We start from the raw sequence: 1153433 nt of genomic DNA on the forward strand, positions 1-1153433 counted from the left end.
TTTGCCTTATTTCCAAGGACGCTTATTCCTGCCACATAAGGAGTTACACGAACTGGTTATTTCCGGTTATCATGATACATTAATAGAGGGACACCCCGGTAATGCCAAGACAGAGGAAAAGGTGAAACAACAATTCTGGTGGCCCTCTTGGCGAAAAGATGTTAAATCTTTTGTGATGTCCTGTGGTGTTTGCGCCCAAAATAAAGGTCAAAAGAAAAAAGCAGCCGGTCTCCTTCAACTCCCAACATACCGCCAGCACCCTGGGACACCCTATCAATGGATTTTATTACGGACCTGCCTCCTTGTTCGGGGTACAATACTATTCTGGTAATTGTGGATTTGTTTTCCAAAATGGCCCACTTTATTCCTTTGAAAGGTTTACCTTCAGCTTCTGTCCTATCCAAAGAATTCCTTGGAAATATTGTTCGGCTACATGGATTCCCATCTATACTAATCTCTGACCGGAGAAGCCAATTCATTTCCCACTTCTGGTGCAAATGTTGTCAAATGGTGCAGATTGACGTAAGATTATCGACCAGTCACCACCCTCAGACCGATGGTCAGACCGAGAGGACAAATCAGACCCTTGAGCAGTACTTACGGTGTATGTTACAGCAATCTGAAAGCAACTGGAAAGACATTCTTTGGATAATCGAATATGCATATAATAATTCGGTACACTCCGGAACTGGCCATAGTCCTTTTTATACTTTGTTTGGGCATCACCATCGAACCTCAAACCTCGACTCACCTCAGAACCTCGGAATGCCTGCAGTAGAACATCTGCATTCTACAATTACCCAAGCCTTCAAAGAGGCAACTACGCATTTACAACAAGACAAGAGAAAATACAAGGAGAATGCTGACCTACATCGGAGTGAAGCACCTCTGTATCAAATTGGAGATCAAGTGTGGTTAGCTACCAGATATTTACCGCTCAAAGGGCCTCAAACTTTTAACCCAAAATATCTGGGACCTTATTCTATTACGGCAATAATTAACCCAGTGGCTGTTAAACTTGATTTACCAGCTAATATGCAAATTCACCCTGTTTTTCATGTGTCACTTCTGAAACCAGTGGTACCCGGAACCCGACTACTCAAACCTCCAGAACCTATTCTAATAGATGGGGAGCCCGAATTCGAAGTGAAGAACATTTTAGACTCAAAAATGTTTAGGTCAAAACGTTTCTACCTAATTGATTGGAAGGGGTACGGACCTCAGGAGAGGTCGTGGGAACCCAGTGACCATGTGCATGCACCTCGATTAATCAGGAAATTCCACCGACTCTTCCCAGACAAACCAAAACCCCCAGAGGGAACAACCTTGGGAGGGGCCTTGGGGGGGAGTGCTGTCATGATGCCCGCTCCCAGGCCCTGCGTCCCCGAAAGTGGACATCCAGTCCCCAGAGAAGGACCCAGCAACCCCATATAGGGGCCCTTTGGACATTGCCTATGGCGCCAGGCTCATAAAAGACATCAGTCCAGGCGCCATAGGCGCCAGGCTCATTATGGGAGTGCTTGGGTGCACTTACCTGATGCAGACCATGCTGCAGGATCCCGGCCTCCTTGAGGCCTGAAAGGAACTACTTTACCTGTGGGACTAATTTACCACCCGGGCGTGGTCGGGGAAGGATACATACCTGATTGGAGGAAGGATACATACCTGGAACTTCTTCCAAGGCTATTTAAACCCCACCCGAACAGCCACACGTGCTTCGCGTTGTTCTGCATCTAGCAGCTAGACGCTCACCGTGTCTGCTCCTGCATCCTGACTTCTGCCACGCCTGCCAGCATCCTGGATCACCTGCAAAGGAAGAGAAGAAGAGAACAGAAGAAGGAAAAGTCCTTACCTGCTAAATCCGCATTCCGGAGACATCTCGCCGACAATCCTGAAAAGGAAGACTTTTATTTAAAAGCACATCGCGTCGATCGCTGCAGCGCCGCATTCCACTCACCTTTACAGGGCGCCTCCATGTTCAGCAGCTATCATTCGGATTCGCAGTCACGCCCCAGCACCTAGGGAGAAAAAGACAAGAACAAAAGGTGAGAGAGAGAAGGGAATAGGAAAGCTAAATCTCCATGTTAAGACTTACCAGTTGGTTTATTCCCTCTTCATTTCGGGTCCGCGCCGCATCCTGGCATTTCCGGACCCCGGCCCCTAAGGGGAAAAAAGAGACATCAGCGTTAATGAGCGAATGAATGACATTACCAAAACGCTCATTAAAGACTTACCTGATTTCTACAAGGATTTCAACTCTCATCTCGGGTTGGTGCCTTTTCCCCGGCATTCCGTACCCCGGCCCCTATGGGGAAAAAGACACTAGCATTAGCGCATTAATGCATTGACACAAGGGGAATCTCTCATCAAAAAACTTACCTGGAAGCCAAGCAAGTTTGGTTCTCACCAATCCGAAAATCCAGTGAAGTAACTGGATACCAACGCGCCCCTGCATCAGAAGCAGGATGGAGAGCTCGTCCTTCCAGACCCTAAGGTGAGACGCTACGGGGAATCACAGAAGGGTTTCGAGGAGGGTGAGAGGGGAAAGCGGGAGGCCGATTGCATTACCCCGCAGACAGTTAATCCCCTATTTTCGCCTACAGAAGAGTACCTCTGCGAGCCAGACAGTCAAGATTTGGGGGCCCGGTCCAGTCCGTCTTCCGAACCCTGCGCATCACCTTAGAAGAGGTCACAGCAGCGCAAACCAGGCCAGCGCCTCCGTGGGAGTCAGGTGAGCGTTACAGAACAAACACCTGTCAGTAACTGTTTGTTTCACGTGTGTCGCACTTTAAATTAGTTTCATGACCCAAACACTGTCCATAGAACACCAACGCGCATGTGCAAAACAGTTTCAGTGCATTTGGTGTCCTGCGGACACCCGTTCCCTTCGCGGACATGTTCGCAATGCCATCATGTGACCGTGCCCAGGCTGAGCGTGTGTTCTGACAACGGACACTGTTCTAGTCTGTGTACAATTTAAAACTACTTTTTCAGGCAATCCACAATATTTTATAATAATAAATCCCATAGCACAAGTCCCAGACAATAATCCTGACTTTCTACACACTTTTTGGGACTTTTTTAGCCTTTTTCTGGTGTTTGATCTGTTCGCGTACAGCGGGGGTGTCCACGGACCGCCACCAGCACCCCTATAAAGGGCCAAACCCCAGAACCCATCCTCATTGTGTTTCTGGCTACCTTACAGAACACAGTGCATTTTGCTGCCAACTTTCCAGATTTTCATCTGAAACCTAATGGCATCCATGGCTCCTCTACTGCCACCTGGTGCTACATCTGCTTCAGCACCACCCTCCCCCCCTCAACCACCACCACCTCCCCAAGGGCCTGAACAGGGGAACAGGAGTGAGGATGTAGAGGAGGATGAAGAGGATGAAGAGGATGAGGTAGTGGAAGTCCCTACTACTAGCACTCGCTGTGACTCTTGGGTGTGGCGGTTATTTACCATTCATGGTAATGTACCCAAGGGGCGTGCAAACAAAGTCACCTGCAATGAGTGCAAAATGGTGCTCAGTCATGGGAGACCTAGTTCGTACAGCTTTGGTATGACAACTATGAAGCAACACCTAAAGTCTTTCCACGTTGGGGCCATTCGCAAGGTTGTACCTTGCAAAGTGCGTAGTAGGTTGAGTTCCTCTACTAAATCCTCCATTTCCACTCCTCTCACCAAAAGGGACACTCCTGTGGGAGAGCGCATGCCTCCAGCTGCCTCACAGTCCATTCATAATGCTGATGACCCATTACCTTTCGAGGGTCACAGTTTTGTGTATGTACTGCAACGAAGTACTCTGCAGGGGGAGAGACTTTGTGGTGCTTTCGAGACTGTGGTAAAGGAGCACAAGAAGACCTTCTACCTACCTAAGTAAGGCCCACCCTACATCTTCCTCCCTCCACCTGCCTTTTCTTATCCCTGTGGTTGGTATCCCCTCTTACCCTCCTTTCCCCTCCTCTCTTAGTGTGCCATGTGTAAAAAGCCAAAAAATATAAAACAACAAACATTTTTAAAAAAGGCTCTTTTCAGAGCCACCTTTCACAGTTTAAAAATAGAAGTGGCAAAAAAATGGAGCAGGGCCCTGTGTATTTTTAGAAGTCCATAGACAGTTTGCGGACATCTAAAAAAAATGTGGGGGTGCTTCCCTATCATAACCATTGCACTTTTCTCTGGGAGGAAGTGGTGGCTCTGAAAAGAGCCTTTTGGTGGTGTTTGTTTGTGTTTGAAAAACTAGAAATGGTCAACACCTACTTCAAAATGGATGGCTGTAATTCCAAAAAAGGTTGCAATGCATTTGTACATTTCTCAGAACAATCTGATTGCCAGCATAAGTAAGATGGACTCCATCTCTGCGAAAAATGTATGCGCTACCAAACATAATATTTTCATTGTGAAAAGAGGACATGCCAACATCTCTTAGAAAGGCACAAACAGCCTTATTGATATTGCGCCTCGCTTTCTCCATTTGTGGACCAAATGAAGAAGAACGCAGCCACATTTGTCTCTGCGCAATCCGAGAAAAAATTACTTGAGAATTTGGAAACATGTCCATGACCTTCCCAAGTCCTTCTTTCATTCCGAATTGCAAAGAAATTCCAGACACATGTCCTAAACTATTCCCTCCACAATGAATTATCATTATGTCTGGATGAAGCTCTGTCTCCAAAGTAGCACAGACAGGTAGCAAGTCCAATAACTTCATTCCACGTACTCCATGCCAGTGCACTTCCACATGTGGGAATTCAAGATCAACAGCTACTCCACAGCTTTCTGCATGCACCTTCAACCAATGTATCCACGAGTCTCCCAAAATCCAAACAATCTGTTTTCTGAAACACACAGCCATAGCTATCTGTTCTTCTCTCAGGAAAAAGACTATCTGACAAACTCTTTCCTGGCACAACACATCCACTAAATTTTACTGACCAATCCCTTTCTCTGCTCATTCTCATTTGCATGCCTCTCCACCCCAGAATCCCTGTATGTAACACGTGATGTTCACGGACTACCGCCATGTCCGCGGACATATCGTAACATGGACAGCCCTTCTACCATTTCCACTTCACTATCTGTGCCATTCCCTCATTGGATATAGCTAAGCAGTCACACGACCATCCACCAATCACATCCAAGATCTCTACATCTAACTCCATCATCATAGATCAGCACTTCAAATGTACTGTTAATCACTCTGAGTACAATTGTCATATCATTGGAAAATGCCTACTACAATAAATACTATACAAGTCTCCAAGATTTCTACTTGCAGCTGCATGCCTATCGATATGCATGAACACAAACTACGGGTATGCATATTTTCTATACAGTACATCTACAATTCTTATAAATTCATATAAACAGATTAACTGACTTTTAACTTGTATAACCTATAAAATGAACTTACTGTCATTTTTCCCATCTGCTATAATCAACTGTCACTTCCAAACCTACCTATTTAATTTCTTTTTACACACACATTTGCAAAGCATGTTGAACTAACATATTTAAAGTAAAATATAAAGACTGCACATAGTCAAACAAAATGACATGCACACACTATGTTCAGATATCAAACAAGAATACTTGTACAAAAACAGAAAAATCAATGGGCCTCATTACACGGAAGGCGGTAAGCCATGGCGCTATTAGCACCATGGCTGCCGCCGGTACCTTACCGGGTCTGCCTTGGTGGATGGCGGAATTAGCGCCATATTCCAAGGTGTGTGGGGGGGCGCTAATTCCGCCATCCACCATTGCCCCTTCCCCATTGCCAGTCAGCCCCATAGGGTTCCATGTTAATGGTGAAGGTGCTAATTACGGTACCGCAAATTGCGGTACCGTAATTAGCACCAAGGTCCCTTTGCGGGTCCCGTACTTAACACCTGTAAAAACCAGGCGTTAAGGGAGGACCCGCAAAAGGACCTCGTAATAAGGCGGTAAGGGTTTACCGGTACTGGTGCCCTTACCGGTACCGGTAAACCCTTACCGCCTTCCTTGTAATGAGGCCCAATGTATAAATTAACATCAGTGCTATAAACACACAAAATTACTAATTTGTTTCCTTTACAATTGCAGTGAAGACCACTCTCCTGAAAAGCAGCAGCAGAATTTGAAGTACAAACAACAACTCAGAAGAAACCTGCTCATTCCACAAAAAAAAGTAAGTTATATACCACCATAATATTTTTACTATTACTCAAACACACTGTGGGGTTCATTCATGCTATTTCTGTGCCTAAAAACAGAGATTGTGCACCATTCTGTCCAGAAATCCCCATTTGTTAAACAGGGATTTACAGGCAGAATGGCACACAAATCCACATTTGTTGGCACACAAATGACATAACACCGCCCCTAGAATTTTAATATTATAGAACAAACAACTGTTTTAATTCTATACCATTACATTTACTATCAGTGCTTCTCCGCACCACTAGCTTACTTTTACTGTCATCTGAACCCAAGTTTAGTAGCACATAAATTCAAGAATACCCATCCCAACTAGTTGTAGTTGCCCAATGCACAATCACACACCATCACATACAACTTTATCATCATACTCAGACACTCATGCACACAGCACACATACATTGCAGAACACCCCAACCCACACCTTCTTTATTTTTTAAAACAGACCCTAAAGAATGCCTACCAAAAATCAAGTCCGTAGAAAGCAACGCAGAAAAAGAGCACATGGAAATAGAAGTGTCCAAAATCCATCCATCTCTAGCAGAATTTGTACAAACAGTTCAAACAAAACAGGTAATACAGTCATTAGCGAAACAAAACAAGCTTCAAGTACAGAAACTTCGCCTCCTCTATCAAAATGTAAAACGAAACAGAAAACGATTAACAAGAATTCAGCTAACACTACTTTTAAAACTGTTCCTATAAATCTTGATATAGTGCCAAGTAAGCATACCAGTAAGCATACTAAAAAAAGTATTTTAGCAAAAATGTTCCGCCACAGAGTCCTTCAAAATCTTATAAAAACAGGAGAGAAATCATGTACAACCCTTAAAACCTACTGTAGGAAATTAATCTTAGAGGCATTGATAGACAGTGCAATCCTTCTCAAAAGAAAGTTATTTATTTTAGTGTTAAACAAAATAAAACCACTAACAAAACTAATGACTGAATTACAAAAAAGACTTCTCAATAAATGAAATGTCAAAACAAATAACTTCTTAAATATCTCTGGAGGTGAGTGGAGTCACACCACAAGCACAGAACCATATTTTAATGAAGAAGCATACAAACAAAAGCAAACAAATACAATTGCCATACATAGCAGTGGACGAGGTTATGAAAAAGGTAATAATATCATAATGGAACAAGAAATACTGCTTACAAAAATGTCCCCTGAAAACTTAGAATTACCTCTCAATTCAACTGAACCAGAACGTCTAGTATACAAACGGCCATGCACATTAATGTGTAACATTCCCAAAAAATATTTCAAGTCTTTATGCCAATTCCTCAATCAGTATGTGAAAGGCAAAGACAAAATCAAAATGAAACTACTGCAAAATATGGATACCTGTCCAGTGCGCAAGTACACTGGACTACAAGGATATTAATTGGCCTGCATTTCAGGACCTATTTGCAAAACCACCTTCCATCATATCAAAATGATATCAACACATCATTCAACTATAAGGACTCTAATCTATAAACTGTACCATGCTAAAAGTCCTGCTTTAGCACTAGCCAATTTAAATAACATACTTCTACATGGTACAGCAAAAGACCTACTTGAAGAAATCGACTATATCCAGAAGAAATATTTTGGAAGTGAAAGCCACTTACAAAATGCAATAGCTTTAAAACAAATGTGCAACAGTTCTACAAATGGCAACCTTCTACTACACACCTACAAAAAAGAAATACTGAAATTTAAAAGTACATCTGCAAGTACCAAACCATGTGTGTGTATGTTTCCGCAGAACTTTTTATAAAAGTAACACAAAAACTGTAGACCTAACATACAAAATAGAAGACAATGAAGACTCTAAATGGTTTGAATTAGCTCTCTATCTTATAGCAGAAAACAAATACAAAATAACTGACCCCTTAATACTTTGCAGTTACTGCACTATAAAACTTGACAACAACCAAACTCCTTCACGTGCTATCACAAATCATTTGAAATTATTCCCACTACCAGTACCCCTACAACTCAATTTATATGAGAGCATCATAATTCAAACAGTGTCCCCTTTCAAGCAATAATACGACTTCAACCAAAAACAGCAAAATTACCTCACTCTGAATTGGTGAAAGGCATTCATGGTAAAGCAGTGTATTCAGTGGATTGGCCGTGTGCGAGCATGGTACGTGTATTACTGGGGTGCGCGGGGAGTTCCACACGCGATTGTCCCTGTGCGAGCGGGGTACGTGTATTACTGGGGTGTGCGGGAAGTTTCACACTCGATTGGCCCTGTGCGAGCGTGGTACGTGTATTACTGGGGTGTGCGGGGAGTTCAACATGCGGTTGTCCCTGTGCAAGTGGGGTACGTGTATTACTGGGGTGTGCGGGTAGTTCCACATGCGATTGGCCCTGTACGAGTGGGGTATGTGTATTTCAGGGGTACGCAGGAAGTTTCACACGCAATTGGCCCTGTGCGAGCGGGGTACATGTATTTCGGGGTGCGCAGGAAGTTTCACACGCGATTGGCCCTGTGCAAGCAGGGTTTGTGTATTTTGGGTGTGCGTAGGAAGTTTCACACGCGATTGGCCCTTTGCGAGAAGGGTACGTGTATTTTGAGGGTACGCGGGAAGTTGAACACGTGATTGGCCATGTGCGAGTGGGGTATGTGTATTTCGGGGGTACGTGGGAAGTTTCACATGCAATTGGCCCTGTGCGAGCAGGGTACGTGTATTTCGGGGGTACACGGGAAGTTTCACACGCGATTGTCCCATTGCGAGCAGGGTACGTGTATTACTGGGGTGCGTGGGGAGTTCCACACGCAATTGTCCCTATGCGAGCGGGGTACGTGTATTACTGCGGTGTGCGGGAAGTTTACATGTGATTGTCCCTGTGCGAGCGGGGTACTTGTATTACTGGGGTACACGGGGAGTTCCACATGCGATTGGCCCTGTGCGAGTGGGGTACGTGTATTACTGGGGTGTGCGGGTAGTTCCACATGCGATTGGCCCTGTATGAGTGGGGTATGTGTATTACTGGGGTGCGCGGGAAGTTTCACACGCGATTGGCCCTTTGCAAGTGGGGTACGTGTATGACTGGGGTGTGCAGGAAGATTCACACGTGATTGGGCCTGTGCGAGCGGGGTACGTGTTTTACTGGGGTGCGCGGGAAGTTTCACACGCTATTGGCCCTGTGCGTGCAGGGTTTGTGTGTTTTGGGGGTGCACGCAAAGTTTCACATGTGATTGGCCCTGTGCGAGCAGGGTACGTGTATTTTTGGGGTACGCGGGAAGTTTCACACGTGATTGGCCATGTGCGAGCGGGGTACGTGTATTTCGGGGGTACGCGGGAAGTTTCACACGTGATTGGCCCTGTGTGAGCGGGGTACGTGTATTTCGGGGGTGCGCGGGAAGTTTCACATGCGATTGGCCCTGTGCGAGCAGGGTACGTGTATTTCGGGGGTACTCAGGAAGTTTCACATGCGGTTGGGCCTGTGCAAGCGGGGAACGTGTATTTCGGGGGTACACGGGAAGTTTCACACGCGATTGTCCCTGTGCGAGCGGGGTACGTGTATTACTAGGGTGCTCGAGGAGTTCCACACGCGATTGTCCCTGTGAGAGCGGGGTACGTGTATTACTGGGGTGTGCGGGAAGTTTCATACGCGATTGGCCCTGTGCGAGCGTGGTACGTGTATTACTGGGGTGCGTGGGGAGTTCCACACGCGATTGTCCCTGTGCAAGTGGGGTTTGTGTATTTCGGGGGTGCGCGGGAAGTTTCACACACGATTGGCCCTGTGCGAGCAGGGTACCTGTATTTCGAGGGTACGTAGGAAGTTGCACATGTGATTGGCCATGTGCGAGTGGGGCACATGTATTTCGGGGGTACGCAGGAAGTTTCACATGCAATTGGCCCTGTGTGAGCGGGGTACATGTATTTCGGGGTGCGCGGGAAGTTTCACACGTGATTGGCCCTGTGCGAGCAGGGTTTGTGTATTTCGGGTGTGCGTAGGAAGTTTCACACACGATTGGCCCTTTGCGAGCAGGGTATGTGTATTTTGAGGGTACGCAGGAAGTTGCACACGTGATTGGCCATGTGCGAGTGGGGTATGTGTATTTCGGGGGTATGTGGGAAGTTTCACACGTGATTGGCCCTGTGCGAGCAGGGTACATGTATTTTGGGGGTACACGGGAAGTTTCACATTCGATTGTCCCTGTGTGAGCGGGGTACGTGTATTACTGGGGTGTGCGGGAAGTTTCACACGTGATTGGACCTGTGTGAGCGGGGTACGTGTATTACTGGGGTGCGTGGGTAGTTCCACATACGATTGGCCATGTACGAGTGGGGTACGTGTATTACTGGGGTGCGCGGGAAGTTTCACACACGATTGGCCCTGTGCGAGCGGGGTACGTGTATTACTGGGGTGCGTGGGAAGATTCACACGCGATTGGTCCTGTGCGAGAGGGGTACGTGAATTACTGAGGTGTGCGGGAAGTTTCACATGCAATTTCGCTGTCAGAGCAGGGTACGTGTATCCAGTGGGGTGCGTGGGGAGTCCCACACATGAATTGGTAGTGTGGGTCCTCCCAGATGTGCCCTCTCCCCCCTCCATGGCCCCTGCAGGCAACCCACACCACAGGGGACTACCCTGCACCCCTGGTCATGTCCCGCAGGCAGCCCATCCACCATAGGCATGCCCCCCAGCCAGCCCACATGTCACCTTCTACTAGTGATCAGCAACTCATGTCCCCCAGCACCCCCACCCCCCAGCATTGACGGGCACATGCAAGCAGGCCATGACTCATGTCTCCCAGCACCCCCACCACCCAGCAGTGAGGGCACCTGCCAGCAGGCCCTGACTCATGTCCTCCAGCACCTCCACCCCCTAACAGTGAGGGGCACCTGCCAGCAGGCCCCGACTCATGTCCCCCTGCACCCCCACCCACCCAGCATTGACGGGCACCTGTCAGCAGGCCCCGACTCATGCTCCCCAGCACCCCTACCCCCCAGCAGTGAGGAGCACCTGCCAGCAGGCCCCGACTCATGTCCTCCAGCACCCCCACCCACCCAGCATTGACAGGAACCTGCCAGCAGGCCCCTACTCATGTCCCCCAGCACCCCTACCCCCCCAGCAGTGAGGGGAACCTGCCAGCAGACCCCAACTCATATCCCCCAGCACCCCCACCCCGGCGGTGATGGGCACCTGCCAGCAGGCCCCGACTCATGTCCCAACAAACAACATGTCCTAACAAAACAGACCCATGTCCCTAAAGGCAACCCTATTCCCCTTTGACCCCCAATCCAAGCATGCAACCATCCACAGAACCCACTCCAAAATTACCCATGCCATGATAGTCTAAATGAACCACCATGCCTATGCAGGAGTGCACAACGTAGCCACACAGTGGCAACACGTGACTGAGGAAATGTTCAATGAGACATGCACAAAACCAATGACAGAACACAACACCAATTCAGAAGTTATAAAAATTGAATTAAAAACATAATGAACTGACTTGGAGGAATAGTAAAATGAAAATCAATGTACAATGACCGATTTAGAAAAAAAAATATTGTAAAAATTGAAGTAAAAAAAAAAGAAAAATCACGTACAATAAAAAAGTGGTCCATTGCCAATGTCCATAATAAAAACACAATCCAAATAAAAAATAACCATTGATCCATGGGAATATAGAAAAAGAAAGTATGTACAAGTCTGCAGCTGTACACAATGTAAGTCCAAATGGTCCATGATCCACAAACAAAAGGAAACCTACACAAAAGTCATATGAAGAAAAATCTATATACACACGAAGTGGAGCAATGTCCATTAACTCCAAATTAAAAGAAAAACAAAGGAAACCTAACACTATCTAACTATATACAATGGCGGAGGGCAAGTTCTGCTGCTCACTGTGATGTCCCGGGCCAGGACATCATCGAACTCCATGTCGATGTCCCGGAGGCGGGACTCTGCCCTGTCCCTGAGGTCTCGCAGGGATGCACTCATGGCCTGTTCCAACTCCCTGCGAGTTGCCTCGAGGCACTCTGCCTGCCTCAATGCCCGACGCATGGAGATCTCCGCCCTGACCATGGTGAGCCGCTCCACATCTACACGCTGGCCCAACCACAGCCACACAGAAGACACACCCATTCCAGGGTCCTGCTACCCTCTGGGTGATGCCTGCCACTCTGATGTCAATGGCCCGAGCCATCATTGCTCCCACCTAGAGCCTGCTGCTGTTGCTGCTGTCCATGTGCCCTGTCCAATGCCTGCACATCCTCCATCTGCTGGTCTCCAGTTGTTGGGGTGTCCACCTCTGCTGGACCGCCGACTCCTGACTGTAGGAGGGATGGAATCTCCACCAAGCTGGCTGTGTTGGTCAGGCCAGGTCCACAGGGGGCCCTGGTGGAATCTGGGCCGGAAGACAGCAGGGAGAACAACTGGCGCTTAGTCTCCACAGAGGTGGAGAGGTCCGCCAGAGTGCGTGACACATGTGGGAACCCACTGACCAGGGCTCCTCCCAACAGTGCCACGTCATGACGATGCTGTTTGTGATGGCGTGTGTGCTCCGCCCAGGTAGCACGCACGTCATCACAAATGTCACATGTGCGCAACGCGACACCAACCAGGACGGAGCCCATACGGTCATGGGACCCCTCGTCCGTAGGTAGTGGAGAGGCAGATGACGTGGCACTCCCCCCTACCTGCAGAGGGGCCTGGGACTGGCATCCCTGCTGGTGCATGGTGGTGCAGTCACAGGGTCAAGGACAGTGACATGCACAGGCCCCTCCGCGGTGACCGTGCTGCCTCCTGACCCTGGACTGCACCACTTGCACCAGTGGTACTACACCCACCAGGCCCCATGTGTGGCTCAGTAGCGGGCTCCTCCTCCTCTGTGGAGACCACCAACCTGGATGTCTCCGCACCATCTTCCACCATTGGAAGCCCCTGTGGGGGCTCATCCGGCCCTTCAGCTACAGCCGTAGTGGCAGATGCGGCACCAGCCCCCTCGCTCCCGGATGATGACAATTCCTGGGAGGGTGGCTGGGCCTTGCGTCGCAGCCCGGTGGAGGCATCCCCACTGCTTGGCTCCACAGCGCCGTCTCTGCCCTCTTCTTCACTTGACGCTGCGTAGAGGGAGACATAGAACACAAGCATCAGGGTACAGTGCAATATTCCCCTAGACAGGAAGCAATAACACATGAGCGGCACTGTCAAATGTCACTTCCATCCTGTCCCTCCACAACACACGGGTGAATGCATGCAACACACAAGCGGAAACAGTTCCCGTGCCTGCAATCAACCTCAGCATCCATATACAAGGGCCTCTGTTAACCAAAATGTTGCCTTCAAACTCACATGCATCATGGCTCACACTGATCCCATGCACACACATCACCGGAGGGTCATGCATCATGGCTTGTACACCACAGACACAGTGGATAGACACAGTGGATACAACGGCACTGCATGAGTGAATCTACACATCATCACGTACATGTGTCATGCATCCATGGTGTTTCAAAGTCACACACACACTTCTCAGACACACACACACACACACATGTGCACATACATGTACATGACAGCAGCAACCATCCCTCACACCCCCTCCATGTCCAAGAACAGAGACTGGCATGCTTTCATGTGTGCATTCCGCATACAGCTTCCCATGTTGCATTGGAACACATGCACCATCCATGTGGTTCACACATTACTGGTCTCACATGCATGACCACGATGTCCCTGCACACACACATCCATACATGGCCTATGTCACACATACAGGCAAGTATCAGACTACCAGCACACTGCAACATGCCCTGTCTCACACAGCAATGCTTGGCCACTCACCGCTCAACTCCAGATGGGTATGCCTCCGAAGGATCTGGGCATGGAGCGCTGGTCCTATGCGTTCCAGGACCCTCATCTGGATGTCGCTCATGCTGACCCGGCCCTCCTCCGCGAGGCGCCGGGCCTTGTAGAGGGTCCTGGACCTGAAGTCCTCCCAGCGCTTCCGGATGTGTTTGATGTCGCGGGTTTCCACCCCTCCTCTGCATTGATGGCAACCACTACGTCCTCCCAGATCCTCTCACGTCCTTCCTTGTTGGCACGTGATGTTCCAAAGAGGGCATCATAATGCCCCAGGACATGCCCCACCGGGACACCAACTTCCTTCTCACTGAAGCTGGTGGCCCTCTGCCTCTCTGGCTGGGGGTCGCCAGTGGTCTCAGATGGTGTTTGTCCCGACATGGCGACCCCTGAGGCAGGCATGGGTGGGCAACTGGGTCCTGGGGCTGGGCTGTGGAGCGATGGTATCCCAGTTGAGCGTCTTCTGTTCCAGCAGGGGTGGGCACAGCAACTGAACCCCTGCAGATGCCTGACATGCAGGCACCAAATAGCAGGGCACGTGGCAGCAGGCAGGCAGCAGCGGGGCTCTTGGGGGCAGGAAAATAACCTTATGGGCAAGAGCGTGGTCTTCCGTGTGTTTTCGCGTGGCCAGCTTGATACGAAGTGATTTGGCACATGAAAAAATTGCACGTCAGCATGTACCTCGAGGAAAGGCCCTTGGCGCGTAAGCGCGTCTGTGACGTAGCGCGCACGGGCGTTTCCCTTGTGACTTGGGCATAGTGGTTCAGCGCACGTGTGAAAAAACTGCCCGTCTGCATGTGAATGCGTGTAATCCGAGGACAGGGGCTACGCGCGATGCGCAGGCATTTTCCTCAGCATGGGTTAAAGGCGAGCGAGGCCAGCAGTTTGCTGTACATGCCTTTCGTGGAGACCGACGTGCTACTTCATGTTGTTTCACGCGCCATCACAACTTCACAGTGGATCAAGGACGTATCTCTTCTTTTGGCTGGGGTATTGGCTACGCATGTTTTTCATTATCAAGCTAGTCAGATGGTGACTATTTTTCCCACTGTGGGTGCCCCTGTGTATCACACCCATTTCGAGATCATAGTAGCCTGTGTGTCCCACTCGTACGCATCTTTCGTGTTACTGGGTGCCACCGCGTACTGCGGGAGGTTGATTCCATAAACGTAGGCTGCAGGGTTGCGTGCACATTTTTACTGCAGTTTTGGGATGCCTGAGCGTTGTGTGACACGTCACTACATCACCGGGGTCACATACAGCCTTGCAGGTGCAGGGAGGCTGTTAACATCTTGCATCCCACCCCCTTCACCCCAATTGCCAAGGACAATTGTGGTGTACACCTCCCATTGGCACTCCTCCATCTGTGCCGGCACTACTCCATCTGTGCCATGGTTGGGAGGCCACCAAAGGTGAGAGGCGCCTCAGCTGGGCGTCCTCCTCGTGGTGGGCATGGTCAGGGACGTGGCCAGGGTGACCAGGGAGTAGGGGGACTCCAGGGTGTCCAGGGTGGCCACAGAGGGGGAAGAGGCAGGGGTGCGCAACTTGAGCACGATGTTGTGCCATGAGTCAGTGCAGTCATGCCACCACCCCCTGTGGTTCAGGGAGATGCAGCTTCTGCATCTGGCACTGGCACCCATGTGACCCAGCAGTCTGTTTCATCGACTGCCACGGGCCCAAGGGTAGGGGTAGCTGCAGGTGCAGCTGAGGACACCACCACCCAGGTTCAGGGTCTGCCAGTGCAGGCTGCGTTGGCACTTGAAGAGCCCTTGGAAGATTTCCAACAGGCCAGGAGGGAAACCGTAGGTCACACAGGGCTGCCCTGATCAAGACACATGTCCCTGGGGAAGTAATGTCATCTTCTGCCCCGAACAGCCAGGTGTTGGCAAGTGCAGGGGCAGATGCAGCTAACAACACCCCGGTTGTGAGTCTGCCAACCAGGACAGTCCCTGTCAATGACCCTGCCACAGCGGATATTGCTGCACAGGGTCCATTAGAGGGCACCCAGCTGCCACTGACGCAAGTCAGGCCTTTGGTCGTCCCTCCACCTGCCACTCCCTTGGCTCAATCCACCGGTGCTACTGGCCATAGTGATTGTAAAGAGGTGGATCGGTCATCCACAAACTCAGACATTCACATCTACGAGCTTCCAGTATAAAATGGACAGACACGAATGTGGTGCGAATCAACACGTCTTTATTCTTACACAGCTATTCAGGAACTGCCTGAATACTCGTACTTCCCGTCCCTCCCCTTCCCGTTGCCCCGTGTCCCTGCCCACGTGACAAGGGAGTGAGTGACGACATCACACCCCCCCGATACTAAACATGAAGTTCGGGATCATGACATTTCTTCAATGAGGTGATGTGGTTTTCTGCGAGTCCTTTGTGGCCTCCAGTCGTTTCTTTCGCTCGATTCCTGGGAGAGCCAACATGGCTCCTCTGCGCCGGATTCCTCCCTGTCTCCTTCGTAGGGTGCATCCTTTTCCCATGTACCTCGTGTGTGTGAGGTTCAACTAGCGGTACAATTCCTGGCATCCATTTGAAGTGGGAGCTATTTCTTGTCAAGACATGGGTGCTGCCTTCAGCCGTAACGAGAGATTCTTTCCTATGCGTTACGGTGAGGGGCTCTTCTCTGAAAGCTGCCATGTTCTTGCGATTTTGCGGCTGCCTTGCGATGACGATGTCTCCAGTTGTTAGAAGATTCTCTTCAGCCCTCCTTTTCTTATCAGCAGTTTCTTTCATGTCCGATTTCCGTGATGCATCTTGCTCTCTCATTTCTGCATCACCTTTGTATCGTTCTTCTTCCAGCCCTATGTGAGGTACTCTGGTTCTTACATTTCTTCCAAACATGACTTCGGACGGCGATTTGCCTGTGGTGCTGTGGGGTGTGTTGCGATAGTCCCTCATTAATTGGCACAGCAATTTCTCCACCGATTCTCCCGTCAGGCGAGCGATCTGCATGGTACGCTTGATGTTCTTCATGAATCGTTCAACTGTACCATTGGCCTGAGGCCACAACGGTGTTACTCTCCTGTGATGGAAACCCATGTATTCTGCAAAGTTTCTAAAATCATGTCCAGTAAATGGGGGTCCGTTATCGGATTTCAGTATTTTTGGAATGCCATAAATGGCAAACATCCGATCCAACGCAGGAATAGTATGGTATGCCGCTGTGGAAGGTATGATTTGTACGTCCGGAAATCTGGAATATTCATCAATGGCCACAAGGATATATTCACCTCCTTCTAATGGGCCATAATGGTCTACTGCAATTTCTTCCCAGGTCCCTTCAGGCAATTCAGTCATCCTGAGTGGTTCTGGTCTGTTTTGTGGATTGAGGACAGCCCGGTTGTTTTGCATGTTTCCAACGGCCCTTCTCGAGGCATCTCATGATGATTTGTATTGCTTGGTCTTTGTTGGTTTCTCTGGCTATTTGCTCCATGTCCACACCTTGTGGGGCATTTCCCTGGACTACATACATGATGTATTGATCCGCTATAGAGGGGTCTGGGCTGCTATCCTGGCTGGGGTGACGCGAGAGAAAGTCTGCTGGATTTTGTTCTTTCCCCGGCCGGTGAATGATGTCAAAGTGATAATCTTGTAACCTTAAGGCCCTTCGAGCTATCCTAGGGGGCATCTTGGCCTGAGCACTGCCGTAGATGAACAGTAATGCCTGATGGTCGGTGACTATTGTGAATGGTTTTCCATAGAGAAATAGATGGAAGTGCTCACAGGCCCAAACTACAGCCAAACCTTCCTTTTCAGCCTGTGAATAGGCTTGCTCAGTTTTAGAGAGGCTGCGACTTGCATAGGATATCACATGTGCGGCTTGACCATTTCTGCGATTAAGTTGAGTCAATATGGCCCCTAGGCCAACTGGGCTTGCGTCCACGATTAGTTCCGTGTGTCTCTTTGGGTCGAAGTAGGCCATGTTTTTGGCATCCGCAATGCGGTTTTTGATGATTTGGAAGGCTTGTTGGCACTCGTCTGACCACTTGAATTCTGCACTGAGTTTGGTGAGGGCTCGTAGGGGAGCGCTGACCAATGCAAAATCCTTGATGTATCTTGTGCAGTAACTTGCCAAACCCAGAAACGATCGCAAATCGGTGACGAAGGTTGGTGGGGTGGCGTTTGTGAGGGCGCTGACCTTCTCAGGATCCGGTGTCATTCCACTTTCAGAGAAGATGTGCCCGAAGAATCGTAGTGTTGTTTTCCTGAACTAACACTTCTCTTTGTTTAGTGTGAGGTGCACTTCTTCCAGTGCCATGCACACCCGCATGAGTGTGTCATCGTGCTGTTCCTGAGTCTGTCCGAAAACCAAGATGTCATCGCTATAATTTAGGCAGTTTGGCACATGTTTGATTACGTTGTGAATTTCTGACTGAAAGATTTCTGCTGCTGAGGAGACTCCAAAACTGAGTCTCTTGTATCTATAGAGACCCAGGTGAGTAGCAAAAGTGGTGATGTATCTGGATCTCTTATGGAGTCTCAGCTGATGGTACCCTTTGTTGAGGTCCAGTTTTGAAAAGACGGTGGTGCCATTGAGTAGGTGTACCATATCTGTTATTCTGGGATATTGATGACGTTCTCTTAATATTGCTTCATTTGGTCTTTGCATGTCCACACAAATGCGAATGTCCGGGGAGTCTTTTTTTGGTACGGGTACTTTGGGGGATACCCATGGGGTTGGACCTTCAGCTGGTTCAATTATGTTGGCTTATAGGAGTTTGATCAGTTCGTTTTCTACCTGTTTTTGTATGTTAATGGGAATTCCTCTGTAGTGTTGGGCTACAGGCGTGACGCTGTGGTCTATGTGTAGTTCAATTTGCCTGTCTTTCAATTTTCCTAGACCTTTAAATAGTGTGGGGAAGACTTGATCAATGCTTGAAGTGGGATCCAAATGCTTGTGCATCATGAGTCTGTATAGAATATGTATTAACCCCATGTCAACAGCCGATTTATAGCTGAGAATGCACCCACTGTGTGTGGCGGCTTCTAGGACATGCATAGGTATTTCTTTCTCGTGATCTTTGTATTTGCATGAGGCCATGAAGAAACCTTTGCACTCAAGGGGTGTCGTGCAGCAATATGGAAAGATAAGCGCTCGGGCTGGTTGCAGGCGTGGTGCATTTGGTATGCTGTTGTAGACCTCCTCACTTACTACGTTGACCGTGGCTCCCGTGTCCACTAGAAATTCAGTAGCCACCTGGTTGACTTGTATTATGAAAGTGGGGCTGTTTTCTTTTGCCGTGGGGTTCCCAAGTGCTTATAAGTAGCCTTTCACCCGTGGTTCTCCTTTTCGTGGTTTCAGTTCATTTTTGGGGTTGTCTTCTGAAGATGTGTTGGGGACGCTGTCCGACTGTGATTGTTCCACCAAGCACCTGACGTATCTCCTAGGGCGCCTTCTTCGCCCGGAGGACGCCGCTTTGTTGTCTCTCCAATCTCGTGATGACCTTGCTTGTCTTCGGTCTGTGGGTTCCTCACGAAATCTGTGATGTGGCGACTCGGTTTTGTTGTGTGAGTCACAACTGGGACGTGGATCTTCTGTTCTTTCCGCTTCCTCGCATTTTACTGCGATATATGAAACAAACAGCCTTGTAATGGTTTTCTCCCCCACATCCAGAGCAGATTTGGCCCATGGCGGGGCACGTGCCCTCATGTGGGTACTCATGCCCGCATTGATAGCAAAATGGGTCTTTGTTCCCTTTAGGGGTGATTTCCAGTTTATGTAGGCTCTCATGTTTCCCATGGGTGATGGTGATGCCATCCAGCCCTTCTACCTGTGCTGTTAGGGCTGCCTCTGATCGTGCTAGGCGTAGAATCTCTTCCAGACTACGTGGTTTTTGCAATAGTCTTTTCCTGAAGTCACCACTTTCACATCCTACTATTATTTGTGAGCGAAGTGCTTCCTCATTGGAATATTTGTTGAAATCACAGTGCTTCATTTTTACTCTCAGTCTCATCACGAACGCGTCCATTGTTTCACCTTTTGCTTGTTTCATGGTGTGGAAAATGTGCCGTTCATAATCCACATTTGTGTGGGGCGTGAAGTAATCAGTGAGAGCAGTTTTTAAGCTGATATAGGTGTCTATGGTATCTTCAGGCATTTCATCTAGAATGTCTCTTACGTTAGATCCAATGGCATGAGAGAGCAGACTGACAGGGTAATTCATAGAATTTCGCAGAAAAGTGTCACAAGCGGCTGGCGCAGAGTGGCCGCGTGCGATTGTCTGCGCCAGGCACGTGCGCCAAAACCGATTTCCGCGCACAGCGTATTCATGGATTTTAGGCTCCCAAACCAGCCGTGGCGCAGAGAATCGCAGCGACCCTGCAGCAGCGCCAGCAACGCCCCCAAGAACGCCCTCGCGCAAGGAAAAGCCATCAAAATCGCTAAATCATCGCAAAGGGCTGCGCTAAGCCTGGACCAGTTCACCGGGCTGGCAAACAGCAACGGCCAAGCGGGGAACGTGTATTTCAGGGGTGCGCGGAAAGTTCCACACGCGTTTGTCCCCGTGCAAGCAGGGTACGTGTATTCCATGGGTGCGCGGGAAGTTCCACACGCGATTTCAGCAGGGTACGTGTATTCCAGGGGTGCGTGGGAAGTTCCACACGCGATTACAGCAGGGTACGTGTATTTCAGGGGTGCGCGGGAAGTTCCACACGCGATTTCAGCAGGGTATGTGTATTCCAGGGGTGCGCGGGAAGTTCCACATGCGATTCCAGCAGGGTACGTGGATTTCAGTGGTGCGCGGGAAGTACCACACGCGATTATTTGCAGGGTACGTGTATTCCAGGGGTGCGCGGGAAGTTCCAGATGCGATTCCAGCAGGGTACGTGTATTTCAGGGGTGCTCTGGAAGTTCCACACGCGATTGGGCCAGTGCGAGCAGGGTACGTGTATTCCATGGGTGCGCGGGAAGTACCACACGCGATTTCAGCAGGGTACGTGTATTCCAGGGGTGCGCGGGAAGTTCCACACGCGATTCCAGCAGGGTACGTGTATTTCAGGGGTGCACGGGAAGTTCCACACGCGATTGGCCCAGTGCGAGCAGGGTATGTGTATTCCATGGGTGCGCGGGAAGTTCCACACGCGATTTCAGCAGGGTACGTGTATTTCAGGGGTGCGTGGGAAGTTCCGCACGCGATTTCAGCAGGGTACGTGTATTCCAGGGGTGCGCGGGAAGTTCCACATGCGATTCCAGCAGGGTACGTGTATTTCAGGGGTGTGCGGGAAGTTCCACACGCGATTGGCCCAGTGCGAGCAGGGTACGTGTATTCCATGGGTGCGCGGGAAGTTCCACACACGATTTCAGCAGGGTACGTGTATTTCAGGGGTGCGTGGGAAGTTCCACACGCAATTTCAGCAGGGTATGTGTATTTCAGGGGTTCTGGGGAGTACTACACGTGAATTGGCCGTGTGGGTCCTCCAAGGTGTACGCTCCACAACCTCCACGGCCCCTGCAGGCAGCCCACACCACGGGGGACTACCCTGCACCCCTGCTCATGTCCCGCAGGCAGCCCATCAACCATGGGCATGCCCCCCAGCCAACCCACATGTCACCTTGCACTACTGATCAACAATGCATGTCTCCCACCACCCCCAACCCCCAGCAGTGCAGGGGCACCCTCCACCAGGCCCACACACATGTCTCCCACCACCCCCACCCCCCAGCCGACAGGGGCAGCCTCCACCAGGCCCCCACCCATGTCTCCCACCACCCCCCAGCAGTGCAGGGGCACCCTCCACCAGGCCCCCACTCATGTCTCCCACCACCCCCACCCCCAGCAGTGCAGGGGCAGCCTCCACCAGGCCCCCACTCATGTCTCCCACCACCCCCACCACCCAGCCACCAGGGGCACCCTCCACCAGGCCCCCACTCATGTCTCCCACCACCCCCACCACCCAGCCACCAGGGGCACCCTCCACCAGGCCCCCACTCATGTCTCCCACCACCCCCACCCCCCAGCAGTGCAGGGGCACCCTCCACCAGGCCCCCACTCATGTCTCCCACCACCCCCACCACCCAGCCACCAGGGGCACCCTCCACCAGGCCCCCACCCATGTCTCCCACCACCCCCACCCCCCAGCAGTGCAGGGGCAGCCTCCACCAGGCCCCCACTCATGTCTCCCACCACCCCCATCACCCAGCCACCAGGGGCAGCCTCCACCAGGCCCCCACTCATGTCTCCCACCACCCCCACCACCCAGCCACCAGGGGCACCCTCCACCAGGCCCCCACCCATGTCTCCCACCACCCCCACACCCAGCAGTACAGGGGCAGCCTCCAGCAGGCCCCCACTCATGTCTCCCACCACCCCCAACCCCCAACAGTGCAGGGGCAGCCTCCACCAGGCCCCCACTCATGTCTCCCACCACCCCCACCACCCAGCCACCGGGGCAGCCTCCACCAGGCCCCCACTCATGTCTCCCACCACCCCCACCCCCAAGCCACCAGGGGCACCCTCCACCAGGCCCCCACTCATGTCTCCCACCACCCCCACCCCCCAGCCACCAGGGGCAGCCTCCACCAGGCACCCACTCATGTCCCCCTGCACCCCCACCCCCCAGCCACCATGGGCAGCCTCCACCAGGTCCTCACAATCCCCAATCATGGGAGTCATGGTCGGCCTCCACAGCCCAAAAGCCCTACCAAGTAACCCATTCACCCACATGGAAATGGAAATTACATGTTACACCCCCAATGTTCATAAAGCTAATGAACACATGTCCGTCACAAACACTGTGGTTGCAATTGAATGGGAAAACACCCAACATGACATGCATGAAACCAATGAGATGATACCACACAGTGAAGTATGAAAACAAAATTGTATTAAAAAAAATAAGAATGCAAAAGAAGTGAAACAAACTACAATGTCAATGATAAAAAGATAAGCTGCATGTCCGTTTAAAAAAATAAAAACACCAAATCCGAATCCAAAAAAATGCTGTCCAAAGTCTAATGAAAAATAAAATCAATCCAATGAAGAACTATGTACAAAACTTCCAAGGGTCCATGAGCCCAACTGAACAAAGGAAACCTACAAAAAACCCTAACTAAAATGCAACTATATACAAAAAGTGGAGCAGTGTCCGTCGACTCCAAATCATAAGAACAAACAAAGGAAACCTAAAACTAAAGAACTATATACAAAGGCGGCGGGAAAGTCCAGCGGCTCACTCCGTGGTGTTCCGGGCCAGGGCATCATCGAACTCCTGTTCGATGTCCCGGAGGCGGTCCTGTTCCATGGCCCCGAGGGTCCGCAGGGACGAAGCCGTGTCCTCTTCCAACCCCCTGCGGATTGCCTCGAGGCACTCGGCCCGCCTCAGGGCCCTCCGCATGGAGTTCTCCGCCCTGACCATTGTGAGCCGTGCCTCTTTCGCCCGCCGCCGCTCCGCATCTATGGCGTGGCCCAACCGCTGCCACACGGAAGACACTCTCTGTCCTGGGTCCTCCTGCCCTCCGGCCGATGCCTGCCCCTCTGATGTCGAAGGCCCCGAGCCTTCATGGCTCCCACCATGTTGCTGCTGCTGCTCTGCCTCTGCCCGTGCACTGCCTCCTGCTGCCTGCACATCCTCCGCCGGCTGGGGTGCAGTCGTAGATGTGGCCACCCCTGCTGGACGTCCGACTCCCGTCTGTGGCAGGGATGCCTCCTCCACCAGCCTGGCCGCACCGTCAGAGGCAGCTCCACAGGGCACCCAGGTGACTGATGGGTGGGAAGATGGCACAGAGGACGACTGGCGCATAGGGGGTCCAGTTGAGGAGGGGGTCGGAGCAAGCCCCATCAGACAGAGGAATCCGGCCTGGGTGACCTGTCCCAGCAGGCTGACGTGGTCAACGAGCCATTCGAGATGACCTGCAGTCTCTCCATGAAAAGACTGCAGGTCACATCGCATGGCCCGTTGACGCAACGCCACACCAGCCAGGACAGGCTCAACCCGGACCTGGATAGCCACGTCCGCAGGCAGAGGAAGGCGAGTTGATGTCAGCTCATCCCCTGCCTGAAAACGGGTCTGGAAGTAGGCATCCCTGCTGGTGCAAGATGATGCAGGGACAGGATCAGGGACAGGATTGCACACAGGCACCTCCGCGGTGGCCTGTGCTGCCTCCTGTCCCTGGTCCTGCACTGCACCACTAGCACCAGTGGGATCCCCACCTCCAGAACCCGTCTCTGGTGCTTGCACGGCCTCCTCCTCCACCAAACCCCCCACCAACCTGGATGACTCCGTGCCATCTTCCCCTGTTGGGCCCTGTGGGGTCCCAGCTGCCCCTTCTTCTGCCGAGGAGTCCAACTCCAACCTCCGCCTCTTGGACCTCCCCCCGGCAGCTGCGGCCTGGGACGCGGCACCGGACTCCTCACTCCCCGACGAGATGACAACACGGGAGGGGAGCCGGGCCTTGCGTCTCCGGCTGGCGGTGGGATCCCCGCCGCTGTGCTCCACAGCACCTTCTCCGCCCTCTTCATCAGTTGACGCTGCAGACAGGGAGAAACCAAACACAGGCATCAGGGCACTGTACAATGGACACATACACACATGACAGTTGCACATGAGTGGCATTGGCAAACCTCAGACATGGCATCACAATCCCCAACACACATGTCATTACAACTCGCACACATGAGCCATACCACAGCCATATCGCAACTGCCACCACCATCCCTAGACATACAACAGCATGAGCAGCCAAAGGTGAGCCCGACATCACATGCAACACAGGAAGTGCACCACACATGTACACACACCACCACACTTGCATGCATGTGTACACCTCTGCCAAGTGTCGCACTGTTCAGACGGGCATCCATGTCACATCTGCCAATCAGGCTTCCACATACCGCTGTCACATGCATCCATGTTGCATCACTGTTGCACCCTTGTCAAATACACACACATGCACATGTACACAGTGCTGATACATGCAGCCAAAAACAACATACATGCATGACATCACGGACATGTCTACTTACATACACATTCATCCAAACATGTGTGCCCACACAACTGCATTTGGCATGCAAGCCTACACACACAAGCACCATCCATGTCTCACACATTACAGCCCTCGCATGTGTCAGCCCCACGGCCCTGTACACCCCCAGCCATACTCGACCCCAAACAAACAGATGTGCAACCTGCACACTACCGAATTATCACCACACGCACTGCTCACAATCAGGATGCATGTACACTCACCGCTCGACTCCAGACGGGTCTGCTTCTCTAGGACCTGGACGTGGAGCACTGGGGATATGCGTTCCAGGACCCTCATCTGTTCTTCCGACAAGTGGCCCCGGCGCCCCTTGGCATCCGCTGCCTTCAAGAGGTGCCGGGCCTTGTTCAGGGTCCTGGACCTGAAGTCCTCCCAGCGCTTCCTGACATGTTGTAAGTCGCGGACTGCCACCCCCTCCGCGTTGATGGCAGTCACGATGTCAGTCCAGATCCGAGTCCGTCCTTCCTTGTCGGCGCGGGAACTTCCGAAGAGGGCATCATACTGCCCCAGGACTTGCTCCACCAGGTCACCAACTTCGGTGGCACTGAAGCTGGTGCCTCTCTGCCTCTCTGGCCGGGGGTTGTCAGTGGTCACAGATGGTGTTTGCCCCGACATGACAACCCCAGAGGCAGGAGTGGGTGGGCAACTGGGTCCTGGGGCTGGGCTGTGGAGCGATGGAATCCCAGTCGGGAGTCTTCGGTTCCAGCAGGGGTGGTCACAGCAACAGCACCCCTGGCTGATGTGCAGGCAGCAAATGGCAGTGCACGTGGGCAGCAGGCAGTCTGGCAGCAGCAGATGACAGGTGGGAGCGTGCTCTGGGGGGCAGTAGTTTGGCATTCTGGACAGGAGCGTGGTCTTCCGTGTGCATACGCGTGGCCAGCTTGATACGGAGTGATTTGGCACGTGAAAAATCTGCACATCAGCGTGTAATTCGAGGAAAGGCCCTTAGCGCGTAAGCGCGTCTGCACGCATACGCATTTTCATTGGACAGAAGGCCCCTCAAGCGCAAGCGCCCCTGTGACGTGACGCGTACAGACGTGCATGCGCATTTCAGCGCGCGTGAAAAAATGCACGTCCGCGTGTAATACGAGGAAAGGGCCATGCGCGTATGCACGGCAGCACGCATATGCGATGTCATTGGACCAAAGGCCCTTAGCGCGTAAAGGCGTCGCCAGCGTATGGGCGTCTGTGAAGTCATGTGCACGTAGAATTGGGCACACGTTTGAAAATGTTGCGTGTTAAAAAAATGAAAGACACGTCCGAGTGTCAAAGCGTGTAATTGGTGGGAATCGGCCTAGCGCGTACACGCGGCAGTGACAAAGCGTGTAATTGGTGGAAATGGCCCTAGCGCGTACACGCCGCGTAAGTGACGCTGGACGTGTGGGCCTGTATAAATGGTACGTGTATAACACCATTTCCTTGTACGTGCTTTTCGTGGAGAGCGAGTGGGTGAATTCTGTACTTCTTGTCGTTTCACATGCGATTTACTTCACAGCGTTTCAAGTTCGTATTCCCTGTTACCTCTGACAGCTTTTTCTCTTTTTTCTCTTTTACTGGTTTACCTGGGCCTGTTCCCTCAAACAGTGTTCCCTTCTACTGTTGTCCTGTCTCCTCAGACAGCGTACAAATCTTCTTTTGGCGGGGGTGTTGCCAACCAAACGCGCTCCTTTTTCACGCTCTTTTACCTGGCAGACGGTGAGTCACACATGTATCTAACATCTGTGCTTGCCCCGTGTGTCGCCTACCCCTTCAGAGGTCATTCTAGGCTGCGTGTGACACGCATACGTTCATTCTTGTGTTACTGGGTGCCACAGCGTAGTGCAGGTTTTTCTTTCTGCACACGTGGTCTAGGAGGGCTTGCGTGCATGTCATCTCCCTTTTTTGGGGCTCCTGTGCATAGCGTGACCCGTCATCTTTCCCCAGGGGTTACATTCAGCCTTGCTAGAGCACTAGGGTACAATTACCATCTGGTACCCAACCCCTTTGACCCCCAATTGCCCAGGACAATAGTTTACAGCCACTCCCATACGCACATTAACATCAGTGCCATGGCTGGGAGGCGAGGATTCCGTAAGGGTGGCAAAGGTGGAAGAGCCACAAGTGGTGGCCGTGGTGGATCCGGTAGGGGACGTGGTCGTTACTTGCAGGGTGAGCCTGTCCCCCCATGTGTGGAGGACCAGTCAAGGGCACCCATAATCCCCCCCTCCCGTTGAGGCTGATGTGGCTGACACCATCCATGCTCAGCCCTTGTTGGACCAGCCCATTGTGGCACCAGACCTGGCTGACTCCATGGCTGACTTCCAGGTCAGCAGGCCTATGACACTTGCGCTGGTGCACATTGATGTCATCATGCCACGTGCATCTGGGGCAGCAAGGTCATCTGTTGCCCCAAGTAGGCAGGGCGGAGAGGCTGCAGGGGCAGCTGCGGCTCCATCCACCCCAGCTCTCACACATACAGCCAGGACAGTGTCGGTCCTAGTCCATCCTGCTGACATTCCCCCTGACACCATTACACTTGAGCCAATGCCTGCACCAACTCCCATGCTGAGTGTGCAATCCCACACTCCTGATGCAGAGTCCACCAGGGCTCCTGCCCCTAGTGTCCAGAGCGGCGCAGGACACTCAGGATCACCACCACCTTCCAAGCGGAAGAGGAAGAGTGCTCGTCCGGCACAGGCTGATGCCCCAGACACGGCTACACAGTCCGGCCCGTCCAGGAAGCCCAGCTTCACGGATGACGAACTGAATGCACTTGTCGAGTATGTGTCCGCACATGATAACGAGATGGTCATTGTTGCAGGATCCAAGACCACACCTGCACAATGCCAGGCACACTGGCAGACCGTTGCGGACATCGTAGCTGCCCTTGGAATCGTGAGGCGCACAGCCAATGATTGCTATAAGCGCTGGAATGACCTAAAGCGCAGGGCAAAGAGTAAGCTGGCCTCAAGTCATGCCGCAACTCTAGTGACTGGAGGTGGGTCTCCAGTAGTAGACATGGAACTCACTCCACATGAATCAGTCGCTGGGACCTACGTCACGGAGGAACAGATCCAACGCGTGGGAGATCTGCCTGATTACGAGGCATTGTCCGGTGAGTGCACATGCATGTGTGTGTCATCCATGTGCATGGTGTGTGTGTGAGGGCTTCTGTTTGTGTGCCAGGTGAGAGTGTGTGCGCCTGAGTCGTATGGGTCAGCCATGTGCTTCATGCAATACATCCTGCGCAGCTGCATTTGGCCATAGCAGTATCCCTTCTGCCAACAGTAGACATCTAGCCCAACTGCACGCCAGTTGCCCTTGAAGTGTCACCTTGCCACAACATTGTTGCTTATTTTTCACTGTTCATTCAGTCAGATTGTTTGCATTCCACCACTTTTACTAGGCATTTCGCAGTCCTCTAGTCACATGTCTGACATGGCTATGGTAAAGTGGAGTGACTTTGTTACCTGGATATCATTTGTTCACACATGTCCCTGTGCAATTGGACCATTTTGGACTGGCAGCTCCAGGTGAAAAATCTGACCTGTTTGAATTAGAAAAGCTATTACATGCGGGAACTGGACTGAATGAATAGGTGCTGCCCTCCTCTCCATCTTCACTCAATAGCAATGGTACATGCCATCTGTGTGATGGCATGTGTGTTTCACCTGGCAATCACAGGCCAATGTGTGATGCCACTGCCAGGCAGCATGCAGAAAATGTGTTCATCTTCCATCTTGGTGTCATCAATGTGTGCCATTTGCCTCCCCTTCATACGCAGTGAGGGTGCATGCATGGGAGGGTTTTAGTCATGTGGGACATGTGTCAATCAAGTACTGGTTCTCTTGCTTCTCAGCCCTCATTGTGTGCCATTGTGCAAATGCCTGTTTCCATTTCTTTGTTTTTATGTCTTTGCAGGGGAAGACGCACCTGATACTGCTGGGGTTGTGGAGATGGTGCAGACCCAGGAGGGGTCCGAGGGCCGACCAACCACCAGTGAGGGACGTGGTGTGGTGGTGGGTGAGAACCCACAAGTGCTGCAGGTCGTGCTCTCAAGGGGTGTCTCTGGCTGCACCTCCCCCGAGCTGTACTCAGGTGTTGATTCGGATGATGAGACCTACGTGCCGTCGCAGGTGAGTGTTCCAGGGAGGGATTCTGTTCTGTCCCACCCACCTGCACCAGGGTCAGAACCCTCAATGGGGATGTCAGTGTTGGCGGTTACGCCTTTGGTGGTTACGGATGCAGGGTCACACTCCGCGACATCTGATCCTGTTCCTGGGCCAGCAGATCAGAGGGGGAATGCAGTCTTGCAGCCTCAGACAGTGCCGGCACAGCAAGGCGCAGTTCGCCTTGCCCCAGACAGGTGTGGTGCCCGCCGACGTGGTGGCCGTACACCACCTGGCAATACCGCATGGGAGCAATCCATTTACGGTATGGCAACCCAACAGGCAGCATCATCCGAGATGATGGCTCAGGCCATGGATAGGGTGGCCACTTCCATTGTCCCCCCTGAAAGGCTGATGGAGTGACTACAGAAGGCAACCATATCCATCTGCCAGTCACAGAGGGAGGACATGTTGGCGTCCAACAGGGACAGGCGGGCGGCACTGGCGACTCTGCAGGAGGCCATCTCCATAGAGTCCCAGGGCCACAGGGAAGCCCTGAGGCAGGAGCTCCTTCACCTCAGGACGACTCTTGTTGAGCTTGAGGCTTCAACACACCAAAGGACAGAACAGCAGCTGGAGCGTCTCACCCATACGCTCTCAGCTGAGATGCAGGCAACAAGGGCGGAGGTCCGGGCATCCCGTGAGTTGTTGCATGGGGACCTCCGCACACTCATCCTCCAGAATGAGACCTACCACACCCGCATGCTTGCAGCCATGGAGGAGCAGACTAGGGCCTTGCGTGGGCTGCCTCCCATAGTGCAACCACCTCCGGATGCAGCTGCACAGGATGATAATAGCGACAGCAGTGATACTACCACAATAGGGTAGCCGTGTGGGCCATGAGCCCATGGAGGTGTTTTTTTTCCCAGGATCCACACAGGTGGGTTTTGGTGTGCACCCTGTCCTCGGACCTCCTGGGTGGCCTCCCCAACCCCCCCGGGCCCATCAATGGCCATTTTTGATTGTTTCTTATTTTTATTTTTATTTTGATTTCTTTTATTCCCAATTTTTTTGGGACGATCTGTTGGCTTCGATCTGTTGGCTTCGATCTGTTGGCTTCCGTGGTTCCTGTGGGCATACGCTGCATTGTGGCTGGGCACATGCAGGCTTGTAATGTATTTGGTTCAGATGCTTGGGTTTGAGTCACACACACCCCTCCTGCTTCCCGTTTCCATGGGCTTGCAAAGGGTGTGCCCAAGTGACAGTGAATTACTGTGTGGGCAGTCTGTAGTCAATACTGTGTATACATTCCTAGTGCATATTGCTGTTGTGTTGTACACTGCATGTTGCATTGATGTGTAACTCATCATATGTGTCTACCTCCCAATTTGCAGGTCCCTTCCTCATGTCTACACAAGGCCCTCTAGTTTGGAGATGGGGTCCATGTTGGCAGCAGTGCACCTACAACTCTACATGGTGCCAACACTGCACAGTTGGTAGTGGTGGGAGTGCAGGCATTTCCAGGTGGTGAGACTACTAATTTATTACATTTGTGATGTCATGTTAATGGTAGTACCTGCTCAAGTTTGTTGTTGGTCCTGCATTACTGTGAGCATTTCAGGTGTTGCAAGTTTCAATTAGGGACACTGTACATTGTGACACTAGTGTCATGTTGTGGGGATTACTTTGTTTACCTGCAAATAGCATGACATGGCACGGTGTGTCGTGTGGCGGTGCTGGGGATGGGTTGGCTGACATGGCACTGTCCTCTTGTTGCATTTTGCAAGTGGGTATTAATTTTAGCTGCTTGAATGTGTTTCTTCACAAAACTGCCTTGGTTTTGTCTGTGTGGGTAGGGATGCACACATTGTAACACTGCCAGGTGAACAATCTCAGGCTGATATGGTTTTCACGGTTGATTCTCCAAACATTCAGGATCAGTGTCAGGTTGAGTCATCATTGATTGTCAGATGGAATGTGCCAGGGCAGTGTGCACTCCACAGGGGTGTGATTTCTATGTGAAGTAATTAGCCACTAGCTGTGTACGGGCTGGCTCCCCCCGTGCCCTTCCCCTCCCATACGCAGCGGCTGTGCATGTGGTTGGGGATGTGGGGCCACCACCATGTCCACGGCCAGGCCCCGGCGTGTTGCAATGTTGTGCAGGACACATGCTGCCACTATGATCCTGCACACTACTGGGGGAGCGTACAACAGCTGCCCGCCAGAACGGAACGAAAGCGTGACTTTAGCACTCCGAATGTGCGCTCCACTATGCCCCGGGTTGTAATGTGGGCTGTGTTATATCTTACCTGGGGTGGCGTGGTGGGGTTCCGAATTGGCGTCATCATGTGGGGGCTGAGAGGGAAGGCACTGTCCCCCTGTGGAGGTGGTGATTGGTATCATTGGTGGGGTTGTGACCTTGCTCAGTATCTGACATGCATGCATGTGCAGTGGCATTCATACTCACCAAGTAGCCATGTATCGCCATGCCGCCCAGCTTCTAGGTCCCGGCTTAGGGTGGACATTCGGTAAATGAAGCTGTCGTGGGTGGAGCCGGGATAGTTGGCATATACTGAGGTGATGATTCCCTTGGCATTACATACTACCTGCACGTTGATGGAATGCCAGTGCTTGCGGTTCCTATAGATGTGCTCTGATGCCCTGGGGGGACGTAGAGCCACATGGGTGCAGTCGATGGCACCTAGCACTTTGGGGAATCGTGCCACACCGTAAAAATCCAGGGCGGCAGCATGCCTTTCTGCAGGTGTTCTGTGCAGGTATATGTGCCTGCGGACTGATGGGCGTGCAGTGATGATGTTCAAGACCTGGTGTAGGCAGCGTGACTGGGTGGCCTGTGATACCCCACCCACTATGGCACTTGTCCGCTGAAATGATCCAGTGGCTAAGAAGTGCAGTACATTGAGGACCTTCTCCAGGGGGCTGAGTGCTTGGGAGCACAGGGTGGGTGATGTGAGGTCATCCTCCCTCTCACTCACCAGGTCCAGTATTATGTGTGGTGGAAACCTGTACCTCCCATACACCTGGTCATCAGGCATATCGAAAAGGCTGGTTCTGGGTGTGAATATTCTGGCCCTGACTATCCTCCTCCTCCTCCTTTGGTAGCCCACGCCCACTGCTGCTAGGAACGGTATGTTCATCCTGGGTCTGAGCTTGTTATTTTGTTAGCGCACAAATTTATGCGTTGCACGTGTTGTAGGCGAGCGTGTGACCCGCGCACCCCTGAAATCCAGTACCCAGTCCAATAGCGTGTGGAAATTCCCGCGCACCCCGGGATACAGGTGCGCTGACGTACTTGCGTGTGTAAGTGCCCGCACACCCCTGATATACACGTACATAGGCCAATCGCGTGTACGCGCACTTTTGTCCAATTACACGCGATGACACTCTGACGTGCTGTCTAATTACACGCGATGACACTCTGACGTGCAGTCTTTCCACGTGTGCTCTGTCATCACGTGCTGTGTGGGAAACACCCGTGCGGGTCACGTCACAGACGCGCTTACGCGCTGAGGGCCTTTGGTCCAATAGAATCGCGTATGCGTGCTGACGCGCTTACGCGCTAAGGGCCTTTCCTCGAATTTCACGCTGACGTGCAGGATTTTCACGTGCCAAATCACTCCGTATCAAGCTGGCCACGCGAAAACACACGGAAGACCACGCTCCTGCCCAGAAGGCCGAATTACTGCCCCCCAGTGCCCCGAGCAGCCTCCCACGTGCCATCTGCTGCTGCCTGCCTGCCTGCCTGCTGCCACCGTGCCCTGCCATTTGGTGCCTGCACATCAGCCATCTGCAGGGGTCCAGTTGCTGTGTCCACCCCTGCTGGAACTGAAGACTCCCGACTGGGATTACATCGCTCCACAGTCCAGGCCCAGGACCCAGTTGCCCACCCACACCTGCCTCTGGGGTTGCCATGTCGGGCACTTCCACATCTGTCACCAGTGGCAACCCCAGGCCAGAGGGGCAGAGGGGCACCAGCTTCACTGCCACCGAAGTTGGTGTCCTGGTGGAGCATGTCCTGGGGCAGTATGATGCCCTCTTTGGATCGTCCCGCGCCAGCAAGGAAGGACGGGAGAGGATCTGGGCCGACTGTGTGGTTGCCATCAACACGGAGGGGGTGGCAACCCGCGACGTCCAGAAGATCAAGAAGCGCTGGGAGGACTTGAGGTCCAGGACCCTCGTGAAGGCCCAGCACCTCGTGGAGGGGGGCCGGGGCCGCATGAGTTCCATCCAGATGAGGGTCCTGGAACGCGTACGCCCAGCGCTCCACGCCCAGATCCTTGAGAGGGAGACCCGTCTGGAGTTGAGCGGTAAGTGTCCAAGCATTGCTGTGTGAGACAGGGCATGTTGCGGTGTGCTGGTTGTCTGATACTTGCCTGTATGTGTGACATAGGCCATGTATGCATGTATGTGTGCAGGGACATCATGATAATGCATGTGCGACCAGTGATGTGTGAACCACATGGTTGTTGCATGTGTTTAAATGCGACATGGGGAGCCCTATGCAGATTTTAGACATGAGAGCATGCCAGTCTCTGTTCCTGGACATGGGTGGGGGTGAGGGATGGGTGCTGATGGCAGGTACATATATGGTAGCCATGTCTGTGTGCCTGACCTGCGTGTCTGTGTCTTGTGCATGCCATGGTCCGTAAGTGACGCTGGACGTGTGGGCCTGTATAAATGGTACGTGTAGAACACCATTTCCTTGTACGTGCTTTTCGTGGAGAGCGAGTGGGTGAATTCTGTACTTCTTGTCATTTCACACGCAATTTACTTCACAGCGTTTCAAGTTCGTATTCCCTGGTACCTCTGACAGCTTTTCCTCTTTTTTCTCTTTTACTGGTTTACCTGGGCCTGTTCCCTCAAACAGTGTTCCCTTCTACTGTTGTCCTGTCTCCTCAGAGAGCGTACAAATCTTCTTTTGGCGGGGGTGTTGCCAACCAAACGCGCTCCTTTTTCACGCTCTTTTACCTGGCAGACGGTGAGTCACACACGTATCTAACATCTGTGCTTGCCCCGTGTGTCGCCTACCCCTTCAGAGGTCATTCTAGGCTGCGTGTGACACGCATACGTTCATTCTTGTGTTACTGGGTGCCACAGCGTAGTGCAGGTTTTTCTTTCTGCACACGTGGTCTAGGAGGGCTTGCGTGCATGTCATCTCCCTTTTTTGGGGCTCCTGTGCATAGCGTGACCCGTCATCTTTCCCCAGGGTTTACATTCAGCCTTGCTAGAGCACTAGGGTACAATTACCATCTGGTACCCAACCCCTTTGACCCCCAATTGCCCAGGACAATAGTTTACAGCCACTCCCATACGCACATTAACATCAGTGCCATGGCTGGGAGGCGAGGATTCCGTAAGGGTGGCAAAGGTGGAAGAGCCACAAGTGGTGGCCGTGGTGGATCCGGTAGGGGACGTGGTCATTACTTGCAGGGTGAGCCTGTCCCCCCATGTGTGGAGGACCAGTCAAGGGCACCCATAATCCCCCCCCTCCCGTTGATGCTGATGTGGCTGACACCATCCATGCTCAGCCCTTGTTGGACCAGCCCATTGTGGCACCAGACCTGGCTGACTCCATGGCTGACTTCCAGGTCAGCAGGCCTATGACACTTGCGCTGGTGCACATTGATGTCATCATGCCACGTGCATCTGGGGCAGCAAGGTCATCTGTTGCCCCAAGTAGGCAGGGCGGAGAGGCTGCAGGGGCAGCTGCGGCTCCATCCACCCCAGCTCTCACACATACAGCCAGGACAGTGTCGGTCCTAGTCCATCCTGCTGACATTCCCCCTGACACCATTACACTTGAGCCAATGCCTGCACCAACTCCCATGCTGAGTGTGCAATCCCACACTCCTGATGCAGAGTCCACCAGGGCTCCTGCCCCTAGTGTCCAGAGCGGCGCAGGACACTCAGGATCACCACCACCTTCCAAGCGGAAGAGGAAGAGTGCTCGTCCGGCACAGGCTGATGCCCCAGACACGGCTACACAGTCCGGCCCGTCCAGGAAGCCCAGCTTCACGGATGACGAACTGAATGCACTTGTCGAGTATGTGTCCGCACATGATAACGAGATGGTCATTGTTGCAGGATCCAAGACCACACCTGCACAATGCCAGGCACACTGGCAGACCGTTGCGGACATCGTAACTGCCCTTGGAATCGTGAGGCGCACAGCCAATGATTGCTATAAGCGCTGGAATGACCTAAAGCGCAGGGCAAAGAGTAAGCTGGCCTCAAGTCATGCCGCAACTCTAGTGACTGGAGGTGGGTCTCCAGTAGTAGACATGGAACTCACTCCACATGAATCAGTCGCTGGGACCTACGTCACGGAGGAACAGATCCAATGCGTGGGAGATCTGCCTGATTACGAGGCATTGTCCGGTGAGTGCACATGCATGTGTGTGTCATCCATGTGCATGGTGTGTGTGTGAGGGCTTCTGTTTGTGTGCCAGGTGAGAGTGTGTGCGCCTGAGTCGTATGGGTCAGCCATGTGCTTCATGCAATACATCCTGCGCAGCTGCATTTGGCCATAGCAGTATCCCTTCTGCCAACAGTAGACATCTAGCCCAACTGCACGCCAGTTGCCCTTGAAGTGTCACCTTGCCACAACATTGTTGCTTATTTTTCACTGTTCATTCAGTCAGATTGTTTGCATTCCACCACTTTTACTAGGCATTTCGCAGTCCTCTAGTCACATGTCTGACATGGCTATGGTAAAGTGGAGTGACTTTGTTACCTGGATATCATTTGTTCACACATGTCCCTGTGCAATTGGACCATTTTGGACTGGCAGCTCCAGGTGAAAAATCTGACCTGTTTGAATTAGAAAAGCTATTACATGCGGGAACTGGACTGAATGAATAGGTGCTGCCCTCCTCTCCATCTTCACTCAATAGCAATGGTACATGCCATCTGTGTGATGGCATGTGTGTTTCACCTGGCAATCACAGGCCAATGTGTGATGCCACTGCCAGGCAGCATGCAGAAAATGTGTTCATCTTCCATCTTGGTGTCATCAATGTGTGCCATTTGCCTCCCCTTCATACGCAGTGAGGGTGCATGCATGGGAGGGTTTTAGTCATGTGGGACATGTGTCAATCAAGTACTGGTTCTCTTGCTTCTCAGCCCTCATTGTGTGCCATTGTGCAAATGCCTGTTTCCATTTCTTTGTTTTTATGTCTTTGCAGGGGAAGACGCACCTGATACTGCTGGGGTTGTGGAGATGGTGCAGACCCAGGAGGGGTCCGAGGGCCGACCAACCACCAGTGAGGGACGTGGTGTGGTGGTGGGTGAGAACCCACAAGTGCTGCAGGTCGTGCTCTCAAGGGGTGTCTCTGGCTGCACCTCCCCCGAGCTGTACTCAGGTGTTGATTCGGATGATGAGACCTACGTGCCGTCGCAGGTGAGTGTTCCAGGGAGGGATTCTGTTCTGTCCCACCCACCTGCACCAGGGTCAGAACCCTCAATGGGGATGTCAGTGTTGGCGGTTACGCCTTTGGTGGTTACGGATGCAGGGTCACACTCCGCGACATCTGATCCTGTTCCTGGGCCAGCAGATCAGAGGGGGAATGCAGTCTTGCAGCCTCAGACAGTGCCGGCACAGCAAGGCGCAGTTCGCCTTGCCCCAGACAGGTGTGGTGCCCGCCGACGTGGTGGCCGTACACCACCTGGCAATACCGCATGGGAGCAATCCATTTACGGTATGGCAACCCAACAGGCAGCATCATCCGAGATGATGGCTCAGGCCATGGATAGGGTGGCCACTTCCATTGTGCCCCCTGAAAGGCTGATGGAGTGACTACAGAAGGCAACCATATCCATCTGCCAGTCACAGAGGGAGGACATGTTGGCGTCCAACAGGGACAGGCGGGCGGCACTGGCGACTCTGCAGGAGGCCATCTCCATAGAGTCCCAGGGCCACAGGGAAGCCCTGAGGCAGGAGCTCCTTCACCTCAGGACGACTCTTGTTGAGCTTGAGGCTTCAACACACCAAAGGACAGAACAGCAGCTGGAGCGTCTCACCCATACGCTCTCAGCTGAGATGCAGGCAACGAGGGCGGAGGTCCGGGCATCCCGTGAGTTGTTGCATGGGGACCTCCGCACACTCATCCTCCAGAACGAGACCTACCACACCCGCATGCTTGCAGCCATGGAGGAGCAGACTAGGGCCTTGCGTGGGCTGCCTCCCATAGTGCAACCACCTCCGGATGCAGCTGCACAGGATGATAATAGCGACAGCAGTGATACTACCACAATAGGGTAGCCGTGTGGGCCATGAGCCCATGGAGGTGTTTTTTTTTCCCAGGATCCACACAGGTGGGTTTTGGTGTGCACCCTGTCCTCGGACCTCCTGGGTGGCCTCCCCAACCCCCCCGGGCCCATCAATGGCCATTTTTGATTTATTTTTATTGTTATTTTTATTTTTAATAATTTTTTTCCCAATTTTTTTGGGACAATTTGTTGCCTTCCGTGGTTCCTGTGGGCATACGCTGCATTGTGGCTGGGCACATGCAGGCTTGTCATGTATTTGGTTCAAATGCTTGGGTTTGTGTCACACACACCCCTCCTGCTTCCCGTTTCCATGGGCTTGCAAAGGGTGTGCCCAAGTGACATTGACGTACATGGTGACATTGGACTCCCACTACATGTCTGGGTAGTCTAGTCAATACTGTGTATACATTCCTAGTGCATATTGCTGTTGTGTTGTACACTGCATGTTGCATTGATGTGTAACTCATAATATGTGTCTACCTCCCAATTTGCAGGTCCCTTCCTCATGTCTACACAAGGCCCTCTAGTTTGGAGATGGGGTCCATGTTGGCAGCAGTGCACCTACAACTCTACATGGCGCCAACACTGCACAGTTGGTAGTGGTGGGAGTGCAGGCATTTCCAGGTGGTGAGACTACTAATTTATTACATTTGTGATGTCATGTTAATGGTAGTACCTGCTCAAGTTTGTTGTTGGTCCTGCATTACTGTGAGCATTTCAGGTGTTGCAAGTTTCAATTAGGGACACTGTACATTGTGACACTAGTGTCATGTTGTGGGGATTACTTTGTTTACCTGCAAATAGCATGACATGGCACGGTGTGTCGTGTGGCGGTGCTGGGGATGGGTTGGCTGACATGGCACTGTCCTCTTGTTGCATTTTGCAAGTGGGTATTAATTTTAGCTGCTTGAATGTGTTTCTTCACAAAACTGCCTTGGTTTTGTCTGTGTGGGTAGGGATGCACACATTGTAACACTGCCAGGTGAACAATCTCAGGCTGATATGGTTTTCACGGTTGATTCTCCAAACATTCAGGATCAGTGTCAGGTTGAGTCATCATTGATTGTCAGATGGAATGTGCCAGGGCAGTGTGCACTCCACAGGGGTGTGATTTCTATGTGAAGTAATTAGCCACTAGCTGTGTACGGGCTTGCTCCCCCCGTGCCCTTCCCCTCCCATGCGCAGCGGCTGTGCATGTGGTTGGGGATGTGGGGCCACCACCATGTCCACGGCCAGGCCCCGGCGTGTTGCAATGTTGTGCAGGACACATGCTGCCACTATGATCCTGCACACTACTGGGGGAGCGTACAACAGCTGCCCGCCAGAACGGAACGAAAGCGTGACTTTAGCACTCCGAATGTGCGCTCCACTATGCCCCGGGTTGTAATGTGGGCTGTGTTATATCTTACCTGGGGTGGCGTGGTGGGGTTCCGAATTGGCGTCATCATGTGGGGGCTGAGAGGGTAGGCACTGTCCCCTGTGGAGGTGGTGATTGGTATCATTGGTGTGGTTGTGACCTTGCTCAGTATCTGACATGCATGCATGTGCAGTGGCATTCATACTCACCAAGTAGCCATGTATCGCCATGCCGCCCAGCTTCTAGGTCCCGGCTTAGGGTGGACATTCGGTAAATGAAGCTGTCGTGGGTGGAGCCGGGATAGTTGGCATATACTGAGGTGATGATTCCCTTGGCATTACATACTACCTGCACGTTGATGGAATGCCAGTGCTTGCGGTTCCTATAGATGTGCTCTGATGCCCTGGGGGGACGTAGAGCCACATGGGTGCAGTCGATGGCACCTAGCACTTTGGGGAATCGTGCCACACCGTAAAAATCCAGGGCGGCAGCATGCCTTTCTGCAGGTGTTCTGGGCAGGTATATGTGCCTGCGGACTGATGGGCGTGCAGTGATGATGTTCAAGACCTGGTGTAGGCAGCGTTACTGGGTGGCCTGTGATACCCCACCCACTATGGCACTTGTCCGCTGAAATGATCCAGTGGCTAAGAAGTGCAGTACATTGAGGACCTTCTCCAGGGGGCTGAGTGCTTGGGAGCACAGGGTGGGTGATGTGAGGTCATCCTCCCTCTCACTCACCAGGTCCAGTATTATGTGTGGTGGAAACCTGTACCTCCCATACACCTGGTCATCAGGCATCCCGAAAAGGCTGGTTCTGGGTGTGAATATTCTGGCCCTGACTATCCTCCTCCTCCTCCTTTGGTAGCCCACGCCCACTGCTGCTAGGAACTGTATGTTCATCCTGGGTCTGAGCTTGTTATTTTGTTAGCGCGCAAATTTATGCATTGCGCGTGTTTTAGGCGAGCATGTGACCCACTCACCCCTGAAATCCAGTACCCAGTCCAATAGCGTGTGGAAATTCCTGCGCACCCCGGGATACAGGTGCGCTGACGTACTTGCGTGTGTAAGTGCCCGCGCACCCCTGATATACACGTACATAGGCCAATCGCGTGTACGCGCACTTTTGTCCAATTACACGCAATGACACTCTGACGTGCTGTCCAATTACACGCGATGACACTCTGACGTGCAGTCTTTCCACGTGTGCTCTGTCATCACGTGCTGTGTGGGAAACACCCGTGCGGGTCACGTCACAGACGCGCTTACGCGCTGAGGGCCTTTGGTCCAATAGAATCGCGTATGCGTGCTGACGCGCTTACGCGCTAAGGGCCTTTCCTCGAATTTCACGCTGACGTGCAGGATTTTCACGCGCCAAATCACTCCGTATCAAGCTGGCCACGCGAAAACACACGGAAGACCACGCTCCTGCCCAGAAGGCCGAATTACTGCCCCCCAGTGCCCCGAGCAGCCTCCCACGTGCCATCTGCTGCTGCCTGCCTGCCTGCCTGCTGCCACCGTGCCCTGCCATTTGGTGCCTGCACATCAGCCATCTGCAGGGGTCCAGTTGCTGTGTCCACCCCTGCTGGAACTGAAGACTCCCAACTGGGATTACATCGCTCCACAGCCCAGGCCCAGGACCCAGTTGCCCACCCACACCTGCCTCTGGGGTTGCCATGTCGGGCACTTCCACATCTGGCACCAGTGGCAACCCCAGGCCAGAGGGGCAGAAGGGCACCAGCTTCACTGCCACCGAAGTTGGTGTCCTGGTGGAGCATGTCCTGGGGCAGTATGATGCCCTCTTTGGATCGTCCCGCGCCAGCAAGGAAGGACGGGAGAGGATCTGGGCCGACTGTGTGGTTGCCATCAACACGGAGGGGGTGGCAACCCGCGACGTCCAGAAGATCAAGAAGCGCTGGGAGGACTTGAGATCCAGGACCCTCGTGAAGGCCCGTCACCTCGTGGAGGGGGGCCGGGGCCGCATGAGTTCCATCCAGATGAGGGTCCTCGAACGCGTACGCCCAGCGCTCCACGCCCAGATCCTTGAGAGGGAGACCCGTCTGGAGTTGAGCGGTAAGTGTCCAAGCATTGCTGTGTGAGACAGGGCATGTTGCGGTGTGCTGGTTGTCTGATACTTGCATGTATGTGTGACATAGGCCATGTATGCATGTATGTGTGCAGGGACATCATGGTAATGCATGTGCGACCAGTGATGTGTGAACCACATGGTTGTTGCATGTGTTTAAATGCGACATGGGGAGCCCTATGCAGATTTTAGACATGAGAGCATGCCAGTCTCTGTTCCTGGACATGGGTGGGGGTGAGGGATGGGTGCTGATGGCAGGTACATATATGGTAGCCATGGCTGTGTGCCTGACCTGCGTGTCTGTGTCTTGTGCATGCCATGGATGCATGACACATGTGTGTGACAATGCACAGATTCACTGATGCAGCCTAGTTACCCTTGTATCCGCTGTGTTTGGGGTGTATGGGGCCAGATGGATGTGACTGAGGTGAAGTGTGTGCATGTGATAGGCATGACCCATGATGCATGTGAGTTCCATATCATTGTATGTTTCAAGAGTCCATTGGACATGTATGGAAATGTCCATGGCATGCACCATGCCTGTTACTGTGTGTGTTTTGCCTGGACTGACCCATGTGTTGTGGAGGGACATGATGGAAGTGTACTTTGACAGTGGTACTCATCTGCTATTGCTTCGTGTCTAGGGGACCATTGTACAGTACCCTGATGCTTGTGTTCTTTGTCTCCCTCTACGCAGCGGCTAGTGAAGAAGAGGGCGGAGACGGAGCTGTGGAGCAAGGCGGCGGGGATGCCCCCACGGCTGCAGCGGAAGGGGTGGGTGAGCCACCACAGGGGCCTGCAACGGTGGAAGACGGTGAGGAGCCATCCAGGTTGGTGGTTTCCACAGAGGAGGAGGAGGCCTCCACAGGGGTACACATGGGGCCTGGCGGGGGCATCCCTGCTGGTGCAGTCCAGGGCCAGGGGCAGGAGGCAGCACAGGTCACCGTGGAGGGGCCTGTGCATGTCGCTGTCCCTGACCCTGTGAGTGCACCACCATGCACCAGCAGGGTTGCCCCGTCCCAGGCCCGTCCGCAGGTAGAGGGGATGTCCATGTCACCTGACTCCCCTCCACCTGCGGACGAGGGGACCCGTGTCCGTATGGAGAAGGTCCTGATTGGGGTTGCGATGCGCGCGGGTGCAATTCGTGATGACGTGCGTGCTTCCCGGGAGGAGCACGCACATCATCACGAAGAGCACCGTGCCGACGTGGCCCAATTGGGATCTTCCATGTTCGGGGGTTTCCTGCATGTGTCGGCCAATCTGGCGGCCCTCTCCTCCTCTGTGGAGGCTATACGACAGTCGTTCTCCTTGCCGTCTTCCGGCCCAGATGCCACCAGGGCCCCCTGTGGACCTGCCCTGACCTATGCAGCCAGCTCGGTGGGGATCCCATCCCTGCCACAGTCGGGAGTCGGAGGTCTAGAAGGGGTGGACACCACAGCAACTGTACCCCAGCAGATCGAGGATGTGCCGGCATCAACAGGCAGGGCACGTGCACGACGGCGTCGGTGGATTCCATCAGCCTGGATGCCGTCGTGCTGGCAGAGGCAGTTGCGTCGGAGGCAGCAGCAGAGTCAACGTGGGAGGCATCATGGCTCGGGGCCTTCAACATCGGAGGGGCAGGCATCGGCCGGAGGGCAGGAGGACCCAGGACAGGAAGTGTCTTCCATGTGGCTGCGGTTGGGCCAGCAGATAGGTGCGGAGCGGCGGCGGGCGGAAGAGGAGCGGCTCACGATGGTCAGGGCGGAGAACTCCATGCGGAGGGCCCTGAGGCGGGCCGAGTGCCTCGAGGCAATCCGCAGGGGGTTGGAGGAGCAGATGGCGTCGTCCCTGCGGACCCTCGGGGCCATGGAACAGGACTGCCTCCGGGACATAGACGAGGAGTTTGATGATGCCCTGGCCCGGAACACTACGGAGTGAGCCGCTGGACTTGCACGCCGCCTTTGTATATAGTTCTTTAGTTTTAGGTTTCCTTTGTTTATTCTTATGATTTGGAGTCGACGGACACAGCTCCACTTTTTGTATATAGTTGCTTTTTTGTTAGGGTTTTTAGTAGGTTTCCTTTGTTCAGTTGGGCTCATGGACCCTTGGATATTGTGTACATAGTTCTTCATTGGATTGTTTTATTTTTTAATTTTGTTTATTCTTCTCCATGGAGCAATCGTGTTTGGATTTTATTTTTATTCTGTCGGATTGATTTAATTTTTAATGTGACTTTGAAGTACATTTTTTTTGGGATTTTGTGTTTTTCATTTTTTGGGACGGACATGCACCTTTTCTTTTTTTCATTGGCATTGTAGTTTGTTTCATTTCATTTGCATTCATATTTTTTAAATACATTTTTGTTTTCATACTTCACTGTGTGGTATCATCTCATTGGTTTCATGCATGTCATGTTGGGTGTTTTCAAATTCATTTGCAACCATTGTGTGTGACAGACATGGGTTCATTTGCTTTATGTACGTTGGGGGTGTAACATGTAATTTTCATTTCCATGTGGGTGAATGGGTTACTTGGTAGGGCCTTTTGGCTGTGGAGGCTGACCATTACGCACATGGTTGGTGATTGTGAGGACCTGGGTGCAGGGGGACATGAGTGGGGGCCTGGTGGAGGCTGCCCCTGGTGGCTGGGGGGTGGGGGTGGTGGGAGACATGAGTGGGGGCCTGGTGGAGGCTGCCCCTGCATGGCTGGGGGGTGGGGGTGCAGGGGGACATGAGTGGGGGCCTGGTGGAGGGTGCCCCTGCAATGCTGGGGGGTGGGGGTGATAGGGGACATGAGTGGGGGCCTGGTGGGGGCTGCCCATGGTGGCTGGCGGGTGGGGGTGGTGGGTGACGTGAGTGGGGGCCTGGTGGAGGCTGCCCCTGGTGGCTGGGGGGTGGGGGTGGTGGGAGACATGAGTGGGGGCATGGTGGAGGCTGCCCCTGCACTGCTTGGGGGTGGGGTGGTGGGAGAGATGGGTGGGGGCCTGGTGGAGGGTGCCCCTGGTGGCTGGGTGGTGGGGGTGGTGGGAGAAATGAGTGGGGGCCTGGTGGAGGCTGCCCCTGGTGGCTGGGGGGTGGGGGTGGTGGGAGACATGAGTGGGGGCCTGGTGGTGGGTGCCCCTGGTGGCTGGGGGGTGCAGGGGGACATGAGTGGGGGCCTGGTGGAGGCTGCCCCTGCACTGCTGGGGGGTGGGGGTGGTGGGAGACATGAGTGGTGGCCTGGTGGAGGGTGCCCCTGCACTGCTGGGGGGTGGGGGTGGTGGGAGACATGAGTGGGGGCCTGGTGGGGGCAGCCCATGATGGCTGGGGGGTGGCAGTGGGTGGGAGACATGAGTGGGGGCCTGGTGGGGGCTGCCCATGGTGGCTGGGGGGTGGGGGTGGTGGGAGACATGAGTGGGGGCCTGGTGGGGGCTGCCCCTGGTGGCGGGGGGGTGGGGGTGATAGGGGCCATGAGTGGGGGCCTGGTGGAGGGTGCCCCTGGATGCTGGGGGGTGGGGGTGGTGGGAGACATGAGTGGTGGCCTGGTGGAGGGTGCCCCTGCACTGCTGTGGGGTGGGGGTGGTGGGAGACATGATTGGGGGCCTGGTGGAGGCTGCACCTGGTGGCTGGGGGGTGGGGGTGGTGGGAGACATGAGTGGGGGCCTGGTGGAGGCTGCCCCTGCAATGTCGGGGGTGGGGATGGGTGGGAGACATGAGTGGGGGCCTGGTGGAGGCTGCCCCTGGTGGCTGGGGGGTGGGGGTGCAGGGAAACATGAGTGGGGGCCTGGTGGAGGGTGTCCCTGCACTGCTGGGGGGGGGGGTGATAGGGGACATGAGTGGGGGCCTGGTGGAGGCTGCCCCTGGTGGCTGGGGGGTGTGGGTGGTGGGAGACATGAGTGGGGGCCTGGTGGAGGGTGCCCCTGGTGGCTGGGGGGTGGGGGTGCAGGGGGACATGAGTGGGGGCCTGGTGGAGGCTGCCCCTGCACTGCTGGGGGGTGGGGGTGGTGGGAGACATGGGTGGGGGCCTGGTGGAGGGTGCCCCTGGTGGCTGGGTGGTGGGGGTGGTGGGAGACATGAGTGGGGGCCTGGTGGAGGCTGCCCCTGGTGGCTTGGGGGTGGGGGTGGTGGGAGACATGAGTGGGGGCCTGGTGCAGGGTGCCCCTGGTGGCTGGGGGGTGGGGGTGCAGGGGGACATGAGTGGGGGCCTGGTGGAGGGTGCCCCTGCACTGCTGGGGGGTGGGGGTGATAGGGGACATGAGTGGGGGCCTGGTGGGGGCTGCCCATGGTGGCTGGGGGGTGGGGGTGGTGGGAGACATGAGTGGGGGCCTGGTAAGGCTGCCCCTGCACTGCTGGGGGGTGGGGGTGGTGGGAGACATGGGTGGGGGCCTGGTGGAGGCTGCCCCTGCACTGCTGGGGGGTGGGGGTGGGGGTGCAGGGGGACATGAGTGGGGGCCTGGTGGAGGGTGCCCCTGCACTGCTGGGGGGTGGGGGTGATAGGGGACATGAGTGGGGGCCTGGTGGGGGCTGTTGGGTTGGTGGGGATGATGGGAGACTTGGGTGGGGGTCTGGTGGAGGGTGCCCCTGGTGGCTGGGTGGTGGGGGTGGTGGGAGACATGAGTGGGGGCCTGGTGGAGGGTGTCCCTGCACTGCTGGGGGGTGGGGGTGGTGGGAGACATGGGTGGGGGCCTGGTGGAGGGTGCCCCTGGTGGGTGGGTGGTGGGGGTGGTGGGAGACATGAGTGGGGGCCTGGTGGAGGCTGCCCCTGGTGGCTGGGGGGTGGGGGTGGTGGGAGACATGAGTGGGGGCCTGGTGGGGGCTGCCCATGGTGGCAGGGGGGTGGGGGTGGTGGGAGACATGAGTGGGGGCCTGGTGGAGGCTGCCCCTGGTGGCGGGGGGGTGGGGGTGATAGGGGCCATGAGTGGGGGCCTGGTGGAGGGTGCCCCTGGATGCTGGGGGGTGGGGGTGGTGGGAGACATGAGTGGGGGCCTGGTGGAGGGTGCCCCTGCACTGCTGGGGGGTGGGGGTGGTAGGAGACATGAGTGGGGGCCTGGTGGAGGCTGCCCCTGGTGGCTGGGGGGTGGGGTGGTGCGAGACATGAGTGGGGGCCTGGTGGAGGCTGCCCCTGCACTGCAGGGGGGTGGGGGTGGGTGGGAGACATGAGTGGGGGCCTGGTAGAGGCTGCACCTGGTGGCTGGGGGGTGGGGGTGCAGGGGGACATGAGTGGGGGCCTGGTGGAGGGTGCCCCTGCACTGCTGGGGGTTGGGGGTGGTGGGAGACATGGGTGGGGGCCTGGTGGAGGGTGCTCCTGGTGGCTGGGTGGTGGGGGTGGTGGGAGACATGAGTGGGGGCCTGGTGGAGGATGCCCCTGGTGGCTGGGGGGTGGGGGTGGTGGGAGACATGAGTGGGGGCCTGGTGGAGGGTGCCCCTGGTGGCTGGTGGCTGGGGGGTGGGGGTGCAGGGGGACATGAGTGGGGGCCTGGTGGAGGCTGCCCCTGCACTGCTGGGGGGTGGGGGTGCAGGGGGACATGAGTGGGGGCCTGGTGGAGGGTGCCCCTGCACTGCTGGGGGGTGGGGGTGGTGGGAGACATGGGTGGGGGCCTGGTGGAGGGTGCCCCTGGTGGCTGGGGGGTGGGGGTGATAGGGGACATGAGTGGGGGCCTGGTGGAGGCTGCCCCTGGTGGCTTGGGGGTGGGGGTGGTGGGAGACATGAGTGGGGGCCTGGTGCAGGGTGCCCCTGGTGGCTGGGGGGTGGGGGTGCAGGGGGACATGAGTGGGGGCCTGGTGGAGGGTGCCCCTGCACTGCTGGGGGGTGGGGGTGATAGGGGACATGAGTGGGGGCCTGGTGGGGGCTGCCCATGGTGGCTGGGGGGTGGGGGTGGTGGGAGACATGAGTGGGGGCCTGGTGGAGGCTGCCCCTGCACTGCTGGGGGGTGGGGGTGGTGGGAGACATGGGTGGGGGCCTGGTGGAGGCTGCCCCTGCACTGCTGGGGGGTGGGGGTGCAGGGGGACATGAGTGGGGGCCTGGTGGAGGGTGCCCCTGCACTGCTGGGGGGTGGGGTTGATAGGGGACATGAGTGGGGGCCTGGTGGGGGCTGCTGGGGTGGTGGGGATGATGGGAGACATGGGTGGGGGTCTGGTGGAGGGTGCCCCTGGTGGCTGGGTGGTGGGGGTGGTGGGAGACATGAGTGGGGGCCTGGTGGAGGGTGCCCCTGCACTGCTGGGGGGTGGGTGTGGTGGGAGACATGGGTGGGGGCCTGGTGGAGGGTGCCCCTGGTGGCTGGGTGGTGGGGGTGGTGGGAGACATGAGTGGGGGCCTGGTGGAGGCTGCCCCTGGTGGCTGGGGGGTGGGGGTGGTGGGAGACATGAGTGGGGGCCTGGTGGGGGCTGCCCATGGTGGCTGGGGGGTGGGGGTGGTGGGAGACATGAGTGGGGGCCTGGTGGAGGCTGCCCCTGGTGGCGGGGGGGTGGGGGTGATAGGGGCCATGAGTGGGGGCCTGGTGGAGGGTGCCCCTGGATGCTGGGGGGTGGGGGTGGTGGGAGACATGAGTGGGGGCCTGGTGGAGGGTGCCCCTGCACTGCTGGGGGGTGGGGGTGGTAGGAGACATGAGTGGGGGCCTGGTGGAGGCTGCCCCTGGTGGCTGGGGGGTGGGGTGGTGCGAGACATGAGTGGGGGCCTGGTGGAGGCTGCCCCTGCACTGCTGGGGGGTGGGGGTGGGTGGGAGACATGAGTGGGGGCCTGGTGGAGGGTGCCCCTGGTGGCTTGGGGGTGGGGGTGGTGGGAGACATGAGTGGGGGCCTGGTGGAGGCTGCCCCGGTGGCTGGGTGGTGGGGGTGGTGGGAGACATGAGTGGGGGCCTGGTGGAGGGTGCCCCTGCACTGCTGGGGGGTGGGGGTGGTAGGAGACATGAGTGGGGGCCTGGTGGAGGCTGCCCCTGGTGGCTGGGGGGTGGGGTGGTGCGAGACATGAGTGGGGGCCTGGTGGAGGCTGCCCCTGCACTGCAGGGGGGTGGGGGTGGGTGGGAGACATGAGTGGGGGCCTGGTGGAGGCTGCACCTGGTGGCTGGGGGGTGGGGGTGCAGGGGGACATGAGTGGGGGCCTGGTGGAGGGTGCCCCTGCACTGCTGGGGGGTGGGGGTGGTAGGAGACATGAGTGGGGGCCTGGTGGAGGCTGCCCCTGGTGGCTGGGGGGTGGGGTGGTGCGAGACATGAGTGGGGGCCTGGTGGAGGCTGCCCCTGCACTGCAGGGGGGTGGGGGTGGGTGGGAGACATGAGTGGGGGCCTGGTGGAGGCTGCACCTGGTGGCTGGGGGGTGGGGGTGCAGGGGGACATGAGTGGGGGCCTGGTGGAGGGTGCCCCTGCACTGCTGGGGGGTGGGGGTGGTGGGAGACATGGGTGGGGGCCTGGTGGAGGGTGCTCCTGGTGGCTGGGTGGTGGGGGTGGTGGGAGACATGAGTGGGGGCCTGGTGGAGGGTGCCCCTGGTGGCTGGTGGCTGGGGGGTGGGGGTGCAGGGGGACATGAGTGGGGGCCTGGTGGAGGCTGCCCCTGCACTGCTGGGGGGTGGGGGTGCAGGGGGACATGAGTGGGGGCCTGGTGGAGGGTGTCCCTGCACTGCTGGGGGGTGGGGGTGGTGGGAGACATGGGTGGGGGCCTGGTGGAGGGTGCCCCTGGTGGCTGGGGGGTGGGGGTGATAGGGGACATGAGTGGGGGCCAGGTGGAGGCTGCCCCTGGTGGCTTGGGGGTGGGGGTGGTGGGAGACATGAGTGGGGGCCTGGTGCAGGGTGCCCCTGGTGGCTGGGGGGTGGGGGTGCAGGGGGACATGAGTGGGGGCCTGGTGGAGGGTGCCCCTGCACTGCTGGGGGGTGGGGGTGATAGGGGACATGAGTGGGGGCCTGGTGGGGGCTGCCCATGGTGGCTGGGGGGTGGGGGTGGTGGGAGACATGAGTGGGGGCCTGGTGGAGGCTGCCCCTGCACTGCTGGGGGGTGGGGGTGGTGGGAGACATGGGTGGGGGCCTGGTGGAGGCTGCCCCTGCACTGCTGGGGGGTGGGGGTGCAGGGGGACATGAGTGGGGGCCTGGTGGAGGGTGCCCCTGCACTGCTGGGGGGTGGGGTTGATAGGGGACATGAGTGGGGGCCTGGTGGGGGCTGCTGGGGTGGTGGGGATGATGGGAGACATGGGTGGGGGTCTGGTGGAGGGTGCCCCTGGTGGCTGGGTGGTGGGGGTGGTGGGAGACATGAGTGGGGGCCTGGTGGAGGGTGCCCCTGCACTGCTGGGGGGTGGGTGTGGTGGGAGACATGGGTGGGGGCCTGGTGGAGGGTGCCCCTGGTGGCTGGGTGGTGGGGGTGGTGGGAGACATGAGTGGGGGCCTGGTGGATGCTGCCCCTGGTGGCTGGGGGGTGGGGGTGGTGGGAGACATGAGTGGGGGCCTGGTGGGGGCTGCCCATGGTGGCTGGGGGGTGGGGGTGGTGGGAGACATGAGTGGGGGCCTGGTGGAGGCTGCCCCTGGTGGCAGGGGGGTGGGGGTGATAGGGGCCATGAGTGGGGGCCTGGTGGAGGGTGCCCCTGGATGCTGGGGGGTGGGGGTGGTGGGAGACATGAGTGGGGGCCTGGTGGAGGGTGCCCCTGCACTGCTGGGGGGTGGGGGTGGTAGGAGACATGAGTGGGGGCCTGGTGGAGGCTGCCCCTGGTGGCTGGGGGGTGGGGTGGTGCGAGACATGAGTGGGGGCCTGGTGGAGGCTGCCCCTGCACTGCTGGGGGGTGGGGGTGGGTGTGAGACATGAGTGGGCCCTGGTGGAGGCTGCACCTGGTGGCTGGGGGGTGGGGGTGCAGGGGGACATGAGTGGGGGCCTGGTGGAGGGTGCCCCTGCACTGCTGGGGGGTGGGGGTGGTGGGAGACATGGGTGGGGGCCTGGTGGAGGGTGCTCCTGGTGGCTGGGTGGTGGGGGTGGTGGGAGACATGAGTGGGGGCCTGGTGGAGGATGCCCCTGGTGGCTGGGGGGTGGGGGTGGTGGGAGACATGAGTGGGGGCCTGGTGGAGGGTGCCCCTGGTGGCTGGTGGCTGGGGGGTGGGGGTGCAGGGGGACATGAGTGGGGGCCTGGTGGAGGCTGCCCCTGCACTGCTGGGGGGTGGGGGTGCAGGGGGACATGAGTGGGGGCCTTGTGGAGGGTGCCCCTGCACTGATGGGGGGTGGGGGTGGTGGGAGACATGGGTGGGGGCCTGGTGGAGGGTGCCCCTGGTGGCTGGGGGGTGGGGGTGATAGGGGACATGAGTGGGGGCCTGGTGGGGGCTGCCCATGGTGGCTGGGGGGTGGGGGTGGTGGGAGACATGAGTGGGGGCCTGGTGGAGGCTGCCCCTGGTGGCTGGGGGGTGGGGGTGGTGCGAGACATGAGTGGGGGCCTGGTGGAGGGTGCCCCTGCACTGCTGGGGGGTGGGGGTGGTGGGAGACATGGGTGGGGGCCTGTTGGAGGGTGCCCCTGGTGGCTGGGTGGTGGGGGTGGTGGGAGACATGAGTGGGGGCCTGGTGGAGGCTGCCCCTGGTGGCTGGGGGGTGGGGGTGGTGGGAGACATGAGTGGGGGCCTGGTGGAGGGTGCTCCTGGTGGCTGGGGGGGTGCAGGGGGACATGAGTGGGGGCCTGTTGGAGGCTGCCCCTGCACTGCTGGGGGGTGGGGGTGGTGGGAGACATGAGTGGGGGCCTGGTGGAGGGTGCCCCTGCACTGCTGGGGGGTGGGGTGGTGGGAGACATGAGTGGGGGCCTGGTGGGGGCTGCCTATGGTGGCTGGGGGGTGGGGGTGGGTGGGAGACATGAGTGGGGGCCTGGTGGGGGCTGCCCATGGTGGCTGGGGGGTGGGGGTGGCAGGGGGACATGAGTGGGGGCCTGGTGGGGGCTGCCCATGGTGGCTGGGGGGTGGGGTGGTGGGAGACATGAGTGGGGGGCTGGTGGAGGGTGCCCCTGGATGCTGGGAGGTGGGGGTGGTGGGAGACATGAGTGGGGGCCTGGTGGAGGGTGCCCCTGCACTGCTGGGGGGTGGGGGTGGTGGGAGACATGAGTGGGGGCCTGGTGGGGGCTGCCCATGGTGGCTGGGGGGTGGGGCTGCGTGGGAGACATGAGTGGGGGCCTGGTGGGGGCTGCCCATGGTGGCTGGGGGGTGGGGGTGGCAGGGGGACATGAGTGGGGGCCTGGTGGGGGCTGCCCATGCTGGCTGGGGGGTGGGGCTGGTGGGAGACATGAGTGGGGGCCATGTGGAGGGTGCCCCTGGATGCTGGGGGTGGGGGTGCTGGGTGACATGAGCAGGTGTGCAGGGTAGTCCCCTGTGGTGTGTGCTGCCTGCAGGGGCCGTGGAGGGTGTACAGGGAATACCTGGGAGCACACAGCCAAATCGCGTGTGGAATTTCCCACGCACAACTGAAATCCACGTACCCTGACAAATCGCGTTTGGATCTTCCCGCGCACACCTGAAATCCACTTACCTGGCCAAATCGCGTGTGGGACTTCCGGCGCACCCCTTAAATCCACATACACGGACAAATCGCGTGTGGAACTTCCCGCGCACCCCTGAAATCCACGTACCCTGACAAATCGCGTGTGGAACTTCCCGCGCACCCCTGAAATCCACGTACCCGGCCAAATCGCGTGTGGTACTTCCTGCGCACCCCTAAAATCCACGTACACGGCCAAATCACGTGTGGAACTTCCTGCACACCACTGAAATCAACGTACCCTGACAAATCGCGTGTGGAACATCCCGCGCACCCCTGAAATCCACGTACCCGGCCAAATCGCGTGTGGAACTTCCCGCGCACCCCTGAAATCCACGTACACGGCCAAATCGCGTGTGGAACTTCCCGCGCACCACTGAAATCCACGTACCCTGACAAATCGCGTGTGGAACTTCCCACGCACCCCTGAAATCCACATACCCTGCCAAATCGCGTGTGGAACTTCCCGCGCACCCCTGGAATCCACGTACACGGCCAAATCGCGTGTGGAACTTCCCGCAAACCCCTGAAATTCACATGCCCTGCCAATTCGCGTGTGAAACTTCCCACGCACCCCGGTATACACGCACACGTATTTCTTGTCAGCGGGTGTCCGTGTTTGTGGGTACCCCTTTGCACGTCATTTGTCCTGGAGGGCCACAGTATGGGACATTCATCATGGCAGTATATAGGTGCTATTTGTTGGCGCACCTTTTGGCGCACATTTCTTCCAGGCGCAGAGACGCTACCGCCTGCTTTCTTGTGGCGGTCGTGTTTGTGCCTGTGCGCTGGTTTGAGCGTGCGCTTTTTTGCCCTATTCTATTCCATGAATACGTGTTGTAGGCGAGCGTGTGGGCGTTCCGCGCACTTGTACCCTGTACTTCCCCCGTGACGCCCACATTTTGGCAAGTTGTTCCCCATTCCGAGTGTTACGCCCCGTGTTCCGCCTACTTTTGTAGCGTGTCGCCGCGCTATGTGCGATTTTCGCTGTGGCCTGTGCGATTTTCGCTGTGACCTGGCGCATGCAGTTAGATGGCCTGTGCGCCAAAGTACGCCGCGCACTTTATTATCGCAAATCCGATGGTTTTCTCGCGCACGACCTTCCATGAATCGATGTGCGCTGCTTTTCGTGCGATTTTCGCACTTGCACTGCGATTTTCGCTATTCCACTCCGATTCGCATGTTTTTGGCCACTTGCGCCGCGCTAATTATTCCATGAATCGGCCTGTAAGTTTCCTTTCATCTTCAAGAGGGTCCACTGCCTTAAGGCAAACTTCAAAATCCCTTAACCATTTCTTCCACCTGGGCCCTAGCGTGCTGGAGTCACTGAGGTCAAAATTGGGGGGCAGTTGTGAGATCAGGCTGTCCGTCATTTTTGAGCGAGTTATCCGGGCAGGTGTTATTTGTACGGTAAGTGACTCCTCTGAGGAGTCATCCAGCATGACACAGTTATTGTTTGCGGCAGAGCGGCTGGTAAAAAAAAAAACAGCGCTCTCTTCACACGTGAAAATTTCGTTGTGATGAGAGACGAAGTGGGAGAAAAGAAAGGAGAAGACGAAAAGGAAAGTTTTCAATCCCGTGGGGAGCCGATGTGCTCCACCCACATGCGTTGCCGCCGGTAGCAGGATTCCGTTTGATATGTGGGGAGCCGATCCGCTCCACCCACTTAGATCACGGCTTACTTGGCGGGAAATTGTGGTGAGGAGCCAAAATGCACTCCCCTCCCGTGCATCCGCCTCTGGCGAGTGATCTGGGAGAAGAATGACAGCCTACCTTCACATGGGGAGCCGACATGCTCCACCCACCGCTGTCTCCTTTTTCCAGTCGCGGGCAGCTTCGTTCTACACCGGGCCCACGCCGCTGGTGGGATGACCCGCCCCTATTGCAGGGAGCAGACGCGCTCCACCTGCTGGGCGTTTATTGTTGTCGCAGGGAGCCGACGCGCTCCACTTGCTGGGCGTTTGTTGCCATCGCAGGGAGCCGACGCGCTCCACCTGCTGGGTGTTTGTTGCCATTGCAGGGAGCCGCCACGCTCCACCTGCCGGTTGTTAGTTGCCGTTGACGGGTACGTGCAAGTACCCCGCCCGGAATCCTACCAAGGATGGTGGCTGGCGGGGAGTTTTCTCACTCCCACCCGCCTTACCTTCACCGTGACGTCTTGGTAGGGCCGCAGCCTGCTGCTCCGTCTGCACTCGATGTCTCCGAGCGCAAGGTGCTGGGACTTGCGTGGCTGTGCTGGCGGTGGTTCTTCCGCCTCGTCGCCAATGTAAAGAGGTGGATCGGTCATCCGCAAACTCAGACATTCACATCTACGAGCTTCCAGTATAAAATGGACAGACACGAATGCGGTGCGAACAACACGTCTTTATTCTTACACAGCTATTCAGGAACTGCCTGAATACTCGTACTTCCCGTCCCTCCCCTTCCCATTGCCCCGTGTCCCTGCCCACGTGACAAGGGAGTGAGTGACGACATCACAGTGATCAGGGCGGCATTTGCCAGCTAGGGTCTGCGCCACGATCCAAGAGGAGGAAGGTTGCACCTGCAGCACAGGCTGGGACCCCACACACAGCCACGACCTCCTGCATGTCGAGGAAGAAGCCTTTCTGCAATCAGTAACTGGACTTCCTCCTTGCCTACGTGCGCGACCACAGCCGTTACATGCTAGTGGGTCCTAATTGTCAGACTATGGCTGTCCACCGTCATACCCACTGGAAGCAAGTTGCGGAACATGTGAGTGCATTCGGCCATGAGGTGCGCACGGCGCAAGGGTGCAAAAAGCGTTGGAATGACCTCAAACGCAGCGCTAAGGCTAAGCGTGCCTCAAATCATAACTTGACTCTGGTGACTGGCAGTGGGCCTGCACCTGAGGAGGAAGACCTCACTCCGAATGAGTCACTCGTTGCGGCGTTCATACCATCTGAGTCGGTCGAAGAAGTGGGAGAGATGCTGGACTTTGATGCCCAGTCCAGTAAGTGTTGCTGCGTGTTTGTTGAGGACATGTGTGTTTTACTTGTGTGATGTGTTGTGCATGACTGCCACTACATGTCATGTGTACACGGTTCTGATGTGCAAGTAATGCAATGCTTCCCTGATGCATGTCTGCTCTGCTGGATGGTGGACATGTGGAGCGGACGGGGACTGTCCGCATCACCACTATTGCACCCTACTCACATGCTGGTCACCAGGATGCCCCTCCAGTCCATGTTTCAGATCACTGGCCCTTCTGCATGTAGCGTGGGGTGACCTTCCTCTCAGCCCAGGGACTATGTCATAGCATGACTACGTGCATGTGTCCTCTGCCTGCATGTGGGTACTCCATGTAGGTATGCTCCCTTGCCCCTCCACCCCCCCCTCTGCACCCCATTTCCACCTTAGCACTGGTATGCTTCAATTTTGCCATTGAGTACTTCCCTGTTCATGCATCCTGTGTACATGCTAACTTCCAGCAGCCAATCTGCCAGACATATGCTGTGTGGTACATCCTTTGTACCTGATGCAGGGTGTCTCATTTGGACTGTGCAGAGGTCAGATGCCCCGCAGGGACATGAGTGCCCATTCATGCTCCATGCGTATTCCACTCATGCCCCTATGTGCCCTTGACTGGATGATCATTGTAGTACGAGTCCAGAGGGACCCACATTGCATGGCATTTCATCAGCCTTCCCATGTCCACTGTGGCTCAGTCCTGCTTCACACACATGTTTAGGGTCCGACAGTCTGTGTGGGTCACAGGCATCAGCCTGTTTAATGGCCAATGACTCTGTCCAACTGGTGTAGTGTCTTCTTCACACGTGGGTGTACTCTGGAGGTTTCATCATGTGTCCTGCTTACTGTCCCATCATCATTTGCTGTGTTGTCACTTGACTCACATGATGGAGTTGATGCTAGTCTACACTGTCTGTCAATACATAGGTCTATGGTCAGCCTTTTGATATCATGCTAGGCATCCCTGCATTTGCACTTGGGGGAGGGGTTGTCTGCTTGTAGCCATGCTAGCCATTGAATGCACATTGCATGTGATGGCTGAAGTTGACCTTGCACTGCCTTCACATTTTCAGATACACATCATGAAGTACTTGTACATGTAGACAGTGAGTAACGTACACATTTGCTGCACTGCATCAACCCACTTCTGTGCAAAATGACACCATTCTACATGCCTAATCATAGAAGCAGTGTCAAGTTGACCCAGCATGCATGGCAGGTTCTCTTTTGTGTGTGACATGTCTGCTTGATCGGGACTACATGTCCTGTGGTGGATCGGGACGCAGGGTCACTATCACCCTCCACACCAGTCGCTGATGTGCCTGGGCCATCACGTCGACAGGGGCATGTAGCCATGCAGCCACGGGTGGTGCCAACACAACGAGGACACCCAGTCCTTGGGTCCCGCAGGGGTCAAGCCCGGCAACGCGGTCGCCGCGCGCAACCGCTGTATACTGAGTGGGAGCAAGACATGACTGCCAATTCTGAACGCCAGGGGGCAGCAATGGAGAACATCGCTGTGAGCATGGAATGTGTGGCCCAATCAGTGCTCCTCCCTGCTAGGCAGGTGCTTCTGCACCAGCAGGCAGCACGGTCCACGGCCCGCTCGCTCAGGCTGGGCATGGCGGCCTCAGACAGGGCATGCCAGGCTGAGATGGTGTCTTTGCATCGAGCAATTGCTGCTCACGCAGAGGCACACATGGAGGCCCTGACGGAGGAGAATGCTTCCCTCAGATCCACTCTGGGTGTCCTTATGATGTCCCAGAGGGAGCGGACAGAGGAGAGGTTTTCGCAGCTTGTGCGTACCATCTCGGCTGAGCTACATGCTTGCCCGGAGGTGCAACAGTTGTCCAGCCAGGCCTTGCAGGAGGAACTCCATGTTACACATGTTACCTTGCAAGAGGAAGCACGCGTATCACGTGAGGTTCTGCATGCAGACCTACGTGTGATCACTGCACAGAACCAGGCTCACCCGTCTGGCAGACTTGCTGCCAACGAGGGGCAAGCTGTGGCTAGGCATGGTCAGGCTCCTGTGCCACGTCCTCCTTTCCAGGAAGAGCCAGACTCGGACGACAATCTATCTCCCACATAGGGCAGGCTGTGCAGGCGTGGAGCCCATGGAGTTTTTTTTTTCCGCAACATCATCGCATGTGGGTGTTGAGAAGCACCCTGTACCTCCCCCCTCCTGGCTGCCTCCCACCCAGGGTCGTATGTGGCCATTTTTGATTTTTCTTTTAGTTTAGTTAGTTAAGTTTCTATTTGATAGTTAGTTTAATTAGGTAATTTAGGTTTTTCATAGTTAGTGTAATTAGTTAATATAGTTTAAAATTGCTTGTCTATTGTGCTTCCATGTGACGGAGTGGTGCTTTGTGGCTTTTGAAAGCATCCACTGTCTGTTCCAGCTGGGCCCTTCAAGCTTGTCTTGTGTATGTGTTTGCAGCTTGGGGTCCTTGACTCACATATGCCACTCCTGCTTCCTTTATCCATGGGCTCACAAGGATGGTTTGGTGTAACAGACTATTACACAAGGGCTTTGGACTGTTATATCTGTGGCATGTCTGCTGCTGTCCAACTTGTGTTAACACCCCTAGCGGGGATGATAGGGGTGTTATTGACCACTATTCTTCTTTCGCTAGATAGGGGGTTTCATGATTCATGTGTACATTCATTGCTATGCATTGTGTAGTATGTTTCTTATCTTTACTGTACATGTGCTTGTTTTGCAATTCATGCCGTAGATAGTGTGTTCCACACTTTGCCTGTGAAAGACGGACTGATGGTGTGATTTCTGATGTACGTCTCTGACATGGTCCAGTCATGAAATGCCTGAAGAGACACACACAGATGAATTTAAAGCATTAATCATGTGTTTCATGCTTTTTCTGCAGGGGGATGAGCCTCCAGACCACCTTTGCCAGCAGACATGGGCGATTGGACGTCTGGAAGCTGGACACTTTTGGTGGTGCCGACATACGCATGTGTGCGCAAGTAGAGGCACGGGGATTGCGCTCATACATCCGAAAATAGCTGATGTGTTTCAAGGGACTCTAGGCAAGGTGAGCAGGACAGGGGGGCCACAACACAGCAAACCTCCCACCAGGCCAGTTGCTCATGCATGCTTAGTAGCAGCACTGACGGTGAGCTTGGACAAATATTGGTGTTGAAGCGCACAATACAGCTGAGATGTGTTAGTGAACTAATGGCTAGTTGATGAGAAAGTTGTCTGGGGCACCTGCAGGGGCAGTGGCACATACCCTCCGGTCCACCATGGTCAATTGAGGCACTTGTATTAGCCATGTAGCGTTCCGAGATATGGAAAGAAGCAGCTCACAGGGACAGACAGCAAGGGACAGACTTGTGTGCAGTGCATTTCATTTCCATGTAGAATTTGACACATGCACTACCTACTTTATTTCGGTCATGGTGGAACACGACTTGTTCTGAAGTCATACCTTGCTATATGCGTCTGGCTGCTTACCCAGGGAACATTGCATGTTGTGTGAATCATGACACATTGGTCTTCCATTTGCCACACAGCCACCGGCGCCTGACTTACTGCATTGACTGTGTATGAACCATCACAGGAGTAATGTTACGTATGGGTACGAGGCATCCACACCAGATTGTTTGTTTGTAGAGTAGTTTGTTAGTTTGGGGCATATATGGTGGTGTGTTTGTGTGTTATGGGCACGCACATATTAGGAACTGTGGCTCTCTTTGTAGCATTGAACTGCTCCTGTTACCAGACCTGAGAGTGCACAGACAGGAGGCCAGCACTCACCCCAGAGATAGGTTTCTCTTTGTCTTCCATTTGAGTAATTTATACACATCAGTTTGTGGTGCATCATTCTGTGTTATGTACCACACATGGTACACATCCTGTTGTGACATTGTTTTACTGTGCTACCTTGTTTGTCACATCATTGTGGTAGTAGTTGGGCTTTGTGACATACTGCTACTTCAAGTCATCTACTGGAGGCTCTTCTGGTTTGTTTTGCTGCCTGCAGGCTTTTTGCTTGGCTTCTGTGTTGGCCTGCTTTGAGTTCTCTTTGATGTGGTGTTTTTCCAAGACAAGGTGGCCTCTGAGGGTGCTGGATGCTTTTTGCACACAAGGTGGGAGATGGTGACAAAGGGGAAGGGTGATCCTGTGGCCAGGTGAAATTCAAGGATGAAGGATACATAACCCAGGTGCAGTTGTTCAGTGGGTCATGGTGATTTGAGAGGGAGGGTGGGTCTTTTGTTGTTGACAGTTGCCTTGCTCTACAGTGTGATGCACACCCTGACATTGTAATTGCGGTATCCTATGTACATGATGTCTTCTGCTGATCAATACCTGTTCATGTGTTGTGTTTACCTTTCAGGTGTGAGGAAATAATTGTGGCTTGACATGCTGGGGTGTACACATGGTGAATGTTCACATGTGATGTGTAGAGGAAACTGATGGTCACTTGATTGCATAAGCATATATTGAGTGCATGTCCCTACTGACTGACACACTCGCACTATGATCCACTACATGTACAACCACCCTCCCATGTCCACATGTACACTCTGTTTGCCTTCTGGTGCCCACTGTGTCCCTGCAGCACATGATCTATGACCAATTGTGGATCCTGTAAATGCGCAATTTGCTTTTTGATGTAGTTTGTCACTTAGATGTGATGCTCAGGGTGTGCGTCACACACATTGGCTGTTCACTGTGCTGTGCGCTGAGCAGTGTGTTGCAGGAGGTGGACACGGCACACAGAAGCTGCAGTGCTGATTTTGCAATGCACAATGTGCATGTGGACAGGCATTCATTGTTATGTTTCAAATACGACTTTTGGAATGCATTTGGGTATGACTTATTTTGGGTGGGAGGCTGTTGGTCAGTCATTTCATCTGATTCCATGTCAGGCATCATTGTCTGATGCCCATTTACATTTTTCACATGGCAATGTGTACCTTATTGGTACTGTGTTGGTGTATGGCTATTGCTTGCCATGTCATGTTGTGGTTTGGGAGGGTTTGAGTGACATACCAGTGATAGTCATGGCCTGTTTTGCAGGTCTGTGTGATTCACACCTTGAATGTGTGCCTTTTGGTCACACAGGATTGCTTGCGTTTAAGTAGCTAGGGATGCACACAATGTGGCACTTCCATGGCAACATTCTCAGGGTGGTAAAGTTGTGAGAGTTGACTGTCTCTTTGTCATCATCGATTGTCACCTGGTATGTGCCAGGCCTGTGTGCACTCTGCAGGGGTGGGAGTTTAGGTGAAAAATGTGGCCACAAGCTGGGCCGGGGTTTCTCGCCACGTGCCCTGTCCCCTCCCATGGGCAGTGCCTGTGCCTGTGGTTGGGGATGTGGGGGCACCACCATGTCCACAGGTGCGCCCTGCCGTGTTGCAACATTGTGCAGAACACATGCTGCCACTATGATCCTGCACACTAATGTGGGTGCATAGAGTAGCTGCCGCCAGAGAGGTCAAGGGAGCGGAAGCGTGACTTGAGCACTCCGAATATGTGCTCCACTATGGCCCTGGTTGCAATATGGGCTACATTGTATCTTACCTGGGGTGGTGTGGTGGGGTTCCGGATTGGCGTCATCATGTGGTTGCTCAGAGGGTAGGCACTGTCCCCTGGAGAGGTGATGATGGTTGTGATTATTGGGGTTTGTGTATTTGTGTGTGTGTGTGACATGCATGCATGTGCACAGGCATTTGTACTCACCTAGGAGCCATGTGCCACCATGCTGCCCAGCTTCCAGGGCCCGGCTCAGGGTATACATTCTGTATATGAAACTGTCATGGGTGGAGCCATGGTAGTTTGCATAGACAGAGGTGATGATTCCATTTGCATCGCATACCACCTGCATGTTGATGGAATGCCAGTGCTTGCGGTTTCGGTAGATGTGCTCAGTGGCCGTAGGTGGACGTAGGGCCACATGGGTGCAATCTATGGCACCGAGCACTTTGGGGAAGTGTGCCACCCTGTAAAAGTCCTGGACAATGGCCTGCCTTTCTGCAGGTGTTCTGGGCATGTATATGTGCCTGCGGACTGAGGGGCGCGTTGTCATGATTGCCAAGACCTGGTGTAGGCAGCGTGACTGCGTGGCCTGTGAGACCCCCCCCACTATGGCAGTAGTCCACTGAAATGACCCAGTGGCCAAAAAATGCAGGACATTGAGAACCTTCTCCAAGGGGCTAAATACTTGGGAGCAGAGGGTGGGGTATATAAGGTCATCTTCCCACTCCCTGACCAGGTCTAGGATGATACGAGATGGAAACCTATACCTGCCATAGACCTAGTCATCAGGCATCCCAAAAAGGCTTGTCCGGGGTGAAAAAATGCGTGCCCTGGCTATTCTCCTCCTCCTCCTGTGGTGTCCCACGATCAGTGCTGCGACAAATGGGGCATTCATCGTAGCTGTATATATGTGTTTGTTGTTTGCGCGCACTTTTATACTGTGCGCAGGGACGCTTTCGCTTGCCTTCGTGTGGTGGACGCGTTGACGCCTATGCACGTCTTTTGCCATGCACGGGTTTCCCGTATTCAAATCCATGAATACGGGTTGTTCACGTGCATGTGGGCGTTCCATGTAGTTCCCTGCAGTATTTGGCCAGTTACGCCTTCTTTTTCACACGTTGTTCCCCATTCAGCGTGTTACGCCCACTGTTCCGCCCACTTTGGTTGTGTGCGCCGCACAATGTGGGCTTTTGCTGTGCGCGTAGCGCACGCCGTTTGATGACATGTGCGCCCGCGTGTACCACGCACGGATTTGGGGCCAACCAGTGGAAAACACTTGCTTTCTCACGCTTGTGCCACCTTGCGCCTGCTTGCGCTGGGATTTTTGGCGCATGTTTGTTCATTGAATCGGCCTGTAAATAGTTTAGAAAACTCAATCTCCAACACAGCTGGATTGGAAAAATATTAAAATTATCCTTAAATTGTAGCGTAATGCTTAAACATAACCTTGACTTAGATCAAGAACTAGTTAACGGAGCACTGGGTACAGTTGTTGGCTTTCAAACATACCCACGTGACAACAACATTCAGTTTGTCAATATTCTCTTTGACAAACTTTCAGAAGTGAAAAGGATAGGACACTCAACAGCTCGATTCCTTCTCTTCAAAGACATGTATGTACGAAGAGAACATATGCAGTCACCATTCATAAAACACAATGTCTTACCCTGGACAAAGCATTGATAGATATTGGTAACACAGTCTTTCAAGAAGGCATGAGCTATGTAGCACTATCACGCTTACGTACACTTGACAGTCTATTTCTAATCAACTTTGATGCAAGTAAAGTAAACGCTGATATTTCTTGCATTTTAGAATACACTAGACTTTGTTCACTATACACCCCCATCTAAAAACATATCCTGTTCCACAAAAAGTAAAACTTTGTAAAAGAAAACTAAATCAAACAGAAATGCAACAGCATGTCACTGCAAATCCTCCAAAGAGAGTAAAATAAACAATTACTTCATCAAGTACCACAAGCAAAAAAGAACCTATTAGGGAAAGTAAACCAGGTACTTCTTCAAAGAAGGAAGACAGACTCCAAAAAAAGCACTCAGATACAGAACTACCTGGTCCTTTTAAACTTTCAAATATAACTGATGTAAGTTGCTATGCAAAAGTAGCAATGAATATTCTATTTCAATTACCACCAATTGTTGACAACATTTACTTATACAGTACAGACCAATTGTGTTTGCAAATGTTAGTACTTCATAGAAACGCAACAAACAATCCTGACAACACGTATAGTGTTCAATGAATAAGACAAGAATTGGACTACTGTTCTGGAATGGTGAAATTCACTATAAACTCACAGGAAGATCCATAAGAATGTTTAATTTGCCTACTACAAGTACTGGAAAACAAAAACATACCTATAAATGAAATCTTCCAGATTTCATAAATGTGGAAACATACATGCACTCTCTGCAACAATGTGACACAAGAACAAATCCCTAATGAGCGCTTTGTGTATGTATCCCTTACCCAATTGTGAATCTGTTCCATTTCATCAACTTGTACTAAATGCAAACCATGGTAGATTATGTACTACCTGCAATTCGGATAATCGCTCCACCTTACTAATACAAACACATAGTAAATATGTAATACTAATGCTTCTATGCTACAATGCAGATGGTACCAAAAACAACTCCAAGCTGACTGGATTCACACATGGTCAAGTATCACTTGGTAAGAAAACCTTCACAACAATAGGTATAATCTACCACACAGGAGCCACAACCAATGCAGGTCACTATACTGCATATATAAAAAAAAAATGTGGATGGTTCGAATGTAATGATAGTACCATTACTCTAAAGCAGAGATTACCAGGACATCTTACAAACACTTATTTAATCTTCTTAAAACCAAAATGTACTACCTAATCTGCACTTAAACATTAACAAAACTTCAATTAAAAAACTATAAACAGTTAGAATATGCCAACAGCTATCTAACTGCCCCAAGATTCTACAACAACTAAACAGATACATGAATACCACTAAATTATATCAAACAATAAACAGTTGGAATACACCTACTGGTATCTAACTGCCTCAAGAAGATTTTCAATAACCAAACAGATAAATCAATACCACTACTTTATAACAAAAAATAGACAGTTAGAATACGCCAACTGGTATCTAACTGCCCCAAGATTTTACAATATCCAAACAGATAAATCAATATCACTTCATTATAACAAAAAATAGACCGTTAGAATATGCCAACAGGTATCTAACTGCTCCAAAAATCTGCAACAAGCCAACATATAGAACATTAGCCAGAAACAACAAGTGAACATTGAAAACAAACAAACAGACTGTAGCATAACAAAAAAAGGTTTTTTTAAATCCAACATGGATTCTTTTTCCCACAGACCCAATGATTTTAGCAACAAACACAGAAACTGAGCAAATTGCACAGTACACTGGTTTGTAATCTACTAAATATGATGGTAAAAAAAAGTAAATGTTGATTATTCAATGTTATAAGTCGTTACAAAATAACAATACTAACATGATCTTTTCTTTTCTCACAGAAATTAACAAGGAATATATGTACTCCAGTTACTAAACCAAACAGTATGTATATTATAATAAGCACAACCATCACAGCAAATCACAACCATAGTGATTTAAAACTTCAGTGCTTATACATTGGGTCTTGGCCATGCACCCAAGACTCTAAGCCCTGGCCACAATCACTGTAGCATATCACACCCATAGTAGCTTATAACATTGGTGCTTATAAATTTGGTCTTGTCCTTGCACCCAAGACTCTAGGCCCTGCCCACAACCACCACAGCATATCACACTCATACTCGCTTATAACTTTGTTGCTTATAAATGTGTTCTTGGGTCCCAAAGGTATAAGCCACTATGGGTGTGATATGCTGCGGTGGTTGTGGCCAGGGAATAGAGTCTTGGGTGCATAGACAAGAGAAAATTTCTAAGCACCAAAGTTATTAGTTGGCCATGCACCCAGGACTCTATGCCCTGGCCACAATCACTGCAGCATATCACACCTATAGAGTCAAACATTTTTACTATGCCATATGGGCACTTTTAATGTCTGTGAACATTATGAGTGTTCTTAGAACAGTTTCAACTTGCCTACGAACAGTACGGACAGGCATACCATCCTTAGGACACACCCATGTTGTTTATTTATGAACATTTCAGGACACTGCATGTATTCTAAGAACAGTTTCAACTTGCCTGCAAACAATACGGACAGGCATACTGTCCTCAGGACACAGCAATTTCATTTATTTACGAACATTTCAGGACACCGCGTGTGTTCTTAGGACAGTTTCAGCTTACTTGCGAACAATACGGACAGGTCTAGCATCCTCGGAACACCCCCTTTTTGTTTATTTATGAACATCCCAGGACACTTGATGTGTTCTTAGAATAATTTCAACTTGCCTACGAACAGTACGGACAGGATTAGCGTCCTCAGGACACCCCCATTTTGTTTATTTACGAACATCCCAGGACACATGTTCTTAGAACAATTTCAACTTGCCTAGAAACAATACGGACAGCGTCCTCAGGACACCCCCATTTTGTTTATTTACGAACATTTCAGGACACCGCCTGTATTCTTAGAACAGTTTGAACTTGCCTGCGAACAATACGGACAGTCATAGCGTCCTAAGGACACACCCATTTCATTTAGTTACGAACATTTCAGGACACCACTTGAGATAGTAGGACAGTTTCAGCTTGCTTGCGATCAATACAGACAGGTTTACCGTCCTCAGAACACCCCCATTTCATTTATTTACGAACATCCTAGGACACATGATGTGTTCTTAGAACAATTTCAACTTGCCTACAAACAATATACACAGGCATAGCGTCCTCAGGACACCCCCATTTTGTTTAGTGACAAACATTCCAGGACACTTGATGTGTTCTTAGAACAGTTTCAACTTGCCTACGAACAGTACGAACAGGTATAGCATCCTCAGGACACCCCTATTTTGTTTATTGACGAACATCCCAGGACACTTGATGTGTTCTTAGAACAGTTTCAACTTGCCTACGAACAGTACAAACAGGTATAGTGTCCTCAGGACACTCCCATTTTGTTTATTTACGAACATCCCAGGACACTTGATGTGTTCTTAGAACAGTTTCAACTTGCCTACGAACAGTACGAACAGCTATAGCTTCCTCAGGACACCCCCTATTTTGTTTATTTATGAACATCACAGGACACTTGATGTGTTCTTACAACAGTTTCAACTTGCCTACGAACCATACATACAGGCGTAGTGTCCTCAGGACACCCCATTTTGTTTATTTATGAACATTTCAGGACACCTGTGTTGTCCGCAGTCTGAACAAACACAACAGGGGTGCCTGCCACCTAAATAAATACAACATTTAATCCATCACTTACTCCCCCACCCTCCCCAAAGAGTCTTACATGCCAACACACTTTACTAAATAGTATTTTTCCATCAAGTTTCACTGCGCTTTCCGTGGCTGTCCGCGAATCCAAGATGGCGGGTGTTTCCAAAAATCTGACGCACTTCACGCTCACCATCCAATCACCGAACACGTTGCATGTCTGCGACATGACGCAAGCCAATTAGCCAATCAGGACACTGTCCGCGGAGCGAGCAGGGAAGTGTGTCCACGGACTGAACATAGATATCACTAATTTTTTGTGACCTACTTTTTGGTCATTTAAAAAAAAAAACTTCTGGATGGATTTTCACCATCCGTGCAGCGGTTTGGGCTGTAGGCATGAGCAAAGTTTTTTCCCCAGTCAGTCTATGGGAAAAAAGAAGTTTTTGCAAAAATATTGAGAGTGACCCATGTACATTTTTTGCAAAGTTTGGTGAGGATTCATCCAGGGAGAGCAAAGTTATAAGCCTCCCAAAAAGGGCTCTCCCTATGGAAACTACAACTTAACCGTAACTACACAGCCACTACCGTGTCTGTGTAATGAGGAAAAACATTATTTGTAGATCTACCCCTTTAAATGGAATACAAAGGGCATTCGTTTATTTCCCTAATTCATTAGAAAATAACATCAATTTAAATAACACGTCATTTTTCCAAATAACACTGTGCTGAAAAGAAAGGACTCTACCTTAAGAGTTACTCCAAATGGCAAGTAAAAAAGAAGGGCTAATTCCTTTGCTGATGCAAATGTCCACTCTCATGTTTGTATGACTCTTTCAATGAGTCAATATTTTGTGCTCTCCAAAATAAAAGTTTCATCCTAAACACACCCCTGTAGACAAAGTTGCAAAACATACCATACCCTATATTTTATATACATGCCCAAACTAGAAACAAACAATGCCTCATATCTAGAGTGTAATCACCCCTAGAATAAGAAAGCAATACATAAATCTAATGTTTTTGTTTGATGCCAACACTTGTTATGTTATTTGATATTTGTATAGCGCCTACTGCCTTTGGTGTGGCCACGAAGTGCTGCAGTGGATAAACGCCTGTCGGAAGAACGTAATCTGAGCAGACATGTAAATGAAGGGAGCAATACAATGCATGTGATCATTATTTGCTAAATAGGTGATAAGCAGAGATTTATAGGCTACAGCAAATGATTTTAGTTATGAAGAGAATATTGCAAAGGCATTAGGAAGAATGATGTGTCAGTGTCTATGTGAAAGCTGGTCCAAATTATTCATGGGGCTCAGCTGTATTCTATGGGGTGCAGGACAAAAGTGGGTGAAGTTGATGAAAGTAGCCTGTCAATCCCTAGAGCAACTGTGTACAGTTGAGAGCTCTGCTGATCATTATAAGCAGGACACATGCATCAACAGCTAAAATGCTGTTGACATGCAAAATTGCATACACAATTGTAAGATAAGAAACAGATAACACAAGCATAAGTCCTTTTGTTCGTAAAATGTCTTTTTGTTGAGTAAAAATACTATGTTGGATTCAAGCGTGGTGGTTACAAGGCAACAATTCGGGGGCAGCAGATCCCAATATGGTACATAGCTCACAGAGTCTGGTTCCAAAGTGACAACACATAGCAGCAATAGAGCTCAAAAAGAAGGCGGCATCATGGTAGCAACATTCAGAGGAAGCACAGATTAAAGTGGTTTCAGATTTCAAAGTATAGAATCTCAAAGTTGTAAAATCAAACAGTAGCAAAGATCAAATGAGATGAGCATCATGGAAGTTAAATTCAGAGCCAACATCGTTTAAGGTCTCACAGTGTCAAAACTCAAGGTGGCAACACTCAATATTAGCAGAGTTCACATGAAACAAGCATCATGGTGGCAATACTCAGGAAGCACAGTCTGAAATGGATTCAAATGACACAGTAGCAAAACCCACAGTGGCAACAATAAACAGCAGCAAAGATCAAACGAGACAAGCATCATGGTAGCACGATTCAGAGGAAGCAGAGCCTCAAAACGTTTGGGATCTCACAGGAATAAAACTCAAAGAGGTGATAGTCAACAGCGGAAGAGTTCAATGAGACAGGCATCATGGTGGCAAATTCAAGTGTCCATAATTCTAGCTACATAATTCTAACTCAAATGTGGAGAAACACCACAGCATCAAGAATCATCAAAATTTAAATGTGGCGAAATCCTGAACTATGAAAATTCAAAAGGTGGTGAATCCCCACAGCAGCAGAATGAAAATGTGGAGAGATCTCACATTGGCAAAACTTAAAAGCAGAGAATCCCCACAGCATCAAGAGTCATCAAAATTCAAATGTGGTGAAACCCTGCAGTACACAACTTCAAAAGGTGGTGAATCCCTGCAGCAGCAGAATTAAAATGTGGAGAGACCGCACCTTATCAGAACTCAAATATGTAGAAACCCTGCAGTACACAGAGTCAAATTCCATGGTCAAGGGTGTTGCTGGAAATCAAACAAAATGTGTACTATTTAATTTGTATCTGATGTCAACACGTGTGAATATTGTTACAGAAAATTAAGTGAAATGCATACTGTGAATTTCTGATGAGTCTATTTGATGTTCTTAACAAAATTTAATGGGATAAGTTATGAAAATAATTACAATGCACAAATTGGAGAAGGTTGTATAGTTTCTCTAAAATAGTTATTGTGACATGCTTTGTCCGAATTAATGTTTATATGTATTGACAATATCATTATTAGTGAGACAATAGCAGGTTTATTTTCTTCTGTAGACAATCAGCCTGTATTTGAATGCAATATTTTACGTGGCAACTCCAGAATGTATGTAATTGTAATGGGTTATTTATAACAAGCTTATTAACCAGAGGTTTCTAAGAGTGGACCCCGGGATCAAACCTGTGTTGCTCCACGTCGTCCGTCGTCTTGCTTCCAGGACAAGCAAGTTGCCCTTGAGCTATCCTCCCGAGATTTATGTAAAGTAAACTCACTTACAGTTTGAATCTTCAAACATTTAAAAATGTTGTTATGTCATTTTCCTTAAGTGTGTTCATCAATGTATATGATTGCATGTACTTTTATTTCAGCAGGCTGTCATGCAAAAATTCTCCCATACCTTTACATGAATTCTTCAGTTATCCTTCAACCCCTATTTTAAACATATGAACGTGGGCTGGGCTCTATTTAAAGTGCTTACAAGTCCATGTAACAATCTCTATTTAGAACACTTACAAGTCCATGTCGAGCTCTATCAAAGTGAAAGACATGAGTGAATTTGTTGAACATTATTACTTAACGTAATCACTTTTAATTCAGAGAAAACTTTCTGAAGGTATGCGCTTTTGATCTCTAGTTAGGGCAAAATAATATACCCATATATTTACAGGCAGATGTTGTAATGGAAATTCATCAATATTTTATTATCACAATCATTCAAAAATCAATTTTAGAATACAGTTTTATTTAAACAGAAAAATGCTGATGTGCAAGAAAAAATGTATAATTTATTGACAATATTCAATCGGGGTCAAAATCAAACAAATACTTAAACTGTTAAACTGAGAATATATGTTCAGTGGTCTATCAAAAATGCATGCAAATCTATGGCAAGCCCTCTTTTGAACATGTGCATGTGTCCCTACTTGTCATTCCAATGGGTGTGTCTGATTATAATCACTCTAGGTCCTCTGATTCTCACTCTGCATATGCTTCCAGAAGCTCATTGTTCTACTTGGAGCATTATCTCCCTCTCAGTGTTGTCCTGGGCAATGCATGGCATGTCCCATACATATAGTTGAAGAGAGGACCACTGTTGTTTACAGTTTTGCCCCATCCACTATGTCTCCATGTACAACTCCCGACCCACATGTCACTACACAGTGTACCTAGGCTACCACTATACAATTCAATGTACAAGTTAAACATTATTGAATGTATATTGAATACATCGCAAATGTTTAACACAATTTTATAATAAGAAACTAAATATAAATGTTTGTCTGATGTATCTGTCTATACATCCTCCGTTGATGTCACTTACTGTTAACTTAGTTCAGCACCTCATGATCACTTCCATCACTCCAGCCACCTATATTGTTGCATCGTGCAGGCCGGTGATATTAGCGTTTCTGATGCACACTTTGAGGTACCTCTGCTCACCTTTTGATAAGTGCCAGGAATGCACTCCTTTTGCTTTTAAGGTTACATTTTACAGAGGAGAATTTTGGTATATAAACATCATGCCGATCTCGTTTGAAATAGTTCCCAACCATCCCGAATACCAAAACCCTTTACTACGTTCTCCTTCCAGAATATTTTGAGGCAGTCCAGAATATAGTGTTCGGACCGATCTCATGGGCCAGAATGGGTGTTAACAAGGGTGCCTGGACCAATAAGACCCGATACAGCACACTGGAGAGGGCCTTAAGGCTATTAGCATCCCAGGTTTCCAATCCAGAAATCTGGGGTGTTAAAAAAAAAAGAAAAGTATTTTCATTCTTTGAACGGGATGCGCGTGGCCTCCACTTCAATGAATGAAAAAACTATCTGAAGATGGCCACCATGGATATGGAAGGTGGTGCTCTATATGGAGCCACTCTTCCATTTCCATGGTAGCCGTGGAATGGCAGCAAAAGCATGGTGGTGGCACAGGGGCTGCCACCGCCAATGAAAAGAGGTAAGTGGGGATGTGGGGTGGATGGAGCATTAAAAAAAAAGAAAAGCGAGGGTGGGTGGGAAGACAAGGCAAAGGCGGAGGAAGCTGCCTTCAGGTTCCATAGAATGCAGGCTGAGATTGGCAATTTCAGTCCACGATTTAAGGAACCTGATTAGCTGCTCCCCCACACCTTGGGTGCTAATATATAAACAGTGTGCACAGCAAAGCCATATTTCTCTTGCAATGGTCATGAAGCAGCACATTATCTTGAATTTCCTCCACATCTCCGGGTCATAATTCTCAACTTCTGATAATAGATCCTGTGTGTGCTATGAGAAACCACCACTCAGAAGAAGGCAAGGGAACCCGAGGTCTCGAAAGTGTAGTTTGAAAGGTCGTACTCGATTGTGTTAAATTCACGTGAACACATCTTCTACAGAAGCACATCTATATATACACCACCAAATTAATCAAGACTGTCTCTGACATTCCCTTACTAACCTATATCCCCTCTGTGTAACCCTCTTATTATCCGATCTCTACATCCTTACAAATGTACCTTTTATAGGATATCTTTCTAATTGCATTCATATAATTGTACCTTATGATTTCAATCGCTTGTGATACATAGCTCGGGTACTCTACAGCTAGGTTTGAACTACATAACACCCCAAAACATGCATACACATTTACAGAGGAGGCATTCAAGGGATCCACCCCCACTGTTTGCAAGAGGGGCTACACAACCAAAGGATCATTAGACTTTATTGCAAATTTCGTCCCAATACATGCTCTAGCAATCTTTCCAACCCCAGTCCAATCAAGGGTCAATCTCAAAGAAATGTGTAACACAGTACGTTCCAAAGACAGGACATTTCACATAGATTGCATGACCTCTCTATGACTGTGCACATTACACTATACATAACGATGGCAACATATTGCTGCGTATTGTTTAACCTGCTGTCTTAATGGAAACCATAATCATGCTGCAAGCTGTGGGTATGTGGGGGTTTCTTGGCTGCACTGAAGATTCTTGGAAACTGAATATCTGCACGGAGAAGGTATTAGTAATGCCATAATTGCGGGGAAGACATCACATAAAAACACATGTAGGTGGCACTTTGTTAAGCAGAATGAAAACTGTTTTCAGATGAAAAAATGCTATATAAAATAGGCATACACATAGAAAATCTGAGACCTTTTATTATCAGGTTTTTACTCGAGGCCCCTTTATCCAAAGGTTCCATTAGGCAATGTAAATTCAAGGTTAAGCTTGTTCGTGCCGTCCCTTGCAGAGTAACAAGGAATACAATACAGACATACAAAATACATTGATCACCGAAATCTAAGTCCCTCTTTCAAAAAGTTTTCTTTGGTTCGTCTCACTTTCTAAAACAAGTCACTTAGCTGGGATTCCTCTGCACCAAACTGTAGTAGGTTACAGGGCAGTTGTTCTTGAAAAGGTGTTCTGCTACAGTGTTGCTTCCTGCCGTCACCTCTTTGTGTTCCCTGTTCATATAGTTCCAGAAGTGGAGGCCATATGACAAATTAAATACACTCTCGGTATTGTCCCATTTCTCATAGTATCTTTTCCAGGAAGGATACAAAATGGGGTAGAACCGCTTTGGCTGCAAATAGGAAAAGTTCTGGCACATAGCATCTCCCACGTTGGCAAAGTCTGGCATCTTGCATAGTTTTGCAGCCATGCGAGTGTAGAGCATCGGCCCTTGCTGCCCCCATATGTCCCCATTATAATTGGTTACATAATCTACCATGCAGTCCCAGAGGAAGGGGTGATGTCTGCGAAAGCCAAGCACAGCACTGCTGCAGGATTGAGGATGTTCTGCCACCAGGAAGTCTTCAACTGGGACTGGCCTCAAGGAGAGCACATCTGTGTCCATGTAGATACCCCCATACTTCCAGACAAGTGCCGCCCTGCAGGCATCAGACACATGATGAGTCCAGTAGATCTGCTTGCTTGGGTCAATCTGCAAGGAAAATAAATACATAAATGCATTCATAAATACAGCAATAACAATCATCATGAGCGGGTGTTTCCATTTCTGTACCAAGTCAGTAGAATTTTAATGGCAGCAAAGTGAAAGACTGGAAACGGTGGTTTTCCTCCTCCTAATCGTGAGGATCATGTTGGTGCCAATTTGCAACACTCACTCGTGAAAAGGCAACTCCCTATAGACTGTGACTGAATACTGGACTAATGAGATCGAAAAGTGCAAGGAGGAGTGGTGGATTTGGCCAGCGTGATGGAAGTGAAGGAAGCAGTGAATTCGATTGTACTCTACGTAAGGTGAACATGGTTATTGGGGACAGTAGGATTTTAGTGGGGGTTGGGGGGCCAATGACCTCTAAGTGGATGCCAGCAAATTGAGCAATTTATCAAGGAATCTTTCTTCATGGAGCGAAAATGTGGTGTCTGTCCAACCCTTACTTTTCATGTTAATGGTTTTTCAGTGACCGAAAGCAGGACTTCTGAATATTACACCAGTAAGTACACATAATTGAGCTTGCTCAATACTTTCAATGCCTATATCAGTCATTGGAATGCGCCAGAAGAGGACATCAAAAAACATCAAATATTATGTGAAATTTGGTGGTTTAAGGAAGACCAAACTGTGGCAGCACTAGAAGGGCACAGGGGCCGGGTGTGCTCTTGCAAATTAAGCAATTTTCCTTAATGATGTCATAAAATCTAGTGAGATCAACCTCCTTTCCAGCTGTCATTTGCAAACATTGTTTTTTATGAAAGAACGTCAAGCATTACAGCAGAAACAGCTGGGCAAGCGTTAGGCAGAATCACATGCAGTACCCATTGGGGAACACTAGATGCAATTAAAACTACAAGTGTCAGTACAATTTCACCTTTGGTACAAGCCTGTACTACACAGTTATGTGGTAGCAGTGGCTGAGCAGCCAGACTTATCTCAAGAGTTGAGTGAGCAGTAGAACAAGTTACACATAGGACCAACAAATACAGTGATTCAAACAAACCCTTTACTCAAGGTTTCTTGGTAAAAGAATATACATTTATTTACACAGTCAGTTTGAAAACATTAAACTAGCAAGAGCAGCTCAGAATCATATACTACTATACTACAATTACTCAACCAATAAGTATTGAACAAGTTCAGCTCCCCTAAAGTGGGAGCAAAATGACACTTCAGATACTTAATAAAGGGGTAAAAAGACAAGGTTATCAGAATCAACACCACAACTACTTGCATACTCAGGGCAAAAGGGTTTCAGTAAACTACAACCAGGAATTCAGTTCATACGCCTGGGCCAAAGTCAATGGTTCAGAGACTTTGTATAGGATAGCACAGTTCTGGTAGTAAACGGTTAAGTCTTTGCCACAGAGTTAAGAAGAATTTGGCTAGGCGAAAAGTTTGACGAATATTTAGGGAAGGATAAGCCTTTGAAGTCTTGAAAGTTTCACAAACTTTCACAGTGGCCGAAAAAATTTCCGGACTGCTTTTGCACAGTACCTTTAAAGTGAAGAAGAGCTAGCTGAGACAGTTGTTCCTGGCAGTTCGAGCAGATCTCGCTATTCCTGAGCTTCAGTCATGGGGACAAGAAGGAGGATGTCGGGAGGTCTCTGCACTGCCCAGGGATGAGGCCACAGTTTTGGCAAAACGTTGGTTTAAGGTGTGAGTGCCTTAAAGACCACAAACTGGTATCCTTCCCGCGGGCTATCCGGTTTTGCACAGCACTCTGTAGAAAATTCGACCAGGAGGGGACAGTTTCCAGGCGGCTTGCAAGTTGGTTGTTCCCACCAAACTCAAGGGAAGAAGTTAACCTTGAAGGGCTTCTCTGTTGATGGAGTTTCAGGCAATTCGGACCTGCAGCAGGGTTTCACCGGTCGTCCAGGAGTTGCAGCAGTCTTCTTCCTTCAACTCGTCTTCAGTTCTTTCGTTCCAGTGGTCGAATCTGCTTTCCAAGTCCCAGAGACCTGTTTTTAAACAGTTTGCCCCCATTCATTCCAGCCTGGTTGTCACTCAAACAGCAGGGTGACTGCCCTTGCCGGACAGCCAGCTGGGCAATTATGCCAGAGTGCTTTCAGGTCTCCCAGGAGACTAAGCAGAGGGAGTTTTGGGCACCTACCTCACATCCTGTCCACCCCAGACACTCAGGCGCCAGAGGAGGGCTTCAGCACTGAAGCCTGCTAAAGGCCAACGAACAAAGGGACCAAACCTGGTTTGGCATGTAGAGACAAACACAAGAAGGTCCTTCCCTAAAAGAAATGGCGAAAAATGTCGACCAGGGTCTGTTTTTACAGATAGGTCTTGGGCGCCATATTGAAAAACATGCTGATCCGACTTTTAGCTACCATTGTTCGTGTTCAGGAAAAATCATGGTAGTTTGATCTAAACCACTGCCACTAGCCGTTTAAAGTAGGAAAAGGGGTAACATTTGATTGTTACATGAATGTTTTGACTCAGGGGATGCGAGACAACCCCTCAAACACTCTATAGGAAGATAGTGTGTGCTCGGTCTGTAATTTTAAAGAGCCTAGTGAAGTAAATTTACCTCTACATGCTCTGGGAGACAGTAATCAGTCCCAGAAAAGTCATTTAAACCTTGGGAAGTCTGAAAGACATCCCTGTGTCACTGTACTGAAGGTGCTGTGTGACACACAGAAACATGTGATGGCTATGGAGTTGTTTTAAAACTCCATAACCAAAGAACACAAAAGTAAAACCCATTGAAAATGAAAAGTTCAAAGTCCCAAAATATAGCAAATGAGCTGCAGGGATCTAAGGTAGAGGGAATTTAGCACTTGTGTGAGAAATCTCTCTAACAGCAAGACAAACATATGCCAGGAACTGCCCAGCCCATGATTAAATTAGGAAGCATTCTGCATTTGGCCCTGAAATGATTGTGACATATGAATATGTAGCTGTTGACTCCACAATACACTTCTCTTCATAGCTAGTGATAAACTAATTATCTGAATATGTGTCAATATATACATCTAATGCCATATTCATATATGCCTGCTTACACAGACTTTCATTAAATGCACATTTATGCCAGAAGAAGTTAACACACATATTTAAATCATTTATAAAATTATGCAGCCCAGTGGACTTTAAATGCAAAAGCACATAAGTCAGTTCAGCACCACTAATGTACGGAAAAGATAATGATAAAAATGTCAATACTAGTTACCAAGGCGCTATATTTAAAGTAGGAGTTCGGGCTTCCATGCAAGAATGGCTCATTACCCATGAACAAGGCCCTATTGCTGCTGGGGAGACTGGAGCAGGCTGTTCTCAATATTACCAAGCAGAGTTTAAATGAATAAGTAAAGGTAACATATACGTGGTTGTCACAATGTAACTAGCAGTTTTAAGGATAGAAACTTAGAGAGAATGTACATACCAACTTATTTTTATCATAATTTGCAATATAAAACTCAACCACGGGCAAGTTAAAATCTGAACTGCTTGGACTCCATTTTGCACTTAATGAATGATAAAGCTCTGTGTTAAGGTCTGTGCAAAATTACAGATAACCAGCATCTTAATCTTATATGTTTCCTTTGATACCTTTGGTGGGGGATCATATACGTTGACATTATTTAGGTTGCAGAAAATCATGTATTGTGTTTAAAAAGATACTGCTGCAGAGATGTAAATGAAAGTCACAGTGCACATGGATTCTCTAACAAAAGGGCCCGTGGAAAATGATGTCCAGACCCAATGATTTGTGCCCAGCAATTCTAAGGAAAATTATTTTTGACAATTCAATTATGGCTTTGGAAATAAGACCTGGGTTGCAAAGAGATGTGTGGGATTGCAAATCAGTTTGCATCACATATGTTTAAAATATGTACACCTTAGTGTTAAGGGACATTTGAAAACAAGTGTTTATTGATTAGGCTGCCACAATGAATGGTCAAGTCATGTGGAAAAAATTCAAAATGTTTAGTGAATTCAACCGTAGGAAATTCATCCTACAAGCTCTCATAGACACTGTAATCCTTCTCAAAAGAAACTATTTATTTTAGTTTTACACAGAATGAAACCACTAACAAAACTAAGTACTAAACTACAAAAAAGACTTCTCCATAAATGGAATATCAGCAAAGATAGCTTTACAAACATCTGTGGAGGTGAATGGAGTCACACCACGAGCACATAACCATATTTCAATGAAGAAGCATACAAACAAAAGCAAATAAACCCAATTGCCATACATAGCCATAGACGAGGGTATGAAAAAAGTAATAATTATGGAACAAGAACCGCTGCTCACAAAAATATCCCCAGAAAACTCAGTATCAACTGGCCATATACGTCAGGTCTACAAATGCCTGTGCACATCAAATTGTAACATTGCCAAAAAATCTTTCAAATCTTTATGCCAGTTCCTCAATCAGTATGTGAAAGGCAAAGACAAATTCAAAATGAAACTACTACAAAATATGGACTCCTGTCGAGTGCGCAAATACACAGGACTACAAGGGCATTCTTTAGCCTGCATTTCTGGACCAATTTGCAAAAGCACATTCCATCATATCAAAATGATATCAGCACATCATCCAACTATAAGAAATCTGGTCCATAAACTGTACCATGCCAAAAGTCCTGCTTTAGCACTAGCCAATTTAAATTACAATCTTCTACATGGTACAAACAACTAATCGAAGACATAGAGCATATCCAGAAACAATATTTTGGAGGTGAAAGCCACTTACAAAATGCAATAGCTTTACAACATACTAGTAACAACTATACAGATGGCAACCTTCTACTATACACAAACAAAGCTTAATTAATTATATCTAATTGTCATTAAAAACTCCTCAACATAAAGAACTGTATTACATGTCCCTGCTACAACTTTTTAAACAATGGAGAAAAGAAGAAGAGTTACTAGATACCTATGACTCCTATGAAGACGCTTTCAAAGCAAATGAAAGCACTATAAAAGATGTAAACTTCACACAGTACCAAACAATGTTACACAATGAACAGCAACATGAAGAAGAACTCCAGACCCAACTGAATTTGGACACTCCTGACAGTAGTCAACCTCCTGTAACAGGAAGCCAAGAACCACTTGGACAGCCACTAATAGCAAATGAGGCAGAATTAGCCATTACAGAAGTAGAAAACACCATGTGTAAGTATGAGCAATCTACAGAATACTTTGCTGTACTGAATTCACAACTAAACAAGGAGCAGCGTAGCATTTTTCAAGAAGTAACAAAACAAATTGAACATGGTGTGCAATATGAAAATAAAAATTGTACCTGCCAAGACTACAAACCTATACTGCTATACGTGAGTGGTCAAGCTGGTTCAGGCAAAACATTCTTAATCAAAATCATCAGCCAGTTCATCCAGCAATTGACAAACAACAAACTGTCAGCTGTTGTAACTGCACCAACAGGTTTAGCTGCCTACAACATGGGTGGTGTCACTTTACACTGATTACTACTCCTTCCAGTAGAACACCAAAACTAATTAGACTTTTACAGAATTTCTACAAAAGCTGCAATGGAACTACGCAGAGTTTTCAACCAAATGAAAATGCTGCTAATAGATGAGGTGAGCATGGTCTCCAACATAATGTTGGCTTTGATTCACCTCAGATTACAAGAAGTCCTCAAAACAGACCACGAACAGCTCTTTAGAGGAAAAGACATTATTGTTTTCGGAGATCTTCTTCAATTAACACCAGTGAAAGGTCAACCTATTTTTAAAACCTTAGGGCACAAACCGTGCCGTAAAACTCTTGGCAGCATAGGAAATGTCAAACTTTGGCAACATTTCCAATACAGAGAATTAACTGAAAATATGCGTCAGTCTGCAGACCTTACATACGCCAACATTTTAAAAAGTATTAGAGTTGGTGTACTATCTCAAGAAGCACAAAACCAGGCACATCCATGCACTCTATGGCCATAACTCATGTGCTACTGATGTCATGGAACACTTAGCACACAAAAATGTCAATTGTATGTCCTTGATGCCAACTCTTGCAAGCTGTTTAATATTTAATGAAACAATGTTAAAAAAAAGAAATGCAACCAATAGTTCAAATTAGCTCCACAGACAAACTAGACGTACATGGTATAACACTACCCATGTGTCAACAAGCTACAACAAGGCTAAACAACTTGGAAAGCTATATCTCTAACACAACTGCTTTGGAGAAAATATTACAATTATCTTTAAACTGTAGATTAATGCTTAAACGTAACCTTGACGTGGGGCAAGGACTAGTTAATGGAATTCTTGGTACAGTTGTTGGCTTTAAAACATACTCAAGTGACAACAACATTCAATTTGTCAATATTCTCTTTGACAAACTATCCGAATTTAAAAGGATAGGACGCTCAACAGCTCGATTCCTTCTCTTCAAAGACATATATGTACGCAGAGAACAATTTTCTCTAACTCTGGCATACACAATCACTATTCACAAATCACAAGGTCTTACCCTAGATAAAGCATAGATAGATATTGGTAGCACAGTCTTTAAAGAAGGCATGAGCTATGTAGCACTATCATGCTTACGTACACTTGACAGGCTATTTCTAATCAACTTTGATGCAAGTAAAGTAAATGCTGATATTTATTGCATTCTAGAATACAATAGACTGCGTTCACTCTCCCCCATCTAAAGACCTATCCTGTTCTGCAAAAAGCAAAACGTTGTAATAGAAAACTACTTCAGACTCAAACTATGCAAGATCTCACAGCAATTCCTCCAAAGAAAGTAAAAGAAGCTAATACTTCATCAAGGACCACAACCAAAGAAGAATCTACTGCTCAAAGTAACTCAACTACCAATTCAAAGAAGCAACACACACTCTGAACAAATGACTTGGACACAGAACTGTCAGGTCCATTCAAATTATCAAATACAACTGGTGTAAATTGCTATGCAAATGTAGCAATCAATATTCTATTCCAATTGACACCAAATATTGACAACAATTGTGTTTGCAAATGTTAGTGCTTCATAGAAATGCAACCAAAAATCCTGACAAAACTTAAAGTGTTTCTGGAATAAGGCAGGGATTGGACTACTGTCCTGGAATGGTCAAATTCACTATAAACTCACAAGAAGATCCACAAGAATGTCTGATGTACTTACTACAAGTAGTAGAAAACAAAAACATACCTATAAATGAAATCTTCCAGATTTCATACATGTGGAAACATACATGCACTCTTTGCAGGCATATAGTACAAGAAGAAGTTCCTAATCAATGCTTCCTGTATGTATCCATAACTAACTGTGAATCCATTCCATTTCTTGCAACTTGTACAAAATGCAAACCATGGCAGATTATGTATTACCTGCAATTCTGATAATAGTTCAACCTTACAAATACAGACTCATAGTAAATACGTAATAGAAATGATTTTACATTATAATGCAGATGGTACCAAAAACAACTGCAAGCTAACTGGATTCACACATGGTCAAGTATCACTTGGTAAGAAAACCTTCACAACAATAGGTATAATCTACCACGCAGGACCCAAAACCAATGCAGGTCACTACACTGCATATATAAAGAAGAATTGGGGATGGTTTGAATGTAATGATACTAACATTACTCTAAAGCAGAGATTACCAGCAAATCTTGTAAACGCTTACTTAATATTCTGAAAACAAAAATTGTATAACTAATCTGTGTATGAACATTAAAAAAACTTGAACTTCAAAACTATGACCAGTTAGAATACACCAACAGGTATCTAACTGCCTCAAGATTCTGCAAAAAATAAACAGATAAATGTATACCACTAAAATGGAAAAAGAAATAGACAAATAGAATAGATCAACTGCTATCTAATTGCAACAATACTACCACCACTTCCAAATCAAAAACCGTACACATATTCAATTCCTCCTACTGAACTCAATGAAAGAAATATATTGTACCACAACATTGAATGTTTTTTTTTAATCCAGCATGGATTTTTTTCCCACAGACCCAATGATTTAATCAACAAACACAGGAACTGAACAAATTGCACAGTACACTGGTTTGAACTGTAGTACTCCCAAAGTACTAACTATGAGGGTCGACAAAATACCTAAATGACTACAATGCAATGCAATACTCATTATAAACTACCTACACTAGCATGTGATTTTTTCTTTTATCACAGTGATTGAAAAAAATGTCTACTCCAACTACCCATGTCATGAAAAAACTGCATACAACCACAAAAAGTCAAACAGTAAGTATATCATGATTGGACTCACAAACACCACAGCATAACACACCCATTCAAGCAAACACCTGATCATAAACCACAATCCAAAATGTTTGCTTCCATGGGTTTCTTATGCTGCAGCGCTTGTTTCCAAACAGTACAATCTTGACTGCATGGCCTGGCCAAAACTCTTCATACAGCCTCAACAAACGAAACAGTAAGTATATAATAATTCAACTCACAAACACTGCAACATAACGCAGCCATGCAAACGAACACATCACCAATATATTCAACCCAAAATGCCTAGAGTCTTCAATACCAACATTCTGAACACAATCCAACAAACAAACTAACACACATCATCTAACTATCCTATAAACACTACTACACTACCAATAAGTACACACATTTTTGAAAACATATCCCCCAAGCAGCCCACATACCAGAGTAAAAATTTTGGGTAGCATGGGTGTGTCATGCTGCGGTGGTTGTGGCCAGGACCTATGGCCCTTCGGCCATGCACCCAAGACTCTAGGCCCTGGCCAAAACCACCCCAGCATAACACACCCATAGAAGCAAACACCTACCAAATGACCACAACCCAAAAACATAATTACAACCAACGCACAAACACTTCAATACATACCCTCTTGACCCAATGCTCTTCTAACGACCTAAAACCGAAATCATACTAAGATAAAATAGCTAGTAGTGCGCTCAGTGTTTAGTATGTCCGCGGACAACCACGGTGATAGTGGACACCGCAAACACATCACAGTCTTTTTCCCACCTAAACAAATACAGCATTTGACCCATCTCTTTCTCCCCCACCCTCTCCAAGCACTCATACACACCAACACACTCCCCAAAATTGGATTTATGCTCACTTCCACGCCCAGCTGTCCGTGGAAACAATATGGCGGGTGCATTGAAAAAATGTGACGCACCTCACGCCTCATACCAGCCAATCAGAGAACATGTCGCAAGTCCATGGACATGATGTAAGCCGATCATCCAATCGGTGTCCTGTCCGTGGAGCAAACAGGGAAGCGTGTCCGTGAAACAGACATAGATGTCACCAAATTTTTTTGTGACCTACTTTTTGGTCATTTAAAAAACAAATACTGGATGTATTTTCACCAAATTTACAAAAGCACGCTTCCGGGATCAAGCTGCCACTCCTGCTGCAAATTTGGTGAAAATCCATCCAGCAGTTTGGGCTGTAGGCACGACCGAATTTTTTTCTCCATTCAGTCTATGGGAAAAAAAAATGTGGGACCCCCCCGTATAACTTCCCCCCCCCCCCGGACCAAATCTCGCTGAACTTTGCAGAAAAAATCAGAGTGGGACATATACTTTGTTTGCAAAGTTTGGTGAGGATTGATTCGTCCACAGGGAGCAAAATTATAAGCCGCCCAAAAAGTGCTCTTCCTATGGGTATAGCAATTTAACCATAACTTCATGGCCGCTACCGCAGAGCATGTAATGCATTGTGGTGTCCTTATGTTTTCTGTGCAGTCGTGCAATTATGTACTTATTAAGGCAATGGTAGCTACCTCTTACATGTTTCACAGTACCCAAAACTCTAAAACGAAAGCATTCATGATTTCACTATGTAACAAGGGAACATTTTTAAGATTACACTTCTATGGGGCATGGTGCTGACAATGGCTATGTGTCCACATGAGTTGGTTCATGTACTGCAAGGAAGTCTAATACAATGGTGAGTGTAGCAATGAATTGTGCAATGAACTACTTATCTCATGATAGTTCTTCCACTGATCTTTGATATTTTTCTGCCACCATTACATTGACAATCCCTTGTGGATGCTTTCCATGAAAACTAAATCCACATGTGATGTCATCAGTGATGCCAATGACATCTGTGATGGCAAATTTGATGTCATGGGTGTTAGTCCTTGTAGTGCACACTGGTGGCACGAGATATGGTTGCTTAGCTTAACATAACTGGCGAATGTCAGGGTTTTTTCGGTTTTACCTGTAACCATAATGTCCATGTAACAACATTTGTCAATTGAATTGCATAGGTTTTTACTAGTACAACTTAAGCATAATGTTCCTTTAACAATGCTTTTGTTAGTGAATATATACATATATTATTTTTTTTAAGTTAGTAACAGTGTTATTTTGTATTTTAGACATAGCCCTGAGGATGGACTGCTCCTGTCTGAAATGCATTGGTTGTTGGGTTTTGCACCTGCAAAGAAGGCAGATGGAATTCCAATAAAAGACTATTAACAAAGCAATTACATATTAAAATATGTCCTATGTACTTAAGGAGATATATTCTATTAACAAGCACATGTTTTAATTGAAACCCAATGCAGTAGTGATTGCTACAAAGAGAGTCACCAATTCTGATGAATTAGATTCACCAGTCTTCTTGGATAGTAAAGTCACTTTTTGAACAGCATTATGGTCACTTAAAAAAACAAGCAGTGGCAAAGCCCATAGTTTTGGCTTTAGTGCAGGCATGATATCTGCTTTTCTAGGAACTGTCATAATGGTCTTTCATGGCCATAAATGGCATCAACAGGCAAACAGTGCTTGTACCTGGACATATTATGACAGTGCATAGCAAATGAGTTAAAAGATCCAACACTTTTAGATTGTTTAATGATTATTCTGTACAGGAGCTCTGGGCAAGGAACAGATGCAAGACAAACTTACTGCTTGTATATCAAGTGGCTGAAGGCACATTTCTTTAATACAGCTTTAGTTCATCAGTAGCTGCTTTAGCCAGTTTATAGCTGCAAGAAAACCATTAACTTTCAAAATGCTTTCAGAAAGCACAGAGCTAGCTCAATGAGTTCCGAGGATGATATTTGTTGGTAGAGAAGGGTGAGAAGCTGGGTGGGAAAGGCCATAGAGCTTGCTTTGCCTTGAGTGGTCAAAGGGTGATGTGACGAACCAAAGGTATTCATCCCTTCTCCCCAAAGGGTAGACACCACCTTTGATGGTAGGGAGCTGAGCCTGCACAGCAACAAGGGGTCTGGGAAAGTGGGAACTCACTGGGAGTGACTCCCCTTTAAGGGAACAAGGACTCTCATTCCATCAAGGAAATCCCTAAACCAAATACCGTCTTGGCATGTATGGGATTGCCTGCAATGAGGAAATATATGTTCATTTTACACTTGGCTACAGGCAATGCTGGAGCAAACTTATCCTGCAAAGGAAAAGCATGTGTCTCTTTAAGGATAGACGTGTACTCAACAGTTCTATGTTCATGCATCCCCAGTTATTTCTTTGCTGCTTTTTTTGCCAAACATTCTTGGCCAAATCACATGTTTTATTTAGTTTTATTTGCACTAAAGCCCTAGCCCCCTTTATTTATTCCACTCTACCACTTATATGCCCTTACCACCTCCCACCCCATGTTTTTCAATGATTTATTTGGCAACTAATTGTCAGCAAAAAGTGCAGCGGAACGAAAATGGGCGATGGATGAACGTCATACCTAGTTAACTGGGACAAGTAGATTACAGAGGAGAGGGTATGGTACGCAGGGGAAGCCACCTGATGTGTTTGTGCCTTGGAGATGTGGAGCTAAGGCAAGCTGCGGAGCCCACGCATTTCAAAGATGCAGAGGAATCAGATTGGAGATGCCAGAAGGCCAGCAAGAGAAATAATGAAGAAACTGTTACCAGGGTGGGGACAGGAGTACCGTACCAGGTGGTGGCGTAACCACGAGCATCTCATGGTGGGTGAGCAGCCTGGCTAACGATGCCTAGACCATCACAACCAGGAGTGATATCTCCCTGCTGCCAGCGTCTGTAGACGCAAGCTAATAGCAGCGAAAATGAGAATGGAACGCTGGCGAACAAAACTACAGAGAAGCCAGACCACAGAGTTGGATACCTGAGTGAGTGCTGAGTCTTACAACGTTCCTCTGCATACAAGAAGGTACACAGGAGAATGGGAAAAGCCGGAAGGCACTGGGGAAACATTATATGAAGATAGAATTCTGTCCTAGTCATAAGGACAAAATACGAACAAAAGAACAGTTTGACTGGGCATACAAAAGACCCATTAAAAATGTAATGAATTACATTGGGTCGCAAAATAAAAGAGACTGGAAATGAATCCCCTGGGAAGAAGGGGAAAGACCTAACAAGCTCAGAGGTGGATAGTGGAGAGAACAAAGCATAGAGACAAGTAAAAAGTGTTGTTATACAAAAGTGTCAAGTGTACAAGATTAAATAAGATGCAATTCAATATCAAGAAGCCAGGAGAGGCGACGTCTTGAGTTGGATAAATTCACAATAAAGCTGGAGAAAGTTGAGTTTAAAGTCTGTGAGAGATATACGACCAAGGATAAAAAAGAGAGAGAATATTTAAAGGAAACTATCCTAAACAGGGCCCCAAAGAGGGGACAAGAGACAAGAGTATTTTTGAAGGAGCTCATGAAGGAAATAGCAAAAGATACCAAGAATGATTGTGTTAAGAAATGTACATTCTTTGACCTATGAAATGTTTATTACAAAGTTACCAGAAGACAAGGCAAGACCAGGAGAACAGATATTCTCTTCGCCCTCATTTGAGTTATTCATAGTAGTGGTAGTGTTTAGTAGAACTTAATCCCGACTGAGGACATGTATGTTTTGTTGACTTCCTGATGACAGACAAGCACCTTTAGTTTCTTCAGATAGGCAGGGTAATCCCTTTTGCAATAGGCAAAGATATGCCTTTTTCTTACAGTTTAAATAAAACTATTCTTGAAATGTCCACCAGGTGTTCAGCTTCTTATTCTGATCCACCACAGTCGGCAACAATTCAAACAACGCCAACATTGTGTGTGTTCCAACTCAAATAAATATCTCTACTTTCAGATTATAGCTAGCTCTTTCAGTGGCACCTACTAGCCAAAGCTTAAAATGTGCGTGTCTTATAAATTAAAGCCATTTTTGCATCCAGAGAATCAACTTTGTTTTATATGTAAAACCTTGACGGGAAACATTTTGAATATATAGAAACATGTTTTTGTTTTGAGTATGGCTCACATCTTTATTTACATCCTTGGACCTAATATAGTCAGTCACCTGTGTCACAGTTCATGTTACTAATGATGAGACACATTTCCCACATCATACACACTGCATCACTCAAAATGGCCTTACCTTCTGGTACCAAGAGGATAATGGGGTGTTTTTGAACAGCTCTTCAAAACTCAAAGGAAGAATTTTGACATTGTTCATGGAGGCCAGCACAAACAAGGCAGTGTAATTTGAGTTTAGATTTATGGATATTTCATTGGTGAGCCCTTTCATGAGGAAGTAGACAGTTTTGTTGGGGTATGTCCGAGCAGCTGACTCCACAGAACATGTCACAAGAGCTGGTGGAAACATTCTATCTGTCGTCTCAATGAAGAATATGCCAGATTCTTTGGGTGTCTCCAGCATGATTGGCTGAGAATCAGTAATGATCATGCTTGTTGCTTGTAGATAGTGTCGATTATGTATGCCGATTGTCCTCCAGTAAATAAATGAAGAACAGAGAAGCATCAGGATCAGAGCAAGAGATTTAAGCCACATGTTCATCCCCTGAACTGTTTTCTGGATGACCTACCGAGATAAAGATAAGATCAATTGAAAAACAAATCAACAGTTTCAACTACCAACTAAATATTTTTTTTCAAAGCAAAACATTGTACTCCTTGCACAAGTTCAAAACATATGAATAAAATAACAAACACACGACATTCATTCTGCTAAAAACTGGCGACAAAATGTTGAAATGTTCCCATTATCTCTTCATTGGTGAATATATTTTCTCTTTGTTTCAAGACCATTTGAAGTCCATTATTTAATGTTTGTGATCAATGATAACTCTGCATTTACTCCATGTTTTTTCAGAGATATATCTAACATTAACTATGTATGCAACCATAAATGTCTTTCTCCCTTTACCCCTAATCTGATATCTAGTGTTATTGGCTTTCAGTTCTCTTATCATCCCAAGGTTTAGGAGGAACACTACCCCAGCATAATTTATTTGAGTTTGAAAGCCATTCAGAATAGGATATTTTAGAAACTAACATAAGCCATGATGCACTGCCTTAGACCTCAGTCACATTTACTTGATAGTGCTATTCCAGAAGGGTACAAGGGTGCCAAACCGCATAGTGGGCTGTATAATGAATAGCCGTATAGTATGAAGACCGAATGAATCATTGTGTATTTAGCAACGAGAATAGTGACCAGTTATTGGGAGTGGGTACTGATGCCCACCTGACTTAAGTACCCAATCATAACCAGTGGCTATATAGAACATTTACTTAGATGTTCATGGAGAGCCAATCACAGGTGCCAATAGGTTTTGTAGTTTGCCACATAATATGTCAGCAGTGACACATTTTTGTTATAAAATAAATGTTTTTTGTTAAAAACTTGGAGAGTGAGCTGCGCAGCGTTGGATGATGTCTTTTGTACTCTCTCTTTTAGACAATTGATATTAAAACAGAAAAGCACTTTGCCAAAATTCCTGAGTCATTTTGGTTATTGATGTCTGAGTAACTTATGCATCGCCATCCACCTCTGAGCTTTGCTACCTCGTCTTAAAGGGCTCTTGTGAATAAGTGTTCTGTATGTCCTTAATGCCAACCCTAACAAGCTGTACACAATTCAGTGAAACAATGTTGAAAAAAGAATTGCAACCAATAGTGCAAATTTACTCCACAGACAAACTGCACGTGCACAGTATGAAAATAATTATCTGTCAACAAGCGACAGCATGACTAAATAGCATAGAAAACACTATCTCTAACAAAGCTGGTTTACAGAACATTTTAACATTGTGATTAAACTGTAGAGTAATACTAAAGCGTAAACTTGACGTGGAGCAAGGTTTCATTAATCAAGCACTTGGTACAGTTGTTGGCTTCCGGACATACCCATGTGACAAAAGCATTCAGTTTGCCAATATTTATTTGACGAACTTTCAGAAGTTAAAAGGATAGGAGGCTCAACAGCCTGATTCCTTCTTTTCAAAGACATGTCTGTACACAGAGAACAGTTTTCTCTGTCTCTAGCATACGCAGTCACTATTAATAAATCGCAAGGTCTAACCCTAGACTGAGCATTGATTGACATTGGCAGCACAGTTTTTAAAGAAGGCATGAGTTACGTAGCACTGTCACGCCTAGGTACACTTGAAGTACTATTTCTAGTCAATTTTGATGCAAGTAAAGTGAAGGCTGACATTCCTTGCTTCGTAGACTACAACTGACTATGTGCGCTCCACACACCCCATCTCAGAATGTACCCTGTTCCTCAAAAAGGAAAACTTTGTAAATGAAAAGTAGTGTGAAAACAACGTATACATGATCTCCCAATAGTACCTCCAAAGAAACTGAAAGCAGCTGGTACTCCATCAATTACCATAACCACAGAAGGATTTATGAAAAGGCAAATGCATACCCAACTACCTCTTTAAAAAAGCACATGTACTTCCATCAAATGAGTCAGACACAGAATTGTGTGGTCCATTCAAATTTTCCAATACAACTGGTGTAAATTGCTATGCAAATATAGCAATCAATGTTCTATTCCAATTGCCAGCAATTGTTGAAATCATTTACTTAAACAGTGCAGACCAGTTGTGTTCTCCTTCACAGAAATGCAACAAACAATCCTGACAACACTTAGGGCCTCATTACAACCCAGGCAAAGGACTATGGTGCTATTAGCACCATGGTCCATGCCGGTGTCCGCCATGGCGGAATGGGGGATTACCACCCCATTCCGAGGTTGGTGGGGCGGTAATTCCCCATGCCGCCATGGCCCTTCCCCATTCCCATTTTTGCCCCATAGGGCTCAATGGGAATGGGGAAGGCACTAATAACGGTACTGCAAATTGCAGTACCGTTATTAGCACCAAAGTCCGTTTGCGGGTCCCTGCAAAGGGACCTCATAATTAGGCGTTAAGGGTTTAATGGAGCCAACACCATTTACGGCGCCGTTAAATCCTTAACGCCAGGGTCGTAATGAGGCCCTTAGTGTCTCAGGAATAAGGCAGGAATTGGACTTCTGTGCAGGAATGGTGCGATTCACTATAAACACAAAAGAATATCCACACACATTTCTAATGTACTTACCGCAAGTACTGGAAACAAAAACATACCTATAAATGAAATCCTCCAGATTTCATACATGTGGAAACATACATGCACTCTCTGCAGCCATGAGGTGCAGGAACAAGTCCCTAACTAGTGCTATTTGTACGTATCTATACCTAACTGTGAATCCATCCCTTTACAGCAGCTCGTACAGAATGCAAACCATGGCATATTATGTACTACTTGCAATTCCGACAATCGTCTCACCTTATAGATACAATCAGATAGCCAATATATAATAGTTATGCTTTTATGATACATGCAGATGGTAGCAAAAACCACTGCAATCTTACTAGCTTCACACACAGGCAAGTATCCCTTGGCAAGAAAACCTTCACAACAGTAGGCATAATCTACCACACGGGTGCCACAACCAGTGCAGGTCACTATACTGTGTAATTTAAAAAGAAATATGGATGGTTTGAATGCAATAATACTTCTATTACTCTGAAGCAGAGATTTCCAGCAAATCTTGCAAATGCCAACTTAATAGTCATGAAACCAAAATGCACTCACTGATCTGGGTACGAGTGCCTACAAACTTCCTCAATCACCTTTGAAACTACCAACTGCTAGAATAAGGCAACAGCTGTCTAACAATGGCCATACCAATGCAAGAAATACACAACTACATGTGACTACACCCATAGTGCTGCAAAAGCACTTCACAAGAGTGAAACATGTAAATCCACCAACAAGAATGAACGTGCTTGAAGACATACCCTGCAAAACGGAGAAACTTAAACAGTTAGAATACACCACCTGGCATCTAACTGCAACCATAATACTACAATATTACTTCCCATTACTACTCAATTTGAAATCCACCACCAAATATAAAAGTCCTTCTGAGGAAACCTTTCAACACTTATTAAATATAAACAACCACAGTATACCAACTGGAATCTTACTGCACCTTCAGTACCACAATATCCAATAACCCAGCTGCCACATGTCCTATGTACTTCTCCACACATACTATTACAGTACTTCAACCAGTGGGCAGACTCTAGGGTGCATGACCTCTGGCCATGCACCCAAGGGTCTAGTAGCTGTTTGCAAACACCACAGCATAATACAGCCTATACAAACATCCTTGTATCTCTTGGACTCTTGGATGCATGGCCTCTGGCCATACACCCAAGACTGCAGTAGCTGGCCACAATTACTTCCCACTGCATAGACTATCATCCACCCAATAATCTCAAGGCAGTCCAACAAGCAACCTACCACACACCCTGTCCACTTCTGTCCACAAAATGTTACACTACTTGCAGCCAATCGGTAGATTCTTGGGTGCATGGCCTCTGGCCATGCACCCAAAAGTCCACTAGCTCACCACAATTACTACAACATAATACAGCCGTGTACACAACAATCCCTACACTGGCCTCAACCCACACACATAAACCAGCCACCTGAAGCTATGTCCACTTCTGTACACATTCTATTGCAGTACTGCAACCAGTCAGCAGACTCTTGGGCGCAATCCATATTCCACTGTCACATTCTTGAATGTATGGCCGTATTATGCTGAGGTGGTTGTGGCCAGGCCCTAGACTCTTGGGTGCATGGCCTACAGCCTTTGGCCATGCACCCAAGAGTCTAGGGCCTGGCCACAGCCACTGCAAAATAATACAGCCATGTAGGCAAAAATCTGGCCACTGGCCACAACCCACACACAGAAGGCAGCCGCCTTAGTCCCTATCCACTTCAGTTCACACACAACTACACTACTTGCACCCACTGCACAGACTCTTATACACCCATGAATCCCAGGGCAGTCCAATAACCCAGCTGTCACACGCCCTATGCACTTCTCTACACATACTATTACAGTACTTCAACCAGTGGGCAGACTCTTGGGTGCATGGCCTGTGGCCATGCACCCAACAGTCTAGTAGCTGGCCTCAAACACCACAGCATAATACAGCCTATACAAACATCCTCATATCATCTTGATTCCACTCCCCTTCCCTAATAAAGTCTGCCTGCAGTCACCACATAACCAGATCGCCTGAGGACCTACCCGCAAACTGCTAATCTGCAGACACTGTGAACATAGGACAGTCTTCTTCCACCTAAACAAATACATCATATGAACCATCTGTACTCCCCCACCATTTGCAGCCCCTCTACCCAACACCATATGCCCAAAACATGTTTTCCAGCCATTTCCGTTGCCGCGCTATCTGTAGATATCCGCGGATACAATATGGCAGGCGTTTCGAGAAAATGTGACGCACATCACGCTTCCCTCCAGCCAATCAGTGGGTGCGTTGGGTGTCCGTGGACATGACGTGCCTCTCCTGGCCAATCAGAGTCCAGTCCGCAGAGCAAAAAGGGAAATGGGTCAGCGGAACGGAACCAGATATCACACATTTTTGTTGGACCCACATTTTGCCCCTTTTCATCAATGACATTTGTGATGTCATCTTTGATGTCCTGGGTGTTAGTCTTAGCAGTGCACGGTGGTGGCGCAAGTGTCGGGGTTTTTCGGTTTTACTTGTAACCATAACGTCCCTTTATCAAAGTTTTTTCATTGAATTTCATAGGTTTTTGTTAGTGTAACTTAACCATAACGCCCCTTTAACAAAGTTTTTTCATTGAATTTCATAGGTTTTTATTACTGCAACTTAACCATAACATCCCTTTAACAAAGTTTTTTCAGTGAATTTCAGGGGTTTTTACCAGTGGATGCTATTTTCCTACAACTTATTAATATCATACTTTCCCAAAATAGCAACATTTGTGTCCAATTTACAAAGTGTCACCTTAAAACTCTGCCATTTCTCACCTTCTAGAATCAATTTTAACACTTCTATACATGTTTTGCAGCTATTTCAACTGGTTTTGCAGCCGTTGACATCTACGAACATTTGACTTCTATGCAACCTCTCGGACAGTGCCACATGACCATACACTGGCGCGCGGCATGATGACGTGTCCGAGAACCTGTCCACACTAAACGATAATATCTGTGAGTTGCGAACTGTTTGGAACTGCATTTTCTACTGATCTAGGAACTTTCAACTTCAAAATATCCCTTGCATAGCTCCTACACCTATCCCTACTCATTATCCATTAACAATCTAGTACACAATACATACTTTTAGCAAAACTTCTATTTATCTCAAAATGACATCAGCTAATGCCATCCCTCCTCCCCAAGATCCACCAGCACTGCGATAATCAAGGAGCATGAGAAACACTGCCCCCTACCTTAGAAATAACACACGTGCACCATTTTCCCCTGTTCACCTGCCCCTCCATAATAGTGTTTGTAGCCTCTTCCCTCATTTCCCTCACCACCTTCCGTTCTATGCTCTCCTGCCAAAAAACACAAATACATCAGAAAACAACAAAAGAAATGTTTGTTTAAGAATCACCTTTCACAGTTAAAAAATAGAACTAAAAAAGAAAAAAGGTATAGACTCCATCTTCTTTACATTTCTCAGTAAAATACATAGGGCCTCATTACACGGTAGGCGGAGAACCATGGCGCTATTAGCGCCATTGTTCATGTCGGTAAAATACCGGCACCGCTTTGGTGGAAAGGGGAATTACCGCCCCATTCCAAGGTTGGCGGGCGGTAATTCCCCTTCCACCATTGCCCTTCCCCATTCCCATTTTTGCCCCATAGGGCATAATGGGAATGGGGAAGGTGATAATTACGGTACCGCAAATTGCGGTACCGTAATTAGCTCCCTGGGTCCCTTTGCGGGTTGGTTTTTAACGCCTGCAAAAAGCAGGCGTTTAATTCCCCAACACGCAATGGGACCTCGTAGTAAGGCGGTAAGGATTTACCGGTACCGGTAAAATACCGGTAACGGTAAACCCTTACCGCCTACCGTGTAATGAGGCCCATAGACTCAATAAGATTTTCCAACATTTCCATTTGCATTTTGTGTTATGCTAATGGGAATATTTTGGGTTCATCCCCCGTTCCAGGCACTGGAACGGTGGATACCAGCCCGGCAGCCCAAGTTATCAGCCCAAGCGAAGTAAGGGTGGAAAACATGGTCTCCGGACTATTATCTTCCCATTCCAGCCCCTCTAATGGGGGATGAAGGCCATTAGCATCCTAGGTTCCCAAAGCGGGAACCCGGTGTGCTAAAAAAAGGATTCTTCGTCCTATGGAAGGCGGGGTTCCATAAAGGAACTCTCTTCGCTTTCCATGGCAGCCTGCAGATGGCGAAAAGAGAACCCTATGACCATATTACCGCAAGCACATTTTTCTTCCCTTTCAAACCTATCCCAATTTCGAATAACTTTACCACAAAGCAAATCCAAGGTGGACATGGTCACTTTAACCCCTTGTGTTGTCCCTCGTCATCATGGCCAGTAGCCAGATTGTCCGGATCATGACCTTATTCAATGACCCAGACAATGTGGCCACTGCCCATGGCCACAGGCTACACCGCAGTCACCAAAGGTATATCACTATTCTTTGTACCTACATTATGACACTTGTCAAAAAATAAAACACAGACATATTTGCAAAACCATGCTTTAAGGTCCTTTCCAATGCTCCTTACATAGGTTTCCTGGAAATCCACCAATGTTTTATTTGTTCAAAAGTGTCAAATGTATGCACATACAATAGTCATATAACTTAGCCCCCCACTTGACAAAATCCATTCAGACTTTACAAAACATGTATATCTAGATTTAAAATCTTTATACAAACATTTGTGTAGATTCATCAAATTGCACCACATTTATAAGACTTTACAATATTTTTGGATCCCCCCTCAAATTTTGCCCCCTATTGACAGAATTTCACCAGACTTTGCAAAAACATTTGTATCTAGATCTATAATCTTTTTGCAAACCTTTGTGTAGATTTGTCAAATGGCACCACATTTATAATAGTGTTTGGTGCCTCTTCACTCATTTCGCGCCCCACCTTTTGTTCTAAGCTCTCCTGCCAAAAAATAAAAAAAATACATCCGAAAACAGCAAAAGAAATGTTCCTTTAGGAACCACCTTTCACAGTTAAAAAACAAAATTAAAAAAAAAAAAACGTATAGACTCCATCACTTTACATTTTTCAGTAAAGTACACAGACTCAATAAGATTTTCCAACATTTCCATTAGCATTTTGTTTTATACTAATGGGAATATTGTGGCGTTCATCCCTCGTTCCAGGGACTGGAACGGTGGATACCGGCCTGGCATCCCAAGTTATCAGCCCAAGTGAAGTAAGGGTGGAAAACAAGGTCTCCGGACCATTATCCCAAGTCCTGCCCCTGTAATGGGGGATGAAGGCCATTAGCACCCTAGGATCCCAATGCAGATACTGGGGGGCTAAAAAAAGGATTTTCCATCCTACACCGGGACGGTGCAGGATTCCTGGCACCATCCCGGTGTAGGAAGGAAAATCCTTTTCCAAGATGGCCACTATGGAAAGGGAAGGCGGGGTTCCATACAGGGCCCCTCTTCGCTTTCCATGGCAGGCTCCAGAAGGCGAAAAGAGAACCCTGCGACCATATTACCACAAGCACATTTTTCTTCCTTTTCAAACCTATCCCCATTTCGAATAACTTTACCACAAAGCCAGTCCCAGGTGGACATGTCCACTTTAACCCCATGTGTTGTCCGGATCATTACCTCATTCCATGACCCAGATAATGTGGCCACTGTCCATGACCACAGGCTATACCTCAGTCACCAAAGGTATATCACTATTTTTTGTACGTACATCATGACACATGTCAAAAAATAAGAACAGGGACACATTTGCAAAACCATGCTTTAAGCCTTTACACTATTTTGGGAGCCCCTCTCTAATGTTGCCCCCTCTTGACAAAAACCCACCAAACTTTGCAAAAACATGTATATCTGGATCTATTATCAGTTAGTCAACTTAAGTGTAGATTTGTCATATGGCAACTCATTTTTAAGCCTTTACATTATTTTGGGACCCCCCTCTAATTTTGCCCCCTCTTGACAGAATCCCACCATACTTTGCAAAATCATTCGGGATCAGGTCATTAATATAATTGCATAATTTCATGCAGTTTCATTGAGTGGTGTCAAAGGTATAAGCCATCTAAGAACTGCTTTCCACCAACCCTGAATTGCAGAGGACTGTTCGCGAACATCCAAACTGTTCGCAGACTTTTATGGCAAAAAACGCCTGTTTTTTTGCTTCTTGCAGCCATTTCCCTTCCCATCCTCATCACCCCTCATCTCCCCAGAGATTATTTGATAAGTTTTAGAAGTGCAATGTTGTGTTTTTTATATGTTTTTACTGCGATGTCCGTGGACACAAGCCAATTTCCGCGAATCCATGATGGCAGGCGTTTCCAAAAATCTGACACACTTCACGCTTTTCACCATCCAATTAGTGGGCATGCCTGATGTCCGCGGACACCACGTTGCCTTCTAAGCCAATCAGAGTCCTGTCCACAGACTAAACAGGGAAATGAGTCAGCAGACTGAACCCAGACATCACACATTTTTTGGGACATTTTGGTTGTTTAAAAAAAAAAAACAAATGGACAGATTTCCACCAAGTAGGAAAAATCTGCATCATTGCGTTCAGCAACCTCTTCAGGTGATGGATTAATCGTCCACATGACATGTAACCCAAATGTAGACTTCCATAGTGCACCACGACAAAGGCAACATTTGTGACGGATGCCACATATGTGCAAAGGCGAACCATCCCACGAAACTGCAGTCACCCTTACAGCCCCAGAAAGCGTCCACTCCTTCCAACCCAAAATTACCAGGCACTTTGCATCTCTCCTTTTCGACACACCTCACGACACAGTATTAGGACGAAATAGTACCGCCCCTTCCTGTCAACACACCCTAAACAAATTATTGCCTATTTCCCTCAATTCCATTTCCATGTCCACCATGCTCATAATGGCAGAATGTGGCACATGCACTTTCCCATCTACAGTGAGGACCACATCCCAGTAAAGCACACACAGTACTTCTTCCCTTTGCACCATGATCCATGCATGTGACCATGTGAACACCTAACATTATGCACACATGTAACATATGTAGCAGCACTTCTACCCAACTTCCCCACACCATAAAACACCCATTCACAAAAACGTGTCACAATTAGCAGCATCCACAAACATACCACTGCATGCACCACCCCGACCCACTGCCATTCACAAAGTATTGTGCCACTGGCAACCTATGCACAACAGCTTCACAACATTGGGCCTTCTTCAATAAATCTACATGCAGCAGAGTATATAAGATGCAATTCAACCATACCCTCTTCCATATTCACATTACGTAAACACTGCACCCTGTGGCCACACTACACAACTTCTCACTGCACCATCTCCTGCCTTAAGCCAAAAATTGTAGCATGTTGCAACTATCACCACAACCACGGAACGCACAATACACACTTTGCAACTCACTTGTGATGCTGTAGCACATCTACAATGTGCTTGAAAACCCATTCTCCAAAGGTCACCCCACTGTGCCTGATGCACTATCAAACCTGCATTGCTGCTGTGGGTGTGCTCCTTGCACACATTCCCTGCACCTTAATGCAACCATGCATGTCAGCATGTCACCAACTACCACTATGCACATACGCATCACTGGCACCAGCAGTCCTACCCAACCTACACATCGCAATGGATATGCACAGCATTAAATGCAACAGTTACCATAATGTACAAACATTACACTGTCTCCGGCACCCCTACGCCCTTTCATTCACATACTATTGTCTTACCGATTTCCACTCAGAAAGTATTGTATCACTGCCAACCTAACCACACAATGTTCACAATATTGCCCATACTACAAGCAATCTGCACACAGCACACTATCCTATATCCTACAATCTATATTGAGAGTGGTGTATTTGGGGCCTATTTTGTTTGTTGACTAGTGAACCAACTAAGAGGAGTTCCGTCTTGTCATTCAGGCAGAGGCTGTGGATGACCATCCATGCCTGAATGATTGTGTAGATTACGTTCACACAATGTACATCTGTGTAATAAATGCCTGTCAGGGGTAGGAGTATCTGGGTGACATCTGCATAGTTTGTGTAGGTGACAGTTTTGAGCTCAATGCAAAAATGTGAAATGCGAAATCATCTAATACTTCCCCTTACACATTTTAAGTTAATTTAGGAAGCATTTTTTCCCAAAAAATAAATCCTAAATTAACTTGAAATACTTATCTCCCACTTAATAGCAGCCACACCTTTTACCACATCTCAGTTTGTCATAGTTTTGCCATTCAGGTAGCTTCTCGATCTCAGCAACAGACAAAGAAAAAAATAAAAAAACATTAAAACTACGCCATCCCCAACCCCCAAACCTTCAACAACCATCCTTCATCACCTTGCCCACATGCTCCCTGCCCTAAAAAACGCATAATTAACACCCTTGATATCATCTTAGAGTACTTCTCAATTTTGATTTGGAACTTGATTCTCGAATCACCAATGTAGGACTTTCAGAACTGAAAAGCTTGTCAACAGCAATACATCATGCAAGATAGATTTGGGCCAAACCAATAAAGGATTTTCTTTGAGTGCTTGTGGATGACTTGTTTCTTATTGGGCACAAATCCATACAGTGGTTTGGGTTGTGCGCATGAACAGAACTTTTATTTTTTTCCGGTGGAAAAACAAATGCAAAAATGGAAAAACACACCCTTTGTTTAATCATTTATATTTATTTAACTCTAACACGGATTTGTACAGAACTTTCTAGTACTGAATCTTCAGGTTTTCTATGGATGATGGGTTTCCCCATAACGATAGGGCAGCAATTATAGACCAGGAAAAACCTTCTAGACATAATGACAAACAGAAAAGTCACTTCATAGAACCTCAAGGCAGAATGCTAAAGCAAAATAAACCACATACACCTGTACCTTTGATTATTATTGAGGAACTAATCAGATACTGCAGTGCTTCTTTTAAAGAATCACTTTAGACTAATTAAATATTTCAATATGTGAATTCCTACTGTGCTTTAATTAGTTCCTTCCACTCAATGCATATGTTTTTCATGGCACATACAGAATCTATCAAAGAACATACCTTAGCTTTGACGTCTCATTCCTTTGCTACCAATAATACAAGAAATGACTGTGTCCAATACAAACAGCAAGTGGTTAATATAAGTGCTCATTTTCCAGAAATTCATAATTTGACGGCGACGAGCCATTGCATTTATGCTGTAACGTAAACATCTCCCTGCCACTACATTTTCATTATTTGCATTGCGGAGTGCAAATCTAAAGGGAAAAAAAGGGGGCATACAAGTTTGAATGCCACGTTTTGCCTTTCACATTTGCACTCCAAGGTGCAAAGTGAGTAAACGCTGCCTCGCATGCCGGCATGCCAGACAGTGTTTACTTTTGTTTGTGAGCTTCGCTTGCCCTACTCGCAAGGCAAGCAGTGCTCGCAAATAAAGTTAAACCCTCCCCGGCATGCAAGAATGTTGGGGAGGGTTTCATTTCAATAGTACAGGAGTGTGTACAATCGAACCCATGGGGTCTGCCTGCTTTATTGATTCATTTAAAACTTTATTTTGGCAGCATGCCATAAAATCCAGAAAACATAAATAATACAGTAACCTGCAAGGCAAATAATAAATACAATATAAAAAGAGAGCAGTGCAATATCCTAGAGGATGAGATACAAAGAACTCCAATCTAAATCCTCCTTAAAATGCAAGAGTGTGTTAAGCTCATCTTTAAAATCTTATGAGAATTCACACTCGGTCATTGGCATATTTAATTAGAAAATACTGTCAAACATAATCACCATCATCTTATAATCATAGGTTATACATTTCTGGACATAACCAACAGGATTTTACTTTCAGGGGAGTGTTTCAGTAAAGCCATTCTTTTCAGTCATGCTCTGTCAACATATTATGCAACAGCAAGAACATTTGTGGCATCATCAGACCTTTTGCAGAATTGCACAGCTTCTCTAGAAGATCTGATACCAAAGCATAAGAATCTTGGTTTCAGACACATCCTTCTGTACAAAATTCACAGGGGATATGCCAAGGAAATGTGCACAACTGATTCAACCCTTTGTAGACAATTCAGGCATTTGTTTGATTCACCCGCATTCCATGCATTGCATACTACAGCTACTGGTAGAATACTGAACCTCAGCTTTATGTACAGGATACACATCAATCTACGCCTCATGAAATCTAAATACGATTCATAGCGCCTGTTGCTCTGTACTTCACAATAGACTAACACAACAGCAGAGTTAGATACCAGTCTCATTCGATCACAGTCTTATCTGTGCCAATTATCAGCCTTAACAATTTGTTTGGCATAATCCCGAATACCAGCTGGGGACTGCCAGAGGTCAGTGTGGCCTAGTTCACACAACCATGTTTTGACAAGCAGGAACCACTTCACAGACAAAACTCTTGGCTGGCCCAAAACATCAATTACTGCTTATCTAAACGCGTAGAGCTCTCTACTACTCCATATTCAAATCCAATACAAGACAAGCAATACAGCAACAACATCCCCTATATCAGGCAACCCTGTTTCTTCATGAGGTAAATTAGTGGAGGGCCCCCAGGGGAGCCCCACATTTTTCTTTGGAAACACGTTCTCAATGTCATCAAGCTTGCTTTACTTAGTAGCACCCTAATGCTCTGCAGCATACACAGCATCGTGCCTAGCTTGCACTTCATACACTTGCAACAGGGTTCTCATTGTGCCATCACCATATTGTGGCATATAGCAGGCAGACCCCATGTGGATCTGCAGCATCTGCACCAGGTGCATATGCTGGTGCATTTGCGTGTCGGAGAGGAAGGGAGTGGTGGAAATGCAAATTTCGTTCCACCCCTCCACTCTGTTATACAAATGATGCAATATGTGGTGTGGCATGATTGAAAGGCGTTAAAGCCTACTGAAGACTTTTACACCTTTCAATCACGTTACGCCACTAGAGAAGATGAGCTCCATGCAGGTGTCAAAGAATGTGGTATTATTAGTCCAAATACAACTTTGTATAACCATTCATCAATAACTGTGATTCAATTAGCATGTGAAGCGTAACAGAATTACAAACAAAGCAATATATTATTCATTCATTAAACATGCATGACACGATAGAAGAGAACACTGGCAAACACTGAGCTGAAAATTAGTTCTTAATGTCAAAGTCTGACCCTTAACTCTGTGATGATTTTCCCGGCTTGGCCGTGACAATATGATGTGGGGCCCGAAGAAGATTAGGGAGGATCTGCTGCTCTCCCTCACAGCACTGTGGGTAGGGAGCAGGGGACTACCACTTTGCCTATGCCAACATTATTGCCCTTTGAAAGTATTAGACTCAGTTATTTGGCATGTGTCGATGACCCGCTAACAATTCCCATGGGATTCTTAGGGCATAGCAAGCTTGCCGTTCCCATGCTGGATGAACCACAGACTATGGTGCAGAAGCAGGTCCTCATGGCTCTACTCTCTACTCACAGAGCTCAATGAAAAGTACATGCACAAGTCAATGAGAACCTTGCTGGTGGACCAGCCTTTTCAAGGCTCAGCGCACAGTGAAAAAGACACAGGGAAACCTAACACACCCCTAGGCATCTGAAAAAGGACAAATCAACTAACAATAGACAGAAAAGATTATAACACTCGGCTGCAAGACCTTACCATAGACTCTGCCCACAGGAATGGAATGAACCACTGCAAAAACCTATGCAGTGCATACAGTCCTACTGGCGTCTGGAGTAGTGGAGCACTGAGCGCAGGAGGCATTAGAGATGCATTGGGTGTGTAGGATTAGTAGATGCTGCTGGAAGAATCTTAGTGCAAGAGGAATTGATGATGTAGAAGGAGTTGTTCTTGCATGAGGAACTGGAGGTGCAGTAGATATTAGAGCTGCAGAAGGAGTTAGTAGCGTAAGAGAAGTTGGAGAAAAAGCATAGACAACCAGAAAAGGTGAAACATGTAAAGAACCAAGAAGATGGTAGAGAGAAGAAGATTGCAGAGTAGATGAAGAAGGGGGCATGTATAAGATCACCAGAAAAAAGGAAGGTGACGCAGAAGAGACATTTCAAGAATAGAAGAAATAGAAAATAACAAAGGGATATGGTGCAAATTCCCCTGAAAATATTGTGACAGACAGAGCCAGACAAACAGTAAGTCAAACAAAGCCTTTTTGTTGATGAGGGAAGTTTGAGGAGGTAAAAGCCCATAGTCAGATAGTTGAGATGTTAAAATGACCTTGAGCTAAAGGGCAATTGATGAGGTTCAGTATTAGGGTCAAAGTAACAAGTGCATGTCATCTTGGCAAGGAGGGGAGCAAAAAGAGGGCTGCAACATTATAATTTTAAGACTTTAAGGAGATATGGAGACAGATTAGACAATGTGAAGGCACCTCAACAGTCTTCAAGCTTACCTTACCTCTGGGAATTGCTTTGAGAAGAACTGTAGTAGGAGTTTCTAAGACATGTTGGCAATAATATCCACACAGTGTCTACATAAGGAATACAATATACCCAACATGAAATCAATTACAGGAGACACGTTGTACAAGAGACAGTATCACCCAGGAAAGACATTGAGATTACTTTTGAGGGTTCTATTTGAGCTGAGAATAATTCTTTCCTTGATGAACCTTCTTTATTTGCCAACATTGTACATTGTCCTGAATGAAACGTGTACAGCAAATTCCAGAAATGTGTGATTCAGAAGTCCACTTGGCTTTGTTACAGTGCTCTGTGTTGTATTAAATAATCAAACTTAATGGTTTAAGCAAAACAAAAAATAAGAAGAAGGTAAATATAAGCATCCTAAATTGCAAACTGGAAAAGAACAAGTAACATCTTACAACAATTCACTAGTTCCTGAGGCAACAATATTGGCTTAAGGTAAAATAAAATGTGATTAAGTGTGCTGTCCAAACCATTGGTAGAGATCAGATTAAGTTAACTCATTTTTATACCAGAGGTAAGCCATTGAACAACATAAGAAAAAGAGAACCAAAATGAGCATATCCTGAAAGCTGAAAAAACATACACTTTCCTCACTACAAAAAACACTCTCAGTCAAGATATAATTTGTTCTAAATAGAAACATACAAACAGCCCTATAGAGTTCATTAATTGTGTGCCAAAGAATTGTACGTAGAAACCAACATAAAAAGAAGAGGAGGAAAGACAAAGAGGGATACAAAAGAGTAAGCAAGCAAGTAAGCAAGAGGATAACCATAGCCAGGTACAGGGAATAAAATACAGGTATCAAAGAAGCCAACACAATAGTTATTAATCTGAGTAATAAACAATATCTGCAGAAAATAAGGGCTTTAAAAAAGCCCTACTTAAATTCCACTACAAAACTGGAAACTGCTGACATGTATGCTGGTTGGTTACAATTACAGGAAATCTGTAATTAAAAAATGCAAACACAAAGATTAAAAGTACCACAGAAAATAATGATCCCAAAAAAGGTATAAATATAGGATGTTGTTAGTATTAAGACATTACTTTCATTAGAGGGAGCTGATGAAGAACTGACCAAACATGTTCAAGCTGACTCATGCAAAGTGTTCTTTAAACCAGACAATAGTGGTTTAAAAAAACAATTGTGATTTACAACTTAGTTACCAGATGGAAATGTGATAGATACTTTGTATGAGGGATTTAAGATCATGGATCGACAAATAGCCAATCAACACCAGTAAAAACATTAGCATTGAGCAAGACAGAAAGTGAATGGTAAATGAGGAATTTGCAGAACATGTTTCTGAATATGTTGAAAAAATATTAATATATTAGCTACACAGCTGTCTTACTCTTTGAGGGATAGTAGTGAAACTATAAATACAATCAACAACATTACATGAGCAAATATAATTTGTTAGTACATCTTGATGTAGTAACTGTACACTTCCATTGAATTGAGACTTTGGTTATGATGGATCAATCATATTGTGATCTACAATCTGCAAGGTTTTATACAAGGAATCAAATGATTACGGAGTTGCTACAAATCCTTCTGAAAAACATGTATTTCTCATTTGATGAGGAACTTTCTTTACAAATTCAAAGATGAGCCTTTGGAGCTTAATATGCACTGACAGTAGAAAATCTATTTATGAACTATTTCGAAATAAATGTTTATACAGTAATCCAAAAAAGTATGAGAATTAAGCATTATTGTTGCAAAGATATATAGATGATATATTAATATTTTGTAAAGGGACACAAAATGAACTAGTGCATTTGTGCTCAGCTCTCAATAATAACACTTGTAATTCATTATGGTCAAAATAGTATAGCTTATCTTGATCTTATCTTGATATAAATAACAACACAACATCCATTACAAAGGAAATTGCTCCACAAAAAGTGTTGCTGTGACTGGCCCAGGGATATCCCTGTTAGGTGAGGTTATGGTCCCTTCTCAGCCGAGGGTGGGAGGACTGCCAGGGTTGGTGCCACAGCCATTCACACCCCAGAAGTGGGGTGTTGGAGTTGGGAGGGTCCCACCCCCAGTCCCTATCCCTTCTGCATATGCCTGTTTTTGTGAACAAAGTAGCACTGTCTATCACACCATGCCTGCCCAGCACCATTCTAGCCAGTCTCTTTCCATTTGTCCTGTAGAATCTACCACCTAAACAGTTGAAATTGAACAGTCAGCAAGTGCATAAGGGGAGACCAAGAAGAGCAGACAAGTGGCAGATCCAACAGTTCAGCAGCATGGACAAAGCATGTCACTACGTTATTCACTCTCTTGCAAAAAACAGAGCGATAATGAGCGCAGAGTGCTCCTGCAAAAAACACCAAACACAAGACAGCAACCCGCGCTGGTAAAATGCCAGTGTGACCAGGCTGCAAAACTGTTGTTAAGACTCTCACTAGCATAGACACAACGGTTATCTGCAGGGTAGCCGCAAAAAAGCACTATCACCAATCTGGACTGCTAGAGCTGCTGGAAGACTCTTACATAAACTGGGACATTCACTGATGTAGGCTATCACTGCTGGAGACTGAAATATGGATGAATGGTTGGATTGAAGAGTATGGGGTAAGGAGTTAGGGTTAATTGTGTCCCCACCATTGTAAGAGCACATGAAGTAAAAATCCACATATGAAATCAACTTAATGAAAATACTCAAAATATAGCAACTCAACAAAAGTGACATCACAGCAAAGCATTTAGTGAAAACACTGGAGGAATATACACTCAAACAGATAACATAACTTGATTTTGGTGGAATTATTTTCTAAGCATGTATCATATGTATGGTGCATGTATTATAAACAAATGAAAATTCTCTGGTAAAGGCTGCCATTTTTGGTTTTGGTGTATTTTGGTGTTGCACATAATCCATATATATAGCAAACCCATTACTATATAGAAGAGAGTGGAGAACGGGAGTTTTAAATCAAAATATCTGCTTTGCGTGGCATCTGGCAATGCAGGTGCATGAAGCAGAAAAATCACAGTTTCTTAATTTGAGTGCCCCTCCGTCATTTGAACCCATGTGCAGTGGTTTTACATTGATTGTGCCAATCTGAATTTGCCTTTTAAATCACATGCCCTATTTCGCTTTTGATGTAAGATGATCCTTCCTTTGGTGCTGCTCGGGTCGGTTTGTGTTCTCTTTCATGTGACTTTTTTCTGTTTCCTAAACTTCGACCCTGCATGCTCAATCTTTGCAAAACATGGTCTACCTACCAGCGATCAGCACCACCCTCTCAACCCTCACCACTCAGTCTGCAGAGACCTGTAGGGTATTAACAAAATCCAGTTCCCCAGCCAGATCACGCTAAGGATTGTCGAGGATACTAAATTCCATGTAATGAGGACACCCAGATCATCATTGGAGGTGGCAATCAGGTAAGTGTAAAAAAAAAGAAAAGCATACTTTGGGTGTATGTATGCAGGTCCAGCCCTAGGATTTGCAGGGCCTTGGGTGACAAATGGTGTGTGGGGCCCCCTTTACTTGCATAGTGACATCAATAATATCACAGAAAATATTGTAGAATGAGTCTTCAATACGCAATGGTATCATGGGAAGTCTAATTAAAAACACAGCGCCATGAGTAAGGCAGGAGAGAAATAAACTGGTGTCCAGCATATGTATTGCCAATATTAATATAAATATTAAGGAAATATCAGGAGTGAGGCTTTTGACAGTGTGTGCTGGATACCTTAAATAAACTTTCAAGTTTGGCAGATAAGGCATAGTGGGATAATGGATCTATCAAATATTTTATTTCGAATAAAACCATACAGTAAAATAAAAGATGGTTAAAACACAATCAATAATGGGTGAATAATATACAGATAAAAAGATGAAATTGTTTTCTCTATACATAAGGTGTATAATAATCAGGACACAAGTTGAAAAACACAGGATAAGAATCATTACAAAGCATTACAGTAAGTAGAGAGTTAACGTGCAGGCCCTGTACCAAGAATAAAGCTGTATCCAAATGTTTAACTAACCAGACTAATGTATCTCAATCAATCAATAAATACGTTTATTCGGAAACGAATTTTCCATGAACAGTAATGCAGGATAAAATACAATAAAATACAATACAAAAATACATGACACAAAGATAAAAACACATTACATAAGATGACAAAGTTTAAAAAGTGTGTGTGTGTATGTCAATTCATATCCTCCAAAGGGGTACAAGAGTAATCATTAGTTCATCAATGTTCAGTCAAATTTTGAGCGATAATTTTAGTTCTCCGGTGCCAGGCCTTTCTCAAAAAGTCCACTGAGCCCCAAGCCACGTGCAGCGTGGCAGCTGAAAGTAATAATGTATCTAACAGCAGCTTCTTGGCCTGCAGGCTCTATCAGTTTCACCCTCCGAAGCCACGCCAAAAAAAAAATGTATTGGGCAACATGGGAGGAATGATGTCGATCCTCCATCCATCTGCAATAGGCCATGGCGTTTGAGGTGCACCATACACCAAACTCTCTAAGAGGGGCTCTCAAGTAGCCCATTCTCAGAGCTCTATACCCACCACAGATTAACAGAAAATGAATCACAGTCTCCTCTCTCAAGTTGCATTTAGGGCGTATCCCTGTACTCTTACTTCCCCAGTCTTTTGTGAAACAAGCCAGCCTGAGTGTACCCATCCTGAAACTCACATACAAGCTAGTGTATAGGGAATAAAGGGCATTGAGATATTTCTGGAAGCCAAAAAGTGACAATGTTTAACAAGGCCTTCCTTACTGCCCAGCCTACCCCAAAAGACAATAGGAAGAATCAGGGTTAACTCCTCAATTGGACAAACCTCTGTCTCAAGGTGCACAAGTGTGTTTGGAGAACTCAGGGGAAGAAGGAGAATGTTTTTGAAGAACTTATTTTCCACCCTCCTTAGTATCAGAATATTACCAAAACCCTGCCATTCTGCACCAAGCAGTGCAGCGCAGTTTGCTTGCTTTTTAGATAACTCAATAGCTGGGGACACTGCACTCCTCGAGTGTGTGTTAATCCCCCTGCTTTATTTTCCCAGGCTGGTGTGAGCCTTATCCACTTGGCCAGACCACAGCCCAGTATCATGAAATCTTATTCTTAAATTGCCGTAAGACGTCACTTGCTCTAGCCTGTGACCAGTAACAACAAAAATGGGTAGGTCACATCGCCTGTTGAACTTTGGTTTAAAAACCAATATCTTTGTTTTATAAATGTTCATACTCAGTTTTAACTCCTCACATTTTCTCACAAACACCTCGGACATTGATCTAAGCCCCTGGAGAGATGCAGACGACAGGACAGCATTCAGCTCCTGATTTGGGACAGTTCATACATTCTAGTAAAAGGGTGTTGACAATTTCTTCAATGTACACAAAAAAACAAAAGGGGGGAAAACACAGAGCCCAGTCTTACACAGATAAAAGGATTTGGCCGGGAGCATACACTTTTTTTTAAGTTGACAAGCAGGGATTTGAGACTAGTCTGCAATTCAGGACCTTGAACAAATCTCTTCCCAGATATAACAAGTAGAAATGTTTTTTTGTAAAAGGTCTTCTCCAAACCTTTGTTTGAAAACACCATCTGGTGATTGTGTTTTGCTAACTAAAGTTAACTGCTGTTTTTGCAGGCATTTCTTATTTGTTTTTATTTATATTGCGCATATATTTGCCCATATTGTCCGAACAAAAAATACACTTTTATTTCCGAAGCTACAGATAAGGATTATGTTGGCTGTAAAAAGAAAAATTCCAAGCATGTTTCAAGGATGTAATATTAGAGCAGGGATTGGCACTGGGGCAATCGGGGCAGGTTGTGTGTACGGCAAGATTGCCATATAGTGTCATTAGAGATCACACATTCTTCCCCTGCAGGCTGGGAGCAGCATATGAGATATCATTTAATGTCAGCATTCCTCTCATATATGTGAACAAGACCTAGTAGAATGTAATTCCTTGAAGCAAATAAGAGTAGAGATAGTGGACTTGAACACCAGAATGAGTCAATATATTCAGAAGAACAGGGTCTGCGATAAAAAAGGAAAGTGCCCCAATTGTTGCCACAGATGGCTGGTACATCTAACACTGTTAATGATGTTGATCTGAATGTAATATCAAATACCGTAGGTGTACACTCCCCAGAGTCAAGGGGAGATGGAATGCCAGATAATAATGCGATGATATAGATGATATTCTTGTCCTGTTCATGCCTTATTCATTACAATTAGGGCCACATGATTCAGAAGTTTAATACAGAGCAATATCAGATAGACACACAAATGATTATAGAAGTAAGACATTTGCAATGTGATAAATTTATAATATGTATTAGAATTCCAAATTGTAAAAATTGTAAAAACACAAAGTGAGCAGTAATTAGTGACTAGCGTGTATACCGCTAAAACCCCAATGAGATTTGTTTAGATCTCCAAATGCCTAAAAAAGAAGGTATCACAATACGATGGAATAAGGGGTAAAAGGTGATAATAGAAACCGAAGATGTTACGTTATAATTATTTGTAAATCACAAGATACGCCCAGGGACATCTTGGCACTAAGATAACTCAGGTAAGAAGCATAACAGAAGAGAAAGAAAATAAATAGAGTTAGGTCTTCAGGGAGTGCCTATATAGCAGGTGATTCTCCCTGGCACGAAGTGCAAAAGGGAGATAATTCCATAGTTTGGAGGCTGTTATAGAAAGCGTAAGGCCCCCAATACGAGAGTTTATAAAACAGGGAGTTGAAACCAAACAGGCCTCGTCAGAGCGAAGGGCCAGAGCGGGAATATAAGGGTGGAATTCAGCTTGCAAATATTCTGCCCCTGTTCCATAAAAGGCCTGATTGACCAAACAAAGAGAGTATGATTTGCCACAGGGAGCCAATTCAGGTGACAGAGTACAGGAGAGATACATGAACATATGAGGATCAGGTGGTCGCTCGGGCTGCAGAATTCTGCAAAACCTGAAGTCACTGAATCAGATATGCAGTTTGCGACAGAAAGAGAGAATTACAATAGTTCAGTAAAGTTAAAACCAGTGAGGAGACCACTGGAGCCCTTAGCTGGGACCATATGAACGGAAGAACCATACGCAGGATTTTTAGATAGAAGTAACCTTGCTGACAAACTCACTAATCTGATTTTCGGCAAACAACGAGGCTGACATTTCTATCCCCAGATCTTTCACAACTGGTACAGGCATAAGGAAAGGGCCAAGAGAAGAATGCCAGAAAAGAGGAGTCTAGAGAGCAACAGAGGGAGGGCCCACCACTAACACCTTGGTCTTGTCACCATTCACCTTGAGCAAGTTATTGCACATCCATTTCCCCATGGCCACCAAGAAGACTCTGATCCTGGATGCAGCCTCATCCAGAGAGAGGTCAAGATGCACAACAATTTGTGTTTCGTCTGCATTAGAATGGCATAGGAAGGCGTTGGCGTGGATGTGCTTGGTCAGAGGCTGAATGTAGATATTAAACAGGACCAGTGAGATGGCTGACCCTTGAGGTACTCTGCTCATAAGAAAAGTAGGGCAAGAGCAAAAAGGGGGGTGAAAGATAAATTGGGTCCCGTCAGACAGAAAAGATGAAAACAAGGATTAAGTTGCCCGAGACAGGACGCCCCCAGCAAGACACTCCGGTAGGATGGCATGGTCGATGGTATCAAAGGTGGCAGAGAGGTGGAGTAAAATTAACACTCCCAGACTGAGAGGGGTCAACAAAAGTAAGATTCTCCATAAATTAACTTAGAAGGGGACCCACTAAGGATTCCAAAAGCTTCATCAGAAAATGTAATATAGAAATGGGATGAAATGAAGCTGGAATGGAAGGATCCAGGAAAGGGTTTTTCAGAAGTGGTATAACTAAGGCGTGTTTTAAGATCGAAGGAATATGGCCAGAATGAAACGTGAGATTAACTGCCTGTGCAACAAAAGGTGCCATCAGGGGCATAGCTTCCTTAAGCACAGAAAGGGGAATAAGATCAGTAGAGAAGGCAGATTTACCTTTATCGGCATAAGACCATAAGTTAGATTCATTAAATACTGAGACTGCAACAGGTGGCTCTGCGAGACCACAGCCCAGAAAAGCAGATTTGTGCCTGAATATTATCAATTATTTCTACAAAGTCCAGGGACAGGAAGTCACATAAGGACTGAGTTGAAGGAATTACCTCATGCTGGAGAGATGAATTGGAGTGCACAACTCTAAAAAGTTCTCTGTGTTGGTTAAGAGAGACTTCCACCTGATTCATGAAATTGAAACACTTAACTTCACAAATGACTTCGTGATGAAGAGAGGAAATGTGGAGCAATTTCGACAGCAGCACGGCTGTAGGAAGATCGCCATTATTTCTCAGCTTGTTTTTGTTGGAGGCAGGGAGCCTGGAGATGGTCGTCAAACCAGGATTCGGACAAATGTGACCTAGATTCAGGAAATTTAAATGGGTCAAGATGGTCAGCAGATGCTGAGAAATCATGAGAAATACAGGCATTGGATGGCCCTGACAGTGTGTTTCCATCTGAGTCAAAATGTCAGCACAGGGAACTGTGTGCCAGCTCCGCTGAAGAACAAGGCATATTTTCCATTCGGGGATAGAAGATTTAAATTCCCAAGAAAATAGTACCATAAAATGATCTATCCAGGTGACAGGCAAGGAGTGATAGCTTATAATTGAAGGCTCAGAAAGAATGAGATCCAAAGTATTTCCTAATTGATGGGTGGGTCACATTAGCGGCTGAGGTAGAGCAAGGTCATTCATAGCTAAGATAAAATGACAAACCAGTAAATAGGACGCATCGTTTGGTTTGTGATTGAAGTCACAGAGCATCCAGAGATTAGCAAAGAGAAGCTGAAGATCTGTGACTAGCACTACAAGGACTCGCAGAAATCAGCATCAAGTTCAAGAGGATGATAGGAAAGCAAAATCTGAATGAAAATAGTATGAGACAGAATAAAATGCTTAAAAAGCGCCTCCCTTTTGATGTTGTCGTAACTGATAAGCAGTGCAGTACCAATAAACCTGGACCTGAATATTATGGCAACCCCACCTTCTGGGTGGGCAGCAACACGATCTACGTGAAGAATATTAAAATCCATAGGTAGAAGCTGGGCCAGAGGCAGGCCGGAAGATTCACAGAGCCAAGTCTCAGTAACATAGGTGAAATCCACAAGATTGTCATTTAAAAGGTCATAGCAACATTTTTTAAATGTGAGTTAAAGAGGCCATGGGACTAGAATGAAAAGCCAAAGAGAACGATAGTAGCCATGTGATCAAGCTTCAATAGCATTCCCCTTGATAAAGACTGCCTTTAAGAGACTTCAGACATTGACCAGGGACAAGGCTCGACCCCACTGTGCTAGTCTGCTTGTAGATATCGAGAAATTATTTGTTTCATCCTGCCATTCATGTCACAGAGGGAGATGTCATAGGAGGTCACCCATTTTGCCTCTGTGGGGTAGGAGCAGCACATGAGATACCATTTCATGTCAGAATTTCAGACATGTATGTGAACTAGCATTACAAGGCCTAGTAGAATGTAGTTCCTTGAAGCAAATGAGGGAGTAATGTTCTATACGCTTAAAGGGCTGTGAAATATGCCATATTTAAAATAAGCAACTATAGTGCTTCAAACAGCAAAAAGTATATTCAAAGTGCTTTAGGTTTATAAAGTCTTATAATACCCTCGTACTGCAAAGTAGCCACATAGCAAGAAGCTGAGGTTCCACCCACCGATGACAGCAGCTTTTTGTGGTAAGGTACTTTCTAGAATAGACCCCTATAAATATGTCATGACATCTCCTGACATGTTCTGACTGACTTGCGGTGATGCTGTGATGCTGTGATCCTGTCAGACGGTGCAAGGGGTGTAGCTCTAAGCTGCACCGTAGAGCCATTTTGCTATGGATCTTGCTTGAATGAAAATATGCGCTCAACATTTGGTCTTTGTTAATGCTTTACTTTACGTCTTTTGCAAAATGTTGTACTACTTGATATGATGCAGTAAAATTATTTTTTGTACTACTTGATATATTGTGATTTGCAATAGAATAGGTTTGAAGTATTTTTGTAACATTGTGATTTTGCTCTTAGAGATGTGATGCCATTTTATACAATATTGTTTCAATGAAAGAGCAAGTGTATTTAGATTCTTTTATTTTTCGTAAGCAGAAGGGATAAGACTGGATAGGACTTTTGTGTCTGTCAGAAAGATGATTTAAAACCCATGATGGGTTAGACAGGACTGTATATGCATGACAAGTATTTGAATGCCCATGACTAGAGAGGTAATATAGATTGATTTGATTATAGAAGCCAATACTGGTTACATACCAGACCAAAACAAGTCTTTAAATTCTATGTGAACTTGGAGAATTGGAATATTGTGGTATACTAGAAAGAATGTCTGATGTTTTTACATGTGTAAATAAACATTTCCTCTTTTTTGCAAAGTTAGTCATGCTTAGCTCTAAAATGTTAAAACAGTGAAATGTTATATGACTAGATAACACTATGTTATGCAATGCATATTATGCCTCTCTCCCTGAAGCCTTTCTGTTTTGACCAAAACCTCTCTATCCCTTTATTGTATTTATAGATACATTTTTTTTTCAACCTTTATTTTTGGTGTTTTAACAATAACAGTTAAAAATCACAACAATGCGCAGCGTGATTCCCCATCCCTGAAACAAGTGTGTATGAGTGTGATATAAATTAAATATCATATCATATACCCCCGCCTTCTCCCATGATCTGGAGAAAAAGTTACTTGTCATGCATGTAACCAGAAAGAGGACTGCACATGAAGAGGAGTACGCAGGAGTATCTCACCAAGATTTAGTACGATGTTGTTAGCAAGTGATTGACAGAGGGTGCCCAAAAGTCCAGGGGTCGCGCATGCAGGGGTAGAGTTTTGATGAAAGCGGACTCCATGTCATGACAATATTCTATATCTTGGAGTAATAGTTGTAATGTGAGTGGGCGACCTTCCCCCCAGGTTATAGCTATGCGTCTACATGCAGGTATCAGAAATAACCCAGCCAGTCTCCTCACCGGGGGTTGCAGGTCCTTGGTGTATCCCAGCATCGCCACTCTTGGGCTTTGCTCCAGTTGTTCTCCTATAATCAGTGAGACCTTGCCTAGAACATCTGTCCAGAATCGACCAACTGTCGAGCACTCCCAGGCCAGATGAAGAAATCCCGCTGGAGATTCACCACATCTATCACAGGGCGCTGATATGAACGGGCATTGTCTGTGAAGTATGGCTGGTGTATGGTATACTTGATGAACAAAGTTAAAATTAATTTGTTTGTGTCTGGAGATTAGGAAAACCTTTTGTGTCTGCCACAGTATGTATGCCCACTCATCCTCCATAATCATACTCTCTAGAGTCCTTTCCCACCTCTATTTTTTTATTATCTGCCTGTTTGTGGAGTTTGTTAGTAGGTCTTTCTAGATACTGGATACCAGCCTGCCTTCTCATTGTGATTGAATTACCCCATGTAGGCGTTGGCATGTAGGTGGTTGTGCTGGAAATGATGGGAATAGTGATTTGAATAAGTGCCATAGTTGGAAATTTATAAAAACGTCAAGGGCAGAATTTACACCCGGTTCCCGTGTCTGTTGGATCATCCAAAAAAACCTACATCCACAAACAGATCATTTAGCATTTTCATCTTTATTTTATCCGTCCACTGGAGGTATACCCTCTTGGCTGTGAGCGGCATCCCCGGGATGAATCTTGCCAGGAGGAGGAGTGAGTATCTAACCGTGACACTGCTTTTCCCTGCAATTCTTTTCCATATTTCATATGTAATCAACACCAAATTTAGTATTCTTGGCAGTACCTGGAGTTCTCCTATGAACGCTGCCCACAGAAGATTGGGGTTATAAGGGCCTGTTCAATTTGGACATGGGGACAGATGAATCAAGTGGCATACCAGTGTCCCAGGAATTGTGTCTGTGCAGCCCAGTAGTAACGTTCAAGGTCAAGTAGCGCTAGACCTCCCTTTGTTGGTTGAGTAAGGATAGAGTGGGCCACTCTGGCTGGTTTGCCTGCCCATATCAACTCTAGGATCATGCTGCGTAAGCGTCGGAAGAAGCTTCCCGACAATAACAGGGGGATGTTGACGAACAAATACAAGAGTTTGGGCAATATGATCATTTTCACTATTGAGACCCGACCCCACAATGTGAGTGGACGGTGTGTCGCCTTCTAGAAATTTTGTCGCAAAGTGTTTCTATCATCTTTCCTTAATTGTCTTGGAAGAGTTCTTCGCAATTCTTTGACAGCATTACTCCCACACTAACTCCTGTGGACTCCCATCAGAACTCAAATTCATCCCTAAACTCTACCGTATCTGCCGTTAAGAGGAATACCACCAATTTGTTATGATTGATTTTTAGCCCCGAAAAGACCCCAAACCTGAGCACTTCCCTCATCACTAGGTTCAGATTCATCAATGGGTCACTGATGAAGAGGGCCACATCATCGGCGTATAGTGATAACATCAGTTTCTGGGGTCCTAGGGTGAGTTCTTTTTCCATTTGTCTAGCTCTGAGGCCTGCGGCAAGTGGTTCCATCGCAAGGACGAACAGAGGGGCTGACAGGGGGCAGTCCTGTCTGGTCCCTCGTTTTAATTCTATATGTGCCAACTGTGTTTTCCCTAGAATGATTCTAGCTATGGGGTGCTTGTAAAGGAGTGAGATCAGTTTTAGGAAATATTCTGTAATACTGCAAAGAGGTATGGCCATTCGACTGGGTCAAAGGCTTTCTCTGCGTCTAAAAGGACTGCCACTGCCTGGGTTGATGGGTCCAACACCTCCATGATACCGAAGAGCCGTTGGATACCGAATGTTGTATTCCACCCAGGTTTGAACCCTGCCTGGTCTGCTAATACCAGCCCTGGCATCAATGAGAGCAATCGTTTATTTAGGATTTTGGTGACAATTTTATTATCAATATTTATTAATGAAACTGGTCTTTACGAGGAACAAACTTCAAGGAGTTTCTAGGGTTTGTGGAGTAAAATTATGTTAGCTTCACGTTATGTGGGGGGTAGGCTTTCTTTATTTAGTGCCTCTTCATATACTGATAGCAGGATCGGAGCCAGAGTTGGGGATATTGCTTTGTAAAATTCCCCGGTCAGTCCATCAGGGCACAGTGATTTGGTCCCCGGCAGTTCTTTTATTGCTACTAGTATTTCTTCAAGAGTAAATGGTTTGTTCAAGGACTCACTCATCTCTCCCTCTACCCAATACAGTTCTGTCTCCTCAAACTAATCTCGTAGGGCTATGATGTTGTTCTTAATCTGGAGCTGTAGAGGTCACAATCTCACCTTCGGTAGGAAAAATGTTTCCCTGTGGGTCGCGGACACATTCCACGTGAGGGGGCTGTCTGCCAGCGACTAACATCCCTGCCACGAGAGCCCTTTCTTCTGGCCTCCACTATACTGCCGGACTTGGTGGCCTCGTGCTAGGAGTCAGACTTCATAGTTGGCGTTGACCCTGAATTTGTGTAATTCTTCTCTGAGTAGGGCCAGGGTTTGAGGACTTTTGTGTTCAGTATACGCCCGCTCCAATTCTTTAAACCGGGTCTCATTCTCTACAATTTCTTTTCTAATAATTTCCAGGATCCCATTTTCTTTGGCCATGCATATCCCCCGGCTGTAGCATTTTAACGTTTCCCAAAGGGTTGTAACAAACAACCTAATCCCATCTAGAAATTCTTGGGTGAACACCGAATCGTGGAGTGCCCCTAGTTCAAAACTCCAACTATAGCCCCCCCTTGCTCTCTGTAGGTATGCACACCAAAGTGACTGGGGAGTGATCGGAGAGCGTTCTTGGGAAGATCTGATTTACGCCACAGTGGAATTTCCCCTCTCGAGACAACAGTAAATATTCCAGCCTGGAGCTGGTGCCATGAACCCAGGAGTGATGGATGAATTCTCGAGTGTCTATGTGGCTGCGTCTCCACGCATCAGTTAGGTTATAGGCTCTGCAAATTTCTTGTACTTAGAGGCCCGCCTTAGTGGGTGCATTAATGGTCATGTGGATTTTGTCTCATTTGGGGTCTAGGGTGGTGTTCAGGTCTCAGCCTCATATGATCATGGCCGTGCCAAACTCTGCTAAGTGTGTCATCACCCAGTCAAATGCATAGGTGCTGTCTACATTTGGACCATATGTGTTTACCAAGATGACTAGATTCCCCTCAAGTACCCCTTGTACCAGTAGTGCTCTGCCTGCCTCATCCTTGGCCCCTGACAGAAGTTGAAACTTCACTCTCCAACTTATCAGTATGGCCACTCCCCTAGCGTATGATGAAAAGGAAGAATAGTATCTGTGGCAACACCAGCTGGAAGACCATCTTCCTTCGGAGGAGGGGAGATGGTAGGTCTCTTGTATTAAATTGATGTCAACATCATGTCTTTTAAGGTATTGAGATGTTCCCTGAGTTTTAGTTGGGTTATTCCCCCCTCTAATGTACCATGTTGCTACCTTGAATGTCCTTGGCACTCACTATGTTTATACAGGGTATGTTTGTCTTTCTTAGTTGATGCTTTACTGGTGTATGCATATCTTCCTAGATTTTTTGAGTCTAGGAGTAGAGTCCGTCGGTGGGGACTAGGCCCACACCTAGCGCATTCTCTGGTAAGGTTCCCTTCCCCAACTGAATGCTCAAATTCACTTGCATTGGAGTTTTCCACCCTGTCAAGCCCCCACGGGCAACCCCCAATCCACCCGTCAGTTGTACCCTCCCCCCAATCAGTAACTTTTAAACAGTGCTGAGTTTGAGGTGCTAGTGCCCAGCCAAGTTTGCTGGCTCCCTTCAAACATTATGCTTGGTTACGTCAAGGGGTGCTGTTTAGGCAGTTCAAAAAATGTCGATAATATGCTTGAGGTAGACTGTTATGCCATCCTCTTTGTAAGTATCATTTTGTCAGATTCATGGTGTTAGGTGTACAGTTTGTCGCTTAGTTCATCACATACCATGAGTCCTCAGGTTGTGTCTCTTCTGCCTCGGTCTTCTCTCGCTGATCTCAGGTTGTTGTTTGGAGGTCGACAGCCTATCTTGTCCAGGAAGTTGCTCACAGCCTCAGGTGAGGTGAAGAACTGTGTCTTTCCTCCATGTTGAATTCGGAATTTTGCCGGATAGAGCATAGATCACTGGATTTTGATGTCCCTCAGGTGTCTTTTCACTCCCGCAAAAGACCTGTGCAATGACTGGATGAAAGAGGAGAAATCCAGGTATATATGAATGTAATCTCCATCGTAGTGCAATTCTCCATTCTCCCTGGCAAGCCACAGGGTTGTATTGCGGTCTCTATAGTTAAGCAGTCATGCAATGATGGGGCGCAGGGTTGCTCCCGGGACCAGACGGTTGGTGGGCACTCTGTGAGCCCTTTCGACTACAAAGAGGTGGGATAGTGAAGCTTCTCCAAACAGCTCTTTACACATGGCTTTGACAAATTCCTCCATCTTCTGCGGGATTTGTCTTTCTCTCACTCCAACTAGAAGTAGATTATTGCAGCGGGTCTCTCCTCTAAGTCCTCATAACCTACTTGTTCTTGCCTGCACGTGCCTCTCGTCAAACCAGGCATCCAGCGTTCCAGCTTCAGCCCCTCCGGAAAAGAGGAAATCTTGACCTTGACACTTGACACCTTGACCTTGACACTGCAGCACAACATGCTCCTCATTCACGACGGCACCTGCAAGAAATACGAAAGACAAGGTTAGACATTAAAGACATTGGGCCTCATTACGAGGTTGGAGGTAGTCATGGCACTATTAGTGCCATGACTACCTCCAATACCGGTACCGTGTCCAGTCCCGTTCAATGGGGACTTACCGGTCTATTCCGACCTTTGCGGGACCGGTAAGTCCCCATTGAGAAAGCCATTCCCTATTCACATTTTAACCACCATAGGGCTCAATGGGAAGGGGGAAGGTGCTAATAACGGTACCGCAAATTGCGGTACCTTTATTAGCTCTGAAGTCTCTTAACGGGTCCCTTCCATAATGCCTGGTAAAATCAGGCATTAAGGAAGGACCCGCAAAGGGAACTTGTAGTGGGGCGGTAAGGGATTACCGGCACCAGTGCCCTTACCGGTGCCGGTAATCCCTTACCGCCCACCTCGTAATGAGGCCCATTCAGTTTAAGGTCGCGCTGCCATCTAACCTCACTCTTAACCTTAAACCACTACTTACCTGTTGTTGGACCATCGCGGATACTCTCCTCTTCTATCCGGCCGCAATTCCACCTATAGGAAGAAATCAGAAGGGAGACATTAACAATACAAAATATTTCAAAAGCGAGAAGAGACAATAGAACAGAAAGACACTTACCATAAGAAGTGGCATAGTCGCAGCTGGACTGGGCTACCACGTACGAAGGGGCCAGTGAAGGAACCCACTCCCATCAAGAAGCGCCCCTGCAGAGAGTATCAGAACGTTGAGCTCATTATCATTAATCTACAGGTGAGCCTATATGGGTTGGTGCATGCTCGTCACGCTTTGGGAAGAAGGGTTTGAGAGAGACAACAGTCATAGAGTAGCATCCTCACGTTCTCTCATATTTACGGAGGACTAGTGTCACCAATTGTCGCAGCCCACAGCATATTTGCAGAGGAAGAAGCCAGATAGGGGTGATTCACCTCCAGAGAGGGCTGCAACCGTGCCCCAACATCCCCGCAGAGACCAGGTTAGCGTAACAGAACGCAAATCTTCTACAAATCTCTGCCTGGGTGTTATGGAAAATTCAGAGACAGATCAGTTGGCCCAATTACTGGGAGAACTATGTGTTGAAGTTCACGCCTCAAGACAGGAAACCATTGCTTTGAGGAGGTACCTCATTGTGACTCAAGAGCAAACTGATGACTTGGCAAAACAGATGCTTCAGGCACAAGCTGCCAGGTTCCATTGCCTGGGTTTGCCCATCCTCTCACACCGCAGCAATCAACACCAGTCCAGGTGGTTCTTCCAGGGGCAGTACCACTGGCCCCGCCCAAACGCTTTACCAGCAACCCTAATAAGTATGCTATATTCATGAACCAATGCCGTCTTCATTTTTTGTGCAGGCCTGGGGTTTTTCCTAACAATCAAGCCAGGGTAGCATTTGTACTCTCATATTGAGGAGGCAGCGCAGCGGACTGATCAATAACATTGATAAACCAAGATGATCCTTTGCTTCGGGACTTTGGGGGTTTTCAGCGTGAAATGGAAACATTGTTTGCACGGCATACTCAAGGACAAGCTCTGGACAACGTATTTTTGTCACTCAGACAGGGAAATCATGACCTATTAACCTCAATCACAACCTTCAATCATCTCATAGCCGAAGACAAACTGGGCAGAAGAAAAGAGGACTATGCTCTTCTATCGAGGTTTGCGTTGAGAACTTAAGGACGTTTTGGCTCAAGTTGTGAACCCCCCTGAAGCAAGTGCAGAATACATCAACTTGATATTGCAGCTCGATCACAGGTTGCAGGATCGAAAAACTGACCGAACAAAGGCTGCAAGGCGGTCAGTCTATGTGAAACCCTCTGAAAATCAAGCCAAATCACACAGACAGCCGGAACCAATGCAAATCGGGGGACTACAGATTCCCCTCACCAAGGCAGAAAGGGAAAAAAGAAGACAGCAACAACTCTGCTTATACTGTGGTAAAGCAGGTCACTTCCGCCGAGAATGCCCGGTGAAGCCACCCAGAAGATTAGTCAGAGCAATGGACAAAGAAGAAAAGGAACAGGACTCGGAAAACTCCAGCGCCCGGCAATCATAGGGGTCCACATGTCGAGCGAAAAGAACGAATCTGTGCAGACCTTACATCTAGTCATCCTGGTAATTTTGGTAAACCCTAAACAACCGTGAAAAATACATGCCTTGGAGGCATACATTGACAGTGGAGCTGTGGGAAATTACATTGACCAGGATCTGGCTATCCGAATAGGCCTTCCTCTCCGCCAGAAACTGAAATTGGAAAACGTCACATCAGTGGATGGATCGCAGCTATCATCCGGCCTGGTGATGCAGTATACCGAAAAAGTCATGCTTCTATGTCAGGACGGTCATCAGGAAGGCATTACATTCAATTTCATCAGTGCTCCTGAGTTCCAGATGATATTGGTAATGCCTTGGCTAGAGACCCACAACCCTAGGATCGACTGGCGAAAATGAGTTCTGACCTTTCCTCAGGACTGCGCTGATACCTGTTACAATAAAGACGTCACAAATCTGAAATCAAAGAAAGAAATCATTTTGGGTCTCACTGGTTCTTTACCACCTGAATATCTGGATTACAAGGATGTTTTTCAGAAAAAGCAAGCAAACGTCCTGCCACCGCTCAGGCCTTAAGATTGTCAAATTGATCTTGTGCCCAGAGGTCAGATTCCCTGCAGTCGGATTTACACCCTAACTGAGCTGGAAAATCAATATCTAAAAACTTACCTGGATTAATATCTAGCTAATGGCTTAATTCGTCCGTCGAAGTCCCATGCCTCCTCAGCCCTTTTTTTTGCCCAAAAAGGAGGGCGACTTAAGAACCTGTATTGACTATAGCGCACTCAATCAGATTATGGTAAAAAACAGATATCCATTCCCACTTATTACGGAGCTCTTGGATCAGGTAAAAAATGCTCAGATTTACACAAAACTGGATCTACGAGGGGCCTATCATCTTGGAAGAGTGAAAAAAGGGGATGAGTGGAAGATGGCCTTCCGCACAAAATATGGCCTGTTTGAATACCAGGTTATGCCCTTTGAGCTATGCAATGCCCCAGCAGCGTTCCATTTTTTTTATGAATGACGTACACTGTGAATTATTGAACGTTTGCACTCTTGTCTATATTGATGACATTCTCATTTATTCAACTTCCAAGGAGGATCATGTCGGTCATGTCCGGCCGGTTTTAGAAAAGCTTCGCCAACATCAGCTGTATGCAAAGTTGGAGAAATGTTTCTTCCATGTGACAGAGGTGGAATTTCTTGGCTTTATGCTCACATCACAAGGCGTTCATATGGACACGCAAGGTAGACACTATACTCCAATGGCCCTCACCAACAACCACAAAAGGGGTACAAAGTGTGCTCGGTTTCGCCAACTTCTATTGTAGATTTATTTCTGGGTTCTCTCAGAGCATACACCCTATTACCTCTCTGCTGAGAAAAAAACAAGAAATTCCATTGGTCAACAGAAGCAGAGGAGGCTTTCCAGAAGCTAAAACTAGCATTCACCTCAGCACCAGTTCTTTGACACCCTCGACAAGACCTACCGTACGTAGTCGAAATAGATGCCTCCAACATAGCAATGGGAGCGGTATTATCACAACGGGATCCCGAAACAGGACAGTTACATCCCATGGCATTCTGGTCCCGTAAATGTTCAGCTCCCGAGATGAACTATGCAATCACGGATAAAGAGTTGTTAGAAATTGAAGCAGCATTCAAAGTATGGAGGCATTATCCTCTCGGGGCTAGACATACAGTCACCATCATCACGGATCACCGCAATTTACAATACTTAAAGACCGCTAAAGCCCAATCTTCGCGCCAACTTTGTTGGGCTCTCTTCTTTGCAGAATATGATTTTATCATCACCTGTAGACCCGGAGTACACAATGTAAAGGCAGACGCCCTATCGCGCATGAGTGAGACCAATACACCATTGAAAACAATCTACCAAACTTTCAAGGGCGACTTTACATTTCGGATAAAAACCTGCAAAATCAAATTATAGCAAACTATCATGACTCATTAGTGGAAGGGCATCCAGGAATCGCCAAGACTCAGGCTAAAGTAAGGAAAAACTACTGGCGGCCAACTTGGAGCAAAGACATGGCTCAGTTTATCATAACCTGTGGTGTCTGCACACAACACACGTCTCAGAAGCAACACCCTGCCGGTTTAATGCGTCCTTTGATGGTACCACCAGCACCTTGGCATACACTGTTAATGGATTTTATCACCAACCTTCCTACCTGCAATGGATATAACACCATTTTGGTTGTTGTAGATTTGTTCTCCAAAATGGCCGATTTCATCCCTTTGAAAGGACTCCCAACTGCTTATGCTCTCGCTACCGTGTTCTTGGAACAGATTGTCTGACTACACGGATTCCCATCGAAATTAATATCAGACCGTGGAACTCAGTTTGTCTCAGCACTCTGGAGAAAGTGTTGCAAAATCACCAAGATCGACCTTCGGTTGTCCACAAGTCATCATCCCCAAACCGATGGCCAGACCGAATGGACCAATCAAACTTTGGAACAGTACTTAAGGTGTATGTTGCAACAAACCGAAGATACCTGGAAGGACATACTATGGCTGACCAAATATGCCTACAACAATTCCATCCACACTAGTACTGGGAAAACTCCATTCTATACGATGTATGGTCAAAATCCACGGTTATCTGTTTTTGATTCACTTGATGCATTGAAATGCCAGCAATAACGACCTTACATAAAACCATCATTCGGGTTCTTAAAGAAGCAGCAGAACATTTGACCAAAGCTAAAGAAAATCAGAAACAGTTTACAGATCGACACTGGAAGGAAGCTCCACATTATCAGGTCGGGGACAAGGTTTGGTTAGCATCTAAAAATATTTCTCTGAAAGGACCACGAGACTTCCGTCCCAGGTACCTGGGATCCTACATTATCAAAGCCGTGATCAGCCCTGCTGCCATGAAATTGAAACTACCATCTCATATGCGAATCCACCCGGTATTCCATGTCTCACTCCTAAACCAGTGAAACCAGGTACATGGATCGAAAATCCACCGAGCCTGAAATCTGGGAAAAAGAACCGGAATACTTGGTCAAAACTATTCTAGACTCCAAAGTAGTATGATCCAAATTGTAATACCTCATAGACTGGAAAGGTTATGGACCTCAAGACCGTACCTGGGAACCCAGTGAGTTTGTCCACGCACCACGCTTGATCAAACAATTCCATCGCAATAATCCCACCAAGCCTGGACCAGGAGGAAAACCACCCCTGAGAGGGGCCTTGAGGGGTAGGGCTGTCATGGCCAGTGGCCCAAGAACACATACCCCGCACCATCAGGGGATGGGCGCAAGGAGTAACATAGCTCTTATTCATCCCTTTGGGACAATCAACAACAGGGGGCCCAGCTCGACTCAGTCCTGGTGCCTTTGGTGCCAGGCTCAAGAACAAATGTAAACAGAGACATTTATTTGGTGCAGGAGTGCTTTATTCATGAACACAGGAACATTCACATGCATTCGGTTTGGGCGTGGCTGCTGGGGAACTGGGTTGCATGTCTAGGAGTGGCTGGGTGTGGCCAGTAAGCCAAAGCTAGTGGGCGTGGCTGGGAACTTGACTATATAAGCCCACCCAGCCTTCGTGCGAACGCTTCGTGTTATTCTGCACTTGCATGCAGCATAATGGTCATCGACGCCTGACTGCAGACTCACCTCTTGGACTCCCGCTTCATTCTTACCTTCCTGCTCTCGCCTGCATGCGCCTCTTGAAGAACCTGGCATCCAGCCTTCCAGCTTCAGCCCCTCCGGGAAAAGCCAAAATCTTGACCTTGATACCACAGCACGACACGCTCCTCATTCACTAAGAAATACTAAAGACAAAGTTAAACATTAAAGACATTCAGTTTAAGGTCACGCCACCATCTAACCTCGCACTTAACCTCAAACCACTACTTACCATCTGGCTTTGCCTCGTGCTCCAAGGCCGCTGCTGGGCCGCAATTCCATCTATAGGAAGAAATCAGAAGAGAGGCATTAACAATACAAAACATTTCAACAGCGAGAAGAGACAATAGAACAGAAAAACACTTACCATAAGAAGGGGCATAGTCGCAGCTGGACTGGGCTACCATGTACGAAGGAGCCAGTGATGGAACTCGGTTTCATCAAGAAGTGCCCTGTGGGATGTATTAACCCACTTATGCTCTGCTCTGCGGCATCACTGAGTGCTGATGGTGCCAGAATTATCAAAATAGGCGCAAAACCCCTATGCACACCAAAACCTAGGGAAATCGCGCCTTACAACACGAACAGATGTCTGCCAAATCTACCATGCATGTTGTCAGTGGTGGAACGGAGACCTCACTGCTGAAACATGTCACTGGGATTCACAACAAGTAAAAATGGAGACTGCATGAAAAGCAGTGTTTTGCTGAAAGGAATCCAGAATTTTGTTTTCAAATCTTTTCCTTGGTTGCTGAAAATACAGATTGCTGGTCCAAAACAAATATCCAATATTCTTGCTGGGTGTTACTAGTCACTTCATTCAAGAAATCATTATGAACATACAATGTCATGAAAAGTGGAATTTATCTTCAAACATTCACAGCAAATGTACCTGCCTATGAAATCTGTTAAAATCTGGGCGCAGTACCAGCGGCCGCCTGTATGACAGCTGTAAGTAGATCGCATCATAAGGATTTAAACTTGTACCATTGAAATCTAATGTCTGAAAACTAAGTGACCTGTTATTGAGAATAACCTAGGTTGTAACTATTTAAATCACATGGTTTTAATAATAAGCTGGAATAAGTGTTCTAGCTGCTTGTTTTAAACCAAGAAAAAAAAGAACAAAATGACATTAAATGTAAGCTGCCTCAAAGCCACACAACCAGTATGATAGCTTCCCCCCATGAAGGCCAGGAAATCACACCTCTGCGAGGATACGATCAGGGGAGGAGATCTTGGGCTGCAGGGGAAGAGGACAATGGACTTCCTCTGGCTGAAAGGATATGCAGAGTGTGAAGAGTCATAAACGGCCTCTCCCAGATGGAAGGGGGTGGAGATTGCTTCGGAGCTGCCAGAAGGAGAAGGAGGCGTGGACAAACCACCATTTGCTGTTTAACAAAGGCAAAAGTACATTTTTAAAAAGACTGATTAATTACTGTGCATAATTGTGAAAAATATGTCAACAACAGATTTGTTAATGTGATTTCTGGATGCACGGTTTAAGAGATGCCAGAATTCGGTGAGATGTTCTGGGAAGTAGTAGCGGAAAATATTGTTTTACACAAAATGTATTTATGCCAAAAGCACAAAACTTCATACTCTTATGCCCATATGCAATGTGCACCATGGTACACATTTTTGGATAAACTAGATATTGTGTTCAGGCCAAAAAGGGGAGAATTCTGTCAAAAGCAGACACAAGATCCAACAGCGACGAGGTTTGGAAGAGTATCTGCCACACAAAATATGTGATTTATATATGTTATTGTTATAAAGAATGCACACATGTAAATATGTATTATACCAAAAGTAGATTTTATGTTCAAAGGAACAAGAGGGGGATTCTCTGGCTCATAAACCCACATCATCATGGTGACACACTGGTTTCTCCTCCAATCAAGGGAGGGAAGAGACTCTAGCCACTCGCCTACCTAAGGGGTGCACTTAGGATAATCCAGCACACACCCTCTTTATCACATGCATAAAAAGAGACAGCTGATGACTTAGAAAGGCACACAGATTCACCCACTATCCTGATCCTGGCGAAGCACCCTGCGAGAGTACCATCTATAGACTTCAGAAACTTGGCAAGCAGAAAGGCCCATTCCATTAGTTGAACCATTTTCAACTAGGCCTTGAATTTCAAAAACCAGAAAGAATCCCACAAAATCTAAGGGAACCAAAGAAACAGCCGGGCTGTGCTGTAACTGCTTTCCTGCTAAATAAATTAGTACCAGAAACAAAAGATCCCATCCAGTTGTGCTGGGCTGTGACCAGAGAACCATTGCAGACTCGGTCCAGTCCTGTGCCAAGCTGTGACCAGAACCATTGCAGATCCAGTCCAATCCGGTGTGCCCAGCAGTCTGTCCCAGAACCAGAATTCCTGACCAGAATCCCTGAGGTTCCGTTTGAAACCCAGATAGTGAGTATCTATAGATAGGACTGTGTCACTAGCATATGTACTGTACCTAGTAATCCCCTATCCAAATCTATCCTATCTTGTCTTCAGAACCTGCATTGTTAGAAATCTTTTTGAATTGCCTGAACTCTATCTTATCCCTACTATCTTCCTTCTGTATTAGTATTGTTAAAAATATCTTTGCTCTGGCATATTTCATCTGAAGAAGGCAAGCTCCTCGGCAGGCAGTCGCCCTGATCCAGTGGCTGTGCTCCCGTGTGGTATTTGCTTCTTCATAGTCATCCCCTAGTATAAGAAATCCCATTTGTCTTTTAAAAGCGTTTCCCGGTTTTCCCATCCTTGCGCCTGTCTCAGAAAAATGACCTCCACTAAAATGTCCATAACTTTTTTAATTTTCATGCTAGAAATTTCAACTTCTGCTTGTAGCTCATATTCTCAGCTTTCCATAGAACCAAAAACTGCATCTCAAATCCATATAGTTTTCCCGCAATCGCAATTACCGTGCACGGAAAAGTTTGCCACAAAATTTGTTTTAATAAATTTCTATCATGTGTAAAACAGCTTTTGATTGCACCTGACCATATTTTAAGTTTTCACCTTTCTTATTAGTACCAAATCATTGTTAGTGTTTGTTTGCAATGATCTGAAGAGGCTCCCATTAGAATTTAAACCATTTCAGCAATTTAAGCCACATTTAGTGTTTTGCCCAATCCAGTCTCAGGTAACTTTAAAACCATTTTGACTGTTTGCCAATCAATTCTGCTTCTCTCTTGTGTTGCTGGGGGGAAATTGGGATTGATATTTTGTTGGAATCCTGCATTCCTGAATACCTGCTCTCTCTCCTTCTATCTCTTTATATTGCATATTGAGGTGGTCGAGGGGTGCACAGGGGGAAATAGTAACCACGTTACCATTTGATTGAACACACACACGCAAAAGTATTAATTCTGTGCTGCATTGTTTTTGCTCCTTATTACTCCTTGTGATTAAAGAGATTGCTTAGTGTTACCTCACCCCATTCGTGATTATTGTATAACCATTAAATATAGTGTGATTATATTGTGAACTACATAAATAGCCTGATTTCTGGTTGAGTGTAACCGGGGGGGGTTCCAAGAGAGGGGGGTGATATGAGTGGTACATCGTTCAGAATAAAATAACTTATAGACAAGAATAAATAAGGGTTTCTGTTGTGCATTACATGGTAGGCATTGACTTAGGAGAAGTGCCCGATTGAAATCACTTAATGCCACTGCAGAGAGTAGAAGGACGGAGAGCTCATTATCATTAATAAACAGGTGAGCTTATATGGGTCGGTGCATGCTCACCACACTTTGGGAAGAAGGGTTCGAGAGAGACAACAGTCACAGAGTAGCACCCTCAAGATCTCATATATCCACGCAGGAACAGTGTCACCAATTGTCGCAGCCGACAGCATATTTGCAGAGGAAGAAGCCTGATAGGGGTGATTCACCTCCAGGGGGCGCTGCAACCGTGCCCCAACGTCCCTGCAGAGACCAGGCGAGCGTAGCAGTTTTAGGGCTCTGGGTCCATCCTCGATGTTTCCTTTAGGAGGCACGATTGACAAAAGACAAACCGCGCTATTTAAATGCACCACAAGGAAGCCCGATAACATTTCACGTCAACCTGCTTCTGTGCGTGAACGTGATGATGTCACTACATATGCGTAATAGTGTTATAACACTAAACTGAAACAACAAGCACTTATTTTAGATTACGGGTCTTTTTAGACTCCATATTGAAAAAATCGTGGAAAATAATGCAATTTGACTTGAGAGTGATTTTTTTTAAAAAAGAATATTGTAAATTGAGAAACATTCTATTAACTATGGATATAGTTATCAGGTGACATATTTAGCCAAAGTATGTATGTATTTAGCGGGTAAGGCTTTCTCAAGTGTAAATAGAAAAATGAAAAAGGATATGAAAAGGAATAAGATGAAAAGGTTAGGAAAAGAAAATGGATTAATCACAGAAAATAAAACAAGAGTCTGAATTGTTGTACAACTTGCCTGTATACTCTTAGAATGAAAGGTATTCTCATTTTAATACAAGTCTGTGTAAAATATATAAGACACAGAAAAGAAAAGTTCAGAGGACTCAATTTACAAAAGTATCAAAAACATGTTTTAATTAATATAAAATATTGATTAAATCAAGAATAATTCCAAGACAATATAATTAATGCATGAAAATGAAAATAATCATGCATCTCCCACAACCATAATGAACAGCATTCCTCAATACAGTCAAGCATACCCATGTCTGCATCCACCATGCACAGTCATATGCATTAATAACTCCAACATTGTGAATCAAACCATAGAAACCATATAACAACCAAAAACACACTTGACAGATTTAGTGAAACATGTATCTAGGTCATTTTCATAATGCCATGTCCAGGCATTTGGAGAGGACTAGCCCGTTTCAATGTATTTGGATCAATTTGGCCATGTCTTCATCAGGGAAACACAACTATACTTCATCAGCCTACCAATATACATACTATACATCCATTCAACATACATGGACAGCATTTATCACCTGATTATATATCCATGTGTTCAGGAGCAGAAAGTGAATCCCGATGATCCCAAGACTGCCCAGGTGCCACAATGCCGAACCAAAATGCGAAGAGTTTCCACACAACACCAGAACATACAAACACTGTATCTTTTTAAAAAAATGTTTATATTGATATAGCTAAGTCAACTTTTCAATAATTACATTTTTTACAAATTACAATTTAAAGGTTATAAATTACACATTACAAATTACATTTACCAGAAATGTCACAAGAAGAAAAAGAAAGAAGATCAAGAAGAGAATCTTCTCATTTTCAACATTAAAATCACCCTTTTCATAAGACATAAAATCTTTCAAAGTGCATCACTTAACACTTAAAACGGAATCAATTGGTACATTTAGTTTAGCTTTCCGCAATAGGAAGATCATAAAAAAAATGAACACAACTTCATCACAATGCAAATCATTAATCAAGTTTGTACACAGGCTATTGGAACTATCTTTAGAACAAGTCATAGAATACAGGTCCGTAAATGAATTCTGACTTCTAAAAAGATCTCTGCAACCATTTTATTTGATTTAAAGCTTGGATTTTTACTACTTCACTCCTCCTATTGCTATGCTCACTGGGTCAACACACGTGACTTCATATCATCACCGTTCACAACATGTCTAATTGCAAAGTTTTTAAGAAGGTTACATCGCTGCATCAAAATGAAGCAAACTGACCAGAGAATATCGCATGCCATAGCGAATCAGGTGTCATTCCACTAAACTTCCTAAATAGGGGTTTCAGGCACCGTACCCTCAATGGTGTCAGTTTTTCACACGTTACCAATAAGTGTTTTAAGGTTTCATTATTATTTTCATTAGAGAATATTGGCAACGATTTTTATCTTTACCTATCCTTTTACGTGTTGCCAGTACTTCTTTTGTATGCCAAAGGTTAAATCTAATGCGCATGAAACAGAGTCTGTGTTCAGGCAAGGGAGATTTTCTTAGATACATTTCAGGCTCAGGCTATTTTTTTTGGGCAAAAGGCTGCACCGCAAAATCATAATATCTCATGCATTTGTCCCTTGTCGATATCCAATCGTGTTGAAATAACTTTGTTTTCATCCTCGCTGGGTTTTGTAATAACAATTCAAGGGTAATATCAGCACTTTCCAAGCATTGCTGCACTTTTAGCCTCCATTTCCGTGTGAACACATCCCTTGTTTCACACATATGCTTTGCAAGAGTGCCAATTACGTCTTCAGATGACTGCGCCAATTTACATTTTCTAAACAAGGTCATTATATTCCATGTATATCTTATGTGTAATGAGATTAGGCCCACCTCATGTCTAATCCACGCACCCGGAATGCATTGTGGTAAATTCAATAAGTGCCTCCAAAATGTCACTTCTAATCTATTCCAGACCATCGCCGGAATGATGATTTTACTTTCTGCACCATAAATAAGTATTGGTGTAGTTTTCTGCTGAAAAAATGTAAGCACTGGACAGATGGAAAATGTACCATATTTGTTTAATATTAGCCTGGCTTGTGAAATAGACAAGGCGAGCTTGCTCTCAAGACATCTAATAAACACTTTTTCATCATCCTGGGCTGCCATCGTCACTCCTAGGTAAATATATTGAGGTACTCGTTCTAGATGTTTAGTTTGTAGTGTCCACTTGTGTTTCTTTAGAGAGCCTCTTTCCTTACTAGCGCAAACCATTACTTTAGTTTTATCTAAGTTAATGGATAAAAAGTTTGCTTCCACATATGTATCAAGGGCATGAAGCAGACGTTGTAGTCCCTGCAGAGTTTTAGACATTAGGACTAGATCGTCCACATAAAATAATGCCGGAATGGCTCTGAATGCCAATCTTGGTGCATCCGAGATTACATCTGTGAACACTCTCTGTGCATCTGCAATAAAGAAATTAAAAAGCGCAGAGCCAAGGATACATCCTTGTTTTAGGTCTCTTCATGTCTCAATCTGAGGAGACAAGTTTCCTTCAAGATTTACCCTAGCTTGCATCCTTGTGTTTGTATGTAGGGCTCAAATCAAGCAGATTAAATAAGGTGGACACATAGCAAGTTTCAATTTGTTGTACAGTAGTTCTCTAGAGACTGAATCGAAGGCTGCCTTTAGATCCACAAAAGTAAAGTATATTGTTTGTTTTGATGCCATGTGGTGTGTAATAATGTCCTTGATTGTTAACAGGTTAATAGCAGTGACCATCCCTGTTATAAACCCTGTCTGGCAAGGATCTCGTTGCAAACTCAGTTTCGTCCATACATTGAAATCGCTCAAGATAAACCTCGAGAAGATTTTACCTGGAACGTCTAGAAGGGTGAAAGGCCTATAGTTATTAGTACAGGTCCGATCGCCCTTCTTAAATATGAGAATTACAACAGAGCTGTGCCAGGATTCCGTGATAGCATTAGTTCTTAGTATCACCTGAAAGATCTTATAAAGTATCTTAACCCATATGTGCGGATGTTCCTTAAAAATATAGTTCCTCATGCCATCTGGGCCAGGAGCTCGGGATATGCTGGATCTCATGATATATTAGATAATGTCTTCCTCTGTGATCACCAATTTATCAAAATCTGAGTAGACAACCGCCTCTTTGCCTTCACCATAAGGTGGCGCTTAATACATTTGGACAAAATGCAATACCCATTGGTGTTGTAATACAACATTGATTTTAACAGGAAGTTGCCTTTTGTGTGCCTCTAAGTTCATTAAGGCCCAAAATCAGCACTATTTTTGGACTGAATGGCGTTCAGCATTTCCTCAGCATCAGTCTGATATAACACACTTCTATACAAGCGTAACCAGTTCATATACTTACACTTTAACCCTTTGATGGTTACTGCTTGTAATGCAATTGGCATTTGCATAGCCAGTTTTTTATCTTTGCGAAATCTAGCTTTCCGTACCTGGATTTTGCCATCAAAGGTGTGTTTTGCCTTTTGTATATTCTGTGACGGGAAGCCAGCCTGTTGTTTATACAACTGCAAAAGAATGGTATATTGTTCTCCCGCCCAAGTTGGGTTTTGTCTGATACTTCCCAGTCTGGTATTTAGAGAATCAAGGGAGCAATCATCCCACCGAAATCGTGTTTTGGTATTATTAGTACTCCCCAAAAATTGAACAAATTACCACAAGGCTTTGTCAGGTTATGGGCGTAAGACCACTGCACTGTTAAGAGCTCGTGGTCACTATGCACTTGTGTCTTTATCTCAAAATCGGAGGTTCGGCTAAAAGTGAATCTGTTCATGAAGATATAGTCAATGACAGACTCACTTTGCCGTGCCACCAAGTGCTCTTCGGTGGGTTGTCTGTTTTGAATGGTCCATTGAGCATACAAAATTGAACAAAATTGAGTTCATAAGACGTAACCACCTCTGGCATGAAGGATCTTTTTTGATGTTTTCAGGTAAGAAACATTTCAAATTGAGATTGCCCACCAATACTGTGTTTGTAATTTCAGGGTCCACAAGCACCATATCGAGTAAGTGCTCCAGGTCCTGAAAAAATGTATCACCAGATATGGCTATAGGATTCCGATAGATGTTTACCAACACAATATAGCCTCCAGGATATTTTACCTTAACCAGCTGCAGATAGTTATTTGGAGAGGCCCAGGGAAGAATCTCCAACCCATCTTTCGATTTTACAGCTGCCAGGATCCCAGAGGATGGTCGTCCTCCAAGTTCAGATTTAGCAGATAAAGGCAATATTTCATGAACATCCCACACGGGCTGAACAGTCAGCCATGTCTCTTGTAGTGCAATTATGCAAAAATCTGCAATAAAGCTCTGCTAACTCCAAATATATGTGCTGAGCCTCCTGTATTCCAGCTTCCCAAAGAGATCACCCCCATTTTTAATGACTTGTGCTAGTTATGGTCTTGCATTATTCATGTGATCTCTTGGGAAACATTTTCTCTGATTCATCTCTGTTTATAGATTCTCCGAGTTCTAAAGGGGAATTTGTTTTGTCCCAATTCAGTTTGTTTCTGGGATGAATATTTAAAAACCACTGACGGAGTTTGGGCCAAGATGAAACCAAGCGCAAATAGATCCATTTTTGCCTGCCACAAAAGATTTCACACAACATTAGAGGGAACCCACACTCTTACTGTCGTGAGTATTTCATCATTCAGGAATTCTACCTGTTTGATATCATGTGTTGTGATATCCTGCAGGCTGATTACATCTTTGAATATGGCCAAGATGGATGTGCGGTTTAAATCATAAGATGGAAAGGGAGCATCCCTACATTTCATTATTAAAAACTGAGTATAATCTTTAGTCTTCAGTCCTATTGCTTTACTTTGTTCACTCACAATTTGTCAAGAGTTTTTACATGTTGATGACTCCTTCTCTCTCATCTTGTTATGTTGTGGGAATGCAGAGCCCACACTGGCAGACATCCTAGGGGGGTCGGTCATTCTCAACCTGTTTCCTTCGTCCGCCACAATGACCTTCTGGTGTCTCAAAAAATCATCAAGAGATGATTTAACCATTGTTTGTATTTGGGTTAACATACCCTCTATTGTTCCTGTCTCTTTGGAAAATAAGTCCTCTCTCCGAGGCAATGTTGCCTTAGTTGTGTTATGTATTACAGACTCTTGCGTTAATATTCTAGAAGCATTTTCGTAAGCTTTAATAACAGTACTCTCGACTGTTTCATCTAGAATCTTGGTATGCATTTCTTTGGTTTGGCTGTTGGTTTCAGAGCCGGCGTTTATTTCGGCTACCTACATTGCAGTTTTTAGATTATCCAAAGGTGCATATGATTTGATTTTTGAATTCTTTTTTGTGATCAATGCTTTTTTGCTGTTTCTTGGCATTCATTTTAATGTGATTCAATATCTTTGTTTTACCCCTAGGCCAACATTCAACCCTCGAAAATGCATGATCCAGGACTTGGGGAGCATCGACTTGAATGAAGGGGGTAGATTGTGTTTTCTTTGATGCTACAGCAGATACAATATCGCTATTGCCGACCTTTATGGCGGGTTTAGCTTGAAACATGTTAAATACCACCAGCCTGCTAGCCTCACTAAAGGGTGTATTATTAATCACTATTTCTGAAGTTACGGGCAAGCTAGCAACCGGAACCTTAACCATCTCAGTCGTCACAATCGGAAACCAACACCCCTTCTGAAGTGGTAACTATGACACAATCTTCCTGAGATGTTAGTGGGTTGTGCCTAAGAGAGGGAATCAACAGCAACTGTCCGCCTTTGCTCTCCAGGGTCAAGGCATTCACTTGCTTGGGTGTCTCACCTAGATGCTTGACAGTAGATGATTCTTTCATGACACTTTTGGTCAAAAGCATTCATCCATGTGATAATGTTATCAATCTGTGTAGCTTGTGTGTTAATTTTTGCATCTAGGGTTTCAAATAATTTGGCGAGTGACATCATAGTGGTATTCATGGCATTAAGGGTAATTTCAATAAGAGGTAGCTGGTTGCTATGACCAGTTTGGAGAGCAGGCCTGTACTCATTGACTACAGGAGGCCGCTGAACTCTCTTCGGCATAGGATGGATATAGGACATGAGTGATCTGAAACATTATGTATGTGCTGATCAAACATAATATTGGAATGATTCGTGGAGTTCCGCGGACTCGGCGACACAATGGAAAATGGGGAAAAGCACGCCGGAATCCCTACTGAATCCTCGGGATTGGGCTTTGCATCTGCAGACTTTCATCAGCCATTTCTTTGGCTGGCACTTGAGGATTATCAGCCATATCAGTTACTGGCTTTGGACATATGGGAGCCGCATCAGTTGTCGCACTCAGAGTTGGTATTTGGGCCGAAACCTCCAAGATTACTTTATCAAAACAGGGCAAAATCGCAGCCTTGTCACACGCAAGAGCTTTGGGGGCAAATTCTCACTTCTCGATCTACTTGTGTCGTTGACCAATGTAACGGAATCAGCAGCTGTTACTAATTGCGTGTCAGTTAACGAGCCGTTAGCTAAGTTTGACTGAGTGCTGTTTATTATAATCGGAAGAGACACTGCAACCCCATTCTGTTGTTGTTACTTATTGTCACAAGCAGGATCTTGCTGCGTTCGCTCTCTAAATGTGCAGTAATCTCGGATATGTTCCATGACCAGCTTCCAGTCAAGTACAAAGGATGTTACACCTGCAAGTTTTTTCCTGGTGGCAATTAGGGGCGATGGTTTAGCGGGAGTAGATCTAAGAGTTACAGTAGCACGTGTGATAGCAAAGTGCTCCGGCATATTAGTTTTAAGTGTATATAGACAATGCTTCATACAAGTTGTTTTAGTCAGTGCAAAGAACTCAATGATAAGTAATAAATGTCAACCCCACTCACCCTTCTCAGCCCTAACAGCCACAACAGCACTTACTGAAATGCGCGGGCGCGAAATGCGTGAGCGTTGTAATAATAAAGGTATTGTGGGTAAGAGGTGTGTCTTCTTCCCACGTTGCAAACCACACTTTTTAAAGTGGTAGACAGCTTTGCTCCTGCAATTAAGGCGACTGCAATTAGGTTCTTGGAGTACTTTGTTATACTAAGTCCAGGTTACAGTCTTTGGTTGTATTCATACCGTTGTAAGGGAGGTCACAGTTCCCAATCTGTAAACAAGAATCCAGTTTCTCCAGCACACGAGCAGACGGTCCAGCCACAACAGCTCTTACAAAGCTCTTGCCAAAAAGCACGGGCGCGAAATGCGCTAGTGTTGTAATTAAAAAGGTATTGTGGGTAAGAGGTGTGTCTTCTTCCCACGTTGCAAACCACGCTCTTTAAAGAGGTACACAGCTTCGCTCCTACAATGAAAGGGACTGCAATTAGGGTGCTTTGAAAACTTTGTTATACTTAGTCCAGGTTAAAGTCTTTGGTTGTAATCATACCGTTGTAACAGAGGTCACAGTTCTCAATCTGTAAATAACAAGAATCCAGCTTCTCCAGCTCACAAGCAGACAGTCCAGCTACAACAGCTCTTACGAAGCTCTTGCCAAAATGCGTGCCATATCAAAGTTTGACATGCAAGGGCCCCTAAATTGAAATTATTGCAAATAAAAAACCATTAAGGGAGGAAAGCCACTTATAAAACCTAATAATGAATTAACTAAAAGGGTGGACATCCTATTCCTCATTTGTAGGTGTAAAGTAGAACTTGGAGTCAATTGCCACCTGATAAAAAGTAGAGGAAGGTTGGAAGCAGAATGGTTTTTAATTATGTATTTCATTCAGTTTGCTTAAATGCACTCAGCAGGGAAAGAGCATTCATGCATCAAGAGACACATGTGAGATTATCCCCATGGCAATGCCCACGTTCAAAATGTATATGGCCAATACATGTGTCCATGGTGCCCTCTTGTAATCACCATTAACCCTCGCTGAATTGCTGTGTTAGAATTAAATACAAGCCCAAGAGCATCGCAATACAAATGTGTTTTAATATAGATAGCAAAGAGATGCTACAGTGTTAGGGAGAATTCTCATAAATGTGCTAATTTCCCTTACCTTTTGAGACCCCCAGCAACTTTGCTGGATTTCTAGGACTTACATTTTTTACCTGGAAAGAGTTTCAGCCTTTTTTTCCCACTCTTTCATGCATTTTGAAGTGTGTTTTACTTTTTGTGTTCTTTGGATATGGAGTTTTAGACAACTCCATAGGCATCATCTTTTTCTTGTGTGTCACACAGCACTCTCAGTGCAATGGCACAGGGATGTCTTTTAGACTTCCCAAGGTTTAAATACCTTCTTGGGGACTGACTACTGTCTCCCAGTGAATGTAAAGTTACATTGACTTTGCTAGTCTTCTTAATTTGCTACACCCAGCACACACTGCCTTACAGCAGAGTGCTGGAGGGAATACCAAGTGTTCCCTATGCCTAGAAAACTCATGTAGCCCACAAAAGCTACCCTTTCCTCATGTTTTCATGTTTTTCAAGATGGCGTCTGAGCCCCCTCTGTAAAAACAGGTTCCAATTGACGTTTATCGCCATTTCTTTTTGGTAAGATCCTTCTAGTGTTTTTTTCTGCGTGCCAATCCAGTTTGGTCCCTTTGTTCATTTGACTTTGGCGGGCTTCTGTACTGAAGTCCCCCTCTGGCGCCTGAGTGTCTGGGATGAACAAGATGTGAGGGAGGTGCCCGGAACGACCTGTGCTTAGTCTCCTAGGAGACCTGAATGCACTCTAGTATGATTGGCTGGCTGAGTGTCCGGGAGGACAGCCACCCTGCTCGGTGAGTGACAGCTAGGATGGAATGAATGGGAGAAAACTGTTTCAAAGCGGGTCTCTGGGACTTTGGAAGGCAGAGTCGACCACTGGAACAAAAGAACCGAAGACGAGCTGAAGGAAGACGACTGCTGCAACTCCTGGACTGTTGGTTTTCCAGGTGAAGCCCTGCTGCAGGTCTGAATTCCCTGAAACTCCATCGACAGAGAAGCCCCTTCAAGGGCAACTTCTTACCTTGAGCTAGTGGGAACAACCAACTCGCAAGCCACCTGGAAACCATCTCCATACTGGTCGAATTTTCTTCAGAGTGCTGTTGAAAACCAGATAGCCAGTGAGAAGGATAACAGTTTGTGGACTTTAAAGCAATTACAACTTAAACCGACGTTTTGCCAAGTTTGTGGATCCGTCCCTGTGCAGTACAGGAAACTCCCGATGTCCTCCCTCTTGTCCACATGACTGAGGCTCAGGAACAGCGAGATCTGCAGGAACTGCCAGGGACAACTGCCTCAGCTACAGCTTTTCTTCATTCAAAATGTCCTGTGCAAACGCGGTAGAGGAATCCTCTTTGCTGTGATGAAAGTTTGGGAAACTTTCCGAACTTTGGAGTCTTGTTCGCTCCTAATCCACACATAACTCTTTTTCGTCCAAACTACTTCTAAGAACATTGGCAAAGACTTAACCGATTCCTACCAGAACTGTGTTATCCTATCCAAGACACTAATCCATTAACTTTGGCCCAGGTCTATTGAATTGAACTGCCTCTTGTAGTAAACTGAAACTGTTTGCCCTGCCTATGAAAGTAACTGTGTTTGATTCTTATAACCTTTGTCTTTTTACCCCTTTGAAAATTACTGAAGTGCCATTTTGCTCCCATTTCAGGGGAGGCTAGCTTGTTCAGAAACGTATTGGTTTGGTACTGTAGTGTATTATAGTGTGATATTGAGCTGGTTATTCTAGTAAAATGTTTTCTAACTAAATGTGTAAATAAATTAATATTGTTTTACCAATAAACCTTGAGTAAGTGTTTGCTTGAACCACTGTGACTGCAAGTCCTTTGCCTAACACCTTGTACTGCTCACATCCCTCTTGAGATAAGCCTGGCTGCTCAGCCCTGCTACCACAAAACTGAGTAGTACAGACTTAAACCAAAGGTCAGATTGTGCTTACACCTGTAGTCTTAATTGTGTGTAGTGTTCCCAAAGGGTACTGCATGTAATTCTGCCTAACACTGGTGGCAAGTGGTGAAGATAAACTATAGAAGTTACATCGAGAGTGCTGCTCTTACTGTTATTCAAATAACCTTCACAAGGCTAAGCACCACTAGAAATGCAATTGTTTTATCATGCCTGATATGGATATAACTACAGACAGGAGAACCTAGTCATTTCAACAGTTGTTACTCACTGTTAAAGGCAAAAAGAATGGATTGATAGAAAAATTGTTGGAATGTCAAAATTTAAGAAATAGGTCTGCTATACCTACTTTTGTAGAACATGTGGAAAATGATCATGAGGATGATAATGTTTCAGAGTCCAACTCAAATGTTATTGATGAGTTAGAAGGGACAGGGGAGTCTCAAGATGTAAGCCCTACTGCACCTCTACCTGCTCTTAGGCCTCAGTTTTTAGCCACAGGGACCCTATAAGGTCCCGTACCGAGTCCAGAGTTTGTCTCTCTTGAGAAGATGGGACTTGAGTTAGAATTCAAAAGGCTCCAAGCAACAACTGAAAGTAAACATCTAGAACTTAAACCAAAGAAATGGAATTACAACTTGCTCTTGAAATTAAGAGATTGTCTCTTGAGAATGGATCTCTTCCAGATTCTTCTAGGTCCAGTCCTAAGAGGCCTTGCATGCCCAAAGATGCAGGAAATATGTATGAGGTTAAGCTTGATATTTTGTATTGGTTGGCTGCTTTTGAGTATAACTTTGGGATTTGGGAAATTACAGGGAATCAACTGATTCCTTGGCTTTTGTCTAGGCTACCCCAGGTTGCAACTGATGCTGTAATGGAAGTGGGGGAAATAGACAGGATGGAGTATGAAAATGTGTAACTAGCTTTGATAGCTAGGTTTGGGAAAACTCCTTGCCAGTATCTTAAGAGGTTTAGAACCCTCAAAAAGCATGATGGTACCCCTTGGGCTACCTGGGTGTGTGAATGTTTGAAAAACCTAGATGGTTGGGTTAAGGGTTACAGAGATAACACTTATGAAGGTATGAGAAATCCGTTCATAATAGAATCTATCTATGGTGCCTGCTCTCCTGAGCTGAGACAGCACTTGGCTGACTCTAAGGAAATTGATCCGAAGAAGTTAGCAAAGGCTGCTGACTTGTAGGTTGCCAATAGGGCTACTCACAATGATTCTGGGGCTACTAAGAAGAAGGAAGAGGGAAGCAGCACAAGAAAGATAACAAAGAGAATTACAATACCTCCAATCCAAAAGAGGGCCACAAACATAACATGGGTGAGCCCCCTGGGAAACCGAATCAGGCTAGTGAAACCTCTGGTGCTAAACCAGAGGGTGATCAGACCAAATCCCCATTCATCAAAACCTTTGGGAAGTGTTTTGCTTGTGGGTCAAATGACCATGTGAAAGGGGATCCCAGATGTAAGGGATAACCTCCACGGATACACACTGTCTCCGTAGCGTTCTCCCCAGAGGAACAAGTACACATGGCAAGGGGAAACTTTCACCTACTGGCTGAGGGACCCATGAAAGTCTCAGCCAGTGTTTCTTTAGTGTCCCTGGGTCTGTGGGAACAGCAGAGCTTAGATGTCTATAATTCCATCCCAGACAATACTAAAGAGTATTACAAAGGCAGTGTACATTTGAATGGTCAGGAGACCCCTGCCATCAGAGACACTAGGGCCAGCATTACTGTAGTGGATGAATCTTTTCTCAAGGTTGAGGATGTTGCTAAGGCACCCAAATACCTCACTAAGCTTGCTGAAGGTCCTGTCCAAATGCTTCCATAGTTACCAGCTCTCATCCAGTGCAATAACATGACTGTCAAGCAATGTTCCCTCTAAGCTGTGAGCATGTGTGCTTGCCCAGATTCCTTCTGGGTGTCACTCAGAAGATTTTTAGCAGCGCACACAGACAATTCTCACCTATTCAAAAATATTTAATAAGGCACAAGCCTCAGTAATTACTTGAAATGTTCTTTCTCTTAAAATAAGCAACTAGTCTCAACAGTCTGCTAATTTGCATTAAGCTTCTATGCACGGGTGACCGTAAACACCTAAAATCCCTAACAGCAAAATACACACATAAGAGATAAAAAAACTAATATGAAAAACTGGCTCCATGAACAGAAGAATGTTACTAAGATATGCCTGCACACATCAACCAAGTAATGTTCCCTGGCCACCCATTACTCCTAAACTTGACTCTAGAACACTTTTACCTTATGACACTAACTTCTGCCCCAGAACTTATTACGATACTACCCGACAACCTTGACGCTTCCTCTCTTGGCTCTGCAACAGGTTAACAGACGTGTACCTACATCCACTTCTTTTATGTTTGTTGTAATATGAATAAAGTTCACGTGCCGGGATTTATGTTACTCATTGTGCCTTACCAAAAGCGTCACCTAAACTATACTATCGAACTACTAGCTCACATATCGGATAATGACTGTAAGTAAACAGGCTGCTTCGATGTGTAACATTATTACATACTTCGTCTTCTTTGTACATATGTCACGCAAGTGCTTTGAAGTGTCCCCCTTGCAAGTTAACACATTGTAAACTTCAAATATTAATTTGCCCTGTAAGGATTTTGAGAAGACAAATGTAATGCTCAGTGTCTCCTACTTTAGCATCACTAACATTACCGTATAAGTGGAGAGCAACATTGCAATATCATTTACTTTGCCTACAATGGATAATGGGTATGGACTATGCCTCGGATTACTCGTCCATAGTATAATGGCACCGGATATTCAGACAGGAGAATGCTTTTCACACAATCTGCATCGTTTCCAAGTGTTCAGAGTTCCTTTGGGCATAGACCTTCACACATTATATGGTAACTCGCTGCTATGCAAAAACGGTTTCACTGAGCACTGCGTAATCCTACACAATGATATACAGGTGGGGTATGCTGCAAACAATCTTGTATGCACTGCAAAATAAATGTGTACATTCAGAGTCATGACATTCTTAAAATGCACATAATATGTTGAGGCATTAAATATGCCTTGCTTACAAAGTATTGTGGGTCTGCAAATATCCCAGCGAGTGTTTACTGCTACAATCACTCACTTTTTACAGTGCTCTATCAATTAGTATTGGAGGCTAGCTCAGGGGCCGCGTAAGAGTATGGGTGGAAGCGTACATTCCAAACAAAACAGGGATAGTGCTTATTCTACAAAAATTCACCTAAAAGATGGGGGATATTGCCCTTCTTGTTAACTATAATAATGGTATCACACAAAACAATGGACATATAGGGCTATCATTCCACCAATTATTGTTTCACACTATGAATGTGTACCCTACCACAAGCCCTAAAAAGAACAACACCATCTCCCTGGGTGGTGGGGACGAACCCGAGGTAGGGCTGTGGCATCCTTTTTACCCTCTACACTTCTCCATATAAACCAGTGGGGGGGAGCTAAAATAAACGAGGAAGAACAATACGTCTTGAAAAAAAGATGCTAAACAGGACATCCAAATAGAGAGACTAACCATATCTCTCCTATTTTTCGATCACTGCACGGATTGTACTATTGAAACAACTTTTATTGAATAATTTTTATTAAAAACACTCTTGAGCCTATCAGGCATACTTCATGGAGGGCAAATAAATTCTCCTCTTGACACACAGTCCCACGTGAACTGCTTGACCAACCAAGATAAGCAGTACGGTAACCAGTACTGCTTCTTAAACCTTTTGCTTCCCAGCTAAATGTAACAACTCTTTTTTTTAAGTGATGTATCCATTGTAGAATTAGGGTGTGTTTCCCTCTGAGTTAGAAAGGCGATGCCACAGCGCTACCTAGGGTTTGTCCACACCACCCATGGAGAGGGTGTTCTTCTTTTTAGGCTAGAGGTCGGGTACACATTAATAGTGTGAAACAATAATTGGCAGAATGATAACCCCATATGTCCATTGTGGAAGCTTACATCTCATCACTCCTTCTGGGCGATGAACAAAGCTGCGGGTTTAAAAAACCAAGTCATACGTTTCAGCAGTACACTGAAGGAAATGTGTTGCTTGTTTGCTAAAGGATTGGAAAGACTAGTGACCGTCTAGACAACGGCACCTTCTTTTTCTTTCTATGCTCAGCTGCTGAGGGCTTTTCAGTATAACCATGTGTTCTATGTGTATCATCTCTAGCATCCCCCTCCATCTTATTTAACTGATAACAAATTACAGAAGAGGGATCCATTGTTACTGAAGAAGGCACTCAATCAGTTGTATATCTAATGAATTGATGCTATTAACTTAAAAGGCAAATATATGTTATTTTCTTCAGCAGGGCTCCATATTAAACCTCAGTAAGGCCCCTGTTTAACTTTTGTCTAGGCTGTGGTGCTGGAGGGTGGGCAATACTAGAGACTTTATTATGTGCCCTGTCATTTCACTTCCTATGTGAGGGGTCTAATCAGATTTTGCTCCCTACTTGGAGTCAAACGATTTTTCAGAGAGTAAAAAAGTAATTAGCTTTGCCAATAGGGATACTTTCTGGTAATTGCAAGATGTTCTTCCGCTTAAAATTCCTCTTGAGATCTGGCATTAGTTCCTTCCTATGCCAGTGCTTTACTGGTCACTAATTCGAAAAAATATCAGTGGATCGTTAAGGGTTGAAACAACAATGTGTTCATTGTCTCTCATTTTTGTTAGGCACATTTTCGTTTTTTAGGGAGTAAAAACTGATACATATGTCTCTTAGCTTTAGGTTGGTGTTATCGCTACCCACAGGAGAACGTAATGTGGATAGTAAACAGAGGCACAGGAATTTCTGATCATCATATTCTGAGGTGCAGTTATTCTGATGCAATTATCATCCTTACACACATTATTAGAATTCTCCTGGCCCTTGAATTACTTCATTAAAGTGGCCCTTGAAGAACTCATATCAGCATATTTTCGACCCATTTCTTTTAATTGACATTAATTCATCCTCAAATGCTGTATTCTGTCTGATTTTCTTGACAGTCACATCAGTTAAGACAAGAGATATTTGTGTTTTGTAGTACACATATGAGTGATTTTCCAGTGGCATAAAACGTTTGCAAGGTACTGTGGCAGATGTTGAAGTCTTGGACTGGTTGATGAGTTTTATGTATAATCACATATGCCACATTTTATTTTAGCCTTTGGGCCTCATTACGAGGTTGCCGGTCCGGTAACAACGGTATCGGTATGCTTGCTGGTACTGTTGTTACCGGACTGGCAAACTCCGAGTTGTGCTTGTGGGTGCCTTTCATTCCGCCAGGTCTGCCCTGGCGGAATGAAAGGCACCCGTGAGAACAGCAAGCTAGTAGCACCAGCACCGTTATGAACGGTACCTGTGCTACAGGCATCCCCATTCCCATTGAGCCCTCTGGGGCTGAAATGGGAATGGGGATATACCGGCACCCGCGAAAAGGCAATTACTGGGTACGGTGGGGCCGGAATTCCCTGGTAATTGCCCATTCACAGGTGCCAGATTTTCATGCCGGTATGCAGGTAGCCTTGCCATTAAAGCCGGCTAGACTACCTCCAACCTCGTAATGAGGCCCTATGTGTTTGGAAAAAGTGTTGTAAGATTTGTCAAGAATTGCAGTGGCTGGAAAGAGGAAATTCCTTTTCAAACTCTTTTTGCGACGGTAGTTCACTAAATACACATGCTCACAATGTGGCTTACCTCATTAGTCAGTTGTGCACATGGAAAATAATCTGCGCACAACAGCCAACCAGTTCCGCACATAGAGAAAAATAATTAGAGGGAACATTGCTGTCAAGATACCTGTTAGTGTGCAGAGTAAAGTACCTGGGAGAGTCGTGTTGGGGAATGTCTTAAAGACTCTTGGAGTTGTTTCAAGCACCACCAGGCCTCCCAGCAAAAGGAAACATGAGCAGACAAGGAAGGAGAGAGAGAGCACCTTAAGAGGCTCTCTAGGGGAAATTATAGAGAAAACTATAACCCCCAGTCCACAGGACTTACTCACTGCTATTTCAAAGAAAAAGGAGGGAAAAGGAAACCTAAAAAGAGGCCAGCAAGCACTCCTGTGCTACCCACAAGGACATCCCCGAGAGGACTGTCCAAAGTCACAATTGTGACTCCTTCACCTGCAGAGTCTGAGTGTGAGGAACCACCAGGAGTGTTTGAATCAGCTGCTGAGGAATCAGAGCTGCAAGAAGACTTTGCCCCTGTTGGAGATCTGGATCTTGCAGACCATCCTGAGCTGCAGTCTTTACTGGCAGAAGGTGGACCATTTAGGGCAGACTTCAGCAGAGGGTAAAGAGAGTGTCCTACTCTTGAAGGTCTTCGTCAACAGGCAGCTTCCCATCTGGAAGGTCAAGAGCCAGGGAAGCATAGGTTATACAGGGAAGATGGCCTCTTCTACAGTGAACCAACTAAGTCTATACCAGGGGACTACAGAAGACCTGTAGTGCCTCTGGAGAGCAGCCACCAGTTCCTACAGTTAGCCCATGAGATTCCTCTGGCTGGTCACTTCAGTTTCAAGAAGACTAAGGAAAGGCTTTCTCCGTATTTCTACTTGTCTACGTTGGGGTCTGATGTAGATACATTCTGTAGGAGCTGTCATACTTGGCAGACATCTGGCAAGAGTGGAGCCCATAATGTGGCATCCTTGCACCTCTCCCAGTGGTGCAGGTCCCTTTTGAGAGGGTAGGAATCAAAATTCTTTGCCCCTTAGACCCTCCAACCTCTTCAGGCAACAGGTTTATCCTGGTTGTTGTAGACCATGCTACTAGGCATCCTGAAGCAATATCTATGAGGACTGTTAGAGCTCAGGCTGTTGCTAAGGCCCTACTTGGTATTTTTACCAGGGTAAAATGTCTTAAGGAAGTCATCTCTGACCGGGGCTCCAATTTTATGTCCCACTACATGCAGACCATATGCAAAAACTGTGCAGTGACTTACAAGTTCCCAACTGCCTACCATCCACAGACAAATGGATTTGTAGAGAGGTTTAACCGTGCAATGAAGCGCACGATAGGTGCTTTAGAGGAACCCCTTAGAAGAAAGTGGGACCTTCTACTGCCATGCCTTCTATTTGCTAATAGAGAAGTCCTTCAGGAGGGAGTGGATTTAGTCCCTTTGAGCTTCTCTATGGCCATCCAGTTAGAGGTCCCTTGGTCCTAATTAAGGAGGGGTTGGAGAGCGCTCCTTCCCCCAAGCCAGTGAGAGTCACTGACTATGTGATAGGTCTCTGGAGGAGAACATCACACATGATGGCAGAAGCATCAGATAACTTAAAAGCTGGATAGGATCTGGTGAAGCATTGGCATGACCAGAAGGCCAACATGGTTGAGTTTACTCAAGACCAGCAAGATATGGTTATAGTACCTACAAGGCAGAGGGCCTTACAAGACACATGGATAGGACATTTGAAGGTTGTGGGCAAATTTGGAGAAGTCAACTATCTGGTGGACTTAGGCAATCCTAAGCCGGCTCCAGAGTCTTGCACACCAACTCTCTAAAAGCCTATATCTCAAGGCCAGAAGCAGGGGCTTTGCTTGTAGCTTCAGCTCGAGGAGGAGAGTGAACCTCTACCCGACCTACTCAGAGGACAGCCTTTAGGTGATAAGATAGAAGGAGTCAATCTTTCTTCTAATATGACACTGGAACAACAGTAGGAGTGCAAGTTGCTGTTAAATGAGTTTGCCTCCCTGTTTGCAATATCACTAGGCTTGACCCCTTGGGGCCAGCATGATATTCTCACTGGTGACTGTTTACCTGTTAAATGCAGAGGTTACATGATGTCAGATCATGTAAGAACCCACATAAAGGAAGAGGTCAACAAGATGCTTTATCTCGGGGTAATAGAGCATCTACCAGTCCATGGTCTAGTCCAGTTGTACTAGTGCCAAAGATAGAATCCAAAGAGTTGAGATTATGTGTGGACTATAGAGCTGTTATCGCTGTCACAAAGACTAATGACCATCCTTTACCAAGGACAGTTGAACTGGTGGACAAACTTTGTTCAGCCAAGTACCTCAGTACATTTGATCTCACTTCAGGCTATTGGAAAATAACACTGACAGACCATGCCAAGGAGAAAACTGCATTCTCCACCCAAGAAGGCCTCTACCACTTTAAGGTAATGTCTTTTGGACTAAAGAATGCACCAGCAACATTCCAAAGCATGGTTAATCAAGTTCTGAATGGGATGGAGGACTTCTGCATAGCATACTTGGATGGCAATGCAGTGTTCAGCCCTACTTGGAAAGAACATGTTGACCACTTAGGATATGTTTTGCAAGCTCTTGAGCAGGCCCATCTGACCATAAAGGCGAGTAAGTGTCAAATTGGTCAGAGAAAAGTGGTCTACCTTGGACATGAGGTAGGAGGAGGTGAAATCAGGCCATTGCCTAGCAAGGCACATGCTGTACAAAACTGGGCCACCCCTACTACTTAAACCCAAGTGAGAGCCTTCCTAGACCTCACTGGTTACTATAGGAACTTCATAGAGAATGATGGGACCATAGCTTCTCCCTTGAATGTGATATCCTCACCTAAATTTACTAAAAAGGTCAGGTGGAATGGGGAGTGCACTCAAGCATTTGAAGGACTTAAGAAAGTCCTTAGTCAAGCTCCAGTCTTAAGAGCTCCTGACTACAACCAAACCTTCATTGTGCAAACAGATGTTTCCAATACAGGTATAGGTGCAGTTCTGAGTCGGCTGGATGAGAAAGGCAGGGAGCACACCATTTGGTTCATCAGCAGGAAGCTGAAGGAACCCGAAACATGTTTTGCTATTGTGTGGTCACTGAAGAAGTTTAGACCATACTTGTATGGATCTACTTTTGTGATTCAGACTGACCACCAACCCTTGAGATTGGTTGATGCAAATGAAAGGGGAAAATCCAAACTATTGAGATGGTCAATCAGAATGCAAGGGTTTGCTTTTACCATTGTACACGGATCAGGGTGTAACCACCAAAATGCTGATGGTCTCTCCAAGATGTTTGACTGACTGGAGTAAGGAGATTCATCCAGGAGTGGATTAAATCCTCCTGTCCCTTAGTCTGGGGGGGGAGAGGCGAGTGTTAGGGAAAATTATCATAAATATGCTAATTTCACTTACCTTTTGACACCCCCAGCAACTTTGCTTGATTTCTAGGATTTTGATTTTTACCTGGAAAGAGTGTGAGCCTTTTTTTCCCACTCTTTCATTTATTTTGATGTGTGTTTTACTTTTGTGTTCTTTGGATATGGAGTTTTAGACAACTGCATGGGCATCATCTTTTTCTTGTGTGTCACACAGTACCCTCATTGCAGTGGCACGTGGATGTCTTTTAGACTGCCCAAGGTTTAAATACCTTCTCTGGGACTGACTGCTGTCTCACAGTGAATGTAAAGTTAAATTGACTTTGCTAGTCTTTTTAAATTGCTAAACCCAGCACACACTGCCTTACAGCAGAGTGCTGGAGGGAATATTGAGTGTTCCCTATGCCTAGAAAACTCATGTAGCCCTCAAAAGCTATCCTTTCCTCTCAAAATGGCTGGTGGCAGTGGTATTACCATGATTTCCTCGACCGTGACCCGTTTAAACGCTCTGGTGCTGAAATCCACCGGAGCCATGTTCAATATGGCGTCTGAGCCCCTCTGTAAAAACAGGTTCCGATTGACTTTTTTTGCCATTTCTTTTTGGAAAGGTCCTTCTAGTGTTTGTCTCTGTGCACCAAACCAGGTTTGGTTCCTTTGTTCATTTGCCTTTGGTGGGATTCTGTACTGAAGCCCTCCTCTGGCGCCTGAGTGTCTGGGGTGGACAGGATGTGAGGGATGTGCCCAAAACTCCCTCTGCTTAGTCTTCTAGCAGACCTGAATTCACTCTGGTATGATTGGCTGGCTGACTGTCCGGCAAGGACAGCCACCCTGCTGGGTGAGTGACAGCTGGGACTTAGAAGGCAGAGTCGAGCACTGGAACAAAAGAACCGAAGACGAGCTGAAGGAAGATGACTGCTGCAACTCCTGGACCATTGGTTTGCCCGGTAAAGGCCTACTGCAGGTTTGAATTGCCGGAAACTCCCTCGACAGAGCAGTCCCTTCAAGGACTACTTCTTCCCTTGAGCTGGTGGGAACAACCAACTTGCAAACCACCTGGAAACCATCTCCATAGTGGTCGAATTTTCTTCAGAGTGCTGTTGAAAACTGGATAGCCAGTGGGAAGGATACCAGTTTGTGGACGTTAAGGCACTCACACCTTAAACCAACATTTTGCCAAGCTTGTGGATCCTTCCACGTGCAGTGCAGGAACCTCCTGATGCCCTCCCTCTTGTCCCCACACCTGAGGCTCAGGAACAGCGAGATCTGCAGGAACTGCCAGGAACAACTGCCTCAGCTGCAGCTTTTCTTCATTCAAAAGGTACTGTGCAAATGCAGTAGAGAAATCCTCTTTGCATGGTGAAAGTTTGTGAAACTTTCCCAACTTTGAAGTTTTGTTTGCTCCTAATCCGACATATAACTCTATTTTGTGCAAACTACTTCTAAGAACATTGGCAAGACTTAACCGTTTACTACCAGAAGTGTGCTATTCTATCCAAGTCACTGATTCATTGATTTTGGCCCAGGCCTATTGAAATGAAATGCCTCTTGTAGTGAACTGAAACTATTTGCCCTGCCTATGAAAGTAACTGTGTTTGATTCTTATAACCTTTGTCTTTTTACCCCTTTAAAAGTTACTGAAGTGCCATTTTGCTCCCACTTCAGGGGAGCCTAACGTGTTCAGAAACGTATTGGTTTGGTACTGTAGTGTGCTATAGTGTGATATTGAGCTGCTTATTCTAGTAGAATGTTTTCTAACTAAATGTGTAAATAATTTAATATTGTTTTACCAATAAACCTTGAGTGTTTGTTTTTGAACCACTGTGATTGCAAGCCCTTTGTGTAACACGTTGTACTGTTCACATTCCCCTTGCGACAAGCCTCGCTGATCAGCCCTGCTACCACAAAACTGTGTACTACAGACTTATACAAAATGTGAGATTGTGCTTACACCTATAGTCTTAATATGTGTAGTGTTTCCCCAAGGGTACTGCATGTAATTCTGCCTAACATGCAGTCATCAACAACTGCGTATTAGTGGCAGCCGATACATCCTTGCTGGCACAGAACCTGCATATACGTCGTTCAGTCTTCTTGAATAAATTAACACATGGCAAGTGGACTTGCACGGGTATGTAGTTATTCTTCAAAATGACCAGCTGTCTATAAAGGTGTGATGGAACACAATGAATGACCAAATTAGTCTCAATGCGACTATATCTTGGGATAGTAAGAGAGCTGTTATACCTGTGTTTTAATCTAGGTAGCAGTGGGATGGTGCACTCATGAAAATCTTTGTATTAGTGGCAACAGATTCATTCCTTGCTGCCACAAGGCCCGCATATAGTTTGTCCAAACTTGCAAAATCGCCAAGTGTCTGTCAAAGCATGATGGAATACAGTGAGTGAACACATTGGTCTCAATGCGAGCCTATCTAGAGCAAGCAAGGAAGACGCCATACTTACTAGTGCTAGTGTATTATTATGTCCTGCTAGCAAAGAGCCGGCGTCTCCTTCCCTCAGCCCTATTGTAAAAAGGCTGTGCTTGCCAAGCTAAATTGCATTTATGAAACGTGGTAAAGCTGGCGTGACAGCTAAACGTGCCCAAATCACATGACCCCGGAGTGGCGGTCTGCTTCATCTAATCGGCAAGTCCATGAAAATAAAAGATGGTTACTTGCACAGCAGGTACACAGTGTAAAATATATGTTCTTCTTTGCAGCATGCATCTGCATGCACTCGTAATTAAAGATAGTACAATGTGTTGAGCATTTCCTCCATATCTATGTGCAGTTTATAAGCAGCCATTTTGAAACCTGTCAGGCCAACTCAGCCTTTAACCCTTGAGGTTGACAAAATGGGCACCCCTTTGTGGGATGGTAATGCCACCTAGGATTTCAGTGCATTGAAACCCATGAGGTGCAGCACAAAATAAAAGATAAAAAACGATTATCACACTCGCCTCAACCCTCATTAGTAAGATCTAGTTTTAAAGCAAATTCAAATACTTTGGATCATGCTCGATCATGAAATGATGGAGTGATTCTTAAAACAGAAGGAAATATTAAGAAAAATATTTGGTTCCTAAAAACACAGAGATTCATCTGTAGAATGAACACGTAGTAAAGCAAGCCAGGCCAACCTGTACATTCTTGCATCGTTAGCATCAACGCATCTCTGAAGCCAAAAGACACATTCCAGAGGATCACATGGTAGAAAGGTCATAGAAGGTTGCTAGACAAAACATTTCTTCAGCCATACATCCAGAAAAGGAGGGGGCTAGTGTACAGGAGTCAAGGCTCTGTGGACACACAGCTGCACCCTCCTGTGCTGTGATTCACCCCAAGCAGACTTAATTTAGTATTGCGGAATGAGGTGAGCCCCCCCCCCCCCCTCCTCCTTTCTCTGAGTGCTGGCTAAGACATAAAGAAGTGTAATGCAGCTGAGAATACATGTTTCACAAGCGAACACTTTGTTCGACATATACAGAATGCAAGGTACTGCTGAACAGAATTAGGAACATACATTCCACTAATGTAAATGTCAGACTGCCATACTACACCCTTAAACTGAAACCATGGTAAACCGTTGGCTAGACCTGAGTCTTCAAATCTAGACCCTAGGCCTTTAACTCAGGTTCCAGATACAACCTACAACAATACTGTATGGCGTGTAGTCCTACAAGCTAGACCCTTTAGACTTAAAACAGGCTCACACAGCCCAGTACATTTGCAAATAGCCATTTGCACAAGGAGAACAATGCTTTAACCATTGACATCAATGCAGGATGCTTACACCCAAGCAAGCAAAGCTCTTGCTTTTAAACTCGTGCAAATAACACAGCCATAACAAAGTATATTAGAGTTATACCGTTGCATAGTGAATCAAAGCTAAAAAGATATTCATGTTTGAATATATTTTCTGCCACAAATCCTGCATGCACAGAGGTCTGCATTCAAATATGTAATGCAAATCGTTGCATCTCAAAGATGGGTCCCTCATAGAATCAACTCTATAATACCACAGAATTACATAACATATGTAACTGATTTGAAGACAACCAATAGAGCCCACACAAACATTGAACTAACTGGAAACTGTTAAATAGACATGTTGCCATCATGCAACACAGCAGACAACATAATACACATGCCTATTAGGATAACTCAGGCGTTGAGTAGACACCTGCAAAGATCTACAAGTAGAATCCTACAAATAATGTAAGGCATAACAAGATTACCCAATGCAGATAAAGAGAAAGGAAGCTCTTTGGGGTCATGACTGCTTCAAAGCAGGACACGCTACATGAAACATGCACAAAGGAATTTGTTCATTAGAGAACATACCGAAAGTAGAGGAAAAATGAAGGGTGCTGTGTTATGTGAAAAGCATATCTCCTAGAAACACCTAGGTTAATGTTTTGCTAAGAAAGCACTATTAGTACATATGAGTGATGTGTTATACCCTGGTAATAGAGAAGTCAAGTGAATTGAGTGGATGTGGTTTTATATTTGAGTACCTGGAAGGGGAATCTAGGGTTTGTGACCAGTGATGGAATGCAGATTTGTTTTATTCTGTTGTGAAAAGGTTACACTGGCGACTAGTCATGACTTGCTAGGATGCATGCATCTGCATGTTGACAATTCAGTGAGCAAGGCGTGCATGAATCCTGATGTGATTGACCTTGCTGGGGCATTTCAGTGTTGGGACATATCCTTCTCATTCCTGCTATCCCATTCACGCACACATCCTCTTCATCCCTGCTAGCCCAGCCCACCCCTTCATTCTCATCATCCCTGCTACCCCCATCCATCCACCCTTCCTCCCCACCCTAGCAACCCTACCAACTGGCCCATTCTCCTTGTTCCTGCTACTCCCACCCACGCCTCTTCTTCATCCCTATTATCACCAGCCACCTTTCCTCCTCATCCCTGCAATGCCACAGACTCTTCCGCCTCATCCCTGCTACCTTGATGCACCTTTCCTTCCTCCTAATCCCTGCCATCCCCATCCACCCTTTCTCCTCATCCCTGCTACCCATATCAACTCTTCTTCCTCAACGAACCTATGCCCCACTCAATCAACCTTATTTTTCATCCCTGCTACCCCCCACCCTTCCGACACATCCCTGCTACACCCACCCACCATTCATCCTCATCTCCACTACCAGCACCCACCAGTTTTACCTGCTCATAGCTGTTGCCCCCACCGACACTTCCTCCTCATCTCTGCTGCCATACCCACCATTCCTCCTCATTCCTGCTATCCAAAACCACCTTTTCTTCTCATCCCTACTCCTCCTACCCACTGTACTATCCCCACTCAACCTCTTTCATAGACCCTGCCACGCCCACCCATCTACCCTTCTTCCTCATCTATGCTACTCCATATACACCCACCCTTCCTCCTTGGGTTTGGTAGGCCAAACCCATCCCCCATCCCTCTGCCTCCTCATCCCTAATACCCCCACCAAGCCTTTATCCTTATCCCTGTAATACCCACCCACCTATCAGTCCTATTCATCCTGCTACCCACATACACTCATATCCCTCACATCCCTCACATACGTCCCACACATCCCACTCACTCAACCATACTCCTCATCCCTGCTACCGTCCCACTCACCCAACCATACTCCCATCCCTTCTACTCCACTCACCCGTCCTCCTTATCCATGCTACCTATATGCACCTACCCTTCCTCCTCCCCTCAAATACCCCCACCAACCTGTAAATATGCAAGTCCAATGTCCTAAAGGTGTGCACAGTACACAATGAGAAAACTCATTTAAACAGGCATCAGACCCGTGGTAGTGATGTAGGTGTCACATGCTTTCCGTTGTTTGAAATTGTATTTAGAGTGCATGTAGTTTTGCCACACTTTATCAGGCTGTGTGCTGCATAGAAAACACACAGGCAGCAAAGCATTTCTCTACATTATTTTCTTGACATGTATATTATTAGATAAGGTTAAGTGGTTTGGATCTATTTGGATTGTGTAGATTGAGCTTTAGTACCTGTAGTTGTCAGTTGCGACTTGAAACACTTGTGTATAGGCGCGTTATAAACACCATATCATATCATATCATATCATATCATATCATATCATATCATATCATTGAGCAATAGGTCTACCATTTTAAAATACACCATTGCTAAAAGCTGCAGATGTTGCCATTCTAGTGAGATAGGCCGAATTCTTTGGAGTTTTGGTCATTTAATTGAAATTCATTTTACGGGTAGTCAGAAAACTCTAAGCAGCCAAGGTAAGGGTGGAGAGAGAAGCAAAACGGTGTTCAGCTAATTTTAGTGAGAACGTTCTCCGGGGCCTGAAATGGGGCTCGAGACAGCAGGTGCCTTCCCAGATGATAGACAAATGAATACATAATGAAAGTAAAGGACAGAGTGAGATACATGGACAAGCCCAGGCAGTAGTATTGACAAAAGGAAAAACTAGAATATGCACACAGCAGCCCCACTGGGAGCAGGACTTTTTGTCAGGAGGTAAAAGTACCTTGGTGAAACGAACAGAAGAAATGGATTTCCAGGAGCAGGTCCGCACACAAGAATTTTCATACAGCTATTCATTGTGAGAAGATAACTAGAAGATTGCGTGCAGTTGGCAACATGTTGCAGGTGCAAGTGGAGAAAGGCCTAAGAGGCAATCATGGGGAAGAGATTATGGTGTTATATGGGAGGGATGCAACAAAGTTTTGACCTCACTGATTTCCACTCTCTACACCATTGGTCAGTCTCTGTGGGATGTTACAGCCCAAGCTGTCTCAGGTGTCGTTGACCATTTAGGGCAGAGCTTTCCTATCAATTATACATTGAAGATTGCCAATCAATGGGAGTGTGACATTTTCAGCTATTAACTTGTCATGTTTTGAGTGGTGGCAGTTTCAAGGGTAACGAGAAAGAAAACCTCAAATCACAATGTTCTTCGGGTGCTTGATGGCGAACAGCCAATTGAAATGTTAGAACTAAAAATATTGCATTTAGAGAATATGTTCATTTGCGGTTTTCAGCCTTAAATATTGTAGCCTGGAATGGGTGTGTCCAGTCGGTTCTCAGTTCAGTTCCACTGATCTTTCTGACATTCTTGCGGCAGTATTTGAAAATAAAAAGCTGTTTTTCTTTCTTGCAAGCTGCACACTCCATTTTTGATTACTTTTTTGTGTTATTGCGTTATTTTAACTTGGGGGGCTGCACCTATTTCCAACCTAGTTATCCCTGCTACCCACATCCACTCTTCCTCATCTCTGCTACTACATCCCACCCACTCAGCCCTCCTCCTCATCCTTGCTACTCCCAACATCCCTACATCCGCATCCCAAAAAATTCACCTCCCCTTCCTCCTCATGCCTGCTACAACATCCACTGATTCTACTCACCCTTTCTCCTCTTTTCTGCAACCCATATCCATCCACTCTTCCTCCTCACTCCTGCTATCTCCACCAACCAAACTTTCCTCCTCATTCTTGCTATGTCCTTGAATCCACCCATCCTCTGATTCCTGCTACCCAACCTACCATCCCTCCTCATCCCTGCTACTCACAACCACCATTTCTTCTTATCCCTTCTCCTCCTACCCACCTTACCCCTTAATTCATGCCACCCCAGCAACCCTATCTCCTCGTTGTTGCTACCCCACCCACTTACCAGTCTCCTCATGCTTGCTAACCCCACCAACACTTGCTTCTAGACCCAACCATGCCTGCCCACCTACTCACCCTTCTTCCTCATCTATGCTACTCACCACAAACCGGCCCTCCCTCCTCATTCATGTTAGCTCCCATCCATCCACCCTTTCTCCTCATCCCTTATACACCCACCAACCCTTACTGTCATCTATGCTCTCTCCATCCGCCCATCCTTTCTCTTCATCCCTGCTAACCTCATCCACTCTTCCTTCTCATCTCCGATACACCCAACACACTCAACCTTCCTCCTCACCCCTGCTACCCCACTGTCACTTCCTCCGCATGTCTGCTACACCCACCTACCTTTCCTCCTCATACCTTCTACAACATCCACCTAGACTAACATTGCATCTCTGCTATGCCCAACCCACTCATTCTTCCTCCACATCTCTGCTACCCATATCTATCCACCCTTCTTCCCCATCCCTGTTGTCCCCACCAACTAACCCTTCCTCCTACTCTCAAATCAACAATCCTCCTCAACACTGCTATACACACCCATCCTTAATCCTCACCCTGCTTCACCCACCACAATTCCTCCTCATCCCAGCTACACTCCTCACACTTCCACCTCAAACCACTACTGCCACATACCCACCCGACCACCTCATCCCTGCTGACCCCACCGATACCTCCTCTTCTTTTCTGCTACCCTCACCTATCCACCCTTCATCCTATCCCTGCTACCCACACCCATCATTTCTCCTCACACCTGCTACCCACAACCACCATTTGTTATCATCCCTACTTTTCCAACGCCCTTACCCCTTAATCCCTGTTACACCCACCAACTCGATCTCCTCATCCTTGATACCCCACCATCTGACCAGCCTCCTCATCCTTGCTAACCACACCCACCCTTTCTACTAGACGTTCTCACACCTGCCCACCTACCCTTCTTCCTCATATAGGCTACCCCCACACACCCAGCCTTCCTCTTCAACTCTGCTAGCCCCCAACCATCCACCACTCCTCCTTGTCCCTGCTACACCCAGCCACACTTCCTCCTCATCTCTGCTACCCCTCACCCACTCCTTCTCCTACCTCGGCTAACGCCAACCCACCCACCTTTCCTCTTCATCCCTGCTACTCCCACAAACCCACTTTTCCTCTTCATTCATGCTACTCCAACCCACCCTTCCTCCTCAACCCTGCTATACCCACCAACTCATGCTCCTCATCCCTGTTAGTCCCACACAACCTTCATCCTCATCCCTGCTAGCCCAAACCTTCCTATCTCCTGAAATCATCTTCCTCCACACACCGCCCTGTCTCAGCTCCACTGCTATCCCTCCACCCCATCATGCTAACCCTGCTATCTCCACAACACACCCTTCCTCCTCATCCCTGCTACCGCACACACCCTCCCTTCCCCCTCCGCATGCTCCAACCCACTCACACATACTCCTCATCACTGCTATCCCTCCACACTCAACCACATGTACTTATCATCCCTGTTACTCCAATCACCTGTTCTCATTATCCCTGCTATACCCACCTACCATACCCATTATCCCTCTTAAGCCTAATCACCCACCCTACCTCTGCATCCTAGCTAGCCCTACTATTGCCTCATAATTATCACCCTATCATCCCAGCCCCTGCTACCCTAATCCACCCTTCCTGCTCATCTTGGATACTCCCCACCCACAGCTTCTTCCTACTCCAGCTAGCCCCTACTCACCTGCTGTGATCTTCCCTGTAACTCACACCTACAACTTCTACCCCCACATCTCTGCCACACCACCGACCAACCCTTCCTCCTCATCTCTGCTACCCCCACCAATTGACCCTTCCTCCTCACACCTGCCATCCCCACCACCTCTCCTTATCACTGTTACCCCGTCCACTCTTCCTCCTTCTAGTCATGCTACTCCACCAAACCTACCTTCTCATCCTTGCCACCCCCACCCTACCTCCACATCCTTGCTACCGCTGGCCACCCTTCCCCTTATCCTTTTTACCACCTCCAACCCTTCCTCTGTAATCCTGCAACCACCACCAACCCTTGCTTCCACCTCACCCCTGCTACACTGCACCCACCCACCCTCCTTCTTATTCATGCAACTCCACCCCACAGGACACCTTCATCCTCATCCTTGCTACAATCTCCCACCAGCCCATCCTTCCTCCTCAATCCTTGCTAACCCCACACACCATTCCTCCTCAGTCCTGCTATTCACACCCACATTTCCTCCTTATTCCTGTTACCCCACTCCCTCACCCTACACTGTCATCCCTGATCCCTGAATCACACTCCCTCCTCAGCTCTGCTGCCCCCACCATTTGACTCTGCCTCCTCATTCCTTTTTTTTCCACCCATCCTCCCTCCTCATCCCTACTTCTTGCAAACCTATATCTCCTCTTCCATACTAGACCCATACACCCCACTACTTTATCACTGTTACCCCTACCAACAAACCATACCTCCTCATCCTTGCTACCCCGACCCCTCATCCTACCTCCTCATCATTTTTTACATGCACAAACCCTTCCTTCTCATCTCTGCTACCCCACATCCACCCTTCCTCCTACCATTGTTAACTCATACCCACCCACACTTCCTCCTCATCCCTCCTTTCCCCATCCACTAACCTTTCCTCCTCATCCCTGCTACTCCCATCTACCCTTCCTTCTCATCCCTTCCACCCCAACCTGTCCTTACTCCTCCTGATCTCTACTACTGCCACCCACCTTTCTTTCTCATCTGTTTCCAACACCAACCCTTCCTGCTCATCTCTGCTACACACACCCATCCTCCTTCCTCATCACTGCTACTCCCACTCACCCTTTAATCTCATCCCTGCCATCTCAACAACTCATTCTCCTCATAACTACCACACCATACACACTACTCCTTTATCCCTGATAACCCCACTCGCACACAATACTTCCTCCTCCTCGCTACCCCAGCCTGCTCACCATACCTTCTCATCATTCTACCCCCTCAAACACTTCCTCCTAGTACCTGCTACCCCACCCACCCTTCCTCCTCATATATTCTGTCCCACCTGTCCTTCCTCCTCATCACTGCTACTTCCACCCTCCCTTCCCACTCATTTTTGCTTCTAACACCCACCACCCTTCCTCTTCATCCTTTCTGCAGCACACTGTCCCTTCATCTTACCCTTGCTAATGTCCACCCACCCTTCCTCCGCATACCGCCTACCCACATCCACCCACCCTTCTTCCTCATCCCTGTCACCCCAAACCCACTCATTCTCCCTCCACGTCCATGTCACACTACCACCCACAGTCCTCCGCATTCCTGCTACTAACACTAATGTACCCTTTTTCCTCACCCCTGCTATCCCACCCATCCTTATTCCTCAGCGATGCTATCCCCACCAACACTTCTTCCGCATCACTGTGCCACACCACCTCTCTTTAGCCCTGCTTCACTCATCCACTCATACATCATCCTCATCCCTGCTCCCTAATCTACCCACATCCCGTCTGCATCCACCCACCCTGCTTCCTCGTCCCTGCCACCCACACTCATCCATCCCCATATCAATGCTATCCCACCCAACCCAGTATTCCTCTGCATCCCTTCTATCCCCCAGCATCCTTTCTCATAACCACTTCTACTGTCACCCCACCCCTTTATACCTGATACCCCACCTACCCACCCTCCACTTCCCTTTGAACCCCCACCCACCATCCTCTGTATCCATGCAACCACCACCAGCCCACCCTTCCATCTCATCCCTGCTATCTTGCATGCACCCACCACTCCTCCTTATCCATGTCGCCCTGCAGCAACCCTTGATCATTATCCCTGTTAAACCCACCCACACACAATACCTCTTCATCCATGCTACCCCAGTCCACTCACCCTACCCCCTCATCCTTTCAACCCCCACATACGCTTCCTACTAGTCCCTACTACTGCCCCCACCCTTCTTTCTCATCTCTGCTACCCCACACTCATGCTTCCTCCTACCCTTGCCAACCACTATCCACCCACAATTCCACCTGATCCCTGCCATCACCACCCACGCACTCTTCCTCCACCTCCCTGCTATCCCCACCCACCCAGTCTTTCTCCATTGTCGTATGACTTTACCCACCCAACCTTCCTCCTCATCCCTGCTACCCCCACAATCTAACCCTACCCACATTCATATTACTCCCACATACCCTTCTTCCTCAATCCTGGTATCCCCACCCACTCTTCCTGCTGATCATTGCTACCCCACCTCTTCGTCTCATCCCTGTTAAACCCACCCACCCTTCCTCTTTATCTCTTCTACCCCAACCATTTCTCCTCATCCCTACTACTCACACCCACTCTTCCTTCTCATCTGTGCTTCTAACACCCACCACACTTCCTACTCCTGCTATCCCCCACCCTCGCTTCCTCCTCATCCCTGCTACTTCAACCCACCCTTTCTCCTCATCTCCCCACCCACCCTTCTTCCTCATCCCTGCTACCCCCAAAATCCCTTTCTCCTCATCCCTACTACTCCCACACACCGTACCCCTGTATCCCTGCTACCCCCACCCACTCTATCTTCTCATTCTTGCTATCCCCACCTCCTTTCTCCTAGTCCATGATAATTCCACCCACCACCCATCCTACTCATCCCTGCTACCCTGCATCCACTCATCATTCCTGCTCATCCCTGCTACCCAAAAACAACCATTCCTATTCATCTCTGCTATCCCCTCCCACCCACTCTTCCTCCTAAATCCCTGCTACCTCCACCCACCCTTCCTCATCAGCCTACTACCCCCACCCTTCCTCACTCCTTATCCCACTTTCCCACCCTTACTCAGCCCCTCCTCACTCCTGCCCACCATATTTCACAGCTCGATACCTCCGAAAACTACCTCATCCCTTCCTTGCCCCCCAACTTACCCATCCGACCCCCATCAACCCACCTTCCCTTCTCTAATACCCAGCCACTCTACCTCACCACTCTCTCACCCCCTTCTTACCTTACCCGTCTATGCCCCACCGTAGCAATCATCCCTATATACCTCCCAGCTAGAGTCCTTCAGTCCTATAGCTCCAACTCTCTGCAGATCAGACGATTCTCCAAGCAGAGAGTGGGGTGGTAGAGCTCTCTGTTTGGCAGGAGCCTCCCACTGAAACACCCTCCCTGCCCCTCTCCAACTTGAGCCAGATCTCCTTTAGTTCACTGAAGGTTCTCAATACCTTCCTCTTCTCCTCCTCCTCCTTCCCTCTCCCCCTTCCTTGCTAGTCTTTTCCTGCCACTATGACTGGATGCCTGTGTCCCTTATGGGTCTCCCCTGGGACAAGCCCTCCTTCATCCAGTCTTCCCTTCTCACCCCTCCCTAGCAGCACTTGCTCCCAGACACCCTTTCCTGATTAGCATTCCGAGGCTGGTCCTCCCCGTCCTCGCACTATTACCGCTTCCCCAGGCCCCCCCTGGCATTTGCCATCCATAGCATCCCTTGGCACTTGCACAGCGTCTTGGCCCCTCTCCTTCCTGCAACTCTCCCTCTGTCGCCCTCTCCCTTTCCCATCCCTTGCCCTGACCTGCCCCCTCCAACTGCACTTCTTGATACTGCACTTGCACAATCCGAATGTCATAAGGCCTAGTAGGACCGTTTTATTGTTTCTCCAATATCCCTTCCTTCTCTTGTCTTGTGGCACCTGTCAACACTTTCTGCTGTATAGACGCCATACAAATGTTCAAAAAAGACAAAAAAATGTCTGTCTCCAGCAACCCGCCCACTGTAACTCAGCTCGGTCCAAACCTGTTTATCCTAGCTCGCCCATCTCTACCTTGCTGACGTCTGCCTTCCTTAGCCCTTCCAACTTATTTCAGCCTTACAATCTTCAAACATGCCCAAAAGTTAGTGATTACTAGCTTTGAAGATTAGCAATGCACATAGTAAAGAGAATGTGTATATGTCATACTGAAAATAAATATTTCTAGTATATCTATTACTAATGTTATTTGACAGGAAACACTAACGTGCTGATATTTTTGGAATGACTGGGAAAGTAGAGCCCACGCATTTACTGCTTTCATACCTATGAATGGAAAATGCAATAAACCACAAATGCCAAAATTATTGGCTTGCCAATCTGTGTTTAGGATGCCATAACTCAGACCACATTTTTGGCATTAGTAGCTTGTTCAACCCTGTGTACTTCCCTTGGCATTTTTTAAACATGTACGTTTGCTTGTCCTGTTATAAATGCTGCACTGAAATTTCCAAAATGCAAAGAACAAAAGAGGACTGAGTAAAATATTTGCTTTTACACTGGAGAGCTGGCGAGCTCTGATAGAACCAATGCTCGATGAGACCAGACTACACCCATTAATTTCTTTGAAAACTGTCGCTGTCGACTCAAAACAGACTTGCTAGGACAGCCCATTTTCCCAGCGTCACCAACATGTCTCCAAAATACATAAGAAGGTTTAAAACCTGCTACACAATGTTTTACGGAAACCACATAAATAAATATGCTATGAAAGAAAACTTCAATAAAATGTATTTGCCTACACTTATTTATCGGCTATAATGCCTGTGCATGATTAGTCCAGAATGCTCTCTTCAATTTAGTTTAGTGAATGACAGACCCCCTGGCAGAGCATGTTAGGCAGAATCATGTGCAGTACCCTTTGGGAACACTACAAACAATTAAGACTGCAAGTGTCAGTACAATTTCACCTTTGGTACAAGCCTGTACTACACAGTAATGTGGTAGCGATGGCTGAGCAGCCAGACTTATCTCAAGAGTAAAATGAGCAGTAGAACAAGTTACACAAAGGACCAACAAATACAGTGATTCAAACAAACACTTACTCAAGGTTTCTTGGTAAAAGAATATACATTTATTTACACAATCGGTTTGAAAACATTACACTAGCAAGAGTAGCTCAATATCACACACTAATAAAACACAAATACCCAACCAATAAGTAAATGAACAAGTTTAGCTCCCCTGAAGTGGAATCAAAATGGCGCTTCCGACACTTTAAAAAGGGGTAAAAAGACAAGGTTATAAGAATAGACAGCACAAATACTTGCATAGGCAGGGCAAAGAGTTTCGGTAAACCACAACCAGCAATTCAGTTCATAGGCCTGGGCCAAAGTCAATGGTTCAGAGTCTTTTTATAGGATAGCACAGTTCTGGTAGTAAACGGTTAAGTCTTTGCCACAGAGTTTAGAAGAATTTGGCTAGGTGAAAAGGTAGACAAATGTTCAAGGAAGGACAAGCCTTTGAAGTTGAGAAAGTTTCCATGAACTTTCGCAATGGCCGAAAAGATGTCCAGATTGCGTTTGTATAGTACCTTGAAAGTGAAGAAGAGCTGTAACTGAGGCAGGTGTTCCTGGCAGTTCGAGCAGATCTCGCTGTTCCTGAGTTTCAGTCATGGGGACAAGAAGAAGGACGTTTGGAGGTCCCTGCACTGCCTAGGGATGCGGCCAAAAGCTTTAACAAGACGTCGGTTTAGGATGTGAGTGCCTTAAAGTCCACAAGCAGGTTTCCTTCCCTCTGGCTATCCGGTTTTCAACAGCACTCTGTAGAAAATTTGCCAAACTCAAGGGAAGAAGTTAACCTTTAAGGGCTTCTCTGTCGTGGAGTTTCATTCAATTCTGACCTGCAGCAGGGCTTCACTGGTCGTCCAGGAGTTGCAGCAGTCCTCTCCTACAGCTCATCTTCGGTTCTTTCGTTCCAGTGGTCGACTCTGCTGTCCAAGTCCCAGAGACCTACTTTTGAACAGTTTTCCCCCATTCATTCCAGCCTGGCTGTCACTCACACAGCAGGGTGGCTGTCCTTGCCGGACAGCCAGCTGGCCAATCACACCAGAGTGCATTCAGGTCACCTAGGAGACTAAGCACAGGGAGTTTCGGGCACCTCCCTCACATCCTGTCCACCCCAGACTCGCTGGCGCCAGAGAAGGGCTTCAGCACTGAAGCCCGCCAAAGGCCAACAAACAAAGAGACCAAACCTGGTTCGTCGCACAGACACAAACACAAGAAGGACCTTTCCTAAAGAAATGGAGAAAAAAAGTCAACCGAAGTCTGCTTTTACAGATAGATCTTGGGCGCCATTTCGAAAAAACATGGCTGACCTGATTTTTAGGTACTGTTGTTCGCAGTCGGAAAAAATCATGGTAGTTTGATCTAAACCACTGTCACAAGCCATTTAAAGTAGGAAAGGGTAACATTTGACTGTTACACGAGTGTTTTGACTCAGGGGAAGCTAGGCTACCCCTCCAGCATTCTATAGGGTTACAAATTCCTCACCACTGTTTACTGTATGTACCTTATATCCAATACCTGTTAGATTAGATGTTTTTATTCATAAAATTGTAACCAATGTAACCTGTGTACCAAGCTTCATGACTTCTTACTACCTGCGCCCTGATAACCTCGGGTCTGGCGCGTATAATAAATATTAAACAAACAAACAAATAATAGGAAGATAGTGTGTGCTGGGTCTGTAAATTTAAAGACACTAGTGAAGTCAATTTAACTTTATATGCTCTGGGAGACAGTAATCAGTCCCAGAGAAGGTATTTAAACCTTGGGAAATCTGAAAGACATCCCTGTGCCACTGCACTGAAGGTGCTGTGTGACACATAGACAAAGATGATTCCTACGGAGTTGTCTTAAAACTGCATAATCAAAGAACACAAAAGTAAAACGCACCTCAAAATACATGGAAGAGTGGGAAAAAAAGGCTCACACTCTTCCCAGGTTAGAAAAATAAAATCCTAGAAATCCAGCAAAGTTGCTGGGGGTCTCAAAAGGTAAGGGAAATTAGCACATTCTTGAGAATTCTACCTAACAGAGCACATCCACATATTTCCAGGAATGGGACAGTCCGTCAAAACGAAGCTCCCAAAAACTATGTGGAATATAACCTAACCTGCTCAGAATAGTCACAGAGGATGAGGTATTTCTTGAAGGAGCAGTCGACCTGAAAGGGCTTGCGAGAAGTAAGGAGAGGTCAGGACCCTTGTTGTTGGTCTCCACTCTGTTTAGCTCTCCTGTCATACATCACCTAGTGCTTACCTAGAGAAAGACCTTTGGCTTGGAGGGCCCTGCCGCTCAGAAAAAGTACCCAGGGCCCGCATTTTACAGAGTCCTAGGTACATTTATCTTTGTTTATGGCAACCCGCTTCTAATAGGCAGCAATTAAAGTGCTTAACATAGTAAAGCTCATTTTAAAGTGCATCTATATTACTGATGTTTACTAACTAGATATGCAAAACAGGGCTTATTTTTCCGGCTTGTCAAATGTTCTTATCATCATGCATTACAGCAAGCTGGTAGTTGTGACAAGCAATCTCCATGCCCTAGTGACCTTAGTACACAATGATTTTAGTGTGTGTCTTAAAGCGCTAAAAGTATAGTGGTGTAGAAGAGGTGAAATTTAGCTTGCATTATTTTGCATTCTGTTACTATGGTAGTATTCCATTCAGAATATGGAAAAAGAGCACCAACAATATTCTTTTGGCTTATTTCTATGGGAATGTATATATTGGCAGGTTGTTTTAGTATGTCATGCGTGTATTTCGTGAGTACTCAGTATATTATGATCAAGGTCCTTGAAAGTCAAAACTTAAACTTAAAGATTTGAACAAAGTAAAGTTCTCAATTATTATTATTTTTATTTGTATTATTGTTATTATTATTAGAACCATTTATTGAGTCGAGATCCAGCTTTGGGAAGCAATAAAGTGGTTTATAATCATAATCAGAAAGTGTGTTGCCAATTGCAGAGCGGGCAAAATCATGGCTTTGCTACTTAAAAGAAGTGTCTTATCATGGACAAACATGTAATCTCACTGTAATTGAAATACAAACATTGGAATCCATAGAAGTGATAAAGTTCACAGTATTAAAAAAAACTCCCTTACAATGGATCAGATTTAATGATTTTAGGGACAACATTGTGTACCATCACGCTCTTCTATTTCTGGCCCCTGAGACCATCATCTAGAATTGCGTTATTGGTGCACTGGCTCTCCGTCAGTCCCATAACACTTGATTTGACAGACAGATATATAGTTGCTTCGGCGGGGTATCCAGTCCTTTCTTTTTTTACTGAATTTGTGGTGCAAAATGTAGGGTTGCGTTTATGTGAGACGGGGAGAGAGCGGGGACGCGGTTGTCTCCCCCACATTTTGCATAATAACAATTAGTAAAGAAATTGGTCAAATGTACCTCAGTGATATTTCTGCAGTAACAACACACAGAAACCGTGGCCCGTCCAGAAAACTGCCCCACAGGAGAATCATTGAAACTCTTTGATATGCCCTTTTATGCTATGCTCTTAGGTCTTGCAAAGACCATCTTCTGCCATTTTCACTGGTTCATGGAGCTTTATAATCTGTATGAGGGGGAGTGGCTGCCTAACAAAGATGCAGGGGGAGCAGGACAAGGCTACTTTGTTGCAATGTTGATATGTGCAACTCTGAAATTATAGGGCTTTCTGTGGTGTCTACGTTTTAAATGTAGTGTGACTTTTGAGGAGCAGTGGTTAATGTACACCAGAGTTTGCCAATGAAAATATATATATTTTTTAGTTTTGGTTGTTTGTTGTGTCTGTTAGTGTAGTGTTTAAGGAGTGTGAATCGATGTGTTGAATTTGTATGGTGTATAGGGAAACTTTGTGTAGATACGTGTCTTCAGGTGGTGCATGTTCCAGTGTGTAACGTGTCTTGTTTGAGTTGTGGATTATTGTGTCTGCATGTGCTGTCTGCTAGCAGGGTCGGACTTGGACCAGAAATAGGCCCGGTCAGCCAATAAAAAGTGGCCCACCCCTCGCCTCAAAGAAGTGGCCCACCCTTCGCCTCACGACCCTTGACCTCTGATGACATCACCTGAAGTGATGTCATTTGCCCCCTCCCGAAAGTGACTTCCCGGTAAGTGATGAAATACGAACTATAACCCCTTGACAAAACAGGAAGTGGCATCAAATAGCATTGTCCCTAAGTACACTAAATTACTGTGAATCCAAGCATACGTCCAAGGCTAAATGATAATATGTTATTGTATAGCACTTATGCTTAAGCTCTTTTTTATAGAACAAATATGCGTACAATATCACCCAACCTGTGTTGGTACTCATTTATTTTATCGACCTAATAAGGATGAAAGGCTTTTTGAAAAAAAAAAATAAAGAAAAGAAAAATTGAAAAAAAATATATTTGTTTTTCCATTTTATTTTCTCCCAAACCAGCACAGGCATGGCCAGAAACCGGCCCCCACTCCCCAGGGATGATTTCGGCCTGGCCACGGGCCGAAAGGCCGATAGGCCAATCTGACCCTGTCTGATAGGGTGGTGGGGAGAATGATTTTGCGATAGTTATGGTTAGCATGTCTTGCCCAGTAAACCACCCAATAACTGTGGACAATTTATTTCACCTTAAAAATGTCACATTTCGTCACATGTACTTATTTATTTTCATGGAAAACATGTTTCCCCATCTTTTCTGCCTTGTTATAACATATTATGTGATGTTAGGATGAGCGATGCTTTCAGATGTGACACTAAGCCATGGTACACATTCAGGCCTTCTCTTGCTATTCAACTGCGTGGCACCTCCCTTCTGACTGCCAATTAACAACACCTCAAAGACCCCAACATTATTGTCACTCAGGTAAAATGCAGAAGCACATGCACCTTGAATTAGCAATTGATCAATCCAACCACACACAGCATCACAATCACAACATTGTCATGCTAGTAGGTCCCATTAAAAATGTGCATTGTTTTTAAATCCCATCATGTTTTTGGGCAATGTCACTGGACCACGATGCTTTAAATGGCACCCTGTTTTGCTAATTTGATACAAGTTCCCAAAAACATGCCTGGTTGAGAATGGGAAGGGGGCATTATACAAGTAAGTTTGCCCTGCCCAGACAATATCTGCGTGTAGGCTATCCCCCACAGTGTGAAGCATTATTCACGCCACTTGCCCCCTGAGCTTTGCAGTAGTTGTGCCCTGGCACCCGATATGACAATGAATACAGTGTCTGCCAAATCAAGGAATTTGTCCCTTCTCCACAATGGGGAGCCTCCCCCTTTGAGGCTAGGGTAGGTGACTCTGTTTTGCAATACCCTCCCTAGGGGTCTGTGAAAGGGGGACCTCACTTGGAGAGACTCCCCCTTTGGGGACAAGGAATCCTGTTCCTCTAAGAATTCCCTAAACCGATCACCAGGATGGCATTCATTGGACTATCTGAGATGCCTCACATCAATAAATCCAGAAATTGAGCTGAAGACAAAGTTAACATATACCTTGATGATCAAGGAACAGAATCTGTCTCTTTACGAACAAACCTCCAATTCACTGCCATGAGGAGTTTTAAGATAGAGGACACGGCAAGCCAAGAGGGAGAGAGATGCATACACCAGCAGGGGGGGGTGGGCCTGAGAGCATAACACAGGCGAGAGGTGGAGCACACGAGAGCCACAGAGCCAGTGAAGTTCAGCACTGGAGAGCCAGCATGCAGAATTGGTGACAAACCAAAGGTGTGTGAGCCTGAAACCATTGGTGGCGTGACCACAGAGATGTCATGATGGGCAGTCTGCTCAGCTAACTATGCTGACCCCAACATGCTGAGGTATCAGTCACTGTACTGGTTACCCAAAGGGGCACCAAAATGCCGACCAAGCAGAGAGCAAGAAACAGACGCCGGCAAGAACAAACCAGCAGAGAAATCAGGTAAGAGAGAAGGTCCTCAGCGAGTGCAGGCCCCAGAGACCACTGTGATAAAAGAGGTAATGGGAGAATGGGAGGACCGGGAGGCTGAATGGGACCTAGAGAAACGCATCCCAGTGAAATTGATAAAATTAAAAATGCAAAGTTAATGAACTTGAGCTGTAAGAATACTGAAACAAACAGATTGATAAAAAGTGGATACGTCAACCCTGGGAAGAGTGGAGAATATTCTAGCGTTTATGACTGACCAAGTGGAGCATATTAGAGAAAGGAGAATATGAAATCCAGACAAGAAAAGAGTGCAAGATGAAAGATAACCAGAATAAACCAAAGCTAAAAGGAGGGAAAAGAAGTCACCCACATATCATAGCCTATAAGAATATAGAAGGACAAATAGTCTGGATCAAGGAATCAAAGTTCATGAAAAGACACCTGCAGAGCAACCCCTAACGATAAGGGAAAACCCAAAAGACATTGCAAAGGAGTTACAAACCTTGATACAGAAGGCAACTAGAGACTATCTCAAAATAGGATATTGAGAGGAACTTTAAACAAAAAGCGGAACACTGCCTCATCAGGAAAATGGAGACATTCTCCTGACCTTAGTTGGTTTGAACAGTGCTAGGGTCAGTTAGGATTAGTTTTGTGACATCAGCCTAATCTGTTTGGACATTTCCTGATGACTGAGAAGCACCTTAGCTATTTATATAGGCAGGGAATAACCCATAGCTATAGGGAGAGATGGGCCTTTTTCTTATGATTTAATAAACCTTTCTGGAAATGTCATCACACTGGCCGCATCTTTCTTTTAACCCACCATTTATGGTGTCAGCCGTGGGATCCCAACTGACTGATAGAAGTTGGGGACCTGTGCTGTTCACTAAGTTAAGCCCAATGGCCAAAGCCCCTACGGGTGTCACAGCTGAATGAATAGGGTTCGATATACAAAGCACTGTTGAGATTTTGATACCACCACAAGGGGTAGCCTTTTCCTCTAAAAAATCTCAGCTCTTTTTAAGTGTTACAGATGATTGTTTGAGTAGCAAATGCTTTTTTCATGATGCATACCTTTGTCGAATGATGACTACAACCAGATGGTATATCACAAAGGCTCTTTTGTAGGTGTCTGAATCTTATATTTAATACGACATCTGGATAGTCTAAGGAGATCTCAGGTTTTCCAATGCCAGTTTTAAAATAAGGAACTACTCCTGGGTTTTAAGCTTATAACATTAACATGTTGGCATGCATGTTGGTATGAATCTGTGTGTACATATGTGTATGTGGGTGTTTGTGTGTGGGTAGGAGAAAGTGCGCAGTTTGCGGGGACTGAGAGTAACAGGATGCAGAACTCAGGCAAACAGACAGCATGGGCATATATTGTTAAGGTCACTCTCATTCCTTTTTTAGACACAAAAAGCATGACAGGGGACGGACCTCGTGCTCTGGTTTGCACAGAACCAGCTTGAAAGTGGGGCAATGTTGGGATATATTGTTGAGAGAGGTCTACTAGTTCTTCTTTGAGAAGTGCCAAAATCAACACCTGTTACAAAATGATGCTGTGTACTGATGGCAACCTGGCATTTATTGGAGTGTTTCATGTGTTGCCGGATAGCCAGTGAGAAGGATAACAGGATAGCCAGTGAGAAGGATACCAGTTTGTGGAATTTAAGGCACTCACACCTTAAAACCGACTTTTATCCAAGCTTGTGGCTTCTTCGCTGGGCAGTGCAGGAACCTCCCGGCGTCCTCATGCTTGTCCCCATGACTGAAGCTCAGGAACAGCGAGATCTGCAGGAACTGCCAGGACCTACTGACTCAGCTACAGCTTTTCTTCGTCAATAAGGTACTGTGCAAACACAGTGTGGAAATCCTTTCTGCCACGATGAACGTTTGTGAAACTTTCCCAACTTTGGAGTCTTGTTCGCTCCTAATCCGACATATAACTCTTTTTCTAGCAAACTCCTTCTAAGAACATTGGAAAAGACTTTAACCGTTTACTACCAGAACTGTGCCATCCTATCCAAGACACTGAACCATTGACTTTGGCCCAGGTCAGTTGAATTGAATTACCTCTTGTAGTGAACTGAAACTATTTGCCCTGCCTACGCAAATAATTGTGTTTTGATTCTTATAACCTTTGTCTTTGTACCCCTTTTCAAAGTTACTGAAGTGTCATTTTGCTCCCACTTCAGGGGAGCCTAATTTGTTCAGAAACCTATTGGTTGTGTACTGTAGTGTATTATAGTGTGATATTGAGCTGCTTTTTGATAGTGTAATTTTTTTCTAATTAAATGTGTAAATAAATATATATTCTTTTACCAAGAAACTTCAAGTAAGTGTTTGTTTGAACTACTGTGATTGCAAGTCCTTTGTGTAACATCTTGTACTGCTCACATCCCTCTTGAGATAAGTCTGGCTGCTCAGCCCACTGCTATCACATGTAGTACAGGCTTGTACCAAAGGTGAGATTGTCCTTACACCTGTAGTCTTAATTGTGTGTTGTGTTCCCAAAGTGTACTGCAAGTAATTCTGCCTTACAATTACATTAAATTCTCATGCAAGCAACATTCCACTGTGAATGAAAAAACTCAGAGAACGAAGTAAACCAGTAACCAATACGTATGGTTTTATATTTATTTTGACCTATTCTAAACATTTTGATATTTGTGTTCATGAGGATTGAATTGAATGGTAATGCGAGTGCACGGACACACTTTCTGCTTTAAGAGGCAAGTGCTTTTCCAGATATTAAACTATTGTTCAATAATATGCATGCACAATATTGAACATTGTTATTTGGCCACATCCTTTTTAATGGCACCTGCAAATGCAATTATTTAGTATAAAAAAGGCTATTGCCGGACCACATGTTTTTCAGTATGAGTTTCTCTGAGTGAAATTGTAATTCTACCAATGTCTTGTCTTTCTCAGATGTCTCTATTTAAAACAAGTGAGTCTCTTTAAACGGTTCTCATTTCTTTTCAGGCTATAAATACACGGTTGAGTTAATTTGGTGACTGAGTACATTCACCTCGCTCATGGGCAAGTCCTCGTTGTAAAGGGTACTTTTGACAAGGAAGAACAGTGTAACTATATAATTTTAATCTTTTCATCATTGCTGGTAGCATTGACGAGGGACTCCCATGCTGCCAGTCTGAAGGTGTGGAGCCCTCCTCAGACATTAGCGTCCACCTTCTACCACTTGCCGGTTTTGATATTCAGGAAAGAAACGTCTGTATGTGAGAAAGGTTTTTCATTCGTGGATCCTACTCTCTAATCCCAAAAAATCATTTTCCATGCGCTACTGTTGTTAACTTGGGTCCATTCCCTCTGAATAAAATAATGCAGCAACATCTCAGTGTTTTGGATACTTGTGTCAAATGTTCTGTTCACTTGCATGTATCTTCTTAATTGCCCATTATACATTCTGTTCTTTTGACTCCCACTACCTCCTCCATATTTAGTGGAAAGCGCTTAGGACCACTTTCCCCATTCCCTTTATTTTTATTTAAGAGATAATTTGGAAGTTGCAGCTTCAATAACTTACAATGTTTTTTTTTTTAAATAATAATGTGGTTCTTTACTTGCCAAATGTTCTGAATTTTGATCTGGTTACAACTGCAACCCATGTCAGCTCTAACACGTATAAGCCTTTTTTCAGCATGGCTAACACTAACTCATCTGAGTACATGGGACCTTTAAGTTGATTTCCTACATTGCCACTGTCAGTAAATCTCTGGATAGAATCTTTTGGGTGCTCAGCTAAATTATGCCAATCTGTTAGTCGTCTCACGTTATAACCCCCACTCTTTATTGTCTTACTTAGTGTGACACATTTGTGGATGTCGTTCCATCTCCCATAGTGGGAGACCTTGCCCATCCGGCAAGGGAAGTACATCCATTGTATAAAAGTGCTCCTTGTGGTGGTGGACCTGGGGAGCTTCAGATGGGAGAGGAAGCTCCTTAGGGGATTAGGGATGACCATCCACTGAGAACGCGTTATACCTCTGCTTCGTTAGACCCTCACTCTTCTCCCAAGCCTAATTATCCTTCACTCTGCCAAACTAGTGCCACTATATTTTATTATAAAGGCAGCGTACCGAGTATGCTAGATTTGACTAAATCACCATAGAACATAATGTGATTTCCACATAGTTCCAAGAAAAGGACTGTGAAGAAAAAGAAGATCACTCCAGTGAACCAGAGTGAACGGTCTAGTCTTTCACAGCATTTGATTGATCAAAAGGAATACAAAATATCAGAAGAAAAGCAAGTCGGAGAGAGCCATCCGCTCAGGAGTAAACTCAGGAGAAGCCCACCGGGCGAGCAGGGATGCGCACCAGGAGACGCCGTCCACAGATGCAAACGGGAGCTTAAATGTAGTCCAGGGAGAAGGAGCTACTTTATCCGCTGGCTGAGCAAACTCAAAGCATCCCAAAGTCTGGGAGTTGCTGGAGAGAAGAACTGCAGCCTAACATGAAACCAGTGATTGGTGGAGCAACTGCCGACAGGGAGAAGAGATACCCGAACGCGGCTGGTGATGGAAAGCACAGCCCGAGAAGGGAGGAGTGACTGGCGGAGCAGCCACCAACCCAAGAGAGCACTCAAATGCTACCGGAGCCTTGAAGCTGAGCACCGTCACTTGCAAGACGCAAACCACACAAACAGGTGGGCGAGCAGACCGAGAGGTGCTAGATGTCTGCGAGGAATTGGGGAACAACTGCAAAATGCAAAACAAGAGGGACTGGGTCCCTTGGAATAACAGAGAGAGAAAAAACCAGCACATGCTTGGCAGGAGAATAAACCAAGGACTCCTGAAAGATCACTGAAAGTCTGGACCTGCATCCATATGAGAGTCAAAGAATAAGTGGGACTGAGACCTTGAGAGAAGCAGAGACAATCCAGAAGGGCACATATGCTTGGCAGGAGAGTAAATCACCCAATTGTGAAATGACATTGTGAGTCTGGGACCTGCACCCATATGAGAACCAGAGAATTAGAGGGTCTGATACATTGAAAGAAACAGAGACAACCTGCCTGTAAGGGTCTTCCCTCTAGACTCTTCTAATATTAAACCCTTTGCCTTCTCCCCTCTCACTATTGCTGAGGTAGAAAACATCATCCTGAGAATCAAACCATCTAACTGCCAAGGTGATACGTGTCCCACTCCCATCATTAAGGAATCCACCCACGATTTGGCCCCATTCATCAAGGCCATCATCAACTCCTCCTTTAAAACAGGCATTGTCCCTGAGAACCTCAAGGACGCATGGGTGATACCATTGCTTTAAAAACCATCCCTAGACCCAAGCATTCCCACTAACTTCAGACCCATAACCACCGTCCCGTTCTTGCTTAAAATTCTAGACCGTGCAGCATACCTACAGATCCAAGACTACTTGGAATCCAATAATCTTCTAGGTCTACGACAATCTGGATTTCGCCCTAGACATGGGACTGAAACGGCTCTGATAGATCTAAAAACCCAAATTGAGGTACTGAAGGACAAGGGCAAACTAGCAATGCTACTCCTCCTCAACCTTTCTGCGTCTTTCAATTTGGTCAACCACCAGATCTTATGCAAGCACATTCACTCTGCACCCCATTTCTCAACCTCAGAAACGGCCTGGATCAAATCCTTTCTGAGTAACAAATCCATGAGAGTCTTCTCCCCGTCCGCAGCTGCGGACCCTGCTCCAATTCACTGCGGCATTCCTCAAGGATCCTGCATATTACCTACACTTTATAACGTCTTCACTAAACCGCTCTTTGATGTACTTGACTATCTGGGTGTCTCCTACACAAACTATGCTGATGACACCCAGATACTCATTCCCATCACTGGAGACTATTTAGTTGGCAGTAAGGCCCTGAATGACGTCTACCTGGTCATCCAAGCCTGGATGGCCCAACACCAACTAGGCCTCAATGACGATAATGGAGCTCCTCATCTTGGGATCCTCGCAGTGCCTTAGCAAACTACCATCAAAGTCTCGGAAGACACAAAAACTCTAGGCTTTTACCTTGACGCCACTCTATCCTTATCTCGACAAATAAATGCAGTCAGATCAGCCTCTGCACACACCTGTAAACTCATTGCAGCCTGCAGACCGTTTCTGACCACTCCGAATAGTGTCACACTTACCAGAACCCTCATTATGTCTAAAATTGACTATTACAGTGCCCTCTACTTAGGAACTAGCCAAGGGAACCTGAATAACCTACAAATCACCCAAAACAACGCTATTAGAGTAGCCTTAAACATCCCACGTAACCACCACATCTCCGAATCTAGAACTAACTTAAATTGGCTACCTGTCAAGCACAGAATCTCACTGAAAACACTTGCCCTCATGCACAAAGGCCTGGCTAACAAGGCCCCTCCTTACCTCTGCAGTCGGATTTCCCTCCATTCTTCCACCCAACCTCTAAGAACCGCCCAGACCCATTGTCTAGAGAGCCCCAGGTTCAAACTCCAAAAAGCACGAGCTTCCCTGTTCCAGCCTCCAAGTTGTGGAATGCCCTCCCCGTCACCATCAGATCTGAAGACGCATTTAACACCTTCAAGTCTAAAACGAAATCATGGCTTTTCAATCAGAACTGAGCCCCTTATACATGCTCTGCACACTACAGCCTACAAGCACCTGTCGATTGATTGTTGCTTGTTGTACTTTCTCGACTGTATGCCTCATGTCAACATTCTTTGTAAATCATGTATATAGCCATGACTGCATATTATCTCTGTATATAATTATGTATGTATATTAGCTTTCTATGTAACTCTGCACAAGTTGCGCCCTGATGCCTCCGGGCCGGATGGTGTGCGTTATAAATAAACAAAATACAAATACAAATACAAACCCAGAAGGGCATATATGCTTGGCAGGAGAGTAGACCATTGCAATCTTAAGATCCACCACTTCCCGGCCTTGTGCATCTGTCCCCTTTCCACCCGACTCCAGTGCATTTTTCCCCTTGCAAACGTAGGCTCCACTTCTCTGGGCCTTGCCTCTTCTATTCATCTTCTGTGGCTACTCTGCAACCTCCTTCCTCTGCCACCTAAGGTCCCTCCCTCTGGAACAGCCGTTATGCCTCTCTCTGCCTTGAAACAGATCGCCTTAAATACTGGAAACTCCTCAAGACCTTTCTTTTCTCTCTCCCTCTCCCCTGCTAACCTCCTCTCTCCTCGCTTCCTTCCCTCCTTCTTTCTCTTCCGTAACCTGCTCAGCTCGCTGACCGGTCGCCTGGTGGACCTCCCGACCCCTACAAGTCCCTGGTTCCCCCACCCATCCTCCACTTGCCTTCTGGCATCTGCACTTTGCTTGGCACTACTGCATTATGCTCCATGATAGGGGCAACCTCTCTGCACTCAACCCTGGCCACTGCAGGACTGTGCGCACTTGTCTCCCTCCGCCTCCCTCGCATTTCCTGTCTCTGCGCACTTGCATGACCTTAAATGTACTAGGCCTAACAAGTCTGTCTGTTCATTCCTCCCTCTGTATGACCTCCCTAGCCAGGCCTAGTACTGTAGTTTTTTGTACTGTACACCCCCCACTTCTCCCCTCATTCTTTGTCAAACACTTACATTAGCAGATATGCCAGTGGCCTAGTATGCTAGTTACTGTTGTTAGATCATTTGGAATCTTCAAGGCCTAAGAATGATGACTGTGATCCATTGTTCCCTTCCTGCCTTAAAGCTCTTTGAAGCACTTCACTTGTCTACGTGCTTTACAAATAAACAATTACAGTTACAATTACACCTCTCTGGCACAACCTTCATCCTCTCTGACTACCTGACTACTCTGCCATCTCCTTCTTCATCCTCTCCAGAACTCTTGGGCCCCTCTAACACCTCCGCCGGGCGTACCACATGCCTGTTCCCTGCCAATTAAATGTTTCAAATGTGGCAATCTGCTCCACGTCGCTACTCTCAATATTTGCTGTGCTGTCAAACACTCCTCCGGCATCTGCTGACTCCTTGAAGAACTTGATCTGAATGTCCTCAGTCTCACTGAGACATGGTTCATGGCAAGCACTGTCACACGTTTTGAGACCTCTCTATCTCACCTGGCCTTGCTCTTACTGTGGCCACCATCTACAGGCCTCTCGGCCAGGCCACCCTCTTCCTCTCTGAGAGGGCCAACCTCTTCTCCTCCCTCCTTGCCTCTACCTCTCAACTTCTCCTCTTCAGAGACCTCAACATCCACCTGGATGTGTCTAATCCCACCTCCGGGCTCATTCGCAATCTCTGCAACTCTCACTCTATTTCTATTTGACCCTCTTGCCTGACACACTCTGCCGGGCACACCCTGAATGCTCTCATTTCTTCAGACATCCCCATCTCTAACCCTCTCGCCACTCCTCTCTCTTGGACTGACCACTGTCATCTCTCCTCCCAGCTGACATGCTCTCTCCCCCAGGTGAAGCTGACCCGAGCACTGCCACCCACCTTTGGGTCATCTGGCCCATGAAGTGTGTGTCAGTGGAGGTATTCATTGCTACCTTCACTCCTCCTCCTCTGCCTGCGGCTGACTCATACTCTGACACAGCCCTCTCTAACCTGCATCTCTCTATCGCTAACACTCTTGATGTATTTGCCGGTGTCATGAGGATCATTTTGAAGCCCACCTCCAAGAGCATCTCTTGCTATGACTCTGACCTCACCACCCTTAAATGCAAGTGTAAGGTGACTGAGAGGAAAGGGAGGGCAGCAGGCGCATCCTCTGACAAACTGGCCTGCCGCCTGCTCCAAAGGCAATGCAGACTCTCTGTTGTGTCTAAGAAGAGAACTTACATCTAAGCCCATGTCTCTGTGGGCCTCTAACAACATGGCTGAACTCTTCAAAATCTGCAAGCAGCTGGCCAATCCAGCTGTAATCTACACCTCTCCTGTTCCCTCCCAGCCCCTTTGTGTGGCACTGCCTTCTCACTTCACCACTATAACTCAGGACATCCGGTCCTCTCTCTCCTCTTCGTGTACCTCTACCTTCCTCAGCCCCTGTCCAGCCACCTCTCCCTCTCCTCCTCCATTCTCCTCTTTCCCTGTGTTCACTCCTGATGATGTTTCTAGACAAGTCCGATCTATAAAATTGTCACCCAAGCAGGTGCTCCCCTGCTCTTCCAGAACCACCAAGGACCACATTGACATGCTTGCTCCAGCCTTGGCAAATTTCTGCAATTACTTTATTTCCACTAGAATGTTTCCCTCCCCCTAAAGCACTCCCTTGTGCACCCCCTCCATGAGAAGCACTCTGGTGATCCTTCCTCTCTGGGAAACTACTGCATGATCTCTATCACTCCTCTCTTGGGCAAACTCCTGTAAAAGCTGGCCATCTCCCAGCTTACACTCCATGCTGAATCTGTTGGTTGTCTCCATGACCATCAGTCTGGCTTTTGATCAGCCAGAAGCACAGAAACTTCTTTCCTGGACACTGGTGAAGACCTGCTCTATAATCTCAACTATAGCCTTCCTTCTGGCCTCATCCTCTGCTTTTAACACGGTTAACCACATCATCCTGATCAATTGTCTCTGTGACAACCAGGGCATCACGGATAGTCCCTAGCCTTGTTGACCCCCTTCTTCTCTGATCGACGCTTCCTGGTCCAACTGGATTCCTTTCTCTCCACCACCTTTCTTTCCACATGTGGGTTCCCCAGGGCTCTGTCCTCTCACTCTGGCTGCTCTTCAGCCTTTACTTGGCACCACTGGCCCACCTCATCTCTACCTTCTCTACTAACTTTCAGTGTTATGCTGGTGACACTCAGATCCCCTTCAGACTCCCCTCAACCTCCTCTCCTCTCTTGCTCATTCCTGACTGTCTATCGGCAATTGAGGAATGGTGGGTCCTGCCAACGATCTCTGCCTTTATGCCAGTAAGGCTGAGATTCTTCTCATTGGGACCCCTGCTCCCGCTTTGCCTCTTTCACTCTGGCTGCCCTCCTTGGGCCCTCTACCTTAGCCTTCCTGCGAGGCAAAAAAAAAATCTTGGTGTCATCTTCAACTCCACCCTCTCCTCTCCTCACATCATAGACCTCTCTAAGAATTCCCACTACCAGCTGCACCTCCTCAGACGTATTCTTCCTTTTCTCAATTTCCCCCAGAAACTCACTGTCTAAAGAGCACTGGTTCTCTCTAGGCTGGACTACTGCAACAGCCTCTTTCTAAATCTGCCAGCCTCTAATCTTTGCCCTCTGCAACTAATCCAGAACAGGACTGCAAGACTTTTCCTTGGCCTCAAGCCCTGGGATCGTATCTCTCCAGCCCTGAAATCTCTCCACTGGTTCTCGGTGGCTGCAAGGATCAAGTTCAAGACCCTCTGCATTGTTCACAAGGCTTTCTAGGGCTGGTGACGACACTACATCCAACTCTCTCTTCCTAAGCACTTTCCTGATCAAGCTCTCCGCTCAACCATCTCCAACTCTCTGAGGGTCAGATGCTTCTCCGTACAAAAAGTGGGGGGTAGACATCTCCCCTCGGCTGGTGCCTCCCTCTGGAACAGCCTCCATGACTCTCTCAAACTTGAGCAGGACTACCTAAGGATCTTCTACCCTGTTCCCCCCTCACCACACTCAAGCCTACTTCTGCAGGAGTCTGTCCTGATACATTCTGGTTTCACCATCACTGTCTTGTGGACAATGCTGGATTTGACTTTTACGGACTTCATTCATTCATAATGCGTCACCCTTTCTCAACTCTCATGGTGAACTTCTTTTGCATCTTGTACTCATGGTGGCCCTGATTCATGCTGTTCCCATCTTCATCTTTAATCCTGCTTGCAACAGTATGTGTTACTACTGACTTCTGCAATTGTATTCACTCTCCCCTCTTGCTTCTCCACTCTTTTGACTGCTAACTCTCTGTTCTCCTCCTTTCCCTTCTTCCTTTTCCTATCTCCTCCCCTTACTTTCTTCTATGCACTTACTCTATCAGAATTGTCCCTGGACCTAGTATGATAGCAACCTCGTCTGTAACCTCCTCCCTCCCCTTACTGGTTTTTTCCTCCCCACCACCCCTCCAGCACTATCTGAAATGTCGTCAGGCCTAATATGATAGTCGCTTGTTTTGTTCCTCCCCTACCTTTCTGCACCCCTCTCCCTCACTTCTTGTTTTTTTCTGGCTCTACCAGAAATGTCGTCAGGCCTAGTACGGTAGTCGCCTGTCTGTTTCCATTTCCTTCCCACTCTCCCCCTCCCTTCCTTATCTATGTCTTAGCTCTTGCACTATCTGAAATGTCGTCAGGCCGAGTACGATAGTTATTTTCACATTCTTACTGTTCATGGCTTGTAAGAATGTCATTGTTTTTTCCCTTGTTCCCTCCCTTGCCTTGAAGTGCTTTGAAACACATTGTTTATAGGCGCTATATAAATAAACTATCATATCATATCATATCCAGAAGCAACTCAAGACCTTTCTTTTTGCTTCTGCTTTCTATCTCTCTCTCTCCTGCTGATGTACTTGCTTGCTCCGCTAACTGGTTACCTAGCTACACTCTGAACCTTAATGGTCACTAGGCTCCTTCACGAACAGAAGCCCCATGCACTGTCTCTGGGCCTACCACGCACTTAAGGACTGTGGGCCTCATTACACGGAAGGCGGTGATCCAGGGTGCTATTAGCACCCTGGACCATGCCGGTAAATTACCGGCACCACCTTGGCGGTAAGGGGATTTACCGCCCCATTCCAAGGTCGGTGGGGCGGTAAATCCCCCTTCCGCCATTGCCCTTCCCCATTCCCATTTCTGCCCCATAGGGCTCTATGGGAATGGGGAAGGCGCTAATTACGGCACCGCAATTTTGCGGTGCCGTAATTAGCTCCAAGGTCCCTTAGCGGGTTGGTTTTTAACGCCTGCAAAAAGCAGGCGTTAAAGCACCAACCCGCTAAGGGACCTCGTAGTACGGCGGTAAGGGTTAACGGTCACCGTTGCCATTAACGGTGACCGTTAACCCTTACCGCCGTCTGTGTAATGAGGCCCTGTATCTGCAACCCTACAGTCTCCTGCCTATTTGCACTTACTTAGAGCTGGCCACACCGGCAGCACTTACTTGAACTTTGCCTATTGCACTCTCCCACCTCCCACCCCTGGCACTTCTCTTCTCCCCTCCCCCTTGCATTTGCTCAATCTGAATGACACAAGGCCTAGTGAGATCATTTGTTTTGTCCTCCCTTTGTCTCCCCTTCCTTGCCTTGTCATGTCTAAAAACACTTGTGTACAGGCACGTTATAAATGACTTACATAATATTATGAAACCGCATTACAAGTCTGGGGCCCGCACCCATATAAGAGCCAGAAAATAAGAGAGTTGGAGACCTTGAGGGAAACAGAGACAGTCCAGAAGGGTAGGAGAGTAAATCAAGTTATTGTGAAACCACATAGCGAGTCTGGGACCCACACCCATATGAGAGCCAGAGAATAAGAGGGTTTGGGACCCTGAAATCAAAAGAAATGAACAAGAAGAAAACATATGCTTGGCAGGAGAGAACTCCATGCTGGTACAATTAATCATTATGAGTCTGGGATTTGCACCCATATGAGGGGATGTCATCAGTGATGTCATCATGGTGGTCATAGGCTGCTTAACAGGGAGATCGATGTTAAGGTGGCTTTAGCTGAATTTCAGGGGTTTAACCTGAATTTGAAAGGTTTTGTTACAATGTATTGCTCACCTTTACATACCTGCAACTAAAGATGTTTTGGTGAATATAATATATGTATATATCTGTTAACTAGGGGAGAATAGAGAGTATTGGTCAAATGTTCATACCACTTATTGGTGATGGTGGATGCTGTCTCAAAAGTCTTTTCTCAGTTAAGAACTAAATAATTGGATTAAGAAAAGTAACCTTCTAGGAAATCCACAATCAGGGTTTAGAAAGGTACTTAGGGACGCATCAGAAGTTGGCCGGTATCCCAGCAGTAAATCTACTGGGATACCACCCAACGAAATAACCGCTACCCCAACCTGGTCCAGCGCTATTAGTGCTGGATTCCAAGTTGCAGTGGTGCTTTAAGTCCCCATTTGTTTAAAAAGTCCATAGGACTCAATGGAGCATTTTTGGCTCAATTACTGCAGAAGTGACCGTGCCAGAAATGGGTAGAAAGTTGCTACATTCACCTCGAGCTCAGAGCTGGAGGTAAATCCTCTGAGTTTCCCCCAAACTCAGGATTGGGTGGTGCTGATGAGGCCTTCACTACCTTATCTAACCTGTGAACTTTATTGTATCCAATTTGAGCTACAATGAAAAATAAAGAAGGCACGCTTTATATCTGCTTTGTACATTACAAAGTGGCCTTCGATACACTTGACTACAATGTATTATGGGAGAAGATGAGGAAATGGAACCTCAATTTTATGATTCTACACTTCATGCTATCAATCTTTTGGACTTAGAAAATATTATTTGACTGAAGGCTGAAAAGAAATGTAATAATATCCGAAATTTTTTGTTAGATAGATTGGTGGATTTTCTATTGAGGGAATGTTGAAGTTGTACAAAATCAGTCTGGCTCCTAGTATATTGTATAGTACATGGGAACATATCCCCTACCAGGAAAGACTTTGCCGTATATGTAATAAAAAGATAGAAACACAGAGACATCTTCTTACAAATTGCAGAGAAATATGTGGTTTTTATGTCAAACCCTATTTTAATTTAAGATTTGAGTTAGAAAATGTTAAATCAGACCATTCATGGAGTCTATAATATTCCGGTAGTAGTACCATTTAAAAGTTTACTATGTATCACATTTGGTGTAAAATTGTTGACCTGTTGGGCCTGGTAGATGTTTCTTAATAATAGGATGAATGAAGTTTAAAATTGTATTCAATGAGGTTGACAATATTTTAGTTAAATGTTGTTATAGCTATTTAAAGGAAACAATATTATGTACACTCACGATTTTTTTTAATTATTGAAGTAGTATTTGAAATGATATTGTAATGCGTAATGAATTGTTTTTTATATATTTACAGGCCGATTCATGTAATTCCCCTCAAAAGTGTTGCACGCGGCTGGCACACAGCGTGCCCGTGCGAATGTCTGCGCCAGCCCCGTGCGATAAAACCAATTCCCGCGCACAGCGTATTCATGGATTCTCGCCTCCAAAATCAGACGTGGCGCAGAGTGGCGCAGCGACCCTGCAGCAGTGCCAGTTACGCCCCCAAGAACGCCCTCGCGCAAGGAAAAGCCATCAAGATCGCAAAACCATCGCAAAGGGCTGCGCCAACACTGTACCAGTTTACCGGACTGGCAAAAGCGGGTAACGCGTATTACGGGTGTCGGGAACACGCGTGCGCGAGAAGATTCACACGCGATCGGGCCAGGGGGAGCGTGTATTTCAGGGGTGCGCAAGAAGTCCTACACGCGAATGGCCTGGGTGCGTGTATTCCAGGGGTGCGCGAGAAGTTCTACACGCGAATGGCCTGGGTGCGTGTATTCCAGGGGTGCGCGGGAAGTTCCACACGCGATTGGGCTGCGTGCGTGTATTTCAGGGGTGCGTGGGAAGTTCTACACGCGATTTGCCTGGGCGCATGTATTTCAGGGGTGCGCGAGAAGTTCTACACGCGAATGGCCTGGGTGCGTGTATTCCAGGGGTGCGCGAGAAGTTCTACACGCGAATGGCCTGGGTGCGTGTATTCCAGGGGTGCGCGGGAAGTTCCACACGCGATTGGGCTGCATGCGTGTATTTCAGGGGTGCACGGGAAGTTCTACACGCGATTTGCCTGGGCGCGTGTATTTCAGGGGTGCGCAGGAAGTTCCACACGCGATTGGGCTGTGTGCGTGTATTTCAGTGGTGCGCGGGAAGTTTCACACGCGATTGCCCTGAGCGCGTGTATTTCAGGGGTGCGCGTGAAGTTCCACATGCGAATGGCCTGGGTGCGTGTATTTCAGGGGTGCGTGAGAAGTTCCACACGCGGTTGGCCTGGGCGCTTGTATGTCAGGGGTGCGCGAGAAGTTCCACACCCGATTGGCCTGGGCGCGTGTATTACAGGGGCTCGCGGGTGGTTTCACACGCGATCGGGCCTGGGGGAGCATGTGCTTGTATTTCAGGGGTGCGCGAGAAGTTCCACAGGCGATTGGCCTGGGCGCGTGTATTTCAGGGGTGCGCCGGAAGTTCCACACGCGATTGGGCTGCGTGCGTGTATTTCAGGGGTGCGCGGGAAGTTCTTCACGCGATTGGCCTGGGCGCGTGTATTTCAGGGGTGCGCGGGAAGTTCCACACGCGATTGGGCTGCGTGCGTGTATTTCAGGGGTGCGCGGGAAGTTTCACACGCGATTGCCCTGGGCGCGTGTATTTCAGGGGCGCGCGAGAAGTTCCACACGCGATTGGCCTGGGCGCTTGTATTACAGGGGCTCGCGGGTGGTTTCACACGCGATCGGGCCTGGGGGAGCGTGTGCGTGTATTTCAGGGGTGCGCGAGAAGTTCCACACGCGATTGGCCTGGGCGCGTGTATTTCAGGGGTGCGCGGGAAGTTCCACACGCCATTGCCCTGGGCACGTGTATTACAGGGGCTCACGGGTGGTTTCACACGCGATCGGGCCTGGGGGAGCGTGTGCGTGTATTTCAGGAGTGCGCGGGAAGTTCCACACGCGATTGGGCTGCGTGCGTGTATTTCAGGGGTGCACGGGAAGTTTCACACGCGATTGCCCTGGGCGCGTGTATTTCAGGGGTGTGCGTGAAGTACCACACGTGAATGGCCTGGGTGCGTGTATTTCAGGGGTGCACGAGAAGTTCCACACGCGATTGGCCTGGGCGCGTGTATTTCAGGGGTGCGCGAGAAGTTCCACACGCGATTGGCCTGGGTGCGTGTATTACAGGGGCACGCGGGTGGTTTTACACGCGATCTGGCCTGGGGGAGCGTGTGCGGGTATACCAGGGGTGCGCGGAAAGTTTTACACGCAATTTCAGCAGGGTACGTGTATTTTAGGGGTGCCGGGGAGTCCTACATGTGATTTGCCAGTGTGGGTCCTCCCAGGTGTTCCCTGTACACCCTCCACGGCCCCTGCAGGCAGCCCACACCACAGGGGACTACCCTGCATCCCTGGTCATGTCCCGCAGGCAGCCCACCCAACATGGGCATGCCCCCCAGCAAAGGCACATGTCTCCTTGCACTAATGACCACCAACTCATGTTCCCCACCACCCCCACCCCCCAGCACTGTGGGGCACCTGCCAGCAGGCCCCCACCCATGTCCAACTCATGTTCCCCACCACCCCCACCCCCCAGCACTGTGGGGCACCTGCCAGCAGGCCCCCACCCATGTCCAACTCATGTTCCCCACCACCCCCACCCCCCAGCACTGTGGGGCACCTGCCAGCAGGCCCCCACCCATGTCCAACTCATGTTCCCCACCACTCCCACCCCCCAGCACTATGAGGCACCTGCCTGCAGGCCCCCACCCATGTCCCATCCATGCCCCCCTGCACTTGGGTCCCAACAATCCCCAATCATGTCCGTAATGGCCATCCTCCCCTGCCAAAAGGCCCAACCAACTATCACATCCACCCACATATCAAAGGCAATTACATGTTACACACCCAATGTAAATAATGCAAATGAACACATGTCTGTCACACACAATGGCTGCAAGTGAATGTTAAAACACCCAACATGACATGCATGGAAGCAATGAGATGATACGACACATTGAAGGATGAAAATAAAAATGTATTGAAAATCAACTTGAATGGAAATGAAATGAGAAAAACCACAAAGCAAAACAACCAAAAGAAGATGAATGTCCATGAGAAAAATCCAAAAAATAAAAAAGGCCATTGAAGAACTATTTACAAGATAATCCCGGGTCCATGAGCCCAACCAAATGAAACCTAACTATGACAACTAACTAAAAACTGAACTATATACAAAAATGTGGCGCATTGTCCAATCGCAACCAAATAAAAAAAAAAATTAAAGGAAACCTAACACTAACTATATAACTATATACAAAGGCAGCGGTCTAGTCTGACGGCTCACTGGTTGTTGTCATGGGCCAGGGCATCATCGAACTCCTGGTCAATGGCTTGGAGGTGGGCATGTTCCCTGGCCCGAGGTCCCGCAGGGATAATGCAGTGTCCAGCTCCAACTCCCTGCGAAGACCCTCGAGGCACTCAGCCCGCCTCAGCGCCCTCCGCATGGAGTCCTCCGCCCTGACCATTGTGAGCCGTTCCTCCTCTGCCCGCTGCCGCTCCGCACCTATCTGCTGGCACAACCGCTCCCACACGGAAGCCACTCCCATTCCAGGGTTCTCCTGCCCTCCGGCCGATGCTTGCACCCCTGATGTTGATGCCCCGAGCCATGATGCCTCCCACGTTGATCCTGCTGCTGCCTCCGACGCAACTGCCTGTGCCAGCACGATGGCATCCAGGCTGATGGAAACCACCGACGCTGTTGTGCACGTGCCCTGCCCGATGATGCCGTCACATCCTCCATCTGCTGGGGTCCAGTTGCTGTGGTGTCCACCCCTGCTGGACCTCTGACTCCCGACTGTGGCAGGGATGGGATCCCCACCGAGCTGGCTGCATTGGTCAGGGCAGGTCCACAGGGGGCCCTGGTGGCATCTGGGCCGGAAGACGGCAAGGAGAACGACTGGCGTATAGTCTCCACAGAGGAGGAGAGGGCCGCCAGATTGGCCGACACATGCAGGAAACCCCCGAACATGGACGATCCCAATTGGGCCACGTGGGCACGGTGCTCTTCGTGATGACGTGCGTGCTCCTCCTGGGAAGCACGCACGGCATGACTAATCACAGCCGTGCGCATCGCGACCCCAATCAGGACCTTCTCCATACGGCCAGGGGTCCCCTCGTCCGCAGGTGGAGGGGAGTCAGATGACATGGACATCCCCTCTACCTGCGGACGGGCCTGGGATGGGGCATCCCTGCTGGTGCATGGTGGTGCACCCAAAGGGTCAGGGACAGTGACATGCACAGGCCCCTCCACGGTGACCTGTGCTGCCTCCTGCCCCTGCCCCTGGACTGCACCACTTGCACCAGCAGGGATGCCCCCACCTGGCCCCATGTGTGCCTCAGTGGCGGCCTCCTCCTCCTCTGCGGAAACCACCAACCTGGATGGCTCCTCACCGTCTACCACCGTAGCAGGCCCCTGTGGGGGCTCACCCACCCCTTCAAATGCAGCCGTGGGGGCATCCCTGCCGCCTTGCTCCACAGCGCCGTCTCCGCCCTCTTCTTCACTAGCCGCTGCGTAGAGGGAGACATAGAACACAAGCATCAGGGTACTGTACAATGGTCCCCTAGACAGGAAGCAATAGCAGATGAGTGCCACTGTCAAAGTACACTTCCATCATGTCACTCCACAACACATGTGTCAGTCCAGGCAAAACACACACAGTGACAGTCATGGTGCATGCCATGGACATTTCCATACATGTCAAATGGACTCTCGAATCATACAATGTAATGGTACTCACATGCATCATGGGTCATGCCTATCACATGCACACACTTCACCTCAGTCACATCCATCTGGCCCCGTACACCCCAATCACAGTGCATACAAGGATGACTAGGCTGCATCAGTGAATCTGTAAATTGTCACAGACATGTGTCATGCATCCATGGCATTCACAAGTCACAGACACGCAGGTCAGGCACACAGACATGGATACCATATATGTACCTGGCATCAGCACCCATCCCCTCACCCCCACCCATGTCCAGGAACAGAGACTGCCATGCTCTCATGTGTGCAATCTGCACAGGGCTCCCCATGTCGCATTTAAACACATGCAACAACCGTGCGGTTCACACATTACTGGTCGCACATGCATTACCATGATGTCCCTGCACACATACATGCGTACATGGCCTATGTCACACATGCAGGCAAGTATCAGACAACCAGCACACCGCAACATGCCCTGTCTCACACAGCAATGCTTGGCCACTTACCGCTCAACTCCAGACGGGTCTCCCTCTCAAGGACCTGGGCGTGGAGCGCTGGGTGTACGCGTTCCAGGACCCTCATCTGGATGGAACTCATGCGGCCCCGGCCCCCCTCCACGAGGCGCCGGGCCTTTATGAGGGTCCTGGACCTCAAGTCCTCCCAGCGCTTCTTGACCTTCTGGATGGTGCGGGTTGCCACCCCCTCCGCGTTGATGGCAACCACACAGTCGGCCCAGATCCTCTCCCGTCCTTCCTTGTTGGCGCGGGACGATCCGAAGAGGGCATCATACTGCCCCAGGACTTGCTCCACCAGGACATCAACTTCGGTGGCAGTGAAGCTGGTGCCCCTCTGCCCCTCTGGCCGGGGGTTGCCAATGATGTCAGATGTTGATGTGCCCGACATGGCAACCCCAGGGGCAGGAGTGGGTGGGCAACTGTGTCCTGGGGCTGGGCTGTGGAGCGATGTTATCCGAGTCGGGAGTCTTCTGTTCCAGCAGGGGTGGACACAACAACTGGACCCCTGCAGATGGCTGATGTGCAGGCACCAAATGGCAGGGCACGGTGGCAGCAGGCAGGCAGGCAGGCAGCAGCAGATGGCATGTGGGAGGCTGCTCGGGGCACTGGGGGGCAGTGATTCGGCTTTCTGGGCAGGAGTGTGGTCTTCCGTGTGTTTTCACGTGGCCAGCTTGATACGGAGTGATTTGGCACGTGAAAATCCTGCACGTCAGCGTGAAATTCGAGGAAAGGGCCTTAGCGCGTACGCGATTTCATTGGACCAAAGGCCCTTACAGTGTAAGCACGTCTGTGGAGTTTCGCGCACGGGCGTTGCCCTGGCAGGGCTTCTCTGTACGTACTTTTCGTGCGGTGCGTGTGTTTTCCATCCGTTGGGGTTCACACGCTATTACTTCACAGCGGGTGTTGGCTACGTGTTCTTCTACACGCAAGGCAGACGGTGAGTGGTACCCCGCTCCCCCCCCCAGGCCCGATCGCGTGAAAAACTTCACGCGCACCCCTGGAATACACGCACACGCTCCCCCAGGCCCGATCGCGTGTTAAAACACCCGCGAGCCCCTGGAATACACGTACCCCGCTCCCCCAGGCCCGATCGCGTGTAAAAACACCCACGAGCCCCTGGAATACACGTACCCCGCTCCCCCAGGCCCGATCGCGTGTAAAAACACCCGCGAACCCCTGGAATACACGTACCCCGCTCCCCCCGGCCCGATCGCGTGTAAAAACACCCGCGAGCCCCTGGAATACATGTACCCCGCTGCCCCAGGCCCGATCGCGTGTAAAAACACCGGCGAGCCCCTGGAATACACGCGCCCAGGCCAATCGCGTGTGGAACTTCCTGCGCTCCCCTGAAATACACGCGCCCAGGCCAATCGCGTGAAAAACTTCACGCGAGCCCCTGGAATACACGTACCCCGCTCCCCCAGGCCCGATCGCGTGTAAAAACACCCACGAGCCCCTGGAATACACGTACCCCGCTCCCCCAGGCCCGATCGCGTGTAAAAACACCCGCGAGCCCCTGGAATACAGGTACCCCGCTCCCCCAGGCCCGATCGCGTGTAAAAACACCCGCGAACCCCTGGAATACACGTACCCCGCTCCCCCAGGCCCGATCGCGTGTAAAAACACCTGCGAGCCCCTGGAATACACGTATCCCGCTGCCCCAGGCCCAATCTCGTGTAAAAACACCGGCGAGCCCCTGGAATACACGCGCCCAGGCCAATCGCGTGTGGAACTTCCTGCGCTCCCCTGAAATACACGCGCCCAGGCCAATCGCGTGTGGAACTTCACACGCACCCCTGAAATACACGCACACGCTTCCCCAGGCCAGATCGCGTGTAAAACTTCGCGCGCACCCCTGAAATACACGCACACGCTCCACCAGGCCCCATCGCGTGTAAAACTTTGTGCGCACCCCTGAAATACACGCGCCCAGGCCAATCGCGTGTGAGAAGCTTCTCGCGCACCCCTGAAATACCCGCACGCAGCCCAATCGCGTGTGGAACTTCACGTGCACCCCTGAAATACACGCACACGCTCCCCCAGGCCCGTTCGCCCAGGCCCGATCGTGTGTGGGCCTTCTCACGCATGTAGGACTTTGGCGCACATTTTTTTCCTGCGCAGGGACGCTACCGCCTGCTTTCATGTGGCGGACATGTATGGGCCTGTGCGCGTCTTCGGCCGTGCGCTGTTTCTCCCTATTCGATTCCATGAATACGTGTTGTAGGCGAGCGTGTGGGCGTTCTGCGCACTTGCCTCCTGTACTTCCCCCGTGACGCCCACATTTTCACGAGTTGTTCCCCATTCTGCGTGTGATGCCCCGTGTTACGCCTACTTTTGTTGTGTGCGACGCGCTATGTGCAAATTCGCTGTGGCCTTATCGCACGGCGTTCGATGACCTGTGCGCCAGCGTGTGCCGCGCACTTAGTCAGCACACATCCCACATTTCGCGCGTGCACGGACTTCCATGAATAGATGTGCAATGTTTTCTGTGCGATAATCGCACTTGCACTGCGATTTTCGCTGTTTCTCTGCGAATTGCACGTTTTCGCACGCGTGCACCGTTTTTTCGGCGCACGTGGATTCCATGAATCGGCCTGTTAGTGTTAAAAGGTTTATTTACCCAGATAACACTTTAATAACAAAAAAACAAAAAAAATATGTTCATTTGTTGACAGACAACAAGCCAAGTACTTTCCTGGGACAAATAAGAAATGCACATATTTTCTAAACATACACAATCCAAAAAGCAATGAATGGTGGGTGGAAGATTGATCTCCACCTGATTGTTTGCCTTGGAGGGTTTCTTTCTGCTTGAAATGCTCAATCAGCTGGCACACCTCTACTAGCTCTCTAAAGTGGGAAAGTGTCTCTGTGAAACCAGTCCTACGTTTTCCCTGTCTTTACACTCCACTGGCCCTCCCTGGTACGTGTGATAGTGGGAATTTCAGACTGCCATAGAGTACATTTTTAAAAGTCTGGTAATACCTTTTCATAACGAATCAGCCACACTGTTGGTATGGCATCTGAGTGGCATGCAAACAAATACAACTGCATATTGTTTGGTTCTGCTTTCCTTAATGAACAAATTGATCAGCGACAGGCTTCTCTTCAATTAACTTGCTAGCTAGAAGAGGTAGCTGAAAATATTCATTTTTAGAATTGTACTGAAATTGCACAACACATCACATTTTTGATCCACTTCCAAATGCAGGTATAAGTCACTGTAGATTTCACGCCTTGAAACACTTGTGTATAGGTGCGTTATAAATGGCATATCATATCATATCATATCATACCATAGATGTACACTTAGGTAGAGATTTCATTGGGCTCCTGCTTCTGACCATACTATACATATGTAGGGCTTAAATGGGTATGGGATTCTTTCAGGCTCTAAACCAGATGCCAGTAGAGCAAAGGGTGTCAAAACAAGGTTTTGCAGAAGTGCTGTTGTGCTGCTCCTCTCTTTAAGGGCAGATAATGAGGGAGTGGGCCTTTGAGCACCATAACCCACAGTCGGCCCACCACTTAAAGAACAAGTGCATGTTTGTCCTTAAAGCAAGTTTATTGTACAAATGGCCAAGAGGAGGTAGGTGACCTCGAAGAGTCAAACTAACCAGATTCTCCCCGAATCACGTAGAGAACACACTTTTTTTTACAATTTGCAACAGTTAAAACACTCCCACAGGTTTTGTTACAAATCAACCCCCCACAGATAATTGGTAAACCTATACAATGTAACCATATTCCCTTCAGTTCCCACACTTCTCATTCGATACATTGATCTATGCACCATCCTCTTTAAACTTATAATTGAATGTTTCATATTTACACTACACCCTTCTCTGGTGCACTTCCATATTTGATCAGAGCCCCATCTCCTAGTTACATGATTTACACAACTTGCAAAAAGTTTCAGTTATTGCAGGTTTCATCTGGTAGGAAACCTTCATCACTACGTGTGATGCACATGGCCATTCTATAGAAATTCCATTGATGTGTACAGGAGGGGAACAAACAAACTTACTTTTGGTCTATTGTTGCACAAACTTGTTTTGTCTCTACGTTTCATTCTAAACTATACGACTTACCATTCCAGCCACATGATCCCAACCCATACCCAGACAACTCAATTGAAAACCCATGATCTGTTGGTGCACCTTCCCCGATAGCAACCCTTACATCAGGTTAAATGTCTGGATTTTAAACCCTGACCTACAAGGTGGCTGACATCCATCAGTCATTCAATAACAGGATTACATCTCTTTTCTAAAATAGCAGCAGGCCATAAAACAGACTTTGTCAAAATTTACCGCAGCTGCTGCTCCCTCTCAGCCTTCAATCTTGAAAAAACAGTTTCCTGGCCATTTCAAGTTTCACCTTACATATCCAAGCTTTGGTGATTCACACAAAATCCCCACAATGTGGGGACACATGTCACAATGAATCATGTATTCATAATATCCCCCCAATCTACAAAACATCCCCAAAAGCTTCCTCCGTATGTATGTTCATGCATGCGTGTGTTATAGACTACTGTGTCCCCTCATCACAATCTCCATTCGCAACCTTCTATCTTGCATGAACATGTTTAACTCTTTGCTTCTCATTAAGGCTGAGTTGTACTCCATGCATTTATATTGTATGTATAACATATCAGCAATGTTGTCATTATATTGCTGTGTGCGTGCAAATCTAAAATGTATCATCATACACAAATAGCCCTAAAAGTAACATGTATTCCTTTGACATTAACTACACTATACTTTTGCCAATTTGCGAGATTGCTGTTACCCCAGTCCCCGAAATGGCAAACACAATTTAAACTTATTTTTACCCATGGGACCTTTAGTTTAGTTTATTTGTATAGTACACCAAACGCTGACGTATCTGGGCACTTGAGAATAGGTCATTGTTACAAGTACATACACATATAGACAGTTGACAGCTAGCTTGGTGACATGGGTTACAGAATTAGTCAACTTGCCAATATCAGAAATAAATACAGTGAGGCTGCATCAGCTGAGGATTAATTCTCAGTTGGCCTTGGACCTAAGATACATAGGGACAACAATAGTAGCAGACTGAATGACAACCATACATAAGGGGTGAACCCACAGTGTTAGGACCAGAGCCAGACCACAAATACTAGCCTAACAAAGGCCAAATACATAAATAAATAGTAAGATCAGCACAGCCTACGATAAGAAGTGGATGTGGTAGGAGTTTAGTTTAGTGTTGCTGGTCAAGGAGCCAGGTTTTCACTTTAGATCTAAAGGTCCAAAAAGAGGATTCAGCCCTGATGACTGTAGGGAGGCAGTTCCAGCACTTTTCTGCTAGCACAGGGAAGCTTGACCCACCTGTAGTTTTCAGTTTGTCCTTTGGGATGTAGAGACATTTTGAATAGAAGGATCTTGTAAGTTTGGAGGGTTGGTTCCTTGAGAATTTGTCAGCCAGATATTTGGGTGCAGAGTTTGACAGGAATTTATGTGTGATGACTAGTGTGCGCAGTGGTATCCCGTCTGGTGGCAGAGATATTGTTAGAGTGTGGGATATTTAGAGCAGATCTGAGAGCATTGTTCTGAAGAACCTATAATTTGTTCATATTGTGTTAGGTAGAGCCTAGGAAAAAGGTATTGCAGTAGTGCAACTTAGATAAAATCAATGCCCTGGCGAGCGTAAGGCAGCTGTTGGTAGACAAGTAAGGTTTGCAGGCATTCATTAGTCTGTTGGTAAATGCTATAGATGAAGCTGTAATATTGACATGTTTTTGAGGGAGAGAGTGGAGTCTAAGTGGACGCCTAGCGTTTTGACCTCATTGGCAACTTTAATGATGTTCCCATTAAACATTGTGTAGTGTGTATCAAGTTTGTTTAGACGAGCTTGAGATCCAATGATCAGAAGCTGCATCTTATCGTCGTTTAGACAGAGGCTGTGGACGGCCATCCACCCCTGAATTTCAAGGTAAATTTCATTTAACATTTTGGAGTCTTTGTCATAGCAACCAGTGAGCATAATGAGATCTTGGGTGTCATCTGCGCAATTCATGTAGGTGACACCCAAGCTATCAAGACGATCAAAGAGGAGCTTTGTGAAAATGTTGTAAAGCATGGGTGAAACATAAGAACCCTGTGGGACGCCACAATAGATAGGTACTGGATCAGCAGGTGCTGTAAGTGCAAAGACCCTTGTTGTTCCGTTCAAGAGAAAGGTTTGGATCCAACTAGCAGCATTCGGGGAAAAGCTGTGGTCAAATGTTTGGTTAGGATCTGATGGTCAATGCGATCAAATACTGCTGAGAGGTCCAGCAGTAGGAGGATATCCAGATTGCCTTTGTCTTTGGCTACATCCATTTGGATTTTTAGATCCAGGAGGGCAGTTTCAGTGCCGTGCCTAGGTCTGAAACCGTATTAACGCAGGCTCAGAAGGTTATCATCCTCCGCGTGTTTTTGTATTTGTAGATAGGCTGCGCTATCTAGTATTTTTAGGAGGAAAGGGACTGTTGTTATAGATCTGTGATTAGTAGGTATGTTTGGATTTAGATTAGGATTTTTGAGAAGAGGCATAGCCCATGCCTCTTTAAGATTGTTAGGGACTGAACAGCTTTTGAAAGATTAGTAAATCAAAGCAGTGATGAAGATCTTTTGCTCCTTTCTTGATAACTGAGGCTGGGCAAGTATCTCCTTGACATCTTGATGGTTTTAGGCCAGTGATGATGTTTTCGACTTCTTTTGTGGTGACTGGGGAGAAGTAGAAAGGATGTCACGGAGGAGATTGAGGGTCAGGCAAATTGAGTGAGTTGGAGCTCAAACGTAGGCTGTTTTTTTGTCTCAATTTTAGCTTGTAGAAAGGCTATTTTGTCAGATAAGGCCTTTTGGATATTGGCGCACCAGGTCGCATCTTTGATGCAGGCTTCTGTAGGCGGTGCAGGGGACTCCAGTTCCCTTAGAATAGTAAAGTGCTCTTTTGTGCCAGATTTTACGTTTTGAATTGTGACATTGTAGATCTCTCATTTGGTATAGAGAATAGCTGTTGTATAAGTAGAAGCAGCAGTAGTGAAGTTTTCCTTGTTGGGGATTGACGGTGTTTTTCTCCAAATGGCTTCAGAGGGTTTTTTTTGCATTACAGAGGTTTTTCAGGTCAGCCGTGAACCATTTATTTAGATGGGCTGCAGGTTTAGCTTTCCTAATTTAAGTGGTGCAATTTTATTTAGGGCTTGTTCTATGGTATAGTTGTACAGGGCTACCAGAGCTGACAGGTCATTTTCTAAGTTGTTTGATGGTTCAGTAATGGGCTGTATTTGTGGTAATAAGTTGTCCATTGTTATGCTACAATTGTTTCTGGACAGGGTTTTTGGGGCGATGGTGGTGCTGGTATCGAGGCAGGTGCTCTCCTGCATAGTGAATGTGATGCAATGTTGGTCTGACCAGGCACAGGGCACATTGTTAAAGATTGTGGTAATGGAGTTTAGGTCTGCCAGCCAATGCAATGTTCTTCCCTTGTTGTGAGTAGGCTCATTGATGCGGTCTGTGTTCTATGGTTGTGGATTAGAGTCCTTTAGGTCATGAAGACCTAAGTTGAGATCTCACAATAATATGATTTGAGAGCCTGCTTTAATGTTTTGGGTCAGGAGGAGGGTGATGTCTTCCTCGAAGGAGGACATTGACTACTTTATTAACTACCCCAACACTATGTATCCCAGGATTACTGAAAAACATAAAAAGTGATGTATTTTCAAATTCTGGAATACCATAATGTAGTGTGTGCAACATACAGTTTTCCAGCTATTCTACAACTCTTAATATCCATCACTTTTCACTATACTGGACAGAGTATGGGTTCTTCACTGCAAAGTACCTGGAGAGAAAAAGGTGCTCTAAGCTATAGCTAGTTTGAAAACAGATACCCTACTCCTGAAAATCCACCAACTGAACCTTTTAATTACCATATATAATGTTCTTAAAATATACTTGAATATGACACATTTCTCGTTTCTCATGCTCATTGGAAGAAGCAAACTGTGAAAATAGACCTAGATAAACCCACCATTTCTCTCACGAGTGGCACATTGAAAACGTGTTGCGATGCACCATCAGCACATTATCAATGGCTCCAACCATTCCTCTAAAATGAGGCTGGCCTTACTAGGAAGAAATATAGCCATGAGCCTGGTATTATCTATACAAAAAGCAAACTGCACTAAGAAAACATCTGAAAGGTATAAATGTGTTGATTCAGCACACAAAAAAACATGCAATGTGCGGTTCCACAATATGTTGCTCCTGATTACCTTCCCGAGGTTAAGATTGCACATGTTCCCTGTAACCCATGAACTGTGTAAACTTGTATGTATTCCTGCAATTTCTCCTACTCTGTAACAGTGCCGCGATTCCCAAGCGCTGATGTGTGCACTACAAATAAAAAGGAAATGAATAAATAAATAAATAAATAAATTAACTAGCCAATATTGAGTAATTAAAAATAAAGTCAAGTTTTATATAGAATTTCAATACAGTTGGGATTCTGTCTGGGATCTTACTACAGGAACGTAATAGCAAAACATATAGGCATGACCAAGATTTTGAAACTGTGTTGCTCTGCACTGTCTTGCGCCCAAGACAAATGTATTGCCCCGACCTATCCTCTTGACATAGATAATTATTTATACTGGCTGCCTATTAAAGGGAGACTAGAAATATATATGTGTGCAGACGGTTTCCGGCTTCCACCTGGGCATAATGTTCGCTACAACTATTATTCCTTTGGACAGTTGTTAAGTAGTGTAGGGAAATCTATACTGAGGAAAATAATGCAAAGAAAAACAACATATTTCGCTGGTTACACCACCAAGCAGAGTCCGGCTACTGGTGTTGTTGCTAGTGCTGAATCACTCAAGACAAAGGGGAAAGCCTGAACTGCTGTCCATTTTCCCACCTTTACGCTGTTCATTGAAAATGACAAATGTACGTTTTTACATGTTAATAAAACAGAAGCACAATTGACGGGAATCTAGCAAACATACATGTTAAGCATGATTGTTTTTCTTTTTGTAAGTGAGTTCCATGCAGACACATTAATTAGCCAGTTTTTAAATTGCGTTTACTAGAATGTTTGGGCTGATCTGATGACTATTGGGTGTAGAGAAGGTGTTTATTCTGATGTGCTGATGTAATTCTGTTTTTATCAAATGAAAGCTTTATCCTGAACCCTCAAACTATTGAACAGGTGGTGGATGTGAGCTCAGATTACACAAAATGTGCATATTGTGATGTGTGTGTGTTTAAAAAAAAAGACTGCATACAAGTTAAATATAGCAGTAACACTTCACTTGACTAGTATATGATCATTCATCATTGTAGTAACCATTGGCATTGGAATTTTGTCAAGAATTATGTGAATGTGTAATTTGCTTAGATTTTGAATTGACATGTTAAAATTACTTTTGGTGCAACTCTGTGGGTTTCTTTTCCTAAAAGGGAGGGTGGCTACAGGAAATCAATGCTATTAATGCTATTAAACCAGCTTATCCCAGGTTCATTAAAAGTGTGAGTGCCTGATTTGGGGTGGGTGGAAAATTCCTGCAAATTAGATCAAAACATCCTACAGTAGAATGTGGACCTCTTTACATTTTTGAAGCATTCACAGGATAGAAAGCAAACGTAGCAACATGGTACATAGTTTGATGCTGTCAGATCGACGAAATCGCACCAGGTTTTACCCTTATTTCCAGGAAAACAAATGAAATCTATGCAAGTGACTATTGAATGATTAACCCTGCTTATATTGTTTATCCTGCTTAGGTAATATATACAGTTTAGGATGTATGATCTTTTACATATTATAGCTAAAATGTTCTTTCCATTACAATTTGTATGCCGCTTTCAAAACTGAACAAAGGTCAGAGATATTTTGAATGTATGATTAGTAATTGCCCATGGAATGTCAGAGGACTTGCAAAATATCAATGCATTGCAACTTTTTGGAATTATTGTTATTGAGTATGTGTGCGTGTGTGTGTGGAGACAGAGAAAGACAGAGAGAGAGAGAGAGAGAGAGAGAGAGAGAGAGAGAGAGAGAGAAAGAGGGGTGTAACGTGTGTGTGTGTCTGTGTGCCTATGGTAGATCTGTTCATGTAACCATCTGTGAGTAGGTTAGAACTGCTGAGAATGGCAATGTCTGAGTTTGTGTCAGGATCTGCTAGTATAAGTGTGTTGCTGCCACAGTACATTTGTTTTCATTTGCATCTCTAGGTATCAGTGTTGCATGTGGGGTGTTCTTTTTTCTATATTTTGGAGAATTTATGTGATATTGAATGTGTGTGAAAAAAAACCTCTTGGGAGTCGCCAGCATGTGGATCTAGCAAAGATATTTGCAGACCAAGATCACTATAAAGAAAGATACACATTTTGTATGTTATATAACTGTATGTGGGTATGGAAAAACATGCATGTCCACATTAACACTCATAGCCATATGCCTATATGCATCAGTGTTGGCTTGAATTCTTTTTTGGTGCTGTGCATGTGTATGTATGCTACCTGCTCATTTTATCACATGCATCTGTGATTCATATCTGTCTTATACACACAGATGTGTCTATGACTTCAGCTCCCTTAAGCAGGGCATAGCAAAAAACGTCTACTGCAAGAAGATTACTACAATGAGGAAAGAGGATGAACATGTATGGTACTATTACCCTATCTTGTACTAAACTACCAAGGTCTGGAACACAGGAGTATTAGCTCAACCGACACATCCAGGACATGGTGGTGTGTTGATGCATGTCCTTGTTCTGTTCAATTGATACTATGTAGACAAGTTCTCTGTGCCTAGCCAAGTTAATTTTGACTACGGCTATCTTAAATTAATGGATCTTAGGTCACCCTCAGCACCACGCCCTAGTTCCCGAAATCCATTTTGTCAGTTGATGAACGTGACATAATTTGCAGATAACAGATTCCAGAAAATATGGCACAACAAAACGGAACACTGCAAAAAGGTTTTTTTTTTCATTTTTATTAAACATCCTTAGCCCCATAGTGCTGCTAAATGTGTTTATTAGAAAAAAACACAATTATCTTGTAGCATATTTCAGCGCTACGCCCCTACTTGATAAGATCCATTTTCACTGTTGATGACCATGACATCATCAACACAGAGACAGACTTCAGAAAGTATGACATGGCATAAAGCCACATCACAAGGTCATATTTTTGCGTAACAAACGCACTTGAATGTTAAGGATGTTTCATTAGAGAAAAAAAACACAATTGCCTCATTACGAGAATCCAGCTAAAAACGGGCCCATTACCGTCATGGAGGAAGTAGTGGGTCTGTGCTCGTTTGACGCTGCTAATAGCGGCTGATTACGAGTGCGCAAGCACGCGTGAATCCCCATGCTGGTAATGGCCAGTAATGGCCATACGGACATGCCTCTAAAGGCCCTCCAACCCCCCGATAGCGGCATCACGGGACCCACCGATACCGCCTCCGCCTAGAAGGCACCCCTTAATACCGACCCAATAATAACACCATGTAAATACCGTGCTCGTAATACCGGACCCGGAAGTAACGTCATCATGTCAGAACGGGAAATGCAGCGGCGGCCATCTTTAAAAACACAATCCATTGCAATCCTCCCACTCCACAAGTGCCACATAGGAGATACCAGGGCCATTGAATAGAACATGTCTAAGGCAACCCGAAAAACCAACCCCTGCCTGTGCAAGAAGCGTTTCTCAGATGAGGAATTGAACATGTTGGCAGATACCCTTGCTGCCCATGCCAATGAGGTCTTCACCCATAACCTCAAAAGGGAGGTTCAGCAGAGGAAGAAGGAGATATGGGAGGTGGTAGCCCGAAAGGTGTCTGCAGTTGGCACCACCCCACGCACAGTCAAAGACTGCAAGAAAATGTGGGACCACCTCCGCCTCAGGGTCCGCAACATCCCGGCCACCAATCGTCGGGAGGCCATGGTCACAGGCGGGGGTGCCTACTCCCCGGTCAAACTCATGTGCTGGGAGGAGACATGCAGCACAACCATCCAGATGGAATCGATCGAGGGCTTCGGGGAGATGGAGGTGAGTGACCCTGCAAACCCCAGTAGGGCAAACCATGATGTAACACATGTGATGTGGAATAGAGCCTAGGCAAGGCACTGCATGGCCCATCACATACACATTAACATATCCATGTCCAGATGGAGTCCCAAACCCTGCCACACTGAAATGAATGCTGAGTGCCAATCCCATTACCAACATACAGCCAACACACAGGGCCCATTCCCATGTCATACTTCACACAATCCCCAATACAACGGCATGCAACCTGGCATGCATCATTGCCAAATTGAGACGTCATGGCTAATGCAAAAATGCCCCCCCTTCAAACTACCGTTTGTGACACACCTGTAATATATAAATGCATGAGAAATGAAAAACCCCACAGCACCATCTCATGCATCTTGCATGTAACACCATCACTGATGCCCTGCATCTCTTCTTCCCTCAGACGCCGATGGAGAAGATGGCAGTCAAGACCCAGCCACAAGGCCATCCACGTCCTGGGCCAAACCACCTGGCACTGGAAAAACCACCTACGGGGCAGCATCGCAGCCCACAGTACAAGCCAGGGCAAGAGCACAGGCCATGCCGGCACATGAGGGCCCACAGCAGTGGATGAGACTGCAACCACAGAGCTGCCAACAACAGTGGAAGGGGAGGCCAGTGGCACCCATTCCACTGCAACAAGTTCAGTGGGTGAGGCAGCAGCCATAGCCCCACTCAATGAAGTTGAAATAGGAGCAGAGGAGTACGTGGACCAAGAAGGTGCAATCCATGTGGCATGTCCACACACCCCAAGCCCCCCATCGACCCCCCAACACGCCTCTCAGGCCTCACTCTCCAGCCCCATGCTGGATTCTGCAGTTCTGCTGCACAGCCCCGAACTCAGTACCACCCCAGAAGATAGCCCTGCAATGGCACGCCCTGCCGCACCACCATCAACCTCTGCTGCTCCCACTGACTTGGAGGCACGGCTGTCAAGGGTGGAGGCAAGGCAGGATACTATGATTGACATTGTGCGCCAATATGTGGCTGACAGGGAGGAGACAAGGCGGGAGATCCTTCAGGCCTTTGCTGGGAACACTGCCGCAGTCAATGCCTGTGCTGCAATGATCTGTGACAGTTTGGGGCCAGTCACGCAGGTCCTGACCAGGATACTGCAACACATGCAGCAACAACAACCTGCGCCAGTCGTGCCCAGGTGGAGTATGCATCCCCCCACATCACAACCCCGATGCACTGCCATGGGCCAGTCAGGCAACTCACCAAGCAGCCAGGCACGTAGTCCAGCATGTTGTTCCATGTAGCGGGGTAGCGGTGAGTTATTCAGCACCATGGTATCATGTGTCGATCTGGGAAATTGGGCGCAACAATGTGTGATGATCTTGCTGGAGTCACATACCAGAGTGGTATTGCTTGCGATTGCGGTACACCGCCTCTATGGCATGAGGGACTACCAATTAGACATGGGTGCAGTCGAGGGTACTGATGCAATTGGGAATGCCTGCCAGTGCATGGAAGCCTACTTTAGTGTCGGCAAGCTCCTGAGCAGTCCGTGGTAGCGATATGTGGGTGCTAGTGTGCTTCAAGAGGGCATCCAACACTTGGGTCAGCATGCGTGAAAAGAGTGGTTGTGATATACCATGCAGCTGGCCCACTGTGTGCTGGTAGGTGCCTGTGGCCAGGAAGTGGAGCACAGACACCACCTTTAGTAGTGTGGGGATGGCAGTGCATATTTCAATGAGGCTGACGATGTTGTCATGTATCATGTCCACAATGGTGGTGATGGTGTCCTGGTCCAACCGGTACAGGGTGTGGATCTGCTCAGGGATTAGATTGAATGGACTGGGTCTGATGTGAGGGATTGGTGGCTGACTACGAGGTACTACTGGCTGCACTGGTGGTAATTGCTGGGCCTGTCTCACCCTCCTTCTCCTCGTGTGTCTCCTCTGTGCTGCCTGTTGTTGTGGCTGTAGTTGTTTCAGTTGCTGTTGTTGCTGTAGTTGTAGCAGTACAGGCATGTCCTCCAGCCCCATGATTGCAACAGCTAGTGGTATCATTTTGGTGTGGGAAGGGGTGTGGTGTGTGGGTGTACTCCTTTTATACTGGGACAGGCTCCATTGACTCCACCTACAGTGATTGTGTGCACCTGTGGCAGTTGCCTTCACTGCAGGTTGCTATTTACGGGTGGTCTGCGATGCCTGTATGGCCGCCGTCGTGCAGGCCCTAATTAACGCCTTAGGGATGCCGGTAAGTGCATGCCCGCGTAACTTGTGATGTCCTCCTATTACCGGCATCCAGGTATTTCCTCACGAAGGAGCACGTTTACACTCGCATGCCGGCTAGAAGAGGCACGGTATGGGCGGTGGCGGTAATGGCAGGTTGTCAGGTCATAATGGCCCGGACCCGTTAATGATGCCGGTAATAACATTGCACCTTCCTATTTTCATTACCTCCACGCTCGTAATGAGGCCCAATTACTTTGGGGCATACTTGGATGCCATGCCCTATTTCCTAAAATACATTTTCCCTGTTGATGACTGTGACATCATTAACAAAGAAACAGACGTCAGACAGTACAGCACAGCACAGCAACATACTTCAAGGTCATGTATATGTTTTTTATTAAACACCCTTAGCACGAAGCAGAGAATACAGTACATGTTCCAAGCATCCAGATTGGCTAGTGCCCCTTCCACGATAGTAATGAAATGTAGTGGATGTACCACTGTCTAATCCTCCTGAAATCTTTTTCATATAAATTACATGGCCTATGGTAATCCCATAGGAAGAGCACTTTTTGGGCGGCTTATAACTTTGCTCCCCCTGGACGAATCCTCGCTAAACTTATGAATTAAGTTTTAATTATTTTGCAAAGTTTGGTGAGGTTTGGTCCAGGGCAGGCAAAGTTATAATGGGGTCCCAAAATGTCTTTTTTTGCCATAGACATGCTGGGAAAAAAAACTTTGCTCACGCCTACAGCTAAAACCGCTGGATGGATTTCCACCAAATGTGCAGCAGGAGCGGCGGCTTAGTCCCAAAAGCGTACTTTTGTCAATTTGGTGTAAATCCATCCAGAAGTTTTTTTTTTAAATGACCAAACGTAAGAAAAAAAAATGGTGATATATATGTCCGCTCCGCTGACACATTTCCCTGTTTGCTCCGCGGACAGGAGCCCGATTGGCTAATTGGCTTGCGTCATGTCCGCAGACAGGCAACATGTTCACTGATTGGCTGGAGTGAGGCGTGAGGTGTGTCACATTGTTTCGATGCGCCCACCATCTTGGGTCCGTGGACAGAGTGGCGGCGAACAGAGGCAAAATGCAATTTTGGGGAGTGTGTTGGTGTGCAGGAGTGCTTGGGGAGGGTTGGGGAGTAAGAGATGGGTCAAATACTGTATTTGTTTACGTGGCAGGTGCCATTGATGTGTTCGACGTGCTCGCGGTCATCCAGCTTTCCGCTGACATAATAAATGCACTACTTGGTATTTTACTTTAATATGATGTTGGTTTTGGGTTGTTGGTAGAGGATTGATTATAATTAATATCCCCTACAAGCAGCCCCCATACCATAGTGAAAATGTTTAGTAGCATGGGTTTGTTATGCTGCAGTGGTTGTGGCCAGGGCCCAGAGACTTGGGTGCATGCCCCTCTAGGCCCTTGCCACAACCTCTGCAGCATAACACACCCATAGAATCATACAGCCATCAAATATCCATAACCCAAAAGTTTGTGTACTGTTTCATTTGTAGAGTTTGTATGTGAAGTTTCGGCTAGGCTATGCAGTTAAGATTGTAGAGTTTGTAACAAGCACTGCAGCATAAGATACCCATGGAAGTAAACATTTTGGATTGTGGTGTATGATAAGATGTTTGCTTGCATGGGTGTGTTATGCAGCAGTGTTTGTGAGTGTATTTATTTTATACTTACTGGTTGAGTTTCTTTGTGGCTGTATGCAGTTTTTTCATGATCTGGGTAATTGGACCAGACAGACTTTTTCGATATCTATGATAAAAGAAAATATTATATGTTAGAGTAGGTAGTTCATAATGAGTTGTTGCGTTGCATAATAGACAGTTCTGTATTTTTTTTACCCTCATATTTAGTACTTTACAAGTACTATAGTTCAAACCAGTGTACCGCACAATTTGCTCAGATTAAGTGCTTGTTTTCTAAATCATTTGGTCTTGTTTTTTGCTAATCTTCTATCTATTGGCTTGTTCCAGATTTTTGGGGCAGTTAGATACCTGTTGGCTTATTCTAACTGTATATTTCTTGCTTTATTTTAGTGCTATGTATTCATCTGTTTGCTTGTTGCAGAATCTTGGCACAGTTAGATACCTGTTGGCGTATTCTAACAGTTTATTTCTTGTTACATTTTAGTGGTATTTATTTATCTGCTTGTTGCAGAAATCTTGGGGCAGTTAGATATATGTTGGTGCATTCTAACTGTGCATAGTTTTGAGGTTGAGTTTTTGCTTATGTTCATACACAGGTCACGTATTAAATTTTGTTTTTAAGAATATTAAGTAAGCGTTTACAGGATTTGCTGGTAATCTCTGCTTTAGAGTAATAGTACTATCATTACATTCAAACCGTCCACAATTCTTTTTTTATATATGCAGTGTAGTGACCTGCATTGGTTGTGGCTCCTGCATGGTAGGTTATACCTATTGTTGTGAAGGTTTTCTTACCAAGTGATACTTGACCAGGTGTGAATCCAGTCAGTTTACAGTTGTTTTTGGTACCTTCTGCATTGTAACGTAAAAGCATTACTATTACGTATTTACTATGTGTCTGTATTTGTAAGGTGGAGCGATTATCTGAATTGCAGGGAGTACATAATCAGCCATGGTTTGAATTTTGTACACGCTTCTGAAATGGAATGGATTCACAGTTAGGTATGGCTGCATACACAAAGTGTTCATTAGTGACTTGTTCCTGTGCCAAATGGCTGCAGAGAGTGCATGTATGTTTCCACATGTATGAAATCTGGAAGATTTCATTTATAGGTATGTTTTTGTTTTCCAGTACTTGTAGTAAGTACATTAGAAATTCTTGTGGATCTTCCTGTGAGTTTATAGTGAATTTGACAATTCCAGCACAGTAGTCCAATTCTTGTCTTATTCCATGAACACTGTAATTGCTGTCCAGATTGTTGATTGCATTTCTATGAAGGACTAACATTTTCAAACACAATTGGTCTGTAATGTGTAAATAAATTTTGTCGGCAATTGGAATAGAATATTTATTGCTACATTTGCCTAGCAATTTACACCAATTGTATTTGAAAATTTAAATGGACCTGACAGTTCTGTGTTGAAGTCATTTGTTCGGAGTGTGTGTTGCTTCTTTGAAGAAGTAGTTGAGTTACTTTGAGCAGTAGATTCTTCTTTGCTTGTGGTACTTGATGAAGTATTAGCTTATTTTACTTTTTTTGGAGGAATTGCAGTGAGATCCTGTATTGTTTCAGTTTGAAGTAGTTTTGTTTTACAATGTTTTGCTTTTTGCGGAACATAATAGATTTTTAGATGGGGGTGTAGAGTGAACGCAGTCTTTTGTATTTTAGAATGCAAGAAATATCAGCATTTACTTTACTTTCATCAAAGTTGATTAGAAATAGCCTGTTAAGTGTACGTAAGTGTGATAGTGCTACATAGCTTGTGCCTTATTTAAAGACTGTGCTACCAATATCTATGAAAGCTTTATCTAGGTTAAGACCTTGTGATTTGTGGATGGTGACTGCATATTCTAGAGTTAGTGAAAATAGTTCTCTGCGTACATACATGTCTTAGAAAAGAAGGAAGCAGGCTGTTGAGCGTCCTATCCTTTTAACTTCTGACAGTTTGTCAAAGAGAATATTGACAAACTGAATTTTGTTGTCATGTGGGTATGTTTGAAAGCCAACAACTGTACCAAGTGCTCCATTAACTAGTCCTTGCTCCATGTCAAGGTTATGTTTAAGAATAACTCTACAGTTTAAAGAACATTTTTATATTTTCTCCAAACCAGCTGTGTTGGAGATAGAGTTTTTCGAGGTGTTTAGCCTTGTTGTGGCTTGATGACACATGGATAGTGGCATACCATGTACGTCCAGTTTATCTGTGGAGCAATTTTCCATTATTGGTTGCATTTCTTTTTTCAACATTGTTTCATTGAATTCTGAACAGCTTGCAAGAGTTGGCATCAAGGACATGCAATTGACATGTTTGTGTGCTAATTGTTCCATGAGATCAGTAGCACATGAGCTATGGCCATAGAGTGCATGGATGTACCTAGTTTTTAATATTGATTGTGCTTTTTGAGATAGTATACCAACTCAATACTTTTTAAAATGTTGGCGTATGTGAGGTCTGCAGACTGGCACATGTTTTCTCTTAATTCTCTGTATTAGAAATGTTGCCAAAGGTTGACATTTCCTATGGAGCCAAGAGTTTTATGGCACAGTTTGTGCCCAAAGTTTTTTATAAATAGGTTCACCTTTCACTGGTGTCAATTGAAGATGGTCTCCAAAAACAATAATGTGTTTTCCTCCAAAGAGCTGTTCGTAGTCTGTTTTGAGGACTTGTAATCTGAGGTGAATCAAAGGCAACATTAGGTTGGAGACCATGCTCATCTCATCTATTAGCAGCATTTTCATTTGTTTGAAAACTCTGTGTACTTCCATTGCAGCTTCTGTGGAAAGTTTGTAATAGTCTAATTTGTTTTGGTGTTCTACTGGAAGGAGTAGCAAGCAGTGTTAAGTGACATCGCCTATGTTGTAGGCAGCTAAACCGTTGGGGGCAGTTATAACAGCTGACCGTTTGTTGTTTGTCAATTGTTGGAGGAACTTGCTGATGATTTTGATTAAGAATGTTTTGCCTGAACCAGCTTCACCACTCACGTATAGCAGTATAGGTTTGTAGTCTTGGCAGGTACAGTTTCTATGTTCAAGTTGCATACCATGTTCAATTTGTTTTGTTATTTCTTGGAAAATGCTACGCTGCTCATTGTTCAGTTGTGATTTCAGTACAGCAAAGTCTTCTGTAGCTTGTTCATTCTGCACATGGTGTTTTCTACTTCTGTGATGGCAAATTCTGCCTCATTTGCTATTGGTAGCTATCCAAGTGGTCCTTGTCTTCCTGTTACAGAAGGTTGACTACTGTCGGGAGTAGCCACTTCTAGTTGGGCCTGCAGTTCTTCTTTGTGTTGCTGTTCATTGTGCAACATTGTTTGGTACTGTGTAAAGTTTACGTCTGTTATATTGCTTTCATTTGCTTTGAAAGCATCTTCATAGGAGTCATATGTATCCAGTAACTCTTCTTCTTTTCTCCATGGCTTAAAAAGTTGTAGCAGGGACATGTAATACAGTTCTTTATGTTGAGGAGTTTTTAATGACAATTTGATATGATTTATTAAACTGTGTTTGATAAGTTTCACTAAGCTGCCTTCACAATTTACAACTCCATATCTACTTCTTTTCATCTGGTTTAATATTATTTTTGTATGTAAAGTTCCAGGCTACGTGGTAGAGGCACATGGTTTCTAAAGTGGTAGTCCTGTTTGGGTAGTATGTGTCCAGTAAATTGTTTTTCAAAATGTCTTTGCTGTTAGGATCATTTTTGGCTATTGTTTCTATGTGCTCTTATGATTTGAGAACTATTTTTCTAGATTCAGCAGGACCAAGACTTAGCCATACTATATTGTCAGATTTTCCATATAAGGCAGTACCGGTTAAACTGTCTGCAGCTTCATAGCATCCACATTATTTACGAGAGAGCATTTTTATGCCTAAACTGTACAATTTCTGTGATAGTGTTTTGTCAGATGATATGTCATCCCAGATGTCCTGGAGCTCTGTTTTCTCGGCTTTTGTTAAGTGGGCTGTGACATATCGTGACATATCGTGCAACTGCAGTGGAATTGTCTGCAATGTACTGCACATCTATGTTTGCATTCCATAGGAGGGCAATGATTGCATTGTAATCATTGATGTATTTTTAATTCTTCTGTTCTTTTTATGCAATAAGTGTTCTTAGGTGATTTACCTTTGACACTATGCCTGACTGAAGACATGAAGTTGTTTACTTGACCTAGGGAAACCAAAGCAACATTTGGTGTAGTATTTCTCTTTGTTTTTATATTTGCGACAATATATCCCACATTTATGTCTTTGAAAGTGACATATTTTTGGATGAACTGCGAAACAGTGGCATCACTGTCCTGGCCAAATTTAGGAGCATCTTTAATCCATAATAGCATGTGGTTGTGTGGTGTTCCTCTGGCTAGGAATTCTTTTCTCCAAAAGAAGTGTTGAACTTCTCCGAGGGGAGGAACAGACTTATTACAAGTAAAGTGTATCATAGCAATGAAGCAATGATAGAAACATCTTGATACATTTACAGGATCTAGAAAGCAGAGTTCTCCTGGTGTTGTTATATCTATTTTTGTTTTGTTTTTGTTTGCTAGGCGTAGGAAATCGTGTAAATCTTCCCATGCATATTCTGCACAACTTAATGTAACAAACCAAGTGGGTGGCCCATGGTTTCTTATGATACAGTGTACATCTCCGTGACATCGGAACCAGTATTCTTTTGTACCACAGATGTTTGCTTAAAGATTTGTAATACTTGACTGTAAAACCTCATCTTTTTCGTGCACTTTTTGTAATAATTGCATAGCTGACATATTTTGAAAATGGGTACCTGATTTTAATGTGTGTGCAACTCCGTATCATAGAGTTGCTAGTTCACTTTCAAAGAGAAGGTGGAATATGTATTCCACATTTTGTCTGAATCTGGGGTCGTCAGAATACATTCGTAAAGAGCGATATTCTGATGCTGTTATCTGTGTGGGTCTATCATCGTACCGTCCTCCTTTTCCAGTAGGAAAAAGTAAAGGAAAGACCTGTGCTTCAATACTTTTTTCCCATATGCTGATTGGAGTTTCTTTGGCTTGTCGCATTTGGTGCGTTTCCAGTCCATCATCTATAGTGTCTTTAGAGTGTAAAGGATGAATTGTACAATGGTCTAAAATATTGGATTCTGTAGCAAGATTCAGAAGTTGAAATTGACCAGTTTCCGGTGATTATTGAATTATTTCAATGGTTTCTCTCAGGTTTCTTCAATATTTTTTTTGTAGTATTCATTTTTGTCTTTTAGATATTGCAGAGCTTGTCTAACTTTATGTAAGTCCACAAGTTGTTGTCAATTTTTTTTGTCTTTTGTAGGTACGCCATTTACTACGACAATTAAAGACTGATCTATTGCCCGTTGCACTCCTAGAGTGTGTACATTTTCTTTGAGATCTAATGGTAAATAAAGTACTTTGCCACAAATGCCTTTCACTAATTCTGAGGGGGGTAATTTTGCTGTTTTTGGTTGAAGGCGTATTATTGCTTGAAATGGATGCACTATTTGAAATATAATGTTCTCATATAAATTTATGTTGCAGGGGTTTTGGCAGTGGGAATAATTCCAAGTTATTTGTGATAGCACATGAAGGTGTTTGGTTGTTGTCAAGTTTTGCAGTGCAGTAATTGCAAAGTATTAAGGGGTTTGTAATTTCGTATTTGTTTTCTGCTATAAGGTAGAGAGCTAATTGGAACCATTTCGAATCTTCATTGTCTTCTATTTTGTACATTGTGTCTACAGTTTTTGTGCTACTTTTATAAAAAGTCCTGCGGCAACACACACACACATGGTTTGGTACTTCAGCGGAGGTACTTTTGAACTTTAGTATTTCTTTTTTGTATGTGTTTAATGGAAGGTTGCTATTTGTACAGTAGTTGCTAATTTGTTGTAAATCTACTGCATTTTGTAAGTGGCTTTTACTTCCAAAATATTTTCTCTGGATATGCTCTATTTCTTCAAGTAGTTTTTTGGCTCTCCCATGTAGAAGATTGTTATTTAAATTGGCTAGTGTTAAAGCAGGACTTTTAGCATAGTAGAGATTATGGACCAGATTTCTTATAGTTGAATGATGTATTGATATCATGTTGATATAATTGAAGGTACTTTTGCAAATAGGTCCTGAAATGCAGGCTAATTCATGTCCTTGTAGTCTTGTGTATTTGCGCACTGGACCATATCCATATTTTGTAGTAGTTTCATTTTGCATTTGTCTTTGCTTTTTACATACTGATTGAGGAACTGGTGTAAAGATTTGAAAGATTTTTTGGCAATGTTACACATTGATTTGCACAGCCATTTGTAGACTGGACGTTTTGGTTCAGTAGAATGGAGAGGTGATACTGAGTGTTCTGGGGATATTTTTGTGATCAGAGTTTCTTGCTCCATAATGAGGTTATTACGTTTTTCATACCCTTGTCCACTGCTATGTATTGCAATTGGGTTTGTTCGCTATGCTTCTTCTATATGCTTCTTCATTAAAATATGGTTTTGTGCTCGAGGTGTGACCCCATTCACCTCCACAGATGTTTAAGAAGCTATTTCTATTGATATTTTGTTTATTGAAAAGTATTATTTGTAGTTTAGTTGTTCGTTTTGTTAGTGGTTTCATTCTGTTTAAAACTAAAATAAATAACTTCCTTTTGAGAAGGATTGCACTGTCTATGAGAGGTTCTAGGATTAATTTTCTACTGTAGGTTTTAAGGGTTGTGCATGATTTCTCCCCTGATTTTACAAGGTTCTGAAGGACTCTGTGACAGAACATTTTTTAAAAAATATTTTTTTGGTATGGTTACTACCCACTACATTAAGATTTGCAGGTGCAGCGTTAGCAGTAGTGGTAGCTGAAGTCATGTTAATCACTTTCTGTTTTGTTTTACATTTTGATATAGGAGGGAAGGTTTCTGTACTGGAAGCTTGTTTTGTTTCACTTAATGACTGTATTAGCTGTGCTGTTTGAACTTTTTGCACATAAACTGCTAGAGATGGATGCTTATTTTGGACACTTTTATTTTGATTTGCTCTACTTCTGTGTTGCTTTTTGTAGGCATTATTTGTGGTCTGTTGGAGAAAAAAGAAAGTGTGTGTTGGGCTGTTGTGTAGTGTATGTGTGCTTTGTGCATGAGTGTCTGAGTATGATGGTAAGGATGTTTGTTGAGGTGTGTGATTGTGCAATGGGCCGCTACATCTAGTTCGGAAGGCTATTCTTGTGTTTGTCTGTTACTATACTGGGCTTCAGATGACAATATAAAGTATGGAACTGCTAAAGGGAAGCACTAATACTACATCTAATGGTAAAGGGTTACTACACTTGTTTCTTCTACAATACTAAAATGCTACTGTGTTTGAGTAACAGTTAGAACATTATGTTGACTTGGTAGAACTGCTGATTGTAGCCTAATTGCTACTAGCCTAATTGCATTATTTTAAATCTAGATGCCACTGCACTGCGCCAAAATGACCTGGTAGAACTGGTGATTGTAGCCTAACTGCATTATTCTGAATCTAGATGCCCCATTTGCACTAAGCCCAAATGATCTGGTAGAACTGGTGATTGTAGCCTAACTGCATTATTTTGAATCTAGATGCTCCATTTGCACTGTGCCCAAATGATTTGGTAGAACGGCTGACTGTAGCCTACTCCGAACAGAGCTGGTACCACCACTGCCTTGTTGCCAACAATGTCTAGTACCCAGACATTGCCACATTAACTGCACCCCCTTCACCTGGCACCACACCTCAAGCTTCTCAAGAACTAACAAGCCACGATATGCAGTCGACGCTCACGGCCAGCCTCTACCTCAACCACATAGTCATTTTAGGTTCTCTAGTCCTCACTGCTGGCAGCGTCCCTGCCAGCTTCCTTAAAACACACCACGACCCTCAACTCACTCGTCCCTCCACCATGCTCCACTGCTCAGACTCTCCATCGAATCCCCACCTCAACGACCCAGCTCTGTGGCTCAAGCACTTTGCAACTAAACCTACACCAAATCTCCCTTGTTCACTACAACATAGGAATATCAGACTTAGATCTAGACTGCCCAGACCACCTTGTACTCAGCGCAGTCACGCCGCCCATCCACAGTCCAACCTACCTGTAGCATCTAGCCCCCCCTGTCTACCCCACCCACCTCAGCGCTAAAGGGAGCCCTTATTAATGCAAGATCCCTCACGGCCCATGCCCTTGACATCGCAGACCGCATCACTGTCCATAACCTTGACTTCCTAGCCATTACCAAAACTTGGCTACATGAGGCCTCTGGCCCACTCCTCGCCTTATCCCTACCCAAGAGTTATACCATTATTAGAAATGATCGTCATTCCAACTTGTCTAAAGGAGGAGGAGTCGCTTTCATACATAGCGACAAGATCACTATGAGAACCGCCGCCAACACACAATTCAGCTCTGCAGAATAACTATCAGTGAAACTATCCCTCTCTCCCACCAACACAGCAACACTCCACCTTGTAGACAGACCTCCAGGTCCACTGGGCCCATTTATTAATGATGTTGCTTCCACCTTGTCGGCTAATACCAAGCCTAATTCCCAGATATTGCTATTAGGCAACCTCAACCTCGGCCTTTCCGACCCCAAGGACCACATGGTCTCTGAAGTTGACGCCACCCTTTCCAACCTAGGCTTCCAGCAGCGCATTCGTGATCCGACACATAACAAAGGTAGAACGTTCGACTGGTTTGCTGAACTAAACTGCAATACCAATGTCATCTCTAACGACGCCTGCGCATGGTCTGACCACCATGTTATTACCTTCCTCTTGCCAGCCACCAACCCCCAGCCCACACCTACCATAGCCCCCGCTATACCCACCAGAAATAAAAAGGATATCACCAGGGAGAAACTACTTCCTCTCATCCTCCCTTGTTTGAACACTCTCGCTTTGCAGCACAAGGACAAGGACCCTACCATCTTAGTAGACGCCTTCAACAGCTTAATGAGCAAAGCCATTGAGAGCATAGCCCCACTAAAAATCTGCAAAGCCAAAGAACAGTCCCACCTGAACTCTTGGTTCACCCCGCAGCTTAACAAAGAAAAGCGCAAGGCCGAAGCCCTTTGGAAAAGTCATCCTAGCTCAGCTAATAAAGCCTCCCTCCTAATCACTTCTCTCAACTGTAAGGAAGCCATCCTTCAAGCTAAAAAAGAGACATATAACTCATGCATATCCCAAGCAGAATCCAATACAAGAGAATTATTTAAAATCCTCAAAGAATTAGAATCCCCGCCCCTGCTCCTGACGTGAGCTCCAAAGACAGCACTTGGTGCAATAATATACAAAGCCCACTGCTCAACAAAATAACCACCCTGCAATCTAAAATCAACGCCAAACAAAACTCCCTCCACACTCCTTCATTTAGCAATACCCTGCCACCCAAAACAACCACCCCAGACTCCCTGGTGCCATTCAGCTTCACACCGCTCACCGTTCTAGAGGTTGAAAAAATCATCTGCAACTTAAAACGCTCCAATTGCCAAGGGGACGCATGTCCAGCCCCGATCATAAAGGAATCAGCTCATGACCTCGCACTTTTTATTACCACTTTTATCAATGCCTCCTTTCAATCAGGAGTGGTCCCCAACAACCTGAAGCATGCTTGGGTCATCCGTCTACTAAAAAAACCTACCTTAGATCCGGAGGTCCCAACCAACTACAGGCCCATCACGAGGGTCCCTTTTTTGCTAAAAATCTTGTATAGAGCAGCGTATCTTCAGATACAGAACTACCTGGAAACTAATAATCTACTAGGCATAAGACAATCCTGCTTCAGACCCAAGCACGGTACAGAGACAGCCCTCCTAGAACTCAAAACCCAAATCGAGGACCTTAAAGATAAAGGTAAACTAGCCCTGCTATTACTATTAGACTTATCTGCTGCCTTCGATTTGGTCAACCACCAAATCCTCTGTCACCACCTGAAAACGGCAGCCCACTTCTCTGACAAGGCCACTAACTGGATTCAATCCTTCCTGGATAACAGACAGATGAGGGTATTCTCTCCAACCTCCTCTGCTGACCCTGCGCCAGTCCCTTGTGGGGTCCCCCAAGGATCGTGCATATCCTCTACCCTCTACAATGTGTTCAAACCCTGCTTGATGTGCTGGACTATCTGGGTGTCACCTACACTAATTATGCTGATGACACCCAGATACTCATCCCCATCACGGGCAATTACACGGTAGACTCGAAATCTCTAAATGACATATACCTTGTCATCCAAACATGGATGGCCCAACATGAGCTCTGTCTCAATGACGACAAGACAGAGCTCCTCAGCTAAAACTTAACAAGCTGAACCCCATGTTCAGCTCATTTTACATCGATGGAAACTCCATAAAAGTCTCTAAAGATACAAAAACTCTCGGAATCTACCTTGACTCCAAACTTTCCTTCCATAGACTAACTAATACAGTTGCTGCCGCTGCTGCTGAGCTGATCACAGCATGCCGCCCTTTTCTTTCCACTCAGAACTGTACTATCCTTGCTAGGACTCCGGTCATGTCCAAACTGGACTATTGCAATGCACTGTACCAAGGTACCAACCAAGGCAACCTAGACAAACTCCATATCATACAAAACAATGCCATCTGAACAGCCCTCAATATCCCTAGATCAGCCCACATCTCGGAAACCAGGAAGAACCTTCATTGGCTGTCAGTCACCCAAAGGATCTCACTAAAATCGCTTGCCCTGACCAACTAATGCATGAACAACCTGGCCCCATCTATCTTTCCTCGCGCTTCACACAGTATAACTCATCTCGATCGCTAAGATCTTCCCTCAACCAGAGCCTACTGATCCCCAGATACAAACTCCAAACAGCTGGTGGGTCCAGCTTCCCAGTTCTGGCAGCCAAACTGTGGAATTCTGCCCCCCTTATTATCAGAAACCTTCCCTCCCTGAATCTTTTCAAACACAAGGCCAAACTTTGGCTTGTCACATCAGATGACCCAGCTGCACTCTGAAAACTTGATGACCTATGTATTTCTGTATAACTACCAATGTGTTTGATTACTATGTCAATCTAAATGTTACCTGAAATGCCGTAATATTATGTAACCACTGCTTTAAGATATGCTCTCGTTAGCCTCCGGGTCTGGTTTGCGCTATACAAATAAATAAAATACAAATACAAATTATGTTAGTTTGGTACTTACTTTTTTGTATGGAAAGAATAGGTTTCTTCTAAATCGTTGTTCGTACTTCAGATGCTGCTGCTTTTCAAGAGAGTGGTCTTGACTGCAATTGTAAAAGAAAGAAGTTAGTGAATATGTGTGTTTGTAGTAGAAGTGTTTTCGTACAACTGAGCATAGTATGGACATGCACTTTCCTTTGCCTATGTGCATCCTGTATATTTTACTCAGTATCTGTTAGTTCAATATGTTATTGAATGTTAAGAGATAGAAGAAATTATATGCATGTTTTGCTATTTTTACAGGGTAAATGGCAGAGATTGTACAGAAAAGCATGCAATGTATGCATTTGTGAAGGTGTGGGAAATAAAGCAGAAGGATTTGATATAGAGGCAGTGGTGTTGTTTTAGCTGGGAGCCTTTATAATGATATTTTCTGTGTGTATGGATGAATGAAGATGCATGTACTCATCCTGGCTGCGTGTAATTTTATAACACAATAGACAGCCTTTTTTATACTTATACTGTTACTTCTCCCATCTTTTAATATGAAGTACATTTTTTAGATAGCTGTGTGTGTAAACAAAAATTTGGAGAGCAGACAGGTTTGCAAGTGACACTTCATCATAGCAGATGGGAGAAATGACAGTAAGTTTATATGTATTCCTAGAAGAGCTGTACATGTACTGTGTAGAAAATATTCATACCTGTAGTCTGTGTTCATACATGGGGATGTGCATGAATGTGCAAGTAGAAATGTTGGGGAGTTTTATAGTAGTTGTTGCTGTAGGTCCTTTGCAGTCACAGTCCACTTGTACTGAGAGTGATCAATAGTACATCTAAAGTGATGATCTGTTCTTGGATGTGATTGGTGGATGATTGTGTGACTGCTTAACAGTAGCCAATGAGGAAATGGTGCAGAGAGTGAAGTGGAAAGGGTAGAAGGGCTGCCCCAGTTTCCGCGCGCAGCAGACACTGCGGCTGTACGCAGACAGGGCGTTCCACATCCAGGGTTTCTCAGCAAATCCAGCATGGAAAGGGGACTGTAGGGATCAGCCAATCAGATGTTGAGGTTGTGGTTTGTGTTGAAAGAGGCTGTGTGTAGGGAAGATGGCAGAGTTGGAGAAAGTCAGGGTGTTGGTGATTGTAGATATATTTGTGCTTAGTTTGGAGCAGAATGCTAAATGCAGGAATGTATCAAAATATTTTGATGTTAAAGGAGTGGAGGTGGTTTGGAGCACTGTTCCTGGTTGCAATGTGCAGGGAATTGTACAAGTTTGTGGAGATATGGGCAGGGTGAACAGTCCACATCTAGTTGTTTTGCACTGTGGTGCTTTGCATTTGGGCTATGTCAGTGTCCCTACTTTGTTGGCTGATTTGGAACACTTGGTTCAGGCAGTAATGGAAACACTTCCAAATGCCAAGGTTATTTTTTCGGGTCTAGTACCTAGGGCAATATCGGACAATAGTTCTGTTTTTTTGTCCTCAGCAAAATATTGCTAGGTGTGCAATTAACCAAGGCATGTTTGCTTTAATGCTTAGAGCTGGTATGTTCTTTTGTAATAATGAGAACATTGATTCTGGCAATGTTGTTTATTTGAAAGAAGATGGCATGTCTTTATCTTTTATGGGAAATGCCGCGGACTTCTAAAAAATGCACAGGGCCGGGCACCATTTATTTGTCACTTCTATTTTGAAACTGTGAAAGGCGGCTCTGAAAAAAGCCTTTTTTTGTTGTTTTATATTTTTTGGGTTTTTTTTAAACACGACACAAAAGGAAAGAAGGGGAAAGGAAGGTAAGGAAGGGACACCAACCATAGGGATAGGAAAGGGCAGGTGGAGAGAGGAAGATGTAGGGTGGGCCTTATTGAGGTAGGTTGCAGACCTTCTCATGCTCCTTGACCGCAGTCTCGAAAGCACTCTGAAGGTTCTCCCCCTGCAGAGTACTGCGTCGCAGTACATGCACAGTATTGTGACCCTTGAAAGGTAAGGGTCAACAGCATCATGAATGGCCTGCGAGGCAGGTAGAGGGATGCGCTGTCCCACAGGAGTGTCTCTTGTGGTGACAGGAGCAGAAACGGAGGATGTTGTAGAGGAACTCAATCTACTACGTTTATCACAAGGTACAACCTTACAAGTCAACCCACCGTGGAATGACTTTAGGAGTCACTTCATTGATGTCGTAGCATAGCTATACGAACCAGACCGTCCACGACTCAGCACCATGCGGCACTGAGTGCTGATCACCTTATTCACATAAGCTTTTGGCACTCCATCAACAGTGGTAAACAACCAATACACCCAAGACTCATGGCGAGTGCAGGTAGTCTGGACTTCCACTACCTCGTCCTCTTCATCCTCTTTCTCAGTCTCCTCTGTATCCTCACGCCTGTTGCCCTCTGCAGTTCCTTGGGGAGGTGGTGGTGGTGGAGGATGTGCGGGTGGTGATGAAGCCGAAGCAGCCATGGTTGCCATCTGGAGGATAGCAGGCAGAAGTCAGAAGCAATGCAGTGAATGCAGGTCAGAAGCAATGCTCTGTCAGGTAGCCAGAAGCATAATGAGGAGCAATTCTAGGGTGTGGCCTTTTATAGGGGTGCTGGTGTGCGCCTCCCAGACAGCTGTGCTGTCCGCAGACAGATTGAACACCAAGAAAGGGCTCAAAAAGTTCCAAAAAGTATGTAGAATGGCAGGGACATAGTCTGGCTCATGTGCAATGGTGAACTTTTACTATAAAATACCTTGGATTGCTTAAAAAACACTTTTTAAGTGTTCGAGAGCCCGGACAGTGTCCGCAAATAAGGACACATGCTCAGCGTGGGTGCGTTCACATGATGACATCGCAAACATGTTCGTAGATGGGACGGCTGTCCATAGGACACCGAATGCGCGGGGATGGTTGTGTGCATGCGCGCAGGTGTTCTACGGACAGTGTCCAGGTCCTTGAACTAATTAAAAGTGCGATACACATGCGGCGGACAGTTACGGCAGGCGCGATGTTCGTAGGACCCAATGATATGTTGCGCATGTGCGTGGGTGTTCTGCAAACAGTGTTGACGTCCTCGAATAACATAAATGTGCATTTAAAACTTTGCGGACATGCGAACGGGATATGTGTTCTACAGATATATTGATTCTGGTTGCGGACATTACGAGCAGGGGGGCATTTTTAAAACACCCTAATTTGAATAGTTACGGACATGTGGATGGATTTGGAGTCCTGCGGACACACTCATTTAACTACGAATGGGTATAGTGTCCTTAGGACACCCCCATTTTGGTTAATTGCAGACATGCAGACATCTTGTGTGTCCTAAGGACACTTCCATTTCAAGTACGGACAGTACGGACACGTATAGTGTCCTTAGGACACCCCCATTTTGGTTAATTGTGGACAAGCGGACATCTTGTGTGCGCTAAGGACACCCCCAATTTAATTACAAACAGTGCAGACAGGTATAGTGTCCTTAGGACACCCCCAGTTTGGTTAATTGCGGACAGGTGGACATCTTGTGTGTTCTAAGGACACCTCCATTTTAATTACAGGCAGTAATTATTTGTGTTTCCATAGGACACCCTCATTTTGGTTACTTGCAGACACCCCGAACAGCCACGCTCTCCGCGGACACCCTAAGTGCCATTTAAAAAAAAAAAAATAAGACACAGGCATATACTAAGAACACACTTAAAATGTTATTATTGTTTAACAGTATACAAATTAGGAAACAGAGGGGGAAGCAGAAACTTAAACAAATATTGGGGAATTAGGGTTTTGGACATTATCTATGGGAGGGGAGGAAGGGATGGAAGTCTCATCGTAATGTTTTTCTTGCTGGGGAGGGTTTGTGGATAGTTGGCTGGGACATGGAGAGGGAGAACAGGTACATGTGTGACAGTGATATTTAATGTTTTCTTTAATGTGGCCCACAATACAGTCTTTTAGTTGATTGAAGTGTTGTAGTAATAAATCAATATTCAGTTTCATTCGTTTGAGAGGATCTTCTATTATCTCTTGTGGTATATTAGTTTTATTGGTTGTCTGGTCTGTTAAAAAAATGTGTTAAGTACACATAAAGTAATGGTTATTAATTGGTTTATTTAGAGAAATGTTTTGTCTACCATTATTATCACTCTCTTCACTCATTTCATCTTTTGGGAAATTCTCTTTCAGACATTCCAAAGTACTGGACATTTCTGTGTAAAAAAAATAAAAATTGCATTAGGTACACAATGTAGAAAATGTATAAATATATGAAATATGTGTAGTGTACTTACTAGTTTCTTACAAACTTTTGGTGTTACTGTTGTGTAGGTATGCTCTTGCTTCTTGCTGTGCAGTTTCTGTGAGGTAATTCTGTTGGAGGCATATTTGTAATTTTTTGGTATATTCCATTATATTGCAAACGCTATTTCAGTGAATGGTTGGTGTCTTACATATACAGTTTCTACTTCTTATTTATTATTAAATGTAATGCATTTATGTGGTGCTTTTGAACATGTTTGATGTTTTTATTGTATCACACAATAATGTAAGATACCCCCTGTGTTTTTGGATAGTGTTGATGGTGACTGCGTCCATCCGCGGACATGCGCACGTTATTCAAATCACTAGCAGGGGGTTCAGTATGTTCTATGCTACATGCATATAAACTAAGGGAATACTAGTAAACACATTTGCGATGTCATCTTTGATGTCCTGGGTGTTAGTTTTAGCAGTGCACCGTGGTGTTGCTTAGCTTACCATAACTGGCAAATTTCTGGGGTTTTTCTGTTTTACTTGGAACCATAATGTCCCTTTAACAAAGTTTTTTTCACTGAAATTCATAGGTTTTTAGTAGGGCAACTTAACCATAACGTCCCATTAACAAAGTTTGTTTACTGAATTTCATAGGTTTTTAGTAGCACAACTTGACCATAACGTCCCTCTAACAAAGTCTTTTTCACTGAATATAAATATAAACATAACAAAGTTAACTCAAAACCATCAACTCCTTATATACAAAAACACAATCTGAATCAAGAATCACAGTTCTTGAATCAATACATCTTTTACTTTCAGAAAATAAACTTCACCTTTTTCTCATTTGTACACTTTTCATTAGTCACGTCTTGCAATTTGAGAAATCCTGCGAAACACTGCAAATATGACGATCAAATAGCATTTTTGAATGTTATTGACCCGATCATGCCAATGATAAATTTCCTTCCTAAAATCTCTAAGAATTATGACACACTACTGGAAGTACACCCCATTGTAAGTGGCTATGGGGGGCACAGAATGACTGTCAGAGTATATTGATAATGCAATCAGGGAGCAAGTGTACCAGATATCTACCTATATCCATGATGGCACTCATGTTCTATCACTGTTGCAAAATGTATCATGGGACACTGGTTATTTGCTGGCTACCTTAGACGTATCTGCACTATATACATCAATTAAGCATGAGCTGGCAATCAAGGCAATCAATCACACATTTTGTGGCTTTTCTGCATCATACATACAACATGTAGAAATGATTGCAGACTTTTTACAATTTACCCTTAGTAACAATGCTTTTCTGTTTAAAGGTACTTAATTTCTTGAAAATAAATGGATTGCAATGGGGGCTACATTTTCACCATCATTGGCGAAGTTGTTCATGTCACATTATGAAAATATACATGCACTCCTCAACAATGAGTATGAGAATAATATCATCGTCTGGAGGTGATTTATAAATGACATTGTAATAATATGGACGGAGCTCAAGAGAGATTTGAAAGCTATATGCAATATCTCAACACAAATGACTTTGGGCTAACCCTTACCAGGCACTGCAACTGGAATAACATCAATTGTCTAGACTTACATATCTGCATCAAGGGCAAACAAATTGAAACATCAACATAAAGGAAAAGCACAGAAGTAAACTTGACACTACATGCCACCAGCTGTCATAGAAGATCGACAATCTCAAATATGATATGATATGATATAGCATTTATAATGCACCTATACACAAGTATTTCATGGGGTACACCAACAGGAGAGTTTTACAGGGCACTCAGAAATTCCAATAACGATGATGATTTTGAAAAAGAGTGTGCACTTCTGTCTGAAAGATTCAGAAAGAGAGGGTACTCTGTTACCATGATCAATAAGGCACATGACAAGAATATGAAGATTAACAGGTAAGATATGATAGTCTGCTCACCCAAGTCTAAGGTGCAAAAATCACAAAGTGACAGAGACCGAAAAAATATTGTTACACAATATTCTAACGACTCACATACATTGTTCAAAATCATGAAGAAACACTGTCATCTACTTCATATGCCCCCTCTGCCTTTGCCCCCCTTGTCCCCTGTTGATCTGTTTCTTCTTCTTGGTATTGTGCACCTGGCCACCCTCTGTCATTCAGGCCCAGGTACCTGCTGACCCTGCGACCCTCCTGCACTGCCTGCAGGCCACCATCTGCACTAGGGCTCTGCATCTGTACCAATACAGTTCCCACTCCCACATTTCTTCTGCACTTACCAGATATACCTTATCTGACTAACGTTCACCTGTGACTTGCTGGCTGCACTACCATGGTTTATCGCCCATATTTATTATTTATTTTATGTAATATTTATTTCTGTTTTTTCTCCTCTGCTCCGCACTTTCCACTCCCCACCCCTTCTATGGACTTTCCCCCTTTTCCCTTTTCCATGCACTTGCACTTTTGTAAATGCCACTCAGCCTAGTAAGATCACTGTTTTCTTTTTTGTTCTCCCTTGTTCCCCTACCTTTTTGCCTGGTCGCGCTCTGAAACACTTGTGTACGAGCGTGATATAAATAAAATATCATTTACTTTTGTTACATATGGATAAGGATCTAGCACCCCATATTGAACGCAAACCACAATTTGCATATGTGAGAGCTCCTTTGCTGAGGAAGAAATTTTGTCCGTCATTTTTGGACACAAGGATGGCAGAGATTTATGGACTTGCTAAAACCGAAACGCAATTGGAACATGTAGCATGTGTAAACATGCATAGAAAGACTGCACGTGTTACAGATGCAAAGAACATTCTGAGATTCAGATCAAAGACTTTATCAATTGCAGAACTACACATGCATTTGCAATAAACTATACATAGGGAACACTATTCAAAAGCTATGTTTACGCATAAGAGAACATCTCTCGAATCTCGGCAGCCAAGACCCAAAATTGTCATTGGCATTACATTGGCAGGAATGCCATCAGATGCACAACAGAAAAGAGCAAAGATTTATTGGCTTGATGAAAGCCTATTTAACAAACATGGGGGTTACCTCACATTACAATTACGCCAGATGGAATCCAGATTTATCTGTCTGCTGAGATGCACAACAGATGCACTAAACAAGGAACATGAGATTAATGTCTTTTTATGAGTCAAATTGAACTGAAATAAGATGTCAATGGGAATAATGCACTGAAACAAACATGCGTAACACACATGATTTAGTTCTGCTATGCAAAATGATGATACTATGGCTCACAAATGTGCTATGCCTTTGGCAAATATTGGCTTACTGTAGGGGTGCAGACACCATGTTTGACAATCTTCTAGTGTGACCGACCAGATTGGAATATTGAATCAATATTTTATATAGTCAATACAATAGCATAAGAAATCAAAATATATTGTCAGAACACAGATCTACTAATCTTGCATAAGGGCAATGCAATAGCATGACAACTCAGAAAGCACTTGCTATCACAAATCATGTGGTAATGTTTCTCAAACTGTCACTGAAATTGTGAATATATGATGTTAAATGCTTGTCAACAGATGATGTGCTCCTGATTAACCAATTGACTTCTCATGCAATGGCTAGACATTTGTACCCACAAACAAGACGGGTTATTATAAACCCATCAGCTAACATTGACTGCACTGTCTTTGAAATTATAAATATGTGAAGTTAGATGCTTGCTAATAGGATCGTGTGTAAAAACATTTCTGATTGACCGTCTATGTAATGGGTAGATGTGTGCACTCAGAATGCTTATTCACAGACATTTTAAATCCAGGATAACATGAACATTAATGTCCAGCCTTACTGGACTACACTTCCCAATGTGCATTGGACATATGTAGCGAGTGACATCATTGTGTATTATGCGCTTGTCATCCGTCTATTTAACCACAAGAGGAATAGCGGCCGCGTTGCGAAAGCATGCAGTCCGCGGAGGAAGATTCCAAACAGGAAATCGTTCTGGCAACAGAAAGTTTAAGAATTGGAGAGCGTGAATCTCTGTGTATTTTGGGCTTTAAATGGCCTTATTTCTTACCTATTACATCTACACGTACCTGGAATTAATGGGCTGCTTTAATAATTGCAGGCGCCAAATATATTGGGTCCAGAGTATATCACTATCGGGGCAACTGTCCAGCAGATAAACTGCTTTCAGGAAGAGATGTACTATCCATCAAGTATATGGTATGATTTTATGCCTATTGCAAGAAAAAGTAAGGTAAAAATACCGTACTTAAGACTGGTGCTTCTCAGTTGACCTTAAATAAGGTTGCTCAATCATATAAAGTTCTTGCGTGAAATAATTAAATGTCAAACAAAATATACTTCCAAATGATACAACGTTTTCCAAGAAAAATGTTTAATTCACATTCCTTGGTTTTATATTTCTGATATTACGAGGCAACTCAAAATCCATAGGTCAATTATTCACAATAGTACATATGCCAATGCATTTCGGTCTGAGACCATCTTCAGGGCTGTACTGAAGTGAGTGCAGAATCTGCATAATGTAAACATTAAACATTCATCGCAATACACATAGATATAGATACAATCGAAAATTCAAAATAAAGCAAAACACATACCCCAAATAGATCCAAAAAGATGTTGAACATGTAGGGAAAAAATATAATGATAATAAATTTAGAAATATGTCAACACACGTCATATCTCTAATCAATCATAGTGTTTTAACATCTTTGTATCCCGTGCACTGTACCTGCTAATTGTGAGTTGTCCTCCCCTGTGAAATGCGTTCGTGGAACGTCTCCAATATTCCTGTTAATTATCAGAGGGGTAACAAGTATTACTATTACTATCGCTATATCCAAGAATATAACTATTTGAGCCAGAGAGGTTCTTACCTGCTCACGTATGTTTCGCGCGCAGGACCGATCGCGCTCGCTGTGAAGGCGAAAGTGAACTGCGCGCGGCCAATAATGCTTTTAAGGGTAGTCATGGGAACCTAGGCGGGGCGTCGGGCAGCAGCACGTACGCCCGTACGCCTCGGGACCCACCGCCCTACGAAGGCGCAGGGGGGCGGGACTGTTCCCATGGCTACAAGGTGTGTGTATGTGGTGTGTTACTAATGATGGAATTAACTTGTGTGGAATGGGGAGGAGAAAGTCTAAGCAATTAGTGAAACAATACACGTGACTTCATTCTATAACCATGCACCTGTTCTGTAAATGTAAACACATATAAGTATTCAATTAGGTTAGAACCTGGTTATATGGAGTGGATCATGTGACCCATACACGTATTTTTATATATTCATTTGATAATGTGCAATTAGTGCATGTTTATGTAAAATACAGAAAACAAAACAAAAATCCGTCATCAAGCTCAATCACATATTTGCCATGTGTCCTCAGTTGTGTCTAAATATCAGTTCATAGCGCTTCTCCATCCGAAGAAACCATGAATCTAACTTTTTTAGAGAAAACACATATAATTAATCTCTTCGTTGATTCCCTTTGGTGTGAGGGAACTTAGTCTGTCTATCCAGAACGTTTCTCGTTGATCAATTCTTTTCTGTAGATCCTCATGTCTTTCTCTTCTTTGGACTCTTTCCAGGACTACAAATTTGATCTGTGCCAGATTGTGTTGTTTACTCTGCCAGTGTCTTGCTACTGCAGAGCTTGCAGTCTTGTTCCTGATGCAAGATCTGTGTTCGTTCCACCTGATCTTTGCTGTACGTTGTGTTTGTCCGACGTAGTATAAACCACAGGGACATTTAATTCCATATATAATTCCTGCCGTGTCACATGTGGCATAGCATTTCAGTTTAATTTTTTCTCCAGTATATGGGTGATTTATGGTTTGTCCTTTCATGATATATCCACAGTTGCTGCAGTTGAGGCATGGAAATGTACCTATGCGGTCTGTGCTTCTCTTCTTTTGTGGGGGTCTAGTGTGGACTAATCTATCTTTCAAATTGGAACTTCTCTGGTAAGCAAATGTTGGGGGTTCTTTAAACAGGTGTTCTACCCTCTTGTCGCATGTTACAGTGTTCCAATTTTTCTTTATGATTGACTTAATCCGATTACTTTGGCGTGAATATTTCGATACAAACACCAGTGGAGGACAAATATCTTGTTTGTGTATTTTGGGTTTGAGTAGCTCTTCTCTATCCTGTGAAACCGTGCGTATTTCTGCTGATGTAACTTCCTCTGTTGAATAACCGCGGGCCAGAAATTTCTTACCCATCTCTTTTACAGCTCTTTCGTATTCACTCTGGTTACTCACAATCCTTTTCACTCGAAGCAATTGACTGTAAGGTAAGTTCTTGATCAGACTCGGTTGATGAAAACTTAGTCTGTGTAGCAGACTGTTCCTATCTGTGCTTTTCCGATAGATAGTAGTTTGATATTCTGTTTCTGTGACAGTGATCTCAACGTCTAGAAAGTGAATGGATTCACGTGAATATTCGTATGTGAACTGTATCCGCGGGTCTATGTTATTGATATATCCAAAAAATTCTAATAGTTGTGATTCTGTGCTCTTCCAGATGCCAAAAATATCATCTATGTACCGGATCCAAATGATGAGATCTTGATTCCATAAGTTGTTTGTCAGGACATGATCTGTTTCGAACTTGTGCATGAAGGAATTTGCATATGAAGGGGCCATGGTTGCTCCCATGGCAGTGCCTGCAACCTGTAGGTAAAATTCGTCTTTGAATTGGAAGTATGAATTGTTACTAATGAATTCCAACAGTCCCATGATGAACTCTTTTTGTGCAGCTATTTCTCCTTCCCTCAGGAGCATCCACTCCACCGCTTCTCTGCCCAAGTCATGGGGAATCGATGTATATAAGCTTTTGACGTCTATTGTGAAGCAGATATTGTTGTTGTTGAATGGAACAGTTCTTAGGTATTGTAGGAAATGAGTAGAATCTTTAATATAGGAACTTGTTTTTTGAATCAAAGGTTGTAAAAAATAATCGATGTATTTACCGAGTGGTTCGAGGATGCTGTTAATTCCGGCTACTATAGGTCTTCCCGGAGGTTTCTGTGTATCCTTATGTATCTTCGGAAGAGTATAAAAATGTGGTATTTTTGGATGAGTATTTGTCAGAAATTTCTTTGTATTATGATTTATCCATTCCAATTCTTCTGCTCTTTCCAAAAGTTTGTCCAAATTGCCCCGAATCTCCTCTGTAGGATCTGTGTCTAATAACGCATAGGTGTTGATGTCCCCAAGCTGTCTATAACATTCTTCTTCATAATCGCTGGTATTGAGTAGAACTAAGCCTCCTCCTTTATCAGCAGACCGTATTGTTATCTTGTCGTCTCCATATAAGTTTTTAATGAGTTCTAACTCATGAGGTTTCATGTTCTGATTTCTCGAGTGTCTGAATTTGATTTTCTCAAGGTCTCTTGTGACCTGTTTCTGGAAATGTCCACCGAGGGGACTGTTATTGGAGGGATAAAGTTGCTCTTTCCTCGGAATTCTTTGAAATCTGAATCTTCTATGTCTCTAGGATTCTCTTCTTCTAATTCACTAAAGAAGACTTTCAGTTTCATTTTTCGCACCAATTTATATAGTTCAATCTTAGAATCAAATAGGGTGCTGTCGTATGTAGGCACAAAACTGAGTCCCTTTTGTAATGTTTTGATTTCAGACAGGGTTAGATTTCTGGAGGACAAATTAATCACTATGTTCTCCTCTGTTGTTGTCTCGTATTCGGCTTTTGCCTTCCTTTTCCCCCTTCTTGTTCTCTTCTTCCTGATCCTAAAAAAGGCTCCCTTTCTCTATTTAATGTTTCCGTTGTGCCTGCTGTACTTGATGTTCCTGGTGTAGCTTCTTCTTCTTGATTCTGTGTTTCTCTCTCAGTATCAGTTCCAGAACTAGATGTCTCACTTGTGAAGTTTTGTTTTGGTTGCCTTAGTGGAGGACCATATTTATCCATCCATGTATAAACTTCATCTTTTAGATAATCGTAAGTATCCCGTTTGAATTTTCGGATTTTTTTGGCTTCTAAATCCGTCTTGTACCCAGATAATTTTTTGTTGATATCCTCCAAGATGGAATCTACTTCTTCTCTATTTAGTGTAGCTACTAAAGACTTCTCAAGTTCTAAGATCTCCTCTCCCAGATCTTTCAGGTCTTTGACCAGTTCTTGTATGGTTAATAAAATCAGATCCAAAGAGCATTTATTTAGTATAGCCTCCCATTTCTTTACGAAAGCTTTACTCTCTCTGCATAAGGTGGGCCTTAATTGTAGACGCAGGCCTCTCGGTATTCTTTGACTTTTATGATATCTCCCCAGTGTTATCGCATGTAGTTTACGATTGATCTCCTTTCTTATCAGATATTCTAGTTGTTTTATTTGGCTAGTTGGATCCTGTTTCTTGTTACTTGTTGCACTGAATCCACTGTCGGTAATGAGACCTAGGATTTCGTTCGCCTCTTCGGCTGTGAAGCCTAGCGTATCCGCCCTATTTGTCGTTAAGCCTTCAATGTCCGCAAATGACATTATTTCTTGATGATTATGGTACTGTAGAGAAAGTCCAAAGAAGTTCTTAAAAAGTTGTGTGCCTCCACCTTGGATATGCCTAGACCAAGTTACAGAAATACAATGTGAAGGTGGGCACCACAATGGTTGGGACTTTTTATATAAATAAAGTTCATTTAGAGAAAATGTGTGATGTTTTAACCTGGAGCTACCAGTCTATAAGTGATCCTGTGGCATCCGGATCGCTCTAAATACAATTGCAAGAAAAAGTAAGGTAAAAATACCGTACTTAAGACTGGTGCTTCTCAGTTGACCTTAAATAAGGTTGCTCAATCATATAAAGTTCTTGCGTGAAATAATTAAATGTCAAGACGTTCCACGAACGCATTTCACAGGGGAGGACAACTCACAATTAGCAGGTACAGTGCACGGGATACAAAGATGTTAAAACACTATGATTGATTAGAGATATGACGTGTGTTGACATATTTCTAAATTTATTATCATTATATTTTTTCCCTACATGTTCAACATCTTTTTGGATCTATTTGGGGTATGTGTTTTGCTTTATTTTGAATTTTCGATTGTATCTATATCTATGTGTATTGCGATGAATGTTTAATGTTTACATTATGCAGATTCTGCACTCACTTCAGTACAGCCCTGAAGATGGTCTCAGACCGAAATGCATTGGCATATGTACTATTGTGAATAATTGACCTATGGATTTTGAGTTGCCTCGTAATATCAGAAATATAAAACCAAGGAATGTGAATTAAACATTTTTCTTGGAAAACGTTGTATCATTTGGAAGTATATTTTGTTTGACATTTAATTATTTCACGCAAGAACTTTATATGATTGAGCAACCTTATTTAAGGTCAACTGAGAAGCACCAGTCTTAAGTACGGTATTTTTACCTTACTTTTTCTTGCAATTGTATTTAGAGCGATCCGGATGCCACAGGATCACTTATAGACTGGTAGCTCCAGGTTAAAACATCACACATTTTCTCTAAATGAACTTTATTTATATAAAAAGTCCCAACCATTGTGGTGCCCACCTTCACATTGTATTTATGATTTTATGCCTAGCCTTGTATCATCAGAATAGAATCGGATTACAATTCCATTATGTGAATGATTAATGGTATTTTTGCCAGATTTATTTTAGGACACAAATGAGAATCTTTAGGTGAGCAACCACGCCAGGGTATTATATAATATCAGATCAAACTTTTTGGGGGGTGAGCCACCATGTACTTATGCATGCTCCCCACACATTACTATGGAGACTACCCAACCAATATACTGAAATACTTGTGTGTGCACAATCACCCTGCTCATAGCAATATAAAGACACTCAAGAGATGAATAGTGTCAAATTTTATATTGACTATAACTTTTTGTGTCTAATATACCATCACACAGTACTTTGAAGCATGCCACCTTAATTGGGGATAAGAAAGGGCATAATACTAATTTGTGTATGGAATTGAGGAAAATATTTATGTTTACTTGTTTCCTTTTACAACCCCCCAACTCCCATCACTGGAATGTACTTACATATTTCATTTTCATTGGCATTTTCACTAATGCCACATAGTTTTAATGAATATTTGTGGTTTCTTTCATTATTGTTTTGGTTTGGTAATGACATGAACTGATTCATTTATTGTACAAAAAGCTTTGATAAAGACGTTTAATTGAAACATGCGTTGGCTGTTCAACTAGGATTGGATTTGAAGAGAATATATTGATGGATAATGAATATTACAAATGATGTTATCAATACATTTGCAAATGAATTATGTACCAAACTCAAGTGTATTTACGTTTTTGGGCTTAGCGCGTAGTGCTGGCGGTATGCACATACTTCACTCATTCTTTGGTCTTGTGGTTACCACAGACCACTAGCTGCGCAGCTGCCCCACACACCATAAAGCCTACATCCCAGCGCAATTGGACATAATAAAAACCTGATTTCAAAAAACATACACTGCAAATATGTATCTTTGCCCACTGCCTCTTTCCCAAAACTAGCAACACTACTTTACCTCCTTTATACCTATCACATTCACCCTTCAAACATATCAAACATTAAACAATCCTAATAGCAACTTTTCAAACTTCTGTACCAATTGCAACCTTGAGAACCGCTGCGTAGATAACACTGGATCAAAGACAGCATTTTTTACATTGTATAATTTATTGTTAGTTGCATCTAAGAAATCAGGAAATCATGAGAAATAGTGTGGATTTATCTCTGTGCCCAGTGCAACTTTACCAAAACTGATAACACTGATATACTTCCTTCATAACCCTCTCATCCTCCCTTCAAACAAATCAAGCACTAAGCAAACCTACAATCAACTTTTAAAACTTCTATCAAAATCCCAACCTTGAGAACTGCAAGGATATATTTGGGGAATTTTTTGCCAGTATGCAGTATACACTATGGGAATGCAGACATTTTGAAATGGGTGCCAGGCACAGTTTTTCAGCAAACATTATTTTTTATAAGCATTTAGCAAAATGTTTTCGAACATTCCAGTCATTTTAAAGTACAGAGTGACAATTTGGATGTTTTCATGTGCGTAAACTGCATTGGAATGCATAATTAACTAATCATATACTAACTATATTACTAATATAATAACTGCCCCACTCCCTCTAACATTGTAATGCAGTTCACGAGCACAGTGAGATGCATTCCATTTTTTCATGAAGAGCAGAAACAGGAAGGCAAATGGATACATATGCCTGAAGCTTTCATTGTTCTGGAACAGCAAGATTTTTTTATAAAACATTCTTGCAATATGATTGGTAGGGAAAGAGAGGTCGCACAGCTGATGTAATTGCAGTTGATAGACAGGGAGAGTTTTTTTAATGGGCACAGTGAGATGAAGAGTTCAAAGCTGTTCGGGACTTCAGTGCGAACGGTGACTTCCAGGGATGGGAGATCCGTGGCTGCATTCTTGAAGATAAAAAGGGAATTGGAGAGCTGCCTGATTTTGAAGCATTTCGAGGCAGTACAAGACTGTGTTTCCATTGCGCGAGGGACGTTCACATAGATAAGGCTCCGGTGAAAAGTGCTTCAGAATTCGCTTATTTTGGTGAGTCAGTCAAATATGAGTAGTGTGGGCATGTTTGAGATGTGAAAGACAGTGTAGGGAGTTAATTTTAAAAAATGGAAATGTCATGTTTCTCTAAGCATGTTTGCACTGGCTAAAAAAATGATGCACAATGAGTTCATTTGGGATATGTTTTTTTTAAATATCTTTTTATATCTTTTTGATACATTTATTCTAAAAAGAATTGAATCTATATGCTTGTTCTCTTAACTGTGTTCTAGGAGACAAGGTTATGCTCGCTGTTGGTAAGCTGAATTGTGTATAACATAGATATATTATAACAAAAAGCAAGGCTGGAACAATGTTATAGTTTTTTTGTATGTCTCTCATGTTTACTGTATTAGGGGAAAGAGTCAATGGGTAATCCTAGTGTTATACCAATGTGGTAAAGAATTGTGTTTCCTCATTTACCCTATGGGAAGAGTAAATGTATACAAATAAGCAAGACAGAAGCGTGTGTGGGTGTGAATGAGTCCTTCTTTGCATGTGGAAAAGAAGGCAGTGTCAGATGACTCACATAGGTTACTAAATGTAAATAAGACAGTAATACAAGCCACATGCAATAGGTGGCATTCTGAATAAACTCACTGTGTTCCCTGAACATGTGATAGGTCTGGGGCATTCTCTACAGGCGACTAAGAGATATTCTAATAGAGAGGAAAGTGTTGTTTTATGATGGGGCGGTAGTATAAAAAGATATGCTCACCACAAATATAAGATAATTCTGAAAATACCACAAAAGCAAGATACCACTAAAAATTACTGCCAACACAAGCTAACACTATATTATAACCAAAACAGGGTAATACTGAACTATCTCTAGTGGTAAAGCCAGTTTACTGCCAGTTTACCTCCAAAATATAATGGTAAGAAAATACCGCCAAATTCCGAATTTGCCCCAAAAAGACAAAACCTCCTACAGAACCACTCTGGAGAGAACAATGAATCAAGTAACATTTCTAAACATCATGTGAAAATCTCACCCAATCAAAACAAAACACAATAATGTAACCATGGCTCAGCCATGAACACTTCTCAGTGGCCCACTTTATATTCACAAAACAAAGTTAATTAAAACAGCTCTCAGTCTCAACACACAAACACAAGAAAAAAAAATGTACTTGAAATATGCATCTTCCCTTAACCATACTGATTACCACATCTCAATATATTATAGTTTGCACAAAAAAGTTAACTATGCTCTCTCCAAGCCCCAAACATTCACCGTTTGAATATAATTTTAGGGCACTTTTCAATGTTGAATTTGAACTTAATTCTCAAATTGCGTAATGTCTGCCTTTCAGGACTGAAAAAGCTTGGCAACAGCAATGCATCATGGGAGATATAACTAGCTTTTTGTCTTACGAGGCACCTCACTCCGCACCAAAAAAAAAGCACTGGATGGATTTGCGCCAAAATAAGGATTTCCTTTGAACACTTTGTGCCTCACTTGGTTCTTATTTGGTGCAAATCCGTCTAGCGGTTTGTGCTACGCGCATGAACACAAATTTGAAATTTTCTGTATAGGGAAAATTAATATACATTTATATCCTTTGAACTGTAACACAGATTTGCACTAAATGTTCCATTCCTGAGAGGTGAGGGGCTGGGCCCTAACATAGAAATGTCCAACGCTGGGCTGATCCGACCTGCAGCTAAAAAGTTATTAAATATTGAATCTTCAATTTCGATATGGTTGATAGGTTTCACCTTAACTATTGGGTGGCTATACACACACACACAATCATTTGTTTATTTATTTATTTATTCACATTTGTAGAGCGTGCAACAGCCCTGGGGCAATAAGGTACATATGTATATTTTATTTTCCCTGTGCCCATTGCCCATGAAGGATGTGCCCCTAACATTGTGGAGCACAGTCTGCTTTTTACCATCTGCTCCAAGCAGACCTTGCAGCTCTCTTAAGATGGCCACAGTTTTTTATCTGCTTCTGGGATGCCTGATGTGCCTGGTGAGGAAGGGGCACCAACTGTATGCAGCCGCCTGATTGCCCTTTGTGTTCATCAAATACTGAGGCAAGGCAAAGCCGGGCTTGCCATTAAAAGCTCTGGTTTAAGACCCCCTGTTTTTTCTCTAGATGGCCCCACAACTGCTGAAGGACAGGTAAGATGTATTCAATCCTCGAACCACCGCCCTTCTTCATATTTCATTCATTACCATTGCATCTTCATATTTCATTCATTAACATTGCCCCCATGACTTGTCCTCTCGCTCCTACACACCATCGAGCACGCCACACCCACCCCCCTCCGCACACGATTTATACCTGTACCCAACTGTCCTTTACCCTTGCGGTTGCTCGTGACCGCTATGATGCGAACTTCACCGCCTTCACCGAAATCAGGGCATGGTCTCCAAAATTGACTATCATCAAAGCTTACCTTGTGTCCCGACAGCTGTAGACTCCGTCGTCAATGCCGACATCACTCTGTTACCTTTACCACTACTGTATTATCTTTTCTTTCTGTTGTTATTTGTAAATCTGCATAACCTGTATATCTTACAGTGCGAATTCATTACCATTTACATCTGTACCCTCTAATTTCTTCCATGATTGCACTTCCCTACGGCTACGTAACATGAGATGTAATGTAGTTGCTATTGCTTGTTTATCTCTTCTCACATTATCATAGTAGTGCCAACATGACTGATCTTGCACACGTAGTAGGAGACGTGAATCAGTCTGACTGTACAGCTTGTTTCTTAGTGCCATGCAGGCCAGATGTAGCCCCCCGTAACAAGAGGCAAGGCTTTCTAGTATGTATTGAATGCACCTACTATGTGCCTTGTATGCATGCCTGGGAGCAGCCGCTAACAAGAGGCACGGCCCTCCAAGTATGCATCTACTTTACATATTATAGCCTATGCATGCCTGCTGTAGCCCCCGTAACAAGAGGCAAGGCCATCCAAGTATGTATCCACTTTACCTATTATATCCTATGCATTCCTGCTGTAGCCCCCGTAACAAGAGGTGAGGCCCTCCAAGTATGTATCCACTTTACCTATTATGTCTTATGCATGCCTGCTGTAGCCCTCATAACAAGAGGTGAGGCTCTCCAAGTATGTATCCACTTTACCAATTGTGTCTTATGCATGCCTGCTGTAGCACCCGTAACAAGAGGTGAGGCCCTCCAAGTATATATACACTTTACCTATTATGCCTTATGCATGCCTGCTGTAGACCCCCGTAACAAGAGTCAACGCCCTCCAAGTATATATCCACTATACCTATTATGTCCTATGGATGACTGAAGTAGCACCTCCCGTAACAAGAGGTGAGGCTTTCCAAGTATGTATCCGCTTTACCTATTATGTCTTATGCATGCCTGCTGTAGCCCCCCGTGAAAAGAGATCAGGCTTTCCAAGTATGTAACCACTATACCTATGATGTTCTAAGTTTGCATGCCGGATGTTTCCCCCGTAACAAGAGGGAATGCTCTCCTAGTATGTATTTAATGCACTTACCTTATACTCCGAATGTCTGATAAGCTAGGTCTCTAACCTCTTACCTCCAAGCACTTTCTGTAACCGTATTCTTAAGCTAACAGCACCAAGATGCCCGTGGGCTCTGTGCCCTTTACAAATGACAAATGACAAAATTACAACTAACAAATGTACTTGTCGGTCGCAAGTTCTCCTGTAACCTCACGAACCTCGGACCAGCTCCTTGTCATTCCTCTGCAACTAAGTAAGCTGCCTTGTAACAGCACCACAATGCCCAAGGGCTGCTTTGTGAGCTTTATAAATGTAAAAATAAAATAAAAAACATGTATTTACCTTATTGTAGTTCTTAATCTCAATGCCCTAATCTCCTTTGCAAGTAATCTATACTATATACCATTTTTCACCCTCCTAACGGTACGCCTTATTGCTCAGTCCCATCTACTTGTCTGACTTTAATGGAAATTCTGCAGGTCCACTAAAGGCTGGTCTTTCTCGAAAGCCCTAACAAGAGTTTATTTAGAAACGTCCTCCCAACAAACCCTTTCTGTCTTCTCATTAATGCAATGCAGGCTCATGAATGCAATTAAGGGGCTAGAATGAGAGGATCACAAGTGCAAGATCCAAGCTCCTATACGTCCATCCCCCTTTCCCAAACATTTCAGGGCTAGAATGGGAAGGGAGAGGGCTAGAATGGGAGGGACATTCTAACTTGACTAATGTTTCCTCACTAGATAACAATGAAGTCATACAAGCAAGTAGGTTGGGGCAATTGTTCTCAAACCCCATCCCTTTTCATCCCTTTCCTTTTGATAGTCATGCTTCATGCTGGCATGTGAGTAGCTGGGTATGATACAAATCAAACGTGTGTGTGCTGAACTACAGGCTGGATTGCCGTCTCTTTAAAGGACTGTAAATATTGGCTATTATTATTGCCCAAGTCAATGTAACTCAGTGTATCACCCTCAGGAAGATAAAGGGCAGAGAGGACGCAGAAACCTCATGTCTAATTTAATCACACAACATTCATATTGCAAATCATTTCCCTTACAACAAATATTACTGCAAAAAAGACAGGGTATCTGAATTATGAAATGAGAAAGATCTTTGCAGCGCAGACAATGGGCCTCATTCCGGGTTTGGAGCTAACCATGGAGTAATTAGCTCCATGGTTGCCTCCGAAACTGTCCCAAATCCGGCATGGTGAATGGAGTAATTACCAGTCCATTTCAGGGTTGGAGGGACCGGTAATTCCCCATTCACCTTTTGCCCTTCCCCATTCCCATTTCTGCCCCATAGGGCTCAATGGGAATGGGGAAGGAGGTAATTACGGCACCGTAAATTACGGTACCGTAATTACCTCCGAAGTACCTTTGCGGGTCCCGTACTTAACTCCTGCTAAAAGCAGGAGGTAAGGAAGGACCCGCAAAGGGACCTCGGAATACAGAGGTAAGGGATTACCGGCATCGGCACCCTTACCGGTGCCGGTAATTCCTTACCTCCAACCTTGGAATGACCCCCAATACCTTTAAATATCACACATGGCAATTCAATAGTGATTTAAAACACTAGTCAAGACAAAAGCAAAACCCTGTATGCATATTCAACAGTATGTGTGGACAATCATGCAAACATCCGTTTCCACCCAACGCTGACTTTCCGGTATGCACTGTATCCTAAAACAATTACGACAGCTTCACCCTTGTCTGAAAATTGTTCCATAACGTATTGCCATTGTATCTTATCCAATCCCACTCTCTATAAACGCCCAACTTCCTGCTTTCCTTTAAAACCCACCCTTGTTTATTAACACTGAAACTTCCAGTGCCAAATTTAAAATTAGAGCATTACAGGCCCTGTTTCGCCTCTTTTGGGATATCATTGCCACTTTAACTCAGAAAAACAATTCCATAACAACTTTTATGGATGCTTTTATTAACTAAAATAAACCGTGATTGACCCATAACCACTACTGAATCTCCCACATTGCTCCCATGTTCAAAGTTGTAAAAAAAAAAAGCATACAAGCAATATCGATATAATTCTGGAAATACATAGGCAAAGTCGATAGTTTTGTGTTTCATGTGAAGTGCAGTCTCAAATGTTCATATTATTTTATTTTGTATTTGTTTTGTATTTAATGTGCATTTGTCTATTAAACAAACTGTAAGCACAGTTATGGTATGGTATGGTATTGTTTATTTATAAAGCGCCTATACACAGGCAGTGTTTCAAAGTGCTCAAGGAGGGTGAGAACATGGGGATAAAACAGCAGTCGCTCAGCCCTTGAAATTCTGAGACGATAACGGTCTGCACAGACAGAGTAGGTGAAAAAGATACATTTAAGAGTTGAGATACAGCAAATAGGCCTGACAGTGATTCTGCATTTTATATCAAGTTCACATTAAGGGGTGAACAGACAGACGATCTTCAGGCAGAGATGCATTCAGATTGTGCAAGCGCAAGACAGTCAAGGAAGAGGGGGTCCAAGTGCACCCAGTCAGTAGTGGCTGGGATAAGTGCGAAGAGAAAAGTTCTCTTGGACTATTAAGAGAAGTGCAGTGAGCGGAATGGGATGCAAGGCCCTGAGGCAAGTGCAAAGAGGACTGGCAGGGTCTTAGGGGCCTGTGAGACTCTGAGGTGCACCAGGCGGCCAGTCAACAAATCTGCATGGAAGACGAGGGAGAGAAGGAGAGAGCATAGAGCTAGGTTAGCAGGGTAGGGGGAGAGAGAAGGAGGAGGAGAAAAAGAAGGTCTTGAGGAGTTTCTGGAATTTAAGAAGATCAGGCTCAAGACGGAGGGTGTCAGAGAGGCTATTCCAGAGAGAGTCACCTGCTGAGGATAAGGATCTACCTCCCAATCGCTGCTTGGAGAACCAGCTCACTTGCAGAAGGTCAGAGGTAGATGAGCGGAGGGCTCGAGAGGGACAGTATTTAGGTAGGAAAAGTTGCAGGTAAGTAGGTCCCAGGCCCCAGAAAGCCTTGTGGAAAATGCATAGGGTCTTGAATTTGATCCTTGCAGCCACGGGGAGCCAGTGGAGGGATTTCAGCACTGGAGAGATGCAGACCCTGGGCTTGAGCCCAAGGATAACTCTCACAGATCTGTTCTGGATGCGTTGTAGAGGGCGCAGGGCAGACAACGGTAGGTTGAGGAAGAGTCTGTTGCAGTAGTCCAGCCAAGAGAGAACCACAGTTCTAGAGACAGTGAGACGCTGGGGAAAGTAAGAAATGGTAGAGTACCTCTGAGGAGGTGTAGTCGATTTTTTTGAGATGTCAGAAATGTGACAGTAGAAGGAGAGAGTCGGGTCAAAGATGACTCCAAGGTTTTTGGTCTCACAGGTGTCATGGGAGTGGGGCCAAGGGATGCCAGCCAGAGTGAAAGAGGGAAAGCGGGAGTAGTGGTCCCAATGTGAACAAACTCGGTTTTACTGGCATTGAGGCAGAGGTCATTTGCGGCACTCCATGACTGGATAGCGGACAGACAGTCAGATATGAGTGAGGAGGAGGCAACGGCTGAGGGTAGCCTGAAGGATATTTGTGTGTCATCCACATAACACTGGAAATTAGAGGTGAAAGTGGCGATCAGGCGTGCCAAGGTAGCCACATAGACGTTCAAGGAATGAGGGGGATAGGCTTGATCCCTGGCGAACGCCGCAGGTTAAGAAAGTGATAGTCGAGAGAAAGGCTCCAAGTTCCACCTGGGATGGGCGGTTATAGAGAAAAGAGGTTAACCACACCAGAGCCTGACCTGTGATTCCCAGGGTGTCACAAAGATGTGTGAGCAGGATGTTGTTGTTAACCATGTCAAAGGTGGAGGAGAGATCAAGGAGAATGGGGACAGAGAGAGTGTTAGTGTTAATATTTGAAAGCAGGTCTTGACGGGTGTTCAGAAGAGCAGTTTCTGTCCCTCTGCAAGCTTTAAAGCCAGACTCATGGAAGCAAGCAATTGATTCATTGTGGAGGTTCAGCTAAGAGATAGCCAACTTCTCAAAGAGTTTGCCCAGGAAAGGAGTGATAAAAATCAGATGATAGTTTTTCAGAATGGAGGGGAGTTACATAATTAAATAAAATTCAAATTCATTGTATTTCGTTCTTAAATATCAAACTTCGTTCATATACAAGAAACATTAACATAGCTCATTAACACTGACGCAGAATAAGAAAATCTGCACATTTCGTATGTAAAACTTAAAATAGCCAAACACTAACAAAATTCCCATCAATGAGAATAATTATTTGCTAGTTCCTCGTGAGTTGAAATTAACTTTGGTGCCTCTAACCATATATGGTAAACTGCTGCTGTATTAGCAATTGATGTAGCACCATCTATAACATTCTCAAATTAAAGACTGATGAGTCCCGACTAGGCCCGAAATACGTGTCTGGGGTTGCTGTTGGTACCCCGATTGCCTAGCATTTCGGTGCTGGACAGCTCCTGGGCAGGACAAAGACTGGTATGCAGGGATATTTCTCCTCTGCGAAAGGGACAGTGACCTAAAACTTGGTTGAGACTCTCCTGGAGGCCATCCACCCAAGAATAAGTCAATGGGCCATGTTCGAAATGGTAGAGGGACTCCAAGAACCCCCCTTGTTTAGAATTCGAGCAGGCCTTGGTTTGGGGCTGTGTTGGAACAGGTCCAGCGGGGGGCAGGTGCAATCATCAATCCAAAGGACCTTGCAACTGAACTTGTGTAGTTGAGCCATCCAATATTATTGTATGTATTACCAGTGTTTTGGGGATCAGATTGTAAACTTTGTTGGCTCAAAAGCACACTGTCACTGTTGCTCAAAATGTGTCTGCAGTGTTTTGTTTTTGGTTGAATTTTTCCCTTTTGTTAGCGTTCTTGCTGGTGCTACATTTTGAAGATCTAGTAGCTGGTTGGCAGCTCTCATTAGCTGTTGGTATCTCAGAGAGAGGGGGAGGTATTTCTTCATAATCCCAATCAGAGCGAAGCAGGCTGTGAGTGAACTGCAACAATTTTTCTCACTCTATGCTGCTCCTCTTCAGTGGATAGCAAGATGTCTGTAGTTAGGAAATGAATGTTGATCTGCTGATGAAGTTAGATGAAATGTCTGTGGCATCCAAAGTGCCAACTGCTTCAACGGGGGGCATAATTAGCTGGGATCACATCATCTACCTTCGCCAGGATGTATCTGAAGTAATGTTGTTCTTTCGCGATCGTTGAACACAGAGAGAATAGAGATTCAACCTTAGATGCTATTTCATTTAATGTTGAAGTGGGAATAGGATCCTCAAACAGAGAGGTTGTAGTGGAGTAGAGCCAAATAGCGTCCTCGCTATCACTCTCCGAATCAGTAGAATCAAATGCTTCAGAAGAGGAAACCCATGTGCTTAAGTTAGGAGTGGCTGAATGATTTGTACCAATTAAGTTTTCCCACCAGTCATTCATGGGAAGTATACTCCCTCCGCCAAGCTAGTCTCGCTGTAGTCCTATATACATGTTTAATAAAGAGTTATTATTGTCAATTGTGGGGGAAATACACTGTCCAATGTTTTCGCTTTGCGTCTGCAAATGCAGTATTTTGCTTTGGGTCTATGTTATAGACGAATATGGTATGGCAGTGATGAATCCAATGATAATAGGCTGATTTCCAATGCTCTTACCTAATCTGTCTTTTTTTGTGAGAGAGTTTTTGTTGCGAAAGGTACTCGAAACATCCGGGCTCCTGGGTCTCTTGCCGGTGCAAATAGCAACACTGCATAGCCCATATTTTCGAGCTACGGTGTGTTTCATCCCAGTAGGCTTTAAAACTTAAATAAAAGGTTCAAGACGTGCCACACTCACGTTTCTCGCCACAAGATACTAGACACTCCTCGCACTCTGCACCACTCCACAACACGGCTATCTTGCAGCACGTTAACACTTCTTAGTCAGTTTTGCACAGACTTTTTAAAACTTTCACAGAGAGCGTACTGTGCACACTTAGAGTACAGAATAAAAAGTAATTGTGTATACTCCTGCAGGTGGTAAAAAGAAAAAGGGGTAGAGATATTGCTGTTATGTCTTTATGCTGTTCTCACTCACTCTGACCATGTGAAGCTTCACCCAGCAGACGCGCCATGCACAAACCCAAACCGAATGGAAAAAAAACACAAGGAACGCCAGGCTCCCGCGCCATTCGAGGAATGGGCATTTGTGGGGGCCCCCCTAAGTACTGATGCCCTCGTTGGGCACAGCAGGGTCAGGGGGGCGGGCCCACGTCTGTGGCACGGCACCGCCCAGAGGAGGTGACCTCACCAGGATGTGACATGCGTAAGCATTAGCCTGGGAGCCCTATAAAAGGGGCTCCAGCACATGCTTTCAGCATCTTGTCCCTGTTCGTGTTTTGTTGCCCTCCCACCTGCCCTGTTATGGTGTTGTTATTCTTATGTTTTCTCTTTCAGACACGCCCAGCGGATGGTACACAGTGTTCCCTTTAGAAAGTACTGGCGGATACCACATGGGAACTGCACAGCTATCAGCTTAGAATGAACGGCGCCCATGAGTATTAGACTCAGGGGAGGCCCCTATAAAAGCGGAGGGGTAGGGGGCTTGGAAGACCTTCCAACTCCAAACATGGGTGGGGGAAAATGGGAAGTGCATCGATGGGAAAAGAAAAAGGAGAGTAACAATGAATACAACAAGGGGAGGGGAAGGAATGAAAGAATCTTAGAGTAAACAGAATCTGGCAAGGAGGTGGAAAAGTTGGGGGAGGACCTTTTAAGCGATGGGTAAGGGGAGTAGGATGGAGAAGGAATGACTTTGGACTCCGGGGGGTCGGTAGCTATGGGTGGGGAGCTTGTGAGAACAGGAGGGTGAAAAAAGGGGAAGTAGGGGGCCTGAAGGGGTTGGGACAGCTTAGGCGGTTTGGTGTTAAGGCAGCCTTATGTTTCGACAAAAGGGGGGGTTTCATGATATGATATGATATGGCATTTGTAACGCGCCTACACACAAGTGTTTCAAGGCGCAATGAGGCGGGGGGGGAACAAGGGGAGACAGACAACGATCCTACTAGGCCAGGTGTCATTCAGATCGTGCAAGTGCAAGGGTAGAGGGAACTGGGTAAAGTGCAAGGGGAAGGGGAGAGGGGGGAAAGTGCTGTACATGGTTAGGAGAATACAAGATAAATAATAGGGCCAGCTGGTGGCAAGTGCAAGGAAAGTGCCGGGAGAAGGGGCTGTAGGATACAGAGACAGTCCTGTAGTGCAAGTAGGCAGTGCAGGGAAGAGTGGCTGGGCCAAGGAATGAGATCGATGAGTGGCCCAGTAGCAGATTCACTGCAGGTTAAGTGATTTTAGCAGAGGAGAGAGGGAGAGAAAGCGAGGCAAAGAGGAAGGTTTTGAGGTGCTTCCGGAACCGGAGATGGTTCTCCTCAAGTTTCAGGGAGGCAGGAAGGCGGTTCCAGAGGGAGGCCCCTGCTGCGGAGAGAGATCTAACCCCAGCTCGTTGCTTGGAGAAGCGGCTGACTCTGAGGTAGTTGGAGGTGGATGAGCGAAGAGCTCGAGAAGGAAGATATTTCAGAAGGCCTTGTGGACAATGCAGAGGGTTTTGAACTTAATCCTCGCAGCCACTGGGAGCCAGTGTAGTGATTTCAGTCCTGGAGAGATACGGTCCCTGGGCTTGAGGCCAAGGACAAGTCTCGCAGTCCTGTTCTGGATGAGTTGCAAAGGGCGGAGAGTAGAGGCATGAAGATTTCGATAGAGGCTGTTACAATAGTCAAGCTTCGAGAGAACCAGGGCTCTGGAGACAGTGACCTTCTGGGGGAAGGAGAGGAAAGGAAGGATACCTCTGAGGAGGTGTAGCTGGTAGTGTGACTTCTTAGAGACGTCAGATATGTGAGGAGAGAAAGAGAGTGTGGAGTCGAAGATGACCCCAAGGTTTTTTGCCTTGCAGGTAGGCGCAGGAAGACAGGCTAAAGGTAAAGATGTAGGGGGAGCCAAAGCGGTAGGAAAAGAGAGACCACAAAGGGTAAAGGGGAGGAAGAGGGAATTTAGGGGAGAAAAGGGAATCATGATGAGGGCAAAGGATAAGTGGATGGATCCTAAGAAAGGAGAACAAACAAACAAGTGAAAAAGAAATGGAAATGAAAAATGCACTTAAATAGAAAGGGGAAAAGAAATGAAAAGAAAAAATGAAAAAGAAAAAATGAAAAAATAAAATAAAAATGGCCAAAGGGTAGAGAAGGACGGATAGTGGGGAGGGAGGTTAGGATGCTAGTCCTCAGCACAGAATCCAGAGGGTAGCGGCGAAACGGAACACCTGTAAATTAACTCATAACTTTATGTATATTAATAAAGTTTGCTGTGGCAATTTTACTTCCACTCAGCCAACTGGTCATGCCTCTCATTTGGGCTGCAGGTGTGGGGTGGGGCTCACAGGGAGGAGGGTAGTGGGTAGGAAATAGGGGGAAGCAGGGTATGGGTATGTGAGCAGCTTATGTGACGTGCCCCCACTGAGAGTGTTGGCGCTAAGTCAGGGCTGTGCAGGCGTCACAAGGGTTACAGCTTACTGTTCTTAATGTTGCTTTACAATCCCCACGCCTTCTCAGCTCCAATTGACACCGGTTCACACGCGCCAGACTCCAGGCACCACTACACTCTGCACCTCAGTGCCTCCCACCGAACGCACCAATACTTTGCTGAGTATTCTCTGCTAACTGCGAAAGTTCACTGCTTGCTGTAAACACACTGTTTAATGTATCTTCAGAGGAAAGGACCACAGTACGTGCCAAGCCGCCCTGCAATAATGCTACAACGCTGCAATTCCACAATGCTGCAGTGGGACAGCCATTCATATATGCTGCCTTGTGCCTAGTAGAATCAACATATGTAAGGTATAGGTTCTCAGGTGGTAGCAATATGACAGGTGCTACATAAAAGAACCAAATAATGTCGTAGTATGCACGATAAGTACCCATCATTTATGAACTCATAGGATATGACAAGGTCAGCCTCACATCCCTGGCAGAAGAAGGGGAAGGAAGGACATAAAAAAGCATATCTGCAGATATAGGGGTGGGGGACTCCTCAGCTGCCTCCCCTGGATGAGCCTGCAAATATTTTACAAGTGCCGATCAACATTTATTTTTAATGGTGAACTTTCAAAGTTTGAGTTATGTGTCCTCAAGTCGACCTTATTTTTTCTAAAGTTGGAATGAAAATTATGCTCTTGCAATTAATACATTTTTTATTCCAAACATGGGTAGCCTAATTTGACAAAATGATTGCCTATTTATTGCTCTGCAAATAATGCATGACATAAAAGAAAATCACCCCTCAATTTGCAATCCAAACCTATAGGGCTGCGGACTCATGACAATTAGAGTTCAATGTTCGAAGACAGTGCATCTCTCCCTGTGCCCTCCTCTTCCCCCACTCAGATACCTTTCTTCTTTCATTATTCATAGGTAACAGTACATTTAACTGGGCAGGGGAGAGATGTGTACCGATGAGGATTATAAAGCACCTGTACACAAGTGTTTCTAGGCACGACAAGACAAGGGAGGGAAGACAGAGGGAGTACAAGACAAAACGATTTTACTAGGCCTGAGAGTAGCAAACAAACGAGTCAGTACAGCAGACAGGTAGGCCAGGCAGGTCAGCAGGGGAGGGAGAGAGAGAAAGCAAAGAAGAAGAGGACAATTTTGAGCTGCTTCCTGAACTTCAGGTGGTCCAGCTCAAGTTTGAGTGGGCCAGGGAGGCCATTCCAGAGGGAGGCACCTGCAGAAGAGAGAGATCCACTTCCCACTCTCTCCTTGGAAAAGTGTCTAACCCTTAGAGAGTTGGAGGTAGCTGAGCGAAGGGCTCGAGAACAAAGCTATTTTGGGAGAGAGAGTTCGATGTAGTGTGGGCCCCAGACCCAGAAAGCCTTGTGGACAATGCAAAAGGTCTTGAATTTGATCCTTGCAGCCACAGGGAGCCAGTGGAGAGATTTCAGGGCTGGAGAGATACTGTCCCTGGGCATGAGGCCAAGGATAAGTCTTGCAGTGCTGTACTGGATGAGTTGCAGAGGTACAGGAAAACAGATCGAAAATGAGGCTATTGCAGTAGTCCAGCATAGAGAGAACCAGGGCGCTGGAGAAAGTGAGCTTGTGGGGGAGAGTGAGAAAGGGAAGAGTCGCTTTGAGTAGGTGCAGCTCGAAGTGGGACTTCTCAGCAACGTCCGAGATGTGTGGAGAGAAAGAGAGAGTGGAGATGAAGATGACAGCAAGGTGTTTTACCTAGCAGGAAGTCGAAGGAAGAGGACCAAAGGCAGGCGGACAGACTGAAAGAGGGCAGGGGTCCCAATGAGAAGGATCTCCGTCTTGCTGGCATTAAGGCAGAGATCGTTGGAGGCGCACCAATCCTGAAGCGCAGCTAGACAGTCAGAAATGATTGAGAGACGAGAGGAGGCTGAGGGGTGCCTGAAGGAAAGCTGAGTGTCATCTGAATAACACTGAAAGTTGGCGGAGAAGGTAGAGATCAGGTTGGCCAAAGGGACCAAGTAGAGGTTGAAAAACCAGGGTTAGAGGATAGAGCTCTGGGAACGCCACAGATAGAGAGAGAGGTGGCAGAGAGAAAGGGACAGGGTTAGATCTGGGAGTTGTGGTCCACGAGGAAGGAGTTCAGCCACTACAGGGCCTGATCCGTGATTCCCTCGTTCTGATTGTAGAGCTCGGGTTGGAGCCTCCACCCGAGCCTCCTCTCTCTGAGGGATTAAGTTCTTTTTAATGATATGGCCCTCTACTTGGTAACCGTACAAAGGACCTGATCACTCAAAAGAGGGGGGAGAACACACCATCACGGTACCAGCTGCAAAGAAAGATGAAATCATGAGCAACTGGTGACAGGTAAGTGGATATAAACTACAGTCTCTCTTTGGGATATACCTGATAAGTCTTCCCCCTGGTTAGTGACTAGAAACACCTAGGCGACCTCCTACCTAAAATACAAAACAGTATTGTAACACTGAATGATAACCCTGGATGGAATACAAAAAAAGGTATTTGGTTTTACCATTGGATGCACTGGCTAAACTTCAAGGGAAACAATGGTAGGTATAAAATAAAAAAGGGAACTAGTAGTTAGTAGGGAAACTACTCGCGGGCGGCATGGGGAACGCTCTAGTTCCGAGTTGGTGCATGTTAAGCGTAGCGTCTCTAGTACACGTAGTAGCAACAAACAGAAGGAATGCCAGTAAAAGTTGACAATTAGCAGGTAGGATAGGAAGTTCAAGTTACTGGAAACAAATGAGTCACTATACTAGGTATATGGAGTATTCACCACAAAGAGGAATCGGTTTGGAAAAGAACAAAGACAACTCACATTTCCAGAAGGCACTCAGACCTGGAGATGGGTGGCATGCTGCTTATTGAGAGAGGTGAAGTCACAGCATTCGCTGAGTGAAGGAAGCAGCAGCTAACAGCCAAATGTCTGATACACAGGCCAGGGCGCGGGGAGCTGAATAGCAGTGCTGCGCAGTCTGTGAAAATAGCCAAGGTTATGGTACATGAGACGGGGCGCGAGGAGCAGAATCGAAGTGTTATGCTGTCCGTGGGAATAGCCAAAGGTCTGGTACATGAGCTGGGGCGCCATGAGCAGAATCGTTCGGCTAATCAGTCCGTGGGAATAGCCAAAGGGTCTGGTTACATGAGCTGGGGCGTCAGGAGCAAAATCATTATGCAAAGAAATCCGTAGACGAAAAGCAGGAGTCAGGCAATAATGAAAGTAACAAAGACGTCACTTTGGGTAGTAACTTCAAATGGAAGCAGCGAGGCGTGTATCCCAGCCGCTTATGTAGGTGCAGCAACAAAGAAGACGTCTGGGTGAGAGTGTAGGTCACCTGACACATGCATAGAGAAGCTTGGCTAATGTAGTTCAAATACTGGCACCCGCTACCTAACACCGCCGGAGTCTCCATTGGGCCAAAAAGGGTGTAACAAAATGGCACACACCATGAGGAATGACCACAGCTCTGCGCGCTGTCCCAGGATGTCAAGAAGAGTGCCTGTCATGGAGCATGGGGGAGGCTAACAGCCGCTTGCACATGGGGCGAAGTGTGACACGCATCCACATTACGCTCTCCAACATTTCCACTTCTTCAGCTTCTTTACTCCTTAATAAGCCTGAACAAACTCACCCAAAACAGACCTAGAGTGTTATATTCATAATTTAGTGAAGATGTGCCACAGGACGGGCTTTAGGGGGAGACAAATCCCTGATGAATTTGCAGCAAGCTTCTGTGTCTTGTGCATTGATTAGTTGTCCAATTAAGATTTGTGAAACTCATGGCGAATAAAGGGTTTATTAACTGAGTTGCTCTGGTGATCCAGAGCCCACTCTGGTGATGTAAACATGCCCTGTGCACTTCCAAGCCACCTGTGGAGCCAACAGGTCATGCTTTATGGCCAAACCCATGTGTTGAGAGTGTCTGAAGTGTATCTACTAGACACCGTAACCATGCATATGAGCAAATTTCCTCTGAGCCAAACTTGTGGCTCAGCCCTTGCAGTTCCAATCACCCAAAGTGGTCACTGCATATGGTCTGTCACCATGACCAATGGCCACTTTGCCCAGGACATGGCATCACCCACTCCCCGGGCATCGCCAGGGGACATAATGTGTCTGCAGGTTTGAAACAAGTAGACAAGTATGTCTGTTTGAGTATGGTATGATCTCTCTCGGGTTCATTCTACTTTTGAGCTACTTTTGAGCTCCAGAGTACTTTGCATAAACAACAATGACGCTCGTTCAGCTTCCCTTGCCCCAAAACTATCAGATTTCCAGTTTTTCATCTAGCCAATCTGGCCAGACTTTATTTGATTTCAAGACCCAGTCGCATACTCGAGATCACCAATTGGCCAGTAAGACTTCTAAAAGTGCCCTACTGCTCCGTGCATAATTTTAGCAAATCAAAATTCCCCTAAGGGGATTTTGCCTACTTTATTAAAGATGTTTAACAAACAACCTGATGGGTTTGTATCGAAGGAGTGAAAGTATGCTTTTAGGACCAGGCAATGGCACCTCCCCTCATTCTACCGTGCAGTCTTTTGTCTTCTAAGAGCAGTCATTACCCTCATATGCATTATGGAGCTAAAGGGATTCAATGCAAACATGATCAATTCCTGGGTGCCTTCTGCACCCCCCTCCCCCCACATATTTCTAACCCTTAAGTGGATGGTTATGTTTAAGCGACACAAACATATGAAAATTCTATGGGTTTTACACTTTTATAGATGGAGGTAAAAATTGTAGGAAGTCTAAAGAGGAAATTAAGCCATAGTTATGTGTTTTTTAGTTCATGATGTAATTCCAAAGTATCAGAGAGAATATACCTCATGGCCGTATAATTAGACAGGCTTTATGAATGCAGCGTTCAAAATATTGCATGTTTTCACTATTGCTGCCAAACTGATCATAAGAAGCAAAAAAGCGTTACAGGAAACATGACAACCTTTACGCAAATGCATAACTTTCAGCAGCAAAAGGGAAGTTCAGCCATCCCAAAGGATCATTTCTTAAAAAGAGTAGCAACGAAACGTTCATGTAAAGCAGCCAATCATGAGACTGCTCTGACCTCTTTTGTTTGCTGCTGGGATGTGCTTCAAATTGAATCACCATGCACGTATCCAGTACCATTTAATAATTCAGTACATACCAATCAATAAATTGTCTATGGAAAGTGAATTTTCATGGGTAACCCGTGGAGGAAACACAGGACAGTCCTCAAGTGATTAGGAATCCAATCACCCTGATGGTTACCCAAGCAATATTTCCTGCTTCAGCCATAAAAAGAGTACAAATCAATGGATCAAAATACATCAAGTTGCACATGTCAAACAATACAAAGTGAACAGTGACTTCATCGTAACTGCCCTTTCAAGCGTAAATTGCCGCAGGCACTTAGACTTTAAACTCGATTATGTGCAAAATGTGTTTTAAGGCGATTTTGCATGCGATAGCACTTTTTTCCACTTTATTGTGCACATCACGAAACTTATTAGAGAAAATTGCAACCCCCTCCAAGCGATTTCCAATAGTTTTTTTTAATTATTTTTTGTTTTTAATGAGGCCTTACATTTTATTTTGGGTATTTAAAAAAAATGCATTGCCATCCCTGTTGGGAAATGGAAATACATATAGCGAATTAGCGAATAACACTAAAACTCTACCACGTAAAATAATGCACTTAAGAGCAGTCATTACCCTCATATGCATTATAGAGCTAAAGGGATTCAATGCAAACATGATCAATTCCTGGGTGCCTTCTGCACCTCCATCCCCCCACATATTTCTAACCCTTAAGTGGATAGTTATGTTTAAGGGACACAAACATATGGACATTCTATGGGTTTACACTTTTATAGATGGAGGTAAAAATTGTAGGAAGTCTAAAAATGAAATGAAGCCATAGTTATGTGTTTTTTAGTTCATGGGGTAATTCCAAAGTATCAGAGAGAATATACCTCATGGCCGTATAATTAGACAGGCTTTAGGAATGCAGTGTTCAAAATATTGCATGTTTTCACTATTGCTGCCAAACTGATCATAAGAAGCAGAAAAGCGTTACAGGAAACATGACAACCTATACGCAAATGCATAACTTTCAGCAGTAAAAGGGAAGTTCAGCCATCCCAAAGGATCATTTCTTAAAAAGAGTAGCAACGAAACATATGCCACATTAATGGAAACCATGTATTTAAGAAGTGAATGCTTCCTATTCTTCCAGTGCTGCCACTTGTATATGGCAATGACAAACACAGACAGGGGCAGACATAGCACGTTGGTAGAAAGGCAAGCATCCCCGTAGGTGTGTACCGAATAGCAGCACATCATGTATTCAGACAAACACAGAATAGTCCGTCAATGAGTCGGCTGAAGCCAAACATGTAGGCGAATAGTTTTAAAAAATAAAAAAACACTAGTTTAAAAATGTATTCCTGTTTCATTTATTTCTCTTTATTTTTTACTCAAAATGACATCCTTTTACACATAAACCAGAAAAGAACAGAATGGCAAACAAGTATGAGCCTTCTGTATGTAAGGATGTTGCATAATCAAAACCAGTGCTACTCAAAATGGCAGGCATTTACAAATTTAAAGTACTAGGTTGCAAAGAACAAATTGGATTTTGTAATTTGCAGTGGCCGTTGTGATTCGCACACATCACAATCTCTTGTGAGTTCTGAGTAAACTTGCATGACAAGTTAATTTCAAACCTTCCTTCAAGGGTACACGTGAGGAAAGTGGACTCCAGCTGCATGCTATTTGCTAACTCCCTCTCACATAACCCAAACATGAGAAAGGCCTCTACCAGAGAAGCAGATATGTTTATCATACGTAGAAATGTCTGACATGTGACTTAACTTAACCAAACCCTACAAGCTCAAAGAAATCACATTCTTGTTGTGAAGTCACTCAATTGCATTACATCTCAGTGGACATAACCCCACCCACCTCCCGTGGCTTTTTGGAGGTCCCTCACTCTTCAACAGAGAGCACATCACACCAGCACTGATATCCCTATTCTGGCTACTGGTCAGAAAAAGGATGTACTGCTAAGCACTCTGCAAAACCCACAGAGTCATTCATGTCCAAGCAGCAGAATGCATGCAAGAAGAAATCTCCATCTACACACCCGACCGAACCCTGAGATATAGCGTTGACTTATGCCTTGAATCCAAACAATATTCAGAAATGAAATATGGTGCATCAGCCTTCTTGTTATGGTGCAAATGGGGCAAATGCCACTTCATGCGCCGCCCACATACCCTCAAAATGAACACTTACATTGATGGTTTTAAGGCCCTGTATCCCCAACTGTTTTCAATATGCCTGAATTCAAACAGTACACCAAGACAAGGAGAACAGTGACAAGGGTTTAATTATGTTACTACTGGAATATAAAGAAAAGTAGAACTTAAGTATTTTACTATATTGCCATTAGGATATAAACACTAGTAGAATAGAAGTAGTTTGCAACACTATAGGTAGTTGTGCCACGATACACTGAGAAGATCAATGTCAAATATAGGGTGCTGAATACACTGAGAAGATCAATGTCAAATATAGGGTGCTGAATACACTGAGAAGATCAATGTCAAATATAGAGTGCTGAATACACTGAGAAGATCAATGTCAAATATAGGGTGCTGAATACACTGAGAAGATCAATGTCAAATATAGGGCGCTGAATACACTGAGAAGATCAATGTCAAATATAGAGTGCTGAATACACTGAGAAGTTCAATGTCAAATATAGGGTGCTGAATACACTGAGAAGATCAATGTCAAATATAGGGCGCTGAATACACTGAGAAGATCAATGTCAAACATAGGGCGCTGAATACACTGAGAAGTTCAATGTCAAATATAGGGTGCTGAGAAGATCAATGTCAAATATAGGGTGCTGAATACACTGAGAAGAATACTAAGAGATACAGACACGAGAATCAGTATTCCTGATGAACTATAAATGCAACACTGAGCAAATGTCTCGCCATTTTGCACCAAGGCCACGTGTGAAAAATGAACAACATGTTATTTCAGAGCTACAGCCAGCTAGATTTGCACAATTTTATGAAAAACCCTTTCTCACCAGGAAGTATTAGACAGCCAAGGTTACAGTGGAATAGAGTACACGACAGTGCTCTACAGAGCGTCCATGAGATGTCGTTCCCATGATACAAGAGCAGGAATATTGCAAGTATTTATGGTCCAAACAGTAATTGAATAAACACACATAAGCCTTGATTGCCATGTGCATGGTGCCCAAGAGGAAATAGTGCCAAAACACTAAACTAGTTTTATACACAGTGCACCCTATGCCCATTTGGTGCCACTACACCTTGTGTTAAATACAGCAAAATAAAAGACAATATTGAAGGCAGACAGAGCCTGATAAAAAATTGGTATTCATCCCCTGACCCAATTATAGAATTATGGACGTGTGTTGGCAGCGAGTATCGAGATGACAGATGCTAACTAGAATTGTCATCTTTAGGGAAGCTGTGTGGGACAAATGTGTCCCTGGCATGGGAAATGAGATGAAAGTACCTTTTTGTTCATAACAACAGGGGTTTGATCTTTCTATTCGTTACTTCAATACATTCAATAATAACTGGACTGTCTAGAATTGTTGCAACATTCGAGGCCGAACCAAGTGGTGTCATCCAATGGAAGGAAAGCAGTCTTATAACGGTCAGTATGAAATGCGCCAAACAACCAGGTTGTGTGGTACATATGTTATTGTAATGACAACTATGATGAGGGGTTGGACCTGGGTGGGGTTGTAGATAATAGACTAGCCAATGGTAGACTCCAATGTATAGGGATGCATAGGGTATTGATTAGAGTACCGAATGATGTTAGAAAATGCCACATGTGTTATTTTTTATGACTATATAAAGTGTGTGGTGTCTCACCTTATAATCTTCAGGCCGATGTGGGCTCATTGAGGTTTTTTTTTTTAATCTTGCTTAACTTCTTGCCGACACTTTGTTTAAAAAATGAATAAAACAGTTTTTCTTGCACCTGGCACACTTCCTTATTTTTGTTAATGGACTTGTTTTTCGTGCATCATTACATTCTCATAAATCTCAACAAAACTTTGAAACTATCTTTCCATGGAAATACTCACAATGATGAACATCTGACAGTCAGGAACTCACTGAAACTGCTTTCTTTCATTTGGCAAGCTAAGAACCAAACCCATTCTGAGAGAAAATTCCAATCTCAATACAAAGAGGCACACAACAAATTATGGAGTCACCTTTTGCCTCCTAGATTAACCAAACTGGGCAAACACACTGAAAGAAAAAGTAATATCCCTACCCACTGCATAAGCTACTTCAGTCCAAACCAAATTATCTATGCAACATCCACATAAGGACCACCATTCATACTTTTAATTCGACTAAAACGCTCAATTTTCCTATAAACACCACACAATCACTGAAAACAACACGCACACATGACTACCAGAACATCAACTCTAAAATCTTGTAGCAAAATGCTCACCTCTTTCATGAATTCACTCAGTCACAGCAGGGTCTAATTTCAACAGTGCACCACTGGCAAACTAAACAATCTATGCAGCCTCAGGCACTCGCACACTCACCAACCCACACTACCTTGAAGCAAACCCAACACACAGCGCCCGTTTTATTTCCGAACTGAAACTACCAACTGAAGAGCAAAGCACTTGTACACTCTACCTCTCCTCCCTCTTACAAATCCTTCCCTCCCCCTCTTTCGTTTCAGATCCTCCAGAGCACCTGGAGACCATCCAAATCGCAGCAGTGTGTGGTACAAATCACATTTACATGCATAATATAACACTCCATCCCACAATAGCAAAGGTAGGGCTCTCTATCACTTTCATAACTCTCTCACACGTTTCCTTTTTGGGACAGACTGTCTGATAGTGTTATTTGAAAGATACCCCAATAAGCAAGTGCTCTCAAAAGGCCAATATGGGTTGTAGAATGTTGGCCACATCATAGGCTGCGTGTCATTTAATTGACCCTTATTGATGCATCAGAGGCCCATCTGTTTATCCTCTGATTTCCAATGATCCCCCGCCCTCCACCAAATGCACCAACAGTGCATAGTTCTGTGACTGTGTCCCAAACAGAGTCCTTATACCTTTCTTTCTGATGGCACGCAGGGGATCTGGAGAGATTTTCCAACATGAAGTTCTTCACAGGCCTTTTATGTGGGCACCTCACTCTGCCTGACATTTAATTGATGACTCCAGTCCCACTGGTTTCCACTACTTGTTACTAATTCAAGCTTTTCCATAGTCATTTCCCTCAGGAATACACCACGCTAACTTCTCACTCTTCCTCCCCCAAACACAGAAATATGCACTGTAGTTTTATATTTAATCAGGATTACTTTCAGATATTAGTTTATTCCATTCCCATTTCAATGCAATCTCCCTATTTGACTCTCTGAGTTTTTCTATTGCATTAAACTGGCAGCTTAATAGCAATAACTGTTTTTAACAGAGCCAAATATCAATGTTTTCAGAAAGAATTTGTCTGAATACTTACTCTAAGCCGAAGTTCGGTACAACCCTAATCTCCAGGCTATTGTTAAAAGTGAATAGATCCTACACAGGCACCACAATGCAATACACGTGCCAATGCACACAGTTCCCAGGCTTATCAGAGCCACACAGTAAAAGCCTCAAAAACTGAAAATGATGATTTCTCCTGGACACATCACCCAAACATTCAAATGAGAGATAATCAACATCAGGGGCGTTTCCTCAGCACCCAAATGTAGTAAATACAATTTTCAATAAATAGGAACCGAATGAAAACCGCAAGATAGGTTTCATATGACAGACACAATTTACTCACGTTTAGAATGGCAGCCAAAGACAAGCGCAGTCTCCGAGACAACGCTCTTTTGTAATTTCAGAAACGGTGGTGCTGCCTTCACGTTTAGGAAAGTACGAAAGTTGTGCCAAAGCTGCTTGGCTGACTAGGTGAGAGGAAACAATACCCAGAAGAGTCTCCAACCATTGCAAAGTAAAGGTACCCCGGGTACACGTCGCTGGCTTTACGTCCTCTCGCATGCTTTCTTCTTCCCAGTACCAATGTATTGTTCAAGTGAGGCTGCCTTGCTGAAATGTCTGATGACATCAGTTTCCTCAGTCATGCAGAGGAAGGAAGTTGGAGATGTGTTCAGCTCTGTAGAAAATAGGAAGGCGTGTTTCTCAGTAACTGTACAAGGACTTCAGTGGTACGTAGAAGAGGCCTGTGTGATAGAGCACTGTGATGCGAATTAGCAAGTATAATTGCCTATTGGCATGGATAAAGGCCACAATATGACTTGGTCTTATTTACTTCCTAAAACGCACCCGAGCTCCATTTACTCTCCAGGGGTAGAGAAAGCTAAGTTGCTTATTCACTTGTTGTTTAATAATGTCTAACAAGCAGTCCCCCTTACCCTCACAGCAGGTAGGGTTGTTCTCACAATCAAACAAGTTATTTGTGGATCCAGAAGTATTTGCAAGTAAGTATTCTAGTGGCAGAAATGCTGCACAGGAACACAGTCTGTATTGTCACCATCAATAAAGCTTTCTATGCACCTGACATGACGCCTCCAGAAAAATACCAAAACACTAAAATCAGCTCGGCACATTTAAATGCGCTATATGTTTCTATGTCAATGAGTATTTGTAATTCTCAAATCACCCAGACACTTTAGGACATTATGTATGTGTAATCTATATACATTGGTCTCTGATATTGGGAAAGCTCTTTGAAATCCATGATATTGGGAAAGCTTATTAAAAGCTTTGCTAATTTAACATACCTTGATTATTATTCGAGCACTAAGCCAAAGGGATGCTTGCAGAAGAAGAATGCTAAATATGTTGACTAATTTAAAATGGGTGTGTAATGGGTTCTGTACCCTTAAATAGTCTGAAGTCATTTACATACGAAGGGCACAATTTGTTCAATCTTCAGACGATGTGTTTGTCATTCAGTTTATATTGGTGCACACCAGGGAGAAAGAAGTATGTAGAGGAAGTTGTAGTCAGTGATTGTAACACATATAAACTGACAATCCAGCAATGATGATCACTTTCTGAAAATAATTGCCTGATGCCCATAGTAATAGAATATTGTACCAATATATTTAGATACTACCACTAACATGGGGAGTACATTCCCTCCCCCCAATTAAAGTGCCAGACAATATATAATGTTTCTGATTCAGTCTAGCCCTGTATATGACTCATATAGAGGGGATCCCTCAGCCCCTCCCATTCCCCCACGCCACCAATAAGCAAAGCACCAGGCTGGGGTACAGAAAGAATATATGTTTATTAAATAATAAGTTCAATTAATATTTGCGCCAAATGATTGCACACGCCACCTTCCCTGTGGCAAAAAACAAAGCTTCAATACAGAAACTCACTGATTTCACTTTTGGGTCTCATGTACTTGGAACACAGGCCAAATAAACAGTTCAACCTTCCTGTCCCACAAAACCCCCTGAATGCCAAAATTAAACCATCCCTTTGATCATTACAAGATCATGAGCACTAGCATTCCTTTATCAGGTTTAGATTTAAACCAACTGCAACCTTTTTCTGTTTTCAAAAGCAATTTCACACATGACTTTGTATAGCAGTTTTGAAAGCACAATACACTTTTGATAATATTGTGGATTGATAGAACCCTTCTTCCTCATGATGTACAGTTGGTACACCCTTAGGACCCCCACCATTTCCTTCCCCGCAGCAAGTGTTATTCCAGACACTGATAGATAAATGAAAGGTTTCTTATTGGAAAGTACTATACAGCAATTGCAATAGAGAGAGAGAATGACAACGTACTTGGAGCAGTTGTCTAACAGAGCTCCGCCCTCAAGGGGCCAGCTTCTCTGTTATATAGTATAATTGATTCCATGACATTTGTAAACATTTGGTAAAAGCAGAAAGGAGTGTGTTGTTCAAAAGCCTTACGGTTTCATGTCGGGTACATTATGTTGACATAACAGTAAGCAGCTTTGGCAATATCAGAAAGCCGTTTTGGCATCAACGCTCTTATACTCCTTATAAGGTGATATTGTGCAAAGCTACGTCTTGCAAGGTGACACTGTGTGTGAGACCAAGGAGGGGTGTGGGCCAGGCAGGAGGCCTTTGGCCTGAGACAATGTGGAGAGAGTAATGCCTCACGTATTTGGCCAGCCTTAATGTATATGTATTTGTCAAGGCCTAATTTATATGTTCAGGCCATAACGTGTATGTCAAGGCCCTTAATGTATAAGTATGATTACAGTGATGTACCGCAGCAGGGGAATCCTGCCACATCAACCCCCCCATTTGGTAATCTGTGAAACAGATTAAAAACACAGGGAGCATTGAATCTATTCCTGGGGCTCCCCGTATTACAACACGCTCATTTCCAATTTGACATTGTCGGGAACGATGGATGAGATGCATCCCACCTCTCGTACCAGGGACAGTAATAGCCATTGGGAGCATATGGGTGTGGATCATGATGGGGTTAGGGGGTGGGGGGCATTGGGTGACATTTATGTGGGGAACCAAAGAAAGGAAGTGGTCCCAGATGAGGGGTGTATAGGCTCATCCTGTCCTCCCACAATAATTCCTCTATCTCTGCAACAGATAGTTCGCCCAGAATGTCTAACATTTCCTTATTTACTTTGTTCCCTTTCTTGGGGGTTGTATCAACTTCTAGATATATGATATGATATGGCATTTATAACGTGCCTATACACAAGTGTTTCAAGGCGCGACGAGGCAAGGGGGGGGAACTAAGGGAGGACAAACAACGATCCTACTAGGCCAGGTGACATTCAGATTGCACAAGTGCATGGGATGGGGAAAAGGGAAAGTGCAGATAGTGATAGGAAGGGGACAGTGCAGTACAAGGGAATATGTAATCACAAAATAAGTAACAGCCAGCAGGTGGCAAGTGCAAAGTAAGAGCAGAAGTCAGGCGGCAAGTACTGGTGGTGGGACTGCAGGGATACAGGAACAGTCCCAAGTGCGGGGGTTGCCAGGTAGGCAGCGCAGGTGCGTATGACTGGTGGGGAAAGGACCTGGGCCTAAGGTCAGAGGGTGGCCAGGTAACAAGTGCAATTTCAGCCAGGAGGTCAGCAAGAGGTATCAGCTGAGCCGCAGCAGGTATGGGAGTTATCTGTTTGGCACAGCATGAAAGCAGGCAGTGAATAAGGAAAATCAGCATAACAAAGGCAACAATTATGACAACAATTATTAATACACCATGTCAAATCAATGATCCCAGCAAACCAAATGTGTTTCAAAACCAAGTGAAAAAGGAGGTATCATATCCTGCATTTATCTCGTGCAAGGTGGTGTCAATACCCTCGAGGTGCTTTATTACTTCATCTACCTGGGAGGAGTTAACAGGTACCCAGGTACAGCATTATTGCCCGATAATCTTGCATGTTCCGCATTGAGCAGCTAGCAGGTAATCTAGGGCCATTTGATTCTGGAGAACCATTGTTCTGAGTGCTACTCATTTGGTTTTCATAATAGTGAACCCTTTGTCAGCGTCATTCGCAACTTGTTCAAGCAGCAGGGAGAGGGCGTGTAGGTCAGCACTGTTCATGGTGGTCCCTATGCTAGGAACCAGGAAACCTAAGAGGTCCTTGAACCATTCCCAAGCATTCCTTTCTATACGTTGTGGTGTCTGTTGCTGTTTAAATAGATGAGGTGTATGGCTCATAGCAGGATGGATGTAACCTCTGGTGCAAGTACCAGACCAATTAGCTGGCAGCCACTGGTACGTGGTAGAGCCACAAAGGAAATGCATTCCTCTGTATGTATAGAGTGCACCATGGGCATTGTCAGACATCAACATGTTGGTGCGACCGGGAGGAAGCGTAATATTGTAGTGGCGTTGGAGGGAGATACTTGCGCCACGGGAGAATAAGCAGTCGTATGGCATGTAGCCCATTGGTTTATGTCCATTATCAGTGAAAGAGATAAGTGCAGTAGGAACATACACTGTTGGAATTCTGGGAGGGATATATTGCTGAAGGATGGGTAGACGCACACCGGGGGCAGTGAGTACTGTAATGTGGGACAATGGGAGGCAGTCAGATTCAGGAAGTAACACCATTTGGCCAGGTCGAAGGGGATAGGAATACAAATAATTCTCCCACTGGCATGTGTTGGGGTGTGTGCACATACATAACATTCAGATGCATTCATTGCATCAGCACAATCCCATGAGAAATTGATGAAGCTGTTGGTATTTGGGTGTAGGATTGCTGAAGCGAGAGTCAGCAGTTACATTATCAAAACAAGGAATGCCAACATGTTTATTATGTATTCAGACCTTAATACCCGTGGTATCTTAGTTCATGAAGTCCCCAGCTTGGTCAGCTTATGTTAGACCAGTGTATATAGAGCTGACTGTCACAATGCCTACCCCCGGGGACCCAGACCACGTCCAGCAACCCCGGAAGCAGGCATCAAGTTATCCTATGCAAGCCCAACAACCCCTGCTAGGGGCTATTTGGGTCCAGTCCTGCCGCCTATGGCGCCAGGCTCATATGGAGAGTCAGTCCTGGTGCCATAGACGCCAGGCTCATAGATTAAAACTTACCTGATGCAGACCATGCTGCAAACTTACCTGATTAGTCTGCATCCAGCCTTCTGACATGCCCGCCTCGAGTTTGGAGCTCCTAGAAAAAGGGAGAAAGAAGGAGACAAGGTTAGAACAAGAACAATACCTTTAATCCTTACCTGAATTCCCGATCCATCGCGCCTTCGAGCTTGAAGAAAGAAGTTATTTTATGCGCGTCACCTCGCCTGCTGCAGCGCCGCGCTGAACTCACCGGCCTTCGCAGCATCTTCACATTTCACCGCATCCTCCTGCATGTTCCCGCCGCACTCCGGCACCTAAGGAGAAGACAAGAACAGCAAGGTGAGCTAAGGGAATACACAGAGGAATATTAGTTCCCCCCCCCCATAGACTTACCTGATTTTACCACTGGGGGTACTATTCCTCTTCACGGGTCGGCGCAGCTTCCACTGCATCTTCGCCGAACCCCGGCCCCTAAGGGGAAACAAAAGGACAACAAAGTGAAACAAAGGGACTAACAAGGGGAACCATCCTCACCACAATAGACTTACCTGACTTTACTGCCAGAGGTATTATTCCCCAAGACTTCATACTTTCTCTCAGCGCCTGAATAAGGGAGAAAGCAACAGGTTACATATTGACTTTATTTTATCAAACTGTGTTGGAAAATACAAATCCTTACCAGAATACTAACGGTTGCCACGAGGAACTCTTCATTAGGGTCAAGCTGCAACCTGCAAGGAATCAGACAAGAGTGAAAGTCAGGCATTTGAACTCTTACGAACTTTATACTTACGGCGTCTTGCCGGGAATCTCGGAGTCAATATTGTTCTGGAACTCACTAATTCCTTCGAGCCAGTGAAGCAACTGGTTATCAACACGTCCCTGCGCTCAATGCAGGATGGAGAGCTCATCAGAAGAATATTCCTACGGGCCAAGCAAACGAAGCTAGGTGGGCCAGTCCAGTCCGTCATCTCGGCCCTACGCGTCACATTGGTGGAGACCGCAGCTGTCCAGTTCCGATCGACGCCTCTGTGGGAGCCAGGTGAGCATAACAATGACTGCGTAGAAAGAAGTTAGCAACGAGAGAAAGAGCAGGGTTCAAGATTTTAAGATAAATGGCACTGCACCAGTGTCAAGCAGATCAAGCACACAGCTATTTGCTGATTATGTGCTTTATCAATCGACAACAACAGGCATCTCATGTTATCAGCTACCACCCTACCAGTAACAAATCCGATCTGGTTTACATGAACCGCAGTTGTAATTACTGTTTCCAATCGTACAGATAACATTTTTGCCAGATTTTGCAGTCGCAATTAATCAGGCTAATCGGCCTGTAGTTCTTGTGGTGGATTTATCTTTTTTTCACAGAGCTGTTATCAATGCATGCCGCATTGTTTCTGGTAATGAGCTGGATTAAGCGTCTTTATAAACATCACATAAAAGCTGTAAGGCCAAATCAGGCAGAATTTTATAAAACGCACTTGGTAGACCATCCATACAAGGAGATTTACCTACAGTAAGTTTTGAAATAGCCAATCGTATATCCTCAATTGTAAATTCACCATCAAGACTTGCTGATGGATCATCTAAGAGTTGAGGTATGTCATAAGAATTAAGATTTTTTTCGATCTCTGTCACATCACAAGTCAGATCAGATTCGTAGAGCTTTTCATAAAAATCACGAAACAATATGTTTATTCCTTTTTGTTGAGTTTCCATCCTATTATTAGGACTCTCAATTGAAGTAATGAAGCGTTCACTCTCAGCCACCTTTAATCTGAGTGCCAACAACTTCCCTGCTTTCTCTCCATTTTCAAAGTAATTCATTTTCTGTCTGAAAGTGGCATAATCTACTTGGCTGGAGATTAGTTTATTCAGTTCGTACTTTGCTCTCCTCAGCTCAGTCTTAGTCACTTCATCTTTGCTGACTGCAAATAGGTTTTCTAGTCACTTAGCTTCAGCGGATAGTCTTTAGTTTTCGTTTGCTTTTAATTTTCTTTGTTTGTCGGTTTTTTAAATCAGCACACCACGGACAAAACGTTTCAGTGCTTGCCAAATAGTTGAAATTTTAACATCTTTAATTTACCAAACTTCATTGACTACCATCTGTCATTTTCCACTCGCCATCTATACAAGATCATTAACTCGGATAATGAGCGTTCACATTATCTGGCATGGGAGTGTGGTGCTGTATCCCAGTTGGATCCTGAGGCTCTGCTGACTATTAAGAAAAATAAATCTAAAGAGTCAAGCCCTTTAACTAGCTTTTTGCAGGATTGCTGGTGTGAAATTTCCAAATGCATGAAAGCAGATCCCTACCTACACCTGGATGCCTCCATTGAGCTTAACCCAGCCTTGAAATATCAAGGTAAAGTCTTTTTTTGGTCAGAATGTTTGTTGGCGGGTATAAAATACCCTCATGATCTGATTGACGAGGCAACTGGGTCTCATACACACAACTAAGTGAGACTCATAACATGAAGGTTAGTACGTTCGCTGAATACAGTAAATTGAAGGCTTTTGTTGCTACTTGTCATGGTGTGCCTCAACTGCCACCTCAGAGTTTTGCCTGGTCAGCTCTACAGACATGTTCAAGTGCTTCTCACTCGGCTGCTACGATGTACAGCTTCTTAAAAGCCTGCCGAAAAGGTGATACAAGGCTGCCAGCCATATGCACGGAAGATCTTGGAGAGGATATCGATCTAAATTGTTGGCAACATTGCTGTGAGAATACTCACCTGGTGAGTCTGGACTGGGGCCTTAGGGCGTCGCAAACAAAAATGCTCTTTAGATCTTACTGGACACCCATAAAGTTATTCAAGAGGCAACTCTTGGAGGATGATCTCTGCTGGAAATGCAAGGGTACAAGAGGCTCCCTCAGTCATTTAATTTGGTTTTGTCCAAAGACAAGGAAGTTCTGGGAGAATGTATGTGAGAGATTAGGATTGGTCTTGAACTGTACAGTCCCCCTGTCAGCCACCTTACTGATTCTAGGAGACATATCTATGATGGATGAAATCACCTTTGGCAGGATAACTTGGTTGCTCCATGCCTGTATGATCGCCAATAGGCTGATATTGAGATCTTGGAAGTCAAGCAGCTCCTTCAATATCGATGAATGGGTGGAGGAGCATCTCACTATTTCAACCTACGAGAAAGCCATCTACAAGAATACAGGTGACATTGAAAGTTCTGGGACATTTGGAGAAGTTTAATTGAGGTCTGCGGGTGATATAGATCTTTAATTAATTTGGGTTGATGTGTCTCTGGGAATGATTATTATTATTGCTAATATGTTTATAGTTCCCATTTTGGTGTTGTTGTCTGATACCTCTTTAATTGAAAGGAATGTTAGTTGATAATACTGTTATTTGGTTCTCTGTCCTAAATCTATTTTCTTTTTCTTTCTCTTTCTTCCTCCTATAATTTTTATCTTCTTTTTAATCATCTGCCAGGTACATATGGGTTCACTTTTATTGTAATCATTGGATTGATTGATGATGTATTGCACTTCAATATGCTATATTGAAAGTAAAATATTGAATGTTGAAAAAAATGTTGGCCTGTGTCGCTCGCAACTGTGTATAGTGATCAGTAATCATTGGTAAGACATTATAGGCAAGGTAGGAATATAATCATATAGTCATCATTACAGCACTTGTCTGGCAATTGTACTTCTAGCTACAGAAGTCGAACACTATGCAGATTTGGGCCCTGTGCCCACAATTTCCAAGCAGTTTCGTTGATCCCTGGACCTGGGAAGCAGGAGATAGCAGATGGCAAAGTTCAGGAGGCCAGTAGGGTAAATGCCTGGTCAGGCGTGAAGCAGAAAGGTAGAGAGTTGGCGTGCTAAAAAACTTTGCAGGCTGGCAGCTCTGTAGGAGAATAGGCTGCTCAATAAATAAGGCAAAGGATGCAAAGAGCATGTATACAAACCAGTGAGGAGGCAAAGACCCTGGCACGTCACATGGGTGAGGTGGAGATGGTCCGTGATGCAGGAGAAGGAGCAAAGGCAATTGCTGAGGCGATAGGCTCACTCAGACACCCCCCCCAGACCTCTTGTACTGGTGGGCTCTGGTGCCTATACTCCAGATTGATTATGTCCGCATGAAGAAGAAATACATTTTGAGAGTGTTGGGCCACCCCAGAAGGCAGGTGCAGCAAGAAAGGTTTTGCAAGCATTGGCAAACTGCAGAAAACAGGTGAAGCAGGATGTCGGTGCGCTTTACCCACCAGTGGCAGTGGTGCTGGTGGCTGAACTCTTTAAGTTATACCTCTGGACTGGTATCGGAGTGTCGTCATCTAGAAGTGCAGGATGGGGTGCTTACAGTATCTGCAAAAAGGCTGGCCCGGTAGTGGCTGTTGGGCTGGCATACATGGGTGTTTGCATAAGCCTGCTGAAGCCGGTATTTCTGGGCAAAAGGAGGAGGATGTTGCATACTCAGCTGACATTGATAAACTGGGTGTCCCCAGTTTGATGGTGCAGTTTTCAGCTGAGCATGCTGTATTTGTAATGCAATGAGGCGGGCGACACTATCTTGCTCCTGTATCTTTTTTTGGTCATAAAAGTGCTGTGCAGCCTGCAGTGCTTTTTTTAATTGATTCAGCTTGCTACCCAAACTGCACGTTTTGAATATTGTTTGAAATTTCATGGAGGAGACCATTAACAAAGTGCCAGGCTAGAGCAGGCTGCGCTTGGTCTCCAGCATTAGTAATGCCAGAGTATTTAATAAAATAGTCTTGCAATCTAGACAGGTAGTCAGAAGGTGACTCCGACTGGCTCTGCTTACATGCAGCAATTTTGCTCCAGTCAGATTTGACAGAGAATTTCTGTTTGATAAGGGTGGTGAGCACCTCCACACTAGCAGTAATGGCAGTGACAGCAGAGAGAGTGTCATGCCATTGGAGTTTGTCCATAATATGTTTCTATAGAGTGTCTTTGAGTACTGCTCGGATGAGCTGCTTAAGATCCCCAATCATGGGATCATAACAGACAATTGCAGTAGTCAAATGTTCCATGTCTGCAGCAGGGTTGTCAGGCAGAGTGGGGAATTGCTGTGCCATATGATACAAGTCAGTTTAGCTCCATGGAGTGTGTATTCTAATAGCAGGATTAGCGACATTTGGTTGAGGGTAGGTGCGCATGGGTAAGAGGGCAGTGTCTCCTTGGGCAGCAGCCAACACATCCATGGTGCGAAGCGGGCGGGGCTCATCCATCGAAGAGTGTGCAAGTTGAATGTCTTATTTAGTAAGGAGATGCATGGCAGCATTGGCAAGGGGTGACCCTGGATCTGCTGAGGTACAATATTTACGTATGAAATGAAGCCAGGTGACCACTGAGGTTCTAGGCTGTGCCGTCTCCGATAAATGGAGGCTGCATTTGGCGTTGAGGAAGCCAGCGGGTGCTGTTTGTCATCTTCCCTGGTAAAGTGAGGCAAATAGTGCACATGGGTGGGGTATCTGCCGGGGAAAGTGACACAGAGGAACCGGTGGATGGAGATGCAACAGGTAAGGCCCAGGAAGTTTTGGTATTCGAGAGGGAGGGAACTGACGGAGTTGATGGCAGAGGTTGCACCGTCACTGTGGGTGGGTTAGAGTAGGAATGGGTGCTGGGTGTGGTAGGTTTCCTGGGACCACTTTCATTGGAGGAGAATAGAGTGTCAGAATTTCATGAAGGAAGTCCACTGGAGGCGCCATGGGTGCCTCCTTGGAACATCCAATCTCCGTCTCATTGGGCAGGCAGGGATATAGACCTGTTTTTGTGGTGCGTTTGATGTTAGGCCAGCTGGCATTGGAGGCATGTTTATATTGGTCAATGTCCCTCTTTAATTTAGACTGTGAGTTTCTCAGGGATCTAGTCTAGCTTTGTCTGAGGTGAATTTCAGCTTCTCTATGCCATGCGAAGAAAGCAGACTCCTGGGTTTGCGACACCTTCGACTTCCTATTCTCCAATGCCCCTCTCAACACAACCAAATGGTCTATTGGAAATGACCCAGCCAGCAGCCACTGGAAATCCTTCTGGAACATCATATACAAATTACATTGTGTCAAAAAGTTACAGAAAAGAGACCCATAAATCAAAAACATTTAGAAGGTATCAGTTCCTGCAGGTGGAGTGGGAGGTTCCCTCTTAGATGCCCCTCTGCCCATCAGTCATGAATGGTATAGTGTGGGTGACACAGAAGGGTGGTGGGCCTGCAGCTCTTGCAGACCAAAATGGGGACAGACAGACAACCTGAAGATAATTGGTATTTACCCACAGTGACAGCATGAGGCTCAAACACGAGGGACCCTCAGCGGTTAAACAGCAGCAAGCAAGAGTGGATAGATGTGTGCAGAAAAATAGGGTGCAGGTAACGACAAAGGAAGACCAGAGACCTTACATCTGTCATATGCGTGAAAACAAAAAACACTTAACTAGTTCTTGGCTCATCTTTTTCATTTGCAGGGTCTCTATAGCTTGAAAGAAGAGACACAGATATGGACTACAAGGGTCAGTGTGTTGAATAGCTCAGAATAATGACTGGGTTGCAAAGAACGATTTTCTTTTTTTCTTACCCAATTATTGCAACAAGTATGGTATGGGCAGCATGTCACAATCTTGGTATAATAGTTTGAGTGCAGAAGAAGAAAACAAAATACAGAGAGGGTGTAAACACATCCAGCCATCCACAACAGGCAGATGTGGCAAATAATGAACACAGTACAAATATCTAGGGAACATCCACAAGAAAAAAACGAGGTATGCCAGGCATAATTGTAATCCCCCATTAGTCAAGCCTGCAGGGCTCTGAAGTTAATGGAGAGGTTCAGTGGTAATGGCATACCACTACAACATGTGAGTAAATGGAGATGCTCAGTGGTAATGGCATACGACTACAACAGATGGGTAAATGGAGACGTTCAGTGGTAATTGCATGCCACTACAATGTGTGGGTAAATGGAGATGTTCAGTGGTAATGGCATACCACAATGTTACCCACATAAAACCCACTTCCTGAGAGTAAGCAATCACATTAGCATCTTTCAACAAACCTATATCCAACTTTGTGCCTCACAATAGCACCTTGAGAAAACAGCTGGTACTGACAACTTAGACATTTTAGCGCGCTTGGCCATGTGACTCCTTCTCTTCCCAAGTCACCCGGCCAGAAACACAAGACCTGAACATGCAAGCCAAAAAAAGATACGCAGTAACCCACTGCAACGCCAGCAAATGCAAAACTCAAAAAGCAAATCCTCAACAGCAGACATGGGACATCAGCATGACCCTTCCCTGCAGAACTTACAAGGTCACTTTAACTTGAGGGGGTGGTAGTCAGAACACCACCAAGTAACACCACAAGACAGGGTACAGTACATGTAAAGGCAAACACAGTGACAATGATGCAATAGAGCCACAGATAACAGAAATAGATGCAGCGCTTTACATATAATACTATTTAAAAAAATACACAGCTGCAACTCACTATATAAAAAAATCACAATCACAAAGGTTTCTATTTATTGTCTCACTGTTATCTCTCATGTGGCTTGCATTACTGGTAAACATTGCCTACAGCTGAATTTGAGCACAGTGTCAAATAAGGTTAGTGGGAGCTGGGGCTGTCTCAGCTACAGTGTGTTCAGCGGGGATATAGGGAAATGGCCAATGCCCAGCACTTTTTTTTGTTTGTGTGTAATCGCGGTTAACGATTTTTACAAACTGGATGCAATTATTGTGATGTCGTATTCTCTGTTTTTAGACAACTATGTCCTCTCCATCTGAAATTTGAAGTTTAGCCTTTCCGTCCAAGTCCAGGCTGTGTTTGGAATTTTGCTGTTGCTGTAGTCAAAGATGTGGAATCGCTGCTCATCATCTGGTTCAACCAGACTTCTTCGTTTGATGTCAGGTGTTTTAGTCTGTTTAGTTGGAGGTATATTGTTTTTAGTTTATCTGTTCCTGGGCAGAGAAGAAGAAGGTGTCGTACTGTCTTTGGATTATTTTCGAAAATATAAGACTTTGTTCGACTTTAGGACTTTCAGGCCTGCTCTTAAGAAGATTTTTCAAAGATGTTTGTTTGGGGATTTCTTTAAGTAAGTTCTCACCTCGTCCACTTTTTGGGTGTTGAATGTCAATTGTGACAAGGATGTGTACTCCCTTGCTTTGTCGAGTGTTTCGATCCAATCCTGGATTCTCAGTCTGTCCTTAATTGTTTCCGAGAATCGTTCAATGTACCATTCTCAACAGCCAACCTTTTCCGCCAGTTTAAGTTAATTTTTTTTACCAGGCAGTCATCATTTGAGTCTTTTTGCTTGTCATTTCCTTATAAATATCTCTAAGATTTGTGGACGAGGCGTTCTTCGTATTTTCCCAAGAAATAGAAGACGGTTCCTCTCAATCACATATTTCATTGATGACAGACTTAGCTCGCGTCCGATTACTGCTATAGGAGTCCAGTTTGGCAGCTTCAGTACTTTGCGCCAGCATAGGCCCTCAAGTCTACCCCATAGTGCGGGTGGAAGTTGTGGCATGGCCTCTGCTCCACAGGTTATCGCGGGCATAGCTTTTGTTTTAAAAAAGTTTATTACTGGGAGAAGTGAGAATTTGACGTACTTTCTTTCCAGCATCAAAGCTTTGGTAGAAAGTGTTTTTGTCCTTGCAATAAGATGTTTCTGCATGGAAATTTCGATTTTGCTGCCGCAGATTTTAACCCCTAGGTATGTGAAACTTTCTACCATTTCCAGTTTTTCTGAATTTATGAACCAGTGGTGCCTTTTTGTTGCTGTCTTTGATTTTTCGATGATCATGATCTTCGTTTTGTTTGTGTTGATGTCCAAGTCATTTTTTTTAAGTAGGCTGAAAAGCTGTCTAACTGGCTTCTCTAAGTTTTCTTTCGCTGTTAGGCGTTCTTTCATTGAACCTTGGGTCACAAGGAGTCCGGATTGTCCCGCTTCTTGGACTCAGTAAGTAATGTCCGCTATGTTTCCTTTCTCTGTTCAAATGGCCTTTGTTTAGTTTTTGGCCAGAAAGTCGGCGGAGGGTGCTCCTTTCTTGGATAAACTACGGTCTCTTGTTGCTTTTTTCGTGAATTTAGTGGTGGTTTTTTTGAGGCTTTTGTTTTTGATCCGGTCCATCCCACCTCAAGGTTTGCTTTGTTAATTCTTCATCCATGAATGACACCTTGCTTTTTTTTTGCTGTTGGACGTGGAATTTCTGAGTCTGATTTTCTATAGAGTAAACACTGATATTCAATAGATCAATCGAGTTATCTCCTAGTTCTTCGTGGAGATCCTCGCTTCTTTGGAACAGTATGTTTTTTCCAGGATTGTTATCCATTTTGTCATAGTTTCTTTTGACTTTGAGGTAGTCTCCATTTGCATCTGGGTGTGTTGCGTTTTTGAGCTTTTTGTTACTAGAACTGACGTTCGTTTTTTGGAGAACTTCTGTCCAGTAGATTTAGCATCATTTTTCTTTGCTTCTGATGGTGGACTAAGATTTTGATTTGTTGTTCCACGGTTTGGCTTTGGGTTTTGTTTGTTCTGATCAAGTCTGTTTTTTTTGTCATCGTTCTTTCCGTCAGTGTTTGGGATAGTATTCTGAAAATTATGTTGACGCCCTTTTGGGCGTTAAGTTCTTGGGCCTCCCTTTTTCTTGGACTTCATTTGATAGGCTCCTCTTGGATGATTTTATCTTCAGACTAGTGAATTTGTCCTCTTGGATTTTCTCTGCGTACTTTTGTGGGTGACTCGTTTAAGCATTTCTCGTGTCAAGATCCTGAGACATCACTGATAGATCCGTTCCTGTGAGTGTTTATGAGATGCTGTGTTGGAAGGTTTGAGTAACGATGGTAAGGGACTTTTTTTTTTAATTGAAAGACCTCTTTTTTTTTTGGCCGGAAAGTTGCTAGGTGTTTGCTGTTTGTCTGTCATTGTGCCTTGATCACTTGTGTTCTCCTTTGAGTCTTCTGTGGCCATTATCTAGCCTTCTAAGTGAATCACTTTTGAACTTACAGATGCTAACAGCTATGTATGGTCTTTTAGAGTTTTGTTAAGTGGTTTGTATAACTTTCCAGAAGGTGCCAGGGCTATGGTCACCGCTGACATTATGGCAAAGATGTCTAGTTTTTTGCCTGGCGAGTTTTTATTGAATGTCTTGGAAGATTCTCTGTCTCGGTTTCCTTTAAATGGAGTGGACTGAAATGATCGAGATATGTCCACCGGGGTGTCATCTCTGTAGTGTTGTAAAGTCAATTTCGGCCTGAGGTTCTTTTCTCTTTGGTTTGAGGCTATGAAATCATAATGGTTTAAGGTAGCATCTATTAGGTCAGCCTCTTTGCAACCCTTTGTAATGGCAGCTAAGCCATTTGGTGTTATGGCTTGAGTGGACTGCCCCAGGTTGGTCTTCTCTTTCTCCAAGACCTTCTTTGTCGTGTTTTCTTCTGCGAGTTTTGTTTGTATTCCATGGAGGGTTCCCTTGCCTCTCGAGTGAGCGGTCTGCACTATGGGGAGAGCAATCTCTCCTTTGGTAGCAGACGTTTTTGGTTGGCCAAAGTGCCAACGAGCTTGAGTAGAAGATAAGACGTTTTTAGGGGTACCTTCTGGTTCCGATCGTTTGCAGAGTTTCTCACGGCGTGATGATGGAATCCCCTCTAGTATTTCAGCATCTGATAGTTCAAATTGGCTTGTAGAGTGAATTTTTGCCAATTTGTTAAAGAACTTGCCGATTGAGTTATTTGTAGTAGGCTGAGTTAAACCAGATTTTCTGGATTGAGTCTTTGTTGCCATTCTTTGATTTGGTGTTGATGAGGTCGTTGAGGTGATTTTTGTCTGTCTATGGCTTAATTGACTTTGAGTTCCGAGGGTTCTATACAGTTTAGATGCATAGATGTTCCACTCTGTTTTTGCCCCACTGGATAAGTGATTCTGAGTGGTATTCAGCTCACTCAAGTTGGACTCTCCTAACCGCTTGTCCAGTGCTGAGTCGGTCCACTCTTTTGCCCAGTTGTGTTCTCTCAATATGTTGAGGTCATCAGTGTCCTGATCTTCGGAGTCACCAGAATTGATTATTGTTGTATAAGTAGATTGTTTGCTCTAGAGTCTGATAAGTTTAGGTGCGGACTCAGTAGTTCCACCCTTGCTCTTACTGGGTGACTCTCAGTGTCAGTGGTTGAGTATTAGCTGCATGGCAAAAGTACCTTTTTGATTTCCTTTACTTTCTTGGTAGAGTTCGGGAGAGGTTTGAGCACTTTCACTTTATTAGATTTTAGTGGGGACAAGTGTTGGTTCGAGGAAGTTTTTTCAGGGATTTTGTTTTACTTTTTTCCAGGGAATTTAGCAAATCTAGACACTGATGGTCCTTTGAATCGCCCCTCAGTGAACTCTCCGCCCTCCTCTCCTCCGTGAAGTAGCGAGAGCATGTCCCAGTAGGTTTGTCATGCTGGCCATCGAGGACGACCCACAGGCTACGCCCTCGTTGTCCGCAACACTTCCTCCTATGGGAGGAGCTCATATGTCAGTGCACTGCTGGTCGGGCTCCTCGTCAATCGGGCCTCTCTCGCTTCCGCACTCCAGCACCGCTGAGAGTGGGGGGAACCCCTGCGTTCTCACAGAGCCCACCCCGCTCACCTCCCTCGGTACACATGATAGCCCCTCCCACGGTCTCCCGAGCTTCCTGGTGCTCACGCTGTGCAGGAGAGGAAGGCCTCTCCCTCGGGTGCGACACGCCGACGGGGCAAGATGAGGCCTGGCATTCAAAAGGGCTAAGCGAGCCGCGAGCCAGACCCTCATCCAGAGGTAGGTTGTGTCTGTGAGTGGACCATGGAGGGGAATTGGGGGGGAATGCTTTACTTTCGGCAAGTCTGCTGTTCGTTTTAGATTAGTACCCGAGGATTCTGGGGAGTAAGATCTTTTGTGTGTTTTACTTGATACTTTCTGAAGGAGCAAAGTAGGAGGGGGTGAACAGGAGTTTGAATGAAGTGAAGATGATTTCCGATCCGGTCTTTCTGGCGGATCTTTCACTCTATAGCGTCCACTTTGCAGTAATTGTCCTGCTTCTTCCTGAGAGTCTTCTGATAGAACACACTGCTTCGTAGTCTCTCTCGTGGATGTAGAATGCAAGGGTGCAGGAGCATTCTTATCCTTTTTAGTCGAAATGGCTTTGTTTTGGTCAGGGCGGGCCGGGCTGCCATCCTGCCAGACTGCCAGACTGCGCCTCCACGCAATTCTCCACGGCCGATCTGCGGTTGGAAAGGGTTTTTAATCCCTCCTTTACCTTCAAATGGTAGAGAAAAAAGACTAGCTTCTCACTGCTATGAAAAAGAGTTTGCTGCCAGATTGCGCCTCCACTATAAGTGCTATAGTGTCATGTGTAATGGATAGTTTACTTGCCTGATACTCCCACAATAGTCAGCAAGACTCTTGTACTAGACTATCTGTCCTTCGGGCGGTGAACGTTGCATCCTAAAGATTTCTCCAAAGTGGCACTTTACTGACTAGGTCCTCAGGAAATGCCTGTGTCCTCAGATTACTTTTGTGAAGGGGGATCCTAGTGCGATAGGAAATCTGTAATTTGGCATGATGTAATTGTGTACAGAGACAGGTACCCTGTTGCATTGTGTGCAGGCTTAGAGTATACCCACTACTCTCTTGCATGAAATGTGTCAAAATGAATGCCAACACACTTATTGCGCCAATGAAGGACATTTTAATGGTTGTTTTTGTCTGTTGGCTGACATGTGTTTCGGCCCCTTGGCCTTTCTCAAAACCAGACACTTACTATGTATCAAAGTAAAACAAAATAAAATGCCATGCAGGTACATGGAGCAAAAATAAATAAACAACAATCCAATTGATGAGAGAAAGAGACAGAGATAGAAGGGGGTTGGTCAAGGGTAAGGATTTGTAAGGGCAGAAGAAAAGGAAAGGTGAAAAAAAGATTTTTTTGTTAGTATTCTATCCTCTCATTCTAAGACAAAGTAAGCTTATTGATACAAAATGCCTGTATATCACAATGACCTTGTTCTTCAAATTATGCAACACATTCTACCTAGTATAAATGAAAAACCTTTCATGTGCTCAATCTGGTAATGCAAAATATTCTTTTGGGGGTCAGTGAGGGTTATTCTAGTCATTCAAATGTAGTCTGTCTCGCCTTTTTTGAGATGCTTATAGTCTAATACAACGAGAAAGCTTATGCTGTTGAAACGCACATTATAATATGACATTCTTAGTTAGTGTATCAGATTCATGCTACTATTTTATCTTGGCAGCCTAACACTGGTATTAGATACTCTTCTCATACAGTTACATTAGCTGAGGTATTTTATTAATGGCATATATTACTATCACGAATTTGTAACTGTGTGACTGTGATAATATATCACTATTTTGTTCATTTTATATTTCTGTCTTGATTTCCAATTCAGGTATAATATCTTCAGCAATATTCAAATAGAAGTCATAATTGTCCTATAAAATACAGTTTTTAGTCCCAATTCTCTCAAACATATTTCTGCTGCCATTCTTTATCTTAAGGCATAGACCAAGCTAACCATAGCCCGCATCCTTTTCATTAGATTGAGCATTTCTAAACGTGCGCTTCCGGTAACCTTGCTTATCTGAATAGTTGGAGATAAAGGATCCTTGTGGCCACGTATAGTGAAAGCAAACGCAGCGACCATTAGCATCCACTATTTATAGTGAGAAGCATGACCTATATGACCCATGATGTTTGTAGACATTTTGTAAAAGCAGAAAGAAGCTTGTTCTTCTAAAGCCTTGTGGTTCCATGCGAGGTACATTATGTTCAAATAACAGTAAGCAGCTTTGGCAATATCAATTAGCGGTCTTGGCATCAACGTTCTTATACTCCTTATAAGATGACATTGTGCACAGCTATGTCTTGCAAGGTGACAATGTGTGTGATGTCAAGGAGGGGTGTGGGCCAGGCAGGAGGCCTTTGGTCTCAGACAATGCGAAGTGATGCATCACGTATTTAGCAAACCCTAATGTATATGTATATGTCAAGAACTCATTTATATGTCCAGGTCAAAACGTATATGTCAAGGCCCTTAATGTATAAGGATGATTACAGTGATGTATGGCAGCAGGGGATCCCTGCCACATCACTTATTCACGCTGAAGCAATGCAAAATCACTCTTATATCAGGGTCACTTTCTCAGTCCAGTCTGTCTCAGGAGGGAGTGTCCATTTTTCAATTAGGAACTACACGTTGTTTCATTTAGCAAAGCACTTTTCTACCCAGCACCAAAAACCCAGACATTCAGTTAAATTCAACACCCCTCTGCTTAAAGGCCCGGATTGAGGCCTGTACTGAGGAATGGTGATAGTTAGGCATTTCGTTTTTAGACACAGACACCCCTTCCCTTTAGGGAATTCTAGGATCAACAAGGAACTAGGTGTACCCAATTCCATTAACAGATTATAGTTATTATTCACACTTAGAGTGAGTTGTGTTCATTTCAAACGTGAACATCTGTTTTGTTAAGAGGGAACACATTTAGAGGGGGGTCCCTAAATAGTGTGATGTCTTATAAATGTGGTGCCATTTGACGTATCTGCACAAAGGTTTGCAAAATCTAGAAATGTTTTTGTGAAGTTTGGTGGTATTTTCTCAAGAGGGGGCAAAATTAGAGGGGGTCTCAACATTTATAGATGGCTTATAACATTGTTGCAGTTTGATGAATGTGGACAAAAATGTTCAGAAAGATTAAAGACCCAACATTAAATGTTTGTGTAAAGACTGAATGGATTTCGTCAAGTGGGTGTTAAGTTATATGACAATTGTATGTACACACATTGTGGAAAAAATAAAACATGGGTGGGTTTCAAGCAAACTCGTGTAAGGACCATTGGCAAGGACCAAAAAGCAGGGTTTTACAAATGTGCCTGTGTTTTATTTTTTGACAAGTTCATAATGTAGGTACACAAAATAGTGATATAACTTTGGTGACTGAGGTATAGCCTGTGGCCATGGGCAGTGGCCAGATTGTCTGGGTCATGGTATAAGGTCATGACCTGGACAATCTGGCTACTGACCATGACCGCAGGGAAGAAAAATTGTGTTAAAGTGGCCATGTCCACCTGGAACCGGCAATGTGGTAAAGTTATTTGAAAGTAGCATTGGTTTGAAAGTGAAAAAAATGTCCGTGTGGTGATATGGTCATAGGATTCTGACTTTGCCTTCTGCAGGCTGCCATGGAAAGGGATGAGGGGCTCTGTATGGAGCCCCGCCTTCTCTTTCCATGGTGGCCATCTTGGAAAAGGATTTTCCTTCCTACAGCGGGATGCCCACAGCGACCCGCTGTGGGAAGAAAAATCTATTTATTAGCACCTCAGGTTCCAGTTTTGGGAACTAGGGGTGCTAATGCCCTTTATCTCCTCATTGCAGGGGCTGCATGGAGGATAATGGTGAGAGCCCTCATTATTTATTTCTTTATAATGCACCGAAGCCCGCAGGCATCAGGGCGCACACAGACACACTTCGCTTGGGCCGATAACTTGGGCTGCCGGCCATTATCCCCCTGTTCCGGTCCTTGGATGAACATCACATTATTTCCATTAGCATAACACAAAATGCTAATGGAAATGTTGGATAAACGTATTGAGTCTATGTACTTTACTGGGAAATGTAAAGTAGATGGAGTCTATAAGATTTTTTTTTGTTACATTTTTTAACTGTGAAATGTTGTTCCTAAAGGAACCTTTCTTTGGTTGTTTTAAAACAATAATAATGTTTGCAGGAGAGGTTAGAACGTAAGGTGAGGAGAGAAATGAGGGAAGAGGCACCAAGCACTAATATGGAGGGTCAGGTAGACAGGGGAAGAGGTTGTGTGTGTGTTACTTCTAAGGTAGCGGGCAGTGTTTCTCATGCTCCTTGATTACAGCTTCAAACGCACGTCAAAATTGAGTGGTGTGGAAGTATATACAGAGTACTGTTGTCTTCCAAAAGTATGGATCAACAGCCTCTTTTATTACTTGCAAGGTAGTTGGGGGGTTTTTGTGTCCCACAGAAGTAGGCTGTGTGGTTACAGTATTGGTTGAGGAAAATGATGTGGAGGAAGATAGCCTACTACTTGCTAAGAAAGGAACAATCTTTCTGCGAGCATTGCTGTAGTTGGATTTGGTGTGGCGGCGCATGGAGGTGGTCCCATCTGAGTAATGTCCAGGTAGTCCGCGACTGAGTAGAAAGTTGCACTCACTTTTGTAGCTTTAGCCTTTGGTACATTCCGAACAGTGGTAAATAACTGCCACACCCATCAATCTCTCTGGGTGCTAGAGGTAGGCACTTCCTCTATCTCATCTTCTTGGCCCTCTTCATTGTCTTTGGAAATAATGCGCTTTTTGTTGTTGTGTGGGTTCTCCAGCTGGTGGTAGTGGTGGCCCTTCGGAAGGAGGTGTGGCAATAGCTGATGCCATTTTTAAGATAAATAGCAGTTTTGCTACTATTCTTCCAATTATGTGCTTTGTACTAGATTGTTAATGGATAATGAGTAAGAATTGGTGTAGGAGCTATGCAAGGATACATTTTGAGCTTGAAACTTCCTAGATAAGTAGAAAATGTAGTTCCAAACTGGCCTCAAAGCAAGCACCCGAAGGCAAAGTGCAAATGCGTTAATGGACACATCATCATACCGCATGCAACCGCATTGTCACGTGACACTGTCAAGAAGGTCGACAATGACGTCAGACTTACGCGGACGTTGACGGAAGAAAAAACAGTGGAAAAAGTATCAAAGTGTTAAAAATGATGCTAAAAGTTGGGAAATGGTAGAGTTTTAAGGCAAAATGTTGTAAATGGGACAGAAGTGTTGCTATATTGGGGTAAGTATGATATTAGTAAATTGTAGGAAAATAGCATGCACTGGTAAAAACCCATGCAATTCTCTGAAAACAACTTTGTTAAAGAGATGTTATGATTAAGTTGCACCAATAAAAACCCATACAATACACTGAAAAAACTTTGTTAAAGGGACTATATGGTTAAGTTGCACTAATAAAAACCTATTAAATTCAATGAAAAAACTTTGTTAAAGGGGCGATACGGTTAAGTTGCACTAATAAAAACCTATAACATTCACTGAAAAAACGTTGTTAAAGGGACATTATGGTTAAGTTGCACTAATAAAAACCTATGAAATTCACTGAAAAAACGTAAAGGGATGTTATGAGCTGAGACCAAACACTACGGAAAGATTGTTAAGAACATATGACAAGGTTAATGTCTATATATACAGCACCTTTTGAATTTTAATATTCTGACTGTCAGTGAACAAAACCACCTTGCCTAGATATTTCAGTGAACAAAAACAAGTGGGCCAGGTATGCGATGTCATCAGTGATGCCATCAATGACATATGTGATGTTATCTTTGATGTCTGGGTGTTAGTCTTAGCAGTTCATGGTGGTGGCACGATGTATTGGTTGCTAAGCTTACCATAACTGGCAAATTTCTGAGGTTTTTCGGTTTTACTTGTAACTTGTAACCATAACGTCCCTTTAAAAGGGTTTTTCATTGAATTTCATGGGTTTTTATTAGGGCAACTTAATCAAAACGTCCCTTTAACAACATTCTTTCATGGAAAAAAAAATAAATAAAAGTATATATATATATATATATTCAGTAAAAAAAACTTTGTTAAAGGGACATTATTGTTAAGTTGCGCTACTAAAAACCTATGAAATTCAGTGAAAAAACTTTGTTAAAGGGACGTTATGGTTCAAAGTAAAACCGAAAAACCCCTGAAATTCGGCAGTTATGGTAAGATAAGCAACCATAACTCGCGCCGCCACCGTGCACTGCTAACACACACCATGGTTAATAATAAGCACCACTTAGATACCTCACGGTTCTTAGCACTATATGAATGGGAAAATATTATTATTTTATTATTAACATACTCCGTTGCACTATCTTCGATAGCAAATAGTTTCACGCCCTAATAAATAAAATGATGATTTTTAATGAAGATCGGCTGGTGAGACTAATTTATGTTTTTTAAAACAGGTATGTGGCCCCATTTTGCCTATGTCACGATTTACAGACTCCAGCGGATGAGTTCTTCAACTGCCAGGTGCAGGTCCAAATATGCAACTTCATGACCCTCACCATTTTATGGGGCAATCGCCAAGGACCAATATGCCCTTACGCAGTACAAGCGGCTACAAACAACATAGCAACCAATAGGGTGGTCTAATGGCTCGTTTTTGGAGCAACCTTCTGATTATCAGAGTGACCATTTACTGCTTTTATCATAAACCAACAGCCTATCTACCGCAAAGGAACAACGCGTGGCTTCAAATACACTTTTGCTGATCGACAGCAGAGACAATAGCAAATCGCTGAATATTCACTAAACATTTCATGTGAAATAAATGTACTTTACCAAATGTACAATCCTGCTGTTTACTTTTAAACCACAGTTTCATATTCCGAATTGTGGCGCACTGAGTTGTAAGCTGATCTAACACCCTCTGTACCGCAAAGGAACATCGCGTGCCTCAACATGTACTTTTGCGGATCGACAACAAAGTCAAATGCAAATTGCTGAATATTCTCTAAACATTTGATGTCAAATAAATGTACTTTACAAAATTTACAATCTTGCTGTTTGCTTTTAAATCACTGTTTCATATTCCGAATTGTGGCGCGCTGTGTTGTGACATAATATGTGTTGTCTTCCGGGTTCTGTGTAAAGTCACTTAGGACTGGAGAGGACTGGGCGCATTTGATGACGCACCCTGTAATGTCATGGAGAGAGGCGGGGAATATGAATTATTTGATAATATCAGGCTTAGGGGCGGGAGATATGATTTAGTGTCGCAAAAGCAAGTCAGCCAGGTCAATAGCGCCAGTCATAGGATCATCACATAATGTCGGTGCACACCAGCCGGATTTATCGTTTCTTTAGTGGACAAAAAGTCGGTTGACGCCCATAGGAAATTGTACCATTAGCGGACAAAAGGAGTGGCCTTAAAACACTTTCACCCTGACAACGAACAACACAAACAACGTTCTCAGAACACCCCCATTTTGTGTAATTGCAACCATTTTGGGACACCGCGAGTGTTCTTAGAACACATTCAACTAGATAGATTACAATACGGACAGCGTCCTGAGGACACCCCCAGTTTGTGTATTTACGAACAATTAAGTACACCACGAGTGTTCATAGCTCATTTTTACCTTCCTTGCGAACAAAAATGACACATACTCCGTCCTCTAAACACCCCACCATTTAGTTTATTTACAAAATGTCAGAACAGCCATGTTCTCCGCGGACAAATCGAATGCAACAAAAACATCTAGCACATAAAAAAACAAAACATTGAACCTATCTCATACTCCCCCACCCTCCCCAAACATTCTTACACACCAACACAGGGCACTAAATACAATTTTTTATCCACATTTCACCGCGCTGTACGCGGTCGACGGCGAATACAAGATGGCGGGCGCCACAGAAAATCTGACGCGCTCCACGCCCCTCGCCGTCCAATCAGCCAACACGTCATATGTCTGCGGACATGACGCAAGGCCATGGGCCAATCGGGGTGCTGTCCGCGGAGCGAACAGGGAAGTCCGTCCGCGAAGCGAACACAGATATCACTAATTTTTTTGCCTTACATTTTGGTAATTTTTTAAAAAACTACTGGACGGATTTACACCAAATTTGCAAAAGCACGCTTTCGGGACCAGGCCGCCACTCCTGCCGCAAATTTGGTGTAAATCCATCCAGCGGTTCGTGCCGTAGCCGTGCGCAAAGTTTTTTCCCATTCAGTCTATGGGAAAAAAAAAGTTTTGGGACCCCCCCTATAACTTGTCCCCCCCTGGACGAATCCTCACCAAACTTTGCAAAGAAAATTCAGAGTGGGCCATATACATTTTTGCAAAGTTTGGTGAGGATTCGTCCAGGGGGAGCGAAGTTATAAGCCACCCAAAAAGTGCTCTTCCTATGGAAACACCAACTTAACCATAACTACATGGCCACTACCGTGGCCATGTAATATATATATATATATTCAGTGAAAAAACTTTGTTAAAGGGACGTTATGGTAAAGTTGCGCTACTAAAAACCTATGAAATTCAGTGAAAAAACTTTTTCAAAGGAACGTTATGGTTCCAAGTAAAACCGAAAAACCCTTGAAATTCGCCAGTTATGGTAAGCTAAGCAACCATAACTCGCGCCACCACCGTGCACTGCTAAGACTAACACCCAGGACATCAAAGATGACATCACAAATGTCATTGATGACATCACTGATGACATCACATGTGTATGTACTTTTCATGAAATATGTGTACAAGGGATTCTTATTATAATGTTGCGAAACAAGTGTCAAGGATCATTGCAATAAATATCATACCCTAATTAGTGCATTGAACGATGCATTGATATAAATAGCATTCTATTATGGGGTTCTATCTAGTATACTAAGCTACTGATACAGAAACATAACATGGTGTGCAGTGTACAAGATGAAGGTATAATATTCGTAATGTTAATATGTTGAATAATGAAATGATAATTGTTTTCTTAATAGATTTTTGTGTACTGTGAAATATGTAATACGTAGCTAATAAAACATTACTATAGACAAAACACAAAGAGACAAGAACACATACCAATATGGGTATATACAGGGAAAGTGAAGTTAGCAAAAAAGCACAAGTAGTAGCAGAAACAATTCATAACTTAACTGAATTTTTTCATGCAAATAAATGATTGCTCTGTTTCAAAGCTGCTATTCACCCTATGTATATGTCTCACTTGATGTGATTGGACCCACAGGGAAAGTACAGCCATAAAAAAAACACAACAGGACTATCAGAAAGTGCTCATAAGTCTATTGATTATCTTTATGCACAAAAAGGATTGCTGTCTTTCAAGCTTGTGTCTTCCCGTATGTATATGTTTCATATGATGTGACTGGACTCTAACAGAATTACTGTAAGAACCTACTTGAAGGATACGTCTACAAATAAAATAAAATGTTTAGTTTCTGACTGTTACTGAAGAAAACCATGTGGCCTAGATATGTCAGCAAATGAAAAAAGAGTGAGCCAGACATGTGATGTCATCAGTGATGTCATCAATGATATTTGTGATGTCATCTTTGATGTCCTGGGTGTTAGTCTTAGCAGTGCACGGTGGTGGCGCGAGTTATGGTTGCTTAGCTAACCATAACTGGCGAATTTCAAGGGTTTTTCGGTTTTACTTGGAACCATAACGTTCCTTTGACAAAGTTTTTTCACTGAATTTCATAGGTTTTTAGTAGCGCAACTTTACCATAACGTCCCTTTAACAACGTTTTTTCACTGAATTTCATAGGTTGTTAGTAGCGCAACTTAACCATAACGTCCCTTTAACAAAGTTTTTTCATTGAATTTCATAGGTTTTTATTAGTGCAACTTAACCATAACGTCCCTGTAACATTTTTTTTTTACTAAATTTTAAAGGTTTTTATTAGTACAACCATAACATCCTTTTCAATAGATGAAGACCACTAACATCTTATGTCCTCAAAGTGGGAATGCCGGGTGGTAAAAAAAACAAAAAGATTTTCCTTCCTACGCCGAGACGCCTGCAGCGTCTCGGTGTAGGAGGGAAAATCTTTTACCAAGATGGCCACCATGGAAAGGGAAGGCGGGGTGTATAAAGAACACAACGGCGCATGAGCGGGGTTGGGGGGGCACAGGGGAGACACATGGGCATGAGCGGGGGGTGAGAGGGAACAGGGTACAAACGGGGCATGAGCAGGGGGTGGGGGGAAAAGGAAGGAAACACAGGGCATGAGCGGTGGTGGGGGGAACACAGAAGAGACACGGGGCATGAGCAGCGGGTGGGGAGGAACATGAGGGAGACACGGGGTATGAGCAGGGGGTGGGGAGGAACACGAGGGAGACACAGAGCATGAGCGGGGGGGTACAGGGCACATACGGGACATGAGCGGGGGTGGGGAGGAAAGGAGAGAGACAAGGGGCATGAGCAGGGGGTGGAGGGAACACGAGGGAGACACGGAGCATGAGCGGGGGGCGGGGGGTAACACGAGGGAAACACGGGGCATGAGCGGGGGTGGGGGGAACACGAGGGAGACACGGGGCATGAGCGGGGGGTGGGGGGCAACAGGAGACAGACACAGGGGGGGTGGGGGGCAACAGGAGACAGACACGGGGCATGGGTGGGAGAAAGAGGAGACAGACACGGGGCATGAGCGGGGGTTGGGGGGAACAGGAGACAGACACGGGGCACGAGCGGGGGATGGGCGTACAGAAGACAGACACGGGGCATGAGCGGGGTAGTGGGGGGCAACAGGAGAGAGACATGGGGCATGAGCGGGGGGTGGGGGCAACAGGAGACAGACACGGGGCATGAGCGGGGGGCAACAGGAGAGAGACACGGGACATGAGCGGGTGGGGGGAACCGGAGACAGACACGGGGCATGAGCGGGGGGGCAACAGGAGACAGACACGGGGCATAAGCGGGCGGTGGGGGGTACAGGAGACAGACATGGGGCAGGAGCGGGGGGTGGAGGGCAACAGGAGACAGACACGGGGCATGAGCTGGGGGTGGGGGGAAAAGGAGACAGACACGGGGCATGAGCAGGGGGTGGGGGGAACAACAGAGACAGACACGGGGCAGGAGCGGGGGGTGGAGGGCAACAGGAGACAGACACGGGGCATGAGCGGGGGGTGGGGGGCAACAGGAGACAGACACAGGGCATGAGCGGGGGTGAGGGGCAACAGGAGACAGACACAGGGCATGAGCGGGGGGTGGGGGGCAACAGGAGACAGACACAGGGCATGAGCGGGGGGCAACAGGAGACAGACACGGGGCATGAGCGAGGGGTGGGGGGAACAGGAGACAGACACAGGGCATGAGCGAGGGGTGGGGGGAACAACAGACACGGGCATGAGCGGGGGTGGGGAGAACAGACACGGGGCATGAGAGGGGCGGTGGGGGGCAAAAGGAGACAGACACGGGGCATGAGCGGCGGGCGGGAGGAACTGGAAAAAGACACGGGGCATGAGCAGGGGGTGGGGAGAACAGGAGACAAACACGGGGCATGAGCAGGGGGGTGGGGGCAACAAGAGAGAGACACGGGCATGAGCAGGTGGGGGGAACAGGAGACAGACACTGGGCATGAGCGGGTGGGGGAACAGGAGACAGACACGGGGCATGAGCGGGAGGGGTGGGGGGCAACAGGAGATAGACACGGGGCATGAGCGGGGGGTGGGGGGAACAGGACACAGACATGGGGCATGAGCAGGGTGTGGAGAGAACAGGAGACAGACACGGGGCATGAGCGGGGGGAACAGAAGACAGACATAGGGCATGAGCGGGGGGTGGGGGAAGAGGAGAGACACACGGGGCATGAGCGGGGGTGGGGGGAGGGAGAGAGACAGACTGGGGGTGGGCGGGGTGGGAGGGAGAGAGACACACGGGGCATGAGCGGGGGGTGGGCGGGAGGGGGAGAGACACAAGGGCAAGAGCGGGGATGGGCGGGAGGGGGAGAGACACACAGGGCAAGAGCCGGGGTGGGCGAGCGGGGGAAGAGACACCGGGCAAGAGCGGGGGTGGGCGGAAGGGGAAAGAGACACGGGGCAAGAGTCGGGGTGGGCGGGAGGGGGAAAGAGACACGGGGCAAGAGCGGGGGTGAGCGGGAGACGGAAAGAGACACGAGGCAAGAGCGGGGGTGGGCGGGAGGTGGAAAGAGACACGGGGCAAGAGCGGGGGTGGGCGGGAGGTGGAAAGAGACACGGGGCAAGAGCGGGGGTGGGCGGGAGGGGGAAAGAGACACGGGGCAAGAGCGGGGGTGGGCGGGAGGGGGAAAGACACACGGGGCAAGAGTGGGGGTGGGCGGGAGGGGGAAAGACACACGGGGCAAGAGCGGGGGTGGGCGGGAGGGGGACAGACACACGGGGCAAGAGCGGGGGTGGGCGGGAGGGGGACAGACACGGGGCAAGAGCGGGGGTGGGGGGGTACAGGAGACAAACACGGGGCATGAGCGGGGGTGGGGGGCAACAGGAGAGAGACACGGGGCATGAGCGGGGGGTGGGGGGCAACAGGAGAGAGACACGGGGCATGAGCGGGGGGTGGGGGGAACAACAGAGACAGACACACGGGGCATGAGCGGGGGTGGGGGGAACAACAGAGACAGACACGGGGCATGAGCAGGGGGTGGGGGGCAACAGGAGACAGACACAAGGCATGAGCGGGGGCAACAGGAGACAGACACGGGGCATGAGCGGGGGTGGGGGGCAACAGGAGACAGACACGGGGCATGAGCGGGGGGTGGAGAGAACAGGAGACAGACACGGGGCATGAGCGGGGGGTGGGGGGCAACAAGAGACAGACACAGGGCATGAGCGGGGGTGGGAGGAACAGGAGACAGACACAGGGCATGAGCGGGTGTGGGAGGAACAGGAGACAGACACGGGGCATGAGCGGGGGGTGTGGGGCAACAGGAGACAGACACCGGGCATGAGCGGGGGTGTGGGGGGCAACAGGAGAGAGACACGGGCATGAGCGCGGAGTGGGGGGTACAGGAGACATACACGGGGCATGGGTGGGAGCAAGAGGAGACAGACATGGGGCATGAGCGGGGGGTGGCGGGAACAGGAGACAGACACGGGGCATGAGAGGGGGGAGGGGGGTACAGAAGACAGACACGGGGCATGAGCGGGGTAGTGGGGGGCAACAGGAGAGAGACATGGGGCATGAGCGGGGGGTGGGAGGGAGTACAGGGGACAGACACGGGGCATGAGCAGGGGGTGGGGGGCAACAGAAGAGAGACACAAGGCATGAGCGGGGGGTGGAGAGGTACAGGAGACAGACACGGGGCATGAGCGGGGGGTGGGGGGCAACAGGAGAGAGACACGGGACATGAGCGGGTGGGGGAACAGGAGACAGACACGGGGCATGAGCAGGGGGGCAACAGGAGACAGACATGGGGCATGAGCGGGGTGGTGGGGGGGTACAGGAGACAGACACAGGGCATGAGCGGGGGGTGGGAGGGTACAGGAGACAGACACGGGGCATAAGCAGGGGGGGCAACAGGAGACAGACATGGGGCATGAGCAGGGGGTGGGGGGGTACAGGAGACAGACACGAGCATGAGCGGGGGGTGGGGGGGTACAGGAGACAGACACGGGGCATGAGCAGGGGGTGGGGGGCAACAGGAGAGAGACACGGGGCATGAGCGGGGGGTGGGGGAACAGGAGACAGACACAGGGCATGAGCGGGGGGTGGGGGGAACAAAAGAGACAGACACGGGGCATGAGCGGGGGGTGGGGGGCAACAGGAGAGAGACACAGGGCAGGAGCGGGGGGTGGGGGGCAACAGGAGACAGACACGGGGCATGAGCGGGGGGTGGGGGCAACAGGAGACAGACACGGGGCATGAGCGGGGGGTGGGAACCGGAGACAGACACGGGGCATGAGCGGGGGGGGCAACAGGAGACAGACACAGGGCATGAGCGGGCGGTGGGGGGTACAGGAGACAGACATGGGGCATGAGCGGGGTGTGGGGGGCAACAGGAGAGAGACACGGGGCATGAGCAGGGGGTGGGGGGAACAGGAGACAGACACGGGGCATGAGCGGGGGGTGGGGGGAACAACAGAGACAGACACGGGGCAGGAGCGGGGGGTGGAGGGCAACAGGAGACAGACACAGGGCATGAGCGGGGGGGTGGGGGCAACAGGAGACAGACACGGGGCATGAGCGGGGGGTGAGGGGCAACAGGAGACAGACATGGGGCATGAGCGGGGGGGCAACAGGAGACAGACACGGGGCATGAGCAGGGGGTGGGGGGCAACAGGAGAGACATGGGGCATGAGCGGGGGTGAGGGGCAATAGAAGACAGACATGGGGCATGAGCGGGGGGGTGGGGGGCAACAGGAGACAGACACGGGGCATGAGCGAGGGGTGGGGGGAACAGGAGACAGACACGGGGCATGAGAGGGGGGAGGGAGGTACAGAAGACAGACACGGGGCATGAGCGGGGTAGTGGGGGGCAACAGGAGAGAGACATGGGGAATGAGCGGGGGGTGGGAGGGAGTACAGGAGACAGACACGGGGCATGAGCAGGGGGTGGGGGGCAACACAAGAGAAACACAAGGCATGAGCGGGGGGTGGAGAGGTACAGGAGACAGACACGGGGCATGAGCGGGGGGTGGGGGGCAACAGGAGAGAGACACGGGACATGAGCGGGTGGGGGAACAGGAGACAGACACGGGGCATGAGCAGGGGGGCAACAGGAGACAGACATGGGGCATGAGCGGGGTGGTGGGGGGGTACAGGAGACAGACACAGGGCATGAGCGGGGGGTGGGAGGGTACAGGAGACAGACACGGGGCATGAGCAGGGGGGGCAACAGGAGACAGACATGGGGCATGAGCGGGGGGTCGGGGGGGTACAGGAGACAGACACGAGCATGAGCGGGGGGTGGGGGGGTACAGGAGACAGACACGGGGCATGAGCAGGGGGTGGGGGGCAACAGGAGAGAGACACGGGGCATGAGCGGGGGGTGGGGGGAACAGGAGACAGACACAGGGCATGAGCGGGGGGTGGGGGGAACAAAAGAGACAGACACGGGGCATGAGCAGGGGGTGGGGGGCAACAGGAGAGAGACACAGGGCAGGAGCGGGTGGTGGGGGGCAACAGGAGACAGACACGGGGCATGAGCGGAGGGTGGGGGCAACAGGAGACAGACACGGGGCATGAGCGGGAGGTGGGAACCGGAGACAGACACGGGGCATGAGCGGGGGGGCAACAGGAGACAGACACAGGGCATGAGCGGGCGGTGGGGGGTACAGGAGACAGACATGGGGCATGAGCGGGGGGTGGGGGGCAACAGGAGAGAGACACGGGGCATGAGCAGGGGGTGGGGGGAACAGGAGACAGACACGGGGCATGAGCGGGGGGTGGGGGGAACAACAGAGACAGACACGGGGCAGGAGCGGGGGGTGGAGGGCAACAGGAGACAGACACAGGGCATGAGCGGGGGGGTGGGGGCAACAGGAGACAGACACGGGGCATGAGCGGGGGGTGAGGGGCAACAGGAGACAGACATGGGGCATGAGCGGGGGGGGCAACAGGAGACAGACACGGGGCATGAGCAGGGGGTGGGGGGCAACAGGAGAGACACGGGGCATGAGCGGGGGTGAGGGGCAATAGAAGACAGACACGGGGCATGAGCGGGGGGGTGGGGGGCAACAGGAGACAGACACGGGGCATGAGCGAGGGGTGGGGGAACAGGAGACAGACACGGGGCATGAGCGGGGGGTGGGGGAAACAACACACGGGCATGAGCGGGGGGTGGGGAAAACAGACACGGGGCATGAGCGGGGCGGTGGGGGGCAACAGGAGACAGACACGGGGCATGAGCGGGGGGTGGGAGGAACAGGAAAAAGACACGGGGCATGAGCAAGGGGTGGGGAGAACAGGAGACAAACACGGGGCATGAGCGGGGGGTGGGGGGCAACAAGAGAGAGACACGGGGCATGAGCGTGTGGGGGGAACAGGAGACAGACACGGGGCATGAGCGGGAGGGGTGGGGGGCAACAGGAGATAGACACGGGGCATGAGCGGGGGGTGGGGGGAACAGGACACAGACATGGGGCATGAGCGGGGTGTGGAGAGAACAGGAGACAGACACGGAGCATGAGCGGGGGTGGGGGGAGGGAGAGAGACACACGGGGGGTGGGCGGGAGGGAGAGAGACACACGGGGCATGTGCGGTGGGTGGGCGGGATTTAGAGAGACACACGGGACATGAGCGGGGGGTGGGCGGGAGGGAGAGAGACACACGGGGCATGAGCGGGGGGTGGGCGGGAGGGAGAGAGACACACGGGGCATGAGCGGGGGGTGGGCGGGAGGGAGAGAGACACACCAGGCATGAGCGGGGGGTGGGCGGGAGGGAGAGAGACACACGGGGCATGAGCGGGGGGGTGAAAGACACGGGGCAAGAGCGGGGGTGGGCGGCAGGGTGAAAGACACGGGGCAAGAGCGGGGGTGGGCGGGAGGGTGAAAGGCACGGGGCAAGAGCGGGGGTGGGCGGGAGGGTGAAAGACACGGGGCAAGAGCGTGGGAGGGCGGGAGGGAGAAAGACACACGGGGCAAGAGCCGGGGTGGGCGGGAGGGGGAAAGAGACACGGGGCAAGAGCGGGGTGGGCGGGAGGGGGAAAGAGACACGGGGCAAGAGCGGGGGTGGGCGGGAGGAGGAAAGAGACACGGGGCAAGAGCGGGGGTGGGGGGGAGGGAGACAGACACACGGGGCAAGAGCAGGGGTGGGGGGTAGGGAGACAGACACACGAGGCATGAGATGGGGGTGGGGGAAGGGGAGAGACACGCGGGGGGTGGGCGGGAGGGGGAGAGACACGCAGGGCATGAGCGGGGGGTGGGCGGGAGGGGGAGAGACACGCAGGGCATGAGCGGGGGGTGGGTGGGAGGGGGAGAGACACGCAGGGCATGAGCGGGGGGTGGGCGGGAGGGGGAGAGACACACGGGGCATGGGTGGGGGGAAGGAGAGAGAGACACACGGGGCATGAGCGGGGGGTGGGCGGGAGGGAGAGAGACACACGGGGCATGAGCGGGGGGTGGGCGGGAGGGAGAGAGACACACGGGGCATGAGCGGGGGGTGGGCGGGAGGTAGAGAGACACACGGGGCATGAGCGGGGGGAGGGGGAGAGACACACTGACATGAGCGGGGGTGGGGAGAGCCACACGGACATGAGCGGGGGGTGGGCGGCAGGTGGTGAGAGACATACGGACATGAGCGGGGGGTGGGCGGCGGGTGGGGAGAGACACACGAACATGAGCGGGGGGTGGGCGGCGGGTGGGGAGAGACATACAGAAATGAGCGGGCGGCGGGTGGGGAGAGACACATGGACATGAGCGGGCGGCGGGTGGGGAGAGACACACGGGGCAAGAGCGGGGGTTGGGCGGTTGGGAGAGACGAGTGGGGCACGAGCGGGGGGTGGGCGTAAGGGAGAAAGACACACGGACATGAGCGGGCGGTGGGAGGAACAGGAGACAGACACGGGCATGAGCGGGGGTGGGGGACTTACTGTGCAGGCGGGATACAAAGCCTCTCATGCGAGGAACAAAGATGGCGGGCGTCTCTGAAGCCAGACGCACTGCACGCTTCCACGCATCCAATGAGAGAGCACATCAGATGTCCTCGGACATCACGCAAGCTGCTGGCCTAATCACCGTCCTGTCCGCGGAGCGAACAGGGAAGTGTGTCCGCGAAGCGAACACAGATATCACTAATTGTTTTCACTTACATTTTTGTCATTTTTTTTAAAACTACTGGACGGATTTACACCAAATAAAGCAAAGCACGCTTTCGGGACGAAGCCGCCGCTCCTGCCGCTAATTTGGTGTAAATCCGTCCAGCGGTTTGGGCTGTAGGCGTGAGCAAAGTTTTTTCCCATTATGTCTATGGGAAAAAAACAAGTTTTGGGACCCCCCCTATAACTTTGCCCCCCCCTGGACGAATCCTCACCAAACTTTACAAAAAAATTCAGAGTGACCCAACTACTTTTTTTGCAAAGTTTGGTGAGGATCCGTCCAGGGAGAGCGAAGTTATAAGCCACCCAAAAAGTGCTCTTCCTATGGAAACAGCAACTTAACCATAACTACATGGCCACTACCGTGGCCATGTAATATATATATATATATATATATATATATATATATATATATATATATATATATATATATATATATCCATTACATAAATGTAGAAACAAACAAATAAATAAAGGAAATTGCATTCTTCAAAGAAAGGTGTGTCAAGACAAAATTTAAAAATAACTCATTACAATGTAACATTCACCATGGCATTTTAAACACATCATCCAATATAAATGGAGCATTTTTCCTATACTGTTGCCCCACATTAGATCTGCCCAAAGAGTATGGTCACCTTCAATGAAGTTAAGGTCTTGGAGAAAAGTAAAGTGGTGATACTTTGAATGGGCCGTTCATTCACAAAACAAGACTAGATGCTTAATGGTATCCTTGCAAATGGAATTCTTACACAATCTACACGTTCTGTTTTGTTCCTTTATTGCTAACCTCGGCCCCATGATTTCCAGGGTAGGGAGTAGGTTCTGTTTAAATCTTATATAAATTGTTCTTGCTTTAATGCAGGGAAACAAAGACATATATTTAGGAAAAAACATTATCCTCCTCTGGAAGCACCCGCACTCCTTGTTTAAGGAATAAGCCCCCAGACCATCAACAGTCAAGCACCAATCTAAGTCCAAGAGTTTCTGGAGTTTCCCTTAAATTGCCTTCTTCCAAAGATAAAGTTTTGAGTTTAGATGTTATGCCTGTCTCTAAACCATGTAGGGATGAAATTCACTTTACGTTTAGCAGAACATGTAGGGACTCAAAAGGGAATTGGAAGGCCGAACTAATAGCTTATAACAGAGGTGCAATTTAGACCACAAAACTCTGGCTGCTAGAGAAATCAGTCTGAACTTGGTTGAGCACAATTTGGGATGCAAAGGAGCAAGCCTAATCCCATCTTCCAGATAGTGCCCTCAATGGAGTTCAGAAATGGGCCATGATTGTATAAGGAACAATCCAGACCATATATAATACTTTGCACCAATTTTGCAAAATAATGTTCTCCTATTGGGAGCAAAGACAAGCTACACATCGACAGGCACAGTATCTTAAGCTGAGAAATAAAGGGTTTAGATTTCTCTCTCAGGTGATCTTCAACAGTCTCCCTGTGCTCTCTATATGTTAAGTTGAATCCAGGGTACATCAGGAAATGGGTACAAGCAAGACATGTGTTACCTACTGCCCATCACTTTAGGCTTCTGTTTTTTTAATAAAAATGACAATCCTCAATTAGTTGGCGTTGACTATGAGGTTATTTTCATCTCCATAAGATGCAAAAGTTGTTAGTTTACATGGTAAACAAACAGGGTTCAAGTCAAAGAATAACAAGTCATCAGCAAAAGCCAACCAATTTATTGTCAGTGAGCCAATTTGATGGGATGGGAATTTCTGGATTCCCATAGGTTCTCAACATCCGCTACATATACTTTAAATAGAAGAGGGGCTAAATGACAGCCATGTCTTAAGCCCAAGGAGGTAGGAACAGGTCTAGATACTGCACCATATTTAGGGAGACAGATCTTAACACATGAGATGTGGTGAAGTGTTGAAATCAATTTGACCTAAGGAGGATGCACCCCTTTGTTTATCAATTTATGTCATAGCTCGTGTCTGTTTAGTCTGTTGAAGTCACTACTGAGGTCAAATGAATCCATGTACACAGTGCCCATTGAACCACCCCACCACTCAGGGCTATATGTGGGCAAGAATAGTTCCATTCAAGGTGGTTGCAACACTTTTTTTAAACCCAATTTGCTGGGAACTAAAATATGAAGTGTGTTCACCCTAAACTCTAAATCCCCAGGGTCAATTGAAGTGAAGGTTTTTCTGGCTGTACCTAAAATTATATAGGCTACACTCCATGAGGGAGGGAGCACCCTTGTATTCAAAATCTCTCGAAGGTGATGGGCAAGAATGGAGGCCAAAAGAACAGGCTCATGCTTCAAAGTCAATAGGGCCATAATAGCTGATACCGGGGCCCTGGACACGTTACTTATCTTTATTAACATATCAATGTCCTCTGTGTTTAGAGAGATCCATGAGATGGCCTCTGATATATCCACGGGTGGATTAGGCAACCCTATCATCCCAGAGACCTTAAAGGCAGAAGCATAATGGGCTACACAACTTTCCTCCTTAATTATAGAAAATTCCTCTACCAATCGTTCTCTGCATGCTTGCTTGTAGGCTCCCAAAATTGCACCCTATCTTGTTTTAAAACAGAAGTTCCCTGCTGATTGGCTATCCTTAATGTGCAATTGAAATGTTCAGCTTTTTACAAAGTGTCTATATCTCTGCTTGATTTTCCTGTTTTCAGCATTATATTGTTTTTCAGATAAAATACAAGCACATAGATTTCAAAGCTGGAAATGTTGTTTTGTTGCTTTTGTTTGTTTGTTTGTTTATTTTATTTGTATAGTGCGCTTGATCCAAGGGTATCTGAGCGCTAGTGAATAAGAAGACGGTTACATGTTACAGATCATACAGAAAAGTACATAAAACACATAAACTATTTTTTACTAAACTTGCACCCTACTGATGCAAGTGGTTATTGTGAGATTTTCGCCAAACAATCGCCCACTTTGACATTAATACTCTCACAGGAAAAAAGCTCAAGCATATTCAAACTTCCTACAGCTTCCCTTAAATGCCTTGGAGGTCTATTTAGGAGAGAAATATTCCTTTTTATCGTCTAACCTTTGTTGCAGGTTTCAAAAAGGAAAACCGAGTTACCGCCAGGAAAAAGGTGGTCAAGGAGAAGGGCACAAAAAAATGGTCAATCCATGAAGTACTTACCCCATTTGTCTATGTTTAAATCAATATTTCTCCATCATTGACTTTAGGTACAATTAGAGAGAGGTCCCAGATCTTAAATAAGTACTGCAAAGATTCCCGCCAGTGCCTAGAAGCCATGTTCTTTTTCCCTTTAATTGTCTTTCCCACTCATAGATATCCCCTGCACACTCAGCATTAAGATCTCCTCCTGCTATTATAATGGCAGCATGCCCCATGCCCAACCAAGATTCCCAGATCCTCTTAGAATTAATTAAGCTCAATTTTGGCTGGATTCCAATAAAGATTTTAAATTAGATTTTCCATTTTTGTCTTAGGTAATTGTAGCACAATGGCCAGAATCCTGGGGGAACTGTCATCAAATAGGGACGCCTCAACCCAATGCCCCACTGGGTCTCCCAAGTGAAGACTTAGTTGCTAACTCAGAGAAAGCCTGAAACCCATTGATACATATAGTCGAGGATGCCATTGGCTCCTGAAACATGTACACATCATGATCAAATAGCAAGGATTTTAGGTTGATCAATTTCCTCAAATGGTTAAATCTGCAACACTTCCGAGATGACATTCTAAGAGATTGGTGGTTAAACATTAGGCTGGATTCCTGATGGCATGATACTTTTACAGATAACCCCTAATGACTAGGTCCAATCGCTTTTCGCACTATTGATTTGCCCTGCACCCCCCAGTGATGTATTTAGGGAGGGGACAGCACCACCCATTTAATTGGCACATTAGCAGATTTGTTGCAGTCTTGGTATTTCATATCTGGTAATTTTAACACAAACTTATCTATGTAGCTTTGATTCTAAAAGTGAACTATGTCAAAGCCCATAGATTTTTGTAGTGTCTGCCTGCTCCCACACCAACTTTGCCAGCAATCTTGAATAGAAATGCATTCATAGGCTATTCAATCCCAAAGATGTCATTTTAATATTACCAATGCCCCCCAAATGTAAGCATCTCAATGATAGGATCTCCACAAAAATGGGCACAAGCTTTGTCTGAATTAAGGTGAATGGGCCCATTAATTTGGAGATTCTCAAGACAAATCACACTTGAATCAAAATTCTGAGGATCGTTAAAGGCCATAAGGGTCCTCTATCAACGATCCACGTTCCTAGTCCTGTGGACATCTGAGTTAGAAGTCATGATGAATTTAGCACTGATAATGTCCGACCCTTCCACATTTGGTGGCTTTTCTCTGTTGGAAATAGATGACAAAATTGAACCTTGGTTTGGAGTGGACAAAATTGACATTGCATCCGTGGCGGGGGTAGTCACCTTTGTTGCCAGCTCTTCAGGGATTGAAATGAATTTATTTTTTGTTGCAAAGTCAAGGGTACTTTTTTCATGTTTAATTTCTTGGCCTTTTTAGTAAGTTCTCTCACCCCCAATACTGCTTTCGGTTGGTAGTTGGGTCCTCGATGTACTCTTGAACTCTTATCCAAGTTCTCTTTTTAGGTTTGGACTTTTGCGCTAGGAGAGAGGTAATTCCATAGGAAGGTGGATCCAGTTGAGAAGCAATAATAATCATCAGACTTTCACTTAAAATCTGGTGAGAAAAGTTAAGTTGGGATTCTACAGATTGGGGCTCAAACAACTCAGGAGAGGCACTCAAGTGAGTACTACTTTCAACAGATGCACCATTATTGAAGTTAGAGGCCAGATTTAGCAATTCCTCTTCTGTAATCTCCAGGTCCAGTGTTCATGTAGGTAATGGTAAGGGACCAGCCTTTGTATAAGTCTCTGTTTTGTTTCTCTCTAACCTGTCCCAGATGGAAATCTGTATTTAGTGCAATTGAATCCTTGATATTGTCAAATAATCTGGTGATAGATTCCAATACTAAATGTAGTGCAGCCACTGAGGAAGGCCCCAAGGTGTTCACATTGGATAGTGACTCCATACTCCTAATGGACCTAGCGCGTGTGGGAGTGAAAAATGACCCTCAAAGTGACGCTTTCTTCTGTGAATGGCCAGTAAATGTAGCTTTTATTTTTGTGTCTACCACCTGATTAGTTCTGGGATTCTCAATCTTACATATTAGGGGATTTTAACACATTTCCTGGAAAAATAGAAGCAAAGAGGTGTCTAACAAGATGGAATTTGAAAAATCGACACAGAGGACATTTGACACACCCTTTAGAGGAGCTGATTTTTTGTTCTAATTCAACTTTAATTTTCAACTTTGTAAAGCAACAGTCCGGATTTTTCCCTGTTTGTGTTTTAGCTAGTGATTGTGAGTGGAATTCACATTGGTGTCTTTCACACCTGGAGTGGAGACCACCACCGGATTCACACTCAAATCAGGGGAGCCCCGTTCATCCACAACCGCTGGCTGAACCGTTGGATTGAACGAATTAGATGGCGAGAGAGCACTGTGTAGGTTATTATGGGGCATAACCTTGGTTCAATTAAACCTTTTAGATCTGCTTGGAAAGCACCCCTTTAATCTACCCACTGTGGAAGATAGCGGCTTGCAAACAGGTGGTAGTTTGAAAACCAATCAAGGATGCTCCCTCTTTTTTCAAGAAAAACATTATTTACACAATAATACTAAGGTTCACTCAGCTCAAAAGGGTCCCCTTGAGGGGGGAGCCTTGCACTCACTGAGTCACTCACGTGCCATACCGACAGTGAACAGGCCTGCGATAAACCTGTAGAAGGCAGTTGGGGACATTAGCCCATGCGATAGTCTCTTTCTGCTTCACTAAGCTTCACCAACCACAGGACCCCTGGTTCAGTCTGCTCACTGCCTGGGATGCCACTTCAAAGCTGGAAATCATTGACAGGATGCAGGGGGCTAGATGAGCAGGTTGTGGTTCCCACCTCTAGACCCCGCTAAACCCCTGCTAGTGTCTGCTTTAGTCCCGCAGCTCATGTATCTTATCTAGCCTCACGAGACTTGAATAGCAAGGAAAGAACATTCACACTGCATGCCACATTTCCTCTGCTACTGCTACTCACTGACTCATCAAGCCACACCACTTGCCACTATAGCATTGGCCGCTTCCGACAAGTCTCTACTATTGTAATACCACAGAGATCTGGAAAGTCAGAGCAAAATTTGATGGGCATTGTGGCAACAGAACAGCCTTGAGGTAAGCTTTAAAATGCTAGTTGAGTTATTTTTCTGTAACTTACAGTTCCTGATAAAACTAACAAAATATGATGCTTAATACAACTCTATGGCAAAATAATCACATGCATATTTCAATGTTCACATTACATCTCTGCAAGCCTTAATCTGTGGTCTGGCCACCAGCTTCCTTTGTTAGTGTTCCTGCCATAAAGTCCATTAGCATTCTTGTAAGGTCAAAGATCAGGTCATGGTTTTGCTTATCTTGAAGAGCATAGCAGATGGCCCCACCTCCATGCTCAGGTAAAATTCCCACGTAACAAGCCTGTGATCTGTTTCTCTGAGCTGACCACAAATCAAATTTAAATGCATTTATTTTTAAGAGTCCAACCCATTTAATGGCAGTCTTTCTGTTGACCCAGCAAACCAATAAATTACTCTGTCATGCATGAATGCTGCTCTTCTTTTTGGTCCTAACACTTCAAAGCAAATACTTTCAAAGCACAAGAGAGTACGTTGCTGAATTGCTAAGTAGACTTAGAGGGGGGAGGTCGGAATGGGTGGTCGTGGAGAAGAAGGATGAGGGCAGAGGAGGGTTGGATTGAAAGTAAGTGCAGAGTTTATTTTGTAAATATTATGCGTGATGTATTGAGATAAAGAAATATTCATAACCTAGTCGCCCCTTTACCGATTTTCATAATGCACAGAAATAAACAAGGGTATTTTCCAAAATGCCCAATGGCAGAGAAGAGCTGGTTAGCGTGCCCATTTACCAAATGACATATGTTGTTGCTACATATCACAGTAGCTGTCCGTAATTCAAGACCCAAGAGACCTCCCCGCTCTACAGTGGGTGGACATGAAAGGTAGCTCTCTGTTCCCAGTTCATTGGATTAGGGGTGGTCTGGAGAATCTGCACACAAACAAAGAACAAGAAAGGCAACACATTAATGTAAACCTTTTTATGTTGTCTTGTGTAATACTGCTAACCCTTCACTATCCCTCCACAGTCCCTTTTCATAACGATGAAGGAATAGAACCCTCATATGCACCCACAATAAAATGTTCAAAGGAGTTTTACTCGCAAACAATAAATGACGGAAGAGGGTGGAACTATAGCCTATCCACCAAGAGTTTATCTTGAGGTATTTGGTAGCTTACAGCAAAGATAATGAAACCCTTGACTTGGCAGGGTAGTTCTCCCTTCTTGGTCTAGCCTCTCTTTGGTTTGAAATTACATGAGCCAAATATACCCTCATAGTGTGGTTTCAGGGTTTAGGGTGAAACAAAACTCCTGTAGGTCTGAGGAGAAACACACACAAAAATATAAGGTTGAAGCCTCTGCAGAAGGAGAGTCGGGGTGGGGAACTTAACTAAACCAAAAGGAAAAGTGAGGCAATTTCTGCAGTTACCACATTTCCTGTGTTGGTTTGCTTGGGTGGAGCACTAAGAGCCTGCAGAGATGTATTCATACTGTGCCTTCCTTCAGAATGCACTTTACAGCATGACGGTGCAGTGGCAAGCCATTGGCAAGGAAAAAACCATTTCTGCATTTAGAGGTGGAAAGTAGTGGAAGGACGTGGCTTGCTAAGAGCAATATGTGTTTGACCCCTTGATCTAGAAACCTATTGGTTCAAACAAAGCCGAGCAAATAATGTACATGTACATGTATTGTAAATTAAATTGAGCAGAAGTTGCATGTAGCACTTCATTGCAAACCTAGTCCTACATTCCCGACTCCCTCTGCGACACGTACCCATGTGACGGGAGTGGGTGGCACCACAGGCTTTAACTGGCCCGCATCAGCGTGGCCGATTTTCTCAGGTCTTGGTTTGTTCCGATGCACTGAGTATTGTGGCAAAGCAACTTTGAACTCTTTGACAGTCTCAGCATTTAGCATTCTATACATTTTTAGCACCTTGGGGAACCCATTGTAATATATTTTAGGGTGTGCCATTATTTGAATGGTATCGATCTTCACTTACGCATGCATTGCAATTAGCTGTTTTAACCTCTTTAAATGAATTCGTACATGTATTGTAAATGAAATTGATTAGAAGCTGCACGTAGCACTTTATTCCGGACCTAATCCTACATTTCCCGACTCCCCATGTGACGGGATTGGGTGGCAACACGGGCTTTAAGTGGCCTGCGTCAGAACAAAGCACTGACGTGAAGCATGTGTCAGCCTGTTTAAGCCTGGCCGGCAGTGGGCAGGAGATGATGCCAGTTTCAGACTCTACTGCTGGCATTGAGAACGCCACACACTGCCCTAAATTACTAACTAAGTAAGGTACGTGAGAATCATATCTACGGGTGGCATTAAATATGATATACTCCCCTTGAAGGAGCTGGATGACACTAACGGTGATTTTTCACTAAATAAAATCAGGGACCTAGGCATCCTTAAACCCAGGCTGAAAATACAGTCAGCTGTGGGTGAAACCGAAACCTCTAGAATCAAGGCAGCCCTTATTAATGCCAGGTCACCTTGCGCTCATGCTTCAAAAATAGCAAAGCTTATTGTGGTGCACAATTCAGATCTACTCATGATCACTGAAACTTGGTTATCGGATGCCTCTCAGGGCTCCTTTCACCAACTAGTCCCTATCTTATACGAACTAGTGGAGTATCTTATAAAATACATGAATCGTACATGCAAACGGGGCGAGGCATTCCAGCCATCTATAAGGGTGTATTACACATCTCACACCTGAATATACTTGATTGTGGGGATGACTCCCAGGTGGGACAGATAATGCTTCATTTATCTACAAGATCCAACATTCAGTTAGTACTGTGATACAGACCTCCTGGCCATTGTAGATCATTTTTGGAGAATCTTGACTCCTTTCTAACAATTTCACGGAGTAAACATAAAGAAATAATACTTATGGGGGACTGCAACATCTGGATAGATGACCCAACAAGTCCAGCCTCAAAAGAACTTTACACAGTCATCTCACGTAAAAGGTTACTTTCTGGACGTGTTTATAGTAAGAGGCAACTACGTCTCACTGACAAAGACATTACCAATCTACTGGTCCAATCACTTTGCACAATATATCACCCTGTCCCTGCCAAGTGCGGAAAAGGCCATTACTAAGAAAAGATCCACCATTCTCTCGTGGAAAATTAAAGACTTAGATAAGATCCCTGGTGTTGAAGTCAAGGAATCGCTTCCTTTGATGTCCTACTACTGAGTGAGGATTCCTTACTGCAGGGGCAACAATCCTGGATGCAACCTGTTTCAAGACTGCTCCCCCAAAATCTAAGACAAAGAGATTTTCTAAACCCTGGTTTACGCAAAACCTAATACCTTTACGTAAATTGGTTAGCTTAACAGGTCGGAAATGGCAGGAGAGTAAAACCTCAGAGAGAGCTTGCAGGGCAAAAAGTGCCCTGATCTGCTATAAACAGGCCATTTTTCAAGCAAAAAAAGATGATATGATTTGATAGATTATTTATAACGCACATAATACCCAGAGGTTTCTAAGTGCGGACCCGGGGATCGAACCTGTGTTGCTCTGTGTTGTCTTGTTTCTAAGGCAAGCACAGTGCCCTAGCTATCCTCCCAAGATCTTCACAAATAAATAATGGCAGCAAATAATAAATTTAGAGAATTATTTACCATTCTCTCTAAATGCTGTCAATCCAGTTGTAAGGTCGCCACTATCGAACCCTCTGTGGCACAGGCCAATCTTTTTAACTATTTCTTTAATAAGAAAATTGAACTCATTAAAACTGACATTGCAACTAAAGCTCAAAGCATAGTTTTGAATTCACTAGGACAGGTGAACTACCAGCCTCTAGTGGGACCAACGGAGTCACAGACCACAAGCTCATCAGCTCTTTTTGACTTTCATCAGGTATCAGAGAGTGATGTAAATTTGTGGATTAAAGTGTTGAAACCCACTAACGACTCCTATGCAGCACCTGTCCCTGGAAATAACACCTTTCATGACTAAGTTTGTTAATAAATCCCTGAACCAGAGCATAATGCCCCAAAGACTGAAACACTCTATTCTGACCCCTTTATTGAAAAACCCTACTCTGGATCCAGAGACTCTCCAGAACTAACAAACTATTGCAGAACTCCTATGGCCCTCATAGATCCTTGAGAAGGTGGTCACCTGTCAGTTGCAGGATTTTGTGGAAAGAGAGCACCTGCAGGATATTTTTCAGTCGGGTTTCAGACCTAAGTTTGGAACTAAGACTGCTCTGCTCACTGTTCAGGATGACCTTTTAGAGGCCGTGGACAGAGGTGAGCTATCACTACATGTGATGCTGGACCTGTCTGTGGCCTTTGATACAGTCAACCATCATATCCTTCTTGACCGACTGAGAGTGGTGAGTGGGGTTTCTAATCATGCCATTAAGTGATTTTCATCATTTCTGACCAACTATCAACAGCAGGTCAGGCTGGGAGAGTATGATTTAGACACCACCAAGATGGAATGTGGAGTACCACAGGGGTCCTCACTTTCACCCTTATTCTTTAATCTCTGCCTGCGCCCGTTGATGGAGATTTTGAGGGGCCATTGGATAAGTTATCACTCCTATTCTGATGATATTCAAATCTTCTTCAAGTGCAAACTTTGATGAAGCTTTCACTAAAATGAAACAGTGCCTGGAGAAAGTTAGCCAATAGATGTTGGCTAACTGATTACTAGATATAGTAATCAGCTCCAACTGAATGTATCGAACACAGAGCTCATACTGTTTGGACCAAGACATCTAGTAACTGCCACTAAGAAATTGCCTATCCCTTCCCTCCTGGGCACCAAACTGAGGTTTGCCTCTAAGGTTAAGAACGTGGGGCTGCATCTGGCAGGATGATCTTGGCAGTGATGTCCAAGTGGGAGCCAAAGTCCAGGCAGATTTTACTCACTGAGACTTCTACTGCAGGCCCTTGCATAAATCCCAAATTATGATCATACTGCATTGGTGGGTGCTCTAGCTAACAGTCATTTGGACTACTGCAACAACAAGCTGATGGGCATTCTAATTTAGCAAGTTCAGAGGCTTCAAGAAGGCCAGAATGCATCATTCAGACTGGTTTTCCGGCTGGGTAAAACAGCCCATGACTCTCCATTTCCCCATGCACTACACTGGCTAGCAGTGGAAGAGCATATTACATTTAAGATGCTCTGCCTTATCTTTAAATGCTTGAACAGACTGACCCCACCCTACTTGAGAGATAAGTACCAACGTTATTAATCATCTACATGCCTTCGATCTAGAGACTGTTTACTCCTGACCGTTGCCCCTTCAGTTTGCATTTCAAGGGGAGACAGAAGATTTGCTGTCTTTGGTCCAAAGCTGTGGAATACTATCCCCAGATAAAATGGGACCCTTGAATCACTCTATCAATTCCGCAAAGCACTCAAGAAACTTTTGTTCAGATAATAGTAAATACCTCACCATAGTTGCTGATCCTGTCGCTGATACTGATATGGGCTGTTAAGAGGAATTTCTGAACTCAGACCTGGAGGTGCAGAGGTTCAGAAGGCCAACCTAGTTTCTTGGAACAGGGTAACCTCTGGACAAGCCAGACCAATCAGAGTAGCTATGGCAGGTGGTCAAGAGGGGTGAGGGTGACTGAAAGACCTGAATGAGCACACAAAGCAAGGACACTTACAAACTATAACAGACAGGTGTTCTATTAAAAATATAGACACATTTATTACAAGGCCTTTGTAACATAGACCATAGCAAAGAATCACAGTAACACTAAAGTAAACCAATACATCTTAATCAACACAAAATATGAACAAGTTCAATGGGGTTTAAGGGGTTAACAGCACAAAATATGTAGACCACCTAGATGCGGAGGAAAACAGGCAGTGCAAGTAATCTTTAGACCCAGTTCCACATTCAAAATACACCTAACTAAGAGGCAGTCCAAGCCCTACGAAGAGAGGAGCCTTATGCTCAATATTACCTACACGCGCTGGTGCCAATGGACAAAATAGGGTCTCTTTATGGGTCTCTAGCAGCTCAGGAAGGTGGATAAGGTGATGAGGATAAAGTTCCCACTATTCGAGCAGGACCTTCGCTTGAGGCAGTTTGAGAGTGCGGGATGGAGTCACTATTTTGCAGTAGCTGTGGAAAGGAAAGGGGACCTCAGGGGCCACTTTGTGCGTAAAAATGAGCTCCTGGACTAGGGGCCATCGGTTGGAGTAAGGACTTCTCACCGATCCCCGACGCAGGCAGACTCAAACTTCTCCAGTACAGTCCACTTTGCTCGCAGGTTTGAATGCGACAATCAGGATGTCTCGGCACCGTGCAGTTCCCGAGATGCAGCAAGGATTTCCAAATGGGACAGTGGCGATTTCTCCACTCTGGGTCGAGGAATCAGCCCAATTCCACTGCAGCAGTCTTCAGGGGCGAGGGCCACAGCAGGGCAACATGGTAACCGTGTTTACTCCGGAATGGGCACATTCGTCTCACTTCAGACCTGGGAACACCAAGTGTACGAAATTCGGTGTGAGGATGCCGTGGACTGGGAGAAAGCAGTATACCAAGTTTCCAGGTCCTCCTCGAAACAGCGTCGATAACAGAGCAAATGTACCGTGTAAGCTGGTCAGCCCATTGGTTGGCCCAGGGACACTTCCGAAGAGACTTACTTGCAAGGTTTGTTGAAGGTGCCGAGACTAGTTGATCCCACTATTCCAATGGGTCAAAGCATCTTCGCATACCTTCTAGGACGATCAGAGGCAGAGGGGTCCCACAGAATGACAGCGGGCTCAGGGTGCCAAACCTTCCAGCTGGTCACCAGCAGTTCCTCGACTTAGCTTCTTGTTGCAGGATACTTGGCTCCTTATCCTTTGTTCGTGTGAACTCAGGTGATCGACATGGTAGTGGTATTTTCAGCCTCCTCTTATCCAAAGTTCCCTTCACGCCAAAATGGAGAGGACCCAATGGGAGATCTGCTCACAAACACTCACTCTATACACGGACCAATCATGGACCACGGTGGTCCCAGGCATTCAGGACACTCCAGACTCTTTGGCACCCAGGATGTGTATTGGATACAGACATCCCAGCCCACATCCTGGAGGCACACACACAAGACATGCGGATGCCCACGAAAGCATTCAGTTTCATGGGAAAGTGCATGCCCAAATAAGGACTGACCCGGGTCGACTCGACTTGGGGAAGGTGAAGGGGCAAGATGGCCAAAGGACAGGACAAAGAACCTCATGGCATGGCCATTTTGGAGCCAGGCCACCTTTTCATGCCAAACGCGGTAAATGCCATTACCATGGCAAGAAAGGGTTAAAAATATAAGAAAACGATAGCTGCCACCAGTCCTGGCCATGACACATCTGCACAGTTCATAATAAGTCCAGCGAGAGTTTCTAGGGTCTTTGGAAAGACTAGAGACCCAAGTGTGCTGTAAGGTAAGTTACATTGCACACTCGTTACATGATGCACAAAAGCTGCAACATGAGGAAAGGACTAAGGGAAACAAAGTCTCCCAGTACTGACTGTCCTAAGGGCATGTCAGTTTCCCTATAAAAAGTGAGCAAAAGCCCAGAGGAGTGCAGCTGAGGGCTGTGCTTCTCTGGCAAAGTTCAGTCAATGGTGTAAAACAGCAGCAACAAGTTTGGGGGTTGACACATGGAGGGAACATTACATACAATTATGAAATCTTTCCTAACATTCGCCCTCCCCAGACTAAGGACAGCGGGAACTAATCCAACCCTGGATGAGTTTCTTGTTCAGGTCGGTTAAACATTCTGGACAACCCATCAGCATTGCTATGTTGGACACCTGGCCTATGATCAATAGTGAAGTCAAAGCCTTGCAGACTTATGGGCCACCTATGCAACTTTGGATTCTCTCCCTTCATGTTCATTAGCCACTTTAAGGGCTTATGGTCAGTTTGCACAGTGAAGTGGGTCCAATAGAGGTAGGGCCTCAGCTTCCGTAGGGCCCACACAACAGAGAAACATTCTTTCTCTACAGTGGACCATCTGAGCTCTCTGTCCTTAAGCTGGCGACTAATGAAGCCAATAGGGTGTTCCTTACCATTCTCATCTATTTGTGATTGTACAGCTCCAATGCCAGTGTTAGAGGCATCTGTCTGCACAATAAAAGGTCTTTGGTAATCAGGAGGCCTGAGCACAGGGACCTGGCACAAGGAGTCATTTAAGCCATTGAAGGCCTTCTCACACTCTTCAGTCCAAGTTACCTTCTTGGGTTTCTTTGGAGTAGTGGGAGCAGTCAGAGGGACAGCTATGGTACCATAGTCTGCCATGAAATTTCTGTAGTACCCAGTGAGTCCTAATAAGGCTCTCACTTGGGTCTGTGTAGTGGGGATAGGCCACTCTTGTACTACTTGTACTTTACTTAGTAGAGGCTGAATCCTCCTTCCGCCTACTTCATCTCCAAGGTAGACCACTGATCCATGTCCAATCTGGCACTTACTGGCCTTTATGGTCAAGTGGGCCTTCTGAAGAGCCTGTAACACAATCCCAAGGTGTTTCACATGGTCTTCCCAGGTGGCACTGAAAACTGCTATATCATCCAGATATGCAAGACAGAATTCATCCAACCCATTCAATACATGATTCACAAGCCTCTGGAAAGTGGCAGATGCATTCTTCAACCCAAAAGGCATTACCCTGAACTGGTAAAGGCCCTTTGGAGTTGAGAAAGCTGTCTTCTCCTTGGCATGTTCTGCAAGGGCTATTTGACAATAGCCTGCAGTGAGGTCGAACATGCTGAGGTACTTGGAGGCACCCAAGGTATCCACCAGCTCATCTGTTCTAGGCAAGGGGTGTGCATCTGTCTTGGTGACAGCATTCAGAGCCGGGTAATCAACACAGAACCTCAGTGCAGAAGTACCTGCTTTTGGAACCAAAACCACAGGGCTGGACCAAGGACCACTGGAGGGTCCAATTACCCCAAGATACAACATTTTGTTGACCTCTGTCTTAATGTAAGACCTTACTTTGTCTGACATTCTGTATCCCCTACCTTTGGTAGGTACACTGTTTTCTGTGTCTATGTTATGTTTGCACCAAAGTGTCAAACCAGGGGACTGTGAAAACCGGGGGGAAAATTGCCTAAGCAAACTTTTCACCTCATCCTGCTGATCAGAAGTCAGGTGAGGGGCCACTCAGACACCCTCAATGAAGCTATCTGAAGGACTGCTTTGGAATAGGTCAGGAAGTGGTTAGACTCATCTTCCTCAACATCTGAAGCCAATAGCAGTGCTGCGATTTCAACTCTTGGGATGAAAGCCTTCAGCCTATTTACATGGAACACTTTTGGAGCCTGTCCAGGCCTTCCAAGGTCCACTAAATAGTTGAATACACCGAGTGACTCCACCACTGTGTAAGGGCCTGACAATTTGTCCTGTAAAGCCCTAGGCCTTTTGGGATTCATGATCAGGACTCTCTGATCAGGTGTGAAGTTGATGAGGGAAGCCTTATGGTCATACCAATGTTTCACCAAAGCTTGTCCTGCCTTCAACTTGTTACTAGCCAGACCCATCAGGAGTAACATCCCTTTTCTGAGCCCTAGCACATAGTCTACTACATTGGTAGTTGGTAGTAATGGGGGGAGTGGGCATCTCCCATCCCTCCTTGACTATGGCTAAGGCTCCCCTTACAGGGTGACCAAACAGAAGTTCAAGGGGCTGAAGCCAACACCCTCTTGTGGTACCTCTCTGTAGGCAAACAGCAAGCATGGTAAAAGGAGATCCCATTTTCTTCTTTGAGGTTCTTCCAGAGCCCCAATCATACTTTTCAAGGTCCTGTTAAAGCTTTCCACCAGACCATTGGTCTGGGGGTGGTATGTGAAATAAAACTTATAGTTCACCCCACATTCCTTCCACATAGCCTGCATATACTTTGACATAAAGTTAATGCCTCTGCAAGACACAACTTCTTTAGGGAAGCCAACCCTAGTAAAGATGCTAAGTAAAGCTTTTGCAACTGACTTGGCAGTCACAGTTTTTAATGGGATGGCCTCAGGATACCTGGTGGCATGGTCGACCAGCACCAGGATAAACCTATTGCCGGAGGATGTTTGGGGGTCAAGGGGACCAACAATGTTGATCCCTACCCTCTCACATGGTACCCCCACAATGGGGAGTGGTACCAATGGAGCTTGGATTGTTGAGCCACTCTTACCAGATAACTGGCAGGAGGCACAACACCTGCAGTGGCTTTCTACTTGCACCCCCATCTTGGGCCAGTAGAAGTGCATGGATAAACTTTGCTTGGTCCTCTTAATTCCAAGGTGACCAGCAAAGGGCACTTCATGCGCCAGCTGCAGGAGGAAGGTTTTTACAGCAAGGGGAACCACCAACCTCCTATGGTCTCATTTTGTAGACTCTGTAGGCTCACTATACAGGAGCCCACCTTCCCAATAAATCCGATGCTTCCCAGGAGGTTCACCCTCAAGCTGGGAGGAGGCCTGTCTCCTTAGGCCTTCCAGAGATGGGCACTCAAGATGGTCTTTACTGAATTTCTCGCTGTCATGACCACCTTCCTCTAACAAATCTTTTAGTTCAGGATGGTCATTGGGGTCAACTACTTCAGGCATCACCACCTCCTCGTCAGGTCCTGGTGATTGACAAACCACCTCCACCTGAGTGGTAGGTGAGTTAGGGGGAATATTCTCTTTGCTTCATTTTGATTTTCTGACTTCTTTACACTTGGGTTTCCCCTTTGGCTGGGGCAGGGCATTGGTCTTGGCCAGTGCTGCCCTGGTGTGAAACCTTGTGCAGGGTCTGTCAGCAGTGTCTCCCACAAGCCCTCAATCTATGAGATCATTGCCCAACAAGACCTTTCCTGTGACACTCCTCTGAATGCTCACTGGAATCCTGACTGCTGTACCATTGATAGTAAGATTTACAGGTATTACTGGGAACATGAGTGGTGGGCCATCAGCTAACTTAATGGGCATCAGAGTAGCTCTGACAACTTCCTCTGGGTCTACCAATGTAGAATCCACTACAGTTCGACTACACCTACTATCCCTAAGAGCTGGAGTATCTACTCCATTGATCAGCACACTGTCTTTAAAGTAGTGCTTGGTGTTATCTGGAATCCTAGCATAAGCCTCTGAGACTTTAGGCTCCCAGGAACCCAGGGAAACTAAAACTACCCCAGCGGCTATCCCACTGGGGAAGCAGTCTGAGGAGAAGGATGCTCCTGTAATCTCTTCCTCCTCATAGGAGGAGAAGGTCAGATTAGCAGAGTTGACCCCCAAGGTTTTGACCTTACATCTGGGATCCCCCTTAACGTGGTCAGTTGCTCCACAAGCAAAACAAGATCTATTGGGTCTGTTTACATAGGGAGGCTTACTATAACCAGAGTTCTGCTTAGGAGGCTGACCTCCACTACCCTGTGAGTTCTCTTGTGTCTTACCCTTATTTTTCTTTTTGTGGCCGTTATGGGAGGAAGATTTATCAGTTTACCCACCCTCTTTAGCTTTGGACTTTTTCCCTTCCTCCTGATTACCAGGATGAGTCTTGTCCTTATGGGACACTCTGTGTGACAGCCATAAATCTGCTGCAATGGCTAGATTCTTAGGATCTATCTCCTTTGAATCTGCCAAATGCTGCTTAAGCTCAGTGGAAGAAGATGCAAAAATGTGTTCCAGCATGACAAGACTTATCATACCTTCAACCCAGCCAGTCAAGTTTTTAAGGATTCAGTTACACAAAATACCCAAGTACCACCTTCTTTCTTCTTGTACTCTCTGAATCCTTTTAAGTATTGAACAGGAGTCTTTCAAAACTTTAAGATGAGAGTCTGCTTCAACATTGCAAAATCTGCATTCTCAGCTTTTGACATTTCCATAATGGCACTGCAGCCAGAATGGGGCAGTCTGCTAAATAACCAGCCAATTTTATCAGCATTGTCAACTTGTTGAACTTCACATGCATAATCAAATGTATTCAGGAAGTCCATAATGTCATTATTTTCCTCAGAGACACTGAGCAGATATTTTGTAAACCTTGGATGAGAGGATGCCCCAGACCTATGCCCAGGACCCTTGGATCCATTGGCAACTTGAAGCTTGGCAAGTTCCAACTGGTGATCCCTGTCTTTTTGTTTTTCTGCCTGCTCTATTTTTAGTTTGGCCATATTGAACTCAAGCTCTTTCTGCCTAAACAGCAGTTCCTGTTCCTTGAATTCAAGTACGGCCTCCCCATCAGCACTGGCAGAGGAAACATTAGACATTACATCCTCCATGTCCTCATGGTTGCTGTGGATCAGTGCAGCGGCAGAACCATTAGTTCTACCAGTGAGAGCAGCCCCATCTCCTTCTGCACTGTCCTCAGAAGCTATAACTCTAAGCTGAGCTTCTTGCAAGTCCATGATTCTTTGGATCATTTCTACTTTCATGCCTTGAGAGGGGACTCCTCTCTCAGCACACATCTTTCTCAATGTTTCAGACCTAGAAGCATTTAAACCTAACAATGTACTTATTTCCATACTGTTAGATAGGACTATGACCTTTAAAAAGTTATAATACAACAATTCACTATGTGTCCTGGTAAAAATAACTCGAAATGCCTTCACTAGTGTGCAACACAGAATACCTTCAGTCCTATCCCACCGCTGTACACCAATTTGTTAAGAGGGATTTCTGAACTCAGACCTGGAGGGGCAGAGGGTCAGAAGGCCAATTTAGTTTCTTGGAACAGAGTAACCTCTGGACAAGCCAGACCAATCAGTCTATCTGTGGCAGGCGGTCAAGACTAAGTCTCAAGAGTGGTGAGGGAGACTGAAAGACTTCAATGGGCACACAAAGCAAGGACACTTACAAATTACTCCAGACAGGTGTTATTTTAAAAATATAGACACATTTATTACAAGGCATTTGTAACACATACCATAGCAAAGAATCACAGTAACACTAAAGTAAACCAATATATCACAATCAACACAATATATGTACAAGACCAATGGGTTGTAAGGGGTTAACAGCACAAAATATGTAGACCACCTAGATGGGAGGAAAACAGGCAGTGCAAGTAATCTTTAGATCCAGTTCCACGTTCAAAATACACCTAATTAAGAGGCATTCCAAGCCCTACGAAGAGAGGAGCCTTATGCTATTAGGGTCTCTTCATGGGTCTCTAGCAGCTACAGGAGGTGGATAAGGCAATGAAGAAAAAGTTCCCATTATTCAATCAGGACCTTCACTTGAGGGCAGAGACAGTTTGAGAGTGCGGGATGGAGTCGCTATTTCGCAATAGCTGTGGAAAGGAAAGGGGCCATCAGGGGCCACTACGTGCATAAAAATGGGCTCCTGTGCTAGTGGCCACCGGTTGGGGTAAGGACTACTCACCGGTCCCGACGCAGGCAGACCCAAACTTTGCCAGTGCAGTCCACTTCGCTGGCAGGTTCGAATTCGTCAATCAGGACGTCTCGGCACCGTGTAGTTCCCGAGATGCAGCGAGGATTCCCAAACGGGACAGTGGTGATTTATGTGCTCTGGGTGGAGGAATCAGCACAATTCCACTGCAGCAGGCTTCAGGGGCGAGGGGGTCACAAATGCAGCGAACTTGCACAGGTTGTTGCACGGCAGGTCAACACGTTAACCGCGTTTACTCCGGGCCGGTCGCACTCATCTCACTTCAGACCTGTGAACACCAAGTGTATGAAATTTGGTGTGAGGGTGCAGTGGACTCAGAGCAAGCAGTATCGCAAGTTTCGAGTGCCAACTCAAAACAGCGGCGATAACAGAGCAAACGTCCTGTGTAAGCTGGTCAGCCCACTGGTTGGCCCAGGGACACTTCCGAAGAGGCTTACTTGCAGGGTTTTTTGAAGGTGCCTGTCATGAAAAGCCACTAGGCGCTTGCAGTAACCTGCACTTGCATTAACCCACTGGGCTATCTTGCATGTATTTAGAGCTTATTGAAAGCATGGAGGAAAATGCTGAACCAGCCAGGCCTCTCGAACTGGGTGAGCCTGCATGCTTGTAAGGGGTTAACTGCGAAGGCCCTTCTTGAAGACATAAACATCTAGTTTTGCAAGAGGCTCTGCACAGCCTTTAGGAGCCAGGCACAGCCTTGCACAGCCTTGCTCTTTTACGCTCTGCAGGTCAGGTGCACTGATAACACAGGAATGTAAGGCCTTCCCAAAACAACGTACACAGAGCTTGGGAGCCAAGACTGGCTGTTTCTAGTTGTAAATTTCCAGGCGTAAACAAGCTTTGCCGCATAAAGGTTGGGCCCAGAAGATTCTCGAAAAGCTAGTATGTCATAATGATTGACATGCAGTCCCTAATAAGAGAACTTTACCTAGGCCAACTAGGGAGGGACTCTTCCTGGGCTGTTCGTGAGATGCACGCACGGAGAGAAACAGCGCCTGGATTACCAGCCGTGCACTAGAGGGCCGAGGCTCCTAGCATCAGATCCCTATTCTAGTGCAAAACTGACAAAGAAGCAAAGCTACCTGTGCAAGCCATGGCAGGCAGCATTGGACTTGATTTATCTACCTATGAAGATGATGTCATGCCAGCAGGGCAAACTAAATCCATATTGCTGGGTATTGGCATCAAATTGTCAGCTGGCACTTATGGACGCATTGCTGCACAATCCAGCCTGGCGAAAAAAGGCATTGACATTTTGGGAGGTGTGATTGATCCTGATTATAGAGGGACTGTTTCGGAACCTTTACATAATGCTGGTGCATCTGCAGTACCATTAACCAAATATGACCGAATTGAACAATTGATTTGTGAGCAAGCAGTTGTCCCCTAGTGGTTGAAAGTAAGCAAGCCCAAGACACTACATTAAGGGGGGAAGGAGGCTTCGGTAGCATGGGAAAAAAAGGTGTGGGTTCACCATCCAAACAAAAAGCCTGAGGCTGGGGAGGTGTTAAGTCAAGGTGTTGGAAGTACTTATGTTGCACTTTTGCAGAATTCTCCTGCTACTAGGCTCACACCACGAACGTAGAGCACTATGAAGGGGGTAGGACTTGCCTTGCTGTGGGTGCTCCTGAGCTTCCAAGCAAACGCTTTCTCTGTAAAGAATGGGTTGATGCAAGACGCTACATGGACTCTGAGAATCGCATGCACTACAATTGATGCTCCAGTCCTGCGTGATAACTGCAACGGCACCGTAACCTGTGAGAAAAGCGCTACAAATGAGTATCCACATGGAACTGCAAAAGTACTGGCTTGGCATAATGTTGGGCATCTTTTGTCACTGACTCATATGACTGGCACTTAGGAAATCTTAGGCCCAAACATTTCAGTGAATGCATCCAATAATATGTTTGATGTGTCATGTTTTTTATGCCCCAAGAACTGCAGCGAGTGTACTCGCCAAGATGTTTTGGACTATAACTTAACTAAATGCATTTTATACAATTGTGCGTTGAAACAGCCATTACCGGATGCTAGTATGGTGTTTGTATCTGAAACTAATATTGCATATGGCAGGCATCCCACTTGGAGAATGGTATTCTTTAAGTCACACAAAACATGTTAGATTTCTCAGTAGTAAGACAACATTTACAGTGCAAACACGTAATGCACGCCTCTATCATTACAGAAGTACACTTAGACATAGATTTATCACGAGGCAATGTTTCCTTATTACTACCAAGCTGCTACAAATGGAGTCAATTTCTATGGCCAACACCAAATTGCGAGTAGCTATAGGGCTAGTTTAATTGATTGCGGGAGCAGCGGGGGTGGGAACGGAAGCTTTAAATGCTTTTGACATAGAAATTGTACGTAATAAGTTAGCTACCATGAGTTCTGCTATAAAAATGGGGCCCCTTGATAAGCCCTACACGACAAAACACTGCTACAAGTATTGGTAACCACTGGAGATGGCAGCATTTTAGCTATGGAGACATTTTTTCTGCCATAGGGCAGGTCAACAAGATTGCTAAAGACACACAATGCATTAAATGGCAAACTTTGTTAAATCAGCAGGTGTTGGCTTTTCGCTCCAAGTGGGGGCGACTATCCTCAACCCACTGCCACACAGAGCTACAGTTACCAGCAAACATATGGATTAAACCGCTTGCTTTTGACTTCATGAATAACACATGCCACGCTTTAAGACAAGTTAGTAGAACCGCTTATGCTTTAGAAATATGGTGCACTTTTATAGTCTTGCCTATGAAAATAAATGGTTCCTGGTGGGTTCCGCAGATACGAGGGGAATGGTTAGACAGCCAAAACTACACCATCCACAGTCACACCTGCACGCCCTGGGATCAGGGGTGGCTGTGTCCCCAAACTGGAAGGATTCTGGACCCATGCATGCATCCCATAGCCGGGGAGTGCACCTGGATGCAATACCATATTAATGGAACTGACATTTTCCAGATAGACCAGCATAAAGCCTGCATAGTTACTAATCATTCCTTGTTTATTAACAATTATAGGTTGTTAGGGAATCCTCAAGTATTTTGCGTAGATCAGGTTGTGACTAGCTTAGACATTGTTACTCACACCTTATATTCATTAACCCAGTGGTCTCACACTACTCTGCATGCCAAGCTCACGCATCTGCTTAACTGGATGCTACCCTATGGGGTGATTACTGCCCAGCTTCAAGCTATTAGAAAATTTGCTCAAACTGCATGGAAAGATTTCCAAACGCTCGCTACCTCAGTTATCTCTGCAGAGTGCAAGTTGATGATAGACAGGAATCAATTAATCAAAACTGCTGACCATCTGCAATCAGTTATTTTTTATTTTCATTTTATTCAAATTTGTAGAGCGCACGTCAGCCTGGGGGCATTGTGGCGCTTGTTACAGGCATATCTTAGTTGCAATAATAAAATAAGTTACTATTCACCACTGGCAGGATGTATTCACTGGATGGTCTCCGTCCTCCACAAGGCTGCTTAATATAATGTTGCATCCCTTGCTGTGGCTGCTGATTTCCCTAATACTGATATAGTTTTTATTGGGCTCTTTCGTAGGATGACATTTCTCTATAATAGAATGACTGCACTGGAAAAAGGTTTGATCGGCCTACAGCACACCATACATGCTTCTAAATCATGGCAATGAGTCAGCATTTTCAAGCCTCACTTCGAAAAGGGTGGAATGTCATGAAAAGTGTCTAGGCGCTTGCAGTAACCTGCACTTGCATAACCCACTGGGCTATCGTGTGTGTATTTAGAGTTTATTCGAAGCGTGGAGGAAAATGCTGAACCAGCCAGGCCTCTCAAACTCGGTGAACCCGCATCCTTGTAAGGGGTTAACTGCGAAGGCCCTTCTTGAAGACATAACTATCTAGTTTTGCAAGAGGCTCTGCGCAGCCTTTAGGAGCCAGGCACAGCCTTGCACAGCCTTGCTCTTCTTTGTTCTGTGAGTCAGGTGCACTGATAACACAGGAATGTAAGGCCTTCCCAAAACAACGTAAACGGAGCCTGGGAGCAAAGACTGGCTGTTTCTAGTTGTAACTTTCGAGGCGTAAACATGCTTTGCCGCATAAAAGTTGGACCCAGAAGATTCTAGAAAAGCTAGTATGTCATAATGATTGACATGCAGCCCCTAATAAGAGAACTTTACCTGGGCCAACTGGGGAGGGACTCTTCCTGGGCTGTTCGTGAGACGCGCGCACAGAGAGAAACAGCGCCTGGTTTACCAGCCGTGCACTAGAGGGCCGAGGCTCCTAGCATCAGATCCCCATTCTAGTGCAGGCCTTTGGGGGCTAGGCCAGTCCCCCCCCTTCCTGAGGAGTGCCGGGCACATTGAATGGCATGGGTTCTGGGTGTGATTCAATCGTATCGCCATTCACGATTCCTAGGAGCATAAGATCAATAATTTCATATTCATCTGTGACTGATAATTGGTATTATTCAGATTGCACTTTCATTCCCCTATTATTGTAAAAATGCTGCTTAATTCTCATTAGACACTGTAGTAATAAATGCAAGCATCAAAGTTTCTGTGTGATTGGCTTTCTTCCAGACTGAGTTCACTGTGCTTCGCATAGATTCTTACTTGTGTGGGAGGGTAATTAGGAGTGATTTTATTGCACTAAAGGCTGGCCCCCAGGGAAGTGCGGGTTACCCTTTTCACTACAGTGCTGAGAATAGTTGATCCCACTATTCCAATTGGTCGAAGCGTCTTCGCAGACCTTCTAAAACGATCAGAGGCAGACGGGTCCCACAGGACGACAGCGGGCTCAGGGTGCCAAACCTTCCAGCGGGTCACCAGCGGTTCCTCGACTCAGCTTCTTGTTGCAGGATACTTGGCTCCTTATCCTTTGTTCGTGTGAACTCAGGAGATCAACATGGCAGTGGTGTTTTCAGCCTCCTCTTATCCAAAGTTCCCTTCGTGCCAAAACGGAGAGGACCCAATTGGAGATCTTCTCACGAACACTCACTCCATATGCGGACCAATCATGGACCACGGTGGTCCCAGCCATTCAGGACACTCCAGACACTCTGGCACCCAGGATGTGCATTTGGAACAGACATCCCAGCCCACATCCTGGGGGCACACACACAAGACATGCGGAAGCCCATGAAAGCATTCGGTTTTGCAGGAAAGTGCATGCCCAAATAAGGACTGACCCGGGTCGTCTTGACCTGGGGAAGGCAAAGGGGCAAGATGGACAAAGGACAGGACAAAGAACCTTGTGGCATGGTCATTTTGGAGCCAGGCCACCTATTTGTGCCAAACGCGGTAAACGCGGTTCACATGGCAAGAAAGGTTTAAAAATATAAGAAAACAATAGCTGCCACCAGTCCTGTCCATGACACATCTGCACAGTTCATAAAAAGTCCAGCAAGAGTTTCTAGGGTCTTTGGAAAGACTAGAGACCCAAGTGTGCTGTAAGGTAAGTTACATTGCACACTGGTTACATGTTGCACAAAAGCTGCAACATGAGGAAAGGACTAAGGGAAACAAAGTCTCCCAGTACTGACTGTCTTTAGGGCATGTCATTTTCCCCATAAAAAGTGAGAGAAAGCCAAGAGGAGTGCAGCTGAGGGCTGTGCTTCTCTGGCAAATTTTAGTCAATGGTGTAAAACAGCAGCAAAAAGTTTGGGGGTTGACACATGGAGGGAAATTACATACAATTATGAAATCTTTCCTAACATGGGCCATTTCTTGCTTTGTTTGAATTTGTGCTCCTGCTGCGCTGCTGTACGGTTTCGTCCATCATGAGCTTGATGTAAATACTCAAATACAATGCAATACAGTAATTCCCAATTCAATTTGGGAATTGTAGTTGATTCCAGCTCGGCTGCTTGCTTGGACCTGATTGCATGACTTAACATTCTTGTACTGGATTTTTTACCCTGAGGTACCTCTCACCCTGCCCGCTTTTGTCTCTATTGCAACCGAGAAAACGTAGAAATACTCAGTGGTTTATGATAATGGGTGTACTGCTTGGAGGGGCAGAAGGATGCCCTTGAAACGTAAGGTTGAGACAGAAGCTAGCTGTTGGATTTTCATATACACTCATCAATTTTGTCACATATTCTCACAGGCTGTTTTATGGAATGTACTGTATTATAGTGCTTTAAGGCATGGTCACTCATTTAAGGAAACATAGCCCATTATATAGTCTATTCTTGTCCTTTGTCACATATTTCAATCTGGGGCCAGATTGCAGAAACTTTGCACGAGTGGAAGTGGAATGAATTAGCACTAGGGCAAACATTGGGGTCATATGCGAAAACATTTGCACCGTGACAAGTGCAATTTCTATTGCTATAAGCACTAGGGCAAACATTCCCTAGTGCAAAGAAATGTGCACTTGCAATGAAATTGTGCACCAGTGCCAGAACCGTATTAGCGCTAGGGCAAACTTTGCCATGGTGGGTAAATGCATTGAAAGTGCATGTTTTTTTCACTAGGGCATATTTTGACCTACTGCTCATACCATGTCACGGTGCACTTGTGCACTTGTCACGGTGCAATGTTTTTGAATATGACCCCAATTTCTTTTTGTACTAAGGCAAACTTTGCCCTAATGCAAATACGATGAAACTTTGCACTTTCACCAGAGTGTTTAGACAGCACACAACTTCTATGATGAGGAAGTCAGATTATGGCTACCTTAGGAACTGTTGGTCGTAGCACTTCTAAAATTGTGTTTTGGAATGAATAGATTTGTTATTTTGCCAGAATCCTGACAATTAATAGCTAACTTGTATGACCTCAGTTCACGTTTAAGATGTGTGATTCCAGTGAGGTTTTGCAATTTCAAAATAGCCAACTGCGTCGGTAGAAATGTTCTGTTTATATGGTTGCTTTGTCAGATGTTCTTCTCTTAACAATAATGAAACATCTGTTTAACCTCATGTGTTGCAGGAACTTAGCGTCAGATTCATGGAATTTTTGCATGGTTCAAAGTGATTTTGCACTGCTGAAAAGGGACTTTGCACTCCTGCCACAAACCCTGATTCATGGAACTGTGCAAAGTGTATTTATGCAGTGCAAATTCAGTGCCAAGTCATTTTGTACTACAACAATTACTTTGTACTGACTTTGCACTGACTTGGCACTGCAAAAATACATTCTGCATAGTTCCATGTATCAGGGTTTGTATCGGCAGTGCAAAGTCACTTTTCAGCAGTGCAAAGTCACTATTAAACCATGCAAACTATACCATGTATTGGCCCCTTAGTTATTTGTTAAGGAAGAACATTTTGGGACCAATTCATGGAATATTTGCCCGGTTCAAAGTGATTTTGCAATGCTGAAAAGGGACTTTGCACTGCCGACACAAATCCTGATTCATGGAACCGTGCAAAGTGTATTCTTGCCATGCAAAGCCTGGGCAAAGTTGTTTTGTACTGCAAAAATGATTATGCGCTGACTTTGTCCAGCAAAAATACACTTTGCACAGCTCCATGAATCAGGGTTTGTGTCAGCAGTGCAAAGTCACTTTTCAGCAGTTTCAAATTCACTTTGAACCCGGCAAATATTCCATGAAGTGGGCCCCTAGTGTGCATATGCGTCAAGTACACTCATGTTTTATCTTTTTTTTTTAGGATGTTTCACTATGCTCTTCAAAAAGGAATATTTAGATAACTAATTCAGTGGTTGAAGTGGGCGGAAGCAGTTGGGAGCGGCTCTCCTCTACTTATTTTTCTTTTTTAGCTTTAGTAGTCCTATACTTTTATTTTTAAATGAAACTGCTCTAGGATGGTTTACTTTTAAAATAAAAGCAATGGACGACGTTTAAACTTTCACTTCAGTTGACAGCACTGAACATTTCCTTAAACAGCACTGGGGCCAGATTACAGAAACTTTGAACTGGTGCAAATGCAAATTTGCATGGTATTAGCACTAGGGCAAAGTTTGCCCTATTTCTGAAAACTCTTGCAAATATTAGACAACCATTGTACCATGACAAGTGCAGTCTGGCATGATATAAGCACCAAGGCAAACATTGCCCTGATGCAAAAATACTGTGAAAATGAATCTTTTTTTTCACTAGGGCAATTGTTGCCCTAGTTCTTATACCATGCCAAAATGCACTTTTCATGATGCAATGGTTTTCTAATGTTTGCAAATGTTTTTAGAAATAGGGCGATCTTTGCCCTAGTACTAATACCGTGAAAACTTTGCACTTGCACCAGCACAAAGCTTCTGTAATCTGGCCCCAGGTGTGCTTGTTTGAGGGTTTGGATTGTGTTAGGTAAGAATTGGCACAGTCATACTGTGTGAGACTACACAACACTTATATGCTTGGCATTAGGAAACCCACCTTTTGGTATAGGTCTGTACTACACAAGTTGATAGTGTGTCTGAGCCGCCAAAAGAGGGGTAAATGTGAGCTGTAGAGCTGTACAAATATAATATGTAAATACAAGTAGCCAAGTAACAATTACACTCAAGGTTTCTGTTATAACTAGTTATTTATTTGATTAACATCAATTTTTAAATAAAGATTATTTTAAAAAGGCAATTTGTTTTAACAATGTAAATATACTTTAAAATGACTCTCCAGAATCAAAACAAGTCAGTGGATAATCTTTGGATATGCTTCGTACACAATTCCTGCACCTGAGGTGACTTCAATCACTGGGACAGTAATGGCATTTATATCTCACACTAATAAACTTTTCATATTCTGAGGTTTGTAGAAAGGAAAGGTTAGGGAAGGAAAAAGGTTAGACGGTTTCTCAGGACATGCGAGGACTACTAAATCTTCCAATTAAATCTAGATAAGCCTTTACCAGCAGTAACAGTATACACCAAGCTACCACCTATGAGGGACACAAAGTATCAAAGTCAAAGGACCTGAAGAGTCTTCAGGGAGCCAGGACAGCCAAAGTCATTTGGGGCACAATCTATGGATCTGATGCCCTTCATAGATCAAAGTCTTGCACAAAGTTAGAGTCTTTAGAAAATGCACTTTTAGTGTCACAAGTTGTTAAGCCTGTGAGAAGAAAGTTGAAATCAACTCTAAAAGGTAAGCCAATGCAATTCCCAACTGAGAAGTGTGTGGCTAAAAGGCAATAAGGTAAGCACCCCAAGCCTAAACAGTACCTCTGGTTTGAAGAAAAGTGGTCCAGCTGGATTCTCTCTTGCTACAGCGGTGCAGACCCTTGTTTCTGAGCCTCAGTCATGGGGACAAGAGGGAGGATGTCTGGAGGGCTCCTGAGGCTGTACTTAGGAAGATGTCGGCAGCTATAAGCTCTTTTCGCTTCAGTGGCACTTCACAGTTTCACTGCTTAGCAAACAGTGTAGTTGCAGATATTGGTTGGACTATCTTTGCTCCCTTGGTTCTACAGTCTGGTGAGGGGACTCTGGATCTGGAGGTCCTGCTTCTGGATAATCCTTAGGAGTCTCCTGTAGCTTCTAGCCAGCTCCGTTAAGCAGCAGACGTTGCACTCGACCCCTGCCTTTGGGCTTTCACAGAAACGAAGAAGCACAGCCAGTCGGGGATGGTGGCCCAGTGGCGTTCATCTTAGGGTTAATTGGTCCCACTAATCCAAGGGGAGAAGTTGCGTTCCATCCGTAGCTTCTCTGTCAATGTGAAAAAGGAGTTCAGCACAGCAGCAGTGCTTCACCAGGCAATTCAAAGGTCCAAGAGGTTTCAGCAAGCTTCATTCATGGTTTCTTTATTGGTTGTCTCTCCCAGTGATCGACTCTACCTGTAGTCCCAAAACCCTTGCCTTTTGAGCAGGTTTCTTCCATTCATGCACAGCCTAGACTGTCCATCACACAGCAGGGTGGCTGTCCTGAAAGGAAGGCCAGACAGACAATCAGGACTGTTTGCATTCAGGCATTCCTAGAGACAAAGGACAGGGGAATTTCAGGACCCTACCTCACATTCTGTCCTTCCAGACACACTGGAGTCAGGGCAAGACAAGCAAAGGGTTCAAATATGTCTCAACGCACAGAGTAAAACCCAAGAAGACCTCACAAACACATTTAAAAAAAAAAACACAGGCCATTTGACAAAATAGCCACCCATGGGTGCTGTGCTGCAGATGAGGTTTAAGCCTGCGATAGAAAGCACAATGCTAGGAAAAAGTAAACCACTGCCACCAGCCGTTTAAAGTAGTTAGGGTCACATAAAAATGTTACTAGAGAATGTAGGATAAGGGGCTACTAGGTAAGACTCCCAGCACTCCACATACAATGGTGTGTGCTGGACCTACAAAGAGAAAAGGTAAGTAAAGTCAATTTCACTTTACTGTACTTGAGAACTGTAGCTCAGCCAAGAAAAGGTATTTAAACCTCATGCAAAATCTAAACGATTTCTGAGTCACACTGCACTGTAGGTGCTGTGTGTCACTATACAAAAAGCAGATGCCTATGGAGTTTGTCAGAATCCAAAAACAGTGAAAACACAAAATCCAATTCAGGTAAAAACGCATGAGAGAGTGATAAAAAGGTCTCCCTCGCTCCAGGTTTAAATTCCTAATCCAGCAAAAGAGCTGGGGTCTCTAAGGTTGAAGGGAATTAGCACAGAAATGTGAATTCTCCCTAACACTCGTCACCCACAGACTAAGCGATAGGAGGATTTAATCCATTCCAGGATGAATCTCCTAATCCAGTCGGTCATACTTTCTGGAAAGACCATCAGCATTTTGGTGATTACACCCTGACCTATGTTCTATCGTCAAATGAAACCCTTGGAGGCTGATTGACCATCTCAACAATTTTGGATTCTCCCCCTTCATCTGCATTAACCATCTCAAGGGTTGGTGGCCAGTCTGAATAATGAAAGAAGAACCATACAAGGATGGTCTAAACTTCCTCAGAGACCACACAATGGCAAAACATTCACGTTCTATGGTTGCCCACAATGTCTCGCGTTCCTTCAGCTTGCTGCTGATGAAACAGACAGGGTGTTCCCAGCCTTTATCATCCCGTTGGCTCAAACTGCACCTATCCCTGTATTTGAAGCATCTGTCGGTATAATGAAGGATTGATTATAATCAGGAGCTCTCATGACTGGTGCTTCAGTCTTTCAAAGGCCTTAGTACACTCCTCATTCTACATGACCTTCTTGGGGTATTTGGGAAAGGATATTACATTTAAGCGAGAAGCTATGGTCCCATAGTTCTCTATAAAATCCCTGTAATACCCAGTGAGACATAGGAAACTCTCACTTGATTCTGGGAAGTCGGAGTGGCCCAGTATTTCACAGCTTGTACTTTGCTAGGCAGTGTCCTAATTGCACCTCCTCCTACCTCATGCCCAAGGTTTTCTACTCTGACCAATGTGACACTTACTAGCCCTTATGGTCAGATGGGCCTGTTCCAGAGCCTGCAAAATAAATCCTAGGTGGTGAATATGCTCTTCCCAAGTGGGGCTGAACTCTGCAATATCATCCAAATATGCCATGCAGAAGTCCTCTAACCTGTCATGACCACTGCTTCCAAGGAGTCAGGAGAAGCCCAACGCCCTTGGAAGCAGGCTCATAACATTCATTGCAGACGCCAGCAAGTCCCTTTAGGGACCTTTTGGGCCTTGTCCTGGCACCGGTGGTGCCAGGCTCATTGTGGAGACTGGTCCCGGCACAAGAAGCGCCGGGCTCATAGCAAATTCAGAAGTGCTTGGGTGGACCTACCTGCAGCAGACCATGCTGCTTCCTTACCAACAGGATGAAGTCTTCATCCTCCTCTGGCAGGAACTACTTTTCTTCTGGGTGGGGCTGGAACCACTCCCTAGGACTGGAACTCTTCTGGAAACTGGAACTCTTTTTCTTACCTGGGCGAGGCTGTGGAAGAAGACGCCTAAGCACTCCTGTGCACTATTTAAACCACACCCGATTGGTGCCACGTGCTTCGTGTTATTCTGCATCAGCAGCAGGACGCTCACCGTGTCAGCTCCAGGGAATCTTCCATTCCAGCTCCTGTGAACGCGAAATCTCCGGATTTACCTGATGAGGATCCATTCTTCAGTCTTCAGCAGCATCTGCACAACAACAAAAACACAGATTAGAAGAGTCAAGGTCAGCGCTTCAACTTACCCGATCCACCGGAGCGTTTAGGGTATTCGCCGCACCCTTTCTCCGCCATCGAGCCCTGCAAAGACAAAAGAACATTGGTTAGTAACGTTTTGTTTCTGAACGGTTTACCTTTGCGACGTACGCTCCAAAGTCAGCTCGCACCACACTCCGCTACCTGCAAGGCAAAGAGAGACATTAAGGTGCGTTTAAAGGCCTTGAACAGACTTTCTACTTACGTGCCTTCATATTCTCCATCATCTTGTTCGCGCCTCGGTACGAACCTGGGCATCATCACCGGCGCCTTCATCATTCTCCATCTGAAAGCAAGAGAGAGACATTAAGGTGCGTTGAAAGGCCCTGCACAGACTTTCTACTTACGTGCCTCCACGAACTTTGTCATTCTTTCGCCATCATTTCTTCTCAGCCAACCCTGCAAGAAAGGGACGTTAAAAGAGGACATTAAGGACTTGATATATGCAAAATCCGCTCGTGCAATTAACGGCGGCATCGCTCTCTACTTACCCTCTGCAATCAAGAGGCTGATCCCAAAACCAGTGAAATAACTGGACCCAGAGCCCCTGCACAAGACGCAGGATGGAGAGCCCGGCATTCACCTATTTAAGGTGAGCACAGTTAGCAACCGAGTACCACGGGAGGAGAGAGTGTGGGGGTAGAGACTTCATCTAACCTTCCAGCTACTAACACCCCCTGATCTTTTCCACTTGTAGACATCTCACCCTCCAAGTCAAGCTTTCGGTGAGAAGGGGACCAAACCAGGGAGCCAAACGGACCCTACGCCTAACTTTGAAGACGGTTTCACCGCCCAGCCAAGACCCGCGCCTCCGAGGGAACCAGGTGAGCGTTACAGAACGCGAAGCCTTACCGCATATTTCCCGCCCAGGCGCAATGGAAACCTCAGCCACAGACCAATTGGCCCAATTGCTTGGGGAGTTGAGGGCAGAAGTACACGCAGCATTTCAAGGAGTATAATCTCGCATGCCAGTACCGGGGATACTACTGTAGCCATGTTCTCTGAGCCACTATTATCTGAACGTGTTTCCGGCCACCCTTGAAACTCTCGAACTATAGCATATCATAAGTATATTGTGCCTTTGGGCCACTACTAGACTACCTTATAACTGTATTGTGCCTTAAGGTCTCTTACAGACCATTCAATTGTGTTGTGCCTTAAGGTCTCTTACAGACTATTTCAATTGTGTTGTGCCTTAAGGTCTCTTACAGACCATTCAATTGTGTTGTGCCTTAAGGTCTCTTACAGACCATTCAATTGTGTTGTGCCTTAAGGTCTCTTACAGACTATTTCAATTGTGTTGTGCCTTAAGGTCTCTTACAGACCATTCAATTGTGTTGTGCCTTAAGGTCTCTTACAGACTATTTCAATTGTGTTGTGCCTCTTGGTCGCCTACAGACCATTTCCTGTCCCTGCCAACTAGCTCATAGGGAACCCACTCTGGTAGCCAGCACCACCATCATGCACATCAGCGTGCGCCTTCTATTGCACTACCTCCTTACCACACATCTGTCCCTATTCACTCAACCACCCAAGTCAACCACTCCTACCATTGAGGCTAATAACCTTGCCTGCCCTTACCCACTTGACCTAGCGTCACCCACCATGACCTTGACACCCTCAACGAGTCCTCCAGTAACTACCGTCGACGCTCACCACCCCTGCAACCAGATTAACCAATACCTCAATGACCCAGCCCTCTGGCTCAAACACTTTGCCACAAAACCTACCCCCAACCAACCCTGCCCTCTCACTCTCAGGAACACGAGACTAGGCACCAGATTTCGCATTCGTCCTTCCCGCACCAATACTACCAAGCAAGCCCCACGCACTCCACCCATCCCACCTTCGCCCACCGCCACTTGCAAAACTAAGACCACAGGGGTTAAATTGCCTGTGTTCAAGGGTGCCCTCATCAATGCTAGATCTCTCACAGCACACGCTCTTGACATAGCCGACCTTATCACCATTGCCGACCTTGACTTCATTGCCATATCTGAAACCTGGCTACATGCCGCCTCTGGCCCTTCTCTATCCTTGGCCTTACCGCCTGACTATGGCATCACTCGCTGTGACCGCTCCTCTACCCATACTAGAGGTGGCGGCGTGGCATTCATCCACAAAAACTCCCTTGACCTAAGAGTGGTATCCGAATCCAAACTTGAATCAGCTGAACTGCTGACAATCAAATTACTACTAACACCTAACCAAACGGCCACCCTTCACCTTATCTACAGGCCTCCAGGGCCGGCACCCACCTTTGTCAGTGAAATTTCCACTCTTCTTCTAGACAAAACAAAAAACAACTCCCAAACAATCATCTTAGGTGACTTCAATCTTGGTCGCGGTGACCCTAAGGATCCTGTAGCAACTGATCTGGAATATGCTCTTACCGACCTTGGCCTCACCTTGTACATACAAGAACCGACCCACATCAAAGGCAGGACCATCGATTGGTTAGCCGGTTCCAACTGCAACATCCAGGTCCTCAATAACTCCCCTTGCCTATGGTCTGACCATCACATCATAACATTTAACATTGAAGCTACCCCGCGAGCCCTAACACCCATAGCCCCAGCCCTCCCCACCCGTAATAAAAAAAACATAACAAGAGAACAACTCCTCCCACTGCTACTCCCCTCTCTTAATGCGGCGACCAACGTCTGTTCTGATCCCACCTCCCTAGCAGACATCTACAACCAAACGATGCTCACGGCCATTGACACCATAGCACCAATTAAAACCAGGAAGGCTAAACCACGAGCACATCTCAACTCATGGTTCACTCCACAGCTAAGAATCCTCCGCAAAGGCAAACGCTGCGCGGAAAACCGTTGGAAAAGCCACCCTTCTGATGAGCATAAAGACGGCTTCCTTCTCGCCTCCCTCACTTATAAAGACGCCATCATCACTGCTAAAAAAGAATCGCTTAATAATCGTATCATGCAAGCCGACTCTAATTCCAAGGAACTCTTTAGAGTCCTAAAAGAGCTCGAAACCCCAGTCTCCCCACCAGACACTTGCACGAAAGACAGCAAATGGTGTGCTAACATTCAAGCAGCCCTTCTAAACAAAATCTCTACGCTCCAATCTAAAATAAATGAAAAACAGGACTGCCTGAGGCGGGACAACCGCTCATTCTCCCCCACTAGGCCCACCTTCTCCAACTCTGCCAACATCAAACCTTTCACCTTCGCACCGCTCACTGTCACCGAAGTAGAAAACATCATCCTCAGGATGAAACCTTCCAACTGCCAAGGTGACCCGTGCCCAGCTCCCATCATTAAGGACTCCGCCCATGACCTAGCCCCATTCATTACAACCTTCATTAACTCATCCTTTGAAACAGGTATTGTCCCGGACAACCTTAAAGACGCCTGGGTGATCCCGCTACTAAAAAAACCGTCCCTTGACCCAAGCATACCCACGAACTTCCGACCCATCACTACAGTACCATTTCTGCTGAAGATACTGGACCGGGCAGCTTATCTGCAGATCCAAAACTACCTTGAATCTAACAATCTGTTAGGTCTACGACAATCCGGATTTCGGCCCAGACATGGGACCGAAACGGCTTTACTAGACCTAAAAACCCAGATCGAAGTCCTGAAGGACAAGGGCAAATTAGCAATGCTATTACTCCTCGACCTCTCCGCCGCATTTGATTTGGTTAACCACCAGATCCTTTGCAGGCACCTCCACTCTGCTGCCAACTTCTCTCCCTCCGCAGCGGCCTGGATCAAATCCTTCCTGAGCAACAGATCTATGAGGGTCTTTGCACCCTCCGCTGCCGCAGCTCCCTCCCCTATTCACTGCGGTGTTCCTCAGGGTTCTTGCGTGTCACCTACTCTTTACAATATCTTCACGAAACCACTCTTTGATGTGCTTGATTATCTGGGTGTCTCCTACACCAACTATGCGGACGACACCCAGATACTCATTCCCATTTCTGGTGATTATCTTGCTGACACCAAGGCCCTCAATGACGTCTACTTGGTCATCCAAGCCTGGATGGCCCAGCACCAGCTATGTCTGAACGACGATAAGACGGAGCTACTTATCCTGGGTACTTCACAACGCCTTAGCAAACTTGAGCCTTCCTATCAGTCATTCATCATAGACGGCAACTCCATACAAGTCTCGAAAGACACCAAAACACTAGGCTTTTACCTAGATTCCACCTTATCCCTGTCAAGACAAACTAATGCAGTCAGGTCCACCTCCGCCTACACGTGCAAACTCATTTCAGCCTGTAGACCTTTCCTCACCACCCACAACAGCGTCACACTAGCGAGAACACTTATCATGGCAAAAATAGATTACTGCAGTGCTCTATATTTAGGCACTAGCCAAGAAAACCTATCCAAACTCCAAACCACCCAGAACAATGCAATTCGAGCGGCCCTGAACATCCCTCGTAACCACCACATCTCAGAAGCCAGAACTAGCCTTAAGTGGTTACCCGTGAAGCAGAGAATCTCCCTAAAAACGCTTGCCCTCACACACAAATGCCTAGCCAACAAGGCTCCGATTTATCTCTGCAGTCGGCTTTCGCGCCACTCCACTGCCCGTCCACTAAGAACTGCTCAGACTAACTGCCTTACTATCCCCAGGTTTAAGCTCCAAAAAGCCGGAGGCACCAGCTTCCCTGTCCTAGCCTCCAAACTTTGGAATACCCTCCCCGCTGCCATCAGAGCTGAAGACTCCTTCAACACCTTCAAGAATAAAACCAAATCCTGGCTCTTTGACCAGCAATAGTTGTGTCAGACATTTGTCCTACTTACCCAGCCCGCCTGTTCCCTTACATGATTTCCGGGCTGCTACCCTCCCAACTACCTCAGGGATACTTCCTCTGCTGAGCCTAGGGATACTGTACCCTGTGTAATATTTGTAATTATTAAGTTTGTTTTTTGCTGTATTGATACACTTTTATTGTAATTTATATCCCTGTATGTTCTTTTCTTGCAACCTTGTACAAATTGCGCCCTGATGCCCCTGGGCCTATTGGTTTGCGCGTTATAAATAAACAAATACAAATACAAATACGCCAGGAAACGAATGCCTTAAGGAGAGAGTTAGTTGTTTCTAAGGAGCGAACTGATGATCTTGCCAGACAGTTGTTACAAGCCCAAGCGGGACAAACTCCTCCGCCCGCCTCGGGAGGGAGCCATGCTCCAACGACTTCCACTAATCCGGTGCAGATTAATCTACCAGGAAATGTATCTTTGGCCCCGCCCGAGCGTTTTTCTGGTGATCCCAGGAGATTCGCTGTCCTCTTCAATCAATGTCGCTTGCACTTTTTGTGTAGACCCGCCGCATTTCCAACGGACCAGGCCAAGGTGGCCTTCTTGCTCTCATAACTTAGTGGCAGTGCCGCAGATTGGTCTATACCTTTAGTGACTCAGAATGACCCTGTTCTTCATAACTTCCAAGACTTTCAAGCTAGTATGGAGAGATTGTTCGCACGACACTCCCAGGGTCAGGCCTTGGATAATGAACTTCTTTCACTACGACAGGGTAATCAAGACCTCTTGACTTACATTGCGTCATTTAACAGTCTAGTGGTGGAAACCGGATGGCCGGAAGACAAGAGAATCACGCTTTTCTACAGAGGCCTGCGAGGGGAACTTAAAGACGTTCTGGCCCAGGTGGTAAATCCGCCACAAGACTGTTCTGAATATATCGATCTGGTGGTTCAATTAGATCACAGGCTGCAGAATCGGAAGGCCGATCGTTCCAGATTTGAATCCCGTGTTTTTTCAAGACCACAAAGCTCTGCTAAAGGAAATGATTCCGTGGAAATCATGCAAATTGGGGTCGTGAAAGGACCCCTAACCCAAAAGGAACGAGAAAGGAGAAGACAATTGCAATTATGCCTCTATTGCGGAAATTCTGGACACTTTCTTCGAGATTGCCCTGTGAAACCAAAGAAAAAGATGGTAGGAGCATCCGATAAAGGTGCCGAAGGTTCTGAGTCGGAAAACGACCTCGCCCGACAAGTGTAGAGTTCTGCTTGCCGAGCGTTAAAACCAGTTCTTTGACCTCGCATTTCGTCATGCCTATGGTCCTCGTGAGTCCAGAGCAGCCCAATCGTATGCATGCCATAAAAGCATACATTGATTGTGGCGCGATCGGCAATTACGTGGACTGTGAAATGGCCGCCAGGATGAATCTATCTCTTTGTCCTAAGGCGGTGAGAGACGTCATTACCACAGTGGACGGTACGGAAATAGCTTCCGGACCAGTAACTCACACCACCTTGGAAGTGACGTTGGTAGGCCAAGATGGACATCAAGAGAAGATCGTGTTTGACGTGATCAAGGCTCCGCGATTTCAAGTTATTCTGGGAATCCCTTGGTTGGAGAAGCACAATCCTCAAATCGACTGGCAAGCAAAGACAATTTGGTTTCCAGAATGCGCTCCCACCTGTTATCCTCAGCCTCCCACCAAGCTGGCAGCAATCTCCTCTGAGACTCCACAACTGCCTTCTGAATACCAGGATTATCATGATGTCTTTCGGAAAGATCAAGCTAACACCCTGCCTCCTCACAGGTCATACGACTGTCAGATAGACCTGATTCCGGGATCCATTCCTCCGTGCAGTCGAATTTATGCCCTTACCGGACCAGAAAATCTTCACCTAAGACAATATTTGGACCAATATCTGGCTAATGGATTTATCCGTCCTTCAAAGTCCCCAGCCTCCTCAGCTCTGTTCTTCGTTCCAAAAAAAGAGGGAGACCTGAGAACATGTATAGATTACCGTGCCCTGAATCAGATAACAATCAAGAACAGATATCCGTTACCATTGATCCCAGAACTACTTGACCAAGTTAAAAGTGCCTGTATTTATACTAAGTTGGACCTCAGAGGAGCTTACCATTTGGTACGAAAAAAAGAGGGCGATGAATGGAAAACGGCCTTTCGTACTAAGTATGGATTATTCGAGTATCAAGTAATGCCCTTTGGATTATGCAATGCACCGGCCGCTTTTCAGTACTTTATGAATGACGTCCTCAGAGAACTCATTGATGTGTGTGTAGTTGTCTATATTGACGATATTCTGGTTTACTCGGCCTCAGAGGCTGATCATCGAAAACACGTCACAGCAGTACTGGAGAGGCTCCATCAACACCGACTTTTTGCTAAGCTGGAGAAATGCGTTTTTCACGTTACTGAGGTCGAATTTTTGGGATTCATTTTGTCACCTAACAGAGTTCACATGGACTCAAGAAAAGTGGACGCTATTCTTAAGTGGCCCTCACCAACCTCAGTAAAAGGAGTCCAAAGCATGTTGGGCTTCGCCAACTTTTATCGTAGGTTTATTCCAGACTTCTCTCGAATAGTTCAACCTATTACAGCCCTTCTCAGAAAAAACAAACGTTTCGAATGGTCTACAGAAGCCGAACAAGCCTTTCAAGAACTGAAAACTAAATTCATCTCAGCTCCGGTTTTAAAACATCCCCGCCCGGAACTTCCCTATATTGTTGATTCCGATGCCTCCAGTCTCGCAATGGGAGCAGTGCTTTCGCAGAGGGACCCAGAAACAAACCAGTTGCACCCTGTGGCCTTTTGGTCCCGCAAATTTTCGGCTCCCGAAATCAACTATACCATTACCGATAAAGAACTTTTAGCTATTAAGTCCGCCTTTAAGGCCTGGCGGCACTATCTCCTGGGAGCCCGACACACAGTCACCGTCATTACGGATCATCGCAATTTACAATACTTAAAATCAGCCAAAGCTCAATCCTCTAGAAAACTCCGTTGGGCACTATTTTTCGCCGAGTTCGACTTTATAATTACTTACCGACCAGGCAACGAGAATGGAAAAGCGGATGCCCTCTCCCGAGTGGGAGTAGATGAACTCACGACTAGTCCTGAACCCGTACCAATAATTCCGGAACAAAGAATCCTGGGTTTAATTAACACACAATCCCTTGAAGATATTGAAGCGAAAGTTAAAAAACTTATGACTCCAGCAGAAATAAAAGACTGGAAACTCAAGGGGAAAGACTTTACAATGGAAAAAGACTTGCCATACTTTCAAGGTAGATTATATCTGCCATGTACGGATTTACAATCACAGGTCATTTCATGTTACCATGACTCCTTAATGGAAGGGCATCCCGGCATTGCTAAAACGTCTGAAAAAGTAAAAAGACATTTCTGGTGGCCCTCTTGGAGGAAGGACATTAAAGATTTTGTAATCTCCTGTGGGGTGTGCGCTCAGAACAAAAGCCAGAAGGAGAAACCATTAGGCCTCTTACATCCAATAGACATTCCTCCTCACCCGTGGCATACTCTCTCCATGGATTTCATCACGTATTTACCACCATGCTCCGGATATAATACGATCTTAGTAGTTGTGGACCTATTTTCTAAAATGGCTCATTTTATTCCATTAAAGGGGTTACCCACTGCTTCAATTCTAGCCCGGGAATTCCTCGAGAACATCGTTCGGTTGCACGGCTTTCCTTCAGTTCTAATCTCGGATAGAGGAAGTCAGTTTATTTCACACTTCTGGCGGAGTTGCTGTCGTTTAGCCCAAATTGACGTAGGCTTTCAACCAGCCATCATCCCCAGACCGACGGGCAGACCGAGAGGACCAACCAAACTCTGGAACAATATCTACGCTGCATGTTGCAGCAAGCAGAAGGCCCTTGGAAAGAAATCCTCTGGATAGCGGAGTACGCTTATAATAATTCAGTCCATTCTGGAACTGGAAAAAACCCTTTTTTCCTCTTGTATGGAATCCATCCCCGCACATCAAATCTTGATCCACCTCAGACTCTTGGAACACCTGCTGTAGATCACCTGCACTCTACAATCACTCAAGCCTTTAAGGAAGCCACTTCTCACCTTCAGCAAGCCAAGGAACATTACAAGAAGGGTGCAGACCAACATCGAAAGGAAGCTCCCCAATATCAAGTGGGAGATCAAGTCTGGCTGTCCACCAAACATTTACCCTTAAAAGGACCACGTACTTTCAATCCACGATACCTGGGACCCTACCCGATCACCGCCATAATAAATCCAGTGGCAGTAAAATTGGGCTTACCTACTCATATGAAAGTTCATCCCGTCTTCCACGTCTCCTTGCTAAAACCCATGCAACCTGGAACCCGTTTGACAAAATCTCCAGACCCTATCCTAGTGGATGGAGAACTGGAGTTCGAAATTCAGAACATCCTAGACTCCAAGATTTCCAAATCAAAACTATATTATCTGATTGACTGGAAAGGTTATGGACCCCAGGAACGATCTTGGGAACCATCGGAACATGTGCATGCACCCCGTCTGGTCAAGAAGTTTCACCGAACTTTTCCCGACAAACCAAGACCCCCAGAGAAGACGAACTTGGGAGGGGCCTTGAGGGGGGGTGCTGTCATGACCACTGCTTCCAAGGAGACAGGAGAAGCCCAACGCCCTTGGAAGCAGGCTCATAACATTCATTGCAGACGCCAGCAAGTCCCTTTAGGGACCTTTTGGGCCTTGTCCTGGCACCGGTGGTACCAGGCTCATTGTGGAGACTGGTCCCGGCACAAGAAGCGCCGGGCTCATAGCAAATTCAGAAGTGCTTGGGTGGACCTACCTGCAGCAGACCATGCTGCTTCCTTACCAACAGGATGAAGTCTTCATCCTCCTCTGGCAGGAACTACTTTTCTTCTGGGTGGGGCTGGAACCACTCCCTAGGACTGGAACTCTTCTGGAAACTGGAACTCTTTTTCTTACCTGGGCGAGGCTGTGGAAGAAGACGCCTAAGCACTCCTGTGCACTATTTAAACCACACCCGATTGGTGCCACGTGCTTCGCGTTATTCTGCATCAGCAGCAGGACGCTCACCGTGTCAGCTCCAGGGAATCTTCCATTCCAGCTCCTGTGAACGCGAAATCTCCGGATTTACCTGATGAGGATCCATTCTTCAGTCTTCAGCAGCATCTGCACAACAACAAAAACACAGATTAGAAGAGTCAAGGTCAGCGCTTCAACTTACCCGATCCACCGGAGCGTTTAAGGTATTCGCCGCACCCTTTCTCCGCCATCGAGCCCTGCAAAGATAAAAGAACATTGGTTAGTAACGTTTTGTTTCTGAACGGCTTACCTTTGCGACGTACGCTCCAAAGTCAGCTCGCACCGCACTCCGCTACCTGCAAGGCAAAGAGAGACATTAAGGTGCGTTTAAAGGCCTTGAACAGACTTTCTACTTACGTGCCTTCATATTCTCCATCATCTTGTTCGCGCCTCGGTACGAACCTGGGCATCATCACCGGCGCCTTCATCATTCTCCATCTGAAAGCAAGAGAGAGACATTAAGGTGCGTTGAAAGGCCCTGCACAGACTTTCTACTTACGTGCCTCCACGAACTTTGGCATTCTTTCGCCATCATTTCTTCTCAGCCAACCCTGCAAGAAAGGGACGTTAAAAGAGGACATTAAGGACTTGATATATGCAAAATCCGCTCGTGCAATTAACGGCGGCATCATTCTCTACTTACCCTCTGCAATCAAGAGGCTGATCCCAAAACCAGTGAAGTAACTGGACCCAGAGCCCCTGCACAAGACGCAGGATGGAGAGCCCGGCATTCACCTATTTAAGGTGAGCACAGTTAGCAACCGAGTACCACGGGAGGAGAGAGTGTGGGGGTAGAGACTTCATCTAACCTTCCAGCTACTAACACCCCCTGATCTTTTCCACTTGTAGACATCTCACCCTCCAAGTCAAGCTTTCGGTGAGAAGGGGACCAAACCAGGGAGCCAAACGGACCCTACGCCTAACTTTGAAGACGGTTTCACCGCCCAGCCAAGACCCGCGCCTCCGAGGGAACCAGGTGAGCGTTACAAACCCATTCAGAAGCTGATTCACCATCCTTTGAAATGTAGCAGGTGCATTCTAAAGTCAAAAAGACATAACCTTAAACTGGTATAAGCCTCCTCCTGGGGTGGAGAATGCAGTTTTCTCCTTGTCATTGCCTGTCAGAGCTATTTGCCAATATCCCGAGGTGAGGTCAAATCTGCTGAGAACTTGGCTGAAACAAGTTTGTCCACTAGCTCATATGTCCAGGGTAAAGGGTGGTCATTAGTGATGGTGACTGCATTAAGAGCCCTATAGTCCATGCTGAATCTCAATTCTTTGGTTCCTGCCTTTGGTTCTAGTACAACTGGACTACCCCATGAACTTGTAGATGGCTCAATAACCCCAATGTCAAGCATCCTCTTGACCTCTTCCTTTATATGAGTTCTGACATGATCTGACATTCTGTAGCCCCTGCTTCTGACAGGGAGACTGTCACGAGTGAGAATATCATGCTGGCTCAAGGGGTTATGCCTGGTATCAGAGAAAACAGGGAGACAAACTGATTCAACAGAGCCTTGCCCTCCTCCTGTTGCTGCAGAGTTAAACCTGAAGAGAGTTTCACTCCTTCAATTGTCTCAGCTGAGGGTTGTCCCCTGATGAGATCAGAGAGAGGCTCACTCTCCTCCTCTTGATCAGAGGATAAAATCAAAGCTCCTAGTTCTAGTCTGGAAACATAAGCCTCCAGGCGGTTAGTGTGATAGACCCTAGGGCCCTCCATGAGGTTGTCCAAGTCCTCTAAATAGTTGACCTCTCCAAGCTTGCCTACAACCTTAAAGGGTCCAATCCACTTGTCCTGTAAGGCCCTCTGCCTTGTAGGTACAATAACCAGTACAACCCGGTATGGAGTAAACTCCACCATGTTGGTCTTCTGGTCATGCCAATGCTTGACCAGAGCCTCACCTGCTTTTAGGTATTGTGAAGCTTCTGTCTTCATCAGTGCCATCCACTTTCTGAGAACCAGCAGCTAGTCAGTGACTCTCACTGGCTGTAGGGAAGAGACACTATCTAACCCTTCCTTGATCAGGGCCAAAGGGCATCTGACTGGATGACCATAAAGAAGTTCAAAGGAGCTGAAACCAACACCTGCTTGAGGGACTTCTCTATAAGCAAAGAGATGGCATGGCAGTAGAAAGTCAGACTTTTTTCTAAGGGGTTCCTCTCAAGCACCTTTCATGTTCTTCATAGTACAGTTATACCTCTCCACAAATCCAATGGTTTGGGTATGGTAGGCTGTTTAGAACTAACTTGTAAGTCATTCTGCAGTTTTTCCACATGGTCTGCATGTAGTGGGACATGAAGTTTGATCCCGTAACAGAGATGACTGCCTTATTCTTTTTATTTCTTTTTTTTATTTGTATTTGGTTAAAAAAACACCATTACAAAAATAAAATATTATTTTAACACATCATCTTAAGATCAATCATTTACAAATACTTATTTACATAAACATTAAGAATTAAAACATTCCATCATCCAAAGTAAGTGACTAAAGCATCTACCTAGTGCTAGAATAAGCATACTACATAATGCTGTGTGACCTTAAACTCAGATTCTAAATCAAGTATGAGTTATTATGCCCCTCACATTTTGGTTTGGCTAATCAATAAAGAAACAAAGTTTACAGAACAGGTGCTGGGTTCCATGGTCAAAACAAAATTTACAAGGGAAGAAAATACGACCATGAGATTTAGTCATTAGCTGCCCAACCATTTTTCAAGAGAATTGTACTGTCCTACTACAAATATGAATTTCTAAGATCTTTAAGAAATGTACTAGATCTAAGATTAAGGCAGTGCTCTTGCCCTACATCTCTTACACAGAGATGACTGCTTTAGGAAACCCAACCCTGGTAAAAATACCAAGGAGAGCCTTAGCCACTGCCTGAGCAGTAACAGTTCTCATAGGTATGGCCTCAGGATACCTTGTAGCATGGTCTACCACAACCAATATAAATCGGTTGGAGGGTCTAGGGGACCAACAATGTCAATCCCCACCCTCTCAAAATGGACTCCCACCACAGGGAGGGGCACTAAAGGTGCTACATTCTTGGGTCCACTCCTGCCAGAAGTCTGACAAGTGTGATAGTTCCTACAGAACGTATCTACATCAGCCTGCATCTTGGGCTAGTAGAAATACAGAGACAGACTCTCTTTGGTCCGTTTGAAACTTAAGTGACCAGCCGGAGGGATCTCATGTGCTAACTGTAGGAACCTTTGTCTCACCTCCTGGGGTACTGCTAGTCTCCTCTAGTCCCCTGGGGTAGTCTTCGTAGGTTCACTGTAGAGGAGGCCATCCTCCTAGTAGATCCTATGCTTCCCTGGCACTTGCCCTTCCAGCTGGGAAGCTGTCTGCTGACGCAGACCTTCTAGAAAGGGGCACTATATTTTTCCTCTGCTGAAGTCTGCCCTAGAGTGTCCACCTTCTGCAAATAAAGTCTGCAGCTCAGGATGGTTTCTAATAATATTCAGATCTCCAATTCAGGGAAGGTTTTCTTCCAGCTCTGTGTCACTATTAGCTGATTCCACAGAGTTTGGTTGGTCCTCTCACTCAGCATCAACTGGGGAAGCGGTCACTGGGGTGACCTGGGACAGTCCTCTCGGGGATGTCCTCATCCTATGAACAGGTTTAGGTTTCAGAGCTTTCTTTTTTCCAGAGATCTTGGATTTCTCCATAGTCTCTTTTCTTTTATTGGAAGTTGAAGGTTGGCCTTCCTGTGGACTTGAGGGTTTGGAAATCTCCTTAATCTCAAACTAAGAGTCTCTAAAGGTTGCCTCTCTAGCCAATCTTGTTTGCTCCTGCTTCTTTTTGCTGGGAGGCCTGGGCATACTAGACACTACTGTAAGAGCCTTCAAGTCATTCCCCAACATGACTCGCCCCGGTATTTCATTCTGTACAATAACAAGGATCCTACCAGTCATGTTATTGCACGGGATGAGAACTGGCAGACTAGGAACCATTTGGATTGGTCCTCCTGCAAGTTTAGTGGTACCGTTGGTTGCCTTAGCCACATCATCAGGTTTGAACAAATGTTTATCAACCACTTTAATGCTTGCCCCAGTGTCCCTTATGACAGTTGTCTCCTGACCACTTACAAGAACACTGTCCTTATAATATTCTTTGGTGTTATCTGGAATTGTGTTATAAACATCCACATTATGTTGTACCCACAGACCCAGGGACACTAAAGATACACTGGCTTGAACTCCACCCACTCGGGTCTTTAGCCAGTAGTTGAAAGTGTGCACTTGTCATTTGTGCTTCTCACTCAGGGATGGAGGCTAAGGAGGCAGTATGGACCCTGAAGGTTTACCATTACATCTGAGATCCCCTTTCCCATGATCTACAGACTCACATACAAAACATTTTCCAAAGTTTCTCTGGAGTGGGGATTTCTGTTGACCTCCCTCTAGTTTGGCACCAGAGGGTTCACTAGACCTACCAGGTTTCCCATGAAATGTACCCTTGTTATGTTTGTGGCCCTCTTATGGATGGTGGGAATTGGAATTCTCTTTACCCTCATTCTTGTGCTCCTCCCCCTCTTCTTGTGAGTAACCCCAGAGTCTTTATTTGTGGTGCTGTTGGCTACCCATACATTGGCAGCTTGTGCTAGCTTTTTAGGATCAATTTCCTTAGAGTCAGCCAAGTGCTGTCTCAGCTCAGGAGAGAAGGCATCAAAAAAAGATTTATGCAAAAAAGGATTTCTCATTACTTCAAAGGTGTGTACTCTGTACTCCTTAAACCGACCTTCTAAGTTCTTCAACCATTCACACACCCAGGTAGCCCAAGGGGTACCGTCAGTCTTTTTGATGGTCATAAAGCTCTTAAGGTACTAGGAAGGAGTCTTCCCAAATATGACTATTATGCCAGCTTAAATTACTCAAAATCCTTTCTGTCATTGGCACCCAACTTCATAATAGCATCACAACCATTCAGGGGGAGCCTATACGTGAGCCATGGAATCAAATCATTCCCACTTATTACTTACATACTATAGGTGTTTTCAAACATACTCAGCCAATCCAACACATCAAGTTTAGGTTAATACATACTCACTGCTACTTTAGACAGGCAAGGCCCCTTGGGACTAGTAGACCTAAAAGACACTGAAAGGGAAGCAGAATCAAGGGACATCTTTCTCATTTCCATTTCATGCTGCATTTCACTTTCTCTTAGTTCCACTCTTGATGTTTGTTTTCAGATTGCACATCAAGTTTCTTGAACTCCAACTCTATTCTTAGTTTCTCAAGTGAAATATATTTTGGGCTTAGATTTGGACCTTGTGGGGACACAATGGGAAGTGACTAAGGCACAGGGGCAGGTTGTGGAAGAGGATGGCTCCCTTCTGGAGACTCCTCTCCATCCTCTGATTCTTCTTGCTGATTGGAGTTTGACTCTAAACTAGCATACTCATCATTATCGTCCACATGATTTTGGTTAGTAGGAGTTACAGGCCTACTACCCAAGCTTTGGTGATTTAACAACCTAGAAAATCAATTCCCATTTCTTTCCTTTCAGAGTCAGAACCCTAATTTTACACATATCTTTCAGTTGTTCTACAGTCAAGCAAGTCAGGGCTGATTCAATAAAGTTGTCCATATTTGGCGTGTTACAATTGCTTATCTTTTTGGTGGAGCTTAGCCTTGTAGATGGTTTAGTTTAGTAATAACCAAACCACATGGGCAGGTGTACAAACTTGAAGCAAAAGTGGAAGGAAGTCGAGGAGCGGTAAAATGCCCCAAAGGAGTCTGGTACATATGCAAATCAAAAGGGTAGGTTGCCAAACTTTAGGTAAAGTCTGAGGCAAGCTGAAGTCCAGTCCATGCCTCATGGGAACTGATCAAATTACCAACTCATAGGGGCAGGTGTCCAAACTATAGGAAAACTGAAGCCAATGAAATGCTGCAAGGTGTTGAACAGAAAAACCAAACCACAGAGGCAGGTTGCCACACTTGAAGTAAGTATTGACACAAGAAGAAGCCCAGTTATCTGCCAGTAAGGAGAAAAAGCATAAAATACCAAGAAGGCTAACGCCTTACGAAGCCTTCAAAATGGTCAAAAAATAATAATAATGCAAATGCCAGGAATGGAGATAAACACGGGCAAGGGATTGAGAATCGATCTAGGTAAACGCAGGCTCATAGGACCCACCCCCGAGGAGAAGCAATGCAATAAAAACGCATAGGGAGTTGTTTCAAACACAAGTGGATTATGAGCAAAGTAAAATGCCAATTTAATACCGAATTGGGATACACAAAGGCTAAAACACCTTCAAAAATAGTCACAAGATAATAATATACAACAAATACAATGGCGCAAAGAACCCACCCCCATTGAGAAACAATGCAATCACTACACATTGGGGGTTTCAAACACAAGTGGATCATGAGCTAAGTGAACGCTGAAAGGCCGAATCACATTCAAAATGGTTAGTTATTAAAAGACAGGCTCATAGAACCCATATGAGACTAGCTCCCGCCCAAAACACCCTCTCCTGTGAAATCCTCACAGCCAAACCCCCTCTAGTCAATTCCCAGACGTTAACCATTCACCTCATCTATAAGCCCTCTGACCCCACTGGAACATTTGAGGAGGACATTCACACTCTTCTATCCAATAACCTCAAAACCACATCTCAATTATTAGTCTTGGGCGATGTCAACTTGGGCTTCAATGATCCCTTAGACAAGCATGCCACTGCCATTGCTAATACACTATCCGAATTAGGATTATCCCAAAAAATCACTGAACCCACCCACATTAAAGGAAGATCCCTCGACTGGGTGGCGGAATCCAATTGTGAGGCCAATATCACCTCCATCACCTCCTATACTTGGATAGACCACTTTCTCTTGTCTTTTTCACTTCCTCCTACACTACTAGACCACTCACGTTAACCACTCCTATTGCACCACCTTGTCCAACAAGAAATAAAAAAAATATATAACAATGGATAAAGTGATCCCGGCAATCCTCCCTATCCTGTATTTGCTTGAAGACAACCTTGACCCAGGCACAAAATTATGCTAACCACACTTGATACCATTGCACCCATCAAACTCAGACCCAGCAAGCCTAAAGCACATCTGAACAAATGGTTCACGCCTCAACTGAAAGACCTCAGACACCTAAAAAAGAGCAGTGAAACTACTTGGAGACTATTCCCATCTACAGCTAACAAAACTAAACCTACCGAAATCTCATCCTATTACAAACAGGAAATATTCTTAGCCAAATGCAACTCCTACAACAAACATATCTCTAGAGCTAACACTAGTACTAAAGAATTGTTCTCCATCCTCAAGGAACTTGAATCTCCTATCATCACCCACAATATTTGCACCAAGGACAACACATGGTACTCTGACATACAACAGGCCCTCTCCAATAAAGTGACCAACCTTCAACACAAAATATCCCAAAAAAGAAAAATCCCTTAACCATCCTCCCAACCACATTACTACGAATGTCCCATCGAAGGAAACACTGGCTAACCTGACCCCTCAATTTAATTTCACTAATATTTCTATCCTGAGGCAGAGAAAGTAATTCCTTCAGTTAAGCCATCAAACTGCCAGAGAGACCTTTGCCCTGCTCAGCTCATAAAAGACGTTGCAAGAGATCTTACCCCCTTCATAGCCAAACATAGTAATGCCTCATTTGCATCTGGCACCGTCCCAGGCCCTGCATGCTGCCTAACAGCACAGACCAACTCTTGTGGTCCTCCCCGCCCCTCAGCCCACCTCCCAACTCTCCCGCACCTGTGATTGGCTGCCTGAATCCAGGCATGTATAGAATGCCGGCTGAACCGGGGGATCTCACCATTAACATCTGGCATCCCCCGGTCAGCAGGTGAGTCCCCTGGAGCCCTCTGGCCCCTATAAAATCGTGTGCCTTCCACTCGTAGGCCCCAAGCACCGCGTGCCACCTAACAGCACAGACCAACTCTCATGGTCCTCCCCGCCCCTCAGCCTAACCTTCCCGCACCCTTGATTGGCTGACTCCCTGGACTTAAAGGTCCCTCCCAGGGCAGTCCTCTGCCCCCGGCAGCCCCTCTGGCTAAGGACCTGTAGGGTATTTTGTGGAGATTTGGGGCCTGACAGTATTTTCTTACCGCCGAAATATAACTTAGCAATAATCACTCCTTGTATTCAGATTGGGCCATGTACAACAATAATACAGTGAACATGCATTATTTCAGCACCCAGGCATGCATATTTGGTATGCGTGGGTGGTAGGCGCGGTTGGTGGTATTTTGGTGAGCATAATTCCCTTGTTTTATTTGTGGCCCCAATGTCCAAAATCCCTTATCTTTGCTTAGATTTTTCGTGTAATCACTAGAGAGACCTCAGACCTACACTTTAGGAATACCACATTTTTCAGTGATAGTGTGCCACCATGGGCGATCTCACTGACTTATTTACGACAGAGAGCTATATATGGTAATCTTGTGGTAATTTCCACTACCTTATATACGGTAGGGAGCTATGTTCAGAGAGTCTCTCTTCCCGTTGGCTCATGTACCTCCAACGAGCTATGCTACAATCACTCACAACTGTTCATACTGAATCTGACATGCACACATCTGTCTTAAAATGACCATTGCACTGTTTAAAAATCTCCCCACTTCATCGGCATTGTAATGGTAAATATTAAATACACCACCCGTCTGTTTTCAAATATTTTTCTGTATTATAAAAGTTGCATTTAAACACGATCTCACTCTTTACAGAAATAAATAAAATGGTACAGTAAAAGCATTGTCTATGACACACTGCAAAGAGCGTGGCGGAGAACAGAACTCAAATTGCAACATTAGCATTTGATTAAGGCATGCACAGGAATCCTACACTGACTGCATATTACCGTACACACTCAGCTCCCACACTTCTCATTACCTTATCTTTTTAGTTGTTCTCTTTGGCTGTTCTCTTTGTGAATGTGGCTCCCTTGGATTAACTCCAGCAAAAAGGAACGCTTGCCTTCTCAAACCGGGTTCATTGCCTGGAATTCTCAGCTTTTTCAGATAGGAACGCCTCAGCCAGTGGAAAGGTCCTTCTTTCAGCTCTCCCCAATCTCGACTGCCAAATCTTGACTGTAGCAGGACGCAGGGATCTGCATTCAGTCAGGAGTCCCACAGCCAGGTCTTCTCCCCAGTAGTGCAGAAAAATGTCTGCCTGTCTTTTTCCCTGATACTGCCCACTAAAACTTTCATCTCAGCCCTCTGTATGACGTGTCCCAATGAAATCCATCATCTCTCATCCTCCTACTCTCAATAATAGCTTCGCTTATACATTTGCAATTGTTGCAAATCTGACTTCCTTCTTCCTGCAGTTACTGTGCACAAAAACACGGAGAAGCAGGCAGAGAAAAAAAAATCTGCACACACATTTAAATGGCTTTCAGAGTATGCCTAATTCTGCAGTGGAGAACACATTTTATTAGTGGGTTATGTTAAATAAGGTTTTATTAGTCAGGTTAATGGTTAATAGGTTAGCTGTTAATTTTCAAATGTGTCTCTCGCACCATAGGCATTTCAGGTGAAAATAGTGTGCATTTTTAAATGAGCACGTGTGCTTTTAACTGTAAAAATAGATTTGCATCTTATATATTAAAATCGTTTTTTGACTGAACAGCCTGTCTTTCCTTGTTAATCTGGTAACCCATATAGCAATGCACCGCACCCTTGTGGTGGTAATGCAAAAAAAAAAATGTGCTACTTGTGCAGTAGTGCTGTACTCTATGCTGTTTGCTCCCTGTGTAGTAGTGTTGTACTCTGTGCTGTAACACGCCAAATATCCTTACATACACCCTCCTTTTTTTTTAGAACTTGGCTATAATCCAAGCCAATTCCTAAAAACAACTTGTTCTTTTTTTTTTTACAATATAGCAATCCAACAAAATGAATATTCATGTGCATCAATGAAAATTTGCAATCAACATTTCATCTGAGTCCATCAGTTCATAAAATGTTCCACATTTGCCTTCTCAGTGGAAGTGGCATTACTTTAAGTTTAAATTTTCCAAGTCAATTAAAAACAACGAAATAAAACAACTAACTAAAACAAATAATTAATATAACAAATTAAAATAAATAATTAAAATAATAAATACGTGGAACTTCATATGCCGGAACTTTTGTTTTGTCTCTTTTGGTATGTCCCGACCAGCGATGTTATTCGGTTCATTCGAGTACTCTTTCATCTTGGCAATCTTGAATCCACAGTATTCATCTCTTTTGGCATTCCGGTTATTTTGTCTTCACCTCCACCTGGAGGCAGGCATCTTTTGGTCTTCATCCAGGGGACTCCAGGACTCCATCGTCTCCCGTGGCCTCTGATCCCGGAACCTCCGACCAAATAATGTTAATTGTCTAAATCAAAATAGAAAATAAACAGATTAAGTACATAGCACAATACTAACTTCATCCTTTTGCCAAAAATAAAACATGCTTGGTAAAAATATTTCATTTTTTTTTTTTCTGAAATTAAACACAAGTTAAAAGAAAACAAACTGATATTCAATATTTAACACACTTTCTCTCTGCACACCAACCATGAGCTTCCATTATACGTGCATTTATTTATTTATTTATTTATTTATATTTATTTTATATCATATTTTACATATACTACAGTGTTTATGTGCCATCATAACAATCAACTTTTTAACTTCTTTGTCACTGCCTCCTGATTGTACCCATTTATTTTCTCTTTTTGTGTTCAAGGGATTATATCTGTTTCTACATGCTCAAGCCGCCTGATCTCATGTCTGGGATGGCATGGTTTGATTTGATTTACATGGACAAACTGCTCTATTGCTGTTTCACCTTCATTTTTCAAAATTTTATACACTACAGGAGAGACCTTATCTATAATCCGAAATGGCCCCTGCCAGGCTGCTAGAAATTTAGAATTTTTCTGTTTACTTTTTCCAAAATGAAACTTGTACACCTGATCCCCTACACTGTATTCCTTTGCTGATGTCTTTTTATCATAATATAACTTTGCACTGTCAGCAGCTCTTTCCAGATTTCTCTGCACAAAAGCAAATGCATGTTGCAAATGTCTCCTCAGTTCATCAATATATTCATGAACTGTGGATGCACTCACAAGGGTTTGCTCATGTGTTCTGTATAGTAGGTGTTGTGGTAACACCATTTTCCTACCTGTTAAGACCTCATGGGGGCTAACACCTGTTGCTTTGGCAGGAGTCGACCTGATTGCCATCAAAACCAATGGTAAACGCAAATCCCAGCTGGAACCTGCTTCTGCCACAAATTTCTTTAAAATATCCACAACAGACCTATTGCTTCTTTCAACTGTACCTGAAGACGCCGCCCGATATGCGATATGTAGTTTCCTTTTCACACCTAGTATTTGCCATACCTTACTCATTAGAGCACTTGTGAAATGACTTCCTCTGTCTGACTCTATTCTTTGTGGCAACCCAAACCTTGAGAACACATGGTTCACCAGCAATGTGGCTGCTGTTTGCGCACTACAATCTGGTGCAGGAATGCACTCAATCCACTTCGACATCAAACATACCACACTCAAAATATAACGGTGTCCCCTGCTCGACCTTTTTAAAGGACCTACATAGTCTATTTGCAAATCTGACCATGGGAGAGTTAGGCCTCTTTTCATCAATGGTGCTCTATGCATTGGTGAAGCAGGTTTAAATTGGGCGCATACTAGACATCCTCTAGTATATAATTCCACATCTTGGGACATGTGTGGCCAGTAAGCATAATCTTTTAATATTTCTAATGTTTTTTGTGAACCTCTATGGCCTGCAGTTATGGCATCATGTGCATGGTGTAGCATCAGTCCTCTGAATGAAAGGGGTACTACCCACTGTTTTTGCCCTGTTATGGACTCTCTAATCATGAGTCCATCCTGTAATCTGATTCGTGTTTTGTTCTTTAATAACACCCTCAACTCTTCTTTTCCCATACAATCATTTTCTGTTAAAGGATTTTGTTCAGGATCTATCAAATGATTATAATAGATTCCCAAAATTTGATCATTCTTTTGTGCCTCAATCAAATCTTGGTCTGGCATGTCATGACTCCACTGCACCACCGGTTGATCTATCTCCTTTGGTGCTTTAGAACGTGTCACTGCATCAATTTGTATTTCACCCATTAAATAATCAATATGTAGCAATTCTCCCATCACAGCCCCAATCTTAGCCAGATGGTCTGCCTTATCATTTCCCTCCTTATCCTCTCCTGGTGTTTTTAAATGCCCACGAATTTTTCTCCAGTATATTGTTAAAATATTTTCTGACACCAATTTGTCTATGGCTTGTATCATTTTTCCATGTTTAAGTGGCTTTTTGTTGTATGTAACCATGCCTCTTGCTTTCCAACCAGGCAAATACTCACTGAACTTTTTATCAACTGCAGTATCAATTGCTTTATAAATGGCTGCCAATTCCGCCACCTGACTGCTCCTATCTCCAATCCTCATCCCTATACTGGGGACGCCTTCACATTTCAACCAGACATTTCCTATTCCTGCCACTAACTGTTTATTACTGTCATTTTCAATGTGAAAAGCACAACCATCCACATATACAGTTGGCAAATCCTTGCATGTTTTTTCATCAAAAGCTTTGTGTGATGATTGTTCAAATTCCTGCAAACTAGTTTCCACTTCCATTTCATTTGGTATTTGCTCAGCTGCACAGTCATGTAATTCAGCTAACCCTTGAGCAATTGGGCTCTTTTTATTTTGTCCATATCTCACTTCTACGGGAAAACCTTGTAATGCCAGCGTCCATGAAGTGATTCTGGATTGCGCTAGATTGCCTGATCTAATTCTTTTACTCTCTAAAAATTGCAAAGGTTGATGATTTGTTTCAATAATCACCTTTTCTCCCTGAACAATGGGGCGGAAATGTTGTAGCGCCCACACAGTGGTTAATAGGGCCTTTTCACATTCATTAAATTTCATTTCAACTTGGGAAAATGCCTTACTTGCATATGCAATGGTTTTTTGATTCAAATCGTGTTTTTGTGATAACACTGCTGACATACAATGTTCAGAAAAACCTATTTCTATAAAGAAATCCCTGTCCTTTATGGGGTATGCTAAACATGGTGCCTTTACAAGACATTCCTTCAATCTAGCCACTGCATCAGACTGCTCTCTTTCCCATCTCCAGGGAGTATTTAGTTTAAGCAGTTTAGTCAATGGTTGAGTGATTTCTGCATAATTCTCAATGAACTTTCTGTTATAGCCTGTCATCCCTAATAAACTTTTTACTCCTTTCACATCTTTAGGATCTTTTAATCTTTGTATGGCCTCTATTTTCTTCCTTTGTGGATTTAGCCCACGTTCAGTCACTTCATGCCCTAGAAAGTTCACTTTTTTCTTGCACCATTGTGCTTTTTGCAAAGATACTTTGGCGCCTGCTTTCTGCAATTGGCCAAGTACATGTCTTATTTCATCAAAATGGCTTTTCAGGCTTTCATTTTTTATCAGGACATCATCCACATAAACTATTGTTCCTCTTTCCGCTGCATCCGGCATGGCCTTTCTCAAAAATATGCCAAATTCACTCCCACTATTGATGTACCCGAATGGAGCTCTACGCCAGGCATATTGAGTCCTGTCAAATGTAAAGGAAAATAAGTGTTGTATCTCCTCTGCCAATGGCACGCACCAATATCCAGATGTGAGATCTAATGTGGTAAATACATTTGAACCATGTATCTGAGCTAGGCCCTGATCAATGAATGGTAGTGGCCATCTAGATACTGGTACTCTTTTACTTAACTCTCTTAAGTCTGCACACAGCCGCCATTGACCATTTGGCTTTAACACACCTAAAATAGGCGTATTGGATGTGCTATGAATGGGCCTGATTATTCCCCGTGATTCCAAATTTTTAATAATCTCTGCCAATGATTCTAAACATGCCAGCGGTAGTCTATACTGGCGTACAAACACTGGATTTCTGCTACAACCTTCTGGTAGTGTGGCCACATGTAAATCAGTTAAACCACAATCATAAGCATCTTTTGCAAATACATCCTTAAACTCCATAAATATTTCCCTCAGATTGTTTCGATCCTCATCGCTGTCACATGCATCCGCTAAGGAGATCTGCTCTTCTACCATTCTGGAAAATTCTGGAAACTCTTCTGGTAAAGGAATCTCAGCGCTTTCCTCTAACTGTGTGGCTGTATCTTTTTGTAGAGCTGCCACTTTTAAATATTTTGGCATATCAGCTTCCACTTCAATGGGCTGATTTCCTGTTTCATTTTCATTTAAATTAAATATTATGCAATCCTCTTGATGGCAACACACTGTCTCATTTGAATCATAAGGATACACAGAATGAATTTTAAATATTCCTTTGGGCTGAGAGTCCAGGTGTTCTGGCAACTCGCCCTTGGCATCTACATATTTTTCAGGAATATTCCCAATCACCATGTTATTTAAATCTGCCGTATAATGTGATTTTTGTATGGCCATTCCTAATGGGGAGTTTTCCTCTAAATGAATATCCTGACAACCTTTATTATTTACCATGATTTTTACAGATCCCTCACCAATGTCTACCAATGGAATGTATTCATAATCCAGGCCTTGCTGTTTTATGGATTCATTCAGGCATACAAATGCATCAGAGCCTTTCATCTGCTGTCCATTTTTGCATTTCAGTGTTATTGCAAACTGTTTTGTAAATGCAGGAATAATAGTATTTTTGCTCATTTGTAATTGGACTGCATAAGGAACCAGTTGTGCACAATGATAAGCCCTTCTTTTGTCTTCAAATTCAGGTGCCGGACCACCTAGGCGTGACCATATTTTTTGATTAAGGAAATCTAACACCATACACATTCTGTGCATGATGTCATTGCCCATGTAAAAATAATTTTGTGCTCCACTCACTATCCATACATTATGGTAAATTATTTTCTGCCCAATGCTAATTTTAAGCATGCATCTGCCTGCAATTCGGTTTTCAAAGTCTGGACTGTCCAACCCAGAAACATATTGGTTTTTAATCCTAAATTTCGGGATTTCTTCCCTCTCCATAATTTTTTGCAACAATTTCTCATTAATGAAACTCCTTTCATGTTCAAGTGCTAAAGTGGCTTCTATTGTTTTAAGATAATCATTTATACCAACATGAACCCATGGTTGCTCATCTTCCATGTGTATTTCTGCCAGAGTGGTAATGTGTTTTTCTGAATCTGTTTTAGGAGCAATATTCTGTTTGCATGTTTTCTCTTTTAAATAGAAACGTAATGTGTGCTCATCTATGGCAGTCTGCCAATCTTTCCTTGGGTCCAAGTATATTTGTACAGGTAGTTTTTCATTGTCGCTCTGCATTTTATCTTGACACATTAATATAACAGTGACACTAGGTATGCAGCTATTCTGGAGATATACCTCCACAGCATCATTTGTTTTGGCAACGGTGTGACATTCATTTATATTGCTGTTTTGTGATTTTAGTTTCTTAGGCCTCAACGGTTTTTTGGTTAAGGACCACAGCACTCCATTCACCCCATCTATGAGAGGAGACAATCTTTTCAGGCAATCTGTCCCCATCAGAAGTGGAATTTCACAAATAGATGTGATCAATATCTCTTGTTTCATTCTGTGCTTTCCTATTTTTATGTCAACCTCAGTTACACCTATGATGGGCACCTCCTCCCCATTAAAGTTATGCACTGGGCCTTGATTTGCCTTCACTGTGATCTGACTCTGTGGAGGCCTCCCTTCATTGATACTCTTTACCAGCTCCTTGGACATAATTGTGGCCTGTGCGCCAGTGTCAATCATAGCAAAGGTGTGGCATTTTTCTTCTACAGTGATGGGTGCATAATATCTGTCCTCAACTTCCTCTAATACACATAAGAAATGTGAATTCTTACTGATTTCAGGGCTCACCTTTCTCAGGTCTTTTTCACTTTTGGCTAAGCACATTGGTAAATGAAAAGACATTTTTCCCTCCTTTTTACCCATTTCTGTGCGAGATATTTTATTCATTTCTCCATGTTCAGAGGTTTTTTGGAGTGTGGCCACTGTTCGCCCATCCATCTGGGTAACATCAGAGACCACATTACAACCTTCCAACTGAACATGTGTAACAACATCATTCAGCAATTTGTCATTTTTTAATTCTGTGCATTTGTGATCATTTAGTGTAATACCAGCCCTTTCAACCTCTTCAAAAATATGTGGCTCAAAGAATTCTTCAGGTGATTGACTTGTACCCTCCTTGTGAGTATTTCCTTTTTCTGTCTGTGTTTGATCATTGTTTTTCTTGCCCAGGGAAGGAGCTATGGCATCCCCACTTACTCCCTGTTTACTGGTATTCCCCATGCATGAGTCATTTTTCTTAAATCTGTTCCTTTGTTCTTTTGGAATTCCTAATGTTTCTTTTTCATTTGTGCAAATCTTTACTGTTTTATTTATTTAAACCGTACCTCTTTTTTAGAAGTATTTGCACTTTCTATCACAATTTCATTTACTGGTACTTTCATTTTTAATCCATTAGGCATCTCAGAGTCGTTATGCAAAATTATATCAGAGCAATCTGTCATTTTGGCACTGCGATTATCATGAGTACTTAGTCACTTTTCGGAAGCCCCCCGGTCATTGCTATGGCCATCAGCCCCCTCTTTGGAAGGTTGTTTTTGCGCTGTATAGAGCTTTCCTATTTGCTCAGCTAACATTTTCACTTGGGCCTCAAGGCACTGGAACCTTTCCATCTCTCTAGGATCCTCTTTCTGTGGCCTAGGTCGATATTGGTTGTTTTCCCCCTGATTGGATCTATTCTGATACCTCTCAGGTGATTGATGCCGGTTGGGATGGTTTCTGAACTCTTGATTCATTTGTGGAGGGGAGCGGGTTGCAACCATCCTTTGATTATAGTCCCTTGGTGGGGAATAATTGTACTGGCGTGGATTGTAGTTCACGTTTTGCCTCATGTCCTGTCTCTCAGATTGTGGGTACTGGCCCCTATGTTGATTTCCATTATCAGTAAATCGATCCACATATCGGGGCCTATCCTGATTACCATATATCATGGTGCTGGGATCAAATCTGCTCTGTGTCCCCAATGACTGGTAGGGACCATCATTTCTTTGATCTTGATTTTGTCTCTGGTTATTGTTCATACCTGCCATATCAGGCCGATATCCTACCCCGGGTCTATCCCCTAAATATCTAGGGCTGATGTAGCTCTCTCTATTACTAGGATCATGTGTTTGGAACATTGGTACAGGAAATGGCGATCTTTGTTGATTACCCCTTTGTTCAGGTGTCACATTATTTTTACCTTGGCTTTGAGCAGACTCAAGGGACATTTTGGCTGACCTGATTTCCATTACTGTGGCTGAGGGTTCTTTAGATTTAGGCCTGGTATCTTTCATTTTATCACTTTCTCTACCCTGACAATAGAGTACCTCATATAGCTTTGTGCTTTGATGTACAATCCATTCAAGGGACTTGTCACGGTCAAATTCACGGACCAATTGGGATATGATGTCTTTCTGTAGCCCATAGAAGTATGCAGTTTTAAACTCATTGGAATTTGAGTCAAAAGATACATCAAAGCGAGAGAATGCTCTTTTTAAGTCTTGTAAAAATTGGCGAGTGGATGTATTAGGTCCAGCAGTAATTGTGTACGCGACTTTCTTTGCCTCCTGCAATGACTGAAAAGGAGAAAAATGACGCCTAATTTCTTTTTCAAACTCCAGCCATGTCATATTCTGCTGTTCATTTAATCCCCTTATGATGCTGGCCGTCGGGGCATCTAAAGTTAAATGAAAATATTGTCTGTACTGTTCCATAGGTATCTGGAGTGCTTTAAAAATGTCATGTACCGCTTCTAAGTGATCCTCAATGCAGCATTCACCTCCCTTTTTAAATGGTTTGATCAGGGCTTTAATGGATTTCATTATTTTTATGGGGCTACTTGTTGCAATACATGGAATTGCACTATTTTGTGAGTCAATCCTGTTTTCAGGTGTATGAGATTGGTGACTGCCCCCAATGGGAGTATCAAATCCCCCAAGGGCGCTGCAACCAAGTTCAGTCACCGGCCCAGTCACTGGGGCACTAGCTCTTTGGGCAGAGCTAGAATTCACCTCCACTCCATTGAATGTGGTACCCTGCCGCCTCTCCTGGGACCTGGGAATGCACATTTGCTGTTCTAAGTCCTTACACTTTTTAAGGAGTCTGTTGGCTTCATCATGCAAATAATTATTTTCATCACTCATTTTATTAATCACCTCCTGCATTTCGCACATTTGCATTTGGCATTCATTGAACTCTTTATTTCTCTTGTCTCTTTCTTGGATCATTTTAATCATTTCTTGTTCTGCACTCTGGAGATCACCTTCTTTTTCACAATGTTCTTTTTGTAAAATCTGCATTTCTGAAACAACCTCATCTTTATCCTGCCTAATGTGATCCACTAAGGCTTTTAAGTGTGCCAATTCTTGCTCACTATCCTCAAATTGTTTCTTGCTTTTGGATAACTGAGTATCAAAGTCTCTGCATTTTAATTGCATGTCTTTTTGGCATACATCCAATTCTGCTCTCAACATTTCCTGATTTTTACTTGCCCCTTCTAATTCAGTCTTTAACCTGTTAATTAGCTGAGTATCATTCTCTTGCATTCGCAGGGACTTGTTTAAAATAAACCATATTTTGCCGCATAGCCGTATTAAACAGTCTTTCTCTGCACTTTTATCGGCTGCATTCAATAATCTTGTAAGGCAGACCTGAATTATGCTGCCTTCTGCAAAAATACTGTCTAGTTTTTCTTTCTGCACCTCACCCTGAATGCGGTTACTCCATTCTAACGTGCTATTCGAAGACCAATTCCCATGTGCAAATAACTTTGCCTCTAAATATTGCACTAGATCTGAGAATGTGGTTTCCCTTTGTGACATTCTGAAATTCGTTTTTAGTGGCACACTGCTATTATAAAATGGGTTCCCTTTAATGTGCAAATGGCAGTGTGAGACACGCTTGCCACGCCCAGTAGGTACTCTATGATCACTTTCCCGGCCTGCAACGCACCATAAATATGTAGGGTATTTTGTGGAGATTTGGGGCCTGACGGTATTTTCTTACCGCCGAAATATAACTTAGCAATAATCACTCCTTGTATTCAGATTGGGCCATGTACAACAATAATACAGTGAACATGCATTATTTCAGCACCCAGGCATGCATATTTGGTATGCGTGGGTGGTAGGCGCGGTTGGTGGTATTTTGGTGAGCATAATTCCCTTGTTTTATTTGTGGCCCCAATGTCCAAAATCCCTTATCTTTGCTTAGATTTTTCGTGTAATCACTAGAGAGACCTCAGACCTACACTTTAGGAATACCACATTTTTCAGTGATAGTGTGCCACCATGGGCGATCTCACTGACTTATTTACGACAGAGAGCTATATATGGTAATCTTGTGGTAATTTCCACTACCTTATATACGGTAGGGAGCTATGTTCAGAGAGTCTCTCTTCCCGTTGGCTCATGTACCTCCAACGAGCTATGCTACAATCACTCACAACTGTTCATACTGAATCTGACATGCACACATCTGTCTTAAAATGACCATTGCACTGTTTAAAAATCTCCCCACTTCATCGGCATTGTAATGGTAAATATTAAATACACCACCCGTCTGTTTTCAAATATTTTTCTGTATTATAAAAGTTGCATTTAAACACGATCTCACTCTTTACAGAAATAAATAAAATGGTACAGTAAAAGCATTGTCTATGACACACTGCAAAGAGCGTGGCGGAGAACAGAACTCAAATTGCAACATTAGCATTTGATTAAGGCATGCACAGGAATCCTACACTGACTGCATATTACCGTACACACTCAGCTCCCACACTTCTCATTACCTTATCTTTTTAGTTGTTCTCTTTGGCTGTTCTCTTTGTGAATGTGGCTCCCTTGGATTAACTCCAGCAAAAAGGAACGCTTGCCTTCTCAAACCGGGTTCATTGCCTGGAATTCTCAGCTTTTTCAGATAGGAACGCCTCAGCCAGTGGAAAGGTCCTTCTTTCAGCTCTCCCCAATCTCGACTGCCAAATCTTGACTGTAGCAGGACGCAGGGATCTGCATTCAGTCAGGAGTCCCACAGCCAGGTCTTCTCCCCAGTAGTGCAGAAAAATGTCTGCCTGTCTTTTTCCCCGATACTGCCCACTAAAACTTTCATCTCAGCCCTCTGTATGACGTGTCCCAATGAAATCCATCATCTCTCATCCTCCTACTCTCAATAATAGCTTCGCTTATACATTTGCAATTGTTGCAAATCTGACTTCCCTCTTCCTGCAGTTACTGTGCACAAAAACACGGAGAAGCAGGCAGAGAAAAAAAAATCTGCACACACATTTAAATGGCTTTCAGAGTATGCCTAATTCTGCAGTGGAGAACACATTTTATTAGTGGGTTATGTTAAATAAGGTTTTATTAGTCAGGTTAATGGTTAATAGGTTAGCTGTTAATTTTCAAATGTGTCTCTCGCACCATAGGCATTTCAGGTGAAAATAGTGTGCATTTTTAAATGAGCACGTGTGCTTTTAACTGTAAAAATAGATTTGCATTTTATATATTAAAATCGTTTTTTGACTGAACAGCCTGTCTTTCCTTGTTAATCTGGTAACCCATATAGCAATGCACCGCACCCTTGTGGTGGTAATGCAAAAAAAAAATGTGCTACTTGTGCAGTAGTGCTGTACTCTATGCTGTTTGCTACCTGTGTAGTAGTGTTGTACTCTGTGCTGTAACACGCCAAATATCCTTACAGACCCCAAGGCAAAGGGTGGCTCCAACATAGGCGGCTCCAAGAAGTGTCAGCAGGTGTCTGCAGGGGAAGCAAAGCAAGCCAGCAGCCAACAGACACCAACAAAACTGTGAGTGTGGCGTTGGTGGGGTGTAGAGCAATTACTCTACTCCAGAAATCCCTCACCACTCTACCTTACCTCTCCATAACGTAGACTGCCATATATTTTACAACATGCATACTTGGAGTGACTTGTCAGCACCAGCCTAAATCCGCTCTCGGCTGAACTGTAAATGTTGCATTCCATTGCGCACTGACAGACTAGCCAATGTTAACTAATGCCACACCTATGGAGAACGGTCAAGATTAGCCTGCGCCATCTTTATACAAGTGTAATAATGTCAACATGCGGCACATTTAGATGGAATTTTTAAACCTTAGCCGGTGTCACATCTAGATAGAAATGTGAATGTTAGCATGCGCCACACTTAGATGTAATTCTTAACCTTAGCCTAAATCGCACCTAAATAGAAATGTGAATGTTAGCATGCGCCACACTTAGATGGAATTCTTAACCTTAGCCTAAGACACATCTAGATAGAAATGTGAATGTTAGCATGTGCCACACTTAGATGGAATTCTTAAACTCTAGCCTGAGTCGCATCTAGATAAAGATGTGAATGTTAGCATGCGCCACACTTAAACAAAACTGAATGATGACAAGTGCAACACTTGAATGGAATCATGATCACTAACCTGGCTCACATCTAGACAGAATACAGAAATTAGCAAGCACCACTCCCTGCTGGAATAGTGAATAGTAGCAAGCATCAGACCTAGTCATAACTGCAAGGACAGCAATGCCAACTAACCAACCCACTAACAATTTCATCTCCTTGCATACACCTCTCAAACTCTAACCAAACACAACCACATGCCTAAAACGCAGCTATCCGCACAAACTTCACTACACTGCAACAACCAAACAAACTGCACATAGACTTACACAACAGCACACAATGACTACCGACCATAAAACACCCCAAGCCCAGCCGACGGACCCACCGGGCTGAGGCTGCCAACAGCACCTCACTGCTCTCTTGCACTTTTCCAGCTTATTCCCACTAACTCAATCCCCCTCTTTCAGAGCCGCCAGAGCGCCAGGGGACCACTCCGGTGGTGATAGTGTGCGGTACAAATATCCTTTAACATTAACATTAACATTAACATTAACATTAACACGTACAACAAATAGTCAACATAATAACTCTACGCCAATCCCACTGCTGCCACCAGTGTTAGGTAAGAATTGGTACATTCACACTATATGAGACTATACAACATGTATCTGCTTGGTATTAGGTAACCCACCTTCTGGTATAGGTCTGTACAACACAATTTGTTCGTGTGAGGGGTAAATGCCAGATAGAGAGCTGTACACATGAAATGTGTAACTACCAAGTAACACTTACACTCAAGGTTTCAGTTATAAATAGGTATTCTTTTAATTAACATTTATTTTTAAAAAAGCATTCTTTAAAAAGGCAATTTGTTTTTACATTGTAAATGTACTTTAAAATGACTCTCCAGAATCAAAACAAGTCAGTGGATAATCTTTGGATACACTTCTTACACAATTTGTACACCCTAAGGCAACTTGAACCACAAGGACAGTAATGGCATTTACATATCAAACTAGTAAAAATTTCAGATTCTGAGGTTTGTAGAAAGGAAAGGTTAGGGAAGGAAAAAGGTTAGACAGTTTTTCAGTACATGTGGGGACAACTCAATCTTCCAATGAAATCTAGATAATCCTTTCCGAACAGTAACAGTATATACCAAGCTGCCATCTATGAGGGACAAACAGTATCAATGTCAATGGACTAGAAGAGTCTTCAGGGAGCCAGGACAGCCAAAGTGATTTGGGACACAATCTATGTATCTCATGCACTTCTTACATCCAACAAAGTTAGAGAGTGTTTAAAAAAATCACTTGTAGGGTCAGAAGCAGTTAAGCCTGTGAGAGGAGAGTTGAAATCAACTCTAAAACGTAAGCCAATTCAATTCCCAACTGAGAAGAGTGTGGCTAAATGGCAACAAGGTAAGTACCCCACACTTAAACAGTACCTCTGGTTTGAAGAAGAGTAGTCCAGCTGGATTCTGTCTTGCTACAGCAGTGGAGACCTTTGTTCCTGAGCCTCAGTCATGGGGATAAGAGGGAGAGCATCTGGAGGGCTCCTGCAGCAGTACTTGGAATGTCGTCTGCATATGTGGGCTCTTTTCGGTTCAGCAGCACTTTGCGGTTTCTGCGCTTAGCAAAAAGCACAGTTGCAGATCTTGGACAGTGGTTGGACTCTCTTTATTCCCTCGGTCCTGCACTCTGGTGAGGGGACTCTGGATCTGGAGGTTCTACTTTCGGATTTTCCTAACAAATTTCCTGGAACCTCTAGCCAGATTTGTTCTATGGCAGACACTGCACTCAACTACAGACACTCAACCTCTTGCATTGCGTTCTCAAAGGAACAAAGAAGCACAGCCAGTCGGGCATGGTGGTCCAGTGAAGGTCATCTCGGGGTTAGTTGGTCCCACTAACCCAAGGGAAGATGTTTTTTCTGTCCGGAGCTTCTCTGTCGAGGTGAAAAAGGAGTTCAGCACAGCAGCAGGGCTTCACCAGGCAATTCAGAGGTCCAGGAGGTCAGAGCAAGCTTCATACACGGTTCTTTGTTGGGTGTTTCTCCCAGTGGTCTACTCTGTATTTAGTCCCAAAACCCTTGCATTTTAAGCAGGTTTCTTCCATTCATGCACAATCTAGGCTGTTAATCGCCCAACAGGGCAGCTGTGACTTGTTGCATTCAGGACACTCCCTCACATCCTGTCCTGCAAGACAAACAAAGGGCTCAAATATGTCTCAATGCACAGAGTAAAACCCAAGAAAGACTTCACACACAAAACATGGCGGAAAATGAAGACGGGGGCATTTTGACAAAATGGTCAACCATGGGTGCTTTACTGCTGCTGAAGGTTCAGCCTGCGGTAGAAAAGCACAATGGTAGGAAAAAGTAAACCACTGCCTCCAAGCCATTTGAAGTAGTGAGTGTAGCATAACAATGTTACTTGAAAATGTAGAAAAAGGGGCTACTAGGTAAGATGTTGTGTGCTGCACCTACAAAGAGAAAAGGTAAGCAAAGTCAATTTCACTTTACTGTTCTTGGGAACTGTAGTTTACCCCCAGAAAAGGTATTTAACCCTAATAAGAAATGTAAAGGATTTCTCAGTGACACTGCACTGAAGGTGCTGTGTGTCACCATTCCAAAATCAAATGCATGAGGAGTTTTTCAGACTCCAAAAACAGTAAAAACACAAAATCCAAATCAGGTAAAAATACATGAAAGAGTGAGAAAAGGGTCTCACTCATTCCAGGGTTAAAATTAAAAAGTCCTAAATCCAGCAAAACAGCTGGGGGTCTCTAAGGTTAAAGGGCATTAGCACAAGAATGATAATTTTGCATAACAGATTGCGTGTGGGAGGGAGCATGGTGATGAAGTTTGTGGGGAGCGGTGGCAGATCAGCAGGGAACATAGTTCCACTACTTTTTTTCCTACACTTCGACCTATGTATAACTTTATTAGATCTTATTGTATATTGTATGTTTGCTTGTGGGAATCCGAGAAGACAGTGCTGAAAGCCACATGCTTGGAAGCTCAAAGACAGTTAAAATGTTACGTGGGCAGGTTTTAGCAAGAGTGCCTGTGTCCCACTTATAAGTTGAGTTTTTATGAAAATGCTTAAAGATAACACATGCATATCTAATGAACATTGTGTGAAAAAATCAGCGGACAAACACATTCCTAGGGCAATACATTAATAAAATTGTGTCGAGAATCTTCCAAAGTGACCGCGTGATCAAAATAGGCTAGTTTGGAATTGCAAGCTCATGGTAAACAATAGGGTGTAAACAGCCTCATCAGCCACTGGTTCAGATGGAAAAAAGCACCACAGGAGGATCCTTAGGCCCTCTCATTGAGGGCCCTTGTGAGCCTCAGCAAGTAGGTGGCAGGAACTTTGCAATTCCATTTGAATTTCAACACACTCTCTTCATGATCTGAGGAGAAGCGGACAAGGAAAACACTGTTTATTGTGCGCTTTTTGAGGTGTAGTGCAACAGAAATGGTTTACACATGAGCAATAAAGGAAACAGATGCAATCCAAGGATTGGGTACCTTTGCGAAAGATTGAGGGCAATTTGCGTGTGAGTAGCCAGTAGGTCAGAGGGGGGACATCAATGATATGTAGCGCAGGGATAAGATTAGTGTCCATAGTCTAGGCCTAGTTACGTGATTTATTGTCTATAAAACATATTTAAAATGAAAGGAGGTTAGGAAAGATTTCCCTTAGGTGCACTTTTCCCTTCAATTATGGAACCCCCAAACTTTTTGCTTTTGTTTGACTTACCTGACCTGATTTTTTCCAGTGGAGCACAGCCTTCAGCTGCACTCTTCTGGACTTTCGCTCATTTGTTATGGGGAAACTGAAACGTCATTCGAGCTGTCAGTACGGGAAACTATTTTTCCCTTAGTCTATGATTATGTTGCCATTTCTTGGTAACTTTTTATCTATGTAGCAAGTATCTTTCAGTACCATGCATAGGGGTCCTTTTGTTTTATGCCCCTAGCCACCCCCTAAGGATTTTTGGGTGTTTCTACAAGTGTGCCTCAGATGAACTTGTGGCAACAGTTTACTTTTAAAGTATTTTTACTTAATTTTTACGGACCATACCGCATTTACCACATTGGACCCCAGACTGTGGCCAGTGCCGAAAATGGTCGAGAGACCCAGGTATTCCTTACTTGGGCATGCCCCCTCCTCAAAAACCGCATCTTTGGCGGGCTCCTGCATGCCACGTGTGCTAGTGCCCAGCTAGAGTTTTGGGACTGTCTGGTTCCAATCCACACTACTGGTACCAGTATGTCTGATAGGTCTGAATGACTCGAACCACCGTGGGCCATGATTGGTCCATGTATGGCGTGCATACAAGAGAACAGATCTTCCATTGGTTATCCTAGATTTGAGCCCGAAACAAATCTTGGCTAAGAGAAGGGGCTCTGCATCTATTCCAGGTTGATCACCTGAAGTTCACACTAAACTACAGCAGGAGCCAAGTGTCCTGAATGAAAGAGCAGACCAGTGGAACCGCTGGAGATGTTCTGGAAGGTTTGGTACCCTAACCCTGCAGTTGTCCCGTCGGAACCCATCCATTTGTATTGTACCAAGAAGGTCTGCAAGGGCGCTTTAACCCTTTGGAGTAGTGGGACCAACTACTCTCTGCACCTCCTGCTTACCCTCGCAAAGAGCCTCTTCCGAAGTGTTCCTGGGCCACCAACTGTACCAACCAGTTCGAACCCAGGCTAGTGTACAGGAGCGCCACCATCCCAAGTTGAGACTTGAGACTTTGGGCACTCCTCACTTGTGGTCCTGGGTTCTCTCCTTGTTGTCCTAGCTCCTCTGGTTCATGATTTATGAGAGTGTGCCACGCCATGAGCATTTGCGGTCCCTGTGTCACCCCACTGTGGTGACTGTCACTGTAAGTGCCTGCAGTCCCGTCCCACCATGTCCTGAGATGTGCTGCACCAGAACTATCCTTCTCCTTTTTTGAGAGCTGAGTAAAGGCTACTGTCCCATCACCGACGATTGTCCCATCCCACAGCCGCTGTGACCCGAAGCATCCTGTTACTGCAGGGGTAAAACCTACTAGCGAAGTGAACTAGACTGGCAAAGTTTGGTCCGGACTGTGTCGAGGGTCGGTGAGTACTTGCATCACTTACCGGTGGCCCCTGGCACATCCATCTGTTTTTACGTACGATAATCCCAGAAAAGATAATCACCTTAGCTGGGCTGGCCTGCGCTACCCAGCTATTCCCGAACTCCGAGTAGGGATTTATTCTTCATCACCTCAATCCCCTCCCCTTCCTGAATAGCTACAGCTCCCTGAAGAGAACCCGCTTATCGCTCTACACACAACCACACAGTGTTAATGCACTGCTGTACTTTGAGCATAAGGCTCCTCACTTCTTTGGGCTGGACTGCATAAAATAGGGATTGACTTCAAAGAACTGCTTAATGTGAGATCTGTGTTGAACTTTCCCCTTCTGTTGCAAGTTGTGATTATTTTCTCCCCTTTCATCAGTATTAGGCTAAACACAATTTATATATATGTTACATAGTGAAAAGCGTGTGTGTTAACTGTTTTATTATTACTGGGGTTTATTTGTGTGTTCAGGCCTATAATAAATGTATTTTTGATATACATTTGTCTAAGAGTAATCTGTGGAGTTTTACTGTGTGAGCTCATTGTGGGCTTCTGATCACTCTCACCCTCTTCAGACTTGGGGCCTCATCACGACCCGGGCGGTATGTGTTTAACAGCGCTGGTAAAGGTGCCAGTGCCAATAAACCCATACTGCTCTATTACGAGGTCCCCTTGCAGGACCCGCTCTGGACGTCTGGTTTTACCAGACGTCCTTAGCGGGTCCCGTGAGGGGACCAGGGAGCTAACAACGGGCCCATTATTGACGGGCCCGTTGTTAGCTCCCTCCCCATTCCCATTGAGCCCTATGGGGCTCAAATGGGAATGGGGATGGTCTGGGTCCGGGTTCTCTGAATGGGGAAATACCGGGCCCTCCAAAGTGGGAATGGCCCAGTATTTCCCCATTCAGGGACCACATACCCGGACCCGAGTTTAGAGGCAGCCATGCCCTTATTAGGGGCATGGCTGCCTCCAAACTCGTAATGAGGCCCTTAGTCTTGTCGTCTAGCAAGCTGCCATAGATTGGTCTGGTTTGTCCAGAAGGTTCCCCTGTTCCACTTAACTAGGGTGGCCTCCTAAACTTCTACCCACCAGGTCAGAATTTAGAAATCCATCTTAACAAGGAGCATATGTGTGGTAAAGGCTGGGTGGACTGGGGTTAGTTTGGGCATGAGAGACCCTCACAGGATAGAATGCAGAGCTTCATTCTGGGTTTGAATCTTTCAAGCAATCAGATTGTTTTGATATTATTGGTGATGGCACTGCAGTAGAGCTGAGTAGGTAGGGAGAAGGAGCGTTATGTGACACTGGCAATAGATTATGTGACATTGGCAATAGAATGCATTGCTTTCAGCTGTTTCTCTAAACACAGTCCTTGGAACCGGTGTAAATGTAACTCATAGCAATGAACTCACATGGTCTTGCCAATCTGCAGGGCAGCAAGAATATTCTACCCAATGTCTGTAGCAACAAATCCTGCTGTAGTTGTGGTCTTAACCATTGTGCCACCACTTCCTACACCTCTTTCCAGGTGTTAATTTCCTGTGGCCTCTGCCTATCAGTACCTACAAATTGTGACAAGGTACCCTGCCTTTTTCTAAGGGTGTGGTGTAGGGTTGTCACCAAGGACTGGTGACACCTCCCATAAAATTATTCTGGAACACTCTCACCACCTATCAGAAAAAGTACAGGGATCAGTTAAACAGCACACATCAATATGTTGTGTTTTCAGATTTACTATGTGCTTTGTTACAGTCCTAAATAAGAAAAGGGATAAAGGCAAAGGAAAAAGACCTTGCTTCCCCTTATCACTGGATGAGATCAGAATAGCCTTTTTTGGGTTCCCATACAGGGCCTGGTAAAGAAATGTATCAACGAATAGTGTTCTATTCCCCAGGTGCCCCTCACAAATTCGGTGATGGGATAATTGTCTCTTATGCAAAAGGTCTTCAAGTCTGGCCACTCCTGACTTCTAATTCCTTTTCAGACTTTGTAACAACAAAAGGAAAGTCACTCACTTTCCTGGGATGAAAGTGATCCATCTCTTATTTGGACTGATCTTATATCACAGGCTTTTAGAGTGAGCCCCATCCCCATGAACCAAGAGGCAAGGGAGATGTGCCAAGCACACTTAACAAAACTCTAGACTGGAGTGACTATGAACTGATCACCTTCTCTGGAAACGAAAACTGGATTATGATTTACTGGTATAGAAGCTCTCCTGCTGTTATTGAATCCTGTATGTTTCCTTTATTTGTTAAATTCGGCCCAATCCTGTAGCTATCCTCAGAAAATGCAGGTGTAACTTTTACTTGGCTACATGGAATTGATCATATGAGGCTTTGTGAAAATATACAAAGTAACCTGGTGCTAAACCGGAATGTGTTTACATCGAACAATATCACTAGAAGATGGCGTATCTTGTTACAATATTTATCTTCTCCCTTAAGTTAGTCCTATTTAAATGCCCTACCTCTGCCACAACTAAATCCTACTTTAATTGTATACCTTTCCATCCACTAAGCGCTATTTGAATGTTCTACCTTTTCCTAAATCTCACAAATGGCGCCAAAACACTCTGAGGCTTGAGAACAGTTCAAGGATTTTATGTTAGTGATGTAGGGGTAAAGGCCTTCCCACTCTCATCTCCCTTGGCATTCCCCCTTAACACAGTTGTCCATAACTTCCAAATTAATACTACTAAATGGTAACCCCTACTGACTACGTCCAGGGGGATAGTTCAGAGGCAACACACTCTTTTTGGAAACAAGACAATGTAGAGCAGCACATGTCTGATTCCAAGTCACACCCTTACAGGCTGAGCTCCAACATGCATCACAATATATTTTATTTTTCCAGGCTACTTATGATGTTCAAAGATGATGGTTCTCTAAACTCCCTCAGGAACTTCTTAGCCGCTCCTACCATCTCCAGTGGTTCGTGTTTTAAAGGATTTGGTAAGTGCCTTCCACTTGCCCAGTTAGGTTCAGGCTGGCTCACTCATGCCCACACTTACCTCTTCCCTTCTGCGCTTACTGTCTCACCCTCCACCCAACATTCTTCTGTCCCTCCAATGTTTCACACCTCCTTGCTTTCACCTCCACCCTGTGGTGTTATCACTTCTCCCACTCAGGGGTGGACTGGCCTATAGGGAACTCGGAAGATTTCCTGGTGCACCTCTGCACCCTGGGCCTCTTTTGTGTGGTAGTTCTACATTTTCTGATAGGAAAATCATTGGGCTTGCTGAAAATGTGTCATATGGGGACACTTTGAAAATTGTTTCTAGGGCTTCTTTTGGACCCCCGTAATTATTTCTAGGGCCTCTTTTAGTTCCTGGTCCATCCCTGCTCTCACCCACAGTACACTTTGCTTCTCACTACTGCACTCCTCCTTCCCCCTTTACCATACTCCTCCTCTCACTACTAAACTCCATTTCCTACTCCTTCGCTCCTCCCACTAAAACACAACTCCCATTCACCATGGTACAACCATCTTTCACTCACACAGCAACCCCACAAACACTCTCTCCACTATTTAATCCACCTACACTCATTTCCCAGTCACAATCTATCACACTGCAGTATACTTGCTCCAACAAAACTAATAACCCACATTTTTTACACAACACCTCCAGAATCACTGCCATTACTTCTTCGTTCTGCTGATCTCTTTATCGTCCACCTCCAACTTCATTGCCACAGCCAAATAACCCACATGTATTGCTTCCTGTCCCTGGGTTAAATCTTCCTCCCTTCCCCATAATTCGATTAGCTTTCCCTCCCCCTTCTGGTCCTGTCTTTACCAGCCAGTATGCGCATATGCAGCCAGACGTTGTTTAAAGTGGCTTAAATCATGCCAACTTTCTTAGTGTGGACTGGCTGTCTGCAAAATAAGCAATGTAATGGGGCTGTTGTTCAATCCGGGGCGGTGGGGAGGTCGATCCCATCATAATGACGTTTTAATGGTAGGTGAGAGGAGGGTTGTTTCAGGCCCTTTTGTTTTTTTAGGTCCCAGGTGGGTTAGTGGTGTAAGCTTTGTGTTTGTGACTCTTTTGACACTCATTGCCAATCTTGCTGCGCACAGCACAGTGCCTGGGTTGTCAGCTGCAGCTGCAGCTCTCCACTGTTTCGTCGGTTTTCTGTCCAGACACAACACTCCACCACAGCTGAATTATTTCCTCTGCTGTATTGCATGCAGCATCGGGTCTCGTCTCCATGTGGGGCCTCAGGAGAACGTCGCTGCTCTTGCTCGTGTCAGGACATTGTGGTGGTTCAGCCTTTCTGGCTCCCCTTGTTGATGTCTCTTGCTCTGAGGTACGTTTGGAGGCAATGTGCTGCAGAAGCCCACCCTGGCACAATGTTTGCAAACAGTACTTGGGACCCTCACCAGTGGGCCTATCCATCACGGTTCAGACTGCTGCCGGATCACCTCCTGGCAATTCCAGGGTGCTCGCTTTGTCACACAAACTAAACCATATGAATTTCCGATCTCTCCCTCAACCGAATTTAATCAATTTTCTATGTATGCCTCAACTAAAGCCTATAGTTTCAACTGCGTTTCAACCACAAGTTTCTGCCTCTGTCTACACAATACTGATCCCGAATTGCACAGCCCAATTTTGAACACATGGCCCAAACCACCAAAATCCCTCAGCCTGAAACAATAGCAATGTCTGAGAGTATTTGTGTCAGGCATAAGTGCCACATTTGTGCATGAGGCGGAAGTTTACAGCCAAACATTCTCACACCGGTTTAATAATAGCAATATAACAAGCAAATAATTGAAGTTTTATAATCATGATCTGCAAGCACTCAGATTGTCTTGCCTGTGTCATGTAAAGCCTACTTTCTCTCCACACAGGTGATAATGTAACAAAGAATTAAAGAAAAACATGAACCTGGTTAAGATTATCCTAAAGCGCAGTCCTTTGGAAACATATTTATTAGAGCAGTTCGACTTCATACCACATGTGGAAGAGCTAAAGTACCATCTCACCCTGCTTGTGGGCTGGACACCTGCCACTACTAGTATCCTCTGCAAGAAATACTGATTTAGACATCTCATTTAACAACAGCCCCTATGTGCAATTCATATCTCGAAAAAGTCTTCTAGATCTGGCGGCAAAGATGCTCAAGTAACTAGAATTCAAGGCAGGGCCCAAAATAATAAGTACTATTACAAATATTTCAGCGCTTACATGCAGGGGTTTTGAATCATGCTTCAATACAGTAAAAATGGCAAAAGAAAAGAGGCTCTGCCAGAGATATGAAGATCATTAAGAGTAGATCATTTATTATTAGCAAGTATGACTGAGAGTTAACAGTTATTTTTCTGCTATACTTGATCCATTTGAATATCAACTGGTTTTATATTTTGTTTTTTATGCAGTCCCCTTTAGCCACTCTTATTTTCCCCCTTCCCCTACCCTTAGCTCTTTTCTTCTTTGTTTTATTTAGCTTGAACTCCACCCCGATACACATACACTATGAAAATGTTCTACAGAAAAAGTCACCGAAAATGCATACTGACCATGGGACTCATTACAAGGTTGGCGGTGCTACATGTGGGTTGCCGCTGACTTCGTAACACTGGTCCGCCGCCTGAGATCCCAGTGCCACCGGGACATTACAAGTCCCGGCAGCCCGTGATGTCAGGCGGCAGAAAGAGTAAGTCCCCATTCCTGTGGAATCCCATAGGACCTCCATGGGAATGGGGACACGGAAGCACTGGTACTGTTGCTAACAGTGCCAGTGCTTCTGTGAAAACCATGCCTGCAGGGGCTGGTTCAACCTGCAAGTCAGACCTGCAAGGAGCAACGGCCCCTGCAGGCATACTCGTAATCTGGTGATATGAAAAGGGTGCCGGTACGTTGCTGCTGGCACTCTTATTTCCGAACCGCCACAATTGTAATTGGCCCAATGTGTTATTTGCCGCCCTAGGTGAAACAAAAAAGCCCATAAAGGGTGTGAATGTCAGCCAATAAATATAAATATGACCATTGGTAAAGTCAGCACAGTCATGGGATTTTAAGGGCATGTGCATTGCCAATGGTGAGAAAGAATGTGGAAAACTTCCTATCAAAAGGATTCCTCACATTGGATGAGAGCAATTATGGAAGATTGGTGAAAGATCACTAAAGATAGTGATAGAGAGTAGTGAAGAGAAGAATCAGACGACCAACTATTTTACAAGGGACACAATTGTATTACATAGGGCCACATTATGAGGTTGGCGGTAACCCACCACTGCGACTGGCGGGTTGTCGCCAACCCTGTAACACTGAATCCGGCTCCTGACTTCTAGGTGACACTGGGACGTTACAAGTCTCGGCAGCGCGGGTAGTCAGGTGCTGGATTCGTAAATCCACATTCGGGGAGAGGGAACGGTGCTGGTGCTTCTGTGAAGACTCTGCATACCGGGGCCGATGCGCCCAGTAAGTTTACTGGCACCCTTGTTTCCAGACTGTCACACTTGTAATGAGGCCCACTGTCTTAAAAAAAGAAGCCGTTTACAAAAAGCTATTGAAACATGGGCTTTGTTTCAAATCCAGCACAGATGATTTTTGGGGGATTTTGGCGGAAATGTGGAATTGAGACATTGCAATTTGAGGCACACCCTGATTTAATGAACGCCCTTTCACACCAATCCTAGCACCACATTTAGTCCCTTTAAATGCTATATTACTCTCTTGGCTATGTGCATTGCTGAAGTCATACTGAAAAGCCTTGTTCGTGTCGAAGTGCACATGTTTTCCAGGAGACTGGTAGTCCCTTTAACTGCAATTAGTATACTCTACCTACTTCAATATCATTAGCACTAGATGATGCTGTGCAGAGCATGCCGTCTTTCTTCTGTGTGGATGGGAATGCTTTGCTTGTAATTAGGCTTGTGCTTTGTTCTTCTCTGCATACATTCTCACACTTTTCACACCACAACCTGCTTCATCTCCCCTGACCATATCCCTTTGTCCCAACTCAAGCCACATCCGCATAACATTGTGACTCGGGTTAGGACAGGAAGACTCTCCCAGACATATCATTAATAATATAATTGGTTTTGTATAATGTGCTTAATACCAAAGACCAGTTTCTAAGCATGAGACCAGTGCTCGAACCTGCGTTGCTATACCTTGTCTTTCTTACAAGACAAACGCGTTGCCACTGAGCTACCCTGCCGGCCATAACCAAACATATATCATTACTCCACTTCTTCAGTCCATCTTTTGGGTCAAGTAAAGAAGCATGTTACCCTACAGTTATAGGCTTTCCACTTTCCAGTGCCTCTCCTCCCACTATGCAAATACAGAACTAAGACGATCTCACAGCTAGGTGTACCATCTAGAGGCACCCAATACAATTAGACACAATTAGAAATACAAAATGCACACATTATTCACACAAGTGCAACAAAAATGGACGCACTGAGACTAGATATACCGAGTCTACATTGAAATGCATATTCAGTGTAATGGGCAAGACTATTTTCAAAATTAAATATCACATACAGCTGGACAATGACTGCTATCTGAATACAAATGAGCTTGCAGCTGTAGTACAACGTCACAACGAGCACATCCACTAGTCCAATTAAAGACACACACCTTGGGGAATAACTACAGCATAAATAATGAACACAAATAAAATAAATAACTAACAGAGAAAAATGAAATTCAGGCCACATACCCCAACGACGTAACCTACGATGTGTTTTTCTTTTTCAGGGGTCATCATGAGGTCCAATTGACTTGATACATTGGCTTTTTCAAAACGTGTTCAATTCTAGTAGACGTTTGGGTATGTGTAGCAGGCAAAGCTGCAAAATACTTCCTGGCAAGAAATCGAGCCATGGATGTTTTGACCCGTTTGAACCTATAAACTGGCATGGTCCGGTGTTGACATCCGATTGCTTTGAGAAAGACAATAATGTCATGATGTGAGGATTGCAAAAGCTTCTTATTAGGACACTTCCAAAATGAACAAGGTCATGTGACACAGTAAACAGAAGTTGATATTTAGAAATCACTAAATATTAATGAAAGAGTGTATTGCCTTGGCGGGAGACAGGGAGGATTTCCACAACATTATTAGGTTGTATAATCTGTCAGGTGACCAGTGATCTATTAAGATGAGGGGCCTGGAGGCTGGCCAGGTTAGATCAGACAGTTCCTGGTAGGTGCAGGATGCTGTAGGTCTCCACTTTTCTTGAAAGACAACAATGAAGCTGCTGTGTGTCATAATCCAAAATCGATGAATGAGCCTGTTTTCTCTGACACACTTTTACCATGTGCATGGCATGCTGGTACACATATTAACTTTGTATACTATAAAAAGCACAAAAGCGATCATAAGAAGGCATGATGAGGAGCTTAGAACATCACATGTTATTTGTGGGATGTTTTAACCCACTTTTGCTTTGCTATGCGGCATCAATGTGTTATGATGGTGCCAGAAACATCAAAATGTCCGCAAAACCTTTGTGTGCGCCGAAACCTCTGAAAATCGCGCTTTGCAATGCACAAAAAGATGGTTGCCCAATCTGCCACACATGTTGTCAGTGGTGGAACAGAGATCTCACTCCTGGAATATGTCAATGGGCTCCACAACAAGTGACAATGGAGTACAGAAGGAAAAAGCAGTGTTTTGCTAATGAAGCCCCAAAATCTCACTTTAAATCCCTTTTTCTTTGTTGCTGAAACTGCAGAATGCCGGTACAAGACATCCTCAAACATCCAAAATTCTTGCTGGGTGCTACAATTCACTTATTTTAAGAAACCATTGTGAACTTGCAAGGTCCTGAAAAGCTGAAAGCATAAAGGGATTTCCACAGCAAAAGTGGCCTGTCTGTGGATGTCAAAAATCTCTGTGCAGCAGAGGACTGCTGTGATGACAGCGGTCAGGAGCCTGCCTGATTACACTTTAAACATGTATAAACTGAAACCAAATGTTGAAATCTAAGAGGCCTGTACTGAGAGTAACCTATGTTGTAATTCTTTTTATCCCATGGTTTAAAATCTTGAATCAGAATTCTAGCTGCTATTTTGAAATCACAAGTTTGTTTTAAGCTAAGGGGAAATGCAATGGAATTAACAATTAAATCAAACCTGGCTAAAAGCAACCAAACTGGAATAACAGGTTGCCTCACAGAAGGAAGGCCTTTCCTTCCAGCAGGAAATCACACCAAAGCAATAATTATAGGGATTGGAAAGAACCTGGTCTACAGAGGCAAAAGGGAACAATGAACAGCTGCTGCTAAGGAAGCTGCTAAGGAAATGTGAGGTGTGAGAACAGTTGTAAATGGCCTCTGCCAAAAGCAAACAGGGAGGAGACTGCTTCTGGACTGCAGGGAGACAAAAAGAGGCAGATCCAAACAACTTTCTTCTTTAGAAAGAATTTTTTTTTAAAAGACTTATAATTTGCCAGTCAAAATCTCGAAAAATATAAAAGTAACAGATTTGTGAATCTAAATTTTGGCTGTACATTTCAAGAGGTGGCAACATCGTGTGACATGTTCTGGAAAGAAAGGGCAAGACGTGATTATACACAAACTGTATTTCTGCTAGAAGTATGAAACTTTATAGACTTATGCCCAATGTTAAACACGCACACTTGTAGAAATTTGCCTATAAATTGGACATTGTGTTCCTGATGAAAAGGGCAACATTCTATGAAACACCATGACAAGATCCCACAGCTACAGGATTTTGAGGGATAGCTGCTATATAAAATATGTAATCTGTATATGTGATTCTTATAGAGTTTGCACATGAGTAAATATGTATGGTGCCAAAAGTAGATTTTGTGTTCAAGGGGCTATGGGTGGATTATCAGCCTCCTAAAATCACACCATAAAGGTGACACACTGTTTCTCTCCTCCTATCAAGGCAGAGAGGAGACTCTGACCCAATCACCTGACAAAGGGGTGAGCTTAGGCTAAACCAGCCCACACACTCCCCCTTAATCAAAGCATAAATATAGATAGCTGAACACTCAAAAGGACAGACAGATTCACTCACTATCCTGATACTGGCGGAGCACCCTGCTGCTGAACACTACATCTTCCTTGCTCCAGACTCCAGAAACTTGGCAAAGCAGAAACCCATTGCACAACTGAACCATTTTCAGCTAGGCCTCAAATTCCAGAGCCAGAACCACACAAACCTAAGGGGAAGCATCACAATACAGCCGGGCTGCGCTGTACTACTTGCCTGCTGAAATAATTATCATCAGAACCAAGAAGGGCAGATCCAATCCAGTCCTGTGCCATGCTGTGACCAGAGTGCTTTGCAGATCCAGTCCAGTCCAGTGCCGTGTTGTGACAAGAGTGCCTTTCTGATAGCAGATCCAATCTGATGTGCCCAGCTGTCTGTCATAGAACCAGATCCAATTCCCTGGCCAGAATCTTGACGGACCAGAATTCTGACAGTTCCTTTTAGCATATGTACCGTCTATAGTCAATCCCTATCTTAAACCCATCCTATCTTGTATTCAGAACCTGCATTGCTGGAAGTATTTTTTAATTGTTTGAACTCTCTATCCGATCCCTCCTATCTTCCTACTGTACTAGTATTGCTAAAACTATCTTTGTGCTGATCGTTTCTCATCTGAAGAAGGGGAGTCCTCTGTAGGCAGTCATTCTGAACAAGTGGCTGTGTTCCTGTGTGGTATTCATTTTGTTCATAGTCATCCTCTAGTGTAAGAAACCCATTGTCATTTTAAAACTGCATTCCTGTTTTCCATTCTTGCGCCTATCTCGAAAAACAGATTTCAGTTTATGCTTGTAGCTAACATCCACAGATTTAAATTGCATCTTAAACTGCATCCCAAATCCACACGGTTCTCCCGTTATCACGATTATTGCGCAGTGAAAAGTTTGCAGTGAATTTCGTTTTTGGGAAATTCTGACACGTGTAAAACAGCTTTTGTTTACTTCCGACTTGAGTTTTAAGATTCCAAATTGTTTCTTGGTATCAAATCATTTCTTGTGTTTGGGTGCAACTATCCAAAGTGGCTCCCATAAGAATTTATAGCAATTTCAGCAATTTTGACAATATGGTGTTTTTGCCCAGTCCTTTCTAAGGATAACTTTAAAAGCCATTCTGACAGCTTGACAGTCAATTCCGTTTTTCTCTTGTGTTTGCTGGCGGAAAGTGGGATTGATATTCTTTTGAATTCTGCCTTTCCTGAATACCTGCCCTCTCCTCCTATCTCCTTTAATTGCCTATTGGGGGTTGAGGGTTGTGCAAGGGGAACCTTTAACCACAGTGCTATCTGATCTAAACACACACACAAAAGTATTATTTATGTGCTGAATTGTTTTGCTCACTATTACTCCTTGTGTATTAAAGAGATTATTCATTGTTACATGGTGATTATTGTGTAACCATTAAAACATAGTGTGATTAAATTGTAAATACATAAATAAATATTTTAACTTTGCAAACCAGCCTGATTCCTGGTTCATTGTGACCGGGGGGGTTCCAGGAACGGGGCATGATATGAGTGCTACATTGTTCAGAATAAAGAACTTTTCGACAAAAAAAATAAGGATTTCAGTTGTGCATTACACGCTAGGCATTGACTTGGTTGTGTGTTGGATTGAAATCACTTGCACATTTCAGAAACATAACAGGAACACACGTGCCCATTATGGATCAGGGATTAAAAATAAATATCCATAATTAGGCACTTAGGACAGGATGAACACATCCATACGTTCTGGAGACATTTGTTGTGAAGGTTGCAAAACTCATGAGAGTGTGTGCTGGGTGTTTGCAAAGTTGACAATAGCACATGCCAAACCGTGTGACTGTGGGCAAAAGTATTTCTGAACCCCAGGAAAACCGAGTGACTGTGACAGGAAAAACCTATAGACTTCCCACCAGCAGCACTGATGGTTGCCTGTCTTGTTCTACAGTAAAGCTTACAAGTACTGTACTGTCAAAACTACTGCCCAGCATTCCTTTGTCTATGCATTTCAGCCCAGAATAAAGATATCGCTGACTGGAAGGAGGATCACACAGCTGCTAAATCTGACCCTGAACACAATGAGGAAGAGTATGAGGGGATGCTTTGGAGATCTATGCAATGGTATACTATAATAAAGGGGGCACGCTCCACATGTATGGCTATGGAGTCAGGGAGATGTACAATGGAGAACCCCTTAGTCCTCAGACAAATGCAGTTATCCCTTGCCAGAGATGAACTGTTCTTTTCTGGCACTAGTCATATACACCCCAGGGACCCACTTTCCATTCACGACTGTCCAAGATGTGCCTATTTCACGTCTGCTATTGGTTCTGTCCTCTTGCAATCAAACAGGAACCTACCCAATTGCACAATCTAATTGACACTACGTAGTCCGGACGGTGTCCCGGTTCTATGTGATTACAGAGAATACATAACAGAGAATGCTTTTTCAGTGAAAATAATAACAGTGGACAAATATCAACTTCTTCTGTTTTTTGTGGGTATCCACCCCATGCCCCCATTTCTTCATGTGCTTAAAACAATCCCAGCCCCATTCCCACCCGTTTTACCCCTAACCCTGCCCCAAATCTATTTTTAAATATCTTTAATGTTTTTTTTCTCTATTTTTGTTTCTCTGTAAATGTATTCTCTATTAGCACTGGATACCCCCTATCCCAGGAGGTGAAGAACAGGTCACCAAAACCAGGTTGCTCTGTCCATTGAAACTCAGTGTCACAGTGCAGTGTCAGGAAGTGAGCAAATGGAGTCCCATGTCACCCAGCTCAGAGTTGAAAATATGAACAAGATACAGCACAAACGAACAAGATACAGCACAAACAGGATTTGCCTGCCCTTCCAAATTAGCATGGTTTTAGATCTGAGTACTTAGGGCAAGCAGGCATATTCAAAGGGCAGGAAAATAAAGCCACTCCACAATATTCCATGCATTCAGTTCATCCTTTAATACCACACAAGACTTGACAAAGAGAGGGCACTCGTGATTGGTGCCAGCCAGGATCCCTCTGCAAATATACATTACATGTAGATTAGGAAAAGGGTTTCATCAAAAAACTGAAAAATAGCACATGTTAGATAATGCCATCAGTACGTTCTAGTGGCAGTGAATGCTTGAAAATAATGTACTTTAACTGTCTTCAAACACAAGCATGTTGATACTTCAAAAGCCTATGGAGGGCATGTTTAACTCTTGTTTATTTTGCTGAGACACTGGGCCTCATTACGAGTTGGGAGGTATACCGGCTGTAATACCGGCCTTCTGTAATAGCGTTAGCGCCAACTGATCCGGCGATATTACTGCCGGATCACAGGTTGGGTGTTCATGGTAAATCCCATTCCACATTGGATCCATTGGACCCAATGGGGAATTGTCTACGCTAGCACCACGCACTAATACAGCTGGTGGTAATAGCGCCAAAAACAGGGTGCTAAACGGGATTTTCACCTCCAGCAAAAGATAAAACAGACCATTTAGCTCTAAACTCGTGATAGGGCCAGCCCTTAAATGTGGCAGTAATACCGTTACATTACCACCTCATTTAAGGGCCACAACCCAACTCGTGATGAGGCCCAGTGCAGGCTAAATGTGATTGTTCATTTGAGTATTAAAGCACAATAGCATGCACACCTGAATTGTAGGTTATGACTAGGGTTGTTCTTTTCAGAGTATATGTTTATACGTTTCGGTGTGTTTTGCCAGTGCTTTCAAAAAGGTTATTACTCTCTGTTAATTGTTGCTTGCGCATCATTATCCGTAAGAACAAAATCACATTCACCACTGTTTCAGGACTATGTAGGGAAAATGGGATTCTAAATTTCAGCAGGGGCAGAGTTTTAGCAAAAACTCAGACTCTGACAGCAAGAAGTGTGAGACTTTGATGAGACAATGCTGTGAATCTGGTGTGAGTCAGTATTGTGAATGCATGGAAAACATACAAGGTAAAAGGGGGGTTTGAGTTCAGCATTACATAAAAGCTGATGTTATCATTTGGACACCACACCATAGTTTAACATGGACTGATTTGCAATGAAATATAAGACTAACAATCTACTTACTGACTAACACTTAACCTACTAACCTATTCCCTTACTAATGTTCAAGGCATCTCAGTCCATAGATCTTTGTTGCAAAATGTTGATGTTATTCAATGGTACACACCGTCTCATTTTATGAAATAGTTACAGCACAGGCCGTGCAATGTGCTTGGAAAAATGCAAAAGAAAATAAACATGAAATATTTAAATATTTTTTTTTGCGGTCCAGATGTGACAAGATGTGAACTGAGGAATGTGAAATCCATTTTGCTCAAAGCAAGCTTATTGTTTAAAACTTTCAAAGCAGGAGCCACACAGAAATGTAACTCATTTTCATCCGTTTGCTGCTGCCTGAATCTATGTGCAAAGGTGACATGTACTCTCTTGAACTTTCTAGAGAGTTGGCCACTGGGGAGCTGGTGTTTGATTGGCATGACCTCATAGTCAGAGGCAGACATTTTCTTAAACTTTTTATAGGCAAGCATATATTTTATAGGCAGATCATAGAGAGGGTTTGAAAGGGCTTTCAGTCAAGGAGGCTGGGGCTCGGGAGAATCATGGCATTCTGCTGACAGTGTGCAGGCAGGCTGGCTCAGAGGACCTCAGTGAGTCGTTCATGCCAAGAGGGGAGTGAAACAGATAACGTGTTTTCCAGTGCAGGATCTGTCCAGGCAGACAGGAGAGAGAACATGTTTGCCATTCTATCTTGTCTGGAAGACAGGGACGTCATTTCACCAAAATGCCAGGGGTAGCGGAAGTGATATCACACAAACCTTGACCTCTGATGACCTCAAAGGAAGGGATGTCCTTCCCCCAACCCAAAGTGACATCACAGGAAGTTATGGAACACAACTTCTCACCCCTTTACAAAACAGGATGTGGCATCAAATAGCATTGTTACTGTGAACAATGTGGTATGTTATCACGACCTCCCCCTCCCACATAGACACTAGATGCCTGCAACCAGCTGAATGACATCCGATCAACTAGACTGAACCGTAGTTCCGCATTTCTTTATTTCGTTGATCCAACGTGAACTGTATAAACTGCACTTTTCTTGATTTAATTGCGAACTGCATAACGTGTATTTCTCCTGTAACTAAGTTCTTAAGCAATCTTGTACTGTTTGCGCCCAGCTACCCCTTCGGGTTTGGTTCTGCGCTATACCAAATAAACAAACAAACTATACATTTCATACAAGAATGGATCACCATATGTATCGTTACTATCAGTGTGTATAAGCCCATACTACCAAATTACTGTGAATGCAAGCAGACGCCCAAGGTCATATTATAATGATTTGTTATTATACAGCACTTATGCTTAAGAACTCCACTCCAGCAACTCCAGCTCACTAACTCCATAGACATGTCAGCCATAATGATACCGTCTATTCAGACTATTACAGAAAAGCTGCCCCCATCCAAAACCAAATTGAAAACTATAGAGCACAAAAATAATTGTTTTTTTAATGACTTGTCAGATATGAAATCCAAGAAAAACAAACTTCACCATCTATGGCGATTGGATAAATCACCCACTTATTAAGAAGCATATAAAACCTCTGCTGCCGTGTTTAAAAAAGCGGTTATAATAGCAAAAAAAGAGGCACTTAATGTAAGAATTATTGTAAGGAGCTCTTTAAAGTTTTGAAAGAGCAATCACATACGCCAGGACCCACTCAAGTCCTGATTGATAAAACTAAATAATGGTGTACTGAAATTCAATCAGCCATGTCTCATAAATTAGAAAAAATTAAAGAAACTATCGAGATTAAAAAATTGGCCTTGAATATATTGGGTCAGCAAGAAACAATGAATGGTGTGACGGTGAAGGATAAAGACCTAGCCATATTTAACTTTAGCCCAATTTCTGAGGAGGAACTAGCAAAGACTATCAGTCAACTTAAAAGTACAAGTTGTAAAGGAGACCCTTGCTACTCTATTAAAATTGAGGAATGTTTACCTAATCTTATCCCGGCACTTACTAAGTTTGTGAATAGATCTTTTCAGACTAATTTGGTGCCTGATAATCTAAAAAATGTGTGGATTACGCCACTTTTGAAAACGCCGAATCTGTGCCCTTTAACATCTCGAACTACAGACCGATTACGAATACTGCGTTCCTCTTGAAGATTCTGGATAGTGTTGCATATAATCAAATTTCTGTATTTTTGGAACAAAATTAAATCCTGCATAAATATCAATCAGGCTTCCGGGCTAACCATGGTACTGAGATGGCTCTTCTTGCCCTTAAATCTCATCTCATTCAAGAGATGGATAAGGGCAAGATCTCCCTCTTGATGATCTTAGATCTCTCTGCGGCTTTTGACCTGGTGGACCATTCCATTCTGTTCACCAGGTTAAGAGAGAATGCTTCGCTCTCCAAAGCGGCAATCCAAAGGATTTCATCATTTTTGAATGGTAGACCAAATAGAGTTGTTAGTGAATCAACAGAAGCTGATCCTATGCTCCTATTGTATGGAGTTCCCCAGGGCGCTTGTGTGTCACCATGTTTTTATAACATTTTCATGATCCCCTTCTTCCAGATGTTGGAAAAGTAGGGGATCATATTTGCGAATTACGCAGACGACACACAATGTGCCCTACCCATTTTGGGCTCTTATCAAGAAGATGAAGCCTTCATTGATAAAATATACCTTAAAATTCAAGATTAGATGGTCTCCAATGGGCTTGCTCTGAACAGCGCCAAAACTGAGCTTATGCTGGTAGGCTCCCCCAGTAAATTGGAAAAACTGGGGGCTAACTTTAAGTACTTCACCCTGGATAACTGTGTTATCGAGATCCTGCTCAAGGTTAAAACTTTGGGCATGTAGCTGGATACACATATGAATATGAAGGCTCATGTGAACAATATTGTTTTGTCTTCATCATATTTTATTAAACTTTTTTGCCACCTTCGCCGACTGATCTCGGAGAAAAATGCAGAAACCTGGCCAGAGCCATTATTGGCTCAAAATTGCATTATGGTTGCAGTCTCCTGGTGGGTATCCCGAAAGCAGAGATTCAACGCCTCCAAGTGATTCAGAACGGGGCGTTAAGGGTGATAAAGGGCTTAGGCAAAAGGGACCATGTCTCTGAGGTTCGAAGGAGCCTTCATTGGCTTACGATTGCTGCAAGAGTCCTATTTAGGCTTCTTCTTATTACACACAAATGCATTATGGATCAAATGCCTTTGTATCTGAAGGAAGCCATTGCATTAAAAGACAATGGGTCTCATTACACGGTAGGTGGAGGACCAAGGTGCTATTAGCCCCTTGGTCCATGCCGGTAAAATACCGGCACTTCCTTGGAGGAAAGGGGAATTACCGCCCTATTCCAAGGTTGGGCGGGTGGTAATTCCCCCTTCCCCCATAGCCCTTTCCCATTCCCATTTTTGCCCCATAGGGGGCATATTTACCTGGAGCTTGGTCTGCGCGCAATAAATACCCTAATAATAATAATAATAATAAAATAATAATAATAATAATAATAATAATAATAATAATAATGATAATAATAATAATAATGTTTGTGAACTTCTGCTTTTCAGCCAATAGTTTCATATTTCCCTTGCTTTATTCTTTCTTAGATCGTTCACTCCAACTCATGTGAAATGGTGAACATTGCCCTCCTTGCAAACTTTTCAGACTGTTGAGTTTACAAATATGGAGATGCTGTTGATGGTTGGATGGAAAACCGGTACAGTCAATGGATGATGACAGTTTTTCATGTGCGATGAAGGTTTGCCTGACATGTATGCCTCCATCTTTATAAACTCTTTCACCTCCTTAAACTCTCCTCTATCCTCATCCTCCAAGATTTCTCTGCTGCCTTTGACACAATCCTTCAATATCCGACCCTCTGTAACATTACAATCAAGGTTACTCAACTTGCTTGAATTGCCTCGTATATATATAATCAATCCTTTTATCAGTACTCCATGGGTCCATCAGGACCCCTCCTTAATATGTTCCTTTAGTGCCTCCTTATGTACCAATGTAATCTCCTTATTTGGTTTCTCATAACACACCTTTACAGTTGACACTCAAATGTTATTCACCTTCCCTGTCTTCAACAGTGAACTCTCTTCAAGGTCTTCTGACTGCCTCTCGCCATCTGTCACTGGATGACACATCACCATTTTTTGCTCATCTCCTCTAAATTAACAAGGGGGGTCCCGGGAGTCCCTCTGCCAGACATTAGTCCTGGTTGCGAGAGACTTACCCAGAGTCTTTAGCTCACTATCTTTCACAGAGAAGAAATATCCTAAACATATCAGTATTTGTCCTGCCCTGGGGCAGTCCAGCACCGAAATGCTAGGCAATTCTCCTCTGAAAAAGAGTACCAACAGCATCCCCAGACACGTGTTTCGGTCTGGTTGGACGTCATCAGTAGGGAGGAGCTGTGCCTCTCTAAGAATAGTGAGCAAGGGGTCCACATCTGGATTCCCCTAGTAACTTAGTAATCTCCTCTAAGACAGAAGTTGTATATCTTACAGTCTAAAATGCCTTTCTCCACCCTTATGAGTATCTTTTACTCAAGACATCCCTATCACCACCCTCAAGGATCACAACATTTGGATAAACTTGTAACATATAAGGAAGATCCTAGATCCCCTCAGAGACAATGTAACCAAAAGACTCATCTCTACTGCGGGATGTATTGTTTAATCCTCCTGTGCATTTTTCTCTACCCTTATTTACAATCATATTCTTTATATTCTCCCCAAATATTCTCCAATTTTCCCCTTAAGTCTCCATGCCAGCTGGCACTCTATGAACAACTGCTCCATATTCAAATTCCTTTTACATTTATGCAAATCTATCCACTCACACTACCCACATATACTGGGCTGCATCCCACTGCTGCTACTTTTGCAGCCTATATTGGAGGACCATCCTTAACCTTTCTAATGCTCTCTCAGCATGTTCCTTCTCTTAAATATGCTCTTTTCTATCCTCATTCACTGCCATTGGCACTCTCTATCCCCAAACTCAAAAATACCACTAACTATATGCTTTCAGATTGGCCATCAAACTACATGCCCTACTCCTTGAAGGTGTTCCCACTCTATTTCCTAATATTCTTGCCTACGCCTGAACTCACACCTGTCCTTTCTTTTTAAATATGTTGATATCTCCCTGTTAATACCACTCAGTGTTCTGATGTTGTCTGTTGTTTGGCCGTAAGTAGATGTCCCAGGGTTACCCATCATCATCAAATGGTTCTTTTTCTATTGATCATTTAATCCTATTGGCATATACCCACTGTTGGAAATGCCCTGTTTCTTTATCTTTTTCCCTATGTGTTTCCTGTCAAAATTTCATATCCTCATCTGTAAATACAATAGTGACATCTAGCGGTAGCTTTTGATCTATTAGAATGGTGAAGACAAGTCCATTGTTACAAGCACCCCCCACCGAGGTTGCAGTTATGATCTTGAATGGTCCAAAACCTTGCCTTTTAGGCACATACTTTCAATGAAAGCACTCACAGGGGATCCCCCAGCAGCCGAGAGAGTGACATCAGCGGTATCAATGTTTATTTAATCACATTCATTCAGAACTATAAGAGCAACACTTAAAAGAATAATTTTAAAAAGAAGTACATAGAAGGGATGTGTGTCGTTTGACAAGAAAAGAAATCGAGTGTTTGGCATTTTTAATTAAACAAGAAAACATGTTCTTATAGTTTTATTTGTATAATGATGTCTGTGTGGTGCCATTACACTATAATTGGTCAGGCGGGGTGCCGAAGTGAGGGTAGGTTATTATAAACTGGCAAACAGAATTATGTTATGGCTAAGTATTCCATAAACATTGAGTTAGTACCACTTGAGGTCATCACGTTTTTTAGTCAAATAATTTCCTCCATTGGTAGCAATATCTCTGTGTGGTTTCATACCACCCTATGTTGTCTATGACTGACAGTCGCTTTGCGTCTTCCTGTTCTCTCAAAGAGAATGGGCCTCTATGCAAGTTTGGTGGTGCAGGAAAAAGTGGTGGTAATTCCATTAATGCTACTTTTCCTACAATGCCAAATTATAATTATTGGCAGATTTACTCCCAGCAGAAATATTCTGATTTTCAGAACAAATGTGGCAGATTCATCGCCAGCTTGTTGCTGGGGGTAATTCCTCCACTTTAACTGCAACAATTGACAGATTTACCATGCAGTAATTCCATCTGTGATAAATCTGCCAAAAAACCCCATGGAGTCCAATGAACTTCAAAAATGGGTGTGGGGAATTACCACCACTTGTAATCCTGTGGTAACTCCATGGGACACAGTGGCAGTAACAGTAACTGAGTTTAGGGCAACACCGGCAAACACGTAATTAAACTCAATCTAATGACTACCCAGTTGGCTATTTATATTTAGGTAATATGACTAGAGGAGGAGGGGCATTACCGGTCGGGTAATGCCCCCGCGGAAAGAGTTAGAAACCCGAGCCCTCAACTCGAGAAAAAGAAAAGCAAACAAAAATAGCTGCTGAGGATCGGGAGACGGGATTACGAGTAGTCCCTTCTCCCTTTCCATGGTGGCCATTGAAACGTATGTAAAAAAATGTTTTTAAAAAAATGTCCGCCATGGGTCAGGGAGAAGGGACTACACGTAGTCCCTTCTCCCTTTCCATGTCGGCCAGTGGTAAAGGAAGCCGGAGCTGCAGTGGTGATTCAGAGCCTTGCCGTTCTGGTAAGGCCCGGGCGAAGGCCAATGAGGTTTCTTTTTTCAAGCTCATTGTCCCTCAGTAGGTAATAACGGTCTTTACGTTGATGGTCAATATTCAATGCTCATGACTTTTTTTGTTTTTCCTTTATCAATTTCCTTTAAAAAGAAAACTAACCATTTTTTGACATCTTGAGGAGCTGTGATTTCTTTATTGGAGAACCATTTTGCTGATTTCCTAGAGTACAAAAAGGATATTATATTACAGCAGCAGTGATACAGTTTGATTATGGAAATACATATACGTGCTTATTAGAAGTAGGCTACTTAGGAGGGATGTTGGTCAGTTAATTAGTAGGGTAGATGATGTACATTTAGTTGTGATTTTATTCTTTCAATTTTGGCTCTCATTTCTAGAGGTGCTGGAATGCAGAGAAGCGTATTGAATCCTCATTGAAGTTAAAAACAACAGCATTTCAAGTAGAAGTAAATAAGACAATCATGAAATGCATGAATTGTAGTCTCCAGTGACTATACTTGTCTAACTCACCTGGAAGCGCGACACACAGGACGAGTTTAGCAGCATCTTTGAGATGACGGGTCTCACCAAATGCCCCTGGGCTGTAATGCGAATTGAGTAAAAAAGGGTGGCATATCGAGGGGGGGGATTAAATGGAGTGGGGGAAGAAGACAGGGGCACTGAAAAATTAGGAGGTTAAACCAAAGCACATGGAGGCTGGAGAGGGTGCATAATTAATTAAGCCTGGTGGACTTTGTGGTTTAATCATCTGGGATCAGAGAAAGGTGTGGCAGGCACACAGGTAGATGCTGGAGGGCTAGAAATCAGGACTATTTTAACTGTTTTTTTGGGCCTGGGCGACAGATAGACTTGGGGACCATAGCCAATTCCACCCCCCCAAACCAACCAACAAATTGGATGGATTATGTGCCTCAAGTCAAATTCAACAGATGTAGCACAAACAACTCTTTCCTAAAACTAGGTTTAATTTACTGAAACTAATAATGGTCCAAGGAGAAGGGCTAAGATGCACACCGCTCTTCTGTCCCTGTAGTCTTGTAACATGAAAGCAACATAACCTACTTTCTTTTGGTGTCTAGAAAATGTAACTACCAGTTACCAGCTACAAGTGAATGGTGATGAATAGACAGGCTATAGAGGGAACAGATTAGTACGATTCTGTCACAAATTATGAGGATATAATTCATGATGTGCTTACTAACGACATTGCACCAATTATCAGTTTCATGTGAGGGATTATGCTCCATAGGAATGCTGCAAGATGACAAAAGTATGCTACCTGAAAGGTTTTGTTATTATAACATATGTAGGCACAATTAGCAATTACAAACAATACATATGAAAGGAATGAATATGGGTTGGACAATGGGAAACAGAAACATGGTTGCTGGCTCCAACGCCCTTGCTGTGGCCTACGATTGGCCGCCACCTGCTTTAGCCCACCTACCAGCACCAAGCCGGCAGGGGAAGCGGAAGCCCTCCACCAAAGGCCTCTACACAAGGCTAGTGCCTGTCTGGGCCTGTCCAGCCTTAGCCAGCCCTCAGCCTCATCCAGACCATCACCCATGACCAGCACTCCACATAAATCGGCAAATGTGCAATCTGCAACCCGCACAGCTGTCTTCCATCCCGGCAACCCCAGTACCCTCGGATCCTGTACTATCTCACCTGGACCAGGTACCTGAAGTACTTGCACCTGACTGGCTTATCAGATTCACCTTGCTGTCCTCGATCACAGGGGCCAACCTGAGTGGCTACAATGAAACACCATATAACCTTTGAAGGTAAAACACTCCTACGCCCTTCCATACCCCCAAGCACCTCGCCAGCTTCTGTCCACCTATACTGGACTTCCAATATCGCAGTGCCCCTGTCAAGCAGGCCCCCACCTCACGTAAACATCCTCCCCCAGGATCTGCCTAGTCCCCAGCCCATCCGGGATGCTCACGTTCTTCCTCTGTCACATGAGATGACAGTGACTCCTAACTCCAACACAGCTGCCATCTCTTGGCTGTCACCTACCCTTATGCACCCATACTGCCAAGCACCCACCTTATGCCTAGATGCTTGGCAACAAGGTCTACTAATGACCTACCTGCCAACTAACTTACTATGTCTTTGTCTTTGTCAGCCCCCCATGGGTTGACACTCACAGACTTTCCTGCAGCATATGCCACACTGAAAGACCTACACAAAACAACATGGTTGGTTCGTGCTCCTGCTATGCCCGCTCACTAAACCTTGACTCACGGCTCAGCACTGCTTATTGAGTAGTAAAAGCTGTCAATGCAGTACATGATGACCAGCTGTTAGGGAGAATTCTGAACCAAGTGCTAAATTATCTCTACCTTAGAGCCCTCCATCTCTTTTGCTATATTTTGGGACTTTGAACTTTTCATTTTCAATGTGTTTTACTTTTGTATTCTTTGGATATGGAGTTTTAAAACAATTCCATAGGCATAATCTTTTTCTTGTGTGTCACACAGCACCTTCAGTGCAGTGGCACAGGGATGGCTTTCAGACTTCCCAAAGTTTAAATACCGTCTCTGGGACTGACTACCATCTCCCTGAGAATGTAAAGTTAAATTGACTTTATTAGTCTTTTTAAATGTACAGACCCAGCACACACTATCTTCATATAGAGTGCTGGAGGAGTTGCCTAGCATCCCCTGAGTCTAAACACTCATGTAACCGTCCAATGTTACATTTTTCTACTTGAAATTGCTGGTGGCAGTGGTTTTTAACAAACTACCATGATTGTCCCGACCACGAACACCGGTAGCTAAAAATCAAGTCAGCCATGTTTTTCAAAATGGCACCCAAGACCTATCTCTAAAAACAGACTCTGGTTGACTTTTATCGCCGTTTCTTTTAGAAAAGGTCCTTCTCTGCATGCCAAACCAGGTTTGGTACCTTTGTTTGTTGGCCTTTGATGGGCTTCGGTGCTGAAGCCCTCCTCTGGTGCCTGAGTGTCTGGGGTGGGCAGGATGTGAGGGAGGTGCCCGAAACTCCCTGTGCTTAGTCACCTAGGAGACATGAATGCACTCTGGCATGATTTGCCGGCTGGCTGTCCGTAAAGGACAGCCACCCTGCTGTGTGAGTGACAGCCAGGCTGGAATGAATGGGGGAAAACTGTTTAAAAGCAGGCCTCTGGGACTTGGAAAGCAGAGTCGACCACTGGAATGAAAGAACCGAAAACGAGCTGAAGGAAGATGACTGCTGCAACTCCTGGTCTCCTGGTGAAGCCCTGCTGCAGGTCTGAATTGCCTGACACTCCATCGACAGAGAAGCCCTTCAAGGTTAACTTCTCCCTTGAGTTTGGTGGGAACAACCAACTCGCAAGTCACCTGGACACCGTCCCTATACTGGTCGAATTTTCTTCCTAGTGCTGTTGAAAACCGGATAGCCAGTGGGAAGGTGTCAGATACCTGATACGTTCTGGGACGTGTGAGACTTTTGCCCCTGTAGTGTAGGCGAATAATTCTTGCCCCTGTAGTGTAGGCGAATAATTCTCCCTACCAATGTAACTCTTTATATGGTTTTCTACATGCAGAGAGATCTATTAGTTGAGAGGTGGACTCCGGATGCACCACTGGGATCGCTGATAGGATGATGAGGAAGTCAGCAGCACAGAAATACTGTGTGAATACAAAAGAAGAACTATTAGCAACACGAGAGGGAAAAGGTTCGAATAAACAGGCTTATTCCATATGGGATACACTGTGTAGGCAACACGTTGAATCTAACAGATAGACTAAGCCCCCCCGTATTCTGACAGAGTAAGATGAAACAAGATATATCAGAGATGGTCTTACCAGAGGACTGGGTTCTTGTAGAATCATCCAGAGAGTAGACTCAGTATGCCTTGCCCACAACAGCACTATCCTGATAGCACGTGGATGCCTGGTTGTGGTCAGGAGTCTCCAGTGCTTCGGGACCACCTGTCATGACGGCATGCAGACGCCTAACGATGTTCGAGCGCCAGGGTTGGGAGTCTGTGAGTTCCTGTGCTGGATTATGTAGGCAAGACACGTGAGTGTAGGAATTCCAGATTTTGGGGAGTAGCAGCAGTATTCCGGGGAGTTGGTGAGCCTGGGTGCGTGAAGAAATCAGATTGACAATCTGGGTCCGTTAGCGTGCGTGGAGGTACGTAGACAAAATCAGCAGGCATTCAGGAATTCAAGTTAGTGGTCTAGGTCTGTTTGCCGTGCGTGGAAGGACATTGGTCAAATCAGCAGGCATTTGGTGGTCGAGTTTAGCAGTCTGGGTCTGTTTACCGTGCGTGAAGAAATCAAGGACAGAACAGGTATTGCAATGTAGCGGTCTTCGTTCTGTGGTCATAAATCGGAGGAAAGCATTCCATAAGCACGAAGAGGGGAGGACAGGAACCAAAATGTAGAGCCAAGGGAAAAGGGCAAGAGTAGGTTCTTTACAGAATGCAAAATCAGAAGCACCATTTTCCAAAACAGGGAAGTTTAAGTAGTATTGCCATGGTTACCAGTGGTTCCTCCTCCAAAAGTCGAACTTTGCGCCATGCCCGCAACAGATACCACAGTCGCCATGGTAACCTCCAGGCGTCTCGTCTACGGACCCCAGTACGTGCAAGGACAGCAGTCCTAGTTGTAGCTTGGTGTAATGAGGAAACAGCATCTGCCGAATTATGAGCAGGGGCGAGACAAGCGTTAATGAGTGTCGTAACTGCCTTAGGGACCCGGGATTCAGAGGTGATGATGTGATGAGCATTGCCTTGCCTCCTTCGAGATCTCTGGACAGCGTAATCCTGACAGTACCCACCCCTAACGATCCCCTCACACCCCTGGAAGACCAGAACGTAGCCAACAATGAAGGGGCATGCACATTCCTCGCAGGTTCCCTGGTTCGGTCCTCCGGAACAAAGCCCTTCCAGTCTACAAGGGAACATATGCACACCCCTGTGGACTCTGGTATCCAGATTACAATTGACCTCATACTCATCCGTACCCTAGGGACCAGTGGAGGGGAAGAAACCCCCAATCGAGTAGAAGGGTTGAAAGGCTTGAGAAGGGACACATGAAATACCGGATGAATTTTCCAGGAGGGAGGCATGGCCAAGCGTACGACCACCGATTGATGACTTTACTGACCGTATAAGGGCCAACAAACCAAGGAAACAGGACACGATGGGCAGGCAGGAATCTGCAAGTTGCGTGTAGACAGCCAGACCTTAGAACCCGGAGTGTAAGACGGGGCAGGGTTCCGATAGCGGTCGGCAAAAACCTTATCCCTGTCCTTAGCCCTGTTAAGGTGGAAGCTATGCTGTCCCATAACTTGGATCGGTCCCGAACGCAGGCATCAGTGGCTGGACTGGAAGTTGACGAAAGAGGATGCAAAGGTATAGTACATGGATGCTTGCCATACAAAGTGAAAAATGGGAAAGAACCAGTATCTGTATGGACCGAATTGTTGTATGAGAATTCGGCCATAGACAGAAGCAAGAACCAGGTGTCTTGGTACTGCAAAACCAGACATCTCAGGAATTGTTCAAGAGTAGCGTTCAAATGCTCCATTTGTCCATCCGTCTGAGGATGGTAAGCAGATGAGAACTGGTCTTCATCCAAGAGAAAGTGTGAGAGGCCTCCAGAAGTGTGACGTGAACTGGGAACCACAGTCGGATATGATGACATGCGGAAGACCAAAGAAACGAAACAGGTTATGAAGTAAGATATCAGCCAAGACAGGAGTGCTGGGGAACCCAGTGCATGGAACAAAAAGTACCATCTTGGAAAAGGAGTTGATAACAACCCAAATGAATTCGAAGCATTTGATCTTTGGTAGATCCACTATGAAATCCATTGTGACATAGTGACCCAGGGTAGATCGGGAATGGGCAAGGGATGCAGGAGACCTACTGGTTTGGCCAGAGAGGTTTTACATTGGGCGCAAACGGAGCAGGATGCAATATAGTTCACAACATCCTTGTCCATGGATGGCCACCAGCGCCAGCGATGTAGCAGCTCTACTGTCTTTCTAACACCAGGGTGAGCTGTGCACTTGGAATCGTGAACCCATTTGATGGCTGTGAGACACAGAGAACCCTCTGGCAGAAATATGGAATCCTGGTGATATGGGAGACCCTGATACACTTGGAGAGTAAGATCCTCAATCTCCTGTGGATGCTTATTGACCCAATCAGACAAGATACTATGCGAAGGGATTTGCAGGGTACAAGCACACACCACCTGTTGGGGTAACAAAACGGGCCTAACAGACTCAGAACGGACAAGTGTGCCATGAAGACGCGATAAAGCATCTGCTTTTAAGTGTCTGGATCCAGGTCGGTATGTGATCACAAAGTTGTACATAGAACAAATTCATGCCACCAGGCATGGCGAGCTGTGGTACATTTCACTGATTGTAAAGCTAAGAGATTTCGATGGTCTGTGTAGACCTGTATAGGAGCGGCGGTTCCCAGGAGATGATGTCTCCATACGAGAAACGTGTCCTGAACCGCCACGAGTTCCTTCTCTGTGATCGTATAGTTGGACTCAAAGGCAGTTAGTTTCCGTGAATGAAAAGCTACTGAGTGCAATATGTCAGCATCCTGACAGTTCTGGGAAAGTATCGCCGCCACAGCAGAGTCAGATGCATCAGCTTCAATGACAAACAGTAACTCAGGATTCCGATGAAGGAGGACTGGGGCCAATGTAAAGGCAGATTTCAGGGTGTCAAAGGCGCATTGCACTGCTTGACCCCAGACAAAAGATGTTTTAGGACTGGTTAGAGAGGTCAGTGGAGCAGCAATTCTAGAGAAGGCCTTAATGAAACGCCTGTGATAGTTGGCAAAGCCAAGAAATTATTGGTGCCGGCCAATCCAAGATAGCTTGCACTTTAGATGTACTCATTTGTATGCCTCTATCAGTGATGTCATGACCCAAAAACTTGACCCTAGTGACATGAAACACACACTTCTCCAGTTTGGCATATAACTGGTTATCGCTGAGACACTAGAGGACTTGAGAAACATGCCGAACATGAGATTCATAAGACGGAGAGTATGTCAATATGTCATCGAGGTACACAACAAGAAACCGGTCCAACACATCTTGTAACACGTTATTTATAAAATGTTGGAATGTGGCCGGGGCATTACAAAGGTTAAATGGCATAACACAATACTCATAGAGACCACATCTTGAAAGAAGTCTTCCATTCATCCACTCTGCGCATACAAACCAGATTGTAGGCACCTCTTAAGTCCGGCTTTGGAAAAAGCCACGCAGAACCCAGTTGGTCCAATAGCACCGAAATGAGAGGAATCGGATATTGGTTCCTAATGGTTACTGAATTGAGGGCACAATAATTGATGCAGGGACGGAGGTCCCCCTCCTTCTTAGGGACAAAGAACATGGGAGAAGCCGCCGGAGAACGTGAAGGTTGTATAAAGCCGTTAGCCAGTGCTTTGTCTATATGCTCCTTTAAAATCACATCTTCCTTGACTCTCAAGGAGTATATTCGGCCGGAAGGAACCTTAGCCCCGGGAATTAAGTCAATAGGGCAGTCATAGGCTCTATGTGGGGGCAATATCTCGGCACCTTTGGCATTAAAGACATTCTGGAAGGCATGGTATGCCTTGGGCAAAACAACCGAAGTGACGGCCCCTATGACTGAAGCCGTGTCCAACAAGGAATGACATGGGTTTTTAACCGGACCTGGTGTTTCAATACAGTGTTCTTCGCATTGTGTTGAGGAAAAAGACACTTCTTCGACCACCCAATCAATGACCGGGTTGTGTGACTTTAACCAAGGGAGGCCCAAAATGACCTTGTATTGTGGGGCAGCGATCAAGTCAAAACGTATGGTTTCATTATGACCCATGCTAGTAGTCATGACCATAGAGACTGTGTGTTCTGTAACCAGACCTGAGACCAAAGTGGAGTCATCCACAGCATTCACTTGCTTGGGACGCTCCTACATGAGTACAGGTATGCTTCTGTCTCGGGCATATCCCTGGTCAATGTAATTCCCTTTAGCCCCATAATCTATCACCACATCCCCGAGCCACGAGGAACCAGAAGGAAGACAGAAAGATACAGAAATCGTGAGAGGACTGGAGCCCACAGTGAAGGGACTCTGTGATTGGGCTCTACTTTTCACAGAGCTTTCCCGTTTCCCGATTTCTTGGGTTTCTTGGTGCAGGCTTTCAAAAAGTGATCAGAGGAAGCACAGTAGAAACAAAGATTGCTAGTTCGCTTTCTTTCTCTTTTGGCAGAGGTCAGGGGTCCGCGGATGGCACCGATCTGCATGGGTATTGCATTCCCCTGGGTGCTCGGGGCGGGGCCGTGTTAAGTGGAACTGGTGCTCTTTTTTCACCCTTTTTCTCTGCCCTCCTGGCATCGATCTGTAGAACCAGGTCGAGTAACTCATGAAAGGACGTTGGAACCACAGGTACCGTAGCTAAGGTGTCCTTTAGTGTGTATGCCAAACCCTTGTAAAACACAGAGGCCTTTTTTGTCCTCTGGCCAACTAGTTTCTGCCACAGGTTGATTGAACCTAGCAATTTATGCAAGAAGGGAAGAATCACCTTGCTGCAATCCAAGGAGTTCCAATTCCGTGGCTTGTGTCTTATAGCATGTATCAAAAACACAACTCATAGCATCCAAGAGAGCATCACAGTCAAACAATAACAGGCTACCAGCCTCAAGTAGGGGATTGTCCTAGGCAGCAGCAGTGCCCCCCAAATGGGAAAGAACAAAGGCTGCCATGGTAGTGGCATCAGGGAAGGCATTTGGGCAACATAAGAAATGTAACCTGCACTGGTTCAGGAAAGTACGGTATACCTTAGGATCACTGTTAAAGCATTCTAGTGGGGCCAGAGGCAATTGTGAGATCAGATACACTGGAGGAGTTGGGCCTGGAGGACTCTGAATCAGCGGGGCAGAGGCTGGCATCGGCAAAGGTAATGATGCCCCTAACTGAGCACCAGCTTGTAAGCCCTCAATCTTACCTTGCATAGCGACATGGGCCGTGACCATCTGTGCACGGAGTTCCGCCATCATTTGTGTGTGGGTATGAGATCCTGCATGAGCAGTGACCATCTCCGTGTGGAGTTCTGCCACCATATTCATTAAAGCAGCCAAGGTATCATTGGTGTCCATTCTCTTTGTTGTTATAGGCTTCTGATTATGTCAGATACCTGATATGTTCTGGAAGGTGTGAAACCTTTGCCCCCGTAGTGTAGGTGATGGATTCTTGCCCCCGTAGTGTAGGCGAAGAATTCTTCCTACCAATGTAACTCTCTGTATGGGTTTCTACATGCAGAGAGATCTATTAGTTCAGAGATGGACACCGGATGCACCCCGGGGATCGCTGATAGGATGATGAGGAAGTCAGCAGCACTGAAATACTGTGTGAATACAAAAGAAAAACTATTAGCAACATGAGAGGGAAAAGGTTCAAATAAACAGCCCTCCCACCCCCGTATTCTGACAGAGTAAGACGAAACAAGATATAACAGAGATGGTCTTACCAGAGGACTGGGCTCTTGTAGAATTATCCAAAGAGTACACTCGGTATGCCTTGCCCACAACAGCACTATCCCGATGGCACGAGGACACCTGGTTGCGGTTGTGGTCAGTGGTTTCTGGTCCTTCGGGACCACCTTTCATGATGGCATGTGGACACCTAACGATGTTCGAGTGCCAGGGTTGGAAACTGTAAGTTCCTGTGCTGGATTATGTAGGCAAGACACGTGAGTGTAGGTCTTAGTAATTCCACATGTTGGGGAGGAGCAGCAATATTCCAGGGAGTTGGTGAGCCTGGGTTCGTGAAAAAATCCAGTTGACAGTGCGGGTCCGTTAGCGTGCGTTGCAGTACGTAGACAAAATCAGCAGGCATTCAGGAAGTCGAGTTAGCTGTCCAGGTCTGTTTGTCGTGCGTGGAAACAAGTTGGCCAAATCAGCAGGAGTTTGGATTGTCTAGCTTAGCAGTTCGGGTCAGTTTACCGTGCATGGAGAAATCTCAGGACAGAACAGGTATTGCAATGCAGCTGTCTTTGTTCTGTGGTCGTAAATCGGAGGAAAGCAGTCCGTAAGCACAAAGAGCGGAGGATAGGAACCAAAAGGTAGAGCCAAGGGAAAAGGACAAGAGTACAAGAGACTTTGTAGGTTCTTTACAGAATGCAAAATCAGATGCACCATTTTCCAAAACCGGAAGTTTAAGTTGTATTGCTATGGCGACCAGTGGTTCCGCCTCCGAAACGTCGAACGTTGTGCTGTGCCCACAACGGACACCAAAGTCACCATGGTAACCTCCAGGCGTCTCGTCTGCAGACCCCAGTACGTGCAAGGATGGCAGTCCTAGTTGTAGCTTGGCGTAATGAGGAAACAGCATCTGCCGAACTATGAGCAGGGGCGAGACGAGAGTTGCTGAGTGTTGTAACTGCCTTAGGGACAGAGGTGAGGATGTGATGAGCATTGCCTTGCCTTCTCAGAGATCTCCGGACAGCTGGAATCCTGACAGAAGGATACCAGTTTGTGATCTTTAACGCACTCACACCTTAAACCGACTTTTTGCCAAGCTTGTGGCCTCTTCCCTGACAGTTTTTTTTTATTTTATTTTTTCATTTTATTTATATAGCGCACAATGGACCCATAGGCATGATGACGCATAAGATAACAGACAATAATACAAATGACAAATAACAAAAAACATGAAGCATAGTAAAAAACAACCTACAAACCAATATAGGCCCTCTATAAGAACAGGAGTTAGGCCCCTGATATATCCATGAACAAGGTATAGGCCAGCATAGGCTTGAGGGTGAAATATTACAGGGCACATTTAGAGAAGTAAAGTACAGTTAGTGTCCCCTCTTGGAAAGTAATTGCACTGGCTAAGATAGCGGGGGAGTGAGCTAAGTCCACACCCTACAATGATGCAGTCACTGTTCGGCATTGAACACCAGTCGCTCAAATCAATGCGACAAATAACCTTAAGATCTGACAATCTAACACGCCTGGACCTGTGCGTTGGCGCAGCGAAGCTAGAACTTTATTTCTTACGGTAACATTTGACTCTTTAACATTGACTTTGGGAATGTTAGCAATAACAACATTGAGGGGGTCCATGATGAATGCATGTGTACTGGGATCCTTAATGTACGGCATTTGCAGTTTGTTTAATCGCACATTCCTTTTGACAGCTTGCTTGGGAGCAGGTTTGTTTTCTGGGGCTAATGAGTCGTAGATTTTATCTTGGGTGTAAACTGGTATTGGTAATGCCGTGGAGTTATCCTCGCATAGCTCCTTATGGTTAGGACTATAACACTTAGCCTGTTTCCTTTTGCTCAGCGATGTCTTGGCTTGTGCTTCCAGAAAGACTTTGCTAAGGTCTGTTTTTGTGGCTTGCTCATGGCTCTCTGCTAGTATATTAGTTTGGCATCCATATTTCGAACTTTTTATCTGTTGCCCCTCAACTAAAGTAGATTTTATATCAGTGTGAGTTGCCATACTGATTGTGTTCAGGCAAACGACTGCTATGAACTCATTGAGAGTAGCCACAATAGCACAGAGGTTCTGTAAATTGTGACACTACTGAAGTTCTGTCAAGATGCTTTCTTTTAAGTATAGAAATTGAGTGGTGGTGGTGTCGACTGCTTGAGTGAATAGGCTCTCAGGACCCTTTGTAGAACTTGGGGTTAAAGGTGTCCTTATAGAGTATTTCTTTATCCCTCCAATTAGCGTGGTCACTGCTTGTGAAAAGACTTCCCCCCCAGGGTCTATCGAACCCCTGCAAACTGGCCGCACTGGGGTGGATAAAGTTATAGGCGGTGCATCAACCAGGCCCAAATTGAGAATCCTGGTGGTGGAATTTTGAGGATTAAGTGGCTTGCCCGTGTGAGAAGTTGCTCCATGCACTCTCTGTCTCCTCCGTGTACTTAGAGCTAGGACTTCAGATATGCGGTCCCTGCAGCCTTGAGGAGAAACGGCTGGGGAACCCTGGCCAGACCAAAAAAAAGTCTTCCCTGTCTCCGGTGTGGATTTCTTTACAACCGGATGACCAGATAAGCGTGTAGGAGAGCCGGACCTAATAATGTTCTCCATGTAAATGCAAAAGGACTCGGAACTAAACAATACTAATCTGTACCTCGCGGCTGAATAGTATATTAAAGAGAACGTGCAGCTTGAGCTGTGGGATAGCGTCCAGTATGCATTCAACTGAAAAAGAAGTGGTGAATGCCCATAAGATATCTTACCCCTTTAAATGCAGACTGGCTTCGCACAAAGCTTCCCCCGCTGGCCGTCTGATACAGAGAGTGTGCCTGCACCCCGTGCCTGGATAGCAGAAAGCAAGAAAAGGGGGGGCGGCAACAGTATCCTGCGTCCAAGCCGCCAACAGCTTCGGCTTCCTAATTCCGCAGCACCGGCACCCGACGTGCAGAAGGGGAAGTGAAGCAGTTAGAGTAAAGGACCCACTATGGTCCTCGAGACGTCCCAGAAGCGGCAAGCGGCAAGCCACGCCGCACCGCAGCCTAGGGCTACAGCCGCCTCCGACACTCTTCGACACTTCAGTGCAGGAACATCCACCATCTTGTCCCCACGACTGACGCTCAGGAACAGCGAGATCTGCAGGAACTGCCAGGAACAACTGCCTCAGCTACAGCTCTTCTTCATTTAAAAGGTACTGTGCAAGTGCGGTCAAGAACTCTGTTCGGCCACGGTGAAAGTTTGTGAAACTTTCCCAACTTTGAAGCCTTGTCCTTCCCTCAACTGACATCTTACTTTTCGTCTGACCATCTATTTCTAAAAATCGTGGCAAAGGCTTAACCTTTTACTACCAGAACTGTGCTATCTTATCCAAGACTCTGAACCATTGACTTTGGCCTACACCTATTGAATTGAATTGCTGGTTGTAGTGAACTGAAACTATTTGCCCTACCTCTGAAAGTATTTGTGCTTTTGATTCTTTTAACCTTGTCTTTTTACCCCTTTTTAAAGTAAATCAAGTGCCATTTGTTCTCACTTCAGGGGAGCTGAACTTGTTCAGAAACTGATTGGTTGTGTTTTGTAGTATTTTAGATTGTGATATTGAGCTGCTTGAGCTGCTTAGTGGAATGTTTTCCAACTGACTGTCTAAATAAATGTATACGCTTTTACCAAGAAACCTTGAGCAAGTGTTTGTTTGAATCACTGTGATTGCTAGTCCTTTGTGTAACCTCTTACTTAACTGCTCACTTTACTCTTGAGATAAGTCGGCTGCTCTGCCACTGCTACCACATTACTGTGTAGTACAGGTTTGTACCAAACGTGAAATTGTACTGACACTTGTAGTCTTAATTGTGTGTAGTGTTCCCAAAGGATGCTGCATGTGATTCTGCCTAACACCAGCCTAACCTACCCCAGCAACCTCCAGCACCTATCCAACCTGCACTACTATATTATGCCTCATTGTATCACATTGATGTCTGCACAGGAAATGACACAGTTAATGACTGTATTAATTCACCATGGCCTCCTCCAGTACAATATTTGCCCCCATCATAAGACTCTGCCTCACGGTATCACAGCGCTGCTTGTTTTGATAATATTGCCTGCCTTGTAATTAATGTATCTGGTGACCTTAGCATTTCACCCCTGCCACCTCCTGTACTATTTCTGCCTGTGCTATGTGATTTCACCTCACATACCATAGCGCTGCCTGTTTTGAAAATACTGCCTGCCTTGAAAGTGCTGCACTGGTTGACCCTAGCATTGTACCTTTTTCCCAGCCCCGTGCCATTCCTGCCTGCACTACTTGACTTTGCCTCACCACATCTTAGCATTTGTATTTTATGGCCCTAGCAAGGCATCCTTGCCACCATCTATACCATCCCTACCTGCTTTTCGAGATTTTACTTTACTGCTTCCGAGTGCTGCTCATGTAGTGAATGTTCCACTCTGTGACTTCAGCAATGTACTACAGACAGTACAATTCACGCCTGCTCTATTAGCTGGTGCTTTACTGCATCATATGGCTGCCAACATAAGTACTCCCTCACAGGAGTACTGCCTTAACGCGCCCTTGCTGCGTCCAGCACCTCCCACCTGTACTGCCAGATCTTTGCCCCGTTAGACTGAACTAAATCAAGCCCAATAAAGTCACTGACTCCCATGCCCAGCATACCTGTAGAGTACTGTGCAATGGCTTTAAATCCTAAGGACCTACTAATAGGCCTTCAAACAGTACCTCGACTGCTCACACCTGACCCCACTAGGCCATTGAGTCTCACACCGGTCTCCACGCAGTTTCCTCACAACCACACACACATGATACAGCCCCCAGCCAACATGACCTCTGCAATGTCACTGATTATCAGGAATGAATGGCTAAGGTCATGCACCCAGATCCACAACAACACCATTTACAGGAAGGGGATACTTAACACCAGAGCAGGTGGAGTAGCCATTATAGCTAAAAAACCCATATCCATCAGAGATATTAGCAATGCATCCATATCTTCTGGAGAACTGCTCTCAACGAAAGCTTACCCTCTCCCACAACACGTTTCTGCTGATACATCTCATCTACAGAGCCCTAGTACCAGTAGTATCATTTGAAAATGATATCATGCACATTATCACCACAAACACCAAACCCTTGACTAAGACTCTCCGCTTAGGATACCTAAACCTTGGACTAAAATATTAAAATGACACCAGTCACTAGCTAATGTCCTGACCTCCTCAGGCTTTATCGTACAAATCATTAACCCAACACATTCCAAAGGCAGAACTCTCAACTGGCTAGCGGACTCCAACTATAACATTTCAGTCACATCCAATGAAGCCTGCCTCTGGTCAGATCATAACATCATAACCTTCACCATCACTATAACTAGTCCAGATCCAGCTTCAAAGAATGTTAAGCCTGGTACACTCACTCAGAGTTTAAAAAACATCCCTGCTTCCAGCATCCTACCTCTGCTTGGCCAGATCACCTTCCCTCTGACCACAAAAGTAGACCCTGCGGCACTAGTGGATTTCTAGAACACCACAATGGCTAAGACTATTGATACCGTAGCTCCACTTACCCTATGGAAAGCCAAACCTTTATCACGCTGCAACTTCTGGTTCTCTGCAGACCTCAAAACCCTATAACTAAAATAATGTGAGGCTGAAACTACTTTGAGAAATTCCCCATCGGAAACAAACAATTACATCTTTGCCACCTTGGCTAAAGTATACAAAAAACCCTTACTTTTAGCAATAACAGCCCCCTACAATGTTAGAATTGATTAAGCTACTTCAAGCTCCAGCAAATTATTCACCATCCTCTGGGAATTGGAAACACCCAAGCCACCAACGGGCTTCCCAAAAGACAAGGTGCACCAATGTCCAAAACGCTCTACTAGACAAGTTGGCCTTGCTCTGCAGGAAGTAGAGACACTACAATTAATGAATGACCAAAACCCTCGAGATGCCATGGCGATACCTGCCCAGCTACTGTAGTCAAAGACTGCACTGGAGCACTGGCTCCCTTTATAACTTCCATAATAAATGCCACCTTCACTTCAAGTTTGGTCCCTACCAACCTGAAAGAGGTCTGGGCAATTCCCTTGCTAAAAAAATAATCACTTGACCCTCACGTTCCTACTAACTATTGCCTAATCACTGCCGTCCCATTTTTGTTAATAATTCTCGACAGGGCAGCTTCTACCATAATTCAATCATTCCTGGAAACAAACAGCCTCCTTGGCCTACGACAGTTTGGCTTCAGACCGAGATACGGCACCGAAGCCGCCCTCTTAGACTTAAAAAATCAAATAGACAAAGTCAAGGATGCCGGTATGGCATCCTTGCTACTCATGCACGACCTTTCAGCAGCCTTTGACCTCCTGGACCATCAAATCGTATGCTGTCATCTGACCTCAGCAGCTCACTTCTCAAAGCAGGCCACTACCTTGATCTCGTAATTCCTATCGAAAATATGTTCCGGAGTCTTCTCTGATATAGCTGCAGTTACACCAGAACCCACCTCTTGTGGTGTAAACCAATTTTCCTGTATCCCTCCCACCCTTTACAATATATTCACCAAGCCCCTATTTGACACATTAGACAGCCTTGGTTTCTCCTACACGAACTATGCAGACTATATGCAATTACTTCTGCTCCTTACTGGCAACTACACCCATGACATGAATGCTTTACACTCTATCGACCTTACTATCCAAGCTTGGATGGCCGCCAACTCACTCTGCCTCAATGATGAAAAGATGGGAATTCTCTTAACAGGTTCACAAACCAATCTGATTTAACTTGATCCCAAATACAAATCTTTCACCATTGACAGGATTACTATACCTGTCTCCAACAAAGCCAAAACACTAGGCGTTTATCTTGACTCTACACTGTCCTTAAACAGGCAGGTTAACGCCATTGCATCTGCTTCGGCACACACCAGGAAGCTGATCAATGCCTGTGGAGGCTTCCTGTCCTCAGACAATTGGTCTACAATCGCTCGAGCCCTTGAAGGAACCTCCGCTCAAACCTCAACAAACTACAAGTCATACAGAATAAAGCTCTGCGGGTTGCCCTGTGCATCCCCAGACAGGAGCATATTTCTGCTGCCAGAAAAGTAGCACATTGGCTGCCCATTAGACAAAGGATCATCTTCAAGACATTGGCTATCACGCATAGATGCCTTGCTAATATGGCCCCCAAATACCTTTAACAAACATTCCAAAAGACCAAATCTGCAATAACTACTTGGTTAAATCACATGAACAAACTAGTCATCTCTCAGAAGGAAAAGGTCAGGAGGCTTGAGATTTCCGTTCCCTGCCTGAGAGACCTGGAAAGCCCTTTCTCCTTACCCCAGAGCAGAACAATCCTATTGGGTATTCCGCAAGAACCTCAAAACCATGTTGTTCAAATAGGAAGTATACTCGCTTGGAGCTTCACGCAAAAAGCATACACCTTTCACCAACTAACAGCTTTGTTCCTCACTGTAAGCTTTATCTGAAATGTATGAAAGTATGGCTATTACTTATACCATTGTAACAAGTGCACTGATGCCTGAGGGTTTGGTGGGCTGCTATAAATGCATAAATAAATAAATAAATAAATAGGAAAAATGCAAAGAACTGTGTTTAAACAGAATGCCAAAATAGGTTATGTTATTTATATTTACAGATACTTGCATTTTTATAGACATCACTGTAGTGAAAATACAAAAAATGACATCACAGGGAGTGAACTCAGTATTTGTCAAGAGGCAATTACCATTAATTTGCATATAGCAAAGTTATCATTTGCTTATGTTAAACGATGAGCGCAGCTTTTCCAAAAACCATATACTGTTGCTGAATCTCTTCTACAGACTGACAATTTTGACAGATATGCCCAGGTAAGAGAAAGTAATGTGCCCAAGGTCACACACTTTAGTTTAAGTAACGATGCTGGGATTGCAGCCCAATCTAAAATGTCGGCACTTCACCATACAGCTTCTCTGCATTGGTATAATTGTTAAAAATATATAATACAATACCATGCCAAATATATAAATAATTATAGAAATATGTTAAGAATAAGATTCTGCTGAATCTGAAGAAAATGTGGAAGTTCCTAAAGATCAAACAGACATCACATAAATGCACTCAACAGTTTAGAAAGGGGTCGAGACTTTTAATTGCCTTCCGAGAAGATAGAGATTTCAGTGGCCATTTGGAGCTGTGGTAGCACTTTCACATGCAAAAGCCGGGGTGCCTCCACCACATCAGTTATTATCACGCAAACATTATTGCAGATGTTAGGGACACTATCTGCATGTTATCACTTGGAGAAAGAGCTACTCCTTCCATTAAGCAAGGAGGATGAGATTGTTAAAAAGTGTATTTGGAAGCTATAATATTAATGCCAAGGGCAGGGGCAAACAAACTACTTCCCACTGTTCCCACCAAGTATCACTACTTCATGCACTATTGTTTCTTACAAATATGCTGACAAGAATTTTAAATGATCTTCTTTAATAGACATTTTTATCACATCAATTTGAAATCCTTTTCACCTTAAAAACACAGGTTACATGTACAAGAATGCAATGCGATGTTCAACTGAAAGCCAGGTCTGTATTATGCCACAAATGACATGAGATATTTTGCGATCTCTACAAAGTGTTATATGGATTGTAGACCTTTCAAGACTTGTTATGGGGTTCATTATGAGTGTGCCGGTCTGGGAAAAATGCTAGTAAAATGGCCGGTACTACTGGCTCTAGCATGTTTCCTCGACCGGCTTACTCTGTCTCTTCCGGTAGGGTCAGTGAACTCCCGGCAGGCCTGACCTGCCGGGATTCCAGGCCCCTGCCAGAGGAGAAATCACTGAAGCACTGGCACTGTTAAAAACGGTGCCGCTGTTCAGTAGTTCACATCGCAGGGAGTCCTATGGGTCTACATGGAATGGGAACTTATTGCCATTGCCGGCACCCGTAATATCCCAGTAACATGGGATATCGGTCGCCGGTAATGGTAAGGTGAGTGTGCCAGTAACCTGCCAGTAGCACCGGCAAGTTACTGACAGACTGTGTATTAAAGACAACTTTTTGGAGTCATTATCTGGCACAGGAATGCAGCTTGTTTTTATCTATAATGTGATTCAGATGCATTATCTTATTCAACCTCAGTTTAATCGTTTAGCAACACATATTGTCATGAGGACAGGCATGGAAATCAAAGAGCAACTGATTGACTCATGCCACTGGTGGAGATGACAGAGTAGCAGAGAGGTAGTAGCAATGGCAGAGAGAGGTAGAAATAAACTAATATTAAGAGGATGGGCAAAGAGATTAAGACATACTAAGAGCCGAGAGAGTGTGCAGGAAGAGAGCGAGTGAGTTTGGGTATGTAGAAGTATAAGAGCGAGAGAGAGAGTTCACGTTATAGAAAGAGTGAGAGAGAAGCGACTCAATAGAGAGTGGAGACAGAATTTGAAGGTAATGAAGGTAAATTGGGGCATCAGAATATAGAGACAAGGAAGGTGCACAGGCAGAGCGAGGCAAATAGAGGGTACAAAAAAAAAGGAACGTTGAAAATTAGGCAAAGTTGCAGGGTCTTCTCCTGGTTTCCTTGTTGGCTGTGACGGTGGGGTGCCCACAAGGCCAGAGGCAGGATGAATCTTGCGTTTTCAGAACAGTTGACATACCAATGGTTTACCCATTTTCTTTTCTGTCTGGGTGAACACATCCATGCAAGTGAGGTCTTAACAATAAGAGTTAAGAAGTTATGAAACTGAGAGGAGCAGAGAACCAAAAATTGCCAAATATCGAGCCCCGTCCTATGTGCTTATGGATCACTCAGAATTGTGTAATCCTGCTTCAAGGAGTGTAATGTGGTGTTACCAGTTCTGTCTTAAGTTTAATTGTCCTTCAACAAGTGAAAAATGCACTGTGCTGTTTTTACACTCCGTCAAATAAAAGAGATGTTCTCCACAGTGAACATTTACGCTTCAAGGACCTGATTCATGGAATTATTTGTGTGTACAATCGTCAAACTGGCATGTGCGGGCAGAATGGCAGGCAATTCCCCTTTTACATGCAAATAATTCCATGAATCAGGGCTTAAATGTACCCAAGGTGAATGCTGCTTAGCTTGCCACCTTGGAGATAGGTTTGTTTGTGAGGCTCTGGTCAGTACAAAATTGGGCCTCTGAAAAATGTGCAATTTGCAAATGACAAAAGATATCTCAACATTTCCCATGCTGAGCATAATCCTTCCTGTCCCACCCTTGTCCTTGCATTTACCTACATTTCCATGCAAAGTGAAATCAGTACCTCAGTGCACGGAAAAAAGCAGGAACCGTCACACTGCGAAACCTGTCAAAAAAAATCCACAGACGATAAGTACAGCCACAAGAGACAGCTATATTTTTTATATAGCTGTCGAGAAACATACAAAGAAAACAGTATCCCTGCCCTGAAAATGTGTACTCTGGCATAGATTTCTCTGGGGTTTTACAAAGTTTTTCACAGTGAGGATGATACATTTCATTTAATCAATTCAATTTAAACAATGCACACCCTAATAGTACATTCTGCGAAGTTTAGTGACATGGCTAATATCACCAAATGTTGCCTGTACACATCTGTTATTCATGCTCATATGAAACAATATCTGCCTATGGCAGATTCTTGCATCAGCCTGGCAACGGAACACACAACATCTGTTCCTGTTCTCAGGCGAGAGTAAGCCTGACGGGTCACTCAGTTGTGGCCTTGGGGATGCCTATGTCCAGAGCAAGAATACATGTCAAAGCCACACAACTTTCTGTTCTTTTCCCACTCATCCCAACCAATCATGGCACCTCACGTTCTAGCCATGGCAGCAGTGTTCGATACAGCTGCATTCTCATTTCTCCTGAGAACACAGATACTATTGTCCAACAGACCACACCATGAAACAAAACGTGTGAGCACACATTGCTCCGCATGTAGAAAGTGTTGACGTGGTAAAACCGAAAGGAGAAAATGTTAATAAATCTCAGTTAAGTTAATTTCCTGAAGCATTAAAGCTCTGTTTCAGAAATATATAGAACACGTACATTGAGGAAACAACAAACTATGACTCATCTAGTTATTTGTAAGGTTGCCAACTGGCCTAACCAAATCATACCCACCCTATTCCTGCTCCAGCCATTTGAGCATATGGATTTGTAGCTCTGAGGTCTTTATTGTAAATATAGCCCTGCGTGCCCCAGCGTGCAGGATAAGATATTCGTTATAACCTGTCAGGTGCTAAAGTAAGCACAAAGGGAATTTGTTTTGCTTATTTCGGCCTCTGATTGATGTTCTGCTGCATTGCTTAGAGACATTTGTACAAGTAGGTAAAATAAACACTGAGCATGGACAATTGAATGTGATGATGTTTTATTTGAAAATGTAAGCATAGTTATAAAACTTATTTAAAAAAATGGATGCTAATCATTAATCTAACATTCAAATCCTTCTCTTCCCTTGGTGCTTTGTGTATGCTGCAGATTGTACCAACTTGCACATTGCCATGTGCTTGACCTCAGAGCCTTTGAGGAAGCAGAGGTGGGAGGGATTGTGGGAAGTGATGGCAGGGAGGGCATGAGAAATACACAATGAAAGACTGAAAATCATTCAACGAGTCAACTGTATATATGCTGATTTGAATTTGTATTTTTCTTTTGAAGTTGTGTTATAAGGTTATATTTAACCAATAGAACACAATAAAAAAACGTCTACAGTAGTTGAGAAACAGGTCTTTGGAGATGCAATTTCAGTACACGCAAAGTGTCACACATTTCTTTGTTTGTCTTATTGATTTTTTTAAGAATAGTGAAACATAGCCATAAAACATCAATAATGAGTAACATTCATGTATGAAAAAGATTAAGCATACACACATAATATCAGATGATTACAAGAAGAAACGAGGCATATGTGTATACTATTCTAGAAGTATCACATTTTAGATAGGCGACAATACACAAATAGAACAGAGGCAGACAAAAGAAGGGGGAGGGGAGAAAACACGATAATATGATACAAGGACAACACTATTTAAGAAAAAGAGGCATCAGTAGAAAGGAAGTAAAAAAACAAGTTCCACTTCAATTCATTTTTACGCAGTAGACAAAGGGAAGAGGCAATAAATACTTCTAATCTGTGAATGTTACATAAATTAATATGGACAAGATTTTTGCAATTGGCAGTCATAGTTTGGATAGCCACCAAGATGAACAATAGCCAACAAATGACAAGTATTAACTCTAATATGTGTTGCAAAGGTGCACTCCCAAATAGAAGAAATGCAAAATTAAATTCAACTTATATTTTGAATATGAGTTTCAGAGTGTGGCAAACATGTTCTCAAAATGTTTGATCAACCTTACACTCCATACACATATGCTTGAATGCCTTGAGCAACAGTTCAACTCCAGTACTTGTCATTTTGAGTGATCTTACATTTAAAGAGCATAGTGGGAGTAAATAGAAAACCTGTGATGAAAGAAGTATAGTGTTTGAGTCAAACTGGCAGATGTGGTAATCGAAGAGATGTTCTTTGAAACAAGAGGCCAGCTATTATCTTCATTGGTTAAAGTACAATCCTGTTGCCAAGATAACTGCACCCGCACTGAGGATCGAAGGCATGTCTCATGGAAAGAGTTTTGTAAATCATTGAAGCAGTAAAATGGAGATGATGCATATGCTGTGGTCTTTCATCACTAGAAGATACCCCTGACTGTAAGGTCTCAAGGTTATCCACCCAAGCTTTAATCAAAATAGAACATTGATACCAAAAGGATGCTGGAGTAGAAAATTTCACTCTGAATTCATTAAAGGTAGGTGGTATCCCCTGATTAAATCACTGATATGAATATTTAACACCTTTATAGAGCTAAGCTTTCAAGAAAACCCTATTGCCATGTACCGATATCAAGTAATTGAACTAAAGATATTGAGAGTCAAATTGGCATGAACCTGCAGTTTATAAGTACATTCTAATATGTTTGGCGGAAATAATAACATGTGTGCATTTAATAAATGTGTTCCCCCTCATAAACATATAACAATATGTCATTATTCTCTAAGTGTAACCACTCTGGTGCATTGGTGTATTTAATAGATACAAACCATATTTGAGCTTGTTTTAACATAAATGAAGAGTGATATTTTTATAAATCAGGGAACCCTACAACCTCTTTCTGAGCAGATGTCTTAAGTTTAACCAGTGAGATTCTATGTTTTTTCTTATCACATAAACATTTAGCTAGACACAAATCAATTGATTCATAAAATTTGGAGGGAAGAGGATGAGAAGCAAATATAGGAAGTAAAAGACAATTGGAGATATCATAATTTTTAGTGTCTCAAGATGACCCCACCAGGGCAAATATAATGGGGACCATAACTCAGTAAGATCTCTAATTCTAGACAGCATTAATAATATATTTTGCTGAAGAGGAAATATGTATGCACAAATATGTAATCCCTTTGGGTACCATTGCATACCATAAGGTTGATGTGGTGTTTAGAGCAATAAAGACTGAGGGGTAATACCTCTGATTTATCTATGTTTAACTTGCAGCCAGAAGCTAATGAAAAGCATGTTATTGTGGCCAGCAGAGTCTGTAAACTAGAATTGGGATTTTTGAGGAGTAAAAGGACATCACCTGCCTGAGCGGCTCATTTAATTTGCACATCCCCGGAGTTAATGCCCTGTATTGTTGGGCCAAATCTAATGGTCTCCGGAAATGGCTCAATGGATAAGATAAATAGAATGCGAGAAAGGGAAAACCTTTGTCCAGGACTTCTAAACAGAGGAAAGTATGATATGTGTCCATGGATAAAAAAATAGCCATTTTCGGTTTTGAATATAGCACTTTAATCATGGATAATAAATCCCACTCCACCCTATTGAATGTTTTTTTCTGCATTGACAGCTGTAGTTGCATAGGGGTCTATTGAATTATCAAACATAAATCAAATATTCAAAAATAGTCTTAAGTTAGAGGAAGACAATCCACCCTTTACATAGTCCACTTGATCACTTTTGATTAAATTAGGTAAGAATGGAAGAAGTCGATTGGCTAGAATCTTAGCAAAAATGTTACAATCAGAATTGATAATGGAAATAGGTCAGTAGCTTTGAGGGGGATCATGATCCTTATTAGGCTTTGGGAATACAATTAGCATGGCTTCCAAAAGGGTTCCTTCAGATTTACACTGTGCATCAAAATGAGTAAAGAGTTCATGCAATTAAGGTGCTAGTCAATCTTTGACATGTGTAAATAAATCAATGGATAACCCATCTGGGCATGCAGCTTTACCTTTTTTAAGGTCCTGAATTGCTTTATGAATTTCACTTTGAGTAATTGGATTATTTAACAAGCTCAAATCTAGTGAAGGCTAAGTGGATTGAGATAGGTGCTTAAGGAAATCTTGGCAATAATGATTGCTTTGGTTTGATTAATTTCTGTTAGAATTTAGAACAATATCAATAATATATTTATCGAAAAATGTTCTGTTGCCCAAAGTATCCTAAACCATTGCAACTCTTGCTCTTTCTTTTTTAATGTTAATCTAAGAGGCAAGTGATTTTTACTTTTGAGTAATTGATATATTCTAGCTTTATTCTTTAAAAATGTAGCACATGAATACTCCAAAGTTAATTTATTATACGTAACTCTCAATTGTATGATGTTGCTACAGACTGTCTGAGTAGGCTTTTGAGTGTACTGCCTTTCAAGGGTTTTCAATTGTTTTAGGATTGTTTCTGATTCCTGTTTAATTTCTCCCTTTTCCTATCCACATATGCGAAAAGTTGTCCTCTTAATAGGTCCTTATAACAGTCCCAATGTTTTTGATGGAAGTATCTTCACTCTTATTATAAGTGAAAAAAATGATGATGTGCATTAGTAAGGAACTGTGTGAACAATTAATCTTTTAACAAAGCAGAATTAAATCTCCATCTATTTGAGTTATACTAATTGTGCTGTTGTCTAACAGGCTTGTAGACATGGATTTAGCAAAAAGATTATAATCAGTTCTAGAGAAACAATCGTGTGGGCTGGAATAAAAAGTAAACTCTAAGGGGCTGATTCATGGAATTATTTGCACCAAAAAAACGGGGATTTGTGTGCCATTCTGCCCTCAAATCCCCATTTGTTAAACAGGGATTTGTGGGCAGAATGGCGGCCAAATCCCTGTTTTTCAGTGCAAATAATTCCATGGATCAGCCCCTCAATCTGAGGGATGAGTTGTGCACCAAGCATCAATTAGGCCCAATTCAGAGATAAAGTACACTAATTGTTTGTGTGATTTAAAGTTCTTAAATCGCACCATGACTTCCTGTCAAGAAATGGGTCCATGATTTTGTTACAATCCCCACACACAATACGGTTATGAATACTGGATTGGAATAAATAGTCTTTCAAGTGCAACCATAAGGAAGGGTCAGATGAGGTAGGTCTGTATACATTCAGTATTGTATATTCACCTAAATCAATGAGAATTTTGAGAAATAGCCATCTACCATACTCATATAAATCAGAGCTTTATTAATTAAGGTAATAACACATTTGTTCTACCCATGTGTTGCACTAGTAAATGCTTGGCCTACACATAACCTCTTTAGTGTATCATCTTCAGCTTCTGACAGGTGAATTTCCTGAATACAAGCGAAGTGTGGTTTTGTTCTATTCAAATAGGAAAGTACTGTTTGCTTTTTATAGGATTATGTAAACCTTTAACATTCCAGGAGAATATATTCAACAACATCGGAGCAAAACACTGTAAACATAAGAAACATGTTGATTAGTTATTAAAGTACAAGGAATCATCAAGGGAATAGCATCAAAACCTATCACAGAAAGAACTCTGTTTATGATGCACAGTTAGATTATCTGAAGGGAAGAGAATGTAACAAGAGAGGAAACAAAAGGGAAAAGAGGAGACAAACAAAGTCGATACAAATTTAAGCCATGGTAAATCGCAACTTTCAACTAATAATACCAACGTGGCTAACTGGAAACAGCCACACCAATTCATGTTGACCAGTAGAACTGTAAAGGTGGAGAGAGATGAGATGAGACTAGTCCCTGCTCCAGTCAATGAAACCATAGATCACAGAAATGATGGTCTCATACCAAGAAAATGTTACCAAGATGCTTACGTGGATGGAGGAGAAGTGTCCATGGGCCTAATTTCAAGTACACCAGTCCAGAGTTAACGCCGCCGGTAAAACCATACCGGCACCGTTTCCACGTCCGCCCAATCATGACCCGCGACCCCGGAAATAGCACCTCCCCCAACCGCCACCGCGGAGTTAAGGGTCCCATAAAGACCACCTGCACGAAAACCCCTCCGTTACCGGCAATGCGAAACACCGCAAGCATCACAACTAGCGCAGACACGGAAACACCGCCAGAAAAATGGCGTTAAAACCGTGATCACGGTGGCGGTACCACCGCCACCACGAACATGACGTTAAACAGTGCCTGCTGAACTGAATCAGGGCACAGGTGCACCAAATCAGCCCAGCTGGACCCAGCAGCACACTGGGAGACTACAAAAGTGCCACACCCAGCCCAACACAACACAGGACCATGCAGGCAGCAGCTCAAGTAGCACTTGGACTGGGCCTACTCAACCAACAGGCAGCACTGCACATGATGGTAGTAATGGTGCAGAGGAGGAGGCGGAGGCGGAGAGGCGCAGGCGCCAACCAGCCAACCCTGCACCTATGGCAAAACCCATGGTCCAGCCGGCACAACCCCACAGGCAGCCTGCAATACCATGCATCAGGGCCTCACCCTGGAACCTTACCCCAGGACAGATTCACACACTATACCGGCTGGACCGTCCAACAATCCTGTACATCACTGCCATGATTGAAGACAACATCAGCAGCCACATAGACACCCCCACTGCCATCCCCCCTCCTGAAGGTTGTGTCTGTGCTGCATTTCCTTGGCACTGGCACCTATCAACACACAGTCGGTGAGCTGCACGGCATATCACAACCCTGTTTTTCAAAAATCCTGGTACATGTACTGGATGCCCTGTTGCGCCATGTGTCGGAACACATAGCCCTACCCCGTACCCTCCCCGAGGTCATTGCCACCAAGTTGGCCTTCCATGCCATAGCAGGCATGCCAAATTGCATAGATGCAGTTGACTGCACCCACATTGAGCTGACAGTACCACGTGCAATTGAGATGGTGTTCCGCAATAGGAAACAGTATCACTCGTTGAAAGTACAGATGGTATGTGATGCCAGGCTACTGATTACACACGCTGCGCACGTTTCCCAGGCTCAACACATGACTCAATGGCACTGTGGAATTCCACGTTGCCACGGTACATGGAATGCTGGACAAACCACATGGCTATTAGGTGAGTACAGCTGACAATGCTCCGACCCTTTTGAAGTGGTGTGTGTGTGTCTCCAGGCCAATGAGCAATGTGAGTGTGCTGCTGTGACCGCACATGCATCACCCCCCCTGCCATCAACCAAATAGACAGCGGATCCCAAACATCACAAAGGAAGACATGACATGTCAACACAGTGTGCCTGTACACCCCCTGCCACATGAAACACACAGGGCGATACTGTCACTGTCCCATACACCTGTACCACTGTAACACCCACCCACAAATGGAACGCTGCCCTCCCAATGCACATGATGCCTGTAAATGAGACGTCCTGCATTAACTACTTCATTACAGTGGAGTGACTCTGCCATGTGTGCATATCACTGCACTATGCCATACTCACAATCAAATGTCACCCGCAGGGCAGACTACACATGCACGTAAATGTGTAGGTCAATATCCATTTGGCTACATCCACCTTGATGGCCAATAAACACTTCCAACCACTGCATGGCACACATGCATGAATGAACAATGATACAAGATAGCACAGCATCAGATGAAGACATGATACCACAAACACTGACATGCCCCCTCATCTACATCCCATGTAGGTGATGCTGGATATGCACTCACGCCATGGATGATGACACCTGTACGGAGACCAAGGAACAGGCATGAAGAGGCGTGCAATAGGGCACATGTCCGCACACGTGAAATGCTTGAGAGGACATTCAGACTGCTGAAGGCCCGGTTGCGCTGTTTGAGCAGATCTGGCAGATCACTGCTGTACAGCCCAGTGAAGACGGGTAAAATCACGCTCGTATGTGCCATGATGCACAATCTCTGCCTGCGCAGGAACATCCCAATGCCCCCAGACGCAGATGAAGAAGATGGGGATGGAGATGGGGATGGGGATGGGATGGCACCACCTCCCCCTGGTGGTCCACTTGATGGCCAAAGAGCATGGGATGAACTGATTTGCATTTACTTTTGAGACACAGAACATTCACAGCAATGCATGGACATGGTGATGACAATAAATGATTTGTTGTACTGCAAATTAAATGATAGATGTCCACACATGTATGTTTTGATTTCAAATGATGTTATATTGATGAATTAACAACAGGGAAGGAGGTGCAATGGTTAGGGAAGCTGTACACCCATGCCCACCCACCACCCAAACGTACCCACCCCCACCCAGGCCCCAATGTTCAAACACCCAAAACAACCTCCCTCACCACCCAAACGTACCCACCCCTCACACGCTTCAAGTCCACGTGTGTCCTGCAGTCCCCCACACACATGCCATCACTTCCGTGTGTGCTTCTGTGCCTGTGCATCCTTGCCCGAGAGCCCCGTTAGCCGACTCGAGCGCCTCCTTGGACTGGCAGTAGTGGAGCTGGATGGGGTGGTGGTATTGGATGGTACAGAATCAGGTATAGATGGCATACGTGCAATATTTGCCTGTTGCCCAATCAACATGGACTCTATGAGCCTGGTGGTGTTGTCATTACCCTCCCGCACATGGCGTGCCAGGGTGACAATAGTGCTGGCAAAGCGTTCAATGGACCTTGATAGGTGACGCACTGACGTGCTTTAGCACTCCCTCTGCAGCCTAGATTCCTTGAGCTGCCTCTCCACCAGCTGGGTGAGGGTAGCCTGCTGCTCCTCCATCCGCTGCATGCGGGAATTAAGCTCTGCCATAGATGGGGTGGGTGACCTCATGGGACTTCGGAGTGATGTGGGGCTAAACTCCAGCTGATGGAAGGATCCCAGGTCATCAAATGTGGGCATCTCCCCCTGTGGCCCAGTATCAGAGTGCTCTTCCGGGGCACTGTTGTCACTACAGGCCACCTCCTCTGCAGTGCAGCTGCCTCCTGTGTTGGTTTGGGTGGGCATGATGGGTTCCCGTGACACCTGTGTTGCCTCAGGCAGCGCGGAGATGCTGGGGATGTCGGTGGTGGTGGCTGGCACATTTGTTGCAGTTGGTTCTGGGGCAGAGATGCCAAACTGCTGGCAGCATCCACTTGTGCAGGGGGCAGTGGCTTGGACACGTGCCGGTGCAGATTGCCTGGCCAGAGGACATGCAATAAGTGTTGTGGTGGTGGCTGATGGGTGCATCACATGCTTCATACAGGTTGATCATTCAATAGTGTTAGTTACATGCATCTGATTGCTGGGGGTATGCATTGTTGTGATATTGGTTGCCATATGGATCATGATGGGTCCTTTGGCTCAGACATGCACTGCTTGGGGGGGGGGTTGTTAATGGGTCCTTTGGCCCAGTCAAGCACTGCTTGGGGGGGGGGGGGTTGTTAACCTCTTAAATGCCACCGACGAGCCGGCTCGTCGGTAAAAACCGCTCCAGGTTGCCACCGACGAGCCGGCTCGTCGGTGGCACTTAAGGGGTTAATGACGGGGGAAATGTTGGGCGGGTTTTGCGGTGGGTACCGCGATTTAAAAAAAAAACCTGTGGCACTGGGGGGGGACAACAATGGCACTTAAAGGGTTAATGGCTCCTTTGGCCCAGTCATGCACTGCTTGGGGGGGTGGGGTTGTTGATGGGTCCTTTGGCCCAGTCATGCTATCAACATATTCTCATGTGGCATTCATGTTTCACCACTTACCAGCATCTGCAGGTGGGCTCACTCCTGCCTCAGCCTCCCCGATCCCATGGATGTCCTCAAGGTGGAGGACACTGCTGCAAAGCTCCTCCCATGCTTGCAGCCTCAGTGGGGAAGGGGGTCCTCCACCTATCCCACTGCTGCGTTGGTGGTGTGTGGAGATTAGGTTCCGAACACTCAGCCTGAGGTCGTCCCACCGCTTGTGGCAGTCCTTGACGCTCCTCACAGTCACGCCCACAGCGGTGCACTTGCGTGCTGCTTCCGCCCACACTTCCTTCCTCCGCTGCTGTGTGGCACGCCGTTGATCGGCACTGAACAGCATCTCTGCATGCTCCACTATATGCTCCACCAGAACAGTTAGCTCCGCCTCACTAAAGCGCTGTTTGCGCTGCCTCTGAGCTGGAATCCTGGCAGACATGCTGGTGGTCCCTTTTGCCTTCTCACAGTGTGGATTCTGCTTGTGCTGACTCTGGATGGCAATGGATTGCGCTTTATATGATGGCCGCCTCTCTGTTTCCTGTTTTGGCGATCATGGTATTTCCGGTTCCGGGTCCGTGGTGACGGAGGCGGACACGGGTTTTGCGCTACTTGTGGCAGCGCTATGTCCATTTCCGTGGCTTTTTCCGTGATGGCGGTAACAACGTTTCCGCGTCCGTGTGGTGCGCGCGACCGACAGCACGTAATCGGACGGTCTTTCCGCAACCTTGCGGACATTGAAACTTTGTTACTGCCGTCACGGAATCACTGCGGTCCAAACCTGACAGGTTGTAATGAGGCCCCATGTCTTCCACCTCATGGATTTGAATGAAATGTCTTACTTCTCTTGGATTTTCACACATAGACGTGAGACCTTAAGGGTGATTTTCATAACTCCCGGATGGATAATGGCAAATCTAGCGTTCAATTGTCTCAGGGCAGGTCTGAGTGCAGGTAGCTCCTTTCTTCTTGTACCATTAGAATTGGAAACATCTTGGTAAATGTAAATCTTTTGGCCATCCCATATTAGTTGTTTAGTTTGTTTTACTTCATTTAGAATGTCAAGAATGTGAATATTATCCAACAAGGTGAAGATTAGAGTCCTGGAGGAGCTACCCTCATTGTGTAATGAGTTAGTAGGATTATCTTTTCCTCACCTTCAGCCAAGCCTCATATTTGAAGATTGTTTCTCCTTTCTATATTTTCATGGTTTTCCAACTGCTTCTGTAAGTACTTGACTGTAAGTATTTGACTGTTGACTCTAGTACATGCTCTCTACTGGTAACATCTTCTGCATCACCAATCTTTATTCAAACAATGACCATTTGTCATCTAATTGCAGTTTAGAATTGGTGGCTACCATTAAGGTCTTCAATGCCTGACGTTCCATGAAGATAGTCTTCATGGGTGGCTTTGAGAAATTCTTCATTTGGCGGCGGAGAATCACTTTTACGGCGCCTACATGTGTTGGATGTAGCAGGAGCAGCCTAATTATTTTGGCATTTTTTTGAGGATGCCATAGTGTAATTGATGTGCCTCAATAAATAAAGCCAGTTCATTCTTTTAATAAAGTAACCATAGTTTTAGCAGATTTGGAATAGTTAACAAACATAGTGGGTTGAGCGCTCGCTGCTGCGATCTAAGCGTGATCTGCAGGTCGCAGGTACGAATCCCGGCAAGGCCAACTCAGCCTTTCATCCTTCCCGAGGTCGATAAATGAGCACAAATGTATGAAATATGTGCTATGTAAAGCGCTTTGGATTAAGGCGCTATATAAATAACACATCATTATCATTCTCATTATATAGAAATTAGTGGTTATAAGAGTGTATAATTCCTGCTCAGTCGGGAGTTATGACATAGTACCCCAAAAACGCCACTTAAGAGAGATATATGTTGTTACACTTGTTAAGCTGAGAAGAATAAATAACCTCTTGTCGTAGAGGGTGAAGTATTGTTGTTCGTTCAGCTACCGTTTTACATCCGTGGGCTCTCCACAGTAAGTGTGTTAACCCTCTGAGGAGAAAGCAGCCTTCGGAGCAACAGCTTGCTGCCACCACCTTTCCCGCATCTGCACAACCACCCGCTGCCCCAACTGACTCCTAGAAGGTATCAGACAACATTTTTGTAGTAATAGCTTGTTCCTCACCCTAAATATGCGAAAAATATATATCCTGGAAATCAAATATAAAGCCTCTAAACACCTTATAGGAGTGGAGAAACATAGCTAAGCCACCATCTCATTCAGCACTAGGCCACAATCCCCCAAGCCAACACACTTTAAGGTATTTACATTTAGAAAGAGGGCAAGCCCAGTTGGATGAAGATGATGCTTAAGTATTAACAGGAAAGTGGTGAGTTTTTATACCCCATAACCCTCATAATTTTACAAAACCTGCCTAAACTTAAATGGATGGCAGCAGGGCATTTCAAAGAATAGAAACCTGGGCATGAACATATTTGTCATTCTATCTTTTCTGTCTTGTCTTGAAGACATGAAATATGTCCAGGATAGTTGACCACAATTGTCTGGAGGTTTGTTGGAGGTGAATAATCATCTTTTAAAGTGGCTATATATGAATTTTAGGACCATTAAGGTGGTCTTGGGGCGGGATATTCAAGGCCTATAATGATGACAGTATATTTCTGTGGTAAACAACGCTAAATATGAGTTGAGAAGTATTATTTTAGACCCTTTGAAGTGTCTAAAGAGATTTTTCAAGACATCAAGTGTAAATGCTGTTGCAGTAGTATAATTGTAAAGAGAGCACAACAGAAACTAGTTATAATGTGTTTTTGAGGTTCTTAAAGGGAATTATCACTTTCAACATGTGTGTATGGTGAAATCCAAACATCTGTGATCTGGGAGAGATTATTGATAGAGACCACTATCTAAGAAATCAAATGCATTCAGTCACTAACAATGGAGTTTGTGAATGAATGAATTAAGCAATGACATTAAGTTGCAATCAGTCATTTCTGGCAGACTGCAGAGTTTTCAAGGGGTTACATGGATGGCAGAACTTGCCAGATCAGAGAAGGGTAGTGGAGAAAGATCTACTGAGTCAATCATGAGGATTTCTTGAACGCCCACGTATGCACAAGCAAATTGTAGGCATCCAGTGATGAATGTCAGTTATTTTTCCATAAAGTGGTTGACCCGAGATGCCTCTTGATCCGCTTGGTTTGCTTCCTCTCTCTTTTTTCAATCCTTTAATCAATACGCTAGGGAACCGACCGGAACCCCTTAACCTTTCCCTTTAGTGCCTCCTTACATATCAAGGTAATCTCCTCATTTGGGTTCTCATATCACACCTTTACAGTTGACACCAAATGTTATTCTCCTTTCCTGTCTTCAACCGTGAACTCTCTTCAAGGACTTCTGGCTGCCTCTCAGCCCTCTGTCACTGAATGACACATCACCATCTTTTGTTCAACTCCTCTAAGACCAAAGTTGTATATCTTACAGCAAACAATGCCAGTACCTTTCTCCCCTCATCAGTATCTTTTACTCCCTACCTCCCTATCACAACCATAAAGGATCCCAACCTTTGGATAAACTTGTAATATATAAGGAATATCATATCTTCCCTCACAAACTATGCAACCAAAACATTTGTTTATACTCTGGGATTATTGTTCAATGCTCCTTGTGTTCAATCCTACCCTTTTTTGCAAGCCAAAACAATGATCACCATAGTAAATCATATTCTTTATAATCTCCACAGACATTCTTCTACTTCCCCCATAAAGTCTCCATGCCAGCTGGTACTCTATGGACAACTGCTCATTGTTCAAATTCCTTTCAATTTTCTGTAAATATATCCACAGACTACCCACACATAATGGGCTGCATCCCACTCCTGCTACTCTCCTCTTGCAGCCTACATTCTTGGGCCCTTCTTAATCTTTGTAATGCTCTCTCAGCATGTTCCTCCTCTTGGTTATGCTTTTTTCTGTCCTCATTCACTGCCATTGGAATTCCCTATTCCGAAATCAAATTCACCACTAACTATATGCTTTCAATAGGCCCTCAGAGTACATACCCTTCTCCTTGAAGGCGTTCCCACTCTATAGCGTATGATTCTTGCCTATGTGTGAACTCATACGTTTTACATATGTTGATATCTCCCTGTTAACAGCACTCAGTGTTCTTATATTGTCTGACCCTAATTAGATGTCATATGGGTACCTATCATCATCATATGGTTCACTTTCTATTAATCTTCTAATTCTATTTTAATGCAGACACTATTAGAATGCCCTGGTAACCCTATCTTTGTCTGTGCATATTTCCTTTAAGAATACTATATCCTCATCTATAAATACAGCAGTGAAGTCAACCAGTAGCTTTTGGTCTAATTAGAATGGTGAAAACAAGCCCAATGTGGTGAGTGTCCCCCGCCGTGGTGGAAGTTATGATCTTTAGTGCTTAAGTAACTTGTCATTTGGGCACATTGCTCTTAACCAAAGGACTCGCAGGGTATACCCCAGCAGCTGGGCGAGCAACATCGGTGTGTCAATGTTTATTTAACTACAAACATTCAGAATGTTAAGAGCAACACCTAAAATAATAATTTAAAAAAGACGGATATAGAAGGGATGTGGGTCACATGTCAAAAAAGGAAATTGAGTGTTTGGTATTATTATTTAAACAACACAAAATGTTCGTATAGTTATTTGTTAATATTGATGTCCCAATTGTACCATAGATGTACACTATAATTGGTCAAGCTTGTGTAGAAGTGAGGGTGGGTTTTTATAAACTGGCAAAAAGTCTTATGTTATGGCTTAGTATTCCATTATTCCGTGACCAGTAGGTTGGCACCATTGTAGGTCAGACATCAACAAGTTTGTTAGACAAATAACTTCCTCAATTTTTAGCAACATCTCCATGTGGTTTCATGCCACGTTATGTTATCTATCACTGGCAGACGCCTCGCACATTCCTGTTCTCTCAAAGACAATGGGCCTAAATACAAGTTTAATGGTGCAGGAAAAAAGTGGTTGTAATTCCCTTAACACCACTTTTCCCACACCGCCAAATTATAATTTTTGATAGATTTACCACCATCAGAAATATTCTGATTTTCGGAGCAAAAGTGGCAGATTCATCTCCATCTTGTTGCTGGAGGTAAATCCTCCACTTTACCAAGAGTATTGGAGGATTTACTGTGCATTATTTTCACTGTACCGGGTCCCGGTAATGGTAATTAAGTTTGCCGGAATACCGGCAAACACTTAATGAGACCCAATGTAATGACTTCTCGTTATGGTATTTATATTGGCGATTACCTTGGTGGTCAATATTCAATGCTCATTACTTTTTTCTGTTTTCCATTTTTATCGATTTCCTTTAAAAAACTGAATAACAATTTTTTGACGTTTTGAGGAACTGTCATTTCTTTATTGGAGAACACATATCCTGGTTTCCTAGAGAACAAAAAGGGATATTACATCAGAGTAGCAGTGATAGAGTCCGATTATGGAAATAAATATGTTTTTATTAGAAGAAGGCTACCTTGGGGTGATCTTGGTCAGGTAATTATCAGGGTAGATAATTGTAGTCTCCAATGACTATACATTTCAAACTCACCTGGAAGCGTGCCACACAGAACGAGTTCAGCAGCATCTTTGAGATGATATCTCACCAAATGCACCTGGGCTGTAATACAAATTGAGTAAAAAAGTGTGGCATGTTGGGTGTGGGGGGGGGATTAAAATGGAGTGTGGGAAGCAGACAGGGGCACCCAAAAATGAGAAGGTTAAACCAAAGCACAGAAAGGCTGGAGAAGGTGCGTAATTAATGGACCCGGTGGACTCAGCCGTTTAACCAACTGTGAAAAGAGAAAGGTATGGCAGGCACACAGGTAGATGCTGGAGGGCTGGCAATCAGGGCTTTCTTAACAGTGTTTGGGGGCTGGGGGAAATTGAACAGATTACGTGCCTTATGTCAAATTCAACAGAAGTAACACAGCCAACTCTTTCCTACGACTAGGATTAATTTACTGAAACTAATAATGGTTCAGGGAGAAGGGCAAAGATACACACTACTCTTCTGTCCCTTTAGCCTGTATCATCAAAGCAACATAACCTACGTTCTTTTGCAGTGTATAAAATGTAACTACCAGTTACTATCTACAAGAGAATGCTGTTGAATAGAAAGGCTATAGAGGGATCGGATTAGTATCTTTCTGTCACAAATTATGAGGATATCATTCCTGATGTGCTTACATCATTGTTCATTCCTCCCATTAAGGGATTGTTTTCCATAGGAACGCTGCAGGATGAGAAAAGTATGCTAACTGAAAGGTTTTCTTATTATATCGAACTAAGGGAGAATTAAGGCTCACAAAGAACAAATATAAAACACATGAATGGGTTGGACAATGGGAAATAGACATGGACTATGCAAAGAAATGTGTTTAAACAGAATGCTGAAACAGGTTATGTTGCAGTTATGCTTACAGGTACTTGCATATGGATAGACATCGCTGTAAATGAAAATACACAAAATTATGTCACCGGGAGTGAGCTCAGTATTTGTCAACAGACAATGACCATTCATTTGCATATACACAGTTATTTACTCTTTATGTTAAACGATGAGAGTGGCTTTTTGGAAAATCATACACTGCCAACTGAATCGCAATCAAGAACTAGCAATTTTGGCAGATATGGCCCAATAAGAGAAAATAATTTGCACACGGTCACACAATTTAGTTAAGTAACAATGCTGGGATTGGAGCCCAATCTGCAATTTGGGCACTTGACCATACATCTTCTCAGCATCAGTCCAATTGTTAGGAATAAATAATAATACAAACTGACATATATATATATAACTCATTATAGAAATATGTTAAAGATTCTGCAGAGTCCTAAGACAATCTGAAGTTCTTAAAGAGCAAAATACATTACATAAATGTGCTTGACAGTTTAGAAAGTGGGCAAGACGTGTAATTGCCTTGAGAGTAAGATAAACATTTCAGTAGCCATTTGGAGCTGGGTGAGCACTTTCAGATGCAAAAGCCAGGGTGCCTCCACCACATCATTTATTATCACACACACATTATTGCCGATGTTAGGGACTCCAGCTGCATGTTGTTACTTAGATAAATAGCTAACCACTAATTGAAGAAAGGAGGATGAAGATGTGAAGCCAGGAGGGTGAAGATGTCAAAACGTGTATTTGGCAGCTATAATCCTAATGAAAAGGGCAGTGGCAGACAAACTACTACCCACATTTCCCACCAAGTATTGCTACTTCATGTATTCTTGTTTCTTACAAGTATGCTGAATTGCTTTCAAATGATGTTTGTTAAGACGGATTTCTGAACTCTGTCCTGGTGGCGCAGAAGTTCAGAAGGCCAACCTAATTACTTGGAACAGGGTAACCTCTGGACAAGCCAGACCAATCAAGGTAGCGATCGCGGCGGTCAAGACTAGGTCTCAAGAGGGGTGAGGGTGACTGAAAGCCCGCAGTGAGCACACAAAGCAAGAGCGCTTACAAACTACTCCAAACAGTTGTTTATATCAAACATAGATACACATTTATTATAAGGCCTTGGAACTAATAACCACAGTAAAAGCAGCAATATACAACGATATTAAACCAACACATACACTATCCACCCAATATATATACAGAATACACAGTTTCACAGCATTAGCAGCACGAAATATGTTATCCACCTGCAGGGGAAGGAAAACAGGCAGTGCGAACCAATGCGTGTGATATGTCCGCCTTCTGAGGCCCCTAACTGGATGGTAGTCCAATCCCTACGAAGAGTGGAGCCTAGCGCTCAAAAGTACCTGCACACGCCGGTGCCAATGGGCAGAAGGTGAAGCTCTTCGGAGGACGTTGGACAGCTCTGTAGGGTGCCCTAATGAAGGAGAACACGGTCCGCGACTCTAGCGCAGCCTCCACTGTGAGGCAGAAGTAGGGCGCGAGTACGGACAAGGGGTGCTGTATTTACAGCGGGGAAAAGCAAGGGGCACTGCAGGAGGGCGACCAGATCCTAGCTAATCTACTCACCGGTCCCCGAAGCAAGCAGGCCCGAGCTTCTCCTCGATAGATGCAGCTTCTGGCAGGTTCTGAAGAGCAGGGAACGTCTCGTCGTCGTGCAGAGTAAAAAGACGTCCCGATCGAAGAATCCTGCACAGTTTTGTCGCCACGGCAGGGCAACGGAACGGCCGGGTGTATTCAAGCCAAACGAGCACCGTTCACCTCTAGCTTAGGGTTGCTAAGCAAACGAAGCGTGTGAGCGTGCCCCGGACTCAGAATACCACCCAACCTGTCGGCGATTACAGAGCAGGACTCCTTAGTAAGCTGGTCAGTCAACTGGATGGCCCAGAGACACTTCCGAAGGCTTACGGCAGGAGTTGATGAAGGTGCCGGGAATAGCTGGTCCTGCTATTCCAATAGGTCGAAGCGCCAGTACAGGCCTTCTTGTTCGATCTTAGGTGGAAAGGGCTTCACCGGACGACAGCAATGAGGAGCAGAAGTTCTTCAGGGGGTCACCAGGGATTCCTCGGTCCAGCCTCGTGTTCGCAGGATACTTGGCTCCTGTATCCCTGGGTCCGTAAGAACTCAGGAGATCGACATGGTAGTGGTGTTTCCAGCTCCCTCTTATCCACGGTTCCCTTCGCGCCAAAACGGAGGGGAGCCAATGGGAGATCCGCTCATCAACACACATACCATACGTGGACCAATCACGGACCACGGTGGTCCCAGGCATTCACACCACCCTAGACTCTCTGGCACCCAGGATGTGTATTGGGACCAGACAGCCCAGCCCACATCCTGGGGGCACTCAAACGACATGTAGAAGCCCGCGAAAGCAACCGTGTTTCGCGGGAAACTACATGCCCAATTAAGGAAGGCCCCGGGTCGCCTGACCCGGGGGAAGGTAAAGGGAGCAAGACGGACAGTGGACGAGACAAAGGAGCCTCGTGGTCCGGCCATTTTGGGTAGCCGGGCCACCCTTTTGTGTTCGCGGCAAAAAGGTGCTCAGAACGGCAAAAGGAGCTCAAAATAAACCAAATGATCGCTGCCACCAGCCCAGTCCCTGAATGACTTGCACCGATCCAAAAACCATCCTACAAGAGTGTCTAGGGTCTGTAGAAGGCTAGAGACCCAAGAGAGCTGTAACTTAGCTTACAGTGCCCTCTTGTGTCGTGTTGCACTAAAAATGGCGACACGGTAAAAGAAACTACGGGAAACAGCGTTCCCCGGTACTGACTGTCTTAAGGGCATGTCAGTTTCCCCGTAAGAAAGGAGCGAAAGCCCAGAGGAGTACGGCAGAAGGCTGCACTTCTCTGGCAAAGTCAAGGAAACAGGTTGAAAACAATAGCAAAAAGTTTAGGGGTTGCCACATGGAAGGAAAGTTCCCTACAATTACGAAATCTTTCCTAACAATGTTCTTTAATAGGCATTTTTAGCACATAATTTTGAATTCCGCTTTACCTTAAAAAACACAAGATTACAAGTACCAGAATGCAATTTGATGTGCATCTGAAAGCCAGGTCTGGATAAAGCCACAACTGATATAATTTGTGATCTCTACAAAATGTCTGATGGATTCTACAACTTTTAAGACTTAGACAGATCCAAGAAGAGTATGTGTATTAAAGAGAACTCATTGAAGTTATTATCTGGCCCAGGAAGGCAGCTTGGTTTATGTATAATATGCTTCAGATGCATTACCTTATTCAACCTTATTCAACAATCTCGTCCTCAGAACTGATTATCACGAGGGCATTGACTATCAGCAGACACTTCTTCTTGCCCGTCCTGGCACACCACTGGTGTTGATCACAGAGCAGCAGAAGGGAACTGCAATGACAGAGAAAGGGGGAGAAAAGCTGATATTGGGAAGATAGTCAAGGAGATTACGGCATAATAAGAGCAGGAGGTAGTGAGCAGGAAGGGAGAGAGCGAGGTAGAGAGTGAGTGTGCGAGAGAGGAAGAGTGAGAGAAAGAAAGGGAAAGTGTGAGTGAGTAGATGTGAGAGAGTGCAAGTAATAGGGAGGGTGAGAGAGATACAGAGATAGAGAGAAGCGATTCAATAGGGTAGAGACAAAAGTTAAAGATAATGAAGGTGAATGAGGGCATCAGAATGGAGAGACAAGGAAGACAGGAGGAGTAGGCAAACAGAGGGTAAGGAAAAATAAAGAACAGTGAAAATTAGGCAAAGATGCAGGACTTTACCGGGTTTCCCGGGTGGCTTTGACGCCCCAGGACTAAATCTGTGGGGTGTCCCCAAGGCCAAAGCAGGATGAATCTTTTCGGAACAGTTGAAATACTAATGAGTTATCCTTTTTCTTTTCCATCCAGGTGAGCGCACCCACGCATAGGAGGTCTGATTTTTATTTTTATTTAAATGTATTTATAACGTGCTGGAACATTGGCCCATGGGCATAGAAGCACAGACAATACAATACAATACAACAGGTACAAAATGGGTAATCGTTAAACATTGATCTTCATCATCAAGCAATCAGAGAAAACGGTTAAAAAATGTAGCCAAAACTAACTGAAATAACAATTACATGATGAGGACATGATGTAGGAACTAAACATACTTAGTCCTATACAATCTTTAAATTAGTCATGGAAGATGTAAAATTCACATTTTTACAGAGTCTCCAAAAACAAGAAAAATTATTCTGGCACAAACAATAATGTTACAGTCTTTGATAGCCCCAAAACCCCAGTCAATAACTAGCACCCTACATAAAAGCCTCACATCTTGAGCTCGGACACAACCAGGAACCACTCTACTCTGCAACCAGAACACAACCTTGTTTTTCAGGGCTTCTCTGATTTCATATCTCTCTGGTTTGTCCATATTAACAATAACACGATTCCTACAATCAATAACCAGTTTCCTACTGTCAGGATCACAAATCTCAGGCATTTTAGATAATTTTATGCAAATTTCTTTTTTAAAGGGGCGGTCCGCCACTTTATCTCCAGCGTCCTTAGAATGGGTATATATTTTCCCAGGGGAGGAACTCTTGAACACAAACATTCCAGGGCCCGTCATAGTAACAGACGTAACTGTATCAGCACCTATAGGTTGCTGTTCATTGTTCCCCAACCCAGACATAGGTCCCATATCACAGCCGATTAAATCAGTTGGTTCCAGCAAAACAGGCATATTGAGGAGTGGCCGTGGAACAATCCACTCACTTTGACAGGCAATATCAATGGACAGCGCTTCCGTCTGACAAGCTGTATCAGTCCTTTTTGATGGACTCTGTGGTATGATATTGTCAAAAGACTCTACCCAAAATTGGAAGACCATCATATTATTACATTTGATAAGATCAAAAATGATTCCTTCTTTAATAACCTGCCATATTTTGGGATCCACATGGTCTCAAACAGATCCATTAACATCTACACACGACTGGAAAGACATCTCATTAACCACATTCTCCATGGTCCTCGTAGGAACCTACGTCACAAGAGTTGATAAAAAAACCAGCAGGCAGGAGAGTCCATCAAAAAATACAAACAGGCAGGGAGGCGTATTCTAGATGTACATTTTCCAAGCTCTGTCAATGGTCATTCCAGAAGTACTTAAGGTAAAGCACAGTCTGCGCACCAAGACACAGTAGAGGAAATGAAAGAAATTGGAACATTTTGGTCACCAGGATGTTATATCAGCAGTCTGCCATAATCTGCAAAAAACAGCCTGACCATGGAACAGTATAGGCAAACACCCGCTTCTATATTTAGGTGCACACAGAGACTTCCACAGTCCCTACACGTATGACACCTAATAACAGTCCCAAGTAAACAAAATGCCAATCCACAAGGCAATATTCCACCATGCTTCCAGCCTACGTACGCACCTTATGCACAGTGTAGGAAGAACATTTTTCCTTGAAGCAATGTACGCCATCACCACTCCACACCACCCGGCACCGTGAGGTCGCGACCAAGAGACAGCACCCTGCTGCAACCATTGCTACAATGTTCCTGTATGCTGGGGGTACACCGGTGCTCCAGCCCCCCACTTCAAACCACCACCTCTCCCAGGCTCCCAGCTTCGAGCAATGCTTCACTCCAGTAGACGAAAAGACTGAATATATAGTTTCTTGCTCTGATGTCTTAAACTCATTCGGGCACCCAGATAACATACTACCATAAACAATTTCGTATCAGTTAATAGTTGTACAGTGTCACAGAATGTTCTTTTACATGGAAGGCATTTGGAAAGTTTCTTAGAGCTTTAATTAAAGACTGCAGGGGCCGCTGAATTCTACTCTGTGTTAGTGCTGGTGCAAGAAGCAGGCATTGAAGAATCACAACTGAAGCTTAATAACTGATTACATATCAGTTGTGATGTCCTTTTTTATTACACTGAGTAGTGATGCCACAACTACCCTGTAGTAAAAACCTTTTTTTTACATGCTTTTAATACTGATTTAGCAAGTTGCCATGTCAAACTAATGTATAAGTTTGAACCTTGATAGTCGTTCCCTAGTCAGGTTAGACTTCGTTTTGTTTTTTTACACATTTCATTTTCAGATCATCCATGTGCTCTCTTTACAAGGAAAATGGAAACATTGACATGTCAGATATATTATGAACTGAGATCCATTGAGTACGTTTTGAGGTTAGTCAATTCAATTTGAGAGTTCGTCTTCACAGTTGAAAAGTTGTATGAGACCTTGTCTAAATAGTAGACTTACACTAGAAGTGTTTCTTTCAGTTTGTGTTGTCACTAGAGCTTAATGCACCGACTAAATAAAAGACATACTAAAATGGAGAGTAGTGTGTATTCTAGACTATATATTAATGCTGTGCCTTTCAGCATTTAATAAAAAAGGTTTCCTTTAAGGATGTGATACCAAATGGCTTGTGTAGATTGTATGTATAATGGTCGGCCAATGGTAAACTGATAATTAATTGATTGATCATGATTGCCGATGATAAGTTCTAGCTCTCCGTGCTTTCCAAGAGGACCCGAAATCTGGACGCTTCACTTCTGGCAAATGCAATCACTCAGCAGAATAGAAGAAACCTTGAGCCTGATCCCAGAATTTCAAGCACATGATATGATATGATATGGCATTTATAACGCGCCTATACACAAGTGTTTCAAGGCGCGAAAACATCTAGGAACAACTATTGATTAGCAGGACAGGTTTATGCAATGCACCATCAACAGAGCCTTTGCGACCCACTTTGTACAAGGATTGACCCAATCCAACGTATGTCAATGTCATTCATTCTGCTATCATGCCACATTGAGCCAACTCTAGAAAGATGGAGCAAAACTTTGCTTTTGATGAAGGAAGCTGCTAATCAGATATTCAGGCATTCTGACTCTAAGACCTTGCAGCCTTACGTGAAAGAATTTCAGCCAATGGGCCATCCATTTGGAGACACGTACACTGATAACAGTGTGCCATTCACCAACAGGAAGCCATAGAACCAAGCCTTGAATCCTAGGAAAGCACCCTGAGGAACAGCTTTAAGTTGGAGACCCATCAATATACACACAATGGTATGTTACCGTGTGGGCTGGGTGCCATTCACCAGCTTCATAGGCCCACTGATGCATTGGAATTACCTAATGACATTGTCAGGGCCAAAGCCAAGACCAAACCAAGACAAGGGGTGCAGAGGGGCATGGTGGGGGCTGTGGTGAGTGTACAAGTTGGGTCCAGAAAGCTGTATCCATTTAAAAGGCTGCTGTGCCCCTTTTGCAGAAAAGCAGCCTTCAAAAACTACAGCTCCCAGCAGAAGCAGTCTCCTGCCTACAACTCCCAGCATGCTCGGGGGCGCCACGGGCCAATCAGGAGCCCAGCAGGGTGTGGCACATCAACGCGCATGCGCAAGTCCCGAGGCACGGGGCTTGCGCTTGAGACTTCGGAAGGAGAGGACGTGCAAAGCCCAGCTCCTCCAGAAACAATCGCGAGGGGCCCCGTCCCGCCGGAGAAGCAGTTCGGCCCCTCGCTCCCGCAAGATAAGTCTTTAAACCCATCTTGGGGATCAGAGGGATCGGGGAAGAAGCGCAGGGGGCTTTAGCCCACCTATTCCTAGCCCCTGCGCCTACAGGAAAGATAAGTGGGCGTGTCCTAGGCGCGTCGCTAATCCGCGCTAGCATTAGTAGTGGGGGAAGTGATCCATACGAAACACTAATACGTGTGTTCCCGCCTCCTGGAACCAGGGAAAACTCGGCGCACGGGAGGCGAAAACACATGGGCAAAAGTTACCGCGGCGGTCTGAAGGAAGACCCCTGCGGAAGTTAACACTGGCATTTTTTCCACATCAGGAATAAGTGGAAAGCCCCGAAGAGTGGCGAACTTTGGCACACTCAAAAGCCCGTGGTTTGAGCCCGGGTGGCAGCTAGAATGTTGTGTGTTGGTGTCTGAAGAATGAATGAGAAGGTTATGGGAATGCGGAGGCAACACCCTAACTTGTGTTATTTCCTTTAGCTTCTTGGACCAGCACTGAACATTACGGACCTGCCACAAGACTTGACGGCTTCATCATGGACCGGACACTGAAACCCAGAGCTAAGTTTGCATGCTAAAAAAATGTTAACTAGTTGTGGACAGAGTTAGGTGCATGGCTTAGACTTGTGCATCAGATTGAACAGTGAGGGGGCCTAAGTCTGACTATGTGGAGGTGGTGTGCAAATAGTTACTTGGTACCAAGTACAATCTAAAGTGTGCAACAATCAACCCTTCAATTCCCCGTCCTATCCACAACCTCTACCCAACCCTCAATCCGGTTTCCCTAAAATTCCCCAACCTATCCAATCAACGAGACCCTAACCCTCCTTCCCTGCTCTGGTCCGGGTAGCCTGCGTAAGCTTCGACTTGCAGGTTCCACGACCATAGTGGGGGTGGTTGGTACTGCGTCGCTCCTGCGCCTAGGACCTGAGTGCTCTGACAGAAGCGCAAGCCCACGTATTTTCCAGGCGCCTGAGCGGCACAGCCAACCCTCACAACAAGTCATGGAAGAAATTGCTAAAGCCTTGCAGGATTTGCAAGGGGAGTTAGCCGCATCCAGGCAAGAATATGCAACTCTGTCTGCGCAGGTACGGAGTCTAGCTGCCCAAGCATCGCCCTTACCTGGTCAACCGTCTACCCCGGTACAGGTTCATGTAACCCCGGAAGCCATAGTTCCCCTTGCACCTCCAGAACGATATGCAGGGGATCCGCAAAAATTCTCTACATTTTTGACTCAATGTCGTCTCCACTTTCTCACCAAGGCGTCAGCCTTTCGGTCTGCTCAAGCACGTACTGCCTTCGTGATATCGTACCTTACAGGGGACGCCGCCTCTTGGGCGAATCCTTTGGTTCAAAAGGACGATGCCGTCCTGTATGACTGGGATGAGTTCCTAGGGGAATTTGAGAAAATCTTTAATCGACAGGCGGCTACCCTCTGTAAGGATCGGGAATTGCTGAGTTTAAGGCAAGGCAATAGGGAACTGGTGACTTATGTCACGCAGTTCAACCGGCTAGTGGCAGAAGCCGAATGGCCCAGAGAAAAGAGGATGTCCCTATTTTATCAGGGGTTAAAAGACGAGTTAAAAGATCTTATAGCTCAGGTTGATCCACAGCCAAGAGAGTGTTCGGATATGATAAACTTAGCCTTGCGTCTTGACCACCGCTTGGCGGAAAGGCGAGGCGACAAGAGAAGAGGAGAATCTCGTCCTGTACCACGGTTAGACCAGTTTAAAGGATCTCGTGGGACGGTGGACAAATCTGAGGGGGATGAGCCGATGCAAATCGGGTCCATCCGGGGCCCCCTAACAAAAGAAGAGAAAGAGCAGAGAAGAAAAGACGGGGTCTGTATGTATTGCGGTAAGGCTGGGCATTTCGTTCGCGAATGCCCCGCCAAACCAAAAACCCAGGGAAACGCCTTGGCTCGTCGGTAGTGGGGGTCACCCGGCCGAGCCTAGACAGCAGGGCCCCAATTGCAGGCTATTCGAATCATGGCCCCTATATCACTCTGAAGGGTTGCTTAGAGTTCTTGACAAAAAAGAAACAGGTTACACTGCTAATCGACTCGGGTGCGACTGGCAATTTCATCGATGCCCAGTTCGTGGGTACTTTAGGAATTCCGGTGCAATGTAAACCTGCGTCAGAACTGGTACATGCAGTTGACGATACTCCCCTTAGTTCAGGTCCCGTTACCCATAGTACCTTTGTTATGATCCTTCGGTGTGGAGATGGGCATACAGAAAAGATTGCCTTTGATGTTATTGCCGCCCCGCAATTTGGGCTTATCCTGGGTTTGCCATGGTTAAAGAAACATGACCCTCACATTCAATGGACCTCAGGGTCAATAGACCTGAATTCTCCATATTGCAAAGAACATTGCTTAGAAAAGGCTTTGCCAGACATACGCTCCGTTTGCATTGCTAGCAGTCAACCAGAGGTACGCCCTGAAGATCTGCCCCAAGAGTATGCCGACTTTGTGGATGTGTTTAATAAACAGGCTGCTGAGTCTTTACCTCCACACCGGCCCTTTGATTGCCGGATAGACCTGGAGCCAGGAGCGGTATTACCATGTAGCCGCATCTACGCTTTGACCGAGGCTGAAAATGACCACCTCCGGGAATACATAGCATCAAACCTCAAGAGTGGTTTTATTCGGCACTCCAATTCTCCGGTTTCGTCACCTCTGTTCTTCGTACCGAAGAAGTCTGGGGAGCTCCGGACTTGTATCGATTACCGCGGAGTGAACCGGATAACCATTAAGAACCGTTATCCGCTCCCTCTAATCCCAGTACTTCTTGACCAAGTTAGGAATGCGGTCATCTATACCAAGTTGGACCTTCGAGGCGCATACCACTTGGTACGGGTACGTGAAGGAGACGAGTGGAAGACCGCCTTCCGAACCAAGTTCGGATTGTATGAATATCAGGTCATGCCATTCGGCCTCTGTAACGCCCCCGCCGCCTTTCAACATTTCCTGGATGAGGTACTTCGAGAATATTTAGATGTATGTGCCGTTGTGTACATTGACGACATCCTCATCTATTCCAGTAGTCTCCAGGAACATGTCCAACATGTTCGTGCGGTGTTGCAAAAATTGCGAGAACATCATCTCTACGCAAAGTTAGAAAAGTGCGAGTTTCATCGTACCACTGTGGAGTTCTTAGGTTATTTCTTAACCCCAACCGGCGTACAAATGGACACCAAAAAGGTGCAGGCAATTTTAGATTGGGCACCCCCTGCTAATGTGAAGGATATACAATCCTTTCTAGGGTTTGCAAACTTTTACAGACGCTTTGTTAAGAATTTTTCAGCATTGGTTACTCCAATCACGAAGCTTCTTCGTAAGAGTTGCCCGTTTGTTTGGGATGCCTCAGCCGAACAGGGTTTTAATCAGCTCAAAAAGGCCTTCACCGACGCTCCGGTACTAAAACACCCAGACTTGTCCAGACCGTTTGTGGTTGAAACGGACGCCTCCAGTTATGCTTTGGGGGCCGTTCTGTCCCAAAGGGATCCCATGACGGGTTTATTACATCCAGTGGCCTATTATTCTAGGAAGCTGCTGCCAGCCGAGGTGAATTACATCATCGCAGATCGAGAACTGCTGGCAATAAAGGCAGCATTTTGTGAATGGCGGCACTATCTGATGGGAGCACGTCATACAATAACAGTAATCACGGACCATCGAAACCTACAATTTATCAAAACCGACAAGACCCTGAGCCCGCGTCAGCTGCGTTGGGCCATGTATTTCGCAGAATTCGACTTTACCATCACATATAGGCCCGGAAACAGCAACCAGAAAGCTGACATCTTGTCACGCTATCCCGAGCCGACAATTCGAGAGGGGAAACCTACGCCCCAATCAATAATCCCTCCCGCTCATATTATTGGAGCGACCTCTGATTTCTTTGAAGGAATTCAGAAAGAAATCTCTATGCAAGAACTGCACCATTGGTGCAAACAGGACCCTCGGAACGTAGTTCTTGCAGGGCTTCCCTACCATGCTCATGCTCTGTATTTGCCTACTGCGGCACTCCGGGAAAAGGCCATGTCGTGGTGTCATGATTCATCCCTTGTAGGTCATCCGGGAAGGTCAAAAACACAAGAGCTGGTGCCTAGATATTTCTGGTGGCCAAAGTGGCGACAAGACGTTCAGCAACACATATTGAAGTGTGACACCTGTGCCCGCAATAAGGCCAGTCACCAAAGACCTGCAGGCCTTCTGCGTCCTTTACCAACTCCGGACGTACCATGGCATACTGTAACCATGGACCTCATTGTGGATCTCCCGCCTATACAGGGTTACACGTCAATATTGGTTGTAGTAGATACCTTCTCGAAAATGGCCCATTTTATTCCTTGCAAAGGAGTCCCAACCGCTAGTGCAATTGCAGAACTCTTCCTGCAAAACGTCATTCGCCTACACGGGCTTCCACACCATGTTATCACCGACAGAGGCCCACAATTCATTTCACGATTTTGGCGTGAATTTTGTAGGATCGTTGGGATGGAAGTCCATTTGTCATCCGGGTATCATCCCGAGACGGACGGCCAAACCGAGCGTGTAAATCAAGGGCTCGAGCAATACTTGCGTTGCTTTGCTGCAAGCAGGGAAACCACTTGGGTCCAGCATACTTGGTTAGCTGAACTGGCCTACAATAATGCCTTACACACGTCCACCAAAAAGACTCCCTTTTATTGTCTTTACGGACGACATCCACGTATTCTTCCCGTAGCTGTCCCGTCCTTAGGAGTGGAATTGCCCACACTAGCGGGACAGCGGACTGAAATTGAGCAAGTTTGGAAGGAGGTACAAGGTAATCTCGTTAGAGCAAAAAACTCTTATAAGTATTATGCAAGACAAAAATCGCCGTGCCAGTCCTCCCTATCGTGTGGGTGACAAGGTGTGGCTTTCCACCCGCAATATTCGATTGGATGGTCCCAGGAAATTACAGCCCCGTTATTTAGGCCCATTCCCAATTGAACGAATCGTGAATCCAGTTGCAATTCGATTGGAATTACCCTCCCAAATGAAAATTCATCCCACGTTCCACACGTCCCTGCTAAAACCTGCCCCGCATGGAACTCCAGTTAAAAAAAACCCCCGATAATTGTTCACGGGGAACCTGAATATGAGGTACGTGCAATTTTAAACTCCAAAAAGAGCACTAACGGCCAGTTGTATTATTTAGTGGACTGGGTGGGGTATGGACCTGAAGAGCGCTCGTGGGAGCCCTCACATCACGTTCATGCTCCGAGATTGTTGCGCACTTTCCACAAGAATTATCCAGATAAACCCGGAGGGCCTACCTTCCGTGGGAGGGGGAGTGCTGTCAGGGCCAAAGCCAAGACCAAACCAAGACAAGGGGTGCAGAGGGGCATGGTGGGGGCTGTGGTGAGTGTACAAGTTGGGTCCAGAAAGCTGTATCCATTTAAAAGGCTGCTGTGCCCCTTTTGCAGAAAAGCAGCCTTCAAAAACTACAGCTCCCAGCAGAAGCAGTCTCCTGCCTACAACTCCCAGCATGCTCGGGGGCGCCACGGGCCAATCAGGAGCCCAGCAGGGTGTGGCACATCAACGCGCATGCGCAAGTCCCGAGGCACGGGGCTTGCGCTTGAGACTTCGGAAGGAGAGGACGTGCAAAGCCCAGCTCCTCCAGAAACAATCGCGAGGGGCCCCGCCCCACCGGAGAAGCAGTTCGGCCCCTCGCTCCCGCAAGATAAGTCTTTAAACCCATCTTGGGGATCAGAGGGATCGGGGAAGAAGCGCAGGGGGCTTTAGCCCACCTATTCCTAGCCCCTGCGCCTACAGGAAAGATAAGTGGGCGTGTCCTAGGCGCGTCGCTAATCCGCGCTAGCATTAGTAGTGGGGGAAGTGATCCATACGAAACACTAATACGTGTGTTCCCGCCTCCTGGAACCAGGGAAAACTCGGCGCACGGGAGGCGAAAACACATGGGCAAAAGTTACCGCGGCGGTCTGAAGGAAGACCCCTGCGGAAGTTAACACTGGCATTTTTTCCACATCAGGAATAAGTGGAAAGCCCCGAAGAGTGGCGAACTTTGGCACACTCAAAAGCCCGTGGTTTGAGCCCGGGTGGCAGCTAGAATGTTGTGTGTTGGTGTGTGAAGAATGAATGAGAAGGTTATGGGAATGCGGAGGCAACACCCTAACTTGTGTTATTTCCTTTAGCTTCTTGGACCAGCACTGAACATTACGGACCTGCCACAAGACTTGACGGCTTCATCATGGACCGGACACTGAAACCCAGAGCTAAGTTTGCATGCTAAAAAAATGTTAACTAGTTGTGGACAGAGTTAGGTGCATGGCTTAGACTTGTGCATCAGATTCAACAGTGAGGGGGCCTAAGTCTGACTATGTGGAGGTGGTGTGCAAATAGTTACTTGGTACCAAGTACAATCTAAAGTGTGCAACAATCAACCCTTCAATTCCCCGTCCTATCCACAACCTCTACCCAACCCTCAATCCGGTTTCCCTAAAATTCCCCAACCTATCCAATCAACGAGACCCTAACCCTCCTTCCCTGCTCTGGTCCGGGTAGCCTGCGTAAGCTTCGACTTGCAGGTTCCACGACCATAGTGGGGGTGGTTGGTACTGCGTCGCTCCTGCGCCTAGGACCTGAGTGCTCTGACAGAAGCGCAAGCCCACGTATTTTCCAGGCGCCTGAGCGGCACAGCCAACCCTCACAACAAGTCATGGAAGAAATTGCTAAAGCCTTGCAGGATTTGCAAGGGGAGTTAGCCGCATCAGGCAAGAATATGCAACTCTGTCTGCGCAGGTACGGAGTCTAGCTGCCCAAGCATCGCCCTTACCTGGTCAACCGTCTACCCCGGTACAGGTTCATGTAACCCCGGAAGCCATAGTTCCCCTTGCACCTCCAGAACGATATGCAGGGGATCCGCAAAAATTCTCTACATTTTTGACTCAATGTCGTCTCCACTTTCTCACCAAGGCGTCAGCCTTTCGGTCTGCTCAAGCACGTACTGCCTTCGTGATATCGTACCTTACAGGGGACGCCGCCTCTTGGGCGAATCCTATGGTTCAAAAGGACGATGCCGTCCTGTATGACTGGGATGAGTTCCTAGGGGAATTTGAGAAAATCTTTAATCGACAGGCGGCTACCCTCTGTAAGGATCGGGAATTGCTGAGTTTAAGGCAAGGCAATAGGGAACTGGTGACTTATGTCACGCAGTTCAACCGGCTAGTGGCAGAAGCCGAATGGCCCAGAGAAAAGAGGATGTCCCTATTTTATCAGGGGTTAAAAGACGAGTTAAAAGATCTTATAGCTCAGGTTGATCCACAGCCAAGAGAGTGTTCGGATATGATAAACTTAGCCTTGCGTCTTGACCACCGCTTGGCGGAAAGGCGAGGCGACAAGAGAAGAGGAGAATCTCGTCCTGTACCACGGTTAGACCAGTTTAAAGGATCTCGTGGGACGGTGGACAAATCTGAGGGGGATGAGCCGATGCAAATCGGGTCCATCCGGGGCCCCCTAACAAAAGAAGAGAAAGAGCAGAGAAGAAAAGACGGGGTCTGTATGTATTGCGGTAAGGCTGGGCATTTCGTTCGCGAATGCCCCGCCAAACCAAAAACCCAGGGAAACGCCTTGGCTCGTCGGTAGTGGGGGTCACCCGGCCGAGCCTAGACAGCAGGGCCCCAATTGCAGGCTATTCGAATCATGGCCCCTATATCACTCTGAAGGGTTGCTTAGAGTTCTTGACAAAAAAGAAACAGGTTACACTGCTAATCGACTCGGGTGCGACTGGCAATTTCATCGATGCCCAGTTCGTGGGTACTTTAGGAATTCCGGTGCAATGTAAACCTGCGTCAGAACTGGTACATGCAGTTGACGATACTCCCCTTAGTTCAGGTCCCGTTACCCATAGTACCTGTGTTATGATCCTTCGGTGTGGAGATGGGCATACAGAAAAGATTGCCTTTGATGTTATTGCCGCCCCGCAATTTGGGCTTATCCTGGGTTTGCCATGGTTAAAGAAACATGACCCTCACATTCAATGGACCTCAGGGTCAATAGACCTGAATTCTCCATATTGCAAAGAACATTGCTTAGAAAAGGCTTTGCCAGACATACGCTCCGTTTGCATTGCTAGCAGTCAACCAGAGGTACGCCCTGAAGATCTGCCCCAAGAGTATGCCGACTTTGTGGATGTGTTTAATAAACAGGCTGCTGAGTCTTTACCTCCACACCGGCCCTTTGATTGCCGGATAGACCTGGAGCCAGGAGCGGTATTACCATGTAGCCGCATCTACGCTTTGACCGAGGCTGAAAATGACCACCTCCGGGAATACATAGCATCAAACCTCAAGAGTGGTTTTATTCGGCACTCCAATTCTCCGGTTTCGTCACCTCTGTTCTTCGTACCGAAGAAGTCTGGGGAGCTCCGGACTTGTATCGATTACCGCGGAGTGAACCGGATAACCATTAAGAACCGTTATCCGCTCCCTCTAATCCCAGTACTTCTTGACCAAGTTAGGAATGCGGTCATCTATACCAAGTTGGACCTTCGAGGCGCATACCACTTGGTACGGGTACGTGAAGGAGACGACTGGAAGACCGCCTTCCGAACCAAGTTCGGATTGTATGAATATCAGGTCATGCCATTCGGCCTCTGTAACGCCCCCGCCGCCTTTCAACATTTCCTGGATGAGGTACTTCGAGAATATTTAGATGTATGTGCCGTTGTGTACATTGACGACATCCTCATCTATTCCAGTAGTCTCCAGGAACATGTCCAACATGTTCGTGCGGTGTTGCAAAAATTGCGAGAACATCATCTCTACGCAAAGTTAGAAAAGTGCGAGTTTCATCGTACCACTGTGGAGTTCTTAGGTTATTTCTTAACCCCAACCGGCGTACAAATGGACACCAAAAAGGTGCAGGCAATTTTAGATTGGGCACCCCCTGCTAATGTGAAGGATATACAATCCTTTCTAGGGTTTGCAAACTTTTACAGACGCTTTGTTAAGAATTTTTCAGCATTGGTTACTCCAATCACGAAGCTTCTTCGTAAGAGTTGCCCGTTTGTTTGGGATGCCTCAGCCGAACAGGGTTTTAATCAGCTCAAAAAGGCCTTCACCGACGCTCCGGTACTAAAACACCCAGACTTGTCCAGACCGTTTGTGGTTGAAACGGACGCCTCCAGTTATGCTTTGGGGGCCGTTCTGTCCCAAAGGGATCCCATGACGGGTTTATTACATCCAGTGGCCTATTATTCTAGGAAGCTGCTGCCAGCCGAGGTGAATTACATCATCGCAGATCGAGAACTGCTGGCAATAAAGGCAGCATTTTGTGAATGGCGGCACTATCTGATGGGAGCACGTCATACAATAACAGTAATCACGGACCATCGAAACCTACAATTTATCAAAACCGACAAGACCCTGAGCCCGCGTCAGCTGCGTTGGGCCATGTATTTCGCAGAATTCGACTTTACCATCACATATAGGCCCGGAAACAGCAACCAGAAAGCTGACATCTTGTCACGCTATCCCGAGCCGACAATTCGAGAGGGGAAACCTACGCCCCAATCAATAATCCCTCCCGCTCATATTATTGGAGCGACCTCTGATTTCTTTGAAGGAATTCAGAAAGAAATCTCTATGCAAGAACTGCACCATTGGTGCAAACAGGACCCTCGGAACGTAGTTCTTGCAGGGCTTCCCTACCATGCTCATGCTCTGTATTTGCCTACTGCGGCACTCCGGGAAAAGGCCATGTCGTGGTGTCATGATTCATCCCTTGTAGGTCATCCGGGAAGGTCAAAAACACAAGAGCTGGTGCCTAGATATTTCTGGTGGCCAAAGTGGCGACAAGACGTTCAGCAACACATATTGAAGTGTGACACCTGTGCCCGCAATAAGGCCAGTCACCAAAGACCTGCAGGCCTTCTGCGTCCTTTACCAACTCCGGACGTACCATGGCATACTGTAACCATGGACCTCATTGTGGATCTCCCGCCTATACAGGGTTACACGTCAATATTGGTTGTAGTAGATACCTTCTCGAAAATGGCCCATTTTATTCCTTGCAAAGGAGTCCCAACCGCTAGTGCAATTGCAGAACTCTTCCTGCAAAACGTCATTCGCCTACACGGGCTTCCACACCATGTTATCACCGACAGAGGCCCACAATTCATTTCACGATTTTGGCGTGAATTTTGTAGGATCGTTGGGATGGAAGTCCATTTGTCATCCGGGTATCATCCCGAGACGGACGGCCAAACCGAGCGTGTAAATCAAGGGCTCGAGCAATACTTGCGTTGCTTTGCTGCAAGCAGGGAAACCACTTGGGTCCAGCATACTTGGTTAGCTGAACTGGCCTACAATAATGCCTTACACACGTCCACCAAAAAGACTCCCTTTTATTGTCTTTACGGACGACATCCACGTATTCTTCCCGTAGCTGTCCCGTCCTTAGGAGTGGAATTGCCCACACTAGCGGGACAGCGGACTGAAATTGAGCAAGTTTGGAAGGAGGTACAAGGTAATCTCGTTAGAGCAAAAAACTCTTATAAGTATTATGCAAGACAAAAATCGCCGTGCCAGTCCTCCCTATCGTGTGGGTGACAAGGTGTGGCTTTCCACCCGCAATATTCGATTGGATGGTCCCAGGAAATTACAGCCCCGTTATTTAGGCCCATTCCCAATTGAACGAATCGTGAATCCAGTTGCAATTCGATTGGAATTACCCTCCCAAATGAAAATTCATCCCACGTTCCACACGTCCCTGCTAAAACCTGCCCCGCATGGAACTCCAGTTAAAAAAAACCCCCCGATAATTGTTCACGGGGAACCTGAATATGAGGTACGTGCAATTTTAAACTCCAAAAAGAGCACTAACGGCCAGTTGTATTATTTAGTGGACTGGGTGGGGTATGGACCTGAAGAGCGCTCGTGGGAGCCCTCACATCACGTTCATGCTCCGAGATTGTTGCGCACTTTCCACAAGAATTATCCAGATAAACCCGGAGGGCCTACCTTCCGTGGGAGGGGGAGTGCTGTCAGGGCCAAAGCCAAGACCAAACCAAGACAAGGGGTGCAGAGGGGCATGGTGGGGGCTGTGGTGAGTGTACAAGTTGGGTCCAGAAAGCTGTATCCATTTAAAAGGCTGCTGTGCCCCTTTTGCAGAAAAGCAGCCTTCAAAAACTACAGCTCCCAGCAGAAGCAGTCTCCTGCCTACAACTCCCAGCATGCTCGGGGGCGCCACGGGCCAATCAGGAGCCCAGCAGGGTGTGGCACATCAACGCGCATGCGCAAGTCCCGAGGCACGGGGCTTGCGCTTGAGACTTCGGAAGGAGAGGACGTGCAAAGCCCAGCTCCTCCAGAAACAATCGCGAGGGGCCCCGCCCCACCGGAGAAGCAGTTCGGCCCCTCGCTCCCGCAAGATAAGTCTTTAAACCCATCTTGGGGATCAGAGGGATCGGGGAAGAAGCGCAGGGGGCTTTAGCCCACCTATTCCTAGCCCCTGCGCCTACAGGAAAGATAAGTGGGCGTGTCCTAGGCGCGTCGCTAATCCGCGCTAGCATTAGTAGTGGGGGAAGTGATCCATACGAAACACTAATACGTGTGTTCCCGCCTCCTGGAACCAGGGAAAACTCGGCGCACGGGAGGCGAAAACACATGGGCAAAAGTTACCGCGGCGGTCTGAAGGAAGACCCCTGCGGAAGTTAACACTGGCATTTTTTCCACACCAGGAATAAGTGGAAAGCCCAGAAGAGTGGCGAACTTTGGCACACTCAAAAGCCCGTGGTTTGAGCCCGGGTGGCAGCTAGAATGTTGTGTGTTGGTGTGTGAAGAATGAATGAGAAGGTTATGGGAATGCGGAGGCAACACCCTAACTTGTGTTATTTCCTTTAGCTTCTTGGACCAGCACTGAACATTACGGACCTGCCACAAGACTTGACGGCTTCATCATGGACCGGACACTGAAACCCAGAGCTAAGTTTGCATGCTAAAAAAATGTTAACTAGTTGTGGACAGAGTTAGGTGCATGGCTTAGACTTGTGCATCAGATTCAACAGTGAGGGGGCCTAAGTCTGACTATGTGGAGGTGGTGTGCAAATAGTTACTTGGTACCAAGTACAATCTAAAGTGTGCAACAATCAACCCTTCAATTCCCCGTCCTATCCACAACCTCTACCCAACCCTCAATCCGGTTTCCCTAAAATTCCCCAACCTATCCAATCAACGAGACCCTAACCCTCCTTCCCTGCTCTGGTCCGGGTAGCCTGCGTAAGCTTCGACTTGCAGGTTCCACGACCATAGTGGGGGTGGTTGGTACTGCGTCGCTCCTGCGCCTAGGACCTGAGTGCTCTGACAGAAGCGCAAGCCCACGTATTTTCCAGGCGCCTGAGCGGCACAGCCAACCCTCACAACAAGTCATGGAAGAAATTGCTAAAGCCTTGCAGGATTTGCAAGGGGAGTTAGCCGCATCAGGCAAGAATATGCAACTCTGTCTGCGCAGGTACGGAGTCTAGCTGCCCAAGCATCGCCCTTACCTGGTCAACCGTCTACCCCGGTACAGGTTCATGTAACCCCGGAAGCCATAGTTCCCCTTGCACCTCCAGAACGATATGCAGGGGATCCGCAAAAATTCTCTACATTTTTGACTCAATGTCGTCTCCACTTTCTCACCAAGGCGTCAGCCTTTCGGTCTGCTCAAGCACGTACTGCCTTCGTGATATCGTACCTTACAGGGGACGCCGCCTCTTGGGCGAATCCTTTGGTTCAAAAGGACGATGCCGTCCTGTATGACTGGGATGAGTTCCTAGGGGAATTTGAGAAAATCTTTAATCGACAGGCGGCTACCCTCTGTAAGGATCGGGAATTGCTGAGTTTAAGGCAAGGCAATAGGGAACTGGTGACTTATGTCACGCAGTTCAACCGGCTAGTGGCAGAAGCCGAATGGCCCAGAGAAAAGAGGATGTCCCTATTTTATCAGGGGTTAAAAGACGAGTTAAAAGATCTTATAGCTCAGGTTGATCCACAGCCAAGAGAGTGTTCGGATATGATAAACTTAGCCTTGCGTCTTGACCACCGCTTGGCGGAAAGGCGAGGCGACAAGAGAAGAGGAGAATCTCGTCCTGTACCACGGTTAGACCAGTTTAAAGGATCTCGTGGGACGGTGGACAAATCTGAGGGGGATGAGCCGATGCAAATCGGGTCCATCCGGGGCCCCCTAACAAAAGAAGAGAAAGAGCAGAGAAGAAAAGACGGGGTCTGTATGTATTGCGGTAAGGCTGGGCATTTCGTTCGCGAATGCCCCGCCAAACCAAAAACCCAGGGAAACGCCTTGGCTCGTCGGTAGTGGGGGTCACCCGGCCGAGCCTAGACAGCAGGGCCCCAATTGCAGGCTATTCGAATCATGGCCCCTATATCACTCTGAAGGGTTGCTTAGAGTTCTTGACAAAAAAGAAACAGGTTACACTGCTAATCGACTCGGGTGCGACTGGCAATTTCATCGATGCCCAGTTCGTGGGTACTTTAGGAATTCCGGTGCAATGTAAACCTGCGTCAGAACTGGTACATGCAGTTGACGATACTCCCCTTAGTTCAGGTCCCGTTACCCATAGTACCTGTGTTATGATCCTTCGGTGTGGAGATGGGCATACAGAAAAGATTGCCTTTGATGTTATTGCCGCCCCGCAATTTGGGCTTATCCTGGGTTTGCCATGGTTAAAGAAACATGACCCTCACATTCAATGGACCTCAGGGTCAATAGACCTGAATTCTCCATATTGCAAAGAACATTGCTTAGAAAAGGCTTTGCCAGACATACGCTCCGTTTGCATTGCTAGCAGTCAACCAGAGGTACGCCCTGAAGATCTGCCCCAAGAGTATGCCGACTTTGTGGATGTGTTTAATAAACAGGCTGCTGAGTCTTTACCTCCACACCGGCCCTTTGATTGCCGGATAGACCTGGAGCCAGGAGCGGTATTACCATGTAGCCGCATCTACGCTTTGACCGAGGCTGAAAATGACCACCTCCGGGAATACATAGCATCAAACCTCAAGAGTGGTTTTATTCGGCACTCCAATTCTCCGGTTTCGTCACCTCTGTTCTTCGTACCGAAGAAGTCTGGGGAGCTCCGGACTTGTATCGATTACCGCGGAGTGAACCGGATAACCATTAAGAACCGTTATCCGCTCCCTCTAATCCCAGTACTTCTTGACCAAGTTAGGAATGCGGTCATCTATACCAAGTTGGACCTTCGAGGCGCATACCACTTGGTACGGGTACGTGAAGGAGACGAGTGGAAGACCGCCTTCCGAACCAAGTTCGGATTGTATGAATATCAGGTCATGCCATTCGGCCTCTGTAACGCCCCCGCCGCCTTTCAACATTTCCTGGATGAGGTACTTCGAGAATATTTAGATGTATGTGCCGTTGTGTACATTGACGACATCCTCATCTATTCCAGTAGTCTCCAGGAACATGTCCAACATGTTCGTGCGGTGTTGCAAAAATTGCGAGAACATCATCTCTACGCAAAGTTAGAAAAGTGCGAGTTTCATCGTACCACTGTGGAGTTCTTAGGTTATTTCTTAACCCCAACCGGCGTACAAATGGACACCAAAAAGGTGCAGGCAATTTTAGATTGGGCACCCCCTGCTAATGTGAAGGATATACAATCCTTTCTAGGGTTTGCAAACTTTTACAGACGCTTTGTTAAGAATTTTTCAGCATTGGTTACTCCAATCACGAAGCTTCTTCGTAAGAGTTGCCCGTTTGTTTGGGATGCCTCAGCCGAACAGGGTTTTAATCAGCTCAAAAAGGCCTTCACCGACGCTCCGGTACTAAAACACCCAGACTTGTCCAGACCGTTTGTGGTTGAAACGGACGCCTCCAGTTATGCTTTGGGGGCCGTTCTGTCCCAAAGGGATCCCATGACGGGTTTATTACATCCAGTGGCCTATTATTCTAGGAAGCTGCTGCCAGCCGAGGTGAATTACATCATCGCAGATCGAGAACTGCTGGCAATAAAGGCAGCATTTTGTGAATGGCGGCACTATCTGATGGGAGCACGTCATACAATAACAGTAATCACGGACCATCGAAACCTACAATTTATCAAAACCGACAAGACCCTGAGCCCGCGTCAGCTGCGTTGGGCCATGTATTTCGCAGAATTCGACTTTATCATCACATATAGGCCCGGAAACAGCAACCAGAAAGCTGACATCTTGTCACGCTATCCCGAGCCGACAATTCGAGAGGGGAAACCTACGCCCCAATCAATAATCCCTCCCGCTCATATTATTGGAGCGACCTCTGATTTCTTTGAAGGAATTCAGAAAGAAATCTCTATGCAAGAACTGCACCATTGGTGCAAACAGGACCCTCGGAACGTAGTTCTTGCAGGGCTTCCCTACCACGCTCATGCTCTGTATTTGCCTACTGCGGCACTCCGGGAAAAGGCCATGTCGTGGTGTCATGATTCATCCCTTGTAGGTCATCCGGGAAGGTCAAAAACACAAGAGCTGGTGCCTAGATATTTCTGGTGGCCAAAGTGGCGACAAGACGTTCAGCAACACATATTGAAGTGTGACACCTGTGCCCGCAATAAGGCCAGTCACCAAAGACCTGCAGGCCTTCTGCGTCCTTTACCAACTCCGGACGTACCATGGCATACTGTAACCATGGACCTCATTGTGGATCTCCCGCCTATACAGGGTTACACGTCAATATTGGTTGTAGTAGATACCTTCTCGAAAATGGCCCATATTATTCCTTGCAAAGGAGTCCCAACCGCTAGTGCAATTGCAGAACTCTTCCTGCAAAACGTCATTCGCCTACACGGGCTTCCACACCATGTTATCACCGACAGAGGCCCACAATTCATTTCACGATTTTGGCGTGAATTTTGTAGGATCGTTGGGATGGAAGTCCATTTGTCATCCGGGTATCATCCCGAGACGGACGGCCAAACCGAGCGTGTAAATCAAGGGCTCGAGCAATACTTGCGTTGCTTTGCTGCAAGCAGGGAAACCACTTGGGTCCAGCATACTTGGTTAGCTGAACTGGCCTACAATAATGCCTTACACACGTCCACCAAAAAGACTCCCTTTTATTGTCTTTACGGACGACATCCACGTATTCTTCCCGTAGCTGTCCCGTCCTTAGGAGTGGAATTGCCCACACTAGCGGGACAGCGGACTGAAATTGAGCAAGTTTGGAAGGAGGTACAAGGTAATCTCGTTAGAGCAAAAAACTCTTATAAGTATTATGCAGACAAAAATCGCCGTGCCAGTCCTCCCTATCGTGTGGGTGACAAGGTGTGGCTTTCCACCCGCAATATTCGATTGGATGGTCCCAGGAAATTACAGCCCCGTTATTTAGGCCCATTCCCAATTGAACGAATCGTGAATCCAGTTGCAATTCGATTGGAATTACCCTCCCAAATGAAAATTCATCCCACGTTCCACACGTCCCTGCTAAAACCTGCCCCGCATGGAACTCCAGTTAAAAAAAAACCCCCGATAATTGTTCACGGGGAACCTGAATATGAGGTACGTGCAATTTTAAACTCCAAAAAGAGCACTAACGGCCAGTTGTATTATTTAGTGGACTGGGTGGGGTATGGACCTGAAGAGCGCTCGTGGGAGCCCTCACATCACGTTCATGCTCCGAGATTGTTGCGCACTTTCCACAAGAATTATCCAGATAAACCCGGAGGGCCTACCTTCCGTGGGAGGGGGAGTGCTGTCAGGGCCAAAGCCAAGACCAAACCAAGACAAGGGGTGCAGAGGGGCATGGTGGGGGCTGTGGTGAGTGTACAAGTTGGGTCCAGAAAGCTGTATCCATTTAAAAGGCTGCTGTGCCCCTTTTGCAGAAAAGCAGCCTTCAAAAACTACAGCTCCCAGCAGAAGCAGTCTCCTGCCTACAACTCCCAGCATGCTCGGGGGCGCCACGGGCCAATCAGGAGCCCAGCAGGGTGTGGCACATCAACGCGCATGCGCAAGTCCCGAGGCACGGGGCTTGCGCTTGAGACTTCGGAAGGAGAGGACGTGCAAAGCCCAGCTCCTCCAGAAACAATCGCGAGGGGCCCCGCCCCGCCGGAGAAGCAGTTCGGCCCCTCGCTCCCGCAAGATAAGTCTTTAAACCCATCTTGGGGATCAGAGGGATCGGGGAAGAAGCACAGGGGGCTTTAGCCCACCTATTCCTAGCCCCTGCGCCTACAGGAAAGATAAGTGGGCGTGTCCTAGGCGCGTCGCTAATCCGCGCTAGCATTAGTAGTGGGGGAAGTGATCCATACGAAACACTAATACGTGTGTTCCCGCCTCCTGGAACCAGGGAAAACTCGGCGCACGGGAGGCGAAAACACATGGGCAAAAGTTACCGCGGCGGTCTGAAGGAAGACCCCTGCGGAAGTTAACACTGGCATTTTTTCCACATCAGGAATAAGTGGAAAGCCCCGAAGAGTGGCGAACTTTGGCACACTCAAAAGCCCGTGGTTTGAGCCCGGGTGGCAGCTAGAATGTTGTGTGTTGGTGTGTGAAGAATGAATGAGAAGGTTATGGGAATGCGGAGGCAACACCCTAACTTGTGTTATTTCCTTTAGCTTCTTGGACCAGCACTGAACATTACGGACCTGCCACAAGACTTGACGGCTTCATCATGGACCGGACACTGAAACCCAGAGCTAAGTTTGCATGCTAAAAAAATGTTAACTAGTTGTGGACAGAGTTAGGTGCATGGCTTAGACTTGTGCATCAGATTCAACAGTGAGGGGGCCTAAGTCTGACTATGTGGAGGTGGTGTGCAAATAGTTACTTGGTACCAAGTACAATCTAAAGTGTGCAACAATCAACCCTTCAATTCCCCGTCCTATCCACAACCTCTACCCAACCCTCAATCCGGTTTCCCTAAAATTCCCCAACCTATCCAATCAACGAGACCCTAACCCTCCTTCCCTGCTCTGGTCCGGGTAGCCTGCGTAAGCTTCGACTTGCAGGTTCCACGACCATAGTGGGGGTGGTTGGTACTGCGTCGCTCCTGCGCCTAGGACCTGAGTGCTCTGACAGACATAGAGACAGCTTAGGTCCCCATTGAACATAATACTAGGGTTGCATTTTCCTTTTCCTCAACCATTTTCCTCTTTTCAATATGTATCTTTTACCCCAATTCACGGTTAACCAGACTGTCTCTACGTATCTATTCATCCTGCATGTCTGTGTTTTTTTTTTGTTGCAATTTGGGTGTTAGCGTATGCAGGTATACTGTGGACCTAAGTGATGGCTGTGGTGGTATTATGGTAAAACAGTGGTATTTTTTAAAAACACCTGTTTTATTACACCACCGGATTGAGGGTTTAACCACCCATACAACAGAAGACCACCTGCTTTTGCGTGGATGTTTTACCTGCAGTCACAATGACATGGGTGATTGTGGCAGTGTTAACAGTTGTGGTAAATGTATCGCCACCAATGCAGTTCTGTGAACACCAGAATTGGTTTTAGCACACCACCTAAATCAGGCAGTGAATTTGTGTTTGGTAGTATTAATACAGAAAATAGCACCAACAATGTTTTAGTAAAGGATGCTATTATTTTAATAGAGCCATGAACCAATATTTCTTTTATCTTAGTTTGTATTGTATTGTTTTTAGCTTCCACTGCTTAAGTAACACTCAGGCGGGTAGAACCTACACTCGTGCTACCAAAGGTGAAAGAGGTCAATTATCTACTTTTGTCTCTTATCATTTATAAATGTAACTCCACAGAGCCAAGCTAAAGTCCAGGTTTGTGCAAAGAACATAGAAGCTTTTGTTCTCCCTTGTTCTTCCTCTGGCATTAACTGGAATGTGTCACACCCTACTTCTCCATTCCTGATTTCATCCTTACCTTCATATCTGTCATCCTCTGAGTACTGTAGTTCAAAATTCATATTGTTTTCTTTACTCTCAAACCGAAAACACCCTACTCTTGCACCATGTGCTCCAGCCCTGAGCTCCTACTTCAATGTCTCCCTCTTATTTCCTGCATTCACTCCTTCTCTTTCTACCTTTTAATTTCTGGACCCCTTCCTTGTATTACTGCACCGCATTCCATTCCTTTTCATTTCTGCTCTCACCCTCTTCACTCTTGAATGTCCTCCTTTTTTCAAGCTTACTCAATCGCTTTTGCACATTTCTTAAAGGTCTATGAGCATAAGTAAGACTTTAGGAGGCCATGGATTAAACCAAGTACAGAGTGGAGGAAGAACAACATTTTCAAATGTAGAGCATTGAATGACAACGTAAGTCTAAGACCTGGGCAAACTGACCGCTTTTGAGAAATAATGTGAGAATTGTAGACTTTACGAAGTGCACACTTTTTACTCCTGATATCACTGGAGATCATGGCGCACCCTAAAATGTTCGTGTACCCTAAAACAAATGAAATTTTTTTAAGTGTGCATGTCGTTTTGTCCCCTTTCTTTCTTAACATTTTCTTCAAGAGAACAATATCCCATGTACTGCTCTTTAGTTGACAGGGTATATTTGCGGCATCGCCACACTAAAATGAGGCTATTGTGATTGTGCCAATATGTTAATTGCTGCTGTTTAATCATAAGTCCTGCACTGTTAGATCTTTTCATTAAATCACGTATTTTCCTTTCAATACCTGGGTTTATTACGTCCAAGTTTGGCAGTTTTGCAAACATCCTGGACATGCATTAATAGATACAAGGGTTGATGACTGTGCCACGTTCATCCAAAAACCCATGAACATTTCCAACAACTCTACACAAACAAGAAGACATAAAGATAAGATACGGTCACTGAAGCTTCCACCATGAATTGGACCCAGTCGTAGATCTTATGGAGGACTCAGATTTGCTGCGTCTGGAATACACAAAAATTCCAGAGAGCTGAACAAGTACCCAAAGGTAAATAATCTCAGAATGTGTGTTCCTATATCATGCTTCATGCCAGAGACAAGTCTCTAAGCGTAGGACTGGGTATGGAACACAAGATGCTCTGCATTGTCTTGCTTCCAAGCAAGTGTGTGGCCCCTGAGCTAGCCTCCTGGCACAAGCTAGGGAAAGAAACAATGTTCCAATTCCTAGATGCATGCATCTTGCTGTGTTGGCAGTGGCCATTTTGGACCACGCCTATTTAACCCATAGCCATTCTGCTGAACAGAGGCATAGACAATGTAAGGCCTAAGCAGGCAAGGCAGACACAAAATCTATAAATGCCTACTCAGCAGCACTGTGTGGGCATGTACAGATGTTAATGTCACACAGTGGGCCCACCACATTAGCTTCAGGCCCCGCTTGTCAGACACTCCCGCCTATGCCTCTCCTTCTGCAGGATGTTGCTTTGTGTTCAAGATTCCACGCAGGACAACAGCCCAGCAGCTCTGCTCATCCTAGGAGCTATTAGATACTCATAAGGTAAAGGGAACCACCAATGTGGACCTACCTGAGAATCCTGAATCGAGAATATGGCAGCGACTTATCTGGAAAAGATCTGAAAGAGCAATATTGTGCATGTTAGTTTGCATAACATGAAAACCTCAGAATAAAAAAAAGACAGCTATCATGTACACCAGGATTTGTGCAGCTTGAATACTTCTATCTGCTTTTAGTTCTGACAGGATCGTCAAGGCACATTTCCGGTTTGTGTAGAGTTTCCCCCAGACCCATCATGGTTTCACCTTCAGAAAGAGAGATTGTTGGTAATTATTCATCTGGGGCTAGGGATAAGGGGGACAAGTAGGTTAAATCGGGGGCAGCCTGAACGCCTTTCTACGCTGACCATTTGAGTGTAGCCAAGCTTATCTGTGCCACTGATTATTCTTTGACAGTGTGTTTACAGTGCAATAAGTCCAGATAGTTAAGTTATCCGGGACTACTTCATATTTAGAGATGGCATGGATAGCCTGGTTGAGACTGAAAAGTGTGCCATGGTTTGTATGCGGGTGGTAGTAAACAATGAGGTGTCTTTTTGCATCCCAGTGGAAGTTATGGATCCTTGAGTGCCTTGACAAATTCAAAAAGGAATTATTAAAAAAAGGTGAGTATCAGGACGCTAACTGCATGTAACTAATTCAGTCAGACGGTAGGTTGTCTATCCCTCTATTCACGGCGATTTTTTAATGAAAATTGAGTATCAAGATGAGCACCAACACAGGAGATTTTGAGGAGGTGTGTTTGGGTGATATTGCCGAAACCAACAGTTGACTTTATCTCAAGGCAAATGGTCTGGGCTGCAATGGCCAGAGTGGCTTAGTGGAAACCTCTACTATCTGGTGGTGAAGAAACCAATTGGCATCGTTGGTGGGATGATTAATTGTCAGTGGTAGCAGTTGTTGTTGTAAACCTTTATTCGGCGTGAGCCCTCAGCTGCAAAATTACAGAACATCAAAGTACACACAGAACACCAAAGTATAAAAAGATTATAATCCTTAAACTGAAGTATCCAACAGTTCACTGTAGCTGCTTAGGGATTATGATCATAGGTAGGGAACCACAGTGCATTGCAAGAATAAAGTGCAAGTGCAAATTTTAAAGAACAAATCAAGCATCAACCTATGTACAGCAACTATTTGCTCCTTTTATACCATGCTCAGCGGATGTACATTGAGACAAAAAATACCACGTTGAGATTTTCTATTGACTTGCAACGCTGCATAGCTTACCTAGTTGTTACATTTCGAAGTAGCTTAAATAGCAGTTAAAGGTATATCCATCTAAGATCACCAAGGCTCTTGTATATTAGCAAAACATGAAAACGGGTCTCTACTACAGCACTGCAAGTCACACTACTTTTACTTTGTGACATGTCCCAACTGACAGTAAGATACCTTAATGGAAGTGAGCCAACGCAGAACCTGATGTACAATGCGTGAGCATAGAGGTGTGATATCACATCCAAGTAATCCTTGTGTCCGCAGGTTGTCTTACATCTTAGATACTCTGGTCCACTAGCCAAAGTCAAACACATTGTACTGGGTGTACTTCTCCTGTAGCTTAGGAAGGCCATCTCGTCGATTGTTTTGGCATTTGAGGGGAGCATTCATGGACTATCACAATAGGCACTCAGTCCCACTACCCTGAGCCATTGCTTTACATGCAGTTGCCATGGACTTGAAAGCCCACCCCCCAGAGATATTACATGGATGAGGGCGTCACAATATTTTGGCAGGCTGGGGCTGCCCAATACCGGTAGCCAGTAAAATACTGTTCTCATTTCAGCCTCTTCCCCAAAAAGGCCCATGTCACATTCCACCCTTACCTCCACACTAGAAGTACTTTGCGGTCGAATTAGAGCACTGTTAAGGAGCTTACGTTCTACCTACCACTGTGAGGAAGCAGTATTTGTATAACTCCAGACTTTGAACCCAAAGAGGGCTGATGCTTTTGCCTGTGCTTGGTATACCACAAATGCCGTTTTAATTGCTCCTCCTCCATGTTCATAGCCGTACCTTTACATGGACCCATTATTTTATCCAAAGTGGCGTTGGCTTTGGGGAGCTGAGGCATCCAACTAGTGATGTCTGAGAATCATACTCTAAGTAGTCGTAGCGTTGATCTCAAGCCCAAGTCGGTCACAGTTGCTCTTTAAACAAGACAGTGCCTGATGCAGCCCTGCAGGGTTTGTGGACAGCAACACTGCGCTGTCTGCAAAGAAAAGGGCAGGGCCTCTATCTTTCCCCAACCTTGGGTGATCTGAGTTAGTTTTGAGTAATTCATCAATAATTACATGTATATATAAATACAAAACAGAAGGGGGGCCAGGACACATAATTGGCAAACTCCCCTAGCCACTTCCAATGGTTTTGTTAGGTCCCCCGTCAATCTCCAGCAGACCACGTCAGTATTGATGGAGTAAAGGAACTGTATTGTGCTCAACATTCTGTCAGGAATGTTTTTTTTTTCACAGCGTGCCTTCTACAGTGAGCTTCTAGGGATGCTGTTGACGGCTGTCTTCAGATCTATGAACACTGCCTATAATTTGTTTTTGTTAATTATTAGGTGCTTTTGGATGACTAGGTGCAACCTAAAACTCTGATCAACAGTGGAAAATCCAGCCTGAAATTCTGCTTGTATGTGGCCCAACAGGGACTCCTCATTTGACCCAGGTTTGCAGATGCACCAATAGAGTCTTATCAAAGGTCTTTCCTACTGTATCCAAGATAGTTTGAAGGATCAGCCTTTTCCTCTTCTTGAAGATCAGCACTAACTCTGCAGAAATTAATATCTCTGTTAGTCTATTGGTGGCCAGAACGGCAATGAAAACAGTGGCCAACTCTGGCACCAACCCCATGGGCTCGCTTTTAAATAGGTGAATGGGAATTTTATCAGGGCCAGCGGCCTTTCCTCCTGACTCTGTCCTAAGCGCCTCCTCTACCTCATTCAATGAAAATACCAAATGCATATTTCCCCTGCTTCCGTTACCGATCAGGGTTCAATTCCTCCTGCCCTTTACTACCTTGGAGCTAGTAGAGAGTCGTGAAATATGTGTGCCACATATTAGGCGTTATACATGCCTGTATGTACACATCTCTCATCAAATCTCTGTCCATAACTGCCACCCAAAATGTAATGGAGTCTCCCGATTTAACGTGCTCTAACATTATTGCCCATTCATCAGTAATGCATGCCTACTGCTTATCTCTTATTAACTATTGTTTTACACCACTCAACTCCCTATGATATTCCCTCTCCAGTTTTGTGTTAGTTTAAAGGTATGAAAATAATTTGACTTTTGCTGTTTTACAGTCCCTGTCAAACCAGGGTTCTCCTTTTTTACCAGCCTTAAGGATTCTTTGCTTTGAAGTTGTAACTAAGGGCTGGATATGCTCAATAATTTCCACGAATTCCCGCAAAACATCCAAGTCTGTACAGTGTCTAGAGCTTAACCATTCGATATTCCCAACAATAGGGATATAAATGCTCTCATATCGTTTTTTCTGTACCAATGTCACCTATTTCACTGAGCGACGAGAATGTCCCGAAACCCTAATGTCAGTGGTGGGTGACAAGCTCATAACTGATGGTTTATTGGTACTTTTTAAAAGGAGCATTAGAGGCCGGTAGTCACTTTCCATGCGCACTGTCACTTGAAAACCTGACACTAAGTGCCAATCTCTTGCTCAGACCTATTCTCCAGCTGCGATTCGGGCCATAGTAATTATCCCTGGTGGTCTAGTCTGTGGGGAATCGTCCATTACATGCCCTGAACTCAAGGTTGTATAGGATGCAGGCAGTGTCTAATGTGGTGGCATATGTTCTTAGCGGTGGTCTACCATCTATTTCGGGGATGCCCCAATTTCATCCTGGTTGTAGCACAGACCCTCATGCTCCAGCATCGGCTCCAGTTGTGTGTTAAAGTCTCCCATGATGATTATGTGATACCTATTTCTGCCACCATATTCACATTTGTATATACATTTGTGCAGTTTGGCAATGGGCCTTGAGTGTGTTCTAATATTGGGTCGGTTATAAATGTTATACAGGAGCATGTGCCGGTTTCCTGACATGCCAATTACCAGCTACTGATGGTCAGGAGAGCCTGTCCTGGCCTGTCTAATTTCCCAGTTTAAAGCAGCTTTCACCCAAACAGCAAGTCCGGCAGCTGGCCTCCCCCTCAGCCCCTTTGCTGCTTTATTGACCAATCACGCATAATCCTGAATGGCTATTTCTTCAATTGCCCATGTTTCCTGTGGGGCGATGACATCGAACTCCTCCAATCATTTTATCCATTCACTGTCAACAAGATGTTTGACAGCCCCTGCGATGTTCCAGGAGGTCAATTTAATGTGGCTGCTCAGTGTTGGTGTAAGCTCTTCGCCATCAGGTATCAGTCAATCCCCTTCCTTTAAGCTCCCGCGGGCAAGGTGTGTCAAACTAAGATCGCCCTGCCCTTGTACATTCAATTGTTTTTGGGAACTGTATGGTTTGCAGCCCCCTTATGTTATTATTCAAAGGTGGGTCTAGAAGGGCAGACCCCACCAAGGGAGGAGATGCTCTTATAGTGATGCTGCATCCTTGTAGAGGGTATACACCAAATTCTATCGCAAGCAACCCCTGTGCTAGCAGATCCTCAGTAAAGGCAATCCGGATGTAATCAACCCTGCTACCCACGGTACTGAATCTCCTGCAGTCCACTATGGCTTCCCTAATTGTTAGGGAGAATTCTCATTTATGGCTAATTTCCATCACCTAGTGAGTCCCCCAGCAGCTTTTCTGGACTTCTGAAGTTTATTTTTTTCCACTTGGTCAGAGTGAGAGCTTTTCCCCCACTCTTACCTGGGTTTTGCTATGTGTTTCCACCTGTCTTTGTGATTGTGGACTCTGAAGTACACCACTTCAGTAGCCCCCTTATTTTTGTGTGGCACAGGGTTGTCTTTGAGACTTCCCTCGACTCCATTTCTGAGGTGACTACAGTCCCCCAGAAAAGGGTAAAGTTACCATTTACCTTACTTAGTCAATCTACCACATATCCAGTACACCTCATCGTCCATGGAGCACTGGAAATGGTTAACTTGTATGCCTTTTTATCTGTACCTCCTAGAACATTGTTTCGCTCTTTTAACATTTAGACTTGGCTGGTGGCAGTGGTATCTACCCTAACTTTTCTACCGCGATTGTATTAGATAAACGTGGTACTGTTCTTGGCTATTATATAAGTCTCGAACATAAACCCGCTTGACCAACTCATCTTTCTCTTGGCTTCGGTTGGGTTTATTCGCCATTTCTTTTTGTTAAAGTCCTTCTTGTGTTTTACTTTGCGTGGCAAACTAGGTTCGCCTTGTTTGTTCACTGTCTTTTGGCGGGCTTCTGCCCAGAAGCCCCCCTCAAGGCGCCTGGGTGTCTAGGTGGGCTGAATGTGTGGGAGGGCTGTAGTCACCCCTGCACAGCGTATCCTAGGAAACCCAAGTCTCATTTGTCATGATTGGCCAGGGTAGTTGTCCGGGCTGGACAACCCCCCTGCTGGGAGATTGACAGCCAGGCTGCGTGAATGGGGGTTTTTCGCATAAAAGGCAGGTCACTTGGGATAGAAGTCAGAGAGTCGCCACTGGAACTACAAGGAACCGAAGAGAAGCGGAGAGAACGACGGCTGCTGCAACTACCCCGTCCCAGTGAAGCCCTGCTGCATTCCTGAGCTATCTGCCCTTCAACGACTCAGGGAAGATCCAGTCCGGAGTCTTCTTTCCTTAAGCTTGGTGGGGATAACCAGCTCATCTTCTACAGCCAGAGAATCCTCGTCCGTGGTCGAAAACTCTGCACACTGCTGTAGTGGTCCGGATAGCCACCTGAAGAGCCTCTCCTGTTTTTAAGGAGCGCACCTATTATTCTGTGTCGCTGCTGCCGGCCTCACCCCTGTGTGGTACAGACCCTCTTCAGACGTCCTCCTTCTCGACGAAGCTCCAGGAATTATGGGTCTGCGGGAAACCAACAGGAACAACTGCCAGGGCACCAGCTGCACCATTGGAACAAGGTACTGCGTTCTGTTGAGGAAGCTGGGTGAATCCCTTTCTTCTTCATTTCCAAGGCTTGGCCTTGTCTTCCCTCCTTCTTATAACTTTTGCTTCTGAACATTGACAATATCGAAGTACTTTTGGCTACGTTGAATCGTGAACTGTCGGACCGTGTGATCTTCGGCAACTGGCCCCGGTGTCTTTCGACCCTTGCTCCGGCCCTTTGACTTTTGAACTCCTGTCTCTGAGTGTTTCTTGATTCTGGCTGCCTAACCAAAATATTGCCTGTGATTTTTGCCTCCGACTCCCTCTGGGTATCTCAGGTGCTAAGTGTGTTTTTGCCCCGGTAGCATTTCATTGCACAGATACACGTTTGTTTAGCAGACCGAACTGTCAAAAAGTGATCGCAATCGTATTCGCGGTAACATGTTTTTGTGCCTAACACTGGTTCATTCCAACGCAGGGTACTTACCTTGAGACTTACTGTAAAAAGTGAATTGATTAGTTGTAGTATATTTAACGTGTGGTTTTTATTGAAGTTTAATAGAAGTGTTGTGTTTATAACGAATGGTTTAAAAATAAATGTACTTATATTTTTCTACCTGAAACCTTTAGTCAGTGTTTGCTTGAGTCCCAGTAATTGTGGTCCCTTTGTGTAATCTCTGCTACTGCTCATATACTCTTGAGATAAGCCTGGCTGCTCTGCCACTGCTACCACTCTGACATAGTAGTACAGGCTTGTACCTATTGTACCCATTGAGCTCTAACTATAGTTGAACAGCGTCTTGTGATAATAAAGTGTTACCGATAATGTAGGAGCAGGTTTCAGGATAAGAACCGAGTTCAGTTTTCAAAAGGTCACGAGTGATGTCTGTGCAAGCCTGCACGGCCAAACACCAAAACACACTGTGCACGTTGCACGCTCCGTGTGTGATAGGGTATTTGAGCCCCACCTGCAGGAAAGGTTGCAGGCAGGACTGTAGAGAGTGAAGAAAGACTGTCAGTGCCAGCAGTAAAGTACAATGTAGCGCAGCGTCTCCACATTGCACTGTACCAAAACACACTGCGCACCAGAAGAATTTTATTAATAATACATTGGGATTCACTAGCATTGTCACACTGATGTTTTGTGGCTGTAAAATGTTAGCCAAATGAATACACAGGAGTGCCTCAGGTATTACGTGCCCCCTGTTCAAGCTAGAACTGGGATACAGGCAAATGGAACTGCCATTCAACAGAGGTGGGATACGCAGTTCCGAGCTTCGTTGAAATAGGGTGTGGCTTGGCATAGGCACACAGTAAAAGAAGATTCTGCATTTGGCTAGTGCGTGAGGTATCCTACGCAGTGGATCTGGCATCACACAATGTCAGTTCAGAGGATGCAAATAGCATAAGGGGGATCCAAATAACTCAATGGCTAGAGTGCCAGTCTAAAAACAGCAAGGTCCTGGGTCGAGCCACCTCTCAGGCTTGTGAAAGTTATGTGGCAGAGTGAGGTACATGTGAATTTATTGTAAGAGGAAAGGTGAACAAAACATCAGCCAACCAATCTGTGTGAGCACATAATAAAGAACCAATGTCCTACACTTCCTTCGAATTGTCACACACATTCTGCAGACTTGGAGGAGCAATGGCACGGGGGTCATGTTGTGTATATGTTTTCTTTGTTTAAAGCAAGCTGCTGTAATTGTGGAAAGGGCTCACATTTGGTCATTTAGCAGGGCTCCGTGTACAAGGGGATAGTAGCATTGGCATTTTACTTAGACTGCATCTTATTTGGATAAAATTGATTAATATGCATAACGTGTCTCGTGGCACAATCAGTTGATGCAGGTATGTAGTACCTTAAACGAAGGGGGTTCGAGTGCAACCTACTATTAACAATTTTCCATACAGGAACCTCAATAGCTGAATGGTTAGAGCATGGGTTTCCCAGTGGTATGGCAGTCCTGTGCAGCGTTGTCAGTTTCTGAGATAGCAGCAGAACGTTATATTAGTAATTTGGGGGACAGTTGTAAGGTTGAAATCAACAAATTGAGTATGCCATTATGGTGGCGACACACTATTGATGGTGCTCCTGTATAGGGCTGAACCATACGGGATAAGACGCAAAATGAAAAAAGCGTGAATGATGGATTCTCAACCTTGTTTATTATCCTTAAGCAGGATCATTTTAAAATGGGAGTGCAGACTTAAAATGATATCTTCCTTGACTGAAGAAGTGAGAATAAAACGTAGTTTGAAGGGGTATGACGAATTTCTGGCATCACTATCATATGGTGAGGGAAAAGGTGCCTATTTGGCACTGAGGCTGTCAAAAGGTTGCCTTTTAGTGTTTTATCTTGCGAAATGATATCGGTTTAGTTCAGTAGTTATTGGGAGAAGTATTTCCCTCAATTTTTCGGCCACAATCTCGACATGGCCTTTTACTGGCGGCTGCAGGGCACAGCCCCGTTACTTGTGTGCAGTGCAGGCCATGCAAGAACCATTTGCATGTAGTGACTTCTACGAGGCGGTATACTCTTTACATTTATAGAGGTGAACATATCAGTGAGTTTGGGTACTATCATGCTCAGGGGCAAAGCGGTAACATGTTTGTCTTGGTCCTGTGCTTGGAGAGTGGTCTCCAACATTTAGAAGGTTATGAAAGATTAACTAATTCTTTAGCCGTGAAACACACGCTTAGACCTACAAATGGAATATGTATTTTCTTTGCGTCTATGGGAAAGGTTTACACCTGTAAGCAGGCTCTTCTCTGTCATTGGAAGATGTTCTACACGGCTGCTGCGTTGGCCGAAGTTTATTTGCCAACAGCATTTCCTGTCTTCAATTGCTAAGATCTGCATTTTTAATATGTGCCAGAGTTGAAGTATTGATAAATACTTCTGGCTCAGCAGTAGTATCTATGAATTTCCAACCCGGGTTGTGGGTTGAGGTGGCCACTGGCGTTCAATAGGCCAGTCAGGCGAGGATGGTGGATTTGGCCGCTCAAAATCCATTGGGTGGATTTTAGCCCAGGTTTGGGAGCTTTGGACTGTCCGGCTGGACATTGGTTTTTCAACAAAGACACGTGACTGAAAAGCGCAGATTTCTGAAGACTGGTGCAGATGGTTTTGTGCGAGGTGTGGACTTTTGCTACCCAGGTTGTGGGTTGAGGGATTTGCTCTCCTCCAACAGGCCAGGCCGGCGGGAAGGTAGCAGTAGCCCCTCGGTTGCCCATTGGGTAGAAATATAGTCCTGGGTTGGGCTTTGATTGTCTGCTTGGACATTGATAGCATTTGGAATGTTGTATCCTAGCTTTGGGGGAGGGTTGTTGGACAGTAGCCCAATCAGCTCTGAGGCGCTGTTGATGGGGACCTACACAAAGGATTAGATATAGGTTTCGGAGCATGAATAAAGTACAGTATCTATGAATTTTCTACCCGGGTCATGGTTTGAGGGGTCCACTCGCGTTTAATAGGCCAGACTGGTGAGGATGGTGGCTGTGGCCCCTCGGGTTGCCCATTGGGTGTTTTTTAGTCCATCGGATGTTTTTTTAGCTTGGGGTATTTGGACTGTCAACTGGCCATTGGATTTCTGCAAGTAACCCTGGGACAGCTCAGACAGCCAGTGGGCCAGACAGGCAGCTTGCGGGTCAATAAGGCTGCAGGGACGAGGTCAGGTCATAGCAACTGATGATGGACGATGTAAAAGATTGGTAGGTCCCTGTCATTCCAATAACTGGTGTCATATTTTTTAATGTATTCACAATGATGTGTTAAACTATGGAGGCATGGGCTGATACGAGTGCGCCTATACAACCCTTGCACAATCTCTGTCAATTAGTGCTGCAGGTGATGCAAACTGCACACCCTCTGTCATGCCTTTTCCCTGCTGCACTTGCTACTGCACTCAGGAACAAGCACCTTCGAACAGTAACATGTGGCTCCAGTGCCAATCCAAGGTGCTAGTGCTAGGGTTCTCCACAGTCTCCTAAAAGCCAAATGAGCTTTGCTTCCAGGGCAGTGGTAGAAGTTTTGGGGTCGCTAATTAAACAATAGGTGTTAACAAGGGACTCCGATGTGTGAACATTAGCAAGGGAACATATGAGGAAGTCAGATGTGAGTTCTCAGACTAGGAAGTCTGGTGGATGTATTCTCCTTTTTTGTTTATAGTTTTTTTAGGGTTATGTGGCAGGGTCAGGAACCTGACCCTGTACAGAGGTGGGAGGTGCAGTCCCTAACCAGGAATGTGATTATCTGTACAGCCTTTTGTCACCCAATGCCTTCCAGCAGTGTTTCTCGTCAGTGTCCTCTTTCTTCTCTTGCAGAACATCAAGTCTCAGAAATGCACCCAGGAGCAACCAAGGCTCCCCGGACTGCAGCCAGGGGAATGTAATCAAGAACAGACAGGGAATAGACTGAACATTTCCTAGCCAAACTGAAATTGGACCCCCAACATCTGACCTGCCAACCCCAAAAGCATTCTCATGTGAGTGGTGGGGAGACCGAAAACAAACTGGGAGAAGAGACTGCAAGGGAAGAGGAGAGACATTGAAAGCCTGCCCAAAACTGAATTTGACACCAAACTCACAAGCACAGGTGGGAAATTATAAGAACAACGATTTTCATATCGCTAGCAAGCAGAGAGAACATTGGATGCTGCAAATATGCCAGTCTTGGAAAAGGGGGTGTGGCTTAATACTTATTTTCCGAACTTAGCGCATGAGGAAAGGACAGGCATAGATTGGCCCACAGAGGCAGTTGAGTGCTGGAGCCAATGGGGGTTTTGTTAAAAGCATGATCACACCGTACAAAAGTGGGGTGAGTGAAGGGCATTGTGTTGGCTGCAGGATTGAGGTTAGAAGGTGTGAAGGTGGACCAAGAAAACAGGAGGAGTATGGACGTTGGAGTAGAGTGCTTACGATTTGGTGTGAAAGTTGGAGCAGTGGCAACGTTGGAGAAAATGAAAGGTGAGTTGTTAGTGAGAGAGAGTGGCACTAGTTTATAAGAGTGAAAGAGTAAGTGAGAGAGTGTTTGTGAGATTCACGTTAGTTATTAGGGAAGAGTGCTCAACAGAATTAGGGAAGTAGGTAGAGTGAGAGGGAGTGGATGCAAGAAGAGAGTAGGAATAGTAGAGAGGGGAAAGGCAGAACACTGCGAGGGAAAGGGTGAAGCAGAGATGTGAGGGGGTGTGAGAGAATGGTGAGAGTGGGTGTTTTAGGAGGGGTGGGACTAACAGATGGAGTAGTGGTGATAGTAGTATCATGAAGAGTGTTTAGAGTAGTAGTGTGAGAAGGGTTGAGAGTACTAGAGTGAGGAGGAGTGAGAGTAGGGGAGCAAGGAGGAGAAAGAGTGAGAGTGCCGAACATCAGAGAGACAGTAGAGAGGGTTGAACGTGAGAAGGAGAGGGAGAGAGGGAAGACCAATCGAAAGAGAGAGAGAGGGGATCAGGTGGGTGAAAGGAAGGACCAGCACATCTTTCATCAGTTCCAGCATAACACCATTCTTATATGACATCATATCTAAGGGAATATTTAGGTTAAGTTTCCACCTTAGAAGAACCACAGGGGGCAATAAATGGACACAGCTTTTTGCCTTTAGGCCTTCACTGCTATCCACCAAGACATTTAGATAGTAGAAGTTTACTTTATCTAGACTATCATCACACTGGGGAAAGCTGCCCAGCAGTGGAAGGAGCCCATGAGATGAGAGAGAGAGAGAGAGAGAGACAGAGAGAGAGAGAGAGAGAGAGAGAGAGAGAGAGAGAGAGAGAGAGAGAGAGAAAGAAGGAGCGAGAGCGAGAGAGAGAGAGACCCAAAGAATGACCCCCATCTTAACCTACCCAGAATTCAAAACCTTGAAATTGTAGAACCTGATAGAATGGAGAGGCCTGGTTTGTTATCATTACCGAACCATTATCCATCATTACCCATTATTGCATCCTGTTTAGTTATCCATCATACATTCTTATTGGTACATGTAGTAAGATTAGACTATCCACATTATTCTGCCACTTGGACCATGCATTTGAAGATTGCCATATATGTTGAAAGAGATGCTTTTAGAATTATGTATTATGCCATTTATGTAGTGCTTAGGCAGAGAGAAATTGCTAGGCACTATAGAGAATGAATGAGGCCTGTTATATTTAGAGACACATGTAGAGACTGTTATGTATTTGTAAAGGAGGAAACAGGCAGCTAGGAGTGTGGAACTTAAAAGAGCATGTATTCAGGAAAAATAAAATTAATAAATCTATATTAGAGTTCCAAGATAGATTTCTTCTTCTTTCTGTAGTAAGGGTGAGCCTTCAAATATGGACAGCTAGTCCTTGTATGCCCAGCGCGTCTCGGGTGAAGCTCTCTCTCTCTCGATGTCCTGCAAGAGATTGTAAAAGATACACAAAGTCTGTCAATTGTTTCACCCTTATATACGGGCTGGGGTTGGGTGGACCAATCAGTGAGGTCTTGTATTGGTTCTCTATAAATATCCCCATAAACCCCGCCCCCTTCCTCTTTGATCGAAGGCTGCCATTTTGCCTCGGCCGTCAGGGCCGGGAAACTACAGGGAACTTCCAAGCGAGGCGACACCGCCCAGGCTCTTGGAACGCTGTTGTTCAATATGGAAGGTGAGCGATGGGTGAGTACCTGGGGAAGGTTTTCTGTTTCGTGTTTGTCTGATATGTATTCCTGCTATACTGGAAACCAAACCACATGGTAGGTATCCGACGGTTGCCTGGGAACGTGTCTGACCCAGTTATCCTGGGTCTTGTCGTTCCGCTTGTCGGGAAAAGTATTCCCTGGGTAGGTAGAAAGCAGGGGAGTGGGTACAGCCGGGACACTTTCAGTCAGGTCTCCTGTGACCCCGACTGAGGGGGGCTCGCGGCTGTCAGCCGCATGGTTGTAGAACCCAGGATGCCACAGACATCATTGTTTCACTCTCTCTCATTGGGTTGCACCGCGTGGGCTCTCACATTGTCTTCCTTCTATATCGCGGCGTTCCAATTCTGACATCCCCTCCGTTTGGCCTTTTCCCCTGCATTCTTCCATGTTCAGTTCACAAACCCCACCGAAGACTCGAGCCGTTCGGGTCGATCCATGCTCCTGGAAAGATAATCTGGGACCACCTGGAAAGACGCGGGATTATGCACTGCTTTGAAGCAAAAAGCTTGTAAAGTGAGGAACCACCTCAGAACATGCTGGTTGGAATCCTTTTGTACAGCCAACCACTGTAGCGGTGAATGGTCCGTAAATACAGTGAACGTCCGGCCTAATAGATAATATCTTAGAGGTTCTACGGCCCATTTGATGGCTAAACACTCCTTTTCCACCATTGAGTGGGATTCCTCATGGGGTAGGAGTTTTCGACTAATAAAGGCGATGAGATATAGGTCCTCTTCAACACCCTGTGAGAGTACTGCACCCAATCCTGATCCAGAGGCATCAGTCTGTAGTTAGAATTGAATTCTTTCTTGAAATCCGGACAACACAGTACTAGTAGGACTGAGATCGAATTTTTTAAATGGTTAAACGCCCTAAGAACATCCTTGTCAGAATGGATGTTTTTCTTGTAGGTACTTTTCAGTGCTTCTGTCAAGGGTTCTGCAACTGAAGAAAACAGAGGTATAAACCTCCGATAATAGCCCACAAACCTCAAAAAGGCCCAGATCTGTTTCCGGTTGCTGGGCATTGGTAGTTTCAGAATGGCTTCCACCTTGTCTAGTTGGGGTCGAATCTTCCCACCTCCCACTAAATATCCCAGATACTGTGTCTGTTGGGCTCCAATGGTCGTTTTTCTTGGATTGATTTTCAAGCCGGCTGTGTCCAATTCTTTTATGACTTTTTCTAGATGTTCAAGATGTTCTTTCCTGCTATTGCTGAACACTATAATGTCATCTAAGTAGGCTGAATAGTAATCACTATGAGAAGCCAGGACGTGGTTCATCAATGCCTGGAACGTAGCTGGAGCTCCGTGAAGAGAAAAAGGCAGGACTGTAAATTGGTACAACCCCGATGGGGTGGAGAAAGCAGTTTTGATTTTGTCTTCTTTCCTTAATGGTATCTGCCAGTAACCTTTAGTGAGATGTATAGTGGTCAGATATTGAGCTGCACCAAGGCGTTCCAATAATTTGTCTACACGAGGCATGGGATATGCCTGGTAGGTGGAAATCGCATTAAGTTTTCGATATTCCATACAAAACCGAGTTGTGCCATCCGGTTTGGGCACCAAGAATATCGGGGAGGACCAGTGACTTGTTGATTTTTCAATTACTCCCAATTTCAACATCTGTTCAACTTCTGCCTGCACTACTGCCCTTTTGCTTTCAGGAAGTCTCTAAGGTCTTTTTCTAACAAATTGGTTTGGTAGTGTCTCAATTCAATGTTCTACCAGTGATGTTCTGCCTGGAAAAAAGCAAAAAACTTCACCTAAAGGGGTAAGAAACTCCAGTAATTCTTTCTTTTTCTCTTCCGTTAAGTCAGGACCCTATTGAACAGCCTGTATTGCGGAGGGTTCTGTTTCGCTTATCTGTAAATATTGATTCCCCAAATGTATTCCTCTCGGAATTGTACTTGGCTCTTTCCATTCTTTTAGGGGGTTGACGTGATAGTTCTTGGTTTTTTCCCTCCTGTCTGGTTGTTCTATTAAGTAATTAACAGGTCCAAGTACTGCTACCACTGTATATGGGCCCCTCCACTGGGCCAACATCTTATTGTATGATGTGGGTAATAATACCAGTACATTATCCCCTTTTTGGAAGGATCGTACCCTGGTAGTACGATTGTAATACTTTTCTTGAGTCAATTGCGATCGTCCAAGATTTTCCCTGGCCAGTTCTCTTAGTTTTATTAGGTTGTCCCGAAGATTTATAACATAGTCAGTAAGTTGGGTTTCTTCCTCCTGGTCTTCCCATTCACTGCGGGCTATGTCCAGCACTGTTTGATGTTTGTGCCCAAACAACAGCTCAAACGGGGAGAACCCGGTGGATGACTGTGGGGTGTCTCTTAATACCATGAGTACCCATGTTAGTACTCTGTCCCAATTAGTGCCCATGGGTTTGGTACCTTCTTTAACATTTGCTTAATAGTCTTATTATACCGTTCTACCAGACCATCTGTCTGTGGATGGTAGATTGTTGTGCGCATCCGTCTTATATTTAGTTGTTGACACACCTTCCGCATCACCCCTGATACAAAGTTTCTCCTTTGGTCAGTAATTATTTCCGCAGGTAGTCCCACTCGAAAAAAAAAAAAGGTACCAACAGGTTACATACCTGTGTTGCACTTGTTCCTCTCATGGGAAAGGCTTCAGGGTATCGCGTTGTGTAGTCCACAATGACTAAGACATATTGGTGACCATGGCTATTAGGTTCTAATTGTCCCACTATATCGATCCCAATTCGGGAAAATGGCTCCTTTATCAAGGGCAAAGGTTGCAAAGGGCCTTTAGGAGGCATTCAGGGGTTGGTTTTCTGGCAGACACCACATTCTTCACAGTACTTAGTCACATGCCGGAAGACTCCGGACCAATAAAATATTTTCAACACTTTTTCTTGAGTTTTTTCCCTTGCCAAATGTCCACCTGTTGTCTCATCATGGGCTAATTTCACAACAGTCTACTTGAAACTTTGGGATACCAAGCAATTGTTCTACCTCCAGGTTTCTTCTGTCTTTGGTTACCCGATACAACAGGCCTTTTGAACACTTGAACCATGGATAGTTTGTACCCTTCTCTGGATGGGCAATGGCCTGATCCCAGGTGGTTCTCAGGTTGGGGTCTGTGCCTAATTCACTTTGAAAAGTAAGTTGTTTATCATCTGGTAACCAGTCTATTACCACTGTGATTTTTTTTTTCTTCCGCCCATTTCATCTTCTCCCTTCTTACTTCACTTTGACTTTTCTTGGGAAGCCTTGGAAGAGGCGTTTTTAGATCCGTTCGTGAGAAGGGAGCTGTTTGCAACCATTCTGTATCCCTTACACAATCTTGAAAGGAGGGAAGAGCGGTCCCCAGAAAAAACGGTGTTGGCAAATGAGGCATAATGGCAACCTTCATTTTGGATTCTACCCCTTTTAACTCTATGGTAACTTCTTTAGATGGATAGGACTTAGTGTCACCCTGCACACACTTTATAGGTATTGGGGTTTCCAACCCAACCCCTTCCCCAATTACTTCCGGTCTGACTGCTGTTTGTTCACTTCTGCTGTCCAGGAGGGCCTGTCGGGGTGTTCCATCCACACGGACATCTAGGAAGTATGGCTCACGGCTCCTCCGATACTCTCTTCCTAGAACAAATCCAATTTACATTGGCTCAGCAGGTTTAGGTTTCTTGGGGCAAAACCTCGCTATATGGCCCCACTCCTCACAGTCAAAACATTGAAGCTGTCTGCTTATTGTTGGCCATGGCATGGGCTTGGATTCCACTCGTAGCGGCCTTTGTTCTACTGTTCCCTGGGCTTTCAGTGTTGAGCTTCTTGAGAAGGGAAGATCTGTCGTAGGCACTCAGACAGACCCTGCTTTTTGAAAGGCGGAAGCAATGTCGATGGCTTCCACCAATGTGGGTCGGTGGTGTTGCCTCAGCCACCTTTGCATCAGCGAGGGTAGAGCCTCTGTGAACTGCTCCAGTTTTACTTTATCCACCATGTCTTGGATACTGCTACTGGAAGGTTTCAGCCATTTTTCAGTCAGATCCTGAATCCGATAGTACAATTGTTGGGGTGTCTCCCCTGGTTTCAGCTTTGTTTCCCTGAGTCTGATCCGGTATGCTTTTTCATCCATGCCCATACGTTCAAGTATTGTCCTCTTTATTTCTGCGTAGGCGGTGTCCCCAGCTGGATCGGCAGCTTGGTATGTGCCTTGCATGGTTCCAGTTAGTAAGGGGGGTATGAAGTGCCCCAACTTTTCAACGGGCCATTGGGTGTTGCAAGCAACTCTTTTGAAATTAGTGAAGCAATAGCACAGCTCTACACCAGTCTGGAATTTTTAGAACACTGCCGTAGGAGCCATTGGATTGCCTCTACTGGTTAGCACAGCCTCAGTTACATTTTTTAGCGCCTCTTGATTGGCTGCCTGCAGCTGGAGGGCTTGTTGGATAGTTTGGCGGTCTGTCTGTGCCTGGTGAGACTGCACCTGTATAATTTGTAGTAGTTGCTGTTCACCTTCGGCTAGAGTTTTGATAATACCCTCCATGGCGTGCTGTCGGATCCCACAGCTGCCACCAAATTGTAAAGGAGGAAACAGACAGCTAGGAGTGTGGAACTTAAAAGAGCCTTTATTCAGGAAAAATAAAATTAATAAATCTATATTAGAGTTCCAAGATAGATTTCTTCTTCTTTCTGTAGTAAGGGTGAGCCTTCAAAAATGGACAGCTAGTCCTCGTATGCCCAGAGCATCTCGGGTGCAGCTCTCTCTCTCTCTCGATCTCCTGCAAGAGATTGGAAAAGATACACACAGTCTGTCAATTGTTTCACCCTTATATAGGGGCTGGGGTTGGGTGGACCAATCAGTGAGGTCTTGTACTGGTTCTCTATAAATATCCCCATAAAACCCAACCCCTTCCTCTTTGATGGAAGGCTGCCATTTTGCCTCGGCCATCAGGGCCGGGAAACTATGGGGAACCCCGGCTTCCAAGCGAGGCGACAGCGCTGAGGTTCTTGGAATGCTGTTGCTCAATACGGAAGGTGAGCGATGGGTGAGTACCTGGGGATGGTTTTCTGTTTCGTTTTTGTCTGATATGTATTCCTGTTGTACTGGGAACCAAACCGCGTGGTAGGTATCCGACGGTTGCCTGGGAACGTGTCTGACCCAGTTATCCTGGGTCTTGTTCCACTTGTCGGTAAAAGTATTCCCTGGGTAGGTAGAAAGCAGGGGAGCGGGTATGGTTGGGACACTTTCAGTCAGGTCTCCTGTGACCCCGACTGCAGGGGTCTCACAGCTGTCAGCCGCATGGTTGTAGAACTCAGGATGTCACAGACATCACTTTTTCACTATCTCTCGTTGGGTTGCACCACGTGGGCTCTCATATTGTCTTCCTTCTATATCACGGCGTTCCAATTCTGACATCCCCTCCGTTTGGCATTTTCCCCTGTATTCCTCCATGTTCAGTTCACAGACAGGGCTGTCAATTTCAGTCAGACGCAGTAGTTGAGATTGCGGAGCATGAGGGCGGAGATTAGATTTTCCTAGAATGGTGGGCATGAAATGGATGAATTTTCTGGATTTTCGAAAGGTTATCACGATCATCAAACGTGTTAGTAGTTATGAATTGATCCATGAATGAGGACAGGTTTGGGACATTTTGAATGTGTGTGCAAGATAGTGCTAGTCAAATGTAGCCATAAGTGCACAGTCAAATTCAGAAATATCATGTTCAGTGAAAGAGACATGAATCGGCCAAAGAGGTGGATAATTGCTTGGAATCATGGAAGGTTGTCATAATCTCATTCTTTTCATGGAAGACATCTTTGCCTGCTGCATACATGATTCCTATGCATATATTTTCCATTGAGCACCTTGAGCCAGTTTTATGTGTTTTACTAAAGTAGTGTTGATTATATGCAAATCCTCTGTTTGTATGGAAATCTAATTGCTATATCTGCTTGCCTGGCTGCATGACTTAATAATAGTAATATAAATATCCATCACCATCACCGTGGTGATAGTAGTCATCATTTTGCAAGTAGTGCTTAATGGAAAATTGTTCCTTGTTAAAAATGCTGAAATAAAAGAGGATAATATTGAACAATGTATTGGGACTCGATTTACTGACCTTTAAATAAGTAAGGGCTGAATCACCCCCGCTAGAACTAGGAACTACTAAGTGCAGCCTTGCTCGATGTTAGAAGAAAGAGCTTAAACTTTAACCTATCCACCCATTACTCATTTTGTCATTGGAACCCCGAAAAACATGAAGGACTGATAGCTGGAGTACATTTGAATCATGGAGCCTGCAGTTATGGCTGCACAAATAGGACTCATGCCGAGTACCTATGGGAGCACTGCCACGCTAACATTGACTCTATTAATAATATCACCGATTGGGGCGGTGGAATCTGCGTGCTTTTTACTTTACATTTTTCCCCTGTTAACCCCTCCTGTAATTTGATTTGTGCAGCATGCCAATACATCTTTCTGCCAGCTCCCTGTGTAATGGTTTAGCAAAATCGGGAGTGTATCACCACATACTTTAGAGCCTCAACCTGACTTCCCTTAAAACAAGGATTCATCTATGCTAAGTTCCACAATTTGCGGCAACCCCTTCTCTGTCATGGTTCACAGACTACAGAATTATTTGCCTCATGAAATTTGACTTACATCACACCTCTGCTTGCCTTTCACACGAAACCCCAAATCATGTCTATGCATTTGGAATATTTAGCGGTTCTAAAAACTTTAATGTTAGAGTGAGTATTTTGAAAAAAGAAATGAGCACCAGGCCCAATTTGCATTGTGGACTTAGTGATTCTAGCACCCAAACCTTTAATCACTGTCATTTGTGTGAAATATAATGAATGTTTGCCATTCTCATGTTCCCAAAATGTTCTTTGCTTTTATGCAAAGCAGCCAGAAACCCTTGTTGGTGCTATGTGTCCAGTTCTTCGAGAAGCGTACAAGACTGTCTTTTTTGGAATGATAACCTTCAATTAGAAAACAATTCCCATTGTCATTTTAGGTTTTGGGAATATGCTTTACACAGTAAGACAAGTGTTGCATTTTAGTTATAAAATTATGTACTAGAAGTGACCATATGAAATATATATTTTACATTATAAAAATGGGCAGTTTTCAATATTAGTGAACTCACATATGTTCCTATTTTATTTTGATAGCTTCCTTTGCTGCAAAGATGCACAAAGTACTCTTTTTTTTTAAAGATATCCGTCCTTCTTGGATAATGTTGCACCCGGATTGAAACCTATGATCTGTTTTTTTTTCCTTGAGCAACACGTTAATGCTTAATATTAGTTTGTTTACCATTTCTTATCTTTATAAGATCAGGCTCTTGTAGTTGATTTCAATGTTTACCATTCAAGGGGTTCATGGTCTTGAATGAAAGGGGCATATTGGTATGTACTGCAAAATTCATCCTCCCTGAGCCTATTGAAACTTCTGGAAATGCATCCCAGATGGTACACAGAAATAATCTCCACTACTAGATGAATACCCCTACCACACACCACCAGCTTGCCCAAAGAAAGGTATGGCCTTTTGACTATTCATATCTTGCTGAGGTGTGGTGTTGCACCTTTTCAGTGGGTCATTTCTGTCTATCCAAATTGCAAATCATGTTTGCCAGCCATAGGGCCCCGAAGCTGCAATAGTAGGCGTGCATGCATAGCAATTTATAGTCCCTAAAGCCACCATATCGGTGAGTTAAGATAAAGGCCACACACTACAGTTCAATAACGCGTTGTCAGATCTGCAGAATCTGGGCACTGGTTAACAAATTAAATTGGGGGGCAAACCAAAGATTGTGTTTCCAAAATCGAAAGGTCTAATATGCCTCCCTTTGTTTGATGGACGAGTAAGAGTGCTCTGTACACGTCAGGGAAAGGACTTCTAATGCCATAGCTTAAGTAGATTGGCAAAACAGAGCTGTGCGATGAGGAGGAGAAACAGGCATACGAATTGTGCATAATGATGCAAAGTAATTAATTGTAAGAAGAAACGTTTAAAATGACATGGGTTTGCTGAATAACTGCGGCACAAAACAGGACAATGAAATAGAAAATGAGAGAAACATCAGTATAACACTATTTACTGTACACCCAACTAATAAGTAATAGGGGTGTTTGTGCTCCTGATAAGAGTGACATTTGAGTGGTAGAATCACAGAGCCCTAAAATCATCTGGAGCTATACATTGAACAGTAGTACTGTATGTGACACAGGATTTTGTTGTTTTGCGCACCTGCACTTGTAGAACAATAATGCAACTTTATAGTAGCCTTGGACCATCAGACAAGAGGCAACCCTATCATGGACAGAGTTTTCAAGCTGGGTGTGCGAGCTGGGGAACATAATAAAGGTGTGTCCTGATAAACGGCTATAAATGGCTCTGCATGGACACCTACTATTGCAGCTTCGGGGCCCTATGGCTGACAGACATGATTTGCAATTTGGATAGACAGAAATGACCCACTGAAAATGTGCAACTCCACACCTTAGCAAGTACCAAGTGTCAAAAGGCAATACTTTTCTAGAGGTCTAACACAGGACTCCCTACATTCGGGGCCTGTTACCTTTCTGATTCTGCACTTAATTTTGGTTTCTTTGAAATTCATTGAATGCAACTGGACTGACTTGCAGACTTGCATAAGAGACTGGCCTAACAGCTGAACACCCATGCCAAGCGATGTCGCGGAGCAGAGCAGAGCATAGCTGAGCTGTGTAATGCTGTGAAGCCTCAGAGGGCATGAAGAGCCCCTCCTGAGAGTTATACAGTGATGATGCTGCTGGCTCAAATCCCAAGGCTGCCAGAGGCTGCTTTGTACCTTTCACAACTGCAGGCTTTGTTCTCCAAGTTCTGCGAAATGGCCTGTTTGTTATTATAGTGCATTATACGTGCTGGTTCATGGGAGGAGAATAGATCTAGCTACTCCACTGTATATAAGGATGCACCAGGCCAGGGAGGGGCAGAGCAGAATGCAGCCCTCCTGTGCACTGGTGTGTGTGTGTCTATTACAACCCTTTTCTCTCTACTTCTGGCATCCTGTGTATGATTTGTGTTCAAGTGGCGAGTGTCTGCTGTGCCTGAGCTGGCGTGGGGGAGCTGGATGAGCATTGGTATAGTAGGGAGCAGGACAAGCCTGTAACAGGGCCTGGTGCCAAAATTCAGAATCGCTAAGCAACATAGACAGATATCTATCATGCACACCATGATGCCTGCCAGCAGGTAGGCAGAGAGAGTTGATAACGGTGTATGGAGAGGGGTTCCAATACACATACATATTAGAATATTGTCAGTAAAATAGTTTGGAACTGTCCCATTTGATACCTAGATATATTAAACACACCCACTCTGGGAAAGTTAATAGATGACAGGACTATCTCCAAATCCCAAATGAGTGGACATAGCTCCTCAGCTAGCTAAACTGTGGGGACTGTTGCTGCTGCAATCACATAGGCTTTGACATCCTTTGGTCTATTGCTATTTGTTGCTGCTTGCTGTAAGAATCTATGGCATTCATTTTAAAAGCAGCCAGCAAAATGAGTGCAGATGACAGTGATTTCAATAAAAGCAGCCAATTAAATGGGTGCAAGTGGGATTACAGGACAGCACGTTCAGTGGGGTTAGTGTAAATGCAGAAAAGAAAGAGTAAATTATGTAAAGCAGGTGGAATGCCACAAACACTTAAAAATGGTCACCACAGTGTCTCTAGCGTCACATCAACATTTGTATCTGGGATACACAGAAATTGCCCATGTGATTAAGGTTCAAAAGCCTCTCAAGAGGCCAGACCAGGTATGCACTGTGCGGAAGGTAAACATCTGCATTTCAGTCGAACATGCTAACCACACATAAACCCACAGCAACCCAACCTAAATTACATTTCAAATGAAACAAACTTCAGCAAAGACAACATACAGAGGGCTTCACACACACAGAGCCTTGGCACACCAAGTAAACCAATCACATTGTAATGTATTAAGCAAGTTGTCAGGCATGTAAGGGAGTTGATGCTACCCCAAAGCAACCCAGCCCTAATGGTATAAGAACTGCCCCTGCCCTAATAGTAATTACATAACAAGTTCATAGTGTAATTAGTAAGCAGAAGTGTCAATCACACTAGAAGTTAGTCCATGGAACTATGTGTGATGAATGCAGGTTTGAATGTCAAGGGCTTTGAACATGCATAGGTTTGATCACTGGAGAGACTAAACCAAGTGCATCACAGCCTCACCTGCCAACCAAGCTAGGAGTCAAATTCCTTCTCAGATATTACACAGGCTTCAAGCCATTTCACCCACAGTAGTTATTGCATAGGAAAAGATACTACTTGAAGCGAGCTCCCACAATTGCTCCTCATTCAGATGCCAGTTTCCTAAACACTTTGCACCCAATGTCATAGAAAAAGCCCATTGAAGCATAGAAGGGCATTAACAAATTCTCATATGTCATCAAAAAGCCAGCTCAAACAATACATTGCACAGGGGCAGTGACGTATACTTCCAATGCCACATCCTGAAGGGAGAGTGGAGGTGCAGTTACGTTTTTATTAGACCTACTGGCAATGGGGGAAAAACAATTAACCATAGGTCACTAACCAAGACAATCTTCTCATATCGGGGGGGGAGGGGATTGGGGGGAGAGAATACATCATCTGACAGCCCATATTTCAAATTTGAATGACATGTTGGGGCTGCAGCCAAGATGTGCTTCAGAATGTTACCTACATTCTTGGAGGACTGAGTTGTGGGAGAACTACTGATTTTAAGGAGCAGTTGGATTTTGTCTAGGATGAAGCAGAGATGATCACTCCTTTACCCCCACTGTTGTTGCCTTGAAGCACATTCAGATGAAACATGATGTCTGCTTTGCCTCCTACTGGGTGGCATTCGCAATTCGATGGCCTGCATGTGCCACTAATTGGAAAATCACTTTATTATTGAATGGTTTATGTTAATGATGTTGAACATAGGGATATGTTATAGACATCACAAAGGTTATGTTATGTGATGTGATGTGATGGATTTGTATTTTTTCACTCTTCGTTGACTATCTTCTAGAGAGAAGTGGCAAAATAAAAAGCATGTTTGGGGTGATATGTGCATTATGATTTCCATGCACTTTTGGAGGAATTGCAGTTTGGAAATCGAGTAGTTTGTGGTGCATGAGAGATCTGAGAACATGATTGGAGCACCAGGAAGAGATGTAGGCTTGAAATATGTCCAGTATCTATTTATGGCAAAGCAGGCTCATTCCCGAATAGTAATTCTGGAATCACTAAGCTGAGTCCAGAAGGCGGCCAGTCTAAGATTAGGTTGTGTCAGAAGGTGAACGTTGATGGCAAAAAAAGACAGGGCAGTGGAATAGTTACAATACATAAAGCAAGCTGTGCTGATCGCTGTGCCCTAGACCCAAAGGTAAACAATGTTATTTTTTCCTTGTTTTTCTTGGTTGACGTTCCCTTAATGAAGAGCTCCAAATTTCAGTGGGGTTTTCAGAAAAGTAGTACAGGCTCTGGTTTGCTTACTGCTTGTGATCCAGTGATATGGATGTATAGCAGACAAGCGTGAGGAAACCAACTGTGATGGTATTTAATGATAATCATGGGTTTGCATCTTGAAAAAAAATCCCTGAGGAATGGACTGAATTCTGTTTCATTCTATTTGCAAAAATAGCATCAGAGTGCTCCACTCGGGCTTCCTGGAAGCAAGCCATTGTTGTGCCAATTTTTTTTAAAAAAGGCAATAGAGCAGACCCAAAGAACTATTGTCCAATTTCTCTTTTAGATGTAGTAGGGAAGATTTATGCCACACACCTACAACAACTCCTATTAGCTTGGATTACATCTAGCGGCCACTTTGATCCTCGACAAACAGGATTCGTTAAAGGAGTTGGATACAGACTGAATCATCTGATCATTAACCTTCTGAAAATGGAAACTATAAGGAAAGGAACAAAAATATATCTTGCCTTTGGTGACCTATCGTACACATCCGATAGCGTGGATGGTGAAATCTTATGGTCAAATCTCAAAAAATGGAAATGTCCAATCAGTCTGTTAACTGGAATCAGAGATTTATATACAAACACAGGAGTCGAAATTAGACTTCATCGTGCTGGTAACCTGTCTGTCTGATAAAAACATTCTGTGGCATGAAACAAGGCTGCCCGCTGGCGTCAATTCTTTTCAATCTGTTCCTATCAGATATTGGAAACTCCTTTGAAAGCACTGCAACGTTTCCACTGAAATTACATTGAACACCTTTGAGTTGGATACTCTATGCAGACGATTTAGTCCTCCTTGACGCAACACCAATAGGACTACAACGTAAGCTCCATGCCCTCAAACAGTATGTGATGTCAAATGGCTTGTACATTAATTGTAACAAATGCCAGACATTGTGACACTGCAAGATTTGAGAAAGAATCAACCTCGGAAAAGCAAAAAATTCCAATCGTACTTGGAGAAACAAACTATCAAGAGTGTAATGCATACCAGAGACCTTGGAATGTGGGTTAGCTCAAGCCTGAATGATGTGCTGTGGCTAGAGAAAACAAAAACCAAATGAAAAAACTTGCACTGCAAGCAGGGGTCTTGAATAAAAAATAAAATAAATACAAAATTCTGCAAATTCTCGTTGAAGCCGGTTCTGAATTTTTATAAGCGGAAAACAGTTCCAGCCTTAATCCATGGGCCTTAATGCGCTCTGGGGGGTTGTGCCAATCTATGGGCCACATTATAAAACACATTTTCGACCAAAGTTCTCTGGTTGCCTAAAGGAACACCAACATCATGCATTCACTATGAACTAGGTTTACTTTCCATAAATGCCAGAATAACATGGAATACGTTCATACTGTATCGCAAGATGATAGAAGAGAACGGCATGCCTCAATTTAATATCCTACATGACCAGTGTAGTGGCAACAAAGATAACATCCTTACTCTTTGGGTTGAACGTTGTGAAAAAAACATGCAGAATTTTAGCACGGATAACATCACGCTAAAAACAAACCCTGACTTGGTCAAGAAAAACTCTGGCCACAAGATTGGATTGACACTGGAGACTCAAGAGTAAAGCATAAAATAATGCAAAATATGTCACACCAAAGCAGAACATTAAAGGAAATCCCTAAAGTGTAGATACATGTATATGTAGATACATTTCCTGATCGACATCAACTAACCCGTCTGATGAAATTTCGACTCAACTAGTTTAGAAATAAAGAGGTACAAAAGTCGATGGACCAACAATATAGGAATGGACTAATCATGTAGACTTTGTAATAAGCGTGATGAACCATTAAAACACTTGCCACTTTTTTGCCCAGTTTTAAGATCGGCAAGAACTAAATATCTGGGCAAGCTGATAGAAGCCGAAAGTTTATTAAGTGCAGATGATTGGTGGCAAGTGTGTTTTGATGAAACAAACAACAAGCTTAATTTTGCTTTGACATTCTTGTTGAAAGAAATTGCACAACCCTTGTCAGCAGAGTACAGCACACATATAAAAGATAAAGAATTAATAATCTCGACACTGATGGACACTTGTGGGAAAGCACCAATCAATGTAAAAGACACATCAAGTGTTCAATTTACTTGTAATCTTAATGATGTGCAATATCAATCTGTGTTCTTTCTCCTTTTTTATCGTGCTGTACTAAAAATATTATTTTAAAGGTTTGTAACAAACTAAATAAAATAAAATAAAAAAAATAAAAATAAAAATAATCATTGGTTTCATTTTAAGTTTGACAGTAAATCAGGTTTGTTTAAAGGTTTGTAACAAACTAAATAAAATAAAAAAATAAAAATATAAATAATCATTGGTTTCATTTTAAATTTGACAGTAAATCAGCAGTAAATCCAAGAGCAAGGCAGTTCCACTTACTCCCTGAACAGCCACAAATGGGCAGGTTTTTCCCAAGCAAAAAGCGTCGTCGAGCAATGGCACGTTTAAAGGAGAGTGGGTTTCTAACTCTGGCTCATCTGGGAGCAAAGGCATGGACTGGGCCTGCTGTTCTTGAGGCCTGCTATGAACGTTATAGGGATGGTTAAAGTTGTGTCTGATGCAGTACTCTCGTCTGTCTAAAGCATGGTTCTTCTCGAACTGCAGAGTAGTTACCTAGTCTTGTTAAAAGAGAGCAGTAAGGAGAACTTTGTTCCAACAGGAGTGTGGATTCTGCTACCCAACTTAATGTGCACGGGTCTGTATTGGGGGTTATGGCCCTTTCCATGAACTGAGCTCCGCTCATATGTATAATTTCTTTTTTTATTGATATGGGTATTTTTTGGAGTCTGACCTATCACCTACTGACTGCTTCAAAGTGCTTACCAACATTAAACAAATAAACATGCTAGTCAGCTAGTCATATGAAACAATATGATAGAAGATAACACAATAACATGACAAAGCAACTTGTCCAGCTTATAACATAAAGACCAGCATCATGTCTCACCCAAGTATTGCCAAAGCCAACAAGTTTGGCTTTTTTAGAGGCATGGGATCGGCATTTGACAGACACTTCAATGATGGTACTGCCCGTTTGTATGATGGCAAGAACTAGACAATGTTATGATTACCTAGCCATATGATAGTAGTGCCTGGCAAATGCAGATCTAATAACTATGCACAAGCCTAAACTGTTGGCTTTGTCATTACTTGTTTTTAATAGGACTCCAGTGCACGGTACAGATATAAATCAAATAGCAGAAGGCACACTTGGTTAATACATTTTTATTATAACAGTAGCAAATGTACAGCAGCAATTAAGCCATTGGCTCTCAGCAAAACAACCACAGACTTAACAATAACACTAGCAGGCTAAATTGTGATGGTGCTATTTGACAGAGTTAACTCAAAGAGATCCCAGAAGGATGTGTTCTGGGTGGCTGAGAGGCCGTTAATGGTTGGGAATAGCCATATGGATTAACATAACCATGAGAAGTCAGTGAGTTGTAAATGTCCAAACAATGTCCACAGGCTGTGTGTCCCTCATCAGGTTATCTCCTTCCTAACTGCAGGCCAATGCAATAGGTTTGGCTTATAGACGATGCTTAATCACCATCTAATTGACAAAACCATAAAACAAATATGGGGGTCATGAATAAATAAACACAAAAACGAACATTAGCAAAACCCCTTTAATACCCAAAATGCTATTTGGTTGCAAGCTTGCATTTGGGAACAGACAATTATAAGAAAGTAAAACGCACGTGTTAAGCAACGTTAGGTGTTTGTGAAGGGAGGGAGAATGCAGCATTCCAAACTCGGGAATGGGGTGCTGTTAGACAGGAACACCCTCCGAAAGCAAAAACGTGTACCTCAAAAGCACTGTATCATCGAGTGGACATTTCTGGTGAGAATGCATTTGGGAACAAATCACACAAACACATCACATAGATCCAAACATAACGAAATCTCCACATCAGGGGCGTTGCTAGGGGGCGGGGCTAAGGGGTCTATAGCCCCTGATCTTTTGGTTGTAGCCCCGGATAGAATCTCAGGAGCTACAGCCAAAATACTAGCTAGCCCCCAGTCCCAACAGTTCCGACATCAGCTTAGCCCCGGGTCTTTTACAGACCTAGCAACTCCCCTGCTCCACATACAAAATGGCGCATCAATTTAATGATGATACTATTTGGGATAATGCAACATAGTTTACCATAGCAAACCTAGGAAGGCTTAACCTTTTCAGAACAGCCAAATAGCAAAAGCATGGCATAATTCAGGATACCGGGCAAGTATCATAAATGCTGAGGGAAATGACGTTGTTTCCAGTCATTATTTATGTATGAAAGCCAAATGAAACAGGAAATCGTATTTTTTTTCTATAGTCATTCTTGCCTTAGCGATACAGCCTGGGCAAGCAGCCAACAGGAAATAATAAAAAAAGAGGCAATTTGTCTTTGTAGGGACGTCACTTGTCTGCAGCGGGGTCTCCTTATGGACTCGTAAATATTTTGATTACACTCATCTCTTGTTGTGCTCTGGATTTGTAATGTAAACACATTTTATCAGAAGACAGGACAGTGAACTGGAGATGAACCTTTGCAGTGACCACTGTCCTTCTAATGAGTGTTAAAAAAGATTATGTTTTTAAAACTGTCAATGCAACATACGCATCTGAATCGAAAAGTTCAAGCGTGTTAGCTGACGAATATGTGCCTTAATCCAAAATAATCAAAACAGGGCATCACAAAGCATACCCTTTTACTATTTCAATCCCATGGTATCTGCTCATTGAAACATTTACTACACACAGGTACGCCGATCACACAGCTTGTTTTAAGTATTGAGAGCAAAGTATTACAACTGAGAGGAGACAGAGATCTCAGTGTACACCATCTGAGATGAAATCTCATTACTGTCTTTAGTTTCACATTGCTGCTTTAAATACTGGAACCTGCAGGTGTGAATGTATGATGGGACATCAAACGTAAATGATGTACAGAAGGCAAAATGACAATGAGAAGTTTAACCACAGAGATTGTGTCAGAACAACACCCATTTAGTGTCACCCCTCATGTTCAGCATGTACCAGCTGTGATTCTGGATTACTTATCACACAACCAAGCATTGGTAAAGCCAACAGTTTGGGCTTTAAAAGTGGCATGGGATAGGTGTTTGTTAGATACTGGCACAGTGGTGCATCTTGGCCATAAGATCACAACAGCTGAAAAATAGAGTGATTAGCGTTAGGGAGAATTCTCCAAATGTGCTAATTTCCCTTACCTTTTGAGACCCCCAGCAACTTTGTTGGATATCTAGGATTTGATGTTTTTACCCGGGAAGAGTGTGGGCCTTTTTTCCCACACTTCCATGTATTTTGTGTGTGTTTTACTTTTGTGTTCTTTGGTAATGGATTTTTTTAAACCAAACTCCATGGCATCATCTTTTTCTGTGTGTCACACGGCACCTTCAGTGCAGTGACACAGGGTTGTCTTTCAGACTCCCCAAGGTTTAAAAACCTTTCCTGGGACTGACTACCTTCTCCCAGGTATGTAAAGCTAAATTAACTTTACTATTCTCTTTAAATTCACTGACCCAGCAAACCCTATCTTACTATAGAGTGCTGGAGTGGTTGCTTAGCTTCCCCTGAGTCAAAACACTCATGTAACAGTAAAATGTTACATTTTCCTATTTTAAATGGCTGGTGGCAGTGGTTTCGATCAACTACCGTGATTTTTCGCGACTGCTAACAATGGTAGATCAAAATCAGGGGTAGCCATGTTTTTCAATATGGTACCCCAGACCTATCTGTAAAAACAGACTCTGATCATCTTTTTTCGACATTTCTTTTAGGAAAAGTCCTTCTTGTGTTTGTCTCTGTGCGCCAAACCAGGTTTGGTCCCTTTTTTGTGCCCTTTGGTGAGCTTCTGCGCTGAAGCCCTCCTCTGGTGCCAGAGTGTCTGGGGTGGACAGGATGTGAGGGAGGTGCCTGAAACTTCCTGTGCTTAGTCTCCTACAAGACCAGAACGCACTCTGGTGTGATTGGCTGGCTGGCTGTTCCGCAAGGACAGCCACCCTGCTGGGTGAGTGACAGACAGGCTGAATGAATGGGGGGACAACTGTTTGAAAGCAAGTCTCTAGGACCTGGAAAGCAGAGTCGACCACTGGAATGAAAAATACGAAGAGGAGAAGAAGGGAGAGGACTGCTGCAACTCCTGGACAACTGGTGAAACCCTGCTGCAGGTCCGAATTGAAAGGAACTCTGACGACAGCGAAGCCCTTCAAGGTTAACTTCTTCCCTTGAGTTTGGTGGGAACAACCAACTCACAAGCCACCTGGACACCGTACTTTTCTGGTTGTATTTTCTTCAGAGTGCTGTTGAAAACCGGATAGCCAGAGGAAAGGAAACCATGGGGACTTTAAGGCACTCACACCTTTAACCAACGTCTTGCTACAGCTTTTGGCCTCTTCCCTGATAAAGTGCAGGAACCTCCCGATGTACTCCTTCTTGTCCCCACGACTGAAGCTCAGGAACAGCGAGATCTTCTCAAACTGGCAGGAACAACTGCCTCAACTACAGCTTTCTTCATTTAAAAGGTACTGCCCATACGCGGTCCGGAAATCTTTTCAGCCATCGAGAAAGTGTGTGAAAATATATCGGTCTCAAAAATGTAACCTAAGAGAATATTATTTGTTTTGTAATCTGCAGATATCAGAATTCTGGACCAAAAGATTGTGTTGAATAGATTTACAAATAACCACTCCTGATGAAGGAAATTCTATTTCCGAAAAGTGTTGAGTTTTTATTAACAATCACTTTGGAATACATGTTACCAATATGAAAATAATATTGTAACTCTGTATCAACAGTTTGAATGTTTCTTTTGCTCCACCCTGTTGAATTGTATTAAAAGTATTGTTCTAATCTCAAATTCAAGACTAATTTAATTGATTTATAACAGGTCAGTATAAAGAGTTCACCCTATAATCTATTGGTCTCACCTACAATTACTACATCTGACTATTTGAAAATAGTGTTCCTAAACAGCTCCTCTACAAAGTGTTATCTAATCTCAAAGCATAAAATACCTATGTATTAACTTTATTGTCCAATTGTTTGTCATTGTACAATCCTCTGAGTGTGCAGGGGACGTGAGTGATCCACAGACCGTGGGGACACTTTCCTTTCTTCTGTATATAACTTGATCCCTTTGCCCTGCCTATGATTGTACTAGGGCTGTCTATTCGTATGACCTTGTCTTTTCCTCCCTTTTCTGAGTATCTAAAGTGCCATTTTGCTCACAGTTCATTTTTGAGCTAAACGTGTTTAGTTACTTACCGGTTGGATTTTTTGTGGTTTATTAATGTGTGATATTGAGCTGCTTGTGCTAGTGTAATGTTTTATAAATGATTGAGTAAATAAATGTATATTATTTTACTGAAAAACCTTGAGTAAGTGTTTACTTGAATCACTGTATTGGTTGGTCCTTTGTGTAACTTGTTCTATTGCTCACTTAAACTCTTGAGATAAGCCTGGCTGCTCAGCCATCACTACCACTTTACTGTGTAGTAAGGGCTTGTACCATAGGTGAAATGTGTTTACACTTGTAGTCCTAATTACCTGTAGTGTTCCCAAAGGGTACCGCATGCGATTCTGCCTAACAATTACCTCGCATACAATAGCACTGCCTGGTAAATGCCCATCTAATACCTTAAGCCAAAACTGTTGGCTTTGTCAGTGCTTGTTTTCAACACGTCTTCAGTGTGTGGAAGAGATATAAATCATGTGGTTGAAGGGAGACTTGGTTAATACATTTGTATTACTACAGTAGCCATTTGCAGTTGTAATTAAGCCATTAACTCCAGCAGACTACGTATAAATAACAGTGACAGATTAAAGTTTGATGTTATCGCTCCATAGAATGAGCACAAAGAGATTTGTTTTTCGCATGGAGGGGGAGGTAGGGGGTGGAAAAATAATCAAACACCCTCTGATATCTGTGCATAACTCGCATTGTACTGCACAAGTCTGAATCCTAGTCTGGCCAACTATGCCTCTTTTTCTTGAAAAGGTTAACCTTCATAACCCATTATGATAAACTGATGTTCTGTAAGCCAGATTTACTGTACAGTACTAGTTCATCACTTATAAGGCAACTAAGCAGAAACTAATCTATATTGTTTTTAAAGTAACGGGAAAATGTAGCATGTTAATTATAAACTGTGAAACCAGGATTGTAATATATTCTTTTCCACGACACATCATAACAAACAATGTTGTGCTGGGTGAGGGCTGTCGGGCAGATATATTTCATAAAAAGGACAGAGGTCTGGTACTGCCACAATGGCTTTTTGAACGGAGAATAGCACAGCGGCAACGCTCTCGTCTCGAAAGCAAGACCATGCCAAAACACTAGAGGTTCGAGTCCCGGATATGTCCTTAGAAACTAAACTCAGGTATGATATTAGGCGCCTTACAATAAAAACAATTTAATAAATGCATGTTCTGGTTTAAGCAGTCTATTAACCTCTCACTGTAAACAGATTGGCCGGATTCTGTGGAACGTGGCTTTTTAGGCTAGGATTTGGGGTAATCGCCAGTCTTACATTTCCTTCTGAACTGCGTTTCCTCTCAAGCAGTAACCCTGCACCACATCCTTCACAAAGGTGGGAGATTCACAGTCTTTCCCGCTCTTGAGGCGTCTGACACACGCCGCCGCCTTGTAAGTGATAAAGTGAATACAGCTTTACACACATCAGGGTGGAAGGAGAAGGGCCCCTCATGACAGGCAGGACGGCACACTGTGCAACATGGATGCATTCAAATATGTGTATTTAAGTGGTGGACAAAATATTGGCATTTCAAAATATTGTTATGGCTCTACTACTAAAAGGCACAGCCCATATGGGAATAGATTTAAAGCAATTAAATTGTGTTGCAGCTGCATTAGCTTAAGTACCCGCAATTGAAGCACAGTCAGTGGTTCCACAATGTCACACAAAGGGTTTACTGTGACGACACAGTCACAGAGGCTTTCTTTGCTGCGTTGGTAGGAGATTCTCAACCTTTCTCGCTCTTGAGAAGTGTGACAGCTGCCATCATCTTGTGAGTGATGAAGTGAAGGCACAGCTTCACACATATGAGGACTAGAGATGGGTGATGTCCCTAACAATGTACCCAATATTTATCACACGCACAGTGTTAGATCACTGATTATTTCCTTTAACCGATTTTAAGTTACCCCTCGTGTAACTGCTTGTCCTCCAACATTCTATCTGTCCCCTAGTGTGGTGACTCACCCTAGATAGCTCTGATGGGCCACTTATCTAGGGTTAGGGGATAGAAAAAGAGACTTGCCCTATACCCATCTTAGCACAATCACCGTTCTTTTTTTGATCACATCTAAAAACACAATTGCCCAATTGTGTGAATTAAGCCTGTCAGGTGAAGTCAACTAATTTATTATTTTTCCCTGTTAAGGCTACTAAAATGAAGTAAAAAAATGGAAGAAGTATCATTAATAGCTACAATTTGCTTTGTAATGTCCCAAAAATTAATTGTATGGTAAAACATGGTGTGATAACCTCGTCGGGTAAGTACGCCTCCAGACAGGTAAGTTACATGAGTTTATTCCTTAGTAATAACGCTGCTCACCATAGGCATACATAGATGATATGTGAACGACACTGGCCCATCCCACCCGGCAGTCCTCAACTGTCCCAACCGCCTCCCGTGGAACACATCTCACGCGCAGCCCCATCACACAGTCCACATGCGCAAAGCACTGAAGATACATCACTACACTTTATCCAGGCAGCATCTCTCTCTCACACAGTTGATTTACTATTGACTGGTGGCAAACCCTCATTGTTTTTAAGAGGTCTAGAACAAGCCTACCGGTTTCAGTGGTGTGATAGATAAACCACTTTCTTCAAGGCCACAGTACTCACATGGTGCATTCACAAAAAGAAAAATTGAGAGTGATAACTGTGCAACAAATGTGAAGATAAAAATAAAAATGGCAGAGACCATCTACCTGGTGTAGGCCGAAGAATTGGTGGAGGGCATATTAGCGATTCCATTGATACTAGATGCAGACAACCGACTCATAAGTGGGAAGAATGCAGACACGTGGTATGGGCTAGACGTTCTAAAAAAACAACTAATTAGGAAAGAGCTGCATGGAGCAATGATGTCAGAATACCTCAGAGCTCATACAGCTCCGATGGGGCTCATTATCAGAATTGAACCCTGTATTTTCCTGGAACAAGTATGTGAGGTGGTCAAAGAGGCAACGGAATCAAGGGAGGATCCTATTCTAGTAATGAGACCCAGCCAACAAGAGGTTTACACAGCAAATCAAAAGAAAACTACATGTCCCAGAAACCACCATGAGAAACAAAACCAAGGAGGGGGCAGAGACAGAATTAAAAAGGGAAAACGGCATAGGTACAACCCAATCATACAGCATGAAAATAGGTGTACCAGAGATTGGCACTGGTATAATGCAGTAAGCCCGCATGTAGATCTGTGGCCCCAGAGACATACAGGGTGGGGTCAAACAGTGCATGAAACTGGGTGGACTGAGGAAAGAAAACGCCCTGCAGGTGTGGGGAATGGGAGGGAAAACGGGCTGGAGACTGAAGGGAGGGGAGGAGCAGAGAGGGGCTTAAATGCAGCAACAGGGAGCTCACCACGTTTTTCTGATTACAGCTGCAAGCCGAGCCGGAGACCAGAGAGGAATGGAAAGGTGATTGTGACTGGGCATACTAGAAGGCTCAGTGAGAGGCACAGGGGAGATCCCTATCAGAGGCGGACTCGCTGAGGAGAAGCGCCAGCCGTCAACCGTTAATCAAGGACTGTGCCTTCCATGTGGATTTTTGTTTTCTTAACCCAGTGAACAGAGGGTGAGTCAGTCTGTGGAGAAAAAGAATTAAGTTGACTTTATTTTCCCTTTTAAAGATGCGAGAAGCCAAGTGGAGCTTCTTTTGAACTCTGGACTGCATTAACCCTTTCACGGAAACCAAACCTCATGAAAACTAATACTGTTTGATGTGCACAAGGAGAGCTGTTGTTTAAGTTAACACCGCAATAAATCTTAAAATTGCTAAACCTACATCCGACTACAGCCTACTATTTTACAGTGGTGGCAGCGGTGGGATTCAAGAGAACGCCCAAAAAGAAGACATGGAAGCTGTGGTAAAGGCACTCGCAGAAGGGCAACAGCAGCTGCAGCAACTTTTACAAGTGCAAAGTCACCAGGCGCGGCGGACAGACAAGCCCTCCAACAGGCCATACAAGTGCAAAGTGCTGCCCAAGAGCAAGGACGGGAAGCTTTAAGAATACTGGGAGAAGCAGTGGCCATGAACCGGACGCATCCAGTAATACCGCCTACGGTATTACAAAAATACCAAGTAGGAGAAGACCCCAGTTTTTTCTTCGTAAATTTTGAGAGAATAGCTAGAGCAGCCCAATGGCCACAGGACAGATGGGCTTTCTATCTGGCTCCCTTGCTCACAGGGGTAATGCAGGGGGCATACCAAGCGGCTAACCCCACCGGAGACACTCCTTACCCCGAGATTAAAAAAACTGTTTTGGAAAGACTCGGCATGGATGAAGAATCCTACAGGCTCGAGTTTCGAGAAACCCGATTGAAACCAGGTGAAAGTCCAAGACAATTGTTCTACAGAGTACAAGATTTGGCGGAAAAATGGCTGCAAACAGGCACAGCCACAATAGGATAGATTAAGGATAAAGTAATGATGGAACAGTTCATTGATGCCTTACCAGGACCAATTCAGAGGTGGGTGAGGCAACATCACCATCTATCACTGGCCGAGGCAATAGACGTGGCAACAGCATATCAGAAGGCAGGGAGCACCCGACCTTTCCCGGCCACCCAATTGAGACCAAGTGTGGAAGCTTCCCAAGTACGTATCGGAACCTATAAAGGACCAGGAACCGAACCCAGGAACAAGGCCGAAACCCGACCCACTAATGGGGCTGGCTTAAGCAAAGGACAGGCACCCCAATGTTTTGAGTGTGGAGAGTGGGGGCATATTGCGCGTTTCTGTTCCAAAAAAACAAAAATTGAACCAATGGAAATCGGAGCCATACAAGCGCAGGAATACCGAAGGAAACGACTGCCTTACGTGATAGAGGTCACAGTCGATGGACATCCCCATCAAGCAATGATGGACAGCGGAAGCCGACAGACGGCCATACAGCCCCACGTGAGCGAGCAGGATAGCGAACAGGTGAGAACCATTGACATAAAGTGCCTGCATGGGGATGTAAAAGGGTATCCATCTAAAGACATTGTGTTGGGAATACAGGGGCAGGAGATGCCAATCAAAGCCGCCGTTATTCCTACCTTACCCGCTCCGGTGCTAATAGGAACAGATCTACCTGAATTCGATAGATGGTTGAGAGAAGCCCCGTTTTCAAAAACAGAACTATTGGGGGCATATAGTCGGGAAAATTATCTAAGGCCCAGAAAAGGAGAAACCGAGTGAATCAGGAGGCGTATAAAGATATTTCCATTATAGACTGGAAGGTGGGGGACCATATGCCTTCATTTTGAACAGAAACAGGGCTGGATGAAACGTTAAAAAGGGCCAGGGAACAAGCTCTAGACACTAGTGGGGTCCAACCTCCTACTCCCTACTTTAAAGAGAAACAGGGGTTAATCTATCGAGTAACCCAAGGATCTGATAACATAATGAAGGAGCAATTGTTGGTTCCCCAGTCCTCCAGGAAAGGGCTGATTCAGCTGGCACATGACCATACCACAGGGGGACATCTAGCTGAGAACAAGACCATAAAATAGGGTGTTGCAAAATTTCTATTGGCCCGGAGTTTACGCTGAGATAACCAAATATTGCCAAGAGTGTGATATATGTCAGAAAACAAGCCCCCATATTCCAGCACAAGCACCTTTACAAAGAATGCCATTGATCAAAGAGCCATTTCAGAGGATAGGGCTAGACATTGTGGGTCCAATGGAGCCTACCAGCCGAGGATACCGGTTCATACTAGTGGTAGTGGACTATGCCACTAGATATCCAGAAGCATTTCCATTAAAAGGAATGTCCGCCAAACAAGTATGTGATGTACTTTTACCCTATTTCGCTAGAGTGGGGATTCCCCTGGAGATTGTAACAGACCAAGGACGTAATTTTATGTCGAACGTTATGAAAGAAGTATGCAAGACCCTTGGCATCAACCATTTAAAGACCTCGGTGTACCATCCACAGACTGATGGGCTGGTGGAAAGATATAACAAAACCATCAAACAAATGATAAAAAGAGCAACCAGCCCCACTGGTCTGGGGTGGGAGAAAGTACTACCATGGGTATTGATGGTTTTACGTGAGACACCTCAATCCTCAACAGGGTATTCCCCATTTGAATTATTATTTGGGAGACAGCCAAAATCTATCTTGGGATTACTAAAGGACACTTGGGAACAGCAGGAAGAAACAACCCTAACGGAATATGTGAATGAACTAAGGGATCACCTGGGAAACCTCAGAGACTATGCTCAGGAAAACCTGGGGCGAGCTCAAGAAACGCAAGAAAAGTATTACGACAAAGGAAGCAGACCTAGGCTCTTAAAATAGGAGACAAAGTGCTGGTGTTATTACCCACTCACACGAACAAAATGCTCGCTCAATGGAAAGGCCCATATAGTATAACAAAGGTGTTGGGTCCAGTTAATTATGAGGTGGAGCAACCAGATAGACAAAACAAACATCAGAACTATCACATTAATTTACTCAAGTTGTGGAAAGAAAGAGACTCAGCAATATTGTGTACGTCTCTAGTAGAGATGTCGGTCCCGGAACAAATGGTCACACATTCGGCTGGTAACCTACGAGATGTGGGCTTGGGGGAACAATTAAGCGACACCCAAAGAATTGAATTATTTGACACCCTGGGCCCTGTAGCAAAGACATTTTCGAGTCTACCTGGAAGGACTCATATGGCTACTCACTCAATCCCAACCGAGGCAGGCAGGATTGTACGCCTCCGACCCTATAGAATCCCTGAAGCAAAAAGAGGGGAAATAGCACAAGAAATAGAGAGCATGCTGAAACTAGGTACCATTATTCCCTCCAAGAGAGCATGGTGTTCACCGGTGGTACTAGTACCCAAACCAGATGGTACCACCCGATTCTGTATGGACTTTAGGCAACTAAACGCCATTTCCAGATATGAAGCCTACCCTATGCCCCGAATAGATGAGCTAATAGAGAAACTGGGGGCTGCATCCTTTTTGAGTACATTGGACCTAACCAAAGGATATTGGCAGATACCGCTCAACCCAGCGGATCAGGAGAAAACAGCCTTTGCAACACCTCAAGGTCTATTTCAGTTTACGGTGTTACCATTTGGGTTGCACGGGGCTCCTGCCACTTTTCAGGCATTAATGGATAAGGTACTAAAACCTCATGAACTATACGCAGCTGCCTATTTGGATGACATAGTAATTTTTAGTAAAACCTGGAAGGAACATTTAGGACATCTAATCAAAGTAATTACGTCCTTACAAGAGGCAGGACTGCATATCAACCCTAAGAAAACCAAGCTGGCAGCCAAAACTACCAAGTATCTGGGTTATTCTGTAGGAGGTGGAGTAATCACACCGTTGGTGGACAAAATACAGGCTTTGAAAAAATTAAGAATACCGGAAACCCGGAAAGAGATCCGAGCCTTCCTAGGGTTCGTAGGGTATTATAGAAGATTCATACCGCATTTTTCGACCATAGCAGCACCACTGACAGACGCCTTAAAAACCAACCGGCCACTTCAAATCAAGCCAGAAGCTAAGCAAGCTTTTCACCACTTAATTCAACTAATATCAACCCAACCGGTTCTACACTGCCCAGATTTCTCAAAAGCCTTCTATTTACAGGCTGATGCATCAGGATGTGGTCTAGGTGCCGTGCTATCCCAAGGATCAGAACAAGACCTCTGCCCAATAGCCTTCATCAGTAGAAAACTCCTCCCACACGAGATACCATACTCCACCTTAGAAAAAGAATGTTTAGCGATAAAATGGGCCGTTGAATCTCTTCATTATTATTTACTAGGTCGAAAGTTTACCATCTTTACAGATCATGCCCCTCTTCGATGGCTAGCCACCCAGAAAGACTCAAACCATAGGGTCCTTAGGTGGTTTTTAACCCTTCAACCCTATCATTTTGTTACAGTACATAAACCTGGAAAATATCAGCTAGTAGCTGATTACTTGTCCAGGGCCTTGAACATGCCCGAACGGCCTAGTTCCCGGGGGGGAGTATGTGAGGTGGTCAAAGAGGCAACGGAATCAAGGGAGGATCCTATTCTAGTAATGAGACCCAGCCAACAAGAGGTTTACACAGCAAATCAAAAGAAAACGACATGTCCCAGAAACCACCACGAGAAACAAAACCAAGGAGGGGGCAGAGACAGAATTAAAAAGGGAAAACGGCATAGGTACAACCCAATCATACAGCATGAAAATAGGTGTACCAGAGATTGGCACTGGTATAATGCAGTCAGCCCGCATGTAGATCGGTGGCCCCAGAGACATACAGGGTGGGGTCAAACAGTGCATGAAACTGGGTGGACTGAGGAAAGAAAACGCCCTGCAGGTGTGGGGAATGGGAGGGAAAACGGGCTGGAGACTGATGGGAGGGGAGGAGCAGAGAGGGGCTTAAATGCAGCAACAGGGAGCTCACCAGGTTTTTCTGATTACAGCTGCAAGCCGAGCCGGAGACCAGAGAGGAATGGAAAGGTGATTGTGACTGGGCGTACTAGAAGGCTCAGTGAGAGGCACAGGGGAGATCCCTATCAGAGGCGGACTCGCTGAGGAGAAGCGCCAGCCGTCAACCGTTAATCAAGGACTGTGCCTTCCATGTGGATTTTTGTTTTCTTAACCCAGTGAACATAGGGTGAGTCAGTCCGTGGAGAAAAAGAATTAAGTTGACTTTATTTTCCCTTTTAAAGATGCGAGAAGCCAAGTGGAGCGTCTTTTGAACTCTGGACTGCATTAACCCTTTCACGGAAACCAAACCTCATGAAAACTAATACTGTTTGATGTGCACAAGGAGAGCTGTTGTTTAAGTTAACACCGCAATAAATCTTAAAATTGCTAAACCTACATCTGACTACAGCCTACTATTTTACAAAGTACAATTTCTAAAAGATTGGAGTTACATCGCCAACAAGTGCACCAGAGACTGGTTAATTTTGATCATAAGCACAGCAAAAACCATCTCAGAGAAATTAATGAAAGAAATTGAGGAGAAACAAGACTCGCTAAAAACAGCCAGTGTTCTTGCAAACTATAAAAAGAGCCTGGAAGACCTGGGCGCCTCTATAAAAGATTTAAAAGAATTCAACCTTAATAAAAAGGTGCAAAAACTAAAGAAAAATCTCACACTTTTCACACAAGGAAAGATATACCCATATCTCTTGGACTCATAGTATGATGATCAAAACAAGAACAGTGGACCGATGACGGGCCCACAATTCAACTCTTCCTCAAGAAAGAGGGGAAATGGTCAACGACTTAAGCCAAACAATTGGACCTTTTTGAGTGGTAGCTCGGATGAGAGTGGACGCAGTAAATCAAGTTCTAACCAATCACGAGTAATCATCCTAATAGGAATGTTCGGTTCATGGCCTCCAATGGGATTTGGTAATGGGAACCAAGCTTTTTGTTCACAGGGGACAAGACAAAACCATGAACAGAGGCAGAGGCAATTGGCAGAACCAGTGGCAGAACCAATCGCCCCAAATCACACAAAGCAGAGGATGAGGATGGAATCCTCCACTGCTCTATCCCCTTCTGGAAGTGAAAATGACCCACGGACAGTGCAACTGATGAGCAATCACTTCAATATGGTGCCGATTAGACAACAAGACAACTTAGATGGCATAATGCAAGTGTCCCTTGAGGTAAATTTATTGAAAAGCACACTAAAGGCCTCATTCCGAGTTTGGAGGTAGTCATGGCGCTATTGGCTGCCTCCAAAATAAATCGGGCCGGGTCCGGTCTGGTGGAATGGGGACTTACCGGGACATTCCAACTTAGGCAGACCCTGTAAATCCCCATTCCAAATGCCATTCCTCATTCCCATTTGAGCCCCCATAGGTCTCAATGGGAAGGGGGAGGGCGCTAATAATGGGCCCCCTAATTGCAGGTCCGTTATTAGCTCCAAGGTCCCTTAACGGGTCCCATAAAGAACGTGTGGACAGACCACACGTCCTTTGCGGGTCCCACTAACGGACCTCAGAATTGGGCGGTAAGGGTTTAACGGCACCAGTCTCCTTACCGGTGACCGTTAACCCTTACTGCCCAAATCAGAATGAGGCCCTAAGTCCAGAACAACATTGTATTCTCGAAAAATGTCTCTCCTTTATACCAACGGCAACGCATGATCCGTTTCAAATGCAAACCAAAATAGCACAATTGGTAAGGAAAATCAGACTAAAACAGCTCTTTGCAGATAAGATGCCAATAGAGGACTCAGGCGCTACCAACCTGAGGAACAAGTCTACAGCATCACTGCAGAATCAATAACCTTCTAAAAAGCCCTTTTAAAAAAATTGGACAAATTGGAGCAGATTTCAGCAATCAGCTTCAACAATTTTTCTAAAAAAGATCGAGTGGTTCTGAAAACTCTAGTGAGTAATGCTGACATTGAAATAAAACCAGCAGACAAAGGCGGTGCAACAGTGATAATGGACTCCACAAAGTATAAAATAATGGTGTCAGACCTCCTGGGAGACCGGAAGAGCTATAGGTGCCTGGGTAGTGATCCTACGGAAAACATACATCAGCTTATTAGCCTCATTATTGAGGAGGCATTGTCTGAAGGCCATATCAGCGAGAGAAAGTGAATTTCTGATTACAACTACAGCCAAGTGACTAGCGTTTCACACCTTACCTAAGATTCATAGGGGCAAAAATCCATCACCAGGCAAGACAATTGAGTCTGGATAGGATCCATACTGAAACCCCTATCTCAATTTGTCCATTTCTTTTTAAAAGGACACCACAGCTGTCCTGTGACTGATTACAGATCTACAGTTTAAACCTGAAGCACAACTTCTAGTGACCCTAGACATCGAATCTCTTTAAACTAAGATACCACAAATGGCAACTCTCCAAGTCATTGAGAACTTTCTAAGGAACAAAGAGCCTCCTGTAACCACACCCATATCCCTGATCATGCAATTGGCAGAAATTGCCCTTATGAAGAACTATTTCATGTGTGAGAACACTTTCTATGAACAAATATCTGGGACCACCATGGGGGCTACATTTGCCCCAAGTTTGGCAAATCTGTATGTGTCAGACTTTATGGCCTGGACCATTTACATTGACAACAATACCTTCATTGAGAAGATTCAGTTGTGGTCTAGGTACATTGATGACCTACTGATGATCTTCAATGGAAATGAGGAGGACTTCATGAAATGGCTGAATGAACAGAATAGATTCCTGACATTTAGCAATACCCAGGGTAGAGATGGGGTATGCTTTCTGGATCTCAGCTTAAAAGCCAAAGAAGACCGCTTAACGAGTGCATTGTTCAACAAACAAACAGACCGAAACTCCCTACTCCTTTTCAACCGCTATGATCCATTGAGTCTGAGGAACAACCTCCCATTCTGACAATTTCTCAGTACAGAAGAAACTGTTCAAATTTGAGTGACTACGAGAAACAAAATCAAGCCACCTGGCAGACAAATTGAGCCAAGGTTATCTGAAATGGGTCATCATACAAGCCAAAAAGAGAGCTAAAATATCCCAAGAGTGATTACGTTGGAACAAAATGGCAGAAGAACTGGGAACGATGATAACTTCACAGCAGTATTCAGTTACTCCCCATTGGTCAATAAAATCAAGAAGGAAGTACTAAAGTTATGACCCATACGGAAAGTAGGACATTCCCAAACGGAAACCCCTAGATTCGCAATAAAAAGTAGTTGCAATTTGTGTGACTCTCTGGAACAGACATACAAAGAGCCCAAGGAACAAACATTGAATACTTTATGGAATCAACATGCAAAGGTAGGACACACTCCATGTGGCCAATGCACTGTATGTCTGAACACATTAAGATCTACATCAATAGCTATCGGGTGGACATACCAGTGGAAACAAAAGACCCTGACAAACTGCAACAGTTGCAACGTGATATACCTCATTACATGTCCCTGCAAGCTGAGATATGTAGGCATGACTTCTCGTCCAATACAAATCAGGTTTGGCGAGCATCGGTCCTGCATTAGAATCAAAAAACTATTTGCCCAATGGTGGAACAATTTATTTTAAAAAAAGAATGGTCCATCAGTTTTTACGTGAACAATTTTGGAGAAAATTATAGTGCCATGCAGAGGTGGGAACGTACACAACCTCCTATTTAGGAGAGAACAGCTGTGCATTTTCCACTTAAGGATAGATAGGGTGGGCCTTAATGAGCATACCAGCTGGCAGACATTAGCCACTCTTTGAAACCCAGGTGCTGCTGATATAATGTCTAATATTGACAATAGATGAAATATGTCCCAAGAAAAGGCCACATGACGATTATGAATACAATTTGATAACATGGTCGACAATGGTCGACAATGGACAGGTTATAATACATTACCTCCCAGTACCTGCTATCTATCATTATCAACTGATGTGAATAGAGAATAACTAGATCCATCACTATGTATTTCTCTGGGACTCACATGACCATAATGCCTTGGGAGACCACACCTGTGACACTCCGATCTGACAGAAGCTGTGGCCAAGTAATATTGTATATCTAGGGCCACTATGAGTTCTTTTGATTAAATCCAGGAGAACCAGACAGGTGGCACTTTGAAAAACAACGTAACAGTAAGAATAATTAAGGGATTCGACGTAGCAATGTTTTTGCATTACAAATAGCCATATACAGATGGCGGTTTTGCTTTGTTATCCCACAACGGTTTAGTCTTCTGAGACGTGAGTATCGAATGCACAGTACTGCGCTGCTACGACCGCAGAAGTAAATATGCATCTGACGTGGTAGATGCAGACTCTAACAGCCGTTAACTCGCAGAGCCGCTCTTTGACAGAAGGAAGCAGTTGACAGGACGCTGACCAGATGAGTCCTGCCCTGCATTTTGTGAAACTAACAGGATTGGAGTTTCTCAGATTGGGTACTTTGGGAAATCCAGACAGGAGTGGCTTTCAATTTGTGAGCCCCCTTAAATGCACATTGCTATGAAAATAATATGAAAGCTTGAAAAAAACAGCCCTCTAGTATGAAATGAATCTAAAAAAGGAACGTTTGGGTACTCTCACATGTTCCAACAGGACGTTTAGGTTCTATAGCCCAAATTAAGAAAAAGAAAATAAGTAAAGAAAAAAGAAATATTTTTGGTCCTTCTTTATTTGGCTGTGCACCGGAGGAGGGTAAGATACGGGTTCTAAATTATGAAGGGGGAATGTGAATACTAGGTCACTAGTATACATCTAGGACATAAGAGATAGAACAATCATTGTGTTGTCCTGTCTCTTACCCTCCCCTCCCTTACCAGGCCTACCCTTCCAGACCCCGCTTCCTCCATATACAAGTGCGGTGTGGTGCACAGTTATCACTCTCAACTTGTCTTTTTATGACAGCACCATGTGAGTGCTGTGGCCCTGAAGAAACATTGTTTATCTATCACACCAATGAAACTGGTAGGCCTGTTCTAGACCTCTTAAAATCAAATGACAACATGCGCCTCTCAGAGGTTGCCAACAGTCAATAGTAAAACAACTGTGTGAGAGAGAGATGTTGCTTGGGTAATGTTTTACCATACGATTCATTTTTGGGACATTACGAAGCAAATTGTAGATATTAATGGTACTTCTTAAATTTGTTTACTTTATTTTAGTAGTCTTAACAGGGAAAAAGATTAAATTAGTTGGATTCACCTGGCAGGCTTAATGCACACACTTGGGCAATTGTGCTTTTTAGATGTGATAAAAAAAAGAACAGTGATTGTGCCCAGATAGGTATATGGCCAATATCTTTTTCTATCCCCTAACCCTAGATAAGTGGCCCATCAGCGCTATCTAGGGTGAGTCACAACACTAGGGCACAGATAGAATGTTGGAGTGCAATCAGTTACACAAAGGGTAAATTAAAATAGGTTCAAGAAAATAATCAGTGAACTAACAGCTTCACACCTATCAGGGCAGAGGGAGAAGGGCCTGTCATGACTGGCAGGGCAGCGCACTGTGCAACACAGATGTGGCGTGATGACATCCAGCATGTCCAATCATTACTCCATTGCCCCAAGCCTTATTGGAGCATGCTGCAAAACATGTCTGCCTCCATGCAAAGAAAATCAGGAATGGGTGGAGTTAGCCAAAAGGATTAGCAAGGCAATGGGCAGGGAGTGGGAGGGATCAATTACCAAACAATTGTGTGTCCCTCCTCAAATGTCATTCTCAGAAGCCCTTCTCCTTATGTATACATGAATCATTATGTGATTGCTGTAGTTTTGGCTATTATAGGTGTTGCTTGCCCAACTAAAAAAGGAAGCAGTGAAGTATTATCTTTCTTCTTTACCCATACAGACAATAAAGACACATCCTGTTAATACCAACATCAATCATATGTACAGTTACATGTCTTAAACACTGCAAGAACGCTACAAGATTCAATCTCTTCTACAACTCTGAATCAGTACAGTTTCTGATTCTGGTAATTCCATAAAAAGAGGTTCTAGCACCCTTCTTCTCAGGAAATGCAGGTAGAGGAAACCCTTCCTAAAAATAGACTGTACACTGAGCGAGGCTTTGAAGACACAGCAGATGTCTGTGTGGACAAGGATTCTAATGAGGACAGACTCTCCTGGTTGACTCTTGTAAACGGCGGCTTAATCACTGTATCATTGCTGTGTTGTATATATATAAGTTTTATGGTTCTACAGAAGCACTGAATTTATAGCTATAGCTCTTTGACATCTAACTGTCTCATGGTACTATCCGTATGTACAGCAAGCTCTTTTTATCTGTTCCAAATCATTTTATCATGTTTTCATGCATTTTGCACTTTAGAAACAAGTTGGCTTTGCAAACATATGCGCTTCATACTTTATGGTTAAATATATGTTCTGTATTCACATAACTATTTTTATACGGTGTAACTAAGTGACATCTGGTTTATATGCACATTGAATATCTTAGGCTTTCGTCATGTTCCAATGTATGCAGTAAACTTAAGTTGCATTATGTCTATGCCTTTCTGTCTCATTGAGTGCTTGGCTATGCTTAAATAGATGTTATCTATCATGTCTGACAAGAATTTGTTAATCAGTGTGCATTTCATTATTCATTGAGTATTTTCATATATTTGGAAACATGCATGAAAAAGGTATTTCAACATGGCCGAAACTAAGTAGACAGAGCATACTGAGCCATTTTCAGCGATGTAGGACTTTTATATTCATTGCACCGTACAGCTGTCATTGTGCATTTATGGGTCATTATCGCATGGTTCCCTTGTATGTGAACAAGCAGTGGGATTACTGTGAAACGCGCTGTACCGCATTCTTTTATCTCTGTCCACCCAACATGAAATAAATAATCTTTTGCACTCTATTGCATAAGATAGAGTGATTGTTGCAGACTGGCTATGCCACCCAGATCTGCTGTTCTGAGGGGTGCAATTCCTTGTGTGCTTCATCACGGCCATTCGAACATTTATATACGCTGAGGTGAAAGGTGTTGGATATTGCACCCGCTGTTTATGTGAGGCGCTGAGAGGCTTTCTTTTTTCATCGTCGGATTCCATTCTCGGCTCTCTGGGTGATCTGCATTGACTGCAGGTGGAGGATGTAACAAGCATCCATATGAGTGTTGTATATTCTAGCACAGATGACAGGAGGCGTGATGGCAGGCTGGATGGCTTTTATTTAACAATTAATAAACTGCCATCAACATGTAAGTAGTGCAAGGCCTGAGGGCTAGGCAGGATTGCCTAACAAAAGTTCCTGGGCTGAGAGACAGAAATGTCCAATATTAATAATGGCCCCAGGCCCAAATCTCGGAGGAGCCGGCAGGACGCGTCTTGCCGCGTCTTGCCGCGTCCTCTGGTGCTCCCGTAATGCGCGCGAAGCGCGCGGGGGCGTTCCTGTCCACCAACGCGAGATCTCGCGAGAGTAGGAGACTCTCGCGATATCTCTACACACCTCCCTTTGATAAAGAAAGAGGAGGTTCATTGCATAACATAGTCAGTGTATCTCACCGGTCTTCTGTGCTCTCTTCTCGGCGGTCACCCTTTCCAGTGCGATCTTCCTGTTGCTCCTGTTCGGGTTCCGGCAAGGGTGATCCCGGTTCAATCTCTGTTTCTTCCCTTTCTTTGTCGTTTCTCTCGGGCTCTCGTGGTTCCCTTCGCTCGTTGTCTATTCCTTCTTCGGCAGGTGTTCTCTCCGGGGTTCTTGCTCTTTCTTGTCTCTTCTGATATAGGGCTACTCTTTCCAGATTCCATGTGCGCCCGTCCTCTGTGCGGACATGATTGGTTCCCCTGTGGACCACTTTGGTGGGTCTGCTGAACCGAGAGCCCGTGATTTGGTCCTTTTTTGGTAGTCTTATTTTAACCCAATCTCCCCCTCCAATGTCTGACGCTTGCTGGGTTCTTCTTCTTTGGTCACTCCATGTTTTCATGCGTGCCTTGCTGTTTTCAATTCTCCACACCACTTCTGACATGTCCACGGCTTCATCTTCTCTCACTTTGGATAACCATGGTGGTATGAGCATGGAGGCTGCACTCCTCCCTCTCAACATCCGAAACGGAGATATTTGCGTTATTCCGCTAGGGGTGAGTCTGTGGGCCGCTATGGCCTCCTTGGTAGTTTTTAGGGGGTCCATCCCCGAAGCCGTGGCTAGTTGTATGGCTCCCTTAATGAACCTGTTGGCCCTTTCAACAAGCCCATTAGCTTGGGGATGGTACAAGGACGCCTTCCTTTGGCCTATATTGTTCTTTCTTAGGAATTGTTCCATGTCCCGCGAGATCAGTTGCACCCCACTGTCTGTTACCACTTCCTTGGGGAGGCCTTCTCTTTGAAAAATTTCTGTGAGGACTTCAATTACCGTCGCTGTGGTAATGTTCGGGACGAACTCTGCCTCGACCCACTTGGATAGGTAATCAACCAGCACTATGCCGTACCGATGTTCTGGTGCCATCGCTTCCAGAGGTCCTATAAAGTCTATGCCCACTTTTGACCACACCGCTTCTGGTATTTCTGTGGGAATTAGGGGTGCCTGTCTGAGTTTCAGTCTTTTGTCACTATTGAGGCACTCATGACAACGCTCTATCATGGTGCGAATCTCTTGGTCCATGGACGGCCACCAGTAGGCCTCCCGGACTCTGCGCCGGGTCATCGTGTTTCCCAGGGGACCAGCGTGGGCTCTGCATAGGATGGTGCTCCTCATGCCTATAGGTGGGATTATCTGGTCGGTCTTCATTATTATTCCGTCCGTTTCCGATATCTCTTCGGCCACCTTCCAATAGGGTCTCATACCTTCCGGCACCATTTTTTCCCCTGGCCACCCTTCCTTGATCCACTGACGGATTTTCACCATGGCCAGGTCTTTCTTGTCCTCTTCCAGCCAATGTTTCTCGCTGAGTTCCATATACTCAGGTGCTTTTATGTCAGTGATCGATGCTACTATGCATTCTCCTCTTAAAAACGTGGTGGCCTTGTCTTTACCTTCTGGCAATCTAGACATGCAGTCAGCCTGCGAATTCTTCCACCCTGATATGTGCTGCACTTCAAACGTGTACTCCTGCAGTTTTGCTGCAATGCGTGCCAATCTGGGTGTGGACACTTTGGTACCTCCTGGGCTGAGCATGTGGATGAGGGGTTTGTGGTCCGTCACCAACTTGAATTTCGTGCCCCACACATATGTTCTAAAATGTTCTACTGCCCATGCGCACGCCAACATTTCCTTTTCTATGGTGGAGTAGTTTTGTTCCGCCGAGGACAAGGCCTTCGAGGCAAAGGCTACCACATGCTCCGTGTCCCCCTTCTTCTGCGTAAGAACTGCTCCTAGTCCGTATGCACTGGCATCCGTGGTAATGACTGTATCCCACTCCGGGTTAAATGGCTGTAAACACGGCGCTTCCATGATGTGCCGTTTTATACTTTCAACCGCCTTCTTCTGGGGTTCTTGCCACGAGAATACCAAACCCTTTTTGAGTATGTCACGGAGTGGTGCTGAGGTTTCAGAGAACAAGGGAATACATTTAGCGTAATACTCTGCCAGTCCCAAAAATGATCTAACTTCATCTTTGCTGGTCGGTTCTGGTGCTTCTATGATTGCATGCATCAGATTTTGTTTCGGACTTATCCCTTTTTCTGAGATTTTGTACCCCAAGTATTCGACCTCTTTCACTTTAAATGCGCATTTTTCATGGCGTAGTCTCACCCCTGCTTCCTGAAACTTGGTCAGGACCGTTTTCAATGTGGCGTCATGCGTTTGTTCATCCCCTGCATACACAAGGATGTCGTCCTGGAAATATGCGACATTTTTGACCTTTCGTAACAACACATCCATCATGCGTTGAAACGCTGATGCTGCCGACGATAACCCGAATGGCATCTTGGTGAACTGATAGGTGCCAAATGGTGTGATGAACGCTGTGAGGGGTTTTGACTCTTCATGCAATTGTATTTGGTGGTATGCGTTTCTCATATCCAGTTTTGAGAAAATCTTGGCTTCCTTCATCAACAAAATGAGTTCATTTATGCTCGGTAGCGGGTAGTTGTCGGTGATGACTTCTAAGTTTAAGCTGCGAAGGTCTATACACACCCTTAACTCTTGCGAGTTCGGTTTCTTTATCAGCACTACTGGGCTCAGCCATTCTGACGCTTCAACTTCTTCAATGACCCCCTCCGCTCTCATTTTGTCCAACTGATCCCTGAGAGTGTCTCTTGCGGTTGCTGGCACTGGCCGCACACGATGTTTGACCGGGACGGCATTTTTTTTTAGCATTATTCTATGGACAAAGCCCTTTATGTGACCCGGCTCCTCCGAGAAAAGTTTTGGGTTGTCACTCTTGACTATGGGCCCATCCCTCGCGCAGACAGACAGTACCAGGTCTTCTGTGCTGGGGTCCAATTTGATTTTGAGCTTGTCTTGGTCGTCCCATCCCAGTACTGCTGGGCCTTCGTGGCTGAAATAAACTCTGGTGGTGGTTTCTCTTCCTTTAAACTCCACCTTCCCTTTGATATATCCCAGCAGTTCAACTGACGCCCCTCCAAATACTGTGGGTTTGTGACGTGTGGTGAGAACTTGGACCTTTTCTTTTCCGACCATTTCCTTGCATGTCCGTAGAGGTATTATGGTGAGGTCCGAACCAGAGTCCGCCATAACTCTTGTTTCGCAACCATCAATTTTGATTGTGCAATGGGGCTTTTCTCTTCTTGCCCTTGTGCTGTTTACCATGATGACTGTGGGTCTCCCCTCATCTTCTGAGGACGATTCTTGCTCCCTGGTGTGATCGGTGTTTACACTGGTGACTTTCTTGTTTCTCCACCGACACACCAACGAAAAATGGCCAATGCGTTTGCAGATTGAGCACTCCTTATCTCTGGCTGGGCACTCCCTATCGAATGCCAGGTGTTTCGTGCTGGTGCACCTGTGGCATTTCAGAGGTTCTTTCCTACCTCCTCTCCCCTCTATTGTGTCCGGTGTATGTCTTTCTTTCTTTGAGTGAAATGTGACTGCTTGGATTTCAGCAGAACTCTGGGTTCCCGTGAGTTCTTTTCGTCTTCCCGCGGTTTCTTCAACCGCCCTGGCAATTTCGATCGCCTTCTCCAGTTGTAATTCTTTCTCCATGATGAATTTATCTTGAACTTTTCTGCTGTTGGTGTGGACTGTCAACATGTCGCAGATGAGGCTCTCAGCATTGTTGCCGAAACTGCACAGCGCTGCCAGTTCTCGCAGCTTGGTGACGTAATCGTCGACCGGTTCGGATATTTCTTGTCTGCGAGTGTAAAAGCGTATTCTATGCAACACCGTGTTCTCTTTACTGGCAAATCTCTTCACTATTCTCCTAACCGCCTCCTTAAAGACGTCATCGTTGTCGCCTGCCACCGGGATCGGGGTAAGACTCTCAAACACCCGCTGTCCTTCCACTCCCAGGGCATTAAGTAACATAGCCCTACGCTGTGCCGCTGAAAATCCTGCCCCTCCTAGTGCCTCTACATACGTCGTGAACAGGGGTTGCCATTGCGGCCACGGGATGGCCGGTTTACCTGGAGTTTGCAGGAAGGGGGTGGCGGCGTCGCTCCTTGCATGTTCCCACGTGGGTTGTAGTGGTGATCCTCGTCGCCAAATTATGTTGTATATTCTAGCACAGATGACAGGAGGCGTGATGGCAGGCTGGATGGCTTTTATTTAACAATTAATAAACTGCCATCAACATGTAAGTAGTGCAAGGCCTGAGGGCTAGGCAGGATTGCCTAATAACAGTTCCTGGGCTGAGAGACAGAAATGTCCAATATTAATAATGGCCCCAGGCCCAAATCTCGGAGGAGCCGGCAGGACGCGTCTTGCCGCGTCCTCTGGTGCTCCCGTAATGCGCACGAAGCGCGCTGGGGCGGTCCTGGCCACCAACGCGAGATCTCGCGAGAGTAGGAGACTCTCGCGATATCTCTACAATGAGTCACGTGGACCAAGGAAGCAGGCGTTCCCAGATATCGGAGAGTGGATGGGTACGATGCTGCAGCGGTAAGTGAGGCTTCTTCAGCTAGCCTGTACATTTTTCTCTTCAGGGTCACCCGTAATAGAACAACTCATCTCATTAATTGGTGAAGACTTTTTTTGGAGCAAACACGTGTTCAAGTCGAACACTCATTGCTGCTAATTTGAAATACACATTTTCAACATGATTTCCCAAGTGGACACAGAAAATGCACGAGAGAACAAGCATTAACTATTTTTTGTAACACACAGCCGCTGAGCAAATCCACCAGTCAGAATGCAGCTCACCCAGAAGGCATACCCAACAATGAAGTTTTAATGCTTAGAGAATTGGAGAAACCTCAGAAGATAGAAATAAGCAAATGGTGGGAGGAACATTCGTTACAAAATTACATTGAAATGGGCAGGATCCCGAGGGGGTTTGCGTATTCTCACTACATCATCTTTTGAAGATCAAGACCCTGCCATGTTGCCGGAGTAGGGAGATTCAACGAATACATGTTCAGTGACATTTCTCAATATTCTGATGACATTTTTTTATTTTTATTTAAAATGTTTTGGTTTACGTTCAAACCTCTCATCTTGTTGTCTATCCATCTGTTTTTTAGTCAGCTCAAAGAAGCAAATATGGCACTGGCTTTGTCTTTCTTTCTGGTTATTTCCCTTGGCTTCTGCTTTTGTTTCCTTGTCTGTTAGTTTCCTTATCCTGTTTGTCTGTTGTTCATTATGTTATTCCAGAATGATATTAGGCCAAAAACCATTTTTTTTAATTTCCTGCAATCATTGTCTCCCAGCGGTCTTCAGGTGATAATGTTGTTTGATTTTTCATGAACCATCCGCTGGAGATATGCCTTTTTTCATTCAGGGCCGGGCATATCATGATTATGTGATGTAGGCTCTCAATCGTCGTTCTATCCTTGCAAAATTGACAATGTTTTTTGGTTTCTGGGATTTGCTTCCTTGCTGTCATTATTTCCCGTGTCCGTAGAATGTTTAAACGTAGTCTCATGAATGTGTCTCTTATTTTAGATGAGGGAAAAATTACAGTTGGTTAATTGATCTAGTATCGAGTGTACAAGTTATGTCATGTCGGTACTTAGCTTTGGTTTTAGTAGTTTTCATCCAGTCATTCTCTTTGACTTTTATCTTAGCTTTTTGGGGTCTTTCTATCAGCATTTCTTGTGAGATGTCTTGTTCTTCTCTTTTGGTTTCAATCAATCTTTTCCAGATTTCTAAAGCTTGTTCTGTGTTATCAGTTTTTTCAGTTCTGAGTATTTCGAGAGGTGGGGCGTAAGCGTTGCTCATGATTTTCCTATATAGATCAAATTGTTTCCACAGTATGATGGATTCTAGTGATTGTAGGGCAGGTTCTGCTCGTATGCGTGATGTGGGAAGTGACATAGGTAGGTTAAGCACTTTCTTCCAGAATCCGCCTTCCAATTGGGCCCAGATGGATTTATCGATGTTCATCTAGTCTCCACTCTGTATGTTACTACAGCCGTTACTTTTTGTTTGTAAAATGTCACAACTGGAGTCAAGGAGAATTTTCCATATTTTCGATGTATTATTTTGGCCTGTCGCGCTAGGGATAGTGCTTTTTCTTTAAGATGTTGTGCCCATTCTTCCTCTGCTGGAGATTGAGATATCCATACTCCCAGATATTTTATGTTCTTTACTTGCTCCACTTTTACATTTCCTATGTGGAAGGAGAGCGACAGTCCATGTTTTCTAGTTTGTTTCTTTAATAACATGATTTTGTTTTTCTGTGTGTTTATTTCCAGCTGGTTAGTTATCATGTATTCTTCTAGTTTTTGTAGAGCAAACTGCAATCCTCTGGGTGTTTTTGGCAGTATCACTATGTCGTCTGCATACAAGATAAAAGGTATTGCTGTGTTGTTTATTTTCAGCGGATTCATTTGTGGCGTATGTATGTTGTCTTCGAGGTCTGCCATATATAGGTGGAAAAAGGTGGCTGCCAGGGGGCATCCCTGTTTCAGCCCATTCCATGTCCTAATTTGATCCGTGAGTGTGCCGTCTTTTGATAATCTGATTCTTATTCTGGTGTTTTTGTATAGAAGTTTGAGGGGTTCAATGATGTTTGTCGGGCACATCCATGTGTTTAGTTTCTCCCATAGAGAGTCTCTGCTCACAGAGTCGAAGGCCAATCTTTAATCTACGAATGCGGCATAAGTCTGCGTTATTGTTCTTATGGCTTTGTGTTCCAGTAGATTTAATAAAAGGAGATTGACATTAGTTCCTATCGTTTTCACGAACCCTGTTTGTCTAGTTGTGTATTTCTTTTCTTTTGGTGCCCACCTGTCCAGTTTCCCTAATAGGAGTTTTGCAAAGATCTTCTCCAAAGGGTCAAGTAATGCCAGTGGTCCATAGTTTTGCGGTTCTTTTGTGGATGCTTGCTTAAATATGGGTATTATTGTGGCTTGCCTCCATGTTTTTGGGATCGATTTTGTACTTTGAATCATCTTGAATATGCTTTCACATATTGATCCCCAGACCTCCGGGTTTTGTTTGATTATCATATTTGATAAGCTGTGGAGCTGTGGGGCTCTGGAGATGTTTAGGGATCGTATTGCTTTTTGTATATCTTCAGAATCCCATTCCCATTGCCATGTTGTATTTTTCATTGTCTGGGTTTTTTTCTTTCAACGACTTGTTGTTTCCATATAACTCTGTGAAGTATGCCGTCCAGCTTGCCAGTGGTACATCGACAATCATTGTGTTTTGGATTTGGGTTTGTTGGTGCAATAATGCCCATAGTTGTCTTGTATTTCTGTTATTTAGAGTTTGCAGCATTTCCTCTGCATCTTCTTGCATTATTGTGTGTCTGTTATTCTTTATCCAGTGTTTGTATTGTTGTTTCGCCATTCTGATTTGCTTGTATTTCTCGTCTGGGTTTTGTTTCATGATCAATTTTATTTTTACTCTGTGTTCTTTTTTTGTTATTATTTTTTGATTGTAGGCATGAGACGGGTTTTTTGTTGCTAGCTCTTGGTTTGTTTTGTTCTGGCATTTGAAGGGTTGAAGTAACCATTCTTTGTTGATTTTTTTGGTGTCAACTAAAATTGAGTTTTTCATTCTGTTTGGTAGTTTTTCTATCATTTTTTATCAAATTCTTAATCTGTTTGTACGATTATTTATCTTCATTTCTATTAGTTCCTTTTTTTCATTAGCTTGTTTCATGGTATTCCATGCACTCTTCATTATGTAGTGATCACTGTATTCTGTTTTGATGTTTTAAGCATAGCTGAGTTTGTCATGTATACCTTTGATCATATAGATGTAATAGATTGAGGCAGTAGAATTTCTACTTCCCCAAGTTTCCACACTTATTCCAGTTGTTATATCAATGCTGTCCGACCTTCTCATGTTTCTGCATGTTAGTTCTTTCAACCAGTTTTTGGCACAGGGCGTGAGATAACGTTTGTTTAATTCCTTGCCTTCTTTGTCAAATATGTGGATATTTAAGTCGCCACATATTATAAATTCAATCTCATTGTATTTTTTTGTGGCATTGTCTATTGCAGAAAATACTGTGTCTATACATTTCTCTTTCATTATTCTAACTGGGTTCCAGTATAGGTTCATTATGCCCCATGTTTGGTCCTTTCTGTAGTTCTTGGTTGTTGTTTCTTTTCTCAGATTTTTCTGTTTTGTTTTTGATTATAGTTATTTGTGTCCACAGATTTACATTTTCATATTCGATCATGTTGCTCTTCCGCCTATTTTTAATTATCGTTAGGAGGCCGGATGAAGGGTGGCCCTTTTTCTCCTGAATTGCTGGATTAATTATTACTGTGGAGCCATCACATATGGGTTGTTCTGTTATCCAACATTCCTGTATACAGATTATGTCGGCCGAAAGGAGTATTGGATTTGTTGTGTTGAATAAATGGCTATGACCCTGTGTGTTCCATGAGCATAGCGTGGTGTTAGTTGTGTTTTCTTTGTTTGGTCTTCTTTGCATGTGTTTTTCTTCACTCACCGAAGTAGTGTCACCTGTTGTCTCCAAATTCCGTCATTTCTTTATAGCTCATGCCGGTTCTGAAAATCTTTGTCTCCGTTTCCTTTTTTCTTGTTCTGTCCCTTTATGTTCTCATGGTCAGGTGAGTTGCTCTTATGTTCAGCGGCGTTAGTGTATATACTTTCATTGTGATCAGAATGTCTCCTACTCGACTGTGGCAATTGTTTTTTCTTTTCTGTGTTTGGTGTTTCTTCAAGCAAAGTTAGCTCAAAACCTTGAAGAGCAATTTGTTGTTTATCATTCTGTTCACTACTTTTTCTGAGCTGAAATTGATCTTTACTTGATCCGTTATTGTCTCGTCGCAGAATTCGATGGTGTACATATCTTTTGTTGTTATTTCCTTCAAGTTTGGAATTGCTTGTATCAATCATAATACATTTGTGCGATTCAATATCAAATTGTCGCATTTTGTTGCTATTCTTTTTAGCATCATTTTTTTGTCCTTTTTTTCTTGTTTGTTTTTTGGATGAACAAAGGTTGGCAATTTTATTGAGTTTTATATTTGCCTTTTGATTGCTTCGTTCCAGTCTTTGTTGCTTCCGTGGTTCCCTATTGCTGATGGCTCTTCGTTCAGGCTTATATTTTCAGCTGGTATTAGCTCTTCATCGTCTTCTCAGTCTACTTTTGATATCTCATCGAGGGTCAGTTCAATCGTAGAGCTTTCTTGCATTAGATCTTCTTCGGATTTCTCTTCTTCATATTCGTCCGGTATGATCATGGACTCCTCAGTGATTTCGATTTGTGCTTCTTCTGATTCGTCTGTCACGTCTTCCGTGTATGTTGAGAGATTGATTCGTTCTCCTATTTCTTCATCGTCAATATAGGAGCCTGGTGTTTCCTTCTTTTCCTTGGGTTTATTATTTTCTAATTTCATCTGCTGCAGTGTTTTTCTGTTTTTCTGTTTTTTATTGATCTCGTTTGTCTGGAGCCCTTTTGCGGGATTTGTCAGATTCCTTAAAAAGGCACGAGAGCCTCTTTGCTTTTTTTTCCCTCTGGGATATTCCTTTTTTGGCTGGTTCTTTATTTCTTTATTTGCTGGTGTCTTGTTTCCTTTTGAGAAGATCTCATAAGTTTCTGGGCTTTTTAGTTTTTGTTTTGTTCTGTTGCTGTCTACTGGCCTGCAGCCATCTTCTTTCTCTCTCAATGTTGGGTTGTCGATCTTTGTTGCCATGAGACGTTCTTCATTTAAATCGATCAGATTTGCTTCATCGATGGAAGTCTTGTTTTTGTCTTCATGATTTCCTGCTGTCATTGTAGTTTCATTTTTGTTTGTCGTTTCCTGCTGTTGTCTTGAATTGATTCGTCTATTGTGGTTTGTTGGGTGAACCTCTAAGGGGTTTCTTTGTTGGTTGCTGCAAAGATTGTGATCAAAGCGTGTGTCAAATCTGTTTTTTCGGCTCTATCACTGCATGCGATCTCGAATAGTCTTGTTTGCCACATGTGGCTGGTTTGTGCTTCCATTTCTAATCTTTCTTGTCTTTTATTCATACATTGTTCAAGATAACTTTGTTTTGAGTGTATTAAAGTGATTAGAGTTGTTTCGTCCTTTATTGACTCTATTAGAGATTCTTGTAGTTTCATGTATGGCAGTAACGATTGTGTTGTAGTTGTTATTAGCATATTTTGCAGATCTAACATTGACGTTGGTATAGAGGCTATCTCCTGGTTATTGGAGGTGTTACATCTACATTTGTTATCTAACAACTCTTGGCTATGAGGTGATTTTTCTTTGTATTCAGTTTGTTGTTCGTTTGTGTTTTTCGGGTCTGTGTTGCTGCTTTTGTTGTTTTGTTCTTTTCCGATTTGTCGGTTTCTGGTCAGTGTATCTCTAGCGTCTTTTGTTGTCGGCAGGAGTGTGTTTCCAAATACCGCTCTTCTTTTTTCGTGGTTCCTCATAAGAATTTTCAATTTCTGTTATGTCAAGCGACAGTCTCGCAGCTTTGGGGTTTGTCTGTTCATTCTTTCTTGTCGTGAGTTGTTGTGAATGTCTGCGACTTTCGTACAGGGCTTGCCATTTCTTTTGCGCTTTCATAGCCTTTTCTTGTTGAGTTACGCCCTTTCTCTCTTTTTCATCACTGTCTTCTCATAGAGCAACTGGTGTTTGCTCTTTTTCTCTCTCATTTCTTTCTTCGTCTATTCTTGTTGGCACGTCTTCATCTTGGTCTTTCTTCAGTTTTTTTTTGTGAGTCTTCATTTGAGGCCTCCTTCTGTATTGGGCTTGAGTCTCCCGTGGTTATCCTCTCTTCTTTACATATGAGTCCGGTTTTTTCTTGTTTTGGGGTGCTCTGTGTCTGTAATTTCTGGTCTAATTCTGTGGATGTATGGTTTTGCTCAATGGTGTGTTGAGTCTGAGTTGTTGGTTGGCATTCTTCATTTTCTCTTCTTTTGTCTATGTTTCCTGGGATGCTTGTATCCATTATTTTCCTTTCATTTCCTTCTTTTTCTGTTATTGTGAGGTCATCTTTATTGGTGTGGTCTTTGGCTGCTTCATTTGTATTTTTTCTGTGCTGTTTTTTGACCCGGGCTCGTGTCTCTGGAGTCTCCATTGTCTTCTTTCGAGCCTCATGTGCAGCAAAGTTCTTTGTTTTTGTCACGCTTTGTTGTGCATGTCATTTTCTTCTTTTTTTCCAGAGTTTTTGAAGTTTTAATGGTCTGTCTGGGGATTTACATGCCTCGCCTTATACAAGGACTTGTCGGGTCAATGAGGCCAGTATTATTTCCCCTGCTCACGGCTCTCCTAGGCTCCGCCTTTGTTTGTTGCGATCTCGCTGTACATCCAGCGTTCCTCTCTCTGCTGTTGCTCGGGTTGTTGAAGGGGTTTGCCCGCACAGCCTGAGTGCTCTTGGCTTATGGGTACTCAAGGACCGGTGAGTATGTTTCCTTCTTTTGATTGGGGTAACCTATGTTCTGTTTTGGTTGCTTGGTGCACAAGGTTCTTTTTTGAATCGCCGTGTCAAGGGGTTTCAGCCTCGGTGTCTCTTTCCAATGTGCACGTCTTAGTGCGTTGGTCGATGAGGTGGATCAAAGGCTAATAGCCCGCAGTCTCCTCCTCTGTAATTCAAGTATCCACGCAAAGTTCTCTTTTCTTAGGTTGTTTCTTATCTCGAGTAAGTGTACTTCATCTTTCTAGCGCAGAGTTCTCCAATCAGGGTGTTAGAGCACAGCTTTTACTTTTTTAAAAAATATTTTTGCCAGACGCTGGTGGATCAGAGGCAGATCGCTCGCAGTCTCCACTTGCGTTCTCTTAAATCAGTCTATTATGTTTTTGTGGAGGTTTTTAACTCCATATACAGCTAGGGAGTTCTGCTGGAAAGTCTAGTTCTCAGTGGTATGTGTTTAGTATACTGATTGTGTCTTACCTCTCACAAAAGACATCCTCTCATCGCACAGCGCTGAGCAATTAATTTCACTATCGTGGTTTGCGGTTCAGATGCCGGCGTCCAAGGGTAACATATATCTGGCTGCCAGCGGACAGCAAAGCAGCAAACAGCGAAACAGTCTCTGCAAGTCACACGGGCCCTTGACTAGCACAGGCTTAACGCCACAAGGGTGCCTCTAGCGTTCTTTTAGCTTCCTCTTACTGGGTGGGTGGAGCTAAGAGACTCCACTCCCTTAAGGCTGCAGGGTTTACTTTCCTCACCACAGGAGCAGAAAGCTGCTCGCTCAGTACAATTTACATGGAGTCCTCGCCGGTGTTCAGGTGTTCAGGTACAATGCAGGTGGGAAGCAGGGATAAAACGCACCACGGGCGCAGCCACAGCGAAACAGTCTCTGCAAATCACACGCACCCTTGATTTGTGCAAGCTTAACGCCGCAAGGGCGCCTCTAGCGTTCTTTTAGCTTCCTCTTCTTGGGTGGGCAGTGCCAAGAGACTCCAGTCCTTTAAGGCTGCAGTGTTTACTTTCCTCGCCACAGGAGCAGAAAGCTGCTCGCTCAGTACAATTCACACGTATTCCTCACCGGTGTTCAGGCGTTCAGGTACAATGCAGGTGGGAAACAGGGATAAAACGCACCACGGGCGCAGCACAGCGAAACAGTCTCGGCAAATCAAAAGTGCCCTTTACTGATGAAATATGCCTGCACAGATAGGCATAAAATTTTGCAAAAAATTCAGGAAATTGAAGATGAACTTCTTATTATTAATTCTAGTGAATAAGGCAAAAAAATGTGTGCCAGCATGGAGGGAGGGCTAATATTTTTTTAAGACGACATCAAACTCAAAAATAAAAGGGAATTCATCAGGGATAAAGACGATTACGAGAAAGGATGTATCTAAACCTTTGCACAATGATTTGACTGCTTGAGGAAGAAGATTCCCTGTATTGCTAATCCTAATGCTGGTGATAATGCAGCTCACATTACAGTAGCTACCTCTTCAGAATTGGAAACAACAAGTAGTGAAAATGAACAACCATCATGTAAACTGAATTTATTAGAAGAAATTAGACTGTTGGGCATCGATGGGAGAAACAACAAAAAAATCAGAGTAAGAGGCTGTGAAAAAACTACGGGTGGAGAGGCCAAGGAAAACCAGGCAGAGAGAAACTGTACAAGTTCCTTCAACACCAACAAGTCAGAGAGGTCGACATGCTCTGGAAAAAAGACAGTGATGCAATAATGAACAAAATGCAAAATAAGTCTATAGCGAACCTTTCTTTGCACGTCTTCACTCCTGCACAAATTAAAGTTTTGAAATTCAGCCTCAGTTTTTCTCCAAGGGCACAATATGACTATAATAGATTTCGACAAACATATGCAGAAAATTCAACTCAAGACATTTTTTGCCATCAATCTGCCTAAATTAGAATGAAAGGCACCTCTCACAGGTCACACTGAGGTGGCTATTCAAGATATGCACACCTTGTCAGACCTCTTCCATCTGGAGTCTGGCTTTATGACTGGGGAAGAGGTTCCTGAAATTGAGTGGGAAGCATTGAACATCCACACAAAAACAATTAAGCATTTCAGGAACTTGTCATACATGATTTGAAAAAAAATATGTAAGATAGTAGGCCAGTTCAATTGCAATCTGTCTACATGAGAAAGAATAATTCTGACCGTACTTCAAAATTTACTGGATTTAATAATCAAAACCTCCGACAAAGGCACCAATATAGTCAAACAAAATCGACAGGACTATATTTAGGAGGCAAGAAGACAGCTTTCGGACAAAGTGTGCTACAAAAAACTTGAGGGTGACACTTGCACTACCATGAATCTGAAATGTACGGATTTCTTGATGGAATGGTGCAACTTGGGCATACTCGATGAAGAAGAGTGCAAGTACTTACCACCTAAATTTCCCACTATGCCCACAATATAATTTTTACCTAAGATCCATAAAAGTATGAAGAGACCTGGGGGCAGAACAATCATCACTCCAAGTGGAGCTTTACTTGAGAATGTTTCCAAACTTGCAGATGATACCCTGTTGTCTTTTGTAACTTCGCTACCTTCATATTTAAGATACACTAAGGATTTCCTTAATAAAATCAATGGGATCCCTTGGAATCATCCTTTCCATTAGCCACTTTAGATATCGTCTCTCTGTATACTTCTATCAAACACGAGGATGGTATTAATGCACACAATTTGGGCGATTGTGATTTTTAGATGTGATCAAAAAAAGAACAGTGATTGTGCCCAGATAGGTATAGGGCCATTCTCTATTTCTATCCCCTAACCCTAGATAAGCGGCCCATTAGCACTATTTAGGGCGAGTCAGTACAGATAGAATGTTGGAGGGCAAGCAGTTACATGAAGGGTAACTTAAAATAGGTTAAAGAAAATAATCAATGACCTAATAGCTTCACACATATCGGGGCGGAGGGAGAAGGGCCTGTCATGACTGGCGGGGGGCGCACTGTGCAACACAGATGTAGCGTGATGACATCCAGCATGTCCAATCATTACTCCGTTGCACCGAGCCTTATTGGAGCATGCTGCAAAACATGACTGCCTCCATGCAGAGAAAGGCAGGAATGGGTGGGGTTATCCATAAGGATTAGCAAGGCAATGGGTAGGGAATGTGAGGGATCAATTAACAAACAACAACTGTGTGTCCCTCCTCAAATGTCATTCTCAGAAGCCCTTCTCCCTATGTATTCATGAATCAGTATGTGAATGCTATAGTTTGGGCTATTACAAGTGTCGCTTGCCCAACTAAAACTGGAAGCAGTGAAGTATTATATTTTTTCTTTATCCATACAAACAATAAATACACATCCTTTTAATACCAACATCAATCAGATGTACAGTTAAATGTCTTAAACACTACATGGACGCTACATCATTCAATCTCTTCTACAACTCTGAATCAGTACAGTTTCTGATTCTGGTAATTCCATAAAAAGAGGTTGTAGCACCCTTCTTCTCAGGAAATCCGGGTAGAGGAAACCCTTCATAAAAATAGACTGAACACTGAGCGAGGCTTTGAAGACACAGCAGATGTCTGTGTGGACAAGGATTCTAATGAGGACAGACTCTCCTGGCTGACTCTTGTAAACGGCACCTTAATCAAAGTATCATTGCTGCGGTATATATATATATATATATATTCAGTAAATAAAGTTGTTAAAGGGACGTTATGGTTAAGTTGCGCTACTAAAAACCTATGAAATTCAGTAAAAAACGTTCTTAAAGGGATTTTATGGTTCCAAGTAAAACCAAAAAAAAAAACTGAAATTCGCTAGTGATGGTAAGGTAAGCAACCATAACTTACACCACCACCATACACTGCTAAGACTAACACCCAGGACATCACAAATGTCATTGATGATATCACTAATGACATCACATTGTTGGCTCCCCTTCTTTTTTCTTTACTGGCATATCTAGGCCACATGGTTTTCTTCAATAACAGTCAGGAACTAAAAATTGAAAAAGTACTACATTTGTACACTTATCCTTCAAGTATATTCTTACAGTAATTCCCTTAGAGTCCAGTCACATCATATGAAACATATACATAGGGGAAGACACAAGCTTGAAAGACAGCAATGCTTTCTGTGCATGAAGATAATCCTGTAGGGTTATCAGCACTTTCTGATAGTACTGTTGTTTTTTTTTATTACTGTACTTTCCCTGTATATGCTCATATTTGCATACATTGTACTCACACTACTTTCCTTAGGGTTGTATCACATCATGTGATACATATACATAGGGGAAGTAGCAGCTTTGAAACAGAGCAATCATTTCTCTGCATTAAGATAATCAGTTTGGTTATGAACACGTTCTGCTACTACTGCTGCTTTTTTGCTTACTTCACTTTCCCTGTTTATACTTATATTTGTATGTGTTGTTGTGGCTTTGGTTTTGTCTGTAATAATGCAATTATGTAGTAAGTGGGTTTCATTAGCTACTTTTTACATGTTTCACAGTACGCAAAACTCTAATAAGAAAGCAGTTATCATTTCACTGTTCAACATGGCAAGATTATGAATATTGCACCTCCATCTTGTATTCTGCACACACTGCCTATGTTTCTTCATGAGAAGCTTAGTATACTGGTTATAACTTTATGATAGAATGCTATTTATATCAATGCATTGCTTAATGCACTAAGTAGCTCATGATATTTATTCCAATTTCATAGGTTTTTAGTAGCACAACTTAACCTTAACGTCCCTTTTAACAAAGTTTTTTTACTGAATTTCATAGGTTTGTAGTAGCGCAACTTAACCATAATATCCCTGACTTCATATACATGTAACAGAACATACTGAACCCCCAGCTAGTGATTTTGATGTCCGCGGACTGTGCGTATGTCCGCGGACGGACGCGGACAAAAGCAACAGTACCCAAAAACTCAGGGGGTATCTTAAATTGTTATATCATGCCATATGAACATGGCACAAGTTCAAAAACCAGCACACAAAACATTATTTGTAGTAATAAATAAGAAGTGGAACCTATATATCTAACACATCAACCATCCATTTAAATACCATATGTACTAAAATGGAATATACCAAAACAACAAAGATATGCTTCTGACATAATTACCTCGCAGAAACTGCACAACTAGGAGCAACAGCAGATCTACAGACCAGTAAGAACACAATTTACCAGAGGCTAGTAAGTAAACTTAATTTTTCTATATATTTCTAAAATTTCTGTATTAGATACAATAAAAGTAATATATATTCTTTTTTCACAGAAATGTCCAGTACTATTGGTAGACACTTCTCTATATAACCAAATTAATAAGCATTACTTTATGTGCACTTAACATATATATATATAGCTCCAGGACCTAACGGTTTAGCCAATATAGTTATGAGAAAGCAGCCCGAGTTTTGGGCGAGCGTATTGGCAATACTGTTTAAGAAGATAATGATGCAGGGGCTAATACCGAGCTCATGGCAAACAGCAGTATTGATACCTGTTTTTAAAAAGGGTAATCGCCTAGATCCCACTAATTATCGGCTCCTCTCCATGTTGGACACAACGGGTAAATTGTTTGCTTCATTACTACTTGTGGAATTACAATCATGGGTAGAAAGGGCCAATATTCTGTCCATCTTCCAGTGTGGATTCAGGAAGGGTTATTCAACGAGTCACAATTTAATGGTCATGAACCTGTTGAGAACTAAGGCACGCAATAAAGGTGCACCACCATTATACGCTTTATATATTGATTTTAAAGCAGCTTTCGATACCATCCCTAGAGAACGTTTGTGGTCTAAACTTAACGGTCTTGGTTGTCCAGCAGGCATCCTGTATTACCTTAGATTGCTGCACTACAATACGTCAGTTAGACTGAAATTAGATCAAGAGGGACACCTGACTGATAAAGTGCTGCAGAACAGGGGGGTGAAACAGGGCTGTGTGACGGCCCCTTTGGTATATAATCTGTATGTCCATGACATACCATTAGCCATAACGGCCGTCTCAAATTGCCCACCTAAGATTGGGGAGTTGGTATGCACTGTCCTGGCCTACGCAGATGACTTGGTCATTTTTGATCACACAATCAGTGGCCTGCGCAGATCAGCCACAGCTTTGTGGGATTATGCGAATCATAATGGCCTTGCTATCAATCTTGATAAGACTAAGGTATTGCGATTTACCAATAAAAGAGTGTCACGCGTAAATCTTATGGTGGGTAAGAACATAATCCCTTACGCCCCACAATATCGGTATATGGGTATTGATTTCGAGCCTAGCGGCGACTATAGCATATGAAAACATTCTCGGAAGATGCGAGCAGCGCAGGTTACATCACTGGTTGCGAACTTCACTAACAAGCAAGGAGGTTTTACACTATGGGGCACTCGCCAACTCTATGTGCAGGTTTTTACACCCAGGGTGACCTACGGACTAGAGGCCCTGTTTGACCTAGATCTTAGCTGGCTACAAGTAATAGAAGGGAAATTCTGGCGGCGGGTCTTGGGCCTTGCCCCAGGAATTCCAATGGCCATTATACGCCTAGAACTGGGAATACCTTCATTGAAAGCTATAGTGATGAAAAAGAGATTGGGGCTTTTCATTAAAATGCGTAGTGGTACAACAAATCCAGTATTGATTGCTGTGGATAAGGAAATATGTAAAAAACAAAATTCCCTCTCACCCGCTGCTATAATGTTAAGATATATTGCTGATATAGGATGGATATATCGCGAAGGGGACTATACCAGGCAAGTTCAGAGAGCCCTTGACAAGCGAATAGATATGTGGGACTGGTTGGAGAATTTTGCCCACCTCAGTGCAAGACTACCTTAACTTATGCCCTTGCAAAAGACTGCGACGCTTTGTACTCCTATTAAGACTGGACCAACTCCCGACCCTATGGGTCACGGGCCGGAGAGATCAAATGCTGTCGGCACTAAGGATTTGCAGATTGTGTAAAATCAATAATGTTCTAGAGACAGCACAACATGTTCTGACACAATGTAGTAGTATGACAGACATAATACATCAACATATGGGAAAGTATACTCATGATTCTGCAGCAACCTCTAAGGCATTATTTTGGCATCACTGCCTAAATTCTGAAAATATCCATATTCTAACTGCTTTATATAACATCTGGTTGGTCATAGAGGGAAAATTGGGCATTAAGATCTGAATAGGTGGCCTTATCTACACTTAGGAGTAGTGATGGGATACACCTATACGAGAATCCTTTTTAGGATATGCGTTACTCTGTAATTGTGAATTCTAACTCCTAATTGTTTCTTCCTAATATTGTCAGTATTTAGTATCCCGGTGAGTTCTGATGTCATATGTACAGGGCTTGATCTAGGTTGATTCAGGTTGTTTTAGGTCTTAGTATGTATGATTGTGTCCAGGCTAGATTTATTTATTTATTGTTATTAGTATTGCCATTTTATCTAATTGTGTAATCTTAATTTCATTATTGTATTTTTGTTGCCATGTATGTGTAAAGTTTATTAACCAAACTGTAACACATTAAATAAATAAATATATATATATATATATATATATATATATATATTTTTTTAACAGACCATACAAACATTGAAAATAATACACCAAAATATACATTGGAAAAGACTCTCCAGCGCATGGAAGAAAAAATGGACATGCTCATGGCAAATTTCAACCATTTGAAAGTTTTTGTGGAGGAACACATAAAAGAAAAAAATGAATGCCATTGTCCTACATGTACCTGTCTCCCCTCTCCATATCCCAGTCAATTATCCCCAAACCCTCGCCACGAAGAAAAACATTTTGATGAGACTTCCATCCCTTCATCTCCTCCTATCCATCCTCTTGAAACCCCAAATTCCCCTGTGTTTGTGTCAGTTTCTGCTTCCCCTTCTCTTTCATAAATTGTACATCTATATATAATTAAAAAAAAATATTGTGTGTTTGAATTCAGTCCTTTTTTTTCTATTTTTAAAGGCAGTTAGGCTTGTGTGTCCGGGATGTCTGTAATTAGCCAATTATTCCTGTCGGTACTGTCCGCAGGCAAGTTGAAACTGTTCTAAGAACACACACGGTGTCCAGGATGTCCACAATTAAACAGAAATGGCAGTGTCCTAAGGACACTATACCTGTCCGTACTGTTCGAAGACAAGTTGAAACTGTTCTAAGAACACATGCAGTGTCCGGGATGTCCATAAATAAACAAAATGGGGGTGTCCTAAGGACACTATGCCTGTCCGTAATGTCCACAGTCAAGTTGAAACTCTTCTAAGAACACACACGGTGTCCGGGATGTCCGTAAATAAACAAATTGGGGGTGTCCTAAGGACACTATGCCTGTCCGTAATGTCCGCAGTCAAGTTGAAACTGTTCTAAGACCACATGTAGTGTCTGGGATGTCCGTAAATAAACAAAATGGGGGAGTCCTAAGGACACTATGCCTGTCCGTACTGTCCACAGTCAAGTTGAAACTGTTCTAAGAACACACGCAGTGTCCGGGATGTCCATAAATAAATGAAATGGGGGTGTCCACAGGACACTATACCTGTCCGTACTGCCTGAAGAACAACTACTCACATGTGCACTGCACTCCTAAATTCTACGAACATAGCGCCTTTCTGTAACTGTTCGTCTCAATTGTGTCACACTTTTAATTGGTTTCAGGACCCGAACACTGTCCGTAGAACACCCGCACGCATGCACACAACAGTTCCCGTGTATTTGGTGTCCTGTGGACACCTGTTCCCTTCACAGACATGTTCGCGAAGCCATCGTGTGACGGCAACCACGCTGAGCGTGTGTCCTGAATTGCGGACAATGTCCGGGTCCCCAAAAATTTTAAAAGTACCTTTTCAGGCAATCCACAGTATTTTATAGTAAAAATTCACCATAGCACATGTCCCAGACAATGACCCTGAATTTCTACATACTTTTTTGAACTTTTTGAGCCTTTTTTGGGTGTTCGATCTGTCCATGGAAAACACGGGTGTCCGCGAAGCACGCACACGTACCCCTATAAAAGGCCACACCCCAGAGCTCATCCTCATTGTGCTTTTGGCTATCTGACAAAGCATTGTCTACTTTGGCTGGTATTTTGCTGCTCTTGCTGCTGCTTTCCATCAGAGTTGATGGCATCAATGCTTGCTGCTCCAGGTGGTGCTACATCTGTCTCAGCACCACTCCCACCCCCTCCACCACCACCACCTCCCCAAGGGCCTGAAGAGGGGAACAGGCGTGAGGATGTAGAGGAGGAGGATGAAGAGGATGACGAGGATGCGGTAGTGGAAGTCCCTACTACTCTCACTCACCGTGAGTCTTGGGTGTGGCAGTTATTTATCATTCATGGTAACGTACCCAAGGTGCTTGCAAACAAAGTCACCTGCAACCAGTGCAAAATAGTGCTGAGTCGCGGGAGGCTTGGTTCATACAGCTTTGGTACGACAACTATGAAGCGACACCTATGGTCGTTCCACGGTGGGGCCGTACGCAAGGTTGTACTTTGTGAGGAACTTAGTATGTTGAGTTGCACTACTACATTCTCTGTTTCCGCTCCTCTCACCACAAGAGACAATCCTGTGGGAGAGCGCATCCCTCCAGCTGCCTCACAGGCCATTCACAATACTGATGACCCTTACCTTCGAGGGTCAAAGTTTTGTGTATGTACTGTGACGCAGTACTCTGCAGGGGGGAGAGACTTCGAAGTGCTTTCAAGACTACGGTTTCGGAGCACGAGAAGACCTGCCCACTACCTAAATAATGGCCACCCTACATCTTCCTCTCTCCACCTGCCCTTTCTTATCCCCGTGGTTGGTGTCCCCCTTCTTACCCTCCTTTCCCCTCCTCTCCTAGTGGGTTGTGTGTAAAAAAACAAAAGAATATAAAACAAAAAAAATCCCCCCCCCAAAAAAGGCTCTTTTCAGAGCTGCCTTTCACAGTCTAAAAATAGAAGTGGTAAATAAATGTAGCAGGGCCCTGTGCATTTTTTTAAAAGTCCGCGGACAGTTCGCAGACATCTAAAATTTTGGGGTGCTGCCCTATCAAAACCATTGCACTTTTCTCTGGGAGGAAGTGGTTGCTCTGAGAAGAGGCTTTTGGTGTTTTTTTTGTGTTTCTAAAACTTGAAATAGTCAACACCTACTGCAAAATGGATGGCTGTAATTCCACAAAAGGTCGCAATGCATTTTGTACATTTCTCAGAAAAATCTAATTACCAGCATAAGTAAGATGAACTCCATCTCTGTGAAAAATATTTGTGCTACGAAACATAATATTTTCATTGTGGAAAGAGGACATGCCAACATCTCTTAGAAAGGCACAAACAGCCTTATTAACATTCCGCCTTGCTTTCTCCATTTGTGGAAGCCACATTTGTCTCTGCGCAATACGAGAAAATATTACTTGGGAATTTGGAAACATGTCCATGACCTTCCCAAGTCCTTCTTTCGTCGCAAATTTCAAAGAAATTCCTGACACATGTCCTAAACTGTTCCCTCCACAATGAATTATAATTATGTCTGGGTGAAGCTCTGTCTCCAAACTAGCACAGAGAGGTACCAAGTCCTGCCACTTCATTCCATCACTCCATGCCAGTGCACATCCACATAAGGGAATCCAAGATCTGCAGCTACTCAACAGCGTTCTGCATGCACCTCCAACCAATGTATCCATGAGTCTCCCAAAATCCAGACAATCTCTTTTCTGAAACACACAGCCATAGCTAACTGTTCTTCTCACAGGAAAAATACTTTCTGACAAACTCTCTCCTTACACAACACACCCACTAAACTTTACTGACCAATCAGTTGCTCTGCTCTTTCTCATTTGCATGCCTCTCCACCCCAGAATCCCTGTATGTAATATGCGATGTCCGAGGACTACCGCCATGTCCGCGGACATATCGTAACTTGTACAGCCCTTCTACTATTTCCACTTCACTCTCTATGCCATTCCCTCATTGGATATAGCTAACCAGTCACACAACCATCCACCAATCACATCCAAGACCTCTACATCTAACTCCATCATCAGAGTTCAACACTTAAATGTACTGTTGATCACTCTGAGTACAAGTCTCATATCATTGGAAAACACCTACTACAAAAACTACTCTACAGGTCTCCAAGATTTCTATTTGCAGCTGCATGTATATCCACATGCATGAATACAAACTACAGGGATGCATATTTTCTGCACATTACATGTACATATATTATAAATGCATATAAACAGAGTAACTGCCACTTTACCTGTATAGCCTATAAAATTAACTTATTGTGATTTTTTTCATCTGCTATAATCAACTGTCCCTTCCAAACCTGTCTGCTATCTAATTTTCATTTTAATAACACACCTATCTAAAAAATTATAATATTAGAAGATGGAAGAAATAACAATATAATTGTGGAAAAACACTTAGTAGTGTATCATAAAATTACACACAGCCAGTAAAATTGCATGCATCCTCATACACTCACACGCATAGACACTTTCATTGAAATGCTCTCAGCTGCAATAACACCCCTACCTGTAAATCACATCCTTCTACTTTATTACCCACAGCTTCGCAAATACATACATTCCATGCTTTTCTATACCGTTTCTGCCATTTACCTAATAAAAATTGCTAAATAAATATAACATCTTCTTTCTCCTATCATTCTATAACACAGCTTTTAAAACCCAAGTGAATTTCATACACTTAATATTCCACTCATTTACAAAGCATGTTGAACTAGCATACTATGAATAAAATATAAAGGCTGCACATAGTCAAATGAAACTGCCTGCCTACACTATGTTCAGAAATCAAACAAGAATACTACTACAAAGACATAAAAATGAATCTCTCAATTAACATCACTGCTATAAACACACAACATTACTAACTTCTTTATTTTACAATTGCAGTGAAGACCACTCTCCTGGAAAACAGCAACATCTGAACTACAAACACCAATTACAAAGAAACCTGCTCATTCCACAAAAAAAGAGTAAGTACAATAAAACCTTAGTTTCCCTGCTTAGTCTTTAAATCTCTCCACAGTCTTGCTCCCCCTTATCTCTCCTCGATCCTCTCTTTATACACTCCCTCCCACTCCCTTCTCCCACTCCCTTCACTCTCCTAACCACTTTGTTCTCACTGTTCCTCCTTCCCCTTGTGCCACATCCTGTTTCCGATCCTTCCATCTCCTAGCCCCCCTGCACTGGAACTCCTTACTTCTCTCAATCCACTCAATTTCTACCTTTTCCTCATTCTGCACTTACCTCAAATCTCTCCTTCTCCATTCCCCACCATGAAACCCCTCCCACCTTCTTGCCCCCTCCCGCTTGCCTTACCTCCTTAACCTCTGCCTCCCCTTCACCCTCCCCCCATTCTCACCCTTAACCCCCATCCGTTTCCCTCCTCCTCTTCCCCACCCCTCCTTCTCTCTCACTTCTACTGCACTACTCTCCTTCTCCCCTTCAGTTTAATTGCTCTACTTACTGTTTTTTTGGTCTGATTCTCAATTTTAAATTGCGGCCACTGTTACTGTTATAATGTTAATTGTTATATGTATCCTCTTGTTGTTAACATGTGTTACTAAATCATAATGTGTGTGTGATTCATGTAATTTGTGCACCAAAAAAACAAAGATTTGTGCACCATTCTGCCCACAAATCACCATTTATTAAACATGGATTAGCACGCAGAATGGCACACAAATCCCTGTTTTTCAGAGCACAAATAACATAACTCAGCCCCTAGAATATTAGTATTACAAAACAAAGAATTGTTTTAATTGTATACCATTTGATTTACTATTAGTGCTTATCCTCACCACTAGCTCACTTTCTACTGTCATCTGAACAGCAGTATAGTAACACACAAACAGAAGAATAGCTTTCCCAACTAATTGTAGCTGTCCAATGCACAGTCACACACCACCAGCAACATCTTTAACATCATACTCAGACACTCATGCATACAGCACACATACATTGCACAACAGCCCAACCCATACCTTCTATGTTTTTGTTTCAACAGACCTCACAGAATGCCTACCAGAAAGCAAGCCCGTAGAAAGCAACGCAGAAATAGAGCAAATGAAAACAAAAATGTCCAAAATAAGCATCCATCTCTAGCAAACAAAACAGCTAATACAGTCATTTTGCAAAACAAACAATCTTCCAGTACAGAAACTTTGCCTCCTCTATCAAAATGTAATACAAAATAGAAAATGATTAACAGAAATGCAGCTACCACTACTGCTAAAACTGTTCCTATAAATCTTGATATACAAACAAAATCAAACAAACACAATTGCCTTCCATAGCAGTGGACGAGGTTATGAAAAACCTATAATACCATAATGGAACAAGAAATACTGCTTACAAAAATATCCCCAGAAAACTCAGTATCAATTCTCCATTCGACTGAACCAGAACGTCCAGTATACAAATGGCCATGCACGTCAATGTGTAAAATCTTTCAAATCTTTACGCCAGTTCCTCAATCAATATGTGAATGGCAAAGACAAAATCAAAATAAAACTGCTGCAAAATATGGATACCTGTCCAGTGCGCAAATACACATGACTGCAAGGGCATTCATTGGCCTGCATTTCAGGAACTATTTGCAAAAGCAGCTTCTATCATACCAAAATGATATCAAGATATCATTCAACTGTAGTCTATAAACTGTACCATGCTAAAAATACTGCTTTAGCACTAGCCAGTTTAAATAACAATCTTCTACATGGTACAGCCAAAGACCTACTTTAAGAAGTCAACCATACCAGGAAATATTTTGGAAGTGAAAACCACTTACAAAATGCAATAGCTTTACAACAGACTAGCAACACTTCTGCACATGGCAAACTTCTACTACACACATACAAAAAAGAAATACTAAAATTCAAAAGTGCATCTGCTGAAGTACCAAACCATTTGTGTGTGTGTTGGCGCAGAACTTTTTATAAAACTAACACAAAAACTATAGACATAACATACAAAATAGAATACAATGAAGATTCTTAATGTTTTCAATTAGCTCTCTACCTTATAGCAGAAAACAAATATGAAATAACTGACCCCTTAACACTTTACAGTTACTGCCCTACCAAACTTGACAACAATCAAACTCCTTCACGTGCTATCACAAATAACTTGGAATTATTTCCACTACCAAATCCCCTGCAACAACTCAATTTATATGAGAGCATCATAATTCAAACAGTGCACCCATTTCAAGCAACAATATGCCCTCAACGAAAAACAGCAAAATTACCTCCCTCTGAATTGGTGAAAGGCATTTGTGGCAAAGTAATTTACTTACCATTAGATCTAAAAGAAAATGGGCACACTCTGGGAGTGCAATGTCCAATAGAGCAATCTTTAATTGTCTTAGTAAATGGTGCACCTACAAAAGACAAAAACATTTGGCAACAACTGCTAGACTTACATAAAGTTAGACAAGCCTTGCAATATCTAAAAGACAATCATGAATACTACAAAGAAATAAATATTGAAGAAAACGTAAGGGAAACAACTGAAATAATTCCATAGTCACCAGAAACTGGTCAATTTGAACTTCTAGATCCTGCTACAGTATCCAATATGTCAGACATTATACAATGTATCCATTACACTCTAATGACACCATAGATGATGCACTAGAAACATACCAAATGCGACAAACCAAAGGATCACCAATCAGCATATGGGAAAAAAGTATAGAAGCATGTGCTTTTCCTCTACTCTTTCCTACTGGCAAAGGAGAAAGGTACGATGATAGACCTATTCAGATAACAGCATCAGAATACCACTCGTTACAAATGTATTCTGAAAAAATGTGGAATACATATTCCACCTACACTTTGAAAGTGAACTAGCAACTCTACGTTATGTAGTTGCACACACATTAAAATCAGGAACCCACTTTCAAAATATGTCAGCTATGCAATTACTACAAAAAGTGCAATCAAGCATTACAAACCTGTTAGCAAACATGCGTGGTACTAAAGAGTACTGGTTTCCGATGGCACAGAGATGTTTGTTGTATATTAAGAAACCTTGGCCCACCCACTTGGTTTGTTACATTAAGTTTTGCAGAATATGCCTGGGAAGATCTACATGATTTCCTACGCATATCAAACAAAACAAAACAAACATAGATATACTAACACCTGAAGAACTTTTCTCTGTAGATCCTGTTAATGTTTCAAGCTATTTCCATCATCGCTTCATTGCTATGCTACACTTTATTTGTAATAAAATTGTTCCTCCCCTCGGAGAAGTGCAACACTTCTTTTGGAGAAAAGAATACCAAACCAGAGGAGCACCACATGTCCACGTGCTTTTATGGATTAAAGATGCTCCTAAATTTGGTCAGGGCAGTGATGCCACTGTGTTACAGATTATCGAAAAAAATATGTCACTTGTGAAATTCCATCAGAAGCAACAAATAGTGATCTTCATGCACAAATTCTACAATTTCAAAGACTCAAAGGTGCAAATATTGTTGACGCAAATACAAAAACAAAGGGCAATACTACACCAAATGCTGGTTTGGTTTCCCTAGACCAGTTACAGAAACCGGTGAAGTGAACAACTTCAAGTCTTCAGTTAGACATAGTGTTAAAGGTAAATCACCTAAAAATACATATTACATAAAAAGAACATAAAAAGAACAGAAGAAGCAAAATATATCAATGATTACAATGCAATCATTGCCCTCTAATGGAATGCAAACATAGATGTTCAGTACATTGTAGACAATTCCACTGCAGTTGCACGATATGTTACAGTCTTCTTAACCAAAGCAGAAATAACAGAGCTTCAAGACCTCTGGAATGACCTGTCATCAGACAAAACACTGTCCCAGAAATTGTACAGCTTGGGCATAAAAATGTTCTCCCATAGAGAATGTGGCTGCTATGAAACTGCAGATCGTTCAACCGGTACTGCTTTGTATGGAAAATCTGAAAATATAGTATGGCTAAGTCTTAGTCCTGCTAAATCTAGAAAAAGAGTTCTAAAATCATACAACGACATAGAAACAATAGCCAAAAATGAACCCAACAGCCAAGACATTTTGAAAAACAATTTACTAGACACATACTACCTAAACAGAAGTACCACTTTGGAAACCATGTGTCTATACCACATAGCCCATAACTTCACATACAAAAATAATATAAAACCCAATGAAAAAAAAGGTAGATACAGAGTGACAAAATGTGAAGACAGCTTAGTAAAACTTACCAAACCAAGTTTAATTAATCATATCAAATTGTCATTAAAAACTCCTCAACATAAAGAACTATATTACATGTCCCTGCTACAAATCTTTAAATCATGGAGAAAATAAGAAGAAATACTAGATAACTATGACTCCTATGAAGACGCTTTCAAAGCAAATGAAAGCACTATTACCGATGTAAACTTTACACCGTACAAAACAATGTTGCACAATGAACAGCAACACGAAGAAGAACTCAAGGCCCAACTAGATAAGGACACTCCTGACAGTAGTTAACCTTCTGTAACAGGAAGGCAAGAACCACTGGGACAGCCACTAATAACAAATGAGGCAAAATTAGCTATGACAGAAGGAGAAAACACCATGTGTCAGTATGAAGATACAGAAGACTTAACTATACTACAATCAAAACTAAACAATGAGCAGCGTAGCATTTTTCAAGAAGTAACAAAAGAAATTGCACATGGTGTACAACATGAAAATAAAGAATGTACCTGCCAAAATTACAAACCTATACTACTATACGTCAGTGGTGAAGCTGGTTCAGGCAAAACATTCTTATTCAAAATCATCAGCAAGTCCCTTCAACAATTGCCAAACAACAAACTGTCAGCTATTGTAACTGCCCCCACAGGTTTAGCTGCCTACAACATAGGCTGTGTCACTTTACACCGATTACTACTCCTGCCAGTAGAACACCAAAACAAATTAGATTATTACAAACGTTCCACAGAAGCTGTAATGGAACTACGCAGAGTGTTAAAACAAATGAAAATGCCACTAATAGATGAAGTGAGCAAGGTCTCCAACCTAATGTTGGCTTTGATTCACCTCAGATTAAAAGAAGTACTTAAAAAAGACTTCGAAGAGATCTTTGGAGGAAAACACATTATTGTTTTCGGAGATCTTCTTCAATTGACACCAGTGAAAGGTGAACCTATTTTTTAAAACCTTAGGACACAAACTCTACCGTAAAACTGTTGGCAGCATAGGAAATGTCAACCTTTGGCAACATTTCCAATACAGAGAATTAACAGAAAACATGCGACCGTCTGCAGACCTCACCTATGCCAACATTTTAAAAAATATTAGATTTGGTGTACTATCTCAAGAAACACAAGCAATATTAAAAACCTGGCACATCCATTCACTTTATGGCCATAACTCATGTGCTACTGATGTTATGGAACAATTAGCGCATAAAAATGTCAATTGTATGTCCTTAATGCCAACTCTTGCAAGCTGTTCCAAATTCAATGAAACAATGTTGAAAAAAGAAATGCAACCAATAATTGAAATTTGTTTCACAGACAAACTGGACGTATATAGTATGACACTACCCATGTGTCAACAAGCCACAACAAGACTAAATACCTTAGAAAATTATATCTCCAACACAGCTGGTTTGGAGAAAATATTAAAATTATCCTTAAACTGTACAGTAATGCTTAAACATAACCTTGACGTAGAGCAATGACTAGTTAATGGAGCACTGGGTACAGTTGTTGGCTTTCAAACATACCCACGTGACAACAACATTCAGTTTGTCAATATTCTCTTTGACAAACTTTCAGAAGTAATAAGGATAGGGCGCTCAACAGCTCGATTCCTTCTCTTCAAAGACATGTATGTATGCAGAGAACAATTTTCTCTAACTCTAGCATACGCAGTCACCATTCATAAATCACAAGGTCTTACCCTAGACAAAGCATTGATAGATATTGGTAACACAGTCTTTAAAGAAGACATGAGCTACGTAGCACTATCACGCTTACGTGCACTTGACAGTATATTTCTAATCAACTTTGATGCAAGTAAAGTAAACGCTGATATCCCTTTCATTTTAGAATACAATAGACTACGTTCACTATACACCCCCATCTAAAAACATATCCTGTTCCACAAAAAGGAAAACGTTGTAAAAGAAAAATAATTCAAACAGAAATGCAACAGGATCTCAATGCAAATCCTCCAAAGAGAGGAATAGAAGCTAATACTTTATCAATTACCACAACCAAAGAAGAACCTATTAAGAAATGTAACTCAGGTACTTCTTCAAAGAAGGAACACACACTCTGAAAAAATGACTTGGACACAGACCGACCTCGTCCATTCAAATTTTCAAATATAACTGGTGTAAGTTGCTACGCAAATGTAGCAATGAATATTCTATTTCAATTACCAACAATTGTTGACAACATTTACTTACACAGTATAGACCAATTGTGTTTGCAAATGTTAGTACTTCATAGAAACGCAACAAACAATCCTGACAACACGTATAGTTTTCATGGAATAAGACAAGAATTGGACTACTGTGTTGAAATGGTGAAATTCACTATAAACTCACAAGAAGATCCACAAGAATTTGTAATGTACTTACTACAAGTACTGGAAAACAAAAACATACCTATAAATGAAATCTTCCAGATGTCATACATGTGGAAAAATACATGCAATCTGTGCAACAATGAGACACAGGAACAAATCCCTAATGAGCGCTTCGTGTATGTATCCATACCTAATTGTGAATCCATTCCATTTCAGCAACTTGTACAAAATGAAAACCATGGTAGATTATGTACTATCTGCAATTCAGATAATCGTTCCACCTTACTAATACAAACACGTAAAATACGTAATACTAATGCTTCTATGTTACAATGCAGATGGTACCAAAAACAACTGCAAGCTGTATGGATTCACACATGGTCCAGTATCACTTGGTAAGAAAACCTTCACAACAATAGGTGTAATCTACCACACAGGAGCCACAACCAATGCAGGTCACTACACTGCATATATTAAAAAGAAATGTGTATGGTTCGAATGTAATGATAGTACCATTACTCTGAAGCAGAGATTACCAGCAAATCTTACAAACGCTTATTTAATCTTCTTAAAACCAAAATTTAATAACTAATCTGTATTTAAACATTAACAAAACTTCAATTAAAAAACTATAAACTGTTAGAATACACCAACAGGTATTTAACTGCCCCAAGATTCTATAACAACCAAACAGATAAATAAATACCACTAAATTATAACAAGAAATAAACAGTTAGAATGTGCCAACAGGTATCTAACTGCCCCAAGATTCTATAACAACCAAACAGATAAATCAATACCACTAAATTATAACAAAAAATAGACAGAATATGCCAACAGATATCTAACTGCTCCAAAAATCTGCAAAAAGCCAAAAGATATAACGTCAGTGCTTATAACTTGCGGTCTTGGGTGCGGCCATGCACCCAAGACTCTAGGCTCTGGCCACAACCACCGCAGCATATCACACCCATGGTGGCTTATGACTTCAGTACTTATAACTTTCGTCTTGGGTGCATGACTCTAGGCCTTGACCACAACCACTGCATGCACCCAAAACTCTAGGCCCTGACCACAACCACCGCATGCACCCAGGACTCTTGGCCCTGGCCACAACCACCACAGCATATCACACCCATAGATCACATCCATAGAATGAAACATTTTAACTATGCCATATGGGCATTTTTTATGTCCACAGACACCGCAAATGTTCTTAGAACAGTTTCAACTTGCCTGCGGACAGCATGGAAAGGTATTGTGTCCTTAGAACACCCCCATTTTGCCTGATTACGGACATCCCAGACACCATGTGTGTCCTTAGAACAGTTTCAACTTGCCTGCGGACAGTACGGACAGGTATAGTGTCCTTAGGACACCCCCATTTTTGTTTAATTACAAACATCCCAGACACTGCACGTGTTCTTACAACAGTTCCAACTTGCCTACGCACAACACGGACAGGTATGCAAAATGTTTACTTCCATGGATATGTTATACTGCAGTGCTTGTTACCAAACTCTACCATCTTAATGGCATGATGTAGCCAAAACCTCACATACAAACTATACAAATCAATCAATGCATAAACTGTACATTTGCAAATATTTCATACATATTTGATTCTATGGTACGGCCTTCGGCCATGCACCCAAGACTCTAGGCCCTGGCCACAACCACTGCAGCATATCACACCCATAGATCACACCCATAGAATCAAATATTTTAACTATGCCATATGGGCATTTTTTATGTCCGAGGAGACCGGGTGTGTTCTAAGAACAGTTTCAACTTGCCTGCGGACAGTACGGACAGGTATAGTGTCCTTAGGACACGTCCATTTTTGTTTAATTGCGGACATCCCGGACACCGCGCTTGTTCTTGGAACAGTTTCAACTTGCCTGCGGACAGTACGGACAGGTATAGTGTCCTTAGGACACGTCCATTTTTGTTTACTTGCAGACATCCCGGACACCGCACATGTTCTTAGAACAGTTTCAACTTGCCTGCGGACAGCACAGGCAGGTATAATGTCCTTAGGACACCCCCATTTGGATCGATACGGACATCGCGGACAATGCTGCTGTCCGTGGACACAACAAACACAACAAGGGTGCTCGCCACCTAAATAAATACAACATTAGACCCATCTCTTACTCCTCCACCCTTCCCAAACAGTCTTACACGCCAAAACACTTACCAAAATTGTCTTTCTTCCCCGTTTGTCACCGCGCTGTCCAAGATGACGGGCGCATCAAAACAATCTGATGCACTCCACGCTCTTCACCATCCAATCAGCGAACACGTTGCATGTCCGCAGACATGACGCAAGCTGATTAGCCAATCAGGACACTGTCCATGGTGCGAACAGGAAAATGTGTCAGCGGAGCGGACATAGATATCACTAATTTTTTGCGACCTAATTTTTGCTCATTTTTAAAAATAAACTGCTGGACGGATTTTCACCAGATTTACAAAAGCACGCTTTCGGCACCAAGCCACTGCTCCTGCCGCAAATTTGGTGAAAATCCATCCAGCGCTTTGGGCTGTAGGCGTGAGCAAACTTTTTTCCCCATTCAGTCTATGGGAAAAAAGAAATTTTAGGACCCCCCCTATAACTTTGCCCCCCTGGACCAAACCTCACCAAACTTTGCAAAACAATTCAGAGTGGGCCATATACTTTTTTTGGTGAGGATTTGTCCAGGGAGAGCGAAGTTATAAGCCACCCAAAAAGTGCTCTTCCTATGGGATTAGCAACTTAACCATAACTACACAGCCACTACCGTGGCTGTGTAATGTTATGGTTCTACAGAAGCACTGAATGCATAGCTCTTTGATATCTAACTGTCTCATGGTACTAACCGTATGTACAGCACGCTCTTTGAATATGTTCCAAATCATGTTATCATATTTTCATGCATTTTGCACTTTAGAATCAAGTTGGCTTTGCACACATATGCACTTCACACTTTATGGTTAAATATATGTTCTGTATTCACAGCATTATTTTTACACTGTGTAACTAAGTGACATATGGTTTACATGCATATTGAATTTCTTAGGCTTTTGTCATATTGAAATGTATGTAGTAACCTTAAGTTGAACTATTTATATGCCTTTCTATCTCATTGAGTTCTTGGTTATGCTTAAATATAAGTTATATACCATGTCTGAAAAGCATTTGTTAAGCAGTGTGCATTTCATGATTCATTGAGTATATTCATATATATGAAAACATTCCAACACGGCCGAAACTAAGTAGATAGAGCATACCGAGCCATTTTTAGCGATATAGGACTATCGTATTCATTGGACCATATAGCTGTCATTGTGTATTTATGGGTCATCATCACATGGTTCCCTTGTACGTGAACAAGCAGTTGGATTACAGCAAAAGGCATTGTACCACATTCTTTTATCTCTGTCCACCCGACATGAAATAAATCATCTTTTGCATACTATTGCTTGCGGTGGAGTGATTCTTGCAGACTGGCTTTCTCTGCCCTGATCTGCTGTTCCAAAGAGTGCAATCCCTCTGATATTTTTTATATATGACACGACCCGCGGTAGCGGCCGTGTAGTTATAGTTAAGTTGCTAAACCCATAGGAAACCACTTTTTCGGCAGCTTATAACTTCGCTCCCCGTGGACGAATCTTCACCAAACTTTGCCAAAAAAGTATATGGGGCCCACTGAATTGGAAAGTTGGGTGAGGTTTCGTGGAGGGGTGGCAAACTTAAAGGCAGGTCCCAATTTTTTTTTTCTATAGACTGAATGGGGAAAAACTGTGCACGACTACAAGCCGAACGGCTGGACGGATTTTACCAAGTATGCGGCAGGAGCGGGGGCTTGGTTCAAAAAGATTGCTTTTGTGTGTTTGGTGGAAATCCGACCAGTACTTTTGTTGCAAAGAACTGAAATATACATCTAAAAAAATGTGTGATATCCGAGGTCCCATTTCCCTGTTCGCTCCTTGGACAAAAATCTCATTGGCTTGCAGTACACTGTGATGTCGGCGAACATTGGACATGGATGGTTTTGGCTGGAGGAAAGCGTGCTATGTGTTAACATTTTTGGGAAATGCCGCCAAGGTGTATCGAAGGATAGTGCCGTGTCAGATCGGGTTGCAAAACATGGTTTGCAGGATCGGGTGGGTGAAATAGGGGATGAAAAGATTGGGGGAGTTAAAAGCAGAAAATATGATATATTTGTTTAGATCAAAGAAGGCGGTGGTGTGTGAAGGGGGTACGTGAGCAATGCAGCAATTTACGGATAGCTCCTCAGGCGACAACTTTCTGTGGCGACTTCATGGTCGCTCCATTGGGAACTCAGAGTGCATTGCAGATGATGTAAAGAAATTGACAATGTGTTGTGCTGTTGCCTTGGGGTGCCGGTGCTTATGTTGACTTTGTGGGTTTCCATTGTGTTATGGCGGTGGGTTGGGCTGTCAGTTGCTGTGGTGTGTTTGTGAAGTATGGTACATGGCCAAATTTTCAGTAGACCTCTGCTTGTACCCAAGAGCCTATGGCTTGGGCACCACCCCCGCAATGCAATGCCTCCATGCATGGGAAAGAAGTGAGGCAATTTGCAGGTAGCTCATCAGGCGAATACTTTCTGTGGTGACTGTGTCAACACTCCCTTGGGAATGGGGACTTCATTGCAGATGATGCAAAGAAATTGAGAATGTGTGATATTGCCACATGGAAGGATGTTTTACCATCACAGTTTTGCAATATGGACCATTCACGCAGCAACTGACATATACTTCATTGGCAGGTAGCTGCACAGGTGACTATCATTTTTTGGTGAGCGCAGGCAGACACCTTTGGGGATGGGGAGTGCATTGTAGACAATATAAAGATATTTACAGTTGGTGCACTATGTTGTGTTGTGCCTGCAAAGCCCCTACTGCCTTGTGTGCATGGCTAGGGCCCTTGGACCTGACAGTCTGGCCACTAGTTGGAAGTAGATTTGTGAATGCTGCCTTGTTTGGGTCTGTTAGTATACCCATACATATCTGCAGTCAGGAAAGCTACGTGGCCACATGTTCCCATGCATGGCTCTATTGCCTTCTAGTGGGTGTGTCCAAGGACTAGCCTCTTGGGTGCATGGGTGGAGGCCATAGGCGTGCCTAGGCCTTGGCCACAATCCCTGCAACGCAATGCGCCCCTGTATGGGACGACTGTGATAATGGCATGTGGATTGCACACATATGTTTAAAGAGTGCATTCCCTTTGCCTTGCCTAATTTGGATAGGTTATTATAACCATACCTTCTGACATCCCGCTGTTGGCTAGGGGTGCCGTTTGCTATGACGTTGTGGGTTCCCATTGTGTTGTGTCTGTGGGTAGGAGTGTTGGTGGCTGTGGTATGTTTCTCAAGTATGGTATCTGGCGCCATGTTCCCATGTATGCCTGTTAGGGAGAATTCTCAAGAATGTGCTAATTTCCCTTACCTTTTGAGACCCCCAGCAACTTTGCTGGATTTCTAGGATTTTGAATTTTTACCTGGAAAGAGTGTGAGGCTTTTTTCCAACTCTTTCATGTATTTTGATGTGTGTGTTACTTTTGTGTGTTCTTTGGATATGGAGTTTAAAAACAACTCCATAGGCATCGTCTTTTTCTTGTGTGTCACACAGCACCTTTCGTTCAGTGGCACAGGGGTTTCTTTCAGACTCCCCAACGTTTAAATAACTTCTCTGGGACTGACTACTGTCTCCCAGAGCATTTAAAGTTACATTGATTTTACTAGTCTCTTTAAATTTACAGACCCAGCAAACACTACCTTCCTATAGAGTGCTGAAGGGGTAGCATCCCCTGAGTCCAAACACTCATGTAACAGTGAAATGTTACCCTTTCCCACTTGAAATCACTGGTGGCAGTAGATTAGATCAAACTACCATGATTACTCCCAACTGCGAACAACGGTAGCTAAAAATTGGGTCAGCAATGTTTTTCAATATGGCACCCAAGACCTATCTGTCAAAACAGACTCCGGTCAACTTTTTTCACCGTTTCTTTTTGGAAAGGTCCTTCTTGTGTTTAACTCTGTGTGCAAAACCAGGTTTGGTGCCTTTGTTTGTTGGCCTTTGGCGGGCTTCAGTGATGAAGCCCTCCTCTGGTGCCTGAGTGTCTGTTGTGGACAGGATGTGAGGGAGGTGCCCAAAAATCCCTGTGCTTAGTCTCCTAGGAGGCCCAAATACACTCTGGCATGATTAGCTGGCTGACTGTCTGGCAGGGACAGTCACCCTGCTGGGTGAGTGACTGCTAGGCTGGGATGAATGGGAGACAACTGTTTAAAAGCAGGTCTCTGAGACTTGGAAAGCAAAGTCAACCACTGGAACAAAAGAACCGAAGACGAGCTGAAGGAAGACGACTGCTACAACTCCTGGTCCACCGGTGAAGCCCTGTTGCAGGTCCTAATTGCCTGAAACTCCATCGACAGAGAAGCCCTTAAAGGTTAAGTTCTTCCCTTGAGTTTACTGGGAACAACCAACTCGCAAGCCACCTGGACACCGTCCCTATACTGGTCGAATTTTCTTCGCAGTGACTGTTGAAAACCGGCGAGCCAGTGGTAAGTATACCAGTTTGTGGACTTTAAGGCACTCAAACCTTAAATCAATGTTTTGCCAAGCTTGTAGCCTCTTCCCTGGGCAGTGCAGGAACCTCCCGACATCCTGCTTCTTGTCCCCATGACTGAAGCTCAGGAACAGCGAGATCTGCAGGAACTGCCAGGAAAAACTGCCTGAGCTACAGCTTATCTTCATTCAAAAGGTACTGTGCAAGTGGTGTTGAGAAATCCTTTAGGCCGCTGTGAAAGTTTCTGAAACTTTCCCAACTCTGAGGGCTTGTCCTTCCCTAAACCGACATATAACTTTTCGTCTGACCAACTTCTTCTAAAAACCGCGGCAAAGACTTAACCGTTCACTAACAGAATGTGCTATCCTATACAAAACTCTGAACAATTGACTTTGGTCAAGGCCTATTGAATTAAATTGTTGGTTGTCGTGAACTGAAAGTATTTGACCTACCTCTGAAAGTAATTTGTGTTTGAATTCTTTTTAACCTTGTCTATTTACCCCTTTTTATAGTAACTGAAGTACCATTTTGCTCCCTCTTCAGGGGAGCTGAACTTGTTCAGACACTGACTGGTTGTGTATTGTAGAATATTAGATTGTGATATTGAGCTGCTCTTACTAGTGGAATGTTTTCCAACTGACTCTGTAAATAAATGTATATTCTTTTAACAAGAAACCTTGAGTGAGTGTTTGTTTGAACCATTGTGATTGCAAGTCCCTTTGTGTAACCTCTTGTACTGCTCACTTTACTCTTGAGATAAGTCTGGCTGCTCAGCCACTGCTACCACATTACAGTGTAGTGCGGGCTTGTACCAAAGGTGAAATTGTACTTACACTTGTAGTCTTAATTGTATGCAGTGCTCCCAAAGGGAACTGCATATGATTCTGCCTAACAATGCCTCCATTGCCTTGCAGTGGTTGTGGGCAAGGCCTAGGCTTTTGGGTGCATGGGCAGACGCGGTAGGCCTCCACATGTACCCAAGAAGCTAGCGCTTGGCCATAGCCTTGCTTCAGGGAGAGCAGTATTGCTTTACCATCAAATTTTTGCGATATCAACCTTTTACGCAGCTACTCACATATACTTCATTGGCGGGTAGCTGCACAGGCGACTATCATTTTTTGTGAGTGAAGGCAGACTCCATTGGGGGTGGGGAGTGCATTGGAGACAATATGAGGATATTTAAGGTCAGTGTACTATGTTTTGTTTTGCCTGCAAAGCCCCTACTGCCTTGTGTGCATGGCTAGGGCCCTTGGACCTACCATTCTGGCCACTGGTTGGAAGTAGGTATCAGAATGTTGCTTTGTTTGGGCCTGTTACTATTCCCATGTGTACCTGTAGTCAGGAAAGCTACGTGGCCACATGTTCCCATGCATGGCTCTATTGCCTTCTATGGGTGTGTCCAGGGACTAGCCTCTTGGGTGCATGGGTGGAGGCCATAGGCTTTTGCATGTACCCAAGAGTCTAGACCTTGGGCACAACCCCTGCAACACAATCCAACCATGTACAGGACTATGATGATATTGGTATGTGGATTGCACACATATTTATAAAGAGTGCATTCCCTTTGCCTTACCTCATTTGGATAAGTTATTATAACCATACCTTCTGACATCCCACAGACTTTTAAATATGTAAGTAAGGTACTCATGTCTGCAGATTTATTGTGGAGGACATGTTAGAATTCTTACAGCAGCAGTGGTGAGACATGCCACCATTTGCCTTTGGAATGGAGTGGCTGTGCACAGAGCCTTGCTTCAGGGAGTGCAGTAAGACGTTGGAACATGCATGGAAGCTCTGTGATAATGGTATCTCGATTGCACACATATGTATACAGAGTGCATTTAATTTGTCTTTGCTAACTTCAGTAAGTTATTATAACCATACCTTGTTCCATTCCACACACTTTTAAATAAGTGAATGTCCTAAGGTACTCACCTTTTATAGAATCATTGTGGAGGACATGTTGCACTTGCTACAGCAGCATTGGTGAGATATGCCACCATTTGTGTTTGGAATGGTGTAGCCGTGAACAGAGCCTGGCTTCTGGGAGTGTAGTAAGACATTGGGACATTAAAATAATGTTTTACCGTCACACTTTTGTGACATGGACCATGTAAGCAGCTAATGACATATAATTCATTGTCGGGTAGCTACACAGGCCACTACCTTCAGAGCCCATTTGGGATGGGGAGAGTATTGCAGATTATATCAGGATATTTCCTTCAGTGTACTATGTTGTGTTGGGAATGGCAAGCCCCTGCTGCCTTGTGTGCATGGCTAGGGCCCTTTGAACTAACAATCTGGGCACCGGTTGGAAATAGGTTTCAGAGTGTTGCTTTCTTTGGATCCATTCCTATACTGATATGCAACTCCAATGTACACTCTTGGAAATGTGCATGTCTCCTGTGGGTGCTCACCATTACAGAATGATTTTGGAGGACATTTTGCAGTTGGTACACCACCAGAAGTGGAGTGAAGTGCCTGCACTTGCATATGGTGTACGTCATTGGACTTGTTGCTATTCACGGACTGACATGCCACCATTTGTGTTTGGTATGGTATGCCCCTGATAATACCCTGTGCTTTGAGAGTGAAGGAAAATATTGCAACATGACCCGAGTTACTAAGCATTACACATTTAAAGTATGGATAATGTACAGACTGACCCACATTTGCACCGGACATAATCATCAACGTCGTTAATTCCCACCATAGACAGGACGGCAAGCCATCTGACTGTTATTTTTCTTTTGCATACTTGTTGAGATGGCCAACGAACGCGGTTGGCGTTCCTATTGTGTGCAATTGTAATGTGTGCATCGCTTCCGTTAGCTATACGTGGGTGGCATACACCATCGCAACAGTCACTGGCATAGCTGGCTTTAGTTGTGGAGAGTTGTTGCTCACGGAGTGCACTCCAGGTATTTTCGTTACATGCGTGACAAGCGTAGCACACTCGGTCATGTGAGCACCTAGCTATGGAAAGGAACAAAATAAACAAAAGCAAAAGCAGACATGCGCACACAAAGCGTACGGTTCCAGAAAATTCCCATACTTTGCCAACAACACTGTCAATTGTTGCAAGTGCTTTATTTTGCTACAGCATGTTCATGAGAACGTGTAAGGCGGCTGCAATCACTTCTCTTTTATTTTGCAAACAAAATCCAGTGTTCAATGCCATCTGTACACTTCTGTACTTCTTTTGTCGTCTAGCAAAGTGGGAAAAGGATTACTTTGTGGTCCTTGGTGAGCCGTGTGGGTGAACACATTTTCTTTGCAAGGTAGACAATGTAGCAGCAGTTGCCTCTGGTATGCCTTACATCATAAACGTTTGCAGGTTGGTTCCTATTGCCGGAACTGCAAAAGGACATACATACTCATATCGGTTGGCCCAGATAACTACGACGGAAAAAACATTGCTTATGGTAATCTTGCAATTCTTGGTCCACCACACAGTTGTCTGACTAGAAGGCGTGGCATGCGTAGTAAGGTGCAAGGTATCTGAGAAGAAAGAGGAATAAGACCACATGTAAGAAGCCGTTATAAGTGGCAGCGTACAGGACAAGAGAGTTTGCGAGAATTATGTTGTAATAGGTGGCTGTCTCATGGCCTATGTACTGTGTGTTATTGAGTACCGTCATATGTTAGCCCACTGCCTTCCTCTCTGTTTTGTAGGTGATAGTGTCCTAGTACGGCTCCACACAAGCAAAATGTTTTTGAAATGTTGCTACCAGATGCTACTTTCATGTGTTTCCTTTTTACAAAAAATGACAGTGCTAGCGAGTGTTGTTAGACCCACGGCACAATGTCTCTGTGTGCGTCCAAATGTCCAAAGAAAAAAAAACAACCCTCATGGGGGTCCCTTCGGATTGCAGGAGAATAGAGGAGCTAATTTGCTAAAAAATGCAACATTGAAATGTGAGCTGTTGATTTTTGTGTGCTGGTTACTTCTGCGTGCACCAGCGGGCGTTATTACTTTAAATACAATGAGGGTGCGTAGAACTGGTAATTGTTTGAAAGGACACAATAAGGGAAAAACAGGGAATGTACCACTACACGAGTTAGTACAAGGTGTGCTGTTTCACTGCACAAATTGCGTTCCCTTTTCGTCTTGTCTTTAATGTCTGGATTTCAAGGGCTTGGGAAGAATGGCAAAAAAACGTAGTAAAATCAATTGCAATTCATGGGGAATGGTGGAGACATGCCACTGTAACAGCGCGTGATTACTGCCGTCACAAACCTCTGTACAATGCACACAGAGAAAGTGTGCGGTAAGGTCAATTTATAATTATGAACACAGAACTGCACCTTAATACATTTTAATTGTAATATACGTGTGATGTAAAGTGTACTTTCATAACTTCGGCAAATTCTATGCTTGTATTGGGTGGGCGACAAATTGCAGTGTAAGGCGTATGGAATTTTTGCAGACTACCTTTGGGGCACATGTGCAGAGTACACCAATCTATATGTTTTTTAAAATGTTGGCGTAGGTGAGGTCTGCAGACTGATGCATGTGTTCAGTTAGGTTTCTGTATTGGAAATGTTGCCAGATATTTACATTCCCAATGCTTCCAAGATGTTTACGGCACACTTTGTGTCCTAAGGTTTTGAAGATAGGTTCACCTTTCACTGGTGTTAATTGAAGGAGATCCCCGAAAACAATGACATGTTTTCCTCCAAATAGTTCTTCGTAGTCTGTTTTGAGGACCTCTTGCAATCTAAAGTGAATCAAAGCCAAGATTAGGTTGGGGACAATGCTCACCTCATCTATTAGCAGCATTTAAATTTGTTTCAAAACTCTGCGTAGCTCCATAGTAGAGTCTGCTGAATGTTTATAGTACACTAATTTGTTTTGGTGTTCTACTGGAAGGAGTGGCAATCGGTGTAGAGTGACTCCACCTATGTTGTAGGCAGCCAAACCTGTAGGGGCAGTTATGACAGCTGAAATGTTGTTATTTGTTAATTGTTGGAGGTATCTACTGGTATTTTTTTAATTAAGAATGTTTTCCCTGACCCAGCTTCACCACTTACATACAGCAGTACAGGTCTGTAGTTGTCACAAGTGCAAGTTTTACTTTCATGCTGTATACCATGTTCAATTTTTCCACTTCTAGAAAAATGGTACTTTGCTCATTATTTAGTTGGGATTTCAGTACAGCCAACTCTTCTTCAGATTGGTCATACTGAAACATGGTGGTGGTTACTTCCGTCATGTCTAATTCTGCCTCATTTGCTATGAGTGGCTGTCCAAGTGGTTCTTGGCTGCCTGTTGCAGAAGGTTCACTGCTCTCAGAAGTGTCTACATTTAGTTGTGCTTGAAGTTCTTCTTGTTGGCGTTCATTCTCCAATATGGTTTTGTACTGTGTACAGTTGTGCTTGTTTGTTTGTTTGTTTGTTTGTTTGCTTGCTAATTTATTTGTATGGCACGCCCGACTAGGGGGTATCTGGGTGCCTTGCACAGTGAAAGATACAGGAATACTTTAAGCTTGGTTACATTGGTTGCAAAGATAGAGATAATAACAACAGTATAATAATACAGTGATAACTGTGCATTCAAAGAAGAAGTTACAAGATGATATACACATATGTACAAGATAATGCAGATTACTTCTTAGTCAGTCTGGGAAGAGTTTAGGAAGCTCGATAGAGTCAGGACGGTAGGGGTGGACAATATCATATGTATGGGACTAGGTCTGATCGTGGGTGTCATTGTTCACCAGCCATTTTATAATGTTACGCCTGAACCTGTAGAATGGTTGATCAGCTCTCAGTGAAGGGGTTAAGGCATTCCATGCTTAAATTGCCATAACAGGGAAGCTTGTTCCACCTGCCGTTTTTAGCTTGAATCTAGGCACAACTAGGCGTGCTAACTTAATAGGTTTGGTGGGACATATGGAGGATTCTTTCGGAGAGGTAAGTAGATGCTGCATGGTTAAGGCATATGTGTGTTAGGGATAAGGTTTTAAGCGTAATTGTGTCCTTAGTAGAGAGCCATTTGATCTGGCTCCTAAAATGTGAGATATGTTCTCTCCTCGGTATGCCATAAGCTGTTCTTAGGGCATTATTTTGCAGGGTTTGGATTTTCTTAATAAGGTATTTGTTGGCCCCCAGACACAGGGCATTCCAGTAATCCAACTTAGATAGGACAAGTGCTCTCGCTAAGGTGGTGCAGTTTTCTTTCGACAAGTATGGTCTGCAAGCTCTAATCAGCTTACAAGTGTAAGCTGTGGTAGATGCCAAGGCGCTGACTTGTTAGTTAAGAGTGAAGGCAGAGTCAAGGTAAAAACCTAGGGTTTTTACTTCTTTTTCCACATTAATGGTATTACCATCAATATTGAAGTTTGGTGGTGTAATTCTGGCCTAGTTTATTGATTTTGGATGTGGTACCGAGTATTAGCAACTCAGTCTTGTCATCGTTCAAACAAATGCCCTGTGTGGTCATCCATGCCTGGATGATGAGGTATATTTTATTCACCAAAGCCAGGTCCTTATCATACTCACCCAACAGGGGTAAGAGGATCTGGGTGTCATCTGCATAATTAGTGTAGGTGACACCCAGATAGTCTAGGTCATCAAATAATGACTTTGTGAATATATTATACTAAGTGGGTGAGAAACAAGAACCTTGTAGCACACCACAGGTTATGGGGTTTGAGTCGGCTGCTGCTAATGGCGAGAAGACTCTCATGGTCCTGTTATTGAGAAAAGATTTAATCCAAAGTAATGGCACCTTGTAAGAAATGGGTTGATGAGGTCAAGTGTTTGCAAAGAACTTGGTGGTCCACGAGGTCACAAGTCGGCCGAAAGATCTAGAAGAAGCAACAAGGCTGTTTTTCCCTTATCCTTTCATTCATCAATCTGTGTTTTTAAGTCTAAAACAGCAGTCTCAGTACTGTGGTGGGGTCTGAAACCCGATTGATGGGTACCGAGGAGATTATTCGACTCTAGGTACTCCTGAATTTGAATGTAGGCCACTTTATCGAGAATCTTGAGTAGAAAAGGAACTGTGGTGATTGACCTATAGTTGGTAGGTATTAAGGGATCCAAAGTCTGTTTTTTCAGGAGCGGTGGGACCCAGGACTCCTTTAGACTACTTTAGATAATTTTGTGTACTGAATGGAGTGCTGGGAGCAGGTCTACTGTTGCAAACATTTTTTTGGTTTGGTTGGCAGTAGCACCGTACTATGTGAATGAAAGTGGGTATGTGTGCCGGAGGCTGTGTCATGTTTGTAGATTCTGCTAACTGTTGCATGTTGCCATGCATAGCTGTATTACGGTGCAGAGGTTGGGTAGCAGTGGTGGTGGATGTGGTATATGTGTGGAGTGGGTACTTGGTCACATGTTGCCATGCATGGCTGCATTATGTTGTGCTGGGTGTGGGCAGGGTCTAGACTATTGGGTGCATGGACAAATGCCGTAGACCGTCGGCCATGCACCCAATAATCTAGGCACATTTAGTCAAATTATCAACATTTAGACAATAGTCTAAGCACATTTTACTCTTCATAGCACACCAGAGTGCACTGACATGCTTATATTGCTAGTTCCGTGAGTGCAGTCATTGTTAGAACATCCTATGTTTTTTGGTGTATGGCTGGAGATTGTGCAGTGAAAGGTCCTACAGTGTGCCCACTCGGTGCAGTGTTGGAACACTGTCAGAATAGAAGAGGGTAGGGTAGAACTAAATCTTCTATGTGCTTGGATATTGTGGTTTGTTTAGCTTCCTGGGAGTAAGCCCAATGTTGTGAGGATTGTGTGGTTTGGTTGGCAGTGACACAATACGTTGTGAATGGAAGTGGGTAGGGGTGGCGCAGGCAGTGGTATGTTTGTGGAATCTGCTAACTGTTACATGTGTCCATGCATTGCTGTGTTATGGTGCTGGGGTTGGGTATAAGTGCCGCTGGCTATGTTACATTTGTGGATTGTGGTTTATGGTCACATGTTTGCATGCATGGCTCCATTATATTGTGCTGGGTGTGGGCAAGCAGTAGACTCTTGTATGCATTGTCGAAGGTGTGATGGGTGCCGCTCTGGAAGATGTTGGATGCTGAAATTGTGTATTGTTTTCCAGAACTTTGTACTGAATGTGCTTTGGAAGCACACACAACGTGTACTTGGAGTGTTAAATGGTAAATATGGAGTGTTGTACAGAAATGATAATGTTGGATGCAGAGTTCTTGGATCTGATTGCTGCATGCATGCATGAATATTTCACAGTACTCAATGTGGGAGTGCTGGAAGAAGAACAGTGGAGAGGGGAGAAGGACTGTCCCTGCTTTAGTGGGGTGTAGCCCTCGCTGTAGCTGGGAAAGCGCACGTGCCACATCCTGTGATTCTGAGCATGGTGAGCATTCAAATGGAACTTTGGGGATTATGGAATCAGGTGTCAAGGGTGTGGTTCACAGGAAGGGGTGGTACTACTTTTCCCCAATACTCTCTGTGTAATGAAGTTGGTAGAGATGGAGAGATGCACAGTGCTGATCGTGTGTGACACATTTCTACAAGATCTGCACAGGTATGCCGTGTAAGAGGCGTGGCTGCTTCTTTGGGGTTGGAAGGAGTGGACAATTTGTGGGCCAGTCTCTATGCATGCAGTTTTGGTGGGATGGGTCAGCTTTGCAGATATGCGGCCTCTACCATTACTGTTCAAGTTGTTGTGGTGCATTATCGAGGTCTACATTTGGGTTACATGTCATGTGAAGTTTGCTCTGTCACCTGAAGAAGTTGATGTTTGCAGTGATGCTGATTTTTCCCGCTGCAAAGGTTTTCTCAACCATCCATCAAGAGGTGTATGGGACCATGCTGGTGTAATTTGTCCCCAGCCAGAGCTCGGAAGGTGTCTTATAAACAGAAGCATGTCTGCATTTATGTGCACTAATGGGATGTTCTCCACCCACTATGAGAGCATGAAGTTGCAAAATATACACTGTTTCCATGCAAAAGGCATTTCTCTGAACATCATTGGCAATGCCCTTTCCTTTTACACTGTGCAAGAAACGTTGACCATAATTCAGTAAATTTAAAGGAGGAGAAGCAAACAGAAAATCATACAAAGAGAAAAAAAACAAAAAAGGTTGATTGCAAGCACGTAAAAAATAAAAAAAATGTATAAAATAAAATAAAAAATAAAAACAACTTTTCAGAGGGACCACTAATGACCCAATCCACTATCTTGTTTCACGCCCCCCTTCCTAGCATGAAAACTGTGCAGGTTATGCGGTAGTTTCAGGATTACACGTGCCACATCTGTCCATTTTTAGATGGGAGCCATGGAAATGGGACTGTGCAGGCTAAGGCATTGCTCAATAAGGTTTGTGGTTATGGTGTGTATGCAAAAACTGTGGCAGAATGTCTCTTTGTACGAAGAAGTGCAGAAGCCTATGTTAATGTTAATGTTAAAGGACAGTTGTAGCCTGCACTATCACCACCAGAGTGGTCCCCTTGCGCTCCTATGGTGGAAGCGTGCAAGGTAAGAGGCAGGCATCCTGTTTGTATGCATACACAGTATGTACTAGTTTGAAGGTGGTCTGCCCCTTAGTCCATTCAGAGTTTCCAAGGGGCTGGACCTTTGGGGGAGGAGGGGCATAAATTCTGTTCTCAGAGAGGAAATGCCCATTGAAGCCAAGGGCATAAAACCTGTTTTGCTGATTCCCCAGTACAGCAAATGCATTTATTTATATATATTTTTTCTGAGCAAGGCTGTTGGAATAAAACATATTATTAGATTTCAAACAAAACCCCACTTACATTTCTAGGCAATGACAGGGCCTTATTCAACATTACACTTTTAAAACAGACATTTTTTCTTGTTGTCGTGATGAATACTGCTGCAGTGTTACTATCAAATTCAGCCTTCTTACATTGATTTTCTTAATATTTCCAAAGCCCTAGTCATGTTTCCAATGCACAAGCATCTGCCAAAATAAAGATCCCTTGAAACTGACATATGCACAGAGAGATAGGGTTTCTTTTGAAGAGTTTGGGCCTCATTACACGGTAGGCGGAGGACCAAGGTGCTATTAGCACCTTGGCCCATGCCGGTAAAATACCAGCACCGCCTTGGTGGAAAGGGGAATAACCGCCCTATTCCAAGGTTGGCGGGGCGGTAATTCCCCCATCCCCCATTGCCCTTCCCCATTCCCATTTTTGCCCCATAGGGCTCTATGGGAATGTGGAAGGCGCTAATTACTGTGCCGCAAATTGCGGTACCATAATTAGCACCCTGGTCCCTTTGCGCGTTGGTTTTTAACGCCTGCTAAACAGCAGGCGTTAAAGTACCTACCCGCAAAGGGACCTCGTAGTAAGGTGGTAAGGGTTTGCCGATACCGGTGCCCTTACTGGTACCGGTAAACCCTTACCGCCGTCCGTGTAATGAGGCCCTTTATCTGGGATATTTTGTAGCAAAAAGTCAAGTGTTTTTCCATACGGCTAGGAGTAAAGTTGTTTGTGATTTCACACATTCAGTGAGAAATGCTATCTTTAGCTGGGGCGCAACCTGAATATGGCTGGGCATAGCTGGGTGTCACTGAAACAGAACTGTATATTGTTGAACAGATGAAAAAGAGCATGAGGGTGGCATCATTTTAAATGTAAAATATTTCCTTTTTCAATGGGAAATTATGAGCTAGCAGCAAAGCAGCGTTGCTTTTCAATTCTCTTCTTTGGTGTGCATCAGGAAACACACTGACAGCTTTCTCGGTGTGTTCCCTTTTTCATCTTTCCCCATTGGTGCTTGGCAAAGACAGCGCAGCCATTATTTTGGTGACTGCTAAATGCAGTTTTAAGGCAAAGTGATAGTGTTCAAAAGTGCCAGCGCAGCCATTTTGCTGGTAACTGCTGAAGTGCAGCTTGGTGATGGAGGGGAACACTCGAAAATCAAGGACAGGATGCACAGAGAATTCATACTATCTTAAACAAGTTATCAGGGTATGGATGGGATTACTTAGAGGGTGGAACCAAGACAAGGTATCAAGATAGGGTAGGCTATGTGATGTTATGGGATGGGGAGATACTCCCAATCAGCGCTGGAGTTTTGAATTTGGGACAGCCAACCGGGTTTCTGGACTCAAGGCAATATCTGGTCACTGGTCACTGCGGGGCTCTCTTAGCAGAAAACAGCTGGGCTTGTCTGGTTATGGCACAGCGGCATGCAGTTAGTGAGGTAAAAAGCTGGTCTGGTCACAGGATATTCTCTGAAAGGGTACCACAGCTGTTCCCCCTTCTCCCTGAGTTAGTGGGAGTCTGTTATGGGGTTTTAGTTCTGAAGGGTGGTTCTGCCTGGATAGGAGGGCCTGGATCAACTATCCCTTTTCTGGCAGTGGAGTCTGGAATCTGCAGGATTAATCCAAAAGTCTGCATATGCAGGCACTGGAAAATACAGAAAGAGTGTGTGCTTTTTTTCTGTGAGCTCCACCTTTTTATAAGGTGGAGGACATCACAGGATTATACGGTGGGGTGGGCTTGGGCTGTGCATGCCTCTATTAACTGGATTGGTCAGGAGTGATTGTTACTGTCTTGCAGTCTGCCGTTCAGGTTTCAGGGGCATGACATCAGATTTAAGATGTGTGCTTTACAATGCATAGGATCATCCTACAGTTACTTTAGCTAAAACCAGTTTTGGCACAAACATGCAACTTTTATAGTTGTGGCACTTTTGAAACTTACAAAGGCAGATTACATATTTCACACAGAGCATGGCAGTCCAAATCCCAAGTTTGTAGGACTTTGTTTCATCCGTCTAATAATGTTTCATCATTTTCAGTGAGAAATATGTTGCCTAAAATTCTATAACTTTATACATGTGTACATATTGTCCTAGTCATAAGGCATGTTACTATTGAATTTCAAAGTGGCACCATATACACTTTCCTCAGAATATTCAATGTTCTGCCATTTCCATCCCCAATATGCTAGTGAAGGCTGCCACATCTTAATTTAAAGCCAAACAAATTGCATTTTAACTGTGAAACTTTTGCATTACTTTCATTTTTACGTAAATTTTGTTCCCAGGAAGCAAATGGCTGTTTTGCTGGTTCCCCGGTAAAGCAAATGGATTTATGTATATATTTATTTATATGTTTTTTTCTGGGCCAAAAGGAAGGCTGTTGGACTAAAACATATCAGATTTCAAACAAACCCCCCCTTACATTTCTAGGCAAGTACAGGGTCTTATTCAACATTACACTTTTAAAACAGACATTTTTCTTGTTTGCAAAAGCAACCCTTTTTACACGTGGGGAATTCTGCTGGGGTGTCACTTTCAAATGTGGCCTTCTTACAGTCATGTTCTGAATCTTCATAAAGCCCCAGTCATGTTTCCAATGCACAAGCATCTGCCAAAATGAAGATCCCTTGAAACTGACATATGCACAGAGAGATAGGGTTTCTCGTCTTTTGAAGAGTTTATCAGGGATACTTTGTAGGAAAAAGCTAAGAGTTTTTCCATAAAGTTGGGAGTAAAATTGTTTGTGATTTCACAGATTTTTCCTGACACAACCTGTCATTCAGTGAGAAATGCTATCTTTAGCTGGGGCACAACCTGAATATGGCTGGGCACAGTTGGGTCAGAACTGTTTATTGTTGAAAAGATGAAAAAGAGCATCAGTGCGGCATCATTTTAAATGTAAAATACTTCCTTTTTCAACGGGAAATTCTGTGCTACCAGAAAAGCAGTGCTGCTTTTCAATACTCTTCTTTGGTGTGCATCAAGAAACACACTGACAACCTTTCCCTGTGTCTTCATCTGTTTCATCTTGCCCCATAGGTGCTTGGCAAAGACAGCGCAGCCATTATTTTGGTGACTGCCAAACACAGTTTTAAGGCAAGGCGATAGTGCTCAACAGTGCCAGCACAGCCATTTTGCTGGTAACTGCTGAAGTGCAGAATGGTGATGGAGGGGAATCCTGCTGGGTGGGTAAATGTACCCCACAATGTCAAACTCCATCTCTGTGATATATGTGGCGACTTCCAGGGCATGTTCCATTAAGGACCTAGTGTTCAACAATACTAACTTTAAGGCCAAGACCATTTTTTTTTTTTTTTAGGCAAATAGAATATCTCCTTTGGGCGGCCTGAATGGATTTAGCCCCATCGGATAAACCACCCATCCCCGATTTTCAATAATTTCCCTTAATTTGGGAGATTCGGCCTGACATATAGGGAGAGAGCCCTAGTCAGCCTCTGTATTAGTGTTGAGTCCCAAAGTGTTAGTAGTTTCTTTAGTGACCGAGGGCTTAAAGAATGTTCTCATTCGAGTGCTGTTGATAATATATTAATAAACCTAATCATACATACACATAGGCAGTGTCTGCAGCATGTACCAAAGAAATACAATATTTTTAATCTGGTATTTTCTGATAGTAAAATAATAAATGCTACCTTATCAAAGTTAAGCATAATGTAAACATGTAATAAATAACTAGCATTTTCAAACGTATGACACACTTGTGTTAGTACAAAAATACATATAAAATCCCGGAATGCATACAAATTAGAACAACATACAGGTAATCTAAAGTAAGGAAGAAAGAAACAACACCACCAAAAAATTTGATTTGATTATCAGGTGCACAGATTAATTGTGTGTTTGAGGCCTGCTTATTGCCCCATGTATGTTCACTATGAGGTCAAATCAAACTCTATGAAAAGTACTTTAAGAATATATAAGAAGGTTAATGTTTATATATATAGCACCCTTACATTTTTGACAATTCTCATTGTCAGTAAAAAAGAAAACTAGCCTAGACATGTCAGTGAACAAAAACAAATTGTCCAGAAATGTGATGTCATCAGTGACATTTGTGATGTCATCTTTCATGTACTGGCTGTTTGTCTTAGTTGTGCATGGTGGTGGCGCAAGTTATGGTCGCTTAGCTTACCATAACTGACACATTGCTGTAGTTTTTCGTTTTTACTTGTAACCATACTGTCCCTTTAACAAGGTTATTTCATTGAATTTCATAGGTTTTTATTAGTGCAACTTAACTATAACGTCCATTTAACAAGGTGTTTTCATTGAATTTCATTGATTTTTATAAGTGCAACTTAACTATAATGTCCCTTTGAAAATGTTTTTTCAGCGAATTTCATGGGGTTTTTATCAGTGCACCCTAATTTGCTGCAATTTACGAATACCATACTTAGCCAATATAGCAACATTTTTGTCCAATTTAGAAAGTTCCACCTTAAAAATCTGCCATTCCCCAAATTCTAGCATCCTTTTCTAACACTTCTATATACCTTTTCCACTGTTTCGTGTTTGTTGATGTTGGTGAAAGTCTGACGTCATCACAGACTTTCTGGATAGTGTCACGTGTCCACGCGCGCGCTAAATGGTGAAGTGTTTGCTAACGCGCCTGCACTTCATGAACGTGTCCGTGCATCGCAAACAGTTTGGAAGTGCATTTTTCAGATCATCTTGGAACTCTGAAGCTCAAAATGTGCCTTTGCATAACTCTTACACCTATTCTTACTCATTATCCATTAACAATCTACAACAGAGGACATGGATGAATATTAGCAAAAATGTGATTCATCATAAAATGGCATCAGCTATTGCCATCCCTCCTCCTCAAGAGCTACCACCTGCTGGAAGACTACGTAATGAAAGAAGTACACTACTTCAAAAGACAATGAAAAGCACCAGGAAAATGAGGTACAGAAGTGCCTACCTCTAGCAACTAGAGAGAATGATGGGTGTGGCAGTTCTTTATCACTGTTGGGAATGCTAAAGCTACCAAAGTGAAATGCACTGAGTGCAACGTTGCATTCAGTCGTTGACAACCTGGCAAGTACGCCTACTGTTCCTTTTTTTAGGATGTGTTAGGCTGTCTTTCTCTACCTCATCTTCCCCTACCTCATCTTCTTCAACTAATATTTTAACCACACATCCTACTTCTGTGGGACAGAACATTCCACAAGCTACCTTGCAAGCAATAAAAGAGGCTGTTGATCCACATCTGTTGAAGTATATACTGCAAGACACCACTCTGCAGGGGAAGCAATTTCGAAGTGCTTTTGAAGCTGTAATCAAGGAGCCTGAGAATCACTGCCCCCTACTATAGATTTAAAACACGTGAAACATATTCCCCTGTCCACCTACCCCTCCATATCTTTGGTGGGTGCCCCTTCTCTCATTTCCCTCCCGACCTTACTTATGGCCTTTTCTGCAAAAAAATATATATTTTCTTAAACATAAAGAAAGCTTCCTTTAGGAACCACCTTTCACAGTTAAAAAATAGAACTAAAAAAATAAGGTTATATACTCCATCTACTTTACATTTTTCAGTAAAGTAGTTAGATTCAACACGATTCTCAAACATTCCCATTAGCATGATCTCTTATGCTTATGGAAATAATGGACAATTGTATACTAGAGAAAAAGAAAAAAACACAGAAACACTGTTATGTCCCAAATTCGTTTCTCTAGTATATAATAAACACCATAATCCATTGCCCTTTATCCACAGTCTCTGCATTCCCTTGTCTAGCCCATGCCTTATTAGTAAATCCAGACCTTTCTTTCTCCCAGAGACCTTGGATTTCTCCTTTGTCTATTTTGTTTTCTTGGAAGTAGAAGGGTGGCCTTCATGTGGACTGGAGGTACTGGAAATCTCCTCAACCTCAAACTGAGAGTCTCTTAAGGTTGTCTCCTGACCAATCTTGTTTGCTCCTGCTTCTTTTTGATCGGAGGCCTGGGGATACTATATACAACTCTAAGAGTTTTCAAATCATTTCTCAGGACTCTGCCTGGCACTTCATTCTGTACACTAACATGAATTCTAACAGTCATATTATTGCACTGGATGAGAGCTGGCAGAATAGGAACCATTTGGATAGGGCCTCCTGCAAGTTTACTGGGTCCTTTGGGTGCCTTAGCTACATCCTCGGGTTATAAAAAGCTTTCATCTACCACTGTAATGCTTGCCCCAGTGTTTCTGATGACAGGGGTCTCCTGCCCATTTACAAGAACACTGTCCTTATAATGTTCTTTGATGTTATCTGGTATGGAGTTGTACACATCCACGTTCTGTTGTTCCCACAGATCCAAGGACACTAAAGAAACACTGGCTTGAACTCCAATGGATTCTTCAGCCAGTAAATGAAAGTGTGCACTTGCCATTTGGGCTTCTAACTCAGGGATGAAGGCTAAGGAGGCAGTGTGGACCTGTGATGGTTTATCCTTTCACCTGGGATCCCCTTTCACATGATCTACCGACCCACATACAAAACATTTCCCACATGGATTCACTAGGCCTACCAGTTTCCGATGGAATTTACCCTTGCTGTGTTTGTGGCCCTCTTTTGAATGGTTGGAATTACAATTCTCTTTACCTGCTTTCTTGTGCTGCTTCCCCTCTTCCTTTTTGTGAGTCACCCCATGGTCCTTGTGAGTGGCCCTTTTGGCTAACCACAAGTCAGCAGCCTGTGCTAACTTTTTGGAATCAACCTCTTTTGAGTCAGCCAAGGGCTGTCTCACCTCAGGAGAGCAGGCCTCAAAAATAGATTCTAACAGAAAAAGATGCCTCATTCCTTCAAAGGTGTTCACTCTGTAACCCTTAACCCAACCGTCTAAGTTTTTCAAACATTCAGATACCCCGGTAGCCCAAGGGGTACCATCAGTCTTTCTGAGGGTCCTAAACCTCTTAAGGTACTAGGAAGGAGTTTTCCCAAATCTGGCTATGGAATTAAATCATTCTCACTGAATCCTTGAAGACAATAGGTGTATTCAAATGTACAGAGCCAATCCAACACATCAAGTTTAGGTTCAAACATTCTCACTGCTTCTTTGGGCAGGCAAGGCCTCTTGGGACTAGCAGACCTAGAGAACCCTGAAAGTGAAGCAGAATCAAGGGACATCCTTCCCATATCAATTTCATGTTGCATCTCTCTTTCTCGTAGTTTCACCTCTTGGTGTTTGGCTTCAGCTTGGGCATTTAACTTTTTGAACTCCAACTCTATCTAATCTAAGTCTTTCAAGACAAACATATGCTGGGCTTAACTGTGGACCTAGTGGGGTCCCAATGGAAAATGGCTGAGGCATAAAGGCAGGCTGTGGCAGAGAGGGTCTCTCTGTGTGAGACTCTTCTACCTCCTCTGACTCCTCTTGCAGATTGGAGCTTGACGCTAAACTAGCATCCTCATCATCATCGATATTACTCGAGTGAGTCGGTGTTACAGGTCAACTACCCAAACTTTGGTAATTCAGCAACTTTGTAATCAATTCAAATGGTTTTCTTTTCAGAGTCAGACCACTGGTTTTGCACATACCTTTCAGTTGATCTACTGTAAGAACAATCAGGGCTGCCTCCTTAAAGTTATCCATATTTAGCATGTTACAATTGCTTCACTTTTTGATGAAACTTAGACTTGTGGCTGGTTTAGTTGGGCAAATGTACAGCAAATAATCAATGTATTCCCTCTATGTCTATCCCACCACCTGCCACCAGTGTCAGGCAAACATTGAGGTATGCAACTATTGGGGAGACTACACAACCCTTGTCCTTTTGATATTAGGTAACCCACCTTTTGGTATAGGCCTGTACTACACAAGTTGGTAGTGTGACAGAGCAGCCAGGTTTATCTCAAGATGGATACATGTGAGCTGTAAGAAGTAGAAATTCAATCCACCAATACAAGTAGCCAAGTAACACTTACACTCAAGGTTTGTACTTATAATTCCTTATTTAACAGTTGTTTTTAAATAAGCATTCTTTAAAAAGGGCAATATATGTAGCAATCAAATACACTTCAAAATATTTTTCCAGAATCAACATAAAGCTAATAGATACTCTTTAGAGATGCTTCTTACACACTTCCTACACCCTGAGGTGACTTCACTAACTAGGACAGTAATGGCATTTATATATCATTAGTACACTTTGTAAATTCTGGATGTTGCAGAAAGGAAAGGTTAAAGGGAGGAAAACGGTTAAACAGGTTCTCAGAGCATGTAAGCACTTTAAATCGTCCAATGAAGTCTAGATACAAACCTTTCCCAGCAATATTAGTTTAAAACCAATGCATCACCTATGAGGGACAGTAGAAATCAAAGACAAATGGAATAGAAGAGTCTGCAGGGAGCCAGGAAAGCCAAAGTCAATTGGAGCAAAGTCTATTGAGCTGAGACCCTTCTTAGATAGTAAAAGTCTTGCACAAAGTTAGAGAGTTTATTGAAGAAAAATCCCTGTAGGGTCACAAGCTGTTATAATTGTGAAGGTTAGAGCTGAAATCAACTCTAGAGAAGCAGCTACTGCAAGTCTCAACTGGGAAGAGCAAAGCCAATGACACAGAGGTAAGTACCCCCAGTTGGAACAGTACCTTAGGTTTGAAGAAGAGTGGTCCAGCTGGCTTCTGTCAGGTTGCAGCTATGCAGATCCTTGCTTCCTGGGCCTCAGTCATGGGGACAAGAGGGAAGACATCTGGGGACTCCTGCAGCAGCGATTCGGAGGTCAAAGGCAGATAGGGGCTCTTTTCAGATCAGCAGCACTTCGCGGTTTCAACAAATGGTAAACAGCACCACCGTGGATCTTGGATACCAGATGGGCTTCCTTTACTCCTTGATTCCCTGCACTCTGGGGCGGGGACTCAAGCTTTTGTTGTACTGCTTCTGGAGGGTCCTTAGGAGACTCCTGGAGCTTCTAGCCAGATAATAGACGTTGCACACGAATACAGATTTCTTGACCTCTGGTACTCGGTTACTGCACAAGCAAAGAAGTACTGCCAGTCAGGGAAGATGGTCCAGTGGAGTTCGTCTCAGGGTTTGTTGGTCCACTAACCCAAGGGAAGAAGTTGTCCCTTCTGGAACTTCTCTTGTCGATTAGAAAAAGGGAGTTTCAGCACAGCAATTCAAAGGTACAGGAAGATGCAGCAAGCTTTGTCCAAGGTTTCTTAGTGGGGTGTCCTTCCCAGTGGTCGATTCGGTCTATAGTCCCAAAACCCTTGTCTTTTGAGCAGGTTTTTCCCATTCATGCACAGCCTAGCTGTCATTCAAAGCAGCAGGGTAGCTGTCCCACAAGGACAGACAGCCAGCCAATCTGGACTGGGTGCATTCAGGCATTCCTAAAGATAAAGGAAAGGGGAGTTTTGGGAACCTCCTTTGCTTCCTACCCTTCCAGACACACTGGACTCAGAGGCGGATTTCAGTACTGAGGCCCGCCAAAGGCAAAATGAACAAAGAGCTCAAACCTGGTTTGGCGTGCAGAGTAAAACCCAAGAAAGACATCATAAACAGAAAATGTTGAAAAAAAGAAGAACGGGGCCCTTTTGACAAAATGGTCACCCATGGGTGCTATAGTGCAGCTGAGTATTCAGCCTGCAGTAGAAATGTGCAATGGAAGGAAAATTAAACCACTGCCACCAGCCATTTAAAGTAGTGAGGGTAACAAAATGTTTTACATTAGCAGGTAGGAAAAGGGACTACTAAATAACGCCCTAGCACTCCACATAAGATGGGCTGGTCCTACAAAGAGAAAAGGTAAGTAAAGTCAATTTCACTTTACTATTCTTGCGAACAGTAGTTCACCCAAGAAAAGATATTTAAACCTTATGAGAAATCTAATTGATTTCTCTGTGACGCTGCACTGCAGGTGCTGTGTGTCACCATACCAAAAGTAGATGCCTATGGAGTTTGTCAGACTCCAACACCAAAAGGAACACATAATCCAAATCAGGTCAAAAATACATGAAAGAGTGAGAAAAAGGGCTCACTCATTCTAGGGTTAAAGTTAAAAAGTCCTAAAGTCCAGCAAAAGAGCTTGGGTCTCTAAGGTTCAAGGGAATTAGCACAGAACTGAGAATTCCCCCTAACAAAGGCTTATTTAAATAACTTCAGTTAGGGGTATGTTAAGGCTTCATTGAATTTAAAGCATGCTACCTATCTCATGTACTCAAAACCAACCTGGACCCTCTTCTCTCACCACCTCCTCTTGCTCAATACTACTAGTGTATCCTCAATCTGACTAGCTTTCACTTATTCCACTGCTCTCTAACCTCAACCCTCCGGGTCTTGCATCCCACACTGCCGGACTAGGACTGGGATTTTATATAGTTTGCTTCTCCTTTCATTTAAAAGGTCATCTAGTCAGGGCTTGCATGTGTGGCTGATCATTCTGTGTGGATTGTCATTGGATAGTCGCTGGGCATGTGCACCTGGGCTGGGTTCTGATTCAACAGCCTGAGCCGGGTATATACGCAGCACCACCTTTTTCTATGAACTTACTTCCCCTTCACTGGCTCTCCCGGTGTTGGGGGTGTTGTGCTCACTTCTATGGCCTTCCTAATGAGTACTGTACTGTTAGCACATACACCGCATATGTTTTTGAGACACTCTATTTTTCTGGCCATGTGAGGAACGGGGTATATTTTATTAATTTCAAACCTTCCATGTTATATCCAAAGTCCCAGGGAGTTCACCGCTGGAGACATTGTTCTCTGCATTATTGAGCTGTAACTTACACATTCAGGGCCTGATTCCTGGAATTATTTGCGTGTAAAACTGGGATTTGCATGCCATTCTGCCGGCAAATCCCCATTCGGCAAACAGGGATTTGCAGGCAGAATGGCACGCAAATCCCTGTTTTACACGCAAATAATTCCATGAATCAGGGTGTTAACCGTGGATGCGGTTTCAAAGGAACACAGGAGCCAGCGGATATAGTACTTGTTCTTTATTTCGAATCCACACAGTAACTAACTCCCCCTCCAACTTCCCTTGGCATGGGACGTCAATTCCAGTGTGACGTCTCTTCAAATGTGGGCCTGCCTTAAAGGGGCAGCCTGTGGTAACAACACCCCCAGACAAATGTCCTTACAACAGCATTACTGAACTGTACTTACAATAATATCTTTGAACCATAGGTTAACACATTTAACACTCCTGCACTAACCTTGGAGGTTTCTTGATTGTCCGTTGGGACCGTCCTCGTGATCCTTGGTTGCGGTCGCCACCAACCTCTGACAAGAGGCTTGGTTGACGAAGAACTTGTGGCTCGAGGGGGACCCACTCTTCATTTCTTTTCTTTTTTTATTTTCATTTTTTTAGTTTATTCAAACTTTTATTACAAACTTTCGTGTTAACGAAAAAAACACAAAGGAACACAACAAAAAAATGCAGAACCACGAACAAGAAGAGAGAAGAGAAGAAATATTCATAAGCGGGCAGAAGAATAATCACAAAGCCCTTCCCATATTGGTGAGTGTTCACATTGTCAATTCATCATATGGAAGGATCTTTTCTAAAAAGTTAATCACAGCACAGGTTAGATGGACATTTTGACTGGAAAGCGTCCTACACCACCACTGATCAGAGTTGTCATTGAGCGGCGCGTATTTGCCTAAAAACAGGGATCTCGTATTTACTAGCTTGTCACATTAAGATATTATATGTTTCAAAGATTCATCATTGGCCATACAGAATCTACATATGACGTCAGTTGTATTTGCATCATGTCGGGTCCATAATACATCTTTTGTATGGTACATATTTAAGCGTAGTCTCAAAAATGTATTTCGATGATATCTAGATGTAAATTGGCTTAGATATTTTGGTAGCTTATCTAAGCCATTTATCTCGGTACCTAGATCCAAAGAAGTCTTCATGTTTGCACGATTTTCTGCGTTCTGTATCCAACTCCACTGATGGAATTTTTTTTTGGCTAGCTGTGGTAGTTCCATCACGGCTTCCCATTTGATGTCAGCAGCGTCAACAATTTGTTTTATTTTGTTGACCCAGCATCTCAGCAGTCCTTCATATGGTCGTTGAGAAGACTCTGTTAGGATTCTGTATGCAGACATGGGCTCATTCAAATGTAGTTTCCTTACTTTTGATATAGATTTCCATAGCACAGTGGTGTATAAGGAGACAAGACCGAGCTCATATCTTATGGCTTTTATTGAGACGTATGATGGGAGAATAAAGACAAGTCTCCAAAACTTTGCTTCAAGTATGTCCCAACAGATGAAGCTCAGGTTCCAACCTGCTTCGGAGCCGAAAGTAATTGCTGGAACGACTTTCTGTTTATAGAATGTCAACACCGGAGTTGTTGTGAATTTCCCATATTCTGCATGTATGCGTGCTCCCTGCACTCCAAAGCCGGCCATCCGATTTTTTAGATCTGTCAACCAGCTTGATTCGCTTATTGAATTATTGAAGAGGATTCCTAAATAGCGAATGAAGGGAACATTTCCTATACTCTCACAACCAATAGACCATTTGAAGGCACGATCTTTCTTTGTTAACACCTTGCTAACAGTCAGAATCTTAGTCTTCTTTTCATTTATTGTTAACTCATTGTCGTTACAATATGCTTGGAATCCAATTAACAACCTTTGGAGTCCGATTTGTGTGAGATCCACTAACACAATATCATCAGCATAGATTACCCAACTCAGATGCTGCCCATTCACCTTTGGTGGGAAGCATGAGACATTGCCAAGTGCTGATGAGATGTCAGAGATGTATAATTTTAATAGTAAAGCTGCCAGTGGGCAGCCCTGCTTAACACCTCTATTAATCAGAATTTTTTTTGTTAACTCACCTAGAGCATTCATACGAACACACATAGTGGTGTTTGAGTGTAAGGCTCTCACCGGTCTGATAGTGATGTTGGACAGTTCCATTTAGCCAGATTTCCCATAATTTGGCTCTATTTATTGAGTCGAATGCTTGCTTCATGTCAATGAATGCTAAAAATAGTTTTTACTTTTTCTTTAGCGTCTCCAATTTTAACAAGTTTAGTATTATGAGATTTACTTCGGTTCCCACACCTTTGGTGAAGCCTGTCTGTCGACAGTCCATCAGACCAGCTTCGAGGGCCCATTTTGCTAGTTTCTGTTCTAGGCAGGTTGCAAAGATTTTTCCAATAGTGTATAGAAGAACAATCGGGCGATAATTCGAGGGATCGTCCCGACTGCCCTTCTTGAACACTGGAACGACAATAGCCGTTCGACATGACTCAGGGACTTCTTTCACTGATGCTATTAGTTTGAACAGATAGGCAATGAAGTGAGACCACTTCTCTTTTCTTTCTTTGAGCATGATATTTGTAATGCCGTCAGGCCCTGTGGCTCTTGAGTTCTTTAGATGTTTAATAACTTCTTCGATATATATATATTCTCTGTCACATCCCAGGGCTCAGTACTAACCTCTGTCTGAATAGATTCGTTTGAAGATGTGGAACTAAATACATTGCTGAAGTGTTCTTCCCATTTCGTCCTCGATATCCCATTTGACTGCATTATGTCTTGATTTAGGGACCCTTGGTTTAAGATCTTCCAAGTTTCTCTGGACTTATGATTTAGGATCAACTTTAACATCTGTTCACCTGTTTCCTGATCGCGCAAGCAGACGAAGGACTTCAACCAGTTCCTGTATTTCAACTTCCTTTTTTTTATTAATGGGCTTGCATTGTGACCGTGGTGTCTCTTCAGCAGTCTTCGATCTTTTCGCAGAAACATTTTTTCCGTCTGCACGGAACTGCTAAAGGCATGCTTCTGAACTTTAGGCACGCTCATACCTGATTTGTTTATGACACAAAATTCTGATAACATAGGGGCAACATTTATTTAGCTTTTTGGAGAAAGGTTCCCCATCTTAAAGTTCTGTGAAAATGTGACTAGTTGAGCTGTGTTGATCCTTAGTCTGTTACCTCCGTGGTTAACTACAACGGCAGTCTCATAGAATCCCTCAGGTGTATATTTGTCACATCTCCAGGATAGACGTATTGGATCATGTTCACTACTAGCACACCTAATGACTTCTAGATCAACAATGTCAGCCCACACGTTGTTTGAAATCCATATGTAATCCAGGGTTTTATGCCGCAGACCACCATGCCAAGTCGACTTTGGTGGATTATCACTTTTCGTCGTCCCATTTAACATATCACAGTCTCGTATTTCCATGGCTCCTTGCCATTGTGTTTTTCTCTCTAGATTAGCGTTGGCTGTTTCATTTGTTGCCCAATTTATTGGCTCGATGTCGTCAAACCAGGAACAATTAAGGTCGCCACATAGATTATCTGTAATTCGTGGCATATCACTAAACTGTCATCTATAACTAATGTTATTGATTCCAAGTATTCGCTAGTTGCGATCATGGTATGGTTCCAGTATGTGTTGATCAAGAGTAACTTTTTGGAATCTTTGAATACAGATGGCATAAATTCCAGCAGAATCCCTTGAACAAACAATTTAGGCATAAATGTTTTGATTATTTCCCATCCAAATCAGTTGTTGAGCGTTATTAAGAGCCCAGAGAAAGGGCGACGGCTGTGATTTTTACCACCTGGATTTAGAAGAATGGAATATCCATCTCTTGCCGGTGTTTCACGCAGCCACGTTTCTTGTAGGCACACCGCAAAGTTGTTATCTAAGGAGAAGGGTAGGTCTTGAAAAAGATGGCTAAAGCCACGTGTGTTCCATGAGACCAGTTCACAAGTCACTTTTCCATTGGGCCTATCTAGTTACATTCTACTTTGGGTTTCCACTGTTGCTCTCACTTTAGCCACACAGACATTTTCCTTCTCTATAGGCTGTATTTTAAATACCTCCCTTAAAACATCTTTTCGCTTTTCGCTCGTCGTACGGTGATCTTCAACTGGGGAAGTACACTTGGACCGTTGTTCATTGGCGTCTTCAATCTGATGTGAGACCTCAAATCCGTAAGACAGAAGTTCGTCTTTCGCGGACAAAAGTGTTTTTTCTACTGCCTGTGAGCGTATATGTAGTAGAACCTGGTCTGAACAAGTCTCTGATAGGTATTCTACAATACGGATGTCATCTGAGGTTATTGTGCGCAGTGATGGAATAACATGAAATAAGCGCATCACGTTACTTCTATTTAGATTTACTTCATTGCCATCTGGAAATATATTTTCAATCCGAACTCTTCTAGTCGAATTTTTTGTGACTGGGTTTTTTTCAAAGCGCACTTGCTGTTCTTGAGCGGAGTTTTTTTACCTTTTGCGTTTGAGTTACTCTTGGATTTAGCGCTATGTTTGAATGATTTCTTTTATGAGACTCTGCCTTTGGTTCGGTTGTCAGCTTCCTCGAAGCGGATTTTGGGGCTATGGTACAGTCAGCCTTGCCATTATTTGTTTGATTCATTTTGCTTTTGTTCATTCTGCAACCGCAGGGCGAATGAATATATGGTGCAGTTACAGGAATCATATCTTGCACATTTGTTCCCGGGGCATTCTCGTTTTCATCTCTTGCAGCATCGTTGTCTTCGTCGATCGAATATGTTGACCAATCTCCGAGGTCAGAAGACTCTTTTACCGACTCCACTGTTTTTGTTTCTGAGTCCAGCCTTATTCGTTTTTTTGGGTTTTTCTCCTGTTGGGCAGTCGATCGTTCATCCTTCTTCGGCATTCCCTGAAGATTGAGTTTATCTAAGGCGGCTGCTTGAGTCTTATCAGGGAGAGCTTGTTGGAAAAGGCCTAGTTTACTTGGTGTCGACAAGTTTCGTATAAACTGTTTAGTTTAAGCAGGATTTTGCTTTCTCTGTCGTTTTTTCACAGCTGGCTTCTGATTGTTAGTAACCTCGAATGTTTTTTTGGAGATCTCTAGAGTCTTTGCGTTGCCCAAAAAAATATCAAAGGTATTACAGTGTTTTCCTTTTGTGATATTTTGCACTGGCATTTTCGGGCTCACAGAAATGGGGCTTTCCTCCACTATCACGATGGGCGGAATCTGATCCTGAGGTTTTTCTCCCGACTCAACTGACACTGCTGGAGCGGCAGCTGATACTAGAGCTTTTTCAGCTACTGCCTGCGCCGGCTGAGCGGGCCGCTGAGTCTTGGAACTCATCGCCTCTCGTGGAGTGCCTGTTTGAACTGTATTTACTCCGGCCCTAAAATGTTGACATCCATGTGCATTAGGGCGGATAGATGGGTCATTCAAAGAGATTTTTGTCAAGGTGGTGAAACCATTTCATACATTCAAGAATGGCCTCCATGAGGTTGTCTGACTTGGAATGCTCTCTCATTGCCATGTCACTTAATGGAGAGATAAATGTGCCTCCATTTCGTTTTTCTGCTGTAACAATTCCAAACTGTGAGTTAAATCAGACAATTTATTGTCCAGGTTTGCCATTATTGCCCCTTGATCTCTTAAGGATTCATTCATAGATTCATACAATTTTACAAATGGCAACAATGCCAAAGATGTTGCAGCTAACATGTTGTTATGTATTTGAATAGATGCGGCCACTGAAATGTGTGCCCTTAAAGCACTTTCCACGTTATTCTCTTTATGTGGCTGCTCAATGTGTGGCTAATTCGATGAACCGCTGTTAGAGACTGCTGAGTAGTCTTCATTATTTTGTGACATTTCCGATGTTGATTCATTGCAATGATGGTGCAATGGTACGTTTGAAGAGCTTCTTATCCCCTGAGCGCTCGCATTGGCTCTCATGTTGTTTGTCTGTGGGGTACTTGTTCTTTCTGTGTTGTTTGTCAATTGACGTACCTCTGTAGTGTTTACATTGTTTGAAGATGAACTCAAAACCACATTACCCAGCACTGATTTGGTTGGGAGCGAAAAGCTGTTCACTAATTTGTCTTTTATTTGCAAAAAATCATCGGTCAGATGTTTAGTCAAACGCGCTTCCCTCTCAACAGCATCAGAGCTTGCTTTTAATTGCGCAGACGTCTGAATTTGATTGTGTTCCAAGACTCCGGTTTTTGCTTTCAGTGTGTCAGGTACAACAACGTTTGGTGCCTCCCTATTGGATGTAAGGGGATTGGCTCTGTGAGGGCCGACGGCACCGCGTCCCGTAGACAATCGAGTTCAATTCACAGCTCGAATTGTCATGCGCGTTCCAGTTTGCAGCTGCAGGTGTATAAATGATTGGACGCGCCTCGTCACAGGCGACTGGGAAAGCAAACACCGTCTGTTTTTGATTTAATGGCGCTGGAGATTGTTTGATCACGCAGGAGCGGAGCAAGGTCGAAGGGTCAGCAGATGAAATCAAGCCAAATCAGCTGAATATATTGTAGACGCAGATTGACTTGCTGCCGCTGAATCGACCTGCGTGGACGGTCGACACACTTCAAGACCCACAAGGCATTTCTTTTGTACGTCATGGAGCTGAGGACAATGAACGACACTTCCCTTTGTTCTATAGCATTTGAAGGGACATGTATTTCAAGTAATTCGGTATCTGTGACATTGAACGGAGATTGAAACAGCGAAGGATCGATGGTAATGTTATTTGGAAGACTACATCCCACATCTTCTGTATGCTCAGTCTCGTCGGCATTCAACAATGTGACATCAACAGCTTCCCAAAGCAGAACCTTGTGTGAAGCTTCAGGTAAGATAGGTGCATCAGTTGTTACTACAGATGAGACTTGTGCCACAGAATGCATCTCGACATGTACTTGTTGTTTGAATAATGGAGTCAATGCCTGTGTTATGACCGCCTCCTTCAAACTGGGTATTAAAGAGCCTGAGGCAAGCGATTGTAGAGAAGGCACCGGTAGTGCCACAGATAACTGAGTGCAAGTTGCCAATGACATATCAGCGCTTACCTCATCAAATATTTCAGGGGAAGCCATTAGACCGAGTGCTCTGGGCAGTTTCGACTGCCGTCGCTCGAACAGCGTCTTTAGCCTCGTCTGAAGGGCCTGGTGCAGTCATTTTTCCACTAGTTCCGGACTTCTTGATAGTCGCCAGATCTTACGCTGTCTTTCGCCGTCAGAGGTGGACTGGGCAGACTGGGATTCTACAAGACTCCGCGCGGCACTTCACGCCAGCAACACCCTTTTAAGGGTGGAGTCAACCAGTTTAAAGGGCCAGAAAAGTTAAATTCACCAAACACAGTCTGTAGCAGCAGCTCCTCACAGCACAGAATCCTGGGCAGACTGGGACTCTACGGGACTCCGCGTGGCGCTTCTTCATTTCGAGTGTCGACCTCTTCTGGGTCTGGGTCAATGGGTGGTGGCATTTCCTCTGCTCCTTTTATAACATGTTTGAATAGCGAACTGTTCCTTGTCACCTCCTTTTCATCATTTGCGGCCGTTACCATGGTCCCTTTCACTGCTATGACTTGAAGTGGATTCGGTGAGAACAGGGGGGCTGTCTTTTTGTACACAGCTTGTTGCAACCACACCTCATCTCCTATTTGGAAGTCTTTTGGTTGGGCTCTCCTCCTTTTGTCGCTCTGTTCTCGTGCCTTCTCTTTCCTCGCTCCATCTCTGTGAATGACTTTCTGGTCTGGTTTTGGCCTTAACGCCGGATTTTTTACGACCCTCGTTCTCACTCTATATTTTACCATGAGCTCGGCTGGGGTTTTCTGGGTTGATTCATGGGGCGGGTATCGATAGTCCCTAAACATTCTGCATAAGGCTTGTTGGGGGTCAGATCCTTCGAGGAGTGCTCTTTGCATGGTCTTTTTGATGGAGGTCATGAACCTTTCTGCCATGCCATTGGCCTGAGGCCATCTTGTGGTTACTTTTTGGTGTCGAAATCCCATGTGTTTAGCAAATACTCCAAATTCATGACCACTTAACTGCAGACCATTATCTGATTTTATTATATCCGGAATCTCCCACTCGCTGATGACCTCGTCGAATGTTGCTGCCGCATGTGCGAACGCTGTGGGTTTTACTCGTTTGACAATGGGGAACCGTGAATGTTCATCAATCAGTAGCAGTAGGTAATCTCCTGATTCTGTCGGTCCATAGAAATCTGTCAAGACCCGTTCCCACGGGTGATCTGGACTCGTTGTTACTCTGAGTGGCACTGGAGGTTCTGGTTTGGCGGTGCATTGGCATGCCGTGCAGTTTTGTACCCACTGGTCGACCCTATCGTCCATGAAGGGGAACCAAACATGGCACCGTAGCTGTCTCTTGGTATTTTCTGCACCTCTGTGGCCTTTATGAGCCGTTTTGATGACTTCTGCTCGTAGTGTGCTGGGAACGACTATCTTGCACCCCCTTAGTAAGATGGCGTTTTCCTGAACCGTTAATTCGGTGTGCACTCTGGCCAACCTCTCTAGCTCGTCTCGACTTGCCCCAGGATGTGTTTGGACCGCCCTCCTGAAGTCTTTCCATTTGTCATTTCCTGTCAGACTAATGGCCAGGGCCATTCACGGGTCTGCCGCTGAGGCTGCAGCCACTGTTTCGATGGAAAGGGCAGGGGGCAACGCGTTAGCGGTGACGTAGCTAATGTATTCTGTGTCTCCAGTCCTTTGAGCTGAGACACCGACAGTGTGGCGTGACAGGTAATCTGCCAAGTTATTCTTGCCCCCCGGTCAGTGGATGATCTCGAAGTTATACTCTTGCAAGCGGATTCTCCATCGCTCAATTCTGGGGGAATTTTGGTTCGTGGGTTGCCGAAGAAAGATAGAAAATCCTGATGATCGGTTGTGAGGGTAAATTTCTTGCCACTGATGAAATGGTGAAAATGCTTGCAGGCCCAGACAGTCGCCAGGCTCTCTTTCTCTGCTTGGGAATAAGCAGATTCTGGAGGGGCCAAGGCTCTGTGGGCGTATGCAACCACATGTCGTGGATGGGTGTCCTGGCCTTTGGTGTGGGTGAGGATTGCGCCCAGACCCACCGGGCTGGCATCAACAACAATTTCGGTATGCCATTCCGGGTCAAAGTAAACTAGTTTCCTGGCTTCCACAAGGGAGTGTTTGATGTCGTTGAAAGCACCTTGGCATTCCTCAGACCACTGGAACGGGACGTCCTTTTGCAACAGACGTCTTAGGGGTTCGGTGATGGTTGCAAATTGGGTATGTATTTAGCACAATATCTGGCCTTGCCCAAGAATGATCTAATGTCTGCTGCTTAGTTTGTCAAGATGGAGGATGGTAGAGACTTTGTCGGGGTTAGGGGTCATCCCTTCAGCCGAAAAAATGTGTCCGAAGAACTTGAGTTTAGCTTTGCTGAACCGACATTTCTCTACATTGAGGGTCAGACCTGCCTCTTGTATCGCACTGCAAGCAGCTCTGAGGGCATCATCGTGTTCGCGACGGGTCTTCCCAAACACAAGAATGTTGTCGCTATAATTTAGGTTTCCTTTGATAGGTCGAATTATTTGCCGAACTGTTTCATGGAATATTTCAGCGGCTGAGGAGATTCCAAAGTTGAGTCTTTTGTACCGGAATAGCCCTTCATGTGAGACAAACGTGTTGATTGGTTGTGAGTCTGGATGAAGCACGAGCTAGTGATACCCTTGATTGAGGTCCAGCTTTGAGAACAGCACTGCTTTGTTTAGTTGGACTATCATGTCTTCGATCTTTAGACCGGGGTGCCGTTCTCGTTGTATGGCCGTGTTAGCCACTGTCATGTCCACATACAGCCTGAGCCGCCCGCCTTCCTTTGGTACAATTACAAGAGCGGACACCCATGGTGTGGGGCCCATTGCGGGTTCAATAATGTCGTCTCTCAGAAGTTGATTTAGTTCCTGGGAGACTGCTTCTTGTAGGTGAAATCCAACCCTACGTGAGTGTTGTGGCACTGGGCAAACACTTGGGTCTATATGTAACTTGATTGGCGGGCCCTTCAGTTTGCCTAGGCCATGACAAATGTCCGGAAATTCTTTGATGATGTCGTCTTTTGTGAGGGTGGTGGCCTTAGAGGCTCTCTGGTCTATGTTGCATATTTGAGCCTGTTGTGAGATGTGAGGTTAAGCCGAGTTGAGGTCGACGTCTCGCACAAGTATGTTGATCAGGCTGAGATGTGATGCAGTTTTGTAGCTTAGAAGACAGTGCCCTTTCCTGGGGCTTCTAATGACATGGATGATGGTGGTAGTCGACTTGCCACCGAATGTGAGGTGTCTTCTGAATGACCCTATGCTGCATAAAGGTGTATCGGCACCCCACTGGTATATTTTGGATATCGTCTGAGTCAGCGGGGTTTGTTGTGAAGTTTTTTTAACTCTTTCTCACACATGATGCTTACTGTTGCCCCAGAGTCGATTAAAAAAGCAGAATTGGTGGTTGCAGTTCTCTAGTTGTATCCTGGGTGCTTCCCGTTTTACTTCTTCATCCAATATGAGATTTACAAATTCATCATGGTTGTGTGGGTCATATTGATGTCATATTCTGGGTAGCCTTGCAATGTTGTGTACGAAACTTGTCTGGGAGGCGGTGGACCATCGCACTCATCCTGCAGTTGTGTCTCGGGTTCTAGAGTTTCGTACTGTGGATAGTCCTCTTTGGATATACTTCCTCCACCACTCTCACGTATCTTCATGGCCTCTGTTGGTATGGGCGGGTTTGGTATGGCGGATTCAGCGTGGGCCGTTGGAGTGGCCTGTATGAAGGGGTGCTGGTCATGCAGAGCGTGGGAAAAAGCCTTTCTTCCCTGCATACAATTTGGAAGTGTCCCTCCCTGCCACAATTTCTGCAGTTTTGTGTGAGGGCAGGGCATGAGTCCGCATGTGGGAACGTCATTCTGCATCTGTAGCACTGCCTCTGCATTCTTGGGGTCGCTGCAGCACTTGACCCGCTGTTTCTTTCGCTGCTCTTGCCGATGGTCGCCTGGATTGCAACAATGATGTCACTCTTGTCTTGTTTGGCGCTGCCGTGCTGTACATGTGCGTGGCTTGCTTGTCCACCCTTTCGAGTATTCGTGCTATCTCACTCATCTCCTCAAGGGTGATGGGCTTTTTAAGCAGCTGCTTTTTTAATGCAGGCGAGACACATCCCTCGCTTCGTCCAGTGAAAACGCATCAAACTGGCAATGGGTGCCCTTTATCCTGAGTCTTGTGATGAACTCATCGACTGTTTCTTCTATGCGTTGCGTGCACTGGTTAAAAATGTACCTTTCATAATCCCTGTTGGGGGCGATAACAAGCCATTTGTTTAAAGCTGTTATTAAGCTTGCGAAGTCAGTGAGTTCTGATGGAGGAATGGTCTTGATTAATGTTTTTATCTCAGTTCCTGCCATATTAATAAACATTCTGCGCAGGCGTGGGGAGGTTTCTTCTCCAGCGGCATCTATGAAATTGTTAAAATCCTCAAGCCATTCCACCTATCTTGCCCCTTTGTAAGCCTGGGGTGTCATGGAGAACGGGGGAGGCATGCGCCATGCTGTGGCAGTTGATCTCGTTGCTGGCGCAACCGGTGGCGCACTTTGGCCTGCTTGGTTGGCTGACGTGCTCATGGTGGGCTTGGGTGGTTGTCTGGTGGGCTGTGAAGGGTGTGCCACTTGTGTGCTGGGTACTGGCGGGCTCTGCGCAGTTTTGGCGGAACTGCGCTGTCATACAGTCTCTGGGTGGCGATGTGGGGGAGACCCACCTGCAGGTGGCTGTACAGCCTTGACAGTGCTGCTGGCCTGGTTGTGTTGGTTGGCCTTCTTGACTGACGTCTGCACTCCTTTCTGCAGATGTTTCTGTTTCCTTTCATGGCGGCCCCCTGTAAGGAATTAGGGTGGCCACGGCAGGCTGCGCGGTCTCCGGTGCCAGGAACGTGGAAGCTGTGAGGGAAATCTCCTGGGCGGCGGGATCGCCGCGTCGTGTAGTGCTGTGGTGGGGCACCGGAACTGCTGGAGGGGCAGAGAAGGACCTGTGCAGCGGAATCGCTGCATCGTCGTGTGCGCTGGCAGCGCACAGGAATGCCGGGGTGGCAGAGGAGGGCCCTGGAGCAGCGGGATCGCTGCGGGCTGGAGGCACTGCGTGGTGGGATCACCCGTGCGCCGTGAAGGAGGACCGCTGGCTGGGACAATACTCGTCGCCAGTTGTTAACCACGGATGCGGTTTCAAAGGAACACAGGAGCCAGCGAATATAGTACGTGTTCTTTATTTCGAATCCACACAGTAACTATCTCCCCCCTCCAACTTCCCTTGGCATGGCATGTCACTTCCCATGTGACGTCTCTTGAACTATGGGCCTGCCTTAAAGGGGCAGCCCACGGTAACACAGGGCCTCGCTGTCAACTGCTTGGACAGCTTTTTCCTTAAAGGAACTTTTCTGCATTCTTTGCTATGAATTTGGGCTCTATCGTTTGGGGAGGTGTGTCGAGAGATTAATTTGTGGGGGCTCCCAATGATCTGGGAAGGGTTAGACACATGAGTCCTAGGCTGCCTTAATGAAACATGGGCATGCGGGTGGTCTGGCCACCCAAAGGTGGTCTGACGTGTGACCATGTGATCCTCTGCCATGTGACAGGAACCAAGGCAGGAGGAATTGGGGGTCCTCCACAATACCACCTGTGTACCCAACATCCACTGGCTCAGGGTTGTACATGGGCCCTTGAGTCCCCCCATGCCAGTCCTCAGGACCACATAGGGGATTTTCTCGCAGGTTTGAATACAAGACTACAAGGTGTGCAATAAGAAAAAGGGTAGCAAGGAATTCACCTAAATAGTTGTTTGAAACTTGACAATCACACCTTTAAACAAAAGAAAAGCACTGTTAACATGTGTTCCTATGCTTTTTATTTCTCTTCATTTTTCACAAACGCATATACATATGTATGCATCCTGGCAGAAAATTATTTATTTACCAAAAGCAGAGGTCAGGGGCCTCATTACGGCCCTGGCGCTAAGGGATTACCGGCACTGGTAAGGGTACCCGTACCGGTAATCCCATAGTGCCTGATTACGAGGTCCCTTTGCGGGTTCCCACCTTCACGGCTGGTTTTACCAGCCGTTAAGGAATGGACCCGCAAAGGGACCTTGGTGCTAATTACGGTACCGCAATTTGCGGTACCGTAATTACTGCCTTCCCCATTCCCATTATACCCTATGGGGCATAAATGTGAATGGGGAATGGCCATGGAGGAAGGGGGAATTAACACCCCGCCAACCTTGTGATGGGGTGGTAATTCCCCCTTTCTCCATAGCGGAGTCGGTAAGTTACCGGCATGGATCATGGTGCTATTAGCACCATGGTTTTCCGCCTGGGTCGTAATGAGGCCTCAGGTGTATAAAGAAATGTTGCTTATGTAAAGTAGAGTGCACTCAACGGGGCAAGTGACACGAATGTGAAGTGCCAGTATGTGATGAATAACATGGACTTTGAAATTAGCAATTTGCTTTGATTATTGCACACATTTCAGTCACTTGCAGTGCACGTTGTAGGATAGATTAGGTCGAACTTGAGTTTCCGTCCTTACGTGCAGTTCACATAAAACGAATAGGTCGCTCATGCCTTCTAAAATCATTAAATAATAACCAGGTAACTGCAATCGCTCCAGAGCAAAAGGAAACCAATTGCAAAGTGAGAGCCGGCCATGCACGACTGATTCTACTGTGCACGAATCAGCAACTGGCATCAGCCGTGCAGGCAGTGAGTTCCAAGATCGCTGCTTGCACCCAAAGTACCCTTCACAATTAGGCAATTTTTATGCATTGTGACCTACGTCCATTTGAGGGATGGCGTCGGCATGAATGTCACCTTGTGAATGCAAATTCAGGGTTGGAGATTTGCTAAAGCCTCTAGTTCCCTGTACTTGCATAACTTGCTTTGTGCAAAGCTGTGTGCCACATGAAATGGTCCCACGGTTCCACGCTAAAGATTAGCCTGGGGGTTTCCTTCTAAGAAGTCTGGTGGTGTTGAAGCATGTGTTTTGGGAGACCCAAGAAAAGACTGTTGCAATCATAGAGGTGCAATTGCACCTGGTATCAACTGGTCACACTAGGTTCGGATACGCACTATTCTTCACTAACATGAGAAACAAAATAGAAAACAATTGAATACCACAGATTAAAATGAACCTACAAAAATTATGAATATGGTAGACATGGTAAATAATTTATTTTGACATTCGCAATGAATCTAGTATCACATGCCAAAAAAACAAATCAAAACCCAGGCAAGACTTCTTACTTGCGAAACGTTTGAGTATGTCATTCATTCTACTTTGCAGTTATTATTAGAGTACCCTGGCTTACAAGTGATGGTGCCATGAGCAAACTATGGTATGGTTTAGCCCTGAGATGTGCAAAACATACATGATCAATAATGTTAATATTACCCTCGGTCCAACACTGTTAGCTATTAAACAATGTGGGCCCAATTCATTGAAATGTGCGCAGAAATCCAGAGCCTGCGTGCAGAATAACAAAAGTGCGCCCTGCGTATTCATGGAATTCACTGCACAAAGTAACCATATCCGCAAGTCGCCCCGACACGCCCTCACGCAAAGCATATACAGCCCGAAAAGATACCTTTGCGTTCTCCCCCGGCCGTTAATACACACATCCTTCAAACAGTGCCTGAGGGCCCCCTCAAGAAGGCCCACATGTTGGGGACCCTGCGCAGGGTCCCCGTAACTGTTGTCAGCACACGAATAACATGTGTATGAAAAATGATAACTCAGTAAAAACTCAGAAAACCTGCTTGCAAACCCCCGTAACCCTTTCCTGCACCACGCTACAGAGCATACGCACACTCCTAAGTTGGACCGGAAACCCGGTTGTGTACGCGCACCACTATATCCAACATGCAAACCCACCTCTGTGCTGCGATTCCTACGTGCAAGTGTACTTTTGCCTGCCTTCGGGTGGCGTAGAGATCGAGGGATTTGTGTGGCCATAACTATGCTAAGAGTCTGCGCCGGTGGTTCTATGAATACGTGTCATTTGGTGCAGTTGTAAGCATGCAAGGGATTGCCTGCAGGGTGTCCATTGGAACACCCACTTTTTTCGCATATTCTTCCCTATTTTCAGTGTTACGCCCCCTTCTACACCCTCTGTCCAAGCCATGCCCATGCTCTCCATGGTGTATCGCGCAAGGTGCTCGAACGCTGGCAGAGATACCGCAGGAAAACTACAGCGCAGTTCATTCCATGAATCGACAAAGAGGTAATTTGCGTGCAGAATGGCGCGCAAATCCCTGATTTTACACGCAATTAATTCCATTAATCGGCCGCTGTATGTGGGAGCCTTTTTGTTTAGTGCACTCTTAACTGAATCATTTCCAAGTGATCACAATTTTGACGGTCTGGAAAATAAGACCCATTGGGTGGAATGATTTGCACAAGGTCATAGAGTGGTCAAGTGGGGATTTGAGCTTAGATTTTCTGATTGCATGTGTATCAAATGCTGCGTTCAACTAGACTATGCGCATGAATTTTGTCTGAAAGAAGAACCTTGCACCCATACTAATACTTTTATGTTGTTGTTGCCATTTGGCATTAGCTGTATTCTTTGTTTCCTCATTTGAATTGAATGTGACAACTCAGAGAGGAAAAGATGGAGTGCAGATATAAATGTGACTGTAAATAATATGGAAAACATTCTGGATTGAATATCTGACTGAGGTTAGATGTCCCACCTACACTGCTGTGCTGGGTTGGCTCCATGACTGATCATGCAGTAGTTCCAAAGTTCTCTGTCTCATCCATAGAGCCAACTGGAATGCTGGCCAGACCAATCTCAGACAGGTGAAGACATACCTCCCTTCCAGATACCTGGGTGCAGCTGGCGGGAAGACCATGATGTTTGCTTCCTTTAAAGAAATTGGTTGGTTGACCCCATGAATCAGGTGAGGCCTCCCTCAGAAGTAGTGTAGAAGTTGCCATCAGATCGGAAGACAATCATCTTTTGTTACAGAAACACTTGAAAACTTTCATCTTTGGAAATCTTCTGCATGAGGAATTTGAAGAGTATTCTAAGTCTACAGTCTGAAACCTCCTTAAACATACTTGATAAAATGACTTCCTGGCAGACATCTGTCTGACCAGAATATATTACACTTTTGTTATTGTATTAATTATTTTGTACTTTGCCCCTCCCCTGCCTTTCTCGTACTGTTTCACTTCCTGCTGCTCCCCCAGAGACCTCTTAATAGGAAGGCAAAAGGTACAAGTGCCTCAGCTTCCCACCTTGGTGCCAGCGGAAGGGGTGAGATGGCTACATGAATCAATCAAGGAGTCAGTGGCACTCATTAAGAGTCTGCCGTAGACTCGCCTTACCGTTTCCACCACCTAATATCCCTGTAATACCGAAATGTTATGGGAGGTTGAGGAACAGTAAGAGCCCAATCCTGTGGAGTAGCATAGGACTCTGCAGGAATGGAAATACTGAAGCACCGGCACCGTAGCAATGGTGCTGGTGCTTCAGTGAAAACTGTGCCGGCAGGACCCAGAACTACCAGCAGGTCAGGTCTGCTGGTAGTTCACTACTCCTAATGGCAGACTTGTAGTTTGCCGGTCCGGAACATATGCCACTAACTGTTGTTACCAGAACTTTTTTCCAGACCGGCAAACTTGTAATGAGGGCCAGTGTCTGTTATGTACATAACTTAAATGACACAAGATGTTTAATGTTGTGCACACATAGTTTCCGTTCACTAAATCACAATTTCCATAGCCTTCTCACTCTTCTTTGGGAAATATGTTGATCACGTGCAAACCATTTTTAGAAATGCATTTTTGGTAAATTTGAGTGCCACAATTGTTCGTAAAATACCTCAGAGTGTTAAGTACTCGTTACAGGGATGTGGGTACCTATGCCAGATCACAATATCAAATTCCAGCAAGGCCGAATCAGCCTTTTCTATGTTTGCATTTGATAAACTTGTGTGCATTAATTATTTTGCGATAGTAATACCTACTGTGCTACAAAACAATCTACCTGGGTTAGATAGCACTAGCTATACAATTTAACATAGCATCAGTATTGTGTGGGTCTAGATCGTGCTTCCCCCAAGCAAGGGTTCTAAAAACCAGCAGCCACCACCCAAAGAAGAACATACAATATTAGTCAGGAGAGTTGATTAGGAAGCCAAATTCAAGTCTGTGGAACGAAAATGGTGAGACTCATATCCCATTTTAGTAATGTCTTGACCTCTATGAAAAGGTTTGCCTTTACACATATTAGGGTCATACTTTAGCGAAGTGCCTGTTTTTTCTTTTTATGTAGACAATAACCTGTCAAAGTGGTTAGTCTCTAAACTTTTTTTAAATGTGCAGCCCCTAAGAGTGATTTACTTATCAGGATGTGCTCTGAAAAAGTGTCACGTATGGTTTAACTGGCTAGAGTGTTGCTTCATATGTAATATTAGTCGCCATTGATATATTGGACACCACAAAGTTGGAATTAATGTAGTCAGTCGGGAATGCCTGATGAAGTGTACTTAGGTTTTAGTTGATAAGTGAGCTTGTTTCTCTAGACTGCTCACAATGTGCTTTACTATTTTACTTGTGATGACAATTGTATGGATATACTCTTTTTAGGTGTCATCTTGGGTTTTATTTTAATTGTGATAAGAATGATGTATTGTAATTACGTTATTAGTGATATCAATATTCGTGATTTTTTGCTGTTTTGTAAAGGTTTGATTTAAACCATAAACAATAATACAAAATAATACTAGTAGTTGTCAATTTTATAATAAAAATAATTCACATTTATATAACTCTACAAACCCTCAGGCATCTGAGCGTTGCTTATTATTACCCATGGTGTGTGGTGCTCATTTAACGACCTCAAAAAGATGAAAGGCTGAGTTTGGCCCTGCCGGGATTAAAACCTGTGTGGGCAGGCTCTGCAGGGATGTCAAAGAAAGCACTCTACTCGCTATGCTGTCTGACCGGCTGCACACCACAAAGACATTTGCTTATTTGCAGAATAATAGCAATACTGCTTGAAAGCCATGGATTTGTCATACTCTCATTCTATATCATGATACGTGCACCTTTCTGGTAGCTAATCATTTATATCCACTTTCTATGCAATAGTATGAGTACCTTTCGTGTTGCTTCCAATCTGTCTCCATGCAAGAGCTGTTCAACTATTTGTAAAGCTACTATTCTGAGTCATTTGTCCATGCTGGATGGTGTGCACACTGTTCATAGGCCTACTGTGTGTGTCCTGCGTCTAGACAACACCTTCCTCATGGCTGCTCCTGTTATAGTGTGTCCTGTGCCTATGCCAGAAGCCAAGTACCTTTGTCATGGATTGCTAATGTTGCCATTAAAATGCCATGTATTTATTATTCAGATTCCAGCATTTTTGTAAGCAGGTGAGAGCATTGGAAGGGAGCACACATGCATATCTGAGTTGCTCCGGGAGGTGCAGCATATGGGATAGCAACAAAGTGGGGTACCACTAGAGATTCTTGATCCCTTCGTTTTTTTGGTTTGAGGAAGGGGAGGCAAATGTGTCCCTGCCCCGGCCCATGCCCCAAAATTCCTTCAGATGGACATGCCCTCCCTCTGATCCGAAACATTTCTATTCTATTTGCTATGGAGGTGCTGTTAAGTGATTTTATTCCCAGAGGCAGGCAATACGTTAAATTAATAGATGTAATCATTACAGCACTTCTCAAATCCTGCACTAATATGTATTTAAATTATGCCATCCAGGTGTTGTAGTCTTTGATGCTTGAGCATGAAAACATTTGACTTAAGAACTTGATCTCACAGTGTCGTAAAAATAACACGTAGGACCACAAAATGGGTTGCCTGATGACAGAATCGTACGATAATCCTTATCAACAACTACCCCATACATTCTACAACTGCTCCAGAGCTGCACAGCTATGCACAACTGCACATATTGCATTGTGTATTTATTGAACACAAGGTCAAATTATCCTTTTCGGAAATGGCAAGACGTCAATGATTGATGAACTCTTGTTCACAGTCCATTACACAATGAGACATGATGTATTAAGCACTATTTATGGGTCATGAATGGCAATCATTTTGGTAACAGTGACAGTCTGCTGTCTTTGATTCAGTAAAATGAGAGAAACTTTGGCAGAAGCTTAAAGTCTGGAGGTGCCCTACTGACATGTGCGAGGCTATGGAGGCACTTCCTAACAACACAAGCATTCAAATCAAGCTGAACCAAAAGGGAGACCTGTCAAACTCCATCAAAACAGGAGTGGGCCTCAAACAAGGTTGTCGACTAGCCCCAGTTATCTTTAAATTATACATCTCAAACATGGGTGACGCCTTTACGGAAATAAGATGCTTCCCCCCTTGTATTGTGGGCTCCCCAATGAATCGATTGTTGTACGCAGATGATGTCATTCTTCTGGATGAAACTCCAATCGGGCTCCAGAGCCAATTGAATGCCCTAGCTCTCTTTTTATCTTCCAATGACCTTGTGTGTTATAGTGACATGCACATTGCCCATTTGGAACATCATTATGCCTTTTTTTGTGAGTACTGATGTTTTGTTGGAACTGATTTTGAATGGAAGCTGTCATGTGGGGATTAGATTGATCAAGGCTCAGACTGAAACACAACTTGGACAAAGGTTCTTTTGCTTGCCAAATCAAGTTCTGAACTACCCTGTAGTTCATCCAGAGTTTCACAGCATTCAAGTTTCTTTCGTTTGGAAACTCAACCAGTGCCAAATCGACTGATCTAATATCCTCTAATGACTGAACCTCTGAAAAAATCGCCATCAGAGCTCTACGATTTAAATCATATTGAACTGAGGGTGATGGATTGCAGGATAGTACTAAGGCAAAGGACGCTGGATCTTTCTTTTTACAACAGAGTTTTTCATTGCTAACATTTTTGCTCTTTGTCGTTTCAGTTTTTGACACACTCTGATTTGGAGAGTGAGAGGCCTCGATATTTCTCAACGCATTTTTTATCAGACGAGTGACCATAACTGAAAGATCATTCATCTGCTGTGGATCACTTACTTGCTTACTCATTGGCCTTGCATGATGTAACTCATTTTGGATGAGTGTTTCAGAACCTTTTTTTGGATTATTATGGGTTTCAGGGGCCTTTAACAGCGCGTCCATTGCACTCGACTCAAAATCACGAGTCTGACTCTCCAAAACAGAGTTACATGATGAATGATCTAGAGATGGAATGAGTGCAATGGACTTACATGTTTTATTGCTTGTTTCAATACATGGTTGTAAGTTCCCTGACATAAAGGCATCAACTGCCTTTCTCATGTCATTTTTTTCTTGACTGTCAATGGGCACCACCTTTGCGTTGTTTTTTGGTTGGGTCGGTCCTTGGATTTGATTACCAGAGCTCATGTTTGAATTGCCGGCTGATGCATCGCTCGATGCCTTCAACATAACCTTAATGAATCGCTTGGTCAATCCATTCCCCAGCTGTTCCGGTGCGCTCATGTTCTTTGACAATTTTTGGTCAGAAGTTTTGTTGTTTTTTTGATCTTTCTTGTTATTTTTGCCATTTTCTTTAGCGCCCTTGCACTCTATGTTCAAAGGCTGATGTTCTCCATTGGACATTGCTACGTTTGTTTTGTTTTTTTTTGGACTAGGACGTGGTCACGTTAAAGATGGAATATAGTTTCCCCGATGTGGGCACATCATGCCCCCTGGGATTACTTACATTCACTTCTGTGTGTAGCAGATTGTCCTGTTCAAAGGGATTGTATATAATGGCATTGATGTGGGGGAGAGCGCTTGCGGGGGCGTTAACCATACCTCCTTTATAAGGCAAAGAAGCAGGAGACCTTATTTCAAGCTCAAAATCTGTCTGGCACTTTGCAGATCGCATGGTGGTTTTAAGTGGTGAAACTGATGCTATAGTGGACAGATGGTATTGTACGTCTGTTTCGATCGACTTTTGCGACATCAGTATTTTGAGCTTCAGTACTTCTTGGGCTGCTAATTGTGTATCAACTGTGTGATATAATGATCCAAGAGTCTGGATTGCCAAATTAATTGCTTGCAGAGTGACATCTGTTAGCATGTCAGGTTTAAATGAGGCCAAGGACGTGTTAGTCCCAAGCGTATTAGTTTGAGTTGTACTGATCTTGATACTCGAGGTGGAAGTAACAGTCTCTACTGTAGTGCGTGAAACTTCAGTGAACATTAAAGGAGATTTAGATAGATTTTCGGACAACATTTTATCTGAAAACACAGAATCATTGAGGTCTAGGTCAATGACAGCAACGTCTTTTTTAGAGTCAAGAGATGTAAGTTGTTCCTTAGATGGATTGGGGGTGAGATCATCTCGTGTCTGCTCTTGGCTCTGTGAGATGATATAGAACCACTGCAAAACATTCGGATGTCCATGTTGGTTGAGCCACTTTTAAATGCCGTGCTTCTGTCTGGTGTGGAGTTCCGAAGCATTGCGATATGGCGGGATTGCATTAAGTCTGCTGAATTGGTTGAAGTGAGCAGGCTGGATGGCATACCAGTTTTCAAGGAAAATGACCTCATGATGTTACACCTCGAAACTGGTCGTCTAAATAGTGCCACTCACAGCAATTTGGATTTTACATGGCCGGAGCAACAATTCCCAGGAAGTCTCTCCCGCCTCTCCGCCGCGATGCGGGGAAGAGGCAAAGAGGTACTTGCTGGTACTTCGCTTGGTCCGCGCGCGCTGGTTCACGCGCACAGATGATTAAGTAGGCGGCTTCAAGTGGGCGTGGTTTTAGCACACTACGGGAACAAGTAAGCATAAATAAGTGTTTTTTCCCAGTTGTTTAAACATTTAAACGTTTATAAACTTTAAAATCCAGTTGAAACGTGAGAGAGTTGATTGCAGCTACTCGCGGATCTCATGTCTCTCGTCAATGAAGAAGCAGCGTCCCGAGGCAAAGAGGTACTTGCTGGTACTTTGCTCGGTGGGCGCCTAAGAGTAAACGCCACCAAATCAATGGTGCTTACCTTGGGGAAGATAAGACGCAACCTCATGAAGTTTAAGGGTTGGCACATAAATGGTGACCAGATCCGAGAGACATCAGACTTGCTCTATTTAGGCATCCCAATCAACGCAAGCTGTAGTGAAGCCCCAAGAGAAATCGCGCTAAGGTGCAAATTGAAGATGCTGACAGCCCAGGCAAGATTGATCAAACACAGATATTGTAAATTTACATTGACACCTTTGCTCCGTTTTTACACTATGAAAGTATTTGTATTTATATTTATTTTATTTGTATAGCGCAAACCAGGCCCGGAGGCTACCGGGCGCGTATCATGAGACAGTGGTTACATAACAGTATGACATTGCATAGTACATTTACATAGCACATTCGCGTAGGAGCACATTGCAGATTAGACAACTGACACATAAATAACAAGTTTATCTATGTGACTCTTGGTCGTTGGAGGAGACAAGCCAAAGTTTAGCTTGGTGTTTGAATGTGTTCAGGGCGGGCATGTTTCTGATGGAAAGCGGCACAGAGTTCCATAGTTTGGCTGCCAGAACTGGGAAGCTGGCCCTGCCAGCTGTTTGGAGCTTGAATCTTGGGATCTGTAGGCCCTGGCTAGAGGCAGACCTCAGTGAGCGAGGTGGGATAAAGTGGGTGAACCGGGAGGATAGATAGCTGGGGGACAGATTATTCAAGCATTTGTAAGTCAGGGCAAGAGAATTTAGTGAGATCCTTTGGGAGACTGACAGCCAATGTAGGTTCTTCCTAGTTTCAGAGATATGGGCTGATCTAGCGATGCTGAGGGCTGCTCTGATGGCATTTTTTGTATGATCTGGAGTGTGTCAAGGTTACATTGGTTGGTGCCTTGGTACAGTGCATTACAGTAGTCAAGTTTGGACATGACTAAAGTCCTAGCAAGGGTAGTGCGGTTCTGGGAAGAGAGAAAAGGGCGACATGCTGTGATCAGCTTGCATGTGTATGCAGAGGCAGCTGCAACTGCATTTGTTTGTCTATGAAGGGAAATAGTGGAATCCAGGTAAATTCCAAGGGTTTTAGTATCTTTGGAGACTTTTATGAAGTTTCCGTCGATATTTAAGGAGCTGAGCATAGGGTTCAGCTTGTTAAGACTTTGCTGTGTCCCTAGGATGAGGGGCTCTGTCTTTTCAACATGAAGACAGAGCTCATGTTGTGCCATCCAGGTTTGAACAACATGTATATGTCATTTAAGGATTTTGAGTCTACCGTGTAGTCACCTGTGATGGGGATGAGTATCTGGGTGTCATCGGCATAATTGGTGTAGGTGACACCTAGATAGTTAAGCACATCGAACAGTGGTTTGGTGAAAACATTGTAGAGGGTGGGGATACGCACGATCCTTGAGGGACCCCGCAAGGGACTGGCGCCGGGTCAGCAGAGGAAATAAGGGAGAATACCCTCATATGTCTGTTGTCCAGGAATGATTTAAACCAATTAGTGGCATTATCAGAAAAATAGGCTGCAGTTTTCAGGTGGTGACAAAGGATTTGGTGGTTGACCAAGTCAAAGGCAGGCGATAAGTCTAATAGTAGTAGCAGGGCTAGCTTGTCTTTGTCTTTAAGATCCTCAATTTGAGTTTTGAGGTCTAGGAGGACTGTCTCCATACCGTGCTTGGGTCTGAAGCCTGATTGTCTAGCGCCTAGAAGATTGTTAGTTTCCAGGTATTCCTGTATCTGTAGATAAGCTGCACGGTCTAAAATTTTCAAGAGAAATGGGACCGTCGTGATGGGCCTATAGTTGGTTGGGACCTCAGGATCTAGCTTTTTTTAGAAGAGGGATGACCCAAGCATCCTTCAAGTTGTTAGGGACAACTCCCTATTAAAATGAGGAGTTGATAAAGGTTGTAATGAAGGGAGCGAGGTCATGGGCCGATTCCTTAATGATAGGAGCTGGACAGGCCTCCCCTTGGCGATTGGAGGGTTTTAGGTTGCAGATGATTTTTTCAACCTCAAGGGTGGTGAGTGGCATGAAGCTGAAAGGCAAGGGAGAGGCAGGGGTAGTAGTTTTAGGTGGCATGGTTTTGCTTATGAGGGGCGTATGGGGGGAGTTTTGTTTGGCATTAATTTTGAGTTGCAGGGTGGTTATTTTGTTGAGCAGCGCATTTTGTATATTGTTGCACCAGGTGCTGTCTTTAGTGCATGAGTCTGGTGCAGGAGATGGGGATTCTAATTCTTTGAGAATTTTGAAGAGTTCTCTTGTGTTGGATTCTGCTTGTGTTGTGCGTAGGTTATACGTCTCATCCTTGGCTTGAAGGATGGCTTCCTTGTAGTTAAATGAGGTGATCAGGAGGGAGGCTTTATTAGTCATACTAGGATGACTTTTCTATAGTGCTTCGTCCTTACGCTTTTCTTTGCGCAGAGCGTTGAGCTGCGGGGTGAATCAAGAGTTCAGGTGGGACTGTTGTTTGGCTTTGCGAATTTTTAGCGGGACTATAGTATCAATGGCTTTGAGCAGAGTGCTGTTGAAGGTGTCTACTAAGATGGTGGGGTCCTTTTGCAGCGTGGCACAGGTGTTGAGAATAGGGAGGATGAGAGGAAGCAGTTTCTCCCTGGTAATGTCCTTTTTATTTCTAGTGGGTACAGCGGGGGCTATGGTGGGTGTAGGCTGGGGGTTGGTGGCTGGCATGAGGAAGGTAATGATGTGATGGTCAGACCAGCCGCAGGTAGTGTTGGAGCTGACAGTGGTGTTGCAATTAAAGTCTGCTATCCAGTCTAGCGTTCTTAAGTAGTCCCTATTGTGACCTATGGGGCTGAGTGCTCTCTCCAGATGAGCTGGAAAATATGGCAAACCTTAGAGGGCCTATTTTGGAGAGCCGCACTTGACCTCCCTAACTGTATACCAGTGGCTGTAATAAGAAGAGAGTTTGGACTGACTTCTCTCATTACTTTTGTCAGCTGGAAAACTCTATCTTTCTATCGTACATGCTTACTGCCTCCACCAGATAGCGGTTTTGGACTGTTGGGACAAGCATTGAAGTCAGAAAGAGAGCCTTTACTTGTTGAAAGGAGCACCAAATGCTTGAGCCTGCTGGACTCAATAGACTCTACTGTGAAACTACTTATAGATAATCCAAATCTTGTAAAAAAAATGGCTACATGAGTATGATTGGATTGAGTCCTCAGTGCTGGCGCAGTCATCCAAACTCTATGGCAAATACTGCATTGCTTTGAATAAGCAAGGCCTAACTCCGCTGTATCTGAGTAAGTTTCCCTCGGCGGAGTTGTAACAGCAATTTCTCAGACTTCGCTTCAACATCTTTCCGACCAAAGACATGCTTGAAGCGAGGAAACAGAAAAGTACGAGAGACTATAAATGTTGACTCTGTGGTCACCCAATGGAAACACTTCGCCATCTCATCATGAGCTGTCAAGGCATCACATTCGTCGCAATCTACTGTGGAGATTTTTTATAAACAATCGAACCTCAACAAAGAAAGACGTTTGGTTACAGTTGCTAAAGGGCTCAAGGTTATCTATAACTTTTGCCCTGCTATAGATGGTATCAATCTTTGTTTTTTTTTTAAACTCGATGGAGAGAAGTGAGAAAGAACATTTATTTCTGCATAACAAGACTGAAAGAAGTTGCCAACTCTGGCTGAACTGGTCCTTCCCTCTCCTTTTTTACGCGTATCTTTCTCCTTCCTTTTTACTTCTCTCCCCTTTTCCTTTTTCCTTTTCACAGCAATTGACTGAAATTATTGTATTATATGTTTTTAGAGTTATGGAATTTTCGTTTACATATTTCTTCCTTTTTTTTCCTCTCCTTTTTTTTCTTTCATGCTGAATTTGAACTGTAACTGGTAAAAAGCTTATTTTGAAGCTAACACTAATAAACATTTTTTTTTAAAAAGCGCTATTCCACACTTTTGCCAAATGCAACTTTGCTGCATTTTTTTCCCGATTATTTTGTTACTTTGTTTACCTCAAATCTATAGATAGGTTTTTAAATGCAAGCTTGTTCAGGCCCCACTTCATCTCTGTGTGCTGCTGAACTGGTTTCAACCAGCAAGTTATCTAAGATCGACGATGCACAGCAACCTCTTAGTAACCCCTCCTACGTGCTGTTGGTCCTGGGGCAGTATGTGCTTGCCACATTTGGCCATGTGCCAACAAACTTTCCGTGCAGCTCTGCATTGCTGACATTCGATCCACTTTACAGAAAACACGTAAAACGTTCCTTTCTTGCTGATTGATTGGGTCGTTCCATTTAACTTCAGTATTGTACCAGCTGCGCCCAGATACAAGGCCTCCTGTCCAGTCTCTTATGATTTGCGCATGCTAAACATACAAATACAAAAGAAAATACAACAAGAAGTGGACCATGCCATGCAATACTTTCTTCTTCATTGATAGAACACATGTGGGTATTAGGTGTCCCTTCAATGTAATGGAAGATACCTCAGAGATCGTCCCTCAAAGACCAAAAACTTCTGAGGACCTCCAGCAAACATGACATTGGTTGTCAATAGACCTTGAATCTGGGTATGAATCAACTACCTTCAGTTGTCACATGCTGTTACACAGGCATCGTCCGTCTCCCCTCCTATCCCATGACTAGCAATCAATGAGGCCAATTGCTGCCCAAAGAATGCATACATTTCAAACGCATCATGTCAATTGTTGTTTACTACTGTTGTGGATGGGAAAACAAAGGGAAACAAATAAAACAATAAAACAATAAAAGCAGGGCAATTCAAAAAGGCCATGGAGGAGGCAGGATTTTAACCTAGCTCCCACAGCAGTTATCTGTTGCCACGCCAGTGTCCAAACCACTTCACTAGCAATGCAGGACTATGAAGGTAGTAGTAGCATACAGAAGCTTCAATATGGCTGTGCAAGTCATCATATGTCACTGTGCGCTTGGCCAAAACCTTACACGTGGGCACTGTGAGTTACATTTAGCTACACCCTGAAGAACGAGTGGAGCAGTGTCATTATTTTCTCTTTGGGACTATCAATGATGAGGAAACAAAAGGCCGCTCACAGAGTGAAAGTGTCTTGTATGTGGGCAAAGGGTGCATCATGTGTCAGCCAATATAAATGATGATACTACTTCACAATTTCCACCCGAAGCCAAGGGCACTGCTTGCACTATTTGTTTGTAATTTCTCTGGCTAGCAGCTAGCAGGCATGCTTCAGAAATCAGTCATGTTTCATGTCTATACCCATAAAGCCCTGTTAGAGTCCAGTCCTCATCAGGATGAGAGTGGCTCTCCAATGCCCTACCGTTGATTCCAGTCCCCAGACCAGGCTTCTAAGACTTCTATCCTGAGTTGGAACTCACGTGGTTATAACTCCTTCATTCAACGCCCTGAACAAGTAAGAATGTTATCCTATTGCAAGAGACGTGGCTGACTGTCCAGTGATCGATGGGTTTATTCTGAACAATAAACTGTCAACAAATGTTCACGTGGGTTGACCAATGGGTGGTCTGTTAACTGCCTCAATGATCAGTAAAATGTGCTCCCTACAGAACTGGAAATGTCTCTTGCAAGCCTTGTCAGTTACAGAAATCACTAAGTGCAATGACAATCACACCTCACTCGTTTTAATTGTAAACATCTACTTTAATTGCATTCACTCAGATATAGAAACACTACTAGACAAAATTAAAACATACAGATAAAGTGGCAAATGCAATACATAGACAGTCCAATCATTGAAGGAGGTGATTTTAATTGTGACTGGAATCTTGAACGGGCCGATCTGGACTTATTTCACGAGGGCAAAGTCATTTCTGTATTACAACCCTCTGGCATAAGGAAAAGGAGTGCTTAGAGTAGATCTTGGTCATCTTTGTTCTCTAGATGGGGGGTTTCTGCAAATGTACCAGCTATTCAATGGTCAATGAGAGAAAGTTTTGACTTGGCATAACTCGGTAGCAGCATCAACCATTGACTATCTGTTCATTGAGGACATGGGTATGAGGAAAGTTTGTATGTTCGAGATAATGAAAAAAGAAACTGAGCGACCACACAATGCTATATTTAACACTTAGCATGGCAAACAAAAAGGCAGTTGAATCATGGGGGCCACAACATCTTGCTATGATGGGGAAAAACAATAGAATTTTCAATTCAGTAATAGTAATCAAGCGAATAGCAGATTAAGAAGATGGTGGGCTGCCTTATCCAACAAGAGAAAAAATGCATTTTCGTGTCCCGATGAATTTACTTTCCTACTATCTTGTTGTATAGTGCTTGGGATGGATTTGGAAGCCTGGTGATGTAAGAGAGAATGTTGGCTTCACACACACTTTCGTAAATATATATATATATATATATTAGTCAAAAGCATAAAGTGCTTTTGATTAGAAGGTTTCATAATATCTTTTAGAGAATTTAAGGCAATTTTTAAGACACCACATTGTGGTGCTATCTAATGTGTGTGGTTGAATAAAATAATTATGCATTCATATTGTTCTTAACTGGTTGCATACATGTTTTAACCATGAAATTGTGTTACTTTCTGGCTTACTTAGCAAACTGTTAATTGGGATTTAGTAATGTCCGCTTTTGGATTAGTCCAAATGCAGAACCAATGTTGCACTGGTTCGACTAAACATTTGTCGTCTTGACTGTCAATGGGCACCACCTTTGCGTTGTTTTTTGGTTGGGTCGGTCCTTGGATTTGATTACCAGAGCTCATGTTTGAATTGCCGGCTGATGCATCAGCAGCGCTCGATGCCTTCAACATTTTGAGAAGTTTATCTAGAGGAGGACAATTTAATGCGTGAGAGGGTTGAAAGGTCTCAGAACTAATTTTCTTTTTGATGAGTGTTTGTAAAGATTATTTCTTTTTTATGGCTTGGGATACGAGCGCATTATTTTTTTTGGGTAGAGATATAACCTTAATGAATCGCTTGGTCAATCCATTCCCCAGCTGTTCCGGTGCGCTCATGTTCTTTGACAATTTTTGGTCAGAAGTTTTGTTGTTTTTTTGATCTTTCTTGTTATTTTTGCCATTTTCTTTAGCGCCCTTGCACTCTATGTTCAAAGGCTGATGTTCTCCATTGGACATTGCTACGTTTGTTTTGTTTTTTTTTGGACTTGGACGTGGTCACGTTAAAGATGGAATATAGTTTCCCCGATGAGGGCACATCATGCCCCCTGGGATTACTTACATTCACTTCTGTGTGTAGCAGATTGTCCTGTTCAAAGGGATTGTATATAATGGCATTGATGTGGGGGAGAGTGCTTGCGGGGGCGTTAACCATACCTCCTTTATAAGGCAAAGAAGCAGGAGACCTTATTTCAAGCTCAAAATCTGTCTGGCACTTTGCAGATCGCATGGTGGTTTTAAGTGGTGAAACTGATGCTATAGTGGACAGATGGTATTGTACGTCTGTTTCGATCGACTTTTGCGACATCAGTATTTTGAGCTTCAGTACTTCTTGGGCTGCTAATTGTGTATCAACTGTGTGATATAATGATCCAAGAGTCTGGATTGCCAAATTAATTGCTTGCAGAGTGACATCTGTTAGCATGTCAGGTTTAAATGAGGCCAAGGACGTGTTAGTCCCAAGCGTATTAGTTTGAGTTGTACTGATCTTGATACTCGAGGTGGAAGTAACAGTCTCTACTGTAGTGCGTGAAACTTCAGTGAACATTAAAGGAGATTTAGATAGATTTTCGGACAACATTTTATCTGAAAACACAGAATCATTGAGGTCTAGGTCAATGACAGCAACGTCTTTTTTAGAGTCAAGAGATGTAAGTTGTTCCTTAGATGGATTGGGGGTGAGATCATCTCGTGTCTGCTCTTGGCTCTGTGAGATGATATAGAACCACTGCAAAACATTCGGATGTCCATGTTGGTTGAGCCACTTTTAAATGCCGTGCTTCTGTCTGGTGTGGAGTTCCGAAGCATTGCGATATGGCGGGATTGCATTAAGTCTGCTGAATTGGTTGAAGTGAGCAGGCTGGATGGCATACCAGTTTTCAAGGAAAATGACCTCATGATGTTACACCTCGAAACTGGTCGTCTAAACAGTGCCACTCACAGCAATTTGGATTTTACATGGCCGGAGCAACAATTCCCAGGAAGTCTCTCCCGCCTCTCCGCCGAGACGCGGGGAAGAGGCAAAGAGGTACTTGCTGGTACTTCGCTTGGTCCGCGCGCGCTGGTTCACGCGCACAGATGATTAAGTAGGCGGCTTCAAGTGGGCGTGGTTTTAGCACACTACGGGAACAAGTAAGCATAAATAAGTGTTTTTTCCCAGTTGTTTAAACATTTAAACGTTTATAAACTATAAAATCCAGTTGAAACGTGAGAGAGTTGATTGCAGCTACTCGCGGATCTCATGTCTCTCGTCAATGAAGAAGCAGCGTCCCGAGGCAAAGAGGTACTTGCTGGTACTTTGCTCGGTGGGCGCCTAAGAGTAAACGCCACCAAATCAATGGTGCTTACCTTGGGGAAGATAAGACGCAACCTCATGAAGTTTAAGGGTTGGCACATAAATGGTGACCAGATCCGAGAGACATCAGACTTGCTCTATTTAGGCATCCCAATCAACGCAAGCTGTAGTGAAGCCCCAAGAGAAATCGCGCTAAGGTGCAAATTGAAGATGCTGACAGCCCAGGCAAGATTGATCAAACACAGATATTGTAAATTTACATTGACACCTTTGCTCCGTTTTTACACTATGAAAGTATTTGTATTTATATTTATTTTATTTGTATAGCGCAAACCAGGCCCGGAGGCTACCGGGCGCGTATCATGAGACAGTGGTTACATAACAGTATGACATTGCATAGTACATTTACATAGCACATTCGCGTAGGAGCACATTGCAGATTAGACAACTGACACATAAATAACAAGTTTATCTATGTGACTCTTGGTCGTTGGAGGAGACAAGCCAAAGTTTAGCTTGGTGTTTGAATGTGTTCAGGGCGGGCATGTTTCTGATGGAAAGCGGCACAGAGTTCCATAGTTTGGCTGCCAGAACTGGGAAGCTGGCCCTGCCAGCTGTTTGGAGCTTGAATCTTGGGATCTGTAGGCCCTGGCTAGAGGCAGACCTCAGTGAGCGAGGTGGGATAAAGTGGGTGAACCGGGAGGATAGATAGCTGGGGGACAGATTATTCAAGCATTTGTAAGTCAGGGCAAGAGAATTTAGTGAGATCCTTTGGGAGACTGACAGCCAATGTAGGTTCTTCCTAGTTTCAGAGATATGGGCTGATCTAGCGATGCTGAGGGCTGCTCTGATGGCATTTTTTGTATGATCTGGAGTGTGTCAAGGTTACATTGGTTGGTGCCTTGGTACAGTGCATTACAGTAGTCAAGTTTGGACATGACTAAAGTCCTAGCAAGGGTAGTGCGGTTCTGGGAAGAGAGAAAAGGGCGACATGCTGTGATCAGCTTGCATGTGTATGCAGAGGCAGCTGCAACTGCATTTGTTTGTCTATGAAGGGAAATAGTGGAATCCAGGTAAATTCCAAGGGTTTTAGTATCTTTGGAGACTTTTATGAAGTTTCCGTCGATATTTAAGGAGCTGAGCATAGGGTTCAGCTTGTTAAGACTTTGCTGTGTCCCTAGGATGAGGGGCTCTGTCTTTTCAACATGAAGACAGAGCTCATGTTGTGCCATCCAGGTTTGAACAACATGTATATGTCATTTAAGGATTTTGAGTCTACCGTGTAGTCACCTGTGATGGGGATGAGTATCTGGGTGTCATCGGCATAATTGGTGTAGGTGACACCTAGATAGTTAAGCACATCGAACAGTGGTTTGGTGAAAACATTGTAGAGGGTGGGGATACGCACGATCCTTGAGGGACCCCGCAAGGGACTGGCGCCGGGTCAGCAGAGGAAATAAGGGAGAATACCCTCATATGTCTGTTGTCCAGGAATGATTTAATCCAATTAGTGGCATTATCAGAAAAATAGGCTGCAGTTTTCAGGTGGTGACAAAGGATTTGGTGGTTGACCAAGTCAAAGGCAGGCGATAAGTCTAATAGTAGTAGCAGGGCTAGCTTGTCTTTGTCTTTAAGATCCTCAATTTGAGTTTTGAGGTCTAGGAGGACTGTCTCCATACCGTGCTTGGGTCTGAAGCCTGATTGTCTAGCGCCTAGAAGATTGTTAGTTTCCAGGTATTCCTGTATCTGTAGATAAGCTGCACGGTCTAAAATTTTCAAGAGAAATGGGACCGTCGTGATGGGCCTATAGTTGGTTGGGACCTCAGGATCTAGCTTTTTTTAGAAGAGGGATGACCCAAGCATCCTTCAAGTTGTTAGGGACAACTCCCTATTAAAATGAGGAGTTGATAAAGGTTGTAATGAAGGGAGCGAGGTCATGGGCCGATTCCTTAATGATAGGAGCTGGACAGGCCTCCCCTTGGCGATTGGAGGGTTTTAGGTTGCAGATGATTTTTTCAACCTCAAGGGTGGTGAGTGGCATGAAGCTGAAAGGCAAGGGAGAGGCAGGGGTAGTAGTTTTAGGTGGCATGGTTTTGCTTATGAGGGGCGTATGGGGGGAGTTTTGTTTGGCATTAATTTTGAGTTGCAGGGTGGTTATTTTGTTGAGCAGCGCATTTTGTATATTGTTGCACCAGGTGCTGTCTTTAGTGCATGAGTCTGGTGCAGGAGATGGGGATTCTAATTCTTTGAGAATTTTGAAGAGTTCTCTTGTGTTGGATTCTGCTTGTGTTGTGCATAGGTTATACATCTCTTCCTTGGCTTGAAGGATGGCTTCCTTGTAGTTAAATGAGGTGATCAGGAGGGAGGCTTTATTAGTCATACTAGGATGACTTTTCTATAGTGCTTCGTCCTTACGCTTTTCTTTGCGCAGAGCGTTGAGCTGCGGGGTGAATCAAGAGTTCAGGTGGGACTGTTGTTTGGCTTTGCGAATTTTTAGCGGGACTATAGTATCAATGGCTTTGAGCAGAGTGCTGTTGAAGGTGTCTACTAAGATGGTGGGGTCCTTTTGCAGCGTGGCACAGGTGTTGAGAATAGGGAGGATGAGAGGAAGCAGTTTCTCCCTGGTAATGTCCTTTTTATTTCTAGTGGGTACAGCGGGGGCTATGGTGGGTGTAGGCTGGGGGTTGGTGGCTGGCATGAGGAAGGTAATGATGTGATGGTCAGACCAGCCGCAGGTAGTGTTGGAGCTGACAGTGGTGTTGCAATTAAAGTCTGCTATCCAGTCTAGCGTTCTTAAGTAGTCCCTATTGTGACCTATGGGGCTGAGTGCTCTCTCCAGATGAGCTGGAAAATATGGCAAACCTTAGAGGGCCTATTTTGGAGAGCCGCACTTGACCTCCCTAACTGTATACCAGTGGCTGTAATAAGAAGAGAGTTTGGACTGACTTCTCTCATTACTTTTGTCAGCTGGAAAACTCTATCTTTCTATCGTACATGCTTACTGCCTCCACCAGATAGCGGTTTTGGACTGTTGGGACAAGCATTGAAGTCAGAAAGAGAGCCTTTACTTGTTGAAAGGAGCACCAAATGCTTGAGCCTGCTGGACTCAATAGACTCTACTGTGAAACTACTTATAGATAATCCAAATCTTGTAAAAAAAATGGCTACATGAGTATGATTGGATTGAGTCCTCAGTGCTGGCGCAGTCATCCAAACTCTATGGCAAATACTGCATTGCTTTGAATAAGCGAGGCCTAACTCCGCTGTATCTGAGTAAGTTTCCCTCGGCGGAGTTGTAACAGCAATTTCTCAGACTTCGCTTCAACATCTTTCCGACCAAAGACATGCTTGAAGCGAGGAAACAGAAAAGTACGAGAGACTATAAATGTTGACTCTGTGGTCACCCAATGGAAACACTTCGCCATCTCATCATGAGCTGTCAAGGCATCACATTCGTCGCAATCTACTGGGGAGATTTTTTATAAACAATCGAACCTCAACAAAGAAAGACGTTTGGTTACAGTTGCTAAAGGGCTCAAGGTTATCTATAACTTTTGCCCTGCTATAGATGGTATCAATCTTTGTTTTTTTTTTAAACTCGATGGAGAGAAGTGAGAAAGAACATTTATTTCTGCATAACAAGACTGAAAGAAGTTGCCAACTCTGGCTGAACTGGTCCTTCCCTCTCCTTTTTTACGCGTATCTTTCTCCTTCCTTTTTACTTCTCTCCCCTTTTCCTTTTTCCTTTTCACAGCAATTGACTGAAATTATTGTATTATATGTTTTTAGAGTTATGGAATTTTCGTTTACATATTTCTTCCTTTTTTTCCTCTCCTTTTTTTTCTTTCATGCTGAATTTGAACTGTAACTGGTAAAAAGCTTATTTTGAAGCTAACACTAATAAACATTTTTTTTTAAAAAGCGCTATTCCACACTTTTGCCAAATGCAACTTTGCTGCATTTTTTTCCCGATTATTTTGTTACTTTGTTTACCTCAAATCTATAGATAGGTTTTTAAATGCAAGCTTGTTCAGGCCCCACTTCATCTCTGTGTGCTGCTGAACTGGTTTCAACCAGCAAGTTATCTAAGATCGACGATGCACAGCAACCTCTTAGTAACCCCTCCTACGTGCTGTTGGTCCTGGGGCAGTATGTGCTTGCTACGGTTGGCCATGTGCCAACAAACTTTCCGTGCAGCTCTGCATTGCTGACATTCGATCCACTTTACAGAAAACACGTAAAACGTTCCTTTCTTGCTGATTGATTGGGTCGTTCCATTTAACTTCAGTATTGTACCAGCTGCGCCCAGATACAAGGCCTCCTGTCCAGTCTCTTATGATTTGCGCATGCTAAACATACAAATACAAAAGAAAATACAACAAGAAGTGGACCATGCCATGCAATACTTTCTTCTTCATTGATAGAACACATGTGGGTATTAGGTGTCCCTTCAATGTAATGGAAGATACCTCAGAGATCGTCCCTCAAAGACCAAAAACTTCTGAGGACCTCCAGCAAACATGACATTGGTTGTCAATAGACCTTGAATCTGGGTATGAATCAACTACCTTCAGTTGTCACATGCTGTTACACAGGCATCGTCCGTCTCCCCTCCTATCCCATGACTAGCAATCAATGAGGCCAATTGCTGCCCAAAGAATGCATACATTTCAAACGCATCATGTCAATTGTTGTTTACTACTGTTGTGGATGGGAAAACAAAGGGAAACAAATAAAACAATAAAACAATAAAAGCAGGGCAATTCAAAAAGGCCATGGAGGAGGCAGGATTTTAACCTAGCTCCCACAGCAGTTATCTGTTGCCACGCCAGTGTCCAAACCACTTCACTAGCAATGCAGGACTATGAAGGTAGTAGTAGCATACAGAAGCTTCAATATGGCTGTGCAAGTCATCATATGTCACTGTGCGCTTGGCCAAAACCTTACACGTGGGCACTGTGAGTTACATTTAGCTACACACTGAAGAACGAGTGGAGCAGTGTCATTATTTTCTCTTTGGGACTATCAATGATGAGGAAACAAAAGGCCGCTCACAGAGTGAAAGTGTCTTGTATGTGGGCAAAGGGTGCATCATGTGTCAGCCAATATAAATGATGATACTACTTCACAATTTCCACCCGAAGCCAAGGGCACTGCTTGCACTATTTGTTTGTAATTTCTCTGGCTAGCAGCTAGCAGGCATGCTTCAGAAATCAGTCATGTTTCATGTCTATACCCATAAAGCCCTGTTAGAGTCCAGTCCTCATCAGGATGAGAGTGGCTCTCCAATGCCCTACCGTTGATTCCAGTCCCCAGACCAGGCTTCTAAGACTTCTATCCTGAGTTGGAACTCACGTGGTTATAACTCCTTCATTCAACGCCCTGATCAAGTAAGAATGTTATCCTATTGCAAGAGACGTGGCTGACTGTCCAGTGATCGATGGGTTTATTCTGAACAATAAACTGTCAACAAATGTTCACGTGGGTTGACCAATGGGTGGTCTGTTAACTGCCTCAATGATCAGTAAAATGTGCTCCCTACAGAACTGGAAATGTCTCTTGCAAGCCTTGTCAGTTACAGAAATCACTAAGTGCAATGACAATCACACCTCACTCGTTTTAATTGTAAACATCTACTTTAATTGCATTCACTCAGATATAGAAACACTACTAGACAAAATTAAAACATACAGATAAAGTGGCAAATGCAATACATAGACAGTCCAATCATTGAAGGAGGTGATTTTAATTGTGACTGGAATCTTGAACGGGCCGATCTGGACTTATTTCACGAGGGCAAAGTCATTTCTGTATTACAACCCTCTGGCATAAGGAAAAGGAGTGCTTAGAGTAGATCTTGGTCATCTTTGTTCTCTAGATGGGGGGTTTCTGCAAATGTACCAGCTATTCAATGGTCAATGAGAGAAGGTTTTGACTTGGCATAACTCGGTAGCAGCATCAACCATTGACTATCTGTTCATTGAGGACATGGGTATGAGGAAAGTTTGTATGTTCGAGATAATGAAAAAAGAAACTGAGCGACCACACAATGCTATATTTAACACTTAGCATGGCAAACAAAAAGGCAGTTGAATCATGGGGGCCACAACATCTTGCTATGATGGGGAAAAACAATAGAATTTTCAATTCAGTAATAGTAATCAAGCGAATAGCAGATTAAGAAGATGGTGGGCTGCCTTATCCAACAAGAGAAAAAATGCATTTTCGTGTCCCTATGAATTTACTTTCCTACTATCTTGTTGTATAGTGCTTGGGATGGATTTGGAAGCCTGGTGATGTAAGAGAGAATGTTGGCTTCACACACACTTTCGTAAATATATATATATATATATATTAGTCAAAAGCATCAAGTGCTTTTGATTAGAAGGTTTCATAATATCTTTTAGAGAATTTAAGGCAATTTTTAAGACACCACATTGTGGTGCTATCTAATGTGTGTGGTTGAATAAAATAATTATGCATTCATATTGTTCTTAACTGGTTGCATACATGTTTTAACCATGAAATTGTGTTACTTTCTGGCTTACTTAGCAAACTGTTAATTGGGATTTAGTAATGTCCGCTTTTGGATTAGTCCAAATGCAGAACCAATGTTGCACTGGTTCGACTAAACATTTGTCGTCTTGACTGTCAATGGGCACCACCTTTGCGTTGTTTTTTGGTTGGGTCGGTCCTTGGATTTGATTACCAGAGCTCATGTTTGAATTGCCGGCTGATGCATCAGCAGCGCTCGATGCCTTCAACATTTTGAGAAGTTTATCTAGAGGAGGACAATTTAATGCGTGAGAGGGTTGAAAGGTCTCAGAACTCATTTTCTTTTTGATGAGTGTTTGTAAAGATTATTTCTTTTTTATGGCTTGGGATACGAGCGCATTATTTTTTTTGGGTAGAGATATAACCTTAATGAATCGCTTGGTCAATCCATTCCCCAGCTGTTCCGGTGCGCTCATGTTCTTTGACAATTTTTGGTCAGAAGTTTTGTTGTTTTTTTGATCTTTCTTGTTATTTTTGCCATTTTCTTTAGCGCCCTTGCACTCTATGTTCAAAGGCTGATGTTCTCCATTGGACATTGCTACGTTTGTTTTGGTTTTTTTTGGACTTGGACGTGGTCACGTTAAAGATGGAATATAGTTTCCCCGATGAGGGCACATCATGCCCCCTGGGATTACTAAAAGAAAAAGTTTGTGAAAACACAGATCGACTACCCCTCTCTTTAAGTCCTGTATGGGTCACAGGTGAAGATGAAGGTTAACCTGTACAATTTGTTAGTAAGGTTATCGCCTTTTTGGGAAGAATTGCAAAAAAATGCAGCTAGGTACAAAAAACTCTATCTTTTTAATAGTCACAAGAATACCTAAAAACATTACAAGCTTAACGAAACATAGCAAACTTAATACATTTTCAATTAAAACATTCAGTCATCATTCATCTATTCTAACAGGGGAATACTACAACTTAAACAGCTTTGTGCATAACAGTGAGTCAAAATATGCATTAGTGACAGGGGAAAAAACATTAGGTTTTCCCTTTAGCAGTCGACATATGTTTCGGCCCTTTGTAGTGTACCACCTCTGTCAACAGTGATCACTAAGGTAAATGTTGGGCCATCTTCAGGACAAATGGTTACTTTGTGGTAGATTATTCTTGTTCCCCATTAGGCACACTAGCACATCTATGGTCCATAGACTGAAGTTAGGACTATTGAGACTGGTCAGACTCTCGGATGTGGCCGGGTATTGCCATCTCTGGTCTTGGTTCAGATTAGCAACTTCTGTGGCTTTGTTTTCAAGGTTGGTCTTTGTATTTCTGTATTTCACTTGGTACCATTCATTGGCAGGGCATGTACCGTTATTCTGGTGGTTATAGTGCTGCCTTGATCTGTGTTGTTTATGTCCGAGTGAAAGCTGGAAGTCTGCAAGAGCGGCAAGAGCTCGTTCTGCAGAGTAATGGTGTGTTTTTGAATCGAGTCAATCACTCGATTCAAAAACACACCATTACTCTGCAGAACGAGCTCTTGCCGCTCTTGCAGACTTCCAGCTTTCACTCGGACATAAACAACACAGATCAAGGCAGCACTATAACCACCAGAATAACGGTACATGCCCTGCCAATGAATGGTACCAAGTGAAATACAGAAATACAAAGACCAACCTTGAAAACAAAGCCACAGAAGTTGCTAATCTGAACCAAGACCAGAGATGGCAATACCCGGCCACATCCGAGAGTCTGACCAGTCTCAATAGTCCTAACTTCAGTCTATGGACCATAGATGTGCTAGTGTGCCTAATGGGGAACAAGAATAATCTACCACAAAGTAACCATTTGTCCTGAAGATGGCCCAACATTTACCTTAGTGATCACTGTTGACAGAGGTGGTACACTACAAAGGGCCGAAACATATGTCGACTGCTAAAGGGAAAACCTAATGTTTTTTCCCCTGTCACTAATGCATATTTTGACTCACTGTTATGCACAAAGCTGTTTAAGTTGTAGTATTCCCCTGTTAGAATAGATGAATGATGACTGAATGTTTTAATTGAAAATGTATTAAGTTTGCTATGTTTCGTTAAGCTTGTAATGTTTTTAGGTATTCTTGTGACTATTAAAAAGATAGAGTTTTTTGTACCTAGCTGCATTTTTTTGCAATTCTTCCCAAAAAGGCGATAACCTTACTAACAAATTGTACAGGTTAACCTTCATCTTCACCTGTGACCCATACAGGACTTAAAGAGAGGGGTAGTCGATCTGTGTTTTCACAAACTTTTTCTCCATAGAAAATCACTTCTTACAGTTTTGACCCCCCGTTAACAAAAAATAGGGATTACCCATTTATATATACCCCTGGGATTACTTACATTCACTTCTGTGTGTAGCAGATTGTCCTGTTCAAAGGGATTGTATATAATGGCATTGATGTGGGGGAGAGCGCTTGCGGGGGCGTTAACCATACCTCCTTTATGAGGCAAAGAAGCAGGAGACCTTATTTCAAGCTCAAAATCTGTCTGGCACTTTGCAGATCGCATGGTGGTTTTAAGTGGTGAAACTGATGCTATAGTGGACAGATGGTATTGTACGTCTGTTTCGATCGACTTTTGCGACATCAGTATTTTGAGCTTCAGTACTTCTTGGGCTGCTAATTGTGTATCAACTGTGTGATATAATGATCCAAGAGTCTGGATTGCCAAATTAATTGCTTGCAGAGTGACATCTGTTAGCATGTCAGGTTTAAATGAGGCCAAGGACGTGTTAGTCCCAAGCGTATTAGTTTGAGTTGTACTGATCTTGATACTCGAGGTGGAAGTAACAGTCTCTACTGTAGTGCGTGAAACTTCAGTGAACATTAAAGGAGATTTAGATAGATTTTCGGACAACATTTTATCTGAAAACACAGAATCATTGAGGTCTAGGTCAATGACAGCAACGTCTTTTTTAGAGTCAAGAGATGTAAGTTGTTCCTTAGATGGATTGGGGGTGAGATCATCTCTTGTCTGCTCTTGGCTCTGTGAGATGATATAGAACCACTGCAAAACATTCGGATGTCCATGTTGGTTGAGCCACTTTTAAATGCCGTGCTTCTGTCTGGTGTGGAGTTCCGAAGCATTGCGATATGGCGGGATTGCATTAAGTCTGCTGAATTGGTTGAAGTGAGCAGGCTGGATGGCATACCAGTTTTCAAGGAAAATGACCTCATGATGTTACACCTCGAAACTGGTCGTCTAAACAGTGCCACTCACAGCAATTTGGATTTTACATGGCCGGAGCCACAATTCCCAGGAAGTCTCTCCCGCCTCTCTGCCGCGACGCGGGGAAGAGGCAAAGAGGTACTTGCTGGTACTTCGCTTGGTCCGCGCGCGCTGGTTCACGCGCACAGATGATTAAGTAGGCGGCTTCAAGTGGGCGTGGTTTTAGCACACTACGGGAACAAGTAAGCATAAATAAGTGTTTGTTCCCAGTTGTTTAAACATTTAAACGTTTATATACTTTAAAATCCGGTCAATTACCGTCTGAGTGTTCAATACAATGCATGTTGAAACATGAAAGAGTTGATTGCAGCTACTCGCAGATCTCGTGTCTCTCGTCAACGAAGAAGCAGCGTCCAGAGAAAAAGAGGTACTCACTGGTACTTTGCTTGTTGCGTGCGCACTGGTGCGCGCGCCCAGCTGATTAAGTAGGCGGCTTCAAGTAGGCGTGGTTTCAGCACACGTCTGAGTGTCCAATACAATGCACGTTGAAACGTGAGAGAGTTGATTGCAGCTACTCGCGGATCTCATGTCTCTCGTCAATGAAGAAGCAGCGTCCCGAGGCAAAGAGGTACTTGCTGGTACTTTGCTCGGTGGGCGCCTAAGAGTAAACGCCACCAAATCAATGGTGCTTACCTTGGGGAAGATAAGACGCAACCTCATGAAGTTTAAGGGTTGGCACATAAATGGTGACCAGATCCGAGAGACATCAGCCTTGCTCTATTTAGGCATCCCAATCAACGCAAGCTGTAGTGAAGCCCCAAGAGAAATCGCGCTAAGGTGCTGTAGTGATACACGAAATTGCAACCTTGCCAATCAGGGCTTTAGATGACAGCATTAGCCGCTGAAAGCCAATAGTGTATTCAAAGTATGTGCTAAAAATGCTGACAGTAGTCTGTTGTAGCACTTCCATTATGCAGTAGTGAGCTACAAGGAATATGCAGGCCTAGTATGAAATAGGTCACATTATGCATTGTTGATAGACAGGCAGGGAGAGGGCCCCTAGCTCTGTAGCTAATAGTTATTTTTGGAGTGTTTGGAACATCATGGCACCTATATAGCGCTTAGATAGCCAGTCTTAAGCGCTATAAACACTAAGCTATGAGTGCATGCCTTTTAGAGCTTGCAGATGGGGTTAATACATCCCTGCTTCCATCTGAATATTCTGCCTTTCTAACTGTAGCCCTGCATGGCTTTGTAAACAAATCCTGTTCCCCTGAGAAGGCCTGGTACGGCCTTGCCCACACGCTGATAAGGACATTCCAGTGCTTTCGCGGAGAGGGCTCCAAGGGAGGGGTAGGAGCGAGCAGGGAGCATCTCAGAGAGAGTTGGGTTTTTTCCATGAGCAAGCCCATATTTTGCACAGGGAAAGTTCTGGAACTGTGTGTCATGGTGACTGACAGCACGAGATTATAAAATATCCATGCTCCCATGACTGAGGGGGAGATCGTCCTGTGGACTTGATTCGTGCAGAAACAAGTGCCCGGAATTGGCTCTGACGGCGTCCTGCAGCATTGTTTCTCTGAGCGGGGCTTGTTTAGAGCTAGCTTATGAGAGCCCAGGGTCTCCCAGTGCTGATTAAAGGGACGTAAGACTGTGTTTCTCTATGCTTCTCTATATTTCTCTATGTTTATCTAAGTTCCATGTTTCACTATATTTTGCATTTCTCTAAGTTTCATGCTTTGTAATATTCTCTAACTTGAATCCCAAATGTATATGAAATTCACTGCTTAGAATAAATATGCTAAAACTTTGAAAGTGTCATTTGTCACTAGCATGAGATCACTGCTCAGCAGAATAGAACCTGTATTTTGGGCTGAATTGGGTATTTTTTGCTCTCAAAGGGCTGGCCCCGAGGAAGATTTTGCCCAGATCACGACATTTGGTGGCAGCTTTGTGGGATTTGTGAAGAGCAGTGCCGTGCTGTGAAATGACAAATTGTGTGAGAGAACACAGTGTAGAGTGGGGAGCAGGCTGTCGCATTTCCTTGGTGGTCTCACTGCAGCTCTGAGACTTCAAAAGGCAGCAATGTTGTGTCGGCTTGCCGTGGCCGATAGCTTGTGTGGTTAAGACTCCCTTCAGTAAATCAGTCGTGACTGACTTATTGCTTGGGATGGAGCCAGGGAGTACAAGGCGATAAACAAGCGGGAAATGGCTTTGTTTAAAGCGCTCCGATGAATGGTCAAGAAAGATGTATGCTCAATTAGAAAAGAATTTTATCATGCGGTTTCCCCAGTTTAAAGTTGTAATTTGAAATGCATAGTGAGACGGAGTTCTCATCTCTATTCTGTCATGAGGGCAGGGAAAAATAATTGCAAGGATTTGACATGCAAATTGTGAATAGTGATTTAACCATTGACTCAGCCCCAGTGTGCTAGCGAGTGGGGGCTGTAATGTTCGGAGGCGAAGGTTCGCTTTTTTGATGTATGCTTTTGAAGTGTTGGCATTCCTGAAAAATAATGTGGGGAATGAGCCATGCTTAGGAGAATGAGTAACATCTGTGCTGAGAGCCTAAAGGGTTTGTTTTTCTTTTGGCAACTGTAAATTCCATGTGCTAGTGGTGGCGAATTCTGTTTAGAGGAAACACACTAAAATGGTTATATTGCATTTTAAGCTGTGCCATGCTTATAATGGGTGAGAGACTCACTTAAAAAGAAAGTGAGTGAATGTTATTTGGATTTTCGATTTTTGTGTATTGATTTGAATTTGCAGAATCAGTTTGCAATGGTTTGGGGGGAAAAACAATTTATATTTTTCTAAATTGCCCCTGGAGTATTTTTAACTGTTCCCACGCTATGCCATGGATTTGTGCTGTTGCCTTATAAGTGATGTATGATTTAGAAATAGTGACCTGTTGACTGTGATACATGAAAAAAAAAAAAAATGTTGTTGACACATTTAACAGCCCACAAGCAATATAGAGTGTGGGTTGCTTATGCAGGAAAACAGTGCAGAGAGCTGCACTAAACATGGCATTTTTATTTTTTAAATGCACTGAAATAAGTGGTTATATTTTGGCAATGGTACAACAGAATGAAAAATCTGTGTGTGATAAGATAGCACAAAGATTTAGTGGGTTGTGGGTTCATTTGAAAAATCGCACTGTGAATTGGAGTGAATTTGTGAAGCTAAACTACAAGGTTACGAGGAAGAAAAAAAAAAACGTATGCTTTTAAATGAGACATTAATCAGTTTAAAACAGGCAAAAAGACGCTTTGACATTTTGCAAAATTACATGGAGTAGAATCTGATGACAAGAGAAAGTGCCTCTTTTGAAAATAAGAGTCTTGCTGTGTGTGCAGAGCTTGTGCCTTGAAGCTGTTTTGGGCGAGGTGCGCGAAAGGAAGGCAAACAAAAGCAGAATACTGCACTTCAAGAAAGAGTTAATCTGGATGAACTGTCTGAAACAAGTGCCTTTCCATTGAAGCCGCCACAGTGTAAGAGTTATAGGCAAAGAGATAAGCTTGCTGCGTGCTCATGGCGCTGCCAGGTGCACACGAAAGATAAACAATGACATTCCTGCATTCCTGAGGAAGGGGGTGCAAAGACAGAGAGCTGTTCAGAAGTAAAGAATTTGCCCAGTAACACTATGGTAGGAAAACAAAGGCTGCATGCAGGATGGCAGACGGGCACATCACATCTGAACATTTGGGAAAACTGTGCATCTGTGAATGGGCCAAGAAAAGACAGCTGCCCATTCCAACAGACATTACTGTGCAAACCGCATTCCCATGCACCATGTGATGTGATGTGAAGTGAAACGCTATTGCTGTGCAAGCTGCATTCCCATGCACCATGTGATGTGAACTGAAGTAAAGCGCTGTGCACTGGAGAAGAAACCTCTAGGCGCTTTGAGAAGAGAAAATACACATCTGGCAAACTGCAAGCTACATTGCCAGGGATGGAGTAACTGACAAAGACATTATGGCATTCCAGATGGAAGCAAAACTGACAAAAGTGCTTAGCCGTTTTGCAAGAGACAACATGCAGAGCGGGGCTTTGAAGGACAACATGAACACTGCACATTAGCCATGATCCAGAAGCCTCACGGCTTAGTGCAAGAATGAATGATTTGTTGAAGCAACAAAAGAAACTGACTTAGACTATCGCACTCAAAGGGGTGGTCCAAGAAATCCGCAAACACCCTTTGAAAAGAAATGACAAGTGAAAAACCAGAGGCTTGAAAGACACTAGCTGTATGGAGAAATAAACAAAGCTGCTTGTACAACTGCAGGCGGTATTGGACTGAAGGACTTTACCTTTGAAAAATGGAGTGATGCCAGCAGGGCAAACTAAATCAAGATCATGAGACACTGGAAGCAAGTTGGCGCCTGGCATTTGTGATCGCTTTGGTGAAAAAAGAAAAGCATTGTGCGACCTGGGTACTTATTATATGGCTTTTGTAAAAGCACAGATCAGTCTGAGGTACCATTGACCAACTATGATCGCATTGCACAAATGAGTTTGTGATTAGGCAGTTACACCCCGTATGGTTGAGTGTAAATAAGCCCCCAGAAACATGCAGAAGGGTGATAATAATTGCAGTAGCAATGATAAAGTGTGTAGTTACCTGATGAGACTTTTTGAAGATGGGGGTGGTGTTATGGGAAGGGGTGGATAACGCTGATATTGAAGTTTTGATGACATCCTAACATGAAGAATAATGATATTGTACTTTTGATGAAATCCTAACATTTCTGTTTGTATTTTGCCTAGGCAAAAAAGACAAGGCATTTCACAATAACAGAAATAGATGTGTGCAGTTTGTGGGTGACACTGATCTCAAAGAATATGCGAGTCAACTGTAAACGTATCCTGCACCGCACTCAATGCTGCTATTTGTTCTGCAACCTGCGAAAAGTATCCAACAGAGTATTAACTTTTGCTGAACTGGCACGGTGCAGACTTGGCTAATTATCAAATATTTGATGCTACACATTCAAATGATTCAGTTGCTGGAAATAACTTAATTGACATGGCTTGCCCTTTCTTGTTTAAAGGACTATGGACAATGAGTTGTGGACTGCAACATCATGCACCACAAAAAGCTGTGGGACACAGCAATTGAATGCTAACACATTGAAAAATGGTTTTTAAATGCACTGCTAAGATGAATCTGAAAAAACGAAATGGTTTTGCTCTTCCAACTGAATTGCTTTAACCAGAGATGTTTTGCTTTTTGAAAAAAAAAAACTTCTTCTACGTTGCACGTAGGCAGGAAAATGATTTATGAACTGTTGGGGCAGCAGAATTATGCAAGCAGGAGCGTAATTTATTTTGTGCGTAGGTTAAGATTCTTAATTGAAGTAATGCTGCCAAGTGTGTGAGCTATAATTTGAAATGGTAATCTTTGAAACACTGGATACTTTTACAGCCAGCTTAAGGCAGGTAAATGAAACCATGACTGACTTGATGTTTGATTTTATGACACAGAGTGTGACACGGTTTCTGTTAAACCAACCAGTTTCATGTTTTTGTGGGGACAGCTGTCTCCAGCACACTAATGCAAAGAGTCACCTTTTGATTGTAGACATTTGGAATAATTCTTTGGAAAAGCGCTACAAATGAGTATCCACATGGAATTGCTAGCGTACTGGCCTGGTACATTGTCGGGCATCTTTTGTCACTGAATGGATACGATTTGTTTAATTTGTCTAATGTGATGTTTTTCTGACCAAGAACTGCAGCGAGTTTCTCGCCAAGATTTTATGGACTATAACTTGACTAATGCATTTTACCATGGTGTGATGAAATAGCCACTGCCGGATAGTAGTATGGTGTTTGTGGCTAAAGTTAATATTGTATATGGTAGATATCCCACTTGAAGAAGGGTATTCTCCAAGTCACAGAAGGTAGACACTGTGAACATGTTAGATTTTCCAGTAGTAAGGCAACATGTAAATTGTAGACTGGTAATGCACACCTCCATTATTACAGTGATACACTTAGACATAGATTTATCATGAGGCAATGTTTCCTTAGTACTACCAAGCTGCTACAAATGGAGTCCATTTCTATGGCCCATCACTAGAGTGCGCATAGCTAGGGAGCTAGATTCATTAATTGCAGGAGCTTTATATGCTTGTGACATAGAAACTGTGCACAATAAGCTAGCCACTATGGGTTCTGATGCCAGCTCTGCTATAGAACTTCTGGCCTAGTGGGGCCCATTGATACGCCCAACACTGCTACAAGTATTGACAACCACTGAAGATGGCAGAATTTTAGGTATGAAGACATTTTTGTCTGCCATAGGGCAGGTCAACAAGACTGCTAAATACACACGATGCATTGTATGGCAAACATTGTTAAATCAGCAGGTGTTGGCTTTTTACTGGGTGGGGGCGACCATCCTCCACACACTGGCACGCAGAGCTACAATTACCAGCATACATATGGATCAAAATGCTTGCTTTTGATTGCATGGATAACACATGCCATGCTTTGATGTAAATTAGTAGAATTGTTTTTATTTAGATAACCTGGTGCCCATGGGTTCACCTTGTTCACGAAATTAGATGGTTTCTGTTTGGGTTCCACATACATGGGGGAAGTGTCTAGTCACACAGCCCATAGTCACGCTTGAATGCCCTGGGATCAGGGGGAGGTAGGCCCTTAGAGTGAAAGGCTGCCAGGTTTTAGAATTGGTAACCATACATAAATGCAATAGTGCATTGTAGATTAGACTACACCGGATTGCCTTGACATTTTAACTGCATGCTGCTTTTTAACTGACAATCAGTTATACAAAATTGATTTAGGTATTTTTTGTGTAGGCCAGGTTTTGGCTAGAGTAAATGTCCATGTTCACTTTGTGTAGGTATTTTTGTGTAGGCCAGGTTTTGGCAAGGGTATATGTCACTGTTCACTTTGAGTACATTTTTGTTTAGGTAGTGTTTTACCTTGCATGCCACGCTAATTAACCACTAGAAGGTAGTTTGCTTAAACCTCTTGCAAAGCCCCAAGGTCTTTATCACTGCACTAAATACTATATTGATAGGTATTAGTCAGCATTTGTCGCACAAACGTTGAATAGGGGTGGAATGTAGTGATACACGAAATTGCAACCTTGCCAATCAGGGCTTTAGATGACAGCATTAGCCGCTGAAAGCCAATAGTGTATTCAAAGTATGTGCTAAAAATGCTGACAGTAGTCTGTTGTAGCACTTCCATTATGCAGTAGTGAGCTACAAGGAATATGCAGGCCTAGTATGAAATAGGTCACATTATGCATTGTTGATAGACAGGCAGGGAGAGGGCCCCTAGCTCTGTAGCTAATAGGTATTTTTGGAGTGTTTGGAACATCATGGCACCTATATAGCGCTTAGATAGCCAGTCTTAAGCGCTATAAACACTAAGCTATGAGTGCATGCCTTTTAGAGCTTGCAGATGGGGTTAATACATCCCTGCTTCCATCTGAATATTCTGCCTTTCTAACTGTAGCCCTGCATGGCTTTGTAAACAAATCCTGTTCCCCTGAGAAGGCCTGGTACGGCCTTGCCCACACGCTGATAAGGACATTCCAGTGCTTTCGCGGAGAGGGCTCCAAGGGAGGGGTAGGAGCGAGCAGGGAGCATCTCAGAGAGAGTTGGGTTTTTTCCATGAGCAAGCCCATATTTTGCACAGGGAAAGTTCTGGAACTGTGCGTCATGGTGACTGACAGCACAAGATTATAAAATATCCATGCTCCCATGACTGAGGGGGAGATCGTCCTGTGGACTTGATTCGTGCAGAAACAAGTGCCCGGAATTGGCTCTGACGGCGTCCTGCAGCATTGTTTCTCTGAGCGGGGCTTGTTTAGAGCTAGCTTATGAGAGCCCAGGGTCTCCCAGTGCTGATTAAAGGGACGTAAGACTGTGTTTCTCTATGCTTCTCTATATTTCTCTATGTTTATCTAAGTTCCATGTTTCACTATATTTTGCATTTCTCTAAGTTTCATGCTTTGTAATATTCTCTAACTTGAATCCCAAATGTATATGAAATTCACTGCTTAGAATAAATATGCTAAAACTTTGAAAGTGTCATTTGTCACTAGCATGAGATCACTGCTCAGCACAATAGAACCTGTATTTTGGGCTGAATTGGGTATTTTTTGCTCTCAAAGGGCTGGCCCCGAGGAAGATTTTGCCCAGATCACGACAGGTGCAAATTGAAGATGCTGACAGCCCAGGCAAGATTGATCAAACACAGATATTGTAAATTTACATTGACACCTTTGCTCCGTTTTCACACTATGAAAGTATTTGTATTTATATTTCTTTTATTTGTATAGCGCAAACCAGGCCCGGAGGCTACCGGGCGCGTATCATGAGACAGTGGTTACATAACAGTATGACATTGCATAGTACATTTACATAGCACATTCGCGTAGGAGCACATTGCAGATTAGACAACTGACACATAAATAACAAGTTTATCTATGTGACTCTTGGTCGTTGGAGGAGACAAGCCAAAGTTTAGCTTGGTGTTTGAATGTGTTCAGGGCGGGCATGTTTCTGATGGAAAGCGGCACAGAGTTCCATTGTTTGGCTGCCAGAACTGGGAAGCTGGCCCTGCCAGCTGTTTGGAGCTTGAATCTTGGGATCTGTAGGCCCTGGCTAGAGGCAGACCTCAGTGAGCGAGGTGGGATAAAGTGGGTGAACCGGGAGGATAGATAGCTGGGGGACAGATTATTCAAGCATTTGTAAGTCATGGCAAGAGAATTTAGTGAGATCCTTTGGGAGACTGACAGCCAATGCAGGTTCTTCCTAGTTTCAGAGATATGGGCTGATCTAGCGATGTTGAGGGCTGCTCTGATGGCATTTTTTGTATGATCTGGAGTGTGTCAAGGTTACATTGGTTGGTGCCTTGGTACAGTGCATTACAGTAGTCAAGTTTGGACATGACTAAAGTCCTAGCAAGGGTAGTGCGGTTCTGGGAAGAGAGAAAAGGGCGACATGCTGTGATCAGCTTGCATGTGTATGCAGAGGCAGCTGCATCTGCATTTGTTTGTCTATGAAGGGAAATAGTGGAATCCAGGTAAATTCCAAGGGTTTTAGTATCTTTGGAGACTTTTATGAAGTTTCCGTCGATATTTAAGGAGCTGAGCATAGGGTTCAGCTTGTTAAGACTTTGCCTTGTCCCTAGGATGAGGGGCTCTGTCTTATCAACATGAAGACAGAGCTCATGTTGTGCCATCCAGGTTTGAACAACATGTATATGTCATTTAAGGATTTTGAGTCTACCGTGTAGTCACCTGTGATGGGGATGAGTATCTGGGTGTCATCGGCATAATTGGTGTAGGTGACACCTAGATAGTTAAGCACATCGAACAGTGGTTTGGTGAAAACATTGTAGAGGGTGGGGATACGCACGATCCTTGAGGGACCCCGCAAGGGACTGGCACCGGGTCAGCAGAGGAAATAAGGGAGAATACCCTCATATGTCTGTTGTCCAGGAATGATTTAATCCAATTAGTGGCATTATCAGAAAAATAGGCTGCAGTTTTCAGGTGGTGACAAAGGATTTGGTGGTTGACCAAGTCAAAGGCAGGCGATAAGTCTAATAGTAGTAGCAGGGCTAGCTTGTCTTTGTCTTTAAGATCCTCAATTTGAGTTTTGAGGTCTAGGAGGACTGTCTCCATACCGTGCTTGGGTCTGAAGCCTGATTGTCTAGCGCCTAGAAGATTGTTAGTTTCCAGGTATTCCTGTATCTGTAGATAAGCTGCACGGTCTAAAATTTTCAAGAGAAATGGGACCGTCGTGATGGGCCTATAGTTGGTTGGGACCTCAGGATCTAGCTTTTTTTAGAAGAGGGATGACCCAAGCATACTTCAAGTTGTTAGGGACAACTCCCTATTAAAATGAGGAGTTGATAAAGGTTGTAATGAAGGGAGCGAGGTCATGGGCCGATTCCTTAATGATAGGAGCTGGACAGGCCTCCCCTTGGCGATTGGAGGGTTTTAGGTTGCAGATGATTTTTTCAACCTCAAGGGTGGTGAGTGGCATGAAGCTGAAAGGCAAGGGAGAGGCAGGGGTAGTAGTTTTAGGTGGCATGGTTTTGCTTATGAGGGGCGTATGGGGGGAGTTTTGTTTGGCATTAATTTTGAGTTGCAGGGTGGTTATTTTGTTGAGCAGCGCATTTTGTATATTGTTGCACCAGGTGCTGTCTTTAGTGCATGAGTCTGGTGCAGGAGATGGGGATTCTAATTCTTTGAGAATTTTGAAGAGTTCTCTTGTGTTGGATTCTGCTTGTGTTGTGCGTAGGTTATACGTCTCTTCCTTGGCTTGAAGGATGGCTTCCTTGTAGTTAAATGAGGTGATCAGGAGGGAGGCTTTATTAGTCATACTAGGATGACTTTTCCATAGTGCTTCGTCCTTACGCTTTTCTTTGCGCAGAGCGTTGAGCTGCGGGGTGAATCAAGAGTTCAGGTGGGACTGTTGTTTGGCTTTGCGAATTTTTAGCGGGACTATAGTATCAATGGCTTTGAGCAGAGTGCTGTTGAAGGTGTCTACTAAGATGGTGGGGTCCTTGTGCAGCGTGGCACAGGTGTTGAGAATAGGGAGGATGAGAGGAAGCAGTTTCTCCCTGGTAATGTCCTTTTTATTTCTAGTGGGTACAGCGGGGGCTATGGTGGGTGTAGGCTGGGGGTTGGTGGCTGGCATGAGGAAGGTAATGATGTGATGGTCAGACCAGCCGCAGGTAGTGTTGGAGCTGACAGTGGTGTTGCAATTAAAGTCTGCTATCCAGTCAGCGTTCTTAAGTAGTCCCTATTGTGACCTATGGGGCTGAGTGCTCTCTCCAGATGAGCTGGAAAATATGGCAAACCTTAGAGGGCCTATTTTGGAGAGCCGCACTTGATCTCCCTAACTGTATACCGGTGGCTGTAATAAGAAGAGAGTTTGGACTGACTTCTCTCATTACTTTTGTCAGCTGGAAAACTCTATCTTTCTATCGTACATGCTTACTGCCTCCACCAGATAGCGGTTTTGGACTGTTGGGACAAGCATTGAAGTCAGAAAGAGAGCCTTTACTTGTTGAAAGGAGCACCAAATGCTTGAGCCTGCTGGACTCAATAGACTCTACTGTGAAACTACTTATAGATAATCCAAATCTTGTAAAAAAAACGGCTACATGAGTATGATTGGATTGAGTCCTCAGTGCTGGCGCAGTCATCCAAACTCTATGGCAAATACTGCATTGCTTTGAATAAGCGAGGCCTAACTCCGCTGTATCTGAGTAAGTTTCCCTCGGCGGAGTTGTAACAGCAATTTCTCAGACTTCGCTTCAACATCTTTCCGACCAAAGACATGCTTGAAGCGAGAAAACAGAAAAGTACGAGAGACTATAAATGTTGACTCTGTGGTCACCCAATGGAAACACTTCGCCATCTCATCATGAGCTGTCAAGGCATCACATTCGTCTCAATCTACTGGGGAGATTTTTTATAAACAATCGAACCTCAACAAAGAAAGACGTTTGGTTACAGTTGCTAAAGGGCTCAAGGTTATCTATAACTTTTGCCCTGCTATAGATGGTATCAATCTTTGTTTTTTTTTTAAACTCGATGGAGAGAAGTGAGAAAGAACATTTATTTCTGCATAACAAGACTGAAAGAAGTTGCCAACTCTGGCTGAACTGGTCCTTCCCTCTCCTTTTTTATGCGTATCTTTCTCTTTCCTTTTTACTTCTCTCCCCTTTTCCTTTTTCCTTTTCACAGCAATTGACTGAAATTATTGTATTATATGTTTTTAGAGTTATGGAATTTTCGTTTACATATTTCTTCCTTTTTTTTCCTCTCTTTTTTTTTCTTTCATGCTGAATTTGAACTGTAACTGGTAAAAAGCTTATTTTGAAGCTAACACTAATAAACATTTTTTTTAAAAAGCGCTATTCCACACTTTTGCCAAATGCAACTTTGCTGCATTTTTTTCCCGATTATGTTGTTACTTTGTTTACCTCAAATCTATAGATAGGTTTTTAAATGCAAGCTTGTTCAGGCCCCACTTCATCTCAGTGTGCTGCTGAACTGGTTTCAACCAGCAAGTTATCTAAGATCGACGATGCACAGCAACCTCTTAGTAACCCCTCCTACGTGCTGTTGGTCCTGGGGCAGTATGTGCTTTGCCACGGTTGGCCCTGTGCCAACACACTTTCCGTGCAGGTCTGCATTGCTGACATTCGATCCACTTTACAGAAAACACGTAAAACGTTCCTTTCTTGCTGATTGATTGGGTCGTTCCATTTAACTTCAGTATTGTACCAGCTGCGCCCAGATACAAGGCCTCCTGTCCAGTCTCTTATGATTCGCGCATGCTAAACATACAAATACAAAAGCAAATACAACAAGAAGTGGACCATGCCATGCAATACTTTCTTCTTCATTGATAGAACACATGTGGGTATTAGGTGTCCCTTCAATGTAATGGAAGATACCTCAGAGATCGTCCCTCAAAGACCAAAAACTTCTGAGGACCTCCAGCAAACATGACATTGGTTGTCAATAGACCTTGAATCTGGGTATGAATCAACTACCTTCAGTTGTCACATGCTGTTACACAGGCATCGTCCGTCTCCCCTCCTATCCCATGACTAGCAATCAATGAGGCCAATTGCTGCCCAAAGAATGCATACATTTCAAATGCATCATGTCAATTGTTGTTTACTACTGCTGTGGATGGGAAAACAAAGGGAAACAAATAAAACAATAAAACAATAAAAGCAGGGCAATTCAAAAAGGCCATGGAGGAGGCAGGATTTTAACCTAGCTCCCACAGCAGTTATCTGTTGCCACGCCAGTGTCCAAACCACTTCACTAGCAATGCAGGACTATGAAGGTAGTAGTAGCATACAGAAGCTTCAATATGGCTGTGCAAGTCATCATATCTCACTGTGCGCTTGGCCAAAACCTTACACGTGGGCACTGTGAGTTACATTTAGCTACACACTGAAGAACGAGTGGAGCAGTGTCATTATTTTCTCTTTGGGACTATCAATGATGAGGAAACAAAAGGCCGCTCACAGAGTGAAAGTGTCTTGTATGTGGGCAAAGGGTGCATCATGTGTCAGCCAATATAAATGATGATGACAAGTGCTACTTCACAATTTCCACCCGAAGCCAAGGGCATTGCTTGCACTATTTATTTGTAATTTCTCTGGCTAGCAGCTAGCAGGCATGCTTCAGAAATCAGTCATGTTTCATGTCTATACCCATAAAGCCCTGTTAGAGTCCAGTCCTCATCAGGATGGGAGTGGCTCTCCGATTCCCTACTGTTGATTACAGCCCCCAGACCAGGCTTCTAAGACTTCTATCCTGAGTTGGAACTCACGTGGTAATAACTCCTTCATTCAACGCCCTGAACAAGTAAGAATGTTATCCTATTGCAAGAGACGTGGCTGACTGTCCAGTGATGATGGGTTTATTCTGAACAATAAACTGTCAACAAATGTTCACGTGGGTTGACCAATGGGTGGTCTGTTAACTGCCTCAATGATCAGTAAAATGTGCTCCCTACAGAACTGGAAATGTCTCTTGCAAACCTTGTCAGTTACAGAAATCACTAAGTGCAATGACAATCACACCTCACACATTTTAATTGTAAACATCTACTTTAATTGCATTCACTCAGATATAGAAACACTACTAGACAAAATTAAAACATACAGATAAAGTGGCAAATGCAATACATAGACAGTCCAATCATTGAAGGAGGTGATTTTAATTGTGACTGGAATCTTGAACGGGCCGATCTGGACTTATTTCACGAGGGCAAAGTCATTTCTGTATTACAACGCTGTGGCATAAGGAAAAGGAGTGCTTAGAGTAGATCTTGGTCATCTTTGTTCTCTAGATGGGGGGTTTCTGCAAATGTACCAGCTATTCAATGGTCAATGAGAGAAAGTTTTGACTTGGCATAACTCGGTAGCAGCATCAACCATTGACTATCTGTTCATTGAGGACATGGGTATGAGGAAAGTTTGTATGTTCGAGATAATGAAAAAAGAAACTGAGCGACCACACAATGCTATATTTAACACTTAGCATGGCAAACAAAAAGGCAGTTGAATCATGGGGGCCACAACATCTTGCTGTGATGGGGAAAAACAATATAATTTTGCAATTCGGTAATAGTAATCAAGCGAATAGCAGATTAAGAAGATGGTGGGCTGCCTTATCCAACAAGAGAAAAAATGCATTTTCGTGTCCCGATGAATTTACTTTCCTACTATCTTGTTGTATAGTGCTTGGGATGGATTTGGAAGCCTGGTGATGTAAGAGAGAATGTTGGCTTCACACACACTTTCGTAAATATATATATATATATATATATATATATATATATTAGTCAAAAGCATCAAATGCTTTTGATTAGAAGGTTTCATAATATCTTTTAGAGAATTTAAGGCATTTTTTAAGACACCACATTGTGGTGCTATCTAATGTGTGTGGCTGAATAAAATAATTATGCATTCAGATTGTTCTTAACTGGTTGCATACATGTTTTAACCATGAAATTGTGTTACTTTCTGGCTTACTTAGCAAACTGTTAATTGGGATTTAGTAATGTCCGCTTTTGGATTAGTCCAAATGCAGAACCAATGTTGCACTGGTTCGACTAAACATTTGTCGTCTTGACTGTCAATGGGCACCACCTTTGCGTTGTTTTTTGGTTGGGTCGGTCCTTGGATTTGATTACCAGAGCTCATGTTTGAATTGCCGGCTGATGCATCAGCAGCGCTTGATGCCTTCAACATTTTGAGAAGTTTATCTAGAGGAGGACAATTTAATGCGTGAGAGGGTTGAAAGGTCTCAGAACTAATTTTCTTTTTGATGAGTGTTTGTAAAGATTATTTCTTTTTTATGGCTTGGGATACGAGCGCATTATTTTTTTTGGGTAGAGATATAACCTTAATGAATCGCTTGGTCAATCCATTCCCCAGCTGTTCCGGTGCGCTCATGTTCTTTGACAATTTTTGGTCAGAAGTTTTGTTGTTTTTTTGATCTTTCTTGTTATTTTTGCCATTTTCTTTAGCGCCCTTGCACCCTATGTTCAAAGGCTGATGTTCTCCATTGGACATTGCTACGTTTGTTTTGGTTTTTTTTGGACTTGGACGTGGTCACGTTAAAGATGGAATATAGTTTCCCCGATGAGGGCACATCATGCCCCCTGGGATTACTTACATTCACTTCTGTGTGTAGCAGATTGTCCTGTTCAAAGGGATTGTATATAATGGCATTGATGTGGGGGAGAGCGCTTGCGGGGGCGTTAACCATACCTCCTTTATAAGGCAAAGAAGCAGGAGACCTTATTTCAAGCTCAAAATCTGTCTGGCACTTTGCAGATCGCATGGTGGTTTTAAGTGGTGAAACTGATGCTATAGTGGACAGATGGTATTGTACGTCTGTTTCGATCGACTTTTGCGACATCAGTATTTTGAGCTTCAGTACTTCTTGGGCTGCTAATTGTGTATCAACTGTGTGATATAATGATCCAAGAGTCTGGATTGCCAAATTAATTGCTTGCAGAGTGACATCTGTTAGCATGTCAGGTTTAAATGAGGCCAAGGACGTGTTAGTCCCAAGCGTATTAGTTTGAGTTGTACTGATCTTGATACTCGAGGTGGAAGTAACAGTCTCTACTGTAGTGCGTGAAACTTCAGTGAACATTAAAGGAGATTTAGATAGATTTTCGGACAACATTTTATCTGAAAACACAGAATCATTGAGGTCTAGGTCAATGACAGCAACGTCTTTTTTAGAGTCAAGAGATGTAAGTTGTTCCTTAGATGGATTGGGGGTGAGATCATCTCTTGTCTGCTCTTGGCTCTGTGAGATGATATAGAACCACTGCAAAACATTCGGATGTCCATGTTGGTTGAGCCACTTTTAAATGCCGTGCTTCTGTCTGGTGTGGAGTTCCGAAGCATTGCGATATGGCGGGATTGCATTAAGTCTGCTGAATTGGTTGAAGTGAGCAGGCTGGATGGCATACCAGTTTTCAAGGAAAATGACCTCATGATGTTACACCTCGAAACTGGTCGTCTAAACAGTGCCACTCACAGCAATTTGGATTTTACATGGCCGGAGCCACAATTCCCAGGAAGTCTCTCCCGCCTCTCTGCCGCGACGCGGGGAAGAGGCAAAGAGGTACTTGCTGGTACTTCGCTTGGTCCGCGCGCGCTGGTTCACGCGCACAGATGATTAAGTAGGCGGCTTCAAGTGGGCGTGGTTTTAGCACACTACGGGAACAAGTAAGCATAAATAAGTGTTTGTTCCCAGTTGTTTAAACATTTAAACGTTTATATACTTTAAAATCCGGTCAATTACCGTCTGAGTGTTCAATACAATGCATGTTGAAACATGAAAGAGTTGATTGCAGCTACTCGCAGATCTCGTGTCTCTCGTCAACGAAGAAGCAGCGTCCAGAGAAAAAGAGGTACTCACTGGTACTTTGCTCGTTGCGTGCGCACTGGTGCGCGCGCCCAGCTGATTAAGTAGGCGGCTTCAAGTAGGCGTGGTTTCAGCACACGTCTGAGTGTCCAATACAATGCACGTTGAAACGTGAGAGAGTTGATTGCAGCTACTCGCGGATCTCATGTCTCTCGTCAATGAAGAAGCAGCGTCCCGAGGCAAAGAGGTACTTGCTGGTACTTTGCTCGGTGGGCGCCTAAGAGTAAACGCCACCAAATCAATGGTGCTTACCTTGGGGAAGATAAGACGCAACCTCATGAAGTTTAAGGGTTGGCACATAAATGGTGACCAGATCCAAGAGACATCAGACTTGCTCTATTTAGGCATCCCAATCAACGCAAGCTGTAGTGAAGCCCCAAGAGAAATCGCGCTAAGGTGCAAATTGAAGATGCTGACAGCCCAGGCAAGATTGATCAAACACAGATATTGTAAATTTACATTGACACCTTTGCTCCGTTTTCACACTATGAACGTATTTGTATTTATATTTATTTTATTTGTATAGCGCAAAGCAGGCCCGGAGGCTACCGGGCGCGTATCATGAGACAGTGGTTACATAACAGTATGACATTGCATAGTACATTTACATAGCACATTCGCGTAGGAGCACATTGCAGATTAGACAACTGACACATAAATAACAAGTTTATCTATGTGACTCTTGGTCGTTGGAGGAGACAAGCCAAAGTTTAGCTTGGTGTTTGAATGTGTTCAGGGCGGGCATGTTTCTGATGGAAAGCGGCACAGAGTTCCATTGTTTGGCTGCCAGAACTGGGAAGCTGGCCCTGCCAGCTGTTTGGAGCTTGAATCTTGGGATCTGTAGGCCCTGGCTAGAGGCAGACCTCAGTGAGCGAGGTGGGATAAAGTGGGTGAACCGGGAGGATAGATAGCTGGGGGACAGATTATTCAAGCATGTGTAAGTCAGGGCAAGAGAATTTAGTGAGATCCTTTGGGAGACTGACAGCCAATGCAGGTTCTTCCTAGTTTCAGAGATATGGGCTGATCTAGCGATGTTGAGGGCTGCTCTGATGGCATTTTTTGTATGATCTGGAGTGTGTCAAGGTTACATTGGTTGGTGCCTTGGTACAGTGCATTACAGTAGTCAAGTTTGGACATGACTAAAGTCCTAGCAAGGGTAGTGTGGTTCTGGGAAGAGAGAAAAGGGTGACATGCTGTGATCAGCTTGCATGTGTATGCAGAGGCAGCTGCAACTGCATTTGTTTGTCTATGAAGGGAAATAGTGGAATCCAGGTAAATTCCAAGGGTTTTAGTATCTTTGGAGACTTTTATGAAGTTTCCGTCGATATTTAAGGAGCTGAGCATAGGGTTCAGCTTGTTAAGACTTTGCTGTGTCCCTAGGATGAGGTGCTCTGTCTTATCAACATGAAGACAGAGCTCATGTTGTGCCATCCAGGTTTGAACAACATGTATATGTCATTTAAGGATTTTGAGTCTACCGTGTAGTCACCTGTGATGGGGATGAGTATCTGGGTGTCATCGGCATAATTGGTGTAGGTGACACCTAGATAGTTAAGCACATCGAACAGTGGTTTGGTGAAAACATTGTAGAGGGTGGGGATACGCACGATCCTTGAGGGACCCCGCAAGGGACTGGCGCCGGGTCACAGAGGAAATAAGGGAGAATACCCTCATATGTCTGTTGTCCAGGAATGATTTAAACCAATTAGTGGCATTATCAGAAAAATAGGCTGCAGTTTTCAGGTGGTGACAAAGGATTTGGTGGTTGACCAAGTCAAAGGCAGGCGATAAGTCTAATAGTAGTAGCAGGGCTAGCTTGTCTTTGTCTTTAAGATCCTCAATTTGAGTTTTGAGGTCTAGGAGGACTGTCTCCATACCGTGCTTGGGTCTGAAGCCTGATTGTCTAGCGCCTAGAAGATTGTTAGTTTCCAGGTATTCCTGTATCTGTAGATAAGCTGCACGGTCTAAAATTTTCAAGAGAAATGGGACCGTCGTGATGGGCCTATAGTTGGTTGGGACCTCAGGATCTAGCTTTTTTTAGAAGAGGGATGACCCAAGCATCCTTCAAGTTGTTAGGGACAACTCCCTATTAAAATGAGGAGTTGATAAAGGTTGTAATGAAGGGAGCGAGGTCATGGGCCGATTCCTTAATGATAGGAGCTGGACAGGCCTCCCCTTGGCGATTGGAGGGTTTTAGGTTGCAGATGATTTTTTCAACCTCAAGGGTGGTGAGTGGCATGAAGCTGAAAGGCAAGGGAGAGGCAGGGGTAGTAGTTTTAGGTGGCATGGTTTTGCTTATGAGGGGCGTATGGGGGGAGTTTTGTTTGGCATTAATTTTGAGTTGCAGGGTGGTTATTTTGTTGAGCAGCGCATTTTGTATATTGTTGCACCAGGTGCTGTCTTTAGTGCATGAGTCTGGTGCAGGAGATGGGGATTCTAATTCTTTGAGAATTTTGAAGAGTTCTCTTGTGTTGGATTCTGCTTGTGTTGTGCGTAGGTTATACGTCTCTTCCTTGGCTTGAAGGATGGCTTCCTTGTAGTTAAATGAGGTGATCAGGAGGGAGGCTTTATTAGTCATACTAGGATGACTTTTCCATAGTGCTTCGTCCTTACGCTTTTCTTTGCGCAGAGCGTTGAGCTGCGGGGTGAATCAAGAGTTCAGGTGGGACTGTTGTTTGGCTTTGCGAATTTTTAGCGGGACTATAGTATCAATGGCTTTGAGCAGAGTGCTGTTGAAGGTGTCTACTAAGATGGTGGGGTCCTTGTGCAGCGTGGCACAGGTGTTGAGAATAGGGAGGATGAGAGGAAGCAGTTTCTCCCTGGTAATGTCCTTTTTATTTCTAGTGGGTACAGCGGGGGCTATGGTGGGTGTAGGCTGGGGGTTGGTGGCTGGCATGAGGAAGGTAATGATGTGATGGTCAGACCAGCCGCAGGTAGTGTTGGAGCTGACAGTGGTGTTGCAATTAAAGTCTGCTATCCAGTCAGCGTTCTTAAGTAGTCCCTATTGTGACCTATGGGGCTGAGTGCTCTCTCCAGATGAGCTGGAAAATATGGCAAACCTTAGAGGGCCTATTTTGGAGAGCCGCACTTGATCTCCCTAACTGTATACCGGTGGCTGTAATAAGAAGAGAGTTTGGACTGACTTCTCTCATTACTTTTGTCAGCTGGAAAACTCTATCTTTCTATCGTACATGCTTACTGCCTCCACCAGATAGCGGTTTTGGACTGTTGGGACAAGCATTGAAGTCAGAAAGAGAGCCTTTACCTGTTGAAAGGAGCACCAAATGCTTGAGCCTGCTGGACTCAATAGACTCTACTGTGAAACTACTTATAGATAATCCAAATCTTGTAAAGAAAATGGCTACATGAGTATGATTGGATTGAGTCCTCAGTGCTGGCGCTGTCATCCAAACTCTATGGCAAATACTGCATTGCTTTGAATAAGCGAGGCCTAACTCCGCTGTATCTGAGTAAGTTTCCCTCGGCGGAGTTGTAACAGCAATTTCTCAGACTTCGCTTCAACATCTTTCCGACTAAAGACATGCTTGAAGCGAGAAAACAGAAAAGTACGAGAGACTATAAATGTTGACTCTGTGCTCACCCAATGGAAACACTTCGCCATCTCATCATGAGCTGTCAAGGCATCACATTCGTCGCAATCTACTGGGGAGATTTTTTATAAACAATCGAACCTCAACAAAGAAAGACGTTTGGTTACAGTTGCTAAAGGGCTCAAGGTTATCTATAACTTTTGCCCTGCTATAGATGGTATCAATCTTTGTTTTTTTTTTAAACTCAATGGAGAGAAGTGAGAAAGAACATTTATTTCTGCATAACAAGACTGAAAGAAGTTGCCAACTCTGGCTGAACTGGTCCTTCCCTCTCCTTTTTTATGCGTATCTTTCTCCTTCCTTTTTACTTATCTCCCCTTTTCCTTTTCCCTTTTCACAGCAATTGACTGAAATTATTGTATTATATGTTTTTAGAGTTATGGAATTTTCGTTTACATATTTCTTCCTTTTTTTTCCTCTCTTTTTTTTTCTTTCATGCTGAATTTGAACTGTAACTGGTAAAAAGCTTATTTTGAAGCTAACACTAATAAACATTTTTTTTAAAAAGCGCTATTCCACACTTTTGCCAAATGCAACTTTGCTGCATTTTTTTCCCGATTATGTTGTTACTTTGTTTACCTCAAATCTATAGATAGGTTTTTAAATGCAAGCTTGTTCAGGCCCCACTTCATCTCAGTGTGCTGCTGAACTGGTTTCAACCAGCAAGTTATCTAAGATCGACGATGCACAGCAACCTCTTAGTAACCCCTCCTACGTGCTGTTGGTCCTGGGGCAGTATGTGCTTTGCCACGGTTGGCCCTGTGCCAACACACTTTCCGTGCAGGTCTGCATTGCTGACATTCGATCCACTTTACAGAAAACACGTAAAACGTTCCTTTCTTGCTGATTGATTGGGTCGTTCCATTTAACTTCAGTATTGTACCAGCTGCGCCCAGATACAAGGCCTCCTGTCCAGTCTCTTATGATTCGCGTATGCTAAACATACAAATACAAAAGCAAATACAACAAGAAGTGGACCATGCCATGCAATACTTTCTTCTTCATTGATAGAACACATGTGGGTATTAGGTGTCCCTTCAATGTAATGGAAGATACCTCAGAGATCGTCCCTCAAAGACCAAAAACTTCTGAGGACCTCCAGCAAACATGACATTGGTTGTCAATAGACCTTGAATCTGGGTATGAATCAACTACCTTCAGTTGTCACATGCTGTTACACAGGCATCGTCCGTCTCCCCTCCTATCCCATGACTAGCAATCAATGAGGCCAATTGCTGCCCAAAGAATGCATACATTTCAAACGCATCATGTCAATTGTTGTTTACTACTGCTGTGGATGGGAAAACAAAGGGAAACAAATAAAACAATAAAACAATAAAAGCAGGGCAATTCAAAAAGGCCATGGAGGAGGCAGGATTTTAACCTAGCTCCCACAGCAGTTATCTGTTGCCACGCCAGTGTCCAAACCACTTCACTAGCAATGCAGGACTATGAAGGTAGTAGTAGCATACAGAAGCTTCAATATGGCTGTGCAAGTCATCATATGTCACTGTGCGCTTGGCCAAAACCTTACACGTGGGCACTGTGAGTTACATTTAGCTACACACTGAAGAACGAGTGGAGCAGTGTCATTATTTTCTCTTTGGGGCTATCGATGATGAAGAAAGAAAAGGCCGCTCACTGAGTGAAAGTGTCTTGTATTTGGGCAAAGGGTTCATCATGTGTCAGCCAATATAAATGATGATGACAAGTGCTACTTCACAATTTCCACCCGAAGCCAAGGGCACTGCTTGCACTATTTGTTTGTAATTTCTCTGGCTAGCAGCTAGCAGGCATGCTTCAGAAATCAGTCATGTTTCATGTCTATACCCATAAAGCCCTGTTAGAGTCCAGACCTCATCAGGATGAGAGTGGCTCTCCAATGCCCTACCGTTGATTCCAGTCCCCAGACCAGGCTTCTAAGACTTCTATCCTGAGTTGGAACTCACGTGGTTATAACTCCTTCATTCAACGCCCTGAACAAGTAAGAATGTTATCCTATTGCAAGAGACGTGGCTGACTGTCCAGTGATCGATGGGTTTATTCTGAACAATAAACTGTCAACAAATGTTCACGTGGGTTGACCAATGGGAGGTCTGTTAACTGCCTCAATGATCAGTAAAATATGCTCCCTACAGAACTGGAAATGTCTCTTGCAAGCCTTGTCAGTTACAGAAATCACTAAGTGCAATGACAATCACACCTCACACATTTTAATTGTAAACATCTACTTTAATTGCATTCACTCAGAGATAGAAACACTACTAGACAAAATTAAAACATACATATAAAGTGGCAAATGCAATACATAGACAGTCCAATCATTGAAGGAGGTGATTTTAATTGTGACTGGAATCTTGATGGGGCTGATCTGGACTTATTTCACAAGGGCAAAGTCATTTCTGTATTACAACCCTCTGGCATAAGGAAAAGGAGTGCTTAGAGTAGATCTTGGTCATCTTTGTTCTCTAGATGGGGGGTTTCTGCAAATGTACCAGCTATTCAATGGTCAATGAGAGAAAGTTCTGACTTGGCATAACTCTCTAGCAGCATCAACCATTGACTATCTGTTCATTGAGGACATGGGTATGAGGAAAGTTTGTATGTTCGAGATAATGAAAAAAGAAACTGAGCGACCACACAATGCTATATTTAACACTTAGCATGGCAAACAAAAAGGCAGTTGAATCATGGGGGCCACAACATCTTGCTATGATGGGGAAAAACAATAGAATTTTCAATTCAGTAATAGTAATCAAGCGAATAGCAGATTAAGAAGATGGTGGGCTGCCTTATCCAACAAGAGAAAAAATGCATTTTCGTGTCCCGATGAATTTACTTTCCTACTATCTTGTTGTATAGTGCTTGGGATGGATTTGGAAGCCTGGTGATGTAAGAGAGAATGTTGGCTTCACACACACTTTCGTAAATATATATATATATATATATATTAGTCAAAAGCATCAAATGCTTTTGATTAGAAGGTTTCATAATATCTTTTAGAGAATTTAAGGCAATTTTTAAGACACCACATTGTGGTGCTATCTAATGTGTGTGGTTGAATAAAATAATTATGCATTCATATTGTTCTTAACTGGTTGCGTTGCATACATGTTTTAACCATGAAAGTGTGTTACTTTCTGGCTTACTTAGCAAACTGTTAATTGGGATTTAGTAATGTCCGCTTTTCGATTAGTCCAAATGCAGAACCCATGTTGCACTGGTTCGAATAAACATTTGTCGTCTAAGAAATGCAAACCTAGTTCTATGTGTACTGCACAGTTAGCCGCAGATCGTGCAAGACCCACATGCTTTTTAATAAAGTCATGTTCTATTGTTTGTAGGGCAACAAGCTCGAATAGCCCCAGTGTATTGCCCCATATTTAGCTGCTGATTTTGTTGTGGCAATATGCACTTTTTAAAATCATGTTGACATGTTGCGCCTTGAAAATGTGGTAAAACGGGTAACAACCGGCAGGGAGTGTTTCATTCTGATGCCTTTTTTATTGATATGGTCCTCACCATTTAGGCACCTAGAGAATCAAATCTGGAGATCATCAAAATCAGTCACTCTCGGTATGGGATTTTCATTACTAAACATTGTGAATGGCTTAACTTTCCTCTTACTGTGAGTAAAAATGTATGGTAGATTTCACAGGATTACTCTTTAGAATGTGTTGATTCCTAAAAGTAGTATATTTAGAAATTGAAAGTTGTAATGCCCAAGGAGTCCTGCCTAATAACATGGTATCATCCACATATGCCAAGATAGGTAATGGCATATTACCAATTTTTGACACGTCTGCTCCTATACGAACCAGGCTATCATGAAGATCAGTAATGTATAAAGAGAACAAAAGATAATCTAATACACATCCATCAAGTACATTATGTATTAATATAAAAGTAGAATGTGCATCTGCCATTGTTGCCATTTCTGACACATGACTTGGTGTCTTGATGAATATTCACAAGGATGTCAAACAGATCCACTGGGAATTCTAATGTCCTGAGAACAGCCCAAAGAGTGTGACCTTATCAAAGGCTTTGCTCATATCGATGAGGCAAGATGAATAGGTCATGTTTTAATACGTTTTGAATGTGCCACAGTAAAATAAATATTCAGCACTGGGCTCATTTGTACCAAGTCCTGATCGAAAGTCCAAATGGGTGTTTATTAAAATACTATTAGAACTGACCATGTTCTCTAATTTGTTTAGTAAGGCCCAGGCAAATATTTTAAAGTTTGTATCTATTTATAAGGTGCCAAAGCCCGAGGGCATCAGGGCACACCAACATAGACACAAGTGAGACAGACACAAAGCAGACCAGGCACCAAGAGCTCCAGCAGGATTGAGAGCAAGAAGGGATTTGATCAAAGAGGAATGTTTTAAGTTTACAACAAAATCTGAGATGGTTTTCCTCAAGTTTCAGATTAGAAGGAAGGGAGTTCCATGTTTTAGCTGCCACAACTGGGAAGGATTTACTTAGGCCCTTGGTCAGATTGAAACATAAAAATCTTACTAAGTCCATCTCAGAGGAACTCAGAGATCTAATCGGGACAAAAGGACAAATCATTGATTTTAGGTAAGCAGGGGAGGTGCCATAAAGGCAGTTGTGTACCAATATCACCACTTAAAAGATATACAAGCAGTGATGTGAATCCAGAGTTTTTGCCTAGTCTTATAGATTTGGTCCCGCTTATATTTGCTTTTGACAATTCACTTTGTCGTTCTAGGATATTTGTATTTTAGACAGGTATTTCTTATTAGCTCCAATTAAAAGTGAGTTACAATAATCTAGTCTAGACAACATTATGGCTGGGCAAAAGAGCCACAGTTTTTTCTCAGATATGAAAGGTCAGATTTTCCTCAGCAGTTGGAGATAGTAGGAGCAGTTTTTAGACTTTTGGTTTACGTGAAGGTCCACAGAATGTGATGATTCCAGGTATGTGCCAAGCGTTTTGACACTTTCTACACGTGAAATCACAATTGTCAAGGGAAAAAGATTGAAATTTCAGGCTCCAATTTAGCTTTAGTTTGGGGTAAAAAAAAGATCAATAACTCTTGTTGCCATTAAAGCACATCCAATAAGTATTCATCCAAGACTCTATTGAGGCATAGATGTACCCTAAATGGTTCGACTCCAAAGAGTTGTCACCCGATAGTTCCATCACCAATTGGGTGTTGTCTGCATAGTTAGTAAAGTAGATACCAATGACTTTCAGGAGGCTACACAAGGGCATGATGTAAAGATTGAAAAGTATGGGAGACATACAGACTCCCTATGGGACACCACAGGTGAGTGGGCCTTGAGAAGACCTTGCCTCTCCCCAGCACACTCTGGGCATCCGATGTGTCAAGAAGGAATACACACAGTCAAAAAAATCCTGACCACATAAACCCATATCTTTTAGTGTGTGAAGTAGGTGTTTTTGGACTAGCAAATCAAAGGCCACTGAGAGATCTAAAAGGACTTGAAGGCCTGCGTGTCCCTTTTCTTAAAGCGAGATAGGGCTGCATGCCACTGGGCTGTTTCTATTCCCTTTATTATATATAGGGTTACCTACAGCCTGTTTCCAGCTGGCTGGTGTTTTACATAGTTTTGCAATGGCATTAAATGCTCTTGTAAGAGATGGGGCCGACAGGTTAGCCATATCCAAAAAGAAATCTGCATGGATGCCATCCGGTCCAGAATAGCACCCAGATGCCTGGGCTGAAATTGTTTCTATCATCTCTTGTAACGAAAATACATTGTGGTCCAAAGAATCCTCTAAATTGTGTTCCACAACAAGACTATTCTGACTTGGCACCATTAGCTCTTGGGCCGATGAGGCCATCAGATCGCAATTTAGTGATGAAAAATGCACAACCAACTTCTTGTCTGATACAGAAATTTCGAGGCCTTTGCACTTACGCGAGTACCGGGAGCTATTTGTGGCAAGATCCCAGAATGTCTTTAAATCATTGTCTGTTCATGCCTTTAGTAACTATAGGCAGGCATCATTACCAAGTTCAATCTTCTGTTTTTAATGGCAGATTTATAAGGCAATATCCTTTTTTGAAGAACTATATTTTTTTAAATACAAGAATGGTTTGTTTTTAGCTTGACTCCATTCGTTATTAAACCAGACAATCTTTTTAGAATTAACTCAATTTGAAGATGTAGTAAAACATACATTTGATACGGTTGTCATTAAAGTGTGATACACCATCAGGACTGCAGAATTTTAGGTCTCCATTAGCACACGGTGGTAGAAGCAATACACGTTTTGGAGTTTTAGTGGTAAAAGCTTTACTTTAAGAGTGAGTAAACTAGCCAAACTGAGTTAGTATATTAAATGTAGTATTTAAATAACATGGTTGTCTTCATGAATTAGTAATAATAATAATTATTATTATAATAATAAAATAATAAGAATACAAATTGAAATTTGGTTTAACTGGAACAGGTTTTACATGGGCATGCGCTAGGTGTAATATAAAAGTAAACTCTTTCTTTTTAGGAAAGTGAAAGCATTTTATGATGTTTTAGCTTTTTCTTTCATTTGTTAAATAGCATGTTGCAGCAAAAAAGGGTTCCTCCGGAGAGGAAGTTAATTGTTAAAAATGATCTTGCCTGAAAATTGCATTGTTGTTTCCTTTCTGCTTCTGAAGACAGAGTGTTCAGAATGCGGTCAATGCACATAGTTATTGACTGCACTCTAAACATTCTGAATGGCTGAGAGAAGGTCAATAAAGATCTTCATGTTCTAATATTTTGTGAAGCCCTGACTTGCAAAGTACAAAAATAACATGACAAACCAATATTACCATATTTAAAAAAACATTGGTAAAGATAATGTCATGCAAAAGCAGAATCACAGTACTAATTTACATAAGCATAAACGATCTCATATGGGTTTTACTACTGTATTAAAGAAATATCGATACACCCAAAAAAGAAACTGTGCGATAAGTTCAGCTGCTTAGTTTGTTTTACACAAGCTTACCGAGCAATGTAATTGATGTGAAGACCCTTTGAAGTTGTAGAAAATAGAGACATCTTATTTGTGTGTCAAATAAATAGAACTGAAAATCTGCTTTCCATCAGCCTATATGTGCTTTGTGCTTATTTTTGCATGTTACACACCTAGCTGTGAAACAAAGGATCGGTTTGCACAAGAATATAGTAAAGATCAGGGGTGTTGCTTGGTCTGGAAAAGATCCAGGGCTATGCTTATGTCGGGACTGTAGGGACTCGTGGCTAGCTAGCCTTTTGGTTGTAGCTCCTGAGCTTCTATCCGGGGCTACAACCAAAAGACCAGTGGCTATTGCCTCCTCCTAGCAACACCTCTGGCAAAGAGGATATAGTAATATGGATACAAATAGAACAGGGGTTTGCAACTTGCAACTTTGCATATGTTTTGGGCTACAACTCAAAAGGTCCTTCATAGTTCGCTATCCTAACTAGGTATGGTGGGAGCAGAAGCCTAAATATCAATAGAGCAAAATGATGCAGACCCCAGGCTTAGAAGAACAGCCTATTAAGAGTAAACTTGGAAGAACATGGAGAGATGATATACAGAGGACAACAGGCAAAAGGTGCAGATTAGGGATGCAAAGGCCAGTGATGTTTAGTCGACCCCTTATATTCAAGTTCTCTACATGAACAAAAAGAGCAAGCAATGGGATAATAAGGCTAAAAGTGCCACCTTAATGTGAGAAGGCAAACATTTTCACAATTTTAGCATTGAATGGACTTAATAAATTAGAGACATATAGCTATGCTGGAAAAAGACAAAGGAACTGATTCATGGAATTTTGTTCACAGTTTAAAGTGACTTTACACTGCTGAAAAGTAACTTTGCACTGCCAAAACAAACCGTGATTCATGGAACTGGGCAAAGTGTATTTTTGCAGTGCACAGTCTTCTTTGCAGTACAGAATGAACTTTGCACTGACTTTGCACTGCAAAAATACACTTTGCATAGTTTGTTGAATCAGAGTTTGTGTCGGCAGTGCAAAGTCACTTTTCGGCAGTGCAAGATCACTTTGAACCGTGCACACAATTCCTTGAATCGGGGCATTAAGAAATCATTGACATATGTGTTAGTATGGAAAGGAGTTGTTAAGTGGGGTACACGTGATGGGCATTGACTCTAGTCCATGTTGTAGTGAATGGTGTTTCATTAATCTAAATCCTGTGCTATATTGACAGCAGGGTAATGCTTATGATGTTAATTAGTTCTGCATGAATGGCATTTCTCTAATCCAATGGTTAAAGACTTGCCCAGAACACATTGGAAGTAGAGTTCTTTTGGTGTGATTGGTGTGTTTCTCATATAACACCTTTTACCTAAATTCCCTTTTATGCATCACTAGTTCTGGTCATTTTGATGTAAACATTCAAACACTTTTTCACGCTCTCACTCCAGCCCTAAGTGATGCAAGGTCCTTGGTTGAGCAAATCCATCATCGTATCCTTCTAATCATAGTGTTCTTCATTTATTGCAAAAACAAAAATAATGACAGTGAAACACTGAATCAAAAAATACACAGATCTGCTATTTCTATCATTCCAGTAAGACTTGTTTTATACAATGATTGCAAATATTGTCTTGTGTAGTCCTAAAAGTGGTATTCCACACTTTTGCCAAACGCAACTTTGCTGTATTTGTTTTCCCGATTATGTTGTTACTTTGTTTACCTCAAATCTATAGATAGGTTTTTAAATGCAAGCTTGTTCAGGCCCCACTTCATCTCAGTGTGCTGCTGAACTGGTTCAACCAGCAAGTTATCTAAGATCGACGATGCACAGAAACCTCTTAGTAACCCCTCCTACGTGCTGTTGGTCCTGGGGCAGTATGCGCTTTGCCATGGTTGGCCCTGTTCCAACAAACTTTCCGTGCAGCTCTGCATTGCTGATATGCTATCCACTTTACAGAAAACACGTAAAACGTTCCTTTCTTGCTGATTGATTGGGTCGTTCCATTTAACTTCAGTATTGTACCAGCTGCGCCCAGATACAGGGCCTCCTGTCCAGTCTCTTATGATTCGCGCATTCTAAACATACAAATACAAAAGCAAATACAACAAGAAGTGGACCATGCCATGCAATACTTTCTTCTTCATTGATAGAACACATGTGGGTATTAGGTGTCCCTTCAATGTAATGGAAGATACCTCAGAGATCGTCCCTCAAAGACCAAAAACTTCTGAGGACCTCCAGCAAACATGACATTGGTTGTCAATAGACCTTGAATCTGGGTATGAATCAACTACCTTCAGTTGTCACATGCTGTTACACAGGCATCGTCCGTCTCCCCTCCTATCCCATGACTAGCAATCAATGAGGCCAATTGCTGCCCAAAGAATGCATACATTTCAAACGCATCATGTCAATTGTTGTTTACTACTGTTGTGGATGGGAAAACAAAGGGAAACAAATAAAACAATAAAACAATAAAAGCAGGGCAATTCAAAAAGGCCATGGAGGAGGCAGGATTTTAACCTAGCTCCCACAGCAGTTATCTGTTGCCACGCCAGTGTCCAAACCACTTCACTAGCAATGCAGGACTATGAAGGTAGTAGTAGCATACAGAAGCTTCAATATGGCTGTGCAAGTCATATGTCACTGTGCGCTTGGCCAAAACCCCAAAACCTTACACGTGGGCACTGTGCGTTACATTTAGCTACACACTGAAGAACGAGTGGAGCAGTGTCATTATTTTCTCTTTGGGACTATCAATGATGAGGAAACAAAAGGCCGCTCACAGAGTGAAAGTGTCTTGTATGTGGGCAAAGGGTGCATCATGTGTCAGCCAATATAAATGATGATGACAAGTGCTACTTCACAATTTCCACCCGAAGCCAAGGGCATTGCTTGCACTATTTATTTGTAATTTCTCTGGCTAGCAGCTAGCAGGCATGCTTCAGAAATCAGTCATGTTTCATGTCTATACCCATAAAGCCCTGTTAGAGTCCAGACCTCATCAGGATGGGAGTGGCTCTCCGATTCCCTACTGTTGATTCCAGTCCCCAGACCAGGCTTCTAAGACTTCTATCCTGAGTTGGAACTCACGTGGTTATAACTCCTTCATTCAACGCCCTGAACAAGTAAGAATGTTATCCTATTGCAAGAGACGTGGCTGACTGTCCAGTGATCGATGGGTTTATTCTGAACAATAAACTGTCAACAAATGTTCACGTGGGTTGACCAATGGGAGGTCTGTTAACTGCCTCAATGATCAGTAAAATGTGCTCCCTACAGAACTGGAAATGTCTCTTGCAAGCCTTGTCAGTTACAGAAATCACTAAGTGCAATGACAATCACACCTCACACATTTTAATTGTAAACATCTACTTTAATTGCATTCACTCAGATATAGAAACACTACTAGACAAAATTAAAACATACAGATAAAGTGGCAAATGCAATACATAGACAGTCCAATCATTGAAGGAGGTGATTTTAATTGTGACTGGAATCTTGATGGGGCTGATCTGGACTTATTTCACAAGGGCAAAGTCATTTCTGTATAACAACCCTCTGGCATAAGGAAAAGGAGTGCTTAGAGTAGATCTCGGTCATCTTTGTTCTCTAGATGGGGGGGGGTTCTGCAAATGAACCAGCTATTCAATGGTCAATGAGAGAAAGTTCTGACTTGGCATAACTCTGTAGCAGCATCAACCATTGACTATCTGTTCATTGAGGACATGGGTATGAGGAAAGTTTGTATGTTCGAGATAATGAAAAAAAAACTGAGCGACCACATAATGCTATATTTAACACTTAGCAAGGCATATAAAAGGCAGTTAAATCAGGGGGGCCACAACAACTTGCTGTGATGGGGAAAAACAATATAATTTTGCAATTCAGTAATAGTAATCAATCGAATAGCAGACTAAGAAGATGGTGAGCTACCTTATCCAACAAGAGAAAAAATGCATTTTCGTGTCCCGATGAATTTGCTTTCCTACTATCTTGTTGTATAGTGCTTGGGATGGATATGGAAGCCTGGTGATGTAAGAGAGAATGTTGTCTTCACACACACTTTCGTAAATTACATGGCCACGTTAGTGGCCATGTAGTTATGGTTAAGTTGCTGTTTCCATAGGAAGAACACTTTTTGGGCGGCTTATAACTTCGCTTCCCCTGGACGAATCCTCATCAAACTTTGCAATAAAAGTATATGGCCCATTCGGAATTGTTTTGCAAAGTTTGGTGAGGTTTGGTCCAGGGGGGGCAAAGTTATAGGGGGGGTCACAAAACTTTTTTTTTCCCATAGACATAATGGGAAAAAAACTTTGCTCACGCCTACAGCCCAAACCGCTGGACGGATTTGCACCAAATTTGCAGCAGGAGCGGTGGCTTGGTCCCGAAAGCGTGCTTTTTTTATTTGGTGTAAATCCGTCCAGTAGTTTTTAAAAAAACGGCAAAAATATACGTGAACAAAATTAGTGAAATCTGTGTCCGCTTCGCGGACACACTTCCCTGTTCGCTCCACGGACAGGACGGGGATTGGGCAAGCGACTTGCGTGATGTCCGCGGACATCTGACGTGCTCTCCCATTGGCTGCAGTAAAGCGTGCAATGCGTCTTATTTTCAGAGACTCCCGCCATCTTAGTTTATTGTTCGTATATTGGAATCTGTGGCAAGCTCTCCAGTGACTTCAGACTTCACAAGTGATTATCACAACGTAACAAGTGAAAATTCTGATGCGATAAGATCAGAGGACAGTGGGGCCTCCAATGGGGCTGTGTGAGGTTCATGTGGATTACCCTTCCTGAACATCCCAGGCTGCTGCAGACTTGCAGGAGACACGCCAGCCATCGGTACATGGTGGCCTGCGGAGGACGGAGGAGCGGATATCCCGTTCCCCCCACCCCTGCTCATTACCTGTGTCTCATCCTGTATCCCCCCACCCCTGCTCATTACCCGTGTCTCCCTCCTGTACCCCCCCACCCCCGCTCATGCCTGTGTCTCTCTCTTGTTTCTTCACCCCCCACTCATGCCCCGTGTCTCCCCTGTTCCCCCACCCCCCCTCATGCCCCGTGTCTCCCTCATGTTCCCCTACCCCCCACACATGCCCCGTGTCTCCCTCCTGTATCTCCCTGCCCCCCGCTCATTACACATGTCTCCCTCCAGTACCCCCCCACCCCCACTCATGCTTGTGTCTCTCTCTTGTTTCCCCCCACCCCCCGCTCATGCCCCGTGCCTCCACTGTTCCCCCCACACCCCCGCTTATGCCCTGTGTCTCCCTCGTGTTCCCCCCCATCCCCCGCTCATGCCCCGTGTCTCCCTGGTTACCCCCCACCCCCCGCTCATTAGCTGTGTCTCCCTCCTGTACACCCCACCCGAGCTCATGCCTGTGTCTCTCTCTTGTTTCCCCCCAACCCCTGCTCATGCCCCGTGTCTCCCCTGTTCCCCCCACTCCCCCCGCTCATGCCCTGTGTCTCCCTCGTGTTCCCTCACCCCCCGCTCATGCCCCGTGTCTCCCCTGTCCCCCCACCCCCCGCTCATGCCACGTGTCTCCCCTGTTCCCCCCACCCCCCGCTCAGGCCCTGTGTCTCCCTCCTGTTCCCCCCAACCCCCGCTCTTGCCCCGTGTCTCCCCTGTTCCCCCCACCCCCATTCATGCCCCGTGTCTCCCTCCTGTTCCCCCCACACCCCGCCAATGCCCCATCTCTCCCTCCTGTTGCACCCCACCCCCCGCTCATGCCCCGAGTCTCTCTCCTGTCACCCCCCACCCCCCGCTCATGCCCCGTGTCTCCCTCTTGTTGTCCCCCACCCCCCATGCCCTGTGTCTCCCTCAAGTTCACCCACCCCTCGCTCATGCCCTTTGTCTCCCTCTTGTTGCCCCCCACCCCCTGCTCATGCCCCGTGTCTCCCTCGTGTTCGCCCCACCCCCTGCTCATGCCCCGTGTCTCCCTGCTGTTGCCCCCCACCCCCGCTCATGCCCCGTGTCTCTCTCCTGTTGCCCCCCACCCCCGGTCATGCCCCGTGTCTCCCTGCTGTTGCCCTACCCCCCCGGTAATGCCCCGTGTCTCCCTGCTGTAGCCCCCCACCCCCTGCTCATGCCCCTTGTCTCCCCTGTTCCCCCCTCCCCCCTCGCTCGTGCCCCGTGTCTCCCTCGTGTTCCCCCCCACCCCCTGCTCATGCCCCGTGTCTACCTCTTGTTTCCCCCCACCCCATGCCCCGTGTCTCCCTCGTGTTACCCAACCCCTAGCTCATACCCCGTGTCTCCCTCTTGTTGCCCCCACCCCGCTCATGCCCCGAGTCTCCGTCGTGTTCCCCCCTCCCCCGCTCATGCCCCGTGTCTCCCTGCTGTTGCCCCCCACCCCCGCTCATGCCCCTTGTCTCTCTCCTGTTGCCCCCAACACCCGGTCATGCCCCGTGTCTCCCTACTGATGCCCTCCACCCCCCGGTCAAGCCCCATGTCTCCCTGATGTTGCCCCCCACCCCCTGTTCATACCCCGTGTCTCTCTCCTGTTACCTCCACCCCCCTCTCATGCCCCATGTCTCCCTCATGTTTCCCCCACCCCCCGCTCATGCCCTGAGTCTCCCTGCTGTTGCCCCCCACCCCCTGCTCATGCCTCATGTCTCCCTCCTGTTGCCACCCACCCCCTGCTCATGCCCCGTGTCTGTCTCCTGTTACCCCCCAACCCCCGCTCATGCCCCGTGTCTCCCTCGTGTTCCCCCCACCCCCTGCACATACCCCGTGTCTCCCTCCCGTTGCCCCCCCACCCCCGCTCATGCCCCATGTCTCCCTCGTGTAACGCCCACCCCCCGCTCATGCCCCGTGTCCCGTGTCTCCCTGCTGTTGCCCCCCACCCTCCGATCATGCCCCGTGTCTCTCTCCTGTTACCCCCAACCCCCCGCTCATGCCCCGTGTCTCCCTGCTGTTGCCCCCCACCCCCTGCTCATGCCCTGTGTCTCTCTCCTGTTACCCCCCACCCCCCTCTCATGCCCCATGTCTCCCTCATGTTCCCCCCACCCCGCGCTCATGCCCTGTGTCTCCCTGCTGTAGTCCCCCACCCCCTGCTCATGCCCCGTGTCTCTCTCATGTTGCGCCCCACCCCCCGCTCTTGCTCTGTGTCTCTCTCCTGTTAATGCCCACCCCCCTCTCATGCCCTGTCTCTCTCCTGTTGCCCCCCACCCCCCGGTCATGTCCCATGTCTCTCTCCTGTTGCCCCCCGGTCATGCTCCGTGTCTCCCTCCTGTTGACCCCACCCCCCGGTCATGCCCCATTTCTCCCTCCTGTTGCCCCCCAACCCCCGCTCATGCCCTGTATCTCTCTTCTGTTACCCCATCACCCTCTCATGCCCTGTGTCTCTCTTCTGTTCCCATACCCCCCGCTCATGCCCCATGTCTCCCTGCTGTTATCCCCACCCCCCCGCTCATGCCTGTGTCTCCCTCGTGTTCCGCCCACCCCCTGCACATGCCCCGTGTCTCCCTACCATTGCCCCTCATCCCCCGCTCATGCCCCGTGTCTCCCTCGTGTTCCGCCCACCCCCCGCATGCCCCGTGTCTCCCTCTTGTTCCCCCCACCCCCGCTCATGCCCCGTGTCTCCCTGCTGTTGCCCCCAACCCCCCGCTCATACCCCGTGTCTATCTCCTGTTACCCCCACACCCCTCTCAAGCCCCGTGTCTCCCTCGTATTCCCCCCTCCCCCCGCTCATGCCCCGTGTCTCCCTGCTGTTGCCCCCATCCCCTGCTCATGCCCTGTGTCTCCCTCCTGTTGCCCCCCACCCCCTGCTCATGCCCCGTGTCTCTCTCCTGTTTCCCCCCACCCCCCGCTCATGCCCCATGTCTCCCCGTTCCCCCCCGCTCGTGCCCATGTCTCCCTCGTGTTCCCCACCCCCTGCTCATGCCCCGTGTCTCCCTCTTGTTGCCTCCCACCACCATGCCCCGTGTCTCCCTCGTGTTCCCCCCACCCCTCGCTCATGCCCCGTGTCTCCCTCTTGTTGCCCCCACCCCCGCTCATGCCCCGTGTCTCCCTGCTGTTGCCCCCCACCCCCCGCTCATGCCCCGTGTCTCCCTCTTGTTGTCCCCCACCGCCCATGCCCCGTGTCTCCCTCGTGTTCCCCCACCCCTCGCTCATGCCCTTTGTCTCCCTCTTGTTGCCCCCCACCCCCTGCTCATGCCCCGTGCCTCCCTCGTGTTCGCCCCACCCCCTGCTCATGCCCTGTGTCTCCCTGCTGTTACCCCCCACCCCCGCTCATGCCCTGTGTCTCTCTCCTGTTGCCCCCCACCCCCCGGTCATGCTCCGTGTCCCCGTGCTGTTGCCCTACACCCCCTGGTCATGCCCCGTGTCTCCCTGCTGTAGCCCCCACCCCCTGCTCATGCCCTGTGTCTCTCTCCTGTTACCCCCACACCCCTCTCATGGCCCGTGTCTCCCTAGTATTCCTCCCACCCCCCGCTCATGCCCCTTGTCTCCCTGTTGTTGCCCCCACCCCCGCTCATGCCCTGTGTCACCCTCGTGTTCCGCCCACCCCCTGAACATGCCCCGTGTCTCCCTCCCGCTGCCCCCCACCCCCTGCTCATGCCCCGTGTCTCCCTCGTGTTCCGCCCAACCCCGCTCATGCCCCGTGTCTCCCTCTTGTTCCCCCACCCCCGTTCATGCCCCGTGTCTCCCTGCTGTTGCCCCCCACCCCCCGCTCATGCCCTGTGTCTCTCTCCTGTTACCCCCACCCCCCCGCTCATGCCCCGTGTCTCCCTGCTGTTGCCCCAACCCCCCGCTCATGCCCTGTGTCTCTCTCCTGTTACCCCCACCCCCTGTCAAGCCCTGTGTCTCCCTCGTATTCCCCCCTCCCCCCGCTCATGCCCTGTGTCTCCCTTCTGTTGCCCCCCACCCCCTGCTCATGCCTTGTGTCTCCCTCCTGTTGCACCGCTCATGCCCGTGTCTCTCTCCTGTTACCCCCCACCCCCGCTCATGCCCATGTCTCTTTCTTGTTGCCCCCAACTCCCTGTTCATGCCCCGTGTCTCTCTCCTGTTACCTCCACCCCCCTCTCATGCCCCATGTCTCCCTCATGTTTCCCCCACCCCTCGTTCATGCCCCGTGTCTCCCTGCTGTTGCCCCACACCCACACTCATGCCTCGTGTCTCCCTCCTGTTGCCACCCACCCCCCACTCATGCCCCATGTCTCTCTCCTGTTACTCCCCACCCCCTGCTCATGCTCCGTGTCTCCCTCGTGTTCCCACACCCCCCGCACATGCCCCGTGTCTCCCTCGTGTTCCCCCACCCCCTGCACATGCTTCATGTCTCCCTCCCGTTGCCCCCCACCCCTTGCTCATGCCCCGTGTCTCTCTCCTGTTACCCCCCACCCCCCGCTCATGCCCTGTGTCTCCCTGCTGTTGCCCCCACCCCCCGCTCATGCCCCGTGTCTCTCTTCTGTTACCCCCATTCCCCTCTCATGCCCCGTGTCTCTCTTCTGTTACCCCCATCTTCCTCTCATGCCCCGTGTCTCCCTCGTGTTCCCCCACTCCCGCTCATGCCCTGTGTCTCCCTGCTGTTGCCCCCACCCCCCACTCATGCCCCATGTCTCTCTCCTGTTACCACCACCCTCTGCTCATGCCCCATGTCTCTCTCCTGTTAACCCCCACCCCCTCTCATGCCCCATGTCTCTCTCCTGTTGCCCACCACCCCCGGTCATGCCCTGTGTCTCCCTGCTGTTGCCCCCACCCCCTGCTAATGCCCCGTGTCTCTCTCCTGTTACCCCCACCACCCTCTCATGCCCCGTGTCTCTCTCCTGTTACCCCCACCCCCTCTCATGCCCTGTGTTACTCTCCTGTTGCCCCCCACCCCCCCGGTCATGCCCCATGTCTCCCTTCTGTTGCCCCCCACCCCCGGTCATGCCCGTTTTTCCCTGCTGTTGCCCCCCACCCCCGGTCATGACCCGTGTCTCTCTCCTGTTACCCCTCACCCCCTGGTCATGCCCCGTGTCTCCCTGCTGTTGCCCCCCACCCCCTGCTAATGCCCGGTGTCTCTCTCCTGTTACCCCCACCCCCTCTCATGCCCCGTGTCTCTCTCCTGTTGCCCCCCACCCCCGGTCATGCCCCATGTCTCCCTGCTGTTGCCCCCCACCCCCTGCTAATGCCCCGTGTCTCTCTCCTGTTACCCCCCACCCCCCTCTCATGCCCTGTGTTTCTCTCCTGTTACCCCCACCCCCTCTCATGCCCCATGAATCTCTCCTGTTGCCCCCCACCCTCGGTCATACCCGTGTCTCCCTGCTGTTGCCCCCCAAAGCCCCCTCATGCCCTGCGTCTCTCTCATGTTGCCCCCCCACCCCTCTCTCATGCCCCATGTCTCTTTCCTGTTACCCCCACCTCCCTCTCCTGTTACCCCCACCTCCCTCTCATGCCCCGTGTCTCTCTCCTGTTGCCCCCACCCCCCGGTCATGCCCCATGTCTCTCCCCTGTTGCCCCCCACCCCCCGGTCAGGCCCCGTGTCTCCCTCCTGTTGCCCCCGCTCATGCCCCGTGTCTCTCTTCTGTTACCCGCCACCCCCTCTCATGCCCGGTGTCTCCCTCGTGTTCCCCCCACCCCCTGCTCATGCCCCGTGTCTCCCTGCTGTTGCCCCCCACCCCCGCTCATGCCCGTGTCTCTCTTCTGTTACCCCCAACCCCCTCTCATGCACCGTGTCTCCCTCATGTTCCCCCCACCCCCCTGCTCATGCCCCGTGTCTCCCTGCTGTTGCCCCCCAACCCCCGCTCATGCCCCATGTCTCCCTGCTGTTGCCCCCCACCGCCCGCTCATGCCCTCTGTCTCTCTCCTGTTACCCCCATCCCCCTCTTATGCCCCGTGTCTCTCTCCTGTTACCCCCTACCCCCCTCTCATTCCCCGTTTCTCTCTCCTGTTGCCCCCCAACCCCGGTCATGCCCTGTGTCTCCCTTCTGTTGCCCCCCACCCCCTGGTCATGCCCCGTGTCTCCCTGCTATTGCCCCCCGCTCATGCCCCGTGTCTCTCTCCAGTTTCCCCCCACCCCCTCTCATGCCCCGTGTCTCACTCGTGTTCCCCCCACCCCCCGCTCATGCCCTGTGTTTCCCTGCTTTTGCCCCTCACCCCCCGCTCATACCCTGTGTCTCTCTCAAGTTGCCCCATCCCCCGCTCATGCCCCGTGTCTCTCTCCTGTTACCCCCCACACCGCTCTCATGCCCCATGTGTCTCTCCTGTTGCCCCCCCACCACCGGTCATGCCCTGTGTCTCCCTCCTGTTGCCCCCCACCCTCCGGTCATGCCCCGTTTCTCCCTCCTGTTGCCCCCCACCCCCGCTCATGCCCTGTGTCTTTCTTCTGTTACCCCCCACCCCCCTTTCATGCCCCGTGTCTCCCTCGTGTTCTCCCACCCCCTCTCATGCCCCATGTCTCTCTCCTGTTGCCCCCCACCCTCGGTCATACCCGTGTCTCCCTGCTGTTGCCCCCCACCCCCTGCTCATGCCCCGTGTCTCTCTCATGTTTCCCCCCACCCCTGCATGCCCCATGTCTCTTTCCTGTTACCCCCACCTCCCTCTCATACCCCGTGTCTCTCTTCTGTTGCCCCCACCCCCCGGTCATGCCCCATATCTCTCTCCTGTTGCCCCCACCCTCGGTCATACCCGTGTCTCCCTGCTGTTGCCCCCCACCCCCTGCTCATGCCCCATGTCTCTCTCATGTTGCCCCCCCACCCCCCGCTCATGCCCCATGTCTCTTTCCTGTTACTCCCACCTCCCTCTCATGCCCCGTGTCTCCCTGCTGTCGCCCCCCACCCCCGCTCATGCCCCGTCTCTCTCTCCTGCTACCCCCCACCCCCCTCTAATGCCCCGTGTCTCTCTCCTGTTTCCCCCCACCCCCGGTCATGCCCCGTGTCTCTCTCCTGTTACCCCCACACCACTCTCATGCCCCATGTCTCTCTCCTGTTGCCCCCCACCCCAGGTCATGCCCTGTGTCTCTTCCCTGTTGCCCCCCACCCCCCAGTCATGCCCCTTGTCTCCCTCCTGTTGCCCCCCACCCCCGGTCATGTCCCGTTTCTCCCTCCTGTTGCCCCCCACCCCCACTCATGCCCCGTGTCTTTCTTCTGTTACCCCCCACCCCCTTTCATGCCCCGTGTCTCCCTCGTGTTCCCCCACCCCCTCTCATGCCCCATGTCTCTCTCCTGTTGCCCCCCACCCTCAGTCATACCCGTGTCTCCCTGCTGTTGCCCCCCACCCCCCGCTCATGCATCGTGTCTCTCTCATGTTGCCCCCCCAACCCCCGCTCATGCCCCATGTATCTTTCCTGTTACCCTCACCTCCCTCTCATGCACCGTGTCTCTCTCCTGTTGCCCCCACCCCCCGGTCATGCCCCATATCTCTCTCCTGTTGCCCCCACTCTCTTTCATACCCGTGTCTCCCTGCTGTTGCCCCCCACCCCCGCTCATGCTCCGTGTCTCTCTGATGTTGCCCCCCCAACCCTCGCTCATGCCGCATGTCTCTTTCCTGTTACCCCCACCTCCCTCTCATGCCCCGTATCTCACTGCTGTTGCCCCCCACCCCCGCTCATGCCCCGTGTCTCTCTCCTGTTACCCCCCACCCCCCTCTCATGGCCCGTGTCTCTCTCCTGTTTCCCCCCACCCCCGGTCATGCCCCGTGTCTCCCTGCTGTTGCCCCCACCCCCTGCTAATGCCCCGTATCTCTCTCCTGTTACCCCCACCCCCTCTCATGCCCTGTGTCTCTCTCCTGTTAACCCCCACTCCCTCTCATGCCCCATGTCTCTCTCCTGTTACCCCCACCCTTGGTAATACCCATGTCTCCCTGCTGTTGCCACCCACCCCCCGCTCATGCCCCGTGTCTCTCTCATGTTGACCCCCCACCCCCCGCTCATGCCCCATGTCTCTTTCTTGTTACCCCCACCTCCCTCTCATGCCCCGTGTCTCTCTCCTGTTGCCCCCACCCCCCGGTCATGCCCCATGTCTCTCTCCTGTTGCCCCCCACCCCCGGTCAGGCCCCGTGTCTCCCTCCTGTTGCTCCCCACCCCCGATCATGCCCCGTGTCTCCCTCCTGTTGCCCCCGCTCATGCCCCGTGTCTCTCTTCTGTTACCCCCCACCCCCTCTCATGCCCCGTGTCTCCCTGCTGTTGCCCCCCACCCCCCGCTCATGCCCCGTGTCTCTCTCCTGTTACCCCCCACCCCCCTCTCATGCCCCGTGTCTCTCTCCTGTTGCCCCCCACCCCCGGTCATGCCCCGTGTCTCCCTGCTGTTGCCCCCCACCCCCTGCTAATGCCCCGTATCTCTCTCCTGTTGCCCCCCACCCCCGGTCATACCCGGTTCTCCCTGCTGTTGCCCCCACTCCCCCGTCATGCCCCATGTCTCTCTCCTGTTGCCCCCCACACTCCGATCAGGCCCTGTGTCTCCCTCCTGTTTCCCCCCACCCCCCGCTCATGCCCCATGTCTCTTTCCTGTTACCCCACCTCCCTCTCATGCCCCGTGTCTCCCTGCTGTTGCCCCCCACCCCCGCTCATGCCCCGTGTCTCTCTCCTGTTACCCCCCACACCCCTCTCATGCCCCGTGTCTCTCTCCTGTTTCCCCCCACCACCGGTCATGCCCCGTGTCTCTCTCCTGTTACACCCCACACCGCTCTCATGCCCCATGTCTCTCTCCTGTTGCCCCCCACCCCCGTTCATGCCCTGTGTCTCTTCCCTGTTGCCCCCCGGTCATGCCCCTTGTCTCCCTCCTGTTGCCCCCCATCCCCCGGTCATGCCCCGTTTCTCCCTGTGTTGCCCCCACCCCCGCTCATGCCCCGTGTCTTTCTTCTGTTACCCCCCACCCCCTTTCATGCCCCGTGTCTCCCTCGTGTTCCCCCACCCCCTCTCATGCCCCATGTCTCTCTCCTGTTGCCCCCCACCCGCGGTCATACCGGTGTCTCCCTGCTGTTGCCCCCCACCCCCCGCTCATGCCCCGTGTCTCTCTCAGGTTGCCCCCCCACCCCCCGCTCATGCCCCATGTCTCTTTCCTGTTACCCCCACCTCCCTCTCATGACCCGTGTCTCTCTCCTGTTGCCCCCACCCCCCGGTCATGCCCCATATCTCTCTCCTGTTGCCCCCACCCTCTTTCATACCCGTGTCTCCCTGCTGTTGCCCCCCACCCCCTCTCATGCCCTGTGTCTCTCTCCTGTTAACCCCCACCCCCTCTCATGCCCCATGTCTCTCTCCTGTTACCCCCGCCCTTGGTCATACCCGTGTCTCCCTGCTGTTGCCCCCCACCCCCCGCTCATGCCCCGTGTCTCTCTCATGTTGCCCCCCCACCTCCCGCTCATGCCGCATGTCTCTTTCTTGTTACCCCCACCTCCCTCTCATGCCCAGTGTCTCTCTCCTGTTGCCCCCACCCCCCGGTCATGCCCCATGTCTCTCTCCTGTTGCCCCCCACCCCCGGTCAGGCCCCGTGTCTCCCTCCTGTTCCTCCCCACCCCCTATCATGCCCCGTGTCTCCCTCCTGTTGCCCCCGCTCATTCCCCGTGTCTCTCTTCTGTTACCCCCACCCGCTCTCATGCCCCGTGTCTCCCTGCTGTTGCCCCCCACCCCCCGCTCATGCCCCGTGTCTCTCTCCTGTTACCCCCCACCCCCCTCTCATGCCCCGTGTCTCTCTCCTGTTGCCCCCCACCCCCAGTCATGCCCCGTGTCTCCCTGCTGTTGCCCCCACCCCCTGCTAATGCCCCGTGTCTCTCTCCTGTTACCCCCCACCCACCTCTCATGCCCTGTGTCTCTCTCCTGTTACCCCCACCCCTCTCATTCCCTCATGTCTTTCTCCTGTTGCCCCCCACCTCCGGTCATACCCGGTTCTCCCTGCTGTTGCCCCCACCCCCCGTCATGCCCCATGTCTCTCTCCTGTTACCCCCACACTCCGATCATGCCCTGTGTCTCCCTCCTGTTTCCCCCCACCCCCGGTCATGCCCCGTGTCTCCCTCCTGTTGCCCCCGCTCATGCCCCGTGTCTCTCTTCTGTTACCCCTCACCCCCTCTCATGCCCTGTGTCTCCCTCGTGTTCCCCCCACCCCCCGCTCATGCCCTGTGTCTCCCTGCTGTTGCCCCCCACCCCCGCTCATGCCCGTGTCTCTCTCCTGTTGCCCCCACCCCCCGGTCATGCCCCATGTCTCTCTCCTGTTGCCCCCCAACCCCGGTCAGGCCCCGTGTCTCCCTCCTGTTGCTCCCCATCCCCGATCATGCCCTGTGTCTCCCTCCTGTTGCCCCCGCTCATGCCCTGTATCTCTCTTCTGTTACCCCCCACCCCCTCTCATGCCCCATGACTCTTTCCTGTTACCCCCACCTCCCTCTCATGCCCCGTGTCTCCCTGCTGTTGCCCCCCACCCCCGCTCATGCCCCGTGTCTCTCTCCTGTTACCCCCCACCCCCCTCTCATGCCCCATGTCTCTCTCCTGTTTCCCCCCACCCCGGGTCATGCCCCGTGTCTCTCTCCTGTTACCCCCCACACCGCTCTCATGCCCCATGTCTCTCTCCTGTCGCCCCCCACCCCCGGTCATGCCCTGTGTCTCTTCCCTGTTGCCCCCCACCCCCCGGTCATGCCCCTTGTCTCCCTCCTGTTACCCCCACCCCCTTTCATGCCCCGTGTCTCCCTCGTGTTCCCCCACCCCCTCTCATGCCCCATGTCTCTCTCCTGTTGCCCCCACCTGCGGTCATACCGGTGTCTCCCTGCTGTTGCCCCCCACCCCCCGCTCATGCCCCGTGTCTCTCTCAGGTTGCCCCCCACCCCCCGCTCATGCCTAATGTCTCTTTCCTGTTACCCCCACCTCCCTCTCATGCCCCATGTCTCTCTCCTGTTGCCCCATGCCTCGGTCATGCCCCATATCTCTCTCCTGTTGCCCCCACCCTCTTTCATACCCGTGTCTCCCTGCTGTTGCCCCCCACCCCCCGCTCATGCCCCGTGTCTCTCTCATGTTGCCCCCCCACCCCCCGCTCATGCCCCATGTCTCTTTCCTGTTACCCCCACCTCCCTCTCATGCCCCGTGTCTCCCTGCTGTTGTCCCCCACCCCCGCTCATGCCCCGTGTCTCTCTCCTGTTATCCCCCAACCCCCTCTCATGCCCCGTGTCTCTCTCCTGTTTCCCCCCACCCCCGGTCATGCCCCGTGTCTCCCTGCTGTTGCCCCCCACCCCTGCTAATGCCCTGTGTCTCTCTCCTGTTACCCCCCACCCCCTCTCATGCCCTGTGTCTCTCTCCTGTTAACGCCCACCCCCTCTCATGCCCCATGTCTCTCTCCTGTTACCCCCACCCTTGGTCATACCCGTGTCTCCCTGCTGTTGCCCCCCACCCCCCGCTCATGCCCTGTGTCTCTCTCATGTTGCCCCCCCACCTCCCGCTCATGCCCCATGTCTCTTTCTTGTTACCCCCACCTCCCTCTCATGCCCCGTGTCTCTCTCCTGTTGCCCCCACCCCCCGGTCATGCCCCATGTCTCTCTCCTGTTGCCCCCCACCCCCGGTCAGGCCCTGTGTCTCCCTCCTGTTGCTCCCCACCCCCGATCATGCCCAGTGTATCCCTCCAGTTGCCCCCGCTCATGCCCCGTGTCTCTCTTCTGTAACCCCCACCCCCTCTCATGCCCCGTGTCTCCCCGCTGTTGCCCCCCACCCCCCGCTCATGCCCCGTGTCTCTCTCCTGTTACCCCCCACCCCCCTCTCATGCCCCGTGTCTCTCTCCTGTTGCCCCCCACCCCCGGTCATGCCCCCTGTCTCCCTGCTGTTGCCCCCCACCCCCTGCTAATGCCCCGTGTCTCTCTCCTGTTACCCCCCACCCCCCTCTCATGCCCTGTGTCTCTCTCCTGTTACCCCCACCCCTCTCATTCCCTCATGTCTTTCTCCTGTTGCCCCCCACCCCCGGTCATACCCGGTTCTCCCTGCTGTTGCCCCCACCCCCCGTCATGCCCCATGTCTCTCTCCTGTTGCCCCCCACACTCCGATCAGGCCCTGTGTCTCCCTCCTGTTTCCCCCCACCCCCGGTCATGCCCCGTGTCTCCCTCCTGTTGCCCCCGCTCATGCCCTGTGTCTCTCTTCTGTTACCCCTCACCCCCTCTCATGCCCTGTGTCTCCCTCGTGTTCCCCCCACCCCCCGCTCATGCCCTGTGTCTCCCTGCTGTTGCCCCCCACCCCCGCTCATGCCCGTGTCTCTCTTCTGTTACCCCCACTCCCTCTCATGCACCGTGTCTCCCTTGTGTTCCCCCGCTCATGCCCCGTGTCTCCCTGCTGTTGCCCCCCCAACCCCTGCTCATGCCCCATGTCTCCCTGCTGTTGCCCCCAACCCCCGCTCATGCCCTCTGTCTCTCTCCTGTTACCCCCATCCCCCTCTCATGCCCCGTGTCTCTCTCCTGTTACCCCCCACTCCCCTCTCATTCCCCGTTTCTCTCTCCTGTTGCCCCCCACCCCCGGTCATGCCCTGTGTCTCCCTTCTGTTGCCCCCACCCCCTGGTCATGCCCCGTGTCTCCCTGCTGTTGCCCCCACCCCGCTCATGCCGCGTGTCTCTCTCCAGTTACCCCTCACCCCCCTCTCATGCCCTGTGTCTCACTCGTGTTCCCCCCACCCCCCGCTCATGACCTGTGTCTCCCTGCTGTTGCCCCCACCCCCCGCTCATGCCCCGTGTCTCTCTCAAGTTGCCCCCCATCCCCCGCTCATGCCCCGTGTCTCTCTCCTGTTACCCCCCACACCGCTCTCATGCCCCATGTCTCTCTCCTGTTGCCCCCCACCCCCTGGTCATGCCTGTGTCTCTTCCCTGTTCCCCCCCAACCCCCAGTCATGCCCTGTGTCTCCCTCCTGTTGCCCCCCACCCCCGGTCATGCCCCGTGTCTCCCTCCTGTTGCCCCCCCTTCATGCCCTGTGTCTCCCTTGTGTTCCCTCACCCCCTGCTCATGCCCCTTGTCTCCCTGCTGTTGCCCTCATCCCCGCTCATGCCCCGTGTCTCCCTGCTGTTGCCCCCCACCCCCTACTCATGCCCCGTGTCTCTCTCCTGTTATCCCCCACCCCGCTCATGCCCTGTGTCTCCCTGCTTTTTCCCCCCACCCCCCGCTCATGCCCCGTGTCTCCCTGCTGTTACCCCCCACCCCCAGCTCCTAACCCGTGTCTCCCCCTCGTCCCCCCTACCCATGCCATGTTGTGTTCTCTTTATACACCCCACCTTCCATTTCCATGGTGTCCATCTTGGTAAAAGATTTTCCTTCCTACACCGGGGCGCCGCAGGCGTTCCGGTTTGGGAAGAAAAATCTTTTTTTTACCACCCCGGGTTCCCACTTTGAGAACCTAGGATGCTGGAGGTCTTCATCCATTGAAAAGGATGTTATGGTTACGTTGCACTAATAAAAAACTATGAAATTCAATTAAAGAAATGTGTTAAAAGGGACATTATGGTTAAGTTGCACTAATAAAAAACTATGAAATTCAATTAAAAAACTTTGTTAAAGGGACGTTATGGTTAAGTTGCACTAATAAAAACCTATGAAAATCAATGAAAAAACTTTGTTAAAGGGACGTTATGGTTAAATTGCACTAATAAAAAACTATGAAATTCAATTAAAAAACTTTGTTAAAGGGACGTTATGGTTAAGTTGCCCTAATAAAAACCTATGAAAATCAATGAAAAAACTTTGTTAAAGGGACGTTATGGTTCCAAGTAAAACCGAAAAACCCTTGAAATTCGCCAGTTATGGTAAGCTAAGCAACCATAACTCACGCCACCACTGTGCACTGCTAAACCTAACACCCAGGACATCAAAGATGACATCACAAATGTCATTGATGACATCACTGATGACATCACATGTCTGATGCCCCCTTTTTTCCTTTCCTGACATATCTAGGCCACATGAGTTTCTTCAGTAACAGTCAGGAACTAAAAATTGTAAATGTACTAGATTTGTAGACTTATCCTTCAAGTATGTTCTTGCAATAATTCCCTTATGGTCCAGTCATATCATATGAAACATATACATAGGGGAAGACACAACCTTGAAAGACAGCAATCCTTTGTGTGCATTAAAATTATCAGTAGAGTTATCAGCACTTTCTGATAGTTTTGATGTTTTTTTTATTACTGTACTTTCCCTATATATGCTCATATTTGTATATGTTGTACTCACACTGTTTTCCTTAGGGTCCAGACACATCATGTGATATACATAGATAGGGTAAGTAACAGCTTTGAAACAGAGCAATCATTTCTCTGCATAAAGGTAATCAGTTAGGTTATGAACACTTTCTGCTACTATTGCTGTTTTTATTCTTACTTCAAATCCGTTGTATATATTCATATTTGTATGTGGTGTTGTCTCTTTGTGATTTGTCTATAATAATGCAATTATGTAGTAAGTGGGTTTTATTACCTACTTATCACAAGTTTCACTGTACCAAAAACTCTAATATGAAAACAGTTATCATTTCACTATTCAACATGGCAAGCTTATGAATATTGCACCTCCATCATGTATGCTGCACACAATGTCTATGTTTCTACATGAGTACCTTAGAATACTGGATTGAAGTTAATAATAGAATGCTATTTATATCAATGCATAGCTTAATGCACTGATTAGCACTTGATATTTATTCCAATCATCTTTGACACTTTTTTATTAACATTACACTAAGAATCCGTTGTACATACTTTTCATGAAAGGTAAATGCACATGTGGTATCATCAGTGATGTCATCAATGACATTTGTGATGTCATCTTTGATGTCCTGGGTGTTAGGCTTAGCAGTGCACGGTGGTGGCGCGAGTTATGGTTGCTTAGCTTACCATAACTGGCGAATTTCAAGGGTTTTTCAGTTTTACTTGGAACCATAACTTCCCTTTAACAAAGTTTTTTCACTGAATTTCATTCTTTTCTATTAGTGCAACTTTACCATAACGTCCCTTTAACAAAGTTTTTTCATTTATTTTCATAGGTTTTTATTAGTTCAATTTAACCATAACGTCCGTTTAACAAAGTTTTTTCATTGAAATATATATATATACATCGCTCCCCCTGGACGAATCCACACCAAACTTTGAACCAAAAGTATATGGCCCACTCTGAATTTTCTTGCAAAGTTTGGTGAGATTTGGTCCAGGGGAGGCAAAGTTATAAGGGAGGTCCCAAAATTCGTTTGTTTCCAATAGACTGAATGGGAAAAAGCTTTGCTCACGCCTCAAACCGCTGGATGGATTTTCACCAAATTTGGACCAGGAGCAGCGGCTTGGTCCCGAAAGTGTGCTTTTGCAAATTGTATGAAAATCCGCCCAGTAGTTTTTAAAAAATGGCCAAAAAGTAGGACTGAAAAAATTAGTGATATCTGTGTCCGCTTCGCGGACACACTTCCCTGTTCGCTCCCTGAACAGGACAGGTATTGGGCAAGCGGCTTGCGTGGTGTCCGCGGACATGTTACGTGCTTTCCCATTGGCTGTGGTGCAGCGTGCAGTGTGTCGTATTTTGAAAGACGCCCGCCATCTTTGTTTATCCCGAGGAGCGGGATCTGCCGCCTGCTAGTAAGGTCATGCCTGTGTCTTCCTCCAGTTCCCCCCACCCCCGCTCAGTCCCGTGTCTTCCTCCCGTTCTCCCCCACCCCCCGCTCATGCCCTGTGTCTCCCCTGTTCCTCCCACCCGCTGCTCATGCCCGTGTGTCCCCTGTTCCCCCCCACCCCCCGCTCATGCCCCGTATCTCCCTCATGATCCCCCCACCCCCTCTGCTCTTCCCCCGTGTCTCTCTTATGATCCCCCCACCCCCCGTATCTCCCTCATGATCCCCCCACCCCCTGCTCATCCCCCGTGTCTCCCCTGTTCCCCCCACCCCCTGCTCATGACCTGTGTCTCCCTTGTTCCCCCTCACCCCCGCTCATCCCCTGTGTCTCCCTCACGATCTGCCCACCCCCGCTCATGCCCCGTGTCTCCCTCCTGTCCCCCCCGCTCATGCCCCGTGTCTCCCTCACTATCCCCCACCCCCTGCTCATGCCCCGTGTCTCCCTCCTGTCCCCCCACCCCTGTTCATGCCCTGTGTCTCCCTCACGATCCCCCCACCCCCCACTCATGCCCCGTGTCTCCCCTGTTCCCCCCCACCCCCGCTCATGCCCCGTGTCTCCCCTGTTCCCCCATCCCCCCGGTCATGCCCCGTGTCTCCCTCCTGTTGCCCCCCACCTACTGCCCCGTGTCTGCCCTGTTCCCCCCACCCCCGCTCATGCCCCATGTCTCCCTCGTGTTGCCCCCACACCCCACTCATGCCCCGTGTCTCTCTCGTGTTGCCCCCCACCCCCGCTCATGCCCTGTGTCTCCCTCGTGTTACCCCCCAACCCCTGCTCATGCCCTGTGTCTCCCTCCTGTACCCCCAAAGCTCTGCTCATTCCCCATGTCTGCCCTGTTCCTCCCACCCCCCACTTATGCCCCGTGTCTCCCCTGTTTCCCCCACCCCCTGCTCATGCCCCGTGTGTCTCTGCTTCCCCCCACACCCCGCTCATGCCCCGTGTCTCCCCTGCTCCCCACCACTCCCCGCTCATGCCCTGTGTCTCCCTCGTGTTACCCCCGCTCATGCCCCGTGTCTCCCTTGTGTTGCCCCCCACCCACCGCTCATGACCCGTGTCTCTCTCGTGTTGCCCCCCACCCCCGTTCATGCCCCATGTCTCCCTTGTGTTGACCCCCACCCCCCGCTCATGCCCCGTGTCTCCCTTCTGTACCCCCACCTCCCGCTCATGCCCCGTGTCTCCCTCCTGAACCCCCCACCCCCTGCTCATGTCCCATGTCTCCCTCCTGTACCCCCCACTCCCCGCTCATGCCCCGTGTCTGCCCTGTTCCCCCCCACCCCCCGCTCATGCCCCATGTCTCCCTCGTGTTACCCCCCACCCCCGCTCATGCCCCGTGTCTCCCTCCTGGTACCCCCCACCCCCCACTCATGCCCCGTGTCTCCCTCCTGATCCCCCCATCCCCCGCTCATGCCCCGTGTCTCCCTCCTGTTCCCCCCACCCCCGCTCATGCCCCGTGTCTCCCCTGTTCCCCCCACACCCCTGGTCATGCCCCATGTCTCCCTCCTGTTGCCCCCATCCCCTGCTCATGCCCCATGTTTGCCCTGTTCCCCCCACCCCCGCTCATGCCCTGTGTCCCCCTCGTGTTGCCCCTGCTCATGCCCCCTTTCTCCCTCGTGTTGACCCCCACCCCCCGCTCATTCCCCGTGTTATGCTGGAAATGCATCGGAATGACAGGGCCTCCGTATCCTTGTCCTTTACTGCTTTTTATCATGTGTTCTGTCGTGTTTTCCGCGCAGGAGTTCATGTGGGACTCCTGGCGGTGCAGCTCTCTCTCTTTTGGTTTGGTGAACGGACCCGTGGGATACTCTTATGGCACCCATGGGTGGGGGTACAACCCTGTGCCCCTAGTGTATGTTTTTGAGCGCCTGTGGGTGGCCCGCAGAGCAGGGTATGGACTGGTGGCAGCTCTATGCTGAATTTGACAGGTGCGCGGAGTATCCTCCATTTTGGGATATCCCGGCCCTGCCATTGGGATCAGTTGATTCCTGATGGAAAACCAGATGGCCCTGGTGTCCTCTTGCTTTCTATTAACCATTACCTTGTTTTTCCAAAGTCCTGGGAAGCACTGACTCTGTCCCTTCCCCCTGGCTGGCTGTTGGGTGGAAATGCCATATATGGTGTTGTTGTGAAGGCCCGGCCAGACTAGCTGGATCCTTCCCGGTGATGTATGTTGTGGGTACCTCCTGTGGGTGGGACCTGGGTGAATAGAGTGTGTGACGAATATGCATTCTGTGTTGTGGGTGTCTAGTATCTGGTGGTTGACACAATGACTGCGACAACCCTGCCCGAAAACCGGTATGAATGCAGCTTGGAGTGTTGAATGGCTCGGTACTTATCCCAATACACATAACTTGTTGTGAGTGTCTGGAGAGAAGTGAATGGCCTGAATACCTTGTGTGCCTGATTGGCTGCCTGCCTGCATGAATGCCTGTAGTCGTGATTGGATGCTTGAGTGTGACCCAGCGGAATGAATGGGAGATGAACAGTATATCTGGGGACCTCTCACTGCTAGGAATCATGTTCAGAAGCAGAAGTCCACTACGACGAGTAACTGGATTAACTGACGCTTGACCTTGAAGCCCTGCTGGACGAGAAGAATTTCTGTTGCTCTCCTTCACAATCTGAAAGCTTCTGTACCTCCAAGGACTGACCCAGAGAGGACCTGGTAAGGCGCGCTCTTCCCGAGCTACGAGGGACCATCATGCACAGCTGATCTTTGTCAACGCTCCCTGGTAGACAAACCTTCGACAGGCTGCCGACCCGATACGGGGACTGCTACGGAACTCCAAGGAGAAGCACTCAGACTGTTGTCCGCCACTGTCGACGACCGCCGTCGCCGACCGGAGCTGCCATGCTCCCGTTTGCCTAAGAACTTCCATTGATCATCGGACGCTCTCGTCTGCATCGTCACTCGCTTGTCTCCCGCTGGAGAAGGCCCGACCGTTGACGCGCCGAGGAGCATCCACCGGTGGGTTTCCCGCCGCCTAAAGACCACAGAGACGCCAACGACTCGACGCCCTTGCTGGGCCACGTTTCTTCATCATCTCTTTGGGGTCCAGAACTATTGTCACCGAGGTGCCCCGCACGCCTCCTCCTTGCAGGACGCCAACGCTCTGTCGTCGACGAACACCGCTAGGAGCGAAGCTGTCACTTCCCTGCCGTAGTTCACCCTTTTCACCGTCGGACATTCGACGACCCGTGACTCCCGCCTTAAAGGGAGGGCACTCAAGAAGGGCCGTCGATTCCCCGACACCGAACGCGAAGTTCCCCGACACCTCTTGACGATCCGTGGCTCCTGCCTGAAAGGGAGGTACTCAAGAAGGATTGGTCGGCGCATCGTAGGAGAACTCTACTCTGCTAGGTACATTGGGGGGGTAAAACCTTAATAGGATGAAGTAAGACTATCGAACATTATATAGACTGGGCTTGTGCGATATATCTTTATTTTATAGGTTGCCCAGGTGGGGGGATCTCCACACAGAACTGTGCCTAGTGGTAGGGGTCAGTATTCTGCCTAATGTTTCAACCATCTTGCGTTCCTTCCTATCTCCATTGCTGGTTTCCTCGGTATTAATCTGTGTGACATGTTAACCTTACAGTTGATGCACTTTAATGAGATTTGATAACATTGGTGGTACCACTTTAGAATTGTACATATTTATCATTATTGACTTCCGAGTACAAAGTGCGTTATTGTGATTGTGTACATACCTTTGAATATTAATTATATAAAGACTGTGTTTTCAGTAATACAGTGTGTGGACATTCCTTTGTGGGAGTTCGGGGACTACACTGTACTTAAGAACCAGCCTGCATCACCTCCTGAGAAGCTAATCCTTGATTGCTCGTCCATTGCTACCTTAATAGAGAATCTTGGCTGGGGTCTTCTGTGCCTCTCCTCTACCATATAGAGAGCAGAAGTACAGACACCCCCTTCCAGTCTTTACACCCCGTGTCTCCCTCGTGTTTCCCCCTCACCCCCTGCTCATGCCCCGTGTCTGCCCTGTTCCCCAACCCCCTGCTCATGCCCCGTGTCTGCCCTGTTCCCCACACCCCCGCTCATGCCCTGTGTCTCCCCTGTTCCCCCCACCCTCGCTCATGCCCCGTGTTTCCCTCGTGTTACCCCCACCCCCTGCTCATGCCCCGTGTCTCCCTTCTGTTCGCCCCACCCCCCGCTCATGACCCGTGTCTCCCTCGTGTTGCCCCCCACCCCTGCTCATGACCCGTGTCTCCCTTGTGTTGCCCCCCACCACCCGCTCATGCCCCATGTCTCCCTCATGTTACCTCCCACCCCCCGCTCATGCCCCGTGTCCCCCTCCTGTACGCCCACCCCCGCTCATGTCCCATGTCTCCCTCCTGTACCTCCCCACCCCCTGCTCATGCCCCGTGACTGCCCTGTTTCCCCCCACCCCCCGCTCATGCCTTGTGTCTCCCTCATGTTACCCCGACCTTCCACTCATGCCCCGTGTCTCCCTCCTGTTCCCCCACCCCCTGCTCATGCCCCGTGTCTCCCTCCTGTTCCCCCCACCCCCCGCTCATGCCCCGTCTCTCCCTCGTGTTACCCCCCACCCACCGTTCATGCCCCGTGTCTCCCTCCTATTGCCCCCCACTCATGCCTCGTGTCTCCCCTCTTCCCCCCACACCCCACTCATGCCCCGTGTCTCCCCTGTTCCTCCCTACCCCGCGCTCATGCCCCGTGTCTCCCTCCTTTTCCCCCCGACCCCCCGCTCATGCCCTGTGTCTGCCCTGTTCCCTCCAACCCCCACTCATGCCCTGTGTCTCCCCTGTTCCCCCCACCCCCTGCTCATGCCCGTGTCTCCCCTGTTCCCCCCACCCCCCGCTCATGCCCCGTGTCTCCCTCTTGTTACCCCCTGCTCATGCCCCGTGTCTCCCTCCTGTTCCCCCCACTCCCGCTCATGCCCCGTGTCTCCCTTGTGTTGCCCCCACCCCCCTCTCATGACCCTTGTCTCCCTCATGTTGCCCCCCACCGCCCGCTCATGACCCGTGTCTCCCTCGTGTTCCCCCGCAATCCCCGCTCATGCCCCATGCCCCGTGTCTCCCTCATTTTGCCCCCCACACCCGCTCATGCCCCGTGTCTCCCTCCTGTACCCCCACCCCCGCTCATGCCCCGTGTCTCCCTCCTGAACCCCCCGCTCATGTCCCATGTCTCCCTTCTGTACTCCCCGCTCATGCCCCGTGTCTGCCCTGTTCCCCCCCACCCACCGCTCATGCCCCGTGTCTCCCTCATGTTACCCCCCACCCCCCGTTCATGCCCTGTGTCTCCCTCGTGTTACCCCCAACCCCCGCTCATGCCCTGTGTCTCCCTCCTGTTCCCCTCAACCCCCACTCATGCCCCATGTCTCTCCTGTTCCCCCACCCCCCATTCATGCCCAGTGTCTCCCTCCTGTTGCCCCCATACCCTGCTCATGCCCCATGTCTGCCCTGTTCCCCCACCCATGCCCCGTGTCTCCCTCGTGTTGCCCCCACCTCCCGCTCATGCCCCGTGTCTCCTTCGTGTTGCCCCCCCACTCCCCGCTCATGCCCCGTGTCTCCCTCATGTTACCCCCACCCCCTGCTCATGCCCCGTGTCTGCCCAGTTCCCCCCACCCCCTGCTCATGCCCCGTGTCTGCCCTGTTCCCCCCACCCCCCGCTCATGCCCCGTGTCTGCCCTGTTCCACCCACCCCCCGCTCATGCCCCGTGTCTCCCTCCTGTTCCCCCCACCCCCCGTGGACTTCTAAAAAATACACAGGGCCCTGCTTCTATTAGACTGGACTCTAATAGAATTTCTGTAAAAACATACTTGAGGGATAACTGTACAAATATAGTACCTTTTCAATTGTTGTTTGCTGCCTGCTACTGAATAAAACCATGTGCCCTAGATATGTTAGTAAAGGAATAATGGGGGAGCCAGACATGGGATGTCATCAGTGATGTCATCAATGACATTTGTGATGTAATCTTTGATGTCGTGGGTGTTAGTCTTATCAGTGCACGGTGGTGGCGCGAGTTATGGTTGCTTAGATTACCATAACTGGTGAATTTCAAGGGTTTTTCGGTTTTACTTGGAACCATAACGTCTCTTTAACAAAGTTTTTTCACTGAATTTCATAGGTTTTTAGTAGCGCAACTTAACCATAATGTCGCTTTAACAAAGTTTTTTCACTGAATATGTATATATATGCATATATATATATATATATATATATATATATATATATATATATATATATATATATATACACATATATATATATATATATATATATTACACACCACAGTAGTGGCTGTGTAGTTATGGTTAAGTTGCTCATCCCATAGGAAGAGCACTTTTTGGGCGGCTTACAACTTCGCTCTCTCTGAAGTTTGGTGAGGTTTGGTCCAGGGGGGGAAAAGTTATAGGGTGGGGGCCCAAAAATATTTTTTTCCCATAGAGTGAATGGGGAAAAAATTTTGCGCACGCCTACAGCCCAAACCTCTGGACGGATTTTAACCAGATTTGCAGCAGGAGCAGCAGCTTGGTCCCGAAAGCGGGCTTTTGTACATTTGGTGAAAATCCATCCAGTAGTTTTTTTTTTTTAAACGATCAAATATTAGGTCTAAATAAATTAGTGACACACTTCCCTGTTCGCTCTGCGGATAGGACACTGATTGGTTGATTGGCTTGCGTCATGTCTGCAGACATGCGACGCATTTGCTGATTGGATGGTGAAGAGCGTGAAGTGCGTCAGATTGTTCCGATGCGTCTGCCATCTAAGATCCACGTTTTGGTGTCCGCGGACATCACAGCAAAAACATATTAAAAAACACAACATTGCACTTGTTAAACTTATCAAATAATTTCTGGGGAGGTGAGGGTTGATGAGGATGGGATGGGATATGGCTGCAAGAAGAAAAAAACTGGTGTTTTTTTGTCACAAAAGTCACACGGTACATTTGGAGGTGTTCCACAATATAATGTGCCTAGAGTACAGGTGAAAGCGATTGCATTTTGGCATTCAAGGGATGGAGATGTAAAGTCATGGAATTGTGGACTTGTAAATATAGATTGTTGCTTCTGTAGTGTGCAACCTCAACTTTATCTTGTGGTATTACAGAGTAATACTACATTCTGAATGCCCGTTACTCTATATTGTTTATATTGGTTGCTGAATATTTATTAATAGTAAATAGAAGCAATTTTGGGTTATTTTACACTCTTAATTAAAACACTTGATGTTTATAAATTGATGTGCTGGTGGTACAACTAGAGCGCGGCAAATAAAGGACTCATGTGTCTGTGTTAAAATGTAATTAAAATAATAATGGAGTCAGACTGGTGCCCCCGAGAGTCTGGCATCTGAGGTAGCCACTTGCAATGTCTGATGCAAAGAGCGGCCCTGCACGTGAATGAGAATAACAGTTGTCATGGATGCAGTGAGCAAGTTGTTTCAAAGTGAGATTGTATTTTGATTCTGAGTGAAGATCAGCAGCTTTGAATTTTTGGTTGCGAGCTAAGGAAGCCCACACTTAGGACACACAGTATGAGGTTCAATTGTTTTTTGACCTTGAGAGAAAGGGTCCATTCCGTAAGGAATGCAATGACAGGAGGTTTGTAATAATGAAGATTTGATAAGGTTATGCATTCCAAAAGTGTGTAAGGAACATGTAAATTCAGTTTATGAAGAATCTTTGGTGCGATTGCAGTGAGCGTTACGGTCTGATTTACGCAAAGAGAATGGAAATGGTGAATATAATGTAAGTTTGATTTTTGACGATTGTATACCGGAACAAGCATTACCTTATTATCTGGAGATTATTTTTGGGTTATATTCTATTCATCTGTTCTGTATTGCTTATTGCAATGAATCACAAGTACTATCTTTGTCTGTAGATGTCTTTTTGACATGGTTATTTGGAGTGCAGCATTGAGGTGCATGTAGACCACCACTAGGTTCACCCAGGTTCAACGCTAATATTTCATTAAAATGACATGTATGACCAAATCGAATTGTGTATCAGTTTCCACATTGTTTTCTCTTTGTTGAGATTGTTTGATGTCTGTGCCAAATGAATAAGTCAATAGATACATTGTAATAAAGTTTGGGTTTTGAGACACATTTTCTGTTATGTTTTCGAAACAGATATATTCTGCCTTTCTGCGATTGTCATAGATTCCAGATGCCAACTGACGGCTTCTTCAATCGGCAGCTGAACGTAGCTGTCAACGCCTGGATAACAGTGACTCTTTTTTGGGACGATCAGCCATATGCCCTTACGCAGTACTAGCGATTAGGAGTAACATAACATCCTTTAAGATGATCTAGCCCCAAGTTGATGCAGAAGCACTGGAATTCACTGTGCGACCCAAGCGGTTCTTTTACCAAAAATGAACACGTTATGTACGTGAAAAGAACAACGTGTGCCTCACGATAAACATTTTGGATCGTGAGCGAAGAAACAAATTTGCAATTTGATTGAATATGGCAATAGTCGATGTTCCACGGAGCGTTTCTTGTGAAATAAAAGTACATTACAAATCGTACAGTGTTATTGTTTTCTTTTAAAGTACGGTTTAATATTGCGAATTGTGACGTGCTGTGTTGTTAGTCAATGTGTGTTGAATTTCAGGTTCTGCGTCACGTCACGTAGGTGATTATGGGCGCGTTTGGCTACGCTGATGAGGAACGTCACCGAGAAAGGTGTAGAATATCACTAGGTTTCGTGATGTGAGGTTCAGGGGCGGGGCATATGATTTAGTGACGTCAGGGCAGTTTACCTTAGGCAGATGCAGCAATGGATAAGAATAGCAGAAGATGGACACGCTCTGCTGCCAGATTTTGTATGTTTTTAAAAGAGGAAAAGTGTGTTAAGGTGAATTGGAAATGTTTGCGATAGATCAATGTATGTATAAAAATACATAGCCGAACCCTCGGGACAATAATATTTTCTGAGCGAGCATTACACTTGTGAAACATATGAAATAATGTCTGGGGAGGTGAGGGGTGATGAAGATGGGTGGGATATTTCGGACCTGATTTCGAATGAGTTTACAAAGTTTTGTGGGATTTTGTGCAGAGGGGGTAGCTTATATGACGATTGTATGTGCATTCATTTGACACTTTTGCAAAAATAAAACGTGGGTGGATTTCCAGCAAACTTACGTAAGGCGCATTGGCAAGGATCTACAAGCATGGTTTTGCAAATGTGGCAGTATTTTCTTATTTGACAAGTGTCATAATGTAGTTAAATAAAATAGCGGTATAGCAGTGGCAAGAATGTCCGGTTCATGATATAAGGTCATGATCCGGACAATCTGGCTACTTCCCATGACCAGAAGGGACAAAACATATGATTAAAGTGGCCATGTCCACCTGGAACTGGCTTTGTGGTACAGTTATTCAAAATTAGGATAGATTTGAAAGGGAAAAAAAATGTTCTCGTGGTAATATGGTCATAGGGTTCTCTTTTTGCCTTCTGCAGGCTGCCATGGAAAGCGAAGAGGGGCCCTGTATGGAAACCCCGCCTTCCCTTTCCATGGTGGCCATCTTGGAAAAGGATTTTCCTTCCTAAACCGGGACGCCACAGGCGTTCCGGTGTTGGACGAAAAATCCTCTTTTTTAGTACGACAGGTTCCTGCTTTGGGAACCTAGGCTGCTAATGCCCTTCATCCCCCATTTCAGGGGCTGGAATGGGGGGATAATGGTCCAGAGACCTTGTTATCCACCCTTGCTTCACTTGGGCTGATAACTTGGGCTGCTGGGCCGTTGTCCACCGTTCCAGTCCCTGGAACGGAGGATGAACGCCCCAATATTGAAATTAGCATAACACAAAATGAAAATGGAAATCTTGGAACATCTTATTGAGTCTATGTACTTTACAGAGAAATATAAAGTAGATGGAATCTATACATTTTTTTTTAGTTCTATTTTTTAACTGTGAAAGCTGGTTCCTAAAGGAACATTTCTTTTGCTGTTTTTGGATGTATTTTTTTTTTTTGGCAGGAGTGCTAAGAACGAAAGGTGGGGTGGGAAATGAGGGAAGAGGCACCAAACACTAATATGCAGGGGCAGGTGGACAGGGGAAAATGTTGCGCGTGTTTTATTTCTAAGGTAGGGGGCAGTGTTTGTTATGCTCCTTGATTACAGCAGTGGTGGTGTCTCTTGGGGAGGAGGGATGGCCTTAGCTGATGCCATTTTAAGATAAATAGCAGTTTTGCTAAAGCTAAAAGTATGTACTGTGTACTAGATTGTTAATGGATGAGTAGGAATAGGTGTTGGAGCTGTGCAAGGGAAATATTGAAGTTGAAAGTTCCTAGATCAGTAGAAAATGCAGTTCCAAACTATCCATGAAGCACAGATCTTATTGTGAAGTGCGTACAGGTTCTCGGACACGTCATCATGCTGTGCACCAGCATATGGTCATGTGGCACTCTCCGGAAGGTCTGCAAGGAAATCAGATGTTCGTAGACATTATGGTTGAGTTGCACTAATAAAAACCTATGAAATTCAGTAAAAAAACTTTGTTAAAGGGACGTTATGGTTAAGTTGCGCTGCTAAAAACCGATGAAATTCAGTAAAAAAACGTTGTAAAAGGGACGTTATGGTTCCTAGTAAAAACAGAAAACCCCCTGAAATTTGCCAGTTATGGTAAGCTAAGCAACCATAACTCGCACCACCACCGTGCACTGCTAAGGCTAACACCCAGGCCATCAAAGATGACATCATAAATGTCATTGATGATATCACTGATGACATCACATGTGCATTTAGTTTTCATGCAGAGCCTCCACAAGGGATTGTCATTATAATATTGGCAGAAAAGTATCAGAGATCATTGAAGAACTAGCATATGCCAAATAGTTCATTAAGCAATGCATTGCTAAACCAATTCCATTGCATTACTGAGTTCTTTCAGTACATGAACGAATTCATGAAGAAACGTAGGCATTGTCTGCAGCATGCACTATAAAGGTGCAATATTCGAAATCTTCCCGTGTTGGAGACTAAATTGATAAATGCTTCCATTAGAGAATTTTGCATACTGTGAAACATAAGTATCTATAAATGCTTCCCTTACTGCATAATTGTACTATTACACACAAAACATAAAGAGACCACAAAGCATACAAATAGAAGCATATAAAGTAAGCAAAAAAACTGCAGTATTACCAGAAAATGTTCATAACCGAACTAATTAACTTCATGCAAAAAAAAGATTCTTGTGTTTCAGGATTCCTTCTTCTCCTATGTATATGTATCATATGATGTAACTGTACCCTAAGGAAAGTATTGTAAGAACATATGAGAAGGGTAAGGACTACAAATATAGCACGTTTTACTTTTTAAATTCCTGACTCACAGTGAAGAAATCCACCTGGCTTAGATATGTCAGTGAACAAAAAAGAGGGAGCTAGTCATGTGATGTCATCAGTGATGCCATCAATGATATTTGTGATGTCATATTTGAAGTCCTGGGTGTTAGTCTTAGCAGTGCACGGTGGTGGCGCGAGTTATGGCTGCTTAGCTTACCATAACTGGCGAATTTCAGGGGTTTTTCGGTTTTACTTGGAACCATAACGTCCCTTTAACAATGTTTTTTTACTGAATTTCATAGGTTTTTAGTAGCGCAACTTAACCATAACGTCCTTTTAACAAAGTTTTTTTACTGTATATATATATATATATATATATATATTTATATATATATATATATATATATATATATTCCAAGAGAGATATTCCTGTCGTGTATTAGCCAAAAGCATCAAATGCTTTTGATTAGAAGGTTTCATAATTTCTTTGAGAGAATTTAAGGCAATTTTTAAGATACCACATTGTGGTGCTATCTAATGTGTGTTGCTGAATAAAATTATTCTGCATTCATATTGTTCTTAACTGGTTGCATACATGTTTTAACCATGGAATTGTGTTACTGCCTGGCTTACTTAGCAAACTGTTAATTAGGATCTAGAAACGTCCGCTTTTGGATTAGTCCAAATGCAGAACCAATGTTGCATTGGTTCAACTACACATTTGTCGTCCATGAAATGCAAACCTAGTTCTATGTGTACTGCATAGTTAGCTGCAGATCTTGGAAGACCGACATGTTTTTTAATAAAGTCATGTTATTTTATTTGTAGGGGCATCGAGCTTGAATAGCCCCAGTGTATTGCCCCATGCTAGCTACTGATTTTATTTTGGCAATATGCACTTTTTAAAATCATCTTGACATGTTGCGCCTTGAAAATGTGGTAAATGGGTAACAACCGGCAGGGAGTGTTTCATTCTGATGCCTTTTTTATTGATATGGTCCTCACCATTTAGGCACCTAGAGAATCAAACGTGGAGATCATCAAAATCAGTCACTCTCGGTATGGGATTTTCATTACTAAACATTGTGACTGGCTTTCCTCTTACTGTTTTAGCAAAAATGTATGGTAGATTTCAGAGTATTAATCTTTAGAATTTGTTGATTCCTAAAAGTAGTATATTTAGAAATTGAAAGTTGTAATGCCCAAGGAGTCCTGCCTAATAACATGGTATCATCCACATATGCCAGGATAGGTAATGGCATATTACCAATTTTTGACATGTCTGCTCCTATACCAACCAGGCTACCGTGAAGATCATTAATGTATAAAGAGAACAAAAGATAATCTAATACACATCCATCAAGTACAATATGTATTAATGTCAAAGTAGAATGTGCATCTGCCATTGTTGCCATTTCTGACACATGACTTGGTGTCTTGATGAATATTCGCAAGGATGTCAAACAGATCCACTGGGAATTCTAATGTCCTGAGAACAGCCCAAAGAATGTGACCTTATCAAAGGCTATGCTCCGTTCGATAAGGCAAGATGAATAGGTCATGTTTTAATACGTTTTGAATCTGCCACAGTCAAATAAATATTCAGCACTGGGCTCAGTTGTACCAAGTCCTGATTGAAAGTCCAAATGGGTGTTTGTTAAACTACTATTAGACCTGACCAGGTTCTCTAATTTGTTTAGTAAGGCCCAGGCAAATATTTTAAAGTTTGTATTTATTTATTTATAAGGTGCCGAACACCGCACCATCAGTGCACACCAACATAGACACAAGTGAGACAGACACAAAGCAGAGCAGACACCAAGAGCTCCAGCAGGATTGAGAGCAGGAAGGGATTTGATCAAAGAGGAAAGTTTTCAGTTTACAACAAAATCTGAGATGGTTTTCCTCAAGTCTCAGATTAGAAGGAAGGGAGTTCCATGTTTTAGCTGCCACAACTGGGAGGGATTTACCTAGGACACTGGTCAGATTGAAACATAAAGATTTTACTAAGCCCATCTCGGAGGAGCTCAGAGATCTAATCGGGACAAAAGGACAAATCATGGATTTTAGGTAAGCAGGGCAGGTGCCATAAAGGCAGTTGTATACCAATTTCACCACTTTGAAGGATATACAAGCAGTGACGGGAATCCATTGGAGTTCTTGCCTACTCGTAGAGATTTGGTCCTGCTTTCATTTGCTTTTGACAATTCTAACTCTGTCTTTCTGGGAAATTAGAATTTTAGACAGGCATTTCTTATTAGCTCCAATTAAAACAATTAAAAGCGAGTTACAATAATCTAGTCTAGACAAGATTATGGCCCGGGCAAAACAGCCACCGTTTTTCTCAGATAGGAAGGGTCAGGTTTTCCTCAGCAGTTGGAGATAGTAGGAGCAGTTGGAGATACCGGTGGTATTTGTGGCCAGATCCCAGAATGTCTTTAAATCATTCTCTGTTCATGCCTTTAGTACTATAGGCAGGCATCATTATCAAGTTCAATCTTCTGTTTTTAATGGCAGATTTATAAGTGGCGCGTGCAAAGGCAATATCCTTTTTTGAAGAACTATATTTAGTGATGAAAAATGCACAGCCCATTTCTTGTCTGATACAGAAGTTTCGAGGCATTTGCCCTTACGCGAGTACCGGTGGTATTTGTGGCCAGATCCCAGAATGTCTTTAAATCATTCTCTGTTCATGCCTTTAGTAACTATAGGCAGGCATCATTATCAAGTTCAATCTTCTGTTTTTAATGGCAGATTTATAAGTGGCGCGTGCATAGGCAATATCCTTTTTTGGAGAACTATATATTTTTTTAATACAAGAAAGGATTGTTTTTAGATTGACTGCATTCTTTTTTAAACCAGCCAATCTTTTTAGAATTAACTCAATTTGAATGTTATACGTTTGTCATTAAAGTGTGATACGACATCAGGACTGCAGAATTGTAGCTCTCCGTTAGCACACGGTGGTAAAAGCAATACACGTTTTGGAGTTTTAGTGGTAAAAGCTTTACTTTAAGAGTGAGTAAAGTAGCCAAACTGAGTTAGTATATTAATTGTATTATTTAATTAACATGGTTGTCTTCATGAATTAGTAATAATAATAATAATATTTATTATTATAATAAAATAATAAGAATACAAATAGAAATTTGGTTGAACTGAAACATGTTTTACATAGGCATGCCCTAAGTGCAATATAAAAGTAAACTCTTTCTCTATAGGAAAGTGAAAGCATTTTATGATGTTTCGCTTTCTCTTTCATGTGTAAAATAGCATGTTGCAGCAAAAAAGGGTCCCTCTGGAGAGGAAGTTAATAGTTAAAAATGATCTTGCCTGAAAATTGCATTGTTGTTTCAGAATGCCGTCAATGCACTTAGTTATTGACTGCACTCTAAACATTCTGCATGGGTGAGAGAAGGTCAATACAGTTCTTCATGTGCTACTATGTTGTGTAGCCCTGACTTGCAAAGTACACAAATCACATGACAAATCAATATCACCATATTTAAAAAAACATTGGTAAAGATAATGTTATGCAAAAGCAGAATCAGAGTACTAATTTACATGAGCATAAAAGATCGCATATGGGTTTTACTACTGTATTAAAGAAATATAGATACACCCAAAAAAGAAACTGTGTGATAAATTCAGCTGCTTAGTTTGTTTTTGACACATGCTTACCGAGCAATGTAATTGATGTGAAGACCCTTTGAAGTTGTAGAAAATAGAGACATCTTATTTGTGTGTCAAACAAACAGACCTGAAAATTTGCTTTCCATATGCTTGTATGTGCTTTGTGCTTATTTGTGCATGTCACACACCTACCTGTGAAACAAAGGATTGCTTTGCAAAAGAATATGGTAAAGAGCAAGGGTGTTGCTTGGTCTGGAAAAGATCCAGGGCTATGCTTATGTCGGGACTGTAGGGACTCGTGGCTAGCTAGCATTTTGGTTGTAGCCCCGGAGCATCTATCCGGGGCTGCAACCAAAAGACCAGGGGCTATAGCCTCCTCAGCCTCCTCCAAGCAACGCCTCTGGTAAAGAGGGTATAGTAATATGGATGCATTTCGAAAAGGGGGTTGCAACCTGCGGCTCTCCATATGTTTTGGGCTACAACTCAAAAGGTCCTTCATAGTTCGCTATCCTAACTAGGTATGGTGGGAGCGGAAGCCTAAATATCAATAGAGCAAAATGATGCAGACCCCAGGCTTAGAAGAACAGCCTATTAAGAGTAAACCTGGAAGAACATGGAGAGATGATATACAGAGGAAAACAGGCAAAAGGTACAGATTAGGGATGCAAAGGCCAGTGATGTTTAGTCGACCCCTTATATTCAGGTTCTCTACATGAACGGAAAGAGCAAGCAATGGGATAATAAGGCTAAAAATGCCACCTTAATGTGAGAAGGCAAACATGTTCACAATTTTAGCACTGAATGGACCTAATAAGTTAGAGCCATATTGCTCAGCTGGATAAAGACAAAGGTCCTTATTCATGGAATTTTGTTCACAGTTTAAGTGACTTTGCACTGCTGAAAAGTAACTTTGCACTGCCAACACTAACCGTGAATTATGGAACCGTGCAAAGTATATTTATGTAGTGCACTGCAGAAATATACGTTGCACAGTTCCATCAATCAGGGTTTGTGTCGGCAGTACAAAGTCACTTTTCAGCAGTGCAAAGTCACTTTGAACCGTGCACAAAATTCCTTGAATCGGGGCCTTAAGGAATCATTGACATATGTGTTAGTATGGAAAGGAGTTGTTAAGTGCAGTGCATGTGATGGGCATTGACTCTAGTCCATGTTGTAGTGAATGGTGTTTCATTCATCTAAATCCTGTGCTATATTGACAGCAGGGTAATGCTTATGATGTTAATTAGTTCTGCATGAATGGCATTTCTCTAATCCAATGGTTAAAGACTTGCCCAGAACACATTGGAAGTAGAGTTCTTTTGGTGTGATTGATGTGTTTCTCATATAACACCTTTTACCTAAATTCCCTTTCATGCATCACTAGCTTCTGGTCATTTTGATGTAAACATTCAAACACTTTTCACGCTCTCACTCCAGCCCTAAGTGATGCAAGGTCCTTGGTTGAGCACTGAATCAAAAAATACACAGATCTGCTATTTCTATCATTTCAGTAAGTCTTGTTTTATACAATGATTGCAAATATCGTCTTGTGTAGTCCTAAAAGCCCTATTCTGCTGGGGACAACTGGGACTGGCTGGCCGGTTCATTGGCCAGAGGATCATAATGCCAGAGCCCATGCGACAACTACCCCCTTCCCTACATCCAATTGGGTTGTTGGAATACGCGTGGTTTTGAACATCTACTGGGTGATGGTAGTATTCGATTGGAAGACTTTGAGGTTGTTTGTTTTAAGGAGACGTGGCTGTGTGGTCAACCTATCATCAAGGACTTTGTTGTCCTCATCAACCCAGCAATAAAAGGCACGAAGAGCAGACCAATGGCAGGCCTATTGACCGCCATCAACGAAAGCTGTGGCCTGCGGGTGTTCTGGTCAAAGAACATTTCACCATTTATTCAGATCACCCTACTGGTATATCAAATTAGTGAAGAGGAGGCTATGAGGCGGATCCTTTTGTGTAACTTGTATTGGAACTGCAACAACCTTGCAGCCAAGAACTTCATGGACCACTTACTGGAGGAGGTCGACACTGCAATGATTGACTACCCCAACTTGAATGTGATCTTATGTGGGGACCTAAATATTCACAGTTTCAATAATTGTGGGGCACTCATAAATCTCTATGCGAGTAATTTACAAGAAGCTGAAAAACGAGGGCTGTCATTTAGGAAGGAGTTCCAGCTGAGACATATGTCATTATTAAATTGCATTACATCGGGGGATATTCCACCAAATCCAACCTGGAAGAGAGGGCCCTATTCTCACATTTTAGACTACTTCCTTGCCTCTGACAGCTTTCATTGTAGAGTAGTGGCCTTGACGATCATGGAAACTCCACAGAGTTACCACAATATGTTAAAATTAACAGTTGAACAGGGCAGGACATCAAAGCCTCCACCAGATGGGGACGCCTTGGAAGTACAGCCTGGAAGAAACAGAGTAAGATTACTGAGGAAAAATGTATCAACATTATCTAAAAATCTAAGAGACAATGGTAGGCCGGAAGACATAGATTATACGCTGTCCTTGGCCATCTTTAGCGAAAAATCTGGCCTAGGAAGATCCAAGGGCTTCTGCCACAAATATACTTTCAACTATGAGGTTGCCACAAGAAAAAGAAATCTAAAAAAGATGCAAAGAGCGTTGAAGAAAAATCCCTCCCCAACATTGATTATGGCTGTTAAGAAAATGAGGACTGCGTACAATAATTGGTTAAAACAGCATAGGCAATCTCTATTGCAATCAAATGCCGAACATATGGTGGAATTAGTTGCATCTAAAAACTCTAGTGAAATGTGGCAAATCTTTAACATGCTAGACGCACCTCAACAGAGTCTCATTTCCAACCCTATTCCGGCGAAGGACTGGATGGACCATTTCTCCAAGCTCTTCTCAAAGCCCACCCTGCAAGCCCCGAAGGCTGCAGAAAACTCTTGCTCAAACTGGGAGTTTGAAACTGAAAGGGAAGATATCTCGCCCTAATTAAATTGTCCAACAATTCCAGAGCGGCGGGTCCTGACGGCCTCACGAATCTGACACTAAAACAATATCCAGAGGAATGGGCAACTTTCTTACACCAACTTTTTCTACTGGTGAAAATAAAATGTTGTATACCGGCCACCTGGACGAAATCCATCATTGTACCTATCTTCAAGAAGGGTGATAGGTCTGTGGCCGCAAATTACAGACCTATCGCCCTCTTGGATGTTATTGGTAAACTTTTCGCGGCCCTCATTTTGAATCACCTTACGGCCTGCAGCTGGGCTTCAAAACATTGGGACGACTGGCAAGCAGGGTTTGCAATTGGAATCGGAACATCGTTAAACCTCTTTCTGATAAATTACCTGAAATTGAGAACGGTAAAAAAGAACAGTAAAAACGTATATCTCGCATCAGTGGACTTGTCTCAAGCCTTTGATTCAGTAAATTGAGAGAAACTTTGGCAGAAGCTTAAAGTCAGGAGGTGCCCTACTGACATGTGCGAGGCTATGGAGGCACTGTCATGATGCCTACCTCTAAGGAGCCAGGCCGGGCCCAGCAACCCCAGAGGCAGACATCATTTTCCCCAGGGAAGTCTCAGCGGGCCCAAGTCGGGGCCCTTTGGACTCAGTCCTGGCGCCTTAGGCGCCAGGCTCATAGCGGACCCCAGTCCTGGCGCCTTAGGCGCCAGGCTCATAGAAGAGGATATGTGTTTAAGTGCTTGGGTGCACACTTACCTGATGCAGACCTTGCTGCTTCATCCAGGCCCTCTTGAGGCCTGAATGGGACTACTTAACCTGTAGGACTACTTCACCACCTGGGTGTGGTCAGGGAAGGATACATACCTGATTGGTGGAAGGATACATACCAGGAACTTCTTCCAAGGCTATTCAAACCCCACCCGAACAGCCACACATGCTTCGCGTTGTTCTGCACCTAGCAGCTGGACGCTCACCGTGTCAGCTCCTGCATCCTGACTTCAGCCACGCCTGCCAGCACCCTGGAACACCTGCAAGGGGAGAAAGGAAGAGAATAGGAGAAGAAAAGCCCTTACCTGCTAAATCTGCATTCCGGAGTCATTTCTCCAACGGCCCTGAAAAGGAAGACATCATTTTAAAGGCATTTCGTTTCGATTGCTGCAGCACTGCATTTTACTCACCTTTGCAAGGCGCTTCCATCTTCAGCAGCGATCTTCCGGATTCAGCTACGCCCCGGCGCCTAGAGGAAAAAAGACAAGAACAAAGGTGAGAGGGAGAAAAGGAATAAGGAAAGCTCAGTTTCCTTTTAAGTCTTACCTGTTGGATTATTCCCACTGCATTTCGGGTCCTGCCGCTTCCTGGCATCTCCGGACCCCGGCCCCTATGGGGAAAAAAGACAAACACATTGAATGAGTGAATGCAAAGACATTACCTGAGCACTCATCCAGAACTGTTTCACTTCGGGTCGGCGCCATATCTCCGGCACTCCGAACCCCGGCTCCTAAGGGGAAAAAGACATAAGCAATTAGACAACGAACATTATTATTAAGCTTGAACTTTTGAACAGAACTTTTACAGCGCCTTACCTGAACAGTCAAGCTTACCTGAACTCCCATCAATCCTCAATCCAGTAAAGTAACTGGGTTTCAACGCGCCCCTGCATCAGAAGCAGGATGGAGAGCTCATCCTTCCAAACCCTAAGGAGGGTATCCAACGAGCCAGGGAAGCCAGAATAGAGGGGCCCTTCCTGTCCATCTTCAGAGTTCTGCGCCTTCGACGCCGCGCCTCCGTGGGAACCAGGTGAGCGTTACAGGCACTTCCTAACAACACAAGCATTCAAATCAAGCTGAACCAAAAGGGAGACCTGTCAAACTCCATCAAAACAGGAGTGGGCCTCAAACAAGGTTGTCGACTAGCCCCAGTTATCTTTAAATTATACATCTCAGACATGGGTGACGCCTTTGCGGAAATAAGATGCTTCCCCCCTTGTATTGTGGGCTCCCCAATGAATCGGTTGTTGTTCGCAGATGATGTGATTCTTCTGGATGAAACTCCAATCGGGCTCCAGAGCCAATTGAATGCCCTAGCTCTCTTTTTATCTTCCAATGACCTTGTGTGTTATAGTGACATGCCGATTTCCCATTTGGAACATCATTATGCCCTTTTTTGTGAGTACTGATGTTTTGTTGGAACTGATTTTGAATGGAAGCGGTCATTTGGGGATTAGATTGATCAAGGCTCAGACTGAAACACAACTTGGACAAAGGTTCTTTTGCTTGCCAAATCAAGTTCTGAACTACCCTGTAGTTCATCCAGAGTTTCACAGCATTCAAGTTTCTTTCGTTTGGAAACTCAACCAGTGCCAAATCGACTGATCTAATATCCTCTAATGACTGAACCTCTGAAAAAATCGCCATCAGAGCTCTACGATTTAAATCATATTGAACTGAGGGTGATGGATTGCAGGATAGTACTAAGGCAAAGGACGCTGGATCTTTCTTTTTACAACAGAGTTTTTCATTGCTAAAATTTTTGCTCTTTGTCGTTTCAGTTTTTGACACACTCTGATTTGGAGAGTGAGAGGCCTCAATATTTCTCAACGCATTCTTTATCAGACGAGTGACCATAACTGAAAGATCATTCATCTGCTGTGGATCACTTACTTGCTTACTCATTGGCCTTGCATGATGTAACTTGTTTTGGATGAGTGTTTCAGAACCTTTTTTTGGTTTATTATGGGTTTCAGGGGCCTTTAACAGCGCGTCCATTGCACCCGACTCAAAATCACGAGTCTGACTCTCCAAAACAGAGTTACATGATGAATAAGCTAGAGATGGAATGAGTGCAGTGGACTTACATGTTTTATTGCTTGTTTCAATACATGGTTGTAAGTTCCCTTACATCAAGGCATCAACTGCCTTGCTCATGTCATTTTTTTCTCGACTGTCAATGGGCACCACCTTCGTGTTGTTTTTTTGTTGGGTCGGTCCTTGGATTTGATTACCAGAGCTCATGTTTGAATTGCCGGCTGATGTGTCAGCAGCGCTCGATGCCTTCAACATTTTGAGAAGTTCATCTAGAGCAGGACAATTTAATGCATGAGAGGATTGAAAGGTCTCAGAACTTATTTTCTTTTTGATAAGTGTTTGTAAAGAGTATTTCTTTTTTATGGCTTGGGATATGAGCACATTATTAATTTTGAGTAGAGATATAGGCTTAATGAATCGCTTGGTCGATCCATTCCCCAGCTGTTTCGGTGCGCTCATGTTCTTTGACAATTTCTGGTCAGAGGTTTTGTTGTTTTTTTGATCTTTCTTGTTATTTTTGCCATTTTCTTTAGTGCCCTTGCACTCTATGTTCAAAGGCTGATGTTCTTCATTGGTCATGGCTACGTTCGTTTTATTTTTTTTTGGACTTGGACGTGGTCACATTAAAGATGGAATATAGTTTCCCCGATGAGGGCACATCATGCACCCTGGGATTACTTATATTCACTTCTGTGGGTGGCAGATTGTCCTGTTCAAAGGGATCGTATATAATGGCATTGATGTGGGGGAGAGCGCTTGCGGGTGCATTAACCCTACCTCTTGTATAAGGCAAAGAAGCAGGAGACCTCATTTCAAGCTCAAAATCTGTCTGGCACTTTGCAGATCGCATGGTGGTTTTAAGTGGTGAAACTGATGGTATAGTGGACAGATGCGTCTGTACGTCTGTTTTGATCGACTTTTGAGACATCAGTATTTTGAGCATCAGCGCTTCTTGGGCTGCTAATCGTGTATCAGCTGTCTTATATAATGTTCCAAGAGTCTGGATTGCCAAATTAATTGCTTGCAGAGTGACATCTGTTAGCATGTCAGGTTTAAATGAGGCCAAGGACGTGTTAGTCCCAAGCGTATTAGTTTGAGTTGTACTGATCTTGATACTCAAGGTGGAAGTAACAGTCTCTACTGTAGTGCGTAAAACTTCAGTGAACATTAAAGGAGATTTAGATAGATTTTCAGACATTTTATCTGAAAACACAGAATCATTGAGGTCTAGGTCGATGACAGCAACGTCTTTTGCAGTCGGAGTTGAATAGACGGATTCGATTGGTTGCACTGTTGTAGGATTGTTTTCGAGAATTGCCGTATCGGAGATGGAGTGGTCCATTTTTTTAGAGTCAAGAGATGTAAGTTGTTCCTTAGATGGATTGGGGGTGAGATCATCTCTTGTCTGCTCTTGGCTCTGTGAGCTGACAGAGAACCACTGCAAAACATTTGGATGTCCATGTTGGTCGAGCCACTTTTAAATGCTGTGCTTCTGTCTGGTGTGGAGTTCCGAAGCATTGCGATGTGGCGGGATTGCATTAAGTCTGCTGAATTGGTTGAAGTGAGGAGGCTGTATGGCATACCAGTTTTCAAGGAAAAATACCTCATGATGTTGCACCTTGAAACTGGGCGTCTAAACAATGCCACTCACAGAAATTTTGATTTTACATGGGCGGAGCAACAATTCCCAGGAAGTCTCTCTTGCCTCTCCGCCGCGACGCAGCGAAGAGGCAAAGAGGTACTTGCTGGTACTTTGCTCGGTGCGCGCGCGCTGGTGCACGCGCACAGCTGATTAAGTAGGCGACTTCAAGTGGGCATGGTTTCAGCACACTACGGGAACACAAGTAAGCATAAATAAGTGTTTGTTCCCAGTTGTTTAAACATTTATATACTTTAAGATCCGGTCAATTACCGTCTGAGTGTCCAATACAATGCATGTTGAAACGTGAGAGAGTTGATTGCAGCTACTCGCAGATCTCGTGTCTCTCGTCAATGAAGAAGCAGCGTCCCGAGGCAAAGAGGTACTTGCTGGTACTTCACTCGGTGCGCGCCTAAGAGTAAACACCACCAAATCAATGGTGCTTACCTTGGGGAAGACAAGACGCAACCTCATGAAGTTTAAGGGTTGGCACATAAATGGTGACCAGATCCGAGAGACATCAGAATTGCTCTATTTAGGCATCCCAATCAATGCAAGCTATAGTGAAGCCCCAAGAGAAATAGCGCTAAGGTGCAAATTGAAGATGCTGACAGTCCAGGAAAGATTGATCAAACGCAGATATTGTAAATTTACATTGACAACTTTGCTCCATTTTTACCCTATGAAAGTAGTCCCTATTGTGACCTATGGGGCTGAGTGCTCTCTCCAGATGAGCCGGAAAATATGGCAAACCTTAGAGGGCCTATTTTGGAGAGCTGCACTTGACCTCCCTAACTGTATACCGGTGGCTGTAATAAGAAAAGAGTTTGGACTGACTTCTCTCATTACTTATGTCAGCTGGAAAACTCTATCTTTCTATCGTAAATGCTTACTGCCTCCACCAGATAGCGGTTTTGATCTGTGGGGTCAGGCAATGAAGTCCGAAAGAGAGCCTTTACTTTGAATGGAGCACCAAATGCTTGAGCCTGCTGGACTCAATAGACTCTACTGCGAAACTACTTATAGAAAATCCAGATCTTGTAAAAAAAACGGCTGTATGAGTATGATTGGATTGAGTCCTCAGTGCTGGCGCAGTCATCCAAATTCTATGGCAAATACTGCGTTGCTTTGAACAAGCGAGGCCTAACTTCGCTGTATCTGGGTACGTTTCCCTCAGCGGAGTTGCAACAGCAATTTCTCAGACTTCGCTTCAACATCTTTCCGACCAAAGAAATTCTTGAAGCAAGAAAACAGAAAAGTACGAGAGACTATAAATGTCGACTCTGTGGTCACCCAATGGAAACACTTCGCCATTTCATCATGAGCTGTCAGGGCATCATGGACATTTGTCGCAATCTACTGGGGAGATTTTTTGTAAACAATCGAACCTCAACAAAGAAAGACATTTGGTTACAGTTGCTACAGGGCTCAAGGTTATCTATAACATTTGCCCTGCGTAGATGGTATCAATCATTTTTTTTAAACTCGATGGAGAGAAGTGAGAAAGAAAGTTTATTTCTGCTTAACAAGTCTGAAAGAAGCTGCCAACTCTGGCTGAACTGGTCCTTCCCTCTCCTTTTTTTGCACGTATCTTTCTCCTTCCTTTTTACTTCTCTCCCCTTTTCCTTTTTCCTTTTCACAGCAATTGACTGAAATTTTGTATTATATGTTTTTAGAGTTATGGAATTTTCGTTTACATATTTTTTCCTTTTTTCTTTGCTCTCTTTTTTATTCTTTCATGCTGAATTTGACCTGTAACTGTTAAAAAGCTTATTTTGAAGCTAACACTAATAAAAAATGTTTTAAAAAGCGCTATTCCACAGTTTTGCCAAACACAACTTTGCTGCATTTGTTTTCCCGATTATTTTGTTACTTTGTCTACCTCAAATCTATAGATAGGTTTTTAAATGCAAGCTTGTTCAGGCTCCACTTCATCTCAGTGTGCTGCTGAACTGGTTTCAACCAGCAAGTTATCTAAGATCGACGACCAACAGCAACCTCTTAGTAACCCCTCCTACGTGCTGTTGGTCCTGGGGCAGTATGCGCTTTACAATGGTTGGCCCTGTTCCAACAAACTTTCCGTGCAGCTCCGCATTGCTGATATGCTATCCATTTTACAGAAAACACGTAAAACGTTCCTTTCTTGCTGATTCATTGGGTCGTTCCATTTAACTTCAGTATTGTACCAGCTGCGCCCAGATACAGGGCCTCCTGTCCAGTCTCTTATGATTCGCGCTTGCTAAACATACAAATACAAAAGCAAATACAACAAGAAGTGGACCATGCCATGCAATACGTTCTTCTTCATTGATAGAACACATGTGGGTATTAGGTGTCCCTTCAATGTAATGGAAGATACCTCAGAGATCATCCCTCAAAGACCAAAAACTTCTGAGGACCTCCAGCAAACATGACATTGGTTGTCAATAGACCTTGAATCTGGGTATGAATCAACTACCTTCAGTTGTCACATGCTGTTACACAGGCATCGTCCGTCTCCCCTCCTATCCCATGACTAGCAATCAGTGAGGCCAATTGCTGCCCAAAGAATGCATACATTTCAAACGCATCATGTCAATTGTTGTTTACTACTGCTGTGGATGGGAAAACAAAGGGAAACAAATAAAACAATAAAACAATAAAAGCAGGGCAATTCAAAAAGGCCATGGAGGAGGCAGGATTTTAACCTAGCTCCCACAGCAGTTATCTGTTGCCACGCCAGTGTCCAAACCACTTCACTAGCAATGCAGGACTATGAAGGTAGTAGTAGCATACAGAAGCTTCAATATGGCTGTGCAAGTCATCATATGTCACTGTGCGCTTGGCCAAAACCTTACACGTGGGCACTGTGAGTTACATTTAGCTACACACTGAAGAACGAGTGGAGCAGTGTCATTATTTTCTCTTTGGGGCTATCGATGATGAAGAAAGAAAAGGCCGCTCACTGAGTGAAAGTGTCTTGTATTTGGGCAAAGGGTGCATCATGTGTCAGCCAATATAAATGATGATGACAAGTGCTACTTCACAATTTCCACCCGAAGCCAAGGGCATTGCTTGCACTATTTGTTTGTAATTTCTCTGGCTAGCAGCTAGCAGGCATGCTTCAGAAATCATTCATGTTTCATGTCTATACCCATAAAGCCCTGTTAGAGTCCAGTCCTCATCAGGATGAGAGTGGCTCTCCAATGCCCTACCGTTGATTCCAGTCCCCAGACCAGGCTTCTAAGACTTCTATCCTGAGTTGGAACTCACGTGGTTATAACTCCTTCATTCAACGCCCTGAACAAGTAAGAATGTTATCCTATTGCAAGAGACGTGGCTGACTGTCCAGTGATGATGGGTTTATTCTGAACAATAAACTGTCAACAAATGTTCACGTGGGTTGACCAATGGGTGGTCTGTTAACTGCCTCAATGATCAGTAAAATGTGCTCCCTACAGAACTGGAAATGTCTCTCACAAGCCTTGTCAGTTACAGAAATCACTAAGTGCAATGACAATCACACCTCACTCGTTTTAATTGTAAACATCTACTTGAATTCCATTCGCTCAGATATAGAAACACTACTAGACAAAATTACAACATACAGATAAAGTGGTAAATGCAATACATAGTCCATTCATTGAAGGAGGTAATGTTAACTGTGACTGGAATCTTGATGGGGCCGATCTGGACTTATTTCAAGAGGGCAAAGTCATTTCTGTATTACAACCCTGTGACATAAGGAAAAGGAGTGCTTAGAGTAGATCTTGTTCATCTTTGTTCTCTAGATGGGGGGTTTCTGCAAATGTACCAGCTATTCAATGGTCAATGAGAGAAAGTTTTGACTTGGCATAACTCGGTAGCAGCATTAACCATTGACTACCTGTTCATTGAGGACATGGGTATGAGGAAAGTTTGTATGTTCGAGATATTGAACAAAGAAACTGAGCGACCACACAATGCTTTATTTAACACTTAGCATGGCATTGAATCGGGGGGGGGGGGCACAACATCTTGCTGTGATGGGGAAAAACAATAGAATTTTGCAATTCGGTAATAGTAATCAAGCGAATAGCAGATTAAGAAGATGGTGGGCTACCTTATCCAACAAGAGAAAAAATGCATTTTCGTGTCCCGATGAATTTGCTTTCCTACTATCTTGTTGTATAGTGCTTGGGATGGATGTGGAAGCCTGGTGATGTAAGAGAGAATGTTGGCTTCGAGTGAGAGAATGTGTGTAGACAAAGCTCTAGATACAGGCAGTTTAAGAGCCCCTGCCTGGTTGATGGGAGCCAGTGGTTATCTCTAAATTATCTATGAGTAACTCTGTAACATCGTGTTGTAACTGGCAGAAGAAGTTAAATGTTAAATGTTAAATGTTGAAGGTATTTGTACCGCGCACCGTCACCAACGGAGTTGGTCTCCAGGTGCTCTGGCGGATCTGCAAGCGAGAAGGTTGGATGGGTTAGTAGGTGAAGCGGGAGTAGGATAGTGAGAGGAGTGGTGTTCTGTTGGCAGCTTCAACTCGGTATACACTGGGTGCCGAGCTTTGGTGCGAGTATCAGATCGATGTCAGTCCTTGTGTGCTGTTGGTGCGGCTTATTTGTTGTTGCGTTGTTGTGAAGTGCGTGCGGGTTGTTCTGCGAGAGATGGTTGTGTGAGATTTTTGAGTGAGATAAGTCGCAGAAAAGCTGCATTTTTTTTTAGTTGGTTATTTGAAGTTTAACATGTTAACATTCAGAACTCTGTCCGAGTGTGGCGCTCGCTAATCCTCCCAATCTCATCAGGATGGGCGAAGGGGTTACGCCTGGCAGGGTTTTAGGTTTGTGTGAGGTGCTCCCTGTGCTGTTCTAACGCGCTCTGTAAGTGTTCTAATTCTGATGGAGTGAGTGTTGTGGGTTGGGTTTTAGTTGGTGCGATGCGCTCGCCGTTCTATTCTTGCTAGCTCTGTAGGTGTTCTAATTCTGATGGATTGATTAATCTGGGTTGGGTGTCTATTCTCCTCCTTGGTTGTTGGAGCAGGTGTTGTGGTTTCCTCTTACAAACTTTCTATCTAGATGTTTCTGCTGGGAGTTTGGATATGGTATGACCGGGAGGCAGTGGATGAGTCATTTAAGGACTTTCGTCTCGGTCTGATTCAAGTGATCAGTCTATAGTGACCTCCTTTTGTGGCTATTTCCCATAATATCTTATGGCCTGTTGTGGGGACCGTTCTTTGGGCTCTCTGTATGTCCATTTGGGAGTGACCAAGGTTGGTGTTTTTATTCATTGTTGTTTAACGGGGTGGGCATTCTTGTGCGTCGCTGTTGTAGTTACGCTGTGAAGAGCCATGATTTGAGGAGTTTCTTGAATACTAGGTGTTTGGTTGTGTTCCATATATTCTTAGGTAGGTCATTCCAGGTTTTCGGTGCCTGGTGAGAGAAAGAGGATCCTCCGAGTTTTCTTCAGTTATACTGTTTTGGCTCCAGGGGGATGTCGGTGCTTGATCTCAGTGTTCTTGTCGGTTGATGTAGGCGTAGTTTATCGCTTAGGAACTCTGCGCCTTGTTTGTGTATTGCTCTGTGAGTGATGCACATGGATTTGAACTTTATTCGCTGTTTTAAAGGTAGCCAGTGTAGCATTTTAGCGCGAGTGTGATGTGTTCTCATCAGGTAGCTTGAGGAGGAGTCTGGCTGCCACGTTTTGAATGTGTTGTAGTGTTTTTAGAAGTCGTTCGGGCATGCCCAGGCATAGGCTATTGGCTTAATCTACTCTGGTCATGATCAGGGCGATGATGGTGTTTTATTGGCGAACGACAGGAACGGTAGGATCCTTTTTCCCGCTCGCAGGAGGGAGAAAAATGTCTTGAGTAGAGCGTATACTTGTGGCTCTACAGTGAGGGTGTTATCCATCAGGAACCCTGGGTTTTTTACAATTGATGATGGTGCTGGTGTGGTGCCGAGCTCTCTTGGCCAGGGGATGTAGCTGATGTCTCCTCCCTTTTTTGAAACAATCCTTATCTCTGTTTTATAAATAATAAAGGATCTTTGTAATAAAGGATCTTTGCTGGAACCTTACCTGTGTGCCTAAGTATCGTTCTTTGTTTCACTGGCGACGAGGATGGTCTTCATGAAGACAAGAAATGGAGCTGCGTGGCAAAGGAGAGACATTTAAGGTGACCAGTCCTCTGCAGGTGATGCAGGGAAGAGGAGAGATAAATCCCTGCCCACCACAAGTAAGTCCCATCACCCAGGGCAAAGAAAGTGGGGGGCTCAGGAGGTCCCTAGGGTAAGGCAGAATACCCTGGGCGAACCAAGTGGGTGCAGCGCCAAGGAGAAGCCTCAGCAAGAAAAACAAGAGGGTGCAGTGCACAGGAGAAGACCCAAGGGGAAAATAAGGGAGCAGAGCCCCAGAAGAAGGGGAGATGCGTCCTACAAGAAAGAGGTGCTAAATCGCAGTAGATGACCGAGGAGTTGCAGCTCATCTGGTGCCATGGCGAGGAATGCAGTGTGAGCACTCTATAAGCCCCAGTGAGCTCGGCCATTTTCCAAGAGCACAAGAAGCTGAAGGACCTTTGTCAGCATAATCCTAGGGTGAAGAGTAACTATACAGCCAGGCACTAGTGCAGCCCATCACCCAGGGAGAAGAATCAGAAGAGAGATGCCTCTGTAGAAGTGGCAGGGCAAAGAGAAGTGTCCCGTCCCAGTGGAAGAGGTTGGGCAATGTGACTGCCAAGGGGCCCCATGACATAGCAATCCCAAGCATGTGTATGCCAAGCAAAGCTTAAAGGGTGTGGTGACAACTTCCACTCACCATTGTCACACCGACTGTTGGAGATTTGGGATGGCCGTCGGGGCACAGGAGGGTCCGCTCTGCTCCGTGGTCCTAAGGTGAACAGTTAAGTCATCCATGTCACTGTAGGAGATTGCAATCCATGGAATGCCTTATGACACTGCGTTTGGAGAATTTGCACATTACCAGGAGTGCTGAGAGGAAAGGACCCAAGTGCGTGTTGCAGGTGTGATGACGCACACAGAAGAGAAGTGCGTGTTAATGGCTGTTGGAAGAGGGTGTTTTATAGGTGTCGGAAGACTTAATCTCAGCATAGTGAAATTAATATATGTGCCACAAAGTAACATCATTTTCAGAATATCAGTCAAGGAATGTAAACGGCAGCTGGGCTCAGAACCGCTTGATGGCGAGGTACTGCAAAATGAAATTTTCAGCAGCGTGAAGAGGAAATGTGTGTTCACAGCTGGTCATGTTGTGTTCTCAGCCGGTCATGCTGTTAAGGTTCTTCCTGCGTTGCAAAGAACTATTTGTCATAGGATAGGAAGTAAACATTTTTTTATTCTAGTGTGACTGTGAATTACTTAAGGTCTGGGTAGCGGTGTCATGTATTTTGCCTTCTTATTTTTATGGGCTGCAGGCTGGTAATTTATTGCCTGCTAATTTATGACTGTATGATGTTGGTTCAAATGGATGTCTGATGTTTTTTTTTGTCTTGAACCTTTTGTGGATTCATAGGTCCACTCTTTCCTTTCTTTTTTCTTTCCAATTATCGAATGCGTGGGCGGACCCACGCAGGCGCTTCCCCATCCAAAAGGCACCTACCCCACCAATCTTACACACAGCCCTCACATTCTCATAACTCCTCCCACAGCCCTGTCTGCCCCACAAAATCTAGCAGCACCGTGCTCCTCTCCCTGCCTCTCACCCCGACTCCTCCCAGCAAAGCCTTCCCACTTAGTTGAGCCACTCCCAGCGCAGACAACCAAACCCTCATCAACTCTCTCTCCTCAACATGCCTCTCACTCGCAAGCAAAAAATGTCCCACAGTCTCAGGCACCCCACACACCGCACAGGCACAGTCCCTCGACTCACGCTTCCCCACTCGAAACAGACTGTCATTCAGCCCCACATGCCCTATCCTCAACCGATTCAGCATCATCTCCTCCCTCCTCCTCCATTCTAGTTTCCCTGCATCTACCTTCACAGACACTTTCTCACGAACACCAAACATCCACCTGCCCTTCACCCCACTCTCCCACCTCTCCTGCCACTCATCCATTACCCGCTTCACCACCACAGCTTTCACCTCATCTACACTCAAAGGTATCCTCACATCAACCGCTCCTCTCCTCATACCTGCACCCGCCGCCAAATCCACCAACTCATTACCAAAAATGCCACTGTGACTGGGGACCCACGCCAACTCCAGATCCATCCCCCCACTCACACACCGATCAATCTTCCTCCTGATGTCCAAAATCAAATCCTTCCTATCACCATCCCCTGCCACAATCACCTGCAGCCCACTCAATGTATCCAAAAACACCACCACCTTCTCAAACCCCAACTCGCACACCCTATCAATCGCCAATGCTATCGCCACCAACTCAGCCGTACAAATCGACACGTCATTCGTCAGTCGCTCCACTTTATACTCCCCAGTGCTTTCCAGATAAAATGCCATACCCACTCTCCCAGACACAGGATCCTTCGAACCATCCGTGAGCACCTTACACCCTTCCTTCCCTGCCACATACGCCTGACCCAAAGCCTTGATCTCACCCCGCAAACCCCGCTTCTTCGACACCACACTCGCCAACTCCAAACACACCTTTGGAGACCCCATCATCCACATCAGCATCTCACCAAATCCGTACCCGTCACAGCCAACAACTCGCCCACAGCCCACTGCACCCCCTTATCCCACATGTGAAACCCCAAAGTGCCCCCCTTCCTCCTCCACTGGTCCCTATAATAGTCAAACCTCGAATTTAACAGCTAACATTCATGCACCGGATGAGCCACACTCTTCGCACTGCACTTCACCCACCACCTCAGATTCATCGCATCCCTCCTCAACCCCAACGGCATCTCCCCCACAAGCACCTGAACCGCATTGACTGGAGAAGACCTCATCACACCCAAACACACCCTCAATGCCCTCGCCTGCACCCTATCCAACTGCAGCTTCTGATTCGCCGTGAAACCCACTGCCACCCGACATCCAAAATCCATCACACTCAAAATCAACCCCTTATACAACATTCGTAAACACTTCTGCTGCGCACCCCACTCTTTCCCAGACAACGCCCGCAACAAATTCAACCTACGTTTACACTTATCCACCACACCATCCACCTGCAAATTCCAGTTCAACTTCCTATCCAAAATCAACCCCAAGTACCGAAACTCTTCCACGCTCTTCACCCTCACACCTTTCAAAACCAAGTCTAACTCCTGCTGCACTGTTCTCCTCGAGAAAACCATACTCACACTTTTATCCACAGACACCGAAAAGCCCCATTTCCCACACCACTCCTACATTTGCACTATCGCAGCTTGCAGCCGACTCTGCACCAACAACAAACTCCTCCCTCTTACCCATACCACACCATCATCTGCGAAGAAATCCACCTGACACCCGATACCTGCCATAGCCCGAATCAACCCATCCACCATCACATTAAACAACATCGCACTAATCACACTCCCCTGTGGAGTCCCATTCTCCATCTTCCAAACCTCAGACATCACCCCCCTCACTCTCACCTGAAAGGTCATATCAGCCAAAAACGCCCTAATCCACCGAAACATCCTTCTCTTCACACCCATCTCCAACAGTCTCACCAACAACCCACTCCTCCACACCATGGGCCTCATTACATGGTAGGCGGTAACCATGGCGCTATTAGCGCCATGGTTGTTGCCGGTACCGTACCGAGTCCGCCTTGGTGGATGGCGGAATTACCGCCCTACTCCAAGGTGAGCGGGACCGGTAATTCCCCAATCCCCATTTACCCTTCCCCATTCCCATTTTTGCCCCATAGGGCATAATGGGAATGGGGAAGGTGCTAATTACGGTACCGCAAATTGCGGTACCGTAATTAGCTCTGAGGTCCCTTTGCGGGTCCCGTCCTTAACGCCTGGAAAAACCAGGTGTTAAGGGAGGACCCGCAAAGGGACCTCGTAGTAAGGCGGTAAGGGTTTACCGGTACCGGTGCCCTTACCGGTACCGGTAAACCCTTACCGCCTACCGTGTAATGAGGCCCCATATCATACGCCTTCTCCAAATCCAAAAAGATCGCCCCCACCAGCTTCCCATCACACAACGCCTCCTCCACACCAGTCACCAACCTCACTAACGGATCTGCCACAGACCGATTCCTCCTGAACCCACTCTGAAAATCACTCAAACACCCATTCGACTCCAAGTAAAACCCCAATCGCTCAACCACCATCCGTTCCATAACCTTACACAGCACAACAGTCAGCGCAATCGGCCTATATGACTTACATTCCGTAGGGACCTTGCCACCCTTCAAAATCGCCACCACAATCGCTCTCTTCCACAACCTAAGCAAAACTCCACTCTTCCAGATCTCATTGAACAGAGCCAACACCTCCAACTTACATTCCACTGGCAACTTTTCCAAAAATACATACATGACCCCATCCACCCCTGGAATAGACCACTTCCCCTTCCGAATCGCCCCATCCAACCACAGAAAACAGAACCTCATACTGCTCTTCCCAGGGCCCAACATCTGCCAACAACTCCCGCATGTCCTCCTCAACCACACCCATACCTAGCCTCACCACCTCCGGGAAGTTCCCTGAACTGTGCACTCCCGCAAAATACTCCCCAAACAAATTCGCCTTCTCCCCATCCTCACTGACCACCTCCACCCCTTTCAACAACACAGACCTACCACCCTGCGGCCTCATTAACCCGGACATCTGCTTAAACAGCTTCCAAACCTCACCCACACCAGAATTACTACCCAGGGACCCACAATAGCCCCTCCAATATCCACGCTTCCTTTCCCTAATCACCCACTGCACCACCGCCTTAGCCTTCTTATATGCCAACAAATCCTCCAACATTCCCAATCTCACAGCCCTGGCCCTAGCATTCTCACGCACCGCCACAGCCCGTGGACATTCCACTGACCACCAAGGAACCTCGACCTTCCCATCCTTCCCCTTCACAACCTCCAGAACTGCCGCCACTGACACCGCTCTCATTCACTGCACCAGATGCTCATTCCATTCATCCACCCCCCCATCCCTACCCCGAGGAACAATCAATTCCTGACACAATCCCTTATACACCTCCCAATCAGCCTTCCTAAAATTCAACTGACTCAGAAGCATCGGGGACCTGACCCCTACCTCACCCCTCACAGTCACCAAAATGCCAGAATGATCACTCCCCTATCCTCACGCACCTCCCAATCACATTCACCCACAATCGCAGCAGACACCCAGGTCAGATCCAAACGCGACAACTTCCAAGTCCTCACATCCAACCACATGCCCGAACCATCATTCAGCAAAACCAGACACAATTCATCCGCCATGCCCTCCAACAGTTCCCCGTTCGCATCCGTCCGATCACTACCCCACAACATATTGGCTCTGTTGAAATCACCACACAAAACGCAAGGTCCCACATGTCCCCTTATCACTCCAGACAGCATACCCACCTCCACCACGTCGTCACAGGGATTATAATAATTCAACACCAATACTTCCGATCCCCCTACCCGAATCCCCGCCCTGATAGCCTCCACTGCTCCATCTACCACAATCTCCCTTGCAATCAACCCCTTCCGAACTGCCAGAGCCACACCCCCCTCTTCTCCCCAGCCTATCCTTACGAAACAACTCAAAACCCAGAATCACAAACCTCAGATCACCCCTTAACCACGTCTCCTGGATACAAACCACATCAACATTCAATTCCCCACACAACACGGCTTTCAACTTCTGCCCATTCCTCAACAAACTCCTCGCGTTCCACTGCAAAATCCTCATGTCGACACCCCACTCTGCTTCTGCACTTTAGCAACCATCCAAAACACATCCTGTTCCAACACATCCACAACACTCAAAAACCTCCTCCCCGCTTCCACCACTCCTTTTAAGATCCGACACACTGACAGACAAATTCCCCTGAACCAGCTACAGCACACTCACAAGTGATAAAAGACAGGAAAGATTAGCGAATGATAGTTTTTCAGTGCATTAATATGTGTGAACATGTATTCAGCATAGGTTTAGAATGTGAAATGTGTAAAGACAGGAAAGGTTAGCGAGTGATAGTATTTCAGTGCAGAGATAACTGTAATGGGTTTAATGGCTAGCGTGCATATGGTAAAATAGTGTATGGTTGGACAAAGAGTAAATGCAGCTAGAGTTAACCTTCTAGAGGTTTTTCAGGTAAAAAGATGAAGTGTGTTGAGGACTCTTAGATACACATGTAACAGGATGAAGTGTTTTCATGTGCGTGAGAGTGTATTCAGCATAGGTTTATAGTGTGAAGTGTGAAAATAACCTTTTGAGGAATTTCAGGTTTATACCTTCAAGCCAGCCATGGACTTTTAGAAAAATTATTTGTAATGTTTAGAGATGTTATGAAATATATTAACATGTTGTGGAACTAAAAGTTCTGAAAGTGATGTATCTTGAAATTCCAAAGTGTTCTTGAATGACATGTTTTGGGAATTGAGGGGGTATATCAGCACCAGGAATTTGGTATGGCAGTGTACAGATAACCCAATTTGTAGTGTGGTGACGAGAGGAATGCTGCAATATCTGCAGAGTGGCACTGCTCACTAAAAAGGTGTGTGAATGCTGTTAACTACCATTAGTAGTAGTGTGAGGTAGCCATAAGAGAGGGGTTGATCATAAGTGTTTCTAAACACAGTAGAGATAGGGGTTGCAGCCTCTGCATTGTTGTGAGTTGCACCTCTCATAAAAAAAAGGTGAAAGATGGGAGGTGTGTGGTGTGAATTTAAAGCATCTTAATGTCTGGCTATGCATGCTGTAGTGTGCCAGGGAGGAGTGTTATTTGATGAAAGGTGCTTGCTTGCTTTGTGTGAGAGTAAAGACATATGGCCCCACTTGCTTCATATTCTTGCATAGCAGTAGGTGCTGCCCCTTCTTATGTCATAAGGTCTAGGTTCACACAGAGTGCGGCTGATATCAGTCGTGGTGAGTGTGCGTGCGTTGTGTGTGATGTATGTTGCTTTATGTGAAGAAGGGAGATTTGTTGTGATGTGCTTTGTTGTATTGTGGTTAGATATGAAAGGAAGGGAGATATATTGTTTAGTGCTTGGGATGAATGTGGAAGCATGGTGATGTAACAGAGAATGTTGGCTGTGAGTGAGAGAATGTGTGTAGACAAGGTTCTAGATACAGGCCGTTGGAGAGCCCCTGCCTGGGTTATGGGAGGCGGTGGTTATATCTAAGTTATTTCTGAGTAACATTGTAACATCTTGTTGTAACTGGCAGAAGATGTAATAAAGGATATTTGCTGGAACCTTATCTGTGTGCCTAAGGATCATACTTTCGAATTTGCATCCCTACTATCTAATTTGGCAAATCCCTTCATTAAATGGATCGAGTTTGCTTGTGCTCCCTTTCTGTCTGGCCATAGGAATCAGTTTGATAAAGAAATAAAGGATAAAAAAGTGAGCTGTGGAGATCTATCAAATTGTTGACTAAAAGATTGGTATTATTAAATAGGGACATAACTAAAAAGGATAGAAAAATGCTAATGTCCTATAGACTGCAGCAGTACATTAATAAAAATCACCTTCTATATAAGAAACTGGTACATAAAGACACATGCTCAATCTGGTGAATCTTGGATGACACCAGCGACTCTCAATTGAAGATGCAGTCCTGCTGTGTGTCAGATGAAGTTCGGATAGCATACTTCACCAGGAAATTCAGAGAAATTACCAATCAACCTGTACATCCTGTAACTAATGCATTGACGGTAAATAGTTGGATATTTTCATTTGACAAAACTGACATTGAGTTCTTAATCTGGAAATTGAACAACCCCAGAGCTAGTGACTGGACGGATTTGCAAATAGAATATTTAAGGTTATCCTGTGCTATGGGCGGACATCCCATTCAAATTAGATTTGCATATTGCTGCCGGAGAACACTGTCCCAGGTCCTGGCAAAAAGCCCTACTTGTTACCATATTCAAAAGAGGCAACAGAGCCAATCCATCAAGCTACCGTCCAATTGCCCCGATAGATTCTACATCAAAAATCTTTGCCAAATTAGTATTAAAAGACTGAAATACCTAGGCTGAGTTCACTAAGCAACTTAGCCAGTTGCAAACAGGGTTCAGGAAAGCTGTTGGGACCCGAAAGAGTGTCTTAGCACTCTGTACATGCACTTCCGACATAGGTGAGAATTTTAGTAAATCCTTACGTGGCTGCGATTGATTTATCAGCTGTGTTTGACAATATCGATATCACCAACCTCTGACATAAACTACATAAGCAGGGCATCAATCTGGGTTTCCTGCGTATGATTCAGTTACTATACACTGGAAACTCTATGACAGTCTAATTGAACACCTTGAGGGACCTGTACAGAGATATACCAAAGTTGGAATGGAAATAAGCCTATCCCACCCCGCTAGGCTCTTCCAAGTAAGGCAAACACCATATGAGGTGATGTAATGTGCAAGGGTGGAGTATTCAGGCAACATGTAGAGGCTTTGCAGCGCCTAGAAGTAGATGCAAGGCACTAGCAAACCCATAGCCCTTAACTCCATTTAGGATTAGGCCCACACGGGATAAGTTGCCGGCTCGCGCTGTTCACGTTCCTGATTCACAAGGCCTAATTTCTGCACAACATACTGGCATCGCAAGAACCCTGTTCCCACTTCCCCCTCATCCCTCTAGTGTTGCAAATATTTAGTAGTTTCCAACGGAATGTGCCGTGCAAGAGCGTGAGACAGCACCAGGCTCTGCGCTGTGTCCATTCATCTCCATTGCCATTAGGTTTTTAAGCCCCACCCATCCGAGCCAGAGCCAGCCCCACACCACTGACTCGATCCCGGACACCTTTACATTCCCAGATTAGCAAGCGACCCTAGGTCCCAACACCAATCATGTGTCCTCAGGGGATCAAAGCATACGCGACTGTATTTCTTTCAAGCATGAACATGTATCCCTTGTAACACGAGGTACAGGGAGGGACGAATTAAAGATCAAAACCCTGGGTGGAGACCTTGAGTGCGGGAACTATGGTATCTATGAAGCACTGAATGTGTGGGTAAGCATGGCTGTATTTTATTTTATCCTCCTTTCCCGCTGGCATGGTTTCCTGTGCCACAATGAGTTAATCTTCAGGCTCAGCATGTCTAGTTTAGATAGGAACAAAGTATTAATGTGTGGCCCGACCTTCACCATGAGGATGAACCCAGCTGACCCATGACTGCCTAGCATCTTCTATGGAGCAGGCTCGTGTGTATGGTGCCTCCAATCAGGGGTGCCCATTTCTACTGCATAGTATGAGGCATTTGGGGTTGCGCTCTCAAGCAGCAGAGTCCATTGCTGATATTTGTATTCTGTACAACTAAACCTTGTTATCCTTGCAATGCTATTTCCTGGCCTATTTCCCTAGCGGGTTGTCTTTATTCTGGAGTGTGTGTAAAAAAGGACTTGCCTTCATTTGGTGACACCTATGACGTGATTCCTTCACTCCTGCATTTGCAGAGTTATCCAGGCAGCCTTTCCAGAAGGGCCGTGCCCACCTACGGTGACCAGTCACAAAACGCGTACGCTGAAGTGGCCCTTGCAGGTGCCGTCTTTGCAGAATTCCCACCTGCTTGTTGAAGTAGGGTACAGCCCCCCGGAGATGCCCAGGCCTGTTGTCGATTCCCCGTGAACACAGACTTTCGGAAGAACGTGAACACTTGAGCATAGCCTGCAAGGAATAAAAATGTTTGGGTGGGGATGTAAAGTGGTGTGAAATGGGTGATAATGCAGTGAATGAAAGCGAAAGCATATTTTGACTGGGTGATTGTGAATGTTTTTGTTGGTCATTTTTATTCATTTTTATATACTTTATTTTAGATATATTGAGGATAAGGAAAGAGAAATAGGGAAGCCTCCCTGATTGAGGGGAGATGGTGGTGCCAGGTTGCACTGTTCCGATAGTGCGAGAGATAAATACAAGGAGAAAATTTAGGAGCTTCATATAATTAGATGGTTCTGGAAGAGTAGTGGTTGTTGTTGTTATCTTGTTATTTTAGTTTATTGTGTTAGTGTATTTACGGAGGTGGCCCAGGAGGGGCGTGTATGGTGTGTGTATATGTGTGTGTGTGTGAGCGCATCAGGGGAGCGTGAAGGGAATGAATGAAAATGCTCTGGGGGGTGAAATGTATGTGTTTGTTATGAACATTTTTGGCAAGTATTGACTGATAGTACAGACACAATTCTAGTACATATGTTTTAAAGTGATATTGGACGAATTGTATTTTTGGGTAAAGTTGGGGGACAACTGTACAAGCACATTTCGAACATGCAGTACTGGCTGGACGTAGCCACTGGGACAGACACACCCCTAGACCACATATTTAAAGCCCTGCCGCTGTACTGTGAGAAAATCAAGAAGTATCACAACCAATTGTCGGTATAGAAAAATGGACACCTCTCACGATTGACGGCAAACGTATTTTGGTGGCCGAAGACCAACCGTCTCATGTACATAATGATAGAAATACAGGTTTCTGAGTTTGACCAATGAGCGGCCACTTTGATGTAACAAGGATCGCCATTTTGTTCTCTAACGATTGCTCATTGCTTTCTGTTCAAACTGCTTCGCAGCACATTTTTGCTTACTCTGCTCGACTGTTAACATTGTTGTCTGAACGTGAAAGGACAAGGCCACGAGGCTAATAAGGAGTTCGTTGAAACACAACGTAGGCAGCTCTGGAGAGGAATGCCCGGCTCCCTCCCAAATGTAGCCTTGAAGAAGAGCTACAGGGCATTTAATCATTTCACAGCTGCCAGCCAGTCTCGTTATATGGTAGAAAATGTTAGAATAAAGCAGTTAAAGTCTTGAATTATGCTCTTCTTACGGCCCCCTTTCCTGAGCCCTGTAGAGTGTGTCGGCTCCCAGGACACGAATAGCACCTGATAGATAGAAAAATCTGGAATTTGACTCTTCCCCCGTATGTGGCTCGCTTACAAGAACAGGCGCACTGTGTTCTGTTCAACAAAGAAAAGATGTCTCTACACTTGCAAGGTTGTATTTTGTTACTAGAATAGATATTTGAAGGTGTCATATTCGTCGAAATTGTCCAGCATCAAACCGAGTTCAACGAAACCCAATAAAGGGCGGTGTTAAACATGTCACAGCTGAATGTATGATATGCATTGTATATATGTAACTAATGTATGTAATTCGCTCTCTTGCATCCCTCGAGGCCTAGAGATACACGTCGCGGGCGTGAGACCGAGTTGGCCAACTGAGACTATTTGCTTTGCAATAAACCCTAGCTTTGGGAATACAACTTCTTGTCTGGCGTATCTATCGTGTGTGGTGACTTGCCTTGTTTCCATAACATGAGGGACCCCTAGGGGCCCCTTTCAGGATGGCGCCCGAATAGGGACCCCCCCCACTTCTTCCATCGTGTACGTTGTAATAGAGTAAAGGCGGTGAATGACGAGGGCGGGACGATCGAGCCGGGATCAAGAGGTGTTCGGGGCACCCTGTAGAAGTGATGAGAGATTCCTTTGCAGATCTACACACATCTGATCCCTGATCGTATCTGGCCAGAGAACAAGGAGGCGAGGGTCCAAAAACGAGGCAGAAGCCAAGAAACGCAGACACAATGTCATTGGTTGCATCAGTATACAGACAAATTGTGTCCTGGAGGACAATTTGATTTATCAGGTGAGTCATACCCCGATTCAAAATAACTCTGATATTGGTTGAGAGTTGACTTTGCAAAATCAAACGCCCTGGGTAAGGTTGATTAACCATGGGGAGGTTGAAACATGCCTGGGGTATTGTCCACCCTAGCGGGGTTTTTCCGCTGCGGTAGACAATCTTTGGAAGATGGCCAAATTGCACCACCTTGGGGAACGCTGGCGTATGAGATGTATGTGAAGTATGGTGTGGGAGCGATAATATTCTGTGATACTTGGCATAGGCAAACCAGAAAGCAACAAGACCATCAGTGGCCGATAAATGGTAGTTTTGAGATAGCGAGAATAGATAACCTGGAAAGTTGATAAGAAAGAAAGCGCGTCCCGCAGCACTTGATATCCTTAAGGACTGGAGAAGGGAAGCAATGCTCCAATTTAGAAGCAGAGCGAAGCATGCGCGCAGGCATAAATCGAAAGATGAAGTAGCGGAAGAAAAGGAGGAGGAGGAGTGGACGGAGAGTCTAAGGAGGTCAGGTAGACATGACCAGTTGAACATAGAGAAAATATACCCACAACGGGAATTGCACATGGCAGATGAAGTGATGGAAAACATATTGATCCATACAAAACAAGGCCCAAGATCAAGAGCGAGGCCAAACACGCCAGTAACTATTGCTCAAGCCCCTCCCATAGCTCAAACTCTCCCTCCCGTAGCTCAAGCCCTCCCACAGCCACAGACCATGCACGCACCACTTCCTATTAGCCAACCAGGCCCACAGCAGACACTCCGCGTTCCTATTGTCCCATCCACACCTCCCGCCTTAGATACAGACTCGGTACCGTCCGTCCCTCCAGGGGTTGAGGTTGAAACCACAGTGGCGGGAGGCGTGACTGAACAAAGTGGATGCACAAGGGTAACTCGTAGTGCGATCAGCAAAGAAAGGAAGGTGGAATTGCAGCAACAGGCAGAGATGTATATAGACAGGAATGATGGGACGGCAGCATTGGCTTCTATGTATGGCTTCCGAAGAAGCAGTGAAAGACAGGTAGTGTTGGAATGCATGGGTGAATATTTGGTGGAGAGATGGAAACAGTTAATTGGGAAATTACCACCGCAGCGATTGTTAGATTTGAATGCATTAGCACGCTGTAGAGAAAGAGATGAAGAAGTAAGGGAACATGCATATGGACTTTTTGAGCTTAAAAATGAATTGGATAATGATTATGCAGAAATGTTTACTGCACCTGGGAACAGGGGTAAGGATATCAGGAGAGATAGGAAGGAAGCGGTAGAGCCATATATACAGCGACGACATTCAATGTCATCAGTACAGAGGGGCGACAAACTGAAAGTATGTATACGAGAGGCTTAAGATGGATGTCGGATCCCAGTATCCCCACAATGGAGATACATGAGATATTTGATGAATAGTCCATGCCCATGAAAAGGAAAGCACTGCAGTCGATGCCTGAACATTTAATAGACAAAGATATAAAAAAACGACAAGGCCAGCCCACCTGAAATAATGGCAGTATATAAGAAAGCACTAGAGCGAGGGACAGGAGAAACAGCCCTATCGCTAGATCTGGGAATATTGTTACACATTAGAGAAGGGGGAGGGACAGTAAGTGGGGCATTCCCTATGAGGGAGGTCCCACCTACCTTTGTGCCAAAAACAGAGGTTCCCGCAGTGGGCAACGTAGCGGCGCAGTAACGCCAGCCCATTTTACCACCCAATATATGCATGTCCCCTTTTCCAGACAGGAGGTGAAAAACATAAAGCAGACGATTCCCGATATAAGAAAGAATCCTGCAGGATTTTACAAGGAAGTAGAGTCCTGCCTGCAATCATCCGTGCTTACCATGGGTGACATAGACCTAATATTCCCAGTGATCCTGCCAACAGACATATGGAAGCAAATAAGAAAGGTGGATGACGTAACGGCCTATGGCGCCACATGGGCGGCCTTGGTAATAGAAGACAGGAATAAAGCGGTTGGAGGGACACCGGGAGCGAACATGGTAGCATTACCAGCACATATAATACAGAAATTAAAAGAAATTGTCCCAGAGAAAAGAATTCAATGGGACAAGTTGACTGCATGTGTGCAAGGCAAGAATGAGTTAGCAACAGATTGTTTCAATAGGTTCGAGGAAGTATTTGCAGACTTCAGTGGGCAGGATGTGAGCTTGGAAGCGGGGAAGAGGCTATTTGTTGATAAATATGTGAGGGGGTTGAAACTTCCAAAACAGAACCTTATAATGACATCAGAAAGTGCATGGCAAGCAAAAATGCTGGGTGAAGTATTGCACATGGCCCAATATTACACGGCCAGAGTGAATGCGGGAAAAGACCAGGAGGAGAAAGATAGAGTAAATTTGAAAACAAGGGTGTGACTGCAGCAAGTAACAGGACGTAATAGATGAAAAGGGAATGCACAAGGGAGGAGTAATTCGAATATGCATGGGGGGCCATTGGGACCAAATCAGTGTGCATACTGTAAGGAGGAAGGACACTGGCGAGCGCAATGTCCACATTTACAGAATAGAAATGGAACTGGCCAGAGAAGACAGCACAGAAGGCACAAAGGAGCGAATGGACCAAATAAGAATAGTCTGCAGCAGCACCACAATAATGAAGGTGATCAAAACCAAGCCCAAAACCAAAGTGCTCCTAACCAGGGTCAGGGTCAGCAAAACCAACAGTATGGGAATCACAGTGGGGGAAATAGAGGAAAGAATGGGAACATTTTCAATACACAGCCAAATACGTATTACACTAATAGTAGTGACTACACATCGGATGATGTGTTATTTCCCCAATAGGACAGTCCAGGGCAGGGGTCGGAACCAGTGTCTATTCCTGTGAATCAGAGAGGACCCTACGTAGAAATGAGAGTCAGGAATGAGGAGCACCACTTCCTTGTAGATACAGGAGCGCAAAAGTGTTCAATAGACCATCACTTGGTTTCTGGATATACCACTGTCAGGGTAAAAGAATATTTCCGTAGGGTTCGCAGGTACACCAATCATAAACCCAGTGTCCCAATCAGTCCCAGTTACCATATGACCATTCACTGAACATTGTCCCTTTCTCCTAACAGAAAATTGCGGGGAGAACCTGTTGGGATTAAGCTTGTTGAAAAAGCTAGGTGCGATTATAGATTGCAAGTCAGACGGGGTGTTTCTGATGATTTGGCCACAAGATGCCCCTGTGTCAGAATTCATGTCTGAAACTTTGCCAGGAGAGTTAAGAAAAGTGCCAACTTGCATATGGGCGATGCATGACAATGATGTAGGATGCTTGAAGATAGAGTCAGTGAGGATCATTTTGAAAGAAGGAGTTACACTGCCGCGAATTCCCCAGTATAAAATTTCGGCTAACGGAGAGAGAGGATAGAAAAGTATTGTTTCAGATTTGGTGAAATTAGGGGTAATTGAAGAAATTACAGGCAGTACATGTAACAGCCTGATTCTTCCAGTGTATAAGAAAGGAGGCAATGAAGTACCATATCGTTTCATAATTGATTTGCATGCGCTAAACAAAGTAGTAGATCCACAATTTCCTTTCGTCCCAGATGTCACTACAATATGGAAAATGATACCTGCCTCAGCAGAATACTTTAGTGTAATTGATCTAAAAAATGCTTTTTTAGCATTCCGGTGGACAAGGACAGTAGATATTTGTTCGCGTTCACAATAGGGGGACGATCATTTACATTCACCTGCATTCCACAAATATATACGGAAAGTCCGAGTATTTACAGTAGAGCGTTAAAAGAGCAGCTAGACATGCTAGAATTACCAATGGGGTGTGTACTATTGCAATACATAGATGATCTGTTGATCGCTGCTGATACAGAAGAGATTTGTGAAAAGAGCACCGTATTACTACTGTCACACCTAGCGGCACATGGCCATGAAGCTAGTTTGAAGAAATTTCAATATAATTGAAAGGAGGTGGCTTATTTGGGCTACCTACTTTCGAAAGAAGGGAGAAGGCTAACGCCAGAACGCATAGAAAGTATTTCTTGTATGCCTATTCCAAAGACACAGAAAGGAGTCAGAGCCATAATAGGCATGGCTTCTTATTGCCGGCAGTGGATCAGTAATTTTGCGTTGATTGTGAAGCCAATGGTGCTATTAACTAAGAAGGATGCAGTGATGCCTTTGCAGTGGAATGAAGAATGTCAGAGAGCGTTTGATCAATTGAAAACTGCATTATGTTCTGCTCCAATTTTGGGCACACCAAATTATGAAAAAGTCTTTAGATTGTTTGTATGCGAGAATGAAGGATGTGCATTGGCTGTTTTGACACAGGAACAAGGTGGAAGAAATAGGCTGTGCGGCTATTTTTCTTCTGCGCTGGACCCTGTAGCACACGCACTACCACGATGTTTGCGATCTGTCGCGGCGGCTGCTGCGTCGGTGAAACAAACGGAAGGGATGGTATTGGGGCATACTTTAATTCTGATGGTGCCACATGCCATAGATGTCCTATTAAATAGGACACAGACGCAACACCTCACCTCTGCTAGACTGACAAGATATGAAATGATCTTATTCGTGCCCCATATCCAAATTATGAGGTGTAGCGCTTTGAATCCTGCAGAATTAATGCCATTACCCAGAGAAGAAATTGGTGACAACGAAGCACCACCCCATGATTGCTTAATGGTCACTGAGGAAGAAACGAAGGGGAGAGTTGATTTAAGTGACACCCCACAAAAGGAGCCAGATGGAGAGATATTTTGTGACGGCTCTTGTTTTAAACTACCTGATGGCACCTCAACTGCTGCTTATGCTATCACTACCCTAGAGAGCTTTCTAGAAAGCAAAAGAATCCCCTACAACTCGGCACAAGCCGCAGAAATAATAACATTGACCAGAGCCTGTGAGATTTCTGAAAATTTGAATGTGAATATATATACTGATAGTCAGTATGCTTTTGGGGTGGTTCATAACTTTGGTCAACTCTGGGCTGAGAGGGGTTTCTTGACATCGCATGGGGCCAAAATTCAAGATGGCCCCTGGATTGTACGATTGCTGTCTGCACTCATGTCTCCAAAGCACCTAGCAATAGTGAAATGCGAGGCACATAAAAAGGTAACATGCAAAGTGTGAGAGGGAAACGCATTTGCAGACAGAATTGTGAAACAAACTGCCACTGATTTGAATAATAAAATGATGACAGTCCAGACTGAGGAAGTACCCTGTATGATAGAAGATGGAATTGCCACTGTCAAAGAAATGCAGGCCGAAGCCACGGCCGATGAGCTACAAGGGTGGGCAGAGGGCTCTGCTGAGTTAGATTTAGAGGGTCGTTGGGTGGATAAGGGAACTAAAAACTGGATGTTGCCAAATTCCTATGTAACTGCAATGGTCAGAATGGCTCACAGCCCTACCCACATCTGTGCCAAGAAAATAATACAGCACCTATCTACGGTATGGAAGAATGTAAACATAAAGAAGAATGCAGAGAGGGGGGTGCAGAACTGCATTACGTGTTTACAACACAATATAGGAAAGGGAACAGTGACTCCAATTGGCAGTTTTGTCCTGCCCTCTATGCCTTTTGAGGTAATCCATTTTGATTTCATTGAGATGGAGAGGTGCCAAAACTTGAAATATGTCTTAGTGGTGATCTGTACATTCAGCAAGTGGGTGGAGGCATATCCCTTAAAAGACTGTACAGCAATGAGTATGGCAAAAGTAATGCGTAAAGAAAACTTTTCCCGTTTTGGCTTGCCCCGTGTCATATGGTCAGATAACAGTCCACATTTTGTGGGCGCAGTGGTATCACAGATATGTGCAGGTCTTCAGATTGATAAGAGATTTCATAGTTCGAGGTATCCGAGTTCGGCCGGTCTTGTTGAGATGCACAACAGAATCCTCAAGTCAAAAATTAGCAAGATATGTGCAGGGAGCAAGTTGAGTTGGGTGGATGCATTACCAATAGCGCTATTGTGCATGTGTACGTCTGTACAGGCTAGAACTGGGCTCTCCCCGTATGAGATTTTGATGGGGAGGCCGGCGAATGTTTGGTGTGCACCTCAGCCAAAGCGACTGAGTGAAGTGGAGCATCCTGTACTTAGCACTTATTGTGGCCTTTTAATGCAGAAATTGCATTTGGCTCTACCCGTAAAATATACTTACCCGGGGCACGCGCTGGAGCCAGGATCCTGGCTGCTGCATAAGAACTTTGAGAGAAAATCATCGTTAGCACCCAGGTGGTGCGGCCCCTATCAAGTGCTTCTGGCAATGCAGACGGCAATGCGGGTGGATGGAAGGAAAGCGTGGATCCATGCCACCCATGCCAAAAAGATCCCATCTTCACTGAAAGACTTGCTCATTCCGGACGACCGGAAAGAGATAGCGGTCCCAGAAACGAAAGAAACTGCTGCCAGTCCACTGCCGCTAAATCTGTCTGAGCGAGAAGTGAAACTCGAAACAAAGCCTGAAAAGATTGCCAAAAAGGGGGAAAGGCAAAGAGTGCCCCAACGTTGCCCAGCAGACCTACATCACTGTTGACCAACACGAAATCTGCATTGCAAATAACGGCAGACACTAAACGTGTACCCCTTTGGTGCCCACCAGCACTTGCCATTGTGCCAAAGCCAAAGACCGAATCCGCATCACTGTCGCGGCGCACACCAGCATCTGCCATTGCACCACAGGCTGACTCTGAGCCTGGATCTGGAAGTGCACCGGCACTGTTCACGGATCACACAATACCAGGAGTGAGGCGATATGATTTGCGGCCTCGAAAGACAGAGTGATCCACAGTTCTTTGGTGTTAATGCTAACCTCTGGTTCCGCTCATGGACGGAGAAGGAACTAGAGGTGTAGAGAAGAGAAGCGTGAGAGTTGTGCAAGTCGGACAATTCAAGACTCGCGGCTCCCCGGTGCGATCATAAAAAGTAAATGTGTCCTGAACCAGAGTGGACAAGCTGGGCGCATATGGCACAAAGGCAATAGAGAACTGTTCAGAAGTCCTCTGAGCAGTGTGAGAGAGGAAAAGTGATCTTGCCTAGAACGAATAAGCAATCCAGGCTTCAAAGGGCTGGCAGACTAAACTGTTGACAATTACTTTGAATTTATTGACATCCGGACAAGTGTGACGAAGAGAGATATCCACGACAAACTTTGTCAGGAAGAAGAAGGACAGTGAGAAAAATGTCGGGACCGGTTTCAGCCTCCTCCTGCACCACTGCTGAGAATGAGTTAGTTATAAAGACTGTAAACTTAGGGGAAACGCATGGTAAAAAAAAAATGTATGCTGGCTTTGACAATAATCATGTGCTTCATGAGTGTGGTAGCACCAGTAACAACAGCCTTTGTGTTATGGTATGTGGAGTCTATACACCCATTTGGAATGTTCTTACCAATAGTTAATATGTCCACTACTGAAAGCCCGGTTCAGGTGATTACTTATAGCTTGTCCCCAATGAAAGAGAGACACAGAGAAGGGTATGGGAGCAATATGCTATTACTCATCATGAACATGACGCATGCAATTCTAAAGAAAAAATAATTGTTGGGTGTGTGCCTATTTACCGCAGCATGTGGGGAAAGGAATAGGCTGGTATGTACAACCATTACCATCAAGTTCTGCATGCAGTGCATCTTTAAGTGCAATGTTTTATGGGAAGTGCAATAAGAGCAGTATGGGTCAATTAGATAGAACAAACATGAATGAGTTTGAGGAAATAATTATGAGGCCTGTGGGTTGTTCCATATTCCATAAAGCACAAGTGATGTTCCCAGAACCTATGCCTAAAAGTACGCAAAAAATAACACAACAAAATAAACAAGATAGATTGTCCCTGCCAGTTAAAACATCTGTGATGACGTTTCGTGTAAGGACAGACGGGAACAAAGATGCAATCCCCCCTTCTTACATGGTGAATTACAACCCGTGAACTGTCCCTTTTTGTGTAAAAATAAAGGCTCCTATTCAGTAGGAACATTTACTGGATACATGAATACAGTGGTACTAAAATGGGAAATAGAACCAGTATACGTGGGAGATCCTGTCTATTTTATATGTGGAGAAAAAGCATATCCTTGGTTGCCCAGAAACTGGGGAGGTACATGTTACCTAGGTCTACTGTTCCCGGGAGTGTTCCTCTTAGAAACAGCAGACATAGCCAGGCTATCCAGATCTAGAAACCGAAGGAGTAGCGAAGGTGTTTTGATAGCGAAGGACTTAGCCAAATCATTCATACCCTTCTTGTCCCAGATAGTGAACTCCTATAACATAAGGCAGCTGTCCAGAATACTAAAGGATACGATAAACACAATGACAGATATACTATTTAACATGACGTTGGAAGAAAAGGGAACTAGGTTAATGACGCTGCAAAATAGAATGGCTCTCGATGTAATCCTGGTTGATCGTGGGGGAATTTGCAAGATTGTGGGATCAGCGTGCTGCGTATTCGTAGATGCCTACTCCCCTACGATTTTTGAAGCAATAAAAAAAATGCATGTCCTAAGCTCCAAACTCCCTACTGGAGAAGGGGGCTGGGGAATAGGGTCCTGGTTTTGGGGAATACTGCGTTCTTAGGGATGGAAGTTGATTGCGATATTAGTAGTAGTGTTTGTAATATTCATAACGTGCTGTTGTTGCATACACTGCCTCCCGATTGTTTGCACTGAGATAACTGAGGGATGTATGCATATGATAACAAAAAGAAAACAAACTTATGGCCGGGATGACACAGACATGAATGAAATGAAAACAGTGAAAGAATTAATGCCTATAGATATTAATGACGATGATGATGCTTATAATAGCATGCAAAATTCAGACATAGGTACTTCAGACTTATCGTCATCAGAGGAGGATACAATGAATGAATGAGACGGTTGGCATACGGCCAAAAGGAGGGTTTGTCAGTCTAGAAAAATGGACACCTCTCACGATTGACGGCAAACGTATTTATGGTGGCCGAAGGACAACCGTCTCATGTACATAATGATAGAAATACAGGTTTCCGAGTTTGACCAATGAGCGGCCACTTTGATGTAACAAGGATCGCCATTTTGTTCTCTAACGATTGCTCATTGCTTTCTGTTCAAACTGCTTTGCAGCACATTTTTGCTTAGTCTGCTCGACTGTTAACATTGTTGTCTGAACGTGAAAGGACAAGGCCACGAGGCTAATGAGGAATTTGTTGAAACACAATGTAGGCAGCTCCGGAGAGGAATGCCCGGCTCCCTCCCGAATGTAGCCTTGAAGGAGAGCCGCAGGGCATTTAATCATTTCACAGCTGCCAGCCAGTCTCGTTATATGGTAGAAAATGTTACAATAAAGCAGCATAAAGGCTTGAATTATGCTCTTCTTACGGCCCCCCTTTCCCGAGCCCTGTAGAGCGTGTCGGCTCCCAGGACACGAATAGCACCTCATAGATACCAAGGTCTGGAATGTAACTCTTCCCCCGTATGTAGCTCGCTTAGAAGAACAGGAGCACTGTGTTCTGTTCAACAAAGAAAAGATGTCTCTACACTTGCAAGGTTGTATATTGTTACTAGAATAGATATTTGAAGGTGTCATATTCGTCGAAATTGTCCATTATCAAACTGAGTTATAAGAAAACCAATAAAGGGCGGTGTTAAACATGTCACAGATGATTGTTTGATATGCATTTTGTATATATGTAACTGATGTACGTAATAGGGAAAACAGAGAGTACCACAAGGCACAGAGAATTAATTACCCCTTACTACTCTAACTCCAGAGATGACAGAAATCAGAATACTATAGTCACATAAGTTTACAACAGACACACAAAGATCACTATCATACGAGCGTGGAGAACTAGAGAGAAGAAAAACTTTCACCCAAAGAAAATGTTCACAGATACTTTAATTCATATAGATATAAAAAGACAGAGTCTATTCCTACACCAATGTATCAAGAAGATACCAAACGCTTAAAAAAGACATAAAATACATCGATACAAATATAAATGTGTCAAACAATGACCCTATTTTTAGAAAGAATTCATAAGCTATATTGTCACTCAGTAGACATTAGCTGAGGTATAAATTGTCGACATGTTTCGGCCCATACAGAAATCAGACATTTCCTCAAATGTCTATTTCGAGATAGATATTGTGGCCATCTTCAGGACATATGATTTCTTCACACTTGGTCTTTTATGTGATGTAGATGGGACATCATAGATCTTGTCCTTCTCTTCATTGAGGTCCGCGCAGGCACGGTTATTTAGGGGGCGTAGTAATGGAACGGCTGTTCACACATGAGACGCTCATGCAGGCGTTTCTCAGTTTCCCGGATCAAATGTATCCAGAGTACGAGGCAAAGATTGCGTTGTATTCGTATGAGGCCGCTCGTCAGGGTTGCTTCGTTTACAGGCTTCACAGCTAGGCCACCCGGAAGACCGTAATGATGTACGTAATTCACTCTCTTGCGCCCCTCGAGGTCTGGACATACACGTCGCGGGGCGTGAGACCGAGTTGGCCAACTGAGTATTTGCTTTACAATAAACCCAAGCTTTGGGAATACAACCTCATGTCTGGCGTATCTATCGTGTGTGGTGACTTGCCTTGTTTCCATAACGCGAGGGAGCCCTCGGGGCCCCTTTCAAAATGGGTGACCGAAACTAAAGGAGAAGGAATGCACCACTCCTGGCCAGAGTGTGGGTCATTTAACAGGTGTGCCTTGGACCATATTTTCATTTATTTAACTGCAAGGTATAAGGGGAGACAATTACAGAATAGAAGAGAGATATTGGCCCTCTGGAGAATGTTTGACGAAACAGAGACCCCTGAGGGGAATGGGTCGATGTCAGACAATCATAAGAAAATGTATACAGAGGAGACTGGGAAGAGTGGGGAGACGAAGAAGGGGCAGTATCCACTCACCACGAGGCTAGCAGAAGGATACGCTAACCCGACTTATGTGTCTGGGGGTACGATGGTGGCCGGCCCAAGCATGGCTGCTTCCCCCGCTGTATTTTACACCCCCTGAGGTGTCCACCCATACAGGGGTCAGTGCGACAAACCTAGAAGTGACATTGGCCACCACGTGTACAGAATTGGCCAGGTTGAGGGCAGCTTGTGAAACAACACAGGCGACAGAGGTTCCAATGTTGCCCCCTGGAACATCCTCACAGTTGAACAGGGATGAATGGAAATCAGGTGATTTCCTGTTCAGGGTTGAGTGTGCCTCCATAAGAGCTGTTCATATCGAGCGGGAGGGAGAAACAGACAGCCTGGGATATGAGAATGTGAGGTCGTGATGAGGGGACGAAGAATATTACAGTGATTTTGATGACACCGAGGAAGATACAGAGGGAGGGGCAGAGCAACCACCCATGACTATCCCGAGGGTAGAAAGTCTATGGGATGGAAGATTAAGGGAAAGGCTTGGTAGGATAGCATTGGCAAAGAAGAAGGGAAGTGGTATCAAGGGAGGGAAACCAAAGACAAAATTGCAACGGCCCTTAATACATAAAGGTGTGGGACGACCCCATTATGTTCCTTGGGTACAAATGGACAAAAACAACCTCCTCAAGGCCCTCCCCCAACTCACGGCAGGAGCGGGGAAATAGATGTATGCCTTTGAGAAACACACCACAGGGGCGCCCCTAGCCATAGGGGACATTAAGAGCTTGTTAGTAGTGGCAGTGGGAGATCAGGCAGAGACAGTGTGGATTAAAGTGGGGCATTGTTCAATAAGATCAGAGCCGGAGTATGGGATGCACTGCGGCTGAGGTTCCCGGGCACCCCTGATTTACAATCAATAATGCAATAAACAATGGGGGACGAAAAACGATGTGTAGTACATTCTTAGGGTTAAGAGATGTGGAGAGCAGAAATGGGCACCACCTGGGATCAATCAGCATCTTTGTTTTGCTTTATTGTAAAAAGAGGATTGCCTAAGGAGGTACAGAAGGCACTTGATAAGATAGCTGGGGTGGAGGCAAAGGGATGGCCCGAGATTCAAAGCATCATAGTGCACCATTGTAGGAGGATTAGAGAGTGCGAGAAGGAAACTATTCAGATGAGGCAGGCAGAGGCAGCGAGACTAGTTCAAAATAAACTAGTGAAGGTAGAAGCAGTGTTGGAAGTGCCACCCCAGAACAGATGGGAGAGGAAGCATGTGCCTTTCTTGCAACACAAGCAAAGATGTCAGCGGTATGGGCAGACAATGGACAAGTACCGTGGTGAGGAAACAAACATTTTTTGGGGCTCCAGTGGCAAGAAGGACCACAATAAGGATGAGGTGGGTTTCAAGGGCAGAGAGGAGGGAGATTTGGTGGTCAAGGACCAAGGGATGGTGGGCCAGGACAGTGCTGGTTATGTGGGAGGAGGGGACATTTTTCAAGGGAATGCTGCAGCAGACAGGGAGGGAATTACAATAACAAACAACAACCATATGCGTACCCCCACACAGTGAGCACACAAGGGCTGGTTCAAGGGATGCCCGTAATCCTGTATGAAATCCATCATGCATACACACAGTTGCCTCCCTAAATCCCCAGCCCTTACCACCCACCACACTAGCAACAGTGTGTGCAGCCACGCCGACCCCGCCCAACCAACAAGTCACGGAAATCAGACACCGTTTTCTACTGCACCTAATGGAGCAGCAGCTCCTTACCAAGGAGTATCGGTGGTGGGGGAAACCCCTTCTCGTTCCTGGGGACAGACACCTAGCCTGACTAGGACAGCCCACAGAGACAACATGTGTGTTCAGTACTGTCAATGACCTTACATCCAGAAGAGGAACCACTGGTGGGGGCAGAGATAGTAAATAACTATTAGTCTTTATGGTGGACTCGGGAGCGTCCATCAGTCGTACATCAGTGAAGGAAACTTCCTGCTATCAGGAAAGAATGTTGACATGCAGGTATTATATGGGGCTGTATTAACAGTTCTGTATACAAAAGATTTAGAAATCAAAGTGGGAGGGAAGGTTGTACAAGCACCCCTCTTCTACTCTGAGAGGTCCCCCGTTAACTTACTTGGTAAGGGTCTGCTTAGCAAACTAAACATTACAATATCATTCACGGACAGGGGGATTGTCTGTGCCACCCCTGGCATGTGCTCCCTCCGAGCAATACTGGTAATCCAAGCTGTGGCCAGTGAGCTAGTAGTGAGAGGCAAACCCGTTAACCCCAACATGTTTGTTTATGGTATCAGGGTACTGGCTCGAGCTGTCCTGCAGATTACCTGGAAAGAATTCATTTTTCAACCCGGGGCGCTTCCTGGAGTGGTTGCTGGCACAATCTTGACACTAGATCTGGAACAGTTGCTTATGTCTGCTAGAAAGATTGCAGTGCTAGGAACTGACCCCCACAGGTGCCAATGGCGCACTGTGTTGGGTATTGACCCCAATGTACCTCTACGAGAAGTGACAGACGAGGACCAGTTTGATGATGAGAATAAAGATGGAGAAATAATCCTTGAGATTTGTATTCCTTGTGACATCATGATGCAATACAGGAAAGTGCAGAGCTCCCTCTTGGCTATTGTCAGTGGGCCACCCCATTCAGTGAAATGATTTGCAATATGTCCCCATTAATTTGTGGACAACATACCCGCATGATGTTGGAATGTTGAAGGAGATAACCCCTCTAAAGATAACTCTCAAACCAGGCTCATTGCTCCTGCGAGTACCTCCTGTCCAGAGAAGCAGAAAAGGGAATGGAGGTAACAATACAGGCCCTGTTGTAGCAAGGGATCATTAAGCCCTCCACCTCAACATGTAATACGGCTACTTATCTGATTAAAAAGACAACAGGGCAGTTGGTTGGATTCAGGATTTAAGACCCCTTAGTGACATTGTACAAATATAGTTTCCACTTGTTTCTAATCCGGCATCCATTGTGTCTAGCATTCCCAAAGAGGCTACCCATTTTACTGTGGTTAACTTGAAGAATGTGTTTTTCTCAATACCCCTCCATCTGGACTCACAGTACCACAAAGCATTCACCCTGGGAGGAAAGCAATATGAACACTGTTGCTTGCCCCAGGGGTACTTTGAAAGCCCCAGAATTTTCAAAAGGATATTGCATGAAGATCTAGGGAAAATTCAGGTGCCCAGCATGATCATTCATAACATAGATGACCTACTGGTTTGCAGCAACAGCGAACAGAGCTGTCAAAGGGATTCCATTGCATTACTACAGTTGTTAGCAAATAAAGTGTAGAAAGTGGACAAGAGAAAGATCCAGTTCTGTTTACTGGAAGTGCTCTACATAGGGCAACTTATCTCCAGTGATGGCAAAAGGATTATTTGGACAGGGCAGCTACATTGTGTGCCACTGCCAAGCCACACACAGTGAAAGACATGCAGAAGTTACTAGGGCTCTGTATCTATTGAGAGCCTGTATTTTCGACTACGCAACATATACCACACCGCTCCTGCAAAGTCTCAAAGAAGCCCAGAAAGAGGCCACGTAATTAAGTGGACAACAGAAATGATGACAAGTTTTAATGATCTAAAAGAGGTGTTTTCAACAGCTCCTGTCCTTGCCACACCTGATTACACACAGGAATTCTACATTTTCTCACACTGAAACTGCACACTTATGACAGCAGTGCTCATGCAAAAGAGTTAAATGGGATACAGACCACTTGCATACTACAGCGGTACGCTTGCTTCTGTCATACACGGACAGTTCAGATGTGAACAAGCTCTTGCCGCAGCAGCCTTCACCATTGAAAAGAGTTCCACAATTGTCATGGGATGTTTAGTAGCACTATATGCTGAGCACTCACATTTTGCTATATTAGATAGATCGAAATCCACACTCACCACACAAAGAGCATCTACATATGAAATAATACTATCCTGCCCCCATATCCATGTAGTGCAGTGCAGAACAGTAAATCTATGTTCCTCACCAAACCTTGCATAGCTGAAGACATAAAACAGCATGATTGCACATCATATGAAGGGGAAGGTGATGATATCCCCCACGCCAAAGGCAGTCCCTTAGAGGAAGGAGAAGTACTTTTCATTGATGGTTCAGCATCCATTGACCAGGACACTGGTGAAAAGCATGTTGGGCCGGCAGTGGTGTGCCTAGAAGAGGGAGATTATGAAACACTGGTAATGTAATGATTACCAGGGCATTACTCCGCACGAGCAGCAGAACTCGTCGCACTCATAGAAGCCCTGCGAGCCTCTAAAGGGTGCTACGTTACCATCTACACTGACTCTGCTTATGTCACCACCACGGCGCATGCAGGTCTGTCATGCTGGAGAAGGAGGGGGTTCAGAAGAGCAGATGACTCACCGGTTCAACATGTTGCCTTACTCAATGTACTGATCTCTGCCCTTCCAGAGCCCTCTGTGGTGTTGGTTGTTAAGTAAATAGCGCACACTCACAACATAGACAAAATCTCCTTGGTAAAAGCCACTGCAGATGTGGCAGCCAAAGAGGCAGCATACCTCTCAGTACCCAAATCAGCAGAATATGTCATGGCCACCTCCAACACGGAACAACACACAGGTGCATAGACAGCCCTCCCTATAGCCCACATTATTGAACTACAGTGTAGGGCACCCATAGAAGAACTGGATCTATGGCTCAAATGCGGGTACATTCAATCACCCATGGATCTTTAGTGGCGACAGCACGCCACAGGAAGAGTAGTGATGCCCATGGAGTTATTATACATGGCATTTGAATGGTTACATTTCCCATCTCACAGCTCTACGCAACACATCACAGCCGACCTCCAGAAGAATGGTTTATCCCAAATTTACAGGAGCACCTGGCGAAAATTGTGATCCAATGTACAACATGTCAAGTGTTTAGCACAGGGATGACACTGAAAACTCTCAGAGGGACATTACCACGCCCTGTGGGTCACTTCTGTGAGCTGCACATTGACTATGCAGACATGGGAGAGAGGTGCAATGGGGCATGATATCTAATTGTATCTAATTGTGGTTGTATGCCCATTTTTCTGGTGGGTTGAAGCTGGCCCATGTGCCCACCCAGACGCCAAGTGTGCTGCAAAGTTTCTGGTCAGAGAAGTTTCCCCTGTTGGGGAGTGTGTGATGTACTATGATCAGACAATGGGACACATTTTTTCAATGAACTCTTCAAGGAGGTGACTACTCTGTTAGGTATTAAACATTGTATGTTTCCGTTTACCACCCACAAGCAAACAAAGTGGTGGTGAGAATCAACAGCCTCCTTAAAAGCAGACTTTCTAAACTATTCAACACCCTGAAAAATAATTGGGTGTATTGCCTGCCCCTAACACTGTTCCATTTGCACACACAGAGATAGTGATGGGCCGACATATACAAACACCCCTGTCACCAATAAGAAGACCATCAGATGCTCATAGAGCAGCTATGATCCTGGGTGAAGAGTTTAAACAGGACCTTACCCAACTCAAATTTGTGATCAGATGCATATCAAAACAAATCACACCGCCTCACTTACAGGACTGGGAAACTGGTAATTGGTCTATGTCAGAAGTTTTATTCAAAAATGGAACACTCCAAGGTTCCATGGGCCCTATGAAGTGGTGTTTTCCACACCTCTTGCAGTAAAGGTGAACAGACTGAGATATTGGATGCACCTCTCTGATGTTTGGAGGGCACCACAAGATACCACACCAAACACCCAGACAGGAAACAACACCACTTCCTCAAACCAGTAGCTCTACACTGACCATATTTGTGCATGTGGAAATAAGTACAAATTGCTGCTACAGCACGAGCTACAGAAACTAAATCTCTCTCTCTCTCTCTCTCTCTCTCTCTATCTCGCTCTCTATTTCTCTCTCTCTCCCTCTCTTACTCATCTTCTTCAACCATCCCCATCTGCTACCTGCCCCGTTTTTTCCAATTTCTGCAGGTGCAAAGAAGATGTAAATGGCACCACTGAGAGATTCTTCAAATGTAGATAGTAGTAAACGTACAATTAGCATGACTAGGGCCTGCATGTATGACTTTGGCCTTCATTTCACAGCAAGTTTGTTCACAATATGTATGTTTGTCTTAGGTATTTATTGGGGGCATCTGGCTGGCCACCTAAAAGAAGGGGAGGGGGGTTTGAATGGACTTGGAATGGGAACAAATGGACCTGGAATGGGAGTACACCTGTGAACATTACAACCCTAGATTTGAATGAAAGAAAAATTCTTTCAAATGTAACTGAATCTCTCTTAAATGTAACTGCAATGCCACCCAGTGTCCCCAGTTCTATTTGTATGTACTCTACAAAAGCTAAAATCGATCCTATCTCGTTTCCTGAGTTGAATGAAAAGACGAATGTGAGCATGTTAGCGGCAACAGCAGAGGTTTTCATAACACCAACAAATAATACAGGTTGTAATATTAATAGCCTTGTAAATAGTAGCAGCTCCCACGATATGCAATATTACAATGTTCAAACTCTTGATGGCAGGGGTAAAACAAACCCTAGGCAAAGTTAACAGCACTAAAGAAATAATAGCAGTAAGGAAAAGGCTCACCTTGCGTAGTGACAGAAAGAGGAGGCAAGTGCGCCAATGTAAATTTGATGCTTGTCATGGCTTAAGAGTAGGTGTGGTGAGAGACATTCACCACCCCGAACGCTCGAACAGTTGGTACTCTGAGATGAGTACGATGAGAAGGCAAACGACTAATGGGAGTTCCTACATTTGCTCCTTAATACCCATAGAAACACAATGGGCCTTATTACACGGATTGCGGTAAGGGAATAACGATACCGGTAAGGGAATACCGGTATCGTTAAAAACCCTTGCCAATTACGACCCGACCAACCGCTATTAGCGCCACCGCTAAGAACAGTGCCACTAATAGCGCTTAGTCTGCGTGCGCGCGACCCCTCATCCCGTAAATAGCGGCATGGTGCTATTAGCAAACCATCACAAGCCATGCGGACATACTAATAGCGGCATGGAATAGCCCCAAAAAGCCCATACTGGCATGGCGTAAATACCGGCATCGAGAACCACCCTTTAAGAGAAATGAGCAGTGTTCCCACCTGCCACAGGTGGACACAGTCAGCACAGGTGGAGGCAATGGAGACTGTGGCAGCACAAAAGGAGCACATCACACCCCTTTCCACACCCCTCCCACACCAAGATGGTTCCAATACTAGCAGCGTTACATGGGCTGGAGGACATGTTTGCATTGCAGCACCAACAACAACAAGCAGCACAGAGGAGACGCAGGAGGAGGAGGAGGGCGAGAGAGGGGCAGCAAGGGCCACCAGGGCACCTAGTAATACCACAGAGGCAGCCACCAATCCCCAGGATCCGAGCCAGTCCATTCAACCTAACCCCTGAGCAGATACACACCCTGTACCGTCTGGACCGGGATATCATCACCAGCATCATGGACATGATACATGATGACATTGTGAGCCTCATAGACATCCGAACTGCGATCCCCCCTCTACTGAAGGTGGTAACTGTGCTCCACTTTCTGGCCACAAGCACCTAACAGCATACAGTAGGGCAGATGCATGGCATCTCACAACCAGTCTTCTCACGCACGCTGACAGTGCTCAATCATCAGTGCTTCTAACTACACTGGAAAACTGTTCCAAATCCTAAAATCTTTCGAAAAACCACCCACTCTCTCTTCACCCTTCCAACCAACCTTGACCGACTGTGAAGCAGTTCAACTTGCTTTCTCAAATAAAATCAAAAAAGCCAGAGACTCCATTATAAATTGCAAAACATCAGATCCGCCACCACCTGCGCAACCTAAGGTGACGTATCCTGTCTCAGACATCCCTAAATTTACATTTTCACCAGTTTCCATCGAAGACATGAACGACACTCTTTCTTCCATAAATTGCACCACTTGCGCCGAAAACATCATACCTCCGAAACTTATTCTTGATAATGCTGAAATCTTCTCCCCTTTTTTCCGTCGCATGACAAATGCTTGCTTTAGGGACCGGAAAGTACCGACAGAAATTAAAAGAGTCACAGTCACCCCCCTAGTCAAGAAACCCGGACTAGATCAACAAGACCCCACCAACCTCAGACCCATTACTAATTGTAACTTTCTTCTGAAGGTAGTCGACAAAATAGCAACCAAGCAACTGCAAGATTATGTAGACCAACACAGCCTGCTACACCCCCAACAATCGGGTTTTAGAGGTGCCCATAGCACAGAGTCAGCATTGCTGGACTTACTGACAGAAATGCTGAGTATCCTAGACAGAAGCAAAACAGGTTTGTTAATCCTCTTGGACCTCTCGGCGGCTTTCGATTTGTTAGATCATGGGAAGCTCCGAGAGGCCCTAGGCGCAGCTGGTAACTGTTCCCATGATGCAATAGATTGGGGATCATCATTCCTAGAATACAGGAACTCAAAAATTCGACTGAGCAGGTCACTCCACCTCACCCAAACCTGTAGACTGCGGCGTCCCTCAAGGAGCCAGTTTCTCTCCTTTGCTTTTCAATTTATACATCCGTTGCCTTTGTACTCTTCTATCTCAGCTTGGAATTTTTTTCACCAATTTCGCTGACGATACACAGCTCATCTTAGAGTTGAGTGGAAACCATTCCTTAGACAACGAGAAGTTATCGATTATCTATAACACCATTGAAAACTGGATGTTAACACACTGGATGTGTCTTAATAGTTCTAAAACGGTATTTATGACCTTTGGAAGCGCTAAAGCCTTAAAAAACCTTGGCTCGGACTATTCCACCTTCACTATAAAAGACTCCACCATTAAGGTATCAAATAAGGTCAAAACCCTAGGTATTTATTTACAATCTTCCCTAGGTGCAGAAGCCCAAACCGCTTATTTAAAGCAAAATTGTCAATATTATCAAAGGCTTCTCTGCCAGATCAGACCATTTCTTAACATCAAGAACAGTGCCACGATAGGGAGAGCTACCATCCTGTCTCGCTTGGACTATGGTAACGCGTTAATGCTTGGCGCTAGCAATAATTGCCTGAAACAATGCCAGATTATTCAGAATAATGCTGTCAGGTCCATCACTAACAAATCTAAGCGAGAACACATCACCAAGGACAGAAATGATCTCCATTGGTTGGCAGTGAAGGAATGGATCCTGTTTAAATCACTAACCCTAACCCACCAATGTCTCTACGCACGGCACCAGCATACCTTAAGAAAAAGTTCAGGTGGAATGAGCCAAGTCGTAGCTTGAGATCTGCCAAGCAAGGACTGATCAATCCTAGCCTTCCAGGCAAAGCCACTGGTCTCGGTCGAGCTTTTCCGAGTTTGGCAACTTCCCACTGGAACAAACTGCCTTGCAGCCTTAGACTGGAAAGCAACACCCAACTCTTTAGGAGGCATCTGAAGACCTTTCTCTTCAAATAACTAGGCAATTTCTACACCGAATCATGTTGCCATCTTTCTGCCCCCCTCTCTTTACTTTCTTTTGTGTCGTCCTGTTAACCTTCTTCCTCGTGTCTTTTTCGCGCCCTGATGCTTGCGAGCTATGGCGCGTTACAAATAAATAAATAAATAAAGTGAACACATATCCCTGCCATGGACTGCCCAGGAGATCTCCCACACCAAAGTTGGCTTCTATTCACTGGCAGGCATCCCAAGTTGCATCAGGGCCATCGACTGTACCGATGTTGAATTGGTGGTCCCACATCACAATGAAGCAGTCTACCAAAACAGAAAGCAATTCCACTCCATCAATGTCCAAATGGTATGTGACTCAAACAAGATAATCACACATTGTTGTGCCCGATTTCCTGGATCAACCCATGATTCAATGGTCCTGCAGAACTCAACGATACCACGCTACATGGAGCGACAAGCCAGACAACGTTCGTGGCTACTTGGTGAGTAGCAGGTCAAGCACATGGCAGTGTGATGTGGGGTGTGATTGGGGGGGTGCATGCTCCAACTGGGTGTGATTGGGGGGGGATGCATACTCCAACTGGGTGTGATTGGGGGGGATGCATACTCCAACTGGGTGTGATTTGGGGGGGAGATGCATACTCCAACTGGGTGTGATTGGGGGGGAGATGCATACTCCAACTGGATGTGATTGGGCGGGAGAGATTCATACTCCGTGGAACAAATGGACATACAGATGTACGCCAATGTCCACCAAGGCAGGCCACAATTGACCGGAAACAGAACCACATGCAATTTGAAGCTGCACAACATTGAAAACAATCCAAGATGCCAAACATGACACATACATCCACATGCACATTGTACATCATACCACACCCCCTATGACACAAATCAGTAACATGGCGCCAATATGCGAATAGAAAATTTGCGCTGCACAACATTACTACAGCTGTGCGCCCTTGAGAGCATGGCGACATCGATTTCAGAATGGCAGTACACTAGCAGTGTGGTACCAAATTTGCCTGGGCCCAGGAACACCTAAGACCTGTCCTCACCCAGGACATGGCAATAACTGCCAGAGGCATGCATAGTGCATGTCCACTTGCAGGGACTAGCTCACCTTCTCACATCGTCTCCATGCATGCTGGGATTCGTGGTTGTCAATCACAATGCAAAGTTGATTAGTGTGATATGTACAGGTTGCACTTGAGGTGAACAGTAACAAGTCCCCATTGTTCCACCCATGCAGGTGATGCTGGCTATCCGCTGAAGAGGTGGCTCCTTACCCCTGTACGGAACCCACAGAACAGGCACAAAGAGGAATACAATCGTGCACATACCCGTATCCGCGTCGTGATTGAGCAGACATTTGGCCTTTTGAAGACACGGTTCCGGTGCCTAAGCAGGTCGGGTGAGGCTCTCTTGTACGGCCATGAGAAGGTGGCCAAGATCACCATGGCATGTGTCATGCTGCACAATATGTGTATCAGACGGAATGTGCCACTGCCCTCTGACGTTGAAATGCAACCACCTGATGAGGATGATGATGGGGAAGAGGAGGGAGGGGACGGGGCTGCAGGTCATGCAAGAGGTGATGCCCAGGAGGGACGCGATGTGCGTCAGCATCTGATCAACCAAATATTCTGAATCAGATGGTTCAACTCTGTTGGATGGATGTGGTTATTAGTGCACTGGTGTTTGTGGTGAAGCGCACAATGGGCCCTGTCCCCAATAAAGTTTACATACACAATGGTGAAGTCCAAGCCTGTGTTTTAATTTGTCACCAGTGTATTAAACATATTTTGAGAAGAAAAGGTGCATGGTCCCAACTATGCAACCACCCTTTCCCTCCTCCCCCCACAACACCCCCAAAACACCCTTTCCCCTCTCCCCCCACAACACTCCCAAAACACCCTTTCCCCCCTCCCCCACAACACTCCCAAAACACCCTTCCCCCCTCCCCCCACAACACCCCCATGTTTGGCTGGTACTACGTTGATGTCCTGCTGTACATGTGCCAGCTACATCTTGCTGGCCCTACTTCTCATCCCCACCACCACCATTAGGAGATTGGGAGGGTGTGCGCCTCGTGGTGCGCAAGGAGCGGCGGCGGGGGCTTGTCTGCCTCGAGCTTGCAGAGGAGGAGGTGCCTGGTTGTTCCTGTGGTGGTGGGGGGTACTGTCAGTCCATAGCGTCTTCTATGCGGGTGAGGACCTGCCTCAGTTGTGCCATCTCCTCACAGAGCCTGTTGGTGCAGGCTTCCATGCCATGTCTCGTCTGCCTTGCATTCTCCATTAACTCCTTCCTCAGACGGGCTGCCTCATCTACATGCTGGCCAACCAGCGCTGTGATCTCCTCCTGCCGTTGTCTGATGGTGGCCAGGTCATGGCCGCTGTGTCCTGCTCGTGGGGTGGGTGCTGCACCATGATCTATGACTCGGCCATCAGGTTAGGGCAGCTGTGGGCTCCAGCACCCTGCCATGGTCTCATCGCCAGACTGGCATTGGCTGCTGGATCGTGACGTTGGCCATGGGCTTGCTCCTCTGGATTGGGTGGGGCTGGGGGTGTGCATTTGCATGGGCAAGTCACAAGTCTCCTCCACATCGGACATCGGCGCGGTGGCTGCTGCCTCACCGGTTGAACTGTTGGCAGAAAACAGTGGGCCCCGCATGGGTGTTTCCTGTGTTGGGGGGATCACTGCAGTGGGTGAAGCAATTGTTGCAGCCATAGCTTCACGTCTTGGTGACGTGGGTGGCTTGCTTTGATTGCCCCTCTGCAGGAGCACACTCCTCCCTGTGCCCTTTGATGTGCCTGCGATGTTCCCTGGCACCTGTACCCTGGCTTGTTTCTTGGCAGGGGGAGCCTGTGTTGCAGTGTCCGGCTCATTGCTGTCGCTCTGTGAGCCTGTGGGAGACATAGAGGGGGATGGCATTGGTGATGGATGAACGTGCTTCATGCAGATGTTGTTCATCATGCTGTTTTAAGCATTGGGACTTCATTAGTGGGCATTCAGGTCATGGGACTGTCGAGTGGGTCATTCATGCATCGGTCTGGGTGGCACATGTCTGTGGTGATGTGTGCATGTGTATGTGTTGGGGTGTGACACTCACATGGGCAGGGCTGTGTGCATGTATGTTTGTGGCCGCATCCATGGGCTCATTCTGCGCACACATTTGGGGGGTGCCTCACCTTTCACAGTGCATTGTTTTATGTGGACACTCACCTCCATCTGATGTTGTGGGCGCACCACGCTCCATGTCGCCAACTCCCTCTATGCAATCAATGCCAATTGTGCTTGCGCAGGTCTCTTCCCACTCCCTGAATTTGATGGGTGAACCTCCGCCACCTCCTGTGGCCATGGCCAGGTTCCGATTTGCAGCCAGTATGCTGCGGACCCGGAGGCGGAGATCGTCCCACTGCTTCCTGCAGTCTTTCACAGTGCGGGTGGTGGTGCCCACTGCACTGCCTTTCTGGGCCACCTCTGCCCAGATGGCCTTTTTTTGATCAGGGTCTCACGCCGCATGTCATTCACGAAGACCACATTCGCATTTGCAGCAAGCGTCTCCGTTAGCATGATGAGCTCCTCGTTTGTAAATTTCTCTTTCCGCTGCCGATCCGCACCTTTCTTAATCGCCTTGAGCATTGTCAGGGGATCCTTGATGGTTTGGTATGGCACTGGTGTGGAGACACGCCCTGGGGGCAGAGGCTGGCAATGGATTGTGTTTTTAAAGATGGCCGCCATGCTCTTTCCCGTTCCTGTGCGATGACGCTATTTCCGCTTCCGCAATTTTTACGGTGACCGCTAATAGTGGTGACCTCTATTTGCGTGTTGCTGGATGTCGGAAGTGCTATCAGTGCTTTCGTCGGTGCCGCTAAGGGTCTTTACGGGGTCTTTAGCGGCATGGCGGTAGTATCATTACCGGCATGGCGAAATGCTTGTGTCCATATACTTGTAATGGCACGCAATTAGCGGCCTCTTGCCAAGGCAGACATGTTAATAGCGCCATGCCGGCAATTAGCGGCCTCTTGCCAAGGCGGACACGTTAATACCGTCATGCCGGTAAGGGCGGTATCTTACCGCAATCCGTGTAATGAGGCCCAATGTCTGATTCACCTTGCACTATCTAGGATTGCAATATCCATCTAGAACAGACCCCCAAAAAGCTCCCGCAATCCTAACTTTCTCAAAGAATCGCACCTCGTGATCAAGGGAACAAGATATGTTAACAACGAGTGGCAAGATGCAACACATACATGCAGGGCCGAAGAACTTCTGGGGCTGTCTGAGAAAATTGCAATATTAGTGGAGCAAACCTGTGAGCAAACATGGACCGAACATATCACAAAGCTAACTTGGGACGTGGCTCTCGAGAGACCAGCAAAGGTACACCCACAGAGATCATACAAACTTTTTCAGTGAAGGGACGGTAGCTGTTGGTTCAAACAAACAATGTAATCGAACTCTCATGGTGCCCGATCTCATGAAAGGCACAGCTGCACTAATGGACTACTACTGGATCTGCGCCCAACACGCATACTTGCACCTCCCACCTTCTTGGAGGGGCTATTTTTCACTAGCAACGCTGCACTCTGCCCTGCTGGTCATACTGGAGGAGCACCTAAAGGTGGGACTCCTGCTCAAAACTCCCACTGTGCCCCTACATGAGAAGCTCGATGCACAGAGCAACCACTGAACTTTCGCGTTCTCCCTGAAAAGGAGCCCTATGACCAACTATGCAGAAGAAAAGGAGCATTGAATCACAATTCCAACAACTCGTCTGAATTGCTGGGCCAGTTACCTGAAGAATACAAGCTCTACAATTCGGCAGTGACATTTTTTGCATCTTTAGTACCCAGCATCCAGAGAATGGCCAATACCAAGTGGCTCCAGATAGTTTGGTGGGAATTGATTCAGCTGCCGAATGACACTGAACAAGGGTTCAACGTCATCAAGGTGGATTAAGGGCCCTAAAACACAAGGCAATGCAAAACAGATACGTGTTGGACCTTCTGACAGCTATGGAGGATGGTGTTTGCAAAAAGATCGGGACTTCATGTTGCACATTCGTACCTTCTGTAGACACTGAAAATGGGACCTTGTCCCAAGTAATCGCTGCTGTACACAAGCTAGGGGTGAAAATGAAGAAAAACGCTTGGGTCAAGGAAGAAGGCTGGTTCACTCTGTCCTTCAGCTGGGTCCTCATGGCTTGGAACATTGGCGAAGATGCTGGTCCCTATCTTCGTGGTCATCCCGGTGATCTTCTGCAAGTGCCAATTGGGTCTCTGGCATTGTGCCAAAGCTTTGCTTACTAGTGCAATGATGATGGTGACTATTGGGAATAATAATAAAGGACCTTGTGATACAAAAGAAGTAGAAATCCAAACAGAGCAAAATGATGGCCCCTCACACCACATGGTCCCCCTCCCTATTGGTGACGTAGTTAACAACTTGTACCACACAACTATCATACCTCCCCCGAGAACGACAAGGAAGTGTGGGTGGATTTGCCAGGGGATGGGGGATGCATTTACATGACCTGCACACATGAACAGTATGCACAGCATGGGGAGAGTTTGAGGCATGTACGTGAAGAATGATGCCTATAATGGGAACATCAGTGTGGGATGAAGCAGAAAGGCATGCAAATGAACGGAAATATGGGGGGATTTTTTTACTGTAGAAGTAACGAAAGGGAATAATGTTGGAATGGAAATGAGCCTATCCCACCCCCATGCACTTCCAAGTACGGCGAACACCATATGAGGTGATATAATGTACAAGGGGGAGTAATCCGCACTACCAGGCAACATGTAGAGGCTCTGTAGTGCCTAGAAGTAGATGCACCGCACTAGGAAACCCACAGCCCTTGACTCCATTTTGTCTTATGCCCATACAGGGTAAATTACAGGCTCACGCTGTTCACGTTCCTGGTTCAAAAGGCCTAATTTCTGCAAAACATACCTGCTCCGCAAGAGCCCTGTTCCCACAGACAGAAGTCCACTTCCCCCTCGTCCCTTCAGTGTTGCAAATATTTAGTATATACCAAAGGAATGCACCCTGCAAGAGCGTGAGACAACCCCAGGCTCTGCGCTGTGTCCACTAAACTGACATTAGGTCTCTAAACCCCACCCAGCCAGGCTGGAGCCAGCCCCACACCACTGACTCAACCACCACATCTTTGCATTCCCTTATAAGCAAGCAACCCCCAGGTCCCAACACAAATCAAGCTGACACATGTGGAACCTGACTGATGGGAATTAAGCAACCAATTACTGCCTGGCATCCCATATGGAGCAGGCTCAAGTGTAGGGTGTCTCCAATCCGGGGCTCCCGGTTGTACTGCAGAGTATGGCGTGTTTGGGGTTCTTAAGCCCCTGTTTGTAACTGTAAGAGCCAGAGTGCTCTTGAGCAACAGATTACTTTACTGATATTTGTATTCTGTACAATTAAACCTTGTTATCCTTGCAATGCTATCTCCTGGCCTATTTCCGTAGCAGGTTATCTTTATTCTGAAGTGTTCGTAAAAAGGGACTTGCCTTAGCCATTAATGAAAGCAGTGTGTCAGGGGTGGGTATTAGCTCCCAACCTCTTTATTCTTCATTTGGCTGACCTATGGTGAAGAAAGTAAATCTTGGAAGGATTGTGGCCCCAAATGGTTGGATCTTATGCTGAACATTAAGCCTACATTAACAACATTGTGCTGCTGGATTAGACCCCGGCAGGACTTCAACAGCTCCTAGATGGAGTTGAAAACTAACTGAGAGATAATCAGCTGATGATTAACCCTTTTAAATCTTATGTAATGACATGCACCACTAGGTTATCAAACAAACTGTATGTTTGGGGATTGAATAAGATCCCTGTTACAAGAGTACATTCAATAAGTTACTTGGGCTACTATATCAATCAAAAGTCCAATTAAAAATCCCAAAAGAGGTAATGGAGGGAAACATGTGATCTAGCACTTCATTAATGAAGGTGCTAATCTGTAACCTGCAGGCCTACTCTCTGGTCCCGTTTATAGAGTTTTACAACGTAAAGGTAACTGCAATGATCTTGTACGGTTGCAAATTGATTCCATTTAAGAACAGGAAAATCTTCTATTGTCTGGAAGGGAACATCTGGAAATCAGTTCTGGGTTTCCCAATTCAGCCACCACTATCAGCGTGATTAGACTAGAATTGGGCCTGACCTCTTGGTGGGCACAATGCATATAAAAGAAGCCTTTCCTACTTCAATAAATGAATGCAGTCTGAAAAACCCACTGTGGGTTCCTATTTGTATGATTGTCTAATATGGCACAGCGAAAGCGCACAGTGTTGGCACACACACCAAAAAGGGGGCGGAACATGGGGTGGAACACACAGAATGGGGAACAACACGTGAAAATAAGGGCGTAACTGGGAAAGTACTGCTGGGAAGTACACGGGACGCCCACACGCACGCGAACTACAAGTATTCATGGAATCGAATAACGGAAACCCGTGCACGGCAAAAGACACACATAGGCCTAAACACGTCCGCCACACGAAGGTAGGCGGTAACGTCCCCGCGCATTATAAAAGTGCGCGCAAACAATAAACACGTATATACAGCTACGATGAATGTCCCATTTCTCGCAGCACTGATCATGGGACACCGCAGCAGGAGGAGAATAGCCAGGCCCTGCATTTTTTTGTCCAGGACCAGCCTAATTGGGATGCCTGATGACCAGGTCTATTGCAGGTATAGGTTTCCACCTCATATCATCCTAGACCTGGTCCAGGAGTGGGAGGATGACCTCACATCACCCACTTTGTGCTCCCAAGCACTGAGCCCCTTGGAAAGGGTGCTCAATGTACTGCATTTCTTGTCCCCTGGGTCATTACAACAGACCACTGCCATAAGTGAGGGGGGTCTCACAGCCCACACAGTCATGCTGTCTACACCAGGTGTTGGCAATCATGACTGGGCGACCCTCAGTCCGCAGGCACATATACATGCCCAGAACACCCGCAGAAAGGCAGGCCATGGTCCACGACTTTAACAGGGTGCCACACTTCCCAAAAGTGCTTGGTGCCCTAGATTGCACCCAGGTGGCCCTACGTCCACCTAGGGCCACGGAGAATATCCACTGCAACCGCAAGCACTGGCATTCCATCAACGTGCAGGTTGTATGCGATGCACAGGGGATCATCACCTCTGTCTATGCTAACTATCCTCGGTCCACCCAGGACAGTTTCATATACAGAATGTCCGCCCTGAGCCGGGACCTGGAAGCTGTGAAGCATGGCGACACATGGCTCATTGGTGAGTACAAATGCCTGTGCACATGTATGCATGTCACACACAGACAAATACACAAACCAAACTAATGACAACCATTATCACCTCCCCAGGGGACAGTGCCTACCCTCTGAGCACCCACATGATGACGCCAATATGGAACACCACCACCCCACCCCTGGTAAAATACAACGCAGCCCATATTGCAACCTGGCCCATAGTGGAGGGCACATTTGGAGTGCTCCAGTCACGCTTCTGGTCCCTTGAACACTCTGGCGGACAGCTACTGTATGCACCCCCACTAGTGTGAAGGATCATTGTGGCAGCATGTGTCCTGCACAATGTTGCAAGACGGTGGTGCGTACCGGTAGACATGGTGGTGCCCCACATCCCCAACCACACGCACAGGTGCTGCACATTTGAGGGGAAAGGGCACGTGGGGGCCGCCCAACTGAGGTGCCCGGGACCCTCACCTTTTGTGGCCACCCAACCATGGCACAGATGCACTAGTACCAATGGGAGGTGCACACAACAAGTGTCCTGGGCAACTTGGGTGGGGAAGGGCAAGGAACGTGATGCAAACAGCACCCCTGTGCTCCTGCAAGGATGCTTGTGGCCCCTTAGGAAAGATGACGGGTCACGCAATGCTCAGGCATCCCAAAATAGCAAGAAAAAAGAGATCCACCACCCCTGTAGCCCACGTGCGTGTATAAAAACACACGCAGCAACGCTGTGGCAGCCAGGAACACAAAAAATGTGTACGTGGTCAACACGCAGGCTAGTATGACCGAAAAAAGGGGTACGTGACAAACAGGGACACCCAGAGTTGGAAAAATAGCGTGCGCGACTCACCATCTGCCTTGCGTGTAGAAGAAGAATGCGTAGGCAACACCACTGCCAAAAGAAGAAGTACGCCCACATGGAAACTTTAAACGGTGCCGAGGGAAACACCCATGCGTGTTACGTCACATATGCGCTTACGCGCTAAGGGTCTTTCCTCGAATTCACAATAACATGCTGTTTTTTCACGTGCCAAATCACTCCGTATCAAGCAGGCCACGCAACAACGCAACAACACACGGAGACCACGCTCCTGCCCAGAAGGCCAATTTACTGCCCCCCAGAGCCCTGACCAGCCTCCTACAAGCCATCTGCTGCTGCCTGCTTGCCTGCTGCCAACAGTGCCCTGCCATTTGGTGCCTGCACATCAGCCATCTGCAGGGGTCCAATTGCTGTGACCACCGCTGCTGGAACAGAAGACTCCCGACTGCAGTTACATCGCTCCACAGCCCAGCCCCAGGACCCAGTTGCTCACCCTCACCTGCCTTGGGGTTGCCATGTCCAACGCAACACCATCCGGGACCAGTGGCAACCCCCCAGCACAGAGGCAGAGGGCTGCCAGCTTCAGTGATAAGGAAGTTGGCATCCTGGTGGAGCAAGTCCTGGGGCATTATGATGCCCTCTTCACACCATCACACACCGACCAGGAAGGACGGAAGAGGATCTGGAAGGACATAGTGGGTGCCATCAACGTGGAGGGGGTGGCACCCCATGACATCAAACATATCCAGAAGTGCTGGGAGGGCTACAAGTCCAGGACCCTCAAGAAGGCCCGGCGCCTCTTGGACGCAGTGGATGCAGTGGGGTGCCGGGTCCACCGTACCACCCAGCAGATGACGGTCCTGGAGCGCATTCGCCCAGTGCTTCATCACCAGATACTCAGAATGCAGGCCCATCTGGAGTCGAGCGGTAAGTGCCCATGCATTCCCATTTTAAACAGTGCATGTTGCAGTGTGCTGGTAGTTAGCTACATGGCTGTATGTGTGACATGGGTCATGTATGGATAGTGTGTGCAGGGACATGATGGTGCTGCATGTGAGTCCAAGTCAGGCGTGACCCACATGGATGGTGTATGTGTTACAAAGCATCATGCGGAGCTGCATGCAGAATGCACACATGTAAGCATGCCTGTGTCTGTCCTTGGACATATTTGGGGTGTGAGAGATGGGTGCTGCTGTCATGGACATGCATGGTGTACATGCCCATGTGTCTGAGTAGTGTGTTAGTGACTGGTCAACGCCATGGATGAATGACACTTGTCCGTGACGATGTGTTGATTCACTGATACAGCCTAGTAATCCTTGTATCCACTGTGTCAGGGGGTATACAGGGCCAGATGCATGACCATCCGGTGATGTGTGTGCATGTGATCAGCTGTCCCATGATGCATGTGAGTTTCGGCCCACCATTGGATGTATCTACAGTGCCTTGGACATGGATGCAAATGTTTGTTGCATGTGCCATGCCTGTTTCTGCATGTGTGTTGCCTGCATGACCCATGTGTTGTGGAGGGACATGATTAAAGTGACGTTTGACAGTGCCACTCATCTGCTATTGCTTCCTGTCTAGGGGAATATTGTACAGTACCCTGATGCTTGTGTTCAATGTCTCCCTTTACACATCGGCGAGTGAAGAAGAGGGCGGAGACGGCACTGTGGAGGAAAGCGGCAGGGATGCCTCCACCGACCGGCGACGCAAGGCCCAGTCACGCTCCCAGGAAATTCCATCATCCAGGAGTGAGGGGACTTGTGCCGCATCCGCCAGCGGAAGGGGCGGGTGAGCCCCCACAGGGGCTTGCAACGGCGGAAGACGGTACAGAGCCATACAGGTTGGTGGTGTGCGGAGGAGTAGGCCGCTACAGAACTGCACATGGGGCCTGGTGGGGGTGATACCACTGGGCAGGGGCAGGAGGCAGCACAGGTCGCCGTGGAGGGGCCTGTGCATGTCACTGTCCACCATGCACCAGCAGGGATGCCCCGTCCCAGGCCCGTCCACAGGTAGGGGAGAGGTCCATGTCATCTGGCACTCCTCTACCTGCGGACGAGGGGACCCGTGACAGGATTGAGTCTGTCCTGATTGGGGTCACATTGCGCGCACGTGACATTTGTGATGACGTGCGTGTTTCCTGGGGGGACCAGTTACGTCATCACGAAGAGCTGTGTGGCAATGTGTCCCAGTTGGGAGGGATGATGGTCGAGGGTTTCCTCCATGTGTCTGCCAGTCTTGCGGCTCTCTCCTCCTCTGTGCACACTATACGCCAGTTGTTCTCCGTGCCATCTTCCGGGCCAGATGCCACTAGGGCCCCCTGAGGACCTGCCCCAAACAACGCAGCCAGCCTGGTGGAGATCCCATCCCTGCCACAGTCAGGGGTCGGAGGTCCAGCAGGGGTGGCCACCACACCAACTGGACCCCAGCAGATGAGGATGTGCTGGCATCATCGGGCATGTGTGCGGCGGCGCCGGGGGATTCCATCAGCCCGGAGGCCGTTGTGGTGGCAGAGGCAGTTGCGTCGGAGGCAGCAGCAGGCTCAGCATGGGAGGCATCATGACTCGGGGCCATCAACACCCCGGGGCAGGCTTTAGCCGAGGGGCAGGAGGACCCCGGACTGGGAGTGTCTTGTGTGTGGCAGCGGTTGGACCAGCAGATAGATGCGGAGAGGAGGCGGGCGGAGAGGGCACGGCTCAGGATGGTCAGGATGGAGAACTCTATGCACCGGGCTTTGTGGCGGGTGGAGGGCCTCGAGGAAACTCGCAGGGAGTTGAGGGATTCCATGGCTTCATCCCTGCAAGACCTCGAGGCTAGGGAACAGGCCCTCCTCCGGAACATCGACGTGGAGTTCGATGATGCCCTGTCCCGGAACATCAAAAAGTGAGCCGTGGGACTAGCCTGCCGCCTTTGTATATAGTTATTTATGCTTAGGTTTCATTTGGTTTATATTTTTATTTGGAGTTCACAGACTTTGCTCGACTTTTTGTATATAGTTGTATATTTCATAGGTTTTTTGGTAGGTTTCCTTTTGTTTTGGGATCATGGACCCTTCTGACTTTCACTGTAAATATTACCAGACTTGTACATACTTTCGTTATTTCATCATTCCATGGAGCAATGTTTTTTTGTGCTTTTGTTTTTTATTGACTTTATATGGACTTTGCCGATGGACCACTTTTCTGTTTTCATGTCGTCGATGTTTGATTTTTATTGGATTTTACTTTATGTTTGGTATTGCTTTCATTATTTCTTCAATTGCATATGTGATTTTCATTATGTCATTTTTTTTATGTTTTTAATACATTTCATATATCTTCATTATTGGTGTTGTGTACTCTCATTGGTTTTGTGCATGTCTCTATGAGCATTGCCTCAGTCATGTGTTGCCACTGTGTGGCTCTGTTGTACATTTATTCATGGCAATGCTGGTTCTTTTCAAACTCTTGCAGGTGCCCGTCACTGGAGGTGGGGGACATGTGTCGGGGCACCCAAGTGCATGGTGCCATGCCTGCCTGCGGGGAATGGTATGGGGGGATGGGCTGCCTGCGGGGCATGGCCAGGGGTGTGGGGTGGTCCCCTGTGGTGCGGGCTGCCTGCGGGGCATGTGGAGGGGGGGGGCACTTCCAGGAGGGCCCACACTGCCAAATTGCGTGTAAAAGTCCCTGTGCACCCCCCGGAATATGCGTACCCCGCTCGCGCCAGCAAAATCGCGTGTAATACTCCCTGCGCACCCCCGGAATACACGTAGCCGCTCGCGCCAGGCCCAGAATACACGTACTTCGCTCGCACCAGGCCAATCACGTAGCCCACTTGTGCCAGCAAAATCGCATGTTTAACTCCCTGCGCACCCCTCCCTGCGTGTACCCCGCTCGCGTCAGGTAAAATGTGTGGAAAAGTTTACCCATAAAATGCTGAGGTGTTTTGTTAAATTTCATGCCACAGCTAAAAGCTGTAACACACAGTCAACATACATGTTGTCCAATTATATATTGAAGAGATATCTTAGCATCAGGTATCGTATCATCACGTGCTGAAACTGGAAGTTTTCAGACACAACAGCAACAGGCACAAAATAACATATTGCTGATAATGTTCTTCTGTGGTTAATTCACTATAATCTGTCATTACATATTGAAGTTCAAAGATTTCACACACAAGGCATTTGCCCACTGAATAGAACAATTATCACACAGGTGACACTTTACTTTGAAAGTTATGGCCTACCATTTCATGCTGGCACTGCTGAAATGACTGTTTTAGTCAAAATGCTATGGGGCTGTGAACAGTGATCTTTACATAACCGAAAAATACGACATTCTGCGTAACTGAAAGTGGTGCATGCCGCAAACCAGCCACCCCACAGCCATATTGTATGTCTTAGTGGAAAGATGTATACAATTGCAAAATATGAATCTGCAAGTAGAAATTATCCCCGTTAATAAAACAGAAAGCTTCGTTCGCTATAATGTGTGGCATACAATTACAGAACATACTGTGATGTATCTCCACTATTGTTCAGCACTTTGGTCATCCTCGCAGCACATGCGCTTGCCAATCTACTCCCTCTTTAATTCCTCTCTCCATTCACACCCACGTTCATATGAATCTTCTTCTCTGGCTCCTCTCCATTGACTCCCTTTTCAACAACGTAGTCTCTTTCCTTTTCTTTCGTTTGTCTTTAAATGTGTTCGTGGTTTATTCTCCTACACCTTTATCTTTCCTTTTTTAATGGCTTGATATTCTCGTTCTCGTCCTCTTAATTCTGCAGCTCAACTTATTTTTGCTAACCCGGATCCCCCCTCGACCCATCTTGGTTCCAGATGTTCACGTTATTTTCTCAAGTACATTGGAATACTTTAAACGTTGAGTGCCTGCCACTTCCTCTTTGCCGAGTTGTCTTTCTTTCCTCAAAGAACATCTTGTTTTTTTCTTCGTATTCTTCCTCTGAATAAACTCTGTCATTGGTTATAATTGTTGACTTGTTTTTATCATATTCATGATGGTAATGCTGCTTTTGTTTTCTCTGCGCGTTGGAAGGAGTGCCATTAAAATTAAATGGAATAAATGAAAGCACTATCAGGTGTGCCCCACCATTCAAAGATGGAACATGCAAAAATAGTGCTTAATTGAAGTTCCTGTGGCCCAATGAAACGTACTCTACATTATGCAGCAGCTGATGGTTTTATTTAGAGCTGTGATCACACTAACTGCTGCAGCCATAGGCAGTTACAATGACAGTTCTTAAAGCCGCAATAATACCCCAAACATTACCAATAACCATAATGCGGACCAAAACGCGAATAATAGCAATGTAACAAGTAACATGGAAACGAAAGAGATTAAAGTCAAACTGCAGCAAGCACCTGTACAATGGACAGCCTTATGTCAGAGCTTCCAGTGTGAAACGCTTTGTATCTACCACATAACAGATGCTAATCTCGGGTGGTGGAAGGTGGCCACGCTTCCCTGGATCCCTGGACTCTATTGTGGCAGTGCAAGGAGCCTGACAGGGGCCCGGCTGGAGCATGGCCCAGGCATGGTAGCACACACACTAGCACGTATCCGAGTACTAACGCAGGTGTGTTGAGACTTCAGCTTCAGAAAAATAAAAGCAGCAACAACGTGGCAGAATTCAGCAGTCTAGCATTTGAGAATTCGTGCATACGCAGTCAGGACAGTGGGCACGCAGTGAGCACTGCACTGGTGTGGGTCTGCTTTTGCAGTTTCTATCCTTTCAGAATGTTTGGCGTTAATAGTACTTCATAGATCTTTTTGAGTTAGTTATTTCTGTTCTTGTTTTGTGTTTCAGTGCTTGTTCGACGGGTTTTTCTGGTGATCTCTTGGCTGCTTCTTCCTGTTGATCACTTTTCTGGGTTCATTTCTTATCCCTCCTGTCCTGGAATCAGGTCGAATGCTTGTTTTCTTTTTGTTTCAATCCTATTGACTTGGGATTGAGGCCTCTGGAGTTGAAGAAGGGGTTGCAAGGGTTTTCATCTTGGGCAGGCTGCTCCTCTGGGCATTCATTGCGTCCCACTCGGTTGGTGTTGTGCAGCCTTCAAAACAGCACAAGAACCCAAGAACGTACAGGCGGAAGTTGTGTTCTTTGCCACCAACTGGAGAGGGGCTTGATGGGTGGTGAATGACAGCAGGGACCTTCTACATACTACACTTTCTCACCGGATATGATCAATGAGCTAGTAACTAGCCAGGAATTAGGAACAGAAATTGTGAGAAAATGAAAGGAATTAATATAAAACAAGAATACGGATGGAACGAAAATATGACAAACATAGAAATATTGAATGAAGATTCATAGCAGGTAGCAAAGACAAACGTTGCTGGAATGCATACAGTTGTTTGGGGTACTAGGTATAAGAATGAGTAAATGAAATAAACTGTATTGCGATAGCTGTGGAATCACTACATTGTGTGGGTGTAGGGACAGTGTGTTTTAGTGTGTGTGCAGTGTGTTGGCATATGCACAGTGTGTGAGCGCATGTGCAACATTTCGATGTGTCCAATTGTAGGTGTCTATGTGTGTAAAGTATGTGGGACTAGGTGCAATCTGTGGGCAGGCATTTGCAGCATGTAGGCAGTGTTTAGGCATGTGAGGGTGTGTGTACAATGTTTGGGCATGTGTGTGAACTGTGTGGATATTGGTGCACTGTGAGGTGTTGAACGTGTGTGTGTGGATGTGTGGTAGTTTGCAGGGTGTAGGCAGTGCGCATGTATGCGTTCAGTGTGTGTGTGGGGGTGTAATATGTTTCGGGATGTGATTAAGGATGCCAGAGGCGTTTTACATGATGGGGTACTGTCAATGCTGAATCTCAGTTTGCAGGTCCCCAACTAACCTGGCGTGCTCCTCTTCTTTCACCGTACAGAGCGCATGGACGACCTTAGTTAACTTGCTTCACCTGGCTTCCACCCATAGAGGCTTACGGGAAAGGCCATTTCTATGCTCAAAATGAACACAAAAAAACATTGAAAGAACAATGTTGCCATCTTGAGTGGAAACATAGTAACCTGCCGCACTTCTGCTATTAGCAATGAGGAAATGGGAGATTGCATGCAATAGGCGATCGCAGGGCGCATGGGCGGTTCGGTGGTTGGGATTCAGATACTAATGCCGTAGCCATAAGTGAGCATCGAGGGGGCAAAACAAAAATGATCAAATAACACCAGCACTTCGTGTGTCCCTCCGCGTGTGCCATCTTCACTTTCTATGCCAACAGTTTTAAATTCCACCTGATACCAGCTCAAATGAAAAGGATGTTGCAAGCCACTGCTGTGTTCTGTGACTTATAAAGGAACTTATCCTCTGGCTTACTTCCTCGATGTTGCCAAGGAACTCCTTGGTGGCTCGCAAAACCATAATCGCACATGGTATGGGTTCCTTCCCCCAATATAGAGCGTTAATGTGGAAATACTTAAATAAATATAAAATGTGCGGGCATCAGTTGAATATCTTTCCTATGCCCCGTACTTTCTATACCATTCTTCTATTCGTTCTAAATGACATCACAACTCCTCTGTGAGGGACAGCAATTCATTTTATGACAGCCTTGCTGATAAAAACGGGGGACCCAGTTATCAGAGAACTCGCATTACACATTTCTGGGGCAAGTTTAGAATGGCATGGTCATTTTATATGGCAGCACTGGCATAGCAATATTTCGTGGGTGACTGTGAGCTGGCATGGGTACTCTCTAGGTTTAGTACTGGAAGAGGTATTTTCTGTGAAATAGGAAGGGTCCTTTTTTTAAGGGACAATTGTAGAACTAACTTGGCAATGCACTAAAAACGAGCAATGATGGCATGAAAATGGCCCCGCAATTACATGGGCCTAAAGGTAAATTCTGCATAACGGGGGCAATGGGGCAAACATGCCATGGAGCTGTCAGAACTGACATCACACTTTTCTGTGGGCGTTCTAGAAACGAACATGCTAATGTGCTTATCTGGGGCACTGCTAAAACTGGCACAACAATGACTATATGTGATTGAATGAGTATATTTAAATCTGCCTGGGTAATATAGAAACTGGTCTGTCAAGATTTAAACCAACAAAATGGCACATTGCGCTGAACTTTAGAATATTTTGGAGTAGTGTGGTATGCTATATTTGAGCATCCCCTCCCTGGCAGGTTTGTGCATTGGAAGTCTGATGAATTGCATTGCACTGCCATGTGTGATCAACACTCTACAATTACTGGCAACATCCTGGAGTATATGAGCAGCACTGGGTTATATGGAAGCAACCAGGCATGTGGTGCCTGCGCCTATTGAGCTAATTCTGCAGCCAGGCAACTTTGAAGTTGTTACTAATTTGAACAGGAAGTATTACATTTTCTGGCACACTATATTTATTTATTTGCAAGGCTTGTATGGCGCGTTTATCCAAGGCGCTTGACAGAGAGAAATAATAACAGTACAATACGGTGAATAAAAGTCACAATCAGTATGATTGAGAGATTAAATTCTGGTGATGATTCTCTGAAAAGAGATCTGAAATAGATGGTTCTTGAGTTCTTTTTTTAGCTGTGTAGGAGAACGGCAGGCAGGGGAGTTGCTAGATCTGGAAAAGACCCGGGGCTAAGCTGATGTCGGAACTTTTGGGACTGGGGGCTAGCTGGCCTTTTGGCTGTAGCTCCTGAGATTCTATCTGGGGCTACAACCAAAAGATCAGGGGCTATAGCCCCCTTAGCCCCCCACTAGCAACGCCCCTGTCGGCAGGAATGAAGATCAAAAGGTAGCACATTCCACAGTTTAGAGACAAAAGAACTAAATTGTCTGCATGTAAGAGCCGGATGATTTTCTGAGAGCCAAGCTTTGGAGCATCCCCTATGGCATCCACAATTGCTTCACCTATATCCAAAATAAACAGGTGTGGAGGCCAAAATGCACCACTGTTTAAGACGTTGCGAGGTGGAAAATACAGAGGATAACCAACCATCATGAGACAGCCTTACTTGCATTGTGCTGTCAGTATGGAGGTGCATAATCAAGGCAAGCAGCGACGGTGGGCATCTGATATGATGCAGCTTTCGGTACAAGAGAAGCCGATCAATAGAGTCAAACGCCACACTAAAATCAACAAATTCCAGATATAATGGAAGCTTCGATGAGCATACTGCGCTTTAATCAAATTGAGTGTGATAATATTGGGTGAGGTCCCCAAGGCAGCAAAAAATCCTCATAGAAATGGATCTCTCCAATTAGATCTTAAAGTCCAAGCGTTTATTTCTTTCAAGATGTTTCGACTAAACATTTTCCCTGGGGCATCCAGCAATGCTATCGGCCTATAGCTCGTTGGGAGGTGCTGATCCCCTTTTTTGTAGACAGGTAATTCAATAGAATGCTTCCAGGATTGGGGCAATTTTTGAGTACGATTTATAGATGTAAAAATATCAAACAGGATGGTGGCCCAGAGCTTAGGATGGCTGCCTAAACATATAATTAGACAAAGCTAATTGAGCCAATTATTCTGTTGATATAAAATAGAATGTCATCTAACTGGAAATTAAGATGAAAGGATTTTTCCACATCTGCAGAAACCAACCTGCCACACCCTGGGACGATGGAATATAGTTGACCATAATGTGATGTCCAATTTTCTCCTGTTACCCCGTTAGCTTGGACAATACTTTGGAAACCATTTGTAGAATGATTTAATATGGCCCATATGTTTGCTGTATGTTTAGATTGAAGAACACTTAGCATTTTGGCATCATTACTAAGGACTTCTGATTACGTAACCAGTTCTTGTACTTGGTGCATAGTTGTATTAGTAGTCTTTCCTTCTTTTCTGATGAATACTTCAGAACTTGCCGTTTTTGCAATCTATACAGGCTTTTCCTCATCATAACTTCATGATTATAGACATGAAGTTTTGGTTTGGACCCAAATGAATTCTGTGTATCACTTTGAAACATCTGCATCATGTTGCTATATGCTACATCATAAGAGTCAATACCCATGCTATTGTTGTAAAATTCGATGGCAAGAAATTTGTTGAATGCCTTAACCGTATTCTCCGACCATCATAGTCTATTCTGATGATTGTTGACAACCAAATATCCCTGGATATGCATTCTATTACTATTCATGCCCTCTCTTTCAGGTGACCATCTCATTGTGAGAATATCATGATCACTTTCCTTAGTTTCCACAATAAAAAAGTCAATGACAAATGGAAGAAGTGCATCATTCACATGAATGTAATCCAGTATAGCTGCACAAGTGCCTCTACGCCACAGTGAATGAGCAGAAAAGTCAGAAATGCATGCTCCATTCAGCATGTGCAAACTGCGAGACTTAACAAAATAACTCCACAATTGCAGCCTAACTCTGTCTGACATACCATCCTTTTTCATGAATTGCAGATTGAGATCACCTGCTAAGACAACATGGTCAATAGAAGCATTGAGAACAATCAAATCCATCAGACCATTTAGATCATCAATAAAACTGTTGTTTGAAATCCCTACTGGGCTCCAGTAAAGGTTAAAAAAAAGCCAAAGAGGACGACTGGGTGTGGAGCTTCATCAACTGCATATATGCATTTGGGAATGCCCAAGGCTCAGATCGTAACCCTGAACCTGCCTAATAGCAATCAGGATCCCCGAAGAAGGTCTTTCACAAGCTGCTTTGATTGCAGGATTTAGGTGGATGTCATAATTATCCCACACAGGCTAAGGTAGCATCCACGTCTCCTGTAACAAAACCACATTATATTGACTAATATGATTTGTGTCATTATTCAAAAGATGGATGAAGCCTCTTGTATTCCAGCTATGGAGGGTAAATTCATGTAACTTTGATGCAAGAGCTAGTTACGTTTCACCGTTGTTGCATTTTACACATTGGTCCGAGTTAGAACATGGATTTGGTGGATTCAGAGCCCTAATACTTGATTTGTGTGTTGCATATTCATTCAAATGTGAGGTTATTCCAGTCAGTGGTGACACTTCAGTAAAGATCTAAAATCCTAGCGAATACAAGTGCTTTTTCGCAGACCATATAGTATTCTGAATGACACATGACTGCAACCAGATCCTCACCGAATTCAAATTCGGCTTGTTCACAAATTCAACCAATTCAGTATCTGCAGAAGCTATATCCTCTAATAAAGGTATATCAGAAAATATAGCCATCACAGCACGCCAGTTAAGATCATACAGTGTGTTCGGCGGGGGTCTGCAAGCCAAAACTAATGAATACATCGCTGGTCGATTCACTCTCTGGGTCAGAGGCACTGTCTCATTTCTAGTGTTGATCGTATTGTCAGCCCGTTGGTGCAATAAAGGGTGAGGCGTGTCCTGTCTATTTGACAGCACTTTTTCAATCAGACAAAGAAGTTCTGGGGCAATCACAGCTAATACAGTATTTCCCACCTGATTAGCACCTTGTGCTACATTGCCAATTACCCTAGGCTCCCCAGCAGTAGATGGGAGCTCAAAATGTACCTTTTTGCCCGTTTGAATAGCCTCTGATGTTATTTCCTTGTATTTATCAGCTTCTAGGGTTGCTTTTTGAGCCAATCGGCCATCAGCCAAGTGCACAGCATCAGCAATAGCTGCCTAAACGTGAGTTAAACCAGTGATTACATCATGCTGTTGTTGTTCTGCAGTATTGTAAATATTGGTTCTGCAGGGACCCAATAAGGATGATACGGGATGCCCAGCCATGTATGGATCAACTGCTTTACGTATCTCTTGACGATGGACGGCTAGAGACTGAGATTCTTCAGATAAAGTAATATCTTTGGGTGATTTGTTTTTAGTATGAGTTACTGATTTGGTTGCATTTTTGTTTTTATCCATATCATGCGCTGTTTGAATTAGCTCATCCAATGGAGCATAGGGTAATATGTTTGTGTTTGAGGTGGACAAACTGATGGTACCTCTAGCCTGATTTTGGTATAAATACTTTTTTTTTTACCACATTCGGGGCTATCAACAAGCTTTTTTTTGGTAATTTAATTGACTTAAAAAAGTGTTTTGTTGTGTGAGTAATGAACTCTTCAACGATTTTTGGTTCTTAGGTAGTTTATTTTGGAGCCTGATGTTCTCTTTTACCATATGTACAGGCGCTTTCTGCTTAGTTTGCGCTGAAGTAAAAATAGTATAGGCTTCTTCTAGCTGGCCAACATCAATTCCAGACTGCTCTGGGGGCACACCTTTCACCCTGTTTGAGACATCAACTATATCTTTATCAAATCATGGTAACAATGAGGGAACACTCACACTCGACATAGGGGTAGCGTGTACAAAAGATTCAGCATTTGCCAGAGTTTGTGTAGATACAGTAGCAGAATTTAAATTCATATTTATGGAGAACCCAACAGTCCCTCCTTTAAGGCTCTGTGATTTAGTAATATGCTCTTGCCAAATTAGCATTTTTTAATTTGGGTTGCCTGAAGCAATAACTTTGCATCTAACGTACCAAAGAGATTGGCTTTGGCCTGCAGCACAACATTCATAGCATTAAGTGTAATTTCAAGAATGTCTTTGGGCACTTGCCACATTTCCATCGGAGTTAGAATCTATGTGTGAACTCTGTGGCCTCCTTGGAGTAAGAGCTATGGATGATGCTGACAATGACAAGTCAGAGTATGTGTGACTGATCTCAGCAAATAAGACTGGAGACCCAGACAGGTTCTCTGATAACACATAAGCCGAAATATAGGAACTGTTGGATTCCAGGCCAATAACCGCCATATCACTTGATGCTATAGCAATTGGTGCATGAGGTGCAGCTAAATTGGTTGCTGTCGGTGCAACGCCCAAAATCATGCTATCCAATAGAGAATTATTGTTCATATTAGCTGGCGTTTTTGAATTGTTCACAGAGGACAAGCGAGCTTCTGATTTTGTTGACGTTACAATGTCACGTATAGGTACTTCCCGAGCGACACCCAATGCCGACACTGCCCTTCTTTCCACCTGTTCCGTTTTAATTCACTGGTGTCAGGCACTTGTGTTGATGAGCCTGCATCCGGTCCTGCTGTGGATGTTACGAAGGGAGTAGGTTCCATGGAAGCGGGAGCAAGCCGTTCTTTACGAAAAGCTCTTTTATCAGAGTGCTTATGCATCTTTTCAGTTTTACGCAATATCTTGGGAACTTTGAGACTCGGTCGTCTGCTAGGGGTGGAGCACAAGTGAATCGAGGAGCCCTTCTGTGTTTTTAGGTCTGGGGAGCTGACCTTACCCTCCTGTATTTGTGGCTCAAACTGATGTGGCATACATGTTTTTAATGAGAATGCCATGATGTAAATCAATACCGCTAAAAGAAAAGCAGCCCCAAGTCAGATACAATGGACTAACAAACGCTAAAGCACTGGTAAAGTCCCCAGCTTTCCCGCAACGCTGCGACAAAAGCGGCAAAACATCAAAGCAGTACTTCACCAGTACTTCGCTTGGTGCGCGCACGTGCATTCCTGTTTTTAAGACCTCGTGCCAAAAGGGGTGGAGCTTGTTGTTTGCAATGAAGGAAATGCTCAAACACATGCAAAATAAGTATCATGGAATGTTGGTAGCTGCAGGTCTTGGATCCAGATGAAAACGAACAAAGAAACGTGGCAAAGCGGTACTCCACCGGTACTTTGCTTGGTGCGCACAAAGGTATTTTGGACCCAGGCCCCAGAAAGCCTTGTGGACAATACAGAGGGTTTTGAATTGAATCCTTGCATCCACTGGGAGCCAATGGAGAGATTTCAGAACTGGAGAGGTACGGTCCTAGGGCTTGAGTCCAAGGACAAGTCTCGCAGTCCTGTTCTGGATTACTTGCAGAGGGCGGAGAGTAGAGACCGGTGGATTTAGAAAAAGGCTGTTACAATAGTCCAACCTAGAGAAAAACCAGAGCGTGAGAGACAGTGAGTTTCTGGGGCAAGGAGAAAAACCAGTGCGTGAGAGACGGTGAGTTTCTGGGGCAAGGAGAGGAAAGGCAGAGTACCTCTGAGGAGGTGAAGTAGGAAGTTTTATTTTTAGAGAAATCAGAGATGTGGGCGGAGAAGGAAAGTGTGGAGTCAAAGATGACCCCAAGGTTCTTAGCTCCGCAGGTGGGGGTAGGAGGAGGGCCAAGGGAGGCTGAGCAGAGAGTGAGGGGAAAGGAGGGTTAAGGTGCGCCGATGAGGCGGATCTGTATCTTGCAGGCATTCACACAAAGATCGTTGGTGGCACACCAATCCTGAATGGCAGTTAGGCAATGAGAGACGAGAGAAGCAGACGAGGTGGCCGAGGGCAGCCTGAAAATTAGTTGAGTGTCATCAGCATAGCAAAGGAAATTGGAGCAGAAAATGGCAATGCAGTGGGTAAGAGTTGTCAGGTATTGGTTGAAAAGCCAGGGCGAGAGGTTAGACCCCTTGGGAACACCACAGGTAGAGAGGGAGATAGATGATAGGAAGGACCCAAGTTGGACCTGGGAGGGTTGATCAGATAGGAAAGAGGTCAGCCAGGCCAGAGCCTGATCGGTGATATCTAGTGTAAAGACTGGAGGGGGGTGTCTGTACTTCTGCTCTCTATATGGTAGAGGAGAGGCACAGAAGACCCCAGCCAAGATTCTCTATTATGGTAGCAATGGACGAGCAATCAAGGCCTAGCTTCTCGGGAGGTGATGCGGGCTGGTTCTTAAGTACAGGTGCGGGCTGGTTCTTAAGTACAGTGTAGTCCCCAAGCCCCCACAAAGGAATGTCCACACACTGTATTACTGAAAACACAGTCTTTATATAATTAATATTCAAAGGTATGTACACTGTCACAATAACTCACTTTGTGCTCAGGAAAATCAACAATGGTAAATAGCTACAATTCTAAAGTGGTACCACCAATATTATTAGATCTCATTAAAGTGCATCCATAGCAATGTAAAAATGTCACACAGATCAATAAAGAGGAAACCAGCAATAAAGAGGAAGAAAAGCAAGATGGTTGAAACAATAGGCAGAGTACTGAGTCAGCTACTTAACTACAGTTCTGTGTGGAGATCCCCCCCACCTGGGCAACCTGTAAAATAAGATATATAGCACAAGCCCAGTCCTTATATTGTTCAATAGTCTTATTCCCTCCTATAATGTTTTTACCCCCCAATGTACCTGGTGGAGTAGAGTTCTTCGAAGAGACGTCGACAGATGCTTCTTGAGTGACCTCCTTTAAAGTAGGAGTCACAGATCGTCGAGAGGCATCGAGGAAGGCGAACTTGGCATTCGGCGTCGGGGAATCGACGACCGTTCTTGAGTGCCCTCCCTTTAAAGCAGGAGTCACGGGTCGTCGAACGTCTGACGGTGAACAGGGTAGAACGGCGTCGATGAGGCGGCAGCTTCAATCCAAGCGGTGCTCGTCGACGACGGAGCGTTGGCGTCCTGCAAGGAAGAGGCATGCGAGGCACCTCGGTGACGATAGTTCTGGACCGCAAAGAGTGTAAAGAACAGTGGCCCAGCAAGGGCGTCGAGTTGTCGAAGTCTTTGTGGTCGTGAGGTGGTGGGAAACCCACCAGCGGATTCTCCTCGGCGTGTTGGTCGTCCTCGACTTTCACCGGCGGGATAAAGTGGTTGACGGCACGTAGAAGGGAGTCCTTCGATTCGAATGTTCTTAGGAAAAGGAGCGGGCGGCTCCAGTCATCGGCGGCACGGCGTCAAGCAGTCCCCGCGTCTGGGCAACACAACTTCGACAGGCCTCCAGCGGTTACACAAACCTGCAAACCCTGGTCGACGGCAATGGACTTCGACGGCGGCGAAGTCCGGGTGCTTCACTTCGATCTCCTCGGCGGTCCCATCTCGGGTCGGCAGCCTTTCGAGGGTCTGACTTCCAGGGAGCTTCGGCAAAGGTTTAACGGTGCTCGATGGTCCCTCGGAGCACGGGAAGATGGCGCCTTACCAGGTCCTCTCTCGAATCAGTCTTCGACGGATTCGGCAGCTTTCAGATCGGTCGAAGCAAATGCAACAGCAAGTCTTCTGCTTCCAGCTGGGAGTCGAGGATCAGCAGTTCAAGTTACTCTTAAAGTGTAGACACAGCTTCTGAACGCTTCTGAACAATTTCCAGTGGTGAGAGGTCCCCAGATATACTATTCTGTCTCTCATCCACACTGCTGGGTCACTCTCAGCAGCCAATCATACAGAAGGGCATTCATGCAGTCAGTCAGCCAATCAGGCACACAGTGCATTCAGGCCATCCTCCTCCCTCTCAGACACTCACAACAAGGAATGTGGATTGGGACAAGTACCCAGCCATTCAACACTACACACTGCATTCAGGCCAGTTTCGGGCAGGGCTGTCTCAGTCTTTGTCTCTCATCCCAGAAACCAGACAGCCACAACAAGATGTGCATATTGGTCACACACTCCATTCACCCAGGTCCCACCCACAGGATGTACCCACAACATACAGTCACTGGGAAGGCTCCAGCTAGTCTGGCCGGGCCTTCACAACAACACCATATATGGCACTTACACCCAACAGCCAGTCAGGGGGAAGGGTCAGAGTCAGGGCTTCCCAGGACTTTGGGAAAACAAGGTAACAGGCAATAGAAAGCAAGAGGCCACAGGGGCCATCTTGTTTCCTATCAGGAATCAACTGATTCCAATGGCAGGGCCTGGGTATCCCAAAATGGAAGACACCCAGAGCACCTGTCAAATTCAGCATGGAGCTGCCACCAGCTCATACCCCGCTCTGTGGGCCACCCACAGGTGCCCAAAAACATACACTAGGGGCACAGGGTTGTACCCCCACCCATGGGTGCCCTAAGGGTATCCCATGGGTCTCTACACCAAACCAAAAACCGGAAGAGCTGCACTGCTAGGAGTCCCACATGGACTCCTGGGCAGAAAATAATACAGAACACAAATGAAAAAAAGGACTACAGGACAAGGAGACAGGGAGGCCCTGTCCCTCCAATGCATTTCCAGCATCACACCTAGGTTATCATGGAGACAGTGAGCAGGATGGTATGGTTGACCGTGTCAAAGGCAGAAGAGAGATCAAGTAGGATGAGGACAGAGGGAATGTTAGAGTCAAGGTTGGAGAGCAGATCTACACGGATGGTTAGTAGAGCAGTTTCCATGCTTCTGGAATCTCTGAAGCCAGGCTGGTGGTTGTGGAGACAGCAAACAGAATTTGAATGAAGGTTAAGCTGAGAGATGGCCAGCTTTTCCAGGGGTTTGCCCAGAAAAGTAGTAATGGAAATTCGGTGGTAGTGGCTGAAGGAAAGTCAGCAGGCACAGACGTAGGGGGGAAAGGAGTGGCAGGGGAGGAGAGGGTGGACAGGATGTCCGGGTTTTTGAGATAAGGTGAGAGGCAAGGGCATTGCAAACGGCCTGGGAGGCAACAGGAGGGGTAGAGACTGCGGCAGCTCCTTGCAGATTTTAAAGAGTGTGGCCGAGTTGTTAGATACCGCAGAGACACACGATTGAATGTGGACTCTATTCCTGGTGAGTACAGAGAGTCAGTATTGCCTTTGGAGCAGGCAACAGGCCAGTTTGTCAGAGGATGAACAAGAAGCCCACCATTTCCTCTCAGCCGCCCTACACTTTCGTTTAAGTGTAGCTGGGTCGGAGTCATACCAGGAATTGCATTTGGCTTTGGACTTCAAACAGATCCTCATGACAGGAGCAAGAGCATCAAGCGTTCAGAAGTACAAGAGTAGAGCAGAGACAGGGTTTGGCAGGATGTGAGTCAGCCAGAGGTGAAGAAGGGGATGGGGGAGAAGGTGACGGCAAAAGCCTCAACTGACACCTGCTTCATGGGCTGGATGTCCGAGAAGGTAGGTGGCAATGTTGGGGTAGGTTTGGCCTGGGGGGAAGAGAGGGAGGAATGAGAGGAGAGGAGGGAATGATCACTCCAGGAGAGAGGAGTGGCCAGAGGGATGGATAGGGGGAGGTCAGAGGAGATCAAGACATTGAGGGTGTGCCTTGCAGAGTCAGTTGGGCCAGAAGAGAGGATGGACATGGAGAGGGAGTCAGAGAGGTCACAGAAGAGTAAAGAGGAGGAACAAGGAGAGTGTAGATGGATATTGAGGTCACTGAGGAGGAGAAGTTGAGAGGTAGAGGCCAGGAGGGAAGAGGAGAAGTCCGCCCACTCAGAGAGAAATTAGGTGATTTGACCAGGAGGCTGGTAGATAGTAGCCACAGTAAAGGAATGGCTAGGAGAGAGAGCAAGCCTACAGACAAGGCATTCAAAAGAGAAGTAGGTCTGAGTGGGAATGATAGACGCAGCAATCCACTCAGGAAAGATCTGGGCTACCCCTACCCACCAGACCGGGAAGATCTGAGTGAGGAGAGGATCTTGTAGCCACCAGGGAGCAGAGTGTCAAAGCTCATGACAGAGCTGGCCGTGACCATGTCTCAGTAAGACCAAGGACATCAAAGTCTAGTTCTTCAAAGAGGTGGCAGATATATCAGAGAAGTGTTTGACTTGACAGCAGAGTGAGAGTTGAGAGTGGCAAGATGAAGAAGGTTGCCAGCCTTAAAGTCCATCTGGGGAGGGGTACATATCAAAGGTATTCCCTGTGGAGGAGAAGCAGCCCTAGGAGGGGCAGATGAGGAGGAGAGGGCAAGGTAGACAAGGGGGGAGAGGAGGGGACAGAAGGAGATGGGAGTAAACCATAAAATCCTCATCAGGAGATTGGAAGAAATGGGAATCTCTGACCTAGCCCTACTATGAATTAAATCCTTCTTAACAAATAGAACAGGAACCATATGGATCAAACCTTCCAAATCCACTACAAAGGAATCCACCTGTGGAGTACCAGACAGATCCTCCTTCTCCCCACTGCTCTTCAACATATACCTGCTGCCACTATGCAAGTGCATTAAAAATCTTGACCTCACTTGCTACAACTACGCTGATGACACACAGATTGTCTACAAAATACAAGATACTCAGGAATTAAACACATCACTGGAAGGCTGCCTACAATAACTCTACAGCTGGATGAACACTAACAGCCTCATACTCAACCCGGACAAAACAGAAATAATGATCATATCCAAAAGTGGGGAAAACAATCAATAGATCCCATGGCCGACTGAACTGGGAACAGTACTGACTCCTTTAACGATAGTAAAGAACCTAGAAGTCTTATTGGACAATGAACTAACACTTGAGCCACGAGTAAACGCTATAATAATAATAAGAAATGTGTCTTCCTCCTAGATGCAGTAAAACGGATCCTACCATTCCTCTCTTTTCACCCACAAAACACTAACCATCATCGCACTCATCATGTCCAGAGTAGGCTTTGCCAACAGCCTATACCTAGTGATGCCAGAACGACTATTCAAAACTTGATGTTTTATGTTTATGTTTACTATTCAAAACTTCAGCGCATCCAAAACACTGCAGCCCGACTCCTGCTCAAAATACAGTGAAGACAACACATTACCCCAGCGATGAAACTACTAAATTGCCTACCAATAAAACAGCAAATACAGTTCAAACAATGTGCATAACACACAGAGCAATCCACGGCCAAGGAGCAGAGTTCCTAAAGGAGAAAATAACCGTCTACCACCCAACAAGACCTCTCAGATCAAGCAACGATATTCGCTTAGAACAAAAACCATACAATAAAAGAAAATTCAGAGGATTATCCTTCCTAGCAGCAATAACCTGGAATCACCCACCAAAAACATACGCAACACAAAGGATCAGCTGAAATTCAGAAAACTAATCAAAACTTAACTCTTGCCCCAGAAACATGAGGAAATGACAAGTAAGCATAGACCCAACAGGAAACGAGAATGCCAGCGAGTAAGCCATGACCCTAAGTTAATCTTTGCTTACCAGAAGGCGGAGGGCGGGGACGGACCAACCACCTATCTCCACATACCACTAAACCATAGAGGAACCCTAGGTAGGTTAGATGGCCTAAACATCCCCAAACCCAGGATGGGGAAATACAACGGCATAAGCCAGGTACACATACCACTACAGTAACACAGAGGAAAACTGCCACTCCTCAACAGGTCTGCCAACTAGGCGGACAAACTACAATTCCAAACACACAGGATAATCATAGATGTTGAGCACAGAAACACAAAGACAAAGATGTAAGAAAGACCTGCTAACCCAATTTCTACTTTCTGCTTACACTTCTCATACAGAAACTCACACAACCACCTCTCAGCACAGCAATTTGCATGCAATTCACCACATTGCAACAACAGACTAACAACATATAACCTGCCACAACAGCAAATGGGAATTCGCACAGACCCGAAAACCACACTCAAGCTCAATGAACGGTGCAAACCAAACTGAAGCTGCCAACATGACATCACAACTCTCGCTTTCCTATTCACAATACACCCTATTAACCCCACCCCCACTCACTCCGTTCTTCACACTCTCCCTTTCAGATCCGCCAGAGCGCCTGGGGACCACTCCGGTGGTGACGGTGTGCAGAACAAATAACTTTAACATTAACATTATCATCAGTGTTTGTTTGTCCTATGGCTTTGCAGTGATTTCAAGTTCTACCTTTTTCAAGAATTCTATATCAGTGAGCCTCTTTCAAGTACGCTTGGAATTAAGGTCTTTGGTGTTCCCGTTTTTGGTCTTTTTTTGCAAACCCACCTACACCACCTTTAGCCCTGCCTCTCCACCATCTAAATACATGCCTCTTCCTCTCTGTAAGGGGGTGGGGGTGGGATGGAAATGCCAATGGTGGTGTTTCCTTTACTGGTGATTTTTAAAACGTGACCATATTATTGAATAACAATATCTAATGTATAATTTGGAAAGTTGGTCGGTTTGTCCATTATAGACATTAAGGGGAACTATCTAGAAGGCTCCTCAAAAGGGGTGTAACAGGGGAAACTTTTGATGAGAAATCTAATTGTGTGGTTGAAAGTTGCTAAAGAGGCACACCTGGTTGATACAATTACAATTACAAATACAACCTGGCCCCTGTGAGGTGAGTGTTCCCCTTCTTGCTCTCTGCCTTCAGCTTTGCTCCTTTCTGATGTTTTTTTCTGCATTTCCTCTGCTTTCAACCCTTTTCCAGGCCTCTGTCTCAATTTTCGCTCCTTTCTTATGTTTTATTTTTCTACATTTTATCTGCTTTCGCCCCCTTTCCAGGCCTCTGCCTCAATTTTTGCTCCTTTCTGCAATATTTTCTTCATTTTCTCTCCTTTCGCCATCTTTCTAGGCCTCTGCCTCCATTTTCACTCCTCTGTGCCATTTCTTCTGCATGTTCTCTCCTTTCACCCTATTTCAAGGCCTCTGCCTCCATTTTCGCTCCTTTCTGACATTTGTTCTTCATTGTCTCTCCTTTCGCCCTCTTTCCAGGCCTCTGCCTTAATTTTCACTCCTTTCTGTCATTTTCTCTGCATTTCCTCTCCGTACACCCCCTTGTCAGGCCTCTGCCTCCATTTTAGCTCCTTTCTCCTGCGTTTCAGTCTTTTCTCTCCTTTCATTACACCTTCTTTGTTCACCTTAGTATGCCTCTCCTGTACCTGGTTTTCTCTGGCAACTTCTGTGCGGCCCTCTTTCCCACCACCTGCCTGCCTCTCCTTCCCTGATTGTGTCCTCCTCAGAGGGAGCAGCCTCTTAACAGTGTCCCCCAGGGCAGCTCAGCCAGGGTAGTCCTCGGCTAAGGGCCAGAGGAAAAGGGCAGCTCCTTATGAAGCAGCTATAGATGGTGTCTCCTGGGGAAGCAGGAAAAAGGCAGCCGTCAACCAGCGTGACAGACAAAGTAAGTGTGGGGCAGACAGAGAGCACAGAAATCACTGCACCCCACTAAATTGGCCAACCTCTCTCAGATCTTATCTTCCCCACCACCCAAGAGCTTGCAGCCTGCATGTACCCTTTTCTATTTAGCAAATGTTGCCCCATATAGACTCACTGAGGTGTGAACATAGTTGCCTAGCCATGTCTCACACCTAGGAGAATTGTTTGTTAGTGATATCTCAAATCAAGGTGGACTGTATTCTACCTGCGCTCTGTAGTCCAGACAGAATTGTGAACACTAGCTTGCATCACATCTAGGCAGAAATGTGAATATTAGCTAGCATCAAATCTAGACAGAAATGTGAATATCGATTTGCGTCACATCTAGACAGAAATGTAAATATTGGCTTGCGTCACATCTAGACAGAATTGCGAATATCAGCCATTTGTCATATTAGCCTGCATCGCATCTAGAGAGGATTGTGAATATTACCTTGAGTCACACCAAGTGAGGAATGTGAATATCAGCCTGTTCCACATTAGAATGTAACTGAGAATATTAGCCTGTGTCGCATCCAGATACAACTGTGAATATCAGCCTGTGCCACATAGGATAGAACTGAGAATATTAGCCTGTGTCGCATCCTCAAAATGAGTGTGTCTCTTCAGACAACAATGCTAATAACCAATCCTACTAAAACCTCACCCCTCTGCATACACTTCTCAAACTCTAACTAAACACAACCATACCTCTAAAACTACAGCAAACCGCATGCACTTCACCACACTGCAACAACAAACAAACCACACATAGCCTTACACAACAGCACACGACGGATACCGACAGGTATAAAAGCTCAGCGAATAGTGTTAACTGAACTGAAACTGCCAACAGCACATCACAGCTCCCTTCCTCTTTCTCCAAACTTTGTCCTACTAATGTACCCCAACCAACCCCCTTTTTTTCAGATATGCCAGAGCGACAGGGGACCACTCCTGTGTTGATAGTATGTGGTATAAATATCCTTTAACATTAACATCTAGGTGAACTTTGTTAGTTAGCCGTTTCTCACATCTAGGTGAACTGTGTTAGCTAGCCATCTGTCACATCCAGGTGAACCTTGTCAGTCAGCCATCTGTCACATCCAGTTGACCTGCATTTGTCAGCCACTCACTGTGATGCTGGAAATGCATCAGAGGGACAGGGCCTCCGTACCCTTGTCCTTTAATGCTTTTTATCGTATGTTCTGTCGTGTTTTCCACGCAGGAGTTCATGTGGGACTCCTGGCAGTGCAGCTCTCTCCTTTGGTTTTGGTGAACAGACCCATGGGATACCCTTATGGCACCCATGGGTAGGGGTGCAACCCTGTGCCCCTAGTGTATGTTTTTGGGCACCTGTGTGTGACCCACAGAGCAGGGTACAGGATGGTAGCAGCTCTGTGCTAAATTGACTGGTGTCCTGAGCGTCCTCCATTTTGGGATGCCCAGGCTCTGTCATTGGAATCAGTAGATTCCCGATGGAGACAAAATGACCCCCGTGGCCTTGTGCCTTCCATCGCCTGTCACCTTGAACTTCCCAAAGTCCCGGGAAGTCCTGACTCTGTCCCTTCCCCCTGACTGGCTGTTGGGTGGAAGTTCCATATATGGTAGTGTGGGGAAGTGCTGACCAGACTGGCTGGAGCCTTCCCAACTACCGTATCTTGTGGGTACGCCTGTGGGTGGGACCTGGGTGAATGGAGTGTGTGACGAATACACATTCTTGGTTGTGGGTGTCTAGTATCTGGTGGTTGACACAATGACTGCGACATCCCTCCCCGAAACCGGTATGAATGCAGTGTGGAGTGTTGAATGGCTTGGTACTTTTCCCAAAACACATAACTTGTTGAGAGTGTCTGGAGAGAAGTGAATGGCCTGAATGCACTGTGTGCCTGATTGGCTGCCTGCCTGCATGAATGCCCTTAGTCATGATTGGATGCTTGAGTATGACCCAGCGGAATAAATGGGAGATCAACAGTATATCTGGGGACCTCTCACTGCTAGGGATCGTGTTCGGAAGCTGAAGTCCACTACGACAAGTAACTGGAGTAACTGAAGCTTGACCTTGAAGCCCTGCTGGACGAGAAGAATTGCTGTTGCTCTCCTTCTCAATCTGAAAGCTGCTGTGCCTCCAAGGACTGACTCAGAGAGGACCTGGCAAGGCGCCCTCTTCCCGAGCTACGAGGGACCATCGTGCACCAGCTGATCTTTGCCAAAGCTCCCTGGTAGACAGACCTTTGACAGGCTGCCCACCCGAGAAGGGGACCGCCGTGGAATCACAAGGAGAAGCGCCCGGACTGTTGTCCACCACTGTCGACGACCGCCGTCGCCGACTGGAGCTGCCGTGCTTCGGTTCACCTAAGAACTTCATTTGATCCAAGGACGCTCTTGTCCGCATCGTCGCCGCTGTATCCTGCTGGAGAAGGCCTGACTGTCGACGCACCGAGGAGCATCTGCCGGTGGGTTTCCTGCCACCCAAAGACCACAGAGACGCTGACGACTCAACGCCCTTGCTGGGCCACAGTTTTTCAAAGTCTTAGCGGTCCAGAACTAACGACACCGAGGTGCCCCGCACGCCTCTTCCTTGCAGGACGTTTACGCTTCCCCATCAACGAGCACTGCAGGGAATGACGCGGCCCCTTCACTGTCGTAGCTCAACCTGTTCTCCGTCGGACGTTCAACGACCCGTGACTCCTGCCTTAAAGGGAGGGCACTCAAGAAGGGCCGTCGATTCCCCGACGAGGAACGCTACAACGCCAGGTACTTTGGGGTTGCAGAACTATTGGGAAGCCTAGTGGGAACAATATATGGTCTGGGCTTGTATCTTTATTCTACAGGTTGCCCAGGTGGGGGGGATCTCCACACAGAGCTGTGTTTAACGGTAGTGACCAGTGTTCTGCCAATTGTTCAACCATCTTGCTTTCCTTCCTCTCTCTACTCCTGGTTTCCTCTTTATTGATCTGTGTGACATTTCGACCGTATAGTTGATGCACTTTAATGAGATCTAATAATCGTTGTGGTACTACTTTAGAACTGTATATATTTACCATTGTTGATTTTCCGAGCACACTGTGAGTTATCGTGATATTGTATATACCTTTGAATATTAATTATATAAAGACTGTGTTAAGTGATACAGTGTGCGGACCTTCCTTTGTGGGTGCTTGGGGACTACACTGTACTTAAGAACCAGCCCGCATCATCACCTGAGAAGCTAGGCCTTGATTGCTCGTCCATAACTACCACAATAGAGAATCTTGGCTGGGGTCCTCTGTGCCTCTCCTCTACCATATAGAGAGAGGAAGTACAGACTCCCCCCACCAGTGTCTTTACACTCACCATATCCAGGTGAACTGTGTCAGTCAGCCATCTGTCACATCTAGGTGAACTTGCGTTATTCAGCCACACGCCACATCTAGGCGAACTGCGTTAGTCAGCCATTTGTCATCTCTGGGCAAACGGTGTTGGTTTGCAACACTTGCATCTGGGTGAACTAATACTAACACTCAACCCTTCGCATACACCTCTTACATACTTCACTTTATACAACCAGAACTCCTCAGCACAGCAAACAGCACATACTTCACAGCACCGCAACAAGACATAGCACACATAACCCTGCACAACACCGCACAACGTCCGCCTCCAAATCTCACACCAGGCTCAGTGAACGGTCCATATAAACTGAAGCTGCCAACAGGACATCACAGCTATCTTACTCTTTTCCTGCTCCTCCCACTAACCGTACTCTATCCCCTGCTTATTTTTTGACAGAACAGCCAGAGCGCCGATAGACCACACAAGTGGCATCTGTGTGTGGTATGAAATGTTAACATTAACATTTAGGCCAGTACCGATTCCTGAAGGATTTACTATATCATGGTCCACCTGCCAACACCTTTTCAGTCATCTTCACATTTTTTCTTCGGTTCCCATACTATGTTACTTGATATTTATATAGTGCCTGCTGCCATTGTTATGGCCTCAAAGCACTGTAGTGTGAATGGCTAGTCCTTCAGCGGACCGTTTGAAAATAAAAGCACATTACATGGCATGCAGAGTATTTATAATGTAGCCGACTGTTCAGTTACTAGCAATTAGGACTCGTTTTGTGATTTCATTTTTTTTTTTAAGTAACACTACATCTGCCACTCTAATAGCCCTCGTGGTACCAAATATTTCTATTCAAATTATTTCAAACATTCACCTTTCTAGTTTGTCTGAAACTGCTCTAAAATAATGTCCTTAATAAAGGACTTCAGAAAGTTTCCTCCTGCAAGTGTGCTTTCTTCTGTTCGTATGAACTCAGTCAACACACTTACCAACCCCCACCCAAAAAGTCTTCTACATAGTTCTCCACTACAGCCCCCCTCCAGGAGATAAACAGTAAACCTCAATGTCTGATACGGTTCACTGATAGATCAATTCCTCTTAATAACCCCAAGCCTCCGTTCTCCGTTAATGTCCTTCTACTGCCCGGATAGTTTGATTTTAAGGGGACCCCAACTTAAAGGACACTATCTAATTGTGCATCTAAACGGTCTGTCCTGGGACTCTCTCTTCTTGCCACCCCCTCCGCCAGCTCCCTCCCCGACCCCCAAAATTTAATTCCTTTTCAGGAAATGCAACTTGGCCCTGCTGCCCCTCCCTCCCCCACCTCTAGCTAATGGACAAAGACACCGCTCCTCCCCCAAACACACACTCCAACCCATTTAAATCCTTTTGAGGAAAGGCAACTTGGCTACTAAACCAGTCGCTTTTGAAAGGAACAATTCCATCTGAACTGAAACAAGCCCGGTCCTGCTAAAGAAAATCGCTGCGTTTGGCCCCGTCCCACCACTGCAGCCCCATTGTGCTCGTCCCTTCCCTTTCCAAGATGCTCTGGGAAGGGGTTATGGACAATGCAGCGAGGGGGGATGGGGAAGAGTGGTGCTCGCTTTTTACTCCCATAAAACTGACTTAAGAGTCGCCCTGTTTTCTCCAGACCCGAATAAAACCAACATGAAACTAGCATGACGACTAAAACTGGATGCAATAAAGCGGGGAATGCAGTTGCGAAACTTCAAACCGAAGTGCGTGCGGGAAGGCACAGCGTGCTCCTGATGCCCGTCGTGTCTGGTCTTGTATTCCAGGCCCAGGTGTGCATGAATTGGACCTTTTGTATATTGCACTTTCCGAACGCCCCTGGAAGCAGCTGGTGGGGGGTGGGGGGGTGCACCGGCATAGTAGTATTGAATTGAACACAGAAATAACATTTCTACCGTGGAAGCATCAGTAAAGGAACGCAGTTATTACCATGGAGGCGCACTCGACTCTCAGTACAACTGTGATCCAACCACCTCTTCAGAGTAGGCAGAGTATAGCGCCTCCCAGAGAGAAGGTGGTGGAGAGAGACATTTCCCCCTAGCGGATTTAAGCTGAAGTGACGTTTGCCCATGTACAACTTAGCCTGTCCATGCTGCAAACACACGCCCCTTTAAAAGACAACCTGTAGGAGAGCAGACCTCGAAAATTGTGTGTGTGCTGTTATGAACAGGAGGGAGAGATATAAGAGTTGGTATGTGACATGTTCTGTTCTGCTATGTCGCAGAGTTCTGCAACCTTTGGCTCTCTAGATGTTTTGGACTACAACTCCCATTAGACAAACACAGCACTGTCAATGGTGAGGGGGTGTTAGGACAGTTTTTCTGAAGTTCAACTAAGGGCTTAGTAAAACCATTCAACTGAGGCAGTACAAGACTCCACCCTTAGTATAAGGCTGTACCACTCGAGTTCATGGTAGCGCAGACAGAGCAGCCAGGCTTATCTTAGGAGGGAGAGAGGGCTGTAGAATCAGTGCAAATGAAATTGTAATACAAATGGTCCAAAGAAACACTGAAACACTGTATATGTAAAAATAAAGAATGTATTTAAATACAGGTAGGCCCAGATAAATCTAGAGGTAAATAATTACTATCACACATTATGTAATCACAATTAACAAAACACAACACTATGCATGAAGGTGCACAGACCAAAGCATAAACCTTATTTGGAACACCTAACAGTAGTTCACGGGAAGTCAAAACCTTTTCATACACATTCAGTATAGGTGACAACTATTCTTGGGGGGTAAAAAACCAATGGTTACTTTCACAATTACATTCAGTAATGTCAGGGCAGTAGACCCTACGAGTTGTACAATAACTCCCAGTAAAAAATCACATAATCAATCAACTGGACAGTATACATTTCGTGAATAGTGGGACACTTATTCAAGGTACAGTAAAAACCTATAACTACTTTTGTGATAACACACAGTTATACTAGGTGAGTAAAACCTAAGGATATAATATTCAACTACACATGCTTTTGAGATCAGTGAAACACAGATTGAGTAAGCAGTAACTCGTGTAACTTATTTGTGGATGGCACAAAGCTAGCTCAAGGTAAGTAAACCCCATATACTTTTTAAACCTCACAATGCAATCCAGGTTAGATATTTCCCAGCTATACAAGTATATTATGTATGACTTATGAGGGACAGTTAGAACCAAAGACTCTTCTTGGGTCTGTCGACAACAGCACAGGTAAGGCAAAACCCAATGTTACACTTTACTGAATGGCTACAAGTTATTCTATGGAGGTAACAACCTAATACAGACTTATTCTGGACAGGCTAACAGCAGGTCAAGGGAAGCAAAGCCCAGTTGGGGGACACTCATACAGTTATCCTAACAGGCATAATCTGGTGAAACCACCACATTACATTTGGGAAGAGGCACAACCTAATCACAGGTTAGTGGAACCTATGGCCAGGCCAGGGCAGGAGGGAATGCATAACAAAGCTAACTCTGTACATGTCTCTAGTCAGTATATTCCTTTGAGTATGAACAAACTTATAAATAAACATTCCCCCACCCTCAAAAGTAATAACACAACCTTATCTGGAACACTTATTACTGCTAGATCACTTGTGGCACATGCCACCGAAATTGCAGACATTCTCACCAATGGGGACTTGGACCTGCTTGCAATAACTGAAACCTGGCTTCATGAGGCAGGAGGACCCCCCCTTATGCTAGCCATACCTGATAGCTACCATATACTTAGAGCTGACAGACCCAATGCCAGAGGCGGCGGCCTAGCTATCATATCTAAAACTAACCTTTCCATTAGACTAACCACCCCACCACCATGCCAATCATGTGAGATACTCACAGCCAAACTCCCATTATCCAGTAACCGTAACCGTACCTTAACTATCCATTTGGCATACAGACCTCTGGGTCCACTGGGAACCTTCGAGGAGGACCTAACTATCCTTCTAACCCACAAAATAAAAGAGTCCTCACAGATCTTATTGATGGGGGACTTTAACCTGGGCATTAACAACCTTGATAATAAACATGCCGAATCAGTAGCAGCCATACTGATGGATTATGGGCTTACACAAAAAGTCCTTACCCTTACCCACATCAAAGGAAGGACTCTCGATTGTGTGGCCGATCTGAATTGCAATATTGCTATTACTAACATTGCCCCACAATCCTGGAATGACCACCATCTAATCACCTTCTCCTCCACACTAGATCTCCTCAGCCCCAAAACCATTGTTATGGCACCACCACTCCCAACCAGAAGTAAAACGGATATCAAACGGATGAACTACTCCCGCATCTCCTTCCCTCCATCAATAACCTTGCCAGCAACCTACTAGTGGAGGTCTTCAACAAATCCATGACTAAGGCACTGGATATTATTGCACCTATCAAACTTCGTAATGGCAGACAGAAATCACACCTGAATGCCTGGTTTACGCCCCAACTCAAAGAATTAAGACTCCAAAAAAGAAAGCTCCAATCCATTTGGCACCACTATCCCACTGATGAAAACAAAGCTAAGCTAACTGACCACTCGAAACTCTCCAAAAAAGAAATAATTAGCACAAAAAAAATACCTTCAACAATAGAATTTCAAAAGGCAAGTCTAATACTATTCATCATCCTTCGGGAAATGGAAGCACCGAACCCTCCGGTTGACAACATCCCGAAAGATAAGCAATGGTGCACTGGCATACAAAATGCTCTGTCAAATACAATTGCTTCCCTCCAACTAAAAATAGCCAATAAAAAGGCCTCACTGCCCCCATCTGAGCAGCAACCCCCATCCAACCTACATCTGACAGAACTACCTTACCCTTCCGATTCACTAAAATCTCTATCCTCGAGACAGAGAAAATCATACTCTTCCCTAAAACCTTCAAAATGCAAGGGAGACAGTTGCCCGGCCCAAATCATAAAGGACACAGCTAGAGGCTTAGCCCCTTTCATCTCTAAGTTTATTAATGCCCAATTTAAGACTAACACAGTGCCTAACAACCTTAAAGAATCCTGGATTCTCCCACTGCTAAAACAACAGACACTAAACCCCTCTATCCCAACCAACTGCAGACCCATTACTACAGTCCCCTTCCTACTCAAAATAATCGACAGAGTCGCCTATCTTCAAATTCAGGACTACCTCAAAGTCAACCACCTATTAGGATCACGTCAATCCAGCTTCCGCCCTCTACATGGAACGGAAACAGCCTTAATAGACCTTAAGACTCTAATCGACAAGCTGAAGGATAATGGGAAAACAGCTATGCTACTCCTCCTTGACTTATCTGCAGTCTTCGACCTGGTGGATCACACAGTCTTATGCAATCACCTCAGGTCGACTGCCCATTTCTCAAGTGATGCCATAACCTGGGTCCAGTCCTTTCTAGCAAACCGCACAATGAAAGTCTTCTCCCCCTCAGCCTCCGCTGACCCTGTACAAACATCCTGCGGCGTACCTCAAGGATCCTGCGTCTCACCTACTATGTATAATATCTTTACCAAGCCCCTGTTTGATAAGTTGGACAGATTGGGTGTCAACGACACAAATTATGCAGATGACGCCCAGATCCTCATTCCCCTTTTGGGCAACTTTCTCGAGGATACAGCCTTGGTAAACAAAATATACCTCCTCATTCAGGCATGGACGGCATCCCACAGCCTCTGCCTGAATGACGACAAAACCGAGCTACTAATTCTAGGTTCCGAGGCGAACCTAAGAAAACTCAGCCCCAGCTATGCCTCTTTCAATATTGACAGTAACTCTATCAAGGTGATGCTCGTAGTTAAAACCTTAGACTTCTACCTTGATTCCACATTAACACTTAAGAAACAAGTCAATTCACTAACATCCTCAACTGCTTACAACTACAAACACATCCGAGCCTACAGACCATTTCTCTCCGAAACTAGCTGTATCACTTTGGCCAACGCACTTATAGTGTCCAGACTGGACTATTGTAGTGCTTAGTACTTAGGTGCTAACAAATACATAATTGACAAAATCCAAAGGTTACAAAACAATGCCTTAAAAGCAGCCCTGAACATCCCCAACAGAGTGCACATCTCCAAATTCAGAAGAGATGTACATTGGTTAAAAATAAATGACATGATTCTTCTTAAAACAGCCTCACTTACCTCCAAGTGCCTGAACAACATAGCACCATCATATCTCTCAGAAAGAATAAATAGGAGAACCTCAACACGCCCAACTAGATCTGCTAATGCCCAACTTCTACAGATTCCTAGATTCAAACGAACTACAGCTGGTGGTTCCAGTTTCCCGGTCAAAGCAGCTCTATCCTGGAATGCACTCCCATTAGACATAAGAACCAAATAATCATACCCTAAATTCAGATGTAACATGTTAAATTGGTTATAAACAAATGACCGCTAACACCCACCCTACCTCACTGGATGGCCCTTGATACTTGTTACCCTATCTATGCTCCACTTCTATCTTTCTGTCTCATGGTAGTTCGGCATACAGCTCTACCACTCTCACGGTACCTGTTACATCCGTACTACCACTGTACTACCTGACTGAAACATGTAATATGTGACCTCAGTACCACTCTGTTACTGTAACCAGCAAGTGGTATCAAATTATATCTCTGTATGTTTGTACCCATTGCATTTGCTGTAACCAAGCTTTACGTTTTCTTGTCCTGTTGCGCCCAGCTACCCAAGGGTGCAGTGCGCATTACCAAATAAATAAATAAACAAACAAACAATAATATACCTTCACATCAAATCTATTACAATGGCAAAATCGTTTCTAAGGAAAGGAATATGTTAAACATACTTTTATGAATAGTGCATCACACATCCAAGGTAAGTAAGAACTTTTGGAACTGTTTGCTCTTAGAGTTACAATTACCAACCAACACTTTTGCAAGTAAGTAACTTTAAAACACTTATTGTCTTTTTTAGGCAAAATTCCCAATCCCTTAAAAGTCTTTCCCTTATTCTTGGAGTATGAGTGTTCTCAGTGGCAGAAGGGGGTCACTAGGATCTAGTTTCCAACATGCAGTGTCAGGGTAGGTCCTTAAGTAGCAAAAGTCAGAGTTCCTTAGAAAGACTGGGCAAACAGGTGGGTACTTTACTTCTAGAGTTAGAAAGGGGTCCAGGGGCTTCCCAGTAGACATGCTAGCAGGATCCTAGCAGTGGGACTGGGTGCACTGGATGAGAGGTCTCCCCATCACAGAAAACACCCCACAGCTACAAAGAATTCCTAAGAGACTTAAGGTAAGTACATACCCAAGTCAACACAGTACCCCAGCATTGAAGAAGATTTTGCAGTAGGAGGACTTCAGGATCTGCAGCTAAATTCCCGGTCAGTGGATTCCTTATTGTGGCGACTGAAAACAAGACCTCAGAAGGGACTGCAGCAAGGATCAATGGAGAAGGCTCTATGCAGGGATGGCCGTGTGGCTGAATGTGGTTCTACGGACTTGCCACCTTTTCAAGGAGCACGAAAATAGTGGTTGAATTATTTTTGTTACAAAGGTCCAGCACTCTGATGAGGGGACTTTTCAGAATAGATTTGTGTCACTGGAGATCCACCAGGATGCCCACGAAGTTTCAGCGAGATTCTGAATTCAGACGACTGTGCACCGCACAGTGCTCGAGATTCCAGGATATTGGGGTATTGTAGCAATGCAAGGTTTCAGCAATGCGTGGGATGGCTCAAAATGCAGGGCTTCTTGAGTCTGATGGGTCTCACTAGGCCCTGGGTCAAGGTTATTGTTTTCGGAGTCCCCAGGTCAATTGGAAGGAAGGGCTATTGCAGGCTCTGGTTACAAAGCAGGCTCTCCGGTCGCTGGAAATCGTTTCAGCTGCTTATCCTTCATCATCCTCTTTGGTTTTGGTTCCAGTGGTCGACTTGTCTTCAGCTTCATATTTAACAGGAACTATAGCACAACTTCTGTATTCTCTCCCTGCATTTTACAACAAGGGGCGGTTTGGTTGTCCAATCAGGACAGCCAGCCCCCCACTGGGATTTGTCCCCATTCAGGCAAGGAGGAAGAGAAAGGGCTGTGGAGGTTTGGATTCCTCCTTTGCTTCCTGACTTCATAGACAGAGTGGAGCCTGGGCGGGGAGTGTAGGGGACTCCCGCCGAAGATAAAAATCACACAAAGGAATTTCCCACCCTGGATGTCAGGGGAAGGAACAAGAAAGGACAAGACACATTAGACAATGGTGAAAAAAGAAGATGGGTGCCATTTTGGTAAAATGAGTACCCTTAGGTGCCTTTAGTGCAGCCTGCGGTACAGGTGCACCAAATTAATACAAGGAATCACTGCCAGCAGCCATTGAAGGTAAACCTGTCCCTATAACAAAATTGTTACAGTTTTATTGTGAAAGGGGATAGATTGTATCTCCCCAGCACTCCACGTAAGGTGGGGATGTGCTGGCTTCACATAATAACTTGTAAAAGGGATCCAAAGATACGTTTTGGCCTTGGTAACTGTAGCTCTCTTAATGTTAGTCAGAGAAAATGAAAAGGGGCAACCCAGCAAAAACAGGCACTTATTGCCAAAAGTTGTTAAAGAGGATAACATTAAAAATACACTATGTCTAAAACATGACACCCATAAAAAGAGTATAAGATGCTGTGGGTGTGGAAAGATGTTCCTACTCACAGAGGTATTAAGGAAAAATACAGCACTATTAAAGCAAAAAGTTCTGGAGTTGACCCAGGTCAGGAAGATTTACCATTTCTATGAAAATCTTACCTAAAAGCGGGTCATCAGAGATGTGGTCTAGAACATCTGGCGAGCCTCAGGTTGCTGACCCCTGTAGCATGCTGTGATACAGTGTGCATTTGCGGGTAAGGAAAACAAATAGCTCTTGTCAGCAGAGTTATGCTATTCTCCTTGTCCGAGCATCCAATCTGAGAACTCTGCCAATCACTCTCCTTCGTACACCTGTTGATTCAACCCATTGGCCAATCAGAAAATCAATTATGAGATACGTCAAATACACAAGCCAGTCAAACAAGATGACTCCAGACAACACACTAAAGCCAACATTACATTTAAAGTTGCTCCCAGTCTATCGAAAGGGCATTTATGGCAAAAGTTTCATATAAATCTTAAATGGGAACCGCCATGAAATGTTTTTATTTTTTAAACTAAATCGCCTAAAAAATGAGCCTCCTCTTGGCTCCAACCATCTTCCCCACTGCCTGGCATGGAGCTATGGCCCCTGTTTAAAGTACCTATAAAATTCAACAGATCACCCGAGGACACTTTCTTTTTTTTATACAACTTTATTTATTAATCGAAGGCATACGACAACTTAACAGCAAAACAAATACATTACCCCTTGTCAAGTCTGTATAGTCTGGTAGAATATTGCACACCGCCTGTTGTATACTCTTCAGGGTGCCATTTGTCTATTAGCCTCCGAGTGTTTTCTATTTTATCCCCCCTTCTCCTCCCTCCCCCCCCCCCGAGGACACTTTCTAAAATGAGAGGAAATTGTAGCTGTTACAAATTAGCACTAATGGACTTGGCCATAAGAAACTATCTTCAACGCTGATGTCCAAGGTTCGCAAGTACAAGGCGAATGCGGTTTTGCCATTCTATGTTGGCCCTAGTTTCACCCATCTTTCCTTCTTCCTGCCATTTTCCCTTCCCTTTTCTTGCTTCTAGCTTTCTCCTTCAATATTGCATTCTATTTTCTTTGCTTCCTTTTGTTGCATCTATCCTTCTGTCACCCTTTTTATTTCCATTCCTATCTCATCTTTTTATTTTTCATCACTTTTCTTTATTCTTTGCCTTTCATTCTGTCTGTTTCTTCTTCTTTCTTCTTCTGTTCTTACTTTCTCTGTCCTTGTCCCTTGCAGTTAAAAAAAGAAAAGCTCCCCAACGTTTAGCTTTCTTCCAGTTCTTGTTTTCTAGTAAATCGATCATTGGCTGACAATTACAAATGGAACTGAAATCCTCCACAGTCTTTTTTTCAATAGAGATCTTTACTTCCTGACAATAAAATCCTACTCCCAGCCTGTCTCTGATTAACAGGGATACTTTGCTTCGCTCATGGGAAGGGCTAGTGCGTGATTCCTCAGATCATAATGTTAAGGGACAGGAAGTCAATCTGGTCTTGTTCAGGAACCGGATATGCAAAGATTTTGGTTGGATTGATCATACATTCTAATGCCTCACCCACCAGATAATTGCATTGATGAAAGCAACTGGAAGAAAGCTGAACTCAGTGAGGTAAGAAGATGAGGAAGATGGAAGGAAAGAATATATGGACAGAAGGAATGGCAAGGGTGATAGAGAAAAATAATGAGTCAATGAGTGAATGTAGGAAGGAACAAAGGAAAGAAGGTTAAAGGTGGAATGTAGAAAAGAAGGAAAGACGAAACATAAAAAGGAAACGTGGAATGAAGAAAAAACAGAAATTAGAGAAGATGGAATGACAAGATGCAATAAGGCAAGTAAAGAAAGCTATAAAGATGGAATGAATTCAAGAAGGGTTAAATGAAAGAGAACAAAGGAAGGCAAGATGGAGGGAAGGAGAAAGGACTGGCCAATGGAAGGAAAGTTGTAAATAAACAAAGGAAGGAGGCATGGTGAGGAAAATGGGTCCAATTGAAAAGTAATAATGAAATGAATCAAAAAGAACAACATCATGAGGAATAGGTAAAGAAATACAAAGATGGAGTAAAGAATGGCGGAAAAACATCTGGCAAGCGAGACAACATAGAATTACACATGATGTGCTTACCTGTGAATTAACCAAGTTCAGATTTGGATCATTATGCTTCAATGTTATAATATGGTCGAGCCCCTTATTGATGCATTGGGATGTTAGCCATTGCTTCTTGCTGTTGCAATAAGATGATGCAGTGGGAAATGGCAGCCCCCACGAGACAACTGGAGGGCTCATTTTTGGGATAGTGCACATTTTTGGCTAGTCTGTATTTTTTAACGGTGGTTCTGGTAATTCCTTGACTGTTTTGAAATATCTCATAACTTTTCCCCCTCCCTTTAACTAAACGGGCATTTGCTCCCCCAGCAGGTTAGAAATGTAGGTCTAGAACATTTCACACATCCATAGTTGAACCCCAAAGGAAGCTGGGAAGGGTATGGGGACTCTGCAAGTAGAGCAAGCACAGGAATGGGGAATCTGTTGAGAAAATAACATTGAAGCCCACTCTCACTTGATTATAACCTCACTTGTAGAACAGTAAAACTGTGCACCTCTCCACTACCTTGTCTTCCCCAGCACCCATTAGCTTGATGTTTACATGATGTACCATTCTTTTTTTGACAACTGTTAATCCATATATATCCCCTAAGCTGTCAAGTGTATCACCTAGCCATCTCTCACATCTAGATGAAAAGTACTCTAACTATGCTTGCCATCCCAGTAAGAATTGTGAAGATCAGCTTGTGTCATATCTAGACATGATTGAGAATATTAGCCTGGGACACATTTAGATATAATTCTGAATATTAGCCTGCATCACATCTAGAAAGCATTGTGAATATGAGGTTCTGTCACATTCAGATAGAATTGTGAATAGTATTTTGCTCTAGTGTCACACCTAGACAGAATTTGTGGGTGTTTGCCAGAGCCACTAAAAATGTCTCCCTTCTGCATACACCTCTCAAACGCTAACCAAACACAACCACACCTCTAAACCACAGAAACCACTCTTTCTTCACTACACCGCAAAAACAAAACACACATAGCTTCGCACAACAGAACACAATGGTTACCAACCGAAAGGTACACCTCAGCTCTGCAAACAAAGCAACCAGACTGAAGCTGCCAACAGCACATCACTGTTCTCTTGCACGTTTCCCACTCTGTCCTACTAACTCACACCACCACTTTCCTTTTCAGAAAGTGCCAAGAGACAACTCTGGTGGTGATAGTGCACAGTACAAATGTCCTTTAACATTAACATTTCACTTAATTTGAAGTTGCTGAAGTGGCGCCTTTGGTGGATACACTCGGAACTGATGCTCAGTTTGCTTAACAAATGACAATAGCTATTTTGTCTGACAAACAACTATAACAAAAGCTAAACAATGTGCTTAAGAAATGACCATAATACAGCTTAAAATACTCCAAAGATAAGTACAAGAAATCAAGGAAAATTAACAAATTACCACAAAGAAAGCTGTAAATGCACCAAAGATTAGTACAAGAAATCCAGGAAAATTAAGACAAGAAAATCCAGGCAGTTAGTCTTAATGACCTTCAAGAAGTACACATCCCCACTGGAAAAAACATCTTTAATTCACTAATCATGCCACAGAAGAGACAATCTTCTTTTGGAGACACGTTAACAGAAACGAGCCAGACAAGAGGCTGATGCAGCCAGACAGGCAACACAGAAGCAGCAGGAGAGCCCAGAACAAGCGCAAAACATACAACAGTTCGATGCAGCAAGGCATGTTTTAAAACGACAGTGAGTGGCACCAGATCATCGTCAACAACACTTCAAAGTAAAAGAGCCAGACAAGCTGAGGTCGTCTGTGTTTGTTGTTTCTGCTTCTGGAATTACACACAACTAAGGTGTGCAGTGACAATGTTAATAATTCCTAAGTATGTACATGTATTTATATAAATTGTTAAAGTATACAGAAATGTGTAGCCAATATTTAAGACTCTTTGTTAATTGGTGGAAAGTCATATTAAACATTTGGTTACTTTTTAGCCCTGGCAACAGCTGGCATGTCTGCTAGTAAAAACGATTTCAGTATTGATTGTTCTTATCTGATCTACAATCTAAATTGCAGTAGATTTCTGTAAACCAGTATGCCCATGCTAAAACATTTCCATTGGAAACCAGCTTACAATTGAAATGCTTTCTCTTTAGAGAAAAAGGTGTTCTTTAATCTTAAATAATAAAACCACATTTAATTTGCTAACAGGTTTTGTATATTTACTTCACTCAATATATGACTAATGTTGGTTACTTCAACACCATGGGCCTCATTACGAGTATTGAGGTAGCCATGGTGCTATTAGTGCCATGTCTGCCTCCATACCGGGCTCCAATCCCGGGTTCCTTCAATGATGAATAACGGGGTCATTCCAACATTGGAGGACCCGGTATTTCCTCCTTGAAGGAACCATTCCCATTCCCATTTGAGCCCCAATAGGGCTCAATGGGAATGGGGAGAAAACGAATAACGGGCATGTAAATTACGTGCCGTTATTAGCTCCTTGTTCCCCTCGCGGGACCCGGAAAGGACATCTGGTTTTACCAGACGTCTGTTCCGAGTCCCGCAAAGGGAACCTTGTTCTAGGCGCTCCCGTAATGAAGGGTGCAGGTCCCGTACCGGCACCCTTCATTACGGGAGTGCCAGGGTTGTAATGAGTCCCCATAAATCTAAAACATACATTGCTAGAACTCAGGTGGGGGTTACCATCATTTAGGAAGATCTCTGCCATAGATTGGCAGTGGGTCCTTATCCTTCGATAATAGCCCTCCCTCTGTCTATAAGGTTAGACTGTTTAACATGAAGCAACATCAACACATGTTCTGATACCATCGGTAGTGGCATCACAAGAAGTAGCAAAACATGAGTCACCCAAAAAATGCCCAAAATGTCTGAAGAAAATAATAACACAACTATATTAAAAAGCTTAATTTCCTTTTTCTCACTAAGTAGGCTAATTAACCTACACATGTTACCAAAAACATCTCTATGTTAAAAGTGTGTTTATAATTGCTACATCAACTACTACAACAATAAAACATCACCCCAATGACCTGGTAATTGATGTCCATGTAGTGTGCGTTACTACTGCCCATTACCATCAAATCAATCTGAGAATGTTACTTGACAGAGTGCTAAGATAGGCATGTCCCAGTTACAGTGCAATAACGAAATTGCTCTTATACGCAGAATACATAAACACTCTGTTAGATGTATGCAGTCGAATATGCGCATGTTGAAATAATTTGTGGAAAAGATTCAAAGAACTAATTATAAGTGGAAAATATAAGCAAATGATCGGATATGATGCGAGTTCTAGGTCACCATAAGATCCAGAAAACAATCATATTACACTTCACATATGGGATAAAGTTAGGGATCAAAGTGTACAAAAAAGTTGTGGAACCAGGGGTCAAGTCCTAAACACAAAAGTGGCGGGCCTTATCAATAAACACAATGAGATGCGACTTCTCCAGAAATGAGCATATCAAAGTGAAATATGCACATTTCTTTAAATTAAATTGGCTTTTCATTACCACCAAATTGCACAGGGCGAATTGCATTTGCCTTTCATAAAATCAACACACGCACAAAGCCAAAAGAGGATATTTTCTTCTAATAGTGTTTTTGAAAACATGAAAAGGTGTGCATGTTTTAAACTCAAAGAACCAATGCAAATGTTTTCCCTGGAACTTACAGTACTGAAATGGGACATTTCACCCTTAGTTGTTTGTTGTTTTTCATCAGGTTATATAGTGCAGTGATGAAATGTCTTGCCTGTAAAGCTGACAACTGCCGTTCGATCCCTAAGGTCGGCTTTAGTTCGTAAGTTTAAAGAGGACATTCATTTTAGATGGGGGGAGGGGCGGGATGAGTCCACCCTCTGAAATAAGTGGGTGGACTCTGTCCCCCAGCGTGTACCCTCGGTTTTGGTTCCAGTGGTCGACTTGTCTTCAGCTTCCAGGTTTGCAATATTTAACAGGAACTACAGCACAACTTCTGTATTCTCTCCCTGCATTTTACAACAAGGGGCAGTCTGGTTGTCCAATCAGGACAGCCAGCCCCCCACTGAGATTTGTCCCCATTCAGGCAAGGAGGAAAACAAAGGGCTGAGGTGGTTTGGATTCCTCCTTTGCTTCCTGACTTCATAGACAGAGTGGAGCCTGGGCGGGGAGTGCAGGGGACTCCGGTCGAAGATAAAAATCACACAAAGGAATTTCCCACCCTGGATGTCAGGGGAAGGAACAAGAAAGGACAAGAAACATTAGAAAATGGCAAAAAAAGAAGATGGGTGCCATTTTGGTAAAATGAGTACCCTTAGGTGCCTTTAGTGCAGCCTGCGGTACAGGTGCACCAAATTGATACAAGGAATCACTGCCAGTAGGTAAACCTGTCCCTACAACAAAATTGTTACAGTTTTATTGTGAAAGGGGATAGATTGTATCTCCCCAGCACTCGACGTAAGGTGGGCGTGTGCTGGCTTCACAAAATAACATGTAAAAGGGATCCAAAGATACTTTTTGCCCTTGGTAACTGTAGCTCTCTCAATGTTAGTCAGAGAAAATTAAAAGGGGCAACCCAGCAACAACAGGCACTTATTGCCAAAAGTTGTTAAAGAGGATAACTTTAAAAATACACTATGTCTAAAACAGCCCCCACGAGACAACTGGAGGGCTCATTTTTGGGATAGTGCACATTTTTTGCTAGTCTGTATTTTTTAACGGTGGTTCTGGTAATTTCTTGACTGTTTTGAAATATCTCATGACTGTTCCCCCTCCCTTTAACTAAACGGGCATTTGCTCCCCCAACAGGTTAGAAATGTACATCTAGAAAATTGCACACATCCATAGTTGAACCCCAAAGGAAGCTGGGAAGGGTATGGGGACTCTGCAAGTAGAGCAAGCACAGGAATGGGGAATCTGTTGAGAAAATAACATTGAAGCCCACTCTCACTTGAGTATAACCTCACTTGTAGAACAGTAAAACTGTGCCACCTCTCCATTACCTTGTCTTCCCCAGCACCCATCAGCTTGAAGTCTACATGATGTACCATTCTTTTTTTGACAACTGTTAATCCATATATATCCCCTAAGCTGTCAAGTGTATCACCTAGCCATCTCTCACATCTAGATGAAAAGTACTCTAACTATGCTTGCCATCCAGTAAGAATTGTGAAGATCAGCCTGTGTCATATCTAGACATGATTGTAAATATTAGCCTGGGCCACATTAAGATATAATTCTGAATATTATCCTGCATCACATCTAGAAAGCATTGTGAATATGAGGTTCTGTCACATTCAGATAGAATTGTGAATAGTAATTTGCTCTAGTGTCACACCTAGACAGAATTTGTGGGTGTTTGCCAGGGCCACTAAAAATCTCTCCCTTCTGCATACACCTCTCAAACTCTAACCAAACACAACCACACCTCTAAACCACAGAAACCACTCTTTCTTCACTACACCGCAAAAACAAAACACACATAGCTTCGCACAACAGAACACAATGGTTACCAACCGAAAGGTACACCTCAGCTCTGCAAACAAAGCAACCAGACTGAAGCTGCCAACAGCACATCACTGTTCTCTTGCACGTTTCCCACTCTGTCCTACTAACTCACACCACCACTTTCCTTTTCAGAAAGTGCCAAGGGACAACTCTGGTGGTGATAGTGCACAGTACAAATGTCCTTTAACATTAACATTTCACTTAATTTGAAGTTGCTGAAGTGGAGCCTTTGGTGGATACACTCGGAACTGATGCTCAGTTTGCTCAACAAATGACAATAGCTATTTGTTTCAACAAACAACTATAACAAAAGCTAAACAATGTGCTTAAGAAATGACCATAATACAGCTTAAAATACTCCAAAGATAAGTACAAGAAATCAAGGAAAATTAACAAATTACCACAAAGAAAGCTGTAAATGCGCCAAAGATTAGTACAAGAAATCCAGGAAAATTAAGACAAGCAAATCCAGGCAGTTAGTCTTAATGACCTTCAAGAAGTACACATCCCCAGTGGAAAAACATCTTTAATTCACTAATCATGCCACAGAAGAGACAATCTACTTTTGGAGACACTTTAACGGAAACGAGCGAGACAAGAGGCTGATGCAGCCAGACAGGCAACACAGAAGCAGCAGGAGAGCCCAGAACAAGGGCAAAACATACAACAGCTCGATGCAGCAAGGCATGTTTCAAAACGACAGTGAGTGGCACCAGATCATCGTCAACAAAACTTCAAAGTAAAAGAGCCAGACAAGCTGAGGTCGTCTGTGTTTGTTGTTGCTGCTTCTGGAATTACACACAACTAAGGTGTGCAGTGACAATGTTAATAATTCCTAAGTATGTACATGTATTTATATAAATTGTTAAAGTATACAGAAATATGTAGCCAATATTTAAGCCTCTTTGTTAATTGGTGGAAAGTCATATTAAACATTTGGTTACTTTTTAGCCCGGGCAACAGCTGGCATGTCTGCTAGTAAAAACGATTTTAGTATTGATTGTTCTTATCTGATCCACAATCTAAATTGCAGTAGATTTCTGTAAGCCAGTATGCCCATGCTAAAACATGTCCATTGGAAACCAGCTTACAATTGAAATGCTTTCTCTTTAGAAAAAAAGGTGTTCTTTAATCTTAAATAAAAAAACCACATTTAATTTGCTAACAGGTTTTGTATATTTACTTCACTCAATATATGACTAATGTTGGTTACTTCAACACCATGGGCCTCATTACGAGTATTGAGGTAGCCATGGTGCTATTAGTGCCATGTCTGCCTCCATACCGGGCTCCAATCCCGGGTTCCTTCAATGATGAATAACGGGGTCATTCCAACATTGGAGGACCCGGTATTTCCTCCTTGAAGGAACCATTCCCATTCCCATTTGAGCCCCAATAGGGCTCAATGGGAATGGGGAGAAAACGAATAACGGGCATGTAAATTACGGGCCGTTATTAGCTCCCTGTTCCCCTCGCGGGACCCGGAAAGGACATCTGGTTTTACCAGACGTCTGTTCCGAGTCCCACAAAGGGAACCTCGTACTAGGCGCTCCCGTAATGAAGGGTGCCGGTCCCGTACCGGCACCCTTCATTACGGGAGTGCCAGGGTTGTAATGAGTCCCCATAAATCTAAAACGTACATTGCTAGAACTCAGGTGGGGGTAACCATCACTTAGGAAGATCTCTGCCATAGATTGGCAGTGGGTCCTTATCCTACGATAATAGCCCTCCCTCTGTCTATAAGGTTAGACTGTTTAACATGAAGCAACATCAACACATGTTCTGATACCATCGGTAGTGGCATCACAAGAAGTAGCAAAACATGAGTCACCCAAAAAATGCCCAAAATGTCTGAAGAAAATAATAACACAACTATATTAAAAAGCTTAATTTCCTTTTTCTCACTAAGTAGGCTAATTAACCTACACATGTTACCAAAAACATCTCTATGTTAAGAGTGTGTTTATAATTGCTACAACAACTACTACAACAATAAAACATCACCCCAATGACCTGGTAATTGATGTCCATGTAGTGTGCGTTACTACTGCCTATTACCATCAAATCAATCTGAGAATGTTACTTGACAGAGTGCTAAGATAGGCATGTCCCAGGTACAGTGCAATAATGAAATTGCTCTTATACGCAGAACACATAAACACCCTGTTAGATGTATGCAGTCGAATATGCGCATGTTGAAATAATTTGTGGAAAAGATTCGAAAAACTAATTATAAGTGGAAAATATAAGCAAATGATCGGATATGATGTGAGTTCTAGGTCACCATAAGATCCAGAAAACAATCATATTACACTTCACATATGGGATAAAGTTAGGGATCAAAGTGTCCAAAAAAGTTGTGGAACCAGGGGTCAAGTCCTAAACACAAAAGTGGCGGGCCTTATCAATAAACACAATGAGATGCGACGTCTCCAGAAATGAGCATATCAAAGTGAAATATGCACATTTCTTTAAATTAAATTGGCTTTGCATTACCACCAAATTGCACAGGGCGAATGGCATTTGCCTTTCATAAAATCAACACACGCACAAAGCCAAAAGAGGATATTTTCTTCTAATAGTGTTTTTGAAAACGTGAAAAGGTGTGCATGTTTTAAACTCAAAGAACCAATGCAAATGTTTTCCCTGGAACTTACAGTACTGAAATGGGACATTTCACCCTTAGTTGTTTGTTGTTTTTCATCAGGTTATTTAGTGCAGTGATGAAATGTCTTGCCTGTAAAGCTGACGACTGCCGTTCGATCCCTAAGGTCGGCTTTAGTTCGTAAATTTAAAGAGGACATTCATTTTAGATGGGGTGGGCTGAGTCCACCCTCTGAAAAAAGTGGGTGGACTCTGTCCCCCAACGTGTACCCTCGGTTTGAGCCTTGTGGAACTACATTCCCTTATACACTGCCCCCGTCTTCTACCGCTGCCCCGATCTCCACCATACTCAACCTTGCCCCCAATTCAAACCCTATCCTCGGCCTTTCCTCCACTCCACCCCCACCCCCACATTGCTGTGTTTACAACATTACTTTCAACACTGAAAAAAAACACACTGAATGAAATACATTTGAGTTGCCACTTTCATTTTAGTTGTCCCCCTCAGCATGCATCTTTATGGACGCTCCCCTTTCCAATCACCCACCATTTGCTAGTACGATAGTCGCTTGTTTTGTTCCTCCCCTCCCTTTCTTCCCCCCTCTCCCTCACCTTTTGTTTTTCTCTGGCTCTACCAGAAATGTCGTCAGGCCTAGTATGGTAGTCGCCTGTCTGTCTCCATTTCCTTCGCACTCTCCCCCTCCCTTCCTTATGTATGTTTTAGCTCTTGCACTAGCTGAAATCTCGTCAGGCCGAGTACGATTGTTAATTTCATATCCTTACTGTTCATGGCCTGTAAGAATGTCTTTGTATTTGCCCTTGTTCCCTCCTTTGCCTTGAAGCGCTTTGAAACACATTGTGTATAGGTGCTATATAAATAAACTGTCATATCATATAATTCAGATCTCTTATGGGACATGATGGGGGTAGAGCCACAAACCCCTTCCTATTACCAGTACAGACAGCTGTGCCTGCATCAATTCAATATTAATTTCTAAAGGCAAACGCAGATCACTGCGAGCGCGACTTAGTGGCGGCTCATGAATGGGTATTATTTCCAAAGCAGTCTTTTCAAATTAACAAATGCAGTCCAGCACGTGAAGTAGCTCACCAATATGTGTCACTGGAGTGTTAAAGCAGTGCCTTGTTACATAATCCCCCGTCGGGTAGTAGTAAAAAAGAAAACAAAAAGGTGAGCTTCCTTGCTGTCCCTGAAGAGTGCTCTGGGCGGCAACAAGTAAGGGAACGATGGTGGATTGCTCTGAGAAGTAAGGGAACATTGTACTCGTTAGTTCCCGGCCACTTTGACCTCTGGATAAAGTACCCCGACCGTACGTTACAGGGAAATACCAAGTCACTGAGGAGTTCAGTGACCAAATAGAGAAACAAGGCGAGTGGCGAATTCCATCATAAGTCAGCCAAGGTGACTTGCAATATCTCTTTTACATACAGTAGATGGTATTGTATTCCTTATAATACTCATCCGCTTGAATACCTGGCATCTTGCTCAATGTAGTGTGAGAGGTTTTCCAGTGGGTGATATATATATATATAATCAATGTAGAATATGTTTGGATTGAGAAAAAATAATAATAATATACAGCTCCTAATGTGTTGCATACAATAATTAGCTTTTAAAAAGCATTTAAAAAAAGTTTCTGTTCTGTGCCTTAAAATAAGCAATGGCATGCAGTTTCTTCTTTTCATGAGTTAAACTCTAGCAGTGCACAAAATAAACACGCCACATTATAACAATAACGCGCCTAATACACAGAGTTTCCTGAGTGCGCGGACCAGGGATCGAACCTGTGCGCTCCTGAGCTATACGGCTCTGAACGTAACAGAACGACGATTTCCCACTGAAGGGATCTGAAACGCTAGTGGCGGCCTTTACTACGTGCTGCAGTGGCCGCTGGAATTCTGCTCTGTGCTCGGTCAAGAACTGGCAGGCGTTGTAACGACATAATATAGGCGTTGTGAGGACACAATATATAGCTGCTCCAATGACTGATCAAAGAGGCTAGCGATGCCCTTTGCTCATACACACCTGTAATAGGAACATTAGTTGTAGGTTTTATACGGTTATTGCACGCTGCCATGTAATATAATGCTACAGCCATCTCTTCAAACTTCGTAGCAAGCATTATCATCTTCTCGGGCAGTGACGTAATACTGAGGAGGACCGATGACGATGAAGCACTAGCACCTTAAACATGACATGTAATGAAAGAGATCATCCATGGATACAGTACATCAATGACCCTCCATTGGGCAGTATGTCCGAGATTACGACTTTCACGCAGAGCAGCCATGACACACAATCTGGTAAACAGGATTTATGCTCAGCCCTTTCGTTGCTATAATGGAATATTTTCGCTAACGAGCTTTCATTTTCAGTGGAAACTTGTTTTGCTTTACGATAAACAATGCCGAAAAACATGACATTGTGCAAACCAATGTCCAGGTTTTCTTTCTGTATTTGTTAAATTAATTATTTTAAAACCAAACAACACATCCTAGCAAGTCGCCACTAACTGCACGTGTAACCCAGGGTACACAATGCAAGCCCAGTGCGCAGCCCCTGCACACTCCCAGTCCCGGAGAACGGCATTACCTGGTCAGCTCTTGGGAGCGCGCAGAGTTGATCCCGAGCGTGAACAGAGCTGCTCTCTGGCGCTGGAAATCATTTCATACCGGGCGGCGAGAAGTGTTTTAAGAACGGCTGTTGACTCAGATTTCTAGGCGTGGTTGCGAGTCCCTGTTGTTCCTTTGAATTCTATCAAACCCACATCACTTTACATGCAGTACAGCCTCATTTAAGCAAGAGCAATGTGACGCATCTTCTTCCTGCCGTTCTTGTTTCTACACTGTAACCGGAGTTATTTTCTTTTTAACCGTCTCAGCATAACGTCCTAAATATCTAAGTTGCGTTAAATCGTATATGCCAAACTCGGAGTTGCCGCTGAAGTCACAGGTGAAAGACCGCAGGGTTTGTCTGCTCCCATGCATACTGGTTAATATTTCATTTTCTTGTCCAGTCAGAGACGAACTTGGAGCCAAAAGCACCCAGGGACATGTTATGAAGTCAGACCTTTCCATGCTGGATGCCCAAAAATATCTGAGAAAAGTTAATGAGGTGAGAAGGAGAGGGGGGTCTCTGGGCCGAATTTGTGCTTTCCCCAATGTAAAACTCCTACATTTAGCTTTGACAATGCCAATAGTTTGGGCTTTTTTATAGACGTTTGCCAGACATTTGAATTCACACTCCATGGTAGTCACGTCATTGAAAGCATCGCCATCCCGCCCCAAGGTAATCACAGACTGTTTCCCAGGCGGTGCTTCATCATGGTGAGGATCTCCTCCCATAGGCCCAGATATTTAGACCATGGGACTCATTACGAGGCTTGCGCTCACGGAATGAAGGGGGCCGGTACGGGACCGGCCCCTTCATTCCGTCAGGGCTGATTACAAGGGTCCGTTCGTGGGACCCAGATCGGACGCCTGGTAAAACCAGGCATCCTTTCCGAGTCCCGCGAGAGGAAGAGGGAGGTAACAACGGGACACTCATAATGTGCCCGTTGTTACCTCCATCCCCCTTCCCATTGAGCCCTACAGGGGCTCAAATGGGAATGGGGAATGGTTCCTGCAAGGAGGACTTACCGGGTCCTCCTATGTCGGAATGACCCGGTAAGTCCCCATTGCAGGAACCCGGTAAAGGAGCCCGGTTTGGAGGCAGCCATGGATGGCTACCTCCAAACTCGTAATGAGGCCCCATGTTTCACAGGGAATGATTTGGTGTACTTGTGACAGAGCTCTAACTAAACAAGCATAATGCCAAGAGTTTTGGTTTTTACTTTTGTTCTTTGCATTTTGCAAATATAGGAACAAGGGTGCAAGGAGGGGAGTGCAAAGTTTTAAAGGAGGATGCAATAGGGGATGTAGTCGTGCAAGAGAATGAAAAGGGGATTAGAGCAAGGGAGGAAGCCATTGACATAAGGTGCCATTGGTGATGAGCAGGAGGAAATATGAGGAAGAAAGGGTGACAGTGTAAGAAATAAAGCGATAGTGTGAGATGAAGGATAAGAGGGGATAGGGAGAAGGGGGAGTTGGTGGGGTGGGGGAGTTTAGGGGGTAGGGTGGGTTTGGAATACAAGGTATAGTGTGGGTCGGGATAGAGAGAGATATTGTAGTGTGCATGATTGGGGAAAAGAGAGAGGAGGTAGGGTTGGCGTTTAGTGCTCAGATGACTTACCAGTAATCTTCATTGCTCCTGCTCTTGCTCTTCTTCATCCCAGTACTCACCTATGAGGCATACCCAAGCCAACAAGAAGTGGATGGGCATAATGAGACCCCCAAACCAAGTGCCAATGCTGCAACCCCACGGAAGGCAGACAGGAACTAACACAAAGGAAGAGGAGCTCCACTGAAGCCCTCGCACCCTACAAGAGAAGTCCAGCCCATGGATCACCACCTTGCATCCAGAATCAAATGACAAGGCAGCCGGAACCACAAAACAAACCACTCAGCAAACCACGTCCAGAAAACCCCAAGGCCGCCCAGAAGCCAGGCAAGCTAGAAACAACAGACTCACAGAAAACCAAGGAACGCACAACGCCCCAGAAGGCAAACCCACAGACCACAATGTAAGACAAGTAACCAGGAGGTCCTGCACCCAAAAACAACACAGGCTAAAGGAGCAAATGGACTGATGGCAGAAGCGCAAACCAGTGAGCAGACCCAAGGAGGAACACCCACCCTGAGGACGCTGGAGGGAAACCAAACCCCCACGAAATGGCCCATCCAACCTCAGCACATGCAGGGGAAACCCGTAACCCCAGGAGAGCATAAAGGACTACCCACAGGGCCCCAGACAAGAGAGGAGGCACCCTGCAGCGCCAGAAGGGAAACACCCATAGCGGAACAAGGTCCCATTAATAGACACGGCATTCAGGAGGACCACCCAGACGACCCAACCTCCATCGATCACCAAGAAGCATCAAGGCGGAGACAGACACAGGAACCAATGCCAGAGAAAGGGCCATGAGAAAACCACCCAGGCAAGGGACGCCGGGAGACACCTGAGAGGACCACCAGAAGACAAAGAACCCTCCCCAGATAGCCAACACCAGTCCCAAAACCCCCTATGGTCACGAACAGACGGGCTACCCAATGGAGACACCGGAGCATGGGGAAGCCGGGAAGACCTCCCCACAGGAAAGTCACCCGAACCGCTGCATAGACCAAAACAGAAGAAGGGATGAACCACAGGACCAACGAAAGTACATCACCACAAGAACCAAACCCCGAGCCGAAAAAAGGAGGCCAAGTGACAAGGCACCAACCTGCGGCCCCTGAAGAGAGACAAAGGCCCCGGCTCGCCAGGGACACAGCAGAAGAGAAGGGAGGACCATATCCCCTCCAACTTCCCACACCGACGGGAAACCCAGGGAGCAGCCAGAAACCTCTGGCTGTGGGAGACAGATGCCCACCCAAAACCCAGCACCGAAGGAGGCCCAACAAATCCCATGGCAGCATGAGGGAAGGCTGGCAAACACCCACGGGCAAGGGAATCAGGGCAAACAACCATGAACACCCAAGCGGCAAGCATGTACGACCAGAACAGGGAGGAGAGAAGAGAGGATATCCCAGAGAAAGAGCCCATCAAAGGCACAGATACCCACAAAGGAAGGACAAGGGGGCAAGTACAGAACTCTGATAAGTCCTTTCTGCAAGACCAGAGCCCAAAACCGGCAGCAAGACCAGAGGGAAAGGCCAACCAAAGCACCATCGTCAGGGCCGAAAAGCGGCAACAAGGCCACGAGAAAAACAGGAAGCCCTGCCAGAAGCCGGAGGAGGGCGCACAGCCAGCACCCCTCCAAAACCACACAGACAGGGACCAGGTGCCTATCCCTGAAGCTAGCAACAGAAAAAGAGGAGGGCTGAACTACCCCCACCCTGTCCAGGAGACAGACCCAAGAAGAAGAAGCCAGAGGCAAACCCCGGGGCCACAGGAGACACCAACAGGACAGTGAACCCCTAAACAGGCCAGGGCACCACAGGCCGAGCCCACCACCAGCCTCAGATGAGCAACCCGTGAAGACCCGCCACAGGCAGGCCTGGAAAGCAGAGAGGTGGGGGGGACACCAGCCCCCAACAGCAGCCGAATAAAGTCTGGGAGTGAAAAAGATGGGCAACTGAAAGGCTCAACTGAAGCCACGCCCCTAGAAAGGCACCCGCAGGGCTAACACCCGCATGCACCCACCAGCACCCAGCCAGCCAACAGGCAGACATGCAAGCCCCGATATCCACAGTACTAGTAGGGCAGGGGGACGCACCCCCACAACATCGGGAAACAAATGGCTGCATCCCCAGCATCATGCCCAGAGCAATCCCTTGCTCTAACTACAGGGCACCGGGAGTCCATGCAATCTCACAATGCCACAGCGATATCACTGGCCATGAGGAATACGACAATCCGCACAGAGGGCGTGCGCACACTCGAGCCACACTCAATTTACGTATAAAACAAATGTCTAAGGATGGAAGTACAACGTCTGGAAAACATGAGTCTTTGCTCACCTGCGAACTCCAGGCAGACACAGACTACCGGCGCAGGCCGTCCCCGTCACATTTAGTCAGAACGGGACACCCAGTAGGACAACAAGGCATCTCAAAGAGGAAAGCAAAACCTCACACCCACCATGGCCAGCCAGACGGAAGAAAGGCTCCAATGATCCGCCCTATCTGGTGTAGACCCTGCCGGCAGCAGCCACGCACACTGATGAGAGATAAAGCAAGCAGTCCCAGGAGAGGCCTGGTGCAGGGCTAACAAAAGATAGGAACAACAACCCAACAGCTCCAACAAGCAACCGTGTCAACTGGAAGCCAGCAGCCCCCACACTACGCCAAAGGCAGTGAAAAGACACATCTGGCACAGCGTGTACAGTAGGTAACTAACTCTAACAGGGGGGCCCCATTCACAGGATAGGAACATGCGATATGGTGGAGAAAGAAAGGGCGGTCATGCCACAAGCACAAGAGAGACCCTCCACAATAACCAGGAACCACAGAGAGCTCAATCAACCAGAAAGAACCTCTCATCCACAACTGACAAGAAGACGGTTGGGACGCAGCAGTACAATGACGCACTGCTATACCATTCCTGTAGCAAAGCCCTTGAGGAAATACCCACGCATACAGGATATCTTCGGTTGCGACCCAGACTAGGCCCAACAAGGTAAGCATAGCCAACACCAAACACAGGGCCCATCTGGCTTCAAAAGAGGGCTAAGTCCCTCTATTTGCATAGCAACTGAAGACCTCACAAGCAGTAACATGAATACCATTGGACTCAGGCGGAATGCACAGTCTGCCGTACAGCTTCAGCCAGGGAAGGAAGGCCAGCAGTCCCAAGAGGGAAGCAAGACTCCCTCCCCCAAACCACTCCAAGGGTTCACAGTGGTCCAAGTAAAAAACAGAACCACGGACCAGGCGGCTGGAAGACACCTCCAGTGTAGCCACAGTGATCCATGTTCCCTGTAAATGACAAGTCCACCTGCAGGGGGGCAGGGCACAGGGCCATATCACAGTACCCTCCATATTTCAGAGGATCGGCAAACCACATGATCATTTTTATATTTATTTTGTTTGGCCCGGCTCACTGCAGCAACACTTCCGTAGGACACCACATGAGTGGCCGGAAGTGAACGACTGGGGCTGACAGCAGACCACGGAACCTCGCCACATATGCACCATGCCATACCATGACAGGACTCGTACAACAGACCCTGCCCGCACCAGAGTGGGACACATGCGACAGAATCCCGCTGGCACCACAGTGGGTATCATGCCGAGAATGGCCTGTGCAGATCACCAGCTGAAAGTGCACTATAGCTGCAAACCCCCATCCACAGCCACAGCCCCCTGGCTAGAGCTGGGATTACAGGAGCAGCTTTTCGGCAGGTGCCCATACAACCTGCTGCGTGGAAAAGAGGGAGAGTGCCATTGCACAGAACCCACATGCGCCCTGCCACCCACCAGGACAGCAGAGCAGCGAGGTCCGTCCATCCCCCTCCACAACGTGACAGCACCATGCCCCGCAGAGTGCAGGAGCTGCACCAGTGCCACCGGACCCCAAGCCCTTCAGTGAGTCTGGAGCAGACACACAAGCCCAACACAGCCCCAAGCCTCTCAGGGAGCCGGGAGCATCATCCAGGTGGAGCGCCGGCAGAAGCGAGAAGCCCAACACAGACCCCACCCCCAGCCAAGCACCGCCTCAGTTGCAGCATAAAGCAGTGGGAAAGGCATACCAACCCCATCCCTGTGCCTTCGGAGCCAGAAGCGCAGCAGCAGGCAGTGGAAAACTGGGAGAGCTGGACCACCTCCCAAGACAACCAGCCATCTTCAAGTTCCTGCGAGGCCGGTAGGATGACCAGGGTTCACCCCATACTCAACCGAACACCAAGGCCTGCAGGGGGACCAGGAATCACAATCTCACCAGGCGACTGCTGACACCCTGCCGGACAGATCGCCCAGGAAGTCTCTCAACATCGTTTCCCAGAGCCCTGCTCCAAGGAGAAGCAGACCCTGGTGGAGACAGGAGAAAAAGAACTGGGGATTGTGGGTAAGTAGGAGGTATATATACCTCCATGAAAAAAAATAAGTTCCTGTGTGGGAGGCAGAGCCTCATATGTGAGCACTGGGACGAGGAAGAGGGAAGTGGAGGTAATGCCGTTCTATGCATTTTGCATTTATAGATACCAAGGTGCACGGAATACAGTGTAAAGTTTCAAAAGAAGATGTGAGAAGGGCTGCAGGTGTTCAAGAGAATGAGAAGGGGAATAGAACAAAGGAGGGAAGCCATTAATGGAGGGTGCCATGAATTATGAGCAAGAGGAAATATGAGCGAGAGAGAGGGTAAGAAATAAACTGAGAGTGTGAGAGGAAGGATGAGGGGGTAGGGTGGGTGCAGTAGAGAGAGAATGGGTAGAGCAGGAAGCACAGAGAGAGGATAGGGTGGGGTATAGAGAAAGGGAGTAGGGTGGGTGTATGAGAGAGAAAGAAACAGTTGCCACTGCTTGCCATGAAATGCTGGTGTTACAAGAAAGCGAGCATCTGATAAAGACCAGTAACCTGCTCAGAACAGTACACCATGCATCAAAAAACAATATATCTTTAAATACGGTACACATTGATAGGCAGAATCATATGCAGTACCCTTAGGGAACACTACATACATTTAAGACTACAAGTGATAGTACAATTTCACCTTTGATACAAGCCTGTACTACACAGTAAAGTGGTAGCGATGGCTGAGCAGCCAGACTTATCTCAAGAGCAAATGAGCAGTAGTAGGGATTACACAAAGCACTACAATTACTGTGACTCCAGCAAACACTGACTCAAGGTTTCTGGTTAAAAAAATATAATTACATTTATTTTTAAACCATCTCTTCACAAAACACTTCACTTCTATTAAATAAAACCACACTCTAAATATACTACATACAACCAATTCCTCTTTTTCAGGTCAATTCAAGGTAAGTACATTAGAATTGACAGACCACTGTTTCGAAACAAAGACGTTACCGTGGTTTTAATACGCATTCACTTTTTGACAGTATTGACAGTTCGGTCTGATGAAAGTAAAGCGTACCCGCGGGAAGAAATGCACCTGAATTCAAACACACTTAGCACAGAGAATTAAAACAAGGGAATAGTGGATAAAAATCATAGGCAATACTTTTGCCAAGGTAATAGAATCAGAGGACATTTTCTAAGAGGCATATAAAAGTCAATAGACCTGCGCCAGTGTCAAATGGAGCATGGGCTCTGTTGTCGAGGATCACACATTTAGAATAGTTCAGATGACAGCTGCCAGGAGTACTGGGTATTGTTAAAGGGAAGCAAAAGTTATAAGATGGAAGGAAGAAAGGACAAGCCTTCAGAAAGGAAATGGGTTCACCCCAATTCCTCAAGGTCGGACAGAGAGAACGACCAAATGGACACAGTGGTCCTCATTCCGAGTTGGGGGCAAAGGGATTACCAGCACCGGTAAGGACACCGGTGCCAGTAATCCTTTTGCGCCCTACTAGGAGTTCCCTTAGCGGGTCCCTTCCTTAACACCTGGTCTGACCAGGCATTGTGGGCGGGACCCGTTGAGGGAAATCACAGCCAATAACGGTACCGCAATTTGCAGTACCATTATTAGCTACTTCCCCATTCCCATTGAGCCCTATGGGGGCTCAAATGGGAATGGGGAATGGTTTGGTGAATGGGAATTTACCGGTCCCACAAAGGTCGGACTGGACCGGTAAATCCCCCTTTCACCAAATCGGAGTCAGTACCGGTATGGGAGGCAGTTATGGCGCAAATAGCGCCATGACTACCTCCATACTCGGAATGAGGGCCAGTAACTTATTTGGCTGAAGAAAGCTGGTGCTACGGCAGTTGTTCCTGGTAGTGCCTGCAGACTCACGGTTCCTGAAGCTTCAGTCGTGAGGACAAGAAGGATGACATGTGGAGAGATATGCACTACCCAGGGATGAGGTCAGCAGCAGCAAAGCAACAATGAATAAAAGGTGCGCTCCTTAAAAACAGGAGAGGGCTCTTCTGATGGCTATCCGGACCACTACAGCTAAGTGCAGTAATTTTGACTCAGAAGAGGATTCTCTTATTGTAGAAGGTGAGCTGGTTGATCCCACCAGGCTCAAAGAAGAAGACTCCGGACTGGATCTTCTCTGTCGTTGAAGGATAGATAGGATAGATAGCTCAGGACAGCTGCAGGGCTTCACCGGGATCCAGGAGTCTTCTTCTCCACCATCCCAAGAGTCCTGCCTTTTATGCCAAAATCCTCTATTCACACAGCCTTGCTGTCGATCACACAGCGGGGGGGTGTCCAGCCCGGACAACCACCTCAGCCAATTGACACAAAGTGCGACTTGGGTCTCCAAGGAAACCCTGTTAGGGGGTTACTAAACCCCTCCCTCACATTCAGCCCATCTAGACACCCAGACGCCAAAGGAGGGCTTCTTTGCAGAAGCCCGCCAAAGGACGGCGAACAAGGAAACCAAACCTGGTTTGGTGAGAAAAGCAAACAACAAGAAAGACCTTTCCAACATGAAATGGCAAAAAACCACGCTAGGACCCACGATAAAAACAATGTGGGGTAGCGGGTTTTATGTTCACGTCTGTCACCACAGCCAGAACACTAACACGGGAATCCATGTAAAAATGATAGTTACCACTGCCACCAGCCATGTCGAGTCGGGAAGGGGACACAATGTTCCCCTTGAGTTACAGAAGGGCAGAGGAAAGATATTCCCCTCCAGTACTCCATTGTAAGATGGCTTGTCCTGGATCTGTATTTTAAAAGGACTAGTAAAGCCGATGGTGGCTTTACATGTTTCTGGGGGACAGTAGTATCCCCAGAAATGGAGTTCACAAGGGAAGTCTAAATGACATCCCTGTGTCACTGCACTAAAGGTGCTGTGTGACTCACAAGTAAAAAGATGATGCCTATGGAGTTGGTGCAACTCGATAGCCCATGAGCACAAAAGTACAACATACACAAAAAATACACTGTAAGAGTGGGAAAAGGGCTCACACTCTTACCAGGCGGAAACAATAAACCCCAGAAATCCAGCAAAGCTGCTGAGGGATTCACTAGGTAAGGGAAATTAGCCATAAATGAGAATTCTCCCTAACACATATGTTAAGATTACATCCTTTTACCAAGCTATACTGTGTCCCCTATATAATAATGTATTGTGCCATGCTGCACTGATGCCTTTTTTCTCCCGTTGCTAAGCTCTATAATGATAGGTTTATAATTACCCAGGTTTAACCGATGCCAGTTGTTTTAACTGGAACTGTAAAAGTGTACAGAGTATACTTTTCCAGTTGTAACATTGGATATAGGCCCTGCATTCCTGCTTGACCAAACCGGTGTGATCAGGGGTGGACCAGCCTGTATGGAACTCTGGAGATTTCCCGGTAGGCCTCTGCACTCTCGGCCTCTTTTGTGTGGTATTTTCACATTTTCTCATAGAAAAAGGGTTGGGGATTGCTGATTTTTTTTTATTTTTGGGACACTTTGAAAATTATTTCCAGGGCCTCTTTTGGTTCCCCGTCCACTTGTTTACCAAGTATATTTTTCCATGTGGAACATAGGATATAGGCCTTGCATCCCTGCTCGACCATACATGATCCAGGGCAAATCCCCCTTTTGCTGAGAGCAGGAAGTTTGCCCGTAGGCACAACTAAAACATTTGACCTTTGAAAAAGCACCACCAATATGGATCATGAATGCCCCGTCTGCAGACAGGCAGGCTGCAAGGGTCTATTAAAAACATAGCCAACTCTGATGGTGACAACAATTGCAGCGTTCAGACCCTTTTGAAGTCCCGGGGGACAGCCCATTAAGCGGAACAAGATGTCAATATGAGCAGAGAACAGGCGACTTTGCAAGAGGCGTTGCATTATAATGCTTCCAGGCTACAGTTCCTCATGCCCGGCTTACATTACCAACCGGGTCTAGGGCAGGGTTTGCTTGTCCTGGCGAGTCTGCCCGCTATTATTCGATAGGGATGAGCACATTGCTGCTGCCGAATAAATAGGTTCAACATTTGAAAAACAGACGTAGTATTAAGAGTCAAATAAAAGTGAAACTCGGCACATCTCATGCTGGTAGAAACCTTGCCCAGGGACCCAATTCATGAATACGTTAGCCAAACACTGGGCAGTTGTTTAAATTCATTCAAGTACAGCAGAACACATGGTGTGGCAAGCGCTTGTAATTTTATAAATTCAGGAGTTAAACTCGTAACTTGTGTTAAACCTAGTACGGGCGCATTGAGATAATAGCCATGCACATTAATGAAGGCACAGAGCCGGTATTTGGCGTGACACCTCCTTTAACAATAAACGGCAACTGCCGAAACATTTGACAGTAGCCCCACCTACCCATGTTGAGCCTAGGTGCTCACCATGGACAGTGGACTGTGTCCTCCCTTGGCACAAAGGATATAGAAAGAGCACACTACATCTCCCATTTGCTTTAACAATAAACTTATGGCTTTAACCCATATCTTCTATCCATCTTGTGGGTCTTCGTATTGTTCTTTTGGAAGGACTGCACATTCATGGGAGGTGGTCATTCCTATCACTCACTATGTTGTGTGTCCACATCAGCATACATGAAGTCAGAACAGCTAATGGAGTCATCATCAGATGAAACACTCCTTTCATTCTGCTGTGTTGTTTCACTTTCTAGTCGTTTGAAGAACAAGGAGTTTCTGGTGACCGTACCTTGGGGACTTATTGATGTCATCATGGACCCCTTGATGTGGTTGACAGCCATGGGTTGTGTACTGAATGCTGGTGTCTCTTTGGACACTTGTTCTTTACACACAAGTACTTGATCCCGATGCATACTTCTGGTTCATCTTGCCCTTCTGCTTGCATCTGCGTATGTCTTCATTTTTTGTTTGTTCCCCCTGTACTTTTCGCTCACCATTAGCTTCATGTCAGTGGTTGTTTCGTTTGAGCTACAGTACAAAATGTTGTTTCTGATGATTCTGCCAAACATGAGTTCTGATGGACACACTCCTGTGGAGCTGTGAGGAGTGTTTCGAGAGTCCCGCAGCAGATGGCAGATTGCTTGAATGAGCAATCCTCTTGTGATATGACACATTTGCAGCATGTGTTTCAGATTGGCCATAAAATGCTCTATGGTGTCATTCGCCTGTGTTGATAGCAGGTAATCAAAATCCTAAGTGTTCAGCAAACATTCTAAATTCTTGTCGGCTGAACAGTGGACCATTATTAGACTTTACGACTGTTGGAATGCCTTAGTCGGTAAAAGTTTTGTCTAGAGCTGAAATGACAGCCTGTGCAGTGGTGGAGCGTATCAGGTGTACCTCTTGAAACAGTGACATCTCATCCATGATTAGCAGGACGTGCTTGACATTGGGAAGGGGCCCAGAAATGTCAACTGCCACTTCACTCCATACTTGAATCAGCATAACTGTCATCTTTAGGGGTTCTGGGAATGTGCGGGGTGCAACTGCCTTGCATATTGTAGACTTCTTCTAATTTTGTGTTCATTTGGGGAAACCACACTTTTGTTTGCAGTAGTTGTTTGGTGGAAACTGTTCCCCTGCTTTGGGTTTGCATAATGTCAATGACTTGGTCCTGCAGTGCGTATGGAATCACTATCCGGTCTTCCTTTAATGTTAATGTTAATGTTAATGTTAAAGGACGTTTGTACCATGCACTATGACCACCGGAGTGGCCCCCTGGCACACTGGTGGCTCTGAAAGAGGAAGGAAGGGTGAGTTAGTGGGAGGAAGCAGGAAAAGTGCAAGAGAGCAGTGATGTGCTGTTGGCGGCCTCAGCCCGGTGGCTCCTCCGTTGGCTGAGCCTGGGGTGTTTGCGGCCGGTAGTCGTTGTGTACTGTTGTACGAGTCTATGTGTGTCTTTGTTTTGTTGTTGCAGTGTAGTGAAGTTTGTGCGGTTTGTTGTGCTGTAGGTTTGTGGTTGTGTTTGGTTTGGAGTTTGAGAGGTGTATGCAGAGGGGGAAATTGTTAGTGGACTTGGTTAGTTGGCATCTCTATCCTGAATTGAGGTGCTGGGCTTGCGTAGTTTCCCCTGATGTGCCTCGGTCCTGCAGACCTACCAGAGACAGTGACAGGAAATGCTTCAGCAGATCGAGTGTTTGGAGGTGTTTTTGTTCTTGGTCCGACAGGGTAATTTCCCTTCATTTCGCATTGTACTATCTCCCAGAAAGTACTCTTTCTTTCACTAAGGAGAGGACCCAGTCCTTGTTTAGGTCGTGGAGTATTTCGGGAATTGTGAGTGACTTGGGAAGTGCGTTGGTGATAATATAATTTATAAATTGATCGGCCTTACGAGATTGTGATTCGTGGTGTGCGGGCAGAGGGTATCTTGATAAGAAATTGGCTGGGTTGTTTTCTTTTCCGGGTCGGTGCAGTATTTTGAAAGAACATTCTTGGAGGCGGAGTCCCCACCTGGTAATTTATGGGGGCATTTTTTCTGTTGGTTTTCCATATATGGTTGTGACAGCCTGATGGTCTGTGACAATGGTGAAATGTTGTCCATACAGAAATTGGTGATAGTGCTCACAGGCCCACACTACAGCTAAACTTTATTTTTCTGTCTGTGAGCACACGCACTCTGCCTGTGATAAGCTACGCCTGACAGATGCTATGATTCGCCGTGATTCTGAAGAAGGTGAGCCAGGCTTGGATTGTGCAGGGATTGCTCCTAAGCCAACTGGACTCGCAGCAACGGTCAGTGTTAGGCAGAATCACCTGCAGTACCCTTTGGGAACACTACAGGTAATTAGGACTACAAGTGTAAGCACAATCTCACGTTTGGTACAAGCCTGTACTACACAGTAAAGTGGTATTGATGGCTGAGCAGCCAGACTTATATCAAGAGTTTAAGTGAGCAGTAGAACAAGTTACACAAAGGACCAACCAATACAGTCATTCAAGTAAACACTTACTCAAGGTTTCTTGGTAAAAGAATATACATTTATTTACTCAGTCAGTTATAGAACATTACACTAGCATAAGCCGCTCAATGGCACACACGAATACACCACACAAATCCAACCGGTAAGTAAATGAACAACTTTAGCTCCAAAATGAAGTGGGAGAAAAGTGGCACTTCAGATACTTAATAAAGGAGGGAAAAGACAAGGCTATAAGAATAGACAGTCCAAATAGATTCATAGGCATTGTAAAGGGTTTCAGTTAAATACAACCAGCAATTCTTCTCAATAAGCCTGGGCCAAAGTCAATGGTTCAGATTCTTTTGTATAGGATAGCACAGTTCTGGTATGTAACAGTTAAGTCTTTGCCACAGATTTTTAAAGGATTTGGCTAAGCGAAAAGTTTGACGAATGTTGAGGGAAGGACAAGCCTTCGTAGTTGAAGAAAGTTTCATGCACTTTCTCGATGGCCGAAAAGATTTCTGGACCGCGTTTGCACAGTACCTAGTCAATTAAGAAAGCTGTAGCTGAGACAGTTGTTCCCGGCAGTTCGAGCAGATCTTGCTGTTCCTGAGCTTCAGTCGTGGGGACAAGAAGGAGAATGTCGGAAGGTTCCGGCACTGCCCAGGGAAGAGACCAAAAATTGTAGCAAGACTTCGGTTTAAGGTGTGAGTGCCTTAAAGTCCACAAGCTGGTTTCCTTCCCTCTGGCTATTCGGTTTTCAACAGCACTCTGATGAAAATTCTATCAGAATAAGACGTTGTCTAGGTGGCTTACGAGTTGGTTGTTCCCACCAAACTCAAGGGAAGAAGTTAACCTTGAAGTGCTTCTCTGTTGTCCGAGTTTCAGGAAATTTGGACCTGCAGCAGGTCTTCACTGATCGTCCAGGAGTTGCATCAGTCCTCTTCCTTCCTCTCCTCTTTGGTTCTTTCATTCCAGTGGTCGACTCTGCTTTCCAAGTCCCAAGACCTGCTTTTAAACAGTTTTGCCCCATTCATTCTAGCCTGGCTGTCACTCACACAGCAGGGTGGCTGTCCTTGCCGCACAGCCAGCGGGCCAATCATGCCAGAGTGCATTCAGGTCTCCTAGGAGATTAAGCACAGGGAGTTTTGGGGACCTCCCTCACATCCTGTCAACCCCAGACACCCTGGCATCAGAGGAGGGCTTCAGCACTAATGCCCGCCAAAGGCCAATGAACAAAGGGACCAAACCTGGTTTGGCACGCAGAGACAAACACGAGAAGGACCTTTCCTAAAATAAATGGTGAAAAAAGATGACCAGAGGCGCCATATTGAAAAACATGTCTGACCCTATTTTTAGCTACAGTTGTTAGCGGTAGGGAAAAATCACAGTAGTTGATCTAAACCACTGCCACCAGCCATTGAAAGTAGGAAAGGTTAACATTTTACTGTTACATGAGTGTTTTGACTTAGGGGAAGCTAGGGAACCCCTTCAGCACTCTATAGGATGATTGTGTGTGCTGGGTCAGTAAATTTAAAGAGACTAGTAAAGCCAATTTAACTTTACATGTCCTGGGAGACAGGAGTCAGTTCCAGGGAAGGTATTTAAACCTTGAGGAGTCTGAAAGACACCCCTGTGCCACTGCACTGAAGGTGCTGTGTGTCACACAGAAAAAGATGATGCCATGGAGTTTTTTTAAAACACCATCACCAAAGAACACAAAAGTAAAACACACATCAAAATACATGAAAGAGTGGGGAAAAAAAGGCTCACACTCTTTCCAGGTAAAAAATCATATCCTAGAAATCCAGCAAAGTTGCTGCGGGTCTCAAAAGGTAAGGAGAATTAGCACATTTGGAGAATTCTCCCTAACAGTCAGTTCTGTTTCCAGGTTTGGGTCGCAGTACACCATGCACGAGATCGATGTGACTCAGTGTTTTATTTCCTGAAAAGCGTCATCACAGTCGTTAGACCAAGCAAACTCTTGTCTCTTTGCTGTGAGATGTCTTAGTGGGGTGCTGATGGATGCAAAGTCCTTTATATATCTGTTGCTGTAACTAGCCATTCCCAGGAAAGAATGGATGGCTGAGCTGGATTGCGGTGTAGGTGCTTCTACAAGTGCTTGAACTTATTCCAGGTCAGGTTGGAGGCCTTCTTGAGAGAAAATATGCCCAAAGGATTTGAGAGTTGTCTTATTGAGTGTGCATTTGTCAACATTCAGGGTTGGATTTGCCTCTTCCAGTGCCATGCACATGCACTGCAATGCGTCCTTGTGAGATTCCTGAGTGGCGTCAAACACTAGGATGTAATCACTATAATTGAGACATTATAGAATGTACTTAATTACCTGGTGTATCTCATTCTGGAAGATTTCCGCGGCCAAAGACACCCCAAAGCTGAGTCGCTTGTAGCTTAATAAACCCACATGGGTGGAAAATGTGGTTATGTATTGGGATTCAGGATGTAACTCTAGCTGATGTTAGCCTTTGTTAAGGTCTACTTTTGAGAAAACCTTTGCACCATGTAGCAGGTGCATCATGTCTGTCATTCTCGGTGAGGTATGCCTCTCTCTTTCAATGGCCGTGTTTGGTGCCCTTATGTCCACCAGATGCAGATCCTTTTCCTGTTTTTCTTCTTCGGGACTGGGACGATGGGGGATACACAGGGTGTAAGTCTGGTTGCATGCTCTATGATGTCTTGATCTAGGAGAGCTTGTATTTCATTGTCGACTTGCTTCGGGATGTTCCGCGGTATTCCTCTGTAATATTGCACCACAAGCTTCATGTCGCAGTTGACTTGCAATTTGACTTGTTTTCCTTTGAGCCAGCAAAGTCCTTTGAATAAGGCAGGGAAAGGTTTTTGCATCATGTCTTTTGGGCTTGTGCTATATGCTGTCATTATTTGGTACATGATGTGTACTAGGCCCAGCTGTACAGCAGACTTGAAGCTGAGGATGCTGCCACCTGGTGCCTCCCCTTCTATTACGTATATAAATATGTATGCTATTTTGTCCTTGTTGGTGCAAGTGGCCTTGAACATGCCTTTACATTTTAACGGTGCATTTGCTCCATACGGATAAATGTCAATGTCAGCTGCTTGAAGCGTCCTTTTGTATTTGAGCCTTGGTATGTTGCCTTGTTGACTACATTCACGGTTGCCACAGTGTCGATCAGGATATCTCAGGGGCTGCCATTGAGTTGCACTAATAATTTTGGGCTGTAGTCTGTCACCGTCTTGTTGCCTAAGGCATGTTCAAAGCCTCGCTTGCTGTCCCCGCTGGACGACGATGAGCCTGATGCGTTTCAACGTCTTGGTGAGACTTCAATATATTTCACTTTGTGCTTTGTGGATCTCTTTTCCATGATTTCAAGTGAGCGACTTCTTTGAGGTTCATCTCTTCTTTCTCTTGTTTGTCTGGATCATCGCAGAGATTCCCTCCTCCTGCTCGGAGATCATTGACTTCTGATTGTCGGTAGTGTCAGTTGTCTGGACCAAGAGCTATCCCATCTCCTGCTTTGCCCACTGTAGTTTGTAGACCTCTGGTAATATCTGACATTTTTCCAGACGGACTGGAAATGGTTTTCAACACTGCACTTGTCGCATGTGTGACCAACTGGTGGGCATGGCCCTACGTGAGGGAAATTGTAGCTGCACCTGTAGCATTTCTTTTGGTCTCTATTGCTGTCTCATTCTGATGTCCAGATCTGGCATAGTGGTGCAGAGGACGGTGTCTGTGTGATTTTAATATTTCCTAATGATTCGGTTTGCATGGACAGAGCCATGTCTGCTCTGGCTAAATGTAGCATTTTCTCTCGTGACCTGGTCCTATGTAGTAGTTTTTTCTAAGTTGTTAGGACTTCTTCAGTCGAGTAATGTTCAAAGTCAGGGGAGTTGCTAGGTCTGGAAAATACCCGGGGCTAAGCTGATGTCGGAACTGTTGGGACTGGGGGCTAGCTAGCCTTTTGGCTGTAGCTCCTGAGATTCTATCCGGGGCTACAAACAAAGGATCAGAGGCTATAGCCCCCTTAGCACCCTTAGCCCCTCCCTAGCAACGCCCCTGTTCAAAGTCACAATATTTCACCCTTTTTCTCATGACAAAATTGTCAAGGATTTCCCCTTTTTCTTGCGTGGTTGTATGAAAAATGTGGCGTTCATAATCTATGTTTCCCAGTGGTGGGAAGTAGAAATTCGCGGCATCAATAATACCTTGAAACGTAGTGGTGGAGCTTTGCAGCATTTCAAGGACGATATTGCGGACTACTGGTCCTAACGAGTGTAGGAGTAGTCCCCTGAGATGGCGCTCTTCCCTCACCCCTGTTGCATCAATGTATATATTTGGAGTTCCTGTAGCCATCGGTTCCACTGTGGTGCTAGGCTTCTGGTGTCTGTGATGTCAAAGTGGGGAACTGCCTGTAGCTGCAGTGATTCATTTCCCTTTTCTGTTCTTACATGAGGCGGGGATACATGGGGAGGAAGGGGGTCTTCTGAGGAGCAGCTGCTAACTACCTCATCCCCTGAAATGTTGTGATGTCTTTTTCACTATGTGCACTGAGTTTGGAGGCACAGTGCATGCAGACCACCGTGATGCGAGGAAGATTGCAGGCTTGAAACATTTGAAGCATTTGCTCATACGGCTATGGCAGGTAGGTGCAGACAAAATTAAATGCAGACATAGAGGCACGTGGACATGTGCCAGTGAGGCTGCAACAGGTGGGTGCAGGTAGTTCCTTGCCATGCGCTTATAAGTGTGAGCGTGCACATGGGCTATTCCTCAATCACTGGGAAAATGCTGCGCTGTAGTATCACAGGGTGTAGCTGTAGGCAAATAAGGTGTTTCTAACTCACTGCATCCCTTCAGGCATGTGGACGCATTTTTTTTTAAATGTTGTTCTCCTTTTGGGGCTGACGGGACTTTCTTATAATCCTGTCCTGGTCTCCGAGGTGCCCCCAACAGTTGTATCTAAACCTGTAGTTAAACTTCATACTAATTAAAGTTACCCTTCTACTTCTGAAAAGATTGGACAAACCACAATCGAAAAAATATCCGTATTCAGCACAACACAGCACTGCACCACCCTCGCAACCCTGTGGCACCGACCTAGATCTGAGGGACCAGGGCTTAACATGTAGCGACTTTTTAGAAAAAACGGTACACCTCTGAGCAATAAAAAGCTGAGACACATACTTGGTGTTAAAACCGCAAAAGGTAGGTTTCACATATTTCTGAAGCAGCAGCTGCTCAACCAACAGAGCTATGTAACAATAAGTCTAATTGCCTGAAACCAGATCGACGATGCCTGCCTAATCGGTGCCCACCACTCCACATCTTACAAATTCAATCCTGTATCTTGTATTAGATAATATGCAAGCCATGTCGCACTCCATCACTGCGAGCCCTATCCCATTACAAGCTCAAACTAAATTCGGAAGTTACAGACACTGCCTTGAGAGACGAACTGGGAGATAATAGTCCCGCCGTCCAACACAACAAATGCCCGGGGACACACCAGCACATGTATAATGGTGGGCAGACGTTTGGGAGAAGACAAGCCTGCGAAGGCGTTGGCCAGCGGGGCACTACCTCGCCATGCCTCCCCCAGGTACTGCATGCAAAATGTGGCGAAACAATTTAACAATTTGCAATAAGTCTAATCTTCCTGCCCAAGCCCCATGGCTGCAATAATCCTGCACCTGAACCACTGATGAAGCCCAGGCCTCTAGGCGACTAGCGCAACACTGCAACGGCTGCACCTATACAATGGGGTTTGCAACCCCAGCACAGTAGCACTTGAAAAACTAGTTCGGGCCGAAGCCCAAGTCCCAAGGGGGTAGCGCAGCACAGCAGTGGCCGCATATTAACAAATTGAGTTCCAGTATCAAGCAATGCACATCACACTTTCCAACCAAAAAACGTTGCTTTGCCGCCCACTTCCCGCACTGAGTGACACTTTCGCCCCCTATTAATGTTACTACCAACCCTTGGTGAGGCTGGCATTAGGGTGGACAGGCCAGCACCCAGCAACAAGCTGGCCCTCAATTCAGCGCCCACCCGCTGACGTGCAGCAATGGTGGCATTTGTGCCGGACCGGAAAGCTCAACAGAAAGAACAGTCAAGGCTGGTAATCAACTGAAACATTAAAATACTCGTCACCCTAATCCCCTTTCAGATCACGTATGTACCCTTTACCATTGTGCCCTGCAGACTGTGCAGGCTTTCAGCACTGACAGATATGTGTGCATGCCCCCCAATTACAGATGGGCTAAGGGAGGCCTAAATGGCTGCCTCAGTCTCCATTAGTGAAACGGATCACTTTGCACAGCCTTGAAAGTCACACAGACATGTTACACGGTCATGGCTAATGTAAACAGAGGCACACATCTGTGTCATTGTAAACACCAAGGCAACACAGCAAAAAGGAACATAGTGGTGCAATCCCTCATTGGCCCCCTCCCCCTTCCCAAAGGGTGCGGGGGGGGAGTAAGACAACAGACCATAACCATTACTATCCTTCTAATAAACACAGACAATTGTTATACATTTGGAAACAAAAAGGTCACATTTATAGGAGCATAACACAATGCGGGGCAGTCCCAGCCCTAAGCAACGTCATAGTTAAGGACTTTAGACTTTTAAGGTAGCCCATAAGGAGGGCAATGTTCCGGTGTACCCTTGCCGCACACGGCTTAGCAAGGTAGCGGACATACGCTTCAGCCTGTACTACATGTAGTACTTCCTCCTCGGAACCACTGAATCTTGTTGACAAAGAGTCTCAACTGTCCCTAAGGGACTCACTGCCCATCATCCAAATTTGGCTTGAGTGCAGCCAACGGGAAACCGGCCACGGTTGAAACCTCTGCGTCACACTCCTCCCCGGCTAGGACTGCGCCGAACTCTGCCTTGCTTTGGGGGTGGCCTCTCTGCTTCCCGCAATGCCTCCACACAACACTTCCGATTTACCATTGCACTAGCTGCAACCACCCTTCAAGAGGGCACCCAGAATAGCTGTGAGGAACAGGTCATTCTCTTTATCCGATAAATGCGCCCCGTCTGCCACAAAATGGGAATGAGCGAGTTTAGGCAGGTGTGTCGTACAAATCCCAGGCCCTCAGCCTTTGTAAACTTCTCAATTCCTCTGTTGATCCTGCAACTGTACTTCACCATAGCAATGTGAGACGCTGTCAAGTGCCATTGCAATCTGGGCACCACCTCTGACCAGATTATGTCAATACCAGGTAATTTTTGCACCAGTGCACGTAGGCCTACTTGAATCTGGGCCCATAGTCGGCCCCTCCCCAGATAGCGAGATCGTTACCACCCAAATGCACCACAAGCACCCTGGGCGCGGGCCTCCACTGCAACCACCTGTGCACTGCTGGTAACAAGGAGTGCCACCTCATACCAAATGCCCCGATCGAAACCACCCTGTTCTTTTCACATCCTAGATCAAGGGCCAGGGTCCATCGGTGAGCTGCAACCTCAGTCTGAGTTACAAATGAATGGCCCACAATCCATACTGCCTCATCTGTTGATAAAATTGTCATGGTTGAGAAACATGTTGGAAAACATAAGCTGTCATCACCATCAAGTCTGTCTGTTCTGACATACAGAGATCCTCCACTAAGTACACCATGTGCTGGGCTCAGGCGTCCCCTGTGGCCTCACATACAGCTGAAAGCGGTTTGACTGCCATCTCCCTTTCTTTTGAATTGTGGATGCTGGTATGCCCTGCAAAAGGCTGCTATGGCAGCACCGATCTGTAAACTTTGGGAGGACCACCCCTATCCCTGAATCCCCACTGCACACAGCGTGGTTGATACAATCTTCCCAAAGTAATAATTGGTCAGCGGGGCTCTTCTAGAATGCATAAGGAGGGTGCCTGGCTGCTGGGACCTCAAGGCCAAGTAACACCCTTACAATATGACTGGACAACTGTCGCTGTGAGTGGACTGGTGAAGCACCACCCACTGCCCTTTGCCCCCTTGATCAGTTTTGCACTGGTGCAATTTAATGATCAAAACCTCCCTATCGGCTTGTGAACTGAAACGCACATCCCTCAAGGCCAGAGCCCTACTAGAGAGATCCTCTTTACCTGCTGCCACCAATTCACTAATCCTGACAGCTCCCCAAAAAATGCAAGTGAGAATGGAGCCTGAACATTGGCGCCTCAAAATCATTGAAGCATACCCCGGGCAAGCTACCTAGCAGTTTCGGCAATAATTCGAAGTTGATGGGTTTCCGGACGTCCCGCTTGGGTCCCTCAGCCTGGCCCCATCGCTTCAATGCCATGCGCACCAAGAACTCTTTGGCTGGGTCCCCCAAACCCTTTAATTTGCAATGGAACGTGTAAGTGACTTCAATCCAGCACTCCAACTAAATTAATGCTTAGTATGGGATGCCCAATGGAAGCCCTTATTTATATATTTTTATGTCAAAGTACTTTAAATCTGGATGATGAACCCTTATATAATGCCCCTCTCTTTGAATCCCCCTGACCTCACTGAGCCAAGAAGTAGGTTTGTTTTGCAAATTAAAAGGTTCATTTGAAGAATTAAACAATATATATATCACACTTTTATGAATAAAATAATATTGGTATATCACACTTATGAATATGAACGGTAATCAGCAATGGATAATATTACAGTCTCAACAATCTCTTTAATCAGTAAGGAGTAGGAACAGGAAGGATACGGTATCAGAGAATACTTTATATCGATTCAAGGAAATGCAATAATGGGAAAAATGCAACACAGAAATAAACTTGATATGTTTTCAATCAAAAGACAAGATAATCACTTTTTCCCCTGTGACTACTCACTCCCCCCAGTATGCAATATGAAGAGATGGAAATGAGGGCACACAGGTTTCAGAAATACAATCAATAACGCAGTTCAATCCCAGTTCCCCCAGCAATCTTAGAGAGACACAGTAATGATTTAAAAAAAGGCAAAAATACTTTTGAATGTGATTGCAATGAAGGTGAAAAATATGCTAAAATGATTTTAATTCACTAAAGGAGATTCAGGATAAGTGATAGTTACTTTGGATTGGTTCAGGTCAACACTAGCAATGATTCATGAATGATTATCAGATTGGAAACGAATTTCAGCAGTTGAAAACAAGAAACAGATATTTTTACAAGTTTTGAAATGGAGCTAAATGACAATTTGTGGCAATTTTTCAGCGTGTGTGAATTGCGATTACGGAAACAACTATAAGGAATTGGAATGGTTTGTTAGAAAACTAAGGATCTTAGCTTTCAAATGACAGTTACATTTCGGTTCTAGGACGTGCGGTTCAAAGGTTACGGAGGTTTTTGTGAAGGTAGATTTTCAGAAATAAAGTCAAGATTTCAAAATGACAGATTGCGCTTTACAGATTTGGAATCAACAGGATGTACACAAGATTCTATAATGCAGTTCTGGTCAGGTTGAAATGGATGGGATAAGATTACTTTAGACTAAGAGATGACTATGCACAGTTCTAGACTAGATACTCACTCCTAGGCTTTGGAATGGAATGGTCCCCGTCAAGATCTGGTCAAGGGTTTGGCTTCACTCGCCATCGGACAGGTCCAGGCACTCTGGGTTCTGCTCTCAGCACTACACGGCGGTCTGCGCGGTCTCTAGTACTGGATCTGATGGTCTCTGGATACAGCACTGCTTTCTGGGTCTGGATCTTGGTTCTAGCACAGGGTTCTTAGCGAGAAGCAAAACAGCTCAGCCCGGCTGTTGAAGGTGAAAGCCCCTGGGGAGCTCAGGAGTTAGAATCAGGTTGCTAGATTCTGCAGGCCTGCTGAGAAGGGTTTAGCTTTTGGATTAGGCCACTCTGCTTCAAAGTTCTGGAGTTTGGTTCTAGAGTCTGGAGTCTGGATCTATCTGGAGTCTGGAGTCTGGATCTATCTGGAGCCTGGAGTCTTCCGTCAGGGTGCTTCGCAAGAATCAGTTGAGTAGTGGAAAAAGGTGTGTCTTTCTGTCCTAAGCAGTCTCTATTTATGTGTTTTCAAAGGGGTGGGGAGGCTGACTCCCTATGCCCAACCCTCTAAGGATCCTGACATGTAAGAGAATTTCCTGTCCAGTGATTTGAGACAGGAGCAGTGTGTCATATGTGTCAGAGTGATGCTGTGTTTTATGGCTTAACTGAAATCCCTCCCCTTTGCTTTTTCATAGAAAATCTATTTTACCCAAAAAACATATTTCCCAGATACACAAGTTGTTCATAATACATATACACATCACAGATTAATTAAGGCATGTCTCTGTTCAAGTCCCATGTTCCTACGAGCTTAGGTTCAGAAATGACCACATTTTGTGCTTTTGGATGGTTTCTCAATATTCATTCTGCTCCAAATTTTACACAGGCATACCCACTCCATCTGAGCATATCTCTGCAATTTCTGATGTTCATAGCAAAAACACTGCAGCTGCAATATTAATAAATTCCGGGGTTATGGTCTCAGAACATCGCACTGAGTCCAGCTTAGTCTTAAATCGTCAGGGAATTTTTCATTTTAACCGTCTCAAAGTTTTACATTTTTATCAGTTCGGTACACTTTGTTATAAGCAATTTTATAAAACATATATTTGCTGGACTATCTGAATCCACAATGGTTTGTCTCCGCCCCCAGAGCTGATTGACTCAGAGGGTCACATATCCTGTCTCTCCCAGAGCAGTTGTTGTCAGTTACACCCAAATCAGCATATTCCTATTCATCCCAAAGCCCCCATTTTTCCTTCCTGTGGGATGCAGAGAAAATCTCATCCCCTCTTGATTAGCATGTCAATGTGACATCCTCCCTCTTGGTGGGAAGGCCCGAGGTGTGAAGGGTTCTGAGAGAAAGAAAGCCTCTTGAAAGTTTTAACTAAATCAGTTTACCTTCTGGTCAATTGCAACATAGTTCCTTGTAAAAAAAATACATTTATACATTCAAAATAAGCAACATATCTTTAAATCCAGTCTTTTTTCGCACATTAAATCAATGTGTGGCACTCTATATGGCATTTTGATGGAATTCTCTTCTTTTGCATAGTTTGGGGTTCCATGTCAACTTTATAAAGAAAATGGTTTTAAAACGCCGACTTTCTGGTAGAGGTGAGTGTGATGCTGGAAATGCATCAGAGGGACAGGTCCTCCGTATCCTTGTCCTTTACTGCTTTTTATCGTGTGTTCTGTCGTGTTTTCCGCGCAGGAGTTCATTTGAGACTCCTGGCAGTGCAGCTCTCTCTCTTTTGGTTTGGTGAATGGACCCGTGGGATACCCTTATGGCACCCATGGGTGGAGGTACAACCCTGTGCCCCTAGTGTATTTTTTTGGTTCACCTGTGGGTGGCCCGCAGAGCAGGGTATGGTCTGGTGGCAGCTCCATGCTGAATTTGACAGGTGCACGGGAATATCCTCCATTTTGGGATACCCCGGCCCTGCTTTGGAATCAGTTGATTCCTGATGGAAAACAAATTGGCCCTGCGGCCTCTTGCTTTCTATTACCTATTACCTTGTTTTCCCAAAGTCCTGGGAAGCCCTGACTCTGTCCCTGCCCCCTGACTGGCTGTTGGGTGGAAGTGCCATATATGGTGTTGTTGTGAAGGCCTGGCCAGACTAGATGGAGCCTTCCCGGTGATGTATGTTGTGGGTACCTCCTGTGGGTGGGACCTGGGTGAATGGAGTGTGTGACCAATATGCACTTCTTGCTGTGGTTGTCTGGTTTCTGGCATGAGAGACAACGACTTAGACAGCCCTGCCCGAAACTGGCCTGAATGCAGTGTGTAGTGTTGAATGGCTGGGTACTTGTCCCAATCCACATTCCTTGTTGTGAGTGTCTGAGCGGGAGAAGGATGGCCTGAATGCACTGCATGCCTGATTGGCTGACTGACTGCATGAATGCCCTCTGGATGATTGGCTCCTGAGTGAGAACTAGCAGTGTGGATGAGAGACCGAATAGTACATCTGGGGACCTCTCACCACTGGAAATTGTTCAGAAGCTGAAGTCCACTATGACGAGTAACTGGAGTAACTGAAGCTTGACCTTGAAGCCCTGCTGGATGAGAAGAATTGCTGTTGCTCTCCTTCACAATCTGAAAGCTGCTGTGTCTCCAAGGACTGACCCAGAGAGGACCTGGTAAGGCGCCCTCTTCCCGAGTTACGAGGGACCATTGTGCACCAGCTGATCTTTGCCAAAGCTCCCTGGTAGACAGACCTTCGACAGGCTGCCGACCCGAGACAGGGACTGCCGCAGAATCTCAAAGAGAAGCACCCGGACTGTTGTCCGCCACTGTCGATGAGCGCTGTCGCCGACCAGAGCCGCCGTGCTCCCGTTTGCCTAAGAACTTCAATTGACCATCGGATGCTCTTGTCTGCATCGTCGCCTGCTTTATCCCGCTGGAGAAGGCCCAACCGTTGACGTGCCGAGGAGGATCCGCCGGTGGGTTTCCCGTGACCTAAAGACCACAGAGACCACAGAGACGCCGATGACTCGACGCCGACTTGCTGGGCAACAGTTCTTTATCCTCTCTTTGCGTCCAGAATTATCATCACCGAGGTGCCTCGCACGCCTCTTCCTTGCAGGACGCCAACGCTCCGTCGTCGACGAGCACCACTAGGAACGAAGCTGCCACTTCACCGCCGTAGTACAACCTGTTCTCCGTAGGAAGTTCGATGCCCCGTCACTCCTGCCTTAAAGGCAGGGCACTCAAGAAGGGCTGTCGATTCCCCAACACCGAACGCCGAGTTCCTCGACACCTCTCGACAATCCATGTCTCCTGCTTTAAAGGGAGTCACTCAAGAAGGATCGGTCGACGCATCTTGGAAGAACTCTACTCCACCAGGTACATTGGAGGGGTAAAACCTTAATAGGAGAAAATAAGACTATTGAACCATATATGGACTGGGCTTGTGCTATATATCTTTATTTACAGGTTGCCCAGGTGCGGGGATCCCCACACAGAACTGTGCCTAAGGGTAGGGGTCAGAAATCTGCCTATTGTTTCAACCATCTTGCGTTACTTCCTATCTCTATTGCTGGTTTCCTCATTTTTGATCTGTGTGACATTTTAACCGCATAGTTGATGCACTTTAATGAGATTTGATAACATTGGTGGTACAACTTTAGAATTGTATATATTTATCATTGTTGATTTCCGAGTACAAAGTGCGTTATTGTGATTGTGTACATACCTTTGAATATTAATTATATAAAGGCTGTTTTTTCAGTAATACAGTGTTTGGACATTCCTTTGTGGGGGTTCGGGGACCACACTGTACTTAAGAACCAGCCTGCATCACCTCCTGAGAAGCTAGTCCTTGATTGCTTGACTACATTACCAATAATAGAGAATCTTGGCTGGGGTCCTCTGTGCCTCTCCTCTACCATATAGAGAGCAGAAGTACAGACACCCCCTACCAGTCTTTACAGTGAGCAACGGTATTACACCCATTTTTGACAGATTTCTTCCTCCAAGCAATCCTCAAAAGTATACCTTGTTCAGATAACCCCAGAGTTGGTTCCTTGACAAACCAGGATCCAGGCTGCTGGTCAGATTCGGAAACAAGAAAAGAGGAGGTGTGCAGGAGAAAGGGAGTCCCGCCATGATTAACTCCACCCTTGCTAAAACTTCAACTCATGCACCAGATCCCCGCAGCACCCGAGCCAACATGGCTGATTATTTAGAATCAAGGAAAACTGACACCAAGAATCTCTTCCCCGCAAAAGGATCCACAGTGCATGCATTTCCGCCCACTCCAAGGGTGCTGGATAACCTCAGGCAACAATTGTGAAACTAGAAAGACTTTGTACCAAGGAAATCAATAAATTCTGGGAGAGATTTACCCTCCAAACTTATCTGGAACAAGAGAAAATCCCAAGGGTTTTAAGAATCATCATTTTCCAAGACTTTACGGATCCTGAGGACGCTGACTTGGCGGCCAAATGGGAAGAAAACCTCATCATGGGTTCCAAAATAATGATGGAACTACTCCTAGAACATGCTGATAGAGCACATGGGAGATTAGTACTACAGATAGATCAACTAAAAAATGACATTGAATCCAACAATTCGCCCATGGTAACTAAAGAAAAAAACTACAAAATCATGTACGAAATATTGCGAAATCACCAAGACAAAGTCAAAATCAGAAAATGCAGAAAATTTGCAAGGTATGAAAGGGATTACCAAGACAATAGAGTCTTCACCTTCCAACCAAAGTTTGACAATATACAAGGCAATAACTCCAAAGGAAGTTCCCCAGCCAGCTCTGCAGCAACATCAGACGCAGACAGTGAACCAGAACAAGACACTGAAGAGAATGAAGACTATGACCAGGCACCCGATATGCCACAAGCAGAGACCGAAAGGTCAGCACCCCAAATAGAGAAGGAAGGGGCTGCATCAAGATTGTCCAGACAACATGAACTAAGCAGAAGCATTGGCTACAATTTCCTTGACGAGATCCAATGCTATAGGAAAGGAACCTGAGTCCCACAACAGCAACAACAACAACGAAATAACAAACAAGTCCATTTTTTAGATCCTACCCGGGGAAATATCCCACCAAGATTAGAGCCAAGAGAGGCAAGAGAGCAGGGACCAAGAAATGCCCAAGAAGAACAAGAAAGTGCTATCAGATTAACAAGATCCCAAACATAGCTACAGCAACAAACGCTAAGATAACATACTTAGTGACGAATCTCTCCAAACACATCCTCTCAGAACATGACTCAGAAATCTTAAACAAAGGTCTCTCTCTTTTGCTCCAGCAAAGCAAACCAACTATGTGAATGCCCAGATCGACCTATTCAAGTACATCAGGAAACTCAAACTCAAGAAATTCTTCTCAAAACAAGTCAAGTGGAAACAACCCAAACCTGTACCAGTACCACTGAGCACCTTAGATATGGAACATCTTGAATGAACCCCCCTCCTAACAACCCTGGACCATTAACCCAACAAGGAAACACAGACCATGCACCAGACCATGCAAGAACTGAATATTGAAGAAAGCAACTTGAAAATACCAGAAATGAAACCAAAATCCAAATTCACTCCCAACCTACAAGGGTAAAATGCAATAGACATTTTCAGCCTGGCGGTCACAAGAGACCTCCAAGCATTACAGGACCGTATGAGAATGAACCATTCAAGAGGAGAAGATAACATTACCAGTCAAGAATGACTCGCACTCAAGAGATTACAAGACAACCACCAAATCATAATCAAGGAAGCTGACAAGGGGGGCAACGTGGTCATAATGGACAGATCTGACTACGTAAAAATGGCCCTCATTCATTTGACTACACCTGGTTTCTACGACACCATAAGTAAGAACCCAACGAAGGAAATCCTAACGGAAGCCAGCAGCCTGCTGACCAAATGGCACAAGCGTGGACTTTTGTCAGATGATGAAATGAAATACCTACACCTATCACACCCTGGGATGCCAACTGTTAAGATGGATTTCTGAACTCTGTCCTGGAGGGGCAGAGGTTGAGAAGGCCAGACTAGTTTCTTGGAACAGGGTAACCTCTGGACGAGCCAGACCAATCAAGGTAGCGATCGCGGCGGTCAAGACTAGGTGTGACTGAAAGCCCACAATGAGCACACAAAGCAAGGACACTTACAAATTACTCCAAGCAGGTGTTATATTAAAAATATATACACATTTGTTACACAGCCTTTGTAACATTGACCGTAGCGAGAAATCACAATAAAACTCAAGTAAACCAACACATACCAAACCAATACAATATATATACAAATACAAACAAGTCTAACGAATTAGACGCACGAAATGTGTAGACCACCTAGATGGGGAGGAAAACAGGCAGTGCAAATAATAATTAGACCCAGTCCGCCTTCAGAGGCACCTAACTTAAAGGAAGTCCAAGCCCTACGAAGAGTGGAGCCTTGTGCTCAAAAGTACCTGCACACGCTGGTGCCAACGGGCAAAAAGGGGAGTCTCTTCGAGGGAATCAGGCAGATTAGTTCGGTGAACAAATGAAGATGAACAGAGCTCTGCGATTCAAGCGCAGCCTCCACTGTGGGCAGAAGCAGAGCGCGAGTACGTAAAGGCGTGCTGTTAGACACAGTGGGGAAAAGCTATGGGCTCCTGCAGTGGGCGACCAGTTCCTAGCGATGCTACTCACTCGTCCCCGATGCAAAGAGACCCAGGCTTCTCCGCGTCAGTTTCAGTGCTGGCAGGTTCAGATACGAGCACGGGACGTCTCGGCGTTGTGTAGATTCCGCAGCAGCAGAAGTTGAGTTGAGGATGTCCCAAACGCAGTGAACCCGCACAGTTTGTTACCACAGCAGGGCAATGGAGCGGCCGGGTGTATTTCAGCCAAATGTACACTACTCACTTCAGACCTGGGAATGCCAAGTGTACGAATCGTGTGAGAGTGACAAGGACTCGTAATACAACACAACCTGACGGCGGTTACAGAGCAAGACTCCTGGGTAGGCTGGTCAGTCTGCTGGATGGCCCAGAGACACTTCCGAAGCCTTACGAGCAGGAGATGGTGAAGATGCAGAGAATAGTTGTTCCCACTATTCCAAGGGTAGAAGTACCAGTACAGGCCTTCTCGTTCGATCCGAGGTAGAAAGGGTTTCACCAAGCGACAGCAGTGCAGAGGAGCAGCCCTTCAGCGGGTCACCAGCGATTCCTCGGTTCAGCCTCGTGGTTGCAGGATACTTGGCTCCTGTATTCCTTTGTTCGTGAGAACTCAGGAGATCGGCATGGTAGTGACGTTTCCAGCCCCCTCTTATCCACGGTTCCCTTCACGCCAAAACAGAGGGGACCCAATGGGAGATTCGCTCATAAAACACTCACACCATATGTGGACCTTATCACGGACCACGGGGGTCCCAGGCATTCACACCACCCTAGACTCTCAGGCACCCAGAATGTGTATTGGGACCAGACATCACAGCCCACATCCTGGAGGCACACACAAGACCTGTAGAAGCCCACAAAAGCATCTGTGTTTCGCGGGAAAGTACATGCCCAAATAAGGAAGGCCCCGGGTCGGCTGGACCTGGGGGAGGTGAAGGGGGCAAGATGGTCAGCGGACAGGACAAAGAGCCGCGTGGTCTGGCCATTTTGGAAGCCAGGCCACCATTTTGGGCTAAGCGCGAGAAACGCGCTTAAAACACCAAAAGGAGCTCAAAAACACAAGAAAAGATCGCTGCCACCAATCCCGTCCGTGATTCACTTGCACTGTTCATTTACAATCCAAAGAGAGTATCTAGGACCTGTAGAATTCTAGAGACCCAAGAGAAGAGTAAATTAGCTTACAGTGCCCTCTTGTGCCATGTTGCGGGAAAGCTGCAACATGATAAAGAAACTACGGAAAACAACGTTTCCCGGTGCTGACTGTCTTAAGGGCATGTCAGTTTCCCCGTAAGAATGGAGCGAAAGCCCAGAGGAGTGCGGCAGAAGGCTGCACTTCTCTGGCAAAGTCTAGATCCTGGTGAAAACAACAGCAAAAAGTTTAGGGGTTGCCACATGGAAGGAAAATTACCCACAATTAAGAAATCTTTCCTAACACAGACGATCTATGTTTTGCCTAAAATCCACAAGATATTTGACCCCATACCAGAAGGACGCCCAATACTGAGTGGGATAGGATGGATAACGGAACCTTTGAACAAATACATCAACAACGTCCTGGCACCTGAGGTCCCAAAGATACCAACCTTCCTATGTGACACAATGCACACCCTACTAATTTTGCAGGATATCGTGTGGAACCAAGACTACACTCTTGTAACTCTGGATTTTAAAGCCCTTTACACATCCATAGACCACGGACTAGCCCTAAAGGCCATTGATTTTGCCTTCACAAAAGCATCAACCTCATTCCGGTCACATTTTGAACTTACTAAAGAATTTCTGGAATTCTCACTGACCAATACTATCTTCCTATTTGACCAACAATACTACAGGCAAACAAAAGGCATAGCCATGGGTGCGACATTTACACCCTCAATGGCCAACCTATTCATGCACCATTATGAACAAGTACACGCCTTCAACAACCATGACTTCAACAAACTGATCCACACTTGGATGCGATACATTGACGACATCCTGATGATTTAGTGTGGTACAGATGAAGAACTTGAGTCATTCAAACGCTATTTGAATGAGAACAATTTTGGGATTGAACTAACGGGGACCTCATGTAAGGTGAGCATTGACTTCCTGGATATCACTATCACATGAGCTGGCACAGAACTAATGATCTCAACTTATAAGAAACCGACAGAAGTCAACTCCGTCTTGCACGCATCCAGCTGCCACAAAAGATCTGTAATCAATAATATCCCCAAAGGTGAATTCCTTCGAGCCAAAAGGAACTGCAGTACCCGCCCATCATATGGAAACGAATGTGCAACACTTAGCAGATGCTTTCATGAGAGAGGATACCTGGACCAATCAATACAAGCAGCCATAGCTATGGCTAACAGTAGAGAACGCAGCTCGCTTTTGACTCCCAAGGTACCCACCAGTAAACAGGCAACAAATGACGGCCCAATAATATACATTACCCAGTTCTGCAGTGATAGCCATCAAGTACAGAAGATTCTGAAGAAACATTGGCATATCTTATTAATAGATGAAGATATCAAGGCATGGATCCCAGACAAGCCAATCCTAACCTATACCAAGGCCAGAACACTCAAAAACATCCTCAGTCCATCATTCATGGCGCCTATTCCAAAAACTGATGGCAACTGGCTCACCAGCAACAAACCAAACTGCTCCATGTGCAAATTCGCTACAACGACTAAGACTTTGACTTTTAGTACCAGTGACACACATACAATCAGAGAATACATCAACTGTAGATCAAAATTTGTGGTTTATGCTATTAACTGTGTATGTAATCGCAAATATATTGGGAGTACTAAAAGAGAACTCAGAACAAGGATCAGGGAACATCTCAGGACACCAGATATCCACTGGCATTTCACTGGCAGGAAGAACACCAGTGGGAAAACAAGGAAGACATCACCTTCATGGGACTGGAGAAAATATCAACCGACATAAGGGGCGGAGATAGGGAACTCCAACTACGCCAGAAAGAAGCAAAGCTGATATGCAAATATTGTGCCGTTACTTTTGGATTAAATAGTGACCATGATTTCCATGTTTTCCTGTAATCAGTCGTACACAAACCTGTGAGAGTTTCTGCCTACACATGCATTATGGACGCAATTGACGTAACTTCCTTCCATGTACCTATCCTGATCAGGCTCGTTCTGGGCACTTCCCCTATATTTTCTAATCTCACCCCTGTGACGTAAACCATGACAGTTTCCCAACCCACGGGACGGCCTTCTTAGACCAATCACACCGCTCGATGAACCAACCAATCCGCGCCATGCTCTTATAAATTCCCGAAAGTAGGGCTGATCCACAGCACATGGATTTCCGAGAACGCTCGCATGCAACAAACTCGCCGGACCAGGCCAACGGTAAGCCTCCCATCAGACGCCCCCTCATAGACATCCCTCTCCGGCCTCCTGCCTAATTGCTACAACCTAGCACCCTTACCTCTCCTGCTTCATATCTATCTAACATCGGCCACTCGTCCATGGGTCCCATCCCTGCTGAGACCCTATCTATCTACTTTTCAGCTCGGCTATCCAGCCCCCCTGGCACCATTATCTGAGAGGACAAGCTTACAGCATTTTGAAGTCCACCCCTTAACTCAATTGGGTAAGACTCTGCTCCTTCTACATTCCTTCAACAAGATTGTCATACCAAATTCTTTTGGCCCTTGACTTAACTAATTGACTCTCCTTTTCCTTTGTCTCCCTTGGTACATTGTCTCTTACTCTGTCTCAATTTTACTTGAACGGTACCTATACACCTCGTCATGCCTAAATGTAACTATCAATTGTTATATGTTCCGCCCTGTTATTCACCCCGTCACCACCACTCACGATCATAGGTTTTGCTAATTACCAATCTGTTGCCACAATGTGCTTCCATTCCTCATTACTGAAACTATTTATTAAATACATGCATATTGAATGGAATATATATGTCATAAATAACAATGGGTATCACTATGTCACTTCATGGTGCACATCACAACATCACCAAATCACAGCCTTGAAAAAGACTTAGGTTGAAACGCGTGTTGGCTCTGTAGCGAGTTACCATGTCAAAAACTTGACATTCATTTCTACAGTGATGTTTTCTTTGGTGCTAACTAACCAAAAATAAACATATTAATGACTATGACCTGACTGGACCATATAATTGATCAAATCGCTCAACAGCGACCAATGGACCACCATACGCTACTAGCACCCAACTGATCCAGAGTTTGTCATCCCCACAATTCTTACAAATAAATGGGAACCCCGGAGATGGTTCCTTGACAAACCAGGATCCAGGCTGCTGGTCAGATTCAGAATCAAGAAAAGAGGAGGTGCGCAGGAGAAAGGGAATCCCGCCACGATTAACTCCACCCTTGCTAAAACTTGTTCATATATAGATTCACTTCTGTGGACCTTATATTCATGTAGATTCTTGCGGGAGAATGATGTTGACCACCCAACAAGGAGGTTGGATCTTTTTAGGTGGTTTGTGAGCCATGATTTTTGCAAATTTGACACAAAAAAATAACAGATTTTTGAAACTAGCTCTGTTTCTTTTGCAATCAGCATTGCTATTTCCAAGTGGTTTCAGGCTGCTTGGTGGATAGCTCAATGGTGGTTTTGGCCAGTGATCTGCTGTGCTCACTAAGCTAGGCAAAAGTGGATGGCAGCCTATCTTTCAGATTTGTACTGCGCATTTTCTAGTGATTTCTGGCGAGCAGCATGCTTTCCATTGGCCATTCTGAAGTTTCTGCTGCCAGCAAAGCACAGTGATGTTGCAGGGCTTGGATGAGTGGGTTGATACATCCCACAAGCCCCCCTCTTGCGATGGCTCTTGTACTTTCCTCAATGGAACTTCGCAAGACTGGGATGTCCGCCTCATCTCTCTGAATTCCACAAATGGCAAAGTTCAGCATCTTTTCATCCATCAGGGGTGGATCGATTGGTTCTCCTCACCAGTCCTGATGGGAGTATTGAGCGATACCTCAGACCCCTCGGATCTTTGCTCCCGGTCCCCGGGTCGTCCTCCTTGGACAGTCTCTGTGGTTTTCAGTCAACTATAGGTTATCTCTCCTAGGATGACAAAGCAAAAACATATTCATAGACATTTCCCCACCACTATTAATGTAGTGGGGAGGACATATACATTTTATAAATCAGGAGACATTTTTATTATTATATTTTATAGACTATATGTGGAATATTTTAGTGTTGATATTTTATGGATCTGGAGTGGCCCCCTCTCGGGTTCCAGAAGACTCCTCCAGTTGCTGCAGAGTGTGCCTAGGATGGCAACACTTTAGCTGATTAATATGGACCCACTTGTCTTCCCCTTCTGCCAAACTGCCTTTGGGGATGCAAATTTTGTAGGCGACTGGTGAGATCTTGTCTACAATTTCAAAAGGTCCCTTCCAGGTAGGCAGAAATTTCTGCTGTTTGGCCTGGTTCCTTTGGAAATTGTATAGATAGACCTGGTCTCCTATATTGTATTCTTTTCTGGTAGTCTTTAAGTCATAGTCGGTCTTCATGCTGTTGGCTGATCTTTCTAGATTTCACTGAGCATAGGCAAAAGCATGTTGAAGGTGTTTTCTTAAATTTTCAACATACCCATGAGTTGTAGAGGCATTGATCAATGTCTGCTTTTGGGTCCTGTAAAGCAGATGCTGGGGAAGCACCATCCTGCGTCCAGTCATCAACTTAAACGAACAGTGACATTTTAGTTGCAGATGAAGGGGTAGATCTGATGGCTATTAGGACAAGAGGTAATCAGATATCCCAACTTGGCCCAGAAACTGCCACAAAATTTTTTTAAGATGCTCACAATCGTTTTGTTATAACATTCTACTGCACCACTAGAGGCAGCCGGTAAGCAATATGTAGCTTCCTTTTAACCCCAAGTATCTCCGACATCTTTGTCATCACTTCGCTGTTGAAATGGCTACCTCTGTCTGACTCAATCCTTTGGACTAGTCCAAAACGCGAAAAGATGTGATTGATCGTCAGGGCAGCTGCTGTTTCTGCCTTGCAGTTTGGGGCCGGGAGACATTCCACCCATTTAGTAAATAAGCATGTCACAGTCAACATGTACTTATTCCCCCTAGAGGAGCGAATCACGGGCCCGATAAAGTCAACTTGCAAATCTGACCATGGCAGTGTCATCCCCCTCTTTTGGAGAGGCGCACGGTGTGTGAGGGATGTTGGCTGAAATTGTGCACACACAAGACACCCCTTCAAGTATTGGTCGAGGTCCTGCCCCATGTGTAGCCAGTATGCAACCTCTCTTAAGATTTCTAGTGTTGTATGAAACCCCCTATGACCGGCTGTGGCCGCATCATTGGCGTGACTTAACATCAGGCCTCGGAATGAGGTAGGAACCACCCACTGATCATGGTCAGCTTGGGATTTCCTTACCAACAAAATGTCTTGGATTCGGAACATTTTTGGACATTTCATCAACACTCTGAGGTCCTCTTTCCCAATGTAATCGGTATCCGTCAGGGGAAAGTTCTGAGTGTCCTCAATGTGTTGATAAAACTTACCAATTATTGGCTCCTCTTCCTGAGCCATAATCAAATCAGCATCTCGGGTCTCCTTACTCCATTGTGCAGTTGAGAGATCATTGTGAGCATTTGTCTGGGACCTAGTGATAGCAGTGACCTGGATTTCCCCCAACAGGGACTGAATCTCTCTTAGATGCCCTTGGATGGCCCCGGTTCTGGCCAGCTGATCAGTTAAGTCATTTCCAGTTTTGTCTGGTCCCTCTACTTTGCAATGACCCTTGATCTTTTTCCAGTAGATGGTTACCCCATTCGAGATGACCAGGTCATCAATATTTTTGAATTAACTTCCCATGTTTCAAGGGTTTGTTATTAGCACATAACATGCCTCTGGTTTTCCAGTTAACCAGGTGCTCCACAAACCCGTTCCGTACATAATCTGAATCTGTGATTATGACCAGTTTGTGGAGTTGATGTTGGACCGCAGTGAGGATGGCTTGATGCACAGCCATCAACTCTGCCACTTAACTACTTCGAGGACCAATCTTGTACCCAGTGGAGGGTTCTGGGGAATCATTCACCCATGCATTCCCTACGCCGGACACAAGTTCTTTCTCCCCGTTGTTGTCAACATGGTTGTCAACATGGTAAGAGCATCCATCCACATAGACAGTGGGCGTTCCCTCACACTTGTCTTCTTCAAAGACTTTGTGTGGGGAATTAAGGTATGCCTCCATGCTGTCCTTGATTTTTAGACTCTCGTCCTCGAGACAGTTTTGGCACAATCATGCAAGTCAGCCAGACCTTGTGCGAGGGGACTCTTCTTGTTTTGGTCATATCTGAGCTCCACAGGAAAGCCTTGCATTGACAGAATCCAGGAAGTAATTCAGGAATTACTCACATTTCCAGCCCGGATTCTGTCACTTTGGAGATATTGCAGAGGCTGGTGTGGAGTCTACACTATAATGTGTTCCCCCTGGATAAACAGGCGGTAATTCTTCAATGCCCACACCGTTGCCAGGAGTGCCTTCTCACAGTCGTTGAATTTTTCCTCCACAGAGGATAAAGTTTTGCTCGCATAGGAGATTACTTTATTGACCTTGTCATGCTTTTGGTATAATACTGCAGTCAAGCATGTATTAGAGAACCCTGTCTCCAAGAATAACTCCTTGTTTCTGACAGGGTAAACTAGGCAAGGCGCTTGTGAGAGGCTTCTTTTGAGCTGTTTTACTGCCTCTGATTGTTCTGGACTCCATTCCCACTTGAGCCCCCTTCAATAGATGAATCAGGGGTCTTGTGATCTCTGCGTAGCCCTCAATGAACCTTCTGCTGTAATTAGTCAGTCCAAGGAGGCTTCTTAGTTCCCGCAGAGTTGTGGGGTCTTTCAGTTTCTGAAGTGCTTCCACTTTCTTTTCCTGGCGACAGAGACCCTGGGGAGTAATCTCATGCCCCAAGAAATTAACACTTGTTCTACACCACTATGCTTTCTGAAAGGAAAGTTTTTGTTCCAGCGGCCCTCAACTGTGTCAGAACATAATAGATCTCCACTATGTGTTCCTAAACAGTTGATCTTGTGATGAGGACATCAACTACATAGGCCAGGTTACCCCTCTCACCCAGGGCCTTATGTAGGAAAATGTTGAACTCATTGCCGGAGTTGAGGTATCCAAAGGGAGTCCGGGTCCATGCGTACTGCTGGCCCCCAGAGGTAAAAGCCAGCTTGTATTGGTCCTCTCTACTGACAGGCACAGTCCAGTATCCATTGGTCAGGTCTATTGCAGTGAATTCCTGTGACCCCTGGATCTGGGCCAGCCCTTGGTCAATGTAGGGAAGCGGCCATCGGGAAGTATGGACCCGTTTGTTGAGCTCCATATGGTCGGCACAGAGTCTCCACTGGCCGTTTGGCTTCAATATTCCCAGCACCGGATTATTGAAGGTGCTGTGGACTGGACGGATTATCCCACGGGACTCAAGGTTCTTAATTATTTCAGTAAGGGACTCCATTGATGCGAGAGGCAAGCGATATTGCTTCGCAAACACTGGAGTCATGCCAGGGTCCGTGGGAATTGTTGTTGTGAGGATGTCGGTGCGAAAACAGTCATATGAGTCCACCGCAAAGAGACCTTGAAAATCCAATCAAACTTGTTTCAACTTTTGCTTCTGCTCCAGAGTCACAAAGGCATCCGCTAGGTTGACTCTCTCTTCAACGATCTGCCTGAAGCCTGGAAAGACTTCTGGTTTCGCTATCTCAGCGGCCTCCTCCAGCTGGGTGGAGAAGTTCCTGGTCAGAGTGCTAATTTGGACTGCTGGATTCAGGTGGGAAAGGCAGCCCTCATGGACCTGGAAAATCACCTCATCCCTTCTGAAGTCACAAGTGACATCTTCCTTGCCATAAGGGCAGGAAGTGTACACCAGGAAGTCCCCCCATGACGGGTGAAGATCCTGTCAGGTGTTGTATTGTCATCACTGTCACTGTCAAAACAGTCCTTGGGGATTGGTCCTAACAGTTCATTACCTAGATCAGTGGAAAAATGTTGGTCATCAACCGCCTTTCCAATAATGGTGCCTGGAGCTAGAGTGATACTCTTTAAGTCACTGTTATCCACCTCTATTGGAATGGAGTCATGTTCTACATTGACTAATAGTGTTGGGTTTACCCCCAACCCTTGCTGTTGGAGAGAAGCATTTAGATGAAGATAAGCATCAGAGTTTTTGAATTTTTGTCCTCTTTTAACTTTCACTTCCAGGGAGAATTGTTGGGTCATTTCTGGGATGGTGACTTCCTCTCCAATCTGAATTTCAACTGCATAAGGGTGCAATTGAGCTGACCTGAATGCTTTCTCTGGATCATCAAAACCCATGGGATTATCTGCTAATCGGGACAAGGCTTTGAAGTTTATTAGGTCCAAACTAATGGCAAAGTGATTGAAAATGTAACTGCCTAAGTAAAAGGCGGCAGTGACATCTCGCACAACCCAACAATTATGAACTATGCTCTTGTTGCCTATGGAGGTTTTGAGCATACACCTGCTTGGCAGGAGATGTTTGGAATTGGTTGCTTCCAGATCCATTTCCCATTTGTCTATCAGTTTGAATGTGGGCATGGCTGGATCTTTTGGGAGTTGGCGGAAAATGGCTTCCCTGATGAAGCTCTTACCGTTGTTCACACACACTCGGGCGAGAACAGAGTCCTTCCCATCATTTAACTGAACAGGGATGAACAACTGCTCTCCAATTTGCTGAACATCAGCCAGGCTATGAGCTGATTTCACATCTTTCTGAACTATTGGAGAGGGAATGTCTGATTGTGGATTGGTAAAGACTTTCAGAGTATTTCCTTCCAGTGTGGAATACCATCTAAAAATGGAAGGAAGTTTGATTTTCAGAAATAGAGAGGACCCCCCATCACCAGTCTGTTGTCCTACTGCTATTACTGTCACGTCTGGAATTTGGTGGTTTTGGAAGTGAAATTCTACTTGGTCAGATTTTTGTTCAACCATGTGGCATGTGCCGTTTAGACTAACATGGTTGACACTCTGTTCCAATTTTATGGGTCGGCTATTCTAGGTCCAGAGGACATTGTTTACGCAATCTATTAGGGGTGACAAACTTCTCAGGAGGTCATTCCCTAGTAAACAAGAGGTGCCCTCTGGAGTCACAACTATGACTGGGTGTTTCACCTTGTGTCGCCCAATTTTAATGTCCAGATCCGCAGTCCCCTTGACGGGAATTTCCTTCCTGTCAAAGTTCTGAAGTTGTCCAGGAAGAGAGGTGAGAGGAATTTGGTAATTCTCCCCCCTTCCTGAATTCAGTTCATCAAAGGCCTTTTTGGACAGAAGCGTAGCTTGGGATCCAGTGTCCACCAGTGCCAAAATTGTACCCTGCCCCTGTACTTGAACCGGGGCATAGTATCCTCCCTCCTTCTCCGCAAGGGGGCAGAGATATGCACATTTTTGGACATCTGGTGGGCTAGTTTTTTTAGTTTTGGACATTGAGAGAGAAGAGATTTGGGCAGAATTGTGTGGGGAGTCTTGGGAATCTGAAAGAAAAAGTTGGCAACTGGAGATAGGAGCGGTTTTGAGTTGCCCATGTTCAGGTTCTGGGCCGCCCCCCCTTTTTGGAAGCAGTCACCAGGATGGGTTTGAACCAGGGGATTTTGATGCTGTTGGTTCTGGGATTGGATGATGGGCGGCGCTAGCTCAGTCCCCACATCTACCCAGTCTGGATGTGAATCCCTTGGGACACATTTTTCTTTGGGAGGAGGTCCCCCATCTCTGAAGGAGAAGATCCTTTTCCCAGGATCCTCGGAGGATCCCTCTCCTTCAAATTGGAAGATTTTTACCTCCTCCTCAAAATGGGTCTGTTTGGGTCCTTTGTTTCTCCTGCTCCCCTCTGCTCCTTGGGTGGCAGGCTTTCGGGGGCAGGAGATTCTGTTTCCGGTATCTGGGTTTCCAGGGGCTGTTTACAAGTGGGGAAGGAAGCTTCCTCCAAGACTTTAGACCCCCTTCCCCTTGTGCCTCCCTCCTGGGAACCGGTGAGTTATCGGGGTGCTGCCCCCATCATTGTTCTGGAGCACCAGGTCCAGAGTATGGGGAATTCTGTGCCGGCATGCTCATCTGAGAGTTCTTCTGAGCCCTCAGCATGCAACCCAGATCGTGTGCCATATTTTGGAACTGGCGCTCAAGCTGTGAAACCCTCTCACGCTGATACGGGGTTCTGTTTTCTCCCCTGGGCTGATCCCGGGAAGGGTAGCTATCCCTTCTCTGGTAGTACCCCGGTTTGGGAAGATTTGGGTACCCCTCCATCCTTGGCCTCCCCTCTCCCGGATTAGGTTGTCTGGGCTCAGGGAAGTGGGGAAAGAAGGATGGATGATTTTGGGGTTGGACATTTTGTGGATACCTGGGGAAAAAGTTCTGTCCAGGATTTGGTAAATTTCTGCCCTCCTGGGGGTAGTTAATGGGGAAGTTCCGTGTGTTAGGTACTTGGTTGGATCCCCCCACCCCTTGTGCTGGAGGAGTCCACACATAACCCAGGATGGGCTGGTTTCCCTTGTAACGGGGACATACATAGTCAGGGGAGTGAGGGACCCCATTTGTTGGACTACCTCTTTGACTCCCTGTCTGTGACTGGCCCGAGGGCCTTCTGGGTTTAGAATAATTCTGGGCAGGCAGGCTTTTAGCCCCCCATTCTCCAAATCTAAAATGGGGACAACCTTTACCTTTGCCACCTTGGCAGGGGTGCTGGTCGGTTTAGGGCTTTTCTGAGCATTATTTCTATTTTCTATGGGCTTCTGCACCTCATAGTTTTGGGTGGCCTGTTCAAAAGTGACCTTTTTCTCATGAAAATCTCTCAGTAGCTGGGTCATGATGTAAGGCATGGAAAAAAATGTTGACAAATTCTTTGGTATCCGTGCGCATCCTTTTGGTAGTCTGTGCAAAAGCATGGCTCAACTCCTGCACAAATTCAAGTGGGGCATGATCCTCCCCTAGGCTGCCTTGCGAGCCTCTTGGGGATTTCTATGAACAGAAAAGTGCTTTAAGTGGCCCCCCTATATGTGGACCATCTTGAATGATTTTGGTCCTCCAGCCCTGTAAAGAAACTGGAGTATTCTGGGGAGAATGTCCATTTTACGTACTGAATGCATCTACTGCTGTCTTTCAAATGGAAAGTCTCCATCATTTGCTCAAAGAGCTCTAAGTTTTCCCACACAGAATACTTGGCGTTCTTGTGATAAGGGGTGATGACACTCCTTATTGCCTTAATCTGTTTTAAGGGATCCTTAAGCAAGGTCCTTTTTGCCTTATTGGACTTCTTGGTTTGGGTAACCCTGATCCATTCATCCTCTGACTCAGAGGCACTGCTCCCAGAGGTGCCCGTCTGACTTCCAGGTTGTCTGGGATTCTGCGAGCCTGGGAATGGCTGGCAGAATGTGGGGACCTGGTCTCTTGTGTCCTGGGATGCTCAGAGAAGTCTTCAGATTGCTCCTTGCTGCCAGGATTTGATGGGTACCGCCCCACTGACCCAACTGGGCAGAGGCTTTCAGGATGCCCTTAGTGGGCCTACTCTCCTGGGGTTCCCCACTAAATTGCACTGTACTTGGGTGCCCATACCCGGATGCCCGCCCATCCAATCCTGGGAGGTACTGGCCTATGAGCCCCATGCTTCTGACTGGATAGTAATATGCCATCCCCGTGGCCCTGGGCAAATGTGCTCCAGGGGACATGTGGGTGGCAGAGTCCAGGGACTGGGAGAGATGGAGGCCTCTGGTACTAGGGTTCCTGAGGTTATGCTCAGGTGTTTCCCTTTCCCAGCGAACCTCATCTCTAGCAGCCCCTGCTCCCTGTTTCCATGCAAGAGCCTGAGCTTTCAGTTGCTCAGGCAAGGCCTTACTAGACTCTATCAGTCTCTCTTGCATGGCTACCTGTCCTGGAGCCTATCATTGTGCTGACAGAGAGCCTCATTCTCTCTCTGTGTTTCCTGGTTTGTCCTGGAGTACTGAGCCAGTCTTTGCTGCAGGAGGGTTACCTCCTGAGTCCCATCCCTACTGGCCTGCTCCTTTCTTGCCAGAGCATCTTCCACCCTCCTGGTGTGCTCCAACAAGTTTTTATGCTCTTTTTGGAGATCACTCAGTCCCTGGAGGGCCAGGTTATTTTCTTCCAGCTTCCCTTTTAAGTTACAGACTTCCTGGCCTAAGGTATCCCTTTCCTGAGCAAGAGCCTGTCTCTGTGCCACCAGGTCATGCCTCTGCCTTTGAAGGGTGCCAGCTTCCTGGTGCTCTTCCTCAAATTCTGCCTGGGTGTCCAGGTCTTTCAAAGTCAATTTATTGCTCTCTGCCTTCACTCTATCTAGGTGGCTTTGCAGGGTGGCTACCTGCTCTGTGCATGCCCTGTGTCAGTCCAGTTGTTGCTCCAGCTTTTTCTGGCTCTGCAGTAGGGAGTCCAAACCTTCATGATACTCCTTCTGCAAGGCCAGAAATCTGGTATCCTGGACTGCCCTTTCCTGTTGCAGGATACCCATATCCTCTTTTATTTGAATGATATACTGCCTACTTTCGTTTTCAGACTCCTGGCTTCTCTGCAGCCTCTGCTCAGAAGAGTCCAGATCAGATTGGGCCTTTTCTAATACCATCAGTTACCTACTTGGCAGATCTTGGCCTTCAGCACATTTGTCCTGTATGGCTCCCATATATAAATATAAATATAAATATAAATATGCCGCTATCCTGACAATCTTGTCGTGCTCATCCTTGGCCTTAGGGGCCATATATAGTTCACTCAGGGCAATGTGTAAGGGACCCTGATCTTTCCAGAAATCTAACCCAGTTGCAGTGACCTGTCGTGTGATTGCCGGCAACCACACATGTTGGTCCTGCTCAGTCCATTCACCTCTCACAAATAGCTTATGTAACGGGTGCTCTCTAGCTATCTTGATGTCTGCCAATGTCACCATTCTGGGAATTGATTTCCTTCCTGACTTACAGAAGTTTATTATTTTATTTTGCAAAACAGTCCATTTCCTGAGAGTGTTAATTTTTGAGGGGTGCTTTTACAGTGTAACACAGCGTGGTAGCTCAACAGGCTTTATGCATCCTGTCAGTTAGCACACTGTATTAAGCTGCACAAGTGATAGATCTAATCCAGAAATTCTGGACGAGCCCCCAATCTGTAAGTGACTTCAATCCAGCACTCCAACTAAATCAATGCTTAGTATGGGATGCCTAATGGAAGCCCTTATTTATATATTTTTATGTCAAAGTTCTTTAAATCTGGATGATGAACCCTTATATAATGCCCCTCTCTTTGAATCCCCCTGACCTCACTGAGCCAAGAAGTAGGTTTTTTTTGCAAATTAAAAGGCTTATTTGAAGAATTAAACAATATATATGTATCACACTTTTATGAATAAAATATTATCGGTAGAGCACACTTATGAATATGAACGTTAATCAGCAATGGATAATATTACAGTCTCAACAATCTCTTTAATCAGTAAGGGGTAGGAATAGGAAGGATACGGTATCAGAGAATACTTTATATGGATTCAAGGAAATGTAATAATGGGAAAAATGCAACACAGAAATAAACTTGATGTGGTTTCAATCAAAAGACAAGATAATCACTTTTTCCCCTGTGACCACTCACTCCCCCCAGTATGCAATATGAAGAGATGTAAATGAGGGCACACAGGTTTCAGAAATACAATCAATAATGTAGTTCAATCCCAGTTCCCCCAGCAAGCTTAGAGAGACACAGGAAAGATTTTAAAACAGGCAAAAATACTCTTGAATGTGATTGCAATGAAGGTGAAAAATATGCTAAAATGATTTTAATTCACTAAAGGAGATTCAGGATAAGTGATAACTACTTTGGATTGGTTCAGGTCAACACTAGCAATGATTCATGAATGATTATCAGATTGGAAACACATTTCAGAATTTCAAAATAAGAAACAGCTATTTTTACAAGTGTGCGTGAATTGCAATTACGGAAAAACTATAAGGAATTGGAATGTCGTTTTGGGTTTGTTAGAAAGCTCAGGATCTTAGCTTTAAAATGACAGATTCTATAATGCAGTTCTGGTCAGGTTGAAATGGATGGGATAAGATTACTTTAGACTAAGACATGACTATGCACAGTTCTAGACTAGATACTCACTCCTAGGCTTTGCAATGGAATGGGCCCTGTCAAGATCTGGTCATGGGTTTGGCTTCACTCGCCAACGGACAGGTCTCAGGCACTCTGGGTTCTGCTCTCAGCACTGCACGGTCTCTTGTACTGGATCTGACGGGCTCTGGGTACAGCACTGCTTTCTGGGTCTGGATCTTGGTTCTAGCACAGGGTTCTTAGTGCAAAGCAAAACAGCTCAGCCCGGCTGTTGAAGGTGAGAGCCCCTGGGGAGTTTAGGGCTTAGAATCCGGTTGCTAGATTCTGCAGGCCTGCTGAGAAGGGTTCAGCTTTTGGATTAGGCCTCTCTGCTTCAAAGTTCTAGAGTTTGGTTCTATAGTCTGGAGTCTGGATCCATCTGGAGTCTGGAGTCTTCCATCAGGGTGCTTCCCAAAAATCAGTTGAGTAGGAGGAAAAAGTGTGCCTTTCTGTCCTAAGCAGTCTCTATTTATGTGTTTTCAAAGGGGTGGGGAGGCTGACTCCCTATGCCCAACTCTCTAAGGATCCTGATAGGTCAGAGAATTTCCTGTCCCCTGATTTGAGATAGGAGCAGTGTGTCATATGTTGCAGAGTGATGCTGTGTTTTATGGCTTAACTGAAATCCCTCCCTTTTGCTTTTTCATAGAAAATCTATTTTACCCAAAAAACATATTTTCCAGATACACAAGTTGTTCATAATACATATACACATCACAGATTAATTAAGACATGTCTCTGTTCAAGTCCCATGTTCCTACGAGCTTGGATTCAGAAATGACTACATTTTGCGCTTTTGGAGGGTTTCTCAATATTCATTCTGCTCCAAATTTTACACAGGCATACACACTCCATCTGAGCATATCTCTGTAATTTCTTATGTTCATAGCAAAAACACTGCAGCTGCAATATTAATCAAATCTGGGGTTTGGTCTTAGAACATCGCACAGAGTCCAGCTTAGTCTTAAATCGTGAGGCAAAAGACAAAAGAATCATGCTAAAAACCTGTGGTGAGAAGGAATTCATGACTTGTCCCCATCAAACAGACATAATTTTTATATTCATAATCAATAGAATTAATTAATAAATAATCTATTGTCAGGGTGGATCGGAAGGAAAAGTGCAAAAGATCACATCCCTGTAGGGTTTATTTCTCGATATGATCCCCGAGTTGATTCACAAAGAAAATTGGGCTGCTCTTTTGTAGTTGCCCCCTCTTTTTAATTGTATTCTGCACACAGTCAGCTATGACTCATATGTTCTATGCAGTAGTCTATAGCCACTTGTGTTTACTACCACTACACGTCGAAACTGGTGGATCCGCCGGATAATATGGGTGCTATTGTTACCAGTAGGAAGGCCAACTCACCTCCCCCTCCACCTACATTGCTAACCATTGTGGTTAACCCTGCTACTCCTCCAGCTGACTGAGCTGGCTGCAGTGCTGGTGCCACTGTTATGGGTGGGGGGCAACTACACCTATCCCTGCCCCTGCAGTGCTAACCATGGTGGTTGTTCCCACTACTCCTCCAGCCTGCTGGGCAGGCTACTGCCCTGCTAGTTCAGACCCAGAAGTAGTTACCCCTTTACAGACAGGAATTACACCCTTGTGCCACTGAAAACTGTCCGGTTCTGCAGAGCTAGAAGATTAGGATGAGGCGCCCCGGACTGTACCTGAGACACTTGTGACGGCATCTGGCTCTGGGGGGGCTTCCCACACTTCTCTAATGGCTGTGCAGGGAGCACCAGGGGGCCCCAGCACAGATCCCAGTTATAATTTCAACATTTCACATAGCGTCTCATTCAATTTCTCACTCATCCCTGCAACTACTGCTGGCAATGAACTCAATTAATTACTACTGGATTGTTCCCCAATGGGTGAACTAGCATCAATAACTGTACTCCCCAAATTGATTGAAGCAAGCCTCTGTGTGCCTATGGGAGCATCCATGCCACCTGCGGGAGCTTGTGGCAGGACCACATCTGATGGCATGACAACTGTTTCCTTACCCTTTGTCTTTCGCCCCACCTGCTATTTTGGTGTTGGTGTCCCATAGTCAGCCACCCCAAGTGGTAACAAACCCCCAACAGGCAATACAGACACAGACTTTGGAACCCGTGCTGCCCTTTTCGCTTTGGGTGTCACGACAGCAGGTAACTCGGTAGCTGGTGGGGTGTCAGGAACTGAGACTGCACACACCTGTGCCTGCACAATTTGTTGGTGAGGGAGAAGTTCTTGCAAGTTCTCCACCATTTTCTCTGCCAAGTCCTTGCCCATTTTGCGCATCTTTTCCTGAAAACATGCAGACATCATGGCCTCCTCGTCAAATTCGTCCCTGCAAGAACTGTTCAAAACAATATCTATTCCGGAAAACATGTCGGGTGACCCTAGTTGAGACATGTCGTGCGACCTGTATTTGAGGAAAACAATCTATTAGTCTCTGTTTTTCGATGCTCACACTTCCACCCTTCCCCAACTACTAGCTCACTGTAGTCGTCAAATCAGCTCCCCACTAATCCTAGGAAAAACGTATGCAGTTGAATTGTTAAGCCAACCTTACCGATCCGTCTGTTCTCTTCCACCGTACCTTGTTCCAATCACAAGTTATCCTTTCTAGTAACCTAAACCCGTTTGTGGTACAAAATTCACATAATTATTGCTTCAAAAATTCAGTGAAACCATTGTAACTATACAGCGTTGAGCTTGTCATTTATCCCACAGCAACTGACTAGCGGTTCTGTAATCCACCAAACCTCAAATTGCGAGCCTTATCTGTGTCCCCACACCTGGTAATACATAGCCCAGGATCCATAAATCACAGGTTAAAAACCTTGAATTGCTCTTCATCGCCCTGCTTCCCTGATCGGCGCATTGCCTGTTTTTGAAATGTCAGGTAGCTGGAGGAATTTCATCCCGAGCAAAATTGAATTGATGGTGGAGTGCAAAAGTACTAAACGTGGGGGCATTCAGAATGGCAATCCCCATGATAAGGGAAAATTAGTGTGTAATTCTGTATTGTAAAATGTTGCCACACGAGGCATGGAGCCATTTCCCCCCAGCTTCCCTAGATTAACAATCTTTAAACAACAACGAGTATTTTTCAAGATCGTTCCGCATGATGCCAGCGGACTGGGATCACCGCCCCTCCCCCGTCGTATCGTGCCACCAGAGTCACCCTATCTCGTGCCAGCCAGTGAGGGAATAATGGTCCATGCCACTGGGAATCGAATTGCATGCAAATGAGCAGAAACCCCTTGCGGGTGTACTCAATCGGACCTTAACTAATTCAAAGCCATGAGGAAAGATCATTAGGTACAAAAGACCCTGAATATTACCCGGTAGATACTCCTCGTAACCAACGGTGGCACCAAACTAGCAATTCAATTGAAACACATCCCAGCTCTGCATCACAACCACCCATGCGGCGTGACGGCCATCCCATAGCACATTCCGAAATTAACAGCAAAATAGTTGTGTCAAGCATGTCATTTAGACACCTTATTTAAGCAAAACGGCACAGCAACGGCAAAATGGTGCATTTTACGGACCTAGTCCCGGGCCAAGTAAAGAAACGGGCTCCAGTCGCAACCCCCTTCAGACATATGGCGGACTCCTAGACGATTTACACTCTGCAATCCCAATAAATGAATAGAAATCCCTGCAGGTCCCCGCATCCGTAAGCGGAATTGTATGTAATCGCACAAATCGTGCGTGGGACTGATTTGGACATCACTAACTCTCAAAGCATCAGGGAACCGTTTTCGCTAAATAAAACTTCTGTACATTTCATCCGGTAGATATGCCAAGCGGTGGCCTCAAGCCAAACAATGAGCCATCCAATGTAAATATCTCAACATTATGTGGCAGGCAACCCTAAGCACACACCTCAAAATAACGGCAACATGGTTGTATTAAGAGTGCAAATTTAGCCATCCAATTGTAAACACATCCAAGCTAAACATATATAAACAGCCCATGTGGCACGGCGCCCACCCTGAGCGCATACATCAAATAACATCAACCTCCCCCCCATGGCAAGGTGGCCGACCGAAAATCGAACAACGCGAACTCCGTAGGCCATGGGAGCTCCCCCCGCCTATAGAAGAAGTGCGCCAGCCTAACTCAAATCAAAATCAAAACAGCCCAAGCAGCACAGAGGCCAGATGCCCCGGCGAGGGAGAAAGCATGTGGGCCCCGCGGGCCGAGGCCCAGCTGCAGACCAAAAATGAAGGAGTCGCACACACGGGGCTCGTGGCTTGCATGGAAAGGCCTCCTCGTAGAGGGGGGCGGGGCTTTTATTCAAACGCGCCTTATGTCACTGTGTTGTGGGATGTAAGGCATACACAACATTCCTCCTTTTTTCCAATAACTTAAAACACAGCACACCAAACATGATCATGCCAAAACTGACCCACTTAACTCTACTGTGCATTATAGTCCAGCACACCTTATAGTCCTACCACTCATAGTCTCTTAACTTTTCAGGGGCTCTCAGTGCAGTCCTTAGGGCATAGCGCCCACATCTGGGGGCTGTCCCTGAACTCATGTCCTGTTGCGGCTCACCTGCCTTACTTGGAGACGCGTCCCTCAGTTCCTCCAACAGTCCGTCTGCCCGATGCTCCTCGGTCGACTCCTCCTCGGTTTGTTGGTACTCATCTTCCCGTGGCGATCCTACATCCTCCGAGGGCGGCTGGTCCTCGTCAGTCCACATTTGTCGTGGCACTCCCTTGAACCATGATGCGTTCCTGGTGATCTGTCGCTGCCCTCGTGTAGCTGTTATCATGGTTCCTCATCGTCGAGTAAGTGTCCAGGGAACCACGTCATACGGGGTGTCCAGCTTCGTTTTCGAGGGGTTCCGCTTCACCTGCACTTGATCACCGACCTGGTTTCTGGATTCCTTTGCGTGTCTCTTGGTGCTCATGCGCTCATTTGCTGTGATCTTTCTATGATTTGTCCATTCGCTGTCATAGGCATCTGTGCCCCTACTCGGATGGTGTGGAATTGATGAGTTTATCACTGTCCCATACATGATGTCTGCTGGTGGTATTCCTGTGGTGCTGTGGGGTGTCACTCTGTAGTTCCTTAGGAATCGGTACAGGTCTACCCTCCATGGGTTGGAGTGTGCCCGGGATAGGCGTAGCACCTTGTTGAGGGTACACATGAACCTCTCTGCGTCTCCATTGGCTTGAGGCCATCTCAGCGTGATGTGATGGAATTTGATGTTCAGATCATCCAGGTATTTTTTGATTTCCGCCCCTTGGAAAGGTGGCCTATTGTCGCTCCGGATGCGGCAAGATAGGCCATGGGTGGCGAAGATCTTCTCCAGCGCTGGCATCAGCATGTCTGCGAAGGTCGAGGACACGATTTCCACCTCGGGATATCTTGAGTGGTCATCAATTGCCACTAACAGATACGTGCCTGCTTGGACCGTGCAGAAGTCAAGGCTGATCGCGTCCCATCTTGAGGACCCCCGCTCTGCCACTTGTATGGGTTCGTGGTTTGGTGGTGCGCTTGTGATCTGACACGGGAGGCATGCTGTTATGAGTTGTTCTACCTTGGTGTCGATGTGCGGGAACCATACTCGGTGCCTGATCCTGACCCTGTCTTGCAGACTTGCAGGTATGACGATCCGAGCTCCTCTTAGTTTGTGTCCTTCCTTGGTGACAGACAGATCTTGTCGTACTGGGAATATGCCTGTGAGGAAGACTCTGGCTTGATGACGATGATGGAGTCCTTGACAAGATCACAGCAGGGGTCAGCTTGTGTGGCTTGTGTAATGTCCTCAATGCCGATTGCTCTTGGTTTCATCGTCTGCACGACCTGGCAGATGTGTTCCTCGTTTTCTTCTGCTAAATTCACTTCTCAAGGCATGGCCTCTCTCGGGTGTCTGGATAGGAAGTCTCCGGGGTTGCTGGTACCAGGTTGGTATGTTAGTTCAAATTCATATTGTTGCAGGTGTAGCAGCCATTTCCCTATCCTAGCTCGGGGGTGTGAAGAGGATCCTGTGAAGATGGGGATGATAGGCTTGTGGTCCGTGTATGCCTTGAATTTTCATCCAAATAGGTATATGTGAAAATGGCGGCAACCCCACAGTACCGTAAATGCCTCTTTCTCAGTAAGAGAGTACTGTTGTTCAGTGGGAGTTAATGCACGGGATGCGTAGGCAATCAGCTTTGTTTCTCCTGTCTGGGCAACTTGGACCAGGATCGCCCCGAGGTCGAAGGGGCTGGCGTCAACATATAGTTCTGTCGAAAGTGTAGGGTTGTAGTACACCATTGTGGTATCGGGTGACAGGGACATCTTGATCTGCTCGAAAACCTCCTGGCAGTTGGCACTCCAGCCCCATTTTGTGTTAGATTTAGTGAGTTCCCTGAGTGGCTCGGACATCGTTGTTAGGTTGGGGATGAATCTCCCGCAGTAAGTTGCCATCCCCAAAAAGCTACAAACTTCTGTGTGTGTTGTTGGGGGTGAGGCTTCTTTGATGTCCGCAACTTTTTGGTGGGTCGGCTGAGACTCCTGCGCCGTTGAACACATATCCGAAAAAAAGTGAACTCTTCCTTCATGAACTCACACTTCTACCGGTGAATGGTTAGCCCTGCGGTCTCCAGCCTGCTAAGTACTATCTCAAGGCATTGCATGTGTTCTTGTCTGTTGCTGGCGTGGATGAGAATGTCATCACTGATGTTGAGTACTCCCGGGATGCCCTGTATCACTTCCTGGATGGCCGGCTGTAAGACTTTGGCCACTGAGGACATGCCGAAGCTCAGTCTTTTGTATCGGCAGAGACCCAGGTGAGTGGAGAAGGTTGTAATGTATCTCGAGTCCCGATGCAGTTTTAGCTGATGGTAGCCAGCATTGAGGTCAACCTTGGAGAACAGCTTTGACCCAGTGAGGTCTGTGATGATTTTGTCAAGCGTGGGGGTGATGTGTCATTCTCACTTAATGGGTGCATTGGGGAGGCGCATGTCAATGCAGATCCTCACTTTCCCTGGTTGTTTTGGCTTCTTAGTCACCACCATAGGAGATACCCACGGTGTCAACCCAGTTACCTCTTCTATGATGCCAGGTTTCTCAAGTTCACGCAGCTCCTTTTCGACATGGTCCCTCATGTGAAAGGATGTCCTTTTGTGATGCACCGCTCGGGGCTGTACTGATTTGTCGATATGGAGTTTGATCAGTTTGCCTTTCAGGCATCCGATACCCTTGAGGAGGCCTGGGTGCTTGTCGAGGAGGCTGGCAATGTCAGTTGGGTCTGTTATGTTGTAGACAAAGTGTATTAATACTAGGTCTTCCGCTGCATCCCCACTCAGCAGGCACTCGATGCCCGCGCCAACGACATATACCTTGGATTGTAGTGTTCGGTCACCTCTGCTGAGAGTTGTCCGAAAGCGTCCTACCACTGGTAGTGGAGTTTTGCCCCCATAGGCATATAGAAGCGTGTCTGTCTTCTTTAGGACTGGGGGGTGTAGCTTTCGGAACATGGTCACCGGCATAACGTTCACTGATGCCCATGTATCGATTGTCATTTGGGTCTCTTGGCCTTGTATGGCCACTAGGCATTTCCATCTTCTTTGCCTTTTTGTCGACCCTGTGCCTCTGTGGTGAAGTGTGGAGACTAGGTACACTTTTCTTCCTCTTCTCAATTGTCCATTTTCTGTTTCTTTGGTTGTGGCACCGGCGCCGTCACCTTCTTTGTCTGTGGATGAGTTAGCTGTCTTGACGCGGCGGGCATTGGCCTGTTTCTTTTTCCTCTGAGCCCCTTTTTCTTGTTGCGGCTGGGGGTGTTGTGCGGGGCCTGATGATCTGCAGACTCTCGTGTAGTGATCCTTCCAGCCACATGCTCCGCATGTGGTTCCTTGTGCTGGGCAATTTCGCATTCCATGACGTACGCCTCCGCACCACCCATATTCAGTGCACCCTGGAATCCTTGATTGCCACCGAGATGAACTGTTTGTGTCGTCGGAGTCTTCTCTTGATTGTTGGCGCTGGCAATTTGCACTATCATCGCTGTCGTCGGTGTTAGCTGGAGCTTCTGCAGGGTCGTGCTCATGTGTGCCGCCCTCACATATGATAGTTCCCTCTGACATCCGTATTCAAGGATTCTGGCTAGTGATATGCCCTTTTCGCTCAACACCATCCTGCGTAGCTTTTCCGAGTGCAGGCTGTTGATGATCTAGTGTCTGATTTCTTTTTTGGCGTTGTCAAACTCACATGAGAGCGCAAGTTTCCTGAGTATTGTGTGTTAAGCATCGAGTGTTTCCTCTTCTAGCTGGATGGTGGTGCAGAAGAGGAAAGTTTTGTAGTCCGGGTTTAGTTGTGGTATAAAATGGGCTGTGAGGGCGTCCTTTTCTAGCTGGTAGACGTCCAAGCCATCTCCGATGACGAGCGAGTTGAAGATGCGTAGGACTTCATCACCCACGTTGAGTAGGCGTGTGTCCTCATTTTCCTGGGCGTTGTGATGTCCTTGCAGTCCATAGCCATTTCAAATTTCTGGACCCACAACAGCCATTGGGGGCCCATGGATGAGGGGTCTGTGTAAGGGTCAAAAGGTCCGAATGCCATCGTGGTTTCCCCTTGCGGTCACAGGGACGGTGTTGCGGACGTTAGATTGGCTGCCATCCTCAACGGCATACTAGGCCTGGGTGTTGATAGGCCTGTCGCCATGATGTGCTGACGTATGGGCAGTTGTAGAGAGTGTGCGCCAAAGTTTCCTCACCTCAGGGAGATTGTTGCTGGCGGTGCTGTGTTGCCTGGAGGTCTGTTGGCTGGTTCCACACATGTGTTGGCATCAAGTCTGCATCTGTTGTGTAGCCCGTTGGTGTGTTGAGGTAAAAACAGGATACAGTGGGCCAGATTGGAGGAATGGAGATTTTTTATTTTTTTAAAACATTTTTTTTAAAACATTTTTTTTTCTGCTGGGGGATGGGCCCCCCACCGTGAACATGTGCCTGTGTCAAGGCTTAATGGAGTTGCAGCTGCTCACGCACATGGGTTTCAGCATTCCGCTCCTTCGTCGCCAGTGTGAAGTTCTCCTCCCACCGGTGCACCGGCGAAGGAGAAAGCATGTGGGCACGGCAGGCCGAGGCCCAGCTGCAGAGCGAAAATAAAGGAGTCGCACACACGGGGCTTTTGGCTTGCCCGGAACTGCCTCCTCATGTAGGGGGCGGGGCTTTTCTTCACATACGCCTTACGTCACCGCGTTGCGGGACGTAAGGCATACACATCAATATCGATCCACCCTCGAGACATTTTTCTCCCCGGGTAAACCCGCCAAAGCTACATTCGGCACATACTATGTAATGATACCCCCAAGACCCAACTTCCGCCAGGAAAGTCATGAGACACCGTAATGCTCTGCCCTTCCGTTGCTGTGACTCTCCCAGGGACGGCAAATGCCAGAGTCAGGGGGGGCGGGGGCTTGTCCGGCGGCCAAATCTGGGCCGCACAAAAGTTGTCACAACACTTCCCTAGTCCAAGTACTTAACTCCCTCTGCACGCAAAGCGAACAACAACGACAACGACTTGACTTCAGGCGGGGGGCACTGAAAAGAGAATGAGCTCCTAATTCCCCGGCCTTATATTCCGACCTGCAGTGGCGAGCCACGGATGTGCTTGTCCCAGGGGGAGCAAAGTCGGGGTACCCTGAGAGTGGGGGGTTAGCCAGAAAGGCGGCCCGCTATGCAGGCTGTCCCTCTAGCATCCCCTTTGGGGGCGGGACATCTCCTTACTTGTTTCACAGGACACAGCTGCAAACAAAAAGAAGGATGCAACTTTGTCTTCAGGAACTCATTAAAGCACTGGAAGCACATGAAAAAAAACAAGGCCCTGCTGGTTCTTCAGCCATTTCATTGCAAGCTGCCATACAAATGCCGTGCACAGCTCCGTTAATTCCCTTTACAGTTTTCTTTATTTTTTTTTTTTACTGTAGCAATGTTTTGGCAATATTTTTGTGATTACACCACCAAAATGTGCCAAAACCAAAAAGGAAGATTTTGAAGTCAGCACTATGAAAAGGTTAACCCTTGTCTGACCATAGTGTCTCCTGTATCCCATGCAGTGCAAACAGCCTCAGCAATTCTGGAATGACAACATCCACTGTGATTGATAGGTTGACATCCGTAGCTGGATATCAGCGGAATTTGTCAATGACCGCCATAAAATGATTCCCGCTCAATACTGTGCAGAGGTGCATGCTGATTTAAAGCCTTGGATTTGACAGACATTCAATCGGGGGGTTGTCTGTTTTGTAGTCCCGTATCTTTGCACCCTATACAACATTATACCATGCTGTTAACCTTTGCTTCCAGTCTTGGGAACCAGGACTTTTCTCTCAAACGGTCTTTTATCTTTACAGTCTCCCTGATATTCAACATGGACCAGCGTGTTAACTTGCTTAATGAGGGTAGATGGCATCGCTATCCTGGTGCCCCTGAAGCAGAGACCTACATGGCACAGAGCTGGCTATGTGTGCACCCTCCACAGACATGAAGGGTGCTTCTTGCTTCTTCCATGAAGTGGCCTTCGAGGGCCAGGTTATGCTTCCATTTTAATGCTTAATAATCGTCCTTAACATGTTGGAGGCAGTCAGCCTCCTGCGTGACCACCCAGATGACATCGACAGTGCGACTTGAGTGATTAAGTGGACACGTTCTTCTGCCATAGGTAATGGATACGAGAGGCATATTGTCAGTAGAAATGTACACCCTTAGGGATGAAGAACACTGCTCTACAGTTGCCAGCTTGGCCATGCTTTATTTGCATCTGAAACACGCTGTCTCTTTGCCTGGGCTATGTGGCTTGACAAAACCTGGCACAGTGGTTTGTCTGCTGACAGCACCCGCATGTTTGACCTCAGACCAGGCAGTTTAACACGTTTGCTAAATGTCCTCCACAATATTTGCAAAGAGTGTGAGATGAGGTGAGTGACATCTGTGGATTTCTCAGCTGTTTGCTCCTACCTGTTTCAGGTCTGGCAGGTCTGGCAGGTTCAGATACGAGCAGGGGATGTCTCGTCATCGAGTAGATTCCGTAGCAGCAGAAGTTGAGTTGAGGACGTCCCAAACGCAGTGAACCCGCACAGTTTGTCAGCACAGCAGGGCAACGGAGCGGCCATGTGTATTTCAGCCAAATGTGCACTACTCACTTCAGACCAGGGAATGCTAAGTGTACGAATCGTGTGAGAGTGACAAGGACTCGTGATACAACACAACCTGACGGCGGTTACAGAGCAAGACTCCTGGGTAGGCTGGTCAGTCTGCTGGATGGCCCAGAGACACTTCCGAAGGCTTATGGGCAGGAGGTGGTGAAGACGCCGAGAATAGTTGTTCCCACTATTCCAAGGAGTCGAAGTACCAGTACAGGCCTTCTGGTTCGATCAGAGGTAGAAAGGGTTTCACCAAGCGACAGCAGAGCAGAGGAGCAGTCCTTCAGCGGGTCACAAGCGATTCCTCGGTTCAGCCTCGTGGTTGCAGGATACTTGGCTCCTGTATTCCTTCGTTCGTGAGAACTCAGGAGATCGACATGTTAATGGTGTTTCCAGCCCCCTCTTATCCATGGTTCCCTTCGCGCCAAAACAGAGGGGACCCAATGGGAGATCTGCTCACAAAACACTCACACCATACGTGGACCTATCACGGACCACGGAGGTCCCAGGCATTCACACCACCCTAGACTCTCGGGCACCCAGAATGTGTATTGGGACCAGACATCACAGCCCACATCCTGGAGGCACACACAAAACCTGTAGAAGCCCGCTAAAGCATCTGTGTTTTGCGGGAAAGTACATGCCCAAATAAGGAAGGCCCCGGGTCGGCTCGACCTGGGGGAGGTGAAGGGGGCAAGACGGTCAGCGGACAGGGCAAAGAGCCTCGTCGTCTGGCTATTTTCGGAGCCAAGCCACCATTTTGGGCTTAGCGCGAGAAACGCGCTTAAAACGCCAAAAGGAGCTCAAAAACACAAGAAACGATCGCTGCCACCATTCCCGTCCATGATTCACTTGCACCGTTCATTTACAATCCAAAGAGAGTATCTAGGGACGGTAGAAGACTAGAGACCCAAGAGAGCTGTTACTTAGCTTACAGTGCCCTCTTGTGCCACGTTGCGCGAAAGCAGCAACATGATAAAGAAACTACGGAAAACTATGTTTCCCGGTACTGACTGTCTTAAGGGCATGTCAGTTTCCCCGTAAGAATGGAGCGAAAGCCCAGAGGAGTACAGCAGAAGGCTGCACTTCTCTGGCAAAGTCTAGATCATGGTGAAAACAACAGCAAAAAGTTTAGGGGTTGCCACATGGAAGGAAAATTACCCACAATTAAGAAATCTTTCCTAACAGTTACCTCTTGTTGTATAGCCTTACTTGCTCTCAGTTTAGACCTGTCTTGGTTACCTTGCACAGTGGCCACAACTTTGCCCCTCACAAGCCTTCCAGGGTGTGGCTCTTCAAGTGTTCAATTTCTCAACAAACCTTTCTAAAAACATTGTGCACGACTTTTTATCTACCTGCAAAGAAAATATTCAGCTCCCGTAGACATTGTGCAATAAACATTGGCTTTCCTGGCTCCCTGCGAGACTCTTCTTACCTTTGACTCTATGCTTTACATTTCCCAGAGGAAAGGGTTGAACTTATTTGACATTGGAAGGTTTTTAAAAGTACTTACCTGTTTGTGAATGATTTGTTAACCTCTGTTTTATTCCTCTCTTCTATCTTTTACACCAAACCCAGTATTGCTCTGAATGTACCAGTGATGAATCAATATCCACCGTGTTCTAGCTATTTAAGTCTTCTGAGGGTGTAGGAAGTGTATGTGTGTCATCCCCAATGGGTATCATCTGATTTAGAGAAACAAGGAGTGTGTTTTGATGTGTATTATAAGTGTTACATATATTGCTACCTTCTGAAAAAGGCTTATGCAAGTGACTGTGAAATAGATCAGTAATGGTTTTATAAGGAAACCTTGAGTGTAAGTGTTTAGTTTAATAATTTCTACTGTGAAACTCTGTGACACAACCTAACTGCTCACATTGAGATAAGCATGGCTGCTCAGCCACGCTACCAACCTGTGTAGTTCAGACTTATACCAAAGGTTGGGTGACTATTGTAAGGAGGTCAGGGTTATTTTAGTGCGCCCAAAGGGTACTGCGTACAATCTTGCCTAACATACGTGATGACCTAGGTGGTGAGAAGGCCTTGGTGTTGCGTTCAAACTTTGTCCTCCTCATCTCTATCCATGCACAGAATAGGGAAAAATTGCCTAAATCGGGCATGATAGTCATCACGTGATCAATTTGCTTCCTGTTAAGTGTGGCACAGATAAAACCTCCTGTAATAAGCACTGATTGGAGGACTGAAGTATGCTGTGAGATCACTTTTTTTGCATTAACATATGGGCCATCACCTGCTTGGAGAATTTTGAATATTTTGTGAATAACATCACCAGGCATCAAGAGCATCATGGGTTTCTTTCCTACATCATCAATGTCTCCTCGGTGGGCAAAGTACATCTCTAGCCAATCTCTAGCCCCATAGAGGGCCTTGTGAGGATGAGGCACAATAAACATGACATTTAGGCTTTTGAAGAGCCATGGAAGGTACAGCGGGACTACTAGGGTTCAAAAGGTGATCACTGTGGATGACTCCTTTCACTCGAGGATGAGACCTCACACGTCCATCATTTTGACTTTTGTCTGCCATGACTGACTCCTAGTGTTGGGTAATGCACAGAATTTGGCGAGACAGCATGACTCACAGGATCCACAAGCACTTGCTTGGAGGGCCATAAGATTACCCCTTGTTCATACACCAACATTTTAAACCCCTTTGCAGCTTCCATGACGAGCATTTGAATCATATGGAACACCCCCCACGATATCAAGCAAGACCCTTTTAAAACAACATCAGCCATCAGCAACCCCTGTGCAACCCACTTACCCCCTATAATGAATCTGGTTTGTGGTCCCTTGACTAGCCCTACTCCTTGTATCTTCCCGTTTGCTCCCTCCTTTGCTGCTGCTGCACTCACCCATCCCCATCACGACTTTTCTGAATGCTGCACTGCACTCAATGATTGCTCATCCCCCTACCTGTTTGCTGCACAGCCCCTTTGTCGATTCTGCTCCCACAATACTCCTATTAAGCTTCTTCCTCACACCTGTGCACCCCCTGCTCCTAGCACCAACATTTAGTTTCTGCCTAACCCACTGCACTTGCCCCAGAGTTGCCTACTCCCACTCTTCAGCACCCCCCTCAGAAACCCCACTCGGTCACCCTATACTCAGCTCCTAGGACCAGATCCTGTGACCCTCACCGAGCCATACCAATGTATCAGGGGACTTCCACCAAAAGTAACTCCCCAGAAGAAAAACAAATCCAAGAAACACAGCATAACCAAGCAGTAACACACATTTATTGGACCTAAACAGCTCGGAAGCACGGTTCAGATAGCATTGTGAAAGTGAATTGATTGAAATAAGCTGTTGACATCGCTCACTGCGGCGAAATATTTTATTCCCAAATTACAGAATTATCATACAGCATTTTAGTTACATTTTAAGGGGCATGCACAGAAGCTGATTGGTCATCATAATCAAATGTTTTATTCGGTGTAAGCCATAAAATGAATCACTTAAATATTAAACAATATAAAACTGTGAAATGTTTGATTCATCAAAGATAAAATGTGTAATTGATAAGCAAAAGCATAAAATCTCTAAAAGCAAATCACCAAATTAATTACACAAATGTATTCTCGGATACAATGAAAGAGAGTGCAGTTTCAAATACAATGGTATAAGATTATGGTTCAAAAAAGGGAGCAAATGCTCCTCTCCAGGGAGAACATGGCATGATAACCTGTTCTGAGATGAGAGTTTGCAGCAAAAGCTTTTTGCTCACTGTACCTTTCACAGATGGGAAATATCCATTTGCATATCAGTCTTTGTCCTGCCCACATGAGCAATCCAGCATCCAAATGCCTTGGCAATTCCTCTCTGAACAAGAGAGCCTACAGCAACCTCATACACGTGTTTCAGCCTTGTTGGACCTCATCAGTGAGGTGAATCTGTGCCTCACTGAGCAAAGTGAGCAGGGAGTCCACGTCTGATTGCCCCCAGGTAACTTAGGGTGAACAACCCCATGTTCCTTGTAAATATTTCAAAAATGGTAGCAGGCACTCCTCTCCAGAGAAAAAATAGCATGATAACCTGTTCTGAGATGAGAGTTTGCAGCACACGCCTTTTGCTCACTGTACCTTTCACAGATGTGAAATATCCATTTGCATATCAGTCTTTGTCCCGCCCACATAGGCAGTCCAGCACCAAAATGCTCCAAACTCTCATCTCAGAATAGGTTATCATGCCATGTTCTCTCTGGAGAGGAGTGCCTGCTACCTTTTTTGAAATATTTACAAGGAACATGGGGTTGGTCACCCTAAGTTACCTGGGGGCAATCAGACGTGGACTCCCTGCTCACTGTGCTCAGAGAGGCACAGCTTCACCTCATTGATGAGGCCCAACATGGCTGAAACATGTGTATGGGGTTGCTGTTGGTACTCTTGTTCAGAGAAGAATTGCCATAGCATTTCGGTGTTGGCCTGCCCATGTGAGTTGCGGTAACGCTATTTGCATTGGCGGTATCTCTGCAGATTTACCACTGGGATACTGACAAGCTTCTGATGAGACCCTGAATCTTTAACTACATAGCTGACATGCCTTACTCTATAACAGTGATATGAACTTTGACCAGGGTATCCCTGTGCAACCAGTACTAATGTATTTAGATATCATGCTCACCACCAGGTATTCAAATGTGCATCTACAGCAAAACATTGCATTTGCAATGGTGACAATGTCTCTTGCCCTAAAAATAGGCCTCCAATATTGTGATCTAAAAGATTGAAATTTATCAGAGCAAAAACAGAAAATGTAAAACCGTTTCATTGCCTGAATCGAACAGTGGACAGTTCCTCATATTACCTGTCCTCTAAGCACTTGTGAATTATGTGAGTTTGAGTGTGCCCATTCTAAATTCTAAGTATAGGGAAATCGCAAAGCCTGGGGTGATAGCAAACAAGTACTCCTCATAACATAAGCCCCCTTTAAATTTAAGATAACTTGGACCCAGGCTTAGGTATTAAAATTCATGTTTCTTCTAGATTCATGTAAAATGGCTTTTTTGAGTCTTATCTTTGATGCTCCTACCAATGTGTTAGGGTCAGCCCACATCCACGGCAGTTGTAGCCTCCTGAATGTTTCTTTCACATGTATGAGCCACAGCAGACACCTGCCCCCCTATTGCTCCAATAATTGATTCAGGGCATCCAGGTAACACTGAAGTCCTTTTGTTGTCCATAGCCTAAGCCAGAACAGGGCTAATCTAGATGTAAACTGATTCATATTTTCTTCCTTCAAGCTTATTGCGCGCTGCCTGCACTCCGCAGCATGACCCTGCCTACATCTACTTCATCTGCATCTCTATCACTGTTACTAGGGTAAGCCTGTTAACTGGCGGTGAAGCGCACAGTGGTGCAGTGTGTGTTTTAATCACAAAAGTGGAGGATTTTGTTTCTGAAGTCCATTTTAAATCGTACACATTTGAAGCCCACAGAATCAGCTGTTTCTCAGCCGCAGCTCGACTCGTGGGTCCTTTCATCAACGGCACACAATTCTTCCTCATTGTGCCTGGGCCCTTCCAAGATGGCCACATCACTTTCCGCCTGATCCAGCGACCTTGGCCTTGTCATATTCCCTCTCCCATTGGTTGCCCTAGGCTTCCCAAGCCAATCGCTGCAACCTGGGAGGCGAGAGCCAGCCCATTCATCTAGGCTCACAATGAAAGCCCCTGTCTGCTCCCTGTCCGCTGCCAGTTTGGTGCGTGAGGTCTCCATGGACCCTTTTTTGCACCTTTAGGATGGCACTCTAACTTTTCCTGGAACCCCAAACTACCTTGACACTACCACATCTGCAACCATGGGTTAGATCCCCTGCCTCGCATTCCTCACGACTGTCTCTTCTCACCTTGACCTCATCTCACCCTTTCTCCCCTCGCTTATTGCCTGCACTGGACTGCGTATTGTTACCTTGCTGCTGCTTTGAACTTAGCTGTTTGTAACATTGCTGTTATCTTGAACCTAACTGTTAGTATTCACTTACAGCTGCTTTAAACTTGGGTGTTTGTAACATGCTGATATCTTGAATCTAGCTGTTAGTATTCACTTGCAGCTGCTTTAAACTTAGTTGTTTTTGCAACTCTGCTGCTTTTTCTTGAATGTAGCTTTGCCCAGTGACTACCCTGTGCTATTCCTTTTTGCCTGCTTTCTCCCCACATCCTTCTATCCCCCCACTCTCCCTCTGCTACGCTCTCCTTTCTTTCCCCTCCTGCACACCACCCATGGCACTCTCCGTTTCTCCTATCTTCTCTAACGGTTCCTCCATCGACTATCCTTCCCTGCTCACTAAGTCTGGCAGAAAGAAGTTAAAAAAGGACATCTTGTCCTCTAACCCTGGTCTCCCCATCACTGACACCTATTCCAGTGCTTCCTCCAGAAAGACCCTCACTGACATCCTCTTTGCCATTCCTTCGCCGGACCTTTGGACACCTCATATGGTCTCTGTACTCTCTCTTCCTCACCCATCGCTGTACTCTCTCTTCCTCACCCATTAATGATGGGGGCACCATTGGGAGGCACTCCTTGACCCCTTCAACTCCTCTTATGTCATCATTAATGTGTACCTTAATAGCACCGCCATGGTTCAATGTCCGGTTAGGGAGAATTCTCAGGAATGTGCTAATTCCTCTCTACCTTAGAGATCCCCAGCAACTTTGCTTGATTTTAGGACTTTTTATTTTTAAACTTGAGAGAGTGAGCTCCTTTTTGTCCATTCTGTCATGTATTTTTGTCATGATTTGAACACTGTGTTTCTTTTGGTTGTGGTGTCTGACAAACTCCAAAGGCATGGTGTCACACAGCACCTTCAGTGCATTGGGACAGGAAAGTCTTTTAGATTTCCCAAGGTTTAAATACCTTCTCTTGGATAAACTACTGTTTCCAAGAGCAGTAATGTGAAATAGACTTTACTTACATCTGTAACCTTCTAGACCCAGCAAACACTATCTTACAATAGGGTGCTGGAGGGGCTACTTGGTATTCCCTTTGTCTAGTTTTTCATGCAACATTTTTATGTTACCCTTTACTTGATGAATGGCTGGTGGCAGTGGTCTACTTTTAACTACCATAGTGTGTGTTTACCACAGGCTGTGTTCGCAGTCACACTAAAGCACCCACAAGTGCAATTCTTGTCAAAATGGCCCATTCTTCTTTTTTTGCCATTTCTTTGTGGAAAGGTCCTTCTTGAGATTTACTCTGTATGTGAAACCAGGTTTGGTCCCATTGTTCATTTTGTCTTTGGTAGGATTCACAAGTAAATCCCCTCTCTGGCTCCTGGGTGTTTGGCGGGGGCAGGGCATGTGGGAGGTGCCCAAAACTCCCTGTGCTTAGTCTCCTAGGAGACAGGAATGCACTCCTAGGTGATTGGTCAGCTGGCTGTCCGGCAAGGCCAGCCATCTTGCTGGGTGACTGACAGCTAGTCTGGAATGAATGGGAGAAACCTGCATAAAAGCAAGACCTTTTGGCTTCAAAGGAATAGTCGACCAATTCAACGAAGGAATCCGAAGAAGAACTTGAAAGGGATGCCTGCAGCAACTCCTGGAGCATTGGTTTGCCCAGTGAATTCCGGCTGCTGTGTTGAATCTCCAAATTAGCTTTGACTAGAGAAGCCCTTCAAGGAGGACTTCTCCCCTTGAGTTGGTTGGACCAATCAACTCCAAAGTAAGCCACCTGCACATCCTCTCGAAGCTGGTTGAATTTTCACTGCAGTTGCTGCTGGATACCGTAGAGCAAGGGAGAGGCACACCAGCTTGTGTGTGCTGCTTTAAGTTGGCCAAGAGCTCCAGGAAGATCTTAATCAGCTTGTGACCCTGCTTTGATTTCTTCTTTTCAACAAAGACTTCTAAATCATTGTGTAAGACATTTACCTACCTGCAAGAAATGCTGCAGCTGACGTATACTTTTGCCCAATTGACTTTGGCCTAGCCTGGCTCCCAGAATGACTCTTCTTCCCTCTGACATTGTGTTTGGTCTTCCTTCAGAAAGGTGCTAACTAACTTGGCATTAGGGTGTTTCAAAATTACTTACCTGCTTCAGAATATTTGTGTGATCTCTTGTTGTATTTAATAATAATGTTCGTTGACATACTCCTCAGTATTTCTCTAAATGTAACAGTGATATATTAATGTCCACAGTGCCCTAGTTTTATAAGTCACCTGAGGATGTAGGAAGTGTCTGTGTGCCATCCCAAATGGGTATTTGCTGATTTTGAGAATCTTAAAGTGTGTATTTTGGAGTGTATTTGTGTTACCCCTTCTGAAGAAGGCTTACTCAAACTGACTGTTAAATACATTATTAATTGTTTAATCAAGAAACCTTGTGTGTAAGAGTTTATTTGAATACTTGTCACTGTGAATCTCTGTGTAACTCACCTACAGCTCCCATTGACCCCTCTTGAGATATGCCTGGCTGCTAAGGACACTACCAACCTGTTTTGTACCGACTTATACCAAAGGTTGGGTTCCTATTGCCAGGAGGTCAGGATTGTTGTAGTGCACCCAAAGGGTACTGCATACAATCTTTTCTAACCTTGGTGGTAGGCAGTGAGGATCTATTGTAGAGTTGTTACACTAAGAATTGACTTTACTTTGCTTTTGTTCAACTAAAAACCTTCACAAGGTAAGCTCCACTAGAAAAGCAATTGTAACATGTCAAATATGGATCACTTCAGTCAGGAAGCCCTGATCATTTTGACAGCAGAGCATCTGAAAGAAATGTGTAAAGACAGGAACCTCCCGGTTAAAGAAAATAAAATTAACTAATTGCAAGATTGTTGAATCATCAAAGTCTGGGTAGAATGCCTGTCACACCTACTAACCCAGGAAATGTGGAAAATGATAATGAGGATGATAATTCAGAGTCTAACTTGAATGTCTTAGAAGAGTCAGAAGAGGGAGAGGAGTCCCAGGAAGGGAGCCCCTCTTTACCTCACAGGTCCTTTTGCCTCAACGTTTAGCCACTGGGACCCCACAAGGTCCATCACTGAGTCCAGAATGTGTGTCTTTGAGAAAATGAGACTTGAGTTAGAATTCAAAAGATTACAAATCCAAGCTGAAACCAAACATCAGGACATCAAACTTAGGGAACTAGAAATGGAACATGCTCTTTAGATGAAGGAATTGTCTCTCGACAATGTTTCTATCCCGGAGTCCTCTAGGTCTTCTAGTCTAAAGAGGTCTTGCATGCCCAAAGAAGCAGGATGTATGATGTGAAACCTCATATTTTGGATTGGCTGGGTGCTTTTGAATGCAATTATGGGATTCAGGGGTTTCGCTGGGAATCAGTTGATTCCTTGGCTTTTGTCTAGGCTCCCTCAGCTCGCAACTGATGCTGTAATGGAGGTGGGGGAACTTGAAAGATTGGAGTATGAAAATGTGAAGCTAGCTTTGATAGCTAGATTTGGGAAAACTCCTTCCTAGTACCATAAGAGGTATAGGACCCTCAAAAAGACTGATGGTACCCCTTGGGCTAGCTGGGTGTGTGAATGTTTGAAAAACTTAGATGGTGTGTTAAAGGTTACAGAGTGAACTCCTTTGAAAGAAGGAGAAATCTGTTTTTGTTGGAGTCTATTTTTGATGCCTCCGCTCCTGAGCTGAGACAGCACTTGGCTGACTCAAAATAGATTGATCCCAAGAAGCTAGAAAAAGCTGCTGACTTATGGGTTGCAAACAGGGCCACTCACAAGGATTCTGGGGCCACCCACATAAAGGATGAGGGAAGCAGCACAAGAGAGATGAAAAAGAGAATTCAAAAACCTCCCATCCAAAAGAGGGCTAGCAACTTAAGAAGGATAAGCCATTTGGGAAACCAGGTCAGTTCTTTAAAACAGAAGGAGGTTAGCAGAAACCCCCATTTGTCAAAACATTTGGTAAATGTTATGCTCGTAGGTCAACTGACCATGTGAAAGGGGATCCCAGGTGCAAGGGTAAACCATCAGGGGACCACACTGCCTCCTTAGCCTTCATCCCTGAGGGAGGAGTTCATATGGCAAGTGGAAACTTTAATCTATTGGCTGAAGACCCTATTGGAGTCTCAGCCAGTGTTTCTTTAGTGTGCCTGGGTCTATGGGAATAGCAGAATTTAGATGTGTATAACTCTATTCCAGATAACACAAATGAATACTACAAGGACAGTGTACTTGTGGTGGTCAGGAAAACCCTGCCATTAGAGACACTCGGGCCAGCATTACAGTGGTGGCTGAATCTTTTTTCAAACCTGAGGATGTTGCTAAGGCACCCAATGGCCCCACTAAGTTTGCTGGAGGCACTATCCAGATGGTTCCAATACTACCAGCTCCGATGCAGTGCAAAAATATGACTCTAAGAATACCTGTCAGTGTAAAAAGTGCGGTGCCATGGAGAGTTCTGTTGGGGAATGACTTAAAAACTCTTTGAGTTGTATCAAGCACCCCCAGACCTTCCAGTAAAAGGAAGCAGGAGCAGACTAGGAAGGCCAGAGAGCTCACTTTAGATGACTCTCAGTGGGTTGTTACAGAGGAACCTACAACACCCTGTCTGTGGAAACAGAAAAATAATATGAGGCCAGGAAGCCCAGAAAGAAACACACCAACACAGGTTATAAAGAACAAACAAGAGCTTTATTTAAAAGCTACAACAGTTACCAAGTCAATTGACAAACGGATAGCTATTCGGCTCTCAGAGTAACGTAACAAATTTCAACGAGGGTTTGATGCGTTAGTGAGAGACCGTACATTGGAATACTTGGGCCTTTTATACAGTTTGTCCAGCCCTTGGCCAACCCTCTCGCGGGTTAACCATTCTATGAGGCGGGCCTTTGGGTTCCTTGCCAGGTCAATCCTGTAATATATGCATTTTGATTGATTTCACTGATATAGTTGTACATTTACATATAGGTCAACGGCAGGACAAGGTCTCAGTTCGCCACCCCGACAAGTGGCCTGCAGGCATATTAATTATTCATGTGTACGGAGGTCACAACGGCCAGAATCTTACTCAGAATGTCATTCGGCCTCCATTTTGATATTCAGGGTGACTTCCATACAACAAGAGAACTAAAAATGGCAGCTTAATTCCAAGATGGCGACTTACATTGCTTTCTCTAAGGTCAAGACCTTGCCGTGGACTTTGTTCGCATATGATGTTTAGACAACTTGGCGTAGGCCAATACACATACAATTGTTACGATAGGAGGCATAATATTGTTTCAATTCCGACAAACCCTCCTTTTGGCCTATGCCAAGTGCTAATATCATTTCTAATATCTTTGTAAATAACTCCATGCATTGTCGTCCATACATCCTGAATCATCTGTAATATCTATAGCCATTAGATCGTTCAGAACCTCTTGTAACACAAACTGTTTAGATGCTGCATCTGGGGCATACATTTTGTGCCCTATTGTGCTCACTGCCTGAGCACAACATCCCCCTAGCATTACACATATACTAGGTAGACATTGGAAACAGCAACAAAGGAATAGCAGGATTCCCAAAATAATGAGTATAACAGAAAGCATCTTCCAACCCCAGGATCGTAGAGAATCGCAGAACCAAGAGCTAATATTCCACTCTCCCACAGGAACATGCACTTCAGAACTAAGGATGTGCAAGTTCTGTATTGCTTTGAAAATTGTCGGTGAGGAATCTGGTACGAAAACACAGCAAGCGGACCCCACTAATTTGCATACTCCACCACGTTCTGCCAGGATGACATCTAATGCCATCCGATTTTGGAGTGCTACCAATCTTATTGCTTTCTGTTCCAGTGTCATATTGTGAGTATATCCGTGGTCCGGTTGATGGTTCTCTCCAGTACACTTGCTAGCCCCCTAATATTTTCAGAATTTGCTATCTGTCCCCAAAATGGCACAACTGATTTCGCTATATCTCCCAATACTTGCCCAGGGGTATCTCTGTTCTCGTCCCGCCGTGGGCGAGCCTTAGAAACTTCCAATGTACTAGCTATGAATACCCCAGGTAACAGGATTCCTAAATAACAGGTTCCCTGCCAATCCTTGGGCAACCAGGGAAATGCTGAACTACCGCAAACGAAATAGACAGGCCCCCCTACATACAGAGGCCTGTTCTCCCCGGTCAAATTTACAATGTTCACACAGCCTTCAAAGTTTCCCATTGCCCGAGTGCCATTTCTTTGTACACAAAATGGGACTGAATCGGGGCTATGATTAATAGAGTAAGAAGGAGGCACAGCGTCCTTATTGCCTATCAGAGCCATTTTAAAGGAAATTAGAGTTTGAAAAGGAAGAGATAGTTTATCAGATGGCCTAATAGAAGCAACATTAGGTTTACTTCTATTTGCAAAAAGCGAGCATCGCAGGGCAGTCAATTGACGTTTCTCAAAATCATTTAAATTAGTTTCATCCAAGTTCCCTGAGAGGCTATCATTCCACGGCCAAGGAATAGTGCTCTAAGAGTGGCATAGCAAGCAGTCGTTAAAGGCAAAGGGTCAAAATATCATCCTAGCCCCTTGTTCCCATGTTGCGGTAAATGGGTGCAAATCCAGCAATTGCTCTTATTAAAAATGGCATGCGTTGAATTCATTATTATCATTAAAGTGTTATTATGGTATTTTCGTCTATGCTGGGAGTCTCTAGGTGACAAAGTATGAAGGTGTACAGAGGGAGTCAAAGCAGTAGGTACAATCTCAATTGGCAGTAGAGGTTTTAGAGGGTAAATTTCTTCGAAGTACCAAAGTCCCACAGCAGTAATTATACAAATTCCAATTACTATTAACACAACACAGCAATACGTTTTCGGGGACCAGGCACATTGTTCGTTGTCTGAGTTGGTCACCCCCTTATTTACAAGTCCAATGCGAGCAGCAGCGGTGGAGGTGGCAGACATCGTAGTTTCTCTATCGACGACCCCAATGTTCGTTGCTGGTGACACTACGGTCGCGCGACTTCTTAGTCCTTCCCCAACCCTAGCCAGCAGAATCCCTTTTTTCCTTTTTTCAAAACTTTCTTTTGCAAGAGAAAAACTCTCAATGACTCTTTCTTTCCAGATGCACAGGCAAAACCCGTGCCGTAGTTCTATTTTCTTCGTCGAAGGTCGTACCTGGTGGTGCCTGGTAATGTTTGATCTGGAAATAAGGTAATGTCACTTCCTGAGGGAAGCAACGTGTCGGAGACGACGGAAGTCGCAGAACTTGAAACAGTGTTTTCCAGAAGTGACCTTTTCAAAGAGTGTGGAGACGAAATGGACTGTTCCCCAAGCTCCACGGGCTCAGAGAAATTCTCCGACACACTCACAGCGCTGTTTGCTACTCCAGGATCAGAGATTGTAGCATCAGCGAGGGGTTCTGCTTCTTCTGTAACGTGTGGCGTTGGGTGAGGAAGTTTCTTGACATGCGTCGCATGGATCCAATGCTTCTTTCCAGCCACCCGCACTGCTGTCTGGGTGACCAGCAGCACCTGGTAGGGTCCCCGCCAGTGAGGCGCGAGACAGGAAGACCTTTCGTAGGCCTTCACGAGGACCCAACTTCCAGGCTGAATGTTGTGTCCTGGGCCCGTAAACCGTACAGGTAAAGCTGATTGGACCTGATGATAAATGAGATACAGATTTTTAGTCAACTGGTTACAGTAGTCTACAAGCAATACATTTTCGACCTCCCTCAGGGTTTTGGGCTTCGGAAGGCCCCAAATGTTAGCAAGTCTCTCCATCACTACCTCAAATGGAGAGAGCCCAGTTTTAGTTTGAGGTGTGGTACGCATGGCTAACAATACAATAGGTAAGGCATCTGGCCATTTCAGTTTGGTGCCGGCACATGTTTTGGCAAGCTTATTCTTTAGGATACCGTTATGTCTCTCTACCAACCCAGCACTTTGAGGATGTCTAGCCGAGTGAAATCGCTTTTCAATGTGTAACTCTGTGCATATCTGCTAAATTACTGCCGCAACAAAATGGGGACCGTTGTCCGCCCAAATTACCCTTGGCAGCCCAAACCGTGGAAAGAATTCCTTTACCATAGTCTTTGCATCGGTCATGGCAGTAGCATCCTTAACCGGGAAAGCCTCAACCCATTTACTAAAAGCACAAATAATCACAAGAACATATTTTAGATTGTTACACCGTTCTTTCTCAATAAAATCAAAGTGGATGACCTCAAAGGGAACAGAAGGAGGCCCACAACTACCCCTTGGAGTTACTGCCCCCTTCCCCACATTGTGCTGTAAGCAAATCATACAATTTTGAACATGGCGCTGTGCGATCTTCAAAATTTTATCATTCACCCAGACTTGTTCTAACATTTTCGTGATCTGCTGAGCACACACATGCGTAGGACCGTGTGCCATCGTAACCATCGCCAGTACATATGAAACAGGGAGCAACCATTTCCCTTCAGATGTATCCACCCAACACCCATCGTCATCTAGTTTCCCCATTTCTTCGGCCCACTTTTTATATTCTTCTATTGTGGCATCAGCTTGGATATCTCGCACAAACCCAATACCCTCATCCATTACATAGGCATCTTTTGTTTCCCTTAGAGCATACATGTCTGCGCTAAGGTCTGTGGCCGTTTGCCTGGCTATCTGGACAGCAAAAGTGTTCCCTTTTCCCACATCGTCTATGACCTTACGATGTGCTGCACATTTCATGATCGCTAACTGCCTAGGGAGTGAAAGTGCCGAGAGCAATTGCACTATCAGGGGACCATGCTGAATCTTGGTCCCATGTGAGGTTAGGAACCCTCTTTTTGACCAGAGCCTCCCAAAGTTGTGAGCCACCCCAAAGGCGTACTGGCTATCAGCATATATATTTACTGTATGCCCTTCGGAGAGATCACAAGCTCGGGTCAACGCTATAATTTCTGTGGCCTGCGCGGAGTTATGCGGAATTCTCTTAGTTTCAACAACCGTACTCAATGTAGTAACTGCGTAGGCAGCTGTAGATCTACCATCTGGGAGTTTGAAGCAGGAGCCATCACAAAACAGCTCCCCTTCTGCATTGCCCAAAGGAGTATCTATAAGGTCTATTCTGCCCTTCGTTTCCTGTTCAGTGGTATACAGGCAGTTATGTAATTCTTCGTCACCGTGAACAGTATTTTGCGGGAAAGGTAGGAGTTCAGCCGGATTAAGAACACAACACCTCTTAATTTGAATGTGAAGGGCAAACAGAATTAATTCATACCTCGTCAGCCGTGCAGAGGTGAGGTGTTGCGTTTGGGTTTTATTCAATAGAACATCTACAGAGTGAGGTAACATCAAAATTAAATCATGGCCTAGGACCATTCCCTCACTCCGTTTTATAGACGCGGCAGCAGCAGCGACAGCTTGCAAACATCTTGGCAAAGCGCATGCGACAGGATCAAGGGCGGAAGAGTAGTAGCCGCACGGCCTATTCTTCCCTCCGTGTTCCTGTGTTAACACAGCCAAAGCACATCCATCACATTCATGCACCAACAACACAAAGGCCTTGTCATAATTTGGAGTACCCAGAACCGGTGCAGAGCATAACGCAGTTTTGAGAAGCTCAAATGATCGTTGCTGTTCCGATTTCCATGGCAGCGGCAAAGAAATGCCCTTCTTTGTCAAAGCCAACATCGGTTTTATCACTAGTGAGAAGTTCGGGATCCACAACCTACAGTAAGAAGCCATACCTATTAAGGCTCTGACTTCCTTCTGTGTATTTGGAACAGACATGCCAGAAATGTGTTTTATTCTTTCAGGTGTCAATCTTCTCCCCTCCTTTGACAGGAGGTAGCCTAAATAGGCGACCTCCTGACAACAATATTGAAATTTCTTGAGCAAAGCTTTATGACCGTTTTCGGCCAGATGAATAATCAACAATACAGTGCTTTCTTTACAAGCACTTTCAGAATCTGCAGCTAAAAGTAAGTCATCGACATACTGAAGCAATGTACAAGTAGGTGGCAATTCGAGGGTGTCAAGCTGCTCTTTCAAAGCCCTACTGTAAATACTTGGATTTCAGTATACCCTTGAGGTGCACAAGTAAATGTGAACGAACGTCCCCCCAAGGTGAACGGGAACAAATATCTACTCTCCTTGTGTATCGGAATACTAAGGAAAGCATTCTTTAGATCCACAACACTAAAGTGCGTAGCTGTAGCAGGGATCATTGTTAGTATCGTTGTTACATCAGGCACAATTGGAAATTGTGGGGCAACAACTTTGTTAATAGCACGTAGATCAATTATGAAACGGTATGGGATTGCATTGTCTCCTTTCTTGTATACAGGCAAAATCGGGCTGTTGCATAAACTACCTGCAATCTCTTCAATCACTCCTCGATGCACAAAATCGGAGACAATGCACTTCAAAGCACGCTCACCCTCAACTGATATTTTATATTGCGGAATGCATGGTAGTTTAACTCCATGTTTCAAAACTATTTTAACGGGTTCGATCTGTAGCACCCCGACATCATTGTCGTCAACCGCCCACAAACATTCCGGAACAACGCTAAACTCAGGAGGCAATGGTCGAGTCAGAAACTGAGAATTGGGAAGTTGCTGTGGTGAAACCGTCAGTCGCACTCCGCCAGGGGAACAATGAATTACTGCATTCAGTTTCTTCAACAAATTTAACCCCCGCAAATTCTCTCCACAGTTCGAAGTCAGAAGGAAGGGACAATGGTCCCTGAAGGGACCCAAAGAAACAGACACCGGCGAAGAAACCGGGCAAGCAATTGGTATGCCAGAAAACCCTACAGAAACATTTGTTTGCCCTGACAGAGGAATGTTTGGAACCTGGGAATGATCAATGGAGCACTTCTCTGCTCCAGTGTCTATCAAAAACTGATGTTTCCTATTCCCCACTAACAATTCAACGTAGGGACCTTTCTGATTAACGGTAATAGGTGAAGTTTCCAAACCCTGCTTTGGGCAGTCCTAACTAAATAAAATGTCATCGGAAGGAAGCTCTTCAGAAAGGTAAGCAGCAGAAGGGTGATCAAATATGTTTCTCATGTCCACACTCGAAGTCTGATTTTCCTGTGAAAAAGGTTGCTGAGGATCTTGCAAGAACTGACCTCTATCAGGGCCCCCCGCTCCGGGGCGACCTCTAGGTCGTCTACCCATACTCCCAAATGCATTGTTTGACCTTTGGCGAAGGACTGGGCACTGTGCTCGCCAATGACCTTCCTGGCGGCAATAGGCACATTGATTAACATTCACAGGACCCAAAGGAGCATTTCCTTTTGGGACATACTGACCTCTGGTCTGTGAAGTACCTCCTCTGGGATTTCTAACAATTTGTTGTAACAATACCTTAGTCTTCAAATCTCCTTTCCTCTTCTCTATTTTCTCTTTTTCATTATTAACACGGTTCACATAATACTGAGCCATGTGCAAAACTTCAGATTGGGATTTCGCCTGCCAAGCGCTCTCAGAGGACATAATCTGTGACTGGATGTCGGGCAACAATCCACGTACAAATTTGTCCACAAACAACCTTTTCCCAGACTCTGTGCCCAAGTCCTGTCTACTGAAGTCAGAGGATACCTGTTCGAATCTATTAAAGAACTCGGTGGCACCTTCAGTTTTTCCTTGAACACAGGCCGTAAGCTTGTCCCAAATAATTCTTTTCTCAGGAATTATGGTTTTCAATTTTGCGACAATTCTATCAGGCAAAGTAAGTATTACCTGAGGTGGTTTCTCACCAGCTGGTCTTTCCCCATCAAACCTAGTCATGTTAGCCCACGTATCTCCCAACCCTGGCACATCGTCTTTTGTTCGAACCTGCTTCCATAAATCTACGGGCAGGAGTACAGGGAATAGCAAGTCAATATCACTTAAGGTGAACACAGAGGACTGCAAAACGGACTCTATCTCTTTGTAGAATCCTGTCGGATTTTTCCTAACATCGGGAATTAATTGTCTAATAATGTTCACTTCCTGTCGTGAAAACGGGACGTGAACAAATTGTGATACATAGTCTGAAGGGATGTCCACAGCGGGTGCACCAGTCCCAGCGTTAGCGGGAATCTCAACCTTTGGGACAAGTGTCGGAGGAACCTCTCTCATAGGCAACTGAGATATAGGTAACTCTGACCGCTTACTAAGCAACAGAGCCAGGTCAAGCGCTAAGATAGCTGAAGAAGTGTCGGGCGAAAAAACCCTCTTACAAATACCCAATAACTCTATAGGACAACTAACCTTCTTCCTTACACATTCATCCTCCAGGTACTGTACCATTACCTGAATCACCTTCCTCTGCATTTCTACTGTATACTGACTATACGTGTCATATACTTCATCCGGCGGTATCGATGAATCCGAGATCCATCGAATTGCATCTTTGGTACAAATTCGTACTTCCTCAGATGCCGATCTACGACAAGGAAGGAACCGTTTCTGTACATACATACTGTCGTCTTCACCATCCTCATCTCGTAATTTTTCAAAGTCCCTCCTATACTCAAACAATCTCTCAACATGACCATGTACTTTCTCCTCTGTGTCCCTCGAAAGTGCTAAAGTATTTAGATCCCTCACCCCTTGTGGGAGATCCGTATTATGTAATCTTCCCCACATTACACATAAATGAGTCCCCAAACCTTCGATAAAAACATTTTTCTCTGGAAAATTGCCCATATTTGATAATGTGGAAAAAACGTTAACTTGATCACCTCTCTCCATACAGTGCTTAGCCCATGCAAATAATTCCTGTTTCTTGTCTGCAGAAACAGTATTTCAAGTGACAATCTTTGACCCCACACCCCGATCAACTTCAGTCAATACAGAACCACTCGGGAGCAGAGGTGTGGGCAAATTCAATGAGGGTGCAACTATCGGCGCAAGAGGAAGGGGTGATAGGATAGGTGGAGAAACAACAACTGGAGGAATAGGAACAGTAGGTTGTACAGGGGAAACAGGAATAACAACAGGAATGGGCAGAGCACCAGGGAGAGGATCATATGGAGGTGGCGCAGAGGCACCAGGCCTGCGTTCGTTTAACAATTTTTCAATAAATTCTTCCGAAGCATGGAAATCTTTAGAGGGAAACATTTTCTGGATACTGAGTGAGAAAGCCCTATCCATATTTTTGACTGACTCCGAATGTTTTTCCTTATCATATAACAATGCCTTTTCGGCATTTGTTTTATGACGGCGTGCATGTTTATCCCTAATTTTAAGCTGTTGCAACGCTTCTTTTTTCCAATTCTGCAAAACATCAAATGCTGCAGGTCTGGCTTTCTTTTTTAGCAAGACCGATTCTAGGTATTCAATACGGGGGATCTCGAAACTACCATTGATTGGCCACTGAAATTCGGAGGCATGTCTGGTTTGTCTGTGCCAAATATCATTAAATACTATACTTCCAATAGTACATGCCGGCGACCCCTCCTGTGGTGCCGAGCGGCTAAATTCCAAAGATTGTCTATCGCTGCGAAACAGAGCCCTAAAGCAGCTAAACAATTTCCCAGGCATTTCACAAAAAATTGGTGTTACCTGGTCAATAATTGTGTCTGCAGATACAATACGCCAAATTCAAATTGTCAGGGTTAAATTAAGAGCCGGGTCACGACTGCACCTGACCAAACCTAAGGAGGACCGTATGGTTTACCAAAGAACTTACCTAACAAATTTTACCTTGTGTTTGGTGGTTTCGACAAATCTGCCCGCCTCAAAAATGGACCCTCGTCAAGATCCCGTGTCAGACCACACGACTATCATCCAAGGATCGGATCGTGCAGCGCTGCCAAGGTATCGAGTCTCGTTCGGTCGGGCCCGCAGTATCACACCGTCCGATCCCGGTTCGATAGTCTGCGTCAAACTTCAATGATCCGGCATCAATCTTGAGGGTCCCTATTCGGGCACCAACTGTGGAAACAGAAAAATAATATGAGGCCGGGAAGCCCAGAAAGAAACACACCAACACAGGTTACAAAGAACATACAAGTGCTTTATTTAAAAGCTACAACAGTTACCAAGTCAATTGACAAACGGATAGCTATTCGGCTCTCAGAGTAATGTAACGAACTTCAATGAGGGTTCGATGCGTTAGTGAGAGACCGTACATTGGAATACTTGGGCCTTTTATACAGTTTGTCCAGCCCTTGGCCAACCCTCTCGCGGGTTAATCATTCTATGAGGCGGGCCTATGGGTTCCTTGCCAGGTCAATCCTGTAATATATGCATTTCGATTGATTTCACTGATATAGTTGTACATTTACATATAGGTCAACGACAGGACAAGGTCTCAGTTCGCGACCCCGACAAGTGGCCTGCAGGCATATTAATTATTCATGTGTACGGAGGTCACAACGGCCAGAATCTTACTCAGAATGTCATTCGGCCTCCATTTTGATATTCAGGGTGACTTCCATATAAGAGAACCTAAAATGGCGGCTTAATTCCAAGATGGCGACTTACATTGCTTTCTCTAAGGTCAAGACCTTGCCGTGGAGTTTGTTCGCATATGATGTTTAGACAACTTGGCGTAGGCCAATACACATACAATTGTTACGATAGGAGGCATAATATTGTTTCAATTCCGACATGTCCACAGGAAGAGCCAACATCTATTTCCAGGAAGAAAGAGACAAAAGGGAAACCCAAGGTCTCAGGAAACAAGAAAAATTGCACTCATGTACACAAAACCAGGACATCCCTGAGAGGACAGTCCGAGGTCACACCTGTCACCCCTCCACCAGCTGAGGCTGAGTTGGAGAACCAACCAGAGGATGGTGAAACAGCTACTGATGACACAGCGCTGGGAGAGGACCTTTCCCCTGTTGTAGATCTGGATCCTAAAGAACATCCTGAGCTGCAAACTTTTCTTGCAGGGGGTGGCCCCTATATGGCAGACTTCAGCATAGGTCACAGAGAGTGTCCTACTCATGAAGGACTTCACCAACAGGCAGCTTTTCAGCTGGAAGGGCAAGAGCCAGGGAATGAAATGAAATGAAATGAAATTATATTTTATTTGTATTCCGCTCATACACAAGTGTTTCAGAGCACGACCAGGCAAAGGGAGGGGCACAGGGGAGAACAAAAAAGATGATCTTACTAGGCCTAGTGACATTGAGAATGCGCAAGTGCATGGGAAAGGGAAAAGGGGTAAAGTGCATGGAAGGGAAAGTGGAAAGTGCAGAACAGAGGAGAGAACATAAATAAATAAATAAATAAATAAATAAAAGATGGTAGTGCAACCAGCAAGTGGCAAGTGCTGATATTCTATATCAGATCAGTGCAGAAGAGAAGTGGGTGGGGGACTTTATGGGTACAGGTACAGACCCCAGTGCAAGGGGTGGCCCAGAGGCAGTGCAGGAGGGTGGCAGGGTGAGCAGGTACCTGGGCCCGAAGAACAGTGGGTGGCCAGAAGCACAGTGTCTAGAGAGAAAACAGACCAGCAGGGGTGAAAAGGGCTTCCAGACCTGGAGGTGGTTCTCCTCAAGTTTCAAGGGGGTAGGGAGGCTGTTCCAAAGGGAGACCCCAGCCAAAAACAGAGATCTACCACCTGCCTGTTTCTATGAAAAATGACTGACCCTGAGGGAGTTAGAAGTAGAGGAGTGAAGGGCTCGAGATGGGAGGTATTTACGGAGGGATAGTTGAAGGTATTTTGGACCCAGGCCCCAGAAAGCATTGTGACGATGCATAGGTTTTTAAATGTAATCCTTGCATCCAGCACAGGCTGTACTGGGAGGATGGCCTCCTGTGCAGTGAGCATATTGAGTCTTCCCCAGGGGACTACAGAATACTTGTAGTGCCTCGTGAGGTGAGACATCAGTTTCTACAGTTAGTCCATGAGATTCCTTTAGCCAGTCACTTAAGTTTTAAGAAGACCAAGTAAAGGATTTCTCTTTATTTCTACTGGCCAAAGATGGGGTCTGATGTAGATAAGTTCTCTAGAGCTGTCATACTTGTCAGACTTCTGACAAGAGTTGTGCCAAGAAAGTGGCCCCTTTGGTGCCTCTCCCAGTGGTGGGAGTCCCTTTTGAGAGGGTAGGAATCGACATTGTTGGTCCCTTAGACCCTCCGACATCTTCAGGCAACCAATTTATATTGGTTGTTGTAGACCATGCTACCAGGTATCCCGAAGTCATACCTATGAGGGCTGTTACTGCTCAGGCAGTGACTAAGGACCTCCTTGGTATTTTTACCATGGTAGGTTTTCCTAAGGAGGTTATCTCAGACAGGGGGACCAATTTGATGTCCCACTACATGCAAGGCCTGTGGAAAAACTGTGGAGTGACCTACATGTTCTCAACAGCCTACCATCCCAAGACTAATGGATTGGTCGAGAGGTTTAATAGAACTATGAAGGGCATGATAGGTTCTTTAGAATAACCCCTTAGAAGAAAGTGAGACCTTCTACTGCCATGCCTTCTCTTTGCTTATAGAGATGTCCCTCAACAAGAGGTTGGCTTCAGCCCCTTTGAGCTCTTCTAAGGTCATCCGGTTAGAGATCCATTGGCCCTAATCAAAGAGGGGTTGGAGAGTGCTCCTTCCCACAAGCCAGTAGAGTCACTGACTATGTGTTAGGTCTTCGAAGAAGAATGACGCACATGATGACAGAAGCTTCTGATCGCTTGAAAGCAGGCCAGGCTCTGGTTAAGTATTGGCATGACTAGAAGGCCAACATGGTTGAGTTTACTCAATACCAGCTAGTTCTAATTATGGTACGTACACGGCAGAGGGCCTTACAGGACAAATGGATTGGCCCCTTCAAGTTGTGGGAAAACATGGAGAGGTCAATTATTTGGTGGACTTAGGCAATCCTAAGGAGGCCCCCGGTGTCTTTCACACCAGCCGCCTAAAGTCCTATGTCTCTAGACCAGAAGTGGGAGCTTTGCTTCTAGCCTCTGCTCAGGAGGACGAGGAGAGTGAGCCTCTACCTGACCTCCTGAAGGGACAACCTTTAGATCAGGGCTCAAGTCGAGGGAACACGCGGGTGGACGGCGTCCACCCACTTTTTTCAGAGGGTGGACGCTGTCCCCCTGGTATTTTAGAGGCTGTGTGTAATAAGAAGAAACGTTTGGCTGTGACCGTCTATTTTGAACTTATGCAGTCCTCAGAATACAGGCCAGGCACTTCACCACTACACCAGTACACCAGATATGCTGATGAAATAGTTATAGGCATACAATGTGTTGACATCAGTCAGGCTGGGTCACATGCACCAGAGAAATGCTTTTTTTTTTAATTGGTGGTTTGTGTTAGCCAATTAAATTTGTGATCACTGATGAGGTGGGCACAGTGGCGCATGAGAGCAATAAGCAGCAGAGCAGTCATGAGGATTCTGCAGCAGAGGCCCTGTGAGCCAGCCTAGCTGAGCCTGAGCCTCAGCCAAGCCAGAAGAAGCAGAGCGGACCTGCGCATGTGGCCTTCCTTGCCGAATTGCTTCTAAGTGGTAGGTGAAAAGTGAGTCAGTCACTACAGCTTCAGGTGTATTTAATTACTTTTAGGTCATGGCTTACAGCAGCAGATTGAGCGGAGCGGCACATTTTCAGAACAATTCTTTCTTTTAAACTTTGCTTTTTGTTAGTGCCATTCATGTTTCACAGACGATATGCATCTGTGAAACGTGAATGGCATAAACAAAAAGCAAAGTCTAAAATAAAGAGAATCGTGTCTGAAAATGTGCCGCTTGTTGGAGTTGGACATGTTTGGAATGTTGTCAGGTCATTGACATCACAGTGTCAGCAGTATCAGAATCTCTGTGTGTGTGCTTATTTTGGGCCAGATTGCATGCAAAACTGAAAGCACAGGCACCCAGCCTCCAACCTAGACCACTGGCATGGGTGCCCAAACATAAAAGTGCTTGTTAAAGCCCCACTCCACCATCCACTGTAAGATATCATTGTTTTGTTATGTAAAAGACTATAGCACACAAAAGACTTGCTCGGCACCCAAAATCAAAAGCTTCACCTAGTAGTTGCAGTACTCGAACTGAGCAACTACATACACTAGGGCACACATTTTGATGTGTGCTGACCTACTCGAGATTCATAACTTTGCAGCCTTTTGTAAGCACTGTGCATTTCCAGTTTTTAGTTGGTTCCCACTCCTCTCATTGCATGTGGTGAGAACTAGGCAGGGCGTGTGCACAGATGCCATAGTGAGTGAAATTGCAGTACAGACGAGCCAGCCTACTAGCTACAGGAACTGGTTACCCAAGGCCCTGTCTTGATATGGGCCAAATCGTCCTCGGGACCAGCCCTCTGAGAGCAAAAATTACCCAATTCAGCCCAAAATACAGGTTCTATTGTGCTGAGCAGTGATCTCATGCTAGTGACAAATGACACCTTCAATAAGTTTTAGTATTTATTCTAAACAGTGAATTTCATATACATTTGGTATTCAAGTTAGAGAAGATTACAAAGCACAAAACTTAGAGAAATGCAAAATATAGAGAAACATAGAACTTAGATAAACATAGAGAAACATACAGAAACATAGAGAAACACAGTCTTACGCCCCTTCAATCAGCACTGGGAGACCCTGGCCCTCATAAGCTAGCTATAACAAGCCCCGCTCAGAGAACAGCGCTGCAGGATGCCGTCAAGAGCTCCAATTCCGGGCACTTGATCTGGCTCGAACCAAGTCCACAGGACGATCTCCCAACCAAGTCATGTGAGCATGTGTATTTTATAATCTCGTGCTGCCCGTCCGTGACGCACAGTTCCAGAACTTTCCCTGTGCAAAATATAGGCTGGCTCATGGAAAAAACCCAACTCTGTTAATTTCCACTGCTCCTTCTTCTGAGCCCCTCCCTGGCTCCCTGGAGCCCATCTGCCAAAGCTCAGGAATGTCTTATCAGTGCCTTCCCAGAGAAAAGGAGATTAGCTTGGGGCCATGCAGGGCTACCGTTAGTGAGGCAGAATATTCTAAGGGAAGCAGGGATGTATTAACCCCATCTGCAAGCTCTAAAAGGCATGCACTCATAGCTTAGTGTTTATAGCGCTTAAGACTGGCTATCTAAGCGCTATATAGGTGCTATAATGTTCCAAACACTCCAAAAATACCTATTAGCTACAGAGCTAGGGCCCTCTCCCTGCCTGTCTATCAACAATGCATAATGTGACCTATCACTCATACTAGGCCTGCATATTCCTTGTAGCTCACTACTGCATAATGGAAGTGCTACAACAGACTACTGTCAGCATTTTTAGCACATACTTTGAATACACTATTGGCTTTCAGCGGCTAATGCTGTCATCTAAGGCCCTGATTGGCAAGGTTGCAATTTTGTGTATCACTACATTCCACCCCTATTCAACGTGTTTGCGACAAATGCTGACTAATACACATCAATATAGTATTTAGTGCAGTGATAAAGACCTTGGGGCTTTGCAAGAGGTTTAAGCAAACTACCTTCTAGCGGTTAGTTAGCGTGGCATGCAAGGTTAGTAAAAAACACTACCTAAACAAAAATGTACACAAAGTGAACAGTGACATATACCCTTGCCAAAACCTGGCCTACACAAAAATACCTACACAAAGTGAAAATGGACATTTACTCTAGCCAAAACCTGGCCTACACAACAATACCTAAATAATTATTGTATAACTGATTGTCAGTTAAAAAGCAGCATGCAGTTAGAATGTCAAGGCAATCCAGTGTAGTCTAATCTACAATGCACTATTGCATTTATGTATGGTTATCAATTCTAAAACCTGGCATCCTTTCACTCTAAGGGCCTACCTTCCCCCCTGATCCCAGGGCATTCAAACGTGACTATGGGCTGTGTGATTAGACACTTCCCCCATGTATGTGGAACCCAACCAGAAACCATCTAATTTCGTGAACAAGGTGAACCCATGGGCACCAGGTTATCTAAATAAAAACAATTCTATTAATTTACATCAAGCATGGCATGTGTTATTCATGCAATCAAAAGCAAGCAATGCAATCCATATGTATGCTGGTAACTGTAGCTCTGCGTGCCAGTGTGTGGAGGATGGTCGCCCCCACTCAGTAAAAAGCCAACACCTGCTGATTAAACAATGTTTGCCATACAATGCATCGTGTGTATTTAGCAGTCTTGTTGACCTGCCTTATGGCAGAAGAAATGTCTTCATACCTAAAATTCTGCCTTCTTCAGTGGTTGCCAATACTTGTAGCAGTGTTGGGCGTATCAATGAACCCCACTAGGCTAGAAGTTCTATAGCAGAGCTGGCATCAGAACCCATAGTGGCTAGCTTATTGTGCACAGGTTCTATGTCACAAACATAAAGAGCTCCTGCAATTAATGAATCTAGCTCCCTAGCTACGCGCACTCTAGTGATGGGCCATAGAAATGGACTCCATTTGTAGCAGCTTGGTAGTACCAAGGAAACATTGCCTCATGATAAATCTATGTCTAAGTGTATCACTGTAATAATAGAGGTGTGCATTACCAGCCTACAATTTACATGTTGCCTTACTACTGGAAAACCTAACATGTTCACAGTATCTACCTATTGTGACTTGGAGAATACCCTTCTTCAAGTGGGATATCTACCATATACAATATTAGGTTTAGCCACAAACACCATACTACCATCCGGCAGTGGCTGTTTCATCACACCATTGTGTAAAATGCATTTAGTCAAGTTATAGTCCATAAAATCTTGGCGAGAACACTCGCTGCATTTCTTGGTCAGAAAAACATCACATTAAACAAATTAAACAAATCTTTGTATCCATTCACTGAAACATTTGGGCCTATGACTTCATAGACTTCAGTCATATGAGTCAGTGACAAAAGATGTCTGACAATGTGCCAGGCCAGTACGCTAGCAATTCCATGTGGATACTCATTTGTAGCGCTTTTCCAAAGAATTATTCCAAATGTCTACAATCAAAAGGTGACTCTTTGCATTAGTGTGCTGGAGACAGCTGTCCCCACAAAAACATGAAACTGGTTGGTTTAACAAAAACCGTGTCACACACTGTGTCATAAAATCAAACATCAAGTCAGTCATGGTTTCATTTACCTGCCTTAAGCTGGCTGTAAAGTATCCAGTGTTTCAAAGGTTACCATCTCAAATTAGAGCTCACACACTTGGCAGCATTACTTCAATTAAGGATCTTAACCTACGCACAGGTGACTTTGATGCGCGCACTCATTTTATCTAAAAAAAAATTACACTCCTGCTTGCATATTTCTGCTGCCCCAACAATTCATGAATCATTTTCCTGCCTACGTGCAACGTAGAAGTTTTTTTTTTCAAAAAGCAAAGCATCTCTGGTTAAAGCAATTCAGTTGGAAGAGCAAAACCATTTCGTTTTTTCAGATTCATCTCAAAAAGTGCATTTAAAAACCATTTTTCAATGTGTTAGCATTCAAGTGCTGTGTCACACAGCTGTTTGTGGTGCATGATATTACAGTCCACAACTCATTGTCCATAGTCCTTTAAACAAGAAAGGCAAGACATGTCAATTAAGTTATTTCCAGCAACTGAATCATTTGAATGTGCAGCATCAAATATTTGATAACTAGCCAAGTCTACACCGTGCCAGTTCAGCAAAAGTTATTACTCTGTTGGACACCTTTCGCAGGTTGCAGAACAAATGTCCTCATAAGTCATGCATGCTAGCAGCATTGAGTGCGGTGCAGGACACGTTTAAAGTTGACTCGCTTTCTCTGAGCACAGTTTGCTTGACTGATCAGTGTCACCCGCAAATTGAACACATCTACGCCAATAATGGCACGCTATTGTCTTGCTTTTTTGCCTAGGCAAAATACAAACAGAAATGTTAGGATTTCATCAAAAGTACAATGTCATTATTCATCAATATCAGCGTTATCCACCCCTTCCCTGAACACCACCCCTATCTTCAGAAGTCTCACCAGGTAACTACACACGTTATCATTGCTACTGCAATTATTTATCACCCTTCTGCATGTTTCAGGGGGCTTATTTACACTCAACCATACGGGGTGTAACTGCCTAATCACAAACTTATTTGGGCAATGCGATCATAGTTGGTCAATGGTACCTCAGACTGATCTGTGCTTTTACAAAAGCCATATGATAAGTACCCAGGTCGCACAATGCTTTTCTTTTTCACCAAAGCGATCACGAATGCCAGGCGCCAACTTGCTTCCAGTGTCTCATGATCTTGATTTAGTTTACCCTGCTGGCATCACTCCATTTTTCAAAGGTAAAGTCTTTCATTCCAATATCGCCTGCAGTTGCACAAGCAGCTTTGTTTATTTTTCTCCAAACAGCTGTGTATTTTCTCTTCTCAAAGCGCCTAGAGGTTTCTTCTCCAGTGCACAGCGCTTTACTTCAGTTCACATCACATGGAGCACTGGGATGCAGCTTGCACAGCAATAGCGTTTCACTTCACATCACATCACATGGTGCATGGGAATGCGGTTTGCATGGCAATGTCTGTTGGAATGGGCAGCTGTCTTTTCTTAGCCCATTCACAGATGTACAGGTTCCCCAATGTTCAGATGTGATGTGCCCGTCTGCCATCCTGCATGCAGCCTTTGTTTTCCTTCCAGTGTTACTGGGCAAATTCTTTACTTCTGATCAGCTCTGTTATTGCATGCCGTTAGAAAGCATGCGTACATCAGCATTTCTGTCTTTGCACCCCCTCTCCTCAGTTTTTTTTTTTTTGCTCACGCTGCGGTGTCTCTCACAGGGGATGGAATGCAGGAATGTCATTGTTTATCTTTCGCGCAGCAAGCTTATCTCTTTGCCTATAACTCTTACTGTGGCGGCTTCAATGGAAGGCACTCGTTTCAGACAGTTCATCCAGATTAACTCTTTCTTGCACTGTTCCAGCAGCTCAGAAAAGCTCCCATATCTGAAACACCATTAAACAGGAGTGCAGTATTCTGCTTTTGTTTGCCTTCCTGCACCTCGCCCAAGACAGCTTCAAGGCACAAGCTCTGCACACACAGCAAGACTCTTATTTTCAAAAGAGGCACTTTTTCTTCTCATCAGATTCTACTCCATGTAATTTTGCAAAATGTCAAAGTGTCTTTTAGCCTGTTTTGAACTGATTAATGTCTCATTTAAAAGCATACATTTTTTTTTCTCTCCTTTTTCCTCGTAACCTTGTAGTTTGGCTTCACGAGCTCACTCCAATGCAATGTGCAATCTTTCAAAAGAACCCACAACCCACTAAATCTTTGTGCTATCTTATCACACACAGATTTTTCATTCTGTTGTACCATTGCCAGAATATAACCACTTATTTTAGTGCGTTTAAAAAATGCCATATTTAGTGCAGCTCCCTGCACGGTTTCCCTGCAAGAGCAACCCACACTCTATATTGCTTGTGGGCTGTTATTGTGTCAACAACATTTTTCACCATGTATCACAGTCAACAGGTCACTATTTCCAAAAACATACATCACTTATAAGGCAACAGTACAAATCCATGGCATAGCGTGGGAACAGTCAAAAATACTCCAGGGGCAATTTAGAGGCAATTTAGAAAAATATAAATTGTTTTTTCCCCCCAAACCATTGCAAACTGATTCTGCAATTTCAAATCAATACACAAAAATCGAAAATCCAAATAATTTCACTCACTTTCTTTTGTAAGTGAGTCTCTCACCCATTATAAGCATGGCACAGCTTAAAATGCAATATAACCATTTTAGTGTGTTTCCTTTAAACAGAATGTACCACCACTAGCACATGGAATTTACAGTTGCCAAAAGAAAAACAAACCCTTTAGGCTCTCAGCACAGATGTTACTCTTTCTCCTAAGCACGGCTCATTCCCCACGTTATTTTTTCAGGAATGTCAACACTTCAAAAGCATACATCAAAAAAGCGAACCTTCGCCTCCGAACATTACAACCCCCCACTCGCTAGCACACTGGGGCTGAGTCAATGGTTAGATTACTATTCACAATTTGCATGTCAAATCCTTGCAACTATTTTTCCCTGCCCTCATGACAGAATAGAGTTGAGAACTCCGTCTCACTTTGCATTTCAAATTACAACTTTAAACTGGGGAAACCGCATGATAAAATTCTTTCCTAATTGAACATATATCTTTCTTGACCATTCATCGGAGCGCTTTAAACAAAGCCATTTCCCGCTTCTTTATCGCCTTGTACTCCCTGGCTCCATTCCCAAGCAATAAGTCAGTCACAACTGATTTACTGAAGGGAGTCTTAACCACACAAGCTATCGGCCACGGCAAGCCGACACAACTCTGCTGTCTTTTGAAGTCTCAGAGCTGCAGTGAGACCACCAAGGAAATGCGACAGCCTGCTCTTCGCTCTACACTGTGTTCTCTCACACAATTTGTCACTTCACAGCAAGGCACTGCTCTTCACAAATCCCACAAAGATGCCACCAAATGTCTTGATATGGGCCAAATCGTCCTCGGGACCAGCCCTCTGAGAGCAAAAATTACCCAATTCAGCCCAAAATACAGGTTCTATTGTGCTGTGCAGTGATCTCATGCTAGTGACAAATGACACCTTCAATAAGTTTTAGTATTTATTCTAAACAGTGAATTTCATATACATTTGGTATTCAAGTTAGAGAAGATTACAAAGCACAAAACTTAGAGAAATGCAAAATATAGAGAAACATAGAACTTAGATAAACATAGAGAAACATAGAGAAACAAAGTCTTACGCCCCTTCAATCAGCACTGGGAGACCCTGGCCCTCATAAGCTAGCTATAACAAGCCCCGCTCAGAGAACAGTGCTGCAGGATGCCGTCAAGAGCTCCAATTCCGGGCACTTGATCTGGCTCGAACCAAGTCCACAGGACGATCTCCCACCCGAGTCATGTGAGCATGTGTATTTTATAATCTCGTGCTGCCCGTCCGTGACGCACAGTTCCAGAACTTTCCCTGTGCAAAATATAGGCTGGCTCATGGAAAAAACCCAACTCTGTTAATTTCCACTGCTCCTTCTTCTGAGCCCCTCCCTGGCTCCCTGGAGCCCATCTGCCAAAGCTCAGGAATGTCTTATCAGTGCCTTCCCAGAGAAAAGGAGATTAGCTTGGGGCCATGTAGGGCTACCGTTAGTGAGGCAGAATATTCTAAGGGAAGCAGGGATGTATTAACCCCATCTACAAGCTCTAAAAGGCATGCACTCATAGCTTAGTGTTTATAGCGCTTAAGACTGGCTATCTAAGCGCTATATAGGTGCCATAATGTTCCAAACACTCCAAAAATACCTATTAGCTACAGAGCTAGGGCCCTCTCCCTGCCTATCTACCAACAATGCATAATGTGACCTATCACTCATACTAGGTCTGCATATTCCTTGTAGCTCCCTACTGCATAATGGAAGTGCTACAACAGACTACTGTCAGCATTTTTAGCACATACTTTGAATACACTATTGGCTTACAGCGGCTAATGCTGTCATCTAAGGACCTGATTGGCAAGGTTGCAATTTTGTGTATCACTACAGGCCCCACCCAAACAGTCTAAAATGTAAGATCCGTATAATAAGAAAAAGAGCTGAATAATGGGAAAAAATGCTCACACCTTCTCCACCAAAGCCCCTGCCCAAAAAATATCTAGCCTGTCCAGCTGCAGCCTCATACGGTGACCGAAACCTCTAGCAACCATCTGTAATGCTCTGAGCTACGCAGTCTATAGAGCGTTGTGTGCATTGCATGAAAGGTTTTCAGTACTGGCCAAAGGTTGGCACTAACTGTTAAAAAAAATGTTATTCCATGATCTTATTCTTTAGAAACTAAGAAGCTACCACACAGATAATTGAACATATATGGATTTTATTTCATATTTCATGGTTACATTTTTCTTTACACATATTCAATCTGCTTTTTCAACAGACCCTACAAAGTGAAGTTCACTCAGGAAGCCTGGAGATAGCTTTGAAGACGCAGTTACACAAAGAATTTGAGTATACAAACTTTTTCTCTCCAGATGCTTGGTACTACCACTCCTATCAGCCTTTGCCAGTACAGTCAATGGTGAAAGATCATGGGAGGTGTAGTCTAAAGCATCTGGAGAGCCACATTTTGTAGACCCTTGCTGATAATCATATAACCCGGGTATTATCGTTAAAGGAAAAGCTTTAAATCCACAATGTGTGTCCTTTGTTGTGCAAGTAAGAAAGGCAGACATTTAAACATGTACATTGTTTTTAGATGTAGGAAAGCTATGGAGCCAAGAGGTGTGTAAACCACAAGGGCCACTGAGATTACCCTAAAAATCCTTTCTGCAAATAATTGTAAAAGGTTAATCACAATCTTGGGTGAGTTTTTGTTTGCTGAACTGTATTAAATTCCATAGTCCAAATTCCTGCATAAAGCCTTTTTTGGTGGGGGGCAGGAGTGGGATTTTGGCTGAAACAGAACCAAGTCTGTGCTAATTGATGTTTTCTATGGGCTTGGATGCACCACATGAAATGCAGCCTAATATTTCCAGCCAGATCTGTGCAGGACCCCGTAACAAGCATGCAGTGCAACTGATGTCACTTACGGCAATGTCACTTCTGGTTGGCTATGCTAGAGTCCCTCCACTTCTTTTTTTAGGACTTGACCCCTGCTGTAGTTGGAAAGAATGAAGGAGTAGTCTCTCTTCTGATCTGACTCTGGAACAACAGGAGGAGTGCAACATTCTGTTAAATCAGTTTGCCCCTCTGTTTTCTCTATCACCAGGCTTGATCCTGGTGATAGCATGAGATTCTCACTGGTGACTGTCTACTTGTCAAAATCAGGGGTTACAGAATGTCAGACCATGTAATAACCCACATAAAGGAAGAGATCAAGAAGATGCTTGATTTTGGGGTAATAGAGCCCTCTACAAGTCCATGGGCTAGTCCAGTTTTACTAGTGCCAAAGGCAGGATCCGAGGAGTTGAGATTCTGTGTGGGCTATAGAGCTCTTGATGCAGTCACCATGACTGATGCCCATCCTTTACGTAGGACAGATGTGCTGGTGGACAACCGTGGTTTAGCCAAGTACCTCAGTACATTTGACCTAACATCAGGCTATTGGCAAATAGCTCTGACAGACCATGCCAAGGAGAAAACTGCATTTTTAACCCTAGGAGGCCCCTACCAGTTTAAGAGTATGGGCCTCATTACACGGAAGGCGGTGAGCCATGGCGCTATTAGCGCCATGGCTCATGCCGGTAAAATACGGGCACCGCCTTGGCGGAAAGGGGATTTACCGCCCCATTCCAAGGTTGGAGGGGCAGTAAATCCCCCTTCCGCCATTGCCCTTCCCCATTCCCATTTCTGCCCCATAGGGCTCTATGGGAATGGGGAAGGCGCTAATTACGGCACCCCAATTTTGCGGTGCCGTAATTAGCTCCAAGGTCCCTTAGCGGGTTGGTTTTTAACGCCTGAAAAAAGCAGGCGTTAAAGCACCAACCCGCTAAGGGACCTCGTAGTAAGGCGGTAATGGTTAACGGTCACCGTTACCATTAACGGTGGCCGTTAACCATTACCGCCTTCCGTGTAATGAGGCCCTATGTCTTTTGGACAAAATAATTCACCTGCTACATTCCAAAGGATGGTAAATCATGCTCTGTATGGGATGGATGACTTGTGCATGACATACTTGGATGACATTGTAGGGTGGTTCTGCCCTACTTTATTCACCACTTAGGATATGTATTGCAGGCTCTTGAGTAGGCCAATCTAACCATAATGGAAAGTAAATGTCAAATTGGTCAGAGTGAAGTAGTCTACCTTGGACATGAGGTAGGAGGAGGTGAAATCGGGGGATTGCCTAGCAATGTACAAGCTGTACAAGACTGGGCCACTCCTACTACTCATTCCCAACAGAGAGCCTTTCTAGGTCTCACAGGTTACTATATAGAACTATGGGACCATAGCTTCTCCCTCAAATGTGATCTCTTCACCCACATTCCCCAAGAAGTTCAGGTGGAATGCAGAGTGCACTAAGGCAATTGAAGGATTTAAGAAAGCCCTTTGTCAAGCTCCAGTCTTGAGAGCTCCCGACTACAACCAATCTTTTATTGTACAATCTGATGCTTCCAATACAAGTATAGGTGCAGTTCTGAGTCAGCTGGATGAGAAAGGCAGGGGACACCCAATCTGTTTCATCAATAGAAAACTGAAGGACCCTGAAACAAGGTGGGCAACCATAGAATGTGAATGTTTTGCCATTGTGTGGTCTTTGAAGAAGTTTAGACCATACTTGTATGGATCTACTTTTGTGATTCAAACAGACCACCAACCCTTGAGATGGTTAATGCAGATGAAGGAGGAACATCCTAAATTTTTAAGATGGTCTATCAACCTTCAGGGGTTGATTTTACCATAGAACACAGATCAGGGTTTAATCACCAACATGCTGATGGTCTCTCCAGAAAGTATGACCAACTGGAGTAAGGAGGTTCATCCAGGGGTGGATTAAATCCTCCTGTCCGTTAGTCTGGAGGGAGTGAGCGAGTGTTATGGAGAATTCTCAGAAATGTGCTAATTCTTCTTTACCTTAGAGAACCCCAGCAACTTTGCTGGATTTTAGGACTTTTCATTTTTAACCCGGAGAGAGTTAGACCCTTTTTTCTCACCCTCTCATGTATTTTTGTCATGATTTGAACACTGTGTTTCTTTTGATTATGGATTCTAACAAAACACGTAGGCATCATCTTTTGCATTGTGTCACACAACACCTGTTTTGTTTTTTATTGCATTTATAGAGCGCACCAGACCCAGGAGTAGCAGGGCGCAGAAGGATATGCGAAGTGGCACAGGGAAGTCTTTCAGATTTCCCCAGGTGTAAATACCTACTCTTGGATAAACTACTGTTTCCAAGAGCAGTAAAGTAAAATGACTTTACTTACATTTCTAACCTTATAGACCCAGCACACACTATCTCAAAATAGGGTGCTGGAGGGGTTACTTAGTATCCCCTTTGTCTAGTTTCTCTTGTAACAGTTTTATGTTACCCTTTCCTCAATGAATGGCTGGTGGCAGTGGTTTACTTTTGACTAACATGGTGTGCTCTTTACCGTGGGCTATGTTCACAGCTGCAGTAAAGCACCCAAGGGTGCCATTTTTGTCAAAATGGCCCGGCCTTCTTTTTTCACAATTTCTTTGTAGAAAGGTCCTTCCTGAGATTTACTCTGTGTGCCAAACCAGGTTTGGTCCCTTTGTTCATTTTGTCTTTGGCGGGATTTACTAGTGGACCGTTGGTTTGCCTGGTGAAGCCCTGTTGCTGTGCTGAAGCTCGGAATTCACCTTGACTAGAGAAGCCCTGCAAGGGCAACGTCTCCCCTTGAGTTGGTGGGACCAATCAACTCCAAAGTAAGCCAACTGGACATCCTCTTGAAGCTGATTGAATTTCCACTGCAGTTGCTGCTGGAAACCGTAGAGCCAGGGAGAGGCACACCAGTTTGTGTGCGTTTAAGTTGGCCACGAGCCCCAGGAAAATCCTCCGATCACCTAGGAAGCAGGACTGACCGAGCCCAAACCAGCTCAACAGAGTGCTGGACCCCAGGTGCAAGGAAAGACCATCTCAACAGCCAAGAGTCTGCAGTGTTGTATTTGTGTAGACGCGAGGAGATGAAACCGCAAAGTGCCACTGAAAAGAAGTTGGTCCTTTTCTTTCACTGACTGTGCCGTTACCGTGCAGGAGTCCTCCAGACGTCGTCCCTCTTGTCCCCACCACTGAAGCCCAGGAACACAGCATCTGCAGAGCTGCTAACGAACAGAAGCCAGCCAAAGCCGCTTTTCTTCTAACCAAAGGTACTGTACAGTGTAAGAGAACTTAGCTCATGTTGTGTAACCTCACTTGTCCCAGGTTGAGACTTGTCTTGGTTGCTTTTGTAGAGTTGCTATCAGCTTCTATACCTGACAAGCCTAATCAGCTAGTGGCCCTGCTTTGATTTCTTCTTTTCTGCATATACCTCTAAATAATTGTGCAAGAATTTAACCTACCTGCATGAACTACTTCAGCTCACCTAGATTTTTGCCCAATGGACTTAGGCCTAGCCTGGCTCCCTGAATGACTCTTCTTCCCTCTCACATTGTGTTTTGTCTTTGTTAGGCAGAATCATGTGCAGTACCATTTGGGAACGCTAAACACAATTAAGACTACAAGTGCAAGTACAATGTCAACTTTGGTACAAGCCTGGACTACATAGTAAAGTTGTAGTGATGGCTGAGCAGCCAGTAAATAAATGAACAAGTTCAGATCCCCTGAAGTGGGAACAAAATGGCACTTCAGATACTTAATAAAGGGGTAAAAAGACAAGGTTATTCAAATAAACAGCACAAATACTTGCATAGGCAGGGCAAAGGGTTTCAGTAAACTACAACCAGCAATTCAGTTCATAGGCCTGGGCCAAAGTCAATGGTTCAGAGTCTTTGTATAGGATAGCACAGTTCTGGTAGTAAACGGTTAAGTCTTTGCCATGGAGTTTAGAAGAATTTGGCTAGGCAAAAAGTTTGATGAGTGTTTAGGGAAGGACAAGCCTTTGAAGATTTCCAGACCGCATTTGCACAGTACCTTGTTAGTGAAGAAGAGCTGTAGCTGAGGCAGTTCTGCCTTGCAGTTCGAGCAAGATCTCGCTGTTCCTGAGCTTCAGTCATGGGAACAAGAAGGAGGACGTCAGAAGGTTCCTACACTGCCCAGGCATGAGGCTAAAAGCTTTAGCAAGACGTTGCTTTAAGGTGTAAGTCCATGAGCTGGTTTCCTTCCCTCTGGGTAAACAGTTTTCAACAGCACTCTGATGAGAATTCAACCAGATGGGGACAGTGTCCAGGTGGCTTGTGAGTTGGTTGTTCCCACTAAACTCAAGGGAAGAAGTTAACCTTGAAGGGCTTCTCTGCCGATGGAGTTTCAGGCAATTCGGACCTGCAACAGGGCATCACCATTCCTCCAGGAGTTGCAGCAGTCCTCTTACTTGAGCTTGTCTTCGGTTCTTTCATTCTAGTGGTCAACTCTGCGTTCCAAGTCCCAGAGACCTGCTTTTAAACAGTTTTCCCCCATTCATTCCAGCCTGGCTGTCACTTACACAGCAGGGTGGCTGTCCTTGCCAGACAGCCAGCTGGCCAATCACGTCAGAGTGCATTCAGGTCTCCTAGGAGACTAAGCACAGAGAGTTGTGGGCACCTCCCTTACATCATGTCCACCTCAGACACTCAGGCGCCAGAGGAGGGGTTCAGCACTCAAGCCCGCCAAACGCCAATGAACAAAGGGACCAAACCTGGTTTGGCGCACAGAGACAAACACAAGAAGGTCCTTTCCTAAAATAAATGGTGAAAAAAGTCGACCAGAGTCTGTTTTTACAGATAGGTCTGGGGCACCATATTGAAAAACATGGCTGACCTGATTTTTAGCTACCATTGTTCGTGGTTGGGAAAAATCATGGTAGTTTGATCTAAACCACTGCCACCAGCCATTTAAAGTAGGAAAGGGTACCATTTGACTGTTACATGAGTGTTTTGACTCAGGGGTCGCTAGACAACCCCTCCAGCACTCTATAGGTAGATAGTGTGTGCTGGGTCAGTACATTTAAAGAGACTAGTAAAGTCAATTTAACTTTACATGCTCTGGGAGACAGTAGTCAGTCCCAGAGAAGATATTTAAACCTTGGGAAGTCTGAAAGACACCCCTGTGTCACTGCACTGAAGGTTCTGTGTGACACACAGAAAAAGATGATGCCTATGGAGATGTTTTAAAACTCCATAACCAAAGAACACAAAAGTAATACACATTGAAAATGAAAAGTTCAAAGCCCCAAAATATAGCAAAAGAGCTAGAGGGCTCTAAGGTAGAGGGAATTTACCATTTATGTGAGAAATCTCCCTAATAGTCTCCCTTCCAGAAAGGGGTTAACTTACTTGTCATTGGGGGGTTTCAAAGTACTCATCTACTTCAGAATATTTGTGTGATCTCTTGTTTTATTTTTAAATCTTTTTCTTTGATATACTGCTCAGTATTTCTCTAAATACAACAGTGATATATTAATGTGCACAGTGACCTAGCTATTTAAGACACCTGAGGGTGTAGAAAGTGTCTGTGTGCCATCCCAAAAAAGGCGTTTGCTGATTTAGAGAATCTTAGAGTGTGTATTTCGGAGTGTATGTGTGTGTACTATGATATTGCCCCTTCTGAAGAAGGCTTACTCAAACTGACTGTTAAATAAATTAATAATTGTTTATTCAAGATACCTTGTGTGTTAGAGTTTATTTGAAAACTTGTCACTGTGAGTCTCTGTGTAACTACCCTACAGCTCACATTGACCCCTCTTGAGATAAGCCTGGCTGCTCAATACGCTACCAACCTGTGTAGTACAGACTCATACCAAAGGTTGGGTTCCTATTGCCAGAAGGTCAGGGTTGTTGTAGTGCACCCAAATGGTACTGCATACAATCTTGCCTAACAGGTCCTCAGGCGAACCTTCTCTTTGACAGACGATTCCATGCCTCATCAATTTCCTTTCTTATGCTGTCCTGCCTCTACCTTCTTAAGCTTCCTTGCCTACCCCCTCTGCCTACACCTTGGCTACCTTGACCTCTCCTCCTTCCTCATCTGCCCTCCCTCTGGCTCCTTCTACACCTCGGCAGGGCGTACCTCTGATGTTTACCCCTCCCCGGAAGTCCTTCAAACATGGCAACTTTATCCATATTGCCACTCTCAACTCTCTCTCAGCTGTCAAACACCCTTCTGACATCTGCAGCCTCCTGGAAGAATGTGTCCTTGATGTCATCGGTCTCACCGAGTCTTGGTTCACAGCCAGCTCTGTCACAAGCTTTGACACTCTCCTCCCTGATGGTTACAAGATCCTCTCTGTGCCCAGACCCAACCGTTCCAGTGGTGGTGTAGCCTTGATCTTTCCAGGGTGGATTCCTGCCTCTGTCATTCCTATGCAGGCCTAATCCTCTTTTGAATGGCTTGTCTGTAGGCTTTGTCTCTCTCCTGGCCACTCTCTTACCATGGCTACAATCTATCGGCCACCTGGTCAGATCTCCTCCTTCCTCTCTGAGTGGGCGGACCTCTCGTCCTCCCTCCTTACATTACATTACATTATTTGTATCATGCACTGTGGACTCTGAGGCATAAAAGCGCGGACAATTGGGACAGAGAATGGGTTACACTGAAACATATAGCTTGACGAATAGCAGAAGCATCCTCACCAGGTTGCATAATAGAAGTCTGCTCCCTTATTCAAACAGATATTTTTTCGGCTCTTTCTTGAAAACAGCCAGGGAGCTTTGAAATCTAAGTGTAGTCGGTAACTGATTCCATAGTTTGGGAGCAGCCTGTTGGAAAGCCCCCTTTTTGGCTTTTGAGGTTCTACTCCTAGGGACTAGTAGCAAACTCTGTCCGCAGGATCTCAATGTTCTGCCGTTAACTTTATTGATGATTAAGTCCTGCAGATATGACGGCATTAGTTCTTGTGTACACTTGAATGTGATAGTTAGCATCCTGAACTTAACATGTGCTTCCACAGGGAGCCAATAAAATGTCCGCCTAGCTTCTGTAATGTGATCTTTCCTAGTTAGACCCATCTCAACTCTTACAACCCTGTTTTGTGTAATCTGAAGATTTTGAGCATCTCGTTTGCTAATGGCCATTAGTAGGCTGCCACGGTAATCCATCTTGGCGCCAATAATGGCTCTAGCGATAGTTTCTGCACTGGCCTGTGTGATGAGGGGCCTAAGATGATATAGCAGTTTCACATAGTACAGTGATGCAGAAACCACGCTAGTAATGTGTGGGCTCATAGATAGCCTCTGATCAAGGATCACCCCCAAGATCTTAAGCTTGGGAACTGGGATAATCTGTTCCACACCTTATCTAAAGGAGCCAAATTTACTGTCCAGTGTGGTAAGGGCATCTGAACTACCCACAATCATGAGTTCGGTTTTGCTCTTATTGAACGCCACGTTCTTATTGAGCATCCACTTCTGAATAAGGTCAAAAACTCTATTTTGCTATATTTCATCCTGCTCATGACAGCCTGAGAGCGGGACAACACATTGAGTGTCGTCCCCGTAGTTAGAAAAAGTGATCCCCTCTGCCTCTAGGTAAAAACAGAAGGGGGCCAAAACATGTTAGACAAGCACAGGGACGTGCTTTCTCCCTATGGAATCCCGAAGAAAACCAGAATAGGGGCGGCTGTCACGGCCCATACCCCCAAACATCAGGTGCAGACCAACATGCCCAGGGCTTTGGGTTCCACGGGGGCCCTAAATGCCCCAAAGGGTCTCACAGGGGCCTCCTGGACTTAGTCCTGACACTGTTGGTGCCAGGCTCATACTGCCATCACCAACATGACAAGTTTGAAACCCAGTGAAGCACGTATAAACCAATCTGAAGCATGCTGAAGGGACTACTTGTCTAGGGAACTATTTGCTTGGGTGTGGTTGCTCGGACTACATTTCCTAAGGACTACTTTCTGAAGACTATATAAGCCACTCCCTTTGTACAGAACACACTTCGCATTATTCTGCACTCCTGCAGTGTAATGCTCACAGTGTCTGCAAACTCCAGGCCAATCTTTAGCTTTGCCCGTCCAGTTGTCTCGAGCTACCTGCAAGGAAGAAAGAGAGAAAAGAGAGCAGAACGAGACACTTACCTGATTTTCCATCTCGGTCTTCCTGGAGTCTCTGTTACTGCCGATCTGCAAGGGAAAGGACACCAGGTTAGCTGCGCAGACCATGCAAGCTACATTGCTATTCAGCGCAAAGCTAATGCTTACCAGAAGCCTGCTCAGCCCAGCGGTCCATCGGAGCACCATCACGTGATCGCCGCCTATCATCCGATCACCGCTCCAGAGCCGCCACATCTGTAGAAATTTAAAAGATGAAGTCAGGTTAGCCGCGCAGTGGGGAAGGCCTCATTTAGACTTAAAATCTTGTGCAACGCCACTACTCATCTGGAGACAGCAATTTATCGTGGACCCGCAATACATCTTCGCGCAACCTCTGTTCCGGAGATTATACACCTGCAGAATGCAAAGAACAGCAGGTTAGCTGTGCAGAGAACAAAACCGTGGGGAAAGACTTTCGCATAGTGCTGGCGCAAAACTTACCTTTGGAAAAAGCTACCATTTCTGAAAAGGACCTAGCTCCATATTAAGCACGAGGGGAAACCTGTAAGGAAGGGGCACAGGAGTGGACTTTTACACCTTGAACTCTTAAGCAATCCATACCATTGGAAAGAGACGTACCTATTGAGTCACAGTTGTTTGGAACTCTGCAGGATCAGTGAAGTAACTAGATCTTAGAACTACTACGCACCCCTGCATAGAGACGCAGGATGGAGAGTCGGCCATTTAAAATACAAAGGTGAGACATAGCAGAGGGGTGCAAGAGAAGGTCACGGGAAGCGGGAGTTGACCTGTCCTTATCGTTGGGTAACATTTGATTTATAATTTTTAGGCAAACCTGCTTTCGTGACGAAGTCAGAGGGGGTCACAAGGAACCACCCATCACCACAACATCCAGACCCATTTGGCGCCCCTGTGGAGATCAGGTGAGCATAACAGTGGCATCTGCAATGTCCTAGCAGACTCTACAGTATCTGCTCTTCAAGAAGGATGCAATCCATGAGACAGGCTGTGGTGAAAAATGTGCCACCTCAGAAAGTGTAGACATCAGTATTGAATGATCAATCAAATCGAATGCCGCTGATTGGTCGAGGGATTTTAGTAAGGATAGAGACCCTTTGTCCAGGCGATCCAGCAGTTTTGACTTTAGCTCGAGCAGAGACGTTTCAGTGCCAACATTTCGCCTAAAACCTGATTGATGCGCATTCAGGATGGGGTACAAATTAATCTAATTATTTAATCTGACCATATGCCACCTGGCCTCTACCACTCATCTCCTCCTTCTTGGAGATTTCAACATCCATCTGGATGCTTCCTGTCCTTCATCTGGACTTTTTGACCTCTGTGACTCTCTCGCTCTCTCTATTCACCCCTCTGGCCTGACTCACTCTGCAAGACACACCTCCTTCTTGGAGATTTCAACATCCATCTGGATGTTTCCTGTCCCTAATCTGGACAATTTTCTGACCTCTGTGACTCTCTTTCTCTCTATTCACCCCTCTCCTCTGGCCTGACTCACTCTGCAAGACACACTCATGGTGATCTGATCTCTTCAGGCCTCCCCCATTCTTCCACACTGACCACTCCTCTCTCCTGGAGCAATCACTCTCTCCATTCCTCTCATCTCACCCTCGCAACCCCTTTCAGGATGGGGTAAAAATTAATCTAATTAATTAATCTGACCGGATGCCACCTGGCCTCTATCACTCAACTCGTCCTTCTTGGAGATTTCAACATCCATCTGGATGCTTCCTGTCCCTCATCTAGACTTTTTTTTTTAACCTCTCTGACTCTCTCTCTCTATTCACCATTCTGGCCTGACTCACTCTGCAAGACACACTCTTGGTGCTCTGATCACTTCAGACCTCCCCCATTCTATCCCTCTGACCACTCCTCTCTCCTAGAGCAATCACTCTCTCCGTTTCTCTCATCTCACATTTCACAAACTCTCAAGCCATACCAAGGTCAATACTTCCACCTACCTTCTCAGTCATCCCAAATGGATATCTTTTTTTATTTATTTTTTTATTTTATTTGTAACAATTAGTTTGCATTTCAAACTTCAATTACAATCAAGAAAACCAAGATAGTTCACATGAATCATAAATACTCAGTATTGTTGTTTCCAATATAATTATTTTCAACGCAACACAGCATCCAGTGTATTGATTTCAAGAAGTTGGTTATCATACAGCACTGGTGTTTGTTGAAATGAGGAAATCATCGTTCAGGTTGTGCTCTAGAAAGTCACATACTGCACATGTGAGTGGTACATTATTACTCGATAGTATCCTGTACCACCAGCCTTCAGTGTCACCATCAACAGGCGCGTAGCTCCCGAGATAACTAGTTCGCAAATGCGCAAGTTGTGGGCATTCCGTGATCAGATGTTTCAATGATTCTGTCGAAAGTTCACAAAACCTACACAAATTATTGGAGACGTGTGTGTCGCGTCTAAACCATAAAATCTCCTTGGTTCTAAGCGCATTTAATCAAACTCTCAAAAATTGATTTCGATGTTTCCTTGATGGAAATTTTCGCAGATATTTTGGTAATCCATCTAAGCTGTTAACTGCTAGTCCTAGGTCAAATGAGGTTTTCAGAACATTTCTTCGTTCCAAATTTTGGATCCAGTTCCATTCTCTCAGTTTTTTTTTGGCAATTTGCGGTGTTGCTAGTAGTGTTTCCCATTTTATGTCTGCGTATTCAAGTATCCGTTTTAGTCTAGTTGTCCATACTAACAGATTACCATGATGTGATTTAGAGGGGTCTAAGGATAAGATTTGATAGGCGGGGACCTGATCTTCTAGTGACATCTTCCGTAGCATAGCCAAAGATTTCCATACAACAATATTGTGCATGGAATCAATTCCCAGCTCGTGTCTTATGGAGATCATCGATACACTCGTTGGCAGTTTGAAAATACGTCTCCAAAACGTTCCATCTAGGGAAGACCACATTTTGTAACTTAAGTTCCAGGCAGCCTCAGCTCCAAATGTGATCGATGGAATCACTTTTTGGGAGTAAAAGGTTAATACAGGGTTCAGTGTAAATTTCCCGTATTCGGCGTGTAACTTTGCCCCTTGCAGTGAAAAAGTTATCATGTTTTGTTTTAAGTCTTCCATCCATTCGACTTCTCTAATTGAGGTGTTAAATTGGATGCCTAGATAGCGGACCGCTGAATCGTGTTTTATCTGCACGTCTGCGAGTTTCCATCTAAATTTTCTGATTAGTCTTTTGGATGAGTCACCAATCGCCACGATCTTAGAATTCTCTGCATTAATTTCTAGATCATTGTCTATTAGGTAGCTATTGAGAGCTACTAACAGTCTTTGAAGGCCAATGGGAGTTGAATCTATTAGAACAATGTCATCAGCATAGATGGTCCAACTGATATTCTGATCATTTATTTTTGGTGGAAAACATTGCACCGATGGAAAAGCTTCAGAGACATCAGATATGAATAGTTTAAAGAGGAGGGCCGCCAAGGGGCACCCCTGCTTGACTCCCTTGTTAGTTATTATCTCCTCAGAAAGGTCCCCTACCTCATTTATTCGTACTCTGATAGAAGTGTCTTTATGAAGAGCCTTTGTTGGTTGCAATAATTCTGGTGGACAGGACCATTTCTTTAATTTTGTCCATAATTTATGTCGATTTAATGAGTCGAATGCTTGTTTCATATCTATAAATGCAATAAACAGGTTTTTACCATTTTTCAGGGCTTCTAGTTTAAGCACATTTAGTATTGTCAGATTTAATTCTGTGCCAACACCCTTGGTGAAACCAGTTTGACGTATATCAAAGTGACCAGAGGCTGAGGCCCATTTCGAAAGCTTCTGCTGTAGGAAGGTTGCAAAAATCTTGCCCACAATGTCCAAGAGGGCAATGGGACGATAGTTTGTCGGGTTGTCCCAATTTCCCTTTTTGAATATGGGAACTATGATGGCAGAGTTCCATGAGTGAGGCAAGGTCTTCGTCGTGGCTATCACTCGAAACAAATGTACGATGAATGTTGCCCAAAGCTCGTTGTTTGCTTTTAGCATGACATTTGTGAGGCCATCTGGCCCAGCAGCTCTTGAATTTTTTTTTTTAGGTGTTTAATAGCTGTTATGATGTCTTCTTTTGATTCGTTTGTGTCCCAAAATTGATCGGCTGGTGGAATATCATCGACCTTGGTATTTTCCTTGATTGTAAAAACCTTTTCAAAGTGTTGTTGCCAGGTTACTTTTGATATACTGTGATGCATTTTAGCATTCTGAAATACATCTTTGTTGTTTATGATGCTCCATAATTCCTTAGTTTTGGGACAGTTAATCATCATTAGAATTTTCTCACCTCGCTCTTGGTCTCTCATGATTGCGAAGCATTTCAACCAATTACGGTATTTCATTTTGCGTTGTTTCATTAGCGCAAGCTTGTTGAAATCTGGTCCTTTTTTCAATTTTCGAAGATCTTGGTGTAATTGTCTTTTCTTTTGAGCTACTAAAGCGCTAAATTCGTATTTCTTTATATAGTTGCAATTGGTTCCATGATTGTACTTGGTTTGGAACTGTGCCAGCAGTGCCGTATAATTTAATTTGTCCTTCGCAGCAACAGTTTTTGAAGACATGTTTTCAGTTAGACTCTCAATTTGTCGACTATTTATTTTGAGTCTGTTGCCTCTTTGATTTACTTCCATTGACTGAGTAAATTTATTCATCGCTGTTTTTGGTAACGCTTTCCAAGTTAATTGTAGCGGATTATGCTCGCTAAGTGTCGAATCCAAAATCTTCAGATGTTCGATATCATGACACATCGTTTTAGAGGCCCAGATGTAATCAATTATTTTTTTGCACCCGTCCCGGTGCCACGTGTGATTTGGAGGAATGTCTCCTCTTGTTTGACCATTCAAAATCATACAGTTTCTGGTGATCAGTGCTTGTTGAAATTGGTAGCCTCTACCAGTTACATTGGTTTGGTGTTTATGCTTTGTGAGGATCTTGCCATCTTCGAACCAGGAAAAATTTAAGTCTCCACACAGGATCACATTTAAATCGATGTAGCTTTCCATGCATTCATCAATGATTTTTGTTATTGACTGTATGAATCGACAAGAAGAGATCATCGTTGTATTCCAATATGTATTGAGTAGGAGCAGGTGATTTGATTTTGCACCAGCGCCCAGTTTGTTTTGCAGTATTGTTCCTTGAACAAATACATTTGGGGAGAAAGACTGCAAAATCTCCCAACCATTTGCATTATTTATCATGGTCAGCAGACCTGAGAAAGGGCGACCAAATTGATTTTTCCCTGCGGGATTAAGCAACATAGAGTATCCATCTCTTAATGGTACCTCCCGCAGCCATGTCTCCTGTAAACAGACAGCAAAATTGTTTTCCAGGGAGATATCAAAGTTCTGAAACAAATGTCGGAAGCCTCTGGTATTCCATGATATTAATACATTTGTGTATCTCTAATGGTTTCCAATAGCTAGGGTCTTTGGGTTTTGTTTTGTGAAATGCAATTTGAGGGAGCTTTTTGTGTAGTTGTGTAGAAGGTTGTGAGTGTCTTTCGTTTTCTGCTCTTTCATTTACATTGAATCGTTTCCTGAGAGCTTCTCATCTTTGTTCATGTGTAGACTCGCGGTCTTCAGTAGATCTTTTTTCAGGACAGTTTTTAGTTTTTTTGGTCTCTAAAGTTAGATCAAAGCCATACAACATCAGTTCATCTTTGGCGGAGATTAGGGTATTTTCTACAGCTTGAGTTGATGTGTAAATAGACTTTGTCTAATGAGTCTTCATCGATGTATTCGACGATTGCAATGTCATTTGAGTTTATCGTTCTTAGTGTGGGGAAATTATGTAGGAGACACATCACATATTTGCGATTTAAATTTACCTCATTGTCATCAGAAAAGATGTTCTCAAGCCTGACCTTCCAATGATTATGATGTTTGGTCTGCGGTGCATTCAATGGTTCTTTTAATTTAGTTAGATTTTGTTTTCGCCACTGTGCAGCCGTTATCTTTGGATTTAGCTTTGTCGTGCTTGTCTTTGTTTTTCGGTCAGATACGCTTTTATTCTTCTCGTTTTGACTTGAGTCGGGACCAGAAGAACGACTTTGAGTAGAGCGCGTCGCTTTTACATTTGGAAATTGATTTTTTTCTGTTTTTTCTTGCTGTGATTTTTTCGCAGCTGGACAAAGGCTCATCACGATAGGGTGTGAGTTGTCTAAATCTTGTGTAGGCGACGTTGTTTCATCGGATTCAACTGAATATGTTGAGAGATCACATAGGTCAGTAGCACTTAAGTCATTTCTATCTGCCTCCGATCCGGACTCCAGACGTCTTCTTTTGTTTGGATTTGGTTTTTCCACCACCGTTGGATTAGCAATTGCGCTTGACACTGATTTAGCTGATATCACTGACACAATGCTGTCCAATTGAGTGTTTTGTGGACAGCGAGAGAAAAGACTGAGCTTTTGAGGCGTGGAAAGATTTCTTACGAACTGTTTAGTTTTAGATCGGTTTTTGCTCACGTTAAATTTTCTCTTTCTTTGATTCTGTTTGGAAAGCGATACATTTGTTACCTTTTCACAAGGTTTTGACTGTTGTGAATATTCAAGCGTCTTTGCAGGCCCCATGAAAATTCCAAAAGTGTTGAGCTTCCCTATTATGGGAACTACACCATAGGTGTTTTGCTGTTCAACCAGTGGGACTGCACTGGGTAAGTTATTAATTGGTGCTGAGTTGCAATTAGATACCTGATTTGCGGACGCAGTTGCGCCTTCGTCGTGGTCTTGAACAGTGACAGCGGCCGTTGGGTCGAGTATTGTGGAGGGCACTCTATCTATCTCACTAGTTTGGGAGGGGCCGTCATTGTTATTTTGGACGATACTTTTCCTAGTTTTAGTCTTTCCACAGGGTGCCAAAGTGTTTTGTGTTAGGTTTTTTATTGGGTTTTCACTTCCACATATTGCTTTCGGTGGGTGTCTTCTGTTTTGATCACTTCCGACGGCCACGGATCTCGCTGCATCGGCATGTCTGACCCATTTCAATGTTTCTAAGATCGCTTCCATTAGATCAGTTTTGTCGGTGTGGGCTCTCATGGCAAGGTCGCCTAGCCGGTTTTGCCATTGGAAGGAAATCTCAGCTTCGCGATCGACTTTTGCCATAAGATAAGCATTGGTTTCTTGGAGAGTCGCGACTTTGGTTACCAGATTTTGCAGCAATACGTTTTGATTTTTTGATGTTTCACTTAGGGTTTCATATAGCTTAGTAAATGGTATGAAAGCTAATGATGTAGCTGCTAGTACATTGTTGTGGATCTGTATACCGGCTGCCACTGATAGATTATCTTTATTGACTGTGTCTGAATTTATGTCCTGACTGGACGGCTCTTCTAGTTGGCTTGCTCTACTTACATTTGTAGCATGCTGGTAAGTTGCTGTTTTATTTCGTTGATGATGAAGAGTACTAGAATGATCCCTTACTGATTTTGAGTTGATATTTGCGATCATGTCTGACTGAAGATGGACTTCTTTTTGAAAGGGTGTACTAGTTCGAGCTTTAAAGGTGTCGTTCCTAGACTGCTGCAGTCTATTTGCAAGGTTAGAAGGTATTTTTTATTTTGCAGTCATACTAGATGAGGCGTTTGTAAAGCTGTTGATCAGTTTCTCTTTCACCATTTGATAGTTGCTGTGAGACGTTCTGTGAGCCGTGCTTCTCGCCCTGCCAGGTCAACTCGAAGGCTATTCTTCTGAGCTTGAGTCGACAAAAGGTGATGGGATACTGGGTTGTGTGAGAGGCAGCTCGACTCTGCCGTGGTAACATTAGGAACAGCCTTAGAGACAGCCACTGCACTTCTAGTTGCGGCTACCGCTGTAATTGCCTCAGCATTTGCAGGTAGAGCCATTTCATTGCAATTGGCGTTTCGGGCAGCTTCATTTTGTGGCATGCGAGAAGTTTACGGTCGCCCTCTGCCCATTTCTATTACTGGCATCTGTATTTCCATAGATGGATTTAAGTTAGGGCAATCAATGGACAGCCTGGAAATTGTATTGTCAGTAGTTAGTGGCAGAACAAATGTAAAGTTTGTGTGGTCGCCTATTCCATTTGGTAATTTTAATGCCAGAAGTTCGATTGTCAGTGACATCAAAGGGGGATTGGAAAGAAGCAGTGTCAATTTCCACCATTTCACTTACTTCCAGCATCTGAGCTGATTTGTTTTCATTGACCGTGTGCACGTCGGTTGGTAGAGGCAACAGATTTTGTTCTGCCTCTTTTCGAAGATCGTTCACAGCATTTATAGAGGCCTCTGCTCTCCCATTTAGTGCTAGCAAGCGTTCATTATCCAGCGCAGTTGCAGCTCTAGTGTCAAGTCCATCGTGTTTGATTAGAGCCGTACATATTGGCTCTTTGCACGCTGCCTTTATCAAGGCTGTATTTGCTGTGTTAGGCAAGCACTTTTCGGTCGCAACAGCTGGTAAGGCATTGGGAGCTGTGTTGTTTTCGCCGTCTGTATCGGCTGTCCTCATTTTTAACAAGCTGTCGGCTTTTCGAGCAGGAAAAGGAGAAGGAAAGGACGGGAGGGAAAGGGAACAGTGGGTAGGAGTTATGGAAGAAGGGGGGGAAGAGGAGGGAGAGAGGGAGGACGTCGGGGAGGAGAGAAGGGGGGGCAGCAGCTCGATTTGTGCCTTTGTTACTGGCGCCGCCGTGGGCTCAATGTTTACAGACAATTCCCCACGGCTACGAGCGCTCAACGTTCTTAAACGAGTTTGTGGTCTAGTGTCAATCATCATTACCATGTTGGTTCTTACCAGAGGACGGCAACTAGACACGTTTTTCTTCCGTTTCTTCGACTTCTGCAGCGGTGCGCGGCGGTGCGCGGCGGACTGGAGGCAGACTGGAATCTGCAACGGACTCCGCACCGCGCTCCGCGCTCTGGGGAGATTTTTGAAGTGGAAGTCAGTCGCAATAGAAACAGGACTGACCACATAGTGCAGCTCCTCACACCACAGGTAACAGCAGAGGACTGGAGGCAGACTGGACTCTGCACCGGATATCTACTGATTTAAAGAATCTGAGAGTGTGTATTTTGAAGTATATTTTTGTGTTACATATATGTGCTCCCTTCTAAAGAAGGCTAATTCAACTGACTGTTAAATTAATAAATAATTGTTTAATCAAGAAAACTTGAGTGTAAGCATTTATTTGGATACTTGTCACTGTGATTCTCTGCGTAATAACCCTACATCCCACATTGATCCCTCTTGAGGTAAGTCTGGCTGCTCAGTCACTCTACCAACATGTGTAGTACATGCTTATACCAAAGGTTGGCTTAACTATTGCCAAGAGGACAGGGCTGGTGCAGTCTTCCATAGGGAACTGCAAGCACTGTTGCCTAATGATCAAGGACAGCCAATGTTAATTGAGCCAAAGTCTAGGTGAGCTGAAGCACTTCTTGCAGGTAGGTAAAAAGTATTGCACAATGTTTTAGAAGTTGTTTGTATAAAATCAAATCACTGTAAGGCCACAAGCTGGGAGGCTTTTGAGAGGAAAAATTGCAAGCAACTCTACAAATGAAACCAAGACAAGTCTCAACTGAGAGCTATCAAGGCTACACAACAAGATGTAAGTCCCCCTAGTTTCACTTTGGTTAGAAGAAATTGGTTCCAGCTGGTTTCTGTTCCTGTGTAGGTCTTAAGATCCTGTTGTTCGTGGGCCTCAGTCGTGGGGACAAGAGGGAGGATAGCTCAGAGGCAACATGTTCACCGTGGAACCAAGACGACACAGACTACCACAGGTGTGATCTCTGGGTCCGCACTTAGAAACCTCTGGGTATTAAGCATGTTATAAATAACCTATCATATCATATCTGACCCATGAAGCGTGTGTCAGTTGAGGATTTCACTACCACTTTCTCTCCCTCTACTCCACCTCGGGCTGACTCACATCCTGACACATCCCTTTCCACTTTTATTCCTCTATCTCAGATACTCATGATGTTCTTGCCCCTGTCATGAGGATCCACTTGAAGCCCAAAGCCAAGTGCAACTCTTGGTTCGGCTCTGACTTAGTTACCCTCAAACACAAGTGTAGGGTGGCTGAGAGAAAACTGCAAGCTTCTTGTGCATCCTCTGACAAACTGGCCTGCCGCCTGATCCAAAGGCAATACCGGCTCCTTGTACAAACTAAGAAGAGACCCCTTATCCAATCCAGCATCTCAGCGGCATCTAACAACTCGGCTGAACTCTTTAAAATTGGCAAGGAGCTGGCCAAGCCTGCTGCAGTCTCTTTCTCTCCTGTGGCCTTCTAGGCCCTTTGCACAGCCCTGGCCTCTCATTTCATTTAAAAAACCCAGGACATCCTTTCCACCCTCTCGTCCTCTCCTCCTCCCACCCTTCTCTCTCTAATACCTCTTGCCCCCCCTCAGCCGCTTCTCCTCCCTCCTTCTCATCTTTTCCTCTGTTCTCCCCGATGAGATTTCCAGACAAGACCAATCTATGAAAGTCTTGTCAAAACAGGTTCTTCCCTGTTCGTCCAAAACCATCAAGGACCATATTGACACCCTTGCTACGGCTCTGGCAAACTTTTGTAACCAGTCCTTCACATCCAGAGCCTTCCCCTCCCCTCTGAAGCACTCTCTTGTGCACCCTCTTCTCAAAAAACCAACAGCCAACCCATCTTGCCCGGCTAACTATCGCACGATTTCTATCACTCCTTTCCTGGGCAAACTCTTGAAAAGCTGGCCATATCCTAGCTTAATCTTCACACTAGCTCAGTTGGTTGACTCCATGGCCATTAGTCTGGCTTCAGAGCTGCCAGAAACACGGAAACTAATCTCCTGAACATCCATGAAGACCTGCTCTTCAACCTTGACTCTAAGATCCCTTTTGTCACGCTCTGAAACACGTGTGTATCAGCATGATACAAATAAGATATTATATTGTAACATATCTACAATTGGCCACACATCTGTTTCCAAGTGAATAGTAGCATTTGGTGAGCCGTGGTGGAGCAGTAGCAACCAAAAAAAAAAAAACACACACATTTTCTGCTACTGCTAGCTTAGGTGCGTTGGCATGCCCCCATACATCCACTCCATATAGGGGAGAAGGAACAGCCTGTTTCTTATATAGCTCAAGGGCTGGCGAGATTGCTCCTCCCCTCAATGGTTATGAAAGGTTAACACATGCCTTTAGAGTTTGTGCCGAGCATGATCAGATCATTTATCTAGAAATCTTAGCCCTAAGTAGTCAAAAAAGGGGACTTACTCATGCCTGCAACCATTTACCTTAACATTCAAAGTACCCTTTTGCACTAATCTTGTTTTGCACACCATTGTTTTTGTTTTGTTCAGGTTCATTGTGAGCCCCATCTCTTCACATTTCCAGAAGAAGATTGCCATTGTGCTCTTTATGCCCATGGGTGATGAAGCCAGGAGGACAGCATCATTGGCAGAAAACGGTCAGGACCCTGTCATTACGTATCCTTGGAATATCGAGACAGTTGTCCACCCGTTTCACAATGATCTCATCAATAAACAAACAGAAGAGTAATGGTGCAAGTACACACCCCTGCCTGATGCCACTAGTGACCCTGAAGGAATCTGTGACCTCGCCGTGCAGCCCAAAGCATACACTACCCTCATTTTCACAGTACAGCCCCTTAATAATTTCGATCAAATGCTGGGGAATTTGCATTTCACAGAGAACACGTGACAGAAAAAATCTTTTGGAACTCAGCAAAAGGCTGTTGAAGGTCAACAAAGACCGCATAACGTTTAATTCTCTTCAGGGTTAGATTTTGTTTCATTAATAAAACAAATGGAAGCACTGGTCTATGGTCATTCTTTGTTTCTGGACACCAGCTTGCAGTCTGTGTATAATACCATAGCTATCAACTCAATCTTGAAGATTACCGAATATTACCATGGAAAATGTTTTTGCCGCACTATTGCGCAGGGAGATGCATGTATATTTTACGTAACCCTGATTGGGTAGAATGTTTTTTGCAAAAAATCACATTAACACCCCTTGTGATGTTACAAACCATTCCTGACCGCCCCTCAATTACGTGATTGTGCTGATCAGTCCAAAGCATGTGCTTGCCATAGGTTGGCAATGCCCAATATATAACTGGATACACTGCTGCATGCTGATTGGACATAACATCTTGATTTGGCAAGGGGCGAGACATTCACACTGAGTCTGACCAATGATGTGCCCTGTGGACATCAGAAAGGACGCTGTACAATGCTGCACATTAAGGACACCAAAACCTCTCCTTGCTGATTGGCTCCCTGTCAGGTGTCCATAACCAATACCCCAATTCTCTGGGCCCCCATCTCCTTTATCACGCCTTGCTGCAAAGTGTAATCTAAAAAAAACTATACCACACCGTGGCTAGAATTTATGTAATTGTATTTGATTTCTATTTCTCTGCCAATTCTCCTCGTGCACCCCAGTGCCTAGCTCATTGGCCTCAAAAGTATCTCTTGGAGTGACTTCAATGGGATTGCATTCTCCTAGAAGACTTCAGTTGTGCAACATTTATGCACACTATTTCTGCTGAATGTTCAAGAAATGCATAGAGCTGTCACAAAAAGACCTGTAGCTCTTTTATTATGAACTGTCTGTGAAAAATGATATTCTAACAACATGTGCCTATAATAAAATGACTACCCTACTGTTCATATATTGCTCAAAAGCCGCCCTACCATGTTGAGATGTATTCCAGTACCAGTTTACACATGTATTTACTACACAATCCTAATTGCGTTTTGTGGTTCTATCATTTCAGTTCCCTGGGAAAAACAGTGGAAGGGAAATTATCATCCTCACCTTGGAAAGGCCACTGTGCAGTACAAGTAGAAATACTCTTGAACAAGGACTATGGCCTTATTGAGGTTCGAGGGGAATTGTGGCAGCCCTCTCAGATGTAGGAGACAGCAGCCCCCTTTTCCCAATGGAATCAAAACCTGACTCAGTGGCAGCTATCATGTAAGCCTTAACACCTTTGCATACAGCCCTAAATGCGCTCCACACATGCTTATATTACATAAAAGCCCACCGTCATCCATTACATGATGCAGCACCTGAATTGGAGGTGGGTGGGGCTGGTGCCCCACCACCCTTGTATTCCTATAGGACATGAAGGAGGGCTCAACCCTATGATCCTCAATCTGTTTCCACTAGCTCCTACATAACTTTTCATGGGAGATCCTAAAACCATCCTAACATTTTTTAACCAATGTAAATTGCATTTTGTATGTAGACCCCCAGCCTTTGGTGATCCAGCATCTAATGCAACCTTTTTACTATCATTCCTGGGGGGAGTAGCGGCCACTTGGGCTATTCCCCTTTTGGAAAATAATGATCCATTACTCTATGACTTTGAAGACCTGGCCAAAACGCTAGCTAGGTTATTCAATACCCACAACATACAACATGCTGTGTATATGGAATTACTAGATTGAAACCAAATTAATCAGGACATATACCATTATCTAGCTAATTTTAATCGGTTAACGGCCACTACCAATTGGCCAGAAACCAAGAAGACTGTGGTTTTATACTGAGGTGTCTGTGATGACCTTAAAGACACAGTATCCATGGTTCCTTCTATGCCTATGTTTTTTCCATAATTTCTAGACCTAGTACTACAAGCAAACAAACAAATAATAGATAGATGTGGGGAACGCAGGATCCCTGAATTTACTGGAATTAAATCCACTCCTTTAGACTGGGAGAAGAAAATAGACGTATCCATGAGACAGAAGAACCTATGCAGATAGGAGCAATCCGAGATCTGTTACCAACACAAGAAAGAGAAAGAAGGGTGATTTCAAGACTATGGGCTTCATTACGACTGAGGCGGAACGGGTTAACGGGCTCCGCTAAAGGAGGCAGACCCGTGAAACCTGTTCTGCCTCATTACAAGCTCCCATCGCAGGACCCAGTGAGTAACGCCTGGTCAAACCAGGCATCCTTACCGGGTCCCGTGAGGGGAAGAGGGAGCAAACAACGGGCTGCTCGTAATCCGCCCGTTGTTTGCTCCCTCTCCCATTCCCATTGAGCCCTATGGGGGCTCAATGGGAATGGGGAAGGTCGGGGCCCGGGTTCCTGGAGGGAGGAATTACTGGGCCCTCCGAACTCAGAATTGCCCGGTAATTCCCCATTCAGGGACACGGACCTGGACCCCATTTTGGCGGCAGCCATGCCGCCAATAGCGGCTTGGCTACTGCCAAAGTCGTAATGAGGCACTATGTCTATACTTTTGAAAAGTAGGACATTTTATAAGAGAATGTCCCAAAAAATCTACCAGAAGGTGGGGAAATGCCTGCGCTCGTCCATGAAGGGAAGTGAGGGTAAGAGTGGTTCTCTTGCCTGTTTCCCATTTTTCTGTGAACACCTTTACATTCTTCTGTACTACATACTATTGTACTGTCGGAATAAAAAGTATATTATGTCTCCTATTGTAATAAATATATTAATATTGGCCTACGCCAAGCTGCTCGAAAGCTGGTCGCCTATTTAGGCTATCTCCTGTCAAAGGAGGGAAGAACATTGACACCTGAAAGAATAGAATAAAACACATTTCTGGTATGTCTGTCCCAAATACGCAGAAGGAAGTTAGGGCATTGATAGGAATGGCTTCTTACTGTAGGTTGTGGATCCCAAATTTTTCACTAGTGATAAAACCGATGTTGGCCTTGACGGAGAAGGGCATTTCTTCGCTGTTGCCATGGACTTCGGAACACCAGCAATTGTTTGACTTGCTTAAGACTGCATTATGCTCTGCACCAGTTTTGGGCACACCAAACTATGAAAAGGCCTTCGTATTGTTTGTGCATGAACGTGAAGGATGTGCTTTGGCTGTATTAACGCAGGAGCATGGAGGGAAGAATAGGCCATGCAGTTACTATTCCTCCGCCCTTGATCCTGTAGCATGCACTTTGCCAAGAGGTTTGCATGCTGTCGCTGCTGCTGCTGCTGCGTCTGTAAAGCAGAGTGAGGGAATGGTCCTAGGCCATGATTTAACCCTGATGGTGCTTCACTCTGTAGATGTTCTATTGAACCGAACTCACACGCAACACCTCACTTCCGCACGGTTGACGAGATACAAATTGATCTTGTTTGCCCCTCACATTCAAATTAGGAGGTGTTGTGTTCATAATCCGGCTGAACTCCTTCCTTTCCCGCAAGATATTACTTGCGGCGGTGAAGACTCACATGATTGTTTGTATACGACCGAGCAAGAAACAAAGGGCAGGATTGATTTGAAAGATACCCCTTTGGATAATCCACAAGGAGAGCTGTTTTGTGATGGCTCCTGCTTTAAACTTCCGGATGGTACATCCACAGCCGCTTATGCAATTTCTACCTTGAGCACGGTTGTGGAAACTAAGAGAATTACACATAATTCTGTGCAGGCCGCAGAGATTATAGCCTTAACCCGAGCTTGTGAACTTTCCGAAGGGCTTACAGTGAATATATATACTGATAGTCAGTATGCCTTTGGGGTGGTTCACAACTTTGGGAGACTTTGGTCGGAAAGAGGATTTCTAACCTCGCATGGCACCAAGATCCAACATGGCACCCTAATAGTGCAACTTCTCTCAGCACTTGCGCTCCCTACCCAGTTAGCAGTTGTGAAATGTGCAGCACATCGCAAAATTGTAGATAGCATTGAAAAAGAGAATGCGTTCACTGATCAAATAGCTAGACAAACTGCCACTGATCTCCTTAAGGAGATATATGTTTCTAGGAAAACTGAAAATGCTAATGTGATGGATGAGGATGTGGGGTCTGTACAGGATATCCAAGCCGATGCCACAGTAGAAGAAACTAAGAGGTGGGCTGAGGGCTTCGGAAAACTTGATGACCATGGGTGCTGGGTGGACACGGTGGATGGGAAATGGTTACACTCCGATGCGTATGTGCTTATGAGGGTTGTAATGGCACACGGTCCTACGCATGTGTGTGCTCAACAGATGACGAAAATGTTAGAAAGAGTGTGGGTGAACAACAACATTTCAAAAATTGCTCAGCACTATCTCCAGAATTGTATGATTTGCCTAAAACATAATGTGGGAAAGGGGACAGCAACTCTGATGGGATGTTTTGGGCCACCCTCTGTCCCATTTGAAGTAATTCACTTTGATTTCATTGAAATGGAGCAATGCAATAATTTAAAATATGTATTGGTAGTCATTTGTGCCTTTAGTAAGTGGGTTGAGGCTTTCCCTGTTAAAGATGCCACAGCTATGACCACTGCGAAAACTATTTATTTATTTATTAATAATGTGTTACAGTTTATATTCAAACCTTTCACATATTGATAAATTATATAAGATCAAATTTAAATACATTATAAAATATAAAACTAATGAAAGAAAACCGCATAAGGAAAAAAATAAAAAGAGAAACCTATTACATATTACATATTAATACTGACTAACTAAAGGAGATTTAAGTTACCATTAAGCTCATCATAATTTAACATTTATAGCTCTTGCTGTTCTTCTGATCATTAAACATTAACAACGATAACCCATACTGAGGTATATGGAACAAAGGATCATAAGTCTCTGCAGAAATCAATGCCATAGTGTTAAACAGGTTCATACAAAGATGTTCAGAGTTCTTTCAATTTCCAACCATACTCTAAAGGTGGCAATCTGCAGCTGGTTACTTTGAGTGTTTGTGAGGCGGTGCCAAAAATCAACTTCCCCTACAAACTCCATATCGTGGACAAAGTTGCCATAATTTGCTAAGTAAATGTCCATCATATTTACACAACTAGTTAGGACATGATTAGCTGTTTCTTTGCATCCCTTGTCCTTGCAGAGTCTACAGTATCTCTCTGTAGAAGATAAACCATTATACTTGCTTTTATTGGTCAGCAGCGGCAGATTATCAACCCTCAGTAAGAGTAGAAATCGCCTGACTCTACTAGAAGGACTAAGGGTTGAATATGGCTGCATTTGCTTGAATGAGTAGAGCATGTAATGAATACATTTATATTTTGGAAGCTTGTCAAGATGTGCGTAGTTTTCTAGCCAATCCCAAAGATCGATTTTTTTGGATAGAGCTTTTTTTTGAGGATCATTGAACTTCTCTCCACTCATGGTCCAGCATATTGTCCTCAGGAGGGCTTCAGTCTCTTTTTTCAAATGGCATTTGGTGGTTTCTTTTGTCATTTCCATGCCATATTCTTTTAATAGCCGAGATTCTGGTTGATTAGATATCTTTAAATACAGTTCTGCTCTCCTTTTCAGGACAATGGACCTTAGGGAGGAAACTCCAACTTCCAATCTTAGCAATGCCATTGGGATAGATTGAGGGAGGCCTAGGATTCTTTTCCAGAACTTCCCCTCTATCACTTGCAGCCAGCTTAGGTCCATTTGCAGTAGCGCTTCCAGCCCGTAAACGATCATAGGCTTTAAAACCTGTGTATAGATTTGACGGATTCCACATAGAGTCATTCCACAGTTCTGTCGTGCAAATTGGCTGATCACCGATGTTACTTGAGCTGCCCGATTTTTCCTCATTTGGATGCAGGTGTTATAGCCCAGTTTAGCATCAATTTCTACCCCAAGATATTTGTATTGCTCGGTATATTTAATTTCTGTTCCATGCAGTGTTAATCTGGGTCGTGCAATCTTCTTATTTGAAAAGACCATCACCTGAGTTTTCTCCTGATTGATATTTAGGTCGTTATTTGCAGCATATTCCCATAGCTTCAGAGCGGACCTCCATAGACCGCTGAAAGTATGATCCATAATTATCAAATCATCTGCATACGCTAACACTGCGCAGTGGATAGTGCCGACTACAGGAGAACAGTTATTTTCACTAAAGATTGCACCTGGAAGGTCATATGTAAACAGATTGTACAGAAATGGGGCCGTCACGTAACCCTGCTTGACGCCACAATTCTGTGGAATCCTAGCTGTCAAATCACCCTGAGCACTAAGTCTGCAGGCCACTGTGTTGTCCTCATGCAATAATATTAGGTAATACAGAAGGATCTCAGGGCAGCCTAATAGCTCGAGTTTTGCCCACAGTTTTTCTCGGTGGACCGAGTCAAAGGCTGCTTTAAAGTCTACAAACAAGGCATATAATGGAGGATTGCCTTTCCTCATGGCTTTTGAGCGCAGAGTGTCTAAAATGATGATATTGTGGATTGTGGAATAGCCTCTACGGAAGCCACTCTGAAATGTATTAAGTATTTCAGTTTTGGTTTCCCATTCTTCCAATTTCTCCAGTAAGAGCGATGCAAAAAGCTTCCCTGTGCAGTCTAGCATTGAAAGTAGTCTAAAATTACAGGGATCCTTCCTGTCACCCCTCTTGAAGATTGGTATTAAATAGGCATGTTGCCATGATTTAGGAATTCTCCCATCCGCCAATACTTTGCCAAACAATATGCTTGTGAATTTAGCCCAGAATTCCGGCTGGCTCCTCAGCACAGCATTTGAGAGGCCATTAGGCCCATGAGCCCTAGACGACTTAAGCTTTTTAATTTTACAGATTAGATGTTCACTTGTTATGCTGAAAGGGACAGATCTTGGTGTCACTTTTTCTACCTGCTTGCCCACCTCATCGTTGGGGATATTTCAGCGCATAAGGAAATCTGTCCATTTATTTGCACTTATCGGGTTGATCAGATCCTTACTACCGCTACCCCTTGCTTGGCCGAGTAGAGACCATATGCTTCTCGTGTTTTTGGAGCATATGGTTTGAACCATAAGTTTTTGCTCATGTTTTTTTACTTTAATCCACGTTCTATATTTATTTTTTAGAGTTCTGCATACCTCATGGTAATCTCCAAAGGATTTACTGGTATATTTAGCTTGTCGGATTTCTGCTCTTAACCTGCGTTTAGCATCTCTTATGCTTTTGTCGTATATTACTGATGTTTTAACATCTGTCGCTATTTGGTTTATGGCAGATGTCGCGTGTGTAGAGGAAAATGTGGCGGCCCAATGTTCTATCTCATTTATGGACATGTTTTGGAGCTGGGACAGTATGTTATCATCCGCAGTTTGTACCGTGCTTCTAGCCGCGTTGATGTTTTTATCAGACCAGCATATTCGGGTACCCGAGTGGTTAGTTAACATATCCCCCAGGGGTTTAGTATGTATGGTAGGCAGGCCAATGGTACACTTTAACATCAAGGTAGAATGATCGCTCCAATCGTTTCAGGTGATCTTCAAATCTCTTACTTTCAGGGCCATCTGGGGTCTCACAAATATATAGTCCAGGGTACTTTTTGCTTTCCCACTATGCCAGGTGTAGTTTCCTGGGTTGTCGCTAGAAGTTCTGCCGTTAATCATCTCCATTTCCCATTCATTGAAAAAGGTCTGCCAAGAGGCGCCAATTGAATCTGTGATTTTGTGTTTCATATTGTTTATTGGATTCAAAAAGGGATAAGTTGTGGTACCTGCTGTGCCTGATATATGACAGTTAAAGTCCCCAGCAATAATTACCAGATTGTTAGTCGGCACAGTCACCCATGCCGCTATTAATTCATGAATTGCTTCTTGGAGAAATTCAACTCTATTTCCATAAGGTGGACTATAGAGGTTAATGATGAGCATATTTTCTTTACATCCATCACTTATACTCTCCATTTCAACTGCAATCACTTTGTCGCTGGCTACTGTCTCCAGCTGTCTGGATTTAACCGTATTTCTGATACCTATAATCAGTCCTCCATAAGGTCTCCCTCTCCTTCCTTTCATCGCAAATGACTGGTAAATAGAATAGCCATTAAAATAGCAAATAACCAATTGAATAGCCATTGAAATGGAGCAATGCAATAATTTAAAATATGTATTGGTAGTCATTTGTGCCTTTAGTAAGTGGGTTGAGGCTTTCCCTGTTAAAGATGCCACAGCTATGACCACTGCGAAAACTATGTTAACGGAGTATTTTCCCCGGTTCGGTTTGCTGAGAGTTATCTGGTCGGACAATGGTCCACACTTTGTCGCCGCTGTAATCCGACAGATATGTACAGCGTTACAAATTGACAAAAGGTTCCATTCGGCCAGACATCCTCAGAGCACCGGACTAGTAGAAAGACACAACGGTATCATCAAGAACAAACTTGCTAAGATGTGTGCTGGCACCAAACTAAAATGGCCGGACGCCTTACCGATCGTGTTACTAGCCATGCGTACAACCCCTCAAACTAAGACTGGGCTCTCTCCATTTGAGGTGGTAATGGGGAGACCTGCCAATATGTGGAATTTGCCAAAATGTCGAAAGTTAAGAGATATTGAAAATGTATTACTTTCAGATTATTGTAGCTAATTGACTAAAAACCTGTATTTGATTTACCACCAGGTACGAGAGGCCTTACCTGTGCGGTACGAAGGCCCGGGCCACGGCATGGGACCTGGAACCTGGGTGTTCACTAAGTCATTTGCGCGCACCTCTTGCCTCGCGCCTTGCTGGCGTGGGCCGTTCCAGGTCTTGTTGGTCACCCAAACAGCAGTGCGGGTAGCTGGCTGAAAGAATTGGATCCACGCGTCACACATCAAGAAACTTCCTCACCCTGTGCCACACATTACAGAAGAAGCAGAACCCCTTGCTGATACTGCAACCAACGATCCTAAAGCAGTAAACAGCACTGAGAGTGTGTCAGAGAATATCTCTAAACCCGAGAGGCTTGAGGAAGCTGCCATTTTGTTTCCACACTCTCCACCGATTTTGCACCCGGGAGCAGCTGTTTCAAACGCAGCCCCTTCGTTTGTCCCGGATACTTTGCTTCCAATGGGAAGTGACGACACATTGCTTCCAGATCAATCAGTACCAGGGAAAACCAGATAGCACTTACGTCCAAGAAAATAGGCATACGGCACGGTTCGACTGTGCATTCAAGGAAGGAAAAGAATCATCGAGCGCTTACTTTTGCCCAAATTTCAGAAAGGGGATTCTGTTGGCTAGGGTTTTGGAAGGACACAGAAATGGCGCGACCGGTGGGTCGCCAGCAACGAACATTGGGGTTTCCGTTTTGAAGACTGCAATGCCTGCTACCGCCACTCCTCGTATTGGACTTGTAAATAAGGGGGTGACCAACCGGGACAATGGACAAAATGCTTGGGCCCCGAGAACGTACTGCTGTGTTTTTGTAATAATATTTGGTTTTATAATAGGCACTGTTGTAGGCCTTTGGTATTTAGAAGAAGCTTATCCTTTAGAGCTCTCGCTACCGACTGTAAATGTACCCACTGTTCATACAGATTTTGTGCATTCGCATACTTTGTCCCCTACAGATTCCCAGCACAGACAAAAGTATCATAATAATACCTTGTTACTTATAATGAACGCTACACATGCCATTTTTAATAGATCCAATTGCTGGGTCTGTTCACATTTACCGCAACACAGGGATAAGGGGTTAGGTTGGTATATTCATCCTTTACCGTTGACAACTGCTTTCTATGCTTCTGTTAGAGCACTTTTCTTTGGCCGATGGAATGATAGCGTCTCAGGGAACTTTGATGGCTCCAATTTGAATAGTTTTGAGAAACGTGTTTTGACTCCCCTGGGATGCTCTCTTTTTTTTCGAATAGGAGTAGACCGAATGTTGCTTCTATTAGGCCTTATGATAGACTGGCTCGTCCTTTTCAATCTTAGATTTCCTTTAAAATGGCTCTGATAGGCAATAAGGATGCCATGCCTCCTTCTTACACTGTTAACCATAGCCCCGATTCAGTTTCTTTCTGCATACAGAGGAATGGCACTCGGTCAATGGGAGATTTTAAAGGTTGTGCCAACGTTGCAAATTTGACTGGGAAAGACAGACCTTTGTATGTAGGTGAACCTGTCTATTTTGTTTGTGGTAATATATCATTTCCATGGTTGCCGAGGAATTGGCAAGGAACCTGTTATTTAGGGATCCTGTTACCTGGGGTGTTTATAGTGAGTACTAAAGAAGTTTTGAAGGCTTGTCCACGAGGGGATGAGAATGGTGATACCCCGGCACAAGTATTGGGAGATATAGCAAAATCAGTTGTTTCATTTTGGGGACAGATAGCGAATTCAGAAGATATCAGAAAACTAGCGAGAGTACTGGAGAGAACCATCAACCGGACCACAGATATACTCTACAATATGACATTAGAACAGAAAGCAATAAGATTAGTAGCACTCCAAAATCGAATGGCATTAGATGTCATTCCAGCTGAGCGTGGTGGAGTATGCAAATTAGTGGGGTCCGTTTGCTGTGTTTTCGTACCAGATTTCTCCCCAACTTTCTTTAAGGCAATACAAAATCAGCACGTCCTTGGTTCTGAAGTGCATGTTCCCGAGGGAAACTGGGATCTAAGCGCTTGGTTCTGGGACTTCTTGCGATCTTGGGGTTGGAAGGTACTTTTGGTTTTATTAACTTTTTTAGGAGTTCTGTTTTTCCTTTGTTGCTGTATTTAATGTCTGCCTGGTATGTGTTCGATACTAGGGGGGTGTTGTGCACAAGCGATAAATTCGATAGGACATGAGTTGTATGCCTCGGATAAAACTTCCAAAGAATATGTGTTAAAAGATATATTAGTAAAAGACCTAATGGCAATAGATATTTCAGATAGTGATTCAGGGTACATGGATACTGATGTAAGGAGTTATTCATAAGGAGACCCAAAATAGTGTTTATCACTTGGCATAGGCCAAAAGGAGGGTTTGTCAGAATAAAAAGTATATTGTGCCTCCTATTGTAATAAATATATTAATATTGGCCTACGCCAAGCTGCTTGAACGTCATTTGCGAGATCTATGTTACAAGGTCCTGACCTTTAATCTATGTAGGCCGCCATTTTAGGTCAAACTGCCATTTTAGGATTTTTGTGGAAAAATTACCCTGTGAGCTAAAATGGTGCACGATGTCATTGCAAATTACAACAAGGCCGTTTTGACCTCTGTACATCGCTAATGTGTAATCTGCCTGCAGGCTACTTGTTGAGGTCATGAACTGAGCCCTCATCCTACGTTGACCTCTGTGTAAAAGGATTACTCGCGCAATGAAACCAATCCACAAGTATATATTATGATAATATATTTACACATTGGACAAAGAACATCTGTTTTACTATATCGATTTAATGTTTAAGAAGACCTGTAATACGAAACTTAGAATACACAGTTAATGCATACGCTTATTGTTACATGTAATAAAGAACAAACCAGTTAGATGTGGTTATTTGAGACTCTGCAACAAACCCTCGAATTGGTGATGTATAAAGTAGAATATTAACCCGAAGAAGGGTTGGCCATAGCGCTCACAAAATGTATAAAAAGCTAATGCATTCTAATGTACAGTCTCTCACTGAACAGACTGAATGACGCTGGAGTTTGTTGTGTTGTACTGAGGGTCGATAGCTATCTGACTTTGCACTGTTTTGTAATTGTATTCGATAGAGAATAAAGTACTTTGTATGTTCCTTTGAAACCTGTGTTTGGTGTATTTCCTTTTGGGGTACTCAGCCCCGATATTTTGTTTGTCTTTTCACAGTACCTATATCAATCTCATGAATTGATCACCTCCTATTGAAACGGCTGCATTATTGGATTACGGGGCCACAGGCAATTACATTATGCCAGGTCTGTAAGTATACTTATGGTAGTAAAACAATCTGCAGAACCTACAATCCAAGGAAGGATGGTGTTAACTTATCATTGAGTTCTGCATTGGAACATACTTTAGATTTGCATATGTAATGCAAAGCAGAACACTATGAATCCTTGGCCCTTGACCAATTTGATGCCCCCTTATCATTGGCTCACCCTACACATCCTATGGTTGACTTGGAGCAATGTACCCTGACGTTCAGTCCCGAGTGTAAGCAGTCTCATGTAATCACTAAGGAAAAACCTGTTTTCTAATATCCTAGACCAATCTAAACTGCTATCTGAGGTCTTTGCAGCTATATACGTCATTAGACATATCACAGTCATACAACCTGTTATTCCACTGTGTTATGCTCAATATCAACAAGGGTTTTGCAAGACAGAGGCAACAGTATTTCCCCCACATCATACGTACGACTGCCCTATAGATCTTATACCAGTAGCACAGATTCCTTATGGGCATATTTATGCCCTCACTAAGAAAGAAGACATTTTCCTTAGAAAGTACATAGATGATTTCCTGCAAAAAATTGATTCATACGCCTGATCACCAGCTGCCTATCCATTGATGTTCATATCAAAGAAGAGGGTCTGCTGAATTGAGGCATTGTATCGACTACAGAGCATTAAATAGCATCACCATAAAATATTGGTACCTATTACCGCACATTCCTGGCTTACTGGAACAAGTACGTTCCGCTCAGATCTACACTAAATTGGATCTGTGTTGTGTGTATGATTTAGTATGCATCCAGGCAGGCTACAAATGGAAAACAGCATTTGGAACCCAAGACAGTTTATTTGAATATTGTAAGGGAGAAATGGTCGTTTTGGCCCCCCTATACATTGAGCACAAAAGAGAACTAATGCTCAAGCAATAGTGGGGAAACTTCCTCCATTGCCCTTCCTTGGTGACAGTGGAAGCAGGGCTATTTCACAACACATTTGGACTCCATTTTGTGTCTCTCTCGACTCCAATTTTGGACTAGGCCTTACTCTGATCGTTATAAAGCCTCCTCTGCTCTGTCCAGTGCCACGCACAGCCAACACTGACAGCCCCCACACCCTCCTCCCGTGCCTGCTTTGCCCAAGTTCATTTCTCACAGATGCTCTGGTGGGAATTTTGTTAAGTGAAGAGTGTATTATTTTTCTTTTCCTCTGAGCACATTGCCCTGTGTGTGATCGGAGTGAATCTTGCCCTGTGGCCAATACATCTCCACAAATCTACTCTTGCTCCTTCCACCCCACCTTTGGAAGTTATTGCCTGCACAACTTTTTATTCCTCCATTCTCCCTTTGATGTAACAGAAGTGTGACCCTTCCCCTCTGACCACTCCAGAGTGCCCCCATATAACTGGTCTTTAGTGATCATATATCGCACCCAAAACCAACACCTATCAATCCGCCCATTCAAGCTCTGCCCATTCTAGCTCTGTAGCGCCATGACCAATAAATCCCAGATCAAGCACTCTGATAACGCACCTGGGGAGCAAGACCCGTGCACCCATGACTTCTACAAAGGCCTGGAGTAGAAATGTGTTTATACATGTTGACAATCTATGAGTGCCCACCCATTCTAAGCCATGGTTTTATGTTTGATATTATTCTTATATGTCATGAGATGTTCTGCAGCTCAGTTAAAGAGAGGGACCCCCTCCCGTGAAACAGACCTGACCTTCACACCGCTCCGGTTAAAGCCCAGCTGACCCATGTGCCATATAAAGTAACAGCCCTGCACCAGCCTATCATATGGAGCAGGCCCCTATATTGGCATAATGTAACAACGTTGTCCTCCGCTTTTGCGAGGGGCTGGGAAGTAGATATATGCCATTGATAAAAACACTGCAGGGGTCCCACTGGCCATAGGGGATGTTAAGAGCTTGCTGGTGTCCGCCGTGGGTGATCAGGCAGGTGGGGTGTGGGTGAAGGTGGGGTTCCCGGGAGTAACAATTGATTGTGAGCACCATGATGGGTTGTCCTTTAATAACGTGAAGGCCCAGGTATGTGATGCATTGCGGAGAACCTTCCCAGACACCCCTGATTTAGACTCTTTGATGGGGGATGAGGAAGATGTTGCACAATACATTCTCCTGATGCAGGACATGTGGAGAGCAGAGCCAGGCACCCCTTGGGACCAATCAACCTCCCTTTTTTACTTTATTGTCACAAGAGGCCTCCCGAAGGATGTACAGAAGGCCCTAGATAAAATTGCCGGGATAGATGCCAAAGGCTGGCCTGAAATACAGAGTATCATAGTACACCAATGTAGGAGGATCAAAGAAAGGGAAAATGAAATCACATAGAGAAGGTTGGCAAATGAAGTGAAACTTGTACAAATAAACTGGTGAAGGTTGCAGTGGTAACAGCCGCCCTACCCTCTAAAAGGCAGGGGGAGGCGAAGGAGGGGTCAATAGCTATACAGGCAAGGATTGCAGCAGCGTGGACAAACGGACAGGAACAATGGACTGGAGAGGAGCAGTAAGAGGGACCTCAATGGCAGGCAAGAGCTAGAAGAGGAAGAGGTGGTTACAGGGGCCATCGAGGAGGATATGGAGGGCTAGGGCCTCGAGGGGGGTACAAGGAGGAGGACAAAGAACATGTTGGACCTGTAGAAGGTGGGGCCATTTTTCAAGGGAATGTCGCACTCACCCCTTGGGATATTATCAGAATGCACAACGTTTTGTCGGCGAGAAGCAGTTCAGTCACCCGCACCCAGGCAGCCCATATGGATTGCCCTTGGGAGTGTACAGACAACAGGAACAATATGATAATGGTTACCAGCAAGAGCCCCAACAACCACAGCAAGGACCCCAAGCACCACAACCAGGAATGCAACAGCGAATGACACATCAAAATATATGTTATTTTATGTTATAACATTTATATAGCGCCAAAGGCCTAGGGCATCTAGGTGCTCACTCAAAAGCAGAAAGAAGGTCAGGGAGGATGGCCAATGTTTATGTAAACAGTGTCGTTTTCAAGGATTTTCTGAAAACTAAGTGATTAGTTTCTTCTCTCAGCACTTGAAGCAGGCCATTCCATGCATATGCCATACGCACTGGGAATGAGCGTTTATTTCCACGTGCTCTCTTGGACCTTGCCACTTTTAGAAACTGGTCAGAAGTTGATTGAAGACTTCTGGTGGGTTGGTATATGGAAACACTTTCCTTTAGATAGCTGGGTGCAAGTCTATGAATGCACTTGTGCCAAAGAGTCAATAAATTAAAAGAGCTGCAGGCTGATATAGGCAGCCAGTGTAACTCCTTCCCAGCAATGGTAGTCGATTCATACCGGAATCCAGGCGTGGAAGAATAACAGCCCTCACCAATTTGGCTCGATTATTTTGAAAAATTAACGGAGCCACCTGTCTTATAACTCTCAGGTAGTTTATGTTTTTTTATGATGGCATCTCCTTGGGCCCCCGCATGCAGAGTAGCTTCCGAATATGTACCCAGGGGTCTTTACCTTGTTTACCACTGCTATCTGGCTGCCCTCCACCGTAAAACTAGAAAGAGTGGGAGTTAAGGTCTCTCTGGACTTCTTATATCCATATATCATAAGCTCTGTTTTTCTGGCATTTAAGTACAACCACTTTGTGGTCATCCAGTTTTTTATAACTTGGTAGACGTCATTTAATTTGTTCTGATCTTCCTGGTGTTTCCTGATAACTCTAATGACAACTGGAAGTCATCTGCATAATTTGTAAAGAAAAAACCCAGTGTTTCCAGTTCTCTACATAGGTGTACTATGTAGATGTTGTAAAATAAAGGCGATAAACATGCCCCCTGGTGACACCACACAAGATGATCTCCACCTCAGAGGATGAATCTCCCCAGTACACCCTAGATTTTCTACCCTCCAGGAAAGATCTGACCCAATTTATTGGCTCATCGGCAAGTCCATCTTTGTCTTGCAGCCGCTTTAATAAGATCTCATGGTCTAGCAGATCAAATGCTGCACTTAAATATAGCAGTATCAGCAGTATCAGCAGTCCTGATCTACTTTTCTCCACTATTGTCGACATATAGGTCTGGAGGTCCACCAAAGCACTTTCGTGCCATGAAAGCAGCGAAACCCTGATTGTCTTCCATGCAATCGACAATAGTTTTCTATATAAAGTTGAAGATGGATTGTATCCACCTTGTCATCCAAATTAAGGAAAAACAAGGTGTTTGCGATGGGACGGAAATTTTCAGCACTCTTAGGATCCAAGCCTATCTTCTTCAGTAACTGCCACCAATTTAATAGCTTGTGGAACTGTACTGTATTTAAACATGTTGATGAATCTGCATAGGAAAGGTGAAAAAATATCCGAATCAGCCAAAATTATCTTGGAAGGGATGAGATCACCAAGGCAACTAGTCAGATTCATAGCTCTCGGAATAGCTGTGATTTCAGAAACTAATATCTCTGGAAATGTAAACCCTATAGGGTATGATTCCTGATTCAAAACTTTATTCCTGGGTAGTGAGTGATTAGTCGTATGGCTGGTTTCAACATTCCCTAAGGTGAAAGAATCTATTTCAGATTTTGGGCTCTGTAGTTCTTTTCTGATTTTATCTTGAGTACACAGCAATTTATTAGAAAAAGCTTTCTGTGTTTTGATACAGTCCTCTTGAGTGGGAGTAATGGCGCAATTTAATACTTCTGGTTTCTCCCATGACCTAAAAAGTCGGAAGAATTATTTTGTTTTATTTCCTGCCATTTCTATCTGGTCATTGTAATAAGTGCACTTTGATTCCGTGATTTATTCTTTGTAAGATTTTTCATGTAGCTTCCAGGCCACTTTGTTATTTACATGTTGATCTTTGAGCCAGGCACGTTCTGCATGTCTCTTGCTGGCTTTTAGTTTACCCAGCTCAGATGTGAACCATTTTTGTTGATGAGTAGATTGCCTCATTTTTTTAGGCTTCATGGGGGCGACATTATCCAACAGGATTGTCATCTCTGTGTTGTATTTCTCCACAAGTGTATATGGGTGATCTAAATCACTTGTAATTTTCATAAAGGAAGCCATGCACTTCGATAATTTATCTGCTGTGAGGGCCTTATAATTTCTCAGAACAACTTTATGCACGGCTTCATGTTTAGGCTTAGAAAGGGGTGAGAACTGTATTTGACTTTAAATAATCAAATGGTCCGACCATATACCGGCTGTAGTTGTAATCTCTGTTAATGCTATATTATAGCTAGCCATCCAATCTAGGATATTCCCTCTAATATGTGTTGGGTCATTATTGTGCACAAAGATATTGTTATTACTAAACAGTTTTTCAAATTCCTTGGCTTTTTTGTCTAAAGCACTTCCTTTCCACAGATTCAAATCCCCTGCTAGCATTGTAACAGAGTTTGTCTTCTGCATTGCATTTAATACATTGATAAGATCCTCATTGAAGTTATTCAAAACTCCTGGTGGCCTATATATGGTAATTAGATTTATGCTATAATTAGGATTAGGGATGATTTTAGTATGTAAAATATCACATCCCTCACAAAATCTTTTAATTGTGTACATTTTTAGCTCTTCCTGGCAGATGACAGCAACGCCACCACCAAGCCCATTGTTGCAATGTTTTCCAAAGAACTTGTAACCTGGTGGGGTGACCTGCTCAATAGTGGGTCCATGCGTTTCTGATTACCAAGTCTCCGTAACACACATGATGTGAACACATGATGTCAACATTATGATCTAGGATATAAACTTGAACTTCCAATGCATGTTTAACCAGAGATATAATGGGGAACCCACACTCAAATCCTTTTGTCACTACCACAAATGGCACAACAGCACTGTTTTATGGAATAGCACTAGTAGGGGAAAGCGTTTTTTCTTTCCCATGCACAAATCGACACCCAGATAAGGACAGCCCATAGGGGACACTTGCGTGTCCAGTCCCATCAACTACCCTATGTCCATACGATGAACCACTGGGGGGGCGGAAATAGGAAACAAGCAGTTCATCTTTATAGCGGACTCGAGGGCAGAAAAATCGTGCCTCATGGAAGGCCAGTTTATGCTGCAGGGCAAGATTTTGGAAATGCAGGGATTCTCTGGGGCAATTTTAAGGGTTCCCTACACAGAAGATTTGGATGTGACAGTGGGAGGAAAGACAGTGCGAGCACCTCTACTGTATCACGGAGACTCGTCAATTAATTTGCTTGGGAGGGACCTCTTTAGCAAACTCAATATGACCATTTCTTTTACTGAAAGGTGAATGGTCTACTCAAATCCCAGAGTATGCCCACTTAGGGCCATGATAGTGATCAACACCATAACCAATGAAGTGGCGGTGAAGGGAGTGCTCACAAATGCAGACATGTTTGTCTATGGGATACAAGTCCTAACTAGAGTGGTGCCAGAGATAACACAAAAGAAATAGAGGGTACCCTCTGATTTTATTTTACGCCCAGTTGCCGACCCAGAGATTGTGCCAGGCATTGTCCTCTCTTTGGACCTGCAGGGAGTATAAGTTTCAGGTAGAACTATTGTGGGAATAGGACTGGACATGCATGGATGTGAATATAGAACAGTTTTATACATTGACCGAAGCGTAGAACTACGCGATTTGACTGATGAAGAGCTGTTCACTGACAATGTCAATGATGGGGAGATCATAATGGAAATTTCCATGCCATGTGACATAATGATTCAAATCATATGAATAACAAACCACCTCTTGGGCGCTGTCAATGCACCACCGTCAATATTTGATGAAGATATACCATGGGTACCCAGGAGTTTGTGAATGGACCATAGGCCCCACGATGTAGGCCTCCTAAAAGAAGTAACACCAGTAAAAATAAAATTCAAGCAAGGCACAGTACTGCCCAGAGTTAAACAGTACCCCCTATCCAGGGAATCAGAGGAGGGAATAAAATAAACCATAAATGCACTGCTATAGCAGGGCATTATTGTACCATCACATTCACCTTTTAAAACAATGATTTATCTGATCCAGAAAGCAAGGGGTGGGGCTTGGAGGATGATAAATGACCTATGCCCACTTAATGACATCATACAAAAAGAGTTCACACTTGTCCCCAACCCTGTGTCCATCATGTGCAGTATCCCAAACGAAGCTAGTGGACTTGAACAATGCTTTTTTCTCGGTACAGCTTGACCCCAGCAATAACTAACAGCATGTACCCTAGGGGGGAAAAGATATGAACATTGCAGATTGCCCCAGGGCTATTGTGAGTGCCCAAGCATTGTCAACAGAATATTGCATGAAGATCTAGCCAACATTGATGTCAAAAGCACAATAATTCAATATATGGACAACCTCCTGATTTGTAGTGAAAGGGAAGAACAGTGTAGAGCACATTCAATAACATTGCTGAACTAATTATCACAAAAAGGATACTAGGTGGAGAAGGGAACATTGCAGTATTGCCTAGCTAAGGTATTGTACCCGGGACAGCTAATATCTAAAAATGGAAAAAGAATAATTCCAGACAGAGCCACATGAACGTTTCGAAATCCACACTTACCACACAGCGAAACACAGCATATGAGATAATAATTTCAAGATGAAATATACATGTAGTATGCTGCAAAACTGTGAACCCAGCCACATTCATCACAGAGACATGCTCAGTAGAAGATATGCAGGAAAACAATTGTGCCGCCTCCGAAGGCTTTGGTGAAATGACAGGCCCACACCAGTAACAATGATGTAATCTCATTAGGAAATGCAGCAGCTGACACAGCTGCAAAGCAGCCAGCATACATCCACAAACCCCAAGCAGCAGAATGCATACTTAAAAATAACATGACAGAAGAGAGGGAGGAGGGTTACAAAAACGTTTACCAAACGATGAACAAGATATTTGGGTGAAAAAGGGTTGTAAACAGTCATCAACAGACCTCATTTGGCAGCAAGAGATAACTGGGAAAGTAGTAATTATTACACATAGTGTTCCAACAGCTCCACTTCCCGGCCCCACACCTCTAAGCAACACATTGCTGCAGATATTCAAGAACAATGGTTTGTTCCGAACCTTCAGGAATACCTGACAATAGAATGCATCACTTGCAAACATACAACTCGGGAATGACACTCAGAACACTGTGAGGAACACTGCCCGCCCTGTTGGACCCTACAGAGAGCTGCACATAGACTACACAGATATCGGTGAACGATGCAATGGGGCAAGATACCTCATAGTAGTAGTGTGCCTCTTTTCTCGCTGGGTGGAAGCAGGTCCTTGTGCACACCTAGACGCAAAATGCACCAACACATTTTTTGTAAGAGAGGTGTTCCCACGGTGGGGCATTTGTGATGTCATAAAGTCAGACAACAGAACCCAATTTGTAAACAACCTTTCTAAAGAAGTAACATCCTTGTTAGGAATAAAACACTAATTATGTTCGAATTACCACCTGCAAGCGAATGGGGTGGTCGGGAAAATAAACTGCCTCCTTAAAAGCAGACTGTCCAAACAATGCTAAACCCTAAAAAAGAATTGTGTTTATTGCTTGCCCCTAGAACTGTTCCAACTCAGAACTCAGCCAAGCAAGGACCACCATTTGTCCCACATGAAATAGTGACAGGAAGACGTATTCAGACCACACTGTCTCCAATAAGGAGAGCATCTGACGCTCAAAGAGCTGCCACAGTGCTAGGGGACGAGTTCAAGGAATATCTAACACAATTTACAAGAGCAGTAAGAAGTATAGCTAGACTGATAGCACCTCTATTCACAAGAGAGGAAGAAACAGACATCAATTCCCCAGCAGCAGACATCCCCGCCTCTCAGTTAATGCCCGCGGAGTGGGTGTACGTGCACAGCTTTGTACGGAGATGGAGCTCTCCAATATTTCATGACACTTATGAAGTAATATATTGCACACCTTCCGCAGTGAAGGTTAAGGGACAGAAGTATTAGATACATCTATCAGATGTAATGAAAGCACATGGTAGCAAGGTACCAGAAGGGGAACAGCCACAAGAGCAAGAGGTAAATGTACCATAATGAGGAAAAAATGTTGTAAAAGTTAACACAGATGTATATAACAGCATAGAAGAAAACATGTAAATATTATTATTGTAAACAGCCTTTAAATGTGTATAATGTTAAAAAGTGATTTAAAACGTAAAATATTTCTCTCTCCCTTTCTCCTTCTCTCTTTCTCTTTCCTTCGCTATTTAAATTTGTGTTTTATTGTGATTATGTGTGTACTGAATCCATTGTATCACCCTCTTCAGGTTCAAATATGGCAGAAACGAGGGCCCTAACTGACAATGCCACAGATGTAGATAACAATAGGGGAAGCGTTAGTGCTACCAGAGCTTATTCATACAACTGCAGGTTTTATTGTGTGGCTATTGTATTCTCCACAATGTTATTTTGCCTGGGGCTCTACTGGAGTATATGCTTTATATTTGGTGATATAAATCAAGGGTGGGGCACACTTGTACAAGAAGGAACCCAATTGATATGGGATGGGGTAAAGATAAAGTGGGACCACAATGCCCCTACCAACCTGACCTCTTTACACAAGAACCACACAATTAAAGCACTGTTGTCTGAAATGTCAAAAATAACCAATGTCAAAAATCCTTTTTTTGTTTCTTATGATGATAATGAAATTGTTGATGTATCAGTACCGTCATATGTGGATACGCCAGCAACTGATGAAACTACCTAAAATGAGGAGTACATGCACTTAAATTTCCCAAACACCCGCCCCACAAATGTATTCTAACTCACAACCCTGGCAGAGCAATATCGAACACAATGATGAGATATGGTTAGGTATTTTTCCAATTCGGTACAAAATATTACTGAAATTACACAATGGTCTAAGAGGGAATAGAAGGCGGAAAAGGGGGGCAGAATGTAAAAGGTACAATGCCTATCATGGCCTGGGATTAGACACAGTAGAAGACCCCCGCCACCCTGAACAATCCAATAAATGGTACTCAGATATGAGTGCCACAGCTAAGCAGACAACACACAAAAGTTGTTATGTCTGTTCCTTAATTCCCCATGCCTCAGGAATGACCAAGATCCTAATACCCCAAGAAGCACCTTTATCAGACGCCCAGTGTCTAGTTGATTTAACCCCCTGTAGAATTCAAAGTACCTTCCAAGCACACACAGTAACGTTACAGCTGCTACAAAATGGGAAGACCTGCCACAGCAAACCTCAAGGAGTACTCTGTATAAAGGAGCCGTTTTTTATTATAAAGGGGACAATGTTTGCAGAGAATAGGTGGCAAGAATAAACAGTAATGTGCAAAGCAGAAGCAGTGCGAGGAATGTCGGAAGAAAAATTCCAATGGTTCGAAAAAACATGCACTCCAGCTTGGTCTCAACACATCGCCAAACTGACATGGGTAACAGCTCTTGAAAACCCCATCAAGATCCAACGTGAGCTCCAAAATGAACTTTGCTTTCACATAGAAGGAAAAGTGCCCATGGGCTCAAACAAACACTGCAACAAAATACTTATTTTTCCTGACATGGAGAAATGCACAGCAGCCCTAATGGACACTTACTGGGTATGCGGCAAACAAGCTTACCTGCACCTCCCACCATCATGGAGAGGCTTTTGTGCCCTGGCCATGTTGCATTCAGCCCTGATGGTAATTCCTTAGAGTGTGGTCCAGGGGGAGAGTGTGCCCGTTCGACCGTCCCCGGCACCCCAGTCAACAACTGAAGAACCCCCCACATAAGACATCCTATCTGAAGGTGAGCTGCTGGACACAGTGTCTCGCAAAAGGAGAGCATTGAATTACCTCTCTAAAGAATCCTCAGAACTCTTGGAACAGATACCCAATCAATATAAGCTTTCTAATTCAGCAGAGACATTCTTTGCATCACTCGTACCAAGCATTCACGCTCGAGCAAATGCCAAGTGGCTCCAGATGGTCAGGTGGGATCTGATACAGTTGGCCAACGACACTGAAGAAGGGTTCAACTACATCAAAGTGGAACTTAGAGCTTTGCAGTTGATGACCATGCAAAACCGCTACGTCCTGGACTTTCTCACAGCTATGGACGGCAGTGTTTGCCAAAAAATCAGGAGAGCATGTTACACGTTTGTGCCTTCTGCTGAGGCTGACAATGGGACCCTATCACACATGATAACTGCAGTGCACAACCTCAGAGAAAGAATGAAGAAAGAAGGAGGTATACAATTAAGTGACTGGTTCAACAGACTTTTTGAATGGGTTCCCTCCTGGTTTGGAACCACTATGAAAATCCTCGTCCCGGCCATAGTATTTTTTTGCTGATTTGTTGTGTGTGTCAGGTAGGCGTTCAATGGTGTGCAAAATCCAGTGTGAGTAGTGCAATGATGTTGGTGACAATGTGCAGTCGAGTAAAGGTGCAGGCAATGAGAGATGCACACATACAGACAGGATATACTTCAGAACCCAAATAGCGCATGTCAGCAGTGTACCACAATACGGGGGACATAGTTGACAACTTATATCACACCATTATTTAAAAATAACAGGAACTGCAATGATATAAGGAGGTGTGGGTGGACCTGTATGGGGCTATAAACATGAAATGCACACCGTATGCGTACGCCTGGCGGGGTCAGAGTTTAAGGGGTGTATGCACGGCCTGGATGCCCATGAAAGGAACCCCTGCCTGGGACAAAGCGGTGAAGGAGACGGAGCACAACAGGAGTGTTAATAATAATAAAAGTAAATTGCAACCTTAGATGGAACGAAAGGGGGCAATGTAAGGGAGGAATGGTTGTTTTGGCCCCCTATACATTCGGCACACAAGAGAGCTATTGCTCATGCAATAGTGGGGAGACATCCTCCATTGCCCTTCCCTGGTGACAGTGGAAGCAGGGCTATTGCACAACACGTTTGGACTCCATTTTGTGTTTCTCTCAACTTCATTTTAGAACTAGACTGCACTCTGATTGTTGTGAAGCCCCCTCTCCCCTGTCTAGTGCCATGCACAGCCGACACTGACAGACCCCAACCACTCCATCCCGTGCCTGCTTTGTCCAAGCTCATTTCTCACGGATGTTCTGGTGCAAATTGTTGCAAGTGAAGATTGTATTGTTTTTTCTTTCCTCTGAGCTCAAGCCCTGTGTGTGACCGGGGTGAATCTTGCCCTGTGACCCATTCGTCTCCACAAATCTTCTCTTGTTCCTCTCACCCTCACCTTTGGAAGTTATTGCTTGCACAACCTTTTGTCCCTCCATTCTCCCTTTGATGTAACAGAAGTGTCACTCTTCCCAATGACCACTCCAGAGTTCCCCCATATAACTGGTCTTGTGTCATCATATATCACACCCAAAAGCAACACCTATCAATCCACCCATTCGATCTCTGTGGCGCCATGACCAATTAATCCCAGATCAAGCCCTCTGATAACTCACCTGGGGGGCAAGTCCCTTGCACCCATGAATTCTACCAAGGCCTGGAGTAGAAATGTGTTTATACATGTTGACAATTTTTAAGTGCCCACCCATTCTAAGCCATGGTTTCATGTTTTACATTATTCTTATATGTCATGAAATGTTATGTAGCTTAGTTAGACAGAGTGACCCCTCTCGTGGAGCAGACCTGACCTTAACACCGGCCAGACGAGCCCAGCTGACACATATGCAGCGTGAAGTAAAAGCCCTCTACCAGACTATCATGTGGAGCAGGCCCCTATATTGCCTTAATGTACCAACATTGTTCTCCAATCTGACTGTAAAGTGATGTACCTATAGATAATTGTCACTAGTGACGATTCTAAAGCATAGAATGAACTGTATTCTGTATTGTGGTTCAGAGCGCTCTCGGGCAGCAGAGTCCTCTGCATGCATTTATCTTTATAAAGAACTTTACTTTATTCACAACCTTTCTCTTGGTCTCATTCTCTACTGGGGTGTGTCCTTTTATTATGAGTTTATAATTGTATTTGGGGAGTAAGCACCTTCAATATCAAGTAATGCAGTTTGGGTTGTGTTACGCCCCAGCCCCATTTGAGTACTTTATTAATGTAAATGTCGAGAGGCATTGGATAGATTCATGGTTATACATGGATGACATCTTAATATACTCAAGGACATTAACCGAACATGAGAGACACGTCCTCTGGGTTCTTGAAACCTTTCCGCTGAAACGGTTGTACGCCAAACTGGAGAAATGTGACTTTTACCAGACTAAAGTGGGGTACTTAGGTGTTGTCCTATCTCCAGAAGGTGTATGAATGGATAACAAGAATGGGAAAGAAGTTTTTAATTGGCCCCAAACTACCCTGCTAAAAGGTCTGCAGTGTTTTTGGGTTTTATGAACTATTATTGCAAGTTTGTGAAAGGGTTGTCAGATTTAGCTCACCCTCTCACAGATCTGACTAGATCTACCCTGGGTTTTGTCGGGAATTCCAAAGCATTGCAAGCCTTTCACATTCTGAATACAACATTTACCAATGCCACAGTTTTGAATCATGCTGATCCCAATATGCCATACATACTGGAGACCGATGTCTCTTCCTATGCTCTTGGAGCTATCCTGTTGCAGAATTGTAGGACTTCCGATCAGCTCCACTCGATTGCCTATCACTCATGGAAGTAAAACTCAACTGAACATAACTATACCATAACAGAACGCGAATTACTATCTATTAAGGATGCATTGGAAGAATGGCATCACTTACTACTTGGAGCACGTCATCCCATTGTGGTCTTTACTGACCACAAAAACCTGCTGGAACTTCCTGCTTTGAAATGCACCTGTGCACGTTTAGCCCGATGGCATCTGTTTTTTGCAGAATACAATTTATCACCTACTGACCGGGTTCTACACATGGTAAAGCTGGTGCCTTTTCACAAATCCCTATCGAGGACGAAAGATCAAACCATGACGAAGAGACAGTGAAGGTATTGTTCCACAAAAAAGTCATTTGTCTGTGCCAAGTACCTTCTAATCATCTGAAAGAACTACAAGTATGGAGTACAAAACACATGTGAAAACCCATATGGAAAGAGCTACAATTCCTCTGGGGATTTGTGTATTATCAAGAAACGATATTCCTTCCCTTACAATCTATGCAACAAGAGGTGTTACAACTATGCCCGCCTAAGATGGCTGGCTACCGGGCATACAATAAACCATACGCCTACTCCAACAGTAGTGCTGGTGGCCATAGCTCGCTAAGCATGCTTTTGAGTATGTCCAAACATGAATATTTTGTGTGCTCCAGCAAAAACAAAAGCAGGAAAAAAGCAGGGTCTTCTACACCCTTTACCTGTTCTACAAGTTCCTTGGCATACATTCAGTCAAGACTTCATTGTCAAACTTTGTTAAGATCATGCTTGTGCTAACATACTAGTAATCAACAACTGTTTTAGCAAAATGGGTCACTTTATTCCCTGTGTGGGCATATCTACTGCAGCACAAACCATGGTCCTTCTTATGAAACATGTCTACTGCATGGTTTACCATCTGCAATCCATTCAGATCGGGGTCCACAATTTACAGCATGGTTTTTGGAAAGCTTTTGCACAGCTGTTGGATATAGAACACTGACTGTCTTTAGCCTACCACCCACAAACGGATAGTCAAACTGACAGTATGAATCACAGTCTAGAACAGTATCTAAGATGCTATTGTCTACAACAAACAGATCATTGGTACAAACTCCTACCACTGGCTGAATTTCCATTTAACACTGCTACTCACAATTTCACTGGTATGTCTCTGTTTTACGCATTATATGGCCTAAACCCTAAAGCTTTTCCAATGACTACCATGCACACGTTCTGAGTACCACATGGAATTGTAACTGTTGATTTAATTAAATCTGTCCATGAAGAAGTAGGTGCTCCACTGGAAACGTCTCATCAGCACTAAAAGAAACACACTGATAAGCATAGAACCGATACAATAGCTTTTACTGTTGGAGATAACGTTTGGTTGTCTACCAAGGACCTACGATTGATTACCTGGTTCGAATGAACTGAAACCTTGCTATTTGGGAGCTTATGTAGTTATCTTCACTATTAATAAATTCACATATAAGCTTCAGTTGCAAAAACAATGACGTGTACAATATCTCTGCTAAAACGGTACCATGCTAGCACACGACCTAACCATGTTCTGAAAGACTGGCATCCTCTTTCAGACACAGAATATGAAGACACTGGGATACTTGATTCATGTTTAAAGCATAATCAATTGCAGAATTACATCAACTGGAAGGGTTATTTTTTTTTTTTTTTTTTTTTTGATGCTGCAGTTTATTTGAAAACTTTTTCATCATTTACTTGATTTAGAATCGCTTTTTAACTTTTGTTTGTTTAGTTCGAGTATAGAAGATAGGAAGAGAGCAATTGTGTAAGTGTACTTGTTGTTGTGGCCGCTTAGGAGAGCGGTCCATCTTTCTTGCGTACACATTTGTGTCGAAGGGTTATAGTCCAAAGGCTGTTCTTGGGAACCTGCCACCAATCTCAATGCTCCAAAACTGGTCGCACATTTTCATAAGCAATTACCTAATCACCTGTGAGTTACACAGGCTTTGAGAAGGGAAACTGTCAGAATACAGGCTCACCGATGTCCTACCAGGATCGCCTCTTATGGAATAAAGTTTGCGTTGTTGCCCCGCAGGCAATGGAAAATCATCCAAGGTAGAACAAGACAAATTGTGGCCTTAATGACAACTACATACCCCAGAAACCTCCAGTCCATGACATTGAGCGTAAGCACGTCTGGTCCAACACGGCTTGCTTTGCTGCAGACGTAATATGGCAAACGGTTTATTAGTGGCGTTTCAGTATTGACTGATGCTCCTCAATGTTTCACCTACCAGTGTCCTGTTTAGAGCCAACCTTCCCTTCGAGAGGTTGCTACCTTCCTGCCCTAAGTTTGCTTTCCATGGATCTTTCTGTTCATGAATGTTTCTGGGATGGAACTTCCTTGGGTTTTTTTCTCCCATTTTTCCATTCTTCGCGCGTATCACTTTTCGTTTTGGTCTTGGGATTTTTCTGTTTTTGTTTTTGGACTTAGGTTGGGATTTCTTTGGAGTGTTCTTCGGTGGATTTTCTTTGGCTATGGATTAACGACTAACGCTTATCCTGTTCTTCATGCTTCTAGTGCCTCTTTCCTTGGACGAACCTTTTCCCTGCATAGCTGTCCTCTCATTATGAGTGAAGTATGTCGTTCATCCTTGTTCAATCTGAATAATAGACAGGTACAGTATTATGTTCATCATCTTTTGCATTGTTATTTATTCCAGTACCAGTTTGCAAATGTGTTTAGTGCACAATACTAATTGTGTTTTGTTTCTATCATTTTAGCTTCCTGGGAAAACTGCAAGGGTACTTATTGTGGCGCTGCCCGATGACGTGGCGTGCACGCGGCAGCGTGACGTTGCATGCCGCTGCGTGCAACATAAATAAACGGGGCGTTCCCGGCCGCAGCAGAGCGACCCAGAAGCACGAACCTAGACAGACGTGTCCGTGTGAGTCCTTAGGTGCCGGGGCTTGCGGCAATGCACAGGGGGGCGTCAGCAACCCCCAACAGTGGCGACGAGTGGGGGAGACGATGCCCGGGCCCGGCAGTGACTATGAATATAATTTTTTCACTGAAACAAAGTCGGATTGAAAACTTCGTTTCACGCCGCGGGTAGTGCGTTACCCATGCGGCTGGCGGCCATTTTGTCAAATGGCTGTGGGATTCACGAGGCTCTGGTTTGGGCTCTGAAGTGGCCCCAGGCCTAATTTTTGGAACTCTTGATTGCAGGCAGGTATCCTGCATGCGCATGTGCCTGAAGAGGATTTTTGCCATTTCCTTGGGTCTTCTACGTCGAGTGAAAGCAAGAAGGAGAGCCATAATGTCTGAGTTTGTATAGCCCACACATTTTCTTCTTCCAAATTTTGGAGCAGCTGAAGGCTGAGGGGGCCTTCTTCATCCTCTTCATCATCAGACTGGTGGCCCCACTAATCTTCATCCTCTTCATCATCACAGAGGTGTGGTGCAAATGCTGCCCTGATCAGTAGGGGCAGTGGATCTGGCTGGACTGGACCAAGGGAGTGGCTGGTGAAACCAGGACAGATGCCCTGACTTGCATCAGTGACTGCTGAGTGCTATTGCCAGGACCCAGCGCGGCAACTGCCGCAGTGCCAAGGTCTATGACCGACACAGTCCTGGCTGGCAGACTCACTGCCGGGGTGGTGTTGGCTCCATGTGCCCATGCAGTTGCCACCACCCAGTTGCTTGCAGGAGCAGATGACAGCACTGCCCCAGGGACATGTGCCTCGGTCAGAGCATCCCTGCGCACACATTGCTTGTGCTTCCTGACCACCTGGAATTCAGCCTGGGAGTCTTCAGGTGCCAACACATCATGCGCTGTCTGACCCAGATCCTGGGTGGTGGTCGCCACAGCTGCACCTGCAGCTACCACTATCATTGGGCTTGTGACAGTAGATGAAACTGACTGCCAGGTCACATGGGTGCCAGTGTTGGATGGAACAGCTGCATCTCTCTGATCTGCAGAGGGTGGTGGCATGACTGTACCAACACATGGCAGGACATCCTGGCCAAGTGGCGCACCCATGCCTCTTCCCCCTCTGCAGCCACCTGGTCACCCTGGACTCCCCCTACTCCCTGGTCACCCGGCCACGCCCCTGACCATGCCCAACACGTGGAGGACACCCAACTGAGGCGCCCTTCACCTTTCGTGGCCTCCCAACCATGGCACGGATGCACTAGTGCCAATGGGAGCTGCACACAACAATTGTCCTGGGCAATTGGGGTGAAGGGGGGTACGTGCTGTAAACAGCACCCCTGTGCTCCTGCAAGGCTGTATGTGACCCCTGGCGGAAAATGATGTGCCACGCAATGCTCAAGCACCCCAAATATACAATAAAACCGTGCACGTATGTCCCGGTAGCCCACATGTGTGGAATAAACCTCATGCAGTATGTGGTGGCACCCAGGGACACAAAAAAAGCATATGCGTGGGACACACAGGCTACCATGACCTCGAAAATGGATACGCGATACACAGGGGGACCCGCAGTGGGAAAAATAGTGTGCATGACTCTGACTAGCGTGGGAAAGAAAAACACACGTAGGCAACACCCCTGCCAAAAGAAGAGGTACGTCTTTGATCCACTGTGAAGTGATGGCATGTGAAACAACAAGAAGGAGCAACACATGCGTCGGTCTACACGAAAAGCACGTACAGCAAACTGCTGGCCCACACTCACCTTTAACCCGTGCCAAGGGCAACGCCTGCGTGCGTCATGTCACTTAAGTGCTTAGGCCCCTTCCTCGAATTACACACTGACGTGTTGTTTTTTCACATGCTAAATCACTCTGCATTGAGCTGGTCACATGACAACACACCGCAGACCACGCTCCTGCCTAGAAGGCCATTTATCTGCCCCCCCAGAGCCCCGAGCAGCCTCCCACGAGCCATATGCTGCTGCCTGCCTGCCTGCTGCCATTGTGTCCTGCTATTTGGTGCCTGCACATCAGCCATTGCCAGGGGTCCAGTTGCTGTGACCACCCCTGCTGGAACAGAAGACTCCCGACTGGTATTCCATCCCTCCACAGCCTAGCCCCAGGACACAGTTGGCCACCCACACCTGCTTCGGGGGTTGCCATGTCGGGGCAAACCCCATCTGAGACCACTGGAAACCCCCAGCCAGAGAGGCAGAGAGCTGTCAGCTTCTCAGCCAGGGAAGTTGGCATCCTGGTGGAGCAAGTCCTGGGGCATTATGATGCCCTCTTCAGACAGCCATGCGCCAACAAGGAAAGATGGAAGAGGACATATTCGGACATCGTGGTTGCCATCAACGCAGAGGGGGTGGCAACCCGTGACTTGAAACACGTCCAGAAGCGTGGGGATGACTTCAGGTCCAGGACCCTCAGTAAGGCCCAGAGCCTCTTGCGTGCAGACGATGCACGGAGGCGCCAGGTCGAACTTACCATCAATCAGATGAAGGGCCTCGAATGCATCAACCCAGTGCTTTATCACCAGGTCCTAGAGAGGCAAACCCATGTGGAGTCGAGCGTTGAGTGTCTGGGCTATCCCATTCCACACAGTGTATGTTGAGATGTTTCAGGAGTGTGCAGCTTGGACATATGTCTGACATGGCCCATGCATGGAAGTGTGTTTGCTTGGACATGCCTGTGCTGCATGAGAGTCCACTCATGTGTGATGCACATCAATGGTGTATGTGTTTCAATGCATGATGCCCAACTGCATGTGGAGATGCACATTTCTGGGCATGTATTTGTATTTGTTTATTATGTGTATTGCGCACTAAACCCTGAGGTAGCTGGGCACTTGAGAAACTTAAAGGCAATGTACAGAGGTGTAGGCATAGTACAAACATTAGGGATAACGATGAAAGGACCCTGGTTATAGGTTGGTCGTGGTTGAAAAGGAGGCATAGCGTCAGATATGAAAAAGAAGAACAAAGGATGAGTTGATTAAGATTCTTAAATATAATTCTTAAAAACACAATGGTACATATGCAGGGTAGCGGTCTACTGATGAGGAGATTTGCTGCTCAACCAATGCTTTATATTGGCTTTGAAGGTGAGGAATGAGGGTTCCTGTCTGAAAGGGATGGGAATGGAATTCCATTGTATGGCCCCTGTACTGGTAAGCTGGCTCCTCCTGCTGTTTTCAGTTTGTATTTGGTACTGTCAGGTTATGTGAGTGGGCTGAACTGGTGGTACGGGTGGGAAGGTGTTTACAAAAATTTATCAGCCAGATATTTTGGGCAGAATTGGATAAGCATTTATGCGTGATGGCCTGGGTGCGTAACGTGATTCTATCATGGATAGGTAGCCAGTTGACATTCTGTCTGTGATGGAAGATGTGGCAGGCTCTAGGGAGGCTAAGTGCAGCTCTTATAAAGTTATTCTGAAGTACCTTGAGTTTGTTTAGGTTTTGTTCAGAAGAGCCCAGGAAGAGGGTGTTGCAATAATCGAGTTTGGAGAGCACAAGAGCTCTGGCCAGTAATAGGCAGCTACTTGTTGACAGGTAGGCTTTACAACTGTAGATCAGTTTGTTGGTATAGGCAGTGGAGGATACTAGGCTATTTACATGTGTTTTGAGGGACAGAGTTGAATCAAGGAAGACCCCAATTTTTTTTATTTCTTTGGACACCCTGATGGTGTTGCCATCAATGATGAAGGAGGAAAAGTTGGAGTCAAGTTTGTTCAGGCGTGCCTCAGTTCCCACGAACATCAGCTCCGTTTTATAGTCATTGTGACAAAGAACATTGGTCGCCATCCAGGCCTGTATTTCGAGGTAGATAGTGTTTAAAAGTTTGGAATCATGGTCATAGCAACCAGTGAGGGGGTTGAGGGCTTGGGTGTCATCTCCATAGTTGGTGTAGATGACACCCAAGTTATCCAGACAGTCGAAGAGAAGCTTCGTAAAGATATTATACAATGTGGGTGACACACAAGAGCCCTGGGTGACGCCATAAATGATTGGGGTAGGGTCCGCTGAAGCTGATGGGGAGAAGGCTCTGGTAGTCCTGTTAGATAAGAATGATTTGATCCAATCAGAGGCATTTGTGGAGAAAGCTGCTGCTGTGTTTGGTAAGGATCTGATGGTCGACGAGGTCGAAGGCTGCAGAAAGGTCTAGGAGTAGGAGGATAGAGAGCTTCCCCTTGTCTTTTGCCTCGTCCATTTGGATCTTTAGGTCCAGAAGGGAAGTCTCAGTTCCATGTCTGGGTCTGAAACCTGATTGTCTGAGATCAAGGAGTTTGTTGTCCTCAATGTGTTTCTGTATTTGCAGATAAGCCATCCGATCCAGAATTTTTAGAAGGAAAGGGATAGTGGTGATTGGTCTGTAGTTCGTGGGAACATTTGGGTCGATATTTTTTTTTTTTGGAAGGGGCATAACTATGCTTCTTTGAGGTTGTTGCGAACTTGATTGGTGGCAAAGGAGGAGTTTCTAAGTACAGCGATGAAGGGGGCAAGGTTGTTGGTACCTTCTTTGATTAGGGTGGCTGGAAAAATATCACCTTGGCAATGAGAGGGTTTCAGGCTTTTGATAATGTCCTCTACTTCCTTCGGAGTGACTTGAGAGAAGCTGAAGGGGGTGCATGTGAATGGGGATTTCTTGGGATCCAAGGGATGTTGGGCCGTACAAGTGAGGCTTGCTTTCTTGGCCTTGATCTTATTTTGGAGCATAGTGATTATGTCAGCGAATGCTTGCTGAATTTTGCTATACCATTCTGCATCATTGATGCAGACTTGTGATGGTGGTGCAGGGGATTCGAGCTCTTTTAGGATACTGAAGAGTTCCTTGTTATTGAATTTAGCATTCTGGATTCTGGAGTTGTAATTGTCTTTTTTCGCTGAGAGGATAGCCTGTTTGTATAATGCAGAAGCTGGGGATAACGCTGCTTTGTTATTGAGGGATGCAGATTTGTGCCAGGTGGATTTGGCTGCTCATGTACTGTGCCATGGTTGGAGTGTGACACAAGGATGCAGGTCCCACCTTCATGTACGTGCACGGTCTACATGTGCGTGTGTCTATTTGGTATGTGTGTGACTGTGAGAGACCATTGATGCATGTGACATGTACATTTGGGTACCTAATTAGCAGATGTGACATAGTTACCGATGATTGCACTATGACAGGTGGCGGAGATGAACAGATGCATGTATGTCTGGTGGCGTGCGTGCATGTGATTGGCAGCCCCATGTTGCTTGTGACTTCATGTCAACCTTTGGATGTTCATGCAGTTACATGTTTATGGATGCTGATGCCTGTAACATGTTCCCTGTGTGTTTGTGCATGTGTGTGTGTTCAATCGACCTGAGTGTTCGGGAGTGTGATGGCGTTTGTGATGTCTGCCACTGCCACTCATGTGTAATTGTTATGTGTCTAGCAGACCATTGTATGGTGCCCTGTTGCCTGTGTTCTGTCTCGCACTGCCTGCAGCGTAGACTGATGAAGAGGGTGGAGACGGTGCTGTGGAGCACAGCAGCAGGAATGCCACTGCCAGCCGGAGATGCAAGGCCCAGCTTCCCTCCCAGTGTATAATATCTTCTGGGAGTGAGGAGTCTGTTGCCGCGTCCATGGGCACAGCTGCCAAGGGGAGGTCAAAGAGGCGATGGTTGGAGGTGTACTCCTTGGCAGCAGAAGGGGCAGGTAGGCCCCCACAGGGGTATACTGAGGAATATGGCATGGAGTCATCCAGGTTGGTAGGAGGTGTGGTCGAGGAGGAGGCCATATCAGCCCCACACACGCCTGGAGGGGGTGGTTCCACTGGTGCAAGCGGTGCAGTCCAAGGGCAAGGCCAGGAGGCAGCACAGGCCGCCGTGGAGGTGCCTGTGTATAATCCTGCCCCTGATCCTGTGACTGCATCATCCGACACCAGCAGGGATGCCTTTGTCCAGACCCATTCGCAGGGAGGGGATGTGTCTACAACAATTGGCCTTCCTCTGCCCGTGGACGTGGCAATCCGTGACTGGATTGAGCCTGTCCTAGTCAGTATTGCATTGCGCACACGTGGTATTCGGGATGACGTGCCGGGTTCTATGCATGACATTGCATGTCATTTCGAATACCTGTGTTCCCACCTTGACTTGTTAGGACAGGTCACCAGCACAGGGTTCCCCCATGTGCTGGATGCTGTTGCGACCCCCTTCTCAAAAGCACCCCCTACGCACCAATCATTGTCTGTGCTGTCTTCCCGCCATTGCCTCACCTGGGCACCCAGTGAACCTGCCCCTCAGCACACGGCCAGGCTGGTGGAGACCACATCCCTGCCACAGTCGGGAGTCGAAGGTCCATCAGAGGTGGTCACACCATCAACTGGACCCCAGCCAATTTAGTATGTGCAGGCATCTACGAGCAGGGCACGGGCATGACGGCGCCAGGGGATACCATTGTACCAGAGGCAGTCATGGTGGCACAGGCATGTGTCATCGAGGCAGCAGCAGGCTCAACGTGGGAGGCGTCAAGACTCGGGGACAGCAACATCCCAGGGGCAGGCATCGGCGACGGGCAGGAGGAGCCACGACTGGGAGTGTCGTCCGTGTGGCAGCGGTTGGGCCAGGAAATTGATACAGAGCAGTGGCGGGTGGAGAGGGCATGGCTCAAGATGGTCAGGGTGGAGAACTCCGTGCAGCGGGCATTGAAAGGGCTGAGTGCCTTGTGGCAACTTGCAGGGAGTTGGAGGAGTCCATGGAAGAATCCATGCAAGCCCTCAAGGCCAGGGAACATGCACGCCTCCGGGACATCGATGTGGAGTTTGATGATGCCCTGGCCCGTAACATCAAGAAGTGAGCTGTCGGACTAGCCGCCGCCTTTGTATATAGTTATGTAGCGTTATGTTTCATTTTGTTTTTTTTCTGTTTTGGAGTCCACGGACTTTGCTCCACTTTTTGTATATAGTTTTGTTTATAAAAGGGTTTTATGTCGGTTTCATTTTGTCATGGGATCATTGGCCCTTCGGACTTTCAGTGTAAATAGTTCAGGACCTGTACATACTTCTGTTTTTATGATCCCATGAAGCAATGTTTTTTTATACTTTTCATTTTGGATTGAGTTTATTGGACTTTGGAGATGGACCACTTTGCAGTTTGCATTATTTTTTTATTTCTCACAGATTGTGCATTATTTATGATTTGAACTTTCATGATTTTTTCAGTTTAATCTTTTCATTTTATTTTGTCATTTTATATTTATTTTAATACATTTCACAAATGTTGATTATTGGTGTGGTCTACTCTCATAGGTTTTGTGCATGTGTCGGTCAGCATTGACTCAGTCATGTGTCACTGCTGTGTGTCTCTGTTTGACATGTCTTTGGGTACATGTGTGTGCTTTTCTGAATGTCATGGCATGGGGCATTTACTGGGGAGTGGGTACAATGGATTGTGGTGTGTTTGGACTGGGGCGGTGCAGCGTGGGGTGTGATTTGGGTTTTGCATTTGTAACGTGGAACTGAATTGTGACAATGTGTTTGTTGTGGGTGTTGTGGGGGGGACATGATTCGGGGCCTGCTGGCAGGTTGCCGTCACTGGGGGTGGTGTGGGTGGGACATGAGTCGGGGCCTGCTGGCAGGTTACCGTCACTGGGGGTGGGTTGGGGGGACATGAGTCGGGGCCTGCGGGCAGGTTGCCGTCACTGGGGGTGGTGTGGGGAGGACATGAGTTGGGGCCTGCTGGCAGGTTGCCGCCACAGGGGGTGAACATGATTGGAGACATGCCTACTGGCATGCACACGGGTGATGGGGGGCTCCATTGTCGTGTGGGCTGCCTGCTGGCATGCTCACGGGTCTCTGTTGTGGCATGGGCTGTTTGCGAGATGCGTTCGTCGGGTGATCTGAGCACATGCGTCCTTTTTCACGCGATTGGGCTGGTGGAAGCAGGGTACGCATATTCTGAGGGTGCGCGAGGAATGCGTACCCTGCTCGTGCCAGCCCAATCATGTGAAAAGTCCTTGCGCACCCCCGGAATACACATACCCTGCTCGCGCCAGCCCAATCATGTATAAAACTACTCGCACACCCCCGGAGTATGCGTACCCTGCTTGCGCCAGGCCAATCGCATGTAAAAATCCTTGCGCACCCCCGGAATATGCATACCCCGCTCGCGCCAGCCCAATCGCATGTAATACTTCTCGTGCACCCCCGGTATATGCATACCCCATTTTCGACAGCAGAATCGTGTTAAAAGCGCCCTCATGCACCTGTGTGGTGAGGAGCCACATGCACCCCCTGCAGGTAGCCCACACCACAGGGAACACCCCTACTGCCCTGACCATGCCCTGTAGCCAGCCCATCACCCCTGGCCATGTCTCACAGACAGCCCATCACCCCTGGCTATGCCCCACAGACAGCCGATCACCCATGACCATGTCCTGCAGGCAGCCCATCACCCCTGACCATACCCCGCAGGCAGCACATCACCCCAGGCCATACCCTGCAGGCAGCCATCACCCCTGACCATGCCCAACTGGCAGCCCATCACCCCTGGCCATGCCCCGCAGACAGCCCATCTCCCATGTCCATGCCCCGCAGGCAGCCATCATCCCTGGCCATGCCCCACAGACAGCCCATCACCCATGACCATGCCCTGCAGGCAGTCCACACCACAGGGGGGACTTTTTCCATGCAATTTGCCTTGCGCAGGAGGGGTACACATATTCTGAGGGGTGCCCAAGGAATTTTACACATGATTGGGCTGGCGCGTGTAGGGTACGCGTATCCTGAGAGGTGTGCGAGGAGTTTTACACATGATTGGGCTGGCACGAGCAGGGTGCATGTATTCCGAGGGGTGTGCAAGGATTTTTACACGCGATTGGGTGAGTGCCATTTTTAGCGCATTTTCGTTGTTGGGGGGCTCTATGCTGGTCCACTGGGCTTTGGACCATGTAGGGGATTTGTGCAGCTGTTTTTGGCACAAGGGGCAGGGTTGGGGGCGTGACTGGCCCTGCTGAAGGGACGATGTGCCACGGCTGGTTATGGATGTTGAAATACATGAATATGCGGTGCGTGAAAATGGGTTTTGGCACACGCGTCTGAGTCAAGCTGGCTGGCTCCCACTGTACGGCAGCCGCGGGCGCCACTTCTGTGCTTGATTCCATGAATCACCCCCATGTGTCTATACCACATAGCCCAAAACTTCACATACAAAAATAATATTAAATCAGATGAGAAGAAAGGTAGATAGAGAGTGGAAAATTGTGAAGGCAGTTTAGTGAAACTTACCAAACGAAGCTAAATTAATCATATCAAATTGTCATTAAAAACTCCTCAACATAAACAACTGTATTACATGTCCCTGCTACAACTGTTTAAACCATGGAAAAAAGAAGATTTACTAGATACCTATGACTTCTATGAAGACATTTTCAAAGCAAATGAAAGCACTAAAACAGATGTAAACTTTACACAGTACAAAACAATGTTGCACAATGAACAGCAACAAGAAGAAGAACTGCAGGTACAACTAGATGTGGACACTCCTGACAGCAGTCAACCTTCTGTAACAGGAAGCTAAGAACCACTTGGACAGCCACTAATAGCAGATGAGGCAGAATTAGTCGTGACTGAAGTAGAAAACACCATGTGTCAGTATAACCAATCTACAGAAGACTTTGCTCTACTAAAATCACAACTAAACAATGAGCAGCATAGCATTTTCCAAGAAATAACAAAACAAATTTAATATGGTGTGCAGCATGAAACTAAAAATGGTACCTGCCAAGACTACAAACCTATACTGCTATACATGAGTGGTCAAGCTGATTCAGGCAAAACGTTCTTAATCAAAATCATCAGCAAGTTCCTCCAACAATTGACAAATAACAAACTGTCAGCTGTTATAACTGCCCCCACAGGTTTAGCTGCCTACAACATAGGCATGTCACTTTACACCGATTACTACTCCTTCCAGTAGAACACCAAAACAAATTAGACTATTACAAACGTTCTCCAGAAGCTGCAATGAAACTATGCACAGTTTTCAAACACATTAAAATGCTGCTAGTAGATGAGATAAGCATGGTTTCCAATCTAATGTTAGCCTTCATTCACCTCAGATTACAAGAGGTAATGAAAACCGACTATGAAGAACTCTTTGGAGGAAAACACATTATAGTTTTTGGAGATCTTCTTCAATTATCACTAGTTAAAGGTGAACCTATTTTTAAAACCTTAGGACGCAAACTGTGCCGTAAGACTCTTGGCAGCATAGGAAATGTCAACCTTTGGCAAAATTTCCAATATAAAGAATTAACTGAAAACATGTGTCAGTCTGCAGAGCTCACAAACGCCAAAATTTAAAAAGTATTAGAGTTGGTGTACTATCTTAAGAAGCACAATCTATATTAAAAACCAGGCACATACATGCACTCTATGGCCATAAGTCATGTGCTATTGATGTCATGGAACAATTAGCACACAACAATATAAACGGTATGTTCTTGATTGCAAACTGTTCAGAATTCAATGAAACAATGTTGAAAAAAGAAATGCAACCAATATTTCAAATTTGCTCCACAGACAAACTGCATGTACATGGTATGACACTACCCATGTGTCAACAAGGCTAAATACCTTAGAAAACTCTATCTCTAACACAGCTTGTTTGGAGAAAATATTAAAATTATCTTTAAACTGTAGAGTAATGCTTAAATGTAGCCTTGACAGGGACCAAGGACTAGTTAATGAAGCACTTGGTACAGTTATTGACTTTCCAACATACCCACGTGACAACAACATTCAGTAGGTCGGTTTTCTCTTTGACAAACTATCAGAAGTTAAATGGATGGGACGCTCAACAGCCCGCTTCCTTCTTCTCAAAGACATGTATGTATGCAGAGAACAGTTTTCTCCAACTCTAGCATGCGCAGTCACTATTCACAAATCACAAGGTCTTACCCTAGATAAAGCATTGATAGATATTAGTAGCATAGTGTTTAAAGAAGGCATGAGCTATGGAGCACTATCACTCTTACATAAACTTGATGGACTATTTCTAATTAACTTTGATGCAAGTAAAGTAAATGCTGATATTCCTTGTATTCTAGACTACAATAGACTGTGTTCACTCTACACCCCCATCTAAAAACGTATCCTGTTCCTCAAAAAGCATAACTTTGTAAAAGAAAACTACTTCAGACTCAAATTATGCTGGATCTCACAGCAATTCCTCCAAATAAATTAAAAGAAGCTAGTACTTCATCAAGGACCACAACCAAAGAAGGATCTAGTGCACAAACAAAGTCAACTACCTCTTCAAAGAAACAATGCACACTCCGAACAAATGACTTGGACACAGAACTGTCAAGTCCATTCAAATTTTCAAATACAACTGGTGTAAATTGCTATGCAAATGTAGCAATCAATATTCTATTCAAATTGCCACCAATTATTGACAACAATTTACTTACACAGGACAGACCAATTGTGCTTGCAAATGTTAATCCTTCACAGAAATGCAACCAACAATCCTGACAACACTTACAGTGTTTCTGGAATAAGGCAGGAATTGGACAACTGTGCTGGAATGGTCGAATTCACTGTAAACACACAAGAAGATCCACAAGAATTTCTAATGTACTTATTACAAGTACTGGAAAACCACAAAATGCCTATACATGAAATCCTCCAGATTTCATACATGTGGAATCAAACATGCACTCTTTGCAGCGATGTTGCACAAGAAGAAGTCCTTAATGAACGCTTTGTGTATGTATCCATAACTAACTGAATCCATTCCATTTCAGCAACTTGTACAAAATGCAAACCATGGTAGATATATGTACTATCTGCAATTCAGATAATCGTGCCGCCTTACAAATACAGACACATAGTAAATACGTAATAATAATGCTTTTACGGTACAATGCAGATGGTACCAAAAACAACTGCAATTTGACTGGATTCACACATGGAAAAGTATCACTTGGTAAGAAAACCTTCACAACAATAGGTATAATCTACAATGCAGGAGCCACAACCAATGCAGGTCACAACACTGCATATATAAAAAAGAATTATGTATGGTTCAAATGTAATGATACTACCATTACTCTAAAACAGAGATTACCAGCAAATCTTGTAAAAGCTTACTTAATATTCTTAAAACCAAAATGTAATAACTAATCTGTGTATGAACATCAACAAAACTTCAACTTCAAAACCATAAATAGTTAGAATACGCCAACAGGTATATAACTGCCCCAAGACTATGCAACAAAACAAACAAATAAATGAATACCACTAAAATGAAACAAGAAATAAACAGTTAGAATTCACCAACAGATATCTAATTGCCCCAAGATTCTGCAACAAGCAAACAGATAAATGAATCCCACTAAAATGAAACAAGACATAAACAGTTAGAATAGGCCAACAGGTGTCTAACTGCCCCAAAATTTTCAACAAGCAAACACATAATAAAATACTGCTAGAAAGCAACAAAAAAGAAACAGTTAGAATACACCAACTGCTATCTAATTGCAACAAAACTACCACCACTTCCAAATCAAAAACCATATACCTATGCAATGCTTCCTATTGAAATCAATGAAAGAAATATATTGTACCACAACGTAGAAAAGTTTTTTTTAATGCAGCATGGATTATTTTCCCACAGACGCAATGATTTTATGAACAAACACAGGAACTGAGCAAATTGCACAGTACACTGGTTTGAACCATAGTACTTCTAAAGTACTAACTATGAGGGTTGACACAATACAGAAATGTCTACTATGCATTGCAATACTCATTATGAACTACCTACACTAACATGTGATCTTTTCTTTTATCACAGAAAATGAATGTCTGCTCCAATTACCCATGTCATGGAAAAACTGCATACAACCACAAAAAGTCAAACAGTAATTATATAATGATTGGACTCACAAACACCACAGCATAACACATCCATTCAAGCAAACACCTGACCATAGACCACAATTTAAAATATTTGCTTCCATGGGTATCTTATGCTGCAGTGCTTGTTGCCAAACCCTAAAATCTTGACTGCATGGCCTGGCCAAAACTCTACATACAGCCTCAACAAAGGAAACAGTAAGTATATAATAATTAGACTCACAAACACTGTAACATAACACAGCCATGCAAACAAACACCTCACCAATAAATACAACCCAAAATGCCTAGAGTCTTCAATAGGAACATTCTGAACACAATCCAACCAAAAAACTAACACACTTCATCTCACTATCATATAAACACTATTGCACTTCTGCAAATCAGTAATGAAAACATATCCCCTAAGCAGCCCACATACCACAGTCAAAATGTTTGCTAGCATGGGTGTGCTATGCTGTGGTGGTGTAGCGAGGGCCTAGAGTCTTGGGTGCATGGCACCGCAGCATAACACACTCATAGAAGCAAACATCCACCAAATGACCACAACCCAAAAACATAACACATCCACCTCAAAACCTATACACTTCAATTAACATTCTAAAATTATAATAACAACCAATGCACAAACTCTTCAATATATACCCTCTTCACTCAATGCTCTACTAACAACCCAAGACCAACATCATAGTAAAGTAAAATAGCCAGTGGTGCGCCCAGTGCTTGGTATGTCCGCAGACAACCATGGTGACCATGGACACCGCAAACACATCACAGCCTTTTCCCACCTAAACAAATACAGCATTTGACCCATCTCTCACTCCCCCACCCTGTCCAACCACTCCTACACACCAACACACTCCCCAAAATTAGAGTTATGCTCACTTCCGCGCTGCGCTGTCCGCGTATCCAATATGGTGGGCGCATCGAAAGAATGTGACGCACCTCACGCTTCACCCCAACCAATCAGCGGACATATCATATGTCCGCGGACAAGATGCAAGCCGATTATCCAATTGGTTTCTTGTCCGCGGAACGAACAGGGAAGTGTGTCCGCGGAGCGGACATAGATATCACACATTTTTTGGGACCTACTTTTTGGTCATTTAAAAAAAAAAAAAACGACTGGACGGATTTTTCACCAAATTTACAAAAGTACGCTTTCGGGACAAAGCCGCCGATCCTGCCGCAAATTTGGCCAAAATCTGTCCAGCGGTTTGGGCTGTAATTCTTCTCTTGTGTAATTCTTTGTGATCAGTTAAATAAGATACAGAGAGATGCTAGATACTATACACACAGAACACATGGTTATATTGAAAAGACCTCAGTAGCTGACCATAGAGTGAACAAGAAGGTGCTGTTGTCTAGATGGATACTAGAATGTCCTATCCTTTAGCAAACAAGCAACACATTTCCTTCAGTGTACTGCTGAAACGTCTGACTTGTTTATTTTTTTATTTGCTGCTTTGTTCATCAACCGCAAGGAGTGATGACCTATGCTCTTTTAACCATACCCTTCCCCTGCCCTAATGCTAGTCTCCAATACTCGTTTATCGAGCACTGAGCAAATTGAGAGATTGTATCAGTAAACACTCACTGGGTTATTTGAAGACCCACAATAATTTGCATGCAAGTCATATTTTATGCCTCAACATATTTTTTGCATTTTAAAAAAAAAATCATGACTCTTCATGTACAGAATTATTTTGCAGTGCATACAAGATTGTTTGCAATATACCCCACCCATATATCATTCTGTAGGATTACACGATTGTATAGAAGCGAGCTACCATATAATGCGTGACGGTCTATGCCCAAAAGGAACTCTGAACACTTGGAAACCATGCAGATTGTGTGAAAAGCATTCTCCTGTCTGAATACCCAGTGCCCTGGTACTATGGACAAGTAATCCCAGGCATAGTCCATAAACATAGGGTAATGTTAGTAATTCTAACGTAGGAGACACTGAGCATCACATTTGTCTTCTCAAAATCTTCAGACGGCAAATTAATATTTGAGTTTTATAATGCATTAACTTGCAAGAGGGCCGTTTCAAAGCACTTGCGTGACATATGTACTAAGAAGAGGAAGTATGGGATAAGGTTATACATCCAAGTAGCCTGCCTACTTACAGTCAGCATCCGATTTGAACTGGTAGTTTGATTATATTGTGTGGGTGACGCTGTTGGTAAGGTACACTGACTTACAAAATCTGGCACGTGAACGTTATTCATGTTAAAAGAAACATAAAACATGTGGATGTAGGTACACGTCTGCTAGCCTTTTGCAGAGCCAAGAGAGAAAGAATCAAGTTTGTCCAGTAGTATCGTAATGTGTTTTGGGGCAGAAGTTAGAGTCATAAGGTGAATGTGTGGTAGAGTCAGGTTTAGGAGTCATGGGTGGGGAGGGAACATTATTTGGTTAATGTGTGCAGGCATATCTTGGATCGATTCAGCTGTTCATGGAGTCCGTTTTTCAAATTAGTTTTTAATGTCTTGTGTGTGTATTTTGCAGTTAGGGATTGTAGGTGTTTATGGTCGCCCTTGCATATTAGTGTAATGCAATCAAGCAGAATATTATTATTTGAAAATGTATAGAGTGCAAACTAAGGCCCAAAGGCATCTATGCGCTAAGACCTGTTGCTTATTTTAAGAGAAAGAACATTTCAGGTAATTGCAGTGGCTTGTGCCTTATTAAATCTTTTTAAATAGGTGAGAATTGTCTGTGTGCACTGCAAAAAGTCTTCTGCTTGGCACGCTGAAGGAAGTTGAGCATGCGCACATGTACACAGCTTAGAGGGAAAACTGAATAGGTCAGAACCTTTCCTGTCAGGGATGACCAGTGTCTAAATGACCAAAGGTGTGCACATGGCTGTTTCCTTAATATATAACCCACAAATAAATGTTTTCTGCAGCTGACTAAAATGTGTAATCTATAAAAAAAAATAAGAATTGGCACCACATTTATAAAAGTAATGCACATGAAAAGTTCACAAGCAATGCATTTCTTGTTTGAATTAGTTTGAGAAATTCACAGGTCATCTTATTCCCAAAGGCAGCCTGTGCATTTCCTATAGACTGTGCTGCAGCAAATATGATGCATTGGTTAAATACCTTTCATAAATTATTTCAGGGCCATGAATGGCACTCAATGCACCCATATAGGTATGACATGTGTAAAGAAAAAGTCTAGTCTAGTTTGGCTATAGCAATGTGTGTTGGTCAGCAATGGATATAAAAAAAAAAAATAATAATAATTGGTTAGAAATGACCCAGTCGTACATTGCATTGCCTCTAAACGTGTTCCATGGAGGCACGGGAGAATGTGTATTTTTTTCTGCACATGGAAATGTGCATCCTGTTTCTAAATTTGGGAAAAACATTTAAATGTGCAGAAATTCCCCCTTATTTGACATGTGTGCAAAGGTAATGAAAAAGTGAATTTCAATGTGTGCATCAGAGTCTACATCATGAATACCTCATATGAGACTCACACTGCCACAGCCCTGAGGTCATTGACCTGCAGCCAGGGGTGCGAACTAGTATTCAATGCATGACTTAAATAGTCCTCATGGAAGAAATTCAGCAGGAAGAATCTCCATGTACCCCTAATCCATGGCTGACCCCTTCTCACTACTGGCTTTTCAGAGGTCCATGTCTGTTGTGAATTTCATGTATTGTTATATTATAAACCTCAAAAAATCTCATTGCCCTTACCTCTGAGTGATGAAAAGCGGACCCCGGCACAATTGACATATGTCTAACTACTGGTCTGACATACTATCTTGAAATTCCATAATTCTACAGCATTGAGCAACCCCAGAATGATGTTTCTTCATACCCTTATTTAAACTTCGAACTTGTAGTTTGCACACAGATCTCTTCACTAAGGGCATTAACCTACTGACATTTCTAACTACAGAGTGTACTGTGTTCTACTACTTGGATAACACTCTTAGCTGCATAGTGCTCAATGACTCTTAGCTGCATAGTGCTCAATGCCCGGCTGCTACCCACGCACCACACACAGCCTCATTTGTCCCAGTGCCATTTCATGACTTTACAATTTGCACTGTTTCAGGAATTCTCCATGCATAGCTCTTAGGTATCCTTATGCCATGTCTGAATAGGACATCCTTTAATGTATTTTATTTGAATTATGTGTCTTATGGCAATACGTGTCACATGCATACAGGAAACTACTGGTCCCAGAAAGGCATGGAATGGAACCTGGACTAGATGACTTACTCACATTAGACATGGGCCATGAGAAATCTGTACCATGTGTGGTTACGTGTTGGAGGTGGCCGAATAATTGGTGCAGTATGTGTCCCCTCACCTCTATGTGCTGTAACCCGGATGTGTTCACAGTGTGTGACGTGGAAGTGAAGCATGCATGGCAAGTGTGTGATGGCATGTATTTGTGAGGTGGTGTGGTTTCATGTAAATACCAAGCAGACAAGCGCAGCTTGGTTGCAGCTCCTCTATGATGTCTGGCCGATTGCTCTGAGTAAGAATCATGGATGTATTGGTGAAGCCAGGACATCTCACATAGAGATGGCCATTGCCCAGGGCCATCTGCATGCTGATAAAGTGCTGCAGGCGTGTGTTCTTGAAAACTCGCTCTCCTAAACTAGGTTATACAATGATCACCTCTTTGCAGTCTATGACCCCACCCACACTGGGGAAACCCGATATGACATATACATGTGACTTCATGTGATTCATTGCTACAGTCACTGGGGAATACAATATTGTTGCACATTTGTCTCAAATGGTGGTCAACGCTTGTGAGAGGATTCTGGAGATGCAAGGTTGATTGATGACTCGAAAACTGATCTGCAGGAGTAAAGGGCTGTGCTGCAAGGGAAACTACTACTCAGCTCCATACTACTAGTAAACCAGCAGGAATCTCAGTCATAAAGGTGAACACAAAACAGGTATACCTGCTTTGTGTCTATGAAGAGTACATGTCGAGGGCAGGCTATACATTTCAGGTGTTTTATGAGCTGGGACAGAAGCAATCCAAAGAACAACATTACTGTGAATCAACGTAAAATAATCTCCAGTCAAGATTCTATAACAATCGAGTGCATAATTCAACTAACACAAATTCACACAACTAATAAAAACACTACTGATTTAACTCTGTAAAGTAAAACACATAGAAAACAGGCTTTGAAATGAAGGGGCGCAGTGGGATGATTGTGGGCAGGGTCGCTCTCCAAGTCAATAGGGCCCTTTAAGGTAATCCTGAGGGACAGAACTGCATCAAATGCCTTTGGTTTTTGTTCCCTGGGCTCAACAACATTGAGCCATGCTTCTATGTGCTTTCTTTGGCATCGATTTGGTGTCGGGCAGGTGAGCTGGGTCACTGTGTCTAACACATGGTGTTGTTAAACAAGCAGCAATGGCATATGAGAGGAATAAGCTTGGGGAAGTCATCTGATGTCCGGATCAATGTAGCTCACACGCAATTCATGGTGGCAAAAAGTGCCCAGGGCTCTCCTTGACTTCTGGGTTGCTGGAAGGCAATGTAGAGGTTTTCCACAGGCAAGGTGACTCTTTTGTTCTGCAGTTCCACACCAGGAAGTTTACCAAAGAGTACCTGCGTGAACATCTGCTTCCAGTCAGCAGCATCCTGGTTCCAGTGTTCAGGCTGCATATAAGGCCTTGGTCCACACAGCAGCTTCACCCAGAATATGCTCCTCGGATAGTTGTGGACAATAGTTTGTCTCTTGCTTGGAAGTCTCTGGAAGAGGACTTTGGATCAGACTGAACTCCCAAACGGCTTCCAGGGCTGTCCTTCTTCACCTCTGTAAAGGTTAATCCCTAATGGGAGGGTCACCCACTTATATAGCAAAATGCAGAAGTGGATGTGTTAAGAGGTGGCCTATTCTTAAGGGTCCAATTGCAACTAATATAACAGGTATCCTTTTCCTTCTGACTTTATACCCAGAGTAACTTTTTTGCAGGAAGTGTGGCAAAGTGTACGAGGTTTGGGAGCTATAACAAAATCTCAGATGTTGAGACCCCTTAATGGACTGAATCTCTCTTTGTGGCTACTCTAACCCCACCCCCTTCATCTGTCTGCCTACATTAAAAGGTCTCAAGTAATCAGCATCCTGCTGTGAGGTGGTCAATGGCACAACAGGACTGTCTTTGAAGAACCAGTTCCTAGGGTTCCTCCAAGGGAATGTTCCCTTTCCCTAGAGGAAGGATCAACGAGAGGCCTTCCTATGTTGGACCCAACATGGTCAATTTGGTACAGACAGCCCAGATAGATTAATGCTGACAAGAAAATTACATAAACTGATAGTGGTTCTAGAATTGTGTAATCTCTGTAGCCAATGTGTCAAAACTATACATGGTTTATATTTAGTTTTACGAACTACCACCAGGATGCTGGGGTAGACAAGTATGATATATGTAACCAAATCTGCACACAGTTAAAAATCCAGCTCTGTCTGTGTGAAATTTGGGTTCAGACAGCTGTGCTAGGAATGCACATATGACCTTTGAACCTGCCCTGTTACCATTGCAAATCAGTGGCTGGGCATGTCAGGAGGTTTTCACAGCAAAGGTGCATGGGTGTGAAATGGTTTCTGCCATGGCTCATTATGGGGTCGTGTTTGAAGATCTCACTTTCAGAATCCGAATTGTCTGCATCATTGTATTATTATGTCCTGTACCCACATATGCATTCTGTCACAGTGATGCCATGCTTTGATGCTATAGTATGCTGATATATAGCTGTGGGCCATGAATCACAGGAATGTGAGGAGGTTCAAATCGGGGAGAGGAACATGATGTCACAGTCTGCCTGGAGGATGCCCTCAATTTCTATCAGAAGGTGGAAGATTGAGGCTCGATTTAAGAAGTATGGTGAGATAATGGAGATCATTAAGGTCTAGTGGGGCCAGAGTGGGTCTGTATACCTTTGGTGTCTACAGTGTCCAAGTTCTCATTGGCCATCTGAAAGCTCGGTGTTGCTGCTGGGAGGAAGGGGTCATGAAGGTCATGCTGATATGCTGCCTTGGGGCTTCATGGAAGGCTGATTGGCTGGCTGATGAGGGTGCTGCTGCTGCAGCATTGCCAACCGAGATTGAAACAAGATTCACTAAATTTGCCTCAGGTAGGACGACAAGTGGTCTTCTCCTTTCACACTGTCATAAATGTAAGTCTGAGTTGAATGTGTGCTTTATGAGCTGCGCCCAACCCATAAATAGCAGTATGAGGAGGTGCTGCCTTATCCTTCGTTTCAACAACTCCACTTTCCTCCCAAACCTTAAGACACATGACTGTGGTGAAGTAGGAGCTCAAGGGCCACTGTGGATTAATTTCAGGTGTTTATCAGCCAACATACATTTTCTTTCCAAATGATCACACTTCCCATAATGCCATATCCACTCATCTATCTCCACACCATGCAATTCAAGGTTGAGTGGAAGATAAGGATCCCCCACATATAGCAGGTGCTAACAAGATCACACCTGAGGTATGTGATAGTCATCTTTAAAAACCTTTATTTAGTTTAATACATCACTTGTTGCAGTTTTCTGCTTGTTGCTAGTCTCTCATTCTTGGATCTATGTAGTCATAGTTTATAATTAATAGTTGTGCTGTTGCTTGTTCCAGAATCCTTGGATTTTTAATTATGTTTGCTTACTGAGATTGTCTGCTTCCTGGATTCCCATTCTAGCTTTCCTCTGATTTTGAGTCAATACTTTCCTGTTCATAAACAATGCAGTTTGTCTGTGGTCCATTTTACAGTGAACTTGATGTTTTCTGCAGTGTAAACTTGATCCCTGACACACTCCCTCTTTTGAGAATTCCTGCTCCCATTTCCTTTCCATCGTTCGGTAGGGAAAGTGGTTTCCTTGGGCGGGTGATTGTGTTGTTTGGGGTTCCTGGTTTTCTAGCGTACTGGTCCCTTTGTTCCCTATTAACTGTTTTGATTTTTGAGTATTGTGCTTCTGGTTTACATCACAACTTACACAAAACAATTTCTACATAATACATTTCACACACACATTTTCACAAAAATACAACGTTTAAATATCAACATTTCAAAACATCAGGTACAAACTAATTTTAAACAAACAATACACTTTAAAAGAGGGGAATAACAAAGAGAAGCAAAACAAAAAGAAACAAATAAAACATAGAACAAATAAAGTCCAACAATCCCCCATATATAAATTAATTTGATACCTTAATCATAATTAATTAATTAATAATCAGTACCCGAAACTTATCATACACGTTGATATTTAGAGCTAGGAAATAGATTCCAAAATGCTCAATTTTTCTCTCAAGGGAGTTGGGACATTCAGTAATACGATGTTTTAAAGTCTCTGTTGTCTCTGGAATTAAAAACAGAATTGGCACGCCCTATCACATCTGGGGATTTTCCACCTTGCTCCCAACATTTCCTGCGCAGGTATATAGGCACCCCATCATAAAGCTCCTTAACCACTATCAAATTGGAGAAAAGAGTGTAATCACTCAGTGGGTCTCTAGTTGTCACTAATCCGCATCCCAAAGGGCCTTCTTCACCATTGTCAGTTTAATTACCAGTGTTTCACTACATTTGTCAATATCAGACGCAATCATCCCACAATTCAGTACCCAATAATTATAGTAATAGTCCAATATGACTCTCCGGATTTAAGAATATCTACGTCTTGGAGGAAACATTTCCCTGGTGGATCTGGGATTTATCTCGAAATTTACAGTTTCTTCCATTTTATCCTCGCAGATAAAGAAATTAACCGCAATTCATACCCCAACACTGAAACAGGAAAACAGTTTGGTAGACACAGTACCTTCCACCAAATTAAGCCTTCCATCATTTACCAGAGTTATTTTTTGCAAATGTAAGAATAATCTTAGATTCATAGTGAAGGCAGGGTATAACCTTAGATTTTTAATATATGTGCATTGGAAGTAGTGTGTAATGACCAGATTTCATATTGATTTTGTGTTTTAACTGAACAATGAAGATGGTGAATTGGTCTTTCAACCTTTCAACATTAAGGCCCAGAGGGGTTTGATACATAGAACAAAACCAAGATGCATACATTGGTCTACAGTCTCAGGTTTCCTTCCTCCAAACTCCAGGCAGAGGTAACTTTCTTTTTCCAGATAGAGAATATCATCACCTTGTAGTTCTCACTGTTGGTTTTCAGATCGTTCTCACACATATGGTTCTCTAGTACATCTAGGCTGTGTTGCAGAGCAATAGGTGTTTGGTGCAATTTGACCAAATCATCTGCATAATCAAAATAATGCAAGGGTAAGGTCCCTAAACGAGAAGGTGATGATTTCCTCTTGTCACGGTGAATATTCTAATCTGCTTAATGCAAGTTAAAGAGTGTAGCTACCAGGACACAGCAATGGCACAGTCCCTGAAGGTTTTAATTTAGTATGACACTGTGCCCGAACCACCTAGTCGAACCTTAACAGTGGTGTTTGAATGCAACTGGTTCAGGAGCCCTAACGGATGTTCTGGGAGAACCCAGAGCCAGATTGAACCATTGGGCCTCATTCCGAGTATGGAGGTAATAATGGCGCTATTTGCGCAATGACTACCTCCCATACCGGTACTGAGTCTGCCCTGGTTCAATGGGTACTTACCAGTCTATTCCAACCTTTGCGGGACCGGTAAGTCCCCATTGAAAAAGCCATTCCCCATTCCCATTTGAACCCCCATAGGGCTCAACGGGAAGACGGAAAGGCGCTAATAACGGTACCACATTTTGTGGTACCGTTATTAGCTCTAAAGTCCCTTAACGGGTCCCGTCCATAACGCCTGGTAAAACTAGGCGTTAAGGAAGGGACCTGCTAAGGGAACTCGGAATAGGGCGCAAAGGGATTTCCGGCACCGGTGTCCTTACCGGTGCCGGTAATCCCTTTGTGCCCAACTCGTAATGAGGCCCAGTGTCTTCCTCTATTCGCTCTGTTAAAGGCAGCTGAGAGCTCAATATATTCAGCACAAACTGACCTCCTCATGGTCCAGCTATCTTTTTGTAATAATTTTAAGAGGAGTCGATTTAAATGAGTGCCTACTCCTCTGCGAAATCCTGAGTGATTGGTATTTATCAAAGACATCTCCCTCTTCTTCCTAAGAGATGAGTTTCTGCAAGATAATCATAGCAAACATCTTGCTATCAACATCCAAAGGGCAATAGGCTAGTAATTTACCAGTTTTAGTATATCCCTGTTTTTAAATATTGGAACTACGTTGGGCATGTGCCAAGATTCTGGTGTCCCATTGCCCTGTGCACTACTTTTGAACAGTATGTATAGTATAATTGCCCACAATTCGGGGTCCCCTTCATTGTGAGATTAGAAAGGCCATCCTGGCCAGCTGCACGGGATTGACTTGTTCATCCTAAGAATGGGCCTCATTATGGGGTTGCCCTAAAACCCTCTTGTAGGCTGTGGGTTTCCGGCAACCAAGTAACAGCAGTACTGCAGCCTGATATCCCAGTGCCACCGGGACAGTACAAGTCCCGGTGGCCCAGGATGTAGGCGGTAGGAACTGTAAGTCCCCATTCCCATGGAGACACATCGGACTCCATAGGAATGGGGACACAGAAGCAGAGTTGCTAATGGTGCCTGTACTCTGTGAAAACCATGACTGCAGGCACCGGTGCTCTCGGCATGTCAGACCTGCCAGGAGCAGCGGCCCCTGCAGGTATTCTCGCAGTCTGGCGGTCCATAAAAGGTGCTGGTACATTGCTATTGGCACCCTTTTTTTCCACAACACCAGACTTGTAATGAAGCCCAATGCCCTTCTCAGGAGAAGCATCCTGGGTTCCAGCGAGGACAGCCAATCTTAAAAATGTACAGGAAACTCTATTCTTCACAGATGGGACATTCTTCATAGGTTTCATTTTCTTTGGCCTTTTATTTACTTTTGCTTTTTGGGATTTGTTTTACATCCTTATTTCGTAGACCTTCTCCCCGTGAATCTGAGAGGAGGCTAATGTCACGACTGACAGGTCTGGATTTCCCTCCCTGTGCTCAGAGGGAACTGACTTTTCGGTACATCAGACGCTTCTGGCGGCATCTCCTGATCAAGTTCTACCTCCGAGCCTGTCTTAATTCCGAGGAGCAACTCTTCTTCCCTATTAGGCCTTTTTACGCCGAAACAAATCCCTCTAGAAAACTTAGCTTCACAGTCACTGTTAACAGCATGGATTTATTTTCTCTCAGCTCATAGTTTATGTTCTCATACATGTAAAGCTTATATTGTGTTAGCACTGACTGCCTCCTGCTGTGCAAAGATAGATCTATTTGGTGGTGGATTGGACCCATCCTCAAAAAAGACTGGAGACATCACTCACAGCGCTATTTAGCTTTGCATCATCCTCAATTAATAAACCTGGTGGATTTGGCAATACCAGTAAAATGTAGCATATGGGTCTGTATCCTTAAAAACTCTCTTTGATCACTAAATGTATGCCCGATGGCAAGCTGCATCACCCTTTCAACAAGGTCCACCCATAAGGACCTTGGCAAAATGAAACACAAATCATATTGGATTTGGGTGATTCGCGCTGTGCCTTCTTAAAGTTGAGTGATATGATATGGCATTTATAACGCACCTATTCACAATTGTTTCAAGGCAGGGGTTAACAGTTTTTTTTGTTGTGAAAACAGTTCAAAGTCCTCAAAATAGATCATCCAATACATGATTTGTTCTCCTTATGATCAGCCGACACGTGTTTTGACCTAAGTCGTCCGGAAGGTTGACATAGTAATAATAGTACCACACATACTATTTCGCTCCATGTACTCATTCCTTTGTAATGCCTCTAACCTCTCATTGCTGAACACAGGAGAGGTCCTTAATAAGCGTTTCTGATTCCAGTGATCCAATTACAAAAATGCCATCCCTTTCTTTTATCAGCTCGGGTACGGAGTCTGTAATTACCTCTTTATGTTCACTGTTGGAGCATGAAAGACATTGGGGGTCATTCCGAGTTGGGCGGTAAAGGAAAAACGATGCCGGTAAAGGATTACCGGCATCGTTTCCCTTTTACGGCCCATTCTGACCCACCAGACCGTTATTTAGGGCGCCGTAAATTACGAGGCCGTAAAAAGCTGTTCAGTGGCGCACGCCCGACACTCCATACCGAAAATAGCGCCATGGCGTAAACCGGAGCTGATCCAAAGTAAAGCGGACATGGAAAAAACGGCCTCCACAAGGCCGCAAAGTACCTTACCGCCATGGAGTAAATACCAGCATCGCCGAGAAGGTGTTAAGAACCATGAGCAGTGCTTCAAAAGGCACAGGTGCACTCAATCAGCACAGGTGGAAGCAATGGAGTCTGTCACAGCACAAAAGGAGCACACCCACACACCACACCCCCTCCCACACCAAGATGATACCAATTGTAGCAGCATTCCTGGAGCTGGAGGCCCTGCTTGCAAGGCAGCAACTACAACAACATCAACAACAACAACCACAGCCCCCACCACAGAGGATACACAGGAGGAGAAGGAGGGTGAGACAGGCCCAGCATGCCCTACCGGTGCAGGCACCATTACCACGCCGGCAGCCCCCAATCCCCCACATCAGAGCCACCCCCTTCAACCTCACACCAGAGCAGATCCACACCCTGTACCGGCTTCACCGGGACACCATTACCACCATAGTGGACCTGATAAATGACGACATAGTGACCCGCATAGAAGTCTGCACTGCCATCACCCCTCTACTGAAGGTAGTGTCTGTGCTCCACTTCCTTGCCACAGGCACCTACCAGCATACAGTGGGGCACATGCATGGCATTTCACAGCCCATTTTTTCCAGGATACTCAACCAAGTGCTGGATGCCCTCCTCAACCACACAAGGGACTACATATCCCTACCACAGACTCCCCAGGAGATATATGACACCAAAGTTGCCTTCCATGCACTGTCAGGCATGCCAAATTGCATAGGTGCCCTCGACTGCACCCACGTCGAATTGGTGGTCTCGCATGCCATGGAGGTGCCGTATCGTAACCGTAAGCAATACCACTCCATCAACGTCCAGATGGTGTGTAATGGCAGTAAAGTCATCACACATTGCAATGCCCGATACCCCGGATCAACTCATGACTCCTTGGTCCTGCACAACTCAACACTACCACACTACATGAAGCGACATGCTGGACGACGTGCCTGGCTACTTGGTGAGTAACCTGAATGGGCCATGGCAGTGATGGGCCATGGCAGTGCATTGGGGCTGTGAGTAGGTTGTCTGCATACTCCAGCTGTGTGGGAAAGGGGGGGGAGATGCATACTACAGCTGTGTGGGAAAGGCGGGGGGGATGCATACTCCACCTGTGTGGGAATGTTCACGCCAGTGCACGATGTGCACCTCACAGAACACTGTGCCCTAAGACAAGTGACACAGCACATGACCACTTAACCACACAGTGCTGAATCCGAGGCGACACCTAACACTACATGACTAACAGGAAACCTGGCCAAATACCACAACACATGCACCACTCATTGGCGGCCCATACACACCGTAAGGGCATCCTGCACCATGCAGTGCAATAGCACCATGTAGCTGACTCCTGCATCACAACACACAGGACAGTCATCCCTGAGAGTGTATAGAAGTGAGTCTAACAGGGATCCCACAGCGTGTCACTGGTCCGGCACCCCCATAGGATTGCTGCAAGTCACCATGGTAGGGATCGGTGCAGAATGACGAGTATGCTACCAACTACAGCCAACACCCCCTGTCACCAAATCTCGCGCATGAGATCAATGAATGCAGTCCAACACTGCTGCATGCATATACGACGCACATGCAACAAGACGTGAGTGCACACCATGACCCATCAGGAAGAAGCTACCCCCTCCATCATTCCATTGCACAGGACACATACCCGGGCCAGTAATGGGGTGACTGTATCCTGGGACATGTGTGCATGGCCAGTAATCACCTGCTGCCATGTAAGACTAGTACAGTTCTGCAACATGAATGTACAAACACTTACCTTCATTCCACTCTCATGCAGGTGATGCTGGCTACCCTTTGAAGCCGTGGCTCATGACCCCGGTCCGCAACCCACAGAACAGGCACGAGGAGGACTACAATAGATCCCATACCCGTATACGGGTGGTGATAGAGCAGACCTTCGGCCTGTTGAAGGCACGATTTCGTTGCCTCAGCCGGTCGGGTGGGGCACTCATCTACAGCCAGGAGAAGGTGTCCAAGATCACCATGGCATGTGTAATGCTGCACAACATGTGCATCCGTCGGAACGTGACACTGCCCCTTGACGTGGAACTGCCACCACCAGATGATGATGAGGGGGAGGAGGAAGGAATGGCAGGACAGCATCACAGTGCCGATGCACAGGAGGGACGTTCGTGCACCAATCATTGATTGGACAATATTTCTGACTCACAAGTCAGCTGAGGGTGTGAGGATGACAGGACATTGGGCACTGGGTGTGGGGATACATGTACACCATGCACTGTGATACATTAAAGGACACATGCACAATGATCAATGTCCACTCTGTTTCTTAGGGATGATCAACCAGTGTATTGAGTAATAATGTTCAAATGTGTACAACAAAACCTCCACCCTCACCCCCCTCCCCCTCCCCCCAACTCCCATACACACCCTCCCCCTTCCCCCTCCCCCCCAACTCCCACACACACCCTCCCCCCTCTCCTCCCCAACTCCCACACACACCCTCACCCCCCTCCGCCTCCCCCCACAACAACCCCACAATAGTCCCATTGGTACAACATAGTCAACATGTGTGTGCCAGCATGGTCAACGTGCACTCCCAGAGCCAGGGGGATCCATGTCGTGGCGGCGCAATGTACGCAATGAGCGTCGGACCGGGCTGGTCTGCGTGGACGAGCTTTGGGAGGGTGGGTCCACCCGCTCGGGCTGTGGTGTGGGGTGTGCTGCCTCCAGGGCATCTGCGATCCGGCCCAGCACCTCGCAGAGCCGGTTTGTGTTCGCCGTGATCACCTCGCCCAGAGCCTGAAGGTCACTGTGCCACTCCAACCTAGACTCACGATTGTCCCTGATGAACTCCTCAATGAGGCCTGTGAGGTGCTGGGAGGGCAATACATCTGTGGCCGATGTGCTTGGCAGGGTTGGTATTGGGCCTGCAGACCTTTCCAGAGTGTCTGCAGGGGAAGTGGATTCAGGACAGGCAGGTTGTAATCCTTGCCCTGTGAGCTCTGGGGTGTCACTCTCCCCGGAGTCGCTGTGTGCAACCTGGCTGTATGATGGTGTGTCAGGGGAATGGGCAATGTCATTGGTATCCTTCGCGTTGGCTCCGGAAATTGATAGTGGACTGTCTGGAACATCGAGGAGGCACATGGCTGCATGCTCCCCAGCCACACTGGATTCCTCTGAGTGCAGCGTTGGGCACGTGTCCAGCGGCACTGCAGACATGGGTAGGAGTGCAGGTGGGGGTTGTGCACCCTCCATGGGGGTTGCAGGAGCAGGTGGTGTGGCTTGTGTTTTTCTCCTGCTTGCAGGTATACTTTGGCCCCTGCCTCTGCCCCTGGCTGGAGGTACTGGCCCGGGTGCTTTCCTGGTCCTCGCTGTCAAGCCCGCTGCCTGTGGGGGTGGAAGAGAGAGACGGCATGAGCAATGATTTGGGTGTCAGCATTAGTACATGCCTATGGTATCACAATGGGATTGCAGGGTTTTGTGTACATTTGGGTGGTGAGTGGGACAGTGATCTGGACTTGGATGCTAAATGCATGCAGATGTCTGGGTCACACATTTTGGCGGTGTACTGTGATGACTCACATTCACAGTGTTTACAATCACTGCCCCGTGTGCCTCACAGATTCGGCCTCTTTGTGTGGTATGGGCCATATGGGTTACAGCCTTGCACCTGACATCAGACTGGGTCCCACTTGTTACGGCATGATTTCATTGGGGGGGGGGTTTGCCCAACCATGACGTGACACCTTGCCCAGCCCTTGGCAGTGACTTACATTAGGAATGCATGTTCTGTCTTGAATCATGACACTCACCTCCATCAGCGGATGACGCTGCACCGCACTCCATTTCGCCAACCCCTTCTATGGCTTCTGTGCCCATCATGGCCGTGCACGTTTCCTCCCACGGCATCATTTTGATGGGGGAACCTGGCCCTCCTCCTGTCTCCAGGGCCTGACTTTGGTTTGCCGAGAGGATGGCCCGCACCCGGAGACGGAGGTCATCCCACCGTTTCCGGCAATCCTTGGTGGTGCGGGGAGTGTTTCCTATGGCGCTCACCCTCTGTGCTACCAAGGCCCAGATCTCTTTCTTCCTGAGAACGGTGGGCCTACGCATATCACTGCTGAATACAGTGTCCGCATGTTCATGCAGGGTGTCCACCAGTATCTGGAGCTCATCCTGGGTAAAGCGCTCCTTTCTTATGCGTGCGGCCCCCTTTTTTAGTGCTTTAGGCATGATGCTGGTCTCAAATGCCAATTTCTCTCTTCGGTATATGCCTCCGGGTCCTGTATGGAGAGGATGGCAATGGATTGTGATTTTAAAGATGGCCCCGTGCTCCTTCCCGTTCCTGTGCGGTGACGTTTATTCTGGTTCCGTTCTTTACCGGTGACCGTAAATAGCATGGACCGCTATTTACGGTCACCGCTGATTACTCCATGTCGGTAGTGTTATGTACGGTGCATTTGTTGGTGGTAAGGGCTTTGGGGGCACTTTTGTGGCATGGAGGTAATGTTCATTACTGGCATGGCGGTCAGCGTGTGCTCGTAAAGTCAGAATAGGCCGATTTTTACGGTCTAGTGCCAGCACGGAAACGCTCTTAACGCCATGCCGGTATTCCCCTATACTTACCGCCCAACTCGGAATGACCCCCATTGGTTGTATAAGAGGTGCCTTATAAACCTGGCATCATCAGTTTCAAATTGGGTATTCCCTGGCACTCCATAGAGTTTGCCAGCAATTTGCTAACTTGTGCTCCACTCACTACCATCTTAGGAGGACTTCTGAACAATTTGCAGCTATTCTTTTACTACAAAGGGCATAGATCTGTGTGTGAGTTACACACACCGATTTTCGCAGTCACCCCCGAGTTGAGAAAGTGCCCTTGTTTAACACAGCTTCAACTACGAAACTTTCAACGTGCTTGGTAGTATGGCACAACTGTCTTTAAATCAAAACAGAAAGTGACATCATCGCCCGCATGCAAATCGAGATCCGTGCTCTGAGCTTTGAGAACAGCAGACTGCTGATTTCCCTTTCACGTGCACATTTCTGGGTGCACGCTCAGGGCACGTCTTCTTTTATAGTGCACAGATGAAAGCACTTAAGCATCCGACCAGGGTCAGACTGGGACAAGAAAAAGGCCTGGTCACCCAAAAAAAAGTGGCCCATCCCTCGCCTCAAAAAAGTGGCCCACCCCTCGCCTCATGACCCTTGACCTCTGGTGATATAACCAGAAGGATGTAATTTGACCCCACCCCAAAGTGACATCCCAGGAAGCGATGAAACACAACCTTTCACCCCTTGACAAAACAAGAAGTGGCATCAAATAGAATTGTTCCTAAGTACACAAAATTACGCTGAATCCAAGCAGATGTCCGAGGCAAATGATAATATGTTATTGTATAGCACTTACGCTTATGTTCTTTTTTATAGAACGAATATGCATACAATATCACCCAACCTGTGTTGGTACTCAGTCCCGATATGCAGTAATACCGACATGTTATTAGCACACCAGCACACTCATAATGAGGCCCAATGACTCATAAAAGGAGCCCCTTTGATTTCATTCAGGCAGTTGAAGAGCAAACCTTACATCTTGTCATTCACATATATCGCTGCCTCACGAATGTATTAAAAGTTTGGACACAGTCAAATCTATTGGAATATTATTTGTCCTTAACCTGTCCATGTCTCCTCAAGTAAATGCATTAGTGAAATCTTCATCCTATCCCCGTTCCCTGGGTAACCAAGTTTGTCAACTGCTCCATAGCAGAGGGTAGGGTTCCCTTGTTTCTGAATGAGGCTTGGGTGACCTTCTTAAAGAAGAAATCCGTGGACCCTTTCATTTTGGACAATTATCGTCCTATCACCAATGTACCCTACTTGCTGAAAATTGTTGATAAAATGGCACATTCACAATTCCAAATGTTCCTGGAGGGTAATGATATTCTTTTGTCTTGTGTATCTGGCTTCCAAAAAGGGCATCGTACTGAGACCACAATGCCTGACTTACAGACATACCTATTATTGAATGTTGACCAGGGTCAAATAGCAATCCTTATGTTGTTATATTTATCTTCAGCATTCGACCTTGTGGACCATGGCTTACTAAAAGGCAGACTACAGTCCCTGGCCGGGTGTTCCAATAAAGCAGTCGGCTGTATTGCATATTTTTGGGCCCCAGAAATTCCAGGATAAACATAGACAACATTTGCTCAGAACACACACCTGTCACCTGTTGGGTGCCGCAGGGATCTTGCATTCTGCCTACTTTATTTAATGTTTATTTGATCCCCTTCCTGCTACTGTTAATCAGCCTTGGTGCCCATGTGGCTGATTATGCTGACAATACACAGGTGACAGTTAAACTGCCAGGCTCATAAAACGAGGATGTAGAAAAGCTGAATGCCATCTTCAAAGCCATCCACTCCTGGAAGGCAGCAAATTCTTTGGCTTTAAAGGCAAAATAAAATGAGCTCGCAAACACGTCAAGGCTGTGGTCCTGGCCAGCTGAGTATAGTCAGTTTCTGCTTCTGGACATGCTGATCCCAGTGATAGAGATGGTAACAACCCTCAGCGTGGTCCTAGTTGCCGAACTGTCCATGTGTCACCAGGTCACGTTGATCCGGTCTGCGTGTGGCTTGACCACAAAGTTGCTCTGGAATATCCACCCTTTTCTTGCATATGAGAATTTAGCTACGCTGGCTTCTGTTGTCATCAATACACACATGGATTATTGTAATAGCTTGCTCAGTGGTTGTGCTCATTCCTCCACAGCAGCCCTTCAGGTCTCCGGAAAAGGGGCAATGAAGGCTGTCTCAGGGCTTTCTAGGTGAGCGCATGTTACAGCTGCTAGGTGTGGCTTACACTGGCTGCCTGTAAGTCTTAGAATAAGACACAAAGTTCTGACCCTCACACATGAATGTGTGATGAATATGGCACCCCGGTATCTGCTAGCCCACCTTCAACTCCAGAATTCTTCCCGACCACTCAGGCCCCAATACCATTTGAGGCCGGACAAACCCAAATTCAAACTGGTAAAGGCTGGTGGGCGCAGCTTGAGCTCAGAGTCGTGGACAGTCAAGTTTAAATAGGAGCTGAAGACACTTCTGTTGTTACGCTCACCTGATATCCACGGGGGCGTCTGGAAGGCTCTGAGATCTGGAACCCTGGATGTGTAGTTGCCCAGTGCTGAATAATGAATCTGCAATTACAGAAGGGAGGATTTGTGATCCCACCTCCCTCTGACCGATTCCCTTCTCACTGGGTTCTTTTCTCACCTTATTTATGTGTAGGGTGAGCTATCCGTCCTGCGTTTCTTGTGCAGGGGCGCTTGACGTTTGTTGGTCAGCTGCCCGAGTTGCTTCACTGGTGCAGTACGCCTTCCTTGGGCCCAGGCCTGCTATGACCCTAAATCTGCTGGTAGGCAAGTAGATTTGTTAATTGTAAGTCTTTGTTCTGTTTATGGTGGGAATTTGTTAAGGTCTTTATCGCTTTTATGTTCGGGTGCGAAGGTGTTTATGCTGGTGTGCCGGATGGAGAGGCACATTTATAGTTAAGAGAAAGCACGAAGCACTGTGCCTTTATTGTCTTTTAAAGCTAACCTTTGTTTTCTTCTTCTTCTCCTCACATGCTGCTGTGGTGCTGCGAGTGGATGAAAGCGTGATGAAAAACAGGCCCCCGGGATCCGTTAAGGTAAGTACAGCGATGTGCGGTTGTTTAATATTGAAAGCGAACCTGAATATGTCTCTTTCTCCTTTGCAGATGTTGCTGTTATGCTCCGGATGGAAGTGCGGCATAGTGCGAAGGAATTCAGGTAAGACTAATGGAATTCGATGTTTTGGAAGTGCGCGCGTTCTAATATTGTTTTCCTTTTCTTGTTATTGCAGGTCGCAATGTTCGAGCAGCAGCTGTGGTAGCGGTTCGCCGGAAGTCCTTCAGCTGGTACTCACAGGTGAGTAATGTTTCTTCTTCTCTCAGTTTCCACAGATTGCAGCCCGTTGAGATGCTGAGTGTTGGATGGTGTTTTCTCAGTTAAGACAGAATAATCTTGTTCTTGTTCTTGCAGGACTACAGGAAGATGCTGAAGACCAGGAGCTGGACATGGTGAGTGTCACGCTTGCTGTTGCAGAATAACGCGAAGCGTGTTCTGCAGTCAGGGTGTGGTTTATATAGCCCAGGTTAAGTAGTACCAAGGAAAGTACTTCCAGACCTGCCACACCCAAGACACTAGACCGCATGGCTTGGTTCTTAGAACTAGGCTGTGTGGGTGCTTCCATGTTGGATTTAAAAGCCCATGTACATACATGGGACCTAGTTTGAACAGCTTTTCCTTCCTACATATGAGCCTGGTGCCAAAGGCGCCAGGACTGGCTCCAGGAGCCCTTTTGCGGTGGTTTTAAGGCCCTCACGGTTCTGGTGGGAGCCAGCTTGTGGCACAACTTGTGCCCCCTCACAGTGGTCATGACATCTTTTCAATATTCTGCTTGATTAGTGAGAAGTGCCTTAGGGTGTTTTTTGCTCTCTCAGTTGGCTCAGAGTTTTGCCACGAATTCTCCCTCTCGCACCGTCCTAATACTATCTGTCTTGGTTATCTGTCTGTGTCTTGACCGTGCACACCCTGAGGTCTACGGGCATGTGGTGTGATGAGATAAGGATTTTTAATAAATAAATAAATAAATAAATAAATAAATAAATACATCATATCAACATCTGATGCTACTTAAGCAAATACAACATTTGCTATCGAAACAGAATTGCACAGCCATACCCAGCACAATATATCCATATCATCCTTAACTACACAGCAGAAATAGTGATAAAGACACCCAAAAGAATGTACACAAATCTGATCTTTAGAAAGCTCTAATGGTTACTTGTGGATGCAAGGGTGCTGTACAAAGAGCTTACCTTGCTATTAAAATGTTTGCATCGAGTGGCACCACCTCACTTAAATTAGTTCATTTCATGGTACTCACCATTTGGGTCATTTTGATCACCAAACCAAAGACTGGCCATGGTCCTGCAGTTCAAGTGGAAGAGAGCTCTCAGACAATCATTCCAAGTGTTAGCAGTTTCCTTTAGGGACTCCTTACTGCTAGAGCTCAAGTTGGCAACTCTCTTCTTTCAAACGTAAACTTGTTTTAATCCTAGATTGATTATTCTTTTTACTTCATAGGCAAATTTCATCTTACCTCTTTAGCGTCCTTTCGACCTGTCTGCACATGTGTATTAAGAGGTAACATTATAATTAGCACTTGAGTACCTGGTCATAGTTGGTAGCGCTTTATAAATGCTCTTTCATTTGTTCGTTCGTTCGTTCGTTTGTTCGTTCGTTCGTTCGTTCGTTCGTTCATTCGGTCAGTCATTCATTCATTCAATCATTCATTCATTCAAGTTGCTCTTGGTTTTCTGTTCATTTTTAAATTCTCAATACCAATGTTAGGCTCTATGACTTGAGGAGTACTTAATTTCTCCTGAGCTAGGTCTGGCCTATAAAATATATAATAATAATAATAATAATAATAATAATAATAATAATAATAATAATAATAATAATAATTATTATTATTATTATTATTATTATTATTATTATTATTGTTGTTGTTGTTATTATTGTTATTATTATTATTGTTAGATGTGGCATGCTATTTTATCCTGCATCTGTGTGAATGTTTAAGAGCAGGTAGGTGGTACGCCCAGCTGTGCTCTGGATGTGCCCATGATGGGTGAAGTGCAAGAGTGGAGGCAGAGGAACTGAGGGACAGAGGCAGGTTAGAGGTGAGGGTCCAATGTTAGCTAGCCAGGCAGATGAGAGGTAGGTTCTCAGAGGCGAGTAGGTAGGCTTTCAGTTTGGTTTTGAACAAATCCATGTGGACTGTTACTCAGATCTCCAGGTGAAGAGAATTTCATGCAAGTGGAGCAGGAAGAGAGAAAGAGCAGAAGCGAGAGGGAGCAGATGGAAGTTGAGGAGCCACAAGGGTAGTTGAGGAGGCAGAGTGGAGATTACAAGAATGCCTGTAGAGTTGGATAGAGGGGGATACATACAGTGGTACCTTACCATGGATAGATTTGTGAACCAGGAGAATACATTTCAATTTTGCCCTGTTTTGCATTGTCAGTCATCCAGCCTGGTGATGGTGTGATGAAGTAGGTGTGAAGTGAGGGAGTTTGAAGAGATGCCTTATAGAAAAGTTAATTATCTTGTCGAGAGGACAGACAGCATAGTTGGGAAAACCAAAGAGGATGCTGGAACAATAGTCCAGTTTAGAGAAGACAGGAGTTGTTAAGATATGCTCGGCAGTGGAAGGGGGTGCCTGATTTTAGTAATATTTAGAAGGTTGCGGTGAGCTGTTGTTTCAGTTGTGGAGATGAAAGTATAGAATGTGTGAGAAGAATCATAGATAATGCGGAAGAAGTGTAGGGGAGAGTGCCAGATGGGAACTGCAGAGGAAGAGATGATAGAGAGATTTGGGTAGAGAAGAAGAGCACCTCTGTTTCTTTTTTTTTTAACATCAGAGAGTGCAAAGCCAGCCAATGTGTAATTGCGGAGATACAGTTTGACATTTTGATAGAGCGTTCAGGAAAAGATAAGAGTTGGATGTCATCCGCAAAGAGTTGGTACAAGAACCCAAAGGAGGAGGTTAGTTCCCCAAGAGCAGAGGTGTAGATTGTAAAAAAGAGCAGACCCAAGACATATCTTTGTGGAACACAGTTAGAGGAGTGTGTTTAGAGGTATTTCTCCAGGAGACAGAGAATTCCTGAGGTGTAAGGTAGGATCCAATCCATGCAAAGGTGAATCCCAAGAGGAAAGAGAGTAACAAGGAGATCAGAGTGATCAACAGTGTCAAAGGCAGCAGACATGTGAAGGAGTATTAGGATAGATGATTGGTTGGAGTGCATAGCAGGGGCAATGAAGTTGAACACATTCTTGAGAGCAGTTTCCGTTCAGTGACCACAGCAGAAACCTGTTTATAGTGGGTCTCAAGGGTTGTGGATGTCTAAGAAAGTGGTAAGATGTTTGAATACAACCCTCTCAAGCACTTTAGAGTAGTGCGGAAAGAGAGACATGAGGCAAAAGTTAGCTTGTAGGCTTGTGTCAGTCCCATGATTTTTTAGGAGAGGCATGACCATGGCTGGTTTGAAAACTGAAGGAAATCAAGCTTAGTCAAAGGACAGGTTGAAGAGTTCTGTGAGGTGAGAGGGCACTAAAGAGGCAATAGGCTTGACTCACTGAGGAGCAAGAGGATCTGTTGGGGCACAAGAGGGGTTTGCCTTCAACACTAGAGATAGCACTTCATCATTTTTACTGTGACTAAAGTGGAAGATAGAGGCAGAGGATGATGGTAAAGTGGGCAGAGTGTAAAATGTAGGAGGAGGGGGTATGAGGAAGGTCAGGAGAGAGTCTCTAATTTTGGAAATGTTTGCAGCAGAGTATTCAGGTAGGTCACAGTAGAGTCAATAGTCATGGTTTTTGAGGGAGTGAGGAGTGAATTTAGGGTGCTCGGTAGCCAGCGAGGATGCTTGGAGTGATAGTCAATGAGAGTTAGTAAGAATTCCCTTTACTCTATATCAAGAGTGGATTTGGGAGTTCATGGCTTAAAGGTATAGTTGCAGGTCCTCATGTGAGTGGGTACGCCTCCATTTGCACAGCAGCCAATGCATGTCTGTGAGGAGAGAGCATATGAATGAGTGACCCATGGTTGAGGATGCTCATAATTAGGGGTGAAAGTAAGCAGTGGGAAGTGAGAGGAGAATGAGTCATATAGCAGTGATTGGAAGCTGGAGAACGCAGTGTTGGTGGAAGAGGCATCAGGTGTGAAGGAGAAGAATGAGAACTGTAGGTCGGAGACTAAGTGTGGAATGGCAGAAGGTTTACATTTCCTTTAAGCAATAGCTGAAGCAAGTGGTGAGAAAAGGTCAGAGGGTGAAAAGGAGGTGGCGGTGGGAACAATTGAGTGATCAGATATGGATGGCGTGACAGTAGTATTAGTGGCTGAGAGAAAGGTGGAGATGAATAAGAGATCCAAAGGGTTACCCCTTATGTGGGTAGGTAGGTTATGGATAGAGTGCAGAGTGTGGTCAATAAGTAATTGTCGCAAAAGCTGAGCTAACTGGTCAGTTTCAGATGTCTCCATGACGCCCAGGTGGATAAGGTTTAAAGGTCTTTCCATTCTGTTACGCTCGCCTGATATCCCCGGGGGCATCTGGAAGGCTCTAAGATCTGGAACCCTGGATTCTGTCAATAAGAAAAGACTGAGGTTCAGATTTCTGGGAAGTGGTTGGAGAGGGAAGGTTAAAGTCACCTAAGAACATTAGGTGATGTTAAGTGGAAAGAAAATAAAGGAGTTGCCAAGGATCCCCAAAGTAAGGGTGATGGAGGTAATGTGAACCGAGTGAGAAAGAGCAATAGTAGAGATGGTAAATTCAAAAGAGGTAGGAGAGGACATGGCATTGGAGATTTGTGAGGCATTGAGGTAGGAAGAGAATCTGTGTCTGATGCCTTCACTTCTACTAGTCAGTTGAGGAGAGTGAATGAAGGATAGTTTGGAGTCATGTAGTGCCATCCCTGAGAGTGTATAGAAGTGAGTCTAACAGGGATCCCACAGCGTGTCACTGGTCCGGCACCCCCATAGGATTGCTGCAAGTCACCATGGTAGGGATCGGTGCAGAATGACGAGTATGCTACCAACTACAGCCAACACCCCCTGTCACCAAATCTCGCGCATGAGATCAATGAATGCAGTCCAACACTGCTGCATGCATATACGACGCACATGCAACAAGACGTGAGTGCACACCATGACCCATCAGGAAGAAGCTACCCCCTCCATCATTCCATTGCACAGGACACATACCCGGGCCAGTAATGGGGTGACTGTATCCTGGGACATGTGTGCATGGCCAGTAATCACCTGCTGCCATGTAAGACTAGTACAGTTCTGCAACATGAATGTACAAACACTTACCTTCATTCCACTCTCATGCAGGTGATGCTGGCTACCCTTTGAAGCCGTGGCTCATGACCCCGGTCCGCAACCCACAGAACAGGCACGAGGAGGACTACAATAGATCCCATACCCGTACACGGGTGGTGATAGAGCAGACCTTCGGCCTGTTGAAGGCACGATTTCGTTGCCTCAGCCGGTCGGGTGGGGCACTCATCTACAGCCAGGAGAAGGTGTCCAAGATCACCATGGCATGTGTAATGCTGCACAACATGTGCATCCGTCGGAACGTGACACTGCCCCTTGACGTGGAACTGCCACCACCAGATGATGATGAGGGGGAGGAGGAAGGAATGGCAGGACAGCATCACAGTGCCGATGCACAGGAGGGACTTTCGTGCACCAATCATTGATTGGACAATATTTCTGACTCACAAGTCAGCTGAGGGTGTGAGGATGACAGGACATTGGGCACTGGGTGTGGGGATACATGTACACCATGCACTGTGATACATTAAAGGACACATGCACAATGATCAATGTCCACTCTGTTTCTTAGGGATGATCAACCAGTGTATTGAGTAATAATGTTCAAATGTGTACAACAAAACCTCCACCCTCACCCCCCTCCCCCTCCCCCCAACTCCCATACACACCCTCCCCCTTCCCCCTCCCCCCCAACTCCCACACACACCCTCCCCCCTCTCCTCCCCAACTCCCACACACACCCTCACCCCCCTCCGCCTCCCCCCACAACAACCCCACAATAGTCCCATTGGTACAACATAGTCAACATGTGTGTGCCAGCATGGTCAACGTGCACTCCCAGAGCCAGGGGGATCCATGTCGTGGCGGCGCAATGTACGCAATGAGCGTCGGACCGGGCTGGTCTGCGTGGACGAGCTTTGGGAGGGTGGGTCCACCCGCTCGGGCTGTGGTGTGGGGTGTGCTGCCTCCAGGGCATCTGCGATCCGGCCCAGCACCTCGCAGAGCCGGTTTGTGTTCGCCGTGATCACCTCGCCCAGAGCCTGAAGGTCACTGTGCCACTCCAACCTAGACTCACGATTGTCCCTGATGAACTCCTCAATGAGGCCTGTGAGGTGCTGGGAGGGCAATACATCTGTGGCCGATGTGCTTGGCAGGCTTGGTATTGGGCCTGCAGACCTTTCCAGAGTGTCTGCAGGGGAAGTGGATTCAGGACAGGCAGGTTGTAATCCTTGCCCTGTGAGCTCTGGGGTGTCACTCTCCCCGGAGTCGCTGTGTGCAACCTGGCTGTATGATGGTGTGTCAGGGGAATGGGCAATGTCATTGGTATCCTTCGCGTTGGCTCCGGAAATTGATAGTGGACTGTCTGGAACATCGAGGAGGCACATGGCTGCATGCTCCCCAGCCACACTGGATTCCTCTGAGTGCAGCGTTGGGCACGTGTCCAGCGGCACTGCAGACATGGGTAGGAGTGCAGGTGGGGGTTGTGCACCCTCCATGGGGGTTGCAGGAGCAGGTGGTGTGGCTTGTGTTTTTCTCCTGCTTGCAGGTATACTTTGGCCCCTGCCTCTGCCCCTGGCTGGAGGTACTGGCCCGGGTGCTTTCCTGGTCCTCGCTGTCAAGCCCGCTGCCTGTGGGGGTGGAAGAGAGAGACGGCATGAGCAATGATTTGGGTGTCAGCATTAGTACATGCCTATGGTATCACAATGGGATTGCAGGGTTTTGTGTACATTTGGGTGGTGAGTGGGACAGTGATCTGGACTTGGATGCTAAATGCATGCAGATGTCTGGGTCACACATTTTGGCGGTGTACTGTGATGACTCACATTCACAGTGTTTACAATCACTGCCCCGTGTGCCTCACAGATTCGGCCTCTTTGTGTGGTATGGGCCATATGGGTTACAGCCTTGCACCTGACATCAGACTGGGTCCCACTTGTTACGGCATGATTTCATTGGGGGGGGGTTTGCCCAACCATGACGTGACACCTTGCCCAGCCCTTGGCAGTGACTTACATTAGGAATGCATGTTCTGTCTTGAATCATGACACTCACCTCCATCAGCGGATGACGCTGCACCGCACTCCATTTCGCCAACCCCTTCTATGGCTTCTGTGCCCATCATGGCCGTGCACGTTTCCTCCCACGGCATCATTTTGATGGGGGAACCTGGCCCTCCTCCTGTCTCCAGGGCCTGACTTTGGTTTGCCGAGAGGATGGCCCGCACCCGGAGACGGAGGTCATCCCACCGTTTCCGGCAATCCTTGGTGGTGCGGGGAGTGTTTCCTATGGCGCTCACCCTCTGTGCTACCAAGGCCCAGATCTCTTTCTTCCTGAGAACGGTGGGCCTACGCATATCACTGCTGAATACAGTGTCCGCATGTTCATGCAGGGTGTCCACCAGTATCTGGAGCTCATCCTGGGTAAAGCGCTCCTTTCTTATGCGTGCGGCCCCCTTTTTTAGTGCTTTAGGCATGATGCTGGTCTCAAATGCCAATTTCTCTCTTCGGTATATGCCTCCGGGTCCTGTATGGAGAGGATGGCAATGGATTGTGATTTTAAAGATGGCCCCGTGCTCCTTCCCGTTCCTGTGCGGTGACGTTTATTCTGGTTCCGTTCTTTACCGGTGACCGTAAATAGCATGGACCGCTATTTACGGTCACCGCTGATTACTCCATGTCGGTAGTGTTATGTACGGTGCATTTGTTGGTGGTAAGGGCTTTGGGGGCACTTTTGTGGCATGGAGGTAATGTTCATTACTGGCATGGCGGTCAGCGTGTGCTCGTAAAGTCAGAATAGGCCGATTTTTACGGTCTAGTGCCAGCACGGAAACGCTCTTAACGCCATGCCGGTATTCCCCTATACTTACCGCCCAACTCGGAATGACCCCCATTGGTTGTATAAGAGGTGCCTTATAAACCTGGCATCATCAGTTTCAAATTGGGTATTCCCTGGCACTCCATAGAGTTTGCCAGCAATTTGCTAACTTGTGCTCCACTCACTACCATCTTAGGAGGACTTCTGAACAATTTGCAGCTATTCTTTTACTACAAAGGGCATAGATCTGTGTGTGAGTTACACACACCGATTTTCGCAGTCACCCCCGAGTTGAGAAAGTGCCCTTGTTTAACACAGCTTCAACTACGAAACTTTCAACGTGCTTGGTAGTATGGCACAACTGTCTTTAAATCAAAACAGAAAGTGACATCATCGCCCGCATGCAAATCGAGATCCGTGCTCTGAGCTTTGAGAACAGCAGACTGCTGATTTCCCTTTCACGTGCACATTTCTGGGTGCACGCTCAGGGCACGTCTTCTTTTATAGTGCACAGATGAAAGCACTTAAGCATCCGACCAGGGTCAGACTGGGACAAGAAAAAGGCCTGGTCACCCAAAAAAAAGTGGCCCATCCCTCGCCTCAAAAAAGTGGCCCACCCCTCGCCTCATGACCCTTGACCTCTGGTGATATAACCAGAAGGATGTAATTTGACCCCACCCCAAAGTGACATCCCAGGAAGCGATGAAACACAACCTTTCACCCCTTGACAAAACAAGAAGTGGCATCAAATAGAATTGTTCCTAAGTACACAAAATTACGCTGAATCCAAGCAGATGTCCGAGGCAAATGATAATATGTTATTGTATAGCACTTACGCTTATGTTCTTTTTTATAGAACGAATATGCATACAATATCACCCAACCTGTGTTGGTACTCATTTTCAACCTAAGAAGGATGCAAGGATTTTTTTAAAAGATTGAAAAAAATATAGACAAAAAAAATATTTTGTTTTATTGTCCCAGGCATGGCCAGAAACCGGCACCCCACTCCCCAGGGACAATTTTGGTCGATACACCTCCAGCTCGGAGCTGGAGGTAAGTCCACCACCCTACCGGTAAACTTGGAGTGTGCCAGTGCTGTAGCGTGCCGGTATGCAGTAATACCGACATGTTATTAGCACACCAGCACACTCATAATGAGGCCCAATGACTCATAAAAGGAGCCCCTTTGATTTCATTCAGGCAGTTGAAGAGCAAACCTTACATCTTGTCATTCACATATATCGCTGCCTCACGAATGTATTAAAAGTTTGGACACAGTCAAATCTATTGGAATATTATTTGTCCTTAACCTGTCCATGTCTCCTCAAGTAAATGCATTAGTGAAATCTTCATCCTATCCCCGTTCCCTGGGTAACCAAGTTTGTCAACTGCTCCATAGCAGAGGGTAGGGTTCCCTTGTTTCTGAATGAGGCTTGGGTGACCTTCTTAAAGAAGAAATCCGTGGACCCTTTCATTTTGGACAATTATCGTCCTATCACCAATGTACCCTACTTGCTGAAAATTGTTGATAAAATGGCACATTCACAATTCCAAATGTTCCTGGAGGGTAATGATATTCTTTTGTCTTGTGTATCTGGCTTCCAAAAAGGGCATCGTACTGAGACCACAATGCCTGACTTACAGACATACCTATTATTGAATGTTGACCAGGGTCAATTAGCAATCCTTCTGTTGTTATATTTATCTTCAGCATTCGACCTTGTGGACCATGGCTTACTAAAAGGCAGACTACAGTCCCTGGCCGGGTGTTCCAATAAAGCAGTCGGCTGTATTGCATATTTTTGGGCCCCAGAAATTCCAGGATAAACATAGACAACATTTGCTCAGAACACACACCTGTCACCTGTTGGGTGCCGCAGGGATCTTGCATTCTGCCTACTTTATTTAATGTTTATTTGATCCCCTTCCTGCTACTGTTAATCAGCCTTGGTGCCCATGTGGCTGATTATGCTGACAATACACAGGTGACAGTTAAACTGCCAGGCTCATAAAACGAGGATGTAGAAAAGCTGAATGCCATCTTCAAAGCCATCCACTCCTGGAAGGCAGCAAATTCTTTGGCTTTAAAGGCAAAATAAAATGAGCTCGCAACCACGTCAAGGCTGTAGTCCTGGCCAGCTGAGTATAGTCAGTTTCTGCTTCTGGACATGCTGATCCCAGTGATAGAGATGGTAACAACCCTCAGCGTGGTCCTAGTTGCCGAACTGTCCATGTCTCACCAGGTCACGTTGATCCGGTCTGCGTGTGGCTTGACCAAAAAGTTGCTCTGGAATATCCACCCTTTTCTTGCATATGAGAATTTAGCTACGCTGGCTTCTGTTGTCATCAATACACACATGGATTATTGTAATAGCTTGCTCAGTGGTTGTGCTCATTCCTCCACAGCAGCCCTTCAGGTCTCCGGAAAAGGGGCAATGAAGGCTGTCTCAGGGCTTTCTAGGTGAGCGCATGTTACAGCTGCTAGGTGTGGCTTACACTGGCTGCCTGTAAGTCTTAGAATAAGACACAAAGTTCTGACCCTCACACATGAATGTGTGATGAATATGGCACCCCGGTATCTGCTAGCCCACCTTCAACTCCAGAATTCTTCCCGACCACTCAGGCCCCAATACCATTTGAGGCCGGACAAACCCAAATTCAAACTGGTAAAGGCTGGTGGGCGCAGCTTGAGCTCAGAGTCGTGGACAGTCAAGTTTAAATAGGAGCTGAAGACACTTCTGTTGTTACGCTCACCTGATATCCACGGGGGCGTCTGGAAGGCTCTGAGATCTGGAACCCCGGATGTGTAGTTGCCCAGTGCTGAATAATGAATCTGCAATTACAGAAGGGAGGATTTGTGATCCCACCTCCCTCTGACCGATTCCCTTCTCACTGGGTTCTTTTCTCACCTTATTTATGTGTAGGGTGAGCTATCCGTCCTGCGTTTCTTGTGCAGGGGCGCTTGACGTTTGTTGGTCAGCTGCCCGAGTTGCTTCACTGGTGCAGTACGCCTTCCTTGGGCCAAGGCCTGCTATGACCCTAAATCTGCTGGTAGGCAAGTAGATTTGTTAATTGTAAGTCTTTGTTCTGTTTATGGTGGGAATTTGTTAAGGTTTTTATCGCTTTTATGTTCGGGTGCGAAGGTCTTTATGCTGGTGTGCCGGATGGAGAGGCACATTTATAGTTAAGAGAAAGCACGAAGCACTGTGCCTTTATTGTCTTTTAAAGCTAACCTTTGTTTTCTTCTTCTTCTCCTCACATGCCGCTGTGGTGCTGCGAGTGGATGAAAGCGTGATGAAAAACAGGCCCCCGGGATCCGTTAAGGTAAGTACAGTGCTGTGCGGTTGTTTAATATTGAAAGCGAACCTGAATATGTCTCTTTCTCCTTTGCAGATGTTGCTGTTATGCTCCGGATGGAAGTGCGGCATAGTGCGAAGGAATTCAGGTAAGACTAATGGAATTCGATGTTTTGGAAGTGCGCGCGTTCTAATATTGTTTTCCTTTTCTTGTTATTGCAGGTCGCAATGTTCGAGCAGCAGCTGTGGTAGCGGTTCGCCGGAAGTCCTTCAGCTGGTACTCACAGGTGAGTAATGTTTCTTCTTCTCTCAGTTTCCACAGATTGCAGCCCGTTGAGATGCTGAGTGTTGGATGGTGTTTTCTCAGTTAAGACAGAATAATCTTGTTCTTGTTCTTGCAGGACTACAGGAAGATGCTGAAGACCAGGAGCTGGACATGGTGAGTGTCACGCTTGCTGTTGCAGAATAACGCGAAGCGGGTTCTGCAGTCAGGGTGTGGTTTATATAGCCCAGGTTAAGTAGTACCAGGGAAAGTACTTCCAGACCTGCCACACCCAAAACACTAGACCGCATGGCTTGGTTCTTAGAACTAGGCTGTGTGGGTGCTTCCATGTTGGATTTAAAAGCCCATGTACATACATGGGACCTAGTTTGAACAGCTTTTCCTTCCTACATATGAGCCTGGTGCCAAAGGCGCCAGGACTGGCTCCAGGAGCCCTTTTGCGGTGGTTTTAAGGCCCTCACGGTTCTGGTGGGAGCCAGCTTGTGGCACAACTTGTGCCCCCTCACAGTGGTCATGACATCTTTTCAATATTCTGCTTGATTAGTGAGAAGTGCCTTAGGGTGTTTTTTGCTCTCTCAGTTGGCTCAGAGTTTTGCCACGAATTCTCCCTCTCGCACCGTCCTAATACTATCTGTCTTGGTTATCTGTCTGTGTCTTGACCGTGCACACCCTGAGGCCTACGGGCATGTGGCGTGATGAGATAAGGATTTTTAATAAATAAATAAATAAATAAATAAATAAATAAATAAATAAATACATCATATCAACATCTGATGCTACTTAAGCAAATACAACATTTGCTATCGAAACAGAATTGCACAGCCATACCAGCACAATATATCCATATCATCCTTAACTACACAGCAGAAATAGTGATAAAGACACCCAAAAGAATGTACACAAATCTGATCTTTAGAAAGCTCTAATGGTTACTTGTGGATGCAAGGGTGCTGTACAAAGAGCTTACCTTGCTATTAAAATGTTTGCATCGAGTGGCACCACCTCACTTAAATTAGTTCATTTCATGGTACTCACCATTTGGGTCATTTTGATCACCAAACCAAAGACTGGCCATGGTCCTGCAGTTCAAGTGGAAGAGAGCTCTCAGACAATCATTCCAAGTGTTAGCAGTTTCCTTTAGGGACTCCTTACTGCTAGAGCTCAAGTTGGCAACTCTCTTCTTTCAAACGTAAACTTGTTTTAATCCTAGATTGATTATTCTTTTTACTTCATAGGCAAATTTCATCTTACCTCTTTAGCGTCCTTTCGACCTGTCTGCACATGTGTATTAAGAGGTAACATTATAATTAGCACTTGAGTACCTGGTCATAGTTGGTAGCGCTTTATAAATGCTCTTTCATTCGTTCGTTCGTTCGTTCGTTCGTTCGTTCGTTCGTTCGTTCGTTTGTTCGCTCGTTCGTTCGTTCATTCGGTCAGTCATTCATTCATTCAATCATTCATTCATTCAAGTTGCTCTTGGTTTTCTGTTCATTTTTAAATTCTCAATACCAATGTTAGGCTCTATGACTTGAGGAGTACTTAATTTCTCCTGAGCTAGGTCTGGCCTATAAAATATATAATAATAATAATAATAATAATAATAATAATAATAATAATTATTATTATTATTGTTGCTGTTGTTGTTATTATTGTTATTATTATTATTGTTAGATGTGGCATGCTATTTTATCCTGCATCTGTGTGAATGTTTAAGAGCAGGTAGGTGGTACGCCCAGCTGTGCTCTGGATGTGCCCATGATGGGTGAAGTGCAAGAGTGGAGGCAGAGGAACTGAGGGACAGAGGCAGGTTAGAGGTGAGGGTCAAATGTTAGCTAGCCAGGCAGATGAGAGGTAGGTTCTCAGAGGCGAGTAGGTAGGCTTTCAGTTTGGTTTTGAACAAATCCATGTGGACTGTTACTCAGATCTCCAGGTGAAGAGAATTTCATGCAAGTGGAGCAGGAAGAGAGAAAGAGCAGAAGTGAGAGGGATCAGATGGAAGTTGAGGAGCCACAAGGGTAGTTGAGGAGGCAGAGTGGAGATTACAAGAATGCCTGTAGAGTTGGATAGAGGGGGATACATACAGTGGTACCTTACCATGGATAGATTTGTGAACCAGGAGAATACATTTCAATTTTGCCCTGTTTTGCATTGTCAGTCATCCAGCCTGGTGATGGTGTGATGAAGTAGGTGTGAAGTGAGGGAGTTTGAAGAGATGCCTTATAGAAAAGTTAATTATCTTGTCGAGAGGACAGACAGCATAGTTGGGAAAACCAAAGAGGATGCTGGAACAATAGTCCAGTTTAGAGAAGACAGGAGTTGTTAAGATATGCTCGGCAGTGGAAGGGGGTGCCTGATTTTAGTAATATTTAGAAGGTTGCGGTGAGCTGTTGTTTCAGTTGTGGAGATGAAAGTACAGAATGTGTGAGAAGAATCATAGATAATGCGGAAGAAGTGTAGGGGAGAGTGCCAGATGGGAACTGCAGAGGAAGAGATGATAGAGAGATTTGGGTAGAGAAGAAGAGCACCTCTGTTTCTTTTTTTTTTAACATCAGAGAGTGCAAAGCCAGCCAATGTGTAATTGCGGAGATACAGTTTGACATTTTGATAGAGCGTTCAGGAAAAGATAAGAGTTGGATGTCATCCGCAAAGAGTTGGTACAAGAACCCAAAGGAGGAGGTTAGTTCCCCAAGAGCAGAGGTGTAGATTGTAAAAAAGAGCAGACCCAAAACATATCTTTGTGGAACACAGTTAGAGGAGTGTGTTTAGAGGTATTTCTCCAGGAGACAGAGAATTCCTGAGGTGTAAGGTAGGATCCAATCCATGCAAAGGTGAATCCCAAGAGGAAAGAGAGTAACAAGGAGATCAGAGTGATCAACAGTGTCAAAGGCAGCAGACATGTGAAGGAGTATTAGGATAGATGATTGGTTGGAGTGCTTAGCAGAGGCAATGAAGTTGAACACATTCTTGAGAGCAGTTTCCGTTCAGTGACCACAGCAGAAACCTGTTTATAGTGGGTCTCAAGGGTTGTGGATGTCTAAGAAAGTGGTAAGATGTTTGAATACAACCCTCTCAAGCACTTTAGAGTAGTGCGGAAAGAGAGACATGAGGCAAAAGTTAGCTTGTAGGCTTGTGTCAGTCCCATGATTTTTTAGGAGAGGCATGACCATGGCTGGTTTGAAAACTGAAGGAAATCAAGCTTAGTCAAAGGACAGGTTGAAGAGTTCTGTGAGGTGAGAGGGCACTAAAGAGGCAATAGGCTTGACTCACTGAGGAGCAAGAGGATCTGTTGGGGCACAAGAGGGGTTTGCCTTCAACACTAGAGATAGCACTTCATCATTTTTACTGTGACTAAAGTGGAAGATAGAGGCAGAGGATGATGGTAAAGTGGGCAGAGTGTAAAATGTAGGAGGAGGGGGTATGAGGAAGGTCAGGAGAGAGTCTCTAATTTTGGAAATGTTTGCAGCAGAGTATTCAGGTAGGTCACAGTAGAGTCAATAGTCATGGTTTTTGAGGGAGTGAGGAGTGAATTTAGGGTGCTCAGTAGCCAGCGAGGATGCTTGGAGTGATAGTCAATGAGAGTTAGTAAGAATTCCCTTTACTCTATATCAAGAGTGGATTTGGGAGTTCATGGCTTAAAGGTATAGTTGCAGGTCCTCGTGTGAGTGGGTACGCCTCCATTTGCACAGCAGCCAATGCATGTCTGTGAGGAGAGAGCATATGAATGGGTGACCCATGGTTGAGGATGCTCATAATTAGGGGTGAAAGTAAGCAGTGGGAAGTGAGAGGAGAATGAGTCATATAGCAGTGATTGGAAGCTGGAGAAAGCAGTGTTGGTGGAAGAGGCATCAGGTGTGAAGGAGAAGAATGAGAACTGTAGGTCGGAGACTAAGTGTGGAATGGCAGAAGGTTTACATTTCCTTTAAGCAATAGCTGAAGCAAGTGGTGAGAAAAGGTCAGAGGGTGAAAAGGAGGTGGCGGTGGGAACAATTGAGTGATCAGATATGGATGGCGTGACAGTAGTATTAGTGGCTGAGAGAAAGGTGGAGATGAATAAGAGATCCAAAGGGTTACCCCTTATGTGGGTAGGTAGGTTATGGATAGAGTGCAGAGTGTGGTCAATAAGTAATTGTCGCAAAAGCTGAGCTAACTGGTCAGTTTCAGATGTCTCCATGACGCCCAGGTGGATAAGGTTTAAAGGTCTTTCCATTCTGTTACGCTCGCCTGATATCCCCGGGGGCATCTGGAAGGCTCTAAGATCTGGAACCCTGGATTCTGTCAATAAGAAAAGACTGAGGTTCAGATTTCTGGGAAGTGGTTGGAGAGGGAAGGTTAAATTCACCTAAGAACATTAGGTGATGTTAAGTGGAAAGAAAATAAAGGAGTTGCCAAGGATCCCCAAAGAATGGTCCAGTGGGACCAGGAGGGTGATGGAGGTAATGTGAACCGAGTGAGAAAGAGCAATAGTAGAGATGGTAAATTCAAAAGAGGTAGGAGAGGACATGGCATTGGAGATTTGTGAGGCATTGAGGTAGGAAGAGAATCTGTGTCTGATGCCTTCACTTCTACTAGTCAGTTGAGGAGAGTGAATGAAGGATAGTTTGGAGTCATGTAGTGCCAAGAGAGTGGCAGTGTCAGATGGGGAAATCCGGGTTTCAGTGAGAGCAAGATGGTCTAGGGGAGGGGAGCTGGAGTGAAAGTAGTCAGTTATAAAGGCCGTTTTGTTGCATTCAGACTGAGCATTCCAGAGTCTAATATTCATTTGATAGGGTAAGGAAGAGTAGATCATTTGATACTCAGAGGAAGTGAGGCACGATGGATGGGTGTTAGAGGAGGTATGGTTAGTTTGTCTGCTTTGTTTTTTAGAAGGAGGTGGCAGGGAGATGGAGTAGTGGGAGTTTTGAGATGTGAGTTTTAGAAAAGGGATAGGAAAGGAGGAAGTTGTAGTGTGATTGGAGGCAGTGTAGGCAGAGGTGAGTAGGAGGAGCAACAGGAGGAGCAGGAGTGAATGCGTTGTAGTGAGTAGCACAGTTTGGAGAGGCATAACAGGAAATAGGACACTTGGGCTAATCACAGGTGCAACATGGAGAAAGGAAAAGGGAAAGTCTCATAGGCTAAGAGGCAAAGAGGCTGGGCAGTGGCCGGTCTTCACCCTTTATTAGGATGACCCTGGCTAGATGCCCTTAGAGAGTACAGAAAGGGTGACAGACGCTCTTGTCATCTGATCGCCTAGCCCATCAGTGATTGATCTCCCTGATATTGTGTCTGGTATTGCTGGCAAGAGGCAATTTCTTGAGGAGCCTCTTGCTGCCTTCGGTTGGAGATGGGGTTAATCCAAGACGGACGCAGAAAGTGATGTCACCAATCCAAGTTGGCCAAGGAAGGGATGTCACCAATCCAAGATGGCAGCTGGAAGTGATATCAGTCACCACTACAAGATGGCCACTGGCAGTAAAGTTCCGCAGAAAGTGAAGCCAAAAACCAGAAGTCATGACACACGCTTTTGTCACCTGATCGCCTAGTCTATCAGCTATCTTTGCTTATTCTCTATTCTTTTTGCAATGGTGGGTTTTGAGTGGTGTTCATCTTTTTTCTTTTTTTTTAAAGATGCTGTGTTTTATTAAAGTATATCTATTTCTATAGGAAATTGATTGGACATTCCCTTTATTTTGGACTGTTATGCTTTGCTGTTTGGCTCTCTAATGAATCACATTCACACCCTTCTTAAGAACTTAGCCTTCCTTTGGCCTACATTACCAAAAAAGGCAAAAGAGTTATAGCTCTTAAATGTGCCTCTATTACCTTTAAGATGGTGCTGGCTCTTGGTTTGTAGCAGTGTCAGGGCAGAGTGGGTAGTGTAGCCTCTACTCATCCTTGTACTCCTGCAGGGCAGAATCTAATTTGTCACAATGAAGTTTCTCTCGCACATCAGTTGTGCTATGTGTTGGCCAGCCTGTGCAATGTAAGGTGTATTCTCAAGGTTAAACTGGATTACCTTCACTTGTGTACAGTCATCTCTGTCAATAATTCCAGCGTCAACACCAATGGAATGCTTATTGTCTAAACCATGTTTTGGGGCAACTCTTCTAGATTCCTGTCTGGTATCTCCATCTGTAAACTGGTCCAAACCATGCTCTAGTCTCTTGGTTGAATTGTGACTTCTCTCTGCCCCTACTGATAACACCCAGCTTCTCTCTAATTACTCTCATAGGGTTTCTGGCTGTAATGGGTAGTCTCACTACCCTTAAAATTCTGGATGATTGGGGATGATCTTTGTTCTGGGATCTACAGGACCCCACAATGACACCATGTGTGACAGATGGTTCAAGAAACACTCCCACTCACAGCGAAGGGTCAAGTGTTTTTATTGAAGGTTTTATCCAGGTGCGAGGGCTGTCCCTTTCTCTCTCTCTCCTCTAAATGCACCAATACTTCCCTAACCCATGCATCACTATTCCCCAGCTTAGTATTTACTGATGATTTCTCCGTACTATCTAAGTTCTGACTTCACTATCAGGGAGGATCTAAAGGCCAATGCCTTGACTGTCCAATTTCCCTCAAGGACTTCCTAGTCTGACCTGACCCTATCAATGTTGTCAGTTGACTGAAAAGAATTGTAGAATGTGCATTTCAGACATGCTGTCCACTCAAACGTCTACCTAATGTGCCCAAATACACCTCTTCCTGTCACTGTCTGATGTTCTTCTCTCACTACTCTTTTTCGTCCACCTCCACCCAACCTCTTTCTTTCTAATGCCTATATCTTCCTCTTCCTATGTTCCGCAGATCTCTCTCTTTCTCTCTCTCCCACCTCCACCCTTCCATATTAAAACTCTCTACTCTACACTACTACTGCATCCTACACACTACTACTCCCTCCTTCACACTGTGTTACTCCCTCCTGCACACTATTCCTTCCTTCTACAACTGTTACTTGCTCATCTCCACTACTACTCCCTCCTACAGACTGCTATGAGCACTCCTCCTAACCTTCTCACCAGTCAAACTCCATTGACTCTCGCATTCACTTTCCCTTCTCTCCCTAGAATCCCTCCAATTCTCACACTCCCTGAGCTTTCACACACACTCTCCACTTAGTACCACTTGCTCTCAGCAACCATTATGTCATCTTGTTCATAAATCACGTCCACACTCAATCCACCATCCTTCCTCCTGCTGATCTCTTGGTCTACTACCTCCTCCTCTTCTGACTACACACAAACTACCCAGAACTTCATGCTTCCTGATGTTCCTCTAATCCCCAGCAAGTAGTTCTTGCTGCGAGAAAAAAAGGTAATCTATTTAGTTGCCTCATGGGAGAAGTTTTCCACAGTATTAAGGTGGTGGCAGAAGTTTGGAAAGTCGATGAGTTTGAAGGCAGTGGAGAGGTCTAGTAGAAGAAGGAGGGGTCATTTACCATCATCTCTAATTTTGTTGAGTTATTTTTTACATCCAGCACTGCAGATCTGGTTACATAAACAGGACTGAAACCCAATTTATGGAGACCAAGGATGTGATTTTTAATCCAGGTAATCTTGGTTCTGGAGGTCGGCTGCCCCGTCTACATTTTTAAGGATGAATGCGGCAGTGGTAATGGGGCAGTAGTTGGTGGGGATGGTTGGGTGTAATAATGGCTTCTTAAGTAGGAGTGAGATCCAGGCATGCTTGAGCCTAGCTGGGATGGAGCAGGAGGTGAATGTGGCATTAATTATGACATTGATGAGAGGGCATAAGGGCCTCTGCGCAATCTTTGACAAGTGGGGCAAGGCAGGTATTGCCTTTGCATTGTGAGGATTTAAGGCCATCATTGAGGTGGGTTATTTCCGCTTCAGACAATCAGAAGAAGTGGAAAGGAGGGAAAGAGGGAAGTGCAGGGGCAGGAGTTCTCGGACGGGGTGGTGCGTTGGGGATTGTAGCAGATGGGCGCTTGTTTCGAGAGGATTCTTTACTGATGAGAAGATAAGTTATCCAATAGGACTGCTTGTACCTTTCTGCTCCAGAAATCATCCGTGGTGAAATTAGCAGGTGGTGTGGATGGAGTTTCTAACTCACACAGGATATTGAAGAGGTTGTGTGTATCAGATTTGGCTTTGGTGATCCTACTGTTGTAGGTAAAAGGCTTTGGCATCTAAAATGGCTTGCTTATATTCTGTAGCAATGGTGAAAAAATGAAATGTTTTGGTGTCTAAAGGGAGGTTTCCGCAATTCTGCTTCTGCAGATCGTTTTCTCTTTTGAATGGCTCGGAGATCGGGGCTGAAGCATAGATTTCAATGTGTGGTGGGATTGGCCTCATTTTGTTTCAAAGGGACAAGTGTATTCATGACTAAGGATACAATGTCATTGTAGTGGTCAATGAGAGAAGTGGGGTTGGTGATGGGAACTAGATTGGGAAGGTGATCTGTGGGAAGGGGGTAGGAGACACTCTTTTGTAAGGTTGCATGTTCAGCGTAAGAAGGCTGGCAGCAAGATAACCACAGGGTTGATGGAGCATTTGGTGGTATAAAGAAGCAGATGATTTGGTGGTCTGACCATGGGCAAGAAGTGTTAGTGAGGGTTGAGGTCTGAGAGCTAGTCTAGCGTGCATATTCAGATGTGATGGGTGTTACAATGCACTGAATGAAGTTAAGGTCATTGAGATTTTTTTTTAGGGAGATAGAATATTTGTCTTCTGAATCAATAAGACCTAGAGTTAGGCTTAATGTTGGTAGCAAGGAGACGCAGGAGGTATTTTTCAAATGAGAGGATGGGACCTGGGGGTCAGTAGATGAGTTGCAAGGTGATGGTGGATGTGGGTGAGAGGGAGATTTTGACTGATAGGAGGTCGCAGTTAGGTGGGGGAAAGTGTAGAAAGCCCTAATGGGTAGGGTACCTCTGTAGATCAATGCTACGCTGCTGCCTCATGTGGCAGATATGTTGCTGTGGAGGATGGTATATCCTGATGTATCCTGGTGGGATGGAGATAGATAAGGCACAGCCAGCTGCAGCGTGGAGCCAGGTTTCAGATATAGCAAGAATGTCTGGGTTGTTTAAAGTGATTAGGTCATGTACTAAGGCACGTGTGCAAAAATGGATCTAGCGTTTATTAGTGTGCATTTTAAAGGAGGGAGAGGATTGAGGTGAGCGTTACTGAGGTTGACATCGGCACAGGCTGTCAAGGAGGTTGTGTGCCTAGTGGTAGCATGGATAAGAATAGAAGGTGGTATAGTAGAGAGGGTAGGAGGGGTAGGGGTAACAGTATGTAGAATTAGGAATGTGTTTCTGATGGAAGTGTTGGGGGGAGATAATATGGGAGGCAAGGGGGTGTGTGTACATGCAGTGAGGTGGCTAAATCAGGTAGGTCCCAGACAAGGTGTATGGGCAAGCCATGGCATGCTGGAGCAAGGGGCTCGCTTGAGAGGTACTAATGTCCTAGGCTTGGTTACTCAACTGATGAATGTGGTGGGTGAGCGTTGTTCCAGGCAGGGGTTTGGGGGAAGGAGGAACTTGGTTGGTGGGATAGTAGCATGTGAGGACACAAGCCTAGGTAGGAATTGTGCAGCTTGTGATAGGTGGCAGGGCTCATACCAGCACATTGGGTTCTTGTAGGGTGTTACACCCTTACATCTTGGTCAGGCCCAGACAGGAGCCTTATTTGAGGGCCTTGGATGTGGGCTGGCTTCGACTACCAGCAGCAATCTGTATCCTGTTATTTTGTGGAGGTGGATCAATCAGGTAAGGTGGAGGAAGAGCCTCCTGCAGGCATTGGACCACAGCACAGTGCTGTATCAGGGTTGGCAGAATGAGCAGTGATTGTGGCGGCCATCTTTAAAGGTAGCAGACACTCCTGGGAGCCAGTGAAGAGTCTGGGAGTGCTGGCCAGCAAAGATGGTGTGCTGGTGGTTGCAGGTAGTATGGGTGGCCCGACAGTCAGGAGCCTTACTTGAGGGTGGCAATCCAAATCCTGTTGTAATGTGTAGGTGGACAACGAGCCTCCTGCTGGCACAGGATCAACCCCAAAGCTGTGTATCAGGGTCGTCAGAGTGGGCAGTGATGGCGATGGTCGTCTTTGAAGGGATCATATGCTCCTGTGAGCCAGTGTGGAGCCTGGGAGGGCTGGCCATCAAAGATGGTGTTCTGGCAGTCAATGCTGCTTCTATGGGGACTGTAGGTGGTACTGGTGACAAGACAGGCATGAACTTTACTTGAGGGCATTGGATGTGGCTACTGTACATATTTACACCGGAATAGAGGGAAGGGACAGGAGATGGGAAAGGAAATGGGGGGCTCTCTCAACGGCCACTCTGCCCCTTCCAGGGTAGGACTTGCTCCGGCTTACACCCTGGTAGGCCTCCCAATCCATGCTGGAACAGGTCTCTTTCCCCTTGTGACAAGGTCAATTTAATGACCATGACCCAGTATTCTCTTTAAATTGCCTTATATAATACAATCAAACGTTGCAACTCACATTACCTATCATTTCTTGTCCTTGATGTGGGCATTGATCTGTAACAGCAATTTTCGGTGAGAAGCTTACTGACTTTCCTTGCAATCATACAGCCCTTTTCCTATACTTCTATTTGTTCAACCTTCTACTTGCAAAACCTGTGTTTTAGAGTGTGTGAATCCAGACTCCTGAGTGCCTGTTGTTTTATACATATTTTGTTACTGTGTGAGCTTGTGCACATTTCCCCTGCAATATCATCCACCTGTTGTCTTCAGTTGACAGGTAGTTCAATATTGGACTTTTAACAGGGAACAGCATGCCTTGCTGAGCGGACTTGTGGCTCTTGTGTATCTTCTCACTCCAGTTTACAACTGCTACGTTCGGGTCTGAGTGAGATTTGCTGGTAAAACACACAGATAATGCAATATTATACCCTTGTTCATAATTTGCATGCAGGTGTAGGTATGACAAAGCTTTTTAAGCTGGGTAATTTGCATATGTAATGCAAGCAGTTTTATCCTCTCACATGGATGGTTTCTCCACACATAATGGGTGTATAGAACATTATTACACAATGTTCAAAACTTGTGAAGCATATTTTGGAATGTTTTTTGCATAAATTATATGCTCTATGAATTTGAAAAATTAAGACCTGTGTGTAAAGTTTTTCCAGGATTTACCCAGCCACTGATGATTTTGCCAATTGTTGCCCTCAACTGCTCAGTTGTAGGGATATGAGGATAGTTGCTACTCCCACACTTTCTGCCTTGAAATACTCATGGCGTGGCTTGCTGTGAACTGAATTCTCTTCACAGTGATATAGTGAGGCAATGCTGCAATATCCATATAGATTTTCCTGGATATCCGTTTGAGGCCTGTGGATCACCTCTGTGTAGGCACCAGAGCAGCTGGCAGCAGGCCAGGATGGTAATTTTGCAAGAAGCTTCAATAGTTATCCAAAGAGATCACAGAGTTATCACCAGTTAACCCATTGGGTATGATTCTCCATGCTGCTTACTGCACAGTGAAAAGCAGCAGTCACCCAGGGTCATGGAGAAATTCAGGAGAGAAACAATTAGTGGCTTCACCCAGGAGACCACCCCATTCTGTCTTAATAGTGAGGTGAAAGCAAAGGAGGGTGTGGGTTTTCAATGTAATAGTAGTGCTAAAGGGAACACACACGTAAACACCACTGCAAAGGTAGGATCCTCTTTAGGACAAATACTTATGAAAAACCTACTATGCAATAATAGAAAGGCACTTTAATGGTACACGTTGCTTTAAAGCAAAAACACGAACTACATGCAGCAAAATATAAACCAATAAGCATTTGGTAATACACAAAAAGAATGGGACAGTAGAATCGTCCACCAGGGAATACAAAGAGGAAAACACCAGGGGAGCAAAAAGAAGAAAGAAAAAACTCTGATCCACTTCAGGAGCACATGGGGAGGGTCTAGATCACTTGAAAAAATTCAAGTTGTTCAAAATACAATAATACAATGAAGGATGACTACTTATACAAGAACAAATATATGCACAAACACTTTCTGTGTAAGATGAGTTGACATAAGCGCACACACGTTTTGGCTAAAGAGCGAAAGATTTAAACATTTTATAGAAAGAAATCTGCTTAAATGTTTTCCAGATCTCTGCATCACTTTGTAATCGGAACGTAATAGTTCTTTGCCTGGTCTGGCAGCCAATCAACCATCCAAGCCCCACTGCGATCACAGGGCAATAACTATGACACAGATTCTATGTCTTCTGGCAAGCTATGTCAGTCAGTATCCAACATAGATTGTTTTCTCTGAAAAGACTTAACAACCAGGGAGACCAGAAACATCATGACAAGGCTTAATCCAATATATTACCCCCTTGGCCCATTTGATGCTAAGCTAATTAGAAACAATGAGGACAAACTAGATTGAACCAGTCAGGATTACTATCTGCTGAAATACAAACCTTTAGAGGGCTAAAACAGGGATGCTCACTGGCTCCAGAATGGTTAAATATCTTCCTGGCATATATCTGTGTTACACGTGACATGGCAAGAGCATTTCCCCCCAAGTTTCGGGGGGATCCACCTGAGCAGACTTCTATACGCAGATGATATAATGTTAATAGATCAGACCCCAGTGGGTCTCCAGCGGCAGCTCGATCAACCAAGAAGATATACCGTTGAGAATGACCTGCACATCAACATGGAAAAAACTAAAATCCTTGTCTTTGAAAAAACAGGAAAAAACAACAAAACCAAGGCTCATGCATGGCATCTGGGTCAAACAAGGATCAAACAGGTGGCAACATTTAAATACTTAGGAACATGGGTCAACAACAGTCCCTTGGAGGCTCCCATGTTGGATTTCTTGTACAGCAAAGCAAAATCATTGGTGACCCAAGCCTGCAAAATAAATTTGGAAGTCTGGGTGTTTTTCAATGAAACCAGTCTTGAACCTTTACAGAATTAAAGTCGATCCTAGCCACATCTACGGTTTAGAGGCAATCTTCAAAATCATGGAAAAAACATCGCTCCAATTACAGGGCATCTTTTTCAAGAAAGTGTTGAGAGTGCGTAACTCTCTACCAATGCACATCTTGTGATGAAAACTTTGCATGTTCTCCTTACAGGTGATCATGGAGTGGAAATGATTCGCCCTGTATGGCAAATGTGTAGAAACATACTGTCCAGAAATCTTCATGCTCCTCAAAAAAGAAATTACACAAGGTCCCAATGAAATTTTAAAAAATTGGATCAACGCTAAAGACGAAAAAAAAAGAAAAAAGGATACACTAGCAAGGATCTCCTGCTTAATACATGCAGAGCTATATGATCAGGACTGAATCACAACTTTGGACAAAGCCGCAGCCTACAGACTGTATCATCAGTTAGTCCATGAGACAAGAAAGTTGGGTATTCTCAAAACAGTGTTGATTTAGTTGAGAGTCAGACCAAGTAGAGACTCTAAAACACCTATTGTTATTCTGTACAGGCCTTACTGAAGTGGGAACGCTCCATTTCGCTGCCATGATCACGTCTCTCCCATCATTAAGCCCAGACGACTGGTGGACTGCTCTGATGAATGGAGAGAAGGTGTTGCTGGTTAGATCTGTGTTGAACCTTCTGACCAAGGTTCTTAGGAAGCGACGTTGGCACGGATATGCAATGATTTGAAGTGGTTTTCCTGAGGCCAACGGACTGTGTAGGAAGGCAGTGATTGTATCTTGTAAACGTTTTAATATTAAACTAACAAGATAAAACAAATTTTAAAAAAAAGAATAACAAGCCTTAATCCAAGAAATTGTCCCATGGGCTCATTTGATACCAGGCTAATTAAAAACAGTAAGGAGGTGCTGATACCTGCAATCTTAAACATTATAAACATATTGATTAAGGCCTCACACATTCCAGACAATGTGAAACAGTTATGGGTCTAACATCTCTGGATCTAGGGGGATTTTTTTCAATAGCGGGGTTGAAACTATTGAAAAAAATCCCCCTAGATCCAGAGATGTTTGCAAACTATAGGTCCATTTCAAATGTCCCATTTCTGCTAAAAGGAAAATAGATAAAGCTGCCAAGCAACAGCTACATACTAATCTTGAAAACAAAGACTTATTCAGTGACAAATAATCTGGTTTCCGTTCATATAGGAGCCCAGAGATGGTTCTTTGGACAGCAAAACACTTTACTGAAGATAGATGATGAGGTACAGATTGGCATGCTGATGCTGCTGGACCTCACAGCTGCATTTGACACCATAGACCATCATATTCTGTTGATCTGCTTAAGTGATCTGGCATTCAGTTTGGAAGAGGCCACCAGATGGTTCAGATATTTTCTGAAGAGCAGAGTGTCCAGAATCAAGGTGACAGGTTTTGTTTCATGTGAGGAACCTATAACCTGTGTGGTCCCAAAAGTGCATGTCACCCCTCCCCGTTCATTCATAGAGCACTTTTTGTGTGGTTTATAACTTCGCCCCTCTGGACGAATCCTCACCAACCTTTGCTAATAAAGTATATGGCCTCCTCAGAATGATTCTGCGAAGTTTGGTGCAGTTTCATCAAGGGTGGGAAAAGTCATGAAGGGGGTCCCAAAATGTGTGTAAAACCACATAGACACAATGGCAAACACATGTGCACCACGAGAGGTGGCTTGGTCCGAAAAGTGGGCATTTTGTAAATGTCGTGTAAAACTGTCAAGAAGTTTATTTTTAATTGCCAAAAAGTAGGTCCCAAAAATATGTGAAATCTGGGTCCAGTTCACATACTCACTACCCTATTACACCCAGGCCGGCGGACATCTGACGTGCCAACTGTTTGGATGGTGACAAGCCTGAGGTGCGTCATGTATTTCAGAACAGTGGGCATGTTGGGTCTGCGGATAGCTGCTGTTTTCCTCTGATAGCATGGTGGGGAAAAAGTCCGGAAAACAAATTTGAGGTTATTTGCTAGCCAAAAACGTGCCTAACAGGGGTGGGCGAGTGGATAAAAAAGGTGATACAGGGCTGTTATTATAGGTGAAAAAGTGGGTTTGGGTGCCGCCCAGTCTGCGGACACCGCGGTAGTCCGCGGACAGTGCTGTGATTGAACAGTTTGGAAAACACATTTGGGGTTACTTGATGGCTGAAAGAGGGCATGGAAAGGGTAGAGTCTGCAGTGAATTTTGGTGTATGCAGACATTATTTCAATTGCAGGGGGTTCAGGGCTAGTTTGTTATTTGAAGGTTTATTGTACATACTTGTTATATGGTTTCATTATATTGTTGTGGGGAATACTGTTCATCATACCCACCTGTGTCCATAAGCATTTTTAAATGAGGCACCAGAAAAAGAAAGAGTTCAAAATCTTCATAGAGAAAATGTTATATGGTAACAGGATGGTACGCAAGCAACTGCTCCATCTGAGCCTCTTCTGAAGTTATGATGAGAACAAACAGCTTTATACAATCTACATGACATGTCAATAAATCAGCAGGCTAAATGTGAACACAGGTCAGGGTCTTGGCTTACTTCATGCAGCTGTCACCTGAACGTGTACATGCAAACCACAAAAGGGCTTTCTTTTTCATGCAAGGCAAGCACTCTTTTAAACGTTTGCACAGACCAACTGATTAAGAGAACCTATATTCAGATGATTTTACAAAGTGCGTACAATCATTGTTTATACTTTTTCACATTGTGGTGGTTGTGGCCAGCCATGCCCACAAGAATCTGGACACTGGCCACACAAACTAAAGTAATATGTGTATAGTAATTGTAGCTAATGCAGGGGGTTGGGAGTATACAGTATTTGTAATATGGTGGAATGATATAATTGAACTGTATATGGTATTTATGATTGTAGTACAATTGATGATTGTGCTTATGGAACTTCTTTATACTTGGTATTTTTACTTAGTTGTATACAGTAATAAAGCTGTAATATGTGGTTCTTTGTCTGTAAAAAAAAAAAACAGTATAATGTGTTAAGCAGGAATAGTTCCATACAATTTTGCATATACATTACATTTTTTTGACCCTCAAACACAGTACATTCTATGCACTGTGTTTAGTACAGAATTAATGTATCACACACCTTCGTTGTATTGCCATTCAATAATTATTGGGACATTTGGAAAAAAATCCATAGAGGATTAATAAAAACTATTATAATTATGTGAGTTTAAGTGAGATGGTATGTTTGTTTGACGTGTGTTGCGATTAAGGGAATGTTTAAAGTAGTCACATACCTGTTGGCATATTTTAACTATATTAGACTTTAGAAGACGTTTTGTAGTAACAAGAATTGTGATGGAGTATTTGCAGTGTATTGCAATGAAGGTTATTTTTAGAAGTAGTTAGATATCTGTTGGCGTAGTCTAACTATCTTGACTGTTAAAAGTTTTAATTTAGTTTAATGGATGTAGTTAGATACCTGTTAGTGTATTGTGTTGATTGTGCTACAGTTTAGAGAGTACATTCGGGTTGAAGGAATATTAAGTAGGCATGTGTTAGATTTGCTGGTAACCTATGTTTTGGAGTAACAGAGGTGTTGTTACATTCAAACCAACCACTTATTTTTTGACATATCCAGTAGAGTGCCCTGAAGTAGTTGTAGCACCAGTGTGGTAGATTATGCCCACTGTTGTGCAGGTTTTCCTGCCAAGAGATACTTGGCTGTGTCGGAAGCTAGTGAGTTTACAGTTATGTTTAATACCATCTGCATTGTACATTAGAAGCATTAGTATGACATATTGGCTATGTGAGTTTATTTGTATGCTGGAATGATTGTCTGAATTACAAAAATGGCATAATATGCCATTCTGCAGAAGCTGGTGAACTAAAATGGATTCACAATTTGGTATGGACACATATACAAATTGTTTATTAGGGATGTACTCTTGTGAAACATGGTTGCAGAGAGTGCATTGATGTTTTCACATGTATGATATTTGGAAGATTTCATTTATATGGATGCTTTTGGTTTACAACACCTGTAGTAAGTAAATTAAGAATACTTAAGGATATTTCTGTGTGTTTATGGTAAATGTTGTCATGCCTGCCCAGTAGTCCAATTCTTGCCCCATGCCTAAGACACTAGGTGCAGTCAGGATTATCTGTGTTATTTCTATGAAGGATGAACATTAACAAACACACCTGGTCCAGCTATTTAAGTAGATGTTGTGAACAATTGGGCGCAATCGGAAAATAGAAGATTGATTCTTACATTTGCATAGCAATTTACTCCAGTGTGTTGCTGAATTTGAATGGGCGAGAGTTGTCTCTCTGCATCGATTGATGGGCCTTTTTTTTGGAGAAGAGATATTTGTCTCTTTGTCTTCTGATGGCCTTGCAGTTGAGTTTGTAGTAGACAATTTTGTGGTTGTATTATTTGACGGAGAAGCACTTGGACATTGTATTTTTAGCAGTATTGTTGGGAGATCTGTTATAGGTTCTGTTTGTATTAGTTTTCTTTTTAAAGCTTTTCTTTTTTGAGATACAGGGTACATATCTAGATGGGGGTGTACAGTGCATAGAGACTATGTATTCTAAGAGGCAAGGAATGTCATTGTTGACTTTGTTTGCATCATACTTAACTAGGAATACACAATTGAGTGTACAGAGATGTGGAAGTGCTATGTAACTCATTCCTTCTTTAAAGACTGTGTTGGAAATGTTAATCAATGCATGACCTAGGGTGAATCCTTGCAATTTGTGAATAGTGACAGCATATGCAAGAGGCAGAGAGAATTGTTCTCTGTGTATGTAAATGTCTTTTAAAAGATGGAAACATGCTATTGTGCAACCAATTTTTTAAACTTTTAGTAAGTTTCTTAAAGTGGATGTTGACAAACTGAATGTTGTTGTCATGTGGATATGTTTGGAAGCCAACAACTGTACCAATTGTTCCATTGACTAAACCTCGTCCTACATCAAGGCTACATTTAGAAATTCCTCTGCAATTTAGGCACAGAGTTAATATTTATTTCCGATTCAGCTGTATTGGAGATACATTGTTCTAAGCTATTTATTTGTGCTTTTGCTTGTTGACACATAGGGAGTGTCATGCAGTACACTTCTAGTTTGTCTGTGCAACTGATATGCATTATGGGTTGCATTTCTATTTATAACATTGTCTCGTTGAATTAACTACAGCTTGCAAGTGTTGGCATTAAGTACATGCATTTCATATTTTGTTGAGTTAATTGTTCCATGACATCAGGACCAGATGTGTTTTGCCCATATAGCTCATGGATCAGTCTAATATGTTGCATCTTTAGTCATAGACCAGTTGTAATGCTTTTTAAAATGTTAGCATAGGTGAGGTTTGCAGACTGACACCTTTTTTGAGTTAGTTCTCTTTAGTGAACATGTTGCCAGAGACTTACAATTCTAATGCTGCCGAGTGTGTTGCAGCATTTTTTGTGTCCAAATGTTTTGAAAATAGGTTGAAGTGTTACTGGTGTTAACAGTAGGAGGTCTCTGAAAACAATAACATGTTTTTCTGCAAACAGATCTTAAGTCGTTTTTTAGCACTTTTGGCATTCTGAGGTGAAAGCCAACAAGAGGTTTGAAACCATGCTTAATTCATATATTAGGAACACTTTTATTTGTTTCAGAATTCTGTGTACTTAAGGAGCAGCTTCTGTTGATAACTTGTACTATTCTAATTTGTTTTGGTGTTCTAATGGAATGAACAGTTGTCAGTGCAAACTTACACCACCTATGTTGTGGGCAGCAACACCTTTGGGGGCTGTTACAACGGCCAAAACATTGGTGGGTGTTACATTTTGTACTGTTTTACCAGAGCCAGCTTCACCACTTTCACACAGGAACAGAGGTTTTTCATTTTTAAAGCTACAAGTTTTAGTTTCATGTTTAAAACCTTGTTCACTTTCTTCAGTGACTTCCAGATACATGATAAGTTGTTCATCATTTAGCTGTGATTTCAGCACTTACAAGTATTCTTCAAGTTTGTTTAGATTGATACATGGTATTTTCTACCTCAGTCAGGACTATTTCTGTTTCATTTAAAATTAGTGGTTCTCCAAGTGGTTGTTGGCTTCCTGGAAGGGAATGTTGACTGCCCTCTGGCGTGTCTTTATCTAGTTGAGCTTAAATGTCTTCCTCTTGTTGACGTTCATTGTCCAACATTTCATTGTACTGCTTGAAATTGGCATTTGTTATACTGCTTTCATTTGCTTTGCAGTTTCAAATGAGTCATAGTCACCTCATAATATAATTCTTCTTCTTTTCTCCAAGGTTTAATAGGTTGCAGTAGGGCTATGTAATACAGTTATCTATGTTGCAGAGATTTACATGATAAATTGATATTAATTAATTTGTTTTACTAGGCTTCCTTCAGAAGTTTACACTGAATATTTGCGAGTTATCGCATCTGGTGTGTCTTTGTTTTTGTAGGAGTAGTTTCGGGCTATGTCATACAAGCACATTGTTAGGAATGATTTCCCTTAGGTCCAATCTTCCCTCCATTTATGAACCCCCCAAACTGTGTGCTTTTGTTTGGCTAACCTAAGCTGACTTTATCCAGTGTAGCACAGCTTTCAGATGCACTCCTCTAGGCTTTTGCTGTTTTGTTTTGGGGAAAATGACATGTCCTTCAAGCTGTCAGTACTGGGAAACTTTGATTCCCTTATTGTTTGACTATGTTGCCATTCCTTGGTAATGTTTTATGTATTTGCTAAGTACCCTACAGTACCGTGCATAGGGGTCCTTTTGTTTTATGCCCTAGCCACCCTCTAAGGATTTTTTGGTGGTTGCCTAGGATGAACTTGTGGCAGCAGTTTACATCTTAATTATTTTTACTTTGTTTTTATGGACCATATTGTGTTTACTGCGTTTGGCCCAAGACTCTGCCCAATGCTGAAAATGGCTGTGCCACAAAGTCTTTTGTTCTGTTCATTGGCCATTTTGTCCCTTTGCCTTCTCTCAGGTTGAGAGACCCAGGTATTCCTTAATTGGGCATGCAAAAAAACACATTTACTCTGGATCCTGCATGTCACTTGTGCAAGTGCCCAGGGAGAGGGCTGGGACTGTCCGGTCCCAATCCACACTACTGGTGCCAGTATGTCTGGTATGCCTGACTGACTGGAACCAACATGGGCCACGATTGGCCCACACCTGCCTTGCATGCAAGAGAGCAGATCTTCCATTGGCTATCCCAGATTTGAGCGCAAGATGAATCTTAGATAAGAGAAGGGGCTCTGAATCCATTCCAGGTCGATCACCGGAGGTTCACAGCGAAATACAGAAGGAGCCAAGTATCCTGAAATGAAAGAGCAGACCCATGGAACCGCTGGAGACTTGCTGGAAGGTTTGGCATCCTGTCCCCACTGTTGTCCCATCGGACCCCTGCTTTTGTATTGAACCAAGAAGGCCTTCAAGGGTACTTCAACACTTTGTAGTAGTGGGACCAACTACTTCCGGCACCTCCTGATTTCTCTCGCAAAGAGCTTCTTCGGAAGTGTTCCTGGGCCATTTAGCGAACTGACCAGCTCGAACCTGGGGTATCATACTTGAGCACCGCTGTCCTGAGTTGAGACTGGAGACTTTGGTAATGGTTTACTTGTGGTCCTGGGCCCTCTCCTACCAAAACTCATTGTCCTAGCTCTGCTGGGTTGTGATTTATGAGAATGTACCACGCCCCAAGCATTTGTGGTCTGTGTGTCGCCCCTCTGTAGTGACTGTCACTGTGCCTGCAGACTTGCCCCGTGTCCTGAGACGTTCTGCATTGGAACTCTCTTCCTTTCTTCTTCAAGAGGAGAGAAAAGGCTATTGTCCCACCAAAGATGATTGTCTCGCCCTGCAGCCCCTAAGAGATGGCGCAACCTGTAACTGCAGGGGTTAAACTTACAAGTGACCTGGACTAGACTGGCAAAGTCTGGCCTGGACTGTGTCGAGGGTCGGTGAGTACTTGATCACTTACCGGTGGCTCCCTGGCACATACACTTGTTTTTCCGCAGACAAATCCCATAAAAGATGCTCACCTTAGTGGGGGTAGCCTGTGCTCCCCAGCTATTCACGAATTCTGAAAGACACTCTACCTGCAAGGGCAGACCCTCCTTGAAGATTGGGTCTTTATTCTTCATCCCTTCACTCGCCATTCCTGAACTGCTACAGCTCCTTGATGAGGACCTGCTTTTGCACTTACGCACTACTGCATATTGTTAATGCACTGCTGTACTTTTGAGCACAAGGCTCCCCACTTTGTAGGGCTGGACTGCACATGCTAGGGATTGTTTTGAAGAACTGCCTAATGTGATAATTGTGTTTTCCTCACCTTTTCTGCTGAAGGGTGTGGTTTTGTTCTCCCCTTAATTCCCATTAGGCTAAATGCATTTTGTATAAATGTTACATAGTGAAAAGCATTTGTTTGGTAACTGTTTTATTATTATTGAGGTTTATTTGTGTTTAGTTATAAAGGCCTATAGTAAATGTATTTTTGATATACACTTGTCTAAGAGTATTCTGTGAAGTTTGTATGTGTGTGTTCATAGTGGGCTTCCGATCACTCTCTCCCCTCCTCTTACTTAGTCTTGACCTCCTGCTAAGCTACCATAGATTGGTCTGATGTGTCCAGAAGGTTCCCATGTTCCACTAAACTAGGGTGGCCTCCTAAACCTCTGCCCACCAGATCAGAGTTTAGAAATCCATCTTGACATCTATCAATGCCATTCGAAGTGGATTCTGGTAGTATGGGGGAAAGTGTATCTGACAATGGGGGAGTATCCCATGAGCTTGTCGGCAGACCCCACAGGGTGGTTTGTGTCTACTGTGGACTGTTTATCACCACCCTCAAATCAGGCAAAGCCAGTTTGTGAGTTATATGACTTGGCCAACTGGCAGTGTTTAAATGAAAGGATTGCTGATAAACTTAAACAGTTCAGCAATCTTCAAGAATTTTGCCTTTGGATGGAATTGGTGGAGGAATTCTGAGAAAGTTCCCCACAAGGTTCATTAGAGGTGCATGGTCAAGCATCTCCAATAGAAGTTGCAAATAATAGCATGAAAAGTTTGGTATAAAGCAGGTGGTGTATTTTCCTTCACCTGTACCATTGACATGCCTGTTATAGCTGGCCCTTTAGTTTGACCAGTGCAGTCTCACTCATGTTCTGTTCCCCCTGTCAGCCCAAAGAAAACAGTTTGAATTCCAAGGAAATTTCATGTGAATGAAATGCAAATTCTGGAAATTGCCAACAAGAATTTAAGGAGTTTTGTCCTGGACAAGAGAACCTTTGTATTATCTGAGTTGAATAATCATGGAGGAATGAACCTGGGGAAGCCCTCAGGAACAAGGGCTACCTGAGCATTTTTTGTATTTTTTTAATACTCTTCTACCTTGAAGCGTGTTATTGACTTTAATGTGGATTTCAAATAACTCAATGGTTAGTTAGATTTTGAGTTTTCCTAAGTGTTAAAGTTAATTGCAAGTTCTTGTAATGTGATATTTTTATGATATGTGTTTTGTTTGTTTTTGTTTGTTATTCTATTTGTATCAGCGCCCATTTGCAATCTATAAATGTCTAAATAAGTAAATAAATGAATACATATATGAAGCTGATGCATGACCTTCTGACACACAAAGATCTGTGTTTTCTAAAATTATGTGAATGACATGCAAATAGTCTTTACATTGCTTCAGCCCTGTGAGAATAATTTAGCCCACACACTGTCAGTCTTCCCTGATATCGCAGAGTGGATGTCTCTTAACAGGCTGGCACTAAACCCACTGAAAACAGACATTCTGATTATCCAGCCATCAGGTATGCTGTTTAAATAAATTCCCAATTGGAATTATCAGCATCAAATTGCTCAATGCAAGTGGCAACAAAAGTAAAATCCATGGGAGTGTATATTGACTCCTTGTTATAACTGGAACCCTAAATTGGTCAACTGAAAAGTTCCCCAATTTTCCATCTGAGAATTCTCAAAACTGCATCCTCTGTTATCAACTGCTGATTGCACCATTCTAGGCAGGGCTAGTATAGGCACTAAACTAGATTAATGTAATGCCCTGTATTTAGACAAACTGGCAGGAGATCATCAGCCTCCAAAGGTTTCAAAATATAGCCTTTCAGATCATATACAATGTTGTGTATTTACAACATATGTCTCCTCTGCATAGGAAGTTACATTGGCTCCCTGTCCATGCCAGAATCAAGTTTAAGATGCTGATCTTGATCCATAAAACTCTATACGGGTAATCCCTGATATATCTCAAGAAATAGTTTGTCTGGTACCACAAAGGCAGACTACTGAGATCATCACTCAGATTGTCAATACATGTACCCAGATATCAGAAAGTCAGATCCTTTGGGAGATAGGGAACAGTGGCAGGGAATAAATTGTGTAAACACCACCCAGGGACATTAAGTAAATGCCTGACCAATTACAGTTCAGAAAGACATTAAAGTCCTTCCTTTTCAACAGCTGGTTTACATCTCTGCCTGATGATTATTCACAGGGTCAGTGGTGCTGCTGGTTTCTCTATTTGACATTCTTTTTTGTTGTTAGATGCTGGTAGATGGTAGAGTGCTTTGAAACTGTCATGGTAGCAGTGCCATAACTCTTATGAATAGAAATAGAAGTGTGTCTAAATGATGGTTCTTTCTGCTGTAGTGGGAGCTGTATATACTTTATTTCATTGTGGTATATATGGTTCCAAGTTGTCTTTTAATAAATTAGGCTGCTAGCAGCAGCCTGTTCTTTCTCTTTTTAATTCAGTGTTGCAGGCAGTTGGCAAAGATTTGGACCTTTCATGTAGTAGCTTTTTAGCCATGTTCTTGTGTGTTCTTTTCCAGAATGGTAATATCCACTCCTGAGGAAGACGTTGGGTTAACTACCACCACACGTCGAAACCGGTCGAGCGAAAAATTCCACAGGGATGCGATCTTTTGCCCTTGTTTCCTTGATCCACCCTGACAATAGATTGACTGTGAATTATCTCTATTGTTCGCTAACATCATAATAATGTGTGTCATTATGGGGATTAGCTATGAATGTCTTTTCCCCACAGGTTTTTAGCATGTTTTTGGTGTCTTTTAGCATTTTGGATGTATGTCACGGTATGATGAGTTGCGTGTGAATGAATGCACCATGAATGGCTAGTATGAGTGAAGTTGTTTTAGCTGTTTTATTGGTCTATTGTTGCTGCTGTTTTGCTATATTAAAGTGATTAGTGTATAATTATTTGTGATTTACTCACCAGTTTTCAATTTTTGTATCACTTTAAATACATTTTGATACATTTTTTCTAAGTATACCTTTCTCTGGACACTTTTTTTCTGTTCTTTGATGTTATTATAATACTCTGGTCCAGAGGCTAGAGTTACCCTGCTTTTTTCAGTTTTTGTTCTTTCTGCATAACTACATCTGTCTTTGCTTTTTTTTAATGTTTTTTATACAAATTATATAACAATAATGAGCAGTCCATCAAAGAAAATTTACAAAAATCAAAACAATGTAACACCATGCAGAAATACAATATACACATTTACAGATAAAGAACTAGTACATATTCATAAAGTCATCCCAAATCTTTGTATGTAATGACAGTTTCCCTTGTCTCTTATAAATTACTCTTTCCATATTTGCAAGACTGGTGATCCCATCAATCCATGACAGTAGGTGCAACCTGGGATTTCCAGCCCCTTAAAACCATCCTCTTGCCCACTCCTGCTCCACGAGCTAACTCTTCAACTATGGAAGTGCCTACTTCAAACTTTGACACCAGAAGAAGAATTGGATTTATGTTTTTGGGTATTTAGCCAAAACATAATTGATCTTAAGTCGAAATACTTGAAAGAATGCAACAAAACATGAATTGCACTCAATCACAAACAATAATTTTTCTATCCAGGAAGAAGCAGAGATATTGCCCTTCTTAACACCACAGAATGTATTCTGCCTTATCTAGACCTGGAATGACTCTGTCATTCTCCTTGACCTTTCAGCAGCAAGTGACACTGCTGACCTCCAAACTCTACTGTCAAAACTAAAGAAATGCATGGGTGGCAAAAGCACAACACTGCAATGGATAGATTGCTTCCCAGATAACCACTCAATCAGAGTTAGATTTGGGTGGTTCTACATCTAAACCTACATCTCTCAAGTGCACAGTTCACAGGTTTGTCCTTCTGGTGTTAGTTGTTCCTAGTCTACTGTCAACCTTTATCATTTCCACAAGTTATTTAAACATTATGTCAATCAGCTGAGCTTCCATATGTAAATCAATGGTCTCAGCACTCTACCCAAAATGCGACCGTACCTGTACACCATCCACACTTGGATACCAAACAGCCAACTGCTCCTGAACTCAGACAAAATTGGCATTCTCCTGCGTCACCCCACCACCACAAGAGAGACAAAGCAATGCTCTGGCCCAATTGCCACTCCCAAGCAACTGCTCCAGTGAAAAAGCCCAACTAATTTGAGGTTTTATTTTGATGATCCGGACATCTTCTAACGACAGAAAGCAGATGTCAAATTACAATGAATCTTCTTCGAAATGTTATATCTCATCTTGAAATGAAACACAAATTGTGTTCAGCTGATCCATGTCCTGGTCTTGTTGCAAGACAATTATTGCAATAGCCTTCTATCAGATTTTTTCCAAAATGGAGCTCTCCATATTCAGGGAATACAAAATTGAGTGTCTCACCTGAGTTTTGAAAAAGCAAATATATGTCCACTTCTAGAGGGTTATTAAAATACCTTCAGTGGTTGCCAATGATATCTCACCATACGTAAATCTTCCAGATTCTTAAGATCCAGCTCAGCTAAAAATCTAATGATGACTTCTCACATAAGGAAGAAGCATGATAGAAGAGGCATAAAACCTGCAGGGCCCACATTATGGAATGCCTTGCCTTTGAAATGGAGACTCAGACCTACATATCTGCCATTCAGATAAAGACTATAAACTCTGCTCTTCAGTAAAACATTACCACCATCACTGGGCACTAACATTACTACTTGTGGCTTGCACTGAGTGTCCCCGTCATTCTTATTTTATTTTCCCTGTTCTCTGTGTGCCTCAGCCACTTCACAGCCTTGGTGGATGCCTGTTTCCTAGTTTCCGATGTTGCCTCCCTCCTGCCTTCCATGACCCCTGATTGGGCATCTGGCCCATATTTGTTGTATAGTGAAGACCTTGCCAACCCACAGTGCAGGTTCTCTATTAGTACTTGAGGCTTGCAGTGAGTGTTCCTGCCAAACTGGCCTCCTGCTCTGAAATGTAAAAATGTATTGTATTGGGCCTGTTCCCTGTGTGCCTCAGCCACCTTGCAGCCTTGGTAGATGCCTGTTTCCTAGTTTCCCTTGTCCCCCCCTCCCCTCCTCTGACTTTTGATTGGGCATCCGGCCTGTGTTTGTTGTATGGTGAAGACCTTGCAGACGCACCCCGCGGCTTCTCTATTACTACTTGAGACTTGCAGTGAGTGTTCCTAACATAATGGTCTCCCGCTTTGAAATATAAAAAGTTATTTTATTTGGCCTGTTCTCCGTGTGCCTCAGCCGCTTCGCAGCCTTGGGGCACACCTGTTTACGTGTTTCCCTAGTTCCCTCCCTTCTCCATCTCTTCCCATGACTCCTGATTGGGCATCCTGCCCTACTTTAGTAAACCCAATAGGGCAGTCTCACTGCCCATTGCCGCCTCCTCGGCTAAGGGCCCAGATGCAAAGGGTAGTTGCCTCAGCACACCTCCAGAGGGTTATTGCAGGTATTTGCCATGGCAGCATGCAGCGCAGCCGTCAACCAGCAGCGACTGACAAGGTAAGAAAGATGTGGGCAGGGGTAAAACCCATTTTGCTCCCTATTTAACTCTCCCACCTCTCTTATTACTTCTTGTATCTAATTTGGTAGTCAGCTGCACTTGGGAGTTGTATGATATCCTTATCTGGCATTGGTGAATTGTCTTATTTAGCCTATGGGGCTTTTGCCTCTTTTCTAGGAAAGTCAAATCTGTGTGTTTTTCATTTGCTGCTGGTTTTAATTAAACAAACATGAGTAGGCTTTTTCCCCTCTTTTCGAGGAAAGTCGAATCTGTGTGTTTTTAATTTGGTGCTGTTTTTTTAAAAAATAGGCCTTGTGTGCTCTTTTCTAGGAAATTTGAACCTGTGTGTTTTTTAATTTGCAACTGTTTATTAGTCTTGTTCCCTCTTTTCTAGGAAGTAGGAATCAGTGGGCCTCATTACACGGATGGCGGAGAACCATGGCGCTATTAGCGCCATGGTTCATGCCGGTAAAATACCAGCACCGCCTTGGCGGAAAGGGGAATTCCCGCCCCATTCCAAGGTTGGCGGGGCGGTAATTCCCCCTTCCACCATTGCCCTTCTTCATTCCCATTTTTGCCCCATAGGGCATAATGGGAATAGGAAAGGCGCTAATTACGGTACCGCAAATTGCGGTACCGTAATTAGCTCCCTGGGTCCCTTTGCGGGTTGGTTTTTAACGCCTGCAAAAAGCAGGCGTTAAATCCCCCAACCCGCAAAGGGACCTCGTAATAAGGCGGTAAGGCTTTACTGGTACCGGTATTTTACCGGTACCGGTAAATCCTTACCGCCATCCGTGTAATGAGGCCCAGAATGTTCTTGCCTTTGCTGCTCTGTATGAAAATTGGGCTTTCCTTCGATGCCTCTATCTAGGTCCTTTCCTTACTTCTAGGTTTTGCACTTTCTCTTTATGATTTAACTTAGGCCTTTTTTCCTTCCGGGACATCTGATTCTAGATTGCTGCATTGCTCTTGGTTGTAGTTGGTGCTGTGCCCTGCAGTTCCTCCCTCTCTCCTTCTCTCTCCCCCTTTCTTCTCTTTCTTTTCTAATTGCCATTCTATCACCTTCCTTTCCCTTCCCTCTAACAAAGTATGGAAGGAAAAGGTTCAGGAAGGATTTCCTGGTCTCCGATCCAGCCCTGCCCATTGCTGATACCTATGCCAATGCTTTATCCAGGCAGACTTTCACTGACATACTCTTTCTCGTTCCTTCTCAGGACCTTTGCAAACCTCTTATGGTCTCTGTGCTCTCCCATTTTTCTTCCTCTCCCATTAATGATTGCACCCTTTTGGAGGTCATCTTGGCATCCTTCCTATCCTCTAGGGTCATCATTAATGCCTATCTTAATGGCATCATCATGGTCCAGGGCCCTCAGCCCAACCTCCTACTTCTTGTTGGTGTCTTCTGTCTCTCATCAACTTCCTCCTCTCTCCACCACACCGCTTTCTGTCACCTCCTCGGAAGACCTTCATAAGTGGCAACATGCTCCACTTAGCTACACTCAACTCTCGTTCTGCCATCAAACACTCCTCTGAAATCTACCACCTCCTTGAAGACCTCAACCCTGATGTCCCGGTTCTCACTGAGATGAGGTTCATATCCTGCTCTGTCATGAATTTTGACACGCTCCTCCATGAGGGGTACAATATCCACTCTCATCAAAGGCCTAACCGGCCTCGGACTGAGTTGCCCTGATCTTCCCTGAGTTGGTCCTTGCTACTATCATAACCACTCAGACCTACTTCTCTTTCAAATGCCTTGTCTGCAGGCTTGGTGTCTCTCCTGGCCTCTCTCTGACACTGGCCACCATCTACAGGCCCCCTGCCCAGTTCTACCACTTCCTCTCAAAATGGGCTGGATCACAGCTTCTCTCTTGGCCTCCTCTTTCAAGCTCCTCCTCCTGTGAGATTTCAATATTCACCTCGACTCCACTGTGGCAGCCTCTGGGTTCTTCTGTTACCTCTGTGACTCTTTCCCCTCTCCATTCTTCACTCCGGTCCGACGCACTCAGCCATAAACACCTTGGATGCTCTCATCTCTTCTGACATCCCCATCTCCAACACTCTCATTACTCCTCTCTCCTGTCCTTTGAACTGAACCTCCTGGTTCCCTGGCTAAGTCCTGGCCTGCACTGCCAGCCTCCTTCTCCATCATTCGACCTATGAAGCCAACGTCACTTGCCGCTTTTGCCGCCATCTTCAATCCCCCACTCCTGCCACTGACTCTTGCTCTGACAGAGCCCTTATTAAACTTCAACTCTCCATCTCCAACACTCTGAACATCATTGCCCCTGGCATGAGGAGACGCATGAAACCTGCCTCCAAGTGCAACTCCTGGAATGACGAGTGCATAGCAGCTCAGCGTAAGTGGCAGGCTTTGAGCACATCATCTGATAAACTGGCCTGCCACCTGCTCCGAAATCAATACAGACTCTCCATCTGCTCGAAGAAGAGGGCCTATATCCAAACCTGCATCTCTGTGGCCACTAACAACACAGCTGAACCTTTCAAAATCTACAAGGATCTCGCCAACATTACTGCAGTCTCCACTTCTCCTCTGCCTTGCCTGGTCCTCTGCACTTCTCCGACCTTTCACTTCATTTCTAAAACTCAGGACATCTTGTCCTCCGTGTTATCTACTCCTCCCCCTTCTCCCTCACAAACTCTCAGGCCTCCCTTGCCCCCCTCCTATTCTGCTCTTTTTCTTCCATAACACCTGATGAGAGTCTCACAATGTCTCTATGAAAAGTCTCATCCAAACAGATGATCTCCTTCTCCTCCAGAACATTCAAGGACACCATTATCTCCATTGCTCCAGCATTGGCTGATTTCTGCAATCACTCCTTTGACACTGGATCATTTCCCTAACTCCCCAAGCACTCCCTTGTGCATGCTCTCCTCAAAAAGCCTTCTGCTGACTGCCTCTGTCAGGCAAACTTCTGCCCTAATTTCATTATCCCCTTCCTGGGCAATCTCTTGGAGATGCTGTCCATCTCCCAGCTTATCCACCATACTGAATCTGTTGGTTGTCTCCAGGACCACCAGTCTGGCTTTAGAGCTGCCACAGGCATGGAAACTGCTCTCCTGAAGACCCGTGAAGACTTGCTCTTTCTTTTCGATTCCAGCTCTCCTCCGTTCTCATCCTTCTTGACCTTTCCTCTGCCTTTGATACAGTCCATCATGCCACCCTGATTAATCGGCTCTGTGATGCATCTGGCAACAAAGACCTGGCTCTGTACTGGTTGACCTTCTTCCTCTCATACTTACCTTCCCAGGTTCAACTGAGCACTTTCCTGTCCACCATCTCACTCTCCACCTACAGTGTCCCTCAGGGCTCTATCCTCTCACCTTGGCCTTTCAACATTTACCTGGCCCCTCTAGCCCATCTGGTCTCCACTTTCTATCCAAACTTCCAGTGTTATGCAGCTGGCACGCCACTCTCCTTCAAGCTTTGCTTCTTCGCCTCCTCCTCTTCCCCTCTCATTCCTGACTGCCTGTCTGCTATTCAGGCATGGTGCACTGATAAAAACCTCTGCCTTAATGCCAGTAAGACAGAGATCTTTATTATCGGGATCCCTGCTCCCTCTTTCCTCCCACACTCTGCCCACCCTCCTTGGGCCCCCTCCCCTACTGTTAGTCTAAAAACAATGGTGTCATCTTTGACACCTCTCTCTTCTTTTCTCCTCACATCACAGACCTTGCCAAGAAGCCCCACTTTCAACCGCACCTCCTCAGAGGCATTCTCCCTTTCCTCACCTTCCCCAGAAATTCAATGTCTCCAGAGCTCTTGTCCTCTCCAGGCTGGACTACTTCAATAGCATCTTCCTCAATCTTCCTAACTCCTTCCTTCGCCCTGTAAGGATATTTGGCGTGTTACAGTACACAGTACAGCAATACTGCACAAGTAGCACAAAATTTTTGCAGCACCACCACCACAAGGGTGCGGTGCATTGCTATATGGGTTAGCAGATTAACAAGGAAAGACAGGCTATTCAGTCAAAAACGATTTTAACATATAAGATGCAAAGCTATTTTTACAGTTAAAAGCACACGTGTTCATTTAAAAATGCACACTATTTTTCACCTGAAATGCCTATATTGCTAGAGACACATTTGAAAATTAACAGCTAACCTATTAACCATTAACCTGACTAATAAAACCTTATTTTAATATAACCCACTAATAAAATGTGTTCTCTACTGCAGAATTAGGCATACTCTGAAAACCATTTGAATGAGTGTGCAGATTTTTTTTTCTTCTCTTCTCTGCCTGATTATCCGTGTTGTTGTGCACAGTAACGGCAGGAAGGAGGAAGTCAGATTTGCAACAATTGCAAATGTATAAGCGAAGCTATTGTTGAAGAGTAGGAGGATGAGAGATGATGGATTTCATTGGGACACGTCATAAAGAGGGCTGAGAGGAAAGTTTTAGTGGGTAGTACCAGGGAAAAAGACAGGGAGACATCTTTCTGCACTACTGGGGAGAAGACCTGGCTGTGGGGTCCTGACTGAATGCAAATTCCGGTGTCCTGCTGCAGTCGACATTGGGGAGAGCAGAAAGAAAAACCTGTCCACTGGCTGAGGCAGTCCTATCTGAAAAAGCTGAGAATTCCAGGCAATGACCCCGGCTTGAGAAGGCAAGCGTTCCTTTTTGCTGGAGTTAATCCAAGAGAGCCACATTCACAGAGAGAAGCCTCTGAACAGATAAGGTAATTACCTAACTGGGGGAGCTGTGTGTGTGCACGGAAATATGCAGTCAGTGTAGAAAAATGAAAGTCCCGTGCGTGTCTTAATCAAGTGCTAATGTTGCAATTTAAGTTCTGTTCTCCGCCACTATAATTGCAGTGTGTCATAGAAAATGCTTTGATTGTTCCATTTTATTGCTGTAAAGAATGAGATCATGTCTAAATGCAACTTTTATAATACAGAAAATATTTGAAAACAGACGGGTGGTTTATTTTCTATTTACCATTACAATGCCAATGATGTGGGGAGATTTTTAAACAGTGCAATGGTCATTTTAAGACAGATGTGTGTATGTCAGAATCAGTATGAATAATTGTGAGTAACTGTAGCATAACTTGTTGGAGGTACATGAGCCAACGGGAAGAGAGACTCTCTGAACATAGCTCCCTACCGTATATAAGGTAGTGGAAATTACCACAAGACTACCACATATAACTCTCTGTCGTAAATAAGTCAGTGAGTTTGCCCATGGTGGCGCACCAACACTATCACTGGAAATTGTGGTATCCCTAGAATGCAGGTCTGAGGTCTCTCTAGTGATCACACGAAAAATCTAAGCGAAGATAAGGGATTCTGGACATTGGGGCCACAAATAAAACAATGGAATTATGCTCACCAAAATACCACCAACCACGTATACCAAATAAGCAGGTCTGGGTGCTGAAATAATGCATGTCCATTGTATTATTGTTGCACATGGCCAAATCTGAATACAAAGAGTGATTATTGCTAAGTTATTTTTCGGCGGTAATAAAATACCGTCAGGCCCCAAATCTCCACAAAATACCCTACATATTTATGGTGCGTTGCAGGCCGGGAAAGTGATCACAGAGTACCTACTGGGCGTGGCAAGCGTGTCTCACACTGCCATTTGCACATTAAAGGGAACCCATTTTATAATAGCAGTGTGCCACTAAAAACGAATTTCAGAATGTCACAAAGGGAAACCACATTCTCAGATCTAGTGCAATATTTAGAGGCAAAGTTATTTGCACATGGGAATTGGTCTTCGAATACCACGTTAGAATGGAGTAACCGCATTCAAGGTGAGGTGCAGAAAGAAAAACTAGACAATATTTTTGCAGAAGGCAGCATAATTCAGGTCTGCCTTACAAGATTATTGAATGCAGCCGATAAAAGTGCAGAGAAAGACTGTTTAATACGGCTATGCGGCAAAATATGGTTTATTTTAAACAAGTCCCTGCGAATGCAAGAGAATGATACTCAGCTAATTAACAGGTTAAAGACTGAATTAGATGGGGCAAGTAAAAATCAGGAAATGTTGAGAGCAGAATTGGATGTATGCCAAAAAGACATGCAATTAAAATGCAGAGACTTTGATACTCAGTTATCCAAAAGCAAGAAACAATTTGAAGATAGTGAGCAAGAATTGACACACTTAAAAGCATTAGTGGATCACATTAGGCAGGATAAAGATGAGGTTATTTCAGAAATGCAGATTTTACAAAAAGAACATTGTGAAAAAGAAGGTGATCTCCAGAGTGCAGAACAAGAAATGATTAAAATGATTCAAGAAAGAGACAAGAGAAATAAAGAGTTCAATGAATGCCAAATGCAAATGTGCGATATGCAGGAGGCGATTAATAAAATGAGTGATGAAAATAATTATTTGCATGATGAAGCCAACAGACTCCTTAAAAAGTGTAAGGACTTAGAACAGCAAATGTGCATTCCCAGGTCCCAGGAGAGGCGGCAGGGTACCACATTCAATGGAGTGGAGGTGAATTCTAGCTCTGCCCAAAGAGCTAGTGCCCCAGTGACAGGGCCGGTGACTGAACTTGGTTGCCAATTTTTACAAGACTTAAAAAGAGCATTCTCTCGCTTTGATGTATCTTTTGACTCAAATTCCAATGAGTTTAAAACCGCATACTTCTATGGGCTACAGAAAGACATCATATCCCAATTGGTCCGTGAATTTGACCGTGACAAGTCCCTTGAATGGATTGTACATCAAAGCACAAAGCTATATGAGGTACTCTATTGTCAGGGTAGAGAAAGTGATAAAATGAAAGATACTAGGCCTAAATCTAAAGAACCCTCAGCCACAGTAATGGAAATCAGGTCAGCCAAAATGTCCCTTGAGTCTGCTCAAAGCCAAGGTAAAAATAATGTGACACCTGAACAAAGGGGTAATCAACAAAGATCGCCATTTCCTGTACCAATGTTCCAATCACATGATCCTAGTAATAGAGAGAGCTACATCAGCCCTAGATATTTAGGGGATAGACCCCGGGTAAGATATCGGCCTGATATGGCAGGTATGAACAATAACCAGAGACAAAATCAAGATCAAAGAAATGATGGTCCCTACCAGTCATTGGGGACACAGAGTAGGTTTGATCCCAACACCATGATATATGGTAATCAGGATAGGCCCCGATATGTGGATCGATTTACTGATAACGGAAATCAACATAGGGGCCAGTACCCACAATCTGAGAGACAGGACATGAGGCAAAACGTGAACTACAGTCCACGCCAGTACAATGATTCCCCACCAGGGGACTATAATCAAAGGATGGGTGCAACCCGCTCCCCTCCACAAATGAATCAAGAGTTCAGAAACCATCCCAACCGGTATCAATCACCTGAGAGGTATCAGAATAGATCCAATCAGGGGGAAAACAACCAATATCGACCTAGGCCACAGAAAGAGGATCCTAGAGAGGTGGAAAGGTTCCAATGCCTTGAGGCCCAAGTGAAAATGTTAGCTGAGCAAATAGGAAAGCTCTATACAGCGCAAAAACAACCTTCCAAAGAGGGGGCTGATGGCCATAGTAATGACCGGGGGGCTTCCGAAAAGTGACTAAGTACTCATGATAACTGCAGTGCCAAAATGACAGATTGCTCTGATATAACTTTGCATAACGACTCTGAGATGACTAATGGATTAAAAATGAAAGTACCAGTAAATGAAATTGTGATAGAAAGTGTAAATACTTCTAAAAAAGAGGTACGGTTTAACTTAGAGCTAAATAAAACAGTAAAGATTTGCACAAATGAAAAAGAAACATTAGGAATTCCAAAAGAACAAAGGGACAGATTTAAGAAAAATGACTCATGCATGGGGAATACCAGTGAACAGGGAGTAAGTGGGGATGCCATAGCTCCTTCCCTGGGCAAGCAAAACAATGACCAAACACAGACAGAAAAAGGAAATACTCACAAGGAGGGTACAAGTCAATCACCTGAAAAATTCTTTGAGCCACATATTTTTGAAGAGGCTGAAAGGGCTGGTATTACACTAAATGATCACAAATGCACAGAATTAAAAAATGACGAATTGCTGAATGATGTTGTTACACATGTTCAGTTGGAAGGTTGTAATGTGGTCTCTGATATTACCCAGATGGATGGGCGAACGGTGGCCACACTCCAAAAAACCTTTGAACATGGAGAAATGAATAAAATATCTCGCACAGAAATGGGTAAAAAGGAGGGAAAAATGTCTTTTCATTTACCAATGTGCTTAACCAAAAGTGAAAAAGACCTGAGAAAGGTGAGCCCTGAAATCAGTAAGAATTCACATTTCTTATGTGTATTAGAGGAAGTTGAGGACAGATATTATGCACCCATCACTGTAGAAGAAAAATGCCACACCTTTGCTATGATTGACACTGGCGCACAGGCCACAATTATGTCAGAGGAGCTGGTAAAGAGTATCAATGAAGGGAGGCCTCCACAGAGTCAGATCACAGTGAAGGCAAATCAAGGCCCAGTGCATAACTTTAATGGGGAGGAGGTGCCCATCATAGGTGTAACTGAGGTTGACATAAAAATAGGAAAGCACAGAATGAAACAAGAGGTATTGATCACACCTATTTGTGAAATTCCATTTCTGATGGGGACAGATTGCCTGAAAAGATTGTCTCCTCTCATAGATGGGGTGAATGGAGTGCTGTGGTCCTTAACCAAAAAACCATTGAGGCCTAAGAAACTAAAATCACAAAACAGCAATATAAAAGAATGTCACACCGTTGCCAAAACAAATGATGCTGTGGAGGTATATCTCCAGAATAGCTGCATACCTAGTGTCACTGTTATATTAATGTGTCAAGACAAAGATCAGAGCGACAATGAAAAACTACCTGTACAAATATACTTGGACCCAAGGAAAGATTGGCAGACTGCTATAGATGAGCACACATTACGTTTTTACTTAAAAGAGAATACATGCAAACAGAATATTGTTCCTAGAACAGATTCAGAAAAACACATTACCACTCTGGCAGAGATACACATGGAAGATGAGCAACCATGGGTTCACGTTGGTATAAATGATTATCTTAAAACAATAAAAGCCACTTTAGCGCTTGAACATGAAAGGAGTTTCATTAATGAGAAATTGTTGCAAAAAATTATGGAGAGGGAAGAAATCCCGAAATTTAGGATTAAAAACCAATATGTTTCTGGGTTGGACAGTCCAGACTTTGAAAACCGAATTACAGGCAGATGCATGCTTAAAATTAGCATTGGGCAGAAAACAATTTACCATAATGTATGGATAGTGAGTGGAGCACAAAATGAATTTTACATGGGCAATGACATCATGCACAGAATGTGTATGGTGTTAGATTTCCTTAATCAAAAAATATGGTCACGCCTAGGTGGGCCGGCACCTGAATTTGAAGACAAAAGAAGGGCTTATCATTGTGCACAACTGGTTCCTTATGCCATCGAATTACAAATAAGGAAAGATACTATTGTTCCTGCATTTACAAAACAGTTTGCAATAACACTGAAATGCAAAAATGGACAGCAGATGAAAGGCTCTGATGCATTTGTATGCCTGAATGAATCCATAAAACAGCAAGGCCTGGATTATGAATACATTCCATTGGTAGACATTGTTGAAGGATCTGTAAAAATCATGGTAAATAATAAAGGTTGTCAGGACATTCATTTAGAGGAAAACTCCCCATTAGGAATGGCCATACAAAAATCACATTATACGGCAGATCTAAATAACATGGTGATTGGGAATATTCCTGAAAAATATGTAGATGCCAAGGGCGAGTTGCCAGAACACCTGGACTCTCAGCCCAAAGGAATATTTAAAATTCATTCTGTGTATCCTTATGATTCAAATGAGACAGTGTGCTGCCATCAAGAGGATTGCATAATATTTAATTTAAATGAAAATGAAACAGGAAATCAGCCCATTGAAGTGGAAGCTGATATGCCAAAATATTTGAAAGTGGCAGCTCTACAAAAAGACACAGCCACACAGTTAGAGGAAAGCGCTGAGATTCCTTTACCAGAAGAGTTTCCAGAATTTTCCAGAATGGTAGAAGAGCAGATCTCCTTAGCGGATGCATGTGACAGCGATGAGGATCGACGCAATCTGAGGGAAATATTTATGGAGTTTAAGGATGTATTTGCAAAAGATGCTTATGATTGTGGTTTAACTGATTTACATGTGGCCACACTACCAGAAGGTTGTAGCAGAAATCCAGTGTTTGTACGCCAGTATAGACTACCGCTGGCATGTTTAGAATCATTGGCAGAGATTATTAAAAATTTGGAATCACGGGGAATAATTAGGCCCATTCATAGCACATCCAATACGCCTATTTTAGGTGTGTTAAAGCCAAATGGTCAATGGCGGCTGTGTGCAGACTTAAGAGAGTTAAATAAAAGAGTACCAGTATCTAGATGGCCACTACCATTCATTGATCAGGGCCTAGCTCAGATACATGGTTCAAATGTATTTACCACGTTAGATCTCACATCTGGATATTGGTGTGTGCCATTGGCAGAGGAGATACAACACCTATTTTCCTTTACATTTGACAGGACTCAATATGCCTGGCTTAGAGCTCCGTTCGGGTACATCAATAGTGGGAGTGAATTTGGCATATTTTTGAGAAAGGCCATGCCAGATGCAGCGGAAAGAGGAACAATAGTTTATGTGGATGATGTCTTGATAAAAAATGAAAACCTTAAAAGCCATTTTGATGAAATAAGACATGTGCTTGGCCAATTGCAGAAAGCAGGCGCCAAAGTATCTTTGCAAAAAGCACAATGGTGCAAGAAAAAAGTGAACTTTCTAGGGCATGAAGTGACTGAACATGGGCTAAATCCACAAAGGAAGAAAATAGAGGCCATACAAAGATTAAAAGATCCTAAAAATGTGAAAGGAGTAAAAAGTTTATTAGGGATGACAGGCTATAACAGAAAGTTCATTGAGAATTATGCAGAAATCACTCAACCATTGACTAAACTGCTTAAACTAAATACTCCCTGGAGATGGGAAAGAGAGCAGTCTGATGCAGTGGCTAGATTGAAGGAATGTCTTGTAAAGGCACCATGTTTAGCATACCCCATAAAGGACAGGGATTTCTTTATAGAAATAGGCTTTTCTGAACATTGTATGTCAGCAGTGTTATCACAAAAACACGATTTGAATCACAAAACCATTGCATATGCAAGTAAGGCATTTTCCCAAGTTGAAATGAAATTTAATGAATGCGAAAAGGCCCTATTAACCACTGTGTGGGCGCTACAACATTTCCGCCCCATTGTTCAGGGAGAAAAGGTGATTATTGAAACAAATCATCAACCTTTGCAATTTTTAGAGAATAAAAGAATTAGATCAGGCAATCTAGCACAATCCAGAATCACTTCATGGACGCTGGCATTACAAGGTTTTCCCGTAGAAGTAAGATATGGACAAAATAAAAAGAGCCCAATTGCTCAAGGGTTAGCTGACTTACATGACTGTGCAGCTGAACAAATAACAAATGAAATGGATGTGGAAGCTAGTTTACAGGGATTTGAACAATCACCACACAAAGCTTTTGATGAAAAAACATGCAAGGATTTGCCAACTGTATATGTGGATGGTTGTGCTTTTCACATTGAAAATGACAGTGATAAACAATTAGTGGCAGGAATAGGAAATGTCTGGTTGAAATGTGAAGGCGTTCCTAGTATAGGGATGAGGATTGGAGATAGGAGCAGTCAGGTGGCGGAATTGGCAGCCATCTATAAAGCAATTGCTACTGCAGTTGATAAAAAGTTCAGTGAAATTGTCCTGGTGACTGATTCTGACTATGCACGGAATAGCTTTGTGGAGTATTTGCCTGGTTGGAAAGCAAGAGGCATGGTTACATACAACAAAAAGCCACTTAAACATGGAAAAATGATACAAGCCATAGACAAATTGGTGTCAGAAAATAATTTAACAATATACTGGAGAAAAATTCGTGGGCATTTAAAAACACCAGGAGAGGATAAGGAGGGAAATGATAAGGCAGACCATCTGGTTAAGATTGGGGCTGTGATGGGAGAATTGCTACCTATTGATTATTTAATGGGTGAAATACAAATTGATGCAGTCACACGTTCTAAAGCACCAAAGGAGGTAGATCAACCGGTGGTGCAGTGGAGTCATGACACGCCAGACCAAGATTTGATTGAGGCACAAAAGAATGATCAAATTTTGGGAATCTATTATAATCATTTGATAGATCCTGAACAAAATCCTTTAACAGAAAATGATTGTATGGGAAAAGAAGAGTTGAGGGTGTTATTAAAGAACAAAACACGAATTAGATTACAGGATGGGCTCATGATTAGAGAGTCCATAACAGGGCAAATACAGTGGGTAGTACCCCTTTCATTCAGAGGACTAATGCTACACCATGCACATGATGCCATAACTGCAGGCCATAGAGGTTCACAAAAGACATTAGAAATACTAAAAGATTATGCTTACTGGCCACATATGTCCCAGGATGTGGAATTATATACTAGAGGATGTCTAGTATGCGCCCAATTTAAACCTGCTTCACCAATGCATAGAGCACCATTGATGAAAAGAGGCCTAACTCTCCCATGGTCAGATTTGCAAATAGACTATGTAGGTCCTTTAAAAAGGTCGAGCAGGGGACACCGCTATATTTTGAGTGTGGTATGTTTGATGTCAAAGTGGATTGAGTGCATTCCCGCACCAGATTGTAGTGCGCAAACAGCAGCCACATTGCTGGTGAACCATGTGTTCTCAAGGTTTGGGTTGCCACAAAGAATTGAGTCAGACAGAGGAAGTCATTTCACAAGTACTCTAATGAGTAAGGTATGGCAAATACTAGGTGTGAAAAGGAAACTACATATCGCATATCGGGCGGCGTCTTCAGGTACAGTTGAAAGAAGCAATAGGTCTGTTGTGGATATTTTAAAGAAATTTGTGGCAGAAGCAGGTTCCAGCTGGGATTTGCGTTTACCATTGGTTTTGATGGCAATCAGGTCGACTCCTGCCAAAGCAACAGGTGTTAGCCCCCATGAGGTCTTAACAGGTAGGAAAATGGTGTTACCACAACACCTACTATACAGAACACATGAGCAAACTCTAGTGAGTGCATCCACAGTTCATGAATATATTGATGAACTGAGGAGGCATTTGCAACATGCATTTGCTTTTGTGCAGAGAAATCTGGAAAGAGCTGCTGACAGTGCTAAGTCATATTATGACAAAAAGACATCAGTAAAGGAATACAATGTAGGGGATCAGGTGTACAAGTTTCATTTTGGAAAAAGTAAACAGAAAAATTCTAAATTTCTGGCAGCCTGGCAGGGGCCATTTCGAATTATAGATAAAGTCTCTCCTGTAGTGTATAAAATTTTGAAAAATGAAGGTGAAACAGCAATAGAGCAGTTTGTCCATGTAAATCAAATCAAACCATGCCATCCCAGACATGAGATCAGGCAGCTTGAGCATGTGGAAACGGATAGAGTCCCTTGAGAAAATAAATGGGTGTAATCAGGAGGCAGTGACAAAGAAGTTAAAAAAAAGTTGATTGTTATGATGGCACATAAACACTGTACTATATGTAAAAATATATAATATAAATAAATAAATAAATAAATAAATAAATAAATGCACATATAACGGAAGCTCGTGGTTGGTGTGTAGAGAGAAAGTGTATTAAATATTGAATGCTGTTTTATATGTGTTTGTTTTCTTTTAACTTGTGTTTAATTTCAGAAAAAAGAAAAAAAAAAACGAAGTATTTTTACCAAGCATGTTTTATTTTTGGCAAAAGGATGAAGTTAGTATTGTGCTATGTACTTAATCTGTTTATTTTCTATTTTGATTTAGACAATTAACATTATTTGGTCGGAGGTTCCGGGATCAGAGGCCACGGGAGACGATGGAGTCCTGGAGTCCCCTGGATGAAGACCAAAAGATGCCTGCCTCCAGGTGGAGGTGAAGACAAAATAACCGGAATGCCAAAAGAGATGACTACTGTGGATTCAAGATTGCCAAGATGAAAGAGTACTCGAATGAACCGAATAACATCGCTGGTCGGGACATACCAAAAGAGACAAAGCAAAAGTTCCGGCATATGAAGTTCCACGTATTTATTATTTTAATTATTTATTTTAACTTGTTATATTACTTATTTGTTTTAGTTAGTTGTTTTATTTCATTGTTTTTAATTGACTTGGAAAATTTAAACTTAAAGTAATGCCACTTCCACTGAGAAGGCAAATGTGGAACATTTTATGAACTGATGGACTCAGGTGAAATGTTGATTGCAAATTTTCATTGATGCACATGAATATTCATTTTGTTGGATTGCTATATTGTAAAAAAAAAAAAATAGAACAAGTTGTTTTTAGGAATTGGCTTGGATTATAGCCAAGTTCTAAAAACAAAAGGAGGGTATATGTAAGGATATTTGGCGTGTTACAGTACACAGTACAGCAATACTGCACAAGTAGCACAAACTTTTTGCAGCACCACCACCACAAGGGTGCGGTGCATTGCTATATGGGTTAGCAGATTAACAAGGAAAGACAGGCTATTCAGTCAAAAACGATTTTAACATATAAGATGCAAAGCTATTTTTACAGTTAAAAGCACACGTGTTCATTTAAAAATGCACACTATTTTTCACCTGAAATGCCTATATTGCTAGAGACACATTTGAAAATTAACAGCTAACCTATTAACCATTAACCTGACTAATAAAACCTTATTTTAATATAACCCACTAATAAAATGTGTTCTCTACTGCAGAATTAGGCATACTCTGAAAACCATTTGAATGAGTGTGCAGATTTTTTTTTCTTCTCTTCTCTGCCTGATTATCCGTGTTGTTGTGCACAGTAACGGCAGGAAGGAGGAAGTCAGATTTGCAACAATTGCAAATGTATAAGCGAAGCTATTGTTGAAGAGTAGGAGGATGAGAGATGATGGATTTCATTGGGAGACGTCATAAAGAGGGCTGAGAGGAAAGTTTTAGTGGGTAGTACCAGGGAAAAAGACAGGGAGACATCTTTCTGCACTACTGGGGAGAAGACCTGGCTGTGGGGTCCTGACTGAATGCAAATTCCGGTGTCCTGCTGCAGTCGACATTGGGGAGAGCAGAAAGAAAAACCTGTCCACTGGCTGAGGCAGTCCTATCTGAAAAAGCTGAGAATTCCAGGCAATGACCCCGGCTTGAGAAGGCAAGCGTTCCTTTTTGCTGGAGTTAATCCAAGAGAGCCACATTCACAGAGAGAAGCCTCTGAACAGATAAGGTAATTACCTAACTGGGGGAGCTGTGTGTGTGCACGGAAATATGCAGTCAGTGTAGAAAAATGAAAGTCCCGTGCGTGTCTTAATCAAGTGCTAATGTTGCAATTTAAGTTCTGTTCTCCGCCACTATAATTGCAGTGTGTCATAGAAAATGCTTTGATTGTTCCATTTTATTGCTGTAAAGAATGAGATCATGTCTAAATGCAACTTTTATAATACAGAAAATATTTGAAAACAGACGGGTGGTTTATTTTCTATTTACCATTACAATGCCAATGATGTGGGGAGATTTTTAAACAGTGCAATGGTCATTTTAAGACAGATGTGTGTATGTCAGAATCAGTATGAATAATTGTGAGTAACTGTAGCATAACTTGTTGGAGGTACATGAGCCAACGGGAAGAGAGACTCTCTGAACATAGCTCCCTACCGTATATAAGGTAGTGGAAATTACCACAAGACTACCACATATAACTCTCTGTCGTAAATAAGTCAGTGAGTTTGCCCATGGTGGCGCACCAACACTATCACTGGAAATTGTGGTATCCCTAGAATGCAGGTCTGAGGTCTCTCTAGTGATCACACGAAAAATCTAAGCGAAGATAAGGGATTCTGGACATTGGGGCCACAAATAAAACAATGGAATTATGCTCACCAAAATACCACCAACCACGTATACCAAATAAGCAGGTCTGGGTGCTGAAATAATGCATGTCCATTGTATTATTGTTGCACATGGCCAAATCTGAATACAAAGAGTGATTATTGCTAAGTTATTTTTCGGCGGTAATAAAATACCGTCAGGCCCCAAATCTCCACAAAATACCCTACAGCCCCCTGCACCTAATCCAGTATAGGACCGCAAGACTTATCATTGGCCTCAAGCTCACGGACCGCATCTCTTCAGCCCTAAAATCTCTCCACTGGTTCAGGGTTGCTGCAAGGATCAAGTTTGAGACCCTCTGCAAGATCCACAAGGATTTCTGGGGCCTGGGACCCCACTACATACAACTCTTGCTCCTTAAATACTTCTGCAGATTTTCCTTTTCTCTTCTTCCTTCCTTATACCCCTCCCCTGCTAATGTCCATGTCTGCCTCTTGACTGGCTGCCTGGGTCCTTCAGAGACTTACAGGGCACCAGGCACCCTAAATACAGTTTACCACTACACTTGGTCTTCTGGGCACCTCCCCCTGCACTACACCCTTGTAGTCCTTCCAACCCCTTAACTCACACGTAGCTTGCGGTCCTTCCTTCCCCTGCACTCTCTGGTTTCATCACCCCAGTCACTCGATTGCTCAAGAAAACAATTCAATTCAAGTGAGATGAGGAGGCAGAACGGGGTTTTCGGGAGTTGACGTTTTTTTTACTAAGGCACCTATTTTTCAGCATCCAAACGAGGGACAACCTTTTCAGGTGGAGACAGATGTGTCAAATCTGGCAGTAGGGGTGGTTCTGTCACAGAGAGATCAGGCAGAGTCATGCACCCATTAGTATTTTTTTCACTGAAGTTGATGAGGTCCTAATAAACTGCACCTGCCATTGCTGATATGCTGATTGTTGATGAACTTGCCGGCACGGGCAGGACGTGGTGTTTGCAGGGTGTAACAGTGAGTCAGGAAGCAGGAGGCGGGGTGCAGCAGTGAACAAGGGAAGCAGAGCCCGGTAGCATTGACACTGAGACTAACCTTCAGAAATACAGCGCACCAATGACAATTCTACGTCTGTGTGTCTGTGCTTGTGTATTTCGCGGGCAGCTCCCTACACTTAAGTTAAGTATCATGCATCATTATGTTAATTTCATAGTTTATAATAATGCACTTGGTTATGTGAGTACAGGAAGAAGGGGTGTAGTGAAGGATGCATGTGTAGGAAAGTAGGTGTCAGGTCCAAGTATATTGATTTACTTAAACACTAACCAAGACGTGTTTGAGTGTCACCTTTTTATATAAAGAACATGGTGTGTAAGAACATGGTATACTTTTACATAAATTCCCTCTACCCATCCACTACGTTACCCTAAACTTCTTTCTGGTTTTCTGCTTTCCCCCTACCCAACCACAACCTCTTCTTAACCCTTTTCCCACATTGTCTGACTTGTGGTGACATGTATTACAAAATCAAGGACCCTTGCCAGCCAAAGTGGGAGGATTTTAGTCCCTTTGACCTCCGTGGATAGGGAGGGTGTGTGCATACTTTTTTCTTATGCTCTGACAATAGAGGACATACTCTTCACTTTTATGGTAAACACTGGGGCCACCTTATCTTGTATAAGGGAATGGTGGTTTCCATTGACAAACGGCTTCTATACAGGCCCTAATAGCACCTCTCATAGAAGAAGGAGAAGCAGAAGGCTACGTGAGTCCAAGGGAAGCAGCTTTTCTTATACCAAAACATCCAAGGACACCAGCTCTATATGCTTTACCGAAAATATATAAAGGCACTCTTCCCAGACCTGGCCGCCCAATTGTCTCAGGAATACAATCCATACTAGAACCTCTCAGCCAATATGTAGATTTTTTTCATCAGAGATGAGATTCCTAAAATGAAATCATATGTGAAGGACTCAACAGCCATGCTCAATCTTCTCGACTCTCTACCTTTCAATCCTGAACAAGACTGGCTAATAACTATTGACAGAATTCCACAACAAGAAACCCTGGAAATGCTAAAAGACCTTTTGGACTCAGGAATCGATCTCCATGGAGTACCACCACATTTCATTCTATCCCTGGCCGAGATAGCATTAACAAGGAATTTTTTCTTTTTCAATGATCTATTTTTTCAACAGATCTCAGGCATTGCCATGGGTGCGACCTTCGCACCCAGTTTGGCAAACCTATATGTCAATTCTTTTGAAATTCGACACATTTACCCAGCCACTAATCCTTTTCAAGTCAAACTGCTAACCTGGTGTCGCTATATTGACAACATTTTTTGTCATTTTCGAAGGCACGGAAGAAGACGTGAAGGCATTCCATGACTGGCTTAACAGACAGAACATTCACCTCCGGTTTACGATGGAGAAAGACAGGGCACACACCCATTTGTTGCATTTATCCATTGCAGCCTCAGAAAGAAGACTCATCTCAAAAGTGTACCAAAAAGATACTGACAAAAATGCCTTATTGACATATTCCAGTTACCATCCTCAATCCTTGAAAGATAACCTTCCGTTTGGCCAATTTTTTGTGCTATGGACGCCTCTGCAGCAGAACGGACGAGTACATCAATCAGGCTAAAAGCCTAAAAAACCAACTAGCACAACATGGGTATCGAAGAAAATCATACATGATACCTACAAAAGGGCCAAACATATACTGCACTCATGTACACTTGAGCAACATCACAAGCCAAAAGAAGATAAAACAATCACAGCAGTATTCAGCTATTCACCTGTACTCAATAAATTAAAGAAAGGGATCAAATCCATATGGTCGATTCTGAATACAGGGACATCAAACATTGCACCCCCGTGTTTCGCACTCAAAAGAAGACGCAATCTGAGAGACACTCTTGTAAATAAAATACGCCCAGAAGCCACTACAGCACGAGCCACGCAGAATGTTCTATGGAACCAAGCCCATCCCATGGGACACAGTCCATGTGGACAATGTTCCATGTCCACTCAAAACGCTCGTAGCACTACCATCGACATTGGCTGGACAACTAACTCCATGGGTTCAGAAAACCTTCACAAATTGCAACACAAGAGGGTTAGTGAATATGATCACATGTCCATGCAATCTAAGGTACATCGGAATGACAGCTTGTTAAGATAAAAAACGGATGATTGAACAAAGATCATGCATTAGAACCAAGAAAATAACAGCACCAATGGTCCCTCATTTTTTGGCAGAAGGCCATACAGCCGAGTCTTTCAAATGGACTATCCTTGAGAAAATCAAACGGCCCAAGAGGGGAGGAAACTATCATGCCATGTTGTTCACACAATAACAGAAGTGGATTTTCCGCCTGAACACATGCAATCGAGGGCCTCAACGAAGCAATGCAGTGGCAGGAGCTTGCAGTATTGCAGCACTAAACCATCTTTTGCTGCATACACCACACCAACTTTGGAACTTTTGATGATAACTTGTTGTGCATTGGATAGAGAATGCAACATATGCCATGTTTTTCGATCTACATGTGTTAATAACATACATGTTGCTTTTCTCTTTTTCCTTTTTAGGACTCCTTCCCAGCCAGGTTTCGAATTGCCAGGCCTATGCTCACACTCATGGGCCTATAAAACACTTTGAGCACTGCCTGTTATATTGACATTTGTTTTTGTTTGATATGTCGCCCTTTTCTCCATCCAGGTGGTTTCGCTCACACAGATAGAGGTCTGCATTTCTGGTTTCCCCCATTTTGTGGACTAATAAGCTGCGGTGGATACACCCTCCCACACACTTGTGCCAGTGGACACTTCTCCCCTCCTCCCCTTGCCCCCCCCTTTTCCTACCCCCAACCCGTCTTCCCTCCCCTCCACTCCAGCCCCCCCCTCGAAATCACTTTCTTTTGTGCCTTGGGGAGCCCTTTCACTCACATCAGTTGGGTTCCGCCCGCCCTGGTTGACAGCATTCATCCCAAATGCCGGCCGTTTTTTTACTCAGTCCTTTGACACCGTTTCTCTGGATATTGTTCACTGCCCAGGCCCGCCCTCTGAGGCCCCTCCGTCAGCACACACCCACTGCCATTGGATGCGGCCTCTGATGACACGCGCACATACACACCCCCCAGCCCAGAGATCCCATTGGATCTTGCCGGGCGCCCAGCCACGCCCCTTCTTACGCGTCACACACGGAAGAAGCTCATATCGCATTCGCTTCTTCCGCGTTCGAAAGCCGACGCGTTACTACACAGCCTTTGCCGCTCCGGCACGCACACCCGGTAAGATCCTCTACTTTTCCTTCAAGCACCAGTTGTGCCAGATCGCACTCTTTGCTCGGCGGCTCACTATAACGAGCGTTCTTCCACTCCATTTAGAAACAGCACCGCGGCACTTCTACTTGATTTAGAAGCATTTTCGCGGCCTCCACATCATCTTCACCCTGCAGCTTTGACTACATCAGGTAGGAGCCCTCCTGCCTGCCCATTGAAACCCCCCCCCTTTTTCAACATCAGTCTACATATCCCATAACGTGCACCTGCACCTTGGATATTTTATTCATTTTTTCTTTCCCTCCGGTTTTTTCCCATACATGACACCCCCCACTCTGAGGAGCTTCCCTATGCTCCCCCAGCAGCCAACCACCTCTTTCCACTCCCCCCACCCCCCACCTCGGTGTTCTGGGCTAAGGGTTCTTTAGGTTTTTATCCTAGCCACTACTAGGTGGCCATGCTCCCAAATTTAAAGAGCACTTGCACCTTGCAAAATAGCCATTGAGACATGATTGTGTAGGTTCTGTAAGAGTTTGCAATGCAACATTACAATTAGAGGTTACTCATTTCCTCTTTTGCAATGTTTCATTATGTCTCCTAATACAGGATTCTGTGTAGCCTGCTCAGGCTGTGCATGCTGTCCTACCTACGAGGATAGAAAGTGACCGCGCCGCTACATGAAGAAATCCATCGTCCTGAAGAAGATGGTTCCTAATTGTATATAACCATCAAAACCGGTCGACCTGATCTGTTGTGGCCACTCCACAACATCTCATGACATCTCCAAAACAAGGAGGGGATATTAAGACACTAAAGACCACAACCCAGCAACAAATGGGTTTCTAGCACCTCCAGTGTGGAAAAAGTGACTTTGTTTTTTCTAAACAAACTATCATTGTGATTACTCGTATCACTCCTTTTTTTAGAAAACGTTTTAACTTAGACAACCACCCGCATGAAAAGGATTTCGAGACATTTGGGTTAATATAGGAAGCATATGTAAATCCCAATGCCCTTACACCATTCACGTCAGCTATAAGGCGCTTGAGTCATCACAACGAGAGATTTTGTCCCTCTCTAAGCAACTTATGACCTGATGGGTGGTTGCCACTTGGCAGAACATTCCCCGATCTAGCGTCCTCTTTGGACTTCCGAAACTTGATTATTTATTGAGGGCAATCCCGCCCATTCGATACTTGTTTCCCCACATAACCGTCTTTTGTGTACCACTATACCCCTACCGTTAGGGATGACAATCATTTTTCCTTTGGCCTAAAGAGGCCACAATTTGCCCTGTTGTTTATTCCATTGACAAATAACAGGAGGGACACACAGACGTTCTCTGGGGCAATTCACAGAACAATTATCCCTCATTATAGGGACTCAAGAGATAGTCACACCATTATTTTACAGCACACAGACACCAGTGAATGTATTGGGTAGGGATCTCCTACAGAGGTTGAATATGAACATCTCATTTATTGACAAAGAAAGTGTGTGCTCCACAGCAGGCATTCATTACGACACAATAGCCACAGTAATACACACACTTTGCAGCACCAACACAATTCCTGCATTACCATTGCATGAAACACTATTTAGATATGTTTTGATCATTTTGATTGGCTGGTTACTAGGTGAACAAGAAGTTTTATTTACCCTACCAGCATCATTTCTATTCAGACCAGCAGTGCCACAAGAGAAAGCCACAGGATGTTTTTTTTTTTACATTAAACATTGAGGCAGTGATCATGAGAAAAGACACAGCCATCACAACAGGCTCAGATGAGGAAGGGATGCAGTGGAGTACAGTACTATGCATAGACCCCACACTGCAAATAAGTGACATTACAGATGAACATTGATTTGCAAGCCTGGAAACAGATGGAGAAATAGTATTCAAAATGAGCATACCTTGTCATATGGTAGTGCATCACAGTGGAGGATACTGGCAGCCACAGCAGCACCCTCATAGCTGCAAGACCTAGCACAGGTGCCTAGTCGACTATGGACAAGCAATCGACATGACGTAGGTCAACTGACCAGTGTAGGGGCAGTTAAAATCAAACTTGTACCAGGCACCATATTCCCTAGAGTAAGACAATATCCATTGTCCAAAGAAGCAGATCTGGGAATTTATGACATGATAAAGCACTACTTGATCAAGGCATTATAGTGCCTTCAGATTCACCATGCAACATGGAGATATACGCCCTAAAAAAACTAAAAAAACAAAGGGACGATAATGAAGATTTATTCAAGATCTCTGCCCTCTGAACACCAAAGTGGAAGCAGACTATCCACAAGTGCAAAACCCTGCATCAATACTGTGCAACATACCCGCTGATGCAGTTTACTTTTCTGTGATTGATCTAAGAAATGCATTCTTCACAATCCCACTATTTCCAGACTCTCAATACCTGACCACATTTTCAAATCGAAGAAAGTGATTCCATAACACTTGTTTGCCGAAAGGGTACTGTGAATCCCATTGTATTTTCAACAGGGTCCTTCAGATGGACCTTGGGAACAACCACATGACCAGTGCAGTACTCCAGTATGTAGGTGACTTATTTGTGTGCAGCACCACTGAAGCACAACGTAGAAACAGCACAATACAACTCCTGACAACCTTTGCAGACAAAGGGTACAAGCGGCACAAAGACAAATGACAGTACTGTCTGAAGGAGGTAGCCTATTTGGGACAGATCATTTCCTCAGCAGGATAGAGCCACAGCAGTGAGAAACACACTGCAACCGAAAACAGAGAGCTGCAACAATTCCTAGACCTGAGTAATTATTGCAGACTTTGGTATGTGATTATTCAACACTTGTCAGGCACCTATTACAGGCTCTTAAGGAATCACAGAAGTTGAATGGTGCAGTGGAATGGACAGAAGAGATGGCAGAATGTTTTGAGGATCTCAAAATAGCTATCAGCAGTTCACAAGTACTGGCAATCCCAGACTACAACTATAGGTTTTTCATATTCTTACACTCAAATGGACAAGTCATGACTGAAGTACTCACACTGCGATTGTCACAGAAACAAAAGCCATTGGCATACTACAGTGGTCTACAGTGAGACCCAGAAATGCAGGGCCACTTCCCATGTGAGCAAGCATTTGCTGCAGCAGCCTTTGCGGTACAAAAATCTGCCACCATAGTTATGGGTTGTCCACTCACTTCATATGTTGAGCATGCAATCTCTTCTGTCTTAAAGAGGAACAAATCAACACTCAGCACCCAGAGAGCGAGTGGGCATGAAGTAATTCTGACCAACCCAGCCATCACCATAGTGAGATGCCCCACAGTTAAACCAACAACATTCATAGACAAACCAGTGCAGCCACAAGATGAGGTTCAAGACAATGGCAATATACTAAAGAGAACTGGACAAATACAGCAGTGTGCGTGAGGACCCCATTGACACAGGAGAAGTGTTCTATGTAGATGGGCCTTCAAGTATAGATTGAGAGAGTGGCCATAGGTACACAGGAGCAACAGTAATAAGATATGTGAAGGACCAAGAAGAAGAGTTTCAAATAGTGATGCAACAAAGATTACCCTCACACTATTCAGCACAATAATCAGACCTTGTAGCACTCATAGAAGCCATAGAAGCATTGGCATATGATGATGTCACCATCTTTACCGATTCAGCTTACTTGACATATGCAGTGGATTCAGGATTACCAAGGTGGAAGAGAATAGGTTACAGACGGGTAGATGGGTCACCAGTCCAACGTGTAATCTTGTTAGCTAGACTAATAGAAGCATTAAAAGTGCCCATCATGTAGAAATTAGGAAGTGCACATCACACTCCAAAGGGAATGACATGCTTTCATGTGGAAACGTGATTGCAGATACAACTGCCAACGAGGTGACTTTTATGCCCTTTCCAGAGGAAAGTCACATGCCTGTCACAGCAGTAGTAAAAGAGTGACCACCAGAGGTTCACAGTGCCTTATCAAAAGAGCATATCATTGAGTTTCAAGAAAGAGCCCTACCAGAAGAAAAAAACATTATTAGTAAAAAGGTGATTTGCCATGTAGCCTACTGTCATTGTATGGAGACAAAGAAGCACAGGTAAAGTAGTAATTCCCATAGAGTTATTAAATATTGCCTTGGAACAGCTTCACTTTCCTACTCATGCACCTAAACAGCACATTGCTTTTGACATCAATGAAGACTGGTTTGTGCTTATCTGGCTGAACAAGTCGACAAATGCGTGGCTGCACAACATACAGCAGGTTTTACCCTGGACACACCCTTGTGACACTAAATGTGACATTCCCCAACAGGGCCCTTCAGTGATCTCCATGTTGATTATATTGACATGGTGAACAGATGCAGCACCTCAGGTATGTACTAGTAGTAGTGTGTACATATTCCTGATGGATAGAGGCAGGACCCTGTTTGAATTCAGATGCCAAATCTGCAGCTATATTCCTCATGAGGCAGGTGTTCACCAGGTTGCTAGGTATTAGACACAAACTGTGTACAGCCTAATACCCCCAAGCAAATGGAGTCATGTAGCGGGTAAATTGCTTGTTCAAAATAAAGTTAGCCAAGCTTTGTGATACACTCAAAAAGAGCTGGCTCTATTGCCTGTCTTTAGCTCAGTTCAGTCTGTGTAACCAGCCAAGCAAGGACTACCACCTGTCGCTACATGAGGTGGTGATGGGAAGGAGGATGTAAACCCTGGCTGCACCCACACAAACTGTGTCAGACGCGCACTGAAGTGCAGATGTGTTGGGGGAAGTATGTAAGGTATATCTCAAGAATATGTTAACCTGTTCAAAGCTCATATCTTCCCAGATATATATCAAAATACACCATCAGGCCCCAACAGACCAACAAGAATATCAGCCAGGCCCTTGCAAAGAAGCGCACACATACCAAGCTTCAACTTCACACTACAAGACTGAATGCTGCGGAGTGATTGGGTAAGGCACGGGGGCCAACACATTCCAAACCCTGAGTTGCGGTAGTGAGTGAATGATAGAATTTACAAAGAAATATCAGACTCCAGAGCTAAACCACAACACTGTACACAATTTGATCAAAACACTTTAGCTTAGCTGAGTTCCCAAGCAAGGGTTCAATGGATAAATAACAATTTATATTCCTAGTTAGTACATCAAAACGTATCATAACAAAGCTCACAAGTTGGTAGGAACCGAACAATGAGCAGTGAAAAGTATGCCTGGTAAAACAGAATGATTAAGGAGCAACACTGCCCTCTGTAGGAAGAATCTCACTGAAAGAGTTCCAGATGACAAGGAAAAAGTAATATAAAACCCCTTACTGCGTAGGTATTATAGCTCAGTGGCAACGTGCTCGTCTTGGAAGCAAGACAACGTAGAACAACACAGGTTCAAATCCTGGGTCTGAACTTAGAAACTTCTTTGGTAATAAGTTCATTAAAATAGCAATTATAATTATAGAACAGAATTAATGAGGTACCCAAAGATTTTTTATGTAAATCTCTGAACAACCCTCACAGTACATATACAATATCAGTAAAGAGTATGTGTATAATATTGCAAGCCACATACATATATTCTTATCATTGTAAGAGAATTAAGTTTGCAAGCAACTAAGCCCCCAGCTCACAAGGTCAGAGGCAGGGCAAATGGAATCATGAGAAAGGAAGAAGAAGCAAGTAATGTTTCAAATGAAGAGTTGCAAAGTTCAAATGGCGATCAAAAGTTCCCAATGATGGGAATGGTAAGACAGGGCCAACCAATGAGGCTGTTGGGAAGGGGATGTAAAAGTTATAATGTTGCTGTCACACTATCACATCGCACGCAAGGATTGGTTGAAACTTACACAATCACTTACTCCATACATACTACTTGTGGAACAACCAACCAAATATTAAATCTATCTGATACAAAACAAAAGGAGTAACATCCCATCAGCTCCATGGGAAAGGAGATTATCTCAATGCTAATTAATTAATAAACAGTCATCTTGCTCCGGTCACAAGGGTAGAAGAAGCAGGTCTAGGAAGTGTATAGATTCACAAACAGTGTAAATGACGATGTCCAATCAGAGGCCGGGGAAAATGTGAATAATCTGTAACATTTGTTGTAATTTTTCCTCTGTAATTTGCTTTAAAAACAGGCATCGTGTGTCAACCTTTTGAATGTATTTTTGATAATTCCCAAGCCCAGGCTGTGTAGTAATAAACATTTTGTTTTTCTCCTTTCTTGTGCATTATTTTTGGCTCTTTGGATTGAGTTGTATTATCGACTTGAGACTTGCCTTACACCTTCTGCAGGTGCATCAAGTGCTAACAAAAAGTCTCTTTCACGTACAACTTAAGTTGAGGTGTAAATTGGGCTTTGATCCTTACAAATGCTAATTATCATAGCCTGTTTTAACCCTTGATGCTTCTGAAGAAGGTCTCAGGAACGAAATGAGTTAAGCAAAAATAATTCTTATTTTATTTATTTGTTTTCTCTTGAAAGTGTACATACAATGATTAAACATTTTTATGGAATTGCATACATGTGTGGCGTGGAGCAAGAGTGGTCACTCCTAAGGTTAGGAGAGAGTTTAGTGTTCATGAGGAAGTACACACATAATTTGAGCATGTTCACCTTTAGCTACTCACTACTCAGTTTCAATTGTTTGTTTTTCAGTGCATTGTGAATTTGGTGTGCAATCAACCTACTATTGGATTTCTTATAACTAACCTAGACCTGCAGCCCCTCAATAACTCATAAAATCAGTCTGCATAAGCCAACACATCTATCCTGATTGTATCTACTTGAACAATGGATAATTTGTGCTGGTTGTTGCTAAGTTATTTTTTTGCCAATTCCTTTTAGCCTAGTACCTTTACTACCACCCATCCTGACCCCTACTCACCTTCATTGTGAGTCTCTCCAGCATAAACCTTAACACCATGCTCTCCCTTCCCTGCTCATGAGGAAGTTGATATTCAGGCATCAGTTTCTGTTATGTTCTGTATTTTCCTTCTGCATGTGCATTCAGACGCAAGGTACTGGCACCCATATCTTGCATTATTTAGGACCTGTACATGAATGTTTCTGCTGTATGATTTTCTATTTCTCAATATGTAGTTGTTAAACATGCAGTTCCTCACTACATTTCCCTGCTCAAACTGTTATGTTAATTCTCACAAGTTCATTCAAGATTATTTTTAAATGTCCCTGTCATACCAGGCAGGCTTAGGCATTGGTGGTCCATGTAATTGCCTAGGTCCCCACGCTAATGGGGGCCCTGCAGGCACCAGAAGACACAAGTAAACAATATAATACAGATCATTTCCAGTTATTTTACTTCATTGATGCTTTAACATATTTACTATAGCTTTCACGTTATGCTACACATTTCACAGTTTTTTTAAAAATTAAAAATAAACAAGGTAGTCTAATAGTTACAATATGGTTTAAAATGGTTCTGAAAATGTACATCTAGTGACTTGTGGGGGATTGGTCAAGTGTTTTTGATGTAAGCAGTACCTGATTGGCTGTCAAGTTAGTGATGTGATTGGATGTGCGTGTGTGTTTATTTGTACAAGAAAGCCATTTTGTTTGTGGTTTAAGCCACCACAACAACATTGAATTTGGTTAATTAACATTAGAAATATGTGCCGGTGGAAGATTAATGTTGTTAACTCACTGCCGGTACCTGTTCGAAACATTCATAAAACAAATCTAATGTCGGTGGCAGCTTGGTTTTCCCGATTCTGCCACCGACTTTCATTTCCCGTTGTTTTACTAACATTGCAAATATGTGCCGGTAGTAGATTAATGTTCTTAACCCGCCACCGGAACATGTTTGCAACATTAATGAAACTAATTGAATTTCGGTGGTGACTTGGCTTGTCCAATGCTGCTGTCGACTTTGACTTTGTTTTACTGTGCCAGTGTAAGAACAACCTTGCACACAGCAGAAACATTGTCTCTGTTTTCTAATGACTGACACTTCTGAACATTGGGCCACTATTCCATTCTAGCGATGTGTGCTAAAATAATTTCATTAGCTTCCCAGCGTCTTGAATTTCTAGAGTTAATTGAAATCAGCTAGCATGCTGCTTGACCTAATTTTCTGTCTCCCTTCTTCCCCATCATAAAAAATCTCCCCGCACAACCTACTTGCTGCCTCGCACCCTCGTCTAATTTTGGATCCTTGTGACCATATTTTGCCCACTGCATGGCATTGGGTAAAGGTTGTAATTTGGCCTGTTTTCCCTTGCAATGAAAGCAGTAATAATTGCAAATGTTGGAGGCCTACACAGGATTTGTTTCACGCTCTTGTGATAGGGAGGCGTTCTTCAGTTACACAGGCCTCGTGCTTTTCTGTTCTTTTTAAAGCAAGGCTGTGTGCACTGAATTGTCATTCCTGTGTTCTGGATCTATCACGATTCAAAGAAAGCCAATGACTGGAGGTGTTACTGCCACAGTGCTGTGATGGATGAGATTAGAGGCATGGGTGTGTACTCCCGCATTTGTGTAGTGTAATGAATTTCCAAAAATGAAGGCCTTATTGTCAGGGAGGCAAGTAAAATGCAAGATTCTGTGGTGTGGGAGAGCTGGTGCGAGGACAGATTTTCTCCCTGCACAGCTCTGCAGTTCAGGTACCATAGTTATAGTACTATTTTTTAAATTGTTTTATTCATTTGTTTTTGGTTAAATCCACCTTTACAAATGTTTATTACAACTTTAATACAACAATATAGACATATATTTTTATATCTTTAGTACGCATAACAGTATTAGTCAACATGAACATCATATTCTACTAATAAATTAAAATCAAACAGAGCTTCAAGTCTCTTCAAATTGATTCACACAAATTCTCAATTACAGCTGTATCGTTTCATTGTTCTTGTAGATATTAATCACTCATATAATAGCCTTTGAGTTTTTCCTCAAGAACAACAATAAAGCATATTAGTGCCAATATCACCATCTGCAATTTCCCCCACATGCATTGTGATGATAGCAGCTCTTTTGAAAGAGCTAGACTACCATTGTAAAATGTTCCCAAATGTGAACTTCTAATGGCTTCAAGCATATTGCAGTATATTACCAAGTGTTTGAGTGACTCAGGGCTGTCTTTGTTGCGACAGAATCTACAACACCTTCCTACACCAAGATTTGAGGTTTCTGACCAGTACTTGATTCTCTCTCTCTCTTATGTATACGATTTAATTTAAATCTCAAATAGACATATCTTACTTTAGGACAGGGAAATATCAGTAAGTATTGCATTATATATTATTCATTACTATACACTCTTCTTCCATATTTAGATATCTTTAAAACTGTAAATTGGCCACATTTTGCATATTTATAAATGCCCTGAATTGGGTTAACAGCAGCCTCTTATGACCAACAGAAATATGTTTAAAATGTAAAGCAAATGCAAGAAAGTTGTCATTTCAGGAGTTGTGCGGTTTCTGCAGGCTGTAATGGCTTAATCCTTGAATGAAGAGTGGATAAGCCATCACTTTCTGAATTACAAAGGAATTTGTTGTGCTCTGTGTTAGGGAGAATTCTCCAAAATGGGTAATTTCCCTTACCTACTGAGTCGCTCAGCAGCTTTGCTGGATTTCTAGGATTTGTTTGTTTCACTTGTTAAGAGTGTGAGCCTTTTATCCCACTCTTACATGTGTTTTGCTGTGTGTGTTTTACCTTTTTGTGTGTTCTTGGGCTATGGAGCACCACATACTCCATAGGCATCCTCTTTTCAATGTGTGTTACACAACACCTTCAGCGCAGTGACACAGGGTTGTCTTTCAGACGTCCCACTGACTCCATTTTTCTGGGACTGACTGCTGTCTCTCCAGAAATATGTAAAGTTACCATTTACTTTATGTAGTCTCTTTAAACCACAGACCCTGTACAGCCCATCTTCCATGGAGTAATGGAAAGGGCTAATCCTTATCCCTTTATGTCTGTCGCTCTTAGAGCACTGTTTTGCTCCCTTTCCATTAAGACTTGGCTGGTGGCAGTGGTAACTACCCTATTTTTCATACCGTGGTTATCTTAAATAACCATGGTATTGTTTTAGGCTATCTTGGTAGCCTCGAACTTAAACACACTTGACCATATTGATTTTAATATTGTTCCGGCTGGGTTTAGTCACCATTTCTTTTTGGAAAAGTCTTTCTGGTGTTCGTCTGTACGAGCCAAACCAGGTTTGGTTCCTTTGTTCACTGTCTTTTCACAGGCTTCTGCACAGAAGCCCTCCTTTAGGCACCTGAAAGTCTGGGTAGGCAGGATGTGATGGAGGGGTCTTAGGAACCCTGCCATAGTTCCCTTGGTAACCCATGTTGCACTCCTGTTTGATTGGCTAGGTCACTGTCTGGCCAGGTCAGCCACCCTGCTGTGTGATTGACTGCCAGGCTGTGTGAATGGGGGGAAAACTGCATAAAAAGCAGGAGTCTGGGTCTGGAAGAGCAGAGTTGCCACTGGAACGAAAGAATGGATGAGGAGCTGACAGAAGAGGACCCATACACCGACTGAACCGCCCGGCGAAGCCCTGCTGCAGGTCCGAATCGTCAGAATCCATCGACAGAGAAGATCCTCCAGGAATCTTCTTCCCTTGAGCTGTTGGAGCCAACCAGTTCACCCGAACTGCAAGCCCGGACTCTCTCCTCTGGTCGAATTCGCTGTAGAGCTACAGTGGGCCGGACAGCTAGGAAGGTTGGACCCTTCATGGGTTTTAAAGAGAGCACCTTTTATTCATTGCTTTGCTCTGCTGCTGGTTTCTCCCTGGGTTGTGCAGGACCCTCCAGCCTTCCTGCTTCATGTCAGTCCGACAGTCGCTTCAGGAACCGTGAGCCTGCAGGAACTACCAGGAACGTCCATCTCAGATACAACCTCTTCTCCATTTAAGGTACTGTTAAAAATCCAGTTGTTGGTCTCGTTCAGGAGCGGTGAGAGTGTGTGAAATCTTTCTCCAATCCGAGGGCTTGTCCTTCTCGACTCTTTGAACTAACTTTTCTGCCGACCAACTTCATCCGGAACTCTTGGCAAAAACTTATCTGCAAACTCCCCTGAAAAGTGTGATCTTGAGCAAAAGACTTTTGTCCTATTTACTTTGGCCCTAACCCTATTTGATTAGATCCTATCACTGGAGTTCCTCTTTCTAGATTGCCCTGCTTACTTACCTGTTGGTGCTGCACAATTTCTGCCTAACTTTGTCTTTCCCTCCCTTTTTAATTAACAGAGTGCCATTTTGCTCCCACTTCATTTTGTGAGCTTAACTTGTCTGGAAACTATTGGGAGTGGTGTGGTGTATTAAAAGTGTGATTTTGTTACTGCTTTACGTTAGTGAAATGTTATACAACTAAAAAGTTAATAAATGTATATTGTTTTACTTGGAAACCTTCAGTCAGTGTTTGTTTGATTCATAGTAACTGCTGTCCTTTTTGTAACTACCTGATACTGCTCACTTGCTCTTAAGATACGTCTGGCTGCTCAGACATTGCTACCACTTTACTGTGTAGTACACGCTTGTACCAAAGGTGAATTTATGCTGCCATTTGTAGTCCTAATTGTGTGTAGTGTTCCCAAATGGTACTGCATGTAATTCTGCCTAACACTGGTGTGCAGCGGTTAGGATCAAAGTATAGTAATTACACATAGAGTGCTGCTTTTACCTTGGATCAACTCACCACAAGGCTAACATCACTAAAAAGCAATATTAATCATGTCTGATATGGAAAGACACAGTCAGGAGACCCTTCTGAGTTACACTGCAGATTATCTAAGAAATCTGTGTAAAGAAAGGAAACTCTCTGTCAAAGGCAAAAAGTCAGTATTGATTGAAAAGTTGATAAAGAACCAATGTCTGGGGAGTGGGTCTGAAATACCTGACTCTCGAGCAAATGTGGGTAGGATTGAGGATGATAATGTGTCTGTTAATGATGCGTTAGAAGAGGCAGATGTGTCTCCTAATGTAGGCCTCACGTCTCCCTTACCTGCTCAGCAACCTCAACCCTTGTCCACTAGGACCCCCTCAGGTCCTACACTCAGTCCTGAATTCATTGCTCAAGAGAACATGAGGCTTGAATTGGAATTCAAATGTTTAAATGCTCAAACTGAACAGAGGCATCAAGAACTTAAGCTCAGAAAAATGGAGTTGAATCATGAAGTAGAAATGAAAAGATTGTCTCTTGAAAATTCTTCTCTCCCAGTGTCCTGTAGGTCTTCCAGTCCTAAAAAGACCTGTGTGCCTAAGGAAATTGTGGCTATGTATGAGGTTAAGCTTGATATTTTAGATTGGTTGGCAATGTTTGAATATTACCATGGTATTCACGTTCTTACAGGGAATCAATTGCTTGCCTGGCTCTTCTATAGGTTACCCACAGTTGCATCTGCTGTTGTGATGGAGTTGGGGTAGGTGAATAGGATGGATTATGAGTGTGTGAATCTAGCATTAATTGCTAGATTTGGGAAGTCCCCTTCCCAGTACCTTAAGAGGTTTAGGACCCTCAAAAAGCATGATGGTACCCCTTGGCCTACATGGTTGTGTGACTGTTTGAAAACTTAGATGGTTGGGTTAAGGGTTACAGAGTGAGCACTTATGAAGGTATGAGATATCTTGTTATGTTGGAGTCTATTTATGATGCCTGAGCTCAGACAGCACTTGGCGAATTCTAAGGAGATAGATCCAAAGAAGTTAGCTAAGGCTGCCGACTTGTGGGTTGCCAAAAGGACTGCTCACAAGGATTCTGGGGCTACCCAGAAAAAGGATGAGGGAAAGCAGCCAAAGGAAGATAGCAAGGAGAATTCTAATACCTCCCATCCAAAAGAGGGCCAAAACAGCAACATATGGGTAAACTAATAGGGAAACCAAATCAGGCTAGTGCACCATCAGGCCCAAACCAGATGGAGGTCAGAACAAACCCCCATTCATCAAGACATTTGGGAAATGTTATGTTTGTGGGTCAACTGACCATGTGAAAGGGGATCCCAGATGTAAGGGTAAACCTTCAGGGATACACACTGTCTCCTTAGACTTTTCCCCAGAGGAAGAAGTACATATGGCAAGTGGAAACGTTCACCTACTAGCTGATGAACCCATGGGAGTCTCAGCTAGTGTTTCTTTAGTGTCCCTGGGCTTGTGGGAACAACAGAATTTAGATGTCTATAATTCCATCCCAGATAATACTAAAGAGTATTATAAAGGTAGTGTTCTTGTGAATGGACAGGAATCCCCTGCCATCAGAGACACTGGGGCCAGCATACCTGTGTTGGATGAATCATTGTTCAAGGTGGAAGATGTTGCTAAGGAACCCAAACGCCTCACCAAGTTAGCTGGAAAACCTATGCAAATGCTTCCCTAGTTACCAGCTCTCATCCAGTGTAATGAAATGACTGTCAAAATACCTGTTAGTGTGCAGAGTGAAGTGTCTGGGAGAGTCCTGTTGGGTAATGACCTAAAAGCTCTTGGAGTTGTGTCAAGCACCCCCAGGTCTCCCAGTAACAGGAGACGGGAGGTCACTAGGCCTGCAAGCGAGAGGACCTTTAGAGGCTCTCGAGAGGAGGTGATAGAGGAAACTATCACTCCCACTCCACAGGAGTGGCTCACTGCTATTTCTAGGAAAACAGAGGCAAAGGTGAAACCCAAGACCTCCAGGAAAATGTCAAAAAGCACCCTTGTGCTGCCAAGAAGGACATCCCCAAGATTGCCCAAAGTCAAACCTGTGACTCCTCCACCTGCTGAGACAGAGTGTGAGGTACAACCTTTTGTGGTTGAGCCAGCTTCTGAAGAATCAGATCTGGAAGAAGACACTGTTTAAGTTGGAGATCTTGACCCTGTTGACCATCCAGAGCTGCAGTCTTTACTGGCAGAAGGTGTACCCAACAGGGTAGACTTCAGCAGAGGACAGTGAGAGTGTCCTACTCTTGAAGGTCTTCGACACCAGGCTGCTAACCAACTTGATGGGTAAGAAGTTGGAAAGCACAGGTTAAGCTGGGAAGATGGCCTCTTCTACAGTGAACAGACTGAGTCTATCCCTGGGGACTGCACAAGAATTGTAGTGACCCTTGCCAACAGACTCCAGTTCCTACAGTTAGCCCATGAGATACCTTTGGCTGGTCACTTGAGCTTCAAGATGACCAAGGGAAGGCTCTCCCTTTACCTCTACTGGCCTAAGATGAGAGCAGAAGTTGACAAATTCTGTAGGAGCTGTCACACTTGCCAGACATCTGGCAAGAGTGGATCCAAGAATGTGGCACCCTTGATGCCTCTCCCAGTGGTGGGAGTTCCTTTTGAGAGAGTGGGCATCGACATTGTTGGTCCCCTTGACCCTCCCACAACTTCAGGGAACAGGTTGATCCTGGTTGTAGCATACCATGCTACAAGATACCCAGAAGCTATGCATATGAGAACTGTTATGGCTCAGGCTGTGGTTTAGGCTCTACTTGTTTTTTTACCAGAGTAGGGTTTCCTAAGGAATTGATATCTGACAAGGGATCCAATTGTATGTCCCACTACATGCAAACCATGTGGAAAAACTGTGGTGTCACTTACAAGTTCTCTACAGCCTATCCTCCACAGACAGATGGACTGGTAGAGAGGTTTAATCATACTATGAAGAGCTTGATAGGTGCTTTAGAGTAACCCCTTAGAAGAAAGTGGGACCTTCTACGGCCATGCCTTCACTTTGCTTATAGAGAAGTCCCTCAGGAGGCAGTTGGTTACAGTCCCTTTGAGCTTCTCTATGGCCATCCAGTAAGAGGTCCTTTGGCCCTGATTAAGAAGGGGATGGAGAGTGCTCCTTCCCCCAAACCAGTCAGAGTGACTGGCTATGTGATAGGTCTCTGAAGGAGAATGTCACACATGATGGCAGAAGATAGTGGTAACTTGAAAGCAGGTCAGGCTCTGGTCAAACATTGGCATGACCAGAAGGCCAGAATGGTTGCGTTTACTCAAGACTAGCTTTTATTAGTTATGGTGCCAGCAAGGTACCTCAGTACATTGACCTTACTTCAGGCTATTGGCAAATAGCCCTGACAGACCATGCCAAGGAGAAAACTGCATTCTCAACCCCAGCAGGCCTGTACCAGTTTAAGGTTATGCCTTTTGGATTAAATATTGCACCTACGACATTCCAAAGGATGGTCAATCAAGTTCTGAATGGGATGGAGGACTTCTGCATGGCATACGTGGATGGCATTGCAGTGTTCAGTCCTACATGTAAAGAACATATTGATCACCTATGATATGTTTTGCAGGCTCTTGAGCAGGCCCATCTGACCATAAAGGCAAGTAAATGTCAAATTGGTCAGAACAAAGTGTTCTACCTTGGTCATGAGGTAGGAGGAGGTGGGATAAGGCCATTGCCCAGCAAAGTACAAGCTGTGCAAAACTGGGCCACCCCTACTACTCAAACCCAAGTGAGAGCTTTCCTAGGTCTCACTGGGTACTACAGACATTTCATAGAGAACTATGAGACCATAGCTTCTCCCTTGAATGTGATCTCCTCTCCAAAATGTCCTAAAATGTTTAGATGGAATGAGGAGTGCACTCAAGCTTTTGACAACCTGAAGAAAGCCCTTTGTCAATCTCCACTCCTAAGAGCTCCTGATTATCACCAACCCTTCATTGTGCAGACAGATGCATCCAATACATGTATTGGTGCAGTCCTTAGTCAACTGGATGAGAAAGGTAGGGAACACCCCATTTTCTTCATCATTAGGAAACTGAAGGAACCAGAAATAAGGTGGGCAACCATAGAGCATGAATGTTTTGCCATTGTGTGGTCTTTGAAGAAGTTTAGACCATACTTGTATGGATCTACTTTTGCGATTCAAACTGACCACCAACCCTTGAGATGGTTGATGCAAATAATAGGGGAGAACCGAACATTTCTAAGATGGTCAATCTGCCTGCAAAGGTCTGATTTCACCATTGAGCACAGAGCAGGATGTCACCACCAAAATTCTGATGTTCTCTCTAGGATGTTTTTTAACCGACTAGAGGTAGAGATTCATCCAGGAGTGGATACAATCCTCCTGTCCCTTAGTCTGGGGAGGGCAAATGTTAGGGAGAATTCTCTAAAATGGCTAATTTCCCTTACATACTGAGTCCCTCAGCAGCTTTGCTGGATTTCTAGGATTTATTTTTTTCACTTGGTAAGATTGTGAGCCTTTTATCCCACTCTTGCATGTGTTTTGCTGTGTGTGTTTTTGTTTTACCTTTTTGTGTGATCTTGAGCTATGGAGCCTCACCTTCTCTATAGGCATCATCTTTTCAATGCGTGTTACACAGCACCTTCAGTGCAGTGACACAGGGTTGTCTTTTAGACTTCCCACTGACTCCATTTTTCTGGGACTGACTACTGTCTCCCAGAAATATGTAAAGTTACCATTAACTTTATGTAGACTCTTTAAACCACAGACCCAGTACACCCCATCTTCCATGGAGTATTGGAAAGGGTTAATCCTTATCCCTTTTTGTCTGTTTCTATTGGAGCACTGTTTTGCTCCCTTTCCATTAAGACTTGGCTGATGGCAGTGGTAAATACCCTATTGTTCCTACTGTGGTTATCTTAAATAACCATGGTATTGTTTTAGGCTATCTTGGTAGCCTCAAACTTAAACCCGCTTGACCATATTGATTTTAATATTGTTCCGGCCGGGTTTAGTCACCATTTCTTTTTGGAAAAGTCTTTCTCGTGTTCGTCTCTACACGCCAAACCAGGTTTGTTTCCTTTGTTCACCGTCATTTAGCGGGCTTCAGCACAGAAGCCCTCCTTTAGGCGCCTGAAAGTCTGGGTAACAGGATGTGAGGGAGGAGTTTTAGGACCCCTGCCATGGGTTATCTTGGTAACCCAAGTCGCACTCCTGTTTGATTGGCTAGGTGACTGTCCGGCCAGGACAGCCACCCTGCTGTGTGATTGACAGCCAGGCTGTGCGAATGGGGAAAACTGCCCAAAAAGCAGGTCTCTGGGTCTGGAAGAGCAGAGTCACCACTGGAACGAAAGAAACGATGAGGAGCTGACAGAAGAGGACCCCCATGATGACTGAACCGCCGGTGAAGCCCTACTGCAGGTCCGAATCGTCAAAATCCATCGACAGAGAAGATCCTCCAGGAATCTTCTTCCCTTTTGCTGGTGTGACCAACCAGTTCACCCAAACTGCAAGCCAGGACTCCCTCCTCTGGTCAAATTTGCTGTGCAGAGCTACAGTGGGCCAGATAGCCAGGAAGGTTGGACCCTGCTTTGGTTTTAAGGAGCGTACCTTTTATTCATTGCTTTGCTCTGCTGCTGGTTTCTTCCCTGGGTAGTGTAGGACCCTCCAGTCTTCCTGCTTCGTGTCAGTTCGACAGTCGCTTGAGGAACCGTGAGCCTGCAGGAACTACCAGGAACATCCGCCTCAGCTAGAGCCTCTTCTCCATTTAAGGTACTGTTCAAAATGCGGTTCTTCATTTCGTTCAGCCGCGGTGAAAGTGTGTGAAATCTTTCTCCAATTTGATGGCTTGTCCTTCTCTACTCTTTGAGCTAACTTTGCTGCCGACCAACTTCGTCCGGAACTCTTGGCAAAGACTTAACCGTGAATTCCCATGAACTGTGTGATCCTGAGCAAAAGAATTTTGTCCTATTGACTTTGGCCCTAAGCCTATTTGATTTGGTCTTATCATTGGAGTTCCTCTTTCTAGATTGCCCTGCTTACTTACCTGTTGGTGCTGCTCAATTTCTGCCTAACTTTGTCTTTCCTCCCTTTTTAATTAAAAGAGTGCTATTTTGCTCCCACTTCATTTTGTGAGCTTAACTTGTCTGGAAACTATTGGGAGTGGTGTGGTGTATTAAAAGTGTGATTTTGTTACTGCTTTACGTTAGTGAAATGTTATACAACTAAAAAGTTAATAAATGTATATTGTTTTACTTGGAAACCTTGAGTCAGTGTTTGTTTGATTCATAGTAACTGCTGTCCTTTTTGTAACTATCTGATACTGCTGACTTTCTCTTGAGATAAGTCTGGCTGCTCAGCCATTGCTACCACTTTACTGTGCAGTACCGGCTTGTACCAAAGGTGAATTTGTGCTGCCACTTGTAGTCCTAATTGTGTGTAGTGTTCTCAAAGGGTACTTCATATAATTCTGCCTAACACTCTGTCATGTGTAATTTGCTTTCGGGGTAGGAGCTGCTAAACAGTTATACCACTACAGCAGTGCTTTGCAAGAGCCTTTCCTATGCCTACACCACATTACACCACACAACCCGTTTAAACATTTGAAAAAAATGTGAGTCCTCTTCTATTGAAATGACCAACCCCCTTGTTGTTTTTTATTATTTTGGTGTGCAATTTAAGTTTATGTTTGGGCTTTTGTATAGGCATAGGAAAGGCTCTTGCTAGGCACTGCCATAGGGGTATTAACTGGATGCTAATGGTAGCAGGTGCAAAGCCCAAAACACATCCTGTTGAAATCTTTGAACTAACTTTTTCAAGCTTCACTATCAAACTTTGTGCTTGAAGTGGCTGACAGTGTTCTTTTTAAAGCAGTATTTTGAGAGTAAGTTTACTGACATGAATATAATAAATGTGTTAATGCGGTCTGTCTTCAGCCACTTTATTTATAAGCAGTACGTGTGTTGTTTTAGCTTGTATGTATGTATTAGGCATTTAAGTCCGACCCTGGTCCAGCGTACTTTTATTTGCCTTTGGGGAAAGGTTTGGTGCTTTACATTCAGTTGTCTTAACTAAAGTGATACCGTGAGCTCCACGGAAACTGGATGGAGATGTTTAGTGTTAAAGATGGACTGTAGTTGAAAAATGGTGTGTATGTACATTGTTGTGGTGAGGTGGTTGTGAGCGTGCACATTGTACTGGGAAGGTGTATGTGTGCAGTGTGTTTTTGGAGTGCTTAGAGCAGTGTGAACGGCAGTGACTGAGGTATTGTGTGCTGTTGGTGTGCACAGTGCTAGCACATTCTTACTTGAATAGGCTGTAAACTAGCCATTCTAACTTGGGCACTTTTAATTTTTGTATGTTTAAATTGGGTGTGGCTTAATATTTAGCATGTATGCAATAATAATATATATGTAAATAAATGTTTTGCCACGAACATTAAAAAAAACATCATTAGTATTCTTCCCAATACTAAAAATAAATTGCCAAAACAATTTGAGTTGCCAATGCGTGTTTACCCTTCTGCTGAGTTACATTCTGGCATTTGTTTTGTTATTGTTATGTGTATCTATTAATTTTTTGTTACATATCATGTTTATGTATTATTGTATTTATTATTATTTAGTTATTGGTATTTGTGTTGGTATTTTTCTCCTCTTCCTTTCAAGAGTGAGGAAAATGATGCCTCATCGCTTAACATATTTCTATAAGGATTTCAGTGGCAGCTGGTGAATTTTTGTATTGGAAGGGCTTACATATTTCCCAAAAAATTCTAGAGCGACTGTGTAGCGAGGCAGCCAGAAACAACCAAGGTGGGTTTGGGCCGTTCCACCTCCCCCACTCGAGAATTATTTTTAAGTAATCTGTTATCACAGTACACTTAAGTGAAAAGATGGGTAAAAAGCTGCACAGTTTCTAGTTTATTTTGCAGGCTAACCCATGAAAGAATAGATGCAAGTCACAAACAGTGCACAGGAGCATTTCCCAAGGCATTTTCATGATGCCTTTGCCCATAATACATGCCAGTATAACCATACTTTCATGCTGTCTGTGCCCAAACATTTCCACGCTGGCAGCACCAATATATACCCGTATCACCATATGACAACACACTCATGTTTGCTTTGTACATAATGCCAGCAATGATGCTATAAAAAAAAAAAAAACATGCCCATGCAGGTTCTCCAAATATGGCAGTTCACCCATGTAAGAATGAAAGTAGTACGATCCGGGATACCTTGCACTCTTTGGTTAAAAAAGATGGCCATCTATCACAGTAGTTTGATTCCGAACCCAATGTGGTGTTATTAATGTAAGGAAGACATGTAGTCTTAATGGGTCAGCCCACACGTGTTTCGACCTCTAGGGTTCTTTTCATTGCTGTCATGGAACATTCATGAAAGATAGTGATGATTGTGACAAGTGAGTATTTGTGACATAAGTGGGATAAAACCATAAACGTGTTTCAAAAACAGAAACAGGGGGGTGGCTCCAACTTTCATAACAGGTACAGTATGTCATTCATACAGCTGTTTACCACATATTGAAAAAACAGAACCAACATAAAGTATAATCATCCATGTTTAGAGTTTAAAAAAATCAATGTTCACAGGCAGTCAAGGGAGAGAGAGGGGGGAGGAATGAGAGAAAATATTGCTATGCTTAGTGTCTTTGGGTTTTAAAAAATACATATTTGCCAACATGAACATAATATTAACCCAGCACGCATGTGCTGTTCTTACCTAATGTTTCATTGTATCATGCCCTCTATGATTCACGGGCTGGTTGCGCTGTCCTGGTCAGGCTAGAGCAATGGTTATATCAAGCCCTCTGTGATCGTGGCCTGGTGGCTGTCCTGGCTAGGCTGGGGAGAAAGGGTATGTGTATGGATTTAGTAAGGAGGGCGTAGGCTGTGGTGATCCTTGTTAACATGTTCCTTATGCCTCTCCATGCCTATGAGAGTGCCTGGTGTATTCATGCCTGCGGCTGTGATGTGATATTAAGTACAATCTTTTGCAGGCGCAGTGATTGTGGGTTTTGATTAGGTTGTAACTGGTGCGATGCCCTTGCCCTTATCTTGGCCATACTGCCTATTGTGTTTATGTGGATACGAGGTGGTAGGGTTCCCCAAGCCTCTGATTTTGTGGCACCAGTCATAGAACCTCTCTGCTGTTTGCACAGTGCGTGCCCACCAGCATTCAGTGGAGGGATGCCAGCGGTCAGTGGGTGATTGAGGGCAGAGCCAGAATGAGTAGTTTCAGTTGCATGTGTGACATATGGTGCCATATCTCGATTTGTCGAGCCCAGGTGTATGGAGAGTGTCACTGCTGGACCGTTACGTCTTGTGCATTCAGCAGATTTAATCCTCCAGAATAGATCAAGGCATGCACAATGAGCCGGCGTGCTGGTGGGGGTGTAGAGTGAGGGTTCGGGGACCCACTGTGGCTTACCTCTGGTTGCGATGTGCTTGACACTGCTGATGGGGCGATTGGGGAATTTGCGCCCCAGCAGTCCATTCATTCAAGCATGCACACATGCATAATATACATATCTCTTACCTTCTGCCGAGAATCTGACACTGCTTCTTTTCCACACACCAGCAGCCGCTGCAATACAGAAGCCCGCGGCCACCTACTAGACATGAACAGGAGCAAGGATGCAGCATCCTGAGTGATGCCTATATGCCACTACAGACCCTTTGGATGTGTTGGGATGTGCTAGCACATCCCCACACGCATTCAAAGGTGGAGTTCCAATTCCTGTATCCACAATGGGCCATGCAAAGCTGGGTAAGCAAAATGTCCATGGTCTTGCATGGCACATTGAGTATGCTTGCCATGGAACAAATCTGTCAAAGGGAAAACAGGTTTCCCTTTGACAGTTTGATCCTGCCCAGGATCACTCCATCATAGCCCAGGTGCACTCTCTCAGCTGCAGAAGCAGCTCAGAGAACACACCGTGTCCGTTTCAAGGAAATATGTGCATGGAAAATAAGGGATTTGCTTGCCAATCCGCACGCAAATCCCTGTTCGGCGATTCATGGAAGCAAATTCGAAGAATTTTTCCAGGACTTGCGCGTATTCCATGCAGGCTCAGCATGCCTCAGCGAGTGAATGAGCACCTTGCGTCAGACCCCATGCAAAGAGTGGGCGAGACCGATGCAGAGGGCGGAATAGGGGGGACTCAGAAAACGAGGAAGAATAAGCGAAACGGTGTCTGTTATGAGGGATGGGCCACAGGCAGTCCATAGCATGCCCACAAATGCTCATGACAAAACATATTCATGGATGTGACCACGCAAATCTCTCCTGTGCAATGGCCATGCAAATCCTTCAATCTCTCTGCCACTCGAAGGCAGGCATAAAGACAATTACGCTTATGAATTGCAGCGCGGAGGTGGGTTTGCATGTCAAATTTAACGGTGTGTGTATGCAGTCAGGGATCAGATCTGAGTTACGGGTGCATGTACGCAGTGTAGTTTGGTAGAAAGAGTTTACAGAGGTTCGCACACAGATGTTTTGACTTTTACCAGAGTTGCGAAAAATCGTATGCATGTTGTCAGTGTGCCGGTACCAGTTACAGGGGACCCCGCACAGGGTCCATGAGATGCAGGCCTCCTTGAGGGGGACTCCACGCACTGTCTGATGGGTGCATGCTTTCATGCCTGGCGAGCACGCAAAGGTAACTATTCTGGCTGTTTTTGCTTTCCGTGGGGGCATGTCAGGGGCGTTCCAGCCGCGACTTGCATATATGATTACTTTGCGCAGAACATTCCATGAATACGCAGGGTGCACATTTTTTTATTCTCCGCGCATGCTCGCGTGGTGTCATTCTCGGAGTGCAGCCTTTGCGGCATACATGCCCACTTTTCCATGAATCGGGCCCACATTGTTAACACTGGGCTGACTCTGCTTCTCCATAGTGGGTGAGTTTTCTAGGATTTTGGTGCCCATTGCCCATTATGGAGGAGCAGCCAGTGAAAGATGTATATATTTGTGTGAGCACTTTTCGTATCATTTTTATAAAAGATGCCATTGTTGAAAACCAAATATGGGAGGGGGCCCAAACCTATGTAATGTAAATGGAACTCACATTTGCTAAAGCAAATAATATTGTACATTACTGTATCATCATATAATGGGCTTTTTCTATTCCATTGGGCGTTTCTAGACGGGCATTTAAAAAAAACTATCTTTGCTTAAGTGTTCCACAACCAAAATGTAGAAACCAAGTTCAATACTTTCTCAGGGAAGACATGCCCACAAGAGTACACCCCAATTTCATCAGAAAACGTCTCGTAATGGGATTTTGTTTTGCAAGGAATATTTATACATAGATTGTTGGGGTTGGTAGGTACACACTTGCACTTTGCTCCTTTTTTTTACTTTGCCAGCAATGGAATCGGACAATCTACCTTTTCTATTTATTTTGTAGGTGTAGGTGTTGATGATACATTTGTTGAAAGGGCAATGTTCATTTGCGCTGTGCACTTTCTTCTTGTAGGAAGAACCAATTAAATTAAATGTTCATATTACACGTTAAGATATGTTTACCTCCTGAGCCCCCCACTTTAAAGACTAGAGCTCTCTCAATTGTGTTAACGTATGAAAACCTGTGAAATTGTTTACTATCACTTCCTAAGGACCTTCCCAGTAGAGAGCCTCTCCTTTGGTCACAATATTGGGCAATCCTGCAGTAGAAGCACTTTTTCAGTACCAGTTGCTTGCCTGAGAGCAGGATACATGCTTAGGGTATGTAGCTCACCACATGTTCTAAAAACAATGAAAACATGATATGGGAGATTCATGTATCTTGACAGTAAAGATAAAGCTCATTGGCACTTCTGAATTAAGGCATAATGCTAGTGTAGTCAGTTTGGCGAAATACTTACTTACCCCATAGAAATGAAATCCAGCCTGAAACTGTTGCAAACACAAGAGTTTGCTTCAATTAGTAAAACACAATCACCGTGTTTTGCATTATATTGCACAGTCACGTGGTATCTTCAAACCAAAGTTGCAAAAAGTAGTATCACAAAAAGTTACTTTACCAACTACACCTAGGAAGAGGTGCTCAATTGTCTGACTTTCAGACTGGTCTCAAATCCCACCTTCAGCACTTAATGATGCAACACATGATGCCTTATCTTACTAAAGTAGCTTCTCAAAATAAAGCCTCATTCTTGATATTGCCACTTATGTAATATTAACAGTGACAATTAATATCCTGATATCCGAGTTTGTGTCTTGAATCACATCTGGCAACTTGTTTTGATGTACTTCCCATGATCCCCTCTATTATCAAAGACTCGTTTTGTGACATGAGTTTCTGTATTCAAGGCGCTGTAAACCATAGCACCAGCTCTGTATCCTAATGAGTGTCCTATTTTGCAGTCGGATATATTTTTTTACATAGCGGTTATCTACATTTTCTATTTTCTCATATTTGTCGACGTGTGTCAGTCAATAAGTGGATTTTATTTGACACATGGCACAGTTCACATTTTTTAAGGAGCACCTCTCTTAAGGTTGTCTATGAAATATTGTTTCAGAGGCCTTACTTTGAACAAACCACTAGATGGCAGGCGTGTACTGCTTAAGGAATGGTTTCCTAACAACGTACTTAAACATTTATTTTTGTAAATATATAATTCAAGTGAATCCAGATATAGGCGTGATCATTCAATATCTACGAACCGACACATGCTATAGCTATAGGGCTCTAAACTAAAGAAGGTCGTGGAAATAACATTTTTATTTTGTTTTAGTGCTCGCAGATGCCATACATTGAATTCAATGGAAATTCAGTAATGAACGAGAGCCTGAGTAACATGACATTTTTCAACGCTATCACACATTGGGGACAAACAAAACCACAGACGCCACGGCCGAAAGGCAACACATACAGATAGTCACTGCTTGCAGAATTATAGAATTAGCTACTGGGTAATGAAAGAGCGTTGCCATTAATTACATTTAGGAGGGGCACAGAGGGGGCCAAAGACAAAAGAAGGGGGAGCACAGGCAAAAGTAGGGGGCCGCCTATGAAAGGTAATGTGTGACCTCACAAGCACTCCTGCAGAGAGGCGTTTGTGCACACCAACCACCCACACCACACTGCACCTCCCATCAGAATGCAGGCACAATTCAGTGACGAATGGCCCATCATTAGCAGTTTCGTGGCTACATTCTGATGGGAGGGGCTGCAAGCTGCTTGATCACTTCTAGCGTTGAGACAAAAGGAGTATTGCTGTGCGATACGCAGACATTTTCCTCAGTGAGTGTCACAAATAACAGCACGAACAGAGAACATGGTCACTGCTCACCTTAGGTAAGGAGGGCACAAGGGGGTGGAGGGGCATAGGACTTCAGAGTGGGGGGGGCACTGGACCCCTCAGCGCCCCCCCAGCAACACCACTCATTAAATAATATTGTAGGAATATTGACGCAGTGTGGCTGTATCTTTGAAATTCAACAAACCAGAAATTAAGTAGCCTACTTGGCCTCTTCAGTTCCATTTTCGCCTGCCACAACTTTCATTTCCACAACCCGCTCTTGCTACCTCTGCGTGTTCTCTACAGCCATTCAAACTCCTCTTTCTTGCCAGTGCCTATCACCTTCCCCATTGTTGTTGCTGCCATTTCAATTTTAAATACCCCCAACGTATGCACTCTCCACCCTTGTTACTTCTCTGTGTGCCTTTACTTATGCAAATGAACTTCATTTCCCTGTGCTCTATTTACAAACCCGGAACATATTTCCCTCACTGGATCCTCGTTACCTCTTTGTATTTATTTATTTATTTTATGCGTGACCTAACTCCTCAGCGCTTTACATAGAAACAATCGGTACGCAAATGAGATCAGTTAGAAAGAATCACAAGGAAAGGTGGTGATCTTTGAGTTTGGATTTCAAGAGACAGAAACTGGATAGAGATGGAAGAGCCAAAATAGAGCGTGAAAATGGGAAGGAGCACAGGGAGAGGGGGGAAGGGAAAGGAGGAAAAGAGACTGCGAGCGAAAAGCAGCCGGGGAGAGCAGAAAGAAACAAGTGTAGAATTATGAGGTGGAGCCAAGCCATAGAGGCATCTAAAGACACAGCATAGAAAGCTAGAGAAGTCGGGCATCTAAAGAAGACCAGTGAAGATGGAGCAGAGCAGTGGAGATAGAGTCTGCAGGAGAGAGATAACAGAAGGTACGAATAGTGTAGGAGTAGACAGAACAAAGAGGGGCGAGCCTATAGACAGGGAGACCCAGGAGTAGACAGGAACAGTAAAAGAGGACGAGAAAAGACTAACGAGGTGAAAAGATGTTTGGAAGCATGGAAAGTGAGGAAGCGGCAACCGTTCCGAATGTTAAAGTGTTGGATGTGACAAGGGAGTACAATCAAGGAAATGTGAGTGCAGAATGTCAGTGCGGGTCAAATTGGACAGTTAAGTTGCTGTCAGAGGTAGCAAGAGCGAGGGAGTGGGAAAGGAAATAGGGGGGGGGGTTGCAGGGATGAACAGTAGAAGCAGGAAAGAAAAGGACCTTAGTTCTAGAAGGCTTAAGGTGTAGAACATGTGAACACATCCAGGATTGGATGGAGAGGAGACAGGCCTAGAGAGATGAGTCATCTCTATACAAATGGTAAAAAAAAAAAACATGTGCAGAAATGGCAGGCTCAAGAGGAGAATCGTAGCGTAATGATGGTTATATGCGCCTTGTTGGGAGACAGGTGTGGGCCTGAACTTATAACTTGACTCACCTCTTACCTGTCGCTTCCCTGAGTTCGAGATCAGCCCGGTGAGAACTGCTGTGAATGGGGAGAAGGTAGGACAAATCTGAAGGCAGGATCTCAAAATACCCCTATGGAAAAAGACACAAGGTTAAAGTAACTGGCACACAAAAAGAAAGGCGGACAAAGGAATGCTGGTGTACGGTTCTTTTAGTTGTTATATGCACAGTTGTACTTTTTCTCTTCTGGTACATCAGCAGGGTTTTGAGAGTTTCTTTAAAAAAAAACGGGAATCACAAGACACTATGTACAATATCCTAAGCAGCTTCATATTTAAACCACCTATATAAAAATAGTCCTTTAAATATTAATGATATAAAAAGTCTTACAATAATATACACAAAGTCCATATAGTGCACTATATCAAAACTATCTATAAAAACACATTACTTCTGGGAAAACCTGGCTAGGGCTGTCTCGAGGTCTTTGCTGCTGCTCTCACTGTGTTCTTATGTCTTGTGCTCTTTTGTGACGGTCCTTGTGGCAGACCCACAGCTGCAGGCAACAGCAGCAGCAGAAATGGGTGGATGCACCAAAGTATGAAAAATGCATGCCAACAATCAGAGGCAGCTTGTAGAGCCCCTCATAACACTACTCAACCTGGGCAACATCTGCCAGGTGTAGCCCAGGGAGTCCAAGTGGGCTACCAGACAGGGTACCCTTCAATTATACACAGCCCTAGCAGGGCTGAAAGCATTGTGCGCGCTCCACTGTGGAGAAGTCGGGGGTACCAAGTAGTGCTAGGACCCGCAGCAGTGTTTGTGAGTCACCTGGGGGGGGCGGTGGTGATGTTTTCCGGCACTGTCCTGCTTGGAAGGGGAGTGTCAACCTCAAGGCTGGGCCGTGGCGGTAAATAAGTGCAGAGTAGGGTTCCAGTAAACACTATTGATGGAGGGTTGAGACTGTTTCTTTACATGCGCTCCACTTACAGTGGTAAAACTTCTTGTGCAAGGGTGTCATGATGCCTACCCCCGGGCATCCGGATCAAGTCCATCAGCCCCGGGAGCAGGCATCCAGATACCTATTAAAACCCCAGAAGCCCCGGCTGGGGGCTGTTTGGGTTCAGTCCTGGTGCCTTAGGCGCCAGGCTCATCTTAGAAATCAGTCCTGGCGCCATAGGCGCCAGGCTCATAGACATTACTTACCTCATGCAGACCATGCTGCAAATGAATCCAAGCCAACGTGAGACCTGGATGGGACTATTTTATTACAGGGACTATTTTTTAATCGGGTGTGGTTCTGGGGAACTTCTTACCTGGAACAACTTTGGAGGCTATTTAAACCACGCCCGAACAGCAGCACACGCTTCGCGTTATTCTGCATTCTGCAGCGTAACGCTCACCGTGCCTGCAAGTCAGCATCCAGTCTTCTGCCATGCCCGCCTCGAATCCGGAGCTCCTAGAAAAAGGGGAAAGAAGGAGAAAAGGTTAGATCACGGACATTATTTTAATTCCTTACCTGATTCCGGATCCAGCATGTCTCCGAGCCTGAAAGGACATTACTTCAGCACGCGTCGCATCGCCAGCAGCAGCGTTGCGTCAGACTCACCAGTCCACAGCATCTTTCGACTCGGTGCTGCCTCCATCATTTTCTTCGGCGAACTCCAGCACCTGGGGAAAACAAAAGGAATAACAAGGTGAGCCGAGAGAGCTGACAAATACAATCACTTTTACCACCATAGGCTTACCTGATTTACCACCGGAGTCATTACCCTTTCTTATGCCGCACCTATAAAGGGAGAGAAAACAACAAGTTAAACTCATGCAACTTTTACCGGACAGTGTTAGGTAATACAGACTCTTACCTGAACGCCATCAGCAGCCGCCAGACAATATTTTTAGCTGCAATTCAACAAGGGAATGGAACAAGAGTGAACATCGGACATATTGAACTCTTTGAACTTTATAAACCCCAGAGTCAATATTCCTCCGGAACTCCTCCAGTACCTTCAAACCAGTGAAGTAACTGGTATCTACACGCCCCTGCATGCTACGCAGGATGGAAAACTCATCATTTAAAAACATAAGGTGAGGTTACTAAAAGGGGATATCGGAGGTGACTAGTGGGGAGAACGAGAACAGTGGGGAGGGGCCATCACTAAAATCCACGGGTGGCTAAATCCTTTTCTCCACTTGCAGGAGAATACTTCTACGGGTCAAGCAGACGAGATTAGGTGGGCCAGTCCAGACTGTCATCTCTGCACTACGCATCACGTTGGAGGAGACCGCAGCTGTCCGGGTCCGATCGATGCCCCAGTGGGAACCAGATGAGCGTAACAGAACGCGAAGCCTATCTACAAATCCCCACCCGGGCGTAATGGAAGCCTCAGAAACCGACCAACTAGCCCAATTGTTAGGGGAACTTAGGGCAGAAGTGCACTCCGCGCGCCAAGAAACTAATGCCCTCAGGAGAGAACTGATTATGTCAAAGGAGCGCACTGATGATCTTGCTAGACAACTGCTGCAAAACCAAGCTGGGCAAACACCACTACCTGGACTCGGGGGGGAATCCAACTCCCGTTTCATCGAGCAATCCTCTGCAAGTGGTTCTACCAGGGAGCATTCCTTTAGCTCCACTCGAACGTTAGGCTGGGTACCCGAAAAGGTTCGCCGTGTTCATGAACCAATGCCGCCTGCACTTTTTATGCAGACCTGGAGCTTTTCCAAATGACCAAGCCAAAGTAGCCTTTTTTACTATCATACCTTAGTGGCAGCACACCGGATTGGTCAATTCCACTAGTCAACCAGGATGACCCTCTTCTTCGGGATTTTCAGGGTTTTCAATTGAGCATGGAAAGACTATTCGCCAGACATTCACAGGGTCAGGCCCTGGATAACAAACTTTTATCCCTACAACAAGGTAATCAGGATCTGCTAACCTACATCACAACCTTCAATAGGTTGGTGGTGGAAACCGGATGGCCAGAGGAAAAACGAGTTACAATATTTCATCGTGGACTTCGGGGTGAACTTAAAGATGTTTTGGCCCAAGTTGTGAACCCACCTCAGGATTGCGCAGAATATATAGACTTAGTGGTCCAGTTAGACCACCGACTTCAGAATAGAAAGGCTGATCGAGCTTAGTTTGAGAATCGGGTATTGGTTAAACCCAATGTTACCCCCAAAGGAACAGATGCATTAGAACCTATGCAGATCGGGGGGGTTAAGGGACCCTTAACTCAAAAGGAAAGAGAAAGGAGACGGCAGATGCAATTGTGTCTGTACTGTGGGGCTTCAGGACATTTTCGACAGGATTGCCCTATAAAACCACCCAAGAAAGTAGTCGGAGTTGCTGATAGAAATCAAACAGAGCCTGATTCGGGAAACGACCATACCCGACAATCGTAGAGGTCCGCTTGCCGAGCTTGAAGAAGGACACTCAGACCTCGCACCTAATCATACCAATGGTCCTTATTGATCCAAGGCAGCCATCACATATGCACGCAGTAAGGGCATACATCGATAGCGGGGCCGTAGGAAACTATATGGACCACAAATTGGCTTCTAGGATGAATCTACCTCTCTGCAAAAAGACCACTTCGGATGTCATCACCACAGTCGACGGAACTGAAATTGCCTCTGGGCCTGTAACTCATTCCACCACAGAGATGACACTGTTGGGTCAAGATGGGCATCAAGAGACTATTGTGTTTGATTTAATCAAAGCCCCGCAGTTCCCAATAATACTGGGGATACCTTGGTTGGAAACACATAATCCTTGTATTGATTGGCGAGAGAAGAGAATAACCTTCCCGGATTGTGCACACACCTGTTACCTGGAAAAAACCTTGAACAAAGGCCTGGCCACAGTCACTAATCCAGTCGTGCAGTTATCTCAGGAATATCAAGAATTCCAGGATGTTTTCCAAAAAGAACAGGCAAACACCTTACCACCTCACAGATCATACGATTGTCAAATCAACCTCATACCCGGTGCACAACCTCCATGCAGTAGGATCTACGCCCTATCGGAACCCGAAAACCTTCACCTACGACAATACTTGGACCAATACCTTGCTAATGGCTTCATTCGTCCATCCAAGTCCCCTGCATCCCCAGCTTTATTCTTTGTACCTAAAAAGGAAGGTGACCTCAGAATGTGCATAGACTACCGCGCATTAAATCAGATTACGGTGAAGAACCGATACCCATTGCCTCTGATCCCCGAATTACTGGACCAAGCAAAGGATGCTTGCATCTACACTAAATTAGATCTCCGAGGGGCATATCATCTGGTACGTGTAAAGAAAGGCGACGAATGGAAGACTGCCTTTTTTATCAAGTACGGATTATTCGAATATCAGGTGATGCCCTTCGGGTTGTGCAATGCACCAGCAGCCTTCCAGTATTTTGTGAACAATGTCCTTCGTGAACTCATTGACGTCTGTGCTGTCGTATATATAGACGATATTCTAGTGTACTCCTTCTCAGAATCAAACCATGTTAAGCACGTTCGTGCAGTCCTCGAGAAACTATGCCAGCACAAGTTATATGCAAAATTGGAAAAATATGTTTTTCATGCTACAGAAGTTGAATTCCTTGAATGTATCCTGACTCCAAAAGGAGTCCGAATGGACTCTCGAAAGGTGGATGCAATTCTCAAGTGGCCATCACCCAGTTCAGTTAAAGGGGTACAAAGCATGCTTGGATTTGCTAATTTCTATCGCAGATTTATTCCTGACTTCTCACATGTTGTACACCCCATCACAGCACTTTTGCGAAAAAACAAACGCTTCTTGTGGACCGAAGAGGCTGAGAAGGCCTTCCAAGAGCTGAAATTGAAATTCACGTCGGCACCTGTCTTAAAGCATCCACGCCCCGAGCTCCCAAACGCAGTTGAAACCGATGCATCCAGTTTAGCCTTGGGAGCTGTCCTGTCCCAGAAGGATCTTGAAACCAGTCAACTTCATCCAGTAGCATTTTGGTCCAGAAAGTTCTCAGCCCCCGAGTTAAACTATGCGGTTACCGATAAAGAGTTGTTAGCTATCAAATCCGCCTTCAAGGCTTGGCGGAATTATCTTCTCGGTGCCAGGCACACCATTACTGTAATCACCGATCACAGGAACCTGCAGTATTTAAAAACAGCCAAGGCCCAATCATCGCGTCAACTTCGATGGGCATTATTCCTTGCCGAATTCGATTTCATGATCAGTTATCGACCAGGTTGCAAGAATGGTAAGGCAGTTGCCTTATCCCGAATAGGGATGGGAGAAGCATATTCGAACCCAGAACCGGTGCATATAATTCCAGAACAAAGAATTCTTGGCATAACTACTTTACAGACTTTAGAAGATATTCATTTAAAAATCCAACAACTTTTCGATTCAGCAGCCCTGCAGGACTGGGTGAAAAAGGGCCAAGATTATTCAGTCATCAATGACTTACCTTACTGTCAAGGGCATCTATTTCTACCACACAAGGAACTACAAGAACAAGTCATCTCCAATTTCCATGATGCTCTTATGGAAGGGCACCCAGGTATTGCAAAGACTGAAGCTAAAATTAAAAGACAATTCTGGGGCCCACCTGGCAAAAAGACGTAAAGTCATGTGTACTGTCTTGTGGGATGTGCGCCCAAAACAAAAGTCAGAAGAAAAAACCAGCTGGTCTTTCACAACCTTTAGACATTCCACCCACACCATAGCACACTTTGTCTTTAGAATTCATTACAGATCTACCGCCATGTAATGGATTCAACACCATTCTAGTTATTGTGGATCTTTTTTCCAAGATGGCCCACTTTATTCCTTTAAAAGGATTACCTTCCGCTTCCATTTTGGCAAAGGAATTTCTCGAAAACATTGTTTGAATACATGGATTTCCTTCCGTATTCATTTCTGACCGGGGTAGTCAGTTCATTTCGCAATTTTGGAGAAAAAAATGTGTCAATTGGCGCAAATCGATGTAAGGTTGTCGACCAGTCACCAACCTCAAACCCATGGTCAGACGGAGAGGACCAACCAGACTCTTGAACAATACCTACGTGTATACTTCACCAAACCGAAAGTAATTGGAAGGATATTTTATGGATTTCTGAATACGCATACAATAACTCTGTACATTCAGGAACCGGACAAAGCCCCTTTTATACCATATATGGACATCATCCTCCAACCTCAGAACCCGATTTGCCCCAGCATTTAGAAATGCCAGCAGTGACCCATCTGCACTCTACTATTACACAAGCCTTTAAGGAGGCAACTGAACATTTGAAACAAGCAAAAGAAAAATACAAGAAAAATGCTGATCAACATAGAAGTGAGACTCCACCATATCGGATTGGAGATCAAGTTTGGCTGGCTACAAGACACATACCTCTGAAAGGAACTCAGACTTTTAATCCTAGATATTTGGGACCTTACACCATTAAGGCCATTATCAACCCTGTGGCCGTCAAATTAGAATTACCCTCCAATATGCAAATTCATTCTGTCTTTCATGTTTCACTTCTAAAACCAGTTCAACCCGGAACAAGATTAACCAAACCACCTGACCCCATCCTAATAGATTGAGAACCTGAATTCGAGGTTAAGGACATCCTGGACTGTAAATCAAGACTTTTTTATTTAATTGACTGGAAGGGTTACGGACCACAAGAAAGGTCATGGGAACCTAGCGACCACGTTCATGCTCCTCGGTTGGTGAAAAAATTCCATCGGAACTTCCCATACAAGCCAGGGCCAAGGGGAAGAACAACTTTAGGAGGGGCCTTGGGGGGGAGTGCTGTCATGATGCCTACCCCCGGGCATCCGGATCGAGTCCATCAGCCCCGGGAGCAGGCATCCAGATACCTATTAAAACCCCAGCAGCCCTGGCTGGGGGCTGTTTGGGTTCAGTCCTGGCGCCTTAGGCGCCAGGCTCATCTTAGAAATCAGTCCTGGTGCCATAGACGCCAGGCTCATAGACATTACTTACCTCATGCAGACCATGCTGCAAATGAATCCAAGCCAACGTGAGGCCTGGATGGGACTATTTTATTACAGGGACTATTTTTTACTCGGGTGTGGTTCTGGGGAACTTCTTACCTGTAACTACTTTGGAGGCTATTTAAACCACGCCCAAACAGCAGCACACGCTTCACGTTATTCTGCATTCTGCAGCGTAAAGCTCACTGTGCCTGCAAGTCAGCATCCAGTCTTCTGCCACGCCCGCCTCGAATCTGTAGCTCCTAGAAAAAGGAGAAAAAAGAAGAAAAGGGTAGATTACGGACATTATTTTAATTCCTTACCTGATTACGGATCCAGCACATCTCCGAGCCTGAAAAGACATTACTTCAGCACGCGTCGCATCGCCAGCAGCAGCGCTGTATCATACTCACCAGTCCACAGCATCTTTCGGCTCTGCGCTGCCTCCATCATTTTCTTCGGCGAACTCCAGCACCTGGGGGAAAACAAAAGGAATAACAAGGTGAGCCGAGAGAGCCGACAAATACAATCACTTTTACCACCATAGGCTTATCTGATTTACCACCGGAGTCATTACCCTTTAATATGCCACATCTTCTTATGTCGCACCTATAAAGGGAGAGAAAACAACAAGTTAAACTCATGCAACTTTTACCGGACAGTGTTGGGTAATACAGACTCTTACCTGAACGCCATCAGCAGCCTCCAGACAATATTGTTAGATGCAATTCAACAAGGGAATGGAACAAGAGTGAGCATCGGACATATTGAACTCTTTGAACTTTATAAACCCTGGAGTCAATATTCCTCCAGAACTCCTCCAGTACCTTCAAACCAGTGAAGTAACTGGTATCTACACGCCCCTGCATGCCACACAGGATGGAGAGCTCATCATTTAAAAACATAAGGTGAGGTTACTAAAAGGGGATATCGGAGGTGACTAGTGGGGAGAACGAGAACAGTGGGGAGGGGCCATCACTAAAATCCACGGTTGGCTAAATCCCTTTCTCCACTTGCAGGAGAATACTTCTACGGGTCAAGCAGACGAGATTATGCGGGCCAGTCCAGACTGTCATCTCTGCACTACGCATCACGTTGGAGGAGACCGCAGCTGTCCGGGTCCGATTGACGCCCCTGTGGGAACCAGGTGAGCGTAACAAATGGTCCTTTGCTCCAACAATTTTTTTGTTTTGGGTTCTCCGGCATGGCTTCACATGCCGGGGATTGTCATGATCACTGCTTCCAAGGAGCTAGGACCAGCCCAACGTCCTTGGAAGCAGGCCCCTAACCCTAATCCTAGGCACCAGCCGGTCCCCACAGGGACCTTTTGGACCTTGTCCTGGCGCCGGTGGCACCAGGCTCATCAGAATCATCGGTCCCGGCACTGGAAGCGCCGGGCTCATAATATGTGTGCAGATGTTTGGGTGGACTTACCTGCAGCAGACCATGCTGCTTACTTACCAGCCACTTAAAAGTCCTCTGTAAACAGGAACTACTTTCTTACCTGGGTGGGGCAGCTCCATTCCCTGGATTCAGCATGAGGAAAGCTTCTGGAACTGGAACTCTTTTCTTACCTAGGCGGGGCCGTGGAGGAAGACGCCTCATCACTCCAAGGCTATTTAAACCACACCCGATGGATGAAACGTGCTTCGGGTTATTCTGCATCTGCAGCAGAAGGCTCACCGAGTCTGTTCCAGCCTTTCTTCCTCAATCTGCAAGAATCATACTCACCATTCCTGTATCCAGTCGACAGCAGCATCTGCAGAGACAAGAAACAGCAGGTTAGCAAGGCAGTCTTAACTCGCAGTGCTTACTCACCTGATCCATCGGCTGCGGTCATTTCGGCACGCTGTACTTTCGCCTGTGAAGACAAAAGTATTGTCATTACTTACCGGAACTCCGTGAACTCTGGAATTCTTCACGCTGCATCGCCACCTGCGGAGATCAAAGCATCGTATTTACTTACGGGCCTTCCGCGGACTCCGGCGCTGCAAACAAGCTTGTGAAAGACAAGAGACATTAGACAGGTATTTACTTACGCCCATCGCGCTCTTCACAATAGAACACCTGCAAATACTCCGGTGCCTCTTCAGCACGAACTACGCTGCAAGGGAAAGAACAGCTAGAGCGCTTGCATTTACTCACGCATTTCCAGGCGCTTTATTTCATCTTCCTCAAGAGCCCTGCAAGCAAAAAGGGAGAAAAGCATCATACGAAGTCCTGTTCAATGTTAACGTGCCTTGCACCTAAAGACTCTAAAGACTATAAAGACTAAAAAGGTGTCTGGAAACTCACCGCTCGTGCGATTAACGACGGTAAAGGTCCTCTGAGTTCAAGAGGCCTATGTTTCACCAGTGAAGGAACTGGCAACAGCGCCCTGCATCAGACGCAGATGGAGAGTCCGGCATTCACCTATCTAAGGTGAGCACGTTGATCTGGGGGCTCTACGGAGAAGCTTGGGAGAGAGAGGAAGAGAGACATTAAACGACCCAGACCATTAACCCCTATATTCTTTCATCTGCAGAAACCTCACCCTACGAGTTCGTCACACAGTGCGAAGAGGTTCGACCCCAGAAGCCCATCGAGTCCTGCACATCACCTTTCGAATCACAGACACCTTCCTGCCACGACCTGCGCCTCCGTGGGAATCAGGTGAGCGTTACAGGATCCTTTCTTTTTTGTTTATCCATTGTACATGGGTTTCAGATGTGTATAGAGAGAAAAGTAGTGGACGGAGCACCGCGCCTTGGGGTACACCGTGCAAAAGAAAAGGTTAGCTAACTTAGCCACTTAGCCAGTCCAAGACAGAGGAGGTCATTACGACCTTGGAGGTTTCCATGCCGCTATTTGCATGTATGGCTACCCCCATTCCGGGTACTGGGTCTGGGTTCCTGGAATGGGGAAATACCGGGCCATTCCGACCTTGGAGGGCCCAGTATTTCCCCATTCCAGGAACCCATCCCCATTCCAATTCAAGCCCCCATAGGGCTCAATGGGAATGGGGAGCATGCTAACAATGGGCCCGTTAACGACGGGCCCTTTGTTAGCATGCTGGACCGCTCGCAGGACCCACTAAGGACTTAGCGGGTCCCGCGAGCGGACCTTGTAATGAGGCGGTAGGGGGTTAAGAGGGCCGGCTCCTCTACCGGCCCCGTTAACCCCCTACTGCCAGTGTCGGAATGACCCCCAGAGTCCTGAAAACAAAGATGAGCAAGAGATAAGAAGGAAGAATAGAAAGTGGCTGACAGATCAAGGAAAATAAGGAGAGGAGAACACTTCTCATCAAGAATAGAAAAAAGAGATTCAATTACACCCAGGGGTGCAGTCTCAGAAGAATGAGAATGTCTGAATCCAGAATAAAAGAAAGGGAGGACTATGTGCTGGTTAACCATGGAAGAAAAGCGAGTAGAAACAATAGGCTACAGTAGCTTAGAGAAAAAAGGAAATTGAGAAATAGGATGAAAGTTAAAACCGAGAGAGGGGTCAAGTGATGGTTTTTTAAGAATAAGAAGAATGGAGGCATGTTTAAAAGAAGAAGGAAAATTGGAAGAAGAAAGTGAAAGATTTTAGAGACAGGTAAGATACTCCACAAGGGAAAGATAGACAATAGGGATCAAGGATGACGGTAGAAAATCACCAGGGGCAACAGTGGGATGGGCATGGGCATGGGAAGACGCGATGTCAAAATGAAAAAGTAAATGAATAGACCACATAGAAGCACCAGAGGTGGAGGAAGGGATTTATAGTAAGAATGTGGATGGTGAGGGTAAAGAAATAGAAGAACGAAGGGACGAAATCTCAGAAGAAAATTAATTAGCAAAGTCACAGGCAGACAGAGAAGAGGAGGAGCAGGATCAGGGTGGGAGGGTGAGAGGACATGCTTAAAGTTAAGAAAAAGTCAAAAGGGGGTGAAAGAGAGTCAATAAAGAACTAAAGTAAAGTTGCTTTGCAGAGGGAAGAAGAGAATCATAGGATGTGTGGAGGGAGGACGGGCTGCCCGGGCCTTAAACCAGAGTCACTCAGCACTGTGTAGAGCCCGCTGGGCCCCCCCAAAGGGAAGTGGCCAGCCAAGGATGAGATGGTTTATGTGACGGAAAGAAAGGAGTGGAGGGGTTTAGAGTATCAAGAGTTTTGATCAAGCTGTTAGAGAGAAGAGAAGCAGAGTCAGTCGATAGAGATGAAAAGGAAGGGAGAACTGATATAAGAGCAGACATAAAGTAAGTAATAGAAAAGTCATGACAATCACAGAAACAGAAGCCAGAGAAAGAGGAGTAGGAGGGAGCGGGGGAGGGTGGAGAGAAGGGGTACCAGAAAACAGATTATCATCAGAAGACTGGAGTGGGAGTGCAGCTAGAGAAGACGAGAAAGGGATGTTGGAGAAGATAAGATCCAGCGAGGAACGTGAATTATGGGACCTGAGTGAAAAGATATTTTCACTTAAAGACGGATTTAGAAAGACCGTTCCGTGACCGTACGGGTGGTCTTTCTAAATCCAACTGTCACGCCCCTGCCACACAGGAGTGCACGCAGGGTCTGACAGGCAAGTCGGAACCTGGAAGCATAAGACCAGGAGAACGGGTAAGTGTGTGAGTGCATGTGTTTTGGTGTGTGTGTTGTGTGTATGTATGTGTAATGGTTTGGAGGACTGGGGGGTGGGGTTTGGGGAGGGGGATAGGACTGAGAGATGGGGGTTTGTGGGTGCGTGTGTGTTGGTGTGTGTGTTGTGTGTATGTATGTGTTTTGGTTTGGGGGAGTGGGTCGTGGGGTTGGGGGTGGGGAGGAACAATGGGGATCAGGGGATGAAACTCCCAGAATATGTAAAAAAGAAAAAAAAGGGAAAAGACATTGAAAAGTTCTCAAGAGAAAAAATACCTTTACAATGCTGGTTTTCCGATCAAAAGAAAATTGGTCAAAGAAAATTAGTCTTTTTCCCTTGAGACCTTTAAAAAAAGGTCTTTTCACATAGAACTGATTTATGGGAGGGAGGAGTATACATTTGTGAGAGATGATAGGACGCTAAAATTGAAAGAAGGGGAAAAGAGGCATGGGTAGAGTAAAGGTGAAGATTTAAATGACCAACGAGAAGCAGAGGAAAGTCTACAAAAATCAAACGAAAGGTTCTCACAGAAACTAGTCATAGGTCCAGGAGGAAAACAGAGTAAAAGAAAATCAAGAGACACAGGGGAAGAGAATAGGAAGTACTGAAATTCAATGGTATGGAAAGAGGGAAGATCTAAGGAAACGGGAGGACGAACAGATAGGACAGAAGAGAGAATTCCCACGCCACCACCACGGCAAGCGTTGCAGGGTGTATTGGAGAAGAAGGAGATGACAAGAACGCTGGGCTGAGAGTTTTGGAAGGAGAGAGACAAGTTTTACTAAGGCACAGAAAATGGAAATAGGAAAAAAAGATCAAGGACTGAATGTGTTTTGTTATTAATAGAACAGGAGTTCCAAAGAGCCACATTGAGGGACTTTGAAAGATCCACAAAAGGAGGGTAAATGAGATTATCATAGTTTACGAAAGAAGGAGTAAGAGGGAGAAAATCCGCAACCAGAATGGAAATGTTCTGGCATAGTGAACCAAGGGCAAGAAAAAACAGCACAGAAAACCCTAGAAATATTGCAGAAAGGAGAAGAATTAAGACACCATGATGGAGTCAAATTACTTGGACCTCCACCTGAAATGGGAGGTGGTTTATATGAGTGGGCAGAAGTCAGAATAAAGAAAATGAGCTGGACAATGGCATGCGAGAGGCCTGTAGGGAGCAAGAAAATAAATAAAAGGGGAAGCAGCATGAGGAGGAACAGAGGGTATCACACGTTCAATGCTCATACAAAAATGCTGAATGAAAAAATGCAGAACTTTTTTTCCAGATGTTGCCACAATTATATGTGGGGGGTGGGTTAGGGTAATTAATTAAGTTAGCAGATTATGGGGGGTCACATAGGGTCTCCCCCCACATATAATGCGTGATAAAAGAAAAAATAAATCACAATCTTTGCATTCAGTATTTTATTTTTGCAATGATCACATAGCGCCAGAAAAGAGAGGACAGTGATTGCAAAAATCGTATGTAACAAGCTGCATTTTAAGGGTAAGGGCAAATATGTAACACACATTTCATTTAATGCTCGCTAGGTGATCATGAAAGGTAATATTCTATGCATCAATGACATCCCCAGTGCCCAGACGCAATGAATGGGCCGCCATTCATTAGCTCGCCATTTTTTTAACGTTTTTTCGGTGCGTGCCATCGTGAGGGATTAGTCAATCATCCAACTGTACAGAAAATGTATGGGATAATAGATTATAATTTATTTGCCCGGGAGTAAAAGAGTTACAGGCTCCGAAATGCAGGGTAATGAAAATGGAAATTAGTTTCACCTTTAACATTGAATGTAAACTTTAAAATCCCCCTAGCAAAGGAGGATTGTTGGGCAGTCAGACCTACAGTCCCTCTACCAGACCTCGATAGCTGATGTCTGCACTTACCCATGCACTTGCCATATGCTGGCCGTTATTTTACTTAATTATTATTATGTATTCTCATGTACTGCACTTTCCTTTCCTCCTTTCCCATGCACTTGCGCGATCTGAATGACACCTGGCCTAGTAGGATTGTTGTCCACCCCCCTTGTTCCCCTCCCTTGCCTCGTCTCGCCTTGAAACACTTGTGTATAGGCGTGTTACAAATGCCATATCATATCATATCATATCATGATCTGCATGTTGTGGCAGTCACATGAATCAACTTTTTTTCATGTGGAGGCAATGGTGTTGTGTTTTTACCACTTTTGCCTTGGTAACTAGGGTGGACAACAATCCCGTATTTTGCAAGACTGCCTCCGATTTAATATGTTGTGTCCGACATCCGCAAATGTCCCGGATAGCGCCATCAGGATCAGAGCCTTTTCGCTCACTCACACTTTCTTGTGACATTTGAAGTACAGGGCAGCAGAGCAGCTCAACGATATGTGAAACATCTCTTAGCACAACTGGAGGCTAACTGAAGCTGATAAAGCAGCGAAGAGGCTATTGGTAAGGACTCTCGTCCCTTTGGAGGAGCGAATGGCGTGTGCTAAGAAATGGGAGGGGGGTATAATGCTGCATGCTGTGGGAAATTATCACACCAATTGTAAAACCCAAGGGAGATTTATTTAGGCATATCCACTGTGACTGTCTATTAGGATGGGGAAAATAAAGTTAATACCATGCTTATTTTTAATTCTGTACTATGCAATTTTTGTACTTTTCAAAGCATGACAATATAACATATTATTTAAACACATGAAACCTAAACAAATGTTTACAGCTTTGAATATATTAAGGGGCAATTGCTTAAAGCACCAACAATTCAGTTTCACCACTTAACCAACGTGTTTGCTCTTAGGCAAGTTTTCACCACTTAACCAACATTTGTGATCTTGGGCAAATTACCTAATCTTTGCCTTATCTACAGTCCCTGGAATGAATTCAGTTCACAACCTATGCTATTGTGTATCTTGTCATAAAGCCCCACTCATGGTTTACTTAACCATAAAGTTGCACCACAAGTAATAATAATGACCATTCTTATATCTCACACCACAAACATTGTTTCTTTGCTTCCTCACAGCAACTACTTGTTATGCAACTTCCTGTGGAACTCCTAAGTATGAAAGACTGGAGGCACTCCTTAAAGTAGCCTTTTCTGTGATGTCAATATCTAAATTAGGTTTGTGTTTACTTTGCTGTACAGGCCTTGGTGATCCTAGGATCAATGATGGATAGGAATGTAACCGTTCTGTGCCCTGTATGCACATTGGTTCCACAGGCTTTTTAGTGCTCTGTGCGTGTTAACATGACATTTACCACAAATGCTTTAACAAAACATTTGATGAGTACAGTAGATGGGCACGAATGGCAGAATTCTCTCTGGCAGCTCCTGGAGCAAGCACCTGCTACAGTGCCCTTGGCAGGAACAGCAGCCAAGACCTGCAACAGTGCCTCCTGCTATCCCCAACATTATGCATCTCTCACAGTACCCCCTGCTAGCCCCAGCGGCCAGCACCCATCACAGTGCCTCTGACAACGACAGCAGCAATAGCACCTGCCACAGTGCCCCCTGTCAGCGTCAGCAGTCATCACCCATCACAGTGCCCCTGGAAACCCCATCCTCCAGAAACTGCCACATGGCTCTCTGGTAGCTCCAGCAGCCAGCACCTGACGGTGCCCGCTGCCACCTTCATCAGCCAGCATCTGCCACAGTGACCCTTGCAGCAACTGCAGCCAAGACCTGCCACAGTGCCCCTGGCAGCTCTGGAAGCGAGTATCTTCCACAGTGTCCCCTGTCAGCAACAGCAGCCATCACCTGCCACAGTGCCCTTGGCAGGTCCAGCAGCCAGCACATGTCACAGTGCCCCCTAGTATTCACCAGGAGCCAGCACCTGCCACAGTACCCCCCACCCCCTACTATTCCCCAGGAGCCAGCACCTGCCACACTGCCCCCTGGCAGCAACAGCAGTCAGCACCTGACACAGTAGCCCTAGCAGCTCCAGCAGCCAAAACCTGCCACAGTGCCCCCTGGCAGCTCAGCACGAAGGCCTGCCACAGTGCCCCATGCAGCTCCAGCAGCCAGGGCCTGCCACAGTGCCGCAGATAGCTCCAGCAGCCAAGACCTGCCACAGTGCCCCCAGCAGCTTCAGCTGCCAAGACCTTCCACAGTGCCCCGTGGCAGCAACATCAGCCATCATCTGCCACATATCCCCATGGCAGCAACAGCATCCAGCACCTGCCACAGTGCCCCCTGTAAACTCAGCAGCCAAGACCTGTCACAGTGCCCCTGGCAGCTCCAGCAGCCAAGACCTGCCATAGTGCCCTGTGGCAGCAACAGTAACCAAGACCTGTTACAGACCCACCGGCAGATCCAGCAGCCAAGAGCTGCCACCGTACCCTGTGGCAGCAACAGTAGCCAGCACCTGCCACAGTGCTCTCTGACAGCTCCAGCAGACAAGACTTGCCACAGTGCCACCGGCAGCTCCAGCAGCTCCATCTGCCACAGTGTACTCTGGTAGCTCCAGCAGCCAAGACCTGCCACAAGTGAAGGGCTGCTTACTTTCATTGGACATTCTCCATGAAGATGCAGTGGAGCTAACGAGTGATGAAAAAAGCTTTAGCAAATGAACACTGCCCCAATGCCTACCCACTAATGAAGAACACTGCCACAATGCCTGGCCCCCAATGAAGTACACTGCCCCAATGCCTGCCCACTAACGAAGAACACTGCCCAATGCCTGCCCACAAATGAAGAACACTGACCCAGTGCCTGCCCACTAATGAAGAACACTTCCCCAATGCCTGTCCACTAATGAAGAACACTGCCCCAATGCCTGCCCACTAATGTATAGCATGGACCAGATGCCAAAGGATGGGGTCCATGTGAGTCTTTCATAGTGGAAGGAGCACCTTGTAGGGCCCTGAGTGAACCCAGCCTGTGGACTTGACCATCTGGTTAGACTTCTGTTGCAGCTGGCCGTATTTCCCTGTTTTTGACTTAGTCCTCATAGGAACCCAGGTAAAGTGCAATCGCTTTGCTGTCACTGGAACGATGGAGTTTGTTTTTCATGGGCTGCAATTGTGCCGTTTTTCCATCTAATATTCCACATTATCTTGTGTTGTCTTTTCTTTTTCAGCATGTGTATCATGTCCCTCTTGAGTGTGCCCTGCCTTTCATCCACGACGCTGAAGGTGAGGCGAGGGATACCACTCGGGTCAGATGGAATGCCTCAGCAATAACACTCTCCCTGAAAAGTGGGTATTTTGTCCAGGGAGGAGGATGGGTAGTCCCTCCTCAGGAGCTCACTTTCCCTGTGTGTCCTCTTCCAATGTATATCTGAAATAGATTCATAAACAAGATTATCCTGTGTATTTAGTTTGGCTTCAGAGAGAAGCCAACATACACTTTTATTCTGGGGGGATAAATGCCATTCTAACCCCCTACTTAAAATTGTGGGGGGGATTTGTCCCCCCTCTACCTCCCAAGTCCTACGCCCATGGGAGTGGGAATGTATGGCTGGGGCCGTGGCTGGATCGGAGGTTGCAGGAGGGAGGAGTCTGACAAGTCTGATGCAATGGAGGAGTCCAAGGTGCCGGGAGGTGCTTCCAGCGCACAGCACGCTCATCTGATGACAGGCCAGCCGATGGCACAGTCTGGCGCCCAGGCAGTCACAGCACAGGTAGGTGGAAGTCACACACCACATGTAGAAAGGAGTCACACAGAAGCCAATAACAGGACTTTGGCCCGACTTCACCGGGGCTTCTCCCTGGACAGCGACATAAATACACTTCTGAAGGTTGGGCTTGGGAGTGTGGGTGAATCAGAGGTGTAAGGCAGGAGGAAGAAGAAGAAGAGTCCTCTTCTTTTTGAAAACTCCACAATATTCAATTTCATCATCTCCCTTTTCACTCCCCCACTGCCTTTACCACACACTCACCGTTTGTTTACATTCTGTTGACATCTTTACATTCCTTCACAAGAATTTCCATGCTTCAGTATTTCTTTATCTTTCCCTCCTTGTTCACACCTCCACGTCTTTCAGCCTCCGTACACCCTTTGTGATTCCGTGTGACTTTACCTCACGACCTCTTCTTTATCCCAAACATGCTTACCTCTTCACATACCCCATACATTGAAACCCCTCTTCATCCTTCCCTGCCATATGTGCCTCTCCAAACAAGAGCAAAACGGATACCCCTGCACCATAACAGGCCCCTAGATTGTACTAAGGCCTTTGTGCATCTCTATTGGGTGGAAATATCAGGGTGCCCTGTCTGCATTTTGAGAGGCCTTCACATTTTGTGTTGCATCACAGTCTTCAAATAGTGTCTAGTTCTCTCCACTAGCTCCTTCTTTACCATGAATAGTGCTCTTAACTACTGCATCCATGTCTTCACCATTCGTGAATTAAATTATCTACTTAACGTTTAATTCCCCAACCTGTACATCCTGCAGCTTCTTTGCCTTCCCCCCACTATGATTCTCTCCTTAACCTCTTTACTCCTCAACATCACATTTACCTCTATATTTTACTGCCCTTCTCCCTCATGTACCCCATTCCAGGAGGAAGCTCCCTTTGTCCTGGCGGTGGTAAATGGGAAAATCAGGGGATTTATTTTTAGTGTTATGAATATCAGTTATGCCTGTTACCTGATCATTTATGATACTTCATGTAACCACATCCTTTTTTTTACAGCGAACTAGGGACCTTTTCTGAGGAGGAGATACTGCTTGTATGTGCTTCTTTGGGACTACTATCTACCACTCCCAATGTGACTCATTTCCTATATATTTCCTGACTACTTTTGTTGACACTCTGTACACCCTCCCACATTCCATTTGATACATTAGCACATGAGGTATGTGTTGTTGAATCTATTGCCCGGAGGGTAAGGGTGGCATTAGGTCTATGTAACCAAGGTCATTCACGGGGAGACCCATATTGTGATGTGTGTTCCTGAGGCAGATACTTGGACAGAGCAGGTTTGTGGTGCTTCACTTACTAACACTGTCCGATGAATCCCAGGGAAACTCTATTTGTTTGTACTGGGCAGCTCTGCCTGCTGGATCTGCGGAGAGGGGTAGTAGGTGCATCTGGGTTAGAGACTGCCTTCAACTGGGGTACCTCTGGCAGTTTGGTCTATTAAATGGACAATTGTGGATTAACTTATTCCTGAATTCTTTCCCTCGTGTCGGCCATAAGGAAAGAATCTCATTTAACAATCGATTCTCTGTTGTCTTCTTCTTCTTCTGATTGTTCCATATTTTCTACCTGTAACCAATTGTTTATTGTAAATATCATCCCTGCCGCATTATGAACCAGGTATGAATCTCTGGGTGTCAAAATCAGAGCTTTGTTCCTACACAGCAGAACAGCAGTCTTTTTTTATAGTTTTGCTTGCGGCTGTTGGTGGTGGCTTATTGGTGGTGATTTTCTGCTGAGTTTGAGAAAGTGCAAGGTGCATCTCCACTAGTATTGGTTACAAATACTTTAGGCATAGAGTTTTGCACATTTGAACTTTCTCTTTTCCTGAAGTCAAATTACTGGGTATTCGTGTATATGGTGATCTATCATGCATGGATTTGACTTCAACTAGTCCTCACATGCATTCCTTCCTCATTTCCCTTTGTCTAAGTACAGTCTCTAAATTGTGTGAGGTATATATTCTGCCACTTTCCTTTTTCCTTTTCTGGGCTAGGCTGGAAACCATAGGGTTAGCACTGCACTAGGTACACACCAGATTTGTGTAACACTCTATACCATAAATTGAACAAGCCACACAATAACAGACCACCACACAGGCTCACAATTTCATACTTTATATAAATATTTTCCGATCTACTGGCAAAATCATAAACATGTCCATATGCATTGGTTATAGGTAAGAAAACAATATATGTCAAAAATATGAAATGAAACAGATTTCAAACTTTCGCATTGATGATGTGTAAGAACAAGGAAAACCTCATTTTGTCAGTATATGGTGTTGGAAAGAAAGAACGCAAAACATATAATTCTATACTTTTTCTTTCGGTTCTGAAAAAACCCTAACTGAGATTCATTGAAGTTGTGTCTAGTGCAGAATGAAACCCTTGTCTGCTTCCCCCACTGTTTACTATTAATAGACTGGGGATGAAATTAGGAAACACCCTGGTAATCACTTTAGTTTTATTCTATAAAAGCAAATGCATTTTAGATACTGCTTCAATTCCCATTCACCCCTCACCCTTTAGTTAAATCCAGGTTAGTATGAGATTAGAGATAATGGACTCTCCTGCATAGCAGAACAATTCCCATAACTACTTTTGATTCAGGCAACTACCTTCATCTCTGGGTACCTTAGGGAAAGACGGTGTTATGCCTGTTGGATCAGTCTGACCTGCCGAAATCACCCCTGCTGGAGATTCCAGTTACTTTTGTCGCTATTGATACTCATTTTTACTTCCCTTGAGAGTCTTGTGACTCTAGCCCTTCTGGTCTGACTGAAGTTGAGCTCCGCACAGCAGCTACCCCCACCCTCCAGCTCAGAACTCTTTTTGACACTGTATTGCTTGAAACTTCGTCACGCTGCCAGCTACCCAGATGTCGTCTTTGCTCACATTCCCCAGTTCAAGGCACCAGCAAGATTAGTCCTTACGCCTTATGCTCGAATAGCACAATTACCAAATGACATGCCCGCTTTCTCACTTAATGATCTTTTTCAAAATTCGGAGACCAGCAGTCCCAGGCCTTGCTCGAAATCAGATCTTGTTAAATCTGAGCTCTGTTTTAGGGTGGTCAGTCATAATCTCGAATTTACAAATCTCGAAAAAAAATGTTGAAAAAAAAGGCCGAAAAAAAAAATGTCGAATTTTTTTTTTTTTCTATATTTTTTTTGGGCTCTAGTATATATAAATAAAATAGGTAAAAAAAAGGGGGTTGGGGGGAACCCCCCCATTTCGAAAAAAAAGTCATAAAAAAAAATTCGAAATTTTATTTTTCGGCCTTTTTTTTCGACCTTTTTTTTTGAGATTTGTAAATTCGAGATTATGACTATAAACCCTGTTTTAGAATCTCAGAGAGACAAAGCCCAAAGCAGACTCTGTCATGCAGCAAAACCCCAGGCAAAAAACCCATGCCAAAAACCGGGCTTTCCAGCTGACAGCCCATTATAAACCTTTCTCCGGAACCCAGCCCAACATGATATCTCACATATTGATTCTGAGCATTTTTACCCATCTATCTGGCGATGTTCGCTCCTTCACTCCAACCCCTTTCTTGTGTCACTCTCAACTTTAACACGTAACAGAGCCTTCAAGAATCTCCCAGCCCTTCCTCTGTTCACCCATTTTGTGTAATTTTCCAGCTCATTGCTAAATGACCTTTGAACAGTATTCTGAACATGGCTCAATAATGTAGAACAATTCCGCCCTCCCTCTTTTCGGCTCAGAACAATGAGCATTTGACAAACTCTGATCTTCAATGCCCGATACTGCAACCTCACAGCACCTTGCCTGCAAATGCAGTTTCACACTTCGGGCCTGATCACGACATTGGCGGTAACGCTGGCGGTATTACCGCCAGCAGTATTAGCCCTACCGCCAAACTCCCCGGCGCTAATAGCGCCGGATCGCGAGTTTGGCAGTAATGTCATTCCCCATTCCCCATTGAGCCCACTCGGGAATGCCCCATTCCCCATTGGGCTCAATGGAGAAAATGTGCGCTCTTACCGCCGGCGCATTTCCCGCCGGCGGTAATAGCGCGAATGTTCGGCGGATTTGCCCCCAGCTCTGAGGCAAAATCCACCGAAGTCCTGATTTGGCGGACCCTTAAATCCTGCGGTAATAGCGCTACCGCTGGATTTAAGGGTTACCGCCAAAGTCGTGATCAGGCCCTTTGCTGGAAAGCCACAGCCAGTGTATTTGTTCGTGCACCTACTGCACCATGTTAGAATGTTAAGGCATGCAGCCCACAAATCAAAAACCTACATCAGCTGTTTGGTTCACAATCACCCCCATATCAATTCATACTGCTCCTACGATCCCGGTGTTAGAAATTCATGTTAGTAATTCATACTAGTATAGGTAATAAACCAGGTAGGTATGCCACAATTTACAAGCTCAAATACCAGGGCTGGTCATATATTTTTTTACACAAAAAGTGCATCGAAGGTTGACATAAATTGAATGAATCACAAAACTCATTATAGACAAAGACATATTCATTTTATCAACATGGCATACAGAATTAGGCAGATCTCCCACAACACACATGTTTATACATGTGATTTAAATACATCAAGACAGTATAGGTCCCAATCAGAATATAGTTAATCCATAACTTGTGCTTCACCTTATTTTACCATACTGAAATACACAACAATACTAAACACAAGTCTGATTCTTATTGTGTCCAGACTTCACAATGATGGATACTCAAACAACTTGATAATCTATACAGTGAAATGCCAACACATCAATGCAACAAGAACAAAAGTAGAATATTTGCAATGTTTGTAATCCAAAAGCAGTAGTCTACTAGAAGAGACCATAAACAATATGGTCTTCAATACTGAGCTCGGGCAGGTTCCTAAACCCTAAGTACCCTCTAATAGTTTCAACCTTGTGCCAATTGGGGACTGGTTTTCCTCAGGACTGGAGAAGTCATTTTCGATAGGGCCCACAGTTGTTGTTCTCATAGATGCAGGGAACTTCTGGTGGCCCTAAGACAAAACACACAAAGAAATGTCAGTGTGTTGAGGAAAACAATTTAACTGAATGTTAGCATCAACCTCAACTATTAAGGGGATTCTCACATGTGTGGCTGATCGAGACAAATCGTCTCTTATTGCTGAAAAGGTGTACCTAAAACAAACCCTGTGAAATAAAGTGAAGATTGTATGTTTGAGAACCAGAGGCTGGCAAACTTCTAAAATCCAAAGTAATGTTAAAATCAAAACCGCTTTTGGGGTTACACTTACAGTCTGCAATGAGAGGCCTTCAGTCAAAAAAACATAGGGCGACGGACATGGCTCATAGGGCCCTGATGTAGCACCTGGTAAGTGGTCTGTGAACACAGAATTAAAATGCCCCTTGTCAACCTTCCGGCTGTATCAATGCTCAGTTTTTCCTCGATGAACTCGGAGCAAGAATTAAAAATAAATATGTGCAAGCAACTTAACCCAAAATCAAAAAAAGTTAATGGACCAGCATGGGAGCACCGTAAGGAGTGAGCGTATGCTCGCATCAGCGTCTGTGAGGTAAACAAGGAAGAAGAAATGCCAGCCATCAGTGGTTATGTCGTCACCAGCTGTTAGCGTCCTACGTTCAGTGTGTCATGTAATTGGACAACATGACAGCAGAGCATCTTCGTTACCAAGCAACCTGTGCTGTTAAAGCTACAACATTGCTATTCGAAACCGAGAACTCTCTTAACGTACTTGCATGTGCGCGTTCACAGAGCCATGGCTCATGTGCAAAATGTCAAACAAGTAACAGTGCTGGTTTAAGTACTGCGGCATGGGCATTAAATGGCATATAAACATATTTTCTATTACAGTCGCTCTGAAATTTAAACCTCCATTCTTTGTTATTCACATCAAAAGAAGTTTTTTCTCTGTAGATTTTCAGACAGAGCAGTTTACAAAGGGAACGTGCCCTGTAATTTTTGGTATAATATACTCAAGGGTAATTCCCTACTCTGTCAAGGACTGGGATGTCAGTAAAGGAAAAAACGAAACAATGTCCTGACAGGTTCACTAAACATACATATAAATTCAATGTATAGTAATCTCCTCAATGCCAAGGGTATGGCTCAAAATATCTGAAACAGCTCCTAGGAATGTATTTATTATTAACGTGTCCACCTAAGTCTTCGTAAGGGATCTTTTGAAGTCTTTCAAATCCACCATTTCACAATTCTGTTTAAGAATTTTACAAAAATATCTTTTTTTAATTATTTTGTTATTGCTCACAAGCAAGGTCTATAAATTACCAAGCACAATTGGCTAAAACGAAATTCCAAGGCAAGCACAATATATACAAATGGAACAAATAGGTATGATGTTAATGTACACAGTTTTTCTTACAAATCAAAATGCAATTATTCAGAAACATTTGAAAAAAAAATTCAAACATCAAACAGATCAACGCAATGTGAACATTGGAAATAATAGGACCCCGAGTATAGTCAGTAAATTGGAAATGCCCCCAGTTGAACTGAGAATTTAAAATTCAGCTGTATATGGTTTCAACCTCCAAGAGGGGTCCTATTATTTCCAATGTTCACAATGTGTTGATCTGTTTGATGTTTGAAATTTTTTTCAAATGTTTCTGAATAATTGCATTTTGATTTGTATGAAAAACCGTGTACATTAACATGGATACCTATTTGCTCCATTTGTATATTTTGTGCTTGCTTTGGAATTTCTTTTTAGCCAATTGTGCTTGGTAATTTATAGACCTTGCTTGTGAGCAATAACAAAATAATAAAAAAAGATATTTTTATAAAATTCTTAAACAGAACTGTGAAATGGTGGATTTGAAAGACTTTAAAAGATCCCAACGAAGACTTAGGTGGACACGTTAATGATAAATACATACCTAGGAGTTGTTTCATATATTTTGAGCCATACCCTTGGCATTGAGGAAATTAATATAAATTGACTTTATATGTATGTTTAGTGATCTTGTCAGGATATCGTTTCGTTTTTTTCCTGTAATTTTTGGTAACCCCCAAAAAGTTCTTAAATTGGGCAATGGTTTATTGATCCAACGATGTGCCTTTACCAAATGTTTATTATGTTTGCCTTCTTTGAAAGCGTATACTGGTGATACCATATCCACATTGTCAGGTTGAAGAATGAACCAATATGTTTTAATTCACTTTTTTATCTCATTGCTCTGTCTGAAAAAAGTTGTAACACATACAGTACTAAAGAAACAAACAAAAAAACAAAGAGAACACGCAGTGATGGCTGGAAGGTTTAGAATGAGTCTAAACCTCTGCCATTGCTCTGGGCAACATTATAGACCATTGTTCTTCGCCTGCCAAGTCATTACAAAAGGGGAAAGACCATATGAAAATCAGGCTTGGTTCCACCTCAAAAGGGGCAGTCCAGCCTAAAATGCTAGGTCACATCCCTTCTGCACGAGATAACAAACATTCCCAAACTTGTTTTACCCTTGGTGGACCACATCAGTAAGGAGTAGCTTGGGTCTCTAGGCCCAGCAGGCACAGGACCCACATCTGGGCACACCCATCCCACTCAAGATGACAAAGCAAAAATAAAGAGATGATGGCTGGAAGGTTTAGATTTAATGGCATTCTTATTTTTGGCCTCAGATTTATCCAACAAGTTGTGTCTATGCTGGTTCTGGGCTAATTTCTTGGCTAATCTCACAGTATTTTCTGAATAATCATGGGCAATACATCTCTGTCCTGCCTCAGTCGCTTCCGCTTTAAACTTTTCTAATGTGGTACTAAGGAATTGTCCAAAGGGCATGTTTTGCCTTAGTGCTTCGGGATGGAAGCTGTTATTGTGCATTAGTACCAAGCATTGTAAATCCACGGGATACACTTAACGTGGATTGGCTCGTATCCGAGCCATTCCACAGTGTAATCTCGTGGACGCATGTATGTGCCTGTGTTTGTTTCTGACGGGGATGGGCATGGTAGCCCCTCTGCCAATGAGGAGGCTCCAAATGGGGCAATCCCCACTCCAAGCCTCCACACGGCTGGAGGCTGTCATTGTCCCCGCCATTTTATTAATCATATTTATTTATTTATATCTGTTCCAAAACGCTGCAGTGTTTCGGAACAGAGAAAATGCTATTAGTACCCGGATCTAATGGACCAGGGGTACTAATGGCAATAAGCCCCTCGACAGCGGGCAATTACCACCTGCGGTAATGCCCCTGGGGCCTTCGTTAAGACCCTCGCTATGCTCGGTCCTGTAACTATGGGCCCCGGGGGCATTACCTTGGGTGGTTTTGGCCTGATGTCGAGGGGCTTATTGTCATAGTATGGTGTTCCTGTCTGTAGACTTTTTGTATAGACCCAGACAAAGCCTACTGTCCACTGCTGTGATCATAAGATCAAGGAAAGGAATACACTTCTTGTATTTAGCCATGGTGAACCCAGGATTGACATTCAGTTGGTTAATACAAATGAATAATTCATCTATATTTCCTTCCCTGTTGTCCCAGATAATAAGAATATCATAAACGTATCTGTTATACTATAATATGGCCTGGGAGTAAATATTTTCAGGAAAGAATATATAGAGGTCTTCAAATGTGGCCATGTAAAGCATTGCCACGTTTTGCACAAAAGAAGCCACATTAGTGGTTCCCTTAGTTTGTAAAAAAAAATGTGTCTTTAAATCTCAAAATGTTTTTGTTGAGGGCCCTTTCCAGAAGGGATAAAATGCAATTTGGTAGAGACACTATGTGGAGTGGGTCTAGCGTCGAAATAGTCACTTTAAACTCTAATCGCCCCTCCTTGCGTTATTTTCGAATATAGTGAGGCAACATCCAGGGTACTGAGTACGTTGAATTCCGGGTTGAATTACCTATTGTGTCCTTTTGTGGACTCATATCGGAATGTATTGATAAATACATTGATTTCTATCTAAGACATTTAGCAATGACTACTTCCACTTTCCTAGCAGACACCAGTGATCATCAATCATAAATGGCAAGAGAAGAAAATACACTTTCTCCACAGACCTTAGAGTAAAGTCTATACCGCACAGTGGTCACGAAAGACAATAGGTCCTGATTACCAAATAGGAAATCAATACTAGGGCTGAAAAGAAACCCGTCAATAGAGTATCTTTATTTTGTCAAAAAAGAAGGATATACTCATAAAATCAGTATAAATGCAAATAATCGGACAACCGCACTAATAGCAGAGTCCTTCCCCAGGTGACAGCTAAAGAGATAGAAGCTGAGAGGAAGAGATACAGTGAAGTGCATGAGGAATTGCATGCAGAGTGCAAGCAAGTTAAGTACTACAGCGATTAGGGCGCAGTGAGCAAGAATCCCTGACTCATTTTGTTTTTTAGAGTTCTAGTTTTTAAAATATTTTTTTAAACATACTCTAAGTTGACCCAATGGGGGTAATTCATAGAATTTAGCGCACAAGTGGCACACGTGGCTGGTGCACAGAGTGCGCGTGAGACAGTCCCTGCCAGGCGCGTGCGCCAAAACCCATTTTAGCGCACAGCAGTATTCATGGATACTTACATCCATAACCAGCCGTGGCGCAGAGTGGTGCAGCGATCCTGCAGCAGTGCCAGTTACGACCCCAACCCCGTCCCGTGCGCCAGAAACATTGCACAAATCCCCTACATGGCGCAAAGGCCAGTGGACCAGCATACAGTACCCCAACCACGAAAACGCATGGAAAACTCTCCGCGTACCCTTCGAAATATGCGCACCCTGCTCGCGCCAGCGAAATCACATGTAACACTCCAAGCACACCCCCGGAATACACGTACCGCCCTTGAGCCAGCGAAATCGCGTGTAAAATTCCACGCGCACCCTCGGAATACACGTACCCCGCTCGCGCCAGTGAATCGCGCACCCCGGAATACCCATAGGCCAGTGAAATCACGTGTGAAAGTCCATGCACACCCCTCAGAATACGCGTACCCCGCTCACGTTAGCGAAATCTCGTGTGAAATTCCACACGCACCCCCAGAATACACGTACGCCAGCAAAATTACATGTGAAAGTCCATGCGCACCCCTGGGAACACCCGTAACCCGCTGCATCAGGTAAAATGCTTGGCAAAAGTCCACCTTGTGGTGCGGCCTGCTTGCGGAACATGCCCAGGGGTGATGGGCTGCCTGCGGGGGATGGCCAGGGGTGATGGACTGCCTGTGGCCCATGGACTGGGGTGATGGGCTGCCTGTGGGGCATGTCCAGTGGTGATGGGCTGCCTGTGGGCCATGGACAGGGGTGATGGACTGCCTGTGGCCAATGGACTGGGGTGATGGGCTGCCTGTGGGGCATGTCCAGGGGTGATGGGCTGCTTGTGGCCCATGGACTGGGGTGATGGGCTGCCTGTAGCCCACGGACTGGGGTGATGGGCTGCCTGCGGGCCATGGACAGGGGTGATGGGCTGCCTGTGGCCCATGGACAGGGCTGATGGGCTGCCTGTGGCCCATGGACTGGGGTGATGGGCTAGCTGCATGGCATGCCCAGGGGTGATGGGCTGCCTGTGGCCCATGGACTGGGGTGATGGGCTCCCTGTGGGCCATGGAGAGGGTGGATGGGCTGCCTGCGCATATTCCGAGGGGTGCGCATGGACTTTCACACGCAATTTCGCTGGCCTACGTGTATTCCGGAGGTGCGCGTGGACTTTCACATGCGATTTTGCTAGCGCGAGCTGGGTACATTTATTCCGGGGGTGCGTGTGGAGTTTTACACATGATTTTGCTGGCGCTAGCGGGGTACGTGTATTCCAGGGGTGCAGGTGGAGTTTTACATGTGATTTTGAAGGTGTGAGTGGGGTACGTGTATTCTGGGGGTGCCGGTGGAATTTCACAAGCAATTTCGCTAGTGCGAGCTGGCCTATGTGTATTCCGAGGGGTGCGCGTGGACTTTCACATGCGATTTCGGTGGCACTAGCGGTGTACGTGTATTCCGGGGGTGTACGTGGACTTTCACACGTGATTTTGCTAGCACGAGCTGGCCTACGTATATTCCGAGGGGTGCGCGTGCACTTTCACATGCGATTTCGCTAGCCTATGTGTATTCCGGGGGTGCGCGTAGACGTTCACACGCAATTTGCCAGTGTGTGCCCTCCTGGGTGTGCCCCCCCTCCCCATGCCCCGCAGGCAAACCCATCACCCCAGACCATGTCCCACAGGCAGTCCATCACCCCAGACCATGCCCGACACGGCAGGCCACAAGGCACCATGCATTCGGGAGCACCAACACAAGTCCCCCACCCACCCCCATTGACAAGCACCTGCCAGCAGGCCCCGACTCATGTCCTCCCACATCTCTCACCAACCCCCATTGACGAGCACCTGCCAGCAGGCCCCGACTCATGTCCCCCACACTCTCCACCCACCCCCATTGACGGGCACCTGCCAGCAGGCCCCGACTCATGTCCCCCCACACCCTCCACCAACCCCCATTGACGGGCACCTGCCAGCAGGCGCTGACACATGGCCCACCAAACAACATGTCCCAAAAAAACAGACCCATGGCCCTAATGCCAATCCAAATCCCCCTTGCCCCAGTACAAGCATGTAACCATCCACTGCACCCACTCCCAAATTACCCATGCCATGACAGTCTTAAAAGAACCTATGAAAAAAAACCAAGAGATGTCCATACACTTATGGAACTCTCCCGTCCCCTGCACACCCTTTCAATTGTATATACAATCAATATTTATTACAATTACCATAATTATTGGGAACAAAAGACTTATGAAACCAGTTTTGAGTAAAAAATGATGTATTTCTAATTAATTGTTGCTGTAATCCACCTGTTGTTCATTTCACTCCAGTCCATCAAAACATTTGTTTCCGTATCAAAGGCATACTAGAAAAATGCATTTTGTGAAATGTGTACAATGTCCTTTTTTGAACCTCTTTTTCCTCATGAGTGTACAATGTTCATAGTAATCACTCGACGCGTTTCGGGGTTTAGGTTAATTCCCTTCTTCAAGAGTTGTTCAACCACTTTCACTCTTTCTTTCTTTTTCAATCACCTATAACATATAATGCTATAATTAGAATATATATTTATATAATAATTTTTAATCTGTCATATTGTCACAATCACTTATCCAGAAATGATCGTTTAGATGATCGCTTATCTCTAGGGGTATCATTTAATCTGTAGTTCGGTGACCCAGAGTATCAATAGCCATAACTTGTGAGTAATCTAAAAAACACATAAAAGACATGCTAACTGTTTTGAATATTTTGTATAAGTATAAGTCTCTTATTGCAAAAAACGAAGAATCAGTGATCTGTTGATCCACAATCTGTCACTAATTTGCTAACTTGGAATATCTATAAATAGCAATTACCTTGGGGTCTGTGGTCCCTGTCCCAGCTTGGATGGTATAGAGTTCAAATTGTTGTCAATCTCGTGTTGATCAGATGCTCAAACCAATACTAAATTTGTTATTTTGCAGCATCTGGTGGTATTAGTTTCACTGAAAGAAGTCCCTCTTAGGTGACAATATCTAGTGGAAATTGTAAAACATATGTCCGAATCAAACAATCTTAATCCCGTGAAATGTTTTCAGTTGTTTCAGTAGTGGCTATAATGCAATGAGTGCATCTGAATACCTATATTCTCACTCACCTTTTCTTAAATCCAAGGTGCGACCTCAGTGAAAAGCCGTCAGCACCTCGCGGTGTTCGTGCTAAGATGCAAAAATGGCCGTTTATTTATACTGTGACGTCATCACGCAATGGCGTGATGATGTCACGGTCTGAAAACGTCAGCGCGTGACGTCATGACGTCCGTGAGTGACAATTATGTTTATCTAAGTTTAAACTCCCTACTGTTGTTCTCTGATGCATTATAATATCGACACCACTAACAAAGGAGTAAAATATCTTGTTATGTTATTGGGTACTGTACCATTTAGAGAGTGTGTGTTGAATAAAAGAGAAATTGTTTAAATCCCATCGATGTATGTATTCATGTAGTCTCAGAAAGACCTGTAAAGGAAGTAGCTAAACGTTCATTTCTGGTTTGTGGCAATATGCTCACATACTAAGTTTGTTATGGCTGTTCATTCTTAAGCTCTTAGGTTTTTGTGACCCACATTTGTTAGATTGTTGGACAATAGTAGCAAGATACAAAATTATACAATGCATAAGCAGTTTGGCACAACATATCAGATTAAATCTCTGTGATCCTTGTTTGTGACACTATTGTACAATGGTAGCATGATACAAAATTATACATTGCATAGTTGCAGTGAGAAAAAAATTCTGGGGTTTACACAGGGATAGTAGTAATCCTTTATATTAATGGTCTTTTACTAAAGATCTAATTTTCCTGTGCCAACTAAGATCTCATTTATTCTGTGAGTTGAATTAGTTCTTATACTTTGGAGGAGATCCCTTTTCATCTGTTATTAAAGAAAACAAGCCAAACTGTACTCCTCATTCATTCCATTCAGCATGTGACTGTTTAATTTGTCAATCCAAAAGATTTCTCTTTGATCCATCAATTTCCCATGATTGCCGCCTCTTTGGTATTTCTTCACAACTTCAAGTATTATAACACTTAATTGTGCAATACTGTGTTCTTTCATTGCAAAGTGTCTTGCTACTGGTGAGTGTATGCTGTTGGTCCTAATGTTGATCTTATTTTCGTTCCAGCGTTCCTCCGCCTTTCTCTAGGTTTGTCCCAAGTAATAAATCCTGCAGGGGCAACTTAGTCGGTAGATGACAGATTTTGTATCACATGTTGCAAAATCGTGTAATGGAATTTTGTTACCATTGTTAGAGTGTCTCACATAACTACCCTTCATTATATTATTACAATTCCCACAATTGAGGCATGCAAAGGTGCCTGTTTTTTTTCTTTGTCAGTGTTCGTTGATTGTCTAATCTGGGTCTTTTGGCTTTCACCAGTTGATCCCTGAAGTTCCGCCCTCTCTTATAAGCAATTTTGGGTGGTTCAGGAAATAGTCTCTTTAATTGGGGGTCTAGTTCGATGATTCTACAATTTTCATAATCATTTGTGTTATGTGGTGACTTTGGGCTGAGTATCTTAATGCGTACAAAAATGGAACCTCCTTGGATTTATTTTTAGCAATTAGTAGGTTTTTTCTTTCCAACTTTTGCGTTTTTTCTTCTGCTTTCTTAATGGTGGATTCTGGATACCCTCTTTTTTTATATTTTTCTGCCATCAGAGCATTTTCCTCTTTAAGTGTTTCTGTGGATGAAATTATCCTTTTGAGACGGAGAAATTGGCTATACGGTAAGTTGTTTTTCAGATGTTCTGGGTGATGGCTTCGAAAATGTAGAGTATCGTTGACATCTGTGGGTTTGTGATATATATTTGTGATGATTCCTTCTGGTTTGATTTCTAATTCCACATCCAAGAAGTGTAGTCTAGGTGTTCCCACTTCCATTGTGAATTTTATTCTAGCATGACCTGAGTTGGTGTACTGTAAGAATTCATCCAGTTCTGTGTGTTCCCCTCTCCATATTACAAAAACGTCATCAATGAACCTTTTCCAAGTTATCAGTTTGTCTGTCCATTTACTAGGTATTAGAATCCAATTATTTTCTAAAGAGAACATGAATAGGTTGGCATATGCTGGGGCCATTGAGGACCCCATAGATGTTCCTGATGCGTGTAAATAGTATTGGGTTTTGTATCTGAAATAATTATTTGTGAGTATAATTTTACTTAATTCTAAAATGAAGATTTTGTTGGCTTCACAGTCACTTTGTAATAACGTCCATTCCAATGCTTCCAATCCATCTTGGTATGGTATGGAAGTGTATAGGCTTTGTACGTCAAAAGAGACTAGTAGATCATCATTGTTCACATTTGTCAGTGTGTTTAAATGATTCAGGAAATCCGTGGTATCCTTTAGATATGTGGATGTTGTCTGTACCAGTGGTTGTAGAGCCTTATCTACATATATAGCTAAAGGGTTGAAGACACTGTCGGTGCCCGCGACTATGGGTCTGAGTGGTGGGGTCCTCAGATTTTTATGGATCTTTGGTAATCCATACAAAATGGGTGTAATCGGGTGTGCATTAGTTAAGAATTGTCTAGTTCTAGTCGAGATCCATTCTTGTTCAACTGCAGTACCCAATAACATAATGGGATATTTTACTCCTTTGTTAGTGGTGTCGATATTATAATGCATCAGAGAACAACAATAGGGAGTTTAAACTTAGATAAACATAATTGTCATGCGCGGACGTCATGACGTCACACGCTGACCTTTTTAGACTGTGACATCATCACGCCATTGCGTGATGACGTCACAGTATAAATAAACGGCCATTTTTGCATCTTAGCACGCACACTGTGAGGTACTGAACGGCTTTTCACCGACGTTGCACCTTGGATTTAAGAAAAGATGAGTGAGAATATAGGTATTGAGTTGCACTCATTGCATTATAGCCACTACTGAAACAACTGAAAAGATTTCACAGGATTAAGATCGTTTGATTCGGACATATTTTTTACAATTTCCACTAGATATTGTCACCTAAGAGCGACTTCTTTCCGTGGAACTAATACCACCAGATGCTGCAAAATAACACATTTAGTATTGGTTTGAGCATCTGATCAACGCGAGATTGACAACAATCTGAACTCTATACCATCCAAGCTGGGACAGGGACCACAGACCCCAAGGTAATTGCTATTTATAGATATTCCAAGTTAGCAAGTTAGTGACAGATTGTAGATCAACAGATCACTGATTCTTCGTTTTTTGCAATAAGAGACTTATACTTATACAAAATATTCAAAACAGTTAGCATGTCTTTTATGTGGTTTTTAGATTACTCACAAGTTATGGCTATTGATACTCTGGGTCACCGAACTACAGATTAAATGATACCCCTAGATATAAGCGATCATCGAAACGATCATTTCTGCATAAGTGATTGTGACAATATGACAGATTAAAAATGATTATATAAATATATATTCTAATTATAGCATTATATGTTATAGGTGATTGAAAAAGAAAGAAAGAGTGAAAGTGGGTGAACAACTCTTGAAGAAGGGGATTAACCTAAACCCCGAAACGCGTCGAGTGATTACTATGAACATTGTTCACTCATGAGGACCAAGAGGTTCAAAAAAGGACATTGTACAAATTTCACAAAATGCATTTTTCTAGTATGCCTTTAATAAGGAAACAAATGTTTTGATGGACTGGAGTGAAATGAACAACACGTGGATTACAGCAACAATTAATTAGAAATACATAACTTTTTACTAAAAACTGGTTTCATAAGTCTTTTGTTCCCAATAATTATGGTAATTGTAATAAATATTGATTGTATATACAAATGAAAGGGTGTGCAGGGGCCGGGAGAGTTCCATAAGTGTATGGACATCTGTTGTTTTTTTTCATAGATTAATACAACCCAGTGTCAAGGTTGTTTTTCTCCCCAGTACCCCACAAATTATCCTTTAAACATCGAGAGAAATTGAACTATTAGTTGTGCGCTGTGCAAAAATAGGTTTTTGCAGTCTTAAAAGAACCACCATGCCCATGCATAAATGCACAACAGAGCCCCACAGTGGCAACACATGACTGAGGCAATGGTCATTGAGACATGCACAAAAACAATGATAATACACAACACCAATCATGAAGTTAACATACATGTATTAAAAACATAATGAAATAACATGAATAAAATCAAACTTGAAAAATTAATAAATAATGACAGACATTACCAAAAGAAATAGAAAATCCAATGAAAACCAAAAATCCACGACATGAAAAAAGAAAGTGGTCCATCGCCATTATCAACATGAGAAAAAAAAAATCCCAAAAAAGAAAACCATTGGTCCATGGAGAATGTCAAAAAAGAAAGTATGTACAAGTCTCCAACTATATACAATCCAAGTCCAAAGGGTCCATGATCCCAAAAACAAATGAAACCTACCAAAACGTCTTATGAATAAAAAACTATATACTTGAAGTGGAGCAAAGTCCATTAACTCCAAAAAAAAGAAAAAAACAAAGGAAACCTAACACTAAAGAACTATGTACAAAGGCGGCGGGCAAGTCCAATGGCTCACTTGTTGATGTTCCGGGCCAGGGCAGCATCAAACTTCACATCGATGTGCTGGAGTCAGACCTCTTCCCTGGCCTCGAGCTCTCGCAGGGATGCAGTCATGGCGTCCTCCATCTCCCTGCGAGTTGCCTCAAGGCACTCAGCCCACCTCAATGCCCTCTGCATCGAGTTCTCTGCCCTGACCATAGTGAGCCGTGCCTCCTCCACCCGCCGCAGCTCCGAATCTATCCGCTGGCCCAAACGCTGCCACACGGAAGACACTCCCAATCCAGGGTCCTCCTGCCCTCTGGCCGAATCCTGCCCCTGTGATGTTGATGGCCCCTAGCCATCATCGCTCCCACCCTGAGCCTGCTGCTGCCGTGCTTGTGCCCTGCTTGTCGATGCCTGCACGTCCTCCTCTTGCTGGGGTCCAGTTGTTGGGGTTGCCACCCCTGCTGGACATCCGACTCCCGACTGTGAAAGGGATGTGTCCTCCACCAGCCTGGCCGCTGGGTCAGGGGCAGCTCCACAGCGTGCCCAGATGATACTTGGGCAGGAAGATGGCACAGAGGACGACTGGCACGTAGGGTGTTCAGTGGAGGAGGGGGTCGCTAGATGTCCAGCACATGGAGGAACCCAGCGCTGGCAACCTGTCCTAGTTGGGTGACGTGGTGAATGAGGTATTCAAAATGATGTCCATTGTCCACACGAGAACCCTGCACATCATCCCGAATACCCCGTTGACGTATCGCCACCCCAGCTAGGACAGGTTCAATCCGGTCATGGATTGCCACATCCGCAGGGAGAGGAAGGCCAGTTGTTGTTCACGCATCCCCTCCCTGAAAACAGGTCTGGACGAAGGCATCCCTGCTGGTGCGGGATGATGCGGTCACAGGATCGGGGACAGGATTACACACAGGTACCTCTGTGGGGGCCTGTGCTGCCTCCTGTCCCTGCCCCTGGACTGCACCACTAGCACCAGTGGATGCCCCCCTCCAGGCCCTGTGCCTGGGTCTTCCATGGCCTCTTCCTCAACCAAACTCCCTTCCAACCTGGATGACTCCATCTTCCTCCATAGGCCCCTGTGGGGGCTCAGCTGCCCCTACTACTGCCGAGGAGTCCACCTCCAACCTCCGCCTCTTGGACCTTCCCTCGGCAGCTGTGGCCATGGACGCGGCACCAGACTCCTCACTCCTGGAAGAGATGACAATGTGGGAGGAGAGCTGGGCCTTGTGTCTCCGGCTTGCGGTGGGATCCCTGCCTCTGTGCTCCACAGCACAGTCTCCGCCCTCTTCAGCAGTCATCGCTGCAGACAGGGAGAGACTGAACACAGGCATCAGGGCACTGTACAATGGTCGGATACACACATGACAGTTGCACATGACTGGCAGTGTCAAACTTCACAGATGGCATCACACTCCCCAACACACATATCGTTTGAACCCACACATATGCACAAATTGACAGGAATCGTGCAGCAGGCAGCAGCATCCATACACACACACCAGCATGAACACATGAAGGTTGGCATGATGTCACAAGCAACATGGGAGTGCTGAACACACGCACCCACGCCAATAGACAGACATGCATCTGTACATCTCCACTACCTGTCACAGTGCAATCATCAGCAACTATGTCACATCTGCCAATCGGGTTCCTACATGTCCGTGTCACATGCATCCATGTTGTATCACTGTCGCACATGTGCAACCCACACATGCACACATATGCCGTGCACATACATGAAGGGGGAACCAGAATCCATGTGTCACACCCCAACAATGCCATAGTACATACTGTATGGGAGCGAGGGTACCCCAGGCCCTCTCGCGCCGTACACTCCTCAGTACGGGACTTGGACCACGTGCCTCCAGTAGTGGGGTTGCCCCTTGCCCTTATGTAAAGTTAACCATGGTTGGCCGCTACATAGATGGGACTACTGAGCAGGAAACGGGGCATCCATCATTTGTGTCCCCTTTCGACTCCAACTTGGGTAAACAGGCCTCACTGCAATAGTACAGCAGGCTCAGCTCCCCCTTCCACTGCAACAGCCAAGGACAGAGACACACACAAGGAGCGCAGGCAGCTGGCTGGCCCCCAACCTTGCACTCCCCCTGCGAAGCAAAGCTCAGCGCTCCCATTCTCACGCTGAAACTGGAGAAAGTTGCAACAACCAATATGATACAGTTTTCTTCCTCTGAGATCACTGCTAGCCTGAGAACCAGCATGTGAACCAGGTTGAGCTAAGCACTTTTTGCTCGTTCGTCCCCATAAACGTGCAAGCCACCCACCCCCATTTAGAGTAGTTTATTGCCATCCTGACCCTGCGCTCCCTGTAAGGTATTTCTTTCAAGTGCCAGACCCTCGCCTGCATTGCGAAACCCAACCAACACACCCACTACTAACCTTAAGCACTTTGCCACAATATATGTTTTTACTTATACTAATAGGTCTAAAGCTTAGGAGATTTGTGAAACACAGCTTGACTCTTTTTACATGCACAATAAAGGTTAAGGCCTCCAATTAAAGCTACGAATGACCCAATTGTACTGACAATAAATACTATGTGTATTTTGTGTAGAAATATGAAAAGAAGTATAAAAGGTTTAGATAATTTGTTATTTAGTGTTTTACGAATGCAACATATTAGTTTAGGTAGTGCCCACAGTGACCGGATCCTGACCTGCGTGGAGCACAAGATATTTGACGTCCATCATCTCGTCAGCCACTCAGCCAATCAGAAGGAAGAAATGCCACCCACACCTACAGCACCACACCGCCTGGCCAATCGGGTCCATCTAGTATTTTTTGTTAGAGTTACTTTAATTGATATATATATGAGTGATGATGTAAATGGGGTGGGCATTGTTAGGTTATTTCCTAGCTGGAGAAATAAACCATCCTTTGAACTCTTGCAGCCGGTTCGCAGTGCCTCTTTCGCAGACAGGGGTTGTGTTGGTTATTTTATTTTTTCTTACACGTAGCAAGCCAGGGAAAGCAACCTACATTTTTGGTGACCCCCCACAACGTGATTTAGAGAGGTTCCTCGAGGCCTGCACCGCCTGGCAGCGAGATCCAGGACGCCCCCGGCAAGACAATCGCCTCCGCGGTTGACCAGACTGTGCACATCAAGAAGAAAGGGTCACGGGTTCCCGGTTGACGAATACCCGAGAGAATAGGATGCTCACCAAGGCAGGCCACGGCTTGGTTGGGGGACGGACCTGTGCGAGGTCTGGCCGTGAGCGGTGACCCTCAGAGTACCTGACTGAACATGTGGAGTCCCGGTTGCAAAGACCCCAAAGGAAGGTAACGGGAAATACGGGAAGAAGGGAATTAGCAACAAAGGGAAGGTAGTTAAGAATAGGGTCTTTGTGAGTGACGGCGAGGCTTTTCTGATCTAACCTTTATATCGCCATTAGGTGTTGTAAGAAGTGAGAAGAAGAGAAGTGGTATCCCAGCCCGTACGGGGTAGAAAGCGGCACCGCGTAACATTTGTCCCGATCAAGTGCAGAATAGAGATAAAGAGAAAATGGTAGGGGTCTCGTATATTGAGTAGACTCGGAGTAGTTTTAGAATATTCTTTTTCCGTGAAGGTAAGAAATCTTGAGACATAGTAAAGGTGAAAGAGGTGGGGAGTGAATGCAAAATAGTAGGTAGAATAGGGAAGAAGAAAACCGGGCACAGTAACGGGAACAGGGAAAGAACAAACGCGCGGAGGCAGTGCATGTGTATGTTGCATGATTATATGTTTGTTGGTCTGCTTTGTGTATATGTCCTGTTGAACACGCCAAAGTATTTTAGTACAAGTATCATGTTGATTAATGAATAATAAGCAAAGAAATAAATTGTGAGAGGTGACCAGGTAACACCTCTCAAGAAGAACAGCTAATGTGACATACCATAATTGCGAGCATTGATAAAGAACATATTTTCACATATTGTAACTGACATACCAAGTGAGAGGTGGGAAGGGACTCAAGGGTACCAGAACACACAAGAAAAAGAAGCATTGCTATGGGGGGAGTAACGCCACTGGCACATATTTGCCAGCACCTTCCGCTATCTAGCGACAGGATACAGAAGTATCATGATCAGTGGATCACTGAGATAAAAGGAGATGGGGTTATACCAATTTGGCCAGAAGGAGGGTCATTCGACAAAAGAGTGTTGGACCTAGTATCAACACATTTGCTAGCACGATACAAAGGGAAACAGTAACAGAACTGGAGAGAAGTGTTAGATTTATGGTGAATGTTCGAGGAAGTTACCCCCACGGCAGAGGTAGGTACAAGCCAAATGATAGAAAAGCAGAAAATACCTGAAGAAGTAAGCGGGACACCAAAAGGGGAGTGCTCAACAACTACAACCGAGAACGAAATAACAAAAATCTATCCCTTAATGACCAGGCCAGCAGTAGGGTTCAGTGAGCCCATGTATATACCACACACCCCCAATGCTCCATGCTGAGCAACAGCCCCTGAACCCCCACCATATGACAAAGGAGTCCTGTACGGGCCCACGAGTGCACCTCCTGTGAAGTTAGCACGTTTAATAGGCGATTTAAATCGCCAGCTAGCACACGCACAAATGGAAATAACACGGTTAAGAGCTCTATGCGACAAAGGGCAAATGCTGCCAGGGGGAGGGGAGGTACCCCCGCCGTCACTGGCAGATCTCACCCCCCCGATAGGGGCAGTAAGCAATGCAACCCCAGCAGCCTCGGTATCAGGACAATCTATAGCATCACAAGGGACGTCATCACAGCAAAGACAAGAACAAGAGTGGCAGTCAGGACAGTTCCTGTTCCAATTAAATAACAAGCCAGTGAGAATCATATGCCCAGATACACCAGAGAGTCAACAAAGTGGAGATCAGAGTGAAAGACAAGGAAGTGAACCCAAGGAAAACTGGGAGGATAATAACGAGCCAGAGTCAGAAATAGAAGAAGTATGGGATGATTTAGATGAATACAAAAAGGCAGCTGCCGCAGAGGGTTCCCCACTGTGAAATTGCCATTACCCGGACACACTATCACCACCATTATGGCAGGGTAGATTAAGACAACAAACAGGGAGGACAGGGAACATACTGGTAAGTAAAACGAAAAAAGGGAGAATGAGTAAAACAGGAAAGAAACAGAAACTATAAATGCCACTGATACATAAAGGAGCAGGTAGGCCATACTATATCCCGTGGGCCCAAATGGACAAAAACAACCTGTTAAAACTCCTCCCCCCACTGACGGGAGGAGCAGGTAAGTGGATACATGTATTTGAGAAGAACACAGCAGGTGTGCCGTTAGCTATAGGTGATGTGAAAAACGTATTAGTATCAGCGATCGGAGACCAAGCAGACACAATCTGGGAAAGGGCAGGGTTCCCGGGAGTAACAATGAGCTGTGATCGCCACGATGAATCACCATTCAACAATGTTCGATCACAAGTGTGGGATGCATTGCGGCGTGCATTTCCAGACGTTCCAGACTTACATGCAGTGATGCGGTGCACGATGGAGGAGAGCGAGGATCCTGCGTAATTCATTTTGCGAGTGCAAGACTTATGAAGAAGTGAAACTGGTACGGCATGGAATCAATCAACAGCCTTATTTTATTTTATCATTAAAAAGGGGTTGCCGAAAGAGGTGCAGAAGGCCATGGACAAAATAGCTGGGATCGAAGCCAAAGTGTGGCCTGAAATTCAGAGCATAATTGTACACCATTGGAGGAGGATCAAAGAGAAGGAAAAGGAGGTCACACAAAAGAGGCTGGCTGACGAAGCAAAACTAGTGCAGACAAAATTAGTGAAGGTCGCCGCCATTACTGCCAGTGTAACCGCAGACAGAGAAAATGAAGGAGGGGAAAACGCGGGAGGAAGGCCCGTTGGGATAGCAGCACAGTGGGTTGGAGAGGACCAAGGACAGTGGAACGGAGAGGGACAGCCATGCCAAGGATCACAGTGGCTGAACAGGCTGACTCAAGGAAGAGGTGGGTACTGTGGGCAGAGGGGAGGATACGGAGGAATGGGAAACAGAGGGTATGGTGGGCAAGGACCAAGGGGAGGACAACAGGGGTCATGTTGGAATTGTGGAAGGTGGGGACATTATTCACAAGATTGTAGAATGCGACCATCAGGGTATTTTCAGGGGCAGCAGCAGCCCATGAACAATGAACAGGGTTGGGGCTGCCCACACCCAGGTAGCCCTTGTGGAGCTCCAATGGGGAGGGGGGACAACAAGATCAGTACTGCTATGACCCCCAAATGCAAAAAAGACAGCCAGACCCACAACAGCAGCAACAGCAGCAGCCACAACAGCAAAACGCACTACAGCCCATGGCAAGACAAAACCCAGTAGGGAACATAAACAATAACCCTTTTGCAGCGGCTGAAAACGGTGCCCTTGCACCATTCCGTGGCGTAATGGTCGTAGGGGACAATGTTTTTTCAGTGCCAGGTCAGCAAAGATACCAAGACTAGGACAGCCCACAGGGAGTACTTGCGTGTCCAGTCCTATCCACCACACAAAGTGCAAATGAGGAACCACTAGTGGCGGCAGAGATAGGAAACAAGCAGTTTATCTTTATGGTAGACTCTGGAGCAGAAAGATCATGTCTCACAGAAGGGCGGTTTCAGCTCTCGGGAAGAAATTTGGAAATGCAGGGATTCTCTGGGGCTATTTTAAAAGTTCATTACACAAAATATCTTGCTGTAACAGTAGGGGGAAAAACAGTGTGCGCACCCTTATTATATTACAAAGACACGCCAATCGATTTGATGGGACGAGACTTGCTCAGTAAGTTAAACATGACCATAGCCTTTACTGAAAGAGGGATAGTGTGCTCGACACCAGGGGTATGCCCAGTACGAGTACTCCTGATAATAAGCACGATTACAAAGGAAGTTGCAGTAAGAGGGATCCCCATTGACATGGACATGCTCGTCTATGGAATACTGCTATTAGCCCGAGTAGTGCCTGAAATAACACAAAAAGAGTGGAGAATACCATCAGACTTCATATTGCGCCCGATCACACCAACAGATGTAGTGCCAGGCACAATTATATCTATAGACATTGAGGCAGTTCAGGTTTCCAACAGACGCGAGTGGAGAAGTGTACTATGTATAGAGCTGAACATAATGCTAAAATATATAGCTGATGAAGAATTGTTTACCGATTACGAGGGGGATGGAGAAATAATAATGGAAATAAGCATACCATGTGACATTATGATCAAATCGAGAGAAATACACAACCCACCCATGGCTAGGGCGCTAGAGAGCCGTCCAAGATGGCGGCCTCCCTGTGAGCTCCGCGGAGCTCCCCTAAAATCCTGACCGATCGAAGCTTCTGTGGTGCGCAAATTGTCTGCAGCCGCCTCCAGATTGTAGCCGAGGCGAATCCGAGCAGAACGGGGTATTCATCCGTCGACCCTCGAACGCTGAGTCCCGTCTCCTCGACGGTGAAGAGCCCCCCCCCTTCCCTGTGCAGACGGGGCGCGGGCCGGGCGCGGAGGGGCCGGCGGCGGAGCGGGCCTGGGACTCGGGGGTGCCGTTCAGAGCTGGCGAAAACGAAGGAAAATCCTGGAGGAACCACCACGGACGGACACCAGCGGGCTCTCCGGGCGCCGCCGAGGATCAGGTACGCGCGCCCCGTGTGCCCTCGCGCCCTCGCTCGCGCGCCCCGGGTGGATCCCCGGCTCCCCCGCCGGGGGAGGCGTGAAACAGCACGGTCCAAACCGGCCCAGCGGCAAGACCTCCAGAGAGTCACACCGCTAGAAAACGACAAGCCGGGCGCCCCGGGACCCCTGGCCCGCCTCCCGGTGCCCCCTGGCCCCTGCAACGCGAGCACCAATGGCGACTTAGAGGAAAACGGACAGATCTCAAAAAAAGCTGAACTTCGAGGGCAGCTCCGCGACCAAAGCAACCACCTCGAACAGCAGAGCGCAGTCTCCCGTCCAGGCCGCAGCCCAGGATGAAGAGGAGGCCCACGGGTTCGACATCAGGGAAATCCTCCTTGAACTTAAGGCCGGGATCGGAGGTCTTGGAAGCAAACTCGACGCACTCTCCTCCAAGGTCGACCTACTCCAGCACCGGCTGGACAAACACGCCGACAGACTGGACACAGTCGAGCAGAGAGTGTCTGACCTCGACGACGGTGCAGCGGCTCTAACGTCCAGAGTGGCCTCCCTAGAAGTGTAAATGAAAGCAGTAAGCACCAAAAACGAAGACTTGGAGGGCCGTTCTCGGCGCAACAACATCAGGATCGTGGGAGCCAGGGAACGACAACTTACCGTGAAAATGGAAGACTACGTTGAGAAGTTATGTATGGACCTCTTTGGTACAGAAATCCTGTCCAAACTGTTTGTCGTGGAGAGAGCTCATCGAGTCCCCAACACCAGACCAATCCCCGGGGCTAATCCCCGCCCAATCATAGCGAGATTGCTTAACTATAAGGATCGAGATGCCATCCTACGGGCGGCTAGGTAAAAAGGGGATCTCCAGTACGACGGCGACAAGATCCAGTTTTTCCCGGACTTCTCCCAAGCGGTCCAAGTGCAGAGAAGATCGTTCATGGCAGTAAAGCGCAGACTGCAAGAGAACCAGATACAATATTCCATGCTCTTCCCAGCCAAACTCTGCATTCAACACGAGGGCAGGACCCAGTTCTTTAACACCCCGGAGGAGACGAGCGACTATCTGGATCGCTCTGGCTGTAGACCCACTACTGTCAACGGAAAACCGCAAAGGGGCGACCGACCAAGAAGAAACCCGCCGTAAAATTTGCCTATAGGACACCCAAAAACGGCTGCACGAGACTTCAAGGTTGACTAGAAACGACCACCACAGTTCAACATTGCATCCGAAGAAGGGAGCCAGCCCCCTCTTGGAGGGCCACCTGCGCCCCGAGCACAGCAATGCTAGTTGTACTGTTAAAATGGGTTTGTTTATCACGGGCTTGTTGGGGGTTGCCCGTGCAGGGGAGAGAAGTTAGTTTAGCAAAACCGCCACAACCCGCATACCCCAGTTCCACGACAGTCACACGAAGAACTATGCATCTAACAATTGCCTCGTCCTCCTTGCTCCTCTATGGAAAGCGACTCCAGCCAATCCCGCGAGCCTCATCTCGACATGATGATCTTGACCCCTCTAGATGGCAGCGGCAAAGTTGAAAATCGCCACCTGGAACATTCGTGGCGGCAACCAGCCTATGAAAATGAGGAGAATTCTTCAATATCTTCGGAGACACAAAATCAACATAGCGATACTCCAGGAGACTCACCTGCTGCCCACGTCAGAACAACATTGGGCCAGATCATGGGGATGTCATTGGTACTTCTCATCCTACTCCTCATTTGCCAGGGGTGTTGCGATCCTGATCGACAGGAGAACTAATTTCAGCTTTATTGATTTAAAGAAAGACACTGAGGGGAGGGCCCTAATGGTGAAGGGGATAATCGCAGGGAAAGAGGTGGTGGTGGTGAACTCATACGCACCGAACACAGATGGACCTGATAATTTCAACTGGTTAATGTCCCATCTGGACGCGACCAACGCGACGACTGTGGTGTGGGGTGCAGACCTCAATACCACACTTGATCCCAGGCTCGACAGGTCCCATAACACATCGGGAAACCCATCCAAGGCCAGTATTCAGGTTCGAGAGATTTGTCAGGCCTTCAATCTATCTGATATGTGGAGAAGACACAACCAGGACAGCAGGGACTACACCTTCCGATCAGCGGTACACAACACCAGTTCCAGAATCGATTACATCCTGGAATCCTCCCGTAGCCCTTTCAGATGGGGTGCGTGCCATATCCTGCAAAGGTCCTACTCCGACCATTCGATGGTTGTACTGGAGGTCACCCTGGCGGGCGTAACAGTGCCTGGCCTCAACTGGATATTCAAGCCCGGTTCACTCACGGACGCCGTATTTGCTGAAGAACTGCGTCATGAGATAGTCTCTTTCCTGGAGATCAACCAAGACTCAGTCGACTCCGCATGCACCATCTGGGAAACACTCAAGTGCTACGTACGAGGAATTTGCCTGACTAAAGAAAATGGCTTGTTGAAATCAATCCGAGGCAAATTATCCGACAAAGAGCGTCGTTTGAAGGAACTAGAACAAAACCTCTCCAATACTCCAGACCCACGCACCCAAGCGGAGCTCAAAAAAGAACTCTTGGGGTTCAAGGAGACATCGGACCGTGAGCTGAAGTTCCTGGGCCGCAGGCAACAGATCAGACAATACGGAGAGGGGCAAAAACCAGGTGCACTGCTGGCCAGGCTACTAACTATAGACAAAGTCCCACCCCGCATTGAATATATCGCGGATGCACAGGGCCAGAGGGTTTACACAGAGGAGGAGATCTCCAATGTTTTCCGAGAATTCTATCAAACCTGTACAGTTCAAAAGGAGCATCAGATCCCGTAGCGATACGAGAGTACCTCAATGACACGGAACTGTACTGGGTGAGCCAGGACCTGCACGAACCCTTGAAAGCGCCCATATCGCTCGAAGAAATTCAGACAGCAATCAAATCCTTGCCTAACACCAAAGCCCCCGGTCCCGATGGACTCAATGGCGAGTTCTAAAAAGCGCACGTGGAGGTGGTGGCCCCCCTTCTTCTGCAAGTCTACGAGGAGGCGGTGGAACGGGGGACACTCCCTCCCACGATGCGCGAGGCTAACGTAATGATGTTGCACAAAGCTGGAAAACCTACAGAGAACTGCGCTTCGTACAGGCCGATCTCATTGATCAACTTAGACAACAAAATCCTAGCTAAAATTCTGGTGACCAGACTGCACCCCTTGATGCTGGCACTGGTGCTGGGTGACCAGGCCGGGTTCATCCCGGGGCGGAGTACAACATACGGCATCAGGATCAGGAGACTATTTGGCGTCATTGAGGCCCTGGACCCGGCGAAGCAGGCAATAGCAGTATTATTAGATGCCGAGAAGGCGTTTGACTCAGTCGAGTGGCCCTTCATGTTCGCAACACTAAGGCAGATGGGTCTGGGTAACTTCTTCCTGAAGCTAGTAGCTTTGTTATATAACAAACCACGCTCATACATCACACTAGGGAACACCAAATCCACAGGGATCACATTGGAACGCGGAACGAGACAGGGTTGCCCACTTTCGGCCCTTATTTTTGCCCTGGTGATGGAACCCCTGGCCTCAAGGCTGCGAGCCGAGCATTTAGGTCGAGGGATAAAGCTGGGTCCTCACAGGCTAATTGTCTCCCTATACGCTGACGACGTCATGCTGTTCGTCAGTGATCCCCAAACCAATCTCAACCCCGTACTGCGGGAAGTAACAAAATTCGGGTTAACGTCAGGCCTCAAAACCAATCATTCCAAATCGATAGTGTTCCCCCTGACCCCTTGCACTTCGGAGTTTGCAGATGACCACGGGTTCAAATGGGAAAACTCGAAGGTGCGCTATCTGGGGATCAAGATGTCACGAAGCCACCACGAGATATTTAGAGACAATTATGTAGTTACACTGCAGTTATTACAAGAACGTATTCAGAGATGGAAATCTCTACCACTAACGTTGTGGGGCAGGACCTCACTGACAAAAATGGTTATTCTCCCCAAACTTCTATATCTCTTCACAAATATCCCGCTACTTCTCCCCAAATCCTTTCTATCAAAAATCAAGAGCGCGATCCTTGAATTATTATGGGCGGGGAAACCAGCACGGATAGCATACAACACACTTACTCTACCAATATCAAAAGGAGGCCTGGCTCTCCCCGATATAGAAAAATACTACTGGGCGGCACAGGCCCAATTCCTAAGCCACTGGTACTCAACCCATTATATCAGACCACATGTGCAAGTGGAAAGAGCCCTGGCTTCCCCCGACCTGCTAGCTGCAGTCATAATAAGCCACATTCCCGTGCCGCATAAAACGCTGAATACAGTCCTATCCACATATGCGATATGGAAGAAGATTGCTGGCGAATACGGAGTGGCTATACGATTTTCCCCCCTACTGCCGATAAAATTCATCCCCAGCATCTCCCTCACGAACGAAAGAGTATTCCTGTTATGGATAGATAAAATAGGGATTAAATCGCTGGGAGACCTCTTCCCAGGGGGCACCTTTCTGACCCCCCAAATGGCAAAAGACCGAGGAGGGAACACATCCCTGGATGTCTTTCTCTATTTCAGACTTCGCCACACCCTTCAGAGGCTATTCCCCACATTCCCTAAGCAACCCCCCACCTGGGACCTGTTACACAACACCATTTTGGCGCAAGGCGAAGGTAGACTGGTGTCAACTCTGTACGGATCCTTGGTGGGGGACACTCGGAAACTTCAGCCCAGGGTGCAACGAAGGTGGGAATCAGCGTTACAAGGACCGATTAGTGAGGAAGACTGGGCCTACATTCTTCGTCAGACTCAAAAGATAGCGTTAAATTCCCGATTTAAGCTAATACACTTTAACTTTGTGCACCAAACATACTACACTCCAGTCAGGAAACATAGACACCACCCAGAAGCGTCAGCCCAGTGCGAGAGATGCGCATTTGCCAACGCTGATTTTCTTCATCTGGCATGGGGTTGTCCTGGTATCCAGCGCTTCTGGACTTCCGTTATACAAATAACATCCGACATTATAGGCGAACAGATGACCCCCTTACCGCTGGGTCCGCTTCTCGGCCTCACTAAATATCTACAACCAGCGTCACGCAAGCTAGCAGCGCTCCTCATGGTGCTGGCACGTAGAAGAATTGCTATGTCGTGGGGTCGCGGCCCACTCCCCAAGATAGCTGACTGGGAAAAGGATATAACATACTGCCAAGATATGGACACCGAATTTATCCGAACCCTGCCCTTACATGCGCGCCCCCCGACATCTGGGGGCCATACATCACTTACCTGATGAATAATGCTGAAGCTTCAGACTCGGACAATCCAAGCCCCCAGAGCAAGAGACCATGGAATGGAGGTACACAGGGGCAACGTGGAAAACTTTCCATTTGACTCAGACAAAGGATAGCGGCATTCAAAGTCATGGTGGACACGGGGATGGGGGGCGGAGGGGCGGGAGGATTGTTGTTGGGGATTACATTAGACGGCTCCCTGTTGGAGCACTGCTTATTTGATACAGTAAAAAGTTAAAAATAAAGTTATTAAAAAAAAAAAAAGAAAAAAAAAACCCACCCATGGCTAACGTAAAGGCCCCACTGACAATATTTGAGGAAGACATGGCCAGGGTAGCACCTGAAATTTGGACTACAGGGCCACACGATGTGGGATTGTTGCATGAGGTGACTCCCATAAAGATAAAACTGAAACCAGGTGCCCTCCCACCCAGAGTGAAACAATACCCAATATCCAAAGAAGCAGAGGAAGGTATTAGAGAAACAGTGAATGCACTCCTAAGCCAAGGTATCTTAGTGCCATCAACTTCACCAAGCAAGACACCGATTTTTCAGATTAAAAAAGTGAAAGGAGGGGCGTGGAGAATGGTCCAGGATCTCTGCCCACTCAATGACATCATCCAAAAAGAGTTCCCATTAGTGCCTAACCTGGCATCAATATTGTGCAGTATACCAAAAGAGGCAACATGCTTCACTGTCATTGATTTGAAAAATGCTTTTTTCTCTGTGCCACTTGCACCAGAATCGCAGTACCTTACAGCCTTTACATTAGGAAACAGCAGATATGAACACCGCAGACTTCCACAGGGGTATTGCGAGAGCCCAAGCATTTTTAACAGAGTACTACGAGAAGACATCAGCAACATAGATGTAGGGAGCACCATTATAGAGTATGTAGATGATTTACTCGTCTGCAGCAAAACAGAAGAAGAGTGTAGAGAAGACTCGATAACACTGCTTAACGTATTGGCTGCCAAGGAATACAAAGTGGACAAAGGAAAGTTACAATACTGCCTTGCAGACGTTGTATATCTCGGCCAGCAAATATATAAAGATGGAAAAGGAATACTACCAGACAGAGCAGCGGCCATTCGACACATTATCATACCAACAACAGTGAAGGACTTGCAGAAATTTCTTGGCATATGTAACTATTGCCGAGCATGGATCCTCGATTATGCAGCATACACACGGCCAATGCTACAAGCACTGAAGGAAGCAGAGAAGAACAGGGCCCCAATAAAATGGACACATGAGACAATTGCCCAATTCTCCCGATTAAAAGACCTTATTGCAGACGCCGCAGTCCTTGCAAATCCAGATTATGAAAGGGAATTTTTCCTGTTTTCACACAGCAATGGAACATTGATGACAGCAGTATTGACACAAAAGACATCGCTAGGCCACAAACCATTAGCATACTACAGTGGTATATTACACCAAGTAATGCAGGGACATTTCGCTTGCGAACAGGCCCTCGCTGCAGCGGCCTTCGCCATTGAGAAAAGTGCCACGATCGAATGGGATGTTCAGTGACGATATATGCGGAACACTCATTATTTACTATCCTGGAAAGATCAAAATCTACACTCACAACACAGAGAGCATCTGCTTATGAAATAATAATATCCAGTCCAAATGTGCACGTGGTCAGATGCAAGACAGTAAACCCAGCCACATTCATTACAGAGCCATGCAAACTGAAGATTTACAGGAACACGATTGTAGCACGTATGAGGGAGAGGGCGATGACATTCCCAAAGCAAGAGAAAATGCCCTTACAGAAGGAGAAATCTATTTCATAGACGGGTCAGCATCCATAAACTCAGAGACAGGAGAGAAACATGTGGGGATGGCAGTAGTGCGCATGGAAGAAGACACATACAAAGTGATTGTTCAAAAGCGCCTCCCCTCACACTACTCTGCACAAGCAGCCAAACTGACTGCACTAATCAGCGCGTTACACACAGCCAAAGATTGTGCAGTAACAAAATATTCAGACTCAGCTTACGCCACCACCACAGTTCACTCAGGGCTATCACGTTGGCGAAGGAGAGGGTTCAGAAGAGCAGACGGGTCCCCCGTACAACATGCCATGTTGCTAAATGAACTAATAGAAGCTTTAGCAGAGCCATCGGTAGTGGCAGTGGTTAAATGCCAAGCCCATACCAATAACACAGACGCTGTCTCATTGGGGAACGCGGCAGCCGACACAGCAGCGAAGGAAGCCTCGTACTTCAATAAGACACCAACATCAGAGAACTTTGTAAAAACAGCCACTGCAGAAGCATACAGTAACACGCCCATAGCACAATTGATAGAAGTCCAGGGAAGGGCTCCACCGGAAGAGCAGGAGTTGTGGGGCAAACGAGGGTGTAAACAATCAGCCACAGATCTCATTTGGAGACAGGAAACGACAGGCAAGGTAGTGATGCCTGTAGAATTATTAGAAGTAGCGTTCCAAAAACTGCACTTCCCAGCTCACGTTGCAAAACAACACATCGCCTCAGACATTCAGGAGAATTGGTTTGTTCCCAATCTGCACGAATACTTGTCTAAATTTGTGATTGAATGTACTACATGCCAAACTTACAATTCAGGAATGACATTACAAACTCTGCGTGGCACTCTGCCACGCCCTACAGGTCCATTCAGAGAACTACATATTGACTACACCAATATGGGAGAAAGATGTAATGGAGCGAGATACTTGTTTGTGGTGGATGCCTTTTTCACGGTGGGTGGAAGCGGGCCTCTGCCCCCATCCTGATGCAAAATTTGCTGCCAAGTTCCTTGTGCGAGAAGTATTTTCGCGGTGGGGAATCTGTGACGTGATCCGTTCAGACAACGGCACGCAATTTGTGAATGATCTTTTCAAAGAAGTAACCTCCCTTCTGGGGGTGAAACATAAACTATGTTCGATTTATCATCCAATGGCCAATGGAGTTGTGGAGAGGATCAACGGGCTGCTCAAAAGCAATTTATCAAAATTATGCAGCACGTTGAAAAAAAATTGGATATATTGTCTGCCCCTAGCACTGTTCTAACTCAGAAATCAACCATGCAAGGATCACCATTTGAGCCCACACGAAATTGTGATGGGGAGAAGAATGCACACGCCGCTCTCTCCTGTTAGGAGGGTGTCTGATGCAAACAGGGCTGCCACAGTGCTGGTGGAAGAGTTTAAGTAATACCTAGCACAGCTAACGCGCGCAGTACGCAGCATAGCAAAACAAATTGCTCCGCCATTTACTGAAGATGTAGCGACAGACCCCTCCATGCCAGCAGCAGATAGCCCAGAGGGGCCATTAATGCCAGGGGAACACATTTATGTTAGAAGCTTTGTAAGAAGGTGGAATTCACCAAGATTTCATGGTCCATACACAGTGGTGTACAGCACACCATCTGCAGTTAAGGTGAAGGGAGTAAAATACTGGGTGCACCTCTCGGACGTGAGAAGGGCGCGCTGTGTCGCACTCCTCCAAAATGGACCAGACTGTGTGGATGGCATCGCTAACACAGTCTGACATGATGAAAACTGCAACTAAGACAGGGAAAGTATAGTAAAAAAGCAAAAAGTTTTTTACATATTCTGTTTCTCTCTCTCTCTCTCTCTCTCTCTCTCTCTCTCTCTTTCTCTTTTTTATCTCTTATTCTCATATGAATTGTGTTATTTCTCCTATGTTTCTTCATTGTTTTTATGATAAATGGAAAGAAATTGTTAAATGCCTAACTAAGCAAAAAGATGAAAAAGAATGAACAATTGCAAATATGTTTTTTTTTCATGATGACTTAACCAATTTGTCTCACCCACATAGGTTCAACATGAGCCAATGCGATGAAACGGCTGAGCAGGCTGAAATTTTAGATAGAAATAGGGATGTCACTAGGGCCAGTAGATTGAGCAATGTGGAATGTTTTATAAAATATGCTGCCATACTATTTGCAATAATGATGTTTTATTTTATTTGGTATAACGTTGTTTTATTTGTGGCAAATGAAATGAACAAAGGGGGGAGCGGGGCTAACATGATAAAACCAGGGTCTAAAGTAATATGGACTGGAGTAACAACCATTTGGAAGGACACTTATAACATTGAATCGAATAGTATAAATGCAACGCCACCCTATAACGAATTGCATGTAAACAAAACTGCTATCCCATTGTTGAGTAATAGTATAGCCAAGGAAATAGAGCCTGGATGGGATATAAATGACGGTTACTATTGGTTGACCAACTCCAGAAATACAAGCATGCACACACACACGGCACCAGAAACCACTACTGAATACACACATGTCACCATGAACAACATTGATGATGCATGGTCCAGAATATTCCCGCTGCAATATCAACGAATTGGTACCCAATTAAAAACCAAAAAAGAGAGGAGAAAAAAGGGGGGGGCGGGAAAAAACAGATATGATATTTATCATAACCTGGGGTTAGATGAAATAGAGGACTCCCGACACCCTGACCAATCAAATATATGGTATTCAAACATGAGCACTGCAGCAAAGCAAGCAAGTCATGAAAGTTGCTGCGTGTGCTCACTTATTCCTCATGCAACTGGAACCCCAAAAATGTTAATTCCACAGAAAGTACCCTTGTCTGAGGCCCAATGTTTGATTCATCTGATGCTGTGTAGAATAAAAAAGACATTTCAGGCACATACAGACACCATGGATAAATTGAAAATGAACAAACATGCACAGGCAGACGACAAGGAGTCATTTGCCTCCAAGAGCCATTTTTCATCATAAAAGGGACAAGGTATGCAGACAACAAGTGGCATGATAAAACAATTAAATGCAAAGCTGAGGGGCTTCGAGGGCTGCCAGACGAAACATACGAGTGGGCAAAAGAAACGTGCATCCCCATATGGTCACAGCATATCACCAAGCTGACATGGGTCACACCACCGGAGAGACCCATAAAGATTCAAAAGGAAATACCGCACAAACTTTGCTTCCATGGAGAAAGGAAGGTGAATATGGGAAACGCACAGCAGTGCAATAAGACTTTAATAATACCAGATATGAAAAAAGGCACTGCCGCATTAATGGACATATACTGGATCTGTGGCAAACGAGCTTACCTGCATCTCCCAGCATCCTGGAGAGGAACTTGTGCCCTAGCCACACTTCACTCAGCACTAATGGTGATACCAGAGAGCCACGTTCAGTTTACAGCAAGGCCTTCGGCTGACGGTTCAACAGCGGGCCAATCGGCTGACATATCGGCAGCCGGGCAATCGGCTGAACCATTGACAGCGCCCAATGAGACAATCACGGAGCCCCCAGCATACAAACTATTGTCAGAAGAAACATCGAGAACCAAGTTGTCACGCAGCAAAAGATCCAATTATATTTCGTTCAAATCGTCAGAACTCCTTGCTGAAATCCCGCAGCAGTACAAGCTTTTCTCATCTGCAGAGACATTTTTTGCATCATTTATAGCACCAAGCGTTCAAGCCAGCACAAACGCAAAATGGCTGCAGATAACACGCTGGGAGCTCATCCAGCTGGCTAACGACAGTGAAGAAGGATTCAACATCATAAATATAGAGCTCCGTGCACTGCGCCTGATGACGATGCAAAACAGATATGTCTTAGATCTTATCACGGCGATGGACGGCGGTGTTTGCAAAAAAATTGGGGGGGCGTGCTGCACGTTCGTACCAACTTCAGATGCTGATAACGGGACATTGTCACACGTGATAACAGCAGTGCATAATTTAGGAGAAAGAATGAGAACGGAAGGTGGAGCAGACTACAGCACGTGGTTCGACAATCTGTTCAGCTGGATACCATCATGGGTGAACATAGCAGCGAAGATACTCATTCCCATTATTGTCTTTCTTCTCCTTATATTCCGTCTGTGCCAATTGGGACTAAGATGCTGTGAAAATAATATGCCTAATTCAGCGATGATGATGGTAACAGTGGGCCGACAGACAACGGTGGCTACCATGATAGATGCTCAAGTACAAACTGGAGAATATACGACACTGCAGTATAGAATGACTGCCATTTATAGGCAGTATGGGGAAGTGGTCGATAATCTACATCACACTACCATTAAAGAACCAAAGGACTTGCTGTGGTATAACGAGGTTTGGATAGATTTGGATGGGGATGGTGGGATATACTTAATGGTCACCCCAGAAGAATACGCAAGAAGGGGTAACAGCTTAAGAAGTGTGTGCAAAGCATGGATGCCCATAAAGGGTACACCTGCATGGGATGAGGCTGTGGCCGAAGCTGAGCGCTACCGAAGGGAGAACTGAAAGAACGAGATAAGTAGTAAGTTACTTCAGATGTAATGAAAGGGGGGAATGTATGGGAGCAAGGGTCCCCCAGGTCCCCTCGCGCCATACACTCCTCAGTACGGGACTTGGACCATGTGCCTCCAGTAGTGGGGTTGCCCCTTGCCCTTATGTAAAGTTAACCACGGTTGACCGCTACATAGATGGGACTACTGAGCAGGACACGGGACATCCATCTTTTGTGCCCCCTTTCGACTCCATCTTGGGTAAACAGGCCCCACTGCGATAGTACAGCAAGGCTCAGCTCCCCCTTCCACTGCAACAGCCAAGGACAGAGGCACACAGATGAGCGCAGGCAGCTGGCTGGCCCCCACCCTTGCACTCCCCCTGCGAAGGAAAGCTCTGCGCTCCCATTCTCACGCTGAAACTGGAGAAAGTTGCAACAACCAATATGATACAGATTTCTTCCTCTGAGATCACTGCTAGCATGAGAACCAGCATGTGAACCAGGATGAGCTAAGCACTTTTTGCTCGTTCGTCCCCATAAACATGCAAGTCACCCACCCCCATTTAGAGTAATTTATTGCCATCCTGACCCTGCGCGCCCTGTAAGGTATTTCTTTCAAGTGCCAGACCCTCACATGCGTTGCGAAACCCAACCAACACACCCACTACTAACCTTAAGCACTTTGCCACAATATATGTTTTTACTTATACTGATAGGTCTAAAGCTTAGGAGATATGTGAAACACAGCTTGACTCTTTTTACATGCATAATAAAGGTCAAGGCCTCCAATTAAAGCTACGAATGACCCAATTGTACTGACAATAAATACTATGTGTGATTTGTGTAGAAATATGAAAAGAAGTATAAAATGTTTAGATAATTTTTTATTTAGTGTTTTACGAATGCAACATATTAGTTTAGGTAGTGACCACAGTGACCGGACCCTGACCTGCGTGGAGCACAAGAAATTTGACGTCCATCATCTCGTCAGCCACTCAGCCAATCAGAAGGAAGAGATGCCACCCACACCTACAGCACCACACCGCCTGGCCAATTGGGTGCATCTAGTATTTTTTGTTAGAGTTACTTTAATTGATATCTAAATGAGTGATGATGTAAATGGGGTGGGCATTTTTAGGTTATTTCCTAGCTGGAGAAATAAACCATCCTTTGAACTCTTGCAGCCGGTTCTCAGTGCCTCTTTCCCCGATAGGAGTTGTGTTGGTTATTTTATTTTTTCTTACACGTAGCAAGCCAGGAAAAGGCACCTACAATACACAGAAATACCAACATGTGTGCATCTCCATATGCAGTTGTGCATCATGATTTGTAACACATACTCCATTGATGTGCATCACTCATGACAGGACTCATATGCAGCACGGTCATGTCCCTGCACATACACATCCATACCTGGACCTTTTCAGACATATGTCCAAGCTGCACACTCCCGGCACACCTCAACATGCACTGCGTCCAACAAGTATGCATGGACACTTACAGCTCGACTCCGGACCGGTCTCCCTCTCGAGGACCTGGCAGTGAAGCGCTGGGTTAATGCGTTCCAGGACTCTCATGTCGTTGATGGTAAGGTGGACCCGGCGCCTCACTGCATCCGCTGCTTCCAAGAGGCGCCGGGCCTTCCTGAGGGCCCTGGACCTGATGTCCTCCCAGTGCTTACGGACGTGTTGTATGTAGCAGGTTGCCACCCCCTCCACGTTAATGGCAACCACGATGTCCAGCCAGATCCTCTCCCGTCCATCCTTGTCAGCGAGTCTTCTTCCGTAGAGGACATCATAATGCACCAGGACTTGCTCCACCAGGATGCCAACCTCTCCTGCTGTGAAGCTGGCATCCCTCTGCCTCTCTGGCTGGGGGTTGCCAGTGGTGTCTGATGGTGTTTCACCCAACATGGTGACCCCCGTGGCAGGTGTGGGTTGGCAACTGGGTCCTGGTGCTGGGCTGTGGAGCGATAGAACTTCAGTCGGGAGTCTTTTGTTCCAGCAGGGGTGGTTACTGCAACTGGACCCATGCAGATGGCTGACGTGCAGGCACCAAATGGCAGCGCACGTGGCCAACAGGCAGGCAGGCAGCAGCAGATGGCAGGTGGGAGTCTGCTCGGGGCTTGGCGGGGCAGGAAAATGGCCTTCTTGGCAGGAGCATGGTCTTCTGTGTGTTGTCGCGTGGGCAGCTTGATTTGGAGTGATTTGGCACGTGAAAACTTTGCATGTCAGCGTGTAATTCGAGGAAAGGCCCTTAGCGCGCAAGTGCGTCTGTGATGTAACAGGCGTGGGCATTTCTCTCAGCACGGGTGCATCCACACGTGCCAAAAAATCACGTGCGCGTGTGAATGCGTGTAATTGGAGGAAAGGGCCTTAGCGCATATGTCACATTACACGTGCGGGAGTTGTCTTCAGCATGGGTTAAATGTGAGCGTGGGCCAGCAGAGCACTGTACGTGCTGTTCGTGGAGACCAACGTGTGCATTTACTCGGCTGGAATCACATGCGATCAATTTACATAGTCTGAAATCCATACCTCTTCTTTTGGTGGGGTGTTGCCTATGCGCACAAGCACGTGTGTTTCTGATTTGTTTTTTTCCATGCAAGTCAGACGGTGAGTCGCATATGCTATCTTTCCCCACTGTGGTTCCCCCTGTGCATTGCGTACCATTTTCAAGGTCATAGTAGCTTGCATGTTCCACGCGTATGTGTTTTTTGTGTTCTTGGGTGCCACTCGGTACTGCTGGAGGTAAAATACACACACGTGGGCTACTGGGGTCGCGTGCACATTTTATTATTTTTTTTTCACTTTCTTGTTCATATATTTTGTAAATTTCAAAATTTTTCTTTTTTAATTTTTCTTTTTGGGGGTGCCTGAGCGTTGCGTGACCCGTCACTTTTCCCTTGGGGTCAAAGACAGCCTTGCAGGGGCACTGGGGTACCTATTCCTTCAAGTACCCTGCCCACTTCCAGCCAATTGCCCAGGACAATTGTTGAGTGAACCTCCCATAGCCTATTTTCCATCAGTGCCATGGTTGGGAGGCCACCAAGGACTAAGGGTGGCAAAGCTGGGCGTCCTCCCAGGGCTGGACGTGTCGGGCACGTGGGCGCAGAGACCAGGGTGGACAGGGAGTCCAGGGTGGCTACAGGGGGGGAGAAGCAGGGGTACAGCTCTGGGATGGGATACCCAGTCACGTGCTGGTGCAGACATGCCACCACCCCCTGTGGCTCCTGGTGATGCAGCTGTTGCATCACAACTTGGCACCCATATCACCCAACAGCAATTTACATCTGCTGTCACGGACCCACCGGTGGTGGTAGCTGCACGTGCAGCTGTGGGCACCTCCACCCGGGCTCTGGGTCAGGCAGCGCATGTTGCGTTGTGTGACGAGGACTCCCAGGATGATTTCCATCTTGTCCAGAGGTTGGGGTCATGTGTGTCCACTGCAGCTGTGACTGTGGCACACGCATCTGGGGCAGTCATGACATTTGCTGCCCCAAGAAGCCGGGTTGTGGTAACTGCATGTGCAGATGCAGCCAACACCTCCCCAGCAGTGAGCAGGCCCAAGCCAGACCTTCTGTCCTCATACCAACACCCACTACCTTGGTCCAGTCCACCAGCGCCACTGCCCCTACTGATCAGGGCCACATTGCCCACTCAGGGTCAGTACCACAGGCCAAAAGAAGGAAGCGTGCTACTACACAAGAGGCTAGGACCCCAGACACGTCAAGGAAGAAGCCTTTCTGCAAGCAGGAACTGGACTTCCTTGTGGACTACGTGTCGGAACACCAACACGATATGCTTGTGGGCCCACAATGCGATACAACGCATCAACAGCATTGGGTCCACTGGCAGCATGTTGCAGATGGTGTGACAACCATGGGATTCCAGGTGCGCACAGCTCAGGACTGCTACAAGTGCAGGAATGACCTCGGACGCAGTGCTAAGCAAAAGCATGCCTCCAATTACTCCATGTCTCTGGTGACTGGTGTGGGCCTCCACCAGAGGAGGATGAACTCACTCAGCATGAGGAGATCGCTTCAGAGTTCATCCCAGAAGAACAAATCCGTGGAGTGGGAGAGAGGATAGATTATGATGCATCATCTGGTGAGTACTGATGCGTGTAACTCAATTACATGTTGTTTGGCATGTGTGACCCGCTCAGCTACAATTTGGCTCTTTCCTATCTTCAATCTCCCTCGCCACCTGTGTTGTTTAGCAGGGGTCTGACCTCTCGGCCTCAATTTACAACGAGCACCTGGAAGCTCTTGACTACTGCATTATCAGTTTCTTGTACGACTTCCAGTGCTATGCTGATGACAACCAACTCATTTCCTGGCTGCCTTTGGCCACCTCTTATCCCTCCCTTATTTCTGATAGCCTCATTGCCATTTGAATTTTGCGTACTACCAACAGTCTCTGTCTGAATGCCAGCAAGACTGACATCCTCTTCATCGATACACCTTCGCCATCCTTTGCCCTCAATCTCTGGCCAGTCCCACTTGGGCCTCCCCCTGCCTCCACCTGCAAGGCCAGCAACCTCAGGGTCACCTTTGACTCAACACATTCCTTTTACACACACATTTGTGACGTATCTTGAGATGGATTAACTTCTTGCGTTACCTCCTCAAGGGTACTGTGCCTTTCCTATCATTCACCTACATGCTCAAGGTGTCCAGTCAAAGGATCGAAAATAAAGCATCGAATGACCTTTTGCTCGAATGCAAAAGGATAAAAAAAAAGGATCACATTTATTTATTTATTTATTTATTTATTTATTTATTTATTTATTTGTTTATATTTTTAGTTTGGGTTGGTAAAAAAAAGTGTTTGTAATAAAGAAAACGGGAGGTTGAGGGGTGACCCCCCATAAAAAATGTTTTAAAAAAAAATGTGATCCTTTTTTTCGGTCCTTTGACTGCCGAACAAAAGGCATTCGATCCTTTTGTTTCCAAAACTATGACTTACAACCCATGCTCACAGTCTCTCAAGCTCTGGTTTACTCAAGGTTGGAGTACTGTGACAGTATCTTTCAATGTTCGACCTGCCTCCATACCCCGCCCTCTACAACTAATCCAGTACAGGACTGCAAGACTTGTCCTTGGCCTCAAGCCCTGGGATCCTATCTTTCCAGCTCTGTAATCCCTTCATTGACTACCAGTGGATGTAAGGATGATACTTCAGACCCTCTGCATTGTGCACATGGATTTTTTGGGACTGGGTAGTAAATACCTTCAACAATCCAACAATCCCTCTACCAATTCCTCCCCTCTTAAGTCCTTTGCTCCTCTACCTCACACTCCCTCAAGGTCAGTCGTTAATTGACTAAATAAGGTAAGAGCAGATCTGTGTGTATGGCTGGGAGCTCCCATTGGAACAGCCAACTGGCCACGTTGAAACTTGAGGAAAAATATCTCTGCTTCTGAAAGCACCTCAACACCTTCCTACTTGCTCCTGCATTAGACCTCTTCTCCCCAGCTGCCCCTGCACACACTCTGTCCATCGGGCCAGGTACCTTCTCACCCTGGCTCCCTGCTGCACTGCCTACAGGCCTCTCACATCAATGGGTCCAGTGCATGTAACCATACAGTCCAGCACTCTTCATCTGCACTCATCACATTTGCCCTGTCCAAATCATCTTGCACTTGCCACTTGCTGGCTGCACTACCACATTTTGAATGGCTATTCTATCATTGGACTTCATTTTCCTTCTTTGTTCTCCTCTGTTTGGTACCTTCCCCTTCTTCCCCTTCCTGGGTCCTCAAACCGTTATCTCTTCTCCAAGCACTTGTATGTTCTCAACGTCACTGTGCACAGTATGACAGTTGTTTTGAATTCCTTTTCTCCCTTGTTCCCCTCCCTTTGCTTGTTTGCGCTCTGAGCCACTTGAGTATGAGTGCAATCTTGATGAGATGTCATATCATGTCATACACATCCTTTGTCCTTGGTGCAGTGTGTCTCACTCTGACTGTGCTGATGGCAGTGTCTCCCCATGCACATATGTGCACAGCCATGTTCCATGTGCATTCCATGTATGCCCCTAGGTGTCCTTGACCACCTGCTCATTGTAGTATTTGTCCAGGATGATCCAAGTGTCATCTCATGTGGACAGCCATGGCATGCTCACTGTAGGTCTGTGTGTCATCACGCATGACTCTAGGCTGTGCACATCTGTATCATGCACATGGCTCCCCCTGTTAAAGGCCCACTGCCTCTTCTCAACTGGTGTTGTCTTCTACATGCATGGATGTACTATGGATGGTTCCTCACCTCTCCTCCATCATGTCTACTTCTCATCGACTGTAGTGACATTTGAATGACGAAATGCAATAGATGCATGCCTACACTGTCTGGCAATGCACAGGTCTGTGTGGAACATGTCAGTGCCATGCAGTGCCTCCCTACGATGGCCCAGAGGGTGGGTGTTTCACAGAAACCATGCTACATGGTGCATGCCATTTGCACATGATGGCTGCAATTGCTGTTACACTGCCATCATGTTTGAATATTGTCATTACTACGTACGTGTTGATGTTGTAAGTGAGGGGCTACACATGTACTGCACTGCACACACCCACTCCAAGTTAAGCCCTCAAACATGCAAATACAATGTGGCTGTGTGATGTTGACCTCACATGTATGTACCCATGTCCCTCCTTTCACTGTATTGAAAGGCACTAGCGTAGGTGCCTCCTGTGACACATGTACTGTGCATAGTTGATGTTAGTTGGTTGCTGAACATGAACATGCATGTTACATGTATCATGGTGTGTTTGGTTACATTTCTAGCTGTGTATATTTGTGTATTCACACATGCTTATGCTAGGTGCCATCTCTTCGTTCCCATCTCTCATTTTGGCATTGGATCTATGCCTGCTAGAGGTTGTGTGTGATGCAGGTGATGTGCAACATGCAATACATGTGTTGCCTTCACATTTTGCACACATCCTTTTCTGCTTTTCTGATGGCCTTGCATTGCAATGCCACTGGATGCATGTTGGGGTTTGAGTTGCCTTTGACATGGCTGTTTCATTATTTGGGTGTCAATGTTGTGAACTGTATGTGTGTGGTATGTGCTACTGACATGCCTGTCCTTTCTTTTGTTTATGTTGCAGGTGATGAAACACTGGTGGCAGAGGATGAAGTTGTCATCCCACACATGGTGGTCAGTTCACATGACCAACGAGGCACCAGTGGTGGTTGTGGGTGGCAGCCCACGAGAACCCACAGGTGCTCCAGGCCATCGTGTCCAGAGCTGACTCTGAGTCAGGCTCTGATGTATCCTCTGACCATTAGGTTGAGCCGGATCTGCATCATGATTATATGGTTTTGGGTAAGTATGTTTTTTTTTTATTTCATTGTTCAATGTTTTTTATTTTTACTTTATTTTGTTCTTCTTTTACAATGATTTATCTTTTTTTATTATTTTGAAGGATTTTTTATTTATTTCTCTTTATTTTCTTCTATAATTCTTTTTTAAAATTACTCATTGTTTTAATTGATTATTTGATTTTATTTGTATTTTCTGCAGATTTTTTATTTTTTTTCAATTTTCTTTTGTCTATTGTGCATACATGTGACAGTGTGGTGCTTTGCGGCATCGGAAGGCATCCACTGCTTGTTCCAGCTGGGCCCATTCAGGCTTGTCTTATGTGTGTGTTTTGCTTGGGGTCCTGATACATATGCTACTCCTGCTTCCCCTTTCCATGGGCTCGCAAGGATGGCTCGGTGTAACAGCATATCACACATGGGCATTGAGCTGCCATCATTTCTGTGGCCAGCTTGCAGTTCTACTTGTGTGTACACCCCTAGTGGGTATTCCGGATGTTTTCTCCAATGCATGTCTGCACTTCACTTTGGTGAGTAATATGCTGACTGTACATTTCATCATGTTGCTTGAGATGTTTGTTATGTATTGACTGTCTATGTTAATGCACTTCCTGCTGTAGGTGGTACCATGCACCCTTTGGCTGTGTATGACACACTGATGGTGGGAGGGGTCCATGTGCTGAAAATGTTGATTTGGGACAGTTTCCCACCAGTGAATTTGATATGCCACATGAAGGCTGCACGCTGGTTACCCATGTCACCACGCATTTCAACAACCACCTATTCCTTGCTAGCACCACCTTGGCCATCTTGCAGCCCTGGCTGGTGTTTTGATGTGCCATTTGAGGTATGACTGCATTGTTCTTGATTTGATTGTCCTGTTTGTGCCCTGGACCTGCTCCCCCCTCCCACTTGCTGCACTTGGTCCTTGTGAGAATCCGGCCAACCAGGATGCTAGAGCCTGCCACCACTACCAAAAGCCCACAGAGGAGGCCCTGTCTAGACCTGTCCACCAGCCTTCTGAGTCACTTGATTGGATTGCCCCACTGTCTTCCCTGCCCCTGTCAGTGTCCCTCTGTCTCTCCCTTTCATCATCACATCCCCTATTCTTCTGCACCGTCTGGTTTCCCTCTGCCCCCTGTGTGTGCTTTCTTTCACCATCTTCCCCATTACACATTTTGAGTTTGGCCCCCTGCTCCCTTCTCTCCTCCCTCTCCCTCTCCGCCACCCTTTACCCTCATTCTCGTACTCTGGCTGTCATTTTGCACCACTACCCCAATTGCCATCAGCCATGGTGATACATAGGTGCTTGTTCTTTGCAGGCATTTGCCCTTCTGCCTCCGTCCTTCCACACCCCACCTTAACATTTTTTAGTAGAATTTTGCAAGTTACTTTTATCATTTGTCATTTGTCCCTCCACCACGGATTACAGGTCAGCTGTTCACCCATTCCCTTCTGTGGTTCTTCTACCCCTCCCCAGGGAAATCTTGATTCTTTGTCACTTGTTTTGTTACTCTCCTCACCTCTTCCCTCCTCTTCCATCTCTCACCTCCTTATGTGACTCCTACACTGCGACTATTGCCGTCAGGCATAGGAATGTTGATGCTAGTTTTGTCATCCAACATTCCCTCCCTAGACTCTCCCTTATTGTTCCAGGCACTTGTAATATGTACTTTGATTTTACAGTTCATTATCATATTGTGGACTGTTTTAAGGACATGAAGGAATGTATTGTTCTTCTCCCTTGTTCACTCCCTCATTGATGCGCTATGATGAACTTTGTGTGTAGGTTGTATTATGAATTTCTATGATTTAGTAATGGGTCACTGTCTGCCACTGTCGATATGGGGTACTCTGTACATGATATGTTCTGCTGGTCAATGGCTGATGTAATGGGGGTCATTACGAACCGGGCGCAAAGGGATACCGGGCACCGGTACGGATACCGGTGCCGGTAATCCCTTTGCACCCTATTCTGAGGTCCCTTTGTGGGTCCTTCCCTTAACGCCTGGTTTTAGCAGGTGTTAAGGACGGGACCCGCAAAGGGATACCAGGGTCAATAACGGTATCGTAATTTATGGTACCGTTATTGCCGCCTTCCCCCTTCCCATTGAGCCCTATGGGGACTCAAATGGGAATGGGGATTGACATTTTCAATGGGGACTTACCGGTCCCGCAAAGGTCGGACTAGACCGGTAAGTCCCCATTGAACAAGGGCGGACACGGTACCGGTAATGGTGCTAGTCATGGCACTAATAGCGCCATGACTAGCACCAACCTCGGAATGAGGCCCAATGTTGTGTTTTATTTTGAGGTGTCAGGGGATGGGTGTGGTTTAACACACAGAGGGGTCCTTGAGTGCTATGTTCACATGTACTGTGTATGGGACACTGGCACTCACTTCATTTCACATGCATGTATTCAATGCATGTCCCTACTGACAAATACACTTAGGCAAAGCGTTTTTGACAATGCAATGCACACTCACTGTGCTGTCCAGTGAGCAGTGTTTGATATGCCAATTTGCAATTGTACAATGTGCATGGCAACAGGTATTCTGACTTTTGTTGGTTGCACCATTGGTGGCATGCTTTTGTGCCACCGTTTTCATGGTGTGAGGTTTTGGTCAGTCATTTCTTCAGTTTCCAAGTCAGGTATAATTTTCTGCTGCCTATTTACATTTCTCACGTGGCACTTCATGAATATTGTGTCATGTGTTGTGCATATGGTTTGATGTTTTGCCATTGCATATCATGGTATGGTGTGGCAGACGGGGTTCAGGGGTTTTGGGAGGGTTTGGGTGGCATACCAGTACTTTCATGCCCTGTTTAGCAAGGGGGGGAGCACCTTACATGCGTTCTCTTTGGTCACATGGAATTGGTTGTGTTTAATTAGCTAGGGATGCACACAATGTGGCACCTCTGTGTACACATTCTCAGGGTGGTAAGGTTGGGACAGTTAACTGTCCCTTTCTCATCATCGATTGGGACCTGGTATGTGCCAGGCCTGTGTGCACTCCGCAGGGGTTGGAGTTTAGGTGAAAAATGTGGCCACAAGCTGGGTACGGGCTGCCTCGCCACATGCCCTTTCCCCTCCCATGCGCAGTGGCTGTGCGTGTGGTTGGGGATGTGGGGTCACCACCATGTCCACCAGTACGCCATGCTGTGTTGCAACGTTGTGCAGGACATATGCTGCCACAATGATCCTGCACACTACTGGGGGTGTATATAGTAGCTGTCCACCAGAGCAGTCAAGGGAGCGGAAGCGTGACTTGAGCACTCCGAAAGTGTGCTCCACTATGGCCATGGTTGCAATATGGGCTGCGTTGTATCTTACCTGGGGTGGTGTGGTGGGGTTCCGTATGGGCGTCATCATGTAGGTGCTCAGAGGGTAGGCACTGTCCCCTGGTAAGGTGATAATGGTTATCATTAGCTGGGCTTGTGTATTTGTCTGTGTGTGACATGCATGCATAAACACAGGCATTTGTACTCACCTAGGAGACATAGTCGCCATGCTTCCCAGCTTCCAGGGCCGGCTCAGGGCAGACATTCTGAATATGAAACTATCATGGGTGGACCCAGGATAGTTTGCATAGACAGAGGTGATGATTCCCTTGGCATCGCAAACCACCTGCACGTTGATGGAATGCCAGTGCTTGCGGTTTCGATAGATGTGCTCAGTGGCCCTAGGTGGACGTAGGGCCACATGGGTGCAATCTATGGCACCGAGCACTTTGGGGAAGTGTGCCACCCTGTAGAAGTCTAGGTCCATGGCCTGCCTTTCTACGGGGGTTCTGGGAATGTATATGTTCCTGCGGACTGAGGGGCACGCAGTAATGATTGCCAACACCTGGTGTAGGCAACGTGACTGCGTGGGCTGTGAGACGCCACCCACTATGACAGTTGTCCATTGAAATGACCCAGTGGCCAAAAAGCACAGGGTGGGTGATGTGAGTTCATCCTCCCACTCCCTGACCAGCTCTAGGATGATATGAGGTGGAAACCTATACCTGCCATAGACCTGGTCATCAGCATCCCAAAAAGGCTGGTCCTGGGCAAAAAATGTGGGGACTGGCTATTCTCCTCCTCCTGCGGTGTCCCACGATCACTGCTGCGAGGAACGGGACATTCATCGTAGCTGTATATGCTGATTTGTTGTTTGCGTGCACTTTTATGCTGCACGGGGGTGCTTCTGCCTGCATTCGTGTGGCGGATGTAATTGTGCATGTGTGTGTGTTTTGACGTGCGTGGGTTTTCACAATTTGATTCCATGAATACATGTAGTTTGCGTGCGTGTGGGCGTTCCATGTATTTCCCAGCAGTACTACCTCAGTTACGCCCTTATTTTCATGCGTTGTTCCCATTCTGCGTGTTCCGCCCCTTGTTCCGCCCCCTTTTTGATGTGTGTGCTGATGTTGTGCGCTTTCGCTCTGTGCATCGCGCACGGCAATTGGGATGTGGAAGTGATGCGTGCGCGCAGTGTGCGCCACGCGTGGATTTGGCGCACATCCTGGGAAATACACGTGCAGGGCCTTCCATGAATCACACGCGTGCGATTTGCATGCGTGCGCCAGCTTTTTCACGCTTGGCCAGCTTGCGCAGCTTGTGCCAATAATTTCGGCACACATTTATTCCATGAATTACCCTCAATATCGTGGTTGCCTTTCAAGGTCTCTACACAAGACACGGTCCTTAGGAAGGCAGTAAAGGCTTAGATCCACCGAAATGTCAATATTAAGAAAATATAACTATGTAGAAAGGTCTTGTATACCAGACATAGACCTGGTTACTATTGAATAGTTTTTTTGAGTAATTAGTGGGTCACTTCACTTAACAGGGTGATTTAGACAAAGTATGGCTGTGAAAACAAGATTCAGGTTTTAAAAGAGGTTATGTGAATTTTGTATTGTTATTTACAGTTCTGCTGGTGTGAAAGCAATAAAATACCAGAGGTCTGTTGAAAAAAAACAATTTGTCACTTTAAATGAATCAGAGGTCGAAGTGGACGGGAGTGGTTGGGAGCAGTGCTCCTATATTTTCTACTTTTCAGTTTCACTGTTCCTATACTTTTATTTTAAAAAGAAACCGTTATGGAATGGTTTAGTTTTAAAATAAAATTTTAGGAAGAAGTTGAAGCTTGCACTTCAGTGCACTGCACCGAACATTCCCTTAAATAATAGGTGTGTTTGTTTGGAGGTTTGGATTGTGTGTGGGAGGGGGTGCAGCAATGGGGCTTGTGGAGAGCAGGGCAGACCGGCATTAACTATAGCGCCACTACTTCTTTTCGTACACTTCGACCACTGAAATGAATGTGAATCATGTGTGAACTTGCTACGAATAACTAATGCAAACATCAAGAGAAAGTGCTGTTTTCTTCACTCCTCTGTTCATACCTTGGAGCTTGTCTGCTATCAGGAAGGCTCCCCTTGAGCTCCTTTGCTTCTTCAAGAATCACTGACTGGTTAACAAACTTTTACTCTGAAGATCTTCATCAGAACTGGAACTATCAATTTGACTTTGGCTGCCTTGGTTTCCCAAAGATCCATCTTCTTGATTGTACTGTCTTTGGCAAGGCTGGGTCCTCCATAGGTTTTAATCGTGAACAATTTTATTGCTAGGAAACCGACTCAGTATATGCCTCTTATGTTCTTGTTAGTGGCTGCATTTTAGATATGCGTGTGTGTCTTGTGTATATATAAATAAATATATGTTAGTATAACATTAAGTGAGTAAGTGTTTGCGTGGGTCTGTGTATGTACTGACTTCTTTGTACTGCTCTACAGTTCACATATCTCCCTTGTAAGATACACCTGGCTGCTCATCCACTCTACTGACTTGTGTAGTACAGGCCTATTTTAAGAGTTGGGCCCCTAATAACAAGAGATAAGTCTTATGAAGTCCCACACCGGTTGGACCTTAGAAACACGTACATAACACTGGTGACAGTCAGTGGGATTGGTGTAGAGTGGATTACATTGACTATTGGTAATACTTGAGTCCAAGAAATCCATCCTCAAGGCTAGCTCCACTAAAGTTAAGTAACTCATAACATATGGACATTGATCATTTTAATGAAGGGCCCTTACCTCACTTACAGTATAACAACTGAAATAATTGTGTACACCAAGGCCAGGGTTGTAAGGAAAGAAGAAAATTAGTTAATTCAAAGATTGTTAAATCACCAAAATCCTGGAAGTGGTTTTATAATCCCTATTCATAACATTGATAAGAAAGAGAATTCTGAGGATGCAAGTTTAGAGCTTAGTTCTAATCTGCCTACTGGATCAGAAGGTTGAGAGGGTCTTCAAGCGTCTGCCAACCCCCATCAACAGCCATCCCCTGTACCTCAGTTACCTCTTACCATGAGATAGCTGGGACAGAATGTAAACTCAGATTATCTATCTATTGAAAAAATAAAAATTGAATTTGAATTCAGGAAACTGACCATTCAGTCGGACGACAAAGACAACGAGAGAAAGCAGAGGGAAATGGAAATGCAACATGAATATGAGATAAAGAACATGTCCCTTGACTCTGTTTCCGTTTCAGGGTCTTCTCCGTCTGATGGACTGAAAAAGCTTTGCATTCCAATAGAGGAGGTGAGTCTGTATGATCAAAATCTTGACGTGATGGATTTGTTGGGTACATTTCAATTTAATTGTGGTTTGCAAGTTATTAGTGGAATGATTTAGTTCCATTGGTTATGTTTACACTCCTCCAGAATGGCTGTGATGCTCTCATGAAGTTGAATGCTGAAGACAGAACATACTATGAAATAGTAAAACAGTATCTTATAGCCAGGTTTAGGAAGACTCCTTCACAATACCTAAACAAATTCAGAAACCATTAGAAACCGGATGGCACTCCTTGAGCTACCTGGGTGTGTGAATGCCTAAAGTACTTAGATTGCTGGGTAAAAGGTTGCAAAGTGAACTCTTTTGAAGGAATGATGAATTTGTTTTTACTGGAAAAAGTTTTTGATGCCTGCTCTCCAGAACCGAGACAGCACATTTCTGACTCAAAAGAAATTGTTCACAAGAGACTAGAACAAGCTGCTGACTTGTGGGTAGCCAACAGCCTCACTAGCAAGGACTCTGAAGCAACTCAAGGGATAAAGCACAAGAAAGAAGGTAAAGACAATTTCCAATCCTCCACCCTCCAAAGAGGGCCACAACACCATAAGGGTAAATTCCAAGAGAAACTATAAAGGTCTAGTGAAACCTCTAAGGCCAAACCAGAGGGAGGTTATCAGGAACCCCATTGCCAAAGAAGCTTTGGCAAGTGTGTGGTTTGTGGGTCTGTTGACCATGTGAAAGGGGACCCCAGATTCAAGGCTTAACCTTCAGTGGTCCAATCTGTCTCCTTAGTCTTCCTCCCTGAGGGAGAAACTCCAATGACAGGTGCTCACTTTCACTTACTAGCTGAAGAACCCTTTGGAGTTCAAGCTACTGTTTCTTGAGTGTCCTGGGGTCTGTGGGAACAGCGACATATTGAGGTTTAAAATACAATCCCTGACAACACCAACGAGTATTACAAAGACAGTCTACTCACAGATGGACAGGAGACTCCTGCCACTAGAGACACTGGGGCAAGCATTACAGTGGTTGATGGACATTTTCTTAAACCTGAAGATGTAGCTAAAGCTCCCAAAGATACCACTAAGCTTGCTGGAGGCCTGATCCAAATGGTTTCCAGATTGACAGAGCACATTCAGTGTAATCACATGACTATAAGAATTCCTGTTAGTGTGTAATCTAAAGTACCTGGGAGAGTCCTATTGGGTAATTATTTGAAACCCATAGGAGTGATCTCCTGTACCCCCAGGTCTTCCAGTAAAAAGAAACAGGAGCTGACAAGAATGTCCAGAGAGGCAACCTTGAGAAACTCTCAGGTTGATATCAAGGAGCAAGCCGTATCTCACATCCACAGGCATGCCAACCTTCCACTTCTCACAAGAAGAGAGAGACCAAGGAGAAATCCAGAGTCTTGGGAAAGGAAAAGTGCCTCAAGCCCAAACTTGCTCTGAAGAAAATGACTTCCCTCAGAGGAAAGCCCCAGGTTACCCCACTGACTCCACCTCCAGCTGATGCTGAGTTGGTGGGAGAAAAGACTCCTGATGAACCACCTACTGGCAAAAAAGAGCTAGAGGAGATGCTTCCCTGCTTTAACGATCTGGATCCTGGAAATCATCCTGAACTGCAGACTTTACTTGCAGAAGGTGGACCCTCTAGAGCAGATTTCAGCAGAGGACAAATAATGTCCCTCTCTAGAAGGTTTGTGTCAGCAGATAGCTACCCAGCTGGAAGGGCAAGATCCAGGAAACCATAGACTCTACTGGGAGGATGAACTCCTCTACAGTGAGCCTACAGAGTCTACTCCAGGGGACTTCGGGAGACTGATAGTAACCCAAGAGGTAGGAGAAAGATTTCTGAAACTAGCACATGAGATCCCGCTAGCTGGTCACTTGAGTTCCAAGAGGACCAAAGAGAGACTCTCCTTGTACTTTTACTGGACCAAGATGGGTGCAGATGTTGACAAACATTGTAGAAGCTGCCACATTTTCCATCTCTCTGGAAAAAGTGCTACCAAGTATATGGCACCTTTAATGCCCCTTGACATTTTTGGTCCCCTATATCCTTCAACCTCCTAAGGCAACCCATATTATTGGTTGTAGTAAACATGCTACTATATATCCTGAGGCCATACCTATGAGGACTGTTCCTGCTCAGGCAGTGGCTACAAACCTACTTGGTATTTTTTATTTTATTTTTTTGTTTTGCAAATTTTGATTTATTACAAATCTTTTTGCAATTTCATCAAATCATCATTTACAAAATTAATCATCCCATCAAGTTTTCATTGTTAAAACAAGTTTAAAATTGTAAAATACAAAATACAGTACATAACTCTTGTTCGTCATTATTTAATCTTTGATTTCAAAATAACATCTAGAAACAAAACTGTTTCCAGTATCAGTGAGGTATGTTCACCACTAATTAAAAGCAGCCACCAATCTTCCACTGATAAAATCCTGTGTGCCTCCACAAAAGACTTAAAGACTGAAAGAAAATCTTTAAGTGCTTTAAATTATACTCCGCCCACTGCTTTTTGCAGTGATGGCAAGTAACCACTCTGCGTCTTGGCTTCCTTATCAAGGACAGTAACTCAGCTTTGGGCATTACATTCTATCTAATACTCATGAATTGTAATATGAAATAAGCATTAGGGAATTTAGATAAATATGTTGGCAGAGACCCAAATGCTCTCACTTCGTGTATCATGTGATAAAATGGTTTGAACCCATTGGCTTCCTCAGAAGTTAATATCCAGTCTGTTCTCCAGACTTTTATTTTCACTCTGTCAGGGTTATCTTTTAGTTTGTCTTCCAAGGAGCCAACTGTGTCCAACAAAACCCTACAACTTTTTATCCATTGCTGTAATGTACGACCTTTGTCGCTATCTAGTTCTTGTTTTAAAATAATAAATAGAGGAGGGGTATGCCTTCAGAGAAATCATCTCCAGCTCTCACCGTATAATCTGGATAGGCACTCATTAGGGGAGGCATAGCACCCTTTGTGAGAATAGCCCATCCAGCTTTGTCCACACCCCGTTTGGGAAAAAGAGTGTGGCATCTGCCTCATAGAATAGTGAGGGGGTCACATTGAGGTTGTGTACTCCACAATTGTAATCATAGAAAAGCAGAAATACTTTCTGCTAATACATTTTGCTTGGTTTGCCACCATTTTTGCTCTGCCACCTAGCGATTCAACCATAGTTGCTTTGGTGAGACACTTGTTCACTTCTCGAAGTGCCCAACCCTCACAAGTGACCCCGCTTTTTCTTCCTTTGTGGTTTCTCCAGTACCAGAATTTTAGTCTTCAGGAATGTGATCACATCTGTACATCTGCCAACAAGATGTGAGTATTCTTCAATCAGACGAAAGAAAACCCTTCTGACAAGTCTGTGTGCAGCCTCAGGTGATATGGGCATTTGTGCTGTCCCCCACTGTACTCGGGTAACTGTAACACTTGCTCGATGATCGCTGTTAGTAGTCTCCTAACAATGTGGCAATTTTTAGGATCGTGCAAAAAAGTGCAAATGTTAGAAGTTCTCCCCACAATTGCAGGATATGAATGCAGCACATAGAGAAAAACTTTGATTATAATCCTTGATATGTATATAATCCTTGAAATGTTGTCATTGGATAACACCATGGGCACATCTGAACAAGAATTCTGTATGGAACGAATCAGGATACTGCACTCTCTTAGAGTTATCAAAGCCAAAATCAGAGTCTGGCATATTTCTCTTCTTATCAAGGCGGAAGCATGCCTCAGTCCAAAGTCAATAAGCTACAGTGGCTTTAAAAATGCAGATCTACCCTTGACCCTACAACTGATTTGCACAGAGTGTTCAAATTAGCTTCCCTTAACTCTTTCAGAGATGATTAAAGGGAGTTTACCACACCAACCCACAGTCCAACAATTCTTTATCGTTCTATTTGTCCGATTCTGCGTCCTTCGTCCTCGTCAAAGATCTCGTCTGCACGTGCTGTGGTTCTTCCCCGATGCTTGTACTTACTTCTCGGTATGGTGCGGAAGGCAGAGGGGTTTCTCCAGCAAAAATGTTAACTTCACAAATGATTATACAAGAACACCTGCCCTGCACTTTGACAGCAGACGATGTGATGTCTTCCACAATAAACAGGCCATTAAAACGGGGTTCGTCCCACATTTTTTTGTGTGGTTCCGAATTAGGACCTCATCTCCGGCGAATAATTGGGGAGACAAAATTCTTATTATTTATTTGTTGAAGCATCTCCTTCTGTGTTCTGTACTGCCCTGCACCCTTGTTGCTGCAGCTGTCCTGAAATGACAAAGACACTAGAAGTCATACAGTTCAAATAATCATGCATTTCCATTCCAAACAAATCTGCAGTTGACTGAGCATCACTTCTAACTATGGGTGGAGGCATTAGGGGTGTTCTCATTCGCTTCCAAGTCCCAATTTCATGAGGCGTGAGATGATAGTCAGAACCCGGTTGGTTCCTCAAAGAATATAATGCCATTGGAAGGAAATGCAACCACCCTTTCTTCAGAGTAAGCTTCAACTTGGTTATCCTTTCCTTAACTAAGCCATTGAGCCTCTGACGGATCCCATTTCCTTGCGGATGATAATGTCATGCTCCATGTACATCAGTGCATTTGGGACAGATGGCGGTTCAGACACCATTAGTGTGCCATTACGTCCTTTTCCATGTTTCTCTGCAGTTAGGTGTTTGCAGTGCGGCTCCGCCGGAAGGCTTAACTTTCTCCTACTCACGGCCGCCAGTGCGTTGCAACCTCACTGCTCAGTAGCGTCTTTTGGGTGAATACGCTGTCATCCTGCTTTCTGGTGCACACTGCACTACTACGCCTGTCTCTTTTTTCCCTTGCACTCTGCACTGCCATCGGCTTTCTCTCACCAGGTTTTCCCCTCTGTATTGCGCTGTTCTGCTCTTCCTTCTGATGGACTCTGCCTCCTCTCGTCTCCGTCCTCAATGTCTCTCTCTCTCTCTCTCTCTCTCACTCTCTCTCTCTCTCTCTCTCTCTCTCTCCCTCTCTCTCTCTCCCTCTCTCTCTATCTCCTTCTCTCTCTTCTCTTGTGTCCGCTTGCCATCCAGACTTGCTGCTGTTCCTTTATACAGGCTCCCTGTGCTGCTCTCTCTCTTCCGAGCTTCCCTCTGCACCTGCACCATCTCCGAGGGTCCTCCACACTCCTCTCATTCTTCTGCTCCTCCTCCCAAGTATCCAGGTTTCTTGTTCTGCTCTCCCCTTCTGTTTGCCTCACTTCCCGACTCTATCATATGAGAACCCTGTGATTTCATTTCCACCTTGGAGAAATTATGCCCCTAAGTTTTTTTTTGGGCCTTCAGGCATTTTCCCCTTCCCAGGGCTTGTCCCGGGAGCAGAGCCTGTGGGTCGTTGTTTACTTAGGATCCACTATGGCTTCCTCTCGAGGCAGGCCATAGCTCCTTAAAGAAAAAGAAACCTCTGGAGGAGGAGGAGGAGGAGGAGGAGGAAGAAGAAGAAGAAGAAGAAGAAGAAGAAGAAGAAGAAGAAGAAGAAGAAGAAGAAGAAGAAGAAGAAGAAGAAGAAGAAGAAGAAGAAGAAGAAGAAGAAGAAGAAGAAGAAGAACCGGGAAGACCTCTAAAGTTCAAGTGAGGATGAGGGGGCATTCCTAGACTCGGAGGATAAAGCTGACCTTGTTGACAGTTTTCAGCACCCTCCAGAAACAATGGTGATGGCTGAACCGGTCCAAGAGTTGGTGGCTGCCGTCCATGGCTTAACATTAGAATTCCAAAATGTAAAGTCTGAGAACACAGTATTCTGTCAGTTGGTCGTAGGTAGAGACCCTCAGCCTGCAGCTTTGCCTCCCATGGCCCTTTCCTCAGGCAAATTCGATGGGTCACCAAAAAAACTGAAAGGGTTCATTGAAGCTTTGTACTAGTCATTTTGCCTTTCGGCCCCACAACTATGCAGCCGAAAACTTTCATGTAGGCTAAATGGTTTCGAACATGACAGGCCTGGGCCATTCCATTAGTTAATGGAAAAATCCAGTCCTCCAGGACTTAGGGGGTTTCTTGACCCAACTTAAGAAGGCCTTCAAATGCCCTGAGACTACATATGGTGCCTGTGAGGAGCTGCTCGACATCCATCAGGGATCCACAGATCTACTTACCTACATAAACTCCTTTAAACGACTGGCATTGGAAGCCGGCTGGCCCGAACAGGCTAAGTATGTGATATGCAGAAGGGGCCTCAAAGAAGAAATAAAGGACGAGTTGGCTCAGGCCTCTCGTCCTTCTTCGTTCTCAGATCTCCTATGAACGGTGTTGCAAATTGAGTATCGCCTGGGAGAATGAAGGTCCAAAAGAAGGAAGACCAGGAGCCCCTGGTCTCCTGTCCTCATACACCCCTCCTCCCACCACAACTCAACTATCTAAAGAAGAACCTATGCATGTAGGAGGGGCAAGAGCACCCTTGACTCAGGAAGAAAGAAGCCACAGAAGGGAGTCAGGACTGTGTATGTATTGTGGCTCTGACAAGCATCTGCTCTGGAACTGTCCTGAAGTCCCCCAGGAGATCGGAAAATGGCCAAACTCAGACCTATCGGGGATGGGTTACTGAGGTTTGTCTAGTAGTCCTTACGTCACTCTTACAGTGGCTCATCCCGGTGGTTCAGAAGACTCCTGCCTGATGGTTATCAATTTACAGATACACATCCAAGAAAGAGCCATTGAAGCTTTAGCCATTATCGATTGTGGGTTGGCTGGAAACTTTATTGACACCCTGTCAGCTGACCAGGTGAAGTTACATCACCTCCAACGGGCTGAGGACCAGAAGGTGAAAGGAGTGGATGGTAATCCGCTCACTTTTGGACCCATCACTCACACCACCGAAGTCCTGCGAGTTACCGTGGAAGTGGAACAACATACAGAGAAGATGGCCTTTGACACTTCCCAGTGATCCTGGGTGTGTCATGGCTCAGGAGACACAACCCCACGATAGACTGGAGCAAGAATACCTTGGCATTTCACTCCACCTACTGTCAGCTAAACTGTTTCCACAACGTCTCCAAGGACACCACTCGGGTACTACCAGCCCACAAGATTGAAGTCAGAGGGATATGTTATATTCCTTCAGAACTCAGGGAATGCAAGGAAGTTTTCGTTAACAAGACAGTCCTCGACCTGCCTCCCCACTGCCCAGAGGGCTTTGCGATTGAGCTGATGCCCGACGCCCTGGTCCCCTTTCGTCAGATGTTTGCCCTGTCTCTGGTAGAATAAAAAGCCCTGAGGTACTACTTGGATGCCCACCTGCAGAATAGCCTCAGCCAAACTTCCAGGTCCCCAGTCAGGGCATCCTTGTTTTTCATACCGAAATGTGACTCCGCAGACCTTAGACCATGCATCGATTACCGAGGCCTCAATAAAGTGACAATCCGGGATAGATATGCCATGCCTCTCATTTCTGATATCCTGGAGACAGTCCAGGGGACATCTGTGTTCTCAAAGTGTGACCTTAGAAGTGTATACCATCCGCTCCGGGTCCACAGTGGAGACGAATGGAAGACAGCCTTTAGAACCCCTTATGGGCTGTACGAATAGAAGGTTATGCGTTTTGGCCTTGTTAACGCCACTGCATCTTCCAGCGGTTTATGGACCGGCTGTTTTCCGACGTCCTCTATTTCAATACCATAATATATCTTGATGAAATCTTGGTGTTCTCTCAGAACCCCCAGGAACACACCTGAAATCTTCGGGCAATACTTCAAAGACATCCGGGAGAAACATCTGCTGGTAAAACCTGAAAAAGTGCCTATTCAATGCCCTCACTGTTCCTTACCTTGGATATATCCTTTCTCAACAAGGAGTCAAGATGGATCTTACAAAGGTATCAGCTATTCTGGACTGGCCCACTCATTCTACGGTAAAAGATGTACAAAGGTTTCTTGGGTTAGCCAACTTTTACTGCAAGTTCGTAGCCAGTTTTTCAGAAGTAGTGCTGAATATCACTAGATTAGAGAGGCAGCCCTTCAGTTGGACGGAGGAAGCAGAGAAGGCTTTGCGGAAACCCAAGGACCTTTTTTGTTCCACTCCCATACTCTGTCAACCGGACTAATGCAAAGCATTTATTGTTGAGGTGGACGTCTCTGCAGGAGCCGTAGGTGCGGTAATCCTGCAAGACAAGGACGGTGTGGAACACCCTATAGATTATCTTTCTAAAACTCTGACGGACAGCCAACAGAACTACTCAGTGATCAAAAAAGAACTGTTGGGCTTCAAGACTGCTTGCGAAAGAGTGGAGGCATCTTTTGCAAGGGGGTGTTCATCCGTTTACCATCCAAACTGATCATAAAAATCTCAAAGTGCTACAAAACATGGAATGTGTGAACTCAAGGCAGGTCCGGTGGGCACATTTTTTCAGCCATTATGATTTCACTGTGACCTACATTCCCGGCAGCCATAATGTTTTGGCTGATTCTCTGTTCTGAAGAAATTCTGTGGACATCCCATCAGAGCGACCATCGAGCACCATGTTCCCCCCTAATAGAATAGTGTGTCAGGTATCCTCTTTCCTCCAAAACCTCAAGACAGCGAGGGCTGAATCATAGAGCGCCTGGCTCCGGCAAAACCACCTCCAGGTGGAACAGAAGGAGTGGTTACTGTTTGTTAATCAGAGGGTTCTCATACCTACTCGTCTCCTCCAACAAAGGGTGCTGATATGGTGCCGTGACAACATCACAGCCGGACATTGGGGAGCAAAGGGTACTCTGGAACTGATTTCTCACTCTTTCTACTGGCCTTCCATGTCAGCTGATGCAGAAAGGTTCTGTAAAATATGTCCTATATGTGCCAGGAGCAAGTACAGCACCCATAAACCCTGTGGCCTACTACAACAAACCCCAGTTCCCTCTAGGCCCTGGTTACAGATATCTACAGATTTTATTGTAGCGCTTCCCGAGTTGCAGTTGTGTTCTTGCATAATGGTTACTGTGGACTCTTATTCTAAGCTGGCACATTTCTCGCCCTTGTCTGAGGTTCCTTCCTCCTCTAAAGTGGCTGAAACATTCATCCGAGACATCTTTCACCTGCCTGGCTTGCCAGAGACAATAATCCCCTACAGAGGGAGCCAATATACTTCCCGGTTCTGGTAAGCCCTCTGTGATCATTTGGGCATTGAGAGGGCTTTGTCATCTGGTTTCCACCCTGAAACCAATGGGCAAACTGAGTGTCTAAATGCTACCTTAGAGCAGTATCTCTGCTGCTATGTCAACCAACAACAGGAAAATTGGGTTGCACTCTTTCCTACCGCAGAATACGCCTATAACAACTCAGTACACCCAGCGATTGGGATCAGTCCTTTCTATTGCACACATGGCCAGCACCCTCAAGGAATCTTCCCTGTTAACCAGTACCACACTAACATCCATACCATAGAGGCCACCTTAAAGAACATTGCTGCTGCCCATCTCACAGCCAGCAAAGCCCTAAAGGAGGCTCTCAATAGATACAAGTCCCAAACTGATCATCACCGTAGGCCCTGTCCTGGGTGGGATGTGGGATCTAATGGGTACGTCCCTCCAAACTGTCTCCCCGATACTTGGGGCCATTTGAAATACTCTCCAAGATTAACACAGTAGCCTATCACCTCAAGTTGCCCAGGAATCTTGCATGCATTCATCCAGTCTTTCATGCCTCACTTCTCAAACCAGTTGATCCCGGCACCACTCCCATTCTGACATGCAGACTGCCCCGTGCTATCACCACGGTGTCAGAAGAATACAAGTTCTCCCAGATCTGTGATATAGGTGAGGTCAATTGGAATATCTGGTCCATTGGAAGGGATATTCTTCCTCGGAAGACTCTTGGGAACCCCAGTCCTATGTCCATGCACCACGGCTGGTTAGGTTATTTTATTGGGCACATCCCGGCAAGCCTGCACACAGGACAAAGGCATACTGTCATGCACCATGTACATCAGTCCATTTGGGACCGATGGTTCAGATGCTATTGTTGTGCCATTACGCCCTTTTCTGCTTTTCTCTGCAGTCTAGTGTTTGAAGCGCGGCTCCGATTGGAGGCTTAACATTATCCTCCTCCCGGCGGCCAGTGCATTGCAACCAAACTGCTCAGTAGCGTCTTTTGGATGAATACGCTGTTATCCTGCTTTCTGGTGCACACCGCACTACTGCCTGTCTCCTTTATCCCTTGCGCTCTGCGCTGTCTTTGGCTTTCTCTCCCCGGGTTTTCCTCTGTGTATTGCACTGTTCCGCTCTTCCTTCAGATGGACTCTGTCTCCTCTTGTCTCCATCCTCAGTCTCTCTCTCTCTCTCTCTCTCTCTCTTATCTCTCTCTCTCTTTCTCTCTCTCTCTCCCCTTCTCTCTCTTCTGTCGTGTCCCCTTGACACCTGGACTTGCTGCTGTTCCATTATACTGGCTCCTTGCACTGCTCTCTCTCTTCCAAGCTTCCCTCTGTACCTGCACCGTCTGAGAGGGTCCTCCACGCTCCTCTCATTCTTCTTCTCCTCCTCCCAGATATCAGGTGTCTTGTTCTGCTCTCCCCTTCTGTTTGCCTCACTTCCTGACTCTATCATATGAGAACTCTGTGGTTCCAGCGCCACCTCGGAGAACGGGTGCCTCTACGGGTTTTTCTTTGTGCCTTCAGGCTTTTTCCCCTTCATAGGACTTGTCCCGGGAGTGGAGCCCAGGGGTTGTTGTTTACTTAGGATCCACTGTGGCTTCCTCTCGAGGCAGGCCATACCTCCATTAAAAAAAGGAAACCTCTGGAAGAAGAAGAACCGGGAAGACCTCCAACGTTCAGGTGAGGGGGAGGGGGCATTCAAAGACACGGCGGACAAAGCTGACCCTGTTGACAGATGAGCCAAGGAAAACGTGTGCTTTATACCAAGCAATAAGCTGATCAGCTCAAATGTCTGGTTCACAAAATGTGGATCATTGTCTGACCCACTTTTTAGGCAGAATCATATGCAGTACCCTTTGTGAACACCACATACAATTAAGACTACACGTGCAAGTACAAATTCACCTTTGGTACAAGCCTGCACTACACAGTAAAGTGGTAGTGATGGCTGAGCAGCCAGACTTACCTCAAGAGTAAAGTGTGCAGTATCAGAAGTTACACAAAGGACAGCACTTAGTATGGTTCAAACAAACACTGACTCAAGGTTTCTTAGTAAAAGAATATACATTTATTTACACTATGATTTATAAAACAGTTCAATAATATAAAGCAGCAGAAAATCACAATCTTAATACACTACACCACACCTGATCAATTCTGGACAAGTTAATCTAAAAATGAAGTGTGAGCAAAAGTGAACTCCAGCAATTTAAAAAGGGAAGGAAAGAACAAGATTATCAAAAATCAACAATACCAACAAGTGATAGGCAGGGCAATCTAAAAAAGGCTTACTACAACTAGGATTCAACAATCGGCCCGGGCCAATGTTAATGGTTCAGAGTCTTTGCAGAGGATCACACAGTTCTGAGTAGTTCTTGGTTAAATCTTTAACAAGAGATCACAACGAAGTTGGTCGAAGGAAAAGTTATTTAAAAGAGAAGAGAAGGACAATCCTTCAGAGAGGCGAAAGATTTAAAACACTTTCAGCGCGGTCGGAGAGAACGAACGGCCAGATTTGAACAGTACCTTAGATGAAGAAGAATGCTGTAGCTGCGGTGATAGTTTCTGGCAGTTCCTGCAGGCTCATGGATCCTGAAGCGACTGTTGGACTGACAAGAAGGAGGAAGACTGGAGGGTCCTGTGCTGCCCATGGAAGAAGCCAGCAGTAGAGCAAAACGACGAATAAAAGGTGCGCTCCTTAAAAGCACAAAGGGACTCTCTCAAGCTGGCTATCTGGTTTCCTGTGGCACAGCAAATTCGACCAGTTTGAATAGGGAGGTCCAGGGGCTTTGTGAGCTGGTTGGTCCCACCAGGCTCAAGGGGAGAAGACTCCTTGCGGATCTCCTCTGTCGACGAAGTTCAGGTGATTCGGACCTGCAGCAGGGCTTCACCGGGATGTCCAGTAGTTGCCACAATGGGTACGTCCCTCCAAACTGTCTCCCCGATACTTGGGGCCATTTGAAGGGCCGTCTTCCTTCATCTTCTCGTTGGCTCTCTCGAACCAGTGGCGACTCTGCCTTGCAAGTCTCAGAGACCTGTTATTAAGCATTTTTCCCCCATTCACACAGCCTGGCCGTCAATTACACAGCAGGGTGTCTGTCCTGGCAGGACAGTCACCTAACCAATCAAACTAGAGTGTGACTTGGGTTTCCAATAAGACCCTGTGCAGGGGGCCTCAAACCTGTCCACTCAGACACTCAGACCCCTAAGGAGGACTTCTGTGAAGAAGCAAGCCAAAGGACCGTGACCAAAGGAACCAGACCTGGTTTGGCGAGCAGAGTAAAACACAAGAAAGACCTTTACGAAAAGAATTGCCAAATAAACCCAGCCAGAACCAAATAAAATTAAAAGGGATCCAGCAGATTTAAGTTTGAGGCTACCACCATAGCCTCTTACAGTACCAAGGCTATATTCATAGCTCGTGGTAAAATAAAAATGGTAGATAACACTGCCACCAGCCAAATCTTAGAGAAAGGGGAACAAAATAATGTTCCATGAGAAACAGACAAAAAGGGATAACTATTAACCCTTTCCAGTACTCTATGTAAGATAGTTTGTACTGGGTCTGTCAATTTAAAAAGACTAGTAAAGTCAAGGGCAACTTTACATGTTCTGGGAGACAGTAGTCAGTCCCAAAAAATGGAGTTTAGCAGTGGGAAATCTAAACGACAACCCTGTGTCACTGCACTAAAGGTGCTGTGTGACACACAGTAAAAAGATGATGCCTATGAAGTAGGTGAGACTCCATAGTCCATGAGCACAAAATCTACAAAACATAGCCAAAAACACATGTTAGAGTGGGAAAAAAGGCTCACACTCTTATCAGGTGAAAAAAAGAAATCCTAGAAATCCAGCAAAGATGCTGAGGGTCTCAACAGGTAAGGGAAATTAGCCATTCTGGAGAATTCTCCCTAACACTCACCCCCTACACCCAGACTAAGGGACAGGAGGATTTAATCATCCCCACCAGGATGGATCTCCTGTTGCAAGTCAGTTAACTGGCCTGCTGAGTACACAAACACCTTGTGTAACCCTTGCTAAGAAATGCTTTTCCAATGATTTTCATTTGTAGACTTTATGACCTACAAACCTGTTGTGGTACATCTTTCTTGTTTAATGTATAGGGGGTCTATTCTAACAGTCCCTCAGAAGTTGTAACAACCTCTGAACCTATTAAAGGGGTCCTGGGAAAGAAATCCCTTAGATCTAGAGGGGCCTCCATGGTTCCTCACCACCTGTCTAACAAGAGAAGTTTGGGTCTCAGGTATCTTGGTTGGAGGGGCTGAGGTCAAGCAAGGTACATGCTGCCACTTTCTCTGAGATCTGACCTTACCTACTTTAGAAGTTTCCCTCCTTTTTAGCGCCTCGATGTCTGTGGGCTGCAGTGCGCTCTACAAATCCAAAATAAAAATACTAGGATTTATACTGGAGACTTTAGTAGAAGATCCAACAGTCTTAAGGTGTTTAGCCTTAGACGTGTTTTTCCTGGTTTTCCATCAGCTTTGAGAATTACCAGTTCTCACAGACCTAGAGAAAGGTCCAATTTGTCTATCCACCTTTTCCTCTGAAGCAGGGGTAGTCAAAGACTTTACAATGGGATGGGCAATGATGGAGCTTGGTTGGGGCTCCCATTTCCCTACTGTACTAGCCTCATATATGCCTGGGCTAGAGGTCACCTTACTAACACCAGGGCTTGCAGTGGGGTTCTCTGTAGAGGTTCCCGCAGGCTCAGAATGGTCTCTTAAGTGTGCCTCTCTAGCCAATTTGCTTTGGATCTGTTTTCTCTCACTGGGAAGCCTGGGGGTACTGGATACTACTCCTAGAGCTTTTAAATCATTCCCGAACAGTACTCTCCCAGTCACCTCAATCTGGACACTGACAAGGAGTGTAGGTATTTGGAAATGAGAAGACCAGCCTTCAACACTTTAGACCTACTGACTTATATTTGCCGAAACAACAAGCTTCTTTAATTCTGGGGAAAATGGGGGACAACATGCCATTTGCTTTTCTTTCTCAAAAGGTGAAGATACTGTTCACAAATTATTCTGTTGAGGCTAACAGTGTTTGGGAGTCTTCTCCAGGAGATGAGACTTAATTGCCTTTTATTCTCTGGAAACTGTTCTCCTAGGGATCATTCATCATCAATTCCTTAAAGTCTTGTATTGTCTCTCAAGCATCTCTAGTCATTTCTCTATAGTTCTGCAGAGAGGAGGTCTCCAGCTCACACCCTCACTGGTGTTGGTTGTACTCCAGCCTCACCTTTGTTTCCGGATGGCAGAGGCCTCCAGCTGGGTCTTAAGTGCCGTTAGGGCAGTCAGCAGCAACTCTCTCACGGCTAACTTCTTCTTTGGGGATAAATGTCTTAGTAAGTCTCTATAAACGGGTTATAACAGGATAGGGCACAACGGGTGCAACTTGGACTATTGTTTCCTTATGGTTGTATGTCAATAGGCCCACTCATAGGCCACCTCCTCCTCCTCAGGCTCCGGGCCCTCCTCCAACTCTTCTCTCTAATTCAAAAGACAAACACCAGAGACCTGTATCAGTATGACATCCTTGGAATCTTTCTTGTTCTAGAGCATACCATTGGTCCAATTGTCTGTCTCTCCCAGGTTGTAGCCTCCCTCCATTATGACCTCATCCCCCAAGGTCTGATTGGCTTCTTGCTAGAGGTCTTGTCCTGGCTCTGACTGTGATCTTCCTTCCTTTCCACCGCCTTGTCACAAATCCTCCTCCTTAAGCTCTTACGATCGGGAAGGGCATGCAATCTGGATAATCAATCAGCTTGAGCCATTTTCCTGCCCGGCTGATGGATGGTGTGGAAAGTGTATGGTTGTAGCGAGAGAAACCATCTTAAGACACAAGGATTTGTATCCTTATTCCTGGACAGCCAGACCAAGGGAGCGTGGTCCGTAACCAGAGTAAATGTTCTTCCCAATAGATAGTACTTTAGAGTTTCTACGGGCCATTTCACTGCCAGGCACTCTTTTTCGATTGTTGCGTAATTCATTTCATGAGGTAAGAGCTTTCTGCTGATGAACAAGACAGGCCTTTCTTCTTCTCCCTCACTCTGGAAGAGTACAGCGCTTAATCCTGAACCAGAGGCATCTGTATGTAGGTAAAAAGGTTTTCTCGAAATCCGGACACCTTAGAATGGCCTTATCCGATAGGGCACTCTTAAGGGCCACAAACGCCTCTTCGGTTTCTGCATTCCTCCATTCTCTCTTACGTGGTGCATTGGCTTTGAGAAGGTTTGTCAGGGGGGAAGCGATTGTCGAGAAGTGTGGGATGAATCGCCTGTAGTATCCTACGAAGCCCAGAAAGGCTCTGACCTGTCTAGTTGTTACAGGGAACTGTAGCTTACTGATGGCCTCTACTATCTCTTGTTGAGGACGGATTCCTCCTCGACCGACATAGTAACCAAGGTATTTGGTATATGTGTTGGCCAAATGGGTCTTTTTGGGATTGACATGTAAGCCGGCTTCCTTTAGGGTTTGGACTATCGCCTTTAAATGTTTTAAGTGATCCTGCCAAATTTGACTGTATACCACTATATTGTCTAGATATGCTCCAATGTATTCTTCATGGACCTTTATCAAATAGTTAATTAGCCTCTGGAATGTGGCTGGGGCACCATGTAGCCCGAAGGGTAACACAGTAAACTGGAAGAATCCGGCCGGGGATGCGAAAGCCGTTTTATCACGGTCAGCATGGAACAGTGGTATCTGCCAATACCCCTTTGTCAGGTCAATTGTCGACAGGTACTCCGCTTTGCCCAGCTTCTCTAACAGATCATCATTTCTGGGCATAGGGTATGCATCGAATTTCAAAACTTCATTTAACCTTCTAAAATCCATACAGAAGCGAGTGCTCCCATCTGGTTTAGGGACCATTACTAATGGTGAACACCACTCACTGTGCGATGGTTCTATTACCTTCAGGCGTAGCATATCTTCTTTTTCTTTATTAACCGCTTGTAGCCTGGCTTCCGGGATCCTATATGGTCTTAGCCTCACATTTGTACCTGGGGATGTTTGTATGTGGTGACATGTCAATGATGTTCTACCTGGGACTGAAGAAAAAATCCCTGTGTAACGATTGATTAGGTCACACAGTTCTTTCTTTTGATGTGGGCCAAGGTCTGGGTTGCCATTCAGGGCTTCTTTTCCTATGTGGTCTTCCGCTGAGGGTAGATATTCTGGAGCTATTTGGTCATGCTCAGTATTAATATCTGAAGTTTCCTTAACAGCGTGACCCCCTAGCTTTAGTAGCTGCTTTGATGGGATAGAGCTGAACCATGAACTAGAAATGAAGAAATTGTATTTAGAAAATGCTTCTCTCCCAGAGTCTTCTAGGTCTTCCAGCCCTAAGAGGCCCCGTATGCCAAAGGAGATGATTGGTATGTATGAGACTACACTTGATGTTTTGGATTGGTTAGCAATGTTTGAGTACAATCATGGGATTCAAGGTATCTCAGGGAATCAGTTGATTCATTGGCTTTTCTCTAGGCTTCCCCCTGTTGGAAGTGAAGCTGTAATGGAGTTGGGGGAGGAGGATAAGCAGGATTATGAGTGTGTGAAACTAGCATTAATAGCTAGATTTGGGAAGACCCCTTCCCAGTATCTTAAGAGGTTTAGAACCCTCAAATAGCATGATGGTACCCCTTAGGCTACCTGGGTGTGTGAATGTTCGAAAAACTTAGATGGTTGGGTTAAGGGTTACAAAGTGAATACTTATGAAGGTTTGAGGAATATTGGAATGTTGGAGTCTATTTTTGATGTCTGCTCTCCTGAGCTTAGACAGCACTTGGCTGATTCAAAGGAGACATATCCTAAGAAGTTAGCTAAGGCTGCTGACTTGTGGGTTGCCAACAGGGCTATTCACAAGGATTCTGGGGCAACTCAGAAGAAGGAAGAGGGAAGGCAGTCCAAGAAAGACAACAAGGCGAATTCCAATAATTCCAATCCAAAAGAGGGCCACAAACATAACCAGGGTAAGCCAAAAGGGAAACCAAATCAGGCTAGTGTACCATCTGGTCCCATACCAGATGGAGGTCAGAACAAACCCCCATTCCAGAAAGCATTTGGAAAATGCTTTGTTTGTGGGTTAACTGACCATGTGAAAGGAGATCCCAGATGTAAGGGTAAAACTTCAGGGGTCCACACGTTCTCCTTAGCCTTCTCCCAGGTGGATGACATACCTATAGCCAGTGGAAACTTTCATTTACTAGCTGATGTGCCCATGATAGTCTCAACTAGTCTTTCTTTAGTGTCCTTGGGTATTTCGGAACAACAGAACTTAGATGTCTATAACTCATTCCCAGATAATACTAGAGTATTACAAAGATAGTGTTCTTGTGAATGGTCAGGAAACCCCTGCCATCAGAGACATTGGAGCCAGCATAACTGTGGTTGATGATTGTTTTTTCAAGGTGGAGGATGTTGCTAAGGCACCCAAACACCTAACCGATGTTAGCTGGAGGCCCTGTGCAAATGGTTCCCCAGTTACCAGCTCTCATCCAGTGTAATGACATGACTGTCAGAATACCTGTAAGTGTGCAAAATAGCTTACCTGGGAGGGTCCTGCTGGGTAATGACCTTGAAACTGTTGGAGTTCTGTCTAGCACCTCCAGGCCCCCCAGTAGAAGGAAGCAGGAGCTCACAAGGTCTGCAAGGGAGAGAACCTTGAGAGGCTCTCCTGGGGACATGATAGAGGAAACTATCACTGTTAGGGAGAATTCTCTTATAAGGCTAATTTCCCAAACCTAGTGAGTCCCCCAGCAGCTTTGCTGGATTTTCAGTTTGTTTTTTATTTTTCTCCTGCTAAGAGTGAGACTCTTTTCCTCCCACTCTTAGGCATGATTTGAGGTATGTCTTTGACTTATTATGTGCTTATGGGCTATGGGGTTTTTCACTCCGTAGGGTATCATCTGTTTTTGTGTATGTGTTACACAGCACCCTCAGTGCAGTAACACAGGGGTGTCATAGTGACCCCCAAACATAGACTCCATACCCTGGGACTGACTACTGTCTCCCAGGGCATGTAAAATCACCATTGACTTTGCAAGTCTAAAATTGTGAAAAGAACCAGTACAAACCATCATATTGTGGAAGTACTGGTAGGGGTTAATTCGAATGCCCCTGGGTCTTTTTCCAAGGGGGCACTGTCCAGTTCCCCCTTGTCGAGTTTCTGGATGGTGTCAGTGGTTACCACACAAAATATTCCACCGGAATATTTCCTATGGGATTTTCCCATTGATTTTAAACGCACCACTTTTTGGTGCACTGTTAAAGATACCACCGGTTTATTTATTTAATATAAAATCACCGGTTGGGTCTTTTCGCCAGAACTCTTTTCTAAAATGGCGTTCGTGTCCGTCTCTGTAACTCCAAAGGTCGGGCCCTTTGATCCACTTTTTGGTGGGCTTCTCCACACAAGCCCTCCAACTGGTGCCACTCTGTCTGGGTTCCACAGGACGTGTGGGTGGGGGAATGGGCACCCTGGACGGCATTGCCTTAGCAACTGAAGTCACAATCTGTTCTGACTGGCCCTGTGGTGAGCCGCCCGGCATGTATGAGTGACAGATAGGCTGTTGAATGGGGGTTTTTCTGCATAAAAGCAGGGCTTTTCGGACTGGAACTTCAGAAGTCGCCACAGGACCTAAGAAATCCAAAGAGGGAGAAGCTGAGCCATCTGTAATAACAACACCACCGGTGAAGCACTGCTGCAACGACCTCACCACATTCCTGACGACAAGAGAAGATCTTCTGCTGAAAGAGTCTTCTTCCTCTGAGCTGGTGGGAACAATCAGTTCGCCATTTCACCTTCCAGGACGTCTCTTGGTCGAATCGTCCGTGCCAAGCACCCCGGTGGCCGGATAGCCAAGCTTCACCACTGTGACCGCGAATAAAAGGAACGCACATTTTAACCGACAAACTCTGTGGCTGTTTTCTTCCCTGGGCAGTGCAACGACTCCAAGTTTCCTCCTCGATTAGATCCTCTCTTCCCCTGGTCGAAACCACAACCTGCATCCGCTGCCAGGAACAATTGCTACGGCTGGAGCTTCCTCAACTTTAAAGGTACTGTTTTCCACCTGGCCTCCCTTTCTACGGTTTGCTAAAAGTGACCCTTAAATCCTTGGCTTTCCAACTGGGTTGGCCCCCAGACCTTCTAACTTTACCTTCAGAATCAACCCAACCTCTTTTGAAAATTTTTAAAAGACTTGAATGCATTTCTAACTGTGTGATCTTGGGCACATTTCACCTTGCTCCCTTTAAAGTGGGCCTGGCCTATGAACTTTGGCTCTACAGTAGACTCTACCTTCACTAACTTGTTTTGGTCTTATAAAAGTGTTGGGAACTGTTCTATTTTCATGACCTGCCTTTTTCTCTCCGTTTTACTTAATTATTGGAGTGCCATCTAAGTTAGCGCTCGCATCTGTTTTGACAAATAGTGGTGTTTTCACTTAGACTTGTCTAATAATTCTTAAGGGAGGTGTGTATACTTTTCTGACTGTGTTTGAACTTGCTTTGATTTATAGTGCTATTGTATTTCTTTAAGTGTGTGGTAAATAAATAATTATATACTTTTGATACAAAGCTCTGGTCAGTGTTTGCTTGCTCTAATGTGTTTTTATCCCTACTGTGTACCCTCTGTATACTGCCCTACTCTTCTTGAGAGAAGTCTGACTGCTCAGCCACAGCTACCTGGTAAATCGGGGTGGTACAGACTGCAACCAATTGGGTTTGCTGCTAACTCATGTAGTCTTAATCTTCTTGCAGTGGTCCCCAAGGGAACTGCACAGGATTCTGCCTAACACTGGTGTACATCGGTGGGATTTGTATTGAGGATACATTGCAGAGTGCTTCTAACACTTTGGTGCAACTAACCACAAAGTTTAGCACTAGACACGTTTCTTTTCTAACAAGTCAACTATGGAAAGTTACAGCCAGGAGTCTCTTACTGCAAATACAGCTGATTGTTTAAGAGCCCTTTGTAGACATAAGAATCTCCCTTTAAAAGGCAAGAAAATAGAATTTATAGAAAGATTGTTAGAAAACCAAAGTCTGAGTAGTGGTTCAGATTAGCCTACCTCTCCAGCAAATGTAGACAACAGTAATGAAGTTAACATCGATCAAAGTCTTGATAGTAATGTTGTAGAGTTGGAAGAGGAAGGTGAGGCCAATGTACTGTCCCCACTGGCCCTCTGCCTGCTCTAGCACCTCAAGCTCTGTCTACTGGGCCTTTGTCAGGTCCCACATTAAGTCCTGCATTCATTGAACTAGAAAAAATTAGACTTGAATTAGAGTTCAAAAGAATTAGTGCCCAATCTGAACAAAAGCACCAAGAACTAAGGCTCAGAGAAATGGAGCTCAAACATGAGCTGGAGATGAAGAAATTGTCTGTGGAAAATGCTTCTCTCCCCGGATCCTCCATGAGTTCCAGTCCCAAAAGACCCTGGGTGCCTAAAGAGATTGTGGGTATGTATGAACCTAAGTTGGATGTGTTGGATTGGTTGGCTATGTTTGAGTATAATCATGGGCTCCAAGACATCACAGGGAATCAGTTGCTTCCTTGGTTGTTCTCTAGGCTCCCCCTGTTGCATCTGATGTGGTAATGGAGTTGGGGGAGGTGGATAGGATGGACTATAAATGTGTGAAGCTAGCTTTAATAGCTAGATTTGGGAAGACCCCTTCCCAGTGCCTTAAGATGTTTAGGACCCTCAAAAAGCAAGATGGTACCCCTTGGGCTACCTGGGGGAGTGAAAGTTTGAAGAATTCAGAGGGATGGATTAAGGGTTACAGAGTAAACACTTATGAGGGAATGAGAAATCTTGTTCTGTTGGAGACTATTTATGATGCCTGCACTCCTGAGCTCAGACATCACTTGGCTGATTCAAAGGAAATAGATTCCAAGAAACTAGCTACGGCTGCTGACTTGTGGGTTGCCAACAGGGCTACTCACAAGGATTCTGGGGTCACTCAGAAAAAGGATGAGGGAAAGCAGCCACCAAAAGGGAACCAAGAGACTTCTAATACCTCCCATATCAAAGAAGGCCCCAAACCACAAAATAACCAGGGTAAACCGAAATGGAAAACAAATAGAACTAGTGAGTCCTCTGGTGTTCAACCAGAAAGAGGTCAGCAGAAGCCCCCCTTCCAGAGAGCATTTGGAACATGCTATCTCTGTGGGTCAACTGACTATATCAAAGGAGATCCCAGATGTAAGGGTAAACCTGCAGGGATCAGCACAGTCTCCTTAGCCTTCACTCCTGAGGAGCAAGTACTAGTGTCTAGTGCTCACTTTGAAGTCTTTGCTGAAGAACCCTTGGGTCTTCAAGCAAGTGTATCCTTAGAGTCCATGGGTCTGGTTAGCAAACAGAATATGGGTGTGTATGACTCCCTACCAGCAAACTCTAAAGTATATTACATGGACAGTGTTCTTGTCAATGGCCAGGATACTCCTGCCAGGAGAGACACTGGGGCCGGCAGAACGGTAGTGGATGAAAGCTTTTTCAAACCTGAGGATGTGGCTAAGGCACCCAAAGGTCCCACTAGAAATTCTGGAGGCCCTGTCCAGATGGTTCCTATTCTACCAGCCCTCATTCAGTGTAATGAGTTGACAGCGAGGATTCCTGTCAGTGTTAAGACTGAGGTGCCTGGGAGAGTCCTGGTGGGGAATGATCTAAAAACTCTAGGAGTAGTATCCAGTACCCCCAGGCCTCCCAGTGTGGAGATCCAGAACCTAACCAAATTGGCTAGAGAGGCCACCTTAAGGGACCACTCTAAGCCTGTGGGAACCTCTACAGAGAACCCCACTACAAGCCCTGGTGTTAGTAAGGTGACCTCTAACCCAGGCAAATTTCAGGCTAGTATGTTAGGGAAATGGGAGTCCGAACCAAGCTCCATCATTGTTCCCCCAGTTTTAGAGTCTCTGACTCCCCCTGCTTCTGGGGAAGAGGTGGGTAGACCAATTGCACCCCTCTCTAGGCCTAAGAGAACCGGTAAATCTCAGTGCTGGTGGAAAACCAGAAAAGAAAAGTCTAAGGCCAAAAACCTTCAGACTGTTGGACCTTCTACTGAAGACTCAACTCAAATCCTAGTATTGGGAGTGAAACTCCTAAAGTAGGTAAGGATAGATCTAAGAAGAATGGGAGGCAGGTAGATTGCCTAACCCCAACCCCTCCAACCAAGATGCATGATATCCAACCTGCTCCCAACAGAGAGGTGGTGAGGAACCCTGGAGGACCCTCTAGATCTAAGGGAATCCTTTATAAGGACCCCTTGAACAAACCTAACACAGGTTCAGAAGTTGTACCAACTTCTGAGGAACTGGTCAACCAGATCCCCTAGAGTTTTAACAAGGAAGATGTTCCTCAAAGGGTTTGTAGGTCATATACCTTACAAAGGAAAACCTTTGATTTTTCCATTGAACACAGGTAAAGGTGTCACCACCAACATGCTGATGGTCTCTCTAGGATGTTTGTAACTGACTAGAGGTATGAGATTCATCCAGGAGTGGATTCAATCCTCCTGTCCCTTAGTCTCGGGAGGGGGCGAGTATTAGGGAGAATTCTCTTATAAGAGAGTCCCTGGTGAGTCCCCCAGCAGCTTTGCTGGATTTTTGGGGTTTGTTTTTTTCTCCTGCTAAGAGTGAGACTCTTTTCCTCTCACTCTTAGGCATGATTTGTGGTATGCCTTTGACTTATTGTGTGCTTATGGCCTATTGGGGTTTTCACTCCATAGGGTATCATCTGTTTTTGTGTATGTGTTACACAGCACCCTCAGTGCGGTAACACTGTGGTGTCATAGTGACCCCCAAACATAGACTCCATACCCTGGGACTGACTACTGTCTCCCAGGGCATGTAAAGTCACCATTGACTTTACTAGTCCAAAATTGTGAACAGAACCAGTACAAACCATCATATTGTGGAAGTACTGGAAGGGGTTAATTCGATTGTCCCTGGGTCTGTTTCCAAGGGGGCACTGTCCAGTCCCCCCTTGTCAAGTTTCTGTCTGGTGGCAGTGGTTACCACGCAAAATATTCCACTGGAATATTTCCTATGGGATTTTCCAATTGATTTTAAACGCACAACTTTTTGGTGCAATGTTAAAGATACCGCCAGTTTATTTATTTAATATAAAATCACTGGTTGGGTCTTTTTGCCTGAACTCTTTTCTAAAATGGCGTTCGTGTCCATCTCTGTAACTCCAACAAAGGTCGGGCCCTTTATTCCACTTTTTGGCGGACTTCTCCACAGAAGCCCTCCAACTGGTGCCACTCTGTCTGGGTTCCACAGGATGTGTGGGTGGGGGAATAGGCACCCTGGACTGTGTTGCCTTAGCAACTCAAGTCACACTCTGTTCTGATTGGTCCAGTGGTGAGCCACCCGAGGAGAGGCTCTCTTTTTACTTCTACTGGCCTAAAATGGGTTCAGAAGTAGACAAATTCTGCAGGAGCTGCCAAACTTGCCAAACGTCTGGCAAGAGTGGAGCCAAGAATGTGGCACCCTTGGTGCCTCTCCCAGTGGTGGGAGTTCCGTTTGAGAGGATAGGGATTGACATTGTTGGTCCCCTTGATCCTCCCACATCTTCAGGCAACAGGTTTATCCTGGTTGTAGTGGATCATGCCATTAGGTATCGTGAAGCAATACCTATGAGGACGGTTATGGCTCAGGCTGTGGCTAAGGCCCTACTTGTTATTTTTACCAGAGTAGGTTTTCCTAAGGAGGTGATATCTGACAGCGGATCACATTTTATGTCCCACTACATGCAAGCCATGTGGAAAACTTGTGGAGTCACCTACAAGTTCTCAACTGCCTACCATCCCCAAACCAATGGGTTGGTGGGGAGGTTTAACAGAACTATGAAGAGCATGATAGGTGCTTTAGAAGAACCCCTTAAAAGAAAGTGGGACCTTCTACTGCCATGCCTTCTCTTTGCATATAGAGAAGTCCCTCAGGAGGGAGTAGGTTACAGTCCCTTTGAACTCCTCTATGGCCATCTAGTCAGAGGTCCATTGGCCCTGATTAAGGAGGGGTTGGAGAGTGCTCCTTCCCCAAAGCCAGTCAGAGTGACTGACTATGTGATAGGTCTCCGGAGGAGAAAGTCACACATGATGGCAGAGGCAAGTGATAACCTGAAGGCTGGTCAGGCTCTGGTCAAGCATTGGCATGACCAGAAGGCTAACATGGTTGAGTTTACTCAAGACCAGCTTGTTCTTGTCATGGTTCCCACAAGGCAGAGGGCCTTGCAGAACAAATGGATAGGACCCTTCAAAGTTGTGGGTAAACGTGTAGAGGTGAACTATCTGGTGTACTTAGGCAATCCTAAGGAGGGTCTCAGAGTCTTTCACACCAACTGTTTGAAGGCTTACGTCTCTAGACCTGACATAGGAGCTTTGCTTCTAGCTTCAGCTCAGGAGGAGGAGGAGGAGAGTGAACCTCTTCCTGACCTCCTCAGAGGCTTACCTTTAGATGAGCAAGTGAAAGTAGTTAATCTCTCTTCCAGTCTCACATCTGACCAGCAGGATGAGTGCAAGTAACCTTTAAGTCAGTTTGCCTCCCTGTTCTCACTTTCACCAGGCGTGACCCCTTGGGGCCAGCATGCTATACTCACTGGTCACTGTTTGCCTGTCAAAAGCAGGGGGTACAGAATGTCAGACAATGTAGGAACCCATATAAGGAATGAGGTCAACATGGTGCTATAAGGGTTATAGAGCCCTCAACTAGCCCATGGTCTAGCCCAGTTGTGCTTGCACCAAAGCAGGATCCAAGGAGTTGAGATTCTGTGTGGATTATAGAGCTCTAAATGCAGTCACAAAGACTGATGCCCATCCTTTGCCTAGGACAGATGAGCTGGTGGACAAACCTGGTGCAGCCAAGTACCTCAGCACATTTGACCTAATGTCAGGCTATTGGCAAATAGCCCTGACAGACCATGCCAAAGAGAAAACTGCTTTCTCCATCCCAGGTGGCCTCTACCAATTCAAGGTAATGCCGTTTGGACTAAAGAATGCACCTGCTACATTTCAGAGGATGGTCAATCAAGTTCTGAATAGGATGGAGGACTTCTGCATGGCATACTTGGATGACATTGCAGTGTTCAGCCCTACATGTAAAGAACATATTGAACACGTAGGATATGTATTGCAGGCTCTGAAACAGGCCCATTGAACCATAAACGCAAGCATATGTCAAATTGGTCAGAGTACAGTGGTCTATCTTGGACATGAGGTAGGAGGAGATGAAATAAGGCCATTGCCTGGCAAAGTACAAGCTGTACATAACTGGGCCACCGCTACTACTCAAACCCAAGTGAGAGCCTTCTTTGGTCTCACTGGGTATTACAGGAACTTCATAGAGAACTATGGGACCATACTTCTCCATTAAATGTCATCTCCTCTCCCAAATTTCCTAAAAAGGTCAAGTGGAATGAGGGGTGCAATCAAGCTTTTGAAGGTCTGAAGAAAGCCCTTTGTCAAGCTCCAGTCCCAAGATCCCTGACTACCACCAACCCTTCATTGTACAAACTGATGCTTCTAATGTAGGTATAGGTGAAGTCCTTAGTCAACTGTATGACAAAGGTAGGGAACACCCCATTTGTTTCATCAGCAGGAAGTTAAAGGATCCGGGGATAAGGTGGGCAACAATAGAACGTGAATGTTTTGCTATTGTGTAGTCACTGAAGAGGTTTAGACCATACTTATATTTATCTACCTTCATTATTCAGACTGACCACCAACCATTGAGATGGCTGATTCAAATGAAAGGGGAAAACCCAAAGTTACACAGATGGTCAATCTACCTGCAAGGATTTGATTTTTCCATTGAGCACAGAGCAGGAAGTCACCATCAAAATGCTGATGGTCTCTCTAGGATGTTTATAACCGACTGGCGGCATGAGATCCATCCAGGAGTGGATTAAATCCTGCTGTTCCATAGTCTGGTGGGGGGGGTGCGAGTGTTATGGTGAATTCTCATTCTATGGCTAATAACCCTCACCCAGTGAGTCCCCCAGCAGCTTTGCTGGATTTCTGGAGTTTATTTTTTCCACTTGGTAAGAGTGTGCCTCTTTTTCCCACTCTTACCAGTTTTTTCCCATGTGTATTTCTACTTGTTGTATGATCTTGGACTCTGGAGCACACCACTCCATGAGCCCAACTTGTGGTTTGTGTTACACAGCACCTTCAGTGCAGTAACACCGGGTTGTCTCTAAGACTTCCCAATGACTCCTTTTTCTGGGGCTAACTACTGTCCCCCAGAAACAGGTAAAGTTGCCATTAACTTCACATAGTCACTTTTAACTACAGACCCAGTACAACCCATCTTACATGGAGTACTGGAAAGGTTTAAATCCTACCCCTTGTTGTCTGTGCCTCTCTGAGCTTTGTTTTGGTCTTTTAACATTTAGACTTGGCTGGTGGCAGTGGTATCTACCTTAACATTTCTACCGTGATTATACTATATAAATGTGGTATTGTTTTAGGCTATTATATTAGCCTGGAACATAAACCCGCTTGACCATATACTCTTTCTTTTGGCTTCGGTCAGGTTTATTCGCCATTTCTTTTTGTTAAAGTCCTTCTTGTGTTTTACTTTGCGCGGCAAACCAGGTTTGCCTTCTTTGTTTGCTGTCTTTTGGTGGGCTTCTGCCAAGAAGCCCTCCTCTGGGTGCCTGGGTGTCTAGTTGGGCTGAATATGATGGATGGGTGTAGTCGCCCCCTGCACAGGGTATCCTAGGAAACCCAAGTCGCACTTTGCTATGATTGGCTGAGGTGGTTGTCCGGGCTAGACAACCCCCCTGCTGCGTGATTGAGAGCCAGACTGTGTGAATGGGGGATTTTTGCATAAAAGGCAGGACTCTTGGGCTGGAAGTCAGAGTCGCCACTGGAACTACAAAAGAACTGAAGACAAGCGGAGAAGAAGATGACTGCTGAAATTACCCCGTCTCGGTGAAGCCCTGCTGCAGTCCTGAGCTATCTACCCTTCGACGACCAGAGAAGATCCAGTCTGGAGTTTTCTTCCCTTGAGCCTGGTGGGGTCAACCAGCTCATCTTCCACAGCCAGAGGATCCTCTTCTTGGTTGAAATCAATGCACACTGCTGTAGTGGTCCGGATAGCCATCCGAAGAGCCTCTTCTGTTTTTAAAGGAGCGCACCTTTTATTCACTGTCGCTGCTGCTGGATTCATCCCTGTGTGGTGCAGACCCCTCCAAAAGTCCTCCTTCTTGCCAGAGCTCCAGGAACCGTGGGTCTGCAGGGAACTACCAGGAACAACTGCTGTGGCACCAGCTTCTTCCTTGAATAAGGTACTGTGTTCTTCTTTGAGGAACTAGGGTGAATCCCTTTTCTACTCCTCCAAGGCTTGCCCTTGTCTTCCCTCCTTCTTATAACATTTGTTTCCTCTGTTGACAATATCCAAGTACTCCTGGCAATGCTGAATCTTGAACTGTCTGACTGTGTGATCCTCCACAACAGGAACCCGGTTCCACTTGACACTGGCTCCGGCCTATTAACTTTTGTATTTCTGTCAGCGAGTGTTCTCTTATTCTGTCTGCCTTGACAAAAGTATTGGCTATGATTTTTGCCCCCAACTCTCTCTGGTTAACCCAGGTGCTAAGTGTGTTTGGCCCCGGTAACATTTCTTGCCGCGGATACGTGCTTCTTTAATACGACCGAACTGTCAAAAAGTGATTGCATATGTGTTCCCGGTACGTCTTTTGTTTCACAACACTGGTCCGCCAAAACATAAGGTACTTACCTTGAGTTATTCTGTCCCAAGAGAATTGGTTGTTTGTAGTGTATTTTAGGTGTGGTTTTGAATTAATAGAAGTGTTGTGTTTTACAGATGGTTTAAAAATACATGTACTTATATTTTTTAACCTGAAACCTTGAGTCAGAGTTTGCAGAGTCACAGTAATTGTGGTCCCTTGGTGTAATCTCTGCTACTGCTCATATACTCTTGAGATAAGCCTGGCTGCTCCGCTGCTGCTACCACTTTAACATAGTAGTACAGGCTTGTACCAAAGGTGAACTTGCATTACCAAAGATGAAATTGTATTACCACTTGTAGTCTTAATTGTGTGTATTGGTCCCTAAGGGCACTGCACATGATTCTGCCTAACACAAACAAACACTGACTCAAGGTTTCTGAGTAAAATAATATACATTTATTTACACCATCGGTTATAAAACAGTTCACTTATATAAAACAACAGAAAATCACAATCTTAATACACTACACCACAACCAATCAATTCTGGACAAGTTAAGCTCAAAATGAAGTGTGAGCAAAATGGCACTCCACCAATTTGGAGGAGGGAAAGAACAAGGTTATCAAAAATCAACAACACCAACAAGTGATAGGCAGGGCAATCTAGAAAAGGCTTACTACAACTAGGATTCAATAGGCCTGGGCCAATGTTAATGGTTCAGACGCTTTGAAAAGTTATTTAAAAGAGAAGAGAAGGACAAGCCTTCGGAGAGGCAAAAGATTTAAAATATTTTACTGTGGTCTGACGGAATGAACGACCGGAAATGAACAGTACCTTAGATGATGAAGAATGCTGTAGCTGTGGCGGTAGTTCCTGGCAGTTCCTGCAGGCTCACGGTTCCTGAGGTGACTGTCAGACTGACAAGAAGGAAGAAGACTGGAGGGTCCTGCGCTGCCCAGGGAAGAAGCCAGCAGTAACACAAAACAACAAATAAAAGGTGCACTCCTTAAAAGCACAAAGGGACACTTGCAAGCTGGCTATCCGTTTTCCTGTGGCAAAGCAAATAGGACCAGGTTGAAGAGGGAGGTCCACGGGCTTTGTGAGCTGGTTGGTCCCACAAGGCTCAAGTGGAGAAGACACCTTGCGGATCTCTTCTATTGACGAAGTTCAGGTGATTCAGACCTGCAGCAGGGCGTCACAGGGATGTCCAGTAGCTGCAGCAGTCGTCTTCCTTCAGCTTCTCATTGGCTCTCTCGATCCAGTGGTGATTCTACCTTCCAAGTTCCAGAGACCTGTTTTTAAGCAGTTTTCTCCCATTCACACAACCGGGCTGTCAATCACACAGCAGGATGGCTGTCCTGGCAAAACAGTCACCTAGCCAATCAAACTAGAGTGAGACTTGAGTCTCCAAGGAGACCCTGTGCAGGCGGCCTCAAACCCTTTCCTCACATCCTGTCCACCCAGACACTCAGGCACCTAAGGAGGGCTTCTGTGCAGAAGCCCACCAAATGACCGCAATAAAGGAACCAAACCTCGTTTGCAGTGCAGATTAAAACAAGAGAAAGACCTTTAGAAAAGGAAATGGTGAATAAACCTAGCTGGAACCAAATAAAATTAAAAGGGGTCCGGCGGATTTAAGTTCGAGGCTACCACCATAGCCTCTAACAGTACCAAGGCTATTTTCATAGCTCGTGGTAAAATAAAGATGGTAGATACCACTGCCACCAGCCAAATCTTAGAGAAAGGGGACCAAAATAATGTCCCATGAGAAACAGACAAAAAGGGATAACTATTAACCCTCTCCAGTACTCTATGTAATGTAGTTAGTGCTGGGTCTGTACATTTAAAAAGACTTGTAAAGTCAATGGCAACTTTACATGTTCTGGGAGACAGTAGTCAGTGTCACACAGTAAAAGATGATGCCTATGCAGTAGGTGAGACTCCATAGTCCATGAGCACAAAATGTACAACACATAGCCAAAAACACATGAAAGAGTGGGAAAAAAGGCTCACACTCTTACACAGTGAAAAAAATAAATCTTAGAAATCCAGCAAAGCTGTTGAGGGTCTCAACAGGTAAGGGAAATTAGCCATTCTGGAGAATTCTGCCTAACACTTATTACCTCACATACTCCTGATCTGGGAAATACTTCCTGCACTAATAGATCAGATGCACAGGTGGAATCCGGATATGTACAGGGACCTGCCTCAATCCACCTTGATAAGGCACACACTACAACAATCATGTATCTATTTCCATTGTATACTTAATTGTTGCAGCAAGGGTCTCCCTAGTTCTGTGCACGGGGTAGTGTAACTGTTCCAGCGCCACCCTCACTAAGGCTACAGGCATCACCGGTTTACCAGTGCTGTCTTGTCACCACAATGCTTCAGAGGGGTTTAAAGAACACCCTCTTCGTGTCCGCAAAGCTTTCTCATCTTAAGGTGCTTCCCCCTGAACCACCATAAACTGTGTTTTTGACAAATCATTATATTTTTCAACCACATTCATGAACACAACCATTTTCTCTTTCACATCAAGTGTTTCAAAAGAAATTGGGCCTCATTATGAGATTTGCGATAAAAAACAAACCTTACCGGCATGGAAGCAATACTGCGTCCGGGTAGCACTGACGCCGCTAACAGCGGCTGATTCCGAGAATGCATACACGCGCGTAGCCACAAGCAGGTTCCGTATGCACTGGCATGGTGTAAATGACCCCAAAACCCCCGATAGTGGCATCATGCAAAGCACTGAAACCTCCTCTGCCTTCGTCCACCCCTAAATCATGAGCACCAGCAATAACGGGCATCGGCAATAACGGGCACCGGCAATACCGGAACCAGAAGTAACGTCATCGTGCCGGAACGGTAAATGCAACGGCGGCCATCTTAAAAAACACAATCCATTGCAATCCTCCAGAAACAGGACCTGGATCCACACACCACCAACTACATCTGCAGCACAATGCCCAAGGCCATCACAAAAGGTGCCTCCGGCCAGCAAAAGGTGTGCTTCTCAGAGGATGAGTTAAACATGTTGGCAGACACTCTGGCCCAGAATGGAGAAGTTGTATTTGCATCATACCTCAGGCGACCTGCCCAGCTAAAGAAAAAAGAAATATGGGGGTAAGTGGCCCAAAAGGTCAGTGCGGTCGGCACCACCCCCCCGCACCATGAAAGATGTTAAAAAAAGGTGGGATGACCTGCGCCTCAATGTGCGCAATATCCTATCTGCGAATCGGAGCCAGGGTCTGGCTACATGCGGCAGGTCAAACTCCCCCATAAAGCTCACCCAATGGGAGGAACCATGTGCCAGCACGATTGGCTTGGAGGCCATTGAGGGAGTGGGAGACATGGAGCGCGGAGTCCCGTCATCGGCAGATGGAGGTGAATGTCCATGCAAACCACTGGAATGCAAAGCATGATGATGGGCCACAAATGTGACAGTGACATAAGCCAATGCATGGGCCATCACACACACATCGACACATCCCTGCCTAGATGCTGTCCCCAGGACCCTCAAATCAACATGCATGCAGCATGCCAATACCATACCTGATACACAACCCACAAACAGCGAAATGTCATGTGTCACACTACACGCAGTCCACAACACAAAGGCATGTCACACAGCATACACCACCTTACACATGTGTGAACCAGACGTATGTCTGAATAACCCCCTATATAGCAAGCAACCTGTATGTCACAACTCCAAGACAGCAAATCACTAATACCAATGTATGCATGATGCATGTACAATCATCACTGATGCTGTCCCTCTCTCGGTCCCCCAGAGGCTCAGATTCCGACAGCGATGCAGAGGTCACAGCTGCACAGGCCACAACACCAACCAAAAAGGCCAGGGGCAGGGATGAAAGCAACAGGCCATCCACATCTAAGGGCCTAGGCAAGCAACAACAGCCACCCAAGGCAAAGCCAACACTGGATGCCAAGGCACAGGGGTGGCAAAGTACTGCCGCAAAACCAACAGTGTCTAAAGTGGTGGAATCCACTGATCCTGAGCTAGTGGCAGATGGGACCCTGTCTGCTGCAAACAGCTCTGTAGGGGAGGCAGCTGCCACAGCGCCCCAGAGTGGTGATGAAGGACAGTGCCAAGCTGAGGTATGTGTCCCAGAGGATGACAACCTGTCCATGGATGTGGCAGGCACACCCAGCCCCAGGCAAACACGCCTGGAGCCCCACCAAGGACACACCTGCATTGGGCCACGCGGCAGATGTCCCATCCACCTTAACGGGCATCTGGGATGGAGAGTGGTGAAAGGCACAAATGGAGGGGCGTCAGCAGGAGCTCACAGGGCTCATGAAACAATATGTTTCTGATGGTGCCCTAACAAGGATGGAGGCCCATGAGAACACTGCGGCCACGACAGGGGCCATAGAGGCAAGCACCAGGCACCTATGTGAGGAGCTGTCAGCGGTGAGGCAGGTCCTGGCCAGGATTGCCGATGTCTTGGAGGCTCAGCGTCCTGCCCTAAACGTGAAGCGTGCGTACATGGCATCATCAGCCAGCTCCACCCAGACAAGCCCCCTGCGTTGGTCTTCATGCACCACGCAGCGCACTGACATGCAGCCACTGAAAGCCGACAGAGGACACAAGTAGCAGGGGCAGCCTGCATGTGTGGACTAATTAAGACCCATGTTGCATACAATGACTATTGCACATCATGTGTGGGGGAGTTGTGGGGGGAGAGGGAGGAGGGTGGGGTTAGGTAGGGGAGATTTGGGAGGAGGGGGAGGTGGGGGGTGTTATGATGTGGTGTGACGTAGAAGGTTATTAGAACCTTCAGGCTCTCTGCTCCCGATGCCGTTCTCTCCCCGTGATTCGAGAACGTAACGAACACGGGAAGAAGACGGCAGCAGCAATGCTTGGGTCAGGGAACTCTCCGTATTAATAAACGCACCATAAAATCACAGAGGAGTTTGTGTCTAGTGTACCGGCAATCAGTGTATGTGTAAACATTACAAGTGGCGACGAGGAGGCTGGATGCTGCGGATTGGAGAGTTCCCCATAGAAGTGTGAGCTGTAGTGGAGGAAAAAGGAGTGGCCGGCCAGAACCGCACATTCAGCAAAGCAAGGTACATAGCCTGATGATAACTACGCATGAAAGAGTGATGACAGTACCGTGAATCTGCACAGATTGAGGTGCGTGAATTGAATAATGAGTGATCCCCAACGGCTGCAGGCATGGAGTACCACGCGCCTGTTACAAAGCATGCAATGATGCAAAGGAATACAGAGTAAAGCACCTTGGGACCTGCTCTACGTGCCGCCATATTGGGATAAATCAACACGGACATTTCGTAAGTGTAAATATACGTTGGGCCTGAAAGTGAATTTTTGCAAACACGTCTTTCTGTAAGTTGGCGAAGGGACAGAAACGGTGTTGCCAACCGAAGTAGTTACAATCCTTGCTGCAGAGTGACTTTTAAAGTGGAGATGAGTGTTGAATCCAGCATTTACTGAGAGCCAGCCATACTTCAATGCAGAGTGACTTTTAAAGTGGGAATGAGAGTTTGAATCCAACTGTTCTTAAAACCAGCCATCTTCAAATCGTGTGGGAAACAGTACACAACTTATGGGTATTATAGTCTGCAACAGTAATGTGGTAGATGTGCACATTCAACACAGATATTATTTGTGTAAAAAAAAAAAAAAAAGAACCCCATGAAGATAACAGTTAACATAAAACAGACGGATTAGAGTGCCAACTAAAATTTTAACATGCAGAACATTGTAGCTCCTGAAATCTTTTTGGCCCAGCCGGGAAGCCCTGTTTCTTCATGGGAACAGTGGTTGGACAATTTCCAAGTGTACCTGAGGGCCATTGGGGGTGCAAAATTTAATGATGATCAAAAGGAAGCCACATTACTCAATTGTATAGGGGCGGAGGCGTTGAGAATATTTCGAACTCTGCCGGGAGATAATGGTGCTGGAGGTGGATCGGGAGACTCCACAAGTGGTTCCAGGAAGTATGATGCTGCATTATTGAGACTAAGCAAACATTTTGGGAACAAAACGAACATCGTTCTAGAAAGGTACAGATTCTTCACCAGAAGACAACTCAAGAATGAATCTATTGACATGTATCTTGCATCTTTAAGGGGGCTCTTAGCTACATGTGAGTTTACAGGGGTAGCAGACGAATATTTAAGAGACCAGATTGTTCTACATGTTGCTGCTCCCAAGATTCAACAACGACTTTGGCAAGCAAAAAATCCAACTTTGGAACAAACATTAGAAATTGCGAGGTCCATAGAGTTGGGCGATAAATGTATGATGGAGTTACAGAGTAAACAGGAACCCCTAGATGTGAAATCTGTCCAATCCATACAGTGCGGAGATTCGGATAAGAGTGAAGAGGCCTTGGTTGCTATGGTGAAGAGGATTGTAAGGTCTGACTTGGGAATCGATTCCAAGCGGAACAGAGAGATGTTTCCACAAATCCAAGGCAAATGTTACAGGTGTGGATGGTATACACATATCAATCCAGACAAGGACTGCCCAGCAAACATGGCTGAATGTTTTAAATGTGGTCAATTGGGACATTATGGCAAAGTGTGTTGTAGCAACAGAGGGAGAGGAAGACTGAATGTACGTAGAAGTTTAGGAAGAAGTTACTCCCAGCTGGCTAGGGGTGCCACCTCAGGAGTAAGAGCTATTGAAGAAGCTCATGATTCAAATGAGGTTGTAGCAATAACAACTGAATTTGAGGAACAAGTACAAATTCTAGCCCTCTCTGAAAGTCAAGGAGCAGTGGGTCCGTGGGTGTCCATGACCATTGATGGAATTGCCATTCGAGTGATGGTTGACACAGGATATCCTTATACCATAGTGGACAAAGATACATTTCAAGGAGTTTTAAAAAAGAATCCGGAAGATTTACAGTTGACTAGAGTCAGAGCAACTGGATATGGCAAGTCTCCCATCGATATCATAGGTTATTTGTGGGTTCATTTGACATTCGAAGGGAGACAGACATATTGTAAGCTGTATGTGGCCCGTGAAGGATTTGCTATAGTTGGTTGGTGGGAGAAAGCTGCTTTGAGAAACAAAATCCATCCGGGGGAGAGCAATCCCATTTTGAGTGTCATGAATAAGTGTTGTGATTCAGCTGACCGTCTGGCTCAATGTTTCCCCAGTGTTTTTAATAACAATATTGGCATGCTCAAAGGATTTAAACATCGTATTATACTGAAAAGAGGAGCGAGACCCATTGTGCATAAATTGAGGAACATACCGGTGGGCACTCATGAACCATTGAAGAAGGAATTGGAAAAGTTATGCTCCCAAGACATCATTGAGCCGATAGAGAGTTCGGAGTGGGTCTCTCCCATTGTGAGGAAACTGGAAGGAGCAATTCGGATGTGCGTTGACCTAAGAGATCTTAATAATAACATATGGATAGATTGACACCCTCTGCCCAACATTGGAGAGATGCTCACCACCATGGAGCCTGCCAAGTACTTTACCACTCTAGATTTGTCATCTGCGTATCATCAGGTCATTTTGGAAGAGGAATCTAGACATCTTCCGTCCTTTATAACGCCTTTGGGAGCCTTCCGTTTTAAGAGAATGCCTTTTGGCCTAGCATCGGCAGCTGCTGTCTTTCAGAGATTGATGCAACATCTATTTGAAGGCTTGAGTGGAGTATATTATATCCAGGACGATATTTTGATATCTTCGATGTCGGAAGAAGATCATGATGCCAAACTATTGGGTGTTTTGCAAGTCATACAACAGAAAGGTCTTACTTTGAAAATTGAGAAATGCAAAATAAAGAAAAGTGAAGTGTCATATCTTGGGCATTGTATCAATGCTCAAGGAATCAAGCCTAAAGAAGTGTTGGTGAACACAATACTCAAACTTCCGGAACCATCTAATAAAGATCAATTGAGGAGTTTGTTAGGTCTCACTGAATACTATTCAAAATGTATTGACCACTATGCTGATAAAACAACTCACATGAGAAATTTAATGAATAAAAGTGTTAAATGTGTGTAGTCAAATGAATGCAGAGGTGAGCTGGAAACAATCAAACTATTGATAAACAAAGCCCCCGCGTTGAAGATGTTTGATTGCAGTGCAAAGACTATTATATCGGTTGATGCGAGCAACATAGGTTTGGGAGGTGTACTGGAACAAATACAGAATGGAAATGTGGTACCAATTGCTTTCGCCTCTAGGACATTAAGGGGCGCGGAAAATAACTTTTCTACGATAGAAAAGGCGGCTTTGGCTGTGATGTGGATATTGGAGCATTTTAAGGGGCTCATATGGGGCATTCCCATTGAACTGAAGACAGATCATAAACCACTTATTCATATTATGAATCCAAAAAATCCACATTTAACTTCTCCACGAATCAGAAGATGCATATTGATCATAATGCAGTACAATGTGACCATTAAGTTTACACCTGGTAGAACAAACAAGGTTGCTGATTGCTTCTCTCGGTTACCATGCTCTTCAAATGGTGAAGTAGTTGATGCTGATGATGTGGAAACGGATAGTGTAATAGCACAGATACATCCCAGTTTTTCCAAAGAAGAATGGATTGAAGCTGCCAATACAGATGATGAACAAGAGCAATTAAGGAGAGCACTGAAAAGTGTCTGGAAAGAAGTTGCAGAGGGAATATCGTCTTGGGAAAAGATGAAGGATGAGGTATTTTATGATGGAGTATGCATATACCGGGGAGACCGTATTGTTCCACCTGCAAGTTTAAGGGACAGAATCAGGGAAATCGCACATGAGGGGCACATAGGGAGAGGCCTAACAAAGAGGAGAGTAAGAGAGACATTTTGGTGGCCCAACATGTGGAGCGAACTAGAAACCATTGTGAAGGAGTGTTCTGCATGTGCAATAAGTGACAAAGGGAAGGTCACCAGAGCTACACCGTTACAAACTGTAACGATACCAGATGCAGTATGGACTAAATTGACCATTGATATTTCAGGTCCATTTGAAATATTAGAGCCTCACAAGATCTACTTCATAGTGTTGGTTGATTACACTTCGAAGTGGATAGAGTGTGGTATTGTAGAGGAGTCAGTGTCTGCCATGAAAGTAAAGACATTTCTGGAGGAAGTTTTTAACAGAGAGGGTGAGCCTCAGGAACTAATTTCAGATAATGGTGCACAATTCATTTCACATGAATTGCAAACGTTTCTCAGAGAGCGGGCCATTAAGCACAAAACCACGGCTTTATATCATCCCATGAGCAATGGATTAGTGGAGAGAATGAACCGCTTCATAAAAGATGTCATTCAACTAGCTGTAGCAAACAGTCTACCCTGGAAAGAGACACTTAAAGAGGCATTGAATACATACAGAGTCACTCCACATTCTGCAACAGAGGTTGAACCCTTTACCCTAATGAGGGGAAGAATTGCCACCAACAGACTTAGACCTGCTTGGTTAACACTTAAGAAGAACAAGAACATTGATATGGAGGAAATTGTTAAAAGGGTGAAGAAAAAAACAAGAAGAGTACAAAAAATACTATGACAGTCAAAAACATGTGAAGGAGAGCAGTGTAAGAGAAGGGGATTGGGTCAGAGTGAAGGAGCCCAGAAGAGTCATGAAAGGGGAGTCTAAATATCGCCCGCCACAAAGAGTTGTGCATTGTTCAAGAAAAACTATGACATTGGAAGATGGAAATAAATGGTCGTGTAATGATGTTATTCTAGCAAGAGAGAAAGACATACAAGGTTATAAGAGTCTGAGCAGGGCGGATCCAGGAGATGTGTCTAAGGATGATGTAGTGTTTTCACAAAAGTCCAGAGCTCATGCAGATACTCTGAATAGCGATACTAATGGGTTGAGACCTAGAAGAAAGTTTTTTTTTTAAAAAAAAGGATTTGATATATTATTGAGTCTGCCTTTCAAGGAAACACATTTTATATATACTCAGTAGATCTCCAGGAGGAAATGTCAACATTTATCCTTTTCTTTGAGTTATTACATATCTGTGATTATTATTATAAGCATGCTTTTTTATTGTACATATTATAATGTCTGTTTATTTTCAATTGGAACTCTAGGAGTAAATGTCAATGTGTATTCTTTCATTTAAGACTATACTTACCTTTTTGGTGATTTATTTTTTAAATTTTCATATTTAGTTACATTGTTTCTCTATAAATATAAAAATATATAAGGGAGGGAGATGTTATGATGTGGTCTGACCTAGAAGGTTATTAGAACCTTCAGGCTCTCTGCTCCCGATGCCGTTCTCTCCCCGTGATTCGAGAACGTAACGAACACGGGAAGAAGACGGCAGCGGCAATGCTTGGGTCAGGGAACTCTCCGTATTAATAAACGCACCATAAAATCACAGAAGAGTTTGTGTTTGGCGTACCGGCAATCAGTGTATGTGTAAACATTACAGGAGGGTGTGTGTGGGGGAGTTGTGCGGGGAGTGGGAGGCGGGAGGGTGTGTGTGCAGAGTTGTGGGAGAGTGAGAGGGGGTGTGTGGGGGAGTCATGGGGGGAAGGGGAGGTGGGAGGGGGGTTGTGGGGGAGCTGGAGTGAATTGCACTTTGTAAATATCACATGTTCCATACACCCGTTGTGCACAAAAAAATCACATGACTGCACATTGCTTATTGCGTATGTGTGCTTTATTGGTTTACAGTGCACAGTGTCCATGTACCCCCATACCCAGTGCCCAGAGTCCCACATCCATGGCACCCTCTGCATCCATGTGTCTTAGAAATATTGGCCTATCACAGACTGGCACACATCACGTCCCTCCTGTGCATCGCCACCTGGCTGATGTGCAACCCCTTCTTCTTCATCATCTTTATCCTCACCTGGTAGTTGCTGTTCAATGTCAGGTGGCAGAGGCACGTTCCATCGGATGCACATGTTGTGCAGCATAGCACATGCCATGATGATTTTGGCCACCTTCTCATGCCCGTACAGGAGTGCCCCACCCGCCCTGCTGAGGCAGCAAAACCGTGCCTTTAACAGGCCAAAGGTCTGCTCGATCACCACACGGGTATGGGCATGGGCCCAATTGTAGTCCTCTTTGTGCCTGTTCTGCGGGTTCCGGACATGGGTGAGGAGCCACGGCTTCAAGGGATAGCCAGCATCACCTGCATGGGAGCAAAATAAGCTATGTGTGGGTCAATCACTACCGTGACACCTGTACTTATCACTCTCATGCCTGCAGATATTTGTTGTTCACATGCACATGTCCCTGGATGTCTGCACACAATTTATTTTACCACAATATGTGCTGTTCCATGGTCTACAGGTGTGGGTTGCATTATCCAGATGATGCAGGGTGTCAACTTCCTTGCTGGTGTTCATGCACTGTGGATGCCTAACACTGTATTTGCTATCATGTATGTGTTGTGGAGTGATTTGTATGTATTTTTACTAGGAGCATTGGCACAAGTTTCATCATGATTTGTCATTCATCGCTTCATATTCCCATGGTGACATGCAGCGCTACTCTGGGGGTGGCCCAGTGACAATCAGTGTATTCCCTTGGTGGGATTGATTTGTGCGCACTCATGGATGTATGTCCTGTGTTGTGTTTTGATGCGGTAATTTACATTGTGCATAGTTACAGCATATTGCTGCATTGTGTTACAGATGGTACGGTCTGATAATGTGCAGTGCACGTGTTGAGGGATGTGGGCTGGTAGCAAGTCTGGCATATTGGCATTGGCGGGCAGCTTCCATCATTTCTATGAGGTTTAGGTGTCATGTTCAGTTTGGGATGCTTTGGGGCACAGTGTTTTGCAGTATGGGCATTGTCCAGTCACCACCCCAATCTCACCGGGTGGTGTGTGCATCTCTCCCCCTTTACACTGCCATGTGCCTTTCATGCAATTTACCAAGCAGCCAGGCACGTCGTGCAGCATGTCGCACAATGTAGTGTTGTATCGTGGAGTTCTGCAGGACCATTGAATCATGAGTTGATCTGGAATGAACTTGCTGGAGTCACATACTATCTACACATTGACAGAGTGGAATAGCTTACGATGGCGGTACGTCACCTCCATGGCATGTGGGACCACCAATTCCACATGGGTGCAGTCGAGAGCACTGATACAATTTGGCATGCCTGCCAGTGCATGGAAGCCAATTTTAGTATCAAAAATCTCCTGAGCAGTCCGTGTTAGATATATGCAGTCGCTTGAGTGCTTCAGGAGGGCATCCAGCACTTGGTTCAGCATGCGTGAAAAAAAGGTTGTGATATGCCATGCATCTTCTGCACTGTGTGCTGGTAGGTGCCTGTGGCCAGGAAGTGGAACACAGACACTATCTTCAGTGGAGGGGGGATGGCGGTGCGGGTTTCAATCAGGCTGACAATGTTGTTGTGTATCATGTGCATAATGGTGGTGATGGTGTCCCGGTCCAGGTGGTACAGGGTGTGGATCTGCTCAGAGGTTAGGTTGAAATGACTGGCTCTGATGCGAGGGATTGAAGGCTGCCTGCGTGGTACCACTGGCTGCACTGGTGGGACTTGCTGGGCCTGTCTCACCCTCCTTCTCCTCCTGTGTCTTCTCTGTAGTGCTTGTTGTAGTTGTTGCTCATGGTTTAGCAATGCAAGCATGTCCTCCAGCCCCAATATCACAACTACAAGTGGGATCATTTTGGTATGGGGAGGGGTGTGGTGTGTGGGTGTGCTCCTTTTGTGCTGGGCCAGACTCCTTTGCCTCCACCTGTTCTGATTGTGTGCACCTGTGCAGTTGGGAACACAGCACATTGCTATTAGCGGCTGATCTGCGATGCCGGTGTCCCCGGCATCGCGGTATCCCTTATTACTGCCTTATGGGATGCCGGTACATGCATGTCCGCGTGACTTGTGATGTCCTCCTGTTAGCAGCATCCTGGTATTGCCAGCCCCAAGGCCTGCGTGCCTGAGTGCATGCCGGTATGGAGGAGAACGGTCTCAGTTGTCGTGCTGATACTGGGTTGTCGACTCATAATAGGCACGAGTGGTATGCGGTGCCGGTATTCCCTTACCGGCATCGTTTTTCCATTAACGCGAATCTCGTAATGAGGCCCATTATGTTCTCTGAACATGCAGCGATTTTCACTCCATCATCTGTTGCTTGGTTTCGCGTGAAATAAATTCTGCCCTTTTAGTATGAGCTGCGCATTTAAGGACCACGATAGCCACTGGAGTTGTAGTGCCTGTCCAATAAGGCAGCATGCTGCACTGCCGTACCATCCTCTCGGAAGTAACCCCTCCTTTTCCAACGTGCTAACCCTGCATGCACTGTTGATGTCATATAGGCAGAGTTGCTGTACACTGTTACTTCCTGGTCTGCATGATTCTCGAGCATGACAATCAGCGCACTATCTCTGCAGCTTGTTCTGAATAGTGAGATGGGACTCCTGCACTTACCAATGTCTGAAACTCCCCATTGGCTGTGTATTTTACCACAGCGGCACCTGTATATCTCTGTCCATCATTTTAGTCAATTCTTGAAGAACCGTCATTAAAAATAATTTCTCCACCTGGCAAGGCATTTTATTTTACTCTTAGGATTTCATCATAGAACTCTTCCTAATTTGAACAATCATGTTCATGCCTGTCCTCTGCCAGTGTATCAGCTACAAACATGGCAGGATTCACTACTCTGCATCAAACCATTTTGATCACTGGATTTGATATGACTACCTCATAGGCAGAAGCCCTTGGAGAAGCCAACATGCACTTAGGTTTCTCTAGAATAGCAACTAGTGTGTGCTCTACAAATAATGTCATGGAGCATCCCATCACTATGCTTGCAGCTTTCTCTATGGCGAACGTGGTGGCAGCCAGAGACTGTTTGCACGGAAAGTGACCTCTCATCACTGCGTCTAAAATCACACTGTAATATACAAGGGGCTTGTACCCCAATTTGGTTGTCTGCATGAGGACTGCTGTCATAACAGTGCCATCTGTGTGTGAGAATAAAAAGAATTCCTCACCATAATTAGGAATCCCTAAAATGGGAGCTGTGCAAATTGCTTTTTTCAACTCTTCACAATTCTTTCCTGTGTTACCTGTGCTTTCTTTAAAGCCTGCAGTAAAGGCCTTAAATATCGTTAAGTATTTAAATCAGGTGATACACCCTGGTCTCAGCCTAGTATGCAGCGCACAGCTGAAATGCTTATTTTATTATATATATAGGTTCAATATTCTGAGTGATATACCACTCATATCATACACCAGGTCACAAGGGACCAGGAATCAGGCTGGTTGGTAAAGGTAATACTTATTTATTTATTTAAAATTCAAATCAAACATATACTTTTTAATAGGGAGCAGCAATCACCAAGGTGGTGACAATAACAGATAGTAAGGTATGTAATGCACTTAAATTCACTCTTAAGCAACGCAAAATATAAAACACCAGAGAAAAGAATACTTTTGGCTTGTTTGGAAAGATAGCACTTAAGTTAGAATTTCCCCCTACAATATTCCTCAACCCACAAATAGACAATTCTAACTAGATATAAAGAAGCAGCAGGTAATCAGGAATAAGGAATAGAAAATAGAATTCAAATCTAACCCTCCCTCCCCAAACAAGAGAGAAAAACGGATTTGAAATCTTACACTTTAAAATGACATTCGGAAATGGTTGTGTAAAACAATGAATGTGTGCAAAAATCCTTAAATCAGTACAAATCTATATGAGAGCAACATTGAAAAGATACAAACCCTCATGAGCTATAGTTTGAGCAAAAGTAAACACTTCAAATCTGAATGGAAGGTTGAAAATAATTAGAAACACACAAGTAAAACTTTGAAAAATGGTGGATTCCTGCCTAAAATTAACCAAACAGTTTTTAAGAAAACGGTTGAAATACATTGATTTGGAGTGATTTTTGGGTTGGGATGTTACTAAACGTCTTAGGTGTACTCCAGAGTTGAAATGAAGTCTCTAGCTATTAAACTGAGGAAGATATGCAATGTGGTTGTAGGTCAAAGGTTCAAAAACAAAAGGCTCGAATGCCTTTTTTTCGACACCAAAATGACTGAAAAAAAGGGTTCAATTATTTTTTTTTATGGGGGGGTCTCTCCCAACCCCCCATTTTCTTTTTATAAATAACTTTTTATGTACACTAAACTTAAATATAAATAAATAAATAAATAAATAAATAAATAAATAAATAAATTCAACCTTTTTTTCAGTCATTTTGGATTCGAACAAAAGGTCATTCGATCCTTTTTATTCGATCCTTTGACCGGACACTTGAATGAGAGGTGTTTTTAGAAAAATCGCCTATTGAACACAGAAAAGAAACTCAGTTTGGACAGGAAAATATTTACTATAGTTTTACTCTATGCTAGAGCATTCCGGCCAGTATACCAAGGAGGGACACAGTAAGCTCTAGAGTTGATTCATGACTTCAACACCAGATCCCCAGTGTCCTCTCCAGCGGAACCAGTCAGATCACTCGAAGTAGGATGGATAGTTTAAGAGTTACACAAGATAAAATGACTAAAGAATTGGTGCTTAACAAGATAAATCAAGAACAGGATTGCAATAAGGATTTTGACAATGTTACAAGTTCTTAAGGTAAGGATAGGATGGATTAGAGATTGGGATGAGATAAGGCAAGGTAAGGTATGCTATGGTTTTCTCTGATTCCTATTAATACTTACAGACCACTTTAACTTAGGATTTGGACCATCAAGGGTTCTGGTCATCACACGGATCGGGTCTAACCACGGACAGCGGGGCAAATCTGGCGGGACAGGATCCTCTAGGCCGTTTCCGGTCACCAGACTGCACTGGATTGGCCCTTCTGGTTACTAGAGACTGGAAATCAGTGGGATGGCGAGTTTACAGCAGGCATGCATCTAGCAGTAGCAGTCCAGACTGGATCAGGATGCTTCCCTTGGGTTTTGGGGATTTTTAAAATTTGAGGACTAGTTGAAAAAGGGGTTCAGAAATGCATAGGCCTTGGCTTTGCAATGAAATATGGAATCAGGATAAAGCAGGATAAGGAAATCAGGAACCAGACGCCATGCATGAAATCTGGAAGAAAGTCAGGAATCCAGTCTCTATGTGCTGTCAGGTTCCCTTATTTATCATGCCAAATGACATCACTAAAGTATATGGCAGGGGCAGGCTTATTACCCACACCCATAATGCTATGATTGGGCAAGAGCATAGTTTCCACCTTGCTCTTCGCTGATTGGATCACAGAAAAGGATGTCAGGTTTATGGGATGATTTTTACAATGACTAAAAAACCTCCCTAAGCCACTGGAACCAAAATCTAATTTTACCACAAATACATATTGAGACAGTTATAACCTCTGAGAAAATCAGATACACAGGTTACATATTTTGTGGCTCACATTTCAATTTAAACCACAAGTCTGCGGGACCTGGTTTTGCCTTTCTGCTATATTTTGGTAATTTTAACCATTAAAGATTTAACCTAAAATGTCCCAACTTTGTACACAGAAGCACATTTACCCCAGGGATGTGTGTGCAAATTGTTACATTCACAATATCAATACTTTCCCCACAATCTGTAATTCTTTACAACTTCTGTTCCTTATGCAGTAATGAGTTCTACAAAGTTTTCACAGAAAGAGCATAACATTGGATTTAAAACTACAACCTTTTCATATTTTTCCTCATTCTTGCTGCAAAGTTAAATGTCTTTTAAGTTTAGTTACTAAATAGGCTTTTTAAAACCAACATGAAGTCTATTGTCATGTAATCTGTTTTTTTTTCTTTTCCCCAACTGCAAGCAAATGTCAATTCCTTTGAAGCAGGATGAGGGGTCTCTTTCTTGATTGAAGTGTCCTGCCCCTCACACTGGACAGGTGAGAGTCTTAGCCTGCTATTGTCTCAGCCTGGAGCAAAGACGAATGTCTGATGTGACTTGGGAAGTCCCTTTATCCTGGGTATTAAAAGCCTTCAAGCTAGCAATTAGCCTTTCCGGCTCCAGAAGTTTATGAGTTGCCACCCTTTCTCAGGGCTAGCAACTGGCAGAGCAAGGTTTTTTTTTAAATATAGTTTGCCAACTCAGCCTGGGTTTAAACTTTGATTTTCTCCTTTTAAATATTGACTTTAAACCTATAGAATTAAAACAGTTTATAGGTGTATTTTTAACAGTAACAAATCTTTTTACATTTCTAAGTAATCAAGCCTTCACACAACAATGTACTTTAATAGGCAATTTTCACCCTTCAGTCAGGAAAAGCCTATTTTACTATTTCTTTAAATTCAGTTTTCATCTCCAGCAAATATACACTTTGTGCAGCTATAGTTCTTGTCTTGAGTGCTGGAATTGTTTTTCAGCATGGATACAGTTAACTTATCCAACTTCTCTTACTAATCTCTCTTTTCTACCGACTTTGGCTACCTCACCGGGCACCTTGATGCCTGGTTTGTGCACAACTCTACTTCAACACACCACTTGCCGAAGCTTGGTTAACAGGGTTGGGTGCACCAGCCAACCCCATGATTTCTCCCCCCCTGACCTGAGGCATGCTCCCTCTTGTGCTTGCCCCCACAGTTGCTGGACCCCCTGCACTGCATGCTGGAACTCCGGCCCAGGTCCACCGCATCTGGCTGAACCCAGAAGTACTGTAAGAATCCCAATACCTCGGGATAGTAGCTTCACGGACTCCCCCTGCCCTTCCAGGGTGAATGATCCATGTCTGTGTGACAGTGGTCAACAGATTTTAATATTCCACTGAATATGTCCTTTGAGTACCTTTTGTATCAAATATGTCTCACTCTTCTCTGCCCCCATTAGGGAGAAACTACCATACCACATAATTCCTGCCCTGAGGAAGGCTCCAACTACAGTTGCCTGTTTTGGCACACCATAACATATCAATGTGTTTTGTTCCCTTCTCGTTTGGAAGTACCTTGGGAACACATTTTTGATCTCTCATACAAGTTGGCAGATAACCATATGGCTGATAACCAAATAAACCAAGTTGACTGAATGATTTAATTTCTACCTACCAGGGTAATTTTTTATACACCCTGGTAATACTTAGTCCACAGGAACAATTATTTTCCTGGGAGGATACCTTCATCAAATTAAGTTCATTGAAAACTATCCACATTGCTCCTTGATGAGTATACCACTCTTGGTGTACTTATGTATATATGATGAATGCTATGTTCTGTGTCTTTTTCTTCTTTAAATATTTTTCCGTAACTCGTGTAAGAAGTAATTTGAATAATAATTTGTGTTTTGAATAATGCGTTGAATGATACATTTATTGTTTGTACTCTTAGGACCTTTTTTCTTTGTTTTTTGTTCACGTGACTTTCTTTGAAAGCATATACCTTGTACTAATATGGAGATTCAACCAAAATAACTGACAGAAATTAGGACTGTCACTAGCGTGGGTACCTTTTTTGTTTCTTTGTTTAAAATGTGTTATTAGCCCCTGCTCACGCTTGCCCTCCGGGGCACACCTATTGCCTGTACATGGATACAGTTAACAGGCATCTATTTTGAGTCGTTCTCTGGACAGCTGATCCTTGATACTGTTGCAAAGAAAATAGATGCGTTTCCTGTGTAAAATGAAAAGAAAGCCCCTGGTTGTATTTTCAAGGATACCTTTGACAGGAGCTGTCATTCAAATGAGGCCTGGTTCCTCTGAGACACAATGAATGATCCTGGACATTGCAGGGCCTTTTTTAATCACAGTGGTTTATGAGAAATTTATAAATTTAGTGCCAAGCAACACGTTTAAGGTTGAGAAAGTGTCATTTAAAGAGGCATTTTTGGGTTTTCAGCAAACTGATGCTGCCTCTTTCACTTCACTCCATGTTAAATGTTGCAGAGCACACTGGCACATTCCTGCAGTGTGTACTCTGTTTCACCCCACCTGAAATGTGTGTGACAGGGGGTGCAGCCATTTTCTGGTTGTTATAAAACATAGTTTAAAGATCTTGGCACACACAGGAGTCAGCGCAGCTATTTTGTGCTGTTTCTTGCACCAATGCAGTAAGGTAATGTAGCATAGCACAACTTAGTGGGCCAGAATATCCCACAATATGAACTGTAATCAAAGACCCATGCTCTGAAGTAATTACATACTCCCAAAAACCTCAGCATGCGTTTTATCATGCATGGTTTTGCAGTTTTCTAAATAGCCTCAGCTCTCTCCTTCTTTCCTTCATGTGGAATCAATTGACCAATATACAACATTTCTTGTTGACAATACTGTAACTTCTCTTTGTCAAACTTATATCCTTTGACAGCAAGTATTATCATCAGCTGGACAGAATTGCGTCTGCACTCTTCCTCTGAAGTGCTACAAACTAGAATGTCATCTACGTACTGCAAAACAACACTTTCTAAATAAATATTGCTTAAGTCCATTTGCAGGACTCTATTGAAAATTGATAGAGACTTGCAATACCCCTGGGGCAAACAAGTGCTTTTCAGTCTTTTTTGTCTGAAAGTAAACAGCGTCAGATCTTGTGAGTCTTTGTGCAATGGGATTGAGAAAAAGGCCTTTTTCAAATCAATCACAGTAAAATATCATGTTCCAACAGGTATATTCCATACAATTGTAGACGGGTTAGGCACTAGCAAGAACTTAGCTTCTACAATTTGGTTTATTCGCCTTAAATCTTGAATTAGTATCCAAGACCCCCATCCCTTTTTTTCACAGGATAAATTGCTATATTACACAGTGACTCTGACGTCACCAAGATGCCCTGCTCCATCATGGCCGAAATTGTTTTGAAAATACCTTCATCTGCCTGTTTAGACTTGGGATACTGTCGTACTCGAGGTAAAATTGCTCCTGGTTTCAGTTTAATTTTTACTTCTCCAACCCCCTTCAATAGGCCTACGTCATACAGGCCTGTGGTCCATAATGAAACTTGTACTTTCACCATGCCTTCCTCTAAATACTGGGGGTGTTGCTGTGCTATCATCATTTTCTGAGGTATTTCTCGTTTGATTGCCTTTACCCAATAAGTAATGCTCATCTCAAATATCACTTCATCTCGGGAGGATAGCTCAGCGGCAACGTGCTCGCCTTGGAAGCAAGATGACGCGCAGCAGCACAGGTTCGATCCCCGGGTCCGCGCTTAGAAACCTCTGGGTATTAAGCGCGTTATAAATAACCAATCATATCATATCATCAGATAGATGATCACCAAATATGTCCTCATCAGTGACGTCAGTTAAAGTGTAACCTTCTCCGATGGCAATCACTGCACACCATTGTTTGCCTTTGTCATCATTCCCATCAAGCAAAGCCATTTCACCTCGCACTATGGCTGCTTGTAACTCTAAGGGAAGAACTTGCCCTTCTTCTTCACACATAGGTATCTTTGGTCTAAAGAGAAATTCATCAGGTATTTTCATTGCTCTGCCCGCTAAACCTGCCAGATATGCCAACAGAACATGTACTCCATAATAATTAAAAAAAACTTCTGGCCTAAAGGTAATGCTCTCATGGCTATTTGTCCTGCAAATGCTCTAATAATTTCACACATGTTTATGTAATGCATTCCTGGTGTTGAGCACACTATGCCTTCATCAGTAAATGAGATCGTCATATTGAGCTTTGTCATCAAATCTCGACCCAATATATTGACAGGTGCCTGCCTAGTGTATAGCAAAGGCACCTTCATGTCACACTCTCCTGTAAGGGCTCGTAACTCTTCAGTGAAAGGAACTCTACTTGTAGCTCCTGAAAAGCCTTGAGTATTCATGGCAGTGCCAGACATTAAAAACTTTCCCTCACGTATACATGAGCGCATTGCACCCCTGTCTACTAAAAATAACAAATTCTCCCCCCCTGTTGTGACGTCTACCCTCATTCGAATTCGGCGTCATGGATAGGAATGAACACATCAGGTCTCCCAGTGAGCTGTCCTATTGTGGGTACAGGCTAATCCTGTTACCTGAAAATGGATTCCCTCCAACAACTGTGACACTCCCTATTCTAGGTGTTGTTAACTGCTCTGTACTTGTACTCTGCTGAATCTGCATGGGCGCATGTTGCGACTGCACTTGTGGTGGGGCCACTGCTACCTGCTGTGTCTGCAAGCTTTGCTGCATTTTCAGTGCTTGCTGCTGCATCGTTTGATTCAGAGCAAACCCATCACTGTACTGCTGAGAATATGCAGGCGTATTTGAAATCCCCTTTCTTGAAAATTGGTTGTTTTGCACGAACACTTGACTTGACATATGCAAGCAAAATGCCCTGTCATCCCGCATGTCCAATATATAGGTGGCCTCCTAATCTGCCCATCCTGTATGTTCTGACCGTCATTCTGCATATTTTGAAACCCACCTTGGTTATTCTGAAAACCTCCCAGAATATTCTGAAAACCTCTTCCTCGAAATCCACCCCTTCTACGCGGAATACACCCATTATTACTTTGGTCAAACTGCCTTTGGTTATTCACATGTGGCATACTTGCATTCTGCTGTGGATTCGGTCCATCTAAACTCGTCAGCAACGCCCCTTACATGGCATATGTAGACAGTTTTTTCTGCACTCATTTTGCCTCCTCGGCCTTCCAGGCATCATCTTTTTTGCGATTCTTTTCCTGCAAGAGCCTACAATTGTGCGCAATGGTCATCCAAATCTCTGACCATGGTTTGACTTCAATACCCACTGATTTCTTGAGCTGCTTCTGTACAGGCTCTTGTAGCCCCTGACATACTATATGATAGAATACCGATATAGATTTTGCACAAGACTCACGCGTTACCAAAGCCCAGGATTCCTGATAATTTTGAATATAAATCAATGGATCATCTCCGTCCTTCATCTTTTTCGTCATTATGGCTCCAATATCAGACATGTCTGGATACAGTACCTTAAGTGCTTTTCAGAACGCTGCCCTACAGTTATTGAATGGTGCTCCATCATGAGCAGTGTTGACTATAGTCACACCCTGATACCCTGCCCTTGTCCATAAATCATCAGCTCTCTCACCAAGTATGGCAATGAGGAGACCCGTAATGTCCCCTATAGCCAATGGGATTTGTCCCATCATTTTCTCTAATTCATGTATCCATTTCCCAGAACCCAAAGTTAAACTAGGGAGGTTACCTCTTAAATTATCCTTGTCCATTTGGGGCCACGGTATATACTGCGGTCTAACACCTCCTTTCTCTAACAAGGGGAACTGTGACTCTACAAACTCATTCTCATCTCTCATCATTTGCCTGTCCACTGCAGGGGCAATATTACCACATCGCCTTCTACCAGGTAGCGATCTTAATCTGCTCACATAAGGTGGCAGTTCTCCCCTTTCACTGTGGAATTGCCACCTGGGTCGATCTGACTGTGTCAGTGGTTCTGGCACCCTGGTTACAGGTGTGTCTAAATCTGACCATCTGACTTCTTTCTCCATTGAAAAACATCCCTCAAGACCACATACGTCCCTTCTTCCTTCCCCATGGAAGGTGTCTCTGTCTTCTTCTGACATTTCCTGTGCCCAACTCGTGCAACTTCTCTCTTCATTATCTCTGCTCAGAGTCAGTCTATCTAGATACAGCCCCTTTGGCCTCGTACTGCATGGGGCTCCTTCCGTATCATACAACTGAGTACTCTCGTATCAATTGTTTTTTCCCATGCCCTTTAACTCTTTCTGGGCTTTCATTTCATGATATAGCTTATCAATCGCTTCCCCAATACTCCTAGAGTCAAACTCTTCTTCTACATTTACTCTAGACAGGCCTGGTAATGACTCGAACTCTGGGAAGAATTCCACTATGTCATCCCATGCTACTTCTGGCTCAGGATCTCTTATCTCCTTGTCTAGGCGATCGAGATCGCATGCTCTCTGCCTTCTTTTACGTTCTATATTGTCATCAAAATCTCTTTGTTTCCTTGTTTCCTCTCTGACTCTGTCTTCTTCCATTTTCTTCATATCCCTTCTCTTGTTTGCCCCTGTGTTATATTATCCCTTAATTTCTGTTCATCTGCTTCTATTCTTTTTTGTTCTAACCTTTCCTGCTCATCTATCGCTCTCTGTCTAATATCGCATTTTCTTTGCTCTTCTGCTCTCTTGTATCCTTGACTGCTCTTCTTGATATAACTGCTCTCGTCTCTGCCTATCTTTTCTTTTCGTCCTTCATCTTTCAGTCATTCCTCTTTGTCCTTATCTTTGTTGTCTTGTTTGTCTTGATGTTCCCATATTCTTACATCCTCAGTGCTCTTACCATCGAGTTTTAACAAAAGCTGACCACCCATCCATTTGTTCTACAAAAGCGCAGTGTCATCAAGCTTGTCTCTTTATCCTTTCCATCGTTTTATCTCTCTTCCTATATCTAGGGATGTACTTGCTCAATCACTTCTTTTCTTATCGCGTCTCTCCTTGTCCCTCGGGACCTTAGAGATTACATCTTTCTCAGTATTTTTCTCTGTGCTTTCGTCACTGTTTTGCACATGTGACTCATATGCCGGGTTACTATATCCTGTTGCTGCTTTAAGCTCCCATAACAGGTACAACCCATCATCTTTCTTGCTCCCGTCTCCTATTTCAGCTGGGGCGGGAGGAGCACAAGGCTCCTCACACCCCACTCTGCATATATTAATTATCCAATATATAGGAGGCTCCTCATCTTTCTCTTGTTGATACATCTTCCGAAGCTCTAAACTTCTCTAGCTGTTTTCCTGTGTATGCTGCATGCAGATATGTTGTCATATGCTGCAGAACTGGCTTCAATAGTGAACCTCCTTGAGGCCAAGGCATAAACATTTTATTCATGGTTCCTTTAACCCATTCCGCACTATACTCTTTTAAGCATAGGCGCATGCTTCGGTAACAGTTTACAGAGATGCAAAAGTGGAGTTATATCCTCCATTCTTAACTCGTCTATTCTTAACTTACTGTAACACTCGTTTATTTTCAATCACAGGTTTAAAAGGTATGTTTCATAAAAATAATATAATATGAGTGAGCACCAATCACCACAAGCTCCAACCCTGCTAACTACAATGTTTTAATTTAATCTTACTAAATATAAATATTAGGTTCGATTCTAATCAATCCAATAATAGTTTCCACTTATGACATCATCATCCAGATAAAACAAACATACAAACTCAACCGGCTACATAAATCTCCTATAATCTTGTTCGTAATACTCATTTTGCCCTCTAAAAATACTCTGACTGGAGTGCAAGTTACCTCTTTTGAACCGCCTTTAATCGGGACCATTTCCTAATATTCCGCTATGAGACAATGGGTTCAAACTTCTTGTGTTACGTCATAAAAAATGCAGGCCAGGGCGTATTCTCTTATCGTGGCCACTCTTGCGATTTATATTGCTCGGCCTCACACAAATCAATTCCTCATTTTCCTTATATATTATACACTTACTCTCATGTTATATTTGATCCCGCCTCCCTCCATTACTCTCTTTTTTCTTCACTCATCACTGATGCTTTTGTCAGCTTACTTTACTCACTGATATCATCTTTTCATCGTCTGACTCTCGGGATCGTCTGCCTTTTTTATCACCTCTTCAACCTTCCGATCGATCCGCTTCGTGTAGACATGAGAGAGGATTCTATACAAACTAGGGAACCCATCACACCCGGTCTTGTAAGACACTTTTTACATTTTACATTAACCACTATCTACGGGGAGCTTCACGTTCTTTCAGCCGAATGGCAAAGGTTGTACGATATTGCCGAAACGCTAAAGTCTACTCAGATCAATGGCTCTTAAACCATCCTCTCTCTACTACCAAGTGAACTGGATAGTCCAGCCCCTTTGATGAGCAGCAATTACCCTCGAGATGGATGGGGATGCAGACCTTACTCAAACATCAATAATAGAGCCGACTCAGGAAGTTGACATAAGGAAGACTGTTTTAATATCAATTATCAAAAACAGGGAGCATAACGAACATCAACACAAATGCTCGATCTTCAAACTCAAAGTACTTTAAGAAAAAACTGCACTTTTATAAGCAAAATGTGTCATCAATGACGTCTAAATCACAGGTGTAATAACGTCATCCTGCGTGGCAACCTACAAAAACATATAAGCGTGGGCTATTGGTTCTGACTGAATGTCTAAGTATATGATCCATAGTAGTCTAAAAAGTGTAACTATGTGATTGGTTACTTAACAATAAAATGTGGGGCAAGTAAGCCCTCTCTTCAAAATGACCACTATGAACGTCACTACATACACAACGTCCCATTGATTAACACAACTATAGGACCCCTGAATACGCAAGTCCTCTACAATTGGTTGGCACAATATCCACCTTCAGTACTTGTCCACCTACGTTAGCAGCCTGCAGGTTGGCCATCCATATGCTGGTGAGGGTGCCTTGACTTTAGCTTCCCTCCAATTAGCATATCAATCTGTCATCACCTCAGTGGTCCACTGTCAATTAGGCCAGTGAACTTTGTCCTTGGGAGTGTTCTTACCTCTGAGCAAATTAGGGAGTGAAAAGCACAATCTGCCTTCATGCTTCAATGTGACTAGAGACCATGAAATCAAAACTTTTTGTGCATTTAATATTCTTTCCTACCACACCTCTGACATCTTTCTTATTATGTTCATTTCTTTTTAACATGAGGTTTGTTCTTTCACACTAATTTGTATCCAAAGTCAGTTTACTCCAGTTTTGGCTTCTTGGCTCGCTCAGCCTTGCCTTTCACTGATACTCTGCTTGTAATTCAATGTCTGCCTTTTAACTGTGACAAACTGTACTTAAGCCGTTTTGCTAACGTCCAACCTGCTATAATATGTTTAGTGGAAACATCCATAATTCTCTCATTCCTATGTATGTATACATTGGTGCTTTCAACAATCTATTTACTTTAAGCGTAGAGCTAGCTTCACCATTACTTTGCTGCTTGCGTTTCTTCTGCATCTGTACACGTGTAAAATTATTTACTATATTCATCTCTTTCTGTGGCATGAGTTTCTTCACCTTGAGCCCAAGATGTCACTTATCCTTATTGCCTTCTTGATACCTTCTAGAATATCTGCATTCTCAAGTTACTGCATCTTTTTTATGTATTTCATCTTCAGTTCCATGTAACATATACTTTGCAATGGCTAGTGATACTACCATTCATCCTTGCCATTTATTGGCTCTGCTTCTTCAGGGATTTCATTCAGATGGCTATCATATTTCTTTGTATGCAGATAAGGTTTTCTCAATGGGTACCTTGGCTCCCAGATTCTCTTAGGTACTGGCCCTTTCACTGGTACTGCACTGAGTCCATATTCTGCTCTTTGTCGAATCAGCTGTTCTGTATACGTCACATACTCTGGTTTCCAGCATACAGGTAAAAGGGGTGGGTCGATTGAGGTGCAAATACTTGGCTCGTTCTCTACACCAGAATCAGTTGCAGCAATTTCATTCAGCTATTGTGTCTCAAGTCTTCTCTGATTGATACCAGCATGGTATTCAAGTTGTCTTGCACTTCCTCACACGCTATGTCCCGATCCAGGTTACTTCCTGCACGAAGCACGCCATTCATCAGTCTTTGGAGAATACCCTTGCTAAATTGATTGAGAGTGCCAATAACATGTAGCTCACGGATACATGATGATGTGTGCTACCTGTAAGCTTTACCCCTGATAGGTGCCTGGTGGCTTCTTCAAGTCAGTCAACTCAACCTTCTAAATGTGACTCTATGTTTTTTTCCCCATGGAGCAAGTGCAGTATTAGCCCCATTCCACATTTTATCATTCCCTACCCCTTTCTGTTGTCGTCCAAGCAGCTCCTATAACTGCTGTGCAAACCAGATCGTAGTTCACCCAAATGTAGTTAGGTTAATGGGTGGTTACCTGAAAGGCAGACAAATGGATAGTAAACAAAACTGTAGCCACCATTGCATTCAACAAAATATATCGATATCCGGACTTGTCCAAGTCGAACACTGTATTGTACCACAAACGTTGATTACATGAATGAATTCCTCTATATCCATTTCTGCAGATTGGAAATGCTGAATCATAGTATTCGATTTCTGTGGTATGTTTAACACACTTTCACTGACATGGTACTATTCCTTCCATTCACAATTGTCAACAGATCGCATTCCAAATGTATATGTCATTCCCATCCTCTACCTATTATAGCACTAAGGTCTAATTTTGCTGAGCATCCAGAGGTACGGAAACTGCTCTCCTGAACACCCATGAAGAACTGCTTGCATCTCCTGACCCTAACTCTCCAGCTGTTCTCATTATTCTTGATCTCTCCTCTGCATTTCATATGGTCAACCACTCCATCCTCATAAAACGTCTCCATGATACCCTTGGTATCTTGGAGCAAGCACTGGACTGGCTGACCTCCTTCCTCACTGACTGTCCCTTCCAGGTTATCCTGATCTCTTTGAACTCTCCCACCTCTACCTCCACCTGTGGCGTTCCCTGGGGCTCCAATCCTTCTCCCTGACTCTTTAACATATATCTTGCTCTGCTTGTACACCTATGCCTCAATGTCAGCAAGACTGAGATCCTTCCCATTGGAACTCCTGATCCTTCACTCTTCCCTTCATTCTGGCCACCCTCTAAGGGCTCTCCCCCTTCTCCTTCATCTGAAGCCAGAAACCTTGGAGTCATCTTTGACTCCCCTCTTTCCTTCCTCCCACACATGCAGGACCTTACCAAGAAGGCCCACTTTCAACTCTAACTCCCCAAAGGAACCCCTCCTTTTCTCACTTTCCGCCAGAAGCTGAATGTCTCTAGAGTTCAGGTACTCTCTAGGCGTGGACTACTACAACAGCATCTTCCTTAATCTATCCTCTTCCTCTCTACGTCCCCTCCATCTTATCCAGAATAGGGCTGCAATCCTTAGCCTCAAGCCCAGGAACCACATCTTTCCAGCCCTAAAATCTCTCCACTGGATCCTGGTTGCTGCAAGGGCACAATTAAAATCCTTGTGCAACACCCATAAGGCTTTCTGGGGCCAGGTCACAAACAATCTACAACTGGCTCTCACCAAATACTCTCCCACCAGATCTTTACGCTCCTCTGGTGCCAATTCTGTGCATGTCAAGCGCTTCTCTAAACAGTAAGCTGGTGCCGATCTCTGTCTTGATCCTGATCTCCTCAAATTCCAGAAGCTCCTCAGGTCTTTCCTTTTCATCTCCTCCATTCCCCTCTCACTTCCTTGCTAAACCCCACAGTCAGAGTGATTGGTGACCAGGGCCTTTATGTGTTGTTCTGGGTCCTGTCCCCACATTCACCTTAAGTCTCCGCCCACTCCCAGCACTTGCCTTTGGGTACCCACTGTTCTGTGCTATCTCACAGACCTGCACCTATTGTTTTGGCAGTTGACCACTCTTACGAAGTGATTTCTGCCAGTCACTTAACCGCTGCTTGCAAACTTACTCCATAGCACTTCCCTCCGTGGAACTCCTACCACTTACCCCTGTCCCTTGTCCCTTCTCTCTATCTGCACTTGCAGATTCTTAGGGGCCGATTCACGGAACAATCGTGCGCCGAAAATCTTTGCGCAAAAAAACAGCGTGCGATTCATGGAAGTCCCTGCGCGTGTTTACCTCGGGATGTGCGCCAAACCCGTGCATGGCGCACACGTCACTGCAACATCCTGAAAGGCGTGCGTGACGCACACAGTGAAAGCGCACAACCTCGGCGCATACACCAGAAAGTGGGCGGAACACGGGGCGTAACGCGCGGAATGGGGAACAACGCGCGAAAATAAGGGCATAACTGGGGATGTACTGCAGGGAAGCAGACGGAACGCCCACACGCACTCGAACCAGACGTATTCATGGAATCGAATAGGGCAAAGCCACGCACAGCCAAAGACACGCACAAGCCGAAACACGTCCGCCACACGAAGGCAGGCGGTAGCGTCCCTGCGCATTACAAAAGTAGCAACATACAGCAATTGGGCCTGTGCGAGCGGGGCACGTGTATTTCAGGGGTGCGCAGGAAGTTACACACGCGATTGAGTGGGGTACGTGTATTTCGGGGGTGCGCGGAAAGTTACACACGCGATTGAGCGGGGTACGTGTATTTCGGGGGGTGCGCGGGAAGTTACACACGCGATTGAGCGGGGTACGTGTATTTCAGGGTTGCGCGGGAAGTTACACACGCGATTGAGCGGGATAGGTGTATTTCAGGGGTGCACGGAAAGTATCACACGCGATTCCATCAGGGTACGTGTATTACAGGGGTGCGCGGGAAGTTCCACACGCAAATGTCCAGGCTACGTGTATTTCGGGGTGCGCGGGAAGTTTCACACACGATTCCATCAGAGTACGTGTATTACAGGGGTGCGGGGGAAGTGTCACACGCGACATCAGCAGGGTACGTGTATTCCAGGGGTGCGCGGGAAGTTCCACACGCAATTCCATCAGGGTACGTGTATTACAGGGGTGCGCGGGAAGTTCCACACGTGAATTGCACGTGTGGGTCCTCCCAGATGTTCCCTATACACCCTCCACGGCCCCTGCAGGTGGCTCACACCACAGGGGCCTACCCTGCACATGTCCTGCAGGCACCCCATCCACCATGGCCATGCCCCCCAGCCAACCCACATGTCAACTTGCACTACTGCCCACCAACGCATGTCCCCCTGCACCCCCAGCCACCAGGGGCACCCTCCACCAGGCCCCCACCCATGTCTCCCACCACCCCCACCCCCCAGCAGTGCAGGGTCACCCTCCACCAGGCCCCCACCCATGTCTCCCACCAAACCCACCCCCCAGCAGTGCAGGGTCACCCTCCACCAGGCCCCCACCCATGTCTCCCACCACCCCCACCCCCCAGCAGTGCAGGGTCACCCTCCACCAGGCCCCCACCCATGTCTCCCCCCCCACCCCTCAGCAGTGCAGGGTCACCCTCCACCAGGCCCCCACTCCTGTCTCCCAGCACCCCCACCCCCCAACCACCAGGGGCAGCCTCCACCAGGCCCCCACTCATGTCTACCACCACCCCCACCCCCCAGCCACCAGGGGCAGCCTCCACCAGGCCCCCACCAATGTTTCCCACCACCCCCACCCCCCAGCCACCAGGGGCAGCCTCCACCAGGCCCCCACTCATGTCCCCTATTACCCCCACCGTCCAGCAGTGCAGGGGCAGCCTCCACCAGGCCCCCACCCATGTCCCCTATTACCCCCACCCCCAGCAGTGCAGGGGCAGCCTCCACCAGGCCCCCACTCCTGTCTCCCAGCACCCCACCCCCCAGCCACCAGGGGCAGCCTCCACCAGGCCCTCACTCATGTCTACCACCACCCCCACCCCCCAGCAACCAGGGGCAGCCTCCACCAGGCCCCCACTCATGTCTACCACCACCCCCACCCCCGAGCCACCAGGGGCAGCCTCCACCAGGCCCACACTCATGTCTCCCACCACCCCCACCCCCCAGCAGTGCAGGGGCAGCCTCCACCAGGCCCCCACTCATGTCTCCCACCCCCCCCCCACCCCCCAGCACTGTGGGGCACCTGCCAGCAGGCCCCCACTCATGTCCAACTCATGTTCCCCTGCACCCCCACCCCCCAGCACTGTGGGGCACCTGCCAGCAGGCACCCACCCATGTCCTACTCATGTTTCCAAGCCAACATGTCATCACAATCTAGATCCCTGGTCCCTATGGTCAGCCTCCAAATGCAAAACACCCACCCGAGTATTGCATCCACCCACTCATAATTGGCAATTACATGACAGAACACCAATTGCAAGTTCCGAAACAAACACATTTCCCTCACATACACCCAATGGGTGTCAGTGAATCTCAAAACCCATATCATGATATGCATGAAACCAATGAGATACTACACATTGAAGTTCACTAAAAAAATATGTATTAAAGGAAACATAAATAGAATCAAAAATAAAGAAACAGAAATGGGAATGTACAAAAATGAAAAGAAAAGCATGTCCGTGAAAAAAAGCAAAAGCAAAAATCATAATCCAAACTAATGGTGTCCAAAGTCACTGTCCAGAAAACTAAATCCAATGGGAAATAAAATTGAAAGCCATTGCTCCATGGTTAAAATGTGAAAGAAAAATACAATCCAACAGTGAACTATGTACATACGAACAAGCCAGGGTCCATTATCCCAACAAAAGAAATGAAACCTATCTAACTACACTAACTAATAAAATAAACTATATACAAAAATGTGGCCAATGTCCGAAAGGTCCAAAATAAATCCAAAAAAAAGGAAACCTAACACTACCTACATAACTATGTACAAGGGCAGCGGGCTAGTTTGACGGCTCACTTGTGGATGTCCCGGGCCAGGGCATCATCGAACTCCTGCTCAATGTCCCTGAGGCGGTCCTCCTCCATGGCCCCGAGGGTCTGCAGGGCCGTCGACGTGTCCACCTCGGCCCGCCTCAGGGCCCTCCGCATGGAGTTCTCCACCCTGACCATTGTGAGCCGTGCCTCTTCCGCCCGCTGCCGCTCCGCATCTATGGCGTGGCCCAACCGCTGCCACATGGAAGACACTCTCTGTCCTGGTTCCTCCTGCCCTCCGGCCGATGCCTGCCCCTCCGATGTTGAAGGCCCCGAGCCTTCATGGCTCCCACCACGTTGCTGCTGCTGCTGTGCCTCTGCCCGTGCACTGCCTCCTGCTGCCTGCACATCCCCCGCCGGCTGGGGTGCAGTCGTTGATGTGGCCACCCCTGCTGGACGTCCGACTCCCGACTGTGGCAGGGATGCCTCCTCCACCAGCCTGGCCGCACCGTCAGAGGCAGCTCCACAGGGCACCCAGGTGACTGATGGGTGGGAAGATGGCACGGAGGACGACTGGCACATAGGGGGTTCAGTTGAGGAGGGGGTCGTAGCAAGCCCCATCAAACGGAGGCATCCGGCCTGGGTGACCTGTCCCAGCAGGCTGACGTGGTCAACGAGCCATTCGAGATGACGTGCAGTCTCCTCATGAAAAGACTGCAGGTCACCTCGCATGGCCCGTTGATGCAACGCCACACCAGTCAGGACAGGCTCAACCCGGACCCGGATAGCCACGTCCGCAGGCAGAGGAAGGCCAGTTGTCGTTTGCTCATCCCCTGCCTGAAAACGGGTCTGGACGTAGGCATCCCTGCTGGTGCAAGATGATGCAGGGACAGGATCAGGGACAGGATTGCACACAGGCACCTCCGCGGCGGCCTGTGCTGCCTCCTGTCCCTGGTCCTGCACTGCACCACTAGCACCAGTGGGATCCCCACCTCCAGACCCCGTCTCTGTTGCTTGCACGGCCTCCTCCTCCACCAAACCCCCCACCAACCTGGATGACTCCGTGCCATCTTCCCCCGTTGGGCCCTGTGGGGTCCCAGCTGCCCCTTCTGCTGCCGAGGAGTCCAACTCAAACCTCCGCCTCTTGGACCTCCCCCCGGCAGCTGCGGCCTGGGACACGGCACCGGACTCCTCACTCCCCGATGAGATGACAACATGGGAGGGGAGCCGGGCCTTGCGTCTCCGGCTGGCGGTGGGAAACCCGCCGCTGTGTTCCACAGCACCTTCTCCGCCCTCTTCATCAGTTGACGCTGCAGACAGGGAGAAATATGGACACATACACACATGACAGTTGTACATGAGTGGCATTGGCAAACCTCAGACATGTCATCACAATCCCCAACACACATGTCATTTCAACTCGCACACATGAGCCATACCACAGCCATATCGCAACTGCCAGCACCATCCATACACATACAACAGCATGAGCAGGCAAAGGTGAGCCAGACATCACATGCAACACAGGAAGTGCACCACACATGTACACACACCACCACACTTGCATGCATGTGTACACCTCTGCCAAGTGTCGCAGTGTTCAGATGGGCATCCATGTCACATCTGCCGATCAGGCTTCCACATACCGCTGTCACATGCATCCATGTTGCATCACTGTTGCACCCTTGTCAAATACACACAGATGCACATGTACACAGTGCTGATACATGCAGCTGAAAACAACATATATGCGTGACATCACGGACATGTCTACTTACATACACATTCATCCAAACATGTGTGCCCACACAACTGCATTTGGCATGCAAGCCTACACACACAAGCACCATCCATGTCTCACACATTCCAGCCCTTGCATGTGTTAGCCCCACGGCCCTGTACACCCCCACCCATACTCAACCCCATACAAACAGATGTGCAACCTGCACACTACTGAAAAATCACCACACGCACAGCTCACAATCAGGATGCATGTACACTTACCGCTCGACTCCAGACGGGTCTGCCTCTCAAAGACCTGGACGTGGAGCACTGGGGATATGCGTTCCAGGACCCTCATCAGTTCTTCCGACAAGTGGCCCCGGCGCCCCTTGGCATCCGCTGCCTTCAAGAGGCGCCGGGCCTTGTTCAGGGTCCTGGACCTGAAGTACTCCCAGCGCTTCTTGACATGTTGGAAGTCGCGGACTGCCACCCCCTCCGCGTTGATGGCAGTCACGGTGTCAGTCCAGATCCGAGTCTGTCCTTCCTTGTCGGCGCGGGAACTTCCGAAGAGGGCATCATACTGCCCCAGGACTTGCTCCACCAGGACACCAACTTCGGTGGCACTGAAGCTGGTGCCCCTCTGCCTCTCTAGCCGGGGGTAGTCAGTGGTCTCAGATGGTGTTTGCCCCGACATGACAACCCCAGAGGCAGGAGTGGGTGGGCAAATGGGTCCTGGGGCTGGGCTGTGGAGCGATGGAATCCCAGTCGGGAGTCTTCGGTTCCAGCAGGGGTGGTCACAGCAACAGCACCCCTGGCTGATGTGCAGGCAGCAAATGGCAGGGCACGTGAGCAGCAGGCAGTCAGGCATCAGCAGATGGCAGGTGGCAGCGTATCGGGGCTCTGGGGAGCAGTAGTTCGGCCTTCTGGGCAGGAGCGTGGACTTCCGTGTGATTACGCGTGGCCAGCTTGATACGGAGTGATTTGGCACGTGAAAATTTGGCACGTCAGCGTGTAATTCGAGGAAAGGCCACGGCAGCACGCATATGCGATTTCATTGGACCAAAGGCCCTTAGCGCGTGAGCGCGTCTGTGATGTGACGAGCGCGGGTGTTTCCCTCATTGCACGTGATGACAGAACGCACGTGGATTTATACCAATCGCGTGTGAAAGTTCCCGCGCACCCCGGAACACACGTACCCGGGCTAGTCGCGTGTGGAACTTCCCGCGTACCCCGAAACACACGTACCCAGGCCAATCGCGTGTACGCTCACTTCCCTCCGATCACACGCGATGACACTCGGACGTGCAGTTTTACCACGTGTGCTCTGTCATCACATGTAATGAGGGAAACACCCGCGCGCGCCACAGACGCGCTCACGCGCTAAAGGCCTTTGGTCCAATGAAATCGCATATGCGTGCTGCCGTGCATAAGCGCTAAGGACCTTTCCTCGAATTACACGCAGACATGCAGGATTTTCACGTGCCAATTCACTCCGTATCAAGCTGGCCACGCGTAAGCACACGGAATACCACGCTTCTGCCCAGAAGGCCGAACTACTGCCCCCCAGAGCCCTGAGCACACTTACACCTGCCATCTGCTGCTGCCTGACTGCCTGCTGCCCACGTGCCCTGCCATTTGCTGCCTGCACATCAGCCAGGGGTGCTGTTGCTGTGACCACCCCTGCTGGAACCGAAGACTCCCGACTGGGATTCCATCGCTCCACAGCCCAGCCCCAGGACCCAGTTGCCCACCCACTCCTCCCTCTGGGGTTGTCATGTCGGGGTAAACACCATCTGAGACCACTGACAACCCACGGCCAGAGAGGCAGAGGGGCACCAGCTTCAGTGCCACCGAAGTTGGTGTCCTGGTGGAGCAAGTCCGGGGGCAGTATGATGCCCTCTTCGGAGGTTCCCGCGCCGACAAGGAAGTACGGACTCGGATCTGGACTGACATCGTGACTGCCACCAACGCGGAGGGGGTGGCAGTCCACGACTTCCAACATGTCAAGAAGCGCTGGGAGGACTTCAGGTCCAGGACCCTGAACAAGGCCCGGCGCCTCTTGAAGGCAGCGGATGCCAAGGGGCGCCGGGGCCACTTGTCGGAAGAACTGATGAGGGTCCTGGAACCATATCCCCAGCGCTCCACGTCCAGGTCCTTGAGAGGCAGACCCGTCTGGCGTCGAGCGGTAAGTGTACATGCATCCTGATTGTGAGCTGTGCGTGTGGTGATTTTTCAGTAGTGTGCAGGTTGCACATTTGTTTGTATGGGGTTGAGTATGGGTGGGGGTGTACAGGGCCGTGGGGCTAACACATGCAAGGGCTGGAATGTGTGAGACATGGATGGTGCTTGTGTGTGTAGGCTTGCATGCCAAATGCAGTTGTGTGGGCACACATGTTTGGATGAATGTGTATGTAAGTAGACATGTCTGTGATGTCACGCATGTATGTTGTTTTCAGCTGCATGTATCAGCACTGTGTACATGTGCATCTGTGTGTATTTGACAAGGGTGCAACAGTGATGCAACATGGATGCATGTGACAGCGGTATGTGGAAGCCTGATCGGCAGATGTGACATGGATGCCCATCTGAACACTGCGACACTTGGCAGAGGTGTACACATGCATGCAAGTGTGGTGGTGTGTGTACATGTGTGGTGCACTTCCTGTGTTGCATGTGATGTCTGGCTCACCTTTGACTGCTCATGCTGTTGTATGTGTATGGATGGTGCTGGCAGTTGCGATATGGCTGTGGTATGGCTCATGTGTGTGAGTTGAAATGACATGTGTGTTGGGGATTGTGATGACATGTCTGAGGTTTGCCAATGCCACTCATGTACAACTGTCATGTGTGTATGTGTCCATTGTACAGTGCCCTGATGCCTGTGTTTTATTTCTCCCTGTCTGCAGCGTCAACTGATGAAGAGGGCGGAGAAGGTGCTGTGCAGCACAGCTGCGGGGATCCCACTGCCAGCCGGAGACGCAAGGCCTGGCTCCCCTCCCATGTTGTCATCTCGTCGGGGAGTGAGGAGTCCGGTGCCGCGTCCCAGGCCGCAGCTGCCGAGGGGAGGTCCAAGAGGCGGAGGTTGGAGTTGGACTCCTCGGCAGCAGAAGGGGCAGCTGGGACCCCACAGGGCCCAACGGGGGAAGATGGCACGGAGTCATCCAGGTTGGTGGGGGGTTTGGTGAAGGAGGAGGCCGTGCAAGCAACAGAGACGGGGTCTGGAGGTGGGGATCCCACTGGTGCTAGTGGTGCAGTGCAGGACCAGGGACAGGAGGCAGCACAGGCCGCCGCGGAGGTGCCTGTGTGCAATCCTGTCCCTGATCCTGTCCCTGCATCATCTTGCACCAGCAGGGATGCCTAGGTCCAGACCCGTTTTCAGGCAGGGGATGAGCTCACGACAACTGGCCTTCCTCTGCCTGCGGACGTGGCTATCCGGGTCCGGGTTGAGCCTGTTCTGACTGGTGTGGCGTTACGTGAACGGGCCATGCGAGGTGACCTGCAGTCTTTTCATGAGGAGACTGCACGTCATCTTGAATGGCTCGTTGACCACGTCAGCCTGCTGGGACAGGTCACCCAGGCCGGATTCCTCTGTATGATGGGGCTTGCTACGACCCCCTCCTCAACTGAACCCCCTACGCGCCAATCGTCCTCCGTGCCATCTTCCCACCCATCAGTCACCTGGGTGCCCTGTGGAGATTCCTCTGATGGTGCGGTCAGGCTGGTGGAGGAGGCATCCCTGCCACAGTCGGGAGTCGGACGTCCAGCAGGGGTGGCCACATCAACGACTGCACCCCAGCCGGTGGAGGATGTGCAGGCAGCAGGAGGCAGTGCACAGGCAGAGGCACAGCAGCAGCAGCAACGTGGTGGGAGCCATGAAGGCTCGGGGCCTTCAACATCGGAGGGGCAGGCATCGGCCGGAGGGCAGGAGGACCCAGGACAGAGAGTGTCTTCCGTGTGGCAGCGGTTGGGCCACGCCACAGATGCGGAGCGGCAGCGGGCGGAAGAGGCATGGCTCAAAATGGTCAGGGCGGAGAACTCCATGCGGAGGGCCCTGAGGCGGGCCGATTGCCGAGGCAATCCGCAGAGATTTGGAGGTGGACACGTCTACGGCCCTGCGGACCCTCGGGGCCATGGAGGAGGACCGCATCCGGGACATTGAGCAGGAGTTCAATGATGCCCTGGCCCGGGACATCCACAAGTGAGCCGTCAAATTAGCCCGCTGCCCTTGTGCATAGTAATGTAGGTAGTGTTAGGTTTCCTTTTTTTTGGATTTATTTTGGACCTTTCGGACATTGGCCACATTTTTGTATATAGTTTATTTTATTAGTTAGTGTAGTTAGATAGGTTTCATTTCTTTTGTTGGGATAATGGACCCTGGCTTGTTCGTATGTACATAGTTCACTGTTGGATTGTATTTTTCTTTCACATTTTAACCATGGAGCAATGGCTTTCAATTTTATTTCCCATTGGATTTTGTTTTCTGGACAGTGACTTTGGACACCATTAGTTTGGATTATGATTTTTGCTTTTGCTTTTTTTCACGGACATGCTTCTTTTCATTTTTGTACATTCCCATTTCTGTTTCTTTATTTTTGATTCTATTTATGTTTCCTTTAATACATATTTTTTTAGTGAACTTCAATGTGTAGTATCTCATTGGTTTCATGCATATCATGATATGGATTTTGAGATTCACTGACACCCATTGGGTGTATGTGAGGGAAATGTGTTTGTTTCGGAACTTGCAATTGGTGTTCTGTCATGTAATTGCCAATTATGAGTGGGTGGATGCAATACTCGGGTGGGTGTTTTGCATTTGGAGGCTGACCATAGGGACCAGGGATCTAGATTGTGATGGCATGTTGGCTGGGGAACATGAGTTGGACATGGGTGGGGGCCTGCTGGCAGGTGCCCCACAGTGCTGGGGGGTGGGGGGAGTGGGAGACATGGGTGGGGGCCTGCTGACAGGTGCCCCACAGTGCTGGGGGGTGGGGGTGCTGGGGAACATGAGTTGGACATGAGTGGGGGCCTGCTGGCAGGTGCCCCACAGTGATGGGGGGTGGGAGGGGTGGGAGACATGAGTGGGGGCCTGGTGGAGGCTGCCCCTGCACTGCTGGGGGGTGGGGTGGTGGGAGACATGAGTGGGGGCCTGGTGGAGGCTGCCCCTGGTGGCTGGGGGGTGGGGGTGGTGGTAGACATGAGTGGGGGCCTGGTGGAGGCTGCCCCTGGTGGCTGGGGGGTGGGGTGGTGGTAGACATGAGTGGGGGCCTGGTGAAGGCTGCCCCTGGTGGCTGGGGGGTGGGGGTGCTGGGAGACAGGAGTGGGGGCCTGGTAGAGGCTGCCCCTGCACTGCTGGGGGGTGGGGGTGGTAGGAGACAGGAGTGGGAGCCTGGTGGAGGGTGACCCTGCACTGCTGGGGGGTAGGGGGTGCAGGGAGACATGGGTGGGGCCTGGTGGAGGCTGCCCTGCACTACTGGTGGGGGGTCGGGGTGGTGGGAGATATGGGTGGGGGCCTGCTGGCAGGTGCCCCACAGTGCTGGGGGTTGGGGGCGTGGGAGACATGGGTGAGGGCCTGCTGGCAGGTGCCCCACATTGCTGGGGGGTGGGGGTGCAGGGGAACATGAGTTGGACATGGGTGGGGGCCTGCTGGCAGGTGCCCCACAGTGCTGTGGGGTGGGGTGGTGGGAGACATGGGTGGGGGCCTGCTGGCAGGTGCCCCACAGTGCTGGGGGGTGGGGGGGTGGGAGACATGGGTGGGGGCCTGCTGGCAGGTGCCCCACAGTGCTGGGGGGTGGGAGGGGTGGGAGACATGGGTGGGGGCCTGGTGGGAGACATGGGTGGGGGCCTGCTGGCAGGTGCCCCACAGTGCTGGGGGGTGGGAGGGGTGGGAGGGGTGGGAGACATGGGTGGGGGCCTGGTGGAGGGTGCCCCTGGTGGCTGGGGGTGCAGGGGGACATGCGTTGGTGGGCAGTAGTGCAAGTTGACATGTGGGTTGGCTGAGGGGCATGGCCATGGTGGATGGGGTGCCTGCAGGACATGTGCAGGGTAGGCCCCTGTGGTGTGAGCCACCTGCAGGGGCCATGGAGGGTGTACAGGGAACACCTGGGAGGACCCACACGTGCAATTCACGTGTGGTGCTCCCCGCGCACCCCTGTAATACACGTACCCTGATGGAATCGCGTGTGGAACTTCCCGCGCACCCCTGGAATACACGTACCCTGCTGATGTTGCGTGTGATACTTCCCCCCGCACCCTGAAATACACGTACCCTGATGAGATCGCGTGTGGAAATTCCTGCGCACCCCTGTAATACACGTAATGCCCCACAGTGCTGGGGGGTGGGGGTGCTGGGGAACATGAGTTGGACATGAGTGGGGGCCTGCTGGCAGGTGCCCCACAGTGATGGGGAGTGGAGGGGTGGGAGACATGAGTGGGGGCCTGGTGAAGGCTGCCCCTGCACTGCTGGGGGGTGGGGTGGTGGTAGACATGAGTGGGGGCCTGGTGGAGGCTGCCCCTGGTGACTGGGGGGTGGGGGTGCTGGGAGACAGGAGTGGGGGCCTCGTAGAGGCTGCCCCTGCACTGCTGGGGGTTGGGGGTGGTGGGAGACAGGAGTGGGAGCCTGGTGGAGGGTGACCCTGCACTGCTGGGGGGTAGGGGTGCAGGGAGACATGGGTGGGGGCCTGGTGGAGGCTGCCCCTGCACTGCTGGGGGGTGGGGGTGGTGGGAGACATGGGTGGGGGCCTGCTGGCAGGTGCCCCACAGTGCTGGGGGTTGGGGGGGTGGGAGACATGGGTGGGGGCCTGCTGGCAGGTGCCCCACAGTGCTGGGGGGGTGGGGGTGCAGGGGAACATGAGTTGGACATGAGTGGGGGCCTGCTGGCAGGTGCCCCACAGTGCTGGGGGGTGGGGGTGGTGGTAGACATGAGTGGGGGCCTGGTGGAGGCTGCCCCTGCACTGCTGGGGGTGGGGGTGGTGGGAGACATGAGTGGGGGCCTGGTGGAGGCTGCCCCTGCACTGCTGGGGGGTGGGGGTGGTGGGAGACATGGGTGGGGGCCTGCTGGCAGGTGCCCCACAGTGCTGGGGGGCGGGGGGTGGGAGACATGGGTGGGGGCCTGCTGGCAGGTGCCCCACAGTGCTGTGGGGTGGGGGTGGTGGGAGACATGGGTGGGGGCCTGCTGGCAGGTGCCCCACAGTGCTGGGGGGTGGGGGTGCAGGGGAACATGAGTTGGACATGGGTGGGGGCCTGCTGGCAGGTGCCCCACAGTGCTGGGGGGTGGGGTGGTGGGAGACATGGGTGGGGGCCTGCTGGCAGGTGCCCCACAGTGCTTGCGGGTGGGGGGGTGGGAGACATGGGTGGGGGCCTGATGGCAGGTGCCCCACAGTGCTGGGGGGTTGGAGGGGTGGGAGACATGGGTGGGGGCCTGGTGGAGGGTGCCCCTGGTGGCTGGGGGTGCAGGGGGACATGCGTTGGTGGGCAGTAGTGCAAGTTGACATGTGGGTTGGCTGGGGGGCATGGCCATGGTGGATGGGTGCCTACAGGACGTGTGCAGGGTAGGCCCCTGTGGTGTGAGCCACCTGCAGGGGCCATTGAGGGTGTAGAGGGAACACCTGGGAGGACCCACACGTGCAATTCACGTGTGGTGCTCCCCGCGCACCCCTGTAATACATGTACCCTGATGGAATCGCGTGTGGAACTTCCCGCGCACCCCTGGAATACACGTACCCTGCTGATGTTGCGTGTGATACTTCCCCCGCACCCCGAAATACACGTACCCTGATGAGATCGCGTGTGGAAATTCCTGCGCACCCCTGTAATACACGTACCCTGATGGAATCGCGTGTGGAACTTCCCGCGCACCCCTGGAATACATGTACCCTGCTGATGTCGCGTGTGACACTTCCCCTGCACCCCGAAATACACGTACCCTGATGGAATCGCGTGTGGTACTTCCCGCGCACCCCTGTAATGCACGTACCCTGATGGAATCGCGTGTGGAACTTCCCGCGCACCCCTGGAATACACGTACCCTGCTGATGTCGCGTGTGACACTTCCCCCGCACCCTGAAATACACGTACCCTGATGAAATTGCGTGTGGTACTTCCCGCGCACCCCTGAAATACATGTACCCTGTGGAATCGCGTGTGGAACTTCCCGCGCACCCCTGGAATACAGGTACCCTGCTGAAATCGCGTGTGGAACTTCCCGCGCACCCCTGAAATACACGTACCCTGCGGAAATCACGTGTGGAACTTCCCGCGCACCCCTGAAATACACGTACCCTGCTCGCACAGGGCCAATCGCGTGTGGAACTTCCCGCGCACCCCTGAAATACACGTACCCTGCTGAAATCGCATGTGGAACTTCCCGCGCACCCCTGAAATACACATACCCTGCAGAAATCGCGTGTGGAACTTCCCGCGCACCCCTGAAATACACGTACCCTGCGGAAATCGCGTGTGGAACTTCCGGCGCACCCCTAAAATACGCGTACCCTGCTCGCACGGGGCCAATCGCGTGTGGAACTTCCCGCGCACCCCTGAAATACACGTACCCTGCTGAAATTGCGTGTGGAACTTCCCGCGGACCCCTGAGATACACGTACCCTGCGGAAATCACGTGTGGGACTTCCTGCGCACCCCTGAAATATGCGTACCCTGCTCGCACGGGGCCAATCGCGTGAGGTACTTCCCACGCACCCCAGTGATACACTTAGCAAGCTTGTCGTGCTGGTACAGGGTTGGCGCAGCCCTTTGCGCTGGATTGGGGATTTTGATGGCTTTTCCCTGCGCGAGAGGCGTTCTTGGGGGCGTAACTGGCGCTGCTGCTGGGTTGCTGCGCCACTGTGCGCCACGGCTGGTTTTGGTGGCTGGAATCCATGAATACGCTGTGCGCGAAAATGGATTTTAGCGCACGCGGCTGGCGCAGGGATTCGCACGCGCACACTGTGCGCCAGCCGCGTGCGCCACTTGTGCGCTGAATTCTATGAATTACCCCCTAAATGCTTACAAGGCCAAATAGGACTGCTTCTTTCTTTCTCTTCGTTGTTGTTATATTTGTCTTTTATTCCCAAGTTCCCTCCTCGTTGCTCTGTGGGTGCTTTGAAACACAATTTACTTGATGTCTAAGCACCTTACAAATGCGCACTAGATTAACAAATAAAATAAAGTACACAGTACCCTGGCACTACCACCTAGTGCATAGCCATGGGCAAGTTTATAAGGTCTTATACCACACTACCACTAACATCAAGTTCACGTCAGGCAGTCATCACCACTGTGTTTCCTCTACATTTCTTATACCAATAAATTCATTTGGAAATCATTGTGTTACTCCTCTTGGTGAAGAGGACAGAATTACATTAATATATAAGATCCAAGACATGGGATGGTTCAGGATAAAAAAAAAAAAAATTTCGGTATGTAGATTAGTAAGAACACTCGAATGTCTATTCTGTAAGTTTAGATTGGGGTGTCACTGTGGGCTATTCCAATTAGTTATTTAAGGCGTTCAAATAGTTTTCATCACTCATTCAATTTGGTAGAGCCTCAGAGGCATATCACCCCCACTGGACATTTGGCTGGCCTTGGTATGAATCTTAACCAAAGGTCCAGTCCACATTCAAAGTCTCCATTCAGATCACTAGTCCCCTCTTGCTAGTGCACTATCCAACCAGCAGTCTTATACCATGGCCAAGCCCTAACAGCCGTCACAATGTTAGTCAAATTCTTCATAGCTAAAATTGTTTGCACAATAAAGTCAGGTTATCCTATGATTACATTAGTGTAAACCAGCACAGATAGCCAGATCAGAAAGGTCACAGAAACTACACTGCAGGGACTACCAACAGTTTGAAGTGATTCATGTGCATTCATTTATTTCAAGTGCCCCTGAACCTTTACAGCTAAGTTAGAAATTAACAACACCAGATATGGGCCCTTCGACCTGGGTGGCTGTCTTTCTTTGATGAACCTTTATCAGGACACTGTCACCAGGCTGTAGGAAATGACTTGCAGTGTTGGTTCCAGTGGCAGAGCAGCTTGAACCTGAGTGTGAACGAGACTGACAGAAGACATTAATGGCTTGATATATTCCAGTTATTGGTTATCCAATAGCTGGAAATGATCAGGTATTCTTTTCAAAGGTGGGGATAAAGGCAATCTCATGGGTCATCCACAGAGGACTTCGTAAGGGCTAAGCCCAGTTTTCTTGTTTGGAGTTCCTCTCATACTAAACAAAAAAAGAACCAAGTATTCTAGACAGTTTAACCATGTTTCCTGACTTAGTTTGCCTAATTTATTAATTGAAACCCATTTCATTTCTCTACTGCTCTGGGTGACTGGGGTGGTGTGAGCAATGTCAATTATGTTGGATTGGCAATGTGGGCAACAGTGTTTTGATGATGGCATTAACAAAATATTTGCCCTGATCACTGTTAATTTAAATATATTACACAGCCACGGTAATGGCCATGTAGTTATGGTTAAGTTGCTAATCCCATAGGAAGAACACTTTTTGGTCAGTTTGCATAAAAAAGTATATGGCCTACTCTGAATATGTTTGCAAAGTTTGGTGAGGTTTGGTCCAGGGGGGAGGGGGGGAGTTATTAGGGGGGTCCCAAAAAATGTTTTTGCCATAGACTGAATTGGGAAAAAACTTTGCTCACGCCTACAGCCCAAACCGCTGGACGGACTTTCACCAAATTTGCGTGAAGAGCAGCGGCTTAGTCTTGAAAGCGTGCTTTTGTAAATTTGGTGAAAATCCACCAAGAAGTTCTTTTTTAAAAGACCAAAAAGTAGGTCACAAAAAAATAGTGATAACTATGTACGCTCTGCGGACACATTTCCCTGTTCGCTACGCGGACAGGACACTGATTGGCTAATCGGCTTGTGTCATGTCCACGGACATGCGACGTGTTCGCTGATTGGCTGGAATGAAGCGTGAGGTGCGTCTTATTCTTTTGATGCATATGCCATCTTGGACCCACGGACATCCAAGGACAGCACAGTGGCAAATGGGGGAGAAATACACCTTTGGCAAGTGTGTTGGTATGTAAGAGTGCTTCGGGAGGGTGGGGGAGTAAGAGATGGGTCAAATGCTGTATTTGTTTAGGTGGCAGGCACCCCTGATGTGTTTGTCATGTCCGTGGTCACCGCGGCTGTCCGTGGACATGAATAATGTGCTACTGTCTATTTTACTTTAGTATGATACTGATTTGGGTTGTTAGTACAGTGTTGATTGTAATTAATATCCTGTATAAATAGCCCATATAGCATAGTTAACATGTTTGAGTCTATATAAGTAGCCCATATAGCAGAGTTAAAATGTTTGATTCTATGTGTTGATCTATGGGTGTGATATGTCGTAGGCCATATGCCATGCAATAAAGACTATAGGCCCTGGCCACAACCACCGCAGGATATCACACCCATAGATCACACCCATAGAATCAAACAGCTATCAAATATTTGCAAATGTACGGTTTGTGTTGTGTTTGATTTGTATAGTTAGTATAGTTTGTATGTGATGTTTTGGCTATGTCATGTCGTTAAGATTGTAGAGTTTGGTAACAAGCACTGCAGTATAACATATCCATGGAAGTAAACATTTCGTATTGTGGTGTATGGTTAGATGTTTGCTTCAATGGTTGTGTTATGGAGCAGTATTTATGAGTTGTATTTATTATAATATACTTACTGTTTGATTTTTTGTGATTGGATAATTTTTTTCATGACGTGGGTAACTGGATCAGATCATTTTTTTCAATTTCTGTGATAAAAGAAAAGATCATGTTAGTGTAGGTAGTTTATAAAGATTTATTACATTGCATAATCAACATTTCTGCTTTATTTTGACCCTCATATTTAGTAGTTTACAAACCAGTGTACTGTGCAATTTGCTCAGTTTCTGTGTTTGTTGCTTAAATCATTGGGTCTGTGGGAAAAAAGCTATGTTGGATTAAAAAAAACTTTTTTAGTTATGGTACAGTACATTTTTTTCTTTTTTTTAGTGTTTACTTGTTTCTGGCTAATGTTCTATCTGTTGGTTGTAGCAGATTGTTAGATATCTGATGTCCAATTGTAACTGATTATAGTTTTTTATTTATATTATTAACTTTGCTAATATACCTGTTGGGTTGTTGCAGATTCTTGGGGCAGTTAGATACATGCTGGTGTATTCTAACTGTTTATTTCTTTTTATAATGTATTGGTATTGATTTCTCTGTTCGGGTGTTTCAAAATATTGGGGCAGTTAGATACCTGTTGGCGCATTCTAACTGTTTATTTCTTCTTATAATTTAGTGGTGTTGATTTATCTGTTTGGTTTTTGCAGAATTTTGGGGCAGTTAGATACCTGTTGGCATATTCTAACTGTTTATTTCTTCTTATAATATAGTGGTGTTGATTTATCTGTTTAGTTGTTGCAGAAATTTTGGTTTTAAGAATATTAAATAAGTATTTATAAGATTTGCTCGTAATCTTTGCTTTAGAGTAATGGTATTACCATGACATTCGAACCATCCACAATTCTTTTTTATATATGCAGTGTAGTGACCTGCATTGGTTGTGGCTCTAGCATGGTAGATTATACCTATTGTTTTGAAGGTTTTCTTACCAAGTGATACTTGACCATGTGTGAATCTAGTCAGCTTGCAGTTGTTTTTGGTACCATCTGAATTGTAACGTAAAAGCATTAGTATTATGTATTTATTATGTGTTTGTCTTTGTAAGGTGGAACGATTATCTGAATTGCAGGTAGTACATAATCTGCCATGGTTTGCATTTTGTACAAGTTGTTGAAATAACATCAGAGAAGCAATCAATACCACCCTCCCCTCAGCTGAACTCCTTTCCCTCAAACTTCCACTATCTAACACCCAAACCATTCTACATATTATATGTAGACCTCCAGACACCCTGTCCACCTTCAAAGAGGATATCTCTCTTCTGCTTACCACCAACACCAAACTGAAATCACAAATGATCATCATGGGTGACTTCAATCTGGGACTCAATGACCCAAATGACAGTCATGCTACCTCTCTCAACGACACCATCGCTCATTTAGGCCTAACTCAACAGATCAACAAACCCACACATACTAAAGGAAGATCTTTAGATTGGCTAGCAGACACTAATTGTAATCTTTCATTGACAGACATCACCCCCTGCGCGTGGACAGACCATCACCTCATCACCTTTTCGATACCCAAAACCGCACCTAAAACAGCACTCGCTACTAGGACACCTCAAATAATCTCCAGAAACAATGACAACATCACCATAGAAAACCTCAGACCGCTCCTCATGCCCATCACTAAGGATAACCTCCCTACTCGGAATGATAACCCATGTGCCTTGGTAGATCTCTACAACAATACCCTGGAACATGCCCTCAACGAGATAGCCCCTCGCAAACAACGAAAGGCCAAACCTATCACCCACACCAACAAATGGTTCTCAGCAGAAATGATCTCTGCAATATTAAAAGAGCGGCAGAAACTAACTGGCGAAAAGCTCCCGCTCCTACTACTAAAGATAAATTCTCATCGGCAGCCTCCACCTACAAATCCGCTATCCTAAATGCTAAAAAAGATATTTATAACCTGAGAATACACAACGCCAAATCTGGCATGAAAGAATTATTCTCTATTCTAAGAGAGCTTGAATCACCATTTGCACCCACTGAGGACTACATCAATGATAAGGCCTGGTGCAATAATATTCAACTAGACTTATCAAATAAAATTGCCCTTCTACAAGCCAAAATAGAGTAAAAAAAAAGCCAACCTCGCTGTTAAAGACCACATCAGTAGCAATAAGAGCCGCAACACTCCCGACTGCCCCCTTTTCCACTTTTCCCCAGTCACTAAGGATGAAGTTGTAAAGATAATTGCCAGCCTCAAGCCCTCTAACTGCAAACGTGACCAGTGTCCGGACTCAGCCATCAAGGATGGAGCCAAAGATATAGCCCCATTTATCACCTCTCTGATTAATTTGTCTTTTAAGAACTCAGTTGTTCCCATCAAACTCAAAGAAGCTTGGGTCCTCCCCCTTCTGAAAAACCCCAATCTAGACCCAACACTCCCATGAATTACAGACCCATCACAACAGTCCCTTTTCTCCTCGAAATACTAGATAGAGTGGCATACCTCCAAATACAACATTTAGAAGACAATAACCTTCTAGGCTTGTGACAATCCGGCTCTAGACCCAGACACGGGACCGAAACAGCCCTCCTGGATCTAAAAATCCAAATAGATGAAGCCAAAGCTAAGGGCAATCTGGTCATTTTGCTCCTGTTTGATCTATCCGTTGCCTTCGACTTGTTCGACCACCAGATCCTTACACAACACCTCTCTTCGGCTGCCGCATTCTCCCAGAATGCCACCAAATGAATTCAGTCATTCTTGTCTGATAAGTCAACTAGGGTCTTCGCCCCTTCAGCTGCTGCTGACCCTGTCACAATACATTGTGGAGTTCCCCAAGGTTCTGCCATTTCTCCCACACTTTATAACATCTTAACCAAGATTCTCTTTGACCGACTTGATGATCTGGGTGTCAGCTACACTAATTACGCAGATGACACCCATGTTCTCATCACACTCACTGGGCGCTATGATGAAGATGTTGCAAATCTCAATGAAATTTACCTAGAAATTCAAGCCTGCATGGCCACACAGAGCCTCTGTCTTAACGATGACAAGACAGAACTGCTCATCGTAGGTTCCCAGGCTCGCCTTAATAAATTGGACACCAGGTACCAATCTTTCATCATTGATGGCAACATTATAAAAGTCTCCAAAGAGGTCAAAACATTAGATGTGTACCTCGACTCCATCCTATTGCTGAAAAAACAAATAAATGCCACCATCTCATCTACCACCTATACCAACAAACATATCAATGCCTGCAGGCCATTTTTATTCACTACGAGCTGCCTCACCTTATTCAGAGCGTTGATATTATCTAAGCTGCCTTAAGGACACCTATCACCTTCCTTAAGGACACCTCAGACCTACACCCACTTTAAACATAACTACATTCAGTGGATAAAGAACAATGACCGTTAATTGACTGATAACTTACCTTGCCTCTGTAAACTATGTAAATATGTATACTTGTAAACTGTATATCACTGCATCTATCGCAACTGTTTTAACCTATGTACACACTGTAAATTACTGTACAGCACTGTAACCAAGCCGAGAATAACCTTGTTGCTCCTGCACTCTCATACCTTTGGGTCTGGTGCGCAATATAAATGAATAAACATAAACAAACAAACATAAACAAGCTAGACTATTGCAATACACTCTTCCTTGGCACCACTACCAAAAATCTGAATAGACTCCAGATTTTGCAAAATAATGCCCTTAGATGCACTCCCAACCTCCCACGCAAGGCCCATATCTCCACGGCCAGCAAGGAAACCCACTGGCTCCCCATCCAAGACAGAATCAAACTAAGAACCCTTGTCAAATGCCTGTCACGCACTGCCCCGTGTTACCTGTCTGACAAATTCTCTAGACATGCCACGTCCAGACCCACCAGAACACCATACCTGCACCAACTGCAGATTCCCAAATTCAATCTAAAAACTGCAGCAGTTTCTAGCTTCCCAGTTCTCGCTGCACAATGTTGGAACACACTCCCTTATCAATCAGATCGGAAGCCTCCTTCTGGCCCTTCAGAGCCATGGTAAAATTGTGGCTCTCTGCCTAACTAAATGTTACTCACCCATTCAGTGATCTGATCCCGCTACATCTCCACCATACATTTTGGCCCATAATTGAATTGGACCACACTGTAACCCGGTCCTATACTATCTATTGCACCTGTATCTTGTCACTGTCTGTATTCTTATATGTACCATTGTGGTATGCACTTTGTCGTGCAATGTTATATAACTATGTTGTCCACAAGGTTAATGCGCCCAGCTTCCTGAGGGTTTGGCTGCGCTTTACAAATAAAAAAACTAAACTATACTACATTAAACAAAACTAAATGGAATGGATTCACAGTTAGGCATTGATACATACACAAAGAGTTCATTAGGGATTTGTTCCTGTGCCACATTGTTGCAGAGAGTGCATGTATGTTTCCACATGTATAAAATCTGGAAGATTTCATTTATAGGTATATTTTTTTTGTCCAGTACTTGTAGTAAGTACATTAGAAATTTGTGTGGTTCTTCTTGTGAGTTTATAGTGAATTTCACCATTCCAGCACAGTAGTCTAATTCTTGTCTTATTCCATGAACACTGTAAGTGTTGTCAGGATTGTTGGTTGCATTTCTATGAAGGACTAACATTTGCAAACACAATTGGTCTGTATTGTGTAAATAAATGTTGTCAATAATTGGTGGCAATCGAAATAGAATATTTATTGCTACTTTTGCATAGCAATTTACACCAGTTAAATTGGAAAATTTGAATGGACCAGATAGTTCTGTGTGCAAGTCACTTCTTTGGAGTTTGTGGTGCTTCTTTGAAGAAGTATCTGAGTTACTTTGAGTAGTACATTCTTCTTTGGTTGTAGTAATTGATGAAGTATTAGCTTCTTTTACTCTCTTTGGAGGAATTGCAGTGAGAACCTTTTGCATTTCTGTTTGAAGTAGTTTTCTTTTATAACGTTTTGTTTTTTGTGGAACAGGATAGGTTTTTAAATGGGGGTATACAGTGAACGTAGTCTATTGTATTCTAAAATGCAAGGAATATCAGTGTTTACTTTACTTGCATCTGAGTTGATTAGAAATAGACCGTCAAGTGTGCGTGACCGTGATAGTGCTACGTAGCTCATGCCTTCTTTAAAGACTGTGTTCCCAATATCTATTAATGCTTTATCTAGGGTAAGACCTTGTGATTTGTGAATGGTCACTGCGTATGCTAGAGTTGGAGAAAATTGCTCTCTGCATTCATACATGTCTTTGAAAAGAAGGAATTGAGCTGTTGAGCGTCCTATTCTTTTTACTTCTGATAGTTTGTGAAAGAGAATATTGACAAACAATGTTGTCACGTGGGTATGTTTGAAAGCCAACAACTGTACCAAGTCCTCCATTAACTAGTCCTTGTTCCACGTCAAGGTTATGTTTAAGCATTACTCTACAGTTTAAAGATAATTTTAATATTTTCTCCAAACCAGCTGTGTTGGAGATAGAGTTTTCTAAGGCATTTGATCTTTTTGTGGCTTGTTGACTCATGAACTTGGAACAGCTTGGAAGAGTTAGCATCAAGGACATACAAGTGACATTTTTGTGTGCTAATTGTTCTGTGACATCAGTAGCACATGAGTTATGGCCATAGAGTGCATGGATGTGCCAGGTTTTTAATATTGCTTGTGCTTTTTGAGATAGTACACAAACTCTAATACTTTTTAAAATGTTGGCTTAGGTGAGGTCTGCTGACAGGCACATGTTTTCTGTTAATTCTCTGTATTGGAAATGTTGCCAAGGTTAACATTTCCTATGCTGCCAACAGTTTTACGGCAGAGTTTGTGTCCTAAGGTTTTAAAAATAGGTTCACCTTTCACTGGTGTCAATTGAAGAAGATCTCCAAAAACAATAATGTGTTTTCCTTGTAATCTGAGTTGAATCAAAGGCAACATTAGATTGGAGACCATGCTCACCTCATCTATTAGCAGCATTTTCATTTGTTTTAGCCCTCTGCGTAATTCCATGCAGCTTCTGTAGAAAGTTTGTAATATTGTAATTTGTTTTGGTGTTCTACTGGAAGGAGTAGTAATCGGTGTAAAGTGACACAGCCTATGTTGCAGGCAGCTAAACCTGTGGGGGCAGTTAGAACAGCTGACAGTTTGTTGTTTGTCAATTGTTGAAGGAACTTGCTGATGATTTTGATTAAGAATGTTTTGCCTGAACCAGCTTCACCACTGACATATAGTAGTATGGGTTTGTAATTGAGCAGGTACATTCTTTATTTTCATGTTGTACATCATGTGCAATTTCTTTGTTACTTCTTGAAAAATGGTATGCTGCTCTTTGTTTAGTTTTGATTGTAGTGCAGTTGTCTTCTGCATCTTCTTCATAGTGACACATGATGTTTTCTACTTCTGTTGTAGCTAATTCTGCCTCATTTGCTATTAGTGGCTGTCCCAGTGGTTCTTGGCTTCCTGTTATAGAAGGTTGACTACTGTCAGGAGTGTCCTTATCTAGTTGAGACTGGAGTTCCTTTTCATGTTGCAGTTCATTGTTCAACATTGTTTTGTACTGTGTAAAGTTTACATCAGTTATAGTGCTTTCATTTGCTTTGAAAGCGTCTCCATAAGAGTCATGGATATAGTATCTCTTCTTCTTTTCTCCATGGTTTAAAAAGATGAAGCAGGGACATGTAATATAGTTATTTATGTTGAGGAATTTTTAATGACAATTTAATATGATTAATTAAGCTTTGTTTGGTAAGTTTCACTAAGCTGCCTTCACAATTTGTCACTCCGTATCTACCTTTGCTTTCATCAGATTTTCTATTATTTTTATATGCAAAGTTTTGGGCTATGTGGTATAGACACATGGTTTCCAAAGTGGTACTTCTGTTTGGGTAGTATGTGTCTAGTAAATTGTTTTTCAAAATGTCTTGATTGTTCGGATCATTGTTGGCTATTGTTTCTATGTTGTTGTATGATTTGAGAACTCTTTTTCTAGATTTAGCAGGACCAGGACTTAGCCATACTATATTTTCAGATATTCCATATAAAGCTGTACCGGTTAAACAATCTGCAGCTTCATAGCAGCCACATTCTCTATAGGAGAGCATTTTTATGCCTAAGCTGTACAATTTCTTAGACAGTGTTTTGTCCAGTGATAGGTCATTCCAGGGGTCTTGCAGCTCTGTTTTTTCTGCTTTGGTTAAGTAGGCTTTAACATACCGGGCAACTGCAGTGGAATTGCCTGCAATGTACTGCACATCTATGTTTGCATTCCATAAGAGAGCAATGATTGCATTGTAATCATTGATATATTTTGCTTCTTCTGTTCTTTTTATGTAATATGTGTTCTTAGGTGATTTACCTTTAACGCTATGTCTAACTGAAGACATGAAGTTGTTCACTTCACTTGTTTCTGTAACTGGTCTAGGGAAACCAAAGCGGCATTTGGTGTAGTATTTCCCTTTGTTTTTGTATTTGTGACAACAATATTTCCCACATTTGTGTCTTTGAAATTGTACAATTTGTGCATGAAGATCATTATTTGTTGCTTCTTATGGAATTTCAAAAGTTTAGGAGCATCTTTAATCCATAAAAGCATGTGGATATGTGGATATGTGGTGCTCCTCTGGCTTGGTATTCTTTTCTCCAAAAGAAGTGTTGCACTTCTCCGAGGGGAGGAACCGTTTTATTACAAATAAAGTATAGCATAGCAATGAAGCGATGATGGAACTATCTTGAAACATTAACAGGATCTAGAGAGCAAAGTTCTCCAGGTGTTAGTATATCTATGTTTGTTTTGTTTTTGTTTGCTACGCCTAGGAAATCATGTAAATCTTCCCATGTATATTCTGCACAACTTAATGTAACAAATCAAGTGGGCGGGCCATGGTTTCTTATCATACAACGTACATCTCTGTGACGTCTGGACCAGTACTCTTTAGTACCAAGCATGTTTGCTAACAGATTTGTTATGCTTGATTGTAGAACCTCATCTTTTTCTTGCACTTTTTGTAGTAAGTGCATAGCTGACATATTTTGAAATTGGGTATCTGATTTTAATGTGTGTGGAACTCTGTAGCATAGAGTTGCTAGTTCACTTTCAAAGAGTAGGTGGAATATGTATTCCACATTTTGTCTAAATCTGGGATCTTCAGAATACATTCGTAACAATCGCTATTCTGATGCTCTTATCATCATACCTTCCTCCTTTTCCAGTAGGAAAGAGTAGAGGAAAAGCACATGCTCTATGCTTTTTTCCCATATGCTGATTGGTGATCCTTTGTTTTGTTGCATTTGGTATGTTTCTAGTGCATCATCTATGGTGTCACTAGAGTGTGTAGCAGGATCTAGAAATTCAAATTGACCAGTTTCTGGTCACTCTTGAATGATTTTATTGGTTTCCTTCAAGTTTTCTTCAATATTCATATCTTTGTAGCATTCATAATTGTCTTTTAGATTTTGCAAGGCTTGTCTAACTTTATGTAAGTCTACGAGTTGTTGCCAATTGTTTTTGTCTTTTGTAGGTACACCATATAGTAAGACAATTAAAGATTGCTCTATTGGACGTTGTACTCCCAGAGTGTTCACATTTTCTTTCCGATCGAATGGTAAATAAACTACTTTGCCACAAATGCCTTTCACTTTTTCAGAGTGAGCTAATTTTGCTGTTTTTGGTTGAAAGCATATTATTGCTTGAAATGGGTGCATTGTTTGAATTATGATGCTCTCATATAAATTGAGTTGTTGCAGGGGTTTTGGTAGTGGAAATAATTCCAAGGTATTTGTGATTGCACATGGAGGGGTTTGGTTGTTGTCAAGTTTTCTAGTGCAGTACTTGCAAAGTATTAAGGGGTCATTTATTTCATATTTGTTTTCTGCTATAAGATGCAGAGCTAATTCAAACTATTTGGAATCTTCATTGTCTTCTGTTTTGTATGTTACATTTACAGTTTTTGTGTTAATTTTATAAAAAGTTGTGCGGCAACACACACACACATGGTTTGGTACTTCAGCGGATGTAATTTTAAATTTTAGTATTTCTTTTTGTGTGTGTGTAGTATAAGGTTGGCATCTGTACAATTGTTGCTAGTCTGTTGTAAAGGTATTGCATTTTGTAAGTGGCTTTCACTTCCAAAATATTTTCTCTGGATATGCTCTATTTCTTCAAGTAGGTCTTTGGCTGTACCATGTAGAAGATTGTTATTTAAATTGGCAAGTGCTAAAGCAGGACTTTTAGCATAGTACAGTTTATAGACTAGATTTCTTATAGTTGAATGATGTGTTGATATCATTTTGATATGATGGAAGGTGCTTTTGCAAATAGGTCCTGAAATGCAGGCTAATGAATGTCCTTGTAGTCTTGTGTGTTTGCGCACTGGACAGGTATCCATATTTTGTAGTAGATTCCTTTTGATTTTGTCTTTGCCTTTCACATACTGATTGAGGAGCTGGCGTAAACATTTGAAAGATTTTTTGGCAATGTTACACATTAACCTGCACGGCCATTTGTATACTGGACATTCTGGTTCAGTTGAATGGAGAGGTGATACTGAATTTTCTGGGGACATTTTTGTAAGCAGTATTTCTTGTTCCATAATGGTATTATTAAGTTTTTCATAGCCTCTTCCTCTGTTATGTATGGCATTATGTGTGTTTGCTTTTGTTTGTATGCTTCTTCATTGAAATATGGTTCTGTGCTGGTGGTGTGACTCCATTCACCTCCACAGATATTTAAGAAGTTATTTTTGTTGACATTCTGTTTACTTGGAAGTCTTTTTTGTAATTTTGTAGTTAGTTTTGTTAGTGGTTTCATTCTGTTGAACACTAAAATAAATAACTTCCTTTTGAGAAGGATTGCACTGTGTATCAACGCTTCTAAAATAAATTTTCTATGATATGTTTTAAGGGCTTTGCATGATTTCTCTCCTGTTTTTATAAGATTTTGAAGGACTCTGTGGCGGAATATTTTTTCTAATATACTTAATTTTGTATGGTTACTTGCCACTAAATCAAGATTTATAGAAGCAGTGTTAGCAGTAGTGATAGCTGAATTGTTGCTAATCACTTTTTGTTTCGTTTTACATTTTGAAAGAGGAGGGAAAGTTTTTGATCTGGAAGCTTGTTTTGTTTCGCTTAATGACTCTATTAGATCATTTGTTTAAACTTTTTGTACAAATTATGCTAGAGATGGATGCTTATTTTTATTTTAAACACTTTTATTTTAATTTGCTCTACTTCTGCGTTGCTTTCTGCAGACTTGGTTCTTGGTAGGCATTCTTTGGGGTCTGTTGAAAAAAAAGAAGGTATGGGTTGGGCTGTTCTGCAATGTATGTGTGCTGTGTGCATGAGTGTGTGAGTATGATGTTAAGGATGTATGTGGTGTTGTGTGATTGTGCATTGGGAGCTACAAGTAGTTGGAAATTATATTAATGTATTTGTGTGTTACTATACTTGGGTTCAGATGACAGTACAAAGTAAGCTAGTGGTGAGGAGAAGTACTAATGCTAAATCTAATGGTATAGAAATAAAACAGTTTTTTTTTCTGTAATACTAACATTCTAGGGGCTGAGTTGTGTCATTTGTGCATCGAAAAACGGGGATTTGTGTGCTATCCTGCCTGTTAATCATTGTTTAACAAATGGGGATTTGTGGGCAGAATGGTGTACAAATCTCTGTTTATTGGTGTACAAATTCCATGAATCAACTGCACAGTGCGTTTGAGTAACAGTAAGAATATTATGGTAGTATTGTACTTACTTTTTTTGTTTGGAATGAGCAGGTTTCTTCTGAGTTGTTGTTTGTACTTCAGAAGTTGCTGCTTTTCAGGAGAGTGGTCTTCACTGCAATTGTGAAAGAAATAAGTTAGTCATTTTGTGTGTTTATAGCACTGATGTTAATTTAGATGTTTATTTTTATGTTTTTGTAGTTGTATTTGTGTTTGATAAGTGAACATAGTGTGTGAATGCAGTTTCCTTTGACTATGTGCAGGCTTTATATTTTACATACAATATGTTAGTTCAATATGATTTGCAAATGAGTAGAATACTGAGGGCCTCATTACACGGATGGTGGTGGACCAAGGTGCTTTTAGCACCTTGGTCCATGCCGGTAAAATACCGGCACCGCCTTGGTGGAAAGGGGAATTACCGCCCTATTCCAAGGTTGGCGGGGCGGTAATTCCCCTTTCCCCCATTGCCCTTCCCCATTCCCATTTTTGCCCCATAGGGCTCTATGGGAATGGGGAAGGCGATAATTAAGGATGCATCAAATTGCGGTACCGTAATTAGCTCCCCGGTCCCTTTGCGGGTTGGTTTTTATTGCCAGCAAAAAGCAGGCGTTAAATTCACCAACCCGCAAAGGGACCTCGTAGTAAGGCGGTAAGGGTTTACCGGTACCGGTAAAATACCGGTACCGGTAAACCCTTTCCGCCATCCGTGTAATGAGGCCCTAAGTGTATGAAACTCACTTGGTTTTTTAAGGCTGTTTTATTGAATGTTAGGAGATATAAGAAATAATGATATACTTATTTTGCCATTTTTGTAAGGTAAATGGCAGAAATTGTATCGAGAAGCATGGAATGTATGCATTTGTGAAGGTATGGGTAATAAAGCAGAAGAATGTGATTTATAGGCAGTGGTGTTATTTCAACTGGGAGCTTTTCAATGATACTGTCTATCTGTCTGAATGTATGAAGATGCATAATCTTATCCTGACTGTGTGTAATTTTATAATACACTACTAAGTGTGTTTCTATAATTATAGTGTTATTTCTCCCATCTTTTAATATTATCATTTTTTAGATAGCTGTGTGTGTAAAAACAAAGGAATTAGATAGCGTACAGGTTTGGAAGTAAGAGTTGATTATAGCAGATGGGAACAATGACAGTAAGTTGTTTTTTTATAGGTTATACAGGTTAAGTGGCAGGTACTCCGTTTATATGCATTCATAAGGGTTGTTCATGTACTGTGCAGAAAATATGTATTGTATTCTTGCATGTGGATATGCCTGTAGCTGTAAGTAGAAATCTTGGAGAATTGTACAGTAGTTTTTGTAGTAGGTGCTTTCCAATGATATGAGACTTGTACTCAGAGTGATCAACAGTACATTTGAAGTGCTGAACTCTGATGATGGAGTTAGATGTAGAGGTCTTGTATGTGATTGGTGGATGGTTGTGTGACTGCTTAGCTTTATCCAATGAGGGAATGGCACAGAGAGTGAAGTGGAAAGGGTAGAAGGGCTGTCCAAGAGTTACGCGGTCTGCGGACACCGTGGCTGTCCGCGGACAGGGCGTGCCACATCTGGGGTTTTCTTGCAAATCCAGCATGGAAAGGTGACTGTAGGGATCAGCCAATCAGATGTTGAGGTTGTGGATTTGTATTGAAAGAGACTGCGTGTAGTGAAGATGGCAGAGGTGGAGAAAGTCAGGGTGGTGCTTGGGGGTATGTTTGTGCATGTTTTACAGTGGTATGCTCAATGTAGGCATGTGGTAAACAATTTTGATGCTCAAGGAGTGGAGGTCTTGTGGAGCACTGTGCCTGATTGCAATGTACAGGGAATTGTCCAAGTTTGTGAAGATATGCGCAGGATGAACAGTCCCCGTGTGGTAGTTTTGCACTATGGTGCTTTCCATTTGGGCTATGTTACTGTCATGATCTCTGCTTCCAAAAGATCAGGACTTGCCCGACTCCCTTGGAAGCAGACCCATAACCCCGGTTCCGAGTGCCAGCCAGTCGCAATTGGGACCTTTTGGACCCTGTCCTGGCGCCAGTGGCACCAGGCTCATAAAGATGCCCATTCCCAGCACTGGAAGCGCCGGGCTCATAATGCTTGGGTGGACTTACCTGCAGCAGACCATGCTGCTTACTTACCTGCCAGTTGAACCCCTGATCCTCTTCTGTTTGGGACTACTTTTCCTGTTGGGTGGGGCAGGAGCCACTCCCTAGGTTCAGAACACTGGAACTCTTCTGGAAAGCAGGAACTCTTTTCTTACCTAGGCGTGGCTGTGGAAGGAGACACTAAGCACTACAGGAGGCTATTTAAACCACACCCGATGGATGAATCTTGCTTTGTGTTATTCTGCATTCACTGCAGCAGAACGCTCATCGTGTCTTCTGCTTCTGATCCTGGGCCTAAGGGAACAAAGGCTTACCATCCTGGAATCCAGTCTTCAGCAGCACCTGTAAAGACAAAGAAAGAACAGGTTAGCACTACGGTCTTCAGTGGCAGCGCATCTCTTACCTGGTCCATCGGCTGTCACCAACGCCTCGCGCTGCATTCTGGCATCTGAAAGACAAAGGCTTACCTACTCTTCGCATGCTCCGGAGGTCTTCGCACTGCATTCCGGCATCTGAAAGACAAAAGCTTACCAGCTCTTCGCACGCTCCAGAGGCCTCCGGCGCTGCATCCCGCATCTGAAAGACAAAAGAAGGTGCGTTTAAAGACATTGGGCAACTTTATTACTCACGTGCCATTACTCCTTCCCACGCCGAATCCAGTGGGTATTCCAGCACCCTTCAGCTTCTCTAAAGCTCCGAACTTGTACCTGCAAGATAAAAGGGACAGTTAGTGCGCATCGTGAAGCAGGCTACAAGCGCTTACTTACGTGCTTCCAGGCGCTTCTATTCCTCACGCGGGTTCGATCCTCAACTCTCATCAGCCCGCCATCCGCCATCGCCGGAACCCTGCAAAACAAGAGATATCATTACAAAAGACTTTTAAGACATTTGAAGTGCCCAGAACTTACCGTTCGTGCAGTTAACGACGGACAGCAGTCCTCTGAGGTCAAGAGGCCTGCACCCTTATCCAGTGAAGAAACTGGTTACGGCACCCTGCCCCAAGGCAGATGGAGAGCTCGGCGTTCACTTACCTAAGGTGACGGCGTTAACCTTTGGGGTTCTACAGGAGAAGAGAAAGGGAAGAGGAGAGAGGCACCCAATAACCCCAGTTCATTAATCCCATATTTTCTATCTGCAGACATCTTACTCTTCGAGTCAGACATACAGTGCACAGAGGTCCAGCCCAAAGAGCCAACCGTGTGTTACACATCACCTTTGAAGATACGGCATTCACCCAGTCAAGACCGGCGCCTCTGCGGGAATCAGGTGAGCGTTACAGAACACAAAGCCTACCGCAAAACTCCCACCCAGGCGCTATGGAAACCTCGGATACCGACCAGCTAGCCCAGTTACTTGGGGAACTAAGAGCAGAAGTGCATGCAGCCCGTCAGGAAACTAATGCTCTAAGAAGGGAACTGATTATTTCCAAGGAGCGAACAGACGATCTCGCTAGACAATTGCTACAGTCACAAACCGGACAAACTCCGTTATCCGCATTAGGGGCAAATCTTCCTTCAACATCCTCTACGAACCCAGTGCAGATCAACCTACCTGGGAATGTACCTCTGGCTCCGCCCAAACGATTTTCTGGTGACTCAAAGAGGTTTGCAGTATTTATTAATCAGTGCCGGTTGCACTTCTTATGCCGGCCAGCAGCCTTTCCAACTGATCAAGCTAAGGTAGCTTTCGTGCTTTCGTACCTTAGTGGCAATGCGGCAGACTGGTCGATCCCTCTAGTTAATCAAGATGATCCGGTTCTCCATGATTTTCAAGCTTTTCAGCTCAGTATGGAAAAACTGTTTGCAAGACATTCACAGGGGCAGGCCTTGGACAATGAGCTCCTTTCATTGCGACAAGGTAATCAAGACCTTTTGGCTTATATTGCGTCTTTCAACAGACTGATAGTGGAAACTCGATTGCCTGAGAACAAAAGAATTACGCTGTTTTATAGAGGTCTACGTGGAGAGCTCAAAGATGTGTTAGCCCAAGTAGTGAATCCCCTGCAAGACTGTTCGGACTATATTGACTTAGTCATTCAAATTGACCACAGACTGCAGAACAGGAAGGCCGATCGTTCCAAGTTTGATGCTCGAGTATTTTCCAAACCACCAACTCCTACCAAAGGAGTAGACTCCGGGGAACCCATGCAAATAGGGGGCCTGAAAGGACCACTAACACAAAACGAGCGGAAAAGGAGAAAACAGCTGCAATTATGCCTCTATTGCGGAAACTCGGGGCACTTTCTTCGAGACTGTCCGGTGAAACCAGCCAAGAAGGCAGTAGGAGCTGCAGTTACCAGGGTCACAAACTCTGAGCAGGGAAACGACCTCGCCCGACAAGAATAGAGGTCCTCTT

General features: G+C 45.2%; 1 protein-coding gene across 5 annotated transcripts; it reads right to left on the bottom strand.

The window, feature by feature from the left end:
* Positions 1–71013: 71013 nt before the first annotated feature.
* On the bottom strand, positions 71014–745454 carry LOC138491509 (alpha-1,4-N-acetylglucosaminyltransferase-like). 5 transcript variants are annotated; one of them, XM_069618046.1, is made up of 6 exons: positions 745252–745454; positions 732568–732759; positions 437252–437299; positions 412537–412665; positions 85173–85616; positions 71014–71814 (listed from the first exon to the last, which is right to left on the bottom strand). In XM_069618046.1, exons 5-6 carry the CDS (start codon positions 85590–85592, stop codon positions 71230–71232), a joined length of 1005 nt encoding a protein of 334 aa, XP_069474147.1. In that variant the 5' UTR covers positions 85593–85616; positions 412537–412665; positions 437252–437299; positions 732568–732759; positions 745252–745454; the 3' UTR covers positions 71014–71229. The 5 variants fall into 5 exon arrangements, with proteins under 5 accessions (XP_069474147.1, XP_069474144.1, XP_069474146.1 ...); XM_069618043.1 differs by lacking the exon at positions 732568–732759 and adding an exon at positions 393154–393195 and having other exon boundaries at positions 745252–745453; XM_069618045.1 differs by lacking the exon at positions 732568–732759.
* Positions 745455–1153433: the final 407979 nt, after the last annotated feature.

This window comes from Ambystoma mexicanum, chromosome 10 (assembly GCF_040938575.1).
Source record: "Ambystoma mexicanum isolate Mex_15411 chromosome 10, UKY_AmexF1_1, whole genome shotgun sequence".
NCBI lineage: Eukaryota > Metazoa > Chordata > Amphibia > Caudata > Ambystomatidae > Ambystoma > Ambystoma mexicanum.

What these genes read in the sequence shown, in the direction of transcription:
- LOC138491509 (XM_069618047.1), bottom strand. Translation starts at nt 85,592, where the DNA reads ATGAACATGTGGCTTAAATCTCTTGCTCTGATCCTGATGCTTCTCTGT. An exon ending in TATCCTCTTGGTACCAGAAG is followed by an intron (nt 71,815 to 85,172) that starts GTAAGGCCATTT and finishes TTTTCCTTGCAG; the next exon opens with ATTGACCCAAGCAAGCAGAT.